Source organism: Triturus cristatus, chromosome 4_2, assembly GCF_964204655.1.
Source record: "Triturus cristatus chromosome 4_2, aTriCri1.1, whole genome shotgun sequence".
In the NCBI taxonomy this organism is placed as follows: domain Eukaryota; kingdom Metazoa; phylum Chordata; class Amphibia; order Caudata; family Salamandridae; genus Triturus; species Triturus cristatus.
The window spans coordinates 370,874,652-372,028,084 of NC_140586.1; the positions used below are offsets into that span (position 1 = coordinate 370,874,652).

The following is a 1,153,433-nucleotide window of genomic DNA, read 5'->3' on the forward strand; positions in this document are numbered from 1 at the left end:
GGCAGCGCTGAACTCTTCGAGCCCCGCCAAGACCTGGTTCACAAGACGTTGAAATGTAGCGGGGGCGTTCTTCATGCCAAAGGGCATGACCTTGAAGTGGTAGTGGCCATCGGGGGTAGAGAATGCGGATCGTTCTTGAGCTCGGGGTGTGAGGCCGATCTGCCAGTAGCCCGCTGTTAGGTCGAAGATACTGAGGTAGCGGGCGGCCCCCAGCCGGTCGATCAATTCATCCGCTCTGGGGATAGGATGAGCGTCGGTTCGGGTGACAGCGTTCAAGCCCCGGTAGTCGACGCAGAATCTTAGTTCAGGTGTGGTGCCGGGGGCAGCGGCTTTGGGGACCAATACAACTGGACTGGCCCAGGGACTGTCCGAGGGCTCGATGACCCCGATCGTGAGCATTTTGGCCACTTCCTCTTGTATGCAGGCCCGTACCCGATCTGGTACGCGGTAGGCCCGGTGCCGGACAGGGGGACTGTCCCCGGTGTCCACGTCGTGCAAGCACCAAGGGGTGACCCCGGGAGTGAGGGAGAACAGTGAAGCGAACCGCCGCAGGAGGTCCCGGCCGCCCTGGCGTTGCTCTGGGGTGAGGGCATCGGAGAGCCGGACCCCGTCCACGGAACCGTCTTTCTCCTGAGTCTTCAGGAGATCAGGGAGAGGCTCGGAGTCTTCTTCCGCCCCACTGTCTGTAGCCATCAGGAGGCTGAGTTCTGAGCGCACAAAGTGTGGTTTGAGTCTGTTGGTGTGGAGGACCCGAAGGGGGTTCCGGGTGGTCCCCATGTCGATGAGGTAAGTGACGGGGCTTTTGCGCTCGACCACCTTGAAGGGCCCCGTCCACTTATCTTGCAAGGCACATGGTTCGGTGGGGGACATCACCCACACTTGTTGTCCAGGTTCGAACTCGACGGAGGAGGCATTGCGATCATACCATCTCTTCATGTCTTCCTGGCTGGCCTCGAGGTTCGCCTTGGCCATCTCCCTGAAGCGCCGGGTCTGATTACGTAGGGCCAGGAGGTACTTGAAGACGTCTGGAGGGGTCTTTAGGGGGGCCATCTCCCAACCTTCTTTGACTAGGCTGAGGGGCCCTCGCACAGGGTGCCCGTACAGGAGTTCGAAAGGGCTAAAACCGAGGGACTTCTGAGGAACTTCTCGGTAGGCGAAGAGGAGGCACGGGAGTAGTACATCCCACTGGCGACGGAGGGGCTCTTCCAATCCCCCAATCATCCCCTTGAGAGTGCGGTTGAATCGCTCCACTAGTCCGTTCCCTTGGGGGTGATAGGGGGTCGTGAATCGGTAGGTGACCCCGCACTGTTGCCAGAGGGACTTCATGTATTTGGAGATGAAGTTCGTGCCTCGGTCGCTGACGACTTCTCGGGGGAAGCCCACCCGGGAGAAGATCCCCATTAGGGCCCGGCCAACCACCGGAGCTGTTACCGTTCGCAGAGGCACCGCCTCGGGGTAGCGGGTGGCGTGATCCACCAGTACTAGGATGAACCTATGTCCTTGTGCCGTGCGGGGGTCCAGGGGCCCCACAATGTCTATTCCTACCCTCTCGAACGGGGTGGTGACCACCGGGAAGGGTTGTAGAGGGGCCTTCAGCTTACGGTCACTCTTCCCGCTGGCCTGGCACGTGGGGCAGGACCGGCAGTGGTTCAGGACGTCGTTCCGCATCTTCGGCCAGAAAAAGTGGGTCACTAGGCGACTGTAAGTTTTGTCTTGGCCCAGGTGTCCAGCCAGGGGGACATCGTGGGCCAGATTGAGCAGGAAGTCTCTGAAGCGGAGAGGTACCACCAGTACTCGACCGGCCCCTAGCTCTGCGATCCTCTGTTCGCTGTATAGCAGGTCGTTCTCCCAGTAGACCCAGTGAGTTCCGGTGGAGTCCCCTGCGCTCTGGGCGCTGGCTTGTTGGCGGAGTCCCTCGAGGGAGGGGCAGGTCTTTTGCTCCTGGCGGAACTGTTCTTGGGTGGGCCCCCCTTCTTGACGCCACTGAGCCAGGCCGGGGACGTCCTGGAGGTGCGCGTCCCCTTCGGTCGTTGGCTCCGGGGGGTTGGCCTCATCGTTGTCTTCTACTGGGGCGACTGGGGGCGGAGGTGCTGGCCATTCCGGTTCTTCTGGTCGGGGAACGGCACGGGCTGCCCTGGACCGGGTGGTTACGCAGGCCCAGTCCGGGAGGCCCAGCATCCCCAGGTGCTCTCTTCTCTCGACGGTGGCCCATTGGGAACTCTCAAGGTCATTCCCCAGGAGGCAGTCCACGGGGGCATCATCCCGGACCGTCACTTTCAACAGGCCGGAGACCCCTCCCCATTCGAAGGGGACGCAGGCCATTTGGCACAGACTTTCGGAATTGTCAGCTGAGCGGACGGGGCAGAGAATGTTAGGCAGGATCTGCTCGGGTTTCACCAGGTGACAGCGGACGGCCGTCACACTGGCGCCTGTGTCACGTAAGGCCTCGGCCCGATGCCCATTAATGGTCACCCACTGACCGTATTTCCTGGTGTTGGCGGGTAGGGGAGCCCGCGGGACTATGTCTTTTCCCCCTAGGCACGCTAGAACCATGGCGGCCGGTTCCCACTCTTGCTGTGCCGGCTCATACTCTTCCTGTTCCTCTGACAGTCGTTCTTCCCCCAGGGCGGCGGCAGCTACCTGGCGGGGCTTGGGTGTTTGGTTCTGCGGGCAGCTCGGGTCATTGGCGTAATGGCCGACTCGCTGGCATCGGTGGCACGTGACATTGGCTCGGAACCCTGGACGCATCGGGGGGTTTCCCCGGCCGGCCGGGGGCGGGGTGCTGGCCACGGGTGTTGCCGGGAGGGTGTCTCTCCCTCGCCCCTGGCCTCCTCCTCCTCCCCGAGGACGGTGCTGGCCTTGGTTGCTTCGGTTCTGCTCGTGCGGTCCTCTCCGGCTCACTCGGGTGCTCTCCCATCGGTCAGCTTCAGCGGCGAGCTGCCGGGGGTCGGTCAATTTACTGTCGAGGAGGTGCTGCCTGAGCTCGACGAAGCAGTTGTTCGACAGGTGTTCCCATACCATGAGGTTAAAGAGTTGTTCGTAGGTCGTTACATGGCTCCCCTTGATCCACCCCTCGAAGGCTCGGCTGAAATAGTTTACGTACTCCACCCAAGTTGTACCCGGGATCCGGGTGCAATCTCTGAACCTCTGGCGGTACATCTCGGGTGTGAGGCCGTAGCGGGTGAGGAGGGCAGCCTTCATGTGGTCGTAGGATGACATTTGGTGATCTGGGAGCTGCAACAGGGCATCGCGACCTTCGTTGACGAACCTCCCCCATAGTCCAGCTCTCCAATCACTCCGGTCGATCCGGTGGGAGGTCATGGCGATCTCGTAGGCTTTGAACCACTGCTGTATGTCGTCTTCTCGGACATACTCTCGGACAACATCCTTGGGGATGTGGACTTTTTTCTCGGTTGCCCCTGGGGTGTGCGGTCGCTCAGGCACCCCCGTCTCTTTATTCTGTTTCCGAAGTTCTATTTCCGCCAGTTTGCGTTCGTGTTCGAGTGTTATTCTTTTTTCCTCAAGCTCTCTCTGTCTCTGTTTTTCTTCTCGCTCCTCTCGGAGCCGCAGATGCTCTAGATTTAGTTTCTGCTCGGCTAACTTTAGTTCACCGTCCATCTTGAGTCGTGCCATTTCCAACTCGTGTAATCTGGTCCTTTCTCTTTCCTGGATCTCCTCCTGCGAGAGGCCCGTTCCCCTCTCCTCGGGAGCCGTGGCGTTCCCCTCTGGTGCGACACTGTTTTGGTCGGAGGATCCGGTGATCCCAGTTTCTGCCCACGACTCAAGGGCGCGCTTCAAATCCTCTTTGGTACTCAGGCCGGTGGTAGCAATGCCTAGTTCCATGCAGAATTGTTTAAGTTCGCGGTGGTTATACTCTTCCAACTTATCCATTTGGAACTTTTCAGTGGAACCGCTATCTTTAGCTGACATCGTGGTTTTGTCGTGGGGTGAGCTACTCTCTGTACGATTACGCGTTGATTCGGATCGCGCCGCTGGCCACCAATGTTAGACGGACCGGGAGGGTCGGCCGAGGACAAGGGGAGAGGTCTCCGGGGAGAGCCGTCTCCAGCGATCGTACAGACAAATAACTTCCCCCCCACAGACAGATACCACACAAGGAGATGAGTTAGCGTTCTTTATAAGCACTTCTTAAGGTACGATGAAAAGGTACAAGGAGGTCTGGACTCAGGGGTCCCCTCGAATCAAGTCTCTCAAGATGGGAAAAGGGGGTAGCGGGACAGTCTGGTTACCAGGCTGGTAGTTGAGATGGTATGATGGGTAGCTCCCAATCCTCGAGCTTAGGTGGTCTAGCTGGTACGGGCCGCGGCAGCGCCAGCAGGTCCCAGTGAAGATGGTCGATACACGGGCCGCGGCAGCGCCAGCAGGTCCCAGTGAAGATGGTCGATGTACGGTCCGCGGCAGCGCCAGCAGGTCCCGGTGAAGATGGTCGTTACAACGGGCCGCGGCAGCGCCAGCAGGTCCCGACGAGGATGGATGTTGCAGAAGGCCGCGGCAGCGCCAGCAGGCAGGACGATAGATCACAAGATAGGGCTACGGCAGCGCCAGTAGTCCGTCAAGGCTGAGTTCTCTCGGTGTCTCTCGACTCCAGGATACAACTGCCTTCCTGCTCCGCAGCTGCTCCAGTTATAGGGCAGGTGCCCTTTGATGTCCGGACCCTCGCACTTGGAGGTCGGAGGGTCCGGGATGAAGGTGTCCAGACACCCAGCGGGGGGGTGGAGCCGTTGCCTGGGGGAGCTGGAGGCGATCGTCACCTGGCAGGGGAGAGTCCTTGGCACTTCGTCCTCCCATTGACCTGCCAAGTGATCCGCTCACCTCCTGGGTGGATGGTGGTGCCGGGATGTCGGGGCCGGCCAGGCCCAGGGTTAGGGTCGGGGGGAGGCCACGCGGCCTCGTGGCGCAGGGCCCAAGATGGCGGCTTGACCCGGCCGAGGGAGCCGGTGGTGGCTTGGGCCCATGCTACAGGGAGGTCCGAGGGCAGGAGTTCCGTTGGGAGACAGGGTGCGGGTGATTCTCGTGGGTTGCGCCTGGGGGGCCGGGGTTTGGGCCCTGTCATGCGGGGGGGGCGCAAGCCCTTCGTGTGGCCTGTCCAACACCCGGGTTCCCCCACATACAGATACACCATCCCCAAAATGCTAAGGCCACCCCCCCTAGCACTTGCTCCTCCACACCTGGTCAGACAGTTGGTGCCACTGATGTGGGGACCGTGTCCCCCCCTGCCCTGCCGACCTCACCTGCCCCCATTCCGCTCCCATGGATGTAGTCACTACTTTGGAGTCCACGGCCACCCCATCTGACTTGGGCACTGCAGTGGTGAGCCAATCCACTCCATCTGACCTGCACACTGGAGTTGTGCCGGCACCCACCCCATCTGACTTGTGCCCCATAGTTGTGACAGCACCCACCACTTCAGTCAGCTCCACTGCAGTTGCAAGTGTCTCGCCTGCATCCACCACCTCTTCACTTCCTCCTTTTGATGCACCCTGATCCTGTCCCTGTGGTGCCTGGCATGCCCCCATGTATGCCCCTCCGAGGGGATGACCCCGGTCCTTAGCAGTGCAGGCAAGCAAGGTGTGACAGTTGTCACTCTACTTCACTCCTTGGCATTTGGACATGGACTGGCCATTGGCCTTTTGTTTGCACAGACGTTTAGATTTTCATATACTGAATTTGTCACTCTAGTTCACTCCTTGGCATTTGGACATGGACTGGCCATTGGCCTTTTGTTAGAACAGACGTTTCACTTTTAATATGCTGAATAAAGCTTTTTTCTTTATCCCTGTGAACTTGATTTACCTGTACATTATGTTGATGCTGTTTTACATGCCCTTGCACCTGTAATGCTTGGTTTACAATGTTGAATACTGATGTGTTGATGTGAGTTACTCCCTGTGGTCCATGAGATATGTATCCTATTCTGGTGGGTATCCATGTCATCTTTTGCAGCTACATGGGTGTGTCAGGATCACCTATTTGTGTACATCTCTCTGTGAGCATTTCATTTGCATGGTCACATCTGTGGCTTGCACCCCTGCACATATGATGTGCTTCCCATTGTCCAATTTGTCACTTCCACATACTTTGTGCTCATCAACACTGGACCTACAGGGGACTTAGGGGAGACTCACGTACCCAGGCTGTTGTGACCAGAGCCTTCATTGTGTGGTAACTGATGGCTGGCTGACCAAGTGTTCTGCAGACATGAGTGGGACTTGCAGTGAATATGTTTGGCACAGCTGGGCTCCCACAGGAGTTGGGTCCCCTCAAGTAAGTGTGTTGTCCAGTGACATGGCCTGGGCCCATGGTGTGTGTTGTATGAGTATGTGTGTGTGTCCACATCCCTGTTCATACACAGACAGTGTTCCCTTGATATGTTCCTGTTGTTGATGCTTGCTGAGTGGTACTGGGTTCATCCCACTACTTTTCCAATGGGCTACCAGATGTGTGGGTGCATGACACACTACTGTTAATTGGTGTATCATCATTGGGATTTGTCAGTTCTGAGTGGTGATGATGTTGTCAGACACAGATGGGACACAGTCAGGGTTCCTCAAGGCACCTGTTTATTTGCTAAATCATGTAGTTGTCCATAGGTGGTAGCTTTCAGTGATTGAGACATTTGTATGTGTGTGTGACTGCTCCCACTTGTCGGGTTCATGGCTGCAATGCTGGCAGGTGTCAGCATGTGTGCCTTGTGTTTCTCCTTGGCATCTGCATTGTCCTGGGACACTGGCAGGGGTTCTCAAGGTTACATGAGCTTTGAGTTCATGGCCATGTACCGCATACTGTGCAGTATGTCTGTCATTCTCCAGGGGTGTGAACTGTCCTTTTGTGATGTGTGTGTGCACCGTAGTTCCTCCCAACATTCCTGTGTTTGTAATGGGTGCATGTGCAATGTCACCTGTCCATGTGGGCTTCACAGATACACATTGTTGCACTTCAGAGTGTGTGGTGTTGAGGGTGGACTGATGTGAATGTTTGCATAGGTGGTCCCCTAGCTCCCGTTTGTCCATAGATGAGGGGCCATGCTGAGTGATTTGTGTTTGTTTATGTGTTATGTACGTTTGTGGCACTGGTCACATGTCTGGGTTTCCCAGTTTGTACGACATCTGCCTTTAGCATCACAGTGGAGGTGTTTGGCATGCTTGTGTCACCCCAATGTCTGTTCCCTGGGGGTAGTGGTGTTGTGTGTCAGTCTCTTGCTGTGTTAGTTGGTGTTCATTCCAGCTTGTGTCACATGTGTCTGTTGTGCTCCCTCTCATCTCCCAACGCTTGATTGCCCACAGAGGGTGTCCCAATGATGGTTTACTTTTGTATGGCACTGTGTCCACATCTGTGTCACTGTGGTTCAGCCCCCCTCATGTGTTGTGTAGTTGCATGGGGATACTGTGACACACACACACACATGTTGTGTGCGATGTGGAGTGTGAGTTTGCCTGTTTGTGTTTGTGCATCTGCACCAGTGCATTGGTATTGCTGTTGTGGGCCTTTGTCTGGATGCTGTTTCTGTGATTTTGCATGCTGTCCCTGTGAGTCATTTCACACCATTGTGCACATTCATCCTGGTTGTTGGGTGCCATTGCTGGCATGGAATGTGAGTTTGGGATCTGACACCTACAGTCTACACATGTTGCTTTGATTGGTGTTTCTATTTTCGAGATGTGTGCATGCTTGGTGATGGTCACTTCTGCTGTTGTGTCATTGTACGCTGTATGCATTGTCAGCCCCTATGTGTGGTGCTTGTCTGCACCACATGGCCGAGAGTGTGTTATGTTTTCACAGCACTGTTAGCCTCACCACATCTCTGTGTGTATGGGACACAACCACTAGTTTGCCCCAGAAGTGTTTGATGTGTTGGGAGCAGGGATCATGCATGTTGTTTGTTATTTGCAGCTTTGACCATGATGACACTTACCTTTTGGTCAATGTGATGAGGGGGTTTAGACCCCATCACCACAATGCTCGACATCTGCTGCATTTTGGGAGCCCCCACTTAACTTCTATTCTACACAGTGAGGGGGTGTTCTTTTTACAATGCCACAGTGCTATGGTGATGCTTGCCTTGTGTATGTCACACTTATGTGTTGGTCACACATGTGCTGTTACTTACATTGTATGCTCGTAGCCATAATCACTGTTGTGGGAATTTGTCACAGACTACACACTGTTGTCATGATGTTAGGGGGGATGTATATTGCGGACATACCTGATGTTGGAGTAAGCTGGATGTGTTGCGCATCACCCATCCTATGGCTGGGGGTGGCTGTAGTGATAGGCTACATAAGCCCTATGGCCGGGGGTGGCAGGGGTAATGGGCAACATCAGCCATATGGGTGTGGGTGGCAGTAGTGATGGGCAACAGGTCCACTATGGGTGGGGGTGGCTGTAGTGATGGGCAACAGGTCCCCTATGGGTGGGGGTGGCTGTAGTGATGGGCAACATAAGCCCTATGGCTGGGGTTGGCAGTAGTGATGGGCAACATAAGCCCTATGGCTGGGGGTGGCAGGGGTGATGGGCAACAGCAGCCATATGGGTGTGGGTGGCAGTAGTGATGGGCAACAGGTCCCCTATGGGTGGGGGTGGCTGTAGTGATGGGCAACATAAGCCCTATGGCTGGGGGTGGCAGGGGTGATGGGCAACATCAGCCATATGGGTGTGGGTGGCAGTAGTGATGGGCAACAGGCCCACTATGTGTGGGGGTGGCTGTAGTGATGGGCAACTTATGCCCTATGGGTGTGGGTGTCAGTAGTGATGGGCAACAGGTCCCCTATGGGTGGGGGTGGCTGTAGTGATGGGCAACATAAGCCCTATGGCTGGGGGTGGCAGGGGTGATGGGCAACATCAGCCATGTGGGTGTGGGTGGCAGTGGTGATGGGCAACAGGTCCCCTATGGGTGGGGGTGGCTGTAGTGATGGACAACATAAGCCCTATGGCTGGGGGTGGAAGGGGTGATGGACAACATCAGCCATATGTGTGTGGGTTGCAGTAGTGATGGGCAACAGGTCCCCTATGGGTGGTGGTGGCTGTAGTGATGGGCAACATAAGCCCTATGGCTAGGGGTGGCAGGGGTGATGGGCAACATCAGCCATAGGGGTGTGGGTGGCAGTGGCGATGGGCAACAGGTCCCCTATGGGTGGGGGTGGCTGTAGTGATGGGCAACATAAGCCCTATGGCTGGGGGTGGCAGGGGTGATGGGCAACATCAGCCATATGGATGTGGGTGGCAGTAGTGATAGGCAACAGGTCCACTATGGGTGGGGTGGCTGTAGTGATGGGCAACATAAGCCCTATGAGTGGGGGTGGCAGGGGTGATGGGCAACAGGTCCCCTATGAGTGGGGGTGCCAGGGGTGATGTGCAACATAAGCCCTATGAGTGGGAGTGGCAGGGGTGATGGGCAACAGGTTCCCTATGAGTGGGGGCGCCAGGGGTGATGTGCAACATAAGCCCTATGAGTGGGGGTGGCAGGGGTGATGGGCAACGTAAGCCCTATGATTGGGGGTGGCAGGGGTGATGGGCAACATGAGCCCTATGAGTGGGGTTGGTATTAGTGATGGTCAACATGACCCCTATGGGTAGAGGTGGTAGTGGTGCTGGCCATACAACCCCTATGGTGGCCTGTTGTTAGTGGGCAGGATGTGGATCCCCTGTGTGTGTGTGCCATTTTGCGGGTCCGTGTTGTTTGTTTGTGTTGTAGGTGTCTGACTTACCGCCTTTGCCATCGGCGTCGGTCCCTGAGCCGGTCATAGATGTAGAGTACTGGTATGACCTGCGCGATGGGATTCATGATGTGTTAATGTCGTACACTCTGCTTGTTGCTCCGTCTCGTACCCGCTGCAAGCTGGTCCGTCTCGTAGCCGTGGATTGATTTGTGGCGCGAATCGTAGTTGATATGCTTGTTTTCCGGATGCTGTGATGTGCCGTACGTGACGACCCGACCGGCGCGTAGGAAGTACGCATCATACTTGTCATGCCGGAAACTGCTATGGACACTGCTTCCGGGCGACTCGGTTCATCTTTAGGAGTTACGGCTCGGACGGAGAATGGAGCTTTATTCACAGCCTACGTGTCGGTCGTGTTTTTGGCAGTTATGCGCATCGTACTTACTCTACAGGACGGACCGGCTCCGGGTACATGTCGGTCGCACGGTAAGGCTACGGACAGCTGTCCGACCGGCTATCGGAATCGGACCCTATATTTTTGCAAACGATATTAATGACTTCAATATTTTTAAAAACAATATTTCTTACCTTAAACTCGATATTCTTGACCACGATGTTCTTGCTGTCGATATTTCTGTATCTCAATATTTCAAACTCGATATTACTGCAAGTCGACATTTCCTACTCAATATTCTAACTGTAATCCAATCCCAATCTGTGATCAGTGTGTGGTGTTACTCTATCCCCCAATCCTGGAATTTGAGCATATGGAATGTTTTGTGCATCTAACTTGTAGGAGTACTTGAGTGGAAAACCTTTCGGCAGGGCTGAGCTGTTGCGAGTGGCATTGACAGCTATTATGGTTGCTCCCTCTATCCTTGTACTTGAGCAAGTGATTGCAGCAATGACAGCAGTGCGTACTGTTGTGGTTGTGGCCTCATCCGCCATTCAATTCCCTTCAACATGAACTCCAACACCTTGATGACTCAATGTATGAATAACATGAGCCCATGGCAGGCTTTCTTTCAGCTTTGCCACTTGCCCCCAAAGCAGCTTGTGCTGCACTGTGCAATCTTTGGAATCCCTAAATACATTCTGGCCCCAATAATGTAAATATTCATTGTAGAACTTGACACAATAGACTAAATCACACACTATGGGCCCAATTCCGATTTCGGACGGAAGGGCTCCGAACGATGGTCGCAGCCCTTCCGCCCGCATCGGAACCTGCCGGCCAGAATCTTTTCCGACCAAGCCATTCCGATGGGCTAGGTCGGAAAGGAATTCGACTCAGATTTCTGGATGGCTTGTCCGAGCCCGTCCACCATCCGAAATCCTTCAGCACTCCCCCGGCCGCCTCTTTACGACCGAGGGAGTACGATGGCAGTTTTCCACTGCCTTTTTGTGCCGGTGCTTCCAGCATGAAAAGGCAGTCAGTAACTGTCTTTAGAGGCCCCCAGTAGGGCCCTCAAGGGTGCGAGGCCACCAATTGGCGGCCAGGGGGCACCTTTAGTGCCCCTCTGTTGATCCCTGCTTCTGGTGGCAAGCACCTTGTGGTGTCAGCCACAGGGTGCAGGGATGAACTGCACCCCTCCATTTCACAATGCGGGCATGCATTCCACTCGGAATGCATGCTACCATTGTGACACATACGAGTGCGGCCGAACAGGGTTCGGTCGCCTAGTACTTGCAGGGCCGTAACCGACGACAGTAGGTCGGTCGGTCACGGTCCCTGACCAATGTCGGACGGAATCAGGTCCGTCCGACATCGGAATCGGCCCCTATAAGTGTGGGGAATTCAAGATCTGAATTCTGTAGTGCCAATATCAGGGCTTTTAGCTCTGCCAGCTGTGCTGTATAGTCTCCTAGAGACTGAGTCTGTGTTTTATCGGGAAGTAACTTTCCATCCGCATGCACCCTTTCACAATTGCACATGCCGCAGAATATTGCTGTTTCATTGCTACAGCCGGTGGGGCAGATCCATAGGTATACATGGTACATTCATATTGATCTAGCACCAATATTTAATTCGGTAGAGGATATTCTTGTTCGTACTGCAAAAATGGTTGTGTTTGTAGTATCGGATCAAATCTGTAATCTACATCTGATGCAGTGAGAGAGGTAGCCCATTGAATCCATTGTGGGTGTAATGCTTTGGCATTTGGGATGCTTGTTTTTGTAACAGCCTCTAGGGTCGGTACCAGGGTCAGGACAATTATGCATTTTTCTTGAACCAGTGCTCTCTCCCTTACTACAGCTGTTTGTACTGCCGTGAGTATTTTCTCTCTTGGTACACAACGCATTTTAGCGTTTGTGTACAAATGTGATTTGTAAGAAATATTTACTGTATCGCCTTCATTGAAAGGGATGTAAGTGTACCCGGTTGGTCCAGCGACAATGCGTATTACCTGGATAGTTGTGTTGACGCATGTGTGAAAATGTTTGGAAGCTATCAGGTTCTTCAACTTGTAATGAACATAGGATATCAGGATGTTCCTGTGTCCAATGATGTACTGAAAAATCAGGTCTGATTAAATCATAGAAAGGTTTTACCATTTCAGAGTAATCCAAAATGAATGTTCTGACAAAATGTAAAAATCCTAAAATGGATGGTTGTCTTTTTAGAGTTGTTGGAGGTTGAAGCAGTGCACATGTTTCAAAAAGTGTGTTGCCAGGCTCTTGCCTTCACTTGACAACTCATATCCTAAAAATAGGACACTGAGGTGGGCGATTTTGATTTTCTAAAATTAAAATTGTATCCCAACTGGACGAAACTAAAAATTATGTTGTTAACCCCTGGCAAGTGTTCCATTAATTAATCATCCATAAGATAGATGTCATCTACATAGGACAATGCCTCTTCATCAAGATTTGGAAGTAACTCTGTTACTCTGGCTGAAAACAACCCCAGGCTATTCGTATACCCCTGGGGTAATGAACAAAATTAGCGTTGAGAGCCTAGCACCGAGAATGCTGTCAAATATCTGCTCCCAGGCACTGTATATAGGCAGAAAAAACCATTTGAGATATCTAGGGTTGTTTTGTATTTTTTCGGCATGATGTTATTCATTAGTGCAGCACTGTGTGCATTCTATACTGAAAATGTGCATGTGGATGCATTTAAAATGTCTAGAATCTCATACTAGACAATATGAATTATTAGTTTCATTACAGGAAACAAGGGATTGCTCATAGGAGAGGAGAGGTGTAATTTTATATTACACCTTGGTATTCAAGTTGATCTAAGATCTGACTTACTTGTTTCTTTGCCTCATGTGTAAACGGGTATTGTCTCTGCGGTTGAGGAATTGATTTTAATAGGATTTCAAGATGAGGTGACTCATCCTCCTACCCAACATAATTGCGGTAGAGTGCAGGAGCAAGTGCCAATGCCCACTCCTGCACGTATTAATTTTTAATTGATTCTGGTACGAGGTCAGAGAAATCAGGTAAAATAACTTCTTCTTCCATTGGGCAATCCATCGCAAATTCAGGTGGCCAATTCTTTTTGGCAAAAAAAAGGTCATAACCATAGGTCAGATTCTCCCAAAAGAGACCCTTTACCTTCCTGGGTAGGTCCCCCTCCATCCGGAGCAATATTTTGTCTAAATGATGTGGAACACTTACCCTTGTATCCGGTGTTTCCACCGTGATATGCGCTACTACCCCCAGAAAGTCCATCAGGTTCTCGTGAGCTATGATGACTTCTGCCGTGCTGTCCTGTATCTTCACTGCCCATTCCCCATTCAGAAGCAGAGTCCTCAGTTGTCTGGGCATGTCTAATTTTAATCCTGGCTACTTTCTTTTTAAATTGAGGCTTTGAAGTCTTTTGTTTGTCTTCTTGTATAATGATGTAGTCTGAAGTGTGATGTGTCTCCCTTTTTGGCTTGACTTGCTCGTTGACTGATCTGTATTCTGACCGTCCATCTCTCTCTAAATGCTTTTTGGATGTTTCCTTAAAGGAACAAAATGAACGTGTATCAGTATCCTGATACCTGTCAGGTTTTCTAATATTGTCACGGTTTCGCGGATTATATTTTCGTTCAGTGTGTTCTTGTTCAGGAGACCCACCCCTTGTGTTTTGTTTTTTTGTTTATTATACCATTTCTCCTTTGAAGAATTGGATGCTTGCTTAGAGTTATCCTTTTTAGAATTACTCATAACTATTGGTTTCCCAGGTTTGGCTCCCAGATTATCCCTGCCTAAAGAGGCATATGTTTCTTCAATGACCTTAGGTAATTCGTTCTCCTGCTGTGCGGGAGTGAATTCCCTCAGGCATTGGAGTATAGCCATTGCTGCTGCCTCCCCATTTATGTAGATCAACATAATTATCAATACTTGAGCAAAGTTGCCCACCAGTTTCATTCCTAAGGCAGGCTTTGCCCCTTACTCATTCTGAATTTGTTTCAGTACTTCTGGTATGACTGTTATCGAAGCGGTATCATGTGTTCTAGTATATAAGGCAGCAAAGACTGTGCCCCAAGTGGCTCAATCTTCTATCGGGAGAGCCATCCTCATTGGCAAACAAATTATCAATATTCTGCGTTTTTCATGCCGGCCCGTATGGGGAAAAACTGCTTCAAGCTGTGCTGTTTTTTGTGCTATCCGAAACAGCATTTGCTCTCTAGGTAGGAACCTTTTCCATAATTGTATTCAGTGTTTGTGGGCTAATACCTATGGTAGCCACTTGTGGTTGTGTAGCCTGAACATCCACAGCATGTTGTACTGTCAATGTTCTCATTACATACTGTGTTAGATTTATTTACTAAATCTCTGTAAAGTATGTGCATTCCTGCTGGTGTTAAGGCAGAAATGTCTGGATGCAGTGTGTGTGATGCTAAGACCAGCCAGGTCGCTCCATCTTTGCTGAGCAGACCGAGTCTCATGTGTTCTGTGGTGTGTGGTAGGGCACCTTTAAACCAATTAATGTGTTCTTGGTAATTTAATGGAACTTCTAAGTCCATGTATGGAAAATATTCATCAGGTAGTTCATCTTCAATATATTCATGCAATTTCCATGTGTGTGTGGATCTGCATGTGGAAATTTAACCCATGAATAGAATACCTCTGTTCTGAATGCTTCGTGTGCCTCGACCATGAGGTAACGTCTCCTCTCATCGCCGGGAGGCCATTTTGTTATAATTTCATGGCAACTGCTTGTCTGCAATTTTCAGTTAATCTACCTGTTCTCCAAAGTTTTCGTCTTGTTTGATCATTGTAGAGGAGTAGAATTTCATCACATTTTATAGAGATATGGTTTGCAAAATGTTGGAACTGCTAATCCTTCAAGTTTGATTTAACCTGCAGCCATCACATAAGTGCCTAACCAACGTTGGCAGCACCATGTTGTGTAGTTCTTACCAGTCCTTAGGACCTGAACATTGTTTGAACAACCTAAACCAATGGCTTGGTTTCAATAATGATTCCAGACACCCCACAGGATGTGTTGGCCTATAGACCAGCTAGCTCACAGTGCCACCGTGAGCCCCCCTAACCTTACCAGGGAGTGAATGGTTTCTGGCAACCACTGAACATGACAACCCTGATCCCTCAGGGATCGTAGAACCAGTACATAACCTTCTGCTCAGCCATTCATGCTCACTTATTCTCAGAGAAATATATGGAGAATACGCAATGGGACGTTTTCAATCAAATTTATTGAAACAACGTTATTCTTGCATAAAATATGTGTGCTGCCAGTGGCGGCTCCTTGAGGGAGTGCTTCAGGGCGGCAAGGCGGGACGGGGGAGGGCGGGTGAGGGGCAGGGTGGGGGGTAGTAAACAACGGCATACAGCCAAACAGAGTTTAGTAACTAAATAAATAAAATTACACTGCGCGTGCTGCATCGCCATTTGGCGTCGCAGTGCACGCAATGTAATTCGTTTTATTTAGTTACTTAACTCTATTTGGCTGCACCCCATAGTTTACTACCCCCCCACCCTGGTCCTCCCCCACCCCCTCACCGCCTCGCAGCACTCCCTCGAGGAGCCGCCACTGTGTGCTGCAATGATTAGGAGACAGAAGCAGATAAACGTGTTTACAAGCACCAAAAGTGTAAATAGTAGGTAGAGTTCTTCCATGGTGCTAAAACAATGTATAGATGCAGGCATATAAACAAGGCAGTAATCTGGGGAACACCTACAATGCAAACTCTACTCTAAGTGTACCTAGAGTGTATTTAGCTGTGAAGCCAAGAATCCCCCCAAGGGACGATCCAACCCCATTACCTGATGGAAAAGAGTGAAGGCCCCTGTCTTGGTCACAAGCTGGACACCCCTCACGAGATGTCAGGCCACTTTGTGGTGATCTCTTAGCATCCACGGACCCTCGGTGTCAGCAGAAGCACCCCCTCTACTAATCTATCGGGATGCTCATCTTTTATAATAGAAAGCAGCCTTGTGATGTGTGTATAGATTAGGGAGGTTGTGGATATATAGATAGTCCTGTCGTCCCATGATGAAGATAGCGCTGGCATTTGTACACAGTACAAAATGAGCCATTGTACATGATGTTCAGGGTGCTGTGATGATGTTGCACAAAGCTAGATGTAAAACAAAAATAGTTTTAGAGAAACTAATCCAACATTGTCATGCATGTAAATGTATGCCAAAGGTCACAGCTTGGAGAATGTTATTCGTGAGGACAATGTAAGAAATAAGCATCTTCGCTACATGTGCCTAACCCGGAAATATTACAGTACCTTACTAATTCTAGGAATAGTGGTGTGTTCTAAGGTGATTTAACATTTTGAAAAAGCCTTCTGCTGGGATTTCATTGATTGTGTTTGAGAGAAAACTGTTTTCTCACAATTTTTTCATAGAGGTTATAGAAGCAGCTCCAGAAGCTAAAATCCAGAGTATATTTTCTGTAAATTCACACTATCTTTCTCAGCAAATATGAAAATGAGGTCTGACATTCTCAGTAAATCATGTACTTCCAAAAGGAGCAGTCTGTCAGTTGATTCCCTTGTGTTCTACTGCAGCCTCCCATAGTGTTCTAAAGAACAACTAGAGTGCTACAGTGTTACTTATGACAAAATTATGGTACACTTGAAGCCATGTTGATTAACCCTGGGCGTAGTTTGCGTAGTAGCACTACGCGTGACTACGCGAAGTGCACTTCGCACTACGCAAGCCACGCGAACTTCGTAGTGCAATGTGCAAAATGCTGTTCGCACTGATTGCACAGTGCCGAATGCACGTCCGTACTGTTCAATCATTGCAAATCGCATCTTGCACAGTGCAAGCGGTCGTTTTCTGCCGCTCGAGTAGATTTGTACTCAAGCGGCAGCTTTCTCAACGGGGACTGGTAGTTTCTCATCGTGAGCGGTTGCGAGCATACGCGACCACTCGCAATGAGAAACCTGACCTCCCCGCATCGAGAATTTCACCGGGAGGTTTATTTTCCACGCTCGCGATCGGCAACTTGATGTTGCTGATCGCGAATGAGGAAAAAGTCTCACCGGGATGTTATTTTGCTTGCTCGCGGTCGCCAATTCACGTAGCGCGTAGTTGCACAAACTATGCGAGCGTAGCAGAGTCCTACGCCCAGGGTTAATGTTGATTGATTCTAACTGGTAGAATGTAAAAAATGTAATTTAGTAATGAACAAAGTGAGGGGGCTCGATTTGTCATAGAAAATATGGGGGTCTATTACGATGGCGCGCGGACACTGTAACGGTACACGGGACCAACCGCCAGGGTTGCGGCGGTCCTGCTGTGACAATTAGGATGCGACCGCCACCCTGGCGGTCGCATCCGCATACATTACATTGTCGTGGGCGGTGCTGTAAGCAGCACCCGCCGCAATGCAATATATGCATGTTGTGCTTTGGCATGCCCAACGTGACAGGCACCGCGCGGTGCCTGCCACCGTGTGTATGCCAAAGAAGGGGGGTGCAATAGATATCCCCCAGCGCAACCACCCGCCCCCCCACCCCCTCTCAGGGGCCCGCAACGGGCCCCAAATGCCCATCTCTGCGTGCCTTTCCATGGTGGAGTCTCCGCCATGGAAAGGCACGCATAATAATATGGATGGCGCTGCCTGCAAGGCACCGCCACCATATTGTGTCCCTTTTCCGCCAGGTCGGCAATCTGACCGGCGGAAAAGCTGCGGACGGTCTTTCCGTCCGCCGCGGTGCCCCTCGACATACTAATATGGCGGGGGTGATCTGGGGACAATTGGTGGGCGGATCGCCACTGCCGGCCCGGCATTGGCGATCCGCCCGTGATAGTAATAGGCCTTTTGGTTAGTGCTGTGTGAAGAAAATTAGGACACATTTTAAGTGAGTTCGCAAATATCTTCCTCTCCTATTTCATTAAAATTTTCTGACATGCAGACTGAAACATGCACTTTCAGCACCAGCAGCAGATTGCCAGTTAATCCCCTGGTGATCAGCAGATTTACTTTAGTGTTCTAATGAGCAACTAGAGTGCTAACATTCTGAGTTTATGCCGAAAGTGTGAAACAACTGATCGCCATCTTGATAGAATGGAAGTAGAGAACTGAATGCATTTTCAACTGAGGATACTGAGGTAAATTTGTAAGTTAGGGAGCTACATAACAGATAAGTCTCCCAAGATGCCAACTAGAGAAAAAAGAGCTAAAATATAGCACAAATATCACCCAAATGTAGCCCAAGTATAGCCCAATGTCAGAAATGTGTAGAACGCTTTTTTATTATTTTTTGCAGTATTATATAGTGCAGACTTGACCCAGAAGTATTGGAATGCATTACATGAGCATCAGTACTCAAGGACACATTAATTTAGTTTTTAGGTATGGGGAGATTGAGTGATTTGTCCAGAACCACAGGATGTTGAAATGACGCCAAAACTCAAATCTGGTTCCCTAGTTTCAAAGTCTGAAGCTCTGGCTGTAATGCCACATCCTCTCCCTTAAGTGTAACAAATATTCAGGTCATCAACTATAAAAAAATAAAGATAGAAAATTATTTAAAAGTGCTTTGTCGCTATTTGAGAACTCAGAAAAATATGACCTCATTTTAGTTGTTTAGAACACTAACTATAATTTCTCTAAGAATAAGACCCTCTCATGGAGGAGGGTGCAGAGGCACTTAGCTGACCACACTGGGCAGGCGTGAGCGGCAATTGTAGCACAACGGACCATGGAGGGCAGAGGAAAGGGAAAGTAGACTAGCCATGCAGTACAGATAAAAGAGGCTGTGGCAACATGAAAGACCATTGAGGCAGCAGGAAGAGGCAGTTGCAGTACAACCATACATGCCAACAGACCTGATTGAGGAAGGAGACTCCCAATGTTTTTAAGCCTTAAAGGGCTTTATTTTATCTCTCTCCTGTCAGCGGCGTAGCAAGAGCTTGTGGCTATCCCTCAGATTGCCGCCCCTGGGGGGAGGGGTGCTGGGGAAAAAGGACGGCAAGCACTTGAAAGAGGTCCGAGAGAAGCGTAGTAATCGCTGCTAATAGTTACCTCGATCATGCAAGTTACATGCACATACATGACACGGTCCAAAGCTACACAGTTGAATACACCAGTGACCGGCAGTACAAAGGAGAACACACACACTGCTTGATTTATCTGGGGACTCAGAAAAACTACATGCGACATCCATCAGAGAGCTGCGTGAACAATTACAACACGAAAGGACTGCATACCCCATATCACCTCTACATGAAGTTAGAATTTTTGAAATCCTGTTTTATGCTGCTAAAGTTTTGAGAAATTTCAATTTTATGCTGTCTGAAAAATTTTCCAAGGTAAGTTTGTCTTTACCTTCCTTACGAGTTTTCATTAAATTCTGTGCGGCAACTCCTGGAACCACACTTATTGGACTTATGAGTTTTGGAATGAGAATCATGTTCCCTTGATTAATGCTTTCAGGCCAAATCTACTGATATCTATCAGGAGAAAAGCAGAAGATGGCATTTAGGTGCAGTAAGCAGCAAGATCTGAATGTTAGTCCTTATTACTGGGGGAATAACCACTCGTAATGAAGGGTATAGCAACAACAAAACAACAAAAAATTCAAAATCCTTCCCTTCTATCCCTCCACTACACTTTTTCAATCCAAATAACAGACTAACATGTCCACTACTCAAATAAATGTCCTATTTCACTATACTAATTCGCCACTAATCCTTTATGGGTTTCGGAGTAGCGTGCTACTCGCCGAAAAAGCACATTAACACCTCAACAGGGGTAGCAAGCGCTATATAAATGCAAACCTTTTTACCTCTTCTATACCTTCGGTATCCTTCTTAATCCAAATAATTGACTAACATACCTACCACTCAAATTATTAAAAATGACTTGCATATTTCACTATGCTACTTCACCACTAACACTGTACGGGTTCCAGAGTAGTGTGCTACTCGCCGAAAAACGCTTCAACCCCCCCCATCAGAGGTAGCAAGTTCTAGATAAATCCAAACCTTTTTTCCCTTCTCCATATCTCCACTATCCTTCTCAATCCACATAATCTGACTAACATATCCACCACTCAAATTACTTTCAAATTTTCACTATACTAATTCACCACTAATCATTTATGGGTTCCGGAGTAGCGTGCCACTCGCTGAAAAAGCGCTTCGATGCCTCCTTATGGGTAGTGAGTTCTATATAAATGCAATTACAATACAATACAAAAAATAATTGCAAAAGTGCCATCAACACCTTCAAGCAACCAGGCAAAGGGAAACTATGCAACCAAATTTAAACCCATTCTTCCAAACTCCCGACCTCCACAAAGAACGTTGGTCCATATCAGTGTGTCAAAGGCAATATTGAAGCTACATGAAATCAACCACATCTGGCCCAAATTCTGGGTTAAGCTAGACTTTAGGTTAAAGTTGTTAGATATATGAGGTGCTGCACCTCGGCCTCCTCTTAGATATGTTGCATCTTTGTTCTAAACCACAGAGAGCAAAATGCTGATTATGCCAGAAAACAGAAGCCAAGGGGTTCACAGGAGGAGCCCGAAAAAATTGAAGGGATACTAGCAAATAAAAGCAAAAATCCTCATGTGTGCATGGGAAGCAGTTAGAAACACACGGGAAAATGACTTAAACCCCATTATTATTCACAGAACAATATGGACCTCACAGACCTCCCCAGTGCCCAGTTGGCAATGTCCTTCTGTGTTGTAGTGTGACGTATCTCAGGCTGAGGCGGGCTAGACTAAGGTAAGAAGCCATGGCAGGAGTAGAGTTTTGGCTTCTCGTGGGGGCTGGGCTTCTCAGTAAGACTGGGCGGGGGCCCAATTCGGTTAAAACTGAGTAGAGACCAATGCCCCTATGCCCAGACCTCGGCTAAACCTTTTTTTCCTTGAATTGTTCTTGAAATCACTGCAGAGATGCAGGCTTCAAAACCGGTCACGGATCATACTACTTACTAGTGGTAGAGTTTAAGAGCAACAAAGCATTATGGGGAAGGAGGGACGCAGTACTTCACATCTTCAAGTGACCCTTTGACATCAGTGACACCTTCATCAAGTCCTGCTTTTGTGACAAACAGAACTTTGCTTTCTGCTGTTCTAGGATCCACAGAAGCAAAATGGTCTTGGCTAAAAAGCCAAGAATGGATGAAGGTGTCACTTATGACAATGGGCGGTTAACACGCTTACTACTTTCATAGGATTAGCAAGATAGGGTACCATCTTACAGATTCTTCCACTGATAGCAGGCACCTGATCACATAAAAAGATCCCGAGACGGAAGCACCGTTTCTGCTCCATTGCACCACTTCCCACAGACTTAATTAAGATCATTGCGAATTCATGATGTGATTGTGAACCCAGACCAAAGGGTACCCCCCCCCCCCCCCACCCAAGCTCTCTTCAAACGGAATACAACTGCATGGGCAAGTTCTCTGGCTGGGATTTGTAACTTTTTTTAATCTTGAAATACGCCATTGGCTTTTCTAACTGGGATTTTTTTTAGCCTGAAATGCAATGTCATTCTTGCACAGCTTTTTAAATTTTGTAAATATGTTAGATGCGCGCTTTTTACATGTTTATGCTTTTAATTAACTAATAAACTATTACTAGTCACTTGAACTGTTCATAGATATGACTGGATAACATGGATGCGCTGTCCTTGGGCTCTGGAAAAAAACACACATATACACACACGCACACCACACATACACACAGAGACACACACACACCACACAGACAGCACACACACACCACACACACATAGACACACACCACACACAGACACGCACAAAACAGACACACACACACATACACACAAACACACACCGAGGTTAGTAGCCCTATTGTGCAGGGTTTCTAATAACATTGCACTGAACTAATGTTATACATGAGTAAGACATCTTAGAATGATGATTTCGCGTTTCCTGCTGCAATCATTTGAAGGGAGGAGACAGCACAATGCTACACCATCCAGAACGACAGTAGACATCACCCCCGAAGCAAAATGTCACACAACAAACATGCACAGAAATATTCTTGCCACACATTAACACCTTCAGAATCATGCTTTAGTGATACAGTGGAAAAAGTCTTTGCATCAAGAATTGCTTTAAGTTCCCCCAAGGACATACGGCCAGTCAAAAATGTTCTGTGATGCAACCCCTGGTGCCTCGTCACTTGAAGGGAGCTCTAGGGCTGGATTAGTAAACATTATTATCTGGCATTATTCGTGTGCCCGGTGGTAAGTTAATGCAGTGCTTAATATGAGCAACTGTTTTCATCGTAATATCTATGAAAGTGGATTTGTGGCGGAGCCTAGGTGATGATTCCACCCCTCTGAAAACGTTCAGCTAGCTCCTGCTGCTCTCCTCTTTCTTACCTCACTCACTTCAGGGTCTCACACTATGGCAGGCAGGGATTGGTTCGAACTTCTTTCACTTCTGCTGCACTGCAGCAGCCAGCAAAGCAAAATCGCCCAGCAGCAGCATTGCCACTGCCCCAGGCCAGAATTGACTCCTCACGAGAGCGCATAGTGGTGAAGCGTGTGACGTGTCACTGCTACGTTCTCATCGCAAGAGCTGGCCAAAATGTAGCCCAGGGCCCTCATTGGTAGCGCTCGCGCGCTACCAATGACGGCCCTGGGACGGACCAACAGTCAAGCAAGTTTTCGCACAAACAACGCGGGACGTCGCGGCGGCAATTTTGGCAACACTGCAGGCGCACTGACTGACTGGCGCAGCAGTTACAACAAAAGCAAGCAGGTCAGGACAGGTGCGCGCTGCTTGCACTTTCAAACTTTAACAGCCTGGGCCGTGCGCGCGGCACTGGTGGTCCGTTGCGGCTGCCTTTAAAATTTATTTGGGGACACTGACGCTACAATGACTGATAGTAGTGTCAGTGAGTAGTGTCAGTGAGTGTCCCCAAATAAAGTATAAAGGCCGCCGCAACAGGCCACCTATGCCGCGCGTCTGCCCCCAAAATAGTGCCACCTGGGGCGGACCGCCCCCCCCCCTAGCTACACCACTGACAATATACCCAACATCTCCCATGGAGGCCGAACGGCAACCTACACCATTCAACCATGCTGTCTGAAAGGGCCCCAGGAAGTCGATGTGAACTAAAGATCTTCACAGCCTCATCGGCGATATAAAGCGCTATATTCATTCATCAATGCAGTACAATACAGTACCTACATACCCTTCCTAAAACTATCCCCTGAAATGTGCTCGCATTCCCTGCTCTAAGGTGCTGAATCACTAAGAATCTTGCCAAAAAAAGCATCTCTGTGCCCTCTTTCCTCTCCCCCCACCCTCTGACGGTTTATTATATTCAATATTTCGATTTTTATATCCTTCAATATGTGAAGGGTACTGCACTGCCTCAGCAACGGGCATGAAGTGTAAAATGAACTATATATTCAAGCACCAGGGATAGAGAGAACCTGTTGTTTTTTTTCAAATAAACATTCCACTCGCAAGTTAGAAAGTTCTAGAGGAATCAATAGTAGATAATGTTATGAGCTATTTCTCATTATGCTTTGTCTGGGAATGGAAAGTTCCATGCCAGCTTAGTGTGAAAACGCCCACCAAAAACGCTGTCCGCGATTAGCTGCGGTCTGTGATACATTGAGGGATGTCAGAGCCCTCTTTTTCAGACCCCACCTGCTCTAGGTCCACATACAATAGTCATATTTAAACATACAGAGAATCTCAAAGAATTAATATAGTCGGACACACGCAAGCACCTGATTCTTCATATAACATAGCACACGCTGACTGGAAATGTTTGTAGGGCAATACAAAACAGAAACTACGTTTGATTTACTAAAAATACAGATTGGTAGCGAAAAGGCCACCTATGACACTTCTCTGTCCGGAAGTACCCCTCGTTGCACCAATTAATGGGTACGTACATCTTGTAATGACTATGCTTAAGTGACAAACGTGCATTCAGTTTCCGGTATAGTCACGACCAGGCGCGCAACACCCATTGGACTCACAGGGCTTCAGCCCCCCCCCCAAACCCCCCCCCCGTCGTGTGTGGCAGCCCGGGATGAGACACCTTCCCGGGCAAAAAAGCAGCCGCACCCGAGCACTTTACAGGTCTTTAAAAGACCATTTGAATGTTAATGAGGCCTTGCTGTTGTGTCACCCCTTCTAAGAGCCCCTGCAGCTCCACTCTGCCTATTGCTTAAAGTTCAGCCCCCCCCGAAATTTTTGCTCAGCCCCCCCCGAAATTTGGCTCTAGTTGCGCCTCTGGTCACGACTCACCTGAAGTATTCTGAATCAAAAATCATCCTGATGGCTACACCAATATCCCTGTGCTGCCTGTGCCGGAAAAGAGGCGAGCGCGTGGTGGTGGAGCGTGTGACGTCACTGCCGCGCTACTTTTTTTTACCGCAACGCAAGGGTTGACTAAACATTATGCCCAGGGCCGTCATTGGTAGCGCTTTCGCGCGCTACCAGATTGACGGCCCTGGGATGGGACCCACCACATACAAGGTACGTCACGCACGCATGCTGCACTGCAGGCAGCACAATTTACAATCAGGTGTGCTTGCTCTTCCGCGCGAGGGCCCCAGTGGCGGCGACCTTTATAATTTATTTGGGGACACTGACACTACTGTGAGTGTCCCCAAATAAATTATAAAGGCCGCCGCCCCCAAAATAGTGTCGCCTGGGGCGGACCGCCCCCACCGCCCCCCCCCCCTAGCTACGCCAGTGTCTCCTGTCTAAAAGCTCTTCTTTTTCAATGTGAGTTAATAGGGAAAATCAATTCCCCAGGTTCTCTTTTTCAAAATCTCCCTCTTACCAAGTTAAAAAGTTTGGCAAATTGGGTACATTGAATCACAGAGGGCAGGAGGAATGGGGTAGGGACTTGGACTCGGATAAGAGAGGACAGGAGGAAGATGGGCATGGACTCCAAACTGACCTTACAGAGCAATCATCAGGGATTGTAGCAGCACAATACACCACACAGGGCAAGTGGGATGGTACTGCAGCACAACAGACCATGAAAAGGAATAGGGGTAACAGGGCCATGCACATTGACAACAGAGAGCAGAGGGGAAAGAGGCATGGGCAGCAAGCTAACAATAGCGGACAGACAGAAGGACAGTTGCAGCATATCGGACCATGAAGGGTAGGAGGTAGGGAGCAGGGGCATGACAAAGAACCAGATAAGGCATGATGGAGAGGATAGGGGTCTGTACATGAAAAACCAAAACCAGGGGCTAGAGGGCAGGGCAGGAGCAGCAAGCTGACCATGGAGGGCAAGAGGGATGGGCACTGGAAGCACAGTACATCATGGAGAGCAACAGTGAGATTATAATGGCAGACACACAGACATTGGAAGAAACTTGGGAGGGGGTTCAGGGGCAGTAAACTGACTACACAGGGCAGGTGGGACGGGATGTGGCAGCACAGAAGACCATGCATGTCAAGCAGGAGGGTTAGTGGCAAAACAACGGTCATGCTGGGCAAGAGGGAGGGGACAGGGGCAATCACATAAGACCGTGGAGGACAGAAGGGAGGGGTAGGTGCTGGACACACACAAAAGAGAGCAGGGGAGGGGGCTTCACAACAGACCACACAGGGCAGGCAAGAGGATCAGTGGCTGCAAAACAAGGCATGGAGGTCAGAAGGAAGTAGAAGCAAAATGGACCATGGAGAACAGGAGTAAGGGCATCTGCAAAGAACTTGGACATGCAGGGTGGACATGGCAGGGGCAGGCGGCAGCCATCTGATCATGCTAGGCAGGTGGAAGTGGCAGTGGAGGATCAACAGAACACTCAGAGTAGATAGGATTATGGCAGGCCCATGGAATATGGTGTGCAGAAAGGAGGGAGCAGGAGGATGCGCACAGATATTGGAGGGCAAGCGGAAGGAGAGTAGGGGCAGCAAGCTACGCACAGAGGCTAAGCATGAGGGCAAGATGAGGCACAGAATACGGCAATGGAGGGCAGGAAAAGTGGGCATGGATATCAAGCTTAATGGAGGGCAGTGGCAGCACCTCAGACCATGCAGGGCAGGAGGGAGGGGCCTCGTGCAGTGATATGGACAACAGAGGAGAGGGAGGAGGTGGATGTTGCAGCAAGCTAACTGTTTAGGGAGGCAGGAAGGGCAGTGGCAGAACAACAGCCACAAATGGCTGTAATGAGGGAGCAGGGTCATGTACTTGGACAATGGATGGCAAGGAGAATGGGGGTCAGGACAGCAAGCTTGGATGGGGCAGACCAATGCCAGGCTTGGTGTTTAGCCCCTCACTGTGCATTGATGGGCATCTTACTTAACAATGAAAAACCTTAGAAATACACAGAAAAAAATAAAGGTTACAGGGTCGTTATACTTAGAAAATAGAAGTTAAAAAACTTTATAAATTCACTAAACAAAAAGAAAGGTTACAGGAACGTTATAGTTAGGCTCAGACTTCACTTGAAGAAAACCAGTTCAATTCAGCAGTTATAGTTACCTAAGCTAGCTATGATTTATACCCCCACAATGCACTGCTTATCACCTCAAAAATTAGTTCACTATTGACATCGTTAGTGACAGTACTCATGACAACAGTGATGACATCTCAAATGACATCATCCAGTGATTGTTAGTGTTTTCCAAAAGTTTATGAATTTTAAACATAGATACTAAGGTACTACAAAAGTATCACAAATTCCCAGCTATACAAATTTGGTTTCCTATAATATCTCGAAAAATACTGAATGCATTTACATCAAATAAGAGAAAGCATGATCTCCGAAACATAATCTATGTTTCGCCCCAATTTTGTGTAATTCTTTCCAGATGTTCAGGCAGCAGGAGTGGAGTGTCTAAAGTCTCTAGGTAATTAACTTGGGAAACACACTTTTTTTTACCTCCAACTTTTTCTATGCCTCCGAAACTTTCCATGCACCGAGTGGAACGGGTATGCTCAGACGTGAGTCCCGTGCTCTCCATGCCACTGGAATCAAGCTATCCTGGCTGAAGAGGGGTGAAACCCCAAAACCGTTCCTAGGATGCTTGGTTCCAGTCCAGGGAGGACCTCGCTTGGCAGTTCGGGCTGGACTGTTCCCATGAGGCACAGGGTCAAGACTGATTTGCATATGGCTGGGTTCAAACTGGAATGGCATGGTGAGCAAAAAAATGATGAATTTAGGCCCAGATCTCTGTACTGGGGTGAATGTATGACATTGTTCTGCATTCTGTCCATCACCTGTTGTTTTTGCATTTGTCACCCCGAGTGGGACGGGTATGCTCAGACGTGAGTCCCATGCTCTCCATGCCACTGGAATCAAGCTATCCTGGCTGAAGAGGAGTGAAACCCCGAAACCGGTCCTAGGATGCTTGGTTCCTGTCCATGGAGGACCTGGCTTGGCAGTTCGGGCTGGACTGTTCCCATGAGGCACAGGGTCAAGACTGATTTGCATATGGCTGGGTTCAAACTGGAATGGCATGGTGAGCAAAAAAACGATGGATTTAGGCCCAGATCTCTGTACTGGGGTGAATGTATGACATTGTTCTGCATTCTGTCCATCACCTGTTGTTTTTGCCTCTAAAATCAACGGCATACTTTTCGGGGAAACGTTTTTGAAGATTTGTCAACCGGCGCAAAAGATATAGGCAAGGCAAAAACCACTAACAATTCCCTTGCCATCCAATAACCCATACCTACTCTAACCTCTAAAAATTCCCTTCCCACCCCAAAACACATACCCACCCTAAACCCTAAAACGTCCCTTCTCACCTAAAACCCATACCCACTTGAAACCATACAATTTCCTTTGCTCCCCAAAATTCCACACCCACCCTAAACCTAAAAAATTCCCTGGCCACCCAAAAACCCACAACCACCCTAATCCCTAACAAAACCCTTCCCACCCACAAACACATACCCAACCTAAACCCTAAAAAATCCCTTAACACCCAAAAACTTACACCTGGGGAAGTGGTAGATGGTGAGGTACGATAGCTTCCATGTGATCATACTTGATTGGCACTCCTCTGGATCTGGCTTCCTCTCGGCTGGCTGCCCCATACCTGATACGGAGCCAGAGCATGCCAGGAGGCTGGCTGTTGTGCTCTCTGCCGTTGCTTTCCCATGGGTTGCAAGTTGGTAAACACCAATCGGTGAGGTGCACTACGTCACTTGAAAACGCTGCCTGGCTGCTTGTTCTCGTAGCAGTGCGCTGGGCTTCTTTGAAAGCGGGACATCCCCCTTTGAGACACAGGACATCAGAGATGCCGTCAAAATCTGAACAATCCTTGGGGGGCTGAGATACCAGACGAGTACCCAGGTGGATGCAGGATTACAGAGTCATAGTGCTGTGAGAAAATTAGGTCATGATGGGGCAGAGGCACCTGGAAACTCGGGCGCTGGAAAAAAACTGCAACCTCAAACCCAACAGGAGCAATAACGAAGTGTTTAAGAAATCATTATCAAGCATCGAAGGTGCAGTTAACCCCCATCCCAGGACCTCTGAAGAACTCTCTGCGAACTACGTACAAGATGTGAGTACTAAGTCTATGATAGTGACTGAGGGGGCTGCCACAGGTTGTGCAGAGTATGTTTCTGATAGAATGGTAGCCATGGATACTGATATATCTATTGCAATTCAGACTCCACTCATTGTCAAGATTGAAGAGGGACATGAAGAGAACACAACTGGCCAAAAACAGGGATCCACAAGGCCTAGTGCTTGGAGGAGATTTTGGCGACAGATTGTTTTCACTGTCTGATCATTCAAGTCTCTCTGGGAAGAAGAATCATACTCAACCGGGCACTGCATGAGGGATAAATCGCTGGATAGCATATTAAGTGGTGAAAGCAGCTTATACAAGAATCAAACACCTCAACCAGATGGAACAGGCATGGGAATAGAGGGCACGGTCAAGAAAATAAAAAATACCAGAGCACACCAAGATGAAGTTAAATCAAAGGAACTCCTTGGGGACTATCTGGCACATCTAGTTTTGATGAGTCTATTCTAGAAGGAAGGGCTATCATGAATCAGCCCTCTGAAACAGTATCATTGGACCTAATTTATCAGAATATCATACTACATCAGGATGAGACACGGGCAGAGAGCTGGAAAACACAATCTGCATGCTGGAAAATGCAGAATGCTATTTGCAGATTTGCTAAGTCATGTACAGAAATCGTGGAGAGAGTTGTGGACACTGACATCAGAATTGGAACAATGGAAAGCAACCTGCAGGTTCAGAAGGAAACAACCACAATGTTGGAATCTCAATCTGCTGACATGCAATGGAAACTTGAGGACTTTGAAAATAGACTTTCCATCAATAACTTAAGAGTCTTGGGTATCCCGGAGGGAGTGGAAGGGGGAGATGTCCGTAAATTTATCACTGAACTTATGAAGAAAACCTTTCCTGAACTCTCCAGTTGGGACTCGGAATTTGAGAGGGCACATCGACTCCCATTCAAACAACCTCGGAGGGAGCAAGGAGCCTCAAAGCCAAGAGCAATATTGATCTACTTGGGGAACTTCTTGCTTGGTCAAGCCCTTTATGACTTGGCTTGCCGGGATAGGAAACAGGGTGCTAAGGGACATGCGTTCTTCGTCAGACCAGATTTTTGCCATGTCACGGAGGAGCTGACGGATACTTCAGATGATTCCACTATTTCAATCTAAAGGTGTACAGGTTTAATTACTAAACACGGATAAAATTGAAGGTGATTGTTAAGGATAAGGTTAATTTTTTTCGTGTCAGAAACCAAGACAATGGAATTTATTGAAAAACTGAGTACTGTATAAAGACATTTTATCTCTTTTTATAGGAAATGAGAGGGGGAGAAAATAAGGAGGGGCAATATATATAGATATCCTCACCGAAGTTGCTCCTTCTGGAGATTATGGCCCTTTGAGGGTGAAAATAGGTGAGGACCCAGCCAGGGAGGAGTGCACACCATCAGTAATGGACCCCAATGGTCCAGCAACCTCTGGGAGTAGGAGGGGTGGGGAGCGGGTATGTACAGGAGGGAGGGGAAAGGGGCATTGGGTGGAGGTAGGGATAGGGGTAAGATAAAGGGGGCACAGGAAGTGGGTGGTGGTTCACAACAGAGATACAGGGGAGTCTGTAAGCAGGACAGCAGAAATGTGTATAATAATCTATATATGAAGCATTTAGGGAAGAAAAGTGTGCATGTATTATATAATACCTACGGATTGACTAATAAGACCATACAGGGAGATAAAATAAATAAATAAAGTTGGCATGATGTGTCTAGCTAGGAAATACCGAAATGTACATATAAATGGAGCATAAAGTGTGAATTTGTACAATTAATATCTGTGGCCTAATGACAGGGGGAAAAGAAAGAGAATGGCCCTAAGTTCCGAAGCAATGCGGACAGACGGTCCGTGTGCAGAAAACCCATATCCTAAGTAACCCTGGACGTAGTTCGCGAAGCTGCACTACGCGAAGCTACGCAAAGTGCACTTCGCACTACGCGAGCTACGCGTAGCACTTCGCGAACTACGTAGTACCCTGTTCGCACTGTGCAAGATGTCGTTTTCAATGATTGCACAGTGCGGACAAGCATCCGGCACTGTGCAATCATTGAAAACGGCATCTTGCACAGTGCAAGCTGTAGTTTTCTGCTGCTCGAGTAGATTTTTACTCGAGCGGCAGATTTCTCAACGCGGACTGGTAGTTTCTCATCGCGAGCGGTCGCGAGCATACGTGACCACTCGCAATGAGAAACCTGACCTCCTCGCGTTGAGAATCTCGCCGGGATGTTCATTTTCCATGCTCGCGATCGGCAACTTGATGTTGCTGATCGCGAACAAGGAAAAAGTCTCGCCGGGATGTCATTTTGCTTGCTCGCGGTCGCCAACTTGATGTTGAGGACAGCGAGCAAGCAAAAAATGACCGCTGCACTACGCAATGCTACGCTACGCATGTTTGCACTGTGCTACGCGCAATTCGCGTAGTGCGAAGTAGCGCAAACTTCGCAAACTACGCGAGCGTAGCGTAGTGCTTTGCCCAGGCTTAATCCTAAGGGGGAAACGCAAGATGTTAAATGACCTAGGCCTAAATCTTTTGGCCTGTACACAACAAGGGATTACGTCACGGGGGTTGCGGTTTTAGCCAAAAGCCACTGCTCTGTTGAGCGCAGATTACCTGATAAGCTAGGACAATGGATAGTTGTTGAATGTAAGGTAGGATCAGTTCCATTTACTCTATGCACAATCTATGGATCTAATATTGATTAAGCTGACAGTCTTGATTTACTAAATACGGAATTAGCCCTATAGCCCTCTCCCTGACTTTTATGTGGTGACTTAAATATCCACCTGGGGAGAGACAGTCAAATTTAGGAACAGGAGTATGGGGGTAGGAAACCAAAGGTTTTTAAAGGTCTTCAGCAGCTGGTGCTGGATCATGGATTAATAGATATCTGGAATTAAAAAGAGGGCCCCCGATCCTGGCTTCACGTATTACTCTATCCCGCACAATAAATTAGTACATTTGGATTGCTTTTTTATTTAAAAAAACATCGCCTCAGGGGCTAAGATATAGAAACTCCCCAAGGTATTATCAGATTGAAACCCACTGATTGTCAAGATCCCTGTAGCAGGCCTAGTTAAGCTTAGGGTGGTGTTTACTTATGATAGGAAACTATTACTGGATACACTATATCTGGAGCATATGAAGGTATGGATAAATCAATTTATGGAAACTAATCGGGTCCACAGAGACATTTAGTTTTGGATTACATTTGCAGAAAGTTAAACAGGGGGGAGATTTAGGAGCTGCTCAAGCAAATCTCACTGGCTGAAAAAAATTTGACTAAAGGTTTGATTAAAGGCCAGGGTGTGGAAAAAGAGAAATTGGAAATAACTATGAGGAAAACCAAAATCAATCAGTAATTTAGTAATGAAATTGGAGCTGAATATACCACTCATCGGTTGGAATGTTATGAAAATAAGGAAACCACTGGTAGATTGCTAGCTAAAAAGTAGGCCTGGGTGGAGTTCGTGGAGTTCCGCTAAAAGTGCGGTGCAAGTTGCCATTCGCGCTGATCTTCCTGCAGGTCCTGCTAGGCAACTTACCATTGGCGAGTGGGGAAAATACTACTTTGCGTGTAGGGGGGAGAACAGAAAACACTGCAAAATCTGCAAATCGAGTGGAGTTCACTGCCCAGGCCTACTAAAAAGATCAAACAGAAAGAAATGGGGAGAAGAATAACTGCCATAAAGAATTCAGGGGGGGGATTGTGGAAAACCCAATGGAAATACTTGAAGTTTTTAGCCAATTTTATGAATCCATGAATTAAGATGATCCAGATGATCTGGAAGATGGATATTGCACTTTTTTGAAGAGTTGGGAAAGGGTAGTCTTAAGTAAAGAGAATCAAGAGGCTTTGGACTCGCCGATTCTCCCGAGGAGATCTCTCAAGCTATAAAGTCTTTATCTACAGAGAAGGCTGTGGGTCCAGATGCTCTCCCATTGGAAGTTTTTAAAATGTTTTTCAAGTACTGCAACAGGATATGTTGATAACTTTTTTTAGAAGCATAATCAGGGTGGGCTTTCCCCTCATGGGTGGTGACAAACATAATTCAAACCACCTCTACTTCCTGGGTCATTCAGGCCAATCTCATTGCTGAATTGTGACAGAAAGATCTATGCTAAGGTGTTGGCATATGGATTAAGTAGAGTTATTACGCCATTAGTTTCTATCAGATAGCATGGTTTTATTCTAGGGAGGGGCACAGAAGATCATATTAGGAGATTTATCAGCCTATTTGATTTGCCTGAAGCCCATAAAACACCCCTGGGATTGATTTTATCAGATGCCGAAAAGGCATTTGATTGAGTGGCCTGAGTGGGTTTGTGGGCAGTTCTGAAATGGAAAGGGTTTGGTAATGGATTCATAGGGGCAGTTAAAACTTTACATAAATCCCCTAAAGCTAGAGTCTGTGCAATTGGTCTGGAATCTGAGACCATACATATTTCAAGGGAAACTAGAGAGGGTTGTCTGGCTCCCCTTTATTATTTGCACTATATATTAACGCTTTCTTAATAAAATTGGAGGAAAGCACACGCATAATATCTGTATTTCAGAATCAGGTAGAATATAGAGTATTCACATATGCAGATGATGTGGCTATATTAACCTTAGACCCAGCAACTGCATTGGTCATGATCAAAAAACTTGCAGGACAGTTTGGAAGCTTCTTGGGATATAAGATGAATGAGGCTAAATCACAGATAGTCTGTGTGGACGTATCAGATTTTAGAGATAGACGGAGGATCTCAGAGGCAACTTGTTTAGGGCCTGGATCTGTTAGTTGAGAGCAATATGGCCCCAGCACTAGAGATGAGCAAAAGAGATTTGGGAGAATGGACCATTTGCATCTTTCGTTAGTTGGGAGATGTAATGCAATAAAAAGGACTTTCCTAAGTACAGTTTTTTTTAGGACAATACCAGTGGATATTAGTAAACTCTAGCTGTAGAAATTAGAATCAATCTGTGTCAGCTTCATGTGGGGGTATAAAAAGCCTAGAAGGCCAATTAAATGTATGAACCTGCCAAGATTACGTAGTGGGTGGTCATTTCCCAGTTTTATCTCCTAATACTGGACATGTGCTGTTCAACATATGGGTATCAGATTTGACTGGTGAAACAGATGAGAGTGGTGCCACAGACTAGCCAACTATATATGAAATGGGGGTTGAAATTGAAGCAAAAGGATGTTTTTTGAGAACACTGGAGCCAAGCTACTACAAGAAAACTAGATTTAATAAGTACTAAAAGCAACCTATAAAATATGGTCTCAGCTTAAATGACGGTTGTTGATTTCTAAAATAATTTTTTATACATCGGTTTCCGCCACCTCCTCTGTATTGTGTCACTCAGCTTTGCTCATTTGCTGAACTGAAGGAGATGTTTGAACAACCAAAGAGGTCCTTTTTCTTACAGATTAGGGATTTGCTTTTTAAAAAGACAAATTAATTAAAAGCAATAGAGAAGATCCATATTATTGAGGCAGCTAGACAAAGGTATGAGATAGGGGCCATATATGAATTATTGATTCGGGCACACAGAGATGATCTAGATGTTCAGGATTTTAAGTGGAGCATAAGGCTAGACAGATCAACATAATGCATTCAGGAGTCTCTAGAAATTTGCAATAAGGTTTTCTTATCAGCCTCGGATTGGCTGAAGCCTGAAACTCTAACATTTGTAAAATGGAGGATCAGGTTTTTGTCTATCTATAATATGGAGGTGAGTTTATATAAATGTAAAAGCCACAAAAAGAAAAGATGGGGTGAGAAGATGTGGTCCCCAGTTACAAACTAGGTCTTAGGGCTTAGAGCTGATCTAGAACCATCTTTATTAGCTGAGGTTGGATTAAGGTAAGATGGAGACATGATTAATAGGCATATGCAATAAGTATGAAGTTTAGTTTTTTATAAGTATACCTAGATGAAATTCATTGGTTTAACTTACTATAAAATATTATGTGTCTACCTATTGGTTCAACTTGCTATAGGATATTAACTGTGTATTTATGGTCACATAGTACTTTATCTTACTATGTTTGAAATTCAGTTCTTTTACTTAATGAATTTATAAGTATACTCAGATGAAATTCACTGGCCTAATCTTTTATAAGATCTTATGTGTCTATCTATTGTCACGTAGTATTTTATTTACTATGTATAAGTCTGTTGCTCTTGCTTACTTAATATTGTTGTATTTAAGTTTAGGCGTCGGTGTAAAAATAAAAATAAAAATAATAAAAAACCATATACCCACCCTAAACCCTAAAAATTCCCTTGCCACCTAACAAAATGATATCCACCCTAAACCCTAAAAAATCCATTGCCACCTAAAAACCCATACCCACCCTCAACCCTAAAAGTCCATTACCACCCAAAAACCCATACAAATGCCAAACCCTAAAAAATCCATTACCACAGAAATACCCACACTAAACTCTAAAAGTTCCCTTGCCACCCAAAACCCATACCCACCTTAAATCCTAATAAATCGTTAACCACGCAAAAATTCATACCCACTCTAAACCCAAGAAATTCCCTTGCCACCCAAAAACGCAAACCTACCTACACCCCAAAAACATCCCTTACCATCTAAAAACCCATACCCAGCCTAAACCCTAAAACATTCCTTACAACCTACAAGTCCATACCCACCCTAAACCCTAAAAAATCCTTTGCCACCCAAAAACCCATACCGATGCTAAGCCCTAAAAAAATGATTACTACGCTAAAACTCATACCCATCCTAAACCCTAAAGGTTACTTTGCCACCCAAAACCCATACCCACTCTAAAACCTAAAAAATCACTTACCACCCAAAAACCCACACCCGCCCCAAACCCCACAAATTCCATTGCCACTCAAAAACTGATACCCACCCTAAACCCTAAAAATTCCCTTGCCACTCACAAACCCACCCCCACCCTAAACCCTAAAAAATCCCTTGCCCCTCAAAAACCCACACCCACCCTAAACGGTTAAAAATCCCTTACCGGCCAAAAACTCATACCAACCCTAAACCCCCAAAAATACCTTAACATCCCTTACCATCCAAAAACCCATACCCACCCTAAACCCTAAACCCTAAAAAATCCCTTACCATCCAAATCCCCGTATCTACCGTAAACCCTAAAAAAACCCTTACCTCCCAAAAACCCCTACCCACACTAAAAACTAAAAAATCCCTTGCCACCCGAAAAACCTTACAAAAACTAAACCCTAAAAAATTTACTACCACCAAAAACACCACACCCATCCTAAACCCTAAAATTTACCTTGCCACCCAAAAACCCAAATCCACCCTCAACCCGGGGCTTCTTTAAAAAAAAAAATGAAAGCCGTACTGGCCTCCTCTCCTGTTCCGGGGACTACCATATCCCAGGGGCTTATAGTTTTATAAATGGGGACTCTTAGACCCCCCCCTAAGCCCAGGGAACTGCAACATCCCTGGAGCTTCATCTAGAAACTGTGCATGCCCTGACTGGCTATCGGCCGTCATATCACGTTAATATAGCGGAGCTCGCGCCAATTATCCTAACCACAGGACCCGGCTCAACATTCTGCTTGTACACGTCTTGCAAGTAAGTGACGAGAAATGTAGCTCTTCTCGTTTTTAGAGTTACGGAATTGATCCTTCCGATGTCCCTACCCCTTGTGTTTCCCAGCTCATGACGGCCGTATCGCAAGTAATTAAGTTACTTGTACCACAACCCGATTCAGGTAAGTTCCTGCCTGAATTGTCAATTTCCCCATCCCCTTCATTATGGGACGTTGTCACTGATCCTTACCTTTACCCTATAGGTTGCCCTGTACAAGGGAATATAGTCAGGTGATTTATTAAATTACTAACGGACCAGCTTTATTATCCGCTTACACCTGATTGAAGCTATTGGATTTACCCTGCCATCTGGCCAAGACGTGGCACCGTGCGCACATGCCATAGATTATTCTAACCCAGTAAGCCGTATTTATGCTTACCACACTTCCAAATCCACAGTCACCATATCAGAACATGGCTGTCCTCACCATCTTTCCATTAAATAGGTAACCATATCCGATGGACTACAACTGAATTGATATCTGCTTTGAATACCTGCATCCGTGTGCACTCTGGTGCTAATATGGTAAGCCCCGGCTCACTATGCCCACAAGATCATGGTTAAATCTACCCTTATACCACTCTATTCTTATCATACCCCCTTTTTTAACAGTCACCAGCACTCATGTCCAGAAGAAACCCCGTATCCTGAGAGGGTCGAAACGTCGTCGACTGCATAAAGAGAGAACCTATAAAAAATACCTATACTATAGGATGTATCATAAACTCCAAAGGCTCCTCTTTCCCTATCCTTCCAATAACCTCTGCCTCCGCTTATGTTGTCTTACAAATTGTCTTGCACCGCTGTTAGGTTAAGGTCACTCCACTGGGGTTCGCAAAATCACTTTCAAATCGTACATATTGTATATACTGGTAATATATTTTCTTACTTTATGTGGAATGTATTACTGCCTTGATTGCTAAATAAAATCACACTTACTTCGGCTGAAGTGAGCACAATTAAGATCCATTGTCTTATGGGCTTCCATACCTATTTAACAGTGTCTAATTGATCCATCCTAAGATCTTTCCATTTATCCCTTATGTTTTTTTCTTTTGTTCTTTTTGATTAAATCCAGCAAGTTATATCGTCTTGCAGAGTGTATACTGTTCTTGTTAAATGAGTTCATTGTGAACATTGGTTTTTTACTTAATCATCTAGAAACAAAGCAGAGGGCTGCACAGAGCCCCCAGCAGCCCTGGGGGCCACCACTTCCCCAGGGCTTTCAACTTACATAATGCAAGGGGGCCACATGGACCCCCCAAAATCCTTGGGACCACCACCTCCGTGGGGCTTCATCTATAAACAAAACGTGCGGCTGTGCAGAACCCCCGCAGCCCCGGGGTTTTCAATTTTCATAATGCAAGGGGGCAGCGAGGATTCCCCCACAGCCCCAGGGATTGTGCCTCCCTGGGGCTTTAACCAAAAACAATGCTGGGGGCCATACGGCACCCTCGCAGATCTGGGGACAACCACTCTCTGGGACTAAATCACACAATGGAGAAGGCCTCTAAGCAATCTCGCTGTCTGGGACTTACTGGAGGTAACATGAGGAGTTGTTGCCACTTAGGATGTCCTAGTGGGTCAACTATTCCACCTGTTACCTTCAGTAAGTCCCACACTGCTGAATTGCTGAGAGGTCTTCATGGCCCATCTCCTTTCTCTACCACTCCGCAAACATGCTTCCAGGTGCTCTACTAGCTGGGTCATGACGTTCACTTGGCTGCTGAGGGTCCTTCGGGGCAAATAACCCCTCCAGTTACCTCCAGTAAGTCCCACACAGAAGGATTGCTAAGAGGTCTTCAGAGGCGATGCCCCCTTTCTCCACCACACTGCAAATGGGTCCCCTGGCACACTACTGGTTGGGTAAAATGAAGTCCTCTTGTATAATATTGTACCTTGGCGGCAAAGAAACCCTCCTAGGACTGTCTGTAAGTCCAACACAGTAGGATTCCTGAGAGCTGGTTAGTGGTCCGCTTCCTTTCTCCACCACTCTTCAAACACCATTACTACTTAAAAAACCATAGAAATTCACTTGAAAAACCAAAGCTTAGAGGGACATTATAGATAGGAATGAGCATTTAAAAAAACTTAGAAAGTCACTGAAAAAACTGAAGGTTATAGGGACAGTATAGTTACAAAATGGAATTAAAAAAAGTGATAATTCACTGAAAAAAACAAAGGTTACAGGGACATTATAGTTTGGCTCAGATTGTACACAAACAAAACCATAGAAATTCAGCAGTTTTAGTTATCTGAGCTTGCCTTAACGTACACACCTGCAATGCACTGCTTATGATCTCACATATTACATCACTTGTGACATGGTCAGTGATATTACTGATGACATCTCAAATGACTGCACTGATGACATCACTGTAAGCATCACCCAGTGTTTGTAGGTAGGCTCAGTTTCATTCATGCAAAACCAGTGAAATTCAGCAGTAAGGAAATAATTGTTTTTTTAAAAACCTTGGAAATTCATTGAAAAATCCCACTCCCTCGTCCATAGAGCCACTCACATACCCACTCACCCATACACCTATGCACACAGGCACTCACTCACTCACACACCCAGTTATTTACCCATACAGCCACTTGACAATCACTCACTCACCCATATAGACTCTCAACAGAGCCACTCACTCACCCATACAACCACTCATGCATCCATACAAGTACGAACATGTCCACTCACTCACCCATATGGCCACTCGAACAAACACTCACTCTCTAATACAGCCACTCACATACCCACTCAGTTAACCAAACAGCCACTCACTCACCCCTACAGCTACTTACACACCCAATCACTCATCCATACAGCCACTCACACAGCCACTCAATTACCCATACAGTGACTCACACACCAACTCACCCATCCATGTACCCATTCACATAGCCACTCGCTCACACATACAACCACTTACACACTCACTCACTCACCAATACAGCCACTCAGTCACACATATAGCTACTCACACACCAACGTATTCACCCATACAGCCACTCACACACTCATACAGTTACTCAGACCTCCACACACACACGATACACAGTCACACAGCCACCCACATAATATATGTTAGAAATGGTATCACTCATTAATAATACACAAATAATTCTAAATGTCTTTTGTAGCACCTTAGTATATATGTTTAACACTCAATCTTTTAGAAAACACTCACAAACACTGGGTGATGTTTACAGTTATGTCATCAGTGCAGTCATTTGAGATGCCATCAGTGATATCACTAACCATGTCATAAGTGATGTAATATGTGAGATCATAAGCAGTGTGTTCCGGGTGCTTAACTTATGGTTAGCTCAGGTAACTAAAACTGCTGAATTTCTATGGTTTTGTTTGTGTACAATCTGGGATAAACTATGATGTCCCTGTAACCTTTGGTTTTTCAGTGAATTGCAAGGTGTTTTAAATTCTATTTCCTAACTAAAACATTCTGGTAAACATTGATTTTTTTCAGTGAATTTCAAAGATTTTTCAAATCCTATTTTTTAAGTATTATGTCCATGTATTAATTTAGTATTTTTTAGCTGTATACATTTTTTTTAATATATATACTCTACATACGTTTTAAAAGGTAAAGATCAAATATGTACTTAATGTAAAATATATAATATTTTTGTAAATGTAATTAAACAAGCTTATTTATTGTTTAATTATTTTCTGGTTCTGCGGAACCTATGCCGGTCTGAAAACATAGACAGACTACAAGTACTCTATTTTCATTAATTCTGATCACGTGATTGCAATGGCAGTGAATTGTGATCTCAGATTCGACAAAATGTTTTAAATTATTTTCAAATATATACATCCCTCTACTCTCATTAAGGACATCATTGTGAACATATTTATAAGTATATATATGTCCCCCTATATTAGTTTTTCAAGAAAGTTAGTCATTAGGAGTTTTGCAAATCTACAGACTGGAATTTGCTTGATGACACACCCAAACATTGCCTGTCGATAGGGTACATTAGGACCCTACCCGTATACATGTAAAACCACATCCCAAAACAGTTATTTTTCCAGTGAACTCTGTAGAAAGAGGATTCTGAACCAGTGGTGCTCTGTTTTTTGTTCACTTTCATGGTGTGTGAGTACCTACATGGATCTATCAGTGGGTCTTTGAGTGGGTCTGCAAGTTCCTGTGTAGGTCTGTGAATAGGTGTCTGAGTGCCTGCATGAGTCTCTGAGTGGGTGTGTGACTGCCTATGTGGGACTCTGAGTGGTGTGAAAGAGCCAGCATGGAGCTGTGAGTGGGTGTGTAAGCACCTGTGTGTGTTTGTGAGTGGGTGTGAGAGTACCTCTGTGGGTCTATAAGTTGATGCATGGGTCTGTGAGTGGGTGTGTGAGTACATGCATAGGTTGTGAATGGATCTTTGAGTACCTGTGTGTATGGGTGAGTAAGTCTGTCAATGTCAGCATGGATTGGTGAATGAGTGCCTGAGTGTTTCTGTCAGTGGGTCTGTGAGTGCCTGTGTGGTTCTGTTGCTGGGTACGAGAGCGCATATGTGGGTCTGTGAGCGAGTGTGTGTATGTTTGTGTGGGTCTGTAAGTGGGTATGTGAGTAGGTACTGAGTATCTGGATGGGTCTTTATATGGGTGTGAGACTGGGTCTGTGAGTACCTGTGTTGGTCTGTGAATGGGTCTATCAGTGCTTGCATGGATCTGTGAGTGGGTGTGAGACTGCCTGTACAGGTTTGTGAGTGGTGTGTGAGTGGGTAGGTGTAGGAGTGCCTGTGTGGGTCTGTGATTGGGTGTGCGAGTGGCTGTGTGGGTCTGTCAGTAGGTGGGAGTACTTGAGTAGATCTGTGAATAGGTGTTTGAGTGCATTCATGTGTCTTAGAGTGGGTCTATGAGTGGCTGCATAGGTCTGTGAGTGTTTGTGTGAGTGCCTGTGTGGTTCTGTGAGTAGATATGTAACTACCCACATGGGTATGTGAGGGGGTCTCCAAGTCCCTTCATGGGTCTGTGAGTGGGTGAGTTAGTTTCTATTTGGGTCTGTAAATAGGTCTGAGAGTGTCTGCATGGCTCTGAGTGGGTGTGTGAATGCCTGCATAGGTCTGTGAGTGGGTGCATGACTGTCTGTGCAGGTCTGTAAATAGGTCTGAGAGTACCTGTGTGGGTATCTGAGTGGGTCTGAAAGTGTTTTATTTCATTCAAAGTGCATCAAGGTTTGTGGATCCATTGCATATTTACATGAAGGGCTTTGCTGACCCTTGAAAATAAATCACAAATTTCCAAAGCGAGAAAAAACAGATGTAACTCAATTTCTCACCCAACATAGGCCCCTCTGACACTCATCTAATACACCCATGGGGTCAGGGTACCTCTACTCTGACTCTTTTAATCATTTGAAGATACATTTTAAGGTCCCACGAACATTCCCTGATAATTAAAATGACAGTTGCAACCTTCCAGTCAGGTTGTGGTCAGCCATACACGGTGTTGCTAGTGGCGCATGTCTTTTCGCATCCTCAAAGTGGGGTCCGCAGAGGGTCCGTGGCCCTAGACATACAATAATGTTTTTGATTTAGTAATTTAGTAATTCCGCAACCACTAAATGGATTTACACCAAATCACAGAGGGGGCTTTTTCTGACAACTTTGGTGTAATTTTGTCCAGCAGTCCAGGCTGTAGTTGTGTTTAAAATCCCTATGGCAAATTGCATGGTGAACACTCATTTTTTTACCCCCACATTTTCTCGGCCTCAGCTTGATGGATCACTCCGAAACTCCCCATGCAGAGCTACATGGTGGGTCACTTTTTTACAAAAATACTGTGAAGAGTCGTCAAATTGCGCCACAATTATAAACAAACTAAAAAGCACTTTTCCTATGGAAACTAGGTCCTAACTGTAATTATCTACTAGTGGCCACCAGTAGGATTTAACAATCAAGATAATACCTACCCAGTTGCATGTCATTTTAGAAGCAAACAGGAATCCAAAAGTCTAGACCTAAGGTATTATGTGATAGACTCAGTCCCACCCAGTAGAGCAGGAGGCAATAGGGAACAAAGATTGCGGCAACTGGAAACCAGGTATATTTTAGAGCTAAATACCAAACAACCAGCGGGGCTAAACATAACGGAGGACCTTTTTACATGTCTTTAAACCATAGAGCAATTCACATATATTGTTATTTCCGTGTCAAGTGATCAGTTTTAAGGTTTTTTTTAGTAATGTTTTATCCAATAATTATTGACATTTTATCGTTATACAAATATGTTTTAAATCTAGTATTTTACTATGATTTTAGATATTTATATCATGAATATTTAACATATGTATGCATTGATATTTGTCAGATATTTATTGAAGACATTCAAGCAATCCAACATAGATCACAGGCAGCAGGTTTGCACATATAGTTTGCATATTTTGCACATTGGACAACATGGTGGGGTACATAACTTTGTATTCAAATACCCGCCTTGAGATCAAGGAAATCAACTTAGATATTGGTATTGAAACTGGTAGAAACCTCTAGATGGATTGTAAACTATGGTAACTCAGCCCGGATACAAATAGAACAATGAGTCAACAAATGACAACGAAATAAACAAAGAGGTAACTGATATCTGCGTAGGTCACTGGGGCTCCAGTACCAGGGAAACGCAGGGGGACTGTACGTATTCACAATTTAATAGAGAGTAATTATATGAATATATGATAAAGATATCTGTGTCAAATACCAGGATACTTTAGCACTTAGGGCGACAGGTGATATTCACTCATGCACTTTTATACTGTAGCACTTTTTGCACATTATTCTAATTCAAATATACACAAAGGAACAAAATATGAGAAAGGAGAATGGTAATGTTGACATTCACTGACGACAACAGATAGTCTCGAAATGGGAGAAATTTTGCAATTACGTTTATTAATGGTATTTTAAACAATCATTTTAATTAATTTTTATCACAAATCTGTATTACAAATGGTATTGATACCAATAATGTATTGCAAGGCTACTTTATCTAAGAATGTATGCCAAAACGAACTACAACTGTAATAATTTTTTCCATCTCTATTGCTTTTTTTGTACACGTGGTGTTAACCACGCCCGCACTAGTCACTTTAAATTGCCAATGGTAACACAGAAGAAATGTCATGTGATCAAGGTCCCTGTGAGGACTGAAAGGCGTTATGCAGATTTGCACCAAATAAAGATATAATTGCACCTATCATCGTGGTCCGAATCCGTTTGTTGGAGGCATCCAGAGCAGGAACGGTTTTGCGAGGATATATTTTATATATATATATATTCTGCTCCAAGGTTGTCCACCTGTAAGTAGCACTCGACCAGCAGCTTGATTTATGTGTAGGTAGGGACGGGGATCCGCCTGTAGGAGCCGCTCCGTAGTGGATTTGCCTGACGCGTTTCGAAGCTCCAAATGCTTCTCTTCAGAGGCTTTAACGGAAACGGTGTGCCCAACCGCTAACCCACTTCGCCATTTAACATATGACACACCCACCAATGGGAGGCTCAAATGAGACTGTGCATTATGGGAAGTGTGGTGCGGAAAGCACATAATCAAGTCCTGTATGGACCCTTCAAGTGGGCCCGTCCTCAATCCTATATACGGCTGCTGTTCCACTTTCGTGGCCCCCAAGGTTTCCAGGGTGGTGCATACTCCGCGGCTGGACGGCCGCGTGTTATATTCTGCTCCAAGGTTGTCCACCTGTAAGTAGCACTCGACCAGCATCTTGATTTATGTGTAGGTAGGGACGGGGATCCGCTTGTAGGAGCCGCTCCGTAGTGGATTTGCCTGACACGTTTCGAAGCTCCAAATGCTTCTCTTCAGAGGCTTTAACGGAAACGGTGTGCCCAACTGCTAACCCACTTCGCCATTTAACATATGACACACCCACCAATGGGAGGCTCAAATGAGACTGTGCATTACGGGAAGTGTGGTGCAGAAAGCACATAATCAAGTCCTGTATGGACCCTTCAAGTGGGCCCGTCCTCGATCCTATATACGGCTGCTGTTCCACTTTCGTGGCCCCCAAAGTTTCCGGGGTGGTGCATACTCCGCGGCTGGACGGCCGCGTGTTATATTCTGCTCCAAGGTTGTCCACCTGTAAGTAGCACTCGACCAGCAGCTTGATTTATGTGTAGGTAGGGACGGGGATCCGCTTGTAGGAGCCGCTCCGTAGTGGATTTGCCTGACGCGTTTCGAAGCTCCAAATGCTTCTCTTCAGAGGCTTTAACGGAAACGGTGTGCCCAACCGCTAACCCACTTCGCCATTTAACATATGACACACCCACCAATGGGAGGCTCAAATGAGACTGTGCATTATGGGAAGTGTGGTGCGGAAAGCACATAATCAAGTCCTGTATGGACCCTTCAAGTGGGCCCGTCCTCGATCCTATGTACGGCTGCTGTTCCACTTTCGTGGCCCCCAAGGTTTCCGGGGTGGTGCATACTCCGCGGCTGGACGGCTGCATGTTATATTCTGCTCCAAGGTTGTCCACCTGTAAGTAGCACTCGACCAGCAGCTTGATTTATGTGTAGGTAGGGACGGGGATCCGCTTGTAGGAGCCGCTCCGTAGTGGATTTGCCTGACGCGTTTCGAAGCTCCAAATGCTTCTCTTCAGAGGCTTTAACGGAAACGGTGTGCCCAACCGCTAACCCACTTCGCCATTTAACATATGACACACCCACCAATGGGAGGCTCAAATGAGACTGTGCATTATGGGAAGTGTGGTGCGGAAAGCACATAATCAAGTCCTGTATGGACCCTTCAAGTGGGCCCGTCCTCGATCCTATATACGGCTGCTGTTCCACTTTCGTGGCCCTCAAGGTTTCCGGGGTGGTGCATACTCCGCGGCTGGACGGCCGCGTGTTATATTCTGCTCCAAGGTTGTCCACCTGTAAGTAGCACTCGACCAGCAGCTTGATTTATGTGTAGGTAGGGACGGGGATCCGCTTGTAGGAGCCGCTCCGTAGTGGATTTGCCTGACGCGTACTTACAGGTGGCCTCCCATTGGTGGGTGTGTCATATGTTAAATGGCGAAGTGGGTTAGCGGTTGGGCACACCGTTTCCGTTAAAGCCTCTGAAGAGAAGCATTTGGAGCTTCGAAACGCGTCAGGCAAATCCACTACGGAGCGGCTCCTACAAGCGGATCCCCGTCCCTACCTACACATAAATCAAGCTGCTGGTCGAGTGCTACTTACAGGTGGACAACCTTGGAGCAGAATAAAACACGCGGCCGTCCAGCCGCGGAGTATGCACCACCCCGGAAACTTTGGGGGCCACGAAAGTGGAACAGCAGCCGTATATAGGATCGAGGACGGGCCCACTTGAAGGGTCCATACAGGACTTGATTATGTGCTTTCCGCACCACACTTCCCATAATGCACAGTCTTATTTGAGCCTCCCATTGGTGGGTGTGTCATATGTTAAATGGCGAAGTGGGTTAGCGGTTGGGCACACCGTTTCCATTAAAGCCTCTGAAGAGAAGCATTTGGAGCTTCGAAACGCGTCAGGCAAATCCACTACGGAGCGGCTCCTACAAGCGGATCCCCGTCCCTACCTACACATAAATCAAGCTGCTGGTCGAGTGCTACTTACAGGTGGACAACCTTGGAGCAGAATATAACACGCGGCCGTCCAGCCGCGGAGTATGCACCACCCCGGAAACCTTGGGGGCCACGAAAGTGGAACAGCAGCCGTATATAGGATCGAGGACGGGCCCACTTGAAGGGTCCATACAGGACTTGATTATGTGCTTTCCGCACCACACTTCCCATAATGCACAGTCTCATTTGAGCCTCCCATTGGTGGGTGTGTCATATGTTAAATGGCGAAGTGGGTTAGCGGTTGGGCACACCGTTTCCGTTAAAGCCTCTGAAGAGAAGCATTTGGAGCTTCGAAACGCGTCAGGCAAATCCACTACGGAGCGGCTCCTACAAGCGGATCCCCGTCCCTACCTACACATAAATCAAGCTGCTGGTCGAGTGCTACTTACAGGTGGACAACCTTGGAGCAGAATATAACACGCGGCCGTCCAGCCGCGGAGTATGCACCACCCCGGAAACCTTGGGGGCCACGAAAGTGGAACAGCAGCCGTATATAGGATCGAGGACGGGCCCACTTGAAGGGTCCATACAGGACTTGATTATGTGCTTTCCGCACCACACTTCCCATAATGCACAGTCTCATTTGAGCCTCCCATTGGTGGGTGTGTCATATGTTAAATGGCGAAGTGGGTTAGCGGTTGGGCACACCGTTTCCGTTAAAGCCTCTGAAGAGAAGCATTTGGAGCTTCGAAACGCGTCAGGCAAATCCACTACGGAGCGGCTCCTACAAGCGGATCCCCGTCCCTACCTACACATAAATCAAGCTGCTGGTCGAGTGCTACTTACAGGTGGACAACCTTGGAGCAGAATATATATATATATATATATATATATATATATATATATATATATATATATATTCACTGAAAAAACCATAGGTTTTTGGGAAAGTTATAGTTAGTTGGACATTTCACTCGTACAACACCAGAGAAATTCCCCCGTTATAGTTAGTTCAGCTAACTATAACTCGCACCGCCCGCAATGTACTGCTGATGATGTCACATATTACATCTCTCATCACATGGTCAGTGACATCACTGATGACATCACTGATGACATCTCAAATGACATCACTGATGACATCATCCATGTGATAATTTGATGCATCGTCTCACACCCTAATATAACCATTGATACACCCACTCTAAATTACAAGCTGCCATTCTCAAAACCATAGATACTCCAACACCAATAACTACATACCCACTCACTGATTCTTAGGTTTACTCATACATCCACTCACTCACCCATACAGTTACTCATACTTATGGTCACTCAGTACAGGACTATCATATGCACTCATACACCTATATAGACACTCACACACCGCCACTCATCCATAGAGGTACTCACACACCTAGTCAGTCATGCAAATATTTAATCACTCTGCCATTTACTCACCTATACAGTTAAACCCACCAGCTCACTTACTCATACAAATACTAGCACATTCTTACGCTCTTATACAATCACTGATACAAGTACACAGTCATCCATACAGCCACTCTCACAATCACACACTCTCACTTATAGCCATTTATATACTCCAACACACATATATACTGCCTTTCACATATGTAGTTACTCACACATGTACCACTGAGATATACAATCACTCACTAACACACCCATACACACAGTCATCCACCCATACAGTCCATCACAGATGCACTCTTGAAACCATACACCCAGTGAGTCACCCACTCACACATCTATGCACAGAGTCACACACACCCCACCCACACAACCACTCAGGAACCCATACAGATACTCGGGCAGACGGATACAGACATTCACACAGTTTAGTCACTAACCCATGCATTCAGTAAGATACGTTTAATCACTCACTTATAGAGTCAGTCACGCACCTACTAAATCATCCATTCAGACACTTATACAGCCACTCATTCTTCAATACGCCTTTCCCTATATATATTAAACAATTTTGAACTTTACAGAAACACACCGTCACTGGATGATGTCATCAGTGATGTAATTTGAGATGTCATCCGTGATGTCATCAGTGATGTCACTGACCATGTCATGAGTGATGTAATATGTGACGTCATCAGCAGTGCATTGCAGGGGCGTAAGTTATAGTTAGCTGAACTAACTATAATGGGGGAATTTCTCTGGTTTTGTACGAGTGAAATGTCCAACTAACTATAACTTTCCCTAAAACCTATAGTTTTTTCAGTGAATTTCTAAGGTTTTTTAAATGCTAATTTCTAACTATAACATGCCTGAAACCTATGTTTTTTTCAGTGAATTTCAAAGGTTTTTTACATGCTAATTTCTAACTAAAACATGCCTGAAACCTATGGTTTTTTAAGTGAATTTCAAAGGATTTTTAAATGCTAGTTTCTAACTATGCCTACAGAGGTAGGACATGTGAAGAAAGAAGAAAAAATGCACAGAAAGAAGCAAAAGAAATGCAGAAAGAAGCAACAGAAGTCCACAAAGACGAAAGAAAGAGCAGGAAGAAGCAAGACATGGGCAGAAAGAGCCAACAGAGGAGCAGAAAGAGGCCTTGTTGCAAAATCATCCTGTGCCCACAACTTTTTCAGACTGGAACTGTTGGTAACTGACTCTAACTAGCCAGGACCGGAGCCAGTGCTATGCTAAAAGATACTTAGAATACAGTGAAAGCACCTACATACACTAGGCAACACTATACGTCGGGGTACCCCTGTGATTAGCATGACCTCCTTTGTAAGGCCCTAGTACATAATAGGGTAGGGGTATTAAAACTACCTCTAAGTCAGAGGTGCAGAAATATGCTACTTTAACTAGTAGTTGCGTTTGCAGAGTGGTGGAGAAAGGGTGCTGGGCGTCCAACCAACGCTCAGGAATTCCGCCACGTAGGACTTACAGGAGGTACCAGGAGGGATTCTAGGCCCCCAAACTCCCTCAGGACTAAATTGGACTTCATCCCCCATCCCGTAGTCTGCCACGAGGCGCGTTTGCAGAGTGGTAGAGAAAGGGGACCATGGCCTCCGAAGACGTCTTAGCAATCCCACTGTGTGGGACTTACTGGAGGTAACAAGAGGGGTAGTTGGCTCCCGCTAGACATCCTTGGGGGCCAACTTCCCAAACTATTACCTCCAGCCAGTCCCACACAGCAGCATTGGTAAGTACTCGTACCAGGCCACGCCCACTTTGCCCCCCACTCTACAAATGCGCTCCCTGGCACGCTCTTGGATGGAGATTGAAGTTCCCCACCTTAAAACACGCCACAGGGCGTGTTTGCACACATGTCACCTCAGGCCCCGCCTCCTCCCTTCACCACTGTGCAAACACGCCCCATGGCACATTTTAAGTTGGGGGATTAAGTCCCCTTGAATCCTGAGGGTCCCTGGGATCCAACTAGCCCACCAGGTACTTCCATTAAGCGCCACAGATCTGCGTTGCAGAGAGGTTTAAAAAGGGGCATGGCCTGTACCACCTCTCTGCAACGCAGGTCTGTGGCGCTTGCTGGAGGTATCTGGTGGGCTAGTTGGCCCCCAGTGGCCCTCAGGATTGAAGGGGAATTAATTCCCCAACTTAAAATGCATCACAGGGCGCAGCCCCCAGGGTCCACCAGTATTGAAGGGGAATTAATCCCCAACTTAAAACGCGCCACAGGGTGCATTTGCAGAGTGTTGCTGGGAGGGGGCGGCATGATGTCGGTCTTTTTTTTATTTCTTTTTTTTAGAAGGGGGATCAGTGGCCCCCCTTCTTTTTGCTTTTTTTGGGCCCTGAGGACCTCATTCCGCAGGGCCTGACCCCTTTAAAAAAAAAAAATCAGGAAGGGAAGGGGGCCGTGTGAGCCCCTCCCACGTAGCCAATCCGACCCCGGGGACCCCATCCTCCGGGGAATGGCCACTTTTTTTATGGAGGGGAGCTGCATGGCCCCCCTCCTGAGGTCTCTATTGGCCCCGGGGACCCCATCCCGCAGGGCCTACCTTTTTTATTTTTTATTTATTTCTTTTTTGGGAGGGGGGCTGCATGGCCCCCCTCCTGGGCCACTTCTGGCCCCGGGGACCCCATCCCCCGGGGTCTGGCCATTGCTTTTTACTTAATTTTTCGGAGGGGGGCCACTTGGCCCCCCTCCTCAGGCCAATTATGGCCCCGGGGACCCCATCCCCCGGGGCCTGCCTGCCTTTTTAACAAAAAATTTGTAGGGGAGGAGGGCTGTGTGGCCCCCCTCCCAGGCCACTTTTGGCCCCCGGGGATCCCATCTCCCGGGGCCGGCCCTATCCGTTGGGGACTGTGGGGGGACCCCAATTAATTCCCCCACGGTCCCGCCGGCTCCCCGTCTCCTGCGGGAGCCGGCATTGCTTTTCCATAAGGAGAGTTGCTGACATGCAGCTCCCCTTAAGGAAAAGCAATTCTGCTTTGCTTAATTGAAGCGAGAGCAGGTTTTCCTGCTCTCGCTTCAATGAAGCAAAGCAGTTTGCAATGACAGGGGGGGAGCCGCGCAGCTCCCGCCCTGTCATTGCAAAAAGCAATGGGGGTCGGCACGCTGGGACACTGCAGGAGCCGGCCCTGGGGGATGGAGGTCCCCAGGGCTATCACAGGCTCCAGGAGGGGTGCCGCACAGCCCCCTCCCATCACATGCACAGCCCAGGGGAGGTGGTGGTCCCCGGGGCTCGGGGGTCCGTTACAGACCCCCACATTTGAATACTTAGCGGCATATTTACAAGCTGGCGATAAAAAATGATCGCTGCTTTTGCGGCCGTTTTCGGCCCGAAAAGCGGCGATAATTTTATCGCCTAATTAGCAAGGCCACGCTAACGCGTGAAACCTTGCTTTAGCGTCGGGATTCCTAACGCCCAGCTTTGCATCTCTAATGAGATGCAAAGTGGGCGTTCCTGAGCTGACATGACAGGAGAAATGTCGCTAAGCAACAGTTCTCCTATCATCAAGCCCCACGCTATGAAGCATAGCGTCAGGAAAAGGAGCGATAACCCCTGTTATCGCTACTTTCCTTACGCCTGCTTCAGGACTGACTTAGCCATGATATCCTATGGAAGGTGAATATCATGGCTAAGTTTGTGAGTCCCTATCAGCAAGCTAACGCCACACTGCATGAGATTATCGCTGGGTTTCCAGCTAAAATCTCACGTTAGGCAGTTAGCATGAGGATTTTTATCGCTGAGGAGATAAGCGTTGCTAATAGCATGCTATCTCAGCGGTAAAAATCCACGTTACCCAGCGAAAATTATCCTCACGCTAAGAGCGCTGAGCGATAATTATCGCCAGTTGTTACTGATATGCCCCCTAGTGCCCCGGGGAGGTGACAGTCCCTGGGGTGTGTGGGGGGGCTCGAGCCCCCCACACAGGTTCTTTAAAAACAAAACAAGCTCCGGGGAGTGGGGGGCCCTAGGGCTTTGGGGGCCATATGCCCCACGCACATATTTAAAAAAAGCCCCGGGGGTGGCGGTCCCTGGGGCTTAGGGGGGCTGTGTGCCCCCAACCCACATTAAAAAAAACAAGCCCTGGGTGTGGCGGTCCCAGGGCTGCGGGGGGCCATGAGCCCTCTGCAATTATTTAAGGAAAGCCCCGGGGGTTGGCGGTCCATGGGGTTGCAGGGGTCTCCCTGGGGCCCCACAATTACAATTTTGCATGCCCCCGGGACTTGGCCCACCCGGGGGCGAAATAATAACAAAGCGCGGAAGCCCGCGCTTCGTTTTTTTTTGCGAGGGGACGAAATTCGTGCTGGGTGCGCGAATCTCGCCAATTTAAGAAATAAAAAATGCTTTTTTTGGCCCTGGGGGTCACAAGATGGCTGCCAACACTTCCTGGTTTGGAGTGTTAACAGCCAATTAGAATAAAGCTCATGGTCGGGAGGGTGCTCGGAACCACCGCGCCTCAATATTTCGAAACTTTTATTTTTTGATTTTCTCAGCAACTACTGAACAGATTTACACCATTTAGAAAAAAGGTCTCTTTCTGAACCAAGGGCTATCTTTTTGCCAAATTTGGTGTAATTCCGTTCAGTAGTTCGAGCTGTAGTCATGTCTAAAGTTTCCTATGGAAAATAACATGGAGAAAACATGTTTTAGGAGCCCCCTTTTTTCTCGGCAACCAGTTGCGGAAACACCCCGAAACTTTCAAGACAGGAGCTGACCGGAGTGCCCTACGGGTTTTGAACATTTCGAGAAGATTCGTCATCCGGCACCAAAGTTATTGGGAAAATAAAAAACCCTTTTCCTATGGAAACTAGGGGGCATATTATCAAGACAGGTGATAAAATTCACGCCGCTTTAGCGGCAGAAACTGCCGCTAAAATGGCGACAATGGGCTTGATAATATGCTCTATGGAATTCCAATTGAAGCCCATGCTCGCAACAATTTTTTTTTTTTTTCGTTACTTACCTGAAATCGGCCGTATGCTGCATTTTACAACCCCCCACCCTGCCCCTCCCCCGCCCTACATCACCGCCCCGGTAGCACGCCCTATACGGGCGTGGCTGCACACACGCACATGTACACATGCCGTACTCCTGTCAGGATGGCGCATGCGCATGCTTTAATATCCAAAAGGTAATGTGGAGAAACATTGTGAGCAGAGTGTCCCACGAGGCGCACGCATTTTCTTCAGTGTACACAAAGGCGTACACATCTCTGCAGTGTGTTTGTGTACTAGTTTACGATCCTCAGCTTCTGCCTGCTGCGATTTACTCTTGGAAATGTCTAGTTTCGTTTAAGCATGCTCCTGCTGTCTCTCGTTGCTGCCTCTCACCACAAACACCGTCCCCTGGTTTCCTGCTCGGAAAGACAGAAGCAGCAGCTGGGGGAAGCGAGCCCTTGAATTTGACCACTAAAGGGAAATCCATAAAAGCTGGAAAACTATCTGCAGAGCCCATTCCTTCTGGCTGGATAGAAGGGAATAAAGAGGCGAGCCAGATAATCCCGATAGAACACAATAACAGTCTCATGCAGCCAAATCACACCAAAAAAGTGTTTTCAGCAAACAAAACCAGACATATTGGCAAGTTGTATTGTGGGTTAGATGCTATTTGGGGCAAAGGGCCCTGGGGAGAGAGAAACAAAAACAAGTGCCTTTATCACAACAGGAAAGTTCTCAGAAAGTGCGATTTAAGGGCCACCTGGATGCTTGGAAGCAACAAACAGCTGAGAGTAGTGAACACATGAGCAGTCTCTCTGGACAGAGGGGCATGTGAGGGGGGTGCCCTTGCCTCATTAGCGTGCAGGTTAATAAGGCTTCCAAGCTCCCCCTGAGATGGTTAATATGCGGAGTTCTCCAAAAGGCCGGCTGCTGGCTAGTGAATAATTCACCAGGTGCTACAGTACATGATAATGGCACGTGGGCAACTGTGTGAAAGGCAAAGTGAGCACGATGAGAAACCAGAGTTCAAAATGCCCCTTGCCAGGAATTAATAGTTTGTGCGATTATTTGAAAGTGAAGTTGTTCCCTATCTAAGCGCGCACGCGCACACACTCTGCATTCATGTGTAAGCACGGGCATGTTGCACATACGCGAAGGCGCCCACACACCACAAAGAAATACATACAGGAGCAAATAAGATCAGATGTAATTGTAAAGGTGGAATATTGCCCATTTGTCAGAGCGCCCGCATTAAATATGGCCATGAAGATGACAGTTTTTGTGTATCGTGGAAATTCTATTATTTGAGTGGTTGATTCAAATGATAACTTATACACACCACACACAAAACACACACACACATTCAATGATATAAATATATATACAGGAATATACTGTAGCAACTGTGTATATCTGTGAATATAATAACCTGATGAGCGCACATACATGTAATATTTGACGAGTGTGCCCTCTTCCTCAGATGCGCCAGTAAGGAGTCTCGGTCAATCGCAAACTAACATAGAATCCTACGAATATTCTATGAGTTACTTAAATACCTGAAACAACTAAACATGGATGTTGGTCTTATAAGTGAGAAATATTACGCATTCCACAGTATTATGTCTGAGGTATATTTGCCACAAAACAGCCTGCATGGAGGTTGTCTCAAAGTGGTGTGCCTTCGGTATACGGACAGACTGCCTAGAAATAGATACTCTCAAAGCGCTATCTGTGCACGCATACATGCTCATATTATCTAACACACGTGAAAGTACACGTTCGCACACACGTGTGCACTCTCGAATGCAGTCAGACACACACACCATCTCTCGCATGAAATCACACTTGGCTGTCGTTGTCATTGCAGACGCATATAACACATGCACACTCTCACACCTCTCTTACACACATTCACCTTATTTTATGCTAACTCTTTCCCTACAGACACTGTGATACACACAAAGTCTCTGTCACACACAAACATACATTCTCACACACACATTCTCTCTCACCACCCCTGGCACTTGAGCATGCACATACGCCAGCGCGTACACTCACGAGTATGTAAACTCATGCCTTCATGCACCGGGCACTATCTCACCCTCATGCATTCACAAACACGCTTTATGTCCCATATTACCTCTCACAACCTACGCACACTCTTGCTCACACACATGGATCCGCACACATACGCTCTCGTCCACACACATGCGCTCTCGTTCACACACATGTATAAACAGACAGACGCTCTCGTTCACACACATGCATACACACATACGCTCTCGTTCACACACTGTATACACATGCATACGCTATCTTTCACACAGATACATACACACATACTCTCTCTTCACACACATACTCTCTCTTCACACACATACATACACACACATACGCTCTCGTTCACACACATGTATACACACACTTATGCACACGCTCTTGTTCACACACATGTATACGCATACATACGCTCTCATTCACACACAGGTATAGACACACATACGCTCTCGTTCACACACAGGTATACACACACATACGCTCTCGTTCACACACATGTATACGCATACATACGCCGTCTCTCCTGTACACTCTCACATGCACACTCACACCTCCACCCTCTCACACAAGAACAGGGCTCACTGGAATGACACGGGCAGGGAGGGATCGGATTATGCAGAAGGGTGTACATTACATGTAAGAAAAGCCAAATTATCAGGCACAAACCTGCGCATTTTGTGATTGTGCTTACTTCATTGTTTTTTAATTTTTACGCCCGTTAACGATATCTGGGAAAAAGTTTTACCCCATTAGAACCAGCCTGATGCCCAAACTTGGCAATGAACAACAGAGCGTAGGCCAGCCCACCTTGTGAAGGGCCTCCCAGTGAAATGTCAGCCTAACCCTAATGTCCCTGAAACCTGTGCTTTTTTGGTATATTGAGCAATGGTACAAGGGATAAGTAGATTCAGTGGCGTCATTAGGGTTGGTGTCACCCAGTGCGGGTAATTCATGGTGTCACCCCCTCACGACTTATCCCATGAATCCATGATGGACCTCCTCGAGGAGATGTATTCATCTGTGCGACACCCACGGAGGGGGTCCTTCTTCTTCTGGGGCCTTTCCAAGCCCACTCCTCTACACCGGAGTCTAAAGCACTGAAGAGGTGTTACCCATCCTTTCATAACTCCTCCCCCTGCTCCTGGCCAACATAGAAAATCTTAACCACGTGCGGGAAAATGTGGAGTGTGGCTTTGACGCATTCCTTTGAGGCGGAGACGCCTGCCCCATTCCAATGTGTGGTGCTTCGCACAGAAGACGAGAGGGCAAAAATGATGCCAAATAAATAATACAGGGCACAAGTAAATTGTTTGAGAGCCTGTAACTCTATTTACCAATTGGTTTCCATCGCCAAAGAAAGTTACATGATAAAAACTAATGCTACTTTTTTATTTATATTCAGAAGTGCAGAGCCAGTGTTCACCTTTCCGACTCTTCCTTTTCAGTGCATTATTTCTCACGTACTGAGCAGCAGTGCCACTCGTCTTGACACAGGGGTGCAGGTGTATGTGAGGCCACTGCAAATGGCTACTTTTGTTGACTACGCACCTATTAGGCTTTTATATGCTGCACCTGAGTCACTTCACTCCATGAGGCGCGCAGGAAGAAAATAGGAAGAAAATATTAAACCAGCTGGTGCCTAATGAGTCCTATTGACAACCGCCTTGATACTGTTCCAAAAAGCACTAGGGACATCAAGAAGGACCCCGGATGGTGACCGTCAGCAAGTTAAAGCAACAAGTTTGCCTCAGGCTGGAAAGTAGCTCATAGAGTCTTCTTGCAGAGAAGAGCAGCAGCCATGGTAAAAGGGGGAAGTAGAAAGCAGCAGATCAGAGCTTGTGCAAAGAGGAGCACAAAGAAGGGTGCAAAGGGGCCAAAACCCCTGGACGATAATTATAGGAGAGTTCCAGCTGGAATCTCAGGGGGCTCAACATTTGACTCCAGTGCTATTATGATAGCGGATAATGACAGTGACATGACGTCAAAGAGAGGTGGTCGAGAGCCCTCCCCGATAAAGAGGGGCTTAGCATCAGTAATGAAATGGACTTGGATGCCCCCAAAGTAATGAAAAGGCTCCAACGTATCAAACAGTCACCAAGAATAGCGTCAGAAGTTGTGATACCTACGCCACTCACATACAGGCGTGATATAACTTTCCTCAGTTTCATTAGTAGTGCCCTCTCAAGGGGGCGACAAACCCATTTAGTCGTCTACAAGGATGTCAGGCTCCAGGTCCCCACAACAGGCTCGACACGGTGAAATCACTGTAGAAATACACACCAAGGATGAAGTGAGTGTTCTAATGGACCCAATTGAAACTATCCCAACCAACCAGCACCTTGACATCAAGAGACAGTTGTATTGAGCTGAGTGGAAACAGACCTATGCCGTGGTTGGAGGTGCAATAGCAAGGGGCTAGTCTGCTCAGTATAACACACACACATCTGACGTCCCATGACAATTTACAGGACACCAGGCATGAAAAAAGCCAAGACTTGCACAAAAACCAAGATATCCTGCTGTCATCAATTAATGCCACACTTTTAGAAACCACTAATGCCCTCACTTGGCAGTCACCTAGCTGGTGGTCCAAATGGACATTATGCAAACTATAGCACTGACCATCGCTAGAACACTTGAAAAAAAGAGCTACTCCAAAAGACTGCCACTGCAGAATCATAGTGGAGAAACTAGCAATGTTGCCTGAAGTTTTTACATCTATGATTAAGGACCTGAAAAATCTCCTTTAACCAGCTGTGCCAAAACAAGCATAGAAACAAGTATAGAAACAGAGGCAATATTGCAAATGATAAGGAGCTCCAAATCCAAATAAGGCCAGGGAGCCAGAGAGAGGAGGGGTCCCTGACGGAAGCCCAAACATCAGATACCCATCACCTAAATGACTCAAAGGTGCAGACATCCTTGCCAAACAGAGCCAGCAGCAGTAACAACAATTTAATGTTGGCTGGCCTGAATTCAGAAGGCAATATTATTAGCATTACAAATATATAATTAGCATTAAAAATAGCACAAGCAACATATGCAAAAAAAAAGCAAAGATAGAAGAATCATCCAGCATAAATCTCTTTCCGATATTTGACACAAGAAAGGCACCCCGAGGGTCACAAGAGATCCTGAATCCACGGCCATAGAGGGGGAGTGTCCAGCCCCAAGCCAAATGTCAGCACAAAAGGATTCTATGCCATCTCAAGAAGCAGATGGGCCCAGGGCAACTAAGAGGAGGGGGGAATAAATTTAGCCTGCCAGGCTATGCAGGAAGATCTAAACGATTCAAAAAGAAAGACCTCTGGGCTAGTAGTAATACATGGTGAGTTGCCACACAGTGGACAGGAAAGTGTCAGATTGATTGATACCCAGACGGAAAGCACGGCCCAAGAACTTCCAATAAACAAAGGGCATACTTTCAAACACAGCGAAGGGAAGAATGGGGGTGCCACCAGAGGCGTAGCTAGAGCTTGTGGCGCCCGGGGCTATCCCTCAGATTGCCGTCCCTGGGGAGGGGAGGTTGCTGGGGAAAAAGGACGGCGAGCACTTGAAAGAGGTCCGAGAGACACGTAGTATCGCTGCTAATAGTTACCTCGATCATGCAAGTTACATGCACATACATGACACGGTCCAAGGCTACACAGTTGAATACACCGGTGACTGGCAGTGACTGGCAGTACAAAAGAGAACACACAGACTGCATGATCTATCTGGGGACTCAGAAAAACCGCATGTGACATCCATCAGAGAGCTGCGTGAATAGTTACCTGGTAATCCTCTCAGCACAATGCAAACATGCACATACATGACACTGTTCATGGATCCATCATCTACAGCTGACATTAAATTACCATTCATCATGGTCCCCCCATTAAAGCAGTGTACTTTGTGATCTGCATGGTACATGTTCTTTGCAGCAGGCACATTAACCCTCTGTGCTACCTTTCCAGGAGTCAACCCTTCCACTAGACCAAACTCCGATTTCTCTCTAGGAAGAACATTAATCACCAAAGTTATCATGACATTTTTATTGTTTCTGGAAATTGATGGAGGCCAGGAAGGAAGCAACAAGTTTTTTTTAAACCATAATATACTTGCAAACACTACGCTCCCACCCGAAATAGGTACCCAGTGCAGTCACACCGTCCGCATCGCCCTAACCTGCTCAAGGTTCATGTGACCTCAGTGACAGAGTCACAGCGACTGGATCACTGTTGCTCTAGGGTGTGCTGCTTCGTAGGCCTGCCCGCAAGACTGGAGATGAACTTCAGTATGGATTGTGGTGGACAGGCCTTCAAGGTTAACCCACAATTGACACCACTAGGGTACACCTGCTTGTGCTAAGACATCAAGCCTTCTAAGGTCTAGTGGGGCATCCTAAGGTCTAGCATGGGAATGTGCTCCCTCAGTAGAGTGGTCTGGTGGACTGGTCATGAAGGCTGAACCCGGTTCCCCAGTTCCAAATTCGAAAGCTCTCGCCATAGTGCCACATTCTCTTCCCCACTGAACACCATACTTCCCCACTGAGAGAAACTCGCGCTGCCTTCAGCTATAACCTAATTGTGCCCGCTATAAACACTTGGATGTGGCTCAATTCAAATTATGCACTTGATAAGAGTAATATCCTGCCTAAAAAAAAAAGTAAAAGCAACCACTCATAGGGAATGCAAGATTAAGTAAAGCATGTGAAATGTAAGCAGAAACACCATGGTTACCTTAACGATCTCTCACGCACTATTCAGAAATCAGCAAGTGGTTTTACCTGAAAAGTTAAGGACATGACTAGAGTGCCCTGAAGGGAACCGTTTCAATGTCCATTGCTTATATCCTTACAAAACGTAAGCAGTATGGTTTAAAAAGACCACATCCATAAACACAGAGCCATGGTACACATTTTGTTTTCCAATCCACCCATCAACCAGGTATTGCAGTACCTCCAGGAATGGTACACTTTCCCACCTGGGAACAACAATGCTGTTCAAAGAAAGACGAGAAAACAAAAGTAGCGCTTCACTGGTAAACTCTGTAAAGTAATGCTGATGTATTTGGATGTAAATAAAACCAATCTGGCCACTTTGCAACCACTCTGTCTTGCTTTATTTAGTTATGTATTTATTTTTCATATTGAAAACCTTCTACTTCTCTCCATCCCGCTTCACTTTGGAATAGAAAAATGTCAGAAAAAGGGCATTCGCTGCATATGTTTTTTTCATGTCCTGCCCTTCAGCCACTCCTGCGGGATATTGAATGTTTTTTGTTACAATCTTTGGGAATACCTATATCTGTTACAGTTTCTTTGGTTTTGTTTGGAATTGAATTTAGCACAGATGTGGGTAGGCAAGCGGCATCTTATAGAGGTTTCAAGTTTATTTGTATGTCAGTTTTAAGGTCATGTATAACGTCTCAGTGGCTGGATCCTGACCCCCCGTCTTTCATTAGCTGGAGGGCTAAGCTTATTTCAATATACAATACGGAATTTGCAATATATAAATTGAAAGGTATTGCAAAAAAAAAATTGGGGGCCTCAATATGGGAGCCGATCAGAACCTGGGTACAGCAATGATATCTAGTAATGTATCACTGTCATTATTGTTGTTGAGAAGCTATAGATGTGTATATTCTGACTCTATTTTTCCTTCTATTCCTTGTTATATATAGTGTTTTGTCAATAATTTAGTGTGTCCTTGCTGAATCGATAAAAAACTTAATAAAAAATTGAAAGTAAAAAAAAAAAAAAGAAAAAGGGCATTTCTCGCAAGAGCGTTTTGCTTTTTTGGATCCATTTCACAGGGAAGCAACTAAATGAAAGAAGGAAAGATAGGTTGTGAACTGTTTCTTCAAGTCACGGTTTTCAGTAAGTGAGGAGCAAGACAGAAAGAGAGGGAATAATAGGAAGAGAGGTGGGGACAGCTGCCAGCACAAAAAAGAAGAGGACATTGCCCGAGTCCTATTCCTTCTCTGCCCGTCCCCGAACGTCCACGAAAGCAAGCCGAGTCTTATCTAAATGCCTTTATCCTCCCCCACAATAGTGCCGCCTGGGGTGGGCGGACCGCCCCCACCCTAGCTACGCCACTGGGTGCCACTTACCAGTTGCAGGCTGCAGAGGAAGACACTGCAAAACCCCATGGGCAGTGATGAAAATGGCGGGGTCGGGAGCCACGTCACGTGAGTGACGTTTCGAACGTCGTCTGGACGCCCACGTCGTAGCCTAATTAGACAATAATCTTGGCCAGCGGCCGGGTAAGATTCGACAGACAGTAATATTATTTGGCATTTTGGTGTCACGGACTCCGTTGCACCAAAATGCAAAATAATATTACTGTCTGTCGAACCTTACCCGGCCGCCGGCCAAGATTATTGTCGACACAGACCACGGTGTCACCCCATGCGATGGTGTCACCCGGTGCGGTCCGCACCCCCCGCACCCCCCTAGAGATGCCATTGAGTAGATTGGAGTAATTGCTAGGAATTAAGGGGCATATTAACAAGCCAGGCGATAAAATTATCACTGCTTTAGCGGCAGAAAACTGCCGCTAAAACGGAGATAATGGTCTTGATAATATGCTCTATGGAATTCCAATTGAAACCCATGTTAGATGTGAAGGGCATCTAACATGGGCTTCAATTGGAACTCACCTTGGATGCTGCAATTCTTGGCGATTTAATGGAACTGTGTAATGAAAATGACTGTCCTTCCATAGACTCTTCGCAGACAGAAACTTTGAATGAAGGAGACACATTCGGATTATTGAGTAGTGACCACACACCGTTTCGACCACGATCTAAATTCTTGCCACAAACAACGCGAGATAATTTGGACATTTTCTCTGAAAACGTGACGAGGGATCTGAAATTACTGTATGGTAACTTAGCGGATCAAAAAAAGAAAAGAGACCCTCAAAAAGAAATCATACAGCAAACGGTGGAGAAATTGATTAAAGATGATGGTGTGTTGGTGAAACCCTCCGATAAAGGAGGAAATGTTGTATTATGGGGACGAGAATTATATAAGAAAGAAGCCCTTACTCAATTAAATAATACTGAATGTTATAAAAGGATTGACATGCGAGAGTTTACTTTGGTGAAAGAAAAATACCATGCTAGATTAGATGTTTGGAAGGCAGAGGATTTATTGAACTGGGATGAGTACAAATTTATAAGACAAAATAATCCAATTCTCCCAGTTTTTTATATGCTCCCCAAAGTCCACAAGAATGTGGCTTCACCACCAGGAAGACCCATCATTTCCTCTTGTGGAAGCCTCTTTGAAAATACCTCAAAATATATAGATTACTTTTTAAACCCTATAGTTAAGACCTTGACCTCTTATATTAAGGATTCGACTGATTTTTTAAAATGTTTTTACGATATAAGATGGGATGAGAACAGTATGGTGTTATTAACGCTTGACATTGCTACTCTGTATACGAGTATACGGCATACTGAGGGTTTGAAAGCAACTGAATTTTATCTAAATAGGAGGCCTCTGAGGTTTTTTAAACAAAATGAAATGATTTTGGAAATGATGCAATGGTGTTTAACCAAAAATATGTTCTTATTCGGGGAAGAAATGTTCCAACAGGAACAAGGAACGGCGATGGGCACCTGCTTTGCCCCCAGCTATGCCAGTCTACATCTGGGCTGGTGGGAGGAGCAGGTGCTCAGAGGCCCACACTTAGAACATTGGAGTAACAACATACTTTTGTGGGTGCGATTTATCGATGATGTTTTTGTGCTGTGGGAGGGCACGGAAGCATCAATTGAGGTATTTATTAATGAGATAAATTGTAACACCCTCAACTTGAAATTCACTGGACAACACAGTAAATCCTGTATAGATTTTTTGGACATAAGAGTAAAGGCTGCTGAGGGAAAACTAGAAACTACTGTTTTTAGGAAGCCCACCTCAGGGAATACAATTTTACATGCGGAGAGCGCTCATCCAGCCCCGTTAATTAGAAGTATTCCCTTTGGTGAGTTTTATAGAGCCAGGAGAACATGTAGCAGCCTTGAAGAATACATAAGAATTGAAGAGGAAATGAGCGAAAGATTCCTACAGAGAGGCTACCCACAGGATATAATAGAAGGGGCAGCCTCAAAAGCAAGAAAACTAGATAGGAAGAAGGTTTTATTTGAACCCTCAAAAACTGAACAGAAAAAGAAAAAGAGGAATCTGGGACAAGGACAAAGTGATTGTAGATTTATTACTACATTCAATAGGAATCACAAAGAAGTCAGAATGATTTTAAACAAACACTGGCATCTTGTGAAGAATGATCCAATACTAGGTCCTAATATGAAAAAGCATCCTGAGATTACCTTTCGCAAATCTAAATCATTGAAGGATCGAATTGTAAACAGTGAATACATTGAAAGTAAGAAATTGGGACCGCCTACTTGGTTGACACGGAAAATGGGTTTTAGGAAATGTTTTAAATGTAAGGCGTGCCAGCATGGAGTGAATCGGACGCATTTTAAAACATCTTTTAATAAAACTATTAAAATCAGAGGCTTTTTAACGTGTAGATCCAGTTTTGTGGTTTATGCCTTACAGTGCCCCTGCCAAAAGATGTATATAGGGAGTACCACCTTACCAGTGTTCCAACGAGTACTGCAACACAGAAGAGCGATTGTAAATAAGGATAGAACGTATCCAATCGCAAGACATTTTGAAAGGTGCCATCAGAGTGATCCAATAGGCCTACAATACAGTTGTATTGCAGAAATCCCAAAGAAAAAACGAGGAGGGGATCGAGAGAAGGAACTCCGCAAATTAGAAACTTATTATATTTTGGAGTTCGATTGCAGGGAACCACAGGGTTTGAATGTGGATGAAGATCTACACACGTGTCTGTATTAAGAAATGAAATAGTTGCTAATAAAAATGTATAGTCAAAGTAACTGAAAAAGTTCAATGAAACTCCCACTTGAATTAATATCAAAATAAGAGATGCCGTTTATTCAATGAATTATTCGTTTTTTAGAGGATGCTATACAAATTTTATGGTAGTCGGGTAGGAGATTGTATATACATCAAAAACCTTTTTTTAACCTTTTAAAAGTTTACACTGATTTACTTGAAGCACTAGCACTTTATTAAAATAGATTAATAAAGATAATTTGTTTACATGGAAAGCATTAGCACTTTGTAAACAGAGAATGTATATGCACTGGCACTTTATTTGAAATCAAGTGTAAATGTTTACATCAACAAGCACTAGCACTTTATAGACAAATCAAGATAATCGTCAGTACTTGCGATTAGTCTTTTAAAAAAGGTTGAGAAATTGGAACATTTCAAGGTTTTGACTTTTGTATATAGACATCCATAGAGGATTAAGAAATTGCATGTAGAAATAATTGCAAGTAATTTACGCCAATGAACAAGGTGGCGAGAGGCCATCGAAACGCGTTGATGTGAACTCATCAATAAAGAGCCGAATGAAACAATCCCCCTGGGAGTGCAGTGTGGTTTTTGCTGAAAACAACTTGAACCGTATGCTGAATATATATATATATATTCACTGAAAAAAACATAGGTTTCAGGCCCGTTATAGTTAGAAATTAGCATTTAAAAAACTAGAGTTTTATTTACTAAGTTTGCAACATTTCTTCTATACATTTTGTTTGTAAAAATTAGTAAATGTCTACCCTGCCTATTCCAGATTCAACAAGGTGGGCTGGCCTTCGATCTGTTGTTGATTGCTGAGTTTGGGTGTCAGGCTGGTTCTAATGGGGTAAGACCTTTGCCCAGATATCGTTAACGGGCATAAAAATTAAAAAACAATGAAGTAAGCACAATCACAAAATGTGCAGGTTTGTGCTCAAAAATGTTGCTTTTCTTACAGGTAATGTACATACTGCTGCATAATCTGGTCCCTCCCTGCCTGTGTCATTCCAGTGAGCCCTGTTCTTGTGTTAGAGGGTGGAGGTGTGAGTGTGCATGTGAGAGTGTACACGAGAGGCGGTGTATGTATGTCTATACATGTGTGTGAACGAGAGTGTATGTGTGTGTATACCTGTGTGTGAATGAGAACGTATGTGTGTCTATACCTGTGTGTGAACGAGAGTGTATGTATGTGTATACATGTGTGAACGAGAGCATGTGCATATGTGTGTGAACGAGAGCCTATGTGTGTATGTATGTTTGTGAAGAGAGAGTGTGTGTGTGTGAAGAGAGAGTATGTGTGTATGTATCTGTGTGAAAGAGAGCGTATGTATGTGTATGCATGTGTGTGAACGAGAGCGTATGTGTGTATGCATGTGTGTGAACGAGAGCGTCTGTCTGTGTATAAATGTGTGTGAACGAGAGCGTATGTATATGTGTATGTTTGTGAACGAGGACGTATGTGTGTGCATTCATGTGTGTGAGCGAGAGTGTGTGTAGCATGTGAGAGGTAATATGGGACATAAAGCATGTTTGTGTATGCATGAGGGTGAGATAGTGCCTGGTGCATGAAGGCATGAGTTTACATACCCATGAGTGTGCACGCTGGAGTATGTGCATGCACAAGTGCCAGGGGTGAGAGAGAATGTGTGTGTGAGAATGTGTGTTTGTGTGTGACAGAGACTTTGTGTGTATCACAGCGTCTGTAGGGAAATAGTTAGCATAAAATAAGATGAATGTGTGTAAGAAAGGTGTGAGAGTGTGCATGTGTTATATGCGTCTGCATAACAATGACAGCCAAGTGTGATTTCATGCCAGAGATGGTGTGTGTGTCTGACTGCATTCGAGAGTGCACACAGGTGTGCGAACGTGTACTTTCACGTGTGTTAGATAATATGAGCATGTATGCGTGCACAGATAGCGCTTTGAGAGTATCTATTTCTAGGCAGTCTGTCCGTATACCGAAGGCACACCACTTTGAGACAACCTCCATGCAGACTGTTTTGTGGCAAATATACCTCAGGCGTAATACTGTGGAATGCGAAATATTTCTCACTTATAAGACCAACATCCATGTTTAGTTGTTTCAGTGGCAGTCCCTTGGGCTGCGGGGGCCCCCCTGGGTCCACGCAATCACAACATACCATGCCCCCAGGACTTGGCCCTCCTCGGGGCTAAATAATAGCCCACACTTTTGTTTTGGCAGCAGGATCCGTGGATCCTCCGACTTTTGCAGATTTTTCTTTGAATGCTTTTTTTGACCCTGGGGGTCCTTGTGGGACCCCCTAAGCAGGCCTAGGGGGTTAGGGTGTGTCTACCCTGCCACTTTTCTTGTTTTACGTGTTTGCTCTTCTGTTTTCTTGGGACTCGGTTCTACCGAGTCACAAGATGGCTGCCAACACTTCCTGGTTTGGAGTGTTGACAGCCAATTAGCATGAAGCTCGTGGTCAGGAGGGTCCGCGGATCTTCTGTCTCTATATATCGAAACTTTTATTTTTGGATTTTCTCAGCAACAACTGAACGGATTTACACCATTAAAAAAAAGGGCGCTTTCTGAACCGAGCACTACCTTTTTGCCAAATTTGGTGTCATTCCATTCAGCAGTTCAAGCTGTAGCCGTGTCTGAAGTTTCCTATGGGAAATGCATTTCTTGACCTATATTTTTTGATTTTCTCAGTAACTACTGAAAGGATTTACACCATTTAAAAAAAAAGGCCGCTTTCTGAACCAAGCACTACCTTTTTGCCAAATTTGGTGTAATTCCGTTCAGCAGTTTGGGCTGTAGTCGTGTCTAAAGTTTCCTATGGGAAATAACATTGAGAACACATTTTGGGACCCCCATTTTTTCTTGGCCCCCGCTTGGTGAATCACCTAGAAACTTTCAGGATAGGAGCTGACTGGAGTGGGCCATACGTTTTGAAAATTTCGCTAAGATTCGTCAACCGGCGTCAAAGTTATTGGGAAAAGAAAAAACGCTTTTCCTATGGAAACTAGGTCCTAACTATAACTATCTTCTGGCGACCGTCAGTAGATAATATATATATTCAAGTACGCTGCTTCATGATGTTCACCGTTCTGGATACAATAAGCAGGCACGGACCACGGTTCAGTGCTTAATGTTAGTTTATTTTCAGTCGGCCATGACGCGTTTCGGTCCTCCCGGACCTTGATCACATGACAACGCTTACAGGCATTTTATCCTTTTTAAAGTGACAGTGCATAATAGTGTAAATTCCGGTTCCTGGCTTATAGACACTGAAAACATACTTTTGATGGCAAACATATAAAACGATGTTGTTCAACATTTGTCAAATTTTCTTGCATATCATTTTGAGCGCTGAATTGTAATTTCAGTATCAACTTAAATTTTGACAATTTGGCATTTTGTCCAATTGCATTTAACAATCCAAAATACAAATAAATATATATTATAATAAATATTAAATGGTAAATACCATAGCAGCGAAAAAAGTATACAATTGGAAATATGAATCAATGATTAACATTTAAAACCAAAGTTCATAAAATTGTTTTTAAAATGCTAAAACAAAGTTTTTTTGTTATTCTTTTTATTAACAATGCAGGTGGAGCGGTCAGTGCATACAATCAATAGGTCATGAAGTACAGGTGCAATACACTTACGCAAAATAGGAGGTTGCTTCGATCATCAGTACAGTGAGAGAGAATAGTTAGGATAACAGACATATACATCAAGGAGTCAGTGGTTCGTCAAGGGAAGGCACATATGGGGGTTCTCATATATTGCCACGATATTTGTTCCATTTTGTCCAGAGTGCTACCACTTTCGGGGACAGCCACGTGACACATACACAGTATTTTCCCGTATCATACGCCAGTCCTTATCGGTTTTCCATGTAGCAAGTTTCGGTGGTGTTGTTGCTCTCCATAGGTGAGCAATATTCTGCTTAGCCACCATCTAGTCGAGCGTTGACCAGAGTTTGCCTTTGGTGCTGAGGTCTGTGGGCTCCCATACGTTTAGAAGACACCTTTAGGCTTCGAGCCGCATTTCAACCCCCCATACATCACTCATACATTTATGTATCTCCTTCCAGTAGTCGTGGATCAAAGGACACTCCCAGATAATATGGAGGAAGGACCCCTCTAGGCCACAGTTTCTTCTACACATCCCCTCTTCACTTCTGCCTATAAGAATCAGTCTGGGGCCAGTGAGATGCACACAATGTAAAATGTTCAATTGAACCAACCTCAGTTTCGCTGAGATGGCTACCTCCTTCGGCAAGGAGAGAGCTTCCTGCCATTCCTCATCATCCAATTCCAGGCAGTCTCGCTCCCACTTCTCCCTTAATGCTGTGAGGATCTGGGGTATTGCTTACTAACTTCTTGTATGTGAGTGAGATAGCTTTCTCGAATAGGTGTCCATCTAGCAGTCTGCCCTCGAGCGGGGAGGAATCTGGTAGGTCGGAACCAACCGGGATGTTAGCCTGAAGGGAGTGCCTAACCTGCACGTATCTGAAATACTCTGATGTAGCTAACTCGTGTGGTTGTTGTAGTGAAGCGAAGGTGATCATTCCGTTGCGTCCCCAAAGGTCCACAATTCAGAAGACTCCGATTAGGTCCCATTTGTCAAACCCTTTAGTGCGACTCAGTGTGCCCAATAGTGGAGCGGCAAGTGTAAAGCATTTCCCCCACCCTAGAGTACGATTTACTGTGTGCCAGATTTGCAATGATCGCTGTGTGGGGCCTCTAAGGGGAAAATTGTTAGGTCTGGAGTATAGTGCCCTTGTGTAGCTACCGTCCAGGAGTATAACCTGTCCATCTTGTATCTGGGGTCGTCGTCCCCACGGTAAATACACTGGTTTATGGCTGAGAGGCGTGCTGCCCGATAGTACTTTCTGATATCAGGGAGTGCTATACCTCCGTCGTACCTGCCAAGTGTCAATTTTTGAAGCGATATACGCGGTTTACCATCCCAGAGTAGGGCTCTCGGGGTGGATTCGACTTCCTTGAAATACTTTTGCGGAACTGGATCCGGGAAGTTCGGGAGGGCATAGAGGAAACGTGGAAGTGCCATCATTTTAAAGAGGGCTGCACGACCCAACAACGATATTGGAAGCGTTTTCCAGGCATCGGTGTCCCACTTAAACCTATGTAAAGGTGGAAGGAGGTTTCATTCATAACGGATCTTGGTATCTGTGGAGATGAAAATACCTAAGTATTTGAATCCGTCCGTTACTGTTTGAATTGGGCAGTCGCTCGGGACTGCGGGAGGGTTACCATGTAGGACATAGAGCAGTGATTTGCTCCAGTTGATTCTATAGCCGGAGTTTCTTCCGAAACTTGTAAAGATATTGAGGGCCACTCTCAGTGACTTCCGAGGGGAGGCCAGATACAAGAGGATGTCATCTGCGTATAGTGAGATTCGATCTTCCCAATCTGCAGCCCACCTAAGTCCTCTAATGGAAGCGTCTCTCCGTATCCAAGCCGCTAGTGGCTCCAGGGAAAGGGCAAAAAGTAGCGACGAGAGGGGACACCCCTGTCGTGTCCCTCTTTCAAGGGTAAAGACGGTCAAAATTTTGTTATTAACTACGACTTGCGCCAGCGGTTCACTATAGAGGAGCCGTGCCCATCCTATAAAGTTGGGTCCGAATCCCAGCTTTCGCAAAACTGCCATCAGATATGGCCATTCGAGGGTGTCGAAAGCCATTGTTGCATCCAGTGAGACCACAATGGTGTCCTCTTGAATAGAGGCGTGGCGCCCCAGCACCCCGTGAAGCCTTCTGAGATTAAGTGTGGTGTTTCTGTGTGCATGAAGCCCGATTGGTCGGGGTGAACTAGTTTAGTTTCAGATTCAGATTTTAATGTCTTTATTTCGATAATAAAATCATAAAAGACAGCAGAATTTACACAAACAGTTTGGGCCATGCTTTACAAACGCCATATACTGTCAAGATTACAAATATTTATACACACGATAAAAGCTTATACATTAAAAATAATCCTTGTTAAACATCCCATTTATATTTAGACGATCCGTTTATGTATACTTTTTTTAAAAACATAAAATCAATAAATAAAACCATCTTAAAATACTATGCAATATCCATCTTTGGATGGGATGTTTTAAGTATGAATCATATAAGCGATCATTTCTAACTATTTATGGGCTCTAATGATCCAAACCCAGCCAAGGAATTTCGCTGTGCTCACCACAAACAACTCTGAGGTATTGGTCTTCAATGCCCGAATGGCCTCCGCGGACCTACTACAAGTAAGGCGTTGAAACAGAGGTTTTATCCATTTTTTACGAGGGTCGTGGTACATGGGGCAGGCAAATAAGAGGTGACCCTCTGTCTCCTTATAACCAGGACACCATTGACAAGATTCAGTTGCTCCAGTACCCCAATTTTTAGTGAATGTATTCAAGGGCAAAGTACCCACCCGAAACTGATGGTAGAGTTTCTTATCTAGCGGCCTGGTAATGATATCCCAGTAGTTCTCACGGGAAGGATCCAGCTTGTTAGCCAGGAACCTACCTGTTAGACTTGTGGAACTAGAAGCAGACACTAAGGTTTGTCGAACTGAGGCCCAGTACAATGCTTTAAATTCTTGTTTGGAGGGAAACACATTAGTTCCAGGAGACAACCACAGCTGTTCCAAACCCATTTCTACCAAAATGGTTCTAACCATGCGTAGCCATGGAATTCTCCCAGATCCCTCAATGGACCTAACTTCGACAAGTTCATTAGCAAATAAGGCAAGGTCAGGAGAAGACCAAATCCGTCTCCAAAAGGCAACCAATCTGAACCTCGCCATCTCATTAATTGGATTACAACCTAAGTCCAAACAAAGGGGTATAGATGGGGTTGATTGCGGAAGCCCCACTAGATTCCGCAAGAACTTACACTGTGCTTTAAACAGACTAGAAAGATCCATATACGCCCAAAGATCCGCTCCATATAAAATGGCAGCGTTAATCTTTGCGTCATAAATTTTTAGCGCTGGGTGCACACGTTTAGTGATGGATCTCTTTTGTTCCCTAAGGAGACAGCCAGTTAAGCGGGCCAGTTTAAGCTGCTGTTCGACTACCTGCTCCTTCCATCGCAGGCGAAAGTCTAGTGTAACCCCTAGGTAGGACATATGATCTACTTGTTCCAAATTAGCCCCACCCATCCTTACTGAGCTCCGAACCGAAGTGTTCTTAGTAAAAACCATAAACTTAGTTTTGCCCACGTTTACCTTTAAATCATTGATGACACAAAACTCCTCAAAGCGGTTCAGGGCCCGCTGTAAACCGCTTCTGGTCTTAGAGAGGAGCAGAGTGTCGTCAGCAAAGATAAGCATGGGGAACTTCTTCCCAGCCAGGGAGGGAGCATCAGTTGGGAAGGTCTTAAAAAAGTTTACTACCTGGTCGATAAATAACAGGAAGAGTGTTGGTGCCAGGACACAACCCTGACGAACCCCGCGTGTTACTGGGAAGCTGTTCGTCACTTGTCCTTGACCGCCCCACCGAACCCTAGCAAAATTGTCTTCATGCAGTTTAACAATTAAATCCAGAAGTTCCAAGGGTAAACCCAAGTCTCTCAAGACACACCACAGTTTAGCCCTCGGGACCATGTCAAAAGCCGCCTTTAGATCAATAAAAGCGGCGAAAATTTTCCCCCCGCCTAACAGCACCACCTTCCAGTAAATCAGACAAAATCTAAATACCTGGTCGATGGTGCTGATACCGGTTCTAAAGCCTGCTTGCATGGGAGACAAAATGCACTCGGAGACCATCCAACCCTGAACTCTACCTAAGATCATTCGTGCAATGACCTTTTGGAGGGAGTCAATAAGGCTGATCGGGCGATAATTGCCCGGGTTGGACCGATCCCCTTTTTTGTGGATTGGAAGGATCTCAGCCCCCTTCCAGCTCTTTGGGATTCTGGCTCCTTGGGCAATTGCATTAGCTAACCTGGTAATATACGGTACCCAAAGATCTTGGTTGGATTTAAACAAATCGACAGGGATTAGGTCCATCCCTGGAGCCTTCCCCCGCTCAGTCAAACCCAGAGCTAATTCGGTTTCTTGTTCTGTAAAGAACAGGACCCCGCCGTAATCCAACAGTGTGTGCTCATAACTTAGCATAGTGGAGGATACCGAGATCTCAGACCTAAATTGGGCAGCATAAAAATCCACCCAAGTTCCGGGGGAGACGTGATTTGTAGGCATTTGCGAATCTGGGTCCCTGCCCCACTTTACCAGTTCCCAGAATTTAGTCTGGTTATTGGATGTCGATGCATCCAGAAGATCGGACCAATGCCTATCTTCCCACTCTGTTTTAGCATCCCACTGGGTTTTTTTATACTGTACCCTAGCTAACTTGACATCACTCATATCCCGAGACTTGACCGCCTTGACTAATTGGCTATAGGCCTCCCTACATTTCCCGTTATACCATTTCTGACGGGAGCCAAGTTTTTTTGACGGGCCTGCCAAGTATGGACTGGATAAAAGAAATTTAAGCTGTTCAAAACAACATTCGTGGGTCTCGGTTACATGATCGAGGCCAACCCCCTCTGACACAGTGGGCATGAGTTCGTTCACCGTGTAGGTGACCAATATTTTAATACTTTCAAGGAGGGTGGCATCACCCACTAACCTAGACCATTTCAGCCTTCTTCTGTCATTGGTCAAGGTGAGATCTCCTATCCTAAGAGTGTCTGGATTCCTCAATCTATCAGAGCCCAGAAACCTTAAACTAAGCGACAGGGGGTTGTGGTCGCTTTCTGGGCGGGATACCACTTCCATGTCGATCATATATTGCCAGAGTTCCAACTTTAGCAAAATATAATCTATACGGCTTTTCCTTAAACCATTATCATAGGTGTTGGAGGCACATTGATCTGATAAGGAGCGGCCATTAACTGCCCTTAAGCCCCTGTTCAAACATAGGGCCATCCAATTCAAAGCTGCCTCAGTCCCTTTGGCGATTTTATCAATTGGTAGGTCCGGAATGTTCCAGACTGCATCCTCTGAGGACCCCCAGCTGTCCCCAACTGCCTGGAGCGGCTCAAAGGTGCAGTTCAAGTCGCCCGCTAGGACAAAGAGATTATCACTTCCTAAACTATCAAGATACCTATCCACTACATCGACAATACCAGGGCAGCGGCCTCCAGGTAGGCCTCGTGCATAGATGTTAATAATAATCAGATCCCGATGGGCAGCTTTGCTCAACTTGATACCCAGGAGGTCTTGATGTTCCAGAGAAATTTCAGATAGATGGACTCCCAAGGATTGCTTCACCCAGATCAATAAGCCCCCTGATGCGCGCCCTTTGCTACCACTGATTGCAGGTTTGGAAAAATTAATGAACCCAACCCTATGGATTGGGACCGTAGCCCAAGTTTCCTGAAGTAATATAATATCAAAGGTATCTATAAATTCCAACCACTCCTCTGAGTGTAGCCGGCCCTTGATCCCAGCCACGTTCCAGGAAGCTACCTTTAAAATATCGTAAGGAGTTGTTAAATTACTTTTATATGATTGAATCATTGGCGCGGTGGGGGCTGGGATCTCCACTACCTTCACTGGTTCGGCCCGTGACTCGAGTCTAGGAGTCATACAAGCACCATCCACCCCCACGATTTCCTCTAAAATATCCTCAGTAGTTGCTTCAACCGACCCCCCCATAAGTTTTAACAATGGGCCCCCCTCTACAACATGCCCCATAGAAGATTCCACCCTTCCGGGCCCAGATATTACATTCCTATGACTCTCCGCAGTGCAGTACTCCTTACTTGGTAAATGTAGTCAATCGACAGCCTCAAGGTCAGAAAGAGGGCCGTAACGATTGAAAAGTTGAAGATGTTGGGAGTGATAAGGTGTTCTCACAATCGGACGCCTCCTGTCTAATAATCTCTTGGGATGGGGGCCTGGTGTAAGTTTAGAATGTCTATCGGGATAAAAATAAGCAAGATCCAGTGTTTGTACATCCCCCATTCTTGCAAACCTTGCTTCCCTTCGAATGGACTCTACCACCCAGGGATCCTTAAACGATACCAAAATGCAGTCACCCTCTAAATCTTTAGTCCCGAAACCCACCCAATCAACTCTCCTCACTAAAAGGATTTCGGTTGAAGTAGATGGCGGGAGAGGGCGGTTTTTATTCAGCCAGAATACTACTTTATTACGTAGGTCCCTGTCTGTCTCTTTAACACCCTCCTTGACGGGTGCTGCCCCAGTTAACACAATGGAACTAGTTTAGTTATTACTTGTCGTAGTCGAAGTGCCAACAGCTTCGCAAGGATTTTTGGCTCAGAGTTTAGTAAGGAGATGGGCCTATATGAGGTACAGTTCTGTTTCGGTTTACCTGCTTTGGGTATAGCCACCAGTGCGGCGATACGCTGGTCTCGTGGGAGTTTGCCCATTTTCCTGCTGTCTTCAAACATGTTTTTTGAAAAGGGGGCCAGTTTGTCAGGTCTGAGTTTATATAGTTCAATGGGCAGACCGTTAGGGCCCAGAGCTTTGCCTGGTTTTAATACTCTGATCGCCGTGGCTATCTCATTGGTCGTTAACGGACTCTCCAACACCTCCGTTTCAGAGCCAGAAAGTGTAGGTAATTGGATGTCTGCCAGCAGGGCTATGGAGTTTTCTTCCGGGAGGGCCGAGCTGCTTCGGTACACTTGTGCAAAGTGGGTAGCGAACTTGTGTACTATGTCATGGGGTTCCGTTAATATAGTACCTGTATTGCTCTTAAGCTCTGGGACCAACCTATTCGCCCTTTCCTTTTTATCCAACCAGGCAATCAATTTGCCTGCTTTATCTCCTTGGTTGTACAGGCGACCGTGCTTGTCTCTCGCTAAGGTTTTGGCAGCCTCTGTTGCCAGCGCTCTGTATTCGGCTTCTTTGAGCTGCAGTCTATGGAGTGCGGCTTGGTCATTGCCTTCTTTTGCTTCCTCCTTGAGTCGAAGCAGGTCGCGCTCACATGCGTCCATCTGCTTAGTGTTTTCTTTATGCAGTCCAGCTATGGCTGAGAGGGCGTGGCCCCTGATCACAGTTTTGAACGCTTCCCACAGGGTAGAGGGGGAGTGTACTGTGCCTTCCTTTTCCTGGAAGTAGTGGTCGATGTCTTGGATGAGTGTAGCTTAAATCTCCGGATTGCGGAGATACCACGGGTTGATGGGTGCCACGCATCCCACCCTTTTTTCACCAACAGTGAGGTGTGCCCACAGGGGAGAGTGGTCAGAGATACCCTTCGCCAAGTGTCTGATTTCTTGTGTAATAGTATTGTGTTGCACGGGCATAAGAATATAATCTATTCTAGAGAATGTGTGATGGGACCCTGAGAAGAAAGTGTACTGTTGGAGGTCCGGATGGCGCATTCTGTGAGGCCAAAGGCCTCAGTGAAAGTGGGAAGCCAGTTGTGTCCAGAAGTGATGTCTCGGGCGGGTTGCAATCTAGAACCCCGATACAACCGCATTGAAGTCCGCACCCAGTATGAGTTGTCCTTCAGGGAGGGAGAGGAAGATCGTCCCTAGGTCTCTATATGATTGAGTTTTAAAACCTGGTGGGATATATATCGCTAGGAGTGTGAGGCTTTTTCTTTGTAGAGTTTTATATAGCGCGAACTTGACCCAAATCCAATCGAGTATCAGAGCGCTTTACATAGCACCAGTTACGTTACTTGAGGACACACATTCATTTTTTTTTTTTTGTTAGGGACAGGGAGATTAAGTGATTTACCCAGAATCACAGGATGTTCAGCGTCATTACTGAGACTCGAACCCAGTTCTCCAGGTCCGAGGTCGAGCGCCCTAGCCGTTAGGCCAACTCCTCCCCCCTGGGTTTGCCCTTCCCATTGCCCTGAGACCCCAACGAATCGCCCGAGTGGATATGCCCATGTGCATTTGATGTTGAACGGGAATGTGCGTCTAAATAGGATGCCTACCCCACGTGAACCAGAGGTGAAGCCAGCATGTGCCACCATTGTGTAGCCCCACCTGTTTAATGCCTTACAGGTGTTGCCAATTAGATGAGTCTCTAGAGCAATGCAACGTCTGGGGAATGACGCTTTATGTCCTGAAGCACTATGTTTCTTTTGACCTTATCACCAAGTCCATTGACGTTGCAACTGATAAGTTTTAAACTTCTATCCCACTGCATAATCACTGCAAAATTTCAGGGCGTTATCACACCCGCGTAAAATGTGGTACAACCAAAGCATGCAACGACAGTTCCTGCATGACCAGAATTCCACCATCAGAACCTCTCCCCTCCCACTTTGACAGTAGGAATGCTTAAATCGACTGACAACAAGAACATTCGTAACCTGAAACCGTCCCCCCTCCCTGCTACCCTGCCACGTAGGTTTGAAACTACCCACATCCCCAACTAGCAGAGTGCCTATCACCCAAGAACAAATCAACAATTGACGGGGGAGAAAAGGTGCTAGCACCGACCCCGGTCGCCTAGGGAGAGCCCTCACCCCTAGACCAGCTCTTTGAGGGAAACAGAGTAATTTTCAAGGCTGTCAACCCCACATCTTACAAGACATCCCCCACCTGCCCTGCCTCCAGGGAGAGTATACATTACAGTTCGTTGAGGCGGTTCCGCTGGATAAGGAGTGCAGAGTTCAGAACGTTCAGTCTCTTTGAACCATCAGCTTCCCCGGACTGCTGGACCTTGATTTCCAGGAGTGCTGGCTCTGCTTGTCGACGTCTGATCTGCCGTTTGCCGATCCCGGCGATCGTATACGGGTATCTCTCCAGTCACCACGCGCAGCCACCGGTGATTTTCGAGTGGCCACCCTATCCAACCATTCCTGCACTTCCGACGGGCCGTGAAGAAAAGGGATTTGCCGTCTGCTATGACTTTGAGCTTCGCCGGGAAGAACATCATGTAATTAATTCCTCGTTCTCGGAGCTCTCTGTTGACTCCGTCGAAGGAGTGCCGTTCCTGCTGGACCCTAACCATGAAGTCAGAGAAGAATTTTCATTTTTGTATTGTAGATCTCCTTGCACTCGGGCTGCCTGCAGGCGATACGCTTCGGCTTGAGGTGGTTTAGGATTAGGTCCTCCAGGAAGAGGTTCACACTTAGTCCTTCCGAGCCCTCCGGGACCACGACTACCCTGATATTGTTACGTCGGGCTCTCCCCTCCTGATCCTTGAGCTTTAGTGCCATCTGAAGGTGTTGGTAGATCAACAGTTGTACCCGCTTCTCAAGCTTTTTCGTGGAGACCTGGAGTTCCTGGACATTCGTTTCGGTTGCTGTGACTCTATCCGTGGTTTTATTCATGTCCGCTCTTAGTAGGTTCATCTCAAAGGAGACTTTATCAATTTTAGTCTCGAGTGTGGAACCCAGCACCTGGATGGCTGCCATGATGGAAGTGAGGGACGGTTTGTTCTCTTCATTGTTCCCACCTTGGTCTCCCTCGTCTGTGGTGTTATGTTTTGGGACCGCATATTTATCGAGTTTGTTCGTCTGCACTACTGCGCTGCCCTTGGGCTTCATTGTGAGGGTGATCGTGCCCAGTGGACTCAGTGGGCGTGTTACGTCTTTGCCCCCACAGAGCCAGTATTTTAACGACATTGCGAGCTCGTGCCACAAATGTCACAATACGCACTTTGGGACTGAAAAAGTGCGGAATACACAATCACCAGAGGGGCCCAATGATAGGAATATAGTATGTCCTGTCCGTCTTCTGTGTGGGTGGCATAGCCAAATTATGGGATGGCTTGAGGTAGACCGGTATATGGCCGATCATGGCCTATTTGCCCCTGGTCACGGAAAGGAGTGACTCTTCGCTGCAGGCGCCACTGGGCCTGCACTCGTGTATGGCAGCGTTGTCAATGCACAGGGACCGGACCTGTGTTGCATCTTCCCCTTCGGTTCCGGGGAGACACCGGTGGGGCCCCCTTTCCATAGAGCTCGGGGCCAGGTACGCACTAAGCGCACCACAGTGGGCTCCTTGCGTCATTTCAACTGAGCTGGGTGGGCTGTGGAGGGGCTATCAGATTGCAACCCCCTCAATGTGCAACAGTTAAGGCCAGCCACAACAGTCTTTGCCCCCGGGCCCCACCAGGTGCCTGCACTGGAGAGATGGCAAAGTGAGAGTCCAGCCCGCGGAGGCAGCCCCTGCATGGCAGTCGGTCACTGGTTTGGCGGCCCCTCACCTCCAAGGCACCACAGGTGTTGCATGCATCAAAGGGATCCCTCTCGCCCCAACATTAGCGTCAACGCTACTTAAATCATACAGTCCACATCAGTTTTCACACCTTGCACACCAGCGCATCACCGTTCGCTGATCTACGGACCGAGTTTGCCACGCCAGGCCTCTTCACGCCAGGTCCCATACACTCAGCTTCTTACCAGGCTCTCGCGGGTGCACGGCAGGCCATATCCGCCATGATCACAGCAGTACTTTTAGATTGCCTCTTCAGGTCATTACGCTCCACCTCCGCACCAGTGGGCGCAAGCACCATCCGTAGAGCCACCCAATGAGCCCACGGCTTTCGTTCTGAGGGTCGCCGGCTGCTGTGAGGCAGTGGGGCACTCCGGTTTTCCGGACCAGCACCGCACAGTGACACAGACGGTCCCCAGGGACCCCAGCAGCGCTCGTTCCCGCTCTCCCGCCTGGCCACCGAGACTTACACAGGCCACCGGCGTGGGGGATGGAGGTCGCCGGGCAGTATCCAACACACTTGGCACAGAGGTAGGTGGATTCAGTGCCAATAGGCCGACCCCCGCAGGCTCCCATCAGGAAATGGATCCGGAGGCGGCTTCGCGCTACCACTAGTCCGCGTGCGGCCTTTGCTGGCAGTTGCGGCTATTCTTGCAAGTGCGATTCAGCCCCCCGGGAGTCTCTCCGCAGCCTGATTTTTCAGCAGACTACCCCGGAGTGGTTATGGGTGCGGTGGGGGTTGAGGAGAGTCCCCTCAGCCGGATTCAGGATGGATTTTGGGTGTTTAGGGCTTTTCCCCAAGCGGAGCTCTGCATTCAGGTGGCCATCTTCGCCGGCGCCAGGCCACGCCCCCCAATAGTTTGCTAAAACATACTTTTATCAATGTAAAATTGATTATAAAATCCTTGCATAATGCGGTTTTAAATTTAATTTCATGTGGTTGATTTTGTTTGTCACCAAAGATTGCATCCTGTCCAAGGCTGTCTCCTGATAAAATAAAGTGCTAGTGCAAATATGATCCTCAAACTTGAAATTAGGGGTTTGGACCATTCGGTGACCTTAAATTATTGTGAACAACACATCTTAAATGTGCTAAGAATGTAATTTAAATTTGAAGTTTTAAGTTTAAAAAAACATTATGTTTATGGGTAAGGTTAGGTGGCAGCCTTTCAGTATTTCATTGTATGATGTTTTTATATATATTACCTACTGGCAGTCGCCAGTAGGTAGTTATTGTTAGGACCTATTTTCCATAGGAAATCCGCAACATTCTATTTGGAATAACGCTGGCGCCGATTGACGAATCTTCACGAAATTTTCCAAACTTTTGGCCAGGTCCGGTCTGCTCCTATCCAGAAAATTTCACGGTGATTTGTCAAGCGGGGGCCGAGAAAAAAGGGGGGTCCCAAAACATGTTTTCCCCATGCATTTTCCCAACGGAATTACACCAAATTTGGCAAAGAGGTAGTCCTCAGTTCAGACTCGTGCCTTTTGCTTAAATGGTGTAAATCCGTTCAGTAGTTCCTGAGAAAATCAAAAGTAAAATCACATATATAAAGCTGGGCGGAGCCTAACCACACATTTCATCGTGAGATCTGATTGGCTGGCAGTACTTCATCCAAGAAGTGTTGGCCGCCATCTCGGGACCAAAATACATGATAGCACCTCATTAAAAAGCAATGCAGTTAAAAGAAGGTTTTAAGACTTTAGTTACATTATAAATCATTTGTTGATAGTACCATAATCATTTTAGGAATTGTGGTGTGTTCTAAGGTGATTTTACCATGTGAAAAAATGAAAAATAATAATAAAAAAAGCATTCTGCTGTGATATCATGAATCATGTTTGAGAGAACTATTTTCTCATGCTTTTCCCACAGAGGTTTGGAAGGTGATCTACAAGCTAAACTGAGAGCATATTTTCTGTAAATTCACATTATCTTTCTCAGTCATGTGAGAATAAAGTCTGACATTCTCAGTAAAACATGTACATCCAACAAGGGCAGAGACTGTCAGTTGATTCCTTTGTGTTCTACTGCAGCTTCCCAGAGTGTTCTAAAGAACAACTAGAGTGCTAACAGTTCTACTTATGACAGACGTATGGCACACCTGAAGCCATCTTGGTTGGAATAAAGTGGTAATTCTTAAAACATTTAATTTAAAAATGAACAAAATGAGGGGGTTCATTTTGCCATAGAAAGTATGATTAGTGCTGCAGAAAGAAAAATTAGGGCACATTTTGAGTGACTTCTCAAATCCTCTTCTCTTTCATTAAAAAATTCTGACATGCAGACTGAAACATGCACTTTCAATACCAGCAGCAGACTTCCCTGGTGAGCAGTAGCTTTACTACAGTGATCTAATAAGCGACTAGAGTGCTAACATTCTGAATTCATGGCAAATTTGTGACACATCTGAATGCCTTCTTGATGGAATCAAGGTAAAAAACTGAAAGTATTTCCTACTGAGGAGACTGTAGTAAATAAGGAAATTAGGAAACATCATAATAAATAAGTCTCCCAAAATGGCCACCAGAGACAAAAGAGCACAAATGTAGCTCAAATATCACCCAGATGTAGCCCAAGTATAGCCCAATGACAGAATGTCCCAGAGTGTTCTAACGAACAACTAGAGCGCTAACAGTCTTACTTATGACAGACATATGGCACACCTGAAGCCATCTTGGTTGGAATAAAGTGGTAATTCTTAAAACATTTAATTTACAAAGGAACACAATGAGGGGATTCATTTTGCCATAGAAATTATGATTAGTGCTGCAGAAAGAAAAATTAGAGCACATTTTGACTTCTCGAATCCTCTTCTATGTCATAAAAGAATTCTGACATGCAGACTGAAACATGCACTTTGAATACCAGCAGCAGACTTCCTTGGTGAGCAGTAGCTTTACTACACTGATCTAATGAGCAACTAGAGGGCTAACATTCAGAATTTATGGCAAATGTGTGACACATCTGAAAGCCTTCTTGATGGAACCAAAGTAAAAAACTGAAAGTATTTCCTACTGAGGAGAATGCAGTAAATGAGGAAATTAGGAAACTTCATAACAAATAAATCTCCCAAGATGGCCACCAGAGACAAAAGAGCCCAAATGTAGCCCAAATATCACCCAGATGTAGCCCACATGTAGCCCAATGACAGAAGTGTGCTAAACACGTATTTTTTGTGTATTTGCAGTGTTATATAGTGCAGACTTGTCAGGTATTGGAGTGCTTTACATGAGCATTGGTTACATCACACAAGATCAAATTCATTTTGGTTGTAAACATGGGGAGATTGTGATTTGACCAGAATCACAGAATGTGAAGCAGAAACTCCAACCTGGTTCCCCAGTTGCAAAGTCTGCAGCTCTGGAAGTAACACCACATCCTCTCCCCTAGGTGCAACATTTAATCAAGTGGTCAACTGGATAAAAAAACATAAAGATTACAAATAATTTAATAGTTCTTTGTCGCTATTTGAAAACTCAGAAAATATGTCCTCATTTTAGTGTTTTAGAGCACTAGCCATAATTTTGATGCAAATAAGACCCTCTCATATATGTAATTTCTAAAGAAAATGCTCTAGGTATTACAGTTTTGATTACATCAAGATGACGTCAGGCGTTCCACACTTTTGTAATAAATATAGAATGTTAGCAATCTAGTTGTTCATTGGGATACTGTTGAGAGGCAGAGGCCAGGGGCACGGACTCTGAAAATTGAAGGTAGGTAGGAGAGTGCAGAGGCAACAATTTGACCACACTGGACAGGCAGGAAGGGCAGTGGCAGCACAACAGACTATGGAGGGCAGTGTAAAAGGGGGGCAGGGGCAACAAACCAACAATACAGGACTGGCAAGAGAGGCTGTGGCAATATAATAAACCATTGTGGGCAGAAGGAAGAGGCAGTGGTAGTACAACCATACATGCCAACAAACCCGTTTCAGCCAGGAAACGTCCAATGTTTTTAAGCTCAAATGGGCTTTATTTGATCTGTCTCCTGTCTACAATCTCCTCTTTTTCAATGTAACTCAAAGGGGAAAATCAATGCCCCAGTTTTTTTCAGAATCTCCCTCTTATCAAGTTCAAAATGTTCGCAAGTATGGTACATTGGATCATGGTAGGCAGGAGGAATTGGGGTAGGGACTTGGACTGGGATAACAGAGGACAGGAGGGACATGAAGAGGTGCACCAAACTGACCCTACAGGGCAGGCATCAGGGTTTGCAGCAGCACAATACACCACACAGGGCATATGGGACGGGAGTGCAGCACAGCACAACAATCCATAGATATCAAAAGGGAGGGGACAGGACCATGCACATGGACAACAGAGAACAGAGGGGAAAGAGGCATTGGTAGCTAGCTGACCATTATGGACAGACAGGAGAGAAAGCTGCAGCATAACAGACCATAAAGGGCAGGAGGGACTGATCAGGGGCATTACAATCGAACAGACAAGCCAGGAGGGAGGGGTATAGGGGTGTGCACATGGAAACAGAGGGCTGGGGGCAAGGGAGCAGGGCAAGAGCAGCAAGATGACCATGGAGGTCAGGCAGGATGGGCACTAGAAACAAGACACACCATGGAGAGCAACAGTGAGACTATGATGTCATACACACAGACCATGGAGGGAAGGTGGGAGGAGGTCAGGGGCAGCTAGCTGACCACACAGGGAAGGTGGGAGGGGCCATGGCAGCACAGAAGACCATGCATGGCAAGCAGGAGGGTTAGTGGCAGCACAATGGCTGTGATGGGCAAGAAGGAGGGTGCAGGGGCATGCACAAAGGACCATGGAAGATAGAGGGGAGGGTCAGGACCTGGGAACAGACAAGAGAGTTCAGGGGAAGGGGCCTCACAACAGAACGCGCGGGGCAGTCAGGAGGAGCAGTTGCAGCACAACAGACCAGGGAGAACAGAAGGGTGTGGCAGTAAAATGGACCATGGAGGACACGGGGAAGAGGATAGGGGCATGGCATGTGGACAGGCAGGGTGGAGGTGGCAGGGACAGGTTACAGTCATCTGACAATGCTAGGCAGGTGGGAGGGGAGTTGAACCTCAACAGAGTACTAAGAGTAGTTAGGAGTGGCAGGTCCATGGAACATGGTGGGCAAAAAGGATGGAGCAGGGGCATGCACAAAGACATCGGAGGGCAGGGGGGAAGGAGAATAGGGGCAGCAAGCTAAGCACAGAGGCTAAGCATGAGGTCAATGATTGGCCATAGAATTGTGCAATGGAGGGCAGGAGGAGTGGACTGGTACATCATGCTAAATGGAGGGCAGTGGCAGCACATCAGACCATGCATGGCAGGAGGGAGGAGGCTAGTCCATGGATTCAGACAATAGAGGATATGGAGGCGGTGGATGGGGCAGCAAGCTAACTGTTCAGAGAAGGTGGGTATTAGCAACTTTATTGTTTTTAAAATGTGTGTTTGTGCGAACTAATTAAAATATGAACAAGTATGCAGCATAATCTCACTTTTATTCAGGAAGAAGAGGATGTTTGTGACTGTGACTCCGGGCTCACTTGGCAGAAACACCCCCTGACCCTCCACCCCCCATCGCAAAATGTAATGCTCGTGAAAAGGGTAGGTGAACGCAGTGTTATATAGAACATAGTCCTGAGAGCACGATTGAAAATGAAAACTAGATATAGTATATGGTATAAACTATGCACCCAAAAGTGTGATATAAGAGGAACAGGGGCGTGAAATATAATATGCAACACATTGTGCGCAATGACAGATTCATTGGAGAGCGCGAGATAGCACAGGCACTAGTGCGCGCTATGCGATATGCGCCTTTGAGTGTAATATGCACAGGGCAGTGTTGTGTAACCTAACTAGTATCTAAAGTTGTAATATAAAATATGTGCTGGGGAGTGTAACGTTGCATATGCACTGTGACAAAGATATGGATCCCAGATTGTAATTTGAATGGCATAGCGCTGTGCGTTATAACATAGGCATCGAGGAAGGCACGTTATATGGGGCAATATAAATTGTGCAAAGGCAAGTGTGGCATGACATATTCACGAGGTGGTGTTACAGTGCACATGGGCTAGAGAGTGTCAACGCATACGCACTAGCTGGTGGAATACAACACAGAGGTGTGTGGCACTCTGCGGGCACTGGTGGGTGTAACACAGCATTGGGCTCAGCCAGGAGCATGCTGTGACTCTCAAGTGAGGTTCGTCTCCTTTCCAGAGAGTAAAATAAAAAGTATTACACATCCGGCGGTGGATGTGGGTTTTATTAACTGTGAGGGGGGGGTTTGCTCACATTTTTGTCGAATCCCCTTTGAATGGCTTGGTGTGCGTGTGTATTAAATGTGCCCGTCAATAGCTACCCATGTTTGTATAAATAAATGACAAGGGTGTCTACTTGGAGAGTACCCACCGGCGGGGGCGCCGGGATTAGGCATGGTAGGGCGTCAGACACGTCAGAGCTTCACTAGCAGTGTAAATACATTCCACGTGGATTCATTGTATGCATAGTCGCCTTTTAATGAATATCACGCAAATTGTCATGGTGATAGGTACATACGGTTTGTCCAGCATGTCCTAGGTGTTTCTATAAATATATAATTTTTTAAATAATAAAAAACAAAGGCCGGGCCCGGGGAATGGCAAAACAGCCCCCCTCCTAAAGAATAAAAAAAAAAAAAAGGCCATGACACGGGGGTTGGGGTCCCCGGGGCCGATTAAGGCCTTGGGAGGGCCAAATTAATTTTTTTCAACAAAAAAAATTAGGGTGCAGGCCCTGGGGGATGGGGTCCCCAGGGCCAATAAATTAGAAAAAGAAGGGGGTGCCAAACAGCCCTCCTTCCTAATAAAATAAATAAAAGACCGCCATCGCGCCAGAGGCCACGCCCCCTCCTTGAAGCACTCTGCAAATGCGCCCCCTGGCCAGTTGTAAGTTGGGGAATTAATTCCCCTTCAATACTGAGGGTCACTGAGGGTCCCTGAGGGCCAACTAGCCCAACAGGTATCTCCAGTATGCGCCATGGAGCTGCGTTTCAGACAGGTGTTCTGAGGCTACGCCCCTTTTTACACCTCTATGCAACGCAGCTCTGTGGCGCTTACTGGAGGTACCTAGTGGGCTAGTTTGACCCTAGGGACCCTTAGGATTCAAGGGGACTTAATCCCTCAACTTAGAACGGCCAGAGGGCGCGTTTACATAGTGGTGAAGGGAGGGGACGGGCCTGAGGTGACGTGTGCAAACACGCCCTGTGGCGCTTTTTAAGTTGGGAAAATAATTCCCTTTCAATCCTGAGGTACCCTGGGGGCCAACTAGCCCACCAGGTGCTTCCAGTAAGTGCCACTGCTCTGCGTTGCAGAGAGGTGGTGCAGGCCGTGCCCCTTTTTACACCTCTCTGCAATAGCGCTTACTGGACGTACCTAGTGGGCTATTTTGCCCCTAGGGACCCTCAGGATTCAAGGGGACTTAATCTCCCAACTTAAAAAACTGCCACAGGGCGTGTTTACACAGTGGGGAAGGGAGGGGACGGGGCCTGAGGTGACATGTGCAAACACGCCCTATGGTGCGTTTTAAGTTGGGAAAATAATTCCCCTTCAATCCTGAGGGACCCTGGGGGCCAACTAGCCCACCAGGTGCTTCCAGTAAGCGCCACTGAGCTGCGTTGCAGAGAGGTGGTCCAGGCCGTGACACTTTTTACACCTCTCTGCAACGCAGCTCTGTGGCGCTTACTGGAGGTACCTAGTGGGCTAGTTGGACCCTAGGGACCCTCGGGTTTCAAATGAACTTAATCTCCCAACTAAAACCGGCCACAGGGCGTGTTTACACAGTGGGGAAGGGAGGGGACGGGGCCTGAGGTGACGTGTGCAAACACGCCCTGTGGCGCGTTTTAAGAGGTAGTTTTAATCTCCTGCCCTATTATATACTAGGGGTTTACAGAGGAGGTCATGCTAATCACAGGGGGACTCCAACGCATAGTGTTCCCTAGTGTATGTAGGGGTTTTCACTGTATTCTGAGTGTCTTTTAACATAGCACTGGCTCTAGGACTGGTTAGTCAGACTCAGTTACCACCAGTATCCATCTGAAAAAGTTGAGGGTACAGGATGATTTTGCAACAAGGCTTCTTTCTGCTCTTCTGTTTGTTCTTTCTTCACGTTATCCTTCTTCCTGCACTTTTCTTCGTCTTTGAGGACTTCTGTTGCTTCATTCTGAATTTCTTTTTTTTCTGTCTGTGTGTTTTTTCTTCTTTCTTCACATGTCCTATCTCTGTAGGCATAGTTAGAAATTAGCATTTAAAAACCCTTTGAAATTCACTGAAAAAACCATAGGTTTCAGGGGCGTTATAGTTAGCTGGACTTTTCACTCGTACAAAACCATTGAAATTCCCCCGTTATAGTTAGTTCAGCTAACTATAACTCGCGCGCCCGCAATGCACTGCTGATGACGTCACATATTACATCACTCATGATATGGTCAGTGACATCACTCATGGCTTCACTGATGACATCTCAAATGACATCACTGATGACATCACTGATGACATCATCCTTGTAATACAGTAGCAGACCTCCTCTCCCCCTAATATAACCTTTGATACACACATTCAAAAATAGAAACTAATATTTTCAAAACAATGGACATACCAATACCAGTTACAACAACCTATTCAGTAATTCTAAGATCCACATACACATCCACTCATTCACCAACAGTCCTATACAGTTACTCATACTTGTACTCACTCATCATATGTACTCCCACACCTATACATCCTGTTACACAATGTCACTCATCCATAGAGTTACTCACACACATAGTCACTCATGCTAATAAAGAATCAAACATCCATTTACTTGCATATACAGTTATACACACACCACCACACTTACTTCTACAGAAACTTACACATACTTAGTCTTTTAAACAATCACTTATAGAAACACATACTTATTCATACAGGAAATCTTTCAATCTCTCACTCTCACATATACTCACTTATATACACCAATAGTCACATATACTAGTTTAAAACATATGTAGTTACTCATAAAGACACTATTGAGACAGTCTATCACTCACTAACACACCATGCACACACTCATCCACCCATACAGTCCTGCACACATGCTGTCTTCAACACATACAAACAGTGAGTCACTCATTCATGCACCTATGCACTACGTAATACCCCCCACCGAACCATACAGACACTCAGACACTCATACTGATACTCAAAAAACAACTAATAACCTATATAGACACTCATGTAGCTACTAACCAACCCATGCAGCCACTTATACACAAAGTGAGAGACTGATAGAGATATTTACATATTTAAACATTACTCACTAAGCCATGTATTCACTAAGATACACTTAATCAGTCAGTTATACAATCAATTTTTCAAAAACAAAGCATCCATTTAGACACTTTTATACCCATTTATTCTTCCATCGACCTTGAGTTATACATATATAAAACATATGTAATTTTCAGAAAAACACACATTCACTAGATGAAGTCATCAGTGATGTCATCAGTGATGTCATTTGAGATGTCATCAGTGATGTCATGAGTGATGTCACTGACCATGTCATGAGTGATGTAATATGTGACGTCATCAGCAGTGCATTGCGGGCGCGCGAGTTATAGTTAGCTGAACTAACTATAACGGGGGAATTTCAATGGTTTTGTACGAGTGAAAAGTCCAGCTAACTATAACGCCCCTGAAACCTATGGTTTTTTCAGTGAATTTTAATATATTTGAATCCCTCCATTTTTCTTTTCTCATAGGTTATTGTGGTAGTCACTAAATTAATGTTTGAATTGCATCCCATATTGAAACTGAAATTAGAAACAATTTCGTAGATGTTTTGAGAAAAAACAGTATTACAATCAAGATTATAAAAGATCAATTATATGCATGTGTATAAATTTTCTGTGGTGTTCAATCCACCCGGGGTCTTGCGATCGAGATTTAGACTGTACTTAGTTTCTAACCTCCATAATACACCCTCTCTATCACCCCCCCTTCTGTTTTTTGGAATTGAATCTATGAGGTAGTATGTGAGGTGTTGGAGGTCACTATTGTGGACTTATTGAAAATGTCTGGCCACAGGATAGGTTGGGTCATGATTTATAATGGCCCGATGTGTTGTAGGATTCTCTTGTTAGCAGGGAGTTTAGTGTTCCCTACATAGCTAAGATTGCAGGAGCTTTCTAAAATGTAAATGACGTAGTCAGTTGTGCAGTGTAGAGAACGTGAAATTTCTATTTTTCTATCACTGAACGGTGTTTTGAACATTTTGTTATTTATACCGTGCTGCCAGGCCTTGCATTTTTTACATTTCACGAAGCCCTTCCTTTGAGTTAGCCAATTCTGTCGTTCTACAACCTCCGGACTGCTTTTGACCAAACTCTCACTCATAGATGGAGCTCTCCTGTATGTTATCTCCAGGGTCGTGGTTAAGTTGCCACCTATAACTGGGTCACTGAACACTATCGGACAGTTTCGCTGTACAGTGCTTTTGATGGATTTGTTTTGCAAATTGTACGCTAAGATTAACCTTAATTGTACTGTTTCTTTTTATTTCTCAATATCTATTTGTTTTGGTTTTAGAAGTACATTTCTGTCAGGATTATTAGTTTTACTGATAGGTGCATTTATGGTCGTACTTTTTTACCCCCTGGCTAAGAATCTATTTTTGCTCTCCAATTGTACCCTATGCAGATCAATGGGGTTGCTGCATATTCGTTTGATTCTCAGCATTTCCCCATAGGGGATACTGTTAACAAGATGTCGTGGGTGGAAACTTGCTGAGTGTAAAAATGAGTAACCTGCGGTTTCTTTTCTAAATAATCTGGGGGCATATTATCAAGACAGGCGATAAAATTATCGCTGCTTTAGTGGCAGAAGACTGCAGCTAAAATGGCGATAATGGGCTTGATAATATGCTCTATGGAATTCCAATTGAAGCCCATGGTAGATGTGAAGGACATCTAACATGGGCTTCAATTGGAATTCCATAGAGCATATTATCAAGCCCATTATCGCCGCTTTAGCGGTAGATTTCTGCCGCTAATACGGCGATAATTTTATCGCCTGTCTTGCTAATATGCCCCCTAGTTTCCAATTTGTTTTCATCTACAAAGACTTATACATCAAGAAAATTGATTATTTTACTGCTAATGGTTGACGTGAAGCTAAGGTTGATATCGTTGTTGTTGATTATCACTTACAAAGTTATTTGCTTCCGTTGTTGATCCATCCCACACAATAACTACATCATCAAAAAATCTCAGGAACAGTTTGACATTTTTGTCCATATATTGCTTGTGTGTTACACTGAGGACCAGCTCCTCCCACCACCCCATATGCAAACAATCCTAACTGGGGGAGAAGCTGGCCCCCATTGCAACACCATGCATTTGTTGGTATAAAGTTTTATCAAATAAAAACACATTGTTGTTCAGACAAAAATTGGTCATATTGCTTAACATTGTGCATTGTGTGGTCAATCTGCCCAAATAGTGTTCTAATGCCCTTATAGCATCTCTATGATTGATACTGGTGTAAAGGGATACTACATCCAAAGACATAGTAGGTAGTTTTCCTTCCATTCAAAATTTTGAAGTTTTGCTAGGAAGTCACTTGTATCTTTGATATATGTGGGCAGTGATTGAACCAGTTCCTGAAAAAATAGTCAATGTATTGACTTGCGTTCTCAAGTAGACTGTTCTGTGCCGAGATGATTGGATGGCCTGGTGGTTTTCTTGGATCTGTATGAATTTTTGGGATGAAGTATATATATTGGGAATTACAGGGTTTTCCTTCCATATAAATTTATATTCCTCCATTGTCAGGATTCCAGCACTCTTCCATGTTAAAAGCTTTCTGTAAAACTCATCCTATATTGATTTTAGTGCCCAAATGTTGCTGATCTAATAGCATGATCTATCGTTTAACTGAAGCAAAGCCTCCTCCATATAATTATTTCTGTTCCACAAAACAATATTGCCCCCTTTGTCAACATTTCTCACAATAATGTTATTGTTTTTTTGAAATTTAGTGATCAGCTGTTTGTATTGCCAATCTTTTTGATTTAGTTTGCGTTTAGAATGTTGTGTCTTGTAATTCAGTTTCGTGATTTCATTGGTTACTTGTTCATTGAAGATGTCTATACTGTCTCTTGGCAATATTGGATTAAATGTAGATTTCCTTTTGAAAGGTGTTGTTTTTCGTGTGGAATCTAGGTCTTGTATAGGCACATTTGCTGCTTGTGTTGCCATAACATTGTTTGTGGAACAAGAAGCAATACTGTCTGAGTCTTCTACAGTATGTACATTGGTTGCTTCCATCTGGAGTTCCATTAGCATTTTTAGCAGAGTTGTGTCCCCACTTCTTGTTATCTCTTGTGAGTTTTTCCTTGGACTCTTATCTTCCTCCATTTCTTTTTCTTTATCTGTTTGTTTATCTTTCACTGGAGCATGGTGTTTTGCTAACTTCAATTTTCTTATGAATAGTTAAATGTCCATCCAAGTGTTCGCATAATTAACATTTGATTCTGGACAATATGAAAGGCCTAATGCTAAAATGTGTTCCTCTGCTTTGCTGAGATTTATGCTGGTGAGGTTGATTACTGTTTTGGCTGCCGTATTGCTGTTGTTTATTTGCGATTCCACCAGCCTCTCCCTCTCATCATTTTGTTGGTTGGATTTTCTGCTCTCCCTCCGCCTGTGGTTGCGCCTCTTCCTCTGGCGTTCTGTTGTGTCCTCGGGCGGAGGGTCGCTCGTCGTTCCTCGACTAAAAAATTAATTTCCTCTGCCGGGGTTAGTTTTGGCAACACTCTCATTGGGGCTGTTTTTTGTCCCTCTGATTCTACTTCGCTTTCCACATTGGAACTTAAATCCGACTTTGAAGTGTATGCATGTCTGACTTTGCTAGTTGAGGCACTGGTTCTGGCTCATTGTGTGTTTTGGCTTTGTTTGATTCCATAACAATAAATGTTTTTTGAGAACATAAAGATGCGTCCCGTCTCGTAATCTGTCCTGTCTCGGTGGAACTTGAAAGCCTTGCGTTCTTTGATCTTATCTTCTTCTTTTTTTAACCATATTACCATTTCTTCCCTTAGTTTCTTTTCTTCTTCCCCCTTGTTTACTTGAGTAATCTCCTCATTGAGTTTTTCAATTTTCTTCTTGGAGCGCCACCTGGTCTGTTTCTGCATATGTGACAAAAATTTCCACCGACCTCCTGGATGACTCGAGAATACATTGCGCCTAATCACGCATCATATTGGGGTTTAGTTGGTCATAACTGGGGGTTATTAGGATCCTCAAGCCCCTCGGGGTTCTCCCTACGTCGAGGTAGTGCTGCAGGGATTTATGCTCCCACCATCTGCCCTAGTTCCGTGCGCATCAACTTTTCTAGCGCTCGCATTTTATCCTTGATGCTGCTATTAGTTGGAATTGTCATAGTGCCCCTTTCGTGTGCATTAATGTTACTTGGAAGTGTATTACACTGTAGCACTTTTTTGCATGTTATTCTAATTCAAATATACACAAAGGAAGAAAAAATGAGAAAGGAGAATGGTAATGTTGACATTCACTAACGACAACAGATAGTCTCGAAATGGGAGAAATTTTGCAATTACATTTATTAATGGTACTTTAAACAATTATTTTAATGAATTTTTATCACAAATCTGTCTTACAAATGGTATTGATACCAATAATGTATTGCAAGGCTACTTTATGTAAGAATGTATGCCAAAACGAACTACAACTGTAATAAATGTTCCATGTCTAGTGCTTTTTTTGTACATGGGGTGTTAACCACACCCGCACTAGTCACTTTAAATTGCCAATTATAATGCAGAACAAATGTGATCAAGGTCCCTGTGAGGACTGAAACGCGTTATGCCGATTTGCACCAAATAAAGATATGATTGCACCTATCATCGTGGTCCGGATCCGTTTGTTGGAGGCATCCAGAGCAGGAACGGTTTTGCGAGGGGATATATATATATATTATCTACTGGCGGTCGCCAGTAGATAGTTATAGTTAGGACCGAGTTCCCATAGGAAATCTGAAAATTCTATTTTGAATAACTTTGGTGCCGGTTGACTTATCTTCGTGAAATTTTCAAAACTAATGGGGCGCCACGCTCAGCTCCTACCCTGAAAGTCTCGGGGTGATTCGTCAAGCGAAGGTACAACCCGAACGGCTGAACAGAATTACTTGAAATTTGGCAAAGAGGTAGTCCTCAGTTCAGACTCGTGCCTTTTGCTTAAATGGTGTAAATCCGTTCAGTAGTTCCTGAGAAAATCAAAAGTAAAATCACATATATAAAGCTGGGCGGAGCCTAACCACACATCTCATCGTGAGATCTGATTGGCTGTCAGTACTTCATCCAAGAAGTGTTGGCAGCCATCTCGGGACCAAAATACATGATAGCACGTCATTAAAAAGCAATGCAGTTAAAAGAAGGTTTTAAGACTTTAGTTACATTATAAATCATTTGTTGATAGTACCATACTCATTTTAGGAATTGTGGTGTGTTCTAAGGTGAAAAAATGAAAAATAATAATAAAGCCTTCTGCTGTGATATCATGAATCATGTTTGAGAGAACTATTTTCTCATGCTTTTCCCACAGAGGTTTGGAAGGTGATCTATAAGCTAAACTGAGAGCATATTTTCTGTAAATTCACATTATCTTTCTCAGTCATGTGAGAATAAAGTCTGACATTCTCAGTAAAACATGTACATCCAACAAGGGCAGAGACTGTCAGTTGATTCCTTTGTGTTCTACTGCAGCTTCCCAGAGTGTTCTAAAGAACAACTAGAGTGCTAACAGTCCTACTTATGACAGACGTATGGCACACCTGAAGCCATCTTGGTTGGAATAAAGTGGTCATTCTTAAAACATTTAATTTAAAAAGGAACAAAATGAGGGGGTTCATTTTGCCATAGAAAGTATGATTAGTGCTGCAGAAAGAAAAATTAGGGCACATTTTGAGTGACTTCTCAAATCCTCTTCTATTTCATTAAAAACATTCTGACATGCAGACTGAAACATGCACTTTCAATACCAGCAGCAGACTTCCCTGGTGAGCAGTAGCTTTACTACAGTGATCTAATAAGCGACTAGAGTGCTAACATTCTGAATTTATGGCAAATTTGTGACACATCTGAATGCCTTCTTGATGGAATCAAAGTAAAAAACTGAAAGTATTTCCTACTGAGGAGACTGTAGTAAATGAGGAAATTAGGAAACATCATAACAAATAAGTCACCCAAAATGGCCACCAGAGACAAAAGAGCACAAATGTAGCTCAAATATCACCCAGATGTAGCCCAAGTATAGCCCAATGACAGAATGTCCCAGAGTGTTCTAACGAACAACTAGAGCGCTAACAGTCTTACTTATGACAGACGTATGGCACACCTGAAGCCATCTTGATTAGAATAAAGTGGTAATTCTTAAAACATTTAATTTACAAAGGAACACAATGAGGGGATACATTTTGCCATAGAAATTATGATTAGTGCTGCAGAAAGAAAAATTAGGGCACATTTTGACATCTCAAATCCTCTTCTATGTCATAAAAGAATTCTGACATGCAGACTGAAACATGCACTTTGAATACCAGCAGCAGACTTCCCTGGTGAGCAGTATCTTTACTACAGTGATCTAATGAGCAACTAGAGTGCTAACATTCAGAATTTATGGCAAATGTGTGACATATCTGAATACCTTCTTGATGGAATCAAAGTAAAAAACTGAAAGCATTTCCTACTGAGGAGACTGCAGTAAATGAGGAAATTAGGAAACTTCATAACAAATAAATCTCCCAAGATGGCCACCAGACACAAAAGAGCCTAAATGCAGCACAAATATCACCCAGATGTAGACCACATGTAGCCCAATGACAGAAGTGTGCAAAACACTTATTTTTTGTGTATTTGCAGTTTTATATAGTGCAGACTTGTCAGGTATTGGAATGCTTTACATGAGCATTGGTTACATCACACAAGATCAAATTCATTTTGGTTGTAGACATGGGGAGATTAAGTGATTTGACCACAATCACAGAATGTTGAGCTGAAGCAGAAACTCCAACCTGGTTCCCAGAAGCGGCTCCTGGAGGGAGTGCTGCGGGGCGGTGCTGCGGGTGGAGGAGGGTCAGGGTGGGGGGTAGTAAACTCCGGCATGCGGCCGATCGGAGTTAGGTAAAGAATTAAATAAATAAAACAAATTAAATTGCGCGCGCTGCAATGCATTTGGCGTTGCAGCGCGCACAATTAAATTTGTTTTATTTATTTATTGCTTTACCTAACTCCGATCGGCCATATGCTGGAGTTTACTACCCTCCCCTGCCTCACCGCCCTGCGGCACTCCCTCCAGAAGCCGCTACTGCTGGTTCCCCAGTTGCAAAGTCTGCAGCTCTGGAAGTAACAACACATCCTCTCGCCAAGGTGCAAAATTTAATCAACTGGATAAAAAAACATAAAGATTACAAATAATTTAAAAGTTCTTTGTCGCTATTTGAAAACTCAGAAAATATGTCCTCATTTTAATATTTAGAGCACTAACCATAATTTTGATGCAAATAAGACCCTCTCATATATGTAATTTCTAAAGGAAATACTCTAGGTATTACAGTTTTGATTACATCAAGATGACGTCAGGCGTTCCACACTTTTGTAATAAATATAGAATGTTAGCAATCTAGTTGTTCATTGGGATACTGTTGAGAGGCAGAGGCCAGGGGCACGGACTCAGAAAATTGAAGGCAGGTAGGAGAGTGCAGAGGCAACAATTTGACCACACTGGGCAGGCAGGAAGGGCAGTGGCAGCACAACAGACTATGGAGGGCAGTGGAAAGGGGAGCAAGGGCAACAAACCAACAATACAGGACTGGCAAGAGAGGCTGTGGCAATTTAATAGACCACTGTGGGCAGAAGGAAGAGGCAGTGGTAGTACAACCATACATGCCAACAGACCCGTTTCAGCCAGGAAACGTCCAATGTTTTTAAGCTCAAATGGGCTTTATTTGATCTGTCTCCTGTCTACAATCTCCTCTTTTTCAATGTAACTCAAAGGGGAAAATCAATACCCCAGTTTTTTTTCAAAATCTCCCTCTTACCAAGTTCAAAATGTTCGCAAGTATGGTACATTGAATCATGGTAGGCAGGAGGAATTGGGGTAGGGACATGGACTCGGATAACAGAGGACAGGAGGGACATAGAGAGGTGCACCAAACTGACCCTACATGGCAGGCATCAAGGTTTGCAGCAGCACAATACACCACACAGAGCATGCGGACGGGAGTGCAGCACAACAATCCATAGAAATCAATAGGGAGGGGACAGGACCATGCACATGGACAACAGAGAACAGATGGGAAAGAGGCAATGGTAGCTAGCTGACCATAATGGACAGACAGGAGAGAAAGCTGCAGCATAACAGACCATAAAGGGCAGGAGGGACGGATCAGGGGCATTACAATGGAACAGACAAGCCAGGAGGGAGGGAATAGGGGGTCTGCACATGGAAACAGAAGGCTGGGGGCAAGGTGGCAGGGCGGGAGCAGCAAGATGACCATGGAGGTCAGGCAGGATGGGCACTAGAAACAAGACACACCATGGAGAGCAACAATGAGACTATGGTGGCATACACACAGACCATGGAGGGAAGGTGGGAGGGGGTCAGGGGCAGCTAGCTAACCACACAGGGAAGGTGGGAGGGGCCATGGCAGCACAGAAGACCATGCATGGCAAGAGGGAGGGTTAGTGGCAGCACAATGGCTATGATGGGCAAGAAGGAGGGTGCAGGGGCATGCACAAAGGACCATGGAGGATAGAAGGGAGGGTCAGGACCTGGGCACAGACAAGAGAGTTCAGGGGAAAGGGCCTTACAACAGACCACGCGGGGCAGGCAGGAGGAGCAGTTGCAGCACAACAGATCAGGGAGGGCAGAAGGGTGTGGCAGTAAAATGGACCATGGAGGACAGGAGGAAGGGGGTAGGGGCATGGCATGTGGACAGGCAGGGTGGAGGTGGCAGGGACAGGTTACAGTCATCTGACAATGCTAGGCAGGTGGGAGGGGAGTGGTAGCTCAACAGAACACTTAGAGTAGATAGGAGTGGCAGGTCCATGGAACATAGTGGGCAAAAAGGATGGAGCAGGGGCATGCACAAAGACATCGGTGGGCAGGGGGAAGGAGAATAGGGGCAGCAAGCTAAGCACAGAGGCTAAGCAGGAGGTCAATGATGGGCCATAGAATTGGGCAATGGAGGGCAGGAGGAGTGGACTGGTACATCATGCTAAATGGAGGGCAGTGGCAGCACATCAGACCATGCATGGCAGGAGGGAGGAGGCTAGTCCATGGATTCAGACCACAGAGGATAGGGAGGAGGTGGATGGGGCAGCAAGCTAACTGTTCAGAGAAGGTGGGTATTAGGAAGTTTATTGTTTTTAAAATGTGTGTCTGTGCGAACTACTTAAAATATGAACAAGTATGCAGCATAATCTCACTTTTATTCAGGAAGAAGAGGACGTTTGTGACTGTGACTCCGGGCTCACTTGGCAGAAACACCCCCTGACCCTCCACCCCCATCGCAAAATGTAATGCCCGTGAAAAGGGTAGGTGGACGCAGTGTTATATAGAACATAGTCCTGAGAGCACGATTGAAAATGAAAACTAGATGTAGTATATGGTATAAACTATGCACCAAAAAGTGTGATATAAGATGAACCGGGCGTGAAATATAATATGCAATAGAGGGGGTGGAGCTTGCCGGCAACAATGGCGGACGCGTGAGCACAGCACTCTCCTCCGTAGCCCTCTACAAATCCTGTTACGGATCCTGCACTGCGGAGCTACACGGAGTATCAGACGGGGGGTGCTCCCTGTGACGGACGGAGCAGTGTGCGGACCCCGGGGGCTGGCGATTCAACTGTGTGGCGTGAGGAAGGCGCGGGGCGGAGCTCCGGGCGGACCGGGCCGTCATCCCCAGACTGCCCTGTGAAGATACCTGCATTGCGTGGTGCGACGTGCGGCCTGGCTGTTGACCGTTGGCCCGCCCTGCCGCGACCGTACGAGGCCTTGGTGTGGTCTGGAGCGGCCCCCCCCTGGAGAGCAGTGCGGTCCCGGATGCCCCTACGGAGCAAGGTGGGGGCTCCAACGAGAAGAACTGGGCGATCGGTGGATTTGGCCCACGCGCCGCTGTGGGCGGCGATCTGAGCCCGTGACGCTCCGTGGTCCCTGGTCCCTGGTCGGTGGTGGTGTACTCCGGCGGGGGGTTCACCAGAGGTGGGTGTTCCCGCTCTGGGCCTTTCCTGGGGTGCCTGAACAGGAGAAGCGGCCCCTTACAGCCTCGATCCCACAGCGGAACAGTGTCTGCCGTGCCCCTCTCCCTACTGCGACCTGCGGTGTGATCCGTGGCGACTGGCGGAGACGGCGTGGTGTCTGGGCCGGTGGTGCCTTTTGGTGTGGTGGCCCTGGCCCAGCGCGGAGGCGCGGCCTGCCGGCATCCCCTGGTGGTGGAGCCCTCCTCCCTGCCACTCGGGGCGGTCCGTTGGTTGTGCGGAGCCCGCGGTTGGGCCCTTGGGACTGGCGAATGCTGAGGCTGAGGCGGGGGTTGGTCCTGGCATGCCGCGGGTTGGTGCTGCTCTCGCTCCTCGGAGCCGCGCAACATATTCCACAATCTCCTATTAAGTCGGGGCCGGGGGACGCGGTGGACGCGCAGAGACCTTGGGTCAGTGGAGGTGTAGACCAGCCGCGTCGCCATGGGCAAAGGCGACAAAACCCAGCCTAAGTTATCCTTCGACCCACGGAAGCCGAAGGGGTCTACGGTTGCGGGGCTGGAGGCGCCCGCCGGCGGAGCGGCCGCTGAGAACTCAATGTGAGCGGACATTAAAGAAATGCTGGCGGCGATGGAGAAGGGCCTGCAGGGCAGTTTGACTGCCATTGACGCCAAGCTGGATGCCCTCACATACCGCATGGACCGCATGTCGGAGCGGGTGGACAAGAACTCGGAGCGCCTGGACATGGCGGAGAGGCGGGTCACGCATGTGGAGGAGGCGCAGACGCAGTGGGATGCAGACCGTAAACACCTCAGCAGACTGCTTCAGGTCATCCAGGACGAGTCAGAGGATTTGGAGGCCCGCTCGAGGAGATCCAACATTCGTATAACTGGGGTGGCGGAGTCGACTCACACTGGTCGGATGGAACCCTTTGTGGAAAAGCTCTTGCATTCCCTGCTTGGGGCGGAAGTGTTCTCTCCCATGTTCGTTGTAGAGCGTGCCCACCGAACGCTGGGGCCCAGACCACGGCCAGGAGCGCCACCGAGGCCGATAATAGCTAAGCTACTCAATTACAGAGACAGGGATGCAGCCCTGCGGGTGGCTAGAGAAAAAGGGAAGCTGCAATTCGAGGGAATGGACATCTCCCTCTACCCTGACTTCACGGCGAAAGTACAGGAGGAACGGAAGCACTTTGCCCCGTACAAACAACAGCTTTGTGACCTCGGGCTGGACTATGCAATGTTGTACCCGGCGAGGCTTCGGATCAACAGACAGGGCCGCTCGCATTTCTTTACGGACCCGAAGGAGTTGCAGAAATCCTTGAAGGAGTGGTCTAGGGAACAGCGGAAAAGTCCTCGGGGACAAAACGGCACTTTGGCTGAATCCTCAAGTATGGAGGGGCAGGATTAGTTCGCTGCCGGTGGGCCGGCTTGGCGTGTGGCCCGGCAGTCTGGGTCTGTGGTCCGGGTGGGGGGTGTCTGCGGCTCTGGCAGGTGGCTGGAATGCCTAGTATTGTACGGACGACTGCGGCTGGTGGTGCTGCACACGAGGACTTCGCCACTGGACTTTGGTGAGATCTTTCTGATTCTTTGAGCATGAACAGTCTTGTTGGGCTTCCTGGTATGGCACTCCTGGGGGCGGATCTGTAGTCTTCCACTTGCAGATAACTTGCTTGCTTCTAATTCACGGGGCCTGAGGACCCTACATGGGTCTGCTATTGACATTTGTATTGCAGGCTTCTGCCTGGGTCTAGGAGAAGTGGGGGGGGTTGGAAGCTCGGGCCCCTCGGGGTCGCTGGGAGGGTTCCCCCGGGAGCAGGACTCGGCCCCGTAGGGGGATACTGGGGGATGTCCCAGGCCCTAATGGGGGTGTCAAGTGAGCAGCTCCTGCAGTATGACTATCTGGGGGCGAGGAAGCGGGGGCGCTGCGTAACCAAAGGTTGTGAACAGGTAGTGTTTGTACCCAGCCAGGTGACCTCTGCCCCAGCGCTGTTTGCTCATATGGTCACTATGGGGACCGGTTTGGGGAAAGTTTCAGATGTTTGGTGTTGGGCGGGGCCGGGGGAAGGGTCGGGATTCTGTCTGGCCAGGTTGGGGGTGGTCGGCTGTGGGTGGGGGGTAGCGAACATTGGGGGATGTTTTGAGTGGGGGGTTGGGGGTACGCATCGTACGCTGAATGGTATGTCTTCTATTTCGTCTCTGCAAGGCTTGACTATGTTGCCAGGTGTCTTCTATGGGGGGGCACCACGCGGAATGTTAGAGGGCTGAATGATTTTCGCAAGCTGAGGAAGGTGCTAAATTACCTCCGCAGGCACCACATAGATCTGGCGCTTCTGCAAGAAACGCATCTCCCTCTTCTGAGTAAAATGCTTACGGCGAGGGGATTGGCAGGCACTAGCGCTGCGGCGGGCTTCACTATGCATTCCAGAGGGGTGGTCACAAGGGTAATTCCGAGAGCGCGTCTGACTCTGACGGTACTGGAAGTGGACCCCGAGGGGCGCTATTTAATTGTCCGATGCGTCGGGAATGGTTATGACTTTGTGGTCGTTAACGTGTATGGACCCAATTATGATAACCCAGAGTTCTACGTCACTCTGGCCGCGCATTGCAGGCGATACCCCCACGCCAGTATGGTGTGGGGGGGCGATTTCAATTTCACATTTGACCCGACCATGGATCGCTCCTCGGGGCCGCGGCGGGGTCCGGCGGCTGCCGCATTGCGCATGCAAGCGGAACTGACCAGGCTTAATATGGTGGATGTCTGGCGGCATAGACACCCCGGGACAGGGGGATTTACACACTACTCTGCGCTTCATGATGTGCATACTAGAATTGACTACTGGCTGGCGTCGCAGTCGCTGCTAGCGGCGATCAAGGGGTGCGTGGTTTTACTGCGTACGCTGTCTGACCACTCCCCGCTTCTCTTGATACTCGACACGCCGGCTAAACGCATCCCGCTGTTCACGTGGCGGTTCCCGCCCTACTCCCTGTTGGACGAGGTATTTCGGTGCGAATTGGCGGAGGACATTGACACCTTCTTTGAAAAAAACTTGGGCACTGTGCAGAGCTTTCAGACGCTGTGGGATTCGTTCAAAGCGTACGTTCGAGGCATGGCTATGGCCAAGCACTCAGGCGTTCTCAAGTCCATACGGCAGAGACTGAAGACTTTGGAGACGCAACTAGCGCAGTTGGAGGGGCAACATCAGGTGGCTGCGGACTCCGACACCGCAGCTCGGATTCAAGCGTTGGTCTCAGAATACAATGTGGAGGCGGATAGGGAAGTGCAGCACATGGGCAAGTATGCTATGGCCCGTACGTATGGGGAGAGTGACCGTCCAGGTTCCTTGCTGGCGAGGGTACTTCGGAATACTAGGAGGCCCCTGGTCGTGGGCGAGCTTGTCACCTCTACAGGCACAGTGGTTACTGGTGAGGAAGAGGTACTAGCAGAATTCAGGGAGTACTATGCTGGCCTTTACACATCTAAGTCCTCTCAAATGGAAGAGGAAATTGAGGACTACCTCAGCTATATCAAGATGCCCTTTTTGTCCGACTCGCAGAGGGAATTCCTGATGTTGCCTGTGCAGGGGGACGAGATACTTGAGGCCTTGGAGGGCATGAGGTCTGGTAGTGCCCCAGGGGCTGATGGACTGACAGTGGCCTTTTATAAGGCGTTTAAAGACAAGCTTCTCCCGCATCTTATTGCGCTCTTTGACGACATTTGCCAGGAGGGGAGCATGCCTGCTTCTGTGAGAGGGGCCCTGCTTGTCACTATATTGAAACCTGGGAAACCTCCTAATCTGTGTGCCTCCTATAGACCACTCTCCCTGATCAACGTTGACGCCAAGCTGTACGCCAAGGTTTTGGCTACGCGACTTGCGCTGCTGGCCCCGGAGCTCGTAGCTCCGGAACAGGCAGGATTCATACCGGCAAGAAACCTAACCTACAATATCCGTACAGTCTTGGGCACCATGCAGCATGTGTGCCCGGAGTGCAAGGCCTTGGCCCTTTTTCTAGACATGGAAAAGGCATTCGACTCTGTGGAGTGGCCCTTTATGGTGCAGGTACTTAGGAAGTTGGGTCTGGGTGAACCCTTCCTACAGATGCTTGGGGCACTGTATTACCGACCTACTGCCAGACTGAGGATAGGAGACCGGGTTACATAGGCCTTCGAAGTTAGCAGGGGTACCAGACAGGGCTGTCCCCTTTCACCCCTCCTATATGCGTTGGTGGCGGAGCCCCTGGCATGCGCGATACGGGAATACCACAGTCACGAAGGCGTTAACTTCCCCACCTATAAGATCGGTATATCAACATATGCGGATGACACCCTCCTGTACGTCCGGGACCCGGAGGCGAACCTTTCGTCGGTGCTGCGGGAGGTGGTCAGGTACGGTGCCCTGTCTGGCCTTAAGGTGAACTGGAGTAAGTCGTTGGCGTTCCCGCTGACCCCGGTTACGCTACCATTCCCGATGGAATATCCCCTACAATGGATGACGGATTTGGTTCGGTACTTGGGGATACGGATTCACAAGGATCCGGAGATCCTCCTTAGGGAAAACTACGGAGTAGCATACGCCAACCTGGTAGAGGACGTGGAGGTGTGGAATAGGCTTCCCCTGTCACTGATGGGCAGGATAGCCATCATGAAAATGGTGGTCTTGCCGAGATTTCTATTCCTCTTCAGTAACCTCCCTATAGTGCTGTCCAAGGTCTTTTTCAAGCAGCTGACCCAGACCCTAATCAGGCTGGCTTGGGGTGGTAAGCAGCCTAGAATTCGGTGGGAGGTGTTGACGCTGCCATACGACATGGGGGGGTTGGGGGCTCCGGATTTGGAACGATATTACAGGGTAGCACAGGCGGCTCACCTGCACTCGTGGATTCACGCGGACCCTACAGTTCCCCACGTACTGCTGGAGCGACTGTTTGCAGACCCGCTTCCCTTGCCGGCGACGGTCTTCCAGCCGGTTGACCGTCGAGTGGGCAGTTTGAACTCGCTCAAAGCCACGAATCATGCCTGGCAGGCGTTAATGAAAGCCCAAGACTGTGCATTACTGTACTCCCCGCTGATGCTGGTGGAGTGGGCGGTTTGGCTCCCCCCTCTGCGAGAGAAGGGGGTGCTGCAGGCGTTAGGTCATTTAGGCATCGTCAGGATGGCAGATCTGTTTCAGGATGGGGTGGTAAAAACATGGGAACAGACCGGCAGGGCGCAGTCTACTCCCATGCTCCTACAGCATTTTCAATTCCATAGGGTCCGCAGCGCTCTGTCGGGTCTGTTGGGACCGGGCATGGTGGAACCCCCGGAAGTCCCGGAGCTCACCTATGTTATTAAAACGGTGACGCCGTCCAAACTGGTTTTGGCCCTTACCAAGATGGGGGATCAGCGCACGGAGCGCCAGTGCTCCAAGGCGAGGCAAGACTGGCAGACTGATCTACATACGGACATCTCTGATGAGATGTGGAAATACTGCTGCGCCAGCACCGGAAAGGTGTCGCTGAACGGTCGGCATAAGCTAGTGCACTTCAAGTACTTGCAAAGGGTCTATTACACCCCGGAAAGATTGCATAGGTACGGGCTCTGCCAAACTGCGGAGTGTGAGCGTTGCCATTTCCTAGTGGCGGACTTCATACATATGGCCTGGTACTGTCCGGGAACCGCTAAGTTCTGGGCGGAGGTATTCCAGGGAATTGAGCCGGAGTTTGGGAACAGAGATACTACCGGACCCAGCGTTGGCGTTGCTGGGGTACTCCAGGCCGCTCCCACCTGCATTGCGGCGCCTGACGGATATAGCGCTTTTCCTGGCTAGGAGAGTTGTGGCGACATGCTGGATGAGGGGGCCACTCCCCACCAGGAAGCGTTGGGCCAGCGAAATGCTGTACTGCAGCACACAGGCGGAGACGTACAGCGAATTGCTACCGCCGAAAAGTCGCCCAAGAATTTCTGGGGGCTGTACAGTACGTATTTGACTTCCAGGGCTACTGAGACGGCCGGCCAGGGGGAGACACAAAGCAAGGGTCCCACTGAGCATGATTTGGATGAGAGTGGCACGGGACATGGTCAGGACTCTGGGGGCGTGTGATTGTGAAGGACTCTGGAGTGAACGTTGGGATGGCTACTTAAACGAAGTGAGTGTGGATGGGTATGTGGCAGACTGGTTCAGGACACTAAAGCGGGGGGACTCGGGGGGTGAAAGTCTACTGTTGGGTCAGAGGTGGACTGCTTGCGGGAGGGTGCTGCGAATGGTTGTGCGTGGATTATCGGGCAGCGGCTCAATGTGCATAGGGATGGGAGACATGGGGAGATTGCCAGCGTACGGTGGGTGGGGTGGGTGGTTGGGGTTAGGGTTCAGTTTTGAATTGCTTGGGTTCGGCCTGGAGTGCAGGCATCGGAGGCTGTTTTTTTTAAGCCGCGAATACATAACTGTAGTCGGAGTTAGAGACTGGGGGCTGGTGCTATTTTTATTGATGTTTTGTGCTAGATTGGGTCTTTAAATATGCTGTATTATTGAAACGACGCCGGTCTTTTGGGTTGTCGGCTAAATGGCTGTGTGTGAGTTCACTTGACTGCCCAGCCTTCGGGCGGAGCCCTTTCACGGCTAGGTTGATTGTAGATGATTGGTCCTGTACTGTCTTTTACAAAGCAATAAAGGTTTTTGAAAATTTAAAAAAAAAAAATATATATATACAATATGCAATACATTGTGCGCAATGACCGAATCATTGGAGAGCGCGAGATAGCACAGGCACTAGCGCGTGCTTTGCGATATGCGCCTTGGAGTGTAATATGCACAGGGCAGTGTTGTGTAACATAACTAGTCTCTAAAGTTGTAATATAAAATATGTGCTGGGGAGTGTAACGTTGCATATGCACTGTGACAAAGATATGGATCCCAGATTGTAATATGTATGGCATTGCGCTGTGCGTTATAACATACACATCGAGGAAGGCACGTTAGATGGGGCAATATGACCCGTGCGAAGGCAAGTGTGGCATGACATATTCACGGGGTGGTGTTACAGTGCACATGGGCTAGAGAGTGTCATAGCATACGCACTAGCTGGTGGAATACATCACAGAGGTGTGAGGCAATCGGCAGGCACTGGTGGGTGTAACACAGCATTGGGCTCAGCCAGGAGCACGCTGTGACTCTCAAGTGAGGTTCGTCTCCTTTCCAGAGAGTAAAATAAAAAGTAATACGCATCCGGCGGTGGATGTGTTTTTTATTAACCGTGAGGGGGGTTTCTTGCATAGTTTGGTCGAATTTTTGTCGAATCCCCTTTGAATGGCTTGGTGTGCGTGTATATTAAATGTGTCCGTCAATAGCTACCCATGTTTGTATAAATAAACGACAAGGGTGTCTACTTGGAGAGTACCCACCGACGGGGGTGCAGGGATTAGGCACGGTAGGGCGTCAGACACGTCAGAGCTTTACTAGCGGTGTAAATACATTCCATGTGGATTCATTCTATGCATAGTCGCATTTTAATGAATATCACGCAAATCGTCATGGTGATAGGTGCATACGGTTTGTCCAGCATGTCCTAGGTGTTTCTATAAATATATATATTTTTAAAATAATAAAAAACAAAGGCCGGCCTCGGGGGACGGGGTCCCCGGAGCCATAAGTGGACTGAGGAGGGGGGCAACGCAGCTCCCTCCTAAAGAATTTAAATTAAAAAAAAGGCCATGACCCGGGGGTTGGGGTCCCCGGGGCCAGTAAATTAGAAAAAGAAGGGGGGCCACACAGCCCTCCTTCTTAAAAAAATAAAATAAATAAAAGACCGGCATCGCGCTGGAGGCCACGCCCCCTCCTTGCAGCACTCTGCAAACGCGCCCCCTGGCCAGTTGTAAGTTGGGGAATTAATTCCCATTCAATACTGAGGGTCCCTGAGGGCCAACTAGCCCAACAGGTATCTCCAGTGTGCGCCAGGGAGCTGCGTTGCCGACAGGTGTTCTGAGGCCACGCCCCTTTTTACACCTCTATGCAACGCAGCTCTGTGGTGCTTACTGGAGGTACCTAGTGGGCTAGTTTGACCCTAGGGACCCTTAGGATTCAAGGGGACTTAATCTCTCAACTTAGAACGGCCACAGGGCGCGTTTACACAGTGGTGAAGGGAGGGGACGGGGCCTGGGGTGACGTGTGCAACACGCCCTGTGGCGCGTTTTAAGTTGGGGAAATAATTCCCTTTCAATCCTGAGGGACCCTGGGGGCCAACTAGCCCACCAGGTGCTTCCAGTAAGTGCCACTGCTCTGCGTTGCAGAGAGGTGGTGCAGGCTGTGCCCCTTTTTACACCTCTCTGCAATGGCGCTTACTGGACGTACCTAGTGGGCTATTTTGCCCCTAGGGACTCTCAGGATTCAAGGGGACTTAATCTCCCAACTTAAAAAACTGCCACAGGGCGTGTTTACACAGTGGGGAAGGGAGGGGACGGGGCCTGAGGTGACATGTGCAAACACGCCCTATGGTGCGTTTTAAGTTGGGAAAATAATTCCCCTTCAATCCTGAGGGACCCTGGGGGCCAACTAGCCCACCAGGTGCTTCCAGTAAGCGCCACTGCGCTGCGTTACAGAGAGGTGGTCTAGGTCGTGCCCCTTTTTACATCTCTCGGCAACGCAGCTCTGTGGCGCTTACTGGAGGTACCTAGTGGTCTAGTTGGACCCTAGGGACACTCAGGATTCAAATGAACTTAATGTCCCAACTAAAAACGGCCACAGGGCGTGTTTACACAGTGGGGAAGGGACGGGACGGGGCCTGAGTTAACGTGTGCAAACAAGCCCTGTGGCACGTTTTAAGTTGGGGAAATAATTCCCCTTCAATCCTGAGCTGCGTTGCAGAGAGGTGGTCCAGGCCGTGCCTCTTTTTACACCTCTCTGCAATGCAGCTCTGTGGCGCTTACTGGAGGTACCTAGTGGTCTAGTTGGACCCTAGGGACCCTCAGGATTCAAGGGGACTTAATCTCCCAACTTAAAACGGCCACAGGACGTGTTTACACAGTGGGGAAGTGAGGGGACGGGGCCTGAGGTGACTTGTGCAAACACGCCCTGTGGCGCGTTTTAAGAGGTAGTTTTAATCACCTGCCCTATTATATACTAGGGGCTTACAGAGGAGGTCATGCTGATCACAGGGGGACCCCAACGCATAGTGTTCCCTAGTGTATGTAGGTGTTTTCACTGTATTCTGAGTGTCTTTTAACATAGCACTGGCTCTAGGACTGGTTAGTCAGACTCAGTTACCACCAGTATCCGTCTGAAAAAGTTGAGGGTACAGGATGATTTAGCAACAAGGCTTCTTTCTGCTCTTCTGTTTGTTCTTTCTGCACGTTATCCTTCTTCCTGCACTTTTCTTCGTCTTTGAGGACTTCTGTTGCTTATTTCTGCATTTCTTTTTTTTCTTTCTGTGCGTTTTTTCTTCTTTCTTCACATGTCCTATCTCTGTAGGCTTAGTTAGTACATAGCATTTAAAAAACCTGTAAAATTCACTGAAAAAACCATAGGTTTCAGGCACGTTATAGTTAGGAATTAGCATTTAAAAAACCTTAGAAATTCACTGAAAAAACCATAGGTTTCAGGGGCGTTATAGTTAGCTGGACTTTTCACTCGTACAAAACCATTGAAATTCCTCCGTTATAGTTAGTTCAGCTAACTATAACTCGCGCGCCCGCAATGCACTGCTGATGACGTCACATATTACATCACTCATGACATGGTCAGTGACATCACTCATGACATCACTGATGACATCTCAAATGACATCACTAATGACATCACTGATGACATCATCCTTGTGATAGAGTGGCAGACCTCCTCTTCCCCTAATATAACCTTTGATACACACATTCAAAATAGAAACTACAATGTTCAAAACAATGGACATACCAATACCAGTTACAACAACCTATTCAGTAATTCTAAGATCCACATACACATCCACTCATTCACCAACAGTCCTATACAGTTACTCATACATGTACTCACTCATCATATGTACTCACACACCTATACATCCTGTTATACAATGCCACTCATCCATAGAGTTACTCACACACATAGTCACTCATGCTAATAAAGAATCAAACATCCATTTACTTGCATATACAGTTATACACACACCACCACACTTACTTCTACAGAAACTTACACATACTTAGTCTTTTAAACAATCCCTTATAGAAACACATACTTATTCATACAGGAACTCTTTCAATCTCTCACTCTCACATATACTCACTTATATACACCAATAGTCACATATACTAGTTTAAAACATATGTAGTTACTCATAAAGACACTATTGAGACAGTCTATCACTCACTAACACACCCATGCACACACTCATCCACCCATACAGTCCTGCACACATGCTGTCTTCAACTCATACAAACAGTGAGTCACTCATTCATGCACCACGTAATACCCCCACCAAACCATACAGACACTCAGACGCTCATACTGATACTCAAAAAACCAACTAATAACCTATATAGACACTCATGTAGCTACTCACCATTCCATGCAGCCACTTATACACAAAGTGAGAGACTGATACAGATATTTACACATTTAAACATTACTCACTAAGCCATGTATTCACTAAGATACACTTAATCAGTCAGTTATACAATCAATTTTTCAAAAACAAATCATCCATTTAGACACTTATATACCCATTTATTCTTCCATCGACCTTGAGATATACATATATAAAACATATGTAATTTTCAGAAAAACACACATCCACTGGGTGATGTCATCAGTGATGTCATTTGAGATGTCATGAGTGATGTCATGAGTGATGTCACTGACTATGTCATGAGTGATGTAATATGTGACGTCATCAGCGGTGCATTGCGGGCGCGCGAGTTATAGTAAGCTGAACTAACTATAACGGGGGAATTTCAATCGTTTTGTACGAGTGAAAGTCCAGCTAACTATAACGCCCCTGAAACCTATGGTTTTTTCAGTGAATATATATATATATATATATATATATATATATATATATATACTGAAAAAAACCATAGATTTCAGGAACGTTATAGTTAGTTGGACATTTTACTCGTACAAAACCATACATTTTCCTGCGTTATAGTTAGTTCAGCTAACTATAACTCGCGCCCCCGCAATGCACTGCTGATGACGTCACATATTACATTATTCATGACATGGTCCGTGACATCACTGATGACTTCATCCACGTGAAAATCTGATGCACCTCCTCACACCTGAATATAACCTTTGATACACCCACTCTAAAATACAGACTACCATTTTCGAAAAAATAGACACATCAATACCAGTTACTAAATACGCACTCACTGATTCCTAGGTCTACACACACATCCACTCATTCACCCATACAATCACTCTTACATGCAGTCACTCATCAATACAACACTATCCTATGCACTCATACACCTATACAGACACTCTCACACTGCCACATATCCAGAGTTACTCACACACTTAGTCAGTCATGCAAAGAATCAATCATACCCATTTACTCACCTATACAGTCATATAGACACAACCTCACTTATTCATACAGATACTAACACATAATTACTCTCTTATAGAATCACTGAAATCTATGTTTTTTTCAGTGAATTTCTATGGTTTTTTAAATGCTAGTGCAGTGGCGTTTGGGTAGTGTAGGGGGTCGTGCTGGGGGTAGTGTTTTAGGGTTTAGGGTAGTGCAGTGGTGTTTGAGTAGTGTAGGGGGTCGTGCTGGGGTAGTGTTTTAGGGTTTAGGGTAGTGCAGTGGTGTTTGGGTAGTGTAGGGGGTCATGCAGGGGTAGTGTTTTAGGGTTTAGGGTAGTGCAGTGGTGTTTGGGTAGTGTAGGGGTTGTGCTGGGGGTGGTGTTTTTGGGTTTAGGGCAGCGCAGTGGTGTTTGGGTAGTGTAGGGAGTCGTGCTGGGGGTGGTGTTTCAGGGTTTAGGGCTGTGCAGTGGTGTACGGGCAGTGTAGAGGGTCATGCTGGGGGTGGTGTTTCAGGGTTTAGGGCAGTCCAGTGGTGTTCGGGCAGTGTAGGGGGTTGTACTGGGGAGTGGTGTTTCAGGGTTTAGGGCAGTGCAGTGGTGTTTGGAATATGCATGGTTGTTCTTGGTCTCATGTGGAGAAGTGTGGCTCAATGATTAGAGCTGCAGACCCTGATGCAGAGGTCTAGCCCGGGACCAGGGTTCAATTCCCCGCCTCGGCGGGTCTTGGGCTCAAAAATTCCACGGACCTGATAATTCTCGCCTCGGTGCCATTCCAATCATGGAGTCCCACTCTGCAACTCTGGGCAATAGCTTGCTTAATCTCCACAACGGCCCCCACAACGCTAAGGATGCCTGGCCTCCACCTTGGGGGTGCCCAGGAGTGGACGCCTCACAGGGAAAGCCAGGATGGGTTCCACAGCGGTATTCGTACAAGCGCCTTGAGACCCTTGCGGGTGAGTAGTGCGCTATACAAGTATCAATTTACATTACATTACATTACATCTCTTGCTCCTGGGGGACATTGTTTTAATAGATTGTTTGCTGCACATTTCTGCCTTAGCCTTGCTCTGTACTCTAACATGGCAATATGTTTCTTTACTTTATTAGGGTGCACTTAACGTGCCTCCCTTATTTACCATTTACACCTTTTGAATCTGTCGAGTCACCCCACCCTTCCTTCTCATCCCTCCCTTGAGCACAAGAATAAGCGTGAGCCATCTCTTATGTGAGGAGCCATCCTTTATTTTTGTTTAGCTGAAATGCCTGCTGTTGTTGTAACTTACATATAACAGTTGCTCTACAATTCTGTGTTACCCTAAGTCTCCCGATACAAATGGTACCTCACGTGTGTGGGTAGGCCTTATGCGCACAACAGGAAACAGCTCAAAACGCAACGTGGACACACCACATTTTCACAATGAAAAATGACCCTTTTTTTGCAAAGTGCCTAGCTGTAGTTTTGAACCCAAGCTCTGCTTGCACCTAGGGAAACCTAGCAAACCTATACATTTTTTAAAACTAGACAACCGGGGGATGCCAGGGAGGTATGGCTTGCATGGATTCCCCAAAATTTTCTTACCCAGAATCCCATGGAAACCTCAAATTTAGCTGAAAAAAATCACTTTTTCCACACATTTTTGCGTGGGAAAGTTGTGGCATCACCGGGCTGACACAAATTTCCTATCACCCAGCTTTCCCCCAGGTCTCCCGATAAAAATGGTGCCTTACTTATGTGGGAGGCCCAAGTAATCGCGGCAGGCAAGGGCCCAAAACGTATTGAGGCGACATCAAAATTGCCCATCACAAAACGACCTGGTTTTGCAAGGGGGGGGGGGGGGTCACCTGGGTTTTTGGCCCTGTGCTTGGTGGCCAGCTAGGGAAACCTACCAAACCCACACATTTCTGAAAACTAGACACCTGGGGGATTCCAGTCATGGGGAGAAGCCAGTATGATTATCTTTTTAAAGTAAGTCAAACCCCCTAACGAACTCGGATCTTATAGGCCGATGAATAGTGATTCAAAGATCTATTCAAAAATGTTAGCGAATCGTCTTAGCACTATTATAGGGAAGGTGATTTCGCCTTGTCAGCACGGGTTCATCCCAGGAAGGGGCACGGCGGAGCATATCAGGAGAGTTTGCACCCTGTTTGATGGCACCTCAGTCACATGAGTCCCTATGGCACTTATGCTGCTGAACGCGGAGAAGGCGTTTGATAGGGTCTCGTGGGGCTTTCTCTGGTCTGTTCTTGAGAATATAAATGTTGGTAAGGGGTGCATAAAAGCTATACAGGCACTGTACAGGGATCCGAAAATTCGACTCTGGGTGATGGGGGGGACAGAGTAATCCAATAGACATTACGCGAGGAACGAGGCAGGGGTGTCCCTGCTCTCCCCTCCTATTCGCCTTTTATGTCGACCCCTTTATTAGGAGAATTGAGGCGAATAGGGATATCCTCCCAATACAGCTCAATGGCTTTGAAACAAAGATCTTGGGTTATGCAGACAACCTGGCAATTACGGCCACAAATCCGTCTGCAGCTTTAGACGAAATAGAACACGAGGCATAATGTTTTGGAACAGTTTCCGGTTACAGACTAAGTCATGGGAAGACAAAAATTATAGTCAATGATAAGACCAATCTGGTAGATCCAAGAGTGACTGATTCAGCTATTTATTTAGGGGTTAAATATAACCTCAGATTTAACTACGGTTGTTGAGAAGAATCTCGCTCCAGTGATTCAGAAATCAAAGAAAGACCTTGACAGGATGAATAATCTGCACCTTTCGATTGTGGGAAGATGAAACATCATTAAATTGATATTCCTTCCAAAAGTTTTATATTTATTCAGGACGATACCCCTGAAGTTTGACAACATTTGGTTTAAAGACATGGAGAGAATGATAAACCGGTTTATCTGGGCTCAAGGGAAGACAAGAAGGGCACTCAGTTTTATGTCCCTCCCTAGGGAGAGAGGGGGTTGGGTGATACCCGACTTAAGAGTATATTATTGGGCCGTGGTGATACAATACATTCGTGGGCTACTGGGCGGTAAGATTACCGACCGGTGGAGGAATGATGATGCTATTCCGGATGTATATGGGCTACTTTTAGAAGGTTAAGCCCGTAACTGGCTTCTGAGGTTTAGTGAAGCCAGCTACTATAAAAAAGTTACATTTAAGACCCTGGGAGCAGCAATATCGGTTTGGACGGCTATTAGGAAAAAGTTGGGATTGGGTAGAATGAATTATTATACTCCTCTATTTAGGAATCCATCTTTTCCTGATGTCTTTCATGATGGTGTCATGAGGCGGTGGGATGCTTTGGGTGTTAAAACATTTGGTGATCTTACTGATCTCGATGGCATAATCACATTTGAAAGAGCCCAACCCCTGTTCAATCAGGAGCGCAGGGAATTTTTTTAATTTTTACAGATCCGGTCCCCCCTTGCAAGGAAAAGGGGGGATCAAGAGCATTTTGCAGAGTCACATTCATGGAAAGGGTGCAAGATCCTGATGGGTGTACCATTACCCAGATTTATGGTGAGCTGAGCAAATAACAAAATGATGATCTTGAAAAATACTCTGAGAAGTGGCAGCGGAAGCTAAGCATTGAAGAGGGTGAGTTCAGGGCCTCACTTAAGTTAGGTTGTACGGTTTTAAAGGTGGCCAGCCTTCAAACTCAACATTTGAAAGCTATTTTCGAAGTTTATTACACCCCTACCAGAATAGCTCAATGGCGTGGGACTATGGGTATCTGTTGTCCCCGGTGTCACAGCGACAAGGCAGATATAGTTCACATGTTCACCTCCTGCCCTATTTTGGATCCCCTGAAAAGGGCGATAGAGTACTTTATGGGACAAACTCTGAGGATCCAAATAAGATTAACCAACAAGCTGGTGGTTTTAGGCGTGGTTAGAGATGATGTTCTGGTAGCTCACCGTGAATTTATATTTCTTGGCATGGCGGTAGTTAGAATCTGTGTGGCATCGGCATGGAAGGACTCTACCCCTCCCACTTTTCAACAATAGGTGTCACGGCTTTTAGCCATGTATAATTTGGAAAAGGGTTTATACGAGAAGAAAGGGTGGAAAGCTAGGAAACTAGGGAAATGTATATGGGCCCCGATAATGGATTCGAAGACTAGATTGGAGAGACCTAAGCTATAACTCTTGCTTCTGAATATAGCAAAGCAGTATTTGTCTCTGCTCTGATTGTTCTATTACCTTTTAGGTATAGGATGTGATTTAGATTTAATGATTATTGCTTGTTTATCTTTGCTTTGATTATTTAGCTTCCGGAAGGCGTGGTTAATCCTTTTTTCATTTTTTTACAATGTAAAATTTGTCCCTGTCTTCTCTGATTTATCTTTTTCAAGAAAACCTGTATAATGCTGGATTGTTATTTGTAATGATGAACTTAAAAAATGATGGTGAATAAAAAAAAAAGAGAGAGAAAAAAAAAGAAGAAAAGCCAGCATTATCGCTGGTGCCTAGTGGACTTTCTGCCCCCCCACCCCCAGGGGGCAGATCAGGGGCTACTGCCCCATCTGCCTCCTGGGTGGGGCAGAAAGTCTGTGGCATCTTTTTGGGGGAGATGGTGGCATTGGCATGCCCATTCTGGGCAACCCCCACTCCGAACTCTGGATAAAAAAAATCCATGGTGGCTAGTGGGCTTTCTGTCCCACCCCGGGGGGGGGCAGATAAGGGGTTATTGCCCCATCTGCCTCCCGGGGGGGGCAGAAAGACTGTATAATTTTGGGGGGGAGTGTGGGCCTTGACATGCCCATTGTAGGCAACCCCCACCCCTACCTATATAAAAAAAAACTGGCTCTTAGTGGGCTTTCTGCCCCCCCCTGGCAGATCAAGGGCTATTGCCCCCATCTTGCTCCTTGAGGGGCAGCAAGTCTTTAGTTTTCTTTGGGGGTAGGGTTGAGGCATTTGCATGACCATTCTGGGCAGCCCCCTCCCCGGGCCTATAAAAAAAATTATCCCTGGTGTCTATGATGCTTTCTGCCCCCACGGGGGGCAGATTGGGGACTACTGCCTCCATGGGGGACGAAAGACTGGAATTGTGTTGGGGGTGGGTGAGGGCATTGGCATGCCCATCTTTGGCAGCCCCCACCCATAAATTAATAGTTAAAAAAAACAACTGGGGTCCAGTGGGATTTGGGCAGATTGGGGGCTAATACTCCATCTGCACCCGGGGGGGGGGGGGGGCAGATAGACTGTTATTGTGTAGGGGGTGTTGGGAGCTTTGGCGTGCCCATAATGAGCAGCCCCCACTCCTAATTTACATAATAAAATAAATCCCTGGTATCTAGTGGGCTTTCTGCCCCCCTGGGGTGTCAGATTGGGGCTACTGCCCCATCTGCCCCCCAGGGGGGGCAGAAGGACTGTGATTTTATGGCCGGGGCTGGGGGCATTGGCATGCCCATATTGGGCAGCCCCCACTCCTTAATAAAATGTAAACAAAAATCCCTGGTATCTAGTGGGCTTTCTGACCCCCCCGGGGGGGTAAGATTGGGGGCTACTGCCCCATCTGCCCCCGGGGGGGGGGCAGAAAGACTAAATTTGCCCAAAATATTATGGGGGGAGCAAAGACCCTTGCCCAAGCGGGGATCCACTAGGGAGGGGTACCATTGGAAAGGGGAGATTCTCCCCCTTTCCATCGATACCTCTCCTGACTTTCTACGTGCTCAGGGGGCTGAGATAGCCCCCTGAGCACATAGAAAGTGAAATTGAAATGAGCCTCTTGGCTCATTTCAGTTTAATTTTCATTGCAATGCGCCATCCCTCTGTCTGCAACCGAGGGATTTAGTGCCCCGGTTCTCATGACGGAATGTTTCCGTTATGAGCACAGGAGCACCGGTGCTCATGATGGAACCATTCCGTCATGAGCACCTAAGGGGTTAAAGGCACTACTCACTGATCTCTTATTTAAATTGAAGTATTGGGCTATGGCCTCTCTGATCGTAGTGGTGTATAAAGGGTTAAGCAGCGCCTCTGATCTGAAACGCCAAGTAAACTGGTGGGAGACGCACAACAGGATATGTAAAGAAAGCCTGACAGGGTTGTGGTCAGATAGCATTCTGGGTAACGCATCGATCGTAGAAACCCATGCATTCGCTTTGTCACTCAACAAACAATAATCCAGTGTCAACCAGCTGCTTCCATCAAAATACGTCACATCCTTTTGCGGTGTTTTGTGATTTTTTTTTTTAAGGGATGTGCATGACGCACATGCTTTTTACGCTGTGACGCAAGACTATTTTTGCGCATGCGCTAGTTTGCGACATCTCGCATTGTAAATATGACGCAGCGCAGTGCTAAGGTTTTCTGGTGCAGCGCAAATTCTACAGAACTTTTGAAAATCTGGCCCTAAGTTCATCTAGATCCTTCCTTACTCCCAGGATCCTACACAGCGGCAACAGCCATCTTCTTCTCTGTGGGTCATATCATGGACAAAAAAATTATATCTGGTGGTCCACTGCACACCAGACAGCCATCACTGTTGTTTTTCACATTGGCCCATTTAGCACAATGTGTTCTAATATGGAGACTCTGGTACCTGAATTGGAGGAACAATCTGGAGAAGTGGTAATCTCATCAATTGTCTTCTCGTATATTGGTAAGATTTTAAAATTAATAAATTCCAAGGTAAGGTAGCCCCACACCACAGATTCCACAGATACCTGCTGCCAATAGGCAAGCTTGATAGCCATTTTAGAGACGGCACCAGACTCCTCGGGTGTCACCCAGAACCTCTCCATCCCCACCTTCCTTAGCATAGACCTTGCATGCATAAACTATATGTTGTATTATGTTATAAAGGATTTTATAGCGCGCTCAATTACTCGACTGTACTGGCGCGAGTAGTTATCGGAGAACCTGAGAGAATGGGAAGTTTGAATCAGCTAATTAAAAAGAAAGGTTTTAAGTTGTTTCTTGAAGGGTCCGAGCTCCTGAATGCTCCGAATTTCTAAAGGGAGAGAGTTCCAGGCCAGCGCAGTTTTGACGGAAATAGACTGACCTCCCAGCCGAGACCTACAAAAACGGGGGAGGGTCATCAAGTATTGGGTGGCTGATCGTAAGGCTTTACTGGGGACATAAAAGCTAAACCGCTTCCTTATGTAGACAGGACCCAAACCATGCAGCGCTCTGTGAGCCATCGTAAGAGCTTTAAATTGCACTCTTTGGGCCACTGGAAGCCAGTGCAGGTCACGCAAATGCTTTCTCATGTTAGATCTTCTAGAGATGTTAAATAGAAGTCTAACAGTGGCGTTTTGAATCGTTTGCAATTTTCTCAGCAAATAGCCGGGAATGCCACAATACAGGGCATTAGCGTAGTCCAACCGGGAGAGAATAAGTGCCTAAGCGACCGTTTCCTTTGCTTGGCTAGGAAGAAGAGGAAAAAATCTTCTAAGAGATTTGAGTATGCCATAGCAGGCACCAGTGAGTTTCTTAACTTGCACTGCAAAGCGGAGATCGTCGCCGAACCATATTCCTAGGTTCTTAGCGGGCGCACCCACTGACTTCGGACAAGGAAAGTCATTCGGCCACATATTTTCATGGAAGGCAGGTGGAAAAGAGCCATATAGCAGCACCTCTGACTTATCCTCATTGCACTTCAGTTGGGCACGTGCCAGCCACTTAAACACAGAGGAAAGGCAATTCTGTGCTCGAAGTTGACAGGTCACCATCGTTCCACGTAAATAGGAGCTGGGTGTCATCGGCATAGGCAATTATTTTTGCCCCCAGCTCCTCTGCCAAGTAAATAAGAGGTGTCAAATAGATGTTAAAGAGTAATGGGCTCAAGGTGGAACCTTGAGGGACTCCCGTGGCCACTTTCCTAGCAGTTGAGGAGAAAGGTGGTGACCAGACCTGCTGGGAGCGATCTTCCAAAAAAGATTTCAGCCAGTCCAAGGCAGAGCCTGCGATGCCAATGTTAGCCAGGTGAGTGAGTAGAAGATGGTGGGGTACCGTATCGAAGGCAGCAGAGAGATCCAGTAAAACCAAAGCTGCCCTGCCGCCTGCGTCCTGGCACTCCCTGATTGATTCAGCCATTTCCACTAAAGCCGTATCAGTGCTGTAATATTTCCTAATTCCGGATTGAGCCGGATGGAGGGCACCGGAGTTTTCAACAAAAGTATCCAGCTGTCGGAAGACGACTTTTCGCAGACCTTGGATAGGGCTGGAAGAAGAGAGATGGGACGATAGCTAGCCCCTAGTAGCAGATCCAGTGAGGGCTTCTTTAGGAGTGGCAATAGTTTGGCCTGCTTCCAATGCAGAGAGACCCGTGCCATGCACAGAGACAGATTAATGATTGATGTAACTTCCAGATAAATAACCTCAGCTACACCCGCCAGTACTCTGGCAGGACATGGGTCAGAAGGGGAGCCTGACTTAAGAGTATTAAGAATGGCCAGTATATCTGAGCCAGTAGCAGGAGAAAAGCCAGAACATATAGGTGACCCTAACAGCGGGGGGAATGATGCAGATGGTGAGAAGTCTCAAATCCCTGAAGGCTCTTCAACACGCTATCTTGTGTGGCTTGTACTTTCCCAATGAAAAAAGGGGAGAGCTCCTCACACCATTGAAATGAGGTGGGGGAGGCCGATTGTTCGGCGCAAGGTGTCAGAAAGCTTCTTACAATGGAGAAGATCTCTCTACCATTGTTTTTTGCTTTGGCGATGCGTTCAGCATAAAAGCTACTCTTAGCCAGTTTAATGGCTGAGTAATAGATGTTTTGAGCTTTCCGCAGAACAGATTTCGCTGATGGAGAGTACTCCAACCGCCAGAGGCGTTCCAGTTTCTTGCAACCTAGTTTGAACTCTCTTAATGCACCAGAATACTAAGGGCAAGAGGGAGAAAGGCGTGACTGCTTTTTACAATTAGGGTGGGAGACAGAGCTGACCCCCTGCTTGATACAGGTGGCAAAGACGTCGACCGCCAAATCCAAGTCACTAGAAAGCACCGGGCGAGAAAGTGAGAGGGCCATGTAGAGGGCGGGAATTTCAATTTTCGGGGGAGGTTTACAAAGGGTAGAGGCACTGGGGGGCATTAATGATTCCAGTGGCCAGGAAAAAGAGACCAAGCAATGGTCGGACCAAGAAACCTGGATGGGATTCTCTATAGATAGTCCAAAGTTGGAACACACCAGGTCAATCGTATGGCCGCCAGAGTGAGAAGGCATTTTTCAACCACTGGGTTAAATGCGCCAGGTCGAGTGAATCATTCAGTTCGTTAGAGCCCTGAGACCCGGGATAGTCCAAATGAATGTTGAAATCGCCCAGCAAGAGAAAGTGTTTGAAGTGAAGAGCACGAGGCACAATGATGTCATCCAAACTCTTCAAAAAGGTGCTCGAGGGGCCAGGGGGACGATACACCAATGTGCCGCCTAGAGTAAAGTGTGGATACCAGACAGCGGAGAAATCAAGAGCATCCCTGTCGACCAGCCCAACTGTCACCTCACTGGTGAAAACCCAGGTGTCTCTTAGCACTACGGCAACCCCACCCCCTCTGCCGGTCAAACGATCGGCCCTAGCAATTTTATATCCCATAGGAATTGCTTCCTCAATGACTGGTGCACAAGAGTCATTGAGCCAGGATTCGGTGACAAACAGCAAATCCAGGGTGTGATCGGTAAGGAGTTCATATATGTCTGGGGCATGCTTGACTAAGGAGCGGTCATTCTTAAGTGCAGCCCGCAGCTGGGGGGATCTCCTAGATAAGGCTAGGACATCATTTTGGATTTCTCTGTGTGCTCCTAAAGCCAGTGAGGCACATATCCTATACCAATAAAGCAGGGGACTTATCTCACTCTTCCAGGAAATGTCCCTAAAAGCAGATCAAGATATAATGGGATCAGTGGCATGCTCTTGGGTAGCACAAATATTACAGTTGGCATGGCCCCAGATCTCAGCACTGTGCAAGACAGCTTCCAGTGCTTTTACATTATAAATCTCAATCACTGGGGCAGCTTTCTTGAAACTATTCTATTAAAACCCCTGGTCACTCTTGCTGAATCGTGAGTCAGTGAGCAAAAAAGATTTTTGACCTGCATGAACCAATCCAAATTTGATGTCAATATAATTCCTAAGTAATCAAAGTTAGAGACTTGTTCTATTGGGTCTGAGTCAGCATATAACCTAATTTTGTACTTTTTGCTCCTTGTACGACTGAATAACATACATTTTGTTTTGGAACTATTAAGTTATCCAGGGGTTGTTGCAGTCCTTTAAGTGATTTGGGGATCAGGAAAGTGTCATCCGCAAACAGAAAAAGCGGGCACTCTCCTGACTCCCACCTTGGGTGCATAACAACCATCCTTATTCAACTGAATGACTACATCGTTTATATACAATGAGAATAGAGTGGGGGCCAAGACACAATCCTGCCTGAACCAATGCTGAATGCTTATAGAAGAGGTGATCTGCCCCTGAGCTCCCTACCTAACATTTGCATAGTTATCTTTGTGCAACCATACCAAAATTGCAAGTTGATTAGGGGGTGCCCATCCTATCTAACGTGGACCACAGTATAGAGATAGGGACTAAATTTAAGGTTGCTAGTAGGTCAACGAAGGCGACATAAAAAAGGCAGCCGAAGTTAACCACTACAATCTTCCGAAAAAGGCAATTAAAGTGAAAAATCTGCTCAACTGTACTGGTCCAGCTCCTAAATTCCCGCCCTGAAATAAGATAGTATATTTTTTTCCTGGATCCAATCCAGGAGATGTACCAGAATCTGTAAACAGAAGATCTTCTGTGAAGTTTGTATCAAGCTAATTGGTTGATAATTGCTTGGGACTCTTTACTGGTCCTTCTTATCAATTGGGACAATCACAGCAGTAAGCCAAGATTTAGGGATCAGCATGCCCTTCAAAATGGCGTTCGAATGGAGAAAGATGGCAGCCAACTGACTGCAGTGAGAGGTGCCCCTGCACCAGCCCCCAAGGCAAAAGGAAGATGGCGAAGGCAATACGTTAAAGAATTCCTACCTTCCGAGTTTTTTGACCCATCATGGCAGAGAGACTCACGGTGGCAAGGATTGCCGTTTTATGTTGTGGCTGCTTTTTGGGAGGTCAGAGCAGTGGTCAGCATTCTGAGGGGAAGACTGGTGCGGTCCATGACAATGGCCCACCGAATGAACAAGACACCGAGGGAGGCATCAATGGAGACCGCCACAACAAGAGCAGTGGCAGGGCGAGGGAGGAGCAATCCTCGGTGTGGTACCTTGGCCAAGAAGATGGAGGAGCCTTACGCTCGAGCAGCCAACGTGGGTGAGTCAGAAGCTTGAGTCAGGCAGTGCGGGACGATTGCTGACCTGTGCGGCTCACAGCAGCTGTCAATTGCTGAGGCTTTCTCATCAGCTGCTGCTACGGGGCCGCGTCTGAGAGTGCCTCCCCTGCTTCCAATCTGTTGTAAGAGATGGGCAGAGACCAATCGAGTGCTCCACCCGCAGATACAATGCTGCAGCAGCAGCATGGAGCTGGGTTGCAAAGAATGGATTCCTCGCAGCCAGCGCAACACCCGCAAGCGGCTTAACTAACAAAGGAGAGAATTGGAACCCTGGGCCCTCAGGCTCCCTGACAGGACTGGAACCCCATGTGGAGGCACTAGTAAAACACAATAATTCCTCTCTATCTGCACTTTCAAAGAGCATGCAATGTGGGACTGAAATGCAGGAAATTCTGTCAGGACCATGGTTGAAAAACCCACTGGGATCTCCAGATCTGGGGGGAAATTATTTTCCCTCACGGATGACTCTGAACTTTTGGTTTCTAGGTTTGGGTTCACGGAAGAGGAGTCTGGGTTAGAGGAATTATTTATCAATCGAAGGGGGAACCATAATAAAATAACTACCCAAAAACGTAGGACCAGACCTAAAACAAGCCGGTCAGGTCAAGATACCGATAGTAATATGGACTGCAGACTGAGATGGGATTACTCTGCCACCAGTCAGGTTTACAATGAGGAGGCGGGTTTTCAAAGTGTACTACAGGAGGATTCCATTGATTCCAAAGTCTCCCCTTCAATAGACCTTGTTTATGCCACTCTAAAACAAATGCAAGGGGAAGACCAGCAGGAAAATCGCAGGGCACACCAAGCCACCAAAAAGCTCCAAGGGTCAATCAGGAAAGTAAGCAAAATCTGCTCTGAAATGAAAGAAAGGATGACTCATGTGGAAGAAAGGACAGCAACATTAGAGAAAGGAGTTGAGAAACTACAGACACACAAAGACTCAAAGGACAAGCAGGTGACAGACGTAATGTGGAAGCTCAAAGAATTTGAGAATCTGCAGCGTCGAAACTACCTCAGATTCCTGGCACTAGCCGAGAATATTGAGGGCAGTAACATGAAAGCATTTATGGTGGGCCTCTTAAAGGTTGCTTTCCCTGATCTACCACATTGGAACTGAAATGCTGAGATACAACGAGTGCACCACTTGCCGCTGATGCAAAAGAAAAGCAACAAAGCAGGACAAACTGAACGGTCCAGGGCAGTTTTAGTCTTCTGTAACTTTCTCCTTCGGCAGGCTATAGCAGATAAAGCAAGACCAGACACTAATTGTACCTTTCATGGCCACACATTCTTTACACACCCAGACTTCTACCACACCACTGTAGAAAGGAGGTGGAGATCATGTCATTTGATCTCGCCTTTCCAGGCAACAGGTTGTGAGGCATGTCTCCTGAACCCAGCCCGAAGTAAGGTGATTTCTAATGGAAGGGTGTGGATATTCTTGTCAGAAGTCAAGGCCCAAGACTATCTGAAGGAGATTAAGGAGATGAAAGGAGTTGCTGGACTACCATAACAGGAGCGGAGAGGCTCTTAATAAGCTAATCCTGCAGGGCATCGGTTTTAGTGAGGTGTGGTGGGGCTACAAGAATGAGGCTTGCTTTACCTTTGGCGGCCTTTTTTACAGGCCCGAATTATTGAATCGTTCTTAAAAAGTTCCTTTTCCATTTTTCTATCCTTCCTAATTTAAAAAAAAAAATTGGGATTGGGGCTGGAGCACTGGGGCACCTTGAGGCGGGTGGAGTAGGCTGCATCACAAGGGTCAGTGCTAACCTATTTGCTCGTGTGTGGGGACGGCAGAGGCTGGATGAGGGGGGGATGGGTTTTAGAGGGGGAAGGGGTGAAGAGGGGGTTAAGGAGTGGGGGTAGGGACAGGTAGGGGGCTCTGAGTACAGGAAGGGGAGAGGGGGAAAAACAAGGTACACGAGGAATACCACAAAATTGGGAAGAGGAGAAGGGATATGGCTGATGTTTTCTGAAACTGGGATAATGTACAAACCTATATGATTCATATTATCCTTAAAAACCTATCAATCGAGCAGTAGTAAATATATGTGGCTTGAATGATCAAGCTAAGAGACAGAAAACTCCATGCTGATATTTTATGTTTACAAGAAACCCATATTGAGGGCACAAAGGGGAAGCTAATGGAACAGCTCTGGTATAATCTTATCATTAATACTACACATGGAGCTAGAACGAGAGGGGTTGCCATTTTATCCCGGAGGAGAGATGTAATATTCAAGAGGTGGCAGTCATTTAAAATTGGGCGCTGGTTGCTAGCTGAATGTTGCTATCACAAACATTTATTTACTATATGCTCAGTATACGGGTCTACTGGGGATGACGGGTCTACTGGGGATGACCCTGAAGTCCTAGAATTTCCTAACACCGAGCTCGTGCTGTGGGCATCTCCTCTCATACTTTGGGGGGACCTAAATATCAACGTTATGGGCAGGATCTGGGGGAAAGCATTGGCAAGTATGCAGGCTGAAAGAACAAGGTTTACAGAGCCCTCATATTTTTAACACAAGACAATGGGCTAATAGATATATGTCCATATTTAAAGCCCTCCGACCCCAGAAGCACCTATTTTACCACCCCTCATAAATCAGTTGCGGGGGTAGATTACTTTGTTGTTTTTCACCAGCTGGTCCCGAGGTACAGTATAGAAAACCACCCCAGTAGAAATAGTGCAAGTAGTGAAGCGCTTTGGTATGTGTTGAAGCCAGGGGTAAGGAGGGGGCACTTAGCTATAGCCTGCGTCACCAAAAAAATGAAATCCAGCATTTAAAATATTATACAGGGCATTGGCAGATACAGAAGAGGAGTTTGTTTGTGCTCTAGCTCTAGGGATACCCCTAGAGAACATACTGTTTAAACTTGCCCTTGCAAAAGCTGAAATAGGAGAAATTTCAGTGATGAAGACAGCTGAGATATATCTTGCATGGCGACAGGACTGTCATGAGTTTAATGAACACGTAGGACATATGTTGGCAGTTCATTCAAGACAGAAAAGCATGAAGGGAGAGATACTCGAGATTCAAAACCAAGCGAGAATTTAGCAACAGGCTCCACGGGTATACAGAGGGACTTGTGGGACACCCCGGCACCGCACGGCCACCAGCTGCTGCGTGTGCCCCCACTGCCCTGCCCTCTGCCTCACTGCCTGCCTCGCTGCCGGCTGCCGGCTGACTCCGCTGCTGTTGTTCTTGCTTTGTTTTTGCCGTCATTTGTGCTTGTGATTATTTTCTTTTACCCGTGTTAACGTACTGATCTCCTTCTGTGCCTGCTGTATTTTATTGTTTTGTGCCAGTGCCAGCGTTTCTCCTTCCTGGTTGCCCGCCTACCTCGCCGCCCTCCGTCCTCCCTCCCCGCTCCCCGCTTCCCGCCACCACCGCTGACCCCGCCCCTTTTTTCCTTCTGTTCCCTCCCCGCTCCCGCCTCCCAGCTGCTCCGCCCACCCGCGCACTTGGCCTTATATGGCGACCGTGCGACGCAGGTGAGTGTGACCCACTTGTGGGACACCCCCGCGCCGCACGGCCACCAGCTGCTGCGTGTGCCCCCACTGCCCTGCCCTCTGCCTCGCTGCCTGCCTCGCTGCCGGCTGCCGGCTGACTCCGCTGCTGTTGTTCTTGCTTTGTTTTTGCCGTCATTTGTGCTTGTGATTATTTTCTTTTACCCGTGTTAACGTACTGATCTCCTTCTGTGCCTGCTGTATTTTATTGTTTTGTGCCAGTGCCAGCGTTTCTCCTTCCTGGTTGCCCGCCTACCTCGCCGCCCTCCGTCCTCCCTCCCCGCTCCCCGCTTCCCGCCACCACCGCTGACCCCGCCCCTTTTTTCCTTCTGTTCCCTCCCCGCTCCCGCCTCCCAGCTGCTCCGCCCACCCGCGCACTTCGCCTTATATGGCGACCGTGCGAACGCGCAGCGGTCACGCGCAGCGGGCGCGCCGATTGTGCGCCGAAGGCGCGCCAAAGGCAAGCCCGTCTACGCCCGTCCGCGCCTGGACCGCGCCCAGTGCCAGGACCCCTGGCCCTCGAAGACCCCGACCTACCCGCCTGACGTACTCCGCCGCCACCCTCATCGCACTCAACACCGGCCGACTTCCAGACTGCCACCAAGCCACACCACGACGCACCCACGGACCTTTCAGCTGCCACGCCTACAAATTCACCTGCATCCAGACCTGCCTCGCACCAGCAGCCGACAAGTCGAACACCAGCAGCACCCACCTCAAGTGCATCCTGCTCAACACCCGCTCCGTCCACAGACACGCCGTCGAACTCTGGAACCTCCTAGACGCCACAGCCCCTGACGTTGCCTTCCTCACAGAGACCTGGATGAACGCCTCTTCAGCTCCCGACATCGCCATCGCTATCCCGGAGGGCTACAAGATCATCCGGAGGGACCGCAACGCCAACCAGATAGGAGGAGGCATCGCCATCATCCACAGGAACACCATCCGCATCACGACCAGCACCGACGACACCCTGACCACCGCCGAACACCTGCATTTCCAGATCCACACCGACCCGAACACCACCCTCAGAGGCACCCTGATCTACCGACCCCCGGGACCACGCACACAATTCAGCGAGGACATCGCCGACTTCGTCAGCCCGCATGCCCTCCCCTCCGCCGACTACATCCTCCTGGGGGACCTCAACTTCCACCTGGAGAACAACAACGACCGCAACACCAGCACCCTGCTCGACAACCTCACCAATCTCGGACTCAAGCAGCTGGTGTCCACCCCCACCCACCTCGCCGGACACACACTCGACGCAGTCTTCTCGTCCTGCACAGACATCGACTTCAGCCACGCCACAGAGCTACAATGGACGGACCACAGTTGCGTCCACTTCACCTTCAAGAGAAAGACGTCCCACCACCACCAGCAACAGGCCGCCCGCAGAAGCTGGAACAAGATCACAGCAGACCAGCTCGCCACCTCCCTGAACCAGCACCCACCTGCCAGCTCAGCGAACCCCAGCCAGGCCGCCGACAACCTCACGAAGTGGATCAGCAACTGCGCGGACGAACTCGCCCCGATGAGGACCCCGCCCAGCAGACCCGGCAGCAAGAAAGCCCCGTGGTTCACCGACGAACTCAAGAGCTCCAAGAAGAACTGCCGAGCCCTCGAGAAAGTCTGGAGAAGGGATCCCACACCGGACAACAGGACCACCTTCAAGCTGGCCACCCGGAAGCACCACCAGCTGATCCGCGCCGCCAAGAAAACTGCTTTCAAGGACCGGCTGGACTACAACGCACACAACTACAAGGAACTCTTCAACATCGTGAAAGAGCTATCCAACCCCAGCGCAGGAAACAACGACATCACCCCATCGCAAGACCTCTGCAACTCCCTCGCTTCACACTTCCACAACAAGATCGCGGACATACACAACAGCTTCAACAACCAACCAACGCACACCAAGACCGAACAACCACCCCTCACCACCACCCTCCACGCCTGGACCCCGATCAGCACCGAAGATACCATCCGCACGATGAACTCCATCCACTCCGGATCACCGACCGACCCCTGTCCTCATCACGTCTTCAACAAGGCTGACGCTGTCATCGCACCCCACCTGCGAGACATCGTCAACACATCCTTCGACACCGCCACCTTCCCTGAGAGCTGGAAGCACGCCGAACTCAGCGCTCTACTCAAGAAACCCACAGCGGACCCCACCGAACTCAAGAACTACCGCCCCATCTCGCTCCTCCCGTTTCCAGCCAAAGTCATCGAGAAGACCGTCAACAAGCAGATGGCCGCCTTCCTCGAGACGAATGGATCCCTCGACCCCTCACAGTCCGGCTTCCGAGCCAATCACAGCACCGAGACCGCCCTCATCGCCGCCACCGATGACATTCGAGCCCTGATGGACAACGGAGAAACAGCGGCCCTCATCCTCCTAGACCTCTCCGCAGCATTCGACACTGTCTGCCACCGCACCCTAGTACAGCGCCTCAGCAATGTCGGAATCCAGGACAAGGCGCTGGAATGGATCATCTCCTTCCTCGACGGAAGAACACAGAGAGTCCGTCTACCACCGTACAAATCAGAGGCGACCGAAATCATCTGCGGCGTCCCTCAAGGATCCTCACTGAGCCCCACCCTCTTCAACGTCTACATGAGCCCCCTCGCGGCCATCGCACGCCAACACAACCTCAACATAATCTCCTACGCCGACGACACCCAGCTGATCCTCTCCCTGACCAACGACCCCGCCGCCGCCAGAGCCAACCTGCACGAAGGGATGAAAGAGGTAGCCGAGTGGATGTCGACCAGCCGCCTGAAACTGAACTCGGACAAGACGGAGGTCCTCATCCTGGGATCCTCACCCTCCGCCTGGGACGACTCCTGGTGGCCTCCCGCCCTGGGCACCGCACCCAAACCGACAGACCATGCACGCAACCTGGGCTTCATCTTGGACTCCTCCCTCTCCATGACTAGGCAAGTCAACAACGTCTCCTCGGCGTGCTTCAACATCCTTCGCATGCTACGGAAGATCTTCTGGTGGATCCCCACCGAGACCAGGAAGACCGTCACCCAGGCCCTCGTCACCAGCCGACTGGACTACGGCAACGCCCTCTACGCCGGCACCACCGCCAAGCTCCAGAAGAGACTCCAGCGGATCCAGAACGCCTCAGCCAGACTCATCCTCGACATCCCACGAACCAGCCACATCTCCGGACATCTGAGAAACCTGCACTGGCTCCCCGTCAACAAAAGAATCACCTTCCGCCTCCTCACCCACGCACACAAAGCCCTACACGACCAAGGCCCGAGCTACCTCAACAGCCGAATCAACTTCTACGCTCCCAAACGCCACCTCCGATCAGCCAACCATGCCCTCGCCGCCGTCCCCCGCATCCGAAGAGCGACTACAGGAGGAAGGTCCTTCTCCTACCTGGCCGCCAAGACCTGGAACTCCCTCCCGACCGACCTGCGCCTGACCCAAGACCACCTCTCCTTCAGGAAGAAGCTGAAGACCTGGCTGTTCGAGCAGTAGCGGCACCCCCCCACCCCCAGCGCCTTGAGACCCTACGGGTATGTAGTGCGCTCTATAAATGTCACTGATTGATTGATTGATTGATTGATTCCGCAAATATTATTTAAAAAATGGTATCATGAGGAAGTGTAGAAGAGAACCTAATTAGAAAGTATGTAAAGAGCACCCAATTAGAACAGCTTACCTCTGAAGATGCAGAATTTTTTGAAGCCCGACTTCCAGAGGAAGAAATATACAGAGCACTTAGTGATCTTCCCTCTGGTAAGGCAGTGGGACTCTATCAGGTTCCCCTTGGATTTTATAAAACTTTATCACCACTCTACGGACAGACCTGGTAAAGACACTCTGCCAGGCACTGATAGGGATCTCCGTCCGAGAGTCAAAGGCTTGGCCCTCTATTATTATTATTGTTTTAATGGGGGAAACCTCTAGGGAAGCTGATTCCTATAGACCCATTACCCTTCTGAATAGTGATGCGAAAATATTCTCGAAGGCACTAGCGTCAGGACTAAGCCTCATCATTGGCAAAGTGATCTAACCCAAACAGCACAGGTTAATACCTGGTAGAGGCACCACAGATCATATCCGAAAGGTGGTAACTCTGTTCGATGTGGCGTCAATCTCAGGAAACCCTATGGCTCTCATCTTACTTGATGCTGAGAAGGCTTTTGATCGGGTCTCGTGGGATTTTCTGTGGGCTGACCTCGAGTGGTTTGGTATTGGGAAGGGCTTTATCAAAGCAATACGGGGGTTATATTGAACCCCAACTGTCTGATTTAAGATTGAATGGGTTTCACAGAGATCCATTGCTGATCACATGGGGGACCAGGCAGGTATGTTCCTGTTCCCCCTTCTTTTTGCATTATATATAGATCTTCTGATTCGGAAGATTGATTATAACAGAAGCATCAGAAGAATGAGGTTCCAAGGGCGGGAAACCAAAATCCTGGCCTATGCAGATAAACTGGTGGTAGTAACATCCGATCCCCAATCAGCACTAGCAGTAATAGAGCAGGAATCCCTGGCATTTGGAAGGATCTCAGAGTATTCACTTAGCCAGCAGAAAACACGGATAGTCACAGAGTAGTTGACCTGGAGGATCCTCGGGTGACGCAGGTAGCCACCTATTTAGGGATACAAATTACCTCAGAGCTGGGGCAAAAAGAAGTATTTTGATAGGATGCATAATCTCCATCTATATATTGTTGGCCGGTGCAATATAATCAATATGATTTTCCTACCCAAAGTTCTTCATTTTTTCAAAGCTATACCCCTGGAATTTGAACAACGATGGTTTAAGGGAATAGAAAATAGGTTTAATATGCTCATTTGGGCCCATGTGAAGACTAGGAGAGCACTGAGATTTGTGACACTTAGAAGGAATATGCCTCCTTAATACGCATGCTTTTTCTCCCCATGCAATTACAACGCGGTCGTTACAAGGACCGCGTTGTAAAAACGCATACCATTACTCCGCAAGTCGTAACAATGACTTGCTCTAAAGGGGGGGCTGGATGTTGGAATCGTATGATTTACTATTCCAACTCCAGTATTTGCAACAGTTGGGAAAGTGTTGAATTTAAATCCAACACCTTCTGACCCCTCCACAAGTGGTTGTTCTGACTTGCGGAGTGATGATATGCGTTGTTACAACATGGTTGTTGTAATTGCCTGCAGGGAACGATGTTTACCCTTACAAGAGATAGAGGAGGAGGATGGGCAGTGCCAGACCTCAGACTGTACCATTGGGCTGCAGCTCTACAATTCATGTGGGCTTAGTGGGAGGAAATGCAGAAGACCAGTGGAGTAGAGTAGGGTCCTCAGATGTTTACAAATTATTACTGGAGGTGAGGCTCAGAACTGCTTCCTGAAATACAGCTAACCCAGTTATTATAAAAAAAAAGTCAGATTCAAAACCTTATCAGCTGCATTTCAGATTTGGTAAGCCTTCAAAAGGAAAATGGGGCTTGGAAGAACACATTTTTATACTCCGCTTTTTGGGAATCCGATGTTCCCAGACACTTTTCAAGATATCACTATGGCAAGGTGGGAGGGTTTGGGAATCTGTATGACTGGGGATCGTGTGGATTGAGATGGAATCCAGTCACTCAATCAATCAACAAATCTTTTTTCAGCTTTTGTAAAGAAAAAACATAAAAGTCGAAATCAAACCACAAAGACACATAGTAAAAATACAATAAGATGAATTATAAAAGGGTGGGAGATGGCTTTATTTTCGGTCTTCTCCCAACAGCAATGATTAGTCACAGGTCGATCTAAGCTTTACTGTGGCCTTTAAAAAACTAAGGACATGCCATACTGTGCTCCCTGATAGCATTAAGAAAAAGGTAAAAGCAGGACACACTTGTTTAAAATTAGCTTCTTGTAAAATTGGGATTAAAAAGGTCTTCCTTGGTACATCATAATTGCTACAGAACAGTAAAAAATAAAGCATGTCCTGTAAAAACATGCCGTTGCAGCCACAGGGTAGCAAGGTCCCGCCTTTCTGGCTCCCTTGTGGTTGAGCAATGAGAAGCTGGAATAGATCAAGGCAAGTCTAGTCAATAAAATATGGTCATTTGAGCTAGGAAGCCCTAAAACGTTTGGGGGCATATCAGCAAGGCGAGGCGATAGAATTATCACCTAATTAGCAAGCTCACGCTAACGCGTGAAAACTTGCGTTAGCGTAGGAATTCCTAACGCCCAGCTTTGCATCTCTAATGAGATGCAAAGTGGGCGTTCCTGACCTGACATGACAGGAGAAATGTCGCTAAGCGCCATTTCTCCGATCATCAAACCCCGCGCTATGAAGCATAGCGGCAAGAAAAGTAGCGATAAACCCTGTTATCGCTACTTTCCTTACGCCTGCTTCAGGACTGACTTAGCCATGATATCCTATGGAAGGTGGATATCATGGCTAAGTTTGTGAGTCCCTATATTCAAGCTAACGCCACATTGCGTGAGATTATCGCTGGGTTTCCAGCGATAATCTTACGTTAGGCATTTAGCGTGAGGATTTTTATCGCTTTTGAGATAAGCGTTGCTAATAGCACGCTATCTCAGCGATAAAAATCCACACTAGCCGGCGATAATTATCCTAGCGCTAAATGCGCTTAGCGATTATTATTGCCGGTTGTTGCTGATATGCCCCTTGGTTCCTTAGATAATGTAGTTTTCAAGGAGATAAATCTACGTACACTAGGCTTCTTTAACTCACATTCTTCCCTATCCGTCACCCGTTGTCTAAAAAAGGACTCCTTTGCCCAGGGCAGGTCTTTCCTTCTAATTGTGTCCGGGTTGCAAAAGAGACCTGGTCTTACTAAATCCTTCCCATATATATTTAAACCAGGGTATATGATGAGCACAGTCTAAGGCAAGACAATCCCTTAGGATCTCTTTATTTAGGGCAGTCCCATTACTTAACCATATTTGAAGCCAATGAAATAAGGGGCAAAAAGACAAGAGGTCTGACAAATAGGGCACACCCAATTCTTCATGAACAATGAAAGTAGCAGTACCCTGTGATACACATACCAACCATCTCAAGAATGTATTTTCAGCCATTTGATGCTCATCATGAGAGGCATATCCCAAGATCCCACTTCCAAACACTACCTGAGATAAACACCAAGAGGCATATTATCAAGGTCCGGCGTTAAAATTATCGCCGCTTTATCAACAGAAAACTGCCGACAAAGCGGCGATAATGGGCTTGATAATATGCCCTTGAGAATTCCAATAGAAGCCCATGTTCACACCAGAACATGGGCTTCTATAGAAATGATCTACGGCATATCATCAAGCCCATTATCGCCGCCTTAGCAGCAGTTTTCTGCCGATATAGCGGCGATAATTTTAACGCCGGACCTTGATAATATGCCCCAATGGGGCATATTAACAAGGGCTTTATCTCCCATTTTTGGGCTTTAAAAGCCAAAGAAGCGGAGATAAAAATATCGCCCTATCAACAACAGGGTGCTAACATGCAAAATCGCATGTTAGCACCCTTTTTCACTACGCTTCCCTTTGCATCTCTAATGAGATGCAAAGTGGGCGTTCCAGAGCAAAATAATAGGAGAAATGTCGCTAAGCGACATTTCTCCTATTATCAAGCTTCACGCTAACACTGTTGGAGACAAATAAAGCTGCGCTAACCACGGTTAACGCTGCTTTTTTACGTCTGCTAATTTTCAGATTCAGCCATGTAATCCAATGGGAGGTGGATTACATGGCTAAGTCCACCATGGGCTATCAACAAGGATATCCCTATCCTTGTAGTTTTATCGCTGCAGGGATAATCTCTCAAAATGCCGCTATCGCTGGATTTTTTTATCGTCTAGGCGGTTAGCGTTGTTAATAACGTGATAACCAGGCGATATTATCCAGGGATTGCTGGCGTTAAAAAAATTAACGCTAAGCGCCCTTAGCGTTAATTATCCCTGTTCCTTGTTAATATGCCTCCAAGATCTATATATCTGCAGGAGAGCATCTATTGTTTTTTTTACCTGAAAGAGAAGCAAAGATAAAGATGGCTGCATTAGCGTGTAGTAAACCCCAATGTTTGCTTTTTTTAAAGGGCCCCAATATAAGTTGGCATCCAGCATGACCCATAAATAAGAAAAAACACTGGTTTTAGGGACAGTCATGGACCTGACCTTAAAATTAAAAGATTTTTATGGGGAGGGATCTCTTCCCCAGGACGAAAGATTGGCTAACCTGGAGGTGATACATGAGGAGGGGAGACCAAGAGACAGCTGCACGTTGTATCGACCCATATCGCTGTTAAATGCCGAGGCCAAACTTCCGGCCAAATTACTTGCCACCCGCCTGATTTGCATTCTTCCCGAATTGGTCCATCCGGAACAATCCCGCTTTATGCCATCCCCTAACACATCCCTGAATTTATGGAGGGTGCAGGGTGTTCTGGGAAGGGCACCCACCATCGTGGAAGATGCAGTAGTGGTGTCTTTGTTCACCGCTATGGCACTTGACATCATAGAATGGCCATACCTGTCCGCTATCTTCCGGCTTCACAGGGGAGCTAGACAGGGGTGCCCCCTGTACCCCCTGCTGTTTGCTCTAACACTGGAACTCTTGGCCACCTGGAGCTGATGCGACCCTTTCATAAGAGGACTGCACTGGGCTAATGACTGGGAGGACCGGATATCGCTATCTGCAAACGGTATCTTGCTATACTTGGCTACCCCCAACAGATCCCTCCATAGAGTCCTTAACATCTTCACCAATTTCTGCACATACTCCAGATACACCATTAATTGGTCAAAGTCATTAATTTATGTGCTTCAGGGTAAGCCTCCAGTCCTACCGAGCGAATATCAACTCAAAATAGTGACAGACGGGTTTAAGTATTTGGGGATTTTTGTTACCAAGGATCCCAAATTATTTTAAAGTACTAACCTCTTAACGACGTTGCAGCGACTGAAATCTGACGTAGCACAATGGCAGTCTCTTCCCTTATCCCTATTGGGGAGAGCCGCATAGTTTAAAATGATGTCTCTACCCTGGTTTTTGTATGTCCTGCAGAACTCACCTAATCCGGTCCCCGCATCGTACTTCAAACAGGTGGAGAGCACGCAGCGGTCGCTGCTTTGGGGGAGTGGTAGGACACGTTTCGCATTCTCGTGGTTAGTGCCAAGTTGGTATGATGGGGGAATTGGTTTTCCTATTATTAAAAAATACTACTGGGCAGCACACCCAGCTGCTATTAACCATTGCATATACCGGCCTCCTGTGGATCCTGGCTATGTCACGGATAGGTGGCTCCTTCCCGGGGGGAATTACACAAGAGCATTGTATTCTAAACTGGCCAAATTTCCCCTTACGGGCCCCACAAAGCACTTGGTACAGATTTGGCACCAGCCCCAGAAGGAAATCGTAGGGCACACCAGGCCACCAAAAAGCTCCAAGGGTGAATCCAGAAAGTAAGCAAAATCTGCTCTGAAGTGAAAGAAAGGATGACTCATGTGGAAGAAAGCAAAAGACACACAACTGATGGACGGAAAGCAGAACAAATCAAAACATTCACCCCCAGTCAAGAGATCTGGGTTAAATCCATCATTCTTTTGCTCACCATACCACCCCAGTTTAGACATGGCCATATGTAAATCAGTCTTGACCCTGTGCCTCATGGGAACAGTCCTGTTCGAACTGCCAAGTCAGGTCCTCCCCGGACCGGAAACAAGCATCCTAGGACCGGTTTCGGGGTTTCACCCCTCTTCAGCCAGGATAGCTTGATTCCAGTGGCACAGTGAACCCAGGACCCACGTCTGGACATACCTGGCGCACTTAGGGCGAGAAAGCAAAAGACACACTATTGATTGGCGGAATGCAGAAAAAATCAAATTATTCACCTCCAGTCAAGATATTTGGGTTAAATCCATCATCCTTTTGCTCACCATGCCACCCCAGTTTAGACCTGGCCATTTGCAAATCAGTCTTGACCGTGTGCCTCATGGGAACAGTCCAACCTGAACTGCCAAGCCAGGTCCTCCCCTGACCGGTTTCTGGGTTTCACCCCTCTTCAGCTAGTATAGCTTGATTCCAGTGGCACAGTGAGCCCAGGACCCACGTTTGGGCATACCTGGCGAACTAGGACAGAAAGCAAAAGTCACACAATTAATTGATGGAATGCAGAACAAATCAAAACATTCACCCCCAATCAAGAGATCTGGGTTAAATCCATCATTCTTTTGCTCACCATGCCACAACCAGTTTAGACCTGGCCATATCCAAATCAGTCTTGACCCTGTGCCTCATGGGAGCAGTCCAGCCCAAACTGCCAAGTCAGGTCCTCCCGAACCGAAATCAAGAATACTAGAACCAGTTTCGGGGTTTCACCCCTCTTCAGCCAGGATAGCTTGATTCCATTGGCACAGTGAGCCCAGGACCCACGTCTCTGCATACCTGGTGCACTTAGCGCGAGAAAGCAAAATACACACAATTGATGGACGGAATGCAGAACAAATCAAAACATTCACCCCCAGTCAAGAGATCTGGGTTAAATCCATAATTCCTTTGCTCACCATGCCACCCCAGTTTAGACCTGGCTATATCCAAATCAGTCTTGACCCTGTGCCTCATGGGAACATTCCAGCCCAAACTGCCAAGGCAGGTCCTCCCCGGTCTGAAAACAAGCATCCCAGGACCGGTTTCAGAGTTTCCCCCTTCTGCAGCCATGATAGCTTGATTCACGTGGCACAGTGAGCCCAGGACCCACGTCTGGGCATACCTGGCGCACTTAGGACAGAAAGCAAAAGACACACAATTGATGGGCGGAATGCAGAACAAATCAAAACATTCACCCCCAGTCAAGAGATCTGGTTTAAATCCATCATTCTTTTGCTCACCATGCCACCCTAGTTTAGACCTGGCCATATGCAAAACAGTCTTGACCCTGTGCCTCATGGGAACAGTTCAGCCCGAACTGCCAAGCCAGGTCCTCCCCAGACCGGAAACAAGCATCCTAGGACTGGTTTCGGGGTTTCACCACTTTTCAGCCACGATAGCTTGATTCCAGTGGCACAGTGAGCCCAGGACCCATGTCTGCGCATACCTGGCGCACTTAGGGTGAGAAAGCAAAAGAAACACTATTGATTGGCAGAATGCAGAACAAATCAAAACATTCAACCCCAGTCAAGAGATCTGGGTTAAATCCATCATTCTTTTGCTCACCATGCCACCCCAGTTTAGACCTGGCCATATGTAAATCAGTCTAGACCATGTGCCTCCTGGGAACAGTTAAGCCCGAACTGCCAAGACAGGTCCTCCCCAGACCGGAAACAAGCATCCTAGGACCGGTTTCAAGGTTTCGCCCCTCTTCAGCCAGGATAGCTTGATTCCAGTGGCACAGTGAGCAAAGAACCCACATCTGGGCATACCTGGCACACTTAGGGCGAGAAAGCAAAAGACACACTATTGATTGGCGGCATGCAGAACACATCAAAACGTTCATCCCCAGTCAAGAGATCTGGGTTAAATCCATCATTTTTTTGCTCAACATGCCACCCCAGTTTAGACCTGGCCATATGCAAATCAGACTTGACCCTGTGCCTCATGGGAACAGTCCAGCCCGAACTGCTAAGTCAGGTTCTCCCTGGACCGAAAACAAGCATCCTAGGACCGGTTTCGAGGTTTCGCCCCTATTCAGCCAGGATAGCTTGATTCCAGTGGCACGGTGAGCCCAGGACCCACGTCTGGGCATACCTGGGGCACTTAGGGCAAGAAAGCAAAAGACACACAATTGATGGACGGAATGCAGAACAAATCAAAACATTCACCCCCAGTCAAGAGATCTGGGTTAAATCCATCATTCTTTTGCTCACCATGCCACCCTAGTTTAGACCTGGCCATATGCAAAACAGTCTTGACCCTGTGCCTCATGGGAACAGTCCAGCCCAAACTGCCAAGCCAAGTCTTTCCAAACCGAAAACAAGCATCCTCGGACCAGTTTCGGGGTTTCACCCCTCTTCAGCCAGGATAGCTTGATTCCAGTGGCACAGTGAGCCAAGGACCCACGTCTGGGCATACCTGGCGCACTTAGGGCAAGAAAGCAAAAGACACACAATTGATGAACGGAATGCAGAACAAATCAAAACATTGACCCACAGTCAAGAGATCTGGGTTAAATCCATCATTCTTTTGCTCACCATGCCACCCCAGTTTAGACCTGGCCATATTCAAATCAGCCTTGACCCTGTGCCTCATGGGAACAGTCCAGCCCAAACTGCCAAGCCAGGTCCTCCCAGGACCCGAAACAAGCATCCTAAGACCAGTTTCGGGGATCCACCCCTCTTCAGCCAGGATAGCTTGATTCCAGTGGCACAGTGAGCCCAGGGCCCACGTCTGGGCATACCTGGCCCACTTAGGGAGAGAAAGGAAAAGACACACAATTGATGGACGGAATGCAGAACAAGTCAAATCATTTACCCACAGTCAAGAGATTTGGGTTAAATCCATCATTCTTTTGCTCACCATGCCACCCCAGTTTAGACCTGGCCATATTCAAATCAGCCTTGACCCTGTGCCTCATGGGAACAGTCCAGCCCAAACTGCCAAGCCAGGTCCTCCCCGGACTGGAAACATGCATCCAAGGACCGGTTTCGGGGTTTCACCACTTTTCAGCCACGATAGCTTGATTCCAGTGGCACAGTGAGCCCAGGACCCTTACTGGGCATACCTGGCGCACTTAGGGTGAGAAAGCAAAAGAAACACTATTGATTGGCAGAATGCAGAACAAATCAAAACATTCAACCCCAGTCAAGAGATCTGGGTTAAATCCATCATTCTTTTGCTCACCATGCCACCCCAGTTTAGACCTGGCCATATGTAAATCAGTCTAGACCATGTGCCTCCTGGGAACAGTTAAACCCGAACTGCCAAGACAGGTCCTCCCCAGACCGGAAACAAGCATCCTAGGACCGGTTTCAAGGTTTCGCCCCTCTTCAGCCAGGATAGCTTGATTCCAGTGGCACAGTGAGCAAAGAACCCACGTCTGGGCATACCTGCCACACTTAGGGTGAGAAAGCAAAAGACACACTATTGATTGGCGGCATGCAGAACAAATCAAAACATTCACCCCCAGTCAAGAGATCTGGGTTAAATCCATCATTCTTTTGCTCAACATGCCACCCCAGTTTAGGCCTGGCCATATGCAAATCAGACTTGACCCTGTGCCTCATGGGAACAGTCCAGCCCGAACTGCTAAGTCAGGTTCTCCCTGGACCGAAAACAAGCATCCTAGGACTGTTTTCGGGGTTTTACCCCTCTTCAGCCAGGATAGCTTGATTCCAGTGGCACGGTGAGCCCAGGACCCACGTCTGGGCATACCTGGGGCACTTAGGGCAAGAAAGCAAAAGACACACAATTTATGGACGGAATGCAGAACAAATCAAAACATTCATCCCCAGTCAAGAGAGCTGGGTTAAATCCATCATTCTTTTGCTCACCATGCCACCTCAGTTTATACCTGGTCATATGCAAAATAGTCTTGACCCTGTGCCTTATGGGAACAGTCCAGCCTGAACTGCCAAGCCAGGTCCTCCCCGGACCGGTTTCGGGGTTTCACCCCTCTTCAGCCAGGATAGCTTGATTCCAGTGGCACAGTGAGCCCAGGACCCACGTCTGGGCATTCCTGGCGCACTTAGGGCAAGAAAGCAAAAGACACACAATTGATGAACGGAATGCAGAACAAATCAAAGCATTCACCCACAGTCAAGAGATCTTGGTTAAATCCATCATTTTTTTGCTCACCATGCCACCCCAGTTTAGACCTGGCCACATTCAAATCAGCCTTGACCCTGTGCCTCATGGGAACAGTCCAGCCCAAACTGCCAAGCCAGGTCCTCCCAGGACCCGAAACAAGCATCCTAAGACCAGTTTCGGGGATCCACCCCTCTTCAGCCAGGATAGCTTGATTCCAGTGGCACAGTGAGCCCAGGACCCACGTCTGGGCATACCTGGCCCACTTAGGGCAAGAAAGGCAAAGACACACAATTGATGGACGGAATGCAGAACAAAGCAAATCATTTACCCACAGTCAAGAGATCTGGGTTAAATCCATCATTCTTTTGCTCACCATGCCACCCCAGTTTAGACCTGGCCATATTCAAATCAGCCTTGACACTGTGCCTCATGGGAACAGTCCAGCCCAAACTGCCAAGCCAGGTCCTCCCCGGACTGGAAACTAGCATCCAAGGACCGGTTTCGGGGTTTCACACCTCTTCAAACACTATAGCTTGATTCCAGAGGCACAGTGATCCCAGGACCAACGTCTCGGCATGCCTGGTGCACTTATGGCAAGAAAGCAGAAGACTCACAATTGATGGACGGAATGCAGAACAAATCAAAACACCCCCAGTCAAGAGATCTGGGTTAAATCCATCATTCTTTTGCTCACCATGCCACCCCAGTTTAGACATGGCCATATGCGAATCAGTCTTGACCCTGTGCCTCGTGAGAACATTCCAGCCCAAACTGCCAAGCCAGGTACTCCCCGGGCCTGAAACAAGCATCCTAGGACCGGTTTCAGGGTTTCACCCCTCTTCAGCCACAATAGCTTGATTCCAGTGGCAGAGTGAGCCCAGGACCCACATCTGGGCATACATGGCGCACTTAGGGCGAGAAAGCAAAAGACACGCTATTGATTGGCGGAATGCAGAACAAATCAAAACATTCACCCCAGTCAAGAGATCTGGGTTAAATCCATCAGTCTTTTGCTCACCATGCCACCCCACTTTAGACCTGGCCATATGTAAATCAGACTTGACCCTGTGCCTCATGGGAACAGTCCAGCCCGAACTGCCAAGCCAGGTCCTCCTTGGACCGAAAACAATCATCCTAGGACCGGTTTCGGGGTTTTACCCCTCTTCAGCCAGGATAGCTTGATTCCAGTGGCACAGTGAGCCCAGGACCCACGTCTGGGCATACCTAGCGCACTTAGGGCGAGAAAGCAAAAGACACACAATTGATGGACAGAATGCAGAACAAATCAAAACATTCACCCCCAGTTAAGAGATCTGGGTTAAATCCATCATTCTTTTGCTCAACAAGCCACCCCAGTTTAGACCTGGCCATATGCAAATCAGTATTGACTCTGTGCCTCATGGGAACAGTCCAGCCCGAACTGCCAAGCCAGGTCCTCCCCGGACCGGTTTCGGGGTTTCACCCCTCTTCAGCCAGGATAGCTTGATTCCAGTGGCACAGTGAGCCCAAGACCCGCGTCTGGGCATACCTAGCGCACTTAGGGCAAGAAAGCAAAAGACACATGATTGATGGACGGAATGCAGAACAAATTAAAACATTCACCCCCAGTCAAGAGACCCATATTAAATCCATCATTCTTTTGCTCAACATGCCACCCCAGTTTAGACCTGGCCATATGCAAATCAGTCTTGACCCTGTGCCTCATGGGGACAGTCCAGCCTGAACTGCCAAGCCAGGTCCTCCCCAAACCGGAAACAAGCATCCTAGGACCGGTTTGGAGGTTTCGCCCCTCTTAGCCAGGATAGCTTGATTCCAGTGGCACAGTGAGCAAAGGACCCACGTCTGGGCATACCTGGCGCACTTACGGTGAGAAAGCAAAAGACGCACAATTGATAGACGGAATGCAGAACAAATCAAAACATTCACCCCCAGTCAAGAGATGTGGCTTAAATCAATCATTCTTTTGCTCACCATGCCACCCCAGTTTAGACATGGCCGTATGCAAATCAGTCTTGCCCCTGTGCCTCATGGGAACATTTCAGCCCAAACTGCCAAGCCAGGTACTCCCCAGACCGGAAACAAGCATCCTAGGACCGGTTTCAGGGTTTTACCGCTCTTGAGCCAGGATAGCTTGATTCCAGTGGCAGAGTGAGCCCAGGACCCACGTCTGGGCATACCTGGCGCACTTACGGCGAGAAAGCAAAAGACACACAATTGATAGACGGAATGCAGAACAAATCAAAACATTCACCCCCAGTCAAGAGATCTGGCTTAAATCAATCATTCTTTTGCTCACCATGCCACCCCAGTTTAGACATGGCCATCTGCAAATCAGTCTTGACCCTGTGCCTCATGGGAACAGTCCATCCTGAACTGCCAAGCCAGGTCCTCCCCGGACCGGAAACAATCATCCTAGGACCGGTTTCGGGGGTTCACCCCTCATCAGCCAGGATAGCTTGATTCCAGTGGCACAGTGAGCCCAGGACTGACGTCTGAGCAAACCTGGCGCACTTAGGGCGAGAAAGCAAAAGACACGCAATTGATGGACGGAATGCAGAACAAATCAAAATATTCAACCCCAGTAAAGAGATCTGGGTTAAATCCATCATTCTTTTGCTCACCATGCCACCCCAGTTTAGACCTGGCCATATCCAAATCAGTCTTGACCCTGTGCCTCATGGGAACAGTCCAGCCCAAACTGCCAAGCCAAGTCTTTCCAAACCGAAAACAAGCATCCTCGGACCAGTTTCGGGGTTTCACCCCTCTTCAGCCAGGATAGCTTGATTCCAGTGGCACAGTGAGCCCAGGACCCACGTCTGGGCATACCTGGCGCACTTAGGGCGAGAAAGCAAAAGACACACAATTGATGGACGGAATGCAGAACAAATCTAAACATTCACCCCCTGTGAAGAGATCTGGGTTAAATCCATCATTCTTTTGCTCACCATGCCACCCCAGTTTAGACCGGGCGATGTGCAAATCAGCCTTGACCCTGTACCCCATGGGAACAGTCCAGCACAAACTGCCAAGCCAGGTCCTCTACGGACCAGAAACAAGCATCCTAGGAGCGATTTCTGGGTTTCAACCCTCTTCAGCCAGGATAGCTTGATTCCAGTGGCACAGTGAACCCATGACCCACGTCTGGGCATACCTGGCCCACTTATGGCGAGAAAGGAAAAGACACACAATTGAGGGTCGGAATGCAGACAAATCAAATCATTTACCCCCAGTCAAGAGATTTGGGTTAAATCCATCATTCTTTTGCTCACCATGCCACCCCAGTTTAGACCTGGCCATATTCAAATCAGTCTTGCCCCTGTGCCTCATGGGAACATTCCAGCCCAAACTGCTAAGCCAGGTACTCCCCAGACCAGAAACAAGCATCCTAGGACCGGTTTTAGGGTTTCACCCCTCTTCAGCCAGGATAGCTTGATTCCAGTGGCAGAGTGAGCCCAGGACCCACGTCTGGGCATACCTGGCGCACTTAGGGCGAGAAAGCAAAAGACACACAATTGTTAGACGGAATTCAGAACAAATCAAAACATTCACCCCCAGTCAAGAGATCTGGCTTAAATCAATCATTCTTTTGCTCACCATGCCACCCCAGTTTAGACCTGGCCATATTCAAATCAGTCCTGACCCTGTGACTCATGGGAACAGTCCAGCCCGAACTGCCAAGCCAGGTCCTCCCTGGACCGAGAACAAGCATCCTAGGACTGTTTTCGGGGTTGTACCCCTCTTCAGCCAGGATAGCTTGATTCCAGTGGCACAGTGAGCCCAGGACCCACGTCTGGGCATTCCTGGCGCACTTAGGGCAAGAAAGCAAAAGACACACAATTGATGGACGGAATGCAGAACAAATCAATACATTCACCCCCAGTCAAGAGATCTTGGTTAAATCCATCATTCTTTTGCTCACCATGCCACCCCAGTTTAGACATGGCCATATGTGAATGAGTCTTGCCCCTGTGCCTCATGGGAACATTCCAGCCCAAACTGCCAAGTCAGGTTCTCCCCAGACCAGAAACAAGCATCCTAGGACCGGTTTCAGGGTTTCACCCCTCTTCAGCCAGGATAGCTTGATTCCAGTGGCAGAGTGAGCCCAGGACCCACGTCTGGGCATACCTGGCGCACTTAGGGCGAGAAAGCAAAAGACACACAATTGATGGACGGAATGCAGAACAAATCAAAACATTCACCCCCAGTTAAGAGATCTGGGTTAAATCCATCATTCTTTTGCTCTCCATGCCTCCCCAGTTTAGACCTGGCCATATGCAAATCAGTCTTGACCCTGTGCCTCATGGGAACAGTCCAGCCTGAACTGCCAAGCCAGGTCCTCCCCCGGACAGGTTTCGGGGTTTCACCCCTCTTCCGTCAGGATAGCTTGATTCCAGTGGCACAGTGAGCCCAGGACCCACGTCTGGGCATATCTGGCGCACTTAGGGCGAGAATGCAAAAGACACACAATTGATGGACGGAATGCAGAACAAATCAGAACATTCAACTTCAGTCAAGCGATTTGGGTTAAATCCATCATTCTTTTGCTCACCATGCCACCCCAGTTTAGACCTGGCCATATGCAAATCAGTATTGACCCTGTGCCTCATGGGAACGAAACTGGGGTGGCATGGTGAGCAAAAGAATGATGGATTTAACCCAGATTTCTTATTTTGATTTGTTCTGCATTCCGTCCATCAATTGTGTGTCTTTTGCTGGTGGTAGTAACATCTGATCCCCAATCAGCACTTGTAGCAATAGAGGAGGAAGCCCTGGCATTTGGAAGGATCTCAGAGTATTCACTTAGCCAGCAGAAAACACAAATAGTCACAGAGTAGTTGACCTGGAGGAGCCTCGGGTGACGCAGGTAGCCACCTTTTTAGGGATACAAATTACCTCAGAGCTGGGGCAAAAAGAAGTATTTTGATAGGATGCATAATCTCCATCTATATATTGTTGGCTGGTGCAATATAATCAATATGATTTTCCTACCCAAAGTTCTTTATCTTTTCAAAGCTATACCCATGGAATTTGAACAACAATGGTTTAAGGGGATAGAAAATATGTTTAATATGCTTATGTGGGCCCATGTGAAGACTAGGAGAGCACTGAGATTTGTCACACTTAGTAGGAATATGCCTCCTTAATATGCATGCCTTTTCTCCCCATGTAATTACAACGCAGTCGTTACAAGGACTGCGTTGTAATAACGCATACTATTACTCTGTAAGTCGTAACAATGACTTTCTCTAAAGGGGGGCCTGGATGTTGGAATCGTATGATTTACTATTCCAACTCCAGTATTTGCAATGGTAGGGAAAGTGTTGGATTTTAAATCCAACACCTTCTGACCCCTCCACAAGTGGTTGTTCTGACTTGCGGAGTGATGATTTGTGTTGTTACAAAGCGGATGTTGTAATTGCCTGCAGGGATCGATGTTTACCCTTACAAGAGAGAGAGGAGGATGGGCAGTGCCAGACCTCAGACTGTACCATTGGGCTGCAGCTCTACAATTCATGCGGGGCTCAGTGGGAGGAAATGCAGAAGACCCGTGGAGTAGAGTAGGGTCCTCAGATGTTTACAAATTATTACTGGGAGGTGGGGCTCAAAACTGCTTCCTGAAATACAGCGAACCCAGTTATTATGAAAAAAGTCAGATTCAAAACCTGATCAGCTGCATTTCAGATTTGGTAATCCTTCAAAAGAAAAATGGGGCTTGGTAGAACACATTTTTATACTCAGCTTTTTGGAAATCCGATGTTCCCAGACACTTCAAGATATCACTATGGCAAGGTGGGAAGGTTTGGGAATCTGTATCACGGGGGATCGTATGGATTCAGATGGAATCCAGTCAATCAATAAATCAACAAATCTTTCTTCAGCTTTTGTAAAGAAAAAACATAAAAGTCGAAATCACATCACAAAGACTAGGCCTGGGCAAAAATTTCGTTCCGTTCGCGGAAATTGCGATAATTTGACATTTTTGCGTTCCGCGGAGAGCGCGAAAATGTCAAAAATTCCGGTTTCCGCAGCTTGGCGATAATTTGTTTCTTGCTCGCGCTGTAAAATGATACATTCTCGCGCGCGCGCGATCGCCTTACCTGAATCCCTGCGTTCGCCGACAAGTTTTCTTGATCCGGTCGCGTTCTCCATGAGATGTTGTATTGTTTTTAGCCATTTGCGCTGTCTCGCGACAGTTCGCGCCCGCAGTGACGTCATGCGTCGCGCGATCACGTCTTTCTTCTCGCGATCATGCACCGCGAGAACAACTCAAAACAAGATGGCCGCGCCCGCAAGCAGCCACATGGGTAAGTTGGCGACCCGCAACCATGCAGAAAATCGCGCGAACATGCCGGAAAAAAACTTCCGCATCTTCGCGATATTTCTGCTTGTTTGCGATAATTTTAAACATTCTCGCGATAATTTGCGAAGGTTAATTCCGCAAATTCCGCCCACCCCTAACAAAGACACACAGTAAAATTACAATAGGATGAATTATAAAAGGGTAGGGGACTGCTTTATTTCCGTTCTTCTCCCATCCACAATGATTAGTCACAGGTATTTCTAAGCTTTACTGCGGCCTTTAAAAAACGAAGGACATGCCATTCTGTGCTCCCTGATAGCATTAAGAAAAAGGTAAAATCAGGACACACTTGTTTAAAATTAGCTTCTTGTAAAATTGAGATGAAAATGGTCTTCCCTGGCACCTCCTAATTGCTACACAACAGTAAAAACATAAAGCATGTCCTGTGGAGACTTCCCGTTGCAGCCACAGGATAGCAAGGTCTTGCCTTTTTTGCTCCATCGTGGGTGAGCAAGGAGAAGATGGAATAAATCAAGGCAAATCTAGTCAATAAAATATGGTCATATGAGCTAGGAAGCCCTAAAAAGTGTGGTTCCTTAGATAATGTCGTTTTCAAGGAGATAAATAGACGTACACTGGCCTTTTGTAACTGACATTCTTCCCTATCCGTCACCCGTTGTCTGAAAAAGGACTCCTTTGCCTAGGGCAGGTCTTTCCTTCTAATTGTGTCCGGGTTGCAAAAGAGATCCGGTCTTAATAAATCCTTCCGGTATATATTTATGCTATGCCACGGATAGGTGGCTCCTCCCCGGGGATAATTACACAAGAGCATTGTATTCTAAACCGGACAAATTTCCCCATACGGGGCTCACACAGCACTTGGTACAGATTTGGTACCAGCCCCAGAAGGAGATGGGATGGGTGACAACTATAACACGACTCACTCCACTAAGGGACTCTGAACAATTGGCGGATCTCTGGAAAACAAAGGGGTTTGATAAATGAGATATGATAGGGATCTCCCGAGTGGGCGATCTCTGGGAGGAAAAAGAGATAATGCCATTTGCAGCCCTCCAACAAAAGTTTGAACTCACGGACACTGAGAGATTCTGATACATGCAGGTGTGGCACACGCTCTACACTGTTATTCCGAAGGGGGAGACCCCTCCTGAGGCTTCTCCTCTCAAGGATCGGCTCCTGGATGGCTATATGCCCAAGAAGGCAAGCTCCCTGGCCTACCTAAAACTTATAAATCACTCACCTGACCCTCTCCTTCGGCTCCGTGCAACGTGGGAAAGTGACTTTACAGAACTTGATGAGGAAGAGTGGGTGGAAGCGCTGGCATCCCCGTGGGAGGGGGCAATATCCTCAAAGCTCAAACTGGTGCAACTGAAAATATTGCACAGGATATATGTTACCAGCATGGCTCTGGTTAGAATGGGATATGGCACTGACCCTAATTGCAGGAGGCAGTGTGGTTGGGAAGGCTCCTTTTTTCATGTTCTGTGGGAATGCCCTAGCATAGCGAGATATTGGAGGGCGGTCACCTCATGTATGGGGGAAGTTCTGGGGCAGATAATAACAACGGAGGCCAAATGGTGTCTCCTCAATATATGGGAACCGACCGATTTAAACAGTAAAGAACGAACTTGGGTAAAGTTAGGCTTAAAAGTCGCTAAAAGGAACATTGCTAGGAAGTGGGGAGTACACATGGCCTGACACTGTGGGAATAGAAAAGGGACATGGACTGGTCCATGTTTAAAGAAAAAACGGTGTTTGTCGCAAGAGGATGTCCCAAATGGAACGAATACAGAGGTACCATTTGTGAGCCACCTGCGTTACTGACACAGTCACCCCTGGACGACTTAGTACCCTAATAGCTGATTATAAATTAGATTGTCTACTTCGCAGGATAGTATGAACTGTGTGTTATGTATCACAAACTGCCATGCCTTGAGTATTTTCTTTAAATATATATACTGTGACAATGTTTCTTCTGACTGACAATAAAAAGAACATTAAAAAAAATATATATATTTAAAGGATTTTTTGAGCTACATTCTAGCTGCATCATGTATGACTTAAAGTTTTTAACTAAAGGTTCCGGTCTTCCATAAATGTCACAAAGGAGTTAAGTAGTGTTTTCAACCCCCTCGCAGTCCGGGCCATGAGGACTGTGTTGTCCGCATACATGCCACGCCGTCCCACCTGGAGAAAATCCACCTGTGTGGCTGTCAGCTCCTCCCCTCCCCTGGGCTCCAACACGGTGTGCGGCCCAGGTGGTGCTGGAGGGCTTCCAATACTTGGGGATACATATCACGAGGGATCAGAACGAGGGATCAGAAGGAGTTCCTGGAAAAGAATCTAGGACCCCAGATGCAATGCCTGGTGGCAGACGTGAGTCATTGGTGCACACTTCCACTCTCTCTCATGAGACGAGCGGCCCTTTTTCAAATGACGACGCTACCATGGTTACTATTTGTCATGCAAAACCCTCCCTTTCCGGTCCCCCCCAACTATATTCAAGCGGATTTCACAAGAAGTTCGGATGCGGCTGTGGGAGGGAGGGGCGCTGACAATCTGCACTGCATTAGTTGCAGAAGGGAGTCTATGATGGTGGTATTGCAGTCCCAGTCATCAGGTTATATTACTGGGCCTCCCAGTTGCAGGTTATTATTGACTGGGTCTATGTGGGCAGGGAGGAGCCTGCATACAGGGTGGATAGAGCAGTAATGCCTGGAGGGAGTTGTGAACCTCTCCTGATCTCACGACGATCCTGCCCGGATTGGTCTGAACACACCAAAGTGGTCATCCAGTGTTGGAGGGAGGCTAATAAATTCCTGGGTTGGGAGGGTAAATTGACAGGAAAAACCCAGCTCTGGGTGGGTAACCCTTTAAGCGAGGTAGCGGCGCTGACGGGCTTTAAAGGGTGGAAATTGATCGGTATAGAATACTTGGGGGATGTGTGGAAACGAGATTCACCCCTTGCATTTGTGGAACTCCAGAAAGTGAATAACCTACACCACTCACAGAGCTACTCGTACCTATGATTTGCATGCTCTACGCACACACATACGCAGTGGGGATTCTATCCCAGAGTACTCCCAGCTAGAGGATAGGCTACTGCCGGACCACATCGCGGAGAAACCAACTTCCACGATATATCGTTAACTGGTAAACAATATGCCTGATCCGCTGATTACTCTTAGGGCAGCCTGGGTTATGGATCTGGGGACCATAGACTACGAGGAGTGGCAGGAAGCAATCCAGAGTCCTAGAGAAATTGCAATGTGCTCTAGATCCCGCCTAGTGCAGGTCAAGATTCTTCACCGCACCTACTATCCTCGCACTCATCTGTACTCTTAGAGTCGGGCACTATCAGCGTGGTGTGTACGGGACTGCGGGGAGGACGGTAACTTCATGCACATTTTGTTAGGTTGCCCGAGATATCCGGGTTCTGGAGGGCAGTCACGGACACCATAACTGGAGTTGTGGTAGAAACGGTCCCATTGGACCCAAAATGGCGTCTATTAATGATACGGGGTGAGGTGGATTGGTCCAGATACGTGGAAATATGGCTGGCTCTATCTGCGGGGGTGGCAAAAGGTAACATAGCCAGATGCTGGGGGGCACCTACACCCCTGCAGGTGGATGATTGGAAACGAGACCTTGACTGGTGTCAGAGAGCAGAAGAGATGGTGTATAAAAGTAGGGGTTGTGCCAAGAAGTGGGAAAAGGTATGGGCACTGTGGCGAAAATACAGGGGGCTGGGGGAGGGGGATTAATGGGGTTTCAGAGGGTGACGGTGTTGTTCTCTTTCAATTACAACTATACAGTTGTTACCTTTTTGTGTCTGATACCTGATTTACCCATGATAATGCTTCTGTATGGTATGGTCTTTCGAGCTTTGTTAATAAAAAAAGATTTACGGAAAAAAAAAAAGAATGGTCCCAGGATCTTCCTGCCCTTTTGCGCAGATATCTAGTTCTGCTTTGCACCTAGCTATGAGGGACTCATGGAGGGAGTCCGGTGTGATCTGAACCCACCTTAACCTTCTACCCTGATCTGTTGCCATAAGTGTACCCTTTGCTTCTTTCATCCTAGATTTCCATAACTGAAGCCAACTTATTGTAGCACATAGAGGATTGTGGCCACTATAGATGCTATCCTCGATTGAGGATAGCATCTATAAAGAAATGAAAAAAGGATTTAACACATTAATAAAATCGATAAAGGAAGCACACCCTCTCCTTGAAAAGGTGGGAACAATAACTCTCCCACTTCAGCCCAACTGGCACATTACCATGGTCAGATCGAACTCCTCAGCTAAGATGTTGAGAATATCTCCCTGCTTGTTATGCTCTACATGCATGCCCATCAAGCGTGGTCATCCAGTATCAATGGGGTTTGACAAAATAGGGTCCCCACATAAGTGAAGATTAAAGTCTCCTAGCTTGGAAATATTACAAACATCTGGAGCAGCGGCAATGGCATTATAAACGTTCAATAACAACAAATTAACAAACCCCTGGGTAAATAACAAAGACTTCAAACAAGGTGTTTCGGTTGGCAGTACCTTCAGACAACAATACACTGCTAGGGAGACAAAAATTATTAGCCTGCCCTTGGGTCTTCCCGCCCTTGATGGAATGGTGGGCACAAAAAAAGCCTTGATACCCTCCAGAAAGAAGCTGTTTGTGTTGGACCATGTTTCCTGGAGGCATATTACATCAAAGCCTTTTATGAATGCCATCTACATAGTGAAACTGAACTTGCTTGCTAACCCAGCAATATTCCACAACACAAGTTTACAGGCCTTGCCTTCTCCAGGGCTGATTGAGCGGGGCAATATCATCTTTTGGTGAGGGGATGATGGCTCTTTGGATTCCCTCTCAATGAGTCAGTCATAAGAGTCCAGTGTTTTCAGGAGAGCAAATCTGTTAAAAAGGGGGGTATCATGAATCATTAGCTCCCTGAATGTCTGGGGGCGCAGCAGAAGAACTGGGAATCTGCTATTCACCTCCCCTGGTGACCTCACAATACTTGAAAGACTGTAGAAATGCCCCAGAGGGAGGGCTTCTATGGCCAAAATGGGGCCACAAGGCTTATTCTGCGCAACTGCGTGCAGGACCCTATCTGCCAGGTGACGTCTGTTGAAATTAATTACAACACAGTCTCCTTCCATATATTTTCTGGACCTTCCAATCCAGGAGACTCTACGTACCATGTTGAAAAATCTCGGATCACTGATCATAACATCGAAGTACATAAAGATCGAGTCAACAATACTTAAACATAAATATCGGCACACAATACACAAAATAGAAATAACACAAATATCGAAAAAAAAAATCGTTTACATAACTCTCGATTACATAAATATCAACAACAAAAATATAGAACACAAAAATAGCGAGAAAATTAAAATAAAATGAAACACATCAAAAATATTGATACAAACAATATCAACAACTCAAACATCGAAAAAATACATATGAACTATTTGGAAAATCAAATTTAAACGTACAGCAATACTATTTGCAATAATACAATAAAATTACTTATACCAAATATTTTAAATAACAATACAATTAATTACAAATTAACAACATTAATTTAAACAAATACATTAAATATACAAAAAGAAATCGATAAACACACAACATACCATAAAAAATACATCAAAATAAACAAACAAATATATAAATGTATATATATATAATACATAAAAAAATACAAAACATTTATCTACAAATAAAATTAAATACCACCAATTAACAAAATAATGGCAAACAATAAATAAACAAAATAAATATTTAATAATTCTCAAGGTAACAGCTCAAAAATTCAAAAAAGCCATCTCAACCAATACATTTCAAACACACAAACACAGACAAATAGCAAACTGAAACTAATTAAACAAACACTATAAAAACAATGAGTCAATTAACAAATTTACTGTATAACAGATGACCACGGAGGAAGATCGAAACTTCCAGAGAGAGAAGACAAAAGGAAAAACAACTACACCAAAAACTATTCCAAACTTCCCACAATAAAGGGAAGCACAAAACATTGGGGCTGATTACGATGGCGGTCGTAGGCACCTCCGTGGTGCTGGTGCTGGCAGAAAACGGCCATTTAGTTACCCCTGTGGCGGTTCTCGCGACCGCCATATTACATTGGGAAAAGATAGCCCTTTTTCCCTCAGTCACGGTGTGTCCAGATCCACCAGAAATGTCTTGGGCAACGGTGCTGGAGGGGGCCAATAGAGAAAGCCCACTGTGCAGAATGACGTCCCGACTGCTGATCAGACCACAATGTAAATGTATGTGTCTTGTAAAGCGCACTGCTGCCCTGAGGCGTCCTGGCGCTGTAGACCGCTGGGGAACCCGTCCTGGTTATCCCTGTGAGATGGTCCCTCCAGGGTATCTCCAAGGTGAAACCAGGCATCCCCAGCGAATGTGGGGGGCCGTTGTGGAGATGAGGCAAGCTAATGCCCAGAGTTGCCGAGTGTGATCCCTGGTTAGAGTAGGCACCGAAGCGAGAATTATCGATTCCGCTGGCCCTGGTCCACGACCCTGCCACGCCGGGAATTGAACCCTGGTCCAGGGCCGTCCTCTGCTTCCGGGTCTGCTGCCTCTAACCAGTGAGCCACACCACTCCACTAATGCATGAAACCGCCCATCAGAAGCGCGGCAGAAAAAACAGCTCATCGGAGATGGCGGAAGCACAGCTGCAGAGAAAGAAACTCTGTCTGTCTGAGACACCTCTCCAAGTTCTTGGCCATCATGGATCCTGCTCTACAACCTCTGCCGCTGCTGTACCTGATCCACTACCATCAGAAAAGATGCTGTCACGGTCAAAGCTACAGGTAAGTTCACAACATATCCCTTCATACAACAACAACACACAACTGTTGCTCTAAAATACGTTTGGTGTCTACATCATGGTGGAGACAGGAACATATACCACAGTTAAAGTACCCATGTCTTGCACGTAGGTAAATTGTCACCTCTGCATCGGGGGTACCCATCTCCATAGAAATTATGGAATCTAGTCCGGTCGTGGCACTCATGTCACCGCAGGGGTGAAGAGGTTGTAACACTTGTCCACAATGTTGTAGGAGTTCAGCACATTGTCCTAGGCAAGCAAGATCCTCATTACAACTCCCACCCCACAAATCTTCAAAAAGAGGCACCACTCAGCACAACATATTTGCAGCATGACGTTATGTGCAGGAACACTGTCTATAGTGACATCTCATTAGGATCATCAGCAATTGTATAGGAATAGGAGTGAGGGATGAGGCAAGAGTCCCTTCAAAAAGACAATAGTCATCATTGCAGCCAAATAAGGCTCAGTCCACCTACAATGTGGAACAGAGGAAGGCAGATTAACCATGTTGTGCATGTGTATATCACAGTAGTCCAACAGGGTGTTGGATGTGTCAGAGAGCCAAGGTAGATAACTTATGATTTGATACACCACTGCCACATAATCACAGTTAAGTACACACCCCAAGCAGACATTGATAGGCTCATCAAATACAATGGCAGACCATACCACATGATGACAGCCCATACCATGCAACTCAGTACAAATATACTGACTCAAACAGCAAACTCAAAGTAAGCACCACTGTGCAGTGCATTTGACTGAATTGTATACTGCTGAACTAAATGACACCATGTGAGTATGTCCAGTACATCAACAACACTGACTACACTGCCACTTCACAGAACACCTCCACACCATGACTCCACCTCAACAAAGGTAGCACCAGCTATAAAGTATTGAATGAATGCCAAAGTGTCAGGAAGAGCCCATCTTGACAGCAGTAAACTCTGATCTGAGACTCATGACAACCCTCCTATTCCTCAAAGCTGCCTTCCACTCATGTGAATAAAAGTGAGTAATTGAAGAAATGAAGAATCACTGTGCAGATTACCAACCTTGGAACTGGTCATTCTGCATGTTAAGTCCTTGATACAGCTCACCCACTCTACTTCATACACAAACCATAAGTCAGCTGTATTGTATGATAACATGTAAACTATTCTAAAGTGGAGGACACAGTGCAGGAAAAGCGCGGAGAATTGACTGGTACCATATGTACATGGAATTCAAGAGGTGCAACCTATGACACTACACTTAGGACATCAAATAATACATGGGTGGCACAGAGATTACAACTGTATGAAAGTAACATCTGTGCAGCATCCCTGTGACAGAGCAATGCAAGTAATGCATTGGACCAGAATGAGATAAACTGTCATAAGCCATACAGTGGCCAGTCCCTCATCTGTATCAACTAATATGACATGTGAATGCCACCAGCACAACACTCATGGCTCACATTGACATTCCCTGATTGTCAAACTCATCTATGATCTTCACACATACCACTCATCTACCCATCTTCCATTCTCACTGCTCTACATCTTGGACAAGCTCTGAAAAAGGTGAAAAATAGGTCCTATGAGTTCCCTGCTACCCAATGCTACACCCTAGTGTGTATCTAAAAATGGCTGAGGTCCACTGAGGGATGTCTGATCCATTGCTGACCTCAAAACAATTGCCAAATGCATGTATAAGAAACCACACCAAAAGAAGTCCAACAAGCATGACCATGTGCAGCAAAAGAGTGGATAGCCAATGTGATCCCAGACCACCGTGGAACAGGTACAATTTCTCCTCTGGCCAACTCCACAGACAGCATAATACCAACTAATCAAAAAATACATAAACAAATTACAAATATAACCACTAACTGTGTGCATTCAGACAAACCTGCCAAGACAGCCATAGACACTCAAGGTGAGCATGGTGTCAGTGTGTTGCACAAGCATTCATATGCACCATCCTGACAAATGAATGTTCAAATATAGGAGGCCATACCACAATTGTATACACAAAACAAGCTAATAAACAAGACTTCACATTGCTGCATATGACATGTACACAAGAAATGCACAGTACAAATTCAACACACATCTGAATGCATTCAAATACACAAACTCCTCACACACAATGTCATGCTAAAAAAACATTACACACACATGAACCTGTCAGTAGAAAGATCCAACACAGGCCAAAGACTGCATCCCTCAACAACACATTCATAACATATGCACATCCAAAAATATTACAGAGCAATCTCAGCTGGACATCAGGGGGACTCACACCTAGCAAGCATAATGCAACATCCACTGACAGCAGTGCATGCACAGTAAGCAGTGTGTGAACACCACCAAAACCAGTATCACACATATCTGATTTCACCACCATGAACTTTAACATCACAGATCATCACAGCACACAGATCACATCACACTCAGGGTAGGTAGCGGTACCTCAGGAAATACCTACACACTTTAGCTATCACCTACTGCTGCACAACTCAGGCAAACACATATGCATATAACCTAAATAGAGGACTGTGCTAGAAACTCATCTGTACTGTACATGAGCAACCATGCCTGCAATCAAGAAGAATAAAATAGCACATAACAAATTGTGAAACAGTGCTGAGGGGCACAATGGTTCTGGACACAGATCATCCCCCACAGTATAGTGTCACACTATGGAGTGGTGGGGAGGGTCAAACACTGGCAAGGCATGGGGTGGAACATATCGGACAGAAGTGTTTTGTTTACAGTAGTATTGTACAGGTGAGGAGTGTACAGAGAAAAAACACATAGAGGAATAACTTACAATGTGTAGGCATCAAATAGTCTTCTTGGGGCTAGTATAAGTCTGAATACCACATAGTGGAGTAAATGAAGTGTAAAGTGACATCAATGTGTGTGAAAAGTAAGATATAATGTTTGTTTGCCAGAGTCAGTCAGCACAGTGAGAACAAAGGTAAGCAAGAGCCATGGTTGATCACAAAACTCACAACACATGCATTGCAGTGATGCACTCTGCATACTCACAAATTATGTGGACAACAAGTAGGTGTACCCTAGGAGCTCACACTGGCACACTATACATTTCTCTGTAAACAACTCGTACATGTACCTAAAAAGTCCAGCAGGTGACTGATCATTTAAATAAACAGGCACTCATCAACTGGATCATACATGTGTGAAAGGGTCATACTCAATTGTACATACACATCAATACTTCAGCTAACAGGAAAATCACACTGTATGAGTGCACACATTCTAATGTGCCCATGTGACTATGAAGCCATACCTACTCAAGATGATTACAAATCCACACTGGTGTGTACACATTAACATAGAACCCATAGATATGATAGACCCTGTACTCCCCTGAAGTCATCATGTAAATAAAAATCGCTGCTGTTGATGTAGAGCATCCAAATATGACATGTGTACAAAAGTAGATCCCCAACAGAACAAAGAAGAGGACAAGAGCTGACCATCACAGACAAGCACCATGGACCCATAAAGCCTTCGAGTCAATAAGCACATTCATTTCTGCAACCTCTGCAAAAGCAAAGAATGTACATGCCACTGTGAATGTGGCATTCAGAGCATGGAACAGATGAACGTGTAACATACATTGTACTACATCATTAGCAAGTCCAGCGACAACGATCACAACATAATTTTTATTACATAAACTCCATATCTGAATCAAAAGTGCAAAACATCAAGGGCAACGGCTAGTCCAAATTGTGAGTACATACATGTGTGCATTGAAGATTGCACAACAAACTTGCAACAAAGTCCATTGCCATGGGAATCTCACAAGGGTAGGGGCATCAAATGGGCAGTCCAGGCACTGCTCAGGTACGAATGGGGTGGGAAGGGGGACTTGGCTTCAACATTGTGAAGAAGTGGAACTGGGAGGAGGATGACTGTCTGGCCCAGTCAGAGGACTGGATCTGGGAGGGTGAGAACTGGCTGAGGTAGAGTGATCTGTGGATGTGCTAGTCTGAGGGCTGGCTGGACCTGGTGGAGTAGTTGCATGGGGAGGCGGGGAAATGCTGGTGGCAGGCTCAGTGGCTGATGGTGCATGTGGACGGCTGGGTCTCAATAGTTTGGGGATCCGATATCCACCAAGTGTCACAGGTGGTGGTGTTGGATCTTCATCGGGAAATTTGCTGGACCTGGTGGTACCCTGGGATGTTGATGCCCTTTTCCCCTGCCTAAACATGTTATGGAGGTGCTTTCCCCTCTTTGCTACCTTCTGAATGCTTCACAGGGGAGGTGGTGGTAGAAGTCTTTGCCAAACCTACCCTCTGAAGGGGGGTGGAGCCAGTTGTGGTAGACACCAGGTCCATGGCAGCCAGGGCAAGTGTTTGGGTAGGTTTTGTATCATGTGTGGGGATGGAATGGAGATTGGAGGGTGAGGAATGTGAGGTTCGCAATGTGGATGCATGTTATTATCCTTATGTTTCTGAGTGTCCTGTGATGTGCTAGTTGTGGGGCGGTCGTGTGTGCTTTTAGTGTGCTGTGGAGATGGTGTATGGTGTCTGGTTCGCTTGGAGTGCTGTTGTTGTGTGCTGCCTGTGGATGACTGAGTCCCTGAGTGCTCTGGGGTGGGTGTGCTCTGGTCAGGGGGGAACTGGGAGTGTGGTAGCGGAAGGGACAGGAGCAGGACTGGGAGATTGGGACTCCAGAATGGCTGCCTTTACTGTGAAGGACAAAGACTGGACAGTTCTGTGCAGGCCACCCATGTCCGAATGAATGCCCTCCATGAATGCAACTACCTGTAACAACTTGTTGCCATGATCCTGGAGGGCATTCAGGAGCGCAGTCTGTCTCACACACAGCTGATGCAAGATGTCTATGGCCTCCACACTGAGGGCAGCAGGGGAGACAGGGGCAGCGGTGCCTGGCGGGAAGGAGATTCTACCCTTCTTAGAGCTTCTGGCCCGTGTACCACTTGGGGGAGCATCAGGGAGGTGGACACAGGATGTGGTGTTGAGGGCGAAGAAGCAGATGTTGAACTTCCTGTGCCCGCCAACACCCAGGAGTCACTGTTGGAGTCTGAAGATGTGGATGTAGGTGTTTCAGGACACAACTCCTCCATGGCACTCCTGTCACCCTACGAGGCTCTGGTCCCCTCAGTGTCACTGTACTCCTGGGGATAAGAAATGCCAGTAGCTTCCCCTACGGTGTCAGGCCCCTCTCCTTCCCTGCCCTCGGCAGATGCTGCAAGACACAGAGACATAGGTTGAGTAAAGTGGCCTGCTCACAAACATGATTTGTTATACAGACAGAAACACTTGCACTGAAAGTCCCACATGCAAATTATCCATGTACTGTATGCATAATCCCAATTCCTGTTATGATCAGCTGATGCGAGTAAACATGCGTAGTGGATAGTCATGCTCCATGTTGCGTTGACACTGCCAAAGTTCTGTGCATGTGTCTACATCACAACATCACATCCAATCATCTGTAGGCACACCTACATGCCTGCAGGTATGAGAGCTAAACATCCTAATATGTTGTGTTCCTCACACTTGAAGTATGCATTCACTGAACCCCACAACTACAAACAGAAACCAAGACATTGTTAAGTGGCATTGCTGCCTTACATCTACTATGTTTGCCAGTGATGCACAACTACTGTTTAACAATGCTAACCACTTTGTAGATGTATAAATTAGAGGAAGTCCACACACCAAGTCTCGCAAGGCACCCTAACATGATGCTCACTGCTAGTTGATATCTCTGAGACTCACAATGCTGCATATGGCACACATATTTTGCAGGGACATATTGCTACTAAGCCCCATGTACTAATGTTGCCACAAAGACAATTCACTATAGCACGATTAGGGCAATGTGATGCAAGGCCTTTGCGTGTTGTGACATGTCACATACCAACACCATTCCAATTGCCTGCCAAGCCATCAATGATCCAAGGCATGAGGGTGCCTTCTGTAGATGGAGCTATGAGTGGCCTCCATAAGGACAGCTAATGTGTGCCAATACCTAGGATCTGGCATCTGACATCCCTACGTTGTGTTGACTGATGACATCCATTACACACCAATGCCCCAAGAAATCACTCACTGATTGAAAGCAGTAGCCACAACTTCACCATGCACTGAAGCATATGAACTCCCCTCCACAATGCACCCATACCGAGAACTGACACTGAGTAAAATTTGTTTTTTCCATCAAAAGTTACAATCCAGCACCTCACTCACATCACAATTTGCCATACCCACTGATCACATCCAACTATGTTAAACCCTAGTGCCAAAACAATCTCACAACAGCCACATTTAGCTACATTGCATCAAACGTCCACTGTCTAATCATCCCAGACATGTTGCCATGTGCACAATTAGCAAATGCAGATTAGCCAATGCATCACTGCAATCATCACCATGTACACCATCAGAGCCTGTGGGCACTTGCTGTCACTGTTGCAGGGAATTACTTCATGTGCTGCCATGCTGCAGATATTTGGCTAAATGCTTCATAGTGATGCTATCATCTATATCATTTAGAAAAACACAACCCATGAGACAGGTGTAACCTCTGCTAAATCACTGCACCCTGAGTCCACATTTGTGCATGTCTCTTGCCACGTACACATCATCACATGAGCACACTCTTGTGGGAGCCCCACAGCGCACACAAGGCTGACAAGTGTGCTGGGCTACACACTTCACACAATGTCTTCTCTTGTGGAGGAATATCTCAATTCAGACAACATCCACCAGATGGTAGATGAAAACATGTCAAGAAAAATTGCTATGACACCATTCATGTATTTCCCTCATGAGAATCAAAACATTGTTCACATGCAGAACCTTTACACTCGCCACTGAGGCTACTTAGAAGCCATTGCATCCCACTAGAGACATCACAGAGGTCCTGCCTTGCCCTGGGCTGGGAATAATGCAGTCAGTCATGCGCAAAGTCAGACTTAGCACAATACTCACCCCTAACTTGCTGCTGTTGGGCCCTCAAGCGTCCATCCAGCTCTGGCTGTGTGACTGCCGGGATGCGGGCCATCAGTGGGGTCATGGTCCTGCGCACCAACCTGCCACTTCGAGGGAACAGCCCCAGCATAATTTCTGCGACGTTCTTTCTTAGACGGCAGATGTCATCCCAACTCTTGTGTCAGAGTGAATGGCATCGGTTTGAGACCCCTAGGGAACTCACCTTACTGGCAATGGCCCTCCATATGGCCTTACGCTGATAGACCTTGAGCTGTAGGCATGGGAGACAAGAAGAGGAATGTTTTTAACACTGTGTTGTGTAACACTGTGTGCAAGCCCAGGAGAATGTAAACACATAGCACACAGAAACATCAATGGACAGCAGAGGCCATAGGCCATGTCACATAGTACACTTGGAGAAAGCCATCTTATTACAATGTTGACATCTTTGATGATGGACTGACTACCTGCCCATCTCATACACATGCAGAGTGTTAGTACAGAAATCAAGGTGAAACTGGGCCTCATCTGTGATGCACTATGTGAGTGAGCATGGCATACAATACACTGTAAATGATGTGTAGTGGTCAGACTCACTGTGTTTTACACTACACACCCCTTAATGCCCTTGACCATTGCATAGCTACACATGTCATGGAGGTCACAAGTAGGTACCTGATCTTACATTCTACCACTCTTGTCACACGGTGTAGGTCTGTCCTGTGTACTCCTCAGGTGTCTAATTGCTGCTTCATAAATAGGAGGGTGGACAACACCTATGTCTTTCTAAGTCATTTTAGTGATGGGGCCTTTATACATTGTGCATTTACTTGACTGTCCTGAGGGCTTTTCACTCACAAAAATATTGCTGCATCACAAGAATCACATGCATGTACAATGAGAATGATGACACAGTGCATGCACATGTGAGACTCTACACATAATGGAGCTAACAGAAGGATGACATGTCCACTGTACATGTAGCAGATGTGTGAGAGGTGAGTTGCCACCAATATAGACAAATACAGGCCTAGTACTCCTGTGCAGACTGGCCACATCTCCATTGGGTCACTATCAAAGCAGTACACACATAAATCAGTGCCCTCTGGCCATTGTACATTTTGCATCTCAGAAAGGATCATATGCATACGTAATGAACTATCACATGACATGACACAGGGAATGTGTGTTCAGAGTTCGAGTTCCTCAAATTAGCAGGGTAACCGTACAACTGCTAAACCATGTTGTGTCCATTTCATCATTGCATGCAGTCATGAATCTGGGGGAATAAGGCTATATACCACATTGAGGTGAAGTAATTATGCTAGGCAGTGTATCACACATTTACATGACTCATTCTCAGAACAACATGTGTGACATTTAGGTTTATTAGAGCTGCAACAGTGTCTATGGTGCAATCATCCCCACATCCTCAAGTTTAATTTTAAAAACATTTACTTCATGTATGGCCCATGCTGATGGCAAAATCACAATGGATTAACATTGGCTTGCACTCACAGGCACATCCTACTGTACAGTAACATAATGTGAGCATTCAGAGCACTCTAAAACCTTTACTTATATACTTACCAGTACCTCTGGAGCACCATATAGCCACCTGTACTGGCCAAGGACCTCGTCCAACAGGATCTCCAATTCCTCTGTAGTGAAGGGACGGGCCCTGAGGTTCTCAGTTCGAGCCATGACTGGGTCCAGAGATGAGGTGCAGCAGCAGTTAGTGGTGATGAATGGCAGGCAACAGTGTCTGTATGCAAGTGACTGGTGAGGCTATCTCACAGAAATGTATAGGCCCCTAGGGTTGTTCCTGTGGTACTCTGCTGACACAATTGGTCTGTATGGTTTGCATCTTTCAATTGTGCCAATGCCTGTCACTGCAGTTGCGGAGCACGCCTACCGCGATGTGTAAACTGAAAGGCACTACCGCATTGGTGGTTCCCATTGGCTTCAATGACATTCTCGTAGGCGGTTTCCCACCACAGAGGTCAGGATGTCTCTACCACAATCTGGCATCTTTCAATTGTGGACAATGCCTCTCAGCACAGTGGCGGAGCAGGCCTACCGTGCTTGTGAACACATTGTGCATTTACATACTTGTTTTACGAACTGCATCACTGATCACAACACATTTACCAAAAGAAATCACAGCTCGTTATAAAGTGAATTGAGAGTGTGACATTTAACTTATGCATGCCCATACATGTCATGGCATTACACATGATTAAATGCATTGGTATGTCCGTATTCACATGTCAAATTTCATCCATGTGGGCATGTATACACATTTTATGTTGAATTGGCTATCTGTGTTATGTTATGTTAAAAAATGTTGGAAAGCGCACGTACACCGGCTGGTTTCATAGCGCTACTCTGAGAGGTACCTGACCCCAGGGAGTTACTCGTAAGCTTGTCTGAATACCCAGGTCTTGAGAAGCCTCCTGAAGCTTACGAGGCTGTTGCATGATCGGATTTCGGAGGGGAGAGAGTTCCAGAGTCTGGGAGCTAGAACGGCAAACCTAGCACCGCCCAGGCACTTACGTTTGAAGGCGGGGGTTGACAGAAGGTGCTTGTGGGTCAAGTGTAAGTTGTGCGTGGGTATATGCCATTTTTATGAACATGCCAATGTGTGTAATGCAAACTCCTCCTACAGTCATGATGGACTGACCACATAATTTGCATGTACGTCTGTACACAGTGCTGTATTTATATTGATAGGTGTCCAGCTTACACTCAGTGGGATTATTTTGTAATAATGTTGTGCTTAATGATTGAAGATGTGCAGTAACAGCAGCTATATACAACTGACACAAGGGCATAGATTGTGTGAAATTGAAAGTGAATGAAAAGTTAGTTGTGCATACTGAGTGTTTGAGTTGTCAGTGATGGTAACAGAGACAAATAGAGCAGTCACCACAATAATGGAATTACAAAGTCAAATTTCAGTGCAACACTGGTGACGTCATGGCTGGATTAGCGACTTGGCTTTGGTTGGTGCTTTGCATATGATCCTCCTGTGGTGTTTCTTGGAACGTCCCCTCTTGTGTTTGGCAGGGTCGGCCTCTGCTGCAGGCTCAGAGGTATCTGAGGAGTCATTGTATTGCAGCTCACCCCTCTCTGTTGATGGAGCAAGGTTTCACATCTATAGAAACTTGCTTGTATGCAATCCTCTCGAATGATATGTAATACTGTAACCAAAATGTCCGTGTGTACTAAAATTGCACAACATTTTATATAATCCTATCTAGGGGAAGCTTGTCTATGTGCCGTCTTAATAAGTAACCTGAGAGTCCTAAGAAAAATGGCCGCTAAAACGTGGGAACTCATCTGCGCATGCGTCTACCACATCACGTGGTGTGACATTCTTCTGTCGCTTGGGGGAAATCTTTGCAGCTGCGCAGTATCTTAGAGTAGAAGTAAGTGGTATACAGTGAATTTATTTATTTTTGTATTCTAATATGTTCTTTTCTGACTTTATTATTAGTATGTATTTGGGCCTTGGAGGGTGACCGCATCTCTGTTCCTTTGTGATTTCTACACACGCGCAAAACGACTGCTTGCCCTGGAACAAGTGATGCAAATTGACTGACTGCCAAACCCTAAGCCGACAAGGACATGAGAACCCAAACTTCTGACCCTCCTAGAGGAAGAAGGGGCAACAATGTGTAAAGACTTTCCGTTCCACATATGAAATGCTTGTGGGAATAAAGCTTGTGGGTATTAAAATTAAGGGGAGGAGAATTAGACAATAGCCTAAAGAAAAATATTGCACTTGGTATGGTGTGATGTCCTCACCCCACTACTTGGCGTAATCAAATTGCGGGTGAACATGGAATTGAAACATTTGGGGGTGGATCATGCCCTTGAATTTGGTATACCAGAGGTAAGTTATAGATAGTTAGAGACACTTGACACTTGATGCTGAGATGCTGATGCTATGCTGAGATGCTGCCCGATTTTTCAGCAATCTGACTGAAGAATCCTACACTAGGGAAAATTTGTGGAACAATCGAGGAGGCACATCTAGGAAGAGGTTCGGACGTGCCCGAGCCGGAGAGAGTAGCACCAGAGAGGGGTGTAACGCTGGCGTTGCACTAGAAGAGGTCACCTTTCCCTGTCCCGAACCTGTCCTGAATCCTTGACTCTCTGATTCTAGGTAAATATATCTGTAGGGTAAATGCTCCGTACTTGTTCTCTGTCCAGTCTCTCCTCAGGTGCTGTCATTGCAAGAACTTATTAAGGCAAACTGATTATAAGCTAACTGTACTATTTTCCTGATGGAGATTTCTGGTCTATTCATGTGTATTTGATTTGACTCACAAAAATTATTAATTCAGATAAACTTTTAAAACTCCTTCTAAGTCTGTGGTCCTTTACAGTGAAAGTTAAATGTATTGTTGTATTTTCCTCCCTATTCTAATCTACTACTAGATTCTTCGATAGAGCATTTACTCAGGAGATAGGATTGGTAAGAATACTGATATATGGTTTCCTAGGGTAAACAAATTGATGTCCAGTGGATATTTGCCAGTTCATTTGCGTGTATGAATGTATATGGGCCCAAATGAGTGTTGTGTGTATGAATGTGTTAAGCTGGTAAACTCTGCCGCATCAGTTTTACTTGGCAGCAGAGGCATTGTTAGTATAGTTAGTTAGGTGAGGAGTATATTTGAAATTGTGAATTATTGATTTATGTATTAACCAAAACCATTATGTATTGTTTCTTGTTGTCTGGAAATTCCCGGGATTATTGAATAGCAGGTGGTAAATGGAAGCCCCACTGCAGGGAGGTTATTGGTCTGGATCGAGAAAGTGCTGAAAGTTACGCAGGACTAGAAGCACAAAGTTATGGAAAATTTCTTGTATGTTAGTGGGAATAATTGATAGCGAGGAGTTTCGCTGGTGAAAGTTTGGTATTATATCACCTAGAAAGGGTAATACTGAAGGAGTAGCAGGTTCTCTGATGCTTGTGTGAGGAGTAAGCGGAAAGGTTTTACTCGTAGAGTGTGAAGAGTAAGCGGAAGGTTTTTACTCGCAGTGAAAGAAATCTTACTATTCTTTGAATTATTGGGTCAGACACAATAGCGAATGTTTATACGTTGTTAATTAATGAAATTTGTGTGAAGAAATTGTGAGAAAATAAGTTTTCGCATTACCTTGTAAAGGAGGGGTCAGTTGCGGGTGCTGCACTGACGTCACAAAGAGCCGCGCTGGGATTGGCTGAAACAGCGGGTGTGTAGTTGATGCGAAATTGTAAAGGAGGGGTCATTAGTTAGGAGTGAAACTGACATCACAGAAAAGCCACGCAAGCATTGGCTGAGCGAGCGAGCGAGCAGAGTAAAAGTCGATTGGTCCTCAGAATAGAAAACGCGCTGGTATTGGAGAACTATTAGAATTAAAGCAAGCATTTGATTGGTCATCAAAATAGAGATCCCGATAATAATAATCGATAGGGGAGATTGCATGTACGATCCAACTTTAACAGGGACTCGACCAGATGGAAGATTTGTAGGATTTGCTTACCAGCAGTACCTTAATCAGCACAAGCATGCAATGTACGGAGAAAAGAGAAAAATTACTTTCATGCAAAAGGTTAAGAATGATTTCAAAAAGGACAAACCCCCTTAGTAGTAGAGAGGGGATTCTCATTCCTCCTCCAAATACGCCTGCATCATACATGATGGTGGAGAGAGGCTATCATACTTGTGTGTGGTTGGAAAATTGGATAGAATACACAAAGGATGATGGTAGATTAGCATTTCCTGAGTACGGAAGTTTTAATGGAAGAATACTGTACAATTTAAGAAAATGAATGAGTTAGAACCCAGACCTAGATTGACTCAATATGAGGCTTTAGAAGAATGGGAAATGGAAGCTTTCGAATGTGACAGGCCCCGAGGTAACAGACATTTAAGCAAATATTACCCAAAATTTCCCCGAGAAACTAGAGATAGACAAATGAAAAAATGGAGACAGGCCATGGTGGCAGAAGGGTTATATCCTGTGTTAACACCAGAAGAGCAGATAGGAGGAAAATGTACAGAGAAGACCAAGTACTTAACCATGATACATATAGATGAAAAGTCCTCCACCTTACAATGAAGGATTTCATAGAATGACCCCTAGTGCCCCGATATTAGGAACACCTTTGGTTCGACGGATAGTACATGACACCGCAGACAGGGTGCTTTAAGACAAGGAAAGGGAAGCAATAAATAAGAATAAAGATGAACGGATACAGAAAATATACATCCTGATGCCTTGACTATGCCCGTAACTATAGGTCCGGTAGTTCCATTATATGGAGAAAAATCAAATTGTCCTAAAGTTCCTGTAATGCCTACACCAACGATAGAACCTAGAAAAGAAAAGGTAATAATAGATGATCAAGCCAGTGAATGTGAATCAGTAATATCATTGATGGATTTGCCTATAAGAGAGCCAATAATGGAAACCCTGAAAAGAAATTTGCCCAGTTGTTCACAGGAAGTTAGACTAGAAACTTCATCAGGAAGCAGAAGCGCCACAATAGTAACCCCAGAAGATATAGAGCGATGGTCTCAAGAAATAGAGAAGCCAAAATCACAGCCTAAAGTATTAGACATTTTCAAATAAAGAATATAATTGAAAGAAATGGTTGCTGGAAATGTGGGTGTAGACAGGCTAAACACATATAGTGAAGATGAATTACTGTTTATCTGTAGAAGTATTACACGAAATACCAAGGTATTCCATGAAAAGTTGACTTATTTGGCATCGGAAATGGGAATTAACATAGGGAAATAAAAGGTGTTGCAGAAACCATATAGAACAGAATTCTCTGATAAGGATTTGGAAAACATGAATGTGTCTGGAATAAAGTTGCAGATTAGAGAGTTGTTATTTCTGTTACAAAAATGGGGAGATCTTGAAAGATGGAGAGTTAGATGGGTAAAGAAAAAGGAGGAAGCACAGGTAAATCGAACAACATCTAAATATGTCAAGAGAGAAACTGAAAAAGCTGAAAGATTGTATCCGATGAGAGAAGTACCCGGAGGGGGGGGTACATACATGTGCCATGGACTAGACAAGATATTTTATTTTTTACGAATGATTTTCCAAAATTTACAGAAAAACCAGTAGAGTGGTACAGACAAGTTGAGAGGTTTGTGAAAGTTTCAAAAGTTTTATTGAAGGATCTGGATGGTTTGTTTGACATAGTAGTACCTGCAGATTTGTCGACAGAATGTAAAATTGCTATGGATTGGCCAAGTGAGGAATATCCAAGAGATGCTAAAACAGGTGTCCCGTCAGAGGATGTAATGAAAAAATATCATCAGGTAATCACTTTTCTGAAGAGTAAAATTCCCCCGAAAGAAACTGATTGGGTAAAGATAGACAGAACAACTCAAGAAAAGGATGAGTCTGTACATGCCTAATATGGATGTCTTTTACAGGTGTTCTAACAGTATAGTGGGTTTGAAAGTTTAGAAAATAAAGACATGACTCATTTTTTGTACCGATTTGTGTTTGGGCTGAGGTTGGATATATCTCAAATGATTAAGCAGCACATGCTGTGCTGGCAGTCAAATCCCATCTACGAGATTTTAAAATATGCTAAATATTGTGGGGACGAAATTGATAGCAAACGTAAGGCTTTAGAACAAAAAGTAATGTGGGCTCAAGTAAAATTAGCTGAACAGCAAGAACTCCAATTAAATAAGCAATCAGAAAATCAGGGAAGAGCACGAGGTCAGAGTGATAATAATGGGGGAAAGCCACGGGGAAGATTAAATCGGGAAGAGGCAAAGAAAAAATTCCCTTGTTATGGGTGCGGGCAGTTGGGACATTGGAAGAACGAGTGTAAAGCCATACAAGTTAATAATGCCCCGAATCAAAATTTGAATCCACAGACGCAGAATGAGGTGTTAATGAGTCATCAGCAACAGGGTATAGATCTTCAGAGTCAATTGCCACCTGCCCCTAAATCAAATTTTGTGAGTCAAGCCAAGTAAAGCGTGGACGCCGGATTTCCAGAAGGGAGTGGTAAGAAATTTTTTGTAACATCTCAGTTTCTTTTGCCCAACTCACTGATTGATTATGATCAAGAATGAAGGTTCCCGAGGGGGGAGGAAGGGGAGTGGGTACTTGGCGCATCCCTACCGGTAGATCAGTCAGGGCCTTACATAGAGGGTAAAGTAAAAGGAAATGATATTACCTTCTTGTTAGATACTGGCGCTACAAGGTCTACTGTGAGAACAGCAGACATTCCTAACCTGCCCCTCTTGGGAGAAGAAGTTCAAGTAGTAGGTGTTTTAAATAAACGGATTAGCACTCCAATCACAGAACCCATGGAGGTGCGAATCGGAAAATTTAAAGAAATGCATAAGTTTGTGGTCTGCGATTCAAGCCCTGTAAATTTGCTTGGAAGAAACCTGTTGTGCAAAATGAACTGCACTATATTTTGCACCCCGGATGATGTTGCAATACAAACCCCAGATGAAGATGGAGTTTACAAGTTCATGTTAACTAAACAGGGAACAGATGTAAATGAATTATACTCAACGATGACACAAAATTAATTACCTGCAGAAGTCAAACTGACTGTAAATGCAGAAATATGGGATTTTACTGGAAAATATATAGGATTAATGGCAAATGTAGATCCCGTAAAAGTGACTGTGAAAGAAGGTGCTGTTTACCCGAACACCCGACAATACAAAATGAGTCCAGAAGTAAAGGGAGGTGTGACGGCAGAAATAGAGCGATTGGTCCAAAAAGGCATTCTGAAAGAAATAATGAGTAGCCCGTGTAATTCACCTATAATTGGTATTAAGAAATCTAACGGAAAATACAGGGTGGTTCAAGACCTCGGGAAAATTAACAAGATTGTTGTACCATGCTACCCAGTAGTGCCTAATCCAGCTGTGATTCTTTATCAGATACCATGGAAAGTAGGATGGTTCACAGTGATTGATTTATGTCATGCATTCTTTTCCATTCCACTTCATCCAGATAGCAAGTTCTTATTTTTGTTCAAATTTGAAGAGCATGTTTATGTTTGAAATCGTGTGCCTCAAGGGTACACAGAAAGCCCTTCAATTTTTAATCAGATTCTCAAAAGAAGCCTTGAATCTCTTGTATTGCCCAGAGAGTCAGTCCTGGTGCAGTATATTAACGACCTATTAGTGGAGTCAAACACGCAAGAGGACTGTGTTACTTATTCAATTGCATTGTTAAATCATTTGGCAAAGGGTGGACATAAAGTGTTCCCTGAAAAACTCCAGTTTTGTAAAGATTCAGTAAAGAACCTTGGACATCAAATAGAAAGAGGAGTTAGAAGGGTGACCTCCAAAAGAATCAAAATAATAAGACAAATGCAATTGCAACGAACCCAAAAAGAAATAAGAATGTTCCTCGGAGTTGTAGGATATTGTAGACAATGGATTGTAGGGTTCACGTTACTAGCTAAGCATTTGATACAGCTGACCAGAAGAAGAATGAAAGATCCCATAGAGTGGGATAATGACAGTATGGGAGCTTTTAGAAAATTGTGGGAATGTTTGCATGAAGCTCCTGCTTTAGGAATGCCCGACTCTTCAAAAGAATTTGCATTATTCTGCTATGAGCGGGGTAATTGTGCACTTTCAGTCCTAACACAGAGACAAGGATTAATGAGAAGGCCCTTGGCCTATTTTTCTGCCACCTTGGATCCTGTGGCTTGTGCATTACCAGGTTGCCTGAAAGCTGTAGCTGCCACTTGCGTAAGCATAGAACAGAGTGAGTTAATTGTAATGGGACACCCTGTCAAGGTGTATGTTCCTCATGCAGTGGTAATTTTACTGACCAGGACCCGAACACAGTACCTAACTCCCAGTAGGCGGACAAAATGTGAATGAATAATACTTGGAGCTGAAAATGTGACAATGGTGAGGTGTACAATTCTAAATCCAGCAACCTTACTTCCTGATCCTTACCATGAAGAAGTGAGGGATGTGGTTGAACATGAATGTCTCGATGTGACTGAACTTAGTACCAAACCACGTCCTGACATACAAGAAGAACCTTTGAAAAATGCAGAACATGAGCTGTTTGTAGACGCCTGCTGCGTGAGACACGAGGAGGGAGGATTGAGTGCTGCTTACGCTGTATGTACATTAACTGGAGTAGTCAAAGCATCCTATTTACCAGAAGTCAAATCAGCACAAGTTGCTGAATTGATCGCCTTAATTAAGACATGCAAAATTTGAAAAAATAGGAGAATAACCATATTTACCGACAGTCAATATGGTCATGGGGTTGTGCATGATTTTGGCCAGCTGTGGATGCATAGTGATTACCTGACTTCTTCAGGGACCAATATTAAAAATTGGATTTTTGTGAAAGAATTACTAGAAGCAATTTAATTACCAAAAGAGGTAGCCGTGGTTAAGTGTGCTGCTCACCAATCATGAAATGCCTATGTGACAGCCGGTAACAGATATGCTGACCAGGTTGCCCAACACTGTGCAAGGCACAAAATTGCCTTAAACAAAGAAATAGAAACTTGTGGAATCAGCTGCCAACTTATGCCACTTGCAGAGGTGGGAACTTGGGAGGAGGTGAAAGATCTACAGAATGCAGTAGACATGGGAGAAAAGGAAGAGTGGGTGAAGATAGGATGTCAAAGAAGGGCAAAAGATGGTGTGTGGATTTGTTATGATGGCAGACCAGTCATGCCAGACAGTATGCTTGCACCAATGGCTAGAATGTACCATGGAGACACACATGTGGGCAGGGATGCAATGATTCGACTCTTTAGACAAGATTGGTTTAACGCAAAGTTCAGAAATGTAGTAGAGAGCCTTTGCCAGAGATGTTTAATATGTCAACAAATGAACCCTAGTAGGAAAACTGTGGTCTGCATGGGAAAGATTGGAAAGGCAGAGGGTCCTTTTGTGAGACTCCAATTAGATTTTATTCAACTACCTGCTTGTCGAGGGCTGAAATATGTGCTTGTCATAATTTGTTTATTTTCAAAGTGGGTGGAAGCATACCCGACCCGAAGAAATGACAGCTTGACAGTGGCCAAACTTTTATAAAGAGAACTCATTCCTAGATTTGGTTTTCCAGTAACGATTGAATCAGATAGAGGGTCTCATTTTAATAATGAAATAATTCGAATAATCTGTGAAGCATTCAAAGTCGATCAGACATTGCACTTCGCTTACCGTCCAGAGGCTTTTGGAGTGGTAGAACAACTGAATGGCACAATCAAGTCACGACTCGGAAAGGTGTGTGCATCCACTCCACTGGAATGGCCAGATGCTTTTTCCCTTGTTTGGATGGGTTGAGTCCTCATGAAATACTCATGGGTAAAGCAATGAGACAAGTATGCATACCAGGACACAAGCTGTTGAATATAACTGATGACTTGGTTTTGGAATATTGCAAAGAGGTGGCTGACAGAGAGAGTTCTATCTCTCATCAGGTTGGGGAAGACACTTTCAACAGACAGCTGAGCCACTCACATGATTTGAATCCCGGTGATTGGGTAGTTGTGAAGAATCACACTCGAGAATTGTGCCTAGCACCAAGGTGGGATAAACCTCATCAAGGTATTCTGACTACCTCAACAGCTGTAAAGTGTGCAGGGGTGCCTAATTGGTTTCATGGAAGCCATACCAAAAGGGTACCAGCTCCTGAAGAAGAAAAGTTACAATTGAAACCAGAAATTGATGATGCTGAAAGTTATGCAGCTGAAGAACTTCCTATAGAAGATCCTGAAGTAGCTGCCCAAGATCAACCGAGCACTTGTCAGGACGACTGGATCCCAGTGGTGGACATACCTGAAGTACTTATAAGAACTAGAAGTCAAACACAGTTAGATAGACAGGAGAAGTGTGAGGACCAGACAGGTATAGAAGAAGTCGCTCAGGAAATTAGGGAAACGACTGTTAGGGAGCCTGAGCAGGAACAGATAAGGAGAGAACAATATACTCAGACAGAAGAGACTCAAAGCACTGTTCCGGAGTCTGAGGAGGGACAGTCAGGAATTAGAGAAACCGTTCAGGCAGAAGAAGGTAAAGAGGTAAAAAGACCTGAACAGGATCAGATAGGCATATTAACGCAAGTTCAGGATACAGAAGAAAAATCAGACATCATTAATCCTGAACAGGGTCAGATTGAGGTAGATGAACCCATCCAGGCAGAACAGGCCGAAATAAGCCCTGGACAAGGTCAGATAGTGAGGAAATCTGAAGACGAAGCTGATCAAGTTGTACAAATACCTAAAGAAAATAAAAGGAGTTTTGAAGAACCTGGCAGTGCAGTAAAGTTTAAGAAAAGTCGAAAAGGTGATAATTGGCCAAGAATCATTAAAAGACTGAGATATCGACTTAAAACAATCAATGAAGAACCTGATCAAGTAAATGAAGTAACTAGTCAATCTGGACCTTCCAAGGTAATACCAAAGAGAGAGTAGGAGTCAACGATTAAAGACATTAAATAACAAGTTCAAGGGTCCTGAATGGACATATGTCATTCTTGAAGACTTTGATAATCTCGATTTAAATGCAGAAAGTGATGAAGTGTGAATGTTGAGCAAATTGAGGAAGAAGTGAGACCGACTTGAAAGGGAGAAGACGCTCAAGATGTTATCTCTTACCAGTTTCAAAATTAAAGAAGATATAATCTTCTTGCTCAAGATGTCTGATAATAATGTTGCCGGAAAACCAAAACAAAGCTGTATAAAGAAGTGTTGTAGGATCTGTATATGTAGTTTATTAATAGTCCTCGTAATATGGGTGACATTAGCAATAGCTATTCCCTACCTGATCTGATGGTTACTGACAAACAAAATAGTACTAACACACATACAGAAGTTACAAACATTAAAGGAGATAGAGTAGACTTAGAAACACCAGATGAGCTAGATTTACATCACACTGTAGAAAAGAATGAAACTGTCAGTCAGTCAACAATAGCTTTATTCGGTTAATAATTAAAACCATCAAAGCATACACAAAATTTCATTTGCAAATAGTTACAATTGGAAATAATTAACAAAGGAGTTTCAAACAATACGCAGTACACAAATATACATAAAAACATAGTTGAACAAATAATTGGCGAATGTTAAGATTAAAAAGTAAGACAGGCCAAAATTTATAAAACTATTTCATAATTTCAAGAGAAAAAGGTAAAAAGACCCGGTCTCGGACTGTCAAACATGCTAAAAAATAGAGCTAAAATATGTTAAACTACATTCGATTTCTACTTCTAATAGCCCCCGAAAGATAGCTGGCAACTCCGAAACAGACAAAAGGAGAACCCAGCATTTGCAGAAATACCAAGGCGGGCCTTACTTGGTCAAAGTGACAGTTTTTAAAAATAGGGCAAATAAATTTCTTACGTAACAGAGTGTAAAATTTACAGTAAAAAATCATATGCAACGTATTTTGTTCGGAGGCGTTATCACAGGGACAGGGGCCCAAAGTGCCCTCTTTAAAAAAGCCCTTCGGGTGTGCTAGGAGCCAAGGTAACATGCCATGTTTAAACCTAATCAATAAGAACAAATGGAAAGGGTTATTTATATAGGTCAAGTATGGCTGAATCTCGTTGCCCATACTTAACATGACAAATCTCCTAACAGACGGTTTACACACTTCCTCGCCTTCTCTCAGCAACTTTGCCCTACACATGAACTGAGACTTTAAGTCTTTTATTTCCATTTTAGTCAGCTCACATGGTCTCTCAAATAATTCTAAGCAGCCGAGAATCTCCATCTTAGATTTAATATATCGTAGCCAAGGAATACACATTGCTTTGTCAAGGGCCAGACAATCTTGTATAATGAGCTGGTTTAGGGTTGGTGGGTGCTGCACCCAAACCCTTAACCAACCCATTAGTGGAGCAACGGAAATCTGATCCACTAGGTACTCAGCCCCCAAATCTTCATGGATATTAAAAATTGAAGTAGAAACAGGCAATGACAAAAGTTTCCGAAAAAAGGCATTCTCAGTTAATTGAATCTCCACTGCCGACGTATAGCCCCAGACCTCACTGCCATACAGGGCCATAGGCACACACTTAGCGTTATATATCTTCAAGATCGCGGGCAAGGGCTTGCATCCCAGCCGTTTTGCAAAACCCAACAATGCTCCTGTTGCCCTAGCGAGAATGTTCTGTTTCTGTGCGCGTTGCGCGACCCATGATCCTCGGTCATCAAAGGTGACCCCCAAATATGGAAAGGTCTGGACTTTTGTAAGCTCCTGCTTATTGCAGAAGAATTTAACCTTTTTCGCAGCTCCATCTCCTATTGTCATTGAATGTGATTTTTTAAAATTTATTACTAAGTCCAAAGAGACCATAAAATCGTTAAAACCATTTAAAAGGGCTTGAAGGCCTCTTGCAGTTCTTGCCAATAAGACCGTGTCATCCGCATACAACAAAGCGGGAATCAACTTAGTACCTGCTCTTGGTATGTCTTTACAAGATAAGGACAAAACTTCCCCCAGGTTATTAATATAAAGTGAGAAAAGCAGGGGGGCAAGAATGCACCCCTGTCTTACCCCACGCTTCACCTGCCAGGCATCAGTTAGATTCCCGTCCTTATTATAACGGACCGCCGCAGTAGTGTCTTCATGTATAAGTGCTAAAAAGGAAATCAGCACAGGGTCGAGACCCATAGCTGCCAGGGAAGCCCATAATTTTTGACGATTAACCAAATCAAAAGCAGTAGATAGGTCCATGAATGCTAAGTGTAAGACCCCCTGCTTCGCAATCGTATACTTCCCAATAATGAGATGCAGATTAAGGCATTGTCCTACCGTGCTCCTTCCCTTTCTGAAACCATACTGAAGGTCCGAAATAATGGAGTTGTCCTCCAGCCATGATGTTAACCTTGCTAGGACAACTTTACCCATTATTTTCATCGCAGAATCCAGAAGAGAAATAGGCCGATAACATGCCGGATCCTCTCTAGCACCTTTTTTAAATATTGGTACTATCACGGCCTTACCCCAAGAACGGGGAACACCCTCCTTTGCTGCCGCGTTAAAAACTAAGGTTAGAAGTTTCGCCCAGTAATCTGAATCTGCCTTGTACAGATCCGCGGGGACGCCATCGGGGCCGGGTGCTTTGCCCTTTGCCATCGATTCAATGGCGTCCCGAACTTCAGCCTCGGTAAAATTAATTTTCGATGACAGATTAATATCCCCAAAATTTACTGGATTCTGGTCAGGAATCTCAGAGTAGAGCCCACTAAAATGAGACACCCATTTGTCTGGGGTAATAAGACAATCATTAATAGTATTTTCCATTTCATTAAAAAGTGGGCTGTTAATTACTTTCCAAAATTGGGAGCTACTTTTTAAAACACTAGCGTCTGACAATTCTTCCCACGCCAAATTTTTCAGACAAGTTTTCCTTGCCTTTAGTGTTTTTTTGAAGGATCTTCTTGCCTCCACAATCCTGCTAGTATCTTTAGCACCATCTTTTAGGGCCAGTAAGAGAGTAGAATGCGCGCTACTACATGCCTGATCAAACCAGTTTTTATGCTTCTTAGGTCTTGGTTTCCCAACGAGGGTTAGATTATCCATAATCTGGCTGGTTATTTGCTCAAAGGCACCAAGAATATCCCCTGGTTTGGATTCTCTCGCTACGCAAATATTAAAATCCTCCAAATTGCTGTGATACAGTTTCTCAAGAAAATCACTAGGAGTAATAACCTCCCATCTCAAACGTGTTCCCTGTTTAATAGGGACTATGTTTGAATTAGAGATTGTAGACATATGGTTAGGCCTAAAGACATCATTAATATTTAATTCCAAAGATAGTGGATTGTGGTCACTAAGGACATTTGCAGTGACACAAAATGGTCCTATCAATCCCTTCAGAGTACAGGAAATTAGTATATGGTCGATAATACTGTTGTGACCCTGACCAGTGAATGTGGGAACAGGAGATACTAAATTCTGCATTGGCACAAATAAATTAAAAGCAGATACAATACTGTCTAGAAACATCCCACCTTTTGAAAGTTCAAAGTGGGCTTCCTCCTGCGGGCAATAAGCCTGCTTAAAATTTCCAAAACAATTGGATTGTCTTAAATGAATGTTAAAATCGCCAAACAATAACAAATAATAAGGGGTAACATTATTTGCATCAAAATCCTCTAAAAAGGTGAATAATGCTTTTAAATGCTCCAATTCGTCCATCCTCGTAAATGAATTATAAAAGTTCACAACTAACATTGATGGAAGGTTGACACCTACAACTTTAACCGCCAATATATTGGGTGAACTAGTCTTAACAAGTTCTGTGCTATACAATAGTTTAAGACTAAATAATAACAAGAGACCACCACTGGATCTCCCTGAGGATGAAGACACAGCATATTTAATGAAAGACTGGAACCCATCCAAGTAAAAGGAATCTCTGGCCTCCCACGTCTCTTGTAAAGCAATTATGTGAAAGGCAGAGAGAAATGACTTCCAACATGTATCCTCTCTTTTTGCTCTCAACCCAGCTATATTCCATGACAAGGCTGTAACCCTATTTGCTGATAAGTTTGCCACACTATTTCCCATAAACGATGGTTGGGAGGAGGAGTCCACTACCTCCTCACTAAGAAAAGCCCTTACCGGCACATGGTTAAGCGTGCCAACGGGAGCATTAACCTGGTCATCTTGAGTGAACTTAATTTTTGGCCGAGTGATACCATTATCCCGATAAATCATTCGGGTAGCGGGACTAACACCTGAACCATAAGAAACGGTATTTTCATTGACAGGCATCACACTTCCCTCTTCTTCCATACACACCCCCCTCGCTTCAATATCCAAAGGCTGGCTGTGCGCTACATGAAGTCAGTCATTTGTGTCCAGAGAACTAAGGACCTCATATCTGTTACTCAGGGCCAGTGTTCTAATCGCAGGGACAGGTTGAGCATTGAAACCACTATTCCCACCCCGTCTCTGTAAGTGAGGTGGATAGAAAAACCCCAATGGGAGGATATTCACATATTCCTCATGTAATCTAGACGTCCCTGCCTGTCTAAAAATGTTAGCTACCAAGTCCGGGGAGCTAAAACTCACGACTACACAGTCGCCCTTAAGTGTCTTATTTAACTTCCCCACCCAGGGGACCCTTCTTACCATTTTAAAACACTCAAAAAGGTGGTTTCCCAGAACTGTCTTTCCAGCTAAAAAATGTAAGGCTTTATTCCTCAAAGAGGACCAATTCTCTTCCTTTCCATCAGTAGATGGAGGTACATTTGCCAGAATGACAGTATAAGGACAAGCCTCCGGTGGCAAATGCAAAGGGTATTCTTTCATTACCTGTGTGGGGGGCAAGCTTACTCTCCTAGGCACATCCCGAGAACTCAAGGTAACACCCCCAGATGGTTCAACGGCCACTGCGGATTGGTTAGTAGCACCTACAGTAGTAAGTATCATGGAATCAGCTAGGTCGGATACTCTGGAAATAGCTCCAGCTAAGGTGGGTCTCTCAAGTAGATTACGATTTGCTAAAATTGTTTCCTGACCAGCTATGTGGCGCTCAATCGAAGTAAGTCTGTTCTCAATTTTATCGAGTCTATTCAAAACCGGGGACAGAGAAACCTTCAATTGCTCATCCATAAGCTTTAAAATTTCAATCAAGTTAAAACCAGCAGAAACAACGGAAACCTGACCAGCATTCACACCTGACCCAAGCGTCTTATTCCCCTGAGCCAGAGGGGCCAATGTAGAATCCTGTGAAGCTAACTCAGTAACAGACTTAACAGTCCTAGATTGTTTTACTTTTTGACGCGATCCATTTGGACCCTTGGTCGCTTTTCTTTTACCATTAATTAAATTAGTAGTGGCGGACGTTGATACTCGAGATTGTCCAGAGCGAGTAGTTCGGGGTGAGAGAGGAGGACCATCAGTACAATCTAGTACAACAGGAACAACAACATCTCTCACTTCTGGTGCAGGCTCTACAAGAGATGGACAACTAGGCAAGCTCACATCAATGTCAGCAGTAAGTGCAGTAAGTGCATTCAGTTGCGATCCAGGGTTAGACAATAGTACTGGTTCCAGGGAAAGTCTCCTCTCTACACTTGCAATTTCTCTGGCAACAACAGTTTCAGCTTTCTTCAGAAAGGCATCCAGGGTCCCCACGCCCCCTTTGGCCACAACTTTGATATTATTTTTAGCCATAGAGGCAAGCGTGCCGGACCGAGGAACAAAATAACTAGTTTAAGCAGTAGTGCACACAGATACTGCAGCAGTTATCATCACAATCCTTAGCAGCAGTACGAGCGTGGCAGTGCTCCCTTTTACCTTCAGAGTAGAAGAAAAGTTGGTCAATAACTCCACGAAAGGTCCGAACAGTGGTAATATCAGACCCAGAGTTAGGGGGGTGGCCCAGCCCGGCCTCTTCCGACCCCTGACGGCCACAGATGGCCCGCCCTCTGCCCGGGCTCAGCCCGGCGACGCCCGCGCGCGTCCCGCGACGCGGAGGGAGTTCCTTGCGTTTAAGCGCCTCCGGGCGCGAACTGGTGGCAAGTGGGCGTGCCAAACCCCTGGAGCACGCTGGGAGCTGTAGTCTCCCCTGCGGCGGCCGTGCGAAGCTGGAAGCTACGGCGGCGGGGGAGGACTGACAGCGTCCGGGACCCAGCTCCAACAGTGACCGTGGCAGAGATTGCAGCAGATGAGAAGAGATGATTTAAATGTTTTTGCAAATCTCTTAGTACATTATGTAGAAACTATGGAAGTTAGTGATTGCTATGTTTGCATGAAATTGCCAAGTTCAGTAGCTGAAGGGGTGACCTAGCATCATTTACCCTTGACATATGGAATTTCATGTAGTGTACTGGCTAGTTTATTTTATAGAACTGGAAAGCTGCAGTATTACTATTCAAATGTAGATGTAATATTTTCAGAAGTTCCTATGCAAAAGAGCATGAACCCTGTCCTTAGTACTAGAGACTCACAATTCATGGGTTATTATTTCCTAACAATGAAGACAATAGATATAGCCTATGCACATAATCGCAACTTAACCTGTAAATTGCACGAAGAAGAAAATATATTTTTGAATCTAGTAGAAAATAGATGAAAGGATTTCCAAAGAAGAGCCTCTGAACCGAAACCTCAGATACCTAAATGGGCTGAAAGGGAAAACCTTTTAGCAACTGGCAGGACTCATGCTGCTATGTCTCTGTATTTTGAAAAGAAAGGGGATATCTGTCTCCACAGACTTAAAACAGAGTATAATCATGTATTTATTGGTTCCAGTGAATGTGAACACAACTTCTTAGTAACTGGGGGTTGGGGACTAAGTGATCCAGTCTTTCCTGGAATTTATTATATTTGTGGAAACAAATCCTATTTTAGATTGCCTGATCGCTGGTATGGGAGTTGCTATTTCGGAATAGTATTCCCTAAAGTCTATCATGTCAAAAGAATCACTGGAAGCAATAAAGACAGTAATGGACTAACAAGAGAGCTAGTTTTTCAGAAATAGTAGGTGATATATTTGGTGCATTGATACCTTCAGTGGGGGTTCTGTTGAATTCTCGGACAATTTGTCAATTGTCAACTGTAGTTGATCGGTTATCTACTGACACTGCTGGAGGATTTCTACTGATCAATACAGAATTAGTTGCTGTCAGATCTATGGTTTTGCAAAATCGGCTTGCCCTTGATATCTTATTAGCAAAAGAGGGTGGAGTCTGTAAAATGCTGAAAGCGCAACATTGTTGCACGTATATACCTGATAAGAGTGTAGAAATTGGAAGATATATTAAAAATATTACACATTTGGAAGAAGAACTGAAACCACTGGAGGTTGACAGTGTATGGAAGAAATTAACAAATAGTTTTTCCACCATTAGTAGTTGGCTTTCTAATATAGGTAAAGGTATCCTAGGTCAAATATTGCTACCAATAATGGGCATAACTTGCTAGTTCTAATGATAGTGTGTTGTCGCAAATGCAGTGGGAAAAGAAGAAAGTACGAAGGGAATGAAAAAGGTAGGAAAAGAAAGTTAGAAGAAATACGACTTGAAGAAGTTAAGGGAAATATCTACAAAAGAATGAAAGGTTCACAATTTAAGAAAGATAAGGGAAAGAATAAGAGATTTGAAGACATCAAAATGGTAGAATGCTAACGTTGGCATCTGATATAAATAGAATTTAGTGATGGCATAAAATGCCATCAGAGAGGGGATTGATGGAGCAAGGTTTCACATCTAAAGAAACTTGCTCGTACGCCATCCTCACGAATAAGGTAATACTGTAACCAACATGTCCGTGTGTACTAAAATGGCACCACATTTTATATAATCCTATCTAGGGGAAGCTTTTCTATGTGCCGTCTTAATAAGTAACCCAAGTGTCTTAAAAAAATGGCCGCTAAAACGCGGGAACTCTTCTGCGCATGCGTCTACCACATCTTGTGGTGTGACGTTCTACTGTCGCTTGGGGGAAATCTTTGCAGCTGCGCAGAAGCTTCTAATATGGCCGCTTTAAAATAACATACTAATGCACATGCCGAGCTGAAACTAACCTATGCACATACTACTAAGCTATTAATGGGAAAGATTTATTAAGTCAATGGGGTTAGAGTAGAAGTAAGTGGTATACAGTAAATTCATTTATTTTTGTATTCTAGCATGTTCTTTTCTGAGTTTATTACTAGTTCGTATTTGGGCCTTGGAGGGTGACCGCGTCTCTGTTCCCTTGTGATTTCTACACACGCACAAAACGACTGCTTGCCCTGGAACAAGTGATGCAAATTGACTGACTGCCAAACCCTAAGCCGACAAGGACATGAGAACCCAATCTTCTGACCCTACTAGAGGAAGAAGGGGCAACAATATATACAGACTTTCCGTTCCACATATGAAATGCTTGTGGGAATAAAGCTTGTGGGTATTAAAATGAAGGGGAGGAGAATTAGAGAATAGCCTAAAGAAAAATATTGCACTTGGTATGGGGTGATGTCCTCACCCCACTACTTGGCCCAATCAAATTGCCGGTGAACATGGAATTGAAACATTTGGGGGTGGATCATGCAAGTGAATTTGGTATAACAGAGGTATGTTATAGATAGTTAGAGACACTTGAAGCTTGATACTGATGCTATGCTGAGATGCTGCCCGATTTTGCTGCAATCTGACTGAAGAATCCTACACTAGGGAGCATTTGCAGAACAACCGAGGAGGCACATCTAGGAAGGGGTCCGGACGTGCCTGAGCCGGAGAGAGTAGCACCAGAGAGGGGTGTATCGCTGGTGTTGCACTAGAAGAGGTCACTTTTCCCTGTCCCAAACCTGTCCTGAATCCTTGACTCTCTGATGTCGGGGTCCTCACACCATTCTAAGTAAAAATATATCTGTAGGGTAAATGCTCCGTACTTGTTCTCTGTCCATTCTCTCCTCAGGTGCTGTCATTGCATGAACTTATTAATGCAAACTGATTATAAGCTAACTGTACTATTTTCCTGATGGTGATTTCAGGTCTATTTATGTGCATTTGATTTGACTCACAAAAATTATTAATTCAGATATACTTTTAAAACTCCTTCTGAGTCTGTTCTTCTTTAGAATAAAAAGTTAAATGTATTGTTCTATTTTCCTCCCTATTCTAATCTACTACTAGATTCTTTGACAGTGTATTTACTCAGGAGACAGGATTGGTAAGAATACTGGTATGAGGTTTCCTAGGGTAGACAAATTGATGTCCAGTGGATATTTGCCAGTTCATTTGCATGTATGAATGTATATGGGCCCAAATGAGTGTTGTGTGTATGAATGTGTTGAGCTGGTAAACTCCGCTGCATCACTGTGGCTGCAGCTGAGGTGGTGGGAGTATCAGCAGGCTGGCACTGGAGAATGGGTGAGCCGTCATTTGAGCAGCATGTATGTCCCTCAGAACAGTCACAAGCTGGCCCATGAGATCTACAAGTTGTCCCTATTGGGTGTCCATGGACCTGTGCACCAGACGGGGCTTACGCAGTTCCTCTTCAACCTGGCCCATCTGTCCCTGGTTCTGTTGGTACGCACCAAGGAGTCTTGCAACTGTGACCAAGGCTTCTGTCTTAGTGTCCTCATGTGATTGTCCCCCAGTTGCCCTCCCACCTGCCATGTTGACACGGACCTGTTATGTTGGCTGTACATGCACCCGCACACTGTCCCCGGCATCCTGTGCTTGGCTGGTGGTGTTGGCAACCACTGAGCCAGGGACAGTGTTGCAGGCAGTGGTGGTGATGGTGGAAGTGGCTGCAGCACAGGTCGCTGTAGCAGGGGTCAACCTAGTTGTTGTTGCAGCTTTGTTGATAGTTGTGGTGGCGGTGGTGGGGACAATGAGGCCCTGTGATGGAGTGCACCCTGGCTGTCCTGAGGGCGCAGGTTGTTGCTCCTCATCTGAGAAACGTAGAGAATCTGCATCTGGAAGTTCAAGTTACGGGGGGGACTGGCTCTGCTGGTTGCTGTTGTTCTCGCCAGTTGTTGATTGTGAATCTCCTGTTGAACAGAGGTTAGATTGTCAGTTAAGTACACTCCACAATCTTGGTAACCCAGTTTTGGATGTTTTAGTTTGTAGTGAAGATCGTTATCTACCTATGTACAACGCTAAGTTAGCATAACCGCGTTAAATGTTAGATAGCCATCTTGCCGCTTTTGCTGCTTTTGCACACGACACTGTAGTCACATGTTATTACAATTGAGAAATGCTTACTCGACTTTGCTTCACATCAGAACTGTCTGTTGTTAACATCTTAAACAGTGAATAGCGACCTTGGTCTGTACACAATGTAACAGAAACAGTCTGGGTCGCTAGACGGTGCATGTTGTTGAGTTCAGGTTGATCGGCCCACTAGTTTAGCCATAACACGCACACAGCTGCAAATACCTGAAAGTCGAATGCTTTTAATATTGCAGTGTTACATGTTTTCATTACATTCGGAAGAAGAGCGTTCCTAGGAGCAGAGCATAGCTGATCCTGTGATGTGAACTCTCTGAGCTGATCTATACGGTATGGGGTTCCCCATTCAAGCCTAGAGACCTTTTATTAGTCTAATAATACTATTAGTGTGTTAGAGAAAGGAAGGTGGCCTAGAGCCACTGTCATTTTAGTATGATTGCTCCTTTCATTTTCTATGGTATTGTAACTATGCTGATGGTTTTGATTTTAATCGTTTGTCTGCTAATGTTAGCCAAACTGCTGCATATTAGGACACGAGGTTTATAAAATAAACTCTTTAAACTTTTCCCGTGTCTCTGTTTATTCTGTTGTGGACTGGTACGAGAATAATTATGAAAAGGTGTTTCTGATTCCCACCATTCCTGAGAAATATACTAAGTCACTTGTTCTGGGTTGTCTATACATTGGGACCGCTGAGCTAAACCTCGGATAACGAATGGGACACTGATGCTGGCCGGATAGGGGGTTCTGGGTTCTGAGGTGAGTTTTTGGTACACCACAATTCACTGAGGGCCTGAGTTCCTGCGCATAGTTCTGCGCATAAGCAGAATCCCTGCAACATGGCGCACCTAACGTTTGGTCTATTGATTTGAGACACCTTAGTAGTGCTTGTATTAGTCCACAACACCCTCACTCTGGTTTGCGGATAACGGGAGTGACGGTTTAACCTACCTGTGTTCCGACTAAATAGGTTCATTTAAGCTTGATCATTAAAAAGGTAGTGCTACTGTTATATTGTAGATTTACTGTTAGTGTCCTGATGGCGGTCGATATTCCGGCTCATAGCCGGGCGCCTCTGAAACGTCATCTGGCGCAGTATGGGGTGTCGGACGATGGTATGGCTGTGATTTTTGTAGTAAGTGCCGATGCGTTGTTCCCGTTTGAGTTGTTCTACTCTTGGGTTACTTTGCCGGCAGTGAGTGAGGACGATGATACCTACCACTCTTATACTGCCACGGTGCTACCAGCCAACTATACGCCATATAGGAATCAAGAAATTCCTATTTCTGCCTGGCAGCATAACATTTGGTTTAATGGCGCCCTTCCCCATGCGGTTACACCGGCGAGAATGGGCCCTTTGTCAATCGCAGGGGCCACATGGCCAGTGTTAGCCGGATATACGCCTCATCCCCGCTACCTGCAGGTAACGGTGGATCAGTTGCGCGTACTGCACACTGCCCTTATTACAGTGCATAGGGCTCTGGTGCAGTACGTGTCGCGCAACGTGCAGGTGGTCGCTACTGCTGTTGCGGGGCAACCTACGGACTACCATGCGGTGGTTATTAGTCCTGTTATGGTCAATTCGGTAGTGGGCAAGCGACCCCAAAATAGGGATGATTTCCCTTATTGGCTTGCTGAGAAATTTGATCAAATAGAAGCGGTTTATCCACGTACATCTCCTGTGGAGAAGCACAGGATCCTTACCATTGCTTTGCCTAAAGACTTAGTCCCAGATATGGCAGATTGCGAAAACTGGAGTAAGGTCTTTGCAGCGACATACTCGAAGTGCTTTGGCACTCCGTCTCTGTCGGTACTGCCCTCCGTGATTAAACGTGTTCAAGAGAATCATGGTGCGGAGGCTGCTATTGAATTAGGAATGCGGCTTGTTGGTGTGTTCGATGTGGTTGCTACCATGATCATGGGCAACCTCAAAGGAGATGCTATGCAATTCCAGGTGCTTAATAAATTAGAGACAGTGAACGAAGACGACAAGCCGAGGGAATTCGCAAAAATTATCGCGAACGCCTATAGACAAGTTGGTCGTAGCGCCTTAGGTGTTAAACCAACTGTGAAGAATACTGATTTGATTCAGCAGAAGAAGGCAAACTCGTCTGGTAAGGACGATCGCCCTTATTTTCCAAAACAAAGTTGGAGGGCGAAAAAGCAGGAGAAGCAGCAACAGAAACAGGGGTCACGTCCTCCCTCTCCAGTTCAGTCGAGTAGTGAGCGCACTTATGATCTGCGTGATCGTGCTACTATTAAGTCACCTGATCGATTTCAGGTTTCTGACCAACGTTCTCCTCGTTCTTCACAGGAAACATCGGCTTCACAGTCCGGTGGCTGAGGCGGTGGCAAAAGTCGGGGTGCACCACAACCACATGAGCAGTTCTGACAGACTGACGGCAAAGGCAAGCAAGAAGACTCTGCACGTCAATGACCCCCGTTTCAGAAGAAAAAAGTTGCTGCAAGGTATGCCTCAGATGGTACGGACGCAGCTTCAGAACCTGACATGGGCACTAACGCTGCTAGACAGCGCGGCGGAAGTTACAGTAGTGCGGCAAGCACTGCGTCCATATCTGGAGGCGACAGCAACTGATATATTTGTGAATATTGAAACTGCTGACACTCGAGTGTCTCCCCCTGATAGACTGTATAATATAGTCATTCACATTGAAGGTGACATCCAACGTACAATTCAAGGGGTGTTTTGGGATAATCTGACCACTACCTATGATATTCTGTTGGCGGAGGCAGATTGGCCCCTGGCTTTCATTTTAGCTGCTCCTAGAGGGGAGGAAGTAATCCTCCCGTCCTTTGCGCACACAGTGTCTAAGGTCCTAGCTGATAAGTATGCCGGGGAATGGGCTCAGGTGCAAGCGCCTGCGTTATATCGAACTCAAGTTGGCTGGGATAAATTGTCCCCCGGCCATGAGATTCCATTGCGGACTGCGCCCCAACCACAACCCCAATACCCCATGCGTCGTGAAGCTAGATCTCACGTAGCATCGATCCTTGAACAATTGGAATATCAGGGAGTAATCGAATTATGTGTGTCACCTATGAATAATCCCTTATTTACTGTGACGAAGCCTGATGGGTCGTACCGCCTAGTTTTGGATTACCGGCACCTTAACTCACACTGCCGGAGCTGTGCAGTACAGAACACCAACAGTTCGGCTGTCGTCGATAGTCTCTTGAGAAAAAGGTTTAAAACCACACTTGACATTTCCAATGGCTTTTACAGCCATAACCTGTCCTCTCTTAGTAGTGCGTGGACGGCGTTCACCTCTGGTGGCAAATAAAAACAATTCAAAAGATTACGAATGGGCTATAAGAACAGCCCGGGAGTCTTTGCCGCTCGCGTGGTCTCCCTCTTAGAGGGTATAGACCCAGATGCGTACCCGTACGTGGATGACATTTATCTCACGGATGATGAGTTAGACCCGCATCTTCGGCGCATTGATCGCATTATTGTTTTGCTTGCAGACTTCGGTTACAAATTTAATTTTGCGAAGTCGCACATAGCAGAATATACAGTGTTGTTCTTGGGGTACGAACTCAACAATGAAGGTCGAGGATTGGCTCCGCACTTTCTAGAAAAGAGCGCATGCCTCTGTGCTCCTACTTCACTGAAGAAATTACAATCCCTGCTGGGTTTCCTGAACTTCGGTCGAACTTACATCCCGGATTATGCCCAGCGTATCAAGCCGCTTTACGCCTTGGTACAACCTACTTTTTCCAAATCCTGTTGGCTGCCTGAGCATTCAGCTATATTGCAGTTATTGCAAGCTGATCTTCTTGCATCTAAGTACTTACTTACACGTGATAACCAAACTAACCTGGTCATAAGAATAGTGCCCGGCGCAGTTGGTTTCACATACTTAACATTCAATGAGGGCGACACTGTCCCCATTGCTTACAAATCTCACTTGTACACTTCAGCTGAACTGCGTTTTTCCGCTGTCGAGAAGGTTCTGACAGCAGTGCAGATGGCGATTCTGAAAGAACGAGCGCTGTCGCAAGGGAAACGCATGTTGGTGGTAACACCCTATCCTGCCCTAGAGGCAGTGACAAAAGCGAATGTACCGAATTCTAAAGCTTTGCATCCAAGGTGGATACAATGGGCCACTTCCTTGACATCGCCGGACGTCACCTTTATCTTTGACGCGGCACTTCAGACTGAGGAGTTTTTGCAGTATGAATTCGTTCATCCGGCTCCTCTGTCCCTGCGCCCGCTCGAGGATTACCATTGTGTCATATACACTAATGGGTCTGCGCAACCCGCAACTGGATCTAAGCACGCCCATTCAGCGGCTTGCACAATTGTAGTCGGTACTTTCGTAAATGGTGAATTCCAGTCCGATGTTGTGCATACGCAGTCATTGGGTGATTGTACCGCTCAGTTGGCGGAGCTACGTGCTCTGGTGCTTGCACTGGAGTTTGCTGATCCCCGAGTCACAACACTTATAGTGAGTGACTCCTTTTATTGTGTTCAATCTTACAACGACAATCTACATTTTTGGTCTCAGAATGACTACCATGATTCCAAAGGTAGCACTATTAAGCGTAAACTGCTTTGGGTTCGAGTGGCAGATCTTAAAGACCGTCTGCCTCTCGTGAATGTAATTCACACGCTTGGTCACCAACGCGTTGGTGTCCATGCTGTCAGCAACAGCTTAGCTGACGAGGCAGCGAAGACAGCAGTGGCAACATACTTAGTAGCAGCAGTTACAAGATCCAAAAGTAAGATCGATGATGACATCTTGGCAGCTATTGCTGCTACACAGCAGGACACGAAGCCACCGAAAGGTTTCCCTGCTCGTTACCATTATCGCTTAAGTCATTATAAAGTCCCATTAGTGAGGATTAATGACGTTGGTGACAGATTGATTCCCAACGCGGACTGCAGACCTTCTTTGATACTAGCAGCCCACGAGGGCATGGCGTCCGCGCATGTCAGCGTTGCGGCTACTGTATCTTTGCTACAACAACGTTACTGGTGGTGCGGTTTGTACAAACAGGCCAGAGCTTATGTTCTTAATTGTGACATTTGCCAGCAGATTAAACCTTCTTCTGCGGGGCGCCCACCACAAACTCAGTTGTACATATCTAGTAAACCATTGGGTCGTGTTTATCTAGATCACTGCGGTCCTTTTACCACTGATACTGCATTCAAATACATCTTGGTTGTAGTGGATTCGTGCACACGTTTTCTGTGGGTATGGCCACAAAGGAGTGCTGATTCTCGCACTGTCATAAAGGATTTGCGTGTCTTTGTTGGGAGTTTTGCATGTGGTACCTTTCATTCTGATCAGGGCCCGGCGTTCGCCTCTAAGGCGTACAAAGAGGCCATGAGAAATTTGGGGGTCCAAGTCAAATTTTCGTCTCCATACCGGCCTGAGGGCAATAGTGTAGTGGAGCGAATGAACCGTGACTTAAAGCAATCTTTGCAGCCCGAGTTTTGGGTACTGGCAGGAACTGGCTGGCCCACTTATATAACGTACAACGTGCACTTAATAATCTCCCTAGAAGGTCTCTTGGTGGGCGGACCCCATACATGATGCTCTTTGGTGTTCGAATGTTTGTTCCAGACCTTGATGGTCTAGACATATCGGCGGCGGCCGCACCCTTTGACATAGATGAACACTGTGCTGTATTGCAGAGTCTTCAAGAAGCCAGAAACAGTCTAGCGAAGGAACACGTGCCCTCCTCATCTGAAGCTGAAGTTCAGATTCCGGTAGTCGGCTGGCTACCCCGAGTTGGTGATCTGGTCCGTGAGAAGGTGGAGAACAAGAAGGAGTTCGGCACCTCTTATCGTGCACCGGTTCCAGTGCTTGGAGTGCAGGGTACAAGAACTGTCATTTTACCTCCTCTTCCTGGTCGAAAGGATGACAGGTACATTTCGATTGACAATGTCAAGCTACAACGAGTGGCCGATTCTTCTTAGTATGGCTCCGGCGGTTTCCTGCCCTTCGATGCTGAGAAATTCTGTTGTGGCCCGAGCTTCGGACACGGTGCCTGATGTTGCCATCGAGATGCATGCCGTTACTGGTCCCTTGTTGCCACAAACTCCTAGTGGTGTGCTTGAAGAAGTTGAATATGCTTATCCAGCGGATGTTACCTTGCCTGTTTTACAATCCACCACAGTTGCCCTCTCCCAAGACTCTTTTGATTCTCTTTCAATGACTTCCATTGCCCCGTCCAAGGTTTCGATTTTTGTGGCTTGGTTCAAGAGACATTTTTTGATTCCACCTTGGACTTATATTTGGCTGGTGCTTATTTGTATTTTTGTGTTTATGTCCATTGGCTTTGTGGTAGTGTTTTTTAAACTTATCAATGGACACTACCTGAATGAACGTTCAACGATTCGACTAATTAATGGAACTTTGGCCCCCCCACTCCTTATCACACGTTATGAAGAGGGACCAGACTTTTGTGAACATTACTGCCTGGCCTGTACGTGATGGGATTGCTTGGGATGCCGTTAAATTTCAAATTCATGGCCCCACTGAAGTGATTAATGTGCCAAATGTATTTCGTGTTTCTATGGGTGATGTCGTTAGACAGAACATTCACTCAGATGATTGGGATGTTCAAGATTTAGAAGCACTGTTTTCTGATTTGAAATATTATGCTGCATTTGATGCTGAGGATTTGTATTTAGATACTGCTAATTATGGTGAACAATTTTGTTATCAACATTATGGCACGCATTTCCTACACAAAGCAAATACGTTTAGAAATTTTGTACATTTTACACAATGGGAACACTGCCCCACCCCTAGGATGGGCAGCTCTGCCAAGGTGGTGGAAAAATTCACTTATTTTTCTGACTTTAATGTAGCACATCCGGCCTCCTTTTATTTTAGGGTTGCGCCTGAGGCTGCTTCTAAAGTTAGACTGACACACACCAAATTATTGTATTCCAAATCCTTTATGGACGAGTTGGCAATTGGCGGGTATGATCTGTGGAAAGCTACAGTCGATCTTAAATCGGTTTGGGGCTCCAAACGATGGCAAGTACAGGGAACAGAGGCATTGCATCGTGCCTGTCTCATCCCGAATCATATGTTATTTTTAAATTCCTCGATTTTTCAGACAACCTGTTTTGGATTGGCTACGTCTAAAAAATTAAATTCTCCCTCCATGCCGCATCTGGGTGCTTATCCCACTTGGGATAATCATACGGATCTATCCCTTGATATGTTGCAGACAAGGGTTTCCAACACGTCCTTCAATATTTCTAAATTGAATCCGGAGGGGTGGTTAGTGTGGCAAACGAGTTCGGACTCCTGTCAATTTAGGTTAACAAATAACTGAAAGTATAACCTTCTATTTTATATTTCACAGATTACACTGGAATAAAAGTCCACCTTAACCGCTTCAGTGCCCATGACGAGATGGTCTCGTCATGGAGCGCGGTTGCGCTGTGCCCATGACGAGACTATCTCGTCATGAACCCCGCCCGCTAATGCAACCCCCGGCACAGGGCGGGGAAAGGGCGTGGCACTGAAGGGGTTAAAACAACAAAGCAAGAATTAACTTCGAAAACAGACACAAAAGCAACATTATAGAAAAGGATAAAACAAATTAAGTATATAAATTAACCACTAAATCCAAGAAGCTTATTAAATAAATTATAGTTAAAAAGCAAATATAACTAACAAATATTTTTCTCTTGCCAGGTTATACAAATTACAGCCTACAACAAAATAATCAAAATAAATCATCAACGAAAATACTACGTTTTTTTCTCTCTCAATTAAATAACAATTGAAGCTAAATAAATAAAATAACACAATAAAATGTAACACTTTAATAATAACATTCTGCTTATTAACCAACAGAAACAAAACAAGTGGATTAACATCAACAATCGAAAGAAAAGAAATCAAAATACATGTAAGTTTTTTTCAAAAATATTAATTATACAAAATGTTTATTGTTTAAAATGTTATAATTAATAAATATATATACATATGTTCACAGATTAACCAAAATATGGCAGAGGGAGCAAAATGAATGACCTCACAAAAGGGGAAGCTACTTCTCTGCTACTTGGGATACACTTATACCCAAGAGAAAACGAGTGGAAACAAAATACACTGAAAATGAGATAAATATTACTCTATCTCTTGTTATGGGAGAGCTATTACAATTGAAACTAATGTCGTAAATGTCAAAGAACATAACCATTCTCCCAATGTAACTGAAATTGAGGTTACAGATGCTCTTGAGACAATAAGAGAAGAAAGTACCAGCTCACAACAAACAAGTAACCAAATACTTAAAAATTTGTTAAATAGGGTACCTGAGCATGTTACAGGACACTACTATCTATCCCCACTCTAAAAAGTTTAATTTAAATAGTCTAATTTAACTAAAAGAGCTATAGCTCAAACTCACTTACCCCTCAAACGTTTGCTGAAATACAAATATTACCTGAATATACCATCACTCACAAAGATAAAAATTCCTTCTCCATGATAACAAAAGTCATGAAAAACGAAATTCTTATCTTTGTAACAAATAACAAATTACAAAAACTTCAAAACTGCGAAACGTCGATGATGGATGGCACATTCAAAGTTTGCACCAAACCTTTTTATCAATTATACACAATCCACGGTGAATATGAAGATACTAATATACCCTTCAAATATGCACTACTCCCTAATTAACAGAACACCACATACAAAGAGCTCCTAACAGTATTAAAACAATACACCAACAACTACTTTCCAAAAATAATCATCATTAATTTTGAACTATTAATGATAAAAGCCATTTTGAAACTATACCCACACAATGCAATACAAGGTTGCTACTACTACTTCAATCGAAGTATCTGAAGGCACCTACAAAAATCTTCTTTAAGTATAGATTATGCCACTAATAGCAACTTCGTCTACCAAATTATTAGCCGTGGCCTGTGTACCAATAACTGAAGTAGCAAACCATTACAATCTACTTCTTGAAAGCCCCTTCTATCAGGCAAATTAAACTAAACGAACTCCTTTCTTAGACTGCTTCGAAAATACTTGGGCGGGAAGGTTACATAGGCCAGGGCACCGTAGACATCCAAAATTCCAAATACCTTGGTGGAACGTATATGACAGCACTGTAGCTCAACAAGCAAATCAAACAATGTAGTGGAAGGATGGCACAATGCCTTCCACGCCACAATTGGAAAAGGACAACCAACCCTATATAAACTTATAGAAGCTATTAAAAAAGAACGAAGCTATCAAGAGCTCAGACAAGAGCAATCCCTAACAAAAATTAGCCCTACACTAAGTAAACAAATCAAAACGATGTATGAATATCTACAACAGAAAACTAGGCTATTTGCAAACGCCAAAGCTCTAAAATATTTAGACACGATAGCTAAATCTATACTGTAAAATACCAACGATGCTAAACACCATATACATTTAAAAATTCAAAACATTTAAACAACATAATTCTGCTCCTTTTTAATGTAATAAGTATAGCCATGTCATGTAAAATTCCAAAAATAACATAAATATATATGGCATGTTGTAATTATTAACCCCTTCGCCGCGGCACGAATTCCGCCGTGCCGCTGGGGGGGTTGGGGTCAGCGCGGCGCCGCCTTGCTCATGACGGAACCACTCCGTCATGAGTCACGGGCGAGCTGTGCTCATGACGGAGTGGTTCCGTCACGACTCCGCCCACTTGCATTGTTCGCCCGAACAGGCGGGGAATCAGTGCCGCATGGGCGGAGCGGCCGCCAACGGCCGCAGCATGACGGAACCACTCCGTCATGAGCACACGGCACCCGTGGCTCATGACGGAGTGGTTCCGTCATAAGCAGGGAAGGGGTTAAATTAAAACAATTACAAATAAATCAATGCACCAAATACATTTCCCACGCAATAGACTAGGGCTGGGCGGTAAATTCTGTTCCACTCACATAATTTGCGGAATTTGGGCAATTTCGAGTTCCGCGGAGAATGCGGAATTGACAAAGATTCCGCAATCCGCGGCTTTGCGGAATTTTTTGCTTGTTCGCGCTTTGAAAATGCGTGTTTACGAGATATTTCCCCCCGGGCCATTATCCCCTTAGATGCAACAAAAGCATTTGATAGGGTCAACTGGCCCTATTTACAACAAATACTGAGACTGTGTAATTTGGGGGGAAACGTCTGTTGGAGGGTGAGTTTGATATATCAAACCCCACAGCCAAGGTCTTAGTAAATAGGAATATGTCTGCCCCTTTAACATTCAGAGAGGAACTAGGCAGGGGTGCCCGTTATCACCCTTATTGTTTAACAAATGAATGCTCTCCATGAACGCAACAACCTGTGACAACTTGTTGCCATGACCCTGGAGGGCAATCAGGAGAGCAGTCTGGCCCACACACAGCTGCCACAAAATGTCTACAGCCTCCACACTGAGGGCAGCAGGGGAGACAGGGGCAAGGGCAGCGGTGCCTGGGGGAAGGAGACTCTACCCTTCTTAGGGCTGCAGACATGGACAGCACTTGGGGGAGCATCGGGAGGGTTGGCACTGGACGAGGTGTGGCGGAAGAAGATGCAGATCTGGAACATCCAGTGCCCGCCAACATTGAGGAGTCACCACTGGACTGGGAAGATGTAGAGGTTGGTGTGTCCGGCCGGGAATCCTCCAGGGCACTCCTGTCCCCCTCCGAGGTGCTGGTCCCCTCAGCGTCACTGATCTCCTGTGTCCCAGGCATTCCAGTAGCTTCCCCAACACTGTCGGGCCCCTGTCCTTCCCTGCCCTCGGTAGATGCTGCAAGAGACAGAGACATTGGTTCAGTATAGTGCCATACTCACAAAAATCATACACAATACAAACTCCAATCCTGCAAATGAAACTCCCATGTTCAACTACTCCATGTACTTTCAGCATATGCCACATTTATGCAATCATCAGCTGATGCATGGAAACATGCTTAGTTGATAGTCATGCTCCATGTTGCATTGACATAACCAAGTAGCTGGGCCTGTGCCTATCTGTAACCACACATACAATTGTCTGTAGGCACACCTACATGCCTGTAGTAAGATAGCTATACATCCAAACATGTTGTCTCAGTCACATATGAAGTTGTGCGTGCATTGATGTTAGCCGTGTAGATGTTACAATTTATTTGATGTGCACAGTAAACATCTCTTAATGCACAGTAACATGATGCTCACTGCTGTTCACTGCCAGTTGATGTATTTGACACTCACACTGCAGCATGTGTCACACAAGGCCACATCTTATTTGTTAATGAAGTGCAAAAAAGCCCCATGTAACAATGTAGTCATATACACAATAGAATGAGAATGGGAAATTAATGCAAGGCCTTCATAGGTTGTGACATGTCACATACCAACACCTCCACAAGCGCCTGACAGGCCCCCATTGATCCAAGGCAGGATAGTTTCTTCTGTTTTAATGAGTGATACGGTGGACTCCATTAGGTCAGCTAGTGTGTGCGAATACCTAGGGTCTGGCATATGACATCACTACATTGTGCTGACTGATGACATTGAGGACACATCAATGTGCCAAAAATTCACTCACTGATTAAAAGCATTAGCCACAACTTCACCATGCACTGATGCATATGGACACCCCTCCACAATGCACAAATACTGAGGACTGACACTTTGTTGACCTTTGTTCCTTATCATCTTTCAAATTACTGTACAACACCTTAGTCACATCACAATTTGCCATACCCATTGATCACATACAACCATGTTAAGCCAGAGTGCCAAAACAATTTCACAATATCCAGGTTCAGCTACATTGCATTTAAATCACAGAGTTTAACAATCCCTGTCATGTTGAAATGTGCACAAATTGCAAACGCAAATCAGCCAATGCATCACTGCAATCATCACCATCTACCCCATCAGCACCTGTGTGCACTTGCTGTCACTGTGGCAGGAAATTACATCATGTTATGCCATGCTGCTGATATTAGGCTAATATGTTTTGCAATGGTGCTGTCATCTCTATCATTGTGAAAAAAGGACTCATGGGGCAGGTGTGACCTCTACCAACTCACTGCTTCCTGAGTCCACATCTGTGCATGTCTCTAGCCACTTACACATCATCACATGAGCACACTATTGTGGTAGCCACACAGCATACACAAGACTGATAATTGTACTGGGCTACACACTTCACACAATGATTTTCCCTGTGTAGGAAGGTCTCAGTTCAGACAACATTCACAAAACGTGAGATGAAAACATGGGAAGATGATTTGTTATGACAACGTTCATGGGTTTTAACACATGAGAAACAAAATGTTGTACGAATGCAGAACTACTGCACTCAACACTGAGGCCACTTAGAAGCCATTGCATCACACTAGAGATATCACAGAGGTCTGCACTTGCTCAGGGCTGATATTCATGCAGTCACTCATACGCAAAGTCACACTTTGCACAATACTCACCCGCAGCTTGCTGCTGACAGATTAGTTTGGCTTAAAATGAGCTGCACAAGTGTTTATGTTGCCATCCTCCCCACATACTCAAGTGCAATAAGTACTAGTTAATGTATGGACCATGATGTTGGCAAAATATTGATGCATGAACATTGGCTTGTACTCACAGGCACATACCACTGTACAGTAAAATCATGTGAGCATTCTGAGCACTCTTAAACTTTTACTCAGACACTTACTAGTACCCCTGGAGCACCATATAGCCTCCCATACTGGGCAAGGACCCTCCAGAAGGACCTCCAGCTCCTCTGTGGTAAAGGGACAGGCCCTGATGTTCTCTGTTCCAGCCATGACTGGGTCCAGGGTAGAGGTACAGCAGCAGTAGGTGGTGATGAATGGCAGGCAGCAGTGTCTGATTGCAAGTGACATGTGTGGCTCTCCCACAGACATTTATAGGCCCCTAGGCTTGTGTCAGTGGTACTCTGCTGATGCAATAGGTCTGCCTGGTTTGCATCTTTCAATTGTATCAAATGACCATGACATCAGTAGTCGTGCACGCCTACTGAAAGTTTCAAAACTGTATTGCACTCCGCGATGGCAGTTCCCATTGGCTGCAATGGCATTGGCATAGGCGGTGTCACACCGCAGGGGCCAGGTGGTGTCTTCCACAATCCGGCATCTTTCAATTGTATCCAAAGACTGTGACTGCAGTGGCAGTGTACACCTACCGCAATGGTGTGTGCAGATTTATGGTGACTGGTGAAGAAATGGCACTTTTAGAAGTTGGCATTTCTGTGTGCTATGTGTCTGCCTGCCTGATGTGAATTGCATGTCTGGCTTGTGAGTGATAGGGGCTGAGAGGTGTGTGTGGCTTCAGGAGGGGCAGGGTGAGTCAGTGCTGGGCTGAATAGGACATCTGGGCTGGGAGTAGTGGGAGGGATTATCCCCTGACTCTGAATAAGATGGTGCCTGCTGTGTACAATGCTGGCTCCGCACCCTGTGGTGTGGCTGATCACATGGCCCCGTCTGACAAAGGTGGGAACTTGCAAAACAAAGTGCTCCAATTCCCCCCTCAACCAGTTGCATCTGGTTCCCCCATGCCCTGCACTCTACACAAAGGAAATATTGGTATAAATATAGGGGCTGTGACCCCATGTCTGTTGTTGTGTGGGTCTTTTGACTTGGGGTGGGGCCTGCTGCTGCTGGGCTCCAGGAGGAACCGCCACTAGGGACTGCCTCCCTGCTGGAGGGCCCTGTGAGCCGGCCTGCCTGGGCTCAGCCTTTGCCCCCCCTTCATCCTAAAGGACTCCCCCTGGACTTTTGCCTCTAGCGCCCTGTTAGCGCTGTATTTTTATTCCTTAAGAGTGCTTTGCTTTGGGCAGCAGAGAAGGAGCATGTGGGCATTGCAGCGCCGCTGAAGCTGTGGCTGATTCTGAGGGAATCCCAACGTGGGGATTTCCCCTCATTGCGTGAAAAGCGGGTGCCCACCCCGCTTGATACTTTGAAATTAGGCGGGACCCTACCCCGCATATCTGAATCTTGAGGCAGGTGCCCATCCCGCTTGATACTTTGAAATTAGGCGGTAGTCTACCCCACATTTCTGCATCTTGAGGCAGGAGCCTACCCCACCTTGCCGCCAAGAAGGAAATCACCGCCACGGCCCAAGGAAAAGAAGCGCCGTGGCCCGACCAGGCAGCCAGGCAGAGCCAGCCTGACCGGGGGCCGTGCCGCAAGACGGAAGCCACGCCTAATCCTGAAGCGAGGCGCATGGTGAAGAGGGGCTCCCGTGAGTAAGGGAGACCCACCCGTGTCGGGCCATCGGTCAGGAATCCCTGAGGCCCACGGGAGGAGGCAGCGTGGCGCACGCAGGGATCCGTGTGGTGAGAGAGCAACGCATGTTGGGAAGACCAGGCAAAGAGCAAAGTTGCCATCTGAGACCTGAGGAGAGGATCCGAGGTGCCCCGTGGGCATGGTGAGTGGGGCTCCTCTTCCAGTGGTTGGGGGGGTGTCGGGGCACATTGCTGGTGCCCGCCCCCGGTGCCTGTGCTTATTTAGTTTTTTTCCATCTGCCCCACCTGATAGCGGGCAGCTGCACCTCTTGGACCATTGTTTAAATCCAGTGTCCCCGAGCTGGACTCCAACGTGCACCTTGTTGGTGCTTGCTTCTTTCACAGCTGCCCTGCGAGAGCGCAGGTAGCTGCAATGTTTGGGAGCATTTGGTTTTAATAAGGAGAGCAAGGAGTAAGGTACACTCCTGCCCTGCCCCGTATATCGATTCTTTAACAGTACCACAGGTACGTAACGTATTTAGTAAGTACACACATCAATAATAGGCAAGAAATGTTTCTTCTTTCTTCTTTGTCGTGCAATTTAATATGTGCAAATCTTCACAAATTGTTCTCTTACAGCCAACGCGTGTTTCGTCGCAACCGGTAGGTCGTCCCACGACTTTCTCAAGGCTGTGTGATTATACATACACAAAAAGACCAATATATATATTGGGAAAACAATCCCATTGTTATCAGCAGTCCAATGTCCATTTGTGTCAGGACCAAACACGATCAAAGTGTACCTCATGCACTTGGTGGAAAAGATGTAAACATCTTCCAAATAGAAAAAGAAAATAACACAGAATGTATCACTGTGTGAAAATAGTAGGTCTATGACCCAAACATAGATGGAGAGACCAAGTCAGAGTGCGAAATGATATTAGTGCCTGCTAAATTTCCCGGGGTGGATACCCTAAGATCATACCGTTATGGGCGTGATTGTGAAACGGACGAATATCAACCCTAAAGGTCAGACTAATATAGTGTTGAACGTGCACTGAAAAAGATATGTGATAATAGTGATTTGAGGGTGTATAGAGTCAAACTCTAAGAGCAAGTCTAAGTCAGACTTCATAAATACCTATTTCTTGTGTAAATGCTGTTCTGTAAAGCAAGCGGAAAATTTTGTATAAGTTTCTCAGTGAGTTTAGACACCAGTATAACACATATGCACCAATACCGTGTCATATGGAAGTAACTACTTTCTATGTGGTGAAATTTCCAACCCACATAGGGTTTCCCCTGTGGTGGCGTCAGTGTTCAATATATTAAGCTGGTATCTAATCCTTCGAATCAAAACTCTTCTCAGAGCTGTAAAAGTAAAATAATCACTAAATAGCGCTTGTCAGCAACCATCTTAATAGCCTAGCTCACATATATCTAATTAGACTCCTAACCATTACTCACTCAATGTGCCTAATGTGTATTGCTATTTAGTATATCCTACATAATGTAGGTGTCCTAACCGCTTGATGGCTTCTTATTTTTACTTGCACCCAGCTAAATCAAATTCAAACTATGCGTTATGTCCCAAACTTAGCGAAGCCGGTCTTTTAACAAAATTTCAAGAGCTGTATTCATTACTGGGAACAAAGCATATAGCAAAATTCAATGCCTCATATTTTACAGACAGCGAATACTTAAGGTATGCTGAAGAGACCAAACAAAACGCCTGTTTGCGCCAGAGCCAAACCAAAGTCTCGGAATTGCAGATAAGTTAAGACTTGCTATTTCTACATAAAAAATAGAAACTCCTGAAAATTCAGATTCTCCTAAATCTCCCCATGTTAAAAGGATTCCCGTAATTCCCCTTGCCTCGAACCAATGTAGATAATCTCCTCCGTGACGCCACTGCGTTAATAAGATGCCGAGTATGCTCCCACGAACCCGCTGCCCGTGCAGGTATAAATACCGTAAGTTAGAGACCTGCTCTCATGTGATCGGGATCGTCAAGTTCTTTTCTCCAGGTGTAAACAGTGAGAAAGCACTTATCGTTCTCCCCTGTTGTGGCAGCCATCTTTAAATATATATCGCAATCTCACTGTTTGCGTGTATTATAGAAGCTAAATCTATGAACAATGAAGCAAAATCTAAACGTCATTCCCCGATTATTTACTTATTACGAATTTCACTTCTATTAGGAAATTCATAGTAGAGAAAACCAATCTTTTTCAATACTAAAGGCAAAACTATATTACTCTATTTAGCTCTAACTAAAATTCAAAAACTTAGAGCCGTCATTTTATATTTCGAATAGTTCATAATTTATTTAACACGATTGTCTTCTTTTTTAAATGAGTCATAGTTGTGTCTTAATGATTATTGGTACATTTATCGTGACTTAATTAGCTAATACTTTTTCTCTCCATCCATTTAAGTCAGTACAGCAGAAATATTAATTTATTTGACGTTAAACAGCATAAATCATCTTACTTTTGTAACCATTTTGTTTGAAAACCATGTGAAAGAGAAAACGATAGGAAGGTTGAAAAATGCTCATTGTGTTATAATTTTACTCTTTTTAGGAAACAAAACAATTCGAGATGTTAGTGTCAATTACTTTTGTATAATGTACATGTAATCAGTATGCAGCCTCATCAATCCTCATTATGTCAGAGATATCGCTACTCTGACGAGGGTGTGTTAGCTGGTCATTTCTGTCGCACACATATTCAATACGTCCCCTGTGGGTGCGCAAGTTATCTGCACAGGAAATAATGCAGTTCCTGGTCAATGTTCAAACCCCGTTCCACACTGTACAATTTCAGAATCCACTGTGCTTCTCTCCTCCGTAGCGTGAGTTCCCTATTCCAACCCCTCGGGTGTCTAGGCACATGCTCAATTCCATAGAACTCAAAACGTCGGTTTATTGTCTGGGCAGAGCAAATTGACATATGAGCAGCCAAAGGGTATCTCATGTCTCACTGTTTGACTGATCTTATGTGCTCGCTGATCCTTTCTCGTAGTGTTCTAATCGTACTTCCAATGTATCTTTTCTTACATTTACATTCAATTGTATAAACAACAAATTTTGTGAGGCAGTTTATGTTGGTGCAGATTTTGTAGTTCCTTCCTGTTGGTCCCTCAAAATTAGTCTTCCTCCCACATGCCCATTTGCATGTGCTGCAGTGTCCACAACTGTAAAAACCTAATGTGTGTTTACTCACGCAATTGTCTGTATTCTCTGTTTTTTGGTAACTGGGACTCAAGATGTTCCTGAGGGAAACCCCTCTTCTGTATGTGATGTTTGGTTTTTCAGTGATAAATTCTTTTAAAGAATTGTCAGTTTTGAGTAGGTGCCAGTGCTTGTTTAGACTCTGTCTTAACACTCCCGACCAGTTGTTGTACCCAGTGATTATTCTAATCTTTTGGTCTGTTCTACAGGAAGGAACTACAAAATCTGAACCAACATAAACTGCCTCACAAAATTTGTTGTTTACACAATTGAATGTAAATGTAAGAAAAGATACATTGGAAGTTCGATTAGAACACTACGAGAAAGGATCAGCGAGCACATAAGAGCAGTCAAACAGTGAGACATGAGATACCCTTTGGCTGCTCATATGTCAATTTGCTCTGCCCAGACAATAAACCGACGTTTTGAGTTCTATGGAATTGAACATGTGCCTAGACACCCGAGGGATGGGAATAGGGAACTCATGCTACGGAGGAGAGAAGCACAGTGGATTCTGAAATTGCACAGTATGGAACAGGGTCTGAACATTGACCAGGAACTGCACTATTTCCTGGGCAGATAACTTGCGCACCCACAGGGGACGTATTGAATATGTGTGCAACAGAAATTACCAGCTTACACACCCTCGTCAGAGTAGCGGTATCTCTGACATAATGAGGATTGATGAGGCTGCATACTAATTACATGTACATTATACAAGAGTAATTAACACTAACATCTCCATTTGTTTTGTTTCCTTAAAAGAGTAAAATTATAACACAATGAGCATTTTTCAACCTTCCTATTGTTTTCTCTTTCACATGGTTTTCAAACAAAATGGTTAAAGAAGTAAGATGATTTGTGCTGTTTAACGTCAAACAAATAAATATTTCTGCTGTACTGACTTAAATGGATGGAGAGAAAAAGTATTAGCTAATTAAGTCACGATAAATGTACCAATAATCATTAAGACACAACTATGACTCATTTCAGCAAGAACACAATCGTGTTAAATAAATTATGAACTATTCGAAATATAAAATTAGGGCTATAAGTTCTTGTCTTTCAGTTAGAGCTAAATAGAGTAATCTAGTTTTGCCTTTAGTATTGAAAAAGATTGGTTTTCTCTACTATGAATTTCCTAATAGAAGTGAAATTTGCAATAAGTAATTAATAGGGGAATGACGTTTAGATTTTGCTTCATTGTTCATAGATTTAGCTTCTATAATACACGCAAACAGTGAGCTTGCGATATATTTAAAGATGGCCGCCACAACAGGGGAAAACGATAAGTCCTTTCTCACTGTTTACACCTGGAGAAAAGAACTTGACGATCCCGATCACGTGAGAGCAGGTCTCTAACTTCCGGTATTTATACCTGCATGGGCAGCAGGTTTGTGGGAGCGAACTCAGCATCTTATTAACGCGGTGGCGTCACAGGGAAGATTTTCTACATTGGTGCGAGGCAAGGGGAATTACGAGAATCCTTTTAACATGGGGAGATTTAGGAGAATCTGAATTTTCAGGAGTTTCTATTTTTTATGTAGAAATAGCAAGTCTTAACTTATGTGCAATTCCAGAGACTTTGGTTTGGCTCTGGCGCAAACAGGCATTTTGTTTGTCTCTTCAGCATACCTTAAGTATTCGCTGTCTGTAAAATATGAGGCATTGAATTTTGCTATATGCTTTGTTCCCAGTGATGAATACAGCTCTTGAAATTTTATTAAAGAACTGGCTTCGCTAAGTTTGGGACATAACGCATAGTTTGAATTTGATTTAGCTAGGTGCAAGTAAAAATAAGAAGCCATCAAGCGGTTAGGACGCCTACATTATGTAGGATATACTAAATAGTAATACACATTAGGCACATTGAGTGAGTAATGGTTAGGAGTCTAATTAGATATATGTGAGCAAGGCTACTAAGATGGTTGCTGACAAGCGTTATTTAGTGATTATTTTACTTTTACAACTCTGAGAAGATGCCACCACACCGGACACCCTATGTGGGTTGGAAATATCACCACATAGAAAGTAGGTAGTTCAATATGGCACGGAATTGGTGCATATATGTTATACTGGTTTTTAAACTCACCGAGAAACTTATACAAAATTCTCCGCTTGCTTTACAGACCAGCATTTACACAAGAAATAGGTATTTATTAAGTCTGACTTAGACTTGCTCTTTGAGTTTGACTCTATACACCCTCAAATCACGATTATCACATATCTTTTTCCGTGCACGTTCAACAGTATATTAGTCTGACCCTTAGGGTTGATATTCGTCCGTTTCACAATCACGCCCATAACGGTATGATCTTAGACTATCCACCATGGGAAATTTAGCAGGAACTAATATCATTTCGCACTCTGACTTGGTCTCTCCATCTATGTTTGGGTCATAGACCTACTGTTTTCACGCAGTGGTACATTCTGTGTTATTTTCTTTTTATATTTGGAAGATTTTTACACCTTTCCCACCAAGTGCATGAGGTACACTTTGATCGTGTTTGGTCCTGACACAAATGGGCATTGAACTGCTGATAACAATGGGATTGTTTTCCCAATATATATATTGGTCTTTTTGTGTTTTTATAATCACACAGCCCAGAGAAAGTTGCGGGATGACCTCCCGGTTGTGACAAAACACGTGTTGGTTGTAAGAGAACAATTTGTGAAGATTTGCACATATTAAACTGAACGACAGAGAAAGAAGAAACATTTCTTGCCTATTATTTATGTGTGTACTTACTAAATACGTTACGTACCTGTGGTACTCCTAAAAAATTGATATACGTGTGCTAAGGAGTGTTTTTTGTTCTTGAGGGCTATGGCTTATCCTGGGGAGTTTTGTGGTTCTCCTCACCTTTTAGCACCATTTAGTAATTGGTTCTTTCACGATATTGTGTGCGATAATTCTAAGTGGCTCTGTTATACCTAAACTCAATACCACTGTCCAGATTTATCTGACTCTGTGGGACATAGGACAGTTGAGCCCCTGTGAGAGGCCAGTTGGCCTGGGGCCAGTTTCAGTGTGTTGCGCCAACGATTGGGGCACACTGTGGGTATGCTTAGTATGGCCCTAATGTGATTCATATGGTGCACAGGAACCCTGAATCATGCCTCTACTGTGGTTTATGAGTATGAGGCCTATGCTAATGTGATTCATGCCTGATATGATTTAGGTGTCCTATGTTTTATGTTACAGGATAATGCTGAGTACAGTATTTTGCCAATAGTTACTGGTTGTGCATTATGTATGATTTACTTGTGCATTTCTGAAGGTTCTGACCGTGGACCGATTGGCCTGGCCAGGTGTAAATAATCCCCTGTAAATATTGCCCAGTGCCAGTTGGCACAGTGTATATTGTGTGATTACTATTCTAATGTGTTTTATGATAATTCAAAGGCTATTTTTGATATAATCTTGTGTGGAGTTTCTTTTGTGGTGGGCCTAGTATGTTGTTGCTGTTTGTGTGTTGCACAAACGCTTTGCACATTGCTTCCGGGATAAGCCTGGCTGCTCGTGTCAAGCTACCAAGGGGGTGAGCCGGGGTTATCTTTAGCATGTAACTCCCTTGCCCTGACTAGAGTGGTGGTCTCTGCCTGGCTTTGGCGCAAGCCTTAGCCAACCAGAGATCCCATTTCTGACAGGCTGTGTCACACCGCCGGGGCCAGGTGGTGTCTTCCGCAATCCGGCTTCTTTCAATTGTATCCAATGACCGTGAGTGCAGTGGCGGTGCACGCCTACTGCGAGTTTCAAAAGTGTATTACACTACAGCGATGGTGGTTCCCATTGGGTGCAATGGCATTGGCATAGGTGGTGTCACACAGCGGGGGCAGGTGGCGTTTACCGCAATCCGGCATCTTTCAATTATACCCAATGACTGTGACTGCTGTGGCGGAGCACGCCTACCGCATCAATGAAAACATTGTGCTATTGCATTGCCACTTGCCAATTTTCATCCCTGATCACTATACATTTACACTATATTGTTGCACCTGGTTGTAAAGTGAAATGAGAGTGTGCCATTTAACTCAATTATGCCCACACATGTCATGTCAGTACACTTGAGTACATGAATTGGTATGTACTTCCTCACATATCAAATATGATATTTGTGTGCATGTATACAGATTTGATGTGTAATGGAGTCTCATATTTGTGAACATGTCAATGTGTAAATTGGCAACTCAACCCACAGTTATGATGGACTGACCACATAATGTGCCTTTATTACTGTGTACAGTGCTGTATTTATCTTGATAGTTGACCAGCTTACACACACTGTGCTCATTGTGTAAAAATGTTGTGCTTAGTGAGACTAAAGCAGGAAGGTGGTGCAGGAACAATAGCAATGTACAAGTCAGCAGTGTTGCTGTTTGCATCATGTGCTGTGTCAGCTATGCCCAGGGGTGGTGACACAAGATGTAGGAGTGTATCATTTACCATTCACATAGAGTGAATCTGATTTGGAAGTAGTTAGTATGTACATACGGACCACATGTATGACTACATGAGATCAAGGTGTCTGTGCATGTGGCCTGTGCATTAAGCTGTTGTCACAGTCCTGTGAATGTTGGTGCTGTATTAGTCATTATGTAAGATGTTTGCCACATGTCATCTGTGAATTGAATTTACATATGTCCTCTTTCATAATACGTAGGAGATGACCAAATGTGCATTGGCAGTTCCCAGTGCTGGGGAACATGGAGGATTAGGACATCATAAAGAAATTCCGTCTGAATCGCCTTACCCTTCAAGAGCTATGTGCTCAGTTGAAGCCCCATTTGAGGCCTCACAGAACCTATCCGACAGCTTTGACCCCAACAGTTAAGGTGATGGCCGCCCTGCATTTCTTTGCCACTGGTTCGTTTCAGTACACGGTGGCCATCGCCAGTGGGATGTCTCAAGCTATATTCAGCGTGGTTCTGCATGATGTCCTGTCCGCATTGTTGACCTGCAAGGCCCGCTATATCTACTTCCCAAGAAGACATGAATTGGCAGATGTGCAGGATGATTTTTATGACCTTGGACACATACCTAATGTTGTTGGAGCCATTGACTGCACACACGTTGGCCTAGTTCCACCACAGGCACATGACCACATATACCGTAACAGGAAGCATTACCATTCCATTAATGTGCAAGTGGTATGCCAAGCGGATGTGATTATCTCCCAAGTATGTGCCAAATTTCCGAGTTCTGCACATGACTCCTACATACTGGGTAACAGCATCATCCCACAATTGATAGAAAATCTACATCTGGAGCTTGCATGGCTTGTCGGTGAGTACGCTGAATCAAGTAGTGTGCTGTATGTGTGACATGCTGTTCTCGTCAACTGTATTACAACATTGGTCTGTGTATCTCACACCTAGGTGACTCTGCGCATCCCAACTGGCCTTGGATGCTGAGCCCACTGAGGATTCCAAGGACCTCGGGGGAAGTCCGCTACAATGATGGTCATGGGAGGACACGTCCTGTAGTGGAGCATGCTTTTGGGCTTCTGAAGTCTAGATTTCAGTGTCTGGACAAGAGCTGTGGCGCATCACTCTACTGTCCCCAAAAGGTGTGTCAGATCATAGTTGCATGTTGCATGCTCCACAACCTGGCCTTGCACAAAGAGATCCCCCTGATCCTGGACGGTAATGAGCAGCAAATGCCCCCCACTGAAAATCCACACATGCCCAGTGACGATGACAGTGGAGAAGAGGAAGATGTTGACCTGCATCAACAGCTCATCAACAACTACTTCACTTGAGTGTAAGTAACATTGTACAACAGTGACATTGTCTGTTGCATTTGCTGTTAGTGGTAAACATAGATGAGGTGTTTGGCTGCTGGCTGTTGGCTCACTGCTAATGGCTGATGTGTGTGGCACAGTGCATTGTTTTCCACTTACCTCATGTCTATGTTGATGGTGTTGGTCATTGTTATGTGTGATGGGTCTTGATTGGTGTTGACTAGTGGTGTGTTTTTGCTGTAATGGCATCACCTGACAACTAAGGGGCCCATTAGGATGGCGGGCAGAATTCAGTCAGCCCGCCATCCTCGCGGTGCTGGGACCAGCCGCCAGACGTGCGGTGGTCCCGCACCACTGATTAGGATGCGACCGCCACCCTGGTGGTGGCATTCCTCATATTTGACATTGCGGCGGGTGCTGCTTACAACAGCACCCACCACAATGCCAAATTGACATGTTGTGCATCCCCATGCACAATGTAGCAGGCACCGCACAGTGCCTGCCACCTTGTGCATGGGGATGCAGGGGGGTACCATGGGTTCCCCCCAAGTGCACCCTCAACCCCCCTGGGGGCCTGTAACGGGCCCCCACAGCACATCCCTGGCGGCCTTTCACGGCAAAATGAAATCAATGTATTATGATACTGTGTACTCAAAAAACTGATATAAACAGTAGATGTGCAAAAGAGTGCTTATATAGACCTTGCACATTTGAGTAAAATATCGCCGAATCATCTACAAATGCATTGTAAGGTGTGACAGATCAGTATTTGTATCCATTACAAAATGGCGCTGATCTTAGAGTGATTACGCTAGTCCTTTCTTCATGTTGTTGATGAGTATAATGTTGAAAAACATGGCGTTTCCGATGTGCTAGTGACATCGAGAAAGGCATCTCGCCGAAACGCGTCTGTTGCTGGTCATTTGGTTATTTGATTAAATTGTGTTGAAAACGCTCCGCGAGTGCGACATTTTCCTTTGGACGAAAAGGAATATGATAAATTGATTAGCAAATGGTATAAGAGACAGATGTTGGGAACCAGAGGAACATTTGTTCTTACGAAGTTCTAATCCGGTGATCCCTACTTTTTACCACATTCCGAAGTTACATAAGGACAGTCGACATCCGCCCGGTAGGCCAATTGTATCATCTCTTAAAGGATTGACAGAAAATTTATCAACTTTCATTGATCATTTCTTATTTCCCTTTGTTGCCCAATTAGACTCTTATGTGAAGGACACTAAAGACTTTTTGAACAAGATCATATTTGTGAAATGGGATCCCACTTATCAATTAATGGTATTAGACATCACTAGTCTATATACTTGCATATGTCATGAAGATGGGGTGAGAGCTGTCAGGTTTTACTTGGAAAAACGTCAATTGAGATACTCTGAACACAACCAAATGTTAATAGAATTCATGGAGTTCTGTTTGAGGAACAACATTTTTCTATTTGAAGATCAACATTATAAACAGCTGTCTGGTACGGCGATGTGCACCTGCTTTGCCCCCAGCTATGCAAACTTGTTCGTTGGCTGGTGGGAGGAGCGGGTACCCAGAACCTACCATAGCGATAGCGAGCATGGTAAGGTTATTGAGTGGTATCGATATATCGACGATCTCTTTATCGTGTGGCATGGTACGACGGAGTCGGCTCGAAGATATATTGACCTTCTCAGTCAGAATGACATAAACTTACACTTTACAGGTATGGTTAGTCCGGTGGCAGTGGACTATCTAGACCTTAAAGTGTTTGTTGAGGAAGGTAAAATCCAGACAGCTCTGTATCGAAAATCCAATGCTGGAAATTCAGTATTATTTGCCACCAGTAGTCATCCCCCCAAGCTCGTTAACAGTATACCGTATGGCGAGCTACTCAGGATAAAAAGGAATAGCACTTAAGAAGTAGATTTCGAGAGAGCTGCTTCAGAAAGCATAGCTAGGTTTAGTGCAAGGGGATACAACCCCATGGCACTAAATAATAGGCCTGGGCTAAATTTCCATTCTGCTCGCGGAAATTGCGATAATTTGACATTTACGCGTTCTGCGGAGAGCGCGAAAATGTCAAAATTTCCGCATTCCGCAGCTTAGCGATAATTTGTTTCTTGCTCGCGCTGTAAAATAATACATTCTCGCGCGCGCGCGATCGCCTTACCTGAATCTCCGCGTTCGCCGACAAGTTTTCCCGATCCGGTCGCGTTCACCACGAGATGTTGGATTGTTGGTAGTAATTTGCGCTGTCTCGCGACAGTTCGCGCCCGCAGTAACGTCATGCGTCGCGCGATCACGTCTTTCTTCTCGCGATCATGCACCGCGAGAAGAGTGAAAACAAGATGGCCGCGCCCGCGAGCAACCGCATGGGTAAGTTGGCGATCCGCGACCACACAGAAAATACCGTGAACGGGCGGGAAAAAAACTTCTGCATCTTCGCGATATTTCTGGGTGTTTGCGGAGATTTTTAACATTTTCGCGATAATTTGCGTAGGTCGCTTCCGCAAATCCCGCACTGCAAAAGGTGAGAGGGATTCCAAGGGAGAATTTGTTAAAAGAGAAAGATAAAGCTGTGACAGATAAGGGTAAATTTCGGATGATTACCCCTTATTCGGCAGAAGCTAATCATCTAAAAAATATGCTTAAAAAGAACTGGCATATATTAAAAACTGACAGCATTATATGTGAAGACATTCCTCCATTTACACTAGTGACGTTTAGAAAAGCAAGGTCACTTCGTGATATGTTGGTAAGAAGCCATTTAGATAAACTACCACAGAAAGGGGGCACCTTGAGAGAAATGATGGGCTTTTATCCATGCAGCAGATGCAAAGCCTGCGCCAATAGTAAAAGAGTCTTAACATACACTATCCCTGACATAGGACTGACAAAGAGGATCACCAAATTCATAACATGCAGCACTCCATATGCTGTTTACTGTCTGGTATGCCCATGTGGGCTACGATATATAGGTAGCACCATTCATCAACTGAAGATTAGAATTCTAGAACACCTGAGGGCCATTGATAAGAATGACCAGATGTATCCTGTGGCACGTCATTTTGCAGAAAAACATCAAAGTAATCGCAACTTGCTGCAGTTTTATGGATTGGATTGTGTTCCTCTTAACGTCCGTGGGGGGGACAGAGTAAGGAAATTACGTAGACTCGAGTCACGCTTCATCATAGATTTACTCACAAAGTCTGCCCGTGGTCTAAATAGTGGACAGGAATTATCTGTACACATAGGCCCATGATCAGGATGTCTTGGTGGCACATCAAAGGAGTATTTATTTGGTATTTAATGGGTATTCACTTAAATTTGGTATCGAAGCCCAGCCCAATCAGTTCCGAAAATTGTGTAAATAGTATCGTAGTGAAGACTGTAGGTGACTACGTTATTGGATGAGAAGAAATAATGTTGCAATGTTGAAATATGTCTGAGATATGAACTGTAATAATGCGACAAGTGATAATAATGTAAGAAATTTGAAAAGTTGAACGTAAAATGACAATTTGCAAGAAACACATGTATAGAAAGGATGTGGGCCGATCCACGGCAAAATGAAATCAATGTATTATGATACTGTGTACTCAAAAAACTGATATAAACAGTAGATGTGCAAAAGAGTGCTTATATAGACCTTGCACATTTGAGTAAAATATCGCCGAATCATCTACAAATGCATTGTAAAGTGTGACAGATAAGTATTTGTATCCATTACAAAATGGCGCTGATCTTAGAGTGGTTACGCTAGTCCTTTCTTCATGTTGTTGATGAGGATAATGTTGAAAAACATGGCGTTTCCGATGTGCTAGTGACATCGAGAAAGGCATCTCGCCGAAACGCGTCTGTTTCTGGTCATTTGGTTATTTGATTAAATTGTGTTGAAAACGCTCCGCGAGTGCGACATTTTCCTTTGGACAAAAAGAAGGAGTGGAGCGATATATATATATATATATATATATATATATATAACCTACTGTCGGTCGCCAGTAGGTAGTTATAGTTAGGACCAAGTTTCCATAGGAACAGCATTTTTTGTTTTGCTTATAACTTTGGCGTCGTTTGATGAATCGTCATGAATTTTTCCAAACTAATTCTTTGTTCATATCAGCTCCTATGTTGAAAGTGTGGGGGTGATCCATCAAGGGGGGGACGAGAAAAAGGGGGGGTCCCAAAACATGTTTCCTCCATGCAATTTCCATAGGAAACTTTAGACAAGGCTACAGGTCGAACAGGTGAACTGAATTACCCCAAATTTGGCAGGGAGAAGGGTCTTGGTCTAGTAAGCACGCTTTTGTTTATTTGGTGTAAATCCGTTCAGAAGTTTTGGAGAAATATCAAAATTTACAGCTATCGATATTTGGGAATTCTGCCATCTGATTGGCTGAGGTGTTACGAGCATGAGCTTGCTGCTTATTGGCAGGCGAGCTGTTGCAACTAGGAAGTGTTGGCAGCCATTTTGTGATTCCGTTGAAATGAGTAAGGGGAAAAAAGGGCGAAAAGAATAGGAAACAGGAGGATAGGAGCACTGTAACCTCTATGGGGGAGTGCAAAGCGAAGTACTCACTCCTACTGGTCAGAAAGTGCGGTGTTGCTCAGAGTGACATGGTGCTGAGATGAGATGCTGCTACACTCGTGAATGAAACCGAGAGCCTAAACCGTGAGCTCATTGCAGTAAAGTGATGTGCTCTGGTCTTTGTAGCATACCTGTGCAAGTAGTGTTAGTAGGCGTTTATGCCATACAGGGAGTGGGAGGCGAACTACTGACCCCTACTGCGCGTTTATACTATACCAGAAGTGGGGAGCGAAGTACTCACCCCTGCCGGTGTGAAGACTCGGGGATCAAACCGAGCTGATTGCTGTAAAGTGATGGACTCTGAGCGCTGTATCATACTGGCCGCTGTAGTATAACTGTGTAAGTAGTGTTAGTATGCGTTTATACTATACAGGGAGTGGGAAGCAAACTGCTCACCCCTACTGGTCTCAAGATTCGGGGATTTAACAATGAGCCTAAACCGTGAGCTCATTGCTGTAAAGTGATTTGCTCTGGGCGCTATAGCATACCTGTGGAAGTAGTGTTAGTTTGCGTTTATACAATACAGGGAGTGGGAAGCGAACTACTCACCCCTACCGGTCTCAAAACTCGTGGATGAAACCATGAGCTCATTGCTGTAAAGTCATGTGCTCTGTGTAGTATTCCAATGTAAGTCATAGTAGAATGTTAGTATGTAATGCTACTAGAATGTAAGCAAGTAATGTTAGAATGTAGGGCTGTCATGAGGGAAATCTGTACACTGTGCTGGAGAAGACGGTTGCCTTGCTATCTGTTCCTGTTGGTGGCTGTTTAAGCTGTCTTCTTTTCCTGTAATAAATCTACTTATCGGATCCACTGCTGTCTTCACTACATAAATGTCGCGAGGAGCGGGAAAAGGTAAAAAGAAGGCAGCACTCACCAATATTTCATGCTTCCTTGCGTTCTGCTGAAGACCAGCTTTCTTCGTGAAGCTGTTTCTACTCATCCCAGGGTCATTGGCTCATCGAATTATGTGATCCGACCTCTGGTAGGATTTATATTTTTTTATTTTGGGCTTCCTCTGCCTCTTCACTACACTCTGGTCGCTGTACTACACATGTGCAAGTAGTGTTAGTATGCGTTTACACTAATTCTGTAGTTATGCAGTAACCAATGCATCATGGCTCTATGGAGCGCCACCTCCCAGCTCATACAATGTCCCAGGGTGTGCATCCGCAGGACATTTATGTTTGCTATTACAGGGTGGGCGCATGGCTTCCACCCTGTGATAGCAAATCCTTGTTTGCCTCGTTGAAGCGAGAGGAGGAAAACCTCGTATCCCTTCAATAAAGCAGAGTCGGATGGTAAAAATGGAGAAAAAAAATGAAGCGGGGTCTCACCTGTTCATTTAAATGAGCCCCCTGGTGGGTAATGTTCCGGGCCAATCCTATTATTATATTGCGGGGTCTCTGCAGCACTGGGGACCTTAATCTCACATGTAAATTAGGCGCGGGAGGGCACAGAGACGTTTCTCAGCCTAGGGGATCGCCACCTCCCCGGGTATTGTTTCCTAATTGTTCGGGGGGCTTCGAGGCCAACTCAAGTCTGGGGATCGGCAACCTCCGGGGCCTTACTTAAATATGCAGGGTGGGCCTCGCCAGTCCCTGAAGCCTCGGTGGCTCTAGGCAGTGTCCTATTGTTTCTATAATCACACGGGCAGTACTCATGGTGTTATAAATTGATACACTCATAGAACCCTTGCAATGTGGAATTACCCCGGCTTCATTTATGTAATAGTCTGTTGGTTTATATTTGGTAGGTGCACCGCAAAATTACAAATGTTTTCCCTCATAACCTCCTATCAACCACCGATTTTACAATAAACTACAGACAAGTGTTGTCAGAAAAAGAAGACCCATACACTCACTTATGTATTGGTAAAAAAAATTACCTTTATTAAAACCACACAAATAAATGGAAATGCAACTTTATTCGAAGAAACAACAGTATAACATGAAATAAGTGGGTGGGACTCCACCGGAAGCAGCGTACAAAACCTGCAAAACAAAAAAGAAACATAAGTATATGTGCCATGTCCAAGAGAAAAAGAAAGGTAGTCAGAATGAAAGGAAGAAAGTGAGAATGGGACAGAGAGTGAGTGGGTGGAAGTGAGAAGGAGAGGGAGAGTCAAAAGAACAGAGGGAGGAGGAGACAGAGCATTGGCCTACTGCACCCAGTCCTCACTGTTCACCTCCTGTCACCCGTGTGTCTGGGACGCTGGGGTCCGCGAGAAAGAGTGCGGTCCAGCAAGTCCTTAAAATGAAACAGAGATATGAATGAGGCCAGAGATTATATTATTATCTACAGCAACATCGCTTGCCTGCACCTGTGCACTCAGGCTGCTGCACCCCAGCCCCTTCCCCCGCACTGTGCTCAATTGCAGCTCCTGCGCACCGAGGCTTCACTGCTCACCTGCCACCACCGGTGTGTCCAACGACGTGCCAGTGCGAGCATCGACTCCGGGGTGCCTCTCTCAGGGTGACACAGCAGGTCTCTGGTCTGGGACGGTGTCTTGATACCATGATGGAAGGCATCAGAATGCCCAGGGCATCATCACGGGCTGAGAACCTGCTGCACGCATTTTGGTGCAACTAACTCAGTGTCTGAAAATGGAGAAATACTATAATGCTGGAAACGTCTTGAGGTAAATGAAGGTTTATTTCAAGCTTAATAGAGAACACCAGTTGAGTGCATCCTTCCTTCTTGAAGTACGATCTACCAACTGTTAGTGGTTATCGTGGTTCAAAGAGGAGTTGGAGTGCACGACAATACACAAGGTTAAATAATAATATGTTATGCCAACGTTCACATAAAAAGGAACAGAGCGCATGCTAGAAGCATAATGTGCGCGTGTAATGCAGTGGCACAGGCCTGTGTGCATGTACACTTAAAAATCAGCTCACTACAGTGCCCCAAAAGCCAACGCCACGTGTCTGTAGGGCAGCGTTGCCCGCTGGCTCAGGCCTACAGTACGGTCCAGCAGGTCCTTAAAATGAGACAGAGATGTGACTGAATGAGGTCAGAGATCACATCATTACGCACGGCAACATTGCTTGTTCGCACCTGCGCACCCAAGGTGATGCACCCCACCCCTCCCACAGCACGGCGCTCAATTGCAGCCCCTGTGCACCCAGGCCCCACTGCTCACCTGCTGTCATTGTTGAGTGTCCAAAAACGACGGCCAGCAGGGTTCACAATTCAAATGGAGTTTTGATTGCGAGGATGGTGTACACCTCATGGATCCCTTTTTTTTATTGCGCATTGTGATATGCGAGGTGGATGCGGCCATATCACCTGAGGCAATGTGGAAGAACTGGGACATGTGGCATCGTCGTTATCCTATTTATACGTACGCAAAGTGGGCTGGGCTTACATACGCCAGGCCAGTGTAGGGGTGTGAATAATTATTCTGGGGACTTGGGCGTTGTTCAGTTACTGCCTGGCCAGCAAGTGTACTTATGTGTGTGTCCCTGTTGCAGTTTTGACATTGTACAATCCGCAATTTACATTAATGTAGCATGTATCGGGAGAGCGGCAACTATCGGCAATGAGATGCTGTCCGAAAACATTGAATGGCCAACATCATATGTCGTAGTCAAGCTTGTGGCTATGCGCAGACACCCATGTCAATGGGTGTGCGTTATTATTGAAAATGTTGCTATCGCGAAGCGCACACATGTGAATGTGCTAGGATGGAGGGAGGATCAGCAGTGAGGCTACGTCATCCACAGTGATAACGCGCATTACAGCCAAGCAATGCATGTCAAACGTGAATCTGAAAGTCTCACATATGACACACTACTATGCCGGTAAAGCCTGACAACAGAGCATACTGCAACACAAATATACACATTACTCTTTACTGTTTGTCACATGTGATCTAAGATGTGCACTCTGCCCGTGGCTGATGATACCCCTTTGAGCCACCAATACCCAGACCGAAAGGATAATGCGCACACACACACACCAGGGGCATCGTGTAACACACATTTGTTTTTTGATGTAACGTTTCTGATGCATGGCCATCACACGTGGAAGGCTACTGTACAGACCATGAATATTTATCAAGATGATCGTTGCATGTTGTGTGTAGTATAAGATATGTACACACAGCAAAAAACTTTTCAAAAAAGCTCTCTAAGCAGAAGAGGTGTCTCTCATCAAACGCTGAAGAGAGAATGACTAAAATGGGTGGGGTCCGCCAACTGTTACAATGGGAAATGTTATGAACCAATCAAATGCTTTTTTTTAAGGTCACATGGCATTCGCGCACCGAGCGCGCAAGAAGGCCGCACCCGATGCATTTTTGAGAAAATATATTTACCATAATATACGTTTATTACAGTTAGAAATATATATATAGATTATCGCTTGCTCTCATATATATTTTAAACTTATTTAGATATAGTTTTCAGACATAAAAAAATGAGGGAATGGCGTACCCGGCGTGACACCATACGTCTATGATGTAACACAGGGCCTGGCAGCGTGCACTCATTGCATACGCAACGTGCAGCGGGCGTGACCCCATATGTACATGATGTAATGCGCATCTTGGTACTGAGTACCCTTCGCATACCAAAGTAGCAGCTGGCGAGACCTCATACGTATATGATGTTATGCAGGATGCAATGCCACGAACACGTCGGATACGAAATGCAAATCATTTATGAGTTTAGCAATATGGCGGATACGATTCGCGTGCTGATGGAGCTTGGTACACTACCAGTATGGGACTCCAGTTTTCTCAACAAAAAAAATATATATAGGTTTTATAAATATTAAAATATGAAATTAACATTTAAAAAACATTTGAAATTCACTGAAAAAACCATTGGTTTTACAGATGTTATAGTTAGGAATTAGCATTTAAAATACCTTTGAAATTCACTAAAAAACCATAGGTTTCAGGGACGTTATAGTTAGCAATTAGCATTTAAGAAAGCCTTAGAAATTCACTGAAAAAACCATAGGTTTCAGGGACGTTCTAGTTAGAAATTAGCATTTAAAAAACATTAGAAATTCACTGAAAAAAACATAGGTTTCAGGGACATTATAGTTAGAAATTAGCATTTAAAAAGCTTTAGAAATTCACTTAAAAACCCAAAGGTTTCAGAGACGTTATAGTTACTTGGACATTTCACTCATATAAAACCAGAGAAATTCGCCCATTTTAGTTAGTTGAGCTACCTATAACTTGCGCGCCCGCAATGCCCTGCTGATGACGTCATATATTACATCACTCAGGACATGGTCAGTGACATCACTGATCAATCAATCAATCAATCAATCAATCAATCAGTGCATTTGTAAAGTGCGCTACTCACCCGGGAGGGTCTCAAGGCGCTGGGGGAGAGGGTTACGTCACTGCTCGAACAGCCAGGTCTTGAGTTGCTTCCTGAAGGATAGGTGGTCCTGGGTCAGCCGAAGGTGGATGGGGAGGGAGTTCCAAGTTTTGGCTGCAAGGTAGGAGAAGGATCTTCCTCCAGCGGTGGCTCGGTGGATGCGTGGTACGGAGGCGAGGGAGTGGCTGGTTGATCGTAGCTGGCGGGTGGGCGTGTAGAAGGTCAGGCGGTCGTTGAGGTACTTTGGGCCCAGGTCGTGGAGAGCCTTGTGCGCGTGGTCGAGGAGCCTGAACGTGATTCTCTTGCTGATGGGGAGCCAGTGCAGTTCTCTCAGGTGGCCGGAGTTGTGGCTGTGTCGTGGGATGTCCAGGATGAGTCGTGCGGAGGCGTTCTGGATGCGTTGGAGTCTTTTTTGAAGTTTGGCTGTGGTTCCGGCGTAGACGGTGTTCCCGTAGTCCAGTCGGCTGGTGACGAGTGCCTGGGTGACGGTGTTCCTGGTTTCGGTGGGGATCCATCGGAAGATCTTGCAGAGCATGCGCAGGGTGTTGAAGCATGATGAGGAGACGGCGTTGACTTGTCTGGTCATCGAGAGGGAGGAGTCCAGGATGAAGCCGAGGTTGCGTGCATGGTCCGTAGGTATGGGGGTGGTGCCCAGGGCAGGGGGCCACCAGGAGTTGTCCCAGGTGGAGGGCGATGATCCCAGGATGAGGACTTCCGTCTTGTCTGAGTTCAGTTTCAGGCGGCTGTTCTTCATCCACTCGGCGACGTCTTTCATCCCCTCGTGTAGGCTAGCTCTGGCGGTGGCGGGGTCGTTGGTGAGGGATAGGATCAGCTGGGTATCGTTGGCGTAGGAGATGATGTTGAGGTTGTGTTGGCGTTGAAGAGGGTTGGGCTGAGTGATGATCCTTGTGGTACGCCGCAGATTACTTCGGTGGCTTCGGATCTGAACGGGGGGAGGCGGACTCTCTCTCGGTTCTTCCGGCGAGGAATGAGATGGTCCACTCTAGTGCCTTCTCTTGGATTCCGATGTTGCTGAGGCGTTGCACTAGGGTGCGGTGGCAGACAGTGTCGAACGCTGCGGAGAGGTCCAGGAGGATGAGGGCCGCTGTTTCCCCATTGTCGAGCAGGGATCTGATGTCATCGGTGGCTGCGATCAGGGCGGTCTCGGTGCTGTGGTTAGCTCGGAAACCGGACTGTGAGGGGTCGAGGGATCCGTTCGTCTCGAGGAAGGCGGCGAGCTGTCTGTTGACGGTCTTCTCGATGACTTTGGCCGGAAAGGGGAGGAGCGAGATGGGGCGGAAGTTCTTCAGGTCGGTGGGGTCTGCTGTGGGTTTCTTCAAGAGGGCGCTGAGCTCGGCGTGCTTCCAGCTCTCCGGGAAGGTGGCGGTGAGGAAGGAGGCGTTGATGATGTCCCGGAGATGGGGTGCGATGATGGCGTCGGCCTTGTTGAAGACGTGATGGGGGCAGGGGTCGGTGGGGGATCCGGAGTGGATGGAGTTCATCGTGCGGGTGGTGTCGTCGGTGCTGACCGGGGTCCAGTTGCAGAGGGTGGTGGTGGCGGACATCACTGATGACATCTCAAATGACATCACTGATGACATCACTGATTACATCATCCATTTGATAATCTGATGCACATACTGATGCCCTAATATAAACTTGGATACACCCACTCTAAAATACAGAGTACTATTTTTGAAACCATACACACAACAATGCCAGATACTACATACCACCGACTATTTCTTAGGTCTACACACACACACCCAGTCACTTATACATGGAATTACTCATCAATACAGTACTATAATATGCACTCATACATCTATACATACAGTCACACTCCGCCACTCATCCATAGAGTTACTCACACACCTATCAGTCATGCAAAGAATCAATCACATACCCATTTACTCATGTATACAGTTATACACACCAACTCCGTTATTTATACACACACCACATCACTTATTTTTGGAGATACTAACACAAAATTACTGTCTTATACAATCACTGATACAAGCAGACACTCATTTAAACATCCACTCTTCAAATAACTTACTCTCACGTATAGTCATTTATATACTGCAACACTCACATATACTGCCTTAAAACATATGTTGTTAGTCACACATATACCACTGAGACATTAATTCACTCACCAACACACCCATACACACACTAACTCACCCATGCAGCCCTTTCCAGATGCACTTTTGAATCCATACAACCAGTGAATCACCAACTCAGACATCTATACACAGAGTCACACCCCCACCCACTCACACAGACAACACTATTTTGTTGAGTGTTCTCATTCTCTTCAGTATCAAAATAAATAGTTTCTGCTTAATCAACAGCACTTTTAATATGTTTTTTTGCTTCAGTGTTTTCCTTCCCCTCGTATACTGCTTGATGTTTCATATCAAATTCTGCATTACCCTACTGTGAATCATTTTCATGCTTATTTGTTTAAATTGTTTCTGTCTTCTTGTTTAACTAGTTGTTTTCTTCTAAGATTTCTGACTTTGAATTTCATTTACTCCTTCTCAGTTCTGAGTTTATTTTAAATATCGCATTTTATTAGCATGTTTTTGTACATTTTCCATTTTTCCACATACTTTTTTAGAAACTTCTTTGTTTTCTGACCAGCAGCTCTTTTCTCTTCAACTGCATTCTCCGTATTATGTCGCTGTTCACTTTCAGTTGTAATCAAATAGTACTGTTTCCTCTGTTTTTGTCTTGTTTCCGTCTTTTTTGGCATTGTTCATGTTCCTTTGTAAATACAAGAAGATGTCTGGAAAGCAAATAAACAATACATTTACTTTTACATTACATATGACTAAATTACATATTATAAGCAATTCACTAGCTACATAAGTAGTTATATCAGTGTGTAACAAACAGGCAGTGTAAATCTACCACTTTGGCTGTATATGTGCATTTAGGAGTTAGTCTACCAATAAGTGACTTGCTGGTTGTGTTAGTAGATGATGGAGTATGTAACAGTAGGTGCAACACGATCAGTTACTGCTGGATACATATGTGCTATGTGGGTGTGTAAGGGAATGTGTAAGTGTCTGTGTCGATCAATCAAACAATCAATCAATTAATCTTTCTATTTTTATAAGTTAATACAGACATCACAATAAAATTACATATGGTTATTTCGTGAAACATATAGAGCGATGAATAAAATTGACAGTATATGTACTATTTAAAATTTATTGTGAAATGCAGAGTGTTCTAAAATCAATCGTAGAATAAATAAAGTGCCATTGTGCATGTTGTTTATATCTTGCATTGTTTCTGCCGCTAGGGCAGCCTAGGTGCCCTGCTGTCTCTAAAAATATTTGCTGTCCTTGTTTTCATAGTAGTATCATTATTCTCAGGCTGCCTGATGTTTGGGTTAAAAGATGATCCTTTGGCTGCCAAGTGAGTGATGGCATGCATACATGATTGTAAGTGGACACATTATACCTGATAAGTTGTTGCTTAATTTCAAGTGGTGAATCTTTGATTAAAGTAACCTAGTCGTACCACTGTTGATATTTCAGGAAATAGTATTTCTGCAACGGAATAGCCTGGGTGATTCAGAGGTTTTATTAGGTTCTGAGAAGTCTAGCAGGGTTGATTTGTTTCACGTGCAGTGTCAGAAAGTTTAAAAATGTGTAATTGTTCATGGGATATGTGGGAGCAAGGTTATTAATTATTGCCATCCAGCATGTTCAAATCCCCCGTTCGTTCGCTTGAGCCTTTGTTTCTCCATGCAGGTTGCTCAGCCAAGGATGGCAGATCTCCAAATCTAAGAGACAGCAGCCTTCCTTATAGATATGCTGGATATGTCGTGCTGAGGTATTCTGCTGGTTTTAAACTAATGTAGGATTAGACTACCATCCAGGCATGTGACCGTGAGGTTAGTTTGTGCTTCTCCTTAATGAGGGAATGCAATTGATCAACTTTGTTGATGGCACGGCAGAATGTGGAATATGGTCAATTTAGGTCCCATAGGTTGATAGTATTTGTTTCTAGAAGTGAGGACTTCAGATATTTACTATATATTGAGTCATTGTCATTATCCAATATCTGCCATAATGTACTAGCTAATGGGCTATTATGATTACTCCGTATTTCATGCCATGTTTTGATGGTAGTGTATCTTCTTGCAGTGCGTTGTTTCATTAGACTGAATTCCAGTTGAACGTGGGTGGGAAATGCTCTGGGGGAGCACAAAAACTCGCTTATAAGTATTTGTCTGTGTTTTCTACAGAGTGGAAGAATCTTTCCCATGCATGTCAGCAATTGCAAAAGACAGTGATGGATGTAATTTTGCGGTGATAATGGCTAATAGTGGTTTAAAAGAAGGGCCGTCCAACTTTTTGGCAAGTGTACAAAGGCTTGCATCAGTGCCTTACTTCTTTTCAACAAATATGCCTATGCATCATTAAATTTAGCTTTTTAATCTATAATGAAGCTCAGATATTTGTAGCTACTGACTTTCTCTAGGGTTACGTCGTTTGACTTGATCCTTAGTGTGGTGCCAGTGCCTTTTCCCATAGTTGTTGTTTTTATATTAGATGTGTTAATTTCTAGTTTGTTTGTCATGGGCAAATGCCGAGACTTCATCCATTGACCTTTGAAGTTCTACTCTTGTATGGCTAAGCAGCACGATGTCATTTGCAAATGCCAAGTGTGACAGAGACAATGTGTTCCTAACTTGGGTGGGTAAAAATTTCCTTGATCTAGACCAAATGATAGGTCAGCTATAAATAAATTGAAAAGGTGGGGTGACGATGCATCCTTGCTTTAGGCCGATGGTTATGTATATATGCCTGGACAGCAGCGTCTCATCTGCCAACTTGATTGGATCCAGGAGTCGGTGTACGGTTGTTCTATTACTCATAGAGTTCTTTCATGAAGGCCCCACCGACCTAATTTTGCCCACGGTGGTGTTCTATCAACTCAATCAAAGGTGGCTTTCAGGTCTAAAGAACATAAATACAGATTTTTCATTAGTCACTATAACTTTTCGGCAATAAAAGCTGCTACTAGAGTGTTAATGGTGGTTCTGTAACCTTTTCAAAATCGATTCTGATTGAGAGGAATCTTGTTGTTGGAGTCAGACCACTTCACCAGGTCTTCCAGGATTAATAAGGCATAGTATTTGGCCTCTGAATCTGTAGCGGCGATTAATCTATAATTTGATAGATTGGATCAATTCTCCCCCTTGAATATTGGATTTATTATTTAACCTCGCCAATTGCTGGGGCTTAGTCCTGTTGATCTCACCTCGTTGTACAAAGCCGACAGTATGCTGTCCCAGTACTCTGGATCGAGCTTGTAAATTGCTTGTGGGAGGCCATTTGGACTTGGATGTGTAAATTCCTCTGTCTCTCTCTATCTCATCGGATGTTTGAGTGGTTCTATGGTTTTGTACATAGGTATGCAAGTCTCAGTATGGGTGGGAGATTGGGTGTATAACTGGCAGTATGGGTCTGTAAGGTTGTTTGTAACTCACTGAAACTTCAAAGTACATGCCTTACCTTTCAAACACACAGCACCCTGCCCCATGGGCTACCTAAGACCTACCTTAGCGGTGACATATGTAGAAAAAGGGAAGTTAAAGGCTTGGCAAGGGGTTTCAAATGCCAAGTCAGCCTGGCAGGCCCGAGACATGTTTAAAGGGCTACTTGTGTGGATGGGTGTCTAGGAGTGCCAGTACTAGAATACATATCTGAGTAAGTCTATCACTACCTCTGTGGATGTGTCACTGAATGTGTAAGTGACTATGTTACTATATGACTGGCTCTCTTTGTAACTCTATAGGTCTGTAAATGTGTATATAAGATGCTTTATAGCCTGCTTACTGGCACTGTTAGTGAGTGTTGGGTAAAGTAACTGTGTGTGCAACTGGCTCTATCACTGCTGAATACATAATGGCAGTGACAATGTGTGACTAAATGTATAAGTGCCTCTGTCGCCTTGTCACTGGATGTCACTGTATTTGTGAGTGGTTCCATGGTTTTGTAAAAAGGTATGTCAGGGCCTGTATGGGTGGGTGACTGGCTTTATACATCTGTCTGTAATGGAGTTGGATACATGAATGGCTGTATATGTGTCTGAGTGAATCTGACACTGCCTGCAAGGGGGTGTGATGACTATGTAAGTGCATATATAGGTGAGTAAATAGGTTTGTGAATGGTTGTATTAGTGTGTTTCTCTGTGCATTAGTTAATGTCTAGCAATATCACTTTTGGGTTAATAAGCACTTTTCTAAGACTGTAACTGGGTGTATAACTGCAGTGCTATGCTGTGTTTGTAACACACAGTGTAAGTCACTTTGGATGTATAAATGTGTTCATGACTTAGTGCATGGATGATGGACATGGTTGTGTCAGTACTTGAGCACATATCTAAGTGAGTGTATCAGTGCCTCTCTGGGTGTGTCACTGGATATATAAGTAATTATTTAGTAGTGTGACTATCTGTCTAAATGTCTTATTGGGTCTCTAAATGGGTTGGTAAAGTACCTGCATGAATTACTTACTGGCAGTGTTAGTGAGTCTTGGGGTAAGTAACTATGTGTGCAAGTGGTTCTGTTTGTGCTGGATACATAAGTGCTGTGCAGATGTGTGACTAAATTTGCAAGTGCCTCTGTTGCCCTCTGACGTGAATGTATTATTGATACTATGATTTTGTAAATAGGTATATCAGTGCCTGTATGGGTCTATAACTCACTATATGACTGTGTACATCTGTCTGTAACAGAGTAATTACTGGATACATGAATGTCTGTTTGTGTCTCAAAAATCGGACTGTGCCTGCATGGGAGTGAGCTTGACTATGAAAGTACATCTATAGATGAGTAAATGTGTGTGTGAGAATTATTTTATTAGTATCTTTCTCAGTGTGTCAATTACTGTCTGGCTACATCTGTTTTGGATTCATAAGTGTTTTTTAAGACTGTAACTGAGTATATTAGTGCTAGTCTGTCTAAGTGAGTGGGACACATTCTATTCTATTCAATTATCTGCTAAAATCAATCATTCACGTCTTCTTTCAAACACAGCCTTTAACATTGCCTTCCTTTGCTACTCATTATGCTTTTCCTTATCATCATCATATACCCTCCCTTTTATTTTATCTTTTATTGTTGTATACAACCTACTCATTTTCATTAATATTCACTCATAACTTACTATATATATTTACTTTTTTAAATGAACACCCTTACTGGCATACCTGTGAAATTTCTTTGCTGCTCTCCAAAGTTTTAATCAGTGTCCCTTAGAATCACTTCTGAGTGAAAATCCCACGCCAGCTGAACAAGAATAGCATAGAACTCTCAGTACAGAAGAACCAATAGTGACAACCCTTCCCACTCTCCTCTTAGTGATACTGATGTAGTTAGCAAACTGTAACCTTTCTTTCTTATTTTGTTTTTGTTATAGCACTTCTAAATGGTCAGTCTTTATTAACCCTTTATTAGATTTCTGTCAAGAATCCTAATTTGGTTGTGGTTTTGGTCAGATTCGCGGATCTGCTGTGGCACTCAGCGTGTCCCCCGTAACAATTGGCAGCAGATCTACGATTCCACAAGGAAGTCCGATATTTGTGGTTATCATTCTACTCTTTATGGTTTGCATGTATAGTTCACTTTGTAAGAAACTAGAGATTATGAAGGCAGTGTTCACAATAAGCAGTACGTCTACACATCTCTCCTTTTAAGTGTTACGGTACAGCATTTTTATTTCCCAACCCCCACGCTCCATTTACATAGTAACCCTGTTTAGAATACTTGTTGCTAGCAGAGGGTAAAGAGTTCACAACCCTTTCTGTGAGCATCAAACTACCTTCAAATTTAACTATAGCAGGTGTGATTGACTATTTGGAATATTAAGCATATCCCAAACTGCATATATTTATTTTATTTTTCCGAAGCCAATCACAGAAGTAATAACTGTTTTCTCAAAATCACTACCTACTTGTAGCACATCCAATCAAATGTGTTCTTTTTATAACTCAGCTGCTGTCCTCCATTTAACTGCCTTACATTTTGAAACCTTTCTCATTCAGCTAAAGTCTTCTCCTGTGTGCTACTCCTGATTGCGTCAAAAACGGTCAAAAGGGTGGATTGTGGGCCATAATTTACTGTTTTGTGCCAGAGAGAGTGCTAGAAAGAGTGGCATTGACAGGGACTTGGGCTTACCTAATGCAGTTTCTCCAAAAGAGAAACTGGGAGTGTTAGACCTGGCAACTTGGCGTGAGTCTCCCTTCCACTTTTTTGTTGCTGTGCCTCATGTGTTTTGCTGGCGTTAGCTGCTCAGAGCACTGTGCCACTGCCAACTAGTGCCACAGTGCAAGTGCTCCCTGTATAAAATGTATATGTTGGTTGGATTCCATGATTGGCTATTTGGTTTACTGTCAGACCCCAGTAAAGTGCACCTGGAGTGCCCAGGGCTTGTAAATCCAAATGCTACTAGTGGGCTTGCAGCACTGGTTGTGCCACCCACAGAAGCAGCCTTGTAAAATGTGTCTAAGGTCTGCCATTGCAGAACCTGCGTGCAGTCTGGGACTGTCATGCTGACTGGGCAAGTGCACCCACTTGCCAGTCCCTAAACCTTCCCTTTACTTCATATGAGTCACCCCTATGGTAGGCCCAAGGGCAGAGTGCATTGTAAGCATAAGGTAGGACAAGCCCTGATGTGCGTGGCATGTCCTAATAGTGAATTACAGCCATTTTCGTTTTTCACTATTGCAAGGCTACCTGTTCTCATAGGCCAGAATGGGCTGTTAGAATTGTTACATTCTATGATCCTAACAGACCCAGGGAACATGGTAGAAATTCAAGTTTAGTATGCCTGAACTCAGAATAATAAAATACATCTTTTAGTAAAGTTTATTTTAATAGTCTGTGTTTGCAAATACCACTTTTAGAAAGCTGGTGTTTGCTTGCCTAACCATTTCAGCCCGCCTCTGTTATGATGTGTATCTGCTGTCTGGTTTCTGTGAGTGACAGGGCTGGGGAATTCCAGGAGACAGGTTGGGGCAGCCCGGTGGTGAATAGAGAGATTTACATCCAGATGGGTGGGAGGAGTACACCTGGCCTCTGAATAAGGTTGTGCTCTGCCACAACAATGCTGGCTCCAACTCCTGTGGAACGGCTGATGTCTCTGCCCTGCACCCTGAATGGAAAGTCAGAGTCATGTCAACAAAGTGCTCAGGAACTGGTTCTGGCTGGGCAAAGGCCCCTCTAACCCAGAGGAACAAAGGAATTAGGGGTATAAGTATTGGGACCCTGCTCCCAAGAAATTAGATCCTGCTTGACAAGAAGAACCTCTGCCTGAGGAGAAGGAACTGGGAAAGCTGTAAGGAGGAGTACTGTCCCTGACCTGGGGGATTGGCCTGCAGTGGTTGCCTTGCTGCTGAAGGAGAGGAGAAAGACTACAAAATACTTTATTTCAACTTGTGCTTAAAAGATCTCCAAGGGCCTGAGTAGAGCTGGCCTCCTGTTAAGATGTCCCAGGAACAAAAGGACTTCACCCCCAGCTTCCCCCTGAACTCTGCTGTGTGAGTTCTGCCCCTCCTAGAGTGCTGGAACCAGTTGTGGGGCCTCTGTGAGCTGTGCCTGCTGTTGGGAAGCTGGCCAAGAAGAAAGAAACCAAAGATCTCCACTTTTTCACGCACAGCCGGCTTAGCGAGAAAATTTCAGTTGCACCGCTCGTTAGCGTGCAGTATTTTATCGCTGAGGAAATCGTCGCAGAGCCTGCTGCCGCTGAGCCCGATCAGCGCTGGGAAAATCGCCGCCCCCGCTCGTTAGCAGGCTGAAATTGATCGCTACCAGCCCAGATCCCCGCTCCGCCTGTTAGCGGGCAGAATTTGATCGCTGTGAACATCGTCGCAGAGCCTGCTGCCGCTGAGCCAGATCAGCGCTGGAAAAATCATCGCCCTGCTCGCTAGCGGGCCGAATTTGATCGCTGCGGACATCGCCGCACATCCACCCAAGATCCCCGCTTCGCCTGTTAGCGGGAAGAATTCTATTGCTGCGAACTTCGTCGCAGAGCCTGCCGCTGCTGTGTGAAATTGTCGCGGACCAAGCCAAGATCATCGCAACGCTCGTTAGTGTGAGTAATTTTATCGCTGCGAAAATCGTCGCAGACCCAACCAAGATAATCGCTGGTGAAATTGTCGCCCCGCTCGTTAGCGTGCTGAATTGTGTCGCATCATGCCTTAGCGAGTAAATTTCTACCGGATAAGCTACGCCTTGATTTTCAACGCTGGAGCGCCGCTAAGACCTTTTATCGCATCACCAGGTACTGTGGGTTAAAACTGACGCTAAGGTGAATGATTTTGTCGCTAACCTAAGAACTCTTTCTGAAATCATATTCTTGAACTGTGTATGTCCTTTTTGTCGTTATTTGGTCTTGTGCTAAGTCCTTATATAAAAGTTCACTATTTTTGATATAAATCTGGTGTGGTGTCCATTTGTGGTGTTGTCACTGAGTTACTGTATATGTTCACAAATGCTTAACCCATAACGCTCTGAGATAAGCCTTGTCTGCTCGTGCCAAGCTACCTAAAGGGTGAGCAGGGGTTACCCCCTAACCCTGACTAGAGGAGAGGGTCCCTGCTTGTCACAAGTACCTACCTGTGCCAACCAGAGATCCCCAATTCTAACACTGGTGGTCAGCGGTCAGGATCCTGAATATGCATTTGTGGTTCATGTACAGTGATTGGTGAACACCACTTAGTGAGTTCAGACCATAACACAGCTACATACTTTTTGATTTTTGGTTGCCAAGAAATCTCCATTTTTTTAAAGTCATGCCTGGTTCAGTCAATGGGGAAAGGGCAGCATCTGTAGTCTCTGACATTGAAGGAGCAGAATGGGAAGAGGAAAATTAGAGGACTACTCATTAGCCCAGCTGAAGGACTTCTGCAAAAAGTTTGGAGTTTCCCAACCTGGGTGCAGAAACAAGGCCCAATTTCACAAGGTGCTGAGGGCCTGGATTGAGTCAAGGTGTGGTGGTAATTGAACAAGCAGAAAGCGTCCATAGCTTTGGCAGAGGCATGTCACCAGAAGAGTTGGCAGACAGGAAAGAAACCAGGATGCATGAAATGGAGATGGCAAAGCTCAAATTGAATGGGCAACTGGAGCTGGAAAGCAAAAAGCTGGCTCTGGAAGAGAGAAAAATCCAAATGGAGCATGAAATGAAGTTGAGGGAATTGGATCTAAAGGCTAAGAGTTTAGAGCTTACTCCCTCTGGTGGCAGCACACCGCCAGTGAAGGTAGAATCAAGGGTGTACATACCAAAAGATGTGGTGAAAGAATTTTTTAAGAATGATGACATAGGGCAGTGGTTCAAGGCCTATGAGGTAGCCATGTCTTCCCACCGGGTCCCTGAGAAAGATTGGGGAGCGGGGTTGTGGGGACGGTTCATTAGTGAGGGGTGGGACACACTGCTAGACTTGCCTTCAGATGTTTATAATTCTTATCCCCATATGAAGGAGGCTTTGATGTCTAGGTATGGGTTGACCCCTGAGTTGTAGAGGCAAAGGTTCAGTGGTTGCACAAAGATTCCAAACAGTACGTATGTTGAATATGTAACTTTTTTCTGCAGAGCACTGGATGGTTGGGTGAAGGGTAGCAAGGTTGATGATTTTCAAAGGCTTCTTGATTTAATGGCATGGGAGCACTTGTCCAGTAACAGTTTTTCTGAGCTACGCCAGCACCTGATTGATAGTAGGCTGACTAACCCTAGGAAGCTTGCTGAGGAGGCGGACCGCTGGGTCAGTACCAGGGTCCACAAGGGTCCAGTGGGAGACTCCGCCAAAGGGGGGCAGGGTCCCCAGCAGAAGAGTGGGGGGGACAAGGGTACACAGAGGGAGTTCCCAAGGAGGCCCCAAAGTAATCCCCAAGGGAACCAAGGGAAAGGTTCTCAGCCTCCTCCACCCCAGAAGCCGACCGGGGCCCCGACAGGTCCACCTGTTCAAAAGGGGCCCCCAAAATGTTACAAGTGTGGTAACCTGGGTCATTTTGCCTCGGATCCCAAGTGTCCCCTAGTTGGTAAACCAGCACCCCCTTGTGCTCCGCCCCGGAAGATGGCTAGTGTAGCCTTGGGGGAGGAGAGGGCGGTCCAAGGTGGGTGGGGTCCTGCAGAGATGTCCCTTGTCTCATTAGGAGACTGTGAGGTGGTCCCCCAGACCCAGCTGCCTGATAACACTAAAAAATACAGGCAGTGGGTGACCATCAATGGCCGTAGGGTTGAAGCTCTGAGAGATACAGGAGCCAGTGTGACAGCTGTCAAGTGTCACCTGGTGTCTCAAGAGCATGTGGTGCCAGGAGCATTCTATCCAGTTGTTGCCGCTGACAACACAGAGAGTCACTGCAAGATGGCTCAGGTTCCCTTTGAGTGGGGGGGTCTCTGGTACTCTTCAGGTAGCTGTGAGGCCCGCCATGCCTGTAGACTGTGTGTTAGGGAACGATTTGGAGAGCTCACCTTGGGCTAAGGTGGAGTGGAGTGCTCACCTGGAGATGTTGGGTATGCCTGATTGGACGTGTGTCACCACACGGTCCATGGCAGCAAGTAGAGGTGCTCAAGAGGTCCTGGAGCCTGAGAGGGAGGCCCAGGGACCGGCCTTAGAGAGAAGAGGCAGGGGGCGCGGGAAACCGGCCCCTGAAGTTCCCACGGTCCAGGAGGAGGCAGACCTTGAGGGGGATGCCCTGGAGCCTACAGGAGAACAGATAGCTGAACTGGGGGACCTGCCTGAGCTGACCCATTGGCAGCAAGAAGGAGGCCCCTCCAGGGAGGACTTTTGTAAGGTGCAGAAAGAATGCCCTTTTCTCGTGGGTATGCGGCAGCAGGCTGCAGACCAGGCCGCAGGTGATCAGTCTGGGTCACATTTCATTTACCTTGAGAACGACCTCCTGTATACAGAGCCTAAGGTTGCTGAGCCTGGGTCAGCCCGTGTGCTGGTGGTACCCCAGAGCTTCAGAGCCTTCCTACTGGGGCTGGCTCACGATGTGCCATTGGCAGGACATTTGGGCCGGGACACTCTGCTTGAGTAGCTGAGCGCTTAACAAAACCCCGTTTAACATAACATAACAACAAGACCTTTGAAAGGCTTGCACCCACTTTTATTGGCCTCAAATGCGCAGGAGTTCAGACACTCACTGCAGGACCTGTCAGACTTGCCAGGCAAGTGGAAAGAGTGCGAGGAAGCAGAAGGCTCCTCTCCACCCATTCCCTGTGGTCAGTACCCCCTTTGAGCGAGTGGGGATTGACAGTGTGGGGCCACTGGACCCCAGGACAGCCATGGGCAACAGGTTTATCCTGGTCCTGGTGGACCATGCCACCCGGTACCCGGAAGCCATCCCTCTGAGGACAGTGACCGCCCCGTGGTGGGACGTGCACTGATGGGAATTTTCTCCCGAGTGGGATTCCCTCTAGAGGTGGTGTCTGACCGGGGTACCAATTTCATATCCAAGTATATGAAATCCCTTTGGTAAGAGTGTAGTGTAACCTACAAGTTTACCACACCTTACCACTCCCAAGGAAATGGGTTGGTTGAGAGATTCAACCGTACCCTCAAAGGCATGATAATGGGTCTGGAAGAACCCATGAGGCGTAAGTGGGACGTCCTCTTACCATGCCTTCTCTTTGCTTACCGCAAGGTGCCACAGAAGTCTCTAGGGTTCAGCCCCTTTGAGCTCCTGTATGGCCACCCAGTGAGAGGACCTCTAAGTCTGGTCAAAGAAGGCTGGGAGCAATCTCCCAGGAAACCTCCCCAGAATGTATATAGCTACATGCTGGCCTTCAGGAACCAGACTAGGCGTTTCAGGCAGCTTGCTGAGGCAAATCTGGAAGCCAGCCAGGAGGAGATGACGCGGTGGTATGAACAGAATGCCACTCTGGTAGAGCTTCAGCCTGGACAAAAGGTGTGGGTCTTGGCCCCCGTGGAGCCTTGTGCGCTCCAGGGTAAGTGGACCGGTCCCTTTGAGGTTGTAGAGCACAAGAGTCCAGTTACCTATTTGGTGGACTTGCGGTCTCCCAGGAACCCCTTGAGGGTCCTACATGTCAACCGCCTGAAGCCCCACTTCGAGAGGTCCCAAGTGAGCATGCTCTTGGCAACAGATGCTGGGATGGAAGAGGAGACCAAGCCTCTTCCTGACCTCCTATCAGCCCAGGAGCAAGATGGGTCAGTGGATGGTGTCATCCTCTCTTCCACCCTGACCCCTGAGCAACAGAATGATTGTCGCCAGTTGCTGGGACAATATTCTGATCTGTTTTCCCTGATTCCCGGTGTCACTGATTGGTGCATCCATGATGTAGACACTGGGGATAGTACACCTGTAAGGCACAAGGCCTACAGGGTGACTGACAGGGTGAGAGCGTGCATCAAGGACGAGGTCTCCCAGATGTTTGCACTAAGGGTAATTGAGTCCTCCAGCAGTCCTTGGGCCAGCCCAGTGGTCTTGGTCCCAAAGGCTGCTGCGCCGGGAGCCACACCCGAACTCCGGGTCTGTGTGGACTACAGAGGACTCAATGCAGTCACCAGGACTGACGCACACCCCATCCCCAGAGCTGATGAGCTCATAGATCGGCTAGGGGCTGCCAACTACCTCAGCACGTTTGATTTAACGTCTGGGTACTGGCAGATCGCCTTGACCGATGGGGCCAAAGAGAGGTCAGCATTTTCCACCCCAGATGGGCACTACCAGTTCCGAGTTATGCCCTTTGGGATGAAGAATGCCCCTGCCACCTTCCAGAGGTTGGTCAACCAGGTGTTGGCTGGACTGGATTCGTTCAATGCTGCCTACCTGGATGACATTGCAGTGTTTAGCTCCACTTGGGAAGAACACCTGCACCACCTCTGGGAAGTGTGGATGGCGCTGCGGAGGGCAGGCCTCACGATCAAGGCAAGTAAGTGCCAGATCGGGCAGGGTTCCGTGGTGTACTTGGGGTACCAGGTTGGGAGCGGCCAGGTGGAACCCCTTCAACCCAAGATAGACACGATCCTGAATTGGGAGTCGCCCAAAACCCAGACAGAGGTGAGAGCCTTCCTAGGTCTCACTGGGTACTACAGGAGGTTTGTCAAGGGGTATGGCAACATTGTTGCCCCCTTGACAGCGCTGACTTCCAGGAAGCAGCCCAGGAAAGTGATTTTGACTGACACCTGTCAGAAAGCTTTTGAGGCCCTGAAAGCTGCTATGTGCACGGCACCCGTGCTCTTGGCTCCCATCTTCTCCAAAGAGTATATCGTTCAGACAGACGCTTCAGAGCATGATGTGCGGGCTGTTCTTTCACAGATTAATGAGGAGGGCCTAGATCAACCTGTAGCCTTCCTTAGCAGGAGGTTACTTCCACAGGAACAGAGATGGAGTGCTATTGAGCGTGAGGCATTTGCTGTGGTCTGGGCACTGAAGAAGCTAAGACCATACCTGTTTGGGTCTCACTTCCGGGTTCAGACAGACCACAGGCCCCTCAGATGGTTGATGCATATGAGGGGTGAGAATCCTAAGCTGTTGAGGTGGTCCATTTCCCTACAGGGGATGGATTTCACGGTGGAACATCGCCCTGGTACAGATCACGCCAATGCGGACGGTCGTCCAGATTTTTCCGCCTTAGTGATGAGGAACTCCCTGGGGTAGGGTAGTTCTCCCCACATTTCAACTGGAGGGGACACGTGTTAGACCTGGCACCTTGGTGTGAATCTCCCTTCCACTTTTTTGTTGCTGTGCCTCATGTGTTTTGCTGGTGTTGGCTGCTCAGAGCACTGTGCCACTGCCAACCAGTGCCACAGTGCAAGTACTCCCTGTATAAAATGTATATGTTGATTGGATTCCATGATTGACAGAGCGAGCAGGAAAGGATGTAGCATCGCTACATTTGGAAAATCTCCGCTCAGAAAAATCACAAAAATAAAAAGACGGAAGAAGGAAACTCGAGTTTTGCAAATGTTACTTTCGCGCACACATTTCCTCGGAACCACCACTGTAATCACAAAGTTCATTGTGGCTCTCTTGTCCTCCAAGGTTATTTGGACGCTTGCCTGGAGTCACTGTCATCACGGAAACTTTCAAAACTCCAGCAGAAGCCATGGTCAGGTGACTTCAACCATGTTCAGCAAGGCCCTCTCATCAGAATCCGATCACTCGAGCACAGGCTGTAAACGGCAGCCATTTTATCATAGGCCAAAACGGACCATCTTAATTAAAAGAGACAAAAACAACGTTACCACAGCATAGTGATTAAACAGTGTTAACCCCACTAATACCCTTATGTGTATGTAATTATCTAGCCTTTTGCAACACAGTAAAGCATTAGTACACGTTATTTCAAAAGCGTTTTGTGCTTTAAACAAACAGCACTTAGCAACATTCATTTAGTTAAACCCGCACATTTTTATTAAGCAACATATATGCATTCCCGCGTGTAGTTTCTCTAGTTAACCATGTTAGTTAGTAAATGTTTTCACACAGAAACAAATAATTAGTGATTACAAATTAGTATTTTAAGTTTCAACATATAGACAAAACTGGAGCTTAAAAACCCAATAGATTTTCAACAGAAAACTCTGCTCCAGCACACCCACTTGCCAGTCCCTAAACCTTCCCTTTACTTCATATGAGTCACCCCTATGGTAGGCCCAAGGGCAGGGTGCATTGTAAGCATAAGTAGGACAAGCCCTGATGTGAGTGGCATGTCCTAATAGTGAATTACAGCCATTTTCGTTTTTCACTATTGCAAGGCTACCTGTTCTCATAGGCCAGAATGGGCTGTTAGAATTGTTACATTCTATGATCCTAACAGACCCAGGGAACATGGTAGAAATTCGAGTTTAGTATGCCTGAACTAAGAATAATAAAATACATCTTTTAGTAAAGTTTGTTTTAATATTCTGTGTTTGCAAATACCACTTTTAGAAAGCTGGTGTTTGCTTGCCTAACCATTTCAGCCAGCCTCTGCTATTATGTGTATCTGCTGTCTGGTTTCTGTGAGTGACAGGGCTTGGGAATTCCAGGAGACAGGCTGGGGCAGCCCGGTGGTGAATAGAGAGATTTACATCCAGATGGGTGGGAGGAGTACACCTGGCCTCTGAATAAGGCTGTGCTCTGCCACCACAATGCTGGTTCCACCTCCTGTGGAGCGGCCGATGTCTCTGCCCTGCACCCTGAATGGAAAGTCAGAGTCATGTCAACAAAGTGCTCAGGAACTGGTTCTGGCTGGGCAAAGGCCCCTCTAACCCAGAGGAACAAAGGAATTAGGGGTATAAGTATTGGGACCCTGCTCCCAAGAAATTAGATCCTGCTTGACAAGAAGAACCTCTGCCTGAGGAGAAGGAACTGGGAAAGCTGTAAGAAGGAGTACTGTCCCTGACCTGGGGGATTGGCCTGCAGTGGTTTCCATGCTGCTGAAGGAGAGGAGAAAGACTACAAAAGACTTTTTTTCAACTTGTGCTGAAAAGATCTCCAAGGCCCTGAGTAGAGCTGTCCTCCTGTTAAGAAGTCCCAGGAACAAAAGGACTTCACCCCCAGCTTCCCCCTGAACTCTGCTGTGTGAGTTCTGCCCCTCCTAGAGTGCTGGAACCAGTTGTGGGGCCTCTGGGAGCTGTGCCTGCTGTTGGGAAGCTGGCCAAGAAGAAAGAAACCAAAAATCTCCACTTTTTCACGCACAGCCGGCTTAGCGAGAAAATTTCAGTCGCACCGCTCGTTAGCGTGCAGAATATAATCCTGAGGAGATCGTCGCAGAGCCTGCTGCCGCTGAGCCCGATCAGCGCTGGGAAAATCGTCGCCCCCGCTCGTTAGCGGGACGAAATTGATCGCTACCAGCCCAGGTCCCCGCTCGCCTGTTAGCGGGAAGAATTCTATCGCTGCGAACTTCGTCGCAGAGCCTGACGCTGCTGTGTGAAATCATCGCGGACCAAGCCAGGATCATCGCACCGTTCGTTAGCGTGAGTAATTTTATCGCTGCGAAAATCGTCGCAGACCCAACCAAGATAATCGCTGGTGAAATTGTCTCCCCGCTCGTTAGCGGGCCGAATTGTGTTGCATCGTGCCTTAGCGAGTAAATTTCTACCGGATAAGCTACGCCTTGATTTTCACCGCTGGAGCGCCGCTAAGAACTTTTATCGCATCACCAGGTACTGTGGGTTAAAACTGACGCTAAGGTGAACGATTTGTCTGCTCGCGCCAAGCTACCTAGAGGGTGAGCAGGGGTTATTTTAGGAGTGTACCCCCTTACCCTGACTGGAGGAGAGGGTCCATGCTTGTAACAAGTACCTACCTGTGCCAACCAGAGATCCCCAATTCTAACAAGGAGCTTTTTACCCAGGTCATGCCAAAGTGCTCCCAACTAGGATATGCAATAAATGAAGGAAAGAGCAGTTTGTAAAGTGGAGGTGAATCAAGGAGTGATCAGGTGATTTGTGGATTGCCCTCACATACCCCGAAGGATGTCATGCTTCTTCATAGGGCGTTTTCTCCTCGTCCGGCCGGTGCTGCAATGCCCGACAGGCACCTGCGAAGGGGATCTTTGCCAGAGATCGTTTTATGAAGCCATTAGGTGTGTGGGGGTATGTGGACAAGGTAGTGAGTGAGTCGTGCAGAATAAAATAGGTCTGGTACTGTCCTAAGTAATGAATTTTATTCTGAGGGTGTACTAGCCTAATTAAAATTGAGTGTGCCACGACAACCACTCACCTGGACTCCTGATTCTTCTCTTGAGAGATGAACGAACCCTAGTCCCCTCAGAAACCGTTCCAACAACAGAACACAACAAACGCTGTTGTTTCAAAAGGCTCCCAAAGGGAAAGGGGGAATGGGAAAACAAAGAAACAAGAGAAAATCTTGATTGAATGTTGTTGCCTGACACTCTTGTTTCTTTTGTTGCTTATACAGCACCTTCTACCTGGCAACATTCATGAATGTCTAAGAAAGTAATCAGAAAACATTAATTAGACACACATAACAAAACAATCATCCGATTTATCATACAACAACTCTAACAGTCGTTTTACCTAAGAAACAATTACCATTCCGCAACCAAAGCAAGTATTCTCTATTTCCTGTGTAAGCTCTTCTTGTCCTGCGAGAAATATACGAAAGGCAGAAAACTTATAACTAAATACTTCTTTGCAAAAGAAGACGTCATCAGCATCCACAATGTCCCAGCTGTTACCTTTGTTTAGTGGTAATTCTTCTTACCACTAGTCTTTAAAAAAAAAATGTAAGGTCCTGCAGTCTTTGATCGTTGCCAATATCTTTTTCTATGAAGCAATGTTAATAGTTCTATAACTTTTTCCAAGTCTATAAACCAGGATTCCAAAAGCTTTTAAGCAGTTTTAACCAATCTGTTTTCGTAAGCCCCAAAAGATATGACTCGCAGATGTATCGTGAAATAGGATAGCGCTCTTTTTTGGTAGCGCGTCACTTATCTGTGTCTTTATTCCTATTTTCCGCTTTTCTGTATTTCAGGGTCAACGATGTGGAGCGCGTCCCTCCGGAAGCCTGGGAGCGTCATGACAAGGGGCCGGAGTTCAGGAAGTGACGAGGGGCCAAGATACGATGTGAAGAAGTCCAGGAAGTCGGCGGGAACAAGACGCGATAAGCAGGAGTGCAGGTAAGGAGTTTCTCAGACGAGACTAAGCATCCGAGTGCTTGTGCGAGCGATTTAAATAGGATTTTATCGCTCGCGTGAGCCACGTGAGGAAGATTCCAGCTTGGGCACGTATACTGTTCAGGATGCCGTTTTCGCCTCCTCGCGCACGAGAAAAGCCTTGTGTATTCTAATGGCTAATATTCAGCATGTGCCACTAACATTTTTTTGGGCAAATATACAGTTCCATTAAACGCAAAACATATGTGAATGTTTACAGTGTTCATAAAAATAAATACTGTGATGAAAATTAAAATGCACGATCACAATTAAACATATTTACTTCAGACTTAGGAACATTTGGCATAGGTGTAATTAAATGGAACCGTGACAGTTCTCCCCCGCAAAGGCTGTCCTATGGGCCTTGGTTTGCTTGGATAGCGGGCATGAAAAAGCCTAACCAGCCTTGGGGCATTAACATTAGATGCCGGTTCCCAAGATCTTTCAGCTGCATCGTATCCCTTCCAATCAATCAAGTAATATAATTTCTTATGCATTCTTTTAGTATCTAGAATTTGCTTTACTTCATATTCCAGGTGATCATCTACTATGATGGGAGGAGGGGGATTATCTTTCCGGGTTCCAGGTTGATGGGGTTTCAATAAGGAGACATGGAAAACGGTGCATAGAATACTCTGTTGGTAGTGAGAGCCGCATTGAGACTGGATTTAGGATTTCTTGAATGGGAAAGGGTCCTATAAAACGGGGTTGTAATTTCGGATATTCCGAGTAGATAACCAAACCAAATCACCAATTTTATAAGGGGGTTCTGGGTTTCTATGTCTGTCGGCTTTTATCTTTTGAAGAACCTTATTTTTAGCTAAGAAATTTCTAGTTTTTTCTTGAAATAGCTGCAACTGTTTTATCCTTTCGGATACTGCTGGCAACTCCTCTTGATCAGATGTTAATTGTACTGGGATATTACGAGGATGATAGCCTGTCATAAAATAGAAAGGTGAACAGCCCAAGGTAGCGTGTTCATTGTTGTTATGTTGAAAATTAAAACAGCGATATGATTAAGCATTCACTAAAGACATGAATTCTCCTTCCTTAGAACATGTTTCTTGTCTTATGTTGACTAATGTCTGGACTCCATCTTGTATTGTCATGTCTCCACGTGCTTTGCACGAGAAGAGTCCTTCCTTTTCGTTAGTTGCTCTTGTAATCTGCCTAGTAACAGTCTATAAATAGCCCCTTTGTCCGTCTGGCGCATGCCCAGACTTGACCACATCTGTTGTCAGTTAGTCCTTGTTTGACCATGTTTTCGCGGGCTCAGGAAATTGTTAACTCCGCCCATATATTGATCCTGTATCGAAAATGCCCATAAATGGTAATTAATCTTGCTCTATGTTGTATCCACCCACTTATGAGCCCCTCTGTTGTGTATAAAAGGGGACCGTGTACGCAAGTTCTTTGTGCTACTCTATGCAATACTGAAGAGTGTTGTGTAGGTTGTAGGACCACCCTTAAGGGTTAATAAACTCTCTTTGTATTTGCAGTTTCCGTGCCAACTTCCTTCTAGCTTTTGTTACACGAGAGCGAACCCTTTTATTCTGCGGGCCTAGCTGGGGCCTGTATTCTTCAATTGGCGCCCGTCACGTGGGGCTCATCGGCGACTCGGATGCTCGAAGGATTGGTCGTGACGAAGGTGAGGAATTTGACCGGAGATGTGATCACTGCCAGCGGCGTTTTTAGTCCTGGCATCCCGAGGTTTCTTCCTTCCCTTCCGAACTGACCTTCTGGGTGGCGCCGGTCCTCGACTGAGACCTCTTCTGTCGGTTTGCCGCGACAGCCGTTTGGGCGAATTATGGAACTTGGCAGTTGGAATCTGGACACTCTCGATTGGTAAGAACCGTTGTACGGTACTGGGTTGGCTATTTGAGTTTGATTTGTGATGACCGGTCATATTTTGTATTGATTACTGTGAGAATATATGCGTTGCAACACATATAGGCAGGTAATGTGGAGATATTTCTCCGGAGTTGTGTAAATCTGAACGGCGCAATGTTTAAGTGCCATTTTTGATAATACTGCATATTTTGCATTATTTTTGAGCATGCCTGCTTTTAGCGCACTCCGTAAGTGGTGCTGCTGCTTTGGAAACCGGTTAGATCTTGAGGAAGCTGCTCCAGCCCCCCCAGAGGGGACTCCTAATAGGGATATGTATGTGAAGCATGGTCTTTCCTCTAAAATGTACAGCACAGTGTGGAGGAAATACACCAAAAAGGATCCTGAGTTACGATGGCCTTTGTATGGATCGTTTGATATGCGTAAGATTGAGTATGTGGAACAGTGTATGTGTAAACGGCGTGCTCGGCAAGATATGTTTGAATGTGTACGGTTATGGGTGAAGGAAGTGTGTGAGCGAGAGAAACGTGAGAAAGCGCTGTTTGATAAAGAGCAACGGAAAAATGATCATGTGAGAGCACAGGAAGCGAAGCATCGGGAGGAAAGAGAACTGGCGGAGAGACAAGAGAAAGAGCGTAGGTTGCAAGTCTCGGGTCAATATGCTGTCCGCCAGCCACTTTATCCTGTCCTTACTAATCTTGAAGATGATTTTTATTTATTAGATCGTTCTCCGCCCCCTTATGTTGGCGCGTCTGCCCCGAGGTCACAGGATTCTGGATCGGTTTCGGATAAGGTAGACATGCGGTCCATGTTATCAATTGAGCGTATGGGTGAGCTTCGGAAAATTTCTCTGCGTGTACTTAAAGGCAAGCTATCTCTTGCTGAATTGTTGGAATCTTTGGAAAGTTGGCAGGATAGAGAGAAGCTGTATTTTGCTGCAACTTTTTCTGATGAAGTGATTACTGCCTTTCGGAAATATTCTGATGTTTTCGAGCCTGATGCTGTAGTATCAGATGCTAAAGCATTACGTAACGGTGTTTTTTCTCCCTCTAAGGTACCCGATGCGGTCCGACGGCTGTTTGCATTGCGGGACGCGACGGTTGAACTTAAAGAGAGAGCGCGCCTGCAGGCAGGGGAGAAGAAGCAATCGGATTCACATATCGGCGGCGACCAATCATCTACCTCCCATTCAGATAAGAGTGAACTAGTGCATGCTAAACCGATGCGAGAGGCGGCACCTTTGTATGTACCTCCTAAAGGAGCAGGAAATAGTTCAGATATATCTTCCCCCGATGCTAGGGGATATTTTGTGTATAATTGGGTTTATACTCCCTGGCATAGGGCTGATGTTATGGCATTAAAGAATGCATTGCCTGACCCCCGCAAGAATCCAGCGGCCTTTTACGAAGAGGTCGAAGGGGCCTTGAATTCTTGTACTATGACTTTAGCAGATATAGATTTGTTCTTTGGGCTTATTTTACCACCGGATATGTGGCGATCTGTGCGGAAGGTGGATGATCAAGCCGCTTTTAAGGCCAAATGGTCTGAGATTGAGGATGTGGATAAGGAGAGAAAACCCGCGCAAAAACCACCCCAGCTTATTTTAGATCTTCCTGCTGCTATCTTGACTAAATTGAAAACAATTATCCCCCCTAAAAAGATTGACTGGAACATGTTAGCCTCATGTAAACAGAAGGTTGATGAATCAGTTTCAGACTTCTTTACGCGCTTTGAGGAGACATTTTATGATTTCAGTGGTCAGTCACTTACGGATGATACGAGTCGACATCTTTTTGTTGATAAATATGTGGCGAATTTATTACCGGGAATAGCAGCTCGATTGAAAGCGAGTGAAAGTTCTTGGTCCACCTCGTCTCCGGCATCCCTCCTGACTATGGCTCAGGATTATGAGCGTCAGGAACAAGAAGCGAAGGGGCATGAGGAGAAGAAATCGAAAGATTTGAAAACTAAGGTGATGTTAGCACAAGTGTATGGTCCGCCTCGTCGGGGTGTCGAAAGAGGTAGAGGAGGATTCTATGGTCCCCCTTCAGGTCGGTCAGATGTTAATAGAAATCAATGTGCGTATTGTAAACAGTCGGGTCATTGGGCTAGAGATTGTCCGGTATTATATGCATCTCGTCAGGGACGTGGTCAGGGACCACCGAGAGGTAGAGGGGGTTTTTCGAATTTCAGAGGGAATTCCAATGATCGTGTTCGCTTTGAGCCTAACGTGCAGCAACGAGATAGACCTAATGTGTTTGATCGGCAACATCAGTATCAACTGTCTGGGAACGACCGTTCTGGGTACCATGATTCACAGCATGCGTAGGATTGCGTTGGATGGGGGTTGGAATCAGTTGAAGTACCGGTTGATCAGAAGGGTCCTTATGTTTCAGCAAATGTTTTGGGTTCTACTGATCGGTTCCTAGTTAATACTGGAGCTACTCGCAGTGCGCTGTCCAAACAATTGGTTCCGAGGGCTCCCCCATCTGGCTTAATGGTTACAACGGTAGGGTTTGATGGTACACTCTCTCGAAGCCCTCTATCCCGACCCCTTGCATTTCATGTTGACCACTTTTCTGCACCCTGTCCGTTTTTGCTTGCTCCGAACACGCCCGACAACATTATGGGTCATGATATGCTTAAGCACTTCAGGGCTACGATCCGCTGCTCCCCTACTGGAGTACGTGTGATATTAAACGATAATCACCCAATGACAGAACGGATGTGTGTGGTTGCGGAGGATATTGCATTAGCTTCCCTCCCTCATTCTTTGTGGGCCACTTCGGATACTGATGTGGGACAGATGGTGATTCCGCCTGTCCACATTAGTGTCCAGGAGGGTGCGGTGTTACCACGCCTCCCTCAGTATCGTATTTCCCAGGAGGGGGAGGAGGCACTCATACAGATTGTGCAGGATTTGATTAAGGTGGGAGTAGTGGAGGAAGTTCCCTATAATATCTGCAACAGTCCTATTTTACCCATTTGGAAGAAAGATACCGATACCAGGGTTTATCGTTTTATCATTGACTTAAGGGAAGTGAATAAGATAGTGATACCTCAGTATCCAGTGGTTTCTGATATCACGACGTTACTCACTTTGGTCCCGCCAACGGCGACCACGTTTTCGGTTATCGATTCCTATTCACCCTGATAGCCGATACCTTTTCGGCTTTACTTTGAATAATAGGTCTTATAGATTTTGTAGAGTCCCTCAGGGTTATACAGAGAGCCCTAGTATTTACAGTCAAGCATTGAAACGACAATTGGATTCCTTTGCTCTGTCTGATCGTGTCGCCCTTATACAATATGTCGATGACATCTTGTTGGCGGCCGACACTCCTGAGCTGTGTGAGAAGTGTACGTTATCCTTGCTTTCCTTTTTGGCATCGCACAATCATAAAGTGTCGAGGAAGAAATTGCAATTTTGTAGACCAAATTTGACTTATTTGGGTCACCTTTTGTCTAAGGAGGGGCGTGCACTTACACCAGATCGTATTCAAGCAATTTTGGACACGCCAGTACCTTCTACACAGAAGGATGTGCGTGCATTTTTGGGTCTTGCTTCTTTCTGTAGGCAATGGATATTGGGGTTTTCACACATAGCTAAGCCATTGTTAGCACTCTTGACAAAAGACACTCCGATTCCTCTTCCCTGGTCAAATGAGTGTGAAATTGCTTTCCAGCAATTACGGCAAGCCCTTTGTTCAACACCAGTGTTAGGTACCCCTGATTATACGAAGCCCTTTTCACTGTATGTGCATGAGAAAGATGGATGTGCATTATCAGTTTTAGTGCAGATGCACGGCGACAAGCAGCGCCCTTGTGCATATTTTTCGGCTGTACTTGATCCTGTTGCCCGAGCATTGCCTGGTTGTTTTCGCTCGGTTGCGGTGACAGCTGTGTCAATACGCCAAAGCGAGGGAATTGTGTTATCTCACAAACTGTTGGTATTAGTTCCCCATGCTGTGGATGCCCTGCTTAATCAGACAAAGACGCAGCATTTGACCAGTGCTCATTTAACGGGATACGAGTTGACGCTTTTGGCTCCTCATATTACGTTAAAGAGGTGTGCAACGTTAAATCCAGCCACATTGTTGCCGTTTCCAGAAACTCAGTCTGAGGCACGGAAAGCACATGATTGTATTCTTGTGACTGAGGAACAGACAAAGGGTCATATTGATTAGGCCTGGGCGGTAAAATCCGTCCCGCTCGCGGAATTTGCGGAATTTGGGTAATTTCGCGTTCCGCGGAGAACGCGGAATTGACCAAAAATCTGCGTTCCGCGACTTCGCGAAATTTTTGGCTTGTTCGCGTTCTCAATATGCGTGTTCGCGAGATATTTCACCCCGAGCACGCAAACAGCGATCGCGAACAGGAAAAAGGATCGCGAACAAGTAATTCCGCGTGTTCGCGGAATTTCTGCGTGTTCGCGGAGATTTTTTACCGTTTCGCGGAGATTTGCGTACCGCGATTCCGCAAATTCCGCCCACCCCTAGTATTGATCTCCAGGATACGCCCTTTACAGATGTAGATGGAGAACTATGGGTGGACGGATCATGCCTGAAGCTACCAGATGGTACGACTTCAGCAGCGTATGCAATTACCACATTACAAACAATCGTGAAGACAGCACGCATACCGCAGAAATCAGCTCAAGCAGCGGAACTGATAGCATTAACACGAGCATGTGAGCTCAGTACAGGATTGTGTGTGAATGTTTATACAGATAGCCGCTATGCCTTCGGAGTAGCGCACGATTTCGGCCTACTCTGGAAGGAGAGAGGGTTTCTAACGTCACATGGAGCACAGATAATGTATGGAGAGTTAGTTCACAACCTTTTGACTGCATTAACATATCCAAAGAAGATTGCTATAGTTAAATGTAGTGCCCATAAAAAGGTGGTTGATAAAGTTGGAGAAGGGAATGCTTTAGCAGACCGGGTGGCACGAGAGACTGCGATGCAGCCTGGCTCTACTGCAATGTATGTTGTGAAGTCACAGGCAGAAAGATGGCACGATGCTAGGAGAGAAGTGCTGGAGATACAGAGAACCGCTTCCGATAAGGAACGGGAACAATGGTCTAATGATGGAGAATTAGATGACGAAGGGTGTTGGAGAAGTAAGCAGATGGATAAATGGAAGTTACTCACAGCTTTCGTACAACCTATGGTTCAGATGGCACATGGACTAGCGCATGTCGGAGCTTCCGCAATTGTTAAATTACTCACACGAGTTTGGGAGCATCCGGAGATCGCTAGTACGGCAAAGAGGGTAGTACAGACCTGCATGATTTGCCTGAGGTATAACCCGGGAAAGGGTACACGAACTCCAGCAGGAGGATTTGCGACACCCACTGCACCCTTTGAGGTTTTGCAGATGGATTACATTCAGCTTGAGCGCTGTAACAATCTGAAGTATGTTCTAGTAGTGGTTTGTGCCTTCAGTAAATGGGTTGAGGCATACCCTACGAAAGACAATACTGCAATGACTACAGCCAAGTTGCTATTAAAGGAGTTCTTCCCTCGATATGGTGTTTGTAGATTGTTGTGGAGTGATAACGGACCTCATTTTATAGCAGACGTTATCAAGTATGTCCTGAAAGGGCTAGGCATTACCCAGAAATTTCATGCAGTGTTTCACCCTCAGTCTGCGGGATTGGTTGAGAAATATAACGGTACTTTGAAGCTTAAGATCGCTAAGATCCAAGCTTCGACTTCTTTGACTTGGCCAGATGCTTTACCACTGGCATTATTGTCAATTAGATCGATACCGCATTCTCGGACCGGTCTCACACCCTACGAGATCGTGTTCGGACGCCCAATGAATATTTGGGGTCCACCAAAACCGAAGTCAGTGTATGATGTACCTTGTGTAATGATGAATGATTATCTGGCAAAGTTAATGGATAATTTGGTTTCTATTCATGAACAGGTTCGAGAAGCGCTCCCTGATCGGTCCACAGGTGAAGGTCATAATCTCCGACCTGGAGATCATGTCATGATCAAGGTGTTCGAAAGGACGAACAGTCTGGAGCCGAGATGGGTTGGTCCTGAGCAAGTCTTGCTCGCAACGAGGACAGCTGTGCGAGTTTCCACTCGAAAGAACTGGATCCACTCCTTGCACTGTCGTAAAGTGCCGCCTGGATTAGTGGAGCCTGCTGTGTTGACCGACCATCGAGAGGTCCTGACCGCAGAGAAAGGCCGTGCTGTGGAACCGAACGACACTGAGGAGCTCTTCCCGGACCAAGCGATTCCTGGAGGAGGAAGATATCATCTTAGACCGAGGAAGTGATTTTTTCTGTACCCAGATGCGTTGTCAGAACGGCCCTTAGGTTAGTGAAACGGAGAGCCAATGAGGCAAGGGGGGGGGATCAGCCCTGCATTAGTATAGTGACACCCGTCTTGGCCCGCTGGTGAAGAAATCAACGGCTGCCTAAGGGGAAGAGTTCTGACAACCTTTTTTTTTTTAGTTTCAGGAAGATATTGACTTTTTATTACAAGATGGAAAAGAAGAAGATTCTTTGTGCGACAAGCTTTATTATCATTGTAGCTATTGTTGGTATAACCACATGGTTTGTTGAGGATGTAACTCCTGCCTGTGAGTTGCTTGTTTTGACCACTCCAGTGCCTGAGGAGCACTACTTTTATACCCTTCCGTATCAAGAATTGAAACATCGTCAGTCCTATTTGAATAACACTTTCATCCAGATGTTGCATCATACCCATGTTGCTACAAATGCTACGAACTGTTGGATATGTGGTATGATGCCAGCTCATCAGAAGAAAGGAGGAACGCCGTTCATACCTCTTCCTTTCTCTCATAATGGCTCTTGTAGAGCATGGTACACTTTGCTTTTCGCCACACGGAAACCCACAGTGGGACGATTACTTTTCAGACTTAATATGGAATGTCATCAAGATAAAGATGGCTATCCACAAGCGAATGGGACAATATGGGAATGGGAAGAATATCGACCAGACAATGAATTGATCCCCTACATCTTCACGAACACCAGAGACACTGCTGGGAATGAACAATTCGTGATTCAAGTGGCACAAGCTCAAGCGGACCTGTGTGTCCAGAGTGTGGGTTATATTCCTGTTGGTGTTAGCGATTGTATTATTGTTCTGAACATAGATGGATTAGATAATAGTACTTTCTTAGCCTCCCATAACACATACTTCGTATGTGGGAATAAGGGCTATTATCGCTTACCAGCCGGCTGGTCCGGAGTATGTTATGTAGCGTTTTTATTACCCCCTGTATTCTTAGCACCTGCATCCTATCATAAAGATTTGAAGTTGTTGAACAATGTAACTGTAAATAGGTATAAATGTACTCTATCTATTGATGATGTTGATCAAACTGATACTAGCTTACAGCAGTATGTTGATTTTAACTTAGGATTGTTTTTCTTTGTTGGAGCTGCCCTAAATTGTAGGAAGGTTCGAAGGTTAACAAGAGTTGTAGAGGCCGTGACGAATCAGACCGCTGCTGCTTTTGGGAATCTTACGGAAGAATTACAAATTACCAGAATTGTTGCATTGCAGAATCGTATGGTATTAGATGTTATGTTAGCTGACCGAGGTGGAGCATGTAAAATTATCGGAAGTAGTTGTTGTGTGTTCATTCCTGACCATACGCCATCAGTTTATAATGCTATTAATAAATTGCATAAAATCGCAGCTGAGATTCATACAGAAAATGGCACTTGGACTTTTTCTGGATGGTTCTGGGCATTGATCACTACAAGGGGATGGAAGGTTTTAACTGGTCTCTGTATTATTGTAGCAGTTCTGTTTTCCTGTTGCATCTGTGTTCAGTGTGGTCCTTTACTCTGTTCTCTATGTGTGTCATTCTGTATTCCTGATAAGAAAGCTATTGCCAATGTCACCTATCAGAAACATTTAAGCAAAGAGGTGGAAGAGATGATGAAAATTGACATATATGATGATTATCCTAATAAGCCGAATGTCTTCAGTAAATGCTGAAAGGGTCGTCTGTTGAAAATTAAAACAGCGATATGATTAAGCATTCACTAAAGACATGAATTCTCCTTCCTTAGAACATGTTTCTTGTCTTATGTTGACTAATGTCTGGACTCCATCTTGTATTGTCATGTCTCCACGTGCTTTGCACGAGAAGAGTCCTTCCTTTTTGTTAGTTGCTCTTGTAATCTGCCTAGTAACAGTCTATAAATAGCCCCTTTGTCCGTCTGGCGCATGCCCAGACTTGACCACATCTGTTATCAGTTAGTCCTTGTTTGACCATGTTTTCGCGGGCTCAGGAAATTGTTAACTCCGCCCATATATTGATCCTGTATCGAAAATGCCCATAAATGGTAATGAATCTTGCTCTATGTTGTATCCACCCACTTATGAGCCCCTCTGTTGTGTATAAAAGGGGACCGTGTACGCAAGTTCTTTGTGCTACTCTATGGAATACTGAAGAGTGTTGTTTAGGTTGTAGGACCACCCTTAAGGGTTAATAAACTCTGTGTTTGTATTTGCAGTTTCCGTGCCAACTTCCTTCTAGCTTTTGTTACAGGAGAGCGAACCCTTGTATTCTGCGGGCCTAGCTGGGGTCTGTATTCTTCAGTTATAAGCAAACTCTGCCAATGGTAATGTCTTGTCCCATTGAGAACTGAACGTGGCTAGAAAGCATCATAATGATTGTTCTTACAACTGATTAACCCTTTCTGTTTGGCCATCGGTTTGTGGGTGAAAGGCCGATGATAAGGCTATTTCAATTTCTAATTTAGTACACAAATGTTTCCAGAATTTTGACATGAATTGCGGGCCCCTATCAGAAATAATTTTACTTGGCAAAAAATTTAGTTTAACAATATTCTGGATGAAAATATCACAAAAGTCTGCAGCAGAAGGTAATTTAGATAAGGGAATAAAATGACCCATTTTGGATAATAAATCTACCACCACAAGTATAGTTGTGAAACCATTTGGCAAAGGTAAATCGGTGATGAAATCGACACTAATAGTGTGCCAAGGGACAGGTGGAATTGGTAATGGTTGCAATAACAGGAGCTGTGTGTTGAGATTTATTACAAATACAAATGGGACATTTCTTGACATAATTTTGGACGTCTTTTCTCAGGGTATCCCACCAAAAGGTCCTAGAACACAGTGCTACAGTCTTATGAATACCAGGGTGACCTGTAAGAGTGGAATCATGATGCCAAATCATGATTTTCTGTCTTAATTCTTCTGTAGGAACATATAGCCTTTTTTTTATAAAAATACAACCCAGCAGAAGACGAACAGTGTTTTTTAAGTAATCAGGATTCTGGATCAATCCCTTTTGACTCATCCTTAACTTTTTGCAAAAAGGAATCAGATTGAGTAACAGCTACAATTCTATTACTGGGAATTATATTTTGAGCCTTTTTCTTTTGATCTTGTGGCTCTTTCTCATGCAAACGAGAGAGGGTGTCAGATAACAATTGTTTTTGTCCTGGTCGATAAGTTATCAAGAAATCAAATTCGCTCAAAAAAAGCAATCATCTCATTTGCCTGGGTGTTAGTGCTTTGATAGAAGTAAGAAACTGTAGATTCTTATGATCGGTGTAAATTGTAATAGTATGTTTTGCTCCTAAAAGGTGATGTCTCCACTCAGCAAAAACATCTTTTATGGCTAACAACTCATGCTCAGCTATAGTGTAGTTCTGTTCTGCTGGTAATAGTTTTCGTGAAAAGTATGCCAAGGGATGGAGATGTCCTGTACTAGGGTCTTTTTGCATCAATACTCCTCCTACTGCAGTTTGAGAAGCATCTGCTTCGACTATAAAAGGTTGATCAGGGTCAGGATGACTTAATACAGGAGCCGAGGTAAAGGCCCTTTTTAATTCAAGAAATGCTTCATTAGCTTCATGAGTCCAACGAAAGGTTTGTCCTTTCTTTAATAATTGTGTGATAGAGGGGAGGAGCCTAGCGCTTGACCAAGATGGCCGCGTGAGCTTTGAGCTCCCGAGACCCTCGTGCCCTCCGTCGACTATCCTGTCTCTAATCCTGTTTGTATGCATGGCATCGTGTAGATGACTTGTCAGGGAGGCGATTGATGCTACCCGAGGTCGGATCGCCCACCGGGAACCGGAGTTACGCGTGGCGGAAGATTGAGGCCTATCTCCGAGGGATGCCAGGGGCTAGAGTTGGCAGGATGCCCGACCTCTAATTGAACAACAGCGGCCAGGCGAGGTGTGAACTGCCGGATGGAGGTCCCCATCCTTTCACTTTCATTTTCTCGCCCTTTGTTTGCCCAGCCCAGGGAGTGCTCTCGGCTGCTTTATTATCATTTGGATGCTCTGCACGCTACTCTGGCGGCCCATCGCAGGACTGAGCACTCCTGATTCCTCTCGCTGAGAGAGGGCCGTCCTGTTTGAACCTACTTGCTTGAGCCAACCATGTCGGGCAAAGCAGAGGTGGATCGGCTGAAGCCTAAGGCCACCTGGCGGGGAGCCTATACTCAAGCTAATAATATGGACCGCTATGCCCAGCAGAAGGGGTCACCGGGTGGACCGAGCCAGTCGCCGGATACACAGAAGACTGCCTCACCCTTGGCCCCGGAGCTCTCGCTGCAGGATGTCATGGGCGCGCTTGAAGGGCTGCAGACTTCGATTGGGAGACAGTTTGATGCCCTGGCGCACAAAGTGGACACCATCTTGGTGGACGTTAATCTGATCCGCGCGGATTTGGGCAAAACAAATGAACGGGTCAAAACCCTGGACCTCAGGACCACGGGCCTCGCTGATGATGTCTCGGAACTACAGACCGAGGTCCGTAAGTTGAGGACCGAGAGTGACCTCGCTGCCCGTCGGCTGGAGGACTTTGAGAGCCGGGCCAGGCGCAACAACGTGCGCGTTATCGGGGTCCCGGAGTCCTCGGACGAGACTTCTGTGGACCTGCTCGTGGAGGACTTGGTGCTCAACCATCTGCAGCCTAAGGGTCTTGGGAAGTTTTTCGCAGTCGAGAGGGCCCATAGAGTGCCGGGTGGGAGGCCCAAGGTGGGAGCCCCGCCGAGGCCGATTGTCGCCCGGCTCTTTCATTTTCGAGATCGCGACGCTATCCTGCAAGCCTCGAGGGTGACGGGCCCGGTCCCCTTCCAGAACGCGTCGGTGAATTTCTATCCTGACTTCACCCAGCAGGTGCAGAGGCAGAGGCAGGGCTTCCTGGGGGTGAAGAGGCGGCTTCGGGAGAGGGAACTGAAATACGCCATGCTCTTCCCTGCCAGACTACGTGTGGTGTATGAAGACCGAACATTCTTCTTTGAGTCGCCTGCCATGGCCGATGAATGGCTGGACGCTCTGCCCCGACGGCGGACGGAGGATGACACTGCCGCAGACGGGGACAGTGGCCGGGATGAACAAGGTTGATGTCTTCGGAACCGGACTGACTCGATTTGACTCTAGCTAATGACTTGCACTGAATGCAGTAAATACGGAGGTTGTGGGAGGACGAGGGGAGCTCTTTCCTCCCTTAGGGTACTTTTTGTAGACTTTGGGTTTGGTAGGGCGACAGGCACACTGCAAGTTGGGGGGGCTTTGTAAGCTGCAGCAGGGGTGCAGGGTGGGGGGGATAGTTGGGATTTTGGGTTTGTTGTTGGGGGGTTCGTTTCTGCAAGGCATAGTGATTATTTCCAGGACTGTTCCATGGTGGCTCTTCGGGTGTGGGGCGGGCCTCTCTATGTTTGGGGATGGGGGGTAGGGGTTTAAGTGTTATTAGCTGGAATGTTAATGTTTGGGGGATCGCATTAAGCGCGGGATTGTTTTGCAATTCTTGAAACGGTCATTGCCGGATGTCGCCCTACTGCAGGAGATGCACCTTATAGGTAACACGTGCTATGCTCTTAATAGGAAGGGTTATAAATTCATAGCTCATTCGGGATTCTCCTCTGGGTCCAGGGGTGTGGGCATCCTAGTCAGAGCCTCGCTACCATTTGAGGTGGACTCCACCATTGTTGACGATAGGGGGAGGTTCGTGGTGGTGGCGGGGCGGTGGGAAGGAAGAACTTTGGTTTTAGTTTCGGTTTATGTCCCGCCGGCCCTGCAGGCCTCCACGTTTACAGATCTGGGTAGGGCCTTGCTGGATCTCCCGGGGGGTATGCTTGTGGTGGGAGGTGATTTCAATGCTGTCGGCTCCGGGCTGCTGGATAGATACCCGCCCAGAGACACAGGGGGGGCTCAGAAGTGGCTCCCAGACTTTCTAGACACACTTGGCCTGATAGACTGCTGGAGGCTCCGGCACCCCACACAGAGCCAATACACCTTCCACTCCGGGGCGCATGGTAGCCTCTCTAGGATTGATTACCTGCTCACTCTGGCTGCGCATGCCTCATTGGTGTCCGAGGCCAAGCACATGGCGCGTGGTATATCGGACCATTCGCCAGTGTGGGTCAGGCTGGATGTCGGCCGGGAGGGAGGGGGAAGGGTGGCCCCTATTAACCCTTGGTACTTTCGAGACCCCAAGATGCGCAGCGCACTGGTGAAGACAGTGGATAATTATTTCAAGGACAATCAGGGATCCGTGGACTCGGCAGTGTCGCTGTGGGAAGCATTTAAGACCGTGCTGCGAGGGGAAGCCCTCTCCCTTGTAGTGGCGGCCAAGCGGCGGAGAGATGGCGAGGTTTTGCAGGTTGAGGAGGAGATCGTGGCTTTGGAGGGAGCGCTAGAGGAGGAGGTTACAGAGGCCTCACTGCATGAGCTGAGCTTGAAGCAAGCTGAGTATAAGGACCTAGTGACGAATGCCGCTAAGACCCTCAGTAGGGAACAGCAGGGCCGCCTGTATGATGTTGGTGACAAGGCCGGGAAACTCCTAGCTTGGCTGGACAAAAAAGAACGGGTTAATAGAGTAGTGCCGGAGTTGACGGGAGAGGGGGGAGAGGTGATTGTGGAACCTGAGAGGATTGTACAGTGTTTCTCGGACTATTTCCGTAAGGTTTATGCCTCAGTGTCGGATAGGCCGCCCGAGGACTCGCGTGACCTCTTGCGTGATATCGATTTGCCCCGTTTCTCTGACGTAGATAGGGATGATCTTGATGGTGACATAACGGTCGATGAAGTGGCGGGAGCTATCCGCGCGTTGAACCCGGGCAAGGCCTCGGGCCCGAACGGCTTGCCGGTTGACCTGTATAAGCTGTTTCCGGATAGGGTCGCCCCTCACCTGCGCGCCATGTTCGTGGAGGCGCGGGGGAGTGGGACCCTCCCGTTGGATCAGCGACTGGCGACAATTGTTGTTATACACAAAGAGGGTAAACCCCGAGATAAGTGTGCCTCATATAGGCCTATCTCACTCCTTAACGCAGAGCCGAAGATTCTGGCTAAAATCCTGGCGGCCCGATTGATCAGGTTGCCCCCTGTCGCCATTGTTGTTCGCCCTCGCCCTTGAGCCGCTGGCAGCGTGGATACGCTGGCACCCGGATATACGGGGACTTAGATGGTCGCCCGAACACGAGGACCGTATTTCGCTCTATGCTGATGACATCCTGTTGTATCTTGCCTCACCCAAGAAATCACTTATAGTGGTCTGTGACGTACTCACATCTTTCGGTAGGAACTCGGGTCTCGTTATCAACTGGAGTAAATCGTATTTATATGTTCTGAGTGGCGAGGTTCCACCGATCCCGCGAACTTGTTCGATCCAGATCGCTCAGCAGGGCTTCGTGTATCTGGGGATCTTTATCTCCATGGACTCCGCTTTGCGGTATGAGAGGAACCTGCTCCCCCCCTAGCGCGCCTGAGGCGGGATGTAGAGGGCTGGCGGAGGCTGCCGCTCTCCCTCATTGGGCACGCGGCCTTGTTCAAAATGATGTCTCTTCCCCGGTTCCTCTACGCATTGCAGAATACTCTCGATTGGGTACCGGCCACCTACTTTCGGGAGGTCGAAAGCCTCCAACGAACGTTGTTGTGGGATGGGCAGCCGCGAATAGCAATTGCTAAGTTGACGCTTCCATGGTATGACGGGGGTATTGCGCTTCCAGACATCCGACGTTACTATTGGGCCACCCAGCTGAGTGCGATTAATCATGGGTTTTATGGCCCTGCACTCAGCCCCGGTTATGCCATGGACAGGTGGTTGCTGCGTGGTGGTAACTATCACAGGGCGTTGTACTCGCGGTCCCTGGACTCGTCCCTCACGGGGCCCACTGGGGTGGCGGTGCGTGTGTAGAAGATGGTAACTGACTCGCTGGGCTGGAAGGATAGGCTCACCCTCGCTACCCCGCTGTTTGAATCTGAAAGACTGGGTAAGCTTTGGCACACAAAAGGGTTTGATAAATGGGACTTGATCGGCATCTCCAGGGTCGGAGATGTGCTGATTAAGGGGAGGGTGAAGTCCTTTGAAGAGTTGCAGAAGGAGTATGAGCTGGGGACATCTGAGTTTTTCCGCTATGTTCAGGTGCGTCACGCCCTCCGGTCAGTTCTCGTAGAGGGTGAGAAGGTGCCTGAGTCCTCTCCTTTGGAGGACCGGATTCTTGATGGCCATATGCCTGAGAGCACGATCTCGCTCATCTACAAGAAATTGATCAATGTCCGGGCGGATATGCTTCTGGGGCTGCGGGACCAGTGGACTAGGGATGGACTCGAGTTGGACGACGAGGATTGGCAATCTGCTGTTTCCTCTCCCAAGGAGGTTGCGATCCCGTCGCGTCTGAGGCTGGTGCAGCTCAAAATACTGCATCGAGTGTATGTGACGGGGCCAAGGCTGGTTCATATGGGATTCTCTGAGGAAGGCCTTTGTAGGAGGGGATGTGGTATGGTGGGTACTTTTCTGCATATCATTTGGGAATGTGGTGTCATTACGGAATTCTGGAGGAGAGTCCATGCAGTGATGGGGGAGGTGACGGGCATTGCTATGCAGCCGGAAGCGCGGTGTTGTCTCCTGAATGTCTGGGGACCCACTGATCACGATGAGGCACAGACTCAATTGATGAATACAGGCCCCAGCTAGGCCCGCAGGACACAAGGGTTCGCTCTCCTGCAATGGAATCAATAAGGAAGTTGGCACGGAAACTGCAAAGTACAAAGACAAGGTTTATTAACCCTTAAGGGTGGTCCTACAATCCATACGACACTCTTCAGTATTGCATAGAGTAGCACAAAGAACTTGCATACATGGTCCCCTTTTATACACAATAGAGGGGCTCATAAGTGGGTGGATACAACATGAGGCTGAGAATATTACCTTTTATGGTCATTTTCGATACTGAATCAATATATGGGCGGAGCTGACACACTCCTTGAGCCCGCGAAAACATGGTCAAGCAAGGCTAACTGATAACAGATGTGGTCAAGTCTGGGCATGCGCCAGATGGACAAAGGAGCTATTTATAGACTGTTACTAGGCAGATTACAAGAGCAACTAACACAGAGGTTGGACTCTTCTCGTGTTGAGCACGTGGAGACATGACAATACAAAATGGAGTCCGAACTTCAGTCAACATAACAGAAGAGACATGCTCTAAAGGAAGGGAATTCATGTCTTTAGTAAATGCTTAATCACATCGTTGTTTCAATTTACAACAGACGACCCTTTCAGCATTTACTGAAGACATCCGGTTTGTTAGGATAATCATCATATATGTCAATTGTCATCATTTCTTCGACTTCTTTAGCTAAACGTTTCTGATGAGCGACATCGGCAATAGCTTTCTTATCGGGAATACAGAATGATACACATAAGGAACAGAGCAAGGGACCACATTGAACACAGATACAACAAGAAAACAGAACTGCTACAATGATACAGAGACCAGTCAAGACCTTCCACCCCCAGGCAGTAATCAATGCCCAAAACCATCCAGAAAAGGACCAAGTGCCGTTTTCTGTATGGATTTCAGCCGCAATTTTATGCAATTTATTAATGGCATTATAAACTGATGGCGTATGATCAGGAATGAACACACAGCAACTACTTCCAATAATTTTACATGCTCCACCTCTGTCAGCTAGCATAACATCTAATACCATATGATTCTGTAATGCAACGATTCTAGTAATTTGTAATTCTTCCGTAAGATTCCCAAGAGCAGCAGCGGTTTGATTCGTTACAGCCTCTACGACTCTTGTTAATCTTCGAACCTTCCTACTATTTAGGGCAGCTCCAACAAAGAAAAACAATCCCAAATTAAAATCAATATACTGTTGCAGACTGGTATCAGTCTGATCTACATCATCAATTGATAGAGTACGTTTATACCTATTTACAGTCACATTATTCAATAATTTCAAATCCTTATGATAAGATGCTGGTGCTAGGAATACAGGAGGTAATAGGAATGCCACATAGCATACCCCAGACCAACCAGCCGGCAAGCGGTAATAACCTTTATTTCCACACACAAAGTATGTATTATGGGAGGCTAAAAAGGTGCTATTGTTCAACCCATCTATGTTCAAAACAGTAATACAATCACTAACGCCAACAGGAATAAAACCCACACTCTGGACACACAGGTCCGCTTGAGCTTGTGCCACTTGAATCACAAATTTGTCCTTTCCCACAGTGTCTCTAGTGTTCGTGAAGATATAGGGAATCGATTCATTGTCTGGTCGGTACTCTTCCCATTCCCAAATTGTCCCATTCGCTTGCGGATACCCATTTTTATCCTGGTGACATTCTTTGTTGAGTCTGAAGAGTAATCGTCCCACTGTCGGTTTCCGAGTGGCAAAAAGCAAAGTGTACCATGCTCTACAAGAGCCATTATGAGAGAAAGGAAGTGGTATGAATGGCGTTCCTCCTTTCTTCTGATGGGCTGGCATCATCCCACATATCCAACAGTTCGTAGCGTTCGTAGCAACATGGGTATGATGCAGCATCTGGATGAAAGTGTTATTCAAATAAGACTGTCGATGCTTCAACTCTTGATACGGTAATGTATAAAAGTAGTGCTCCTCAGGCACCGGAGTTGTCAACACAAGTAGTTTTCGAGCGGGAGTTACGTCCTCCACAAACCATGTGGTTATCCCAATAATAGCTACTGTCAACATGAACCCTGATGCACAAAGGATTTTCTTTTTCTCCATGTCAAAATAAAGAACCAATATCTTCCTGAAACTAAAAGTTTGTCAGAACTCTTCCCCTTGGGCAGCGGTCGATTTCTTCACCAGCGGGCCAAGACGGGTGTCGCTACACTAATGCAGGGCTGATCCCCCCCCTTGCCTCATTGGCTCTCCGTTTCACTAACCCAAGGGCCGTTCTGACAATATGTCCCGGTACTGAAGAACTCACTTCCTTGGTCTAAGATGATATCGCCTTCCTCCAGGAGTCGCGTGGTCCGGAAAGAGCTCCTCAGTGGCGTTTGGCTCCGCAGCACGGCCTGTCTCTGCAGCCAGGATTTCTCGTTGATCGGTCAGTACAGCAGGTTCCACCAATCCAGGCGGCACCTTCCGACAGTGCAGGGAATGGATCCAATTCTTTCTGTTGGAAACTCGCACAGCCGTCCTCGTTGCAAGGAGGACCTGCTCAGGACCCACCCATCTCGGTTCCAAGCTGTTCGTCCTGTCGAAGATTTTTACCATCACATGGTCGCCAGGTCGGAGACCATGTCCTTCACCGGTAGACCGATCAGGGAGCGCCTCTCGGACCTGTTGATGAATAGAAACCAAGTTATCCGTTAACTGCGCCAGATAGTCATTCATCATTACACAAGGTACATCGTACACGGTCTTAGGTTTTGGTGGACCCCAAATATTCATTGGGCGTCCAAAGACAATCTCGTACGGTGTAAGGCCGGTTCGAGAGTGTGGTACCGACCTAATTGACAATAACGCCAGCGGCAAAGCATCTGGCCAAGTCAAAGACGTCGAAGCTTGAATTTTAGCGATCTTGAGCTTCAGTGTACCATTATACTTCTCAACTAGTCCTGCAGACTGAGGGTGAAATACTGCGTGGAACTTCTGGGTGATGCCCAGGCCCCTCAGGACATACTTTATAACATCCGCTACAAAGTGGGGTCCATTATCACTCCACACAAGTCTACAAACGCCATATCGAGGGAAGAACTCCTTCAACAGCAGCTTCGCAGTTGTCATGGCAGTATTGTCTTTCGTAGGGTACGCTTCAACCCATTTACTGAAGGCGCAAACCACTACTAGAACATACTTCAAATTGTTACAGCGCTCAAGCTGGATGTAATCCATCTGCAAAACCTCGAAGGGTGCAGTAGGTGTCACAAATCCTCCTGCCGGAGTTCGGGTACCTTTCCCTGGGTTATACCTCAGGCAGATCATACAGGTCTGCACCACCCTCTTTGCCGTGCTAGCAATCTCTGGATGCTCCCAAACTTGAGTAAGCAATTTCACAATTGCGGAAGCCCCAACATGTGCTAGCCCATGTGCCATCTGAACCATAGGTTGTACAAAAGCCGTGGGTAATTTCCATCTATCCATCTGCTTATTTCTCCAGCAGCCTTCATCATCCAATTCTCCCTCGCTAGCCCATTGCTCCCGCTCTTTATCAGAAGCGGTCCTTTGCATTTCTCGCACTTCCTCCTTCGCATCATGCCATCTTTCCACCTGTGACTTCACCACATACATGGCAGTAGCACCGGGCTGCATCGCAGTCTCCCGTGCCACTCGGTCCGCTAACGCATTCCCTTCTCCAACTTTATCAACTACTTTCCTATGGGCGCTACATTTAACGATGGCAATTTTCTTCGGATATGTCAATGCAGTTAAAAGGTTGTGAACTAACTCTCCATGCATTATCTGTACTCCATGTGACGTTAAAAACCCTCTCTCCTTCCAGAGCAGGCCAAAGTCATGCGCTACTCCGAAGGCATAGCGGCTATCTGTATAAACATTCACACATAATCCCGTACTGAGCTCACATGCTCGTGTTAATGCTATCAGCTCTGCTGCTTGAGTTGATTTCTGTGGTATGCGTGCTGTCTCCACTATCGTTTGTAACGTGGTAATTGCATACGCTGCTGAAGTCGTACCATCTGGTAACTTCAGGCATGATCCGTCCACCCACAGTTCTCCATCTACATCTGGAAAGGGCGTATCCTGGAGATCAATACGACCCTTTGTTTGTTCCTCAGTCACAAGAATACAATCATGTGCTTTCCGTGCTTCAGACTGAGTCTCGGGGTATGGCAACAATGTGGCCGGGTTTAACGTTACGCACCTCTTTAACGTAATATGAGGAGCCAAAAGCGTCAGCTCATATCCCGTTAAACGGGCACTGGTCAAATGCTGCGTCTTTGTCTGATTAAGCAGGGCATCAACAGCGTGGGCGACTAATACCAACAACTTATGAGATAACACAATTCCCTCGCTTTGGCGTATTGACACAGCTGTCGCCGCATCCGAGCGAAAACACCCTGGTAATGCTCGGGCGACAGGATCAAGTACAGCCGAAAAATATGCACAAGGGCGCTGCTTATCGCCGTGCATCTGCACTAAAACTGATAACGCACATCCATCTTTCTCATGCACATACAACGAAAAGGGTTTTGCATAATCAGGGGTCCCTAACACTGGTGCTGAACAAAGGGCCTGTCGTAATTGCTGAAAAGCAGCGTCACACTCATTGGACCAAGGGATTGGGGTAGGCGTGTCTTTTGTCAAAAGGGCTAATAATGGCTTAGCTATATGTGAAAACCCCAATATCCACTGCCTACAAAAAGAAACAAGACCCAAAAATGCACGCACATCCTTCTGCGTGGACGGTGTCGGCGTGTCCAGAATTACTTGGATACGATCTGATGTGAGTGCACGCCCCTCCTTAGACAAAAGGTGACCCAGATAAGTCACCTTTGGTCTACAGAACTGCAATTTCTTCCGAGATACTTTATGATTGTGAGATGCCAAAAAGGAAAGTAAGGATAACGTACTTTTTTCACACGACTCCAGGGTGTCAGCCGCCAGCAAGATGTCATCGACATATTGAATGAGGGCGACCCCCTCGAGCAGAACAAAGGAGTCCAATTGTCTTTTCAGAGCTTGACTGTAAATGCTAGGGCTTTCTGTGTAGCCCTGAGGGATCCTACAAAAACGGTAAGATCTATTATTTAAAGTGAACCCAAAAAGGTATCGACTATCGGGGTGAATGGGAATGGAAAAGAAGGCATTTTTCAAATCAATAACTGAGAACATGGTCGCCGTAGGCGGGACCAAAGTAAGCAACGTCGTGATATCAGAAACCACTGGGTACTGAGGTATCACGATCTTGTTTACTTCTCTCAAATCAATGATAAACCGATAAACTTTGGCATCCGTATCCTTTTTCAAAATGGGGAGAATTGGGCTATTACAGATGTTGTAGGGAACTTCCTCCACTACCCCCACTTTAATCAAATCCTGCACTATCTGTATGAGAGCCTCCTCGCCCTCCTGGGAAATACGATACTGTGGGAGGCGCGGTAACACCGCCCCCTCCTGGACACTAATGTGGACCGGCGGGATCACCATTTGTCCCACATCAGTATCCGAAGTGGCCCACAAAGCACGAGGGAGGGTAGCTAACAGAGCATCCTCTGAGACCACACACATCCGTTCAGGCCGGGGGTAATTGTCATTCAATATCACCCGCACACCAGCAGGGGAGCAGCGGATCGTAGCCCTGAAATGGTTTAACATATCAAGGCCCATAATGTTATCCGGCGTGTGCGGGGCAAGCAGAAACGGGCAGGGTGCAGAAAAAGAATCAACCTGAAATGCGAGGGGCCGCGAAAGAGGGCTTCGGGAGAGTGTACCGTCAAACCCTACCGATGTAACCATTAAGCCAGATGGGGGAGCCCTCGGAACCAATTGTTTAGACAGCGCACTACGTGTCGCTCCTGTATCCACTAGGAACTGATCAGTAGAGCCCAAAACTTCAGCTGATACATAAGGACCCTTCTGATCAACCGGCACCTCAACTGATTCTAACCCCCATCCAACGCATTCCTATGCATGCTGGGAATCATGGTACCCAGAACGATCAATCCCCGACACTTGATACTGGTTCTGGCGATCGAAAACATTTGGTCTATCTCGTTGTTGCCCGGCAGGGTCAAAACGAGCGTGATCGTTAGAATTCCCTCTAAAGTTCGAGAAACCCCCTCTACCTCTCGGGCCACCCTGACTATGCCCCTGACGCGAAGCATGCAACGCCGGGCAATCTCTGGCCCAATGTCCCGATTGCTTACAATACGCACATTGATTCCTATTCAAATCAGATCGGCCCGAGGGAGGACCATAAAATCCTCCCCTACCTCTATTAACACCCCGTCGGGGCGGGCCATATACTTGTGCCAACATCACCTTTGTTTTTAGATCTTTCGATTTCTTTTCCTCCTGGCCCTTCGCTTCTTGCTCCTGACGCTCATAATACTGAGCTATAGTCAGGAGGGCCGTCGGGGTCGCGGAGGACCAAGAACTCTCACTCGCTTTTAGACGGGCCGCAACTGCCGGCAGCAAATTAGCCACATATTTATCAGCAAAAAGGTGTCGACCCGTATCATCCGTAAGCGACTGGCCACTAAAGTCATGAAACGTCTCCTCGAATCGCGTAAAGAAGTCTGCAACTGACTCGTCAACTTTCTGCTTACATGAAGCTAACATATTCCAGTCAATCTTTTTAGGGGGGATGATCGTCTTCAGCTTAGTCAGAATAGCAGAGGGGAGATCTAAGATAATCTGTGGTGGTTTCTGCGCAGGCTTCCGGTCCCTATCCTCATCTTCAAGCTCAGACCACCGAGCCTTAAAAGCAGCTGTATCATCCACCTTTCGGACAGATCGCCACATATCCGGTGGTAGAATAAGACCAAAGAACAGGTCTATATCCGCTAAGGTCATAACGCAAGAATTCAAGGCCCCCTCGACTTCTTCGTAAAAGGCCGCTGGATTCTTGCGGGGGTCAGGTAGTGCATTCTTCAATGCCATAACATCAGCTCTATGCCAAGGAGTATAAACCCAGTTATACACAAAATATCCCTTAGCATCAGCGGAGGTGATGTCCGGGCTAGTCCCTGCTCCTTTAGGAGGAACATACAAAGGCGCCGCCTCTCGCATTGGTTTAGCATGCACTATGTCATTCTTATCTGACTGGGAGGTGGATGAATGGCCCTCTGCTGTACACGAATCCGACTGCTTCTCCTCCCCCGCTTGTTGGCGCGCTTTTTCTTTAAGGATCAGCACCGCGTCCCGCAATGCGAACAGCCGCCGAGCCGTATCAGGCGCCTTAGAGGAAGAGAAAACACCGTTACGCAATGCTTTAGCATCCAATACCACATCGTCAGGCTCAAAGACACTGGAATATTTCCGGAAAGCAGCAATCACTTCATCAGCAAAGTGGCCCAAAAAATACAATTTTTCTCTATCCTGCCACGGCTCCCAAGAATGTAACAATTCATCCAGGGACACCTTGCCCTTGAGTGCACGGAAAGAAATTTGCCGAAGCTCACCCATTCGGTCAGTCGGTAGCATGGACCGCGTATCTACCTTACCCGGAACCGGGTCAGAATCTTGTGGCCTCGGGGCAGATGCGCCAACATAAGGGGGCGGAGAGCGATCTAGTAAATAAAAATCATCATCAAGATTATTAAGGACAGGATAAAGTGGCTGCCGAACAGCATATTGACCCGAGACTTGCAGCCTACGCTCTTTCTCTTGTCTCTCCGTCTGTTCCCTGTCCTCCCGACGCCTCGCTTCCTGTGCTCGCACATGATCATTCTTCCGTTGTTCTTTATCAAACAGCGCTTTCTCACGCTTCTCTCGCTCACGCACTTCCTTCACCCACAACCGCACACACTCAAACATATCCTGACGAGCACGCCGTTTACACATACACTGTTCCACATACTCAATCTTACGCATATCAAACGATCCATACAAAGGCCAGCGTAACTCAGGATCCTTCTTAGTGTATTTCCTCCATACTGTGCTGTACATTATGGAAGAAAGACCATGCTTCACATACATGTCCCTATTAGGAGTCCCCTCTGGGGGAGCCGGAGCAGATTCCTCGAGGTTCAACCGGTTTCCAAAGCAGCAGCACCACTTACGGAGTGCGCTAAAAGCAGGCATGCTCAGAAATAATGCAAAATATGCAATATTATAAAGAAAATGGCACTTAATCGTTGCGCCGTTCAAAGTTACACCGCTCCGGAGAAATCTCTCCACATTACCTGCCTATATGTGTTGCAACGCATATATTTTCACAATAACCAATACAAAATATGACCAGTCATCACAAATCAAAACTCAAATAGCCAAACCAGGCTTCAAAAACTCGGAGCAAGTACCGTACAACGGTTCTTACCAATCAAGAGTCCAGATTCCAACTGCCAAGCTCCAAAATTCGCCCAAACGGCTTTCACGGCAGGACCGACAGAAGAGGTCTCAGTCGAGGACCGGCGCCACCCAGACGGTCAGCTCGGAAGGGAAGGAAGAAAAACCTCGGGATGCCAGGGCTAAACCGCCGCTGGCAGTGATCACATCCCCGGCCAAATTCCTCACCTTCGTCGCGACCAGTCCTTTGAGCATCCGAGTCGCCGTTGAGCCCCACGTGACAGGCGCCAATTGATGAATACAGGCCCCAGCTAGGCCCGCAGGACACAAGGGTTCGCTCTCCTGCAATGGAATCAATAAGGAAGTTGGCACGGAAACTGCAAAGTACAAAGACAAGGTTTATTAACCCTTAAGGGTGGTCCTACAATCCATACAACACTCTTCAGTATTGCATAGAGTAGCACAAAGAACTTGCATACATGGTCCCCTTTTATACACAATAGAGGGGCTCATAAGTGGGTGGATACAACATGAGGCTGAGAATATTACCTTTTATGGTCATTTTCGATACTGAATCAATATATGGGCGGAGCTGACACACTCCTTGAGCCCGCGAAAACATGGTCAAGCAAGGCTAACTGATAACAGATGTGGTCAAGTCTGGGCATGCGCCAGATGGACAAAGGAGCTATTTATAGACTGTTACTAGGCAGATTACAAGAGCAACTAACACAGAGGTTGGACTCTTCTCGTGTTGAGCACGTGGAGACATGACAATACAAAATGGAGTCCGAACTTCAGTCAACATAACAGAAGAGACATGCTCTAAAGGAAGGGAATTCATGTATTTAGTAAATGCTTAATCACATCGTTGTTTCAATTTACAACACAATGGGTGACTCTGGGCAACATGGTCGCTAAGAGAGATATCGCACGATTGTGGGGCTCCGCGGGACCCCCACACTGACCGCGTGGAAAGACAATATGGACTGGAGTATGCTCAGGGAAAAGACAGTATATTGCGCTAGAGGCCGCCCTCGGAAGTGGCACGCCATCTGGGGGCGGTGGAATCAATACAGGGGGGGAATATGTCTTGCCCCTGATTTGGATCCCCCAGAGGAACAGCTTTCTTCTTGACATTCTTTCCAGCTCAGTATATCAGATGTGATGGTTATTTGACTTCTTGGGCCTCTACTGCCCCCCTCCTTCCCCTTATCACAGTACTGTGACTGTTAGATGATTGGGGCCCGGCCTCCCCTGGGGGGCTATCACCGTGGGCATTCAGTGTTCTTGCCTTGCTGGGGTTTGTTGTGTGTTGGTGTTTATTTAAAAATGGAATCTTTTCACTGCTCCTTTAATGCAATGCGGACGCTTATCTGTTCTTCTCTACCGAAGCTGCCGAACCTCCGGGTTGTCGGCTGAATAGCTGTGTCCAGACTCTTGAAGAAATAAAGGTTTTTAAAAAAAAAATAATAATAATTGTGTGATAGGAGACACAATTCTTGAGAAATGAGCTACGAATCTTCGATAAAAGTTAGCAACCCGGCGGCGCCGTCCCCGGGCCCGCCCTGCACGTGGGTCGGACACTCCTGCGGTGGCCCTGTGCCTGCATCGGCCAGGAGTGGTCGCGGAGACGGCTTGGCACCATGGGAGGGAAGGGCCACCGCAGTGGGGCACAGGCGAAGCTTGAAAAGTACGCGTTCTGTCAGGATCAGAAACAGTCCCCCCCGGACAGGCCTGCGGAGTACACACTGGCGGACGTCATGGCCACGCTGACACAGATGCAGGCCTCGATCGGCACTATCTCCACAGATGTCGCGCTCCTCCAGGCGGATGTCGCCAAAATTAACTCCAGACTGACTGAGGTCGAGGCCACCACGGAGACCCTCACGCGGGGCACGGCAGACCACCACAAACGCATACAAGCTCTTGAACTGGTGCAAAAGCAGCTGCTGGCCAAGTTGGATGACCAGGAAGGCCGGTCCAGACGCAACAACGTGCGGGTCGTGGGTGTGCCTGAGAGTGAACGCGGCCCGGCCTTAGACCTTTTTGTTGAAAAACTGATCACTGAACAGCTGAAGCCCCGCGGGCTCTCCAAGTTCTTCTCGGTTGAGAGGGCACACCGGGTGCCGGGTGGGAGGCCTAGGCCTGGGGCCCCCCCGCGCCCGATCCTGGCCCGCATTTTCAACTTCCGCGACCGAGATGCGATCCTCCAGGCGGTGCGTGCCGCGCCCCCGCTGCGGGTAGACAACGCTAAGGTCACCCTCTATCCGGACTACACTGCTACAGTAGTGCGGCAACGTAAGGACTTCATGGCAGTTAAGGCAGACCTCCGCTCTCGAGAGCTAAAGTATTCAATGTTGTATCCAGCAAAGCTGCGAGTGGAGGCGGAGGGGCGCACATGGTTCTTCACATCGCCTGCGGAGGCCTCGGAATGGCTCGAGGGGTGGCGTCCGGCAAGATTGAGGGGCAGGGGAGAGCGCGCCCCGGGCGGCCTTCCCGCCTCTCACGAGACCCTGGACGTTGAGGAGTCAGGCGCAGGTGACGAAGTGCCTTGAGGCATGGTGCTGTGATGCGACCGGACTATTGGACGCTTGGCGACCTGGGGCCTTGCTGCGGCTGTCGGCCCTTGGGGGCCTTGAACCTACATGGGGCTGAAGACCCCGGGCCCTTTTTCTATCATCTGACAGTCTGCTGCTTGAGGGGACAAGCTCACGGTGTGGGGATTGGCGGCTGTGTGCTGAGCGGCTTCCCCCCATACGCACGTACCAAGTTTATGGGAACTAAGCACTCTGCTGAGTTGGGGTGTCGGGTAGTTGTGAATCCGCAGGGCAGGGAGGCAGGGAGGGGGGTGGGGGGATGGGGATTTCGTTTAAATGTTGGTTTGTGTTTTGTTTTAGGTTCACCAACCACTCAAGGGTGCATTCGGCCGATTGGGCAGGTACAGGTACACAGGGGTGGCACACGGCAGGGCGCGTTTCACACACCCTCCCTTGGAGATGGCGTCACATAGCCTGACCCGGGCGACCACTGACTCACTGCCGGGTGCCCCTGCTCAGCAGCGTTCTCCTTCTTTTGCGGTCCTCTCCTGGAACGTTAATGGATTGGGAGACAAGATTAAGAGGGGGCTAGTGCTGCAATATCTCAAGCGCAAGGGGCCCGCGGTGGCGCTCTTGCAAGAAACACACCTAGTGGGTACGTCCACCAAAGCCCTGGATAGGTGGGGGTTTAAGATGGCGACACATTCAGAGTTTACGACAGGGTCCCAAGGGGTGGGCATACTGGTTAACAAGCGTTTTCCCCTGATTCTTCTTGACTCTCGTAGAGACGACTATGGCCGCTTCGCGGAACTCACCTGTCAATGGGAGGGGAGGGTTTATAATCTGGTTACTGTCTACATCCCCCCGACACTACACCAAGCCTCCTTCAAGGCACTGGGTGAATTCCTTTTGGCGCTCCCGCCGGGGGAGCTCATCATGGGCGGGGACTTCAATGCAGCCATGGACCCTGCACTGGACAGGTCTTCACACAGGGCGCTCGGGGCCGACGCCTCCACGCTCGCAGACTTTGCTACCGCGCTTGGCTTAGTGGACGCGTGGAGGGCATACTGGCCTGATGAGAGACAATACACCTTCCTTTCCGGGGTACACCATACCCTCTCACGTATCGACTACATCTTCACCTCACCGGCCGGGTACAAAGGGGTGACTGAGGTGTCGCACCTCCCTAGGGGCATCTCGGACCACTCGCCGGTGGTCATCACGTTTGCGTCTGGTGACCCATGTAGGCGCACGTTGTTCCCGATCCGCCCCGGATATCTTAAAATCCCTAAAATCGCTAAGACCCTCAAGACGGCGACCAAGAACTATTTCGCCGAGAATGCTGAGTCCGTCGGGAGCGCAGCAACCCTCTGGGAGGCCTTTAAAACCGTCCTCCGTGGCCAGGCCATCTCCATCATTACGGACCACACGAAAACCCAGCGGCTCGCTGTACTGGAGCTGGAGCGGGCGATAGTTGAGGCGGAAGCATCCCATACACTGCACGGGGATGGAGATTCGGCACATACCCTCCATATGGCGCAGCAAGAGTATAGGTCCCATCTTTGGGAGGGGGCCCGTGCTAGACAAGTAGCGACCCAACACACCATCTACGAACTCGGTGACAAGGCTGGCAAACTCCTGGCGTGGTTGGAGAAGGGGGACCGAGCGTCGCGGTGGGTGGCGCGGATTCGCCTGGGCGAAGGGGACTTTACCTCGGAGCCCCAGCGCATAGCCGGGGCCTTCGCGGCCCATTATCAATGCGTCTATACCCCTGAGGCCTCCGCTACCGTTGTGGACAATGAGCTCTTCCTGAGGGACATCGCAATGCCTAGGCTGACCGCTTCGGGGGCTGAGGCCCTGGAGGCGGATCTGACGGCTGAGGAGATCACGCTGGCGATTTTGGCCCTTCGCAGTGGTAAGGCGATGGGGCCCAACGGAATCTCAATCGAATACTACAAGCAAAATTCCGCTCTAGTGGTCCCTCACCTATTGGCCATGTATAGGGACGGTCTATCGACGGGGATTCTCCCCCGTGATCAGAGGATGGCTACAATAGTGGTGATCCCGAAACCCAACAAGCCGTCGCACGAGTGCTCCTCTTATCGCCCGATTTCGCTGCTTAACGCCGAGGCGAAGATTCTGGCCAAGGTACTGGCAACACGGCTGCAGCCTTACCTCTCGACCCTAATACACCCTGACCAGTCGAGATTTATGCCCCACCGGAACACCGCTTTGAACCTGCGGCGTCTCCATGGCATCATTGCTTGCCGCTCCTCGATCGAGGAAGATGCGGCCATACTGTCGTTAGATGCGCGGATGGCGTTTGATAGAGTGGAGTGGCCTTTCCTCTTCGCCGTCCTCCGCCACATGGGGCTTGGCCCCAGGATTTGCGCGTGGATCCAGCTGCTGTACACTCAGCCGCTTGCACAGGTGGTGGTAAATGGCCGCGTCTCTGACGCCTTTCCGCTGGGTCGAGGGACTAGGCAGGGTTGCCCCCTCTCCCCGCTCCTCTTTGCTATGGCTCTCGAGCCATTGGCGGCGTGGGTGTGACAGGATCCGATGATCCGTGGCCTTAGGTGGACGTTGGACTGGGAGGATCGCATATCCCTTTATGCGGATGATGTGCTCCTCTATCTTGCCTCGCCGGCGCGCTCTATCGCCTGTCTCCTCAACATATGTGAATCGTACGGCAGTAGATCCGGATACGAAATAAACTGGGAGAAATCCATTTTATATATGCTCCGAGGCTCCCCACCGCGGCTTCCGCGAGGCTGTAACATTCTAGTAGCTCACGACGGGTTCAAATATCTTGGCGTGTACGTCACGGCCGATCGAGACAAATTTGTCGTGGAAAATCTAATGAAGCCCCTCCAACGGCTCCGCACCGACGTCAAACACTGGCGCGCCTTGCCACTGACATTGCTTGGAAGGGCTTCGCTCTTTAAGATGCTCGCCCTCCCGAGATTCCTCTATGCGCTGCAAAATACCCCCTTCCCGATTGCACCCTCTTACTTCACGGCAGTCAACGCTGAGATCACTCGTCTTCTTTGGGAGGACAAGTCGCCTCGTATTGCCCTCCACAAGCTTACCAGTGGCTGGTATGATGGAGGTATAGCCCTCCCAGACATTAAGACCTATTACTGGGCGTCACACCTCATGATTATTAACCAGTGGCTCCATGTGCCGGGGGATGACCCTGCATACCGCATGGATCGACAACTACTCGGCCCCGGAGGGGTGATGGGAGCCCTTTACAACCCAAAAAGAGGTCGCGTTCCGGCGGGGCCCGCAGCCCATACCCTCCGGATATGGCACGCGGCGCAGCGGGCGATGGGCTGGGCTGGAAAGATTACCCAGGCAACACCGCTTTGGGACACTGGACAGCTCGGGGTACTTCGCACTACCAAGGGGTTCCACCAGTGGGATCTTATTGGTATCTCCAGGGTTGGAGACCTCTGGCGTAAGGGAGAGGTGATCGCTTTTGCCCAATTGCAGGCGGAGTATGACTTGGCGGACACCGAACACTTCCGATATTTACAAGTCCATCACGCTCTTCGGACGGCGATTCCATGTGGGACTCGGCTCCCTGAGTCATCGCCCTTGGAAGACCGGCTCCTCATGGAGCATCTGCTCCAGAGAGCGACGTCCCTAACGTACCGGAAGATAATAAATAACCGCCCGACCCTTTTTCCGCCCTTAAGGGGAAGTGGGAGGCAGAACTTGGAGAATTTGATGAGACGGACTGGAATTCCGCGCTCTCGTCCCCCAGGGAGGTGGGCATATCTTCCAAGCTAAGACTGGTCCAACTTAAAATTTTGCACCGCACATACTACACCCGTACCCTCCTATTCAGACTCCACCGGGTGGAGTCCCCGCTGTGTCTCAGGAACTGTTGCCTCGAGGGGACCTTCTTGCATACCCTCTGGGAGTGCCCTGTCGTAGCGACTTATTGGAAAGGGGTGTTGCGTATTCTCTCCCAGGTAACCAAAATTCCCACGCTGCCGGAACCTCGGCTATGTCTCCTTAATGTCTGGGAACAGACGGACCACAAGAGAGTGACCCAGCTTTGGGCGACATTGGGGCTCATGCTTGCGAAACGTAATATAGCCCAGAAGTGGGGATCGGGGCAGGTGCCTACCCTGACGCATTGGATCCGAGATATGGACCTTGTAATGGTGACTGAAAAAACTGTGTATGTTCATAGAGGGTGCCCCAAGAAATGGTCCCAGGTCTGGGGTGGATGGAATGTTTACAGGGGGAATATCTGTGAGCCCCCACCGGATGCAGCAGACTCGGATCTCAGTGACCATGACTAGTGGCTCCACCGCTGGAGATGGGCGGGGAAGGAAACGATGGTATGATATCATTGGGCTGTTTATTCCTCTCTGTGACACCTGTACTGCCATTGCTGCGATACCTCGTAACCTTTGTATGCCATGCCTTGCACTAAACGAGTGGTGTTTATTTTCTGTGTTGTTGATAAACTCAATAAAAATATTTCGAAAAAAAAAAGTTAGCAAACCCTAACACCTTTTGGATTTCTTTTACAGAAGTTGGAATTGGCCAATTAGTGATGGCGTCTACCTTTTTTAGGTCCATTTCTATGCCCTTGGGTGAAAGTACATAACCTAAGGAATCTACCGAATGAGCATGAAACACACATTTCTCTAGTTTGGCAAACAAAGAGTGTTCTCTCAACCTTTGTAGAACTGTCCTGACATGCACTATATGTTCTTCTTCATTCTTTGAAAAGACCAAAATATCGTCAATATAGACGATAACAAAACGTCCAAAAGGTCGTGGAAAACTTCATTAATAAAATACTGGAATGCCGCTGGGGCATTACACAGCCCAAACGGCATGACAGTATATTCATACAAGCCAAATTTGGTACGAAATGCAGTTTTCCATTCATCACCTTCGCGCATTCGTATCAGGTGATAAGCACCGCGAAGGTCAAGCATGGTGTAAATAGAGGAACCTTTAACCTGGTCCAATAAGACAGGAATCAATGGCAAGGTGTATCGATTTTTAATGGTGGCTTTATTGATGGTACGATAATCAATACAAGCCCTCAAATCTCCAGATTTTTTGGCCACGAAGAAGAGAGGAGAAGAGACCGGGGAGGTTGAATGACGAATAATACCTTTTTCTAATAGGTCATCAAGATACTATTTTAAATATTGATTTTCTGGTTCAGTGAGAGCATAGATACGACTGCAAAGTAGAGGCATTCCATGAATAAAATCTATTTTGCAGTCGTATACCCTGTGAGGGGGAAGCTGAGTAGCTTGGACTGGATCGAAAACATCAGCGTAATCCCTATATATATTTGGTAACTTACTCTCTGATATGTGTGTTGAAGCACAATGTAAAGGAAATATTGGGTCTTTAGCTTCCAGATAGCAATGAGTTCTACAGAACATGGAATCAAGACTCACTGTTCTCTGTACCCAGTCAATTTTGGGATTGTGTTTCTCAAGCCAAGGGATGCCAAGGATAATTCCAAAAGCTGGAGTGTCAATAAGATCAACATTAGATGTTCAGTGTGTCCGTTTTCACTAACTAGAGTTAGAGGTACTGTATGTGACCGAATTAGACCTGATGATAAAGCTGAGCCATCAACAGCTCTTACAGATTTGGGTACTTCCTTGATAATGTGTGAAATGTTTAGTCTTTTTGCCAAGTTTAAATCCAAAAAAAATTCCTGTAACTCCAGAATCCACTAGAACTGGTAAGACATGTTTTTGTTGTATTGTTATGACGACTGTCATAAGAATTATCATGTGTCTAGCTATACTAGCTTTAGTATTTGGGATAGTTCTTGAGACCTCTGGTTTCACTTCTCTCAAAGAAACGATCTCTTCTTTCTTTGAGGAATTTAGTTTTCCGATTCGGTTTGTTCAGCCAGAGCAATCTCTTTCTTTCTCTTATGTTTAATTGTACACTCTCTGGCAAAATGCCCACCTTTACCACAATAGAACCATAATTTTTCTTTTCTACGTCTAACTTTTTCTTCAGAAGAAAGTGGCCCCCTGATTCCCCCTATTTGCATAAAACCTGGTTTTGTTTTAGATAAATCTTCTCTAGGAGCATAATTTTCTTGTTTCAAGTGTTGCATTTCTATCTGTAGATTCCTAACCAATTCTGATAAATCCGAGGAAGTATCTGGCAGATCAATTTTCGTTGATCTCTCAGAGAAGAGGTGGGCTTAGTCTTCTGTCACGACAACCACTCACCTGGACTCCTGATTCTTCTCTTGAGAGATGAACGAACCCTAGTCCCCTCAGAAACCGGTCCAACAACAGAACACAACAAACTCTGTTGTTTCAAAAGGCTCCCAAAGGGAAAGGGGGAATGGGAAAACAAAGAGACAAGAGAAAATCTTGATTGAATGTTGTTGCCTGACACTCTTGTTTCTTTTGTTGCTTATACGGCACATTCTACCTGGCAACATTCATGAATGTCTAAGAAAGTAATCAGAAAACATTAATTAGACACACATAACAATACAATCATCCGATTTATCATACAACAACTCTAACAGTCGTTTTACCTAAGAAATAATTACGATTCCGCAACCAAAGCAAGTTTTCTCTATTTCCTGTGTAAGCTCTTCTTGTCCTGCGAGAAATATACGAAAGGCAGAAAACTTATAACTAAATACTTCTTTGCAAAAGAAGACGTCATCAGCATCCACAATGTCCCAGCTGTTACCTTTGTTTAGTGGTAATTCTTCTTACCACTAGTCTTTAAAAAAAAAATGTAAGGTCTGGCAGTCTTTGATCGTTATTAGAAACAACAAGAGAGAGAGGGTCGAGTTACACTCTTATTCCCCCGAAATCAAATGCAAAAAACAACGTAAGAGTGTATATAGAAAGAGGTACAACCAGCTGGTTGGACTCTTAAAAAATGCACTGAGTGTTAGTGAGACAAAATCAATCTGATATTAAAATAAAACCCTCACTCACCAACATAGTTGGTGACATGCTTCATCATGGGGTTTTGCCAGTGGTGCCTTGTGCGCCTCTGGTGTGCTTCGACGCTTTTAGTATAGCGGAGCAGCTGTATTCAGATTAGAAAGTGTAGTGTGCAGTAAATCAAAAGTGAGTTAAAAGTCATATGGCGTCTGCCAGAAAATTTTTAATGATGGCGTCATATGAACAAATTTAAAAAGGTGGTGGATATCAATTCCTGACTTTAAATTGGTCAGGCCAATCCTGCTTATGATCAAGTGGTCAACATGTTTCAGCTTATTTTTGTGTTTCACCAAGCTTGCATCAGGACCTAATCATGAGAACAAACACCTTGGCGGTATAAGCACGCTAAGGCTTATCCAAACCTCAGGTGTAAATGAACCGATACACTCACGGTTACATCAGGGGTCTTCCACTGATTCAAGGGAAACCTCGTCTATGTAAATGAAGACGAGGAAGTGCTCCTTGGGCAAACAAGCCGAGCCCGGACTCCGGGCTCGGCGGTCATTTGTAGGTGAAATTGCCTGGCTGAGGACTTGGACGATTTGTTCTGTAGTCCCGCCACCCGTTTGTTTGCCCAAGGAGCACTTCCTCGTCTTCATTTACATAGACGAGGTTTCCCTTGAATCAGTGGAAGACCCCTGATGTAACCGTGAGTGTATCGGTTCATTTACACCTGAGGTTTGGATAAGCCTTAGCGTGCTTATACCGCCAAGGTGTTTGTTCTCATGATTAGGTCCTGGTGAAAGCTTGGTGAAACACAAAAATAAGCTGAAACATGTTGACCACTTGATCATAAGCAGGATTGGCCTGACCAATTTAAAGTCAGGAATTGATATCCACCACCTTTTTAAATTTGTTCATATGACGCCATCATTAAAAATTTTCTGGCAGACGCCATATGACTTTTAACTCACTTTTGATTTACTGCACACTACACTTTCTAATCTGAATACAGCTGCTCCGCTATACTAAAAGCGTCGAAGCACACCAGAGGCGCACAAGGCACCACTGGCAAAACCCCATGATGAAGCATGTCACCAACTATGTTGGTGAGTGAGGGTTTTATTTTAATATCAGATTGATTTTGTCTCACTAACACTCAGTGCATTTTTTAAGAGTCCAACCAGCTGGTTGTACCTCTTTCTATATACACTCTCACGTTGTTTTTTAGTCTTTGATCGTTGCCAATATCTTTTTCTATGAAGCAATGTTAATAGTTCTATAACTTTTTCCAAGTCTATAAACCAGGATTCCAAAAGCTTTTAAGCAGTTTAAACCAATCTGTTTTCGTAAGCCCCAAAAGATATGACTCACTGATGCATCGTGAAATAGGATAGCGCTCTTTTTGCTAGCGCGTCACTTATCTGTGTCTTTATTCCTATTTTCCTCTTTTCTGTATTTCAGGGTCAACGATGTGGAGCGTTTCCCTCCGGAAGCCTGGGAGCGTCATGACAAGGGGCCGAAGTTCAGGAAATGACGAGGGGCCGAGATCCGACATGAAGAAATCCAGGAAGTCGTCGGGAACAAGACGCGATCAGCAGGAGTGCAGATAAGGAGTTTCTCAGACGAGACTAAGCATCCGAGTGCTTGCACGAGCGATTTAAATAGGATTTCATCGCTCGCTTGAGCCGTGTGAGGAAGATTCCATCTTGGGCATGTGTACTGTTCAGGATGTCGTTTTCTCCTGCTCGCGCACGAGAAAACCCTCGTGTATGCTAATGGCTAATATTCAGCGTGTGCCACTAACGTTTTTTTAGGCAAATATACAGTTCCATTAAACGCAAAACATATGTGAATGTTTACAGTGTTCATAAAAATAAATACTGTGATGAAAATTAAAATACACGATCACAATTAAACATATTTACTTCAGACTTAGGAACATTTGTCATAAGTGTAATTAAATGCAACCGTGACAGAGTGGGCCCTGTCTGGGAGTTATGATCCTACAGGGTCTGTCTAGTGAGGGTGACCTGACTAACGCAGCGCTGGTGCAGTGCATCATTGTATAATTAGCGGTGCCGTCTGGAGTCATGGTTTATAGCCTGGACTTTTGAGACCCAGATATCAAAGGAATAGTGCCAACGGGGTCAAAATGACAGAGCACTTCGTTGGTCGATCATGCGGGTGGCGTAGCAACTGCTTGGAGCCCTATGCGGTAGTGTAAGAGTCAAGAGTACCCTCTCTCTCACTTTGCAATACACCACTCCTGACGAATTGCGTTTGACCCGCTAGTGGCTGTAAGGCAAGAAACATGTTCACCACGCTCACTAGACAGACCCTGTAGGATTATTGCAGCGCCAGCCCGACGAAGAGCATACGCCCTATGATGAAGCATGACATCCTTCGGGGTGTGTGACGGCAATCCATAAAAGCCCTGATCACTCCTTGACTCGGGGTGTGAGACGGCAATCCATAAAAGCCCTGATCACTCCTTGACTTACCTCTTCTTTAGGAACTGCACATTCTTTCATTTTTTGCTTACCTAATGTAGACATTACTTGGATTGGCCAGAGACAATTAAAGAGGCATCAATTGCTACCTTTGGTTTGAAGCATTTTGGATTTTCAACATCCAGATCGCATGACTGTGCAGTGAGGTGGCAATAACCAAGGCACAATTACTGGGGTTGTACTGGAAATCCAATTGAAGGAAACCTTTGGTAAATTAATGGCACTTTTTTCCCACACACTGCCTTGGTGTTCTCCAACATTTGCTAAAGACAGAAATGGAAGTGGTCAAATGAATTCTGTCCACAGATAGACAAATCCAAGAAACATGTTAATAAAACATTTTGCATTCCTCAGAGACCACAACATGGGCTCTATATACAACAACAATTTTTGTTTTGAGATGGATTGTATCTATAGAAATTCTGGAGTTTATTCACAGTGAAAGGCATCAGATTGTTCCTCAGCAACCTGACAGAATGCATCCTCCTCTATGTGTAGACATTCTCTTTGCTTTGTTCACCATAAGTTGGCAGGGTATGCTCAGACGTGAGTCCCTTGCTCACTTTGCCACTGGATTCAAGCAAGCCTGGCTGAAGACGGCTGAAATGCCAGAAACCGGTCCTAGGAAGCTTGTTTCCGGTCCAGGGAAGACATGGCTTGGCAGTTCGGGCTGGACTGTTCCCATGAGGCACAGGGTCAGACTGATTTGCATATGGCCATGTCTGAACTGGGTGGCAGAGTGGGCTAAAGAACGGTGATGGATTAAACCCAGGTCAGTTGACTGGGGGTGAGTGCTTGCAATGTTCAACACTCCGTCCATCATTTCCTTTGGTTTTTGCGACATTCTCTGCACACCATATACACAAAGGCTCTTTTTAGAACCACCCGTTTTCCCAAACACTGATTCATCTTCTTTTTAAATCCTTTTATTGAAATTGGTTCTCGACTCAGTGGATCCAACAAGGATACACAAAATAAAAGCTCTGTGTTGGTCTGTAAGTGGGTGTGTGGCTGCGTATGTGGGTCTGTGAGTGTGTATGTGAGTGCCTGCATAGGGGTGTGCGTGGGTGTGCAAGTGCCTGTGAAAGTCTGTAAGTGGTTGTGTAAGTGGATGCATGGGTGTAGGAAGCAGGCTCTCTATATAGTGTACTAAAATAAGGTACACTGTGCAGAGAGTCCAGTGAATCCCCAAAATGTATACAGAGGTAAAAGCAGATGATTCTAATGCTCTTTTTGTGTAGTGTGGGTGAGCAGTTGGGCTTATCAGAGGGTAGTGCTAAACATTCGTTGTACTCACAGAGGCAATAACTACTGGTGGGGGTGATTCTACATGAGGTTTCAGTCTCGAGATTAGCGCCGGGACACTCCTTGTGAGTATCCACGCGCTTTATAAATATTTCATTTCATTTCATTTCAATACATGAGACACACTCACAAGAATAAATCTGAATTTATAACAATACTGTTAACTTTTATGTAAGTTTTAAGACCAAGAATACAGTTCAAAGGTAAGTACTTTCAGAGTTATGATTTTTCATCAAAAATATATCACTTTTGTGCACATTTATGCACCTTTAGAAACAATGGGGGAAAATGCTGAAAAATGCATATACAGTCAGGCAATGCTTTCACGAAGTTCACCTTCCCATTTAAGGTCATATCCGGACCAGGTCCAAAGTTCTATCAGGAGAAGTGTGCGAGCATCTCAGTTCGGCCAGGAGCAGAGTGCAGAGGATATTGGAAGCTTGAAAGACAAAGGGGGCCATCAAGTTTGGGGTCACCAGGACCTACTGGAGCTGCAGTGCACCAATACCCAGGGTATCGGACCCCCAAGAGCAAACATCAAGAAGAGGAGTCCACAATGGACTCCCAAAGCAGCTGAGGCAAGCACCTGTCATGGACATTGAGATACCCGAAATCCACTTCCTGAGTTGCCCAGCTGTCCCGAGATTGCCTCTCAAATCTGCCTGCTACTGACCGCAAAGACCTCAAGGTGCGCAATACTCGGCTGATCTGTTTGCACTGCACCTGGCCCCACCCACCCCTGCACCAACTAACCAGCTGTCTTCCCCACCAGTCCGCAATCCTTTGTGGCATCCTCTCTCGAAGGAGCCCCATAGGACTTACATTTAAGTCCTCCTGTGCAGTGTACGTTTAAGCTGAGTGATGGAGGGATAGTTTATGCACAAGTGACTTTCGCAACCCAAACAGGCGGGGCCATGGATAGGCTCACCAACTGTGCCCAGCTGGCTAAAATAACATTCACAGGACCTCATGATCGTACGACCTGAGCCAGGGCCACATCCAAGTCAGGGAGACCATAGCCCAGCCATGCCCAAAACAGCCGCTGTATCCCATCGGGCAAGTCCATCAATGTCAATAGGACCACCTCCATCAGGCCAAACACATAAAAATCCTGACTCTTACCGAGATAACACCGCAAACCAAACTAGTGCCAGCTGTTTTTTCCTGTAGGTTCCAACGGGGATCCACACACAACCTTCAATATCCCTTGTTCAAGTTAACAACACCCCAAACCACAGGGAAACACCCCCTGGGACCCACACAAAACACCTTGACAACAACCCAAACATTCTTGACCCTTTCAGAAGAATGGATTTACCCAGTAACTCAGCCTGATTAGAAAAAAAACCTTGTTCCATGCCACATGCAGAGACCCAAGGGAGACACAAATGTCAACACAAACATTGATTAAAATCAAAGCAGCACGCAGGGAGGAGTACTGTCCCTGCGATAGCAAGTCGAGGGGGAAGGACCCATAATGCAAATAACCTTAAAAAAGTTTAAAGTCACCATTTTCCCCACATTTTTTGCATCTACTAAAATTAGGTTAAAACCCCAACATTCCACTAAAAAGTTTGAGAAAATTCACCCCCAGAAAAACAAGAGACTGTACTATGTGAAAACAATCGAAGAAATGTTCCAAAACTGCCTAATAACATACAACCTGCAGCTCTTATCCTATAGGTCTGCAAACGAAACTGCAAGTGCACTAACACAGCCGCAGTCTGCCCTTTCTACAATCAAAGCTTTCAAAGAGTGCTTTAAAAGGCTTATCACTACAGTAAAGCAAATTCCTAACTGAATTTTGTAGCCTCATCTTAAAAAACATTTTTCTGCACCGCACCACGACAAGATACCTCTGGGCGCCCAGACACCGGCCAGCAAACAACAGATGACAGGCCCAGGCTACAGAAATCTCCCTTAAAGACAACACTACAGCCTACAAAATGCTTCCTAAGTTATGTGCTTTTGTATTTTTGTACACGCTCTCTCTAGTCAGGGTGCTCTCCAGCCCCTCCGAATGCCAAACGTATGTCAATCTCATGAGCTCTAATTCTACATTCTTGCAACGCATGCACAGAGACCTTACTCACCTCATATATACCTACACTGAAACAAACACTTGTATTCCTCACATACTACACAGCACACTCCTACACAACACCTGGTATCAGCACATAACTGATGTAGGCACACAAACTACGAATAGGTCATGTTACATCTGTTCGCTGATACTTCACACTGTCGATGCAGACAGGCTTTACTTATCACAGGAAATAACCCCATAAAAAGGAAAGTGCCTAGTTCATCTGTACCTATGGAGAATCAGGCAAAAATCCAACCAAATAGAGTAGAACCCCAAAGGACACTAATAGACATCACTTGGTATGAAACCAACCTCACTGCACCAAGGCAAGTGACATCCAAACCAAGGTAGACAGGATGCACAGAAAGGGCACCATTGAGAAGAACACTGTTTGGCCCGAGACTGCAGAAATGAGGTTCCTGTAGGTAGTAAGACCACCACACCAATGCACAAACAGGTCCACTCCCACCTGCATCTGTGGTCGCAGAGAGACCCTTAACATCTTTGTGGCCACCTTCTATAACCGCAAATGGAGCCCAGACATGGAATTCCAGTGCAGGGCCGCTCATCACAATTGCATGGGGGGAAATAAGTTCCACGGGAAGGAGTCAAATGCCACCATAGATAACCTGTGTCAGGAAATCCGGGATAGCGAGATCATTAGGTACACAGGGTTGGAGGGGAAGGGGCAACCCCTAATTTTACAGAAAATTATGTTGTACTCTTTATGGTTCAGACGCAAAGGAATCATATGGTTGGGCAACAATGAAAATTGCGGCATGGTAATGCATATTCCGGACCTGCAATGGGGCACCTTTATGTAGATGGATTACTGCTGACAGTGTGAGGTCCTTGTCTACATCCAGCTCATCCCCAGATGGCATGGCCTCTGCACCCTCATGACCATAAACACCCCCACCCTGGTTATCCCTGGAGAAGATCTGTCTCAGTTGTCTCAACATCCGTAATAAAAGAAAACAACTCGGGGTGGTCTTGCCGCGAATGGCGTGAGATGTGCACTGAGTGAACTCCCACAAGCCGCCACCTTCAGCTGCTTACAAAGTGGAGATGGGACACCATCAGTGCCGCAAATCGGAGCGCAGGGGCGGCAGAACGGTTGGGGCACCCTAAGGAGAGCAGACGCCAGCCTGGGCTGACCCGCCGCAGGGGTGCGGATCTCCTGCCCTTAACGCCTGCGCTCGGCGGCAGCCGCCGCCATTCTGTCTCCTGCGGCCCAGGACCTCTTACAGCTCTGCACGCTGCCATTTACCCTCCCTGGCCCCGCTGAAGATACCGCTGTCCTGCGGTGAGCGCAAGACCCCGTGTGGGGCTTCCTCAAACCAGGGACACAGCTACACCGGGGGACACTCCGGGGCCCTCGCCTGTGAGTGCCACCATCTTGGGCCTACTCCTATCCCCGGAGCGGACATGGCATGCTGAACAGCTGCCATGACCTCTCATCACCGTGGCCTTCCTTGCACCAGCTGGTGGGACCGGAGGTGCTCTCAAGGGGTACCTGGCGACTACTGGCCCTTGGAGGGGCTGAAAGCGACCCCGTGGGGGCCCCACCTGTGAACGGCGACCCCCGGGCCACTCCTGTTTGCACTGTGGCCCAACTGGACTGACTCACTTGGACTGGGCCCTGCATACCTCTCCCTGGACCTTGCTACTCGCTAGCTGCACGTGTCGCCGACACGTTGGTACTGCCTGAGGTCTGCCCCAGTGGCATCCTAGGCCCCACTGTGGAACGCTGTCTGTGCGTCTGAGTGCTCAGTGGACTCCAAGGGTGAGGTACCTACAGTGACTGTGCCTTCTGTTGTTGGTGGGCCCTTCTTGTGTCCCAACTCCCCTGGCAGACTTTCCTGGGCTGGCACACAGCCACCCTGTTGCTGGGTCGCTCATTCGTTGGATCCTCGGCTCAGGTGGGGGAGGCCTGGACTGAGGGGTCTTCCGGTTAGTGCCCATCACACAGGAGACAATACTCTGTGCAACTTCTCTTCTCCTAGAGGCCAGTGCTGACTGACTGTGGGTAATTCTTTCGCCTCTCAATGTCTAGTGGCCCCAACACTGCTGCCTGGTCGCAACCTTGCAAACTGTGGCGCGACATTGGTTCTTAACTCCCGAACGCTTTCTCTACGGCCTGCTTGCGGCGTGGCTCACGGCGGCTCCGGCCTCTGCGCTCTGCTTGTATAGCGTTTGGCTCACATTGTGGCAAGGCCTCTGTGGTATTATCGACTTCTGCAACATTGACCGAACACCCTCCTCCCCCATAGCCTGCGATCACTGCCTGCAGGGCCCTCTGTGACGGATTGCACCTTACCACCTGGGGGCTTCAGAAATCCTTAGTTGAACCCCAACGCCCCCCCCCGCCCGCTTCTGCCACCGTGTCGTGGAGCGGAAAGTACTCGGCCTTGAGAGGAGATGACGCACACTTAAATGGCGAAGGAGTCTGCGGCGCCCCAGAAGGACAACCCGGTTGCCTTGCTCTGGAAGAAGCCGGGCCCTGCTGCTCCTGGTGCAATGGCGTCATCGGCCGGAGAAGATTCTGCGCCAGTCAAGCTGTCTTTCATGGCTAACTTCATGACGGAGCTCAAGTCCAAAATAGGCTCCTTGCGCTCAGAGGTCCATTCCTGTGTCCGGGAACTCAGAGAGGAGGTCACTGACCTTGAGAGAAAGTGGATGACCTCGAAAAGACCGTGGACGCCCGAAAGGAGGACCAAGAACATTTCTGGCCGCGACTGGTCACACTAGAAGAGCAGCATATCGATTTGAAATTGAAACAGGAAGATTTGGAAAACCGGTGCTGCCACAACAATGTCCATATTAGGGGGATTCCGGTTGGAGCGGAGGGGTCAGACATCATAACATTTTTGGCGAAGCTACTACATGAAATCTGGGCCGATGACGATGCCTCCCCACCGGCCCTAGACTGGGCACACCGAGTCTCGGGCCCTTCCAACCGAGCGGGCCTCATTCTCGACATCCTGACCCGGGTCCACTTTTTTACTGAGAAGGAGGCAATTCTCAAGGCGGCGCGTTCCAAACCGGAGCTCACTTATAAAGGTGCCATCATACAGATTTTCCAAGACCTTGGTCCCACACGTTGTGCAGACCCCAAGACTTCAAACCAGTAACAGACACGCAGCGGAGCCTGAACATCCAATATCAATGGGGCCACCCCTTCGTGCTCTTTTTTTTGGTGGGAGTTTAAACGTCGGATGGTGAGATCCTTCCAAGAAGCGCAACTTCTGCACCTCTCCCTCACGCCACCATCAAGCCCAACACGCCTGCCCTCCCATGCCAGGGAGCATGCTAAGCTGTCTTGGTCCAAGGTACGGCGCCCTAGGAGAATCTCACACCCAGGGTTGCAGTCGGCCTTCCAAGCTAAGCAGGAAACCATCCAACACATCTGCTGCATGGAGGAAAGACGTTCTCCAGCTAGCTCTTGTCCTTCCACGCCATGAAAGAACGGATGTGCCATCTCTACCGTTTCGCTCTGACACATCGTCCACACCCTGGAAATGATGAGTCGGTGCTCCGCTCCAAGACTGGTGATCTCCCGGCTCCACACTTTAAGGGCTGGTGGCGAGGGGTCACCTTCCTCGCTCTCATGCTCTGAGCTTGGAGAATACACCCCCCTCCTGCTCCTGGGAGACTGACTTCTCTGGGATGAACTGTGCCCTTGGGCCGCGATTCTCCCTGGACTGGAACAGGACACTGTTGCCCTGTTGGCCAATGTTGTATTTTTTATATTTTGATCTCTTACTCTTTTATTTCTTCCCTTCCCCCTCTTTCTTCTCTACCTCTCTCTATGGCGGGTGGGGGTACCCCCCACGATGGTTCCCCCTTTTCAATGGAAGCATCATCCCTCTGCATCCCCCTCCTATTGCAACTCTCTGCTCCCTACAATGGAGTAACAGACTGCCTCAGGCCCTGACACACCCATGGCTACTGTTCCTTACCTGAAGATCCTGTCCCTCATTGTTAATAGACTTAACTCCCCTAACAAACGATACCAGATATGGCGCTACCCCTAGCAGCAAAATCTGGACATCCTCCTCCTACAGAAGACTCACCTACTGAAGGTTGACACCCCTCGAATGGCCCACCCTCGCTACCCTCTACCATTCTGAGCTACAGCCCCCTCTAAAACGGCTGCAGTGGCAATACTCTGCAGACCTGGTATCAGGCAGGGGGAATCCAAAGTAACTCGTAGTCAAGACGGTCGCTTTCTCAGGGTGGGGGTCAAGATCGGACACCGCTCCTTTACATTGTGCAATGTTTATGCACTTAATCAAGTGCAAGACTCATACCTCCTGGTGCTCCTGCGGGAACATATACCACAGGCGGATCCTTCACTAATCCTGGGGGGAAACTTTAACATGGTATGGGATGCCGCAAATGATCGCAGTGACGCCTCATTTCATGGGACAGGGACTATGTCCTCTGCCTTCAAGATCGGCTGTCGGATCTTGGCCTGCTAGATTCCTGGCGCTATCACTCTCCTGATGTATGCGACTACTCTTATTACTCACATGTACACCGCTCATATTCACGTATCAACCACATTTTTATCTCTCATGCCCTAATCAGCGAGTACCCCTCCGCCTCCATGTCTGACATTTCTCAGATCATGCCCATCTCAAACTCCTCCTGAGGGATCCGGCTGCTTGTGCCCCTCGGGCCTCTCGTTGGTGCCTAACTCCGCATATCCTCTGGGATCCGGTGGATGTTTCGAGCTTGCGAACTGCCATTGAGACTTATTTTGAAACTAACGGTATCCCTGAAACTCCCTTCCCGATAGTGTGGGACGCATTCAAGTCCACGATCCGCGGCCAAATCATAATCTCTTGCAATTGCACGGGCACGTGAAGCGTGCCTCCTGGAAAACAACCTCTCTAAGGACATCAAGGCCCTGGAGAGACAGGATCAGGAGCGCCCCTCACATGCACATGAAAGATGCCTGGCGAATCTCCGCGGCCAACTGCACTCCCTTCGAACTAATAAAGCTGAACGGGCTCTTCTAGCGCTGAAGCAAGGTTATTTTGAGTGGGGAGACAAATTGGGTACGATCCTGGCTAGGCGCCTGCGGGCACGCACTGCCAAAGCACACATTGCCAACGTCCTGACTGGCGATGGCACGCGGGCTACTACTGAGGCAGCTAAACAAGACGCCTTCCATACATATTATTCGGCACTATATGCCAAGGACACACCGCCTCCAGGTAGGGTGCAAGCCATTCGATACAACTGCACCTGGACGCCGATCAGTCAATATCGCGGTCAGCAGCTGGAGGAACCCCTTACCGAAGAGGAGCTTGCGAGCGCTCTAAAGGATTTACCCCTTAAAAAATCACCGGGCCCGGATTGTCTCCCCATGTCCTTCTATCGATTCTTCTTACCACAGCTCCAGCCCCACCTATTGCGTCTTTATAACTCACTTACCGACACTGCTGGACCGTCCCCCTCTATGGGGCTCGCGGAGATTGCCCTCATTCCCAAACCGGGCAAAGACCCTACTCTCTGCTCTTCATTTCGTCCCATAGCTCTCTTGAACATGGACCCTAAAATATACACTAAACTATTGGCTAAGTGACTTGACCCTCTTCTATCCGGCCTTATAGAACCTGATCAGGTTGGTTTCATCTGGCATCGCCAAGGAGCGGAAAATGTGTGTCGTATTGCACATCTTGTAGGGAAGGCCCACCATTGGAACATGACTGCATGTTTACTATCGCTCAACGCGGAGAAAGCGTTCGACCGAGTGGACTGGATCTTCCTTCGCGCTGTACTACACAACATCGGGCTGGGCCCGTCCATGATAGACCGGATCATGGCCCCCAACCTCGCCCCGCAGGCTCGAGTGCGAGTTAATGGTCAACTCACAAATCCCATCTCCATACGCAGAGGCACACGGCAGGGGTGCCCCCTTTCTCCCCTGTTGTTTGCCCTTGTGGTGGAACCTTTAGCTGTGATGATCTGACAGGCTCCTGATGTTCACGGCATCCTCCTCAGCAGCCAACAACACAAAGTGGCTCTCTTTGCAGACGACTTGATTATCACGCTCTCCCGCCCGCACACCTCTCTCCCTGCACTTCTCTCTTTGTTGCAGTCCTTTGAACTGGCATCTGGTCTCAAAATCAACCACGAGAAGTCTTGGGCCCTGAATCTCATGATCCCAAAGGGAGGAGATTCCCACACTTCAATCCCTCATCCCTTACCAGTGGTCTACTAGCTCCATTCACTACCTGGGACTTCAACTGACTCCCTCACTAGCCACATGGCCCCAAGTCAACTGGCGGGACTGCAGGAGGGCGGTTTTGAAGGACCTCCGAGCTTGGAAACCTCTTACCCTCTCCTGGCTTGGCTGCCTGAATGCCATTAAAATGTCAGTGCTTCCAAACGTTTTATATCTATTCCAATGTCTCCCCACCCCCATCCCGCAGCACGAGATCCAAAGTCTTCAGCACGACAACGCAACGCTAATCTGGGGTGGACGTTGGCCGCGATTCTCCAACAAAATCCTTATGCTCCCATGGGACAGGGGTGAGCTTGCATGTCCCAACCTACTAGAGTACTATTGGGCCTCCCAACTACGCGTCATTTACGTGTGGATGGCGTGGGAGAGTGAAAAGGTCTGGTTCCATATGGACAGGGCGGTAACTGGATGAGCCATTTGGGACCTTCCCATGCTCTCCCGGAACTCACGCTCCTGTAGTGCCTACATTGCACTCCCTACCAGGACGGTGCTGGACGACTAGGACAAAGTTGCCGTCTCTAGGGGGCTCACTACCTTTCCATCCCCCCACACCCCTATTGCTGGAAATTCGTTTTTCCCATTCGGTTGTTAACCCGCAGGTATTCGCTGACTGGTTGCAGAACGATCCCGGATCTGTTCCTAGGCGACACACTCAAAACCTTTGCTCACTGCAGGAAAGAGTTCAGACTCTCGGAAGGAGCCAGGCTCCAATATACACAGCTCCGCCATTGGGTATCCACGTCTTCCTTAACACAGGCCGCCAACCGAGCGTTCACCCCTTTTGAACGCTTAGTGCGCTCATTTGACAACTCTAAGGGACTTATCTCTAGGACATACCAGGTATTACAACATCCCGCGCTTGTGACTCTCCATCCATATCAACGTCAATGGCAATTGACAGCATCCTCTGACATCGCTCCCGCCCAATGCAACCGCCTCTGGCGGGATATCCCGATGGTATATTGCAGCATCTCTCAACGGGAAACTGCATACAAGATTATGATGCACTGGTACTACACCCCCCTTCGACTGCACAGGATGTTCCCTACTTCCTCTCCTCTGTGCTGGAGATGTTTGAGCTCGCCGGGCGATTTTATTCATATGTGTGGGCCTGTCCGCTCTTGACTCTATTTTGGAGAGAGGTTCTTAGCCATATCAAAATGGTGCTTGGCTTTCCCCTACCTGAAACACTAGTTACAATTCTCCTAGGCCTTAAACCTGACAATCTGCGCATACTTACCCATAGCGATTGGCATATCACCCTCCATATGCTCGGCGCCGCTAAACACTCATTGCCTTGTACTGGAAAAAAGCAGAGACCCCTCCCCTTAACATCTGGTTCACACGTTTGTGGCACACATTGACCATGGAATTACTCACCGCGCGCTTGCAGTCTCACAACACCCACTTAAATATGGCAGAGACTGGTCACCTACCTTTGTAAAATGGAACATGTGCGTCTTCTGCCCCCGAAGCTCCGGGCTCTACGCCTCTTCAAAGAAGCTGTGTATCCACCCGACCCTGACAGATTATCTACATATTCAGACTGGCCCTATCCCTCGGTAACCACGATGTGCCTCGAAAGGTGATCTGACCATTCTATGACCTAGCTCACCCCTCCACCAACCCGCCACACTGCTCCTCTTCGATATTGCCTTCGATCGCTACTATGGGACGTCACAAGTTTTAATGGCTCCTTCCCCCTGTCTCTTTCCTTTTGCCTTTAACCCCCCCTGTACTAGCCTTCTTTCTTTTTCTACTTTTTTCGTCCCCTTCATCCTTCCTGTCAGCTCGCCCACCTCTATATCTCTCTCCAGGTTTCTCTCTTGTTTTTTACTGTCCATGTTGAATTTGGGTCTTCTTGTTCCTCTTGCCTTGAGGCTCCTTCACATTGCACTCCTACACAGTGCCTCTTGTACTACGCGGCCGGCCCGCCATGGGTTGTAGGCAACTTGCTGTGTCATATATGCATCGATAACCATTACCTGCGCTTTCCATGCCTGTACTAAATTATCGGTCGGCCCTACAAAGGGTTGTAGGCGATACGCTGTGTACCTGTAGACCCTCCCCTTGGTTCCCATTTTGAAAATAAAACAGACTTAACACAAAAGAAAACAACTCTGTTGCATCATGCTAGAAGGAGAGTAACTGCTGAGTATTTGGCTGGGCTCAGTACAAAGACATTCCAGAAGAATTCAGACTGTTCACCGAGGCTCAAGTGAACGCCAGAGAGTCAATACCCTTTTTCACCATTCAAACAAAATTGAAGGCCAGCTGGTTACTGAAAATTAGATGGGAAATGATGAAGATGATCAACAGATCTGAGCTTGGTCTAGGCGCTATCATGGAGGAACAGAAAGCCATCAGCCTCATGCTGATGCAACATCAGAACACATTGGACTTGATGAATGCTATGGAGGGTGGGGTGTGTTCCAAGATTGGTGCTTCATGTTGTACTTTTATTCCTGGAAATGACCTGGACGATGGAACATTAGCCCATGCTATCAAAGAACTGCATCATTTGCAAGCCGACATGAAGAAGGAGGGGGGTGCCCGGGACAGGAGTGGTTGCATAGTATCTTTTTGTGGAACCCCTCTAGGGAGGCAAACTATTCACATCATTGATGCCGATTCTCATTGCTGTACTTCTGTTATGTGGTTTCCTAGAAGTGGGTATTCCTGCTGTTAAAAACTGTCCTCAAATTAAATAGTATACACATAGCTACACGCACTTTCCAATAATATAACGGTCATGGCATATAAGGAGGATAGAGTAGTTGAAGAATAAACTAGAGGGGAATGTTGAAATGTGTGAATACGATGCCAATGAATGTCATGATATGTGCAGGCCCGACAACGTCAAAACCAATCGATCCAATATCACAATATGCCATAACCTGTGTCAACACAACCATGCTAGTACCAGTCAATGCAATATTAATGTATGTAAAAATCTGTGCCCGCACAGTAGTGCCGACACTGGCAAGAATGATATCAATGTATATCATAACCCATGCTCAAATGATGGTTGGTTGACTCATGGGTGAAGTTGCAAGGACACATATAACAATCATGAATGAGTGGAAATTATGGAGTATTGGCAAGCGAATATCAGTTATTTGTGAGGGTAGGAGAAGTTGGATTTTGTAAAGAAGGGTGAACTGCACCTGTTGGCAGCTCCTAGAATTACCTTAGTGATATTGGTAACTCATGCATGTGAGAAGTTGGCCTGATATATGCTGTCTACTACTTATAGTGGGCACCTTGTATCAGTCTAAACAACCCCTTATGGTGATTGGTTAAGGACAACCTTTATTGAAAGCTATCCTAGTGGTAGCTATGGAGAGCAGCCTTCAGGCTAAGTCTTGAAGGAATGTAAAGCAGCTTGTTTTATCAGTCTATAATCTCTTGAATGATCAAATGAAAGGACAACCACACCAGGTATATATATAAAATATATGTATTTAAGATAAAACACACCCCTCTAGTCTATTTATGAGGCTGGAGTTCGAAGTACTTAAGTTACAAGTCAGTAATCAACAATATTAGCACAAACACACGTTTGGGCCCTAGGGGCGTACCAAACCATGTACCAATAAAGTGGTATAAGAACAACGACTGAACTGGACACAAGGCCTAGAGCCTGTAGAATCGCTGGGACCACAAGGAACCACCCAAGGTAGTGGCACAGGGGACCCACGGGGGCCATGTGCAGTGTGTGAACACAGCCGCGAGTTCCCATTAGCTTCTATGGGCAATGTCGTGGTTGGAATTTTAAAGATTAGGGACACTTAGAAATGAGTCAGGACCAAACCCTTTTGGACTTAGGAAGTTCTAGGGCTAGCACCCACGTGAGCACCAGAGTACTCGTTTTACCTCACCCAGGGAAGCCGGGTGCATAGGTGTCTTTTGGTGTCGGGTCACGTCGTCGATTTCAATGGGAGCTGGCGAGGAAGTGCTGCTGCCGTGAAGAGGAGACGTGTCCGAAGCGATCCAAGCCTGGATCTAGGATGAAAGGAACCTAAAAGCAGAGGGGACAGAGTATGGGTCACTTACCAAGGACCAAGGGCACGAAAGACCAATGCCCACATATGTTGGGTGCTTCAGGTGAGTTGATGGGGGTTTTGACTCTTCAGCCACGAGGTCCAGGAGGCGCTGATGACAACCAGGAGCTGGATTCGAGCTGTCCGCTGTCGTATGTTGCGGAGTCGACGACCAGATTGGACCCAACAAGCCTTGGCAACGGCAAGTCACTTGGAATCAGAGAAAGGACGTCGGTTCCGACCAGCAAGTTCTGGGGAACTCACCCAGTGAGGGTAAGTCGGGGCATGTCTGGAGCAACCCGGAAAGCCCAATCAGAAGAGAAGTTGCATTTGTGGGGACCCACAAGCCAACGGGCTAGCGATTGCAAAGGAGCCTCGAGCGGTCGCACTGGAAACTGGCCCACGGCTCACTCGTGAAGTGGAGGCCAGAAATATTTGGTGCAGGAGGTGCTCAAGGCTGGAGCTACTCGGAGCCCAAAGCACAACTTCAAGGAAGACCAGGAAGATGATGGAACTGCAAAAGATCACAGTGTCCAGGGTCACAGTTCCACATCACCCACGATAGCCATGGGCCTCAGCTTTGCTGTGGACTCAGGGTAGCCTCGGGAAGTCTGGAAATCCACCTCTGGGCATGCAGAGACTTTGGCATTCGGCGGGAGCAACAGAATTGCAGACCGGACAGTTGCTTCTTTGGTGCCTGCCAAGCAGGGGAGTAACTCTTTGACCCCAAGGGAGATTTCTTCAGTCTTCTAGTTGAAGTAGAACGTCTAAGGTCCAGGATATATATTGCAGAGTCTCGTCCAGGGTAATCTAAAGTTGCAAGGACTGGGTTCCCATACTAAGTTTGGGGGTTGGACATACTCTAGGGACCCACCTATGGGAGGGTTTGGAAAGAGGGTTGGTTACACCCATTTCCTTTGTCCAGTTTCGCGCCAGAGCAGGGGCAGGTAGCCCCTGCAACCGGTTTGAACTGGACTATGCACAGGGACACCAAGTGTGCCCCAGTGCAGGACTTCAAAGCACCAGAGAGTGCTCCCGCCCAGCCCCAATACACAGCTGCCTGTCTGGGGAGGTGGTTACACCTCCCTGGGACAGGAAACCTATTGTCCAGGCCTCCCCTGCAAGAGTTTCGGTCAGCAGCAGGAGACCAGACCCGTGTCTGTGGCATCCATTTTGTGATGCCAGGGCTGTAGAAAGTCCTACCGGGTTAGACCAGTGTGAACATGTCTCTCCCGCTAGAAGGGTGGAATGCTACCCCCGCTGCCAGAACCTGCGGGGGGTAGTATTCTGAAGCGTTTGACACCAAACACAACATGTTTCCGTGCAGCCATCCCAAAGTTAGCATTTTCCGCAAGGTTATAATGCGCTTAAGAGTATATGGTCAGGCTGCACCACAAACAGCATCAGAGGAGGTACTCTGAACGCAGCAGAGGGGCTCTGCTCATGCAGGGGCACCCTCTCACATAAAAACCAAGCACTCTGCCTTCAGGATTGTTAAGGCCTGCCATAGGAGTGACTTATAGGTTTTACATGTGTGTGCAATGGTAGTGATATAGGTAGCCTATACCACTGTAAGGGGTGCAAGCACCACCTTACCTAGGCTGCAGTAGCAGACCTAAGGTGTCATTTTGGAGTGGTTCCCAGGGGTGGCTTAATACATGCTTCAGCCCCTGGTAGGCCTCTGAGGTACCTATGCCCTAGGTACATAGTATACCATATACTAGGTGCTTATAAGGCACTCCAGAAACCAATTATAAATGTACCTAATGTACATGGAAACCATTTAGAGAGGAAGCAGCTAGGCGTGGGTCCTAATTGGCAGGGCCACAGCCAGACTAAAGTCGAAAAACAGTGAAACACCAGCAAAAAGTGGGGGCACCCATGTGAAGCAGATCCTACTCTCCTACACCCCCCCAAACGCAGGAACATTAAACTAACCTTGACCAGTTGAGTCTTCATCTTCTAAGAGGAAATACCTAGAGTGTCCATTTGCATTGGCATGGTTACTGTAGGGAAATGGACCACCTAAGCAGTTTGGGGTTTTCACCCTTCATTTGTTTTAGCCAGAAGAGGGGTTATGGTCTGTCTGAACTATGAAGTGAGTACCAAACAAGTATGGCCTCAACTTCTTCAGAGCCCAACCCACAGCAAAGGCCTCCCTCTCTATGGCTGACCAATGTTTCTCTCTAGGGGTCAGCCTTCTGCTTATGAAAGCTACTGGCTGATCCTGACCTTCATCATTCAATTGTGACAGTACAGCCCCTACCCCCAATGCGGATGCATCTGTTTGGACAATGAACTTCTTGGAGTAGTCAGGACTCTGTAGAATGGGAGCAGTGCACATGGCCTGTTTCAAGTCATCAAATGCCTTTTGACAGCTAGCTGTCCACTGAACCTTTTTGGGCATTTTCTTAGAAGTTAAGTCATTCAGGGGTGTCACTCTTGATCCATACCCCTTGACAAATCTCCTATAGTACCCAGTCAGGCCGAAGAAGGCTCTCACCTGAGTCTGGGTAGTTGGAGCAACCCAGTCCACGATGGTCTGGATTTTGCTCTGCAATGGTTGAACCTGGCCTCCACCTACAAGGTGGCCCAGGTACACAACCTGACTCTGCCCTATCTGGCACTTAGTGGCCTTGATAGTGAATCCTACCTTTTGCAGGGCCTCCAAAACATTCCTCAGGTGGACCAAGTGATCCTCCCAGGTGGAGCTAAAGACAGCAATATCATCTAGATATGCTGCAATATAGTCTTCCAGGCCTTTTAGGACTTGATTCACCAACCTTTGGAAAGTGGCAGGTGCATTCTTCAAACCAAAGGGCATTGTCACAAACTGATAGTGCCCACTAGGGGTAGAAAATGCTGTCTTTAGCTTTGCATCATCAGCTATTCTGATCTGCCAGTAGCCAGCTGCCAGGTCAAATGTGCTTAGAAACTTGGCTGAGGCCAAAGTATCTATTAGCTCATCTGCCCTGCGGATGGGATGGGCATCAGTCCTAGTGACTGCATTGAGACCCCTGCAGTCTACACAAAACCTCATTTCTCTCTTGCCATCTGTGGTGTGAGGTTTAGGTACCAGGACTACTGGACTAGCCCAAGGGCTAACTGAGGGTTCAATCACTCCCAAATCCAACATCTTTTGGACTTCTGTCCTTATACAGTCCCTGACATGGTGAGGTTGCCTACAAATCCTATTTTTAATAGGCAGACTGTTCCCAGTGCCCACTTCATGAGTGCACCAGGTGGTCTGACTTGGAGTCAGAGAAAACATATGTCTGAACTGGCTGAGAAGGTTTCTGCAGTCAGTTTGCTGCTGGGCAGTGAGGCTGCCTGCCAAGGCTACACCATGTCACGCCTGCCGATTCCAGCCCCCGGATGACTCCGTTCCCTGTCCAAGATGGCCGCTCTTGAGTGCGCAGGCGCAACATGGTCAGGCGAGTTGAAAAGCCTGACTTCCGGTTTACTCGGAGCTTCGCGTTCCAGTGGGGCTCCTCAGGCTGTTGCGATACTTGTTCTCCAGCGTTCTGAGTTTCCTGGACTACCTCGGTAGTCGTTCTGTTCCCGTGTCCATCGCCCATCCTCTTCTGAGGATCCCACAGTTGCTCTATTTTTCAGCAACCCTCTTTGTCAGAGCTCTGACACCCGAGCCTGGTTCCTCCAGCTCGGGGGCTCATTTTTGTCTCGCGCCGTTTGGCGCCTTGTGCCTTTGCTCTGTCGAGCATACCTCAGCAGGCAGTAGTGTACTCCGCCCACCTTACCGGATCTTGTCCCGTGGGCCGGCCGGGTTTAACTGCTCCTGCACCCCTGTCCTTCCACGCTTCCTCTCCCGTTTCGCTCATTATCTGCCCCATCCTCCAGAGACCCACTTTCCTGTGTTTCCCTACTTGGAGAGCTGGCCATATTCACTACAGTTGGCAGTTGGGACTACCTACAAGGCTCCTTTCGTCACAAACTCAAGGTACTGTGCTGGGGGAGCATTGAGGGTGGGGGTGTTAGTTCCCATATTACGAGCCTTTCATCCTTATCCTGTTCCTTTTATGATTTCATAGATCCTAAGATGTGTCTCCCAGGGGCAGTTCCAGTAAACTTCTTAGGATTCCCTTCACAATCAGTCCACTAGGTAGGCGAGCCTCCTATTGGTAGTCAGGACAGGGGGAGGGGGTTGTAGGGACATTCACCTCACTTCTCATTAACATATGTTCTTTGTGCCTTTTTCAGACGTCCGCTCTCTCAAAACCACAGTGACAACCAAGAAGGCAGTTCTCTGGATGCTACCCTCCTTTCCTTGTTTTGTCTCCCCTCTTTCCCTCCTTACCCGTGTGTTCTAGTGTTTGATAGCCACACGGTGTGAGAAGGGACGGTTGGGAATTAGCTTCTACTCCTCGCAACAGCAGCGTGGGGACTCGGTGGCGCTCCTGCAGAATCCTATCCGGTAAGAACCTGACACACCATCCACTGACCCATCATCAGGGTTCTGAGAAAGCAGGTCAGGGAGTGGGTCACTCTCTTCCCCCTATCCTTCATCAGTAGCCATGAGCAAGCCCATGTCTGCCCTGTCAACATATGGTTTGTCTGTTGACATGAAGTACCCTGTGGGGACTCCTAGGGGTTCCAAGGTCTACCAAGTAGGTAACCTCCCCTTTCTGCTCAACAATTGTATGGGGGCCACTCCATTTGTCCTGGAGGGCTGCTGGGGCCACAGGTTCCAACACCCACACTTTCTGTCCTGGCTGGTAGGCAGTCAGTACAGCCTTTTGGTCATGCCAGGCTTTTTGTAATTCCTGGCTAGCCTCAAGGTTTTTGGTTGCCTTTTTCATACACTCAGCCATCCTGGAGCGGAGACCAAGTACATAGTCCACTATGTCCTGTTTGGGGGGCTTGAGAGGTAACTCCCATCCTTTCTTAACCAGACACAATGGACCCCTGACAGGGTGACCAAACAAAGGTTCAAAAGGGCTGTAACCAAACCCCTTTTGAGGCACCTCCCTGTATGCAAATAAAAGGCAGGGCAAGAGTATGTCCCATCTTCGCCTAAGCTTTTCTGGGAGTCCTTTAATCATGCCCTTTAAGGTTTTGTTGAACCTTTCAACTAAACCATTGTAATGTGGGTGATAGGGTGTGGTGAACTTGTAGTTCACTCCACACTCCTTCCACATAGCAGTCAAGTAACTAGACATGAAGTTTGCATCCCTGTCAGATACTACCTCCTTAGAAAAGCCTACTCTTGAGAATACACCCAAGAGAGCTCTTGCCACCACAGGGGAATTGTCTCTGTGTACCTGGTGGCATGATCCACCACCACCAGTATAAATCTGTGCCCAGATGCTGTTTGAAGATCCATGGGACCAACAATGTCAATCCCCACCCTCTCAAAGGGAACCCCAATCACAGGTAGTGGTATCGGGGGGGGGGGCATTTGTGGTTCCACCTGCCTTGCCACTGGCTTGGCAGGTCACACAGGAGCGACAAAACTCCTTAGTGTCTTCAGACATGTGGGGCCAGTGAAAGTGAGGGACAATTCTGTACCAAGTCTTGTTCTGGCCCAGGTGTCCTGCTAGGGAAATATATTGGCCTAGTGTCAATAGGAAGCCCCTAAACTTCAGAGGTATAACCAACCTCCTGGCTACACTGGGCTTGAGGTCTCTACTCTCTGAGTAAAGGAGTCCATCATCCCAATAAACTTTATGGGTGCCACTAGCATTCCCAGCAGCCTCATCAGCAGCTTGCTTTCTGAGGGGTTCAAGAGAGGGGCAGGTTTTCTGCTCCTGGCTCAGATCAGGCCTGGAAGGGCCCCCTGTCCCCAAGAACTCAACCTGGTCAGGTTCAAGCTCCTCTGGGACAGTTCCTTCTTCAGGCTCAAGATCATCTCCCTGAGGAGACTGATCAGCATTCTGAGTCAGGTGGGAAGGCTCTGCCTTAACCCTACTGCCCCTCCTCTTGTGAGGCACCTGGTCCATTTTTCCAGAATCCAGGGCCTGTCCAGCTTTAGACATTTTGGCCTGTGACCTAGTCACAGCAAAGACATGAGCAGGGATCCCTAACATTTCTGCATGTGTCCAGAGCTCCAATTCACCCAAGCTGAAGTCTCTAGATCATTGCCAAGCAAGCACTGTACTGGTAGGTCTGCACTTACCACAACCTTCTTAAGGCCAGTTACCCCTCCCCAGGAGAAGTTAACAACTGCCAGAGAATGGTCTGTTCTGACATTGCTAGCATTGGTCACTTGGTACATTTCACCAAGTATAATCTGCCCAGGCTCCACAAGATCTTTTGTCACCATTGTGACACTTGCCCCTGTGTCCCTGAATGCCCAAGCCTCTACTCCATTTATTAAAGGCTGTTGTCTGTATATGCCCAGATTACTGGGACTCACAAAGCGGGACATATCCATGCCCCCATCACAGACAAGCACAGCCTGAGTTGGAACTCTGACTAGGCCAGAGTCCATCTCAGAACCCAGGGTCAACCCCACTACACCCTTATTCTGGACATTGCCACCACCTATTGTAGCTTTACTAGGGGGAACAGTTGCCTTAGGGGCAATGGTGGCTGGAGTAGATTCTTTGAACTTGGTGCTGTCACTGGTCCAGTGAGTGTTCTGTTTACAGATTTTGCACCAAGGTTTCTTTTGCCCTTTCCCCTTGTTAGACTGTGACTCCCCATTTGAAGAAGATTTTTGGGGCCCTTGAAAAGACTTCTGGTCTTTACCCTTGTCCCCACCCTTGTCAGAGTTCTTACAATCCTGCTTCTTTGGGTCACCCCTTTGGTTCTGTACCTTCTGCCTCACCCTGGTTCTGACTCATTTGTCTGCCTTCTTTCCAAATTCTTGGGGAGAGGTCAGATCAGAGTCTACCAGGTACTGGTGCAACAGCTGATTTTGACAGTTATTAAGAATCTGCTCCCTCCTTATCAGATTGTACAATCCTATGAAGTCACACACTTTACTGCCCAATAACCAACCTTCCAGAGCCTTAGCAGCACAGTCAACAAAGTCCACCCAGTCTTGATGTTGTGCTTTTTGGGTATCCCTGAACTTTAACCTATTTTGTTCAGTGGTTAGGCAAAACCCATCTATCAGTGCACTTTTCAAGACCTGGTAATCATCAGCATACTCTTCTCCTACAGTGAGGAGCTTATCTCTACCTTTGTCTACAAAGGAGAGCCATAAGATTGCTGCCCACTGACCTTGAGGGCCCTTCTGTACTTTACAGGCCCTCTCCAAGGAAGTTATCCATTTGTGGATGTCATCCCCACTCTGGTAGTGAGGGACAATCTTTTTTTTTTTTTGAAACCGTTTATTACAAATCTCAAGAATATACAAGTATGGGCCTACAACCTTCCGGCCGGCCGCTAGGAATGACAGGAGCATATGACATACGTTCATAAACACTTGGCGTTGCAGAGGAGCATAATCAGGAGGTATCAACGTCGTGGGCCACATCAGTCAGACCCCACAATACGGTTTCATTTTATACAAACAACAAGAAAAACCACACCCACAAGGCAACCCGCAATCGAAAGTAGCAGCACGTGCTCCCCGAATGGGGGACCCCAACTATCCACAGGAGTCTAAAGAGGGGAAGGGGAACAGAGCGAGGACTGGGGGAACCCTGTGCCCGGGGCTGGGGGAAGGAGTCAGCTAAGGGGACGGGGCTGGTGAGGCAGCAGGCAGCAATGGTGGCGCGCAGATACCCCCGCGGTAGGCGTTCCAGGGGCCCCATACTTTCACCCATGTCCCAGGCTTACCCCTCGCCACATACACCACCTTTTCTCGAAACATGCACCAGTCCATGTGTTCTTTCCAGTCCGACACCGCCGGGGGCCTCTGGGATCCCCACAGTTGAGCAATATCACGCTTAGCTATCATATATCCCAGAGTCACCCACCACGTCTGCGGAGCCGAGTAGTCAGTTGGTTCCCACACATTCAACAGGCATCTCCTCGCTTCAGGCAGCAGCACGACACGCGTAACCACTCGCAGGACCTCGTGCACACCACGCCAGAATCGCTCCACCTTCGGGCATTCCCACAAAATATGCAGAAAGGTCGCCAAAGCACCACACCCACGCTTACACAACCCATCCTCAGCATAGCCCATACGCAGAAGCCTTGGCCCCGTCATGTAGACCCGGTGGAGTATCTTAAGCTGGGCGAAGCGAAGGCGAGCCGGTATGGCCACCTCCTTCGGAGAGGCCACCGCGGAGATCCAGTCCTCGTCATCCAACTCCAGCCCATCGGCAACCCAAGCCTCTCGGAGGCCAGTCAGCAAGCCCGAGCGGTCATTGATCAGTTTTTTGTAAATAAGTGAGATCGTGCTGTCTGGGACGTGGCCATCTAGCACTCTATCCTCCAGGGGGGAAGACTCCGGGATGGAGGCAACGTCTGGGAAGACGGAGCCCAGTGCATGACGGACCTGCAAGTACCGAAAGTATTCACTGCCCTGCAGCTGAAACTCCGTCTGCAGCGTCTCAAATGTTTTAAATCCCCCCCTCGTCCAGAGATCCCCCACTTTACTGATGCCTATCGTGTCCCACTTCTCGAAGCCCTTCGAGGTCCACAGGGAGCCCAACCTCTCAGACGCTGAGGAAATATGAATTTTATGATCAGTTATGTCCCCTATCTTAGACCCCAACGGCTCCATGTACATGCTACAAGTACATGTATGTTCCCTCCAGTTCCAGTTATGAAGACGCAAATACATGTGCGTCCACCGTCAACATGTCCTCTTTCAGATCCGCCATGAATGGGTCGGATATTCCGTTCCTAAGTATGAAAGGCCACCGACTTTATGTGGTTCACTTTCCACGTTTTACAGTTCAGGCGAGTAGGCCCTGAATTCTGCCATCAAGCCTTTTCCTGCCTTCTGCCTCCGAAAGCTCCAGTCTGAGCTCGCATCTGTATCCATGAACTTTGTCCTACTCCCTGCGCGGCTAACGGTGCCTGATCCGGCCTGTTGCCTGCCAAAAACTGTATTTCACCTTCAAGATTATCTGCTCCGCTCCTCATCCAATGCATTCCTGTCTAGTAGTTTAGGTAAACATTCTTCCAGCTACCGAGCAAAGGGCCCGGCCTCACTGTCCTCATGCAAGTAATTCATAGCCCCTGTTACCATGGAAGATTCCTGCCCCCTCGCATCTCATGTAGACACTTAGACGCTTGTACACGCACTAACAGTCAGTATAGAATAGATTCCGTCCGAGAGACCTTTCCTTGCGGATAATACAGTTCTTTAAACATAAGATATTAGATATGATTTGGGATTAGGTTGACCTGACCCCCCAGACTTCTGTCTCCACATGTAGAGCTAAATGTCAAGTCCCCTTCACCCTCTAGTTGTACGTCAATCACACGTCATGCGGCTGCGCGCGCATCTCTGCCAAGTATTTCTGCTGACATTGCAGGATTCTCTTATGGATCCACCCACTTGTGACATCATGTTTAATGACGTTTCTAGTCTACGCCTATATTTACGCCTCTTTTCATTACGTATGTGTATTCTTATCTGTATTATCAGCTGTTACGCCTCCTGCATCTGTCTTAATGTAATGCTTTTCATATAAATATCTTTACTTGTCAATAATGTATTGCCTTCCCTTCCTGAACCTTCGTGGTGATGGAATTTGATGCCATGGTTCGAACCATAATTCCTTTGTAGAGGAATAAAGCCTTTCAGAACCTCTAATACCACGGATTCTGCCTCTTATTTTTACTGAGTTATTCTTACTAGACTTTACCGCATAAAAAATAGTACAGGTAATTAAAATATTTACCACATAAATTGGCGCCCGAATAGGGACACTTTCTCATCTCACGCGCCGGAGGTGCGTTGCAGGCCCGGTCTCCTGCCACAGCTGGACGGACAACAACGCGTACCCGCAGGATTTCCTGTATCTCCCTCCGGCCAAGCGGGGGTGACTGAGGCTGCGATCAACACCCAGACGAGGCGGTGAGAAGTGCGAAGTATCCCGACCAGAGCCTAGCTGAGAGAGCAAGATCCGAGGTATACAGAGGCCCACCAGGTTCCGAAGTTCCGCGTCGAGTCGAGTCCAGTCCGGTCCAGTCCAGTTCAGTTCCGAGGCCTTCCGTTCCGTGCTACCCGGTGAGTACCGTTGCCGGGGAGGCATTTAGACGTGCACATAGTTTGTGCCTGTCAAGACGGGTTTGGGTACACAAATCCGGTCTGCACTGTTTTAGCAGTGTATCTGTATTGTTTAGCAGTATATCTAGTATGTCTTGTATATAATCCAGTATCATCTAGTGTTAGTATTATGTCAGTAACTAGTTTTCTTCTAATTATCATTGTTCGTTAAATGTTAAATGTTAAATGTTAAATGTTTTAATACGTTTAAAAAATTGTGGTGTGAATGAGTGTTCATTATTGTGTTTATTGTATTAACTGTGTTCAAAATTAAGTAGCAAGTTTAAAGATGCCGCTCTTTTCAAAATTAAGACAGATCAAGACTAGAAAAGGGGTACTCGAAGAAGCTGTTCTCATTCCACCTAGGGACACTCCAGGGTACTTTATGTACCATAAACATGGCCTAGATGCCGTATTATTTCTTGATTTATGGGTGGACTATGCTTACTAAAACATGTCCAGAAAACTTGTTAGGCATAAAAACACTGAAAGCTCTAGGAGCCATTATATGTTGTTCTCCGGAAGGAGTACGATTATTTTTACGTGACTTCAAAGGTCACTATGTGTCCAGAGACATGGATCACCGGTTACAGAATTTACCTACACATTTATGGGCACAAGGCCCTACTGACGTTGGTTGCATGCACATTACACCATATCGAGTCACACTCTAAACAGGAGTGGTACTACCACGAATGCGACAATACAAGTTACCCCCAGATGCTGTAGTGGCTTTGCTGCAAATCATTGACGAGCTTATTGCCCAAGGAGTGGTCGTGGAAACCGACTCCAATATATGTAATTCCCCGATAATTCCGATTCTTAAAAGAACGGATCCACAAGCACCGCCAGTATATCGATTAGTTATTGATCTGCGCGAATTGAATAAATGCATTGTGCCACAATACCCTGTGGTCCCAGATATCTCTTCATTATTAACAGCTATTGATTCAGAAGCAACGTTCTTTACTGTAATTGATCTCAAGAACGCCTTTTTTAGCGTCCCAATCGATCCGGAAAGTCAATACTTGTTCGGATTCAGTTTAAATGGACGAAGTTTTAAATTCACACGCGCACCTCAAGGATTCACAGAAAGCCCCAGCATCTATAGCCAAGCACTGAAACGAGAACTTGACAGTATCCACATGCCAGCTAACACTGCCCTGCTTCAATATGTCGATGATCTGCTGATCACCGCTCGAAGCGAACCTGAATGTGAAAAAGCATCACTGACGGTTTTACAATTTCTAGCCGACAAGGGGCACAAGGTGTCCCCTTCTAAGCTGCAATTCTGTGTCCAGCAAGTTGTTTACCTTGGGCACTTGCTGTCCAAGGAGGGAAGACAGCTTACACCCGACCGCATCCAGTTAATTGCTAACATGCCACCACCCAAGACACAAAAGGAGGTGCGGGCTTTTATAGGCCTCACTTCGTACTGTAGGCAGTGGATCCCTCAATATGCATTTCTAGCAAAACCACTCATTCAGTTGACAACACAGGAGGCAGCCACATCGACTGTCCTCCCTTGGACTCAAGAACATACACATGCTTTTGAAAGCTTAAAGAAAGCTTTATGTCAAGCACCTGTTTTAGCAACACCATGTTACAGTAAACATTTTACACTTTTTGTTACAGAACGCGAAGGTACTGCCTTGTCAGTACTCACTCAGGAACAAGCAGGATCACACAAACCATGTGCTTATTTTTCTAGTACATTAGATCCCGTAGCTCAGGCTCTCCCTGCGTGCCTGAAATCAGTGGCAGCAACAGCTTTAGCAATCAGACAAAGCGATGCCATAGTGTTAGGACATCAATTGACAGTACAAGTACCACACGCAGTAGAGGTTCTCTTGAACCGAACGCAAACACAACACTTGACTATAGCAAGACTTACCGGTTATGAATTGACATTGTTCCAGCCACACATAGAAATCAGACGTTGTAGTACATTAAATCCTGCCACACTTTTGCCAGTAAATGGAACAGACCCATTAGCACATGATTGTATTGAAGTCATTACTATCACGACGAAACCCAGACAAGACTTGACAGATATTCCACTACCAGATCCAGACCTGACATTGTATGTAGATGGTTCATGCATGAGAACAAGTACAGGAGAGTTAGTGGCCGCTTATGCAGTCACAACAGACACTGAAGTCGTTGAAACAAATTGTATTAACACTTTGTCAGCTCAAGCAGCAGAGCTCATCGCTCTGACACAAGCCTGTATTCAAGCCACAAATAAGAAAGTCAATATATACACAGATTCACGTTATGCATTCGGAGTCGTCCATGACTTCGGCGTGCTGTGGCGAGAGAGAGGTTATTTAACTTCTCACGGTACCCACATCCAACACGGACCCCTTATTCAAGCTTTATTAGACGCAATTCATCTACCTACTGCAATATCGATTATGAAATGCAAAGCCCATACAAAAGTTACCGATATCATTTCTCAGGGTAACGACCTAGCTGACAGAACAGCTAAACAGACTGCTCAGAACCAGACTCATACAACTGACACGACAAAGACAATAGTTCCAACACCGACACACTGCATGACAGTTAAGGATCCCGCCCTTGATGTAATTGACATACAGACACATGCTACACCAGAAGAAATAAAGAAATGGACTGAATTAGGAGGGATCCAAACGGATCAAGGATGGATGACAAAGGGAAAATCTATATGGTTTCTTCCCGACTCCATGGTTCAAGTGATTATTAACACAATACATAGTCCAGCGCACCTAGGAGAAAAAGCTATGCTAGACAGCATTCAACACATCTGGTTCAACAAACATTTGCGAGCAGCAGCTAAACAAAAAGTACGTACCTGTATGATATGTTGTCAGTTCAACCCAGGTAAAAGCATCCCTGTAGAGCAAGGTGGATTTCAACCTCCCGATCACCCTTTTGAAGTCCTCCAGATGGATTATATCCAGATGGAACGATGTCGAGGATTCAAATATGTTCTCGTAGTTGTCTGTGCTCTTTCCCGTTGGACAGAAGCCTACCCGGTTTCAGATTACACTGCCCCGACTACTGCCAAACAGTTAGTTCGAGAATTCTTCCCACGGTACGGTTTACCACGTGTTGTATACTCAGATAACGGCCAGCCATTCTCATCCGAGCTAATGAAACACGTTTCACTTCTGTTAGGTTACCAATGGAAATTCCACTGTGTCCGACATCCCGAGGCAGCAGGTCTCGTGGAACGCCATAATCAAACTCTGAAAATTAGATTGTCCAAAGTATGTAGAGAAAAAGGTGTTGATTGGATAGTAGCCTTACCAGTTGCACTCTTTTACATGAGAATGGTAGCACATTCTCGAACAGGGCTATCCCCGTATGAGGTGATCTTTGGTAGACCACCAAATATGTGGGGGACGCCTATACCTCGTAAAATCACTGATGTTGACTGTAATATGCTGACAGATTACCTGGCTTCCTTGATGTCTGCACTACAATCTTGTCGTTCACAGGTAGCTGCAGCTTTTCCCGATAACACTGAGGTGAAGCCCCATGACGTGGTTCCAGGGGATCTTGTGCTAGTGAGGAACTTTGACAGAAGGAGCCAGCTGGAGCCTCGGTGGCAGTCGCCGAAACTCGTCTTATTGACCACAAGGACAGCCGTGAAGGTTGAGGGACGTAAAGGGTGGTTGCACTCGAGCCATATAAAGAAATTTTATGGACTACTGTCAGACGTGAATACTCAGCCCTGCATTCCCTCACAGACTGATTCAAAACTTCCTTTGGTTGAAAGGACCGAGAGTGACATTTATAAACTGAAACTAAGGTCTAGCAAGTCAGACAATTTGATTGTTTAAGTCCTCTCCAAGGTGAATCGGTTGAATTTGTCTCTGACATGTATCCTCTAGACCGAAATAGAGAGAGAAAAAGACAGAAAAAGCTTAAGAAACATGCGTACTGTAAATCACTTCGTAGTCACTGCATAGTGACATTATTAATTATGTTTTTCCTAAGTCTTCTGATAATTGCTGTTAGTATATTGCTACATATGTATTACCCTATTTCTAAACGTGTTTACAATGCTACTGCTGAACATTCTTTTAGCGAATTACCTCCGCATGAGTTGTCCTATAGATTTGCGCTGCGCAACAACACTTTCATTAGTATGTTACATCATTCCCATCAGACCAGCAATGCTACAAATTGTTGGATATGTGGCCGACTCCCTCCCTATCAGAACTATAAGGGAGTTCTGCCTCTCTTTCCGTATCCGTTCACACACAATGGCTCCTGTGGAGCATGGTTTAGTTTGATTAATTCCCTAGATTCAAATTCAGTAGTTTATCAAGACAACTGGGTATGGGGAAACCTGAACCTAGTTTTGCTTAAAGTCTGCTACCCTAACAAGGAGGGACTTCCCAAAAGAACAGGAACTGATCTAGAAAATGAAGTATATGGATTAGGTAACTTTACACTTAACCTCATGATTCTGAATGTTGAATCCGAAGCTACACCAATTTTGCCCGCTATGTCAGTATTTCCAGTTAAAGGTGAATTATGTGTAAGTAAAAATGGTTCAATACACATGGGCCATAGTAAATGTACCACTGTAATAGAATTCAGTGATCAAGGCAAGTCTACATTCAGAGCTTCTCGTCATTCCTACTTCATATGTGGCCAGACCGCATATATACGTTTACCTCTAGATTGGGATGGTACCTGTTACATTGCATTCCTTCTGCCACCTGTTTTCCTAGCCCCTCCTGATTGTCACAGAAATACCCATTTAGTACACAATAGACAACAGAGAGATCTCCCGATTGTCGATTACACTGAAACGGCATGGGAGCAATACACAGATTTCAATAAAGGTTTCTTTCCCTATATAGGTACAGTCACTAATAGTAAGCTGATACGTAGATTAACTAGAACCCTTGAAGCAGTAGTGAATGAAACTACTTCCGCCTTAGGCAACTTAACAGAGGAGCAGTCTGCGATGCGGATTGTTGTTCTTCAAAATCGTCTTGTCCTTGACGTCATCCTGGCCGATAGGGGCGGAGCTTGTAGGGTCATCGGATCAAGTTGCTGTGTTTTCATACCAGAAAACTCGCCGTCAGTATATAAAGCCATAACTCGCCTTCACAAGATTATAAGCCAGATACACCAGAATCCAGGCACCTGGACTTGGTCCGGTTGGTTCTGGAGCGTGTTGTCAGCCTGGGGATGGAGGATCCTATCCTTCCTAGGTATTGGCTTTCTCATACTATTCAGTTGCTGCTTATGTCTACAATGTGGGCCAGCGATTTGTGGTCTGTGTGCCACATCGTGTATCCCGCCTTCAAGTTTTCGCTCAAGATCCCGGAAGAAGAAAGAAGAACAAATGATGCTATATGAACAGATTGATGGATTGATGAAGATCGATATCTCATGAAGGGTCCGTAGGGGACAAGGAGGGAATGAGGAAATATGAATTTTATGATCAGTTATGTCCCCTATCTTAGACCCCAACGGCTCCATGTACATGCTACAAGTACATGTATGTTCCCTCCAGTTCCAGTTATGAAGACGCAAATACATGTGCGTCCACCGTCAACATGTCCTCTTTCAGATCCGCCATGAATGGGTCGGATATTCCGTTCCTAAGTATGAAAGGCCACCGACTTTATGTGGTTCACTTTCCACGTTTTACAGTTCAGGCGAGTAGGCCCTGAATTCTGCCATCAAGCCTTTTCCTGCCTTCTGCCTCCGAAAGCTCCAGTCTGAGCTCGCATCTGTATCCATGAACTTTGTCCTACTCCCTGCGCGGCTAACGGTGCCTGATCCGGCCTGTTGCCTGCCAAAAACTGTATTTCACCTTCAAGATTATCTGCTCCGCTCCTCATCCAATGCATTCCTGTCTAGTAGTTTAGGTAAACATTCTTCCAGCTACCGAGCAAAGGGCCCGGCCTCACTGTCTTCATGCAAGTAATTCATAGCCCCTGTTACCATGGAAGATTCCTGCCCCCTCGCATCTCATGTAGACACTTAGACGCTTGTACACGCACTAACAGTCAGTATAGAATAGATTCCGTCTGAGAGACCTTTCCTTGCGGATAATACAGTTCTTTAAACATAAGATATTAGATATGATTTGGGATTAGGTTGACCTGACCCCCCAGACTTCTGTCTCCACATGTAGAGCTAAATGTCAAGTCCCCTTCACCCTCTAGTTGTACGTCAATCACACGTCATGCGGCTGCGCGCGCATCTCTGCCAAGTATTTCTGCTGACATTGCTGGATTCTCTTATGGATCCACCCACTTGTGACATCATGTTTAATGACGTTTCTAGTCTACGCCTATATTTACGCCTCTTTTCATTACGTATGTGTATTTTTATCTGTATTATCAGCTGTTACGCCTCCTGCATCTGTCTTAATGTAATGCTTTTCATATAAATATCTTTACTTGTCAATAATGTATTGCCTTCCCTTCCTGAACCTTCGTGGTGATGGAATTTGATGCCATGGTTCGAACCATAATTCCTTTGTAGAGGAATAAAGCCTTTCAGAACCTCTAATACCACGGATTCTGCCTCTTATTTTTACTGAGTTATTCTTACTAGACTTTACCGCATAAAAAATAGTACAGGTAATTAAAATATTTACCACAACGCGTACAGCGGTGACGCCCGGGTCAAACGGTCCTTCCACCCCATAGCTGCATTAGCCGCGTGCCATACTCGCACCATGACACGCGTAGGTCCCGTCAGGCGAGCGTCGGGCGCGCCAGAGTAAAGCGCTCGATTGTAGTCGCCACCGGGCAGTAGCATCTTGTCCATTTCAAATGCCGGGTTTAAGGCAGGCCCGTAGAGGCCATGGTTAATTGCAGCTAGCTGGGAGGCCCAGTAATACCGTTTAATATCCGGGAGGGCAATCTCCCCGTCGTACCATGGGAGCGTCAACTTCGCCAGGGCAATACGCAGCCTCCCGTCCCAGAACAGGCGGCGCTGTAGACTCTCCACCTCACGGAAGTAGCGCGCCGGGACTAAGTCCATAGTGTTCTGGAGAGCGTACAGGAAGCGTAGCAACGACATCATCTTAAACAACGCCGCCGCCAGCGCGCGACGTCCTCCTTCAAGCGCTGGAGGGGGGGAAGCAAGTTCCGCTCGTAGCGGGCCTCCGGGTCCAGAGTAATGTAGACACCCAGGTACCTAAACCCCTGAGAGGCAATCTGGATCGGACAGCCCCGCGGGAGGACGGGAGCCTCCCCGGAGAGCACATACACACATGATTTAGCCCAGTTGATGACAAGGCCTGAGTTGCGGCCGAATGAACGTAAAACATCAACCAGGACTATTAGTGATTTACGTGGGGAGGCTAGGTACAAAAGGATGTCGTCAGCGTATAGGGACACGCGGTCCTCGTACTCGGGGGTCCAACGGAGACCACGGATGGAAGGATGCCACCGCAGCCACTCCGCCAGGGGCTCCAAGGCCAGCGCAAACAGGAGCGGCGACAAGGGGCAGCCCTGTCGCGTGCCCCGGCCCAGCTCGAATGGGGCCGATACTCTTCCATTCACCACCACCTGCGCCAATGGGCCCGAATACAACAATTTGACCCAACTGATGAACCCCGGGCCAAATCCAAACTTCGCCAGCATCGCCCAAATGTATGGCCACTCAAGCGTGTCAAACGCCATGGTGGCGTCTAAGGACGCCAATATGGCCGGCTCCCGCACGAATGGGACACGTGCGAGCACCCCGTGCAAGCGCCGCAGATTAAGGGCCGTGTTGCGATGGGGAATAAAGCCGGACTGGTCTTGGTGGACCAGATCGCCCACCACGCCGACCAGCCGATTGGCCAGCACCTTGGCGAGAATTTTGGGCTCCGCATTCAAGAGCGAGATAGGCCGATAGGATGTAACCCGGTCCCGAGGTCTCCCTTCCTTGTGGATCACCACGATTGTAGCTAGACGCTGGTCCAGCAGGAGGGAGCCCAGCGAGTGGGCCACCAGGAACATCGCGCGGAGGTGGGGTGCCAGTACATCCGGTCGCAACTTATACAACTCGATAGGGATGCCGTTCGGGCCCATGGCCTTGCCGGAGGCGACCGAGCGTATGGCGAGGGCAATTTCGTCGGAGGTGGGAGCGGCATCCAACGACACCCTGTCCTCCTCCGAGAGGGAAGGCAGCGCGATATCCCTAAGCAGGGCATGGGAATCCTCCTCCGAGCAGGGAGAAACCGGGGAATACACCTCGCGGAAATAATCCGCGAAACAGGAGACAATTTCTTCTGGCTCGGTTACACTCACACCATCCATCCTCTCAATCAGCGGGACCACACGATTCGCTCTCTCCTTTTTATCCAACCACGCAAGCAGTTTACCAGCCTTATCACCCACATCATACAGTCGCCCCTGTTGCTCCCTACTGAGGCCCCTGGCCGCCTCCGTAACGAGGGCCCTGTAGGCCGCCTGCTTAAGTTGTAGGACATGTAGTGCAGCATCCGTCACCCCACCCTCTAGATCACCCTCCAATTCGGCAATTTCGGCCTCCACCCGGGTCCCCTCCTCCTGCTCGCGCCTCCGGGAATGGGAAATAAGGGATAGGGCCTCCCCTCTGAGAACTGTCTTGAAGGCTTCCCACAGGGAGATAGCCGAAGGGACGGACCCCACATTCTCATCAAAGTATCGCTGCAAGGATTTAATCAAGTCAGCGCGAATGGTGGGGTCGCGCAGGTACCAGGCATTGATTGGAACTACCCTGCCCTCACCCCTCGGGAAGACATCAAAGTGTAACAGGAGCGGGGAGTGATCTGAGATACCCCGCGCCAAATGGCGCACCTCTCCTTCCCTCCCAACATAGGCCGCCGGGACAAGGACATAATCAAGCCGTGAGAGGCTACCATGGGCCCCCGAGTGGAAGGTGTACTGCAGCTGCGTGGGATGTTTTAAGCGCCAGCAGTCCACCAATCCCAGTGTATCCAAGAGGCCGGATAGCCACGCCTGTGCCCGGGGGAGGTCCCTAGGGGGGTGACGATCCACAGTCCCAGAAACCACCGCATTGAAGTCCCCCCCAACCACCAGAAGCCCCCCCCGGAATGCCAAGGAGGAGGCGCCCCAGGTCTGCAAAAGTGGTCGACTGTAGCCCCGGTGGGACGTATACTGATACAAAGACAACTACTTTGCCCTCCATTCTCCCCACCAAGACAGTGTAGCGTCCCCTATCATCATGGAGCACCTCATCAATTTCCAACGGGAGCGAGTTCTTCACCATGATGCCCACACCCCGTGAGCCCGACGTGAAGCCCGAGTGGGCCACCAAACGGTAGCCACGCCGATTGATGGCACAAAAAAGAATTACCAATAAGGTGTGTCTCCTGCAGAAAGACTACATCGGGTGAGATTCGTTTCAAATACTGCAGGACCACACCTCGTTTGATCCTATCCCCCAGTCCATTAACGTTCCAAGACAACAAAGTCAAGTCCCTACCCCCCATCACACACAGAAGCCATCATTCGTCCCCCCGAGAGCACCTTAGAACCAATACAAAAAGGGGTTTGCCTTGTGGTAAAAACGAACAACACCCCACCCCAACCCACCCACCCCAACAGAACTCCCCCCTCCCTGCACCCCTGCATGAGCCCGAACAGCCCCCCCAAAGTGCAGTGTGCGCATAGATGGTTAAACTAACTAGGCCCCCAGAGGAGGAGGGAGAACCCCCAAGAGACCCCACACGACCTCCACAGGAGGGGAACTTACTCGAACAGACGAACAGTCAAAAGTGACATCAATTTTGTCCAGAGCGAGGCCTAATATTAGTCCCTCAGTCCTGATCCGGCGAGCCCTCTCCCCCAACCGCTCCCCCCCCCCACCCCCCCGATCCCGATCCCCAGACAAAGTATCCAGCCAGTCCCCGGCCGCTTCGGGACGATCAAAAAAGTGCGTGCGGCCATCCACCTCCACCCGCAACTTAGCTGGGAAAAGCATCGCATACTTGAGGTTTAGGTCCCGTAGACGACGTTTGACTCCGAGAAAGCTCAGTCTCTGCTTTTGGACCGCTGGGGTGAAATCAGGATAAAAATTTATGTCCATATTGTCGAGTCTGACCGGTCCCTGTAGTCTGGAGGATTGCAGGATAGCAGGATAGCGTCTCTGTCCCGAAAGTTGAAAATCCGGGCAATGAGAGGCCTCGGAGGGGCTCCGGCCTTAGGCCTTCCCCCGGGAACCCTGTGGGCCCGTTCCACCACGAAGAATTTACTCAGCCCCCGGGGCTGGAGATGGGTGAGAATCAAGTTCTCCACAAATAGGTCCGCCTCCTCACGTCCCTCAGGCACCCCGATAATGCGGACATTGTTCCTCCGGGCCCGACCCTCGGAATCCTCCAGGCGGCGATCCATCAGCGCACTCGCCTGGCCAAGCCGGCGCACCTCCTTTTGGAGGGCCGCCACATCCGTCGTGAGGCCCGATGTGGTGTGGGCCAAAGAATCGACCCGGTCATTGGTCTTGGATAGATCGGCCCTCACCAGGCCAACATCCACGAGGACGGAGTCAATCTTCTGCGCCAGTGTATCAAAACGCTGGCCCACCGAGGCCTTCATCTCGGCGATAGCGCCCATGACATCCCGCAGGGTCAGATCCGCGGGCAGAGCAGGAGCATCAGTCGGGCCCTCAGGGGACCTACGCGGCACCTCGGGAGATCCCTTCTGGAGGGTGTAGCGGTCCATGCTGTTAGACTGATGGACTGCGCCACGTCGGGTCGATTTCACCTTTGCCCGGTCACCATCTTGCTTTGTGGACATGGTTCCAGTCCCCCGATCGTGCCAATCACGTCGTAAAGGGCAGGCAAGCCGGTTCACGGGCTCCGGGGGGGGGGCCACCACAGGTCCGCGGGGTGGATCACAGCCGGCGGGCCGGCAGGGTACCCCAACGAGGCCACACCACCTCACAGTGCCCCGCGACCCAACCTCGCCGAGGCAGCAAGGAGGGTGCAAAAGCGAAAGTGAAAGTGCGGGGTACGCGAGTCGCCGAGCCCTGCCCGCCGCTGTTGTTCACTTTGTCTCCGGATCGCCCCACAGCTCCAATCCGGGGTTCGGCGTGGAGAAGGCCGCCAACCTCGATCGGTGCTCCCGCCGGGGTCCGAGGTCCAATTTGGAAGCGGAAAACGGGTGCCACCTCAGCTCGGGCTCACCAACACAGTCCCCTCATCTAGGACAGGATATTTTCAGGATATGTGTAGGAGGTCACGGAGGTCCTCGGGAGCCTCGCACCTACGCGGCCATCTTGGTTGCGCGCTAGGCTCCTCCCCTCTGTGAGGGACAATCTTACTTAGGTTTTTATGGTCATAAGTCCTCTCCCTATCTCTAGGGAAATTGCTGCCACCAAGGGACTCTAGTCCTTCCTTTTTACTAGCTCTGTAGAGCTCTAGGACTTCCCTATCTAGGGCCATCTGCTGCTTTCTGAGGTTGAATTTATCTTGCTCATACTTCAACAGTCTCTCTCTCCTCTCCTGGGAGGTTTCCCTCCCTCTGTGAGAAGAGACAGAGGTCCCTATAGATGAGGTAGACTGAACAGACTCCCTTGAGAGAGATCTATTCCTTCTAACCCTACTTTCAACTTTTCCTGGAGGAACAAAGAGGGGAGCATTGTTGTCATCCTCCTCATCCTCACCCAGGGGAGCTGGGTTCACCAGATCCTGATCATTGTCATCAGTCTGGTCAGCAGTAGAGGTGGGGTCAGGGGAGTTTCCACCCCTAGGTCCACCCTCACCTGCTGTCCCACCCACTCGGCCTACCCCAACAGGCGCACTAGGCCCTGTGAGATCATCCAGCCTGAGTATCTTTAAGAGATGCTGGGTGGTTGGGCTTTTGCCTGTCTTCAGCTTCCTAATGTAACATAAGGCCCTAAGCTGTGCAAAGGAGAGATCCTCATATTTATAGGGGAGAAGCTCACTGGCTTCTGGCAGGGACCCACTGGTTCCTGGCTGATTAGACATTTCTAGTGTGGTGTGGTGTATTGCACTACCTACCCTAGTGTGGCCTACAGTGGCGGTTCCTCTGTATGGGCGTAGGGGCGTCACCCCCCTGGTTATTTTGCCCCCGGGGTCCACAGTCCACCAGCCGCAGCACATAATAAAAAAATTAATTTCAGCCCGCGGCATGGCAGCAGTCACCTGTCTGGCTCAGCTGCGGGCATGCCATGTGACGTCACGGGGTGGGGGGGAGGTGTTAGGTAGTTGCGTTGCGGCATTCCCCTGGGGCCAGTGCGGCAAAATGCGCATGTCGGGTTGGCCGGGTGCCTTTCCCTGGCCAGTCCAACATGCGCAGTATTGAGGGTCTTGCCACTGTCGCCTGTGTAAATTGAGGAGGGGGCATGGGGAGAAGCCGCAGCCCCACGGCCTCCTAAGGAGCGGCAAGGTCTCCTGCTCCTGGCCAATCCAAGTGCTGCTTTTGGATAGCTGGCAGCGTCTGGATTGGCTGTTTTAGTCTCTCGGAGTCAGCAGTCAGAGGGGGCATGTCCAGGAGCATGGGGCATTGTGACCAATCACTGCATGGCTTTATTGTAAAGCCATGCAGTGATTGGTTATGGTGATCATTTGCTGCCCTGCCCTCAAGCTCAGCCCCGCGCTCTCTCTGCTCCGAGGTGCTCCCCCTCCCCTCCGTGCGTGCTGCCACAGAAGAATGGAGTCGCCAGGTAGGAGCAGTGCTAGGACTTGAGCTCCGCCTGACCTCATTGCCCTGGGACTCGGTCCTCGGAGGCCTCGCTCTGTCGTAGTACTTTCAACAGAGCAGCCCAGGTCAGAGCAAACCCTGCTGCATCTGCATGTGAGCTGAGCTGCCAGACTAACTCCGTAACTCATGGAAAAAGGATCGACACGCAGTGAGTATTACTACTACTAACTGAGTGACTTATAGCTGCGCCGAGCCTGCGCACGTGCGCAGCGCGCATATTTATAATATTGCATTGCAGTGGCTGGCTGCTGACTTTAGTTTAGTTGGGACTGGGGAGACGCGAGTCGCGAGTCTGAAAAAGGGAGGTACACTCTTCTACCCGGCCACACCTATTGTAGGGTGGTAGTGACGTAATGAGGATCTACTCTTAGTATGAAATTATTGCACAAGTAAAACATTTTTCTAGAAGTTGTGAAAACGCACGCCGCGGTACTAAAATGTCTACAGCTGTGTTTTATAAAGTGAACTTTCTCTTTGTTAGTCTTACAATTACTTTCATTATTTGGTTAGCATTTATTTAGTTTTTATAGTCAGTGATGCTGGCCTCACACACATTCCATTTAGGAGCTACCATTCTTACTGGAAAGCTGTGTTTGCTGAGGCAATACGCGATACAATATTTAACTGTGGCTTCCTGACTTCGAGAAAGGCACAGTACTCCGTTTCAGCGCCATTATTTCACAAGCATGTTTTTCTTGCTACTCGGCTGCTTTTCCCGCTCTTTGCTGTGCATTGCCATTTGGTTGCACGTTTGGATTAATCTACCGACTACCTTGCTGAGCAGGCGGCTGTCTGTTTGCCTACTACTTAGGTAACTTTGTTAAAATATCCTATTCCAACTGTAACACTCGTTTTACAAGAGCCTTGGTTTTGTCTGACACAATATGGAACAACATTTGTCATTCGTTATCAGGGGTGATATATTTGTTAGCCTTCAGAGAAACATCTGCTGTTCTTTAATCTCCAGCGTGCAGGCCAATATTCATAGGGTACCGCTGCATAGAACAGCGGTATTAGATGGGGCTGTCCGGTCTGAGATGAAAGCTGCCTGGCAGGCCGAAAGAAATGCATTTTTGTTATCTGCCATTCACATATTTATTTATATCGCTCAAAGTCTCTTTCCCAGGAGGCATTCTGCTCATATTTGTAAAACTACTATTAAAGTCTAAACTTTAAACACTATTTTCTCCCACCACCCCCCATTCTGCAAACTTTAAAAAAAAGCTAAGCTTCTAATGTTAACCTTTTTTTTAGAATGAATAAATTGAATGTAGCACCAGTGGTTTCAGAACTCGCTGTTGTAAAACATTATTAGAGACTCCACGTGACAGGTTCAACGTGACATTAATTATTTTCGGTGAACAGTGCCGAAGCATTTCCGTTTGTTGTCAAGAGTGGCGTGTTATTCCTGGTGTTTTACACAAAGATTAACAGGTGACTATCTCTTGCGGAGAAGGGCAGGTTATTAGGCTGTGTCCTGTGCTCACTGAGGTAGATCACTTCACTTCACTTCTTTGTGGTGAGCACCCTGTCAGTGTGTGGGTCACAGAACCCCCCTGCGACCCTCCACGGTGCACTCAAACAGAAAGTTTACGCCTCACCACTTGCAAATGTCACCAGCCACCACTGGTGGCCTACTAAACTCTCTTGAGTTGTAGAAAGGGGGTGCTATCCCTTAACACACAACTCTAGGTTCAGTAGAACTTACTGAATACTAAGCTTGATATTATATATACCTAAGGTACCTTTAGTGGTTTTCAGTTGATCAATTCAATTGAGATTATCTGGTAATAATAGCAAGCTGGAATCCCACACGCTGCACACCAATGTGAGAAGTTGGCCTGATATAAGCTGTCCACTACTTATAGTGGGTACCTTGTATCAGTCCAAACAACCCCTTATGGTGATTGCTTAAAGACAACCGTTATTCAAAGTAGGCCTGGGCGGCAAATTCCGTTCCGTTCGCGGAATTTGCGGAATTTGGGTAATTTCGCGTTCCGCGGAGAACGCGAAATTGCCCAAAAATCTGCGTTCCGCGACTTCGCAAAATTTTATGTTCGCGTTCTCAATATGCGTGTTCGCGAGATATTTCACCCCGAGCACGCAAACAGCGATCGCGAACAGGAAAAAAGTATCGCGAACAAGCAATTCCGCGTGTTCGCGGAATTTCTGCGTGTTCGCGGAGATTTTTTACCGTTTCGCAGAGATTTGCGTAACGCGATTACGCAAATTCCGCCCACCCCTAATTCAAAGCTATCCTAGTGGTAGCTATGGAAAGCAGCCTTCAGGCTAAGTCTTGAAGGAATGTAAAGCAGCTTGTTTTAGAAGTCTATAATCTCTTGAATGATCAAATGAAAGGCCAACCACACCAGGTATATATTTAAAATATATGTATTTAAGATATAACACACCCCTCTAGTTTCTTTATGAGGCTGCAGTTCGCTGTACTTAAGTTACAAGTCAGTAATCAACAATATTAGCACAAACACACGTTTGGGCCCTAGTGGCGTACCAAACCATATACCAATAAAGTGGTATAAGAAGCACGACTGAACTAGACAAGGCCTAGAGCATCTGCTGGGACCCCAAGGAACCACCCAAGGTAGTGACACAGGGAACCCACGGGGGCAGTGTGCAAAGTGTGAACACAGCCACGGGTTCCCGTTAACTTCTATGGGCAATGTCGCGGTTGGAAATTTAAAGATTAGAGACACTTAGAAATGAGTCAGGACCAAACCCTTTTGGACTTAGGAAGTTCTAGAGCTAGCACCCACGGGAGCACCGGAGTACTCGTGTTACCTCACCCAGGGACGCCGGGTGCATAGGTGTCTATTGGTATCGGGTCGCGTTGTCGATTTCAATGGGAGCTGGCGAGGAAGTGCTGCTGCCGTGAAGAGGAGAAGTGTCCGAAGCAATCCAAGCCTGGATCTAGGATGGAAGGAACCTGAAAGCAGAGGGGACAGAATCTGGGTCACTTACCAGTGTCCAAGGGCACGATAGACCAATGTCCACAGATGTCGAGTGCTTCAGGTGAGTTGACAGGGGTCTTGACTCTTCAGCCACGAGGTCCAGGAGGTGCCGATGACAACCAGGAGCTGGATTTGAGCTGTACCACAAAGTCTGTCGAGTGCTGCGGTGTCGGCAACCAGATTGGACCCAACAAGTCTTGGCAACGGCAAGTCACTTGGAATCAGAGAAAGGACGTTGGTTCAGACCAGCTAGGTCTGGGGGACTCACCCAGCAAGGGTAAGTTGGGGCACATCTGGAGCAACCAGAAAAGCCCAATCAAAAGAGGAGTTGCCTTCGTGGGGACCCACTAGCCAACAGTCTAGCGATTGCAAAGGAGCCTCAAGCGGTCGCACTGGAAACTGGCCCACGGGTCACTCGTGGAGTGGAGGCCAGAAATCTTCAGTGCAGGAGGTGCTCAAGGCTAGGGCTACTTGGAGTCTAAAGCACAACTTCAAGGAAGACCAGGAAGATGATGGAGCTTCAAAAGATCACGGTGTCCAGGGGTCACAGTTCCACATCACCCACGATAGCCATGGGCCTCAGCTTTGCTGTGGACTCAGGGTAGCCTTGGTGAAGTCTGGAAATCCACCTCTGGGGATGCAGATACTTCGGCGTCCGGCGGGAGCTTCAGAATTGCAGACCAGACAGTTGCTTCTTGACCCCAAGGGAGATTTCTTCAGTCTTCTAGTTGAAGTAGAACGTCGAAGGTCCAGGATATATATTGCAGAGTTTTGTCCAGGGTAATCTAAAGTCGCAAGGACTGGGTTCCCATACTTATACTAAGTTTGGGGGTTGGACATACGCTAGGGACCCACCTATTGAAGGGTTTGGAAAGAGGGGTGGATACACCCATTTCCTTTGTCCAGTTTCGCGCCAGAGCAGGGGCAGGTAGCCCCTGCAACCAGTTTGAACTGGACTATGCACAGGGACACCAAGTGTGCCCCCAGTGCAGGACTTCAAAGCACCAGAGAGTGCTCCCGCCCAGCCCCAATACATATCTGCCTGTCTGGGGAGGTGGTTACACCTCCCTGGGACAGGAAACCTATTTTCCAGGCCTCCCCTGCTGGAGTTTCGGTCAGCAGCAGGAGGCCATACCCGTGTCTGTGGCAGTGGCATCCATTTTGTGATGCCAGGGCTGTAGAAAGTCCTATCGGGTTAGACCAGTGTGAACATGTCTCTCCCTCTAGAAGGGTGGAATGCTACCCCCGCCGCCAGAACTGGCAGGGGGGTAATATTCCAAAGCGTTTGACACCAAACACAACAGGTTTCCGTGCAGCCATCCCAAAGTTAGCATTTACCGCAAGGTTATAATGCACTTAAGAGTATATGGTCAGGCTGCACCACAAACAGCATCAGAGGAGGTACTCAGAACGCTGCAGAGGGGCTCTGCTCATGCAGGGGCACCCTCTCACATAAAAACCAAGCACTCTGCCTTCAGGATTGTTAAGGCCTGCCATAGGAGTGACTTATAGGTTTTACATGTGTGTGCAATGGTAGTGATATAGGTAGCCTATACCACTGTGAGGGGTGCAAGCACCACCTTACCCAGGCTGCAGTAGCAGACCTGAGGTGTCATTTTGGAGTGCTTCCCAGGGGTGGTAAAATACATGCTTCAGCCTCTGAGGTACCTCTGCACTAGGTACATAGTATACCATATACTAGGGGCTTATAAGGCACTCCGGAATCCAATTAGAAATGTACCTAATGCACATGGAAACGATTTTAGAGAGGAAGCAGCTTGGCTGGGGTCCTGATTAGCAGGGCCACAGCCAGACCAAGGTCGAAAAACAGTGCAACACCAGCAAAAAGTGGGGGTATCCATGTGAAACAGATCCTACTCTCCTACAATGCATTTTCCCTATCACAGTAGAAGGAATAGTAAGTGGTGTAACCTGTATGTAAACAGGAAAGGCTCAAAGGTACCTCTGGTGTGGAGATATCACTGTGCTGTTTTACATAGTGTGCTAATGTCTCACTTGCACAGTCTCACGTACATAGTATGCTATGTCTCACTTGCCAGGAAGAAACGTGGAGAATATAAACTACTGCCACTTTGTTTGAGGATTTAAACAACTTCAATTCTCTCAAAATGTAGAGAATTACATTGTATAAATACCACATCTACTTATCACACTGTTTCTTCTGTAATGCACAGGACTGGCATCCATTAAACACAAAAACGAAACCGGAACCCTTTTCACAAAGTTACATCTCATGCAGATCATTTCACTCATCATGAATCATCCAACAAAGACATTTACAGAAAGGATCACACTTGCTTCACACTCACCTAAACACTTTTGTGATCTCATGCAGGAGAATGAGGAAAAAAACAGATCCCAGGGGAGTTTCCCCTAATTAGAGTGCCTGGCCATTAGTGAGCCACTCTACGGTCCCCTACACGCTGGATCAAAGACTTGCCATCCAAGGTTTTAGCAAGTAGGTCAACCATAATATAGGAGTAAAACTTTACAAAGAATAGTGATCTGCGGAATAATGTGGGAAGCTTCCTAGCCTCATTCTTTGCTGTCATGGTGTAAAATCCATTCTACTGCTAAGACGCAAGAGAATTTTGGAGATTGGAAAACAAATCCAACGTTAGGAAAATTCAACAAGCAACGTCAAACATATCTGAAGAAGCTTGGGAAAAGCACCTGGGTACTATGTCAAGGGTCACAGACACAGCAATTGGCTTAGAAGGAGAAGAAATGTGTAATTATACAAGGGAAAACGTGCCAATAGAGATCCATCTTAAAACTGTGGAGAAAACTATTAGGATTAGCCACCAGGATGGTGCCCCGGGGCCAAGTGGTCTTCCCCAAGCACTTTAAAAGGAAAACCCTCATGATTGGGCAAAAATACTGACAATATTATTTAAATATATCCTGCTGAGCAAAGAAATTCCAGATAATTGGAGGGGCTCAATTCTGGCCCCGATTAATAAAGCTGGACATACCACGGACCCCGCCAATTATCGACTAATAGAGTTAATAGACTGTGAGGAAAGTTGTTTTCCAAATGTCTGTTGGCAGACCTAACGTCCTGGGTGGTCTCCAAAAATCTGCTACCAAGAAATCAGACTGGGTTCATTAAACGCATGGGTACTATTTTTAATATTCAAATGCTAGCACTTACAACTGAATTGGCGAGGCGTCGATCTCTGAATTTACACTTGTGTTTTATTGATTTTCGATCTGCCTTTGGCACGGTGCAGAGGAACATTCCCTGGATAAGCTATTGAAATTGGGAATTTCACCTAAACTCCTTAGAGTGATTCAATTGCTGTACATGAACACTTGGACAAGAGTAAGGTTGGGCCAAAGCACAACCATTTAAAAAATTTTTTAACAATGAATGGTTTAAAACAAGGTTGTGACTTGACCTCAATCTTGTTCAATCTGTTTCTTGCTGACATTTCTTCAGTTTTGAATAGGATTAACTCACACTTTCCGTTGGTGGCTGGCTTCAAGGTCTCCCACCTTTTGTATGCCGACGACATTGTTCTGCTGAGCTACACAAAGGTGGGGCTGCAGCGGTTAATTAGTGAAACTGCTTTGTATGCCTCATCCCATGGGTTAAATTTCAACTTCTTAAATAAGACAAAAACCATGCTAGTGCCAAGAGGTATAGCAGCTCACGCAATACTCAGCATAGCAGGGTCTGTGCTGGAATTGGTTTTAGAGTATAAATACTTGGGTGTCATATTAGACGTGAGGTGGTCATTTAAAAACCAATGTGCTGCACTACAGAGAAGGAATAATTCTTTAATTGCAGCGTTTGCTGCCCTCCGGAATAGCTTAAAAGGGCTGCCCCTCATGCCACTGTTACAAGTTATGTCGGCTAAACATGTTCCATATCTGACACACGGTGTGGAGATTCTAAGAGGGAAGAATGATAACATCATAGATAAGCTTGTGACAAGAACCTAGGGTCGCCTGTTCAATCTTCCTCAGCAGGCATCGCCATCCCAAATTCGATTTGCGTTTGAGCTTAAAAGACAGAATTTAAACAGCCTATGGGCATATTTGAAATTCTGCCACAAACTTAGAAATGATAATAATGCTACACTTATGACAGTGGTTTGGGAGGCTAAAAGGGATAAAAGAAACAAGCAGGCCCATGGATATTTCAATCTGGCTTTAGCTATGTTTAAGGTAGAACAACTGTGGGCCTTACCCCTCTCTCATGCGGCATTTAACAGAGTCATCAATGGGTGTAGTAAAAAAAAATCTTCACTATTGGACAGAGAGGCGTTGTCGAAAAGATCCCATGCGTGGATAGTAACTGCATCATATGGCAAGCTATCCCCACAGAATTATCTAGGGGACCTGAATGGTCTAAATGCTAAGTTGAGGCTCTTGAGACTCCGGCTTGGCAGTTTTCAATTTTGCAGTGACGCACCATCTTGGAAAAAGCTAAGTAGTGAAAGGTCATGCCGCCTATGCAATTACAAGAGAGAAGACATTTGCCATATAGTTTGTAGTTGCCCAGCGTTAATAGTTGAATGCAGGAGTCTGTTAAGGTAGGATTTTAATCGACAAACTATACAAACATGCCGTCAAGCAGTTATAGCCCGCTTGCAGGGAGACGTTTTACAATTTACTGGCAGATTCATAAAGTTCGTAGATACAGCTTTGGATGAAACTGCTTAATAGTGTCCAGTAAAGAGCTTTCATCGTTTTATTCTATTAATTCACAAAAGACAAAAAAACATCCTGCAGGTTAGAGAAATCAGTAATTTAGAAGGGCAAGTGTCCCTTAGACAAGTGGCGTGATGTTCCCAACATATGAGTAATTGTAATATCGTGAAATAATTAGGGTTTAGCACTGGCAACCCTTGTGAGGATAATAATGGGCAGGTTGAAAAACTAAATTTAGCATGTGGTAGGTACATTCAGAAATTCTAGGTGTCAAAAATAATACATCTAGGACCCTCTGTACGACACACATCAGGACTGGTTAGATTTACAATGTACAGCAAGTGAGTAATGAATAGATCATATGGGGTATTTTAGACAAGAGGAATCAGTAGGTAGACCAAGTTACCAGCAATGTACGTTTGGGTTTTAATGTTTTTATTTGATCAATTGAGTATTCTCATTGCGGGACTAATCCTAATTTTTATCATGCTTGTTTTAAAAGAATGGTTCAATAATGGTAATCCGTGTGAAATGTGTATAAATGTGTTTCACTGTAAGTTTTTATTCACTGAACAATACATTTTTGCTGTAAATGAACTTAGGTATGCTTATGATGAACCCTACTCGATGTTTCTCACGATGCTTGTAATCCATTAACGTACTGGAGGAAGTTCCGCGAGGAGGCCACAGGAGGGTACTAGACTACAACTAATGTGAATGCTGCAAGGGGAGAGGGAGCGTCCAAATAACAAACTTTCATTTTGGCGAAGACTCTTAAACGTCTTGCAATAGAACTGTGTTGCTAGTTGGCCGAACATATTGGCAGCTCAATGATCCTCTTCCCAGATCTGTTGGTCTGTGCCACTCGCCACAATATGCACTCATCTGGGGTGGGAGGAGGCAGGGAATCCCACTGGCTCAGAGAAATGAGTACTCTTCTTTCCAACTATGACGTCATGGAGCCTGTGCTTCCCCCAGAAGGACCCCGCTTTGCAGGACTCTGTAGTGCGCCACTGTTTTGAGAGACAGTACTATAGCACTAGAGCTCCTCAGCTGGAACCTTCCACATATTGACACAAACACTGAGAAGCACTGGGGCTTATTTACAAGTCCCTTTCGCGGCTGGTGCGTCACTTTTACACGGTAAAAAGGGGCATATCAGCAACACCCGGCGATAATTATCGCTCAGCGCTCTTAGCGTGCGGATAATTATCGCCGGGTAACGTGGATTTTTATCGCTGAGTTAGCGTGCTATTAGCAACGCTCATCTCCTCAGCGATAAAAATCCTCACGCTAACTGCCTAACGTGAGATTAGCGATAATCTCACGCAATGTGGCGTTAGCTTGCTGATAGAGACTCACAAACTTAGCCATGATATCCACCCTCCATAGGATATCATGGCTAAGTCAGTCCTGAAGCAGGCGTAAGGAAGGTAGCGATAACAGGGGTTATCGCTACTTTTCCTGACGCTATGCTTCATAGCGTGGGGCTTGATGATAGGAGAAATGTCGCTTAGCGACATTTCTCCTGTCATGTTAGGTCAGGAACGCCCACTTTGCATCTCATTAGGGCGTAAAGCATCCCCATGCTAAAGCAAGGTTTCACGTGTTAGCGTGGCCTTGCTAATTAGGCGATAAAATTATCGCCGCTTTTCTGCCGAAAACAGCCGCAAAAGTGGCGATAATTTTTTGACGCCTGCTTGTAAATATGCCCCAAAGTGAGGTGCAGATGGTGCAGCACGTCACTTGTTAATTAGCCCTTTTGTCCCGAGGCACACCTTGGAACTTCCTCCTAGACGTTCCTACTCACATATAGTGTAAGTTGGCTGTAACACTTTCCCAGTCTTTCCTGTGTCCTGCTGCTGCTCTTAGAAGCCTACGGCTAGCCCACACCCTCCAGTCTCTGTGCAGAGCACTTTCACCATCCTAGTACAGACTCTCACCTCTGACCTGACTCAGTGTGTACTCTTTCACTCACCTGGGAGAGGGACCCTTACAGTTATATTTAGTATATTTCCGTGCGCACCTCATTTTAAAGAAGTATGTCATTTGGTGACAAAGACAAATGAAACATGCAAATAAGACAGATAATTAAAGAGACAATGTCCACTTGTACCTATCAACTCCTTTACAAGATCATAGTTTAAATGCTCTCTTCATATAAAAACACTTGACCGTGGTTTAACCCCTTCCCCGCTCATGACGGAACCGCTCCGTCATGAGCCACGGTTGCCGTGTGCTCATGACAGAGCGGTTCCGTCATGCCACGACCGTTGGCGGCCGCTCCGCCCACGCGGCGCTGTTTCCCCGCCTGTGCGGGGGGACAACGCAACTGGGCGGAGTCATGATGGAACCGCTCCGTCATGAGCACAGCTCAACCGTGGCTCATGACGGAGTGGCTCCGTCATGAGCACAGCGCCACCGCGCTGCCCCCCCGCACCCCCCAGCACTGCGGCGGAATTCCCGCCGCAGCGAAGGGGTTAAACAGCAACTTAGTAGTTGAGTCGCCCTTGCGCCTCACACTGTTCGAGTCATCCCTGCATCCTACTGCTGCTCTTGGAAACCTACAGCTAGCCCACACCATTATACTTCCATTTGTGGGGCCAGTATGCATCAGGGGCAGGGAGCACTTTCACCCCCCTAACACAGACTCTCACCTCTGACCTGGCGCAGTATGTTGTCTTTCTCTCGCCTGGGAGAGGGACCCTCACAATTATATTTAGGATATTTCAGTGCACACCTCATTTCAGAAAAAGAAACACTTCTTACGGTATAAATGTTTATTTGGAGACACAGAAAGAGGAGCCATACCAGTAATAGTTTAACAGATAAATGAAGAGGAAATGTCCATGTATCAACGCCTTTACAAGTTCATAGCTTAAAATCTCTCTTCATACAAAAACACTTGAATGTGGTTTAAACAACAACACGTGAGTATTTTGAAGAGTCACTAGAGACAATTAAACCCTGCGCAGATGAACATGGCTTCAGGTCACAGGATGTGGGCATATATGATGGTCGTAAGATGAAATAATACTTTTTTTTCTTCAGAATCGTACAGGTCAGGAAATCAGGATTCTCTTCTTCAATAGGCTATGCCGGAGTGTTGCGCTAAAGACACAAGCATCAATTAGTGAAGAGCTAGTTATAATGACAAGCGAACACCATCACAGCTTTATCATAACATATTTTTCTAACAAGAACATACAGCACATTAGTAAGCACAATAGTGTCACTTGAAAACAGAACCATTTAAAAGTGTTAGAAAAGGGACATGGCAATAAGTCAAAGATGGCGGATGCCTAAATCCGTGTCTACATATTTGAGTCCTAGCTCCCCCTTGCAGAGGGACTGACTGTGAGGCATTGGCAAGATGGAAACCCACAGTACAGAGGACTGGAGCTGAGGCGGGTTGTGGCATGGGGGAAAAAGTGATCAAGACTGCCTTGGGATGGCACTGGGAGGTACCTACCTTTCTGCCACCCTCTGCCAGAAGACCTGGAGAGTGGAGCTAAACTGAAGTAAGGCAGTGGACCAAGGATCTAGGCACCCCACTTCACTCTAATTGGAAATTTGGAGGGAGAGAGCCTTTATTAGCTGGAATCAAATACACTATGCATTCTGCCATAACCAGCTATCAGAATTTTGGGAGTTAATGCCCGCACAGGCGTGTCGTAAGAATATATGGGAACCGTTACAGATCTACCTCGGAGACCATCCGCTCGACCGAGTGGAGGCCCCCGCCATTAACGGTTAGGTGATACGTGGAGCTTGTTGGAATTATTTGTGATGGCATTGTTTGTGCAGTTGAGATACTTCATGAGCAGCGGCCAGAGAGATCCCTTCTCCCCCTCCCCCTCCTCCCCTTCCTTATTTACCTTCTATATTTTCTTTATATGTGCAGTTGGTTGGTCTCACACAGGAAATTTAAGCATGTTAAGTTTGCTATATGGATAACGGGACATTGCATTTCTTTCTGGACTTTCAAAATCAAAAGATTAACAAATACATCCGGTGAATACAAATGTGTACGAAGGACACTATCATGTCTCATCAATCTTTCCCTGCTTGCAATGGGTCATCGCTGTCGTGTGTATTCGATGAAAATGTATAAATAAAGGATTATACATTCTTTTTATGGTTTAAATGTTTTTATTTATTGCAATTCAGAAACAGCATACAATGTACTTGTCTTTTTAGAAACTTATGAGTTCCCTAAGGAAAGACATCCTCTACCACTGAATCTACTGAAAGACATTAACCAAATGATCCCATTCATCACTGTTGGGCCTGGGCCTCTCTGCAGGGTTGCTCCAATTATTTTTGCCTTCACCCCCTCCTTTTTCTAAATCCGTTTTTGTTTACTTTAGGACTCTGTGCACTTTACCACTGCTAACCAGTGCTAAAGTGCTTGTGATCTTCCCTTCAAACATGGCAATATTGGCCTACATTTAATTGGCACATTTAATTGAATTGTAAGCCCCTAGTAAATCATACTACATATACACAGGGTCTGTAAATGAAATGCTCCTAGTGTAGTGGGCCTGCAGCACACATTGTGCCACTCACTAAAGTAGCTTTTTAAAATACGTCTCTGGTCTGCCTCTGCTGCCTAAAGCACAGTTTTAAACTGCCATTTTAACCTGGCAAAATAAACCTTTTGTCAGGCCTACACCTTCCTTTTTAATACTTATAAGTCACCCCCAAGGAAGGGCCCTAAACACTCATCAGGGCAAGGCTTATTGCAGTTAAGAAGTAGGAAAAGGGTATTTAGGTTTTCCAAGATTTCTGAAGTTGATTTTCACTGTTGTAAGGCCTACCTCACCCAATGACTAATACTGGGTTAGTCATTACATTTAATAGTGCAAACTTAATATTGAGAGCTGATAGAGATATGTAGTTTGCACTCAAACAAATTGTAATTTAGAATTCTCTGAAAATGCCACTTTAAGTTACAACACAGAGTTTGATCCAGTGCAGGAGGATGGGTCCGGAATCCTATGAATAATAAGAACATTGTTATTATTAATATTATTAAATTTGTAAGGCGCGACAGCTACTCAAAAAGGGTTTCCCGGCATAGGAGCAGATCAGAAGAGTGTATAGCAGCTTGTAAGGTTACTGGTTGAAAAGTCAAGTCTTAAGGGATTTGCGAAAAAGTGTGTAGACCGTTTTGTTCCGGATGGCTGTGGGAAGTGCATTCCATAGTAGGGTATCGAGATGTGCAGACGATCTGCCTCTCATCTGAGATAATTTAATTCTTGGCACAGAAAATTTCTCTTGTCCGGAAGAGCGGAGGCACCGGGATGGTATATAAGAGCTGACCAGAGACTGCAGATATTGAGGGGCAGTTGTATTCTTGATTTTGAACATATAGCTTAGGGCTTTGAACTTGATTCTGTACTCCACCCTGAGCCAATGTAGGCCCCGCAGATGACTAGAAACAGAGGTAGTGCTAGGGACCCTGCAGAGTAGTTTTGCCGCAGAGTTCTGCACCATCTGCAGTCTGCGAGTCACTTCCTTGTTAGATCCAAGGTAGAGAATGTTTCTGTAGTCCAGTCTTGAGGTGATAAGAGCCTGGACTACAGTTTCTTTGAGTAGACTCGGGCAACATCCAGATGATCTTTTTCAGCCACTTCAGGATGGTAAAACAGGTGGAGGTTACCTTGACTGCCTGATGGTGCATAGTAAGCGAGTCTTCAATGATGACACCTAGGTTGTGGACTTGACTGGAGGCTCGAGGAAGTGTTCCCATTTCGCTGGGCCAGTGTTGTGGACCCCAGAGATCTTTATTTTTGCCAAGGATCAGGACCTCCGTCTTCTTTCCGTTGAGCTTAAGGTAGTTTGCCTGCATCTATGATGCAATTTAACCCAGGCCAAGCTGAAGGAGGGATAACCCGGCCATACTCTCCATGGAGAGAGAGAAGATGATTTGAGAATCGTCCGCGTAGGAGAACAGAGACAACCCAACCTCTTCCGCGACATCGGCTAAGGGTCTCACATACAACACCCAACCACCATAGATTTACTGAATTCTTTCATATTATATATATATTCACTTAAAAAACCATAGGTTTCACACACGTTATAGTTAGGAATTAGCATTTAAAAAACCTTGCAAATTCACTGAAAAAACCATAGGTTTCACACATGTTATAAATAGCTGGACATTTCACTCGTAAAAAACCATTGAAATTTGCCCGTTATAGTTAGTTCAGCTAACTATAACTCGCGCGACCGCAATCCACTGCTGATGACGTCATATATTACATCACTGTATTCCCTAAGATACTGTTAATAAGTCAGTTATACAATTAATTTTACAAAAAAAAACATCCATTTAGACACTTATTTACCCATTTATTCTTCCATTAACCTTTAGATATACATATATAAAAAATATTTAGTTTTCAGACAGACACATATTCACTGGATGATGTCATGAAATGTCATCAGTGATGTCATGAGTGATGTCACTGACCATGTCATGAGTGATGTAATCAGTGAATTTGCAAGGGTTTTTAAATGCTAATTCCTAACTATAACGTGTGTGAAACCTATGGTTTTCTAAGTGAATTTGCAAGGTATTTTAAATGCTAATTCCTAACTATAACGTGTGTGAAACCTATGTTTTTTGAGTGAATTTGTAAGGTTCTTTAAATGCTAATTTATGTATGTATTATTATATTTTTTATATATTTATTTTACAATAAACTACCTATGTATACAGTTATAGATTGACTGTATCCTGTAATATGGAATGGCTCAGCTCTTTTTTTTTAATGTGGATAAAGTTGAACAGCATAGTTAATATCTTCTATAAACTTATAAACAGTTTAAAATGGTTTTTTTTTTTAAGGGTTTTTCACGGTGCGCACACGGTGCGCGCACCCCGCGATTTTTTGAAAAAAAATAAAATGTTTTTTTTACCCTTTGGGGTCCTTCAGGGACCCCCTGACAAAGGCTAAGGGGTCAGGAACTCTCTACCCTGCCCCCTTTTCACGTTCTCGACCTTTCTTTTTCACTGTCACACACAAAATGGCGTCCGACACTTCCTGATTTCGACCGATTGGAATGTTGACTGACATCTAACCACCAATCAGAATTAAGCTTGCGGACATCTGGTGCGCGGCCGTGCGCGCACGGTGCGTGCATATAGATATTTATGTACTTTTAACTGCAATTTTCTCAGGAACTACTGAACAGATTGACACCATATATGCAAAAGGCACATGCCTGACCTCAGGACTACCTCTTTGCCAAATTTCAAGTAATTCTGTTCAGCCGTTCGGGCTGTACCTTCGACTAAAGGTCTTATGGGAAAATGCATGGGGAAAACGCGTTTTGGGACCCCCCTTTTTTCTCAGCCCCCGCTTAACGAATCACCCCGAGACTTTCAGGGTAGGAGCTGAGCGGAGCGCCCCATTAGTTTTGAGAATTTCACGAAGATAAGTCAACCGGCTCCAAAGTTATTCAAAATAGAATTTTCAGATTTCCTATGGGAACTCGGTCCTGACTATAACTATCTACTGGCGACCGCCAGTAGATAATATATATATATATCTATATAGTACCTATTGGCGGTCACCAGTAGGTAGTTATAGTTAGAACCTAGTTTCCATAGGAAAAGCATTTTTTGATTTGCTAATAACTTTGGCGTCGTTTGATGAATCGTTGTGAAATTATCCCCCCAAAAATTCTATCCAGGGCAGCTCCTATACTGAAAGTTTAGGGGTGATTCGTCAAGTGGGGCCTGAGATAAAATGAGGTCCCAAAACGCGTTTTCCCCATGTTAATTTCCATTGGAAATTTTGCGACAAGCTACAGCCCGAACTACTGAACGCAATTACCCCAAATTTGGCAAAAAGGTAGTGCGTGAGTCAGAAAGCAACCTTTTTTTAAATGGTGTAAATCCGTTCAGTAGTTGCAGAGAAATTAGAAAAATAAAACCTTCGATATCTGGGCAGAACCTAAGTGCCGTGCACGAGCTTCACTGTGATTGGCTGCCAACACTCCAAACAGGAAGTGTTGGCAGCCATCTTGTGACTCGGTAGAAGCGAGTCTCCAGAAAACAGAGAAACAAAGATATAAAACAAGAGAAGGGGGCAGTGTAGAATCACCCTGACCCCCTAGGCATGCTGGTGGGGTCCCAAAAGGACTCCAGGGCCCAAAAAAGCATTTTTAATAAAAAAAAATATTCGGCGCAATTAGCGCTGGGATCGCGGGTTCCCGCATTTTATTTTAATGAGGTCCCTAGGTGGGTAGGTCCTGGGGGCATATGTTAAAAAATAATAGCGGGGTTTGCTGGGGCTGCGGGGGCCCACTGTGGTCCCCGCAGCTCCGGGGCTTCAGTCATGTTGGGAGGGGTGTTGCGCGACCCCCCTCTTGGAGCCCTGCATGTGCTTATAACTTTGGCATCGTTTGACGAAGGTTTACGAAATTATCCAAAAAGTTTCTCTTTTTTGATCAGCTCCTATATTGAAAGTTTGGGGGTTATTGGTCTGGAGGGGGTTGAGAAAAAAGGGGGTCACAAAACATGTTTTCTCCATGCAATTTCCATAAAAATTTTAGAGAACACTACAGGTGAAACTGCTGAACGGAATTACGCCAAATTTACCAGGGAGAAAGGTGATGGTTCAGAAAGCACGCTTTTGTTTAAATGGTGTATATCCATTCAGTAGTTTTTGGGAAATATCACATTTTACAGATATTGACATTTGAGAATTCTGACATCTGATTGGCTGAGGAGTTACGAGCACGAGCTTGCGGCTGATTGGCTGTGAACTGTAGAAACTAGGACGCTTTGGCAGCCATTTTGTGATTCAGTCCGTCAGCTCACATCTGTCTGTGTAGAAGCCATCGGTTTCGTAGTTTTACCTCTGTGAGGCAACACTGGTATCTCTGTGTGTGTGAGATACCCTTTTCACGCTGCCTCTCCCTACATCAGCAGGTAGTGGCTATGCCTTTACAAGCCAGTGCGTCGGCTCGGAGCTCTGTGAGTCAGTCTGTCGGCACAATCCGCTACACTACCGAAACACCACTGCACTACCCTAAATCCTAAAACACTATTTCCAGCACGAACCTTGAAACACTACACAAAGACACTGCACTACTCTAAATCCTAAAACACTACCAGCAGCACAATCCACTACAGTACACAAACACCACTGTAGTACCCTAAACCATAAAACAGTGCCAGTCCGTCGGCTCGCAGCTGTGCGTCTGCCGGGTCCGCAGCTGTACATGCGCGAGTCAGTCCGTTAGGTCATAGGTGTGTGTCTGCTAGCAGGACAGTTGGCCCGTTGCTGTCCCTTTGCAAGTTAGACCCGAGCTCTCCCTCTGCGAGCCAGCACGCTGCTGTGGGTTTGGAAGCGGACGGCCCGTAGCTCTCCTTGTGCGAGGAGAACCCACGGGCCACCGCTCTACCTCTGTGAGCCTGCCCGACGGCCCGCAGGTCTCCCTGTTGTAGCCGGATCGCTGTCAGTCTGCGAACCGATTTTGGGATTATAAGGCGGCTCTAAAATGAGCCCTTGTGTTTATTAGTTGGAGCTACATAGAGTGCAGATGCACAGCTTCAGGTTATGCAGAAAAACTCGATTTCCCTGATCTGTGAAGTTTACTCCATCACTTCTGTAGATATGAGCCATATCAAAACATATGTTGTTGTTGTAGATGGACCCCATTCTATGGTCTCTGAGGTATGCAGACACAGCTTTGTTAACATTCTTCCTTGATTTTTCAATCTGAAGACAAAATTGGTTTCACCATTTCCACTTCTTTCTTTGGCATATATTGGAATATACAAAGACAGTTTGAGGGAAAAGCAACATCAGTTGTCTAAAGGTGTCCTTCATAAGCATTTCCAAACCTATGCAAGTCAATGTGCCTAGGTCGTTTCCACCACAGTGCAAAATCATGAGGTCAGGGTGTTGGAGAAGCAAACAGGATTTAACCAAAGGCAACAATTGGTGCCACTTCAATCCTCTCTGTGCAAACCATTTAATGTCCACATTTTGTAAACCTAGGTCTAAGTCAATATGTCTCTGTTCTGCATACCTCTTGCACCAGAAAACATAGCTATGTCCTACGATCCACACTAGCATTTTGAAGGTATGTCTGTAGCTTATGCAATCCTTTCATAGAATAAGAGATATGTTTAAAGATGGGGAACTACTTTGTTTCCTATACAAAACGATAACTGATTGGGAGATGAAAAGCATTGTTTTTTAAAAGTAGGGTGCACATTCGTTTTGTGGAAAAAGCATCTTTGTGATTGGTTAAGAAAAAGCATTTTAAACGTGGAAGACATATCATAGGATAAAATTTGCTCAACTCAACCACACCTGCTACTTGTATTTGGAAGGCACTGTTCGAACTTAAAACAATTGTGAACCTTTAACCTGCACGTGCCGTTAAATGTTGGAGAAAATGGTGCAAAAAAATATTGTTAGGTTAAAAAAAATTGATGAACTTTTAACCTGCATGTGTTGTAGAATGTTCTAGAAAGTGTGTTGACAGAATAGTTGCACTTCTGACTTCTATGTGACCTTCAATATTAAAAAAACTGTTTATATGGAACATTAAAAAATAACCAATAGAGAGAAGTTTTGCAATCTAAAAGAATCAAGGAACTATTCTAATTTGTTCTTTACATGTATTTATGTGTGGAGCAACAAAATTACAGACACAACAGCACCAGGAACAAGCAGGGAGTGGAGGGACGGTGGAGATGGGCACAATGACACACATGCACAATTAAGTAAAGCACAACTACAGACAAACCATGGCCAAAATGAAACACACCAACAAGGAGCACAAGTCACACAACCCGCCAACATCACACCAATGAACAAGCACAGAAGTGAAAACCACAGTGCCTGAAAGAGAGAAGGGTGAACAAAACCTCGTATGAAGGGACATCTCACACACAATGCAGCACACACACATAGGAAGCAAAGCACACCAACATCCAACACAATGTTGTCCAAACACAAACATTCGCACAATCGAACACAGGACACAAATGCACTCGCCTGTGGTGGATAAACGTCCAAAAGTGCCAGTACAAAACAGGCACATGAGAACGCATAATTACAAACCCACAGTCCGGATGGGGTAGCAATTCACGTATGGCAGGCAGCCGAGAGTCTGTGACACACACATTGGCATACAAATGAAGACACAACACATTTGGAGACAAGTGAAAATGTGGAAACTTTATTAAAAAAAGTGTGTGTCAGTACGGCCAAGATTAGTGCCACAATGTGCAGACAAATGCAGCAGCATGCCTGAATGAGGAACATAGGAAAACGTCCATGTTCACCTCGGGGTAGTCCATCACCAACACACATCAGTGTCAAGCAGCGTTGGTTGTCTGCGCCTCGGACATGAGTCGACGCCAATGCAGCCATGTCCACTGTCGTCTTGGGACATGTGACCAGATGCACAACGTGCAATGATGCGGCGGGACACGTGCAATGTGGCACATCGAGTCGTATTTGTAGGTACCTTGTCACTCGTCCATGAACGCAAGTGCAGCTGCGTAAGCCACTATCTCTAATGAGTGATGGTTGGCCACAATATTTGACATGTCGTCGACGTAATCCATCAGCTGACCGGGACAGATGTGCTGACTCCAACCACTGTACCCAATATGCAGCAAAGCAGAATCGGGGAGTGTGTCAATTTGCTCACTGCATACTACGACACGTGCAATCTCCCAGGCCCAGTTCCCAACATGCCAAACATCCATGCATGCCATAAACGGGCATCAGCAGGACACTCATGGTCGTGGGCCAACAGGGGTCGCACACATCCATCGTAATCTATGTCAGCTACCCACACGTTGGAGAGGCACACGTCCATGCATCACTCGGATAGGCTTGTGCGACATTGCAACACAGGTTGAACGCAGGTGACGTCCGCAATGCGGAAGCTCAGCCGGAAAGTGATCCGCAGCACTGCCAAAGGCAGTGCACCCAGGACATGCAGCAGACGTGTACGGTATAGGTGGATGTGAATAGAGTCGACCATGTGTTCGGGATGCCCCGCCATTGCGTCAGTGGCTCTCCTTGTAGCTGCACTGGCTTTCCGTTTGTCAGTCTTGTGGATGAAATGGCACCGCTTGGTGCAATGAGCCGGGTCTGTGTGCAATGAGTGCAGGGCAGGGTTGTGGTGGGAGTACGTGTGAAGGCCCTTTCACGCACGCTAACTACGATGAAGGACTTTTGAGTGTGGGATGTGTACTCGTTGTTCTCAAATCGGGCAGTGCGTAGTGTGGGAGACGGATGCAAATATTATCGTATGTGTCAGGGGGGCTGGCCACTTGCAAGTTCCTTCTCAGCGCAAGATAGCTCAGCCAAAGAACCTTTCATCCCTACAGTAACTCCTCCAGCTGCATTTATACAAGATGTGTACAGAGGCCGGTCGTGGATGTTGTGGGATGTCTGCGACCCTGGTCATCAAGGATGAGGATGAAATGCCCAGCACGTGGCACATGGGCGGGTTCACTGTGTGTTACGTTGCCAAACAGTGGCTCCTCCCTCTCACGAGCCCCCTCACTTTTGTGAGCTGCGCTGTTGTATCCCGTGCACTCCTACGTCACACCATTGTAAAGCCTATTCGCTTATGTACTGCGGCATTCCTACCACACCGTGTCACTGCCCTTTTGAGGTGGTGCATGCTACTTTACAAAATCAACTGCTGCAGCCCCTGTGGCGGCCACACCAGAAGACCGAGACACACTTACCGCACTTCCTGCACACAGACATGTCCGAGACACCCCGTTCCCCTTGCCGGATAAGCACACCCCTGTGCTGACCCGTGTATGCTGGACCAGCACACGCCGCTTGTGCATGCAGGAGGATGCATGCGTAGCTACATGTCTAGGCTTACTGCCAATGCTGAGGTGACATGGTACCGTCCGCTGAAGATAGCACACTGTGATGTTGCAGGGCCCGTGCCTATTATGCTAACACAATGACCACATGGACACACTTGCTCAGATGGGGGTTCGGGGCCGTTGGCGGTCCTGGGGTTGTTGAGATGAGTGTTGTGGCCCTCATGGGTATCCGTTTATCATGCTCATTGACTGTATGGCACCTGTGGGTGTTCCGGTGTGGCTCTTGGCTGTGTTTCCTTTCATGCTGCAGGTAGTCGTCCTGCTTAACACCAGCAGCAAGCAGGTGTAAAATCCCTGGTGCTAACGTGGCTTATCGCCGGAATTTGTTTTGCATCGCAGTTTTGCCTTTCGTTGTGAAAGTTGTGATGTGGTTTTTTCCAGTACAAAAAAATAAACAAACTGGGCAGTGTATCCCGTCAAGATCCAGCACCTGACCCACTATTCCCAATCAATATAAATACAATGAGATACCTTCATTGATTTTGTGTGTACACTGTAAATGCACCCACTACCACAGTGCAATTCAATACAGGATTTTAGTATTTAGAATAAATCGCAAAGGTGCACCTCGTGTGTTTTTGCACAGGAACGCCTACTCTGCATCTCATTATCAGCACTTTAATGCAACTAAAGTTGAGATAAATCTAACACACTATTCAGAAGCTGGTGCAAACTATAGACATCACCAGTATTCCCCTGATAACTGCCCCAAAATTTAACACCATTGTGGACACCACCAAATAACAGTAATAAGAACGAGAAAGAGTCATACAGCACTTAAGTAACAACCAAAAACGTTATTGAAATGTAACAAACTCAACACAAAACAACAAGGCGGAAGACTCCTGTCGGGTCCATCAATGTCGACGACACAGCCTGGAAAACAAAGCACAAAATAAGGACGTCTGTAATGCGCATATCAAAGGAGACACAGAGAAAGAGAGAAGGAAAAAAAGCCAGAGAGCAAAAGAGAGGGAAGGAAAGGAAGGGAGTGAGAAAGGGAGAGAGAGTGAGAGAGATAGATGGAAAGGAAGGGAGTGAAAGAGAGTGAAGAGAGGGAAGTGTGAGAGAGAGACACACACACCTGTACATCCATGACCAAATAGTTACCTGCTGCCACCGGAGTGTCTACCAGTGGGCACTCCCCGTGCCCGTGAAAGCTCCAGGGCCCGGTCCCGCCACTATGGCTTGGTGCACATTATGTGGATTCGCTCCACGGCCCAGCAGATCCCACACATGTCACTGAGTCCTGAGTCATCAATGGCGGAGACCACATCAGCTTCTGGTGCCGCTAACCCTGTGCAACGCAAGTCATCGCAACATGGTGGTAGGCCTCTGACGGCCATACAACTTAGGGTGCGACTAACCCTGTGCAACTCAATTCCGCACCACGTTGTAGCAGGCCCCTGACGGCCACATCATCTTTGGGTGGTACTAACCCTGTACAACTCAAGTCCGCACCATGTGGTGGTAGGCCCGTGACAGCCATACAGCTCAGGGTGCGACTGACCTTCTGCGCAACTTTTCATGGACTCTTCATGATTCAGACCCGTGGAGCGTCCACCATCCAGTCACCACCGGCAATAAAGGACGTGACGTTGTCGATATATTATATTTGCGTGGTCACATGGCATGTGACACATGTGCTGGATGGGTGAGGTGTGTGTGCAAACCTGCCGTCAGGGAGTGGCCATGACATGTTGACAACTAGACCACTGACCTGCACACCAACAGCGAGTACGCCTGCTACAGGTAGCTATGTGGGGCCAACGTTGGAACATAATCAGAGTGGCGTGGAGTGGCGTACGACGGAACAGGGCAGGGATAGCCACAATGACTCTGGGCGTGGTTCAGTACATGTCCGGGCAAGGAAGTGACTAATGCGTCTGTCCCCATTGTAGTGTTTACGGCACCAGAAACACAGTAGGCTATGTAGCATACTGTGACTGGCATCCCATTAGATGAGCATCACTGATGTAAGGTGAATAAATGTCTCTACATTCTTCCACATATTCACACATAAATTAGGTAAGACATAACACAGCAGTGCGTCACTGGATGTTTTTTGCACATCCAGTGGAGTTTAGCAGCTGGAGCAGTAGAGGGACAAGACAAGCACACTTCACAATATGGGCTTGTGGAGGGTGAACCAGAGTCCATCCGGGGATGACAGGTACAGCGGAACTGGAAGGGTACAGTCCCCAGTGAGGTCGCCGTGTCATTGGTCATAGAAGAGGATATGGCAGGCCATGTCGCGGCCCAGGGTGAGTGCATCAGAGTGTAACGTGGGACAATGGAAGGTCGTGGGGCCATGTGTGGCAGCAAGGATTAACAGGCCAGGTAGCAGAAATGAATGGTTGTGCCTTCTTCTGATCTCAAACCCATCCACGTCCTCGTCCTCGTATGTGTGCACTGCCCCACCTGTGGGTTTTTCTGTATCAGCTGTGGGACTGTGTGCCTCTGACACATGAGTGGACAAAGGTGGATTGTTTTCCACACTGTGTGCCACTGACACATCGGTGGATGGTTATGGACTGTCTTCCACACTGTGTGCCACTGATACTTCAGGGAGTGCAGTGAATATGCCTGCCGCACTGTGAGGCACTAACACACCAGGGGGCAGAGATGTGAAAGGTGTGGGGGCAGCAGCATTCATCTGCGCCATGCCTTGTGGCAGAAATGCCATGATGAGGATCTGAAGGGCATGGTAGATCCCAGCTACATTTCACGTTCAGCGGTGGGTGCCATCCTTTACGCCTCCATCCACAGCATGTCCTCCATGAGCCTCTGCATGTGTGGCTGGTCACAGCATTTTAAAAACCTTAGAAATTCACTGAAAAAACCATAGGTTTCAGACATGTTATAGTTAGAAATTAGCATTTAAAAAACCTTAGAAATTCACTGAAAAAACCATAGGTTTCAGACATGTTATTGTTGGTTGGACATTTCACTCGTACAAAACCATAGAATTTCCCCTGTTATAGTTAATTCAGCTAGCTATAACTCCTGCACCGTCACATATTACATCATTCATGACATGGTCAGTGACATCACTGATGACATCACTGATGACCTCTCAAATGACATCACTGATGACATCACTGATGATATCATCCACGTGAAAATCTGATGCACCTCCTCACACTCTAATATAACCTTTGATGCATCCACTCTAAAATATAGAGTATCATTTTCAAAACCATTGACACACCAATACCAGTTACTAAATACACACTCACTGATTCCAAGGTCTAGACACACATCCACTCATTCACCCATACAGCTCTCATACATTCAGTCACTCTTGAATACAACACTATTATATGCCCTCATACATCTATACAGAGACTCACACACTGCCACTCACACATTAAGTTATTCACACACCTAGTCAGTCATGCAAACAATCAATCACACTCCAATTTACTCACCTATAGTTATACACACACCACCTTACATATTTATACAGATACTAACGCATACTTAGTCTCTTATGTAATCACTGATACAAGTCCACACTCATCCATGCAGCCACTCTCACAATCACTGACTCTCATGTATAGTTATTTATATACTTCAACTCTCACATACACTGGATTTTACATATGTAGTTACTTGCTCATGTACCACTGAGACATCCATTCAGTTACCAACAGACTCATACACACACTTACCCACCCATACAGCTGTTTCCACATGTACCTTTGAACCCATACACCCAGTGAATCAACCACTCACACATCTATGCACAGAATCAGACACCTCTCACCCACCCACACACTCACTCACTCTCCCATACAAATACTCAGACAACCAATCAATAACCCACAGAGACACATATGTGGCTACTGAGCAACCCATGCAGCAGGTTACACAATAACAGACAGACTGATACAGACATTCACACAGTTCAGTCACTAACCCATGCATTCAGTAAGACACATGTAATCACTCATTTATACAATCAGTCACGTACCTTATAAATCCTTTATACAGACACGTATACACCCACTCATTTATCAATACAGCTTGGCATATATCTAAAACAAATTTAAACTTTACAGAAACACACAGGCACTGGATGATGTCATCAGTGATGACATCAGTGATGTCATTTGAGATGTCATCAGTGATGTCATCAGTGATGCCACTGACCATGTCATGAATGATGTAATATGTGACGTCATCAGCAGTGCATTGCGTGTGCGCGAGGTATAGTTAGCTGAACTAACTATAAAAGGGGAATATCTATGGTTTTGTACGAGTGAAATGTCCAACCAACTATAACATGTCTGAAATCTATGGTGTTTCAGTTTATTTCTAAGGTTTTTAAATGCTAATTTCTAACTATAACGTGTCTGAAACCTATGTTTTTTCAGTGAATATATATATTATATATATATATATATATATATATATATATATATATATATATATATATAGAAGAAAAGGTTGCCCCCCTGAGAAGCGCACTATCACATGTTCTCGAAAAATGTGAAAGCGGACTCTGTTGTCAATGGCATTGAAAGTGAGTTAATTTTGAAAAAGACTTGTGTTTAACAGCGACCCACATGGGGAATACGGAGACTCCCATTCCCATAATGCTTTGCAATTGTACGCCTCACATGAGATTCTTACTTAATATGAATACGGCATTGTTGGAGGGGAAAAATTGGGAGCAATGCTGCTGTTTGTCACATGATGCCTTTGATAAAGAACTTTTCAGTTCGAAACACGTCAGGGAATACTTTACCGGTGATGCTCTTGGTACCGAATCTGCTTTCTTTTGGAGAATCGAGAACCTGTGATAGTGCGCTTCGCAGGGGCGCAACCTTTTCTTCTAATATATATATATATATATATATATATATATATATATATATATATATATATATATATATATATATATATATATATATATATATATATATATATATATATATAAATAGTACAGTCTCCACACTCTCACGAAGTTTCTGCTTCCACTCGTGAAAAAAGGAGAAACGGACCCTCACGGCTCAGGCAGGAAGATTTTATTTCATTTAACTCCCTCTGCGACGCGTTTCGAGCACTGAGTGCCCTTGATCACACACAGGGTATTACATCCGCCATTGTTTTTAACCAGTTGCATCATACATCACGTGACCATCACCCAATAAACATAGTAGAGATACTTCGCTTCTCACATCAAGTATTATTACGAGGTAGGTGTTTGTAACATTCATGAGCTAAAACAAACTTAAATGCATTTATGACCTGTTATTTTAGACTGCGTAAAATGCAGTGTTGTAAAATTCATTTTTACAGTGGATAATATAAATATAATAAATACATAGAAATATCGCTAAGAACATTTTCCGTATAAAAATATATATATATATTTTTTTATATAAAAAAAAAATATAAAACCACTTAAAACTACAATGTAGGGCATAGTCACTTGTAAACATTCTTATTATATATGTAAACAAATCAATTGTGCAAAATAGTTCAAATGTACAAACTTTCGCAAATTATGTGACTGCCCCTTTCATATTTTTCATGCATGAGTTTGTTTCCTTTTCCACATTGGATTTTATATCAACATTAATGCTTGACACCTTTAACCTCATAAATCTATCTGTTGTAGCGAGATCAACTTTCTAGTTTTATATTTGTGTTGCTTTTCCTGACTAATCTCAAAAAATTGTGGGGTATTTACTGTGTAATCAAAAAAAGAAAAAAAACCTTATTGATACACATCCCTCACCATTTGATACCAACTACCATCTCTCTGCAGAAAAAAGCAAAAAATTAAAAAAAGAAGTGTATGTGAATTGTGACTGTTTGCAATATAACTAAACATATAAGGTGAAAAAAGATTATTTTTATGAACGGGAAGTACTAATCTGATATCAGGAATTCCAAAGCTTCCAAAGAAAAAACTTAGAAGAAGAAGTGAAGGTAGTGAGATAAAAAGCACTTATTCCTTAAACTTACAGAATCCAATCATCTGAATATTCATCCATTTGTCTTAGGTAGCTACACCAATCTTCATGTTATGTATAGTTTATAAAAAATTGTACATATCTTCAGTAGTGTTTAACCCATTTGGATTTTTGCTGTCCAGTTCTAATATCATGCGTGTTTCCAACTTCCTTAGAAGTTTTTCTCTGTTGCCTCCCCTTCGTAAGGGACCTACTGCCTTGATGACATAGTATGATAGACAGTTCAAATCATTGTTATGAACTGATCTGAAATGTCTAGCGACCGGGTATGCACCATCATTATTTACAATGGCTCTGAGATGCTGCAAGATTCTGACGTGCACCTGCAGCTTGGTGCTACCCACATAGCGTAAGCCGCAAGTGCACGTCAGAACATACACAGCATACTCCGTCTTGCAACTATAACTACCCTCAATTGCAACTGGAGCATCAGAGAAGGGAGTTGTATAGTGTGTAGTATTCGTGCCAAATTTACAGGCGCGGCATGATGGACATTTAAAAAAACCTGTTTTGGGTTTCAGCCATGTAGTTACCACACTGAGTTCAGGACTTGTTTTTACTAACTCAGTTCTCATAGATCGGGATTTTCTATATGTAATGGTAGGTAATTCAGGTAATCTACTGCCCAGAACACCATCTGTCAAAATAATGGGCCAGTTCTTTTTGATAATTGCTTTTACTCTTCTTTCTTGTTTGCTAAATGTGGTGATGAAGCGTGGACATTCATCATCATTGTTAGCAATAGGTTCTTTGGGGGCTAGTAGCGATTCTCTAGATCTTTCATCTGTCTTCTTGAGTGCTCTATTGAGGGTGGAATCACTATATCCTCTTTCTCTCAATCGCCCTATCATGTCTTCTGAGCATTTTGTATATTCCTGTTGGGAACTACAAATACGTTTAAGTCTTAGTAGTTCACCAAACGGGATGCTTTCAATAAGGTGTTTGGGATGTTTACTGCTCGCATGAAGTATACTATTGCCAGCAGTCGGTTTTCTAAATAGTGTGGTTTCCAATGTACAGTTACTAATTGATACTTGTACATCTAAGAAATCTACTTTATTTCTGCTGATGTTAGAAGTAAAATTAAGATTGCTGGAGTTGTTGTTGATTGTCCTAACAAATTCCTGTGCGCTTACTTCATCTCCATCCCATACACAAAAAACGTCATCAATAAATCTAAGCCAATGGTGGACTTTGTCTATATTGGGTAATTTCCTTAGGACCTGTTCCTCCCACCAGCCAACATGCAAGCATGCATAGCTGGGGGAGAAACAGGACCCCATAGCCACGCCCCTTTCTTGCTTCCAAATGGTTTTATCAAACATAAAGAAATTATTGCTAAGACACCAGGCAATCAATTTGCATATCATTTCATTATGACTGAGATATTCAACTGGTCTTGTGTTGAGAAAATGACTAATGGCTTTGAGACCCGCTGGATGGTTAATGCTGGTGTACAATGATTCAATGTCTAATGTTAATAGACACCAGCCTTCTTGCCAACAAATTGAATGTATTTTGCTTAAAAAGTCACCGGTGTCTCTCACATAGCTTGGCAAGCTTTTTACTAGGTCCTGTAAGTAAAAGTCGATGTATTGTGAAATATGTTCACTCATACTGTTGATTGCAGATATTATCGGTCTGCCTGGTGTCGGGGTGACCATTTTGTGGATCTTTGGTATGAGATACAAGATGGGAATTACTGGATGTTCAATATGCAGATAATCAAATTCAGCTGATGAAATTAGACCTTGTCTTTTGTATTGAAACAGTAATTTTTTGATTTCTTCCTTTGCCTTCTTGTATTCACTTCCACTGGATTTGTGGTAACATTGTTCGTCATTTAGTTGTATCATTGCCTCTATAATATATTCTTTTTTGGGCCAAAGTACAATGTTACCTCCCTTGTCGGACTTATTTATGATCACCTCTTGGTTGTTACTTAATTTCTTCATTAACCTGATATATTGCGTAAGGTTGTAGTTTTTCTTGCATTGACGTTGCTTGGTGATTGTTCGATTCAGTTTTTTTAGATCTTCAATTACACATTTGTGGAAAATGTCAATTGCATCTTTGGGCATGATAGGAATAAATGTACTTTTGGATTTAAAAGGACTCTCGGCCGCTCCTTTTTGGGATATGTTGATTTTTTGCAATCGATTTTGTATGCTGTTTTCCTCCCCATCATTGGATTGTGACAAGTTGGAGCATGGAGTCCCTAAAGCATGAAGTGTAAGAAACAGTTCAGCATCAGATGCTGAGACGGCTGGGCATGAGGTGGTATCTTTTTGTTTCTCTTTTTCTGCGTCCGTGTCTGCATTTCCTGTTTTGATGGTAAAGAACTTTTTAAGTTTCAATTTTCGAATAAAGCAAAAGATGTCGATTCTGGTACTTGCATAATTAAATGAACTTTCAGGACAAAAATTGAGTCCGAGCGCAAGAAGTTGATTTTCAGCTGCTGTTAATGTGATATCAGATAAATTAGTGATTGTTAAATCCATTACCGCTTCTTTCTGTACCACTGCTGTTTTTTCTTTTGTTGTGGTTTTATGCTTCTTTCTTCTTGCTCTCCGTCGTATGTTACGTTTTTGCCTGTTTGATTGGGACGATTCCTCGGGCGGAGCGTTTGTCTCCGATCTCCCACTAAAAAATCGATCTCTTCCCCCAAGTTTAACACCAACTTTGAGTTTGCATCTCCATGGCTGCTGAGATCAGAACTGACCATGCTCGAAGTTGATGCCGTGTCACCTTCACTCTCCGGTACGGTTTCACTTTGATCTTGATGTTGCTCCAATGGGTTCACTGAATTCGTGATGTTAAATTTCAATCTCTTAGCATTGTCGAATTTACGAGAAAACGTATATATTCGTCCTTGTTCATAATCTGCCTGATCTCGAGCGAACTTGTGTGCTTTACGAATTTTAATGCGATCTTCGTGCTTGCGCAGCCGCTCACTGATTTCTTTACGCGTTTTACTTATAAGTTCCTTTTGGTCTAAATTTTTGTCAAGTTCTTCATTAATTTTTGCGATATTTTCTAGCAGCTTTTCACGGTCTATCACTGCATACTTTATTAGAATTTTGACCAAGTTCATGGATGCCATCAAATTACTTTCCCCCCACTCTAACAGCATAGCAGGGTTGGGTTCCTCGAAACTTGGCGCCAAAAGGATCCTTAATCCCCTAGGGACTCGTCCCACCTCCTCATACTTGGTGAGGGATTTGTGTTCCCACCATTTTGTTATTTCACCTTTCATCTTCTTTTCCAAATCTTTTAAAAGCTGTTTGGCATTTTGGTCGCTGATATTTTCACCGCCCTCCATGTTCCTTATGTTGGTATTAGTTTTAGGCAGATTGCCAAACAATTCATCGGCTGCTGCTTCCCGTTCATTCACTAGGCTGGCTGACATTTTTTTATGTAAATATGGCGGGGAGAGTCTGTTTAGGTATATTAGGGTAGGCGTCCGCCGTATCCCTCCACTTGCTGCTGATGAGCCGTACCTCCTCACCTACGCGCAGACATTCATATCACTCACCGCTGGACTGCGTTGTTACCGGGTCCTCCGACCTAGGCAGCTTCGTAATCCTTCTCGGCTTCCGTGATGTATCGCGCTGCTGTAGGGGGCCACCGCTTGTTACTCCTCTCCGGAATCCTCTTGGTTTGTCGATTGTATGTGGCGGCCAAACTTGCGAGGAAGGGGTACCGTTGTCGGAGACAATCTGCTTCCGTGATAACTATAAATAGTACAGTCTCCACACTCTCACGAAGTTTCTGCTTCCACTCGTGAAAAAAGGAGAAACGGACCCTCACGGCTCAGGCAGGAAGATTTTATTTCATTTAACTCCCTCTGCGACGCGTTTCGAGCACTGAGTGCCCTTGATCACACACAGGGTATTACATCCGCCATTGTTTTTAACCAGTTGCATCATACATCACGTGACCATCACCCAATAAACATAGTAGAGATACTTCGCTTCTCACATCATGTATTATTACGAGGTAGGTGTTTGTAACATTCATGAGCTAAAACAAACTTAAATGCATTTATGACCTGTTATTTTAGACTGCGTAAAATGCAGTGTTGTAAAATTCATTTTTACAGTGGATAATATAAATATAATAAATACATAGAAATATCGCTAAGAACATTTTCCGTATAAAAATATATATATATATTTTTTTATATAAAAAAAATATATAAAACCACTTAAAACTACAATGTAGGGCATAGTCACTTGTAAACATTCTTATTATATATGTAAACAAATCAATTGTGCAAAATAGTTCAAATGTACAAACTTTCGCAAATTATGTGACTGCCCCTTTCATATTTTTCATGCATGAGTTTGTTTCCTTTTCCACATGGGATTTTATATCAACATTAATGCTTGACACCTTTAACCTCATAAATCTATCTGTTGTAGCGAGATCAACTTTCTAGTTTTATATTTGTGTTGCTTTTCCTGACTAATCTCAAAAAATTGTGGGGTATTTACTGTGTAATCAAAAAAAAAAAAAAGAAAAAAAACCTTATTGATACACATCCCTCACCATTTGATACCAACTACCATCTCTCTGCAGAAAAAAGCAAAAAATTTAAAAAAGAAGTGTATGTGAATTGTGACTGTTTGCAATATAACTAAACATATAAGGTGAAAAAAGATTATTTTTATGAACGGGAAGTACTAATCTGATATCAGGAATTCCAAAGCTTCCAAAGAAAAAACTTAGAAGAAGAAGTGAAGGTAGTGAGATAAAAAGCACTTATTCCTTAAACTTACAGAATCCAATCATCTGAATATTCATCCATTTGTCTTAGGTAGCTACACCAATCTTCATGTTATGTATAGTTTATAAAAAATTGTACATATCTTCAGTAGTGTTTAACCCATTTGGATTTTTGCTGTCCAGTTCTAATATCATGCGTGTTTCCAACTTCCTTAGAAGTTTTTCTCTGTTGCCTCCCCTTCGTAAGGGACCTACTGCCTTGATGACATAGTATGATAGACAGTTCAAATCATTGTTATGAACTGATCTGAAATGTCTAGCGACCGGGTATGCACCATCATTATTTACAATGGCTCTGAGATGCTGCAAGATTCTGACGTGCACCTGCAGCTTGGTGCTACCCACATAGCGTAAGCCGCAAGTGCACGTCAGACCATACACAGCATACTCCGTCTTGCAACTATAACTACCCTCAATTGCAACTGGAGCATCAGAGAAGGGAGTTGTATAGTGTGTAGTATTCGTGCCAAATTTACAGGCGCGGCATGATGGACATTTAAAAAAACCTGGTTTGGGTTTCAGCCATGTAGTTACCACACTGAGTTCAGGACTTGTTTTTACTAACTCAGTTCTCATAGATCGGGATTTTCTATATGTAATGGTAGGTAATTCAGGTAATCTACTGCCCAGAACACCATCTGTCAAAATAATGGGCCAGTTCTTTTTGATAATTGCTTTTACTCTTCTTTCTTGTTTGCTAAATGTGGTGATGAAGCGTGGACATTCATCATCATTGTTAGCAATAGGTTCTTTGGGGGCTAGTAGCGATTCTCTAGATCTTTCATCTGTCTTCTTGAGTGCTCTATTGAGGGTGGAATCACTATATCCTCTTTCTCTCAATCGCCCTATCATGTCTTCTGAGCATTTTGTATATTCCTGTTGGGAACTACAAATACGTTTAAGTCTTAGTAGTTCACCAAACGGGATGCTTTCAATAAGGTGTTTGGGATGTTTACTGCTCGCATGAAGTATACTATTGCCAGCAGTCGGTTTTCTAAATAGTGTGGTTTCCAATGTACAGTTACTAATTGATACTTGTACATCTAAGAAATCTACTTTATTTCTGCTGATGTTAGAAGTAAAATTAAGATTGCTGGAGTTGTTGTTGATTGTCCTAACAAATTCCTGTGCGCTTACTTCATCTCCATCCCATACACAAAAAACGTCATCAATAAATCTAAGCCAATGGTGGACTTTGTCTATGTTGGGTAATTTCCTTAGGACCTGTTCCTCCCACCAGCCAACATGCAAGCATGCATAGCTGGGGGAGAAACAGGACCCCATAGCCACGCCCCTTTCTTGCTTCCAAATGGTTTTATCAAACATAAAGAAATTATTGCTAAGACACCAGGCAATCAATTTGCATATCATTTCATTATGACTGAGATATTCAACTGGTCTTGTGTTGAGAAAATGACTAATGGCTTTGAGACCCGCTGGATGGTTAATGCTGGTGTACAATGATTCAATGTCTAATGTTAATAGACACCAGCCTTCTTGCCAACAAATTGAATGTATTTTGCTTAAAAAGTCACCGGTGTCTCTCACATAGCTTGGCAAGCTTTTTACTAGGTCCTGTAAGTAAAAGTCGATGTATTGTGAAATATGTTCACTCATACTGTTGATTGCAGATATTATCGGTCTGCCTGGTGTCGGGGTGACCATTTTGTGGATCTTTGGTATGAGATACAAAATGGGAATTACTGGATGTTCAATATGCAGATAATCAAATTCAGCTGATGAAATTAGACCTTGTCTTTTGTATTGAAACAGTAATTTTTTGATTTCTTCCTTTGCCTTCTTGTATTCACTTCCACTGGATTTGTGGTAACATTGTTCGTCATTTAGTTGTCTCATTGCCTCTATAATATATTCTTTTTTGGGCCAAAGTACAATGTTACCTCCCTTGTCGGACTTATTTATGATCACCTCTTGGTTGTTACTTAATTTCTTCATTAACCTGATATATTGCGTAAGGTTGTAGTTTTTCTTGCATTGACGTTGCTTGGTGATTGTTCGATTCAGTTTTTTTAGATCTTCAATTACACATTCGTGGAAAATGTCAATTGCATCTTTGGGCATGATAGGAATAAATGTACTTTTGGATTTAAAAGGACTCTCGCCCGCTCCTTTTTGGGATATGTTGATTTTTTGCAATCGATTTTGTATGCTGTTTTCCTCCCCATCATTGGATTGTGACAAGTTGGAGCATGGAGTCCCTAAAGCATGAAGTGTAAGAAACAGTTCAGCATCAGATGCTGAGACGGCTGGGCATGAGGTGGTATCTTTTTGTTTCTCTTTTTCTGCGTCCGTGTCTGCATTTCCTGTTTTGATGGTAAAGAACTTTTTAAGTTTCAATTTTCGAATAAAGCAAAAGATGTCGATTCTGGTACTTGCATAATTAAATGAACTTTCAGGACAAAAATTGAGTCCGAGCGCAAGAAGTTGATTTTCAGCTGCTGTTAATGTGATATCAGATAAATTAGTGATTGTTAAATCCATTACCGCTTCTTTCTGTACCACTGCTGTTTTTTCTTTTGTTGTGGTTTTATGCTTCTTTCTTCTTGCTCTCCGTCGTATGTTACGTTTTTGCCTGTTTGATTGGGACGATTCCTCGGGCGGAGCGTTTGTCTCCGATCTCCCACTAAAAAATCGATCTCTTCCCCGAAGTTTAACAACAACTTTGAGTTTGCATCTCCATGGCTGCTGAGATCAGAACTGACCATGCTCGAAGTTGATGCCGTGTCACCTTCACTCTCCGGTACGGTTTCACTTTGATCTTGATGTTGCTCCAATGGGTTCACTGAATTCGTGATGTTAAATTTCAATCTCTTAGCATTGTCGAATTTACGAGAAAACGTATATATTCGTCCTTGTTCATAATCTGCCTGATCTCGAGCGAACTTGTGTGCTTTACGAATTTTAATGCGATCTTCGTGCTTGCGCAGCCGCTCACTGATTTCTTTACGCGTTTTACTTATAAGTTCCTTTTGGTCTAAATTTTTGTCAAGTTCTTCATTAATTTTTGCGATATTTTCTAGCAGCTTTTCACGGTCTATCACTGCATACTTTATTAGAATTTTGACCAAGTTCATGGATGCCATCAAATTACTTTCCCCCCACTCTAACAGCATAGCAGGGTTGGGTTCCTCGAAACTTGGCGCCAAAAGGATCCTTAATCCCCTAGGGACTCGTCCCACCTCCTCATACTTGGTGAGGGATTTGTGTTCCCACCATTTTGTTATTTCACCTTTCATCTTCTTTTCCAAATCTTTTAAAAGCTGTTTGGCATTTTGGTCGCTGATATTTTCACCGCCCTCCATGTTCCTTATGTTGGTATTAGTTTTAGGCAGATTGCCAAACAATTCATCGGCTGCTGCTTCCCGTTCATTCACTAGGCTGGCTGACATTTTTTTATGTAAATATGGCGGGGAGAGTCTGTTTAGGTATATTAGGGTAGGCGTCCGCCGTATCCCTCCACTTGCTGCTGATGAGCCGTACCTCCTCACCTACGCGCAGACATTCATATCACTCACCGCTGGACTGCGTTGTTACCGGGTCCTCCGACCTAGGCAGCTTCGTAATCCTTCTCGGCTTCCGTGATGTATCGCGCTGCTGTAGGGGGCCACCGCTTGTTACTCCTCTCCGGAATCCTCTTGGTTTGTCGATTGTATGTGGCGGCCAAACTTGCGAGGAAGGGGTACCGTTGTCGGAGACAATCTGCTTCCGTGATAACTATAAATAGTACAGTCTCCACACTCTCACGAAGTTTCTGCTTCCACTCGTGAAAAAAGGAGAAACGGACCCTCACGGCTCAGGCAGGAAGATTTTATTTCATTTAACTCCCTCTGCGACGCGTTTCGAGCACTGAGTGCCCTTGATCACACACAGGGTATTACATCCGCCATTGTTTTTAACCAGTTGCATCATACATCACGTGACCATCACCCAATAAACATAGTAGAGATACTTCGCTTCTCACATCATGTATTATTACGAGGTAGGTGTTTGTAACATTCATGAGCTAAAACAAACTTAAATGCATTTATGACCTGTTATTTTAGACTGCGTAAAATGCAGTGTTGTAAAATTCATTTTTACAGTGGATAATATAAATATAATAAATACATAGAAATATCGCTAAGAACATTTTCCGTATAAAAATATATATATATATTTTTTTATATAAAAAAAATATATAAAACCACTTAAAACTACAATGTAGGGCATAGTCACTTGTAAACATTCTTATTATATATGTAAACAAATCAATTGTGCAAAATAGTTCAAATGTACAAACTTTCGCAAATTATGTGACTGCCCCTTTCATATTTTTCATGCATGAGTTTGTTTCCTTTTCCACATGGGATTTTATATCAACATTAATGCTTGACACCTTTAACCTCATAAATCTATCTGTTGTAGCGAGATCAACTTTCTAGTTTTATATTTGTGTTGCTTTTCCTGACTAATCTCAAAAAATTGTGGGGTATTTACTGTGTAATCAAAAAAAAAAAAAAAAAAAAACCTTATTGATACACATCCCTCACCATTTGATACCAACTACCATCTCTCTGCAGAAAAAAGCAAAAAATTAAAAAAAGAAGTGTATGTGAATTGTGACTGTTTGCAATATAACTAAACATATAAGGTGAAAAAAGATTATTTTTATGAACGGGAAGTACTAATCTGATATCAGGAATTCCAAAGCTTCCAAAGAAAAAACTTAGAAGAAGAAGTGAAGGTAGTGAGATAAAAAGCACTTATTCCTTAAACTTACAGAATCCAATCATCTGAATATTCATCCATTTGTCTTAGGTAGCTACACCAATCTTCATGTTATGTATAGTTTATAAAAAATTGTACATATCTTCAGTAGTGTTTAACCCATTTGGATTTTTGCTGTCCAGTTCTAATATCATGCGTGTTTCCAACTTCCTTAGAAGTTTTTCTCTGTTGCCTCCCCTTCGTAAGGGACCTACTGCCTTGATGACATAGTATGATAGACAGTTCAAATCATTGTTATGAACTGATCTGAAATGTCTAGCGACCGGGTATGCACCATCATTATTTACAATGGCTCTGAGATGCTGCAAGATTCTGACGTGCACCTGCAGCTTGGTGCTACCCACATAGCGTAAGCCGCAAGTGCACGTCAGACCATACACAGCATACTCCGTCTTGCAACTATAACTACCCTCAATTGCAACTGGAGCATCAGAGAAGGGAGTTGTATAGTGTGTAGTATTCGTGCCAAATTTACAGGCGCGGCATGATGGACATTTAAAAAAACCTGTTTTGGGTTTCAGCCATGTAGTTACCACACTGAGTTCAGGACTTGTTTTTACTAACTCAGTTCTCATAGATCGGGATTTTCTATATGTAATGGTAGGTAATTCAGGTAATCTACTGCCCAGAACACCATCTGTCAAAATATTGGGCCAGTTCTTTTTGATAATTGCTTTTACTCTTCTTTCTTGTTTGCTAAATGTGGTGATGAAGCGTGGACATTCATCATCATTGTTAGCAATAGGTTCTTTGGGGGCTAGTAGCGATTCTCTAGATCTTTCATCTGTCTTCTTGAGTGCTCTATTGAGGGTGGAATCACTATATCCTCTTTCTCTCAATCGCCCTATCATGTCTTCTGAGCATTTTGTATATTCCTGTTGGGAACTACAAATACGTTTAAGTCTTAGTAGTTCACCAAACGGGATGCTTTCAATAAGGTGTTTGGGATGTTTACTGCTCGCATGAAGTATACTATTGCCAGCAGTCGGTTTTCTAAATAGTGTGGTTTCCAATGTACAGTTACTAATTGATACTTGTACATCTAAGAAATCTACTTTATTTCTGCTGATGTTAGAAGTAAAATTAAGATTGCTGGAGTTGTTGTTGATTGTCCTAACAAATTCCTGTGCGCTTACTTCATCTCCATCCCATACACAAAAAACGTCATCAATAAATCTAAGCCAATGGTGGACTTTGTCTATGTTGGGTAATTTCCTTAGGACCTGTTCCTCCCACCAGCCAACATGCAAGCATGCATAGCTGGGGGAGAAACAGGACCCCATAGCCACGCCCCTTTCTTGCTTCCAAATGGTTTTATCAAACATAAAGAAATTATTGCTAAGACACCAGGCAATCAATTTGCATATCATTTCATTATGACTGAGATATTCAACTGGTCTTGTGTTGAGAAAATGACTAATGGCTTTGAGACCCGCTGGATGGTTAATGCTGGTGTACAATGATTCAATGTCTAATGTTAATAGACACCAGCCTTCTTGCCAACAAATTGAATGTATTTTGCTTAAAAAGTCACCGGTGTCTCTCACATAGCTTGGCAAGCTTTTTACTAGGTCCTGTAAGTAAAAGTCGATGTATTGTGAAATATGTTCACTCATACTGTTGATTGCAGATATTATCGGTCTGCCTGGTGTCGGGGTGACCATTTTGTGGATCTTTGGTATGAGATACAAGATGGGAATTACTGGATGTTCAATATGCAGATAATCAAATTCAGCTGATGAAATTAGACCTTGTCTTTTGTATTGAAACAGTAATTTTTTGATTTCTTCCTTTGCCTTCTTGTATTCACTTCCACTGGATTTGTGGTAACATTGTTCGTCATTTAGTTGTCTCATTGCCTCTATAATATATTCTTTTTTGGGCCAAAGTACAATGTTACCTCCCTTGTCGGACTTATTTATGATCACCTCTTGGTTGTTACTTAATTTCTTCATTAACCTGATATATTGCGTAAGGTTGTAGTTTTTCTTGCATTGACGTTGCTTGGTGATTGTTCGATTCAGTTTTTTTAGATCTTCAATTACACATTCGTGGAAAATGTCAATTGCATCTTTGGGCATGATAGGAATAAATGTACTTTTGGATTTAAAAGGACTCTCGCCCGCTCCTTTTTGGGATATGTTGATTTTTTGCAATCGATTTTGTATGCTGTTTTCCTCCCCATCATTGGATTGTGACAAGTTGGAGCATGGAGTCCCTAAAGCATGAAGTGTAAGAAACAGTTCAGCATCAGATGCTGAGACGGCTGGGCATGAGGTGGTATCTTTTTGTTTCTCTTTTTCTGCGTCCGTGTCTGCATTTCCTGTTTTGATGGTAAAGAACTTTTTAAGTTTCAATTTTCGAATAAAGCAAAAGATGTCGCTTCTGGTACTTGCATAATTAAATGAACTTTCAGGACAAAAATTGAGTCCGAGCCCAAGAAGTTGATTTTCAGCTGCTGTTAATGTGATATCAGATAAATATATATATATCCAAACCACACTATTTTGCTTTGAGCAAAAAACTCGAGCACACACGGGTTCTCAGGGAAGCGGCGCTTTATTTCAATCACTCGACATGACGCGTTTCGTTCCTTAGAACTTCCTCAGATGCCGCAATTTCGTGAGTTACTCCTGCCCACACTTTAAAAATATAATGTCCATCTGCAATTGGCTGGAGACATTGCGAGCACTGCTGTAGGGAAAACCTGTCTCGAACTTCACCATGTAAGTCCGTGCAGAGCTGACACCAACACGTAAGTACTTGCCCCAGTGGGTGGTGTCTGCTCCATTCCCCTAGCTTGCCTTTGATCTTCCTGCGGGCGTGATCTTCTACTGGCAGCAGCTCACCCGATCTCTCACCTCACCGCTACCATCCTGGAGCAGGACTAGCAAGCACCGCCCAAGTGAGCAGCCGCCTCCCACGAAGTCGTAGTCCATCTTTATTGGCGAGGTACACTGTTCCAGGTAAGCAGGATTTCGGCGTTTTTGAAAAGTTTTCAAAACATCACCATGTTGCCACCAATTCCACTGAACCACTTTGGAGGTGGGTGTCATCAGTGATGTCATTTGAGATGTCATGAGTGATGTCATCAGTATTGTCACTGACCATGTCATGAGTGATGTAATATGTGACGTGATCAGCAGCGCATTGCGGGGGCGCGAGTTATAGTTAGCTCTACTAACTATAATGTTGAAATATCTCTGGTTTTGTATGAGTGAAATGTCAAACTAACTCTAACGTCCCTGAAACCTATGGTTTTTTCAGTGAATTTCAAAGGGTTTTGAAATGCTAATTTCTAAGTATAACGTCCCTGAAACCTATGATTTTTTCAGTGAATTTCAAAGGTTTTTTAAATGCTAATTCCTAATTATAATGTTCATTAAACCTATAGTTTTTTCAGTGATTTTAAATTATCATTCCATTCTCAACCAGGTGAAAACAGCCGATATCGCCAGTTTTCCAGCAATAGCTTCTGCAAGAAAAAATCGCCACAAATGAGAGCAACAACTAACGCTAATAATATGCAGAGTAGGTGTTCCTATGCAAATATAACACAAAAACACCACTTTCCGATATTTTCAATGAGCAGCCAAATCTGCGGTGTGATCCAAAAACAGGCGATAAGTTGCGTTGGCAGTAGGAATGTAACATCTGCCTTTTACTGGTGTAAAGTAGGACGACTACCTACAGTGTGAAAGGGAGTCCAGCCCAAAATCACCTTTGAAGACCAGCACATGTCATAGAGCTACTGATCATGCACCTCCCACACCCAAGAAGGCCACAAAACCCACTGCCACCATCCTCAGGACCTCCCCCCGGACCACCCCTACTACCACCGAGGCAGCGCACAACAGGACAGCGAACCTTCCAAAAACAGCATGGCCCCTCAGCCACACAATAGCTGAATGTTGCGAGATGTGGGAAACCAAACATGTGTGAAGGACGCAAGTCATCCACCAATAATAATGCACACAATACCAAGTGTAGCGGTGATGTGCTGGACAGACCTCACTATGCAGAGCACAAACCTCTCATTGTGTAAATATACTGCTGGTGCATGTAGTGTTGTGGACAGTGGACGCAACCATGTTACCTCAGGCAGTGGGAAAGATCTCGGTCATGTACCTGTGTCGTCATCCTCTGTAAGCGGAAGCGCAGTGGGCTAGTCCAACATATGCCACTCCAGCGTAGAAGTGTGAATAAATAGTCCGGGGCTCTGGACGTGGTTCACTTGTGTGAAGACCAACGCATCTGCCAGAGCGGTGGCCCCCACCCTGCCACGTGGCTGCCAACAGACCATGGGCCTCCTCGACACAGGCCCCCTGCGAACACAGCGGCACAGCACCACAGAGTTATGTCTGTACACACTACTGCCTTAGATCTACACTGCGGACAGCAGGGCTCACAATTCAGATGGAGGCGCGATTGCAGATGACGCAGTGCAGTAGGCAAGACACATTGCTCCTAGTGCGGCCCGCCCGGACCACGCATCATCTCAGGCTGCGTACAGGCTGAGCACCAGAGGTACCACTAACTCACTGCACCACAAGTCAATGCCACGTGGTTATTAAGGCAGAATTTATTAGACAAAAGACATTGCTTCCAGTGTAGCCAGCCCGGACCACGCATCATCGCAGGGTGCGCACACGCTGAGTGCTTCAGGTGCCACTAACTCAGTGCACCACAAGTCACTGCCACGTGGCCTTACTGAGGCAGAATTCATTAGACAAAAGACATTGCTACCAGTGTGGCCCGCCCAGACCACGCATCATCGCAGGGTGCGCACACGCTGGTTGCTTCAGGTGCCACTAGCTCACTGCACCACAAGTCATTGCCACGTAGCCTTATTAAGGCAGAATTATTTAGACAAAAGACATTGCTACCAGTGCGGCCCACCTGGACCACGCATCATTGCAGGCTCTGCACGCGCTGAATACCTCTGATGCCACTAACTGTGCAGCTAAACTCAATGCCACGTGGCTGTGGGCCCTTGCTGACCGCTGCCTCTGGCCTACACTGCGGTCAGCAAGGCTCACAATTAAAATTGAGTCTTAATTCATGAATTACAGAGTCCAGTAGGCAACTAACGACAACGTCCCTGAAACCTACACAATATCCTTTTACTATCCTTGCTTCAAGAACTTTTTTCATATCAATTACAGCTTTAGTACAATGACCAAATTCATCTTGCAACTCCAACGGAACACTGAATGGCAGTCTACACTGCGGCCAGCAGAGCTCACAGTTCAAATTCAGTCTTGATCATTAATTTCAGAGTCCAGTACACAACTAACTATAACGTCCCCGAAACCTACACATTCGACAATGTATTCCATACATATTTCATCTTTTGTTACCTACACTGCGGTCAGCAGAGCTCACAATTTACATTGAGACATAATTTATTAATTGCAGACAGAATTGTACTCTATGTCCCCGGATTTTGTCAAGAGGAAGTGACAAAAAGCATTCCTCCATATCTGTGTGGACTACTGCCTTCCATCTACATTGCGGACTGCAGAACTCACAATTCAGATCGTGTTGCGATTGCAGATGACTCAGTCCAGTAGGCAACAGACATTGCTACCAGTGCGGCCCTCCTGGATCACGCATCATCGCTAGCTGTGCACACGCGGAATTCTTCTGATGCCCCTACCTCAGTGCACCACAACTCATGGACCCTTTATGAAAGAATCTTTTGTGTATGATTTCAGATCTGCTGCCCCTACCTCAATGTACCACAAGTCATGAACCCTTTACGATAGAATCTTATGTTTATTATTTCACATCTGGTGCCCCTAACTTAGTGCAGCACAAGTCATGGACCCTTTATGATTGAATCTCTGTGTGTGATCCGATGATTACTGTTGTACTTGTTGCCAGCACCAACCATTCCCAGAGGGCTGGCTTACACTCACCCCACACGCATCCAGCACGGACGTCACTGGACATGTGACCCTGGTAATAAAAAGGGGCCGAGCTCACGTGCCCGTACCCAGTTCCACTATCTATCTAACTGTGTCCGTGTGTTCATTATGTATGCATGATGCTGCCCCTGGGCCCTACCACATTACATTGTGCTGTGGACAGCATATGCAACCATGTTACCTCTAGCAATGGGGAAAACTTTAGTTATGTAACTTTGTCTCAGTCATTGTATAAGTACATAGGTAGAGACTGAATCATTAGAGTGCTGCAAGGAGAGTGTATAGTATATTTATAAGTGCTTCGGAGTTGGATAAGTACATATGTTAACAGAGCCTAACCCCCGAGCATGGGTGTGGCTCTAATTGGCTGCCCTCCATGTGCCAAAAACGGACATTTGTGCTTTGCATGGCCCTGTATTGCTACAGCTGCAACACTCCACTGAATGTGCAATAAACATTCATATCCACACAGATATGTCATGTGCATGATCTTTCATGTGTTGAAATATGGATGAATGTAGGGTCAGTGATTCCCCCTACCTTCCATGTTGGCCATGTTTTAGGACTTGGGTCACCGGGTGACACATTGCGCTTGCGACCCGGGTGGCGGCAGCACTACCACAGGGACACCCGCATCAGTTGATTCGTCATACAGCCCAGGACGGAACCACGCCCAGAGCTCTGGAGCCATTGTTCATAGCCTCACGCAGGACTGGCATATGCCAGGCCAGCCCAATCGCTTACTCGTACCGGGAGGGACAAAAACACTACAAGGCCCAGATTTTCATTGTAGTGATCTGCTGCTCTCAGGTCTAGTTGTCAGTACACCACAGCCACTCCCTGATGGCTGGTTTACACCCACACCACGTCCATCAAGCACAGGCATCACAGGACACGTGACCCTGCCAATAAAATGAACCGGGCGCACGTGCTCCACGTCATTTCCATTTCAGACTTGGTGCACCGGATGCACTGCGGCCAGCACAGGCACACAGCCACAGGACAGTGACTTTCGGTGCACTGAGGTAGGGGTACTGTAAGTGCCGAGTGGGTGTGCAGCCTGCGATGATGTCCCGTCCCAGTGGCCAGGACAGGTCAGGTTTTGTGTGCCCTGTTGGACCGCAGTGTAGGCCTGATCCATCCAGCAGTGGGGGCCTACCGCCACATGGTGTGGCCTCACTGGTCACAGAGTTAGTGGCACCGTAAGGGCTGAGCGGGTGTGCAACCTGCGATGATGGCGGGTGCACTGGTATGTCCTCTGCCATGGTAAAATCAAGATGCAGCACCAAATGTGAGACCCGGTGGTCTGCGGGGCTGCATGATTTGGAGGCTGCCCTGTCCGTGGAAAGGTGAACAGTGAAGCCTGGGTGCGCATGGGCGGGCACACACCTCTGGGCGGAGGGAGTGGATAGGGTGCAGCAGCTTGGGTGCGCAGCGGCCGGCAGACACCTCTGGGCAGTTTAAGTGGATGGGGTGCAGCAGCCTGGATGCACAAAGGCGGGACAGCCATTTAGGCATGCACAGTTGTATGTACTCTGCCATTACTGATTCTGTACTATGTTTCAGATGAGTGAGCTTGAGGGCTCCACTATGTCCCGGCACATGGTTGGAGACACACCAGTGGCGGAAAGGTGAGCTGTGAGGGTTTTGTCCACAGTGTGGGCATTCACTGTCCCTCTCTATCTCTTCCTTTCTTTTCCTGACACTCTTTCTCTCTCTTCCTCTCTCTCACACTGTTTTTCTCTTTCTCGCTCTCTTCCTCTCTCACTCTTTCTCTCTCTCACTCTTCCTCTGTTTCTCTCTTCCTCTTTCTCACACTGTTTCTCTCTTTATATCTTCCTCTCTCTCACTGTTTCTCTTTCTCTTCCTTTCTCTCTCAATCTTTATCTCTTTCTCTCTGCCTTCCTCTCACTCTTTCTTTCTTTCTCTCTCTCTGTTCCTCTCTCTCAATCTCTCTCCTTTGATGGACGCAAGACGCACAATCTTATCTTGCTTTTTGTCTAGCAGGCGTGCAATGATGCGTGGCCATCCTGTAATCAACACTCACCCTGAATTGTGAGATCGGCTTGACCATGTGTACGCAACGGCTGAGGAGGTTGCCGTGGTGGACCCTCTTACACAAATGCCGGTGGCGAAAGGTGAGCAGAGAGGCTTGTTTCTGCAGCTGGTCACTGGGAGTGGATGGGGTGCAGCAGCCTGGGTGTACAGTAGCGGGCAGACACCACTGGGCAGTGGGAGTGGATGGGGTACAGCAGCCTGGGTGCGCAGAGGCGGGCAGACACCTCTGGGCGGCAAGAGTCGATGGAGTGCAGCAGCCTGAGTGAGCAGGACGGACAGACACCTCTGGGCGGCGAGAGTCAATTTGGTGCAGCAGCCTGGGTGCGCAGGGGCGAAACAGAGAATTAGGCGTGTGCAGTTGTATGTACTCTGCCATTACTGATTCTATACTATGTTTCAGATGACTAAACTTGAGGGCTGAACTATGTCCCGGCATGGGGTTGGAGACACATCGGTGCCAGAAAGGTGAGCTGTGAGGATTTTCTCCACAGTGTCAACACTCACTCTCCCTCTCCATATCTTCCTTTCTGTCACTCACATTATTTCTCTCTCTCACTCTCTATCTCTTCCTTTCTCTCTCTCACACTCTTTCTCTATTTCTCTGTCTCTTCCTCTCTCTCTCATTCTTTCTTTCTCTCTCTCTTCCTCTCTGTCTCACTCTTTCTCTCTCTCTTCCTTTCTCTCACCCTGTTTCTCTCTTTCTCTCTCTCATCCTTGTATCTCACTCTTTCTCTCTTTCTTCTTCTCTCTCTCACTCTTTCTCTATATTCCCCTCTCTATCTTTCTTTCTCTCTCTCTTCCTCTCTCTCACTCTTTCTTTCTTTCTCTCTCTCTACTGTGATGGACGCATGATGCACAATCTTATCTTTCTTTTTTTCTTGCAGGCTGTGATTCACAAATTGTCGAGAGATGACACGCCATGCCTATACCTACTTTTATTTTGTTGTTTTGTTTAAATAAAATGTTTTATATGTAAATACATAGATGACTGAGAGTCGTATTTGTCCAACCTCACATGCATGTTCTTAATTCTAATCACCCAATTTGTTACGTTCCAGATTTCCTGAGGTTGCTCTCACATTTGTTTGTGGGGGGTGGCGGTGAGGGGAGATGGCGGACAAGGGGATGGTGGCGGGGGGTGCCGTAGCAGTGTTGGGTGTTCGAGCTGCATGATTGTTGGCTCCATTGCATCTGTTGTCATTTAGGTGTGGCTCTGGGCTGGGCTCCCTTTCATGTTGCAGGTTGTAGTCTGACTTTACACCAGCTCAGAGCAGTAATTAAAACAGCGTCTTGTTCTTGACATCTTTTTTTGCCACCTTGGGGCCTTCCTAGAACCTTTAATTTAGAGTCAATGGAACAAGCATATGTAGCAGTCATTGTTTTTCCACTTAAGTAAGGCCTTAGGAGTGGTTGTAAATGCAGTTCTTGCGTTCTTGTTTAAGTCAGCTGTCGGTCCTTCTTCCCACAGTACTTTTCACCCACAGCATGAGCAATTATTTGCACGCTGTTTGTGGAGGGATTCAATCCTCCTGTCATTACAGAGACTTACTCCACATCCTCACTAGTTTACCTGGATCACCATGCTGCTGGCTAGACTCGTCTTTACTGCGTTTCTGAATTCATGTTTGCTGTAAATCATGTGACTCTGTGGATCATGGAGATTGTAGTTGCTCAATTCAGTGTGTGTCTTCTATAAGAATTTTCACCTGAAACACTTTTTTACATGATTCGCCGGGTTGCTTGAAAATAATTACTTGCCTAAATTATTGGGTTGTGCATTTCTCTAAGTTATGTGTTCTCCAGGGGAATTGATGTCCTTGACCCTCACAGTGTTATTTCTTGTTCTCTGATCATGGGAGTTTTAGTTGATCCACTCTTTGATACTAATTTTTGTCCAAATGACTGAGCTGCACCATTTCACTGGGTTACTGAAGTGTAACTTCACACCTCAATTGCTTTGCTGCACCATTCCCAGGGTTGCAAGCATTCTTGAGGGTCTGAAACCCCTGTTTTACTCAGCATTTTTTCTCCTTGAATATAATTGTGGAAGATGTTTACTCGTGCCATTACATTCTTAATGGGAATTTTTCCACCAAAAAAAAGGCATATATCCTCCTGCTTTTAACAAATATGTTACAAATTTCTGACATTACGTTTAAATTGTTTGCTATAGTGCAGAAACAAAGTATCAAATGAGCCTCTAATCTTAATCCAGTGGCATTTTTTTTAGGACAGTCCATTTTATATCAGATGCTGTATGATTCATTTGTACAAAGTTGTACAATGGGTCCAAGTAGTATTTTACATTTGATTCTATATTTATGTTGTGCAATCCTTTTTGTTAGATTTCCTGATTGTTTTTTCATATGTACACTTTGCCACAGGGGCAGGTGACACAGCAAACAACATTCTTTGCATTGCAATTTGTGAATTCCATACATTTAATTATTTTGTTGCTGTATCTACTATTTGTCTCCTTCAATGGTACTGTTATACACAAAGCAGTTTCTACATGTGTGGTGTCCTCTCACCGGGAGGAGGTTCAGCAACTGTATGTCTCTAGTGTGTGCCGTCCTTGTTGTATTATCTTAAACGAGGTTATCTTGGATTTTTTTTCTTTTAATGGCAAAAAGTGGTAGTACATGGAACTGTGCTCATCATTAAATGTTCCCGTTTTTGTAATCATCTTTTTGATTGAATTTGTACATCCACTGAAGGATACAGACTAGGTATTTCATTTCCTACTTGGCTTTAGGTTCCAGCAGATGTTCCCTCGTTGTGTACTACGCATATTTCCAAGCTCTTTTAAGGAGTTTCCTTGGATGCTGTTTTTTTGCACTTCCTCAATAAGGATATTAGAGTTCCTTAAGTAATCTTTTCAATACCATTTCCTTCTAATGCACAGGAAATGGCTGTAGGGTACATTATATTTAAAGTCTCTGATGGAAGGTAGAACTTTGTAGGGAGGTGTTGCAATCAGTTTCCTTTGTGTACAAGAGAGTATATATCCTTCCTGTTTTATTGTAAAGTCCAAGGCACTTATTTTTTTGTTTTGCTATGTGTCATGGAAAATTGGATTTCTGTATTCTAGACTTTAACCGTTTTAGGAAGTTTGTTCGTTTTTCTTCAGGACCTTTCCATATCATCAAAACATAGTCAATGTATCATTTCCGTAGAACAATTTGATGTTTGAAAGGTTTTCTCTAGAAATCCATTTCATCTCATGCATAGCCATGAACACAATTGCCATGTCCGGTGCAAAAGGACATCCCGTTGCTGTTCCCTTTGTTTGTAGGTTGAATTGGTAATTGATGTCAGAAAACGTATTCTTTAAACAAGTTTCAACTCCTTTCAGAATAAATTCTGTGGGGACTTTGTGTAGTTTCTCTCTTGTTTCCAAGATATATTCCATGGATCCAATCTCTTCAATCACATATTTTTGTGATATGTTGGTGTACAAGTTCACAATACCTAATGTGACTAATACATCTTCAGCTTCATTACATTCAGTGTGCTCCAGTTAATTAATTATATCCATTGTATCTTTCAAGGATCTGGAAATGTAGTTAATCAAAGGCTTTAAAAAGACATCAATATACTTAAACACTGCATAAAGTATGTAATTCACACCTGATATTATTATTGGGTGGCCAGGCAGATTCAGTCATCTTGAGTAGGATGTATATTACTGGTGTTCTAAATCACCCTTCACTTTTGCCACTTTTGATTAATTCAGAGATTTTACTCCTCCCCAATTAATAGCGATGCCCAAGGATTTCTCTGTATTGTTCTTCAATGTGGAGGTGTTGCAGAATCTTTTCTATTTAGACATACCCATAAAAGCAATTGCTCCTTTTTAGCTGTTTTTTTGTAATCTCTTCAGATTATTTTAGTCTAAGAAATCCTTGGTATTCTTATTAATCCTTTGGGAGATTGTTCCTAACACATTCATTTTTCTGTTCGATCATGTCCACTTATATTAATAAGGTCTTTTCAAAAGACTATAATTCAATGGGCATGCTCTGAGTAGATGGTCTTTCAAATCCGGAGATAGTATGTGTTTGTGGAATTCTTTGATATTAAAAAAAATATCTTTAATCTCCTCTTCGAGAAGAATTGGAACCTGTTTATTCTGGCTTTTACACAATCTGGGCATTATGTTGTTACAAATAACATACCAATTCTTAAAAGGTTCAGAAAAGGTTCAGCTCATATATATCCAGTACCCTATCCAGTACCCTATTGAACATATTGTAAATTGGTTACTTTTAGAAAGTTGGCATTTTCTTGTTATCGCCATTTGAGCCTTCTGCCAGTTTCCTGGGTCACAAGACTGTGAATGGCTCTGGTGTTGGGGTTTGTGTTTTGCTTCTAGACAGTAACACATAGGGGGCTTAGGTGTGGATCCTGGCAGGATGACTGGGGAGGGGTTGTACCCAGCCCCATTTACGCTTAAAGGGCTTTACCTATTGGACACTCAAAGGATCCTGACACTAGACCTCCCTTTTGTCACCTCCACGAAGTTTGGAACCTTGACAGGGGAAAAACTTTCCAGAACCATAAGTGCGGGTAGGACAGAGAGTTCATATTAGACCTCCAGATCCACTTATCAGAATACTCCTGGACCTGTGGAAGCTACGGAAGAAGAACTGCTTTGCTGCCAGAAGACTATATTGATTCTTGAAGGACTGCCTTGCTATCTAAAAAGAAAGATTGGACCTGCTTGCCTTCATCCCAATCTACCCAGAGTGACTCCAAGAGTCATAGGGCTAACCTCCTGTGTGAGCAACAGGGACACAACATGCTTCAGAGGCCTCCCTGTATCTGCCCACCTGACCTGCCACAACTGGACCTGCCTGAGCCCTGCTGCTGGCCTCTACTAGAGTGAGTCCTTATTAGAGGTGGGAGGTAAACCCCGCTCTGCTGGTGAAGTTTGTGGAGTTTTGCCACTCCGTGCTCCAACATAATCATTTTTGCCTGTCATTGGGCACTGTCAATGCAGTACTTCCACGTCCATGGTTGGGGGCAAAATTTAGACCAACATCTATATCTGCTCCTGAATAGGTTTATGTGTGTTAAAATCCCTCTACTTTACAAAAGTCCAACATTTCCTGCTACTGCTCACTACTCGCGTTATTCCTCTGAAAAAACATCTACCTCCTATCGTTGGCCATATTCACAGTCATTCAGGACTTCAATCATGATGGTAGTTGGAGGAGAGGTAATGTTGCAGTGGTTGGTATCTCTCGTCATGTGATAGCTTGGGAGGATCTTATCATCTGCTCATTGGCTATGAGGCCTGGGAACCTTAAGAGTGGTTTGGAATTGGGTTGAGTGGAGAGCTTGCAAGTAGTTCCTTGGCCACAGAGACGTGAATTCTGTAAGAGAGGCACATCACCCACCCTGCTCGCAGTGGGCGGGCTCTAGTAACATCAGTAGAAAGATGCTAACTGTAGTGGGTTACAGACAGTGCAATAATGTTAAATGTATATATATATAGCGGGTCTTGAGGCTGTCGCAAAATACATAGACTCTTGGTAAGGCATGGCCCATTGCCTCTGTAGACCATCAGCCATGAAGAGCCATTCAGCCTGTACTTCTGTCATGAAACGTCACGTCCTGTTGTACTGCCTACATGGGCCTAGGTCCCCTCTGTGCCGCCGCTGCACAGTGATCCCTTATCTGCATGGCTGAGGCCAGCCTCCTGGCGGGGAGCTCCTCATCTACTCCTCCAACCCTGGGATCCATGAGCGGGGTGAGTGTGAGTCCGACTGCTGCTGAGTACAGCTGTACAAGACCAGCTCTCACCAGGGAGGGCAGCTCTCCAGGACCTTAGCTGCATCTGGTAACATGCTGGAGGCACCCGTGCTGCCCCATTGGGATGGATCCGATCACTTGCTGCCCCCATGGGCTTGAGTTGAGCTGGATGTGGGTGCCTGTTGCTACCATGGCACTTGGCTGAAGCTGCTGGATCTAGGTCCTGTATCCCCACGGGGATGGGTGTGGATATCTGCTGCACTACTCTGCCTGATCGCAGAACTCAACAGAATTCCACTGAGTTTTTCTGTAACCTTGCTGAATTCCGCTGAGCAAAACTCTGCGAGCTCCACCCAGGCCTAGTCCTAATCTCCAAAAGGAGTCCTCAGGTCCTGGGCACTTGGCTGGAGCCAGAGTGTATTCCTCCTCGCATAACTGAAGGTTTAATTGGAACTAATGCAGGGTGACAGAACCCAATGCAGGACCACGCATATCAGCACCTCACAGCTCATGATTGCCAGCTTCATCAGAACCGGACGCAGCTCAATGCAGCCAGCCACTCACCCTAGGATTGCAGTGTTTGCATCTCCTGATTAGCAGCTTCATCTGAACCGATGCAGCGCGTTGCAGACTGATGCAGCATCTCATTATTCAAACTCAGGGACATTAAGTTACAACTCCCAGGGGGCCGAACTCGGTCATGTACCTGGCCCGCATTCCATCCTGGTTTAAATGAACGTGTAACTTTGTACTGGTCCAGGGCGACCAGATAACCGCAGTTGGTGTTGTCCGCCTCTTAGTGCTATTTCCACTGAAAACTTTAAAAGTTAATAGCTCCGGTTCTAATGATTGGTTTTTTGTTGCTCTGGTATCATTGTATTTATTAAATTGATTTGGAATTGTTTTGTGTTTTGACTTTATTACTGTTTGTGTGCTGCATGAATACTTTACACATTGCCTCTAAGATAAGAAGGCCTGGTCCAAAATTCCGTTCCGTTCGCGGAAATTGCGATAATTTGGCATTTTCGTGTTCCGCGGAAAGCGCGAAAATGTCAAAATTTCCACATTCCGCAGCTTAGCGATAATTTGTTTCTTGCTCGCGCTGTAAAATAATACATTCTCGTGTGCGCGCGATCGCCTTACCTGAATCCCCGCGTTTGCCAACAAGTTTTCCCGATCCGGTCGCGTTCTCAACGAGATGTTGGATTGTTGGTAGCCATTTGCGCTGTCTCGCGACAGTTCGCGCCCGCAGTAACGGCATGCGTCGCGCGATTACGTCTTTCTTCTCGCAATCATGCACCGCGAGACAAGTGAAAAAAAGATGGCCGCGCCCGCGAGCAACCGCATGGGTAAGTTGGCGAGCCGCGACCACGCAGAAAATACCGCGAACGGGCGGGAAAAAAACTTCCGCATCTTCGCGATATTTCCACGTGTTTGCGGAGATTTTTAACATTTTTGCGATAATTTGCAAAAGTGAATTACGCAAATTCCGCCCACCCCTAAAGATAAGCCAGACTTATCTGTGCCAAGCTAACTGAGGGTTAAGCACAGGTTAATTTAGTGACTTTTGTGGTTCATCCTGGCAAGCATTGTAGATGTTGCCTGAGTGGGACTTCCACCCTGCTCAACCCATCACCCAGTTTATTACACTCACTAACCTGCATATCTTTAAATTATGAGATCATCTACATAAGAAACCAGCAGCATTAAATCCAGTTACTGTAGATGGACTATACTTTTCAAATAAGACTTCCCGCATGCGACATTGGACAAACAATAGTTAATGAGATAAAATTGACTATTTTAAGTCTATGCTTGCTGAAGTCACACTGCAGGAGCCTGCCAGAATGAAAATAACCTGTATGGGCCACACAGTATTTCTTTACAGAGAAGTCAGCCAATGCTGAATTGCTTTAAATGAAGATAGGAAATATGCTGAGGAGGACAAAATCGATGTGGAGTGCGATGAAAAAATATCTTTTCTTTAATTAGTGAGGTAGCTAAATCGAATGACTAATCATTAGAGATTACAAAGCCACCCCTTTCGCTGGTACCAAGATATTGAGCTAAAATGAAACACACCTGTGGGGAAAGTGTTAAAATGCTCTCAATGGGGGTGGGGTTGGGGGGAGATAGCGCAGACTCAGGTAAAGGAAATACAGCTGGAAGAATCTTACATACTGTTTGTTGCTTATATGGTCTTAATACATATGCTTTAAGGATTTTTTTATTCCAGAGTTAAACCAGCTAATGAAAATCTTTCTGCACCTGCGTAGTGAAGGTAGTGTTAACCAATAAATACAACAGACCTCCAGATGGTCTTTCTTGCTTAGATGTTGATGAGAAAAGTATAATATAATAACACAGTGAAAGAATTCAAAATAATAAACAAAGGCTCAGCATCTTATGCAATAAAATCGGTGAAGTTCAAAGCATGCATTATGGGCTTGGAAGAGGCTTCTCATGTGTGCTTAGCAGGGAAAGACCGAAAAATGTAATAATTTTACATCTATCATAAGTGAATTTCTTTCAACAACATACCAGATGATTAGTAAAGAATCAGGGAAACACTAATTTACTTTACTAACAGATGTACTTGATAAGGGACCAAGTTAACAAAAAAGAGATAGAGGGATTGCTTCAATTAATCTTAGCCAGTAGTAATTACTCTGAGACACATTTTAGGCCATCATTTATTTGCCCACTATGTCACCTCATATTAGACACAACTATTTGCAAATCAGACTTGGTCCTGCCTCAACAGGAACAGCCCAGCCTCAACAGCCAAGCTAAGTCCTCTTTGAACCAAAACACAAGCCACCCAAGACTGGTTTTGGTCCATGTCAGACTATCATTCGTGTGCAGCTTGGTTCCAGTTGCACAATGAGCATGGAACGGGTATGCCCAGATGTGGGTCCCGGGCTCACTGTGCCATAGGACTCGAGCTATACCTCACTGATGAGATTTAGGTTGGTTGTAACCAATCTCGGTTTGCTTGTGTTCACAACTGGAGGGGATCTGGCTGGGCTGGACTGATTCTATTTGGGCAGGACGAAGACTAATTTGCATTTGCTGGGTCTTTGCCTAGAATGGCACTGTGTGCAAAAAATGGCAGTCTAGAAATAGACAGCCATAGTGTGAAATTAATTTATGCATACCATCCATTACTTTATTATTTTTGTGGTAGCGGCCAAGTTAAAGCATTGTATTTGGCTTCTATACCACAGAAATAAAAGGGATGGCGAAAGATCAGGGAGTAAACTACCTGCATAAAGAACAAGATAGTCAGTGAAATATTGGAGCCAATAGAAATGTCAAATGTCAAAAGATAGCCTCAGGCACAGGAGATTAATGAGGATGTGTACTGGTTCTTCTCCCAAATATATAATGAAACATCAGAGGTCTCAGAAAAATATGTTAAGAGCTGTTGGGACAGACAAGTATGCATGGTAATAGGCATGCACCCTTGTCCAGAGTGCTGAACTGTACTGATGCCTGGGTCCCTAATACTGATTTTTGTTGTCATTGGCAAACATGGATCATGTGTGTGCCGGATCGTCTGTCACATGGATTGCGGGCTTGTTGGACCCAAAGCGCTACACTCAGAGGTGGAAGGCTACTGCCTTTACCAGAAGTTAAACGGCATGAGCGTGGTAGTAGGAGCACACTGTGTAGTGATCGGTAGGATTGAACAGGTCCTTTTTAACCTTTGTCACTGGAGTGAGGCCTACAGGCTCACAAACTTTTTAAAGTTCCGCTGCTGTGTGCTTAACTCACCCTTTGCTACATCAGGATGGTGTGAAGTGCTACACAGTGCAGAAGTGGTGTATCTGCGATGGGGGTGTGTGTTCCTGGAGAGGGTGCCATATAGGGACAATGCCAAACTGACTAGGGCATGCATAAAGTATGCATGAGCTGGACGTGCATGAGCCTAAGAGTGGTATGGTACCTGAAGGATGTAGTGTTGTGAAATGCATACAGGATAAGTATATGACTGAGAGTATGTGTACCTGTGAGTGATACACATGAAGATACATGAGGATTAGAGTGTATGCAGGACAAATGCATTGCTAGCTGTCTGTGTACCTGTGAGTGGCAAAATACATGCGGGATGCAGTGTGTGCATGATAGGTGCATATGCTGGGTATTTGTGTGCCTATGAGTGGTACAATACATAAAGTATACAGTGCTGGGCAGTGTGCACATGTCAAATACAAGTGCTGGATGCATGTGGCACTCTGAATGGTATAGTACATGGAGAATACAGTGCTGTGCACTGCGTGCATGCTGTATACATTCCCTGCGTGTATGTGCACCTGTTTGTCATACTATACATGGAGGGCCCTGGATTCTATTTTAGGAGACCCAGGCCTGCTTGGTGAAACATGGAGTGAAGGTAGAGAGCTCCTATTGACATATTTGTGGTTCGCTGCATTCCTGTAAATGGGTGGTACACATACTGGGAGGACCATGCCTCCCCTATACACTTGAAACAGTGCTCTTTGATTCAGTGATAGGTTACAAGGAAGGGGTCGGGCACATCTCAGGATGGAGATGAGGCTGATCATGAAGAGTAGATCTAGGAGCCCTGGGCTTTGCTTTTGATGTATATATCACGGTGGCTGACATCCAAATGTGAATTTTAGTCACTCCCATGCCCTGTGTTGTGGGACTTTCAGCTACAGATGTATTTCTGCTGCTTTTCAAGAGGAAGAGGATGCAGAAGAGTATGCATTTCAAAAGAAGCAGAACCCCAACTTAAAACTTCAAAGACTCCAACCCTAAATCATATTTGGTGCCTGGAAATGGACTGTAAGAAGGGGAGTTTGAGACCTCATAAATTGTCATCTGCCAAGCACCGAGATGGGCTGTGGGGGAGGGAAGGATCTGCAGGACCTCTGTCCTTGGCTAGAACTGAGGGACAAGTCCTGCTAGTCTCCCTACTGGGTGAGGAGATATCACCCAGGGAATCCAAGGCTACCTGACCTAGAGCCCGGAGCACCAGCACCTGCATGTTTGCCAAGACCAGATTGCCCTGTGAGGAAGAGTAGAGCATTGGAGGGAGCAAGGTCCAGTGAAAAGCCCAGTTCAGTGCACTCTCTGTGTGAGATGTTAAGAAAGGTCTGCTGCATGTTTGCGTTGCTGCCCTTGTACAGGACTGCCTCAGCGACACCAGTTTGCCAGGAAAGGGCCACTGCGAAGATGGCCATGGTAAAGACTGTCATGCGGTAAGGGCTAAAGCCATGTGCAGTAGCAGTGCAACAACCTCGTAGGCCAGGAGAGGCTGCCATTAGTAACTGTGCCGTGTTGACTGGGCCAGACCAGTGGTGACCCGTGGGTCATTGGAAGCAACAAAAACTGTGACTGATTCGCACCAGTTTTATGAGTGAGGTCGCCGTGGGTGCATCATCACACACATGTGGGGCCAGGAACAGGATTGTCGTAACCAATCCCCCATCTGGAGCATATGAACACTTACCCTGCAATAGAAGCTGCAGGAAAACTCAAATTGCTGCAGAAGCTCATCTCACTGGAGAGAGCCTGCACTTGCAGAGTGCAGCCACTGAGTCAGCGTGCGGCTGACTCATCTGACTTGGACTGGAGATGCTTTTGAGCGCCTTTAGATGGGGCGCACTCCAGGACCTGATGGCCCTGGGGAAACTTGTTGCTTCATTGAGCTTGTATGCTGGACTACTATTGACTTTAAATCAGAGTCATAGTGGACTCTTGATACACATGCTACTGTTATGTTTCATATCGGTACTCTTATATAGGTCCAGGGAACATCGTACCCTTTTCCTACATCATCTCCCCTACATTTCACATGAACAAGCCTTTTTCTTGTTGCACAGGTGTTGAATTTTACAGAGTACAAAAATACAAAAAGCAACCTGCCTAGCTCCCATTGTGCATATACAATATTCATAGTGCATGATCCAATTTTAAGAACGAGCCTTATAAGAACATAACTCCTAATAAGGACAGAACGCCTTATATGGACAGAACACTTTATAAGGATTGACGTCTTTTATGGACTAAACCTTTCACCTAGTTCCATGCAGAAGGAGGGTTTTTCTCAATCAATACTGCTAAGACTTCATCCTCAGCACATATGAATAATTTATGAGAACACTACCCAGGGGGTATACTTAACCTCTCCTATCTACGCACAAGGTTTGATCCCGACGTCATCCTCATACTAAACAATGGCTAACACATGCACAAGGACTGTATAATTACAGCCCCTCCTGCTATCAGTAGTTGGAGGGAACTGAGACTTCAAGGCCGACAAACTGACCAGAGACGCTGAGGCTCTGACATGCAGTCGCTCCAGCTGACAGTGGTCTAACCAACCCTTGTGGGATGTCCAATACGAGACCAGGACGAAGTCCCACACTCTCATTAGTCAGGTAATGGGGTACGACTAAATCCTAGCGGGATTCTTGGCTCTTAGGCTTAGGCTCTTTTACACCTACACACATGCTAGGTAAACTTAGGAACATTTAGACAGGCATCTTAGGAGTATGTGCTTTATTTTATAAATGCATTTTATATTCATGTATATGTTCATGACTATTGCAAAATGGTAGAACTGTACTATTCCTTTTTATTCAGTGTACTGCTGATCCTATAGCTCTGCCACTGTGCAACAGTTGTAGCAGCGCATATATTTTACACTAGATGAACAACAGTACAATAAATTCTTATTGTCTTGTAAACACGCTCGACTGTTTCTTCTGTGTATCTCTCTGAGACAAAATGAGCAAGCACGAGTGACTGGGTGAAAAGTAGTATATTGTTTCTCTGAGTCTGAGGAATCAGGGTTTGTTGTGTTCTGAGGTTGCCAAAAACTAATCTCTCTGATAGAAGGAGATTCTAGTGGCACTGTGAGCTAGCTAATGCAAACAAGGCTAACATACACGGTGGGGTTGCTCAGAGTCAGTCTACCACCCGACTCACAGTGTATGTTATCCAAAAGCGCAGGTCCTGCAGGGGTACTATAGGAACTACACTACATGGCGCCACCAACATTTGGTTTGGTACTTATTTAACAGTAGAATCTGAGTAGCTCAGTCACGCTTATTCTCAGAGACCCCTACTCACAAAAAACAGAGACGTCTGGAGTGAGTGGGCACAAAAACTCAGCCACAGCTGAGTAGGCGAGATATCCTATTTATTGGCTGTTGGTTAATCAAGCTTGAAGGACATTTTTCCCAAAATTGTGCATAAACACCTTATCTTAATTTCCTTGGACAGTTATTCAGTGTTTTAAACACAATGACTACCGTAAACGGAGATTCAAACCCAATAGACCAGGCACTTAATCACTCAGAAGGTGAGGAAGATGCCAATGCAATACATATTGCACCCAATGTAAGACACACTCTGACAGTTAAACTACTCAAAAATGGGTTAATACCCAGAGGAGGTGTAGTAATATTTGTGATAGAGGCACATAAAGATTTCTAAACAGAGGTATTCTACTTGTGGGTTACATTCCCAGCAGCAAATGCTATAACAAAAACTTTTCATTATTACACACATGAAGAAGTCCCAGTGGTCTACACTCCATTTGAGGAGATTGAAATTCTGCTTACCTACCAGGATCATATTTTCTGGTTTAATGGCGCCCTACTCCACTCAAGAACAAGAACAAGACTTGGTCCTTTAGGAAGACGAGGAGCAACATAGCTGATATTAGCGACCAATGCACCACATCCTGACATTGACACAATGCCACGTGATGAACTGCTTGTTCAACACAAAGAGTTGATTAAACTTTACAGAAACAGACACAATTCCTCATGAGGACACTAGCGGTCCAACCAACAGTAATTATACCAAATGCAGCTCCCACACAGAGCACATCTACTAAAATTACTCCACAAACATTACACGCGGTAATGGGTAAATTGCCCACAAAACATGAACAAATTCCTTTCTGGGTAGCTCAGAAAATAACCCAGTTAGAAACAGTATTCCTGAATACAACACAATTTGAAAAACACAGAATGTTAACAATGTGCTTGCCCATGGAGATTACACAACAGTTAACCCGTTGCGTGCGCGCATCGGCCAACGGCCGTAGCAAGCACTACCTCGGTAGTGCTGCGCATGTCCGTTTGCCGACGCGGCCCCGGCCACTCAATGAAACTCCCGCACCGAGGTGGAATTTGCGCCGCGGTTAATGAGTTAGAGGATTGTATCTCTTATGGTACAGTCTTTGCTGCCATATATACCAGGACTCATGGTATTCCTTCATTAGCAGTAATACCAGATGTATTAAGACAAATACAAAATGAGTACAGAGCAGAGCCTGCCCTAAACTTAGGGATGAAGTTTTTAAATAACTACGACCAGGTATCAGCCATAATACTAGCTAACATTAAAGGGGAAGCAGCATCAGTGGCAATCCGCCAACGCCTACGGGAGTTATCTCCATTAGAACAGGAGAATGAACTGCCCAAAATAATTGAAACTGCATATGCAGAATTAGGCAGGGATAGTTTGGGGGGAAAAGCTTTAAAACCTCAACTAATGGGGAGTCCCGAAACGACACTTCTAAGCAGAGACCTACTTCTTCTAAAAAGAAGTGGGATAATAAAAAACAAAACTATAAAAACAAAGAGATCTCAATCCTGAGGAAGGTTTCCTCCACAGGAGTCCTCTGAAAAGAGGTACAACCTTAGGAATAGGGATAATATTAGGAAAACTGAAGGGCGGTCAGAACACAGAGAGGAGAGCACACAGTTCAGAGACAAGCAGCGCTCAAGACTTTACTTCTAAAAAAGAAGATAAGCAAAACTCAAAACCTCAATTTAAGAAAAAGAAAGTTGCTGGTCTGAAGATCAGACATGCCCAGAATTCTGAGGACACAACTTCAGAATAGGGAATGGGCTCTGACGATGCTAGACAGTGCGGTAGAAGTAACAATAGCTCGCCAGAACCTGAAGAAATTTCTGGTGACAGCGGACTTGAATGATTACATCACGGTGGAAACACCAGACACCAGTGTGAGCATCTCACATAAGTTATATGAAATAACACTCCGGATAGAGGGGGACAAGCCCAGGAAAGTAAAATGTCTTTTTTGGAACAACATATCATCTGGTTATGACATCCTGTTAGCAGAACAAGATTGGCCGCCAGCATTCGTAATTGAGTGCCTCATGGGAGAAAGTATGCATTTTCGAACCACGTTCCCGTTCATCTTAAACATACATATCCACAAGAGTGGGCAGTAGCCCAAGCTCCAGCATTGTACAAAAATCACGTTGGGTGGGATGAGAACTCAACCTACCACGTGATCCCATTAAACATTTCACCTATTGCTCAGAGGCAATATCCAATAAAGCAAGAACCTAAAAAACAGGTCAGGGAGATCTTAGATCAACTTGAATACCAGGGGATCATTGAAAAATGTACCTCTTCAATGAACAATTCTATGTTTGCCGTCTCTAAACCTGACGATACATATCGTCTAGTTTTAGATTACAGACATTTAAACTCATGCACAAAGACATTTGCTGTCCAAAATGCACATAGTGCTTCATTAATGAATAACATTGTGCGCAAAAAATAGAAAAGAACACTTGATATCTCAAATGGATTGTTCTGCCAAAATATAGCGCCTGAAAGCAGGTATCTGACCGCATTCAGTGCATTAGGGTCCCAGCGACAAGTTTGTCGACTCGCCCAAGGGTATAAAAGAATATCCCCGGGGTATTTTCAGCAAGAGTAAGAGAGTTACTTCAAAATTTTGATGAAGAAGCGTTGTCCTATGTGGATGATATTTATCTAATGGACGATGACTTAGAGAGGCACTTGACCAGGGTAAGCATTATTATGGGATTTGCCACTGAGGGCTACAAATTTAACTTTAAAAAATAAAAATAGCCTACCTCAATGTCCTATTTTTGGGATATGAACTGTCAAGTGAAGGGAAAAGTCTGGCAGCTAACTTTTTAGAAAAGTGTGGCTGCTCCAGCCTCCAAAATCATTAAAAAATTTACAATTAATACTAGGATTCCTAAATTTTGGCAGAACATACATTTTAGATTATGCACAAAGGGTAAAATCTTTCTACGACTTAATAAAACCTGAATTTTCAGCCAGAAATTGGACACAAGAACATACTAATATTGTTTGTTCACTCCAGGAAGACATGATTGATTCCAAACACTCGTAAACGTATGCCACTTGGTGATCCGTATAATTGCGGGTCAATGCGGGTACACTTATTTGGCCTACAATGAAGGAGAAACCGTACCAATCGCATAAAAAAGACACCTGTACACAAATGCAGAAATGCGTTTCACTTCAACAGAAAAAATCCTGTTCAGACTGCGGTAGCAAGAGAAAGAGCACTGGCTGAGGGGAAACGCATTATTGTCGTAACCCCGGTACCGGCTTTAGAAGCAGTTACAAAGGCCAACATTCCAAATGCGAAAGCATTACATCCAAGATGGATACAATGGGCTAAATTCTCTTACTGCAACAGACGTTGAATACAGATTTGATCCAAGTTTAAAAACACAAGCATTCCAGCAATACGAACAAGAATATCCTCTACCTAATGTACTCTTGCCCCTCGATCAGTATGAATATATTATTCATACTGACAGATCTGTGCAACCGGCCGTAGGAAGTAAGCAGCAATACAGTTTGGAATGTGCTATCATTAAAGGTCGCATGCATGATGGCAAGTTCCATCCTAGTTGCACAAAAACACAATCTCTAGGAGACTGCACAACACAGTTGGCAGACTTAAAAGCACTGATACTGGCACTTGCAAATACAGATCACAAATTCCCAACACTAATCATGTGTGATTCCTTTTACTGTGTACAGTCGTACAATGAGTACTTACATCTTTGGGAACAAAACGGGTTAAAAGATGCAAAAGGTGGCACAACTAAGCATAAAATGCTCTGGGAACAGGTAGCAGAGTTGAAAGCCGAGCTACCGAGGACTCACGTGATTCATACAGTGAGTCATCAACGTGATGGCGTTCACGTTGCAGGGAATTCATTGGCTGATGAAGCCGCAAAGGGGGCTATTCGCACTGCTTCCATAGCTGCACTCACTCGTTCGAAAACAAAAATAGACGAAGATATCATGGTAGCTGTCATCGCTTCACGCAAAGGCAGCACAGCAGTACCTAAAACATTTCCACTCAAATACTCCTGCAAGTTGGATGCACAAAACATTCCATATGCTCGAATTCCTGGAGTGGGGGATAGAGTAATCCCAAATATGGATCGTAGGCAAGGTTTAAGACTAGCTGCACATGAGGGTTTGGGCTTTGCGCACACAGGCGTTACAGCGACTTTTTCTTTACTGAAACAGCGCTATTGGTGGCCAGGGTTACCTAAGCAAACTAAAGACTATGTCTTGAATTGCGACATCTGTCAGCAGATGAAAGGCTCCACGGTAGCAAAACCTGCGCAGACGCCATTATTAAAATCAGACAAACCTCTCACATGTGTGTACTTGGACCACTGCGGCCCCTTGCAAACGGAGGTGGCTTACAAATATATGGTTGCAGTGGACTCATGCTCAAGAATCCTATGGGTATGGCCTCAGCGGTCGGCTGACACTTGAACTGTTATAAAAGATTTGCGAGTCTTTATCTGCACATACGCAGTTAGCACATTACATTCTGACCGCGGCCCTGCGTTTAGCTCTCGGGCTTCTAGAGAGACCATGGAAGGAATGGGCGTAGCATTGTAGTACTCCTCTCTGTACCATCCTGAGGGAAATTTGGTGGTGGAGATGAAAAACCGGGACTTAAAGCAATCTTTAACAGCTAGGGTATTAGGCAAGGGCGGTAGTTGCATCACACACCTTTATGGGGTGCAGCCGGCGTTAAACAACCAGCCAAGAAACTCTCTAGGGGGAATCACTACATATGAAGTGCTCTTTGGGACACACATGTGGGTACCTGATCTTGATTGTGAAGGCACAGTGGCGGATGAAAAACCATTTGATATCCATGATCGTTTGGCTGTTTTACAGGATCTAAATGAATCCAGGACAAAACAAAGCAATGCAGTGGCCATCTAAAGCAGACATCCACTGAGGAAGTCAAGGTAGTCACGGCAAGACCTGTCTTGATCCCAAAAGTCGGGGATCTGGTCAGAGAGAAAATTGCGGACAAAAGGGAATTTGGACCTTTATACAGAAAACCTGTACCAGTCCTTGCAGTACACGGAACAAGAACAGTGCTGCTCCCGCCTCTTGCCGGAAAAAAGGAGAAAAGATTTGTCTCAATCGACTTAATCAAACCACACTATGTGGCCGATACCAAACAGAAAGACTCATCACGTTTGAAGAGCCACCTGTAAGAAATGAAGGACTAAGAAACAATGCTATGGAACTTGTTTCACTTGAACCAGACATTCAAATTCAAAATGAGCAGTCAACATCAACATGCCCCATCGAGAGGAAAATAACATTTCAACTAATCCCGATGCAATTCCTAAAATTGATCGAACTGCCTCTGGCTATTCCATTAACTTTGATACGTTTTCTATGGATCTAAGCGAGCCGGAAACGACACCAGCCAAAATACCACTCAAGCAACAAATCAAGAACTTTTTTCTCTTTCTTCAAAAGAAATACCTGGTATCACCTTGGATTGAACTCTGGGTAATTCCTGGGATATTGTTTTTCTTTTCTGGCTAGGCTTAGTACTGACTTTTAGTATGCTTATTAATGGACACTATCTTCAACAAGGTTCCACAGCCCAAAAGGTCAACCTCCTACTGAAGCCACATCCATCATCACATCGTAAACAAAGAGACTTGTCATCAGTGAACATTACAGCATTTCCTATACCGGATGGTATAGTATGGGACAAGGTTGATTTTAACATAGTCAGCCCAACCGAACTTTTAAAAATTAATCATGTATTGAACATTTCATTAAGTGATATCATTACCTCAAGTACATTTTCTGATGATTGGGACACTGAAACAATCAATAACATGTTGCCTGATTTAGAGAAAACTGCTGCGTTTTCTAATAATGAAATGTTGGAGGGTTCTTCAGATTGTGACACATTGCACTGTTACCAACATTATGGTCATCATTTCCTGCACAAATCCATTTCAGCTAGGAATGGTTTTGAGTACCATCAGTGGGAACATTGCCAAACACCACCAAAAGGTAGTTCACAAGCATTTGCACAGAAATGTTCATACTTTTCAGGGTTTAATACCACAGATCCAGCCTCATATTACTATAAAGTTGCACCAACATCAGCACTGAAAATTATGTTGACAAACACTAAACAGATTTACTTTGTTTCCTTTTTGGCCCGATTGTCTAAACAGGGTTTCGACCTATGGAGAGACGAAATTGACTCGAAATCAATTTGGGGTTCGAGGGACTGGCAAGTCCTGGGTACATAGGCACTATTTAGAGCATGCCTCATTCCACAGCAGATGATCTTTTTAAATTATACTGTGCAACAGACATCCTGTCTTGGACTAGGCAAGAACAAGGACCTGAACACTCCTAGGTTTCCAACACCAACACAGGGGTGGCAGAATTCAGCTACAAAAGAAGGGGCAACATTGGATTACATACTAAAGTACAATAGAACAGACTCAAATTGGAAAGAGTGGGTGGTCTGGCCCTTAGACACGAACACATGTCAGAAGCGATTCCTGAAGATCACTGAGGGACTCAGTATCCATAGGCCAGAACCACGTTATGTACAGAGAGAACATCCAGGGGTAGTGACATCCTATAGTGTTGGAAAGTTGTGCCTCGATTGGCTAGAAACCTCTACACTTGCAGAAGTGAAACAACACTTATCTTTACTCACACATGACTTGGATCTTACGGACTTTTTACAAGAACCCAGGAAACAACGTCAAAAACGTTTCATATATGCAGCCATTTATGCTACCTATAATGAAAACTGGAAGATTTCCCAACAAGAAGCCACAGAGAGAATACGGGAAATAGACCGTATAAACTTAGAAAAAGCTTTAGCTGTGGTAGATAATGGGTTAACAACTTAAACCTCCAGGATATATTCATTGGGCAACATTGTATCTTTTGCTATTGACATACTGGAACAGTATTTAGCCATATTACAACACGGCCAATCTCAGTTACGTTCTATTATGCTATTGAGCTGGACGCTGCAATTTTTGCGTGCAGGCTTTGTGCCCTGGCGTTTTATAAACAGTACGTCTCTGTTTTCAGAATACAATCTAACACAGATAAAAATGGCACAAAGGGGAGCTAAATATACAATGCTGCAAATTGAAAAACTGGATAGGCTACCATTCACAGTGGCGGAATCACCATCAACAGAATGGCTACTTCACAGCCATATCACTCTCCTGGTTACGACCTTTCAGTTTCACTATTGCCTTGAGCAAAAGCAGGCAGGCAGATATGAAAAATTGGGTAAAGAATACATTAAGGAATCCTGGGAATTACCATATAGATTTCGATGCCGAAGTGGGGATCGAGAAGTGTTTCTTAATGGTACAAACTGCAAGAACGCTTTAAGCGGTTCTCTCATGTGCCAAGATATTGTTTTGCACGGAGCATGTAATCGTTCAATAGCGAATCTGTCTTGCCACATGAAAAGAACTCCAGCTGTAGTGATCATGCCAGTGTTCAAGTTACTTTTGAATTGGAGTTACTTGACGCTGAATGATCAAGGTTGCTGTGGCATGCTTCCGGGCATCGCCTATCTGGTCACCGTGAACACCAGGGTTACTTGCTGTATGCAAGTACTGTTTCCTCCGACAAATACAGTCAGGGAGGCGCCTCTATGGACTTCACTGAATGTTTCTTTTATACAGTTTGATGCTTTGAGCAGAATGAAAGCCATGCTTGTACAGCAGACTGTACCCTTAATCTCTGCTTGAGAAACCTTTTAACTTCAAATCGCAAGGACCTCAACAGAGATACAGGCGCTTATACGTACAAACTGCTCCCTACATTTCATAGAAATGGGGAGTCGTATCTTTAATATGTCAGATACGAGTGGTATTGTACACCTATTTAAGACCATAGGGTCAGGATTCCTTACCACCTTTCAAACAATCCTCTGAGTTATTCCTAACGTTATACACTCCATATATAGAAGCATTTTCCGGGGTCTACCTCTGATCCAGCTCGCAATAGCTGGAATCCTGATTGTCGTTTACCTGCTACGCAATGGACGGACCAACCACCAGCGAAATAGCAAAGGCTCTCCTGGAGAGATATTACCGTGAGCGCATGGTACAACATCTGGGTGCACCTCGCCTTCGAGAACTAAGTGCTTCTTGGTTCCTATCGTTCAGATCAGTCTTTGAAGACTGCATCATACCTGTTTTCCGATGCCTGTTTTGCGGAGGAGAATGCGAGTTGGGCATCTGGCTGACACTTCTAATGGAGACGCCAGCGGACTTAGACTCCAGGATGGAACCACTGCGGTCCCATGCTCGACTCTGTCCTCAGTGTATTCCCATCTTGACACATGCATTCCTCGAGGATCCGCAGGTGCCCTTCACAACTGAGTTGAATTTCAGCTCCACCATTGGCACTGAGGTATCGACTACAGCAGCGGCTGCCTCTCCACCTGCTGTTGGCAGCATTTAATCTAAATCTGGCTCATCGTGTGCTGGAAACGAGTTCTGATTTTTTTCCCCCTTTCATTTCAACAAAATTCCTCAAATTGACACTTTCTATAACAAAGCATGGCCTTCTAAGTACGCTTTCACTAGTTCAACATGTATGATCAAACTCATTTAGGACTTTAAAACAAAAGTCATATTTCAAGAGAACATTTTTTCTCTCCTTGTTTTTCAAACTGTTTTGTAAATGATTTTTAACGTTTTTAAAAACATTTTGAATGACTTATTGATAGTTTTATGCACGGACACCTCGTAAAATGTGTATCTCAATTGTGTAATAATATTGTTGAGTATTAGGAGGAGTGGGTGTTATGTTTCATATCGGTACTCTAATATAGGTCCAGGGAACATTGTACCCTTTTCCTACATCATCTCCCCTACATTTCACATGAATGAGTTTTATAAAGATATAACTCCTAATAAGGACAGAACGCCTTATAGGGACAGAACGCCTTATAAGGATTGACGCCTTTTATGGACTAAACCTTTCACCTAGTTCCTTGCAGAGGGAGGGTTTTTCCCAATCAATACTGCTAAGACGTCATCCTTAGCACATATGAATAATTTATGAGAACACTACCCAGGGGGTATACTTCAACTCTCCTATCTACGCACAAGGTTGAATCCCCGACGTCATCCTCATACTAAACAATGGCTAACACACGCACAAGGACTGTATAAATACAGCACCTCTTGCTATCAGTAGTTGGAGGGAACCGAGACTTCAAGGCCGACACACTGACCAGAGATGCTGAAACTCCAACATGCAGTCGCTCCCGCTGACAGTGGTCTAACCATCCCTTGCGGGGTGTCCAAATCGAGACCAGGACGAAGTCCCTCACTTTCATTATTAAGGTAATGGGGTTCGACTAAATCCTAGTGGGATTCTTGGCTCTTAGGCTAAGTCTCTTTTAGACCTACACACATGCTAAGTACACTTAGGTACATCTAGACAGGCATCTTAGGAGTATGTGCTTTATTTTATAAATGCATTTTATATTCATGTATATGTTCATGACTTTTGCAAAATGATAGAACTGTACTATTCCTTTTTATTCGCTGTACTGCTGATCCTATATCTCTGCCACTGTGCAGCAGCTGTAGCAGCGCATATATTTCACACTAGAAGAACAATAGTACAATAAATTCTTATTGTAAACACGCTCAACTGTTTCTTCTGTGTATCTCTCTGAGACAAAATGAGCAAGCACGAGTGACTGGGTGAAAAGTAGTATATTGTTTCCACGAGTCTGAGGAATCAAGTTTTGTTGAATCTCTCTGATAGAAGGAGATTCTAGTGGCACTGTGAGCTAGCTAATGCAAACAAGGCTAACATACGCGGTGGGGGTGCACAGAGTGAGTCTACCACCTGACCCACAGTGTATGATATCCAAAAGCTCTGGTCCTGCAGGGGTACTATAGGAACTACAATACACTACTAGTGGGGAATACCATTGATTGTACCAATAGTAAATGGGGAATAACCATGCTCACTAACACGAGGAGTGTATGGGACAGGGAACCACCAGAGAGACACTGGAGCCCCGACCTCAGGGGAGGACTGTGTAATTGTGTATGTTGTTTCCTTCATTTGTGTGGTAGGCAATAGAAATAAAATACTTATCTTTGATATAAAAGTGAGTATTTTGCTGGTAAATGATTTAGTGCTGCTGCTGTACGAATTTTGAGTTGTGAGCCAGTGTCCACTAATCTTTATTCACAACCTCCCCCTCACACAACCCCTAGAACCCTTGGACTGCTGGACTACGTTTACTACTGAGAGTCAAGTGCAGAAGGGGCACATGGCCCAGTTGCTTTGACCCCCTTAGCAGGTTGGGCCCTGGGACATCAGTAGTAAAAAGCCTCCACCCTCACAGTTGGGCCCAGTAGCCCATGCATGCCCCGTGGCCCTGTACAGGTGTTCTGACAAGAGATGGCTAGCTGCATGCTGTATAGGATAATTAACTGCAGCACAGTCTAAATTGGATGTTAGATAGAGGGGCAATATATTCAGTGGGACCTCAGGCATTCACTGGATCCTATCTGAACTGTACACAATTCTTGTACAAGAAATACATCTATTTTTTTTTATTAAAACAAATTAGAACTTGTATGAAATTCACATATATTTCCTTTGCCGAAATTACGATTAATGCTCCAAAAAGAACGTATTAATACGTAAAATTGCAATCTGGCACTTTTGCGTTGTTTTTTAGCATGAAATATATCATCTTGTCCATTTTGTGGCATGGGGAGGTACCACAAAAATTGTGGCTAAGTCACGCATGACATGCACAGCAGCCACATGCATTCAGCTTGTTCAGATTTTTCCCATGATCTTATTATGGGTTGGGGTGTAATTGCGTAATCTCGGGTATTTCATGTAACAATCATAATATAAAATGCTGGAAATTCTGCAACATTACTACAGTTAGTACAAAATTACACAAGGACCCAAAAACAAGACAAAAATGTTTGAATAAAGGACAGGCGTAAAAAATATGGAATGAATCCACAATCTCTAACTTCCTTAAATTTATATTCTAAAATGTAATCACAAACTCTAAATAAGAGACTAGAAGTCTGGCTAAAGGAAGTGTCTTCTTCGTATCAACATGGATTTGTAGTAGGGCAAGACAACGCCTCCCAAGCTACAAGTCTGATTGAATGAGTGCAAAATCCAATTGCGATTTGATTATTAGATGCAAAAAAAGTACTCCATTGAGTTTCATGTTGGTTTCAGTGGGAGGAGATTTACAGGATGAATATTCAACCAGTCTTTATAATCTGGGTTGAAACGAAATACTCAGATTAAAAGATTAAAATTCTGATCAATGGGTAATTGACATTGAATATATAAATCTAGTGACCTACATATCAGGGATGCCCGTTGTCTCCTACATTACAGGTTATCTGTATGAATCCATTACTGAGGAAAGTGGCTCAGGTGATTATACCTTGTAGATGCATAGGTTGTTAAGTCAACAGTACCGCTTATACACATGATGTTGCAATTTATACTTCCAACTTCGAAGAAGCCCTTCAGAGAATGGAAGAATTCTGTTGATATGACGTTAGCATTGTATAAACGCCACTCAATAAATGATCTCCTACTAATAAAATCAGTAGCGGCTGCTAGTGAACGCGGGTGGTGGGGTGGGGCAGACATAGGGGGAGGAATGAAAAAAAATATACAGCGCTACCTGGGTACTCCCGCCACTGCCTCTCTCCGTTCTTTTCTGACTGCCAGCAGCACAGAAGCACATAGACTCCTGACTCACCAAGCCAATCATGACGCTGCTGTCACCAGCAGGACAGCAGCGTCGTGATTGGTCTGAGTGGCCTTGTTAGGCACTCAGACAGGAGGTGGGAGCTTTTGTATGTTATCCACCCGGCTAAGCAATACAGCTAGGTAAGTGTGCATGACTGTTTGGCTGGCACAAGACGACCGGCCAAACCGTCATGCACACTTAGAGAGTGCCCACCACTCCTCCCCCTGCTCTGGTCAGCCCAGCCCCGCACCACATCTAAGCCAGTACGGAAAAATGAAATTAAAATAACACTGCCTTATTATAATTTTATTTTTCCTTTTTGAACTGCTCAGAGAGCAGTGGGGAGACGCTTCTCCGCCTTAGCGAAGGAGCTGCCGCTGAATAAGTCATTACTTTGTTTTCAGTCGCACCACATTGAGGTTAACAGATTTTAGAACAGCAATCATATATTTTTTTTAAGTCTGTACTTACTTTGACACAGGTGGGGTATGCAATGATCCCGGCATCACATACTTGAGAGAAGTCACTTGAGCGTGTGTGTTTCTCGTATCCTTCTTCACAAGTAAATGCAATAAGTTGATTGTCAGTTGCATACACTGTTTTTGCAAACGCTGGACTTAGCTTTATGTTATTCTTGATAAGTTCTTTCTCTTCCAATATGCATGAACCTGAAAATGTGATAAACCATAGCTTAAATCTATGAAAAGACATCACATAGTAAACATATACAAAGTCATAATACAGATACCATGCCCCAAATTACGTTTGCACATTTCAGGTCTTTCATTTTTTAGGGTTGCTTGCTTCCCATTAAAATTGTTCCACAAGGAGTAGTAGTTGAATATATGGACTTTGATTAAAAAAAAAATCACATTTGAGTCCAAAGTTCATCCGTGACTTATTCTAACAAACTTCTGCAAAGCCTACTGATCCCTCCAGTGAAACCTATTATCTGTGCCAATGCATGTTTTTTACCCACAGATGGACCAGAACAAATACATGCACCCGTGGCAGCCATCTTTCAGTGAATTTTTTATGCTTTATAATAATCCATTTAAGGATGGCTGATATGAACACAAACGCATTAGTGGCTGCAATCATTGGATTACTAGGGTATCCTTTCAAAGGTTTCTTAAGCAGGAGCCATGTCTGAATGGACCTTTCAAAAGCATACGAAAATACCTTCAGCAGTGCATGCCTTTCATGTGCGACAAATCTTGGGCTGGCAAATACCATATTAATTCAGGATTTGCCTCCAATTATTTGATCCAGTTGATATTTTTTTGGGGAAATAAAAGCTTGGTAGTATTCAGTAAATGGTTCACTGTATAATGTCTTCTATTTTACTTAACTGTTAGTGGGCAATTAAAGACATGCACGTGAGGTATCCCTTCTCTCAGTGACTTTTTGTTTAGAGTATTGAAGTCAGTGGGCAGTGGCAAGAATGACAGCTGCAGGTTAATCAGGACTCGATGAGAACATCTGGAGTTCCTCTAATGAGGGCCAACTGACAGGTACCAACCCGTGGTTCGATGTTTTGACATTTTTGGGTCTGGAGAATGAGATGCTGGATGGGAACCTGTGGAATTTGATATCAGTTTCTTGTCGGGTACACAGTGATCATGAGGATGAAAAAATCGTGCTGGGGTACCAGAATTGTGCACGCCTGGTTGAAATGCTGCGTTAACTGCTCTGCAAGAAATGGGTATCAGTGCTACATAGGGGCATATCTACAAGGCGGCGATAGAAAATTATCGCCACTTTTGCGTCTGGTTTCGGCCGAAAAGCTGCGATAATTTTATCGCCTAATTAGCAAGGTCACTCTAATGCGTGAAACCTTGCATTAGCGCACAAATTCTTAACGCCCAGCTTTGCATCTATAATGAGATGCAAAGTGGGCGTTCCTGACCCGACATGACAGGAGAAATGTGGCTAAGCGATATTTCTCCTATCATCAAGCGCCACGTTATGAAGCATAGCGGCAGCAAAAGTAGCGATAACCCCTGTTATCGCTACTTTCCTTACGCTTGCTTCAGGACTGACTTAGCCATGATATCCTATGGAAGGTGGATATCATGGCTATGTTTGTGGGGCCATATCAACAAGCTAAAGCCACATTTTGTGTGATTATCGCTGGGTTTCCAGCGATAATCTCACGTTTGGCAGTTAGCGCTAGGATTTTTATCACTTTTGAGATAAGCGTTGCTAACAGCACGCTATCTCAGCGATAAAAATCCACGTTAGCTGGCGATAATTATCCTAGCGCTAAGTGCGCTTAGCGATAATTATCGCCGGTTGTTGCTGATATGCCCCATAGTAGGCAGCAAGGACACCGCCTTCATTACATTATAATTGCATCATATGGAAGAGAGGATGTTTTTTTAATTTAGATATGTTAATTGGACTGTCGGTCTGAAGGTTTGTGGACAGATTAGTGGTTCAACTAAAACTTAATCTGATTAAATGGTTTAGCTTTTTTTTGAAGGAGGGATGGAGCTTGACGACTTGAAATCTGAAGTGGTTAGTAGCTAAAGGAACAAGCATTTGCAGTGCAATAGGTCTCGCATTTACGCGCGTTTAAGCTATTGGCATTATAAATGACAAGGACTTTTATTTATGTTTAAAAAAAAAAAATGCTTGTTTTCAAATGTTGGCAACTATGAATTTAATACACTGTCATGGACCATTGCACTCTTTCAGTGTCAGCCATTATGTCAGTTGCGATTAACCGGTGCTAAAATGTGCATGCTGTTGCTGGCTTGATTAGGAAACTGACTTTGCGATTACAAATTTGGGATTTTACGGTTGTAGACTGCTGGTGTAAGTTTCTCACATTGTGACGAAGAAACTGAAGGCGGATTCGGCTCCACTACACTGTCCGAAAAAGGTGCGGAAGTTTAGAATCACCACGGTTAAAAAATGTTCTCCTGGTAGGTAGACTATCAAACAAGACTCGTGTATTAGATGGAGTTTCTAAGGTTTGCTTTAAAGCTGACACGCAGCGCTGGCTTGATCAGGAAATTGACTTTTCGATTACAAATTTGGTTGGTATTTTTCGGTTGTGGGTAAGTGAGGTACTTTAAGCACGTGGCGACTGAGAACGGATTCGGCTCCACTGCCTGAGAGTGGGCAAGTTAGATGTAATACGCACCTAGTCCCGCTCAGAAAGTTTTGGAAAGAAGCACATAGTACCGAAAACAGAAAGAGACAGGTAGTATAAACGAGGAAAGAAAAAGCTTGACAGGGTATGAAAGGATAGAGTATGCGAGACAGACAATGCAAGAGTGAAGAGAAAGTTAAAGTACAAGAGAAATGGGAGAACGAGCAAGAACCAGAAGAGGGATGAGGTTGGTCTTGTTCACCCATCTAAACCTTACATCAGTGTGTGCCTGTGGTATTTCTAGAGACCCCTCTAACTTAGTCTTGCCCACCCTGCTTAATTTGAGCCGGTGGTTTCCGGTGCTCCACACAGCACTTAATTATCAGCACTGGTGCTTGTGACAGTCTGCCACATGGTGGCGCTGTCTGGCCAATTTAGAGATGACCACAACAACAGTTAGTTATTAATTCAATATATGTCAAAAATGACTATTACCGGCTGCCCAAGCCATTCTTATAGCTTTGGGGGCCTGAAATTGTCTCACTCTTGTAAGGAGTTTGATGGTTAGTAGTTGTGATGTTAACGTCACTGGCAGTGCTGGCAGGGGCAATCTGTAGTGCAAGCTGCAGTAACCTCCTGACGAGAGCCCTTTCACTTAATTTTTTACAAATGAAAGCACTGGCACTTATATTTGTTACAAATTAAGCACTGGCCCATAAACCCCACCCCCTTTCCCCACCCTCTTTGCTCGTGCTCCAGTTTGTGTTTGCTCGCCCTCTAGTCGATAAAGAAATAAACACCATAAGTGACTTGGCTGAACAATCTATTCAGTCCATACGTCCTACATCTTGTTTTTATATATGTCTGTTTGGCTTCCATTAAAGTTTATTTTGTTGACACAAATAAGACATTTTTAACTATCACCATACACCATTCACATCACCAGCTCCGCAGTAATTCTGGCGTCGAAGCACACCGGGGTGGCATTCGGCCTCTCCCGGTGGGGCCCGATGATGAAGCATGTGACCAACCAGGTTGGCGAGTGAGGGTTTTCTAACGAAACCAACTTGAATTCTACAATAGTGCTCTATTGATAGATTCAAGACACACTCTTTCGTTGATTTGATTGCATTTACCTGGGGTATTGAGAGTGGCCAGCGATCCTTTTCCTCCCTCACTCTTTTGTTGTTCTTAACAACATTTGATTTCCTTACATTTTAAAATATGGTGGCCCTTACTTTTCTGGGGAAAGTACATGCGTCTCATTTTGCGCGTAAATTTGTCATATCATTTTGACAAACGTACAAAATATGTCATATCCACTCGAAAGTGAGATAAAAAGGATGCTAAATCTGCTAATAGTAATGTCCTATCCTCCCAGTAGTGACACAAATAAACATTCCTTGTGCGACAGCAGTCTGAGACAGCTGCCTTTTCCAAGGTCAAATAACAGTTATAACTAAAACAGTGTAGTTTGTATTGACATACTGTGTACCTTATTGGTACAAACATCTAATGTATATGATTATGTCAATACATTCCTTAGAAAAGGTAAGAGGGGTCAATTTAATGTAGAAACCCTCTGAAATCAACATCAAATTGAAGAGGTCTTCACCCCAGATAACTACACCAGATGCAGTGCGAAATTCTCCTGGTAGACTCTGCCCATGCTGAATGCTGATAAGGTGTTGGAAGGAGAAAAGCTGAGCCAGCTGTTGTGGGTTTTCTTTCAGAACACTACTTCCAGCCCTCCTGATAACCACAGCACTTGGCTTTATACTGGTATGTAGTACATTGTTATCTCAAGAAACTCTAGATGCAAGTTAATCTACTCCATGCTCTCATAGTGTAGCACATAGATGTAGATGTTAGGCGGTAACTGCAATAAGTGAATTTCTAGTATGTTCGATATGTTAATTTTATTCTCATTGTTAGTTATGTGTCTCAGTGCTGTATTAAATGCAAAAACAACAAGATAATGGATGGAATGATTGAATTAATCCCAGCCTCTGGCAATCACTCGGGCTGCATCCCAACCCGTTTTATTTTACCTGCTATGCCACTTCAGTTTTGACCCAGGTATGTGCAAATCAGTCTTGACCCTGCTCCTCATGGGAACAGTCCAGCCCAACTGCCAAACCAGGTCATCCCTGAAACGGAAGACAAGCAACCGAAGGCCAGTTTTTCCCTAGTTAGGGCTCCTCAACCAGGGATAGCTTGGTTTCAGTTGCACATTGAGCCAGGGACCCACTTTTGAGCATAACTGGCTTACTTAGGCCGTCAAATGCAAAAACAACAAGGTGATGGATGGAGTGCTTGAATTAACCTCATCCACTGGCAATTGCTCTGGGCCCCATCCCAATCCATTCTTTTTTGCCCACCATGCTACCTCAGTTTGGATCCAGCTATATGCAAATCAGTCTTGACCCTTTTCCAGTCAGAACAGGCTTGCCCAAACTGCCCAGCCAGGCCCTCCCAGAACCAGAACACAAGCAACCCAGGACCAGATTTGTCTTGTAATGTGAAATGCCCAGATATTCCCTCGTCCAGCGGCAGCAGACATGGGTACGTGCGATAGCTACACACCATCGAGGATCCCTGTAACCCTCAGGTATGCCTGCTCTCCCCCGTAAAGGCCTCCACTCCATCTACTGGGGTTGGATATTTTCTTTGAGGTGTTTGCGAAATACTGTTCAATGATAACACCACCACAAGCCTGACTAAGGTTTGTCTAACAGAGCATACATCTGTCGGTGAACCCTGTTTCTTTATGTACACCCAACTTTTCTCTTTATGGTCCTGAAGAAATGCCAAGGAACTGGTTTGGACCAAAAGGGTGTAAAACATGTCGACCCTATGACCTTTATCACTATTCACTTCCTGAGAACCAAGCTTAAACTCCTCATTAGTGGAAGGTCTAAAGTTCCTTGCTTCAACAAAGAATAAATTACCTTTTTGGGTACCATCGCAACATTTTTACCTCACCCTTGCGCTTACCCCACACACCCGCACTCACCACTATGGCTTTTTCCTTTTAAAAGACCTCCACTGCAGAGCCCTCTCGCGAGGCCAGTGGGGGACTGCAGCGCCAACCCCACAAGGAGCAAAAACACCCTATGATGAAGCATGACAGCTTAATGGGCAATGTGAGGGCAACTCTTCAAATTTGAGGAATTTCCCCACTATCTATTATATCCAACCTAAGACTTATCTATCATAGATAAGTTAATTTTCTTCTCTTCTGTACACACTACCTGTAGTCTAGTATGCTGGTGTACCTCCATAGGAAGTGTGTTTGATCCCCCCTGGTAGAAGGCCTGACAGTTCTGCTGGCTGTCGTCTAAGACAAGGTTAACCAACTGGATAAAAGGACGAAGGATTCAGAAGGCTGAAATAAGTGCAACAACATCAGAGAGAGTGGTGGGCCTTCCTGAAGGAGAAGACAATGATATGGTGTCACTCTTGGAAAAGTGATTTCTTGAAAGAGTGGCTCCTAAGGACCCCTCACTTCTTAGCCCTGGAAAGAGTTAAGGTGAGGCTTCAGCTGGTAGCATTGCCGAGGCCTGTGGTGGCTCATTCAATAAACTACAGAGACAAATATGCCCTCGTGAGTAGGGCATGCTCCCTTAGCCAACTACAAGTGGAGAACAGCTCAGTAGCTCTCTTTCCTGACTATACATTTTCAGAACAGCACAAGAAAGCCTCACTCTTGGGAGTCACAAGATCGCATAAGGAACAGGGCATATAGCACATGTTCTTTTTCTAGCACACCTAAAAAATCATAGTGAATGACTGATCGTTCTTCTTCGACGACCCTGCAAATGTATGGGACTGGCTGGAGAGGTATAGGAATGCCACAGAGAGAACCATCCAGCTCTGCTTGCCCCATCTGAGAAAATGCAACAGTGCAGAAGAGACTGATCTGAGGGAAATAAACCATCCAAGTATCAGGAAGACCAGGCAGGGTGGCGGTCATAGAGGTGACGAACCAGTTCAGAATGGGAACGGTTTGAGCAACAAAGTGCAAAAGAGACTTACTGAATGAGAGAAAGCCAGGATCTTTATTTGGCCTCATTAGGATCCAGCCATGGCCCGAGCTTGACCCAGTTTACAGTCAATGATCTCTGATAGCATCACACTTGTGATAATTCTGATTGTTACCTGGGCCTCTGCTGGGGCTTGGGTGCTCTAAGGCCCCACCATGGGGTCTCCTCGCTGCATGTAAGGGATCGGATTAAACTGAGAGAACATGAGGGCTTAAGAGTAACCCTGGGCGTAGTTCGCGAAGTAGCACTTCGCGAAGCTACGCAAAGTGCAGTTCGCACTACGCGAGCTACGCGTAGCACTTCGCAACCTGCATAGTACCTTGTTCGCACTGTGCCAGATGTCGTTTTCAATGATTGCACAGTGCGGACAAGCAACCGGCACTGTGCAATCATTGAAAATGGCATCTTGCACAGTGCGAGCTGTAGTTTTCTGCTGCTCGAGTAGATTTTTACTCGAGCGGCAGCTTTCTCAACGCGAACTGGTAGTTTCTCATCGCGAGCGGTCGCGAGCATACGCGACCACTCGCAATGAGAAACCTGACCTCCTCGCGTTGGGAATCTCGCCGGGAGGTTTATTTTCCATGCTCGCGATCGCCAACTTGATGTTGCTGATCGCGAACAATGAAAAAGTCTCGCCAGGATGTCATTTTGCTTGCTTGCGGTCGCCAATTTGACGTTGAGGACCGCGAGCAAGCAAAAAATGTCCTCAGCACTACGCAATACTACGCTACGCGTGTTCGCACTGTGCTACGTGCAGTTCGCGTAGTGCGAAGTAGCGCGAACTTCGCAAACTACGCGAGCGTAGCGTATTGCTTTGCCCAGGCTTACTTAAGGGGTGGCATATGTACAGGTGATAGCTTCACTGTAAGCTGGTGATAAGTCCACTACTCCATTATTGAGCTCCACCACTCCTATGAGGTGGTCGAGCACATTCAACACTTCAGTTACTGCTTTTCAAGTTGTGGGTGTCTGACTATTGCCAGGACACCCCGGAAAAGAGGAGTTGGGAACTTTTAGTATGCAAGTGGTGACTTATAGTGGTTATCAGCTTTTAGAAGCACAGATGTATGATTGGCGAAGGCAGGCAGAAGGAAGTGTTGCATTTTCCACCACATGTGCTCACTTGGGAGCAGCAGGTTGAGAATTTCCGTATTGAAGCATGGCTTCCCCAGTTCCTAATTATAATGTTCTTAAGTGGAATGTGAGAGGCATGAACTTGGCTGTTAGGTGACTCCGGATATAAATGCATGTAATATGCAGAGGAATGGATTTTGCACTCCTTCAGGACAAAGACCTGGTTGGGAGAGAGGTCAACAGATTGCAGAGGAGAAGCAGGGAAAGGTATATGCTACAAATTACCCTTCATATACTAGAGGAATGTTGATTTCGATCCAAGTAGTAGTTCCATTTGTAGGCTCCTCGCAGACAGTCGGCAGCGGAGGGAGATTTACTATAGTGACAGGGAGATTTGATGGGTGCTCCTACTAAGAGGCAGCATACATGTCCCTAGTGTTGGCCACACAGAAGTAACCGGCAATTCCCCATCCGGAAACATCCTGACATAATTTTAAAATTAGAGGATCCCTAAACATGCCTGAGACCCTCACGAGACCCTGCTGCACACCACAACTTGTATTGGATGGCCTTCAGAACTAAAACTGCCCGATCTGTCGCGGATTCTCAGGGGTGGTGCTGACAAAATGGCAGCAGCAAATCGCAGAACATCATGCTGAGGCCCGCACTGATGCAAAGCCCTCATGGAGCTTTAGAGGGGTGAGCCCTGTGGAGATGTCATGAGTTGCGGGGGCTCTCCCACCTTTCCTGCCAGGGCTACAGGAGGACCAGCAGGAACTGCAGAGTCCCTCGTCTGTCCGGGAGTCTGCCGGCACTGCATATAGGTGAGTGAGTGCAGGAAAAGGTGTGGCTGCTGCTGTGGTGGCAAGGCCTGGGCGGGCACAGGGAGCTAAGGACTGTGGGCTCCACTGCCGGGTGGTGGAGCCTACTGGGACACTGGCCGGAAGATCGAGCTGCTGCCACTCTACTCATCAGGTGCTGTAATTGAGGTAGGAAGGAGGCACTGTGCACACAGCCTGCCATAGGGTGCCTGTGTCCAGTCAAGCTTGATGGCCACTGACTCCCTAAGGAGAGGTGAGGAATGGCAGCCTTAGATAGGCAGTGGAGGTGATGTCCCCCCAGGCATTGAGAGCTTCAGCTACACAAGCACATACTCTCATCCAGCACAGAGTTGGGGGCTCTACGGCGCTGAGACTCCTGCCCCTGGAAATTGCCTCACAAAGTGGGTGTTAACGTGTCATATCATTAGGCGGTCAAGAAGGATTTCTGGTGTAACTGTGCGGGCTTCTGGTGGCCCCTGGGGGAGCGCTGACAACCCACTGACCCTGATGCCTTGCATGCGTCCCTCTGGAGCTGAGCTGACTGATACCCCAGACCCTGCATGCTTCACAGCTCGAGGTTTGAACCTGACTTGGTATCTGTGGAATGGGGGAGAGATTAGATGGGTGCCCTGCATCGGTGGGGCCCTGCAGCAACAGTTTCAAGAGTGAGGCATTGCATGATGCCCACTGGGGACCCTAACTATGAATCCTTAAGTGACTGTATCGCAGACTTCCTGGCATGTCCTGGGGAAGAGAACCTGCACGCTGTCATCCGCAGGACAGGCCCTGCTGATTGCCCTGAACTGATTGGAGGGTGCAATTTGGTGAGTCACTGTCATTGCCAAGAAGTGCACTCTGTCCCCAAACCTGGCTTTTCAACCTACGCATCCTGGTAATTGAACGCACAGAAACACTGGTGATGTCAGGGGTTAGATCTGGATGCGATTACACTGCCATACGATCAGGCGGTGGATGAGTGAACTACAAACCCCAGGAGGCCCCCTATGGAAGAGGAAGTGCCTGGACGTATTTTGGTGGATGACACATGCCGAGTGGCATGCGTAATTCTGGTTTCACGAAGATGGATGTTAGGAAGTTCGGCTGCACGAGTCTCGTCTTTACGGATACTCTGTTTCTTCGGTTTTCTTGCTGGCTTGGGTCTGCGTTGCCTGCAGGGATTCTCTGGGCTGTATTGGCTATCAGACCCCTCGAGATCCTGTCAAGCGGCAGGCGGCCGTCTGTGCGCTTATGGTTTGTAGATTCAAGCCTTGGAGGGTCGTGGATTGTTCGGCACAGAGAGAGGAATTCAGCCTCTCCGTCTATCGCACATTCGGGACCAAGTGGCGTGTGCAGGCTTCTCAGGTTGGGAAACTATTTATTAGGAGTGAGGAAGGGAGTCATTCCAGCTCCAGTACTTTATTTTCTTACTTGCTAAATCTATACTAAAGAAGTATTTAGTATCTTTGTTTGTTCTTCAATAACCAAGAAGGTTATATGACTTTATCTTTGTCAAGACATATTTTTGTTTCGGATTTGCAACTTCTGTGCACAATATTGTTGTTCTCATGTTCGTTGCTATAATGGAACTATCCTTTTGACTTTGTGGATCACCTATTGTTTGGGTAGTCAGAGCGGAGTAGCCTGGATTTATGCAGTACTTTAAAGATTGATCCCAGTATCCCTTTGGATTCTTTTGTTTTGTTCTTTCTGGCCTCTACATCTTTTGTCCTTTTTGAATGATAGACGATGGTATGTGGAATCAATGTTGGGGTTATGCAGTAGTATGCTTTGAGATGAATGGTGATATAACATGGTTGTGCTTTGTTGTTGTAGGAGTTGTCATTTCCAGTGAGAGAGAAGTATCTCTTTTGGCTGGAAAAGGAACTTCGAGATTGGGTTAACCTGGCTCAAGGTACAAAAACATTTAGTGAGATTCTTTGAGAATAATCTTGTTTTTGGAACTCTATTAAGTGTGTGTTCTCTCTCTACAGGTATCTCGGTGCCCGCTGTTCCTGCCCTAATTCCCTTTCCCTCACTTGATCGCCTCAATACTCTGTGTTTGTTCTTCAGAGTTGAGGATCTCAAGAGGTGTACATCTTTGTCCATCGTCTGGATTCTGAGGAGCTTCTGTGACCATTACAGGTGAGCCTGCGCTGCAACACTAAGAAGGCCCATAAGGAGCCTGAGCTGCTAGTCACTCCTTTGTGGTCATGGGCAAAGTCCCCAGGAAAAATGATCTGAACTCGGGGTATACAGACACAGCAGTGGACTGTATACCATGGGTCACAATGCCAGTGTGCCAGTTGGGACCCCTGTAGTGGCCCACTCTTCAAGATATATTGCAGGCCATTACTGCTTCCAGGGAAGCATTGGAAACAAAGATTGATGCCCTGGGGACTGATCTGAGCATTGTGGAAGACGACCATTGACACCTCAAGGTGCGAGTCATGACCACGGAGAAAGTGGTCATGGATATCTCCTTGTATATGGCAATGATACACAAGCAGCTCACAGTGTTGGAGGGCAAGTTAGCAAAAAGTAGAAGGTAGCAAAAATAGATCACGATGGAATAAGCGCACAGAGTGAGGAACATGCTGGCTCACCTAGAGAGATCGCTACTCGAGGAGGTGGCACTGTAGGGCCTCTCTTTATTCTACACCCTAGAGATGGTGCGCAGGGTGCCATTTTGCCCGTCCCTGTCGGACGTGCTGCTGCGACCAATAGTTGCCAGATGTCTCTATTATGTGGAAGGGGATCACATATGTGCCCAGGCTATGGCTTTAGGAGATATCAAAGTTTACAATAATGAAGTCCTGATCTTCCCAGACTCTACAGAGGATGCCCAGAAGCATCGGTCTACATTCCTGGATACCAAGAGACAGCTTTGCCAAATGGCCCTGCACTAAGCCATGTTATTCCCAGCCCGACTGTGGGTGGTAGTGTCGTACTTTAATATTCGGGACCGCGTAGGGGACAGGGTCCTACCCCCATCTATCTTGGTATCAGCAAACCGCAAATGGTTAATGCGGCATGTACGAGTGCTTTATATATCGTTCTAGCTATGAATGCACTATGTACACGTTGTTTCACGTTACTACGCGGGTTCCATTTTGGAAGCGGTGGCCATCTTGTCATTGCCCTCACATAGGCTATAATGGAGAAAATACGGGCCTCACAGTACATGTGCTTTCCTTTGACTTCTCTGTGACCTGGGCAGCTGGCTCTGCTGCCCCAGGTCAAACTGGTCTCACGAGCTCCCCTTCCTCCGTCCACCTGTGATTAGCATCAGGGCTTGACCCATCATAAAACCCTTTCATTCTACACGAACCTCCGGCTAATCTCTTTCACACCTGACTGTTCCTGCTTTATGACTTGTTTCCCAAAACAGGAGATGCTCATGTTTATGGGGGGCCTATTGATATCAAATGTGGGATCTGAACCTTACTGTGTAAATCATTGTGGGCTGGCCGAACTGGAATGTGGGATGGTCATCATGACCCTGCCTTTTTCTTTGTAATGTACACTTGTTTATTACCGTATCATAAAACCGAGGAATGTATGCTTGAGGCAGGGAAAAGCGTATTTAAGATGAAGTCCGTTTCTATGATTTTCAGCAGTCTCCTGAGAACATACACGCTGTTGTACTTCTAGGATACCTGTAATTGGTCTGCAGCCAATAAACGATCTTTGACTTCACCCAGAAGACTCTGTGTTTCTGTAGGTCTGGAACAGGGTGAACCCAGAAGTCATAGGGTGTGTGCCCCTGCACCGCTGGGACTAAAATACCCAGTACTTCAGTTTGGCGCCCAACGTGGGGCGATTTCAGCGGTACCAGTCCAAGCCAGAGGTTTGTGAGGAGCTTCGTGTGGAAATTCCGGAGGAAGGCCGCCACTTCATCGACCCCTGCATGTCGACGTGGTCCGAAAGTCTTTTCTGCGAGGTTCTCCGCGTCCCGACGGCTACGAAGGACTGCTGCCCTGATTAATCGACCTGTTTTGGACCCTTGACGAGTTTTGAGAGAGCGAAACAATCGAGAGAGTCTTCTGGTGACGCCATCGATCAGCAATATTCAGTTAAGTATAAGTGGAGCGTCTCCTATTTGTTTTGGTATCCCTCGGGATCGTTTGATTTGGGAATTTTGGAGTTTGCAAACGCCAAAGCCAGAGGACTCGTGTATTCACGAGACTATCGTAATCGATAATCCTTTGAGGTTTGGATCTAGACTAGTGAGCGAAGATGCCTGGTTCTAGAATATTTGGTAGATTGTTTTGTTTGGGTTGTGGAAAAGATTTCCAGCTAGAGGAATCATGTCCGGTTCCTCCGGTTGGAACTCCAACTTATGAGCTCTATGTAAAACATGGCGTAGGCCCCATTGCATATAACGAAGTATGGATCCACTACACCAGAAAAGACGGTGTTTTAAAATGGCCCCAAAATGGTAGTTTCGATACCGATATTTTAGATAATTTGGAGATTAAATTGTTCAAAAAGAAAGCCCGGCCGGCGATGTTTGATTCTTTCCGCTTATGGCGAAAGGAAGCCAAACAGAAGGAAATTAAGCTAGCAAAAAAGAATAAAAGAGAGAGAGGTATGACAGTAATGCAAGCAGCTGTACAATTCAAAGACAATGAGGAGGAGCAGATGAATGAGCAATTGCATAGGCAGCGTAAGTTAGGGATCGACAAATGTTACCCAGCTTTACCACACTCTAAGCAGAATGAGTCCAAAGAAAAGGAGAAAGATCCCCTGATGTCGCATTTGTTGAGTTCGCCACCCCCGTATGCTCAGAATGCCACGGCACCTCCCCAGCTTGTGAATATGCCACCTCCAGTTAATATACTGCAAGCCTTGCCGCTACCGCCTGCTGCTGCGCAGCCGGCTCTTATCCACATAGCGCAGCCCTCTCAAGGGCCGCCAGTTGTGTTTCCAACTGCCCCCGCACTTCCTGCGACTTTGTCTAATTCAGCAGCTGCCTCCCTTGACACTCTTCCTTGCACCACTCCAGTACCTGTCTCTGCATCCTCTTTTCTCCCCTCTGTTTTTCCCCCTGTTTTCGCTTCAGCTTCTCCTTCAGCGCGACAGCGCTTAGCTAATGTGGTTACTGCGTTAATGTCGCCTCTCTTTGAGTCATCCAGTGCGACTCCTGGTTTACAGCGTAAGCAATTACGTAGTCAGTTGCCTAACCCCGATGAGAAGAAGGTAATAGATCGCATGGCGCGTAGGTGGATTGTTTTCCCTTCACTGTATGATGTGGAATCAGTTGTTAACGTTTTCCATCAGTGGGATGCCCCAAAACAGAGATATGTCTTTGAGAAAATGTGCGAAATTCTCTGTGAAGAATTGGAGGATAGTGGTAAAGACCCGAGCCCGCAGGAGTTGTGTAGAGTGAGGTTTGATTTTGGAACTGGTATAATCGTGGATCGTGAGGTGGATAAAGCAGTTGCGGTTGTATTGTCCTTCAGAAATGACGATTGTCAACAGTCATTGTTTGAACCTGATGTCTCTGTGGGAAAGAGGGTAAAAGCACGCCAATATCCGATGCGTGAGGTTCCCCCAGTTTGGAGACCCGCTGATGCAAATGCTAATCCACCTGTCGTAGCACATTTCCAGCGTATTTGGGTACATGTTCCGTGGAAAAGATCTGAGGTGTTAGCACTCAAGCAGTCATTGCCTGATCCCCGTAAAAATCCTACTGGTTATTATAAGGAGTTGTCACAAACTGCAGAATCTTGTGTAATGAATCTGGCCGATGTAGATATGCTGTTTGGGAATGTGGTTCCACAGCCTTTGTGGGGATCCATACGTAATACGGATCATGCTGCAGAACTAGGGGACACATGGGCTAACATCATCGCTGCTGATGCTAGACAAACTGGTGGTGCGAAACCTGAGCCTTTGATAGCAGAACTGCCTGGTAGAATCATCACGTATATGAAGGCAATAATGCCCGCGATGCGCGTAAATTGGGACAAGCTATCTGCATGCAAGCAGAAGAAAGATGAGACAGTGTCAGACTTCTTCACCAGGTTTGAAGAAACGTTTGTTGACCACAGTGGGCAAGATATGAGTACTGAGGGTGGCCAACGGTTATTTGTGGATAAGTTTGTGCAGAATTTACTTCCTGACCTGTGTAAAAAGTTAAAAGATTCAGAAAGTTCTTGGGCTGTTTCTTCTTCAGCGCAAATACTGGCTACTGCACAGTATTATGAAAACAGAGATAAAGACGAGAAAGATAGAACAGAAAAGAAAACGAAGGAATTAAAGACAAAGGTCCTTTTACAGCAGGCCTATCCGCCACGTGGAGGTCAGAATAATTATAGGCAACCCCAAGGTGTCTATCATCAACCCCAACAATTTCAGAACAATCAGCAAATGAATGGGTATTATCAACCACGTGTCCCTGTAGGTCCCAACCAATGTTCATACTGCAAAGAGGAAGGTCATTTTAAATATAGTTGCCCTAAACTAATGCAGCGGAACGGTAATGCGTGTGGCGCAAGAGGTAGGGGTGGTCAGCAAGCTCCTAGAGGCAGAGGGCGTGGAAATGCTCCCCAGAGCGCGCGTCCTCTGCCGCCTCAAAATACCATCAATAGCTTTGACCAGCAAGCTAACACAACTAGTAATACAGCTCAGTACTACACTAATGATTATTATGCAGAGGACGGCGATGCAGGAAATAATGATTACTAGGACAGCCGTAGACAGAGAGAGGGAGTTGTTTCAGTGCCAGTGGATCAGAGTGGACCGTATGTTGAGGTGACTACAGCAAATGTAACGGAGCCCTTTCTGCTAGACACTGGTGCTGCAAAGAGTTCAATCATGCATTCAAAACTCCCTGGCGCACCTTTGTCTGGCGATATAAATGTTTCAGTAGGTTTTTCTGGCGCCCCAGTTAGGAATCCGATTTCTAGTCCCATGTCACTTTCTATTGGGCCTTGCGAGCTGAAAGCACCCCTGATTCTGACAACAGGTTGTGGTGAGAATTTGCTAGGATTGGATTTGTTGAAAAGGTTGCATGCTACACTGTATTGTTCACCGTCAGGAGTACAACTTACATTAGGCAGGAAAGTGATTTCCCCGATGTACTTGTCTAAAAATACAATGCCGCCAGAATTGTCATCCCTTCCGGATGCCCTTTGGGCTACAGGTCCCAATGATGTGGGCCTCTTGGAGATACCGCCATACGTGGTAACTTTAAAGGCTAATGTCAGACTGCCACGTGTTCCCCAGAACAAGATCTCTAATGAAGGCCAGAAAGCACTGTTAGACATTGTCGGCGACCTGATTAAGAAGGGTGTGATTGAAGAGACAAGAGGCAACGTTTGCAATAGTCCGATTTTACCTGTCTTAAAACGAACGGACCCCTCACAGCCACCTGTTTACAGATTTGTGATTGATCTTAGAGAGGTTAATAAGATTGTTGTGCCACAGTTTCCAGTTGTCCCTGATATAACTGCCTTGTTAACGATGATTCCAGCCTCTGCTGCATGGTTTTCAGTGATCGATTTAAAGAATGCTTTCTTTAGCATCCCAATTGCAGAAGAGAGCAGAGACATTTTTGGCTTTAGTCTGGGAGGCCGAAGCTTCCGCTTCAAACGCGCTCCCCAGGGCTACTGTGAGAGTCCATCCATATACAGTCAAGCTTTGAAAGCGCAGCTTGATGCACTTGTTTTACCTAGTGGCGCTATTATGATTCAATACGTGGACAATTTACTAATTGCCGCGGATACTGAACAGATCTGTAAAGAAGCTACATTGTCATTGTTGCGCCATTTGTCTGTTTTCCATCATAAAGTGTCTCTCTCAAAGCTGCAATATTGTCGACAAGAAGTGACCTACTTAGGTCATCTCTTATCGAAGGAGGGAAGGAAACTGACCCCAGAAAGAATTCAAGCCATTGCACAGTTGAGTGTGCCAAGAACACAGAGAGAAGTGCGTGCTTTCTTGGGCATCACTTCATACTGTAGGCATTGGATCCCTAATTTTTCCTTGTTGGCAAAACCTTTGTTAGCCTTAACATGCAAAGACACACCGAATCCTATCCCATGGTCTGAAGAGTGCCAGAAAAGTTTTGTGGAATTACGTAATGCATTGTGTTCAGCACCTGTGTTGGGTACCCCTGACTACAGTAAGCCTTTTACACTGTATGTTCACGAGAAAGATGGATGTGCATTATCAGTGTTAACACAGCCTTTTGGCGACAGACCGCGCCCGTGCGCATATTTTTCATCAACCTTAGACCCTGTAGCGAGGGCATTGCCAAGCTGTCTGAGAGCGACAGCTGCTGCAGCTATGTCTATCCGACAATCTGCTGGTTTGGTAATGGACAACACATTGATCGTTATGGTTCCACATGCTGTAGACACATTATTAAACAGAACCAAGACACAACACTTGACTAGTGCGCGATTATCAGGCTATGAGCTCACACTGTTAGCAAATCACATACACATAAAGAGATGCAATACGCTGAATCCAGCTACGTTATTGCCACATCCAGCAGACCTAGATGAGAGTGAGCAACATGACTGTCTGTTCAGAACGGAAGAAGAGACGAAAGGGAGAGTGGATCTAAAAGATACTCCCCTGACTGAGTGTGATGGTACTCTATGGGTGGATGGTTCGTGTTTCAAGCTCCCTAATGGTGACACGACTGCTGCATATGCTATCACGACTTTACACACAGTTGTGGAAACTGCACGAGTGCCACATAATTTGGCCCAAGCAGCAGAATTAATCGCCCTCACGAGAGCATGCGTGTTGTCTGAAGGAATGAGAGTGAATATTTACACAGATAGCCAGTACGCCTTTGCCGTGGCTCATAATTTTGGGCGTTTGTGGAAAGAGCGTGGGTTCCTGACGTCACATGGAGCTAAAATTCAGAATGGCAAGTTGGTGAATGATCTCCTTGAGTCACTGACCCTACCGTTGCAAGTTGCGATCATGAAATGCAGTGCGCACAGGAAAATCACAGATGATGTGGGACGAGGGAATGCGTTTGCTGATGAGACCGCAAAGGAAACAGCACAGAATGTGAAGACTAGAATGTATGTTGCAGGCCCCGCAAGATGGGTTGACGATGTTGGGATGTGTGAAAACACAATAGAGAGTGTGAAGTCGCTTCAAGCTGAAGCCACAGAGAAAGAGTTAAGCAAGTGGAGAGAAAGTATGGGTAAGTTGGATGAGAATGGTTGTTGGATTGATCTGACAGAACATAGGCGATGGTTGTTACCTGACGCATATGTGCTCCCAGTGGTTACAATGGCACATGGAATGGCACATATCAGTACGAAAGGTATTTGCAAGTTGTTGGCTCCAGTATGGCAAAATGCTGGAATTCCCAAGTGTGCAGAGAATGTGGTCAAGAATTGCATGGTATGCTTGAAGTACAACCCTGGTAGGGGAACCCCAACTCCAGCTGGTCACTTTGCACCCCCATCATGTCCATTCGAAGTTTTGCAGCTGGACTTTATTCACATGGAAAGATGCAACAACCTGAAATATGTACTGGTGGTTGTTTGTGCTTTCTCGAAATGGATAGAGGCTTATCCTCTGAAAGATAACACTGCCTTGTCCACAGCCAAAGCCCTCGTGAAAGAGTTCTTCCCTAGGTTTGGAATGCCAAGAATGGTGTGGTGTGATAATGGAAGTGAGTTTGTGGGTAAAGTGATGAAGAATGTATGTGAAGGTTTAGGCATCCAGCAAAAGTTCCACGCCGCCAATCACCCCCAATCAGCTGGATTAGTAGAACGCTACAATGGAGCCCTAAAGCTCAAGCTGGCCAAAATCCAGGCGAGCACCGGTCTTAAATGGCCTGACGCTCTGCCTTTAGCACTCCTGTCCACCAGAATGACCGTACACTCACGAGTGGGACTTAGTCCTTATGAAGTCATTTTTGGCCGCCCGGCCAATGTATGGGGTGTACCGAGGCCTACAAAATTTAGTGAGATTGAGCATCCAGTACTACTCGATTACCTGTATGATTTGACTGTTAAACTGCGTGTTTTGCACCAACAGGTACATGATACTCTTCCTCAAGCTTCTGAAACTCCTGGACACCCTATCAACCCTGGTACGTGGGTGCTGATCCGAAACTTCCAGCGCAAGAGCAACGACGAGCCTCGCTGGATCGGCCCTCACCTTGTGCTTTTATCAACAAGATCAGCGGTGCGAGTAAAGGGGAAGAAACACTGGATCCATGGCACCCACTGCAAAGTAGTCCCCTTGCCTCTGCCATACGACCAGTGGGTCCAGGAGGGTATCGTCGACTCTGAGACAGACACTGTACCCCGTTTTGTACCATTCAGTGACGCACGCATAAGAGACACAGCTTCAGACCAAGAGAGTGACAATATTCTGCAAGAAGCTGTGCCACCATCAAATCGACTGAACACCACAGAGCCTGAACTTTTGTTCCAAGACCAAACAGCACCTGGCCGTCTCCGCTATAATTTGAGACCAAGGCCCATGGACAAATAAAGATTTCCTTACTATTTCCTCTTTTGACATTTTTTAACTCTCCCATCTGAAAGACTTTCTTGATTTTTGTTTTTCGAACCACCATCCGGGTTCAGCCGCAGGGTCGCGGTGCCAAGACTTTGGGGTACAGGCCGAAGACGTTAGGTCAACGGTTCTGGTTGGTCTAGGGCGTTTTCCCTGGACTGACAGGCGTACTCCTTAGCAGAAGAATCTCATCCGCCGCGAGCGGCCCGTTTAGAGGATGGAGTTTTTTAAGATGGAGAGACCCGTTGAGGAAATTAACTCTAAAGCAAAGATGTGTAAAATTATGAGAAGTAAATGTTTTGTATTTTTGTGCCTTTTTACACTGTGTAGTACAATAATGTTCATCATAGGATTTGTGTTTTTCTCCTCCCAAAAGACCATTGCGCCCACTGTACAGCCTATACCTCTTTCTACTGCCTCCTCTCACTCTTTTCACCCTTTGCTTGAGCACGAACAGACCAGACGATCCGAGTTCGTAAATAACTCGTTTATCCAGCTTTTGCACCAGCACCAACTAGTAATGAATACGACCAATTGCTGGGTGTGTGGGTTAATGCCACATACCATTAACAAGGGTATTCCCTATTTGGTGCTGCCATTTAGTTACAATGGATCGTCATGGGCATTCCAGACCATGTTTCTCTATGCTCTAGATACGTACTCCCCTCGACAACCGCGTTCCATCAGACCTATCTTTTTTTTTTTTTTTTTATTTATTTATTAGATTTTCACAACAGCAAGAAATAATTGATCGAGCTTTACAAATCATACATACAAAAGACAGAAAAAAAATTAACATAATTAATTAAGATCAGACCAGATTTCATTTCAAAAAGCATTGAAATACGAAGGGAATAATAATAAAAAAAAAAAAAAAAGGAAACGCAAAAAAGGAAAATTAACCTTCTAAGACTGAATCCAGTTACTGATAGGGGCCCAAATATTTAAACCTAAGGCTTTCTTCTTCCTCCCTTTTAGCCTGTACACAGCTTGCTCTAACTGATAAATGTTCAACAATTTCGATTGCCATTGAATAAATGAAGGAGGATCAGAATCTAGCCAATGGGAAGTAATACAGTATCTAAAAATAGACATTGATATAAATAAAAAGCCTTCTTCAGCAATTGTCCACAATTTAACAGGATTTGATTGGACACCACAAATAACAAATTCAGCAGAAAGAGTAACAGATAAATTCATAATATTGTTAAGAAACATTTGAATTTCGGAAATAAATTGAGTTAAATTTGGACAGAAAAAAAACATATGAGCAGCATTTGCACCAAGAAGACCTATCACCAATAATAAGGCTTTGATGAAAGGAGTTGCCGATATGAGCAGAGATATCGATGCATACTCATCCATACCCAAGGAAGAATTGAGACCTTATGTAGGATGGAACGCGACGGGGTATAGTATTAGTCTGGGTGAAAGACAGCGAAAAATCTCATCCCCAATCTGGGTCGTACCCCACATGGGTCGGTTCTGCTTACAGGGTAATGGTCAGAATCCTAGAGCTCAACTGGGAAGAAGTGACTGTACTGAAACGTACACTTTCCCGTCACAGTTTTCCCCTGCGTTTTTGGCTGCCAAGGGCACATATTTCATCTGTAATGACCAAGCATATACATGGTTGCCCCCTGATTTCTCGGGCACATGTTATATTGCGAACTTGCTACCGCCAACATTTACTGCCGCCTCTGATTATCATAAGACTAGAGTTGTGAGAGGTGTGATTAGTAAGGAGAATACTGCCGGTCAGGAAGCGGGAGACTTCTTCTTGGGTTTCCTGCCGTTTTGGGGACCTATGGTGAATAGTAGGAACCTGAGACAACTGACACGTGTGGTTGAATCCACTGTTAATGTAACGGCTGGTGCCCTTGGTAATCTGACAGCTGAGCTCCAAGCGGATCGCCTTATGACTTTGCAGAACCGCATGGTTCTAGACGTTATTCTTGCAGACCGTGGTGGGGTATGTAAGGTTATCCAATCCAGTTGTTGCATTTTCATACCAGATAACGCTCCAACAGTCTATCAAGCCATCTCCAAACTCCATAAAATATCTGAATCCATACACGTGGATAAGGGAGATTGGTCACTGGTGGGGTGGTTCTGGGAACTGATATCTGCCTGGGGTTGGAAAGTTCTGATGGTCATTGGAATGATCTTAGCCATTCTTTTCCTGTTCTGTCTGTGCATACAGTGTGCTCCTGCGATATGTGGCCTCTGTGCTACCTTATGTGTAAGGAAACCTGTATCGAGGGACGAGCTAAGTAATAGGATGATGCTACAGCAACATCTCCATGACTTCGTGAACATTGACCTAGACTCGGATTAGGATGAGTATAGTGATTGCCTATGTAAGGGCAAAAGGAGGGTCTGTCGTACTTTAATATGCGGGACCGCGTAGGGGACAGGGTCCTAACCCCGTCTATCTTGGTATCAGCAAACCGCAAATGGTTAATGCGGCATGTACGAGTGCTTTATATATCGTTCTAGCTATGAATGCACTATGTACACGTTGTTTCACGTTACTACGCAGGTTCCATTTTGGAAGCGGTGGCCATCTTGTCATTGCCCTCACATAGGCTATAATGGAGCAAATACGGGCCTCACAGTACATGTGCTTTCCTTTGACTTCTCTGTGACCTGGGCAGCTGGCTCTGCTGCCCCAGGTCAAACTGGTCTCACGAGCTCCCCTTCCTCCGTCCACCTGTGATTAGCATCAGGGCTTGACCCATCATAAAACCCTTTCATTCTACACGAACCTCCGGCTAATCTCTTTCACACCTGACTGTTCCTGCTTTATGACTTGTTTCCCAAAACAGGAAATGCTCATGTTTATGGGGGGCCTATTGATATCAAATGTGGGATCTGAACCTTACTGTGTAAATCATTGTGGGCTGGCCGAACTGGAATGTGGGATGGTCATCATGACCCTGCCTTTTTCTTTGTAATGTACACTTGTTTATTACCGTATCATAAAACCGAGGAATGTATGCTTGAGGCAGGGAAAAGCGTATTTAAGATGAAGTCCGTTTCTATGATTTTCAGCAGTCTCCTGAGAACATACACGCTGTTGTACTTCTAGGATACCTGTAATTGGTCTGCAGCCAATAAACGATCTTTGACTTCACCCAGAAGACTCTGTGTTTCTGTAGGTCTGGAACAGGGTGAACCCAGAAGTCATAGGGTGTGTGCCCCTGCACCGCTGGGACTAAAATACCCAGTACTTCAGTAGCCCCAGAAGCAGTACAGTTCTTTCGGATTCTGTGGGAGGTAAGGGAATGGATCGAGATGCACCTGCAAGATGGCACCAATGGGGCGTCCCCAAGATGCACACCTAAGTGGAAAAAACCAAGGCGATGAGGTGGAGAGGTCTGCTGAGTGGAGGCCCAGGGAGAACAACAGAGAGTGGTAAAGTTGGTGGCAACAATGAGCAAAGGCGGAACAAGTTCAGCCTCAACACTGTGTGAGGGACTTAGACTTAACCCATTATGCCGGCTCTACTGAGAACTCGGACAATGAACTATCTAAACTTACGCCTGGCACAGCACACAAGCTCATTTAAATGAGATGGAGAGTTGTAAGGTCTATGTTTATTGTTGGGGGAGTCCACAGTTGTGTATGTTTTAATGAGTGGATGTGATATTAGGGATCCTGAAGGGAAACTTTAGTTTCTCTAACCAGGTGGGGAGAAGCCTGTGCGGGTTCTCTAGGTGGCCACTACCTTAGTTTCTTTGAGTTTACTGTTGATGCACCCTCAATTGCAATTGCATGTGAGTCGGCAACTGTTTGGATGGGGGGTGTTGACCTGCTTGTCCTGGGGTGCGGGAGTTGGGGAGTTTGTAGTCTGCAAGCTGATGTGAGTTGCTTGAGGCGTGCCCTGCATAGATACACCTTACTATGCTGGGATGTAGTGGTATCTTATGTTTGGGATATCGGAGTCTAGTGGTGCCATCCAATTTGTCTTTACCGCACGCAATGGTGACCGTGTCTTGGAATATTGGGGGATGAATACAATGATCAACAGGGAAAAATTCTTCTCAGATCTTAAACGATAAGGGGTTCAGGTAACGCTCCTTCAGGAAACACACCTCATTGCCAAAGAGGGAGGTGCACTGCAATGTAGATGGAGAGGGCAGGTCTACTATACTACATATTCAACTTATGTAAGAGGAGTCTTGATATGGATTTGACCTGGGTTACCGATCCAACATACTGGGCACCTGATGGTTGATGTAGCTGGGAGATTCTCAGAAAACATATAAAGAATTGTTGGCTGTCCATGTGTTAAAGATACACCCCTTAAGCCATTCCTCAGCAGAAGTGTCTACGGCAGGTAATTTGGTCTCATAAAGTTTCTGTGGCTTTGTAGCCCTAATGGTGTTGAAAGGTTCAGTCAGCTCAAAGCTAGTTGTGATAAGAAGAAAGGACTGATGGAAAGTTTGTAAGAAATGTAGGCAGAGCCTAAAATCTTTAGGAACAACTTTGGCTGGGCACCATCTTTCCAGCCCTTCAGCAGGCCATGACTTACTCTCTTATAAGCCGGACATGTGGGCTGTTAAGTTGTGGTCACTGGACGGCTCAATGGCTGGGACATTACCAAAAAGCAGCATATATGGGGCGAATGTGGAATGGACAACATTTTCTTACTGAGCTTTCGAGGGTGTAAGCCCCCACTTAGTGGGCTCAATTATCCTTGGTGGAGATTATAACTGCATAGCAAATCCTATATTAGATCGTTCCTACCCCACACTGCGGGATACCACAATATGAATGAGGCCTAATTGACTCATGATACTCGCACCACCCGGGACACAGTATCAATTCTTTCTTCTTCAATATGCATGACTTCCATGTGTGCCTCAATTTGCTCTTATATACCCCTGACGTGCACAGCTTGGTTCAGACCACTGAGTAACTCTCCAGAAGAATTTCTAATCACAATCCCCTGTTGATGGGGCTAGGTTAGGAGAAATCTCGCCCCTGCATCCCATTGTTGAGGTTAAGGCCGGAGGCAGTAGAGGAGCTGGCCTTTCATGACATGGTTGATACTGTCATTAAACATTACTTTGCTGAAAACACATGCCCCACTTTGTCTCTCCAAAGGGATTAGGACGTATTTAAGACTGTGATCAGGGGTAGGTGTATTTTTGCGTCAGTAAGAGTCTGCAGGACTTTGCTGATGGAAACCTTATAATTTGAGGCGCCTTTGCAGACTCTTGAGCAGCAAAGACCGAGACACCCAGAAGTACAGACCAACCTCTTGGATGACAAAGAGAAAGTGGCAAAGTATGTTGAGTGCTTGAGATGTATTGATTATAAGAACTATATGGTCCAAGTGCATGCAGAGGAGAACTTTGCTGGCTCGCTACTAGCGTGTTTTATGAACCCAGCCAAATGGGACTCAGTTATTGTGGTGCTGAACACTAACCAGGGCTCCAAACTCTAACGGCAGGAGGACATCAATTGTGGATGTTATACATATTACTCTACCCTTTATTGCAGTGCCACAAATTGTTTGACTGATGTCACTGAGCCCTTTTTGACACCCATAACTTTCCTTAACATTACTCTTGAGAAAGCTGAAGTATTGGGGGTGGGGGGATGACATCATGCTGCTGGATATCCGAGCAGCCATAAAATCCATGGCCCGAAACAAAACACTGGCACAGATGGGCTACGGGTTGAATTCTATTCCACGTATCTGAAAGACTTGGCCCCTACATAAATGGACCTCTTTAAGGCCACTAGAGACACAGGAGTACTACCATCCTCCATGTGGGAGGCCCTGATCATGCTCTGCTGAAACCTGGGAAGCCAGCCCAAGGTAAAAAAGCCTACTGACCATTATTGATGTTGAACATCAGTTACAAATCCTCCACCATATGCCCACCCTTTAACACCAGGATCAGGCGAGATTCTTTCCGGGTTGCAATAAAGCTCTTAACATCTGCAGTCTACTCACGTTGTTAGAGGCCGACACATATGACAGAGCCAAGACAGTGATCTTTGCAGTGGACATCGAGAAGGCTTTAGATAGCCTGGAATGGGCCTTTCTCTGTAGCATGATGACGCATTTTGGCCTAGGGCAGGGGTCTGGGACTTGGACCAGATTATTGTATGCTGCCCCTTTGGCCAGAGCTTGGGCAGAGTGCATCATCTCAGCAGGCTAAGGGGCGGAGCAAGGTACCATACAGGGTTGACCATTGTGGCCTCTGCTCTTTGCCATGGCGATGGAGCCATTGGCTTCTTACGCCAGGGCAGGGAATGATTATCAGGGGATTTCATTGGGAGCCCAGACCCACCATATTGCGTTATATACAAATGACCTCCTGATTTTCTTGCATGACACGGAGGAGGCCCTGACAGGAGCTCGAGATTTCCTGGGACAATGGCTCCATCTCAGGCCTGCGAGTTAGCTGGCAGAAATCTTGTTTATTGCCCTTTTATGGCATCCAGAGCCCCACTGGATGGTCTAAGGGAGCTGTAATGAGAGCCTTCATGCCTGTCCTACCTTGGAGTGCAGGTCTATCATGATCCTGAGGATCTATTAGAGGGGAATGTGGGGAACGCATTTGAGCTCTCCAGTCTAGCTTAGGGTTTTAGAAAACACTTCCCTTGTCGGTAGCGGGCTGATGGGCTTTACTAAAAATGATAGCTCTCCCCCTCTGTAGTATTTCTTTGTAGTATTGCCGGTTTGGATCTCTCAGGCGTTCTTCCGAGATATAGACACACTGATTACGGGCTTCTTTTTTTTTTTTTTTTTTTTTTTTTTTATATCTGTTTTTTATTGATTTTACACAACCAATCAAATAAACAACGAAACATGATACAATATCATAAGCATACGTGGCATAATGTCATACAGTCTCAGACAGCATAGTAGAATACACAGTTACGGTGTCGAAGCATCATGTGAGCAATTTTAACCTTAGTAAGTAAATCTCCTGTTGCTAACCAATGCGAGTGCTGCCAGCTTTCGGTCCCTCATCCCGTGCCCAACTACAGCCTACCCTGAGTACTCGAAGCTATCAACGCACATTACAATGCCGATAACCCAAACAAAATATAAAGAAAAAACTGTAACCCCCCCGCCCTCCCCTCCCCGCATGTCCGGCACCAGTAGCACTAGTAGCCTGTACACACTCCCGCTATTGGACACATGCGCAGTCCAGTCCCACGGCTGACTTAGTCACATTGCGCCGTCTTGTGAATCATACAGGGTGACTACCCATGGATAATGTGAGGAGCCCCCGTGGCATACAATCGTGGTCCAGTCCCTCAAACCAACCACCCCAATACACTCTAACAGGAGAATATATCTATAGCAACAAAGTCCTCCAGCATTGCATTCCAGCTCAACGAGATAGGTGTTTTCCTGAGTCCCCTAAACTCCTCTCTATGCAGTTCAGCCCCCTCAGCCCTTCCCCACTTCACCATTTCTGCATGCCAGTCCTGTAGGGACGGGGCCCTAGTAGCCTTCCACCGCGCGGTTATGGCTCTTTTAGCCAGCAGTAGCGCAAGGTTAGCAAAACGGGAGGCAGGGTTACCCTTCTTACCCCGCGGCCCTAATCCCAGTATGCAATATTCCAAGGTGCCTGTATGGCCCACCGAAGTTACACCCGCTATTAGTCTGCATACTGTCACCCAGTAGTACCGTAGTCGGGGGCAATCCCACACCATGTGTATCAATCCCGCATTGGGTGCAGAACAGCGCGGGCAGGTATCACTCGCTCCTGGATACATAGTGTGCAATCTGCGCGGCGTTAAATAGGCTCTGTGTAGCAACATCAACTGGATAAATTTAAATCTAGGATTGCGAGACACTTTCCTGGGGTGCCCCGCTATCGTCTCCCATTCCCCATCCGTAAACTCCCGGCCTACATCTGCTTCCCACTTGTCGCGCACCAGTCGCAAGGAGATCGCCGTGTCAGTGCGAATGCCGTGGGCGAGCCATTTAGTTAGTCGCGCTCCATGGCCCATTAGGTATTGCATGGTAAGTAAGGCACTCGTGGTTTGTTCAGTATCACCCGGCGGCCATGTGATGCGTATATATCTGGATATGTGGGCATGTAAGAGGAACATTGTGTCAGGGACACCGTGTAAGCGTACGAACGTCTCATGTGGCATCAGGACACCCTCCGAGTAGAACTCTCCGATCGTAGTGACTCCTGCATCCTCCCACACCCTCAGAGCACGGCTAGTAGTCAATCCCGATCGTGTAGGAATACCCAGCAACGGGATAGTGGGGGCATATGGAACCGCCCGCCCCGTGTATCTCACCGCACTTCTCCAGTAAGTAATAGCTAATTTCAATAAGTGGGGCGTCGACGCCGGCAGGGGGGCCTGCGGTAGTAAGAGCCTGTGAATAATCCCCTTGTCCCTGTCGTGCGGTGACATATCCAGTTCATTCAAATTACGTCCTGCAAGCCAGTAAGCTAGCCACTGCAACTGGCTAGCATAACAATAAGCACGGAGATCTGGTACCCCCATCCCTCCTTGTTTCGTCGGCAATTGCAATTTCGCTAGGCTAATACGCCTTCTCCCAGTGCCCCACACCAAATCTATCACCAGGGAGTTCAACACTTTAAAGGTCTTCACAGGGATAAGGATAGGTAGATTTGTGAAATAATAAAGGAGCCGCGGCAAGAGCACCATTTTTGTGATGGCCACTCTGCCCGCCACCGAAAGGGGCAGTGAAACCCAGAATTGGATTTGGGATTTGAGCGCAGCAATCGCGCGCATCAAATTGCCATCCAAGAGGTCTGTGGTATCTCGATAAATCTGTATTCCAAGGTATTTGAAAGTGACAGGTGCTATTTGAAACGTCCAGGGGCCGAATTTAAAGGGACCACTCCGCACCGGTGCATCAAAAAAATACGCATATGACTTATCGGCATTAATAGCCAGCCCAGAAAGGTCCTGAAACATCTTAAATATGGAAGGCATTGGGTGTTGGTCAACCTCCATATCTTGGAGATAAAGGATAATATCATCTGCATATGCTGAGACAGTGTGGGATGTGTGACCCCGCATTATGCCCCTACAGGCTGTGAAAACCCGGAGTCGGTGCAGAAGTGGCTCGAGAGCCAGAATAAACAACAACGGCGACAAGGGGCAACCCTGCCTGGTTCCCCGAGCCACTGCGTATTGTCGTGAGATATGCTGACCGGTACGCGCCCGTGCAGTGGGTTTAGTATATAATAGGCGAACCCACGCTATATATTCATCTGGGACACCAAACCGAGCAAGGGCATAGAACATAAAGTCCCAACGCAGGGTATCGAATGCTTGACGCAGATCAAGTGATATGCATCCCTCGTTGGTACCCGTGCCAAGTGTGCCCAACATGACCCGATGGAGTCGTCTAAGATTAAGTGCCGTATTTCTACCAGGGACAAACCCACACTGATCAATATGTATCAATGTAGAAATATACTGCCCGAGACGGGTAGCCAATATTTTGCTCAGGATCTTGTAGTCCGTATTCAGAAGCGAAAGTGGCCTGTAATTCAAGAGATGTAAACCGTCCCTCCCCGGCTTTAATAAGGAGACCACTAACGCCTGCAGGGCGGAAGCAGGGAGCTCACCCAGTTCCAACGCCTCCTGATAGATACGTTGCAAGCGGGGAATCAACATGTCGGCATACACCGCATAAAATTCGGCCGGCAAGCCATCGCTCCCTGGAGCTTTATTGCGCGGTAGAGCTTTAATCGCTTGCCGAATTTCTGCCCCTGTTATCGGCCTCCGTAACTCGTCTTGCTGTTGCCGTGTAAGGTGCGGTAGGTGCAGGCCGCTGAAAAAAGGCTCAAAATCAGTGGTGGTAAGTCCAGGAGGTGGCTCATAGAGTCGTTCGTAATAGTCCCTGAACGCATTATTAATATCTAATTGCGTGTCTACTACAGTACCCTCTCTGTTCCGGATCTCCAAAATGGGAGTCGGAGGGGGGGTATTACGAACCAACCGTGCCAGCAGCGGCCCCGACCGGTCAGCTTGTGTGTGTTGTTTCTGTACATATAGCCGGTGATCAACAACGCGCAGTTCCTCAAGCAGTGCAGCATATTGTATGTGGGCCTCTCCCAACTGTGTCGCTTGTTCACCAGTCCCCGGAGCCCTCCCCTCTAGTGCCGCCAATGTACCCTCTAGCTTCGTGAGCCGTTCTATTAAATCAATTCTAACTCCTATCTGAGTGCTGATTGCTACTCCCCTGATGACCGTTTTAAAGGCATCCCATTCCGTCCGGCGATTACTAGCAGAGCCTGCATTTTCCAAAAAATAATGATCGATCGCTTCCGACAGGGCGCGGCGGAAGACCGGGTCCTCCAGCATATTGGGCTGCAGTTTCCAAGTCGGGACAGGAGTGGGAATCTTACCCCACCGCATAGTGACTTCCACCGGGTTATGGTCCGAGAGGGTTTTACCCATATGGAGTACAGAAGTAATGGATCCCAACAAGGCGTTGGAGCAGAGGAACCGGTCAATCCGTGTGTGTAGTCTGTGTGGTGGTGAGTAAAAGGAGTACTCCCTGTGTTCCGGATGTTTAGCCCGCCATGCATCACGAAGATCCCAGCCCTCCGCCCATCTCCCAAGAGCCTCTGCTTGTTTTTTGCTTTCCGTAGCGTGCAAGGGGGGGTGGGACCTGTCCAGCTCGACGTTCAACACGGCATTAAAGTCGCCTCCTAACACCCAAGGATACTCGGCCCAATCCGCCAACACAGCGCCCAGTGTAGTTAGGTACTTATCTTGTTCCGTATTTGGCGCGTATATACTACCCAAGACCACATGAGTCCCATCTAACAGCCCATGAAGCAACACATACCTGCCGTTAGCGTCTACCTTCTGCTCTAGGAGTCTGAAAGGGACACTGCTACGCAGCCATACCGCCGCCCCCCTTGAGAAAGCCGAATACTTAGTAGCAAACAGTTGTCCCCTCCACTTCTTCTGCAGCTTGGCTACCTCGTCAACATTAAGGTGGGTTTCCTGTAAGTATGCTATTGCGACCTTTCTTCTATTGAGTTGTGCCAAAATACGGTGCCTTTTATGGACAGAGCCCATGCCCCTCACATTCCAGGTGCAGGAAGTGTATGTGTTATGTGACGCCATCCCGGGTCAGAAATTGTCGTGTCCATGCAGCCTGTGGGACCCGAATCACTAAAGAAATCAACTGTCTATGCACCGAACATGCTTGAACATTCACATACCCCAATACCAGGTTCCCCCGAGTAACAACAGAGGACCAAACCTGAAACCAAAATCCAACATGGATTCCAAACAATAAATGCCGAATCGCATTTGCCTGGGGAGTAATGGCCCAAGCTGCGTCGGTTCCTAGAGGCAACGTAGCACCCATTTGAAACTGTCCTGGATACAGTATTGTATTGCCCTATACAGCTTAATCATACTAGACCCAACACAGCAGCCACCCTCAATAGCGCCCATCTTACACTACTCCTTATACGTTACCACTCCTGGACCGCTGGATCATAACCTCAGAAGTCCTTGGCAACTTGTGCCGTAATCGAAGGGAACAATGTTAAACTAGTGTCAGAGTCGGAGCGCACCGTGCTCCCATCTGAAGAGTGCTCCGAGATCTCCGCAGTCTGAGCATCGTGAGCAGCCAGCGCTGCCGCCGTCAGGAGTGCATCCTGCTGACTGTTCGTGATCTGTTCCGGTGTTGGGCCAGCGTCCGTCGTGAGTATAGAGTTGCCAGATCCCAGTCTGGGCATACCGGTAGAGTGACCCGGGGAGGCCCTCCGCAGCTGTCCCGACGGAAGAGATGTCTGTGAAGACCCCGGTGTAAAGGTTATTTCAAGCCAGTCCGCCACCTCCGCTGGGTCATCAAAAAAATATGATTTTTGTCCATGCATCACTTTCAGCCTGGCAGGGAAAAGCAGCGCATATTTCAAGTTACGTGCGCGTAGGGTCTTCTTGACTCCCAAGAAAGTAGCCCTAGCTTTCTGTACCGTAGGTGTAAAATCCGGATACAGGGAGATAGTCTTGTTCTCGAAGCATATGGGAGCATTTTCTCTGGCAGCTCGTAGGATCGTGTCACGGTCCTTGTAATGTAGAATGCGCGCTATCATTGGGCGAGGCGGCGCCCCCGGCTGAGGAGGCCTGGGAGGCACCCGGTGCGCCCTCTCCACACTGTACAAGGATGTGAGGCCTGTCGTCGCCACCGCGTCCCTCAGCCAGTCTTCAACAAATTGCGTAGGATTGGGTCCCTCGCTGCGCTCCGGCAAACCTAGAATGCGGACATTATTGCGGCGGGACCTCCCTTCCGCATCGTCCACTCTGTCCTGCAGGCCTTTCAGTTGGCGTTGAAATTGGTCGAGCTGTGTGCAGTGCAGGGCCTGCTGAGGTATAAGATCATCCAACGCTAATTTATTGGTCTTGACCTTATCAACCAGTTTCTTGTGGTCGGCTTGGAGTAATCCAAGACTGGCGGACATCGTTCCCATACGCGCCTCCAATGCCACCCGCGAGTCCCGTATTTCTTTCAGGATCAAGTCCAGCTTCGCATCATGCGAATCAGTTCCAGTGGGAGGTATCACGGAACCGCCCGAGGCACTGAAGGGATCACTGCTGAATTGGTGCTGCGTCGCGCCGCCAGCGGCCGCAGCCGTTTGTTTGCTCTTGGTAGTGCGTCCCATCATGCCTCGCCCTCCGCCCCTCCGCATCCGTTCCAGTGTGGTCCCGGTGCCAACTATCAAGGTCCGGTCGTCGCTGCTCAGCTGGCCAGCCGCAGCCGCAGGTTCCACGCCGTTGATAAGGTGCCGAGCGGCTCCAGCAGGGACAGTATCCACCCTGTCACCGCGTGACCCCCACACCACTCCTCGACACTATGCACGGGGGCAGAAGCACGAGCCGGCACATGGGGGCCCAGCAACAGCGCACCGCCCCGTGTCGCGAAGGCTAGTAGTCACCCCAGATGGAGACGGCACCGTAGTATGTCCCAACGCATAGCTCCCTTCTGCCTCGGGGGGGGCCGGACGTCCGATGCTTCGCCAGGGGGGGGGGGGGCAGCTCCGTCCTTCAGTCACTACGCACCGATGTCCTGCAGGGGGGAGGAGGGGTTTCACCGTCGTCGGTTGCACACAGCTCCCGCTCCCCTCTCACCCGGTCCTGTGCTATCATGAGCGCATCTGTACCAGATCAGATCCGTCCGCCGATGGCCGCCATGTTTTCCGCCGCGATCGTCGCTGCGATGTCGTGGGCCGAACGTGAGGACATTCACCGCAGGCAGTCACCACTCCACCTCCGATTGAGTATTACGTCAGCCAGCACCCCCCGCCGCCGCCACACATGCCACTGCGGTCGCCGAAGAACAGCGGGACGGTCTCTCTCGTGGGACGCGGCTCCTCCCCTCCAATGCCGGTCAGGATCGACGAGCTTTGTTTACCGGGACGCCGCCGTCGTAGAGCGATCTGAACGCAGCTACTGGGTCCCGGAGTGTTCCGCCACGTCAGGGTAGGCGGCTCAGCCGCGTAGGTCCAGTGCAAATCAGGATAAGTTGCGTAGTGTCAGGGTAATGGACGGAGCTCCTTCAGCTCACGTCCTCCATGCTCGGCAGTTGGCCACGCCCCCTGATTACGGGCTTCTTATGGGGCCGGGGCCACAGGAGAGTGACCCTGACCACACTTCAGAGACCATCGATGGAGGGTGGGTTGGCCATCCCTGACTTTGAGAACTATTATCTGGTAGCACTGCTCCAGTGGCTAATGTAGTGGCAAGCGGGCAGACTCACCCCAGGATGGAAATAGGTCCCTCTGTCCCTGACCTTCACAGACTGACCAGGGTGCTTCTTAGGCTTCACAGCCCAGCACAGGAGACACTCTGAAATTTCATTAGGTGGGCTTGAAGCCTGCAGAAACACGGGTGAGGCTGCTGTATTCCCCCAACATCCCGATGGGATTCCTGGTGGAGCTCCACCATTAGGGGAGACTGGCGGGGACTGACGGAATGGGTGACGGCAGGGGCGATGAAGCTTGGGCCCTATATAAGGCTGGAATGCTCCTCTTGTTTGAGGAGTTCCTCCTGAGACATGACCTACCTCATGTCCATTTCCTCCTCCATGGTGCGGGTACGGCAATCGTTCATGGACACTGGAGTACAGACTTGACAGGCCCATATCATGCTAGGGGCTGCAAATACTAGGTTATGTCACCGGGGACGTTTTAAGCTGTTACCTGTTTGTATAAAAGCACACAGGGAGATCTGATGTTACCCTTAGAGACCAATGGGAGAATGACTTGGGGATTCTCATCTTGAAAGGGACTGGGAGATCGTACTAGAGTGAAAACCCAGGTGTCTGGGAATGCCCCCTTTAAACTTATCAACCTTTACGTACTGCACAGAGCATACCTCACCCCTAGAAGAATAAACAGCCACTTTGTGGAGGTGGGAGCCGAGTTTCTTCACATGTACTGGGAGTGCCCGAGGTTAGCAGATTATTGGGAGAACATTACTGGATTGCTGGCAGAGATCATCGAGAGGGAGATCCCCTGCACCCCTGCATAGTCTTTTGAGCTGGTTCCCGCACCCTGCCAAAACTAAAGCTGCAAGTGGGTTTCAATATCTGGCTTTCATCATTGAAAAGCGCAAAATCCCCCAAAACTGCAAGGCACCGAGGGTGCCCCGGGTGATGGTCTGGAAAAGAGAATTGATAAGGTTGGTGGGCTATGAGAGTGTATTGAGGCTCCGGGAGGCCAAACAAGGTCATGGTTCACTAGACGTGGTCAGGGCTTGGGAGATGTCCTGCAGAACCCTAACCCCTCTTCATCTGAGGAGATACCACATAACCCATAGAAATAGTAGCAGCATTGAGAGATAGATTTCCATAAGGAGATCACACTCAAGGAGAATGGAGATGGGATGTCATAGGAGTATGAGATGGCGCACAGAACTACATGGAACCACTTCAACAAGAATCCTAACATATATGCTACCTACAGAAATTGGAGCAAACTTGGGCATGACTGAGGGATGGGGAGAGGACTTTGGGGGGAGGATGGTTACTGGGCTGATATAGAATGGGGATGTGAGAGAAATAAGCTGGAAAGCGCTAAGTGTTTGTGAGGAGAAAGACTGTAATCAGAACATCAAGTGTCTTATTTGCATAATTTTGTACGTTATCGTTACAATCAAATGAGAACCAAGTCACTGTACATTAGATATGTGAGCTGGTACAGGTCCATTTCCAGTTTAATGTTGTCTGAATTCTTTGAAACTACAATAAATTTTGTTTAAAAAAACTGTTTTATTGGATGTGATAACAATTGTCTGAAATGGAATAAACTTTTATTTGTTGAACATTACGGACCGTCTTGAAAATGCGTTTTTTATCCTCTTATTGCAAGGATTTATTTTCATATGGACATATATCTAGCACTGATTAGGTCACTTGTGAGCTGAGAATAAAGTTCTGGGCTCATTTTCCTGTTACCCAAATTGAGCACTAAAGGCTTGTATAATTGCCTGTGGGGCTAGTACGCCTGTTAATGGACTTATTTAGACTGATCAATTGAGTTACTTTGCACCTCTCAGATTTTCAGCAGCTGAAATCACCTGAGAAAATATTGGAGAAACTGAAGAATTACAGAGGAATCAGATCCAGAATTACCAATTCCCATAGTAAGTCCTCATTCCTAAGGGGATTCTCATAGTTAAACCCAGAATCTCCATTAATTCCGCACCCCTGGAGGTAAAGGGACCTCCACTATTGTTAACTCCATGGACGCAGAACTAATACTCTCCACAAGGGGGCACTTGCGACGAGGACCTTAGTGTGGTAAATAGAGTGCCATCAAATTGAGTAGAAATGCCTGGTGTTTACAGAGCTTAGAAACAAGAAAAAAATGATGTTAAGCATTCTACAAGAATAAATATTATTAATATTATTATTGCTAAAAGTGAAATGGTGTGTTTTGTGTAGTATACCGATCTCCTAAGTATTATAGGCGAAAACACCTTGCACTGTCCATTTAAGACCTTTTCCCTTTCTCTCAGGACTATTACTTCTACAAATGAGTATACAGCAGAACACCGAATACTTTGCACTCCTGTTCCAGAAGCAGAAAGATTGTCACTTGTAAAATTAAAAACAAAGATGTGTTCTATAAATTCACTTTATATCCCTTCAGTTTTTAACTTTTCTTATCTGAGAGATATTTAAACTAACATGTGGGGAATCATCTCAACAAGAGGTGGGGTTGATAATATATGTATGCAATTCATAAAAATGCCATATGTAGCAGAATTGGCATGGTAGCCTTTGGAGAAAATTCAAAGAAAAACACACAATTGAAGAAAACATGAGTAAGTATTCAGAAATCTATGCATGCGTGATTCCAAGACCAGATGGATGCACTTACGTTTCGGCATGCAGGTGGGATATACTATGTTGTTGTTCTTGCAGGTTCCATTTAGAGAAGCCACTGCAGAATATTCAGGTTTGCATTTAAATTGAATGATGGCTCCATGATGGAATGTCAATTCGTCTCCCACCAGTTCTAAATTATGCAAATCTGTACCCTCTTGTGATACACGACAAGGAGCTGCAGAAAATGAAACAAATATCTGTATGTACTGAGGAAAAAATACCATATTGTCCGAATTTACAATTGAAGGCCCCTTTCCAAATTATGGAAGGCACTAGAATTTGTGAAAAATGGACATATAAGTAAAATGCAATTTCTGATGTTCTGAAAAATACCAACATAGTGCATCTCCACAGTGAACATTGATATATTTAGACTCTGACAACCAGAGATGAACATAATATTGCTGAGAGAGATCTGTGGCTTTGATGACCCATCATAGTGAAGAGGTAGCCCAACAGCCCCTCTACCATGGGCTCTGGAATGCACTCAGTGATACACTCCATTAACGATTCTCCTTTCATGCCATCCCCACCATTTAAACAATACATTTCACATCCCTTCCCTGTGCTGTAATGCAGTACTGATTCTTTGTCCCTACATTATAAAGAGCAGCTAATGTTGACTACTTTCACATAAGTGAGGATGAGATGTGTGTTAGCATAAAGCTGGAAGTGATACTGGGGCTCTACTGAAAACCTATCCAGGCATCATAGAGTGAACTAGATGGATAAATGTAACCTTATGCTAAAGGGCGTTGTATCATTTAGTCTGCATCATGGAAATTAATAATGTTTATGCCTTCCGGTCTAGACAAAACAAAAGCTTCTAGTGTACACAGTTATGGCTGCAAATGCATAACAGGGAGCAAGACATTTAACAGCATCATCCATATCATAGTGTGTAACGTTGCTTATTTTGAGTAATATTTTTTTTATTATTTTCCAATGCCAGTTGAAAAACGACACTTATGTAATAAGTAAACGTGAGGTCTGGCACTGTTGTATAGTTGGTGTTGCTGGGGGATTCTGAGAAAACATATAAAGAATTGTTGGCTGGCCATGTGTTATAGATTCACCCCTTAAGACATTCCTCAGCAGAAGTGTCTACGGCAGAGCCCCCTTTCAGCAGGTACTTTGGTCTCATAAAGTATCTGTGGCTTTGTAGCCCTAATGGTGTTGAAAGGTTCACAGTCAGCTCACAGCTAATTGTGGTAAGTAGAAAGGACTGTTGAACGTGTGTAAGAAATGTAGGCAGAGCCTGTAATCTTTAGTAATAACTTTGGCAGGGCACCATCTTTCCAGCCCCTCAGCAGGCCATGACTTACCCTCTTATATGCCTGAGATTATTCTTGACTCCACATAAACTTAATTGGAAGGTATATATTATTAGAATTAAGGATAGTAATTAAATATCTTTCCATGTAGTGGCAATCTCCATGAAAAGCGTGCCAGACTATGGTTGCTACCTGATGAACAGCTACATGTCTTCCGCACAAAGGGCATTATGATCTCCTCAGCCCGTAAAACAATATGAGAGGAATGCCTGTTATGGGATAAAGCAGAACATATTGAGTATGTTCTGTTGGTTGCACTGCCTGGCCAGTACACTGCTGGGTGCTTTTGATCTGGAGCAGATTTGCTAGTGCTCTTTTCTAAGCCTGGGCAAAGCACTACGCTACGCTCGCGTAGTTTGCGAAGTTTGCACTACTTCGCACTACGCGAATTGCACGTAGCACAGTGCAAACCCGCGAAGCGTAGTGCAGCGGTCAGTTTTTGCTTGCTCGCGGTCGTCAACGTCAAGTTGGCGACCGCGAGCAAGCAAAATGACATCCCAGCGAGACCTTTTCCTCGTTCGCGATCCGCAACATCAATTTGCCGATTGCGAGCGTGGAAAAATAAACCACCCGGCGAGATTCTCAATGCGGGGAGGTCAGGTTTCTCATTGCGAGTGGTCGCATATGCACGCGACTGCTCGCAATGAGAAACTACAAGTCCGCGTTGAGAAAGGTGCCGCTCGAGTAAAAATCTACTCGAGCGGCAGAAAACTACAGCTCGCACTGTGCAAGATGCCGTTTTCAATGATTGCACAGAGCCGGATGCTTGTCTGCACCTTGCAATCATTGCAAACGGCATCTTGCACAGTGCGAACAGGGTACTACACAGTTTGTGAAGTGCTGCGCGTAGCTCGCGTAATGTGAAGTGCACTTTGCGTAGCTACGCGTAGCGCTATTTCACGAACTACGCCCAGGGTTACTCTTTTCTTAATACGCCACATTACCTATGAGAGTTCTGGGGCACTGCACCATCAATGTACTGCCATTTTTACAAACCAGGACTAGCACTAGACCAGAGAATCTGGAAGGCAGGTGGGTCACTTTCCTGACACAAGACATCACTTATTTGCCCCACCATTTCCAATTGACCGGCAAATCGTAGGTCATCAACTGAAAATGCTTCTCTAGTACCCACTACAGATGGTCATGCATTAACAAGGTATTTACTTTAGATGGAGATGAACACATGTGCTAACTTTCATGTTCATTAATTGGTATTTGATGGTGAGGGATGGAGGTGGAATAATTACATATGTGTGACAAACTGAAGTGTATTCTCATATTCTGTCAGAGGAGATTTCATATGAGGGAAACGACCTTTACAACGCGGGCCGAGCCATGCATGCCATTTCTCCGCAAGCTGAATCACGCTTGCCTTAACCACACATATGTGTGGTTAAGGCAGTGCGCGGTCTAGATGCGCGAATAAGTGGGCACCAGAAGAGGAAGGATCCAATCGGAAGTGGACTGGTAAGTGGGGCTGGGGCAGGGTTTTGGGGGGCTGGGTGGTTTGTTTTTAAGGGTGTAGGGGTCATTCTGACGGCTCCGGGAGGGTCTGGGTTATTTTTAGGGCTCAGAGAGGGTCGAGGTTGTTTTTAGGGCTATGGGGGAGGTCAGGGTTGTTTTTAGGGCTCAGGGTGTCAGGCATGTTTTTAGGGCTCAGGGGGTTAGGCTTGCTTTAGGGCTCTGGGGGGAAAAAGATTGTTTTTAGGGTTCAGGGGGGCTGGGATGTGATCTTTACCACACATATACCGTTACCAGTCATGCTTTTATCACGAAGGTGCATGGTAAAGGCATGCACGGTAAAGGAATGCATTGTTAAGATGCATTCTTTGTGTGGTCAGCGTTGTAGAGGCACACATGGTTTAGCTATGCGTGCCTCGTCATTCAACCATCATATGAAGATGCAGATGCCTTGTCTTCTGTTTTGGTGTTCCTTTTGTTCCAATTCAGATGGAATATAGGAGCTGGAAATTCATCTAGGCTGTTTCTACTGCAACTTGATCCAAGCTGCTTTGTGTGAGGTTGGGTCTCTTTCTAGATTGACCACATGACTAAATGCTAAAAGGACTGAATTGTGGCATAGAGTAATTACCATGGATGAAATTAAATCAAGCATTCTATCTGTCATTTCAAATATATCTCATCTGATACACAGCACCGTTAATAACAATCAAGAGGGTGCAAGCGTTTGGAGTGTGAGTGATTCCTCATAAAGGTGTCAACAGGGGTGTACATTCAGGGGATGTTTGGGGTGTTACACCCCACACATAAATGCATTCTTTACTTATTAGTTGGGTCCTGAGTCGGGTCTGTTTTGTCTGTTTCAGTTTTTCTCATTCCTCTCAATTCACTACGTTGTGTTAACTTGTTTGTGTGTTTTTGGATGGGAAACGTATAGTGACTGGTTCACCAACAAAGCAGTAAATGCACACCTAGAGAAGTAATTCTTAAACGGCTGACAATGTACTACTTTTTAGAATTCACAAACTTTGGCAGAAACAGGCTTGGAAAGCAGTGCTAGCCCAAGGTTTCCTGGAAAATGGGATGGGAAGAACGCTTGCAAATAGTCTAACCATTAGCAATCACTTAGGGAATAATTCCAATCTATTGTTTTTGCCCTCTTTGCCATTCTAGGCAAAGGCCAAACTAATGTAAATCAGTACTGATTCTATTTCTTATAAGAACAGTTCATCCTGAACCTTGGTGATCTCACCGTTCCACCCTGAAGCCCATCACTATTTAGTTGGAAAATTTGAGATTCACACCCCCGAATCTCACTTCCTAAACTATGCTCTAGACAACAAATCATCATGTAATGGAATACTTGATAATAAGGCATTTGTTTACATTCAGGAAATGAAGGTACAAAGAGAGGGCTTCCATTGCTAGACTGAGATTAAAGAAGTTGCCCCTGCCTCTCGTTACATATGGGGGCATATTTATCATACTTTCGCGCAGCGCAGCAAGCCACGTTGCTGTGATTTGCTGCGTAAAAGGGAAAGGGCAGGAATGCGCCCTATCTAACATCATACGGCGCATTCCTGTCCTTTCCTTGTGCTGGCGTACTTTTGGCTGAACATCGCCAATACAGGCACCCTTGTACCATGGTACAAGGATGCCTGTGTTGCAGGCAGGATTGTTTTTGTGCAGTAAGGGAGACCTTCCTGCAGAAAATAATCCTAAGAGGCATTTTCCTCTTTCTACGTGTGCTGCAGAAGCAGCATAAACAGAAAGATGGAAAAACGAGGAGAAATAAAGATATTTCCCCTCATTACCACTAATGGTTAATCTGGGAATGCGCCGAAATCCAAGAGTGGATGCGGGGGAACACCCACGCTGCACCCATGGAAGGCCTCTGTGGGGTAGAGTAACGCAAGGGAACGGTTTGCGCTTGATTGCGTTACTCCATATTTATCAAGCCACGTAGGGCCACGCATGGAGGCCTTGTGTGGCTTGGTAAATCTAGCTTTAGGGTTGTGTCCCCCTTACGCCCCCCCTGTATGGTGCAAGGGCGACACAACACTATGATACATATGTGCCTTCGTTTTCTGTGCCAAGGAGCATGAGAAACGCTTCGTTGCAATAAATTACAGACAGAAAAAAAAAAAAAAAGATTTCATTTTGAAACTCCACTGACCATAATCAATTTAGCAAAAGTTTTACACAAGTACATTACACTTACTTGGATTGATGCACGTGGGGTAGGTAAATCCATCCTTAGTACACTTTACAACTAGACTCCCTGGCGGTGTGGGTGCTCGAAATCCGTATTTACATGTAAAAGTGATGGTGTCGCCCTCCTTGAAAGCCGTTTTACCCCGCTGCGTCAAGCTTAATTCTACAGAGTGTTCTTCCATTTTGTCTTTGGTTACCTGACACGGACCTGTGAAGTATTAGTGAATTGATTGGTTGAAATTAAAACAGAAATTCAAATATTGCATACCTCACTGATAACTAAAAACAATCAAAAGAACAGTAAAATAAGCAACAATAAGATCAGATATATTTTTACACAGCTTACAACGTACATTGATATTCTAAAAACAAGTGAGTTCCTTCATATCTTTTTTAAGAATAGATTTTACTCTTCATTTCTCATGTTCTGTATAGAATAATGTGTGTATTTTGAGGTTAGCAGAGAAACTCTGAATTTAACTTGCTCTAGCGACAACACCAATCAGTCAGACAGCGTTATGTGGCATGCACAGACAGACTCCACTATGTTATGCTATCGTATGATAAGTGCACTTGCATAGCAGATTCTCACAAACGTGTATGACCCTGAACAGGCTCCTGGGGAGATATACAAATATGCACGCATGCCATCTTCAAAGGCGCCAACTGTCAACATGCAGACTGGCATATACATGTGGGTTGTCTCAGACAACTTTACTTATGCATGCAAACAGGGGTCGCCGCACAAAAACAGATTTTATTGTTGTGTGCTGTATAAATACATGGAAAGAACGAATAACGTAAGACAAAATGCACATGAACGTGCATCCCTCGGATATATGCTTAAAGAACGGCCACCAAAATAAAGGCATACTACATAGTTTACTCTCTAGAAATTGGGAATTGGTAAACAGGTGCAAATGACAAACGTTGGCAAAGCCAATAGGTTTGGCTTTGCAGCACAGCCTCACTCATTATGTGCATGTCTCACAACCTGCAGCATATTGTTATTCATTGTGTATGTCTCTCTCACCCTTTAAGCATAGCCTCCCTCATACAGTGCGCAACGTATATTTTGGATAACCACTTGCCCATATTGGATTTTTCTGTCAAGGTAAATAACAGGTGGAAACCTACAAAGGGAACTCGCTCTATTTACTTCAGAATGAGGAACGGTGCCCAGTCATACCAGGACCTGTGGCTATCAGACACACACACCAGTGTGTGTAGTCGACATCGTAACCCCTTGAGCTATTTAGAAGGAAGCAATTTGCTTTTTAATAACAATTTTAATGTCACATGGGAGATATTTCTTGCTTCATGCATAGATACCTTGGAAGGGAACCTGTAGTAAAGCACTGGATGTCCAACAGAGACAGATCTTGTTCTGGGGTCACAGAGAAATGTGCATGTAAAACAATAGACACTTTTCCTCTGAGTTGTTGTGAGGTTTGAGTCTCCCACAGTGACGTTCATCTTCCCTCCGCCTTCATCATGTACCCTTTATATAAACCTGCACCCAGTGCCTAATTTGAGCTTGTGGTTTCCAGTGCTTGGCACCAGCCCTTAAATGTCAGCACCGGCGCTTGTGAAAGCCTGCCAGAAGGTGGTGCTGTCTCGCTATTTTAGATATGACCACAACAACAGTTAATTATGAATGCACTATACATTAAATATGACTATTACCTGCGGCCTAAGCCATTTTTCTAGCTTTGGGGGCCTGAAATTGTCTGATCTGTCACACTTTCAGTAGTGTGATGGCTAGAAGTTGTGTTGTTACTATAATTGACCGCATAGCATCGGTAATGTGTGGTGCAACCTGCCTCCTGACAAGAGCCCTGGAACTTATGGGGCAGATTTATGTTAGACTTGCGCCACTTTTACGCCGCCGTTGCGTCACTTTTGTGACGCAGCGGCGGCGTAAACCATGCGCCATGTTGCGCCTTATTTACAACGTGACGCATCTAGGGAGATGCGTCACGTTGTAAAGCCCTGCGCTACATTAAACCTGCGTCAGGTTTAATGTATGCAGGGTGGGCGTTCCATCTGAAAAAGCCTCGGAAAAGTGACGCAGTGAAATCTACAGGATTTCACTCAGTCACTTTTCCGACGCTGCTGCGTCAAAACCTTGCGCCTGCTTGAAGCAGGCGTAAGGCATGACGCAGCATGTTAGGCATGGGCAGCCCCTAAAGATTGCTGGATTTGCGCCGTGCTTGCGACGCGACTGCAGCAATGCGCCGCCCTTACGCCATCAGATGCGTCACGCATCTGTTTATCCTTGCGCCACGATGCGCTGCATTGTAAATGCGGCGCATCTGTGATGGCGCAAGGGTAAACTTGCGTGACGCATCTTTCCTGGCGCATCCCTGCTGATTTGCAGGGATGCGCCAGGGAACATAAATCTGCCCCTATGTTTTTAAAAATTAAGCACTGCCTGCACCCTACCATTTACCCTTGATCTGTGAGAGGAAGGACACTCTTAGAAACACCTCACTAGAGGCTAGGCCTGTGCATCAACAGAGTATTCGGCAAGCAGTGCACCGCACACTCGGGCCCCTGCACAGTACTTCACACATCACAATGAATGAATCACCACATGTCATGTTGCCTTTGCAGCAGCCAGCAGGAAGCAAGACTTTCGTCAGTCTTCGACATTCGATCTTGTGGATTGGCAGGCCCTTCTTTTATTCTAAGGAAGTTCGGTTTTCCACCCGCTTGATCGACATGTTACACAGTATCTATAGTCGCAAAGATAATTATAAACGCGGAGCAGGCGGGTGTGGTGGTGATCAGGTGTGGTACCAGGCAGGGCTACGGCCGGTCTCGCCTTTTATTCGCTCTTTTTATTGAGCCGCTGGCAGTAAAGATCCGTTCTAATTCAGCAATCTTGGCCACACGAACAGGGATGGCAAAAATTAAGCTGTTTGCAGACGATATGATTATATATCTGAATACAGATAAGTCAAACATTCAGGCCTTGCAGGGGGAAATCCAGGCATTTACAGGGTTGGGGGGTATAAAGTCAATCGGGCCAAAACAGAACTCCTTTTGTTCTACTCGGCAGAGTCTCAGCTACCGGAAGGACTAACATTCTTGCCATCAAGACCTATAAGATACTTAGGCTTATATGTTACAGCTGATTTTTCCCAACTGTTCCAAATAAACAATGGGACTACACTCTCTAAAATAAAAAAACCTTTTAGATAGATGGTCGTTACTACCTCTGACTATAATAGGCCTAGTTTCACTTATAAAAATGTCTATATTTCCCCTGCTGATGTTCCTGTTCCTAATCTTCCACTAGAAATACCAATTTCATATTTTAATGACTTGGATAAAGTAATTTGTGAGTTTATATGGGCAAAAAAAAAACACGTGTTAAACTATCTATTTTACAACTAGACATAGAGCAGTGGGGACAAGCATTACCCCAACTTTTCGACCTATTATCAAGCCGCATTAGCTAGTTTACTAACTCATCTAGAAACCCCCTCCTCAAAATTTGATAATTTTATATTAAATCTTATGTTAACAGAAAGCGCAATTAAGCTACCAGGATTTCTGCGAACTACGAAATTGCCTAAGAAAACTTGATATAAGGTTGTTAATTTAATTGCAACACGTATTCAGCGGTTCTATAAAACCTATAATATTCCAGCATGCCACGCATACACCTCACTTCAAGACTGTGAGCTATGGGGTCTACAATTTTCTCAAAGGGGACTGCAGTTCTATAACAATCTAGGGTTTTGGAAGCTAGGCGATTTTTACAACGGTACCTATTTGATAAGATGGGAATCATTTGTATTGCAATCTGAACCCCAAAGTCAAGATCTATGGTTAAGTGTTTCACAAATAATATGCTTTCTTAAAATCAACTACACAATGATTAGTGAGAGGGAGAGAACAATTCTATTAGCATCCTATGAGAAGAATCTAAGTGGTGTTGGAAACTGGTATTGGTTACTGCTCCAGGGTAAGAACAAGAGGCTCATTAAGGAAATGCTCCCTAAAATTGCTCAGGAAACTAATTGTCCATTTAACATCCAGGAATGGCAGCTGGTGTGCGTGTTTGGGAATAAAGCATTGAGGGCGGCCAACTTGCCAGAATATCCTTTCTGTCCAGATGGTTGGTCTATTACACTCCCCTCAGATTGCACAGATGGTTCCATTAATTTCTAACCAGTGCTTTAGATGCAGTGTGGCTGGGGCCGGGGACTGGATTCATATATTTTTTACATGTCATAAATTGCAACACTTTTGGGAGTAGGTGTTTAGTCGTTGCATCACTTTGATTATCCTACCCTGAATGCCTATGGTTTATTTGGGGTTTTCTCACACAGGTAGGCAGCTGCAAAATATTGGCAATATTTTGTTTTTCTAGCAATAGCAATAGCAGTAGTCAGAACCTAGGTGCTGCAAAATTGGAGATCACCGACGGTACCTACAATGGGTCAGTGGCTCACTAAGCTGAATCGAACCTATCAATTTGAAGAGGTCTACGGAAAAAGGGTAGGGAACACTTTGTAGATTCAGGGCTACTTAGTAGGGCTATATTTTGGTTACCCATGCAAATTAAAATATGCAATATAGGCTATTTCTATGGAATGATATATGAGTTTATAAAAAAAACTTTTAACCAGAAGATTGCTGCTAGTTTTTAGTAATATTTATGCCCCTATTTATCTTTATTGTAGGTAATTCATGTTTGGATATAGGTATTGCCGGTTATATACAAAGTGAAAGGTAAGATGTATTTATGCTATTTATTGTCTAATGACTTATGAGATTAGTTATTATGAAATGTTTATAGTTTCTCTTGTACCATGTGTCTGATTTCTGTCCAATAATATATATATATATATATATATATATATATATATATATATATATATATATATATATATATATATTATCTACTGGCGGTCGCCAGTAGATAGTTATAGTTAGGACCTATTTTCCATAGGAAATCTGCAACATTCTATTGGGAATGTCTTTGGCGCCGGTTGACAAATCCTCGCGAAATTCTCCAAACTTTTGGCCAGCTCCGCTCCGCTCCTACCCTGAAAGTTGCGTGGTGATTCGTCAAGCGGGGGCCGAGAAAAAAGGGGGGTCCCAAAATGCATTTCCCCCATGCAATTTCCCATAGGATCTGTTGTCGCAGCTACAGCCCGAACCGCTGAACGGAATGACACCAAATTTGGCAAAGAGGTAGTCCTCAGTTTGGACTCATGCCTTTTGCATATTTGGTGTGAATCTATTCAGTAGTTCCTGAGAAAATTAGGGTAAAAAAGTTAGTGATATCTATGGCCGCGGAGGATCCGCGGACCCTACCCGCACCGTACGCGAACCCTCCCCGAACCGAGCGCGCACCCTCCCGATCGCATGCTGAATGCTAATTGGCTGTCGAGCGTCTCTCTACATTCGAAACCAGGAACTGTTGGCGGCCATTTTCTGCATCGGTAGAAGCGAGGCTGAAGAAGCATGGGGAATAAGTGCGTAAAACATATAAAGGGGGCAGAGTGGAAATACTCTGACCCTCTAGAGGTGCTTAGGGGGTCCCAGAAGGAACCCCAGGGGCCCCCCTTTTTAAAAAAAAAAAGCGGTGAAATGCGCGCATGGTGCGCGCATCCTATCGCGTTGGATGCACGGATCCTCTCGCGGTGGGTGCGCGAATCCAAAAACATGGAAAAAATATATAAAATAAAGTTTTGCACATATAGTTAAAAAAATATTTTGAAAAATATAAAAAAAAAATTGAAAAACCCATGAAGTTCAAATAATATTTTTTAATTTTTAAAAGTCTTAATTGAAAAAATAAGTTTAAAAAATGGTGCTAAAAAAGTATTTAAAAAAAAATGTAACTAACCCCTTCCCCGCTCATGACGGAACCGCTCCGTCATGAGCCACGGTTGCCGTGTGCTCATGACGGAGCGGTTCCGTCATGTCACGACCGTTGGCGGCCGATCCGCCTACGCGGCGCTGTTTCCCCGCATGTGCGGGGGGACAACGCAACTGGGCGGAGTCATGACGGAACCGCTCCGTCATGAGCACAGCTCAACCGTGGCTCATGACGGAGTGGCTCCGTCATGAGCACAGCGCCACCGCGCTGCCCCCCGCACCCCCCAGTGCTGCGGCGGAATTCCCGCCGCAGCGAAGGGGTTAATGAAATGACACACTGAATTTGAAAAATATAGAAATCCAATCAAAATCATTAAACATTATATCTTCAGAGATAAGTTATAGATAGGAATTAGCATTTAAAAAACCTTTGAAATTCACTGAAAAAAACATAGGTTTCAGGCCTGATATAGTTAGGAATTAGCATTTAAAAAACCTTTGAAATTCACTGAAAAAACCATAGTTTTCATGCACGTTATAGTTAGGAATTGGCATTTGAAAAACCTTTGAAATTCACTGAAAAAACCAAAGGTTTCAGGGGCGTTATAGTTAGGAATTAGCATTTAAAAAACCTTAGAAATTCACTAAAAACCATAGGTCTCAGGGGCGTTATAGTTAGCTGGACATTTCCTTCGTACAAAACCCTAGAAATTCCCCTGTTATAGTTAGTTCATCTAACTATAACTCGCTCCCCCGCAATGCACTGCTGATGACGTCACATATTACATCACTCATGACATGGTCAGTGACATCACTGATGACATCACTGATGGCATCTCAAATGGCAGGCAGACCTATCATTTCGGCAAGGGATGGTCTATTAGAACACACCACCAGATATATTGACTTTTTTCTTCAAGACTTTGTCAAAGATCTACCTAGCTATGTTCGTGACACAAGTGACTTTTTAAGACAGATTTCTGAATTTGAATGGCAAGATAACTATTTGTTGAGAGCATTGGATGTAACCTCGTTATACATGAGAATTGAACATACAGATGGTATTGAAGCAAAAAGACATTATTTATCTAGGAGATCTATATCACTGAAATGTCACAGCAACATGTTAATTGACATGATACAATTCTGTTTACACAACAACATATTTATGTTCAATAGCCAGCTATACCAACAGGTTAGAGGAGTTGCCATGGGAGCCAGTTTCTCTCCAAGTTATGCCTGCCTGCATATGGGCAAATGGGAGGAACTGGTTCTCATGGATATACAGAAACAGAATATGGTAAATAATGTAAAAATGTGGCGATCTATTTGTAATATGGCAGGGAACAGAAAGGGAAGCCCATGAGTTTGTGCATAAACTTAACATCAATGTTATCAATCTCAAATTTACTGCCACTATAAGTTCCAGCTCTGTAGAATTTCTAGACACCCAGGTATATGTTGAAAATCACAAAATCCAAACCAGACTGTTTAGGAAGAAAACTGCAGGCAATTCAACGTTACACGCAAGCAGTATGCATCCTAAATATTTAGTCAACAGTATACCGTATGGTGAGATGTTACAACTGCGTAGAATATGCAGTAATAACGGAGACTTATTGGCAGCTCAGGGATAAAGTAAAGCTAGATTCTTACAGAGAGGGTACCAGGAAAAACAATAGATAGAGCCATTCAAAGGTCATGTGAGCAAAGCAGAAGTGACGTGTTAAAAGAAAAAGGAAAGGATGACAACATAAAGAAACAAGGGGCAGAAGAATATTGAATGATTTTAAAATACAATAATCAGCATAAAGAGATTAAGAAAATGATTCATAAAAATTGGGCGATGGTACTGTGTGACCCTGTAATTGGCCCTCTTGTCCCTCGAAAAGTTTCCATCACTTATAGTAGAGCATCATCAACGAGAGACAAAGTTGTTAAGACAAATCCTGAAATTATTGACAAAAGCAGTTGGCTACAAATGAGAAGGGGATTCATCAGATGCAAAATATGCAAGGCGTGCACACATGGTATAAATAAAAATACCTACAGCACTCCATTTAGTGATAGAGAATACAAAATTGATAAATTACTTACATGTAAAACGGAGTTTGCTGTATATGTACTGCAGTGCACCTGTGGCCTGCAATACGTAGGCAGCACTGTGTTGCAGGTGCACAAACGCATTCTTCAGCACTTACGGGCCATAACAAATCATGATAATACATATCCTGTGGCACGCCATTTTAAAGAGAAACACAACTCCGATAACACAGCCCTCAAATACTTTGTCATTCACTCAGTACCGCCCAGTAGACGTGGAGGAGACAGGGTCACACAACTGAGAAAACTTGAAACAAGATATATTATACAGTTGGATTCAAAGGTACCATCAGGGTTGAATGTTACAGAAGACTTACATACATGTCTGAGTTGAATATCGTCATTGATTAACAGATAACAGGCAGGTGAAGAACACAAGGGTAAAAATTAGGAACTATGTTTTAGTTCAAATCAGCGCTCTCAAAAAGATTCTTTTTAGGATTGTGTATAAATGTGTGTATTTTAAATATTTATGTATTTATATATTTTTTATTGATATTGTATTTATATGCTATACATGTTGGAATCTGCATATTGCATTTTGAAGCGGCTGAATTGGACAACAATTAAGAGATGTTCACTGACCTATAGATACTCCCCTTGATTACACAATTAACTTTTAAATATAAGGTCATCGAATAGGTATAATAAGCATTAGAGTATTTAGTTGTTGGTTTTAGAAGATTTTAGTGTCACATATATGCCCAACTCTCAATGCACTTAGCACATTGCACTTTTTTGTAAAGCACATTTTGCACAGCACACTGTTGCACAACATTTTGTGGTAACACATAGTGGTCAAGATTGTTGATTATATACTGTACTAATATAGGGATTTAACCCCATAATATGCGACGATCTAATCAGGATGATGTACGCACATCATCCACTATCTGTAAAGGCGAGAAAAGTACTTGTATTTTTTTGAATGCTAATTAGGCATCTACAGTTTGCACAATTTCAAGCAGAATTTTAAACATTCTGTTTTAAAATACGCCGTTTACAAATGTACAATGATGTCTTTCTTCTACATCTATGACCATGTGACGTCCCGGAAATGATGTGCATGACTTTAAATTAGACACGTAATGAGGTTATCATGTCATGTGATGAAGGCTCTACGGAGCTGAAACGCGTTATGGCGACGTTGGAATAAGCACCTTTAGCACCAGTTCGGGTCTGTGTCCGTTACTTTGGGAAAAAGAAAACCTACAGCGGAATTCACGTTATATATATATATATATTCCAAAAGACTCCGGACGTCGAGGAGTGCCTCAGCCTCTCGGGTCGGGGCCATCACTGATGCGTCAGTCATCAGTCCATATTCCAAACGCCTACAATAGGACACGTGCGACAGGCCACACCAACGTTGCTTAGTAAATTCTTTTATTGCAGGCAGGAAACAGGCATAGCGCGTTTCGAATCTTGACAATTCTTTGTCAAATGCAAAGTTTCTAGGCGGAGTCATTGGCTCTTTTAAACAGACACGATATGAACACTGAAAAAGGACTCATTGTCCATATTCATTTACGGAGGCAGTGAATTACGTTATTTTGGTGTTCAAAAACAGGTTTTTAAATGCTGGTGAATGTTTGTCATTCTTATAAGTGTAAATCCTTCGGAAATAAAGTATTTCCCACTGTTTTTCTTTCACCTTCGCACTTTGTAATACAAATACATTTGTGTAGTCACCCGGACCACAATATCCATAATGCCTCACTGTTGCTCTTTCAATACCCATTAGTAATTCAGTGTTCTAAGCTTGTTATCGCTGTGTACCCAGTGCCTCAATTCAGCCTTCAAAAGGAAAGTTCCACGTATTGGCAGAGTCATAAGGCCACGGCAGATCGCAAGCATTCCGCTTTTCAACCTCAAATGATTTGGTACTTGCCTTGCATTTCAGTCTTTAACACAAGCAAACAAAGTGCTTAGGAACTTCCATCAGCAAACCCTGGCTGTGCAAAATGTATATGTATATATATATAGATAGGGTAAAACATTTCTAATAAGTATTTTCATATAGTTCAGTATGTAACACAATCAAATGTTATGAAGTTCGGTATCCTGTAGTTTTATTTTACACTCTACCTTAGCATGTGTGTCAATGGACTCAAGATAGAGAATGCTATAACGTGACTATCAGACAAAGGAATATATAAACAAAAATCTACATGTTATGAGAAAAAGCAGCATTTTGATAAATAGACATATGACATAGTTTTTGACTGTGCAGTAAATGTACCAAATAAGCAAAATAAAGGCCTACAAGCAGTTCCTCCGGTTCTGGACTCCATATATGGGAGTGCTGAGACACCTCCCACACCCCTATCTCAAGCACCCATGATAATACAGTCTCTGAATAAAGTGTTTGTCAAAATTGTTTCTTAGAGCCTTGTGTAGAATTTGGCAGATCACTAGTGGGAACGGAATATTGGCAGTGCACCGGCCCAACCAAACCCGCTGTCCCCCTGCTCTAGTTAGAGAACAGGGAATCTTTTTGATTAAGCCAGTGGCTCCTTTGCTGGCTATGCAACCAGTTTACTGAGGGCTATCAGAACATGAGAGTGATGCCGCCCTATTGAATGCGGGGCAAAGGTCACTCATTTTCCCTGTCCTTGTCCCTCTTGGCAAAACTTGAGTTCTTTGACTGGAACTCCAATGACTCCCTTCCTCGCACAAAAATCCCCCTCAGATAGACGGGGATTTGAAAATGGGGTAGATGCTGCTTTGTCAAGGTGGTGGACGCCAGGGTCTCTGCCTTCCTGGAGAACCTGCAGACCATCCACCTGAAGGGGTCTACCTGAGCATCTTAATCACCCCTTTTTAAATATATTCATCAAGCACAAATGGTCTATTAAGAGTTACCAATTATTTACATATTCACTGTGGGCCCCATTTACAAATGTCCTGCGTACTCGTGGCGGGGACTCCACAGTTGTAGGCAGTGGCGGCCCCTCCGTTATAGCAGAGGAGTGTCGCCTCCCCTGCTGAAAGTTAGCAGAAGGAAAGACATACATAAACTGATAATAAAACGTTTTTATTATCATTTTATTTTGCGTCCTGCAGGCTGCCTGTCAGCTGCTCCGAGGGAGGGGTGGGGACAGCAACAGTGATGCTGCAGCACCAGGGAGGAGGGGAGAGTGGTAGGCACTACTAAATGGGCATGATGGTATTGCCGGCCAAACTATCATGCGCACTTAGCCTTTCACCACCTAGCTGTGTTACACAGCTGGGTGGAGAAACCAACACAGGCTTCAGACTATGTCTGAGCACCGAACGGAGACCCTCAGACCAATCCCAGCACTATTCACATGCTGGGAATATCATTCCCAGCATGTAAGCAGCTCTGGGGTTGGTAGCCTGCGCAGTGAGCACCAGGCTCCTGACAAGGACGCGAGGATCGGGTGCAAGGCGGCAGCCGTTGGAGCAGGTAAGTGAAATGTTATTAACATTTTTTTATTGTCTTTTTTTGTGTGCCGCCACCTCTTCATAGTATGAGCGGCCGCTCCTGGTTGTGGGACCTCTGAACTGCATTTTCCCATTGTGGAGATGTTGCCACCAGTGCCGAGGCCTTTTGTGAATCAGCTCCTAACTTATCTAAATTTCATTTTGTTTAAAATATGTGGCATGTTCGCGAACATAACACTGATGTTTGCAAAAAGTTCAGTTACAAAATTGTTCATTTTCAAAAACCAAATCTCATCTACTTTTTAATGATTTGGCAGCCCAGTGGACAACATTAGAATGGAAACAAAGAAGAGTTCACAGAGTTTAACAAACATATATAATATTGAAGAGAATTCAACTTTATTCATGTTTATGGACAATCAGTTTGATGTTCACAAAGGAGAAAAAGCCATTTCTCACTGTGTTGTTCATCACAGTATGTGTCCCTGCGCAATTAGTATGGTTTCAACATCAGTTAATTTAAGAAGCCGTCCCTTATGATTGTTTTTTTTTTTGCATGAGTGTCTGCTTTGGTTCTGGTTGTATTTTTACTGTTGAGAACTTTGGGGACACACAGGGGAGCCATCAAAGCCGAATTCAGAGGTTCTGTACCACTTGGTAGGTCCAGTGACTGCTTGTTATGGGTCAAGACACGTTATAATAAGTTGGAGGAGCTAATTCCGCCTCAGGTAAGTGTGCCCAGCACCTTATAGTTAGATACATTAGCATTTGTTTGCATCTAAGTAATATCAATCATATTATTTTAACATCATGTTGAGCGAAAAAAAAACTTTTTGTAGGAGTTCATGTTGCAAAGTAAAAAAAGTACGGAAAACACTTATAAAGGTGTCTTTTTACAAAGTCCCGTAGAATTATTAAATGTGACATTATGCAGAAAATTACGCTTCAAGTGGTCAAAAGACTTTGTTGCAGTATTCTAATTTAATACATTTTATTTACATGCATTCTCAGTGTATTGTGCAATGTTGTGTGCTGTTGAGGATGAAAGATGGCCTAAGAATGTAGCTTTGTACAACGGCAGTATGCACATGAATGCATTCAGATATCTCAGTAAGAAGCTGATGGAGCTTAGATTTCACCTATAAAATGTATGCATTATTATATGACAAAAAGCTGCAGACAGAGTTCTAAAATGGCACGCAGATTGTGGCGCAAGCAAGATGAAAACATAGGCCTGGTCAGAATGCTTCAGTTTGGAGGTGCTTTCATGTGAAAACATGCTCAATTAGTTGAACAGCCATGTTTATATGTGATTAATCAATATGTAATCTCACTGCAGAATACACATTAATTTAGAAATTGTATTTGTACTTTCAAAATGGCATATAATTGCACTGAATTAACATGTATTTTTGCAAGAGTAGAAATGTGCTGAATTGCGTTTCACAGTGTAGAAAAACACGTGATTTCAGTTTGCTTTAGTGGACTCAGCTAACTGCAGTTTTTGCCCTTGAACATTGGAATGGAATGTGCTCCTCTACCCTACCAACTTTCAATGAAAGGGCTTTGTTAATAAATCACGCCCTCCGGTTTCCGTTCGACCTTCACTATGTTGCATATTTTTGTAGCCTGTTTAAACGTGGAGAGAAGAGCACACTTTTTTTTCATAAATCACCCGACTGAAATTTGAACAAGATCACGCCTGATTAATGACGTATCCAGTCAGCCCATGGGGAGATGATGTGTCTTGAAGTTCTGATTGGATCAGCTATGAGGACCGAGCACGTGAACTTTTGCTTGAAATATGGCTTACAAGTGGGAGGAGTGCCTCTTTTTTCATTTTTCCTGAGTGCCAGGTCCAGTTTCTGTGCTGGACACAGAGACGGGGAGGAGAGAGGAGGGGCTGCATTCTGATTGATATTTGACGAATGATTAAAAAGTCAGAGAACCTTAACTTTTGACTTAAAAATAAAACCCTTTAAGATAACTCACCACTCTCAATATTGCCTCTAATATTGTTTGCATTTAATTTTCATATTTATGTAAATTCTCCTGTTTGGTGAAACACGGTCATCAAAAGGTCCATCCTTTCGCCCTTTACAGCAGTAAACAATAGGTAAGGAGGTTTTGAATAGGGAAATTACCAGGTAATTACCGCTGGATCAGTTTTTGGTAGCAGAATTAAGGTTAGTGCCATCACCAAAAGGAGCATAGTTAGTTTAATGCCTAGCACTAGAAAATAATTGCCCAAGTTAGATAAAGTCCTGATTCCTGATTCCTGTGCTCAGAACCTTAAGACTGGCAAAGCAGTACTAGAAAGATGATACAAGAAGGAGATTGCTGGAGTGGTGTGAGTATTAATAGGGTTGTGAAATGCTGTTAATGTGCTTGCAGGTAGGCCTGGGCCAAAATTCCGCTCCGTTTGCGGAAATTGCGATAATTTGGCATTTTCGCATTCTGCGGAAAGCGCGAAAATGTCAAAATTTCCGCATTCCGCAGCTTCGCGAATATTTGTTTCTTGCTCGCACTGTAAAAAAATACACCTTACCTGAATCCCCGCGTTCGCTGACAAGTTTTCCCGACCCGGTCGCGTTCTCCACGAGATATTGGATTGTTGTTAGCCATCTTGCGCTGTCTCGCAACAGTTTGCGCTCGCATTGTCGCGCGATGACGTCATTTGTTGCGTGAACACGTCATTCTTCTCGCGATCATGCACCGCGCGAGTATGAGAAGATTGTGATATCGAACACGTCATTCTACATCGCGAGCGAGAGGGTGAGGACGCAGGCACGTCTAATCGAACGCGAACAGGAGAAAGAGACCCCGAACACGTCATATCCAACGCGACAGGGACGAAGAGAACGCGATCATGTCATTTTCGACACGCCGGCGGAAGTAATGTGAAGCTCGAGAACTCGAACATGTAAAATTTTCAATTTGGAGAGGGATATCAGATCTAGCAGCATGAAACCTTCTGCAAATGCTGATTTTGGATGAAAACAACTCCTCACATTGACATTTGGCTGTCCTTTTTTGTGCAAGGAGTCCTTTTTTAAAAAGGTGGGGAGAGGGAGGAAGTGACACAGAATCTCCAACTTCCTGTTCCTGTCCAGCAGGCTCCTCCCAGTGCTTTGTCCATCTCCTGCTCATTCTGCCTTTGGATTTGGAGCTGGAAAGATCACTCTTTTTGTCTGCTGCATCATTGCAATTGGATTTGAGGATTTTTGGAAAAGGATATTTTACAAGTAAGTGGTTGTTGTGTCTGTTTGATTGTGGGCATTGCAGTTGTTGTAACTCCAATTTATTTTTGATAACTATCATCATTCCTTTTTGTTTTTTAAATGTTGTGGGTAGTAGTAGTAGGCCCGAGCTAGCCATGGCCTCATGGGTGTGTGCATGATGAAGCAACTGTTCCTTTTGGTGTTTTTAGAATGTATTTCATTTTCAAGCATCATTTATGGCATGGATGGCATTGGATTGAGTTGGGGAAGTGTGTTTTTTTTGGGGTGGCCTTTCTGATGTTGGTGGGCCTGGCCACGTGGCTGGTGGCCATTTTGAAGCCTAGGCCTGCAAGCTTGCCTGGCCTTGTCTGCCAACAGGCCTGCTTTCATCCACTAGGATCAGAGCAGGTAGCCACAGCTTTATTAATCAAGTGTTTTCTGTGTGGTCTGTTGAATTTAGACTTCATTTAGGGCATGGATGGCATTGGATTGAATTGGGGAAGTGTGCTTTTTGGGGGTGGCCTTTCTGATGTTGTTGGGCCTGGCCATGTGGCTGGTGGCCATTTTGAAGCCTAGGCCTGCAAGCTTGCCTGGCCTTGTCTGCCAACAGGCCTGCTTTCATCCACTAGGATCAGAGCAGGTAGCCACAGCTTTATTAATCAAGTGTTTTCTGTGTGGTCTGTTGAATTTAGACTTCATTTAGGGCATGGATGGCATTGGATTGAGTTGGGGAAGTGTGTTTTTTTGGGGTGGCCTTTCTGATGTTGTTGGGTCTGGCCATGTGGCTGGTGGCCATTTTGAAGTCTAGGCCTGCAAGCGTGCCTAGCCTTGTCTGCCAACAGGCCTGCTTTCATCCACTAGGATCAGAGCAGGTAGCCACAGCTTTATTAATCAAGAGTTTTCTGTGTGGTCTGTTGAATTTAGACTTCATTTAGGGCATGGATGGCATTGGATTGAGTTGGGGAAGTGTGCTGTTTGGGTGTGGCCTTTCTGATGTTGTTGGGCCTGGCCATGTGGCTGGTGGCCATTTTGAAGCCTAGGCCTGCAAGCTTGCCTGGCCTTGTCTGCCAACAGGCCTGCTTTCATCCAGTAGGATCAGAGCAGGTAGCCACAGCTTTATTAATCAAGTGTTTTCTGTGTGGTCTGTTGAATTTAGACTTCATTTAGGGCATGGATGGCATTGGATTGAATTGGGGAAGTGTGTTTTTTTGGGGTGGCCTTTCTGATGTTGTTGGGCCTGGCCATGTGGCTGGTGGCCATTTTGAAGCCTAGGCCTGCAAGCTTGCCTGGCCTTGTCTGCCAACAGGCCTGCTTTCATCCACTAGGATCAGAGCAGGTAGCCACAGCTTTATTAATCAAGTGTTTTCTGTGTGGTCTGTTTAATTTAGACTTCATTTAGGGCATGGATGGCATTGGATTGAGTTGGGGAAGTGTGTTTTTTTGGGGTGGCCTTTCTGATGTTGTTGGGTCTGGCCATGTGGCTGGTGGCCATTTTGAAGTCTAGGCCTGCAAGCGTGCCTAGCCTTGTCTGCCAACAGGCCTGCTTTCATCCACTAGGATCAGAGCAGGTAGCCACAGCTTTATTAATCAAGAGTTTTCTGTGTGGTCTGTTGAATTTAGACTTCATTTAGGGCATGGATGGCATTGGATTGAGTTGGGGAAGTGTGCTGTTTGGGTGTGGCCTTTCTGATGTTGTTGGGCCTGGCCATGTGGCTGGTGGCCATTTTGAAGCCTAGGCCTGCAAGCTTGCCTGGCCTTGTCTGCCAACAGGCCTGCTTTCATCCAGTAGGATCAGAGCAGGTAGCCACAGCTTTATTAATCAAGTGTTTTCTGTGTGGTCTGTTGAATTTAGACTTCATTTAGGGCATGGATGGCATTGGATTGAGTTGGGGAAGTGTGTTTTTTTGGGGTGGCCTTTCTGATGTTGTTGGGCCTGGCCATGTGGCTGGTGGCCATTTTGAAGTCTAGGCCTGCAAGCTTGCCTAGCCGTGTCTGCCAACAGGCCTGCTTTCATCCACTAGGATCAGAGCAGGTAGCCACAGCTTTATTAATCAAGTGTTTTCTGTGTGGTCTGTTGAATTTAGACTTCATTTAGGGCATGGATGGCATTGGATTGAGTTGGGGGAAGTGTGCTGTTTGGGGGTGGCCTTTCTGATGTTGTTGGGCCTGGCCATGTGGCTGGTGGCCATTTTGAAGCCTAGGCCTGCAAGCTTGCCTGGCCTTGTCTGCCAACAGGCCTGCTTTCATCCACTAGGATCAGAGCAGGTAGCCACAGCTTTATTAATCAAGGGTTTTCTGTGTGGTCTGTAGAATTTAGACTTCATTTAGGGCATGGATGGCATTGGTTTGAGTTGGGGAAGTGTGCTTTTTGGGGGTGGCCTTTCTGATGTTGTTGGGCCTGGCCATGTGGCTGGTGGCCATTTTGAAGCCTAGGCCTTCAAGCTTGCCTGGCCTTGTCTGCCAGCAGGCCTGCTTTCATCCACTAGGATCAGAGCAGGTAGCCACAGCTTTATTAATCAAGAGTTTTCTGTGTGGTCTGTTGAATTTAGACTCCATTTAGGGCATGGATGGCATTGGATTGAGTTGGGGAAGTGTGCTTTTTGGGGGTGGCCTTTCTGATGTTGTTGGGCCTGGCCATGCGGCCATTTTGAAGCCTAGGCCTGCAAGCTTGCCTGGCCTTGTCTGCCAACAGGCCTGCTTTTATCCACTAGGATCAGAGCAGGTAGCCACAGCTTTATTAATCAAGTATTTTCTGTGTGGTCTGTTGAATTTAGACTTCATTTAGGGCATGGATGGCATTGGATTGAGTTGGGGAAGTGTGCTTTTTGGGGGTGGCCTTTCTGATGTTGTTGGGCCTGGCCATGTGGCTGGTGGCCATTTTGAAGCCTAGGCCTGCAAGCTTGCCTGGCCTTGTCTGCCAACAAGCCTGCTTTCATCCACTAGGATCAGAGCAGGTAGCCACAGCTTTATTAATCAAGTGTTTTCTGTGTGGTCTGTTGAATTTAGACTTCATTTAGGGCATGGATGGCATTGGATTGAGTTGGGGAAGTGCACTTTGTGGGGGTGGCCTTTCTGATGTTGTTGGGCCTGGCAATGTGGCTGGTGGCCATTTTGAAGCCTAGGCCAGCAAGCTTGCCTGGCCTTGTCTGCCAACAGGCCTGCTTTCATCCACTAGGATCAGAGCAGGTATCCACAGCTTTATTAATCAAGGTTTTTCTGTGTGGTCTGTTGAATTTAGACTTCATTTAGGGCATGGATGGCATTAGATTGAGTTGGGGAAGTGTGCTTTTTGGGGGTGGCCTTTCTGATGTTGTTGGGCCTGGCCATGTGGATGGTGGCCATTTTGAAGCCTAGGCCTGCAAGCTTGCCTGGCCTTGTCTGCCAACCGGCCTGCTTTCATCCACTAGGATCAGAGCAGGTAGCCACAGCTTTATTAATCAAGTGTTTTCTGTGTGTTCTGTTGAATTTAGACTTCATTTAGGGCATGGATGGCATTGGATGGAATTGGGGAAGTGTGCTTTTTTGGGGTGGCCTTTCTGATGTTGTTGGGCCTGGCCATGTGGCTGGTGGCCATTTTGAAGCCTAGGTCTGCAAGCTTGCCTGGCCTTGTCTGCCAACAGGCCTGCTTTCATCCACTAGGACCAGAGCAGGTAGCCACAGCTTTATTAATCAAGTGTTTTCTGTGTGGTCTGTTGAATTTAGACTTCATTTAGGGCATGGATGGCATAGGATTGAGTTGGGGAAGTGTGCTTTTTGGTGGTGGCCTTTCTGATGTTGGTTGTCTTAAAGACATGCTTTGTTGTATGTGTCTGGTCACTGGTGTGTTGGTGTGCAATGCATGCACCCTGCAGACCTTTTTGGGGCCTGTGAATGTTCGTATTTACATTTTGTTGCATTAAAAAGGCAGAGCAGTGTGCTTTAGCATGCATCCTTTACCTGGCTTTTATAGGCCTTTTGTCAGCTCAGGATGTTTCTCAGGCACCCGGCTTGTTTGTGATTTGTGAGTGTCCATGTGGGTGGTGGCCTTTTTTTGTGTTTGGACTGGGAGTTATTAGTGACCTGCTTTTTCTATAGGCCTGCATGGTTTTCCTATTGGCTATTTGGCTTACTGCTTCCATCCATCCACCCTCTTTGCCAGCAGCGGCTCCATAGATGCTGAGATGCTCAAATAATTTATTGGCAAATAGGGTCCACCCCACTTCCATTACATTTTTATTTTGGTGGTTATTATTAACTTTCCTATCCTTCCTGAGAGTGTAGTGTGTGGCTGTACACAGTAGTATAACATAGCCCTAGTTAAAAAAAAAAGTCATAAATGGCTAGACTATCTTTTGTTTGCACTAGTACAGTACTAAGTAGCTGAACCACAACAACAAATGCAACATTTCACTGATGTTCTTCTCCTGGCTTATTTGCTTTTAGGTGCACAAAAGACAGAGTAGGAGGTGTCATCGGCATCACCCGGCTACCCGTTGTACTGCCAGCCAGACAGAAGTCCTGCTGCGCATCACGTGCACGTGTGACCAGAACTTGTTGTGCATCTGCATCCTGCCTGACATCTGAAGAAGATGGCCCCAAAGAATGGTACCAGATCCAGTACCAAGAAAGTTGCCGGTGAGAAGAAGGAACAGAAAAAGGAAGTGCCATTAACCACGACTGGTGGTGTGCCGGCCAATGTTTTATTTGCCACCAACAAAGTTACGCCTGCAGCAGCGTTGTCCCGGAACCAAGCTGGGAGCAGCACAGCGGTCCAACCCCACCAGCCTAGTGTCGCAGAGGTAGCCAGTCTACTAACGAGCAGCGATGTTGAAGAAATGTCATTACCGCAAAGTAGTACACAACAATCAAGTTCAACGCAGGCGCAAACTCAGCAGATCAGTGTGCAGCCGCAACAAGAACAGCAGCAGCCGCCGCAACAAGAACAGCCGCAGCCGCCGCAACAAGAACAGCAGCAGCAGCCGCCGCAACAAGAACAGCAGCAGCAGCCGCCGCAACAAGAACAGCAGCCACCGCAACAAGAACAGCAGCAGCATCCGCCACAACAAGAACAGCAGCAGCCGCCGCAACAAGAACAGCAGCAGCCGCCTTAACAGCCAACCATAGTAGTTGTTGCTCCTGACGTAGGGGCATTTCAGGAAATCGAGCTTCCTGCAGACAAAGTGGAGCAAAGTGAAACCACTGTTTCAGAAGATCTATTGTCTTCCAGACCACCAGCAAGGAAAAGGAGGCTTAGGCCATCATCTTCTTCTTCAAGCCCCGCTTCTGATGATCGTGATGCCACTTGGCTACCACCAGCTCAGTCTGAGAGTGATATACGCCACAAGACAATGCTTCTGAAAAGGAAGGTCCCAGAAAAACTTAGAGTTATGGAGGTAGATGTAGAAGAGGGGGGTGATGATGTTGATGAAGATGAGCCAGTCATCTCGCACATTACTCCCGCCCCAAAGGGATTGGAGACCAACATTCTCACCCTATCCAGAAAGGCTGCTACTGAGCGGGATGTAGCACCGATATCCGGCAGGGACCTACATCCAGCTCAACCATCTAAGTAGGTAGTGGTAGTAAAAGTCACAGTCTAGGTGCACAGGGTCACATTTCAAGCACCCCCTCCAGTTCATCTGGTGTTGAAAGTGGAACATCCAGCAGTGCCAGAAAGTTCTCCTCCCCAGTTTGGGACTTCTTTGCTGTTAGCACCAAGGAGGAGAACGTTGCTATCTGCTCAATTTGTCGTCAAGGTGTCCGGCGTGGTAAGCTTGGTACAAACTATGGTACCGGAGGACAAGCAAGTCATCTCAGAATACACCACACTATCGTCTGGGAGAATCACCTACTTAAGTTAAAAGAAAGTAGAAAAACTCAACCCATTGAAGTTGGTCAGGATGAATCAGAGAGCGATATTATTGCGGTGGCAGGTGAAGAAGAGGGAGGCATTTCTAGCCCTGTCCCCAGTAGTGCCGTGGTAATGCCCACATCCTCCTCAGTAACATCAGAGTGGCACCGCAGTAAGAGCCATACTCAGAGTCAGGGTGAGACACCAAGGCGACCGAGTACCTCAATGAGACAATCTGTGTCGTTGAGCCTTAGTGGGTTAATGAAAACAGCACCACAAAGGAAAGTAATCCAGCCTAGCATTGAGAGCATGTTTAGGTTGGAGGGGCAGTTCCAACGCAACCACCCAACGCCACGATTGTACAATGCGAAGCTGGCTAAAATGTTAGCGCTGGACCTTCTTCCTTTTCCATTTGTGGAAGGGGTGGGTTTCCTTGAATTTGTGTCTGCCATCTGCCCTAAATGGAAGGTTCCCAGCCGGTCCTATTTCGCAAGAATTGCTGTTCCGGTACTACATCATGATGTGCTGGAATTGGTTGGACAAGCTTTGCAGCAGAGTGCTGTGCACAATATCCACCTGACAACAGACATGTGGACCAGTTGCCAAGCCACAGATTACATGTGCATCACTGCACACTGGATCTCTTTTGTGGGGGTTAGAGATAAGCTATCTGCACGAGGTGTTGTTGACACAGCTGCGAATTTTGAAGGTACTCGGAAACATGCAACTGTAGCCATGTTCGCCATGGAGAAATCTCATATGGCTGAAAACATTTTACACGAGTTTCGCAGCAAGGTTTTGGAATGGCTGCGGCTCAGAGGGCTTGGTATTGGTTTTGTTGCCACAGACAATGGCAGTAATGTACTTAAGGCCATGGAACTTGGTTCCTATTTCAGGGTTCCGTGTTTGGCGCACTGCATAAACATTATAGTTCAAGACTTTCTGAAAAAAGAACCCATAGTCAGCAATTTACTGGCCATCTGCCGAAGAATATGCACTTATTTCAGCCATTCTTTTAAAGCTCGGAAGCAGCTGAGGATCATCCAACGTGAACGAAGGATGCCAGTCAAGGCACTCATCCAGGAGGTGGCAACACGTTGGAACTCAACGTATTACATGCTTGATCGTCTGTACGAACAGTACAGGTCACTCCATGAATATGTCTGTAACAGAAGCGGGGATGCTAGTGTTAAAGGCATGAACCTTGAGAGGGATCAATGGACCCTAATTAAATGCCTGACTGAGATGCTGTGTCCTTTTGAGGTCTTCACACATGAAGTCAGCAAGGAGGACTGTACAATGGGCCAAGCTATCCCATTATTGCAAATGCTAGAGCATGAGCTGAATAATGTGTCTGAATCATACAAAGGTGTAGAGGAAAGAAGGCAAGCCCATGACTTAGTGGAGAGCTTATCCCGGCGCTTAGCTGAAAACGTAAGGATACAAAATAAAATTTTGTCACAAGAACATTACATTTGTGCCACAATTCTGGATCCATGTGCAAAATTAGGACTACTGAAGACATTCTTTGCTTTTTCCGACATTGATGTTTCCTGCTACAAAAGTTGTATAGCTGAAGCAGCCAGTAAGTTGGAAAAAGAACGGCTGCTAATTAAAAGCCTGCAAGATCAACCCAGAAGAAGTACTGAAGCAGGCCATGCAGGATCAAGTGCAACTTCGTCGGCTGAGGGCAGTGCATTTGGATCACAACACTTACCATCACTATCGACTACAGAAACAATGACTGGATCATTAGGCCGAGTACAATCATTATCATTACAGGATTGGTATGTAAAGGTAGGCCTTAATAAGCACAGTGCTGATGCACAGAAAAAACAACAAGAAAGCTTACCAGCAGCAACCCTGAACATTGAGCGGATGGTCCAGGCCTATCTGGACGACCCAACAGAGGTGTACGTTGATCAAAACCCATTGCAGTATTGGTATAGGAAAAGGTCTGAATGGCCACAGCTCAGCAGGCTGGCGATAAGCTATCTGGCTTGCCCTGTCGCAAGTGTCTCTTCCGAACGTGTTTTCAGTGCTGCTGGTTCCATTGTAACATTGAGAAGGACCAGTCAATCGCCAAAAAACGTGGAGAGGTTAACAATGATCAAAATGAATCAGCACTTCATACCACCGAATTACACAATCTATGAAGCAATGGAGGAAGATGAGGACAGCGGCTCAGGTGACGGAAGTATTGTGTCAGATGATTACCTACTACTGGCTGAACCCCCAGAGTTTGAGGACGAGCTATACTTCCCTGACAATTAGGCTCGCACTTACTGTCTTCCTCCCTTTTTCCCCCTTTGTTTGTGTGTCTGTCATTCCGGTTACAAACTTGTGAATTACAACAAATCCATTACCACCGTCTTCTACTCTTCTAATTTAATATACAAGTTTCAGTTGTCTGCAATTTGACAGTACAGTCCTCCGAATCCAGCTCCTCCGCTCCATCATACTGAATCTCCCGCCCAAATCCATTGCCCTCATGAATGATGATTGGATGAAATAGAAGAACAAATTCAAACTTTCCTAGTCTCGCCAAAAGAAGTGGAGCATGAATCAGATGACTACTATAGCTATCCTCCTTTCAGAGCTGAGAGAGACTGCCATTAACTGAAAATAATGGAACAGGTAATGATTGATGCCATGCATTGGACGCAGAGTCGCAGACTGAATGATTTAGATTTTGTTGTGTTTGTTGTGCATGAATTTATCTAATTGTGCACTGCCACTAATCAACTTTCTACAGAACACACTAAACTTAACTCAAGGTAAATTCAATGTTCCCCTTATTGCAAATATTAAATGTGTACTTCTCCTACAGCTAGGTGATACATTGCTTTTAATTCAATACAGGAAGGGGACTCACTCAATCCGCGCAATGAGTATGATTGACACAACAGCACCGTCCATCATGATGATGGCGAAATAGACGGCCCGTTAACTTAAGATGAGAAGGAACAGGTAATGACAATTAATGGCATGCATTGGACACCTGACTCTGAGCGATTGGTCTTTGTGTTTTCGTTGTTTGTTTGTTGTGCACAAAGTGAAGTCAAAGTGTATTAGTAATCTATCTTTCTGTACACACTAAAGAATGACTCAAGTCAGTAATATTTATATTTCTACTCTTGTTGTGTCATAAAAATGTTACTTATACTGCAGGCCGATCTTCACAGTCAGTCAGTAAGAGTATCGGAGATGATGATGAAGTCAGGAGGACGTTTCATGAGTGGCATAAAACGGAAAAGCCTAAAGGTAAACACGTCAACAACAACCACAGCAGACCCAAATGTCTGTGTAGAAGTTGAATAGAGTGTAGCGGTGGGATGACTGCAGTGCATTGATTTTACTAACTTAAACTGTAAAATGCTATGTTTGGAATGGATAATGTGCTTTGCGTTTGTCCAACTCTTTGAGAGAAAAAAAAGGACTCTAAAGTGTTAACGTAGGATGTGGTACTGCTAAGCACTGTGGGCCTGCTCTCTCCTGTTACTGTTGAAGGTCAATGCTGGAAACAGACTAGAGTAGAGATGATGCATACATGCCACCTGGGAAAGTGTTCTTGTTGCACTACACCATAACTTGTGCATTTGTTTCAACTTTGTTTCTCAATATCCCCTTTGGTTTTCCCATCTACAATTACAGGCCGGGCCTTGCCCTATACTTTGGAAAACATTACAATGCATACTTACCTTACCAATAAAGCAACATTTTTTTTCCAGCCGGGCAGTGGCAAGTGGCGAGGCGACACACCCAAGAATGATGGACGCGAGGAGCAAGAGGAATGCTGAGATGCAAATCCAGTCCACATTTTTTACCAGGATAACACAGTACAGTATCCACTTTCATCTTCTTTTAAATAATTTGATTAATATTTTGTATACAATCTTTACAACAGTGTGTTCTTGGAGTTGTTATTATCATCATTAGGTTTGCTCTGTGTTTACGATTCTTCCCTACCAATATTTAAAATTTCTATTTGCTATCTGTAAAAGTATTAAGGCCGGAACAACAGAACAAGAACTAGAAGTGTATGTAATCCGGGACTCTCATCATCATGCATGCATTGCCTTTTTCTCCCTTAACACATGGATGTGGTAGTCTTCAATGATTGTCGTTTGTTTGTCTATGTATGCATACTGTTTTTCTATGTCAAACCTTTCACAAAAACCCCCTTCCAATCCATTCAACAAACCCTAACCCTCTTCCCCCGGGCTGTGTGACTTATTGTCGAGGTGTAACTAAATTAAATGTACACCAATACTTAATCACACACTTGCTGGGGCGGATGTGGTGAAAGCAACACTACTTCAATTTCAAGGCAGAGCGATGATCTTCTTCTGCTTGGCCACCCATGAGTAGGATATTTCAGAGGTTTTTTTATTTAACAAAGGAACATATACCTCAGCATGAATTGCCGGCATTAATTGGATTTGTTTGTTGTCATTCCTCATATACAGCACTAACTGTTATGCTGTAGGCCTAGTCAAGTGACTCGACACAACTATAGTTTGTAACTCTGTCTAGTAGGCTATCCGAACCACCATTATGTTTTTTGACAAATATTTGAGCATAATATTGTTGCTCGGTAAGTTCTGTACTGTACTTCATTCTACTACTCCTCTAACAGTCTCTCAAAGGCGATTGACTGTCTCCTTTTCTTTTTTTGCAAATGCTGTCGCCCTGCCAGTGTCTACTACTACTACTATGCTACCACCACCACCACCACCCCAATCATGGCAGGTATGAAAAAGGAAACCATCTTCACCATGCAGCCAGTGCTGTGCCACAGTTGGACATAAACATCAAGCACCGGTAAGAGAGAAGTTTGGGGGTGGCAGAATTAATAATGGACATGTTGTCAATGATTTCATTTTCACACACCAGTCCAAAGAATGCATAGACTAGAGGACAGACTGAAAGTACTAGAAGGACAAGTCAATGAGTGAGGTGTGTCGCATCTATCTGTTTGTGTCTTATACAGTCAGCCAATTATTTAAATCAAACACAGGCTATGGGCGGCCATGCACCAGCAAGGAAACAGAGTGATGTAAAACAGTTACCCCACCTACAAAACATTAACAACATTGCATGTAACATAGAAAAATATATTTAATTTACCCTAACAAAAATATACTAAACCCACAAAAGCTGACCCATCCCCCTCCCTAACCCCAACCAATGTCCATAGGAGAAAAAAGTCTGTAACGCCCAAACAAGTTCCCACCCACCCACCCAAACAAGAATTAAAAAAGGGGCAGAACAGGATGACAGGGACTAAGCGGTGGGGCGAGACTCAAGGAGGACACGCATCTGGCCCTCTAAACGGGCGACGCGACGTCTAAGGGCGCGGCAGTTGCAGCCACAGTGGGGGGGCACCGGAGATGGCACTACGGTGGCAGCGGGCAGCTGCCAGATGTTGGCGCCGTACTGCTGGAGGGCGGTGGCTGGGGCCCGGGGCACTGGAGGAGGCTTGAACAATTGCTGCCTCAGTCTCCTCCTCCTCCTCGGCTAGGACCACCAGCCGCCGGTATTCCCGCTGGATTGCCTCCAGCTTCCGGCGCCGTGCCTTGGCGGGCAACTCCTTTCGATTTTGTTTCGGAGTAGCTGTGTATCAAAAAGAAAAAAACAAGACAATTGTAAAATATACTCTTAGAAAAACAGTAAGACAAGTTAATTATTTATACACATAGTGGCATGGTAGAGTAGCACTATAAAGCACAGTAGTACATAACATTTTAAATCTCGCCCGTCCTTCTTCCTTCCACCCGTCTTTCACTTTTTAGTTGAACATTGCACCAGGTGCTCTTCTCCATAAAACGTTCAAAGCGGAGTTGAAATCAGATAGATGAGGCCATTGGTTACTCAATACTCCCGCTCATATGCCAATTAAAGGGAATTCTAGTCTTCTAGTTTACTCTTCAAACGTCCCCAACAACTCATACTTACTTACGACATCGGATAGCGGGCGGACTTTGTCCGCCCGCCATCCTCACGCTAAAAAGGGTGGGGGTCCCGTGGGGACAATTAATTAGGATGATGCGCCCGGCACAGTGGCGGGCGCATCCTGTTTTTTTTACATTCTGGTTGGCGTTGCCGAAAGCAATGCTAAAAATATATGTTGTGCTGCTTTTCCAAGCACAACATGACGGGCCCCGCACGGAGCCTGTCACGTTTTGCTTTGAAAGGCGGGGGGGTACCATAGCATAGGTAGGTACCCTCCATGGGGGCCCCCAAGCATAGTCTGCAATGTCTGCATGCCTTTCCGTGGCAGACGGCAATGCCGCCACGCAGAGGCATTCCAAAATGCAGATTATATGGCTGGCGGTGTGTTCAGAGAGACACCACTGCCATATTGAACCCTTTTCCGCCTGGTCGACATGTGGGGGGTCTGAATATTTTCTACAGGGATGGCGGGAGGTTTGCCCCTGCGGTGTCGGCAGTGAATTTCAGCCGGCCCGGCGGGGGCAATACACCCACCATCCTAATGGGGCCCTATGTCACAACTGTACAGTATACATATACATACAGTACACCCTTGCAGTGAGTGTACTGTCAAGTTCAACAATAGTTAAGGATTATGAATCTAACTTACCACCGCCTGCCACTGGTGCTGCCACTCCCCCTACCGCTCCGTTGCTATCTGCAGCAACTGCCGCATCCTCGCCCTCCGCGTCGTCTTCGCTGGCCCCGGCATTGGTGGTCGGTAGTGCGCCTAGAAAACATTACACATTTATTAGGCGTCATATACACTTCCCCCCTATTGATCAGTAGCAAGGTTGAAAAATGAGTTAATACTAACATATATCACTAGTACAAATCAGGTAGTAGTAGAGTAGACACTAATAGTTATATATGATCATTGTAGCCTTTGCTTAATTAGCCCTAGCCATGCTACCATTTTACCTTTGTGTCTTTTATTTTTGCACATGTGACGTTACCTTGCAGCTTCTTGTATAAGACCCCTTTGAGCCCACATGACTGCCTCACAATGCCACTGTCTAGTCTACGCGCTGCGTACAAGCGGTCAACAAAAACATTAACAAGCCACTTTTTTAGGAAGTACTGGTGTACTACTGTTACTGTTAGTCCATATTGCTTATCCATAAATGCTACACTTTTTGGCACAGCTGAGAAATGCTTGCAAGTTGCAATATACTAACGCACACCATTTCATTTTTCGCATTACAGACGGAAGATTCCCTTCTACGAACCAGAGCTTCTGAATGATGCAACAACTACCAGTACTAGGTTCTTCTAAGGTGAGGGGTCCCTTCACTCACATCTTCATTTATAAATTTATATAAACTAAATTCCATGGGGCTGGTGGTGCTGCCTTCCACCACTGTTCAGTTATCATGACAATGTATATTGTTTTAATGTTATTGATTTTCCGGTTGGTGCTGCATTTTATAATAAAACAGTGTACAGAGCTTCTCAAATTGAAATAAACATTTTGAACTTACATAGACTTGGTGGTATTTGGTGTGGACTAACTTACACGAGTGAGCAAATTAAAGTAAGGGTGTGCATATGCATTGCTTCCACGACTGAGAGGTTGGGTGTGTTATGTTCTGGGTTGTCTACTTGTTGGGTATCTTGGGGGGAGGGTTCCGAGACCTAATAGTTATGACAAGACAGTACTATAGTAAAGCAGTGGAATTGTGGTGGGTGCGGAATTTCTGATTAAGGTGTGCGAGGAAGGTCCAACCTACCATCACCACCATCCTATTTTCTGGTGCAAATGTCTATGTATGTGCAAGATCCCTACAACAGTAGTAGTATGTCCTATAGGCTATCATATCAAAATAGTAATAAATCTGGTAGGGCTGTTGTTGCTGTGAATTTTCAAAGCCTCAAGATTAACAAAGACTCAAGATCAATAAGAGTAAAAGTAGTACAAGACGACGACCCAAAGGATTGGACTCAATCGCTCGAGCTACTGGTGAATATGAGTTTTATATTACAACCTTTCACATAAAGAGTGGCACTGGCCAACTGGGCAAGACTAGCTACTACAGTACAGACAGACTGATAGTATGTAGTAGTAGTAGTACTGAGAGTCATCATAGCGGAGGCAGGGATAAGATTTTTGAAACCGTACAGATCGAAGGATAATTGGTGGTAAAAAAATTGTATTTGGAAACAAACAATAGTTCGTGAAAAATATGGGGCAGTAAAAGTTATGGAATAAGAAATATTATTAAAAACAAGAAGACTTACTGGGGCCAGCAGAGAAGCCCTCAGCGGTGTCCTCCTGGTGGTGCTCTGACTGTCCCGCCGACTGCCCACTCCCTGTCTGTCAGCCCCTGAGTGCTGATGAACAGGAAAGATATAAGAAAGAGACAAACATTGATGGATGGTGTCAAACAAATAAAATATTTTCAACAACGGTCAAAAAACACTTAAACAACAATTGCAATAACTAAATTGACCGATCTCATCTGGTCAACAAGTAATATCGGGGGATTCGCAGTTCGACTACTTAAGTTACTATTTATCAACAGTAATCCAGTCTTCCATTCTGATTCCAGAATACTAAGTTACAACTAAGCCTAAGTACAACGTACCACCCAACCTAGCCCACCTATTCCAGGAATGCCAATTGTACATTAAGTATGCATTTCTACTGTATTCCTCAACAATGCATATGGTCAAATCATGGAGGACACATGACTACATTTTTTGTATACCCCAAATTTTTGGTTTGATTGATTGATGCTGATCTGCTAGTGCTAACTGCTAAGCCTACCACCACTCATTGAACAAACTAGAAAAGGTTCTAATAAAGACTGCCGTACTAGCAGCACGTGACGTCACGTAACTGAGTGAGGGGTCATCACGCATACCACTAACAAATTAGAAGCTCATACAAAGTACCTATCCTCCCCTATCTATTAGTGACAGGACAAAGTAAGGAGTGGACTAGAGTCACTGTAGCATTACGTAACTTAAATTCTCTAAAATAAACTCGTAAAGAATCACGCTAAGCAAGCGCAAACACAAAGCTGCAAACAAGTAAGATTAGTAGTAGCGCAGAAGAGCACCTGTGTCATAATCACAGAAGACTTTTAAACGTTATTAGCCTGGAATGTATTGTAAGCAGCAACATTCTAGCTGGTTGGAAGGAAACAAAGATATTTGCAATATATAACACAGAGCAGAAGAACAGCCACAAAGTTGTAATAATTAAATAGGTACTCACCAAGTCCCGGGACCTCCACTCCTAGGAGGTCCAGCAGGTCCTGCTCACGGTCCAGGATGTCGGACCACCGGTGCGTGAGCTGCGCCTGGGTGCGCCGGACCCCAGAGAAGCACGACACTGCCCGGCGCACCTTCCCCCACCGCTGCCGACGCTCCCGGAGGCCGTACCCGGACCCAGGCTTGCCACCTGCTGCCAGTGTTGAGGGGAGGTGGCGCTGCACAAAGAAAATTAGTGCAGCCAACTCCACCTCCCCAAATAAGGCCTGTGCCTGCACTCCTTGTGGGCGCCGCCTTCCGCAAGGAAGGCGGTCGCGGCTCTGGCTGCGACGGCGAACAGCCCTACCCTTAGACATGGTTCTGGGGACGGGGCAGGAAAGAAAAGGTAAAAAAAATAAAGGAGTAAAGGAAATAAATAGCAGGCAATAGAAAGAGAGAAAAAGTAGCTCAAAAACAAAAAAAAAGTAGACAAAAACCAAAAATATAGAAGCAGGAAAATAGTTAGAGAAATAATCAGTAAGAAAGATCCAAAAAAAGTGGCTATAAACAACGGATTGAACAGATTTTGGGAGGATTCAAAATCAGGCCCCAGAACCATGCAATAGAGTGAAAAACAAGATGGCCGCGCCCATTGCGACCACGTGCGCAAGTTCGCGCGATATTTTCTCCCCGAGCAAGCAAAAAGCAACGCGATCAAGTAAAAGTGGTCGCGAACAGGAAATAACTACCGCAAGTAAGCATCGCGAGAGGGCGGGACAAGTGAAAACAAGATGGCCGCGCCCGTTAGCAACCGCATGGGTAAGTTGGCGACCCGCGATCACGCAAAAAATACCCCGAACTGGCGGGGAAAAAACTTGCGCATCTTCGTGATATTTCCGGCGTGTTTGCAGAGATTTTTTACCATTTTCTCGATAAATTGCGATAGTTAATACCGCATATTCCGCCCACCCCTACTTGCAGGTATGTTTTTGTGGTGTTGGAAAATAGTAAGGGTTTTGACTGAGGATGACATTTTGCTCATTTTGACTTGATGTTTTTTATTTTGTTTTATTGATTGAATTGGTAATTTCAGAGGACAGATTTATTGATTTATGTACTAACATTCTATGTTGAGTTGTCTTGCGCTCTATGTTGTTTTTGAAGACTTCTGGGATGTAGGAAGTCGGATGGCCTGTGGCAAGTGAAGTTACATGGTGAATTGTTTGTTGCCCTGTGGGTACACGGGGAAAACGTGTGACGATTGGAGTTGCACGACCCATTGTCTGGGTTTGATTTGGTGACATCGCCGTGTGTTACTGTTAGGGACATTTCTGTATGAAAGCGGTGTATTTGTAGCGGAAGCCACCTATGAAATTTTGGTCTTAAGTAACAGGAGTCCACGTGAACTCTGATTACGCTTATCACTGAAAAGGTAATAGGTGTTCCGTAAGCTTGTAAGAATGGTAAAGTAGATGCTACTTTATTAATGAGTGTAATAATTCTGTAGTAGGGCAGAGGTAAGCGCTGTTCTCGGGAAAGACAGGATTCTGTGTGAATGAATTACATTTTCCGTATGAATGTGTGTAAATGAAATAGCATTCGACTTAATTGTGAAACTCTGGTCTTATTTCTCAGGAGCAGTGCGTCTCCAACAGGTGTCTTATTTCCAGAGAAACGGTTAGTTAATGCTTGCTAGAAGGGTAAGGTAGAGGGAAGTGCTACTTTATCGGCGAATGTAATGATTCCATAGTAGGGCAGAGGTAAGCGCTGCTCTCTGCAAAGACGGAATTCTTGTGAGAAAGGTCAAGACTATCTCTTTGTTAGCGAAGCAGACAATGGTGGCATTTTTATGTCGTTACTAACAGATTTTGAGTAAAAGAGAACGTAAGAAAAAGATTGCCGTAAGATTTTGTAAAGGGAGGGCTAGTAGCAGGAGGAAAACTGACGTCCCAAAGGGCCGCGCTGGACTGGACGAGACAGTGGGTATGTAGTGAGCCCGGTTTGTAAAGAAGGGGTCATTAGCAGGAGTTAAAGGGACTGAAACTGTCAATTGTGGCAGGACTGGAGAAAATAAATTGCATTAAGATATTGCAGAAATGGAATTGTTTAAAGGTTTAAAGAAGCTGTTTAGAGGGAAAGTGATGCTCCTGAAGGAACACCTGTGCATTTTATGTCTACCAATTTGGGACAAAATTCATGTATGTGGGTTCACCTATGGTGCAAGATTACTGAAAAAGAGGGTCCTTTGAGGTTTCCAAAAGATGGTACTTTTGAATTGCAAGTTATTGACAAATTAAGGGAAGTGTTATGTGAAAGAAAGACACCATCTAGAGCTGCACAATTTGAGGCCTTAAGCATGTGGGAAAAAGCAGCAAGAGACAAAGCAAGTGAGGATAAAAAGGTAAAGCACCAGATGCAGGAGAAGGGAATTAAAGATGATAAAAAGCTTCAAATGAATAATGATTCAGGGGATGAAATAATGGATGCATTGTTAACTGAGTGTCCGCCACTTTATGTTGTTCCCATTAAAAATACGGAAAATAGTGTACCAGTAAGTACTACAGTGGCTACTGCTTCTGTTGAACAGAGAGAAATGCAGAATGAGAGAAATGTGCAGACATTTCAGATTGACCCACTACCTGTTGATTCAGCACTGAAAGTGATACCTCCAGGTGTTACTGCTTAAATGTGACTGATTCAGTGCAAAAACTACAAGCTGCAGATGCACAGACAGTGCCTAGACAAATTGTGACTGTCCATATTAATATGGGCCCTACACAAAAGGTTCAAAGAGTTGTAGAAGGAGTAAATATGTCAGGGTTTACTTCAGAAAATCAGAATTCACAGATTATTGAACAGAAACTACCCCAGACCGTCCAAGCATTGAAAGATGGGGGAAAAATTGTGTTTACAGCACCCACAGCCCAGGATAAAATAAATATATTTGGAGATGGGATTTTTCAAACCTACTTTGAGGAAGCAGCAGTAATTAAAAAGATAGAAAGCATGGGGGAACAAATTAACCCAGACCCCGAAAAAGAGAAACAGCTTAGTGTTTTAAATTCAACATTTGAGCATGAAGAAATTAACAGTCCTTGCTATTTAAATTATGAAAATGTGAACCAGTGTCAAGAAAAATATTTAATTTCCCTGAGTAAGGAAACAAATACATGTGCAGAAACTACACATGGTAGACTGACCAATTTGGCTCAAAAATATGAAGTTAATGTGAAAGGAAGTTTTCCATTTCAGAAAAGCTTCAGGGTACACATGAATGAAGAGGCAAATGAGACAATGTGTTCTTCAGGAATGCAATTGCACATTGCAGAAATGAAATGAAATATATTTTTAAATGCAATGGGTTTGAGAAATTAGGAGACAAGAAAACATGAGAAGAAAAAGAAACCACCAGACCTAGCAAGGAAACTGGAAAAGAAAAAGAAACCACCAGACCTAGCACGGAAACTGGATAAGAAAAAGAAACCACCAGATTTAGTTGAGGAAAATAATAAGCAGAATGAGGGAGAAGCTTTTGCTTGCTCATTGAGAGAAATGGTGGGAGAAGTGCATGTTCATGTGCCACGGAAAAAAAGTGAACTTGCAGAATTTCTGAACACATTCCCGAAATTGAGAGACAAACTTATGCTGTGGTACCCACAAGTTGATGGATTTATCAAAATTTGAAAGGAGTTTTGTATTAATTTGGAAATGATTTTTGACACTGCCATGCAAACTGAATTATGGTTTAAATCTAAAGTTGCGGTGTAACGGCCAAGTGAGGAGACAGTGAAAAATGTTTGCATGAATGCACCATCATTTTCTGTTATGGAGAAAAATGTAGCAGTGATTACTTTCCTGAAGGGCAGAGTGCCAGCAAACTATGTCAATTGGGTACAGATTAAAATAACAAAACAGGAGCAAAAATTGGTTCATGAGTTTTGTGAAAATGTGTGTTTAATGTTTCAGCAAAACAGTAGTAGAGTATATCCTGATGCCACTAGCATAAGATTTGTTGTGACTCAGTTGGTTATTGGTTTAATATTTTCTAATCAGATCAGTGTGCACATACAGCAAAAGCTGATAGAATGGCATCTGAAGGATGAAGGTTACTATTGTGCTGGACAGGGAATGAAGCCAAAAGAGTTTGAAGAAAAACGTTTTTGCACAGAAACGTTTTCAGAATAAGCAGTTTGCAGAGAATAAAATTGTGGTACAGGGTGATGTTCCACAAGCAGAGGTAAAAAGTGCTCAAGGAAGATTTGGTGTTCCACAGGATGGAAATAAAGGTGCTTTGATTTGTGCAAATTCAGGTATGGATGTTGCACTGCTGGAAAAAGTATCCTTTTGCCATCTTTGTGACAGATTTGAGCACTGGAAGAAGAAATGTAAATTTAAACATGATGCAGCAGTAGGAAATGTGCAAAAACAGAAACAAATGCAGGTGCAAGAGGTGCCAGCTAAGCAAATGTCAGTTCAGAAACCGGTACCAATGGCAGGAATTTTTCAAGCCCAAATGGTCCCACAAAATATGGAAAAAATGCTAAAATGAATTTAAATAAGTTGTCCAGAGCAAATGTGAATTATTTCCAGAAACAAAATCAGAACCCAGTTCAACAGGTTACTGTACATGAAAATGAGAGTTTTAACCCTAACAATTCTGAATTTACCAAGTCCATTGTGAAAGCAGTGGAAGGTCGAGATTTAGTTGGAGTTTTAAACAAAGAAATTACAAACCCAATTTTAGAAGAATTTGCACCACAAACAGGCCCATTTGAGGAAAGTTACCAATTTATTGTTTGTGACTCAGGTGTGACAGGAAAACAATTGTTTTGCAAATTAAACAGCACAGATTACTGTACACCAGATAATGTTAATTTTCAGATTCCTGATGAGGATGTACATTTTGAAATGGCCCAACAAGAGACAGCTGTAGCATTGTTTTCAGAAAAGACAGTTGGAAAATTACCTTCGGATTTGACAGCAATAATAAAAACAGAAATAAGAGAGTTCACAGAGAAGGATGTAAGGTTAATAAAATGTGCAGAGCATGTCTTATTCAAATTAGAATTAGATGACATGCATTCAAGAACAGCATCAGTTGCAGGAATTTTACCAATAAAAGGATTTTTGATGGAATTGATTGTAAGTTTATGTAACTTTCTGATCACAAGTTCGCAGAAACTAAATGTAAAGAAAAGATTAGAGCAGGAGATTAATAGCATAATTTTTCCATGTTGTCCTGTGGTACCGAATCCAGCCATTATATTTTTTCACATTCCATGTGCTGAAGAATGGATCACTGTTATTGATTTTTGCCACGTTCATGTCACAGTGCCATTGCATGAAGCTAGTGAGGGGTACTGTCAGAAAGACAATTAATGTCTGGGACACATAATTGGAAAGGGAGGTAGAAAGGTGTCACCAGAGAGAGTGGAAATAATTTACCAGATGAATCAACCTCAAATTCAGAAAGAAGTCAGGAAGTTTTTGGGAATGGTTAGCTGCTATAGAGAGTGGTTGCTAAACCTTTCCCTAGTGGCTAAGCATTTACTGAGGCTGACACACAAGGATGTGTCTGATCCTCTTCCATTGGACAACAATTGTACAAAAACATTCCTAGAGTTGAAAGAGAAAAGGTGGCGTTCCCCGGCACTAGGAATGCAAGATTATTTAAAAGAAAATACACCGATGTGCAGTGAGAGGGAGGGCTTCACTCTCTCAGTGCCTGTTCAAAAACATGAATGCTTTCAAAGGTCTGTAACGTATTTTCCAATGACCCTTGACCCCACCGTCACAGAAATGCCCAGCTGCCTTAATTTAGTAGCTGTGGTAGATGTCAGTCATAAAGAGAGTGAGTTTATAATAATTGAATTTCCAATTATTGTAATGGTTGCTTTCTTTGTGGAGTTGTTTTTGGAAAATACTGTGACCAAGAAATGTCTAAATTCAAATGTATTTAGCTTACTGCCAGCAAATGAAATTGTTTGGAATCAAACTGAACCTAAATGTTTAAATGTCATGAATTTCTGCCTGAAACCAAAGTTAGACTTTAATGATGAACGTCTGATTCAGCCCAACCATTTTGTAGATGGCCCATATTTGAAATGTAACAATGACACATTAAGAGCAGCACATGCTGTGCTTCCTATACATTATGTTGTCAAAACTGAATGGCTGTCAGCAGTTACCTCAGCCCAAAATTCGAGATTGATTGCCCTTACCATAATATGCAATATCATTTCTCAATTGGGAATCACTGTTGTCCTGGGAAAGAGAAATCCTAATTTAGTTACACAATATTGTATCCTGTTAGTCTCAAATGTGTTATTGCAAAAGCTGATGCCCAGGTATAGATTGCCAGTTTCTCTGAAATCAGATCATAATGAGGTCTCAAAGATGATGGGTTCAAAACCACAGACTGGACAAGGAGTGGATTGTAGCTATCTGCCTGAAGTTTCAAGCATAATAAAGCAACACAAAGACAGCACAGAGTTACACTTTGCAAAAGACAGTTTCAGCATCACCAAAGTTGCTTGAGTATTTACATGCAAATGCACTTGTGAAAAACTCAGATGAAAAGACTAGCTATTGCTGTGAAGGTCTGACTGATGTGGAGCGCGCAGTTTCTCACCAGATTGCAACTGCTACACAAGATCGACAAAACTTTGATCTGAGAGATGCTGTGAGATGGAAAGGCCTGTTCCAAATGATCCTGGCAAAGACTGTTGTGAAATGTGGTGGCCTTCCAAATTGGGTGCATGCCTCTCACACACATATGGTCCTGTGTCCCCCTGATAAAACAGCTCCTCTTCAAGAAAAAATGCCAGCAGTGGTCAAAAGTCCACAGAAGAGGGTCAGTCAAGCTGTAAGGGAACACACAGAGTTTAAAGCAGCACTAGAGAATACTGAGGTGGCACTGGAAAAGCAAAAAGTGGAAACTGACTCAGATGAAAGCGGTGTCCAAAGGGTGAAAAAGTCAGATGCAGCCTCTGAAGAAGAAATTAGTGCTGTGGGCTTACGAGTGGAGGTAGAAAAAAGCTGGCTGAAAGGGAATCCAAAAAGTTTGCAGTGGTCCCTTGAAAAATCATTTGCACACATAGCTGAAACATCTGAATCTGATCAAAGTGAAAATAAAAGTGAAAGGCTTGGATTGGAAAAGTGCAAGGAATTGATGGTGCTCTGTCAGAGTTTTTCAGCACCTGAGTGGTCAAAATGCATGGAAAAAGTACAGGATACCACACTGTTTGAGCCACCCTGAAGGCAAGCAGGTGACAAGGAGCCAACATTTGCTGAAACAATAAATGAGAACTGTCAAACTGTTCCAAGAAGCTACTTACAGAAAACTGCACTACAACTTTTGAGCTTGGCTATATATGATCTGCTTACAGACCAAATTTGTGAGGCCTTAGAAATAGAGGTAACATTGTTATATGCTCAGCTTTTGTAATAACCAGTGCTAAAGAACATACTAATTTAGTAGGGTTTTCTTTTAGACACCTGTGTGAATTAAATGTGCTAATGAACACTAAAAGATGAGTAGTAATATTTTAGGTAGAGAAAAACATATATTTGACTCGACTAATGATGTGTTTTATTTAAACAAATGTAACATGTGAAAATCAATAAGTTATGTTATGTTATGTTAAAATTTTATTTCTATAGCGCACGGCTACTCCAGAGGAGTGTCCCGGCGCTTTATAAGTGTGATGAATTTAGAAATCATTTGAGGTACAATGATTTGATATTTATCAAAAGGGTGAATTGATGGAGCTTAGATTTCACCTATAAAATGTATGCATTATTATATGACAAAAAGCTGCAGACATGAGTTCTAAAATGGCACGCAGATTGTGGCGCAAGCAAGATGAAAACATAGGCCTGATCAGAATGCTTCAGTTTGGAGATGCTTTCATGTGAAAACATGCTCAATTAGTTGAACAGCCATGTTTATATGTGATTAATCAATATGTAATCTCACTGCAGAATGAACATTAATTTAGAAATTATATTTGTACTTTCAAAATGGCATATAATTGCACTGAATTAACATGTATTTTTGCAAGAGTAGAAATGTGCTGAATTGTGTTTCACAGTGTAGAAAACCACGTGATTTCAGTTTGCTTTAGTGGACTCAGCTAACTGCAGTTTTTGCCCTTGAACCTTGGAATGGAATGTGCTCCTCTTCCCTACCAACTTTCAATGAAAGGACTTTGTTAATAAATCACGCCCTCCGGTTTCCGTTCCACCTTCACTATGTTGCATATTTTTGTAGCCTGTTTAAATGTGGAGCGAAGAGCACACTTTTTTTTCATATATCACAAGACTGAAATTTAAACAAGAACACGCCTGATTAATGACGTATCCAGTCAGCCCATGGGGAGATGATGTGTCTTGAAGTTCTAATTGGATCAGCTATGAGGACCGAGCACGTGAAGTTTTGCTTGAAATATGGCTTACAAGTGGGAGGAGTGCCTCTTTTTTCATTTTTTCTGAGGGCCAGGCCCAGTTTCTATGCTGGACACAAAGAAGGGGAGGAGAGAGGAGGGGCTGCATTCTGTGGGGGGGCTATTGTGCAGCTTGAGACAGAGACACAGACTAGCACAGCGAAGCAGAGGCAGAGAGAAAGAGTTGAAAGGATCAGAACAGATTTAGATTTTAGGTGCTAAACTGCACTTATTTCTCTTTATGGGGGATTTTTAATTATTGATTAACCTTGTAAGACTTACTCCTTTTCTTAGACACTCTTTAAGAGTTTTGACTGACAATTTGCGCTACATTTCCCTTCCTATATGTGATGCTTATATGCAGACTATAATGTGTTATGTATTAATGCTATTTTTCCTATTTTTCAATTCTGTAACCTGATTGATATTTGACTAATGAATAAAAAGTCAGAGAACCTTAACTTTTGACTTAAAAATAAAACCCTTTAAAATAACTCACCACTCTCATTATTGCTTCTAATATTGTTTGCATTTAATTTTCATATTTATGTAAATTCTCCTGTTTGGTGAAACACGGTCATCAAAAGGTCCATCCTTTCGCCCTTTACAGCGGTAAACAATAGGTAATGAGGTTTTGAATAGGGAAACTACCAGGGAATTACCGCTGTATCAAAGCATACCAGCCTGTGATAAATAAATGCTACATTTAGATCATTACAGCAGGTATATTGACCTATTAAGGTACCTTACCAGCTTAAAGCGTCACTCTCCTTGCATTAAGTGCTAATTAGCATAGGTGTTTGCTACACATGCAATCCCAGCTTTGGGAGGGTTCTGCACAGTGTATGCCGGCATGAGCACTCTGGTGGGAGAAGTGTCAAGTGTTGCGGAGGTGGTCAGGTTGGTTTCGACTAGTTATCCCAAACTGTGAAGGAAGAGAATGGCATTGAACCTTCTGCTGCAGCTACAAAGGATACAAGTTCACAGATGGTGGACCAGAGTGGAGAATCTAATTCGGTGCTGAATAAATGACTTAAAATCACTGTGTCTGTGGTCTGCAGCATTTTAAGATATAGTCTGCTCAGATGCTGTCGATGAATGCAAGAATATCATTTTCAGCCATTGACTCATGTTCCACGAGTACTGACATCAAGTAAGGAAGATATTTTTAAGTCTTCACTTTGACATAACCTCCTACCAACCCAATATTAACCCTGGGCGTAGTTCGCGAAGTAGCACTGCGCGAAGCTACGCAAAGTGCACTTCGCACTACGCGAGCTACGCGTAGCACTTCGCGAACTGCGTAGTACCTTGTTCGCACTGTGCCAGATGTCGTTTTCAATGATTGCACAGTGCGGACAAGCAACCGGCACTGTGCAATCATTGAAAATGGCATCTTGCACAGTGCAAGCTGTAGTTTTCTGCTGCTCGAGTAGATTTTTACTCGAGCGGCAGCTTTCTCAACGCGAACTGGTGGTTTCTCATCGCGAGCGATCGCGAGCTTACGCGACCACTCGCAATGAGAAACCTGACCTCCTCGTGTTGGGAATCTCGCCGGGAGGTTTATTTTCCATGCTCGCGATCGCCAACTTGATGTTGCTGATCGCGAACAAGGAAAAAGTCTCGCCGAGATGTCATTTTGCTTGCTCGCGGTCGCCAACTTGACGTTGAGGACCGCGAGCAAGCAAAAAATGACCGCAGCACTATGCAACACTACGCTACGCGTGTTCGCACTGTGCTACGTTCAATTCGCGTAGTGTGAAGTAGCGCGAACTTTGCAAAATACGTGAGCGTAGCGTGGTGCTTTGCCCAGGCTTACCCAATATCTTATAGGTCTAAATATATTGTCAAAAAATGAATGAATATATTTTACTATTATTTATGCATGTTCAGTGTTCGAGAATATCACTTTCTTTCGGAGCATTGTTTGTGAACAAGAAAATATGTGCGGTGTGGTTTAGAACAAAAATATCATTCGGCCATGACAAATCTAGGCTGTGTACTGTGCATCACTTGTGTGTCCCTTATTGATCTCTTGTGCATGTCTTAATCCATTGTTCGTGAATATGATAAACAATACAAAATGCTGTGGCACACAGTGAAAGACCATGGGGTATATTCACTAATCCCGGGCGTAGTACTCCGCTCCGCCCACGGCGTGTACGTAGCGCTGCCTGCTTCGCGGTTTACGAAGTAGGCGTAGCAGGCAGCGCTACGCACATACCGTGGCGAAGCAGAGCTGCCCGCCACCTGCCGCCCGCCCGCCCTAATTTTAAAATAAATTAAAGAATTTAAAAGTAAATAAAATACCTTACCTGCAGTGCGGCGTCCCGGGGCTCCCTCTTCCTGCTTGACCGGCAACTTCTACTCACAAATGCGCATGGCCGGACGCCCGCGCATGCGCATCTCTCGCGAGAAATGCGCATGTGCGGGCGTCCACGCATGCGCATTTGTGAGAAGAAGTTGCCGGTCAAGCAGTAAGAGGGGGCCTCAGGACGCCGCACCACAGGTACGGTATTTTATTTACTTTTAAATTCATTAATTTATTTTAAAATGAGGGCGGGCGGGAGGTGGGCGGCGCGTAGTTGGGCTACGCGGAGCGCGCGAGTGTGTGTAGATTTGGGCACACTACGCAATGCTCCACGTAGCCCCACTACGCCCACTAAGCCCAGGGTTAATATTCACAAGAACTTGTGATAATTACCGCAAGAGTATCCTAGCGCCACTCTCAACATCGCAGCCCAATGCGGGAAAATTACGGCGTACCAACCAAGTATTCACAACGCGGTTGAGCCTGCGATAGTCACCAGAAAATGCGTCAAATGGCCGCGCATAATCCAACGCCACGACACAAAAATGTGAAACGCGAATGCAAAAAATCATGCGATGAGGCTAATCGTGGTAAAAAATGTAGCAAAAACCAGCCACAGGTCTGCAGATCCCATGCGACTGGCGGGAAAATGCACCATAAAAGAAACAAAAAAGAAACACCAAAACCAATTCAAACTGCTTAGCACCATGGATGCACGCGGAATGAGTGCAGAGGACATGCCAAACTCAACAGGCCCCATGGAGGACCAGCATGGAACCACGGGGTCGGGAAAGGGCAAGGAGAAGAGGAAGACGGGGTTCAGTCCGCAGGAAGACCGGCTCATCGTCACGGAGGTGATAGAAAACTATCAGCAACTGTTCGGCACCACCCCTGCGGCACTGGCAACACAAACGGAAATATGGCAGTTCATAGTCACAAAAGTCAATGCAATTGGAGTGTTAAGGAGGTCAATGGAGGAGGTCAGGAGGCACTGGCATAAAGTGCACAGCCAAACGAAGGAGAAACTCGCTTCCAACAGGAATGCAGCAACGGCGACTGGAGGAAATGGTGGCCACAGTCAGCAGTGTGGAGACGGTGGCAGGAATTGGAGGCACTGACACAGCTCGATACAACCTGACCCAACAGCAACAGGGACTGGGGGGACTGGGGCAGATGGTCACAATGGCACACATGCACAAATATGTTGCGCACACTGCACTACCACAATGATCATGGAACATGACAGCCTTGGCACACTGCAGAACACATAGAAACACCAAGTAGGCACCCGAAAGGGGCCCCCCTCCCCAACGCCAATATCACAACCTACCAATGCACATGTGCTGAATCCAGGAAAGCAAAACAACAGTTGATGGACAGAATACAGAACAATATCATACATTCACCCCAGTACAGAGATCTAGGCCTAAATCCATCATTTTTTTGCTCACCATGCCGTTCCAGTTTGAACCCAGCCATATGCAAATCAGTCTTGACCCTGTGCCTCATGGGAACAGTCCAGCCCGAACTGCCAATCAAGGTCCTCCCTGGACTGGAAACAAGAATTCTAGGACCGGTTTCGGGGTTTCACCCCTCTTCAGTCAGTTAGTCCAGCCCAAACATGCCAACTGGCATGGTGAGCAAAAGAATGGTGGATTTAACCCAGATCTGTTGACTGGGGGAGAATGTTTAGATTTGTTCTACATTCCGTCCATCAATTGTGCGTCTTTTGCTTTTTCGCCCTAAGTGCACCAGGTATGCCTAGACGTAGGTCCCGGGCTCACTGTGCCACTGGATTCAAGCTATCCTCGCTGAAGAGGGGTGAAACCCCGAAATCGGTCCTAGGATGCTTGTTTCCGGTCCAGGGAGGACCTGGTTTGGCAGTTCGGGCTGGACTGTTCCCATGAGGCACAGGGTCAAGACTGATTTGCATATGGCCAGGTCTAAACTTGGGTGGCATGGTGAGCAAAAGAATGATGGATTTAACCCAGATCTGTTGACTGGGGGAGAATGTTTTGATTTGTTCTGCATTCCATCCATCAATTGTGTGTCTTTTGCTTTCATGCCCTAAATGCACCAGGTATGCCTAGACGTAGGTCCCGGGCTCACTGTGCCACTGGATTCAAGCTATCCTGGCTGAAGAGGGGTGAAACCCCGAAACCGGTCCTAGGATGCTTGTTTCCAGTCCAGGGAGGACCTGGCTTGGCAGTTTGGGCTGGACTGTTCCCAAGCATCTTTTTTTACGATTAGCTTATCACAGATTAATACGTTTTCCGGCATTTTAGTCTACCGCCCCCCCGGCCCGGCAGGCAATTTTTGTAAACATCTTTTTGACAATGTTGCTAGCCTGGCCAGTTCGCTTCCTAATTTCACGCTTCTTGGAGATTTTAATCTCTATTTTGATGAAGTTTTTCTCCCATTAGTAGTAGAGATTACTGAAGGTCTTGGAATATTTGATCTAAAACAACTGAGTAATAATCCTACTCATATTAAAGGACATACTCTTGACTCCATCTTTTCTAAAGTTTCTAACCTAACCGTGGCCGACCCGATTCCCCTCCCTTGGTCGGACCACTTTCTGATCCCCTTCTCATGGACTATTCAAGAGTCTGTTCCATGGGTAAAAGAAAGTACTAGGTCAGTACGACCTTGGGCAAAATTGTCATACGACTCTTGGATGAAGCATCTAGAAGAATCAGTCCCCACAGTAGATTCTAATCCAGCAACTGCTAACGATCAGCTCAATAAATGGTTAAAATCTTCATTGGATATGGTTCTACCCAAAAAACTTATCCATAAAAAAAGAGGGGGTCACCAGAATTTCTGGTATCCACCCAAGTTACTCACTCTTAGACAAACCTCCAAGCAGGTAGATCGCCGCTGGAGGAAAGTTCCGACAGCTGACAGGAAAGCGGACTACAGAACCGCAATCAGAAACTATAAGGATGAAATAAAATTAGCTATATCTGCTTTCTACGAAAATCGCCCCGGTGAAATTTTTTAAATTGTCAAATCTCTTTTTATCCCCCCCCCTAGAATTGATTAGGACATTCTCCATCGCTGTAATCTAATTGCTAAATTCTTCAACGAAAAAATCCAATCTATTTATCAAGCGTTTCCTGTGGTCTCAGAATCACAGGTAAAGCCCCCCGTACGCTCTGCTACTAATCAACTAGAGACTGTTCCCCCTATAAATTTGACTATTCTTCAGAATATTTTTAACCAAGTTAAATCTGGGGCTCCTTCAGATGTTGCCCCCCCTACTATCCTAAACCGAGTTTTTGAAATCATTGCCCTGGCTGTTCATAAAGTAATTAATACCTCTTTAGAATCAGGCTCTGTTCCCCTTTTGTGGAAACAAGCTATGGTCAGAGCCTTATTAAAGAAACCCAACCAGGATCCTGAGATATTGTCGAATTATCATCCTATCTCACTATTGCCGGGCATTGGCAAACTGGCAGAGAAATAAGTCAATACTACGATTTCATCCTTCTTGGAAATTAACAACTGCTTCCATCAGACTCAGACGGACTTTAGAGCTCAACAAAGTACGGAAACAGCTTTGTTAGTTGTGACGGAAAGATTAAGAAGGCTCACGGATAATGGAGGCTGTGCTGCATTGATTTTGCGCGATCTCCGCGCAGCCTTCGATACCGTGATCCATCAGCTTCTAATTGAAAGACTCAAGGGCCTTGGAATTACTGGTATGGCACTAAAGTGGCTACAGTCCTATCTTGAGGACCGCTCATTTGTGGTCTTTGACGGAAATGTTGCTTCGGAACCACTACCTCTTGGTTGTGGGGTCCCTCAGGGTTCGTCCCTGAGCCCCACTCTTTTTAAAGTGTACATGAGTCCCCTAGCTGAACGGGTAATCCCTCATGGAATTTAGATCATCACTTACGCAGACGATACTCAGCTAGTGGTATCACTTAGCCAAGAAAATAAGTCTGCTCCTAGTCTTGCGCTGTGTCTGCAAGAAGTGTCAAGATGGATGGATGCTTTTTACTTAAAACTTAATTGGGACAAGACGGAGCTCTTGTTTCTTGGAAATTGTTCTCCATCCACCATAGCTCCCTTTTGGCCTAACTGTCTTGGCCCCCCTCCGATTCCAAAAACAGAAATTAAGAGTTTGGGAGTTTGGATAGACCATGATTTAAACTTCAAGAAGCATGCGAGTAAGGTGGCCGCTGGCTGCTTTGGATAGCTCAGAAGGTTAAGGAAGATTCTTCATCTACTCCCACTTACTGCCAGAAGAACAGTAGTCCAGGCGCTTATTCTGTCGCGCCTGGACTATGCAAACGTTCTGTACCTGGGAGCCCCTCTGGCGGCCATTAATAGACTTAAGGTCATTCAGAACTGTGCAGCACGACTTCTCACCAATTCTGCTAGGTGGATGTCTGCCAAACCCTCTCTTGCATTACTTCACTGGCTGCTGGTCCCCCAAAGGATTCATTTTAAAGCCTTGTGCATTGCTCACAAGGCTCTTTCTAACAAGGGCCCCCCAGTTGTCAGATCTCTTATTCAGTCTTATCGTCCGGCTAGATCCTTGAGATCTGAAAATAAACACCTAGCCCTAGTCCCCGCTATAAAACGAATGCGTAGTGGAGGACAATGCTTTGGCTACAATGCTGCAAAGCTTTGGAATAGCCTACCATTGACCATTCGATCTGAATCCAACTATATTCTGTTTCGTAAATGCTTAAAGACTTTTTTGTTTTCGTAATTCTTGTACTTTCTCTGGGAGTTGCTATAGCGCTGGGATGCTCTATTGTAGCCATGCGCTCTATAAATGTCCCTTCAATTCAATTCAATTCAATGAGGCACAGGGTCAAGACTGATTTGCATATGGCCAGGTCTAAACTGGGGTGGCATGGTGAGCAAAAGAATGATGGATTTAACCCAGATCTGTTGACTGGGGGAGAATGTTTTGATTTGTTCTGCATTCCGTCCATCAATTGTGTGTCTTTTGCTTTCTCGCCCTAAGTGCGCCGGGTATGCTTAGACGTAGGTCCTGGGCTCACTGTGCCACTGGATTCAAGCTATCCTGGCTGAAGAGGGGTGAAACCCGGAAACTGGTCCTAGGATGCTTGTTTCCGGTCCAGGGAGGACCTGGCTTGGCAGTTTGGGCTAGACTGTTCTCATGAGGCACAGGGTCAAGACTGATTTGCATATGGCCAGGTCTAAACTGGGGTGGGATGGTGAGCAAAAGAATGATGGATTTATCCCAGATCTGTTGACTGGGGGAGAATGTTTTGATTTGTTCTGCATTCCGTCCATCAATTGTGTGTCTTTTGCTTTCTCGCCCTAAGTGCGCCGGGTATGCCCAGACGTAGGTCCTGGGCTCACTGTGCCACTGGATTCAAGCTATCCTGGCTGAAGAGAGGTGCAACCCTGAAACTGGTCCTATGATGCTTGTTTCCGGTCCAGGGAGAACCTGGCTTGGCAGTTCAGGCTGGACTGTTCCCATGAGGCACAGGGTCAAGACTGATTTGCATATGGCCAGGTCTAACTTGGGTGGCATGGTGAGCAAAAGAATGATGGATTTAACCCAGATCTGTTGACTTGGGGAGAATGTTTTGATTTGTTCTGCATTCCGTCCATCAATTGTGTGTCTTTTGAATCCAGGAAAGCAGCGGTTCTGTGAGCCACACTGACTATGCAAGTGACACTGCATGACAGATAGCATGGCTGCAGTCACAATACATGCCATGGCCCACAAATCGACATGGAGGTGTCCCAGTGCGGATCACATCTGTAAAGGAGCTGGTCACACCCTGGCATATCCACGTGCACCCACAACCCATGTCACACAACGCATGCAGCAGACGAACAATGCACCAGACCACAAAATCTGTCTGGGAGCACATATGACCTAAGTCAAAAAGAATACAGTCCAATTCAAAGGCACCCCGCCTAAAAGGGAGAAGGGTACACAAAATCAGAGCTGTAGGGGTAACTCCCCCCACAATGCAGCACAAACACACAGCAATCACAATACATCAGCAATGTCGGCAATGTGGTACAATGCGCAACACCAGAGGACAGAGCTTTCAACATGTTCCGCTTGTGCGTATCAACTGTCCACTCACATCAGCCATTGCCTGACACTGTGTGATGACAATGTACGGGTACTACCACACATCCCTCATGTAGTCGGTAAATACACTGTCTCCCATCAAATATCCAGCTCCACCAAAACAGTCACAATGTACATTGGCATGCAGTCTGAATGTAAATATCTGCAATCCTTCAACATACATGTGCAACACTGTTAACCTGCATCACCTCTTTACATTTCAGAGGGACAGAAAACACCTCAGGCAGAGCACACCAGGACAACCTGCACATGGGGAACAACCTTTACAACGCAACTTTTACAACGCACTACACTTACAACGCATTTTTTACAACGCACAATCCATTACAACGCATGACATTACAACGCAGGACACTACAACGCATTTTTAAAAACTACCTTTACAACGCATTCCATTACAACGCATACTACCATTACAACGCATACCATTACAACGCATAATATTACACTACACTATCCAACACTTACCCTACTGTTGCACCCCCTGGAGTTAGAATAGTAATTTTTACCCCTATACTATCTAACACTTACCCTACTGTTGCACCCCCTGGAGTTAGATTAGTAATTTTTACCCCTATACTATCCAACACTTTCCCTACTGTTGCACCCCCTGGAGTTAGAATAGTATTTTTTACCCCTATACTATCCAACACTTACCCTACTGTTGCACCCCCTGGAGTTAGAATAGTAATTTTTACCCCTATACTATCCAACACTTACCCTACTGTTGCACCCCCTGGAGTTAGAATAGCAATTTTTACCCCTATACTATCCAACACTTACCCTACTGTTGCACCCCCTGGAGTTAGAATAGTAATTTTTACCCCTATACTATCCAACACTTACCCTACTGTTGCACCCCCTGGAGTTAGAATAGTAATTTTTACCCCTATACTATCCAACACTTACCCTACTGTTGCACCCCCTGGAGTTAGAATAGTAATTTTTACCCCTATACTATCCAACACTTACCCTACTGTTGCACCCCCTGGAGTTAGAATAGTAATTTTTACCCCTATACTATCCAACACTTACCCTACTGTTGCACCCCCTGGAGTTAGAATAGTAATTTTTACCCCTATACTATCCAACACTTACCCTACTGTTGCACCCCCTGGAGTTAGAATAGTAATTTTTACCCCTATACTATCCAACACTTACCCTACTGTTGCACCCCCTGGAGTTAGAATAGTAATTTTTACCCCTATACTATCCAACACTTACCCTACTGTTGCACCCCCTGGAGTTAGAATAGTAATTTTAACCCCTATACTATCCAACACTTTCCCTACTGTTGCACCCCCTGGAGTTAGAATAGTAATTTTTACCCCTATACTATCCAACACTTACCCTACTGTTGTACCCCCTGGAGTTAGAAAAGTAATTTTTACCCCTATACTATCTAATACTTACCTTAAATGCAATTTAATATTATGTGTTGTAATGGTATGCGTTGTAATGGTAGTATGCGTTGTAATGGAATGCGTTGTAAAGGTAGTTTTTAAAAATGCGTTGTAGTGTCATGCGTTGTAAGGTCATGCGTTGTAATGGATTGTGCGTTGTAAAAAATGCGTTGTAAGTGCATGCGTTGTAAAAGTGTGCGTTGTAACGACATACATTCCCTGCACATATGTCAGGACACCCTTCAACGGATCATGGACAGCCTCTGCACCCAATCCCCGGAGCAGGGCAGGCCAGCTGCCTCGAGGTGACCCCACCATCTGCACAGACCACTCAGCAGGATACACACACCACTATGGCTGTCGCCCAGGACCCCCCCACCTGACCAAGACACAGAATTACAGCAGCATGTGTGGGCATGCCAGATGGAGTTGGCTGATCAGCTGCGGGTGGGATTCGAGCTCGTGGTAGCCAAACTCGATGCCGGACCATGTACAGTCCCTATTGGACACCCCCTGTATGCACCATGAACCACCACACACCTATACAAGAACTGTCTGGTTAGACAGGCACCAGTGATGACAGCACAGAGTTGGCACAGATGCGGAGGGCAATGGAGACCATGGAGCAGATGCAGGCTGGATGTCTGACTGCCAAGTCTGGACACCAGCGAGTAGTAGCTAGAAACGTCAACACCCTGCAGTACTTCATCTTGCCATTGATGCCACTGAGCCTGTCACAGATGGCTGCAGCGAGGACATCGACACACACAGCTCCGACCCCTGATGTGTCAGTGGCACACGGTGATGCAGCCCCATCACCTTCACAGTCTAATGTGTCAGTGGCACACAGTGATGCAGCTATTACCCCGCCACACACACCGGAAACAGAACCTGTATCAGTGGAGTGAGATGGGGATGGAAATGAGTGTGTGAGGAAGGAGGCAGTAGCATCCATCACGCCATATGGCCTGTCCCTGCCTGGTTCTGACCTATGCATCATGCCCTGGGACAACACCTCCCACTGACCCTGCAACACTCTGCGACATTCACCCGGACCCCAACACAGACTGCCATATCCTCACTGCTGGACTATCACACAGCAAGCCTGCTGTGGACTGCACTCCCCCTCGTCCAAATCACTTTTCATTCCCCAAAGGACTCTGTTTGGCCCACCGCTGGGCCTCCATGTAATGTGGGCTTGGATGGCCATGTACAGCTCCAGCTCCGTCAATCACCTGAATGTGAATAAAACAATCTAAATCACACATATGTGTCATGACTATGTTCACTTACGTATAGAGGTATGGTGGGACGTAGGGACAATGATGCATATATGTAGGCACACACTGGTAACGGACATTATACGTATGTGTATCCCTGAGACACATGGCCAATTGGATGACTGTGGAGGTGAGTACTAGCTGTGTCCCCATTGCACATTAACTACAGTCTCACAACACCCCAACGTAGGCACACGTACATGTATTGAATAGGGCTGTGTGTAGGAATGCCCAATCGGTAGCAGGCCAGAGGCAGTGTCCTACAACACATGTGACAAGCGGACCTCATGTCGCATACCTACATGCACACATCTGTGTGGCCACATCCTGTTACAAATCATGACATAGCTACACATGGTCTGAGTTTGGACCCCATACTCACATTGCAGAATTCACGTAAGTGCACAGGTCGGCCAGCAAATATCCCATAACTATTTCGGGCCCAAAGAGGTGGAGATCGCAAAAGGGAGCCACCCCCATTGTACATGCGTCAGTCAGTTCCTCCCTGTGTAGGGACGATGCACATTGTGGCACCAGAGTGGACATTCAATTCAACACGCATCACAATTAGACACCACTGGATTAGCATAGAATTTATTGGCATGTGCGTGTCAGTACGGACGAGGCAATGGTCACAAAAGGCAGAGACAGGCTTAAGAAGCTTACACGCAGCATGGAACATGTAGAGGTTAAAGAAATGGTGAGGCAAAAATGGACAACAGTCTCAGCAAACCTTGCCATTCTGGATGAGTCATGTACTGTCTGGCGTCTGCCCATTGCCCCGTGTGAGGGGGCTCGACTCACTGCCCATGTGATCAGCATAGTGCTCTGCCACTGGAGTGCGCAGATTGTCTGCTCTGCAGACAGTTATCAGGTGGAAGGGTCTGACCGGTTCACATGTCGTCACATTGCCATGTGTGTTCACTCACCCCAGCAGTGTGTCCGAATTGGTAACATTGCAAAACAATGCTGTGTTGCTCCGAGCATGGACCGGCATTACCTTGCACAGGTGTGTGTCCACACGCGTAGTTCCACGCACATGCATTCAGAGTCCTGACGATGGCAGACATGTCCTCTGTTGTGGTGGGATATGTGAGCATTCCTCACGATGCAACAAGTTGTTGGGACCTGTGCTGTGGGTGACAATCCGATGTGGCTGCAGGGACGTAGTTACTCGTCCATGAATGCCAGCTAGCTTCATATGCAATGTTTTCCAATAGTACGCTGTTGTCATGTTCGAGGAACACGAGGTCGAGCCAATCCATTAACTGGTCCAGGCAGGTGTGCTCAGCCCACGCTGTTTCCCCAATCCGCAACACAGCGCAATAGGGGAGCGCCTCGATGTGGTCACTGCACACTACATATGCAGTATGTCAAGGCATCCCATGCACGGCTGTCTCGGTTACACTCCTGTTCGTGATCCACACACAAAAGTCATAGTCGATTTCATCTACGGTTGTGTTGGATAGGCAGCCATCCATGGGACACTCGAATGTGCATGTTTGGCAGTGGAACCAGGGCTGAACACAGGTGACATAGGCCAGGAGGAAGTGCGCCCAGTGAATGCAGTATACGTGCATGGTACTGTTCCACGTGACGGGGGTTGTGCATGTGCCCGGGATGGCCTGACATTGCGTTGGTGCCTCTCCTGGAACCAGCACTCTTCTGGACTGCGGCAGTTGTGTGGAGGATATGCCACAGCTCTGGGCTATGATTAGATTGTGTGTGCCATGTTGGGTAGAATGGGTTGCTGTTTCCGTGAGTGTCAAGGGCATCCCATGCGGGGGTACCTCAGGCAGGGCCTTCTGTGTGTGGGCTGTGGATGAGTTGGATTGTTCGTTTGCGCAATGCGTGGTGTGGGAGTAGTCCATGTCTGCCATGGCATCTCTCTCAGGGTGTTCCAGCCACGTTCAGGACCAAGGTCAGAGGTGAAGGTGTCCTCCCACCTTCTGCATTGGTACAAAGAAGCTTTCATCCCTAATGTGTGTCTGACTACTACTTGCGTTTTCGGAAGGTGATGTGGCTTTGGAGCTGAGATTGAGGCAAAGCCTTGGGCTCACTGTGTCCTGATAGTGATACACACACACACACACATGTTAGCATGTAAGGTCAGGTGCCCGGGAGGCCTTGCGCTGCTTGTGCAGTCTCACTCTGTCTCTCCTCGTCGCTCTCTCCCTCCCTCTCTCCCTCTCTTTCCTTTGTTGTGCGCATGGCACTCCTTCTTCTCTTGGGTTATGTCTTCCAGGCTGTGTCCTACAGATTGTCCAGTGTGGACCCACTAGGACTCATCCAAATGCTTTTTGGGTTTTGTTTTAATGGTGTTTTGTGTTGGTGATTGCATTGCTGTATGACTGATTCTCCATTTCCTGGGCACGCGTGTGTGTTGGTATTCCTGCTTGTGCGACATCAGCCAAAAGTTTTTTGGGGGGGATTCGTAGTGTTGGTGTGCAGTCTATTTGTCCGGGGGGCCCGGGCGGGGGCCCGGGAGTGGTGGGGGTTGCGGGCCTGGGTGTAGGTGGGTGTTGTGGCCCTCTTGGGTGTCCGTGCTGCATGGGCAGTTGCTCGGGGGCATCTGTTGTTCTTCATGTGTGGCTCTGGCCTGGGCTCCCTTTTGTGGTGCAGGCTGTGGTCCGACTTAGCACCAGGTCAGAGCAGGTGTTATTTTCCTGCTGCTAACGTGCCTTATCGCCTGTTTTGTGTTCTTATCGCAGTTCTGTCTGGTCGTTGTTGAGTGGTGTTGTTGTGGCTTTGGGCATGGGAACGCCTACTCTGCATCTCATTAGCGATAGTTGCGGGAGCCTGCTGTGGAGATGTTTTTTGCGGCTGCTACCACGGCAAACTGGTGCTGTGGGCTGTTAACACCAGCTAGTGAATGGGGCAATAAATTTATCGCAACTTTGGCTGCGATAAAATTGCCGTTAACTCGGCGGTAGTTCCTTGTGAATATGCCCCCATATGTGCAATTGTGGTGTTGTGTGTATCACGGGATTTGTGATCATGTTCTTTCAAGTTGTATGCTTCAATCATGCCAAACCTGGAAGTGGTGTTGTGTGTCACGTGCACGTTTTATTTTTTTGTTTTAGTGATCACGAACATGAAAAAGGGTAGGCGGATATTAGAAACAACTACTTTCTTCAGGTTTACAGAACATCCATCTGGGGAGACCGAAATGATTAAAATTACAGGTTCACTTTTATTGTCAAGGCTCAAATCATTTAATTTAGTCATCAAGAGCGCTCTAAAGATTGGAATTCAGATAATTCAACAAATATAGGAGCAAGTCGAGAGACTGTGTAATTCTAAGAAAATACAACCACATTATCTCTCATGTGAAAAAATTAAGGGGCATATCTACAAGGCGGCAAAAAAAAATTATCGCCACTTTTGCGGCCGTTTTTCGGCCGAAAAGCGGCGAAAATTTTATCGCTATATCAGCAAGGTCACGCTATCGCGTGAAACCTTGCCTTAGCGCCTGAATTCCTAACGCCCATCTTTGCATCTCTAATGAGATGCAAAGTGGGCATTCCTCCCCAGGATAACGGGAGAAATGTCGCTAAGTGACATTTCTCCTATTATCAAGCCTCACGCAAAGCAGAATAGCGACAAGAAAAGTAGCGATAACCTCTGTTATCGCTACTTTCCTTACGCCTGTTTTGAAACTTACTTAGCCATGATATCCTATGGAAGGTGGATATCATGGCTAAGTATGTGAGGCCCAATCAGCAAGCTATCGCCAAACTTCGTGGTATTATCGCTGGGTTTCCAGCGATAATCTCACGTTTGGCAGTTAGCGCTAGGATTTTTATCGCTTTTGAGATAAGCGTTGCTAATAGCACGCTTATCTCAGCGATAAAAATCCACGCTAGCCGGCGATAATTATCCTAGCGCTAAGTGCGCTTAGCGATAATGATCGCCGGTTGTTGCTGATATGCCCCTAAATTAGCTCCCACTTGAACAGAGTTACATTCAAATGTACTGTGTACCATATTTATTTCCTTGCTGTCTCTGAAGATTAACTTTACCCTACAGGAAACAACCTTTGATCTTGCATCACCAGTCAGATGAACATTTCCTAATTCATAAGAAAAAAGAACGGGATGAACAAGGGGAGCCCATGAAAATGATCTTTGGTACTCTGGAACGAATACTGCACACCTTTCCAGCAGTCTAAAACAAACGCACTGAAGTCTTGATAGACACCAACCACCCATAACCTGTCTCCAAATTGTCCACTTTGGTACCTTACCTGCTATTGGCTCATCATCAGCTACAAAAATGGCCATATGAAAGGCGAACGCCCTCACCTTCATACCTGTGTTGCACATTTGCCTTGGCCACATGGGTGTGTGTTACCAATCAAATAAATGAAACAATATCGAGTGTGAATACATATACATCCCATAAAATGCTAATAATCAAACTCACTTACTATCTTTAACACACGAAGGATATGTTAGTGTCCCATTTGTACACTGTCCAAAGAGTTCTGAATGTGCTTCCTTGCTGTAGCCCTCTTTACACGTAAAGGGTATGGATGCTTTGTGCTTAACCGCTTGGTTGATCTCTTCAGGCTGATACAATTCTAAGAAGTTTTTATCAATTTCACCTTTAGTGAGATGACACGGTTCTGAAAAGGGACCAAAAATAGTATCATATATTTACAAAATATTACCTTTTCATACAAAGATAAATATGAAAAAACATAATGTTGATTATCAGTAGTTGGAAAAAGGCACTGCATTGTAACTGTAATAAAATGTATATAGGTTGTTTCAGATAAAAAGCACAATTTGAAAGTTCTTAAAATGAATTTAAGGGGGCATATTAACAAGGAACAGGGAAAATTAACGCAAAGGGCGCTTAGCGTTAATTTTTTTAACGCCCGCTATCGCTGGATAATATCGCCTGGTTATCGCCTTATTAACAACGCTAACCGCCTAGGCGATAAAAAAATCCAGCGATAGCAGCATTTTGGGAGGTTATCGTTGTTAATGCAGCAATAAAACTTCAAGGATAGGGATATCCTTGTTGATAGCCCATGGTGGATTTAGCCATGTAATCCACCTCCCATAGGATTACATGGCTAAATCTGAAAATTAGCAGACGTAAAAAAGCAGCGTTAACCGTGGTTAAAACGTTGATAATGGGCTTGATAATATGCTCTATGGAATTCCAATTGAAGCCCATGTTAGATGTGAAGGACATCTAACATGGGCTTTAATTGGAATTCCATAGAGCATATTATCAAGCCCATTATCGCCGTTTTAGCTGCAGTTTTCTGCCGCTAAAGCAGCGATAATGCTATCGCCTGTCTTGATAATATGCCCCTTAATTTGTTGTGTCGGAGTGGTTGAGTACTTGTTTCTTTAGAATAGGTTAAATATATGTTTTCAGGTAACGTTGATAGGGAGGAATTCATGATCCCTTTTGTTGGTGTTTTTGCAGAATCAAATCAAATCAAGCTTTATTCGATTACTTTAAAATAATCATAAAAGCACATAAAAAGAGATCAGTGTATACATTACATTTCATCCCAGAATATTTGTAGCTCACAGAGGAGGAAATTATACAATCATAAGTATCATTGTAATCACATAAAAACAAATAATTACTTGTTCGCCCATAAAATGATTTCATAACAATATGGATTTCCTACATTTAAAAACATTTTTTAAGAACTATAAAATAGAAATAGTAACAAACGTGTTCTATAGCAATTTTAGGTTAACAAATGCTGGCCTACATTGTCTAAGCCCAAGGGACCTTAGAATTGGGAGAATCCATCTCTTTCGCTGTCCACTATAAAACTTACAAAAAAGAATATGTGCAATGTTGACTGTAGGTATATATCATCACATGGGCAGTTACTCTTAGATCTGGACCAATCATTTAACTCAGGGAAACTGATTAATCTATGAATTATATTTAATCTAAAGCGCACTAGCAAGAACCTGTCGTAGTCTCCTGTAACAATCCTCAAATAAGGCTGAGTACTGGTTGACGTCAAGGTGGAATAATGCGCCTGGACAGTAGGTTTATTCAGACTAGAACTGTTTCTGCTTGCTTCAAGCAGACGGAAACAGTTAGTTTTAAGATCTTTTTTAGCAACAGTGCACAAGGAATTTGGGTCAGAGTAGTATTCAGGGTGGCCAAGACTGTGTTTGAAATGTTTTATATAATTTAGCCACTTAATGTGCATGGCACCGTCTAACCCAAAGCTATCTGTCATAATTTGCCGATTAAGCAATATTTCCTCCATGGTCCTTACCTAGTGCCAAAGTAGTACCGGCTGGATTTACATAATGTCCTCCAGATAAGGCAAACCTAATTTAGTGTGGCAAATATGTGTGGAAATACTTGAAGGGACGGTCAACAAAAACCTAAGAAAGAAATCTCGGTGACCTATAAGGATTTAATGTCGGCAGGCCCCAAAACGCCGGCGCCATACGTGGCGATTGAAACACATTTTCCCGTACATATTTTTAGCAGTTCAACTGGTGATCGTCTTCCTAGTTTTCTGCTAAAATATGAAAGGGCTGCAAGTGCCTTACTAAATAACAGTCTCCTCGTTTTAATGGCCTGTGTCCAAGTCCCCCCTTGATACACTAAAATCCCTAAATATGAAAAAGTTTTTATACATTCAATCTTTTTTGAATCAATATAAAAATCTCTACACTTACTACTTCCTGCCCCACATTTCATAATAAAACTTTTAGTAGTGTTAACAGAAAGGCCCAGTTTTGTCATAAATTCAACAAAGCAGGAGACTACCTGTTGGAGACCCAATGGAGTGCAGTACATAAGGACCGCATTGTCCGCGTACATTAATGCGGGTATAGGACGTTGGTCCACCAGTGGTAGGTCCTGGCACCCGTCCTGTAATACCTGCACTAAATTATTTATGTACAAAGTAAAAAGGAAGGGTGCCAGTACACATCCTTGCCTCACACCTCTCTTGATATCAAATAGCATTGTGCACTCCCCCCCCACCCCATAGCGGACTCTTGCCTTGCCCGTGCCTCTGAATAGAGCTGCTTTAAAAATGATAAAAGTGGTTTTATCCATCACCAATCCCTATAAAATATTCCAGAGCATTTTGTGTATGATGCAATCAAAAGCTGCTGTTAAAGCAACAAATGCTAAAAATAACTTCCCCTTTTGGCCTTTGTGTAGTTGCCTAACAGGATTGAAAGGTTAAGTCCCTGTTCCACCGTACCCATTCCTTTAAGAAAGCCGTATTGTAGGTCACTTACAAAAGATTTTTCGTTGGCCCAATCTCGTGATCTATTTAGGATAATTTGGCCCACAATTTTGACAGTGGAGTCCAGTAAGGAAATTGGCCTGTAGCACGTCGAGTTTTCTCTATCACTTTTTTGAATATCGGTACCAATGTCGACTCTGCCTAGGTTAATGGGAAATAGGTCGAGCAACTTGCATTAATGACTTGAGTTAAAAACGGTCCCCATAATGGAATATTAGATTTAAAAAGATCCACAGGAATGCCGTCGGGACCGGGGGCTTTCCCTCCTGTACTTAACTCAATTGCTTGATTGATTTCTAACAGGTCAAAATGCAAGTCAGGCCTGGTTAGCACTTGCACTAGTTCATCTGTTACTTCAGGATTTTTGGCTATATCACCAACTGGGTCACTCTACAGCTTAACAAAATGGTCTACCCTTTCTGTCTCGGTACTGGCTATCTCCTGCTTGGCTAAATCTTTATTGGCCAAGAAGGGTGCGTTAACCGCTTTCCAGAAAGCAGAAGAATCTCTGGTTTCTGAAGCTAAATGTGGGGCTTGCCAGGCCTCCTCATTTAATGCATCTTTTGGTTCCTTCAGTGCAGACCGATATTACTTTCTGGCCTTTCACATTTCATCTCGATTTTTCTTTGTATTATGTAAGACAAATTTTAATTTTGAGTAGGACTTAGAGCACTTACAGTCAAACTATCCTTTTTTCTGTATAATTTTTTTATTGACCTTTACAAAGAGAGCTTTTTGAATGTACTCTGAGATTATACTAAAACTTTTTATAACCTCACTATGGGGAGTAGACTCTGCAAGACACGCCTGCATAGCGTCCATACAGTGTACCACAACCTTTTTGGTAAAATCAACGGGATCCACTTTTTCCCATCTGAGTGCATACCCATTTAACCTGCTCAGAGTTATGTTATCCACAATATGAGTTTGGCTATCTCTAATATTTATCGTATTACTAGAAACTGTTAAACTTATACTCAGAGGGAAATGGTCATGAGTACATAAATCATGAATTCTAGTACAATGTCTATTTGAGATGAAAATAAAATCAATAGTTGAGAATGTGCCTCGACCATTAAAAGTAGGGAAAAAACAAATAGAAGGTGGACATAGCTTGTTTGCAAATTTCAGATCCACAGTGAAAATGAGTTCATTTAAAAGATACCCGAAGGGCGTATGAGGGAAATGTGATAAACCTGAACCTTCCTCTAAAAGAATCCCACAAACATTATTTACCACATGTGGACATAAAGTTGAGTTAAAATCTCCACCCCAGATGGTAACTACCTCTTTTGCCGGGGTGGTCTGAGCGTTTTGTAAGCAATTACATAATTTCTTGAGTACCCCCTCCTTCTTATCATGGGGAATGTAATTATAGAAGTTTATCAGGGCGATACTGAGTGATTTATCAACCTCTATCATAAGCGACTGGAAGTACCTATTTACAACATTGGAAACAATCCTCCTTAAATTTATATGGTTTGAAACGTATGTTTTTGCAGAAGATTCAAGTAAATTTGATTTAAAATGTTTGATGAGCATGGGTCTGCTAGGGAGCCGGCTATTGTAAAGTGGCTTTAAACATATCAGTGGCTTTATTTTTTTGTTAGTATATTTAATGACACAGTGTTGGTTTAGGCATAAAAGTAGCCTGGTTTGGAGGTGGAGGGTTTGATAAAGAATGTGCTGTATTTTGAAAGAAAGTAAGGTTTGTGGCTTTTTTTCGTGATGCGGTTTGCTCTGTTCTCACCTACAGATATTAAAGTGCTAGTTGGATATCAGAAGTTATTGATGGTTCCGAAAATGCACTTTAGTTAGTCATGCAGCCTCCAAGATGAATTGTGCATAGTGGGACCTTTCGTCCTTTTTTATGTAGATTCTGTATTTCTGTGGTGCCATTTTTAAAATCCTAATTGAGTGCTTTCATCTATAGTCTTTTGAGGACGTGCCTTCTGTTTTTCATTGTTTTACGTCCAAGTTTAATCAACCTGCTATCCTTCTTATGAGATGCAGATATGTACATTTCTGAGGGACAACAATGTTGAAGGACCCTCTTAAGTACTGGTAGAACTACTTTTCAGATGTTTTTGGGCCAAGCAGTGGAGAGGTGGAAAGGGATTCCAGGAATGAGATTACATCAAATTTCTTCTAAGATTTGATATCTATGGTTGTATCAGAGTATGTAGTTGATTTGGTTGCCATCAGAATGCGCATGAGAACTGTATATTGTAATGATTATTTCATGTATGAGGCAGTTTCCTTTTTCTGAGTTTAAACTTTGTTGAGGCAGATATGGTGACAAGGGCATGGTCAGCTGAATCAGTGATACTAGTGACTAATTGGTGGAAGCCAATCACTTAAACGCTGTGGAATAGGCAGGAGGTCTGATATAGTGCTGGTTTGCCAAAGCAAATGCTGAGATCCTGTATGATACACAAGTTTTTTCGATCAATACTAGTGTTAGTAGTTGAATCCCAAAAACCATCTGTGGAAGTAGTATTGCAAAGTAGTGGTAAATAAATGAGGAGGAATGAGGTTGAGAACTTCGCAGGAGGACAGCAGCAGCCTAGCAATGATTTCCTATGTGAAAAGGGGAAATCCTTCATAACAAATTAAGGCAGGCTCACTGTGTGAAGTGCAAGTCCTTCATCGTCTATATAATAGGTTACTTTCCAAAGGGGATTCATATTCGTTGGGTTTCACTTTGCAAAGTATGGGACCTGTATCTTTGCTAAGCTAGATTTAAGTTATGGCACAGAGATCAGGTTTGAAGTCTGCTAGTAGTCCATATGTACAATTCTGTTTTTTCTTGTGGATCTCACATTGAATGGTATGCATAACTGGTGGTTGATATCAAGTTGGGGCAAGTTTGGCGTTCATTAGTGATCAAATCAGATTGAGCATTGAAATTTTGCAATAAGCAGGTGCTGGCCTCTCAATGGTATTTAATCTATGGTACACTGTGGTCCCGACTGTAGCTCGACTTCTTGAAGTGTCCTCTAGTGGGTGGTGATACAGTCCAGAAGTGGGAGCTTGGGCACAGTTAGATGGTAAAGTAGCAGAGTTATAAGATTTTGACACCTTGTGTTGCTCATGATATAGTGAAATCTTTATGGAGTTCATGTTGTAGCTCACATTGCGGCTGTTGCCAGTGAAGCAGCAAAGGTTGTGAGCAATATCTATCACATCAGTCATTGAGTTAGTCTAGGATTATACTTGAGACCTTATAGGTTTTGATGGGATGAGTACATGCACTGGTAGCACCATGAGTGGAATGGGTATACGGAGGTTGGGAGAGAAGATAGGTGAAGAAGAAATGAATGAAGAGGGAAGATTGTCAATGTAATAAGTAACTGAATAAGTATTTTTGAGAATTATTATGTTATGTTAAACACATTTATATAGCGCATGGCTACCGCAGCAATGGGGTTTCCCAGCGCTGACAGACCAAGTGACCAGATAGTGGAAGCTAGATGGTAGAAAGAGCCAGGGTTTGGTCAATTTCCTGAAGGCCCAATGGTCCTGTATGCTCCGGGCCATAAGTGGGATGGAATTCCAAAGGGCAGGAGCCCTCGCCTTGAAAGAGCGCCCCCCTGCTCTATGTCTGCGCGTAGCAGGAGTGCAGACCAGATGCTGGTTGGCAGAGCGCAGTGCGCGGGATGGAACATATGGTGTGCAGAGCCCCTCCAGGATTTGGGGACCCTGCCCATATAGGAACTTATGGGTGGTGCAGAGGGTCCTAAACTGGACTCTCTGTTCAATAGGCAGCCAGTGGAGACGATGGAGAAGATTGGAAGTGCGGCACTGTTTTGGCAGGGCAAAGAGGATGCGTGCCGCCGCATTCTGTGCCCGTTGGAGTCTTTTAGTGACAGTTTTATTTACGCCCAGAAAAAGTCCATTACAATAGTCTAGGCGAGAATGCACCACTTATTGCAAAATTAATTGGCGTGTTGATGCATTGAAGAACCCCAAGATGGGTTTTAAACCACGTAAGAGGCCAAAACAGGTTCCTGCCACTTTTTTTGCATGAAACTCAAAGGAGAGGGTGTTGTCCATAAGGACCCCTAAGTTCTTAACTGCATCTTTCGGTTGGGGGGGAGATCCAAGAGCCATGGGCCAACAGTGGTAGTCCCACTTGTGGGTGTCACGGCCCACTAGCAGCAGCTCGGTATTAGAAGAATTGAGTTGTAGGTAATTATCTGCCATCCAGGCAGAAATGGCCAGGATGTCTTCACAGAATTTCAGTTGATCCTGATCCGGGTTGTTCGAAAAGGTAAATAACTACTGAGTATCATCAGCATAGGATATGATACTGATGTTCCGAGCTTTCGCTAAAAGGGCCAGTGGGCGGATATACACATTAAATAACGTGGGGCTCAGAGCTGAACCTTGGAGAACCCCACAGCTGAGAGGGTATGTGCTAGACTAATGGGGGGGCGTAGACCTGAAAAGAGCGATTAAATAGAAACAAAGTAAAACAGGCCAAGGCCTTGCCTCCGACTCCAATCTCTCCTAGCCGTTGAAGCAAGATCTTATGAGGGACCGTGTCGAAGGCCGCACTGAGGTCAAGTAAAATCAGTGCTGATGTGTTGCCCTTGTCTAGCGTGGCCCACAACTGCTCTGTGACTGCCAGTAGAGCAGATTCTGTGCTATGTCTCGACCGAAAGCTGTTTTGAAAACTATCCAAAATCTCATTTACTTGAAGGTAGTTGGTCAGGGTGGCGTTGACGTGAGACTCCATAATCTTGGCCAGAAGAGAAATAGGCCAAAAATTCTCTGGTAGAGATGCATCTAATGTGGGCTTTTTTAACAATGGAACGACTTTGGCGTGCTTCCACGAATTAGGGATCTCTGCCGAGAGCAGTGATCTGTTGATCAATTCCCTACTTGCTGTCATATGACATTCATGGAATTTCCTGAAAATATCAGCTTTTACATGGTCGTCAGTGGATCCTGATTTGACCTTGGATGTCAAAGCTTCTATGTCTTTAGGCAACATGGGTGGCAGGTCATACAAACAGTGGGCGAGACCTGTTGCCATGGAGGTCACTAAAAGTTCAGGGACACCCCGTCCCCTGTCAAGTGCACTATAAATGCAATCAACCTTGCTAATGAAGTGTTTCGCCAGTGATTCACATTGCGAATTAGTGCCAATCATAGTGTTAGTTCCCATCGGGAGTTTTGTCATCTCATTTACCAGGGAAAAAATGGTTTTGGAGGGATTAGGACTCGACGAGATCAAATTTGCATAGTATGAGGCCTTGATCTTTTGAACTAATTTATAATAGGATTTAGTGCCGTAGCAATAAGTGATTTTTGCCTTGCCGTCATATGTACGCATCCAAGCTCGTTCCCAAATTTTACATTTTTTCTTTTCCAAGATCAAGGTCTCATTGTACCAGGCGTGGGGTTGTTTGCGTTTGGCACCCATCAGTTTCTTTGGAATGCAATGGTCGATTGTGATATTAATCCAATCCCTGAAGGCTTTATCAGCTGCCTCCAAGTTGGTGGGCCAGTCAGGGCGTGATCGGTTTAAAGTAGATACAAAGGTGGATGCATCCAATTCATGCCATGGGCGTTTCAAGGAGGGCTGGCAAGGGGGCTGTGTGGGGAGACCCGCAATACCCAGGCGCATAGAGATGAGAAAATGGTCCGTCCAAGTCAGGGGAAGAGGTGCAATTACTTCCAGAGACTGGAGGTTCGAAAATATCGGGTCAAGTAAGTGATCTGCAACATGTGATGAACCCTCCACTAGCTGAGTTAATTGGCATGCATTCATATCTCCCAAAAAATTGGAAATCTCCCGAGAGTTAAGGTGCTCCAAGTGGAGATTGAGGTCACCTATGATGTTCAAGTTAGCTGTTTCAAGGACAAGGGTGGATGCGATTTGAATCATGGCTTCTTGAAAGGCTTTGGCTGGGCCAGGTGGACGATAAATAAGAAGCCCCATTAACGTAAAGTTATGTGACAACACAATTTTGAACAGAACACTTTCACAGTCAGGGATAGCTTGAGGGGAGAGAGTACAAGATAGCTAAGATTTAAGTATAACCACTAAGACTCACTCCCTCCCTGAAGTCCTAGTCTGTGTATACATTACATACCCTACTGGGAGGGCCAACGCAGCAACGGCCACAGAGTCACTGGTTAGCCAGGATTCCGTCAAGGTCAAATATTTCAGCATGATGCTTTACCAGTGACCTGCAGTTCAATCTATAGATATTAATATAGGATAAGCCAGAGGCCAGATGAACTGAACTAGCACAACATTGCTTATGAGGGGAATCAAATTGCCAATTGTAGAGCGCACATGGTGATTGCGGATGGAGGGCAAGCAGGCGGCCCAGCGTGTATATTAGCCTATGGGGAGTCTCAGAGCCAGGAGTCCTTGCGTATGGCGATGGCCCCGCGCGGACGCGCACAGACGGGCTTGCATTAGGCACACCTTCGGCGCGCCAACGGCGCGCCTGCTGCGCGTCTCCGATGGCATTCGAATTAAATGGTGAGAGCCGCAAAGAGAGCCCGCCTCCCCCACCTCACCGGAAATGATCCACTCGCAAGAAGACAGGCGAGTAGACAGGTAAACGCCCTCCACTCAAGCGGCCACAGCCGTGGTGGACCGAGGCAATACCAGAAAGTGCAAGTGCAGAGGTAGGAACATTTTTAAAATTAGAATGGAGCAGATTACAATAGGGAAAGTCCTAAAATGCATAATAGATCCACGCAATCAAATACTTTTAACACATTAAAAACAGATCATTTAAAAAGGCAGCCTCTCGTAGTCACTGAGTACAGAGAGATACAGAATACAAGTGAGATTGGAGATATCTGTAGGAGGAGGGTGGGACCTATGGAGGAGTGTGGGTCTTTGAAAGGGTTATAGAAGCAGGGTCAACATGTTAGGCTCAGTGTTTAAATTGTGTTAAGTTGCTGAGATTGTGTATGATCAACAGTGAGATAACTTAGTGCCACAGTCAGCGTGTTTAGATGGAGACAGCATTGGTGTTATCAGATTAGGATTGGATTTGAGGGTAAGTGGCATGGGGTAGAGAGGCTGTGGTATTAATGTTACATTCTGGTAAAATAGAGTGTAACCTGTAGTATACTCATTTGCAAAATTGATTTGTACTAGTTCTTCTTAGCAAGTGAGGGTTTTCCCATTGTGTTTTAAAACAGGGTATGTTTTGGCTACTGAGGATGCTTGGTGATTTGTTCTGGAGGAATAAACGTAACGTTTGGAGGAATATGTAAATGGCAACCATACAGTATACCCAATAACCCAAGACTTTCCCAGTGTTAGAGAGGGAGACCTACTGAGGTACATGAAACTTCAGTAGTATATCTGAATAAAGGTGATCTAGAAGGAGGCCTAGACACTAGTCTAGTGGTTCTGGAAGGCCTACGAAGTGTGCAGTTAGTGGAACATAGCAAAAAAACCTTGACCTACCACAGTCCTTCTCTCAAGTCAACCCAGAATTAGAGTTATGATGACCCTGTATATGGTCTCATCAATAACAATTGTTAGGTTCATAAGGCCTACTCAGACAATTATCAGGGCAAGGGATCTACATTAGCCATCCAGTCAGAGGAAAATGTGAATTTTTCCTAATCAGGGCAGTAATTGCTGACTTTTCCTTGTTGACTCAGTTGGTCTGATTTCAGCTAAGCTGGCTAAAATGCATAGCATCATATTTCAAAGACTTTTCCAAGCCCTAAAAGGCTAAAAATGAAGATATCAAAGGAAGATGCCCTTAACATCTTAACCGTTTACCTATATTCGTGTGCTATATGGGAGTGAGAGCGATACTACGTAATGGTGACTAATCATCTTGTCTGAGAGCCAAACCAGTCAACTCCCTAATCACCAATTTGCTTCTTAAGCCTAAACAAACTTTGTAGGTTACCAGGTCACAAGCAAAGAAACCACATGGCACAACAGTGCTATGGAAAACCAAAACTTAGTTATGATGTTTCTGAGGAACAAACAGTCCTCTCCATATTGTGCATACTAAACACAGTCGACCAAAATACCCTAGGGGCATATTATCAAGAAACAGAGGGGCATATTATCAAGGACGGCGTTAAAATTATCGCCGGTTTAGCGGCAGAAAACTGCTGCTAAAGCGGCGATAATGGGCTTGATAATATGCCCTGGAGAATTCCAATAGAAGTCCATGTTCACACCAGAACATGGACTTCTATTGGAATTCTCAAGGGCATATTATCAAGCCCATTATCGCCGCTTTAGCTGCAGTTTTCTGCCGCTAAAACGGCAATAATGTTTAACGCCGTCCTTGATAATATGCCCCAGAGTTAAAATTATCGCCGCTTTAGCGGCAGAAAACTGCCGCTAAAGCGGCGATAATGGGCTTGATAATATGCCCTTGAGAGTTCCAATAGAAGCCAAAAAAACAACACAGTTCAAAGCAAGGGGGTCTTAGGGAATTTTTAAAGACCACAACAAGATTTATTCCCCATACAATATGTCAAAAAACAGTACGAAATCTTGGGGTCTATGTACAAAACATTACGAAGGTGTGCTAAAGCACTACTAAGACTTGATAAGCCTCCCAGCACAAAACCAATGACTATGCCTCACAGCAAGAAATTGTGGGCATATCCCTTTAAAAGACGAAATCCCTCACTCACTAGAGGTGACATGCTTCATCATTTGGGATTCTCCTTCCAAAGGAAACACCTAGTTCCTTTGGGGGCTACAACTGTTCCAATAGAAGCCCATGTTTTGGTGACAATATGGGCTTCTATTGGAATTCTCAAGGGCATTTTTAACTCCATGCTTGATAATATGCCCCCTAGTTGGTACAAACTAGAGTAACTGGTCTTTGCCTCAGTTAACTCACTATTGCTTTATATTGGCAGAGACACGATGTTTGGCTCCAGGCACTCAAAACATATAATTCAGTCTGGAGGTGAGGTATGGGAAGGGAGCCTCCAGGCCTCATCAGAGGGCCTTCAAGACAAACCAAGCTACTCCCTGACCATAAACTTCGGAAGCTTAAATAAAATGTCACCTGTTTTCTGGAACCCTGAAAAAACTGCAGGGAAAATAAAGGGCAGTGCAGTGCAAGGGGGCACCAAAACAAATGTTATTGGGACTGATGGGGCAGAACTACCATTCCCTGTATCAGCGTCACTAAATACAGTTCATTACATTACTTAATTTGGCAAAAAACAATTAGAGACAATGTTTGCCCCAGTTTGCTCCGTGGTGCTTTATTTGTAGAGGAGGCAAGCCTTTTCAGCTCCAGACTGTCATGGATGGAAAATATTACTTACCTGAACAAACTGGGGGGCATATCATCAAGGCTAGGCTCTAAAATTATCGCCGCTTTAGCGTCCGTTTTCGGACGGAAAGCGGGGATAATTTTATCACCTTATCAGCAAGGTCACGCTATCGCGTGAATCCTTGCCTTATCGCCCTTTCCCCCAACGCCCATCTTCGCATCTCTAATGAGATGCAAAGTGGGCGTTCCACCCCAAGAGAACAGGAGAAATGTTGCGAAGTGACATTTCTCCTATTATCTAGCCACACGCTAACCAGCAGAGCGACAAGAAAAGTAACCTCGGTTATCGCTACTTTCCTCACGCTTGCTTTTCAACTGACTTAGCCATGATATCCTATGGAAGGTGGATATCATGGCTAAGTCTGCCTTGCCCTATCAGCAAGCTTTCGCCAAACGTTGTGCAATTATCGCCGGATTTCCAGCGATAATCGCACAGTTGGCAGCTTGCGTGTTGAATCTTATTGCTTTGGAGATAAGCGTTGCTCATAGCACACTATCTTCACGATAAAATTCAGCGTTGGCCGGCGATAATTATCCTCGCGCTAAGAGCGCTGAGCGATAATTATCGCCTGGCCTTGATGATATGCCCCCAAGTGAGCTAGGTGTGTTGTAGATTCTTGCTGTGCACTATCCTGCCTTTTAGAATGTTATACGTTATTACCATCATAAGTTTAAGCTTCAATTTCGAGATTGACTCATGATCACTTAACCAAAATCCATGATGTATCAGCATGCAGACATCACCTTTTTTCCACATCATAATAGGAATGCTTGCACGTACATGAGTAGGAAAAAAATGCTCAATAAAGCAAACTAGCAACCACCTATGTTTGCTCTATATGGGAAACAGGTGGCACATGGGTATCTACAAAGCAACAAGCACACATTGTTTGTTACAGATAAGTCATATTTTCCATTTACAACATGTATATTAGAAGATCACATTCTCTGCAAACTTAAAAGAAGTGCCGACTCCATGTAAGGCTGAGGCAGACAGGGGCGTAACAAAGGCCCCCGCAGCTCCCGCGGTGCGGGGGGGCCCCGGGCTCCAGGGGGCCCCCTCAACACTTTACCCTGACCTGACAGCTCCTGAGGAAGCCACTTCCAACTGAAATGCATTTTCATTTGCGCCTGCCCCCGGAAAGTCAGGCCATAGCATTGATAATTGTGCTACAATGTAATAATTTGCGCCCAGTGTCAGCAACCGACTTTTGATAGTCGTGGTACGTCACGTCCTGCTGGCGCCTGTGGCGCAGGAGGGCAGGGGTCAGGCAGCAAAGTTTCTGTGCGGCAAATGGTAGTTATGCTCTCACCTCCGCGGTCAAATTTATAATGAATCTACGTTGATACCCGATGACTGGGTTCTTGACCGGAGGCGGGTGTGACAGAGGCGTGAGGAGTCTGAGGCTTTCACCAGGGCGGAGCACTGCTCTAGCGCCATGTGGCAGAATTCATCCGAAAGCTTCGGCGCTGTACAAACCAAATATTTTGCGAGGCACAAAGGCGAGGTGAGTTTGGTCCGCAAACCTTTATGTAATGTAAGGTGTATTTGTATGTAGAGCACTGCACAGAGTGGCGAAAACCCCACAATGACTTACTTTTTTATTGCTGTGTTATTTTCATCTAACGCAAACCCTAACATTGAATAAAAGAGAACAGCACAACAGACCAATAAATCGGTACAAGTGTAATGACTTCAGTACAGATATTAATCAACATGCAGACAGTTCTGTTCATTAGTGATTCGCGCATGTACATCCAATCCCACCGAAAATGGTGATGAAAGAGCGATTTGGAAACCTTCGAACAATGCCCCACACCAGACTAAAAAGTAGGAAGCAATGAGTGTGGGTTCACGAGGGGTACTCCGAGGGTGGGGCGGTATCGCATCGGTGGAGGGGGCAGAGTAGGGAGCACAGCATTCTGAAAAGCACACTACATCTCTGGCGCTCCGTCACAAGGACTTCTACCCCACATGCATGCCAAGCAGATAGAATGGCGGGTTGATGCACCCATGATCCATGGAAAGAGTGACGCCCTTCTTGACTCACGGGACCGAGGCAGCCGCGATGTAGCCCAGAGCAGGAGAGCACACACCATTCACAGACTGTGCAGCTGGTGAGTACCCTTAAAATCATTGCCCGGGTGGCGCCACAGTAATTGATTACTTATTCAATCTGGGGACGGGTGGGGTTCACACTGCCATGCTGTGGTACGGAAAAGAAAGGTTTTTTTGAAGTTTACAATGTGAACCCCAGCAAAACTTCATTAAAAATTACCCTCCACATCCCCTTAACGTAACAATCATTGCGGAGTTTAATTATTATCAGCATCTCTACTGCTGCCGTTGCAGGTCCGGACAGGCGGGAATTTCAAAGTTATCAGATGGGTGCCAGAAGGAGCTTGTTTCGTGAGAGCCCCTCTCTGCAGTCTTTTTTCTATCTTTGCCCTGTGTCTGATCGTTCTACACTCACTCAGGGTCACTTAGTTGATCGCCCATCTTTGGCTAGACTGTCCCACTGAGCGCCCCCACAAGCACCAAGAAGTTGCAGCACAAGCACTTAAAGTTACTTGATTTTTACCGCTGCACGCCTTTACATTTATTTCAGCACGGCCAGGTATGTAATTGCGCTTGGTTGCTATAAAATTGTATTCATTCTGGGCTGCCTACGATCTCATTTACTCTAGGAATTGTTGTGCAGCAAGCAGCCTCTCTCATCTTCAGCAGTGACACGTTAGTGCACAATACTGTAGTGTAACAGCTTCGGTCGGGAGGGGGTCCCGTACTAATCGACTAGCGCTGCACGCATTTTGCCTCATTATTGCACCATGGTCGGCGCCCTGCGCCAAATAAAACAAGATCTCTCCAGCAGGGGGGCCATCCTGCCCAGCTTTACAGTACGATCAGATTACAAGGGCACTAGTGCCCTCTAATTTCTAGTGATGCTTTGCAGTAGTTTTTAAATCTTTTTCTTGTTGTTCATATGGCTGTAAATTCTGATATTTATATATTTCCCTCTTATTCATTGCTGTATTTTGCTCTCGAGCTAGTGTCACTCATGGTCATTGAAATGTCTCTCCTAATCACACTGAAATTATGAAAATGTCACACATAGCAATCTGAAACCTTGGCAGCTATGAGAGGGGGGGGCTCTCCATGACACAGCTCTACACATTCTACATATAAATATATCCATTACCTTTCTTCTACTCGAAGTTTCATTTGGTCTATCAATTAAAGAAACAATGTTGTTTGTGATAAACGTCATAGAATGTAGTCAGGAAATCGAACGGGCAACCAATGCTCACGCCAGTCAGGCCTAAGGTCACCCACGGAACGCTGGAACTTGTGCCCAGTCCTTGGGGATTGGGAAACAATGGGACTATTCCCTCAGGACACATCATTGGAAAGTTAAACATGGAACTTGGAGGGAGTAAACGGAAAATAACTTTTGAATGATCTCATGGAAGGTAGGTAGACGAATCCACGACTTAGAGGTGAGCGATCCAACATATTAACAGTGCGAGCCAAGACAGAGCCGAGCCAAGGGTCTGGGTGGTTCTCGAAGCCCGTGCACGAGCCGAGCCGCGAACACTTTTGCGATGTAAATCATACTTCTTGAACAAGTGGAAGCTGTGACATTATAAATCACATGGAAACACTGTCTGAGACGTACTTATCAAAAGTTATAGTTTTTAACTTGAATTTATAACCATTTCTGCCCCCACCCTGGCAGTAGTGCTATTAATGAACTAAGAGGCAAGGCAGTTTTCACGTTTTTGAAGGTGCTTTTATATGCAATAGTGAAGAAAAAGCAGGTAAAAAGAAATATCTGCCTAAGATCACACAATTGAGTTACGGGGGATGCCACATTGAATCCAAGTGTTCTGGTTCCACTTTGTACAGATCATTCACTGAATGGGTATCTGTTTGTCTCTCCTTTTTAACTCAAATTTTAAGGTTTTCTGTTTTCACCTCTTTGTCCATAAAGGTAGAGCGAGGGTGGCAGGCAGAAGGCACATGAAGGCTCGGCTCATTATGGGCTCAAGGTTCCAATGGGACCTCGAGTTGAGCCAGATCCAGGCTTCAACTTTCAATGGCTCGCCCAACTCTATCTCAACTCAGCTCACAACATAACTCTGCACCACTTTAGTACTCCTTTTGAAGTAACATGCAGTTTCACACTGCATCAGGTATTACTGTTTCAGTTGTGAAATGTACATTGCATATATTTCACCAACATAAATGATTTGATTTAAACACCATCACTTCGTTGTAGGAATAGTATATGTCGACAGAACCCTTGAAGGATGACGAACAGACAAAATCACTTTCCATAATTCATAATCATGATAATGAAAACACATTGGAAAGAGAACAATGAAAGGGTACATTCCATTTTAAAGCATTCATTTACCAAGCCTAACACAGCGCAGGCAGAGTAACGGGCAACAGTAATGTACGGATGGCTGCCAATTAGAAATAGAGACAAGAAAAGCGGTCAAGGTGATGTGTAAATGTTTTCATTTCTATGTTTTTAAGATTTAACTGTGTGCCTGAGCTTAGATGATTAAGAAATAAAGCAAAATACATACATCCCACCCTCTATCTCTCTCCCAAGCTATCAATACCTGGGATACCAGTAACTCAGGGTGCAGAGGTGTTAGGGGGTTACGAGTGACAGTTAAATGGTCCCTTAGAAACTTGCACTGGTAGAATCAGACCACTCAAGCCCAGGCTTGAGCTGAATGCTTATGGCAGTGAGTAAAGATCTCAGTTCTCTGAAAAGCGTGCATTCATCCAATATTTCTCAGCAAAGCTGCAAAACTGATCATGCGCAAGCTTTCTAAGTGATGATTTAAATCCATGCGTAAAATAGAATTCGAGTGATGCTACAAATGTGGCCATTCAGTCGACATTTCTAAATGACTGTGAAAACATCAGCATGTACTGATTACTACTGGGCGATGGTGCAAATCTGGGTATGCAGTTAGGATTACCAAGTGATGATGCAACTCTGAGCTCGCATTTAGGATTATTGAGGGATGTGCATATTCAAACATATACTAATAATGAATGATGGGGAAAATCTAATTATGCATAATGATGATAATTCTGAACATTATGTGGGAATACTTGGCCCAATGGTGTCCTCCGTAATGCTTTCTGTGGCATAATGGAAGCAAATCTTAACATACTGTAAGCACTCTTGGCGCAATGGTGCCCACTGGGGCAATGGACCTGCCACCTACAGTCATTGGTTAGCTGGAAATGTCATTCACAGTTTTGAATAGCCCAAAGTGCAGTCAATTGGTGGCTTGATTATCTGTCACCATGATTGATGGCATGTCATCAGGGATGGGCAAGCTCCAGGAGGCGTAGTACCTCTCCATCTGTACCACCACTGCCCAAACACACCAGAGGGGGTCCTTCCAACAGTGCTGGGGCTCCGTTGCCACCTTACATGGAGATGGCATGGCTCACATTTTCACACTACTCCGGTAGCTACTCTTTGAGGTGTGCTGGAGCCAAACAGTGCACACTCCTTGCAGTATCTGGGATGTTCTTTCCAGGCTGTGCTTCTCCAGACTGCTGAGCAGGGTATGCAGGGCATTTCACTGACACGGAAACTGCAAACAAATGTCAGATTCTGAGTTTTGACAGTCTTTGGCCAGACGCACTTGGACCAGTACCTGTTCCCTAGCCAAAAGTGAAGAACCTAGGAATATGGTTTGACAAAATCTATAATTTGACAGCGAGACAGCCAGCCTCGCGGTGAAATGTGTTGGTATCCTAAAAACATTGAACAAGATCAGGGGCCTTCTCTGTGTGAAGCCGCCAGGTAAACAGTAGTCCAGGCCCTGGCCATGTCCAGACTGGACTAATGTAATGTGTTATAAATCGGAGCCACACAACGGAGGTTGAGAAAGCTCTAGAGGGTGCAGAATTCGGCAGCAAGTTTGCTGCTTAACATCACGAGACGCTCCTCCATGGGACCAGCCCTTGCTAAACTACACTAGATCCTGCTAAGCAAGAGAGTGTCCTTTAAAGCCACGTGCTTCTGCCATAAAATCTTGAATTATAAAGTACCTTATTACCAATATTCTCTGGTGAAGCCTTATCGAGCCAGAAGAAGTCTTAAGTCTGTAGGAGCTGCGTTCACCACAATCCCCATCATGAAAAAAGCACCCATGGAAGGATGTTCCTTTAGTTTTCTGGCTTTCAAAATGTGGAACACCATGCCTCTGGATCTGAGACAGGAATGCTCAGGATTAGTCTTTCGTAAGAAACGTAAGCTTTTAAAAAAATTTAGGGTGGGTAGACTGTGCATTTTGGCTCTATACTGGAGAATTATTTATAGCGCAGGAACACTCTGTATGGAGTAACCAGGCGCTTTATACATTTTGTATTATTATTATTTATTTATTTTGCAAAAGAAGGTTCGTGCTTGTCATCCCAGGAAAAAGATAAACCTTTGAAAGGTACAGTGGCTTATTTTAAATATAAATGAAACACGTGGAATATGTTACAATGTAAGGAAAAGTCAGCCTAATTATTGATAATCGCATTTAAAGATTGCAGCAATAGAAGAAAGGATTGTGGGACTGTAGATGTGACATAAAGGTTTGTGGGTATTTAAATATCCTGCTCAGCTACCTTCCCTTCAGAGAAAGACTGGATCTTCATCCACTCTGGATCAGATGCTTCTGAGCAGGTTTGAAGGGACTCAGCTCAATACTTTTATTAGTAACACAGATCAATGTTGACTGTGTGTGGAGTTGGAGTCCTTTAGAGCAGTCTCATGGGTTATTGCTCAGCTCAGAGAGGAAACTAAGGCTGCAAGGGCTGAGCACACAGCATTGTCTGGCGAATAATGTGTGAAGGCTGCAGCTCCAGTGGCAGCCGCTGGCGGTACCTTTGGTGATGGCATGTCTAATAACATGCACAATTGTGGTTAAGTGTTGTTTGCTTTGTTTAAGATGTGAATATTTTTGGGAGGTGCTTTACTTGATAATACCAGTTTGGTTACTGTGAACAATCGGATAGGCCCTCTCAAGCTGCCTACTTATGATGATCTTGTTTTCGTTTAACAATAAAGTACTGAAATAAGCCCAACCCCAGCAATGTAATGGCCCCAGGGCTATATTAATACATTCTGAAAGTAACAACTCAACTAACTTGGCAGGATCTTTAAGGTCAAGTGATGGAGTTTCAATGCACTGCTGACAAACATTAACCGGGTTGTAAGTGTCTGACTGCTAAGGCAGCCAAGAACAAGAAAGAATCAAGGAGAGTCAGGTTGGATGTAACCGGTAGGAGTGCTTTCAGCTCATGGGCACTTTCCTTCGCGAGTACTTGGAACGAAGCAGAAAATACACAAAGGTTTGGGATCCGAAATTGTAAAAGGGTAAACAATACTCAAGTTAAGAAGGCACCTCTCAAGCAAACGTTTCTCAGATTTGTACTTGTAAACCTGCAAAAGCAACCCTCTACATTCCCAGATTTATAAAATATGCCACATCACTTTAGTCATCTAAAATAGGGGACATAGCTATCATTAGTGCAGCAGGAACAGTGGCACCAGGACCCAGGGACATAAGGGTTACTGCACTCCGATTTGGGCTCTCTTTTACTATACAAATGAGCATTTTCTAGATAACTCTAGAACACGGAGTTCGGTTTTCTAGAAACCTAGGCAATAAGCAGTGGGGTAACAATAGCCCCTGCAACCTCCACGGTGTGGGGGGCGACCTCCAGGGAGCCCTTCCGGAACTGTGCACAGGCGGTGGACACGTGGCCTGCAAGCTCCTTACTTGGTTCGGAGAGTGGGGGGCCCCACTCCATGTACTTTGCAGGGGGGCCCCCTCACATTTCGTTACGCCACTGGAGGCAGACAGGAAGTATTAGAACTTATCTTAAATACTATTTTTTTTAATTATTTGGCCCACTTCTGCAGTTTTATTTGCTTGAAAATTGACACCGTAATGTTTGGTGAAAGTATGAAAAGATTACCATATTGCTGTCTTGCAAATATCGGCAAATGGCATGTTGCCAAGGAATGTCACGGGAACAGCTTTGTTGTGCATTGAATCTGTCTGCAGAATGGTTGTGACTCATCTGTTTGCACATTCATAACAAATTTGAATGCACAGCACATACCTCTTTAGAAATTGGTAGACCAAGCTGACTAAGGGCAAAAGGGACAAATAACTTTTTTGTTTTGTGTAAAGACCTAGTTCTACGTTGTATGTAAAGTCAATTCACATGCTTAAAGCATTTTGGGAAAAAGATCAATGGATTGATTTCATTGAAAAGGCGATGCTACCTTTGGAAGGATTGTTGATATGTGCATAAGAGCACTTATCTATATGGACATGAAGGAAAGGTTCTTCCATTGATAGTGCTTAGAGTTCTTTAACAATCCACAAGGAAGCAATTCAAATCAAAACCACCACTTTTCAACTTAGTACATGTAGTAAACTAGAATATAGTAACTCAAAGAGTGTGCCCATAAGTCTGGATAGGACAATGTTGAAATTTCATATGGACGCATGGGGAAATGTAGGTGAGATATCTTTTCTTTTCAAGCGGAAATACGGTGCCTGTTTCGCAAGTCAGCCGCTACAGATGACAATTGTACCTGGAAACAAGTGTAGCCTTGGCTTACCTGCTATAGAGAATGACAATATTGCATTGTTTGAAATGGAGATGTGAATCTACAAAAAAAGTCTGACAGTTATAAACTAAGGGGCATATCAGCAAGGCGGCGATAGAAAATGATTGCCGCTTTTGCAGCCGTTTTAGACCCAAAAGCAGCGATAATTTTATCGCCTAATAAGCAATGTCACGCTAACACGTGAAACCTTGCATTAGCGCACGAAATCTTAACGCCCAGCTTTGCATCTCTAATGAGATGCAAAGTGGGCATTCCTGACCTAACATGACAGGAGAAATGTCGCTAAGCGACATTTCTCCTATCATCAAGCCCCACGCTATGTTATCGCTACTTTCCTTACGCCTGCTTCAGACTGACTTAGCCATGATATCCTATGGAAGGTGGATATCATGGCTAAGTTTGTGAGGTCCTATAAACAAGCTAACACCACATTTCGTGAGATTATCGCTGGGTTTCCAGAGATAATCTCACGTTAGGCAGTTAGCGCTAGGATTTTTATCGCTTTTGAGATAAGCATTTCTAATAGCGCGCTATCTCAGCGATAAAAATACAGGTTAGCCGGCGATAATTATCCTAGCGCTAAGAGCGCTTAGCGATAGTTATCGCCGGTTGTTGCTGATATGCACCAAAGTGTTCCCACTTTGCCGCATAAAATGCCATGTTGTGCTAAGACATGCCTCTTTAAGAGTACACATGCATGCTCAAGTTAAATTAAGGGATCTGAAATCTAAGACTTTGGAATCCAAACTGATAGATTCAGTGTCTCTGGACTGGTATCATATATTTGCCCATTAGCACAAGGTTGGGCAAACCCTGCATTTTCAGTTAGTGGGTATGAACTTGTATAATAATTGAGAGTAACTTATGTGTCTGACATATATTAGTGTGACTAGAATCATGGCAATGAGTGCTTGTCACATTTTTCATACAACTGGCAGGATCAGTGGAAGAGGCAAAACACTGTATAAATGAGTGCATTGGGTATTAACCGTATGCAAAACAGCATCATGCCCAATAATTTCATTACCAACCCCACAGATTGTGCATTCTGAAAAAATGTCATCTGTTTCTAAATTTCTCTGAAATATCTGTACTCCCTTCACTGCTAAGAAGACCCAACTTCGGGTAATGACTTTTTGTAGGAAACAGGTTTTCTATATACTAGATCAAAAAGAGGAAAAGTGCAGACTATCCAGTGTATCCCCAGAGGCTTTACAGAAGCTAAAGTAGATAATACTAATGCTCTCTTTTGCGGTAGGGTGGGCAAGCAGTTGGGCTCAACAGAGGGCAGTGTTACGCATTTGTTGTACACACAGAGGCAATAAATGAGACAAACATCAATGAATAAATCCAAGACCAATTTATAAAAATAATATTGGTCCTATTTATTTTGGAGAACCACAGAATTTCGTCTTAGGTAACTACATTTTGCAATAGAAATACTTTTTAATTTAAAAAGTGGACACTTCGTACAATTTCAGTCTTTGCAATGTTAACCTATGGAGGAAGAAAACATTCAGCATACAGATAGGTAACACTGATTTACAAGACCAGTCGGAGAGGCGGTGGGGTGGGGCGGGGCAGGGCGGGGTGGGTGCGGGAAAGTCGACAGATAACGGGATAAGTAAAATTAAATAAAAAATAAATAAAACCACTTACCTTGCGCTCGCCTGAGGTCATTTTAAAAGCAGCCCTGTGTTGCAAGATTGCTTTTAAATTCAAATTATGCCCAAACTCAACTTTGGTGTTGGTGCACTTAAAATTGTTACAATACAATACTTTGGCATTTTAGGTACCCCAGGGTCTCCTCTAGGTGTGCCATGGGGTGGGAGGTCAGGTACTTATAAGGAAGGCCCTTATTAAAGAAGTTGTATATGCCTTGGGATAGATACATTGCACATTTCACTTCCTCCATTGTAGTAAAGTGCTTCCCAAAATTGACCTTTATGCTAGGAGCACTGTGGAGTAAGGATGTACATTATTTTATTATATTTAGGACCCTTAAAGGCTCCCCTATATGTCCAGGGGATGGGGGTCCTGTAGTTATAAGCAGGGTCCTTAAAAATATGTTTTATCAGCCCCTGTGTTGGTGAAATTGCACGTTTATGTTCCCATTGTACATATCAAGCCACTTATGTTAACACTGTGATAGTTTATGAATTTAGAACCAAGGCAAGGGACTACTAAAACATAGAATTCAAGGACTTAGGAGAATGATATTGATAAATCCATCAATATGCTGTTGGTGAATCTATCTTAAAATGTACAGAAAAAAAGTCATAAGCCTTTTTTGTCTGTAAGCCAAATTCCTACCTTCCAGTGGTCTTTCCTGATTGGTCAGAGTTCAGTAGATTAGCCAGGCTGCTTTGTTGAAGTGATAAGTGGCACCCAGGCAGAAAGGCTATCTCTTGTAAGAGGACCATGTTCCACAGGAATGATAGAGCAGGGTGGAGGAGTCGTACGGCATCAGCTTCAAAGGTAGAAGGGGACAGCCAGGTCCATACACCCCTTAATCTCTGAACACAGCCACATGGTAGGCTTAAGGAAGGAATTTACAGATGTAGGAGGGAGGGGGGGCTATTGAAATGAGCCGTCCTGGAGGTTGGTTTAGCTAGCTCTTGCTTCTCTGCTGAGACTTCAGCCATATTGAATTTTGGAAGAAGAGTGCTTTCTGGGAGACTATTGTGCCACACTTTGGAGGAAATGGTCATGATCTGGGGTGTTGCCCTGCACCTTCTTGGACAGGAGAGCCCTGGTGCTTGACCCCAGAGAACACTGAATAGGTATCTGAGATTGGCAGAACCTCTCAGATCTTCTGCTTGCAACTAAAGGAAGAAGATGGCTCCATGCTGAAAGTTTGATTTGCACCAACCAGGCACTGCAATCTGACTGACAGCACCTGCTGCACAATCTGGAACTACAGCCCTGTGCACTTAACTTGCTTCAAAAGGAATAAAGAGTGGACTCCCTGCAAGCTACAGGTTAATAGAGCTCACCTGGACCATCACCACCAAGATTACCTAGCCTGGAGTGCATCCAGTGGATTTGTAATGGTTTTATCCAAGTTGATTGTGGAAACTGAAGTCCCATTCTTTCAAGGACCATCTTGGAGCTTCCAGACCCTTGGAGTAAGTGTTGGACACTTTGGGAACCTCATAAAAACTTCAGGAAGAAGTTCCAGAAGTTTAGAGAAGTTTGGAGCAACTTTGGAATAAAGATCCATAAGTGGACTGAATCAACCTAGCAAGCCAAGCCAGTTACCCTCAACAGCGAGCTGGTCTAACCTGCTGGATCATCCCGTTGAAAAGCTTCAGAAGTCTGACTTTCAGAGTTTGACCAGAAGCTCCCTAAAAAGCAAGCCTGTGAACCCTCACTGAACTCAGCCTGGTGAGGAGCATTGGGGGAACCCAGTGGAAAGAGCTTGGTAAATGTTTCTTCGTCTGAAGGTAAAAGACTTGACCAGCACCAACCAAGAGTGTCAAGCCGCTTACCTTCAACCGTGAGCTGTTCTGGGTCCCTGGTTCATCCCGCTGGAAAGCTCTGGAGGTCTGGCTTCCATAGTTTGACCACGGACTGGTAGAGAGCATCAAGGTACCCCGACAAAAAAAGATAGTGGAAGGTTTCTAAGTCAGAAGGTAAAAACTTAGACCTTGGCCTATTGCGAGGGGTAGCTGTTCAGGGATCCATCGTGGTCAGCCATAAACTTTGACTTTATCCTGGTCTACCACAACCAGATGTCCCAATAGGCACTATTGGTTTTTATGTGCTATATAGTGCTAAATCTTTGAAAATTCATATTTCCGGTTCTCTATATTGGATTTTTGTCATTTTAAAGATAAAAATATTTCCTATTTTTATAAACTGGTGTTAGCTTCTTATTGTGTGTTGTGTCTTAATTACTTACTGCATTGGTGTGTTTTAATGCTCTACATACTTGTCTTTAAAGTTAAGCCTGCCTGCTCGCAGCCAAGCTACCAAAGATTGAGCATGGGAATAATTTTCTGAGACGTATTCTGAGACCTAGACTGTTAGTGGTCTTATTAACAGTGGTAAATATATATTTACTACTACTAATAGTCCACTTTCCAATAGTCATTTCGAAATGGATTGCTTTACATGAATTAGGTTCAGATCAAATCTGGACGCAGATTGCCATCCTGTTCATGTTGTACTTTCTGTGAGGGGTATTTGAGCGTAGATGCATGAACTCAATGGGGTACCACTGCTGTTCTATGGACAATATCCACGTGTCTGTCGTCACCCTCATCCATCCTTGAGGAAAATTCCTCCAACAGGTGTTGTGTGATCTGGGGCAATACTTGCTGAACTTACTAAACAAAAGCAAAGGGTTACAACCCCGCTCATAAGAAGGGAGGAGAAAGCTTGAAACTGGTCCAAGGGATACCATCTCCCTAATATATAAATAGTGACAACAAACAGGTATTTCTGCCTCTACAGAATGTTTTCCATTCCTAACTAAATACCATGTCTCATATTTCCAAAGAGAAAGATGTATTTTTCTTTATATTGGATCCTCACCCAATCTAGTTGTGGCATACTTTATCTTTGGGTGTCATCCTAATCCCTAAAGGCCAGGATGGGCTCAACCGTTTCCAGGGAGCACTTTAAAATTCTCCATGACCGAGGACCTAGAGTAGATAAAAATACCTCAAACCAACCTTGGTTTCCCTTTATTCTATGAGCCAAAATTATCTTAATCAAGCATAAGTACATTATGGTCCTTTGACCCATATTCCCCGTTGACATGTTTCAGCCCCTATGCTCAGGTTTCTTGGGTCCAGGGTAAAAAAATCCAGGATGTCAATTATTCTCTGCCCTGGCAACACAATTATTCAATAAGAGAAAAGCATGGAATGCAAACTCACATGCAGGGTGAGTGAATTAGTTCCCCATTTGTGGGATCTTGGTTCCTAAGACAGAGAAAATATTTAATTATTAGATCTTTGGGTAGCCGTCAGGAAAGTAAACCAACTATTGTTACTCACTTGACAGAACAATGGTGATGGTACATGTGGTCATCATCTAAAATGAATCATATTGTGCAAAAAATATTGTGCTGACATCAAAAACCATGAGATAAATCAAACTGTGCTGAAGAGTCATGCAGGTCACTCATTGTTGGTCTTTGTGGTGTTAAAAAATAGTTTGTGTTCGTAATCTCTTGCCTCAAAACAACCTACAAAAAGATACATTGCTTGTAAAAATAGTACGCTCTCATAGACGAGGTCTAAACACACCCGATTCATACAGCAAACTAGACTTACCCTAATTGGGAATATGGCCCTACCACACGGGGAGATTGGGAGGCATGTGCCTGTAGTCCTGCAGTATTGACCTGTTGCCATCAGCAAAGATAAAGTCATAATGAGGAGGGAGGCAGTTGAGGGGGGTACATAAAGGTTAAAGTAGTAAGTAGCACTCAATATCTATCAAAACACAGCCAAATAATGCAGCAGATTCCTGTAAGACCAGGCACCAAACTCACGTCATCAAGAGTAGCATGCCGATTTGTTACCTATTTGTTATGCCCATGCTCTCACAGCTCGCCATATCCGAGTTACAAAGGGCTGTGTTTAAAAGCCCTCTTATCATCCAGTGGACACTGTCACGTTGGCCGCATAATAACGTGAAGACGTCATACACATGTGAAGGTTTCCATGGGAAGGGAAGTCCTTTCCGTGTGCTGAGAAAAAAGAATGGCATGTGGACCCAACTGCTGGGAATTTTATAAGGAAAGGCCAATCTAGGTAAAGAAATTAGGACTCTACCTGAGTAATCCCAATGGTATAAGGTGTTATTGAAACCAAAATTATGATTGTTTGTGTTCCTCGATGTGCATTGTATTGGAAATGATTTGTGTGAAATGCTGTCCCATACTCATATCAGGTTTTCAAAATTCACTGTTTGGCCCATTTTCTAATCACAACAAAAAGGGTGTTTTGATAACATGATGTCCCTGCATCTGCTAAGTGCCTCAAGGCCTTGTGAGTTTCATATTCCTGTGCCTAAAAGGAATTTGGTGCCTGAGTGTACTTTAAACTTTGGCCCATTTTCTAATCACAACAAAAAGGGTGTTTTGATAACATGATGTCCCTGCATCTGCTAAGTGCCTCAAGGCCTTGTGAGTTTCATATTCCTGTGCCTAAAAGGAATTTGGTGCCTGAGTGTACTTTAAACTTTGACCCTGAGGATAAGTCTGACTTCTCCATGCCAAGCTCTCCCAAGGGTGAGCACAAGTTATCAGACAAGTGCATCATACTCACCTTATCTAGGATGGTGGATTCTGCCTTGCTTTGACGTGTTCCAGTCAGCCAGAAACCTCTGGGTCTAACACTAGGTTTAATTCAAATGAGAAAGTCGGCCTCTTTTTGGGTTATCCACACATTGTTATTGGCCTCTTCAATCAGTGTCCTTATATTCTCCTGTAATACTTTCGTAGGATCCAACTTGAGGATCTTCAAGTTTCTTTTGTCTCTGAGAAGGATCAGGCAGGCGTTCTGGTAGTCTTCTTTGGTTTGAATTACTATTGCTTTTGCCATTATCAGCTGGTTTAATAGCGAGGTGGGTTTTGTATTGTAAGGATACAAGAGTATTTCTTTGTCTTGTGGACAGGCTCTGGTATCGTCTCTTGTTGGTGCTCAAAGTTTCCACATCTTTAATGACAGCTTCCTCAGAGTAAGGGTTCTAATGGTACAGAAGAAGGAGGGGGACTAAAAAAGGGTTTCCTATGTAATCCTGTTGAACCATTGTCTGTGTAGGACTTTGCCTTTTTGGCTAAAGTTCCCTAAACATTTTGCTTTCTCCCTAGACCGTTTTCCTGACCTAGAGTAAACAATTTAGATGCTTTGGGTACTTGGCCACTGCTGATCAGTGTCAAAGTACCAGGGTTCCCTATGTAAAGTACAATGGTAATTGGTTGGCCATGATTGGTATGTTTGCCTTACTAGTAAAAGTCCCTAGTGATGTGCACTGTGTGTGCAAGGGCTAGTAATGCAAAGGTGCGCAGAGAAGGGAACTCAGGCCTTCAGTGAAGGGCCTGCATGCAGGGTGTTAAGTTAGCATGTTGTCCTGACAAGTGTAACCACTTGTCGGGCCTTACTTTCCCTTTTGCATACACAGGGGGCACCCCTGAGGTAGGTCCCAGGTAACCCCTGGGCAGGGTGAAGTGTAAGTAAAAGCCAGGACATATACTGAAGGTGTGTTATGCCCTGACAGTGAAAAACACTCCATTTCGTTTTTCACTGCCAATAGGAAAGAATGGGGGAGGATGGGTAATGTGTTTGTTAGCCTAGTTTCCTATCAGTTTAAAAGGGAAAGGTGACTTTTAGTATGTATGCACTCACAGTGTCATAACACATCTTTCTATGAAGGTGGTTTTGTCACTGTGTGTTCAGAAGCCACTCTTTTAGAAAGTGGCTGAGTTTGTGCTTTAAGCATTTCTGTGTGTCTCTGCTGAATGTGGATTGACTGTCTGGATCTGTGAGGTGAGAGGAGCTGGGAGGGGTTGAGATGGCACCAGGCTGCCCCGCATCTGGAGAGTAGGGGGAGAAGAAGCCCGGGAGGTGAAAAGGCCTGGGCTGGTGCTATAAACCAATTGACCCATCTCCAGCTGGGTGATTAAGGATGCAGACCCCCAGTATCAAAGGAAAAAAGGTGACACTGGGAGGGAGACACCCATAACTGATTTAGGCATGGGTCAGGGATCCCTGAGCACAACGAACTTCAAAGACATGAAGGGGTATAACTAAGAGAACTGAAACCCCTAGAATTTGGTGTAGTTTTGAATGGTGAAATGGACAGGTTGAGTCTGCAAAGGCTTTGGCCTCTTTCATGATCAAAAAGAACCTCTGCCAAGGAAGAAGTTGCTGAAGAGACTGCTGGATAGGACTGACCCTTGCTTCGTGATCTGGGGCTTGCCTGCAGTTTGTAGCTTTTTACTAAGGAAGAGACTGGAGGGACATTGCAGTGGGTGGTGGTCCCACCTTCTTGAACAGGACTGTGCTTTGTGCTGTGTACTGAACCCCAAGGGCCCGAGGTGAGGTGACTCCCTGTTTGGAAACACAGGAACATAAATGTTTCTGGAGAAGTCCCAAACAACACGGTGTGTGTGTGCTTTTGCAGATTGAGACCCTCGGAAGTTGTGCCTTGTGATCATGGGCACACAGGAGTAAACTGAGTCTCGGACGCCCAGGGTGCGTGTCATGATGCAAGCCGAGGCGTTTGTGAAGAGTGCGTTGCGTGCACCGGGAGAAAAAGTGTGTCTATTACATGCAGGTTGAGTGTCGTGGTGCAAGCCAAGGCATTGGTGAAGAGTGCCTGGTTGTTGTGTGCACCGGGAGAAGAAGTGAGACTTGGATGCGCAGGGTGCGTGTCGTGGTGCAAGCTGAGGCATTGGTGAAGAGTGCCTGGTCGTTGTGTGCACCGGGAGAAAAAGTGAGTCTCTTACATGCATGGTGCGTGTCGTGGTGCAAGCCGAGGCGTTGGTGAAGAGTGCCTGGTCATTGTGTGCACTGGGAGAAGAGGTGAGACTCGGATGCGCAGGGTGCGTGTCGTGATGCAAGCCAAGCCATCTGCCACCACACCCTAAGCTCACGCCTCCACGACACAGAGATCCGCAACAAAGCCCTAGACTGGATTACCTCCTTCCTCACCGACAGAACCCAGAGGGTCCACCTCCCCCCATTCCAATCTGAAGCCATCAAGATCTCCTGCATTGTGCTCCAAGGATCATCCCTCAGCCCAATCCTTTTCAACGTCTACATGGCACCGCTCGCCAACATCGTCCGCACATACAACCTCAACATCATCTCCTACGCCGACGACACACAGCTGATCCTCTCACTCACCAAGGACCCCGCCACCACCAAAACCAACTTCCACAAAGGAATGAAGGCCGTCGCCGACTGGATGAAGAACAGTCACTTGAAACTTAACTCAGACAAGACAGAGGTTCTCATCCTTGGCTCCACCCCTTCCGCCTGGGATGACTCTTGGTGGCCGGCTGCTCTGGGAATCGCACCGCAGCCCACCCACCACGCACGCAACCTGGGGTTCATCCTGGAATTAGCACTCTCAATGACCCAGCAAGTCAACGCCGTCTCCTTCTCCTGCTTCAACACCCTCCAAATGCTTTGCAAGATCTACAGATGGATCCCCATCGGAACCAGAAGGACGGTCACCCAGGCCCTCATCAGCAGCAGACTGGACTACGGCAACGCCCTCTATGCAGGAACCACGGCCAAACTCCAGAAAAGACTACAATGTATACAGAATCCCTCCGCATACCTCATCCTCGACATCCCCTGCCACACTCACATCACAGCCCACATGAGAAACCTGCACTGGCTCCCAGTCAACAAGAGGATCACCTTTATGCTCCTCACCCACGCTCACAAAGCACTCCACAACGCCGGCGGCAGATCTTTTTCCTACCTCACCGCCAAGACATGGAACACCCTCCCCACCCATCTGCAACAGACCCAGGACCTGCTGACCTTCAGGAGACCTGGCTGTTCGAGGAGTAGCTGCACCCCTCCCCCCTCAGTGCCTTGAGACCCTCACGGGTGATTAGTGCACTCTATAAATGATTGATTGATTGATTGAGGCGCTGGTGAAGAGCGCCTGGTCATCGTTTGCACCGGGAAAAGAGGTGAGACTCGGAAGCGCAGGGTGCGTATCGAGGTGCAAGCCGAGGCGATGGTGAAGAGCGCTTGGTCATCGTGTGCACCAGAGAAGAGGCTAGTCTCAGACGTGCAGAGTGCGTGTCGCGGTGTAACCAGAGGCACTGGTGGGGAGTGCCTGGGCATTGTGTGGACTGAAATTGAAGTAAGTCACCACAGTGCTGAGTGCGGGTCTCGGTGTCCACTGAGACCGCCGGTAGGATGGCCAGGTCTTTGGGCCATTGGAGTGAAACAGGAGCAGCCCGGACCGGCAGCCCGTAGGAGCGGAACCGGCGGCCTGAACTCGCCATTCCCTGTGACGGAGTTCTGGATCAAGACTAGGGGTGGGCGGAATTTGCGGAAGCGACTTCCGAAAATTATCGCGAAAATGTTAAAAATCTCCGCAAACAAGCGGAAATATCGCGAAGATGCGGAAGTTTTTTTCCGGCATGTTCGCGAGATTTTCTGCATGGTTGCGGGTCGCCAACTTACCCATGTGGTTGCTTGCGGGCGCGGCCATCTTGTTTTCAGTTGTCTCGCGGTGCATGATCGCGAGAAAAAAGACGTGATCGCGCGACGCATGACGTCACTGCGGACGCGAACTGTCGCGAGACAGCGCAAATGGCTAAAACAATACAACATCTCATGGAGAACGCGACCGGATCGGGAAAACTTGTCAGCGAACGCGGGGATTCAGGTAAGGCGATCGCGCGCGCGCGAGAATGTATTATTTTACAGCGCGAGCAAGAACCAAATTATCGCAAAGCTGCGGAATGCGGAAATTTTGACATTTCCGCGCTCTCCGCGGAACGCGGAAATGCCAAATTATCGCAAATTCCGCGAACGGAACGAAAATTTTGCCCAGGCCTAATCAAGACCCAAATCGTTGAAGAAGGAGAGGAGAGTGGGGTTGCACCCCCCCCCAGGTAACATGGATCACCACCTGGGGTGGGGTGCAGGCTCAGAGAGACACTCTCTCGGCCTCTCACTTCTATCAGTTGCGCGAGCCTGTTGCTTTGGCTCAGATCGAGGCCCGTGCTAGCCCAAGGAGGGGCAGTACTGGGGCCGGAGTGAGAAGCGGTACTTTTGTGTCATCATTGATCCAGGTTGGGGGCAACTGTGAACGGAGCACCTAGACTGTCGTATTACAATTTGTATTATTGCTGCTAATGTACTATCGAACTGTTGTATGACGCCTGATCTTATTTGTGCCTGATGAACTACATGCTGGGTGCGCTACGTACTGCGTTATCTTTCCCTTGCAGAGTACATGATTATAATGTGGAGCATTGCATTATTTCTTCATAGCACAGTACATGACTGCAACAAGGCGCATTGCATTATTTCTTCATTGCACAGTACATGATTGTAGCGTGACGCATTGCTTTGTTTCTTCCTTGCACAGGGTATGCTAGTAGTGATACGCAATGCATTATTCCTTCTATTGCAAAGTACATGTCTGTGGCACTACGCATGTCATTGTTTCTCTATATCGTTACGCATTGCAGTAGTTTCTTTTGCAATGTGTGTGATTCAAGCAATATGACCTGCCTAACCTTTTTGAGATGGTTAGAAGTTAGCTTAACTGTTGAAGCGGTGGTTGGGATTTGAACCTACCAATCCACCAGAAGGAATACTACCCATTATTATATGTTGGTTATGTATCGTGTGGTCATATCTTATATCTTCTTATATAAAGATTATACTCATTTTATAAAAACTCACGTGGAGTCTATTTATGGTGACATCATTGGGTTGCTGTGAGTGTGGTAGCACATACCGTACATTCGTGCCTTGGAGATAAGCCTGGATGCTCGTGCCAAGCTATTAAGGGGGTGAGCAGGGCTATCTCAGATGGTGTCCTTACTTAGCCTAACGTTGAAACGAGGGATCCCGATCTCACACCTGGCAACAGCGGTGTGGGACAGGGACTCCCACCTCCAGCATTTGGTGGCGGTGGTGAAGGATAAGGACCCCCACTTCCAACATTTGGCAGCAGAGCAGTGGGATTAGATCTTTTTATTTATTTATTTATTTATTTTTAAACCGTTTATTACAGAATCCAAGAGATATACAAAGATGGGCCTACAACCTTCAGGCCGGCCGCTAGCAAACAGGAAGAGCATATAATACAAACAGTAGAACACACGCTGCGGCAGAAGAGAGATCACAGGAGTTGAAAGAAGCGTTGGCAGCCACACCATCCGGACCCCACACAACGGTTTCATTTTTATATAAATAACGAAAAAACAAGTCCACAAGGCAACCCACAATCGGAAACAGCAGCATGTGCTCCCCCGGGGGGACCCTACCGATCCAAAGGAATATCGAGGGGGGGGATAGGTCGGGACGGAGACAAAGTGGACTCAATGCCCAGAACCAGGAAGACAAGCAGGCTAAGGAGACGGGGCCGGTGACGGGTCAGGCGCCAGCGGCGGGGTACAGATTCCCCCACGGTAGGCGTTCCAGGGGCCCCACACTTTCACCCATTTCCCAGGCTTACCTCTCGCAACATACACCACCTTTTCCCGAAACATACACCAATCCAGGGATTAGATCTTAATGTAAATTAAACGCTAATGTGCAAAATCACTCACAGTAATTGGTGTACATTATAAATTGATTGCAGACCACGAAGCAACCACATATTGTGTTTTTGGAATAGTTGGTTCTATTGTTGAGTAACCTTTAATCCACACATCATGTCTCAGGAGGAGTGCCAGATAGCCGGTGAGGATGAGGCTGCAGAATTAGAGTTTAACATTGAGACACTGTTTACCTACAAGTTTGATCAGTTGAGGAAATTCTGCAGAGCTTTGGGATGTCCCATGAAGGGTATCGCCAAGAAGGAGGAGCTGCAAGGGGCCTTGAGGGCCTGGTGGGAAGCCAAAGAGGCTCAGGAGACGGGTGATGTTGAGGTGGATGAGGATGACCCAGGGAATGGTATTGGTCCACAGGATTTGCCAGTGGAGGGACCAGCCGCAGGGGTTGGTAGTAGCCATTCAGGGAGGAGTTTTTCACCAGAGGAGTTGGAGGAAAACCAAAGAGTCAGGCTGCATGTTAGAAGTGTTAAAACTTAAAACTCAAGCAGAGGAGAGCAGGAACGTTCTCGTGTTGGAGGAGAAGAGGATGTTTCTTCGCTCATGAGTTAAGCATGAGGGAACTGTACATTAAGGGTAAACAAGCAGAGTCTAGTTCAAATGGTGGCATCGCGCAACCACGGCCAAGTGTGGAGGAGTACAATTGTGCACTGGAAGATTGGGTAGTGGTCAGCATGGTAAATGATTTGGAGGGGTTATCCAATTTAGCCCCAAGGGAGCCTAGGCTCAGAAATTATTTTCCAGGATTGCACCACCCCGGGTTGAGGTGTGGGCTTCTTGATTCCTGGGAGCCTGCATGAGAACTGGACCCCTGGTCATAAGTCCAGGGGCCTGAAAACGCCCCTCAGAGGGAAGAAGGGCCAAGTGGCTCAAAGAGATCCCAGAGTATTGAGGAGGTGTTGTTGGCTAATGGCTTGCCTCAAGAGAGGGGGAGGAAGAGTAAGCAGCCCCCCAGGGATCATCAGCACCATCCAGGAAACTCAGAGGGCCATGGAAGAGCCCCCGGATGGAGGCCTAGTGCCTACTTACCAGAGGTATGAGGAAAGACATCTAGTGTCAGGAGCATGTGGGGAGTCTGTAGTCAGAGCTCCTGCAGTCCTGAAGTTTGTGGGTGCCACTCCTAAGTGGCAGGCCTAGAAGGCTAAATGGAAGATTAAGAGAGGGTTGTGTTCCACGGCGGGGACACCAATGGGACATGGTCCAGCCAGTAGGACTGGGTCCCCTAGGAATGACTAAGGTAGGCTCACTCTTCACCTAGAGGGCAGGATGACTGGAGGTAGTATCCTGACCAATGGGCCTTCCTAGAGTACCACTCTAGGGTGGGGTTGGCAAGGAGCCAGCGCCCCTGGAGGGGTCCCCCCCCGGCCGGAAGGGATCCATGGAACAGCATTGTTGGCTCAGGGATTGTGATCAAGAAGACCCCCTGGGGACAGGAAGGCGAGGAACAGGAAGGTGTCCCTGTGGTAGAGGGCCAGCATCCTGGTTCTATCACCCGAAGCCGGGAAGTCCATAAAAGTAATGATTGGTCTACCCTGGCTTGTGGCTGGGAGGGGGTTGTGTAGGACTTAGCCTTTTTGGCTAAAGTTCCCTACACTTTTTGCTTTCCCCCTTGAACATTTTCCTGACCTAGAGTAGCCAATTTAGATGCTTTGGGTACTTGGCCACTGCTGATCAGTGTCAAAGTAACAGGGTTCCCTATGTAAAGTACACTGGTAATTGGTTGGCAATGATTGGTATGTTTGCCTTACTAGTAAAAGTCCCTAGTGATGTGCACTGTGTGGGCAAGGGCTAGTAATGCAAAGGCGCGCAGAGAAGGGAACTCAGGCCTTCAGTGAAGGGCCTGCGTGCAGGGTGCTAAGATGTTATGTTGTCCTGACAAGTGTAACCACTTGTCAGGCCTTACTTTCCCTTTTGCGTACACAGGTGGCACCCCTGAGGTAGGTCCCATGTAACCCCTGGGCAGTGTGTAGTGTGAAAGCCAGGACATATACTGAAGGTGTGTTATGCCCTGACAGTGAAAAACACTTCATTTCGTTTTTCACTGGTGAAAGGCCATTCTGCCCATAGGACAGAATGGGGCAGGTGGGGTATTGTGTTTGTTAGCCTAGTTTCCTGTCAGTTTAAAATGCAGAGGTGAAGTTTATCATGTATGAACTCACAGTGTCATAACACATCTTTCTATGAAGGTGGTTTTGTCACTGTGTGTTCAGAAGCCACTCTTTTAGAAAGTGGCTGAGTTTGTGCTTTAAGCAGTTCTGTGTGTCTCTGCTAAATGTGGATTGACTGTCTGGATCTGTGAGGTGAGAGGAGCTGGGAGAGGTCTTGACTCAGGGAGGGGTTGAGATGGCACCAGGCTGCCCGGCATCTTGAGAGTAGGGGGAGGAGAAGCCCGGGAGGTGAAAAGGCCTGGGCTGGTGCTATAAACCAATTGACCCATCTCCAGCTGAGTGATTAAGGATCCAGACCCCCAGTATCAAAGGAAAAAAGGTGACACTGGGAGAGAGACACCCAGAACTGATTAAGGAAGGGGTCAGGGAACCCTGAGCACAACAAACTTCAAAGACATGAAGCGGTATAACTAAGAGAACTGAAACCCCTAGGATTTGGTGTAGTTTTGAATGGTGAAATGGACAGGTCAAGTCTGCAAAGGCTTTCGCCTCTTTCTTGATCAAGAAGAACCTCTGCCAAGGAAGAAGTTGCTGAAGAGACTGCTGGATAGGACTGACCCTTGGTTCGTGATCTGGGGCTGGCCTGCAGTTTGTAGCTTTTACTAAGGAAGAGACTGAAGGGGCATTGCAGTGGGTGGTGTGTCCCCCTTCTTGTACAGAACTGTGCTTTGTGCTATGTCCTGAACCCCAAGGGCCCGAGGTCAGCTGGCTCACTATTTGGAAACACAGGAACATAAACGTTTCTGGAGAAGTCCCAAGCAACGTGGTGTGCATGAGCTTGAGACCCTCGGAAGTTGTGCCTTGTGATCGTGGGCACACAGGAGTAAACTGAGTCTCGGATGCGCAGGGTGCGTGTCGTGGTGCAAGTCGAGGCGTTGGTGAAGAACGCCTGGTCGTTGTGTGCACCGGGAGAAGAAGTGAGACTCGGACGCACAGGGTGCATGTCGTGGTGCAAGCCGAGGCGCGGAGCTGCTGGCCCGAGCTCGCCATGCCCAGTGACGGAGTTCTGGATCAAGGCCCAAGTCGTTGAAGGAGGAGAAGAGAGTGGGGTCGCGCCCCCCCAGGTAAGTTGGATCACCACCTGGGGTGGGGTGTGGGCTCGGAGGGACACTCTCTCGGCCTCTCGCTTCTGTCAGCTGCCCAAGCCTGTTGCTTCGGCTCAGATCAAGGCCCGTGCTGGCCAAGGAGAGACAGTACTGGGACTGGAGTGAGAAGAGGTACTTTTGTGTCATCAGGAGCGCATAGACTGTTGTATTACACTTTGCATTATTGCAACTAACAAACTACCGAACTGTCGTATGACGCCACACCTTTTTTGTGCCTGACGAACTACATGCTGGGTGCGCTACGCACTGCGTTTTCTTTCCCTTGCAGAGTACATGATTGTAACGTGGCGCATTGCATTATTTCTTCATCACACAGTACATGATTGTAGCGTGACACATTGATTTGTTTCTTCCTTGCACAGGGCATGCGGATAGTGATATGCATTGCATTATTCCTTCTATTGCAAAGTACATGACTGTGGCGCTACGTATGTCATTGTTTCTCTATTGACAGTACAGGAGTATATTGTTACGCATTGCAGTATTTTGTTTCTTTTGCAACGTGTGTGATTCTAGCAATACAACCTGCCTAACCTTTTGGATACGGTTAGAAGTAAGCTTAACTGTTGAAGCGGTGGTTGGGATTAGAACCTACCAATCCACCGGAAGGAATACTACCTATTACTGTATGTTGGTTATGTATTGTGTGGTCATATCGTATATCTTCTTATATAAAGATTATACTTGTTTTATAAAAACTTGTGTAGAGTCTATTTGTGGTGACATCATAGGGTTGCTGTGAGTGTGGTTGTACACACCATACACTCATACCTTGAAGATAAGCCTGGCTGCTCGTGCCAAGCTTCTAAGGGGGTGAGCAGGGCTATCTCAGACGGTGTCCTTACTTAGCCTAACGTTGAAACAAGGGGTCCGGATCTCGCACCTGGCAATAGCAGTGTGGGACAGGGTCTCCTGCCTCCAGCATTTGGTGGCGGCGCTGAGGGATAAGGACCCCAACTTACAACAGTCTGCATTGGAAATAGGTGTGCTCTGGAAGAAAGACTTAACTCTGATCTTCCTGAAGAATTCAGCCAGTTCACACCTTAAATTTGCCCATATGTGCGGTGGACGCTAGTCCCGGCTGTGGTTCTCTTCTCTTGATCTCGGTCTGTACTCCTTATCCTGGGGTTTCCCACTGGACCAGTTTTTCTCCTCTCGTCCCATGTTTTCCTCTCCATCCTCTTCTCCCTAAAAATGGTCGGTTAGTTTGGAAAAAAGCCATTGATGGTGGTGGGCCTAGAGGAGGATTGGGATCCTAAGAACATTGCCAGTAGTATAGTTGGCGCTGGGGTGGGGGCTGGAAAAACTGGTGCTGGAAGCACCTCCCTCTAAGGTTCCTTTGTCTGCCTCTAAATCTGTTGTTAGAGCTATCACTAGGTCAATCCTCAGAGTCTGAAATTGAAGACAACTGGCTGTCTTTTTTGTATTCTGGGATTCTGTATTCTGCTACATGTAGTCCTGCTTGATGTATGGATAGACTTTCTCATGTGAGAATTTTTTCATATCTTTTTGAAGTCTGCTGATTTTGCTCTGCATAAGAGAGTCTTTACATTCAGTAATCTCCTTGTTTACCGCGTCTAGTTTCTTCTTAAAGACAGTGATCTCAACTTGTGTGTTTAGGAAAATTTCACTGGCTATTGTTTTGACCAACATGGTGTCAGAGAGGTGTTATGCTGTGTTTGTAATCAAGATCAACCAGTCACAGGAGCACCATCACATGATGAATGACCACTTTTTTCCTAAATGTGCTAGTTGTTCTGTCACGGTTTGTAGCTCATAAGAAGGTAGGAGAGACCTTGACATCGGTCCAAAGAATACACTCTTCCATATATCTACCACACTGACAACAAAAGGGTATCCCCTGCCTCTACAGAATGTTTTCCTTTCCAAACTAAATACCCTGTCTCATATTTCCAAAGAAAAACTCTAGTAGTGGAATGCTGTATCATGGAGTCAAATTCTGGTCCATAAATACCAGGATGGGCTCAACCGTATTCCAGAAGCTCTTTGAATATCACCATGACCGGGGAACCTAGAGTAGATAAAAATACCTCAAACCAACATTGCTTTCTCTTAATTAGCAGTTGTTTGGGTATGAGTTAAAACTATCTTAATTGGGGGTAAAGATATTATGGTCCTATGATCCTAATTCACCATCTACAGGTTTGCTCATGCAACTTGGATCTAGGGCTTTCATCAGGACGTCAATAATTCTTAATTTTCCTAGAGTTTGATTTGTATCTATACTGAACATAAGTTCACCTTTTAAGGTATACCTAGGAGTTAATGTTGCAACTAGCCTGTCTTTATTGATCAACATAAAACTATTTGGTGGCACTCCATTTTGGATATTTTTCCAGAACATGCTGGAACCATTTGATTATATCATAATTGATAATCGATTTAATCATAAGCTGATCAGAAAGGCTGATGAGTGCCAGGGAATTTCCAATGGCCACTACGATCAGACTGCCAATTATGACTCTTTTTGAAGCTGCATCACTGTACTTGCTTTCTTCATCTAGAGTTTGGCCTTTAGTGGCACTTTGATTATCTGCCCTTTTATGTGTTCTGTTACCCACCATTGAAGGTGAAGGAATATGATCTCAGATGCAAATGAGTTCTAGTGGCACATCTTATATTCACATTTAAATCTGGGTGTTATACAGTGTGTACATTTTTCACCTATTATTTTGAAACTGGTTTGACATGGACAAATATTGTACTCCACCTACAATTCTGGAAAATAGTTCAAGAAAGAAACCATCCTTCTCTTGCTATGCGATTTTGGGAAGAGGGCTGATTGATCACAGCATAGAAGGATGTTTTTTCATCTAGACAAGATAGTTTAAGAGAGCATTCCTCAAGCAGTTTTGTCATTATCAGACTCCATTATGTATTCCATGCAGCTTCAGAACTTGTGCTCCTTCTATAGTTGCCCAGGGTCTTCATCTGTGTGTGTATGTTGGTGTGGTGGATGTGCTGTGTCTTGCAATGCAGTTACCTCTGGGGGTAGGTGCTACCGGTCTGGTTCGGGGACCATTGATTTCTCAGAAGTATGATAATGACACAGCTAGTGTGAAACAACCCCATTAAAGGAGATGTTTTGCTTAGCATCAGTCTTGCCAATGGATGGTAGACTCTGTGTTGAAGGAGTGGCTTATTTGGCCATGCCTATTGGTTTAAAAATAATCTTCTGAGGGTCTGTTAACAATATGGCCTGTTTTGAAGCCGTCAATGCATTTTCTTGCAGTGCCATTAAGTGATGATGTTGATTAATCCCTTCTTTTGTCCTTCGATTCGTTTTGATTTCCAGGTTCTGTTCAGAGCCAAAACTCACTTGGGGCCTGTGAGGAATCTGGGTGAGAGGGTCCCATGCCAGCTAGAAGGTAATGGACCCCAGTTGTAACAACTGGAGTCTTTTACCACATGTGCCTCGTTGTTCCGTCCCAAGGCTGTGAACAAAATAACCCGTTGTAACACATGACTCTCGGGGTTAAAGAGGCAGACCAGAAAAAGACTTACTCATGGGAGGTGCCATAGACTAGAAACTCAGAACCCAGCAATGCAACAAACACTTATTAAATCAGTGTGTTTAATTGGTGCTTTGCTTTTTCTTTTAAAAAGTAAAAGTTCTTTGTATTTTATACAACAGTAAATCCTATGAAAATTTAAAAATATACACAGACTGTCTTCTTCCAGCTGGTCTCTAGGGATCCAACACTCCTTAAGAGCTCAACTAATAAACTACCAAATGTAGAAAGGATTTTCTTTGGCTGAGCAGCTGTAGGTGCCCTTTGGCCCAGCAGCATCTAGTGACAAAGACAGAGAGAAATGTATCTGGCCCCGTTGTGCTTGGTGAAATGAGGTTTTCTTTGTGGAGCTCCTGCTGCAGCACCAAGAGTTCCAGCTCAGGGCTCTTTGACTCCACGGGGCATATCATCAAGGGCTGGTGACATAATTATCGCCGCTTTTGCGTCCGTTTTCGGCCTAAAAGCGGCGTTAATTAAATCGCATTATTTGCAAGGACACGCTAGCGCGTTTCCTTGTTTCAGCTCCCGTTTTGTTCACGCCTCGCTTTGCATCTCTAATGAGATGCAACGGAGGCGTGCCTGACAAAACACCATGGGAAAATATCTCTACCCCAGCTTCGTGATATCATCAACGATGGGTAGCGATATTTTAAATCCCGTTAACTATGCCTTAACACAGGAAATTAATTGGATTATGGTGATACGACCACAGGGTTGTATCACCAAGGCTATCTCCGTTTTGGGTGCAACATCGCTGGTTTTCCAGCGATGTTGGCCCATTTCCCTGGAATATTATCGCCCTGGAGTAATGCGTTGTTAATAAACGCATTACCAGGGCGTTAAATTCCTGCGATAGATGGTGATAAATAAACAAGCGTTAACCGCGCTTTGCGTTTATTTATCGCCATCCTAGCAAATATTCCCCTAAATGACTCTAAATGATTGTTGTTTTTGATGAGGTTCATTTTAAATTGCTCTCCTCCATTGAACAAGAGCTTCAAGGAACTGCTGCCAGTCTCTAGTGTTCCACTTCCCTGGGGTTTCTCAGCAGTAGCCCCCCTTGGCCCACAAGGCAGGTTACACTTCCTCAGGCACTCCCCGAGTCCAACAGCCCCTTGCCTCTTGCATGTGTGTCCATTACACATCGGGGTAGATTTTCACAGAATGAGCCACTGGAAACCTTCTCCTTTGGAGTTCCCAATAAGTTCTCCTTCTGCTGCCTCCCAGAGGGAGTTGTGAGGGCAGTGGCACTAGCCATGGAAACAGAGTCTGTCCATTAGAGTCCAAGGAGCCAAGTCCAGGGTGTACTTCTACTCCAGACTATTGTTGCCTTTCCTTTCCCATGTTCTGTTTTACTTGTGCAGGGGTTTAAAAGAGGAGGTGAAGAGTTTTAGAGGGTTGGTTCCCTTGTCCATTCCACAGATGCAACATCAGACCTTCACCCCTAGCTGACACATCCTGTGAACAGCTCACAGGTTGGTCCAAACCCATGCACAGCATTCTGGGTAATTTCTAGATGACAGAGTTAAATGAATGAATGAAGGATATAACTTTTAAAGTGCAAAAATGCGTGGAGGCGTCTTTGCGCTATGTGGAGCAAAGAAGAGCTGGCAGTGTCCTAAGTAGGGAAATTATAGGATCACTGAATGAAAAGCCGGATTTTAAGTTGTTTCCTAAAGACAGGGAGTGAGGAAGCTGTTTTCAGTTCAGGTGGCAAACGGTTCAATGGTAGAACCATAGCTCTGAAAAAATTTCTTCCCCCCCAAGTGGCACGTTTGAAAGTAGCAACCTAGCTGCACTGGGTTTTTCTTAAAGTACGCTGGGGCTTTCCTGTAAAGTGTCTCGTAGGCTAGGCAGAGTACCTTAAAGGTGATACGATGGCTAACAGGGAGCTAATGCAGTTGTTTAATGACTAAACTAGCCAATTGAAATTTTGAGATTTTTTTAAGGAATCGTGCGGCCAAATTTTAAAGGGTCTGTAGTTTCTGGAGAGTACCTTTTGGAAGGTCTACATAAAGACCATTATGGTAATCCAGCCGTGATAAAACTAAAGCAATAACTACAGATTTAAAAAATGTCTGCAGAAATAACTTTTTAATTTTTTTACATTCTAAGCAGGTAGAAAGAAGAAGAAGTGACCTTGTTTACTTGGTCTTTGTATTGTAGCTCGGTATCCATCAGAATCCCTAAATTCTTTACTTTTGAAAGTTGGGTATTGGTGGGGTGCCCAGATCCGATGGCCACCAGTTCAAAGACCAGATGGATGAATCATTGCCGAACAGAATGACCTCTGTTTTTGGGAAGTTATGCTTCAAGCAGTTACTATCCATCCACCCGTTGACTACCCTCATGCAGTTATTGACAGTGATACCACAAAACATTTCCCTCTTTGCAAGTAAGACTATTATTTGTGTGTCATCTGCGTATGATGCCAGTGACAAGCCAAAGGATTTTATCAGGGAGGCAAGAGGTGTAACACAAAGATTAAATAGGGTAGGGGATAGGTAAGGTATGGATCTGAATTAAATTCACCCAGCAACACCATTTGTCGGCGTCCAGAGAGAAAAGATTTTAGTAAGGTCAGGGCAGTTTCTCCAAACCCAATAGCCTGCACACAGTCAACCAATATTGTGTGATTAACCGTGTCGAAAGCCACTGAAAGATCCAGCAGGATAAGGATAACATTGCCCGTTCTGTCACAGGACGCTCTCATTTCCTCCGTGGCTGTAATCAATGCAGTTTAGGTACTATCATTTTCTCTAAAACCAAACTGCGTATCAACCAAATGATGATTATCCTCAATAAAGGAGGAAAGTTGGAGTTTAAGGATTTTTTCCGCTAGTTTGGCCGGGTATGGAAGCCGAGCTATAGGTCGATAGCTTTTTGGATTCAGACTATGAAGATTAGGCTTCTTTGTGAGAGGAAGCACTGAGGCTGATTTCCAGGTATTAGGGAAAATCCCTGTGTTAAACATGGTAGAGAAGATAACAGATAGATGACGTGCTATAACTTCTGGAACCAGGTGGACAGTCTTCGGGGAGCATTGGTTGTGGAGGGATCCTGCTTTGATCTTTGGAATAAGTTCTGCAATCTGCACAGCTGAAAGGCTGTAAAATGTCAAAAAATGATTGACTTAGTTCTGAGTTTGGTAGACTTATTATCAGCACAGCTGCTGATGAAATTTTTAAAGATGTTCAGAAGTTTTTCCAGGAGAAGAATACATGCTAAGGAATCACAAACATCTTGATTATTGACTGCTATATTATTTACCATGGGGTGGTTAATCTTTTTTATAGTTGGTTGTTTCTATTTCTTCTGTGTAGTATTTAAATTTGGCTGCAAGGATTGATTTTTTATAACTTCCTAGGTAGATTTTATATGTTTCCTCGCCTCTACCTTATATTCCGTGCGCCATTTGCACTCTTGTCTGTGGCAATCCTGTTTGATGGTTCTAAGAGATTCATCGAATCTGGGTTGAGAAATCTTTGTTTTGTTTTTGGCTGGACCCCTAAGTGGAACAATAGCATTAAGGGCCGAGCTGATCCTGTTAAAATAGTCCTCTGCCATCTGATCTAGATTAGTGTCATTTATAGAAAATGATTGTGATAAACAATAATCCAAGTCGGTAGCTTGAACCTTATGCCACGCACTGTTAGCCAAGCTCAGTTTACGTGCTATTGGAAGAGAGCTACCTTGTAATTTTAGGTTCCACATTACTTCATAGTGATCCGTCCAGGTTAATGGCAAATAATGGATAAACTTAATGTTGGGGTTAGTGGTGAAAATCCCATCTAGTAACTGACCCGCATGATGTGTGTGCCCCTCCAATATTTGAGCAAAGCGGATACCTGACAGTTAATCTAAAAGGTGTTCTGTTTCTGTATCCAAACGATTTTCCAAATGAAAATGAAAATCCCCAATAAACATAAAGTCAGATTTCAGTAAAAGGACTTCCAGTAACTGGCTGAGTTTTCCTACAAATGTTATTTTTTGTCCATATGGATGATAGATGAGCATCCCATTAAATGATTGGGTCTTTGTGACTTCAATATTTAATATCACAGCTCCCATTCCCTCAACAGTAACTGGATTAAAAGCCACTAACGAGTACTCTCAGTAAATTATTGCTGGTCCCCACCCCTTTAATTAGGTCTGTCGAGACGGAACATGGTATAACCATCAAGTGTCAGCGCTGTGATCTCAGGGCCAAGTTTCTGTCACAAACACCAAATCTATGCAGTGGTTAGAAATGAAATTGGCTACTTCCATATTGTGTTTTACCATCAATCTGGTATTCATAAGGGCACAGATGATGGCTGTCTGGTCAACAAGGAGCTTAGGTCTGTTGGAAAAGCTTTCAAAAATAGAGACCGCCAGGGTGGGTGCACGGTCAGAAAACTACTGTTGCAGTTTGAGCAGGAGATCGGTAGAGGTTCAGTTATAGCTGCTATACTTAATGGTGGAAAATTGTCTGACTTACTCTTTACCTTTAAGTCAAGAAGTGCTTCTCGTGAGTAACTGAGTCCCTGATGTGAATCTATGTGAGGATGGCCAGGGGGACAGGCATTGGGCACAGTCCAGGCGCGGACGGGTACAGACGGGCATGACTTGGGTGCGACTTGGGTGCGACTTGGGTGCGCCTTGGTTGCCCCTGCAGCACGTCGCTGTCACAAGTCTGATGCACATCGGCGCCATACTCAAATTTTAGAGTGAGGAAAGAAGGTCAGGCAAACAGCTTGACCATTGGCCACCCAAAATGGTGGCTATAGTCAGGAAGAAAGCGTGAATAATGCCCCTCCCTCCACTCAATCAGAATGGGAGTGCTGTAGTGGACTGGGGAGGAATGGGATCACCAGATGGGGGCTAAAAAACTAACTACCCAGGAACAACAGATACAAATTAAGCAAGTAAGTTTGTCTGCAGAAAAGATCATCCAGTACCAATCGAAAGAAATTAACAAAGGTACTGTGAGCAGGGTAAAAATAAATGCTTGTAACGTTTTTTCTACTGCATCTGCAAGCTCTGTCTGCTGCGCGTCGGACCATCCTCCAATTTTATAGTGAGAAAAGTCGGTCAGGGGAACAGCTAGACTGTCACCCACTCAAAATGGCAGCTATAGTCAGGAAGAGAGCGCAAATAATGCCCCTCCCTCCAACTCAATCAGCACAGGAGTGCTACGGTGGACCAGGGAGGAACGGGATCACCAACTGGGGGTTAGCAAACTAACTACCCGGGAACACCAGACAAAAATTAAACAGGTAAGTTTGCTTGCAGAAGAGATCACCCAGCAGTGGTCTGAAAGATCCCTCTCAGCTACATAGATCCACCCCTAGCTAACACTGCCCTCCAAGACATTAAATGGAGCCCATAGCGTGACTTGTAGCAAAGTTCTGTCTACTGCCCTATTGTCCCTCTAAGAAGGTCGTACTGAAGTTTGTCAATGAATGTTAGCTGACCCACCCACGCAGATTTCTTCTCCACCCTCATTCTCGACCAGGCCATTCCTGCTCAGAAGGGCGTATTTTCCAAGGGAGGTGTCTTTACTGTCAGATGGCTAGAAGAGTAATTAACGTGGCCAGCAGTGTAGTGCAAATCCTGAATCTTGTTAGGGCTGGACCAGTGAAATATTGCAAAAACTAAATAGCACGAAAGAGCAAAATTATGGAGACATTAATATTACCTTTGCACTTGGGACCCTTTTAAACATGGGAAAAGTCAGGTTAATAATTTTATTATGTTGAGTCTATCCAAAATTATATTTTGTGCAGTATTCAACCAAAGAGTAGATTCAGTGAAGAACTAGACTTACTGTGAGAAGCTGGCTTGGTATATGGTGCTCACTTATGTAAGTGTGGTAAAAAAACAATGGTTCGGGTGTGGCCAAAAGGTCTAATAATAAAGTGATCCTAAGGAGAGCACTTATGGTTAGAGAGTTGAAGATTAATTATTTTAAAGGAGCAAAAAAATTAATAATGTACATAGGGACATAAGTCAGTTCATGTGAAACATTTATTTCCACAACAATAGAATTCAGGTGCTCACACAATAAGTGAAAGAGGCGTGACGTTCAGAGTGATGGGGAAGTTTAAAATAACGGCATCGCATTGACAACAATAGTGTAAAACTCCTCATGCAACTTTATAGAATAGGAAGAGTTTTGTTGTAAAGGGTCAACGGTGTTTTGATCTCAACTGTTCGAGGTCATCATCAGGACATATAATGGGTGAGCAAGCTGAATTGATGCAATTATTCGTAGTGCAAGGAAGAGCAATTGAGGGCTTCAGAAAACAGCTGAGGGTAGACGAGTTCACCCAGATTAATTCGCTGAAGGTACGAGCGTGAGAATATCACGTGTGTGTAAACTTGAAAGGCAGGGTCAGCTGTGTAAATTGTGCTTAAATAAATGTTTCACATGAACTGACTTATGTCCCTATGTACATTATTAATTTTTTTGCTCCTTTAAAATAATTAATCTTCAAGTCTCTAACCATAAGTGCTCTCCTTAGGATCACTTTAAAATTATTATTGGACCTTTTGGCCACACCCGAACCATTGTTTTTTTACTGCATATTTCACCCCAGGTTCACGTATTGGGGTACCCTTGTTTTTCTTAAAACCACTTATGTAAGTGTAGAAGCTTGCACCAATCCAGACAATCCTTATGGTGATTTTAGTGGTCTTAGACAACCTTAGAAAGCTCTCTAAGTGGTAGCTGAGGAAAGTGGCCTTCAGGCTTAGTCCAGAAGGAGTGTAAAGCAGCTAGTTTTACCAGTTTGTGATCTCATGGTATGCATTAAGTGAAAAAGAATCACACAGTGTAGTTATGAAAATAGGTATTTTATTACAGACACGAACACAATGTATTATCTCCCACCAGGAGATACCAATACAATACACACAATATTCAGGAAATAGAGCACGTAAGTAGAACAAATACGAAGTGGTCTCTGGGGGGAGACAAAACCATATACTAAAATAGTGGAATGCGAACTACAACTGAAGTCAAGAAGGGACCAAGAAGATGTAGAAGAGCCGGGAACCCATGAACCACCCAAGGTGAGTATCTAGGAACCCCATCGATTTCGTGTGCAGTGTGGAAACACAACCGCGTGCTCAATGTTAGTCAATAAGTAAGTCGCAGTTACAGTTATTAAGAAAAATTACCCTTCCCAATGGAGCCTGAAGACACCCCATGGAAAATGGAAGGTTGGAGAGTCACCCCACCAGTTGATAGTCCAGAAACCAGGATACCTACACCAGGGATGCTGGGTGCATAGGTGTCAAGTGAAGTGGTAGACCACAATGTAGGACTTCAAGAAAAATGCCACTGGAGAAAAAGACGAAAGAGTCCGGTAGAACCCAAAAGGTGGATTCAAGTTGAGAGGTACCTGCAAGTGGAGGGGACAAAGTCTATGACACTCAGGAGTGAGCAGGAGGCAAGGAAGGCTAATGCCCACCGATGTCGGGAATGAAGGAGAGGTTCACGGTGCCTTTTATGTTGTAGCTGTGCAGACCAGGCAATGCTGTGGATGACCAGGAGCCAGATACGAGCTGTCCCATGTCGGATGTCGATTGCCAGGGGGTCAGCGTCCGGCAGGGGCACCAACAAACCTTGGCAGCGGCAAGCAATGAAGTAAATGAAAAAGATGCAGTGTCGGGACCAGCAAGGTCCTAGGGACTCACCAAGTGAAGGGGAGTCGGAGCAGGCCCCAAGCAAAGAGGGGAGCCCACTGGTGCCAAAGAAGACTTTCGAGAGGACCCCCGGGCCAAAGGCACAGGAGTCGCAAGAGGACCTCGAGCAGCTCACCAAGAGTTGCAGGCCCACAGTGCAGAGGATGCGCTGCAGGTGAGGTTTTTGGCTGGAGAGGATGCTTGAGGTAGGAGCCTGTTTGGTCCTGAAGGTCTCTAGAGGAAACAGCCAACAAGCCTTGGCAACGGCAAGTCAACACAGTGCACAGGGGTTCTGTTCCAGCGGTTCCAATGAGGGATACTGGCCTCAAACTTGGTGAGAGGACAGCGCAGACCTCGAGGGAGTTGTAGAACCACCACCTGGGTTGCTGAGCCTTTCAAAGGACGTGGGAGCCCAGGATCAGCAGACCGTCAGCTGTGTTGTAGTGCCTGCAGATGCAGGGGAGGGATTCCTTCACTCCAAGGGAGATTTCTTTGGGTTTCTTGGAGTTCCACAGGCCTGGCGAAGTACCTGTATGGAGCACGGATGCAGCAGGAATTTTCTCCGTGTGGTCTTGGTTCCTTAAGTGAAGTAAAGCAAAGTCCAGAGTGTCCAGACGGTCAAAGTTGAAGTGGTAAGTGATCTGAATCTTATCCCACAACTAATCAAGGGACCCACCCACAGTTCAGCTCTTAAGTACCCTTGGGAAAGCGTTGAGAGGATTCAGGGGTCTCTCCCAAGAAGGAGCTGGACAGTGGGGAGGATACTCCCATGTCCTTTATCAAGTTTTGCGCAAGAGCAGAAGCCAATGGCTTCATGAAGTGGTTTGAACAGGAGTATGCAAGGAAAGCACCAAGTGTACCCTTCAAGCAGTCTCAGTGGTGCTGGAAAGTGTACCCACCCTGCCCCAACACACTAAACCCTGTCTTGGAGGTGGTCACACCTCCCTGTGACAGAATATCTTTTGTTCTTCCTTCCCCTGCTCGAGCTTGACTCGGAAGTAGGAGGGCAGAAACTTGACTCTGGTCGGCAGCAGCCCTAGATTACAGTCCTGTTCTGGAAGACTGGTACCTGGAGCACTGAGGGAGTTTTACAGTGCATGGAAGAATACCTCCTGAACCGTATGATTCCACCATGTTTGATACCAAACATGACAGGATTCGTTACAGCCAGTTTAGAGATGGTCATCGCGTAATAACGCATGGCCACTCTATATGTCGTAATGGCTGATGTAATTACAACCCGGGAGAATGGACTCTGTAGGTTGTAGGGATGCCTGCTCATGCTGGAGCACCCTCATACTTAGGACCCAGCACCCTGCCTTCAAGATTGAAAGGCCTGCCTTAGGGGTGACGTATAGGTTTTAAGGGTAGTGACCTCAGATACAGGAAAACCTATATCTGTTGTAAGTGGTGCTAGCACCAGCTTACGCAGGCAGCAATGGCAGGCCTGTAGTCACAATCTGAGCGGTCTCTTATGGGTGGCATAATACATGCTGCAGCCCATCGGAGACCCCTGGTGTACCCTTGCCCTGTGTACCTTGGTACCATATAATAAGGACTTACAAGGGTAACCCAGTAGCCAATCTGGTGTGTACCAAAGTAACCACCAAGTCCAATTAAGGGAGGAAGCACAGAGACGCAGCCTGTCTAGTCAGACACCATAACAACACCAGGCAAAGTTGGAGGTAACCATGCAGAAGGATCCGACCTTCCTACACTTACATTTTATTATTCTCTTTTTGCCTAACTAGAGGCCTAATTATGAAGTTGGCGGTCCCTGGACCGCCAAACTCATGTTGGGGCACTGGTAGCGGCAGTCCAACCGCTGTATTACGATTTGGATAGTCAGACTGCCATAAGACTGCTGCTACTGCCAGGGAACAACTATCCCCAGTGGTCTTGCAGTGGTCAGAAGCTCTAACATGTTGGTGGTGCCGCTTCGGCACCTCCACGCATATTTGGAGTTTCCTCACTGCCACCGTTTTTATGGCCGTGAGCCCTCTATGAAACGTGTGGTGGTGAAAAACTAAGAGGGCCCTACAGGGCCCCCAGTTGCCTTAGGGCCATGGGGTGCATGCATGGGGGCACATGGACCCCCAGTTCCATCACGGTATGGACTTCACAGTCCATACCCTGCTGGAACGAGTTGTGGCGGTCCCAGAGCACTGCCTTTCTAAGGCTCTCCTATTAGCCTTTGAAAGGCACCGCCGTGTGACCTCCGCTGCAGGAACACCTGCCAGGATTACAACTTGTAATCTGGCGGGCGGCAGTCAGATTGGTGCTGTGGGAGAAGGGCATGGGCTCCCAAGCTGATGAAGTCGTAATTAGGGCCTAAATAACAAGACCTGTAGATGCCCTTGTCCGATAAATGACAATTGTAGGTTATTCCAAAATCCACACGTAGATGGTATATTCGAGAAAGCCATTAGCATCTATTTCCTCTACTCTGAGAAAGTCTCAGAGGCTTCTAAGCCTGTAGGTCACTTTCATTATATGGCATTGGTCACATGTAATTCCTGAATTGCCTGTTACCTATGTGCTTATGTCTGTTTGATTTTTATGTGTGCGGGAGGCTAATTTGAGCAGAACTACTTCTATAGAGAGACATTTTCTGCTCAAATCTGTCTCCTCCTGGTATTTTGATTAACTTCTGTGTGCGATGTATGCTTTTACCTAAAAAGATTATGATACCAGACCAAAACATTAGACACATCAATAATTTCATCAAATGTTTACCAAACGTTTGGTGGGAGAAGCAGGATACAAAGATGACACACTTCCTTACTAGTTACCTGTGTCCACCACTGACACATGTAAGGACTTATGCATTCTCCATAAATGCATTCCCATTATATCTGCAAAGCACAATTCCATGTGTCAGCTAAAATGGATATAAATGCGCTTTAGAATTCCAGAGCGTTTTCATAGATGCTGTTGCAGTGCAATTGCAGCTGCAATCAAATCATTTCTCCATCATGAAAAAGCTAAAGGCCTTCAAGGTGCCCAATCAATGGAACTGAATGATTCAAAATGTTTGGCCCATTTCACAAAGATTTTGCAGTTAGTAAGTGCAGGAGGCTGGCTTCGTATATGGTGCACAGTTATTTAAGTCACTCATCTTGACCTAATCCAGACAACCCTTATGGTGATTTTAGTGGTCTTTGAAAACCTTTGAATGCTCTCAAAGTGGTAGCTGTGGAGAGCAACCTTTAGGCGTATCTTGAAGAAGTGTAAAGCAGCTTGTTTTACCAACTTTAATGAGTAGTGTAGGTTAGATGAAAATGAAAACACGCAGTGGTCATTAAAATTGGTCTTACCTAATTAGACACACTATCACTAACACATTGGAACATCTCCTAACCAGAGATATTGACAAAATACACAAGAATACTTTTGAATAATCAGCAAAGCAGCACAATATACACTGGTCTTCAGGGGGAGGCCAAACCATATACTAATAAAGTGAAATGCAAACTGCAAAGGAGAACAGGACTTTGACCAGACGACCCAGAGGAGCCAGAGGCACAAGGAACCACCTAATGTAAATACCCAGGAATCCCACAGAGGCTGTGTGCAGAGTGGAAAAACAGCTGCATGCCCAATGGAAGTCAATGGAGAAGTCGCAGTTGCAGTTTTAAGGAAGAAGGACCCTTCTCAGAGGACCCTGAAGAATTCCTCTGGAGGACAGCAGGTTGAAGTGCCACTCCAAACGTGGATACCCCAGGAACCAGGTTACCTGCACCAGGGAAGACTGGTGTATAGGGGTGAAGAGACCTTGAACGGCTGTTACCAGGTGCACAGGGGGTCTCTCTAAGGGCCCCCCAGTACATGGGATTATACCTCGAACACCAGAATCAGTGTTGGGGAATAATTCCAACATATTTGATATCGGTTCAGTGCAGCCACTATATAGTTAGACATCTTGTAATGACTGATGTCCACTATGTGTCTCAAATTGGCTGACTGCACTTGCCAAGCCTGGAGAATCAACTCTGGGTTTGTAGGGGTGTCCTGCTCATGCAGGGGTACCCTCACACTTGTAACCAAGCCCCCTGCTGTCAGGACTGACGAGCCTGCAATAGGGGTGACTTATAGGCTTTAAGTGCATTGACCTTAGATATAAGGAAACCCATATCTGTTGTGAGAGGTGCAAGCACCATCTTACACAGGCTGCAATGGAAGGCCTAATAGTCACAGTTTTGAGTGGAATACTATGGGTGGCACAATACATGCTGCAGCCCATGGGAGACCCCTGTTGTACCTATGCCCTGGGTACCTCAGTACAATATGCTGGGACTTATAAGGGTATAAGGGTACACCAGTAGCCAGTTGTGGAGGTACCAAAGTACTTAGCATGTCAATTTAGGGGAGAAAGCACAGTTGCTGGGGTCCTGATTAGCAGGATCCCAGTGGACTAGGTCAAAAACACACTGACATGAGGCAAAAAGTGGGGGTAACCATGCTAGAAGATCCTACCTTCCTACACTAAGTGGAACAAAATTGTGTTGGATTGATTCTAACAGTTAATCAGGAATCCTACTGGCTTAAACCTGACTCACTTCTTGAATTTAGAGTAAGACAAGAGTATTCCAAGCACAAGTCACTGTAAAATATGTGTGAATTCTACTCACTATGTTTAGTATCCTGAGTTAATTCTGTACTTACGTATGCATTGTGGCACATCCCCTGACCATTTCCCATCAATGCAAGTCAGTATTCTTGTCCTTTCCAAAGCATAATCCTTGTCGCATACGTATTCAACAGATGAATCCTGATTATATTGATTTTTCACATCTCCAACAATTTTTCCATGGGGAACCAATGGTGGTCTAGAGCAAGCTGGGGGAGCTGAATGAAAACAAAGAAGAGTGTAATGTATTAGCATGCACTCAGATTTGTAAAAGTAGATTTGAGGCAAAAACTGTAACTGCATTATATTTTCTGCAATGCCAAATCCATCTTTTTGAAAGTTATAAAAACCTAAATAGTAGCAAGCAAACTGAACTGATATGTAATGTATTGAATTTCACCATGTCCCTGAGAATCTCCTGTAGTAATACGAAACTTTGGGCTATTAGTGGGTCTTTCTGATTCTATACAGTAGCTCCGGGCAAACAGCAACCCTGGAAATTTTTCACAGCATTGATAGTCATTTGTGTTAATTTATGGTTAAATGTTTAAAGGGCGTACTGCAAGTATTTAGAAGGTATAAGTCAAGTGCGACAATTACGCAATGTTGAATGCTGCGGTCGACATATATAGAGGAAGTAGGCCAACAGTTCTGCTCAGTGGAAATGCCCTGCTTACCTGTGCCCTACTGAAGAAAACAAAAAAGTGATGTGTGGATTGCGTAACCCCTTGACTGCTTGAATGCTTGGGGTCCAGGCCCCTATCGTTCTAATCCCTTTTTGATGTGTGGGCCCTTCATAAAAACCTTCCTCAAAAGGTACCCACGCCATGGTTTCCCAGATTTTGTAATTCTAAAGGTATCCACGGGTTGTTGATTCTTCTTAAGGGAACTCTATCAGTCATCTTAAATAGGAGACTAATGACGTTTTGCCAGCCAGAGAAGTGCACACTTAGCTAGTGCTGCACCTGATACACTAGTGGGAGTCAGAGCAGGTGAAGAGGATGGATGGAGGAGGGCTCCAGTGAGGAGCACATTTCAGTTAAGCAGTGTTTTCCTTAGCCCTTCAGCTTCTGACAATGCAGCATACCAACTTCTACAGGGTGCTGGAATACAAACATAGCCAATGAAGAACAAAATGCCAATACTGATTAACTCTTTTTCTTTTATACATACCACATTGAAGTCAAACAATGTGACCACAAGACCTTTTGTCTCTGTTTGAATCAATCAAAATATATTTATCCACATAGTCATTTATGGATTCATGAAAATCATTAAAATTCATCAACATACCAAAATTGTTCAGAACACCACATATCAACATATCTCTCACACCACCAACCATAACTTTTTTTAACTCACTGCTTCAATTTTTCCCAGTTCTACAATCTCACCACACTCATTCCAGCAGCCTCACAACCACACTTACACACAGAGGGGCAGATTTACACTAACTGGCGCATCCCTGCATATCAGCAGGGATGCGCCAGTTATTTTGCGTCACGGCTCCACCACCGTGGATGCGCCACATTTACAATGCGGCGCACCTTGGGCAAAAATGGACAGATGCGTGACACATCTGCTGCCGTAAAGGCGGCGCATTGCTGGAGTTGCGTCGCAAGCGTGACGGAGCTCCAGCAAGGCTCGGGGGTGCCCTATCTTTAAAATGCTGCGTCAATCCATATGCCTGCTTCAAGCAGGCGCAGGGTTTTGACGCAGCATGGCCTTAAATGTGGCTGAGTGAAATCTTGTAGATTTCACTCAGCCACTTTTAGGAGGCGTTCACACATTGAAGTCAAACAATGTGACAAAGTGACCAGAAGACCTTTTGTCTCTGTTTGAATCAATCAAAATGTATTTATCCACATAGTCATTTCTATGGATTATTAAAAATCATTAAAATTCATCAACATACCAACATTTTTCAGAACACCACATATCAACAGATCTCTCACACCACCAATTGCTTCAAATTTTCCCAGTTCTACAATCTTACCACACTCATTCCAGCAGCCTCACAACCATACTTTCTAAAACACACAAACTCTCTTCAAATAACACAAATAGTTTTAAGCACAAGACCAAAAGTGAATTAGTTTCAAAAACACAATACAAAATTGAAAACAATTTGCACAGATGTAAACACTCGATTGGTCATAAACAGGTTGAGGCGTTTCGAACACCCAAAAGTAATTAGCGGGGTCCTTCTTAGGACCGACAAGCTCAATTTCATAACTAGATCAGCCGATCTATGTTTCTGCTGGCAACATCATTCTTTCTCTGTAACAATTTTCAGGCAGTCGTGGACCGCTTTCAAGTATATCCTGCTCAGGTTGTATCAGACTGGAGCGTCCTTCTTTTGAATTGCATTCCAGGCTGTCTACGCCTAGGGTGGTGGTGGAACATCACTTATGGTCTTCGTTTTATCCTTTCTAAAACGGAAAGACGAAAGGGTATGTTTTGAGGATTGACAGAGAAGCGGCAAATAAACTGCCGACTAAGCATGCTGAGAAGTAAGCAAAGCTATATTATCATTATATAAGATATAAGGCATAATTAACTGCCCTTTTGTCTTTCCGTTTTGCTAATTGTTTTCAATTTTGTATTGTGTTTTCGAAACTATTTCACCTTTGGTCTTGTGCTTAAAACTATTTGTGTTATTTGTAAAGAGTCTGGGGCAGATTTACAAGCCCCTTGCGCCTCTTTTACGCCGCTGTTGCGTCACTTTTGTGACGCAGCGGCGGCGCAAAGCCATCGCCATGGTGCGGGGTAATTACAACGTGACACATCTGGGAGATGCGCCACGTTGTAAAGCCCTGCGCCACATGTAGGCGTTCCAGCGCAGGGGGGGCGTTCCGGCGCAGGAACGCCTCCTAAAAGTGGCTGAGTGAAATCTACAAGATTTCACTCAGCCACTTTTAAGGCAATGCTGCGTCAAAACCCTGCACCTGCTTGAAGCAGGCGTAAGGTTTGACGCAGCATTTTAAAGATGGGGCACCCCTGAGCCTTGCTGGAGCTGCGACGTGCTTGCGACGCAACTCCAGCAATGCGCCGCCTTTACAGATAGCAGATGTGTCACTCATCTGTCCATTTTTGCTCCATGCGGCGCATCCATGGTGGCAGAACCGTGATGCACAATAACTGGCGCATCCCAGCTGATATGCAGGGATGCGCCAGTTATTGTAAATCTGCCCCTCTGTGTGTAAGTATGGTTGTGAGGCTGCTGGAATGAGTGTGGTGAGATTGTAGAACTGAGAAAAATTGAAGCAGTGAGTTAAAAAAAAGTTGTGGTTGGTGGTGTGAGAGATATGTTGACATGTGGTGTTCTGAAAAATTGCGGTATGTTGATAAATTTTAATGATTTTCAATAATCCATAGAAATGACTATGTGGATAAATACATTTTGATTGATTCAAACAGAGACAAAAGGTCTTGTGGTTGCATTGTTTGACTTCAATGTGGTACATATAAAAGAAAAAGTGTTCATCAGTATTGGCATTTTGTTGTTTATTGGTGAGTTGGGGCTCAGCCTTACTGATTTTGAGTCCAAACCCTCGTTGTTATTCGGAATACAAACATAGTCCCACAATCGCTACTGCAAACCTTGAAACCTGAGAAATACCCTAGTGATCAAATTCTGTGACAGCTACATGGAAGAAGCAATGGATGAGAGGGGCTGAACCAAAGTGACCAATGTTTACGGGGTACTGACCCAAAGACCGTTTATGTATATATTTATTTGGCGTTGCTGACATGAGCTCTGGCAGAAGGCTGGAGCTATCAGTAGTCAGACCTTAAAACCGCTCTATCTGGCTTCCTGACCGTTTAGGCTCATGGGTGAAACAAAATGTAAAAACAACAGTTGATAGACAGAATGCAGAACAATGTCATACATTCACCCCAGTACACTGGCGTAACTCCCTACAAGGCTCCTGGGGGTGCCCCCTTTAGGCTCAATAAGGAGCCCTGCAGCCAGAGTGTTGTGCTGAGGGGGCCCCCTGGAGCTTGCCCCCCTCCCACAACACAGGGGCTGTGGGGGTCTGTGTTACGCCCCTGGATCTGGGCCTAAATCCATCGTTTTTTTACTCACCATGCCATTCCAGTTTAAACCCAGCCATATGCATATCAGTCTTGACCCTGTGCCTCATGGGAACAGTCCAGCCTGAACTGCCAAGCCAGGTCCTCCCTGAACTGAAACCAAGCATCCTATGACCGGTTTTGGGGTTTCACCCCTCTTCAGCCAGGATAGCTAGATTCCAGTGGCATGGAGAGCACGGGACTCACGTCTGAGCATACACGTCCCACTCGGGGTGACAAATGCAAAAACAATAATTGATGGACAGAATGCAGAACAGTGTCATACATTCACCCCAGTACAGAGGTCTGAGCCTAAATCCATCATTTCTTTGCTCACCATGCCATTCCAGTTTGAACCCAGCCATATGCAAATCAGTCTTGACCCTGTGCCTCATGGGAACAGTCCAGCCTGAACTGCCAAGCCAGGTCCTCCCTGGACTGAAACCAAGCATCCTATGACCGGTTTTGGGGTTTCACCCCTCTTCAGCCAGGATTGCTTGATTCCAGTGGCATGGAGAGCACGGGACTCATGTCTGAGCATACCCGTCCCACTCGGGGTGACAAATGCAAATGTAACACAATGATTAATTAGATCTCCTGGAAGTATGGCCAATGATTATATGTGCCAAAATGACATTAACATAGGACTTTGCATTTTTTAACAACCTCAAAAGTTACAATTAAATGTTAGCTTGTATTTACACAGGCAGAATTATAATTGAGAAGCCTTATGAATTCTTAAATAAATGATAAGTGGCATCCTTCAAATTCAGTTAGGTTATCAGAATAGAAGGACAGGAACACTCATTTAAAAACAAAAGTAAAAAACACAAACAGGCAAATTGAGGCACTAGTAGAGTTTTGAACGTTTTATAAAATCAGCCCAGGAAACTGCTTACAGAGTTAAGCATATCACTAAGTAGCAAATGTGAAAACAACCAATAGTGGATTTGTTTCAGTTTTAGCAATATAATCACATTTTAAGAAGCAATACTCACTATTGTCACACTCTGGATAGTCCAGGTTCCCCCGGGTGCACTCGACTATCATTTTTTGATTTGGTTTCTTGTAGAAACCTGGTTTACATGCAAACTCCGCCATGGTTCCATCTTTAATTTCTGTATTTTCATTCATAAGTATAATATTCCTTGGATCCATTTCTTTGGATGATGGTGTGCACGATCCTGTGAACCAAAGCATTATTATTTTCATTTTGTAATACATTTTCATACGTCGTCCTCTCATAATGTCAGCTCTTTGGAATAGCTAAGAATCGAGATTCAAATCTGAATCTTAATTCTTGCTAAGAGAAGTCACTTTTTAGATATTGGCTATAAGCAGCTTTAGTTCTCTGTCGGCAGAACTATTGTTTCCAACCCATAACATATACTTATATGGGGCTTTGTGTCAGCGCCTTCATTATGATTGGTTAGCTTTGTTATCTATCTCTGTTGGCTGTATATACCTTATCTCGCCATTCCTATGTTTTTGCCACCCAGCATCATTTTAGTCTCACAGAGTTCTGACTTCATGAGTGGCACCCTTTGACTGCACTTCTGAGGTGAACCTTATTTTCTATGGCGCATTCCACAGAGGTGCATGTGTTTCCTTTCTCTCTCTCCATTTAGTCTTCCTCTCCTCTTCTCCCCATCCCGCGCCATATAGTATTCATTTATTTACCTATACAAATATTATTACAAAGGCCCCACAGCTACAAAATGCTGCTGGGCTGCTTGAATCATTTTGGTGGGTTTCACGCACACTTTCTACTTACTTTTAATATATTGTAATTTGCCCCTCTGACATGACATAACGTGTATTTGTAAAGTGCATGTGCACCCAGAGGCATCTTTGTGCTGAAGAACAGATGTTTATTGTTAACCAAGTCAATGGTACTCATTTTATTGACCTCAGATGGATGAAAGGCTGAGCTGACCCGCCAAGACTTGAATCTGTGACCATGAGGTCGAAAACAGGCGTCTGCAGTGGACCCATTAGTCCACTGAGAAACCAGACCCGGCTGCTGCTTCACTGCGCTCAAACAGTATATTGAAAGTGGCTGCCATGATGCTCATGTGCCCATGCTTCTTGATGCACGGCAGCCATCCTGGAATATGCTGTCTTAGTGAACTCCTACTCTATTACCCTCCATGAACCTGCATGCTCCTTGATGCATATTCACATGTTGCTTGGCTCAAAGCATTGGCAGATCTAACAGCTCAGCATTTTATAGCCTGGGCGCATTGCCACATGCTTATTAATATTTTTTTCCCCCATTTAACCCCAGAATTTTTGTCTATTCTGTCCAACTACATTACCTTAGAGCACAGCTAATGACTAAGTGTGGGCAAAATTTTAACTATACCGAAAAAATACATGAAATTTTCAAACTTCACGTTATGGAAAAGTATTCAAAATCTCATATTTTGTAATTTTGTGTTCATTATTATAGGAAAGCTCGGACTTTCCCTTAAACAAATAACACAAGTTTCCAGTAAGACTTGGCAAGAGACATTTTCTGTTCGAATTAGGGTCATAATTGTATCTAACAAGACTTTTAACACACAAAAACAGGTGGTACCTGAAGACTCTGGGGAATGTGGGTTGGGTGGAATTCTGCAGATCAACACTGATTCCAGAAATTCCCATCAGAGAAATGTGAGGAAAATGTTTTTTTATACACAGTCTGAGGTTTGCAAGGGATTCTAGGTAACAGAACCTGGTGATAGCCACACAAGTCACCCTATCCTGGATTCCTCTTGGTGTCTGGTTTTCAGAAATGTAAGGGTTTTCTAGGTTTTCCTAGGTGCCGGCAGAGCTAGGATTCAAAGTCTACAGCTAGGCACTTTCCATAAAAGGGTTAGTTTACACTGTAGGAATGTGGTGTATCCACGTTGCATTTTGGCCCGTTTCCTGTCGCAGACACTAGGCGACCCCACACAAGTGAGATACCAGTGTTATCAGAAGACTTTGAGGAATGCGGGTGGGTGGAATTCTGTGGATCCACACATATTCCAGAAGTTTCCATTAAAGAAATGTGAGGAAAATGTGTTTTCTTTTACTCAGTTTGAGATTTGCAAGGGATTCTGGGTAACAGAACCTGGCGAGAGCCACACAAGTGACCTCATCCTGGATTACCCTCGGTGTCTACTTTTGACAAATGTATAGGTTTGCTAGGTTTCCCTAGGTGCCGGCAGAGCTAAGGTTTAAAATCCAGAGCTAGGCACTTTCCAAAAAAAAGGTTAGTTTTCACTGTAAAAATGTGGTGTATCCATGTTGCAATTTGGCCTGCTTCCTGTCGCAGACACTAGGCCTACCCACACAACTGAGGTACCATTTTCATCTGAAGACTTTGGTGAATGCATGGTGGGTGGAATTCTGTGGATACACACAGATTCCAGAAGTTTCAATTACAGAAATATGTGGAAAATGTGTTTTATTTTACATAGTTTGAGATTTGCAAGGGATTCTGGGTAACAGAACCTGGTGAGAGCCACACAAGTGACCCCATCCTGGATTCCCCACGGTGCCTACTTTTCACAAATGTATAGGTGTGCTAGGCTTCCCTAGGTACCAGTAGAGTTAAGTTTCAAAATCCAGAGCTAGGCACTTTGCAAAAAAGAAGCAGTTTTCAATGTAAAAGTGTGGTTTATCCTTGTTGCATTTTGGCCCGTTTCCTATCCCGGGCACTAGGCTTACCCACACAAGTGAGGTACCATTTTTATCTGAAGACTCTGGGGAATGTGGCTTGGGTGGAATTCTGTGGATTCATGTAGATTTCTAAACTTTCCATCACAGAAATTTGAGGAAAATGTTTTTTTTGTTTTACAAAGTTTGAGGTTTGCAAGGGATTCTAGGTAACGGAACCTGGTGAGAGCCACACAAGTGACCCCATCCTGGATTCTTCTTTGTGTCTGGTATTCAAAAATGTATTGGTTTTCTAGGTTTCCCTAGGTGCTGGCAGAGCTAAGTTTTAAAATCGAGAGCTAGGCACTTTGCAAAAAAGGGTCAGTTTTCATGGTAAAAATGTGGTGTATCCATGTTGCGTTTTGGTCCGTTTCCTGTCCCAGGCACTAGGCCTACCCACCCAAGTGAGGTACCATTTTTATCTGAATACTTTTGGGAATGTGTGTTGTGTGGAATTCTGCGTATTCACGCAAATTCCAGAACTTGCCATCACAGAAATGTGAGGAAAATGTTTTTTTTTTTACACAGTTTGAGGTTTGCAAGGGATTCTAGGCAACAGAACCTGGTGAGAGTCACACAAGTCACCACATCCTGGATTTCTCTTTGTGTCTGTTTTTCAGAAATGTATACGTTTTCTAGGTTTCCGTAGGTGCCGGCAGAACTAGTGTTTAAAATCCTCAGCTCGGCACTTTCCAAAAAAAGGGTTGGGTTTCACTGTAAAAATGTGGTGTATCCACGTTGCATTTTGGCCCGTTTCCTGTTGCAGGAACTAGGCCTACCCACAAAAGTAAGGTACCATTTTTATCTGAAGACTTTGGGGAATGTGGGGTGGGTGGAATTCTGTGGATCCACGCAGAGTTCAGAACTTCCCATCAGGAAAATGTGAGGAAAATGTGTTTTTTAAACAGTTTGAGGTTTGTAAGGGATTCTTGGTAACATAACCTGGTGAGATCCACACAAGTCACTGCATCCAGGATTCCTTTGGGTGTCTTGTTTTAAAAAATGTACAGGTTTTATAGGTGTTTCTAGGTGTTGGCAGAGCTAGGGTTCAAAATCCACAGCTAGGCACTTTGCAAAAAAAAGGGTTGCTTTTCACTGTAAAAATGTGGTGTATCCAAGTTGTATTTTGACCCATTTTCTGTCTTGGACACTGGGCTACCCACACACAAGTGAGGTGCAAATATTATTGAGGGACTTTGGAGAATGTGGGGTGGGTGGAATTTTGTGGATCCAGGCAGATTCCAGAGCTTGCCATCACAGAAATGTGAGGAAAATGTGTTTTTTTGACAAAGTTTGAGTTTTGCAAGGGATTCTGGGTAACATGACCTAGTGAGATCTACACAAGTCACCCCATCCTGTATTTTCCATGGTGTATAGTTTTCAAAAATTTACAGGTTTGCTTGGTTTTCCCAGGTACCGGCTGAGCAAGGGTCCAAACTCCACAGCTAGGCACATTGTGAAAAAGGGTAAGTTTTCACTAGAAAAATGTGTTATGTCCATATTGTGTTTCAGACCTTTTGCTGTCACAGGCACTAGGCCTAACCACACATGTGAGGTACCATTTTTATTAGGAGACTAGTGCAACGTTTATTAACTATTGACTTTCTATGCATTTCTGCCTTCAAAATGCAAGACAATGTGTAAAAAAGAAGTCACTTTGAAAAGTGTCCTATAATTCACATGCTAGTATGGGTACCCACGATTTCGGAGATATGCAAAGAGCTACTGCTTATAAACTCTATATTTTGATCCCAATTCGGAAATAAATATGTGTCCTTGTTACCTATTTTCCGCTCTTTATATTTTACCAAAGGATTTGCTATATACCCGGTACACAATGAAAAAACAATTCAAGACGCAGCACAGTTATTGGCTCTTGGTTCCTCGTTTTTTAGGTGAACTTAATAGTCCTATATATTCCCACAACCAGAAGGGGCCAGCGGATGTAACGGTATACTGCTTTAAAAAAATCTGTCCTACTTAGAAGAAGGATCTACAGGTGAAAACGTTGGCACAAATGGCTGTTTTTTTCTACTCATTTTCAACTTTTCTAATTTTCAATTGTTAGTTTCTATAAAAAAAACGTTGAAGGATCTACAGAAATGACCCCTTGCTGAAATCAGAATTTTGTCTAATTTTCAGAAATGTATAGCTTTCTGGGATCCATTATTGCTTTTGCACCCATTTCTACCACTAACTGGAAGGAGGTTGAAAGCACAACAAGTAGCAAAAATAGGCTACATCCCAGTAAAATGCCAAAACTGCGAAACCAATTTTGGTTTCCTGACAAAAGTGTGCCGTCCCTGAAAGCTGGGAAGATGGTGATTTCGGCACCACAAACCCTTTGTTGATACCATTTGCAGAGAAAAAAACCAAATGCTTTCTTTTGCAGCACTTTATCGCCATGTTTCAAAAAAATAAAAACCTGGGTACCCTAAAAATCCCATGATGTCGGAAGAAAAGGAGGCAAATTTGGCATGGATACCTTATGTGGACAAAAAGTTACAGGGGCCTAATCGCAAACTACCCCAAATAGCCCAATAAAGGCTTAGCACAGCGGGGGAAAAGGCCTAGCAGCGAAAGGGTAAAGAGTTTTTGAAAAAGTTGACAAAATACGTAAAAATTCTATAAGATTTGTACAACCGAAATTAAATAATAATGTTTAAGTAAAAAAATTGTATGATAAAAAAACAAATATATTGAGTACTATTTAAATATACTCTAAAAAGTATATTGAACCTGTTATAAAAAAAAGTATGTATATCAAATATATATTGGTAGGAAAAATATTGAAAAATACCAGTACGTGAAATAATGCAAAATAATATATACCATGTTTTGTGTTGCAAAAAAATATGAGAAATGCTGTTAAAAATTTACAATAAATACTTTTTAAGTTTAAAAAATGTGTTTGATAAAATGTAAACATATACATGATATCAAATATAAATAACTAACCAAATATAGAAATATATAAAAGTCAAAAATGGTGTAGTTTACTATCTTTCACAAAAGTAAATACTAATGATGTATGTGAAAAATGCAATACTTAGGTGCCGATTACGATCCAGTAAAAACCGTGTACGAACCGTCAGTCGGAGCGAATTCCCCGTCCGACTCGTACCCGGTCGTAAAACTTTACAAACATGGAATTACGATTCGCACGGAAACACCATTTCCGTACGAATCGTAAAAAACACCGACCGACGAAAATATACATACGAATGTGATCCGGGAATGCTGCGACGTGACGTCGGGACGCTTTCAGGCAGCGTTTCACGACCCAGGAATTACGATTCGAACCGACAGCAGTCCGGACGGCAATATTTTCACGGCACCCAAAAAGTGCCGCAAAAGCGAAGTACGGCGCGAAATGACCAGTCCCCGTAGGTACGCGCCGAACCCCCCTGTATGTACACCCGTGTACGTGTCGTACCCCCCGTGTACGTTCGAGTCGTACCCCCCGTGTACGTTCGAGTCGTACCCCCCCGTGTACGTTCGAGTCGTACCCCCCCGTGTACGTTCGAGTCGTACCCCCCCCGTGTACGTTCGAGTCGTACCCCCCGTGTACGTTAGAGTCGTACCCCCCCGTGTACGTTCGAGTCGTACCCCCCCGTGTACGTTCGAGTCATACCCCCCCGTGTACGTTCGAGTCATACCCCCCCGTGTACGTTCGAGTCGAACACCCCCGTGTACGTTCGAGTTGAACCCCCACCCGTGTATGTGTGATGCGTACCCCCAGTGCTACGCGCTGGGGGTACGCACCGTACATACACGGGTGGGGGTTCGACTCGAACGTACACGGGGGGGTTCGACTCGAACGTACACGGGGGGGTACGACTCGAACGTACACGGGGGTACGCACCGTACATACACGGGTGGGGGTACGACTCGAACGTACACGGGGGGGTTCGACACGTACACGGGTGTACATACAGGGGGGTTCGGCGCGTACCTACGGGGGCTGGGGGGGTGTTCGGCGCGTACCTACAGGGGATGGGGGGGTCGGTGCGTACCTACGGGGGCTGGGGGGGGGCGGCGCGTACCTACGGGGGCTGGGGGGGGGTCGGCGCGTACCTACGGGGGCTGGGGGGGTCGGCGCGTACCTACGGGGGCCGGGGGGGGGTCGGCGCGTACCTACGGGGGCTGGGGGGGGGTACGGCGCGTACATGCGGGGGCTGGGGGGGTACGGCACATACATGCGGGGGCTGGGGGGGGGTACGGCACGTACCGGGCACCTGTTTGGACGTCTCCATGGTTGTTATGGGAGTTCGGTGCGGACGGTCTTTTAACCATACGGTTGTACATTCGGACGCCCGGGATGGATCATGATTCCTCGGTCGGACTTCACCTTTCACGTTTGTACGGTGAATCGTACGAGGACGTGTCGGACACATTTTCCGACCCGAGGACGTGTGGGGAATGATTCCCAATGCGGTTCGTATGGACTTTTTACCATGCGAATCGTGATTGCCAGTTCGTACGGCACTTGTACGATTCGTACGGTAAAAAGACCGGATACGAGTCGCACGGGGATATTTTTTACCGGATCGTGATCGGCACCTTAAAGTTTTACATGTAGTAATAACACTGTAATACAGCACAATAGATTAACCATGTTATACACCAAAATTATATACTACAATTCACTATTTACTCCAAACTAAGCCACTTTAGGGAAGGTGTTGGACACTTAGGGGTCGATTCTAAGCACTTCAAAATGTCCCGTTCGTATTCTTTTCCGTCTGACCAATTATGATGTGGTCAGTCGGAAAGGAATCTGAATGGGCTTTCCGAATGTCCTCCGCCATTTGGAAAGGGGCCTGAATCCTAAAGGCGGCTCTTTCCTGCTCGAGGTATTACGATGACAGATTCCCACAGCCTTTCTGTACCAGCCTTTCCGACACAGGAAGGTTGTGGGAATCCGACTTTGGAGACCCTCATGGGTGCAAGGCCTCTGGATGGCGGCTTAGGGGCCACCTATGGTGCCCCCTGTTGATCCCTGCACCCGGTGACATGCACTTTGAGGTGTCTGGCCTCAGGTGCAGGGATGTACTGCACCTCTGCTCTTGACAATGAGGGCATGCATTCCATCCAGAATGCATGCTCCCATCGTAAAGAATAGGATTGAAACCGAACAGTGTTCTGTCACATCCTACTTGCTGGTTTGGGACCGCCGATAGGAGGTGAGTCGGTCCCACTTCCAGATCAATGTCAGATGGACTCAGGTCCATCCGACATCGAAATCGGTCCCTAGTTGGGTCACATTTACTATTCCAACCCCATTTCAAATAATTTAGGAAATGTTGGACACTAAGATGGTCATATTTACTTTTAACACTCCAATCTAATCCATTTGGCAGAAGGTTTTGGAGACGTTATACACTAAAATAGTTATATATACTACTCCCATTACTATTAAAACCATTTTAGGGGTTATGTTGTACACTATTCCCACTCTAAACTAATTCCTGATTATGACTTTGGCTGTGTGAGAGCGTGCTGCCATGCCAGAGCCCGGCTCCCACATCGCCAAAGTAGACCGCTACCCGCCTGCCAGATTATGAGTTACTGCATGGTCTGGCAGGTGGTCTTTTGGCATTCCCGTGGTGGTGCCTATTAATAAGGCACCACAATTGGAACGCTAAAGCCCATTCAGGAAAGAGAGTGAATGCACCCAATCGCCCGGTGGTAACAAGGTAGCCCTGTTGTGCCCACTTTCTTTCCTCACACAACTGCTTTCATGTTGGCCTTACTGCCATGAAAACTGTCACGTGAGGAAACCCCACATTTTCTTGGTGGCGCCTCATCAGCACCACCATGGATATCAGAGCCTCAGACTGCTGTGCCACAACCAGGGATCGCATATCCCTTGAGGTAGCGTCGGTCCTATTGCGGTACAACTGCTGTACTCATTTTATGACGGTCCAACCACAACCGCCACCACACCTCCAAAGGAAGTTTGGTGGTCCCATGGACCGCCAAACTTATAATCGGGCCCTAAGCTATGTAGAGGAAGATGTTGCACACTAAAGTGGTTACATTTACTATTCCCACTCCAACCTACGTCATTTAATGGAAGTTTGTATACACTAAAGTAATGACATTTACTATTTCCATTCCATTCTGATCGATATAGGTGAAACAGTTGCATACTAAAGTAGTCACATTTACTATTTCTCACCAATCTAAGCCATTTAGAGAAAGGTTTTGGACACTAAAACGGTGACATTTACTAATCCCACTTCAACCTAAGCCATTTAGGGGAGGGTGGAGGACACTAAATGGGTCAGATTTAGTATTCCAGCTTGAATCTAAACAATTTAGAGAAACGTTTTAGACACAGAAATGGTCACATTTCCTAATCCAACTACAATCTAAGCCATTTAGGAGAAAGTTTTGGACAGTACAATATTACATTATCAAAATTAAATATTCATATAATATCTAAAGTCTATAATTTACTTTTTCTGCAACACAAAATATAATTGATACATAATTTATTTTTAATAAAGAAATGCATTCAAACCGTTTTTAAATATAAAAAGACAGTGCATTCTTAACATAAAATAAAAATATTATATATTATATTATATTATATAATGCATAGTCTAAACCAAAAATACATAATTGTAAATAATATGCTTTAATGATTAAAATGTTTACAAAATTCAAAATAAGTATACAAATCGAAAACATATCAAATGTTATAAATTACTACATAATAAAATAAATATGATTTACCATTAAACCGTAAATATAACATTTATTTTTAAAATATATTTCACATTTCACAACAAAATAATTTTAAACAATATTAATTAAAATAAAAAATGTTTGGTTTTGTAAACGTAATTGATTTTTTTTTTCACATTTTAACTAAGTTATATGTATGTTATGTATGTTATAAAAACACTAAATTAAAAAAATATAAATATAACAATATTTTTTATTAAAACAATTTTCAAACTATTTTTGAAATATTTTGTCCTAACATAGAAAATACAAAAATGAAATAGCAAATTACATTTCAAAATTCATAATAAAATTGATAACTGAAATTAATGCAAACATATTTTATACATTTCTGCACCCTTTTCCCCAATAAACCCAACATCCTGCTCCTATAACATTATAAAACTTCCTGTAGTACATCTAACTATCTTGTCAGAGGTGTAGTGAAGATGTCACTAGCTCTAATGTGTGCAACATAAACCACACCACTATTCATATAAAAAAAAACAGCTGGACTTGGGGTGCGCTGAGGGCTCTACACAACCATGGACCCTGGTGACACCGCACTTGCGGAATGATTGATAGCTTCGCCCCTGTAGCTTGCTATGAAAAAACGGGTTTCATTTTCAAAAAAACAAAAAAGGACCCTGACGTGCAGGTTGTAGACACAACTTCATCAAAAATGGTTTTAAGATTGCTTTAATTTTACATGCAGTTTATGATTTGCTTTTCTATTCTTCTATGAAAAATAACTAAACTATTAGAACACAAACTCCTAACTACTGAAATATTGCAAATCAAGCATTAATGTTCAGTATGTTTCATTGATAATGTATGCAAATTTTACAAACTGTAATTTTAATTGTCACAGACTATACTCACCTTGCTTGAAACATTTGGGATACACCAGTGTTCCTTTGCTGCATTGTAATCTGAATGGTGGTGATTCTCCATGTTTAATGTAGTTCTTCGAAGGGCAGATAAATTCAACCCATTGTTCGTGCTCAATATATAATTTTTTGTCGTCCACCCATCGAAGTATTATGTTGTTTTTGGCCATTTCCTCAGGACTTGCCGTGCATGGTTCTGTCAAACCAATGAGACACAATGTACATTGTTATTCATCGTTCAAATCAAATGGATATTCACTTGTTTCCTGGGACAGTGACAATATGAAGTGAAATCAAAGCTTCAGTGTGTGCTCCTTAATGGTATGTGGGGATCACTGACATAATATCGACGACCAAAATATAGACTAGACATAATATCGACGCCAAAGTATCGAAGTACAAAATATCGTCTCCCTATCTACAAACAGGTAAGTACAAAAATATCGAAGACAAAATATCGTTGGTTAAAATATGGTTTGTGAAAATATCGAATTTGTAAAATATGTTAACAGTAACATTAACTTAATTAAATAATCAATATAATTAAGTAAAACATAATTAAAATTATTGAATTTTTAAAAAATGATTACTGTTTGATAGCGGGAGGGTAAAATGTACTATTCCCACTCCAGCTGGTGGAAAAGTAGGGAAAGCGTTTGTTAGCGGGAGGATAAAATTTACTATTTCCACTCCAGCAAGTGGAACAGTAGGGAAAACGTTGGATAGCGGGAGGGTAAAATTTACTATTCCCACTCCAGCGATTGGAACAGTAGGGAAAGCATTGGATAGCAGGAGGGTAACATTTACTATTCCCACTCCAGCAAGTGGAACAGTAGGGAAAGCGTTGGATAGCAGGTGGGTAAAATGTACTATTCTCACTCCAGCCAGTGCAACAGTAGGGAAAGCGTTGGATAGAGGGAGGGTAAAATGTACTATTCCCACTCCAGCGAGTGGAACAGTAGGTAAAGCGTTGGATAGCGGGAGAGTAAAATTTACTATTCCCACTCCAGCGAGTGGAACAGTAGGGAAAACGTTGGATAGCGGGAGGGTAAAATTTACTATTCCCACAATTAACATATTTAGAACATTAATTTTAATAATTACTACCTTTTTAATTGATATTTAATTCTTTTTAACACAATTAACATAGTTACCAATTAATTATGTATTGTTATTAATCAAATTATAATTAATTAATAATACATTAATTAACTTAATTAACAGTATACATTATTAAATATTAATTAATAAAATATTTAATTACTTAATTGAAATTAAATTACTTCCCACCCTATTCCCCTATAAACCCACAACCCGCTACAAATGTAAATTACATAAAAATGTATTAACATATTTTTAATTAATTGAAATATATATATTATAATGAAAATTACTTAAGTTTCCACCCTATTCTCCTATGAACCCACAACCCGCTACAGAATTAAACTACGCAAAAATTATTTTACATATATGTCTTAACTTTAAAAAAATGTAAACATACATTACAAAAATAATATACACTTTTAACATATATACTAACATACAAAACACTTAAAAAATTAGATATTATTAAAAATGCAATATATTTTAATGCCTATATTATGTAGTTCGATATTTTCAATATTACTTACCTGCATGTCGATATTATTAACCACTATATTATGTCCATTCGGTATTATGTCCATTCTATATTTTGAATTCGATATTCTGTCCATTCTATATTTTTTTTCAATATAATGTCCAGTTACCGTTATGTGGTATTCCCTTTTTTTTTCCATATGGCATGGAAATCATTAACCCTTGTCAGAGATAGCAGCACCTATCCCTAGCTTGCTGATTGTTGATCATGATAGGTCCCTTGCTACTCCTGGTCACAGGGTTAAGACAATGTCATGTACAAACAATAAAACAGGGCTCCACCAGCTCATTTACCATTTGTAGTTTTAACACACAGTCTTTCTACTGGCATCAAATGTCAGATTATGAGGAGGCTAATGGCAGGGCAGGGGATGAAATTTGGGATGAAATGGGGATTAAAGGAATGTATAGATATTAACGAATCTGTAAATGACAGATCTGAGAACCTATCCAAAGGGAAGGGCTTCCGCTAAATATGCAAAACAACGCCCCAAATCTAAGAAGAGAAAATTCTCTTCTTGAGTCCCCTCACTCACCAAGGGTTGCCGCTAGGCGACATGCTTCATCAATGAGGCCATCCCAGACAGCTACTGTCTGGGGCGTGCTGCAATTTGCGGAACTACGTAGGAACACTTTTGTGAAAAAATGTGTAGTGCAGTGTTGGGGGGAGTGGTGATGGTGATGATAAAAATACCTAGCTAGTGAGCGATTAATTTATTCCTGCTTCTAGTTGGTATGGATAAAAAGGGGGTTAATAGTAGGGAGGAAGTGTAACTGTTATGTGTATACTATCCCTAGTGTTTGGTCGACATGTTTCGAGGTGTCCCCTAAACCTCTTCTTCAGGACCACATGGCGACCAGCCCCATGCATACCAGTCCGTGAGAAAAACAATCCTATAGTAAAGAAATAATATGATAAAGAAGAACAGATGCACACCTAATGTGTGAGGACCAAAATTAAATGCATACAGTGAAATCAGACTTGTAGTATCTGTTCAAGGATATAAAGTGATAAAGATATTAGTACATATTGCCTGCCCACCTCTCAAGTGGGCAGGTCCAAACCATATGCAGTGCTTAAATCAATGCGTTCTTCTATAGTTTGTGTCGGTGCCCTTAGTAGTAAAAATATTTAATTACTGCTTGTATCCAATGTGACACCTTGGAACACATCGGACTACTCTATTGTGAGATAGCATGGTTAATCGTTAAAAGCATTGAAAAAGAGAAAGAAACACTTGTGAGCAAACATTACAAGAGAAAACAAACATATGAACATACTGTTCACAATTTTAGGAACATACTTCTCTTTTGGCAACGCTGTGCCTCATTGACTGCCAGGGTGGAGGGGCTTGTAGCTTTCAGCTATACCCGCCGCAATGCCAAAAATGCATGCGCACCCCCACCCCCAAGAATTTCCTGGGGGCCCGCTACGGGTCCCCAATGGAAAGGCCCGCATGCCTTTCTGCTGCCAAGGAAAGGCAATTCCCCGCATGTATTGTAATATGGATGGCGGTGTCTAACAGACACCGCCACCATATTAAAACCTTTACCGCCCGGTCGACTCATCGACCAGGCGGAAAACCGGCAGACGGTCTTTCCGTCTGACATAGTAATATGGTGGGGGGGAAATGGCATGCGGGCAGGAGAGAATGTCGGGTGGATCACCACCGCCCGCATGGCGGTGGCGATCCACCCGACATTCTAATTAACCCCTAGGTATTTAGGAATGTGGACTAAACCTCTGCTTGCGGTACCGACTTTTAAATGTACCATTAAATACTCACAAGTTGTTAGAAGTGAATTCTTCACTGTCCATGCATCTGCCTGACAATGTTCACGCTTTCAGGCACACAATTATCAAGATGGATTCTGCTTCCCTTGTCTATATTACTCCTTTTTCCCATCCAGTCGTCTCTAGTCGCCCTTATCCTTTTCCCTGTTCTTGAATGTTCCTCCTATCCCTTTCTTCTTCTCTGTCTCAAACTCCTCTGATGTTATTCCTCCTCTTTACCCTTAAACACTCGTTCTCAATTGTACTATTGAGGCTTGTACTGTTTTTCCCATTTTAATGTCCTATTGTTTCTGTACTAACCACACTCCTGTTTTTAGCTCAACCAATTCACTTGCTTCTGGGCTCCCTTTTTTCAGTGGATGCCTCTCATGAACCTGCACTGGATAAGCCCTAATTCCCTGAGTGTCTGACACGTTACACTTTACCCCTGTATTCCACTCCTTCTAGTACATCAGAATTAGAACCTATCTGAACTTCATCTTTATTCTGGGGATGCCCGTCTCTCCAAAGATAATGACAAAGGGCCTAATTACAATGTGGGTCGGAAAGCTTCTGACCGCTGGTCAGCGGCTTTCTGATCGCCATTAAAGGTTTAAAGTCCGACCCTCGTTTATGATAATGACAGCTTGACTTTAAACCGGCTGGGAAATCTGACGCAGTTCCAACAGAGAAAGCCCCATCTCTCATGGAAGTGGTTACTGTGGTTTAGGACTCACGAAATATAGTGCAGGAAGATATAGGGTTGAATTTTATTTTTAATTGTGTCTTCTGTCCCAGACGTACGAGTTACTTAGCCTCGGTAATGATGTATCTGGTAGAGACGTTGTCTAGCCGCAGGTTCCTTAACTTAGAATATCCTCAGGCGTCAGACTGGATCCGGAAAAAACTTTGCAGCAGCATCTCTGCACACCGGGGGATGGCGCCACACAACCCCGCCCTGACGTCGTCCACGTACATGACGTCAGCGAGGTCATATAAGTCCCTCCCAGCACGCTGAAATCAGTTTTCTTCGGAGAAACTTTTCCGCGACACAACGCGGAGCCACCAATAAAAAATCTGTGAAAATATGGGAACAGTGTGCAATGGATTAAAATTTGTAAATGAACAAAGAGGATGGAGCAAGGCACCACCGTCAATGATAGAATTAGACACTTCCTACATATAGGTGAATAAACTGTGAGAAAGAACCTCGCAGGCCAAGCGAAGACTCTTCCCAAGAGCAAAAAGTGAAGAATATCTCAACAGACAGAAACGGACTGTTATTATCATACAGATGAACAGACAAAAAGAGACTGTGAGTACCACCGTAGAACTATGCCGTCCGGCAAGAACGGAGGCCTGAAACAGAGGTGAACAGAGCCTCCAAGAAGACTACCGTAGAGGAGTCCAGAATCCTGAGCCTACAGAGAAGGTGGAAAGACAGCAGGAGAAGAAGAAAATGAAGAGGAATCTCCTGGTGAAGGACAATGAAGATGGCCTCCTTTTACAGATAAGAAAACCTTCGAGAGGGAACCAATGGTATTATTGCTACAGAAACCCCTGTGAGGGAGTCAGTGGTATTATGGCAAGCCTCAAAGGGACGCAACAATGTGAGCGCCCATGAGAGAAAAGGCCAATGCCAACTGTAACCAGGGGGCCAGCGGAGAACCCCACTTGGCAAGGTCCTCGGAGAACGGGGAGGCTGGGTGGGCGTTAAGGAATCTGCGACTAGACAACGTCTCTACCAGATACATCGTTACCAAAGGTAAGTAACTCGTACATCTGATAGAGACATCTAGTCGCAGATTCCTTAACTTAGAATAGATACCACAGCCATACCCCAAAGGGGGAGGTGGGTCTGCGACAGAACAATAGAAAATGCCAAGCATCCGATCCGGCAAAAGAGCGACGGATAATGGGGGGAAGGTGTGGCGGAACAGCCATACCGCAACCCAAGCAGCTTGGCAGAGCAGAAATAACGGGATGGCAGATATCCTAAAAATGCCACAATGGCGCTACACCATGCCGGTATAAAGGAATGACAGGTAGAACGGCATGAGCCATATATCAGAGTAAAGAAGAGAGAGGGAGAGAAAGTAGGACTACTCTCTTCTTAATGGCGCATGATGAGGACACCGACCCAAGCTCAAAAAGAACCAGCCTAACAGACTTGCCTATAGAAGGAAGGCTGAAGGAGCCTGTGCTAAGAGCCCAAAAGCAAGACCTAGAACCTGAGCAATGCGTTTGGAACAGCTGGCGGGACAAAAAACACGCCAAGTGCACACCCAATCTCAAAAAGGGGAAATAGGGGCGAATAGCATCAATTCTAAACCCGCTGAAACAGATAGAAACAGGCAGCAGGCAAAACAGCCACAGAGACCTTAAAGTGGCCTACACAAGAAGCATAAGAGTGACCGACCGGGCAGTATGAAGCCAAAGTGAAAAACAACCCACAATATAGACTTGCAGACAGTAGCATATCCAAAGGATGTGGCCAAAAACACGAAGGTAACGAATCGTGGAAAGAGCCTCAGAATCCGTGACCAAACATTCCTGAAAAGACACGTACAGTGTCGAACACAGGAGCATTTGTCAAATTGGGAAATCTCCCCAGGAAGCGCAAGCAAGGAGGACCCCATGAGCAGCTTGCAACAACTCAGAAAAGCCCCCACAACATGGAGATATCTGCTTTACCTCGCAGCCTCGAAAAGAGGTGGCAACGTAGGAAAAGGAATACCAAGGCAAGCAGCACACATACATAAATGTATAAACATATAAATATGTCGAGACAGAACAAGCCAGGAGCATGAACATGTCCATACCGAAGCACACCTAGTACAGTAAGGGAAGGTAGGAGTCGCTTCTGAAGAGGAGATCAGGCAATCCCCCAAGGAGGTGGAACAGGCAACAGGCAGAATGACCATGGTGTAAGAAGATGGCACCAGGGAAAAACATAGAGCACTGTACAACGGACCACCAAGCGACGCATGGAGCCCACAGGATCTCCATGCCCAGGTGAGATAAGCAAAGCTATATAATAGCATACAAGTACCCCACATGGAGTATGCATACCCCGAACAACGGGGAACACCTCTTAGGGCAATAAGCCAAGCTAAAAGAGCGCAGTAACAAACTGAACCCGTGAACATAAGTTCTGAGCCATATGACATTACTGAGCTGAGCCACTGGCTCAATACCACAGTCAGAGGACCACACACAGCAATCTGTAGTACACGGCCGTAGCAGGCCAACAGGATTTCAAAGCAAAACGCATCCAAGGGATGCCAATGAAAGGGCAATCACCCTTGACCACAGAAAAAGAAGACGCAAGGCTCACCGCCCATGTTAAACACAGAGCGCATCTAAAGGATGCGAAATGAAAAAGTACCACCACGGAAGATAGGCCTAAGAAGACCTAAATGGGAGGATGAAAACCCGCAAGCCAGTGAACCGCCGACTCGGCTTGAGAATCAAACAGCAAAACCCCATCAAAGGGTAAGTCAACCAGTCGCTCCCAGATATTTTCAGGGAAGACACAATGCACAACCAAGCGTGATGCCTTAAGGCAACAGAGCTCGCCATAGCACGTCCCAAAGAATCCGCAGTATCTAAGGCTGAGCGGATTGTGAATTCGGCAAGGTTGCAGCCATCACGGAGGAGGCGAAGGAGATCAACCTGAGCACCTTCAGAGGTGGCTGAAAGCAAAGACTCTGCAAAGTCCCACAGGGCAGAGGTAGCCCGCGCCAAAACACACATTGTATTTAAGGATCGTAGGGCCGCACTAGTGGAGGCAAAGACGTTCCTGCCCCATGACTCTAGCCATCTGGACTCCCGAAAGGGAGGAGGCATTAGAGGGGGCAGGGAGGGGAAAGCAGTCTGCAACACAAACCCTTGAACATCAGAGTGTACAAAAAGACAAACAGGATCATGCGGAGCTGGATGGTGGCGGTGTAAAACGGAACGAGACACCGGGTCACCTGAAGCAGGCCGGACCCAGGTACCTAAAAAGGTATCATAAAGGAAAGCCTAAAAGGGTAGAAGCGGCTCCACATTCCCGGACCTCAAGCAAGGGGTCATCAGACAAGTGGGCAGAAGGGGGTTGCATGCTTAAAATGCGGATGGCCAATGAAACAACCCTCAAAAAAGCCGCACCGACCTCGGTAGCCCTCATGGAGGAGACAACTCATCATTGGGGGAGGGTTGTAAACTGACCCTCCCCAGACAGTGAGGGTGCGACCAATGTTCCACAGAAGGGAGTCCCATGGAAGAATGAGGATCCTGACATTGCTCCTGGAAAGGCGAAGAGCCTGCCGGATCTGGGAGCTCCCGAGGAAGCTCAACAAATTCCAAGGGGGGCACAGGCAACAGTACATCCGGTGACGGAGGGCGAGAAGACAGCGCCAAACTCCCTCCCGAGGCCTCTGGAGAAGAGTCCATAATTCGGCGCCGAAGCGAAGCGCGTCGGTGCCAGCCCCGTGTAATTATATGCCATCTCAGCTGCGTTCGGCGTTGACTCAGGACTATGATAAGCTCTCCTTTCGGGGAAGGAGCAGACGCCAGTGAGGCAAGCTTTCGGTGGCGGCCTGGCACCGACTCCACCTTATCCATGCTAGGCTCCGAATCCGGGGAAAGGAGCGGGACGGAGCCAAGGAGGTGAGCTTCTGGTGCCAGTACAGCGCCGACCCCGGCTCCAGACAGGCGACCGCCTGACCGGGAGCCTGAGGTGTGCTCAGAGCAGGGCTATCAGCACTGGCAATCACCTGCGGCGCTGCAGGGAGCCCAGCGGGGCTATGCGGCGTTGGAGAGGCACCGTGGGTCATAGAGTGGAACCCCGGCAGGCCGCGCCCTAACGACTCCATGTGGACCAAAGCGGGGGACCCAACTGGGCCGCGCCCTAATGGTATCACATCTCCGACGTCCCCGAGAGGTAGAGGCTCAATTGGTGCCGGGCGAACCCACCGGTGAATCTGTCGTAGAGCCCACAAGAAGCAGAGGCCCCGAGGACGCCCCAGGGATGGGAGAGGGTCCAAGGGAGGCCTGCAAAGCTGCAGTATATGCCTCCATTTGGGCCCAGGTTGCCCCACACCTGGAAAGGGCGGGTAGGGTAACTGCTGGGAGCGCACGTCCGAAATGTTCCGGAAACTAGAGCTCCTGACAACAGAAGAAGGGGAGGTCGAAGACCTTGCCGACAAGCGCCCCGACTTACCAAGGTGCGAACAGCGGCCCCGGACCCCGGAGGCCGAACGACGGTGGCACCGGACAGTAGAGGGACCAGCCATTGAAGAAGCCGGGGGCGAGATGACTCCGACCTGGACAGCCACGCCGAGAGAAGCTTCATATGGCGCTCGCGCCAAGACTTGGGCTTCAGGTGTTGGCACGCCTAGCAGTCTGTGGAGTCATGGTGCTCGCCCAGACACCACATACAAATAAGATGCGGGTCCGTCGCGGACATCTGTCGTGAACAGCAATTACAAGTTTTGAAGCCCGAAGGCATCGCACACTGTTCCCCGACGTGAATCGTTGACAAGGCCTGAAACAGGCGAGAGGAACCGCTCACTCCGGATCCGCGTTGCACGCGGAAAAGCAGGAAACTGATGTCAACACGCCGGGAGGGACTTACATGACCTCGCTGATGTCACGTACGTGGACACGTCAGGGTGGGGTCGTGTGGCGCCGTCCCCCGGTGCGCAGAGGTGCTGCTGCAAAGTTTTTTCCAGATCCAGTCTGACGCCTGGGGATATTCTAAGTTAAGGAATATGATGATATCTCTATCAGATACTTGCAGAGTTCACTTTACGTTTTCAGGATTCAGGGTGGGTAACTTTTTATAGCGATTTTCAAATTATAGTACCCCAAGAAACCTGGACTAATGTACTGCTACACCTACGTGGGCTCCAGACTTAATTCATCTGAAGGCCTTGTTATATAGATGTCTGTAGTTTTTTTTCCTACGATTATGTCTTCCTAATGATTCCTTCATTTTTGTGGCTTTGCTGTTGTCTTTTATTTTTTAAATAGATTTCAGTTTCTTCTAATTAAATAGTATAGTCACCATTTAAGTAGGGACCCTTCGTTTGTATTTAGTAGTGTTTTCTGACGTAAATGTAGCTCCGCAAGAAAAAAATCTTTTTCCATAGTCATTATGGGGGACTTCAATGCAAAGAATGGAAATGGATTGGATCCATTGTTGGACCTGTGTGTGCCAGGGATTTTCAAAAGGAGGACAATGGCAGGATTGATAGTCAAAGGATTTTTTTGATAGGTTTTATATGATTCCACACTTGAAATGTTTCTATGGGATCTCTACCACTAGCTACAAAAGTATTTCCATAATCTCTTAAAACGTTTACATGAATGCTGATGGGTTGTGGCTGCTTAAAAATGTGGTCAAATAGCATCAAAAATTCATACAGCTGTAATTCTGAACCCAGATTGAATTCACATTCCTTACCAACATGCACTTTGCAACGTTTGAGATTTATCTGGCACACAAATATATTCATAAAGAAGAATCTCCGTTCGTTTGAATGATTGTCGTACAACGGCTGAATGCACAATAACGTACTTATTGCAAGATACATTTTATAAACAGGTATTTTGGGTATTTTGGCATAAAATAAGTTAAAACACATAATTTCAAGCACTCCATTCATTGTTGCATTTACTCAAAATACGGTTTCAACATGGATGTAACCCAATTTAAACATGACTTGTTTCCATTTCTTATGTGCATAAAAAGAATTCTTGCAAATACCTAGACATTCTGGTAGCGCAGACCAATCTCCATTCAAGCAGGTGACTTTGTTGTTTCCAAGTATCTTATAGTAACTTTGACACTTATATTCCACTGTGGATCCTGAAGGATAGGAAGGCTGTGGGACGCCCACAATATCTCCATTGGCAAGGAACGGTACAGGACGACACTTACTGCCTTTCTCTGAAATTAAACAAATAACTTACGATCCTTTTGAGAAAGCACGGTATTTAGTTGTGCTACACAAACTGATTCACTTGAACTGAACTAAGACCACATTTCCCAAAATGTACCAACATGATAAGCAAAGCCAGCAAGGAAATATAGTCTCCTGTGGGCAGGCAGTGCTCAGTTAATGCTGCATTGTTTCAAGACAGAGACAAAAATATCCTCAGCATGGATATTTAATTTCTCTCCATACCTGGGACACTGCTTAAAGCAGAGTTCACATTTGTAATACACGGACTCGCAGCATATGGGCTTTGCAACATATCTAGCAGTGTACATTTAATATATAAAACATATCAACATACTCATGCATACAGGTGGTTCCGTCCATTGACCCTCTTCACATGTTACATAGGATAGCTTTTGGAAAACAAATCCTGGTTTGCATCTGTATGTGACTCTTTCACCAGACTGATAGATTTGCTTTGGTCTGTCTACAAATTCTCCATCTCTAATAGGTGGTGCAGCACCGCATGACGTAGCTGGAAAATAAAATGTACAGGTGTTTGACACATTAGGTTAACAATCAACAGTCAGTCTCCAGATATACGAACATACTTGAATCACATGTAGGGGTGTTATGCATTTAACAACAAAATCTAGAAGAGCCATGTGTACACTTATATGGATACAAGTCACAGTGAGATGAAATACACTGAAAAACTGCCATGCACTGCAGCACATATGATGGTCCAAAACGGAAAAAAAGGAAAACGCGCAACCAACTCAGACAGAGTTGTCAAGTGCATTCAGTCATGATTGATCTTTAGCTTGGCTGGTCTTTGCCCCTTCATCAATGATTTGGAATCTGCTGTGAAGAAAGGTCCTTAATCAATTTTGGCTTGAGGGATGGTTGTAACCGAACAGAATAGGACAATCAACGTGATGACAAGAGTTGGCATTTTCAGGTCAGGACTTTTGCAGGAGTGTGGGCCATCAGCACCAGCCTGTGGAGTGCTACCTATCTTGCGTGTGAGCATTGTGTTCAGTGACCCCCATGTGGTTGGTGGGGTCCACCATGAAGAACAGGATGTCACCCATGTCAGCCTACCCCTGTGTGCGACCCCCCATATGCCAGGAGGGGACCATCATGAGGAGCAGGCCGTCACTGGGGTACCCCATAGGAGGGCCATGCTGGTTCCTTTGGGATTAATGTGATACTTATAGTTTAATGCTTGGCAAGTGCTCGTGTAGGCAACTGGGTCTCCACATGAAGTATTTTGAGATTTTTGTCTGGTGCCTCTGTTGTCTCAAACCTGGTTACAGACAGGCTGCAAAGCTGCATCCTTCTCAGAAATGGCAATATTTCAGAGATCCGTTATGTGATTCACATGAAGGGGACAAGGCAAAGGTTACTGGCTCAACTGACAAATAATTTTTGATGTTATTGCCTAGAGGAGTATTTCAACCGAAGTGGAATAAATTATACTAGTCCCAAATATATTTGCAGATTGATAATCTTGTTTCACCTAAATTACTTAGAATTTTGGTTGGAAACCAAATCTAAAAGCCACATCTTTTTGGTACAGCATTCAGTTCAGAGATCAAATTATATTTTCTCTCTAATTTACATTACATTATTCCATGTATTCTGATGTACAGAGATTGAAATTGATTTTGGTCATGGCTCTATGGAGCAATGAAGCGAGTTTACAATTTCCACTACAATTTCCTTTAAATTCTCTATTGACATTTTCCCATTAATTAACATGATCTGTTTTAGCATTTGGAGAGTCCTTTGCATCCTTTAAATTACATTATGATCTCCTGCAAGATGTCAGGTCTCAATGGGGAGTCCGTGGCTTGTCATATAAAAAAACCTGTGGGCGAGACGTGTAAAAATGAGTTATCACCAACTTGAGACTTTGGTCTTATTGATGTGTGCATCCTGCTTTGGAGCCTATTATGGAGGTTTATAGAGTTGATATTTATGTTTAAATGCAGCAAAGACCTATAACTAAATCAGAATCTTTGGAAGGTGCTGACCGGTCTTGGAAATTCGATATTTAAGGGACTCTCTTCAATCAATCAGGTGACTTGATAGTTGATGGCGAACTTCAAACACACATAATGCTCGCTGATGTGTCTTGAGAAAGAATGAGGAATTTCTTTCCCATCACTGTCGGAGAGAAATTGCATTAAAGACATAGGGCAAGTAATGTGCCACCTTTATGCTATTGGGGAAAAAAAATCAGTTTTCATAAATTTCAGTAGTTAAAGCAATGAATTTTCTGTTTTCCCTCCATTTGGAAATAAAGACATAGTGAGCATCTTGCAAAACATGGTGTCCTTGATGAGAGCTGTTAAGATACGTTGAAGAAGCCTGCCGATGTATGACAGCTGCTTTTGTCCGAAATTTCAGTTAAAGTGTTGCGAAAGATTTAGAGGCAAGGAGGAATTGATAAGATGTAAGAGATGCACGTAAGAATGTTTTTGCTTCATGGACAATCATTTTTCCCTGGGTGTTTGGGAAAAGGAGCTTCTATAAGCTCCTATCATCCAAATTTGCTGTTGTTAAAAAAAAAAAATTCAAAAAGATAGTCACAATACTCATAATTGTTTGTAGTATTTGGACACAACCATAATATGAAAAATCTCCATATTGCCTTCATTATTTGTCACAAAACTACAATTGTTGGGGGTTTCGCAGTCAGAATAATGTTTAATGAGCAATGAAATAACCTCACACAATAAGTGTGTGAATACTCTTTAAAATGTCAATATTTATCAAACCATCTCCATATCAGAACAAATACTTACAAACGCACTTTGGAAGAAAACTCCACTTTCCCTTTATACACTGTGTTTGCTTTTCTGAAATCAGTTTATATCCAGAGTCACATATAAAATTGACTGTGGCTCCTGAGACATATTGTGCCCTCGATTCTACTAATGAGCCATAGTCGATGGATGGTCCGTCGCATGGCCTTTCTACAAAAAAAGGAAATATTGTTAATTTAAAAAAACGCTATTGACGAGTTCAGCTTCTCAATTTATTATGTATTAACTGTAATTATGTAAAAATGATAAGCCGATTTGGTACAATAATTTATTCATACGCACATAATATATCACAAGCAATCCTAAAGAGCCACATCTCCTGCTATTAAGGCAATATTGATATTTGAGTTAAAGGACAGTCCGTAGTATATTTGAGTGGTTTAGTGCGATAGAATAAATTAAAATAGTAAATGCACAAAAACTAATTTCATTTGCTCCATGTGGTTTACAACTTCACTTATGCTAGATGTGCAACTCTCAGATTAAAAACAGCTTTTTCTTCATTTTTATATTTTCTCTCCAGTTCTCTTGATTACTCAAATTTGAAATGAAGCAAAGGAAAAATCCAGCTCTTTGGACTAAGATGCATCTGTGGTTTCCATGCCACAATAAGATATGAACTAGCCCCTACCCCAATGCAGCCTACATTGATCTGAATTTCATGAAAACTATGGGCTTCATTACCAGAAGCCCAGTGATTATGGCGGGAGAGGGGTACTGGTGGCTTAGTTAATGATTCCATTAGTTTTAATATTTCCCCTGCCCCAGCCCAGGTAAAAAGTATCACAAGTTTGCAGGCCTGCAATTGGGATATATATGGGTCTTGGAATTACCAGATCCACTTGAGCTTGTGGTTCCCTGATTCTGGCTCCTTGACATGCATATCTCCCACCTGTTTCCAACAAATGAAAAATATTAACAGTAATGCAATGGATTTTACAGAGGCTCTTCCTATTGAATACTGGACTCCGGTGGAATGGTATTTCCTACAAAGATAATGAGTGCCTATCAGTTTCAATAAAGTGTAGTTTCTCATTGAACTGGCCCAATTTCTTTCCAGTTTTTCATGCCTTGAAATTTTTGATAATGCACTCTCCTACACATTTTTATAACATAACATATGTAAGCATATAGTTATCATTTTACTAGTCAAAATAATGAAACATTTGTAGTCTATCCACTTCCAATTTTTGACATTGTTTTATGGTGTCAGAATGTGTCAGAAGAGTGGTCAGGAACATGTTAGGCAAATGTGGTGATCACCCTCTGTGATGGCCCACAAACCTTTGTAAATGCATTTTAGGTATTATTCGGAAGATTAATGCAACGCCATAAGGATTCAATAAAGAATGGTGTTGAAGAGTTTTGAGGATCCATCAATAAATCAAGATTTTACATGGGGTGTAGAGTAAGGCGAGATGTATTAGGGAGAATTAATTACACCTGAGAGAATAGAATAAAAGACAATGGAATTTCTCTAATTTCCCATCCATGTGCCCTTGTCCTTGTTAGACCTGGTACCATTGGTGTGAGTCTCCCTTCCATTTTTCACTAATTGCCTCCTCTGTTTTTGATATGTTTTGCTGGTTTAGAAGCTTTGGGCACTGTGCCACTGCAATTCAGTGCCACAGTGCAAGTGCACCCTATGTTAAATTGATATATTGATTAGTGACTCCATGATTGGCTTATTTGATTTATTTGTCAGACCTTAGTATAGTGCACCATGTGTGCCCAGGGCCTGTAAATCAAATGCTGCTGGTGGGCTTGCAGCACCGATTGTGCCACCCACAGAAGCAGCTTGTAAAGTGTGTCTCAGGACTGCCATTGCAGAACCTGTGTGCAGTCTAGTACTGCCATGTTGACTTGGTAAGTGCACCCACTTACCAGCCCCTAAACCTTCCCTTTTCTACATATCAGACACCCCTAAGGTAGGCCCAAGAGCAAGGTGCATTGCAGGTAAAAGGTAGGACATGCCCTGATGTGTGTGGCATGTCCTGGTAGTGAATTACAGCCATTTTAGTTTTTCACTATTGCAAGGCTACCTGTCTCCATAGGCCAGAATGGGCAGTTTGATTATAACATCTTATAATCCTAACTGACCCAGGGAACATGGTAGAAATTCGAGTTTAGTATGCCTGAACTCAGAATGATAAATGCATCTTTTAGTGAAGTTGGTTTTAACATTCTGTGTTTGAAAATACCACTTTTAGAAAGTAGGTCTTTTCTTGCCTAACCATCCAGCCTGCCTCTGGAAGCTTGTGCATTGTATGTCTGGTTTTTTGAGAGACAGGGGCTGGGGGGCTACAGGAGACAGGGTGAGTCAGCAGAAGGCTGAATAGACCTATCTGCATTGGTAGTGGTGGGAGGAGTAGCACCTGGGCCTGAATAGGGCTGTGCCTGCCTTCCACCATGCTGGCTCCACCTCCTGTGGTGCGTCTGATGTCCCTGGCCCACACTGACAAAGGAAGAAGGTGTGCACTGGCAGATAAGCCTGTCTGCTCGTGCCAAGCTAACAAGGGGGTGAGCAGGGGTTATCCAGGAGTGTAATCCCCTTTCCCTGACTAGAAGCAAGGGTCCCTATTTGGTCAAAGGTGCAAGCCATTGCCAACTAGAGTCCCCCAGTTCTAACAGTCCCCTTTCTAGTCCTCTTTCTAGGAAATAAAAATGGAAAACAAGAACAAGTGAATATTTTGATTAATTCCTATTCTCTCCACTTGGTATCTTTTACAGGATTAAGTTATGCACGCTGAATTGGTCATGTTTTGCAAATCAGATATAATTTATGACAATGTTTAGGGGAAATAATTAGAAACTGAGGGGTCAATAACAACAGCATTGATGAGTTAATGAAGTAGCATTATATTAAGTAATCTGTAGAATAACCTTCAATATTTTTCCCAAATTTGCTCAAAGCATCAAAACAGAATAAAACGAGATTATTCAGGTAACATTCACACACAATTAGTACAAAGGGAAAGGACTGTGCCCTCATTGCACTTTTGCTAAAACAGCTATGATTACTAAAAAAGAAGATGGGCCAATTCCAAACTCAGTTCTGAATATGTGCAGCAGTACTCCTCTAGATTTACTTCCCCCTACTCATAAATACCTGTGTGAATCATCCCCTCCCTGGAGTGCTATGTCATGTGCTCACAAATGGATTCATGAATCAGTGCCTGGCTGTTACCAGAAGATGTTTTTGCTCAGAAGCTCCGAATAGTCAGTAGTTACAGACACAATGGGGCCGATTACATTGTCGGGCGGAAAGCCTCCTCCCGACAGTTGGAATCTACTCGATCGTGTCAGAGCCCTTTCAACCAACTCGGTCGCTTTACAATCCGCCTGACCGATTACGATGTTCACGGTCAGAAGGTAAAGCTCTCAGTCACTCGGAAGTGGTTCAGACCAGCTCTTGGAGTATTCGTTTCAGTCGGAACCGCATCGTAAACTCCTATGGACATCGTTTTCGACCTTGGGCTTATGATGTTGATTTCCAACAGCCTTTCTGCGTCGGCCTTTCCGACACGAAAACGCTGTTAGAAAGTGACTTTAGGGGATTCTGGCAGAGACCCTTCATCCTGCGGCCTCCTGATGGGGGCAGATGGTGTACCTAAGGGACCCCTAGTCAAACCCTGAATGTGCGGCAGGCACATTGGGGTACCCGCGACAAGGTGCAGGGTTTTACACACACTCACCATTTCCCCATAGGAGCCTGTCTTCCTGCCGGTTGTCGGGCAAAAAACAAGCTCCCATAGGAAGCAATGGGAATCAGTGTTCGGTTGCATCATAATTGGGTGGGCGGAACTGCCGAACGTGAGTTGGTCAGTCCCCATTCAGAGTCGTTGTTGGGCAAAATGTTTCCACCCGACATCGTAATGAGCCCCAAAGTATTTTGTATAAAAGCTTGTCCAAAAGATTTGCATTTAAATGCACGCTTCACTTTTCTTGAGAGGGTACAAACAGTCTAAGGTAAAAATGATAAATACGCACCACTACACGTGGGAGCAGCTGTCCACCTCCCAACAATGCAAGTAGTTTCATTTGATCCAGTTATATAATAGCCAGGATTACACTGGTAGGTCACTGTATCATCACTGTAGAAATTGTTCTTGTTGGTAGTCATCTCACTTTTCCCATTGGCTATTGTAGGTGGCTTTGAACAGCTACTTCTTTCTGTGTAAAAAAAAATCACAGTTCTTTGTCAACATAAAAAATAATAGGTGTTTCTTGAGAGTGGAAACTTGAATATGCCAAAGCTTTCATGAACAATTTAAAGAGCAACATCAATGGTGTACTGTCTTTGGCTGCCCAATTCATAGGTGAGTGGACCTTAAGTCAACAGGAGAGCCGACTTCAGCACCGCTGCCTACATCTTCCAATGATGGCCTAATGCAACAGGAAACAACAAAGGGTTTGCCTTCCCATTGTGGCCAGACAGAGTCGGAGATTGGATAGGTTTTTCTTTGCTGGCGATGGGGCACAGTTAAAAAAGTTACACATTTTCCCACACCATGGAGGAAACTCCTATGGTGTGTGGGTTACTAGTTTCTCCTTTTTCAAAAACATACACCCACTTTGGAGGTTTGTTTTTTGAAAAATGAAAAACTATGTAACAGTTTGAGCAGCAGCCATCTTGCTTGATGGAGCCTTCCATCAAACTTCCACAACATTGACAGAAACCGCCATGGCTGCGGTTCCTGACAATGTTAAGAGATGGAAAAGGGACCAACAGAAATCTATATTTTCCTCCAAACTTAAAAAGAGATCCTAACTCTTTTGGTTGAGGCATTTTTACCTTGGAACATACTCAAGTGGGCAATACATTCTACACATATAAAGCAGTCCGTAATGGATCAAACTGGAATTGCCTATGAGGGTTACATGACTTCAAATTAATGTTATCAGGATAATGCTGGCAAGATAGATCAGCTTAATATTCACTTTGATCTGCAGTGACAAATTAGAATACTGCACAAAACATCTCAGCCACTCATCTTTCCAAGGTCTGTAAAATGAATATATTTCACTAGTAACACAAACGTCACAAATCTTCCTGTGCTCACAAAAGGAAAAAACCCGAGTATAAAGAGTTATGTGAAAAATTATGTCAATATTTATTGCACATTCCATGAACAGACGTGCCGGTCAGAAGGCTACCTTAATTCATAAGGTTATAGAGCTTTGAGTTGTAATATCATTTTTAAGTACAGCATAGCTTATTTATTCCTTAGAATACATGAATAAAGGGGTATAGCTTGGTGCTGCTACTATATGGCCACAGTCTGAGAAGCTCTGCAGCAGTTACGGGACTGAATTGGCCCAAATTTGCCCCACGCGCAACCTCCTGGCAGGATATCGAATCGGAGCCTCTTCTGCCCAAGCAGGTTAGTTTTTTCACCTACAAACGTATCTTTTCCTGCTCAAATGAAGTGCTGCGCCTGACATTTTGTAAAACGCTCATTCACATTACCTCAGCAATGCCTGCTTTTCTATTCCGCACTGTGAATTCCTCCAATGTCTTCTTCATTTTTGCAAATGGATATCGTGGAGTCCACAATATGGTCCCAAAATAAAGTAAGAATTGTCCTGTCTGTTTTTTTTAAATTGTTTTTATTGGCATTTGCAATATAAAAACATTAACAATTACATTCAGCAAGACAATCAGTACCTCGTCTGTGGTCTGTAAGCCATATGTATCAAGGCCAGTCAAGTCGTATGCTGCTAATAGCAGAGAAGGGCCACACCTATATAGTACAATAACATAGCAGTGAACAAAACACATTGCCCCATATCCAAACTGTAGTGCTATAACATTCTATAAGGTCTAACATATCCTTGTCCGGGAGAAAGCATGAATAGCCAGCAAACACATTAAAAGTCACCATCCGTCATAGTATTGAGCCAATGTACAAATGGTTCCCAGAAATCCCTGGGAGCTGCTCCCAATATGTCTCTAATTGCATTTTATATTGTGTAACACTAGTAAATCACGCCTTCAAGGTCGCGGGTGAGTCGCTCTCCAGTGCATGGCAACTTGGCGCATTGCCAGTATTAACAGCATCGCAGTTAACCTTCTCCGCTTAGATGGGATTCCAGTATTATCCCCCAGCAGCACCGCCAGCGGTGTGCAGGGTAGTGCATGCCCTGTAATAGTCCTTACGTGTTGAATCACACCAATCCAGTAATTAGCCACCAGCCTACACTTCCACGCTACGTGGAGGAAGCCGGCCTGTATTTCCCCACATCGCCAGCGTCGATCATCAGGCCGCAGGCCCATTCGCTGCAATTGTATCGGGGTGCGATATAGGCGGTGTATACATTTAAAATGTATCAATCGTAATCGGTAATTGGAGGACAGCAGTTTCAGCTGTCTGCATGCTAATAGCCATTGATCGTCTGAGATGGTTTTCCCTAGCTCCGTTTCCCACCCCGCTTTAGCCTCTGGAATAACTATTGGGAAGTCACGTTGCGTAGTGTCATAGATACGAGTGATAAACTTACGGCCATGTTTAATCGCAAGTACATTTTCTAGGGCAGTTAGTGTAGGAGGAGGGCTCGTAAACGTACTATACCCACTTCTGCTGGACGATCGCAACTGGTAATATAAGAGTATATCCGCTGCTGTGGGGGTGTCTCTCCACACATCTGTTGTATAGTTAAGAAAGTACCCTCAGGAAAGAGGTCTGTGCCTTTGCAAATTTTACTTGTGTCGCTCTTTCGTGTGCCCTGCGGTCCACCAGTGGGGCTATATGTGGGTGGTTCGCTAATTGCATCGAGGGAGCGTATAGTGTATCTAGGTTTGCTCTTTGACGAAGCCCTGCCCAGGCCCAACGTAACGACTGTACGGAATTGACCTCCCACTGGGGTCACTTAAAGCGTTGGAAGACGGTGGTAGCCAGTGGCAAGGGTGCCACTCTATCCATTTCAATAGCTACATGTGGTTAGAAGGGTATAGGGTGTCCCCAGTAGTATAGGAACTGCGCCTGCGCACAATGAGCATATAGTGTAAAATCCGGTGCCGCCAGTCCTCCCTGGGATTGGGGTAGGGTGAGTGTCTCCCATGCAACCCAACACTGCTTCCCTGCCCACACTAATTCAATTACGAGGGAGCGGAGTGTCTTGAAGAAATGCATCGTTAGGGGGATAGGGATGTTTACAAACAGGTATAGTAATTTGGGTAAGATAATGATTTTAATCAGTGCGATGCATCCCATCATAGAGAGGGGTAGTGACACCTTATCTCTAATCCAGTCCACCGTCCAGCCATAATTCTCTGACCATAGTTCATTAAGATCCCCGCTCAGCCAGATCCCTAGATAGCGTGTTGATCCTGTTGCCCATGCGATCGGGTACTCTGTGTCAAAGGGGCGGATGCCAGTAGTCAGGGGAAAGATGACTGATTTGTTCTAGTTAATTCGTACCCCGGAAAGTTCTCCGTATCAAATCAATTCTCTCATCATAGGTGCTAGGTTTTTGTTAGGGTCAATCATATATAGTGTGATATCGTCTGCATATTAAGGAAATGGATAACCCCTGCGACGTGAACTCAATGCTGTGTTGTGCATGGTGCTGCCTAATGCACGCTGTCAGTGGCTCTGTTGCAATCGCAAAAAGAAGGGGCGAGAGGGGGCATCCCTGCCTCGACCCCCTGGTTATGTTGAAGGGAACAGAGACCAGCCCGTTTACTCGCACGCGTGCTGTGGGCATCATATATAACAGTTAGATCTGTTGAATAAATATGGGACTGAGACCTATGCAACGTAACAGTGGGAAGAGGAAGCTCCACTCCAGGGAGTCGAACGCCTTAGTAGCATCAAGCAAAGCTGCTATGGCTTGGACGTTTGGGTCCAGGTAATCCATTAATGCAAAAATCGTTCTGAGATTATGGGACGTAGACCATCCCGGTATAAAATCGGACTGGTCTGGCAAAACTATTTGAGTGAGCAAAGGATGCATTCTGGTAGCCAAAAGCTTTGCATAGATTTTTGCATCTATATTTATTAATGAGATTGGGCGATATGAATCGCATTGAGTCGGGTCCTTGATCGGCATAAAGATTTTTTTTATAATGGCCTCTCTCATGGAGGGGGTAGATAACCCACTTTCATTGCTTTGTGATATACCTCTAAGAGGCGAGGAGATAAGATGTCAGCATATTCTTTATAAAATTTAGCCGTCAGGCCGTCAGAGCCAGGGGACTTGTCTGCCGGGAGACTGCCAATGATTTGTTTGATGTCTTCCACCGTAAAAGGCAGTTCAATGCACTTTCTGTTGGCTCACTCGAACCATACCAATGCTATTGAATCAAAATAGTCAGTCAAGTGGTCCTCTGTCAGGCCTATATCAGATTTATAGAGGTGTACAAAAAAATCACGCATCGTGGACAAGACATCTGGTGGCGAGCGAACTAGCTCCCCCTCCTCAGTAGCCAATTCCATAATAAGGGGAGAGCCTCTAGGCCCACGCAGGAGAACGGCCAGTGTTTTGCTAGGTCTGTCCCTCTCTCCATACCTCCGCGCTGTAACCTATTTATGTAGAAATGTAACTTCTCGCTCAGCCTCTTCCTGAAAAGTAGTGAGAGTGTTGCGTATCTCTGCCAGTAGGGAGGGTGTTGGTTTCGCACAATATTGTGATTCTAATGTATGTAGCTTTTTTTCAATTTGATTCAGAGTGTTCCTTATATTTCGGAGAACCCCAGCTTGCTCCGCAATACAGTATCAGCAGATAACTACTTTAAATGCTTCCCACAGACTGCCTACGGTCTCCACCGACCCCGATATTATTCTCAAAGTAATCTTGTATATGTACTCTAATGCTTTCGCAAAATGCTGAGTCCAGGAGCGCATTGAATGGGAGGCGCCAGGCAAACGGCTGTCTATAAGGCTGCGGAATCAGTAGCTCTATAGCCACTGGGGCATGATCTGATAATTTTCTAGCGTGGTGGCTGGCAGCTTGTATTCTGGTCTGCAAATCTTTAGTTAAGAGCCAAAAGTCTATTTGTGACCAGGCTTGACGATGGTGCGTGATGCATGTACCCTCTCGCACCTCCGGGTGGAGGATTCGCCAAGGGTCTGATAAGTCATAGTCCTGTATAATACCCTGTAAAACTGTTGATGCTTGCGGGTGATGTGCACGCGTCGCTCTCTCCATGTCCAGGTATGGAGAAATCGTAATATTAAAATCCCCACCCCAGAGAATCGCTGCGTCTCCCATGGATTGAATTTTATGCCAGAGTTGCTGGAAGAAATCAGGATCATCCAAGTTAGGCCCATATATATTAGCTATGATCAGTGGACGATGATGTAGCGTTCCCTTCAGGAGAAAAAGAGCTCCTCTGGGTCTATGATCGACTGATGCGTGTGCCATTGGACTCCTTTCTGTATAAAAGTTGCTACCCCCCTGAAATAACTGGAATAGCCTGCACTAAGAACCTCGCTCCAGCGAGCGGTGGACAATCTTGTGTGTGTCATTCCTAATGGGTGAGTTTCTTGTAGGAGACAGATATCAATTTGGTGTCTGGACAAGTATGGATGCACCAGTCTGGATTTGTGGTGGTCATTCAGACCCCGCACATTCCAAGTGAGGCAGTCGATATTAGACATACTGTCGCCTCTGCCATGCGAAAGTCAAGCTAAGTATGTCCATGTGTGCGTGGTCTTCTGCTGCATTCCTAACCGCCTCTGGCTTCTGCAGTATATGTTATGTTTAATCCTAAACAATAGTCTGGTTAGAGCTGACTGTCTATATAGGTAATCATATGGCACTGTGGCTGTAACAACAACAAAAAACAATTCCCCCCACCACCCTCCACCCACCCCAACCCACCAAACAGGTTGTGTAGCCCTTGCCAAACATCTTCCTGGACTAGGGAGCCCTTGTAACTGAATACAACCGGGAATCATCCCACATGGGGGGCGTAGGGTTGCCTGCTAACTACCCTGTCACTCTTGGACAGGGTGGCAGAGCAGGAATAGTCTGATCTGGGGTGTGCAATTATTTAACCCTAATTTACGCAATCATATGTGGTGCCAACCCTCAAGTACAACATGGTTTCAATCATTGTCACTCATCTGATTTTCGGGGTCACGCAAAGCGCCGGCTTCCTGTTGTCGATTCCGTCTGGCCTTCTGCTTCGCGAATTTTAGGGCTGCGCTAGCGCCGGTGAAGAATAAGGGTTTTCCTCCGGTGTGGACCCGCAGTTTAGCCGGGTACAACATTGCATACGTCGTGCCGGATTGTTGGAGTAGTTTCTTGGCCGGTATGAACTCCTGTCTTGCTGATTGGACCGCCTGGGTGAAATCCGGGAACATCGCAACTTTATTACCTTGAAATTGAATGTCTCCTTTTTCTCTGGCTGCTTTCAGGGTGGTGTCTCTGTCCCTGTAGTTAAGTAGTTGAGCTATAATTGGTCTTGAAGGGGCTCTTGGGCCAGGCCTAGGGCCCAGGGTACGGGGCGCTCGTTCCACCAGGAACATCGGGGTGAGAGCTTCTGCACAGAGATCCCTAAGTAGGTCTTCCACATATCGTTCCATATTCAGAATATTTGTGGATTCTGGTATTCCCGTAATGCAAATGGTATTTCTTCTAGATCTCGCCTCCAAATCTTCATTGTATGCTGTAATGACTTCTAGAACTTTCTCCATTCGGAGCATGGCTCTCCCTGACGTCTCCTGATGGTCATCGGCATCTGAGACACACTGCTCTAGTGTATCCAGGCGGCCCTCATGTTTGTCTATTTTTTGTGATATATGGTCCATTCTTTCCTCCATATTGTCCAGTTTAGCATCAATGGCCTTCAGGCTACCTCTCACATCATCGCCCGGATATCGTCGTCCTGGTTTGAGTCCATTTGTGTTTCAGGGACCACTGTTAAGGATGGTGTAAGAGATTCCAGGAGGCACGACGAGCGCTTCTCGAATTTGAGATTAGGTTGCTTATTGTCGGTCTTCGCCATTTAAGTTTTGGATATTGCTCTTTATGCAGTACAGAACCCCGTTGAGACCCACTCTGCGCTACACTATCGCGTCTCGCCGCCTTGTGTAGGTGTCACGGTCCCGGTCGAAGGCAGCATAGATGAGCCAACGCAGCTGAGAGCCAGCGCAGCCCAAAACGCGTATATTGTCTCTGTGCGAGGACCTCGGCCCGTGGTCGGGGTCTCAGTGGCCTTCAGCGCCTAGTGGGGAAAGGAGAGCCCCTATTTCCTCCTAATTCCCGGTGTGTCCCCAGTTGGTATGCCACAGACCACGGCGTCCTGGGCGCCACTCAGTTGGGGAAGGTTTTGCGCGCTCACAATCATAGGGCATAGGGCTCTGCTCTTTGACAGGGCCACAAGACGTCTAAATTCGCCAAATTAACACGATGCCAGAATCCGGGCCAACTCAGAGTTTCTCAGTGTGTGCCTGGAAATGCTCATTGCACGCGCTGTTCTGGCGTATGCAGGCCGCACCCAGTCTGGGTTCCGTGGCGAAGGTTACGCTGTGCCGCCTTCACCCGACCTCCCTTCAAGGCTCCTGTTGTGTGCGGCCGCCACCACCCGCAGGCACTCGCACCCAGGGCAGCGCGAGCGCCACTCTTCAGCAGGATGGGGGAGGGGGGAGTGGCACTCCAATCCTCGGGGGGCTCACCTTCTCTGCTGTGGGAAAGTGGCTCTGCTGCTCTCAGATGGAACTAGGCGGGTCTCCGATCTCAAGCGTCCACCATTTTGACAGCCAGTGCTGTCCCCGTCAGTTGCGCTGGATCTTACATCTCCCCCGCCGCACACGCAAACCTTGTCCGGCCACCAGAGTCCGCAGCATCCACAGGTAAAGGGCCAGCGCAAGCTTGCCGCCCGATCTTGTTACTCGTCTGCTTGGTCACAGCTCGGATCTCTTCCGCCCGGAGTGGGCCACGCCGTCTCCACACCGAAGTTGCAGCTCTCACCTTCTCCTACCGCCGTTCATGGGTCTGGACGCCGCAAATCGATGCTGGAGGGTAAGTTTGTTATTTCTGCCCCTTTTGATGTGGCAATCAAGTGCCAGGTCACGGATACTTAACGGATTTTGTGCTCTGCTGGCAGAGCCGCCTCACTGTGTGGCCATCTTGCTGCTCGGGTTTGCCATGCCCCGTCCTGTCTGTTGTCTCCGTACTGCTTTGGGTGCATGTATTAAAGACACTGCCTACATTTTCTCCTTCAGTACTGCTTGAGACATTTTCCTTACTTATCTTATGGGACAAACCAAAGGATTGAGGCCTCTCATGTCCAGTAAAGCAACACCTCATATAACGACTGAGTTCGCATTGCCAATTAATTCCGTGTACTGGCGGAAAATATGGAGGGCAGAAGTCAAGTGTCGACATCGACACCCAACGCGTCTTCTAATAGAAACAGCACAACTTGCCTTATAATGGGTTCTAAATACAGCTTAAGTGCCCCTCAAGCTACTAAAAGAGTTAGAAAAACCCTCCATCTCCCACAAAAACATCCAAATGTATCTCAATGGAACTACTGCTTTAAGAGATCTGAGCTCTTAAGCCCTATATGGAAGAAAATAAGCTGCAGATTTTAAATGATAATTGGTCCCACATGTGGAGCAAATATTTAGTGACATTGAAGATACTATACAGACTCTTACAAATGTACAATCTGAGGTATTTCATTCAAAAAGGCATCCTGAGGACTTAGAAAATCGGAGCAGACAAAACAATCTTTACATTTATGGTTTGGCGGAGAGGGTGGAAGGTAATGATCCTGTATCATTTTTTCAAACATTTCTCTCTAAGATTCTAGAAATTCCCACATCTCCATTATTAAATATACAGCGAGCGTATCGACTGGATCATTCTACCAATCACTCGTCATCATCAGAAAAAGCTAGAGGAGTCATCATCTACTTCCTGGAATATGCTGAATTTTTTCAAATTATTAAAGCAGCTAGGGCCAAAGGGAGAATTTCTTGGTCTGGTTTGCAGTATTCTTTGCACAGGATTTTGCAAAAGCCAAGGCAGGCAGGAGGAAAGTAATCCTGGATATGAGTCCAGCTCTTCTTGTTTGAACTCAAGATTTTGACTTTTTCATCCCAGTTTGTTTAAAGTAACATATAAAAACAAAACTATGACTTATGAGGATCCTGTGTTACTGCAATGTTTTATTGATCAATGCACAGTAGAAGAGAAGGATACCTCAAAGATTTCTTTAACCTGAGTCCAGTAATGCATTGAGACTGCTTTGAGATAACTCTAATGATACTCAAGTTAAATGTTATCATTCATCTAATCTATTTGTGTGCATCTTTCCTAATGTAACCTGTTTTCTAGTTAGCCTTTTATTTTTATTACTTCATTCAAGGTATTGTTTGACGTGCATCCCCAGGACTGCGTCATTATTGTTTTTTTTTGTTGTGGTCTGTATTGCCTCTTGTCAGCTGCGTCGAGGTTCCTGTCGTGACATCGCCCTTATGTGCTGTCACAACCCTCAACTCTTTATGTACTTCATAGGTATGTTCACTTTGTTCTTCTGTCTTTTATGTTTTCTGTCCCTATCCTTTTCCTACCTTTTCTCTTCTTTCATTTCTTTCTCCTTCCCTACATATTTTGCATATCTCCTATTTCATCCTACTATACTCATTTACTTTCTCATTTTAATACTTCTACCTTCCTTTTTTATCATCCATTACCAGTTAATATGGAGAGTTAATATATGCTTTTTTATTTAATCATTACTTCTCAATGGTTATTTTCCGTTTATTTCTGTATATATTTTCATTTCTTTTCTTCTAATTTTTTCTACTTTGCTTACATATATAATACTATATATATATATATATATATATATATATATATATATATATATATATATATATATATACATATACAAAACACTTTTCCGTTTCTGGAGCCCAAGACTCTTCAGGGCGACCTCATCATGGGCACGGAACATCCCAAAGAAAGCACTCGCCATGCAAAACAAGGATATGAGGCCCAATACTGCAGCTCAAGCTTCCGCACAGTCCAGCAGCGCCTACTTCCCTTTTCCTAACGTTTCGGCTGTGTAGCCTTGATCACAGGAGGAAGGAGACACCAACGTGCGCTTGGGCGTGCTTTTTAAAATATTTTTAATCACGTGACAACTTGAGAACATCAACTCCCATAGTGCAGTGCAATATATGCAACACCAACCACTTCCAAATACGAAATCAAGCACGGACACCGAGGAGATATGCAGTACGATTTGGTTTATTCGCTGCTGTTTTGGTTGCAGCGAATAAACCAAATCGTACTGCATATCTCCTCGGTGTCCGTGCTTGATTTCGTATTTGGAATTGGTTGGTGTTGCATATTAAAATTGGAAGTCCTTATATTTGAGCCTTGTTGGACATAATGCTCCATACCTGCACTGATGTTCAAGTGGTTTAGGTGAAAAAGGAGTCAGGTGAAATGCCGCAGTGTTTCCATTCTGCGTGCGACCAGCAGAAACCATCCGTTGCAGCACGATCGTAGCAGGAATCATCCTGCTCGAATCCCTTCCACACGCGTCCCATTCTTTTGCTAAATAGCATGTCCTTGGTAGGTTGGGGGCGTGAGTGAGTCAGGCTCCTCACTTAACATACAAAACACTTTTCCATTTCTGGAGCCCAAGACTCTTCAGGGCGACCTCATCATGGGCACGGAACATCCCAAAGAAAGCACTCGCCATGCAAAACAAGGATATGAGGCCCAATACTGCAGCTCAAGCTTCCGCACAGTCCAGCAGTGCCTACTTCCCTTTTCCTAACGTTTCGGCTGTGTAGCCTTAATCACAGGAGGAAGGAGACACCAACGTGCGCTTGGGCGTGCTTTTTAAAATATTTTTAATCACGTGACAACTTGAGAACATCAACTCCCATAGTGCAGTGCAATATATGCAACACCAACCAATTCCAAATACGAAATCAAGCACGGACACCGAGGAGATATGCAGTACGATTTGGTTTATTCGCTGCTGTTTTGGTTGCAGCGAATAAACCAAATCGTACTGCATATCTCCTCGGTGTCCGTGCTTGATTTCGTATTTGGAATTGGTTGGTGTTGCATATTTGGGGCTGCCGATTGCCCCTGCACGGACCGCCCTGCCAGACAGCCTTCTGATATATCGGGATTGTTCTACAATATATATATATACAAGAAAAGGCAGGGTAGAAATACCCTGACCCCAAGGCCTGCTTAGGAGGTCCCACAGGGACCCCCAGGGCCCAAAAAAAGCATTTTAAAAAATAATTTCAGCCAAATTTGAGTGGGGTCCGCGAATCCAGCCGTAATTATAAAAAAAAAAAAGCGTGGTCCGTTTCTTAAAAATCCCCCGGGTGGGCCAGGTCCCAGGGGCATGCCAAATTATGGTGTGGTGGCCTGTGGGGGGCCCCCAAATCCCGGGACCCACCACCTCCCTGGGCTGAAATAAATAATGTGTGTGGGGGGCTCAAGCCCCCCCACACTGCCCCGGGGACCACCACCTCCTTGGGGCACTGTTTATTTAAATTAGGGGGTCCGTTATGGACCCCCAGCCCGAGGACCACCACCTACCCGTGGCTTTAAACACATTGGAAGGGGGCTGCGTGGACCCGTCCTGAAGCCCTTGACGGCCCTAGGGACCGCAAACCCCCAGGGTTGGCTCCTGCAATGTCCCGGAGTGCCCACCCCGGGACATTGCTGTTTGCTTTGACAGGGCAGGATGGCTCCCGCCCTGTCATAGCAAGCACTGCTTTGCTTCATTGAAGCAAGAGCAGGAAAATATGCTCTTGTTTCAATGAAGCACAGCAGGATTGCTTTTGCACATGGGAGATGCATGTCAGCTGCTCCCCCACACTACTCTGGGGACCACCACCTCCTTGGGGCACTGTTTATTCAAATTAGGGGGTCTGTTATGGACCCCTGGCCCCAGGGACCACCACCTACCCAGGGCTTTAAACACATGAGAAGGGGGCTGCGTGGCCCGCCTCCTGAAGCCCTTGATGGCCCTGGGGACCGCAAACCCCCAGGGTTGGCTCCTGCAATGTCCCGGAGTGCCCACCCCGGGACATTGCTGTTTGCTATGACAGGACAGGATGGCTCCCGCCCTGTCATAGCAAACACTGCTTTGCTTCATTGAAGCAAGAGCAGGAAAATATGCTCTTGTTTCAATGAAGCACAGCAGGATTGCTTTTGGACATGGGGGTGTCAGCAGCTCCCCTTGTGCAAAAGCAATACCAGCTGCCACAGGAGGCAGGGAGCCGGTGCAACCATGGGGGCATTGGGGCTCTCCCCACAGTCCCCAATGGAGAGGCCAGACCCCGGGGATGGGATCCCCGGGGTAAAACGTGGCCTAGGAGGGGGGCCACAAAGCCCCCCTGCCCCCCTGCCCTGTGAAGATAATTTTAAAAAAACGGACAGGCCAGCCTTGGGGGATGGGGTCCCCAGGGCCATGATTGGCCTGTGGCCCCCCTCCAGAAGAAAAAAATAAAAATATAAAAAGGCTGACCACGCCCTGGGGGATGGGGTCCCTGGTGCCAGAAGTGGACTGGGAGGGGGGCCACTCGGCCCCCTCCCAATTAAGAAAAAAAAAGGCAGGCCGCCCCGGGGCGAATAGTGGCTTAGGGAAGGGGTGCCCCTTCCCAAGAAATAAATATAAAAAAGGGATGGAGTCTCCAGGGCCACAAAAATGCTAAAAAAACAGGGGGGCCACACATCATCCCTTCTAAAAATACAATAGAAAAAAAAAGCCGACATCTCTCCGGGGGCCCCGCCACCTCCCTGCACAACTGTGCAAAGGCGCCCCCAGCGCGTTGTAAGTTGGGGAATTCATTCCTGTTGTGTCCTGAGGACCTCAGGACACAAGTGGACTTCATCCCCCGCGCAGCAGTGCGCCAAGGGCTGCATTTGCAGAGTGGTGTAAAAAGGGGGCGTGGCATCTAACCACTCTCAGCAATCCAGGTATGGAGCGCTTACTGGAGGTACCTGGTGGGCTAGTTGGCCCCCAGGAACCCTCAGGAATGAAGGGGACTTAATACCCCAACTTTGAATGCCCCAGGAGGGACGTTTCAGAGTGGTAGGGAAAGGTGGCATGGCCTCTGACCACCTCTCAGCAATCTCACTGTGTGGGGATTACTGAAGGTAAGAGGTAGGCTAGTTGGCCCCTAAAGGACCACTAGCAGCAAAGGGGACTTCCAACCCCATCCAAGAGCGCGCCAGGGAGTGCATTTGCAGAGTGGTGGGCAAAGGGGCATGGCCTGCTATGAGAACTTAGCAATCCTGCTGTGTGGGGCTTACTGTAGGTAATAGGAGGGGTAGTTGGCCCCAAGGTTGTCCTTGGGGGCCGAATACCCCTCTTGTTACCTTCAATAAGTCCCACAGAGTTGAATTGCTAAGACGTTTTCGGAGGACATGCCCCCCTTTCTCCACCACTCTGAAGTCCAATTTACTCCTGAGGGACTGTGGGGGCCAAGAAGAACTCCTGGTACCTATTTTAAGTCCTATGCAGAGGAATTCCTGAGCGCTGGTCGGAGGTCCAGCGCCCTTTCTCCACCACTCTGCAAAAGTCACTACTACTTAAAGAAGCATCTTTCTGCACCTCTGTCTTAGAGATAGTTTTAATCCCCCTGCCCTAATATGTACTAGGGCCTTACAGAAGAGGTCATGCCAATCACAGGGGTACCCAATGCATAGTGTTCCCTAGTGTATGTAGGTGTTTTCACTGTATTCTAAGTGTCTTTTAGCATAGCACTGGCTCTAGGCCTGCTTAGACAGAGTCAGTTACCATCAGTACCCATCAGCAAAAAGTTGGGTGCACAGTATGACTTTGCAACAGGGTCTCTTTCTGCTCCACTGTTGGTTCTTTGTGCACATCTCTTGCTTTTTTCGGCACCTTTATTCGTCTCTCTGGACTTCTGTTGCCTCTTTCTGCATTTATCTTGCTTCTTTCTGTGCCTTTTTCCCTCTTTCTGCACATGTCCTACCTCTGTAGGCATAGTTAGAAATTAGCATTTAAAAAACATTAGAAATTCACTGAAAAAAACACAGGTTTCAGGGACGTTATAGATAGTTGGACATTTCACGTACAAAGCCAGAGAAAATTAGCCGTTATAGTTAGTTCAGCTAACTGTAACTCGCGCTCCCGCAATGCACTGCTGATGACATCACATATTACATCATTCATGACATGGTCAGTGACATCACTGATGACATCTCAAATATGGGTCTTACTGGAGGTAATAGGAGGGGTTGTTGGCCCCCAAGGACGTCCTTGGGGCCCAACTACCCCTCCTGTTACCTCTAGTGGGATTGCAAAGAGGTCTTCTGAGGCCACGCCCCCCTTTCTCAACCACTCTGCAAACGCGCCTCCTGACGCACTACTGGTTGGGGGATGAAGTCCATTTTACTCCTGAGGGCCCTTGGGGACCAAGAAGCCCTCCTGATACCTCCCGTAAGTCCTACGCAGCAGAATTCCTGTGCTCTGGTTGGAGACCCAGCCCCTTTTCTCCACCACTCTGCAAACGTGACTGCTAGTTAAAAAAACATCGAAATTCACTGAAAAAAACACAGGTTTCAGGGACATTATAGTTAGAAATTAGCCAAACTGGCAGTCATTTATAATTCCTTGGCAGAAAAGGCCATCACTGTGTCACAGTTCCTGTCAATGCATTTTTATATTTTTCTTTTCTAAATTTAAAAAGACCCGCCTCTGGGGTCCTCTACCACTGAGAGGGGAGAATTTAGCAGTTTTGACTGCCCCTTACCACTGCGGGTTTCCTGGTGGTGACTGCCTGTGAAAACTGATCTGTAATTCCGTCATCTCCGTCAAGTCGGTGGGGGCGTGGCCTTGATTATTAGGTCCGTTTTCCAGTTTCAGCCACTGTCCTTTCCCCCCATACCCAAAATCGATTTTGTTGTGGCTCGCTCAGTCAATCTGATATTTCCTCTTACCTTAGTTCTTGTATATCGTCCGCCTCATACTACGCCCAATTTTGTACCTGACCTACAGGAACTTCTTGCCACTCTTGTGGTCAATAATTTGTCCGTTCTTCTGTTGGGCGACTTCAATTATTGGCCCAGTGACCCTAGGGAGGACCCTGCTTCCAAGGACTTCTCTGACACTCTTCGTTGCCTTAACTTCACTTCCCATATCAACGCCCCCACCCACGTCCATGGCTATATTCTCGACCAGATCTGGTCAGCCAATCGGGCTATTTCTTCAACCACCATCCTCCCCTGCACCTGGTCTGATCATTCGCTTATTTCTTTTGCTATCGATTTAACAGCCACTCATAAGCCCCCCTGCCTAAGAATGTTCTTGCTCGCAATTGGAATCGGCTGGATTTCAGTTCCCTTCTCTCTTCTTTGACCACATCTGTCCCGGATTTGTCAGCCCTCTCCCTTGACCTCCAAGTGGACGTCATTAACACCTGGCTTTCCACTTTATGTGATCGGATCGCCCTGCTCAGGACAGTTAAAGTCTGCCGCCCCCACGATGCCAACAAATGGTTCACTAGCGACCTTAAAGCTCTTAAATTAGCACTTCGCCAGTCAGAGCGCCTGTGGAGGCGTTATTACAGTCCTGCCCTGAAGGACCAATATCGATCCCGTCTGGCCAACTATAAGAGAGCGATTTTATCAGCTAAAACTGACTATTTCTCCGGTAAAATTTTACTAGCAGCCAATAAACCTAAGGAGATTTTTTCCATTGTCCACAATCTGGCCGCATCAGACCGAGTCAATTCCAACCCTATTCCTTCACACACCCTCTGTCTATCTCTTAATGATTATTTCTTTGATAAGATCACCACTATCAAATCTAACATTCTACCACCCTCTTCCCAACTCCACTACTTTTCCCCTCCTCCTCTGACCTCTTCTCTTACTCATTTCCCCCCCATTCCCAAAGAAACCTACTTGACTTTGCTTTCAAAGATCAAATCAGGTTCCCCAGCTGACTGCGGACCAGCACGCATTCTTAGAGAACTGCTTGCTGGCTGCCCTGATCCCCCTCTGGCCCTTTTAAATTCTTCTATCTCTCAGGGAATTGTACCATCTCAATTCAAATCTGCCACGGTCATCCCCATCCTAAAAAAACCTGGCTCTGACCCTACCCTTCCCTCTCATTTTAGGCCAATCTCATTGCTTCCCTATTTAGGCAAGGTCCTGGAGAGCTATATTACCTCTTGTCTGTCCACGTACATCGAGAACAATCATCTTCTGGCTTCCTACCAAGCTGGTTTTCGCCCGGTCCATTCCACCGAGACTGTGGTCCTTTCTGTCTTGGACGAGCTCAAGAACAATGCGGATTCTAACATCCCTCAGGCCCTGGTACTTCTCGACCTCTCCTCTGCCTTTGACACGGTCGACCATACCATCCTTCTCGATCGTGTCAGGGCGGCAGGCATCCAGGGCACCGCCCTCTTGTGGCTCGCCTCATTTCTCCAGGGCCGGTCACAAGCTGTCCAGCTTTCTGGCTTCTCTGCCCCACCACGTACGGTGTCTTGTGGGGTTCCCCAGGGTTCCTCTCTTTCCCCCCTTCTCTTTAACCTTTACATTTATCCTCTCATTGCATCTCTGCTTAACCAGGAGGTCACCGTGTACAACTACGCGGATGACCTCCAGTTAATATTTGATCTTTCCCCCTTGTCCAACCCCCTTCCTAAATTCCAAAGTACACTTATCTTTATCTCTGACTGGATGAGTTCAAATCACCTCAAACTTAACCCGGATAAAACGGAGCTAATCCTTACTGGTGGAACCTCCAACCCTTGGTCCTCAGCTTTTTGGCCTCCCAGCCTTGGTACCCCCCCCCCCCGCCCCCTCTGCCTTTGTACGAACCCTTGGTATCAGAATCAGTAAGGATCTTTCCATGCATCCACAGATCAGCTCCGTTGTCTCTTCATGTTTTCTTGCTTTACGTATTATCCGTAAGATTTCTCGCTTCTTTTCCTCGGATGCTCTTCGTCCTGGCCATGGTCCTCTCCCGTTTACACTACGGCAATTGCCTTTATGCGGGAGTCCCTGCCTATGAGCTGCGACGTCTCCAAACCATCCAGAATCAGGCGGCTCGTCTCATCCACCAACTTCCTAAATATCATCATGTCTCTCCCCTTCTCAAATCCCTTCACTGGCTCCCCATTATGTACCGCACCCTTTTTAAAATGGGATGCATTGTTTTCATGGCCCTAGCTCACACTGCCCCTCTCTTCATCAACTCACTGATCACACCTTACATCCCCAGCCGTACTCTTCGTTCTTCCAACCAGGTCCGCCTCATCATCCCCCGTTTCCGCAAGTTGAGAGCAGGCGGCACCAGGTTCTCTGTTCTTGCTCCTCGTTTTTGGAACGACCTTCCTTTTTCTATGAGGTCCATAACCTCTTACCCACACTTCAGGAAGGCACTCAAGACTCACCTGTTCACCCTAGCGTTCCTCTCTCATTAACCCTCCCTGTCACTTCATCCCATGCATGCAATCTACCAGCGCCAGGAAACCGCTTGGTCACAGTGCGCTTTATAAGCTTTTTCAACTTCAACTTCAACTTCATCTACATTATGTGGGCAGAATGACAGGTCAGCCTCTGGCAGCCATTACTTCTCAGGGCAGTCGGAGGGGATTAGTCATAGTGGAGATGGAGTAGTCTCCTCTGTGATTAACCCTAATGTCTACCTGCAGTTAAATTTGGGGGACCAACCGCATTCTTGATGGTATAAATAACCTATCACCGTTGAATCAGGAGGATCCATTTCGATCAATCCCGCTCCGTCAGTACTTGTGGATGGCTCACATGAATATAAGTTTGAGGCAATTTTATATTCCTGAGTACAAATCTTGGCTGTACAGTACATTGTAGCCTAGAAATGATATGGCACTTCACAGTTTTCATAAGCATCTTCCACTTTTGTATACGTCTCTAGGTTAGTGAAATCCATTCACTTTGCCTTCTCATGCAAACCTTCAGGTGGTTTTGGAAGGTGGTCTATCTTGGGGGTAGAGGGAGTGCACTATCATGGTTAAATTCAGAAGAGCCTAGGAAAAGAGGAATTGACTCAGCAGAGTAAGGCAGAGGAACAGGGTTTATAGAGCTCCCCAGAAAGGTTGGAGCATATCGAAGTTCAACTCTTTCTAGCCGAGGTCCACATACAAAGAACAAAATAGACTTTCCCTTCTGGGTCAGGGCAAGCAAAGGAATGATAGCACTCACACTGGTTAGAGGGAGAACCAGAGAGATGGAACTTGGCATCTTTTCATGTGTTATTTGTCTCTTGCTCCCTCATTGTTGGTCACCGTATTGGAGTCCCTCACATTCACTGCTTTGGCTTTTCCTTCCTCAGTTTCAAATACTACTTAGACTGTGCGTCTTCCGTGATTGCAAAGAGAGAATTACCGGTTTCTTAAATTTCTGTGCTTCTAATAGCTTGTCCAACATGGTGGTGCTGTGGCAGTGTCCACAGAGGTTCAGAGACATATTGAGATGCCCATAGGGGCTTATCATTGTCACAATGTCTGAACAAAGTGCGAAGTTGAATTTATAATTTTACATAACATTGTAACTGCCTCCATGGTTATTGCCGTGCAAGGATAATGATTGAATAGAAGTTATTTGAAGGAACAAACATGACCTAGACATACACCAGACTCTATCACTGTAGTTAGTAAGCTCAGCTAGAACACTACTTTCTCATTGGTATTCTACTTGGATATTTCACCTGCTTTATACAGCCAAACTCTTTGGGTAGAATACTGAGGAAAAATGTAACAATCTGCACCATAAATCAGATTTCAGTGTTATTCCTGAATAACTCATATCCACTGTTATTTTTCCACTATGAAATGAACAGAAATTTTCAGTAGCGATTAATATGGTTGCAAGGAAAATAAGAGTAATTTTACAAGCCACTCGTAATGAGAGCCCATGTTTGTATTGAATAGAATTGGTCAGTTGCCAATATCCAAAGAAAGCTGTCTCTAGGCCAGACCTAAATTCATATAAAACAAAATGCAGCATGATTCTACCTTTGCCTTTATCTGGTCCAAAACTTGACTGTCTTTTGCACAACAAATAGAACAAGATATTAAATTCCAAGTGCATATATAACTGTACTGTCGCTGTTTTTCCAGTTCTATTGCCAGGTACTGTATATTTTCAAATGGAAATGTAGTTTCCATAGTATTATGGTCAGGAAATGGGTTCCTTGCTAAAGAGTACATACCACTGTGGTAAATTAAGAGTCCTTGGTATATACTCAGATCTTGGATCACCTTTTAACCAAATGCCATTGATGATTGAAAAAAACAATTTTATGCAGAAATGATTCGGCAGGATAATATTATAGGTCTTACTTTAACGATGCAAACCCAGTGTAAAGTTTAGCAATGAGATTTACTATTCAATGAAGATCAAGATTTGCATTGGACTGTATTTTATTTGCCCTACTTTGCTTCAAGGGTGTGTTCCATGGATAGTACATGGGAATTTCCGTGCCTTCGCCCATGGGTTTGAGGGACATCCCTCTCTACTAACATTGATAGACGGGCCTTGTGGCAAAACCTTATGCCTCATTGAGGCAAGCATATCAAGGAGAAATGTTTTCATTTATCATTGTTTTTCCAGCTTTGAATGTATGGTGTGTTATACAGCACATGTGCAATGGAGGAAACCCTTAAGGCACACATTTTGTACTGGAAGGTTCTCCTTCCAGAACAAAAGCCACGCTTTACAAAATGCACACACTCTTGCACTAAGGTGTAAGTGTGTGTGCACTGGTGCATGGTAACAAAAAGTGCACAAGAGCTGGTGGAGAACCAGGCATCGTTATCAATTTTATTCGTAATCTTTATTCTGGCGCAAAAGCTAATATTATTATTAATTCACATTTGGTTGGATCTGTTGCAGTTAACCGTGGAACTCGTCAGGGGTGCCCCTTATCACCGATTCTGTTCGCCTTTTTTATCGAACCCCTCGCAATAGCTATTCGTAAGTCCGCAGAGATTGCACCTCCAATCCCATTTATGTCTAAAATAAAACTTTATGCTGACGACATCATGTTGCTCATTAAATCCGATTTGCAGTCTCAAGCTCAGACATTTCGGATTTTTGAGCAATATGAATCTTTCGGGGGCTATAGGATTAATAAAAAAAAGACCGAAATATTGATTTGTGGCAATCACATTCCAGAATTACATCCGGATCTACGAGGTTGCATAAATAATAAACCTAAAAGATATCTGGGGGTGTTTTTTTCTTCTTCAGTTACAGATCTTTTCGGTTTGAATTTTGTTCCCCTCCTCCAAAGGGTTCGTTCGATGTTAATTCGCTGGAATAAATTACCTATATCATTACTAGGCAGAGTTGCCCTGATTAAAATGTCCATTTTACCACTATTTAACTTTCTGTTTTCAACAATCCCGTGTTTTCTCCCTGGGTCTTTCTTTTCTAAAATAGAATCCTTATTCTCAAGTTTTTTGTGGTCATATAAAAAGCCCCGGATTGCGTTGACTACCCTTTACGAGGGTTTAGATAATGGCGGTCTGGCACTTCCAAACATTAGAGAGTATTACTACGCATATTTTGCTCAGTACTTAACTCGTCTCAAGGTTCCTTCCCCGATTCCAAATTATTATATTAGTTTTTTTTTCGATTTAATTTTTTCAGAGAGTCAAATATCTTCCCCTCTTCAAATACCTAAATCTCCAAAATTGGTTAGGTATAAAATAATTGCTTGGTTCTTTATGAAGCGTAAGGCTTTGATTAGTCGATACTCTATCTCTCTCTTCAATACCTCCTCTTTACTGATTAATTTACTTTCCTCAAGAGGACAGGTGGTAAGCCCGCATTTAATGGGCTATTGGTCTAAAGCCGGCTTTAGTACAGTAGGCGATTTTTTACATCACTCTAGGTGGTTAACTCCGCCCGAGATGCGCCTACTACTTTCAGGCAACTTTTTGTTAGCCGGGTCTTATGATTTAATTTATAAACTTTTAATGTCGTTTGCCCCCACCTCCTTTACTCAGATTTCCCCTTTTAACAACGATCTCCTGTTTAATACTACTTTAATTAGGAAACCTGGTGAGTGGAAACGTCATCTTGCTCAGACCAAACAAGACGATTTAGAATCGAAAGCAGTCCAAAAATGGTGGGAACACGAAAAGCAGGTTTTATCCTTAACGACGTGGCGGACTATTAATAAATATAATTTCTCCATTTTACGGGGAGCCAATTGGCGCAGAATGATATTTTTTGGGAAATGGCTCCTCTATTATACCCCGGCAGTAATTGCCAAAATGTTTAGTAATTATGCACCGATCTGTTTTCGTTGTCAAAATTTTGCCCCCGCTAACTGGACACACGTCACAGTTGAATGTTGCATGATCAAAGAGTTCTGGAGAGATATTTTTGCTTTTTTATCTTCTATTTTGCATATCCAGATATCTTTTAATTCCAATTTGATGCTGCACGGTTTGGACCAGAATTTAAATATCTCTGTTTCACATACTAAACTCCTGTTTATCTGCATGGCAGTGGCAAGATCATTGCTTCTTCAGAATTGGCGATCAACTCAGACTCCATCTTTCTATGAATGGTTGCGTAAAATGCAAAGAGTTAAGATTAGCGAGCGTAACTATGCAGCGAGGATTGGAGGGGGGAGAAAATTCGAAAAAATTTGGGAAAACTTTTTTTGACTCTCTTTTCATTCAGGTCATCTTCTAATTGTTTTTGTTATTGTACAAAGATCTTGAGTCATTGTATCTGAGATGTTTTTGGTTTTTTGTAATGCGATACTTTCTGTCTTAACTTGAATGTTGCTTGACACCTTCAGTTTCAACAATAAAAAAAAAAAAAAAAAAAAAAAAAAAAAAAAAGAGCTGGTGGAGAGAAAATCTAGATATGAAAATAGTAGATATGACACATGTTTTCTTTCTCCTTTTAGCAAGGTAGCACAGCAAACTTTGGTGCTGCACTACCTCGCACCAAATAATAGTAAATCTGGAAGAATGTCTTTTAATTTTGAAAGTACTAAATAAAAGGCTTTTGATAATAAGCTGTTAATAATGTGTAATTATCATAGATGTGGCTTAAGTCTCCTTAAATCGGTAATAGTTTCAATTTGTCTCATCACATTTGTCTTTTGAAGAATTACAAGAAAAGATCCATGGGTGGCACATCCTTCTCTATTCAAGCAGCCAAGCTATTGAACTCTTTTCCCCCCACATAAGATCCACAGGTGCAACCTTATCTTCAGAAAATTAATCAAGAATTGGCTCTTCCTCACATAAACTCCATACGCAAACCGAAATATACAGCATATCCCTCTGTATATAAGCATAATTTGGACTAAAGATATGTACCTATGTATGTGTATTGCTCTATATAAACGTGCAGAAGAATCATGTTTTTCAAAAATATAGGTATTAATTAGCTCTGCTTAACAAATGAACATATTACTTATAGTTACATTATTCTATGTTTTTAACATGTATATAAGTGACTGCATAAATAAGTATACCTTTTAACCTTATCTACAATAGCTTCCCTATTGAATTACAAATATATGTATCTATATATATATATATATATATATATATATATATTTTTTTTTTTTTAAGGGCAGCCCCTTCAGGGTGGAATTATGAGGAGGACTGAAATTATTATGGCCATCCTTGAACGAGACACTCAGTACTATTGTATTTTCTCAGGAATTCTGAGGAATATAAAAAAAACAAAGTACAGCTGTTTGGATTATATGAATGCAACAACATTCCAGTATGGCCGCCACAATAACAGTATGTGAACTGTAATGGCAGTAGTCCTTCTTTGTTTGTCATGATGATATCGTCCAAAAGGATCAGTAGAAATGATTTTGAAATTTATTTAATTAACTTTGCAGTGTCGAATTTTTGAGCATTGAGGAAGGCAAATCAACGAAACGCATCTGCTCATTGAAATAAATCTCTAATAAGACCCTGTGAGTGCTCCGAGTTTGTTTTGGAGATATATATCATAAGGTAACCGTGATCAAAACCGTGAAGGTCGAAACGCGTTGGCGATGGTGGAAATGAAATAAAATTTAAATTGCTGGAACAGAATCCCTGGAGTGTAACGTAATCTTCTGTTGGTGGTATATATATATATATTCACTTAAAAAACCATAGGTTTCACACATGTTATAGTTAGGTGGATATTTCACTCGTAAAAAACCAATGAAATTCCCCCGTTATAGTTAGTTCAGATAACTATATCTCGCGCGCCCGCAATGAACTGCTGATGACGTCACATATTACATCACTCATGACATGGTCAGTGACATCACTCATGACATCACTGATGACATCATCCTTGTGATAGAGTGGCGGTCGCGCGAGTTATAGTTATCTGAACTAACTATAACGGGGAATTTCATTGGTTTTTTACGAGTGAAATATCCACCTAACTATAACGTGTGAAACCTATGGTTTTTTAAGTGAATTTGCAAGGTTTTCTAAATGCTAATTCCTAACTATAACGTGTATGAAACCTATGGTTTTTTCAGTGAATTTGTACGTTTTTTTAAATGCTAAGTTAAGTATGTATTATTATTTTTTTAATATATTTATTTTACAATAAACTACGTATTAAATTTATACATTTTTTTGGGGGGGGAGTTTTTCACCGTGCGCGCACGGTGCGCGCACCCCCACGATTTAAAAATAAATAAAATAAATCTGCCTTCGGGGTCCTTCAGGGACCCCCTGACAAAGACTAGGGGGTCAGGAACTCTCTACCCTGCCCCCTTTTCACGTTCGCCACCTTCCTTTTTCACTCTCCCACTGAAAACAAACAAAATGGCGGCCGACACTTCCTGATTTCGACCGATTCGAACGTTGACTAACATGTAACCACCAATCAGAATTACGCTCGCGCACGTTAAGGTGCTCGCACGGTGCGCGCACGGTATGCGCTTATAGATATTTATATGCTTTTAAATGCTATTTTCTCAGGAACTACTGAACAGATAGACACCAGACCTGCAAAAGGCACTTCCCTGACTTGAGGACTACCTCTCTGCCAAATTTCAAGTAATTCTGTTCAGCCGTTCGGGCTGTAACTTCGACTAAAGTTCCTATGGGAAAATGCATGGGGAAAACGCGTTTTGGGACCCCCCTTTTTTCCCGGCCCCCACTTGACGAATCGCCCCGAGACTTTCAGGGTAGGAGCTGAGCGGAGCGCCCCATTAGTTTTGAAAATTTCGCAAGGATTCGTCAACCGGCGCCAAAGTTATTCAAAATAGAATTTTCAGATTTCCTATGGAAACACGGTCCTAACTATAACTATCTACTGGCGACCGCCAGTAGATAATATATATATATGAATATATATGTATTTAAAATTAATATAAAATACAACAACACTTGAAAGCCGGAGTTTACTTAATGAATCTTTAATCCACATCTACTTCCCCCCTGATGCATCTATATACCTTCCATGTACTTATGGATCTATATATTTATTTATTTTCTTCTAATTCAGCATATCCAATGCACTACCCTATTTCTCACCCTATACCGCTTTCAATATATCCTCTACCTCAACTCTCATTCATCCCAAATCCCATACCACTACTATGATCCCCCAAATAACCCTTTCTACACTCTTCCCTACTCTATGCCTCCTTGCATCATCTCATACCTCTTCTATTATTCTGATCTCCCAAAACAGGCCTTTCTAAATCCTTCCCTCTGACTCTTCCCCTTCCACTTCCCTTTTACTCATCCCAAGCCTCCTTCTACTGCAATGAGCTCCAAAACAAACAAAAAAAAGATTTCTAGATTCTTCCCTCTTCTATCCCTCCACTATCATTTTCAATCCAAATAACAGACTAAAACTTCCACTTCTCAAATTACTTTCATATTTCACTATACTAACACCACTAATCCTTTATGAGTTCCAGAGTCGCTTGCTACAACCCGGAAAAAGCACTTCAACACCTTATCAGGGGTAGCAAGCGCTATATAAATGCTAAATGCAAACCTTTTTCCCTCTTCTATCCCTCCACTATCCTTCTCAATCTAAATAACTGACTAACATATCCACTACTCAAATTACTTTCATATTTCACTATACAAATTCATAACAAATCTTTTATGGGTCCCGAACTAGCATTCTACTCACTGAAGAAGTGTTTTGATGCCTTTTCAGGGGTAATAAGTGCTATATAAATGCAATTACAATGCAATACAATATGCTTGATTGTCTTAGAAAAAATACATTTAAAAACCTTTAAGTTACCTTTTACATAATTGTATACTGACCAATACATTGAGGAGGGGATGTCCAGCTTCCATTCTCACATGTTATGGTTTCTGAGCCATAAAGTTTGTAGTTTCTTGGGCAACTGTACGCAACAGTTTTACCATGTTCATATGCCGATTCCATATTTTGTTCATTTTTGTTTTGCGAATTAGGTGGTTCTAGACAGTTCATTCCTGGACCTTTGAAAGAGAATGTATATTCAGAAAAATTTGAAATGTGTTTGTTAGCATATTACAATCCACATCATAATTATTTTTGCCAGTTGTCTTACGCCAAGAGCATCATCAGTATCTCACCAATGTTTCCTAAGTCTGACTCAGTAGCGTAGCTAAGTTGTCCTGGGCTTTGGTGCAAGCAAGGAAAATGACCCTTTGACTGCAGCTGGGACAGTAAAATACAGCAGTTTACAGGTTTTAAGAAGCCCTTAAGGGCTCTGGGCCCTTTTGCCACTGCACCAGTTGCGCCAATTGCAGCTACGCCCCAGTTCCGACCACTAAAAATCTACTCTCCAAGCCCTCAATCCACTGCAACAATCCTTACAGAAAACCATGAAAATTACCTGATGTGATTCTCAGTACGGTTATTATTCTCAAATTGTAACGACAATTAATCACTGATCATTACAAAGCTGTGCATTATATTATTTCAGTAAGTCACTTTTTTAAAAATAATGGAGATCATACACATGATTACAACACTTGTTTGAGAATTACAAAAAATTTCACAAATAAAAAGATAAATAGCATAGAGCTTTTGGGCCATCACAAGTCGGTGATAGGAACAAAACATGATGAAAAAGAGAGATACAGGAGATCTTCGAAGTGTTAGGGGTCAAAACTTTCCAATACCTTTCATAAGGGGCTACAAGGACTTTCATGGAAGCCAATCAAGAGGACTGATATGGTGGTGTGTGGCTCCCTAAAAAAAATGCCACCACCATCTGTACATATTCTTTTCAAAGCGCAGGACATAATAACTACTTAAGAACACTTAACGCACTTTCATTTTCCTAGTCTAGGAACTGGAATAATACCCTGTAATTCTCCAGTTTTTAATTCTGTTGTGTTGATGTCAGGGATTGGTGATGATAAAAAACAATAGTTGATATAAGCTGAACAGTATCTTAATCGTGGATACTGTTCCACCCTGCTTGTATTCAAGGTCTAAATGATAACAATAAAATCTGTAAAATGCTTGAACCAAAAGCAGGTTGCCAATTGGTGGCACACATTCACTTTAACAAATGTTTTAAATTTAGCAATACTCTCTTGTGACCTAGAGCCTCAAAAATGGCTAGAGAATTATTGAGAATTTTTATTTGAGTTTCGGATACCGACATTTTAGTTCTCCAAAGCAGATGATACTATAAAACAACAGAAGCACATCTACTAGGCAGTTTTTTTTTTTAGACTCGAACCCAGTTGCCCAGATATGAGGTTAACCACCCTGGTCATTAGGCAGTTTGAACACATTTCTGAAATAATTAATAAAACAATAAAACAGAGAAGAATAATTTGAAATATAATTTTAGCACATGGTTGACATCTAAAGGTGCATATGTTTGTCCTGTATTAAAATCTTTAACAAAAGGGTGTTGTCATGGCTAGGACCATGAAGAGCCTCTGGCATCAGGTGTCTTCCCTAGAGCAAAAGTGTAGCCTGAAGTGATGATTCTGCTCAGCTGGTTGGTCACTACACAGAAACGGCAGTGCACCATCTTTTGGTGTTGAGATGTCGGTGACTCTGATGCTGGGGGTAAGGCAGTGGACTTTGATCTGAGTGCCTCCTTCCACTGCGTTGGAAAAAACAAGACCGCTGCCGCCATGACTCAGAGGGAGAGAAGGCCTCCACATCTGTCAATGGAATTATGTGTTATGCTAAAAGAACTTATAGAGCACTCGGATACCATTGGTGTGTTATGTGTCTTGGCAATAAAATAAGCATTAGAACATTTATTGAAGGATATCTGCAATGGATGGCACCCTGATGGATAGTAGAGGTGGTGTTATGAGCCCCAATGTACCCCAATCTACGCCTAGGTAGCCACACAACCTTTTTACCTATATTTTTTTTCCTTGCTCTGCATAACGGTTCTAGCATTGCCCTTTTACCCAGTTATGTGCTGAGTAAATGTTGATCAGTTTCTTGGAAACTACCCTCATTTACCATGCATGAGAATTCCCAGTATCATATCTTAATCCCCTGCCCTGTATGTACACAGCAGGGTTCATATATTCTGTATAATAACTCTGTACAAAAGTCACCCCTATTGTCATCCTTGGAGGACAGGCCCACTGTACATAACAGTAAACCATTACATATCTAGGTAGAACTCCAGAGGGTATCTTTTGGGTATAAAAGAACTACATATTCACTGGTCAACCAGAGGAGAAGCTTCCATGATGACACAAGACGCTGAGATTCCTCCATGCAGAAACTCCAGCATGCTGTGGGCTGACATCCCTTGCGGGGTGTCCAACTCAAGACCAGAAAGGGGTCCTTCATTCTCTCCCATCAGGTAATGGGGTTGGCTCTTTCCTAGGGGGATTCTTGGCTTTATACCCACATACATGATAGGTATACTTAGGTACACATAGGTAGGGATTTCATCTTCTGAGTACACATGACTACTGCCATGTATCTCTATGCCTGCATATATTTACTGCTTTAGCACCATGGTAGGATTCTACCTTTTATTTACTCTGTCGGTGCTTGTAATCTTATACATCTATTTCTGTCTAATGATTTTCGCAGCAAACATGTTTTATACTAGAATGACACTGGTTCAATAAATGATTATACGTCCCCATTATTTCTTCTGTGTATCTCTCTGCGATAAGTGAGCACAAGTGACTGAGCGAAAAGTACTGTACTGTTTCCACGATCCCTGAAGGATCAAGGATTGTCATATTCAATAGTTGCCAGAAACTATTTGCTCCTTGGTAAGGTTAGGGGGGCTTATGGTGGCACTGTGAGCTAGCCAGTCTAAAGGCTAACATATCCTTCGGGGGTGTTTGGAATCAGTCTGGACACCAATCCCTAAGTTTATATTGTCTAAACGCTCAGATCCTATATAGATTTGTAGGAACAACACAACATGGCACTTACAATGTTGGTTTGGTTCCTATTTAATGGTCAAATTTGAATAGTTCAGTTGTGCTTTCTCTGAGAACCCTCCTTACATTTACTCAGAGATTTCTGGAGTGGGAAGGGAAACAATCCACCACAGCGGAGTAGGCATATCCAATGTATTAGCTGTAGGTTTGTTCAAGCTTGAAGGATTATAGTTACCCGCTGTTATGTTTCATAGAGGTACCCCAATATAGGCTCAGGTAGTCACTTAACCTTTCACCTATATTCTCCCCTACCATTACACTACATAATGGTTCTTGGCACTGACCTGTTGCCTAGTTACGATACTGCTTACAGTATGTAGGGTTTTCTCTGAAAACTAGCCTCATCCATTATGCATGAGGATTCTTGGAAACTCAGCAGGACTACCATCGCCTGCATAATAACTATGTATACGGATCATTCCTTCCGTCATCCTAAGTCTGACTTAACACAGCAAGGTAGAACCCCTGAGAATACCACTTTGGGTACATAAACACCATATATTGCTGAGGTAGTCAGAGGAGAAAAGGACTTCCATGCCAACACACTGACGTGAGACGCTAAGGTTCCTGCATGCAGACACTCCAGCTCGCTGTGGTCTGAGATCCCTTGCGGGGTGTCCATCTCGAGACCAAGATGGGGTCCTACAGTCTCTCACTTCAGGTAATGGGACTGACTTTATCTTAGAGGGATTCTCGGCTCTACACCTACGTACATGCTAGGTACACTCAGGTACATCTAGTTACGGTCGCATCGTTGGAGTACGCATTTATAACTGCCATGTATTTTATATACTTGCCTGTATTCATTGTTTTAACAGAATGGTAGAAATCTGCCATCCTTTTACTCTGTTAGTGGTTCTAATCATTTATATCTGTTTCTGTCTAATGGTTGTTTCAGCACACCTATTTTACACTAGAATGAACCTTGTTCAATAAATGCTTTTTGAAAATTGTCCCCACTGTTTATTATGTGTATCTCTCTGAGACAAAGTGAGCACGAGTGACTGAGCGAAAAGTATCGCAACGATTCCACGATCCTGAGGGATCAGGATTGTCATCTTCGATAGATGTCAAGAAAAATGTTCTTCTTGGTAAGAGGGGTTTCTAGTGGCACAGGCTAACATACCCGGTGGGGGTGTCTAGAATCAGTCCGGACACCAATCCTACAGTTTATGTTGTCTAAACGCACAGATCCTATATAGGTTTGTAGGAACTACACAACATGGCACTACCAAAGTTGGTTTGGCACTAATTTAATGATTAAATCTGAGTAGTTCAGTTGTGATATTCTCAGAAACCCCTACTCACGTTTCCCCAGAGATGTCTGGAGTGGGAAGGGAACTATCTGCCACAGCTGAGTAGGCATATCCTACGTATTGGCTGTAGGTTTATCAAGCTTGAAGGTCAAACAGTTCCTATTGTGCATAAAACCTTCATCTCAGTTCCCTTGGAACATTTTCAACAATTTTTTTAGAAAATGTTAGAACTGCCCTTACTTTAAATCTAGCAGACTATGGCATCTCAGCTAGGGGTGGGATAGTCAAATTTGTGATTGTGGCTCATGAATCATATAGAACAGAGGTATTCTATTAATGGGTTAAATTCCCACCAGCAGATGCACAATCAAAGACATTTCATTTTTACACTGAAGATGAAACACCAGATAAATACTGTCCATATGAGGACATTGAAGTTCCACTCACCTAACAGAAGCACATAAACTGGTTTAAAGGTGCCCTCCCCCACACAAAAGACAAAGTAAGACTTGGTCCGCTCAGAAGAGATGGAGCCCCTTGGCCAGTCCTAACAGCTTACACACAACATCCAGATAGTGACTCAATGCCAGTGGCAGACTTTTTTCCACTTCATAAAGAAATAATAACACTTTACAGAAACCTGACACAGTTTGCTATGAGAACACTCACAGTTCAGCCAACAAAGGCTAAACAAACAGGACAAATTAAGGGATCTACAACTAAAATAACACCACAAACGCTACACGCAATTATGAGTAAAATGCCCACTAAACGTGAGCAAATGCTATTCTGAATAGCTAAAAAGATAACACAGCTAGAGGCAGTATTTAAACACACAAGCCCTCAAGAAAAACGTAGAATGTTAACGATCTGCTTGCCAATGGGAATAGCTCTCCAAATGGAGTATTGTACCACTTGGGGTACAGTTTTCGCTACCATATAAACCAGAACTCATGGTATCCCATCATTAGCAGTAATACCAGATGAATTAAGACAAATACAAAATGAGTATGGAGCAGAACCTGCTGTGAACTTAGGGAGTTAACGTTAAAGGGGATGCAGCAGCAGTGGCAATACGCCAACGTTTGAGGGATTTTGTTCCTTTACAACAGGAATGTGAATTACCTAAAATTATTGAAGACGCCTACGCTGAATTAGGTAGAGATAATTTGGGAGCTCAGGCAACAAAATCTCAACTCATGGGTGGTCCTGAAAAGGATAACACAAAGCAAGCACCTGATTCTTCCAAAAAGAAATGGTATAATAACAATAAAAAACAAAAGAATAGATCTCAATCTGGGGGGTGGTCTCCTCAACAGGAGTCCTCAGACTGGATCTTAGAGATAACATTAAAAAACCTGACAGGTATCAGGATACTGATACAAGTTCTTCTCGTTCCTTTCAGGGTTCACCAAGAAACTCCGAGAGAGAAGGCTGGCCAGAACACAGAGAAGAAGAGCGTACAAAGTCCAGAGACATGCCCCACACTTCAGATTGTACTTCCAAAGAAGAAGAGAAGCCATATCAAAACCTCAATTTGAAAAGAAAAATGTAGCAGGTCTCAAAGTCAGACATGCCCAGAATACTGAGGACTCAACTTCTGAATGGGGAATGGGCTCTGACAATGCTACACACTGCAGCAGAAGTAACAATAGCTCACCAGAACCTGATGGAATTTCTGGTGACAGCGAACTTGAATGAGCATGTCACAGTGGAAACACCTGCTGCTACAGGGGTATGTGTCCCACATCGGTTATATGAGATTAAACTCCAAATGAAGGGGGAAAAACCCTGAAAAATTAAATGTCTCTTTTGGGAGAACCTGACTTTTGGCTATGACATCATCCTTTTAGCTGAAAGAGATTGGCCGCCTGAAATTGTTATGGATTGCCCAAAGGGGGAAATGGTAATTTTACCAGCTTTTTCCGACCTTGTTCCAATATGCTTAAAACACACATACCCGCGGGAGTGGGCAGTAGCCCTTGCTCAAGCATTATATTGCAACCATGTTGGGTGGAATGCTGAGTCACCTCACCATACAATCCTAGTAAAAACTACTCCAACTCCACAGAGACAGTACCCAATAAAACAAGAAGTGAAAACAGGTCAGGGAGATCCTAGATCAACTTCAATACCGAGGTGTAATTGAAAGTTGCACCTCTCCAATGAATAGTCTTTTGTTTCCCGTAAGGAAACCAGATAATTTATACCGTCTAGTTTTAGACAACAGACATTGGAAAACATGCACAAAAACATTTGCAATACAGAATGCACACAGTGCCGCATTAATGAATAACATTGTGCTGAAAAAAATACAAAACAACACTAGATATCTCAAATGGATTTTTCTGTCAAAATATAGCTCCTGAAAGCATGTATTTGATAGCTTTCTCAGTGCTAGGTTCCCAGGGTAAATTTTTTCGAATTCTCCAAGAGTATAAGATTAGCCCTGAGTTGATCTTTGCTCGGGTAACAGAGTTACTTCAGAATTTGGATGAAGAGGCATTGTCCTATGTGGATGATATTTATCTGACCGATGATGATTTAAAGGATCACTTGGCCAGGGTGAGCAACATAATTTTGGGGTCTGCCTCTAAGGGTTACAAATGTAATTTAAAAAAAAATGTAAATAGCCCACGTCAAAGTCCTATTTCTAGGATATGAGTTATCAAGTGAAGGAAATAGCCTGGCAACTGACTTTTTAGAAAAGTGTGCGCTGCTCCAACCTCCTAATTTGCAAAATACATACAATCCAAATTGGGATTTTTAAATTTTGGCAGAACATACATTTTAGATTACGCAGAGAAAGTGAAACCTTGCTATGATTTAATAAGACCTTATTTTTCAGTTAGGCATTGGACACAGGATCACACAGATATGCTTTGTTGCCTACATGCTGACATGATAGCTTCAAAACACTTGCAGACACGCGTAAATGTCCTCAACCTGGTGATTCGTGTTATAGCGAGTCAATCTGCGCACACTTATGTAACCTTCAATGAAGGAGAAATGGTACCCATAGCATACACATCACACTTGTACAGAAACGCTGAAATGCATTTTGCTTCTACAGAAAAAATCCTGACAGCAGTACAGACCTCTGTAGTAAGAGAAAGAGCACTGGCTCAGTGGAAATGAATAATTGTCGTAATTCTGGTACCAGACTAAGATGCTGCTACAAAGGCAAGCATTCCTAATGCTAAAGCCTTGCATCCAAGATAGATACAATGGGTTAATTCTCTAACTGCAACGGATGTAGAATACAGATATGACCCTAGTTTAAAAACACAAGCATTCCTTTAATAAGAACAAGAATATCCTCTACCAAATGAAATAACGCCTCTAGATCAGTATGAATATATCATTTACACGGACAGATCTGCTCAGCCAGCCGTAGGAAGTAAACAGTAATACAGCGCCGCGTGTGCGATTGTGAAGGGATGTATGCAGGATGGCAAGTTCCATCCCAGCGATACGAAGACACAGTCTCTAGGAGACTGCACAGCACAGCTAGCAGAATTAAAAGCCCTGTTACTGGCACTAACAAATACGGATGCGAATTCCTCACACTGATTGTGTGCAATTCGTTTTATTGTGTTTCCATATAAATGATAAACAGCACTGAGTACCCAACAGAGATGAGTAAGTCAAATTGATGAATCTTAAACATGTTTCAAAGAGGAAAGAGGATTCACTGGATGGCCATTAATAAGAATGGCAATCAGGAAAGTACAAAAAAGCAAGCCACAGGGAGAACAAAAATGACAGCTGGAGGACAGAGCAGAATCTAAGATGCTCTAAAAGATCCCCTGATTACTGAGTGGATCATTGCTGGTTCTCAGAACTCTTCCTGATATATTTCTTAACGTCACTTGTGGAGTCAGTGACCCGATCTACTACATGTCTAGTACATGATGATACTTTGGCCTTCCATAACTTTGTCTTACCTTTACTTGACTGAACTCATTTCTAATGCTTTTACATATGTTGTATTTCATTTTCCTGGTGCCCTAGGGCTTTTATGTTCCAGTTTTACCATGTGACTCTAGAATTCATACTGTGATAGCTTTATCATTAAAGATGATGATTTAAAGCACAGAGAATCTCTGCACCATTCACTTACTGCATTGTGGTGTTGCTGGGAGAACCCTGAGATTCCAGCCTGCCTACAGAGAATGCTCCAAATATGATTGGGGGATTGGTTTTACTACCCTTACAGATAACACAATATTGTTTATGCCTTTTTACGCAGAGAGTGCTAGTAGCATGCTCATGTTGATTTAGGTTGAGTCTGTGTTTAGACCGTGATCACTACAGAATATGTTCCATAAGGATACTCCATGTGTCTTGCTTTTGTCTTGGGATAAACTGTGGGAGAAAATGTTGAAGACTAATGGAAAAGGATTGACGACCATATTTCTAAGCCTAGATACAGGAACATCATATGTGCCCTGATATGAGCAGAAGGGATTGGCCGGGATAGTGCCACAACTTGGAAAATGAATACTGCTCCTGTAGTTGTGTTTCTAACAGTTAAAAGGCCAGGGCCTAAATTTCTCTAAAAGGAGGTAGAAGTGTTTCTATTAAAAAATACTTACCTATTTGCTCTGTACACTTAAAGATTGAGATCTAGGCCCTATCAATGTGCCAATCCAAGCTTTGATGGCTAGCATTTCTGTTCAAAACCTGGGTCACTTACAGGCTAGAATCATCTTATAGATATAAAAGGGGAAAAGAAATCGGCCTGAGGAGCCACCTTCTCAATAGGGTTTATACAATATTTTTCATCTTCTTCCCAAAGTAGTTCATGGAATTGTTGTACTCAGCCTTTTTCCATTAAGGCTTTGTTTTCAGGACAAAATTTAGTGATTGATGGGAACTGATTGCTGCCCTGATTTTCCAGTGCCGGATATACACTCTTCCTCCACATGGCTTTAGACAGGAGCTCCACCTTAACTGACAGCAGGTATAACAGATTCACGTCTCACTGATATATGATGAGCTACAGGTCTCATTCACTTATGGACTAATTCCTAATTTCCTTGAATATAACAAATGTGGGTATGGCAACGGATACTGGTTCCCAAAATCATTTAGACCACACACCTTTAATCCTAGGATAAACCAATGCTAGAGAGTGGATGTTATCTCATTATGCAATCCTGTTCTGAAGGCTAATACTCATGAAGCCTTAACAAATTATAAGGCTGCGAGTAAAACTGAAGGGAAGCCCTGGGTTACAATATGGGATGTGGCAAAGGGGGCAATTAGAGGATAAAGTTTTGCTCACACAACTGCCTTTGTGAGATTGCCAAAGAGCAAATGTATAAACATTGAGGCTCAGATAGCAAGCCTAGAGCCCAAGCATAAGATTAATTGCTGTAGATACTGATACCGAGAATTATATATAGAGCAAGGGGTGAACTGGGAGATGCAAAGAGGAAACCCACAAAGTCTTGAATGCAAAACAAGCTTACCATGAGAAAGAGGATACATCTGACAGACTGTAGGCATACAAACTAAGAAAGACTAAATAGCGGAACAATATACATTCTGTTACAGATAATATAGGGACTACCCAAACTCAGATGTAGGTATCGTGGAAGTCTCCATATAATTATACTACTGTCCTTAACAGGCAGAACAATGTGACCCTTCACTGTAACAGAATGATCAAGATTGAATTTGCTTTCCAGGCATGGATGTTTAAGGACACACTAGAAGATCTCAATTATTACATTTCAGAAGACTAGTGTAAACAAAACACTACATAACAATAAGGATTTGATTTATGAAACCTAAAAAAGACCTTAAGTCTTGAGGCTCTTATTGGCTGACTGGTGTCTTAAATAGTTAAACTTTTTACCAAAATCCTTACTAATATCTGGCGGATCCTGGTCACTCGGCTTCCTGGTGAGATTTTTTACAATAAGCCACCCTTAGTTGCTAATATATACAGAATTTTCCCAAGAGTTGAATGGAAGCCTCTGAATGATAAACCTGTGGAACATCTGATGCTGGGCCCTCACATCGTTTTCTTTACCAGAAATAAACCCTAGTGTACGTTACAGAGGGAGAAATGCAAGGTACCCTTGTTAAACCTATTGTGGATGCTCCCAGAACTAACTAATTCTTGGAACCCCTTCAGATGTAATCTAAAACATTTTGACTCACTGGAACAGGGCAGTAAGAAAACATCAGGTTACAAGCTATCCAATACTCTTTACTTTGGTATTGAGTAATCCATTTTTTATGCCATGCTTTCATAAAACGGAGCCTTAAACAATGCCCCTGCACTAGGCTCTTTGTTTGATGATTGTATCTTGAAAAATAGAGAAAAATGTTTAATTGATTTTCTGTTCAGAGGATGTCTACCAGTTGACTCAACATCTTCAATGGGCAAGCCAAGACAAAGTGAAGCAAGGAGGAAGTAGAGACCAACAAGACTGGGGAATAGGTTTTCTGTGGGAGGTATAATGCAAGCTATACCTTACCTATAGATCTCTTAATGCTAGTCAGCCATCTGACATATACCCATATATCAGCAAATGGTCTCAGGACTCCAGGAGGATATTTGTAAACGTTCAAGAGTCTTTATTTGGCAGTGGGGAAACTAAGTCTGATACAGTAATGTTGCAAAGGTATTTGACTCTAATGGTAATTGACTAGTGAGATTGAAGCTTATGTTTGAGGCTTAATAAGCCTGCTGAAGAGGGTTAGATTAGATGGAATAGGATCTTACCACCATTTGTGGTTGACAAGCAAGCATATCAGAGCCTTTTGAAAAGAGGTCCTCTCTCACATTAAACTGCTACTGTTGTTTTAAAACATTATTTAGGGCTGGGTTGGTGTTGGTTGAAATTAAAAATGTTTTTTGTATTTCATGTCTTCTTTGAGTACACAAAGTATATATGTGGGGTAATTTTTGATGCCTTTGGAGGATGTGTGTGTTTATAGCTGAGTTAATTGAGGTTTTTGGCATTGCTGAATTAATGGTAGTGTTTTCTTCAGTGTTACCATGCCTCTTATGTCAGTCCGATGTGTGTGTGTGTCTGCCGTAGGCCACCTTTGACTTGTCTTTGTTCTCCATGCCATGTGGCCAAGGGCCATTTTGCGGAGTCTATGTCCATAGGCCTCAATGTGTTCTCTCTCCGTTCTCCATGCCTCCTTGCTGTTGTTGTTTATCCATGTGGCTGGCAGCCCTTTTATGTATTCTGACATGTGCTTTTGCCATAGGCTTGCATGTGTTCATTGTTCCCCATGCCTCCTTGCTCAGTGTTCTTGTATGACCATGTGGCACTGGCTGGCAGCCATTGTGTGCATCCAGCCAGTGTGATTTTGCCATAGGCTTGCTTGTGTTCTTTGTTCCCCTGCCACCTTACTCAGTATTGCTGTTTACCATGTGGCATTTACTGGCAGTCATATTGTGCATTCAGCCTGTGTGCCTTTGCCATAGGCTTGCATGTATTCTTTGTTCCCCATGCCTCACTGCTTACTGTTGTTGTTTGACCATGTGGCACTGGCTGACAGCCATTTTGTGCAGCCAGCCATGGGCTTGCATGGATGGATGTGAGATATCAGTTTAATAATATGCTTGAGGATCATAGTAGTATGTATGTTAAGAATATGATTTTGATGAACAGTGCTTATATATCACATACATTGTTTGCATTTTTTTATTTTGCATCTCCTTGCTTCACAATATGTTTCCTCACATCCTCCCATACAAACATCATAAATTATAGTTTTTTTATTTTAATGATATCTTTTTAATTTTTATAATTGTAATTTTAAAAATGTTAATTTCACTTTTATTTATTTTTTTAAATCTTTTTTTAATTATTTTTATTTTTATCTTTTTTCATTTTGTGTCGGTCAGTCCATCCATCCATAGCATGCCATTTTTTTAGGTATAATTTTGTTTCCTCCTGGACACCCTGGCTGCAGTGCAATGCAGACACATCAGCATCATTCATTTGTGTAGTGATTATTCCATTTCCCTTTGGACCACATTGCCTGCCATGGGCACCCACTAACCTGCATTTTTAAAAAGATTATAATTCTTGTTACCCATGCAGTGTTTTCTTTAGAATATAGGACATAAAGAAAAAAGCTCTATCTGTATATTGTGTGTTATCCTGATGGGGGATTACATGTTATTCTATGGTCTTGTGGTTTGACTTTAAAGTGGTTATTACTAAGGGTGGGCGGAATTTGTGAAATTGCCTGTCGCAAAATTACGCGAAACGGCAAAAAATCTCCACGAACACGCAAAATGTTGCGTGCTCGCGGAGATTTTGTGCTGATTAATGCGTTACTGAATTTGACCTTCAACTCGGGCACCTCCTTTATTTATATCTGTAAGTGCTTCCTGTTGAGATTTAATTTTTGTGACAGGAGCATCGTGCCAGAAGGAATCCTGCCCTGCATATTTATCTAAGAAGATGCCACCGTTTTGTGCAAAACCTCTACTCAACTGTACTTTCTACTGGCTAATCAGTAAGTGCTACCTCGGTGGGTAAATGTATAGTGCTTTGTTTTCCTACACTACAGCTGCGTAAAGGGCCAGAAGAGTTGTCTCCAGTGACCATGTGTGTGTGTAACTTTTGCCATCGCGCCAATGGGCGCCGGGGTCCCTCGAGTGAGCTGTCTATAATAGTGAGGAAAGAGCGGGAAGACGTTGCACACTGCTGGTGTGTGGGCTGGGGCCAAACGGCGGGGCTTCTATGCAGTTCACATGCCCCTTGCTTATAAAGGGTCAGAGACCGACCAGCGCAGCAGATAAGGAGACCGAATCTCCTGGTGTCAGGAACTACACAGGGATCACACTCAAGAAACTCATGGATGCCCAGACCTCCATCAAGGATTACAGCAAATTGTTGATGGTAGATATGGGGAGAAAGCACACCTGCCTAGCCTCCACCTTGCTCATGAATCTTTTGTGCTGATTAATGCGTTACTGAATTTGACCTTCAACTCGGGCACCTGCTTTATTAGGTCTCGGCTGCGAAGGCTGCGCTTGCGCAGTCTCGCTCCGAGATTTAATGTTTTTCAGAAGAGGGGCTTGAACCCGCCCCTCTTCTCCCCTCTTCTCCATTGGCCGGCCTCTTCAATGCTGGTCAGCCATTGGAGAAGAGCTTTGTCTCTCCAAACAAGCCCCGTCTTTTTCGGATTCGGGGGCGTGCTTTTTCGCTTCTTTCTCGTTTTTTATTTCCTGCCCCTTTTACACGTGGTGGGCGTGTTTGTTTTTTGTTTTTTACCGTCGGAAGGTTCTTCCATTTTGTACGCGGTCGGAAAGGAGCGGGACGTGGGGTCGCCTCTTCCTTGCTGCAAGGCTGATCTCGGCGTTTCCTGGATCGGCGTTTCCTGGATCGGCGTTTCAAGTCCGGCGTTTCCTGGCTCGGCGTTTCAAGGCCCCTTTCAGGTAAAAGCACTCACTGATTTCTGAATAGTGAGTAAAAGCGTTAAGGTAACAATGTTGTTCCTGCTTGCATTTCACATGGTTCACGGGCGGTAGAGAAGTAACAGGACTCTGTCTCTTCCTTCTTACTGCCCAAGTGCAGTGTATTGGCTGCCGTAGTGATGTTTTATTCTCAAGGTCTCTCTGCCGCATGAACCGCTTCACTATTAAGGTCTCACGCTCCAGTGAGGCAGAAACTTGCGAGTGAAGTATCGCCCCGTACAGCATGGCAGCCTATGCAATATCCTGGTATCGCGCAGTTAGGCGCCAGCTGGGTCACGCATAATTGCATTCATTACGATCCTGCAGGCATAATATCTTGCATCTTCCGCTCGACTACGCGGTTGCACATTTAGCACCAATGACTTCATGGCGACTCCTATGCCATACTGATCACTTTGCGGGTTTATGAAGGTCCTTCCAGTGATAAAAGTCACTCCATAAAATGGAGACCTTCAGACTGCTGATGTCTGCCTTCTCCTTCACATACATCTACTCTGTTCAACAGCCAGCTATAGAGTCTGGCATGAGGGTTGCTATTTACGCAGAAGCGGCCGGGACATGAAATCATTACGTCCCTTCTCCGAGTCCGATTATCCGTTAGCATCACTGCATTGTGCAGACTTCGCATACCGAGATACAACATGGCCTGCAGTATTTTCATCATTTTTTAAACATCCTGCTTTTAAAAAATCCTAATTTGCAGATTTCTTTGTAAGAAAAGCGTTTTATTTTGTGACCTCTCCTTCTTGATCTGGCACATAAGAAAAAAATACTGATAACGCGATCTACATTCATATCCCTTTGATACTATCAGGTAGTAAGTTCTTGGAAAGTTGACCGACATGAAAAACTAAACCATGAAGACCTACTTCCTTGAGTTGAACCCATGATTGTCTAAGCAACATAATAACCTGTTGTGCCTCTGGTCTCTCCGTCCTGGTCATCAAACCCTGTGTCCCTAGAGGTCTCTGCGATTCCAGTGGTGGACGTGCCAGAGCAGATCAAGGACCCTGCCCTCAGAACATGGTCTGTGCAGATACCTGCAAGAGGCAAGCCACCAAGTCTTCAGAAGGGAACTCGGCTCCACCTCTGTGCTAATCTGTGATCACTGGCCCTTCAGCCCTTCACGAGTTCATTCATGTCTTCTGTGATCCAGCATTTGAAATGGAAATACAGATGTGCAGGTACTCCTTGCCCTAGAGTACCTGCGTGCTGCTGAGAAGTGCCGGCATTAAAAGCATTGCAGAAGTGCTGAGAAGTGGCGATACTATCCTAAATTAAAAAAGTGCCTGATAATACCTGCTCACTTAAAATACTGCCCTCATTCCTCAATGACTCAACTCAACAAATGTACCTCAATATTGGGCTTCAATATTACCTGAGGGGGGTATTGTTTGAATGTGCATCAGTAGAGGAACGCCATTAAAAATGTTTTTGAATTGAGCTGCTGGTCTTACCTCCTTCCATCTTTTTATGACCCGACAACACACACACAGTCTCAATTCAGTTGGGAAGTTGAATTCCTTGTTTGAGGCCCAGTGGGGCGGAAGCGCACTTATTCCCATAAAGCAGTGGTTACGTCCAAAGGCGCAATAGTGTTCATGGTGACAGGAGAAGGGACTCTCTGTACCACTGCTGCGTTTCTGTATCCTCCCTCTCTTTCTGTCTAGCAGTTTTTCTCTTACTGAAAACCTTGACTTCAAGATGGGGTTCTCACTCTCTTTCCTCTACTTTCTTTTATTTGCTCCCCTGTGAAATGGATCCAAAAAAGAAAATCATTTTTGCTGGAAATGTCGTATTTTAATTCTAAGGTGCAGCATCTGGAATAAAAGGTTAAAAATATGAAAAATAACTGAATAAAGTAAGACAGTGGTAGCAAACTGGCCAGATTGATTTTATTCACACCCAAACACATCAGCGCCACTTTTACAGAGTTTGCCAGTGAAGCGCTATTTTTTTTTTCTGGTCTTTGTTTTCCCGGGGCTTGCAACTAGTGCACCAATCCTGGAGGTACTGCAAGGTGTGGATTGGAAAACAAAATGTGTACTGCGGCTCTGCGTCCAACTGCTAACGTTTTGTAAGGATATCAGCAATGGACATTGAAATGGGACCATTCAAGGTCCCTTTCAGGCAAAAGCACTCACTGATTTCTGAATAGTGAGTGTAAAAGCGTTAAGGTAACAATGTTGTTCCTGCTTGCATTTCACATGGTTTGCTAAATTTTGCATTCCCCTATGAGTGTTTGCTTTTTCCAGGATGGTGTTACTTTTTTTTGTAGGCCGCATATTGCTCTTGTCTATTGCGTCATTTAAATTGAGCCTCATCCAGGTGTTTATAGTCGGCAGCAATTGGGTTGTAGTTGAAGGCAGTGTGAGTTTTTCTCAGTTGGACAGTATGGTGTTCAGTGGGGGACACGATGTGGCACTATGGCCAGAGCTGCTGAATTTGGAACTGGGGAACCAGGTTCAGCCTTAATAACCAGTCCACCAGACGACTCTGCTGAGAGAGCACAATCCCATGCTAGACCTTAGAAGGCTTCACAAGACCTTAGAAGCGCTGGTGTCTTAGCACCAGCAGGTGGACCCTAGCACTGGCAAGTCTGGGTCTGGGTCAGACCATTTTCTGGTTTCGGCAACGTGGCAAATAGATCCATCGCCTACATCTGGCCATCAGGCCTATTTGGTGGATAGAGCATGGTCCAGGTTATCGATTAATGACTGGATTTCCAAACTGGATGGCACGTGCCCTCCCCCTGATTCTGACCCGGTAAAGGGGGACGCAAATTTCGATCAGTGGTTGACCACTTCCCTTGACGCCATAATTCCGAAAAAGAGAGTGCCAAAGAGGGAGAAAAGAATCGGCTCTGCCCCGTGGTATACTCCCGAGCTACGTACCCTCAGGAAGGGATGTAAGAAGCTGGAGAGGATGTGGAGAAAGGAATGGGAGGTAGCCAGGCGAGAGGAATACTGCTCTGCAATGAGGGGTTATAAATCCGCTCTTCGCCATGCTAAAGCCCAATTCTTTGAGGAGCGCATAAGATCTGCCTCCAACTCCTCCAGGGAGACTTTTAAAGTGGTTAAGGAACTTCTTAAAGTTCCTGAGCCCGCGGTAACACAGGACAACCAGAAGTGTAAGGAGCTGGCAGACTACTTCCACATGAAAATTGAGAAGATTTTAAGCACCTTACCTCAGTCTCCGTCGCCTCAGCCTGGTCATAAAATGGACACAGCTAAACAGCCAAGAGGAGCATCTACCCATTTAGATACTTTTGGCCCAGTATCAGTGGCTGAAGTCCTTAAGGCTTTGGGTTCTATGAAAAGTGGCTCCCCTAGGGTCCGGTCCCTATGAAGTTCCTGAAACAGGTAGCAACTTCTATTGCGGATCCTGTTACCGGCTTAATGAACGCATCATTTGCCCATGGATTGGTGCCTCCGAGCTGGAAAACAGCAGTGGTAAAGACGCTTTTAAAGAAGCCAAGTCTGGATCCTTCGGACCTGGCAAACTTTAGGCCCATCTCCCTGCTGCCGGGACTCGGTAAAATTGCGGAAAGGTTAGTGAATCAACAACTGTCAGGTTTTCTCGAGACTAATGGCCTGCTCCGAGATTCACAAACCGGATTCCGGCCAGGCCAGGGCACCGACACCGCCCTCCTGGCAGTCGTGGATGAAGCCAGAAGCATTTTGGATTCAGGAGGGTCAGTGGCAGTGATCCTCCTGGACCTCAGTGCGGCTTTCGACACTGTGAACCATCTGGTGTTGATTCAGCGACTGTCCGAGGTTGGTGTGTCAGGGGTCGCTCTGAAATGGCTTAGGTCATTTCTCAGCGGCCGGACATACCAGGTCTGGGAAGGGAGTGATCGGTCGACATCTATTCCCCTCCAGTGTGGGGTGCCACAGGGCTCCTCCCTCAGCCCTACATTGTTCAATATATATATGGCCCCCCTGGAGGATGTTGTGGCCCCATTTGACATTAAAATCGTCAGTTATGCTGATGACACGCAGTTGGTGGTCGCCCTATCCCAACTGGTGGAGAACCCCGATCTACTGCACTCCTGCCTGTCGGAAGTCTACTCCTGGATGTGTGAGTCATCTCTTAAGCCGAATGGCTCCAAGACAGAGATAATGCTGTTAGGGAGTAAGACCCCTTCACTCCCTGTGACCAGCTGGCCCAGCTGTATGGGAGAGCTCCCCAGTTCGAAAGAGGAGATCAAGAGTTTGGGGGTCTGGCTAGAGCAAGACCTGTTGTTTAGGACCCAGGCGAAAAAAACGGCAGGAGTCTGTTTTGCCCTCCTCCGGTCAGCTCACAAAATTCTCGCTCTCCTTCCTCTAACATCAAGGAAGTTGCTTATTCAGGGGCTGATTACATCGAGACTAGATTATAGTAATGCTATTTTTCTGGGCGCCCCTGAAGTAACATTTAATAAACTCCAGCAGGTTCAAAATGCGGCTGCAAGGCTGCTCATGGGAGTCCCTAGGATGCAGTCAGCTAAACCGGCCCTAAAGGCCCTGCATTGGCTTCCGGAGCGAGAAAGGGTCAAATTTAAGGCTCTCTGCACTGCGCACAAAATCCTTCAGGGTAAGGGCCCTCCCATTCTTAGGAATTTAGCGGTGCCTTATAAAGCCAATAGAACGTTGCGCTCCGATCAGAAATTTCTTCTCCAAATCCCTAGAGTAAAAAGGGCCCGTACTGGTGGGAGAAGATTCTCGGTCAACACAGCTATGCTGTGGAACGCGCTCCCTTTTAAGCTGCGCTCCGAGACCTGCACTTTGCGGTTTCGGAAATGCCTCAAAACTTATCTGTTTCCTGCTTGATTGCACTGAACTGGCCTTTGGTTAACTATTGGCGTCTGGACAAGCGCTGGGATGCCCGAGGGTAACTGTGCGCTATATAAAATTTTAAGTAAATACATTTTAAATAAATAAGGTTTGTACACCACAATCCATACTGAAGTTCACCTCCAGTCTTGCTAGCAGTCCTATGAAGCAGCACAGCCAAGAACAACAGTGACTCTGTCACTTAGGTCACAGGACCCTTGAGAAGGGCCAGCTCTAGGGCAGTGCAACCGGTGAGACCGGGCGCTGACTTTGGGTGGAGACATTATGTTTGCAAGTAAATTAAGGTTTTAAAAGCTCTTGCTGCCTCCTTCCGGGCCTCCAGCAATTTTCGGCAACAATAAAAATGTCATGATGACTCTGGTGTTTAATGTTCTTCCTAGAGAGAGATCAGAGTTTTGTCTAGTGGAAGTTTTGACTCCTGGAAAGGTAGCACATAGGGTTAATGTGCCTGCAGCAAAGAACATGTACCATGCAGATCACAAAGTGCACATAATGGAAATAGGTCAGTGGGCTACTGCGTGTGTGTGTGTAGGTGGCTCTATTTGTGTGTGGGTTGCTCTATGTGAGTGGCTCTGTGGGTGGCTCTGTGTGTGTGGGTGGCTTTGTGTGTGTGGGTGCAAATGCAATAGGTCTCGCATTTGAGAGTGATTAAGCTATTGACATTGTAAATAACAATGCAGTTTCTTTAAATGTTTTAAAAACAAAAACATAAACAAAAATAATGTCATGAACAATGCTAATAGCTCTAACTTTAACAATGCCGAGACCATTGGATTGTAAATGCTTGTTTAAATCTGTAAGTGCTTCCTGTTGAGGTTTAAAATGACAGGAGCATCGTGCCGGAATGAATCTTGCCCTGCATATTTCTGTTCCGCCGCAGATCGCAGAAGTTTTGACATTTTCGCGTTCCGCGTGGAACGTGAAAATGTCAAAATTTCGCAATTTCCGCGAGCGGAACGGAAGTTGTCGCCCACCCTTAGTTATTACCTAACTAACCAACTACACCAATATTGCCTTTATCTGTATTAATTCCAACTGCAACAATGCCATGTTTCACTGAAGGTTTTTCTTGCTTGTTTGCTTTTAGGTGTACAAGAGAAGAGACATCACCCACAGTACTGCCAGAAGGCCTGTGCAGTGACGTCACACATCAGTCCTCCAATCTCTTCCATGTCTGCAGCTTAGTGTAACTGCAAATGAAGAGCTTTATGCACTCTAGCCAAGCAGAAACCACCAGTCTAGTCAGGGTAGACCAAATATACACTAAAAGATAGCCCATAGTCACCCTCTGGGAGCTTGGCACAGAACAGTCAGGCTTATCTAAAGAGGCAATGTGTAAGGTATTTGTGCAACACACACACACAGTAACACAATGCAAACACCACAAAAAGATTCCACACAGGTTTTGAAAAATATATTATTATATTCTGAACAAAACAAGACCAAACAATAAAAATCCAGTAAGCACAAGTCGCAATATAAATTTTAAAATAATAAGTGTAAAAATAGCGATTAGAAGCATATATCACTTGAGGGGTTACTTGAGGTCGCACTAGACTGGGATAAAGTCAAAAGTTCAAACCGTTTGCTAAGGAGGGTAGGCCAGGTACAGTAGCAATGCAGACCCAGGGAACAGAGTACCTAGATCCTGATCGCAAACACGAGATGCAGGGTCGATGTGTCGATGTCAGTCCCACAGTCGGGGGGATCCATTGATTTCACACGCATTGATGGAGATGCTTTGGTTTCCGAAGGTGAGTGTCTAAGCTGCGATGTTTTCTCCACGCTTGCCGAAGGGATGCGTTGCTCGTCCTTCAGTGATCTGTCAGTTGATGAAGCGGTTCCAGTGAAGTTGCTCAGGTCCTCAGTGTGATGTGCCGATTCTGCTCCTGCAACAGGGCCAAAGTGCTGAGTTTCAGTTGTAGGTCCAGTAGTGTCTGATTTTAGGGGGTCAGAGACCCAGTTCTTATGCTCATCTGTGCCTTTGCAGGGATGTGGAATTCCAATAGTCCGAGGCCCGGGGCATATTGTTTGGCTTCAAGGCCAACAAGTTTTCCTGTGTATTTTGTCCTTGGGACCAGTAGGTCTAACCCTCTACAGCACAAACCCTTTGGTTGCCAGATTACAGGACAACATTATGGATCAGAGAAAGACATTGCCTGCACTTAAAGTAATGTTTGTGTCCAAATGTTAACGCTGTTCAAACTTGTATTTATAGTTCAATAATGCAAAGCCTTTATTATTGGGGTGAGCACTCTTAAGTAAATGTTGTAAGCTCAGACTGTACTACTGCCAGTGGTTCCAGTATAAAAATGTGTACACACGTTTTCAATGTTTAGCAATATGAGGCTATGCATAATGCTCCCAGAATGCTCTGATCAGATGCAAATATTTGCAGAAGCTTGAAAGCATAAAATTATGATTGTTTGCTTTAAAAATAAAATGTTTAAAAAAAGTGAAAACATTTCACTAAACTGCTGTAAACATTTAGGTACCATTTCTTCACAGCATCATTTAGTAAAATGTGTTGATTTATGCTAGTATTTCCCAAAAACATTCATAATTGAAAAATCAGTGTAACCAGTTTAAATAAGTTGATGGGAAAAATAAAAATAAACAAGGATAGGTAAAGCCAGGAGGTTTGAAATTGTTGGTTAGCCTTTTGGTTTTGTCAATGTGTGACTTGTTTTGACATAGTTTTTGTAAAACCTAATTGGCGAGGGAGCTGCTGGGCTTCACAATTATAACAAACATTAGCAAAAGCAAAAAACTAATTTTGGGTCTCAAAAAGCACCCATTACCACAGTATTACCTAGCAGTGAACAAAATGATTTGAGAGAGAATTTTAATAAACACAAAAGGTCATGGTTAACACTGGACCTAACTGCAGATATACAGATTCACAGAAGTAGGCTAAGAAATAGCTATCTTAGAAAATATTTGCGAACAGCATTTTAGCATGAGCAAATGTGCAGGTCTAGATTTGCTCATCGGAAAATCTGAGTGCTTGCAAGTTAACTTTCCCTCCAACCACTTTTTTCCCAACGCTGGAAGAAGTTGTATATCTGCCATTGTCAGGAGTACATTTCCAATGTTTACCAGTATGGGAAAAGATTAGAGAAGAGTTGGTGAAAACCCTTAAATCATGCAAGTTAGTAGGTTTCCACAGTCTCAAAAGGGCATTCCAACCCTGGAACTACTGCTTAATATTACCTTCAGCCCCAGTGTGTAGATCTGCGGAAATGTGGCAACATGAGGGAATTCCTAGTATTCAAACTCTAGTACGGAAGAAGCCCTGGCATAATCAGAGAGGCTATTTCAGAGCTCTTATATGATGAGATTGCCGCCATAATTTGTCGCTACATTACATAGCACAAAAGGGACAAGTGGATTTTGCTACAGGACAAGTAGGTTGATGAAGCAACTTGCCCCATGGACAAGTAGATATTTTATTAAATTCCACACGAATGCTTTGAAGTGGGGGTGACTTCAAAGATGAGTCTTCGAAGTGCACAAGTATCCTTTCAACACAGTCTTGGCCCCAGACTTTCAGTGGGAGGTAATCAGCCATTCATGTTGTGTCAGGCCACTACCTATTGAAGTGTGTTAGCCCTCACCTCCCTTCATGCCCAGGAAGAGCTATACAAATACGGATATATGTACATAGTTACTCAGATGGGTACTCAGACACACCTAGCCATCCTGTGATTGTGGCTGTCTAGAAGGAATGCACAAAGTGTAGCTGTTCTCCAACCCAGAAGTGTATTGGAGACAGGCTGCAAGGCACACAGAGCTATAAGTGCAGAGAAATGTCCACTTTCAAAAAGTGGCATTTCTAAAACAGTATTTTTAAATCCAACTTCACCATTAAGGAGCATTTATCACGACCATTCCAGAGACATAAAACATGACACAGCCACTCCTTTCTAATCAGGAATTATAACTCAAAAGCGTATTAAGGAATTCCGAATGTTAACCTATTACAAGAGTAGGCCTCACAATAGTGAAAAATGAATTTAGCTGTTTGCCACTACCAGGACATGCAGAACATTAAGGTACATGTCCTACCTTTTACTTACACGGCACCCTGCCCTTAGGGTTGTCTAGGACCTACCCAAGCGGTGTCTTATGTGTAATAAGGGGAGTTTAAGGCTTGGCAAGTAGTTTTAAATGCCAAGTCGGAGAGGCATTTAGCTGCACACACAGGCCCTTCAGTCGTAGGCCTGAGAGAGGTTTGAAAGTCTACTTAAGTGGGTGGCTAAATCAATGTTGGAGTCCCGCTCGTAGCATTTAGTGGGTAGGCACTGGGTATGGTATACCACTTTACAAGGGACCTGCAGAAAAACTAAATATGCCAATTTTGTATACACCAATGTTACCATTTTTAGGGGAGAAGAACAGGCACTTTAGCTCAGGTTAGCAGTGGCAAAGTCCTCAGAGTCCTAAGACCAACAAAAAGAATCAGCAAAAAGAGGAAGTAATTAGGTAAAACATTTGAGGAAAGACCACCCTAAGGCTGACAGATCTAGCATGTGTCTCCCCCAGCTGAAATTGGGGAAAGCTACTCAACCTCTATGGAGTTCTCATCACTAAGGTGGAAAAACCTAGATAAACCATCAGCTTTGGTGTGGTCTACCCCAAGTCTGTGTTCCACACAGAAGTCCAAACTCTGTAGTGAAATAGATCACCTCAACAGTTTTGGATTCTAGCGTCTCATTTGCATGAGCCACCCGAGGGGCCTGTGTTTGGACAATCAGGAAGTGCGTGCCAGACAGGTATGGGCTCCACTTCTTCAGTGCCCAGATCATAGCAAAAGCTTCTATTTCTGTAGCATTCCACCTTTGTTCCCTGGGGAGTAACCTCTTGGAGATGAATGCTACTGGTTGGTCTAGGCCCTCCTCATTAAGGTGAGGTAGAACTGCCTCTATGCCATGTTCTGAGGCATTGAATGATAAACTCCTGGGAGAAGTCAGGGGGCTTGAGCACAGAAGCTGTTCACATCGCCTGATTAAGGGAGCCAAAAGTAGCTTTGCATGCCTCTCTGCAACCCACATTTCTGGGCTGATTCTTAGAAGTCAGCTTTGTCAAAGGGGGCAACAATGGTGCCATATCCCTTGACAAACCCAGTGAGTCTCAAAAATGTTTTCACCTCAGTCTAGATTTTGGGGGGCTCCCAGGCCATAATAGTTTCCTTCTTGTCCTGGAGGGCCTGCAACTTAGCTCTGCCCACCAGGTGTCCCAAGTACACCACGATCCCTGCCTAATCTGGTACTTACTTGGCTTGATAGTTAGGCATGCATGTTACAGAGCCTGAAGCACTTCCTGGAGGTGAAATAGGGGTCCTTCCAGCTGCAACTGTAGCCTGCTATGTCATCCCGATCGGCAGCTTAGAAGGCCTCCATACCAGCAAAGACCAGGTTCACCAACCTCTGGAAGGTGGCAAAGGTATTCTTGAGTCAAAAGGGCATCAAATGAAATTGGTAGCGGCCATCTGGAGTGGAGAAGGCTGACCTATCCTTTGCATCTTCTGTTAGAGTGATCTGCCAGTGCCCTGATGTAAGATCAAAGGTGCTTAAGTACTGTGCAGCCCCTAACCGGCCAATCAGCTCATCAGTCTGGGGAATGGGATAGACATAGTTAGAGGGCTACTTAAATGGGTGGCACAAGCAGTGTTGCAGGCCCATTGCTTAATTTATAGGCCCTGGGCACATTTAGTGCACTTTACTAGGGACCTAGAAATAAACTAAGCATGCCAATTAGGTATGAGCCAGTATTACCTTGTTTAGAGGAGATGGCACTTTCACGTTAGCACTGGTTAGCAGTGGTAAAATGCTCAGAGTCCTTAAGCCAACAAAAATGAGGTCAGATAAGTGGAGCGGGAAAGCAAAATGTTTTGGATGACTCTGCAGAGAGGGTCAATGTCCAAAACTTTCAAGAGTACATAAAAATAAAGACCTCTGTGATGCGCTTGCATTTCTCATCACAACTAGTTCTTTCAGCAGGTCTGGCTTCACCTCCTTAGGAAACCTTGTTTTAGATTGTATACACTGAACACTGTGAAGAGTCAGTAAACAATATATGAGCACAATCCATCCCACTATCATTGTATGCTTCCCGGTAAAACTGAAACTAGGAAAAGATATTCCACAACACATTTTTTAAGGCCAGTGTCATTAATTTGGAATATCTGGCTACCGTATATTATAATTCTGAAGTTGCATCAGTCTAAATGAAAAGCGATATTCTTCTATCATACTAAAGTATTTGTCTTAAACCTGTGTGTGATTTAATCTTGTTTTTTATTATGTATTCTTGAAAGTCACTAAATGAGTTGCTCTGCATTAGTGTCACCAGGCATCTTATGCACTTATATATATCGCATTACAGCAATAATTATTTGAAACATGATTGATCTATAGAAGGATTATCCGTAATTGTTGTGAGCCAGATCACAGTTTGCAGCCTTGGAAATACATGTACTAAATCAAGAGGAGGGATGTGAATTAACATTTGCTCCATCTTTCTCTCACTTCCTCTCACACGCATACCAGAAGGAATGAAAAAAATATGTTCTAACCTATTTCATTACCATTCTCAGCATTGTGGCTATATAGACTAGATGCATCTACAGTCCTTTGGAATAGTATGCTTGAAATCCACATCATATGTTAACATAAGTATAAAAAAAACAAATAAACAAAAAAAATATCTTGGTTTCAGTTCATCCAATAATGTAGGTGTTGAGTGTGTTTTAGCTGGTGTTCGTACACATGGGGAATACAGCCCCAGCAGTCACCCAAACTGAGAGATTTTCTGTCTGTGAAATGAGTGGGATGAATAATGTACAATTTTGCTACACTTAAGCCTACACAGTCCAGTGAGGTATCAAACTGGGGTAAAACATGCACACCAAGTTTGAATAAGCGCCTAAGAACCCATGTGTACGCCTTATGGGTCATCCAGAATTGTCATATTTCTCTGGCTCAGCTCAGAAGCAGATTACAGACTTTCTGTCTACCTGCTGGGCCAAGTTAAATACTCTGCTGTACAGCAAAGGGAACAATGGCCTTGCCACAAGAAAAATCTGTATCTGGTAATTAGTTGTAACACTCCACCTGGATCGCAAAAACCCAGGCCCAATGAACAAAGGAGGAAGCCAAAATATTTGGAGGCAACACAGGAGGGGCTTTTGGTGGCAAAGTCCCTGGCAATGATGTCAGGTAGGGGAGAAAATGAGACCCTCAGAGGAGCTCTGCATATTGGCAACTTAAATACTAGATATTGGATTGTTCCAAAATACTGTTTAGGAGGGTTTGGACAGGGGTAGATTGAGGACGTGGCATTTTGGGATTGGCCAAGGGGGGCCTGGCATTTAGAACTTTCCACTGCTTCTAAATTTCAATGCAACCAGTGCAAGATGCATATTTTCTGCCCACTGTTGGAATTCAGCAGAATCTTGTGGAGTTTTTATGTAACTCTGTGGAATTTCATGTATCCCTAATAATGATATTTACTCTTGACCCCTTTTTCACAAATAGACGGTGTCGGACTCTAACGCAGGTTCTCAAGATGTCCTCGGCATAGGCAAGAGCCCAGGGGTCGGCTAAAGGTTTTTAGATTTTTCTTTAATTTTTCAAAAACCTTTATTAAAGGCAATAGGCATTGAAACAGAGCTTGGTGCCTACACCCCTGGCGGGCCGGCATCACAGAGAAATGAACCGCAAAGCATTTTAATCGGGGAAGGGATACACAGCAAGCCGCCTACAACCACTTTGGGACGGCCGCATCAAGTGGGACGAGGTGAGTCAGTGTCTGCATTAAATCATAAGCATTTTGCCTTAACAACAAACAAACCAAAAAAAGAACAGTACCACTTGTACCCATTTGTAGGTGGAAGATGCCCGTATGTGTTACACATATTCAGAGCAGCGAGTTATGGATTGAAGTCGCCTGGTATCCCGCCTCTTTTCCGAGCTATGTTCCCTGGCCTGGGTGGGTCTTCAAAGCATCAGTTTACCTCCTTTAGAGATGGGCTATCCTCAGGGCCGCAGGGGGCAGCAGCTGGGTCTGCGGCGGCAGTATGTACCAGTAAGTACATTTGGAGGGGGCCCATATGTCTCATGGGCGGGAGGCAGAAGTTCTGCGTAGATGTGTGATTGTTCTTGACAATATATAAGATCGTGTAGCCACTCTTTGAATTTGGGTGCCCTCCCTCTTCCCCATCTGCAAGCTATCCGTTTTTTGGCAAGGAGGAGTGCAAGGGAGGCATACCTCCGTGCCTTGACGGCTAGTGTCTCAGTCTATCCGAACAGCGTGGTCAAGGGGTCATCAGGAATATGTAATCATGTCATGTGGTCCAGTGCTGCCAACACCTCTGTCCAGAAACCACGAATGGGTGGGCAGTCCCATGCAACGTGTCTAAAGTCTGCTCCCTCGTTCCCGCAGCGATCACATCAGTCACTATCACGGAGGCGCAGGCGGTGTAAGTACGCAGGTGTGTAGTAAAGACGATGAATGTATTTTTAGTGGATGATACGTAATCTGCTACTAGCAGAAATGCTTCCAGTTTGCTTGCAGCGGAAGGACCATTGGTCATCGGTGAGGGTAGAGACCAGCTCTCCCTCCCATCTGCTCCTGGCTAAGGGGGGACCGTACGTCGTATCCCTCTGCACGGTCCGCGGGAGTGGTTTGCTGTAGGAGGACGTACAGAGGAGACAGAACGGGGGCTCCTGTGGAAAGCAGGGAGTGAGGCCCTTCATGTCTTGACGCAGCCTTATATAGTAAAATCGCTCCAATGGGGTAGGGCAGAGGTCTTCAATCTGTGGGGCACGACCCCCAGGAGGGCCACGGAGTCATGGGAAGGGGCTCCCGCTCTTCTTTTGTTAAAAGAAAATGTTCCAGACAGGGTAGTTAAAATTTCTTCCCTGGAGCATTATTCAGGGACTCTCCTGTGCTGGGAAATGGAAGCCTGGCTGACAGTTAAACACACATTCCTACCAGTGTGTTGCTGGCCTGAAAGAAATGCAAATGTGCACAATGAGGTAATCTGCAAATGTTAAGGATTTGTAGATTAACTTGTTGTGCACATTTGCATTTCAGGCCAGCGGCACACTGGCAGAAAGGTGTGTTTAACTGTCTGCCTGGCTTTGATTTCTGAGGAAAGAGTGCTGTTGCACTTAATTTATTGAATCACTTGAACCTTTTTGAGTGGTAGTGCACAGGGTTAACTGAGCTGTGAAGTGCTTGCTCTTAATTGTCATTGTATTTACATAGCTTTTACTATCCCTGAGAATGTGTTGAAGGGACAGTTATGTAAAAAAAAATGCATTACATAGGGTCTCGATATGACTAAAGTCTATGGGACTCATTTACTATGAAATGATGTAGGGCAGCTCCGCAAGTATTGTATACCAATACACAAAGGAAGGATTGGACTGTATTTATAAGATACAGTGCATTCCTGTCCTTTCTGCCAGCACACAATTTGGAGCCTGGGGCCAACGCAGGCACCCTTGCACCATGGTGCAAGGGTGTCTGAATTGTATGCAGGATCGTTTTTGTGCAAGAAGGCATGCATTTCTGTGCAAAAACAACCCATGAGAGCTCTTTCCTCTATGTGTGCCACACATAGAAAGAGTAAACAATTGAGGAGAAATAAAGATATTTCTCCTTGTTACACATCCCCTGCGGCAGAGTACAGATTTGATGCATCCTCGGGTTTACAGATGCTTGTAAATCTGGGAATGTGTCAAAACCCATTGGAAAACCCACCGCAACACCCATTGAACGCCCCCCCAACCCTCTGATGCAGTGTACAGCAACTCATTAACTTGGCAGCAGCGTTGCCTTACACCATATCTAGGAGGCCATGAAATGCCACCCAAAGAGCCTTTGCGTGGCCTCTTAGATATGGGTCTGCACAACCACAACATTATTGAAAGTGATGCAGTGCAAGGGGCTTATAAATAAGCCCCTATATTGTTAAAGCCGCCCATATTTTTTGGAAGCACCATTTTATCGTAAAACATTTTTCGAATTTTGTGGCGGTCTATCTTATACTGTATGTAATGCAGTATAAAATAAAGACTTAGATAATCGCAGTGCTTTTAGTCACAGGCTGTGAACTCATAGCACTAAAAATACACAAGTCACTATTTTCCACTGCACCAACCACAATTTAATTATGTGGCTCTCTGGTTTCATACTGACCCTTGCAGTGCATTAACTAATAGAGTTTTCATAATGTATTATAGTGCATTTCCCACTGAGTAACAACTTTTTTAAATGTATGTATTATTCATTGAAGTTGCCCGTTATTTTATATGTAGCTACCGGATGGTAAAAGACCTCAAAAATGTATGTATGTTTTAATTATGATGAATAATGTTCAGCTACCTCCAGTTACATGCAGCTGTAAATGCCAAGCAGTCAGCATCCCATGAAATATAATATAGTATTCCTCTAATGCCTGCAATAAAGTTGCAGCACATGCATTACATCTATTATACCAAGGGCCACTGGAATTATATGATTATGCAGCTGCAGTGATTTTAGCATAATTATAGATTTGCCGCATTTTCCACATAATCCATCATCTGCAGCATAATCTGCTGATTTTAACCAAAAAAAATTATTTATTCAAAAGGTTCAAAAATTACTAAAAAGCAGCAACAGGAGTCGATACTAAGTAGAAGGCCATGTGTAAAGCTGTGCTGGTCACCTTTTTGTTGCTAATTGCTATATTTGGGTGTTAAACTGGTACTAACGAGGTGCAACCACAGATTGACCGTTTCTCCAGAGAACATTTATGATTGTCAATGATAAGGAGTACCAGGTTCTATAAATTGTTGTCGGGAGGGGGTTATTATGCCTAAAAAATGTTGATGGGGGGTCTCGGCATCAAAAAGTTTGAAGACCACTGGGGTAAGGGGTGTGGAGCCAAAGAATTTGTTGCTGGTGCAGAACTTTCTCCCAATGTAAAGTTGTCCCCAGGTCTGGACCGACAGTCTCCGAAGTAGCCGATGACAACCTCCCTCTTGCGAGACCGGGAGATCCTGTCTACCGAGGATAGGAAGGAGAGGGGAATAAAGTAGGATGCATTGCAGCAGTTTAGCTAGATCGTGCCAGGCACTGGTAGTGCATTGTACAGTGGTGGAGGCAGAATGCTGCGAGACCGCAGGAGTGCTCAGATAAGCATGCACGGGGTCGGAGTCATGTATCCGTCCTCTATTGCAAGATGTGGCATGTAGGGGGAAGGGTTTACCCAATATGATGCAAAGTGAGCTTGAGCGCACATAAAGTATAACTGCAGATCCGGTATTTCAAAGGGCCATGTAAGAGTGTCCCAGCATAGTCCTGCTTGCTTCCTGCCCCAAATGAGACGTATGAGTTGAGTTGTGACAGATTTGAAAAAGTGTCGGCTGGGTGCATAGGGGATATTAATGAATAGGTAGAACAGCTTGGGAAGGACTACCATTTTTATAAGCGCGGCTCTCCCAGCCAGGGAGAGGGGCAGTGCTATCCATCTGGTGATTTTCTCCATGAGTAGATCTAGTGCCCGGCCATAATTAGCTCTCATCAGTTCCACCCGGTCACGAGACACAAAAATACCAAGGTAAGTGAGCATATAGTCACACCATGCAAGGGGATAGTCAGGCGTAAACCGCGCAGCTGCGCAGGTAAGGGGAAATATCTGGGATTTCCCCCACTTAATGTTGACCCCCAGAGGGATTACCAAATAGAATAAGTAGTCTGAGAATGGGGTTGAGACTTTCTTCTGGGTTCCGTAAATAGAGAGTAAGGTCATCCGCATATAGGGAGATTAGTATTCGTCTCTCTGGGTATATGAGGGCGTGGTCACGAAAGTGTTGTCAGATCTTTGCGGCTAGGGGTTCAATAGCCAGGGCAAATAGTAGGGGCGAGAGGGGGCAACCCTGACGGGTTCCTTTGGCTATCGTGAAGGGGGGGACCTAGCTCCATTGACCATCACAGTGGTTCGCAGGTCAGTATATAACCGGTTTATCCAGGCCAAAAAAGGAATGGAGAATCCCATGTGGTGTAGGACAGAGGCAAGGTAGTCCCATTCCAGTGAATCGAACGCCTTAGTGGCATCCAGGAAAATGGCTGCTGCATTTGTGTCAGGGTCAATATCATGAAGGACCGCAAAGAGGGTATGCAAATTGTGAGACGTGCCATGATTCGGTACAAATCCCGACTGGTCGGGGAAGACCAATACGGGCATAAGGGGGCTGATACGATTCGCGATCAGTTTGGCCAGGATCTTGGTGTCGACATTGATAAGGGATAGTGGCCTGTACTGGTCGCACTGTGATGGTGGTTTACCTGGCTTTGGTAGGGAGACAATGAGCAATTCACGCATGGTTTGGGGCAGTATGCCTGTCTCGTGGGCTTCTTCGAAGACATGCCGCAGCACGGGGATAAGAAGCTGACAATATGTTTTACAAAATTTTCCCGGAAGGCCATCAGGCCCTGGGGCCTTGCTAGATTATTATTATAGCCAGGGGCGGATGGTGCATAGGGGCGAATGGGGCGTTGCCCCACCAGCCTCCGGACGACGAGGATCGGGGTCGGAGCGGAGGAAGACAAGACACTAAGACAGTCAGACACCTTGAAACAGTGTACTTAGCACTGCAGTGCAGCCCAGCCTTGTTGTACAAACACACACACACCCTGCGCATGACGTGTGGTGGACGTTCGTTCGATTTCAATATCGCCCAAGTCACGCATGTGCAGAGTGTGTCTGTGAGGCAGTGGTGAGGGCAAGCAGGCGCTACCTGAAGTAGCTGGTTTTCCAGGACTTCGGTCGGATTTTCGGCTCGCTCTGATCTGACGTAGTCACGTAGCTCAGCTCAGAGAACATTCTTCTAGTTCTAAGATCCCGCCTCCTCCCCTGACTGGATGACGCGAAGGCGCCAAAGCGGCGGCGGACCCCGGCACAGGAACACATAGCAGATGCGGCGCAGACCCGGCGGTCAGGTAAGTGTCCCCGTTTTTTTTATTAACTGTATTTTTAACCCCACCCTCCCCCCGCGACCCCCCCCCTGCCTCACGCGACCCCCCCCTGCACATATTGCGAGCCTCGAGATCTGGCAGTAATGAAAAAGGGAACACGCCATGTTGGTGGCTTGGCTGCCCCTCCCACTGCGAGGGAGAAAATGCCGCTGGCACCGACGGGCCTTAGACAGCACGGTCCGATTGCTGCTTGGCCTAGACAATGTGCCATCAGGCAGACGTCCCACGAGCTATTTATAGAGGCCAAGATACGCAAGTTGTTTCTATCAACCCTCATGCTAATTAGCCCGGAGGCGCGCGGTGGCTGCACGCGGATGCCATGTAAGAGATTACCTGCCAGGTCATGTGGGGATGCTGTTGCTGGGAGAACGGGGTCACCGTAGTGATGCACTTGTGGAAACTGCACATCACTCGGTGTCGTCAGCCGGGCCTCGGAGTAACAGGGCGCACAGGCAAGAGAGGGAGAGGTTCTCCGCTACAAATGGCCTCTGTAATAACCCCTGGTGCCCTGGGGATGTCACACGAGATCTGGATCAGCCGGGACACCCACAGTCGGGATTAAACGGGGGCCTTGTTTATCCAATTTTACAATAAGGCACTAAGAATTCTGAGCGCGCGCACTGATGATACAGTGCATGAAGGATGCTCCCTTAAGGGTATATGATTAACTCAGAAGACGCTTGTCACTACGCCGCATCGTGGCTGTATAATTTTCGATTTCTCTTTTAACTCGATTTGAGTCACTTCTAAAGCTGAAAGTATTTACACAGAGCACTTCAGAGATCGGCAGAATTCAGCAAAGTCCCAGCCCCTGCCTCAGGGGTCTCACACACCTACATCCCATCCCATTTGTGATGCTCTGACTCCAGCATCCCCCTTGTAGGTAGCCCGAGGCGCTTCAGGGAGAAGCCCTGCGGTGCCCAGTCTTACCTGTCAATCAGGCTTCACCTGACCCGCTTCCAGCTCGTCTCAGGGTGGTGTGGGGCCAGGAACCTTACGGACCCCACCTCACTCTGACGAGACGGGAGGGATGAGGTGAAGAAGACTCAGGCTTAAAGCTGAAGCCTGCACAGTGCACAGTAATGTGCATTGCAGGCTTCACCTAGGATTCCTGCTCCAGTGCCTGAGGCAGGCTCAGCGGTGTGCCTGTTCTGAGGGCCCATGGACCAGTAGCCGAGGAGTTAAAATGCAGAGGCGCAGCCAGTTGAAAGTAAGTAAAAAAATGCATGTGTGTGTGAGTGGCTGTGAGTGTGTGAGTGCGTGCATGTGCACGTGTATGTGTGTGTACTTGCGAGCCTGATGCTTGCCAAGGCATACTAAAGATAATAATTGCCATGTGGGTTATACATGGCAAAATGCTGGCGTTGGTATGGTATGTTAAGGTAATTCTTGACGTGTGGGACACTTATGGCAAAATGCTGGCATACTGGAGGAATTTCTTGCATATGAGGCATCCATAGGAAAATTCTGTCTCTGGCTTACTACAAGTAATTCTGGGCATGTGGGAAACTCGTGGCAAAACACTGGAGTGGGCACACTGGACATTATTCTTGGCATAAGAGCAACCCATGGCAAAATGCTGGAACTGGCCTATTGGTGGTAACTCTTAGCATGGGTACTACTCATGGCAAAATGCTAGAGCTAGTATATTAGAGGTCATTTATGACATAAGGGGCCCCACTGGCATAAGGCTGGCACACTAAAGGTAATTTTACACGACTAGCAACATGCTGGTGCTAGCATGCCGGACATCATTCTTGGCATGATTAATGTGGAGCGGGGCAGGGGCAGACAGCCATGGTAAAATGCTGGCACCGACATATTGCAGGTACATTTTGGACACAGGTCATCCATGGTATATGGATGGCGAGAATGGCAAAATTCTGGCACAGGCAGTAATCATTGCCATAAAGAGGCACCCATTTAATATGGGGTGGGGGCACCTAAGACAAAATGCTGTCCTTGGCACAATATGGGGAATTATGGGCTTTCAGGTGTGGGGAGAACCCACTGCACATTTGGGAAAAACTTAAGTTAATTTAGGAAGGCTCAGGCTTCCTTGGCTTGACACACTATAAAAGTACTTAAATATTTAATGAGTGGCCTTTTACAGCCTATGGCTTCTGAGCAAATTCGGGTGAAAAATGTTTGTAAAATAAATGCACTATCTGACAGTTTTTCCCAAAATTTGACAGGGAAAACAACCTCACCAATCCCCTACCTTATCTCTCTTTAACCACTCCCAGCCCTCCTAGTAGTCCAGCTGGCTGGCTTAATTCACTTGCTAGAGTTCAAGGAAAAAATTACGCCCTACCACTTCCACAGATCACCAGCTGCCACTGATTATAGCAGATATGATCTCCTCATCCTCATGGTGTGCAAGAAGATATTCTCTTTGCTTGTCTCCCAGCCACGCAATGGCAGTGTCCTTGAAGAATGGGGTGAAGTCTACTGACTGCGTTCTGTGCTTCTTATATAGGGTTGTATAAAAACGTTTGAAAATATTAACTATGTCTGGGGTATTTCTATGGATCTGGCCATCATCATCCTCAATTTCCAGAACTGTATTAGAAAAGTGAGGGGGGTGAATCACGGAGGCCAGTGCTTTGCCTGGTCTCTCTCCCTCACCATAACAGCGTGCTTAGTGGCATTTTCCCCTAAATTTACATTCCTGCTCAGCCGTCTCCTGGTAATCCGTAAGGAAGTCCCGCAAGCGTGCCTTTAGTTCAGAGGTGGGCGCAGCCTGCACAAGGGATTTCATCTGTTTAAGCTCAAGCTCTAATTTCCGAAGTGTGGCGCGGATATCTTTTTGGACTCCACCACTTTCGGTGATGCAGATTCCGCGTATGGTGACCTCAAAGGCATCCCACACCGTGGAGTATTGTGGGACAGAGTTATCGTTCCGGAAAAAAAAATGAAATTTCTTGTTCTAGTTCTTCTTTAAAAATGGGGTCTAAGAGGGCCTGTGGGTTAAGGCGCCAGGAGATATAGGGGGATTCTTCATGAGGCAGGGTGAGGAGGACAGGCGAGTGATCGAAATATATGCGCGAGAGGTGAGAGGCGCGTGACAGCCAGGGTGCTAGCCCTTTAGTAAGTATCCACCCATCTATTCGTGACCAGGAGGAGTGAGCTGTGGAGAAGCAGGAGCCCTCCCACGTTTGTGGGTGAAGGGTACGCCAGGCGTCTATCAGATCATGGTCTCCCATGATGCTGTTCGGGTGTAGTGAGCATTAGAAAAATAGTGGGGTTGTGGGTGCGATCTGTCTATTGTTGGGTCCAAGCTGACGTTAAAAACTCTCCACCAAACCAGGTGTGTGGACCAGGTGTGTGGTCAAGGATTTTGCCCCAGAGGACCCGGAAGATTCCGGGTCATCAGTGTTAGGCCCATAGCAAGAGACAAGGGTTATCGATTGGGCGGATAATCTTCCCCACAGGATGCTGTATCGACCTTGTGGGTCTCCGTAAGAGCCTATGGGGGTGTATGTAAGCGTGTGCCTCACCAGGATAGCCGTGCCTCGGGCACAGGAGGAGTAGGATGAGAAGCATCTGCAGATCACCCAGCGGGAAGCGAATGTGGTGGGTGAGGTGGAGGCGAGATGCGTTTCCTGGAGCATAGCACAATGAATGTTGTGGCGATCTAGGTGCACCAGGATATGCCTACGCTTGCGGGGGTCGCCCAGCTCGCGCACATTCCAGGTCAAGAAACTATACCTAGGGGGGCTAGGTCGGGTCTCCACAGTAGGTGTATGTATTGATAATGGCGGATAGAGCGTGTAGTCTAACCTGGATAATCAGTAGGGGCATAAATGGACAAAGTAGTGTGACTGCAAGTGGTATAAAACATTCTCAGAAACCTCCCCCTCCCACATCAGCAGCCCAAACCTGCTGTGGTGTGTCCCTCCTCCCTCCCCAAAATCTCCGTGAGCTTCGCTCCCAACAGGGGAGATTGAGACCAACAGATTAACCATGTCAAACCAAGTCAATTTAGGGTTCACCTGAGTGGGTCTTAGAGAGAGTGCGGCCATTAACCCATTGCATCAGCAAGGGTGCTTGGGGGGGTAGTAGTAGTGATCACCTCCAGTCCATAGTGAGTGTTCCCGCCAGTAGCGGAGATTGTGCCGCAGTACTACTTTGGGTGTGCAGGTCCTCCGATAGTGTGGAGTATAACAAGGGGAGAGATTCGCCGTCTAAGATTGTGCCACATTGAAATAGTTACATGTGCCACGTGATTCGGGCTAAGTTGTCATTCCACATCTGATGTGTTACCTTCTTCTCAAGCTCATCTGGCTGGGGAGGATTGGTCTTTTGACAGCCCTGGCTGAGTTCTTAAAAAGTCATAGACATGCTGCAGGTTTGTGAAAAAATCCCTGATGATTAATCTTAAGGCACGCAGAGAAGAGCATGGCGTACTCAATATTCATTTGTTGGAGTTTTTTCTCTATTGGGAGGAATTTTCTGCGACTTTCTTGAACAGCCAGCGTGAAGTCTGGGTGGATTGAAACTTCTGTGCTGTCAAATAGTACTTTTTTGTGTTCCCTGGTGAGTCGAAGAGCGGCGTCCCGTTATCGGTAGTTGAGAATCCTTGCAATAATGGGACGAGGAGGGGCCCCAGGCACCGTGCAGGGGGCCAGTGATCGGTGACCCCTCTCCATGATAAACACCAAGGAGAACGCCTCCTTACCAAAAGCGGCCAAGAGCATACGTTCCACATAGTCATCCATTTTGCCAGTTGCGGTAGATTCTGGTATGCTTAAAATGCGTAAGTTATTTTGCTGAGAGCGCGATTCCAAGTCCTCATTTTTTGCGGCAATGATCTTCAACACTTTCTCCAGGTCCAGTGTTTTAGTGATGGTGGTAGTGATGGTGGTAGCAGAGGCATCATCTAAGTCAGAAATGCTCTATTTGGCTTCTTTGAGTCTCTCTTCATGCTGGTCACTTTTATGTGCCAAGGTGTCGATGCGTGCATTCATAGCGTCCATTTTCGTATCTATGGAGGTGAGGCTAGATTGTATAACGAGAAGGAGGGCTTTCAGATCGTCTGTAGAGGTGGGTTGATCAGGGGCTGTGGATTGCTCGCCCTCCATTTCCACCTCAGATCACAAAGACTTCCGGGCGTCGAAGTTCAATTTGGGTTGTCTGTGCGACCCATGTTGGGGTACATGCTCTGCAGGGGGCCAGAAATTCCAAGCTGTACTGGAGAGGCGGTCGCGGGTTGTCCTTGGAGGTAGGGCGCTGATTTCTCGTGATCAGTGCTCTCCTCTGTCCCAGCGTGGCCCAGTTGCGCAGCTCTATGTGTTCCAGGGGGGCCTATAATCTCCGATAGTTGCCGGGCAGTTCTCCTGTCTTCTAGCTTTTAGATCCTGGCAGGCACGGTGAATCAGGTGGGTAGGGCGCGCACTGGTGGCGGCAGAGCTGCGGGCAGACAGGGGAGCAATACAGCAATGTGGGCGCTATGCACGTAATGGATAGCGGTGTGGGCAAGTATACTCTCTAGCCCCTCGTGGGATCCCGATGTACCCACAAGCAGTGTCTAGGAATTTCCTTGTCCAGCAATCAGTGTGATCAGCGATATGTGTACTAGGGATCTAGTAAAATGGCGAGGGGCCGCTCGTGGCAGTGTTATCAGTCAACAGTTAAGCAGCGCTAACATCGAAGCCGAGAGCAGCCCATTGTTCACTGTCCGCCTCAGGCAAGTTTTATCAGGAATCCCCTCTCCCGCAGAAAATGGCAGAGGAACACTGGCGGCAAGCATGGACTGCAAAGTAGTGTGGCAGACTCACCCGGGCTCCAGAGGCAGGGCTTCTCCACTCCGGTGGGTAGCACTGTGGGCCCACGGGCGCTCGGCCATGTGGCGTGGCCTCGCAAGGCCCCAGGCAGAGCCACGCCGGATCCGTCAGCAAGCGCTCTCCCTCAGGTCAGGGAGAAGCCCTGGTGCCCGCCGCGCCTCCACCGCCAACCGGTCCATTGTCCGGGACCTCCGTGGCGAGAAGGCGGCACAGCGGCGATTTTGGGTGCTGGTGTCCCTCTAGCCACAACAGTTCCGGTCCTCTCGGTCACGTCGGGAGATGAGCAGAGCACCGGCAGCAGGGGGGACCTCCACTCGCTTCAATGGGTCATGCGGTTACCTCTCTCCAGCTGTCGGGTGAGATATGAGGCTTGAAGCCTCCAGCTTGATGGATTGCAGGAGCAGGGAGATTACAGCACACTGAAAGTTTTCTAAGCGGCCGCGGCCATCGCGGCCGCCATTTTGGTGAAACCCGGTGCGGTCAGATCAGATGCTGTTTCCGGCATCTCAAGGCGATTTTTCAGTGAAATGGGGTGTAGCAGAGGGTATTAACTAGCACATCAGTGCGTTTCTAGGTTCGTAGGGCTGGATCGGATGAGGATTATTAACGGATCTGGTCCCGAGCAGCAGGAGCCTCACAGAGGTGCGGCCATCTTGCTTGGCGCCCTCTAGAGACCCCCGGCTCAAAGGTTTTAGTTGTTAAATTTCCCAGGAAGGGGATTCAAACCTGGGGCTCCCATTGTGGACCATAGGGTCCGATTTCCAGGGTGTAGGCAACATTAAAGGGTGCCTGGGACCTTATCACCAGAATAATGATGAAACAGTTAGTGAGGGTGAGTCCTGCTGTGCTCCTCGCTATGTCCAAGGGATGCTCTGCTACTGCATTGGGGGGAGTGGGGCACTCACACCAATGTCCCGATCCTGCTCGCTTGGACATGGCAGAGAGAATGTAGATGCTGGCCTCTGCAATGGCAACCAGCAGTGCTGGCCAGACGAGAGGTCTGCTGTGGCAGCTGGGAGAGGGTTGCTGTGTAGCTGACAACACAGTGGCACTGACATCCAGGATCTTAAGAAAAGAAACAAAAAAGACCACATTGCACAAACCCGCCTTACCTGATCCACGAAGCCGCTCATGAAGTATTTGCACCACGGTGAGAAGCACCACTTAATGCCCTGCAAATGCTCCCAATGGCAAATTTATTTTCCCTCGTGGTTCAACAGGAAGGGGCAGATGCTATTACACAAAATAATTGTGTAAGAGCATATTAGCCCCCCTTGGTTAGCTTTAGGTAATTACCAGTGCATCTCCCGGGTCCTGAAATGCAAGACCTGCAGAGAACTTCCTCATTAATTTAAGAACTCTGGGTTGGAGCTTTTGCTCTACAGCTTGTAATTGCAGGGACCTTTAGTGGTTGGTACTATGGCTGCATTTTATGGCGCATAAATGTGTAAAAGATAGACTCAGAAACTGTATATTGCTTTTTCATGCTTCATTGAAAATATATTCCTGACAGTAATTTTTGATACACAATACAATCCTTTTATTGACAATAATGATTACCTTTAAACATGATTTCACATATAAGATGGTGATTTTTACATGTGGCTATTGGACTTAAAAAGGTAAAATGTGGTGACCCCTTGACAAGACCAATATGCTTGCCCTTTATATGTGTGGTGACCCTCGCAAAGTTAATCGGTCTGTGTTATTGAAGAACACGCACCCTTCTATTGTAATGTTCTATTTGGTAAATAGGTCTGTGTCATTGAAGAACACACACCCTTATATTGTAATGTTCTATCTGGTATGGGGTATTGTGATTTTAGGTGCCATGACCCATTGGGGGTCAAATATGATATCAGAATGTCACCAAAGGGATTTTCCCCCAGCTCATGGATATATTTGCAAATTACTGTGTAATACGCAGTGGTGTGTGTAATAAATGTACTTTTCCTTTTTTTTTTTAAAACACAGGCTGCACAATCATTTATTGAGTGATATTGCATGTCAGCCAGTGGCAGCTCCCCCATTGGGGCGTTGCTCAACTTCTTTCTCACAGTGCGAGAAGGCAGAAACATAAATGGTAATAACTACCATTTTATGTTTCTGCTTCTCGCACTGCGAGAAAGCAGAAGTGCCTGGTTGGGGGTGGGCGGTCCTGCTTGAGGGCGGGGGGGAGTGGCTTGCCCACTGTTGTGCGTACTGACTGTTTGGAGAGGCAAGAGCCCTGGCCTGGCTAGGTTACCGCCTGCTACTCTGCAGCAGAACACAGCAATTACAATACACAGGGTCACACTTGTTTATTAGACACGGTGAGATTGTAGTTTGGCCAGAATCACAGGATGGTTTGTTAGCCCTTTCCAAGACTCAAACCCAGTTTCCCAGTTGCAAAGTCAGCAACTCTGCCCTTAACACCACAGACATCAGAGCGTGTTTGTGTCTGTGGCATTAGATGGAACACTGCACTGGACAGACACCTCAAAATGTGTGCTCATAGCCGGGACCCTGTGTGTGGGATGGGTGGTGCTGTGCATGTTTCAGAAGGTGTACATCTCCTGGAAGGCAGCGTCTCCTCGAACCAGCTACCCAAGTGATGGAGAGGATCTCCCTGATACCTCCCCTGACAGAACAGGGGAAGATAAGCTGGATGACTCAGTGCGCTTGCAAACAATGGGAACCAGCGACCACTGGGGCACAACCAACTCTAAACATCTCTTTGGTCTGAAGCCGGAATGGGCAGTGGGCACCCTACTGTAGCCGGAGGCGTCTTGAAATGCAATGAGATTTCATTATTATGAATGAGTGTGAAGGTGCACAGCACTGGCATTAGTCTGAACCCCATCTGCTTTGTCACAACTGAAAACCCTGTAAATTACTTGTTTTATTGTTGTGAAGACATACATTACATACATCATCGTCTTATCAAAGTCTATCTAAAAATATGGTTTTATTACATGAAATACTTTGATATGATGTTTTATAGTTACAATGGTTTGAAGTAATCACACAATAAAGAGATACAAAAGACATAACATTTTTAATTATTCTAAGGGTGTTAAACGTGGATGAAGTAAGTTTATTTACATGATCTGTAAAATTTAATTTATTGTCAATGATCACTCCGAAGCTGCTAGCCTCTTCCACTGGAAGGGGGGGATAGGGCCCATGGTAGCTGGCTAAGCTGATGGACCACAAAAGGACGATTGTGGTCCAAAGTGTAGAACTTCTGTTTTTTTGTGTTTAATTTAAGGCAGTTGCTGTCCATCCAATCGTGGACAGCCAGCATGCAATTATGAAATCTAATTCCTGTGCCAGCATAATTTTTTCCTATGGAGACAACAATTTAGGTGTCGTCAGCTTAGGATATAAGAGAATCCAAAGCTTCTTATCAAATCTGCTAATGGGGAGACATAAATGTTAAAAAGAATAGGGCTTATCGACGATCCTTGCACGGCGCCACATTGAAGGGAAAAAGGATGGGAAGCAAAATTCTCCAACTTTACTACTTGCTCCTGATCCATTAAATAGGATTTTAACAGGTTCCGGGCCCAGCCTGAGAACCCACAGGTTGCTAACCGGCTTAGTAATAATTCATGATTAACAGTGTCAAAAGTTGCCGACAGGTCAAGCAGAATAAGGGCTGCCCCTTTTTCTTGATCTAAAACCTGCCTGATCACTTTGGTTGCCTTGAGCAAGGCTGTCTCCAAACTGTGGCCCTTCCGGAAACCAAATTAGCTAGTGTCTAAGAGTTTGTTTGAGTCAATAAAGGTTACCAGCTGGTCATTCAAACATTTTTCAGCTATTTTGGCTGGTAGTGGGAGACGGGAAATTGGACGATAATTGCTTGGGTCATTCTGGTCAAGTGAAGCTTTTATTAAGAGAGGAATCAAGGTTGCTTTTTTCCAACTATTTGGGAAGATGCCTGTTTCACACATGGCTTGGTAGGTAGGCGTTAATTTAGACGCAATGACTTCTGCTTCCAGTTTACTTATATTAGGCTGGCAGGGGTGCTATGGCAAGCCCAAGGTAGTGGTTACCAATAGGTTTCTAGTGTCTTTGATTGATGGAGCAATACATTCTGTCATAATTTTGGTTGCATCGAAGGGCTGATTGCTCATATTGGCAGATAATATAGTAAGCAATGGTTTAGAATTTGAGAATTTTTTTAAAGATTGTTTCTAATTTTTCTAAGAAGAAACCTGCCAGTGAATCACAAAAAGATTAACAGCCAAAGATGTTTTGTTGCAATTGCTTGTTAGCTCTGTGATTATTCGAACAATTTCTTTAGTTGATACTTTGGCTTCCTCAATGTTCTTTGTGAAATATACTGCCTTGCTTTTCAGGATAAGATCTTTATATATGGCTTTATGTTGTTTGTATTTTTCACTCTCTTCCTCTTTGAAGGTCTTCTCCACCTTCTTTCCTGTTTTCTGCAATTTTGTTTACATTTCCTAAGTTCCAATGAAAACCAAGGGTAGGAAGAACTTTGTCGTTTTATTTTAACCATTTTGACGGGGGCTACTTGACTTGATTGCGTTTCCAGCCATTTGTTGAATTGTTTGGCTGCTGCCTCAACATCATTTGAAAAAACTAAAGGTGTATTCTCCAGTATTTCATTGAGATGATCTAACTGCACATTTCGCCAATTTCGTGAAAGGAGAGTAGATGGTGATTTCTTTATATTAGAGTTAGATTCCAGAAGAGACATGTGAGAAGTTGGCCTGGTATATGCTGTCCACTAGTTATGGTGGGCACCCTGCACCAGTCCAAACAACCCCTTATTGGTTCAAGACAACCTTAATTGAAAGCTATCCTAGTGGTAGCTATGGAGAGCAGCCTTCAGGCTAAGTCTTGAAGGAATGTAAAGCAGCTTGTTTTACCAGTCTATAATCTCCTGAGTGCCTAAATGAAAGACAATCACACCAGGTATTTATATAAAATATATGTATTTATTTCTAAACACATCCTCCTAGACTCTTTATGAGACTAGAGGTCAAACAAAACACATAAGCAACACTTCAAATATGACAGTAATAAGCACAAATACAGGTCAGGCCCTCGGGGCGAGCCAAACCATATACTAAAATAGTGGTATAAGAACCACAACTTAACTAGACTCAAGGCCTAGAGCCTGTAGAATTGCTGGGACCCCAAGGAACCACCCAAGGTAGTGACACAGGGGACCCACGGGGGCCGTGTGCAGTGTGTGAACACTGCCGCAAGCTTCCATTAGCTTCTTTCGGGAAAGTCGCGCTTAGATTTTTAAAGATTAGCGACACTTAGAAATGAGTCAGGACCAAACCCTTTGGGACTTAGGAAGTTCTAGGGTCAACACCCATGGGAACACCGAAGTACTCATGTTACCTCGTCCATGGAAGCCGGATGCATAGGTATCAAATTGTGTCGGGTCGCGTCGTCGATTTCAATGAGAGCTGGCGAAGAAGTGCTGCTGCCGGGAAGATGCGAAGTGTCCAAAGAGATCCAAGCCTGGATCGAAGTCGAGAAGAACCTGAAAGCAGAGGGGGCAGAGTCTGGGTCACTAGCCAGTGACCAGGAAGACGATAGGCGGATGCCCACCGATGTCGGGTGATTTCAGGTGAAGAAGGTGAAGCTTGACTCTTCTGCCACGAGGGCAAGGAGGTGTCGAGGACAACCAGGAGCTGGATTCGAGCTGTACCATGAAGGATGTCGAGTGCTGCAGCATTGGTGCCCGGATTGGACGCAACAAGCCTTGGCAACAGCAACCCACGCAGAAAGGAGAAAGATGCTTCAGTGCAGACCATCAAGGTCTGAGGGATTCACAACTTGGTTGGGAGTCAGGGCACTTCTGGAGCAACCAGGGAAGTCCAAGGAAATTCAAAGTTACCCCCTCAGGGACCCACCAGTCGACGTACCAGGGATCGTGAAGGGACCTCGGTAGGAAACACAAAATGGCGGCCCACCGGTCACTCGGGGTGACTAGGCTGACATTCTTCAGGGGATTTTCTGCTCGAGGTGGAGGCTACAAGTATCTCCAAGCACGACTTCAAGAAACTTCGAGAAGTCAATGCACTTCTAAAAGTGCATGGTGACCAGGAGTTCCAGTTCCACACTACTCACGAGGGCTGCGGGTCTCAGCTTTGCTTGGGACTCGGGTCGGCCTCTGAGATGTCTGGAAATCCTCTTCCTGGGCTGCAAATACTTCAGAGTCCGGAGGGAACTTTGGAAATGCAGATGGCAAAATGCTTCGTTGGTGCCTGCCAAGCAGGGGAGTCACTCCTTAACATCTATTGAGATTTCTTCAGTCCTCTAGTCTTTAGTAGAGCGCCGAAGTTCCAGGATTCAGCTTCAGAGTTTCATCCAGGAATATCTAAAGTTCTGGTTACAGAGGTTCCATACTTATACATAAGGAAGGGTTGGACTAGCTCTGGGGACCCACCTATGGGAGGGTTTGGAAAGAGGGGTGGCTAAACCAATTTCCTTTGTCCAGTTTCGTGCCAGAGCAGGGGCTGGAAGCCCCTGAACCGGTTTGAGCAGGACTATGCACAGGAACACCAAATGTGCCCCCCGTGCAGGACTTCAAAGCACTCTGAGAGTGCTCCCACCCAGCCCCAATACACATCATCCTGTCTGGGAGGTGGTTACTCCTCCCTGTGACAGGAAACCTACTGTCCAGGCCTCTCCTGCTGAAGTTTCAGTCAGCAGCAGGAGGCCAGACCCGTGTCTGTGGCTGCAGCATCCATTTTGTGATGCCAGGGCTCTATTAGATTTCTACCGGGTATACCAGTACTGCCATGTCTCTCCCTCTATAAGGGTGGGATGATATCCTCACATCAAGAACTGATGTGGGGGTATGATTCCAAGGTGTTTGACACGAAACACAACATGTTTCCACGCAGCCAGTCCAAAGTTAGCATCAACCGTTTTAGATATAATGCACTTAAGAGTATATGGTCAGGCTGCACTACTGACAACCCCGGAGAAGAGATTCCGAAGGCGGCAGAGGGGCTCAGCTCATGCCTGGGCACCCTCTCACATATAACCAAACACCCTGCCTTCAGGATTGCTAAGGCCTGCCATAGGGGTGACTGATAGGTTACTATGTGCAGTGATAGTCGAGGTATATTGAACCTATACCTCAGTAAGGGGTGCATGCACCACCTTACCCAGGCTGCAGTAGCAGAGCTGTGGTGTTATTTTGGAGGGCTTTCCAGGGGTGGCACAATACACGCTCCAGCCCATGGTAGACCTCTGGGGTACCTATGCCCTGGATACATAGTATACCATATACTAAGGACTCACAAGGGTACCCCAGAATCCAATCTGGAGTGTACCTAAAGTACATGCAATCAATTTAGAGAGGAAGCAGCTAGGCTGTGCCCCTGAATAGCAGGGCTCCAGCCAGATTAAAGTCAAAAAACAGTGAAACACTAGCAAAAAGTAGGGGTAAACATGTGAAGCAGATCCTACTCTCCTACACAACCACCCCCCCCCCCAAAACGCAGGGACATTAAACTAAGCTTGACCAGTTGAGACTTCATGTTCTAAGTGGAAATATCTGGAGAGTCCATCTGCATTGGCATGGTTACTTCCAGGTCTATGTTCCACTGAATAGTCCATCCCCTGTAGGGAAATGGACCACCTGAGAAGTTTGCGGTTTTCACCCTTCATCTTTTTTAGCCATAAGAGGGGCTTATGGTCTGTCTTAAAAATGAAGTGAGTACCAAACAAGTATGGCCTCAACTTCTTCAGAGCCCAAACCACAGCAAAGGCCTCCCTCTCAATGGCTGACCAACGTTTCTTTCTGGGGGTCAACCTTCTGCTTCTGAAAGCTACTGGTTGATCCTGACCTTCATCATTCATCTTTGACAGTACAGCCCCTACCCCCAACTCAGATGCATCTGTTTGGACAATGAACTTTTTGGAGTAGTCAGGACTTTGCAGAATGGGAGCAGTGCACATGGCCTGCTTCAGGCCGTCAAATGCCTTTTGACAGCTAACTGTCCACTGAACCTTTTTAGGCATTTTCTTAGAGGTTAAGTCATTCAGGGGTGTCACTATTGATCCATACTCCTTGACAAATCTTCTGTAGTACTAAGTCAGGCCTAAGAAGGCTCTCACCTGAGTCTGGATAGTTGGAGAAAACCAGTCCATTATGGTCTGGATTTTGCTCTGCAATGGTTGAACCTGGCCTCCACCTACAAGGTGGCCCAGGTACACAACCTGACTCTGCACTTAATAGTCTTGAATGTTAGGCCTGCTTTTTGCAGGGCCTCCAAAACATTCCCCAGGTGAACCACGTAATCCTTCCAGGTGGAGCTAAAGACGGCAATATCATCTAGATATGGTGCACTATAGTCTTCCAGTCCTGTAAGGACTTTATTCAACAACCTTTGGAAAGTGGCAGGTGCATTCTTCAAACCAAAGAGCATTACCACAAATTGATAGTGTCCACTAGGGGTAGAAAATGCTGTCTTTGGCTTTGCGTCATCAGCTAGTCTGATCTGCCAGTAGCCAGCTGTCAGGTCAAATGTGCTAAGAAACTTGGCTGAGGCCAAATTATCTATCGGCTCATCTGCCCTGGGGATGGGATGGGCATCAGTCCTAGTGACTGCATTGAGACCCCTGTAATCCACACAAAACCTTATCTCTCTCTTGCCATCTTTGGTGTGAGGTTTAGGTACCAGGACTACTGGACTAGCCCAAAGGCTGTCTGAGAGTTCAATGACTCCCAAATCCAACATCTTTTGGACTTCTGTCCTTATGCAGTCCGTGACATGGTCAGGTTGCCTGTAGATCTTATTCTTCACAGGCAGACTGTCCCCAGTGTCCACTTCATGTGTGCACCAGGTAGTCTGACTTGGAGACAGAGAAAACATATGTCTGTACTGAATGAGAAGCTTTCTGTGGTCAATTTGCTGCTGGACAGTGAGGCTGCCTGCCAATGCTACACCATCAACTGACCCATCATCAGGGGTCTTAGAAAGCAGGTCAGGGAATGGGTCACTCTCTTCCTCCTGTCTTTCATCAGTAGCCATGAGCAAGCCCATGTTTGCCCTGTAAACATATGGTTTAAGTCTGTTGACATGAAGTACCCCGTGGGGACTCCTAGGGGTTCCAAGGTCTACCAAGTAGGTGACCACCCCTTTCTGTTCAACAATTGTATGGGGGCCACTCCATTGATCCTGGAGGGCTGTTGGGGCCACAGGCTCCAACACCCACACTTTCTGTCCTGGCTGGTAAACAGTCAGTACAGTATTTTGGTCCTGCCAGGCCTTTTGTAATTCCTGGCTAGCCTCAAGTTTTTTAGTTGCCTTTTTCATGTATTCAGCCATCCTGGAGCGGAGACCAAGTACATAGTCCACTATGTCCTGTTTAGGGGGTTTGAGTGGTAACTCCCATCCCTCCTTCACCAGACACAAAGGACCCCTAACAGGATGGCCAAACAAAAGTTCAAAAAGGCTGTAACCAACGCCCTTTTGTGGTACCTCGCTGTAGGCAAACACAAGGCAGGGCAAAAGGATGTCCCATCTGCACCCAAGCTTTTCTGGGAGACCTATGATCATGCCCTTTAAGGTTTTGTTGAATCTTGCAACTAAACCATTGCATTGTGGGTGATGGGGTGTGGTGAATTTGTAATCCACTCCACACTCCTTCCACATAGCAGTTAAGTAACTTGACATAATGTTTGTATCTCTGTCAGATACTACCTCCTTAGGAAAGACTACTCTTGAGAATACACCCAAGAGAGCTCTTCCCACCACAGGTGCTGTAGTGGTCCTAAGTGGGATTGCCTCTGGGTACCTAGTGGCATGGTCCACCATCACCAGGATAAAGCTGTGCCCAGATGCAGTTTGAGGATCCATGGGACCAACAATGCCAATCCCAACCCTCTCAAAGGGAACCCCCACCACAGGTAATGGTATCAGGGGGGGCCTTTGTGGTTCCACCTGCCTTGCCACTGGCTTGGCAGGTCACACAGGATTGACAAAACTCCTTAGTGTCTTCTGACACGTGGGGCCAGTGAAAGTGAGGGACAATTCTTTCCCAAGTCTTGTTCTAGCCCAGGTGTCCTGTTAGGGGAATATCATGGGCTAGTGTCAGTAGGAAGCCCCTAAACTACAGAGGTATAACCAACCTCCTAGATGCACCAGGCTAGGGGTCTCTACTCTCTGAGTAAAGGAGTCCATCATCTCAATAAATGTTATGGGTGCCACTAGCATTCCCAGCAGCCTCATCAGCAGCTTTATTTCTGAGGGGTTCAAGAGAACGGCAGGTTTTCTGCTCCTGGCTCAGATCTGACATGGAAGGGCCCCCTGTCCCCAAGAACTCAACCTGGTCAGGTTCAAGCTCCTCTGGGACAGTTCCTTCTTCAGGCTCAAGATCATCTCCCTCGGGAGGCTGATCTGTATTCTGAGTCAGGTGGGAAGGCATTGCCTTAATCCTACTGCGCCTCCTCTTGGGAGGCACCTGGTCCACAATTCCAGCATCCAGGGCCTGTCCAGTGTTAGACATTTTGGCCTGTGACCTAGTCATAGCAAAGACATGAGCAGGGATACCTAACATTTCTGCATGTGTCCTGAGCTCCACTTCAGCCCAAGCTGAAGTTTCTAGATCATTGCGAAGCAAGCATTCAACTGGTATCTCTGCACTTACCACAACCTTCATAAGGCCCATTACCCATCACCAGGAGAAGGTAACAACTGCCAGAGAATGGTCTGTTCTGAAATTGCTAGCATTGGTCACCTGGTGCATTTCACCAAGTATAATCTGCCCAGGGTCCACAAGATCTTTTATCACCATTGTGACACTTGCTCATGTGTCCCTGAATGCCAAAGCCTCTTTTCCATTTATCAAAGGCTGCTGTCTGTGTTTGCCCAAATTACTGGGACTCACAACACAGACTAGGACAGTCTGAGTTGGAACTCTGACTAGGCCAGAGTCCATCTCAGAACTCAGGGTCAACCCAGGTTCAACCCTACTACACCCTTATTCTGAACATTACCACAACCAATTCTTGCTGTACTAGGGGGAACAGTTGCCTTAGGGGCAATGGTGGCTGGAGTTGATTCTTTGGACTTGGTGCAGTTACTTGTCCAGTGAGTTTTCTCTTTATAGATTTTGCACCATGGTTTCCTTTGGCCTTTTTCCTTGTTAAGACTGTGAATCCCCACCTGAAGAAGATTTTTGGGGACCTTGTGAAGACTTCTTGGGTTCACCACCTTGGTTCCGTACCTTCTGCCTCACCCTGGTTCTGACCCACTTGTCTGCCTTATTTCCCAATTCTTGGGGAGAGGTCAAATCTGAGCCCACCAGGTACTGGTACAACAGTTGATTTTGATAGTTATTAAGGATCTGCTCCCTCATAATCAAATTGTACAATCCTTGGAAGTCATGCACTTTGCTGTCAAGTAACCAACCCTCCAGAGCCTTAGTAGCACAATCTACAAAGTCTTCCCAGTCTTGATTCTGTGCTTTTTGGGTATCCCTGAACTTTACCCTGTATTGTTCAGTGGTTAGGCCAAATCCTTCAATTAATTCACTTTTCAGACTGCTATAATCATCTGCCTCCTCCTCTCTAACAGTGAGGAGATTATCTCTACCTTTGTCTGCAAAGGAGAGCCATAAGATTGCTGCCCACTGCTCCTCTGGGACCCTTTGAACTTTCCAGCCCCTTTCCAGTGCAGTTATCCATTTGTGGATGTCATCCCCACTCTGGAAGGGAGGGACAATCTTATTCAGGTTTCTATAGTCATGAGACCTCTCCCTATCTCTAGGGATGTTGCTGCCACCATGGGACTCTAGTCACAACTTTTTTCTAGCTCTGTAGAGCTCTAGGGCCTCCTTATCTAGGGCTACCTGCTTCTTTCTGATTTCAATCTGAGCTTCCTCATACTTAAGCAGTCTCTCCCTCCTCTCCTGAGAGGTTTCCCTCCTATGAGAAGAGATAGAGATCCCTATAGATGAACCGGAATGGTTAGACTCCACTGATGGAGATCTAGACCTTCTAGGCCCACCACCAACTCTTCCTGGAGGGACAAAGAGGGGGCCAGTGTGGCCCTCCCTCTCATCTTCCAGGGGAGCTGGATTTCCCAGGTCAAGATCATTGTCATCTTCCTGGTCAGCATTAGAGGTCAGGTCATGGGGAAATTCACCCCTGGGCCCTTCCTCATGTGCTGTCCCACCCTCTCTGCCTGCCCCTTCAGACCCTATAGATCTTCTGAGATCATCCAGCCTGAGTACCTCTATGAGATGCTGGGTGGTTGGACTTTTGCCTGTCCCAAGTTTCCTAGCTGTGCACAATGCTTTCAGTTCAGTGAATGGGAGGTTATAATACTTGGAAACAAAAAGCTCATTGGCTTCTGGCAGGGACCCACTGGTTCCTGGCCTTGAAGACATTACTAGTGATGTGTGGTTTATTGCACTACCTACTCTAGTGAGGCCTACTAAACTCTCTTGAGATGTAGAAATGGTGTGCTAAGCCCTTAACACACAACTCTAAGTTCAGTGGAACTCACTGTATTCTAAAGCTTGTATTATATGTACCTAGGGTACCTTTGGTTTTCAGTTAGTCACTCAATTGAGATTATCTGGTAAAACAATAGCAAGCTGGAATCCCACCACTGCCACCAGTGTGAGAAGTTGGCCTGGTGTATGCTGTCCACTACTTATAGTGGGCACCCTGTACCAGTCCAAACAACCCCTTATTGGTTATAGGTTAAAGACAACCTTTGTTGAAAGCTATCCTAGTGGTAGCTATGGAGAGTAGCCTTCAGGCTAAGTCTTGAAGGAATGTAAAGCAGCTTGTTTTACCAGTCTATAAACTCTTGAGTGCCTAAATGAAAGACAACCACACCAGGTATTTATATAAAATATATGTATTTATTTCTAAACACATCCTCCTAGACTCTTTATGAGACTAGAGGTCAAACAAAACACATAAGCAACACTTCAAATATGACAGTAATAAGCACAAATACAGGTCAGGCCCTCGGGGCGAGCCAAACCATATACTAAAATAGTGGTATAAGAACCACAACTTAACTAGACTAAAGGCCTAGAGCCTGTAGAACTGCTGGGACCCCAAGGAACCACCCAAGGTAGTGACACAGGGGACCCACGGGGGCCGTGTGCAGTGTGTGAACACAGCCGCGAGCTTCCATTAGCTTCTTTCGGGAAAGTCGCGCTTAGATTTTTAAAGATTAGCGACACTTAGAAATGAGTCAGGACCAAACCCTTTGGGACTTAGGAAGTTCTAGGGTCAACACCCATGGGAACACCGAAGTACTCATGTTACCTCGTCCATGGAAGCCGGATGCATAGGTATCAAATGGTGTCGGGTCGCGTCGTCGATTTTAATGGGAGCTGGCGAAGAAGTGTTGCTGCCGGGAAGATGCTAAGTGTCCGAAGAGATCCAAGCCTGGATCGAAGTCGAGAAGAACCTGAAAGCAGAGGGGGCAGAGTCTGGGTCACTAGCCAGTGACCAGGAAGACGATAGGCGGATGCCCACCGATGTCGGGTGATTTCAGGTGAAGAAGGTGAAGCTTGACTCTTCTGCCACGAAGGCAAGGAGGTGTCGAGGACAACCAGGAGCTGGATTTGAGCTGTACCATGAAGGATGTCGAGTGCTGCAGCATTGGTGCCCGGATTGGATGCAACAAGCCTTGGCAACAGCAACCCACGCAGAAAGGAGAAAGATGCTTCGGTGCAGACCATCAAGGTCTGAGGGACTCACAACTTGGTTGGGAGTCAGGGCACTTCTGGAGCAACCAGGGAAGTCCAAGGAAATTCAAAGTTACCCCCTCAGGGACCCACCAGTCGACGTACCAGGGATCGTGAAGGGACCTCGGTAGGAAACACAAAATGGTGTCCCACCGGTCACTCGGGGTGACTAGGCTGACAATCTTCAGGGGATTTTCTGCTCGAGGTGGAGGCTACAAGTATCCCCAAGCACGACTTCAAGAAACGTCGAGAAGTCAATGCACTTCTAAAAGTGCATGGTGACCAGGAGTTCCGGTTCCACGCTACTCACGAGGGCTGCGGGTCTCAGCTTTTCTTGGGACTCGGGTCGGCCTCTGAGATGTCTGGAAATACTCTTCCTGGGCTGCAAATACTTCAGAGTCCGGCGGGAACTTCGGAAATGCAGACGGCAAAATGCTTCGTTGGTGCCTGCCAAGCAGGGGAGTCACTCCTTAACCTCTATTGAGATTTCTTCAGTCCTCTAGTCTTTAGTAGAGCGTTGAAGTTCCAGGATTCAGCTTCAGAGTTTCATCCAGGGATATCTAAAGTTCTGGTTACAGAGGTTCCATACTTATACATAAGGAAGGGTTGGACTAGCTCTGGGGACCCACCTATGGGAGGGTTTGGAAAGAGGGGTGGCTAAACCCATTTCCTTTGTCCAGTTTCGTGCAAGAGCAGGGGCTGGAAGCCCCTGAACCGGTTTGAGCAGGACTATGCACAGGGACACCAAATGTGCCCCCCCGTGCAGGACTTCAAAGCACTCTGAGAGTGCTCCCACCCAGCCCCAATAAACATCATCCTGTCTGGGAGGTGGTTACACCTCCCTGTGACAGGAAACCTACTGTCCAGGCCTCCCCTGCTGGAGTTTCAGTCAGCAGCAGGATGCCAGACCCGTGTCTGTGGCTGCAGCATCCATTTTGTGATGCCAGGGCTCTATTAGATTTCTACCGGGTATACCAGTACTGCCATGTATCTCCCTCTGTAAGGGTGGGATGATATCCTCACATCAAGAAATGATGTGGGGTAAGATTCCAAGGTGTTTGACACCAAACACGACATGTTTCCACGCAGCCAGTCCAAAGTTAGCATCAACCGTTTTAGATATAATGCACTTAAGAGTATATGGTCAGGCTGCACTACTGACAACCCCGGAGAAGAGATTCTGAAGGCGGCCGAGGGGCTCAGCTCATGCCTTGGCACCCTCTCACATATAACCAAACACCCTGCCTTCAGGATTGCTAAGGCCTGCCATAGGGGTGACCGATAGGTTACTATGTGCAGTGATAGTCGAGGTATAGTGAACCTATACCTCAGTAAGGGGTGCATGCACCACCTTACCCAGGCTGCAGTAGCAGAGCTGTGGTGTTATTTTGGAGGGCTTTCCAGGGGTGGCACAATACATGCTTCAGCCCCTGGTAGGCATGTGGGGGTACCTATGCCCTGGGTACATAGTATACCATATACTAGGGACTCACAAGGGTGCCCTGGAATCCAATCTGGAGTGTACCTAAAGTACATGCAATCAATTTAGAGAGGAAGCAGCTAGGCTGGGGCCCTGAATAGCAGGGCTCCAGCCAGACAAAAGTCGAAAAACAGTGAAACACCAGCAAAATGTGCGGGTAAACATGTGAAGCAGATCCTACTCTCCTACAAGACAGATAAAAAAAGAGTGTTCTATGGTCAGACCATGCTACCTGAGAAGTCTTTACACTGATTAGGATGGGATTATTAGTGAAAATCCCATCCAAGGTGTAACCTGCCTGATGTGTTGGTTCTCATACGATTTGGTCTAAGCCTAACGCCAAAAATGTTTGCAGAAGTGCTGCAGTATCGGGGTCAGAGTTTGCGTCTAGATGAAGTCTTAGTTAAAATCTCCCAAGACCGTGTATTTTGTTTCTGGGAATAAATTCTCCAAAAGACAAGCTATTTCCTGAGCAAATGTTTTTGGGGGCTATGTGTTCAATATAGGACCATACCTGTAAATGATTGTTGCTTGTTGATCTCTATATAAAACGAGATCATTTCTTCAAAAGCAGATAGTGAGGGTTGACAGCTAGATACTTCTCTAGCAATAACTGCTACCCCTCCTCCATGTTTAAGTTCTCTACCACATCTATAGATGTTAAAACCCGGTGGCAACTCTGCCTATATATCTATGTGCCAGGTAGAGTCAGCACAGTTTTCGGTAAGAAAAGCAAGCGCGGGTCTGTGTGTTTCCATGAATAGATGGAACTCACATCTGTGTTTTATTAAGGATCTGGTGTTTAATAATACACAAGATAACTTGTTCAGTTTTTTGGCATCTTTACTAAGTCCCTTTAATGTTTTACTTTTCAGATTTTTATTCCTTATCTTTTTAATTGTAGCGGTAGGAGCTCTCTTGTGTAAATGAGGATTGATCTCAGAGGAGAGCTTACTGGGTTCAGTCATTATCCTTCAGTCACATGTAGAGCAATGCATCAGTGAGTTAAACATTAGAAGGGAACGGTTGATGTTGATACACCTTTCCCTCTAATCTTTATTAAGCGCTATGAGGGCTTCTCGAGTGAGGTGCAAAGATCCAAAAAGACCAGGGTCTCGGGCCCTGGGCCTGGTCAAGGCACTGACGGGCGCAGACAAGCTTCCGATAGGCACGCCTTCGGCGCCCCCGGAAGAAAGACAGAACTGGACCACCAACGACTAAAAATGGGAGCCAACCAGAGGCACAAGGGAGGCAACACTCTCTCCGCTCAATCGGGAGGCACCAGCTGCGGACTCGAGATTCAAGAGACCCACAAGTAAGATCCAATTAAAATTAAAACAATGGGCATACGAACAGCAGTTAAAAGATTGAAGTTTAAAAAGGAGCAATGGTTAGAAGTGAGCGATCTCGGTCGTCAACTGCCAATCGTTGACCCGAGATTATGAAACATCTAATATTTAAAAAAGGAATCAAGCAGCGCCTTACTTACACAAGCGTCCACTGCGCGAATAATAAATTCATTCGTGTTGTAACCATGAAATACCAAATATGTTATATGGCTGATAACTAAAACAAATTCCCTTTTTTGTTATTGCATTGCCTTGCCTTTTTATTTTTGGATTGAGGTCTAAAGACACACAACAACATTTCATTTAATATCAAGGTGGGTTAAACATCATGCTGCGTAACCTCCCGTACCATCATAAAAGAGCAAATGAAAGGTCCATGATTTCACTTCTTCTATGTCTGACATTTCCCTAAACAGGTCATAAAATGCATGAAACAATTTCCTCTATTTACTTGAGTCTCACTACTTGCCACATTTTGAAAAACTCTCTACAGTGTGCATTCAGAATAACAAAACTTTGTGCAGCATTACTCTACCATTATTGAAGTGAAGTATCATCTCTATTAAAAACAAGCATTGGCAATGAAAACTAGTCTCGCATTTGTTAGAGTTCGAGGTATTGGCGTTGTAAATGATAATGTCTTTTATCCATGTGTTTTGGATAGGAGTGGAATTGATGTGTTTGGAGTGGAATGATGTAGGTTGGTTTGAAATTGTTAGCTGTGGAATTGTGAGTTGTGGAATTGTGTGGGGTGGGGTGGATTTGTGAAGTGGAATTATGTGGTGTGATGTGTAGTGGAAATATGTGGATAGTAATTTTGTGGTATTGAGTTTATTGGAATTGTATGGAGTGTAAAAAGTAAGCTAACAGAATTGCACTAAAGATATGGATTCAATATGTAAATTAGGCCATAACAAATTCCTACCATTGTCTACCTGGCATTGACTTTCCAAATGTGACATGTGCACCCATACAATAATTCACTATAACTGAACCAGCATGTTACACCCATAGGCACTGATACATTCCTTGTAACTATGTAGTCTTGTATAATATGCGGAGGATAGTAAGCAGTGTGTAAGTGTCCCAGCTGAGCTACCAGCAATAGAAAAAAAAAGCATAGACAAAGCGTTGGCATACTCATTTTAATAAACCGTAAAACGAGCTAACTTGCTCCGTTGCATGGCTTAGTGAACAAGTGCCTTATTCTGGAGCCAGGCGCTTTCAGTTGTGCTTCCCTGGTAAAATGCTACTGCAGAACTTGTTTAAACTTACTTTTGGTTGCAGAGATCAGGTTATTGCCATCTTTCAGCAGTTTCAGATTGCTATATGTGACATTTTCATATTTCCATGTTATGAGTGATATTTTAATGACTAGCAGTGACACTTTCTAGTGAGCAAAATCTACCAATGAAGACTAGGGAAACATACATTTCTGCCATTACACCAATTTGAGCAACAAAAAAACTCTAAGAAAGTCTTTAAAGTGCTGCAAACAAGCAAAAATGAAGTGTGTTAACTTAGTGTAGCCGCCATTTCAAGCAGGACTTTAGCTTCGCTCCCAAAAGTCAGCATATTATGCGGTAAAAGTAATCAGTATTCCATATTTTGAGATATGAGGTTTTCTTAGTAAAGAAAGCATGATTTTATTTATGTGTTAGAAAACATTTGGGATTGTGTGGCTTTCTCCTTTGACATGTGCCCGAGCCAAAACTTCATGAGTTAAAAAGATATATTTTTAACCTGCACTCAGTGAAAGGAATAGTACTTCATGTGAACAGAATTATCAGAATTTTGTAACTTAAAGATTTATGGGGGTACTGCCGTACTACCCTCCCCCTACTGTCAGCGCCAATACTGGGGCTGTGTAGATTGTCCCCTGCGTTCGGGTGTGTGAGATCTCAACATCTAATGAGTGTTCAGGGGATTGGGGCAGGCAATGCTTCACACCCAAATACCTTCCTTCCTTGGGCGGAGAGTTCTTGTCGAAGGGTTGCTGCGGTAGAGAGATGTCAGAGCGGATCTCAGCTGCTATTGAATAAATCAATTATATAGAGTCACTGTAGCTGAGCTCCGCTGCCGAGGCACCATTCCAGTGCAGCTCGAGGAGACAAGCAGTTAACTATAGGCTAAGAATGACGCATGTTTCACTTTAAATTAAATATATTGAGAATGAGACCTGAGTGAATGTGAGCCACGGCCACAACGAGTCTCAGGCTGCTGGTCTCAGTGGCAGCTGAGCGGAGCGCTGCACAGAGGACATCAGTGATAAGTCTTCTTAGTTAGAGTTACAACCGGACTTTTACTTAGTGACCACACCGTCATCCGCTTCCTTCAACACGCATGCACAGACGTCACCCAAGAATTACACTGACAATTTCATTGTGGGTGAAGAACTGCTGCAGGTTTATTTCATACAACATAAGTATGACGATAAATGGGTTATCTTACGGGCGATCCAGGGCAAGCAGCCCCTCGCTGCTCCGCCCGCCTGGTGAGCCGGCACGCACGGTGGGTCGATGCCCGGCAGTGCAGCACATATTTATTTTCAGATCATCCACTGGGTCACGTGATCTGTTTCCTACTCCCGCCCCTTCTGACAGGGGCGGAGCGTGTTGTGGCACACCTCCGTTTTCATCTTTGTTGGGGCGATTAACATCTACCGTCCCCATGGTTATTTTGCCTCTATTCCGATACCTTTCCAATTTGGATAGCCTCGTGGTGCTTTTTGCACCACTTTGGACGATGTTTTCAATATTTCGGTTATCAGGATAGAATATGGATATCTATCCCTGTATTTTCACTTTTATCTGCGCTGCACTTTTTATTATTGTGTGGCCTCCACGGGTACACCTTCAGACCTTCATGGCTTAGCACTGTCTATCCCGTACGAATGACTCAAAGATGGCGCCATAATCCCTAACTATGTTCTGATCTTTACTCCTCGAAATCTTTTCTCTATGTTTAGTCTGCTCCCTCCCACCCTTGATCTCATTGGCTGGTGGATCATTGATGATAGGTATTTGACGAGAGCGGGCTTTTCTCCAAACCCACTGGGAAGGAGACAGAGACGCCGTTCCTTCCCCGTACCTTTGACATCGACTTGTGTGGGATTTGAACCGCTTTGAGCCAGTAAGTGTCTAATGTGAGTGTCTTTGTCAGCCGATATGCGATCGTCTTTTGAGCTCGTATCCTCGGGGATTGTCCTCGTTCACTTATCCAGCTACCTGTGGTTGTACGGCAGCGGTCAACATGTCTACGCTCACTTACTTAAGCCTACTAGTGCTACCATAACCCCTGTTGCTCCCGTTTATGTATTATTTGTGTGGGGGACAGTTTGATCACGGTGCCCCACACGTTTAAGCCCTGATAGGATTTTGTAATTATTGTATCCGTGTCATTTCCATACCGGTACCTAACTGTTTGCTAGGGATATTGATTGTATGAGACTGCTCTTAGTTAGCCTCAGAAACCGCACTCATTTATTGCGTTTTTTTCCCCCTTTTTTTGCTTTATAGAAACTTTATCGATGCCTGCCAGCAATTTTCCGGATACGGGCTATTGGTTATTTATTTACCATTACTAAACCCTGCAGTCCGATGCGCTCAATTTTATAAGATCTCTATCGAAGCATTCCTGGCTCGCACCTATCAAGGATCCATTTTGAACTCAAGTAGGTTGTTTATTAAACATACACTGATTTGTTTCCTTTTCCCCAGCTAGTATCCTGTTTGAACAGTCTGTCTAAAGAGACATTGGCAAATTGTTAATTACTCTTTACATATTGCACACTTATTGCCTTTTTTAGATTTCGGGCGCACATGACTTAAGCGCCTACTTCAGGTCGGCTTCCCATTATTGGAAAGAAAACTCTTGTTAATAGTGAGCCTCACCCGACGCTCCTACGGGACACTGAACCGTGTTGTCATATTGTGTCTGGAGGTTAAACATCTACGGCCCTCCAAAGACGTTTGTTTTAGTATGTATTATTTTTGTTATTTCTTGTTTTCATCTTATAGGTTCTACATTCTTTCCAGGTTTCCATCAACTCACTGGATTGGTGTCTCCTTTTCTTAACTATCTTTTTTTCTACTTGAATTTTGACAACTCTTCAGTTGCCTTATTCTCCCTTCTGTGCAGATTTAGTTTGATTTTTATTCTTTCTATTCGGGTGGTTTGATTCACTGTTTCCTTCCTATGTCACACTCATGTATTAGTGGTGATCTGTTCTTTTTACGCTACTGTTGGACCCGTAAGGGCCATATATATTAAGCTGTTTATTTGCAAGCTATCTGTGATATAACTGGAAACGTTTTGGACTTAAAAGACACCAAATTTGTTGCTTTATTTGTAACTTTGTTAACATATTATTGTGTTTGTTTAAGTCACCTTTTTATATGGTCTGATATTTGTTTGAATTTTTAGATCGTGTGTTTGCCCCCCATTATCCCTGGTCTACGCCCTGATGAAGGTGGGGCCCCCTTGTGGGTCCTATACCGAAACGCGCGTTGGCGCTTGATTCGATTACCTTCCCTTTTTCTGAGTACCATCTGGCTTCCTCTGGATGACATACAATCAACTCATCCATTCGAACACCCAAGGATAATTTGATTTCACCCACAATGCGATTTGATGTTATGAATGTGGTTATGATTGAATGTATGTATGGTTGAGTTGTAGTTATGAGTGGGGCATTCACAATGCGTTTGATTAATGTATATTTATTGGTGGAATGTGATTGTTTGTATTAAATTCATATATGTTTTTTCTAGATGAGAAATATTTGTATAAATTGAAAATGAATTTTTCTACAAAAAAAGTAAAATAAACATTAAAGGTCTATCTTTATACCTATAATCTCCTATGACTTGATCTTTATTTGTCTATTTCTGTTCCAGTTTAGTCGTGTTTTCTATCAAGTACCTATTTATAAGGCCCTATTACATACCTATTGAACCGGTTTTGTTCACTTTTTGAAGTATTTTGCCTCTCTCCCCGCATTTACCGGTTCTTTATCTCGCTATTGGGGTCCCCCTTTCTTATTGGCACACCCCCGGTTGGTCAGGCCCCCCAACCGCCCGAAGGACTAACGGGGCGCCGTCGCGGTCTTCCCAGAACCCCCTTCGGCTCGTGGACCTTGGCTCGGGCACCCTTACTGTGCCGGACAGGGGTACCCTTACTGTACCGCCTGTCGCAGAGGTACCCTTACTGTACCCGTCTGCCTCCAGATCGCCCTGTAACTCCGCCTGCAACGCAAAAGAAAAACATTAAAACATTCCAATAACGCGCTGTCTCTGCCACGCAGGGTAAGCGGAAAGGGTGGGAATACGCGTGTCCGGGCAGGAGCGGCGCGCAGGAAGCAGAGGAGGAACTGGGCGAGAGGGACGCCAATGTAGGGGGGCTAGCCTCGCCCCCCTAACAGCCCACCTCCACCTGCACACTCATTGGGAGATATCCTCCCTGGGCGCGGCCTCGCGCGCGAGGCAGAAGAAGGGGGAGGGGGAAGGCTGCGACGGGCGGCCACTAGAGAGCTGCCCTGCTGATGTCCCACTGCGTGGGACGCGGGCAGCGGCATAGTGACCACACCGTCATCCGCTCATTCAACACGCATGCACAGACGTCACCCAAGAATTACACTGACAATTTCATTGTGGGTGAAGAACTGCTGCAGGTTTATTTCATACAACATAAGTATGACGATAAATGGGTTATCTTACGGGCGATCCAGGGCAAGCAGCCCCTCGCTGCTCCGCCCGCCTGGTGAGCCGGCACGCACGGTGGGTCGATGCCCGGCAGTGCGGCACATATTTATTTTCAGATCATCCACTGGGTCACGTGATCTGTTTCCTACTCCCGCCCCTTCGGACAGGGGCGGAGCGTGTTGTGGCACACCCCCGGTTGGTCAGGCCCCCCAACCGCCCGAAGGACTAACGGGGCGCCGTCGCGGTCTTCCCAGAACCCCCTTCGGCTCGTGGACCTTGGCTCGGGCACCCTTACTGTGCCGGACAGGGGTACCCTTACTGTACCGCCTGTCGCAGAGGTACCCTTACTGTACCCGTCTGCCTCCAGATCGCCCTGTAAACTCCGCCACAGCTCTGGGGAGGCTACCGTCGCTGCCAGAGCCCCCCCTTCCTCCCTTTGCTGTTATATGTGCCCTGCCCCTGCGAGCCAGCTTATAATGGGCTAAATTAGGGGTCCTGTTCTGTAACCCGTAAAAGACGGCATTAATTTGCAACATTACTCAGAAGCCCAGGGCAGACGAACAAAGGATGTCTGTTGGCCCCACTGCCGTAAGCTTAGACGTGACTGGTGTTCCTAACCTTCTAAGCGATGCCACAGCAGATCATCCTAACGTAATTATGGGAAGATCTAGCACCTGCATATGGAGCCAGAAATGAACCATAGCTGAATTCTTCAATCCATCCATTCCCTTCATATCCTAGCACGAAGGTTTTAATTTCCACTCTATCTACAAATGTGATGTATAGATAGCGTCATGGTTCCTGAGTTGCTGCGGCTACTGCGAGGATTGCATGATTTCTCGGCTGGGCAAAACCTTTTTAACGCAACTGCTAATCGAACGCCTTTATCATGACTCCCAATATGACTGACTGAGCTGCCGAAGAATACATCTCTCAGCTCGGGGACCCAAATTTGTGAATGTTTCCCAACTCCCTGGCTCCAAGAAAGGCTGAGCGAGAAGAGCAACACCTAAATCTGTTTCTCACGCTGGGAAATATGGCATTGGTAACAAGGCATCGGTGAATTAGGCACTTATGGACCTGCAATCTTATTAAGATTTTTCAATTGGCAAAATTAAGTGCCTTCCTGGCTTGTAATTGTGTTCCCAACAGCTACAGCACAACAAGCAGGGTGAAGGTAGCGTGTGAGTCAGCCACTTTACCTACGTATATAAACACAAGCTGACATCACGGGTATATAAATTTGCTTCCTGTCACAGTGTATTATCCTATTGTTTACTGCAAACTGACCCATATCTTAGCAACATCTCCTCGTTTTTGCCTTTCTACTTGCAAATTAAGCTACATTAAATTGGACGACAGAGTCTTATACTAGTCCCGCTGTCCATCCCAATCTTTTCCTGCTCTCCACTGGGACAGCGTATCCAATTGCCTCGCTTGTTGAATAGAAGCTAGCTTTCGGACTTTATTGCTGCTGGAAAGGTCAATAGGTTTGCCTACAGTCCTTGTTATACCGGTGTTGCTGTGCTATAGGTAATTCGTTGCACCGCCATAGTGGCTTGAAAATGAAACGTCTTATTTTATCAAATGATTTGTTGTGAGCCCCAGTTATGATTTCGTTCATATCTTCATAGTTGACAGTGTCTCTATCTTGCCAATACCTGGGTCACGTCTGCCTTAAATGACGACATTACATCTGGCTTTACGCTAGCCTTGCCCATTAACCTGTCAAATGTCTGTGGAGAGCAGCACATCTCTGGTCATGCTCATTTCAGAAGGTGTTAAGCCCTTTCCCTTACTAGAAAGTTTAAGTGCAAAATTCAAGAGGTATGGTCGCTCTCTGATCTCTCAATTATTACCATGTAGATGAGGGCATGCCATACACGGGTGTCTGATTGAAGTATGCACAGGTAATTGACACTCATTCTGGGGTGTCTGGTTGAAGTAGGCACAGGTCATTGACACTCTCCCACGTGCAGTGCTGTGAACCGTTTGAAGTAGTTCATCAGATTCAGCCCGCCACCCCCTAGGTGGAGGCTTGCACTCCCAAACTTCTGCTAGTGTAAAACCGGGCCACACCTCCAGTTCAGTGAAATTTAGTAATTCACGACACTGACAACCCCAGGGGCCAAATACTGGGCTGTGTAAATGCGGCCCAATACTACCATGAACAATTAGCTTGGAGTGGATGGGCGTTAACCTAGGCTGGCTGAAGGCAAAACCTTTGACAATCACTCCTGGCAAGATGTGCCAACGCAGGTAGAATAAAGAGTTATCCAGCCCGCCTTACTTCCTTTCCCAGTTCGACACAGGTCGAAGAAGAATGCCCCTTCCAGAAAGGTCCTGGCCTTATCCCTGAAGCCTATCCATACAGCATTCTACCGGAAATCTACAGCATTGCTTTGTAAAGCTTTTTCTGGTTCCACATTTGTTTGTGGTCGATATGCTCTCCCTCAGTTTGAACAAAATCTTAGCTAAACGTATGCCTGCCTAATTCCCAGGGCTGTCTGGCTTAATGCTTTACGCCTGGAATTGCCCCACCAAACGTAGCCTTGCACAGGAACTTAACTTGGTTGTCTCAACTTTCCTTTTAGAGATAGGAACGCCCCCCGTGCTCCTTGTGCTTACTAAATGGACCCGCTCCTTAGTTTCCAGCACACAATGCACTCAAATGTAATCTGGCCCTGGTGCCTATCAAACAACAGTGACAGCCTCTGTCACCTTCATACAATACATAAACAAACCTCACAGGTCGCAGAAGCGGCAAGCCAGGCCAAGTCTCCGTAAACCATGTCACTCTGTGCTGTCCCTGGCCTCCCTGTGGGACAGGGAGAATAACCGCAAAGATGTTAAGTATGATAGACAAACCCAGGCCTTCCGCCCGTCTCAAAACAGCTCATGCTGCTGCCTTTCCTGTATAGACTAAGCTGCCACTATGACTGAGTTGCAGAAATATCACACCAGCTGTTTCCGAATAGCAAGGCTAAAGATGAAAGGCAGCCGCATCTCTTGACTTAACCGTGGAACTCACATAATACCTCCAAGATGTTATGTATGACACACAAACCCAGGCCTACAACTTGCCTCAACACAGCACAGGCTGCTGACTTTTCTATATACACTAAGCTGCCACTATGACTAGTTTGAGAGAAACCTTACCCCAGCTGTTTTCTAATAGCAAGGCAAAGATGAGAGACAGCAGCATCTCTTGACTCAAGCGTTGAACTTACAATAATAACATTGGTCGCTCAATTTCTGTGTTACACCTTTCCACAAGCTGACCATTGCATCATGGTTGAGACTGGGTTTAGGCTGAACCTTGACATATTTGTACATCTGCTGCCAGGGAACATATATCTACATATATACCTTCCCTTATCCTGTTGCACCACTTGGGACACAACTTCGTCCCTTCGTACCCACCGGCATGGAACTAATGCCAACGAGATTCCCCCCCTAGTACCGGATAATCCTAATAAATGCTGCATTTTGGGACAAAGATACCAGGGAATAAATGCAAAGGGGGGCTCTCGAGTGCGTGTGAACCCATGTCATTGCGATTAGTAACAGTAGCTCTGTTCGAGCTAGAACATGCGACTTTATTCATTTAATCAATTACTCGGCAAAGCATGCCATTCCCCAACTTGGACATACACACAACCGCCTCTAGTGTCCTGCAATACCAGCTATTCCGAATCTGGCTGACGAAAACTACCATTGGCCAAAAGCTAAACTAAACTATACCATATGTTTCTCAAAACGCATACCATAAACCGTAATGAGTACAGACTCGTCATAGATCACCCTGCCCCCCAAACCTTTCCCAGGGAACTGGAGAGAAATGAACTCAATTGCGCAGGGCAAGAAATACCAGAAGTTACTGCTGACCACGTTTCCAAGACCACACTCTCAGATGCATTGAATTAGTTATATAGCGCCACTCCTACCAGTGTAGGGTGTCCCCGAACTTTGCATCTCACACAGAATCCGCCGAGCCAATCAATCATATGCATGTGAATCAGTGTATAGGAAATGTAACCTGAGCCAAAGGACGCAAAGTGTAGGAGACTCATGTCATCCCTACTGGCAGGCAGTTTAGTTCAGGGCTGCTTGGTGTGGTGAAGCAAAAGCTCAGTCAGTTTCTTAGCCAAATTAACCCTCTTGCAACATTAATCAATGTTCTAATACTGTATGCTTAGCGGTGTGTATGCAGCTCTAGGATGAGCGTTTGTGGCTCGCTGTTGACTATCAGGGCTTTAAGATATACATTGCAAGTAACCAAAGGATGCCTCTTTCGAACACAGTAACCCGCTGACCTATTCACATCATACGCACTCTGAAATGTACCTGGCACATGTTTTATGCAGCGGGCAATTAACCCTCTGCACTAACTACACCGAAGTCAAATCCGCCACGATAACGAATTACCCGAGTTATCTTGACATGTAAGTGAGGCCTGGAATTGCCGCGGAAAGAAACGCAGCATCCGGTGCTTCAAAGCATAATAAACTTCCAAACCGGCAGGAGGAGACGGCGGGGAACCGCGACAGGGGACAAGATAGCGGAACATGGTGGCATGTCAAGAAAAAACAGGGATCGGTGGTGAGCCCTGAAAGGAATAACTGTCTTCTGAGAGCAGCACCTGCTAGGTGTGAAGGGAAGTGTACAGCCTACTCTCGAATGGATCCTGGCTGAACAGTGTAGGGGGGTTAGAAGTCACATTATGGAAAGGTGGACCCATACAACGAAGTACACTCAGCGGCACCGGGGAAGTGACGTATGCGGGGTTTGGTTCTACTCACAGGCCCTCTGATACGCCAAAACGCACCTAATATATCTTTCATGATTTAGTCATATCTAATTAAATTGTCTCTATAAAACATGTCATGACAAAAGAAAACAGTCCTTATCGTTATGTAAAGTCCTCAATGGGTGCCTTCCAGACAACACGTGGTTGTGTAGTGGTGATGGGTACTGTATATGTATGTACCACTATCATCAAGGAAGGGGGTGGGGGACCAACCCTGAGCCATGACTGAAACATGACTGAACCCCTAGTGACTCCACCCTCTTTCCTCTGCCACACATTGAGCCCATTTTATGAATTCCCCGAGTAAATGCTTTCTAATTCCAAGACTGCCAGTGGCCCTGCTCGTAGTTTTCTTTTAGGAGAAATGAATCATATTTAACGTTGGAGCATTCATCTGCACAATACCTTCATTGTATCTTTAAAAGGCCCTGGTTGTGCGCACGGCTTTACTTTCTAAGCCTAAAAGAGTAGTAACCCCAACATGTTAAGACAAAAGCAAAGTAAAATAAATACATGCGCTGGGTGATGAATACCCAGCGCTGTGTCTCTATGTGTGTCTAAAGCATACAAACAGCACGCACTTCCTGGCCCTAATTGTGGTCCGATTCCTCCCACTCTTGGTTAATTAAAGAGATGCCACTGGTGCTCTGATATTTACCCGCTCAGAGGTGCGGGAGAGCAGTGGAAAGAATAAATACATGCGCTGGGTGATGAAAGCCTAGCGCGGTGTCTCTATGTGTGTCTAAAGCATACAAAACAGCACGCACTTCCTGGCACTAGTTGTGGTCCGATTCCTCCCACTCTTGGTTAATTAAAGAGGTGCCACGGATGCTCTGATCTTTACCCGCTCAGAGGTGCGAGAGAGCAGTAGAAAGGGAAGCAAACGGGATGTCTGCTTCACTGCGGAGCTACTCAGACTTAAGCTAGGAGCCCAGCACCACGAGAGAGGGAGGAGCAAACTCCGCCCCTAAATCCCAAAGACCATACAATATACTACCCAGACCGGACCAGAGGAGCTTCGAACCTCTTCAAGGCGCTATACAGAATAATAAGACCGTCTCGGAGAATGTGATTGGACAGCTTCAAATACCAAAAGAACGTGCAGGCTCGGTGTTTCCTTTCTGGCATTGATGGCCCGTGTAGATGTAACAGAAGAAAGGCGCCTTCTTATTATTGTTGCGTGTTATATAACGCGTGAAACCAACCCACCGGTCTTGGCGCGCTTTACACGATCACCGTATTTACATTACACGTTCAGGAAAAAATAACAGGATGTAAGCCGATACCAAGATTCGAACCTGCTTCCTCAGCTCTTAAGTCGACAGCTCTGGTCATTACGCCACAAGAGGATACACCGGAACTCCGAGGGACCACGTAATGTCCCGCAACACAGGGTGTGGACGCGCCGTAAAACCAACTCACAACCCCCGAGGTCTATTTAAACGCGCCACATAGTTGATATATCACGCGGCCCACTCGCCGGCATTGGCGCGCTGCTAACGATCACCGCACCCCCTCAACACATTCCGTTACCGGAAGGGGTGACGCACCGTCCCGCGATACAGGGTGTGGACACAACGTGGAACCCACACACCACCCCCCGAGGTCTATCAAGACGCGCCATAACGTTGCTGGGCCGTGCCGCTTAAACGTGAAACCGGAGCACTCCCATTGCCGTTGTATAGCAACAACACGCGTGAGGCTTGAATACATGTTAGGATTGAATACATGACCTGCCGTCCGGGCAGGGATCGTTGCAGCAGGCACACGACCCACATCGCTAACTTGCACTCAATTATTTGCATAACAGAAACTGCGCATAGACAGGGATCTATACAGCCAATGCTCGTAAAGCCACAGTTCTAAATTGTCTTCGATTTTTTGGACTTCCCTGTCAAAATCGAAAGCCTGACATGGTGACGGTACTGACTGTTCACCCATAAATGCTATAGTCACAATAAAGGTTGCTTTATGTTTAGGCGGACAGAGTAGCAATAGTACAGCAGGAATACACAAACTGCGTCAAGACGTAAGAAACCGTGAGTACATGTTATTGTCATGACCTATGATTGAGTTGATGGCCTTCAACATGCTGTGCCAAGGACGTTTCTAACTGTCGATATACGTTGACAAATAACTGCAGATGTTTACAAAGCCAATTAGGCTTAGTCACGGGTCATGGGTCAGATTCAGCTCTGTGTAACGAATCTGGATGGTACAGCGGTATGTGCCCGGCTCAGTAGGCAGCCCCACCGTGCACGAGGACAATATTTACCTTCGCCGCGCCCGGGAGCATGCATCACCAATGGACGGCGTTTCGCCATCTAGCGCGACTTAACCTGGGATATTGGAGCGGCCACACAATCCCCTTAATTATATTATGAATTCAATTCAAACCCCCGTATTGGATCGATTGCACTACTGCGCCTTCGCGTACATACTGCCATACTGTGAAAAGCATGCTGATGCAATGCGAACATCGGCTTTCGATGCGCCAAATCAATCAGTGGACCGACGCCCACACCGATACCCGACACCCCCGAGGCCAGCTATGTTGCGGAGATGCCCGCACACTCTACCCTCGATGCTACCTGTTGCCCGTAATCAGCCCGGCTTGGGCCCTGACCCGCATACCCTCCAGGGCCTCCAACGAACGCGATGGACCCCGGGAAAGATGGCCGCGCCTCGTGTGGGGGGGGGGGAGGGGGGGCGGTGCCTGCAAACACGCGTACAATTGAACGCGCCTGCGACTCGCAACCATCCACCCAGTCCAATACCGGACCTCCCGTTACCCTGCCCCCCGCAAACGCGCCACGACAATGCCCCCCCAGCAACACCCGTACTGCCCCGGAGGGACACAGGCCCATGCTTGCGCCCCCCACCCCCATGGCCATCCGGGCCACAGGGCCCTGTCCACCTGGTCATGCCCAGGGACAGGGCCGGGGTGGGAGAGGTTAGCAAGACTCACAGAAAGTTGATGATAACCCGAACAGCACGACAACGCTGAAAGGGGGGGGCCGATCGTAGTACCGTGGAGCCGACGGCAGGCAATACGCGTGTCCGGGCAGGAGCGGCGCGCAGGAAGCAGAGGAGGAACTGGGCGAGAGGGACGCCAATGTAGGGGGGGGGCTAGCCTCGCCCCCCTAACAGCCCACCTCCACCTGCACACTCATTGGGAGATCTCCTCCCTGGGCGCGGCCTCGCGCGCGAGGCAGAAGAAGGGGGAGGGGGAAGGCTGCGACGGGCGGCCACTAGAGAGCTGCCCTGCTGATGTCCCACTGCGTGGGACGCGGGCAGCGGCAATCTTTTTGTTGTCACTTACGTTCCTGACAAGTAAACTGGCTGCAGTCTCATATCTTGTGCTGCGTGAGCAATGCCCTCAGTTCTGAGCACCCAATGCTGCCCCCACCACTGCAAACTTCAAGAACTCCAATGCCACCGAGCCTCAGCGGCCCTTGGTGAGATTAACAAACAGATGAAGGCTCTAAATTCTCAGCCTGATGCTCATGGTCGATGCTCACCGCCAGCCCGTAGTAAATGGTTACCATTGCATCCTGTGTCAGCTCTGCTCAGAGCAGTGAGCTAAACTCAGGCAGACGCTCTACATTAGTTATGCTTAAAAAAGTGGGTTAGTACAGACCTGAGTGTCAGTGATTGTAACCTAAGCAACGACAAGTTTCCATCAGCCATCCGCTCACGGGGCACCATCTGCATGATGAAAGGCACAGGCAGCGCTGCGAGGAAGGGGAGGCTGCTTGTGCCAAACGAAACTTATTAGGATAACTACCGCTCGAGATCGCGTCGTGGGAACCCGACCACTAGTGCTAGTGACTTCAGTCCTCCTGCCTTTCCGTAATTAATGACACAATGTTGCAGTCACATGACACCAGGTCACTGGGACAGCAGCAGCCTTGACACCGAAACAGTCCCATCGCCCGGCCTCCACCACGTCCCCAATATAACATCGGCCTTGCAGATTCCTGGGCGTCCCGTGAGCTGTGTGCAGCGCTAAAGATAAATTTAAACAAGCGCTGCGAGCGGTAAATATCAGCAAGGGGAGACGCAGGTACACCGGTCTCTGCCATCAGCTTTTCAGCGTTATGGCGAGGGCATGGGAGACTACCTGCACAGCCCTCCGTTCCTCTCCATGTGGCTCCGCTGCACTGCGATGCAAGTACAAGCTGGAGCCCGTGATTGATTGAACTGGAGGGGGGGAGGGAGAACAGGGGGGTGGAGGAGCAGGGTAAATAAAACAAGAATGCAAGCAGAACCAGCGCGATGCTCATGAGAGGGCGCCGCGCTGATAAAACAAGAAACCATTAGGTTTGGTAGATTTGGTGAGAGGATGTTTTTTAATGGAGGAAGGCAGAAAGTGGGACGCTCTGGAGAAAAGAATACAGGGAATTACAGAAAACACAGCTAGCGATGTAGTGGGACACCCTGCTAGAATCCTTTAAGACCCTAGATCTACCAAACACCTAAGCACTAATCCTAATGCACTTGAATCAGTTATATATTAGGGGACAACTAGAAAGGCTTGGATAGCTGGCGTCATACCCGGATACTATGCAACTGTTAATGAATGTATATAAATATATTTTCTCCCCTTCCTTGTACACAAGGGGTGCAGCCCGGATACATCTATAGGCCATATTGTGTTAAGATAACTGTTCCTGTTTGACTCCATCAGGAGGGTATTGATAGTGTAACTGAGCTCAGCATGTCACGATGCTAAAAATAGGCAATTGCCAGTGGGGAGGAGGTGGAGGCAGGTTGTAGTTTCTTACATTTATGGTTAACAAAGTTGTGCATATAAGCACTCTACGGAACAAATAATGTATCCTGTACCAACTATAAGCCCGCTATTACTTTGCATTCAAAGATATCCAAAATATATGTGGCGAATTTTGTGGTCTGATTAGATGTGCAGAACTGCACTAATGACACATAGTGTATGTGCTGTAGAAACCTAATTTAGTTTGTACAAAAAGAAATACTCTGGTATGGCAACCCCTGTGAACTAGGTCAAGTGAAGTTGCTGGAATCCAGTATCCTGTGTTTCCTTCCCTACCATTTAACATGTCTTTTGTTAATACAGATTTTGAGGACTGGGACCCGCACCTGTCTTTCCCCTGCATGTGTGCACGCAGAATCGACATTTTAAGTCCACATTAAAAACTGTGCAGGTACTCTCCAATTAAAAGTATTACCGCTGTCTTGCTGTCTTGAGAAGTGCCAGTACTCTCCAATTAAAAGTATTGCGGCTGTCTTGAGAAGTCCCGGTACTCTCCAATTTAAAGTATTACGGCTGTCTTCAGAAGTGCAGCTACTCTCCCTCGCAAAATAAGAAAGGTGCCGGTACTCAGTACCATACAGTACTGGCGGCATCGGCCCATTTAAAGCACTGCCCCTCGTCAGAATCCTATGTTCTGGTGAGCGTCAAGAAGTGGCAACTACAGAACGCAATGATGTGTCTGAGTGGCGTTTAATTCCTCACCCGGCCACTGCCGCCTTGGTCACTGCCCGAGTCAGACCAGCCCGCGGCCCGTGGACCAGCATTGTACCTCAGAGGGTGACTCTGAGCGCCATCAATCAAGCCTCAGCTGTTGAACCACCTCAGCAGCCACGCGCTCAACTCCACGCACTGCAGACAAGTCTAGAGCGCTCACCTCTAGCTGTTCGTTCGATTCTCGACACCGGCCGACGATGCTACAATGCCCTGGAAGTCACAGAAGTGCTGCCCGATGCCTCTCTCCCACACCGCCCGTGGCTGTTGGCGGGGGTGGCTCAGAGGGCCGCGGTTTGTTGCTCAAAGTTCAGCGTGCAAAGCAAAATTAAACCAGGAAGAGAGCACCTCATCGCGTGCACGATGTCGCGATAAAGCTGCACGCCAGAACAAAGTGCGCCAGTAAAGGGGCCAGTAGCCTTGGAAGGGTACCAATGATGACATGATCGTCATGAGGCGGGACTAACTTGCCATAAACCAATTGGAAGGCTGCATTTACGGACCTAAACCAATAAAAATGATGGGTGGAGAGTGGGCGGAGCTTAAACAAAGCTTCCCCACTAAAGTGTATACTGCATGACTCTGAGAGACAGCGCAAGCGATGCCTAGGCGAGACCTAAAAACAAGGAAGTGGGCATGACTAGGCATGCAGTGAAGATGTTGGCTTGGCTTTCAGCTCCCCAGAGCCTCTTGTGTGCACGCCGGCCTGGATGACTCTAAAAAAGAAATAAAACCACCAGCATGCGGCAGAATTCACGCTAATCACAAGGGTTTGAGTGCTGGCCCTTAATCCCCACCAGATCTTGATTTTTGGATGACTCTCTCTGTAACAAGCTATCCAAGATGGTGGCTGCCCATTTCCTCACGGCTGTGAATACTGTGCTTGTCAACTGAGCCATGTGAGGAAGACCACTTGGTACCCAGTGGTCCCTTATTCTTCAACGAATTTGGAGGCGGTAAGAGTGCTCATTACATTTTGCTCTGCTTTTCCGATGCAACTTATATTCACCATGCCCGGGCACCCATATCTGTGCTGTTGCAGGCCCAGCCCAAGTGCAATGTCAGAGGTTTTCAGTTGAAATGCATTAACATCACAATGTTAAGACAGCACTACGAGGCATGTTAAGGGGACTTACCCTGTTGGGCCTTCATTACCTGGGGATCATGTGCAGATCCAACCTCAGCCTGCACCAGTCTTTTCTTCTATCTCTCCAAGATGCTCCATTCACATCCTAAAATGGTGGTGCATTCCTGGGCCGAGATCTGGTCTTCCAAAGTACTGCATCCCTTAACCCACAAGGCTCTGTGTCCCTTAAACTTTGATGATTTTTTATGGCAAACTACATAAGTCACTACTACTAATTCCACAAAATGATGCTGGTTATATGGGCCCAGTCCACTTAATTCTCAGCGCTGCCTGCTTACAGCTAGAGCATGTCATATGAGGAATGAAATACAAGGAACTATACTTACATATGAGGTTCTGTGGTCCAATTGTGTACACCAGACAGTATGCCCCAGTTCCACCGACCACATGAAGACATTGCAATTGTACCATATCCCCTACATCACTTGGATTCTGATGTGGTGACCCTATGCCTACTATTATTCTGATCCAACACTGCACTCCAGCACCGCCTCTCTAATCTATACAAGGTGCTGGGTATTTCATTTGTGCACAAATTGGGTTAGATGTTTGAGACTGTGTCTAGACTTTTATAAGCTGAACCAGGTAGCCAATCTCCAGTGTGAGCCTAGGGGGTGGCCCTCCTTTCACTGTATCTGGTCCTGCAGACCTCAGCCTCCAGAGTTCTTCTCGATCTTCTGAAACATCAGTCTGTATCCCTTGCCATGAAAGAACTACACTGGCTTACTGTCAGTAACTGTATCAAATTCAAAACCCTGTGTCTCACTTTTAAGTCTCTACATGACATGGGTCCAGAATTTCTAAGAAATGCCATCTCTTGGTATATTCCCATTGGGAATCTCAGATCTCTGGGCCAAATGGGATGGTAGCAGCTTCCTGGCAGGAGCCACTAGATGTTGGAATACCCTGCCCCTCCATATCAGAGCCTCAACATCTCTGTTAGCCTTTAGAAAACTTGTTTTTTCAACTTGTAAACTGTTCTTCCCACCACGTTCCCTCAATCTGCTTAGCTATCAGCGCCAAGACATCCTCGGGTATTCGTTGCGCAAGATAAATTCATGTAACATAACATCTCAGATTTTACTTGCAACTAACTCCATCACGCCACTGTACGACCCCTCATCAGGAACAAGGCACAGTACAGTTTATCAAGTGGGTGTAAGCCCATTTTACCCATGTTACCACCCCCGTTGAACTGAAGCTCCGGTATTTAGTGTCTATAATCCCCACAGGGAGCACGATTGCTAGTGATTTGTCAGATCCGTGCATGGGACGACCGCAACATCTCCAAAATCACTGAGTCCTCACTCACGACAGGATAACCCAAATATGGATCAAAGCTATTATCCTGCTGTGGGTCAATGACACCCTCCAAGGTCTGCTACAATATATGTTCTAGTTCACAGGACCACAGCGCCACACATGGCCAAGCAGAATACTGCCACAATATGTTTGACACCAAAGACGGAAACACGAAACACAAAGATGCCAAGGCAAGCCTAAAATGCTCTAAACAATCATCGCTATTTGAGAATCTCTGGTGAAAAGCAGTCCTGAATCCTCCTCTACCATAGAGGACATACTACCCAAACTCATGCCTGTACATGATATAGCACAGAGAACCAAAACAAATATTGACCTGCTCCAAGTTGACATCGCTGGGATCCCCAAAGACCTTACTATTCAAATTTCTAATGCTGAGACAAGAATAAGTGTGATGCAGGGCTATACTGATGGGCAAGCCAAAAACTGCAAATCCTTGAGCGCTCCAGTTACTCACTAAAAAGGGAGTTTACACAGCAGGAGGACTAGAACCGAAGGGCCAACCTCCATATTTTTGGATTACCTGAAGGGATAGAAAACTCTGCCAACTCAGCAGCTGACTTTCTAATCTCCTGGAGCCCAGAAATCCTCCAAATCTCCTTCAACGAAGACTTTGAGATCAAAATAGCCCACAGGTTCTCTATTTTTAAGCCAAAAACTATGGCCACTGCAAGACCTCTGATCTTTAATCCTTTGTGCCACCAACACACAGAACTAATTCTGGCACATATACAGAAGGCACACATAATTATTTAGCAAGAACACAAGATGTCCATCTCGCAGGACTATGCTAGAGATACTGTTATTCATCACAAAGGCTTCCTGAACCTGAGGAAACGTCTTATGGACATGGAGATTCCATTCTCATTCTCCGGTTCCTCAAAATTATATGTTATTTGGGGAAAAAACTTTTGCTGACCTGCCCAGTGTGCTGCCGCCATTGCCGTCTCCCCTCCCGCTGCCGCAACCGGACACACAGCGGCCGCCGAGTGTAGGGAGACTACATCCCCCAGCCTGCCCTGCTTCCCGTGACGCTGTTCCCGCGCCCAGAGGCGATATAAAAGCCCGTAAAGCCCGGTGGAGCGGGTGCTCTGTTATTTGGGGAAAAAACTTTTGCTGACCTGCCCAGTGTGCTGCCGCAATTGCCGTCTCCCCTCCCGCTGCCGCAACCGGACACACAGCGGCCGCTGAGTGGAGGGAGACTACATCCCCCAGCCTGCCCTGCTTCCCGTGACGCTGTTCCCACACCCGGAGGCGATATAAAAGCCCGTAAAGCCCGGTGGAGCGGGTGCTCTGTTATTTGGGGAAAAAACTTTTGCTGACCTGCCCAGTGTGCTGCCGCCATTGCCGTCTCCCCTCCCGCTGCCGCAACCGGACACACAGCGGCCGCCGAGTGGAGGGAGACTACATCCCCCAGCCTGCCCTGCTTCCCGTGACGCTGTTCCCACGCCCGGAGGCGATAAAAAAGCCCGTAAAGCCCGGTGGAGCGGGTGTTCTGTTATTTGGGGAAAAAACTTTTGCTGACCTGCCCAGTGTGCTGCCGCCATTTCCGTCTCTCCTCCCGCTGCCGCAACCGGACACACAGCGGCCGCCGAGTGGAGGGAGACTACATCCCCCAGCCTGCCCTGCTTCCCGTGACGCTGTTCCCGCGCCCGGAGGTGATATAAAAGCCCGTAAAGCCCGGTGGAGCGGGTGCTCTGTTATTTGGGGAAAAAACTTTTGCTGACCTGCCCAGTGTGCTGCCGCCATTGCCGTCTCTCCTCCCGCTGCCGCAACCGGACACACAGCGGCCGCCGAGTGGAGGGAGACTACATCCCCCAGCCTGCCCTGCTTCCCGTGACGCTGTTCCCACGCCCGGAGGCGATATAAAAGCCCGTAAAGCCCGGTGGAGCGGGTGCTCTGTTATTTGGGGAAAAAACTTTTGCTGACCTGCCCAGTGTGCTGCCGCCATTGCCGTCTCCCCTCCTGCTGCCGCAACCGGACACACAGCGGCCGCCGAGTGGAGGGAGACTACATCCCCCAGCCTGCCCTGCTTCCCGTGACGCTGTTCCCGCGCCCGGAGGCGATATAAAAGCCCGTAAAGCCCCGCGTCGCGGGAAGCCCGGGCTAAGGGTGGGCCGTCTGAGGCCGTCGGAGGTCAAAGGAGTCGGGTCGGGCCACCCCCCTTGGCTTGGTTAGATGTGGGACATATGAGAAGTAAACTACTGTGTTTATCTTGTTGACTGTATATATGATCTTACAGTGATATTTGTAATATTTAAGGTAAAGGAGGAACTCTCATATTTTTTCAGGACATGGCAAGGCGCAGAGCCAAAGTACTAGCTGACTCAGCATGTAATACTATCGATACTTACTTGGTAAAAGCAGTTAGCGCCCTTACCCAAGAAATAGATCGCACAGAAAGAAGAATATCTATGGGTTCAAGCGCACTACAACCATTAAACCAAGGTAACCTTAGTAATACTTCTACACATAATAGCGAAGCGCCCTTAGCCGTGATTACCTCAGATGGAGTTGAGGCTAATGATAGCATCCAGTCCAAAATATCTAATACTCCTAGGTTGTTTGTTACAGATGATAGCCTTGCTTCCTCATTATCCCCCTTGGTAAATCCAAAAGGTGCACGGAAAAAACCCACAGGGCAGGGTAATACATCAAAGAAAAGGGGAAAAAAACAACAGAGAACAAGGTCATCACATGTACAAGGGCTAAAAGTTACCTGCGGAAGGGAACCTACCAGCAAGTTTAAATCAGGGAGGACAACTTAAAGCAAAAACCATACCTATAGAACAACTATGCAGGGATAAGGAAGTCTATACGACAACAATAAATACTAGACAGCCTCCACCTTGTATCAATCTGCCCCCGGAATGCAGTGCATACGTAGCAGTGCTTGCGAACATACCCAAGTTAAGAAACGGGCAAGCAGAGAATCATGATACATTAAAGAACAAAATCCTTTACTGGTTGGCCAATAATTGTAACTTCCCTATGGAGGGGGCCAGCCAGATTATACTAGTGCAGAGAGTGGGATGGGTAGGCCCCCTTAGGAAAAACTTTGAGGGGGACTGCATCTTAATAAATTTCAAATCCTGTTCATGGGCCAAAAATACCCTTGAAAATGCACCATTACCATCAGCCTGGGAATTTAACACTAGGCTATTTTTACAGGCATTTATTGGAACCCAGCTACCCAACTAACAATAATTTTGTAAACATTTCGAGATCCCGCTCTAATTTTTCTATCCCAACATATAATAGATTTAAGGTTTTTGAATCCCTGGAGGATATTGATTGACATATTCTGTCAAAAGGTAAAAGTCAAGTCAGTTACCCTTTAAGTCCTACACAAAATGCAGTTCCCAATGAACGGAAGGGAGAAAAGAGTTGTGGCAGTCAGGATACCTGTCATGTATTCAATGCAGTGGAAGTTGTAGACTCATCCACTGCATTTGAACTTAATACAGTAGAAGTTGGTAGTATTACAGAGGGATTCGAACCCACTTGCACACCAGCCAAGCTATATATGAAAGATACCCTTTCACTCATAGAAACTTCTGTAGCTGCGTTAAATGGCTGTGCAGTTGCTAACCTTGACCTGGATCCGGGCTATAGTGTTGTTAATTGGAATATAGCAGGTATAAACAGAAAATTGGACTCCCCCTTTTGGAGGGACTTTATTAATACAGGCTATGATATAATATGCCTCCAAGAAACTTGGGGTGAGGAGTCTATTTTTATTGAGGGTTATACCTCATACTGTTTGAACGCGGTTAGTTCAGCCGCCGGCAGGGCTAAGGGAGGTTTACTACTTCTGATATCAACTAAACTCCACACCTGTAAAATTAGAAGTTGCATCTCAGTGGATGTTTACTCTCAGGTGTTACGACTCGAGTTTGATAAAGGCAAAGATTTAGTATTGAATAATTTTTATAACAATGTTTTTAGTGCCGATAGAGGCAAAATCCTAACCCCGTTGGAAAAGGAAATTGAGAGGGCTCAGGCGCTATCATGTAATCAGTCCATCATTTTATGGGCGGAAGATTTTAACATCAGCCCATGCCATTTTGCAATGAGTGATTTGTGCGGGATAAGAAGGGGGAGCGGAAACACGGAAGAAAGTGATTACTTTCATTTCCCATATTGTGCCTATGGCACAGCACTAAATAACATGATAGCAAAGTTTGATTTGGATATGTTAAGTTGCACGAAAAATAGAGAACATTTTAACTGTCCAACCTTTACAGGAAGAAATGCTAATACTTACATCGATCACATTTTGCTCTCTAATAACACTGCTTACTCTAACTTATGGGTCAATGAGCAAGCATTAAGTGATCATAATAGTATTTCTATATCGTTACAATGTTGGGGTAATAAACAAAAAAACGGCAATAACTGTATTAATTATGTTGAAGCCGTAAGACCAAACGGAATGAGGATTAGATGGTCGAGGATTGTCCCACATCAAATACATGAGGAGGTGTTAAGAAAATGTAGCAAGGAGATAGAATTAACTTCCTCACCAAGACAGTAGTCTAACAGCATACTCAATAACCTTCTTAGGATTAACGAAAAAATAGAAAGCCTGCTCACCAAGAAATTTAAGGGGAACAAATAAATTAATACAGGATGGTTTGATAAAAGTTGTACTCGCGCCCTGCACGATTTAAAACAAGCTCTGAGTACTAAAGCACGAAATTCTACTAGTATTAAAAACTGCTGTGTTAATTATAAAGTATCCCTTGCCAAGAGGAAAAGAGACCTTCAAGAAGAGGCATGTAACAACCTTAATTTAGCGGCAGATACAAATAATAGCAAACTTTATTGGGAGACCATAAATAGCCCCTTTCTGAAGAATGACAGAGTGCCCGAATTAACCTCACATGTAGATTGCAACTCATGGACGGAACATTTTTTAAATATTTTTAACCCTGGTAGGATAGTTTTAGATTCTTCAATGGATAACGATTGCACATGGCCAAGGTTACCCATAGAAATAAGTCTAGATGAGGTATATGAGGGATTAAGTAATAGCAAAGGAGGTAAAGCCCCTGGACCGGATGGGGTCCCGTTGGATTTATACAAATCCGAATTACATCTGTGGGCCCCCATTTTGACTAGATTTTTCAATGCAGCCGCGGAGGGACAGTTACCTATCTCCTGGGGCCAGTCTTTAATTACTCCCCTCTTTTAAAAAGGTTCCAAATCTGAGGCAAGTAATTACCGCCCTATCTCTCTATTGGATTCCTCAATAAAAATTATGAGTAGAATAATGTTAAAAAGACTTGAAAACTGGGCCATGGACAATTCAATTCTATCAAAGGCACAATACGGTTTTAGAAAAGGTCTGGGGACATTGGAACAGTGTGTAAATCTTGACCTGCTTATCAATAAACACACTGTTGCTAAGGAGGGCAACCTGTTCCTCTGTTTCGCAGACCTGAGCAGCGCTTTTGATCTTGTTGATATCTTGTTAGAACTTGGTGCCCCAAAGGAATGTGTATATTTTTTGGCACTGCTCTACTCAGGATTATCATGCAAAGTTTGTTATGGACCATTGAGGGAATGCACACCGTTCTTTAAAGTTGCCAGTGGAATCCGACAGGGTTGCGTTTTAGCGCCGTTTTTATTTTCATTATTTATTAATCAAATTGATCTGATTTTAAGTCAGCTACCCTCGGATGCCCCTACTATAGACGGGAGTGCTACCCCAATTTTATTATATGCAGATGACGCGGTTCTTTTATCGTGAACACAGGTTGGATTACAACACCTTATAGATAGATTTGTGTTATTCATTGAAGATAGAAAATTGCTAGTTAACAAAACCAAGACTTTTGCTATGACCTGTGGTAAAAAAGTAAAATCGGCTTCTACATTCTATATTGATAAAGCCAAGATGCAAACGGTCAATAGGTTTTGCTACCTAGGAATAACATTCTCTGGAGATGGGAAATGGAAAAACGAGGACGAGAATGTGAGAACGAAGATGAGTAGAAATACCAATAGTATATTCAGATTCGCCGCCAAACTAGGGCAAAGGAGGATAAAAGAAATGATGGCCATTTACAACGCCAGGTGTGTCTCATCGGCACTGTATGGGGCGGGAGTGTGGGCCCACCATTGTGTGAATTCACTACAGAACGATGAAAATAGGTTTTTTTAAAAATTATTATGTGGCCCCCCTCAGCATCAGCTATGTTAATCCATGAGGAAGTCGGAATAGACTTCGTTATGGATTTAGCTGCATTGCGCCCATTATTACTCTGGCGGTCTATCTGGTCTAAACCTGAAACAATATTTACACAATGAATCATTAAAGATTGTTTGAGGCTTGACCATTTATCACGTACACCTTGGTTGAGCTATATTTATTATTGGTATAATCTTTTATATGATTGTAATATCCGCTTGAATCCAGAAGCTGCAGCGTTGATATCAAAGAAAGACCTAAAATGGAGGTTTCTTTCATACAAGAAAGCGGCTAGAGAGAGGCAGTCTAGAAATCTAATAACCACAGTATTCTATTATGATTTAAACCTGATGAAAGGCTTTCAGACTTATCTTACCATCGTAACACGTAATTCCCATTGATTTGTTTTAACTCGCTTAAGGCTGGGGATTGTTCACCATTTGGTATCATTCCCGCATATGAGTGTTAGATCTAATGCAATGTGCCCATGCGATAATATTTCAAAGCAAAGCTGTTGTCACTTTTTATTGTTCTGTAAATTTTATTGTCATTTTAGGAAGTTTTATCTTAAACCTATCTTTTTAAAATATAATGTTCGGTCCACTAAACTAGCAATGAAGTTAATAATATCCTTAGAAAGCCCAGATATCTGTTTTTCTACTGCATCTATGTGTTAAAGTGTGTAACTATAAGGAAGTTGATAATTTGCTCTGTGTAGCCTCTATTGTTCTGCGTATTTTGCACATTCATCATGCACTGACAGTAATCCTTTTATGTACTCTTAACCATGAGCAGTCTCTGGATGCATATTGCACTTTAATAATGCCTTTTTGCACTTTGCACTCTTTGCACAGCCACTATACATTTGTCACTTTACGCGGAAATCGCACTTTGCCAAAGAACTCTAATGGAATATTTGTCTGGTATGGAAAATGGCTGAATTGTACATAATAATGTATTTTTACACATTGTATAAGGCACCTTTTCTGCTATGTAATTTAACTTTGTTTTTATTGTCTGTCTTGCTTATATGGTTGGATTCTTACAAACCGAATAAAGCTTTTTGACTTGATAATATTTTCAGACCCGCCAAACTTAGCAGCCTTCCTAGGCAACAAACCTGAATCCCAAATGGACTCTGACTCTCTTCCTGGTACATCAACAACTCTCTACTGGACCTCTCCTCCTGATTGTGATCCTGTGCCAACGTCAACAGTTTAGATATATCCTTTTGCTGAGAGTCATCTCCTTCTTGTGTGAGAATTTTCCGTTCCTATTTCCAGATCATGGCATCTGGTCTTCATTGACGTATTTTCGATTTGTTTGTATATTGTTTCCCAAACATTGCTTCACTGTGCTTGGTTAACCTCAGATGTACTATCCATACAATGTTTTTGTGAACTGATGACTGTCAGATATTTATTCTCAAATGCAAAATAACAAGTTCTGTAAGGGCACATTTTTCATCATCATCCCTCTGAATATATATCCCAGATCACACATGTAGTCCTCCCAGCCAACGGTGACCAGTCCACATTAGCTTACTGATGCACCGTGGTTTGTACTATCAGCTTTAGCTCTGCTAATAGCATACCTCTTTATACATGTGTCCATATTAGACACGCAACACTGAGGAGAGGTTACTGGCTTTGTCTCACCACTACTCATACTTATTGCCTCAACTAACAATAAACTATCGGACATTATGTCCTAGAGCACCTTGGTGCTTTTCCCTGATATGAATTTATGGATACCTAGGTTGAGGAATCCGACTATCCTTTCAGAGGATTCTAGACCACACGCCCAAATGGGTCCTACTAAGTAGACCATATGACCTCGTAGGTCTCCTCACAGTTAGTCCTACCAAAGTTGATCCATCAATAACACCAACCCAATCCTTCATTCCAGGAACAACAAGTTTTATCCCGTCATGGAATGTAGTTCATCACGCTCAACTCTGATTCATACCATATTTTTGTTCTACCTAAGGGATGTATAGATAGTCACTTGATTACAGCCAAGAATATTTGGTCCTTGTTTGTATCAGATGTTTATGCATTTCATTTCCTGGTACTACTCTCTATATAAGACTACTAAGTTGAACTTGGACATCCAATGTGCTGATTTTGTATCTATGTCTAGATCTCTTATTCCAGAGCTTAGACAGTACAGGGCTAATTTATCAGGGTCTCTTTATTTCGCAACATACGTTTTTATGTTTATACAAGTATATGTTTCAATTGTTCTTGTTATACTTGCCATTTAACATGCTTGTCATAACATTCATGTTAAGCATACCATGCAACATACCATACTATATGTTCATGCCAAACATACATGTTTAATGACATACTATTCCATGTAATATGTTGCTGCATCCTGCATCACTCTCACCGTTGTGGTTTCCTGCGTTTTCCCTCTATCCGGCCAGCTTTACAAGCCGGCTTAGCCACTTCATCCACTACCACTCTCCCCACGTACCATGTCTACACCAGGTAGGAAGGGGCCCTAACCTGAACCTGGGCTCACCCGGACTCTATGTGGGCCCCCTAAGTTACTGGACCTTTAACCCTACAACCCCCCTAGCACCTCCTCCGAGTGAGTTATCTGGTCCCATGATGGGCTACCTAACATCTTCCAAGGCCCTTCTAGGCAACCTATACAAGGATGTCCATCAGCACTAAAGGAAATGGTTCAGTGTCTTCACTAAACGTTGTCGCCTTGAACACCAAGAGGTTTAACCACCCTCTTAGAAGAACCAAAGTCCTATATTACTGTAAGGATTTAGCTGGGGATATAGTACTACTCCAAGAGACTGGGGGGCAGATTTACAAGCCCCGTACGCCACATTTGCGCCGGCGTTGCGTCACTTTTGTGATGCAACGGCGGCGCAAAGCCAGCGCCATGCTGCGGGGAATTTACATCTAGGGAGATGCGTCACGCTGTAAAGCCCTGCGCCACATGTGGGTGTTCCGGCACGGGGGGGGGGCGTTCCGGCGCAGGAACGCCTCCGAAAAGTGGCTGAGTGAAATCTTCAAGATTTCACTCAGTCACTTTTACAGCCATGCTGCATCAAAACCCTGCACCTGCTTGAAGCAGACCTAAGGATTGACGCAGCATGTTAGGAACAGGGGCACCCCGAGCCTTGCTGGAGCTGCGTCGCGCTTGCGAGCGACTCCAGCAATGCGCCGCCTTTCCACCGGGGGATGCGACACACATCTGCCCATCCATGTGCCACGGTGCGCCGCATAGTAAATGCGGCGCATCAGTGATGGCGCACGGGTGGGCAGATGCATCGCAACTCTTCTGGCGCATCCCTGCTGATTAGCAGAGATGCGCCAGAAGTTGTAAATCTGCCCCTAAGATTGGTTTCAAAGAAGTCCTTTTAATGAGGAAAGGCTGGGTTTCTGATGTAACTTGTTCTAAAGCTTGTAGGAAGAAAAACGGTTTACTTACTAACCCTACTCATCAAAAAATCGAATCTAACTGTAATCGCTTCAGAACATGATACCAATGACAGATGGTTATTTACTAGACTAAACAACGGGTTCATGATCTTTATTAACTCTGGGCAGGTAACTCCGCTCCGCCAGTGGAATTTGCTGAGATTTGCCTACTCCGCTTTCCGTGGTGAATGCATAGGTAGGCAAAACTCTGCCTCCGTGGCGGAGCGGAGTTAGCTGCTCCCTCTCCCCTCCCAAATGCTTTAAAATGATAAAAAGAAGGTACTTACCAGTGTTTCTGCCACCTCCCCTGCCTGGCTGCTCTCCTTCCTGCTCCTATTGAGTCCTTCTTCATTAAAAAAACACTAGGTTGTACATTTAGAAAGTGCGCATGCGCACGCGCTAAACGTACAATGTAGTGATTTTTAATGAAGAAGGACGTGAGGCGGACCGAGCAGGAAGGAGAGCGGTCAGGCAGGGGAGGCAGCAGAAACACAGGTAAGTGCCTTCTTTTTATCATTTAAAAGGATTTGGGAGGAGGGAGGGAGCGGGGAGGTAGCAGAACGGAACGATGCGTAGCTCCATGGAGTTTTTTTCCAACTCCTATGGCAACTCCCCCACCCTTAATCTTTATATCATGAACATTTATGCCTCCAATGTAGATGACCCAATATTCTGGAATACCCTCATTAGAAAATTAGCAGACATTCCACGAGACTCTAAAACGATAGTGGCTGGGGATTTCAATCTCCCTGTGGGCCCCATCTTAGACCGCTACTCTGCTTTCAAATTTGTCACCCCCAAGGCACATAAAAAATTGCTCAATCTTTGCTCCTCACACTGCCTCCTAGATGTTTGGAGATTACATCACCCTAAAGATAACTATTTTACTTTTTTCTCCCCTCCTCATTCTAGTTATTCATACATCGACTATGTACTTGTAGATGCCTCACTCCTTAAGGCAACTACTGATGCTAAGATACACCCAATTCTTGTATCAGATCATGCTGTGGTTTCAATGTCCATCACGATCCTTCCTGATAAAAGCAGAAATAAAATTTGGTGTTTAAACACAGAAATACTAGAAAATGAATACTTTGAACTGCCTATGCCTATCCATATCAGATGGGCGTCACTATGGCATAACCCTAAAACAGAAGTTGATGCTCAGGTTGCAAACGCGCAGGCCTTGAAAGGCAGTCAGCTAATCAAGGATCTATATGACAAAATCAATGATCCTCTCCCTTTTTAGGCTTTAGCCGGAATATATGCCCTCTCTAACCTAGATTGCTACAGTTACTTAAAGAGTAAAGCAAATCTGTCAGAGCTTATATTTACCAAACACTCATCCTTACCGTCCCAACTAGCGATATGGCAACAATCAGGGCATATTGCCTCCAAGATTTACAAATTTTCATCTGACCCATACTCAACATAATCATTGATACCGCATACAAAATGGGCTAAACATTTTCAATGCTGACATATTTAACCACATCACTGAAGATCAATGGCAAAAAATTGTAAAACTCGCGTTATGTAACAAAATTGCCTCCTCTCTCATACAATCCAAATTCTTTACATTGAACCTGGTATTCTGAACCCTTTCTAGGCTACGAAAGCTGAACCTGAGAGAGACCGATAAATGTTAGAACTGCAACCAAGACACTGGTTCACACCAACACATTTTCCTTGAGTGCCGACACCTGGAACCATATTAGCTTCAGATACAGAACAAGCTATCAAATATAGTTGATATACCCATAACTCTACGCTTTCCTATGATAGCTCTTGGTCCCTGTGCTTCAGTAACGCCAATGATATGGCTCTGTTAGACCTTCTTTTAACCATTGCAGTGAAAGTTATACTCTCTAAATTGAAATCATTTAACCTTCTCTATTATCGCACCTGGCACGCATGGGTCTCATACCTCAGAGGGGTACACACCCTACAGTCTAAAATGCAATCTATCCCCAATTACCAGTGCAGTATGGCTCTCCCGAGACAAATACGTAGAAAAGAATACAATCAAGGGGATAGCTCATTCTCTGCCAAACTCCTGAGCCTGAACAAAACCACTTCCGGTCTCCAGGTTTCTCAGTCAACCCTCTCCCCACACTTCCCCTCCCCACCTCACAACCTGGTTCTCTTTTGCCTGTTCTCATTGGCATCAAGACAATACATCATTATGATATTCATAACCCACACTATACACTCCACAGCTACGAAATGTACCAGCCTTACCACATCTGTACCCACTCCTCTATGCGTGTTCCTAGATACCCTGTATGGGCTGATCTTACAAGTGGGTCCGGATTCACAGTGGTTTCATAGCTATCCTTTATATATATCATTGTTCCTCCTTACATGTGCAGAATACACTTTTTCTCAAGAGCACTACAGTCTTGAGTGTATGATGTCCCACAATATTCGCCATGAAACTTGTATATCATTTGTTTGACATTATTGTATCGAATGACCACCTCCTACTTGTATAGCAATGATATCTGATTTTATATCTTTTTTTAATTAAATAAAATAAAATACTTTGAACAAAAAAAAAAAAAGGAAAAGGGCCTTATTATGCCTAGCTGGACAGACAGCTGCCCCTACCAGGGGAGTGTAGAGGTCATGAACTCCACCACGCTGATGAAGAACTGTCTGCCATATTTAGAGATTGGCAGGTGGAGATATATATACTGTGAGAGGAGCAGCTGTTCCCTTCACAGCAGTGAACGTTACCGGCAAGCGCCATGTTTAAAGTGCCAGCTCAGCAAACCTTTTTTGTTTTGATTAAAAAACTACCAAAGCAGAAATGTGTCATCTTTCTTTTGTTTATGGAAAAAAAATCCCAAAGCAGAAATGTGCCATCTATGAACAAAAGGTTAATGGACCAACGCACAGGGAACAGGTGCCTTGGATGACAGAAATGGGCAGGAGAAATGAGTGACAGTTGTCCCTTCCTCAATAAGGTGGCACACCAATCACTGCGCCTGTAAATCGCTGGTTTACCGTCCTCCTCCCACTCTGCCAAACTCTACATAAGGGCGTGACTTCTGTGACTGAAAGTAGCGGTGGCTCCATCTTACAGAAATACAAATATTACCCTTGTTGTAACTTACCAACGGCTGGCTCTGAATCATCGACTACAAGATACTCAGGATAACCATCCTCATATGTATCTGAAAAATTAAACATTTCAGAGATTAGAAAAACAGCCGCCCATATGCCAACAACAAGTCATTCTATAGTACATGTAATCTCACTATGACAAAAGTAATGCAATTTAAGGGCGGATTCCATCCCTCACTTCACATCAACCTCGGCTGTACTTGGCAGCACTCCATATGCATAGTCTTAGTCTCATCGGTGTGTTCTCTCTCTTGCTCCTGAGGGACATTGTTTTAATAGATTGTTTGCTGCACATTTCTGCTTTAACCTTGCACTGTACTCAAACTTTAACATGGCAATATGTTTCTGTACTTATTAGGGTGCACTTAACGTGTTTCCCTTATATATCATTTACAAGCTTAGGCTCTGTATAGTCACTCCAACCTTCCTCCTCATCCCTCCCTTGAGCACAAGAATAAGCGTGAGTCATCTCTCATTTGAGCAGCCACCCTCATTTTTATTTTACTGAAATGCCTGCTGTTGCTGTAACTTGCATCTTTTAGTTACTAAGATCTCAAATCCTAACGAGAAAGTTTACCAATGCCTCATGATTGATCACGTGAATGGTAATGCAAAATCATAAACATAGTCAACATAATATTTGTGGATGTGTACTCTATAGTAAGTAATTCCAGATGTGTAAAAAGTGACTTGTCACCCCTAAGGGTATCCAGGCGCTGGGGGCCGTCGGGGAGATCAGGTGAGCTATTGCCTATCGTCACATGATGCTGAGCTGAGCTGCCACCGGCGATTGAACCATGATGAGCCCTGCGCTCCTGGTCCGGCACTCCGGCCACTGCGCCACACCTCACCCAACTCTATCACGTTAGAGGTAGCTCAAAATGCATAACATGAGATACGGATCTCAGAAGGGTCTGTGCCTCACATGAATGCCATGGAGCATTTGTGAATGTCATCCTTGGGCTGCCTTCAGAGACAACCAAAAGTGATGAGCTGAGGAAGAATGAGGTAGTTGGAGGGGGAAATAAATGGCTAATGGGGAACTTTAGCGTGGGTGAAGCCAGACTATCAGAAGAGAGCCAAGTCCTCGTGGGTAGGGGAATTGATTAAAAAACATGATTTTGAGAAAAATAGGTCCTTAATCTCTGCAAATCCTGAAACTGTGCTGCTATCCATTCATTGTACAATGAAGCTATCAGATTTAAAGAAGGACGATGTATTCAGAATAAAATGATACACAGTAATTGTACATGTATACTTCTTTGTCTGATGACATGTAAAAAGTTAAATGAAGAAAGTAAAACAATAACAACCATCTTCTATGCCTAGTGGTAGTTGCTCACCATCAGGCTCTGTGGGAACAAATGCAGGCATGTGCACTAAGACATAAAGTGGCATTTATAATGTTAAGGTTTATTTTAATTGCTGAAAGACTCAACAAAAAACAGTATCAACATCTGGTCCTTAAGAGCACCCAAAATCACGTGTCCATAATAAAGAAGTGTTTAAGACCCTCCAACAAATGTAGCAAATGAGGTACAACATGGCAAAGTGTGAACGTGAGCACAGATCACTAGGCTCACAGTTCCACTCGGGTACTTGTTCCCTCTGTCTAAGTCTTGGAAGGTGCTTCTCATCATAGATTTTGCTACAGATAGTCTTGTATATAGTAGAGTTTCTACTACGTTATCAAAGATAATGGTAGTGCAGCTTATTCTTCTGAAAAGGCCAAACACAAGAGTAATTGGCAGACCTGCTGCTTCTCTGCATGCGCTGCATGTCTCTCAACTTTTTTGCTTACTTATTCATACTGCCTTTATTTAATTGTTTTCACTCAAAAGCTACTCAATAATAGATTCACAGCTGGTTAAATTGATTCAGTAAGCTTAGCATTCACTTAAGAGAAAGTTAATTTTTAGATATTTAATTAGCTGTCACCAGGTATAGCATTGGTCTGAACATTGCATCTCTCAAAGATTTGCTGCAGACAGAGTCAAGTAAAGTCTTGCTAATGATCTGGCATTCCTTTAATCTACAAGGTTAGTCTGAACTTTCACTTTCCCGAGCCATGCCAGGAATTATGGGTACTTTGGATGCCATCTTGGGAGATGTTCAGACCACATCCTTTGCATCCATCTCCGTCACGGGTCTAGTAAGAGACATAAGCACGGATGCACGCAGTGGGTGCACTGATGGCACGCAAAAGGCAAGCCACTTTGCTCCTGTCCATGCCTAGACCAGGCCCAGGGCCAGAGACTGTTGGGGTTAAGGCCCAGACCACCTATGCTCTTTACAATTTGCTCTCTCGTGCTGCTTCCTGATCCGCACCTTGAAAACATTTGGCATACATATCTCTTTTTAATGTGCAACCAAGCTCCCAAATGCATTTCTGTCAAAGCTGTGCTCAGTGGGAGTATCTTTAAAATGACAAATGGGTGAACTGATTAGGTGCTTCATCCTTATTGTGCGCTTTTACACGCCCGGCGACATATTATACATTGTGCCCTTGAAGTGCAATGGGTGTGTGTGCGTCCCCTGGCACAAAAGTATTACAGAAGTGTCTGCAGAGGCTTAATAAATATTGGGGGTCCTAATATATATTTTACTGATTACCAATTTTCTTCCGCATTACATTCTAACTTTTGGTCCCTTGCCCACTCTATTCTCTCTTTCCGTCCCCCCTTTCCCCCTCATTTGCCACAACTATCCCTCACTTTCTTGTCTGTCCCCTTCTCACTCACTCTACATTCTCTGCTGTCCTCCATTTCTTCCTGCCTCAATCAGTTTCTTTCTTAACGCTTCCTAGCGCACTTACTCTTCCCCATATCTATCAAAGTGCCCTGCCTCTTTACCTCAATGTACCAAATTCTACTGTAACTCTGTTATTTCCAAATGTTGTAAAGCGCTCTGCTACTCTTGGGTCCAGCCAGCGCTATATAAAACCTTTACATAAATAAATAAATAAATAAAATAAATAAATTGTGCTTCCACTGCTGTAATACTGATAGCACTGATGCACATGTAGCGACAGCGCTATCATGAGACGGGGTTCTGGTACAAATGTAGCGACAGTGCTATCATAAGACGGGGTTCTGGTACAAATGTAGCGACAGTGCTATCATGAGACGGGGTTCCCTTATTTGCACGAGCATGGCCCCAAGCACATAACGGAATCACTTTGCATCTGCGCCTGCCTTGCATTAACGACATGGGTGCCGAGCCAAACATGCCTTATGTCTTTAACAGGCACACTTAAAGTGTGCCACAAAAGGCAACCCTAAATTTCTCTCCAGGTATGGTTAGCAGAGCAGTAGATCTAAATTCCAGGCAGCAGTGACACATTTTAATTTACAATTTTCAATAATTTATTGATGTGTTGAAATATTTACCTCTGCAAGAAGGAAGCTTTGGATACCATCCAAAGTAATAGCACTGGACTTTCTCAGCTCCATCCAATTTTAATCCATCTTGACATTTAAGTTTGGCAACATCGCCATTTTTAAAGCTCCTTGTGCGTCCGCTGGAATCAACATTTAGTGAACATGTAATTTCTGAAAAGCAACAAAGAAAGATTTTCATTGTAGGTTCGACACTAGGTTCAGATATAGAAAGGGCAGTACAACAACATGGTAGCTTAATGTATTGGAAGGGAATTACTGTTAAGGGTACAGTTGGCAAAATAAATCTGAAGAACAGTGCTTTTCCCACAAAGCAAACATGAAAGTTCATTACAGGGTTAACACCACTGGCCCTCGCTGAGATATGTTGAACTGATGATACTGCTGTTTATGGCTGGGTAAACACCTCTGATGCTAATCAATGATGAGGTTGGTCCTACGGGGTCCTAAATAACCGCCCTTCCCTGAGTGGATGACGGAGAATGCAGTCCTCAATTTTCTCTTTATTCAAATCTCCTGGAATAAAACTGGGTTTTTAAGGTTCACTGCTAATCTGAGTGTCATACAGTTGTTCTTGGACACACACCATATAGTGTTTCTTCAAGAGACTTCACATCAAGAAGTTTTTTCAAGGAATGAGAATGTGAGTTTCGAAATTCAAAAGGTTTCATATTCATATGCCCACAGAATTGGTGTCTTGATAACTTTGACTACTGGTGAACTGGTAAAGAGAGATCCATTTGCTCTTGCTGTAAAGACTGAGATGATACAGAATGGGCACACGCATTTAATAGTTTGCAATGTTTATCAACATTTATTAAAAGTGAAAGCAAAAGATCGGCTGAACGCCTCTATTGAATATGTGTCTGCCCTCTTGGATCATTACTCACGTAAATTATTTATTTATATATTCACTTTTAACTCATTGTGAGAAACAACATTCAATCAATGAGATAGCGCGGCCCCGCACCTGTGCGGGGTAGGGGGGGCGGAAACCAACTTAAGCCTTTGGAAGATTGTTCAGAACATACTGCAAGAGGCTGTAACTAGAATGGGTCCATGAGGCATGGCTGAGATGTGGCAGATCTTTCTGCCTGAAAGAAGCCCCTCTAACCTCCATCCTATCGAGAAAATACCAGAGTGGCGGAATGGCACTCTTGTCGCCCAGAGGCCCATCTCTGCCTGGCACAGCAGGCAGCCAAAATAACCCTGCAAGGAGAAGGCCCAAATCTTCCAGGGCAAACCCTCCTGATGCATTGTATAGATCAGAACCAATTCAATAATATACCTGACTCTGGCTGAAATGCCACATGAATTAATTTGATTACCAGTGATTTCAATTGGTGCATGCTCACTAATGATATGGGTGGTTGCGGTTTCCACACTGCAGGGACTTTTAAAATGTTCTGCAGCACTAATCATTAATAAAAACTAATAATTGGCACAAGAGGGATAATCAGTAGAGATTTTTTCAATGCACTTTTGCCAGTTGGATAAATATCTCAGCAGTGATAAAAGGGTAAACCACAACCTCTCTCTAAAGTAGGTGCAAACAATCTGCTTGAGTACACTTTTGCAGTTAAATTATTTAAATAATAGTCATATAGATAGTGATCTTCCTCTCTAGAAATGTATAATCCGCTCTAACATAGTGCTTTATGCAATAAATTCATACGCTGTAATAAATGACCAAAGACCATATGTTGGCGTTATGAAATTAGATAATCTTCCATCATTCAGAAAAACTATGTGTATAGTAAAATCGTCTTGGCCCTTGATTTAAGAAACTCTACATTTGGTGTGTGAGATTCTAGCTGATGGGATAAAGAAATCTGATCTTATGTCTCTGTCTACACTTACAAGCAGGATAAACAGGATTAAATAACAAAGTATTATGCAGCTTGTTCTAATATTTATGATGATTCATGGAATAATCAGCAGTGCAAAAATAAAAACACTCTACTGTATTCAAAGAATTAAAAGACCTGGTTTGGCAGTTGGGCTGGACTGTTCCCATGAGGAACAGGGTCAAGACTGATTTGCATTTTGCTGGGTCTGAAGTGGGGTGGCAAAGTGAGCGTAAGAACGATGATGAATTCAACCAAGATCTGTGACTGGGGGTGAGTGTCTGAAAAGTTTCAGCATTCTGTCCATTCTCACCTTGTGTTTGCTTTGTTTGTCCTAAGTTGGCAGGGTATGCCCAGATGTGGTTCCCTTGCTCACTTTGCCACTGGACTCAAGCTAACCTGGCTGATAAGGAGTATTATCCCGAAACCGGTCCTAGGATGCTTGATTCTGATCCATGGAAGACCTGGCTTGGCAGTTCGGGCTGTACTGTTCCCATGAGATGAGCAACAGGGTCAAGAGTGATTTACATATGGCTGGGTCTATCCAGGGGAGATGGAGTGAGCATAAGAACGACGATAGATTTAACCCAAATCTGTGAGTGGGGATGAGTGTCTAAAACCTTTCAGCACTCTGACCATCATCACCTTATGTTTGCAAAGAATCAGAACAGCATAAAAGTTCTTGTTTGCCTGTAAAATTCAGACAAGGTTCCATAGTCGTAGAATGCTGTATAAACTGATGGTATGGTAAGCAAAGAATGTGTTGTTTATAAGCAAAAATAAGCAATTATGTGGGAGACTTAGTAGGAGTGGCAGTAGGAATTGGCCCCATACACACATGCCATGATTGCTTTAAAAGAGTAGGATCTAACCTTCTTGAATCCTTCTAGCATTTATTTTTTGGACTGCCCAGTTTTTGGATCTCTGCTGCAAGCGAATCTCACCAATTGAGTCTAACCCACTGTAAGCTTCTGTGAAATGGCTTTGAGTGCTAACTACCAGTGCCCACCTTTAAGAATAATGTCAGCTGCTGTACAGCTGAGGTGAACCTGTGTGGGGCATGTGAATGGGACTACTGCTTAACCCAACACGTTATCCACACACATGTAGAATTTCACAGGTGTCACTTTAATAAATTGTTTATCACCTGTGCCGTCATAATAACCGAATTGGGCATCCAAAAAGATATATGACCATATAGTGCAAGTCTGTAGTGCTTCGCTATTCGGCTGTAGATTTTTACTGTATTCACACTGTAGGTGACAACTTGACAAAAGTTTTAACTTGTCATTTGGTTTAACATACAGAAAAAAATCAAAATGCTTAAAACGTTTCAGAGTGCAAATATAATTAATTTTGTCACATCTGCACTCCTTTATGTACTTTGGGTTTTGCATGCCGTTTTTCACAGAAATAAAGGCAGACAACCATATTTCTGCCACCACTCAATGGAGAAGCTCCCTTTGTTATCTTCCATATAGGTACCCCAATATCAGCTTGGGTACTACATGCACCTTTAACCTACATTGCCCTCATACTGCACTACATAACGGTTCTTAGGACTGATCTTTTACCTAGTTGAGGTAATGACTAGAGGACCTGGGGTTTTCTCCGAAAGGCCTAAGCCCCATTCATTATGCATGAGGATTCTTGGAATCACAGCTGGACAGCAGGCCAAACTATGTACAAAGGTCATTCCTTCCGCCATCCTAGTTCGACATGACACGTCGAGGTATAACACCAGGGGGTATCACTTTTGGGTATATATACACCAACTCTTGCTAAGGTAGAGAGAGAAGAAAAGAACTTCCATGCCGACACACTGACGCAAGACGCTAAGGCTTCTGCATGCAGACACTCTAGCTCGCAGTGGTCTGACATCCCTTGCGGGGTGTCCGCCTCGAGACCAGAATGGGGTCCCACAGTCTCTCACTTCAGGTAATGAGGTTGGCTTTATCCTCGAGGGATACTTGGCTTTACACCCACATACATGCTAGGTACATTTAGGTACATTTAGTTAGGGTCGCATCGTAGGAGTACGCTTTGATTACTGTCATGTATTTTTATACTTGCCTGTATTTATCGTTTTAGCGCTATGGTAGAAATGGACCATCCTTTTACTCTGTTGGTGCTTAACATTATTTATATCTATTACTTTCTATTGGTTGTTTTAGCACACTTATTTTACACTAGAAAGACGCTGGTTCAATAAATGCTTATTGAAAAACATCCCCACCGTTTATTCTGTGTATCTCTCCAAAACGAAGTGAGCACAATTAGGAGGGATCAGGGTTGTCATGTTCGATGGTTGCCAAGAACTATTCTCTCCTTGGTAAGAGGAGTTTCTAGTGGCACTGTGAGCTAGCTGTTATACAGGCTGACATACTTGGTGGGGGTGTCCAGAATCAGTTTGGACACCAAGCTCGCAGGGTATGTTGTCTAAACGGTCAGATTCTATATAGGTCTATAGGAGCTACATGACATGGCGCCACCAACGTTGGTTTGGTACTTATTTAACAGTCAAATCTGAGTAGTTCAGTCGTACTTTTCTCTGAGAGCCCGACTCACATTACCTCAAAGACATCTCAAATTAGAAGGGAACTATCCTGCCACTGCTGAGTATGCACAAAATCTTATTTATTGGCTGTAGGTTTATCAAGCTTGAAGGACAAACAGTTGCTATTGTGCATAAAACCCTATCTCAGTTTCCTTGTAACTCTTCCTTGAGAAACTATATCAACAATGACCGAAGATGACACCACAGTGTCAGCACAATGTGCGTTAATTAATTAACATTTTGGAAAATGTTTTAACCGCCCTTACGTTAAAACTAGCTGAATATAATTTCCCAGCTATGGGTGGGAGAGTAACTTTCGTGATTGAGGCACACCAATCATATAGAACAGAGGTATTCTATTCATGGGTTACATTCCCACAAGCAGATGCACAAACACATACATTTCATTCTTACACTGAAGAAGAACCTTCACATGAATACAGTCCGTATGTGGACATTGAAATTCCACTCACCTACCAGGTGCACATAAACTGGTTTAAAGGTGCCCTTTCCCATACTAAAGACAAAGTAAGACGAGGTCCGCTCGAAGAGACTGAGCCACTTGGCTAGTCCTTGAGGCTTACACACTGTATCCAGACATTGACACAATGCCAGTAGCAGACTTATATCCACTTCTCAAAGAAATAATAAAACTTTACAGAAACTTAACACAATTAGTGATGAGAACACTCACACTTCAGCCAACAAAAGCTACACAAGCAGGACCGTCATCAAATGCCATTCTGGATAGCTCAGAAAATTACACAGCTAGAGGCAGTATATCCACACACAAGCCCTCAAGAAAAACACAGAATGCTTACAATCTGATTGCCAATGGGGATAGCTCCCCAGTTAGAGGATTGTACCACTTAGGGTACAGTTTTCGGTGCAATATATACCAGACCTCCTGGTATCCCTTCCCTAGCAGTAATACCAGACATGTTAAGACAAATACAAACTGATTATGGAGCAGAACCTGCTCTGAACTTAGGGATGAAATTGCTAGGCAATTTTGCCCAGATATCATCTATAATATTAGCAAATATAAAAGGTGAGGCAGCAGAAGTGGCAATACGCCAACACCTGAGGGAGTTCACTCCTTTACAACAGGAACTCGTATTATCTAACATTATTGCAGACACCTATGCTGAATTGGGTAGAGATGGTTTGGGAGCTAGAGCATTAAAACCTCAACTCATGGGTGGTCCTGAAAACGATAATACCAAGCAAGCACCTGATTCTTCCAAGAAGAAATGGGATAATAACAATAAAAAATAAAAGAATAGATCTCAGTCCAGGAGTGGGTCTCCTCAACAGGAGCCCTCCGAAAGGAATTACAACCTTAGGAATAGGGATAACATTAAAAAACCAGACAGGTATCAGGATACTGATACACGTTCTTCTCGTTCCTTTCAGGGTTCACCAAGAAACTCCAAGAGAGAAGGACAGTCGGAACACAGACAAGAAGCGCATATGAAGTCCAGAGACATGGAACGCCATTCAAGCTACACTTCTAAAAAAGAAGACAAGCCAAAATCAAAACCTCAAATTAAAAAGAAGTAAGTAGCAGTTTTCAAAGTTAGATATGCCCAGAATTCTGAAGACACAATTTCTGAACGGGGAATGGGCTCTGACGATGCTAGACAGCACAGCAGAAGTAACAATAGCTCACATGAACCTGATGGGAATTTCTGGTGACAGCGAACTTAAATGAGCATATCAAGGTGGAAACACCTGATACGAGGGTAAGTGTCCAACATAGGTTATATGAGATAACACTCCAAAGGGAGGGGGACATACCTAGAAAAGTTAAAGGTCTCTTTTGGGACAACATGACTTATGGATACGACATCCTATTAGCAGAAAAGGTTTGGCTGCCTGCAATTGTTATGGATTGCCCAAAGGGAGAAACGGTAATTTTACCATCTTTTTCCGACCACGTTCCAATGTATTTAAAACATACATACGTGTGGGAGTGGGGGGTAGCCCTTGCTCCAGCACTTTATTGCAACCATGTTGGTGGGCTACTGAGTCACCTCATCATATAATCCCAGTAAAAACTACTCCAGTTCCACAAAGACAATACCCAGTAAAATGGGAAGCAAAAAAACAGGTCAGGGAGGTCTTAGATCAACTTGAATACCAGGGTGTGGTAGAAATTTGCACCTCCTCAATGAATAATTCTTTATTTCCCGTAATGAAACCAAATAACTCATATCGTCAAGTTTTAGATTACAAACAACTGAACACATTCACTTAAATATTTGCAGTACAGAATGCACACAGTGCCACATTAATGAATAACATTGCGCGTAAGAAATATAAAACAACACTAGACATCTTAAATGGATTTTTCTGCCTAAACATAGCTGCTAAAAGCAGGTATTTGACCGCATTTTCCGCGTTAGGCTACCAGCGTCAATTTTGTTGACCCCCACTAGGATATAAGAATAGCCCCATGTTGTTCAGCGCTAGGGTAACAGAATTACTTTAGAATTTGGATGAAGAGGCATTGTCCTATGTGGATGATATTTATCTGACGGACGATGATTTAAAGGAACACAGGACCAGGGTGAGCAACATAATTTTGGGGTACGCTTCTGAGGGCTAAAAATTTAACTTAAAAAAATAAAAGAGAGCCCACCTCAATGTCCTATTTTTGGGACATTGAACTTTCAAGTGAAGGTAAAAGCCTGGCAGCTAACTTTTTAGAAAAGTGTGCGCTTCTCCAACCTCCTACATCTTTAAAAAACATACAATCCATATTGGGATTTTAAAACTTTGGCAGAACATACATTTTGGATTACACAGAAAGAGTAAAACCTTTCTACGACTTAATCAGACCTGCTTTCTCAGTTAGGCAATGGACGCAGGAACACACAGATATCCTACGTTCCCTACAAGCTGACATGATAGCTTCTAAACACTTGCAGACATGCGTAAATGTATGCAATCTTGTGATCGGTGTTAAAGGGGGTCAATCCAGGTACACTTACCTAACCTTCAATGAAGTCAAAATGGTACCCATATCATACAAATCACATTTATACACAAACGCTGAAATGCGTTTTACATCTCCAGAAAAAGTCGAGAGAAAGAGCACTGGCTCATGGGAAACGCATGTTTGTCTCAACTCCGGTACCAGCGTTAGAGGCTGTTACAAAGGCTAGCATTCCTAATGCTAAAGCTTTACATCCAAGATGGATACAATGGGCTAATTCTCTCACTGCAATGGATGTAGAATACAGATATGATCCCAAGCTGAAAACACAAGCATTTCTGCAATATGAACAAGAATATCCTCTACTGAATGAAATCATGCCTCTAGATCAGTATGAATTTATTATTTACACTGACGGATCTGCTCAGCTGGCCACAGGAAGTAAACAGCAATACAGCGCCGCATGCTCGATTGTAAAGGATCAGATGCAAGAAGGCAAGTTCCATCCTAGCAGTACGAAGACACAGTCTCTAGGAGACTGCATGGCTCAGCTAGCAGAACTAAAAGCACTGGCACTAATAAATATGGATCGGGAATTCCCAACACTCATTGTGTGAAATTCATTTTACTGTTTTCAGTCACACAACAAATATTTTCACTACTGGGGTTAGAATGGGTGTAAGGACACAAAAGGTGGTACAATAAAGCATTAAATTCTATGGGAACAGGTAGCTGAGTTTAAAAACGAACTACCAAGAACTTACGAGATACACACGCTGAGTCATCAACATGATGGCGTTCATGTTGCAGGGAATTCATTGGCTGATGAAGCTGCGAAGGAGGCTATACGCATGGCTGTCGTAGCTGCAATCACTCGTTCAAAAACGAGAATAGGAGACATTATGGTTGCTGTCATTGCTACACACAATAACTTGGCTGTACCGAAAATATTTCCACTCAAGTACTCCTGCAAGTTAGATGCAAACAACATTCTGTATGCTCAAATTCCAGGAGTGGGGGATAGAGCAATACCAAATATGAATCGCAGATTAGGTTATTCTAGCTGGACACGAGGGTCTTGGTTCTGCATACGCAGGAATTACTGCAACAATTTCATTATTGAAACAACGCTATTGGTGGCCTGGTTTAAATAAACAGACAAAGAACTTTATCTTAAAATGTGACATCTGCCAGCAGATGAAGGGTTCCACTGTAGCACGTCCAGCGCAGACACCTTTACTAATATCAGACAGTCCACTAGCTTGTGTCTATCAGGACCACTGCGGCCCCCTACATTGGGATGGGGCTTACAGATATATCATGGTAGCAGTGGATTCATGCTTGAGATTCCTATGGATATGGCCTCAGCGCTCGGCTGACAAACTGTTATAAAAGACTTGCGTGTCTTTATAGGGACATACGCAGTTGGCACATTACATTCCGACCGCGGCCCCACGTTTAGCTCTAGGGCTTACAAGGAAGCCATGGAAAGTTTGGCTGTAGCACTGCGGTACTCCTCTCCGTACCATCTGAGGGAAATTCGGTTGTGGAGAGGAAAAAACGTGACTTAAAGCAGTCTTTAACAGCTATGGTATTCGGTTAAGGTGGTAGTTGGGTCAATCACCTATATGGGGTACAGCGTGCCCTCAAAAATATGCCAAAGTTCTCTAGGGGGTGTCACTCCTTATGACGTCCTATTTGGGATGAGAATGTGGGTACCTGATCTCGAATGTGAAGGCACAGTGGCGGATGAAAACCAATTTGACATCAATAAACGTTTGGCTGTTTTACAAGATCTAAATGAATCCAGAGCACTACTTAGCAATGTGAAAGTGAAATGAACTGCCACTGGGGAAGTCAAATCAGTCACGGCAAGACCTGTCTGGGTCCCAAAAGTCGAGGATCTGGTCAGAGAAAAGATCAAGGACAAAAAAATAAACTTGGGCCATCCTACAGAAAGCCTGTACCTGTCCTGGCTGTTAAAGGAACAAGAACAGTACTTCTTCCACCTCTTGCTGGTAAAAAAGAAAAGAGATTCGTTTCCATTGATCTGATCAAACCACACTATGAGGCCGATACTGAATAGTAGGCCTTATGAGCTCCTGGGTAGCTAATGCTCTCCTCTTGCTACCATACAAGTAGTTCAGACTGAAAAACTCATAACCTTGGAAGAGTCTCCAACAATGAAATGGAACTCCATCCACAGAATGGGTAATTCATGTCCATATAACATTACCGGTCACAAGTTTCCAATTTCAGTATGGCCTTGAACAACGCCAGGCAGACAGATATGAAGCGATGAGTAGGGAATTCATCAATGAATCTTGGTAATTGCCGTACAGATTTCGAGTAATTTTTAATTACAAAAGCAAATGGAGTTCTCAGAAAGGCCTAAGCCTCATTGCAGGCCGAACATCTCCTGCAAAGAAACTATGTACACGGGTCACTCTTTCCGTCATCCTAGTTTGACATGACACAGTGAGGTATTTAGTCGTTTTTCTTTATTTGTTCAGGCTCATTGCTATTAATTGCCTTTTAAGTAACGGTCTGTATTTAAAGCATCTTCCTTATTGACAGATAGCGAAGGCATCTCCGTACGGGTCCTATGCAAGGCTTTCGAATTATCCGCTGACCATGATCCAATTTCTATGTTCTACTGTCGTTAGCAAAATAAAAAACAAATCAATAATGGCATTGATTATGGTTCTCGCAATAGCTGCAAGATCTTGATTAGAAAAGGAATGCTGGTCCTTTCTCTGGAGCGCTAGAGGGTTGTTGGCAATCACTGAGATAATGTGATGGTTTTAATCTTTTACTTTGTGCAGTTTTTAGCGCGTTTAGCGCGTTTTCGCACGTTTGGCACTTGTTTTTGTTTTATTTGCTGTGCACTGGCTGGGCTTTCCCCCCCCCTCACACCTGCATTTAATTTGAGGAATACTCACCACCGTTTTGGTGGGCCCGGGTTCTGTGGGTGGTCCGGGGATCGTCTTGTCATCGGCAACCAGCGCCATCTTGGATTGGGTCCAGGCTTTTTTTTGGCGGGCGCCATCTTGGAGCGTCCATGCGCTCCTCCCTCCACTTCGGCGCCTATTTAAAGTCGCTCTTACCCGCGCAGCGGGAACGCGCAGCTAGGACGCCGTCGCTTGCCGGAGTCTTGCCAGAGTCCTGCCCGTCAGCGTCCCGGAGGCGTCTTGGCGGCGGGCGGGGCTCTGTTCACCGAGAATGAGTAATCTGGGCCCTCATTTGGTGCGGTACTCTTCTAGGGAGCTGTGCTCCTTGAATCATAGGGAGAGCTGCTGTTGTACTGTCTTTCCGGGCCGCTATAGGGGTAAGTCGCGATGTCCGGGTTGTGGCTGGCATCCGACACGGGTTCTGTCATCAGCCCCGCCTATTGACATAGCTGGTGCAGAGTATGCCTGCATGCTGTTAAACACCAGATCAGCTCGCAGCCATGCGCAACACATCTTTGAGCTCCTCGAGACAGAGAAGCCACTCTGCCTAATGCTGACGGAGACTTGGTGGGGTGAAGCTTCTAATCCTGATGAGGCTATGGCCATCCCGCCGGATTTTGACATCTTCAGGAAGGACAGAGCAAAGGGCAGGGGTGGCGGGGTCGCATTGGTGGTAAAGAAGGGCACGCCCTGCACTATCCTGCCCACTGAGGACATCCGCGGCTCGGAATCGTTGGCTTTTTCAATTGTGCTAGCGCCGCATCAATCAGTAAAGGGACTGTTAGTCTACCGCCCCCCTGGTCCGCTTGGGACGTTTTTTGCTGACCTTGATTCGGTGCTGGTGGGTCTAGCACTGAGAGCAGAACACTGCTTAGTGGCGGGGGACTTTAACATCCGGATGGATGATCCGTCGGACCCCGCCGCTATTAAGCTTTTGGAGGCTATGACTCCGCTGGGTCTCACCCCGCATTTGCAGGGCCCGACCCATGACAAGGGGCACACTCTAGACCAGGTCTTCTCGACCTCTCCTTTAGTGGTGAAAGAGATTCTCCCGGTCTTGTGGTCGGATCACTGGCTGGCCAAATTTGTAATCAGCGGCAACGTCAGGGCGCCTAACCCTGTCTCACAGCAGCGGGGACGAGCCTCTAGAGCATTTAGCAGGGTGACCCCTGAGATGCTGGCTCAGGCTGCTGCGACGCACCCTTGCCCTCTGTCTGGCGAGCTAGAGAGAGACCTGGAGTCCCTGCAAGAATGGCTGACGGAGAGGCTGAATGACCTGGCCCCAGTCCCGCCCCCCCGCCCGACATCTAAGCGGGTCTCGGCCCCTTGGTTTACCCCTGCTCTGTGGGCTACGCGGCAGCAGTGCAAGGTAGCCGAAAGGGCCTGGCGGGCACATTATGACAGCAAGGACAGGTCTGCCTACAAGGCTGTGGTTAAAGCTTACCACCGAGACATCCGCCTCGAAAAGAAAGCCTATCTTGCGGGGAGAATCGAAGCAGCTTCGAACTCCAGTAAGGAGATCTTTACCATCGTTCGAGAATTCATCTCCCCTCGGACTACTGCTTCGGAAGAGGGGCCCGCAGAATCTTGGGCGGCGGATCTTGCGTGTTTTTTTACAGGCAAGATCAAACTCATCCAGGACTCCTTTCTATCGAGTGAACCGGTTACATTGCCGATGCCCGAGGCGGGCTCGCCTCCCCCAGTTGCGCAGGGCGCCTTATTGGCTGAGTTTCCATCTCTGCCAGCCTCAGCTTCTCTAGCGCTTATGGGCAATTTAAAATCTGGGTCTCCGCTTGACCCCTGCCCTGCTAAGCTCCTGGGTAAACTGGCGGAGGTGGTTAATCCGCTGGCGCACCCTCTTCTCAACCTCTCGTTGAGTCTGGGAGAGGTGCCGCCAGTATGGAAGCAGGCAATGGTCATCCCGTTGCTTAAAAAGCCGGGACTTGACCCGAAAGCCCCAGCCAATTACAGGCCAATTTCGTTGCTGCCGGCTCTTGTAAAAATTCTGGAGAAGCACGTTCAGTCGGTGCTCTCCAATTTTCTGGAGTCCCATGAGATCTTACATGACTCCCAGTCGGGCTTCCGTTCACATCGCAGCACCGAGACCGCGCTCCTTGAGGTTTCTGAAACCATTAAAGGGGTGTTGGATACCGGGGGCAAAGTCATGCTGGTGTTGTTGGACTTGTCGGCGGCTTTCGACACCGTCCCCCATGAGGGCCTGCTCGCAAGACTCTTTGAGATTGGTCTGCGGGGGACGGTGCTCAAATGGTTTTCTTTTTTTTTGGCCGGCCGCCGGCAAACGATCTGGACATCATCTGACACCGCCGTAATGCCGCCTCTGGGAGTCGGGGTCCCTCAGGGCTCTATATTGAGCCCGACCCTTTTTAACATCTTTATGACCCCTTTGGCGGCGGTGGCGGAGTCATTTGGTGCCCGGATCGTGTCGTATGCCGACGACACCCAGCTCCTCTTCTCTTGCGAGAGAGGGGCTGACTTTGACGGGGAGAGTATCCAGAATTGCCTTGGGGCTGTGTTCGCATGGTTCCAACTGAACAGCCTCAAGTGCAATTCCGACAAATCGGAGGTACTCTTCTTCGGGTGCGATACGGAGCCTAGCTGGCAGGCCTGGTGGCCCATCGACATGTTCCCTCCGTCCGGCTCTTCTCCCATGGCTAAAAACTAGGGGGTTAAGATGGACAAGGGGCTGACGATGAAAGCCCAGATCTTGGGGGTAACCGGCACTTGCTTCGGCCTGTTAAAAATGCTGCGGAGGTTCTTGCCTCTCTTGTCCGAGGAGCACAGGAGGCTGACGGTGCAGGCTCTGATAGGCTCCAGGTTGGATTATGCCAACATTCTTTACCTGGGCCTGCCAGAGTATCTGCTACAAAGGCTTCAAGTTGCACAGAACGCGGCGGCCAGGGCCATCTTTGGCCTAAGTAGACGGGCCAGCGCCTCTGGGTTGTTGGTGACGTTACACTGGCTACCCATCCGCAAACGGATTGCCTTTAAGGCTCTGACCTTGGCCTACAAAGCGCTCCATGCTGTGGGAGCTAAACATCTCCAAAAGAGACTGACCTTTTACCATCCGACTCGCTCGTTGAGGTCAGAATCTCTACTCTTGGCGGCTGTTCCGCGTGTGAAGAGGGCTCGCCTTGGGGGCCGCTCTTTCAGTCTGTTGGCCCCACAGATGTGGAATGCACTACCGCTCCCTTTTCGGGGGGCGTCTACTCTTCTTGATTTTAGAAGAGGTCTCAAAACCTGGCTGTTTTCCCAATAGGTCTGCCAGTAGTTTTGCTTTCTTTTTGTTTATCTTTTAACCTCTTTTAGCTGTGTTGTGTTATTCTGAAATCTGTTCCCCTTACCTAAAAGCGCCGGGACACTCTTTTTGAGTAACCGTTGCGCTATACAAAAGAATAAATAACATAACATAACATAACAGGTATATCCCCAGTGGGTATCACTTTTGGATATATATACACCATGTCTTTCTAAGGTAGAGAGAGGAGAAAAGGACTTCCATGCCGACACACTGACACGAGACGCTGAGGCTCCTGCACGCAGACACTCCATGTTCGATGGTTGCCAAGAAGCATTCTCTCCTTGGTAAACGGAGTGTCTAGTGGCACTGTGAGCTAGCTCGTATACCGACTGACATACTCAGTGGGGGTGTCTGGTATCCGTTTGGACACCAAGCCCGCAGTGTATGTTTTCTAAACACGCAGATTCTATATAGGTTTATAGGAACTACATGATACCTTTTGATGATTTGAAGGGAAGGAACCAAGTTACTTCGTTGGTTAAGAGTTAGGTTACAGGCTGTGAGAGAGTAGAGCTTGATTTAAGCGTTTTGAAAACTCCTATAATGCTGTCCAGGAGGATTGGTCGAGGTGAAGTGGCAACTTTGGTATGCAGAGGTGACAACATTCTAGAAGTCTTCACCGCCATTGATAAACCTTTGGATAAGGGAAAAACTGTGAGAAGAACAGGGAACTAAAGAGGCAGAAGATCACAGCAACTTGCTGATGTACCCCATCATTGAGAGGACTGCAGGCTCGTACTTCTAAGGACTTTGTTGGCCTATTTTCTGTCCCCTTCACTCTTAGGGAGAGTAGAGTAGAGTGTGGACTTGCTGGGGACATTGAATTAGAGGGTTTTCTTGGACCTCTAGGGATTACTTCTATGGGTGTTAACTCTGGAGAGGGACCTCCAGACTTCTGGACACACAGATAACCTGCAGGTGGACAGTCCTGGAGAGTGCTGGAAGGCAGTGTAAGCTGCCCCAAAGACTCGAGGGTGCTGCTGAAGGAAGGCCCCTGACCAAAGAGATCATCAGAAGCACAGAGAGAAGAGAAGTGCCTCATCTCTGCACAACTTCCCACTCATGTAAGGAGGTAGTTGGGTATCAGAGCTGCCAAAGAACCTTGGCCATTGAGCTGAGGAGCTAAAAGAAAGGAGAGAAGGCCGTGAGCTCTCTCTCTCATTGGTGAGAGACCTATTAAAAAGTTCTAAGATATTCTGCCAAACATTTAGAGGTGAACTGGCCCTAAAATTCCACTCCTAATGACACCACAGGTCTGCTACTGCAGCCTGGGTAAGGTGGTGCTTCCACCCCTTACTGTGGTATAGGCTACCTAAATCACTACCATTGCACACACATATAAAACCTATAAGTCACTCCTATGGCAGGCCTTAACAATCCTGAAGGCAGAGTGCTTGGTTTTTATATGAGAGGGTGCCCCTGCATGAGCAGAGCCCCTCTGCAGCGTTCGGAGTACCTCCTCTGATGCTGTTTGTGGTGCAGTCTGACCATATACTCTTAAGTGCATTATAACCTCGCGGTAAATGCTAACTTTGGGATGGCTGCACGGAAACATGTCGTGTTTGGTGTCAAACGCTTTGGAATACTACCCCCCCCCCCCGCCAGTTCTGGCAGCGGGGGTAGCATTCCAACCTTCTAGAGGGAGAGACATGTTCACACTGGTCTAACCCGGTAGGACTTTCTTGAGCCCTGGCATCACAAAATGGATGCCTCTGCCACAGACACGGGTCTGGCCTCCTGCTGCTGACCGAAACGCCAGCAGGGGAGGCCTGGACAATAGGTTTCCTCTCCCAGGGAGGTGTAACCACCTCCCCAGACAGGCAGATGTGTATTGGGGCTGGGCGGGTGCACTCTCTGGTGCTTTGAAGTCTTGCATTGGGGGCACACTTGGTGTCCCTGTGCATAGTCCAGTTCAAACGGCTACCTGCCACTGCTCTGGTGCAAAACTGCACAAAGGACATGGGTGTAACCACTCCTCTTTCCAAACCCTCCCATAGGTGGGTCCCTAGAGTATGTCCAACCCCCAAACTTAGTATAAGTATGGGAACCCAGTCCTTGCGACTTTAGATTACCCTGGACGAAACTCTGCAACATATATCCTGGACCTTCGACTTTCTATTTCGACTAGAAGAAAGAAGAAATCTCCCTTGGGGTCAAGGAGTGACTCCCCTGCTTGGCAGGCACCAATGAAGCAACTGACCAGTCTGCATCTCTAAAGCTCCCGCCGGACGCCGAAGACTTTGCATCACCAGAGGAGGATTTCCAGACTTTCCTGAGGATACCCTGAGTCCACAACAAAGCTGAGGCCCGTGGCTATCGTGGGTGATGTGGAACCGTGACCCCTGGACACCGTGAACTGTTGAAGTAACACTATCTTCTGGGACTTCCTCAAAGTTGTGCTTTGGGCGCCAAGTAACCCAAGCCTTGTGCACCTCCTGCCCCGAAGATTGCTGGCCTCCACTCCACGAGTGACCCGTGGGCCAGTTTCAAGTGCAACCGCTTGAGGCTCCTTCGTGATCGCTAGCCTGTTGGCTAGTAGGCTCCCACGAAGGCAACTCCTCTTCTTATTGGGATTTCCTGGTTGCTCCAGACATGCCCCAACTTACCTTCGCAGGGTGAGTTCCTCAGTCCTTGCTGGTCTGCACCGCAGTCCTTTCTCTGATTTCCAGTGACTTGCTGTTGCCAAGGCTTGTTGGGTCCAATCTGGTTGCCGACAACGCAGCACTTGACAGACTTTGGGGGACAGCTCGAGTCCAGCTCCTGGTTGTCATCGGCACCTCCTGGACCTCGTGGCTGAAGAGTCAAGACACCAATCAACTCACCTGAAGCACCCGACATCTGTGGGCACTGGTCCATCCTGCCCTCGGTCACTGGCAAGTGACCCAGACTCTGTCCCCTCTGCTTCCAGGTTCCTTCCATCCTAGATCCAGGCTTGGATCTCTTTTGACACTTCTCCTCTTCATGACAGAAGCAGTTCTTCGACAGCTTCCATTGTAATCGACGACGCGACCCAACACCAAAAGACACCTATACACCCGGCTTCCCTGGGTGAGGTAACTTGAGTGCTCTGGTGCTCCCGTGGGTGCGAGCCCTAGAACTTCTTAAGTCCAAAAGGGTTTGGTCCTGACTCAAGTCTAAGTGTCTCTAATCTTTAAATTTCCAACCACGACATTGCCCATAGAAGCTAACGGGAACCAGCGGTTGTGTTTACAGACTCCACACAGTCCCAGTGGGTCCCCTGTGTCACTACCTTGGGTGGTTCCTTGGGGTCCCTGCAGTTCTACAGGCTCTAGGCCTTGTGTCTAGTTCAGTCGTGGTTCTTATACCACTTTATTGGTATATGGTTTGGAACGCCCCTAGGGCCCAAACGTGTATTTGTGCTATTACTGATGATTGCTAACTTGAAAATTAAGTACTTCGAACCCCAGTCTCATAAATAGACTAGAGGGGTGTGTTTTATCCTAAATACATATATTTTAAATATATACCTGGTTTGGTTGTCCTTTCATTTGATCATTCAAGAGGTTATAGGCTGGTAAAACAAGCTGCTTTACATTCCTTCAAGACTTAGCCTGAAGGCTGCTCTCCATAGCTACCACTAGGATAGATTTCAATAAAGGTTGTCTTTAACCAATTCACCATATGGGTTGATTGGACTGATACAAGGTGCCCACTAGAACTTGTGGACAGCATATATCAGGCCACCTTCTCACACTGGTGTGCAGCGTGTGGGATTCCAGCTTGCTATTGTTTTACCAGATAATCTCAATTGAATTGATCAACTGAAAACCACTAAAGGTACCTCAGGTACATAGAATATCAAGTTTAGCTACAGTAAGTTACACTGAACTTAGAGTTGTGTGTTAAGGGCTTAGCACACCCTTTCTACAACTTAAGAGAGTTTAGTAGGCCACACTAGTGTAGGTAGTGCAATACACCACACCACATTTGTAATGTCTAGTCAGCCAGGAACCAGAGGGTCCCTGCCAGGAGCCAATGAGCTCCTCCCCTATAAATATGAGGATCTCTCCTTTGCTCAGCTTAGGGCCTTATGTTCCATTAGGAAGCCGAAGACAGGCAAAAGCCCAACCACCCAGCATCTCATAAAGATACTTAAGCTGGATGATCTCCCAGGACCTAGTGGTTCTGATGGGGTAGGCAGTGTGGGTGGGGCAGCAGGTGAGGGTGGGCCTAGGGGTGGAAACTTCCCAGACCCTACCTCTAATGCTGACCAGACTGATGACAATGATCAGAATCTGGTGAACCCAGCTCTCCTGGATGAGGATGAGGAGGATGACAACAATGCTCCCTCCTTTATTCCTCCAGGCAGAGTTGAAAGTAGGGCTAGAAGGGATAGATCTCTGTCAAGGGGATCTGTCCAGTCTAACTCTTCTATAAGGACCTCTGTCTCTTCTCACAGAGGGAAGGAAACCTCCCAGGAGAGGAGAGAGAGACTGCTGAAGTATGAGCAAGACAAGTTCAACATCAGAAAGCATCAGATGGCCTTAGATAGGGAAGCCCTAGAGCTCTACAGAGCTAGTAAAAAGGAGGGACTAGAGTCCCTTGGTGGCAGCAATTTCCCTAGAGATAGGGAGAGGTCTTATGACCATAGAAACCTAAGTAAGATTGTCCCTCCCTACCAGAGGTGGGATAACATCCACAAATGGATAACTGCCTTGGAGAGGGCCTGTAAAGTACAGAAGGTCCCTCAAGGTCAGTGGGCATCAATCTTTTGGCTCTCCTTTGCAGACAAAGGTAGAGACAAGCTCCTCACTGTAAGAGAAGAGGATGCCGATAATTACCAGGTCTTGAAAAGTGCACTAATAGATGTGTTTGGTCTAACCACTGACCAATACAGGTTAAAGTTCAGAGACACCCAAAAAGCACAAAATCAAGACTGGGTTGACTTTACTGACCGTGCTGCTAAGGCTCTGGAAGGTTGGTTATTGGGCAGTAAAGTGTGTGACTTCATAGGTTTGTACAATCTGATAATGAGGGGGCAGATTCTTAATAACTGTCAAAATCAGCTGTTGCACCAGTACCTGGTAGAATCTGATCTGACCTCTCCCCAAGAATTGGGAAAGAAGGCAGACAAATGGGTCAGAACCAGGGTGAGGCAGAAGGTACATAACCAAGGTGGTGACCCAAAGAAGCAGGATTCTAAAAACTCTGACAAGGGTGGGGACAAGGGTAAAGACCAGAAGTCTTCACAAGGGCCCAAACAATCTTCTTCTAATGGGGAGTCACAGTCAATTAAGGGAAAAGGCCAAAAGAAACCTTGGTGCAAAATCTGTAAACAGAAAACTCACTGGACCAGTGACTGCACCAAGTCCAAAGAATCTACTCCAGTCACGATTGCCCCTAAGGCAACTTTTCCCCCTAGTACAGCTACAATAGGTGGTGGCAATGCTCAGAATAAGGGTGTGATAGGGTTGACCCTGGGCTCTGAGATGGACTCTGGCCTAGTCAGAGTTCCAACTCAGGCTCTGCTTGTCTGTGATGAGGGTATGGACATGTCCCCCTGTGTGAGTCCCAGTAATCTGGGCAAATACAGACAACAGCCTTTGATAAACGGAGTAGAAGCTTGGGCATTCAGGGACACAGAAGCAAGTGTCACAATGATGACAAAAGATCTTGTGGATCCTGGGCAGATTATACTTGGAGAAATGCACCAAGTGACCAATGCTAGCAATGTCAGAACAGACCATTCTCAGGCAGTTGTTAACTTCTCCTGGGGAGGGGTAACTGGCCTTAAGAAGGTTGTGGTAAGTGCAGACCTACCAGTACAGTACTTGCTTGGCAATGATCTAGAGAATTCAGCTTGGGCTGAAGTGGAGCTCAGGACACATGCAGAAATGTTAGGGATCCCTGCTCATGCCTTTGCTGTGACTAGGTCACAGGCCAAAATGTCTAAAGCTGGAAAGGCCCTGGATTCTGGAATAATGGACCAGCTGCCTCACAGGAGGAGGAGCAGTAGGGTTAATTCAGAACCTTCCCACCTGACTCAGAATTCTGATCAGTCTCCTCAGGGAGATGATCTTGAGCCTGAAGAAGGAACTTTCCCAGAGGAGCTTGACCAGGTTGAGTTCTTGGGGACAGGGGGCCCTTCCAGGTCTGATCTGAGCCAGGAGCAGAAAACCTGCCCCTCTCTTGAACCACTCAGAGAGCAAGCTTCTGATGAGGCTGCTGGGAATGCTAGTGGCACCCATAACGTTTATTGGGATGATGGACTCCTTTACTCAGAGAGTAGAGACCCCAAGCCTGGTGCATCCAGGAGGTTGGTTATACCTCTGAAGTTTAGGGGTTTGCTATTGACACTAGCCCATGATATTCCCCTAGCAGGACACCTAGGCCAGAACAAGACTTGGGACAGAATTGTCCCTCACTTTCATTGGCATCACAAGTCTGAGTACACAAAGGAGTTTTGTGGCTCCTGTGTAACCTGCCAAGCCAGTGGCAAATCAGGTGGCACTACAAAGGCCCCCCTGATACCACTACCTGTGGTGGGGGCGCTCTTTGAAAGGGTAGGGATTGACATTGTTGGTCCCATGGATCCCCAAAAGAATCTGGGCACAGATTTATACTTGTGGTGGTGGATCATGCCACCAGGTACCCAGAGGCAATTCCCCTAAGGGCCACTACAACACCTGTAGTGGCAAGAGCTCTCTTGAGTGTGTTCTCAAGAGTAGGCTTTCCTAAGGAGGTAGTATCTGACAGGATTGCAAACTTCATGTCTAGTTACTTGACTGCTATGTGGAAGGAGTGTGAAGTGAACTACAAGTTCACCACACCCTATCACCCACAATCGAATGGTTTAGTTGTGACATTCAACAAAACCTTAAAGGGCATGATTAAAGGACTCTCAGAGAAGCTTAGGCGAAAATGGGACCTACTCTTGCCCTGCCTTTTATTTGCATACAGGGAGGTGCCTCAAAAGGGGGTTGGTTACAGCCCATTTGAACTTTTGTTTGGTCACCCTGTCAGGGGTCCATTGTGTTTGGTGAAGAAAGGATGGGAGTTACCTCTCAAGCCCCCAAAGCAAGACACAGTGGACTATGTGCTTAGTGTCCGCTCCAGGATGGCTGAGTACATGAAAAAGGCAAACAAAAACTTTGAGGCTAGCCAGGAACTGCAAAAAAGCCTGGCATGATCAAAAGACTGTACTGACCAGCCAGGACAGAACGTGTGGGTGTTGGAGCCTGTGGCCCCAGCAGCCCTCCAAATGGAGTGGCCCCCAAACAATTGTTGAACAGAAAGGGGAGGTTACCTACCTGGTAGACCGTGGAACCCCTAGGTGTCCCCATGGGTTACTTCATGTCAACAGACCTAAACCATATGTTGACAGGGCAGACATGGGCTTGCTTATGGCTACTGATGAAGGACAGGAGGAAGAGAGTGACCCATTCCCTGACCTGCTTTCTCAGAACCCTGATGATGGGTCAGTTGATGGTGAAGCCTTGGCAAGCAGCCTCACTGCCCAGCAGCAAACTGACTGCAGAAACCTTCTCAGCCAGTTTAGACATATGTTTTCTCTGACTCCAAGTCAGACCACCTGGTGCACTCATGAAGTGGACACTGGGGACAGTCTATGTGTGAAGAATATGATCTACAGGCAACCTGACCCTGTCAGGGACTGTATACGGACAGAAGTCCAAAAGATGTTGGATCTGGGTATGATTTAACCCTCTGTTAGCCCTTGGGCTAGTCCAGTAGTCCTGGTACCTAAACCTCACACCGGTGGTGGGAGTAGAGAGATGAGGTTTTGTGTAGACTACAGGGGTCTCAATGCAGTCACTAGGACTGATGCCCATCCTATCCCCAGGGCAGATGAGCTAATAGATACTTTGGCCTTAGCCAAGTTTCTAAGCACATTTGACCTGACGGCTGGCTACTGGCAGATCAGACTAGCTGATGATGCAAAGCCAAAGACAGCATTTTCTACCCCTAGTGGGCACTATTAATTTGTGGTAATGCCCTTTGGTTTGAAGAATGCACCTGCCACTTTCCAAAGGCTGGTGAATCAAGTCCTTACAGGCCTAGAAGACTCTAGTGCAGCATATCTAGATGATATTGCTGTCTTTAGCTCCACCTGGAAGGATCACCTGGTCCACCTAAGGAATGTTTTGGAGGCCCTGCAAAAAGCAGGCCTAACTATCAAGGCTACTAAGTGCCAGATAGGGCAGAGTCAGGTTGTGTACCTGGGCCACCTTGTAGGTGGAGGCCAGGTTCAACCATTGCAGAGCAAAATCCAGACCATACATTAATGGATTGCTCCAACTACCCAGACTCAGGTGAGAGCCTTCCTAGGCCTGGCTGGGTACTATAGGAGATTTGTCAAGGGGTATGGATCAATAGTGACACCCCTGAATGACTTAACTTCTAAAAAGATGCCCAAAAAGGTTCAGTGGACAACTAGCTGTCAAAAGGCATTTGATGACCTGAAGCAGGCCATGTGCACTGCTCCAATTCTGCAGAGTCCTGACTACTCCAAGAAGTTCATTGTCCAAACAGATGCATCTGAGTTGGGGGTAGGGGCTGTACTGTCACAGTTGAATGATGAAGGTCAGGATCAGCCAGTAGCTTTCATAAGCAGAAGGCTGACCCCTAGAGAGAAACGTTGGTCAGCCATTGAGAGGGAGGCCTTTGCTGTGGTTTGGTCTCTGAAGAAGTTGAGGCCATACTTGTTTGGTACTCACTTCCTTGTTCAGACAGACCATAAACCCCTCTTATGGCTAAAACAAATGAAGGGTGAAAACCCCAAACTGCTTAGGGGGTCCATTTCCCTACAGGGGATGGACTTTACAGTGGAACATAGACCTGGGAGTAACCATGCCAATGCAGATGGACTCTCTAGGTATTTCCACTTAGTACATGAAGACTCAACTGGTCAAGGTTAGTTTAATGTCCCTGCGTTTGGGGGGTTGTGTAGGAGAGTAGGATCTGCTTCACATGGGTACCCCCACTTTTTGCTGGTGTTTCACAGTTTTTCAACCTTAGTCTGGCTGTGGCCCTGCTAATCAGGACCCCAGCCTAGCTGCTTCCTCTCTAAAATGGTTTCCATATACATTAGGTACATATCTAATTGGATTTTTTGAGTGCCTTATAAGGCCCTAGTATATGGTATACTATGTACCTAGGGCTTAGGTACCTCAGAGGCCAACCAGGGGCTGAAGCATGTTTTATGCCACCCCTAGAAGGCACTCCAAAATGGCACCACAGGTCTGCTACTGCAGCCTGGGTAAGGGTGTACTTGCACCCCTTACAGTGGTATAGGCTACCTATATCACTATCATTGCACACACATATAAAACCTATAAGTCACTCCTATGGCAGGCCTTAGCAATCCTGAAGGCAGAGTGCTTGGTTTTTATGTGAGAGGGTGCCACTGCATGAGCAGAGCCCCTCTGCAGCGTTCGGAGTACCTCCTCTGATGCTGTTTGTGGTGCAGTCTGACCCTATACTCTTAAGTGCATTATAACCTCGCGGTAAATGCTAACTTTGGGATGGCTACACGGAAACATGTCATGTTTGGTGTCAAACGCTTTGGAATACTACCCCCCCCCCGCCAGTTCTGGCAGCGGGGGTAGCATTCCAACCTTCTAGAGGGAGAGACATGTTCACACTGGTCTAACCCGGTAGGACTTTCTTGAGCCCTGGCATCACAAAATGGATGCCTCTGCCACAGACACGGGTCTGGCCTCCTGCTGCTGACCGAATGTCACAGTTGAGGTTAAACACTAACCTTAAGCCGGCTGCAGCAGGAGCGATGATGGACGAGAGGAACCTTTTCCCCTATCTGTGTGTTCCCCCCAGAGAGAAACGTTATTCACCTCGTCTGGGGAAACCACAAGGAAGGGGGAAAGGGAAAAAAGGGGCAAATGAAGCAAGAACATAGGGGTCTCAGGACTCTCGGGAAGACTTCAGAGAGTTGCAACAGTCACTCTCTATCGTCTGTTCTCCCTGCAGAAAAGACATATAACAACACCATGAGTGTGACTCAATCCCTCCCCCTTGGTTTCACACAGGTCTTTAAGTAATGTACGTACCTTGCAGATTCTACCCCAATTGTACAGGAATGAAAGAAAATAGAACACTACCGAAGAAGATGGCCAGTGTTCCTGAAAGGTAGCCTTCTACTAGCGAGGAGCGTTCTCCCACTGTGTCTGTGTCAAGGATGGAAATCCGAGCCTGGCAGTGGCTCTCTGCTGCTTATTGGTGTAGCGCTCCGAGGCGCACGTGTGTTTCCAACCGCCTCGTAACGGTATTTGATGAGGAGTCAAAGTTGTATCACTAAAGCAATTACAAAGCGCTCCTGCGCGTATGCATGTGAGCTCTCCCTAGCTCAACCTGGAAATGTCATCAACCTAGAGAATAAAGCGCGTCCTGCGCGTAGAACTGTGAGCCTTCAGCAGCTCACTCTGGCAATGATTATGAACTGAAATATAAAGCGCTCCTGCGCGGGTTTGTATGAGCCTTCAACAGCTCTCTACTGTTTCATGCTAAACGTTTAGTAAGTGCTACGGCGCTTTGAAGTCTCGCTCAGCGTTGCTCACTAATGGAGGCCACTTGGAAAGTGCCCCAGGGGTACTGGCACTGGAGTACTGGGCGTGCTCCTCCAGCGATGCCGGAAATGAAGTTTGCAGTAATGGGACTCTATCCCCTTGAGCCGCGCCGATGGTCCGCAAGACGGAAGAAAGCCAGCGGGAAGGTTTTGCGGCTGAAACCAAGGAGACGCATATGCACAACGTAACGCTGTCCTGGACTCTTGCCGGGATCACGGGAACCTCCGGGTTTCAGAGGCACGGACTCTCAGGAAGTACACGTACCGTACAGGAATGGAGGTCGCGTTGTTTCAAGCAGGAGACGATGCACACATCACGGGCTTGTCGGGACTTCACGGAGGTCATCAGGTGACGAGCCCCGTGTTCAGGGACGAAGGAGGTTACATAGGGAGGATAAGGGAAAGAGAGGTAGAACACCCGTTTAGACAGTGGCAGGCATTCTGGGAGTCGTAGTGCATTCATAGTGCATTCATTCCTCCTTACTGCTAACGTTACCTACGCGCCTTACTGCTAACGCTACCTACGCGCTGTGACACCGAAACGCCGGCAGGGGAGGCCTGGACAATAGGTTTCCTCTCCCAGGGAGGTGTAACCACCTCCCCAGACAGGCAGATGTGTATTGGGGCTGGGCGGGTGCACTCTCTGGTGCTTTGAAGTCTTGCATTGGGGGCACACTTGGTGTCCCTGTGCATAGTCCAGTTCAAACCGGCTACCTGCCACTGCTCTGGTGCAAAACTGGACAAAGAACATGGGTGTAACCACTCCTCTTTCCAAACCCTCCCATAGGTGGGTCCCTAGAGTATGTCCAACCCCCAAACTTAGTATAAGTATGGGAACCCAGTCCTTGCGACTTTAGATTACCCTGGACGAAACTCTGCAACATATATCCTGGACCTTCGACTTTCTATTTCGACTAGAAGAAAGAAGAAATCTCCCTTGGGGTCAAGGAGTGACTCCCCTGCTTGGCAGGCACCAATGAAGCAACTGACCAGTCTGCATCTCTAAAGCTCCCGCCGGACGCCGAAGACTTTGCATCACCAGAGGAGGATTTCCAGACTTTCCTGAGGATACCCTGAGTCCACAGCAAAGCTGAGGCCCGTGGCTATCGTGGGTGATGTGGAACCGTGACCCCTGGACACCGTGAACTGTTGAAGCAACACTATCTTCTGGGACTTCCTCAAAGTTGTGCTTTGGGTGCCAAGTAACCCCAGCCTTGTGCACCTCCTGCCCCGAAGATTGCTGGCCTCCACTCCACGAGTGACCCGTGGGCCAGTTTCAAGTGCAACCGCTTGAGGCTCCTTCGCGATCGCTAGCCTGTTGGCTAGTAGGTCCCCACGAAGGCAACTCCTCTTCTTATTGGGATTTCCTGGTTGCTCCAGACATGCCCCAACTTACCTTCGCAGGGTGAGTTCCTCAGTCCTTGCTGGTCTGCACCACAGTCCTTTCTCTGATTTCCAGTGACTTGCTGTTGCCAAGGCTTTTTGGGTCCAATCTGGTTGCCGACAACGCAGCACTTGACAGACTTTGGGGGACAGCTCGAGTCCATCTCCTGGTTGTCATCGGCACCTCCTGGACCTCGTGGCTGAAGAGTCAAGTCACCCATCAACTCACCTGAAGCACCCGACATCTGTGGGCACTGGTCCATCCTGCCCTCGGGCACTGGCAAGTGACCCAGACTATGTCCCCTCTGCTTCCAGGTTCCTTCCATCCTAGATCCAGGCTTGGATCTCTTTTGACACTTCTCCTCTTCATGACAGCAGCAGTTCTTCGACAGCTTCCATTGTAATCGACGACGCGACCCAACACCAAAAGACACCTATGCACCCGGCTTCCCTGGGTGAGGTAAATTGAGTGCTCTGGTGCTCCCGTGGGTGCGAGCCCTAGAACTTCTTAAGTCCAAAAGGGGTTTGGTACTGACTCAAGTCTAAGTGTCCCTAATCTTTAAATTTCCAACCGCGACATTGCCCATAGAAGCTAACGGGAACCAGCGGTTGTGTTTACACACTCCACACAGTCCCCGTGGGTCCCCTGTATCACTACCTTGGGTGGTTCCTTGGGGTCCCAGCAGTTCTACAGGCTCTAGGCCTTGTGTCTAGTTCAGTCGTGGTTCTTATACCACTTTATTGGTATATGGTTTGGAACGCCCCTAGGGCCCAAACGTGTATTTGTGCTATTACTGATGATTGCTAACTTGAAAATTAAGTACTTCGAACCCCAGTCTCATAAATAGACTAGAGGGGTGTGTTTTATCCTAAATACATATATTTTAAATATATACCTGGTTTGGTTGTCCTTTCATTTGATCATTCAAGAGGTTATAGGCTGGTAAAACAAGCTGCTTTACATTCCTTCAAGACTTAGCCTGAAGGCTGCTCTCCATAGCTACCACTAGGATATATTTCAATAAAGGTTGTCTTTAACCAATTCACCATAAGGGGTTGTTTGGACTGATACAAGGTGCCCACTAGAACTTGTGGACAGCTTATATCAGGCCACCTTCTCACACTGGTGTGCAGCGTGTGGGATTCCAGCTTGCTATTGTTTTACCAGATAATCTCAATTGAATTGATAAACTGAAAACCACTAAAGGTACCTCAGGTACATAGAATATCAAGTTTAGCTACAGTAAGTTACACTGAACTTAGAGTTGTGTGTTAAGGGCTTAGCACACCCTTTCTACAACTCAAGAGAGTTTAGTAGGGCACACTAGTGTAGGTAGTGCAATACACCACACCACATTTGTAATGTCTAGTCAGCCAGGAACCAGAGGGTCCCTGCCAGGAGCCAATGAGTTCCTCCCCTATAAATATGAGGATCTCTCCTTTGCTCAGCTTCGGGCCTTATGTTCCATTAGGAAGCCGAAGACAGGCAAAAGCCCAACCACCCAGCATCTCATAAAGATACTTAAGCTGGATGATCTCCCAGGACCTAGTGGTTCTGATGGGGTAGGCAGTGTGGGTGGGGCAGCAGGTGAGGGTGGGCCTAGGGGTGGAAACTTCCCTGACCCTACCTCTAATGCTGACCAGACTGATGACAATGATCAGAATCTGGTGAAGCCAGCTCTCCTGGATGAGGATGAGGAGGATGACAACAATGCTCCCTCCTTTATTCCTCCAGGCAGAGTTGAAAGTAGGGCTAGAAGGGATAGATCTCTGTCAAGGGGATCTGTCCAGTCTAACTCTTCTATAGGGACCTCTGTCTCTTCTCACAGAGGGAGGGAAACCTCCCAGGAGAGGAGAGAGAGACTGCTGAAGTATGAGCAAGACAAGTTCAACCTCAGAAAGCATCAGATGGCCTTAGATAGGGAAGCCCTAGAGCTCTACAGAGCTAGTAAAAAGGAGGGACTAGAGTCCCTTGGTGGCAGCAATTTCCCTAGAGATAGGGAGAGGTCTTATGACCATAGAAACCTAAGTAAGATTGTCCCTCCCTACCAGAGGTGGGATAACATCCACAAATGGATAACTGCCTTGGAGAGGGCCTGTAAAGTACAGAAGGTCCCTCAAGATCAGTGGGCATCAATCTTTTGGCTCTCCTTTGCAGACAAAGGTAGAGACAAGCTCCTCACTGTAAGAGAAGAGGATGCTGAGGATTACCAGGTCTTGAAAAGTGCACTAATAGATGTGTTTGGTCTAACCACTGACCAATACAGGTTAAAGTTCAGAGACACCCAAAAAGCACAAAATCAAGACTGGGTTGACTTTACTGACTGTGCTGCTAAGGCTCTGGAAGGTTGGTTATTGGGCAGTAAAGTGTGTGACTTCATAGGATTGTACAATCTGATAATGAGGGAGAAGATTCTTAATAACTGTCAAAATCAGCCGTTGCACCAGTACCTGGTAGAATCTGATCTGACCTTCCCCCAAGAATTGGGAACGAAGGCAGACAAATGGGTCAGAACCAGGGTGAGGCAGAAGGTACAGAACCAAGGTGGTGACCCAAAGAAGCAGGATTCTAAGAACTCTGACAAGGGTGGGGACAAGGGTAAAGACCAGAAGTCTTCACAAGGGCCCAAACAATCTTCTTCTAATGGGGAGTCACAGTGAAGTAAGGGAAAAGGCCAAAAGAAACCTTGGTGCAAAATCTGTAAACAGAAAACTCACTGGACCAGTGACTGCACCAAGTCCAAAGAATCTACTCCAGCCACGATTGCCCCTAAGGCAACTTTTCCCCCTAGTACAGCTACAATAGGTGGTGGCAATGTTCAGAATAAGGGTGTGATAGGGTTGACCCTGGGCTCTGAGATGGACTCTGGCCTAGTCAGAGTTCCAATTCAGGTTCTGCTCGTCTGTGATGGGGGCATGGACATGTCCCCCTGTGTGAGTCCCAGTAATCTGGGCAAATACAGACAACAGCATTTGATAAACGGAGTAGAAGCTTGGGCATTCAGGGACACAGAAGCAAGTGTCACAATGATGACAAAAGATTTTGTGGATCCTGGGCAGATTATACTTGGAGAAATGTACCAAGTGACCAATGCTAGCAATGTCAGAACGGACCATTCTCAGACAGTTGTTAACTTCTCCTGGGGAGGGGTAACTGGCCTTAAGAAGGTTGTGGTAAGTGCAGACCTACCAGTACAGTGCTTGCTTGGCAATGATCTAGAGAATTCAGCTTGGGCTGAAGTGGAGCTCAGGACACATGCAGAAATGTTAGGGATCCCTGCTCATGCCTTTGCTGTGACTAGGTCACAGGCCAAAATGTCTAAAGCTGGAAAGGCCCTGGATTCTGGAATAATGGACCAGCTGCCTCACAGGAGGAGGAGCAGTAGGGTGAAGGCAAAACCTTCCCACCTGACTCAGAATGCTGATCAGTCTCCTCAGGGATATGATCTTGAGCCTAAAGAAGGAACTTTCCCAGAGGAGCTTGACCAGGTTGAGTTCTTGGGGACAGGGGGCCCTTCCAGGTCTGATCTGAGCCAGGAGCAGAAAACCTGCCCCTCTCTTGAGCCACTCAGAGAGCAAGCTTCTGATGAGGCTGCTGGGAATGCTAGTGTCACCCATAACGTTTATTGGGATGATGGACTCCTTTACTCAGAGAGTAGAGACCCCAAGCCTGGTGCATCCAGGAGGTTGGTTATACCTCTGAAGTTTAGGGGTTTGCTATTGACACTAGCCCATGATATTCCCCAAGCAGGACACCTAGGCCAGAACAAGACTTGGGACAGAATTGTCCCTCACTTTCATTGGCATCACATGTCTGAGGACACAAAGGAGTTTTGTGGCTCCTGTGTAACCTGCCAAGCCAGTGGCAAATCAGGTGGCACTACAAAGGCCCCCCTGATACCACTACCTGTGGTGGAGGTGCCCTTTGAAAGGGTAGGGATTGACTTTGTTGGTCCCATGGATCCCAAAACAGCATCTGGGCACAGATTTATACTTGTGGTGGTGGATCATGCCACCAGGTACCCAGAGGCAATTCTCCTAAGGGCCACTACAACACCTGTAGTGGCAAGAGCTCTCTTGAGTGTGTTCTCAAGAGTAGGCTTTCCTAAGGAGGTAGTATCTGACAGGGTTGCAAACTTCATGTCTAGTTACTTGACTGCTATGTGGAAGGAGTGTGAAGTGAACTACAAGTTCACCACACTCTATCACCCACAATGCAATGGTTTAGTTGAGACATTCAACAAAACCTTAAAGGGCATGATTAAAGGACTCTCAGAGAAGCTTAGGCGAAAATGGGACCTACTCTTGCCCTGCCTTTTATTTGCATACAGGGAGGTGCCTCAAAAGGGGGTTGGTTACAGCCCATTTAAACTTTTGTTTGGTCACCCTGTCAGGGGTCCATTGTGTTTGGTGAAGGAAGGATGGGAGTTACCTCTCAAGCCCCCAAAGCAAGACACAGTGGACTTTGTACTTGGTGTCCGTTCCAGGATGGCTGAGTACATGAAAAAGGCAAACAAAAACCTTGAGGCTAGCCAGGAACTGCAAAAAAGCCTGGCATGATCAAAAGACTGTACTGACTGTTTACCAGCCAGGACAGAACGTGTGGGTGTTGGAGCCTGTGGCCCCAGCAGCCCTCCAGGACAAATGGAGTGGCCCCCAAACAATTGTTGAACAGAAAGGGGAGGTTACCTACCTGGTAGACGTGGAACCCCTAGGAGTCCCCATGGGGTACTTCATGTCAACAGACTTAAACCATATGTTGACAGGGCAGACATGGGCTTGCTTATGGCTACTGATGAAGGACAGGAGGAAGCGAGTGACCCACTCCCTGACCTGCTTTCTCAGAACCCTGATGATGGGTCAGTTGATGGTGTAGCCTTGGCAGGCAGCCTCACTGCCCAGCAGCAAACTGACTGCAGAAACCTTCTCAGCCAGTTTAGACATATGTTTTCTCTGACTCCAAGTCAGACCACCTGGTGCACTCATGAAGGGGACACTGGGGACAGTCTATGTGTGAAGAATACGATCTACAGGCAACCTGACCCTGTCAGGGACTGTATACGGACAGAAGTCCAAAAGATGTTGGATCTGGGTATGATTTAACCCTCTGTTAGCCCTTGGGCTAGTCCAGTAGTCCTGGTACCTAAACCTCACACCGGTGGTGGGAGTAGAGAGATGAGGTTTTGTGTAGACTACAGGGGTCTCAATGCAGTCACTAGGACTGATGCCCATCCTATCCCCAGGGCAGATGAGCTAATAGATACTTTGGCCTTAGCCAAGTTTCTAAGCACATTTGACCTGACGGCTGGCTACTGGCAGATCAGACTAGCTGATGATGCAAAGCCAAAGACAGCATTTTCTACCCCTAGTGGGCACTATTAATTTGTGGTAATGCCCTTTGGTTTGAAGAATGCACCTGCCACTTTCCAAAGGCTGGTGAATCAAGTCCTTACAGGCCTAGAAGACTCTAGTGCAGCATATCTAGATGATATTGCTGTCTTTAGCTCCACCTGGAAGGATCACCTGGTCCACCTAAGGAATGTTTTGGAGGCCCTGCAAACAGCAGGCCTAACTATCAAGGCTACTAAGTGCCAGATAGGGCAGAGTCAGGTTGTGTACCTGGGCCACCTTGTAGGTGGAGGCCAGGTTCAACCATTGCAGAGCAAAATCCAGACCATAAATTAATGGATTGCTCCAACTACCCAGACTCAGGTGAGAGCCTTCCTAGGCCTGGCTGGGTACTATAGGAGATTTGTCAAGGGGTATGGATCAATAGTGACACCCCTGAATGACTTAACTTCTAAAAAGATGCCCAAAAAGGTTCAGTGGACAACTAGCTGTCAAAAGGCATTTGATGACCTGAAGCAGGCCATGTGCACTGCTCCAATTCTGCAGAGTCCTGACTACTCCAAGAAGTTCATTGTCCAAACAGATGCATCTGAGTTGGGGGTAGGGGCTGTACTGTCACAGTTGAATGATGAAGGTCAGGATCAGCCAGTAGCTTTCATAAGCAGAAGGCTGACCCCTAGAGAGAAACGTTGGTCAGCCATTGAGAGGGAGGCCTTTGCTGTGGTTTGGTCTCTGAAGAAGTTGAGGCCATACTTGTTTGGTACTCACTTCCTTGTTCAGACAGACCATAAACCCCTCTTATGGCTAAAACAAATGAAGGGTGAAAACCCCAAACTGCTTAGGGGGTCCATTTCCCTACAGGGGATGGACTTTACAGTGGAACATAGACCTGGGAGTAACCATGCCAATGCAGATGGACTCTCTAGGTATTTCCACTTAGTACATGAAGACTCAACTGGTCAAGGTTAGTTTAATGTCCCTGCGTTTGGGGGGGTTGTGTAGGAGAGTAGGATCTGCTTCACATGGGTACCCCCACTTTTTGCTGGTGTTTCACAGTTTTTCAACCTTAGTCTGGCTGTGGCCCTGCTAATCAGGACCCCAGCCTAGCTGCTTCCTCTCTAAAATGGTTTCCATATACATTAGGTACATATCTAATTGGATTTTTTGAGTGCCTTATAAGGCCCTAGTATATGGTATACTATGTACCTAGGGCTTAGGTACCTCAGAGGCCAACCAGGGGCTGAAGCATGTTTTATGCCACCCCCTAGAAGGCACTCCAAAATGGCACCACAGGTCTGCTACTGCAGCCTGGGTAAGGGTGTACTTGCACCCCTTACAGTGGTATAGGCTACCTATATCACTATCATTGCACACACATATAAAACCTATAAGTCACTCCTATGGCAGGCCTTAGCAATCCTGAAGGCAGAGTGCTTGGTTTTTATGTGAGAGGGTGCCACTGCATGAGCAGAGCCCCTCTGCAGCGTTCGGAGTACCTCCTCTGATGCTGTTTGTGGTGCAGTCTGACCCTATACTCTTAAGTGCATTATAACCTCGCGGTAAATGCTAACTTTGGGATGGCTACACGGAAACATGTCGTGTTTGGTGTCAAACGCTTTGGAATACTACCCCCCCCCGCCAGTTCTGGCAGCGGGGGTAGCATTCCAACCTTCTAGAGGGAGAGACATGTTCACACTGGTCTAACCCGGTAGGACTTTCTTGAGCCCTGGCATCACAAAATGGATGCCTCTGCCACAGACACGGGTCTGGCCTCCTGCTGCTGACCGAATGTCACAGTTGAGGTTAAACACTAACCTTAAGCCGGCTGCAGCAGGAGCGATGATGGACGAGAGGAACCTTTTCCCCTATCTGTGTGTTCCCCCCAGAGAGAAACGTTATTCACCTCGTCTGGGGAAACCACAAGGAAGGGGGAAAGGGAAAAAAGGGGCAAATGAAGCAAGAACATAGGGGTCTCAGGACTCTCGGGAAGACTTCAGAGAGTTGCAACAGTCACTCTCTATCGTCTGTTCTCCCTGCAGAAAAGACATATAACAACACCATGAGTGTGACTCAATCCCTCCCCCTTGGTTTCACACAGGTCTTTAAGTAATGTACGTACCTTGCAGATTCTACCCCAATTGTACAGGAATGAAAGAAAATAGAACACTACCGAAGAAGATGGCCAGTGTTCCTGAAAGGTAGCCTTCTACTAGCGAGGAGCGTTCTCCCACTGTGTCTGTGTCAAGGATGGAAATCCGAGCCTGGCAGTGGCTCTCTGCTGCTTATTGGTGTAGCGCTCCGAGGCGCACGTGTGTTTCCAACCGCCTCGTAACGGTATTTGATGAGGAGTCAAAGTTGTATCACTAAAGCAATTACAAAGCGCTCCTGCGCGTATGCATGTGAGCTCTCCCTAGCTCAACCTGGAAATGTCATCAACCTAGAGAATAAAGCGCGTCCTGCGCGTAGAACTGTGAGCCTTCAGCAGCTCACTCTGGCAATGATTATGAACTGAAATATAAAGCGCTCCTGCGCGGGTTTGTATGAGCCTTCAACAGCTCTCTACTGTTTCATGCTAAACGTTTAGTAAGTGCTACGGCGCTTTGAAGTCTCGCTCAGCGTTGCTCACTAATGGAGGCCACTTGGAAAGTGCCCCAGGGGTACTGGCACTGGAGTACTGGGCGTGCTCCTCCAGCGATGCCGGAAATGAAGTTTGCAGTAATGGGACTCTATCCCCTTGAGCCGCGCCGATGGTCCGCAAGACGGAAGAAAGCCAGCGGGAAGGTTTTGCGGCTGAAACCAAGGAGACGCATATGCACAACGTAACGCTGTCCTGGACTCTTGCCGGGATAACGGGAACCTCCGGGTTTCAGAGGCACGGACTCTCAGGAAGTACACGTACCGTACAGGAATGGAGGTCGCGTTGTTTCAAGCAGGAGACGATGCACACATCACGGGCTTGTCGGGACTTCACGGAGGTCATCAGGTGACGAGCCCCGTGTTCAGGGACGAAGGAGGTTACATAGGGAGGATAAGGGAAAGAGAGGTAGAACACCCGTTTAGACAGTGGCAGGCATTCTGGGAGTCGTAGTGCATTCATAGTGCATTCATTCCTCCTTACTGCTAACGTTACCTACGCGCCTTACTGCTAACGCTACCTACGCGCTGTGACACCGAAACGCCGGCAGGGGAGGCCTGGACAATAGGTTTCCTCTCCCAGGGAGGTGTAACCACCTCCCCAGACAGGCAGATGTGTATTGGGGCTGGGCGGGTGCACTCTCTGGTGCTTTGAAGTCTTGCATTGGGGGCACACTTGGTGTCCCTGTGCATAGTCCAGTTCAAACCGGCTACCTGCCACTGCTCTGGTGCAAAACTGGACAAAGAACATGGGTGTAACCACTCCTCTTTCCAAACCCTCCCATAGGTGGGTCCCTAGAGTATGTCCAACCCCCAAACTTAGTATAAGTATGGGAACCCAGTCCTTGCGACTTTAGATTACCCTGGACGAAACTCTGCAACATATATCCTGGACCTTCGACTTTCTATTTCGACTAGAAGAAAGAAGAAATCTCCCTTGGGGTCAAGGAGTGACTCCCCTGCTTGGCAGGCACCAATGAAGCAACTGACCAGTCTGCATCTCTAAAGCTCCCGCCGGACGCCGAAGACTTTGCATCACCAGAGGAGGATTTCCAGACTTTCCTGAGGATACCCTGAGTCCACAGCAAAGCTGAGGCCCGTGGCTATCGTGGGTGATGTGGAACCGTGACCCCTGGACACCGTGAACTGTTGAAGCAACACTATCTTCTGGGACTTCCTCAAAGTTGTGCTTTGGGTGCCAAGTAACCCCAGCCTTGTGCACCTCCTGCCCCGAAGATTGCTGGCCTCCACTCCACGAGTGACCCGTGGGCCAGTTTCAAGTGCAACCGCTTGAGGCTCCTTCGCGATCGCTAGCCTGTTGGCTAGTAGGTCCCCACGAAGGCAACTCCTCTTCTTATTGGGATTTCCTGGTTGCTCCAGACATGCCCCAACTTACCTTCGCAGGGTGAGTTCCTCAGTCCTTGCTGGTCTGCACCACAGTCCTTTCTCTGATTTCCAGTGACTTGCTGTTGCCAAGGCTTTTTGGGTCCAATCTGGTTGCCGACAACGCAGCACTTGACAGACTTTGGGGGACAGCTCGAGTCCATCTCCTGGTTGTCATCGGCACCTCCTGGACCTCGTGGCTGAAGAGTCAAGTCACCCATCAACTCACCTGAAGCACCCGACATCTGTGGGCACTGGTCCATCCTGCCCTCGGGCACTGGCAAGTGACCCAGACTATGTCCCCTCTGCTTCCAGGTTCCTTCCATCCTAGATCCAGGCTTGGATCTCTTTTGACACTTCTCCTCTTCATGACAGCAGCAGTTCTTCGACAGCTTCCATTGTAATCGACGACGCGACCCAACACCAAAAGACACCTATGCACCCGGCTTCCCTGGGTGAGGTAAATTGAGTGCTCTGGTGCTCCCGTGGGTGCGAGCCCTAGAACTTCTTAAGTCCAAAAGGGGTTTGGTACTGACTCAAGTCTAAGTGTCCCTAATCTTTAAATTTCCAACCGCGACATTGCCCATAGAAGCTAACGGGAACCAGCGGTTGTGTTTACACACTCCACACAGTCCCCGTGGGTCCCCTGTATCACTACCTTGGGTGGTTCCTTGGGGTCCCAGCAGTTCTACAGGCTCTAGGCCTTGTGTCTAGTTCAGTCGTGGTTCTTATACCACTTTATTGGTATATGGTTTGGAACGCCCCTAGGGCCCAAACGTGTATTTGTGCTATTACTGATGATTGCTAACTTGAAAATTAAGTACTTCGAACCCCAGTCTCATAAATAGACTAGAGGGGTGTGTTTTATCCTAAATACATATATTTTAAATATATACCTGGTTTGGTTGTCCTTTCATTTGATCATTCAAGAGGTTATAGGCTGGTAAAACAAGCTGCTTTACATTCCTTCAAGACTTAGCCTGAAGGCTGCTCTCCATAGCTACCACTAGGATATATTTCAATAAAGGTTGTCTTTAACCAATTCACCATAAGGGGTTGTTTGGACTGATACAAGGTGCCCACTAGAACTTGTGGACAGCTTATATCAGGCCACCTTCTCACACTGGTGTGCAGCGTGTGGGATTCCAGCTTGCTATTGTTTTACCAGATAATCTCAATTGAATTGATAAACTGAAAACCACTAAAGGTACCTCAGGTACATAGAATATCAAGTTTAGCTACAGTAAGTTACACTGAACTTAGAGTTGTGTGTTAAGGGCTTAGCACACCCTTTCTACAACTCAAGAGAGTTTAGTAGGCCACACTAGTGTAGGTAGTGCAATACACCACACCACATTTGTAATGTCTAGTCAGCCAGGAACCAGAGGGTCCCTGCCAGGAGCCAATGAGTTCCTCCCCTATAAATATGAGGATCTCTCCTTTGCTCAGCTTCGGGCCTTATGTTCCATTAGGAAGCCGAAGACAGGCAAAAGCCCAACCACCCAGCATCTCATAAAGATACTTAAGCTGGATGATCTCCCAGGACCTAGTGGTTCTGATGGGGTAGGCAGTGTGGGTGGGGCAGCAGGTGAGGGTGGGCCTAGGGGTGGAAACTTCCCTGACCCTACCTCTAATGCTGACCAGACTGATGACAATGATCAGAATCTGGTGAAGCCAGCTCTCCTGGATGAGGATGAGGAGGATGACAACAATGCTCCCTCCTTTATTCCTCCAGGCAGAGTTGAAAGTAGGGCTAGAAGGGATAGATCTCTGTCAAGGGGATCTGTCCAGTCTAACTCTTCTATAGGGACCTCTGTCTCTTCTCACAGAGGGAGGGAAACCTCCCAGGAGAGGAGAGAGAGACTGCTGAAGTATGAGCAAGACAAGTTCAACCTCAGAAAGCATCAGATGGCCTTAGATAGGGAAGCCCTAGAGCTCTACAGAGCTAGTAAAAAGGAGGGACTAGAGTCCCTTGGTGGCAGCAATTTCCCTAGAGATAGGGAGAGGTCTTATGACCATAGAAACCTAAGTAAGATTGTCCCTCCCTACCAGAGGTGGGATAACATCCACAAATGGATAACTGCCTTGGAGAGGGCCTGTAAAGTACAGAAGGTCCCTCAAGATCAGTGGGCATCAATCTTTTGGCTCTCCTTTGCAGACAAAGGTAGAGACAAGCTCCTCACTGTAAGAGAAGAGGATGCTGAGGATTACCAGGTCTTGAAAAGTGCACTAATAGATGTGTTTGGTCTAACCACTGACCAATACAGGTTAAAGTTCAGAGACACCCAAAAAGCACAAAATCAAGACTGGGTTGACTTTACTGACTGTGCTGCTAAGGCTCTGGAAGGTTGGTTATTGGGCAGTAAAGTGTGTGACTTCATAGGATTGTACAATCTGATAATGAGGGAGAAGATTCTTAATAACTGTCAAAATCAGCCGTTGCACCAGTACCTGGTAGAATCTGATCTGACCTTCCCCCAAGAATTGGGAACGAAGGCAGACAAATGGGTCAGAACCAGGGTGAGGCAGAAGGTACAGAACCAAGGTGGTGACCCAAAGAAGCAGGATTCTAAGAACTCTGACAAGGGTGGGGACAAGGGTAAAGACCAGAAGTCTTCACAAGGGCCCAAACAATCTTCTTCTAATGGGGAGTCACAGTGAAGTAAGGGAAAAGGCCAAAAGAAACCTTGGTGCAAAATCTGTAAACAGAAAACTCACTGGACCAGTGACTGCACCAAGTCCAAAGAATCTACTCCAGCCACGATTGCCCCTAAGGCAACTTTTCCCCCTAGTACAGCTACAATAGGTGGTGGCAATGTTCAGAATAAGGGTGTGATAGGGTTGACCCTGGGCTCTGAGATGGACTCTGGCCTAGTCAGAGTTCCAATTCAGGTTCTGCTCGTCTGTGATGGGGGCATGGACATGTCCCCCTGTGTGAGTCCCAGTAATCTGGGCAAATACAGACAACAGCATTTGATAAACGGAGTAGAAGCTTGGGCATTCAGGGACACAGAAGCAAGTGTCACAATGATGACAAAAGATTTTGTGGATCCTGGGCAGATTATACTTGGAGAAATGTACCAAGTGACCAATGCTAGCAATGTCAGAACGGACCATTCTCAGACAGTTGTTAACTTCTCCTGGGGAGGGGTAACTGGCCTTAAGAAGGTTGTGGTAAGTGCAGACCTACCAGTACAGTGCTTGCTTGGCAATGATCTAGAGAATTCAGCTTGGGCTGAAGTGGAGCTCAGGACACATGCAGAAATGTTAGGGATCCCTGCTCATGCCTTTGCTGTGACTAGGTCACAGGCCAAAATGTCTAAAGCTGGAAAGGCCCTGGATTCTGGAATAATGGACCAGCTGCCTCACAGGAGGAGGAGCAGTAGGGTGAAGGCAAAACCTTCCCACCTGACTCAGAATGCTGATCAGTCTCCTCAGGGAGATGATCTTGAGCCTAAAGAAGGAACTTTCCCAGAGGAGCTTGACCAGGTTGAGTTCTTGGGGACAGGGGGCCCTTCCAGGTCTGATCTGAGCCAGGAGCAGAAAACCTGCCCCTCTCTTGAGCCACTCAGAGAGCAAGCTTCTGATGAGGCTGCTGGGAATGCTAGTGTCACCCATAACGTTTATTGGGATGATGGACTCCTTTACTCAGAGAGTAGAGACCCCAAGCCTGGTGCATCCAGGAGGTTGGTTATACCTCTGAAGTTTAGGGGTTTGCTATTGACACTAGCCCATGATATTCCCCAAGCAGGACACCTAGGCCAGAACAAGACTTGGGACAGAATTGTCCCTCACTTTCATTGGCATCACATGTCTGAGGACACAAAGGAGTTTTGTGGCTCCTGTGTAACCTGCCAAGCCAGTGGCAAATCAGGTGGCACTACAAAGGCCCCCCTGATACCACTACCTGTGGTGGAGGTGCCCTTTGAAAGGGTAGGGATTGACTTTGTTGGTCCCATGGATCCCAAAACAGCATCTGGGCACAGATTTATACTTGTGGTGGTGGATCATGCCACCAGGTACCCAGAGGCAATTCCCCTAAGGGCCACTACAACACCTGTAGTGGCAAGAGCTCTCTTGAGTGTGTTCTCAAGAGTAGGCTTTCCTAAGGAGGTAGTATCTGACAGGGTTGCAAACTTCATGTCTAGTTACTTGACTGCTATGTGGAAGGAGTGTGAAGTGAACTACAAGTTCACCACACTCTATCACCCACAATGCAATGGTTTAGTTGAGACATTCAACAAAACCTTAAAGGGCATGATTAAAGGACTCTCAGAGAAGCTTAGGCGAAAATGGGACCTACTCTTGCCCTGCCTTTTATTTGCATACAGGGAGGTGCCTCAAAAGGGGGTTGGTTACAGCCCATTTAAACTTTTGTTTGGTCACCCTGTCAGGGGTCCATTGTGTTTGGTGAAGGAAGGATGGGAGTTACCTCTCAAGCCCCCAAAGCAAGACACAGTGGACTTTGTACTTGGTGTCCGTTCCAGGATGGCTGAGTACATGAAAAAGGCAAACAAAAACCTTGAGGCTAGCCAGGAACTGCAAAAAAGCCTGGCATGATCAAAAGACTGTACTGACTGTTTACCAGCCAGGACAGAACGTGTGGGTGTTGGAGCCTGTGGCCCCAGCAGCCCTCCAGGACAAATGGAGTGGCCCCCAAACAATTGTTGAACAGAAAGGGGAGGTTACCTACCTGGTAGACGTGGAACCCCTAGGAGTCCCCATGGGGTACTTCATGTCAACAGACTTAAACCATATGTTGACAGGGCAGACATGGGCTTGCTTATGGCTACTGATGAAGGACAGGAGGAAGCGAGTGACCCACTCCCTGACCTGCTTTCTCAGAACCCTGATGATGGGTCAGTTGATGGTGTAGCCTTGGCAGGCAGCCTCACTGCCCAGCAGCAAACTGACTGCAGAAACCTTCTCAGCCAGTTTAGACATATGTTTTCTCTGACTCCAAGTCAGACCACCTGGTGCACTCATGAAGGGGACACTGGGGACAGTCTATGTGTGAAGAATACGATCTACAGGCAACCTGACCCTGTCAGGGACTGTATACGGACAGAAGTCCAAAAGATGTTGGATCTGGGTATGATTTAACCCTCTGTTAGCCCTTGGGCTAGTCCAGTAGTCCTGGTACCTAAACCTCACACCGGTGGTGGGAGTAGAGAGATGAGGTTTTGTGTAGACTACAGGGGTCTCAATGCAGTCACTAGGACTGATGCCCATCCTATCCCCAGGGCAGATGAGCTAATAGATACTTTGGCCTTAGCCAAGTTTCTAAGCACATTTGACCTGACGGCTGGCTACTGGCAGATCAGACTAGCTGATGATGCAAAGCCAAAGACAGCATTTTCTACCCCTAGTGGGCACTATTAATTTGTGGTAATGCCCTTTGGTTTGAAGAATGCACCTGCCACTTTCCAAAGGCTGGTGAATCAAGTCCTTACAGGCCTAGAAGACTCTAGTGCAGCATATCTAGATGATATTGCTGTCTTTAGCTCCACCTGGAAGGATCACCTGGTCCACCTAAGGAATGTTTTGGAGGCCCTGCAAAAAGCAGGCCTAACTATCAAGGCTACTAAGTGCCAGATAGGGCAGAGTCAGGTTGTGTACCTGGGCCACCTTGTAGGTGGAGGCCAGGTTCAACCATTGCAGAGCAAAATCCAGACCATAAATTAATGGATTGCTCCAACTACCCAGACTCAGGTGAGAGCCTTCCTAGGCCTGGCTGGGTACTATAGGAGATTTGTCAAGGGGTATGGATCAATAGTGACACCCCTGAATGACTTAACTTCTAAAAAGATGCCCAAAAAGGTTCAGTGGACAACTAGCTGTCAAAAGGCATTTGATGACCTGAAGCAGGCCATGTGCACTGCTCCAATTCTGCAGAGTCCTGACTACTCCAAGAAGTTCATTGTCCAAACAGATGCATCTGAGTTGGGGGTAGGGGCTGTACTGTCACAGTTGAATGATGAAGGTCAGGATCAGCCAGTAGCTTTCATAAGCAGAAGGCTGACCCCTAGAGAGAAACGTTGGTCAGCCATTGAGAGGGAGGCCTTTGCTGTGGTTTGGTCTCTGAAGAAGTTGAGGCCATACTTGTTTGGTACTCACTTCCTTGTTCAGACAGACCATAAACCCCTCTTATGGCTAAAACAAATGAAGGGTGAAAACCCCAAACTGCTTAGGGGGTCCATTTCCCTACAGGGGATGGACTTTACAGTGGAACATAGACCTGGGAGTAACCATGCCAATGCAGATGGACTCTCTAGGTATTTCCACTTAGTACATGAAGACTCAACTGGTCAAGGTTAGTTTAATGTCCCTGCGTTTGGGGGGGTTGTGTAGGAGAGTAGGATCTGCTTCACATGGGTACCCCCACTTTTTGCTGGTGTTTCACAGTTTTTCAACCTTAGTCTGGCTGTGGCCCTGCTAATCAGGACCCCAGCCTAGCTGCTTCCTCTCTAAAATGGTTTCCATATACATTAGGTACATATCTAATTGGATTTTTTGAGTGCCTTATAAGGCCCTAGTATATGGTATACTATGTACCTAGGGCTTAGGTACCTCAGAGGCCAACCAGGGGCTGAAGCATGTTTTATGCCACCCCTAGAAGGCACTCCAAAATGGCACCACAGGTCTGCTACTGCAGCCTGGGTAAGGGTGTACTTGCACCCCTTACAGTGGTATAGGCTACCTATATCACTATCATTGCACACACATATAAAACCTATAAGTCACTCCTATGGCAGGCCTTAGCAATCCTGAAGGCAGAGTGCTTGGTTTTTATGTGAGAGGGTGCCACTGCATGAGCAGAGCCCCTCTGCAGCGTTCGGAGTACCTCCTCTGATGCTGTTTGTGGTGCAGTCTGACCCTATACTCTTAAGTGCATTATAACCTCGCGGTAAATGCTAACTTTGGGATGGCTACACGGAAACATGTCGTGTTTGGTGTCAAACGCTTTGGAATACTACCCCCCCCCCGCCAGTTCTGGCAGCGGGGGTAGCATTCCAACCTTCTAGAGGGAGAGACATGTTCACACTGGTCTAACCCGGTAGGACTTTCTTGAGCCCTGGCATCACAAAATGGATGCCTCTGCCACAGACACGGGTCTGGCCTCCTGCTGCTGACCGAATGTCACAGTTGAGGTTAAACACTAACCTTAAGCCGGCTGCAGCAGGAGCGATGATGGACGAGAGGAACCTTTTCCCCTATCTGTGTGTTCCCCCCAGAGAGAAACGTTATTCACCTCGTCTGGGGAAACCACAAGGAAGGGGGAAAGGGAAAAAAGGGGCAAATGAAGCAAGAACATAGGGGTCTCAGGACTCTCGGGAAGACTTCAGAGAGTTGCAACAGTCACTCTCTATCGTCTGTTCTCCCTGCAGAAAAGACATATAACAACACCATGAGTGTGACTCAATCCCTCCCCCTTGGTTTCACACAGGTCTTTAAGTAATGTACGTACCTTGCAGATTCTACCCCAATTGTACAGGAATGAAAGAAAATAGAACACTACCGAAGAAGATGGCCAGTGTTCCTGAAAGGTAGCCTTCTACTAGCGAGGAGCGTTCTCCCACTGTGTCTGTGTCAAGGATGGAAATCCGAGCCTGGCAGTGGCTCTCTGCTGCTTATTGGTGTAGCGCTCCGAGGCGCACGTGTGTTTCCAACCGCCTCGTAACGGTATTTGATGAGGAGTCAAAGTTGTATCACTAAAGCAATTACAAAGCGCTCCTGCGCGTATGCATGTGAGCTCTCCCTAGCTCAACCTGGAAATGTCATCAACCTAGAGAATAAAGCGCGTCCTGCGCGTAGAACTGTGAGCCTTCAGCAGCTCACTCTGGCAATGATTATGAACTGAAATATAAAGCGCTCCTGCGCGGGTTTGTATGAGCCTTCAACAGCTCTCTACTGTTTCATGCTAAACGTTTAGTAAGTGCTACGGCGCTTTGAAGTCTCGCTCAGCGTTGCTCACTAATGGAGGCCACTTGGAAAGTGCCCCAGGGGTACTGGCACTGGAGTACTGGGCGTGCTCCTCCAGCGATGCCGGAAATGAAGTTTGCAGTAATGGGACTCTATCCCCTTGAGCCGCGCCGATGGTCCGCAAGACGGAAGAAAGCCAGCGGGAAGGTTTTGCGGCTGAAACCAAGGAGACGCATATGCACAACGTAACGCTGTCCTGGACTCTTGCCGGGATCACGGGAACCTCCGGGTTTCAGAGGCACGGACTCTCAGGAAGTACACGTACCGTACAGGAATGGAGGTCGCGTTGTTTCAAGCAGGAGACGATGCACACATCACGGGCTTGTCGGGACTTCACGGAGGTCATCAGGTGACGAGCCCCGTGTTCAGGGACGAAGGAGGTTACATAGGGAGGATAAGGGAAAGAGAGGTAGAACACCCGTTTAGACAGTGGCAGGCATTCTGGGAGTCGTAGTGCATTCATAGTGCATTCATTCCTCCTTACTGCTAACGTTACCTACGCGCCTTACTGCTAACGCTACCTACGCGCTGTGACACCGAAACGCCGGCAGGGGAGGCCTGGACAATAGGTTTCCTCTCCCAGGGAGGTGTAACCACCTCCCCAGACAGGCAGATGTGTATTGGGGCTGGGCGGGTGCACTCTCTGGTGCTTTGAAGTCTTGCATTGGGGGCACACTTGGTGTCCCTGTGCATAGTCCAGTTCAAACCGGCTACCTGCCACTGCTCTGGTGCAAAACTGGACAAAGAACATGGGTGTAACCACTCCTCTTTCCAAACCCTCCCATAGGTGGGTCCCTAGAGTATGTCCAACCCCCAAACTTAGTATAAGTATGGGAACCCAGTCCTTGCGACTTTAGATTACCCTGGACGAAACTCTGCAACATATATCCTGGACCTTCGACTTTCTATTTCGACTAGAAGAAAGAAGAAATCTCCCTTGGGGTCAAGGAGTGACTCCCCTGCTTGGCAGGCACCAATGAAGCAACTGACCAGTCTGCATCTCTAAAGCTCCCGCCGGACGCCGAAGACTTTGCATCACCAGAGGAGGATTTCCAGACTTTCCTGAGGATACCCTGAGTCCACAGCAAAGCTGAGGCCCGTGGCTATCGTGGGTGATGTGGAACCGTGACCCCTGGACACCGTGAACTGTTGAAGCAACACTATCTTCTGGGACTTCCTCAAAGTTGTGCTTTGGGTGCCAAGTAACCCCAGCCTTGTGCACCTCCTGCCCCGAAGATTGCTGGCCTCCACTCCACGAGTGACCCGTGGGCCAGTTTCAAGTGCAACCGCTTGAGGCTCCTTCGCGATCGCTAGCCTGTTGGCTAGTAGGTCCCCACGAAGGCAACTCCTCTTCTTATTGGGATTTCCTGGTTGCTCCAGACATGCCCCAACTTACCTTCGCAGGGTGAGTTCCTCAGTCCTTGCTGGTCTGCACCACAGTCCTTTCTCTGATTTCCAGTGACTTGCTGTTGCCAAGGCTTTTTGGGTCCAATCTGGTTGCCGACAACGCAGCACTTGACAGACTTTGGGGGACAGCTCGAGTCCATCTCCTGGTTGTCATCGGCACCTCCTGGACCTCGTGGCTGAAGAGTCAAGTCACCCATCAACTCACCTGAAGCACCCGACATCTGTGGGCACTGGTCCATCCTGCCCTCGGGCACTGGCAAGTGACCCAGACTATGTCCCCTCTGCTTCCAGGTTCCTTCCATCCTAGATCCAGGCTTGGATCTCTTTTGACACTTCTCCTCTTCATGACAGCAGCAGTTCTTCGACAGCTTCCATTGTAATCGACGACGCGACCCAACACCAAAAGACACCTATGCACCCGGCTTCCCTGGGTGAGGTAAATTGAGTGCTCTGGTGCTCCCGTGGGTGCGAGCCCTAGAACTTCTTAAGTCCAAAAGGGGTTTGGTACTGACTCAAGTCTAAGTGTCCCTAATCTTTAAATTTCCAACCGCGACATTGCCCATAGAAGCTAACGGGAACCAGCGGTTGTGTTTACACACTCCACACAGTCCCCGTGGGTCCCCTGTATCACTACCTTGGGTGGTTCCTTGGGGTCCCAGCAGTTCTACAGGCTCTAGGCCTTGTGTCTAGTTCAGTCGTGGTTCTTATACCACTTTATTGGTATATGGTTTGGAACGCCCCTAGGGCCCAAACGTGTATTTGTGCTATTACTGATGATTGCTAACTTGAAAATTAAGTACTTCGAACCCCAGTCTCATAAATAGACTAGAGGGGTGTGTTTTATCCTAAATACATATATTTTAAATATATACCTGGTTTGGTTGTCCTTTCATTTGATCATTCAAGAGGTTATAGGCTGGTAAAACAAGCTGCTTTACATTCCTTCAAGACTTAGCCTGAAGGCTGCTCTCCATAGCTACCACTAGGATATATTTCAATAAAGGTTGTCTTTAACCAATTCACCATAAGGGGTTGTTTGGACTGATACAAGGTGCCCACTAGAACTTGTGGACAGCTTATATCAGGCCACCTTCTCACACTGGTGTGCAGCGTGTGGGATTCCAGCTTGCTATTGTTTTACCAGATAATCTCAATTGAATTGATAAACTGAAAACCACTAAAGGTACCTCAGGTACATAGAATATCAAGTTTAGCTACAGTAAGTTACACTGAACTTAGAGTTGTGTGTTAAGGGCTTAGCACACCCTTTCTACAACTCAAGAGAGTTTAGTAGGCCACACTAGTGTAGGTAGTGCAATACACCACACCACATTTGTAATGTCTAGTCAGCCAGGAACCAGAGGGTCCCTGCCAGGAGCCAATGAGTTCCTCCCCTATAAATATGAGGATCTCTCCTTTGCTCAGCTTCGGGCCTTATGTTCCATTAGGAAGCCGAAGACAGGCAAAAGCCCAACCACCCAGCATCTCATAAAGATACTTAAGCTGGATGATCTCCCAGGACCTAGTGGTTCTGATGGGGTAGGCAGTGTGGGTGGGGCAGCAGGTGAGGGTGGGCCTAGGGGTGGAAACTTCCCTGACCCTACCTCTAATGCTGACCAGACTGATGACAATGATCAGAATCTGGTGAAGCCAGCTCTCCTGGATGAGGATGAGGAGGATGACAACAATGCTCCCTCCTTTATTCCTCCAGGCAGAGTTGAAAGTAGGGCTAGAAGGGATAGATCTCTGTCAAGGGGATCTGTCCAGTCTAACTCTTCTATAGGGACCTCTGTCTCTTCTCACAGAGGGAGGGAAACCTCCCAGGAGAGGAGAGAGAGACTGCTGAAGTATGAGCAAGACAAGTTCAACCTCAGAAAGCATCAGATGGCCTTAGATAGGGAAGCCCTAGAGCTCTACAGAGCTAGTAAAAAGGAGGGACTAGAGTCCCTTGGTGGCAGCAATTTCCCTAGAGATAGGGAGAGGTCTTATGACCATAGAAACCTAAGTAAGATTGTCCCTCCCTACCAGAGGTGGGATAACATCCACAAATGGATAACTGCCTTGGAGAGGGCCTGTAAAGTACAGAAGGTCCCTCAAGATCAGTGGGCATCAATCTTTTGGCTCTCCTTTGCAGACAAAGGTAGAGACAAGCTCCTCACTGTAAGAGAAGAGGATGCTGAGGATTACCAGGTCTTGAAAAGTGCACTAATAGATGTGTTTGGTCTAACCACTGACCAATACAGGTTAAAGTTCAGAGACACCCAAAAAGCACAAAATCAAGACTGGGTTGACTTTACTGACTGTGCTGCTAAGGCTCTGGAAGGTTGGTTATTGGGCAGTAAAGTGTGTGACTTCATAGGATTGTACAATCTGATAATGAGGGAGAAGATTCTTAATAACTGTCAAAATCAGCCGTTGCACCAGTACCTGGTAGAATCTGATCTGACCTTCCCCCAAGAATTGGGAACGAAGGCAGACAAATGGGTCAGAACCAGGGTGAGGCAGAAGGTACAGAACCAAGGTGGTGACCCAAAGAAGCAGGATTCTAAGAACTCTGACAAGGGTGGGGACAAGGGTAAAGACCAGAAGTCTTCACAAGGGCCCAAACAATCTTCTTCTAATGGGGAGTCACAGTGAAGTAAGGGAAAAGGCCAAAAGAAACCTTGGTGCAAAATCTGTAAACAGAAAACTCACTGGACCAGTGACTGCACCAAGTCCAAAGAATCTACTCCAGCCACGATTGCCCCTAAGGCAACTTTTCCCCCTAGTACAGCTACAATAGGTGGTGGCAATGTTCAGAATAAGGGTGTGATAGGGTTGACCCTGGGCTCTGAGATGGACTCTGGCCTAGTCAGAGTTCCAATTCAGGTTCTGCTCGTCTGTGATGGGGGCATGGACATGTCCCCCTGTGTGAGTCCCAGTAATCTGGGCAAATACAGACAACAGCATTTGATAAACGGAGTAGAAGCTTGGGCATTCAGGGACACAGAAGCAAGTGTCACAATGATGACAAAAGATTTTGTGGATCCTGGGCAGATTATACTTGGAGAAATGTACCAAGTGACCAATGCTAGCAATGTCAGAACGGACCATTCTCAGACAGTTGTTAACTTCTCCTGGGGAGGGGTAACTGGCCTTAAGAAGGTTGTGGTAAGTGCAGACCTACCAGTACAGTGCTTGCTTGGCAATGATCTAGAGAATTCAGCTTGGGCTGAAGTGGAGCTCAGGACACATGCAGAAATGTTAGGGATCCCTGCTCATGCCTTTGCTGTGACTAGGTCACAGGCCAAAATGTCTAAAGCTGGAAAGGCCCTGGATTCTGGAATAATGGACCAGCTGCCTCACAGGAGGAGGAGCAGTAGGGTGAAGGCAAAACCTTCCCACCTGACTCAGAATGCTGATCAGTCTCCTCAGGGAGATGATCTTGAGCCTAAAGAAGGAACTTTCCCAGAGGAGCTTGACCAGGTTGAGTTCTTGGGGACAGGGGGCCCTTCCAGGTCTGATCTGAGCCAGGAGCAGAAAACCTGCCCCTCTCTTGAGCCACTCAGAGAGCAAGCTTCTGATGAGGCTGCTGGGAATGCTAGTGTCACCCATAACGTTTATTGGGATGATGGACTCCTTTACTCAGAGAGTAGAGACCCCAAGCCTGGTGCATCCAGGAGGTTGGTTATACCTCTGAAGTTTAGGGGTTTGCTATTGACACTAGCCCATGATATTCCCCAAGCAGGACACCTAGGCCAGAACAAGACTTGGGACAGAATTGTCCCTCACTTTCATTGGCATCACATGTCTGAGGACACAAAGGAGTTTTGTGGCTCCTGTGTAACCTGCCAAGCCAGTGGCAAATCAGGTGGCACTACAAAGGCCCCCCTGATACCACTACCTGTGGTGGAGGTGCCCTTTGAAAGGGTAGGGATTGACTTTGTTGGTCCCATGGATCCCAAAACAGCATCTGGGCACAGATTTATACTTGTGGTGGTGGATCATGCCACCAGGTACCCAGAGGCAATTCCCCTAAGGGCCACTACAACACCTGTAGTGGCAAGAGCTCTCTTGAGTGTGTTCTCAAGAGTAGGCTTTCCTAAGGAGGTAGTATCTGACAGGGTTGCAAACTTCATGTCTAGTTACTTGACTGCTATGTGGAAGGAGTGTGAAGTGAACTACAAGTTCACCACACTCTATCACCCACAATGCAATGGTTTAGTTGAGACATTCAACAAAACCTTAAAGGGCATGATTAAAGGACTCTCAGAGAAGCTTAGGCGAAAATGGGACCTACTCTTGCCCTGCCTTTTATTTGCATACAGGGAGGTGCCTCAAAAGGGGGTTGGTTACAGCCCATTTAAACTTTTGTTTGGTCACCCTGTCAGGGGTCCATTGTGTTTGGTGAAGGAAGGATGGGAGTTACCTCTCAAGCCCCCAAAGCAAGACACAGTGGACTTTGTACTTGGTGTCCGTTCCAGGATGGCTGAGTACATGAAAAAGGCAAACAAAAACCTTGAGGCTAGCCAGGAACTGCAAAAAAGCCTGGCATGATCAAAAGACTGTACTGACTGTTTACCAGCCAGGACAGAACGTGTGGGTGTTGGAGCCTGTGGCCCCAGCAGCCCTCCAGGACAAATGGAGTGGCCCCCAAACAATTGTTGAACAGAAAGGGGAGGTTACCTACCTGGTAGACGTGGAACCCCTAGGAGTCCCCATGGGGTACTTCATGTCAACAGACTTAAACCATATGTTGACAGGGCAGACATGGGCTTGCTTATGGCTACTGATGAAGGACAGGAGGAAGCGAGTGACCCACTCCCTGACCTGCTTTCTCAGAACCCTGATGATGGGTCAGTTGATGGTGTAGCCTTGGCAGGCAGCCTCACTGCCCAGCAGCAAACTGACTGCAGAAACCTTCTCAGCCAGTTTAGACATATGTTTTCTCTGACTCCAAGTCAGACCACCTGGTGCACTCATGAAGGGGACACTGGGGACAGTCTATGTGTGAAGAATACGATCTACAGGCAACCTGACCCTGTCAGGGACTGTATACGGACAGAAGTCCAAAAGATGTTGGATCTGGGTATGATTGAACCCTCAGTTAGCCCTTTGGACTAGTCCAGTAGTCCTGGTACCTAAACCTCACACCGGTGGTGGGAGTAGAGAGATGAGGTTTTGTGTAGACTACAGGGGTCTCAATGCAGTCACTAGGACTGATGCCCATCCCATCCCCAGGGCAGATGAGCTAATAGATACTTTGGCCTTAGCCAAGTTTCTAAGCACATTTGACCTGACAGCTGGCTACTGGCAGATCAGACTAGCTGATGATGCAAAGCCAAAGACAGCATTTTCTACCCCTAGTGGGCACTATTAATTTGTGGTAATGCCCTTTGGTTTGAAGAATGCACCTGCCACTTTCCAAAGGCTGGTGAATCAAGTCCTTACAGGCCTAGAAGACTTTAGTGCAGCATATCTAGATGATATTGCTGTCTTTAGCTCCACCTGGAAGGATCACCTGGTCCACCTGAGGAATGTTTTGGAGGCCCTGCAAAAAGTAGGCCTAACTATCAAGGCTACTAAGTGCCAGATAGGGCAGAGTCAGGTTGTGTACCTGGGCCACCTTGTAGGTGGAGGCCAGGTTCAACCATTGCAGAGCAAAATCCAGACCATAAATGAATGGATTGCTCCAACTACCCAGACTCAGGTGAGAGCCTTCCTAGGCCTGACTGGGTACTATAGGAGATTTGTCAAGGGGTATGGATCAATAGTGACACCCCTGAATGACTTAACTTCTAAAAAGATGCCCAAAAAGGTTCAGTGGACAACTAGCTGTCAAAAGGCATTTGATGACCTGAAGCAGGCCATGTGCACTGCTCCAATTCTGCAGAGTCCTGACTACTCCAAGAAGTTCATTGTCCAAACAGATGCATCTGAATTGGGGGTAGGGGCTGTACTGTCATAATTGAATGATGGAGGTCAGGATCAGCCAGTAGCTTTCATAAGCAGAAGGCTGACCCCTAGAGAGAAACGTTGGTCAGCCATTGAGAGGGAGGCCTTTGCTGTGGTTTGGTCTCTGAAGAAGTTGAGGCCATACTTGTTTGGTACTCACTTCCTTGTTCAGACAGACCATAAACCCCTCTTATGGCTAAAACAAATGAAGGGTGAAAACCCCAAACTGCTTAGGGGGTCCATTTCCCTACAGAGGATGGACTTTACAGTGGAACATAGACCTGGGAGTAACCATGCCAATGCAGATGGACTCTCTAGGTATTTCCACTTAGTACATGAAGACTCAACTGGTCAAGGTTAGTTTAATGTCCCTGCGTTTGGGGGGGTTGTGTAGGAGAGTAGGATCTGCTTCACATGGGTACCCCCACTTTTTGCTGGTGTTTCCCAGTTTTTCGACCCTAGTCTGGCTGTGGCCCTGCTAATCAGGACCCCAGCCTAGCTGCTTCCTCTCTAAAATGGTTTCCATATACATTAGGTACATATCTAATTGGATTTTTGAGTGCCTTATAGGGCCCTAGTATATGGTATACTATGTACCTAGGGCTTAGGTACCTCAGAGGCCAACCAGGGGCTGAAGCATGTTTTATGCCACCCCTAGGAGGCACTCCAAAATGGCACCACAGGTCTGCTACTGCAGCCTCGGTAAGGGTGTAATTGCACCCCTTACAGTGGTATAGGCTACCTATATCACTATCATTGCACACACATATAAAACCTATAAGTCACTCCTATGGCAGGCCTTAGCAATCCTGAAGGCAGAGTACTTGGTTTTTATGTGAGAGGCTGCCCCTGCATGAGCAGAGCTCATCTGCAGTGTTTAGAGTACCTCCTCTGATGCTGTTTGTGGTGCAGCCTGACCATATACTCTAAAGTGCATTATAACCTCGCTGTAAATGCTATCTTTGGATGGCTGCACAGAAATATGTCGTGTTTGGTGTCAACCGCTTTGGAATACTACCCACCGCAAGTTCTGGCGGCGGGGGTAGCATTCCACCCTTCTAGAGGGAGAGACATGTTCACACTGGTCTAACCCGGTAGGACTTTCATGAGCCCTGGCTTCACAAAATGGATGCCTCTGCCACAGACATGGGTGTGGCCTCCTGCTGCTGAGCGAAACTCCGGCAGGGGAGGCCTGGACAATAGGTTTCCTGTCCCAGGAAGGTGTAACCACCTCCCCAGAGAGGCAGATGTGTATTGGGGATGGGTGGGAGCACTCTCTGGTGCTTTGAAGTCCTGCACTGGGGGCACACTTGGTGTCCCTGTGCATAGTCCAGTTCAAACCGGTTGCAGGGGCTACCTGCCCCTGCTCTGGTGCGAAACTGGAAAAAGGAAATGGTTGTAACCACCCCTCTTTCCAAACCCTCCCCTAGGTGGGTCCCTAGAGTATGTCCAACTCCCAAACTTAGTATAAGTATGGGAACCCAGTTCTTGTGACTTTAGATTACCCTGGACGAAACTCTGCAACCTTTATCCTGGACCTTCGACTTTCTATTTCGACTAGAAGACGGAAGAAATCTCCCTTGGGGTCAAGGAGTGACTCCCCTGTTTGGCAGGCACCAAAGAAGCAACTGACTGGTCTGCATCGCTGAATCTCCCGCCGGACGCCAAAGACTTTGCATTACCAGATGTGGATTTCCAGACTTCCCCAGGCTACCCTGAGTCCACAGCAAAGCTGAGGCACGTGGCTTTCATGGGTGACGTGGAACTGTGACCCGTGGACACCCTGAACTTTTGCAGAAAAACTATCTTCTGGGACTTCCTCGAAGTTGTGCTGTGGGCTGCAGGTAGCCCCAGCCTTGAGCACCTCTTGCACCGAAGATTGCTGGCCTCCACTCCATGAGTGACCCGTGGGCCAGTTTCAAGTGCGACCGCTTGAGGCTCCTTCGCAATTGCTAGCCCGTGGGCTAGTAGGTCCTCACGAAGGCAACTCCTCTTCTGATTGGGCTTTCCTGGTTGCTCCAGATGTGCCCCGACTTACCCTCACTAGGTGAGTCCCTTAGGCCTTGCTGGTCCGCACCGCAGTCGTTTCTCTGATTTCCAGTGACTTGCCATTGCCAAGGCTTGTTGGGTCCAATCTGGTCGCTGATACCGCAGCACTCGACAGACTTTGTGGGGCAGCTCGAATCCAGCTCCTGGTTGTCATCGGTGCCTCCTGGACCTCATGGCTGAAGAGTCAAGACACCCATCAACTCACCTGAAGCACCCGACATCTGTGGGCACTGGTCCATCCTGCCCTCGGTTACTAGTAAGTGACCCAGACTCTGTCCCCTCTGCTTTCAGGCTCCTTCCATCCTAGATCCAGGCTTGGATCTCTTCGGACACTTCTCCTCTTCACGGCAGCAGCAGTTCTTCACCAGCTTCCATTGTAATTAACGACGCGACCCGACACCAAAAGACACCTATGCACCCGGCTTCAGTGGGTGAGGTAACTCGAGTAGTCTTGTGCTCCTGTGGGTGCTAGCCCTAGAACTTCTTAAGTCCGAAAGGGATTGGTCCTGACTCGAGTCTAAGTGTCCCTCATCTTTAAATTTCCAACCGTGACATTGCCCATAGAAGCTAACGGGAACCCGCGGTTGTGTTTACACACTGCACACAGTCCCCGTGGGTCCCCTGTGTCACTGCCTTGGGTGGTTCCTTGGGGTCCCAGCAATTCTACAGGCTCTTGGACTTGTGTCTAGTTCAGTTGTGGTTCTTATACCACTTTATTTGTATATGGTTTGGAACAACCCTAGGGCCCAAACGTGTATTTGTGCTATTACTGATGATTGCTAACTTGTAAATTAAGTACTTCAAACTCCAGTCTCATAAAGAGACTAGAGGGGTGTGTTTTATCCTAAATACATATATTTTAAATATATACCTGGTGTAGTTGTCCTTTCATTTGACCATTCAAGAGATTATAGACTGGTAAAACAAGCTGCTTTACATTCCTTCAAGACTTAGCCTGAAGGCTTCTCTCCATAGCTACCACTAGGATAGATTTCAATAAAGGTTGTCTTTAACCAATTCACTATAAGGGGTTGTTTGGACTGATACAAGGTGCCCACTAGAACTAGTGGACAGCATATATCAGGCCACCTTCTGACAAAGAAGACCTGAGTTGTGATCAACACCTGACTCCTGTTAGGTTATGCTCATAGAAGGTACAGTGTGCAAACTGTTAAAGGTACCTTCAGCGCACGGGTCTTCAGTACACTTAGGGATTACCCGACTTGTGAGAACTTTATTAAGTGTGTGTCCTTGATTGGTTGAGGCACTTTCAATGGTGTCTCTATAGGCATTGCGACCTGGTAAAGGGTAAAATATTTTTTAAAGATTGTGTAGCCTTTAGGAGTGCATGTAATACAGCATTTTAATTTTTACAAGAAGAAGTAATGGCTAGAAAGCTGGGTAAGCCTTGGACTGCTTTGCTTCACTACCTTCAGAGTCAAGTGCCAAAAAGGGCATATGGTTCCCAGTTTAGATGCCTGCATCACTGGGCTCAAGAACACTAGCAGTGAAAGATCCCAGTTGTACCAACTGGGACAAAGTACCACCTCTCAGACCTAGGACCATCAAACACAGATTTCTTACAGTTGCCAATTAAGTACATTACAATTATTGGCAAAAATAGTTGATTTATACAACTCTGGTAGACAATTATTAACAAGCAGATACCAAGCAGCAAACCATGACACCTAATAAAATAGTTTAATTGCTCACACTAAATTTTACCAGGCTGTGGGACCAGATAGGTCAGCTATTGAGATTCTTGAGGTAGACCTTAAACTTAGGAAATTCCCATTGTTACCAGTTTTCCAATCAGTTAAAGTGCTAGACTCCTTTTCCTGGAGTCATAAAAGGGCAACATTTTAACCCCTTCGCCGCGGCAGAAATTCCGCCGCGGCGCTGGGGGGGTTTGGGGGCAGGTGCGGTGGCGCTGTGCTCGTGACGGAACCACTCCGTCACGAGCCACGGTTGAGCTGTTCTCATGACGGAGTGGTTCCGTCACGTCTCCGCCCACTGCGCTAATCGCCCGCACAGGCGGGGAATTAGCGCCGCGTGGGCGGAGCGGCTGCCAACGGCCGCAGCATGACGGAACCACTCCGTCATGAGCACAGCGCAACCGTGGCTCATGACGGAGTGGTTCCGTCATGAGCGGGGAAGGGGTTAAACAATATACATAATAAAAGGGTGACTATGATAACCCTCCAAAATAATCAGCTAATTATCTTGCTGGACAGCAAGGGTTAATTATTTGCATAAATGTTATTAAACGATCTAGAAAACTGGACAGCAGGAATTGACATTTCTTCTGGCCCTAATGGGCTTAATAGCATGGGAGTGCTCTAAGAACAATGTAATATTATCAAGTATGAGGGCATGGGCACCTCTCTAGAAAAAGGTCCATACTTGCACTGTTGTTTTTGGATGATAGAGTAGCTTTTGGCATGGTGGACATATCCGTGCTAGGGCAGAAGCTGGTTCGGATGGCAAATAATTAATATTTGTGGTTTCAGATCAGGACCCTCGCCAAAGATGCCTGGTTAAAGGTTCAGACGAACCTTAGTGGGCAACTGAAATCTCACCTCTGTGAGCTTGGGCTGTTTCCCTACTTTCTTATGCAGGCAGCTTGTCTTTCAATCACAGACTCCTCTAAGCTTACACAGGCTGCTTTATTGACTAGTATAATATAACAAACATAAGCATTAGGTAGCCAATAGAGAAGATTAGAATGTTGACCCTCAATGGTTACAGTAAGATTAATCTCAAAAAATCATTGCCAGGAGTATGGGAAGTAGCACTGTCGAGGTACATTTATGTACACTTACATCTCTTAGTGTGTCATCCCCAAAACGTCCAACTCCTGTTAGGTAAAAGTGCAAAGGTGGAACAGTCCTCTCTATTTGTACTAAATTGTATGGATAGTTAATAATTATTCACATTTTATTCCCATTTCAGATATTTTGAGGACAATTCACAAAGGCATGTAAGAGTATGTAAAAGAACACTACATAGAACCGCCTTTGTGAATAGGCGGCATAGATTCTACATGTATGCCACATGGATTAACAAAAACTTTGGCAGGGCTCCAAACTTAATGGACCAGAGGTGGACTCCTCTGGCCTATGGAAATGAAATGTTCAAAATGCATCCCATTACCTATTTCTGAAGTTCAGTGGTGTAAGGCAAAGCAACATACCTTGGCACTGTGGTTTATATCGCCATCCTTCTGTTGTACATTCCGATGTCTCCACAATGTGCCTTTGGTAGCTGTGATATCCATCATTACATTCATATTGAACTGCATCTTCTACATTGAAAAATTGCTTTTTGGGCCTGTAGCTCTTAATCGTGCCAGTCAACGTTAATTGGCACATTCCTGTAGTAGTAAGCATAGTAAAATGATTATAATTTAATCATGAGAATTATAAAAACATGCTGCTATCTATACACTGTCATTCATGTACAGACATTTATAAAACAACTCAAATCTTATCTTTATCAAATCTATCACTTAATGACTAAATAACCATTGTAAATCAAAACATTTTCAAATTTTCTCACCCCTTTCACCACAAGGGTAAAATAATTACTCTACGTATAGAGGTGCTGTGAAAATATTATTGGTATTTAGGTAAATGGAAGTATAGCATTCCATATGATGATAAAAAACAATATAGCATGTGGAATGGTGAATTGCATAGTACTGCTCTCTGATGAGGCACCTAATGGATAATATATCTGCAGAGGTTTTAGTAACAGTTGATTTCCGAACCCACAAATATATGCAAGATCATGAGGGGAAGGGATATTTATGTTTGTTAATGCCCAACAGAAGGTTATTAACAGCTATCTACTAATTTCACATAATACAGGGAAATAAACACTCCAATTGACTCTGTTTCATTCATGCCACTCTCTTTGAACCTAAGAAAGTGCATGGTGCTAATTGTACAATATGGCTGAGAGTAATAATTGAAAAATACCCCAAATCACACCTCAACATCACCCTAAAATTTCCTTCTTTCAGATGTTAAAATATGTTTTTCAGTTTGGTTGGCGAATATTTGCCATTTTCCCTTCAATGGAGGCACCCTTGCATCATGGTGCAAGGGTGCCTGCGTTGCCCTGCTGACTGATTTTGTGCAGGAAGGGACACCTTCCTGTACAAACCCAAAAATTCACGCGATTTCCATTTTCTATATGTGCTGCAGAATGCAGCACACATAGAAAAAGGAAAAAAAACTAAATATTTTTCCTTGTTGCTCCTCTCCTAACTCCATCCCTGGGAACGAGTTAGATTCTGATGCATTCCCAGGTTTAGGAATTCTCGTAATTCTGGGAAGGCTTCAAATATCCATGGTTGTTGTGTGGGAATACCCACAGCAACACCCATGGAACGCCCTTTTCACACAGTCTTATGCATGAAAGGGGCACATATTCACAAGGCCATGAAAAGCCATGTGAAGTGGCTTTACGTGGCTTTGTAAATAGGCCGCAGCACATTGCGCCTCCAGAACGTCAACAAAGTGACATTCCAGCAGCGCAAAAGTGCTGCAAGTGGTCTCATAAATGAGGCCCCTAGAACACATCACAACACCATATATCTGTCAGCACAAAGCAATCATTGTGTAAAAAGTATATAATTGGAAAGGATAATTTGTACCATTTCTATAAGTACTATATAAGTATATGTCTATGTTCACAATAAACAATTTGTCTATTGTTCAAGTACTGAGATAAGTTAGAACTGATGGTATTGGTGAACAGCCAATGAGGCACGCAGCATGCCCACTTGACGTTACTTAATTTGTTGAGTATGTCTTTGGTGTCCTGAATGGAAAGGATGGAGAGCAAGATATACGTCTACATACTGATAACGTTTCATCGGGAAACAGCCTTAACAAAGAATCCATAACAACGAGTGTACTAAACAACGAATCCTCAACAACGACCTTTACCTGAACCACGACCTCTTTAACCACTACTGTACACGAAGAACGACCACCTTAAGCACTACTGTACATGAACCATGACTTAATAAACAAGAGGTAAGTGTCAATAATTAAATAATTAATCAATGCTAGTGTAATATATTAAAATAATTGCAATTAGGAACGGGATGTAAGGTATTTAATTTTAATCACGCTGTCGATATAATAGTCATAATAAACCAGAGGTAAGTGTCAATAATGAAATAATTTATCTTAAATGCAAGTGTAATTATAATAAAAACACTGCAATTAGGAACTTAGGTATTTAATTTTAATCACGCTGACGATATATTAGTCTTTCTTTTAATTTACTGTGATAGGCCAGTAGACGGCACTGTTTGTTTGTTTTTCAAAGATGCAAACTTGATCTGTGCTCGATGCAACTGGTTGTCACATTTAAAATGGTTAAAAAATGGAGAATGGACTTTTTAATATGTTTAAAATAGGTCAAATCTTTTAACAAATGAAAAAATGTAATGAAATACGTTTAAAAAAAAAAGAATTCTGTAAGAACTTGCTTATTTTAGCATAGTTTTAATTAGTGCATTTTGTAAAGTAAAACATTTATTTAGTAAGCCTTCTAGTCAAAATTGAAAAAACAGATAATGGATTAGTATTTTATTGTCCCTCCCCCTACAGCCCGGGGCCCGCCACCTCCCCTGGGCTTTAATAATTGCACGTGGGGGGTACGTGGCCACCCCGCAGCCCCGGGGACTGCCACTTACCCGGGGCAATTTTAGTTAAGGGCAGGGCTCCTTTGCGGACCCCTGGCCCTGGAGACCACCACTTCGCTGGGGCTGTGTTCACGTTGGGAGGGGGGCAACGTGGCCCCCCTCCTAGAGCCCTCTATGGCCCTGGGGACCACCACCCCCCCAGGGCTGGCTCCGGCAATGTCCTGGGGTGCCCGCCTCCGGGAAATTGGAGTTTGCAATGACAGGAGGGGAGCCCGGCTCCCGCCCTGCCATTGCGAACTCTCCTTTGCTTCGTGGAAGCGAGAGCAGGAAACCTGCTCTTGCTTCCACAAAGCAAAGCAGATTGCTTTTGGACAAGGGAAGCTGCATGTCAGCAGCTCCCCTTCTCCAAAAGCAATGCCGGCTCCTGCCTTGTGGACACTGGACAGATCATCCTGAGCGAAATGTACCAGGTGACCAATGCAAACAAAATCAGGACCAACCACAGTCTGGCAGTTGTGAATTTCTCCTGGGGAGGGGTAACTGGCCTCAAGAAGGTTGTATTCAGTGCAGATCTCCCTGTAGAATGTCTAATTGGGTAATGATCTAGAGACTTCAGCCTGGTCTGAAGTATAGTTATGGACTATGCATAACACTGAACCATCTCTGGATCCTGGAACCATGGACCAGATGCTTCCCAAGAAGAGGAGCAGTAGGGTTAAGGCAGTGCCTTCCCCTCTGTCTCAGATCACAGATTCACCTCTTGGGGGAAGAGAAGCAGATCCTGAAGAAGCAACTGCCCCAGAGGGACTTGGACCTGATCAGGTTGAGTTGTTGGGGGCAGGGGGCCCTTCTAGGGAAGATCTGAGTAAGGAGCAACAGTGCTGCCCCTCTCTTGAACCCCTCAGACAGCAGGCTGCTGAACCCCTCAGACAGCAGGCTGCTGCTGAGGCTGCTGGGAATGCTAGTGTATCCCATAAAGATTATTGGGATGAGGGACTCCTATATTCTGAGGGTAGAGATCCAGTCCCTCGAGTCACCAGGAGGTTGGTAATACCTCAGAAGTTTAGGGGGTTCCTCTTGACCCTAGCACATGATATCCCTTTGTCAGGTCACTTGGACCAAAACAAGACCTGGGACAAGCTTGTTCCACATTTTCATTGGCCACATATGTCAGAAGACACAAAGGAGTTTTGTCGCTCCTGTGTCACCTGTCAAGCCAGTGGCAAGGGAGGTGGCACAACAAAGGCCCCCCTGATACCACTACCTGTGGTGGGGGTACCCTTTGAAAGGGTAGGGACTGACATTGTTGGTCCCCTTGACCCTCAAACTGCATCTGGGCACAGATTTATCCTGGTGGTAGTGGATCAAGCCACCAGGTACCCAGAAGCAATTCCCCTGAAGACCACCAAAGCCCCTGTGGTGGCAAGAGCCCTCATTGGAGTTTTCTCCAGAGTGGGTTTCCGAAAGGAGGTCATCTATGACAGAGGTACCAACTTCATGTCAGGATATTTGAAAGCAATGTGGAAGGAGTGTGGTGTAACTTATAAGTTCACCACCCCCTATCACCCACAATGCAATGGGTTAGTTGAACGTTTCAACAAAACCCTTTAAGGGAATGATTAAAGGACTCCCAGAGAAGCTTAGGCGAAAATGAGACCTTCTTCTTTCCTGCCTTTTGTTTGCATACAGAGAGGTTCCACAGAAGGAGGTCGGCTACAGCCCATTTAAACTTCTGTTTGAGCATCCTGTATGAAGTCCATTATGTTTGGTGAAGGAGAGCTGGGAGTTACCTCTCAAACCCCCCAAACAGGATGTGATGAACTATGTACTTGGTCTCTGCTCCAGGATGGCCGAATACATGAAGAAGGCAACCAAAAACCTGGAGGCCAGCCAAGAATTACAAAAAGCTTGGCATGACCAAAAGGCTGTGCTGACTGTGTACCAGCCAGGACAGAAAGTGTGGGTGTTAGAGCCTGTGGCCCCAGCAGCCCTCCAAGACAAATGGAGTGGCCCCCATACAATAGTTGAGCAAATGGGAGAAGTCACCTATCTGGTGAATCTTGAAACTCCCAGGAGCCCCCTAAGGGTGCTCCATGTCAACAGATTAAAACCATATGTTGACAGGGCTGGCATGGGCTTGCTCATGGCAACTGATGAGGAACAGGAGGAGGAGAGTGACCCTCCTCCTTACCTGCTCTCACAGAACCCTGATGATGGGTCAGTAGATGGTGTTGCTTTGGCAAGCAGCCTCATTGACCATCAACCAACTGAGTGCATACAAGTTCTGCAACAGTACAGACATATGTTTAGCCTGACCCCTAGTCAGACTACCTGGTGCACCCATGAGGTGGACACTGGGGACAGTATGCCTGTCAAGAGTAAAATCTACAGGCAACCTGACCATGTCAGGGACTGTATGAGGACTGAAGTCCAGAAAATGTTGGAATTAGGTGTGATTGAGCCTTCAGATAGCCCATGGGCTATCCCAGTAGCCCTCGTACCCAAACCTCATACCCAGGGTGGTAAGAAAGAAATTAGGTTTTGTGTAGACTAAAGAGGCCTCAATGCAGTCACCAGGACTGATGCCTATCCCATACCAAGGGCAGATGAGCTGATTGATACTTTGGCCTCAGCCAAGTATCTGAGTACATTTGACCTAACAGCTGGCTACTGGCAGATCAGGTTAGCTGATGATGCAAAAGCCAAAACAGCATTTTCGACCCCTAGTGGGCTCTACCACTTTGTGGTGATGCCCTTTGGATTGAAAAATGCACCTGCCACTTTCCAGAGGTTGGTGAACAAAGTTCTGACAGGGATGGAAACTTATTGCTCAGCTTACCTAGATGATATTGCTGTCTTTAGTTCCTCCTGGCAGGATCACCTGGTCCACCTCAGAAATGTTTTGTAGGCTCTGCAGAAAGCAGGCCTCACTATCAAGGTCACTAAGTGCCAGATAGGGCAGAGTCAGGTTGTGTACCTGGGCCACCTTGTAGGTGGGGGCCAGGTTCAGCCTTTACAGAGACAAATCCAAACCATAATGGAATGGGTTGCTCCAACCACCTAGACACAGGTGATAGCCTTCTTAGGCCTGACTGGGTACTATAGGACATTTGTGAAGGGATATGGATCTATAGTGACCCCCTTGAATGATCTTACCTCAAAGAAAATGCCAAAAAAGGTTCAGTGGACAGTTAGCTGTCAGAAAGCATTTGAAGACTTAAAGCAGGCCATGTGCACTGCCCCCATCTTACAGAGTCCAGACTACACCAAAAAGTTAATTGTCCAAACATATGCTTCTGAGCTGGGTGTGAGAGCTGTACTGTCTCAACTGAATGATGAAGGTCAAGACCAGCCAGTAGCTTTTATTAGCAGAAGGCTGACCCCTAGAGAGAAACGTTGGGCAGCTATAGAGAGGGATGCCTTTGCTGTGGTGTGGGCCCTGAAGAAGCTGAGGCCATACTTGTTTGGCACTCACTTCATAGTTCAGACTGACCACAAGCCCCTCCTATGGCTTAAACAGATGAAAGGTGAAAACCCAAAACTTTTAAGGTGGTCCATTTCCCTACAGGGGATGGACTATACAGTGGAACATAGACCTGGGACCCAACATGCCAATGCAGAAGGACACTCCTCAAGGTATTTCCACTTAGAACACGAAGACTCAACTGGTCAAGGTTAGTTTAGTGTCCCTGCATTTGGGGAGGGGGGTTGTGTAGGAGAGTAGAATCTGCCTCTTATGTTGCCCCCACTTTTGTTCTGATGTTTACACTGGTTTCTGGCTATAGTCTGACTGGGACCCTGCTATTCAGGGCCCCAGCCTCTCTGTTCTCTCTAAATAACATGGAGTGCCTATTAGGTGCACTAGTGATTGGATACTGTGGTGCCTTATGAGTCCCTAGTATATGGTACCTTAGGTACCAAGGGCATAGGTACTTCACAGGCCTACCAGGGGTGAAGCATGTATTATGCCACCCCTGGGAAGCACTCTAAATCTGACACCACAGGCCTGCTACTGAAGCCTGGGTGAGGTAGTGCTAGCACTCCTCACTGAGATATAGGTTACCTATATCTCTCCTGAACACACATTTAAACCTATCAGTCACCCCTAAGGCAGGCCCTATCAATCCTGAGGGCAGGGTGCTTGGTTTCTATGTGAGGGGGTGCCTCTGCCTGAGCAGGGCCCCTCTGCAGCTCTCAGAGTCCATTCTCTGGGGCTGTTTATGAATGCGTCAAACCATATACTCTTAAGTGCATTCTAACCTCGCAGCTAATGCTAACTTTGGAATGGCTGCATCAAAACATGTCATGTTTGGTGTCAAATGCTTCGGAATCATACCCCCACACCAGTAACTGGTGTGGGAGTATGATTCCACCCTTCTAGAGGGATAGACATGTACCTACTGTGGAAACGCGGTAGAATCCTGAAGAGCCCTGGCATCACAAAATGGATGCCACCAGTCACAGACACTGGGCTGCCCTCCTGCTGATGACCAAAATTCACAGTGGAGGAGGCCCGACAATAGGTATCCTCTCACAGGGAGGTGTGACCAGACAGGGTTTAGTGTATTGGGGCTGGGTGGGTGCACTCCTAGAGTGATTTGAAGTCCTGCACTGGGGGAGCAGTAGGCTCCTCTGTGCATACACCAGTTCAAACCGACTCAGGGGCTACCTGCCCCTGCTCTGACGTGAAACTGGAGAAAGGGAAGTGGGTGTAGCCACCCACTCCCCTGACCCTCCCATAGGTGTGGTCATAGAGCTAGTCCCTCCCTTCCTTCCAGTATAAGTTAGGGAACCCTTGCCATTGCAAACTAGATACCGCTGGACGACGCTCTGAAGACGGATCCCAGTCCTTTGACGTTCCACTACCTCTGGAAGACTGAAGAATCTCCCTTGGAGTCAAGGAGTGACTCCCCTGCTTGGCAGGCACCAAAAACTGCAATCAACGGTCGCAAACTCTACTGCTGCCGCCGGAGCCCGAAGTCCCTGCAGCCCAGGAAGAGGATTTCCTGACTTCTCCAAGGCCCTCGTGAGTCCCCAGCGACGCTGAGGCAAGTGGACCCCACGAGTGACGAGGAACTGCAATCCCTGGGTACCGTGCACTTTTTTCAAGTGCAACCCCTTCATTACGTTCTACAAACCTGTGCTGCATGTATGAGTGACTGTATGGATGAATGAGTGGATGTGTGTGTAGGCCTAGGAATCAGTCAGTGCGTATTTAGTAAGTGGTATTGATGTGTCTATTTTTTCAAAAATGGTAGTTTGTATTTTAGAGTGGGTGTATCAAAGGTTATATTCAGGTGTGAGGAGGTGCATCAGATTTTCACATGGATGATGTCATCAGTGATGTCATCAGTGATGTCATTTGAGATGTCATCAGTGATGTCATCAGTGATGTCATTGACCATGTCATGAATGATGTAATATGTGACGTCATCAGCAGTGCATTGCGGGGGCGCGAGTTATAGTTAGCTGAACTAACTATAATGCCTGAATTTCTATGGTTTTGTATGAGTGAAATGTCCAACTAACTATAACATTCCTGAAACCTATGTTTTTTTCCGATAAGATATATTCAAAACATGAAAAAAGATGTTAGGTCTGGTGCTATTGTAATAAAATATAATATGCTGGAACCTTTTTCTTACATGATCACTATTGTGGGTAAGGAATTGTAATGCTTCTACTTCAATTTTAAAATGGCTTGAGCTAGATGATGATCGAGTTCATTCATTAGGTATAACTCATCTCTTCAATATGTAAATTATTTCTACTTGTATATTGTAGATTGAAATTTAAAATATCTGTGGCTTTTTGTCCCTTTTTTTTAAAACAGAGGATTTGTAATGGAAAGGTTGGGTATTTCCTTTTATTCGCCAGGTTTGTTCCATTTAGTCACCATGTATTGCCATAACACATTTTAACAAGTGTATACACTGTTAATGAAATTGCAGGTTATTGTAAACTCATTTTTATATGTAAGTGCATTGACGTGCCATTAACGAATAAGAAATAAAACAATGTAAAACTAAACATCTAGGACTTTAGTCCATAATCAAATGCGCAGGCCATTGTGATGAAGAACTGCAATGGAAACAAATTATTATACAAAACAAAAGTAAACATCCAGGTGCGTTCCCTCTCTATCGCACACACACAAACAAAAACTCCTCAGTCCCATACGAAGCACCAATTCCCAATGTTTTATTTCCTTTTACCTTGCTCTGACACTTGTCTCACCATTCCACCTGCTAAGTGGGATCTGGTGAAGCCCACCAAACACTGCAGTCACTTGGTCTTCCTGGTGGCTTAGGAAACAGGAAATGGAACTGTGCCTGTGTTTCCTGATCCTCTTGCAGGCCCATCATTGACCTGGCTGCAATTCATACAACCAAAAGCTCTTGCCTAAAGAACAAGCACTGTGGCTAAGAGGAAATAAAAACCTGCCAAGGTAAGACAGCAGCAGTCTACAGGGGAGAATGTAGGGAATGGTAAGAGTAAGGGATTAGTGGCCCGGCTCTTCTTCTCTGTTGTCATTCGCGCTAGCTCCGGAACACCTCGTTGAGGTAGCAGAGCGCTTTAACAAATGCCCTTTATTATTATTATTATTACAAGAAGCAAAGTATAGATACCTTTTACTCTGCTAAACCCAGATCCATATCTAATACCCACATTCAGTGAGTGACCATGCCAAGCTGTCTTTTACGTACATACACATCAAAGGAGTGCAAGAGACAAAGGTCATCTAATGTATTTTCCCATATCAAGAGCACAAGCATTCCACATTACGCTGAGGTTTAAAATTCCATGCCTTACTATTGTGCACACTGTAATGAACAATAGCTTAAAATGCCTTCCACCCACTCATCCACAGTGTGCATTTAGGTACATTGTGTGAGTGAGTATGCCAGGCTGTCTTTCAGGCTCATACATCAAAAGTGTGCAAGAGACAAAGCCCAGCAAATGTGTTTTCCCATAGTGAGAGCACAGATATTCAGCATCACATTGATGTTAAACATTCCATGCCTTCTTATAGTGCGCACTACAGTAAACAATGGCTCAAACCACTTTCCATCCATTCATGCATAGTATGCCTGTAGGTACTAGTAACCACACTGATGGTCTGAAATTAGTTCAGGTTGTCAGCTTCCTTCATGTGACAATTATGGGCCAGATTGGATTTTGATGCATATGGACACCCTCTGCCAGTGATCAGTATGCTAATAGTTGAAGAATGCACTTAAGGGCCTTATTAAAATCTTAACCATGTTAGAAGCATGCATAGAGGGAGTGTGTGCTGTTTTCTAGGCTTACCAGTTCCACCACCCAAAAGAGATGAATGAAATATTAAATTACTCACGAATGCACGTCGCTTGAGAAAATTTCCCATTTGAAAGGCACTCTACTGTTCCAGCCTCTTGTCCTTCATGAGTGAAAAATTCAGGGTGGCAGCGGAAAGATACAGTTTGTCCTTCTGTATAAAGCGTTTTTTTAAAAAACATATCCATATTGTTAAAGTAGGACCGCGCACACGCACCTAAAAGAAAGAGGTTATGGTAAGCCATGTCTATATAAGGTTGAATAAACATACATTTTCAATACAAATCATGTTTCACTACATGGACTTCAACACATCTAACATCAATGGGCTGGGCCATGCCTTCTTGCTGGAGAATATTGGTTCAGCCAGAAACAGATCATTATTAGCAATACCAAAATTAATATTGAAATAATCTGCAGAGACAGGTTCTCTTACCTGCCCTCCTCACAATGGCCACACCAATAGGAAAACAACTTTACCTACAAGGAATATGGGAAATGTTGCAGGTAATTTAGACATCTCCTTCCCACCATTGACTGACTAAGTAGTCAAATCCTCTGACGCTCTTTAGAAATATCTTCCTTTGCACTGTATTCTCTTACTTGCAACCTTTGTGCTGGTGTTATCTAGACATTGAAAACACCAAACAGGTAGTCAGGGCCACATGACTGCATCTTGTGCTGCCTTCAGGAGCAGCAGGACTCTTTAAAGGTTAACATTCATCCAAGTTTCTCTGCAAAATGCACTACGCAATAAAGGTATGACCCATGCCCTTTAGCAGAAAAATGTAAAGTATTTCTACTGAAATGTTGTGATTTCCTCCACTAAGGGGGGCACACATTGTTTATTCTCCTAAGTTGGGAGAGGAAATATACCTAACATACCTCCCTCTTTGAAAGGAATAATGGCAGGTGCCTCTCATATCTTCCAAGCGAGTTGGGTTTCAGACACCCCTGTCATAGAACTTCTAATCTTCAGGGAATACTTGTAAAAGAGAGCCACACAGAGGTCCTTAGGCTCACAGATAGCAGAGTACAGGTGGAGGAGCAATATGATGGACGCCTGTTGTGGCAGTGAGGCTTTAGGTCAGGAGGCCAGCCTACGAGCACTTGGGGGTCACTCTGGGGTTCTGGGTTAAAGAGATGCAGGTCCAGTCCATCTCACCCAGGCAAGAGGGTAGAAGGCAGCAGGTTAGCAAAGCAGGGTTGCAGTTCCTTCAGAGTAGCAGCCCATCGGAGTGGTAGTTCTTTCAGCAGCACAGCAGTCCTTCCTGGCAGAGCATCCACAGTTCTAGAAAGATACTGAAGAGGTGGTGTCTGAGGTCCAAGATTTATACCAAGTTCTTCTTTTGAAGTGGGGTAAATGCTTCTAGAGGCTTCCATTTGAAGTGCACAGTTGGCCTGCCTCTCCTACCCTGGGGGTATGCAGCCCTTTGTTTGGAGCTTTGCCCAGCTCCTTCCTCCCATCCTCCTAGGGATGGTCCATCCAGGCACACATAAGCTTTCTATTGTGTCAGGTTGTCTAGAAGGAATGCATAATGCCCAACAGTCAACTATCCCAGTAATGTGTCCCAGTGACAGGCTGCAGGCATTAAATTGCTAAGGCAGGAAAATGTCAGCTTCTTGAAAGTGGCATTTTCAAAATTGTAATTTAAATCGGACTTCACCATAAGTTCGAATTTTTCATTATAATTCTGAAGACACTAAACATGAACTGATTACCTGATCCCATTTGGAAATTACAGCTTATTACATGTAATACGGTAATTCCTATGTTATCCTTTGGGATATGTAGGCCTTATAGCAGTGAAAAACAAATGTAGGAGTTTTTCAATACCAGCATGTGTAAAACTTAAAAGCACAAGTCCTACGATTTAAATACATTGCACCCTGCCCTCTAGGCTGTCCAGGGCATACCCGAGGGGTGACTTACATATGTTAAAAAGGAGGGTTTGTGCCTGGCAAATGACTTATTTTGGCAGGTCGAAATGTCAGTTTTAAACTGCACCCACAGGCTGAAATGGCAGGCCTGAAACAGGTTTAATGTGCTACTTAAGTGGGTGGCTAGTCAGTGCTGCAGGTCCATTAATAGCATTTTATTCACAGGCCCCACGCACAGATAGTGCCACTTTATTAGGGACTTACAAGCATATTAATAATGGCAGTTGTGTATAAATTAATGTTACCATGTTTTAAGGAGTGAGGGGAAGGGGAGGGTTAGGCAAACAGTTTGGGGAACACCACCTTAAGGCTGACAGGTCTAACAACTACTTATTACAGTGATCTTTAACTGGACCACACACTACCAAATCAACCTATAGGCCGTCAGTTTACCTTCCTTTTTGACATTTAGGCATAAATCTAGGGTATGGATACTTAACACATCAAAAGCAAATGCTTCTTTAGAGATTGTGAATTATACTTCAAATACTCTTATACACAAGGAAAAATGAGGTTTCAATCTTCACAGAGGTACGAAATTTTATCTGTCATTAAGTGCTAGCCTCACACACACTAAAGATGACCCCCCCTAAACACTGTAGTCATCCGAGAAACAGCCAAGCACCCACTACTGAACAACACAGAGGATCAAGAGCATATTCCTCCTATCTTTCCAACTAACACCAGTTTGTTCACATGGGCACCTCATAGGTAGTCATTGGAGTCTTACTTCTCCATCCTAGATCATTTTTCAAGTTACAACCTATAAGGTAAAAGGATGAATATCACCTTCAAAAGGGTAAAAATCCTTCAAGATTTGACAGCTGCGTAAACTATGGTGTCTGTTTCCTCCAAAAGACCAATGACATATGTGCTCCAGGCACTTCCTGAGGGGGTATATCTAGCATTGTGCACAGTCATAGAGTGTGCATCAAATGGCAAAATAATTCCACTACGTAGTGCAGAGTCGTTTCTAGACAAAGTCGGAAAGAGGGTGGTGCTAAATGTGTTTTTAGCAGAAGATTTCAATAACATATATACATATATGTAGGTCACAAATAATGCCAACAGTAATATATATGCACTACAATGCAGAGCCTCACTTCCTTATCAATCGGCTCTCTGAGTGTGGAAGGAGACCTAAACATGTTCACATGAATACAGCTTGATAAGACAGGGACATTCTATGGGGCAACAGTGGTCTTGTCCAGTGAAGGGCATGGCTGAGGGATATGTGCTTGGTAGATGCATGGTAACCCAGAGACAATGTGGTGCATAAGTCATAGTGTGCATAGAATACGTACTAGTAGAAAAGGAGTTTCAAGTGTACTTGGAGGAGACAGACAAGGACCCATTGACTGTCATACCCTTGCTATCTGGTGTGCACATTAAAAGGTTTAGACAGTTATATAGATAAACCAGTGGCTAATTACAGATTCTTGGGCCCCTCCTGGATGGCATAGAGGTGATTAAAAACATACAAGATGGTGTACAGGAATAATTTGATTTTAATTTCAACCACGGGATAAATTCAGTCATGACATGGCTCACTCTTAAAATGATCATCAGAGGCCACTCAAAAGCGCAATCTAGGCAAATGCTTTTGATTCCATTTGCCCTTGTTTCGGGTATAGTGTGTAACTGTTTCTAATTCTCCAGTGGGAGGGATGATTACTCACTATGATTTTCCTGGATGACAGGATACTGTAGGACTTTGAATTTACTGGTAGTCATAAAAGATTTTCTGATACAAATTCTCTGGGGCACAAAACATTTGGTAATCTAAATTATTCTCATGAATGGAGCAATGAGCACTGCAGCGGACTTGAAGAAGCCACCTTATACTCACATCAGGCTGAACATAAACATTTTGTTTTGTAAATGTTTCTTGTTTAACACAAATCAAGGGTATTTCAGGTTTTGTTTGCAATAGATAGTTGAAAAAAGCGTGGTGGTTTCAGGAGCAGATCCAGTCCTCTTTCTTTAGACAAAGATCTATCTGATGAGGAGTTAAGAATTTGAATGTTTCCATTTTTTTACACTTGTTTTCAGTTTTTTAATCATCTGGGGCCGTGTTCTACTTTTGGCCCCTTTTTTACCACTAGAAAGTCACAGGATTATATTCCTTTGTCTTTTTGTGACTTTGGTAATACAGAACTGCACCTTTTGACCAAATTAGTTTTATCTTTTGAATTAGAGGATTCAGATGGAGAGGTGTTTACAATCTCTAAGGGGGAATATTTGGAAGGACACTTTTGAATCTGTGTGCCTTTCATACTATTGTCATCATTGTCATCATCAATGACACTTAACACAGATAAAAGCAGCCCATTAAGCCACATTTATACATTTATAAATACATTATGTATCGGTTATTTCAATTTGTCATCAACAAAATTCGTGTGTCTTTATATTTACAAATTATCACAGGGAAACATTTACTTGTGTACATCCTAAGAGCCTCTTGCAGTTGCTTTGCATCATTTTGGGTCCAGGGAAAAACAAGGTTTTGGGTAAATAACTTCATCTAGCCTTGCCATTGAAAACCTTTGATTGGTGATCCAGCCATCACAGGATTACCAGAGAATGAACATTGGATGTCCTGTTCTAATTAAGGTGGGACTTTCGACAAACATGTTTCCTTAATAGGACCAGCAGAGAATGTGTGGTGGCCCGAAAAGAAGAAAAGACAGAAACAACCCCGGCATACTCTGGGAAACTCAACGTGTCTAATGGCCATTTTTTGTTTTTCTGTAAAAAAAAACTGCCCCCAAGACCCTTGAGAATTTTCACAAGCGTTCTTGGCTACTATAGTGCAAGGTGCAAAGGCAAGTTAGAATATTCTATGAATGTGGCTGCCTTCAAGAAGTTTAGTCCTGGAGTCTGAGCTTGATCACATCAAAAAAACATTACCACTTTATCCCTACTGGGGCTCAGGAATAGGACTCCTCAGTTTTGCAAAATGGTCAAGATGAATCTGATGCCTCAGATGATTCACATTAGTAGTGCTCATAGTGGTTCAATTTTATGGTTACAGGAGGAACAGAAAATCTGAGCAGGACAGCAAGAAGTATCCCTCAGGAAGCCAGAATCTTCTCACAAGATTGCATTTAAAGAGATGTTTGATTCTAAGAGTATTATCCATCACATATAGTCTGAATGGATAATGACAGTGACCTATATGCAAGCATGTTGGAGTAAAATCCATAACAGCCTTTTAGGGAGATGCTCTGGGCCTTCCGTTGAAGGAAAAGTGGCCACTGTCAAACATTGACACCTAACCTACTGAAGGCATTGACATTCATGGCTAGTCTGTCAAGACGCAATTTTTGATTTGGCAGGTCCTACATCAAAGATTCTGTTTTGAACAAGAATGAAGCATTGATTATCACCCCAGTCATCTAAGAAAGATGGTTTCAGAGAGCAATTTGCATTTTAGGCAACACAAACTGTTCCATCTATATTAAAAGACGCTGATACATTCCACTTTGGAGTAAATTGGGGTAATGAGCTTCCTCGAAGGGCTGGTCCAATTGTAGATGGTTTACTTTTTAAACATTCATTAATCAAGGAACTGAGCTGTATAATGAACATTTTACACCACTTAATAAGGCATATTACCCAATAAAAAAAGTGTTTAATCTGAATGATTGTAGAGTTCCTTTTTGTGGTGAAGGGTGCCCTGTCAGCCATTTTATATAGCAAAGCTCTAAAGAATGCACGGGCTCCGTCAGGAAAGGAGATTAAAGAGGCCAGAAGTCATTTGTATGTAGCCTTTTGTCAGTATTGTGACAGAACAGGCCATGAAGGGGTTAACAGAACAAAAGTTAATATTAATATGGTTTCTTCCAATGCCTTTCTTATGAAATACTCAGGTCAACCACATACATTCTTCCTGAGAAGGTTTAGGAGGGTGCGATGGTGGAGGTTCAAATAATCCCTCCACAACCACCGTCTCTTGTCACAGGATGCGTGAGTGTTGCAGACAGTCCAGGGTGTTCAATAAGAAGTCTCTAGAGTCTCAATAAAAACGTTTCCTAACAGATCACTCAATAATGGATCAGATCAATTTTTTTCAGAAAAGAGTGATCCACCCTTCTTCCAGGTATGTCAATAACCTTAACTACAATATCTTTCTTGTAAACAAAGAAGACAAAGAGTTTCATTTAGTTGGAGTTTAACCAATCAAAAAAGTGTAGACACTCCACAATGGAGAGAATCCACCAACTGAGGAGACTGGATGGTCAGTCTGTACCATAATGATACGTATCTCCCAATGCCAATATTTGTCCTATCCTACCAATTATTCTAATTCAAGTGGCAGGACAAGATATTTTCCATTCACCACCCTAACAGCCAGGGTTGTGTGAGCTCTCAGATGTTTCACCAAGCAGATGATACCTGTAGTTAAATTCATTTGGGCAAAGGAAACATGGTAATTTCTTTATTTAGATGACATGATCTTTATGACTCAGGAAACAACTTTGTTATTAGATCAGTTAAGGATGATCATTTCCTTCCTCCAATATTTAGGGGCCTATTTACCAATATTTCTTGCAATGCAGGGCAGCAAGCAAAGTTACTGTGCTGCATTGAGTGAAAGGGAGAAAGTAGAAATACTTGATAATTGAAAAGATATGGAGCATTTCAACTCTCTCCTTGCATGAGTGGTGCACTGTGTGCAGCTTAGAACAAACACAGACACCTTTGTACCATAGTTCAAGGGTGCCTGAGTTACTACCAGAATTGTTTTTGCGCAGGAAGGTGCTACTTCCTACACAAAAAAAAAAAAACATCCTTAGAGGCAATTTTTGCTTTCAGTTCATACTGCAGAACGTAGCACACATGAAAAGAGGAAATAAAGACGAACAATAAAGATATTTCTCTTGTTATGCCTCTCTTGAGAAGGTCTAGCATTTTGACACATTCCCAGGCTTGCCAGCTTTAGTAACTCTGAGAATGCGGCAAAATATATGGATTTATGCATGAAACCACGTTTGCTCCCAATGTAGCATAACTCAGTGCAAGTAGCACTGACTGCAGACCTTTCTTACTGTGAGCCTTATTTTTTGTGTATTTCCTTCCTTTTGGGGACCATCATGAAAAATATGGCATCTGGAGGAGTATTACACCACTCCAGAGCTCTCAGGATGCTGCAGATGAGGAAGACATTAGAACGACTCTTGAATCCGTAGATTGGGTGTTCCTTCAGATACCTGTGATGGAGTGGAAATAATATTTTATTTGTAGGGGTGCATCATAATCACGTGTAGACCACACCCCCATATAATCATTTGCTGTATTAATGCAAAGTGTTAAAATTGTGAACTGTAATAACATGTAAATGTGATGTGTTTTGGGCCCTTAAAAGTGAGATGTCAAATCATCGTAGAAAGTGAATGTAACTAGCTGAAACCTTAACGTGATAACTTGGGTTGTGCAGTTGGCACCTGATCATGAATTAAATGTGTTTATTAGTAGTATAGTTTTACATGTGGGTTAATTGAAAGTGCCTTACTGTTATGCAAATTTGTAAAGCTCACACAATGCTTTTCTTACATTAGCTGAATATTGTAGGCCTGAAATGCAGTTCCCTGGAAAACTCTTGCTTTAGAATTGATAGTTGAATTTCATGTGTGCTGTGGAATTAATTCTTTCTCACATTTTGTGTTGCAGATGAAAGAAGCATCCTTGTTAGCAAGAATAATGTCTTTGGTTTACTAGCGATAAGAGAAGAAGCTTGAGTCGATAAAGGTAGGTTGCTGTGTTTCACACAGGGGAAGGCCTGGGAACCAAGGACAAAGAGTATTCAAACAAGAACCCTGATGTCTCGTGGAAATTTACCTTCAGGACCGTACCCAGACCAAATGGCGTGTCCTGCAAGGGATCTTGGGAAAGTTATTTTTGAATAATGTGATGGTTACCAAGGTTAACGAGTATTGAAACAAGAACCCTGTTGTCCTGTGGAAATTTACCTTCAGGACCGTACCCAGAGCAGATGGCGTGACCCACAAGGGATCTTGGGAAAGTTATTTTTGAATATTGTGATGTGAAAGTAGGGAATGTCGCCACTTCTTCTCCTTTGCCTCCAGAGAGAGAGCATCTAAGACTGAGATCTAGTTTGGTAGCTTTATGTTACATTCACCCATATTGTGGAGAGTATTCTGAGGAAGACTTCACATGGTGACACCTCCTACCCTCCACCTGGGAAATGCTAAGTAGGGATGTCACAATAGCGTTAGAGTAGGGATAGATTTATGCTTTTTGTTCATCAACCCTCGATGCAGGGAAATTTGGTCTCATGCTTTTTGATCTTCTGCATTCTGCTTCTTAAACTAATTGTTTTACTTATGCTACATCGTCTAAATTGGATGCGCAGATTTGGCTTTATGTTAATTCTGATGTACTTTTACGCTCTGGTATTGAGGTGTCTTTATGTTCAGTTCTTCTCGGCTTTGTATTAAATGAACTAACCATAAGTAAGTTGTCTGTGGTTACTCTGTGTCACTGAGAATTATTTAGAAATTGATTGGCATTTTGTCCCCTTTACACTTTCATGCTGCGAAAAAGAACCATTGGATTGTGAATCAAGAACAGTTCTAGAACTTATGGGCCCGGGCCTTTCACCTGCAGGAAGAAGGTCAGTACCAAGATCATCACTTATAAAAAATGCAATAGGGACGTAGTAGTGGGGGTGCAAAAAATAAAATATAGCTTCAGGGATAACGGCATGCACAAACTCTGAAATGTATGGCTCAAAAAATAGTCCATTGCAGCCAAGCATCAGCGACAGGAAAATGTAGGTGCATCAATGTTTGCTCTGCTGGTGTACGTGAAGAACTTTTAACACCAGGGCCCCTTATAGACGAGGTACAATGTCCCTGATTCTGCCATGGTGCATCCGTGAAATATGAAGCAGCTGTTTTAATTATCCGCACCTTCTTTCCCTGTGCAGGCGGGCGTAGTGAGTGGCCACCCACCTGAAAGGGAATGTCTAAGGTGGTTTGTAAATGGGACTCCTTTTGCCCCTCCAGAGGTCTGCCCACAGAAATATTAGAGGCCCAATTAAGTGACACCTGTCCCATATTTGCCACCATAGGCACTGTGCAGTGTGTAGAAAAAGTATTTGTGTAGGTGAACAGTGTCACCAAGATGAAACTTGGTGCTCACCCATCAGGTTACATGTCAAAAGTGGTTTATTTTTTTCATCCAAGTTTGGAATTCATGTTTTTCCTCTGTCTTTGTTCTTTCCCCAGAAAAGAAAAATATATACAAATTTGTTTTTTTAAAAACACAAAAGGCCAAGGTTCTGTTTAGGAATTACCTTTACTAGTTAAAAAATATAAACTAATATTTATGTATTTGTTCATGTATGTCGCTAAGTTTTTGACAACCTAATGATAAGAGCAATGCAGCACAGCAATCATATTTGTTGTGATCTATTGGTTCTAAAGCAGAGTGGAAAACTGTGCCTTATCTAGTAAGAAATTGCATATTTTCACCCAAAAACTGATTAACATTTATTTTCCTTGCATCAATGAAGATATTTTCATACTATAATGTAAGGGTGTAGGTGTTTTCTGTTGCATATATTTTGTATTGGGAGTAGACCCTTCAAATACGAACTGTACATGCCTACTTTGCATGTGTGCTGCAGAATGAAGCACGTAGTCAGACAAAAGTGGAGAAATTTCAGTTTGAGGAAGCAGAAGTCCAGGCCCTGCAGCCAACCCTCATATGCAGACAATCCCTACTGCACATGGCCTTTAGCCATGTGTTTTTGTATTGGATACTGGTTTTGACTCCAGGCCCTACACCCAACCCCACTACAGGGGGACAATGTCCACTGCACACACCCAACCAGGTCCTGTGGCAAAGGCCCTTCTGCAGCCATCTAAACTCAGATTGTGCAGGGAGTTGTCCTCAGGGTCTTGCCTTTGGCCAGGCCATGAACCCAAACCCAGCGCAGGCAGCAAACCCTCCCAAAAGCTCCTAACCAGCATCTACTTCCTCTTATCTTTTTGTACTTGTGGGATATCAGATACCTCGTTGATGTTTTGGTTTTAGTCTGTCAATGTGCAGCACTAGTGCAGTGCCAGTTGCTGCTGCTGTGTAATACTCTAGTGTATCATCTTCTACAATTAGCAAAGACTAAACATTCTATTCGATCATCAGTAGAAAGTGCGGAACCTGTGCAGTGCCCTTATCCAGCCAATGGTTAACTTGTGAGCCATGCCAATGCTGCCATATAATTGAGGGACGGCTAGACTGTCAACTGTCTCCCTACATTGACAAAACATTAAAAATAGCCTGATATTGGGTCTGTCTTTGAATTTGTATCCTAAGAAAACTGTGAACAACAACAACAAGTATATTAATAACAATAATAATAATAATAATAATAATAATTATTATTATTATTATTATTATACTACTACTACTACTAATACAAATAGTAATAATATTCATTAGCCATGAGCTGTCCCTTTAGGGTTTCTAAAGTACTCACGGCGGCATCTTGGCGCAGGGGTCCATCCTTCGTCAGTACATGTGATTCTGCCAGATCCATATCCTGATTCAGTTGCATAGCCTCCATCGCACTCATAATCTATTTCTCTTCCTTTTGTCATTGGAAAATAGTGACCTCGATAGTACCTATAATTCCAGGAGCTTAGTCTTCCGTTTTCTATATCTGGATAATCACAAGCTTTACCTGGGAAAAAACGCAAATCATTTAAGCCTGGCTCCTGATATTAAAATATAACTTCATCATTAATGCTTCCACCTTGGGATGTGTACAAGCAGTGTGAAAGAGGTCATTACCATATTACTCGTTTCTTCAGGTTTAACCATTTTACTGACGATGTATTTTAACCAAAACTCTATGTTCTGATTGAGTCACTGGCAGCATTTCGCCAAATTGTACTCTCAGTTGAGTTGATATCATGCATTGTTTGACTACTGCCTGCATCAAAGGAACTCACAAATTACATTTGACCCATTGAAGTCAATCCGGAAGTGAATGAGGAATCCTACATCAAGCATGAAGTTAATGGCAATTCCTTCAAAATCTCACTAAAGAAGACAACATCTCTAACAGATATATGTAACTGTTGCCTCGTTATTTTCAGGATCAGTGTCCCAACCTACAAGGCAAATAGGAATATGCATCTCAAATGGATGGGTAAGATGGCAAAAAATGATCACTACTGTAAAGGTACCAAGGATCAACTTGACAGCACTCAGTCATGCCAAATTCAAAATTCCAATGATAATGAGAAGTTCAGTTAGACTTTATATCCAGGTTGTGTGTGCCATATGATGTAGAAATTCCAGAGGGTACCATATCAAAAGTTCATACTTCCATGCAATGTAGAGCACAGTACAGTTTAATCATTGTTGTCACCTTTGTCTAGGAGTTCCATAGTTCCTTTGAAGACATCACCCATCTTCACCAGCTTCTAGAAAAGCCATGACTTACCTCTCTTGTGATGTATTCATTTTCTTTTTCCATTGAGTTGTTTGCGTATAATCAGAAGGGGTAAACTATTGCATTAGTACTGTCATGTATTCTTAATAATTCTGGAACCATGGCTGTTCTTCCATTTAAAAACATTTCAGGAATCAAAAGTGTGAGCCTGCAGTGGCGCGTGCTAATTTCATAGTGCATTGAAATCACTTTTTTAATTAGCCCTGCACCCTCCCTTAGGCTTCTCATATGATCTGCTTCCTACCAGCACAGCCCCTTCAAGCTGTACTCCTGCACTGCACTGTTCTGCATTATATAGTTCAGGTTTGCTTGCACAAAACTATCCTTCGTTTCTCCTAACATGTAAATATATATATCCCCCCTTAGAGTAGAGATGTTTCCCTGCTCATTGCTGACAGAAATATACAATCCCACAGAACATTGCTGCATCACATAAACATTAAGGGAATAGACAATGATTTAGGACAGTAACAGGACAGGCAAATGCATAAAATACTAAATATTCCTTCAATCCTCATGTCTCCCTACAGTGCATCTTCAGTCCTGATAACTTTGTTCTTTTTTTCTGGTACCTCATTCAATTTTTCTGTTGTCATTTCTGCATGGTTCACTTTCTGAAGTGATTCATCAGCCCTACTTCTTCCACAGCTTCTTCAATCCTACTACTTTCATACTCTGCCCCTGGACTGCTACTCCCTCCAACAGCATCCCTTTACACCCACCACTTCTATAGCATCAATTCCAAGGTGCATCTATTAATCCTAACAAGTGTCATTCGCTTCCTTGAGTTTTCGTATAGGATTGTCCTCACACAGCAATGTTCAATTACAACTGCTATTTCCCTACGGTGTTGTGGTAGGCCTGCTTATTTTCTTCTTTCTTTGTTACAGTGGGAATCAATCTATCCACCTACCTCCATCATGTTGCTGTCCATTCACACCAACTGATTTTGGATAGTGGCACTACATTGGGATTCCCTCTCTTCCCTACTCCACGCTTATGCCTAATTGCAACACCCAACGAGCCAGATCAGAAAATATTTTGACTGGAGAGTAGGAAAGTGGCCCTTTGTGACATGGTCACCCCCACTTTTTGTCTGGCATTCAATGCACTTTTGACAGAAAATGCACTGCTTTTTAGGTCTCCAGTGCCAGGTCTCTTTCCCTAAACTGTACAATTGTTCACCCGATTAGCAATACCTTTAGCACCCCCCTAAAAGTTCCTAGGAAATTATACCACTGATACCTATGGCATGGGGCACTAAAGAGGGTCTCTAAGGTCTGCAGCATGTATTGTGCTACCCTAATGGACCCCTCACGGAACACCAGTAGACTGCCATTGCAAGCTGCGTGTCTTGGTGCAGACAAAAGAGAAAACACAACATGCCACACTTGTGCATGCAATGTCTGCACTCACTGCATTCAGTATAGGTAAGTCACCCATACAGCAGGCCTTACAAACCGAAGGCAGGGTGCACTATACTATAAGTTTGAACATGAGCAGATATGCCACTGTGATGTCTAATCTGATTCTTAGATATTACAAGTGAACAGGGAGGCCATTTTATATACATGTGCAGGACACTGGTGAAAACGAGTTCCCCTGCTACATGATGGCTTCACTGAAACTAGAGGTGCTTGGTATCAGACCGTGTATTAATAAACCCACACTGATTCCAGGGATGGATTTAATTCATGCACCCACAGGGCACCTTAGAGGTTCCCCCTAAAAACCTTCCGACTACTAGTGTTCTGGCTGACTGGTGTGGACCAGCCTATCACCATAGAAATGTTTCTGACCCACTGCAGGTGAGAGCCCCCGCTCTGTGAGGGCAGAAACAATGCCTGCTCTGGGCGGAGGTGTTGCTACTCTCCTCCCAAACTACACTTCCCTAGCGCAAATAAGGCTGTAGTTTGGCCTATTGAAACAATCTTTGGCCAGGCATGGCGCCCACATCATCTGCTGGAATAAGATCAGATCATCGGCCCCAAACACTCTAAACCGGCTCCTATGGCGAGACCTCCATTAGAGGGACACATCCCCTGCAAGAACCGATCTACAGGAATCTCTGTTAACCACTGGGTTCTCTGACCACTGGGACACACAGATCTATCATTTAGCCTTTAAGAATCTGGTCTGGAAATCTTTAAAACAACTCTATTTGTTGAAGGACAAAGCCGCCTTCTCTGCCAGATCTCACACCTGGATGGCTTTGAATACCTATAAAAATGACACTCCTTAAAAATACTTTAACCTGGTATTCCCGAAATCACGAAAAATTAAATTCTTAAGGCACCGCCTTGGGCTGCTCCCGTGCACTCAGAACCTCCCACCATGGCTGCGGGCCAACCATAACTTTTTGCAGCTTGTGCAATAACGGCCAGGGAGATATTGTGCACCTACTCTGTACCTGCAAGGAGATGCTGTAGGAACGTAGACAGCTGCTAAAGACCCCTTCAATCAGAGGGGAATTCACTCAAGGAAGCAAGCAGTCCTGGCTGCATACTAGTAAGCTTTATTTCGCTAGCCGAACAAAAAAATACCATCAGCCTCCACTCACAGACATAGAAAGACCACCAGATGAAGCCCTACCAGGAATTCACAGCTGGTCTACCAGAAATTGCTTTATGCAGGCTCAGACTCTGAGAAGCATCAGCAGCCTCACACACTGGTTAACCAAGCATATCCCATTTAATCAAGGAAGGGAGGTTGCTCCCACTAAGGCTGAGCTGGGAAGGACTCATTGAATCCAGCACCTTAGAACGTCTGTGGAGCACCCTCCTGAACTGATCACATTGTTTGCACCGGCAACAAACTCTGCAATAGCACACACGCAGAGTTCCCCATTTTTTTAAAAATCAAACTGTTTTTTAACTGTCACCAATCCAACTCATCTAAAGCTTTTACAGTTTTCTTTGTAAAATATAAGTGTGCATCTCCACATTTTATCAAGTTCTTAAGGTTTTTATCAAAGTATTTGTACTGCAATGGTTTTTAGTAACTGTGCACGTGAAATAAATTTGACATTTCCCTCCAGAACAGGATTGCTAAGTAATGATCATATCAAGGCAGGAGGCTTCAAAGGCCTCTGCCACCTTTGATATCTGATCCCAGCATCCCAAGACAGGGGAAATGCCAACCTCATGCCCTAGGCCCATTTGGCACCACGGCAGGTAAAGAAGTTAGCTAGTCAAGAGGACTGTTCACTACCAGGTCTGATACCTCCTTAGGTGTGCTGCCTGGTGTGAACACCAACCTTAGAATTCTATTATCTTGATTTTTGGTGGAAATTTGCTCTCTGTTTCAGGGTTATGCCCACCTCCCACAGGAAGTGGTCATAGAGAGGATGTAGTCACTCTAAAGGTGAGTAGCCCATTGGCTACTACATGTCACTCCCCTTAATGCACCTAAATGGAGTATTCAGGGGTACCCCTGATACCAGGAATTAAAGTTTTGCTGGATTAAGAAGAAGAGAACACAGAGAGCTGCAAGTAAAAGTAAGAACTGAAGACTGCTGTGGACTGTTGGCTCCAAACCCTGCCTGCTGCACGAAGGGCCTGATTTAGATTCTGGCACACTGGTTACTCCATCGCAACGGTGATGGATATCCTGCCACTGAAATTATAATAGATTTATATTTCAGTGGACGGGCTATCTGTCACCGTTGTGATGGAGTTATCCATTTGCAGAAATCCAAATCAGGCCCTAAGTCTTGACAATCGCGACCCAGTAACTCATCCTGCAGCTGAAAGCCTGCCAAGAACCCCGATGGGCTGCCAGCACTTCGGAAATTGCCAGCAAACTCCCTTATAGTTGAGTAGCTACTCCCCCGCAGTCCAAAGGCATGGAAATATAAAGTCCGGTCTACTGAGTTGCTGCTGTCTGGCCGGCCTGAGCAGCAGCCTCTCCTGAGGAGTATCCTGTGCTCCTGAAGGTCAGCCCTGTCCCCCCACCAAGTAAGAGGACACCAGGATCAATCGGAGCTGCATGGACCAATACCGGGGGTACCGCACCTCTTGCAAAAAGCCAAGATTGAATGAGTTCAGTTGGGACTCTAATGACTCCGAGACAAAGCAGCCATTGAGTATCATCAGCACAGCAGAGCCATACTTCCACAGTGGCCTACCTGTCCTGATGTTTCCCCCCTCAACTGGCAACACACATGACCGCAAGGCTCTAGGATGAACAGAGCCAAAAGCCCAGCCCGGGTACTGACAAATAGGCTGTGCCGCCGTATCTCCAAGGCCCTTGTGACCAGAGCCCCTCATTGGGAGCCCTCGAACTTGTCCCCAAGTCCCCCATTGCAGCCTGTGTCCAGATGCTCCCCTTCTTTCTACTGAAGTAGCGCACACAGCTACCAACCCGACCAGCACTTCTGCACCCGGATGCCCCAGGACAGGTAACGAGTAACTACTGGTGGTACTTTGGACTTTGGCCCCCACGGCCCTAAGTCCCAAAGGAGAGTGCCAGAAAACAAACATGGATAATTATATGCAATATATGCCTTTTCTCCCTTAGGAAAGCATTGCTGAATAAAGACACACTTAAGTGAATATTTTAGTTACCTGCCAAGATCGATATTTTAAAAGTACCTACTTGAAAACGAAGTTCCTGGTATTAAAATAAATATAAAAATATGACCTATTTTTCTAAATTGTTCTCAGATTTATTCTTGGGTGTGTCTCTCATTGATAGCCTCTGTATGTGCTAACAAATGCTTAGCACTTCCCTCTGATATGCCTAAAAGCTCTACCACACTACCAAAAATAGAGAGCATTTGGGATATAGTTTATGCCCCTGTAACCACGTGGGGTTTGCCTGGCTATGTGCACAGTGTACCTCGTTTTGGTCCACTATATAAAGATTGCAAACACAAGGAGAGGGGCTCGATAGAGTCCAAAGGAACAGAGCACCAAAATATACTGTGAAGTTCAAAAGATTCCCTTTGTACTAGCTAACAACAATAATAAAGGCACTCCTGAGGTGTCCTTTCCAGGAGAATTATCACCTATGGGAATGACTACCAAGACCAGATAAGTTGACTAATGGGGTTATAAACACCCAAAAAATAAACCAAGAGGTTAAAAAAAAAGATTTTCTCAAATTGTCACACAGATGATCCAATACACAGCAATAAAAATAACATACGTAAAATAAATTCAATAGATCAATACAGATATTATTAAAACAGTTATTTCTTTAAAAGAAAGGCGCATCACAAATATACACAATAAAAATAATTACATAGACCCATAAAAAAGTTGTTATTACACATAGAGAAAGCAATCTATCTAACAAATCAAATAGAAGGAAAAAATTATACACAAAAGCACCACAATCGTGCTTTGACAGTGTTGGTTTGTGTACCCTATGGACCAGTTACCACCAGGCTCACTGTACCCAAGTATTTAGCAAACTTGATCCCAGGACAAATACAACTCAAATTCTGAGCGTCGACGTGTTTCGGTGGAGAAATTTATAGAACCACCTTCTTCAGGACGAGTAATAGTAATCCTTCCTTCTGTCAAATGTACATATATCGATTCCTAACAATAAAATATGTATATAACATACAGTCAGATCTTATGAATGATGAAACATAAAAACACATACATCACAAAATTATATAAAACATCCTCTAAACATCATTACTCAAAATCCTGAGAGAACTGGTCTCACAATTAATATTTAAACATCCCATTTATCCACTATCTTTATTAATTGCTGTGGCAGGATCAGAGTGAAGAAACTTGATTTACTTATTAAAAAAGGCAGACCAAGAAATACTGAATACACCCGGGCTTTAAAGGTCATGATAGTTCATTTCCATAGAGGAGACAATCAGCGAACTAGTCACTGAATACATGTTGCGTATATGGTATATTCTTCCGACCAACCGGCCATCATCATATGGTGTAAAAAACAATCAACCAGACATATCTATTTTATCAACGACAAGGGAGCAGTCAGCCAACATAATTATTGTATTCAGAATTATGTATATTGATTAATACAATTTCTAGGAAGGCCCATAGTAAAGGAAGTCAACCTTATTACTATTTATTCTATCCATCTTGGGTGTTTATATTCCCTAGTGTATTGGTAAAGCACATTGAGACTGATCCCAAGTCGAATCTCTAACTCACAGGGTTAGTAATGATAAAATCTCGACTCGGATATTTGTTCTTATATCTACTATACCAGTAGTATTTAAGGTCCCTAAATTCGTGGGCAACAGAAAGAATTTTTTGTAGATTCTCTGTTGTAAAAATATTCAGAACATTGAATATAAACACATTTTTTTTTTTAATATATAAAGAAATACCTTAAAATGTACGATAGGTAAATTGCTCGTAGTTTGTAACTGTTAGTTGAGAGCTTGCTGTCTAAACATGATGGTTCAGCTGATCAATAAATGTTTAAAAAAGTTGATGTGGGTATATCTGTCAGAGGACAAAGCACAAACAAACAGACTACATTGGTTACCAATACACTGACATAATAAGACTGGGATGCTTAGTAATACTAAAGAGTCAATACTCACTTTAATAGACTTCCCCACACATCGCTTTCCTTTGGTTTAATTAACCGGTTTATTAATTGGCTGAGGTCAAAGTGCTGTAGGCTTATAATCTACAAATGAAGATATATCTATGATTATTCTAATCCTAGACAAATACTAGCTGAGTTAATCTTACTCCATTAGGAAAATAACTGACACTTACCTATCAACAACAGTTATGTTTCTAAACGGTAGTTACTCGGCGATATCCCCGGGGACGAATCTCTTCTGTTTAAAAACTGGTAGGCTATAAAGGGAAACAATGCCCCCAATTTATTTAAACCCAAACCAGTATTTGCCTCATGATAATACATGATCTTTGAGTGACAATATGGACCCATTTAGAACATTTGGGTTCTCGGAGGACCAATACAATAAAATAATTGGCACTGCACCTAAAACTGGTAATAAATTTATGGTGGTAACAGGTAACAATGATAAATGGAGCAAGGCATTCAACCTTAAAAAGAAACTAATACGCACTGAACTACACGCCGAGTTCCTTATTGAATATCTCAAAGCCGGGGTAATCCCAATAGGATTACAAATTAGAAATGAACCGGGTCTCTTTATAGAGAATAAAAAATTTCTAGATATTTGGACACAAATTGCAAACAGATGTAGTCGAGACTGGATCATCCTGATCATTGAGACAGCGCAGGAAATGATCATCATAGAGAAGAAAGAAATTGATGAATTAGAGAAAATCCTTTTTGATAACACAGCATTGGAAGATGCCAAAAAGAGACTAGACGATATGAACCAAGAGGTTAACGGATATAGGGAATATCTCATAAACAAAAAAACCATCAAGTTAAAGAAAGATGTCAATAAATTCAGTTTAGAGTTAGTGTATCCGTATACGACAAAGGATTATTTTTCACAACCTAGGGAACTAAGAGGACCTAGACCATTTGAACCTAGACCTATTTACTCCAGAGGAGGCAGAAAGGGGGTTACCTTCTCAGAAACATCAGGGTCAAGCAGTGAGGAAGAAGGACCCTCAAACTCAGATGAGGGTGGTCAAGTCACATATAACAACCATGGGGATTTTTTAGAACGTCGCCCACGGAGAGGCACCAGAGGGAATACGGGCCAGGGAAGGAACCAGTATCAACGAAATCCCCCCCAGGAGTATCTCAAAACACGCAACCAAAGATATTGGCAGTAGACCAGGTACATAGGAACAAAATTCCCATCATTAATCTATCAAATAGGGTTCTTACGAATGAGGAAATGGAGGTCCTAGGCAGAGGGTTCACTTTTGCCCCTACATCCAATGTCAAAAAATTTACTTTAGAAAAGGATTTAAGAGCTTTCTTTAGGAAGATCAGATTAACAAGATTCTTTGAAAACAGGGACTTTGTGGCTCCAGAGAATATTTCCGGTTACAAGGGGAAATCCACATTTATACCGCCGGTGAGTTCCATCAGTAAAAATGTGGAAATCTTTGAACATGTGGTAGATGTAAAAATCAAAGATATTATTCACAATGCTTTCCCGGACAATAACAACATGTCTAAAGGCCTAAGGCTGGCTCTTAAAAACCTAAAAGAAGATCCCAATCTCACGATTAAACCAGCAGATAAGGGTGGAGGAGTAGTTGTTTTCAATACTGATGATTATGATCGAAGAATGCAGTCCCTGTTAGAAGTTGAGGACCATTATCACAAAGTCCCCCATTCCAGATTGATAGCCCTAACTAAACATGTAAATGATTCACTTCTAGAGGCAGACCAAAATAACTGGATATGCGAAGCGGAATTAAAATTCCTTAGAAATGACAATGCGCTCACACCGGCAATCTATGGATTACCCAAGATTCATAAGAATGAACAGGATCCACCTATGCGACCAATAGTTAGTGACATTGGCTCTCTTCTAGAGCCCTTTAGCCAATATGCAGACTCTTTTTTGAAACCTCTTGTTATCCAACAGAAATCATATGTGAGAGATACTACCCATATTATCTCTATGATCGAGGGTGCCAGTTACAATGAGAACACACAATGGCTGGTCACTCTCGACATAGAAGCTTTATACACAAATATTCCGCAGGATGACACTATCAGAGTTATTAATCAATACCTTACCCCTGAGGCCGTCAGAGGTGCAAATAAGGAATTCATTCTAAAATGCATCACTCTAGTTCTTAAGAACAATATGTTCTTATTCAAGGACGACCTTTTCCTCCAACGCAAGCGCACGAGCATGGGTGCTACCTCTGCGCCGAGCCTGGCCTGCCTCTATGTAGGTAATTTTGAGAATATACATATCTACAATGAGGCGGCGCCCTTTTATGAAAACATTACTTTGTGGCGCCGCTGCATTGATGATATTTTTTTCATATGGGAGGGAGAAGAGGCATTACTTTTGGAGTTCTTGGATTGGCTCAATCTGGGCGACTCCAACCTCAAATTCACAGCCCAATATGATAATGTTTCAGTTAATTTCTTAGACATCACCATCAAAAATATAGAGGGCACGCTCATGGTTGAATTGTTCTCAAAACCTACGGATAAGAACACACTATTACATTACAAAAGCTATCATCCCCGCGCCCAGAGGGATAACATACCCTTTGGCCAATTCCTTCGTTTACGAAAAAACTGTACGACTTTGGTAGATTTTTACAAACATTCTGAGGTACTAAAGAGCAAACTACTAGAACGCGGTTATCCAAAGAAACTCATTAAACAAGCTCTAAAACGTGCGAGGTTCTATAACCGTGAGAGCATGTTCGAACAAAACCAAGATGATAGAAAGAAAAAACATGAGACATCAGAAAAACGCCTCGTATGCGTAACACAATTTTCAAACATTAGCAACAAACTGAAAAATGTAATTAATTCTAATTGGAACATTCTGAATGAAGGGATGGGAATCAAACTTCAAAAACCACTTTTTGCATTCAAGCGGAATGATAATATTCGGAAGAATCTAGTTACAACATATAGAGCTAACAAACCCCAAGTTCAGGCTTCAGTTCATATGCAGAAAGTTGTAGGTAACTTCCCATGTGGATCATGCAGTATCTGTGAGCACTGCTTAAATACCAAATCAGTGTCACACAATGGCTCTACACTCGTTTCTAAAAGTCTGAACAACTGTAGGAGTAGTAATGTGGTGTACCTCCTACTTTGCCCATGTGAACTAGTCTACGTTGGCGAGACGGGGAGAGAACTTAGACTACGATTACTAGAGCATAGATCAGCATTAAAAACTAAGAAACACAATGCCCCACTAGTAGAACATTATGAAATGTTGCAACACAAATATACAGATTTCAAATGGTTTGTGATTGAGAAAATCACTGGTAACATTAGAGGGGGTGACATGGAAAAGAAACGGAAAAATAGAGAACAATGGTATATATCCATCCTTGATAGTGTGAATAGGGGCCTTAACACTAAGGAAGATTGGATGAGACTGGTAATATAGACACCGAACTTCTGATCTTTATGATTTTTTCCATTATAGATTCAATCCTCTTGTGTAGTGGAACAAAATTCTGGACAGTACCCCCTTACTGACAGTAACCAAAATAGTGTTCATTTAGTAATAGTGATTGAGATTGGTAATATAGATACTGAACTTTTGGCCCTTATGACTTGATCAATCAGAGGCATAGTTCTTCATCAATGTAATCTGACACACTGGATATCGTTTTGGTCATTCCTAATAGCAACTACAATGTAGTATGTAGGCAAATAGAAGCCGTCTGTATCGTGGTGGTATATTGATAGTGGTATTTTTGATGTAATTAGATCGCATGTAACTACCGAACAATCCCAAGTATGGGTAAGTTACATTATGATCCTCAATACATCTTGTTTAACATCGTGTCACTCAATAATACTATGGACATGGGTATGCTCAGACGTGAGTCCCTTGCTCACTTTGCCACTGGATTCAAGCAAGCCTGGCTGAAGACGGCTGAAATGCCAGAAACCGGTCCTAGGAAGCTTGTTTCCGGTCCAAGAAAGACATGGCTTGGCAGTTCAGGCTGGACTGTTCCCACGAGGCACAGGGTCAGACTGATTTGCATATGGCCATGTCTGAACTGGGGTGGCAGAGTGGGCTAAAGAACGGTGATGGATTAAACCCAGATCAGTTGACTGGGGGTGAGTGCTTGCAATGTTCAACACTCCGTCCATCATTTCCTTTGGTTTTAACTCTGAACATGTCAAGTAGTGGCAATGACCTTTTCTCTATGTCTGGTGCCTGTTCCAAAATGGCGCCATTATAAGACGTGCCATAAGTACGTCTCTTCGATATCCATTGAGATATGGGAATTTCGCTGGTTGCAGGGTGTCTTGAAAAATACAATACTAAGCAGATACTCCAGTACACACATATAGATAAATATTTTTAAGTTTAGTTATACAGTGTATTTCTATACTTTGAGTACCTTTGTGTAACGTTAGGGATTAAAATCGCATTGCACAACACTCATGGAGGAAGTTTTCCTGAATCGCGCTAGTTAGCCAGGACAACACTACAATTGATGTGAACGCTAATGTGTGCACTCATTCAGTCCTACGTCTAGACATGTTGGACATTGTTGATAACATGTTGGACTATATACAATAAATTATTGCATATGACGGTCTAATGTCTGTATTATTGACATTGACACTCTAAGATGGCGCCCAGTAATACCTTGTTGAGTTGCACCATTGAGGAATGGGCAGTCTCACGTACATGACGCAGATAGGGCTCGCACTACGTATTTAAGGAACTTAAGTTATGGTGGACTCGTTTGGCTGCGATGAGCTAATTGGTGTATTGGAACCCAGGACACGTAGAGCTATACAGGCAAGTGAGAGAGAATACGGGCGGTAACCTCTTTTGTATTTAAGGTTCGGCACTTAGAGGTTTGTCAAGACCTCATAGCGCTAATAATGTGAAGAAATATCTAAATGCTTTAGGGTTTGTTCGGAAGCGTGATTGTTATCTCTTTCAATATCTCAGCGTTAAGCATTGCGGACGTGTTGATTTTTTCACTTATACAATGTGTTGGTGTCGCGCTTAATTAGTATATATAAAGAATCTGTCGACATATGGGTACCTCACCGGTATAAATGGGGTGCCTGAATGCTTTTAGGAGTATCTCGATGTGTGGTTATTCACCATAAAATGATATAATAGATATATTGGTGTGATAACATGTATTATCATGAGGCAAATACTGGTTTGGGTTTAAATAAATTGGGGGCATTGTTTCCCTTTATAGCCTACCAGTTTTTAAACAGAAGAGATTCGTCCCCGGGGATATCGCCGAGTAACTACCGTTTAGAAACATAACTGTTGTTGATAGGTAAGTGTAATTTATTTTCCTAATGGAGTAAGATTAACTCAGCTAGTATTTGTCTAGGATTAGAATAATCATCGATATATCTTCATTTGTAGATTATAAGCCTACAGCACTTTGACCTCAGCCAATTAATAAACCGGTTAATTAAACCAAAGGAGAGTGATGTGTGGGGAAGTCTATTAAAGTGAGTATTGACTCTTTAGTATTACTAAGCATCCCAGTCCTCTTATGTCAGTGTATTGGTAACCAATGTAGTCTGTTTGTTTGTGCTTTGTCCTCTGACAGATATACCCACATCGACTTTTTTAAACATTTATTTATGGGCTGAACCATCATGTTTAGACAGCAAGCTCTCAACTAACAGTTACAAACTACGAGCAATTTACCTATCGTACATTTTAATGTATTTCTTTATATATTAAAAAAAAAATGTTGTTTATATTCAATGTTCTGAATATTTTTACAACAGAGAAACTACAAACAATTCTTTCTGTTGCCCACGAATTTAGGGACCTTAAATACTACTGGTATAGTAGATATAAGAACAAATATCCGAGTCGAGATTTTATCATTACTAACCCTGTGAGTTAGAGATTCGACTTGGGATCAGTCTCAATGTGCTTTACCAATACACTAGGGAATATAAACACCCAAGATGGATAGAATAAATAGTAATAAGGTTGACTTCCTTTACTATGGGCCTTCCTATGAATTGTATTAATCAATATACATAATTCTGAATACAATAATTATGTTGGCTGACTGCTCCCTTGTCGTTGATAAAATAGATATGTCTGGTTGATTGTTTTTTACACCACATGATGATGGCCGGTTGGTCGGAAGAATATACCATATACGCAACATGTATTCAGTGACTAGTTCGCTGATTGTCTCCTCTATGGAAATGAACTATCATGACCTTTAAAGCCCGGGTGTATTCAGTATTTCTTGGTCTGCCTTTTTTAATAAGTAAATCAAGTTTCTTCACTCTGATCCTGCCACAGCAATTAATAAAGATAGTGGATAAATGGGATGTTTAAATATTAATTGTGAGACCAGTTCTCTCAGGATTTTGAGTAATGATGTTTAGAGGATGTTTTATATAATTTTGTGATGTATGTGTTTTTATGTTTCATCATTCATAAGATCTGACTGTATGTTATATACATATTTTATTGTTAGGAATCGATATATGTACATTTGACAGAAGGAAGGATTACTATTACTCGTCCTGAAGAAGGTGGTTCTTTAAATTTCTCCACCGAAACGCGTCGACGCTCCGAATTTGAGTTGTATTTGTCCTGGGATCAAGTTTGCTAAGTACTTGGGTACAGTGAGCCTGGTGGTAACTGGTCCATAGGGTACACAAACCAACACTGTCAAAGCACGATTGTGGTGCTTTTGTGTATAATTTTTTCCTTCCATTTGATTTGTTAGATAGATTGCTTTCTCTATGTGTAATAACAACTTTTTTATGGGTCTATGTAATTATTTTCATTGTGTATATTTGTGATGCGCCTTTCTTTTAAAGAAATAACTGTTTTAATAAAATCTGTATTGATCTATTGAATTTATTTTACGTATGTTATTTTTATTGCTGTGTATTGGATCATCTGTGTGACAATTTGAGAAAATCTTTTTTTTTAACCTCTTGATTTATTTTTTGGGTGTTTATAACCCCATTAGTCAACTTATCTGGTCTTGGTAGTCATTCCCATAGGTGATAATTCCCCTGGAAAGGACACCTCAGGAGTGCCTTTATTATTGTTGTTAGCTAGTACAAAGGGAATCTTTTGAACTTCCCACTATATAAAGAGCCAGCTTCCTACATGGTGTTAGTTCATGCTCACGTTGGTATGTTGAAGCAGTGATTGATGCAAACACCTCTTCACGCTGTATTATGAAAGCAAGTGTCTGGAGATGGTAATCTATGATCAAAATGTTTGAGAACATTTGTTCTTTTGCATTTTGTTGGGGTGGTGATGTGTTCTGCTCTATGGCTTCTCAAGCTGCACAATGGAACCTCTTAAGGGCATCCTACATTTAGCGGAGCCTCTCATCCAGGGCCTGCTGAAATATAATCACAGTACCACATCCTGATGGAACTCTTTAATCTCCCATTGCTGCCTGCATCACCCTCAAAGCCCCCCTGAATCATTTACAAAGCCATCACAACCAGTGAGCCTGCTTATTTGGCACTAAGAAATCAAGGCAGCAGGCTTTTTTCCAACTATGCACCCAGGATCTAGAACAACATCCCTGTATCCTACAGGACTGCCCGAAAGCGGTTTCAATTTAGGAAAGAGTTGAAAACTGACCTCTTCAAAGAACTCTACCTCATAATTCATTAATCATCCACAACCCATCTATCTTGCCCATCAGTTGTTTTGGTGTTTTGTGCTCTGTTGTGTTTTAATTATGTTACTTCCTTGCTTTCTATATTTTATTATGTTACACTTTCTTGTTTACTTTAGATTGGCCAACAAATGCTGCTACATTTCCAACTAAAAGCAGCACATGCTTATAAAGTTGCTGTGATGAGCAACCATCTACAGGTGGTAAGATAGAAATGCTCAGGTCCTTCAGCTTTTTGAGACACCGCTCAGCCCAAAACAGTGGCAGAGACAGTTGGTCAGATTTACCAATCCTTTCTGACAGTGCAGTGTTTCACAAAAAGTGATGCAAACAGGAACAACATCCTGAATTGGGATTTATATTTCAGTGCACATCCTGATTTGTGGTGGAAAGTTGCCCTAAAAATACGTAAAAAGTGGTCCGCACTACTTTGTGTCAAAGGGCATCCCATGAGTGGAACACGGTGTTCACATGCACCACACATGGGTTTTGCTACAAAGCCCTATGCACTAAACAAGCATTTGCAATACAATCGGTCTCGCCTTCGGGACCTTATAAGTCTTTATCCATGCAGCACATTTGCCCGGGTGCTGCAACATCTACTGTTCTTCTATTAAAATGTATCCCAAAAAGCATCTAACCTTTCAGTGAAATAAGTTTTAGTTCTTAGTGTGGGAGGGAAGGGTGTTCATCGCAACACATCTTGTAAGATGCCTCCTCGGTGGCCAATTCACTAATTAGCAATTGCTCATGCACGAGGGAGGCTAATTAATAGAATTGTTTCTCATGGATATTGTGAGGGTGCAGCTTTTTGATTAGCTGCATATCGGGGCCGTTGATCGCCGATTTCCAGTGCTAACTTTTTAGCAAACATTTGGAATTCTGGGATTTGTAGTCTTGCCAACTATAGGCCTACAAATGACTGTGGGATAAAAAGCCAGGGCTGGATACTGGTGTCGCTGAAGACATGGGACCAGCTTACAACTATTCATTTATTGAGGGCTTCGTAAGCTTTATAAAGGTAGTTGAAGGTAAACATTGCAGAACTGGGGGGCAATGGATGGCACTTATGGAGAGGGCGTGGTGGGTGATGATTGAGACTGACATCTTGGTTTGACATTCATTTTTCACATTTCCCGAGCCCAACATCACAATTTTAAGAGGGGTATTATTTTATTGGTTTTTTGATCTTTATCAATCCTTTTTTCCTCATCTTATTAAAATGTATCTATATCTTTTTTTCACTGGTGAAAATTGTAAACTATCAAGTATATTCCCATTCGTTTAGCAAGTAAACGCACACTCCGGTTTCTGCAGTTTTAGTGCGTTAAGTAGTCATTATCTATAAAAACAACGCATCCGCCTAGAAACAACAGCATTGAGCACTGACATGTGACGACTGTGCTGTTATTAATGTCCATTGAGAAACTGTACCTCTTTTTTCAACCCCCATGCACTGTCAAGGCAGTCATCAATTTTCCTGGCGGTCATGACTGATAGCAGCAATAGTCACCCAACAAAAGACCTGGTTTCTGTATTCGTCTGGTTCTGTACCGGCGGAACTGTGCGCTTTATCGACCGCTTTGGTCTTCAGTCACTAGGAGTGAGGGTCCTGAAAGCAGGGGGTTTAAATGAGGCCTCCGTTTAGGTGGAATGAAGTTTCTGCAGAGGGGTTTAAGGGCTCGAGCAGCTAGTGGAACCCAGACCAGCATGGTGTTGGGTGGGGTGGGGTGAGGTGGGATGTATGGATGATGGTGAAGGACTTTTGAGAGAGACTCGGGGAGCACAGAGGCTGTATTTTGTCGCACTGCCTGGGAAGAATGAAAAGTGGAGCGGAGCCACCCGAGAACCGAACACTTGCACACACATCTCAGCAGAACAGCAGGCTCTCAACCCACAGGCCTATATAACCAGCTTGTGAAGAGACTGCAGTGTTTCTTGAACAATCTGTCCTATTTTCCAAACGAGGCATTTTTGTTTGTAAGAAAGGGGTCATTGTCTGCCTCCTGGACTTTGTGATTGTCAACAGAAACATCATCTTTGCTACATCTGGAGCAGGAGGGCGACTGGACATCCACTCACCGGCATCAACAAGTGCAGTGGGGGTCATAGCTGACCACTGTAAGAGGGGCTCAGAGGGAGGCAGACAGGGATGGGGTCTCTGAGAGCACATGTCAGAGTCCAGAGGGCTGGCGTTTCTTAGAAAGGGGAGGCACATATGTGTGGCAGCAGTGGGAGTACACAACGTAATTTATGTGCGAGCGTTACGGGCTGAGAATTAACGTGTGAACAGCACGAAGGTGCGTGTGCCCGCACAAATAATCGCATGGATAAGTCTATCTAACCAGCTTATGAAGAGACTGCAGTTTCTTTAACAGTTTGTCCTATTTTGCAAACAAGGCATTTTTTCGTGTACAAATGGGGTCAGTGTCTGCCTCCTGGACTTTGCGATTGTCATCAGAAACATCAACTGTGATGGAGCGGGTGGGCGGCTGGACATCCACTCACAGGCGTCATGGCTGACCACTGGTGGAGGGGCTTAGAGGGGGGCAGGTGAGGAGGGGGTCTCTGGGGAGGGGGTCTCTGACTGCACATTTGGGAGTCCAGAGGCCTGGCGATTTATAGAAAGGGGCGGCATGTGTGTGCGGCAGCAGTGGGAGTACACAATGTAATTTAGGTGCAAGCGTTACAGGATGAACTTGTGAGCAGCATGAAGATGCGTGTGCCTGCACAAGTAACCGCATGGATAAAGAGCCACTACCAAATGAAACTAGCAGAGGAATGAAAACAAGGAGGAGGGGCCATCACACACTGTACAGTGATGGCCAAACAAAACGTTCCATAAGTGAAATTGCCAGGGACAGAACTAAGCAGGCAAAGGAGGGGAATTTACACAAATGCACGAATAACAAGGCAGCATTTCTGAACACCACAGATAGGAACCAATGGCAATCAGTGGGTTTGCTGAACCCCACAAATCAGATATAACAGGTCGATCGAAGCTCGAACTAAAAAAGGTGGATTGGGCTTTACACAAAAATGCATGCCTCCTCAAGGCAGGTGTACTCTCAAGATATTGTTATGTTACATTCCACTTATCGATCACACTGCTACCACAAAGGTTCCTTTCACTGACAAATGTTAATGCACAAAAATAAACTGAAGTTGCTTTGAAAGCAGCACAGGGCTTTCCTAAACAAACAAGGTCCACAATATGGAACTCGCCAGAGAGCACATCCTAACCCCCACACCACTCGCTATCCATTTTTTTTTAAACAGACTTTTATTGATTTTCATGAAACTATACATTCAATTCAGCCGCCCACTGAATGGTCAACAGAGGAAACCAGCATGAAATACAAAGGACATCACACCAATCTGATTACAGAGTCACACCCATCTTCCCATAAGGTGTCCGTGATACAGCGCAGTCCGTCTGCAACCACTCGCTATCCATAAATCTCTTTTTATTAACACATATCTGGGTGAACTGGTATGTACTGCTTTTTCGAGAGACAGGGACCACAATAATATATTGGTGCTGGGTTTGCTTTAATTCATTTTCTAAAATGATAAATTGGCTGCAACCATGTGAGTTTCTTCTTTAAAGCTGAGCAACAACAATGTGGCATTCCTGAAGTACATATCTCGCGTTCTTTGTAATAGAATGAATTGAAATATTGCACAAGCATGCTATCACTTTGCTAAGATAGACGTTGTCTTTGTTTAGTAGACTTATGCATGTCCGTACAATTGAGGCTTTTAACAAAGGCAAACTCAAAAATGAGTAATCCTACACATGTATGTTTACTTTTATAATTAGCAGTAAATATATTACTTTTGTTTACTCATCATTTACAAGTGTAACTTTACTATAACTTGTAGACTTCAATCTATCCACCACCTGAATTTAGGGTATGTAGCCTAATCTACGAGTGTAAAGTTACTACTGAGAACTTTTTCACAAACAAGTGAAGGTCTTCGCCATGAGGAACCAATCTCCCTATGGTGAAGTATAGAGAAATCTTGGTTTATTAAACGAATTTATGAAAATGTGAAAAGAAAATATTTGTATATGTTAACTTTCACTAGTAGGAAGAATTATACTATAAATAAAATGTTACAGCATTAATAACTTAATTTTAAGTTACAAATATTATTTAGATTAAATCAAAATAAAATTATTTTGCTCATGTGTAAATGAAATAAAATTCCACTTAAAGTATGCCCCAGGCACAACAGTGTGGCTGCTGGGGCCGAGAGCAGAGTCCCTGACCAGGAGGTCAGAGGTCTTGCTCACATGCCCGAGCAGCAGCCGCTATTAACAAGGGAAGGGGGGGGGAAGCACAGCTGGGAGGCGGGAGCGGGAACCAGCAGGGGGGAGAGGCCACAGGGGCAGCAGCAACAGGAAAGGAAACGGGCACAGAGGACACAAAGAGGAAAAAATAAACAGAAAGACAGAAAATAACAAATACAAAGGCACAGTTACAAAAGACAGATGAAGACAGAAAATGGGCACAAACACAAAGACAGACAACAGCGGAAGAGCAGAAGAGCTATGCTCTCCCTCTAAACGACCAGGGATAAGACGTAGGCGGGAGCCTGAGGATGGAGGAAGGCCTCGAACACTTACCTTCTCAGAGAGGTGCAGGCGGCAGCGGCACAACAGCGGAGCTGCTGGGGCAGAGAGCAAAGTCCCTGAGGTCAGAGGTCTTGCAACATCTGTTGGCAGCCATGCCAGACCTTTTAATGTTTTTCTTATTGTTTCGTTTTTGTTATCTAAGTACTGTATTGTTGACTACTAGTACAGCTCTTTGGATATGAAGGCTGTAAAAAATCTGATAAATACATAATATATCACATTGCTTGACATAAAACAGGCTAAATATTAGTATTGGCCAATATGAGAAGCACCCGTATGCAATCTTACTGCTTCTTCACAGTTTTAAGTTCATTAGTTAATGTGTAATTGTTGGGGTCCAGGCCTGAACCAGAGCTTATGTGGCAATGTTATGCTTGTGTTGTTTCTGAATTATGGCAAATAAGTCCTTTATATAGTATTTTTACACATCCTTATTCAAGATAGGGAGCTGGACAAGGCTCCAGGAGTTGTGAGACAGGGATCCTATACTCCTGTTACTATGTATTAATTATATCTACAGATTCCTCTGGTATTTCTGGATACTGCATTTCAGATGGTAGTAGAGTGGTGCGCCAGCTGCTGAAGGTAGTTGGGCTGATATGGAGAGAAAATCTAGAAGTGCTGTTGTATTTGGTGCATTTGGTATTTGGATAACTTACAAGTAGTGAATTGCTGCTCCCTTTAAAATGTATTTTCTTCACTACGAAGTTGGAACTAATGGTGGACCTATGAAAAATGTATGTTTTCAAAGGAATCGATACATGGCTAAACAGGTTTACATTTGGCAACACCAACAGCATCTGCCTTTATGTATGTAACACATAAATATATAGATAAGAAAGAAGCATTTATGAAATAAGAATTACACTACTTACTTTCACATTTTAACGGGGGCACCCAGCCATCTATCGTGCATGTTGGTTTTCTGTCTCTGCTGTACAGAGCCACAAATCCAGGATGACAGTTCAAGTCGACTGTGTCATCCTGTTTGTATTTGTCCCGTCTTGGCAGCATTTCACCGTTGACCACACTTTGATAATAGCACTCGATTTCTAAGAAAAAGTATATGTGATTTTACTAAAGAGAAAAATAGACTAATCTCACTATAAATGCATTTTACAAATTCCAAATAGGCAGATAGAGGTTGAGAACTGACCCGGAGACATCAGACTACATCAGAGATTCACACAGAGGAAAGATAAAGTAAGGAGGAAAGTTCTCACATTTCTCTTAAATCAATCTAACTGCAATAGGAATGCTGAACAATTAAATCTGTGCCAAACAGGCTCATATGAAACTAAGAGCGCACCGATGTTTCATTGACAAGAGAGCTCAAGAAGCACTTGTTACTGCAACATAGTTATGCCACATAGCTCTACTTCCCAATTCAGTAGTGCTCATTTCAACATGTGCTCTATCAGAATCTAGACTTATTACCGTCAAAAAGACATGCTTTAAGGAAGCATTACATTAATAATTCTCAACTGATTTTAAGATTTTGACCTTGGCTTTAAGTGTTTCTAGGTGTAGATTCTACTGATATGTGTGTTTGATAAATTACAAAAATGTAGAACGTCAATGTGTTAAAACCAGTCTGACAAAACTCCTTTTTTGGTGAATTGTCAAAGTAGGGAATTCCCATTTCCAAGGAAAACTGAAGCTGAAAACTGAAAGCTATCGATAGAAAAAAACAAAGTCTTAACTTTCCTAAAATGAAAGGACATATTTGAAGAAAGCATTTTCAAATTTGAAAAAAAGTGAAGAGTGGTGGAAGCAAAACAAGGACTGCGCAGTCCCTTTTCTAGATCTATTATGACCCAATTTAAAAGAGAAAAGGGGAAGGAGAGCCAAAGAAGACAGTCCAAAAGAACAAAAAAACGAAAAAGGTAAGTAAACAAAAGAGGGCAATGGAAAATGAGGTAAGTACACATGAGTTTGAAAAATAAGCAGTGTGTGAGGAGCATCAGCACCCCATAGACACGGGGGAGGGACAAGGGGAAAGGAGTGGTAAAAACAAATTAGCCTAAAGAAGGAAGAAATAGGAAGTCCAAGGGTGAACTTTCCATGATGAATGAAAGAAGGGAGAAGGTTGGGGTAGATTAAAATCATGAGGAAGCAGAAAGCGAGGAATTAAATGTAGGGGGTACAGGGAGAACTCCCCAATTGGAAAATGTTTATTTTTTTTATTAGGATCAAAAGTACAATTTGTGACACGAGTAGATTCATACTATAATAACAACATAATGCAGTCACCAGTTATATACCAGCTTCTGTTTGTTACCTTTTGTTTTTGTTATAATAACTCCACTCCTCTGCCCCCCCCAGCCCATGCCCACATAGCTGACCCATAAGGGAAAAGCAGTACACAACATCAGTGGTGTCCTACAGTGCATCATCTGTTAACATCACCTCATTGAGATTGATTGACCTGTATTACGTACGCACATTTACATCATATCTGGGTGGTTAAGCAGGTACATTGTGAACGGTGAGGCTTCCGGTAGTTCCTCTGCATAAACATTCAGTTGTTCTTTACAGAAAGCAAGATCTCTGACCCATTTAACCAGTGTTGGAGTAGCTCTAGCATTCCAGCGCATGGCCACAACACGCTTGGCAAATATAGTGCCAATGGCAAATATATGCCGGTTGTACGACTTAAGTCCCTTTAGAAATCCCAGTAAGCAGATCTCCGGTGTGCAATTAACCATTCCTGATGTCATTTCAGTTAGTACCTGTGCCACTCTCCTCCAGAACTGCACTATTGCTGCACATTCCCACGCTAGATGAATACAATCCGCCCCATCCTGCCCACAGCGCGAACATCTGGCATCCGCTCGTAGCCCAAACTTCCTCAATTGTGTTAGTGTATAGTAGACTTGGTGCAAATATTTAAAATGAATAATAGGTAGATTACAGTTAGCAGTCATATTTCCAGACAACTTACAGCAGACTTCCCAACTCTGCCAGGGCACGGGCGACGCAAGCACCGAGTTCCATTTTTCTAATGCCGAAGAATCTAGGCAGTCATTTTCATGTTGAGATCCATTGTACATTCTAGTGATTAGTCTCTCACTTTTGCTGCCACTCATTAAAACCTGTAGTGCCTTTAACCCAATTGGTTTCCGCATGAAACTCGGAGTTAATGAGTGCACCGCCGCATGCAGGTTGGCATATTTAAACCCATGCATTGCTTTGTATGACCGGACCTCTTGGAAATCATTCAGCATTTTAAACGTGTCGTTTCTGTACATATCCTCTAGCTTGATAATCCCCACTGACTGTAGTATCTCCTGTGCCCCGCGCTCTTGTGCCACCGAGATTCCCGGGGTGGCCCTGAATGGGCATATCTGAAGCGTATATGAGGTCCCTTCTAGATCACACTACAAGTGCTTTCCACGCCCATACAGTACAAGCAACTGAATTGATTTCCTTCCTATGGCTTCCCTTGCAGGGATAGAATATTCTAGCAACCAATGGTGCGGGATGTACCGTGTCAGCTTCTACCGCCAAATGTCAACCCCCCCATTTGAACGGTAGGGTCAGCGTGCTCCAGCTGCATCTCGGTTCCTTACCAGACCACACTAATGACAGGAGACAGGACTGCAGCGTTTTAAAAAATGCTAAGTTAAGTTTTATTGGGACAGTAACAAATAAGTAGAGTAACTTAAGCAGAATCGTCATTTTTACCACGGCTATTCTGTTCGCCAGTGACAGCGACAAGTGTGTCCAATGTGATATTTTCTCCGTAATGTCTGTCACTGCCTTCCCATAATCCATTTCAAGTACCGTTTCAGGGTCCCTGGGCACCCACACACCCAACTACTTCACTGGGTCCACAGCCCAAAATAATGGATAATCCATCTGGAATTGTAGCATACTGTCAGTTAATAGTAGATTTTGCCCAGTTTATTCCCAACCCGATTGCCGTTCGAACAGGACATACTCCCGCACCAAGGTCGCTAAATGAGTAGCCGGGTCTTGCACATACAGTAGCATGTCGTCCGCATAGAGTGAAATGACTAGCGGGCGTTGTCTGAACCCTAATGTGGCAACTGCATGCTTCTGTTGGAATTTACAGGCCAGAGGTTCTAATATCAGGGCAAATAACATCGGTGACATTGGGCATCACTGCTGCGTGCCCCTACAGACTGGGATTGCCTCAGTTACCCAGCCATTAACTCGCAGCCTGGCACGTATGGCCACGTATGGCCATGTAAGGCTTCTAATGTCTCCTCCTGTGGAATACAGTGGAATCAGTTGTCTTAAGCATTCTGTACGATATACATCTATATCCAGAATGACAATCGCTCCGGGCTGGATAACATCACAAGAGGCTGATTTTCTAGTAACCAAACATCCAATCGTGCCGTACTTTTACGTGCTTCCCAAAATACATAAGCCTATCAGGCCACCTCCTGGACGACCAATTATTTTGACGTTGAATCTCTCTACACCTGTATTCCACAGGAGGAGACATTAGAAGCCATACGTGGCCTTCTAGATACCAGAGGCTTGGATACCATAACGCCAGTACACTTCATAATGAAGTGCGCCAGATTGGCCATGATGGAAAACTTTTTTAAATTTGAGGAAACTCTATATCTCCAAACCTCAGGTACATCAATGGGCAGTATTTTTGCGCCCAGTCTGGCCAATCTTTATGTCCATCTTGTTGAACAAAACAGTGTACTCACCCATGATAACCCCTTCCGCGACAGGATATTGTTGTGGAAGAGATATATAGACAAAATTTTTGTCGTCTGGCACACAACCACTGCCACACTCTTGGAGTTCCATACCTGGTTGAACACTAAAAACTATTTTTGGAGATTTACTGTCGAATATGACAAAAGATGATTGCCCTTTCTGTACATTGTGATTTGTCCTATGCAGGGTAAACTTGGAAGCGAGCTGTACAAAAAACTATGCCAAAAAACTCGCTACTAAATTTCGACAGTCATCATCCAAAGTCTCTTCGTGATAATTTGCTAGTTGGACAGTTCCTACGTATATGGAGAAACTATTCGGACAGAGACACTTTTGAGCATCATGCCAAAATACTATCGAAACAACTACACGATAGAAGATATCCCAAACATCTGGTGAGAGGGGCTTGGAAGAGAGCCTCTAATAACAATCAAGAGGCTCTCTTGGAACCCCTGTACCGAAACCTCCGCTCTCAAGGATAACCTTTGTCAATACTTTTAGCACTTTATCCAACAAAGTAAAAAAAATGTGCACACACACTGGCGTATCCTGAACGTAGGCAATTCAAATATTCAAACTCCCCTCTTTTCATTTAAAAGAGGAACCAGTTTCCGGGACAGTTTAGTACACACTAAACCGAAGATTCGCACAGGGACTGCAATGAGTACACTATGGGATCTCCCCCCAGTACAGGGACATTTCCCATGCGGTTCCTGTACAGCATGTCCTCAAACACAACATACTAAAACAGTGGATGTTGGGACAGGTACGCCATGGATCCTTAAGAAACACACGAGCTGCACGGAAAGAGTCATCTACCTCATTACGTGCCCCTGTTCCCTGCGTTATGTGGGCATGACGACACGTAAAGTTAAAGTTCGTATCAACGAACATAAAAGTACCATCAGACGGAACAAACAGGCAACCAGACTTACAAATCTTTTTTTGACATCCAAACATAAACCGGAGGATTTACGGTGGATAGTATTAGAACACCCGTTTATTCCACCACACATTGTAGATATAAAAAAAATCTTGTTCTTTAAAGAGCAGAAATGGGTTTATAAACTTCAAAGTGACCGGTTTGGACTTAATGATGAAATACCTTGGGTGTCATTATAACAAATCTTATATATGTATGATTTAGTCATCAAATACAAGGTTGTCTTAAAAATCAATTTTTCTGATGGCCCTTGGAATATCTAGATAATATGCCTAATATTACGAGATAATCTTTTTACACCTAGTCTCTTTCCAGGGCAGTAGTGGCGTAATAATGTAGCTTACGCTTTCATACTCAATCAATACACTGTATGATGTATATGCCCTCCTTTTTCAAATTGATTTTGCAAGACGATATGATTTTCATGCCCTTTACCTGTACAAGGCTTTTTTTTGCGTTACTGCATATAAAATTAATTTTACAACATTTTAAGAGCCATTGCAAATTACACGCTAGATATCCATTGCGTGAAAACTACAACTCCCATGACGTAACGGATTACATGTCCATGCGACATGACGTGATGACGTCATCACACAGAGCCGCAAGTGTCAGCCAGAGCATTTTCCTAATACAAGGCGGACATTACGTCCGAAGGAGCAAACAGGGCAAAGAGTATTTAAGTTTGGCTCCCTCCCCACCAGGCACCTCCCCTTCCAGCTTAGATCCAGAGAGGGGTACCGACGGAGAGGTAAGCCATGGACTTCTCGGGGCCTTTTTTGCATTTGTCGAGTTAAGGGGCCCATCTATTATTTTTCAATTGTGATAATCGCAATGCTGTGGGTTGCTCTTGCACTTGGCTTTGTATAGAGGGACGTCTTGAAAAGTCTGACTATTATGAGAACATGCTCCTTTAAGTACAACCGGCTAAAGACGCTAGCACGCTTTAAAGAGTCTAGCCTACCTTTTCACTTTACCGACGACCATTGCTTGATTGCGTGCATTTTTCATTAACCTTTTCTAACATAGTTAGATATATTTTCCGTCTCCTAATTTAATAGTATCCTAAATATATCTACTTCTGTTTAGTAGACATCGATTCAGATCGTTGTCTATTCTGATCTGATTTCAAGTCTTGATCAAGACATTAGAGAGTCTTTTTAGAGCCATCCTCAGATAGATACAGGCACTCCTGTGTTTCTTTCCTTTTTTCGCCATTGGTTGTTAACAATGTGACTTAGAGATTAAAAAATATATATAGTGGACAGTTACCATGATTAGACAATGTTCACTGTGATCTTGGTTATTTGTTACTCTTTTTTATATATATAGAGCGGTGTCTCACGTCCTGAGCAGATGCCAGGTGAGGTGAGGTGCGCACCCGCACAAAGCCGGGTAAGTGCAATAATTGATTTTAATTTGTGTTTTGCAGCACACTTAATGGTGCTCTGATTCAGTTTGAGTATCATATTTTGAATTATTCAACCCAATGCTATAATGACTATAAGTGAATGTGTCTAGAAATACATACTAGGTTTCACGCAAGTCTTTTCATTTTTTCCATTAGGTAGTTTTCCAGTTCTACTGTCTGTACTGTTCCATTTTGGATTTACAGAAGTGATCAGGTTGTATTAATACCAACTGTATTTTGTTTTGTTTTATTATCTCGCACTTAAGCACTAAACTCTTTGCAGTGGCTAAAAACTCAGAGGTCCTGACGAAAGCTGGATTCTAATATCCAAGGGCTGAAACATGTAGACCTGTCCATCCTGCAGTTATTTGTTCAAACTGTAGATGCACTGTTTTTATTTTTGACACCAAGACAGCACTGAATAAAATTGTTTTGGGCCTTGATAGCCAATTTTAAATCACCTTTTCACACACTTTCACTAGCACTGCAACCATCACCCTATAAACAGTTATTTTGCTCTATCATAGGTGAGAAGCATTTTCACCAGTCTCTGTTGAACCAGAACTCTCAATTTCTATATGAGAGTTAGGTTCACTAAGAGTTCCCAGATGATGAAGCAAGCCACCTTTGGTGGGTGTTGGGATCTCATCCTTTTCTTAAAGACTCCACATCCTGTTTAGTCTTTGTTTATTTGGGTTGTATATAATTCTAGACCTGCAGATTTTCTGTCCCACTCTTCTGCCATTTTTAAATGTTATGCCATGTTAAAGGATGGGAGCTAGTGGTGTTCAAGTTGGCAGAGCCAACGCCGGCTCTAGCTGGAAAACTCATTTTACAGTTCTGCCAACACTGATCTTTCAGTCCAGGAAACACAACAGAAATCGTGACAGCCTCCCAGGTGCAAGCATAACACTTCAAGGCCTTGGTGGTTATATGCTTATGTACTTCCAGAGATTGGACCCCCAGTTTGGAGCTCTATCTCCAGGAAACAAATAATTGATGACTATTTCATCATTAAGGCTTGGCATAATGTATTTGCTGCCACTGTGCTAATCTCCCCCTTCCCTAAAGTGTATCCCGTAAGGTAAGTGGGAGATGCTTCATGGAAGAATGTGTGAAATAAAACAGAAAATCTTTGTATGTGGCTGCTGTTGGTGATGCCCAAAAATGTGTAACATTTGTCAAAAACTGTTACACTGATTTTCACCACAAAGCAGACACATCCAGGTAAATTCTGATCTGTCTCTGCAATATCTGGTCCCTACAGTGATGTGTAATACTGTGGGAATGGATGGATGGGTGTGTTTGTGTGTCTGTGGGTGTACGTTACCAGTTCCCAAAAATGCATAATATAGTCAGGCTCAGTTGGAGGTCAATGCTTTTGAATGCACTGCAGCCATGGATGTTCTGTTCGGTCATATTGGTCTGCAGGATTTATTGTTGACCTCTTCAGACAAACATTATACAAGATGAGACATAATACTGAGGGCATGAAGAGCTCTGCTGAAAGATGAGAGCAAGTAATATTTTAATTCAATTCCCTTTGCCTTTTCTTATCGTTTTATTGTTAGCGGCAATATTGTAGAAGTTCTTCTAATGTCATTAATATGGGGCTTATTTACAAGCCCCTTGCGCCACCGGTGAGCCACTTCTTCCCATTTTAAAAGTGGCGCACTGGCGGTGCAAGGGGCTTGTGAATATGCCCTTATGTGTCTAAAAAAAAGTGCAATTAACCGATAAAACCAGTGGAGACTTACCTTTACAAAAAGGCTTTGGATTCCAACCTTCCTCCGTGCATTCTGGAGTTCTGCCCTCATATTTATATCCTGTCTCGCAGTAAAATTCCAATCTCTCATCCTTCCTAAAAACTGGCTTGCCGTTTGTAATTGTCCCATGTGGAATTGTAGGCTTTGGGCAAGCTATTTCTGAAAACAATGGAAAACAATGACAGTGAATACGTGCAATGGTCGTCATTTATTTTAAAGACTTATTTTCAGCTCAGAATGGCATAAAGCTAGTGAGTAACTTATCCCACCACTGTCTGGAGCCTTGATCGGTATCGGTTGAAGCTGTGGAATCCACAGGGAAAGAAAGCTATCGACACTTAGTTCTATTCTCAAACGTTGCCACATGTGAGCCTGTATCCTGTGCTGGAAACAGTGGAACTCTACGCCGTTAACATAAAATCTTAAGCCACATTTGCGGGACTAGTGGGTTTTTAGACGAGACACCATTACACATGAGTTTGGGTGTTTTACTAAGTATTAAGATGGCTTGCTGGTGCAAATGAGACCCAGGGCTAATGTGAATAGAGTCCATGCACAAACAGAGAACTCTCCCAAAGTAGTACCTTTATAGGTATCCACAAACATTTTGAGTATTTTCCAGTGCATTATTTGAAAGCTTCCTTGATTATCCCAAGTACTCTTTAATTCAGGTAATAGCTGGCCCTGGAATATTTTTGCAGATGGTAAGAAAAGTCCAAAAATATGAGTGAATGAATGCATGAAAGATTGCACTGGATATCTATGTGAACTAAATCATGAACATGTGTTCCTAACGTGAAATAGACCAAGTACAAAGATTTTAAAAAATGCGAATTTTTAAAGGAACAGTAAGTACCCCAATCAAATGATGAGTAGCCGTCCTGACTGAAAACAAACAGAAGGATTGGGGCTGGAGGGACATCACAGTTGGGGGAGCCCTTAAATCAATCTCTATAAGTAATGACAAGAATAGAGCAGAACTTCACTTCAGTAACATCTTAATAAACAGATTTGCAGAGACAATTTTTCTTGTATTGAACCTCAATATACCTTGTCTACAAATAGACCCTGATGAAAAGCAGTCATGACTCAAATTGCCAACCACGCTATTTGTTTGTGCCCAAAGATGGACTGTCGACAGGAGAAGCTAGAGGATTAGCGGTATCAAGGATTGTTTGCATTGAGGTTTCTTCTTCGACACTCCCAAACGTTTGCATGACTGTGAGAGAACCTGTGCTCATTTTTGTGGCATAGTGAAAGAGTTTCAGAGGGTGGTCAAAAAGGTGACCTTAACATGATTCCAGGAAAGTACCTTATCAGTTGATCTTATAAAAATAAATGTTGTATTGAGGGTTAGAAACATGCACAGCTCTAAATGTAATGCAAAGAGCATTGCCAAACTGTTATAGTTTGACAAGATTGACAGACTAACTAGAGTACATCAAGTGAAAAGACAGGGCCCCAACAAGCATACATGAAAAATAAAAACCTCTGCTCAAGCAGCCGCCTTTTTCTTACTTTTAAGCAATGTGTTGAATGGAAGATTCGAATTTGAAATGGGCGAGAATAACCATGCAGGGCAACAACTAAAAATACATGTAAAAAAAAAATCCTTCTCCAGGAGGGGCTCCTCCTCAAATTAATATTCTTAGAGAAGAAAATGAAACAGGGCAGGGTCATCAGAAAAAGGTGTTCAGCAATCTTAACATGTAAGCAAGACTTACTAGTCCAGGCCTGCACAATAATGATTGCCTAAAGTATGACAAGATTACTAAAGAGCAGCACTGAAAATTTGTGGCAGGGGAAAGTTCTCCAGCGGGGGTACAGGGTGCTTTTCTTTTTGTTTAACAAGTTCAGTGGAAGCCAGCCAAACTGAAATTTACTGTTAGCTTTAGTAAATTAACCAACTTGTTTATAGGGTGACCAACCATCTGTAAATTTCATGGACCATCCGTAATTTGGACCTCACGTCCGTTGTCCACGAGGATCCCTTTTACGGACACCTTTTGACCGTAATTTTTGGCCTCACAGAGAGCAGGGCTGTTCCCCTGTGAGAGGCCTGATCTCCCTGATAGGGCCACCTCGCCCTCCTTTGAACACATGAGTAGCCCATCCCTGCCCATTGTCATTCTGTATGTGGCTGATTGCCACATCCAGAATGACAATGAGACAGTGTGTGAATTGGTGAGGAGAAGGGGTTGGGTGACACAAACAGATCGGTTGTAATACTTGGGAGGTAGAGCGCCTGCAGCATGTTTTTTTTACCATAGTCCTGAAATAAGGGACCAGGGTACATCACGGAAGCAGGAATCAGAGGGCTGGGATAAAAGCAGAGTTTTTTTTACATACATACAGGTTGCTCTCTTTCTAATAATGGTATTCTCTTCTGTGACGTCATCACAGCACTCACAAGAGCACTTACTCATTATAGGGGATCCCCTACGTCATAAAGACTCAAGAAATATACTTTTATATACTCGATCGATGCCTGTCCGGCTCCATGTCTATGTCAAGGGGGAGGCCGGGTTCGACGCCAGCCGGGGACATGACCGGCGTCGGAAGCGGCGGAGATGTCATCAGTGAATTCGGTGCTGGGGGAGGTGTTGTAAAGTCGACCGGCGCCGATCTGGTTCCAGGCCTGGATCCCTGGGAGCCCTGCGGTGCTGGAGCCAGAGCCGCTGGCATTGAAGGCCTAGAGCTCACAGCCAAGTCTGTGGGGCCTGAAGATGCACTGGTGGATTTGGGCTGCCCAAAAATGGAGTGGAGAGCTTCGTAAAATGCACAAAGCTGGGCAGGGGACGCTCCAGCTCCCAGGAAGGGAGGGAAGCTCGGAGCCATCCCAGCTGGCTCCACGGGCAGAGACGAGGGACGATGGCCTTCCACATCCCACGTCACGAGAACCGACGGACGGGGAGAAGGCAAAGAGCAACGGTGCTTCTTCGCCTTCTTCTTGTGCTTCCACTTACACAAAGACTTTGACAACAAATGGTGGTGGTGACTCCGTGACTAGTCCCGCGACCTCTCTCTCGACGGGGACCTCGAGCAGCGCGGAGCTGACTGTCGGGCCTCCAGAAGCTTTTGGGACAACTCCCGCAAAGCCTTCGGGTTCAAGGCCCGATAGTCGGAGCACGACCTCGGGTCATGGTCACGCTCCAGGCACCAAAGGCACACAAGGTGCGGGTCCGTAACCGACATCCGTTTGTGACAGGAGTCACAAGGCTTGAAGCCAGGTCAAGGACGGGACATCCCTGCATGCACCAGGAGTAGGTAAGACTCAGAAAAAAGATGTCGACAAAAGTTGCTGGCATCGAAAAAGAAAGAACTGATGTCAGCGTGCAGGGGTGACGTCTAAGTAGATACCGCAAAGTCATGATGGCGACCACGACGCCGAACGCAGAGTCGATGGATGCTATCTACCAACGGGCAGGAAAAAATTCTCCCGATCCAGTCTGATGCCTGGGGATAATTCAAAGGTAAGGAATCTATAACTAATAGTCTATTTCAGATATTGAGACACAGGGAGGCCATGTGGATATTACGTCTGAAAGCTGTAGAGCTGGGTTTAAACTCAGACAATGAATTGCAATATTTTCTAAGAGACCAGTGAAGCTATTGTTAGAATTCTGTGAAAATAAGCCAGGACAGTACTGTTATACTCACAGAATCAAACGGTTTACCCTAAAAGTACCCATTCTCGTCTGAACTTAGATAGTTAGGCAGGGTCTAAATTGAAGTTAACTTAAATATTTCAAGTCCCCAACCACGCACAATGTGTAGAGAATTGAATTCATGTTGTTTTAATGGTTATATAAGAACGTAATCTATTCAAGATATTTACACAGTATCAAACGTATTACCCTTAAGCACCTGATCTCGTTTGATCTTAGAAGTTACAAAATATACAGAGGGCAAACAGTATGTATTGGAGATTTTCCGTCACAAAGTATGCACAACTAACATCATGGCTAGCATGTAAAATTGAGAGGTGAATTTTATCATAGATTATATATAGAGCAAATGACTGAATTAATGATATTGACTATGTGTTCACCCAAATGATCATGTATATATATTCAATGTTGATAATATCACAGGAATTGCTTGCAAGGAGAAACATTATTGGGAATTTAACTATAACGATGGTTATAAGAAATTATAACATAAGTGTATATTTATGAGAATACAAACCAATTCCTTTAATGAGAAAAGAGGAATAGAATTTTTGAATATAGGTTCAATGCACAGCACTTTACATGAAAATATTGGGAATTATATTTGAAAGGGGACGTGATGCAAGGAAACTGTCACTGTAATAATATCATAGGAGTCCATCATATATGTACACTCTACACAGCGACATGTACTATTTTATATTAGAGTTGGGACATGAGGATATAGGATTAACTCGGTTTGCAGCGTTGGAATGGTCAAACATACATCAACAAACGTCTAAGATGGCGCCGATGTAAACCCACACAATAAGCGCACAAAGACGGTTGGAAGTATTTCACTTCCTTTATGATAACTTCCGGTGCACCGTTGCGGGTGCTCAGACGCCATGCCCGGCAGGAGACCAGAACATATAGGATGATTGTTGCCGCCCTTCCTAGGTGAGTAATACAATGATAGTTGAAATAGTTTTATATAAGATAAGTAGGGCATTAGAGATTCAGATACAAACTGCATTTTTACAATGAGATACTTATGCCGTATATGTGTTAATGTTGTAGATTGGAACATATATGTTTATTAAGAACAAGAGATGCATCAAATAAGGTGCTGCACTTTTGGTACCACAATAGTTAACAGGTTAGATTGGAAGTCTTCACTGGGACAGAATTAGAAACAGCACAGGGGTAGGATAATAATTTTGAGAATACTGTTGGTACAAGATGTGGTTGTGATCTGATGGTAGTATATGTAGAGAGGTATTCATTTATAGTTGGTTATTTCACCATTTAGATATTGCCAAACGATTTGCCAGAATACAGGAATGCTTTTAGGGATACGATTTTATGGAAATTGATACACTAATCACGGGTCCTTGGTGTTAGTATGGTCGATTTATCTTTTTGGAGATGAGTTCTTCACCAATTACTAATATATGATTATAGTGATTTCACTGCACCACGTCCCCTCACATGTCTGGGGACACACTGGATCATGTGTGGAATATAAATCACTACTGTGAATATGAATGGGGTTATTGAAGCGAGTCACAATGCACTGTATATTTTAGACTTTAAGGAAGATTTGGGTTTCCACCAATTGTAACACATAGTGCAAACGTGTAGGCTAATACACTACACCTCAACTATATGTATGTTATTTTCCAGCCCTGATGAAGTCGAGGGGAACAGCCAAATTGATGAAACACATGTTGGCTATAGGCTGAATGAAGATTGAAAATAAAGAAAGCAACAAATATTGATTGTCTTTGTATTGAAATAACCCAGTTATTGGTGTTTCATGCAGAAAGTGTGTGCTCAGGGATAATGGTGAACATCCCACAATACCCCTATGGCAGCTACAGACAGACTTTTTCTGCCCCCCCCTTTCCAGGAGGACCTTGCACAGTGTATCACACACTACTTTGACAAAAACTAGGGGCTCCACTATCTCCTGGACCCTGGACTAGGACGCACACAAAGTTGTCTCATGGGGCACTGCCTGGCACCCACATGGGGGTAGGATGACAGCTGCAGGAGGACTAAATGGCTCTTGAGCGAGAACTCCAGCCATTAGAGGTAAAGGTGGATAATCACACCATAATGATCGAGCAACTCCAACAGGTCGGCAAGCAGCGGACCGACGCAGAAATGTGCCTGGGGAAACATGATTATAAGCGGCATATAGCTATGCTGCATGCCAAAGGGGATCATTCGAGCAGACTGATGGCGTGGCTAGTGCAGAAAAACCAGCAACAATCCCGGGTTGGGGCGATCAGATGGTAGGAAGGTGCAGTAGTTACCTCACAGGCGACAATTAATGCTGCATTCCGTGAGTATTACCGGGGACGTTACCCAGCGACAGACCCCCTGCCACCGGGTCACATGCAGAGGTTTCTATGCAACCTGCCGCTGGTCAAGCTGAGCCATCTGCAGCGAACTGGATGAATCTCTGTAGTTGGAGGCATTATGAACAGCTATTTTCCCAAATTGCTCAGAATAAGATGTCGGGCATGGATGGACTGCCGATTGAGAGTAATGCTACTTTTTCCGCTTCAACTACTCAACACCTGATGGAAATGTTCATTGAAGCCAAGACAACAGGGCACCTCCCGGACTAGCTCTGAGAGGCCCTCATGGCAGTCCTGCCTAAACCTGGCAAAGACCTGCTAGACATTTGCTCCTATCACCCTTTCTCACTACTGAATCTCAGTTTTAAGATACTATGTAGAGTACTGGTCAACCGGCTGCTCCCTATCATTAGTACTATTGTACATGTCAACCAGGCTGTACTGATACAGGGATGCAGTATTTTCAAGAACATTCGCCGCCTATTGCACCTTCTACACGGCACTCCCATTGAGGCCTTTGGTCAGGTGGCTGTGTCGTTAGACATCAAGAAGGTGTCGGACACCCTAAGCTGGGACTTTCTCCTCCTGACCCTAGAAAATATGGTGTTCAGTCCTGGCTATCTGGGATAGATCCGTATTCAGTACAATGGCCCAACAGTGAAGGTGAGGACAAGTCAACTGATCTCAGACAGCCTTGTGGTTCAGAGAGGCATTATATAGGGGTTCCCACTCTCCCCACAAATCTTTGCCTTTGTAATGGAGCAGTTGGCCTGCCAACTTTGACAACAGTCTTCTCAATAGGGGATTCGGGAGCTAGGCGTAAACAGTGTCATCTTGCTGTATGTGGAGGATGCCCTGGTGTACCTTTGTGATATAGGGACCACCCTGCCGGGCCTAATTCTCCCGTTGGATAACTTTGGGGATGTCTTGGTGCTCAGGAATCCCAGTTACAGTGGTGCTATGATACATTAAAATATATGGGCGACCAGATATACCACTTGCAAAAGAACATAAAGGAAGGAAATTTAGATAAGGCAGTGGGTTCTATTCGTCGGTCTCTGCCCTTCTGGTGGTCATTACCCTTGTCTCCTACGGGAAAGGTGGTGATCTCCAAGATGCTGATGCTACCCCAATTTCTTAATTGTTTTGCAGCACTCCCAAAAAGGCTACACAGAAGATTTTTTCTTGAGCTGCATGGCCTCAAACTGACATGGAGTGGGCCGCCGACGGGTTGCAATGCCACCATCCAATGACCTCTAACTGAAAGCGGACTACTAGGGTTGCCTAATTTTGAGCGGTATTTTGCAGCTGCAATGGCCAATATCCTGGTTGCCTTCAGCTGCTGGCTCCCGAACTTCACCTCCCATGCTCCCACCTCCCTTACTCCTTGTCCATTGGGATATGTGACCTGTTGTTACTCAGTGGCACAGCGACATGATGAGAGACCTTGGCTGGAGGTGGGAGTTCACCAACTGGGGAAGTTCTATCAAGAGGGTGCCTTCATGACTTTTCAGGACATTATGGACAATTATGCTATGGGAGCTGGTCACTTCCTGATATTCTACACAATGCAACATGCTTTGAGTGCCACATGGAATGCAGGGGAAATGGAACCTCTCATATCCCCCATTTTGCATGTTCTCCTGACTTAGGACAGTACACATGCCATTATTACAGCACTTTATGCTTCTCTTACCGCCAAATTATGCAGTGGGGTGTGTGCTAATTGGGGCAAAGTGTTGCCACTAGGGGTGGGCGGAATTTGCGGAAGCGACTTCCGAAAATTATCGCGAAAATGTTAAAAATCTCCGCAAACAAGCAGAAATATCGCGAAGATGCGGAAGTTTTTTTCCGGCATGTTCGCGAGATTTTCTGCATGGTTGCGGGTTGCCAACTTACCCATGTGTTTGCTTGCGGGCGCGGCCATCTTGTTTTCAGTTGTCTCGCGGTGCATGATCGCGAGAAAAAAGACGTGATCGCGCGACGCATGACGTCACTGCGGACGCGAACTGTCGCGAGACAGTGCAAATGGCTAAAACAATACAACATCTCATTGAGAACGCGACCGGATCGGGAAAACTTGTCGGCGAACGCGGGGATTCAGGTAAGGCGATCGCGCGCGCGCGAGAATGTATTATTTTACAGCGCGAGCAAGAACCAAATTATCGCAAAGCTGCGGAATGCGGAAATTTTGACATTTCCGCGCTCTCCGCGGAACGCGGAAATGCCAAATTATCGCAAATTCCGCGAACGGAACGGAAATTTTGCCCAGGCCTAGTTGCCACAACTGTTATCATCTAAGGCTTGGTCCCAGGCGCTCCAACAGTTAAAGGATGTATCTTGTAATACAAGATTCTAATTTACACAGTTTACTCACAAACATCAGGCTTACCTCTCCCCCCATTCGCATTAAGAGCATTTTTCCGACCCTGGCCCCTGAGTGCCCCCGCTGTCACCTGGTAGGTGCAGGGTGTATCATATGGTTTGTGATTGCCCGGTGCTGCACCCGATCTGGGAGGAGGTCATTACCACAGATGCTGAGCTTGCGGAGCATACCCTCAAGCCCACACCCAAATCCTGCCTGTTGGAATTCCACCCCAGAGTGAAGGGCAACAAACCCCTTCATAGGTTTGTCAGCCTTGCTTTTGTTTTGTTTAAAAGGCAGGTAGCGATGGCGTGGAAAGTGCCTGCCCCCTCCACTCCGGATCTCCAGCACTGGATGACCACAATGATGACATACGTTACAACAAACAAATGATGGACGGAATGCTGACAATGCAGACATTCTCCCCCAGTCAAGAGATCTGGGTTAAATCCATTGTTCTTTTGCCCACTACGCCACCCCAGTTTAGACATGGCCATATGCAAATCAGTCTTGACCCTGTGCCTCATGGGAACAGTCCAGCCCGAACTGCCAAGCCATGTCTTCCCTGGACTGGAATCAAGCATCCTAGGACCGGTTTCTGGCTATCAGCCGTCATCAGCCAGGATAGCTTAACTCCAGTGGCGTAGTGAGCACGGGTCCCACGTCTGGGAATACCCATCCCACTTAGGGCGAAAAGCGTTACAACAAACAAATGATCCTGGCTGATGACGGCTGATAGCCAGAAACCGGTCCTAGGATGCTTGATTCCGGTCCAGGGAAGACATGGCTTGGCAGTTCGGGCTGGACTGTTCCCATGAGGCACAGGGTCAAGACTGATTTGCATATGGCCATGTCTAAACTGGGGTGGCGTAGTGGGCAAAAGAACGATGGATTTAACCCAGATCCTTGACTGGGGGAGAATGTCTGCATTGTCAGCATTCCGTCCATCATTTGTTTGTTGTAACGCTTTTCGCCCTAAGTGGGATGGGTATTCCCAGACGTGGGACCCGTGCTCACTACGCCACTGGAGTCAAGCTATCCTGGCTGATGACGGCTGATAGCCAGAAACCGGTCCTAGGACCTAGGATGCTTGATTCCGGTCCAGGGAAGACATGGCTTGGCAGTTCGGGCTGGACTGTTCCCATGAGGCACAGGGTCAAGACTGATTTGCATATGGCCATGTCTAAACTGGGGTGGCGTAGTGGGCAAAAGAACGATGGATTTAACCCAGATCTCTTGACTGGGGGAGAATGTCTGCATTGTCAGCATTCCGTCCATCAGTTGTTTGTTGTAACACAATGATGACATAGACATGTGTGGAAGCAAGCATCTTTGAGTCGCTCTGTATAAAAAGGGACTCGCAAACTGGAGGTGAATGTTGGGACACATATTTAACAAATGCTGAAGCTCAAAACGACACACAACTCCCTGAGTCACCTCATGACACTGTGGATGTGTGTCCATAATCACAAGATTGAAGATCATCCCGCTGCTCCTGTGGGTGGAGGATGTGACAGAGGAGCCCGGGTGCACCTCACGGAAGGCTCCGCATGCTGACATGGCCTCTTATGGACCAGTGGCCTGCCACCTGCGGGACTGCCACTGATTCACCCAAATGGGTTTCCTTTCCTTCCCCATGTGGTTACCTACTAAACCCAAGAGATGTCCTTGTCAAATAGTTCAAGTTATGGACTGTCTGCTCCCAGCCAGCCTAATTGCAAGACACGCCCCACTCTCATACTAAGTAGGCTTCCTGGTTATAACTGTTATTGTTAATTGCACATGTGTGTAAACATACTGCTCTATGTTGCCAAACAGGACAGCAACTATCTATCAAATCCAGCTGTCATCCTGCTTATGACATGACAGAGTATATTTTACTGCTTGGATTTGCACAAAGCATTATTGCTGTTTAATGAATGGAAAATCAATAAAAGACATTTAAAGAAGAAAGTTGAATGTCTGCATGCGCTCAATGTGGCCATCACCTTGATGAGAACCACATTTGTCACCACAGCAGGAATCTCTCTCACTAACCCTTCAAAACATTTTTGATTAACTGGTACAAATCGATGGTAAATGTTCTTTTTTTATTTTCTAATTGTATAGATGGGTCCCTCCATCTTTCTGAAGGATTGATTTGGAGAGTTGTAAAAAATGAGATACTGTTATCACAAGTTATGGATTAGGTTTATCACACATTCTTAATTGTTTATCAATGTGCCATTTAAGACCATAATGAATTCCAGAGAAAGCTTACCTGCCAATTGTAAGATTTTCCTTCCCTTCTGGTGTGTGTTCAAATGCCCATATTAAAACAATTCAAGACTGAAGTGTTGAGATTTTGGAAAGCACATTTGATGAGAGTAGGATATGAGAGGATACAGATGGATGAAGGAGACAGCAACAGTATGTTCACCTATCTACCATGAGCCATCAGGTTCATGATGACAACCTTATACCTTCCGTTTGTCCTATTGATCAGTGGCATCATAAGAAAAGCATAAAGACAATTATTCAGCCAGCTTATCAAAGTAGCTTTGGTAGCAGAGCCTATCTCCGGGAGCTAGAATGAAAAGTAAACAGCATATTTCTCAAAGCACATTTTGACAATGTTTGAGTGCATATTGTGTTTGTGAATTTGTGTGTTTTGTCACAGAAACTATTGGTTGGTTGAATCTCTGCTCTCGGGGGGAGATTGCTCACCAAGATGCAGGCACTTGATTGAAGCAGTTCCAGAAAGGTTGATATTTCTGGGACAACATATTTCAATCTTACTCCCATCTGTTTTCTCATATGAAAAATGTTCACAATATTATATACACTAAGATTGATATGTCTGAGAAACTACAAGATATACTTAAGTGGTGGTCCAGCAGGGGTTGATATTTCTGAGACTAAGTTTGTCACATTACTATCCTGTGTTAGGCCAGATGAAAAATGGTCAACATTCTTTCTGCACTGACTGTTTGAGAAATTTTAAGTGACACATGAGTTCTAATTTAACCGTTTTTATTTCAACAATGTTGAAGATTGCTGTTACTTCCTTTTTTAGTTGTTGACCCTGCACCCACATGTTTCGCGTGGTAGCTTCAAACTTGTAAGTGACTTCATCGAAGATGAATATCCTTCAACTAAGAATGTACTGGAATAGAAGCCCTCAAAGAAGTTAATATCACTCATCCATCACCTACAGGGTGGTAGAAGATCAGCCCCAGACAGCTCCAGCTTCCCAATATCTTCCACCACAAACAGAAGGATCACAAATGCAGGTAAGGCCCCTGATGCCAGAAGGACTAGATTTCCCTTTCCAACTTTAACCATGTGCTCTATTGGATAAACATGGATGCTTGCAGAATTTTAAAACCAATACAGAAAAGTTGGGCATGGTGACAGGGATGGGGCATGTTTTTTTCACAGATGGGTAGATCAGAATTCATTATCACCAAATTAATGCAAAATGATGTTATAGCTTTGGTCCTGGTTTCAGACAGATAAGATCGTACACTATTAGTGGTACTGGTCTCCAACTGCAAATCATTCCCCTATCTGTTTACTTTACAGAATAAAATATATTGGGTGACCCAGGAGGTTCATGCCCATGTATAAGTGCTCAGGACCTGAAACATACATACAGGTCCTACAAGCTGTCTAATCTTGCAGCTTTCAATGTACATAACACGTTATCCTGCTTTTTTTAGAGCACGAAGATCATTATTTAATAGAACCATTCTTGGGTATTGGTGAACCTAGGATGGCTATAAAACTGTATGTACAATTTAGGTTTGGAACATTGCCTCTTCATGCATTCATACCGTGCTGGTCAGGAGCAGATAAACCAAAGCACAAGAGCTGCCCTAGCTGTGGGCATGAAAATGAATCAGTGCCCCGGTTGTGTTTTTTCTTGCTCTAGTTATAGCATACCTAGGTCGAAATGTTTAGTTCCCATTTGTAGGAACCTGGGCACTAGAAACCAAGAGAGGATCCTTAGGATTTTGCAAACGAACCCAGCCCCCCACATTTTTTGGCAGTTTCAAGATTTTTTATTGAGTTTCTGTTTTTTAATAATGCGTAATATTCCTATATAATTGGGGCTACTTTTTTAATTGGTGCTAGGGAGTATAAACGTATGATCAATTGTATTATGTTCTTTAACTAGACTTTGCTTGTTTTTAGCTAATGAATGTCTTAATCTTTGACAGTTTATATGTTAAGTTATTTATATATTTATTTTATTTATAAAGGAGTTTTGTATAGCGCTAGCCTGACCCGAGGGTATTGGAGCACTTATGTGTATCTTTTAATATGATGACAGTAAAATATAAGATAATTCCTCATCCATGTTCTAGGAGTCAAACTATTCCCTTCAGAATTGCTCCCTCATTTGAAAAGTAAAAATGTTGACCATCTCACTATAAAAGACTTTTGTTTGATGCCGAGATGGAAAGAGGGTCACATACTTTTCCCTGTCTTCCTTACTACTCTTTCTGCTGAAGAAAGTATACCTTTTGTAACAGACGCAGTGGGCCATTCATTTCTAGAAGGTTGACCATGTGGCTTAGTGACCACTGTCACCATGTTTTGGAGGAGCCTATGAGGGTATTGCTTTCTCAAAGTACAACCACGGCGATAAGCATCAGTTTGTTATACTCCTGGAGAAGTGCTAGATGTACCCTGCCACACAATTATTTCTGCTGCAGAGAGGTGAATTCCTGAGGGATTAACAGGTGTCGCTACTCATTCAGGGGTAATGTAAGCTATTTCACAATTGGTATGGGTAAGGTTTCTGTAGAAGATCGTAAGGACCTTTACTCTTTTATGTCTCAGAACCTAAGCATTTATTTATTTTTCATACCTGCACTGATCTCTTGCGTAAAGTGACAGAAGTTAGAACACACAAAAAATTGTCATGTTTAATTGCCATTGTACCTACTAGGTATGATAATTTTCTGAAATGCATGCTAATTTACTTAGGGCTACAGACAATGCACACACAAATATCAGAGAAAATGGTGCACGACTGAGAAAACTCGAAGTATATAAAATACCTCTTAAGTAGAAAAGGAGAACAATTGGGAGGACACATCAAGCTAACACAAAAGGTATGGAAAAATGCAGGCAACATGTACTGAACTTAATGTTATGAAAATTGATGAGGAGTAAGATGAAGTCCAGCATGGTTAAAATCCCTTTTCATAAAGGAATAAGGCCTAGGATTAATCTCGGTTCACCCAAAATACCTTACATTTGATGATTTTGTGAATAAGCTGAAAGCATTTTGGAATCCACCAATATTGCACTCAGATGTCTAAGTAAATGGGTGTAGAGGGGGTTTAATTTGTTTTAAAAACACAATCAGGATAATACCACTCGGCTCAAATACACTTTGATGGTGAAAGAAAATAATTTTTCACCTTTTAGATTTAGTAAGCCAGTATACTTGAATTATCTTGCCCAAAGTGATAAATACATTTTACAGATTTTTGTTAAAATGTGCAAAACTACTACAGCTGTAAGAGTAAGAGAACAGAGAAAACTGAAATTGAAAGATGATATTGTATCGTCCAGACTCAATATGGGGTGATATAATACAACATTCCTAGTTTTTCTCTCAAAGGACCTGGTAAAACTGGGATGCTAACCAATCCAGACCAGGAAAAATCAGGCATAACATTGAACTGTCCCTGTGAAGATTCACATGCAGAACTGAAAAAGTGCCTTTTCAACATCACTTACTCTCTGATATATTAGGAATGTGTTACTAGGGATGCCACAAAAGTACAATACCCCATAGTTTATAATAACTGTCTATGAGATGTTTTAGCTCATAGCATTTATATCAAGGGTGGGGGGAGGTAGTAGGAGCTATGATCCATTCAGCTTCCTTGTAATTAGTCAAAATGAATGGGGAGTGAATCACTTGTACCTGCAACCAGGGTCCGTGAGTTCTAGCCGTCAATATTTAAAAACCCCTCATTCACGTAGACAGGTCGTAGGGCGGTTTATCTTGATTCTCTGCCTTTATCAGATACGTGACATCATCATCATTGGGTTTCTTTTTTCATGTTTCCTCCACCTGGAGGAAACCACTGGTTATTTCAGTAGTAATCAGTGATAAGGGAAAAGTGAAAGGGCTCAAGTGAAGTGGGTTTGTTAAAAAATGATCCTCATACTACCTAAACTGCAACTTTATTCAGTTTGAAGCATGGGGAAGGTTAAAAAACAGTGTTGTGCATAAAGGACCTTTTATGAGTCCACTGCACTCATTAGTCCAGATAGGTGGTTGACCTGTTGACCTGTTTCTGCCTATCAGGGGGCTTTCTTCAGGACCTAGAGATCGATGTAGGAAATGGGTAATGTCCAATTCCTTTGTGAATAATCAGAGAATTGTGTATCTGAATATAAGGTCAGTAGTACCTAAAGTGTGAATAGAAGAAACACATGGAGACAAAAACAGGGAGTGATTCTAGATACTGGTTAAAACAGTTTAAAAACAGTCTCATGATGATGGTTATGTTGTTCAACTTGAACATGTCATTGGGAATATAAGCAAATAAGAAAAATGGCAATTCTTTATAAACTACAGATACCACAGTAGGAAAACCACAATAGAAAAACGATGTTCGTGTCTTTACTTGGTATGAACCTGAGAGCACTATGTAACCATTAATCAAATTGGTTCAAGAGGTGGCGCGTAGTGTCCCTCATTAATAGAAGTGGAACATGTATAAGTGTGATATTTTGTTTGGTGCGCTTCTGTTTGAGCAAAGTCATTTAGTAAAAATTTGGTGAAATTGTGAAATGGTTAGTATCATAACCTAGTGTGTTATGTGTTAGGCGTTGGGCTCAAAATGGTAAAGATATGTTTAAACTCAGGTGTTCAAGTGCCGATTCACGGGGGAATGTGGGTATCACGTCGGCTATCAGTATGACATTACAGTGCTCGGTTGTGGCAATACGATGTTAGACAGTGTTGCGTTCCACGTTAGCCGTCAGTGATTACCACGCTTGGTTGATCAATCTTAGCGATGCTCTGGAACCAGTTCATGCAACCAAAAACATTCACAAACATTCACCAGTGCATGAGTTGTTAACGTGCAACTATTGCGTGAGACACATAATTTAAAAGCCGAAACAGAGTGCATATATTTAGAACATTTAACATTGCGCAAGTAATCAAAACGCAAGTTAAATATGAGGCGCATACCTTGAAAGTCCTAATTAGGGCTTCATCGGGAAACTGGCGGCGCAGAGCACTGCTGAAAGGTTTAAAAGGGGTACAAGTTAAATGTTATAAGGGGGTGATACGATACATGTACTCCGGCAGTAGTGGAGTCGTCCGGCTCTTCATACCGAGTTTGGCAGGCTTGCACGACTTGTGCTGACGCTTCTTTCCAGGATCCCGGGTGGCTCGAGAGTTGTAGTGAACAGCCATTAAGTGTCAGAGAATCAGTTACTAGTGGATATAGACTACAGAAAAATGACTACTGATTAAATTGAAAAGTCATAATATTAGTTCTAAATTAGTGGGCAAGAACAGTTATTTGTTTGTAATAATTACGGAGTGGGTCATAATCAGATTGTATGTTTTTTATTATTTGGCGATCATTGGTTTCTTAACTTTTTTAGGATTTATTTAATGCTGAGCCAGGGAATATTATCATTTAGGAATCTGTCTTCAAGTGGTGTACCCATCTTTGCTCTTTCTCAAAAAGTATTTTTTCTGCATAATGGGTAGTTTTGGTTAGTGTTTCAATGACAACCCAACGTAGGTCATCAATGGTGTGTTGTTGCTCAATATAGTGGTTACTCATTTGGTCGTTCCTCTTTTACACTTTATATTACTCCTGTGTTTACAAATCCTTTGTTTTATTTTGCGACAAGTCATTCCAATGTACCCGAGTTTGCAGGGACATGTAATCATGTAGACAACATGTGTCGAATTACAGTTAGTGTGTTGCCTAATTGTCCACTTTAGCTAAGGTGTTAGTTGGATGGATTTCGTGGTGTTGGTCAGTTTGCATACCGAGCAGTGTCCATAAGGGTAGGGGCCAGTGACTGGTTGCATAGTCCATATTGTGCTGGTGGTTTCACTCACTTTTGGCTTTTGGGGTCGTGTGTGCACCAGAATATCTTTGAAATTCCTAGTTCTTCTAAAGGCGAATCTTGGTTCTAATGAGCCTGATGTTAGTATTCCCCAGTTTTTGTTTATCGTCTTCTTTACTGCGTTGCTCGCTATACTATATGTAGTGACGCAGGTCAATGTGTTCTGTGCAGGGGTTTTAGATGTTGTTTCGAGGAGACTCTCTCTTGGTTGGTTTTTTGCCCTCTTTTGGTATTTCACCACTGTTTTAGCTGGGTAATCTCATCTGGATAGTTTTGAGCAGAGATCTTTTGCTTGCGTCTTGTAATCTGTCAGTTCACTACAGTTTCTTTTGAGGCAAAGAAACTGGCTGCAAGGTAGATTGTCTCGGAGTGGGTGAGGATGGAAGCTATTGTAGGAGAGTAAGCTGTTCTTGGGCGCAGGTTTAAAGAAGGTCTTGGTTTTGATAATGTTATCCTCCACGTAGATGGTTAGGTCTAGAAAATCCAATTGTTTCTTGTCAGCGATGTAGGTGAATTTCAGGCATTGGTCCTGTGTATTGATCCAGTAATGAAAACTGTGTAAACTTTCTTCAGTGCCTTCCCAAATCACAATGACATCTTCGATATACCGCTTCCAGAATCGTATTTTAGTCAGGTAGAGGTTGTTTTCGTTCTGTATGAATGTTTTCTCGAAACTACTCACATAAAGCCCGCCACACTAGTGGCAAATGTTCTTCCCATGGATGTTCCGTGGCATTGTTGGTACATTGTCCCGTTGTACTCAAAGTAATTTTCTGTAAGAGCGAGTTAGCAACATTCCAGGACAAAGTGTTTGGGTGTCTGATGATCCCAGTTTTGGTCAAAAAGTTGTTCCTCCAGTGTCTCCATTGTTTTCTGTTGGGGTAAACTTGTATATAGGTTCTCCACGTCTAATTTGATCAGGAGCATGGTGTCGTTTGAGAAATTTTCTTCCTTCAGGAGATTAAGACGATCACGAGTATCCTTAAGGTAGGTTGGTGTCTTTTGTACCATGGGTCTCAGGTATTGATCAGCAAATTGGAAAAGTGGTTCAAGGACCGACCCTATATCTAGCCTGACACAGAAGGGCGGCCCGGTGGTGGTCTCCTTGTCTTGTGTAGTTTTGGGAGTGAGTAGAAGTACGGTACTTATAGTGGCCTCTGGGTACACAATGCTCCATGCATCTTCCTTCAAGACTTAGCATTCCGAAAAGACTGGTCGGCCATTTCCTGGAAATGCACCAGAGACTATCTAGTTCTGATTATTAAAACCGCAACAAGACTAACAGAAGCCCTGACAATCAAAATACAACTTAGTGACGCAAATCTGAAAAATATGGTACACATCACTGTCCATACAAAAATATTAGAGGAAATCAATTGCGAAATTAATGTGTCTCACGAAATACTTGCACGTTAACAACTCCCGCACTGTTGAATGTTTGTGAATGTTTTTGGGTGCATGAACTGGTTCCAGAGCATCGCTAAGATTGAACAACCAAGCGCGGTAATCACTGACTGTCTAACATCGTATTGCCACAACTGAGCACTGTAATACCATACTGATAGCTGACGCGATACCCACATTCCCCCGTGAATCGGCACCTGAATGCCAGAGTTTAAACATATCTGTACCATTTTAAGCCCAACGCCTAACACATAACACACTAGGTCATGATACTTACCATTTCACCAAATTTTTACTAAATGACTTTGCTTAAACAGAAGCGCACCAAACAAAATATCACTGTTATACATGTTCCACTTCTACTAATGAGGGACACTACGCACCACCTCTTGAACCAATTTGATAAACGGTTACACAGTGCTCTCAGGATCATATCAAGTAAAGACACGATCATTGTTTTTCTATTGTGGTTTTCCTACTGTGGTATCTGTAGTTTATAAAGAATTGCCATTTTTCTTATTTGCTTATATTCCCAATGACATGTTCAAGTTGAACAACATACCCATCATCATGAGAGTGTTGTAAACTGTTTTTAACCAGTATCTAGAATCACCCCCTGTTTTTGTCTCCATCTGTTTCTTCTATTCACACTTTTGGTACTACTGACCTTATATACAGATACATAATTCTCTGATTATTCACAAAGGAATTGTACATTACCCATTTCCTACATTGATCTCTAGGTCCTGAAGAAAGCCCCCTGACCCTTTCAAGGCGCCCAAAGGGGCTGAAACATGTCGACCACCTATCTGGACTAATGAGTGCAGTGGACTCATAAAAGGTCCTTTATGCACAACACTGTTTTTTAACCTTCCCTATGCTCCGAACTGAATAAAGTTTAAGTAGTATGAGGATAATTTTTTTAACCAACCCACTCCACTCGAGCCCGTTCACTTTTCCCTCATCACTGATCACTACTAAAAATAACCAGTGATTCCCTCCAGGTGGAAGAAGCATGAAAAAAAGAAACCCAATGATGATGCTGTATCTGATAAAGGCGGAGAATCAAGATAAACCGCCCTACGACCTGTCTACGTGAATGAGGGTTTTTTAAGTATTGACGGCTAGAACTCCCGGACCCTGGTTGCTGATACAAGTGATCCATTCCCCATTGAACGATCGCCACCGCCCGGCCGGCGGTGGCGATCGTTCCACCATGGCAATGAGATTTCCCCATCGCCATATTAGGATGGCGGTGGGTATCGCGGCAGATGCAAAGTCTGTCCACGGCTTTTCCGCTGGTGGCAATCTTGACAACTGCCTGGCGGGCAGAGCAGGGCCACTAATATGGTGGATGTGCCTGGCAGGTACCGTCCACCATATTAGGATGTGGGACAAGAAAGGCCTTTCCATGGCAGCGACGCTGCCATAGAAAGGCTGGCTGGGATTGGTTTTGCAGGCCTTTGAGGGCCCCCTGTGTCTGGGGGAGGTGGGGTGCACTTGGGGGGTACCTATGGTACCCCCCCACATTTCACTGCATCAAGTGGCAGGCACCATGTGGTGCCTGCTATGTGGTGCAGTGAAATGCCAGACGTGCGATTTTAACATTGCAGCGGGTGCTGCTTTCAGCAGCACCCGCCGCAATGTTAAAATGCAGAATGCGACCGCCATGGTGGCAGTCGCATCCTAATTTACAGTGCGGGAACGCCACATGTCTGGCCACCGGTCCCAAAACCGCGGGGATGGCGGGTTGACTCAGTTCCGCCTGCCATCCTAATGAGCCCCTAAATTACGCAAATCAGATTATTTACCAAACAATTTTCCTGAGAAAAATTTCAGCATGTTTAACCTACTGAAATTTACCAAGCGAAAAAGCAGGAGTACGTTGCTTATCGCTAGTGGTTAATTTGTAAAACAGTAAGTGCCAGGGTTCTTGTCAGGAGGACAGGGCAGCTTGCACCATCCATTGCTTCTGCCAGCGCTGCCAATTACAGTAGCAACACAACTGCTCCAAGTGTGACAATTTATGCTAATCAAGGCCCCCAAATCTATAAGAATGGCTTGGATGGCACGTATTAGTGATTGTTAATGTATATTAAATGAACAAACAGCGGTTGTACTCATAGCCAAATTTGGCAGACAATCCCACCGTCTGTCAGACTGTCTCAAGCACCGGTGCTAAGAATTGAGGACCTCATTTATGAGGCCCTAGCAGCACATTTGTGCTGCCGGAGTATCACTTTTTTTACCTTCTGGTAGTGCAATGTGCCGCAGCATATTTACAAGTTCATGCAAAGCCACTTTGCGTGGCTTTTCGTGGCCTTGTAAATATGTGTCCCTTTCATGCAGAACACTGCATGAAAGGCAGGGCCATACTGATTGTAGCGGGCACTGGGCGTTTTTCCGGTAGGCCGGAGGGGTGGGGGACAGTTTTGTACCTGTGGGGGCCAGCTTTGCCACAGGGCTGAAATATCAACCCCCTACACAAAAGCGGGAGCGGTGCTTCTCACTAGCACACCCTATATGCTTCCTCAGCTCCTGGGCCTGGCTGAGCAGCAATCTGCCAGGGCTGGTTGCTGTTTTCAGGCGGCCATAGTGAAAAGGGTGTTGCTGTGGAAAGTGAAGCATTCCCAGATTTACGAGGAATCGCAAACCTAGGAATGCAACAGATTCTAATGCAACACCAGGGGTGGTGTCAGGGAGGCACAGTAAGGAGAAATATCCTCATTTCGCCTTAATTTTTTCTTCTTTATATATGTGCTGCATTCTGACTTCTTGTGATTGTTTTTGTACAGGAAGGTGTCCGTTCCTGCACTAAAACAATCACCCTTGCAATGCAGACACCCTTGCACCATGGCGCAAGGGTGCCTGCATTGGCATATGGCAGCCCATCGTATGCCAGCGCATGGGAAAAGGACGTGAATGCGCCGTAACTCATCGATACGACACATTCCTTTTCTTATGAGGCAGGGCAGCCCGCAAGATTCCTTGCAGCACTGCTCTGCACCAAAACCTCGGAAAGCGCTCAGCGCCCGTTACTCTGTCCATTTCAAGCAGGACAATGGACCAAACATAAGGTATTCAAGAGCTCAATTGCTGGATCTGAATCCGGCAGAGGGGGAACAAAATGTAAGGACAACTCTGTGTTTTCTAAACCGGCCACAACACTACACATTTGTTCCAACTGCCATAGCACTCTTCCCCGGGTTCTCTACCAGGGAGTTAGATCCAGTGGACCTTTTGAGGTATCCACAGGGACTGATAAAACAAAACTCAAGGAATATGTGCTAAAGTGTCTACTGGTAAACACCAGATCCTTAGTAAAGCATAGTTTTGAGAGTCGCAGGTTCCTAGTGGAGCAAGACATTAAGGCCCACATGCATCAAAGAAAAAAACGGTCGCAAACGGGCAGATTCTCAGAATCTGCCCCTTTGCGACCGGTATTTTTGCATTTGGGATGCATCATCCCAAATGCAAAAATCGCAATTTAAGTAATCTCTACATTGCGATTACTTAAATTGCGATTGCATTTAAGGAATCTCAAATTGAGATTCCTTAAATGCAATGCATTAAAGTAAAAATAATAGCGATTTTGCTAATAGGGGGAGCAAATTACCATGAAGTTGAACTTCATGGTAATTTGCAAAAACTTTGAAAAATGCACTAAAGTACATTTTTCAAAGTTCCACTTTACACACACACATGCCTTTGGGGCATGTGTGTGTGTGCAAGATGTACTCATATGCAGATTTCAGGGGTGCAACAGGGTGTCCTTTTGACACCCTGGCACCCTTGATATTGCATGAGCAATTTGCGAATCTCTAATTGAGAATCGCAAATTGAGAATGTCTTCCCATTCATTCCTATGGGCCTCTAGGCCCATAGGAATGAATGGGGAGGTATTCCTTAATTGCGACTCGCAATTTGCGAGTCGCAATTAAGGAATGTTTAGAAATCGCTTTTTTGTAAGCGATTTCTACATGCATAGCCTTTTTCTTATTAGCGAATCCTTATTTTTAGCTAATAAGGAATCGCTAATGGCATTGTTGATGCATGTGCCAGAAAATTGGCATTCATCACATAAACATGGATGGATGAGGCCTCAGGGCCAGACCAAGTTAAGGCCACTCCGCCTGGTTTTCTGTGTTATACCCTAAACATGCCAACCGGGAGAGGAGGGGGCAAGCAATAATATATCACAATACTATTAAGATCGCATTTCAGAGAGTCAATAATACGGCCTGTGAAATGCTTTCATTCAATGTTGGCCTATCGCCCCATCATTCCTTGAAGGGTATTCTAATATACTGACTACCGGGGTCTAGAACCTCATTTTTAACCTCGCTTGGGATTTTACTAGAAGAAGGGCTCTGTTCCGATTAATTTACCATTCTGGGGGACTTTAATTTCTATCTGGAATCCCCCATGGATCCTGATACCAGAGCCCTGCTAGATATGATGGGCAGCGCTGATCTGGTTCAACTTGTGAATGATCCCACTCATAAGGCAGGGCACACTTTGGATGGGGTTTTCTCTAACCATCCACATCTAACTTGCACGGGAACGATGCCTTTGGTCTGGACTGACCATGCAGGAATTTTATTTGAAGTAACCATCCCAGTCGACCACCATAAATCCCGTTTTGTTTTTAAATCAGATAAAGAATAGGGCCTGTAACAGAGTGGTGGGGACCGAACTGCAAGAACTGCTTAGTACCACCTTACATCCACTGCCCACAAGGGTGGAGGATGCCACCAGATGTTATACTCAATGGGTCGAGACAGCCTGCAAAACGTTAGCCCCGGCAAAACACGTGCATCCCAAACGACATATACCAACTGAAATCTGGTACTCAGAGGATCTCAAAAACTAATAAGTAAGTGATTAGAACTCAACTGGTGGAAAAAATACACTGAAGTTGAGAAAGAAGTCTATAAACAAAGTCTTGTCGTCTACAAACATTCCTTATTTAACACAAAAAAAATTTTCTTCATAAATCAAATCAACTTAGCAAAAAAAATCCTCTAAAGACCTGTTTAAAACAGTATCTAAGCTGACCACCCCAAGCCTACTCAAGATCGAATCAAGTCAAGAATTGAGTGCAGAAATTGCTAGGTTCTTCCAGAACAAGGTGGAAGTCATTTTTTCAGCCTTCAACCAACTCCCTTAAGGAGGTATAGGAAACCCAATAACGGAAGCTAAGCCAGCAATAGGTGCCTGCCCCATACTTGAGAAATTTGTCCCACTTTGCATGAATGATACAAAAATTCTTCTGGGCTCAATTAAGTCAGGATCTCCTTATGACCCCTGTCCAGTGCCAGTGGCCAACCTAGCCCTGGAACCTATTGCTACCGCACTGACATCAGTATTCAATGCCATGTTCGAATCCAGAGATTTCCCTAGTATTTGGAAGATGGCCTCAATAATCCATTTACAAAAAAAACACAGCCTAGATCCGATGCATCCAAATAACCTTAGGCCGATCTCTCGCCTCCCACTGCCAGCGAAGGGGGTTGAGAAAGAAATGAACTCCCAGCTGAGTGCCTTTTGTTACGAGAATAAGCTATTGGATCCCACTCAGTACGGTTTTAGGGCAGGGCACAGTACTGAGTCTGCCTTGACAAAATCAACGGAAGAAATTAGGAAAGCCCTGGACCAAGGAGGTGAGGCTGCCCTCATTATGCTGGACTTATCTGCGGCCTTCGACACGGTCCATCATGATCTCCTGATGGACCGTTTGTCGGAGTGTGGAGTCGAGGGCAAGGCATGGATGCTGTTAAAAGCTTTTTTTAACTGACAGAACACAAATGGTATCCCTAGGGAAATTCTACTCTAAACCTTTTTCTTTGCCATGTGGAGTGCCGCAGGGGTCGTCCCTTAGCCCTGCCCTCTTTAATGTTTATGTGGCGCCTTTGGCCCCCTTGATCATATCCCATGGTTTTGGTCTTACTTCATATGCAGATGACACAAATTGTAGTGTGACTGCTACCAGGACAAGGAGTAGGGATGAGCAAGAAGTTTCACGACTGCATGGAAGCAGTCAAAGCTTGGATGCACAGAACTGCCTAAAATTAAACTCAGGCAAAACTGAGATCCTCATGTTTGGAAAAAAGGCCACCTTCTGGACCCCGGACTAGTGGGCATCAGATCTGGGCACCCTCCCTTCTATAACCTACGAGGAAGGCAAAAAATCTGGGTTGATAGACTGAGATTTGAGGACCAGATAAACGCCACAACATCGGCCACCTTTCACTCCCTTAAACTAGTTAAAAAGGTCAAACCTTTTCTGCCAGAAGACAGTCTATGAACGTTCGTCACACCCCTTATTTTATCATGGCTGGATTACTGCAATGGGCTCTACCTGAATATCCAAGAGCAGCACCTAAATAAACTGCAGATCCTGCAAAATGCGGCAGCAAGGCTTGTGACTGGTACCCCAAAATCTGTATCTCTCACCAAGAAAATTAAAAGACTTCACTGGCTGCCCATCAGGAAACGGGTGCACTTTAAGTCTCTATGTAGTGTCTTCAAGGCGCTACAGGGCCAGGGTCCTCAATTCTTGATTCACCAGTTTCAATGGTACACTCCTAAAAGAACTTTACGCTCACTAGGAACCAAACAATTGAGCGTACCACCCATGAAGAAAGCTATGTCGGGGGGAGAAGTTTTATTACAGGCGCAGCCAAAGCCTGGAATGCCCTCCCTTGGAATCTGAGGAATTTCACTGACATCCTAGCATTCAGAAAAGAACTTAAGACCTGGATATTTAACTTACAGAATCTACCAGTTACATTTTCCTCACAGCCTTGATCTTAGCAGAGTGAGCTACCAGCGCCAGGACACCCTCTGGTAACCGTTGAGCTCTATAAATATAATTAACATAACATAATAAATGAGGCCCTAAGTCTTGAGCACTGGAAACCATCAGTTCATATTAAGCACTGCTTATAGCACAAATCATAATTGTGATATGGGAGGAAAATGTATTTAACATATATATCACAATTAACTGGGCTAGCTCTAATCAGAGCAAAAGAAATCAAATATCTTGACAGTAAAATAGGATAACTGAATTACTTTGCTATCAATTAAGTTCATCTATAATCTTAACTGTTCACTTTACTGCAGAACCCGGTGCAGCTGGAAGGTTTGTTGATAATTCTGGTTTAGAGTATCCTCCTGAACTAAAATTGATCAACAATATTTGACGTGTTCCCAAATGTCTCTTTTATACTACAATACATAAATGTGCTCTTACCTCTACATTCTACAAAATCACTGCTCCACTGTCCACTTGATGTACAGTAGACTTCATTCGGTACAGGTCTTGCTAGCGGGGAATCACACTCAAATCTTAAGACGTGGCCAGCAGACATTTCATCATCAATATTATGTGTTCCGGTTGCAATAATTTTGCCATTTTCAGGTGCTGGGAATTGTACACATTTTCTAGCTGCAAAATAATGAACATTTTGTTTTAGATTTATACATTTTGCTAAATACCAGAATTCTTTTTTTAAAGAATACACTGCATTATATTTAAAAGGCTCGTTATTGCCAAACTTTGCATTACTCAGTTTCTGTGTACTATCTGGACTTGATCAGTCCTTAATGCTGTGATGTATTTTAGAGCTGTACTATCTAAACTCATGTTCTAATTAGCATAAAGGGCCCGATATACTAATTACTTTTGCATTCTCAAAACCCTGTGATCCTCAAAATCACTGTATTGTCGAATGCAAAGGTTAAATAGGTAAAGGTCTCAACCATGTTTGAGTTCCAATTCTAATAAGAAGGGGCATGAAGGTGGCGTCGCCTCCGAATTGTGAGTTATAATGCGATGCAGTAATAGCTAGCGAATGCATTTGTGGTCTCAACCCTGGGGTGTGTGTGTGTATATATATATATATATATATATATATTTATATATATATATATATCCACAATTGCAGGTTAGCCCCAAGGAGTGAACCACCAGAAGATCATAATTCACAGCATTTATTGAAAACTTGCAAGTAGGCAGTCAACAGCACTCTGGCATCGATAAAATCAAAGCGCCAAACGCGTTTCAGGAGTTCCATTCTTCCCTTCATCAGTGGCAAATTATGACGGAAAAGGGCAGTCTATTCTCGCGCACTTTATATTCCAGATTACCTGCCCCAGTGGGCGTGGCTTTCCTCTAAGCCTTCTGGTAGCTGTAGTGCGCTGAGGTAATCCCAAGTGGGTGCGCTCTTCTCCCTCATAAATAAAACACAAAGTTATTACCCAAGTGGGTTCGTGCACTGGTCAGTCGACATGTCTGCCCCGCTTTGCAGAGATCAATGTGAACATCAGCTGACTCCTGTCCTGCACAGGCGCCAACTCCTTCGTCCCGTAGATTGTAGCACCGATATGGCGCCGACACGGACCTGCTCTTCAAGCAGTGGGTTCAACTCCACGGCTGGGCAACAGCCGTAATACATCCACAATTGCAGGTTAGCCCCAAGGAGTGAACCACCACAAGATCATAATTCAGGGCATTTATTGAAAACTTGCAAGTAGGCAGTCAACAGCACTCAGGCATCGATAAAATCAAAGCGCCAAACGCGTTTCAGGAGTTCCATTCTTCCCTTCATCAGAGTCGGTACTGGGAGGCAGGATGACGACGCCTGGCTAGTGCTGTCATGATGTTCGTATTTTGGCAGCTGAAAAGCGGGGCAGACTTTGCAGCTAATACTGTCACCAACCCACCAGGGTATGAATTTTGCCGATTTTAGTGTGCACAGAGCAGACCCACATGGGGAAAATCTTGACGGACTACGGGGACCAGAAGGCCATGAGGATCACCACGCCCACTGTGGCAGGTACTTTGAATAAAACGTGCGCAAGATATGCTGCTCTGTTGTTTTCACTGCATAGCGCCACTGAAGAAAGGAAGTGTTGTTCCTGAAACGCGTTTGGCCATTTAAGAAGTGTTGCCAGTTTTTCTGAAAGCCTGTTTGCAAGCTGCCAAAGGGAAATAAAACGAACTTGATTATCTGCCTGTGGCTTCTCTCCTTGGGGCTAACCTGTGTTGTGGATATTGAGCGGCCTTGCCCGCCGCGGAGAGAAGCCCACTGCCGGTTTGTGGGCCCATGCTGAAGCCTACCAGGAGTCGGTACTGGGAGGCAGGATGACGACGCCTGGCCGGGGCTGTCATGATGTTCGTATTTTGGCAGCTGAAAAGCGGGGCAGACTTTGCAGCTAATACTGTCACCAACCCACCAGGGTATGAATTTTGCCGATTTTAGTGTGCACAGAGCAGACCCACATGGGGAAAATCTTGACGGACTACGGGGACCAGAAGGCCATGAGGATGGCCACGCCCACTCTGGCAGGTACTTTGAATAAAACTTGCGCAAGATATGCTGCTCTGTTGTTTTCACTGCATAGCGCCACTGAAGAAAGGAAGTGTTGTTCCTGAAACGCGTTTGGCCATTTAAGAAGTGTTGCTAGTTTTTCTGAAAGCTTGTTTGCAAGCTGCCAAAGGGAAATAAAACGAACTTGATTATCTGCCGGTGGCTTCTCTCCTTGGGGCTAACCTGTGTTGTGGATATATATATATATATATATATATATATATATATATACATATATATATATATATATATATATATGGGAGTGCGTCTTCAAACTTGTGGACAAACTTGGGGATATATATATATATATATATATATATATATATATATATATATATATATATATATATATATATATATATATATATATATATATATATATATATATATATTCACTGAAAAAACCATAGGTTTCACACATGTTATAGTTAGCTGGACATTTCACTCGTAAAAAACCATTGAAATTTCCCCGTTATAGTTAGTTCAGGTAACTATAACTCGCGCGACCGCAATCCACTGCTGATGACGTCACATATTACATCACTGTATTCACTAAGAAACTGTTAATAAGTCAGTTATACAATTAATTTTACAAATAAAAACATCCATTTAGACCAGGGGTCCTCATGGTATGGCCCGCGGGCCGCCAGCGGCCCGGCAAGCCTTCCTTGGCGGCCCGCGGACCTTGCAGACATCGTACCTGTGCAAGCACCGCCGGTTGCAGCAGCATGGAGCTATGGGGGCCGGGTGATTCTTTTAAAAGCCATTCACTTGTTAATAAGGCTTTGTTGTATTTCACCTCTTCTTAGCGCCCCTGCATCTCCCCTCTGAATGAGTGGAGATGCAGGGGCGCTAAGAAGAGATGAAATACAACAAAGCCTCATTAACAAGTGAATGGTCTTTAAAAGACCTGTGAAGTACTTGGGTGCGGCGGCTGTGTGCGTTCCAGGGAAGCTGACTCCGCGCGGGGTGAGGTGCGTCTCCTATCTCTGTTTCAAGGCACGTGTTTGACATTGAATATTGCAAACTTCCATCGTCACCAGGAAGTAGCCGTGCATTATAATCAGTGCACATATTCCGTAGTGACAAACCACCGCTTTCCGAGCCATTGCAGAGGTTGTAAAGTTTCCTCAAGCAAAATCTATCTTTGTTAATAAATTGTACAATGTTTCTAGGCCTCCTTTATGGATAAATTCATTGAATAATATCAGTAACAGAATTATTGTCATAATAAATTAAATCTTCCGAATACTGTTCATAGACAAATCTTAACGTAACCCAAACATATATATTTCATTCCTTTTAACGACTTGCTGGCATCCACGTTCATCTTCAAATGTTCATGAATGTATGTTATTTAATCCACCCTAAGGACAGCTGCTTCACGTTTCATTCGCAGTGTAAAGGAAGATATTGTAAGTGATCAGACTCCAGAATGGTTTGGTTGTTTTATTCTGCACATAATGGTTTCCTTTTTTGTATGTCAGAAAATTGTGCCAACATGTTTTTGCCTCTCGACATGCAGCTCTGCGAGAAAACTTTTGCTTCCATTGGATTAGGGCAGTTGTGGTGTTCCCAGGATTCCCTGAGCACAAGAAAAACAAAAATATCAAAAGACCATAAGTCTGCTAACTTTAAGCGGGAAATAGGGATAGTCAAGAGCGCCTCTGGGAGCAGGTGTGCCTCAGCAGTAAAGTATCCGGGATTGACATCAGGAGTTTTGGGGTGAATTTGTTTCTACGAAAACATTGTGTGCCTTGATAGTAGGCAATTCCATGAGCAAAAATTTCTCCGAATATTGTTAACCAATATTCTTCATCTTAAATATACACAAAAGAGGTAAGGTAGGGGTACAGTACAGCTTGAGCAGAATGAGTGAGCTGCAGAGCACAGGGGAGAGCCACAGATAGGAATGAGGAACTGATTGAGAGAGAGGGAGAGAGATAGAGAGAGGGAGGGAGACAGAGAGAGAGAGAGGGAAGGAGAGAGAGGGAGGGAGACAGGGAGAGAGAGGGAAGGAGAGAGAGGGAGGGGGGGAGAGGGAGGGAGAGAGAGGGAGGGAGAGAGAGAGAGGGAAGGAGGGAGACAGGGGGAGGGAGGGAGACAGGGAGGGAGACAGAGAGGGAGGTAGACAAACGCAGTGAGTGAGGCAGAGGGAGAAAGAGAGAGATAGAGGAAGAGAGAGAGATAGAGGAAGAGAGAGAGATAGAGGAAGAGATAGAGGAAGAGAGAGAGATAGAGGAAGAGAGAGAGATAGAGGAAGAGATAGAGGAAGAGAGAGAGATAGAGGAAGAGAGAGAGGGAGAGGGAGAGTGATAGAGGGAGAGTGATAGAGGGAGAGTGATAGAGGGAGAGTGATAGAGGGAGGGAGACAGAGATAGATAGATAGATAGATAGATAGATAGATAGATAGATAGATAGATAGATAGATAGATAGATAGATAGATAGATAGATAGATAGATAGATAGATAGATAGATAGATAGATAGATAGATAGATAGATAGATAGATAGATAGATAGATAGATAGATAGATAGATAGATTACCTACTGGCGGTCGCCAGTAGGTAGTTATAGTTAGGACCCCTTTTCCATAGGAAATCCGCAACATTCTATTTTGAATAACTTTGGCGCCGGTCGACGAATCCTCGCAAATTTCTCAAAATAGGTGGGGCGGTACGCTCCGCTCCTACCCTGAAAGTCTCGGGGGGATTCGTCAAGCGGGGGCTGAGATAAAAGGGGGGTCCCAAATCACGTTTTTCCCATGCATTTTTCCATAGGACCTTTAGACAGGGCTACAGCCCGAACGGCTGAACAGACATACTAGAAATTTGGCAGAGAGGTAGTCCCTAGGTGAAGGAAGTGCCTTTTGTAGGTTTGGTGTAAATCTGTTCAGTAGATTCTGAGAAAATAGCCTTTAAATCAATATATATATCTGAGCCAGCTTACGGTACGCTTACCGTGCGCTTACCGTACGCGTACGGTGGCGTGCGCGAGCGCGATTCTGATTGGCTCTTAGATCTTAGTAAACATTCGAATCGGCCGAAACCAGGAAGCGGCGGTCGCCATTTTGTGTGTTTCACTCTGAAAAAAAAGAGTGAAAACAAGAAAAGGGGGCAAGGAGGAGAGTTACAGACCCCCTTACATTTGTGAGGGGGTCAAAGAAGGACAGAAAAGTACAAAGAAAACATTTATTGATTTTTAAAAAAATCACGGGGTACGCGTACGGTAAGCGTACGGTAACAAAAAAATAAAATAAAAGAAATGTAATTCAGATTTAAGTGTTTAGATATTAGGGGGCTCTAAAAAGAGCCGTTGTGTTTATGAAGTGATTTTTTATTGGTACCTACAAGTAAGTACCGATGCAGAGTCTAAGGTTTAAGAGGAAGACTCTGTTCCCTTCATCATTGAAGTGCACACCATCTCCTCTATAAATGTCTTGCATGTCATAACGCAAGTTGTTGTGGTAAATGGCACCCATACCATAGTCACGGAGGAAAGCAGAAACAGATTTGTTGACGTGCTTTCTTGCATTGTCAATTTGCGGACAGAAATGATTGGACCAGTTCCATTTTTGCCTTTGGCATATGTTGGAAAACACAAAGGCAGTTTTAGGGAAAAGAGAAAACAGTTGTGCAAAGGTGTCCTTCATAAGCATTTCCAGACCTACCCCAGTCAAAGTGCCTAGGTCATTGCCACCACAGTGCACTATTATGAGGTCAGGGTGTTGGTTTTGCATGAAGGATTTCACCAATGGCATCAATTGGTGCCACTTTAACCCTCTCTGACCAATCCATTTAATGTCTACATTTGGCAAAGCAAGGTCTCTCACCATATCTGTTTTCTCTGCAAACTTTTCACTCCAGAAGACATAGCTGTGCCCTACAATCCACACTGTGAACATCTTCAAAGGAGATCTGGATGCACTCAGGAGGTGTAATTCAGTAGAATGGGAAAAAGAAATGAAAGACAGTTTGGAAATGGAGGCATACATATTTTTTTATAAAAAAAAAGAACTGATTGGCTGTTTCATACCATTCTACACTAAAAACTAGGCTGTATGTGTAAATTTATAGAAGCATGTTTTGTATTGGTACAGAAAAATGTGTTACCAAAGAACAGTACTATGGATTTGCTGTAAGGTTTGAAAAGTCAAGCACTCTTGCTCTGTGGAATTGAAACATTGTTTGGCGAACTTCTGACCTAACTCCACACAGCAGTGTTCCATGAGCTGTTGCTATGGTAGCAGGCAGAAGTCAAGTTGGGGGAAGGGTACTTTAAGAAAAGGGTTGGTTTTCAACCAATAGAAATGTGTGATTACATTTGAAAAAAAGGGGGAAGCACTGAGATTTGAAACTTACATGTATATGTGTGGAAAAATAGAGGGAAACTTTGCCATTTTCTGGTTCTGCTGAGAGGAGAGAGGTGTAGAGAACAGAGATCCTGGCTCTGATAATCTGCTGCTTGAGTGCCACATTTCTTTCACAGCTAACTAATTTTAAAGGTGAGTTATGAGTTTGAGAGGGGATGTATATGGTAAATTAAGAAATGAATAATAGAATTGGAATTCCTTTTGGAGAAGTTGTGTTTATTATTTTGTGTTTTGTGAGAAATTTAAATGTGAGGAACATGTAAAATAATATGGACTATTTTTTCATGATAAATTAAGGTGTACTGGTAAAAATAAGGAATACTTTAAGGGTTTGAGGTTGCAGTCAATAATGCAAATACATTCAGCATCACTAAGGCTGGTTGCCCTTGCTGGAGTGTAGGCAATCACCGAGGATACACATGGTGGTGGTCTGAAAAAGCAGTCTGGACATGTGCATTTTAAAAAATCTAAAAAGTGGATTCATAATGTGTCAGTCTGTAAAAGTGATTTTCACTTGCCAAAAAAAAAGATCAGTAAGTGTGCATTCAAATTGGCAAAGAAATTTCGTTTTGGGACTAATGTGAAAACATGACTCTGTGTGCAAATAGGAATTACAGGCAGAGATTTATTGCGTTTTGCTCTGGTGATTTCACAGTTGCATTAGTAGGAAAAAGAGGGAGCGATTTTTTTGGTGCAGAAGCAGACTCTTAGCACACACCCAGCTCCTTTCAATGTATAATCATGCACAGTATTTAGAAGCGAGTGGGGTTTTGAGGTTTCAGTCTGTAATGCAAATACATTCAGCATCACTAAGGCTGGTTGCCCTTGCTGGAGTGTAGGCAGTCACTGAGGATACACATGGTGGTGGTCTGAAAAAGCAGTCTGGACATGGGCTTTTTAAAAAAACTGAAAAGTGGTTTCATAATGTGTTAGTCTGTAAAAGTGATTATTACTTGCCAAAAAAAAAGAGCAGTAAGTGTGCATTCAAATTGGCAAAGAAATTTCGTTTAGGGACTAATGTGAAAACATGACTCTGTGGGCAAATAGGAATTACAGGCAGAGATTTATTGCGTTTTGCTCTGGTGATTTCACAGTTGCATTAGTAGGAAAAAGGGGGAGCGATTGTTTTTGGTGCAGAAGTAGACTCTTAGCACACACCCAGCTCCTTTCTATGTATAATCATGCACAGTATTTACAAGCGAGTGGGGTTTTGAGGTTTCAGTCTGTAATGCAAATACATTCAGCATCACTAAGGCTGGTTGCCCTTGCTGGAGTGTAGGCAGTCACTGAGGATACACATGGTGGTGGTCTGAAAAAGCAGTCTGGACATGGGCTTTTTAAAAAAACTGAAAAGTGGTTTCATAATGTGTTAGTCTGTAAAAGTGATTATTACTTGCCAAAAAAAAAGAGCAGTAAGTGTGCATTCAAATTGGCAAAGAAATTTCGTTTTGGGACTAATGTGAAAACATGACTCTGTGTGCAAATAGGAATTACAGGCAGAGATTTATTGCGTTTTGCTCTGGTGATTTCACAGTTGCATTAGTAGGAAAAAGGGGGAGCGATTTTTTTGGTGCAGAAGCAGACTCTTAGCACATACCCAGCTCCTTTCAATGTATAATCATGCACAGTATTTAGAAGCGAGTGGGGTTTTGAGGTTTCAGTCTGTAATGCAAAAACATTCAGCATCACTAAGGCTGGTTGCCCTTGCTGGAGTGTAGGCAGTCACCGAGGATACACATGGTGGTGGTCTGAAAAAGCAGTCTGCACATGGGCTTTTTAAAAAAAATCTGAAAAGTGGTTTCATAATGTGTCAGTCTGTAAAAGTGATTTTCACTTGCCAAAAAAAAAGAGCAGTAAGTGTGCATTCAAATTGGCAAAGAAATTTCGTTTTGGGACTAATGTGAAAACATGACTCTGTGTGCAAATAGGAATTACAGGCAGAGATTTATTGCGTTTTGCTCTGGTGATTTCACAGTTGCATTAGTAGGAAAAAGGGGGAGCGATTTTTTTGGTGCAGAAGCAGACTCTTAGCACACACCCAGCTCCTTTCAATGTATAATCATGCACAGTATTTAGAAGCGAGTGGGGTTTTGAGGTTTCAGTCTGTAATGCAAATACATTCAGCATCACTAAGGCTGGTTGCCCTTGCTGGAGTGTAGGCAGTCACCGAGGATACACATGGTGGTGGTCTGAAAAAGCAGTCTGCACATGGGCTTTTTAAAAAAAAACTGAAAAGTGGTTTCATAATGTGTCAGTCTGTAAAAGTGGTTTTCACTTGCCAAAAAAAAAGAGCAGTAAGTGTGCATTCAAATTGGCAAAGAAATTTCGTTTTGGGACTAATGTGAAAACATGACTCTGTGTGCAAATAGGAATTACAGGCAGAGATTTATTGCGTTTTGCTCTGGTGATTTCACAGTTGCATTAGTAGGAAAAAGGGGGAGCGACTTTTTTGGTGCAGAAGCAGACTCTTAGCACACACCCAGCTCCTTTCAATGTATAATCATGCACAGTATTTAGAAGCGAGTGGGGTTTTGAGGTTTCAGTCTGTAATGCAAAAACATTCAGCATCACTAAGGCTGGTTGCCCTTGCTGGAGTGTAGGCAGTCACCGAGGATACACATGGTGGTGGTCTGAAAAAGCAGTCTGCACATGGGCTTTTTAAAAAAAATCTGAAAAGTGGTTTCATAATGTGTCAGTCTGTAAAAGTGATTTTCACTTGCCAAAAGAAAAGAGCAGTAAGTGTGCATTCAAATTGGCAAAGAAATTTCGTTTTGGGACTAATGTGAAAACATGACTCTGTGTGCAAATAGGAATTACAGGCAGAGATTTATTGCGTTTTGCTCTGGTGATTTCACAGTTGCATTAGTAGGAAAAAGGGGGAGCGATTTTTTTGGTGCAGAAGCAGACTCTTAGCACACACCCAGCTCCTTTCAATGTATAATCATGCACAGTATTTAGAAGCGAGTGGGGTTTTGAGGTTTCAGTCTGTAATGCAAATACATTCAGCATCACTAAGGCTGGTTGCCCTTGCTGGAGTGTAGCAGTCTGGACATGGGCTTTTTAAAAAATCTGAAAAGTGGTTTCATAATGTGTCAGTCTGTAAAAGTGATTTTCACTTGCCAAAAAAAAAGAGCAGTAAGTGTGCATTCAAATTGGCAAAGAAATTTCGTTTTGTGACTATTGTGAAAAGAAATGTAGTAATATATTTAAATAAAATAAAGGAATTTTTTTTTTAGTTTTTTTCAGGTATTGCTGAAGAGCAGTGAACAAAATTTAAGATGCCTACAAAATCCAGAGTTCAAAAAACGCACAAAAAAAACCTATATTTGAAGACAACTAGAGGACCAAAGTTAGTAGAAGATGCTGATGTTGGGAAAAACAAAAAATCTTCTGGTAAGCAGAAAAAACAATTTTTAAAAAATATATTCAAAAGAATGAAAAATGTACAAAATGTCTGTACTCGAAAGGATGTTTTTAAAAAAAAAGGAGAGGAAAAAATTGACAATTTAGTTAATGCGAATATACCTTCAGCAACTGAAAAGATTAATATAAATAGAAAAACAGCGTTTAAAGAGATACGTAGAAAAATGTTTCAGAGAAGAGTTATGTCTAATTTGATGAAGGATGTGAAGAAATATAAGAAAAAGACAAAGTTTTATAAAAGAAAAAAAGAAATAGAAGCCATTGCAGCAAAGGCATTAGAATTAAAAAGGAAACTATTCATATTAATTTTGAATAGGATGCGTACATTAGACAAAATGGTTAATGTACTGAAATCACATAGCAAAAGGAAAAGAGTAGTGAACAGAACAAACTTTTGTAAAGTGTTTTTAGGAAAGTGGATGCATAGTTCAAGTAGTGAACCTTTTTTTAATGAAGAGAGCTATTTTCAAAGTAATAGTTTGCTGCATGCAGTTGACACCAGAGGTCGTTCATACGAAGTAAAAAATGGTTGCATAATGGAGAAGGAGATAATGGTTCCAAGAGATGAGGTACAAGTGATGGCAGATGAGGCAATGGGGAGACGTCCTAAAGCCCCAGTGTACACTTGGAATTGTAGTAGTATTTGCACTGTGCGTCAGGAATCTATTGACAAATTTCGAGAGTTTCTAAGAGAATATAGTAAAAAAAGTATAAAACAGAAGATTAAGGTGCTTCAAAATCTGGATCCATGCAGAGTGAGAGAGAATACTGGTTTGCAGGGTCATTCTCTGGCTTGTCTATCTAGAAAAGTGTGCAATAGTGTTTTCCATCATTTTAGGATGCTGGCTGTTCATCATACTGAAATGAGAAAGTTTGTGAGACGGTTGTATTTTGTCAAAAGTCCAGCAATAAAGTTAAATGAATTGAATAGGGCTCTGTTCCGAGGAACGGTATCAGATGTAGAGAAGGTTGTTGATGAAATTCAGTTTTGTTACTTTGGTCCTGAACAAAACAGTGCAGAGAAGGACACAGTAAATGAGGAAGAAGTGGAAGAGAATGTAGAACCCTCTGTAAGTTACACATTTAATGATCACATAACAAAATTTGCAATTGTCTCTAATGAAAGACCAAATTTTACTTGTATTTGTTGCCGCAGAACTCATTATAGAAAACAAACTAGGAATGTTGATCTCTACAGAAAGAGTGAAAATGAAGATAATTATAAGTGGAAGGATTTTGCCACATATATATTTCTAGAAAATTGTTTTGATTTGGGTGAAGATCAGCGTATTTGTAAATACTGTTACAACAAGTTAGAGGAAAATAGAATGCCGACCAGAGCTGTACATAATAATTTAGAATTGGATGCTATTCCTGCTGAACTTTCTGAATTAAATACATATGAGTCTATACTCATTCAATGTGTTCATCCGTTCCAGACCATAGTACGTATGGAGCCCAAAACTGGTAAATTACCTCCTTCAGATTTACTGAGAGGTTTAAAAGGTAGAGTGGTGTATTTGCCCTTGGATTTGAAAAAAAATATGGAAACTATTGATGCGGATACTTTGGAAACTGAACCATTAGTTATTCTGGTTAATGGTGTACCTACAAAGAATAAGAAGATTTGGCAGGAGCTGGTAGATGTGCGGAAAGTACAAAGAGCAAATTTGTATTTGAAAAGGAATAACAAATGGTATGAATCAATTTATATAGAAGAAGAAGAAGAAGAAGATTTACAAGAAGACACAGAAACACCAACTGGACAAATTGAAAAAGTGGACAAGTCAAAGGAAGAAGAAATTTATGAACATTTTAGCATACATCCTCTTCATTCAAAAGAAGTTATGGGAGACAATATTGATCTCTTTCAGATGAAGAAAGCAAAAGGAACTCCCGTGAGTGTATGGGAGGAGAGCTTGGAAGCTCGATGTTTTCCCCAGCTGTTTCCTAAAGGAAAAGGAGGACGATACGATGAACGTCCAGAACAGATTCCAGCTTCTGAGTATCGGACTACAAGACTATATGCTGAAGATCCCAGATTTCGACAAAGTATTCCTTATTTGTTCCATCTTTTATTTGAAAGCGACTTGTCTGCACTGTCTTATGCAGTAAATCACATTTTAAAAAGTGGAGTACATTTACAAAATGTGTCTGATAAGGATTTTATGGAGAAAGTGCAGCACCGAGATGATCATTTGGAAACACAACTTATCAATCTGATGGCTTGTCAGCGTGGGACAAATGAATATTGGTACCGACGCCATGGTGAATTAAAATGCATGTTACGGAATTTAGGAACACCAACATGGTTCGTTACCCTAAGCTGTGCGGAGTACGCTTGGGATGATTTACTGGATTTTCTACGAGAGGCAAATTCAAACATTAAAAACATCGAATACAAAACAGCAGGAGAACTGTGCTCATTGGATCCGGTTAATGTTTGCAGATATTTCAATCATAGATTTGAGGCTATGATGTCCTTCATCTGCAATAAAAAAAATCCACCTCTTGGAGAAGTAGTGGATTTCTTTTGGAGAAAAGAGTACCAGGCAAGAGGTGCTCCTCATATTCATATGCTGTTGTGGATCAAGGATGCCCCAAAGTTTGGAACAGATACTGATGAAGCAGTGTTATCTTACATTGAAGAATATGCAACATGTGCTATACCAAAAAGCACAGAAGAGAAAAAGTTAAAGGAGCAAGTTTTACGTTTCCAAAGTCATCGGTGTGGAAAATACTGTCGACGGAAATACAAGAGCAAAGATAAATACTACACTAAATGTCGATTTGGATTTCCAAGACCTGTTCTTTCAAATGGAAGAGTCAACAGTTTTATGTCAGCTGTGAGACATACTATCACAAGAAAATCACCTAAGAATACCTACAACCTTAAAAGAAAAGAAGAATCAAAAAATATAAATGACTACAACCCAGTGATTTTATCCATGTGGAATGCTAACATGGATATACAGTATGTAGCTGACAATTCCATTGCTGTTGCTCGATATGTAACGTCTTACATTACGAAATCAGAAAAAACAGAATTGAAGGAAATGTGGGAAGAGATTTCTCACGAGAAGACTGTCAGTAAGAAGCTGTACAGTTTCAGTTTGAAGATGTTATCGCATCGAGAAATTGGATCCTACGAATGTTCAGATAGGTTATCTTCTGCAAGTCTCTACTCGAAGTCAAGAAGAATAATTTGGGCAAGTTTAGGCCTTGCAGCAATGAGAAATCGGGTACTGAAATCTGTTGGAGAAATTGAATATTTGGCCGAGAATGACCCAGAAAGTACAGATATTTTGAAATCAAATATGTTGGACACATATTATCCCAAGAGAAGTCATCATCTGGAGAACATGTGTCTCTATGAAGTGCTGCAGAACTACATTTATTCACGGAAAGCCGCAGAAGACATCAACAATGGAAAATATAAAGTCGTTGGTGAGGAAGGATGTTTGGTGAAGCAAACAAAAGGAAGTTTGATAAATCACAGGAAGCTGAGTTGCGACACTACTGACAAGAAGGAATTTTACTACTTGGCTCTTTTACAGTTGTTTAAACCATGGCGTACAGAGGATGAACTACTGGGAGAATTTCAATGCTATGAAGATTCTTTTAATGCTTGCAAAGACAGCATACAATGCAGTACATTCTCAAGTTATCTGCAAATGTTAAATGAAGAAATTGAACAGGAAACTACAATTGCAGCAGAAATAGCTAGAGACAGTTCTCAGGACAGCCAAAGTTCAGGAACACTCAGTCAAGATCCCCTAGGACAACCAATCGTTGAAAATGAAGCATCAATAGCCATGAATGAAGTGGAAACGGCTATGAATCAAGCTCAAGAAGAATTTATTAACTTAGAAAATTTGGAAAGACAACTGAATCAAGAGCAGCAACAAATTTATGAAGAGATCAGAAACAAAATTGATCACGGATTTCTACATGAAAAAAAAGAGTGCTCATGCACATCATTTCATCCAATCAGGATGTATGTAAGCGGACAAGCTGGAACTGGAAAAAGTTTCCTTATAAAAGTCATCAGAAGCTACCTACAGCAAAAAACAGATTCTACTTTGTCTTGTGTGGTTACTGCTCCAACTGGGTTAGCAGCATATAACATAAAAGGAATCACTTTACATCGTTTGCTAATGTTACCAGTGGAGCATGAGAACAAAATACAATACAACAAGCTAACTGGAGAAGCATCCTTGGAAGTTTCAAGAGTATTGAAGAAGATGCAAGTTCTCATTATTGATGAGGTGAGCATGGTATCAAACTTAATGCTTGCCTTTGTGCATTTAAGAATGCAGCAAATTTTGAAGACAGACTATGACATGTTATTTGGTGGAAAACACGTCATAGTTTTTGGAGATCTTTTGCAACTTACTCCAGTTAAAGGACAACCAGTGTTTAATACTGTCACACATGAAGACACGAAGAAGTCATTGGGAAGCATCGGAAATACAAATATTTGGTCCTTCTTTGAGTACAAGGAACTTACTACTAATATGAGGCAAGCAAACGATGAAGAATATGGAAGTATTCTGAAAGATATCAGAATTGGACTACTCACAGAAGTTGGCAAAAAAGCATTACAGAGTCGGCTGCTACATAATTTATTTCCAAAGGAAGAAATAGTTGCAGAGAAAATATACAAGAACATTGCAGAAAACAAAAGTGTCATCTGCTTAATGCCAACTCTACGTGAATGCTCAATATTTAATGAGGAGCTTTTGAAATTGGAAAAGGAAGAGATCAGGAAATTGGAAGCAGTGGACAAAATTGAGGATGGAAGAATTACTGTCACAGTAACAGGCAGAATAAAAAATAAATTGGATTCACTAGAGAAGAACATCTCCAAAACAGCTGGATTAGAAAAAAATCTATATGTTTGCATGAACTGTAGAGTATTTTTAAGGAGAAATTTGGATGTTGAAAAAGGTTTAGTTAATGGAGCTATGGGAAGAGTTGTGGGTTTTATTAATTATCAGAAAAAAGATGGAATTGAATGTTTAAAAATAAAATTTGATCAGATAGAAGAAGTTAAAGACATTTGTCGTTGTACAGTTCGTTTCATGCTTGTGAAAGACTTATATGTGCGTAGGAAGCAGTTTCCGTTTTCTCTAGCATATGCTGTAACTATTCACAAGTCTCAAGGATTGACTGTAGATTGTGCATTTGTGAACATTGGTTCTACTGTGTTCAAAGAAGGTATGGCATATGTTGCTTTGTCACGAGTGAAAACATTATCAGGTTTATTCATGATAGACTTTGATGACTCAAAAGTTAGTGCTGATACAAATTGTGTAAAGGAGTATAATAGATTAAGAAGAAGCTATGCTCCTCATTTAGGTCAGTATCCTGTGTTGGAGAAACGTGTAGTTTCTCGTAAAAGGAGAAATGAGAATATCTGTGATGACGATGTAGAGAGGAGGAAAAAAAAGAGGAGTGATGTAATTGCAAGCAAAAACAAAAAGGAAAATGAAGAACAGGTTGTAGGATGTCATTTTGAAAATAGCTCTGGTGTCAACTGCTACGCAAATGTAGTGCTGAATGTTGCATTTTATCTGGAAAGTTTGCAAGAGCAGATAATAGTAAATCATGGAAAAAGTTTCTGTTCTGTGCTGAGTCTCCTTTTTGAAAAGCTGAGTATTGATAAAACTGAAATAGAAAGTGCAACTGAAATTAGAAAACTTTTAGATGTATGTTCAGGACGAACACAGTTTTCTCAAAATGTACAGCAAGACGCACAGGAATTTTTGATGTATTTTCTTCAGGTACTGGAAGAAGAAGGGGTTCCCATTGATATTTTATTTGGTCTCTCTTATAAATGGGAACATAGTTGTGAAAACTGTTATAATATATGTGGCTCTAATGTTGATAATGAAAGGTTTATTTATTTGACATTGCCAGAGAGTAAAACAGTCACTTTTGCAAAATTAGTTAAAGATGCTAATCATAGCATGAAATGCGGTGAGTGTCAATCTGACATGTTTTCAACATTAATTTTAAAGGAATACGGACAGTATGTAATTTTAATGATGCAACGATGTAGAGCTGATGGTTCAAAATTGGATACTTTAATAAAGAAGTTTACAGGACAGCAATTATCAATTTCAGGAAAAACTTTTGTAACTGTTGCAATTATTTTCCATGATGGACCTACTGTTACTTCTGGACATTACACAGTTTATCTTAAATGTGAAAAAGGCTGGACACTGTGTAATGATTCCCATTTGATTTTCAAACAACGTTTGCCGTTTGATTTAGCAAATTCCTATCTAATCTTCCTGAAACCTAAATTTTAGAGAGACTTGGCAAGATCTGGACACAATAATTTTACCATTTTACTGGATTACCATTGGAATTTTCAAAAAAAAAGATTTTTTAAATTATCATTTGGCCTAATGGAAAGATAACCAATTGTAATGTGGACTTTTTTAATTTTTAAAGAAACATTCAAAAACCAATAATTAAGAGAAAATCGGTAACATCTGCACAATTTAAATTTTGGAATGTTATTGGAGTGCCATGGGAAATTTTTTCAAAAAAGATTTTTAAAATTACTATTTGGCCATGCGGAAAAGTAACCAATTCTATTGTGGACTTAATAAATTATTAAAAAAAATTTCGGGAACCAAAATGTTACAGAGAATCGGTGAGATCTGGACAAATTAAACTTTAGAATTTTATTGGATTACCATTGGAAATTTAATCAAAAAAGAATTTTAAAATTACTATTTGGCCTAAAGGAAATGGAACCAGATGTATTGTGGAGTTATTTGAGATATAATATTGTGATTATACTTCTGAAACAAAAATATCAGACGGTATTTTAAAGAAATAAGTATTGATATTAGATGATATTTTTTAAGAATATTATGCATTTCTATAAAGCTAAGTTTAAGTAAAAAGAAATTCTGGGCTTTTTTAATACAATCTTTGAGATTGTTATGTTTTTTTTTGCCCGCTGTTAAATGATGAATGCAATTGCTTTCACAATTTATAGTGAAATGCAATATATTCTGAAAACAGCAAAAATAAGGCAAAAATATTTTTGGGTAAATATGTAAATATGTGTACTGTATTTTAAAATGTTTAAAAAATATTAATACTTTTTTCCTTTTTTTTCAGATTGATTTAGAAAATTTGCGAAAACTAGAACCATTTTTAAAGCAATTTTTTAAAAAAAAAACAAATGAATAAATATGTTTTTTGAGTGGGTATGGTAAGTCAATAATAATAATTGTAGTGTCTGAAAGACCTTGTAATGTGATAATTGATTTTTAGTGTTTTTTTTAAAAAAAAAAAAAAAAATTACGCGCACCGTACGCGTACGGTAAAAAAAAAACAAAAAAAAGTTTTTAAAAACATATGTAAAAAAAAGATGAAAGATAAGGTTGGCTCTTAAAAGAGCCGTTGTGTTCATGCAGGGACAGAGGAAAGAAAGATTGGGAATATTAGATGGTACGACAAGTGTGCTGATCTATTTTATTGTTCACTAGGGAAATACTGGTCTCCCTATAAGTAATTAGATCATGACAATTGGCGCACCGTACTTCAACCCTCGCAAACCGAGGGTTAATTTCCAGAGGGCCAGCAAAAGGAGATGCTCCCCCCACAGATGAAGGGCTCACCTGACTTGCAGAAGCAGGACTCGGCCATGCAGATGATGGTCCAGGCTGAGCTGCTGTGGATGTACTTGGATGACTTACTGAAGGGTTACCTCCTGTAATTAGAGCATGTGTCCTTTTGTGTACATCCTTGAGGTGTCTCATCATGGTATGATTCCCAAAGGAATACTTCCTGTCAGGATTTCCTCTTGAAAGTACACGCTGACACAGCTTACAAGTAACTAAGGGTGCATTTACCTTTTGCTGGCCTTCAGGAAAAGTAAAATAATCCCATACATAAGAGGTCTTTTGTTTCCTCGCTCTCTGCCTCAAGGTAGTGCTGCTAGTGCTAGCCTGACTCTCAGAAGGGCTCTGCTGTTCTGCCATCGTATCACAAAGACAACCCAGCTCCTTCTCCTAAGGGATCACAAGCAGAAATGAGGGGAATGGGTGTGGTGTAGGAGAGTTCTAGAACTGAAAGTAGTTTCAACCAATCAAAAGTTGTGTTTCATGAACACATGACCTACCGTACGCTTACGGTACGCTTACGGTACGCTTACGGCAAAAGTACGCGTGCGCGTAAAAAAGACACGCGCTTGCGCGCATGCGCTTAACAGTCACTCCCCGATACTTCCGCGTAACGTGCGCGTGTAGCGTACACGTTTACGCGTCCCACGCGGAGTACGCGCGGCTACGCAAATTGCGCAAAAATACGCAAGCAGCGTAGATAAATTACGGGCGTTGCGTAAACCGTACGCTTACCGTAAGCTTACGGTACGCGTACTAAAAAATAATAAAAAAAAATAGAAAAAAATGTACTGCAAATAAATTTTACATGTTTATTTTATAAAATATATTAAAAAAACATATTAAAGAATTTTAAAAATTTAATCATAGTCTTTATAAAAGGTAAGAAAATAAAAATAAAAATATGTTTAAAAAAATAGAAGAAAAAAAAAAAAATTAGCATTTAAAAAACCTTGCAAATTCACTGAAAAAACCATGGGTTTCACACACGTTATAGTTAGGAATTAGCATTTAAAAAACCTTAGAAATTCACTGAAAAAACCATAGGTTTCACACACGTTATAGTTAGGAATTAGCATTTAAAAAACCTTAGAAATTCAGTGAAAAAAACATAGGTTTCACACATGTTATAGTTAGCTGGACATTTTACTCGTAAAAAACCAATGAAATTCCCCCGTTATAGTTAGTTCAGCTAACTATAACTCGCGCGCCCGCAATGCACTGCTGATGACGTCACATATTACATCACTCATGACATGGTCAGTGACATCACTCATGACATCACTGATGACATCTCAAATGACATCACTGATGACATCACTGATGACCTCATCCATGTGATAGAGTGGCAGACCTCCTCTCACCCTAATATAACCTTTGATACACACATTCAAAAATAGAGACTAAACTTTTCAAAACAATGGACATACCAATACCAGTTACAACAACCTCTTCAGTAATTCTAAGATCCACATACACATCCACTCATTCACCAACAGTCCTATACAGTCACTCATACATGTACTCACTCATCATATGTACTCATACACCTAAACATCCTGTAACACAATGCCACTCATCCATAGAGCTACTCACACACATAGTCACTCATGCTAATAAAGGATCAAACATACATTTACTTGCATATACAGTAATACACACACCACCACACTTACTTCTACGGAAACTTAAACATACTTAGTTTTTTAATCAATCACTTATAGAAGCACATACTTATTCATTCAGGAACTCTTTCAATCTCTCACTCTCACATATACTCACATATATACACCAATAGTCACATATACTAGTTTAAAACATATGTAGTTACTCGTAAAGACACTATTGAGACAGTCATTCACTCACTAACACACCCATACACACACTCATCCACCCATGCAGTCCTGCACACATGCTGTGTTCAACACATACAAACAGTGAGTCACTCATTCATGCACCTATGCACTACGTCATACCCCCCACCAAACCATGCAGACACTCATACTGATACTCAAAAAACCAACTAATAACCTATATAGACACCCATGTAGCTACTCACCAACCCATGCAGCCACTTATACACAAAGTGAGAGACTGATACAGATATTTACATATTTAAACTTTACTCACTAAGCCATGTATTCACTATGATACACTTAATCAGTCAGTTACACAATCAATTTTTCAAAAACAAATCATCCATTTAGACACTTATATACCCATTTATTCTTCCATCGACCTTGAGATATACATATATAAAACATATTTAATTTTCAGAAAAAAACACATTCACTGGATGATGTCATCAGTGATGTCATTTGAGATGTCATCAGTGATGTCATGAGTGATGTCACTGACCATGTCATGAGTGATGTAATATGTGACGTCATCAGCAGTGCATTGCGGGCGCGCGAGTTATAGTTAGCTGAACTAACTATAACGGGGGAATTTCATTGGTTTTTTACGAGTAAAATGTCCAGCTAACTATAACATGTGTGAAACCTATGTTTTTTTCACTGAATAGATAGATAGATAGATAGAGATGTGTGAATGCCGGGTCTGGTGGCTCAGTGGACGAAGGCGTCTGCTGCAGGGGCCTGTGTTCAACCTCATGGTCACCGTTTTTTTTTTTTGCTCTAGCCCCGCCCCCTCTCCCACTGACCCCGCCCCCACCGGTGCGGCCCTCGGCCACAAACCACCCTGTAAATTTGGCCCCCGAGAGAAAGTTTGTGAGTACCCCTGATTTAGACACTTATTTACCCGTTTATTCTTCCATTAACCTTTAGATATACATATATAAAAAATATTTATTTTACAGAAAGACACATATTCACTGGATGATGTCATCAGTGATGTAATATGTGACATCATCAGCAGTGGTTTGCGGTCGCGCGAGTTATAGTTACCTGAACTAACTATAACGGGGGAATTTCAATGGTTTTTTACGAGTGAAATGTCCAGCTAACTATAACATGTGTGAAACCTAGGGTTTTTTCAGTGAATTTGCAAGGTTTTTTAAATGCTAATTTCTAACTATAAAGTGTGTGAAACCTATGGTTTTTTTAGTGAATTTGTAAGGTTTTTTAAATGCTAATTTATGTATGTATTATTATACTTTTTATATATTTATTTTACAATAAACTACCTATGTATATAGTTATAGATTGACTGTATCCTGTAATAAAACAGTTTAAAATGTTTGTTGTTTTTTTTTAAGGGTTTTTCACCGTGCGCGCACCCCGCGATTTAAAAAAAATAAAAAATGTTTTTTTCACCCTTCGGGGTCCTTCAGGGACCCCCTGACAAAGGCTAGAGGGTCAGGAACTCTCTACCCTGCCCCCTTTTCACGCTCTCCACCTTCCTTTTTCACTGTCACACACAAAATGGCGTCCGACACTTCCTGATTTCGACCGATTCGAATGTTGACTGACATCTAACCACCAATCAGAATTACGCTCGCTCACGGCACTGTGCACGCACGGTGCGCGCATATAGATATTTATGTACTTTTAACTGCAATTTTCTCAGGAACTACTGAACAGATTGACACCATATATGCAAAAGGCACATGCCTGACCTGAGGACTACCTCTTTGCCAAATTTCAAGTAATTCTGTTCAGCCGTTCGGGCTGTACCTTCGACTAAAGGTCCTATGGGAAAATGCATGGGGAAAACGCGTTTTGGGACCCCCCTTTTTTCTCAGTCCCTGCTTGACGAATCACCCGGAGACTCTCAGGGTAGGAGCTGAGCGGAGCGCCCCATTAGTTTTGAAAATTTCGCGAGGATTCGTCAACCGGTGCCAAAGTTATTCAAAATAGAATTTTCAGATTTCCTATGGGAACTCGGTCCTAACTATAACTATCTACTGGCGACCGCCAGTAGATAATATATATATATACCCATATATATATATATTCACTGAAAAAACCATAGGTTTCACACATGTTATAGTTATCTGGACATTTTACTGATAAAAAACCAATGAAATTCCCCCGTTATAGTTACTGTAGGCAACTATAACTCACGCGACCGCAATCCTCTGCTGATGCTAATACTGTATTTAGACACTTATTTGCCCATATCTTCTTCCATTAAATTTTAGCTATACATATATTACAAATATTTTTTTTTCATAAAGACACATATGTCATCAGCAGAGGATTACGGTCGCGTGAGTTATAGTTGCCTACAGTAACTATAACGGGGGAATTTCATTGGTTTTTTATCAGTAAAATGTCCAGATAACTATAACATGTGTGAAACCTATGGTTTTTTCAGTGAATTAGCAAGGTTTTTTAAATGCTATTTCCTAACTATAACGTGTGTGAAACCTATGGTTTTTTCAGTGAATTTGTACGGTTTTTTAAATGCTAAGTTACTTTACGCCATTTGTGGCGTGCGCGCCCACTTAACGCAGTTCGTTCCGTGCACGGTTTTTATCAACTTTAATAAGCCCTGTACATTTGGTGGCCTTCGGCCACCAAAAGCACAGGGGGTGAGGTCAATGTGGATAGTGTTTTTTTTATTTCGATTTTATAATTTCATGTTGCCAAAATTACGTTTTTTTTCTCTATTAATAAGCCCTGCACATTTGGTGGCCTGCGGCCACCAAAAGCACAGGGGGTGGGGTAAGTGTGGATAGTGTTTTTTTTATTTTTATTTTTTTACCGTAAGCGTACGGTAAGCTTACGGTAAGCGTACGGTAAGCGTACGGTAAGCGTACCCCGTGAAATTGCCGAAAAAAAAATAAAACCGTTTTTGCTCTTGGGGGATGTTTGGGGACTCCCTCAACATGACTATGTGGGAGGGAGTTGTCAAAACAGCCCCGTAACATGTTTTTGGCCATCATGTTTGATAAACAACACTCAGTGCGAGAGACAAAATGGCGGACGCCGCTTCCTGGTTTCGGCCGATTCGAATGTTTACTAAGATCTAAGAGCCAATCAGAATCGCGCTCGCGCACGCCACCGTAAGCTTACGGTAAGCGTACGGTAAGCGTACGGTAAGCGTACCGTAAGCGGGCTCAGATATATATATTGATTTAAAGGCTATTTTCTCAGAATCTACTGAACAGATTTACACCAAACATACAAAAGGCACTTCCTTGACCTAGGGACTACCTCTCTGCCAAATTTCTAGTAATTCTGTTCAGCCGTTCGGGCTGTAGCTCGTTCTAAAGGTCCTATGGAAAAATGCATGGGAAAAACGCGTTTTGGGACCCCCCTTTTATCTCAGCCCCCGCTTGACGAATCCCCCCGAGACTTTCAGGGTAGGAGCGGAGCGTAGCGCCCCACCTATTTTGAGAAATTCGCGAGGATTCGTCGACCGGCGCCAAAGTTATTCAAAATAGAATGTTGAGGTTTTCCTATGGAAACGTGGTCCTAACTATAACTACCTACTGGCGACCGCCAGTAGGTAATATAGATATATATATATATATATATCACCTACTGGCGGTCGCCAGTAGGTAGTTATAGTTAGGACCTATTATCCATAGGAATTCCGCAACATTCTATTTGGAATAACTTTGGCGCCGGTTGACGAATCTTCGCGAAATCTTCAAAACTGGTGGGGCGCTCCAGTCCGCTCCTATCCTGAAAGTCTCGGGGTGATTCGTCAAGCGGGGGCCGAGAAATGAGGGGGGTCCCAAAACATGTTTTCCCCATGCAATTTTCCATCTGAACCGTTAATCGCAGCTGCAGCCCGCACTGCTGAAAGGAATTACACCACATTTGGCAGAAAGGTAGACCTTGGTTCAGAGTCGTGGCTTTTGCTTAAATGGTGTAAATCCATTCAGTAGTTCCTGAGAAAATCATAGATATATCTATATGGCCTCGGAGGATCCGCGCACCCTATGCGCACCCAGCGCGCACCCTCCCGATCACGAGCTGCATGCTAATTGGCTGTCAACACTCCAAATCAGGAAATGTTGGCAGCCATCTTGTGCCACGGTAGAACTGAGGCACAAGAAACCTAATAAAAAAACACGCAAAACGCGAAAAGAGGGCAGGGTAGAAACACCCTGACCCCCTAGGCCTACTCAGGGTGTTTTTAAAAAAAATTAAAATCGGCAAAATCCGCGCTGGGAGCGCAGATCCTGCCGATCCCCCCAAAAAACCGAAGCGTGGGCTCCCGCGCTTCAATGCTAATTAGCCCCCGGGGGCCAAATCTCGGGGGCATGTTAATAATAAAGTGTGGGGGGCCCAATCCCCCCCCCACACTGCCCCAGGGACCGCCACCCCCTTGGCAAAGTATGAATAATTGCGGGGGGCACACAACTCCCCCACAGCCCGGGGGACCGCCACCCCCGGGGCTTAATAGTTTAATGTGGGGGGGCCTCTAAGGCCCCCCGGGTCCCAGGGCTCGACTTTATTAACATTGCGGGGGCAGCACACAGCCCCCCGCAGCCCCGGGGACTGCCATACCCCGGGGCTTTTTAAAAATAAATAAATACCCTGTGTGGGGGGCTCAAGCCCCTCCACATGTCCCGGGGACCGTCACCTCCCCGGGGCACTAAAGATTCAAATTGGGGGGGTCCGTGACGAACACCCCAGCCCCGGGGACCACCACTCCCTGGGGTTTTGTAAAATATGGGAGGGGGCCACACGGCCCCCCTCCTGGAGCCTTGTTGTGCCCCTGGGAATGCCACCCCCCAGGGCCGGCTCCTGCAGTGTCCCGGGGTACCCACCACCGGGACACTGTAGTTTGCTATGGCAGGGCGGGAGCCTCATGGCTCCGGCCCTGTCATAGCAAACTGCCTTGCTATTTGGAAGAGAGAGCAGGAAACCTGCTCTCTCTTCCAAATAGCAAAGCAAATTGCTTTTCCACAGGGGGAGCTGCATCTTAGCAGCTCTCCGTGTGGAAAAGCAATGCCGGCTCCCACAAGAGGCGGGGAGCCGGCGGGACTGCGGGGGATTGGAGACCCCCCCACGGTCCCCAATGGAGAGGGCCAGCCCCGGGGGATGGGGCCCGGGGCTAGAAGAGGCCTGGGAGGGGGGCCACGTGCCCCCCCTACCCAAAATGTAATTAAAAAAAAAAAAAGGCTGGTCCCGGGGGAGGGGGTCCCCGGGCCATAAATGGCCTAAGGAGGGGGACAAGCCAGCCCCCTTCCAATATAAAAAATAATTTTTATAAAAGGGCCATGCCCGGGGGGATGGGGTCCCCGGGGCCAATTATGGCCTCGGGAGGGGGGCCATGCGAGCCCTTTCCAGAATTTTTAATTTAAAAAAATGTATTAGGGGGCAGGCCCTGGGGGATGGGGTCCCCAGGGCCAAAATATTAGGAAAAGAATAACAAAAAAAAAAGAAAAAGACCAGCTTCGCGCCGGAGGACACGCCCCATTCATGTAGCACTCTGCAAATGTGCCCCCTGGTGCGTTTGCAGAGGGGGAACGAATTCCCTTTGAATACTGGGGGTCCCTGGGGGCCAATCAGTCCACCAGAAACATCCAGTATGCGCCAGGGGGCTGCGTTGCAGAGAGGTGGTCTAAGGCTACGCCCCTTTTTACACCACTCTGCAACGCAGCTCTGTGGCACTTACTGGAGGTAGCTGGTGGGCTAGTTGCACCCCAGGGACCCTCAATTCAAGGGGAGTTAATCCCCCAACTTAAAACGCACCACGGGCGCGTTTGCACAGTGGTGAAGGGAGGGGGGTGTCTGAGTTCACATGTGTGCAAACACATCCTGTGGCGCGGTTTAACTTGGGGAATTAATTCCTTGTCAATCCTGAGGGTCCCTGGGGGCCAACTAGCCCCCAGGGACCCTCCAGTAAGCGCCACAGAGCTGCGTTGCAGAGTGTTGTAAAAAGGGGCGTGGCCTCTGAACACCTCTCTGCAGCGCAGCCCCCTGGCGCATACTGGAGGTACCTGGTGGGCTAGTTGGCCCCCAGGGACCCTCAGGATTGACAAGGAATTAATTCCCCAACTTAAACCACGCCACAGGATGTGTTTGCAGACATGTCACCTCAGACCACGCCCCCTTCCTTCAACACTGTGCAAACACACCCTGTGGCGCGTTTTAAGTTGGTGAATTAATTCTCTTTCAATACTGAGGGTCCCTAAGGGCCAAATAGCCCAACAGGTATCTCCAGTGTGCGCCAGGGAGCTGCGTTGCAGACAGGTGTTCAGAGGCCATGCCCCCTTTTACACCTCTCTGCAACACAGCTCTGTGGTGCTTATTGGAGGTACCTAGTGGGCTAGTTTGACCCTAGGGACCCTTATGATTCAAGGGTACTTAATCTCTCAACTTAGAATGGCCAGAGGGCGGGTTTACACTGTGGTGAAGAGAGGGGATGGGGCCTGAGGTAATGTGTGCAAACACGCCCTGTGGCGCGTTTTAAGTTGGGGAAAAAATTCCCCTTCAATCCTGAGGGACCATGGGGGCCAAGTAGTCCACTAGGTGCTTCCAGGAAGCGCCACTGCGCTGCGTTGCAGAGAGGTGGTGCACGCTGTGCCCCTTTTTACATCTCTCTGCTACGCAGCTCTGTGGCACTTAGTGGATGTACCTACTGGGCTAGTTGGACTCTAGGGAGCCTCAGGATTGAAGGGGAATAATTTCCCCAACTTAAAACGTGCCACAGGGCGTGTTTGCACAGTGGTGAAGGGAGGGGATGGTGTAGGAAAGTGTCTCTATATATACTGGACCGAAGTAAACTCAGCCGAACTACAAATTCCGATTTACTCACCTGTTATCAGGAGAGACCTCAGTGTTGCATTTTTGAGCCCAGTACTGATCCTGAAAAGTAATTCTAACTGTACTTACCAGTAACTTGAATTTCCTTCCGTAGGCTAACATTGATTTGTTTCACTTGGAAATTCTTTTAAGTGTTGAGTTTTGGAACTTTAAAATATTCCTCTAAAATCAGCCGAACTACGAATTCCGATTTACTCACCTGTTATCAGGAGAGACATCAGTGCTGCATCTTTGAGCCCAGTACTGATCCTGAAAATGAATTTGAACCGTACTTACCAGTAACTTGAATTTCCTTCCATGGGATATCATTGCCTGCTTTTTGCTGAAAAAGTTTCTAAGTGTTGATTTTTGAAACTTATAAATATTCCTCTAAAATCAGTCGAACTATGAATTACGATTTACTCACCTGTTATCAGGAGAGACCTCAGTGCTGCATCTTTGAGCCCAGTACTGATCCTGAAAAGTAATTCTAACCGTACTTACCAGTAACTTGTATTTCCTTCCATAGGAATCCATTGTCTGATTTTCACCAGAAAAGTTTCTGTCAATTTTCAAAACTACAAATATTCCTTAAAAATCACCTGTATGACTTAAACGCATTCTTTCAACTGTTTACAGGAGATGCACCAGTGCTGGATCCAGGATCCACAACTGAGTAAGAAAAAGTAACGATAACACTACTTACCTGCTAAGTGAATTTCCTCCCATAGGATAACATTGGTGATTCTATGTGAAAAGGTTTTGAAGTGTCAACTTTTAAAATACAATAATATTCCTTAAAAATCACTACTGTAACCAAAACGCTTTTACTCAACTGTTTACAAGAGATGTCCCAGGACTGAATCTAGGATCCAGTCCTGTGGTTAGAAAAGTAATCCATAAAGTAACTAATTGCATTTAACTAGAAATTCCCATTGAGCTCAATGTTGCATTGTGTTTGAAATTGTGTTGCCTATTGCAACAAACTGTAACTATTGCATTCAAAAAGTCTATTGCCTATTTGAAAAGTATTTAACTAAAGTAATTCATTCTGAGAAAGTATATTTTGTAATGTAATGTATAATGTAAATATGTCATTTAAAAAATAAAATATCTAAAAATAAATAGTTTCAAAAAATGGAGTTAATCAGTATCAAAAAAATAAATAAATATAACAATTAATACATTTAAAAATTGTTCTTTACAAAACCTTTAAAATTCACTGAAAAAACCATAGGTTTCAGGGGCGTTATAGTTAGGAATTAGCATTTAAAAAACTTTAGAAATTCACTGAAAAAATCATAGGTTTCAGGGGTGTTATAGTTAGCTGGACATTTCACTCGTACAAAACCATAGAAATTCCTCCATTATAGTTAGTTCTACTAACTATAACTCGCGCGCCCACAGTCCACTGCTGAAGATGTCACATATTACATCATTCATGACATGGTCAGTGACATCACTGATGACATCTCAAATGACATCACTGATGACATCACTGATGACATCATCCACGTGACAATCAGATACACCTCATCATACACTAGTATAACCTTTCATCACTCACTGTAAAATACAGAGTACCTTATTTGAATCCTTTGACACACCAATATAAGTTTAAAAAAACCCACTCAGTGATTGTTAGATCTACACACACATCTAAACACTTACATATAAATTCATTCATACATGCTGACAAAGATTAATAGAACAATATCAAATATACTTAAACACCTATATCGACATTACACACCAGCACACATCCTATTCACTTATGGAGTTATCCAACTCACTTATGCAAACAATGGAACATACTTACATTAAGTCAGCTACAGACTTATACAAACGCAACCTTTACTTATTCATGTAGATAGTAACTCATACTTAGTGTGTTATAAAATCACTAGTACAAGTATACCGTTATCCATACAGTCACTCATATAATATCTAAGTGTAATGTATACTTATTTATATACAAAAAATGTCACATACACTGCCTTTTATTTTTCTAGTTTGTTGGACATGTTCCATTCAGAGATATATTTGCACAACACCACACCCATAAAGATATTCTCTCATGCAAACAACAGTTATAACATGCAGTCTTATCCTCACATACCGACTGAATCAACTTTTCACACATCTTTGGCCAGTCACACACCCTACCACCAAACCACAGACACATTCACTGTCCCATGCAAATACTCAGTTAACTAATCAATAACTAATATACACTTTCACGTAGCTAGTAACCAACTGGTGCAGCAGTTTACACAACAACTGACAAAGTGATACAGATATTTACACAGTTTAGTCACTATCCAAAATATTTAGTGAGGCACTATAAAATACTCAAGTAAACAGCCAATCACACTGCTACTAAATCCACCATCAAGTTATTTATATATCCACTCATTCATCAATGCAGATTGCTATCTATATATAATACATATTTAAATAACAAACCAAATCACATTTACTGGATGATGTCATCAGTGATGTCATCAGGGAGGTAATTTGAGAAGTCATCAGTGATTCAGTGATGTCACTGACCATGTCATGAATGATGTAATATGTGACATCATCAGCAATGGATTGGGGCACGCGAGTTATAGTTAGTAGAACTAACTATAACGGAGGAATTTGTATGGTGTTGTACGAGTGAAATGTCCAGCTAACTAGAACACCCCTGAAACATATGGTTTTTTCTGTGAATTTATATATATATATATATATATATATTACCTACTGGCGGTCGCCAGTAGGTAGTTATAGTTAGGACCACGTTTCCATAGGAAATCCGCAACATTCTATTTTGAATAACTTTGGCGCCGGTCGACGAATCCTCGTGAATTTTTCAAAATAGGTGGGGCGCTACGCTCCGCTCCTACCCTGAAAGTCTCGGGGGGATTCATCAAGCGGGGGCTGAGATAAAAGGGGGGTCCCAAAACGCGTTTTTCCCATGCATTTTTCCATAGGACCTTTAGACAGGGCTACAGCCCGAACGGCTGAACAGAATTACTAGAAATTTGGCAGAGAGGTAGTCCTCAGGTCAAGGAAGTGCCTTCTGTAGGTTTGGTGTAAATCTGTTCAGTAGATTCTGAGAAAATAGCCTTTAAATCAATATATATATCTGAGCCAGCTTACAGTGCGCTTACGGTACACTTACCGTACGCGTACGGTGGCGTGCGCGAGCGCGATTCTGATTGGCTCTTAGATCTTAGTAAACATTCGAATCGGCCGAAACCAGGAAGCGGCGGCCGCCATTTTCTCTCTCGCACTGAGAGTTAGGTTTTAAAATAAAGCCCAAAAACATGTAAAGGGGCTGTTTAGACAGCTCCCACACACATAGCCATGTTGAGGGAGTCCCCAAAGATCCCCCAAGGCCAAAAATGGCATTTTTATTTTTTCGCTAATTTCACCGATAAAAAATTATCCAAAATAAAAAACTATCCACACTCTCCCTACCCCGTGTGCATTCGGTAGCCGAAGGCCACCAATTGTGCATGGCTTAATAGAGCATTGTGATAAACTACAATATTTTAAAAATAAAAAAATAAAAGAAAAAATTATCCACATTCTCTCCACCCCGTGTGCAAATGGTGCCCGAAGGGCACCATTTGTGCATGGCTTATAAAAATTACGAAAAATTAAAATATTACCTTTCAAAACGAAGTGCATCATATGTCCTCCATGTGCGCACGGTGCGCGAAGCGCATCGTGCGTACATGGCCCATCTAGCGTAACGTGGGCACGCGGTGCGCGTAGCGCACCGTGTGCCCACCGTGCGTGCACGGCACTAACTGCGTAAAGTGGGCGCGCGGTGCGCGAAGCGCACCGCGTGCTCACCGTGCGCGCACGGACGAACTGCGTTAAGTGGGCGCGCACGCCACGAATGGCGTAAAGTAACTTAGCATTTAAAAAACCGTACAAATTCACTGAAAAAACCATAGGTTTCACACACGTTATAGTTAGGAATTAGCATTTAAAAAACCTTGCAAATTCACTGAAAAAACCATAGGTTTCACACATGTTATAGTTAGCGGAAATTTTACTGATAAAAAACCAGTGAAATTCTCCCGTTATAGTTAGTGCAGGCAACTATAACTCACGCGACCGCAATCTTCTGCTGATGACATATGTGTCTTTATGAAAAAAAAATATTTGTAATATATGTATAGCTAAAAATGTATGGAAGAAGACATGGGCAAATAAGTGTCTAAATACAGTATTAGCATCAGCAGAGGATTGCAGTCGCGTGAGTTATAGTTGCCTGCACTAACTATAACGGGTGAATTTCACTGGTTTTTTATCAGTAAAATTTCCGCTAACTATAACATGTGTGAAACCTATGGTTTTTTCAGTGAATATATATATATATATATAGAGAGAGAGAGAGAGAGAGAGAGAGAGAGAGAGAGAGAGAGAGAGCGATAGCGAGAGGTGTAAAAGTGTACATGTTTTGGAATGATTTTGACTGATTCATGACACCACAAGTTTACGAAGTGATATCTTTTTCAATGGCCGCCCGCAGTACCAATATTTTATCACCCACAGTTGGCAGCAGGCGAAAGTATTATGGGCCATAATCTACAATAGGTACTTACTAGATCTTGTACACACTTCAGTGTATGTAAAGGTAAAATATATTTGATGCAGACCTGAAATATTCTGAACCTTGTAGCCACATGAATCATTATTCCTGGGGAATAAAAGCCCTTTCCATCCATCTAGACAGCACCTATGGCCTGCCTGCTGGTTGGGTTGCTACCTTTAGTTTTGTGGTACTACTAATGGCTGCATGGTGTGAGCAACAGCTTTGACTGGTGTTCAATGGCTCTTTTGCATTCTAGGTCAAATGGAATGACAGAGTGCAGCGTGCGGGCTCAGGCAATACTCTATGCCGAATGACCGTTGCTTGTGAATAGTGAGTTTGGAGCAACAAGGTCTGGGTACAAGGTGTGGCTGTAGGCCATGCCCGGTGCATATTAACGGCACAGCATGGCCTAAAAGATCTGAACATAGGGCAAGTAATAGGGCAAGGTATAGGCCAAGTACTTGCACCTAGTGCCTACTGTGCACAGTTGAAAAATATGCAAAGTTGACTTGGAGCACAAGGACTGGTCGGGGCCATGAACTTAGGCCATGTCCAGCACGCAGTCACTGCTTAGCCTGATTGAGGCTTTATACAGTAGATTCCTTGACAGGAAAGGGATGGGTGCAGGGCATGGTTAGAAGTCTTGCCCTGCACATAAGAGCAGGGTCATTACACAGGGCAATTTTCCAAGAAAAAGACTTGTTCAACAGAGGATTTTGTACTTTCTATACAAATTGAAATATTTCACATTACCATCTAACTCCACATTAAGATCCAAAAGTTAAAACTTTTGCTTCTATTCCATGCCACCTTTTCTGAGTATCACAATATTCATTCTCTATAATGGGAGGAGATGTCTTACGTTCACAGAATGGGACCGAGTTGCTCCATCCAGTTGCTGTACAGTCTCGATAGGTCACTCTGCTGATCATTTGGTACCTGGAAACAAATACTGCTCTTTAGAACTCAATGCAACATGACTATGTTGACATTCTTGACTGAAATGATGATGCTCTGAGGACAGTTATACATCCATTAGAGGACAATAACATACATTATGCATACATTTTCCAATAATTGACAGAAACGTATAGCTTGCTACAATTCTACATAACAGTAATAATGAATAGTGGGCAAAAATTAAACATTATTTGAAATTAATAGTATGTCTTAAATCTGATATTCAGACCTGCCTGACTTTTACCACTGACAAGTATGTGTTTAGTTATAGTTATTACATATTTGCATTTGTTTCTTATTTATTCAATGGAAATGTAAGATAGAAAACAAAACATATAAATCAAAAGGTTATGAAGTTCCTAACAGGAGAAGAAGAGGATGGAAGAAGCCTGAAGCTTCTGATCAGAGGATTTGATTCCTTTGGAGCAAGAGTACTCACACACCCAAATGGGTGTCATATTTCATCATCGGGCCGCTTCTCGCTGGGCCAGTGCTGCAATGCCCAATGGGCCCTGCGGGGGGAATGGAGGGGCTCTTTGATGGAATATTTTAGTATTTTTTCCTGATGTGAAGAGTGAGGTGCAGTGATGGGTGTGATAAAGTGAGTGCGCTGGTTTAGTGCGGGATTAAAAATAATTAAGGGATACCCAAAATTAGTTTAGTATGTGAGTCCCCCTGTTACCTTTAAAAACAATGAATGGCTAGAAATGGATACAATAGTCCAAACTAGCGCTGTAAGTAATAATTAACCCTTTCACTGTTAAACCTTATCCCCCCTGTGCTAAGCCTTTTTTTGGCTATTTAGGGTACTTCGCGCTTAGGCCTCTGTAACTTTATGTCCACATAAGGTACCCACACCAAATTTTCGTCCTTTTCTTCCAACCGCATGAAGATTTTAAAGGTACTCAGAGTTTTAAATCCCAAAACTGACATGCTGATCGAACGGGAAATGGGTGTCAACAAGGCGTGGTGATATCTACTGAGCCAGTGACTTTATTGACATTAAAACTAAAACTGGACCACCTTATTAGCTTGATTGTCTTCTTAGTGGATCAAGTCTCCTCGCTACAGCAAAGATGTTTGCTGTGCTGCTGCAATAAAGAACAAAGGACACACAACTGATGGACGGAGTGCAGAACAAATCAAAACATTCACCCCCTGTGAGAAGTTGGCCTGGCACATGCTGGTCACTAGTTATAGTGGCCACCTTGCACCAGTCCAATTCGACTCTTATGGTAGATAGGTTTAAGACAATCTTTTAAAGAAAGCTATCCTAGTGGTAGCTGTGGAGAGGAGCCTTCAGGCTAAGTCTCAGAGGAATGTAAAGCAGATTGTTTTACCTTATAATCTCTTGAATTACCAAATGAAAGGACACCACACAGGTATATATATCAAATATATATGAATTTATTACTAGACACACTCTACTAATCTCATTATGAGATTAGAAGTCAGGAACATATGCAAATATCAACGTTTCACAATAAGTTAAGCACAAATATGGCTGGGGCCCTAGGGGCGTACCAGACCATATACTAAAAAAGAGGTTTAGGAAAGCCGACTTGCAAGGGGACAAGGCCTAGGGCCTGTAGAATCGCTGGGGCTTCACTAATCCACCCAAGGCAGGTAAGTAAAAGACCCACGGGAGACGCGTGCAGTGTGAGAACACAGCCGCGGGTTCCCTATTGATTTCAATGGAGCAAGTCGCGGTTGTATTTTAAAGTTTAAGGGTACTTCTAGGAAGTCTACAAGCAAGTCACTTACAGGGTAAGTAGTTTGAGGGCCAACACCCACTGGAGCACTGGAGTGCACGAGTTACCTCACCCAGGTAAGCCGGGTGCATAGGTGTCTTTTGGTGTCGGGTCGCGTCGTCATTTTCAATGGAAGCCGAAGAAGTTTTGCTGCTTGTGAAGACTGAAGAAGTGTCCGGTGGAATCCAAGGCTGGATTCAAGATGAAGAAGACCTGAAAGCAGAAGGGACAGTGTTCACAGTCACTTGCCAGTGACCCGGGTCCAGGAAGATGGATGCCCACGGAAGTCGGTGATTTCAGGTGATCAAGGGTGTTTTGACTCTTCAGCCACTAGGTCCAGGAGGTGTCGAAGACAACCAGGAGCTGGGTTTGGAGTGTACCACAAAGTCTGCAGCTTACTGAGGTGTCGGCAACCGAATTGGAGCCAACAAGCCTTGGCAACAGCAAGTCTCAGGGAAAATGAAGAAAATCAGCGGTGCAGACCAGCAAGGTCTGAGGGACTCACCCAGCGACGGTAAGTCAGGGCAGGTCTGGAGCAACCAGGGGAGCCCTTTGGTTTGATGAGAAAGTCTTCAGGGGACCCACAAGCCAACAGGCAAGGGATCGCAGAAGACGCCTCGTGAGGATTCACTTCACAGGAGCCCACGGTCACTTGGGACAAGGTAGGCCTCTGATTTTCAAGGGAAATTCTGCTGGAGGCTTGGACCACACGTGGTCCAATGCTCAAGTTCATAGAACGTCGTGAAGGGGTTGCACTTGACAATAGTGCACGGTACCCGGGTATTGCTGTTCCTCGTCACTCGTGGGGTCCACTCGCCTCAGCTTTGCTGGGGACTCACAATGGGCGTCATGAAGTCAGGAAATCCACTTCTGGTGAATTGGCAGGGTGACTGAGCGTGACCAGGATTTCACCTATAAATAGAGTCATTGTGTTCTCCGCTAGGGAGGGGAATGACATGAATGTTGGGGGTGGCGCAGATGGTGGTAGCCAAAGATTCCAGTGCCAGGATAAAGAGAAGTGGGAACCAGAATTGAGCTAGAGACACCACCCCACAATGCTGCACTACCGAAAAGAGGTAATCTCACTCAACTCTGACAAAAGCCTTCTTAGCATCAATGGACACCGCCAGCTTCTTCTACTCATCCAGTCTAACGCTCCAGAGGATATGTGACAGAAGCTGAGCTGACAAGGTGCAGTGAGAGATAAACCCAACCTAGTCCCTATGGACCAAAGAGTGTCTCACCCTCTTGAGTCTATTGGCCAACACCTTGGTGTCCACATTCAACAGGGATATTGGGTGGTAGATGGAACAGGCCAGTAGGTCCTTATCTGGTTTGGGGATGAGAGTCATAGATGCTCTATTAGCCTCTGAGAGAATAGAGTGAGGCAGGGTCTCCTCTGAGTACACTTTGCAGAGGAGGGGAGCCAGCACTTCTTTGTTGATCTTATAATATTCAGATGGATGGCCATCAAGCCCCAGGGCCATGCCATAGGGCAAGTCATCAATGGCCTCCAGTAGTTCTTCTGGGGTGATGTCTGCTTCTAAGGCCTGACTCTGGTTGGTCATAAGACAAGCCAATATGGTGCAGGACAGAAAGTCTTCAACTACATCTGTGGAGCAAATTGTGTCAGAGGAGTAGAAAGTTGCATAATAGGACTCCAAAACATCCAGTGGGTGAGCACAGAGTTGGCCATATGCCTGTCAGATGGCTGGTATGGTGCGTGAAGTGTTCTAGGAATGACCTCCCCCTCCACCTGTGCACATCTACCTCTCTGAGTGTATTGAGGAAGCAGCTGTGGACCTGGATTTTCGACCGTCACATCTCTCTGACTGAGGATCACTCAAACCACACAGCGCCTGGAGACCCCACGGGTGACAAGTCGTGCTTTATAAGCCCTGACAATTGAGTGATTGTTGCCGCAACTGCAGCACCAGGAGGAGGCTTCCTTCTCCCCACGCTTGTAATAGCGTTGCTCAAGGTGGAACAGTGCCATTTCAGCACAAGAGGTGTAAAGGGCGCTATGGTCATATTTGGCCTGCAACCATGCCCTTAGCATACCTGGCAAAGTGAACTGGGAGAATGGGGCCATAAGAGAGGCAAGGGTGGATCTCAAATGTAGTTATTTGCACGAGGCCTCTCACTTCCGCTGAGAAGTGTTATGCATCAGGTCACCTCTTACCATTGCCTTTCCTGCAGCCCACCGGATACCTGGTGAATCTTTGGACCCAATTGTTCACATGATGCGCAGACAGAATATCGATTTTTAAATCTCAAGTTGCACAAATATCATTTGGGGAATCCAGGGAAACCCTTATTGCCATCAAATATTTCGAAAACCGGGACACCAGCTGCGCTAATTCACCTTTCAAGCATTCAACTAAGGCGGCTTGACAAGTTCGTATGTTTAAAATGCGTCAAATTGGGCGGAGCCAGTATATTCTTAGTGGACGCAGTTTCATACAAATGCACAGTATGTAAATTAATGATTTCTCTGCTGCTCCGCAGGCTCGGCACTTGGTAGCTACCGCCTCTTTGTACCCTTGCCCATATTTGTATGCCGACAATAGAATCAGACCAAACCGCAACCTCATTAGTTGTCACTTCATTACTGGTTTCAGAGGGGAGGACAGATAATATGGCAAGGTCAAACTAGTGTAGAGGGTCGAGGCTCAACTTCCATGACTTACGTTTTTTAACGTTTGGATATCACTTTCAGCAGAGAGTTGCTTTGCCTGTTTTGTTAAGAGTCTTGAGGCTGATGATGTAGGTAAACAGGCTGACCAGATTTCCTTTGCTTCCAATGCCTCCACGCACTGGGCTAGATAATCACACCATGTGGACCCCTGTTTATTTATCATTGTCTAAATATATTGTCTCAAGGTGTTTTCCCGAGTTTGCTTAGCCTTTAAACAGTATGCAATTAATTTCGCCTTCAGTATCCATTTTTGGGAAGAAAGATTGAATTCTCTTCGAATCTGCGCATGAGCGGTGGCAGTCGGCAGGAAAAACACTTTACGAAAGCAGGCTGACTGTGCTCTATCCAGCCATGTTAACAACTTATCTTTTATGGCTAATGCACCATGGGCTAGAGATGGTAGGAATGTTGCCCCTATTAATCAAATTAGGGGAATAAGATCAGGGGAGCTCATGGCTTTCCTTGCTCTACAAAAAATGCCTTCCAAAGAGTGAGCAGTGCCTTGAATTGCAGTAATATGGGCAGAAGGCCGGCCTTTATGGTCAATCAGACTCCTAAGTACTTATAGGTGGTCAAAATCTCAATGGGTTTTCCTTCGATGTTCCATGTGCCCTTCCTTTTCAATTGACGGGATATTATCATCGCCTTCGTTTTTGCGGTGTTCAATTTTAAATTGTTCTTCCTACAAGGGGGCCGATTCCGATCCGTGTCGGAAAGCACTCCGACCGAGTCGGATCCGGAGTGTTTTCTGACCGAGCCAGACCCCTACAGTCCGACCGAGCAAGTACGATGCGGCCATATGCTGTCGGACTCGGTTCGGTCGGACTCCCATAGAAGTCAATGGGAGCCGGTCGTACGACACGTACATGGGCTCCCATTGACTGAATGGGTACGTCTCGAACAAGTGTGCCCCCTACAGTGGGTACACGTCAGTGCCACCCGCACCATACATGCCTGTGTTGGGGAAACCCATAGGTCTCCCCCTGTGTCCGAGTCGTAGGGCTGAAGGTGTCAGGGGGTCCGACGCGGACCCCCAAAGTCTGACTCTGGGAGCTTTTGCGAGCCGGACACTCCGGCTCGCACAGGCTGTCCGAAGCGTGCATCGTACTGGCTCGGTTGTAAATCGCATCCATTGCATGCCACGGTTAGCTTCCGACTGGGACGTACGAAGCGGTTCGGACCCGGAAACGACTCGGTTGGTGAATTTCATGTAGCTCGCATTGTACTTGCTCCCTCGTACAGCTGTACGAGTCGGCCGGAAAACACGCATACGGCCTCGTAGTTTTTCCGGCCGAACACGATTCGGTGCCCTTCTGACCGAGATCGGAATCGGCCCCAATATAGAGATAATACTGTTAGTAGCTGCTGTAGACCGATCTGGGTTTGGTCGAGCAGTATCATGTCGTCCGCATATTGGAGTGATTGCGACCAATTTTTCAGGCAGATCTGCCAGGTATAGATTAAAAAGCATTGGGGTCAGTAGACAGCCTTGCTTTAGGCTCTTATTAGTGAGAATTATTTTGGTGGTGGAACAAGCAGTTCTATCTCTGATCTTAACCCAAGTGTCCGAATATAGGGCAATCAGTGCTGTTAGGAGCGTTTTGTCAATGCCCCAATTTGTTTTCTAAGTTCGTCCATAGCCGCTGACGGGAAACACTGTCAAAGGCAGTTTCAAAGTCAATAAATGCAAGGTACAAAGCCCTGCCTTTTCTTGCCAGCGTTGTTTCTATCAGGTTGGAAATGCAAATCAGGTTGTCTTCAATATGTGCCCCCTTTTGGAAACCAGTCTGCGTATAGGAGATCAATTTATTCTTTTCAACCCAAGCCGTCAGTTCTTGCAGCAGAATGCTAGCATAGCATTTCCCATCCACATCAAGAAGCACAAACATTCTAAAATTTTCGTGGCTGGATCTTGAGCCTTTTTTATGCATTGGGATAAGAAAAGATCCCCTCCACGACACCTGGATACTTCTTCCCCACCTAAACACATAGAAAAGGGGTGCCATTATTTTTGTCCACCTATCTTCCATCCCCGTGAAGACCATGGGAGGGATTCCATTGGGACCTGGTACCCCTCCAGAGTGCATTTTTTTGATGAGATGTAAAACTTCCCCTGATGAAATCTCTTTTTGGCCAGCATGATTAGCCAGCGACTCCGAACTCCAATGCTCATTGCTAATACTCCTCATGAAGGGAGTTGCACCATTATAACTGGGTGGCTCCACATAAAGTGCTTCAATGTAGTTTTCCCAGGTGGTAGGGGAAATATTTGTGGTTGTAGAGCAAGAAGTGTACCTGCAGCACTTATTCATCCAGTTCCAAAAACGCCTCTGGTCTCGCGATTTTATGATCTCATGAGCTTTACTCCAATGGTTTTCTTTCATCATTCTTGTGTAAAAAAATCTCACTTTTCTATATTCATGGCGGATATCATTACACTTGGCCTTAAGGGATTTATATCCCAACGCGTCCTTTGTGGTTTTATGCACAAGATTATTTAATTTACGTTTTATCGATTGTATTAGCAGTTTTGTTTCACTAGACAATTGTTTGTTAGCAAGAGCATGGTGGACCTTAGTTGTGGCAGTGTTGTTAATCTATCCCTTGTATCCTCCAAGAGGAGTTCACATGAGTTGTTTGAGGATGATACACTATTATCCTGGGCTGCTTTATTTAGCAAAGATTCCACTTCTGAGTTGATTATTTCTTGGTGCTCTGTTGTCCACTTAATTTTATTTATTGATTGCAGTTTTTCTTCATCGCCAATCATTGATTCTAGGTCGACGGCATTGTGGGGCTAATATACCACAAGAGATTATCGCATGGTCACTTGCCGCAGTAGGTGTTACCAACAAATCCTGTATTGAATGGAAATGGGTGATTGAGAACCAAATATAATCCAGTGTAGCTAATCTATAATTTGAGAGGTGGGTGTAAGCTGCGGGGGAGTCAGTGGCATCTCTGCCATTTAGGATACGGATACCCAAATGATTGAGAAAGGCAGAGAGTTTGAGGCCATGATTGTCTTTCCGTTGATACTGGCCAATTAAATCTGGGATACCCCAAGCAGAATCATCCAGGGCTACTAGAGGGGAATTTAGGCAAGTAATTTTGATTTAAAGAATATTGAAGTGTTTTATATCGTTTGCAAAAATATAGGGCCCCATTAGGATGGTGGGCGCATCGCCCCCGCCGGCCTGGCGGTGGTCACCGCCGGCCCGGCGAGGGCGATCCGCCCGCCATCCTTGTAACAAAGACCCCTCGCCATATTACAATGGCTTGGGGGTCCATCCGCCGCTTTTCAAAGGGTTCAATTTGGTGGTGGTGTCTGAAAGACACCGCCAGTCATATTACAATGTGGCCGAGAACATGCCTTTCCATGGCGGCATTGCCACCACGGAAAGGCATGCGGAGACTGCTTGCGGGGCCCCGTGGCAGGCCCCCTGGGACTCCGGGAGGGTGGGGGGTGCACCTTTCAATGAACAACATGGCAGGCACCGCGCGCATTGAAACGCACAACCTGCCTTTGTGGCATTGCGGCGGGCGGTGCCCTCTGCACCGCCCGCCGCAATGTTACAGATGCGCCATGCGCCCGCCAGTGTGGCGGGCGCATCCAAATCGGGAGTGCGGGAGTACCGCACCCTCAGCGAGTGGTCCAGTTTCCCAAGGGTATGGCGGGCGGACATACTAATGGGGCCCATAGTTATTAAAAATATCCATATTTTAATTAATTTTAGTATATATTTAAAATTTATGTGATGTATTATTTTGTTATAAGAATTGTTTATATGTTTAATATATTTGTTATATTTTTAGTGGTTATTAATTTTTTTGAATTTGTATTTTGTGTTTCTTAGTTCCGTAGCGGGTTGTGGGTTTATAGGGGAATAGGGTGGAACATAATTTAATTATATTCAATTCATTATTATTTTGTATTTATTAATATTTATTTAATTGAGATGTTATAGGGTTAAATATGTAAAGTGATTTATTATTAACTAGTTAATAATTGTTTGTTATTTAACATGAATTAATTAATTGGTGATTAATGAAGGTAATTGTGTAGTTAATTTTGGGTGTGCGTTATGGTGTTTATAGGTGTAAAGGATGGGAAGTAATTTTTTTTATTGATGAATTAATAATTGGTTGTTCATTAATATTAAATATGAATTGTTAATTAATTATGGCAATTGTATATTTAATTTTACGTGTGTGTTTTGAGGTTCTTAGGGCTAAGGGGTGGCAAATATTTATTTTGGGTAATTGTTTATTTTTTGTGTGTTGATTTTATTTTTAAAGGGGCAAAGGTTGGGTATTAAATACATTTTACTTACTTCATAATTAGCTGTTTATTAGTAATAGTTTTTAATTTTAAAATACATTTTTAATTGTGTAGTGTTACAGTTTAATTTCGGTGTATGTTATGGGGTTTATAGGGTTAAAGTGCGGATAGTTAACTTATTGTTATTACTTTTATTTTTTATTACTAATACTTTTTTAATTGATAATTTATTATGTTAATTATGGAAGTAGATATATATATATTTTTAAGTGTTTTATTTGTGTGGTGCTAAAGGGTAGGAAATAACATAAATATATTTATGTAATAAATAATGTTTTTGTTAGTAAACATTTTCTAGTTTAAAATATTTATTGTTTGGAAATGTATTTATTATTTTAGTTCATATAATATTTGTAGGCATGTTATATGTAATTAATATTATAATACGTTTCTTTTTATATATGAAACATACTGTTTTTTATTTTTAACATATTCATTAATATATTAAATTGTTTATTTTTATAATATTATATTTGATTTTTGAATATTCATGTATTTTTTATTTTTGAACTGCTTGGAGTGTGAATATTACATGTATTCCTGTGCTATCCAATACTTTCCCTACTGTTGCACTCACTGGAGTTGGAATAGTAATTTTTACCCCTCCGCTATAAAACACTTTCCCTACTGTTGCACTCACTGCAGTTGGAATAGTAAATGTAATTCCTGCACTATTCAACACTAACCCTACTTTTGCACTCACTGGAGTGGGAATAGTTATTTTTACCCCTTTGCTATCCAACACTTTCCCTACTGTTGTACTCATTCGAGTGGGAATAGTGATTTTTACCCCTCCTCTATCCAACACTTTCCCTACTGTTGCACTCACTGGAGTGGGAATAGTAATTTTTACCCCTCCGCTATCCAACACTTTCCCTATTGTTGCATTCATTGGAGTGTGAATAGTAATTTGTACGCCTCTGCTATCCAACCCTTTCCTTACTGTTGTACTCACTGGAGTTGGAATAGTAAATTTAATCCCTCAACTATCCAACACTTACCCGACTGTTGCACTCACTGGAGTGGGAATATTAATGCCGGGTCTGGCGGCTCAGTGGACTAATGCGTCTGCTGCAGGGGCCTGTGTTCGACCTCATGGTCACAGGTTCAAATCCCGGCGGGTCCACTCAGCCTTTCATCCATCTGAGGTCGATAAAATAAGTACCATTGAGTTGGGTAACAATAAACATCTGTTATTCAGCGCCAAGATACCCGTAGTGGTGAACGTGCGCTTTACAAATACACGTGTTATGTTGTTATGTTATGTTTACCCCTTCGCAATCCAACATTTTTCCTACTGTTGTATTTGTTGGAGTGGAAATAGTAATTTTGACCTCTTCACAAGCCAACAATTTCCCTACTGTTGTACTCGTTGGAGTAGTAATAGTAATGTTTAACCCTCCACTTTCCAAAACTTTCCCTACTTTTGCACTGAATGTATTGGGAAATTTAAGTTAACATATTTTTTAATAGTTTCATAATTTAATTTATAATAGAATGTTTATATTTTATATTTTAAATGATTGATATATATATATATATATATTTAAATATGATTTTAAACTTTTAAAATAAATGAAAATTAATAGTTTATTGTTTTAAAGTAAACATATATATATGTGTGTAAATATATATTCACTGAAAAACCATGGGTTTCAGATACATTATAGTTAGAAATTAGCATTTAAAAAACCTTAGAAATTCACAGAAAAAACCATAGGTTTCAGGGGTGTTATAGTTAGCTGGCCATTTCACTCGTACAAAACCATAGAAATTCCTCCGTTATAGTTAGTTCTGCTAACTATAACTCGCACGCCCGTAATGCACTGCTGATGATGTCACAAATTGCATCATTCATGACATGGTCAGTGACATCACTGATGACATCTCAAATGACATCACTGATGACATCATCCAGTGAATGTGGTTTAGTTTGAAATTTAAATATGTATTATATATATACCAATCTGTATTGCAGATTGAGTGGATATGTAACTGTCTGGATGGAGGATTTAGTAGCTGTCTGACTGTCTGTTTAAGTGAGTAATTAAAAGTGTATCCCATAATACATGGATTAGTAACTAAACGATGTGAATGTGTGCATCACTGTCTCTGTTGTTGTATACCATGCTGCATCAGTTGGTCACTAACTACATGAGTGTGTATATTAGTTATTGATTAGTTGGGTGAGTATTTGTATGGGACACTGAGTTTGTGTGTGGTTGGATGGGGTGTGTGTAACTATGCATAGATGTGTGAATGGTTGATTGACTAGGTGTATAGGTTTAAGAGTGCATGTGGAAACAGTTATTTGGGTGACTGAGTGTATTTATTTGTGTGTTGGTGAGCGAATATATGTTTTAGTTGTACATCTTCAACAAAGTAAACAAATAAAAGGCATTGTATGTGAGAGTTGGTGTATATAAATAAGTATGTGTAAGGTCAGTGATTGCGAGAGTAACTATATAAATGAGTTTATCATTGTAATGGTGGTTTTTTAACATATTAACTATGAGTTACTATGTTTTTGAATAAATGAGGTGTTGGATAATTGTGTAAGTGAGTAAATGTAAGTGTGATTAAGTTTTTTTTCACAAGTGAGTAGGATGACTGCATAACCGACTAAGATGACTGCTGATGTGTCAATGTCTATATATGTGTATACATGCATTTGATAGTGTTCTATTAATTAGTGACTGCATGTATAAATGATTCTGTTGTTGAATGGGGAGCTGTGTGTGTAGATTTAGGAATCAGTGAGTGGGTATGTAGTAACTGGTATTGGTGTGTCAATGGTTTCAAATATGGTACTCTGTATTTTACAGTGAGTGATGAAAGGTTATACTAGTGTATGATGAGGTGTATCAGATTTTCAAGTGGATGATGTCATCAGTGATTTCATTTGAGATGTCATCAGTAATGTCATCAGTGATGTCACTGACCATGTCATGAATGATGCAATATGTGACATCATCAGCAGTGCATTGCGGGCGCCCAAGTTATAGTTAGCAGAACTAACTATAACGGAGGAATTTCTATGCTTTTGCACGAGTGAAGTGGCCAGCTAACTATAACACCCCTGAAACCTATGTTTTTTTTCGGTGAATTTCTAAGGTTTTTTAAATGCTAATTTCTAACTATAACGTCTCTGAAACCTATGGTTTTTTCAGTGAATTTCAAAGCTTTTTTAAATGCTAATTTCTAACTATAACGTCTCTGAAACCTATGGTTTTTTTCAGTGAATTTCAAAGGTTTTTTTAAATGCTAATTTTTAAGTGTGATAGCAGTTATACCTATTTTTTTGTACTGATTTTCTACAGCTTTGTAACTGTTTATTTACAAATATTTTATTCATTAAATAACATTATATATTTTTCTGAAAATTGCAACAAAAAAATGTAAAAAAAAATTCCAACTGAAATATTGATTAATGTTTTTGTTTTCATTTTTTATTTTAATATATTTATATTATTTTCTTGAAAAAAAAAATCCAATTTTTTTTTCGGAGTCGCACTCTCAAAGCTTACACATCACGATGGGTGCGCAGATTCTAGCCACCATTTTAGAAAAGTCGTGAAGGATCCGCGTACGGTGTGCGACGGCTGCATGTTTTTCAGTTACATCATATACATTTAATATTACGTGATGTGCGCGATTGGTATGCGACCAGTCCGCAACTCCTGCTCCTGCGCATTAACGACACATTCGCATTATGGTTCGAGATGCTTGTGCGATGGCGGGTTCCGCGTGACGTCATATACGTGCTGGGGCGCGCTGGGTGCGCGTCTCCCGCTAAAAAACTTGTATGTTCCAAAATTATATGTATGTGTCTTTAATATACATATTAGGGCAAGAGATTATCTAAGATATTCATAAAAATAATATATTTGTACTTATAATAAACCTATATTATTTTTAAATATATTTTTGCTCAGTCGGGTGCGTGCATCGTGTGCGCAGAGAATCAGGTCAGCAGAGCTGCTGTAGAGCCAGAGAAACCAGGTCAGCAGAGCCGTTGTAGATCCAGAGAACCAGGTCAGCAGAGCTGCTCTAGAGCCTAAGAAGCAGGTCAGCAGAGCTGCTCTAGAACCAGAGACCCAGGTCAGCAGGACTGCTCTAGAGCCAGAGACCCAGGTCGGCAGAGCTGCTCTAGAGGCTGAGAACCAGGTCAGCAGAGCTGCTGTAGAGCCAGAGAAACCAGGTCAGCAGAGCTGCTTTAGAGGGAGAGAACCAGGACAGCAGAACTGCTTTAGCGCCAGAGAACCAGGTCAGCAGAGCTGCTCTAGAGCCAGAGAACCAGATCAGCGGAGCTGCTTTAGAGCCATAGAACCAAGTCAGCAGAGCTGCTCTAGAGGCAGAGAACCAGGTCAGCAGAACTGCTTTAGAGCCAGAGAACCAGGTCAGCAGAGCTCTTTAGAGGGAGAGAAACAGGTCAGCAGAGCTGCTTTAGAGCCAGAGAACCAGGTCAGTAGAGCAGCTCTAGAGCCAGAGAACCAGGTCAGCAGAGCTGCTTTAGAGCCATAGAACCAGGTCAGCAGAGCTGCTTTAGAGCCAGAGAACCAGGTCAGCAGAGCTGCTCTAGAGGCAGAGAACCAGGTCAGCAGAGCTGCTTTAGAGGGAGAGAACCAGGTCAGCAGAGCTGCTTTAGAGCCAGAGAATCAGGTCAGCAGAGCTGCTCTAGAGCCAGAGAAACCAGGTCAGCAGAGTTGCTTTAGAGGGAGAGAACAAGGTCAGCAGAGCTGCTTTAGAGCCAGAGAACCAGGTCAGTAGAGCTGCTTTAGAGCCAGAGAACCAGGTCAGAAGAGCTGCTCTAGAGCCAGAGAACCAGGTCAGCAGAGCTGCTCTAGAGCCATAGAACCAGGTCAGCAGGGCTGCTTTAGAGCCAGAGATCCAGGTCAGCAGAGCTGCTCTAGAGCCTAAGAACTAGGTCAGCAGAGCTGCTCTAGAGCCAGAGAACCAGGTCAGCAGAGCTGCTGTAGAGCCAGAGAAACCAGGTCAGCTGAGCTGCTTTAGAGGGCGAGAACCAGGTCAGCAGAGCTGCTTTAGAGCCAGAGAACCAGGCCAGCAGAGCTGTTTAGAGCCAGAGAACCAGGTCAGCAGAGTGGCTCTAGAGCCAGAGAACCAAGTCAGCAGAGCTGCTTTAGAGCCAGAGAACCAGGTCAGCAGAGCTGCTTTAGAGCCATAGAACCAGGCCAGTAGAGCTGCTTTAGAGGGAGAGAACCAGGTCGTCAGCAGAGCTACTTTAGAGCCAGAGAACCAGGCCAGCAGAGCTGCTCTAGCTGACACTGACTGACTGACACTGACTGACAGACACTGACTGATTGACACTGACTGACACTGATAGACTGACACTGACACTGACTGACACTGATTGACTGACACTGACTGACACTAATTGACTGACACTGACTGACACTAATTGACTGACGCTGACTGACTCTGACTGACACTGACTGACTGACACTGACTGACACTGATTGACACTGATTAACACCGACTGACTAATCTCTACTACTCTACTACTCACTCTCTACTATTCTCTACTACTCTCTCTCTACTACTCACTCTCTACTACTCTACTACTTTTTACTATTCACTCTCTACTACTCACTCTCTACTATTCTCTACTACTCTCTCTTTACTACTCACTCTCTAATACTCTACTACTCACTCTCTACTACTCTCTACTATTCACTCTCTACTACTCACTCTCTACTACTCTCTACTACTCTCTCTCTACTACTCACCCTCTACTACTCTCTACTATTCACTCTCTACTACTCTCTACTACTCATTCTCTACTACTCACTCTCTACTACTACTCTCTGCTACTCACTCTCTACTACTCACTCTCTACTACTCTCTACTACTCACTCTACTACTGTCTACTACTCTCTACCACTCACTCTCTACTACTCTACTACTTACTCTCTACTACTCTCTACTACTTTCTCTCTACTACTCACTCTCTACTACTCACTCTACTACTCTCTATACTCACTCTATACTACTCACTCTCTACTACTCGCTCCAACTCACTCTCCACTACTCACTCTCTACTACTTGCTCTCTACTATTCTCTATTACTCACTCCGTACTACTCACTCTCTACTACTCTACTACTCTCTACTACTAACTCTCTACTACTCACTCTACTACTCTACCATTCTCTACTACTCTCTCTACTTCTCACTCTCACTACTCTCTCTACTACTCACTCTCTACTACTCTCTACTACGCACTCTCTACTACTCTCTACTACACACTCACTACTACACACTCTCTGCTACACACTCTCTACTACTCTCTACTACTCACTCTACTACTCATCTACTACTCTCTACTACTCACTCTACTACTCACTCTCTACTATTCTCTACTACTCACTCTCTAGTACTCCACTACTCTTTACTACTCACTCTCTACTACTCATTCTCTACTACTCTCTCTCTACTACTCTCTCTCTACTACTCTCTACTACTTCTCTCTACTACTACTACTCTCTCTCTACTACTCTCTACTACTCTACTACTCACTCTCTACTACTCTCTCTCTACTACTCACTCTCTACTTCTCTACTACTCACTCTCTACTACTCACTCTCTACTACTCTCTACTGCTCACTCTCTACTACTCTCTACTACTCACTCTACCACTCTCTACTACTCTCTACCACTCACTCTCTACTTCTCTCTCTCTCTACTACTCTCTCTACAACTCTCTACTGCTCACTCTCTACTACTCACTCTCTACTACTCACTGTATACTACTCTCTCTACTACTCACTCTCTATTACTCACTCTACTACTCTCTACTACTTACTCTCTACTACTCTCTCTACTACTCGCTCTCTACTACTCGCTCTCTGCTACTCACTCTCTACTACTCACTCTCTACTACTCTACTAATCACTCTGTACTACTCTCTATTACTCTCTACTACTCTCTACTACTCCCCCTCTACTACTCTCTACTACTCAATTTATACTCACTCTCTACTACTCACTCTTTACTACTCACGCTCTACTACTCTCTACTACTCACTCTCTACTACACTCTACGACTCACTCGCTACTACTCTTTACTACTCACTCTCTACTACTCACTCTCTACTACTACTCACTCTCTACTACTCACTCTCTACTACTCTCTACTACTCACTCTACTACTTTCTACTACTCTCTACCACTCACTCTCTACTACTCACTCTCTACTACTCACTGTACTCTCTCTCTACTACTCACTCTCTACTACTCACTCTCTATTACACACTCTCTACTACACACTCTCTACTACTCTCTACTACTCACTCTCTACTACTCCACTATTCTCTACTACTTACTCTCTCCTACTCTACAACTCTCTACTACTCTCTCTCTACTATTCACTCGCCACTACTCACTCTCTACTACTCGCTCTCAACTACTCTCTACTACTCACTCTACTACTCACTCTCTGCTACTCTACTACTCTTTACTACTCTCTATACTTCTCACTCTCTACTACTCTCTCTACTACTCACTCTCTACTACACACTCTCTACTACTTGCTCTCTACTACTCTCTACTACTTACTCTCAACTACTCTACTACTCACTCTCTACTACTCTCTACTACTCACTCTCTACTACTCTACTAATCGCTACTACTCTCCGTCTACTACTCACTTTCTATTACTCACTCTCTACTATTCTCTACTACTCACTCTCTACTACTCACTCTCTACTAATCTCTACTACTCTCTAATACTTACTCTCTACTACTCTCTCTCTACTACTCACTCGCTACTACTCTCTACTACTCACTCTCTACTACTACTCTCTACTACTCTCTACTACTCACTCTACTACTTTCTACTACTCCCTACCACTCACTCTCTACTCTACTACTCACTCTCTACTACTCTCTGTACTCTCTCTCTACTACTCATTCTCTACTACTCACTCTACTACTCACTCTCTACTACTCACTCTCTACTACTCACTCTCTACTACACCACTACTCTCTACTACTCACTCTCTCCTACTCTACTACTCTCTACTATTCTCTCTCTACTACTCACTTTCTCTACTATTCTCCACTACTCACTCTCCACTACTCACTCTCTACTACTTGCTCTCTACTACTCACTCTACTACTCACTCTCTACTACTCTCTGCCACTCACTCTCTGCTACTCACTCTCTACTACTCTCTACTACTCACTCTACTACTCACTCTCTACTAACTCTACTACTGTCTACTACTCACTCTCTGCTACTCTCTCTACAACTCACTCTCTACTACTCACTCTCTACTACTCTCTACTACTTACTCTCTACTACTCACTCTACTACTCACTCTACTACTCACTCTCTACTCACTATTACTCTCTACCTCTCTACCTCTACCTCTCTACCCCTCTACCTCTCTACCTCTCTCTACACACACACATATAAACATATATATAATATGCATATCTATATAAATACAAATATAAATGCATGCATACATATACATATATGCATACATATGCATGTTATGCACATGAAAGTTTGAAAAACACTAATACAAGCAAAGCTAAAAAGCCTACTACTCACTCTCTACTACTTTCTACTACTCTATCTCTACTACTCTCTACTACTCACTCTCCACTACTCACTCTCTAATACTCTCTACTACTCACTCTCTACTACTCACCTACTCTCTACTACTCTCTCTACTACTCACTCTCTACTACTCTCTACTACTCACTCTACTACTCTCTACTACTCTCTATCACTCACTCTACTACTCTACAACTCACTCTCTTCTTTCTACTACTCTCTCTCTACTACCCTCTCTCTACTACTCACTCTACTACTACTCAATATCTACTACTCACTCTCTACTACCCACTCTCCACTACTCACTCTACTACTCGCTCTCTACTACTTGCTCTCTACTACTCACTCTACTACTCACTCTCTACTACTCTCTACTACTCACTCTCTACTACTCTACTACTCTCTACTACTCACTCTACTACTCGCTCTCTACTACTCTCTTACTCTCTCTACTACTCTCTCTACTACTCTCTCTACTACTCTTTACTACTCACTCTCTACTACACACTCTACTTGCTCTCTATTACTCACTCTCTACTACTCTCTACAACTCCCTACTACTCCCTCTACTACTCTACTACTTGCTCTCTACTACTCCACTACTCACTCTCTACCTCTCTACTTCTCCCTACTACTCTCTCTCTACTACTCACTCTCTACTACTCACTCTCTCCTACTCTCTCTCTACTACTCCACTACTCTCTACTACTCACTCTCTACCTCTCTACTACTCCCTCTCTACTACTCCACTACTCTCTACTACTCACTCTCTACCTCTCTACTACTCCCTACTACTCGCTCTACTACTCACTCTCTACTACTCTCTATTACTCACTCTCTACTACTCTACTACTCACTCTACTACTCACTCTCTACTACTCTCACCCACTCTACTACTCCACTACTCACTCTCTACTACTCACTCTCTACTTTTCTCTACTACTCACTCTCTACTACACTCTAATGCTCACTCTTACTCTCTCTCTACTACCCACTCTCTACTACTCTCTACTACTCACTCTCTACTACTCACTCTCTGCTACTCTCTCTACTACCCTCTACTACTCTCTACTACTCACTCTCTACTCTCTATTACTCATCTTCTACTCTCTACCTGTCTCTACCTCTCTTTCTACTACTCTCTACCTCTCTACCTCTCTACCTCTACCTCTCTCTACACGCACACATATGCCCATATATATATGCATATATATACATATGCATTTATATATATGTATGTGTATAGATATATATATACATACATAAACATATGTAATATGCATATCTATATAAATACAAATATAAATGCATGCATACATATATATATAGGCATACATATGCATGTTATGTACATGAAAGTTTGAAAAACGCTAATTAAAGCAAAGCTAAAAAGCCACCTAATTACAAACAGAATTGCTTTAACTTAAACGAGGGCGAGAACTACTGCATTTGTAATGCTTGTTTACTTTGGTTCCATCAAGAAGGCATTCAAATGTGTCACACATTTGCCATGAATTCTGAATGTTATCACTCTAGTTGCTCATTAGATCACTGTAGTAAAGCTACTGCTCACCAGGGAAGTCTGCTACTGGTATTCAAAGTGCATGTTTCAGTCTGCATGTCAGGATTTTTTAATGAAATAGAAGAGGATTTGAGAAGTCAAAATGTGCCCTAATTTTTCTTTCTGCAGCACTAATCATATTTCTATGGCAAAATGAACCCCTTCATTTTGTCCCTTTGCAAATTAAATGTTTTAAGTGTTACCAATTTATTCCAATCAAGATGGCTCAGGTGTGCCATACTTTTGTCATAAGTAAGACTGTTAGCGCTCTAGTTGTTCTTTAGAACACTCTGGGACATTCTGTCATTGGGCTATACTTGGGCTACATCTGGGTGATATTTGTGCTACATTTGGGCTCTTTTGTCTCTAGTGGCCATCTTGGGAGACTTATTTGTTATGAATGTTCCTAATTTCCTCATTTACTACAGTCTCCTCAGTAGGAAATACTTTCAGTTTTTTACTTTGATTCCATCAAGAAGGCATTCAGATGTGTCACACATTTGCCATGAATTCAGAATGTTAGCACTCTAGTTGCTCATTAGATCACTGTAGTAAAGCTACTGCTCACCAGGGAAGTCTGCTGTTGGTATTGAAAGTGCATGTTTCAGTCTGCATGTCAGAATTTTTCAATTATATAGAAGATGATTTGAGAAGTCACTCAAAATGTGCCCTCATTTTTCTTTCTGCAGCACTAATCATACTTTCTATGGCAAAATGAAACCCCTAATTTAGTTCCTTTTTAAATTAAATGTTTTAAGAGTTACCACTTTATTCCAATCAAGATGGCTTCAGGTGTGCCATATGTTTGTCATAAGTAGGACTGTTAGCGCTCTAGTTGTTCTTTAGAACACTCTGGGAAGCTGCAGTAGAACACAAAGGAATCAACTGACAGTCTCTGCCCTTGTTGGATGTACATGTTTTACTGAGAATGTCAGACTTCATTCTCACATGACTGAGAAAGACAATGTGAATTTACAGAAAATATGCTCTCAGTTTAGCTTATAGATCACCTTCCAAACCTCTGTGGGAAAAGCATGAGAAAATAGTTTTCTCTCAAACATGATTCATGATATCCCAGCAGAAGGCTTTTTCACATGGTAAAATCACCTTAGAACACACCACAATTCCTAAACAGAGTATGGTACCATCAACAAATGATTTATAATGTAACTAAAGTCTTTTATAACTTCTATTAACTGCAATGCTTTTTAATGAGGTGCTATCATGTATATCGGTCCCAAGATGGCTGCCAACACTTCTTGGATGAAGTGCTGACAGCCAAACAGATCTCACGATGAGATGTGTGGTTAGGCTCTGCCCAGATATATCTATGATTTTACTTTTGATTTTCTCAGCAACTACTGAACGGATTTACACCATTTAACCAAAAGGCACGAGTGTGAACCAAGGGCTACCTCTTTGCCAAATTTCGTGTAATTCTGTTTAGCATTTCGGGCTGCAGCTGCAATTAACGTTTCCTATTGAAAATTGCATGGGGAAAACATGTTTTGGGACCCCCCTTTTTTCTCGGCCCCCGCTTGATAAATCAACCCGAGGTTTTCAGGATAGGAGCGGACCAGAGCGCCCCACCAGTTTAGAAAATTTCACTAAGATTCGTCAACCGGCGCCAAAGTTATTTCAAATAAATGTTGCGGATTTCCTATGGATAATAGGTCCTAACTATAACTACCTACTGCGACCGCCAGTAGGTAATATATATACACATTATGTTTGTGTGTTTATCTTTTTTCTAATTAAGTTTATTTGTTATATTTTGTTAAAAAGTTTATTACATTTATTTTGTTAAAATTATAATTAATATATTTAATATTTAATATTTTATATATATATATTTTAATCTACATTTTTTACATATATATTTTTTATCAATATTATTTACATTGATATTTGTGACATCAGTGAATGGTTCACATCAGGGAAAGAACGTAAAAAAAAAGCAATCTCTCTTGTCTACGGAGGATATGTAATATGAGAGGTTGAAACGTCAATTCTGGTGTAGGGGGTGCGTGTGAAAGCCATCTGAGTCAAGACGGATTCAGATGACATTGTAGTCTGAAACCCTGGCGGAGATTATTGCCACATCTTCCAAGTAGCCAACCAGAGCCACACTGAGGAGAAAGAAATCTACCATGGACCAGGTGCCATGTACCTTGAAGGTGTAGGTGTAGTCCCTCTTAACAGGGTGGATCAGTCTCCACAGGTCAGTCAAGAAAATGTCCAACACCAGGTCGCACAGGAGGCCTCTCTTGGTGGTGTTTTGGTGTAAGAATTGATCAGATTTTTCTAGAAAGAAGTCTTGGACCATATTCCAGCTCCCCCCCCCCCCCCATAAGTCGCTTGGCCTTGAGAATGTGCCGGAGATTCTTAGATAAGGCAGCATATGTAGATTTCTTGGAATGGCCTTTAGAAAGGACCTGATCATAGAGGGAGACATTGACAAAGTAGCTGTGTGGGTTACGCCAAGTCCTGAGGGTCTTGGCCGGCAGGTTTTTAGCCAACAATATAACCCCTCCGGCCTTGCAGTTGAGCTTGGCAAAAGGGGCCTCATCTACTCCTATATGCATAATACTTCCATCTCACCCAGTCCCGGCCAAGTTTCTGACTCTCATCATCTGAAATGTGAGTCTGCTGGAAAAGAGCAATGTTGGGCTAAAGGGAGCAGGTGTATTTAAAGATAATCTTGAGTTTTGTATAATGGGTGAGACCATTCACGATCAGGAAGCACACCATTAGGTGATGAGGCGAGGACATACACTCCAAGAGAATGCCATATAGGAGGGCTGGAAGGGAGGTGCCAGAGGTCCAAGGGGAATGGGAGGGAAAGTGGGAAAGAGTAGGAAATGTAAGAGGGCACTACAGGTGGGCACTGAGTGACCCGCCTTTGAGAATTAGTAAACCTACCTTGAATGGGCCGGAGGGAATGTCTGAGATGCCAGAGCACAAAGGTCGGGTCCTCCCTAAAGTGTGGTTTATAGTGCAAGAGAGCGGAAAAGAGGGGGACCACTGTCTAGCAAAGTATAAGTTAGGGGGATCCAAAAAGACAGGAGGTAATAATTGGCAGATGACTGGCAGGCTACCACAGGGCACCACAGCTAACTGAGGATACGTGGTGGAGATGTGTTCTGGTGCAAGGCTAACTGACCTGACCCATGGGGACTCAGGAGCATGAATTCTCATCAGCAGGGATTGTAGGCTTCAAGGGGGACTAGGATTTGTCCCTGAGATGTGTGGCCTTGTAGGGGTAGAGTTGCTTTGGGCCACCAGACCACTGACTTGTGACGTCCGCCAAGGGTTGGCGTTCCGCAAAGAGGGATCTCGTGGGGCCTCCATGTTGAAGGCGGGGGGCATGTGAGGAGTCCATGGGAGGACCCTGATCCATGTCACTTGGTACAACTGCCTTCAGATACCCCTCCAATTGACCAGGATTGAGGAATTCTGCTGTCTTGTTTCTATGGGTGATCAACATGATTGAGGCATCCAGGAGGCCATAGCGGATGCCAAGTTGCTGTAGATGAGATCATAGATGGAGGAAGCATCTGCGGAGGGCCTGAGTCTCTGGGGAAAAGTACTGAGATAGGAAGATCTTGTGCACCTCATTTTGAAAAGAGCCATGCTTTTTAGCAGCTTGGATCACTTGGGGGGGTGGGGGGGTTCTGCTGGTGTCACAAGAAGCAGGGGATGATCTTCCTAAGCCTGGGCAGAGTTCTGCTGAGCTCTGCAAGTGGCGGAGTGTGTTAGATAAATGTCGTTCACAGTGATGTTCTGTGCTAGGTGTTTCTCCGCACTGTGTAACTATAGCGAATGACACATGAACAGTGCAGCGGGCGCAAGCGGGCATTGCTTCCTTTCTGCAGCTCGACAAGATTTTTTACTTGAGCTGCAGCTTTGTTAACGTGAACGTTCACTAGCATAAGTGACCACTTGCAATGGAAAATCCGACTGCCTGCATTGAGAAATCCCGCCCGGAGGTTGATTTTCCATGTTCGCGCTCACCAACTTGATATTGACGATTGTGAATGAGGAAAAATTTCACAGAGGGGAGGATTTTCCTATCTTGTGCTCACCAACTTTATGTTGATGAGCGCGAGCGTGGAAACAAACAGAAACTCTGCGAGCTCTGCATAACGTGCAGTACGGAAAACTCCGCAAACTCCGCGAGCGGAGCGGATTTCACCGCCCAGACTTAAATCTTCCTCAGACCTTCCTTGAGTGGTAGGCGATGTTGACGGATCCATCCTGTAGGCCTCTGGAACTCCAAGGGGTGGTTAAAGGACAAGTCCATCACCGCAGGGAAGAAGCAAGCCATGAAGCCCATGAAGTCCTTGCCTTCCAGCTGTTCTGGTACCCTGAAAATCCAAACATTGTCCCTGCAACAGCGGTCCGCCACCTCCACAATTTTCCACTGGAGGTGACAGTGATCATGCTTCCAGTTGATGAAGGCTACGATTTTGTCATCAATCTGGTCTCAGTGGGATTCAGCCAGCCTGGCGTTGAAAGAGGCAATGTCCTGATGTATGCTCTGCGTGTCTGCCAAGGTCTTGGAGTTATTGTACACCACTTAGGACAGTGTAGTTTTAAGCATTCCGAGCTCCCTTAGTATGGGATCTAGGATGGACTTGGAGGAGGGGTCCTCATCTTTCCCTGTCTTTGACTGCTTTCCTGTCACCACCTCTGCAAAGAGGAGCTTTTTAGTAGATTACAACATGATGAAAGGGCGGCTGGGGTGAACCAATATAGATTAGTAGTAGCCCCACTCTAGTGGGTGAGACTTGGGATGGGTCACAGGAAGTGAGCAGAGCTGTGGCCAGAGAAAACGTGGCAGAGCAATGCGTTCAAAGTTAGCCCGCCAGGCGGAGTCCCCTTGAAGAGCCGTAGATGAAGTGCTTGCAGGCACACCGCCAGTCCAGAAGCAGCATTGTCGACCCCCACTGCTCAAAGCACAGGCTGACAGGCTGGCGACACTCACCCCTGTGCGCAGGGACAACTAGCGTGTCTCTGGGACAGGTATGGTCAATGAGTCTCCTTGGGGTGAGTGACCCAGCCATTGCGATGTAAACAGGAGACAGTCCATATCACCCATTAATCCACGAGCCAGAAAAGGGGGTGGAATTGGGGGCGTGGGGGCACAGCAGACCTAGTAGGCCTGGGCAGCTGGGTGTGGAATTTGGAATGAAGAGTAGGGATATCCTGGGTCCCAGAATCACAGACTGTGCCCTCGCTCTGCTGGGAGAAGACTTTCTAATTGAGGGCGGCCCCAGCGCCGATCTTTCATCTCCCTGTGAAGCTGGAGAGTAGCTGAAGGCCCCTCTCCCCCCTGAGGCCAGCTGGTTGGTATAGGGTGGCTGCTGATGGTGCTGCGGTCTGCATGTGTGGCACATGAGGAAAGATGTTGCCCTTTATGGAATAGATGATATCTCCTTCTGTTCTTCTGTTCTGGGCCTTCGGCCATGTGTCGAGAAAGAAGTGAGTTAGGACCAATGTAATGATGACTCCATGGTGACCCTGGCGGATGATGTCTGGCCACCTGGCCCAGGCTGCGGCAGTCTCTGGTGTGGAGATGCAGTGGCATCAGAGGCCCGAGTCATCAGAGGTCATGGTGATACACCGATTGGCTCCGGACAAGGTCTCACAGGCCTCTGGATGGCCGCACAGGCCCCATCGGCCTATGGTGCGAGCCCTGGAATGCAGAAGCAATCTCCTGGGGGCAAGACATACTTCTTGTGGTGGTGGCCCCCTCAATGGTGTCCGGCGGAGGCACGCAAGCCACATAGGTTCGCTCAGACTGCAACCATCTTGCCGAGTGCTTGGTTCTACCCCCCCCCCCCTCAGTTTTCCCTCAACCACTTATTTCATCTGTTTAGGTTAGATGACCCTTAGGAATTTTCTGAAAACCACAGAGAGTCACTCTGTCTTTTTTTATACAAAATAATGTTATACCTTACAGATGTTCTGGGAGGCAGAAGAATTTCGTTAGATAGCCCTCAGCCACCAAGGTTTCCTCTTTGTGACATGCTTCATCATTGGGTTCTTCCATTTCCGCTTGCAGAATGGGGCTTGATGCGACCTACGAGTACGTGGGAGCACTGATAGTATTAAGACTAATCCAGATGAAAGAATAGGAGTGGGGGGGCTGTATATAGGGAATTAAAAATACCTGGTTAGTAGGTAAATTGCTATTTATTCACACCTATAGCCGGTATGATCACAAAAATTGGAAAAGAGGAAACCCAGATGTCCCAAGGCTTCACTGGTCAACAAGTTTCAAGCCCTGCCACAAGGCTTTTTTTCAGGACGAAGGATATCTACTCCCTGATACCACTCCTGATATTTTGAAGTTCACTGCATGCTGATGAAAAAATATAAAGTAACAATCAAAACATACAGCACCTAATTGGTGTTATTTCTTGACGATCTGCTAGGTTACATGAAAGGAAAGAGTTAATAAATAATGAAGCCGTGGCCAAATTGCACTTGTTGTGCTACAACAAGGTGGACAATCGTGATATATGTTTCTGCTGAATAAGTGAGCACTTTTAGCTAAACCATTTTCGTGAGGTACATTTATATTCCCAGACACATACATATATCTCTATTTCTCATGATTGACAAAACCAACATGCAACATACACTTTCTCATGCGTCATAAGTCCTAAACAAGGGGAGAGGGATGCCTGTAGTCACACTCTGTATGAGGAAAATGAAAGATATAGCGAGTATTATTAAGTTCAGCGTGTTCATGGAGGAACAAGGGAAAGAAAATATAGCCGTAGTACTTACCCCCTCAAGCCTGCTCCCTCGCTCAGGGAACACACCTGTCCATGGGTCCGAAGATGCCAGAGTGTTGCACAGCACAGATGATATCTGTGGAAGGCGGGTTGACGTTGGCGTCCTCGTGCCTCCAAAAGACTAGGACGCCGACCGTCAGAAAAAAGCCACCCGGAGTGGAATAACTTCCTGGCGCTTCTAACCAACATTGTGGGTTTGCGTACTGTATATTAATCCCAGTTGAGAGATTGTGCCCATTCTATGTCACTGCAATTGGTGTAAAACTGGTGAGGATGGTTGTAAAAGCTGGTATTTTTTTAAAAAGGAAACTGGCGTTTAATAAGGGGGGTGGCATTCTTTAGCAATATATACATACATCAACCAATGTTCTTTCTAAAAAGGGTACAGTAGCAGGAACGGATATGTTTTTATCAATCTACATAAAGCTATGAAAATGTTTTTTTGAAAATCATTTTTGATAGAAGAATATGAAACAGGTTCAATTTCAAAAGCAGGAGAGTAACGGTTATGTCTTGGATTAGATTCATGACATAATGTCATGTATTCGAGGGTAGTTCTTAAGTAAGGAAACATATTTGCAGGGTATCTCGTGAATTTGCCCCAGGGAATATTCTCGTTCGGACCCCATTATGTGTGTCTTGAGCCTGAAAACCCAACGTTACTCTTTTTCAAACTAAAATTTTATTGCCTTCCTTGTTCAAGGATTACCCATTTTAAATCCCTTACAGTATGCTCGTGTTTCAAGTTGTGTGCTGATTTCGTTGTTGTAATGCGACCACATCTCAGATTGCTGCGGTGATCGCATATTCTGGTCAAGACTTTACATGGCGTCATCCCTATGTAATGTAAATTACAAGGGCACGTGATCATGTACACTACTAGTTGGGAGTTGCAGTTGGTGAAATGCTGTAGTTCCCAGGTGGTGGAGTTGTTAAATGTCACCACCTTGGTTGTCTTGGTGAGGTGGCAGACACTGCAAATATCACAGGGGTGATGTTCTAAAAAAGGTGTAATGAAACCTTGATTAGCTCTTATTTCATTGGTTATATGTGGTTGTGTATGTACAAGCATGTCACGGAAGTTGCATTCATCCTTGTGCGAGAACATGGGTTTAGCAAATTTTAGGGTTCCCCCATTCAGTGTGAGCCAGTGCTTGTTTATAATCTTACTCACTTGATTGGATGCTCTACTTGGAATTTACTTCAGCTCGGGGAAGCAATAAATTACTCTATTTGGTTGACTCCCACTTTGTCTACTTTAGGTCCAGTAAATCAAGTCTCTGGGAAATGCACATTCCCCACGAAACCAGCATGTCAATCATGGATTCCATTTGATTCCATCATAAACTTATACCAACAAATAAACCCATTGGTGGAGAACTCACATTAGCACCTCAGTCAGAGTAAAGCACGAGCTTTCCAGGGATGAGCTGCCCTTGAAAGTTTGGGAACAGCCACTAAAGCTCACATTTGTGGGTATCCACAGCATTTTTGATCCCTTTTCAACCTGGAAATGGTCAAAGATTTCCTCGTACTTAGGGGCCTATTATGATGGCGGGTGGATCGCCACTGCCCAGCCGGTGGTGACGATCCACCCGCCATCACAACTACATTTACCCCCTGCCATATTACCATGGTGGGGGGTACCGCAGCGGACAGAAAATCCGTCCGCCGCTTTTCCGCCGGACGGCAATCGTCACGATTGCCAGGCGGTTGGAAAAAGCCCACAATATTGTGGCGGTGCCTGCAAGGCAATGCAATCCATATTATGATGGCTGCGGTGGGTATGCCTTTCCTTGGCGGAGACTCTGCCATGGAAAGGCATGCAAGAAATGACTATGGGGGTCCGTTGCAGGCCCCCGGGGGTGTGGTGGTGGGGGGCTGCACTTAGGGGGTACCTATGGTACCCCCCTTCATGCCATGCACAAGCTGGCAGGCACCACGCGGTGCCTGTCACGTTGTGCATGGCAATGCACAACATGCCTCTTTGGCATTACGGCGGCTACTGCTTACAGCACTGCCCGCCGCAAAGTCAAAGATGTGGGATGCGACCGTCAGGATGGCGGTCGCATCCTAATCAGTGGTGCGGGACTGCCGCATCCCTGGTGGCTGGTCCCAGCACCGTTATGGTGCCATTATAATGGGGCCCTTAATGCGGGAGTACATCTTTTTCCAGGGTAAAACTGGAAATGAAACTTTCTGACTCCCAAACACGGTGGGATTGTAAGGGAAGGGGATTGTCGGAGGTGAAAACAGTTTACAAATGGAGAAAGAAAAAGGAAAAAAATAAAAAGGGCACTGCACACATTTGATGGTATTTGCCCATAAGCAATGGTCTCCTGCAGTACGTACTATCACACATTTGGAGAGCCCTTTCCAGTAACATGTGCGAATTCACAAACGTTTTCCAGTCAGGACACTCTTAGAAGCAGCGTATATTCCTTAAATTCAGAAATCTATACCCATACGAGATTGCAAACCTCCTGATGCACCTTCCTGATTCATTCTGATTTAGGCCCAGAGTGTTGTTCCCCAACTTTGTTTAATATCATTTTCAAATGTGGGATACCATGACTGGCATATTTTTTTTTTGTTTCTCAATATATCAACCCCGAGTATATTAAAGGAGCAGTTTCGTCTTCCAGGTGCATTAGTTTGCATGTGGACAGAGTCATTTGACACGAGACAGCTATGAACAGGTCTGCTGAACAAAAACATTTGAAGCGGCTCCTACATTTGCTAGTCCCCATGTTCAAGAGAACTGCAGGAGAACTACATGTGCCCAAAGCCACCACTACACACGTCACCTTGCTACTTTAGGAGTATTTGCAGTAGGAACGAGAATTTGCCAGACGTTATTAAAATGGCAAAACAGCTCTTCAAGGTGGTGTTGAACTGGCCAACTAAGCTGAAGAAAGCTAAAAAGAATAATACCACTGTATATTTGTCTCAACAGAATATTCTGACACAGTAAAGTAGACGCAGACATAGACCGAATGTCCTCAGAGTACCAGGGCAGCTTATAATACACAAACAGAGACTGTTGCTTACTTGAATACATTTTAAATAACATACCCTTCATCGCACTTGTATTCTACTCGGGCCCCAAAAACAAATTCCTCTGCTTTTGTTAATTCAAAAGTGCCAAATTCGAGGTCTCCTGGATGTCCACAGGATTTTTCTGAAAAAGGCCGAAATCAACATTTGAGAAATTAATCAAAAAAAGTCTCTAGATTAAGGTAGCAGTACAATTTAACTAAAGACATTCCCCATACAGGATAAAATGCAGGTTGGGTTTTTCATTGTAGTCCAGAACATTCCACATGTAATTGATGCTGTACCATCTTTGTTATTTGTGAATGACTGTAATCATTTTTCATTTTTTTGTGCACGTTACCGGTCACAGGATCAGCGCATAATAAAACCCCATATTATTAGTGTCTTGAAATCTAGCTGTCTATCTTTGCATATCAATTTATGTACTTGTAAGGTACAAACAATCACTTAGGTGAGGTGACTTTCTTAACGACTCGCAACAAATAGTGACTACTGAACATATGTGATAGCAGAGAATCATTCAGTTTCCATGGCAGGGATTTCCTCAGTGATTGGGTCAATAATGAATATATCAGCATCACCCCTCCAGGTGTATCCGTAGCTTGCGGGGAGTGGGGGCAGTACCATAGGTTGGTCTTCAGACCCTAATGAAATCTTTGGAACATGTTGAATAATCTTATATATTTAGAATAATTTTCCGTAGCGCCAGCTCATCAATTGGCATTATTGCGCTTTGCGCATAACCAGAACAACATATGCAGGGTGTGCGTACAAAATAACATCAATGTCACACTATGCGAACCGGTACATTTTCTCGAAGGAGGTTGGGGGGTGTTAAAGATGGGAGAGGCTAGGATTTACAAGTGGATAGATACGTCAGTATGATCGTCGTGGACGCCATTTAGGGGTCGTCACGATGGCATGCCCTTTGCTAACTGTAGCACTGCCTTTGTGGCCACTGACCTCAGAGGTGGCAAATTCAGTGCCAGGAGTACATTTTTTATTACACTAATAGTGAATAAATAACATATATTATTCACTAATTGTGTAATAAAAATGGAGTACAGTAAGCTGGAATATGCCCTTACATGGCAGCTAAGGTAAGTGTGTTTATGTGTGAGAGAGTATCTATGTGTGAAAATGTGTATGTGTAAGTATGTGTGTGTGAGTGAAAGTGGAGGTCAAAGGGCATGTGATGTCACTTCCACTGCCCCCAGCATTTCGGTGAATCGACGTCCATGATAGTTTTTAAGTATGGGGGTAATATTATCAAGAACGGCGTTAAAATTATCAGCGCTTTAGCGGCAGGAAACTGCCGCTAAAGCGGCAATAATGGGCTTGATAATATGCCCTGGAGAATTCCAATAGAAGCCCATGTTCACACCTGAACATGGGCTTCCATTGGAATTCTCAAGGGCATATTATTAACCCCATTATCGCTGCTTTAGCGGCAGTTTCCTGCCGCTAAAGCGGCGATAATTTTAATGCCGGCCTTGATAATATGCCCCTTACTTGTGAAAGCACAGGAGGGATTTTCTATTCAAATAAATATTATTAGGACAGGAGGTTAAAGCTTTCCAAGTGTTTTTCTCAATCACAGGGGATGAAAGTAAAACTATCAGTACCGTTTGGTGCCAACTTGTTTCACTTTGATGTGTGCTTGGGAGCATAACTATCTCCTGAGCACCGATCTAAACTGGACAGCTACTGCTGGAGAGGAAGCAATGTCCCCTTTCCAGCGATTCCTCAGTGGATTCCTGCTTGGTATTCACCCAGGAGCGAGCTTTCCAGCAGGTTTTCACCCAGTAGACACACAGAAATAAAAAAAAACTAAAAAATAAGGGTTATTTGAGAGTATACCTCCACCCACAATCTGCACCCCAAAGGAGCAGGAAGCTCACTAGGTGGCAAGCATTGTGTTTGGAACAGTCCTCCTGGCAAGAGCTACAACCCACTCGAAAATAACCTTTATGTTCCACGTAGGGGAGAGACATTGGGTGTTTAGCCTCAATTTGTCCCCAAGGGGGGCAGAAAGTCCACCAAATGCCTCGGAAAAACCTAAATAAAAAGGAAGTGGTGGGGGCAGCCTATCCTGGCAGTAGTCCATGTTCTCATCCAAAAATGGACCCAAAAGTCTTTCTGCCACCTGAAGGGCTACTAGGGGCTTTATACCTAATTTGCACCCCTCTGTGGGGCAAAGAGCTCACTAGATGCCAGGGGAATATAAATATTAACAAGCATTGGAAATGCAATAGGTCTCGAATTTGCATAATTAAGAGCTATTGTCGTTGTAAATGACTATGGGCCATATGTACGAAAGTGTCACTTTGCGATTCTCAAATGGCGATTTTTTGCAAATCACTATTTGAGAATTGCAAAACACTATGTATGTAGGATTTGCAATAAATTTTGCGAATCCTACATATTCCTTAATTGCGAATTGCAAATTGCGATTCGCAATTAAGGAATACCTCACCATTCATTCCTATGGGCCTAGAGGCCCAAAGGAATGAATGGGAAGACATTCTCAATTTGGGATTCTCAATTAGAGAATCGCAAATTGAGAATGCTATTTCAAGGGTGCCAGGGTGTCAAAAGGACACCCTGTTGCACGCCTGAAATGAGTTGGTGGTAATTTGCGATTCCTTAAGTCCAAATTGCACTTTTTCTGTGCTTCTTACATTGCATTTAAGGAATCACAATTTGCGATTCCTTAAATGTAATCGCAAAATAGGGAATCGCAAAATTTGCGAATCCTTATTTTGCGAGGGGTGTTTTGTGTCATACATTGGACACTGCTGATTTGCGATTGCAAACGCTGAAATTCGGCGAATTTCGGCGTTTGTGATCGCAAAATTGCCTTCATACATATGGCCCTAAGTCTTTTATCCATGTGTTATGGAGTGTATGTGGTGTGTAGTGTTAGTGTAGATAATACAAAATATAAATGTAGACAAGGTGCTTAGACTCAATTGAGCATACAGTGAAGAAGTGACAGAACCAATGGTGCTAATCTGTTGTGCAGCATGTACTGGGCAGAAGGTGATAATTTTGCATAATTGTGTAATTTCTATGTCTCTAAGATGTTTCGACAAATGGGAGAACAAAGCGGGATAGGCTTTTTTTTAAGAAAGCACATTAAAAAATTGCGCTTCAACTGCTGTATTTTAGCAGGGGACGCTGTTCGCCTGTCGACTTTCCATACCCACCAACCTTCCAAATTAAGCCTCTCCTCCTCACAACGACAGACTTCTGTGAGAATTGATGGACATGTTATTCATTGTATCCAAATACTAATGGGTCTTCCTGCTTATGTTGTCAACAATGTTGTGTATCTTAAAAACTGTCTTCACAATACGATAAAAAAGAAAGAAGACATTCCAGTTTGTCGCCTGAGCTGTAAGGGCATTGGAATACAGGAAACTGAAGAGTCGAGCTGGTGCACCTGAGCCCCTCAACAGCCAACCAGAGCAGTGGTATTCAGGGGACCAGATGAAGACATGGCCAGATGAACATTAAACCCCCAAATTAACTGAGCAGAGAATACAAAGACTCTGAAATCACACAGACAGCTCCCGGAACACGAGGCTCCAAGCTGCCGTGTATCTAGCTTCTGTTGGAGCCGATCTCATGGGACTGGTGGCGGAGGCAGCAGAACGAAGTGCCCACATTGCGGATGAGACGCTTTCTTTTTTTGCATCTTTTATATAGTGCGAACTCGACCCAAGGTTTGGAGCGCTGTACATGAGCACCGTATTTACATTACATATTCAGGCACGGGGAGATGAAGTGATTTGCCCAGAATCACAGGATGTGGACGCGACTCCGAGGCTCGAACCCTGGTTTCCAGCACTAAAGTCGGCAGTCTAGCAGACGGACCACACCAGGGGAAATACAGTTTAAATAGAGTACAAAAACAAAACAAAAAAATGAAACAATGGCAACAATAGCGAGAGCGTGTCCTGCAAACAGGATGAAAAGTATAATACAGAAGTGGGGATAAAGCTCTCCCGTCATAAAGGAGAGCAGTCTGATCAGTATGGAGAGTGAATATGTCACAGATTTCAGTGTTTTGCAGTTATGAGAAAGAATTCTTCACTATAGCTCGTGTGGGTCTCTGTCTGGACTACGGCGCATGATGTGGGTTTTTGGATGGATGCAGTTTCACTGAAACTGATCTCCGCTTAGATTAGCCTTTATTTCTTGAGATATGCCCGGCCACCAGCCACGCCTCTCAGCAGCAGAAAGTTAACATGAAAAGCCCAGGGCTGCCTGATCGTGACTCATGGCCGGTCACGGAGAGAGCTGACAGGCGCCCTGCTGGCCTTCTGTGGGGCACAGTAACCCATTCGCCCTCCGGCTATGTAACCTGAGCTCCACAGCTTTTCTGCTGAATCGAGGAATGCAAGAGACCGTCACCAGGAGCGAGGCGCTGGCTGCAGCTCCATTCATGCGAGGCGACAGAATCCAGTAACGCGTTTACTATTACGTTAAACGTGGCTGCCATAGTGTGTGATGTATTATGTTAAACGTGGCAGCCACAGTGTGTGATGTAGCACACGACGCGACCTGAAGCATTAAGCATGACTACAAACGTCCTTGTGCCTGAAGGGGGAGAAACTCAATCCCGAAAATAGTGCTTACAAGAGTCGATAACAGCCAGCAGCGGAATTACACTGTAGTTGGTCGGTGCTGCTTCCTGCTAAATGGAAGGAAAACGGAAGTGAGGTATGGGACCACCAACCAACAGAAAGCAAGAGAACAACAACCATGCCATGGTTAAACCAATCACAAGCAGAATGACACATCACACAGAGTTTCACACACAATACACATTACATTAAGTCTCGCTGAGACAGCGCATGCAGCGCATGCGCTGCCAATCCGAGACCTAAAAAGGAGCAGTGTGGGGAGGCTATACTACCAGACAAAGGTGTGACATCCTGTCAGTTTCAGCTGCAGTTCGCTGCTAAGATCAGTAAATGCAACAGAGGATAATCCCCCATGACCACCCTTTGAAGTATCTGTATTAAGTGGTCCTGAAGAAGGTGGTAGGACACAACCAATGTCCACACTGAAACGTGCGTTGACCGTTTTCGGAAAAGTGGTCCCAGCCCATAACGCCGCAACTGATAAAATTCAAAATTGTTTTTTGTTGTTGAAATTAAATTTTAATTTATAATGCACACTACTACCCGAAGGTGTCTAGGCGCTAGTGCTCTGACTTAGGAGGAAGAAAAGAGAAGAAACTTAGTAGGGGGAAAGAGCATTGGTCAAGGATTCTTACTTACAGCCAAGTTTCTCGGGATTTACGTAAAGATTTGACTCTTTCTTAAGAGCAAGTGGCAAGGAAATCCAAAGCCTGACAGTGCCAGCTACCAAACTCCCCCCCACCCCAAGAGGCTGTTTTGGCTTTGGGAATCACCAGATTAAATGTTGATGAGGATCGCAGATGTCTGTTGGGAACATCTCAAAGAAATCCATGTTTAAAATATTCAGGTCCAAAACCATGTAATGCCTTGAAGGCAATGCATAGGGACTTGAATTCAATTGTCTTTTTACTGGAAGCCAGTGCACCAATGGCAAGGCATGAGATACAGGCTGATATCTGTATCTCAGCCTGTATCTCATGCAGCTGCATTTTGGAGAACCTATAATTTATTGAAAAATCTTATCTGAATAGCAAAAAAGAGCGCAATGCAATAGTCAATTTTTGACAAAATAAGTGCGGAAATTACTGCTCTCCACAGGTCAAAAGGAATGAAAGACAGTACTTTTTGTAAAAGTTTTTAACATGAAAAAAACAGGACGCAGTTGTGGAGTTTACTAGACCTTCGAAAGAAAGCTTGTCATCGAAATAAACTCCTAGATTGTTTACCTTGGTAACTGGGGAGGGGAGCTGTCCCATTTCATTAGCCACCAATTCTGCAACTAGAAATATGTGTTCCTCACAAACAATAGGAACTCTGTCTTTTCTTTCCAGAGTTCATCTTGAGACAGTTGTTAGTCATCCAGTTTCCAATTTCATGCATACAGTCATGGAATCTGGAGACAGCGCCTTAGTGTCCTGCTCTGAGAAGATCCCTGTGGAACCCCACAGGAAGAGAAAAGGAAACAGACCTGAAGCCATTTAGATCCACAAACTGCTCTCTATCTGAGAGAAAAGATTTAAGAAGTTTAATCGCCTTGCCCCTAATACCAGGGGCAAAGAGACAGTCAATAAGAAGACTGATTGACCATGTCAAATACTGTGGAGAGGTCTAGCAAGATCAGAGCAGCCTTGCTGCTCTTATCCAGAGTTTGTCTGATTTCCTCAGAAACTGTACTCAGAGTTAACTCAGTGCTGTGATCACTTCTGAAACCATACAGCATAGCATCTAGGAGATCGTTGTTCTTCATGAACAAAGAGAGTATTAATAGCTTTCTCTACATTTTTGTGGGAAGAGGGAGTTGTGAAATTGGCCTATAATTATTGGGGTTCTTGCAGTCCAAATTGGTTTTCTTAAGCAACGGAAAAATGGAAGCCCTCTTCCATTGTTTGGTGAAATATCCTTCCAAAAACATATTGTTAAAGATGTCCCTCAAATAATTACCCGTGATGTCGTGCACTAGGTGAAGAAACTTTGGGGGACAGGGATCCAAAGGAGACCCTGACCTTGTTTGACAGAGAATGGTGTGGATTATAGATTCTAAAAGGGGGTTAAAAACTTCAAAAATTGTGTTATTGTCCAATGGGGAGTCTGTGGAGGTAGTCCCCACCAAAATGGGAGAACTTGTCTCCTCCTTAGGCATCCCATCAGCAGGATGGTTGGAAGCAAATGTATTTTAAACTGCTTTGACTTTATTCTGAAAAATTCCGCTAATGAGTTGCAGAATTCTTGATTGACTGCAGTGTTTTTAGGTTCCAGTAACTTACTCAACTTGCTCACTGGAGCAAAGAGTTATTTTGGGACGTTAAGAGAGGGTGTTTATCTAGTGTATGTGTGAAATGCTAGATCAAAGTGAGAATGTAGTGTATGACAGGGAGCGATCTTGGATGAGTATATGAGTGAGTTGAGTGATATGTGGGGGCCATTTCCATTCAATGTAAAATATAACCGTTTTTTCTTTATTGTGAAAAATAAGTGTTTGACGCAGTACATGGAAGGGAATGTTGAAATTTACATGTAGACTTTTTTATGAGATGTGCTTACAAGACCAATAAATATGACAAAAAATGAGAGAAATTAATAAACATGGTCTGTAAAAAGATACTGCATATGAAGCACACATTCATTTGGGGATGAGAACCAGCATAATTTGTAAGATACACGAGAAGAAATCCAGGTAAAGTGGGAATTTTCCCTAATTTAGTGGTTAAAAAGCGGTAGAGACAGTCTACTCAGTCATAGGGCCAACCCATCACCAAACAGGCCAAGGAGCATTTCTGCACTCCCTAGGGGAAAACTGGGGGTATCATTAATGTGCCCCCACTCCAGGATAAAGAAAAGCCTATTAGACACAGGAATAATGTCCCAAAATAGCGGGTGTAGGTGGCTAGCCCAGGCCTCAAGTCATGCCCCTACACCAGTTGTCTTTCTGCAAGGCTGTTGGGGGGGGTAACCTTATTCTGTCCAAGAAGGGACAGATAGTCAATTGGATTCGAGGTATTTACAAAATAAATAGAGGGTGGGAGGTGGTGGATGGCCCTTCAGTTATCAGATGGCACCACTACCCCTAAAACCCCAACAATGTTTCTGAACTCCTTGAGCCTACGGCATTCCCATCTCCATGGCATGCAAGAGGAAACTTGAAGCCCTTTGTGCGCAGATTTGACATATGGGCCAGTGGGGGTTTCTTATTTGCTAGAGTGAATGGCCTTGCTATTCATGCTCAGAGTCAGCCAGCCACAAGGGAATCTATGGGCATATCTGCTACCCGGAGACCCAGGCAAATCCAGGTTGGTGTGGCTTCCCTGGTGCTAACTACACTTGCGTACTCAGTATACACTGCAAATATTAATCTTTGGATAAAATCATACATTTTCCTCACATTTCTGTGAGGGAATGTTCCAGAATCTGCAGAGATCCACACAATTCCAACTTCCAAAGTTTGAAAACCTCTGCTGCCCATATTGTCAAAACTGGCCAAATTACAAGTTGAAAATGTGATGTCTCCATGTAGTGTCCTGGTGCATTTCATTTTGTGACCAATAGCCATACCACAAAAAGGGTACGAGTTTTTTTTTCTTTGGAGGAGAGATGTGAAAACAGGGAACAGTAGAACTTTGGAGTGATACATTGAATTTCCCTCCATTGTTGGCTTTTAAATGTAAACCAGTGTGCAAGAATGAAAGCACAGTGAAAAATGCCACATGGTAGTATGGGGAAACCCAAATTCAGAGTTGTACACATAACCATTAACCCTAAACTCAGAATCTTGGTTTCATTTAATAAATACATATGTTTCCTTCATAAACATTTTTTAATCACTAGAATTACACCATTTGAACTGAAACATAGTCAGCAAAGAATGAAAAATTGCCATAAGCAGCACTTCTGTTCTTAGCTTTGGGCATCATGTGTGTTTGCACAGCTAATAAACACCATATATCCCTGCAACCAGAATGGCCTCATGGACGTAACAGTATATTAGGTTTTGTAAATCAGCCACTGGGGCAAAACTACAAATGTAAATGTCAGCATTTCCTCTTTGTTTCTATTGTTTTTTAAACAATATTTCTGATTAGAATAATACTTTTTGTGGGAAAAGCATGAGCAAGCTATGCAAATGACCTGAATTCAGAATTTTGTGTACGTTTCAGATATGTATAGTAGGGAGAGAGCTACTTCAAAGCCAAGATGGCCACTAACTGAAGGAGAAGCACAGATTTGGCCTTGAAGCAGGTGAAATTCAGGCAGAAATAAGTTATCGTCTAGAGCAATGACTGGGCTCCAACTTTACTGAACTAGCAATTCTGAAAAATGGCAACAAACATCTCTGGAAATGCCGGCATTGGCCAGAAGCAATCGCATGACTGGGCGGACTGGGAGAAACAAGCACATTTGAGTCTAAAGAGTGCAAAGGTGTTCTGAGGACACAGGAGATGGTGCAGAGATGTTGCTGACTCATGCTTACCTTCTACCACAGCAATATATTGGAACATCGTCACACCGCATTGTTCCAATGAAATCCTGCTAACTGTACTAACTGCTTGAGATGGGAGTGGACAATGCAATGCCGTGTGGCAGCAGACAACTCCACACCAGCTTATATATGGTCAAAAGCAAAAGAGATGAGCAAAGACATCAACATAAACTATGCTACTTACTCTGTAGGACAGCTATGATCACTGGGGAACAACCTTTACAACGCAACTGTTACAACGCACTACACTTACAACGCATTTTTTACAACGCATAAGCCATTACAACGCACTACACTTACAACGCATGACACTACAACGCATTTTTAAAAAATACCTTTACAACGCATACCATTACAACGCCTACCATTACAACGCATAATATTACACTACCCTATCCAACACTTACCCTACTGTTGCACCCCCTGGAGTTAGAATAGTAATTTTTACCCCTATACTATCCAACACTTACCCTACTGTTGCACCCCCTGGAGTTAGAATAGTAATTTTTACCCCTATACTATCCAACACTTACCCTACTGTTGCACCCCCTGGAGTTAGAATAGCAATTTTTACCCCTATACTATCCAACACTTACCCTACTGTTGCACCCCCTGGAGTTAGAATAGTAATTTTTACCCCTATACTATCCAACACTTACCCTACTGTTGCACCCCCTGGAGTTAGAATAGTAATTTTTACCCCTATACTATCCAACACTTACCCTACTGTTGCACCCCCTGGAGTTAGAATAGTAATTTTTACCCCTATAGTATCCAACACTTACCCTACTGTTGCACCCCCTGGAGTTAGAATAGCAATTTTTACCCCTATACTATCCAACACTTACCCTACTGTTGCACCCCCTGGAGTTAGAATAGTAATTTTTACCCCTATACTATCCAACACTTACCCTACTGTTGCACCCCCTGGAGTTAGAATAGTAATTTTTACCCCTATACTATCCAACACTTACCCTACTGTTGCACCCCCTGGAGTTAGAATAGTAATTTTTACCCCTATACTATCCAACACTTACCCTACTGTTGCACCCCCTGGAGTTAGAATAGTAATTTTTACCCCTATACTATCCAACACTTACCCTACTGTTGCACCCCCTGGAGTTAGAAAAGTAATTTTTACCCCTATACTATCTAATACTTACCTTAAATGCAATTAAATATTATGCGTTGTAATGGTATGCGTTGTAATGGTAGTTTTTAAAAATGCGTTGTAGTGTCATGCGTTGTAAGTGTAGTGCGTTGTAATGGATTATGCGTTGTAAAAAATGCGTTGTAAGTGCATGCGTTGTAAAAGTGTGCGTTGTAACGTCATACATCCATGATCACTACCAGTGACATAAATACAAACAATAAAGAACAAACATCAGCATAGGGGCATGATTTCTGTTGTATGTTACTCACTCCCAAAAGCTAATATGCGGACCAAACTAAATTAAAGACGCCGAACAGGCCTCTAAGTATCCATGAACTGCTGTACAAGTACCAAAATTAGTTGTGATGATCTTTACCACAATCCACACACAACTGAGGTGTATATACCAAGGAATGCACTAATTACTGCAATTTTACTGTGCGTGTCCAAATATGCACAACGATCCTGCAAGGAATCCAAACTGAATTTTATGTGAAAAATCCCACCCACTGTGCTTTTCACTGTCTATGACGCTTAATACACTCCCCACTACTGCAGAGCACTGCTACCAGTCAATAGACAGAACACTGCCCAGATATGTTTTTTTATCTATCTGAGGCAACACACAAACTTCCGCTAGACTGACCCAGCAGCTATTAATTTTCGTAGCATTGTGTAGTGCCAAACAAAGCATCATAAAAAGATGACTTCAAAATGACAGACATAAAATTATTGAGCAGACATTTCAGGGGTCAACACCTACCTGGACTCCATTAAGAAACTAATAAAGGCAATAGAGACTAGAAACTGAGGAGGAATCAGAATTTATAAACTCACAAATTTGGAAGACTGGAACCGTCAGAAAAATATTAGATTCAATGGAGTAGTTGAAAAATCTGAAAGTAAGAATATGATAGAATTCCAGAAAATGTTCCTTCCGGCACTCATGAACATATGATTTGAACAGTCACTGGAGTTTCAAAGAGTGCATAGGGTGAGTTCTCGTGCCTCATCAACAAAGATAGCATACTCTATAACCGAGTACCTTCTGAGCCATCCAAATGCAAGAAAAGAAGATCCTTCCACTACAATGGGCAACTGACATCTATCTCAGTTGACTACCCTGTGGACACCAATTATGTTTGAAAGAAATTCCTGGCACTAAGGTGACTGGTGGTGGAAGAACAGAAATTGGAATTCAAGCCCTCAGAATACCTGGAAATCTTTTTGGACCATCTGTATACTGACTTGATGTGTGTATTCTCCCCATATAGAACAGGTTCATTAGATGCTGTGGACAGAACTCAAGACAAATGTAATACTGAACATGGACCTGATGAGGATCGTAATAGGTCAGGCAGGAGAAAATCCAGCAGAGAAGATGTCGGTAAAACTTTGACATGCTGCACAAAGATTGCAATAAATCCAGATCACCGTTGAAGAGTGCTCAGCAACTACTTAATCAAGATTGTTGACCAATCCCCCGGAAATGGCACACCGTATGGGGGCGATGGAACCAGTACAGAGGGGGCATATGCCTGCCCCCAGACCCAGACCCGCCTGAGGAGCAGCTCTCCCCTTAGCATTCTTTCCGGCTTTGTATTCTTTGCTGGTATATGTTTGTGTTCTTGAGTCTCTGCCTTCCCCTCCTTTCCCTTACTATAGACCTGTGTCTGATGGACGAAATGGGGCTCGCTCCCCCTGCTGGGAACCCTTTTTGTGCTTTAAGTACTTATCGCCTTGCTTGTGTTTGGGTTTGGGTTTGTGTTTATTTAAAACAGAACCTTTTGATTCTCCTATCAGTGAAATGTGGACGCTCGCTTGTGTTGTGTTTCTAAAGCTGCCGTACCTCCGGGTTGTCGGCTGAATAGCTGTGTCCCTGACTTAAAAGAATAAAGGTTTTTAAAAAAAAAAAAAAAGATTGTTGACCAATGACTAAGTTGAGTGGTTTTTAGTGACCATTTTGTTGATATTGACACAGCCATTGCATTAGTTATTTGCCCTAAAGCTTGAAATAAGTATTTGGTTTTACTGATAAATTCTTTGCTTAATCTGGTTAACTGTTACAAATAAAACTAGTTCATAAATTGATGCATCTTGCAAATCAATACATACAACACATATAAAAGGTATGCCCTAACAAAGGTGAGGATCTGGACAGTCTAGAGCCACTAGAGGGCATAGTTAAAAGGTAACCTTGAATTAAAAAATGTTGACTTAGAGCTTGATTGAGATCACAAATTTCCATATACAATACTCCTTTTATGCAGCTTACATGTGCTCACCAATCGATTTATGATCAGATCGTACTTCCCCCTTTGCTCCCACTTGTCCTCCCTCAATTCAACAGCATACATTATAATAGCATTAGCCCGGAGAATGCCAAGCACAAATGCAAAACCATTCACTATTTTATCACATAATGTCAAGGGCGCAGGCAAACAAGTTAAGAAGGAAAGACCCCGAAATTACCCATGGACCAAAAATACAGACATTGCTCGTCTTCATGAAACTCATATATAGGATGCGCAATCATCCTACATAAAGTGTGACTGGGTGGGCATTGTAATAAGCAGTTGATGCACCAAATCAGAGATAGGGCATGCAGGTAAAAAATACCAGATCACCCAAAAAAATGTGGGGTACCTCTGCCACATAAGGTGGTGGGAACGTGGACAGAGCCTCAATTTCACCATGTCTTGCCAAAGCTTAAGACTATGAATAAGATCCTATATGTAGGTGTCATCTATGCTCTTAAACACACTAAATGAGGTTTCCTCACCAAACTCCCTTGAGTTCTGAGTGTTGTTGATTCCAATAGTGTAGTTGTAAATCGAGCCCAATAGACAGATAAAACATCAATGTCAGTGCTCTTCTTGCTAGTGTTTGTACAGACTATGGTCTTATAGAGGTGTGACGATTACTGCACCCATGTGATAAGGAATAAACTGCACTCTCACACTGACATGACACTGATTCTCAAATTGACCTTTTTGGCACACAATTCATTAATCCCTATGATCATCAGCTGTAAAACAAAGCCAGGAGGAGTAGCAGATCATGCTCTTATTCAATTCGAGTTAGATTTGAATTATGCTCTGCACCAACCTCATTGCACTCTGGTGCATACAAACCTCTAAATATAAATACCCCGCCCCTCATCCCCTTGGAAAAGGACACGCTCTGTTCCAATCTTACCACATACAAGTTAGAAAATGAATCCCCAGATATTGGCTCAGACCCTTCAAGCAGCAGCTAAGGCCTCGGGGAGGGATGTGCTGACAAGTGACTCTGCCATAAGACATAAGAAAGCCATTGCATAACAGTATTGTCTAGAAAAAGCAGTACAATCCCTCACAAAGCAGTAGCACTCTCTACCATCCCAAGTCTTGAGGAAGAGGATAAAAGTGGAGAAAATGGCATTGAATATTTCTTTCGCATTGAAAGCTTAGGCACCTTGGTTAAATTAAAACAGCACCACTATGTAAGAGGGAGAAAAGCAGGAAGGTTATTGGCTTATCAACTGCAACAGAACATCCCATCTGTCCATCCCAAAAGCCCGGGTCACATGTCTGCTCACCCACTTGAGATTGCAGACCCATTTGTCTAATTTTATGAAAAACTATGCAGCCCAAAAACTGAGTTGAAGGAGGAATTTTTAAGAACCCTTTCGAATCTCCTGATGCAAGTAAGGCTTTCATGCAATAACCACGCAACGCTGTTGTTAAGCGTAAAAGGCCATTTATTAGAACCAGGCTGCATAACACAAATACATAACCAATGAACATCAATTAACCAATAACAATTGCCAACATCAAACTTTCATCCACTCACTCCCTTCACGTAGCTCCCAACTCGCCTCTCATTCCACTCCATGGCCCCTTTCAGTTCTTCATCCACTTCTTCACTTCTCTTCGAGCATCCACCACTGTATCACCTGCCATTGCACTCATGCATCCAGCCCCCCATCATTAACTCCCCCCCTGAGGAATGGGTGCGCCTGTCAGGGTCTCCCCCACCCCTCCAAAGTACTGCCAACCAGGGAACCCCCTTTAGGGCGGTTAACTGCCTCCCTCACCGCCTCCGCGGACACCACAGTCATCGTGACCATGGCCCGCCTCCTCAGAACAGCAACACGCCCCCACACTCAAGTGCAGCAGAACCACAGGCCTGTAGTTCTGCCGCTACACCAAGCCTAAATAATCCTACCCAACCCTCCTACACAACCCAATGATCCTCCTTTACAAAACTCCTAAACCCTCCTGATGGTGCCAGAATATCGGAAGAGGAAGTTGCCATCCTCCCCTGTATTCTAATACCCCCTTTAACACCACCCCCTAACCCCAGCCTAGTCCTTCCTGTGCGAACGACCCCGGGGAAAGACTAGTCTGCGACTTTGCTTCCCCCGGGGCCCACCATTGTGAAAGGATTGTGTAGTTTTCACAGGAACGGTATAACAGTGATGATGCATAGTTCAGAAATGTGTGGTTCTAGTTGTTTATTCTGTAACTAGACTTCCCCTAGAGTACCAGGGTTGTTCATGCTTTAGTCATTTGAGGTCCACCCCCTTCACTCGGTGGCTTATCCGGTTTAGCGCTTCGATGCCTATTGGTTCAATGCACTCTTTCAAATCCTAATCCAAGAAATTTCTGAATGGGAGATTTAAACAGTTCTGGTTTGTAATGTCTCTGCCACAGCATGGAAGAGCAAAAATGCCTCTTTTCTTACGAAAAAAACATTATGATGGTGTGTTTCACGTATCTACTATCGATTTTGCAGTAATGTTTATTGTAAAGCAAATTGTGAAAATAGTGCTCACATATGTGATGAAAAATAACAAACACCTACATTCTGTTTAATTTTTGGGTAAATACATACCTGTACACCGAGCACGGCCCGTTTTTGTCCAGACTCCATTATTACACGTGTACACGATGCGTCCCATTTTTATGTATCCAGGGCGGCAGGAATATTGTACGGTGTCTAAGTGTTGGTACTCATTTTTCAAGGGGCCTATAGCTTCTTCCTTGTCTTTATTTTCAGGTTTTCCACAAGGAGCTGTAAAAAAAAAAAAAAGCACTCACCTTAGAGAAAGGGCACAAAACAACTTGAATTGTATGTCCTGTCAAACACATATTACATTGTATTACATGTTTTCATTTAACGTAAGAATCGCTTCCGTGACTAAATATAAACATAGGGTCCTATTTACTAGAAAAGTGGCGAAGCATGTCATTAAGCCAAGAAGACTAGCAACATGCTCCATCGCTTTAATAAAGCAGGGCTGTATCATATTTACAAGACTATGGTGCGGCCCTACATTTCCCCCTGAGCTGGCACTTAATTTAGCTGCCTAGCGCCAACGCAGGCACCCTTGCACCATAGTAAAAGGGTGTCTGTGTTGCAGGGAAAGATTGTTTATGTGCAGGAAGGTGTCCCTTCCTACACATAAACAATCTTTAAATGGAGTTTTGTAACTTTTAAGTGTACTGCTCAATGTAGCGCACATAGAAGTTGCAAAACATCTTTTTACCTTCCTGCACATAAACAATCATTGGTGTTTTGCTGTTTTCATGTGAGCTGTACAACGCAGCACACGTGGAAACAACAAAAAAATGTAACATTTCTCCTCATTTTGCCAGGTTAAGACCAAGTTTTCCCTGGTCCTAATTTTGGCGCTGCCCCATATTAACACCACCTTTGTGAATATGGGGCAGCGTCAAAATCAATGGGTGTTGCGGTGGAACGCCCACAGCAACACTCATTGCCCTCCCCTTTCAGGCTAAGTATAGCGTGAAAGGGGGCCTTATTTACAAGGCAGCGTGAGGCGTGAAGCCACATTAAGTGACCTAACAAAGCGTTGTAAATAAGGCAAAGCCTCTATTGCCGTCACAATGTCCTGAAAAGTGATGTTGTGGTGGCGACAGGGGCTTGTAAATATGCCCCATTGTGCTCAGAGTGAGGAAGTCACCTCAGGCCACGCAGGCCTACAATGGAGGCACAGCTAACAAGATGCTCCTGCTAACTAAGTATGCCAGCCCCTTCCTCGTCTCACAGGTGCATGGCATAGGCAGTGCTGTTGCCAGTACTATGCCATTCGCCTCGCCTTGCACCTTTACCTCATGCAACCCAAATCTGAAATGTTTACTCTTAAATGTGTCGCACTGCAAAAACATAGGGAAGAAACACAGTCGCTCATTAATTCACTTAATGTAATTAGTTTGTTTCATCACTGTAACTTGGTTAAGAGACACATCAAGGTCTGACCCAGTAGTGACACTAATTCCTGCCAACTATAAAATAGTCCATGCAGATAGCCTCAATAACAAGGGCGGAGGGATAGCAATTGTAGTTGGCTCTTCCCAAATCATTGCTTACACTCATGCTTTGAAAGGTACTTCCCCTCAACTACTATTCTTTTAGTTGATACTCGCCTCTAAATATTCAATTCACACAAGAAGGTCCCCCTTCTCACCACCGGCCATTCCTCTCACCTTTCGTTCACCATTTTATGTGATTTGAACAAAAGGAGTAGAATTCATTGATTCGCTTACGTATGTGGCTTCAATCCTTACAGTTCAAGGCCTATTGCACAGAACCTAGCATCTTTTGGATCCGGTGTTAACTAAAGATTGATATTTAATTAATATAAACACTTGACTTATATCTTAGTCTGGTCGATATGAGGATACCTTTAATCTGAATTGGAAAGCCTTCTCTTTTTCTTCTCAGTGGTCATATCAAAACATAAGGCCAAAAGCAATGTTGCATTACCTTCCCTGGCCCTGCTACATCATCTCTCCAGCCCTCTTATGGCAGATAAACTAGAAACAAATTCTCTCGTTGAACAATTTAAGACATCAGTGACAGGTCGATCCCCTTGACACAGGTGCATCCTTAACACAATGCCATATCCACAGACACATCCCCTCAGCAGCCTGGTTTACAGACAACCAAGCACAAATAAAAAGATAACGTAAAAAACCTAAGTACAGCTGGAGGAAAGAGTATCTTGATGAGGGCAAACTGAAATACATCACAGTTATCAAATATTAGCGATCCGCTCTTAAAAAGGCCTGTGCCAACTATATTTCTTAAGCTACACACTCGTCAAAGGAATTGTTTCGATTAGTTAAGAGTTTTGCAACACCTCAAAGTTGCATTGGCCATGCCACGTTCTTCGCTTATATAGCTAAACAGTTCTCATATCACTACCTAGTTTATGCTTTGTGATCAGGTGTCTCTTTCGAACAGCCACCACTCATCTCTCTTCCTTCTGTCCTGTAGCTATGTCTTTTCTCACAAACTTGGACAACACCATTAAACCTAAATATTCTTAGGATCCCTACTGCTCTTATGTCTTCAATAAAATATCAGACACCGCTGGACCACAATTTTCTCAAATCATTTTAAAATGAATCCTTCTGTTCTTCTGAGTTTTTGACCCATTTCATTGCTTCATTTTCCTGATAAAGTGCATGCATCTGAAGATAACAACAAACTGTCACAATTCATCAAAAACAATAATCTTTTTATTCCGGCCTAATCAGGTTTTCATCCACTACATGGTTCTGAAGCTGCTCTTCTAGCCATCACAGACCATCTAGGTCCATCTTTGGATAGCAATGGGAAAGTGCTACTGATCCTCCTTAATGTTAGAACCACTTTTGATACAGTTTCAGATCAAATCTTTGTTGAAGGCCTCTTCCAGTTGGCTCTCAGTAGTACTACCTTAGCATGGTTCACTTTGTTTGTAGCTAATCAGTTTCAAGCTGTCCAACTGCCGCTCTTCCGCTTTTCTTCTGTGGAGTTCCACTGGGCCTTTAGTCTTATTAATACACTCATTAGGGTTCTCTGTCAGGGAAAATGCAGATGGCACCCAAATAGCGGGCACCTTCAAAGAAAACATAGATGAGATTCAAAGCAATTTTCGAGACTGCAAGATCAGTATCTAGCTAGATGAGAACTAACGTCCTAAGAATGAAAGGAGGCAAGGTGAAAATACTAGCCCTTAATAGTGGTGCAAATATCTGGAGTTCATTATGTGGTACCCCAGAGCTTGACCTTACACCTCTTTCCACTACCTCAGGTCAACATTTAGGAGTCATGTTCGATTCTTCCCTCTCATTTAGGAATCAGAAGGCTAAAGAAACAGAAACATGGGACCATGTGTACGAATCATTTTTGCTGTCGGGAACGGCCAATCTAGCCGTTTCTGACTGCCAAAATGCTTTTTTAAATGTACAAAATACAAATTGCGATTCGGTAATATGTTACAGAACCGCAATTTGTGTTTGCGATTCAGTATTTGAAAGGGGCATGTTTAGGGCATCACTTCCTCATACCGAATCACAGTGGTAAGTGTGAATGTTTCGCAATTGAAATGCAGACGCAAAACATTTGCATTTTACCGCCTACTTCAAGTAGGTGGTAATCCATTCGCAAATGGAACGGGGTCCACAAGGGACCCCTGCCCCTTTGTGAATGTTTATAAAAAAAAAATTAAGACCAGGCAGTGTTCCCAGGGACCACTGCCTACTCTGAAAAAATGAAAAGAAAACTTTTCATTTTTTTCTCAATGCATCATGTTTTGCTTTATGGAAAGCAGGCTGAATTTAAAAAAAAATTGCTTTATTTAAAAGCAATCACAGACAACAATCCCTCTGATTTTAGAGATTCCCAATGGGTCACAAACTGAAAACTAAATCATTAATATTAATGAGTTACATCTATTTGCGACCCTCTGTGAATTGCAAAATGTGATAAAGACAAAGTGGTACATTTGTGTTTGCGATTACCATATAGCAAATCACAAAAAATTGCTATCTAGAAATCGCATACGATTACCTTTGTACATGTGGCCAATGGTTCTTTATTTTCAGAACTCCTAGTAAAGTCCTGTCCGTCCATCTGACTGTTTTTCACCAGTAAGTTGTTCAATCCCTTGTTCTCACATCAACTGACTACTGCAACACCCTTCTCCTTAGCACCCCCAGCTATATTCTGCAGCTCCGCCAATTTGTTAAAACTTCAATGCACATCCCATCTTCAACCTTCCGGCTAGAAAAGGCAAATTATGCAGGGTAATTTGTGTTCTACTTCACTATTTTGTAATTTTTTATGTCGAGCCTACAGGGTGTATGCACTGTCTGCAAGACATGTTGTAATCCATAAAACTATGTTTTCCCGCCTGCTACTTAGCATAAGTTCACTCCACTGTCGCTCTTCTTTGCTGCCACCTAACTCATTTGCTTTGCGGATATGTCACTTCTGTTCAAGGCTGATGAGCACTAGTAAAGTACAGCTTTCTTACGCTTTCCTTCTTCAGCTGTTGTGTGGAAGAACTCTTTTTCATTTGTTTGTTTTCGCTGCACTCGTTGCTGCCTGTGTTCACGGTCCTTGTATCTGTGAATTCCTTTTTAGGTCTCGCCTGAGATAGCGCTTTAGCGCTGCTCTGGCGAGACTTATAGTAAGCGAGTTTTGGAAGTGCAAACGAATGCTTTCAGGCCTCCAAATACAGTGCATGTGTTCCGGGCGCGCGCACCATTTGGCAGCCTGAAAGCACTCGTTTTCTTTCACTTTCGCGCCCGCACGGCCGCTTTGATGTTTGATCGCGATCGCGATCATTTTCACATTCGCGGCCGCACGGCCGCCTCCCTTCCTCCCTCCATGAATGCCTCTCCTTTACTCATTGAGTCTTAATATTCAGTTGTAGTCTTGTTGCAGAGTGAATTTTATATACGTTTTTCCTTCCAGCAAGGAACCAATTTCGACAACGCCCGTAGATTTCTACACAAATAGTTTAGCTGCTTCTAGACTTGCTGTGCTCATACACGTTTTAAAGTAACTCGAAAATGTACATGCTGCTGAGTAAATCGCATTTATATCTGTCTGCAAAGCAAGGCGGCGGGTGTTTTTGAGACATTATTTGAGGCTATATTGAAAAGAAGCTCCCAACCCCCCTCCCCCAAACGTATTGACCAAGCTACGCGCCAGACATTACGCACACTGTTTTCATCACTTAGGGTGCTGCTCGAGTTACCGAGTTCAGATCCGTGCTTGGTGAACGCATAACCGTTCACAAGGTGCCTTTTGTTTGCAGGATTTATAATCCACCACAGTGTGTTCGTGTTTATGCAGTTTTCTTTCAATCATTGTCGTTTTCTTCTTTTATCTCCTCTATTTTCGTATTAATGTCTCGTGTTCACCCCTTTCCTCTTGCGGTATAATTGTCTGTTCTTATCCAGCTCTCTTCCATCTTTAGTTCTACGTTCTATTTCTTTTCATTTCCCATTGTTTGTGCGCTTTGTACGTTTTTTTGCTTCATATTTTGTGTGTTCTGTTTCTCTTTTTTTGTTCCCCCTTTCTAACTTAGACTGTTTCAGCCATGCGAACCAGAACTCGATGGAAACCATCTGTGTCATCCTGGAATGCGCTCCCCCGCCCCCAAGCGCGCGCGCCACGCTCCGCCGGGCTTGTCTTTTTTTGTCGTTTTTAAAAAAAACTTTAAGCGCGAGGCGCGCATGCGGCTAATGCTTGTTTTCCTGTGTATCAACGCCCAACTACTTGCAATCCCCTTTCTCATGCATTACCTACAGCGACATCATAGCCTTGCCTCCCTGGCACATTTTCTGTTGTCTACCCAGCTATCTGATTTAAATTCAAGATGCTGTAGTTGTTTTTGAGAGACTCGTGCAACCTCCAGACCCTCTCGTAGAGGACAAACACCCTTATCTTTGCCTAATGCTGAGCTGACAAGATGACAGAACAATCACTTCTGACGCCATTCCCCTTTGGGTGGGTTTAGTCATACAATGAGTCAGACAGATAAAATCTTATTTTCCCGATTAAACAGTTTTTTCAAGCAGCACACACCAAATTGCATGAAATGTTCTACCTCTCTGTCTTTCTGAGTCTCTCACTTTCACTTTCTCTATGTCCATCTCTCTATCTGACTCTCTTTCTCTTTCGGTTTCTCCCCTTTCCCTCTGTGTCTCCCTCTTTCTCCCTCCCTGTCTCTTTCATCTATTTCTCTCTTTGCTCTACTCTATTTCTGTCTTTCTCTTCCTATTCCCTTGAGCCTCGCTCTCTCTCCTGCACTCTCCCTGTTCCCATCTCTTTATCTCTCTTTCTACTACTCTGCCTTCCTCTCTGTCTCTTTCTTATTTCTCCCTCTGTTTCTTTTCACCTCTCTATATATATATCTAGTTCTCTCGATATGTATAATATCTATCTCAGTCTTTCTCTGTCTCTATATCGCTGAACCTATTTCTCTATCGCTCCCTCTGTCTGTCTCTGTCTGCCTCTTACTCTGTGTCTCTGAGTTTCCCTGTGCCCCTCCTTCCTTTCTCTTAATATATTTTCTCTCTCTCTCTCTATGTCATTCTCTCTGTTTGTTTTCCTCTCCTCCTCTCCCCTTTTCTCTGACAATTTCTTAGTTTCTCTTTCTCACTGAGTCTCTCTGGGTCTCCTTTTGTCGCTGTGTTTTTCTCACACTCTCTCTTTCTCCCTGTCTTCATTTCTGGCATTCTGCTACTTAAGCCGACTCCTGCCTGCATCTCTCACACCAAACAGGGTATCTCTCTTGTGGGCATTTGCCAGTGGGACTGAACAGAGTTTTTAAGTGATCTCTGGTCCGCCAGCCATTCAGACGATACCGCGGTATTGTCAGAGAGGTGAGAATTGGGCCTCTGGCTGAGTTCAACGTTCCGCGCTAATCTGAGCTGTGCGTTTTATCTAATTAGACCAGGCATTCTTCTCTGCCTGGGGCTGCAGGGTTCCCATTTCATGGAGCAAACTGAATCTTGCATGTACTTTTAGCATGGTTGTTTCAGATAAATTGTTGCGAACCGCACCGAAGATCTGTATGTGGGGGACAGAAAACATGGTCAACTTTCAATGATGTAAAGAGGGGCAGCGGCCCCACTACGTTTACATATACACCAGAAGATGAGTCTGCAGCCTGCACCTTCGAGGTGGCTGCTCACAGTGACTTCAAACATGCGCACCACAGCCTAAGACTCCCCCTCTAACAAGCATTTGCAATGCAATAGGTCTCGCAGTTATACGAGTTTGAGCTATTGGCATTATAAATGACAGTGCCTTTTATTTATGTTTTATAAAAAAAAAAAACTTCAATAAAAAGCATTGTCATTTACAATGCCAATAGCTCAAACTCCTATAAATGCGAGACCTATTGCATTTGCAATGCAATAGGTCTCGCATTTGCAAAAGTGTAAGCTATTGGCATTGTTCATGACAATGCCTTTATCTATTTTATTAAAAAAACACATAAATAAATGCCATTATCATTTACAATGCCAATAGCTAGTGTTGCATTATTATTAGCAATACCAACTGCTCACACTTTTATAATGCGAGACCTATTGCATTGCAAATGCTTGTTATTGACAGAGTTTGCTAGTGAAGTACTCTTGCTCTGCCGCTGGCAGCTGTTGCCCCCCTCTCTTTCTTCCTCTTCTTCCCTCTCTTTCTGACTTTGTCTCACTCCTACACACTTGCTGAAAACCATGACTTCAAGAAACGGTTCCCCGCCCCGTTCTTTCAAACGTTCACCTGTGAAAATGACCCGTGTATTTTGCTTGTCTTAATAATAAAGTGAGATTCTACCTTTATGTTGGAACACCGATCACACCATTTGGCTACTCTCCTGATGAGGATCAATGAATTAAAAAAATAAATTGACACAATTGAAATAATAATGGCTCATTGTTGCTCTGAATCGTTTTTTGCACAAAGTAACTTATGAACGGGGTGAGGAAGAGCAATGGAAACTAGAACTGAAGTAATCAACGAAAGGTCACAGCCACAAAAAAAACTTCAGAATCAAAGCATTTTTAAAAGCTGGGCTTTTAAAAACATTTACACTGCCATTTCACCACCTTGGTGACTTTATTAGCAAGGTACATTTTCAAGATCAACTGATCACCCTTGTCCTCCGCAATATAGCTGGTAATGTACATACGTCTATTGCTACTCCAAATGTAATTGTTTTTGTCGTTCCCACTTCCCTCATCTCTAACTGCCTTTTCTTACTGGCATTAAATGAATAGCGTCATCCTTTTCCTTCAGGATTGTTGTGATCCATTCACAAACATTTTAATAATCAACCAAGAAGACAAATCCACTCCACACTACACAATTATACCCAGCACAATTTCAAAACAAACAATTCCAATCCAACCCACATAATTCCACTCCACACCACAGACATCCACTTGAATCCAAACCAAAACACATGGGTACAAGACATTTTAATTTGTACTGCCAATAGCTCTAACTCTCGCAAATGCGAGACCTATTGCAATTTTAATGTTTGTTGCACTTGTTAACACTATCTGGGTATTAGTTGCACGTCATTATTTTACAACACAAATATAGTAATAAGCAACAGAAAGAAGAAAGGTGAACCTGTGCAAAGGGCCTTCCACTGCTCAACAACACGTGTTGCTGCGTTTTTAGTAACTTTTGAACCATTTGAGCTATAAACTCTTTATGTGAAAATCTGCAGATTATGCAGTAGATGATGGATGATGTGGCAAATGCATCAAATCTATAATTATTCGAAAAATGATGTGGCCGCACAATTGCGTAATTACAGTGGCCCTGTCCATTTCCAATGATTCTATGTTTTGCGGCCCACTTAAAGCCTATCCGTTGCCAACACATTCATCCAGGTAATTATTATCAGTCTTTTTTACAACAATGATGCTCGTAATTCCTCCATGATGAGGTAACAGTGTGCTTAAAATATATAAACAAATAAATACATTTAAAAAACAAATTATGATTGTTGAGCAGTGTACAAACCTGTGTGATGAAGATAATGGTGGTATATGTGAAACCAAAGTACGATTAACTTGTTTTGGTCCAATCCTAAAATTTGAATACCTGAAAAGCAGCCCCTGAAAACAGCAAAGGGAAGGAAATCTCAAGTGACTTTCACTGAGCAGCTGTTGGTCTCACGGGGTATTTAGTTGCTTCAACTAGCTGCTTCAATACACCTGATTGAACACAAGCATTAGCAACAAATCACATCTCAGACTTTGCACGATTGATATACTTAGCTTAATCCTTAATAGACCTAAAGGTGACATCAATACCTGTGTTCTACAACACTGCATAGTGTAGTATTACCAAACTCTCTAATACATTTTACAAGGATTTGATTCATAAATCTATTCATGGCAGCTGCTCTGTATGGGTTATCAAATCCCTGATTACAAGTTCCATCTCAGAGCACACACCTGTGCAGATAATCATCCAACGTTTCTAAAAGGGGCCACTGGAGGAATGATGCCACAAATTTTAACCCTGGGCGTAGTTTGCGTAGTAGCGCTACGTGTAACTACGCAAAGTGCACTTCGCACTACGCGAGCTACGCGTAGCTATGCGAACTGCGTAGCGCACTGTACAAAATGCTGTTCGCACTGATTGCACAGTGCCGGATGCATGTCTGCACTGTGCAGTCATTGTAAACTGCATCTTGCACAGTGCAAGCGGTTGTTTTCTGCCACTCGAGTAGATTTGTGCTCGAGCAGCAGCTTCCTCAATGCTGACTGGTAGTTTCTCATCGCGAGCGGTCACGAGCATACGCGACCACTCGCAATGAGATACCTGACCTTCCCACGTTGAGAATCTTGCCGGGAGGTTTATTTTCTACACTCGCGATCGGCAACTTGATATTGCTGATCGCGAACGAGGAAAAAGTCTCGCCGGGATGTTATTTTGCTCGCTCGCGGTCGCCAACTTGATGTTGAGGACCACGAGCAAGCAAAAAATGCTTGCTACGCGTTTTTGCACTGTGCTACGTGCAATTTGCATAGCGCGTAGTTGCGCAAACTACGTGAGCATAGCGTAGTCCTACACCCAGCGTTAGTCACAATAGGTCTAAAAATCCAAGCAGGCATGATCAAACAAAGGATAAGTCTGGATTGTTGTTGATTGTTAGTGTTACAGGACTGGCTAATGACAACTGTTTTTATTTATCTCTACCTGGATTGGTCCTTTGATACTTAAAAAACCCAGACAATGCAAACGTCAAATTCTCACTCAAGCTTACCATGGGAAGGCATTAAGTTGTTTCTTGATATGTGTGGAAATGAATAGCTCTGTTGATATTATTTTTTGAAACATTAAATTAAGAAATGTAAAAAAGAAAGCTAATTGGGAGGCGCTCAATTAAGCGAATGAGATATACAATTATCACTAAGATATACATAAAGAGTGGGGTTGCAGAGTACTATTTCACTCAAAACGCTACTTTTCTTGAAGTTATCTGTAGAGAAACGCAAACACTCTACGTGCTGATGCAAAGCCAGCATGGGGACAAAGCATAACTGCATGTGGTGTGAAGGCTAATCAAAACCTTCAGTAAAAAGATGGCAATTAAAAGTAATTCTAGGATGGTTAACTGTATTTATAATTGAGAGTATTTAAGCCTCCTTAAGTTGTATCCTTCCCAGTGCTTAATTTGTAACAAAATAGGTGCAGGGCCCTCACCAGGAGGCCACTGCAGCTTGCACCACCCACTGTCCCCGCCAATGCATGTAACAACACAACTATTAACCGTGATGCTCCTACAGGTCTGCCAATTCAGACTATTCCAGGCCTCCAAAGCTAAAAGAAGGGCTTGGGCGGCATGTATTAGTCGTTTTTCGTGTATATTGAAATCATAAACTATTGGTGTTGTTCTCATCTCCAAATTACACAAACAGCATCATAATGTGGCAGGGTGTCATAAGTGCCGGTGTTGACAATTAAGTGCCAGTGCTGAGCACCAGAAACCACCGGCTAAAATTAAGCACTTATCATTCCATAACTTCAAGGTATACTATGTTTGTGACATAGAGAAACACATTGGATCCCATACAGGAGATCAGGTATTATGACATACTGGTTTTGGAATACTGACATTTTTGCGTACATTGAATCCCGGAGACCTAGTAACCAGGTGAATGACAACTAGAGGCTCTGTGGCACAGCAAATGAATATTTGAACCACCTAATTTGTAGGCACCCGTGCTTCATAATTTTGAGAAAGCGATTTTGAAAGAGGGACTTGCTAGCCAATCATCTTAGGGTGCATTTTATGACCAAAAGGGTTACCAGTATTGTGCAACAGAGAATTGTTCAAATGTACTCTATGTAACATTGATTTAAGTTTTGTTGAAATTTGGATTTTCTTTTTGTGAATCATGTTTGCACAGCACATGTGGACTACCTGTTTTTCTTTTAGTTTGGCAGGCCTGTATGCAGCATATTCCTATTTCTTCACAGGTAACATGTTCTAAGCCTTTTACTGGAAGATGTGGCTTTCTTGAATACATTAAATTGATCTTTAGGACTATCAACTTGTGATATTGCTATATTAGAGTATACTTACATTTAAAGCTAGTTCAAAGAGAATTCACTACTCAATAACTATGAGAACCCATCAACGAGTAGAGTACAGATCAATGTGACTCTATTCTTATGTCTTTGGCTGTATGCAAGCTGAAATAGAACCGTGGCTTTCCTGTCTAACTCCTCGTTGGCATTTATTCTGAACTCCGTCGATTTATTTTTCACCGAACTATGCTTGTCTTCCACACGTCCTGTTTATTGATCACTGATCACCTGTTTGTATGTTTGGTATTAACACGCACCATTTGGAACGTTTGCAACAATCCATTTTTGTTTTTAGTTTAATCATGTGTGGATAGTTGAGTTGAGTCTACTTTATCATTCATTGTGTAGATCTACAAGAATAATCCCTGATGAAGGGTCAGTCACGACCTGAAATGCATTGGGTTGTAAACAGATTGGATGCTAACCAGCAATGAACATATGTTACTCCATATGAATTATGAATATGAACAGTGATACATATGTTACTGGAATGAATACATTTCCAAATTCGGAGTTAACCATAGTATGAAGTATTATTTTCATGTGAATTGTTGAACTTTTGTTGAGAAACCTTGGAGTTTCTGATTAAGTGCGCCAGTCAGCTTGGAGGGATCCTCCATCCAGTACTCTTGGATCATTTACAAACACGCCAATGGACATGGGGTATTGACAAGGATGCACAAGTTTATATTTTCTAAGAGAGGAGAACTCGAGAAGAAGTGAGTGCACAGTGGCATCATTGCTTTCCTATACCACTTTGAGTTACTTTCTCATCAGTCCATGATGCAAGCAGTGTTAGCTTATGTTCTGGTTGGTCAGATCATGCCCAAAACCCCCAAATCCTAAAGCCCAAAAGCAAACAGAAATTCCTGGGTCTCAAATGGGACGCTTCTATTTAGCTATGGTAAACGGGATCTTTGTCAAACATACCAGTGTCCAGTTAACACAGTCACAGGAGAGGAGACCAGGGGGTAGGTGACAGGGAAGCATCAGACTTACTTCAGAAAAGACCAGTTAAAATTCATTACTGGTCTTTGCAAGTTCAAAACTGCCCCAATTTGCAGAATGTGTACCACATTTTAGCTATCTGGTTCGCTTATGGGACCACTTTTATTTTAGTGCCAGGCATATTTTCTGTCTCAGTCCGTGGTGGGCAATTACACTGGTAAGGCAGACTAGTAGAAAGCTAACTAGCTTCCTTAAACCCTCTCAGAACAAGTCAAACAAGCATTGGCATAGCCAATAGGTCTCGCTTTTGGACCTTATAAGTATTTAGTTATGCAACTGTTGCATGGCTAAACACGTATAAGGTCCCAAAAGCGAGACCTATTGGCTATGCCAATGCTTGTTATGTCTTTGTTTTACGCCCTTTACTGTACTAATCTGTAGGAGAGGGAAAGCAACAAGGGTTGAATGCTGGCAGCCAGAACAAGGAGCATACCGAAGAATTATTTGGCATGAACTGCAGTTGTAAGCACTGGTTTGAAGCTATGGGTGTGTTGGGAGGTGTAGCGGGGGCAGGTGTAGTGATTGGTCTCGTGTAGCTACGAGACCTACAGGTCGGTGGTGTGATCTCTCCAGGCTGGCGCATGCCAGTCGTACACATACTTGCCATTTGAGTGGTGTATTGTTTTCGTGGAGTGAGTGGACGCCGTCTGCAAGGCTGTTGGCAGCGTTATTCAGTTCAAAGCAGGGGCGGCTCGCAGGTGGCGTGCGCTCCCGGCCCTCGGTTCATATGTGATGGAATATACATCAACCTTGTATCTACTCCAAGCTGCGCCCTGCCTCCTCATTACAGAAGGGAGGGCACACACTGCACCTGCCTCTTACCGCTCGCATTTGGTGAAGGGGAGAACATGTAAACAAAACCACCCTCTCAGCGCCCTCCCACGCCCCTTGAATTTCAGTTTTAGGTAAAGATGGCCGAGGCAGCACTGTACATTTCCTTACTGTTACAAAAGTCTGCACCACAAATGTTATAAGCAAACATGCCATTTGTCAAATTACCAGAGATGTGCATTGCTTAATGTTTTTAGTAAATATCATCCGCAGCCGGTGGACCAGGAATAACTACAAAAATGACGTGGCACAGCCTCTGGTACCCCTTTTAACCCCAACTAGCCATCGGCGTCCAAAGTCCTTTTAACTAATGAATATGATATGTTGGCAATAATTACTTGTTGATAGGGCTGTACTGAACAAGTCTGCATGTGCTATAAAGTCTACAGTTTGAGAGCAGGTTTGTTTCCCCATGCATTCCCTTGTAAGCCATAGTCTCTGTCCGGCCATCAAATGGTTTTTGCTGAGGTACTGGTCAAGCTCTCGGGACGGGGGGGGGGGGTATTGGTGGTTGGTTGTGTCTGGTTAACAAGACACATGTGGCCCACAGTATTTAGAGATCAGCGCTGGGGGTGGGGGGTGGAGTTAGTGAAAAGAAACCCTGAGTTTACCACCTGTAATTACGTCATCCAGCTTTCCATTGAAAGGGGAGGTGGAGGGGCGTTATTTGTTGACAATGGGCGCTTGACACAGTCTGTTATCAACTTGATTTATGGTCAGTTTGAGGCTGTGACTGAAGGGTTGTCTCCTCGGGAGTTATCTCGGATACCCTTAGGACCAAGGAAGTATTGCTCTTCTGGGGTGTGAAGTGCCAACCCCACTTCAACCGGAGCAGCACCCATCGTGCCCAGCTTGCCACCAGCTGGCGAAGTGACATATAACATACGCGGAGCCAGAATAAAGATTATTTCTCCAGCACGCACAATCCTGCGTACTTTAACAGCGCGTGTTTAAGAGTCTATTTAAAGACCCATTCACTCGGAGATCTTGTTTGTGAAAATGATCCCCCTGCCTGTGAGTGAAACCGTGCGAGCAATGCTGCCTGCCGGGGGCTTTATTTTCAGATACATCTGCGCTCCTGTGTGCACAACAATTTGTATCATGAGACGCCGACAACCATGGTATGGACACCCGTGTCCTACACATTGCCTCAAGCGACGTAGCTGTTTGGCTCTTAAGAAATCCTGTGCTTTATGAAAGGACTCATATGGCGCGCATCCGCAAAGGAAACTAGACTTGTATTGTATCCTACCGCAGGTGAAGACTTAAAGAACTTTTATTGTTAATCATTTAACTGCAAATAACGCAATTTCCCTGGTGATGCACCTACACTACCGACTCTGATATATGTGCGGTTATGAATTTAACAAAAATTATTAATTACCAGCCAAAAGAGAAACACAAAATATAGAAGCATAAGTGTATAGGTAATGTATATAATGTGCGTGGGTTTTCAAATTGATAATGATATTGGTTTGTGCTAAATTCTGTTCTCAGATTGTCTGCCCACATTGCATACTTAAAGTGCCGATGTGAGGAGAAGCCATAGCAAGGAGGGGAAGTACTTGTGCGAGGGTCCTATAGAAGTGAGAGTATTGCTTTTACATCTGCGCCCCTTTTGCCATCAGGCTGTGGCTTTGTTTCTGCCAATTCAATGGAGACATGACCATACCTAAATCAATGCCAAGCAAAGACAAGCGCTTCGAACGGCTGCAGTATTTGTTTCGTTGCAGTGAGGGCAGCTGAATGTTTGTGTGCCTCGCGACATCATTAAAACAGGAAGGGAAGCAAAGACAGCCATTAAGTCACTTGAGCCGGTCCGAAGCAGAAACTAAACACGTGTTTGGCTTCCTTCAGGGTTGGGCAGGAATTTACGGGCTTCTGTGAAAATTTGACACATAACAACAGCAATGTGCTTTCTGTTTTTCTTTTCTCTAAAGTGTCATCCAGGCACAACTGCTCTGCAGTGCTTAAAACACAGTGATCCACACGAAAAAATATAGCAGCAGGATACAGTCCATGATCCTGCTTCAATATTTAAACGATAAAAGGCGCAGAACAGCTGACAAAACAAGCTTTGGAAACGCGGCCGCGAAAGTGAAAGTGATCGTGATTACGATCGCTACGGAGGAAAGACACATGGCGCTGCGCGCGTGCACGTTCACGTGCACTGTAGCTTTAGGCCACGGCAGCACTTTGAAAAGCCCAGATATAAAATGTCTCTTCGAGCCTTTGGCTCGCGAGACCTAAAAAACATTAGCTAATTCGCAATCTGTTGTTTCTCTTTGGATGGGTTAGGTTTCACATTCCTCCCGGGCCTTTTCCTGCAGGCCTACTAGCCCTAGCATCACCTTTGCAAGTAGGCCCCACTTTACTGTTGGTTTATTTCCCCGGAACATTTTGGATCAAAGCAACATTTTCTAAACTATCATTTGAGCTTCACTTAAAGTGTTATTTACTTTGCATCTTTAGTGTATCTATGTGTTTCTCAAATTAAATATTAATAAGTACTAGCATGTATGCTTTTGTTGTTGTTCCTATGCTGGCAAAGCCCAGTATGACAGTAAAACCGAAGCACACACAGAAAAACCTTTACAGATCACTTCCATATTAGCACAAAGCTCAACGTGGGCCTTGCCCACATTCACCATGTAAATATTTAGTGTATGCCTAATTTCGGGGGCGGAACACAGGCACCTCCAGGGGCCCCCTCCGCACAGTGCACTGACCCGGGTTCCTGACTGAGCCAGGAGGTGGCCCCTCCATGTACCTTCAGGGGGGGGGGCTCAAGTTTCGTTACGCCACTGCCTAATTTTGCCTGAATGTTTGTATGCAAGTGAAGAGTTCATCCATTTAACAGAAGCAGATGAAAATTAAAGCAAGGTATACAGGACTAAGGGGCATATCAACAACAACCGGCGATAATTATCGCTAAGCGCTAGGATAATTATCGCCGGCTAGCGTTGATTTTTATCGCTGAGATAGCGTGCTATCAGCAACGCTTATCTCAATAGCGATAAAAATCCTCACGTTAAGTGGCTAACGTGAGATAATCGCTGGAAACCCAGCGATAATCTCACGTTAGCTTGTTGATAGGGACAGACAAACTTAGCCATGATATCCTCCTTCCATAGGATATCATGGCTAAGTCAGAAAAATACCAGACGTAAAAAAGCAGCGTTAACCGCGGTTAGCGCTGCTTTTTTTTTCTCTAACAGGGTTAGCGATATTCTTGATAATAGGAGAAATGTCGCTTAGCGACATTTCTCCTATTATTTTACTCTGGAACGCCCCCTTTGCATCTCATTAGAGATGCAAGGGGAAGCGAAGAGTAAAAGGGTGCTAACATGCAAATTTGCATGTTAGCACCCTGTTGTTGATAGGGTGCTAGTTTTATCTCTGCTTTTTTGGCTTTTAAAGCCAAAAAAGCAGAGATAAAGCCCTTGTTGATATGCCCCTTAGTCACCAGAAAAAGGCAGTGGCAAGGTGAAGAAAAAACCTTGAATATTTTGAAAGAATGACAAGAATATGGGATCCTTATAATGACAACCCTGTCAAGTACCACTCACCAGGTTTTAGACTAAAGCATTGCTAGTGTCCGCATCATCACTCTAAAATGCATTAGTCATGCATACAGAGCTCCCTGATGCATAATGGTGAGGATGAGGCGCTTTAGGAAAAGAGCCTCGCATGCGGTGCTTAATCTGTGCACTGTGTGCCTGACAACTAATTTAGACTGCCAGTGGGCCTGGGAGACGTTACTGTGGATACATTGTTTGCCTGAATAGTTTTTCGTCCGACTTTTCTCCCTCTGGTATGTAGATAACAAGCATGCTCTCTGGGCAGGCTTTTCTTTAAATGCCACATGCCCAAACCAGATTAATTTAAATAAATAATTATTTCACTCAGGATATCTCTTCTGTGGGTCGGCGAGAGAGACCTCATAGCCTCATTGTTCATGGGATGTAGGAGCAGACAGGTAATGGGCACAGCCTCACCTCCCTCCCACTGGAAAGTAGTTAGCAAACGCGCTCACCAAGTAGGCTCTGCCTTAAAAGCCATGCATCTGAAAGGGGGCCCTGCTTATCTGATTGCTTTAATAAAAAAATGATTCCTTTTCGTTTTTTGTAGTTAGCACTTCTCAATCTTTAGCAGGCAGTTCATTACTACGCAGTATTGCCTTGGCTGTGCATGCTAATTACTATAGGGACATGCGCTGTCTAATGTGTTTTTTTGCAGACGTTCTTGTTCAATAATTTTCACAGATGTCCTTCGTTAAAAACCCTTCGATGTTTAATCAACCTGCATGCAATGCTGTAATATCTGCCTTGGAAACACACTGTATGCGATCTTGAGCCAATTTGGAATCACTATCATCCCAGGCAAGTACCACGCATCAGGGGTTAGACCAACGCAATTTAATGTGGTTTCGGCATCTTCACTAAAATGCATTGGTTATGCACCCTGTGCGAGGCATGCCCAAAAATCCTAGAGCTGTATTTAAGCAGCATGTACTGTCAGTGAATGCATTCTGTGGTGCCTCAAAACCAGGAGTAAAGTTAGGACTCCTAACTTTAGGACTCTTAAACTGAGAAAAATCCTAACTTTAAGGCTTTCAGTATTCACAGAATGCATTTAGGAGTCCTAAAGTTAGGAGTCCTAACTTTACTACTCCTAAACTGAGAAAAATCCTAACTTTAACTTTTGGTATTCACAGAAGGCATTTAGGAGTCCTAATGTTAGGAGTTTCATCAGATGCTGATTGAAATGTTTGTTTTTGGGAACAGCCAGATCTTTATTTTATTTGTTTGAAATTTTCGATGATTGCTTATTATCTTTTTTTCCATAGATTGATCCAGAGCTTCCAATTCTGTGTTGCATACCTGGATATTTAGTGTGACACGAAACACTATTCCACCCACACAATTCACCACCACATAATTCACCACCACACAACATAATCACACTCCACATAATACCATTCAATGCAACATGATTCCATTCCACAAAATTCCACTCTACTCAATACCACATAAATAAACCCCACATAAACCCCTCTGTGTCATATAGCAACAGTCCACATAAACACACTCCAAACAATGTGACATAATTCCAATCAGCATAATTTCACTCAAAGCCACAGTTCCATGCCACACAATTCAACTCCACACATTTCCATTCTACACTACATAATTCAACACAAAACCACATAACTCAATTCAGAACACAATTACACAACACGCCACATACACCAAATCCACACCACAGAATTCCACATCCTGAAGCAAAATTCGTTAGCACACCACATAATTAAACTCTACTAGATAGCACTCCACAGCACAAAATGCCACTCCACATAATTGCACTCCATGACACGATTCCACAGCACATAATTCAAGTACAGTAGATACCACATATTTACTATCCATTTAATTCCATAGCACACCATGCCACATAATTCCACTACTCAAATCCACTCTACACCACACAATTCCCCACAACACAGTTCCACAACTAACAAATCCAACACAGAAAGAAATATTTTTATTTGATTTGTTAAAATCGTAAAAGGGTGGAACATACCACCATGTGGTAAACAACAACATATAAAATAAAACATGCCCCCGTGTGCTGGGCAGCATTGCACAAATATACATAATAAGTAAAAACAGGGAGAGCGCTTTTAAATATACAAGAACAATAAAAACAGGAGTCGCACTTTATAAGGCAATGGCCCTCTCATTAGAAGATTGGGCCAGCAAATGACTGTTATAACAAGGGATGCAGCACACTTTCTGGCTTATATTTGATTAAATGTGTATGTCCCCACCGTGAGAAAATAAAGATTATGACAAGGCCTATGTGTCCCCTATGTGTTCCCCAACGTTTCGTGTACATGCATGTACGCCATGCATTTTCCCTCCATGGCCTGTCAACCATGATGCCTATGCTATAACGTGGCCTGCCATCAAGTCTCCCATGAGAGAAACGACAAATCTGCACTGAGGCCTACACGTTTTGCATCATGTTTTCCTGCACTCATGCCATTTTCATGAAAGCCCATTTTGTGGCTCAGCCGGAGCCCGAAAAGAGGTTTCAGGCCTCAGACGCTCTGAGAGCTGCAGCTGCGTATCCTTGGCCTCGCACACTTGGGCCTCAGCCAAAGGAGCCCAGTCCGGAGTGCCGAGATAGTATTAAGCACGGTTATCTGCTTACTCCTACTGAATCACATTCCTGCCTGGAAAAGGAGGAATAAACAAAACCCGCCTGCAAAGGATAGAGCCTAGCCTTTCTGTCTCCCTTTCAGTGATTGCAAAGCTCACGTCAGTGAAAAACCCATAGCCCCCATGTAAGGCCCACGCAGTGAATAAAGAAATAGAAGTCACATCGGCTCTTGGTGATGGGCAACCTATGTCACAGATCAGTTCCTGCTCCGGACTTTAGATATCAGATAATACAAGATGTGCTGGTCGTCCTGACACTGAAGGCCTCTCTTCCAGACTCCCCGACTGCACAGCAACCTTCCCCCAGTTACACGTCAGTTACACATCATGCTCGAGTTGAGCACAAGTAAGGCAAAGTTCCAGTAAAGTTCCAGCTGATCACGCAACCCCCTCCAGGTACCCACCCACCTATGACACTCACCTATGACTCATCAAGTGGACGCCCACATGGACACCCACCTTCACGCCTACTTACACGCCCACATGCTCTTATCTCATTTTCTCTTGCTCTGCCTGAAGCGCTCCTGCTTACGTATAATATTGAATGTATATATACTGTACTCTGTGAATAAAGTTTCAGAAGACCCTTCCTGATCCCTTGTGGTGATGGAACCATTCTCCCTATAACTCGAGTTATTGGAATAAAGCCCTTTTGAACCTGATACCACGGACTCAGCCTCTTGCTTTATGCTTGATCCTATTGATACCTATAGAAATTATGAGTGCGTAATACTTTATTTACGACAACTGTCTCAAGTAAAGTGCTTGCAGTGTCTTGGAATAAAAGAGAAGAGGGAGGAGAGTAGGCTGTGAAGTGCATCGAGGAGGATCAGGGTCCGAATGCAAAGTGTCCACATGTCCCAGTTCCTGTTTTGCTGCTGCTGCCTTTTTTTCAAGCTCTTGAGCCACAAATGTCAGGAACTTTATCGGTTTGCAGGAGAGTTGTATCGAAGACCCACTGAGGCATTTTACCACAGCCGCCCTGCAGGTCCTGACTTGTGTTTCTCTTAGGGTTGGCCTCAGGAGGATCTTCCTTAGATTGTGAAAGGCCGGGCAAATACATAATAGTGACTCTTCTCCCTTGTCACAGAGGCGACAATCCAAAGATGGCCATGTCCGTAACCATTTTGGGGTAAGGTCTTTGATCAGAAACCACCCCAATCTCAGTAAGCTTAGTTTCCTCTTATAGTGATCCCTGAAGCATTCTTGTAAATAGGATTGTTGTTTCAGTTGTTTATACGTTGGCATCACAATCCAGGCATGACTTATGCCAGCCACTAATGCTGTGTCTATTTGCAAAGATGCTTGTTTAATGGCTTTGTTAGTGATTTGTTTAAAAGCAAGATATGACATTGGTAAATGCCAAGCTTTTTCCAAGTTTAGTGATAGAAGCGTTTGCCTAAGAGTCTTCCATGTGGAATTGGTCTGCCTAGCCTGTTTTTCGACCTCTTCCCAACAGTGATGGGCTAGCGTGTTGTCTTCAGCGGCCCTCATTCACCGGTAATATTTGCCAGGACCCCTTGTCTGGCCGGTATCTGGTTTGTTAAACCATATTCCAGGCATATTTACGCTTGGGAAATATGGCACGGAATTAAGAACAGTTTTTTTAACAATCTTGAATGGGCAAGATTTAGCGTTTTAGAGTCCTTGGTGTCCATCATTTCCGAGCCATATGTGATTGAGGGCAGACATTTTGCTGCTACAACCTTTAGGAAGTGACTGGTTGAGCTTCCACTTAGTTTTTTTTGTAACGTTTTGAAAGCAAATTGTAGTGGTTTCGATTTTGTTTTCCCAAGGTCCAAATGATGTTTATAGTTTAATTGGCGATCAAGTAGGATGCCCAAATATTTGTATTCATCCACTTCATTCAGAGTACAAGAATTTATCCTCCAAACAAATTTTGATCGTTTTTTGCGAGTCCTAGAGAAGCATAGGACGTTAGATTTTTTTAGGTTTATTGTTAAATGTGCGTTTGAGATGTACAGCGCGAGTTGTGAAATCAGCCGTTATAAGCCAAGTGGAGTTTGGGAGAGAAGCACGATATCGTCTGCATATTGCAGGCTCGCTATGGTGGTTTGTCCCAATTTTGGTGGGTCACCATAGATTGTGCGTAGGTTGCTCTCTAGGTCGGCAGTATAGATGTTGAATAGGCTAGGGGCCAGCACGCATCCTTGCTTTAGCCCATTTATTGTTGGAAATTTCTTTGTTAGGCGCCGACCGTCCCCCTTTTTTATTTGGACCCAGGAATGCAAATATAAGTTGATGATTGCTCCCAATAGGTTAGGAGGGGCGCCCCAAGCTTTAATTTTAGCCCATAGTTTGGCTCTTGGCTCTTTATCAAAAGCTGCTTTGAGGTGTAGAAAGCATGTATATAGGATGTTAGCGTTGTCAGTTGCTTTCTTAGCTAGAAGAGTTAGTGCTGATAAGTTTGTTAGGGTGCCCATGCCGGCCCAGAATCCTGTTTGTGTCTTTGGGATCAGGTTTTTGCTTCTGAACCAAGTCTCCAGGTCTGCCAGTAGGTTGGATGCATAGATCTTGGCCTCAACGTCTATTAGGGCTATTAACCAATAGTGGTTTGGGTCTGTGCGAGTCCCTGATTTGTGAATCGGTTGAAGGATGCTGCCCCTACAGGAGTCAGGAATATTCCCGGTTCTTAAGCTGTTGCAAAACAAGGGGGATAAGAAGCTGGACCAAAACGTAGGATCTTGCCTAAATAGAGCGTTAGGTAGGCCATTTGGTCCGGGAGCCCCGTCCGTTCTCAAGTGGTTTATTGTCCTCAGAATCTGCTTTGGAGTTATCTGGTCTGTTTCATTCCTGTCCTCAAGAATGGCTAGCTTACAGCTTTCTTTATAGGTTTCTCTATTTGTCATTTGTGAATTGATTCTGAATGGCTTTTTTGGGTCCACGTCTGTGGCTTCCACTGATACCAGACTGAGGGTGTGAGGTGAACCTTTTGCTTGCTGGGATTCCCGGCTTCTGGTGTTGCTCTCGAACTGAGAGTCTGTTTGAGCTCTGTTGAAATGGCAGTTATGCTGTCCATGCGCATGTCCAGTGTGGTATTGTATGTTGCGTCGATGTGAGCGCTCCAATTTTGATCTGTCATGTCCGAGTTGAACTGCCGATGTTTACCGTTAAGCATGAGATTTATTTTTGCCCAAAACTGTTTAGAATTTCGCAAGCTTACTGGCATGGAGTATGATGGTCTCGAGGTTTTCCTTATATTTTTGCTTGGCCGCCTTGGTTTCATGTTTTAGCTCGTTTTTAAATGTTTCTATTGTTATGAGAGTTTGCTGTGATAGTTGGGGGTCCACTGTTCGAAATGACCTTAGGTGTGTCTTCAGCCGCGTTTTTATTGAACGCATTTTTGGCGTATACCACTTCCCTCCTCCGTTTCTTGTTGTTTTGGGTCCTCTGTACTTGTTTTGGTATCTTTTGTTGATGTGGACTACGAAGGACTCCCAAGCCTTTACTGTATCTTGAGCTTCTAATGGCAGTGATAGCAATGAGCGGAATGTCTCCATTAGATTGGCGAGGTTATTTTCATTCCAGTTTAATTGTTGTAAGTTAAAGAGTTGCGTGTTCAATGTTAGAGGATTTGCCTGCTCCGACCCTTTTGGGGTAATAGATAATGTGAAGATCTGGGGGTAGCGGTCGCTTCCAACCTGTTCCAGGATATGGAAATCTTTTACATGAGGATATAGATCAGGGTCTGCTAACGTAAAGTCTATGGTTGAGCCTGTATACCTGGTGACCCTCGTTAAGGCTGTTGGTCTGTCGAAGGGGCCCCTGTCATTTAGCGTGTGCAGAAAGAGGTCTTCCAATTTTGCTGCGCATTTCTTCCCCATGGCATCTTGTCTCCTTCGATTGCCATGGCTTGGCTGTATAAAACTCGCTAAATTTCCCTCCTGTCCTTGGATTAGGTTCATATTGAAGTCGCCTGCTATTATCATGTTGTCACTTCGGTAGGTGCCTTTCAGCATTGTAATTGCTGCTATTAGTTGCTTAATTATTTGCCCTTTATGTTTTTACGCTGGTTGCATATATTGATTCAGAATTAATAGGCCCATGGAAGGTGAGATATCGACTTTAATGCATTGCATCCATGTTGAGTCTAAGTCAATGCAAACATCTCTCAAGAGGACGTCAGTGGATATAAATGTCGATAGCCCTCCTTTTGCCCTACCGTGCTGTGTCTCCTTTTGTGCTGGGATAAAATGTTCTTTGTAGCCCACGAGTGGCGAGTTTTTTGTCTGCCAGGTCTCCTGAAAGAGAAGTATGTTGTGTTGTGTAATGAACTAACAATTCCAATCCAACCCACATAATTCCACTCTACACTACATACCTCGACTCCACTCCATAACATATGGGTAAAGATATTGTCATTTACAATGCAATAGCTCCAAGTCTTGCAAAAGCAAAACCTATTGGCGTTCCTAATGATTGTTGTGTTACTTATATTGTACTGATACCCTGAGGAATGCTTTTCTTAATCTCTGTATATTTTCAGACACTCAAGCCTCTAAAACATACTTGGTGCCCTGTTACATAGAATTGACCCACTTTTGATGACTTGCCAGGCTAAGCAGGTGGCTCTCAGACCCTTTGCAAACTTCCTATTATGTGTCTTCATTGCCATGAAATGCTTTACCACAATTGTTTTACCGTATGATCATCTTAGAAAGAGGTTATTGGTTAGTTTGCATTCATTTCAAGATATCATTAGAGTTTCTCATTGTTCAAAATGTTGTAATTTCTGATATTTAGCTCCTTCAATGCACTTCATTGCATGGCTTTAATGGCGAGAAAGTGTCACTCTAAGAATCACACCTTTGGTAGCTGAATGTCACTCATAAGTACATTGAAACCCTTGAAATGTCAAACATAGGCAATCTGAAAACTTGGTAGCTATATAATAATAGCTTTGAAAGCCCTGTTATGAGAACAAAAAAAGTCAGTATTCACCTTTCCAGTATTCTTTTCATAGTCTAAATATGTAGGGACAGATTTACAAGACCCTTGCAACACTTTTGCACCGCTGTTGCTTCATTTTTTGTGATGCAGCGGCGGCATAAACAATGCGCCACGTTGCGGCCAATTTAAACGTGACGCATCTAGGGAGATACGTCACCTTGTAAAGCACTGCGCCACATTATCCTGCGTCCAGTATAATGTATGTAGGATGGGTGTTCCCACGCAAAAAGCCATGTAGATCTGACGTAGTGAAATTTACAACATTTCACTGCGTCACTCTACGCCTTCATGGCGTCAAAATCCGTACGCCTGCTCAGACCAGGCGTAAGGAATGAAGCAGGGCTTTTTGAATGGGACTCACCTATCTGTTGTGGCGCTTTGCTGGAGTTGCGTCACTTTCATGAGCAACTCCAGCAATGCGTCACTTCTGCGCCAACAGATGCATCAGAATTTCTGATGCATCTGTCAATCCTTGCGCCATGGTGCACCGTATTGTAAATATGGCACATCCATGGTGGCGCAAGAGTTTCATATGGAGGCGCAGGGAAACCGACCCATCTGTACAGATGCGTCAGTTTCTTCTAAATCTGCCACGTAGAGTATTGTAGTCGCTGAGTCAACTACCGCTGCTCCCCACTGGAATCATTCTTCTCTATTTGTTCTTTACAAGTTTGATTGGCTTTGTGTTGGTCTGTTTCTTTGTGCAATAAACGTTCTGTTCCTATCACGCCAGTCAAGCCATAACTTCATGACATATCAAAAAATCAAACAGAACATTTCTGGCTGTTTAGAAAATAATGTCAAAGAAAGAGTAACATTCTTGCTAGGGAAAACATTACGGTGAAAAACAAAGAAATTAAGAAAAAAATCCAAGCTTTCCAAGGACACCACAAAACCAGTAGAGGGAGCTCCTATTGCATTTTTATTAAGATGTGTGACTAAAACATCTAACATAAGATTCCAACATGTTTCTTTTACCGTATGATTTATTGTAAGGAAAGTAGAACTGGTTTACTAAAAGAAAGCGTGATCTATGACTCTTGTAATTGGTACCTCTGTTTTTTCTCAAGTTACGACGTTTGAGAGTATTTTCCATCCTTCCCTTCCTAATGAAGCTTAACTCAAAACTTCCATAATAGATAGATTTTAGTGTATGGGAATCACTTATTTTAAGTTTGTATAATGTATGCACTCATGTTCGCTCATCAAATATATTTTCCCTAACATTTATCTTCCTACAAATTGTGAAAACTGGGATGGCTTCCACAATTTCTGCAGCAGATACACCTCAACCATCAAGGTGCAAATTGGGTGTGAATATACGTTTGGGAAATGCACTTACACATGCTTTTAAAAACCCGAAAAGTTACACCTGAGGGAGTGTGCAATGATTTGCATAGTATTTCCCAAATAACATCACCCGAAAAGCCTATAACAGATACTTAAGCACAACCTTGAGGGCCTCTTTTATGAAAAGTGACACATCGCTGCGTGAAAACAGCAATGTGTCAATTCTCATTGCGCCCTCCTTGCGACATGCTGGATGCGTCATATTTACAGTATGATGCATCATGTCGCAAGGAGTTACAGATATGTCAGTATTTGTGACGTACGTATCTGTAGGCGCAAAAATGACGCATTGCTGGAGGGTGTCACAAAAGTGATGCAACTCCAGCAAAGTCCCATTTCAAATTTGCCTGCGTCAGTCTTACTCCTGCTGTGAGGTAGGCATAAGATACTGACGCATTTGCATCCTAGAAGTGGCGCAGTGAAATATCATAGATTTCACTGCGTCACTTCTACCAGGCTTATCTGCGTCAGAACGTACACCCTGCATACATTATACCTGGTGCAGGTATAATTTGGCACAGGGGTTTACAAAGTGACACATCTACCTAGATGCGTCACTTTGTAAATATGACGCAACATGGCGCATTTTTTACTCCGCTGGTGCATCACAAAAAGAGACGCACCACAGTGCAAAAGTGATGCAATGGCTCATAAATAAGCCCCTAAGAGTGTACATGTTAGACACACATACGTAGGTTACACACTCTGTGCCTCATTTATGAGGTTTTGCCATAGGGTAGCGCTGCAGGCCTTCCTGCTGCGCTTCTCTACGGCAAAAGAAAAGGGCAGGAATGCGCTATATCTATCAGATGCAACGCATTCCTGTCCTTTTCCCCTGCGCCAGCGCACAACGGGCTGCCGTGTGCCAACGGAGGCACCTTTGCACCATGGTGCAAGGGTGCCTCCGTTGCGGGGATGATTATTTTTGTCCAGGAAGGGAAAACTTTCTGTACAAAAATAATCATAAGAGGTTTTTCCTCTTTCTATGTAAAGGAGAAATAAAGAGATTTCTCCTCGTTGTGCCTCCTTACGCCACCTGGGGAAGCATGAGCTTTTGGCGCTGCCTCAGATTTACGATTTCTCATAAAACTGGGGCAATGTCAAAAGGCCATGGATGTTGCTGGGTTCACCATCAGCAACACCATTTGCACACCCCTTTAAAGCAGAACACTGCGTTAAAGTGACTGATATTTATCAGGCAGAGTTAAGCCCAAAAACGTGGCTTAGTGCAGCCTGATGTATATCATGCAGGCTTCTGCGCCACGGAATGTCACAAAAAGTGACGTTCCAGAGGCGCAAGGAGTCTCATAAATGAGGACCTCTAAGCTCACTGACTTACTTCGCCATTTAAACTTTGATACATACTTTATAACTTATGCAAGAGAAATTGAGACTGATTTACAGTCATATTTCACTCATAAGTTAGAATATTTTGTTACACAGTATATTTTATAAATAATTGACAAATATAACCCAAGGTTTAGCAAATACACCTTCAGCCGTTATTTACCTAAATCATGCAATGGACAATGTTCAAATGTTTCCTGTTCCCTGCCTAAACCAACAGTCTACACTGAGAAATCACCGCTCTGAACCCTGTCACCTTAAGCACAATGCACCACTGTTGTAATGTAATTCTCATTTCTTTGTTTCATGAGTATACTTTATGCTCTGCATAAGTATTTTCTTACTCATGCATCTACATTTATTTCTTTAAGGATTTTTTTTATAGCGCTATGACATGTCTGTTTGCTGCCTCTTCAGAGAGAATTTAAGACTCAGTGGAGGGGTGGGGGAGCAAGTCGTGCCGGTAGACTACCTACATCCCCCACCACCGAGAACAAGTCATCCCTCGGTCTACCCTATCCCGCCCCCTCTGAACAAGTTGTCTGTCGGCCGCCACCACGTAATCTCCCCCCTTACCTGAAAACTTAGGGGCCGGGTCGGGTGGCAATAGGTCTAGCTACAGTAGATCATTCCAAAAGTGGGGGCCTTGGTAACTGAAGAATCTTCCTACTATGACAGAGATAGGCAGCTTTCTTTGACTTCAAATTCCTCATAGGTTGGTGGTGTGCAACCAGAGGTTTGCAGGTAGAAAGGTACTTTTTCCACAGACAGTTTGTGCGTGATGCATGGTTTCCAAACAGGATTCTCCGTTATACTGGAAGCCAATGGAGGGAGATCAAAGCAGGGGTGACCTGCTCATTTTGTTCAGATCTACATAAATCTAGATGCCTCGTCTGGATTATTTGCCATTTCTATATTTGTGTTTTTTTTATATAGGGCCACGTAGATCATGTTGCAGTACTCCAGCAGTACTCCAGCCTTGATGAGACTAAGGCTCTTATAAATTCATAGATGTGGTTGCACTGGCAGAGTGGATGGACAAGTTTCTGGTTTTTGTTTGTGGTTTGTTTTTGTTAACCACACAGTTTGTCAGAGGAAGAAAGGACGTCAGTATCAACAAAACACATTTGCATTTTTTGCTTCTGAATTAATGATGAAGCCTTGATTCCACGTAGATGGCCAGGTTTAGAATAGAAAGGAGATTGTGTTAAGATCGCGTACAATGATAAGAATCTCTGTTTTGCCTATTCAGGCAGAAGAAGTCTTACTTCATCCACGGAAATATGTGTTCCAGGCATTTACTCACCTTACATTCGTCACCCAAGTAGCTCACCAGCTCCAGGTATTATCAACATATATTTGGAAATGTAGGTGGTAGAGATCGATGATCTGAGTTGCATGTCAGAATATCATGGACAGAAATGTCACCTGACAGAAACATTGTGCCCTTAATATTGTTATTTTCCAATTGGGTATAGATGTTCTATCACTAACTCCAAGGAGGCAATATTTTGTGAGCATTATTTGCCACTCAATATTGATTTCAGATGATATTCTGACCACAATATTTCAGTACCATACCGCGACCTGGTTGAGAAGTCTAATGAACACATAGAATTGAGATGGGATACAGATGAAACCCGGCTTACCAACATAAGACTTGTTCCAGTTGTATTGGAAAGTACCAACCTGATAATCTGATCTCTTTTCAACAGGAAAGAGTCAATCCACTCCAAAGCTGCTTATGGCATGCAGGTCTACTCCTTTAACTGGTTTAGTAGAACGTGGTGCTCAGTGTCAAAAAGGTTATGGATGTATAACTCCTTTAAATGTGTTTCACCCTGTTTATATGGATTATAAATACTGTTGGAAGGTGGTTTTTTGGTAGTGGTTGGTAGGCACCTAACACCAGAAACAAGGCCACCAACTCGGTACTGGGTCCTAAATAGGATCTCTATAAATGAGGCCCTTGCTAAACCCTTGGTAGCTGTAAATCATGTAAAGCATTTAAAAACACCAATACAGTAAATAAGTAAGACGCAGCACATAATTAAAATCCCAAATCAATTAATAAAAGTAGGAAATATTTGTATCTATAAAATGGCACCAAAACGATCAAAATCCAATGTAAGGAACCGGAGATATGAATTCTTGAAGAATAAACATATTCTAGTGCTTAGTGTAGCTAGACCTATTGCCACCAGGCTTAGAAGCGAATAGGGCTTCTTCTGGACATCTGGTCATGCTTGACTGGGACAAAGTCAAAGTTTGAGGCCAACCCCAATGGAGCCCAGCTCCGATACTCCACATGGAAGGCGTACGTAAAAATTTTACCGTCACACTTTTCTGGAGCTTTCTCTGCCCAGGACCCTCGCTGTAATCCACCAGTCCGGATTCGGTGAGGGTTTGCCAGCTTGAGTTTCAGGGAGCTCATGATCAAATTCTGGAAGTCAAACCTCCAGAGATCTTCAGCGGGATGAACCTAGAATCCAGGCCATGTAATGTTTGAAAGTGGCCAGCTTGGCTCTCACGTTTGGGTCAGTCACTTTGTTGAGCTTTTTCCAAAAAGTTTCCCAAATGTCTGGAGGTCCTGCCAAAAGGTCTCCTGGTGGGTTCCAAGAGTCCAAAACACATATTCAAGGGTCTAGAATCTCCTAGGTGGTCCTTGGCAGGCCTGGACTTTGCTTATCACAATGCACTTGGTCAACCCCTTAAAACTCCACCGGACACACTCCAGTAGGGGGACTCTGGCTGGACAAGGGTGAGTTAAACTCTGTTGACCTGGAGCTGCAGGGAGTCCACTCCTTACTCCTTCTCGAAGCAAGGCAAAGTCCTCAGAGCTGTAGTCCCAGATAGTGCAGCAGGCACAGTCTTCACCAGGCAGGCCCTTGGGTGCAGATCAGGATTCCAGCAGGACAATGCTCCTTCTTGTAGTGTCAGGCAGCAGGACTGAGAGGCTATGCACCTCCCAAATATGTAATCTCAGCTTCTAGGTATCAAGAGGGGAGGCACGTCTGACCAATGGGATACAGGGTGCCACCCAGGCACATGACCACTTCCTCCAAAGTGTGGCATCTTCTTGTCCCAGACAGCACTATTCCTCCAATCCATCATGGATGAAATTTCAGCAGAGCAGCAAGAGCTACCTAACTCAACTCTCAGTGTGGCTCATTTCCATAGCTCTCCTCCCCACTAACATCTGCAAATGCCTTACTTAAGCCTGCTAGCTGGATTGGGCACAGGGGACTGGAGGTATGTAGGCCTGGCATTCCCTGCCTGTCCTATCCTCCTTTGAGCCTCATGCTTTATGACCCCCTCCCCTGCCGTTCCTTTGTAGCTACAGAGCTCTCTCTAAAATATAGCCTCTCCCCTGAGTAGCCAATTACCACCTAATCAAGGCAGCCTTGCCAAGCCTGTTAGCCCTGCCCAATCAGAAGAAGATAGCAGGAAGGCTGGATTTCGGCTTTCAGACAAGAAAGTGTTAGAACTTCTTTTCTGTATAGGTTAGGATAAACTTAACAATGGCAAATTGCTGGAATTACCAATGCCATTCTATTTAGTCCTTGAATCGTATTTTCCTAAATTCCTAGCAATAGTTAAGCGTCCGTAAAATATTGTCATGTCAGCCTATGATGCCAACTATCGACAATGAGGAAAATGAAATGTGAAATTTCTCCATCACCAGGGTTTATAAAACATCTTTTATAAAGACCCTGCTTATAATTACGGGACCCCCACCATGGGACACCTAGACGAGCCCTGGGCTGCCTAATATGTAAAAATGATGTAGATTAATATTTCACAGTGCCTACTGCACCAAAGTCGACTTTGCAGGGACTTTTCTACAGTGTGGAACAACATAATTGGCAGCTTTCACTCACCAGGGTTTATAAAAACATTTTTTATAGGGACCCTGCATATAGTTAAATGCCCCTACCCCTGGAAAATCTAGGGGAGATCTTGGGGGTACCCACAGTGTAAAAATAATGTAGATGATTACTTTTAAAGTGCCCATGCCACCAAAGTCAAGTTTGCAGTGAATTTACTTTTAAAAGCAGTGCTGCAACACAGTGCTCCTTTTAAAATGACCTCAGGCTCTGAGCAATGCACACATGCAAGTCCAAAAAGGCTTCTGGCCTCTAAACTGTCAGGCCCTATTATATACTAAGGACTTATAGGTAGTTTTCATTCCCTTGCCCTATTATCTACTAGGGACTCATAGGGTAGGTCAGACCAATTATAAGTGTACCCTAATACATAGTGTACCCTAGAACGTGTGTGTTTAAACATAACACTTGCCCTGTGTCTGCCTAGCAGAGCCCAGGCCACTCTCAGAGTCAGAAAACCAGCAAGCAGGGTTCTGAAATGGGGCAAACAGTGGAGGTAAACTACAAGCAGGTCCTAATTCCTCACAAACACCTGCTGTAAGTTGACAATTACATAGACCTGGGCGGTACATTCCGTTCCGCTCGCGTAATTTGCAGTATTTGGGTAATTTTGCGTTGCGCGGAATTGTGCAAAATTCCACGATCCGCGGCTTCACCGAATTTTTTATGCTTGTTCGCACTTTCAAAATGCGTGTCAGCGAGATATTTCCCCTCGAGCACGCAAACAGTGTTCTCAAACGGGAAAAAAGCATTGCGAACGGGCGGAACAAGCAAATCCGCGTGTTTGCGGAACTTTTGCATGCTCGCGGAGATATTTTACTGACTTGCGGAGCTTTGCGTAGCGCGACTACGCAAATTCCGCCCACCCCTACAATTATATTGTAAATCACGGAAGAGCTTTGTACTAACAAAGGGCGACAGCAAGGAAAGTAACAGGAGGAAAACCAAATTCATTTCAAGTTCACTCAAATATGGGATGACTTGCAGTACCCAATTTAGAACAGCAGAGGATACTGTATCATTTATATTTATGATGTATAATTGCCCTCTCAAACACCTCTCCATAGGAATCCTGTCCAATCTAAATGCCAATGCAATAGACATTCAAGGCCCAAAGCTTGAGTGCAGAATTGTGCTGTGAAAAAACCCAGTATCTACCTGGGAAAGCGTGCATAGAAATGCTGCAGGCTGATGTTAAAACAGTTGAGGGTAGTCATTCCATAGACAAACAAAGAGCATTAAAGGAAATAACAAATACATAGTTATTATTCACATATAGATTTGACTGCCCAATGCAGAGGCAGTAATAAGTAAAGCTCAGTGAGGTGTAAAATTGGAGAAAAAAATAATTAAAAAATGTAACCATAAAAAAACAGGGGCAGTGATTGCAAGGTTCACCTATGGTGCCAGTTACTTGCTGCCAGTCGGAGGCCTCTCAGGGGTCTTTTTGTTCTCAGATCATGTGAACTGGCTCAGAGTAAAATGGATTATTTAGAATTTCCTCCTCAGCTCAATTAAGTGAACTCCCCCCCAAAACTACCTCAATTCATTAGTGGCGATTGTTTTTGTTCTCAAAGGATTATCTTTGATGATATGGGGTAACTTTTTGGTTACAGCAGAGGTAATGAATTCTAACAATTATCCCAGTACTTTAGGTGCATGAAAAACTTGAGAGCCACTAAAAAATGTGTATAATAATAGCAATGGTTCAAGCAAAAAATGACACACAAAAAAACATTTAAGTAACAAGCATTTGCAATGCAATAGGTCTCGCATTTGCGAGATTTTGAGCTATTGGCATTGTAAATGACAATGCCTTTTATTTATGTGTTTAAAAACCTGCAATAATAAAAGGCATTGTCATTTACAATATCCATAGGTTAAAGTTTCAAAAATGTGAGACCTATTGCAGTGCAAATTCTTTTTTCTTTTGTAACTGACACCTTTTGTTTTTATCATGGCAGAGACTGTTGAATGAAACTAATGCAACTACTTCCATCTTAAATGAGAGTTGTTGCTCAGTCAACTTTTTCAAGTCAAGGGCATGTGTTTAAGGACTTGTGTCCCCAAACTTAAGCAAAGTGACACCCACCGGTATTTGTCTTCTGAAATCTAGGTGTGGCATGTCATTGTGCAAATGTAAGTACTGTCCTGTTAGCCACCTGAGCCAATCCCGAAAATGCTGCAAAGAGGTATTCGTCCAGTTGGCGGCAGATTGCCCTGCGCAACGTAGTAAACATCGCCAAAATCAAAAAAAGTGGACACCATCTACACTGTATCTTTATCGTGCGCTAAAATGAAACGTAAAAATCAGTGTGCAGTTGTAGATGTATTTTGCATAACTATAACCAACAGCCTTTATTAAATGGCTTCCTGACAGATGACTCCCCTGCAAAAGTACCTATTGCAGTTTACGGATCATCGCTTTCATGCCAGTCCCTTATGCATGTACACCGACCCTTGTGCATGCACTCAAGTACGGAGTTAGCTGTGCAGCTGAAACAATGGCAAGACAACTAACCAGATGGAACTGTTTCGAAATGACTTATGTCATATGTTGCAGAAAGGAAGCTTTCTTTGACTCGTGTTGCACATTTAAAGAGTGTTCATGAAAAATGTGCTTTTTAAGTATGGTGAAAGTGTAATGCGCCTTTGTCTATGGCCGAGCTACACCTAGCAGTGCTGAAGGGTTGTTTGTTAAACTAATATACAATTTCCTAAAAAGCAACTGGCTTGAGAGAAGAAACAGCGAGAAACTTAAAAAACATACCCTTGCTGTTCTTCAAGTTGCAAACAGGAAACTGCTGGAGATTTTTGTCTCAGGCGGTGGAGCAGATGCTGTGCGGGGCAATAAACCAGTTCGGACCAGCCTCCAGTAACAGTTCACCTGCAGAACCGCCCGTGCGCCATGGAGAAGGAAACAAATGCGGCGGCGGCCATAGTAAAGTCAAAGTGTGCTGTGTTTAAATAAACATGCATCATGCATGCATGGAAAGATGAATCACTGCAATCGCCTGCAAACGCAGGCGCCATGGTGAAACAAAGCATGGTGCCCATCTTCATAAAACATATGCATGGCTGTATGGTAATAAAAAAGAAAAGAAAGGCGCACTGCCATTGTAATCGTATAAGCGGGCGCTATGCTGACACATTAAGCACGGTGACCGGGGGCGGGATGGGGGTGACGGGCTGCGAGCCATGGGTGCATTGTTAGAAGAGTGCACCTGTGTTATTGATTAAGCGTGGTATGCGTTGTGGGTAAAAAAATTAAAGTAAAACATAAGGCGTGCCCGCTGGTATAATAAACAAGGAGCGAGGGGCGCGAACCAGGCGCCAATGCAAAAGAACAACGAAGTAGTCCCTACATTAACAGATACCGCCCTGCAGCGTCAGTTAACTGTAGTTGGTCGATGCTGCTTCCTCCAGAAATGGAAGAAAACGGAAGTGACGTATCGGACCTCTAGCCAACAATGAGCGAGATAAGAACAACAATGCTAGATTTCACCAATGGCAAGCGACAAAACAAAGAGAAACACAATGGGTGGAGTTTCACTAGTAATACTGATTACTTGATGCCTCGGAGAGGCAGCGCATGCGCTGCCTATGCCAGACCTAAAAACTAAGTACATGAAAAATGATACCCATGAACCAACAAACACTATAAATTTCAAAAAAACGTATTTCCTAAAGCAGTAGAGCAAAGTTACAATAAAGCAATAATACAATAGACTAACAGGTGCTCATACAGTTACACAACGAACGATGCAAAAAGAAAAATTGACAGTATAAACAATAAAACAATGGGGAGGTGACGGTCCCAGGGGCTGCGGGGGGCCCCGTGCCTCCGCGCATTATCAGCAAAACCCCGGGTGGTGGCAGTGCTCGGTGCTGCGGAAGCCCCCACTGCCCCCGCACCATAATAAAACATTGCCTATGGGACCTGGCCCTCCCAAGGGCTTAAAGAAACGAAGCGCGAATCCCGCTGAAAATATTCTCAGAAAAAGCTTTTTTTGGCCCTGGGGGTCCCTGTTGGACCCTCTGACCAGGCCTAGGGGTCAGGGTGTTTCAAACCTGCCCACTTTCCTTTATTTTAATTGTTTTCTCACCTTTTATCTTCTGACTCGGTACAGAGTCACAAGATGGCTGCCAACACTTCCTGGTTTGAAGTGTTGGCAACGAATCCGAAAAAAGCTCATGATCTGGAGGGTTCAGCCAATCCGATCTCAAAATTGTCAAATAATGATATCTGTAAATCTTTAAATATCTCAAAAACTACTGAACAGTTTTACACCGTTTAAAGAAAAGCATGCTTTGTAGACTAAAAGCTACCATTTTGCCAAATTTGGTGTAATTCCGTTCAGCAGTTTGGGCTGTAGCTGTGTCTAAAGTTTCCTATGGAAATTAACATGGAGAAAACACGTTTTGGGACCTCCCCTTTATTTTCGGCCCCCGCTTGATGAATCACCCCTAAACTCTCAAGACAGCAGCTGACCTGAGAGGCCATTAGTTTTGAAAACTTTGTGAAGATTCGTCAAACAGCGCCAAAGATATTGGCAAAAGAAAGAACGCTTTGTGAATAGAAACAAGGTTCTACCACCTAGGTACCAGTAGGTAATCTATATATATATATATATATATATATATATATATATATACATGCTCGCAGATTTGGACTGCTAAACATACATTTTGTGGCTTAATATAAGGCGCATTCAAGCTTTTTCATATGGAACAAGTGACTGTTATGGATTGAGAGGACTATATTTAAGATGCCGATTGATTCAGTATTTTACTTGGCATCGCAGTCCTCTCTCTATGACGTTTAACATCCTCCAATGGGAGTCACCAGTGAGACTTTCAAATTCCCACAGCTGTCAACTTCCCACAGGAAACCGGCATTGAAAAAGGCATCCGCCGAAACGCATCTGCCAGCTGGTTTTATGAACAGTGCACTGAGAAGAATGTATTCGATGTCATGGTAGTTTAGTAAACTCACTGTCTGTGCACCCAAGCATGTGTCAGAGACCGTTCATTATTCGGAGCGGGTTTTGGAAGATATATATATATATATAGAGAGAGCAGCTATTCTGAGTTTTTGGTGAATAACATGCAGATTTTGGTACCCAACACACCATTATGGTAAATAAAATGTTTCCCTGTTAAGTTGATGTAGCTTTGATTTGCTGAAACTTAAGGTAGGGTGAAGGGTTTAAAGCACCTCGTAATTACAGGGTGTAAATGCCTCCCAACTCATAATTTGTGACCCTTGCGCAAACAGCAGTCTGTTTAAAACACTGCCCCACTCATAATCAGGACACTTCTCTCAAGAAATTGCTAATTGTTTTCCCCTCTAAAACCAAAAGACGAGAACATAGCACCTGGTAGGGAACCATTTAAAGTAAATTTTTAAATAGTGCTGGTGCTGAGCACTGGGAGGACCAACCCCAGTTAAAGGACAATCCCACTTAAAGGCTCACATGAACCAGTGGCGTAACGACAATGGAGTGGGTCCCCCTGCAAGGTACGTGGAGAGGCCCCCTCCGGACTCTATCAGGAGCTCCCCGGCCAAAGTGCAGTGCTGAGGGGGCCCCCTGGAGCTTGGGGCCCCCTGCCCTGCAGGGGATACGGGGGCCTGTGTTACGCCTCTGACATGAACCCCTGTGTCCTTAACCATACCTACATGATATATCCCTCTCTCTCTCTATCTCTATCTCTCACATCTCTCTCTCTCTCGCTCTGTCTCTGTCTCTCTCCTTCAAAAACACTGCCTGGATTTCACTTTCATCAACAGAACAAGTATTGTATTGACACGATTTCTCAACACTAAAGCAAAGCTCAAAGAACGCTCGGGATTACAGCTATGGCTCAATAACGCAAACAGGGGTTCAGCGGGTGAGTGCTCAAAACAATCCTATTTTGCAATATCCATGTTTACAAAGTGATACAGAATGTCTGCCTGTCTTTCCAGCTAACCCGATGGTTTACGGTTACTGAACAATTCTTGCCATCAAGGATGTTGGATAAGGCTTCCCATCTTCCACTCTAGCCACGTAGGCTTTGGGTGAGACCTGTACTGCAGCTGTCACTGCGCTAATTCGTTGTGCCAGGCAGTGTCCGGGTGCTGATGTGAACTTGCGAAGAAAAAATGAAGGTGTGGTTCAGCAGGACCTGTGCCCTAATGAAACTATGCATTCTCATTGTGTCCTTGGCATAGCAACATAGTCAATCCCTACATCGCGTGCCTTTACATTGTCACATTAACTTCAACTACCATTTTAGTCTAATCTTAATATGTATATTACAACCATCTTGGCACCACAAAATTGTTACAGCCTTTATCTAGTCAAACGTATTGCCAATGTCTATAAACACATATTATTATTCTCTATACATACCCAGGGGCATAATTACAAGCCCCTTGGGCCGCTGATGCATCACTTTTTTTGACATCCTGGGAGCGCCACCCTGCGTGGCTTTTCGTGGCCTTGTAAATAAATCCATTTCACATGCAGCACTTTGCGTGAAAGGGGCATGCCATGTGTGTTGCTCTGGGTGTTTCCACGCAACACCCTTTGATTCTACCGCATTCCAAGATTTACAATGTTTCATAAACCTGGGATTTGTGTCAGAATCCTATGCCATCCCTCTTTTTTCCTGTTTCTATGTCTGCTGCATTCTGCAGGACACGTAGAGGAAAACACCTCTTATTATTGTTTTTGTGCAGGAAAGTGTCCCTCCTTCACAAAAACAATCTTCCGTAAAATGGTTTCCGCGCTGGCGCATGACAGTCGATTGTGCGCCAGCGCAGGGGTGAGCTCAGGGACACGTCATATTGTTGTAAATATAAAGCATCCCTGTGCTTTGAAAGTGACGCAGCATGGTGCAGCTAAATGGCTTTTGGTGCCAATTCATTACTTTCTTGTAAATAAGGCCCCCAGTATCTATTTTGCAAGTACAGGAGTCTAGTTGCTGAGTTGCCTAATACCAAGGCCTCCTGGTCTTCCTTCCACCTCATGTCTCTTTCTTCCACCACCATACCCTTCCTGCCCTTTATCTCACTCTTGCATGTTTTTCTTGAACCTCACTTTCTCACTCTGTCATTGTTTTACTCTCCTGTTTGTCCTCCTTTCCTTTTCTGTCTTTTCTCTCTTACTCTGGGCCAAAGTGATGAAAAATAAGTCCCTGTCTACAACAAATGAGTGCCCGTGCTCACCACCTGCAATCACAGCCATAAATTAAGCACGGCACATACCCGTGCCCTTGTCCTACTACTGTCCCAATGCCTCATAATAACCTTACCATTACTCTAAACCTTACCCTTTAACCATACTTAAGCCTTACCGTAATTTGGCCCTCACCCTATCCTTGACTCTTACTCTTACCATAGCCCTTAGCCTCACTAACCATTACTGTAACACTTATCCTAACCCATACCTTTATTGTGAACTATCATCTGCAATACGGACCTAATTCCAATGTGGTCGGAAATGGCTCCGACCGTCGGTCAGAGCCGTTCCGACCGCATCGTTATATGCTGGTCTGATTCGTTTCGGAGCGACCCATTCCAATGGAATCGGTCAGAAAGGAATGCGAACAGTCAGTCTGACTGGCTTCTGGTGGGCTCGGAGAGTCCATCCGCCAGTCGGAATGCAGCCAGTAATCCCAAGGGTGGCTCTTTCCGCCCGAGGGATCATGATTTCGGGTTTACACAGCCTTTCTGTGCCAGTCTTTCCAACACAGAAAGGCTGTTGGAATTCGACATTGGTGGCCCCCAGCAGGGTCCCCTTTGCCCGCAGCTTCCGGTTGGAGGCCGAGGGGTGCCCCCTGTTGATCCCTGCAGTTGTGCAGGCACCTTGAGGTGCCTGCCATGGTGTGCGGGGCTGAACTGCACCTCGCATTTTACAATGGGAGCATGCACTCCAGACGGAATGCATACTCCGATTGTAAAGTAAAGGAGTGCAACCAAACACTGTTCGGTCGCATCCTAATTAGTCGGTCGGGACTGCCGACCGGGTGTCGGTATGTCCCTTGACTGAGACGATGTCGGGCGGATTTCGTAATGAGGCCCTAAATGTTACCATGACACCTACCCAAAGTCTTACATTATTATCGTGTGAGAATGTAATATTTTATTATGTAAAGACTGGCGAGGCTCATTGAACATGACAATGTTCTGGCAGGTGAATGGAGGCAATTTTATGATGTTGTTGGTCACTTCTGTGTAACATTATACAATGCAGCGACACCACCAATACAAACACTGTACCTTACAATTAAATACATAAATGTCGCTCTTAGAACCAGACAGGAGGAGTGAGTGGTTTACAAGGGTCAATATTTATGCTTTTCATGGGAGTTTCTGGTTTCCCAGTTCATGGTAACTCAGCAGTGTCCACAAAATCTCCGCCCACATTTCAGGAAATAGTCCTCCAGCTGTGATCCTCCCGGAGGTGAAGGCTGTGAGGATGAGATCGACCCTCAGTGAGATTAAAAAGATGTGCATGGGACAGCCTAAGTTCTATACAGCAACATCTTTGGTTTGAGAGCTCTTCTTAGGATGGGAATTAATTCCCATTCCTGTGGAGAGACCCAGATGCATAGACTGAAGTGAACTGCTCTGAGTTGGCATCAGATGGAAGGAGTCTCTTTGCATGCATATTTCCGCGTCACAAGCAACGGGATGGCTCAAAGGTGTTCAATGGCTCAGTTTGGAGAATAACTATGAAGAATCTGAAATCCTCTCCCCCATTAAAACTTTTGAGTCTGGGTACTTGGGTTTCTCTTCAAGCCTAATAAATGATAGTACATAAACACAAGTCACTACTTATACAGCTTTATCAGAAATCTCTGGGGCAGATTTATGTTCGACTTGCGCCACTTTTACGCCGCCGTTGCGTCACTTTTGTGAGGCAGCGGCGGCGTAAACCCTGCGCCATGTTGCGCCCTATTTACATCGTTACGCATCTATGGAGATGCGTCACGGTGTAAAGCCCTGCGCCATATGAAACCTGCGTTAGGTTTCATGTGGGCGTTTCTATGCAGGGGGGCGTTCCGTCGCAGGAACGCCCCTGAAAAGTGACTCAGTGAAATCTACAAGATTTCACTGAGTCACTTTTCCAACGCTGATGCGTCAAAACCCTGCGCCTGCTTGAAGCAGGCGTAAGGCTTGACGCACCACGTTATAGATAGAGCAAGTTGGAAGAGTGCTGGAGTTGTGTCGCGTCCGCGACACAACTTCAGCACAGCGCCAACTTTACGTCCCAGATGCGACACGCATCTGTTTATTCCTGCGCCATGATGCGTCGCATTGTAAATGCGGCGCATCATGGGTGGCGCAAGGGTAAACTTGCGTGCCGCATCTTTCCTGGCGCATCTCTGCTGATTTGCAGAGATGTGCCAGGCATCATAAATCTGCCCCATAGTGTTTATTTTCCCCATGAAGTAGCTAGCTCCTTCAGCAAAAAATGCATTCAAATAATAATGCCTGATATTTTATAAGTGCTGTGCACCCTGCAAAGTGTGTGGAATAGGCACAACTTGGCCACTGAATGAAATTTTCCACAAAGGTTTGTGCCATTTGTCTCTCAAAAATCTACTTTTTTGTAATATTATTTTTGCCCACATTTTTATTAGGAGACTTCGGCTTCCCCATGAAAGTCACGAAATAAGGCACTTATCTGCAAACCTACAGGAAGTGGGAGTGGGCAGTAGTGAAATTGCCAAACCCCTCACACCTCAAGTCTGAATAAATGCATTTGAATTAAAATACAGAACAGGAAAAATTGTCTCAAATATGATTGACTGTTTGCTGTGTTATTCTGATTGCTCTCTTGATAGGCAAAGTGTATTTCAGAAGAAAGTACAGGGAACATGAACTTGAGCACTGTCTCCCACAGAAGAGGACCTCAAATCAAGATGTTAACTCTTCCAAAATTTCGCAAGTTGCTTCAGTGTGAAATCAGAAGAACAAAGAACTGCGTAAGCCTATGCGCTGCCTGTCATGTTTTTAAAATGTATTTTCATTTTAATGTGAGAAAACCGATGTGACCAGGAAACAGAGTACCTTTTCTACCCATAACTTGTGGACTTTCAAGGGCTTTGAGTGATAGTCAGGGCACTGCTTCAATTCTACTTCACATTAGCGTGGATAACGTTCTCCAATGTAATATATGTCACTGTATGATTTAATTGCATGGCAGTGCTTCCCCAGAATCGCATTACTTACAAAGCAAGCCCACTAAAGCTACCAGATCTGTTTCACCTCGGACTAAAGGCATCTGTGATTGTTCAATGTGACTAGCAGAAAAAGAGAGATGCTTTTCATGCCGTCTCTCCCTGTAGATAAAGATATTGCTTTGGTGCTTAGACTATCCAGAACATGAATGTGGGAGTTCATTAGGGAAAATCCCAGGCCCATGATTATTCCGCTCTAATTCCCTAAGAAACAGATCCCATATAATAATCCCTCGTCCCATTTTGTTTACTGCTGCACGCCCTGTAATGTCTACCTTCTGAATGGATGGTCCAATAGGATTCCTGATTTAGAACCCAATACTTCCCAATGAGATATTCCTACCTATCAGACCAACGTTGTGTAGCATGCTGTGTTTGCTCATGTGCACTTCTATAATGGGCTGTCTGTCTAGCTCTTGGCATCCCTCTGGCTTTCGTGAACCAGTGTACTATGCACTGCTGAATCCTAGATTAACTTGAATTTACAGGCAGTGATGGAGCTGAGGGGTGAAGAGTCACTTTTTAAGCACTGTGTATTTTTTTAAGATTTCCCTGAATATGACCTTCTCTGCAGAATTTGAAACAAAGGAACGAGCTAGATCACACAGGGCAGGCTTGGCGTGAGCAGGCGCTGACTCATTGCTGTCACTGTTGTTTTTGTTTATCTTTAAGTTATCTCGCCAGTTGTCGAAGAGAGACTTCAAAGGAAGCTGTTGCATAACCACCCAGAGGTGGTTTGGGTATGTGTGCCTTTCAAGGTACCTAGGTTTTTGGAAATCTTGAGCACTGTCTCTTCCACCTTTAGATTAGATGTTCACCTACACCTAGGATAAATTCACCTAGGGGTCAAAGAAATGTATTTCCAATCTTCATTTCAACCTCCACCATGTCATGGGACAGTTACATCTGCAGGCAGAGCTCATCAAAGAGAGACCTTGGCTATGCAGAAGAAGCATACTCAGAGTACAGGAAGGACTCTCCAGTCTGCTTTTCCCAGGTCCTTGGCCAGGTAAGGACATGCTCACAGGACAATATCCCTGAAGGGCTCTCGCTGGCAGTGAGCTGCTCTGCGCCTGGGCCATGATGTTAGGCAAAAGATGGAAAAGGCCCAAAGCCTTCTTTTTGTCAAAGATGTTTTTCAGATTCATACTATTGTGCAGACACAATAATAATTCTGCAAACCCCAGCCCACAGAGCTTTGTAATTCCCAATAGGAAACTTAAAAAAACAATTATGTTTATCAAACGTTTATGGTACTAAACCACTTGTGATAACCTCAGAAAGGCCAAAGAATTGATTGGCCTACACCATTTAAACAACGAAAACGTTGCAAAGGCTAAGACAATGCAATGATTGCCTATTACAATGCTCTTTTCATCGACCCGTCTGAGAAATATCTAGGTAAAAATCAGTGCTTTGCTTTGTGTGCCACCCACCTGGTAATGTGCTGCTTCTTCCATTGCACCCAGATATATAATACGAGTAAAATGACACCTACAACAAGCCAGGACTACTGGCTTTGCCAATGGTTGTTAGTTGCATAAGATAAATAGGCAACACCTATGGCTTCGTTGTATAGAATATTGAAAATGCTGCAGTTCTAAAATAATAAGGTGTGAAAGAAGAATAACCAGTCTCTTTGAAGTTACGTCAAAGGCAGTGAAGGGGGTACTGCTGCAGAGGTAAGATTTATTTGGTCATCCTGAGGATGAGGACAAAAATTGAGAGCCCAATGGGGACCCGTCTCAGCACCTTCTTTGTAGAACTGCCGGTGCCGAGTACCGGCAGGACCTGGACCCCTTAAAGCCCTGTTTAAGACCACACCACCTGGATTTAGAACTTGTATTAAATTTTGCCTAAACGGAATATCCAGTACTAAAGTTCCGTACAGCCCCTCCAGACATTTTTGAAACTTGGCTTTGAGTTTTGGAGGACTAACCAACAGTAGCATTGTTTCCGTTAGTCATTACCGCAAAACTCCCCCAGCAGCAGAGGGGGTGCCCGTGTTGTGTAGTATTTGGTACGTCCTGTTACTTTCATAGTTCACGCTGATTTCCAGAAACGTTTTGATAAGGTGGGAGTGAAAACATGTCAGGCATACTTTCTCTGGACGTTTTTTTTTTCTCTTCCCAGCCGTTCCTGGTACTTAAACATGGGAGGCTAAGCCGTTTAATTGTTTATTATTACAGTGTACGAATGGTATAGTTAAGCCATGCAAACAGTACAATTATGAAAACACGTATCCCAGCAGTTTAAACGATGAGGTACATCACATCAACTATAGGATCGGCTAATACTAATTTCTGAAATTAGTCACACAGTTGAAGCCTCAGTCCTCAGCATAAACAAGGCAACATTCTGAATTCAGTAATACCGCGGAAGCCTCATCCCTAACATAAAGAGTGCGTCATCTGGAGATAGCGCATGCAGCTAAATTGGAGCACAGATGTGCAACACCCTGCCAAGGGAAACACAGTGAGGTATTTTTCAGCATTGTAGCGCACCAATGCCCCAAATTTGGCCGTCAGCCTCTCTCTTCGTCGGCAGAGACCCACTGAAGGCGGATGAAGGCATAGGAGGGGCCATTTTGTTGGTTTCTAGCAGCATGACGCCACGAAAGTGAACAGCATGTGGTCCTTCATCGCTGTGACGTCACAGCTGCGATTCAGCAGAAACCGATTCTGCTTTTTTCCCTTTAACCCTTGCTGACAATTTTTACCTGAAATCTTATTAGTACGAACGAGTTGTCCCCATAATCATTTCTAAAATGCCAATGACGGACACCGATAAGATTAAAAAAAAAAAAAAAAAGAGATACAACATGAGTGCAACTAAGGGCACTCGAACACAATTGTAGAATACCAATGCCTGTTCTTTGTTCATAGACAGCGTGAGCCTCGTCTCTTGGGGGCATATTATCAAGCCAGGCGATAAAATTATCGCCGCTTTAGCGGCAGAAAACTGCCGCTAAAACGGCGATAATGGGCTTGATAATATGCTCTATGGAATTCCAATTGAAGCCCATGTTAGATGCGAAGGACATCTAAGCTGACCTTCAATTGGAATTCCGTAGAGCATATTATCAAGCTCATTATCGCCGTTTTAGCGGCAGTTTTCTGCCGCTAAAGCGGCGATAATTGTATCGCCTGGTTTGATAATATGCCCCTAAATTTGTCCCGGTGGTGGTCACCAACGCTTATTTTTGGGGACAGACAGATGCTTATTTGTAGCACTCCCCCTCCCGTCCGTCCGCTATACTCGGTGCAGTAGTCTAGTCCTGCAGTTATTTTTTGGCCCCTCCATCTTACCTTCAGCACCGCAGCAGGCCCACAGTATCAGCAGGACGGAGCACCCCAGCACCTTCATGCTGCAGCCGAACAGACTCGCTCAGTCGCACCGGCTTCCCCGGCGCTTTATCCAAAGTGGTTTTAAAATACCGCCTGGCCTTGAGTTTTAATCCGCGGTGCAAGGTGCTGCAGTTCCGCGGAATTCAGTTGCAACATACAACTGGGAGAGGTTATGCAAACTTTCTAAGTAGGCGGCTCGAGCAGCTGGACCCCGCATTCCTGATTGTGTGCCGCCCCTCCGTCTATTCAAGGCCACTTGATTTGTCAATCATTAAAGACCCCAGTTCCATTAAATCTAGTTAGCCTTGTCTGTGTTTGTATGACCAGACAAACGCTCATTTTCTAAAATAAACTTTGGATTTGCGGTAAATCTTTTTTCCTTGTTTGCTTCGTTACGTCAGACCCCTTCACCCTTTCTTCCATTCAAAACACACACCCATCGCAGTAAGAAACAGCTTGCTTTCCAAGGCGTAGAAACGTAGATGTACAGTTATAGCAAAAAGGCGGGGAGGGAGACAGAGAAGGAAAGGGAGAGCTATAGCACAGAAAGCAAGAAAAAACAAGCATTTGCAATGCAATAGGTCTCGCATTTGCGAGAGTTTAGGCTATTGGCATTGCAAATGATAATGCCTTTTATTTATCCGTTTTGATAATTAACACATGAATAAAAGGCATTGTCATTTACAATGCCAATAGCTTAAAACTCTTGTAAATGCAAGACCTATTTTATGTGAAAGAAGCGGCCGCCATTGTCCCCGGCTGCTTATAAAGTAAAGGCGCACATGGCACTGAATGTTGCAGGAAAGTATGTTGTGCATGCAGTAGGAGCAACTCCTTAAAAAAAATAGTGCTTACAGACTAAATAAGACATACTGTGTAACAACGGAAATAAAAGGGCAGTAATCATGGGGGGTTATAAATGAAGACAAGGAGGTACTAAAGCCGGACTTACAAGCTTATTAACGAATCAGAAGCCAGCATTTACAAAAGACAATGATAAAATATAGGTGGAGAGTGGGCGGAGCTTCAAGTCCATACTGGAATGCAGCATGCCTCGCCCAGGCTCGACCTAAAAAAGCGGTAAAGAACAGTTACTCATTTGACAACTGACAAATGCTGTGTGCCTCGAAACATAAAGAAAAAGCACAATACCTCAAAGTGGTAATGACTGGAATATACAAAGAAGCACCCACCACTCTATCATAAATAATTATGGATAGGGGATCACTGGGCCTTAAATAATCATGTATCTTGCTGGTCCCTAAGTTGTCCCAAGGTCCCTGGAGAATGGCTGCTTTTCCTCCTCCTTGAGTCCTGGCTGTTAATCATTTTCCATGACCAGTCCTAGTAACCTTCTCTGTGGGGCATTTCGAACTATACAATGCCTTGTTACCACTTCTAGGAATGTCCCGCAGCCTGTCGTAATTTGCCTTCCACCAGAAGAAACACTGTGGTGCACAATTCATAGCATTGATAGGGAGCCCTTGAAATTAAAATTTGTAAGGACGCATGGCAGGGCCCTGGAAAACTTTATAACTACTCTTCCTGTTTCACTGATCTACATGAGTACATGGCATCTTTCTCCCGATATCTGTTCCGCTCCGGACAGATCTGATGTGGAGCCTTGAATAAAGTGTCCTTCGCATGTCTTCTGCATCTGCGGACAAATACCTGAATTTAAGTAGGACGTCTATTAAGAATGTATGTCACAATGATACTAGAGTGCACCCGTGTCAGTTGGAACGTATAATCTTTGGCCTTGGAAGCGATTAACTTATTTTTTATTTTTACCTTCCCTACATGAGGTTGCCTTGCTGTACCCAGGCCCTCTGTGCAGCGTACCGTGGCATTGCTCCTCTTCGTAAAAAGGGAAAAGCATGACATCCAGGGATCTAAAACCCCTCTCCTTTCTGAGACAAAGCTATGCATGATTACAGAAGCAAATGTTACCCGGTTGTGAATGGGCATCTACAAGAGAGGCAGGGAACATGAACCAGTTGTTTCGGGTTGGTGGCATATCGGGAAAGCCACTGGTGAACCACATGCGGTCTGTAAGAACTAGTCCGTGAACGCTGCTTCACCACTGACGTTCTTATTGAAAATTAGGCGCTTGTAAACCCCAAGGTATTGGAGCGTGGTACATGAGCGGCAGTTACATTACACAAGGACGCATTCATTTGTTACGGCATTTGCCCAGAATCACAGGGTGTTGAGCTGACGCCGAGACTCGTACCTGGTTCCCGAGCTCGCAAATTGGCAGCTCTTGGCGGAACCCACATCCTCTACCCGTTTGGCGTGTATATGAAATAATTTGTGCCCTACACAGAGGGAAATTTCGAATTCTGCCACAGGTGTGCAGCAAGCAGACAGCCTGACTTTCTTTCCATGTTTTCAGCCTTTTCTCCTGAGATTTGCCAGTAGGTGGTGCTGTTACTGAACGTTTTTGATAGGAGATTACAAAGCAATTGAACACAAGCCTAACCTGCAACAAGCGCGGCCGCGGAAGTTAAAGCGACCGCGCTAATTAGACAAGGAATGTCAGGAAGGTAGCTGGCATCCGGCTGCGCTGCTGCTCGCTCCTTAGGCCAGGGGAGTTAAGGTTTTTTGAGAGAAGGCGGGACATGCACCCACCTTTGGCCAATTGCGGGCTTTCAATTTTTGAAAGCCACAAGAAATAGCCAATCACTTCAGCTTTTCAGCAAACTCATGCGTGTGGTCATTTTCTAGGGCAGGGCATGCGCGCTGCACTAGGCTCGACCTGAAAAGGACATATCCCCCACTAACAACATTTCTGGTCTCAATAACAACGACAGCAAGTAAATAAGAAGATTTTGGTCCCAATTACGATAGCGGTCAGACCACAACCGACAGCTCGTCGGTTGCGGTCCAACCGCCATCTCCTGCTGTGGGTTAACCAACGCATTACGATGCGTGCAGTTGGAGTCAGCAGTGGGAGGAATCGACCTATGCTTTTTGATGGGCTCAGGGAGCCCATCAGAAACTCACAATACTCCCTTAAGGACAGCGTTTCCTCCGTCTGGATTATGATGTTGGTTTCTGGCAGCCATTCCATGTCGGCCTTTCCGACATGGAAAGGCTGTCGGAAAACGACATTGGGGGTCACTAGAGGGCCACCGTCTCTGCACGACCTTGGCATTTGGGCATGAGAGGCACCGTGAGGTGCCTGCCACATGGTGCCGGGATGTTTGGAAACATCCATTTTTCTATGCGAGTTTATGCTGCAGGCATACCTGTAAGTAGCTCTCCTGTATGCAACACGTCCTACTAAATTAGAACTTCAGCTTGGTTGAATTAATATACCTATACCAAAATTGAGAGTTTATATTTAAGATGAAAATGTGTTCATTTTCAGAACTTATAAGCTGATTTTTGGAGAAAATGGCTGACTTTCAAAATATATTTAAAACTGAAATTTGAGTGATAAATCATTTAGCATTTGGGACACTTTTTAGAAATGGCATTCAAAAATTGGCAAAGCATTTTTTACATTACTACAGATAACCATGATTGATGCACTAAGGTGATCACTGGTAGGACTCTTGCATATGGTGGCCACTAATGTAATCTTGTCTGATGTGGTCACTATTACAACACTAATAATATCTGGTCTTGAGAGATCTTCAATTTGACAATTACAACCTTGTTTTCTCTTAAAGAGGTTCATGAAAATTCTATCTGATCATTTTTAGAGCTCATCATGAATGTCAGCTTGAGACAGACGATATGGTTGCAATGATGGTGATTGATGTCCAATATTGCGATAGACAACTACTGGTTAACCACAATATTTGCGATCTCACCACCATGGCGCAACTACTGGTGGAACAAGTGAAGTAGCAGGGGCAAAAGTCTACAAGTGGCAGTGAAAAGAAAAAGGAAATGCTGCCTGATCCCAGTAAACAACACTGATGATGGTGATGGAGCTTAGATTTCACCTATAAAATGTATGCATTATTATATGACAAAAAGCTGCAGACATGAGTTTTATAATGGCACGCAGATTGTGGAAAAGCAATATCAAAACATAATGCTGCAGTTTGGAGGTGCTTACATGTGAAAATATGCTTAATTAGTTGAACAGCCATGCTTATATGTGATTAATCCATATGTAATCTCACTATAGAATGCACATTAATTTAGAAAATGTATTTGTACTTTTAAAATGGCATCATGTATTTTTGCAAGAGTAGAAATGTGCTGAATTGTGTTTCACAGTGTAGAAAACCACGTGATTTTAGTTTGCTTTAGTGGACTAAACTGAAACAGTTTGGAATGTGCTACTTTTTCCCTAGCAACTTTCAATGAACGGGTTCTGATAAAAAAAAAAAAAACCTGCCTACCGCTTCCTCCGACCTTCAAAATGTTGCATATTTTTGTAGCCTGTTTAAACGTGGAGAGAAGAACACACTTTATTTTCAGAAATCACAAGACTGAAATTTGAACAGGAACAAGCCTGATTAATGACGTATCTAGTCAGCCCATGGGGAGATGATATGTCTTGAAGTGCTGATTGGACCAGCTATGAGGACTGAGCACGTGAACTTTTCCTTGGAATATGGCTTACAATTGGGAGTAGTGCCTCCTTTTTTTCTTGCTTTTTGCCTCTCTCCAGGCCCAGTTTCTGTGCAGGACACAGAGACAGGGAGGGGCTGCATTCTGTGGCGGCTATGGTGCAGCTTGAGACAGAGACACAGACTAGCACAGCGAAGCAGAGGCAGAGGGAAAGAGCTGAAAGGATCAGAACAGATTTAGATTTTAGGTGCTAAACTGCATTTATTTCTCTTTATGGGATATTTTTGCCATTATTAATTATTGATTAACCTTGTAAGACTTACTCTTTTACTTAGAAACTCTTTAAGAGTTTTGACTGACAATTTGCGCCACATTTCCCTTCCTAAATGTGATGCTTATATGTAGACTGTAATATGTTCTGTATTAATGCTATTTTTCCTATTTTTCAATTCTGTAACCTGATTGATATTTGACTAATGAATAAAGAGTCAGAGAACCTTAACTTTTGACTTAAATAAAACCCTTTAAAATAACTCACCACTCTCATTATTGCCTCTAATATTGTTTGCATTTAATTTTTATATATATGTAAAGTCTCCTGTTTGGTGAAACATGGTCATCAAAAGATCCATCATTTTTCACCCTTTACAGCGGTAAACCATAGGTGATGTGGTTTTGAATAGGGAAATTACCAGGTAATTACCGCTGGATCAATGGCAGATAGCTTTGAGTGGAGAATGCTAGGGTGCAAATCAGGGATGCAAGGAAGGAGATTGCACCTTGTTAATGGCAACTGCAGAAGTCTCAAGCACACTGATTTTTCTGAGACACAGCACCAAATGGCGGGTAAGCAACATGCCTGTGGTCTACACTGTTATGAGTTTAAGGCGTGAACAAATCAAGGCTTCAATTTGGATTGTCTGCTGGGTGTCCTCACAACAGAGAAAACATCTGATGGCACCTGATTGACACTTCTCTCCATTAGGTGAGGGAAACGTAGGACAATGTTTCAAAGACTTCCTACCTCCTTCCACTAGAATCAGTTCCCTGCATAGCTATAGATTGCTCTATAGAAGTACCACCAATATGATTTGACTGAAATTGATGCCTTTTCACCAGCCTCATATACCATCACATTTCCCCTAATCTCCAAAAGGCATTGGGCCCAGGGACTCTTTGGTACTTTCTTGATTTCTCCTAACACCCCCAAAACTTTGTTGATCCCCCACCTGTTGAGATTCCTTTTATTTCATCCTTTCTCAAAATTTTTTTTTTTTGCTTAATACCCATCAAAGTATGTGGTCCGCTGTAATCATAGCACCGTGCTGTGTACATATGCACCCTCCTTACCGAATCATTACTGTGAACACGGCTTTGGAGGACCAGAAACTGGATATGGATGCATATAGAAATGTTAACTGAGTTGTGTTGCACTCAAGTTTGTGCACCGGAAGTCTATGTTCTGCCTTCCGATTGGGCAAATGTTAACCTGATAGTATGCTAATAAAGTTTTTTTAAATCTACGTTCTGTGTCCTATGTTCGATCCTGATGTTGTCTTCAAAATGTTCAGTAGAGTACTGAAGCAAAACAAATAAACTGCCCATGCTGGGCCCTCGGGCTACTGCTTATTGTTTTCGGCAAACTAAGCAAGGCCTATTTCTTATTGTTGGTTGTCTTAGCAAGTGGCATCCTTCATTCTTAATTGTTGATGAATTTTTAAAATTATTTATGCTAATTAAGGTGTTGGTCTGTGTGATTAGATTTCTCAATTCATATTTCAGTCAAGAATTAAGTCGACCTCTTCATTGGGGTTAGAAGTGAACTATAAAAAAATAAATTTAAGATGATGGATGATTGCAGGGCTTAGCTTAACTAGCATCACTTGGGCTCAATTTAGAACTCGAGAAGCTTGTGAGAAATCTCGGTAGCAGATTTATTCAGAGTGTCAAAGCTTGTCATGTTGTCGCTATTCTACAGCATACTTGCTCCTCTGCATTTAAAGCTAGTATTTGTTTACTTGGGTTTAGCTAATTACCCAGTTGCTTTGCCACATATTCTGTACATCGAGTGTTGGATTCTTGGCCTTCCATATCACTCTTGTTTACCATTAAGAGAGTTGTAGCCTAAGAGTGAAGGAGTGTGTTCTGGTGTAACCTATCCAACGCGCTGATTTGCCTTTTGTTGATGCTATTGATATCCGCCCCAGGGACTTGTGCTCTGGGGAGTAATTTCCGTCTGACCCGGCCAGGCTAGGCAGAAAGGTGGCCCATGGGTAGGGAGGTGGTTATTGGAGGGAGCGTGAGCCGGGCTGGCGCGACCGCCTTCTTGTGGCATTCAGGACGAGCGATTGTTTACGTACCAATATTAACATTTGCTGAGTTTTCCAGCGTTGTGGTGAAAGTGATGCAATCATTGAAAGTGTACGTAAGGAAAAGTCACTGTAATGGTGACTGTGATGCTCCAAGTATGGCAGGATTGCACCTCCTGGGGTTACGTCGTGGAGGGACTGAAAACTGTTCCTCACGCTGCTGAAATGCACTAATCAGTGCCCAGCCGAGATTGTACACACACACACTCTCAAACAGAGACCGCCATACTTCCTCTCTCACACAAGACGCAAACCTACCTCAGTTCCTGTCACAAACCGGGCTGTGAACAGATCTGGCCAGGATAAGGAGGGCGTGGAGCGAGGTGGGCTCTAGGGTAAAAGAATCTAAAACAAGCACAAGCGCGCGCACCTCGCGCTCTAGGAGGGGAGAAAGGAGGGGGCCTGCACGATTCCCTTGCGAGAGCGAGCGGCAAGGCGCGATAATTGCTACCATATGGCGCTGCTGCTCGCTCCTGCAAGGGAATCACCACACGTGCACGCGTTGCCATTGAAGGCAATGGAAAGCGTGCACGTTTTTGCCTCAAAAAGGGAATCGACGGCTAAAGGTCTCTTTCCTATGTAGGGCATGCGCGCTGCGTAGGCGAGACCTGATGAGCCAGAGAGCAAGAAGATTTATGCAAACAATGAGTTGTGCGAATAGATGGAAGGAGGGTATAACAGAGTGAAAAAAGAGGCTGGAGATGTGACCAGGGACATAGGGGCTCATTATGATGGCGGAAGGACCGCCACCGCCAGCCCGGCGGTGGCGGTCCTTCCGCCATCACATGGTGATTTACCCATGGCCAAATTAGGATGGTGGTGGGTACTGCGGCAGACGGAAAATCCATCCGCCGCTATTCCGCTGGAGGCAATTACACCGATTGCCTGGCAGATGGAGCAGGGCCACTAATATGGTGGTGGTGCCTAGCAGGCACCATCCGCCATATTAGGATGTAGGTTTTAGGAGGCCTTTCCATGATGGCGATGCCACCATGGAAAGGGTGGTGGGGATTGGGTTTGGGGGCCCGTTGCGGGCCCTTCGTGTGCGGGGGTGTTGCTGCACTGGTACCCCTGCATTTCCATGCACCAAGTGGCAGGCACCGATAAAGGCTCAGTATGCGCCCACCAGTATGGAGGACGCATACTAATAGCAGTGGTGGGACCACCGCATGTCTGGCGGGCGGCCCCAAACACCGCTAGGGTAACCAAGTCTGCCCGCCATCATAATGAGTACCATAGTAACCATTGAAATATTCAAAATGGGCTGCCTTTTTTTACCTGTGAAATATCCCCCCCCCCCCAAATGGCGAATGTGTGTGGCTGGGTATGTGTATGTAGGGTAGATGAATGCAAAAATGAGGTAAGAAGCACCTGAGGGGTCATACTTAACCTGTGTTTGTTTTCAGAGTACTTATGGGTACACAAGTCTCTCAAAGCACACCATTGTCTTTGTAGTGGGTAAGAGAAGGGCCATGGAACTATGCGGCAGGGGAGCACTACATTATGCAGCAGGGTTGACTAAATTATGCTGCAAGAAAAAACAAATTATGTGGCATAATGCTGCACATTTTCTGATACTATTTGTTCAATATTTTGACATTTTTATAATACTGCTTGGGCAAAGATTTCACCTCATTACTAACAAAAGATGACCAGATAACTTTTGCAAAGGGCCTTCCCCTGCGTGTGAACCCATCTTGCCACAGTTTTAGAATGTTTGATCTGTTTTAGCTATAAACAAATATCTTTTTGTTAAAATCTGCAGATTATACTGCAGATGGTGGATTATATGGAAAAATGTGGCAAATCCATAGCTATGAGAAAAAGCCATAGAAGGGAAATCACATAATTCATGTGGCCCTGCTTAGACTGAGAGGTGTGATGTTACATGAACCCATGACACTCACTTCTCCAACACATACACATACGGTACCAAACAAAAATGAAAGGCCTCACCATAGGCATATCAGTAGCTCGAGACCCACACAAGCCTTGCTATCCTAGACACAGGGAGTGCGGTAACAGTTCAGGTGGCGGGATTGGGACCACCGTTGATGTTCTCCCCCATCCAGGGAATAAGCAATGTTTCCAGGCGTGTTTCTGCACTGGAGGAGGGGGAGGGGGGCACACCTAGTAGCTCAGGATGGAGAAATCCAACTGAGTTCCCAGCGTGCAGGGAGACTCAAGGCGACTGCATGCGGAAGAGAACTTCCGCCCTTCCGGCTGCAGGGAGCCTGAAATCCCCCGCAACAGGTAGGGGAGGGGCTATGTCTCTCTGAGGCAGGCTGCAGGCATGGTGTCTTCTTCAGTGCCTGGGATCCGACATCACCGGGTAACAGGAAGGTCACCACGGCAGCACAGGGAGGGGGCTCAGAACGAAGCCTTGCTTTCAGTCCCTCATTCGTAGTAGGGATTAACACCTGCTCGCTCTGCTACCTGTGACGCGCCCAACAGGTGCCGGGCACCAGGATATTTCCCTTGGCAAGAGAGCGCGTTCACCATGCTCTCAACTTCAGGGAAAGACAAAATAAACAAAGCACTCACCAGCGCTACGTTTTACCAGCACAGGGCAAACAACCAGGAGCAGTACACAGAACTCACGCTGAGATCCTTTGAGAGCACTGGGGGGGCATGCAGGTTAATGAAAGCTGGCAGCAGCCCAGCACACATGGCTCTTGGGGCAACGATTCAGTCCTTCCAGCAAGTCAGCACAACAAGGTAAAATCAAAGTGGCAGTTCCCTGGCAGCACAGCAATCCTCTGGTGCATCATGTAGAGCCAGCAGCGTCTGGTTACAAGTCCCATGCAGTGTCTAAAATTACGGGGTCACCGCTCCTGTACTTATACCTCTAAAGTCTTTGTTCTGGGGGCACTTCAAACAACCTTTAGAAGTTTACAACACCCCCATTCAATCCCCAGCCTTGGCTCTAGATGCACTTCAGGGGGAAGGACACAGCATTGTGAAAGGAAGGCACAGCCCCATTCAGGTGACAACTCCTCACATCACTCTTAATGCAGACCAAGCCTATTCAGCCCAGTATGAGCCACCCAGGAAAGGCAGTACACACCGTAACCTCCACCTTGTGACTGTCTACATTGAATGCGCATCCCCAGCCCCTGTCATTCCAAAACCAGACAGTGAATACACAAGCAGGCAGGGCACAAAGAGTCATAAGCACACAGAAATGCCCACTTCTAAAAGTGGTATTTCAAAAATAGTAATAACAAATCCGCTTTCACCAATAAGCAGGATTTATCTCTACTATTCCAAACATACCAAACATAGCCACACTACCCCTTTCATATGAGAAATTACCACTGAAACACATATCAGGGAATTCCCAATGCAAACCTATGAGAGGAGCAGCCTTGAAGCAGTGAGAAACCTAATTGGATGTTGGTCACTACCAGGGCATGCCACACAGCAACAGCACATGTTCTACCTTTTACCTACACTGCTTCCCACCCATAGGGCTACCATGGGCCTACCTTAGGGGTATCCTATATGGAGAAAAATGGAGTCTCAGATGTCGCAAACATTTTAAATGCCATGTCACTGTGGCAGAAACTTTGCACGCAGGACCTGCAGTGGCAGAGGCCAGAAACAGGTTTGAAAGGCTACTTCAGTCGGTGGTGCAAGCAGCACTGCAGGCCAACCAGTAGCACTTAATTTACAGGCCCTGGGTATATGGGATTCCCTTAGGGGTGGGCGGAATTTGCGTAGTCGCGTACGCAAAGCTCCGAAAAACGGTAAAAAATCTCCGCGAGCACGCAAAAGTTCCGCAAACACGCAGAATTGCTCGTTCCGCCCGTTCGCGATGCTTTTTTCCTGTTCGCGAATGCTGTTTGCGTGCTCGGGGAGAAATATCTCGCAAACACGCATTTTGAAAGTGCGAACAAGCAATAAATTCCGCGAAGACGCAGATCGCGTAATTTTTGGCAATTCCGCATTCTCCGCGGAACGCAAAATTACCCAAATTCCGCAAATTCCACGAGCGGAACAGAATTTACCGCCGAGGCCTAGATACCACTGTCGATGGGACATACAGGTAAATTAAATATGCCAAGCAGGTGTAGACCAATCTTCATCATCTGGGATTCTCCTCTTGGTGGGAAGGCCTAGTCACACCAATGGCTACAACCCCCTCTCTGAGAGGGATGAGCTCAGGGATGTTTTTGTTCTACTCTATAAAGGCTATTCTAAATCCACCAGATGAGAGCGATATGAACTGGGGGAGGGCACTGCATAACAATGAAGAGACTTAAATATGTTCCAGTCTCCTGTTTCCCAAAACAGTTTACAAAGTAACAGTGATGCTTGACAATACAGAGGTTTAATATCCGCAGGGAGCATTTAAAAGGGATCGATGTCACCTCATGGGTAGTATTCGCATATTTACCCAGGCAAGACAATTTCCATTCAGGGTACGTACAAAATCAGAGCCCTTATCTGTGTCTTGCTATTTATGTAACTCAGTCAATATATCACATAACTCTGTATGTTACTAGTTACACTAGACATTTGCGGTACGCCACTGGCTTCTATTTCCATTCACTTTCAGATATCACACTTTTCTTTTCATGTGATAGACAATGGGAGACACTTTACAACATCAGTGCCTCTCTAAGTGAGCTATGAATAACGCGGAAATGGTATTAGCACCTATTCCAGTTTCTATGTAGATAGGGTTTCTGTCTTGAGCATTTCTTCTTTTAATAGTTAATGTCCCAGTCTGGTTACTACACTATAGATACTGGGCTAGATGTGATCATAATATCTGTGTATCCACATTTTTTTAGAGCGGTGCACCCTTCCGTAAGCCATTGCCAAGTAGAGGTGAGGTATCTTATCCGCACAAAACGGGTAAGCAAATTATATTTCTTCAATCACACATGCAAAATGCATTTGAATTGTGGTGAGACTGAGGTTAACATAGGTGTATTAATCCTTGCTAATACTTGTTCAGAGTTACTGATGTCTTCTTTCTATTGGTTCCGATCAAGTACGTTCTGTGAGAAGTTGGTCTGATATATGCTGTCCACTAGTTATAGTGGGCACCCTGAATCAGTCCAAACAACCCCTTATGGTGATAGGTTAAAGACAACCTTTATTGAAATCTATCCTAGTGGTAGCTATGGAGAGCAGCCTTCAGGCTAAGTCTTGAAGGAATGTAAAGCAGCTTGTTTTACCAGTCTATGATCTCTTAAATGACCAAATGAAAGGACAACCACACCAGGTATATATTTAAAATATATGTATTTAAGATAAAACACACCCCTTTAGTCTCTTTATGAGACTGGAGTTCGAAGTACTTATGTTACAAGTTAGCAATCAACAGTAATAGCACAAATACACGTTTGGGCCCTAGGGGTGTACCAAAGCATATACTAATAAAGTGGTACAAGAACCACGACTGAACTAGACACAAGGCCTAGAGCCTGTAGAATTGCTGGGACCCCAAGGAACCACCCAAGGTAGTGACACGGGGACCCACGGGGGCCATGTGCAGTGTGTGAACACAGCTGCGGGTTCCCGTTAGCTTCTATGGGCAATGTCGCGGTTGGAAATTTAAAGATCAGGGACACTTAGAAATGAGTCAGGACCAAACCCTTTTGGACTTAGGAAGTTCTAGGGCTAGCACCCACTGGAGCACCGGAGTACTCGTGTTACCTCACCCAGGGAAGCCGGGTGCATAGGTGTCTTTTGGTGTCAGGTCGCGTCATCGATTTCAATGGAAGCTGGCGAAGAAGTGCTGCTGCCGTGAAGAGGAGAAGTGTCCGAAGTGATCCAAGCCTGGATCTAGGATGGAAGGAACCTGAAAGCAGAGGGGACAGAGTCTGGGTCACTTACCAGTGACCAAGGGCACGATAGACCAATGCCCATAGATGTCGGGTGCTTCAGGTGAGTTGACGGGTGTCTTGACTCTTCAGCCACGAGGTCCAGGAGGTGCGGATGACAACCAGGAGCTGGATTCAAGCTGTTCCACAGTGTCTGTCGAGTGCTGCGGTGTCGGTGACCAGATTGGACCCAACAAGCCTTGGCAAAAGCAAGTCACTTGGAATCAGAGAAAGGACTGCGGTGCAGACCAGCAAGGTCTGAGGGACTCACCCAGCAAGGGAAAGTCAGGGCACGTCTGGAGCAACCAGAAAAAGCCCAATCAGAAGAGGAGTTGCCTTCTTGGGGACCTACTAGCCAACGGACTAGCAATCACAGAGGAGCCTCAAGCGGTCGCACTGGAAACTGGCCCAAGGGTCACTCGTGGAGTGGAGGCCAGAAATCATTGGTGCAGGAAATGCTCAAGGCTGGGGCTACTTGGAGCCCGGAGCACAACTTTGAGGAAGACCAGGAAGATGATGGATCAGCAAAAGATCACAGTGTCCAGGGGTCACAGTTCCACATCACCCACGATAGCCTCGGGGAAGTCTGGAAATCCACCTCTGGTGATGCAAAGACTTCAGCGTCCGGCGGGAGCTTCAGTGATGCAGACTAGTCAGTTGCTTCTTTGGTGCCTGCCAAGCAGCGGAGTCAGTCCTTGACCCCAAGGGAGATTTTTTCAGTCTTCTAAGCAAAGTAGAACATCGAAGGTCGACGATATATATTGCAGAATTTCGTCCAGGGTAATCTAAAGTCGCAAGGATTGGGTTCCCATACTTATACAAAGTTTTGTGGTTGGACATACTCCAGGGACCCACCTATGGGAGGGTTTGGAAAGAGGGGTGGTTACACCCATTTCCTTTGTCCAGTTTCGCACCAGAGCAGGGGCAGGAAGCCCCTGCAACCGGTTTGAACTGGACTATGCACAGGGACACCAAGTGTGCCCCCAGTGCAGGACTTCAAAGCACCAGCGAGTGCTCCCGCCCAGCCCAATACTCATCTGCCTGTCTGGGGAGGTGGTTACACCTCCCTGGGAAAGGAAACCTATTGTCCAGGCCTCCCCTGCTGGAGTTTCGGTCAGCAGCAGGAGGCCAGACCCGTGACTGTGGCATCCATTTTGTGATGCCAGGGCTGTAGAAAGTCCTACTGGTTTAGACCAGTGTGAACTTGTCTCTCTATCTGGCGGGGGGGGGGGGTAGTATTCCAAAGCGTTTGACACCAAACACGACATGTTTCCGTGCAGCCAGTCCAATGTTAGCAATTACCGCGAGGTTATAATGCACTTGGGTATATGGTTAGGCTGCACCACAAACAGCATCAGAGGAGGTACTCTGAACACTGCAGAGGGGCTCTGCTCATGCAGGGGTACCCTCTCACATAAAAAACAAGCACTCTGCCTTCAGGATTGTTAAGGTCTGCCATAGGAGTGACTTATAGGTTTTATATGTGTGTGCAATGGTAGCCTATACCACTGTAAGGGGTGCAAGCACCACCTTACCCAGGATGCAGTAGCAGACCTGTGGTGTCATTTTGTAGTGCTTCCCAGGGGTGGCATAATACATGCTTCAGCCCCTGGTAGGCCTCTGAGGTACCTATGCCGTAGGTACATAGTATACCATATACTAGGGGCTTATAAGGCACTCCAGAATCCAATTAAAATGTACCTAATGTACATGGAAACCATTTTAGAGAGGAAGTAGCTAGGCTGGGGTCCTGATTAGCAGGGCCACAGCCAGACTAAGGTAAAAAAACAGTGAAACACCAGCAAAAAGTGAGGGTACCCAAGTGAAGCAGATCCTACTCTCCTACACTACCCCCCCCCCCCCAAACGCAGGGACATTAAACTAACCTTGACCAGTTGAGTCTTCATGTTCTAAGTGGAAATACCTAGAGAGTCCATCTGCACTGGCAGGGTTACTCCCAGGTCTATGTTCCACTGTAAAGTCCATTCCCTGTAGGGAAATGGACCACCTAAGCAGTTTGGGGTTTTCACCCTTTATTTGTTTTAGCCATAAGAGGGGCTTATGGTCTGTCTGAACAAGGAAGTGAGTACCAAACAAGTATGGCCTCAACTTCTTCAGAGTCCAAACCACAGCAGAGGCCTCCCTCTCAATGGCTGACCAACGTTTCTCTCTAGGGGTCAGCCTTCTGCTTATGAAAGCTACTGCTGATCCTGACCTTTATCATTCAATTGTGACAGTACAGCCCCTACCCCCAATTCAGATGCATCTGTTTGGACAATGAACTTCTTGGAGTAATCAGGACTCTGTAGAATGGGAGCAGTGCACATGGCCTGCTTCAGGTCATCAATTCCTTTTGACAGCTAGCTGTCCACTGAACCTTTTTGGGCATTTTCTTAGACGTTAAGTCATTCAGGGGTGTCACTATTGATCCATACCCCTTGACAAATATCCTATAGTACCCAGTCAGGCCTAAGAAGGCTCTCACATGAGTCTGGGTAGTTGGAGCAACCCAGTCCATGATGGTCTGGATTTTGCTCTGTAGTGGTTGAACCTGGCCTCCACGTACAAGGTGGCCCAGGTACACAACCCGACTCTGCCCCATCTGGCACTTGGTGGCCTAGACAGTGAGGCCTGCCCTTTGCAGGACCTCCAAAACATTCCTCAGGTGGACCAGGTGATCCTCCCAGGTGGAGCTAAAGACAGCAATATCATCTAGGTATGCTGCACTATAGTCTTCCAGGCCTGTAAGGACTTGATTCGCCAACCTTTGGAAAGTGGCAGGTGCATTCTTCAAACCAAAGGGCATTACCACAAACTGATAGTGCCCACTAGGGGTAGAAAATGCTGTCTTTGGCTTTGCATCATCAGCTAGTCTGATCTGCCAGTAGCCAGCTGTCAGGTCAAATGTGCTTAGAATCTTGGCTGAGGCCAAAGTATCTATTAGCTCATCTGCCCTGGGGATGGGATGGGCATCAGTCCTAGTGACTGCATTTAGACCCCTGTACTCTACACAAAACCTAATTTCTCTCTTGCCATCTGTGTTGTGAGGTTTAGGTATCAGGACTACTTGACTAGCCCAAGGGCTAACAGGGGGTTCAATCACTCCCAAATCCAACATCTTTTGGATTTCTGTCCTTATACAGTCCCTGACATGGTCAGGTTGCCTGTAGATCTTATTCTTCACAGGCAGACTGTCCCCAGTGTCCACTTCATGACTGCACCAGGTGGTCTGACTTGGAGTCAGAGAAAACATATGTCTGAACTGGCTGAGAAGGTTTCTGCAGTCAGTTTGCTGCTGGTTAGTGAGGCTGCCTGCCAAGGCTACACCATCAACTAACCCATCATCAGAGTTCTGAGAAAGCAGGTCAGGGAGTAGGTCTCTCTCTTCCTCCTGTCCTTCATCAGTAGCCATGAGCAAGCCTATGTCTGCCCTGTCAACATATGATTTTAGTTTGTTGGCATGAAGTACACTGTGGGGACTCCTAGGTGTTCCAAGGTCTACCAAGTAGGTGACCTCCCCTTTCTGTTCAACAATTGTATGGGGGCCACTCCATTTGTCCTGGAAGACTGCTGGGGCCACAGGCTCCAACACCCACACTTTCTGTCCTGGCAGGTAGACAGTCAGTACAGCCTTTTGCTCATGCCAGGCTTTTTGTAATTCCTGGCTAGCCTCAAGGTTTTTGGTTGCCTTTTTCATGTACTCAGCCATCCTGGAGCGGAGACCAAGTACATAGTCCACTATGTCCTGTTTGGGGGGCTTGAGAGGTAACTCCCATCCTTCCTTAACCAGACACAATGAACCCCTGACAGGGTGACCTGGCAAAAGTTCAAAAGGGCTGTAGCCAACCCCCTTTTGAGGCACCTCCCTGTATGCAAATAAAAGGCAGGGCAAGAGCATGTCCCATCTTCGCCTAAGCTTTTCTGGGAGTCCTTTAATCATGCCCTTTAAGGTTTTGTTGAACCTTTCAACTAAACCATTGCATTGTCGGTGATAGGGTGTGGTGAACTTGTAGTTCACTCCACACTCCTTCCACATAGCAGTCAAGTAACTAGACATTAAGTTTGAACCCCTGTTAGATACTACCTCCTTAGGAAAGCCTACTCTTGAGAATACACCCAAGAGAGCTCTTGCCACCACAGGTGCTGTAGTGGTCCCTAGGGGAATTGCTTCTGGTTACCTGGTGGCATGGTCCACCACCACCAGTATAAACCTGTGCCCAGAGGCTGTCTGAGGACCCATGGGACCAACAATGTCAATCCCAACCCTCTCAAAGGGAACCCCCACCATAGGTAGTGGTATCAGGAGGGCCTTTGTGCTTCTACCTGCCTTGCCACTGGCTTGGCAGGTCACACAGGAGCGACAAAACTCCTTAGTGTCTTCAGGCAGTGAAAGTGAGGGACAATTCTGTCCCAAGTCTTGTTCTGGCCCAGGTGTCCTGCTAGGGGACTATAATGGGCTAGTGTTAATAGGAACCCCCTAAACTTCAGAGGTATAACCAACCTCCTGGATGCTTGGGGTCCCTACTCTCTGAGTAAAGGAGTCCATCCTCCCAATAAACTTTATGGGCCCTTTTAGCTTTCCCAGCAGCCTCATCAGCAGCTTGCTTTCTGAGGGATTCAAGAGAGGGGCAGGTTCTCTGCTCCTGGCTCAGATCAGACCTGGAAGGGCCCCCTGTCCCCAAGAACTCAACCTGGTCAAGTTCAAGCTCCTCTGGGACAGTTCCTCCTTCAGGCTCAAGATCATCTCCCAGAGGAGACTGATCTGCATTCTGAGTCAGGTGGGAAGGCACTGCCTTAACCCTAATGCTCCTCCTCTTGGGAGGCACCTGGCCCATTATTCCAGAATCCAGGGCCTGTTCAGTTTTAGAAATGTTGGCCTGTGACCTAGTCACAGCAAAGACATGAGCAGGGATCCCTAACATTTCTGCATGTGTCCTGAGCTCCACTTCAGCCCAAGCTGAAGTCTCTAGATCATTGCCAAGCAAGCACTGTACTGGTAGGTCTGCACTTATCACAACCTTCTTAAGGCCAGTTACCCCTCCCCAGGAGAAGTTAACAACTGCCATAAAATGGTCTGTTCTGATATTGCTAGCATTGGTCACTTGGTACATTTCACTAAGTATAATCTGCCCAGGATCCACAAGATCTTTTGTCACCACTGTGACACTTGCTCCTGTGTCCCTGAATGCCAAAGCCTCTATTCCATTTATTAAAGGCTGTTGTCTATATTTGCCCAGATTACTGAGACTCACAAAGGGGGACATATCCATGCCCCCATCACAGACTAGAACAGCCTTTGTTTGAACTCTGACTAGGCCAGAGTCCATCTCAGAACCCAGGGTTAATCCTACTACACCCTTATTCTGAACATTACCACCACCAATTATAACGGTGCTAGGGGAAACAGTTGCCTTAGGGGCAATGGTGGCTGGAGTAGATTCTTTGGACTTGGTGCAATCACTGGTCCAGTGAGTTTTCTGTTTACAAATTTTGCACCATGGTTTCTTTTGGCCTTTTCCCTTAGTAGACCGCGAATCCCCACCTGCAGAAGATTTTTGGGGCCCTTGTGAAGACTTCTGGTCTTTACCTTTCTCCCCACCCTTGTCAGAGTTTTTTTTAGGATCTTGCTTCTTGGGTTCACCACCTTGGTTCTGTACCTTCTGCCTCACCCTGGTTCTGACCCACTTGTCTACCTTCTTTCCCAATTCTTGGGGAGAGGTCAGATCTGAGTCTACCAGGTACTGGTACAACAGCTGATTCTGTCAATTATTTAGGATCTGCTCCCTCATAATCAAAATGTACAATCCTTGATAATCATGCACTTTGCTGCCAAGTAACCAACCTTCCAGAGCCTTAGTAGCACAGTCTACTAAGTCTACCCAGTCCTGAGTCTGTGCCTTTAGGGTATCCCTGAACTTTAACCTGTATTGCTCAGTGGTTAGGCAAACCCATCAATTAAGGCACTCTTCAGACTGTTGTAATCATCTGCCTCCGCCTCTCTAACAGTGAGGAGCTTATCTTTACCTTTGTCTGCAAAGGAGAGCCATAAGATTGCTGCCACTGCTCCAGGGGGACCCTTTGTACTTTACAGGCCCTTTCCAGTGCAGTTATCCATTTGTGGATGTCATCCCCACTCTGGTAGGGAGGGACAATCTTATTCAGGTTTCTATGGTCATAAGACCTCTCCCCATCTCTAGGGATGTTGCTGCCACCATGGGACTCTAGTCCCACCTTTTTTCTAGCTCTGTAGAGCTCTAGGGCCTCCCTATCTGGGCTACCTTGTTTCTTCTGATTTCAAGCTGAGCTTCCTCATACTTAAGCAGTCTCTCCCTTCTCTCCTGAGAGGTTTCCCTCCTATGAGAGGAAATTGAGGTCCATACAGATGAGTTAGAATGGTTAGACTCCCTGGAGGAAGATCTTGACCTTCTAGGCGCACCACCAACTCTCCCAGGAGGGACAAAGAGGGGTCCATGTTGCTCCTCTCCATCAATGTCTAGGGGAATTGGATTTTCCATGTCCAGATCATTGTTATCTGCCTGGTCAGCCTCAGAGGTCCGGTCATGGGGAGTTACACTCCTAGGCCTTTCCTCAGGTGCTGTCCCACCCACTCTGCCTAACCCTTCAGATCCTAAAGATCTGCTAAGGTCATCCAGCCTGAGTACCTCTATGACATGCTGGGTGGCTGGACTTTTGCCTGTCTTCAGTTTCATAGCTATACATAATGCTTCCCCTTCCATGAATGGGAGGCTATCATACTGGGAATCTTGAAGCCCATTGGCTTCTGGGAAGGACCTACTGGTTCCTGGCCCTGAAGACATTACTAGTGCGGTGTGGTGTATTGCACTACCTACACTAGTGTGGCCTACTAAACTCTCTTGTGTTGTAGAAAGGGTGTGCTAGCCCTTAACACACAACTCTAAGTTCAGTAGAACTTACTGTATTCTAAAGCTTGTATTATATGTACCTAGGGTACCTTTAGTGGTTTTCAGTTAGTCACTCAATTGAGATTATCTGGTAAAACAATAGCAAACTGGAATCCCACACGCTGCACACCAATGTGAGAAGTTGGCCTGATATATGCTGTCCACTAGTTATAGTGGGCACCTTGTATCAGTCCAAACAACCCCTTATTGGTTATAGGTTAAAGACAACCTTTTTTGAAAGCTATCCTAGTGGTAGCTATGGAGAGCAGCCTGCAGGCTAAGTCTTCAAGGAATGTAAAGCAGCTTGTTTTACCAGTCTATAATCTCTTGAGTCACTAAATGAACGGTTTCCACACCAGGTATATATATAAAATATATGTATTTATTACTAAACACACCCTCCTAGTCTCTTTATGAGGCTAGAGGTCAAAACATATAAGTTACACTTCAATAATCACAGTAAAATAGCACAAATACACGTCAGGCCCTAGGAGCGAGCCAAACCATACACTAAAATAGTGGTATAAGAACCATGACTTAACTAGACACAAGGCCTAGAGCCTGTAGAATTGCTGGGACCGCAAGGAATCACCCGAGGTAGTGACACAGGGGACCCACAGGGGGTCGTGTGCAGCCGCGAGCTCCCGTTAGCTTCTACGGGGAAAGTCGCAGTTAGATTTTTAAAGATTTGCGACACTTAGAAATGAGTTTTGGACTTAGGAAGTTCTAGGGATAACACCCACGGGAGCACCGGAATACTCGTGTTATCTCACCCAGGGAAGCCGGGTGCATAGGTGTTGTTAGACCTGGCACCATTGGCGTAGGTCTCCCTTCCATTTTTGTTGTTTATATCACCTTCATGGTTGCTGATGTTAGATGTTCTGGGCGCTGTGCCACTGCCATTCAGTGACACATGCTCCTTATTATAAAATAACTGATGAACCGGTGTAGTCCTAGTAGTCCCAAGAAACATGCTAGGGAGGTCGAATTTGGTATGCTTCCGCTCCAAATATTAACGTGCATCTGGTAGTAGTGATTGTCTTTATGTTCTGCATGTGCAACTGCCGCTTTTGGAAAGTAGGTGTCTTTTTGTCTAAGTCTTTCTGTGTGTTTCAATGGTATGTGTATTGGTTGTCTGGTTTAGAGGGCCAGGGCAGGCCGGGGCTGACCTGGGTTGAATGGAGCAATCTGCCATTGAAGTATGGGAAGGGGTGACCCCTTTGATCTGAGCAGGGCTGTGCCTGGCAAGGTGACTGATGGCTCCACCTCCCGCTGGGTGTCTGATGGTGGGCCCCTCTCCCTGAAAGGGAGGATCCAGCCTCGTAAATAAAGTGACCCAAGTCGACACCAAACTGGTTCTGGCCGGGTTGAGTGATTTGTGACTTTCTCAAGAACAAAGACTTTTGGGGTGTAAAGATCTGAGCTGAAACACCTTCGTGGTGAGTAACTTCGGGATGCTAAGACGAACCTCTGGCCGTGTAAATGAGAGGTAGAGGACTTTGAAACTTTCATCCATCCACTGAAGCAACTACCCAAGGGCCTGAATTGAGCTTGCCCCCTCCCGAAGTCTCAGGGACATAAGACTTCATTCCTCAGCAGCCCGGATTCCTATTGAGAGAAATCCTACTCACAGGTGAGGCCTCTGTCGAGAAATCCAAGGCCTCTGGATCTACTGTGGGGAACGCCGCTTTTGCTTGCCTATGGAAACTACTGCTATCGCCATTGTGGGCCGCTGCAGCTGAGAAGCTGTGGCGCTGAGTGCCCGCATTTGCCTTGCCTACGGAAACTATTGTTATCGCCATTGTGGGCTGCCGCAGTTGAGAAGCTGTGCCGCTGAGTGCCCGCATTTGCCTTGTCTATGGAAGCTATTGCTATCGCCATTGTGGGCCGCTGCAGCTGAGAAGCTGTGCTGCTGAGTGCCCGCATTTGCCTTGTCTATGGAAGCTATTGCTATCGCCATTGTGGGCCGCTGCAGCTGAGAAGCTGTGCCGCTGAGTGCCCGCATAGGCCTTGCTACGAGATCCATTGTTGACGCCATTGGGGGCCGCTGCAGCCGAGGGGCTGTGCCGGTGAGTGCCTATCTTGGCCTTGCTACGAGAAACCTTACTATCACTGTTTTGGGCCACCGCCATCGAGAAGCTGTGCCGCTGAGTGCCCATCCATACTTTGCCTCAAGAAACATTGCTATCGATATCGTGAGCCGCTGCAGCTGAAGAGCTGCGCCGCTGAGTGTCCACGCTAGTCCCACATCGGGAGCCTTGTCAACTTCCGCGTGCGCCACTGGGTGCCGCTTCCACGCCTGTCCCAGGATTATCGTGAGTGCACGCTGCGGATGGCCACCGCCCAAGAACTGCGGCCGCTGTGGGTCCGCCTGCCATCCCGCACCTTCCCTGAGGAGCTGTGCACCGTGCCCCTTTCTATCCTAAGTACCTTGTACATTGTGCATCACCAGGTCGCATAGACTCTGACCCCGAATGAAGTTCGTTCCACCCGCACCCACAAGTGCTTTCATCGCTCTTGAGACGAATCTGTAATTACGTGCATTGTGTTTCTTCGAGCATTCCTCAGTTTCTTGTTTAATCTATATAAAGATAACTATTTTTTATACTTGCTTGTGGTGTCTATTTTGTAGCGTCTTTCCTGCGTTATTGTGTATGGTCCTAAATGCTTCACACACTGCCTCTGGGATAGCCCTGACTGCTCGTGCTACATTACCACAGGATTGAGCAGGGGTTATCAAAGGGTGTAGCCCCCTTACTCTGGCTTAGGAAGAAGGGTCACTATTTGACATCGGTGCCAGCCACTGTCGACTAGAGACCCCCATTTCTAACAGGTGTCTTTTGGTGTTGTGTTGCGTCGTCGATTTCAATGGGAGCTGGCTAAGAAGTGCTGCTGCCGTGAACATGTGAAGTGTCCGAAGAGATCCAAGCCTGGATCGAAGATGAGAACAACCTGAAAGCAGAGGGGACAGAGTCTGGGTCACTAGCCAGTGACCAGGAAGGCGATGGACAGATGCCCACCGATGTCGGGTGATTTCAGAAGCTTGACTCTTCAGCCAGGAGGACCAGGAGGCGTCGAGGACAACCAGGAGCTGGATTCGAGCTGTCCCATGAAGGATGTCGAGTGCTGCAGTGTCGATGCCCGCATTGGACCCAACAAGCCTTGGCAACAGCAACCCACGCAGAAACAAGAAAGATGCTTCGGTGCAGACCAGCAAGGTCTGTGGGACCCCCCACTTGGTAGGGAGTCGGGGCACATCTGGAGCAACCGGGGAAGCCCAAGGAAATTCAAAGTTACCCCCTCAGGGACCCTCCAGTCAACGGACCAGGAATTGCAAAGGGACCTCAAGACAAAATACAAAATGGCGGCCCACGGGTCAATCGGAATGACCAGGCCAACAATCTTCGGTGGATCCAGTGTCGAGGTAGGGGCTACAAGTCAGCCCAAGCATGACTTCAAGAGGCGTCGAGAAGTCAATGTACTTGCAGAAATGCATGGTGACCAGGAGTTTCGGTTCCACGCTACTCACGATGGCTGCGGGTCTCAGCTTTGCTGGGGACTCGGGTCGTCCTCTGAGATGTCTGGAAATCCTCTTCCTGGGCTGCAAATACATTGGAGTCTGCCGGGAGCTTCAGAAATGCAGTCTGGCAAATTGCTTCATTGGTGCCTGCCAAGCATGGGAGTCACTCCTTGACCTCAAGGGAGATTTCTTCAGTCCTCTGGTCTTGAGCAGAGCATTGAAGGTCCAGGATTCAGCTTCAGAGTTTTGTCCAGGGTAATCTAAAGTTCAGGTTACAGAGGTTCCTTACTTGTACCTATGGAAGGGGTTGGACTAGCTCTGGGGACCCACCTATGGGAGGGTTTGGAAAGAGGGGTGGCTCCACCCATTTCCTTTGTCCAGTTTCACGCCAGAGCAGGGGCTGGAAGCCCCTGAACCGGTCTGAGCTGGACTATGCACAAGGACACCAAATGTGCCCCTAGTGCAGGACATCAAAGCGCTCAGAGAGTGCTCCTACCCAGCCCCAATACACATAATCCTGTCTGGGAGGTGGCTACACCTCCCTGTGACAGGAAACCTATTGTACTGTTCTCCCCTGCCAGAGTTTTGGTCAGCAGTAGGAGGCTGCTGCATCCATTTTATTAAGTTTCTACCGGGTATTCCAGTGCTGTCATGTCTCTCCCTCTAGAAGGGTGAGCTCATACTCCCACACCAGTTGCTGGTGTGGGGGTATGATTCCAAGGTGTTTGACACCAAACACAACATTTTTCCGTGCAGCAAGTCCAAAGTTAGCATTTACCGTTTGGTTATAATGCACTTAAGAGTATATGGTCAGGCTGCACTACTGACAACCCCGGAGAAGAGATTCCAATGGCTGCAGAGGGGCTCAGCTCATGCCTGGGCACCCCCTCACATATAATCAAGCACCCTGCCTTCAGGATTGATAAGGCCTGCCATGGGGGTGACTGATAGGTTTGTATGTGCAGTATAGGGTGCGATATAGTTAACGTATATCTCAGTAAGGAGTGCATGCACCACCTTACTCAGCCTGCAGTAGCAGACCTGTGGAGTCATTTTGGGTGGCTTTCCAGGGGTGGCATCATACATGCTTCAGCCCCTGGTATGCCTCTGTTGTACCTATGCCATATATAGTTTACCATATACTAGGGACTTATAAGGGCACCTCAGATCCAATCTGAACTGTACCTAAAGTACATGAAATCATTTTAGAGAGGAAGCAGCTAGGCTGGGGCCCTGAATAGCAGGGTCCCAGCCAGACTAATGTCGAAAAACAGTGAAACACCAGCAAAAAGTGGGGGGTAAACATGTGAAGCCGATCCTACTCTCCTACAGTAGGAAGCTTTGTTCAAGTAGGGGCCCTTGCTTCTAGTTAGGGTAAGGGGGATACACACTAAGATAACCCCTGTTCACCCCCTGAGTAGCTCAGCACGAGCAGACAGGCTTATCCCAAAGGCAAGTGTGTAAAGTATGTGGACTCAAAACACACAGTAACATAGTGATAACACCACAAATGGACACCACACCAGTCTAGAAAAATAAAGTATTTTTATCTAAACTCAACAAGACCAAAATGACAAAAATCCAATATACAGGTAATAAAATATGACTTTAGAACAGTTGTTGCAAAAATAAAGCTTGTAAAAAACAAATAGCTCCACTGTGATCTATTGCGACTTTGTGCCAGCAATAAATACAAAGTATGGCGCTGACCACGAGGAGCGTGGCATCGGGCACGGAATCACTCAGACCCCCAAACAAACAGTACAATGGAAACTAAGTCTATGATGATGCACGGTATCGAGGAGATAAGGCATTGGTGCCGAAGTCAAGGCCTGCTCCCTGGCTGCAACGGGTGAGGCGAGGCATCGTGTCCCAGAGGAGGCACTGTGTCAAGTCCAGGATAGGGGAAGTCGGTTGCATCGACAATGAGGTGATGGTTGCAGTGACAGTGCGAAGTTGGCGAGTTCGTGGGGTCACCATCTGCATTTATCGGCTCTGTGATAACTGGATGCAGGCGCTGGTGTTGACTGAGTCAGTGTGAGTGCTGGTGTCGGTCACAGCTGATAAGTGCAGGCATAGATAGGCATCAGAACAGTGGTGCAGGCCAGGTGGTGCGTCCTGCACTTCACAAGAGGTGCCCCTGGCCTCTGTGCAGGCCGCGGCGTCATGGCAGTGTTGCTGACGGCGTCGGGGAAAGCTTTTCTTGCTTCTCTTAGGATTCTTCCAGCTCCCAACAGCAGGAACAAGCTCCAGTGGCCCAAAACTGGAACAGGCACCTCATGGCAGGTCTGAACTCTCAGCAATAGATTTCAGGTGAGCTGGGGTGAAATCTTTGTGTCCCTGAGACTTCAGAACAGGAGGCCAGCACACACAGGCCCTTGGAGATTCTTCAAGCAGGTTTCTCAGCAATGTTCCAGTCTTTGTCCTTTCCTTGGCAGAAGCAGCAACTGCAGGCCAACCTCACAACAAAGGGGCAGTACTCCTCCTCACAGATCTCCAGCTCTTCTCATTGACAAAGGTTCCTCTTGAGTCCAGAAGTGATTTAAAGTTCTGGGGTTTAAGGCCCACTACTTATACCTCATGTTGTCTTTGTTCTCTTTGTGCAAGGGTGTCTGAGCCCAGTCCAAACCATTACTGTACTTAGTGATACACTATCACCACAGGGGGTAGAGACAGAATTGTGCAAGGGAGACATTCCCTATTCAGGTGCAAAGAAAACTCCTACTACTCTAAATGCAGCCAAGCCCCATTCAGCCCATCTCTGAGTCACCCAGGAAGGGCCAGGGACACCTCAACCTCCCTCAGTGGCTGTCTACAGTGAATGCATATCCCAAGCCCCCGTCACTCCTAAACCAGACAGTCACTCCACAAATAGGCCGAGGCACACAGAATAGTTAAAAAGGAAAATGCCTTCTTTCTAACAGTGGCATTTTCAAAAACACAATTTAAAAACCATCTTTACTACAAGATGTGTTATCAATTTCTGAGTTCAGAGAGCCTAAACATTATATCTCAATCTTGTCCCACTGAGAATGTATACTTGTAAGATGTTACAAAGTATCCCCCATGCTATCCCATGGGTCAGATAGCTTTTCAATAATACAGCATTAAATTGGCAGTATTTCATTAACGAGACATGTCACACCCACCAGTACATGTCTCACCTTTCACATACCCTGCATCCTGCCCATTTGTGTACCATGGGCCTACCATAGGGGTGCCTTAAATGTAATAAAAGGTAAGGTTAGGGCCTGGCAAGTGCATGCAGTTGCCAGGTCGACATGGCACTATAAAACTGCGTGCAAACACTGCAGTGGCAGGTCTGAGATACCTTTTCCGGGCTACGCATGTGGGTGGCACCATCCATGCTGCAGGCCCACTAGTAGCATTTGATTTACAGGTCCTGGAACACTCAGTGCACCTTCCTAGGGACTTATCAGCAAATCAAATATTCCAATCAGGGAGAACCAATTGTAATAACAATTTACACAAGGAGCACTTGCACTTTGACACTGAACAGCAGTGGCAAAGTGCTCAAAGCATCTAAACCAGCAAAAGCGAAATCCAGCACAGCATCAAAAATACTAGAGGTAGAGGAAAAAAGTCAGGGGAAACCACGCCAAAAGTGCCAAGTCTAGCACATGTAAAATCCATGTGGATGATGGTTCAGTATCACAAGTATGCAGTGGGTTAGTGGCTTTGAGAAGTGCTGATTGGGGCTTAGTGATGGTAGGATATAATGTGTTGCATAGTCTAGTATCAAGAATGTATGGCAATGTTGTTTATTAGTGTTTGTGGAATGCAACGGAATCTTGTAGGTTGGTGTTCCAAAGATGTGGTGCAATTTGTTAATGTTGCTGCCCTTCTCTTCAGAATGGTTGGTGGGCACACTGGTACCCACAGAGCAGATTTACAAATACACACTTAAGTACATCCTGCATCACTAGTGTTGGAAATTTGTGTGTGTTGACGGGAACTGGGATAGAAAAGGAGAATAAATAAAACAGTCATATGTATCTCTCACCTAGTGCCAGAAATTATATTTTAAAGGAGAAGGAAAACCATTTGCAAACACCCTGCAGGGAAGTGTGGAGGGGGATAAATGGAGCACAGAGAAGATCTATTCACCCAATTCAATTTAATTTAATTTATCAATCTCAGTGTTAGAAATGGGTGTCTCTAGTTGGCAAGGGTTTGCACCTTTGTCCAAGTAGGGACCCTTCCATCTAGTCTGGATAAGGGAGTCACACTCCTAAAATAACCGCGGCTCAAACCTGTGGTAGCTTTGCACGAGCAGTGTGTAAAGCATTTGCACATAACCCACAGCTATACAGTGAAAGCACTACAAAAGGACACCCTACCAGTTTAGAAAATATCCAATATTTTTACATATCCAAAACAAGACAAAAAACAATAAAAATCCACTATACAGTTCTCAGAAGTCTTCAGTAATCAAAATAGACTTGAAAAACAGTTCCTTGAAGTCAATAGCACCGTCTGGGGCTATCACGGCATCGTGAACAACAAATCCAAACAGTTCTGGTTGACCACGGCATCGTGGGCCAGCTATGGTGTCGTGAAGACCCCCCAAAACAGTACCTTTAGAAATGCAGGGGGTTGGCGAGCTCTCGATGAGCTCAGAAGAGCTGGGATCTGCAGGCGTCAGTTCCGGAGGTCAGAGCAGGAATCATTGGGCCCTTGAAGTCACAGTTGTTGCAGATCAAACTCCTCGCGGCTGAAAACGGGAGCGCTGGTGTCGGCGAGTGCCGTGGCTGCAGTGCGAAGTGCAGCGGTGCGGCCTGCAGTGCCCTGAGGTCGTGGTGCAGGCATTGGCTCGTGAGGATCATCCAGTGGCATCGGTGAGAACAGGGCAGCAGTGCAAAGTGATGTGGTGCTTGTTGCAGTGCTGGCAGGTCACGGTGCAAGCAGCGGCGTCATCGTTGCTGAAGCGCTGTCTTCGGCTGATGAACTGGAGTCGATGGTGCCAGAATCAGTAGGCCGAGGCTGCGGTGCGGGATGAGGAAGGTGTGTCACGTAACTTCCGAGCGGTGCCTTCGAACCATGGTGCAAGCAGGTGTATCGATGATGGTGTGGACGGGCATCGTCGGGCATACCAAGGTGGTGTAGTGAAACGAGGTAGTGCGAAGTGAGATGCCCACAGGTCGCGGTGCAAGCAGCGGCTTGGTGGCGGCGTCAGGTTAAGTCATCAGTGAGGCCAGGGTTGCGGTGCGGTGGTGCCCTCTGCAGTCAGCAGCAGCATCGTAGACGGCGTTGGGTTGCTTTTTCTTCTGTTGCAGCACAAAACACACAGTCCCCAGTGCTGATGGAAGAAGAGCTTGACGTCTTTTCTGTTCCTAAGAATTTTTGAACAGGGGGCAAGATCAGCATAAAGCCCTTAGAGAAGCTTACAAAAAGAAATTGCAGAAAGTTCAGTCCAGTCCTTTCACTGCCTAAGACAGAAGCAGCCACAGCAGGCCAACACAGCAAAGCACACAGCAAAGTGGTAGTCCCTCCTCACAGCTTCTCCAGCTCTTCTTCTTGGCAGTCTTCTTGGTTCCAAAAGAGTTCCCTGAAGTATTTTATAACCCTGAGCCTTCCAACAGGAGGCAAGCTCTACTTCAAGCCCTTGGAGAAAACTCAAACAGCAGGATGATGAAATTACAATCCAGTCCTTTCCCTGCCCAAGACAAAAGCTGCAAGCAGCAGGCCAACACATCAGAGCACACAGAAAAGTGGCAGTTCCTTCGGGCAGCTTTTCCAGCCCTTCTTTCTGGCATGTTCCTTAGTTCAGCAGTAATCTAAAATACCGGGATCTAGGCCCCAATATATATTCACCAAAATACTTTGTTCTCTGGAGGCAGAGAGTGTATGTGCTCAGCCAAAACCAGTTCTGTCCTCTCTGGCCCAGCTTCCTGGCAGGAGGTGGAGACAGCATTGCCCAAGGCAGACAATGCCTATTAAGGTGCAAGGGAAATCTCCTCCCACCACTCAAAATGCAGACCGTGCCTATTCAGGTGCTAGTGAAAACTCCTTCCACTACTCTGAATGCAGCCCAGGTCTATTAAGACCAGCCCTGCCTCATCCAGACTCTCTGGAGCAACACAACATCCCTAGACCTGTCACTGTAAAGCCAGACAGTCAATGCACATTCTAGCAGAGGCAACCAGGATGACTAAGCAAGAAAATACCAACTTTCTAAAAGTGGTATTTTCAAACACAACGGGCCTCATGTAGGAAGCCAAATACCGGTCGGTAACGGCCGATTTTCGGTAATTATACCGTTACCGACCGGTATTTTGGCTTTTGATATGTAGGGGGATCATTTTTGTATTCGGTAATTTACCGAATCGGTAAAATTACCGAATCAGTAATTTTACCGATTCGGTAAATTCCGAATAAAAAAATGAGATGTAGGGGGAGTGTGTGGGTGTTTTTAGGAGTCGGTATTTACCTCCAACTAATAGTTGGTGGTAAATAATGAATGTATGTGTTTACGCATTTTAAAGCGCTTAGACGTGTGCAATGTGGCAGACATACATGCCCTTAGGGCATGTATGTGTGCCACATGTGCACACATGGCCGAATCAGGGGTGCAACAGGGTGTCAATGTGACACCCTGCCACCCTTGCATGTGTTCCCCCCATTACCGAATCGGTATTTACCGATTCGGTAATGAGGCATACCTTCCCATCAATGGGAAGGTATGCCTCATTACCGAATCGGTAAATACCGATTCGGTAATTACCGAATATTACCGATTCGGTAATATTTACCGAAGGATTACCTACATACAAGTTACCACTTCTTAAATACCGATTCGGTAACGTTCGGTATTTAAGAAGTGGTAACTTGTATGCTACCTACATGAGGCCCAAAATGTAAAAATCACCTTTACTAAAAGGTGCATCTTTATATTCTGAGTTCAGGTATATTAAACTTTATTTTACCATCTGGTCCAAATTGGAAGTTATATTTATAAGATGTTATAAATGAACTCCCATAGTTTCCTAAGGGCCAGATAGCCCTTCAATAGTGAACAACTAAATTGGCAGTATTTCAATATCAGGACAGGCCACACACATCAGGGCATGTCCTACCTTTCACATATACTGTACCCTTCCCACAGGGGTGCCTCGGGGATACCTTAGGGGTGACTCACATGTAATAAAAGGGAAGGTTAGGGCCAGGCAAGTGGGTGTACTTTCCAAGTCGACATGGCAGTACTAGATTGCACACAGACACTGCAGTGGCAGGTCTGAGTTACCTTTTTTGTTGGTGTCACAACCAGTGCTGCAAGCCCACTAGGAGCATATGGTTTACAGGCTCTAGGCACACACAGTGCACTGTTCTAGGGACTGAGTAGTAAATCAAATAACCAATCATGGAATCACCAATCCCTTACAACAATTTACAGACAGCATATGCACTTTAGCACTAAATAGCTGTGGTAAAGTGCCCAGAGTCCTAAAACCAACAACAACAGGTCCGTAAAAAATAGGAGGAAGAAGCAAAAGGTTTGGGGATAACCGTGCAAAAAGGGCCCTTTCCAATACTCAGAATGACAGAAAGTTAAATCAGTCTGGTCAGGATTTCATCCCATTAACTTCAGATCAGTAAAGAGGTTGTAGCATGGAATATTAAGTAAGGAAGATTGAATTACAAGAAAATCAGAGCCAGAATATCGAGGAGGTAAGTGCATAAAATATGCTGTGGTCTAATATTCTTAACTACACAACTGTGTACCTTAAAGATATGTACATCACATTACCAGAACATCATAGCCAAAATATCGAGGACCAAAATATCGAGGAGTACATTTAAGTAAATATTGATTTGCTATTTTTAACTCCACAATTATGTATCTTGAAGATAAATATTCATTCAGTGAAAAAAAATCAAAGGATAAAATGAAGCTTTGATATTTTAGATAGGTGTTTACAATAAAGAAAAGCTAATGTTTTAAAATGAAAAATTCTTTGAAATTCACCTACTATAGTTTACTGCGCTAACTATAACCCACGTCTCCACCATGCACTGCTTATGACCTGACACATTACATCACTCACTGCATGTTAACTGACATAACTGATGACGTCCCGAATGACATCTTTGTTGACATTACTGATGATATCATACAATCATTGTGACACTGTCCTACAGCCTTATCAAACTTTAAGTATTTCAACATACCACACCTATGTTCAACACACCACACCTATGGAACATTTTCTAATCATCTAAATGGGATCACCCTCTTAAAGCCTTCACATGAACCACAATTTAAAAGCAATAGGTTGAAAGGTATACATGTCACACCTTCTGTCAGGCCCTTTGGCCATATCTCCATAGTTTAGTAAAATACACTGGACACATTCCTGAGATGGGCATAATGCTATACAAATTTAGAGCCATGCTACCAACCCCAGTATGAGATAAACCATCTCTAAAGGGGACACTCCAACCTTCTACATTATTCAGTAATCTGCAATGTCTAAAAATCTTTGGTGTAAAATACTTGCTCTTCTCTTGGACCAGAAAGGACTCGCTTCCAGCTCCATTACATTTAGAAAATGTATCCACTACTCGGGCCACTCAATAAGGAAGGAGCTTGACTTATATTGGGCAATGCACCCTTTCCAGCTTTTATACTTTTGCTGAATTATTCTGCTCCCCTGCGTGGGATGATGTACTGGTACTATCTCAGAGTGTATGTTGTAAAAACTTTAATAAAAATATATTTGAAAATAAAAATCTTTGGTGCAGTTCTTGAAATAAACATGCACAGCTTATACAATTTGTCTACACTACATTATTACAACTATTTAACATGGGCATGTGACAAGATATTCACTGGTGGTTAATGCATTGTGAACAGCAGCTTTGGATTTTCTCGCTGATTTTTTAAACAGGCTCTGGCTTTATGCCACATCCTACTTTCAAACATACCTCTGCAACCCAGATCAGGTGCACTCAATGTTTACCTTGTTTGAAATGGAGTATTTGTTTATACCCCTGCTGAGCCTTTTCACCTCTAGTGCTGAGCCCTTTTTTGGCTATTTGGAGAAAGTGCATGCTTAGGGCTCCATAACTTTTTTTCACATAAACTATACATGCCAAATTTGAATCCTTTTTTCCAACATGCTGGTAATTCTAAAGGTATCCAAGGCTTGTAGATACTTCTAGAGGGGACTGAGAAAATAGCCAAAATATGTCTACATGGTGAGTTTTTGGGCAAAAACAAGAAAAAAGGGCTCTGGAAAAAAATCTCTGGTTTGTTTTCTAAAAAGGGCATGAACAAAAAGTTTGTTGTGCTAAAGTCAGCATCTCTCCAACTTTCAGGAACATGCAGAGCTGAATGAAAAAAGCAATATTTTTATCACAGTTTTAGCATTTTTCAAAGAGGTAGCCAATGTTTCCTATTTTCTGTGTTGGTAGTTTTTTTTTCTTCGAATTTTATATAGCATAAACTAGACTAGAAGGTATCAGAGTGCTTTACATGTGCACCAGTTGTGTTAGAGACGGGCACATTCATTATTTTGTTAGGTTACAGGGAAAATAAGTGATTTGACCAGAATCACAGTATGTTGAGGGTCCCTGCCGAGACACAAACCCGCCCTCTGAACATGTCTGATGTACACGACCTGAAGGCCCACTATAACCACGCAATGCTTAATGATCTGGACTCAGTGGCACCACTTCAGCTCAAAAGAGGGTCTGCTAAATTATCCAAACCATGGTTCACTGTTAGTCTTAATGCTGAAAAAAGAAGCCTAAGACTTGCAGAAAGGAAGTGGCGATCTTATCCCTCCTTGGAACATATCTGTCATCTGATGTCCGTGCGATGCTTATACAATGAACGCATCAGATGCTCAAAGGCTACCTTCTTTAGAGCGCAACTTGATCAAGCAAAAGAAGTCTGAAAAACTGTTCGAACTCATCCAGTCCCAATCAAATAATCATCCTAACCTCTCGACGCGGGGTCAAAGGACTCTGCCGAACTGTGAAGAATTTGCTGTTTCTTCAGGGATAAGACTACCAAGATCGAGTCTGAACTACACGTGGCCCTTGATCACCTTCCAAGTGGTCCGATGAACACGCTTTGCCCCTCTGAGTCGAATATCTCTGATCATATACAGCCCCTCCACCCTAAAAACAATGCATCATGGAGCTCTTTCTAAACCGTGAATAAACCCAATATTCGCAAGATGCTGAATACCTTGAAACCTTCCAATCACCACAATGACCCTCTGCCCTCGAACCTGTTCCCGGAAGTGAGATCCGCCTTACTTTCCCTCAGGACGATGATCGTCAATGCATCTCTTATGCAAGGTGCTATTCCGGATTGCCTTAAGTCAGGTCAAGTCACCCGGATCCTAAAGAAACCAAATGCGGATACCACAGACCTTCTTAACTTTTGCCCAATCACTAACATTCCCACCTTGGCAAAGCTTTTGGAGAAATGATTGCTCCCCCAACTTAATCATCACATTTTTCATTTCCAACTCCTGGACCAATACCAATCCGGCTTCCGTCCAGGTCATAGCACAGAGTCAGCGCTAACGCACATTGTAGATGATGAACTCAGAATGCTGGATCACAATGAGTCGTGCATACTGATCCTCCTCGACCTTTCGTCAGCTTTTGACACTGTCAAACATGATCCCCTAATCGACCTCCTAGAACACAGGATGGGGCTGTCCGGGCCAGTTTTAAGCTGGTTCTCTTCCTTCCTTCAGAATAGATCCCAATGTTTCAAGGTGGACCAATCCCTGACCCTCCCTTCACCAGTCACCTTGGGTGTTCCTCAAGGTTCAGCATTGTCCCCCACGCTCTTTAACCTGTTCATGGAGCATCTAACAGAAGTTTTAAAATCTTCCAGCATTCGCTATCATATGTATGTGGATGATACCCAACTATACCTGAAGATCACCTTCCCTGAAGATATCCAGTCCCTCAACTCAGTCCTGCTAGAAACACAAATTGGCTGACACGCAATCACCTGAAACTTAATGGTCTTAAAACTGAATTCCTGTTGATCTCACCCCACAACCAATCCCCCGTCATGGAACAATGGCTGAATCAGTTGACAGCTCTTAACTGCAGGCCGCACTTCATGGACTCGGCATCATCTCTGGGTATCATTCTAGACAAAAGCCTGAACATGCAGAAGCACATCAGCTCCCTCACTAAAGGAGCGAACTTCCAACTCACCTTACTCAGGAAACTCAAACCCTTCCTCCCTGCTCAAGACCCGAAGGTTGCAGTGCAAGCATTAGTGATTGCAAAGCTGGACCATGGTAGTGCAACACTTTGTGGTCTGCCTAGAGTGAGGACGGCTCCTCTTAGGGCTACCCTGAATTCCGCTGCTAGGCTTTTAACTGGTACAAAAAGATTCCACACATCTCCCCGAACTTGCGGGAACTGAACTGGCTTCCATATGAAGCTCAGATTCAGTTAAAAATTGCATGCATGGCTCACAAAGCCATCCACTTCAAGACCCCGTTGTATCTAGCACAGAAACTGGAACTCTCTTGTGGTTCTAGAGCTTCCAGAAGTGCCAGTACCCTTTTGCTTAAACCTCAGAAATTCAAAAAAAAGAAGACCTATAACCGAGCCTCCTCAGGGATGGCTCCGAGGATCCAGAACTCCCATCCCCCCAAAGTCAGGGCGAATCCTTCTACTGTCTTCTTCAAGAAAGAGGTCAAAAGGCTCCTGATGAAGACATTTCTGCCTTAGCCTGGCACCTGCATCATTTTCTAGGCCCATACCCGTTGACTCTAGCTCTTACACCTGGTTCACGATTAGGTCGGACAATTCTAGTCTGTGATTTGCCTTATGATGTGCTCTCGCACTCATGACAGTGTTGTATAATCTTAGACTGCTATTTTGTCACTTTGGTTATTGTGCTTTGTTTGTTCATACACTATGATATATAATCTGTTATTTACCAGTTTGATGCATAATCTGTAAAGCGCTTTGATACCCTCGATGGTCATGTTCATACACTACGATGCATATTCTGTTAGTTTTTTTATCTTTACCCGTTTGTTGCATAATCTTTAAAGCGCTCTGATACCCTCGGTGGTCATGTTCGCGCTATATAAAACTTTCAAAATAAAATAAATAAATAAATTCTATTAATTAGGACCAACCGCCCCACAATGAAGAAGTACAATACACTATCATTAAAGCTAAGGGGACTTAAAATCATCTTACCTCCTGAAGGGTACTGGCAACGTTTCGTTTTTGGTAGCTGTAAGTCTAGGTGACCCAAACTGCATCCTTTGTGATCTTGGTATCAGCTCAGAATGTTCCTTGATACAATACCTCAGGGTTGAGTGCTCTGTGAATGTGACAAAATAAAAAATAAGGGGCAGCAAAGGCAGTGCTCACACTCTGCGATATCCCTTTCCGAGAGTCCTTCATTATATGTCAAGGTAATGGGGACTAATTTTGATCAGGAACTTCTGATGAGTGTTCACTTCGCCATCACTGCTGTTTCTGTGACTAGGAGAAGGCATGCACCACTACCACTAATCCCGTATTCCACAAGTGACTTCCAACAGATCAACTGTCACAAGAGGGAAAGAAGTCCTTGCCTCATTCATATATGGCAGTACTTGAGACCTTACAGTCAGAGAACACCAGGGGTCCAGTTTCTACTGAACAGGGAATTCCCCACAGGGAGCAAAGGCAGACGCATTGAAGTGTACCAAAATGGCGACAGACTCTCTCACTTTTGCCAGACCGTGAAGCTGTATAGAGGAGGGAATAAAAGTTCTCCTTTTATAAAATCCAAACTGTTCTCCCAAGCAAATCAATGAAAGCATGTGAGAAGACGTCATGACATAAATGTGAGTCTAATCTGCATATATTGCAAAATATCAACATTTTAAATGTACTTGCAATAGCAGCATGTTGGCAAAGAAAATTGCCGAGAAGCAGGGCTGGCAATCAAGCTAGCCAAGCATCACCTGGAGTTGAATATGCAAAATCCATGACAAAAGAAGTTCAGGGTCGGACATTTGTAATGGGTTCTAAAACTCTTAGGGGCTTATTTACAATACCTTGCACCACCGGTGCGTCACTTTTAATATGGGAAATTTAATATGGGGAAATGTGACCTACCAGCGGGGCAAGGAGCTTGTAAATTAAGCGTCTGGTTTGCAGCTACTGGAGATAAAACAAAAAAAATGGAGATAAATCAAAACAACAAACATTAACTAATCAATAAGCAAGCTTTTTGTTCAGGACAGGTCCAGCATGAAAAGGCTGATGGAAATGATTTTGTTTGGTTTGTTTTGTCTGTGAATCGCCATATTCTGTGCATACAAAAGTAAAAATGTGAAAAGAAAAGTTCGATGCCCTCCTGTGTTGATTCATTTTGTGAACACCCGGAGCCTTGAGAAAGGGAGTGTTGTGCGATGTATAAAATGTAATGGGATGTGTTTTCTTCAATTTATGATTCATGCACATTCCATAAAAAGCAACACCCGCACAGTGATGATACATTATACATTTTTCTGTATACAATGTGGCAGTGGTGAGACAAGAAACCCTTCACCAACTAGCACCAGCCTCTGGATAAGCGTGGGTTGTTTGATCATGTTTTTGCTGGCCGCAGGGTGCAGGCAGCAGAGCTGAGCCAATGCAGAACAAATCACTGCACACGATTGCGCAAATCAGGCAGAAAAAAAGCTGACCCCGTGGAAACATGTTTTATTGCTCAACATGGCAGGTTAGATACAGCACCACCAAAATATAGTTTGGATCTGGGAAGCAGTGTTGGGCCGTGGGTTAGCTCCTCCAGGATACAGTGTAATGAGAAGGGTTTTTTAGATCGGTGCGGGTGATAAATCTGTCAGTAGAATAAAGTGCATTGTGGTTAGTTTTTATTTCCCGGGTGCGGTGAGAAGGGTTATTTTCTTTAGAAGGCAGCACATTCCTGTTAAGGGGCAGTGCAGTGCACAAAGCTAGCATTCCTAGATTATGGTAGTTTTGTAGGTTAGTATCTGTGGGATGCAGTTGGGGAAACGGAATCCCTAAGATGCAGCACAGTGTGCACGTTACCATCTCAAGTGTGCTGATGGAAGGGTCAGCATTCGTAAGATTTCGTCTTATGCAGTTATATCCTGCAATCCAATGCACCTGGTATGCATAGCAGTGCATGGGTTCATGCCCCTTGGGTGACATAGTGTGGGATGGAGCATCTAGGAACAAGGGAATAGGTAGGGTCCTTAGGGGCAGTGTGCTGGGTTAATTTCATAGGCCACAGCTCAGTGGGGTGGATTTGTTTCCCTATGATGCAGTACTGTGGGTTTGATGGACCTGTTAAGGCATAGAGCAGTGTGATGAGTAGTGTGTCCGGGAACCAGTGTGATGGCTGTGTGTCAATAGGATGCAGTTCGCTGTGGTGCGGTTGAAGTTTACTGTTGCAAGAACACATTGGAATGTGGGAAATATCGTAGTGTGGTACTGTGTCTCCTCGGTGTTGTGTGATGGTTTTGTCAATAGGTGACTGAAGTGTATGATTTCGCTAAATCCCCTAGACTCTTGTGCGGTGAAGTGAGTTACTTTCCTAAGAATACAATGCAATGTGATAGGTATGTGCCTATAGTATGAGGTGCAGTGCTTTGGGTTAATATTTTGTGGATGTAATGCAGTGTTGCTGAATATCAGTTCGTAGGGTGCAGTCTACTGCTCTACGATGCATGCAGTCTGTTGTTTATTAGTCCAATGAGAGGTCATAGAATGTAGTGTATATTTGTGTTCCTAAGAAGTTGTGCAAAGTAGTGGTGCATTGTGGTTGGACAATATTTCTAGTATGTGGCAGGTTAAGGCTCCTAACAGACAATTCAGTGCTATGATATGCGGTCTAAGACTGTCGTGAGGTGTGATGGTTTTGTGTTCCAGTTATACTGTGCAGTGTAATGGGCTGGTGTCCCCAGGATGCAGCATGCCCTCTTGCATTAGCTGCAAAGTGTGCTCCACCGTTTGCTGCTTTTATTGATTTACTCATCAGCATTGGCTGTCATTCTCAAGACTCTGTGGCGACATCAACATTGCCTATCCCAAATGTCGCCTCACTACGTTTTGGGCCATTGCCTGCCGCGGGTACTTGGGCCTCCCACACAAGTGAGGCACCATTTTTACCGGGAGACCTGGGGGAACGCTGGGTGGTGGTAAATGTGTGTGAGCCCGGGGATGCCCCAACTTTCCCACCCCAAAATGTGTGAAAAAATTAATTTTTCAGCTAAAATTGAGGTTTGCAGGGGATTCTGGGTAAGGAAACGTTGGGGGATCCACGCAAGCCATACCTCCCTGGAAGCCGCCGGGTGTCTAGTTTTCAGAAATGCGTGGGTTTGGTAGGTTTCCCTAGATGGCCGCCGAGCACCGGGTCAAAACCCAAAGTGACCCCCCTTACAAAACCAGGTGGTTTTGCGATAGGCCATTTTGATGTCACCTCACTACGTTTTGGGCCCTTGCCTGCCGCGGGTACTTGGGCCTCCCACACAAGTGAGGTACCATTTTTACCAGGAGACCTGGGGGAACGCTGGGTGGTGGTAAATTTGTGTGAGCCCGGGGATGCCACAACTTTCCCACCCCAAAATGTGTGAAAAAAGTGTTTTTTTCAGCTGAAATTGAGGTTTGAAGGGGATTCTGGGTAAGGAAACGTTGGGGGATCCACGCAAGCCATACCTCCCTGGAAACCGCCGGGTGTCTAGTTTTCAGAAATGTTTGGGTTTGGTAGGTTTCCCTAGATGGCCGCCGAGCACCGGGTCAAAAACCAAAGTGACCCCCCTTGCAAAACCAGGTGGTTTTGCGATAGGCCATTTTGATGTCACCTCACTACGTTTTGGGCCCTTGCCTGCCGCGGGTACTTGGGCCTCCCACACAAGTGAGGCACCATTTTTACCGGGAGACCTGGGGGAACGCTGGGTGGTGGTAAATTTGTGTGAGCCCGGGGATGCCACAACTTTCCCACCCCGAAATGTGTGAAAAAAGTGATGTATTCAGCTAAAATTGAGGTTTGCTGGGGATTCTGAGTAAGGAAACGTTGGGGGATCCACGCAAGCCATACCTCCCTGTAAGCCGCCGTGTGTCCAGTTTTCAGAAATGTGTGGGTTTGATAGGTTTCCCTAGATGGCCGCCGAGCACCGGGTCAAAAACCAAAGTGACCCCCCTTGCAAAACCAGAATAACTATTGTTCCTACAGCGTGAGAATTTTGGAGTAAAATTGCAAAGAAAATGTGGCAGACATTTTGAGGTTTGCAGGACCGTGGGGCTAAAAAAATTTTTTTGAATTCACAAGAGAGACATCACCATGAACTCCCATGCGTTTTCAACAATATCTACAGTTAGTGGGTTATTCTTACATGGAAAGTGTACCTTGTCAGAGAAACTAAAGACAAACATTGCTGCACAACCATCTATTCCTCAAACACACACACATACTGGTTGGATTTGGCACGAGGGCGAGTCATGGTTCAGTGTATTAAATTTTATTAACTAGAGATTTCACAAAAATGAAATGCACTGTCAATAATTAAATTCACAAAAAACCAAAACCAATGACTTGCAGCTCGTGAGCTGTAAAGCCACGTCAAGGCACCAACCACTTTACAGGCTATTCACACACCTTTCATACGTGATACAAACAAGACCATTCGCACCACCAGGTACAAAAGCAACACAGTACAAAATTCACCAAAAAGGGACAAGGTACACCCTGCTTCAGAAAGACAAATATTACTGCACAGCCATCTAATCCGCAAGCGCACACACATACTGGTTGGATTTGGCACGAGGGTGAGTGATGGTTCAGTAGATACAATTGTATTAGCAAGTGATTTCACAAAACATGAAATGCACTGGTAATAATTGAAAGGGCGAGAAACTGAACCATTGACTCACAGCTCGTGAGCTGTAAAGCCACGACAAGGCACCAACCTCTTTACAGGCCATTCATACACCTTTCATACGTGTGAGACATACAAAACCATTCACACCGCCAGCCGCAGGCCCATCACATAACAATACTCACACCAGCACACAGCGCCTTTCACACGCCCACAATCCAGACACAGCAACTACACATGCTGATGGATTGCGTGGAGTGGCACTCAGCTAGCAGTGTGTGTAGTGACCAGCAGAAAGTCACTACTCACACACAGCCAGCCAAGCTCCAGTCCACACACACCGCTAGCAGAGCGCCAGTCCACACACACCGCTAGCAGAGCGCCAGTCCACGCACACCGCTAGCCAAGCGCCAGTCCAGGCACACCGCCAGCCAAGCGCCAGTCCAGGCACACCGCCAGCCAATCGCCAGTCCAGGCACACCGGCAGCCAATCGCCAATCCACGCACACCGCCAGCCAAGCTCCAGTCCACTGACACCTCCAGCCAAGCAGCAGTCCGCACAAACCACCAGTCCACGCACACCGCCAGCCAAGTACCAGTCCACGCACACCGCCAGCCAAGCACCATTCCACGCACACCACCTGCCAAGCTCCAGTCCACGCACACCACCAGCCAAGCTCCAGTCCACGGACACCACCAGCCAAGCACCAGTCCGCACACACCACCAGTCCACGCACACCACCAGCCAAGTACCAGTCCACGCACACAGCCAGCCAAGCTCCAGGCCACGCACACCACCAGCCACGCACCAGTCCACGCACACCAGTCCATGCACACCGCCAGTCCACGCTCACCGCCAGCCAAGCACCATTCCATGCACACCACCAACCAAGTGCCAGTCCACACACACCAACAGCCAAGCGCAAGCCTACACACACCGCCATCACATTTAGGATTTTTTTAGAAAAAAATAAAAACACAAACAAATCGCAAATAGATACAAATCTTCTAACAGAAAATCAGCAACTAAATACATTGCACTAACACCAACCTTGAAACAGAATCAAATTATCCAAAGAATACAGACCAGGCAGTTCACTTTACCACTCATGAATGCTCCCAATAATTCTTTCGCGTGTGGTACGCTCTAAAACAAGCAGGAAGACACAGTGCAGGATGAGAAGGACAGTCGGGGCAGTACATACGACTCTCCTTCCGCGTACCTCTTCGCCAACAGACTCTACACCTCCTACTGGGAAAATCTTTTGAGGGTGTGGGAGGAATGTGATCTGGAAAGTGGCGATCTTTCAATCTAGCAACATCCTCCACCACTCCAACTCTAGGAACACTTGCCTGTTCCACTACAACAAGGCTGCCTATTACAGACTCCTGAAACTTAGCAAAAGTCATCTTTGACTCAGGGCAAGAATCCTGGAACACAACAAAAGCATTAAACATTGCCAAGTGGAAAAGATGGATAGCCAACTTCTTGTACCAAATGTAAGCCTTACGAAGAGCAGTGTAAGGTTCCAACCTCTGATCTACTCTGTCAACACCACCCATGTGTCTATTATAGTCTAAAATGCACACAGGTTTGCGCGCTTCAGCGACCTGACCCCAAACAGTCACAGGTGCAGTGCTTTGATCATGGATGGTAGTCAGCATGTAGACATCTCTCCTGTCTGAAAACTTCACAGCAAGAAGCTCCTGGCAACGCAACACACAGCACTGTCTCCACACAAGCTTTTGACAAACAAGTTCTTTCGGGAAACCTTTACGGTTAGAGCGGATTGTGCCACAAGCAAAAGTGTCCACTTTGGCCAATTCCCTGAACAACCGCACACCAGTGTAGAAGTTATCTACATATAAATGGTGGCCTTTGTTGAAAAATCCTCTACCAAGTTCCCAAACAAGTTTCTCAGTCACTCCAAAAGTGGACGGACAACCAGGGAGGTTAATCCTAGATTCCTTACCGGTGTACACCCTGAAATTAGACACATATCCAGTCCTACTGTCACACAGTATATACAGCTTTATTCCATAGCGTGCTCTCTTACTAGGAATGTATTGCCTAAAAACCAAGCGGCCCTTGAACAACACCAAAGACTCATCCACTGCAATTTCTTTCCCAGGGGCATAAATCTCAGAAAATCGATCAACAAAGAAATCAAGGACAGGCCTAATCTTAAAAAGACGGTCACAATCAGGGTGATCTCGTGGCAACGCTAATCCATTATCAACAAAATGCATCATCCGAAGCAGAAGCAAATACCTGTCACGACTCATGACTGCCGGAAAAATAGACGTTGCCATCAAGGGACTGATAGACCAATATGAAGACATTGATGGCTTCCTTAGCAAGCCCATCAAAAAAGTTAAACCCAAGAACTTCTTCATCTCTTCAACATTTGTGGGAGTCCACCGGGTAGCTCTAGTGTAGGGCCTAAGTCTGGCACTGTTGTCCCTCAAAAACTGTTCGGCATACAAATTAGTCTGCTCAACAATCTCTGCCAAAAACACATAGTCCATAAACAACTGAAAAAAATTTACCGGCAAAAAGTTTTCAGTATTCACTCTAGACCCTGGAACACCAGTAAACTCTGGCAATGCCGGCTGCACCATGCCAGGGGCAACCCAGAGGTCATCACTTTCAAAGGGAAGCCTTGCAGCCCCAGCCTGCAGCCCAGATGCCTCTTGCTGCAATACACCAACGGGAAGCCTTGCAGCCACAGGCTGCAGCCCAGAAGCCTCTTGCCGCACTGCACCAACGGGAAGCCTTGCAGCCCCAAGCTGCAGCCCAGATGCCTCTTGCCGCACTATCGGCACATCAGTCTCCTCTTCTAACACAGGCACTTCATCCGCACTAAGAGTATCTTCATCATCCGATGACTCCATACGGACAGAAAACTCACTGCCAGAATCGTCCCCTGCCTCCTCTCCCTCAGATGCAGAGTCAGTCTCTGAACCAATATCAGAGGAAGACTCAAACAGCAAACCAACAACCTGCTGAGCAGTAATCCTGCGGCTAGCCATTATACTTACTAAGATTGAAGACTGCACAAACAAGTCAACAACAACCAACAATGTGCAAACCAAGTAAGTAAAGAAATGTGTACCTTTATCACAATGATCAATGTACTCAAAAACTATAGAATTCAATTACAAGAGACAGCTACACTCACCAGAACCTACTTTGCAGTGACACAGCAAAAACCAACGATATCCAACTAGAAAGAAGAAAAACAAAATTACTCACTAGACAACAAAATACACATCGAGCACAAATGCAAACAGTTTTTGCCAAGGGGTCGCTTCCTTATGCAGAAAAATACATCCCTGGTGTCTAGTGGGCTTCTCTGCCCCCCTTGGGAGCAGAAACGGACAGAAAGACGACCGATCTGCCCCCAGGGGGGGCAGAAAAGTTTTCTAAATAATTAGGCCGCCTAGGAAGCGACCCTTGCCCAAGGGGTCGCTTCCTACATAAAGAAAAAGACATCCCTGGTGTCTAGTGGGCTTTTCTGCCCCCCCCTGGGGGCAGAAACGGGCAGAAAGATGACCGATCTGCCCCCAGGGGGGGGTCTTCAAGTTATTTTGCCCGCCTAGGAAGCGACCCTTGCCCAAGGGGTCGCTTCCTACATAAAGAAAAAGACATCCCTGGTGTCTAGTGGGCTTTTCTGCCCCCCCTGGGGGCAGAAATGGGCAGAAAGATGACCGATCTGCCCCCAGGGGGGGCAGAAAAGTCTTCGAATTATTTTGCCTCCCTAGGAAGCGACCCTTGCCCAAGGGGTCGCTTCCTACATAACGAAAAAGACATCCCTGGTGTCTAGTGGGCTTCTCTGCCCCCCCTGGGGGCAGAAACGGGCAGAAAGACAACCGATCTGCCCCCGGGGGGGCAGAAAAGTCTTTGAATTATTTTGCCCCCCTAGGAAGCGGCCCTTGCCCAAGGGGTCGCTTCCTACATAACAAAAAAGACATCCCTGGTGTCTAGTGGGCTTTTCTGCCCCCCCTGGGGGCAGAAACAGGCAGAAAGACAACCGATCTGCCCCCAGGGGGGGGGGGCAGAAAAGTCTTCAAATAATTTTGCCCCCCTAGGAAGCGACCCTTGCCCAAGGGGTCGCTTCTCAAATACCAAAACACACATCCCTGGTGTCTAGTGGGGCATCCCTGCTCCACGATCGCGACGCTGTGCGCGATCGTGGAGCAGGAATGCCCTGTATTGAGACATCAGGGGAGAGGAAATACTCTTTCCTCTCCCCCGATGCCTCAATACTAAATATATCACCCCCGCGGCCCCCACCGGACAAGCAAACGTACCTCTGCTCCCTTGGACGCGCTGGAAGAAATGGATTCCAGCGCGTCCAACGCTTCCTGATGACGTCGGCGCGCGCTGTGAACGCTGACATCATGGGGAAGCGTGGGGGGGCTCGGGGGTGGCAGCGGAAACTCTTCCGCTGCCATCCCCCTCTGTGGGGGCACGATCGATGCCCCAGGGGGGGAGCGCCAGCTCTTCCCCCGGGGGCTGTGCTCATGACGGAACAGTTCCGTCATGAGCACAGCCCAACCGATGCTCATGACGGAACCGTTCCGTCATGAGCATCGAAGGGGTTAAAAGAGCAAAGTTGCCTTCCTGAAAGAAAAAATGTATTAACATGAAAGTACAGCTTTACTGTGTAGGGGCATATCATTAAAACATACAATCCGACATATACATAAAATGCATATAATGGACAATTCATTTCAATTCAAATAGCTAAATAATTAAGAACAAATCAATGCTAAAAAGAGACAAAAGAACACACACATCCATAAAAACAATGAGCTAGATATATTACAAAAAACACTTCGAGCGTCTAATCCATAGGGTCATCAGAAATTTAGGTAAGCCAAAAAACATGACTCTCCTAGTATCTGTGCTAAGTATTCTGAGCATCTCCAGATAGAGACTAGGACCAATGTACCTGCACTGGGGATAATTCACTCAGGCCTCAAATGTTTATAGTGAGGGTAAAAGAATAGTAAGTGGACCAATGATTCAAGGCCTCCTTTACATGCAGGACACAGTTAGAGGGGGCTTGTCTTCTCCATCTACTGCAGAACACCTTTTTTTTTTTTTTTATTGAGCAGAGCTTGGGAATACATAAATTCATAATTATATAAAAAAAGAGAAAGTAGAGAATCCAGTAATACAGAATCAATTTGATAGCTTGGATTTTCAGAATAAAACTTCAAGTATAAGAAAGATTAGTATTCAAAGACAACAACCAGTATCATCATCATCATCATCCAATATTGAACTGATACAAATCATTTAGTATAAAGTACAATAATCGATATGGTTACATGTGTAGATAAAAAGCCACAATATAAAGTGCAAGATATTTCAAAAATACAATACGAATCATCTAGAATATCAGTAAAAAACTGTAATTTCTCTCTAGTTTTTTCTAAAGTAAAATAAACAGTAAACTTACAAAGATTCCTAAAATACGAAAAAAGTGCAACTGTATAAAGTGCAAATACCGCTGAGGGACCATTAAAATACAAAGTAAGTACTACAGTCCCTCTACAACTTTTTCTAAAGTGCAATAACCAATAAACTTACAAATGTTCCTAAAAAATATTCATAAAGTGCAACAGTATAAAGTGTAAGTGCTCCTACAGTACAATATAATGTCACTACAGCATCAATATACAAAATGAATACTAAAATCAAGCCTTCAATTTTTCTAACTCAATAAAAAACTTCCAAGTCTTTTCAAACTTCCTGGATGCCCCAACCCGTCTGGCATAAGCTTTTTCAAATTCCCGGGTTCTTATCATTTTGTTAAACCATTTCAAGTACGAGGGGACTTCACTGCAGAACACCTTGTTGGGAAGAGTCTTATATCTACATTGGAGAAACAATTTCTGCGCCAATGGCGGGACAATCTCATCAATGGTGTCTTCAAAATAGAGGTAGACTTTAAAGTCTATAAACTGTTAAGTAATGTGTAGTTAATCCTTTACAATTAGACACATACATACTCCACCAAAGTAAATTCCCAGTAGATATCCTTGACCCTGCCTTTCGTGATCAAGGACATCTTCGCCCTGGTAAGTCCAATAAACATCCAACCCCAATTTCCTCAGAATTCCCATAAGGAAACAAAACCAAGGGACTTTATTAGCTCTTGGAGATGCCATAAGGTCTCTAAGTCCAACTCGGTGGGGGGCAATTGCTTCAGTTGTCCATAATTGGTTCCAAAACAGAGATTGCACTCCACTATGTGAGCAATCTTACTTTGGGCCACGTTGAAAAAAATTGGGGGTCAGAGGGGAACTTGCTGAGAGATTAGAAATGGATTTTACGAAACGAGGTTCAATCACAGAAAGACAGTCAGGTTTCCCACTTCCCCACAGTTTTGCTCCATAAATAGCTGAGCCTAGGGCTTTGGTGTTATAGATTTCAAATGCTGGAGCCCCTTTTCCTGACACAGTTCTTTTAGGGATTTTAATTATGTGGAAAGTTTGCTGTGTTAATGAGAGATGTGCTTTCTCTACTTGAGGGGCCCAGCACAGGATCTCCAAAAATCAAAGGTGGAAACCAATTCAATAGGGCAGTCCCCAACAGACATACATCTCTTAGGTGTCTTCAAAGAGCCACTGGAGAACACCATATATTTTGTTTTTGAGTCATTTAACTCCAAACCGAACTTGTCGCAAAAAGATTTAAAATCATTCAATGACTGATGGAGCCCTTTAGGAGATTTTAATAACAATAACGTGTCATCGGCAAAGAGAATGGCCGAGGCCCTTCTCCCTCTGACTTTTGGAGCCTCACACCCATCTCTGTCAAGATACCCTACAACCCTGTTTATAAATAGCGAAAACAGAGTGGGTGCTACGACGCCACACCTGTCTAACTCCACATCTGCTCATAAAGGATCAGTTAACTGTCCCTCTTCACCCTCCCTGGCCTGGGCCTTGTTAGATGCATGTAATCGCATCAGGATAGCCAATAGATTTAGTGGAATCCCCATCTCTGCCAGCACCTTCCAAAGTTCGACCCTTGGCACCAGATCATAGCTGTGCACAGGTCCACAAACGCTACGTTGGTTTGGATGCAGCATCCTAATGACAGAAAGGTTTGGCACTAGAAACATATTGAGGAAAGAAACACATCAAGGAACTGCAATGTGTCCTGCCAGAATCATGTCAAGATGAAGCAAAGACAAGCTAAAGGAAATGTCAGTGTTGCTTTAGGCTGACTGCCATGTATTGACTACATGGACAGTAACTCATCTGCGAAAACGGAGAACTGCTGCAAATATGGCAATTATGAAAGTACTCATTTGGAGGTCAAAAGCATTATCTGTATAGGATAATGACTGTGTGGTGGATACGCAGTTATCTATTACTTTTAGGATCTTGTGGGACTTAACCTTAGTGAAATCTTCAACCTCTTACTTCTTCCACCTATCCTTTCCCCAGTCTATACTCAATGAGGTAAGGCCATCTTCCCCTCAGTCACCACATGGCCTATCTAAAACAAAATCTTCCCTACTCTGCTCCATCTCCCATTCAGGCTCATTTGCCTGGTGTGGGAGCATAAGGGGGAGGACACTGAAAGCCAATGATGTTTTCACAAATGATGCTGAACAGGCCTAGCTAGATCTAAGCTGCTTGTCTAGTTTTTCTCTCTCATTTTACTTTACCTTTCTATTTTTGAAGCTTGAGGTGGTGAACTAGCCTCCTAGCTGGAGATACACGCCTGCCATTTCATACTTTTTTTTTTTTTAAATGTAATGTTTTATGATCAGGTCGAAAAAGCTGTTTACACATGTTCAGCAGGATGCAAGATTTAATTTATATACTAGAAGTAAAACGTTAATACAGCAGAGTTTCATAAGAGGAAGAAAAAGATATACCATCACATTAAAGGCAAACGTTACAAAATTACAAACATGGGGGCAGATTTACGAGCCCCTTGCGCCACTTTTGAGTCACTTTTCCCATGTTAAAAATGGCGCAAAAGTGGCGCAAGGGCCTTGTAAATAAGCCCCATGGTTTAAAACACTGACACAGCTAAAACGACAGGTGAAACTTGACAGCATAATATAATGACTCAGTCCAACCAGTCCTGCCATATCTGACCAAATGTTTTAATAGGACATATACGTTGTGCATAAAGCATTTGAAACGTTTCACCGACTCCATTTTACCTAACCATTGGTTGATGGTAGGTATCTCATAGAATCTCTACTTCTGCAAGATAATCGATTTGGCAATCTGCGTAGCAATAAAAAGGAATTGTTGCTGCCATAGTGTGATTTGTATACATGGAGGGCACATACTGAATGAGGTCCTGTAGCGGTCTGGACTAATACTAACCTGAAGTTTATTGCTGATAAACATATTATTATTTTTTTGCCAAAAACTGCATGTAAAACAGATATGTAACCATTTGCCCTTCACGTGACCACATCTAAAACATGCTGCAGGGTTGGTAGGAATTTTTTTTGTAGACGATGGTAAGTATAACACAGCAACCATTTGGAATAAAAAGCCAACTATTTAAAATTTGCTACACGAGTGGCTTTGTGGGCCACTTGATTTAACATTGCTGAAAAACCTGGGACCACTGTTTCCCGTAGTTTCTGATATAATAGGGTACCAATTCCCTTTTGCTATGAGAACATCACAAAATAAGCTTTGCTAATGTCCCCGGAAAGTGTATTACAAAGGGGCATATTCACAAGGAGCCATCGCTGAGTTAACGGCAATTCATCGCAGCCAAAATTGCGATAAATGTATTGCCCCATTCACAAGTTGGGGTTAACAGCCCACAGCACCAGTTTACCCGCGATAACAGCCGCAAAAAACATCGCCACAGACGACCCCCGCAATTATTGCTAATGAGATACAGAGTAGGCGTTCCCGTGCCAAAAGCCGCGACAACACCACACCTCAACATTCTCAACTGCCAGCTAGATGGGCGGTAAGAACACAAAACAGGCGATAAGGCACGTTAGCACCAGGAAAATAACAGCTGCTCTGACCTGGTGCAAAGTCGGATGGCAGCCTGCACAACAAAAGTGAGCCCAGCCCAGAGCTACATCGGAAGGGTAACAGATGACATGGAGCCACTGATCATGCGGCCTGGACACCCAAGAGGGCCACAACACCCACCGCCACCACCTCAGGTCCCCAACCCCCACCGGAACCCCCCCTGGACCACCACAGAGGCAGCGCAGACAAAGACAGTGGACCCCCAGGAAACGCACCAGCCTCACAGACCCAACACCTGACAATGTCCGTGCCCACTACAGGCTCAAAAGGACAACCCTCCTACACATCTTGACCATCATCGCCTAACAGGCCGACGGCACCAACACAGCGGACAACCAACATCCCATCCCACAACAAGCTGCTGGCTGTGCTGCACCTGTTGGCCCCTGGTACCCCCCAACCAACACCCGCCAGAGTCAGAGGAGTCTCACAGCCAGCCACATCTAAGTCCCCCACACCTGTCCTGGGCATCACCATCACCCTGGTACCCCAGTCTCTATACGTCCAACACAATGTGCAGGATCCGCTGGAGACCAAGCAAGGAACATACGCCATAGCTGGATGCACGCACATGTTGGGGGAAACCCACAGAACACATTTTCTACCTGTGCCCCCTGGTGACACAGCACACAATCACCACAATAGAAAGCACACATCAATGTGCAGGCAACATCCGAACACCGTGGAACCTCCACCAATGTCGCCTCCAAATACCAAGCCACTGTGCATGAGTCCTTCTTCCTCCAGCAGTCCATCATCATCCAACGTTCCCAGTATGGCACCAAGGAAAATGCACAGCCCCTTGGCAAGTTCCAAATGAACACCCCACTCACCTCAACTCCACAACCATGCAACTCACAACTCTGGCAATGCATACATCACAAAATCACAAACAACATGCAAAACAACATGCCCAGCTGCCAGACACGACAGAACAACTTACAATGGTAACCTGGGCAAGCCGTGAGGATAAGCCACCAACGACATGGCACCTCAGCCACACAATAGCCGAATGTGGGGAAAGGTGGCAACCAGGCATGTGGGAAGAATGCAGGAGAACCATGTTTGGGAAAGTACACAATGCCAAGAGTGGCAGAGATGTGCTGGACAGACCGCAGAGTGCAGAACACACCCATATCCATGACAACATACACCTCTGGAGTATGGAGTGTAGTGGACAGTGGACGCAACCATGTCACCCCAGCCAGTGGGGGAGTTCGCGGAAATGTTGCCTGTGACGTCCCCCCCGTAAGCGTGAGCAGAGTGGGATGGCCCAGAGTACGACAGCCCAGCATATGGGTGTGAACAAAAAGCACGTAGCCCTGGGTGTGGTCCTCTTACAGAGAGCCAAACATCCCTACCAGGGCGGCGCCTCTCACCCCTCTACGAGGCCGACGCCGTCCTCATGAGTGGAGTCACCTGCGATCCTGTGGGCCTGCCATTCCCCGGCCCGCTGGACCCCGAAACTGTCAGGCCTGCCCCTGCGCAGCCAGGCCACACTGATCACCTGCCGACACCGGCGTGTGTCAAGGAGGGCCCACCACGTGCCGGCGCAAACTCCAAGCCTGAGGACCGCTATCTTGGCACCCTTTTCAGACCATCACGGCCTCCACAACACAGACCCGCTTTAGTCCTTTCTCGTTGACGTACTCTACTGCCACCTCCGGCCTACACCTAGGTCAAGTAGGTCACACATTTGGAAGTGAGTCTTGATTACACGATGGCAGAGTACATATGCTCTTTGCAGATCATATATCAGTGTACTCCCTTTGATGTGGTGCCACCCCTTCTGTGCATGGCATTCTTACGACACATAGCAAAAACCAAAGGAAATGATGGACGGAGTGTTGAACATTGCAAGCACTCACCCCCAGTCAACTGATCTGGGTTTAATCCATCACCGTTCTTTAACCCACTCTGCCACCCCAGTTCAGACACATGTCTGTTGTCCCCTGCTGACCACTGCCTTCGGCATACACTACGGACAAGTAGAGCACACATTTGGAACTGAGTCTTGATCATACATTGTCCATGTATGTACAATAATGAAGATTCTACTTCACTGTACTCCCTTCACTCAGGTGGTAGCAACCATGTGCATAGCATCCCAATGACATGTGGCTGTGGGCACTTGCTGACCGCTGCCCCCTGCCTACACTGCGGTCGAATAGGTCACACACAATTTTGAATTCAGCCTTGATTTATTAATGGCTGACTTGATGTCATTGTACAGGCCTCAATGCAGACTGCATCCACTTTCAGCCCCGGTGCCACTAAGTCTGTTCCCTGAGACCAATGGACACTTTTTGGTTGGACTTTGGTGGCGAATGAGTCCATGGACTTGGGGTTGTCATCACCATCATGTCGGTGATACTTACTTTGTGGCAAAAAGGATGTCGTGGCATTCCTCTCCTCCATTTGCTGCTTCCGGACAGCTTCCACCCTCTGCAACATGCCCTGGAGGACACCTTCCACTGTCCCCCGGAACCCTCCGCGACATACACCTCGGACATTGATGGGGATCCGCTCAGGTCGCATGGCCCATCTGACTGCACTGCAAGTCACCATCCAGTGGCTGGGTGCATGTGCCGGCCGCAGTGCATCTGGGGCCACTACCTCTGTGCTGGTCAGGTCTGGGACCCCTTCTTCTGAGATATTGGATAGCCTATGAGGCGATGGTCTTGTGGTCATCAACGCCATGTGTCTGTGGCCCTGCGCTGTCCGCAGCCTCCAGCCTCAACTGCAGCCCACCAGGGCCCACACATAGAATCGAGTCCAGATCGGCCCGGACATCGCATCACCACAGGAGGCACACGCCACCACCGCAAGGACCACCTCTAACCGCCATCTGCCAGAATCGAAACGATGGTTCTGACAGACTTACGGAGTTGCTCACACCTGTCGTGGATGCCATAATTGGCCTGATACCCTGCTCAGCACTCCAGGTGCCTCTGACTCAGTGCCCTGCCACTCACGGACACTTCTGTTTGCTCATTGTGTGCCCTCTGGACTTGCTTAGGCTACCTCCATGATGCTCCGCAGTTGTCCCTGTAATGCTGGTGTTGCCTGTCTCCATATTCATTGTGTTCACTGTTGTGTTTGTTACCAGCACCAGCAACTCCCTGAGGGCTGGCTTGCACTCACCCCACACACATCCTGCACAGGCGTCACTGCGCATGTGGCCCTGCCAATAAATGGGCTGGGCGCACGTGCCGTAGCCAGTTCGACATAATATCTGCGTGTGTCCCTGTGGTCTTGTTGCATGCATGAGTGCCCTGGGCCCTACGACATTGCATTGTGCTGTGTACAGTGGACGCAGACATGTCACCGCAGGCAGCGGGTTAGAGCTTGGACATGTAGCTTTGTCGTCCCCCACTCAATTCGTAAGGGAAGTGGACTGTGCCATTGTACGCATAGCCAACATGGGTGTGTCACTGATATGTGGTTCTGTACTGGGAATGTTAATGTGCATGTGTCTCTATGGCAGTGTGGGTCTCCTTTGTGGGGTGTAGGTGGTCCCTGAAGGGTAATGGACATCCACGTATGTGTTCTAGTTGGCCTTCCATGGATTTGAACCACACCCGTACCTGTTGTGCCACCTCCTTTTGGCATTCTGACACCTGGCATTGGTGTGCCATGTGTAGTTCAGTGAAGTGTTGTGAGCCAGCCGTGCCTGCGGGTGCTTTATGCTGTGTGGTCTGTTGCAGGGGCTGGGTTCTCCTCTAAGTAGCTTGTCTGCCCTGGTCCTGGTGGTGGGTTGCATGGGATGTCCATGGGCTGTTGTAGGGCGTCGGTGTCGAAGGTGTGGTGGTCGTCTCCGGCATCACTGATAAGTTGTCTGATGTGACCTGCTGGAGGTGTTGTTTGTCCCTCTGCAATGTAGAGGGGAGATGAATGTTGACATTGTGTTGACATTTATGTTGGTGCACTGTTCTTGTAGACATGCAGACTGTGTGACAATGTACATCATGACTGTTCGGGCTGTGCAGGCAATTTGAGTTGGGAAAGTGGACATTTGGACTACTTGACTGATGTGAGGTTGTACCCGTACATATGCATCTCACAGTTCCCTTCTCTGTCCAATGTGATTGGCCTGTTTGAGCGCATGGGCAGACCCAGTTGTGTCCCCTGTTCTGCAGTGTCGGTGTTGCACTTTATGCCACATTGTCATGGGATGTGCTGTGATTGCTATGTGTGTGTGCTGCAGTGTGCCACGGGGATGGGGGACATGTCCCTGGGTAATTGTGGTTGTGCAGTGTGCTACACATCGTTGCGCATGTGTGCCATTGTGCCCATCTCCCCCGTCCCCCCAGTCCCTTTTAGATCCTCACCCTGTTGTTGTTGTGTCATGTCCTATCGAGCTGTGTCCGGACTCCCACCTCCTTGCAAGGACTCCACACTGATGACTGGCCTCCATTTCCTCCAGCTCCTCCTGTGGGCAGGACTCCCACCTCCTGTCGCCGTTGCTGCCTTCCTGTTGGCAGCGGCTTTGTGTCTGGTTTAGGTTTTCACGTCATGCCTCTTTGCCTCCTCCATTGGCCTCCTCGACAGTCTGGCTGCATTCAAGGTAGTCTGATTGTGGGTCAGTTGCTGGTTGTGTACTGTCACCTCCGTAACGTTGGTCTTGTTTTCCTGCGGTCTGCACTCCGTCTTCCTCTCCCTCTTCTCCTTGGCCTTCCCCAAGCCCGTTGATCCTTGCTGGTGGTCTGTGGGGCTTGTGGGGTTCGCATTGGCCTCTGCGCTGGGTCAGGGTGCATCCATGTTGCTACGCACTTTGGATTCTTTCTGGTGTGTTGTTTTTGTTGCTTTTATGGTGCATTTCCCCGCCAGACGCATGGGATTTGCTGGCCTTCCGCTGGTTTTCATAGCTTTTTGTATCACGATTGGCCTCATCGCAGCTTTTTGGCATTCGTGTTTCGCATTTTTGCGGCGTGGCATTGATTTTTGCGCGCCCATTTGACGCTTTAGCTGGTGACTATCGCATGGTACCGCCGCATTGTGAATACTTAGTTGACGCTGCGTAATTTTACCGCAATAGGCTGCGATGTTGAAAGTTGCGTTACGCTACTCTTGCAGTAGTTATCACACGTTCTTGAGAATATACCCCAAAGTTGTTTATTGCTGCCTAAAATAATGGTTGGCATGCAGATAGGAGAATACAGATTCAAGGGAGATGGGTGAATTATTAGCAGTCAGTTGTTCCCAGGACTTCACCATCCCGGTCAGCATGAAATCTCTGAAACTGTAAAATCCTGCCCTCCCCCATCCCCTTATGACTTCAGTCTCTAATTGTAATCCTAACCGAGGACATTCCCTCAGGTGAATATAGGGATGAAATTGAGGAATCTGAAATGTATCTTTTAGTTTTACGTATAAAAACCACAATGTGCGGTAGCTTGCATCTACTGCATTTGCAAAGTTTTTGGTATTTTTAAGAACACAGGAATCCGAATATTGACCTCTCGTCACATCTGCTGGAGGTAAAAACAGTCTGAACGGGTGCTCATGATTGCTGCATGAGCAAGCTAGTCAAAGAACGCCGCTTGATAGTACCCTTTAAGGTGCGAGACAGCTAACCCTCCATCTTCAACATTTTGCTGCAATGTTATCAAGCTGGTGTGGGCTTTCTTCCCCTGCCATAAAAAGTGGCGTATCATTGAGTCTATTTCATTGCAGAAGGATTAGCAAATTTTGATCATGATATTTGAAAAGCTAAACAGGAATAGTGGAAGAAAAAGCTATCCTGACTAAAGCTACACGTCCTATATTAGATGGAGCCAGGGAATGCCATTGAATTAATAAACCACGTGCCTTGTTGAAGGTGTAATTTAGTCAGAAAAGATCAGAAAAGTTTCATGAAAAGTTTCATGTACCTAGGTATCTAATGAGACAAGTGGTAGAGTAATGAGATCTAATTTTGGTGGGTCAAACCGCAGGGGTACTATTAAAGAGGAGAGTTTCAGATTAGGCGTGGTTAATTTTATAGCGCCCAATATCTGTAAAAGCCTGAATTTTGGTGAGCGCATTCAGAATATTATGCTCCTCGGCAGCCAGGTATAAGATCAGGCCATCTGCAAAAAGTTTTATCTTGGGAGCATCCTGGATGGGAGCCATAATCTGCGAATCATGCCTTCATGTGGCAGCCAACAGCTCAATGAACAGAGCGAACAGAACGGGTGAAATAGTACACCCTTGCCTTTGCCTCTTTTGATGGTGATACACCCCACCGTTTGGGAATTAATTATGATTTTAGCCTGAGCCTTCTAATATCGATTTTCTAATAAGCATACATTTTCCAGGGGAAAGCCAAAGTTCAGTAATATGGTGAAACAAACACAAACGTCTCATTGTACTAGGTCAAATGCCTTTTCGGCATCAAGCGTGATAATAGCCACTTTTGTAATTATTAAAGTAATAGTCGATGATCTGTAGCAAAAAAATAGCATTGGGTGTAATCAATCTAGCAAGCAAAAAGCATTTTGGTCTGGATGGACCAGAGTTTGTGCTCGACCAGTATTAGGGCTAAGTTGGTCGTGATGATTTTGGTGGCGATTTTGTAGAAGCTGATCATCTGGCTAATTAGGTGTTAAGAGCCTGGTTGATCAGGAGGCTTATCTTTTTTCTGGAAGGCAATAACCACTGCTTCCATGAAAAAACTGGGTAAATTACACCCTTCTAGAATTTCATTAAAGAGGATGACTGAAAGCTTTGCCACTTGGGCTTCGAATACCTTATATGTTTCGGCCGGTAGGCTATTACTCCCACAAGCTTTAGCATTGGGACATGATTTTATTGCATCTTGAACTTAAGAATGGGAGCTGTGGCAGTGACGTGTAGCAGGGACATCTTAAGGATTTTGGGGGCCCTGGGCCAAATTTATTTTGGGGGCCCCTGTCGGAACAGCTTTGAATTTATGATCCTGTTTCAGCTATTTCATGCTCTCTTCGTCTAGGTCACTGACAGTGTACAGGTGCACTAGTTCAAATTCTAAATATGTTTACATCTAATATTTAGGGATAGTGACGTGTTTTCAATATTATAAAACAGCACCAGCCACTAATGTTACTGCAAATAATCTCTGTGACATGGTCCCATTTCTCATATGTGAGATCCTATTGTCATCTAAAAGAAGCTTTTTTTAACATATGTGGAATGAAACATAAACACAACTCTCTGCAAACCTATCTGTAATAGACTCTCACAATCACCCACATTAAAATATATTAAAAGAAAACGGTATTTAAAACAATAATTATTCGAGGTCAACAGGGCAAGACTCTCAGCTGAACAGAGCTTGCTCTATCTGGGGGCTCCATCAAAGGCTGGGGCCCTGGGCCAGAGCCCACTTTGCCCAGGCCTTAAAACATCTCGCTGGATAGCGCTGGTAGCTGAATGAAATTCAAAAATTCCAGTTTTGCAGAAGTGCTACAACAACGGCCCCCAGTATCAATAGCAGCAGTGCTTCAAACTTGCATGCTCCCTGCCCCCATCCCGGGGGCTAGTCCGACAAAATTGCCAGGGCTGCTTTGGGTTCCCAGTCCGGCCCTAGTAGCATGAGATTGTGAACTTCACTAAGAGAGGAAGCATCGTCTTGGATGGGACCATAATAACTAATTAGGTGGATGAGCTGATCCATCCATCCTCAGGCTAACCAGAATCCACCTTGCCCTAGGATCTCTTTGCACTTTTTGCAACTCACAGAAAAGATCTCATGATATCAGAGCTGCCACCCCTGATAATGTGGCACGAGCGGATGCATAATAAGGGCATGATATGAATCCAGGACTGCCAATTCACCCGAGTGCATGTATAACCCAGTGTTTAATATTAAAGTTTACTGTATTTCTTTGATTTTATGCTGACTAGGCAAAACAAACATTACAATCATTACACTCTATTAAATTATTAAATGAAGAATTTAGTAATGCTATATATCTTAAAAATGATATAAAAATGCAAGTTACTAAATTATTTTGATAATGGGGCAACATATTTTAGCTAATCACCTATGAAAGATAAAAGACTAATAGACTAATATAACGAGTAAAAATAATCCAGTGTTTTCTAAGGATAATCTAAAATTCAGACTACTAAACTGTCTACTCACTCAATCAATACTTTAGTACCTGAGTGGCCTTTTACATGTTTACTGGCATCTGCTGGTGATGGGCTGTGATTTCTGGAGTCCCTGTTTTTGTGTTGAGTCATACTTCTGCTTTTTTCTGGGTATTGCTGGTCTAGCTTTCTCCATTGTGCCTGGAGGGGGGATTGGCTTCAATCTGCTGCTTAGGGAGAGCCTGACCTGTTGCTCTACTTAATGTGTCTTCGTGGAATATCTCTTTTCTCGCCAGGGATCGCACTGCCTGATGATCTTTGGGGACTTCAGTTTTTCACGAGGATTACCAGGAGGCTTTTTGGTGGCCCATGGACTGCTATTGTTAGGAAGCATCGCTTTGTCTCTAGTCATGGCTTTGGGCTTGGTTGGCCACCTGCAGCCCCTGTTGTATGATGAAGGAAGGGGCTGCAGGTGTGGGGCATTGGGGATCCCTGAGAGGCTGGTGCCCTGGTTTAGTGATTCTGAAGTAAAAAGAAAATATGGGTGGGATGCTTGGATTAATCTCAACCTCTGTTAATTCATGGGCTACATCCCAGTCCATCTTTTTAGCCCATAATACCACCTCAGATTAGACCCAGCCATATGCATATCAGCCTTGATCAGCCACCTTAGTTCCTGTGGAGTCTGGACTGGACTGTGGATTCCTCCCTGGCAGGGCTCTGAGCTGCCATATCTTCATGTCTGTGGTCTTTTTCTGTGCCTCTGTCCCTCTATTGGGATTGATGGCTTTGTAGGGATTTCCCCATTATGTTTCCCAATCCCTGTTGAGTTTGAGGATGTGGTTCAGTTTCTTTTTAGCTGTGTGCTGATATTGGACACCTGCCGCAGTGAGTCCTAGGTTTGGCCATGTCACTGTGCATTCTATCTGGAGTGTCTCAGTTTGTGTAATGTCCCTTCGCTTTTGTCCATGTTGTGGCCCATATTTGAGTTCTTCAACTGGGGCCTAGCATAGGTCTTTTCTCCGTGCTTCCTGTTGGACTTGAGGAAACTGTGTTGATACATTGCCCGTATTTCTGGTGTTTCCCTTGCCTTTTCCATCCCCGTGGAAAGAGAGATGGACTTGAGTTAGAACACCTCAGGTGTTTCTGCCATTTATTAGTCTTTGGTGGTTGACTGTTGTTGGACTTGGCCCCATTTGCAGGCTCATCCCAGAACTTTGTGCCTTCCTCCTGTTTTTTTCTGACCTGTTTTTGTTGGTTTTGTGACTCTGGGCACTTTACCACTGCTGACCAGTGCTAAAGTGTATGTGCTCTCCCTTGTAGACTTGGTAAGATTGGCTTACACCTGTTGGGCATATTTAATTTACCTGAAGGTCCCTTGTACAGTGGTATCCCATTTACCCAGGGCCTGTAAATTAAGTGCTACTAATGGGCTTGCAGCGCTGCTTGCACCACCCACCAAAGTAGCCTTTCAAACCTGTCTGAGGCTTCTGCTGCTGCAGTGCCTGCGCACGCAGTTTACTGCTGCAGTGACGTGGATTGTTAAGTGGTTCCACGTCTAAAGCTCCCCTTTTATGATATATGTCACCTCTAAGGTAGGCCCAACTAGTCCCATGGGCAGGGTGATGTGTTGGTAAAAGATTGGGCATGTGCCTTAACTGATTGGCATGTGCTGGTAGTGACAAAGAGCCTATTTGGTTTCTCACTGCTGTGAGGCTGCCCTCTCATAGGTTTGCATTGGGGATTCCCTGATATGCTCTTCAGTGGTAATTTCTGACATGAGAGGGGTAGCATGACCATGTTTGATATATTTGGGATTGTAGTGGTAAATACTACTTATTGGTGAATGTGGATTTGTTGTTACTATTTTAGAAATGCCACTTTTAGAAGTGAGCATTTGTGTGTGCTTATGAGTCTTTGTGCCTTGCCTGGATGTGTATTTACCGTCTGGTTTAGACTGACAGGAGAGAGGGGATGTGCATTCACTTTAGACAGTCAATTTGGTTTAAATGAGCACATTTGGGTTAAAGCTCTGCCTATAATCATGAATTTGTTTTCAATCCTGAGGGCAGAATTTATGTTATGTTACTCCTTAGTGCTATATGGTGATTCCAGTGCTTTCTGGAGGTAACCAAACAGGATGCCTTTTCTGTATGCCCTGCGTGGTGCTACAAGTCGGTTTACACACTGCATTGACATGCCAATGTGCCTTACTTCAGGGGGGATAGAAAATGTACAGTGATGGTGTTATGCATAATGTTGGCATGCTATTTTTATAATGTGCGCAATCTATAAGTATTTACTGGATTGCACTAACTTGTAATGTTATGACACTTGCCCGATTGTCAAAATGATTTATATGATCTATGTGACATGCCTAGTGGCACAGTGGTCTATGTGATTGTGGTCCAATGTGTTTTATGTACAATACAAAGGAAATTTTTGTACAACCCTGTGTGGAGTCTCTTTTTCAGTTCTGCCTAGTGTGACTCTGGTGAGTATGGGTGCTGCTCAAACGCTTTACGAATTTCCTCTGGGCTAAGCCTGACTGCTCTGCTAAGCTGCCAAGGGGGTGGGCAGGGGTTATCTTGAGTGTGTAATTCCATTACCCTGACTAGAGTGGTGGGTTCTGTCTGACTTAGATGCATACCCTAGACAACCAGAAACCCCATTTCTAACAACTGTCCCTTGTATTCTAAATGTTTGGGGTAAATACTGACCCTGCCATATATGACTATCTCCTGCTCTGGATGTTGGCACACGTGGTTTGCCCCTGGGCCACTTTCTGGGGAGTTTCCTCCAGGTTTGCTGGTGTCTGCACTGAATCTCCAGTGCCCTGATTCCTGTGGCCATTCCTGACTGGAGGTCATCCTTCTGTTTTGGGGGCCCTGCCTCCTCATTCTTCCCAGCCCCCAGATCCACCTCTGATTCAGTGTACTAGGTACTTGCCCTTCAGTGATCTTCTTGCACTGTGAGTGTCTTATCCAGGGTTGCTTTTTAAGGTGGCATGTCCAAGTTCTTTTTACTGATCCTGTGTCATGGTTGGTTGGTGGCTTAGTGCCTTAGATCTTGTAGTTTGTGGCTCTTGCAATCTTTTTGCCAGGTTTTACCTTTTTCTTTTCAGGGGACTTTTGGGCTCTTATCTGGGTCTGCCTCCAGGTGTGGGGGTCTGGTGTATTTCCTAGTGGGGGTCTGCTTTGTTACTATCCCTTTCTGGTTCATGGTGTGAATTTTCCTGGTGTTCCTATCAGCCCTCTGGCGTTTTGCCTTGCAATAGTGGCTGCTGATCTTTGAAAGTGCTGGGGCATAATACCTGCCAAGAGTTTACCCCATTTGTTTCAAACGTTGCCCAACTCACACTTCCTCTCACGTTTTCTTTCTTCCCCTTTGGTCACTGTAATTCACATTCTCTCACTTACTCATTCTCTCTCATACTGACTTCCACTCAGTGTTACTTGCACACAAATGCACTCATACTCACTGGTTCTCATTCTCACAAACACACTTACACACACTCACTCATTCCCACTCACTGACTTGGACCCTGGGGCAACTGCACCTGCTACATCATTGATAACTACACTCCTGGCTCACTTCCACCTCCTCTCACAATTTCCAATCACTTACTCCTCCTAACGCACTTACACTCTTTTACTCACTCCTTAGTACTCACGTTAACATATGTATATACATTCAAACTCAGATTTTCACTCATATTCACTCTCATTGACTCTTGCAAACACACTCACACACACTTTCATTCAACCCTATTCACTTTTAATCACTCACAAACATATACCTACATTAACACAGAAACAAACTTTGTTTTACTTATCTAGAATCCTTTGCAGCAGAGCAGTATTCTGGTGCAGGACACTGGAACTAGATTACCATGATCCTGAATGAGGAACTAGCCAGAGTAGCAAGGGCAGGTTTGAAAAGGGAAAGACCCAACTCAGTTCTTCTTCCAGCTTCTTGAAAGGATTGTAAGCACAGCCCTATAAAAGGCTAGTACTGAGCTGAGGGTACTCCCCCGCCTCTCTGTGTGGCTTCTCATTGGCCTCAGGGATTCACTGATGTATGCCTGAAAGCCACATTTTAGGAGTTATACTGTGCTGCCTGAGGCATATGGAGTATGTGTGCTAAGTAAAATGGATTGTGCCTGAGTGAGGGGACTCTAGTTGAACTACGCCCTTCAGGCATTTGCAGTCAAGGCATCCACCTACACAGAACTGTGTTTTAACAGCACTCTGTAGCTGGGTAATGCCTCATCCCTCTCAACTCCCTCCTCCTCCTGTCATCCGCAGCCTGAAGAGAAGGCAGAGAGGGCTGACCAATGCACTGACAGTGTTCATGAAAACACAAGAGTTATGTTTTCATGAACGCTGCTAAATTAAGTAATGCGCAGTGTCTGGATTCGGAGAGTCAAAGTGAAGGATGTGGAGCCTCACAGGAGGCAGGGGGGTGGCACCCTGAAGTCCCCGAAAAGGAGCCCACACTGTTCACTTGAGTTGCCTGCATTGGTTTCCCCTGGTCTGTCTGTTGCTCCATCTTTGTTTTATTCCTGGGTATTTGTGAAGAGTCTTTGGGTGCTGTTGTTTCCTTTCCTTCTTAGTTGAGTGTTCCCTCCTTTTGTAAGGCTAGCATGTATCTCTGGGGTGCATTCTGCTCTTTGGAAGGAACTTCTGTTGGTGTGGTCTCTTTTATCTGATGGTGAGCTAATCTCAAATGCTGTGCTTTTGGCTCTTCTCTGCTTGCCCATCTTCAGCCTGTGGCTGGGTCATGAACAGTGGCCCCTGAACCTTCCTCTTGTACTTCCTGGTACACTTGGCCCTTGAGGGTGTTGTGCCCTTTCACTTGTTTTTGCCTGTCTATCTGAGTTTCTCATGTGTCATTACTTGATGTCCTGCATCACTTGATTGTGAGTGTTTAATGAGGTTACTGGATGACCTATTTTTGGGAATGCTCTTTGACTCCCTGCTTTGCCTAGTGACCTTTGTCCTATTATTGTGACTGCAAGTTGGTTTGGGATTTTTCCCTATGCTCTCTTCTGGGCTCCGGGCATGGGGGTTATTCCACACACTCCACCACTGACTGCATGGGTTCCTAGTCTTCCATTTCCCCTTGAATTGTGATGGATTAAGGTGTTTTGTGTTCTAGGCCTTCACTCTTGTTGGGGCTTGGTGAGTGGTGCTGGGGAATCCAGTCTGAAGGACTGATTTAGATCTTGATGGACCGGTTACTTCATCACAACCGTGACACATATCCCATCCACTGAAACATAAATCCCATTGGATATAATGGAATTTATATTGCAGTGGTTTGGATATCCCTCACTGTTGTGACAGAGAAACCAGTCTGCCAAGATCTAAATCCGGCCCTTAGTGATTTGGGGTTTTGCGGTTTTGGTACCCTGATAGGAAGTTTACTCCAGCTGGGTGTCGTTCCATCTTGTTTTGTCCTGTTGTTTACTCTCCTTTGACCTATTTCATCCTCCGGGTATTACCCTGCAGTGCTCTTCTGCAGTTTTTTTCTGATGTGATAACAGGGTGGTAATTTGTAGGGGATATCTCTGTCTTTTTCTCAGTCTGCAAGTCTGCTCTTAATTTCTTGCCCTACTTTTCCTTCTGTAATATTGGTCTGGCCTTGCTGAGTATGATTGTTATTCACTCTCTTTGTTCCTTCTGGCTTCATGGGGGTTGTCTGCTGCTTTGCTGCCTTGCAGTGGCCCAGGTGAGGCCTGGTCTCTTGTCAAATGTTATCTCGGCCTGGTTGTTGTTTATCCTTCCATTTGTAATCTCACTGCATTGTCTTTCAGGGAGTTTTCTGTGTTCCACTTGGACTGTTACTTTTGCCTTACTTAGGTGCTCTTTCTTGCTGTGGTTCCAGTGGATTCTCCTGGCATTGGTCTGGTCTTGGCTAAATCTTCCTGTAGGTTTTCTTAGTTAGGCAGGCATCTCAGTGAGGTAACCTTCCACTGCAGCGTTTCATGTTTTGGTCACCTGTTTGGCTGCCGCTCATTCTGGGTTCCTGTCTCTGGTCTTTGGGTATTCCTTGTGTACCTGTGTTTTTTCTGCTAGCCTGCCCAGACTGTATGTTCAATTTTGCATCGATATTTCATGTGACTGTTCTCCTTGGCCTGGGTCTCCTATGATCTTTCTTCATTTTGCTTTGTTGGGCAGTCTGCTTTTGTTCATTCAGGCTTGTGGTCTAGGTCGGTTAGGCTTCAGCCGATGTTGGCCAGTTAACCGGTTTTTGTTTCCTCTGTTCTTCCTGATAGTGTGTTTGTCATCGATACTCAGATGTTCTTGATCTTTTCGTCTGGTTGCTTTCAGGTATTCTTATCACTACATTTTCCTAATTTTATGTCCCTAGTCTGCTGGCTTCTGGTATTACTTTGGAGTTAATTTGCCTTGGTGGGATCAGGTTATCTACTTCCTCCTCTGGTACATCCTTACTATGTAGGGACTTAGACAAAGGTAAGCTAAGGAAGAAATGTGCAGGATGCTTAATATTATTATTGCTTACTCTATCATTCCTCATCCCAGTACTTACATGCCTCTTTACAGTCCTCATAACTCAAAATGGACCCCCGGCGCTTGGGAATGGTAGAACGTCCTTCTGGTGCCGCATTATACATGCAGTGCATTTTGCTCCATTGCGCCGGGCGCACCTTTTAAATGGTGCGCCTAGCGCAATGAAGAAAAATGCACTGTATTATGATGAATGTGCTGCCCTCATGACAGTCGCGAACTCTCGCTGCCCTGAGGACAGCACATTCATGTGAAAAACCAAGCGGCTTCTTTGAAGCCCCTCCGTGTTTTCACAGTGCAGGCGGCAAACTGCCTGCACTTTTATGGGGGTTTAGAGATCCCCTTGAAGGTGGGTGCTGTGAGTGATGGCACCCACCTGTGAGGGGATGTCTGGCGGTCTATAGGACCCCCTTGCCTGTTCCAGGGGCTGTTCTCAGGGAACGCGCTGACAGTGCGCCACGTGCCTCCTGCGAGCTGCTTTGCCTCTGTGCCTCCGTCTATAATACGGCGTGGGCGCGGAGGCAAAGGAATTCACTTGTTTGCATGGGGCATGCCCCCATGCAAATGAGGAAATGCCTCCTGAAGATAGCACTGGCGCTTTATGAGTGCCAGTGCTATCAGTAGTACAGAAGGGGCATCACAAACATTTGCAGCCCCTTCTGTAATACCAATGTGCCCCGGGGCACGCAAAGCGGGCGCAAACACCCCTTGTGCCCCCGGGCACTTTTTGTAATACGGCCCCTGGTGTCCAATCTTTCTGTAGTCCCTCAGCTGCAATGGGAATCTTTAGGGAAAGACAGAAGGTAGGATGGATTCTGTTTTAGCCTAGCCAAGAGCTGCCCGTGGGGGAGGTGTTCATAGCCTATTGAGTAACCACTAGAATCGGCCAAAGCTACACCAGCAGAGACTCAAATTCCCATAATTATTGCCCAAGGAGGAGGGGCTGACAGCTCTGCCTTCTCTTCTGCTGACGGGCTCTAAAGAGCCTACTTCATTTCAATAGTGTGGGACGGGGCCAAAGCTACACCAACAGGGACCCAAAGTCCCATAATCATTTCCCAAGGAGGAGGGGCCATCAGCTCTGCCTTCTCTGCTTTTGCTGCTGAAGCACTCTAAAGCACCTACTTCATTTCCGTGGACGTGGGATGTGGTCAAATCTACACCTGCAGGGACTCATAGTCCCATAATCATTGCCCAAGGAGGAGGGTCGGCAGCTTCGCCTTCCCTGCTGCCTTCTGACAGGCTATAAAACACCTACCTCATCTCCATGGGAAGCAGTCAAAGCTACACCTACTGCTGCTGAAGTTCTATAAAGCACCCACTTCATCTTCACGGCGCGGGATGTGGCCAAAGCTATACCAGCAGTGACTCGAAGTTCCAGAATCTTTGCCCAAGAAGGAGGGGCTGACAGCTCTGCCTTCCTCACTTCTGATGAGCTATAAAGTGCCAATTTCAATTTCATGCAAAAACAACAGTTGATGGACAGAATGCAGAACAATGTCATACATTCACACCAGTACAGAGATCTGGGCCTAAATCCATATTTTTTTTGCTCACCATGCCATTCCAGTTTGAACCCAGCCATATGCAAATCAGTCTTGACCCTGTGCCTCATGGGAACAGTCCAGCCCGAACTGCCAAGCCAGGTCATCCCTGGACTAGAAACAAGCATCCCTGGACCGGTTTCGGGGTTTCACCCCTCTTCAGCCAGGATAACTTGATTCCAGTGGCATGGAGAGCACGGGACCCACGTCTGGGCATACCCGGCCCACTCGGGGTGACAAATGCAAAAACAACCGTTGATGGACAGGATGCAGAACAATGTCATACATTCACCCCAGTACAGAGATCTGGGCCTAAATCCATCGTTTTTTTGCTCACCATGCCATTCCAGTTTGAACCCAGCCATATGCAAATCAGTCTTGACCTTGTGCCTCATGTGTCTTTTGCTTTCTTGCTCTAAGTGCGCCAGGTATGCCCAGATGTGGGTCCTGGGCTCACTGTGCCACTGGAATCAAGCTATCCTGGCTGAAGAGGGCTGAAACCCTGAAACCGGTCCTAGGATGCTTGTTTCCGGTCCAGGGAGGACCTGGCTTGGCAGTTCGGGCTGGACTGTTCCCATGAGGTACCGGGTCAAGACTGATTTGCATATGGCCAGGTCTAAACTGGGGTGGCATGGTGAGCAAAAGAATGATGGATTTAACCCAGATCTCTTGACTGAGGGTGAATGTTTTAATTTGTTCTGCATTCCATTCATCAATTGTGTGTTTTCAACTTCAATTTCATGGCACAGGCCATGCATGGGTGAAGCCTGGGCCTAGGGCCGGTCGGTCCTGCACTCCTCAGCTCCAGGAGGAGATGGGCAGGGCCACTCCTTTCGGCTCCACTATTGGATATTCTTGATATGTGTGGTAAGAGCCTTTAACATATCCCTGGCACTCTCTATTTATAACATTAATCCTCTCTCTCCCTGCTAGGGGAGGTCTCTGTGACAAATAATCAAAGGAGGTACTGTATTATTGTGAAAATCTGTGCCAAGAACTTTAGCCCACAAGACTTCTTGATCCCAGCAGGAAGAAGTGTGATACGTCTGTGCCAGTTGGGCTTTCAAGCAGAAAGGAGGCGGAGAAATGATATTAAACTGCTCACTGCATGCTAGCCAGAGTCCTCTGTATTGTGTGGGCTGGCACGTGCACTGGAAGTGCTGGAAGTCAGTGCAAGGATTTAGATCTGTTGGACTTCCTGTCAATCGGAGGCATTGTTTAACTATAGTTTGCGATGTTATTCCATTTTGTGGGATCTACATTCAGCTTCTTTGTATGGTCCTTGTGTTCACTGACCCCTGAAGTACTCTAGATATTCTTATACCAAGAAGTGTTGGTTGTGTCAGTTGGAAGAGAGTGGCGAAACCCCACTACACAGTTCTCTCTTTTACTGTGGCATGGGTGAGTCTTAAGCTTGTTTGCCCATGCCACAGTTTACACTACATACAGGGGCTGGAGTAATGGGCAAACGCAAAGCAACGGAAACTCTAGTAGGAAAGAAGATCACAAATTCTAAGCTCAACTGGACTGTCTCTCAGGGCAGGGCCCAAGTCAGTACAACACTTGAGGACATTGACACCTTAATTGAAGAACTTGAATCACTTTTGGAGGGTGACAAAGCGAAAGGCATGAGTAAAGGCAAAGGGGCAGATATTTTCACAAGAAAAATGAAGATTAAATCCCCTGGATCTAATGTGAATCCGGCAGGTGCTGATGGTCTTACACTTGTTGGACTTTCTGATGCTACCTTCTATGCTATTGCTGATACTGAGTCCACCAGACAAAATCATTTGAGACATGTCCCTTCAATCCCATGCTCGAATAGATACTCTGTCCTTGTGGCCCCCAATGGTGTATTGGCCTGGGCGAGGGACGTGTGAGTGCTGAAGATGGCCTAATTTTACCAATTCAACAAATTGCAATCACAGGACTGTGGTATAATCATAACGTGGACATTGCCAGTATTGTTATGCTGGTTAGGATGCTACAAGCAGAGGTAACACATTTAATATTGCAGTTGGTAGTTTTATTTTGAGAAATCAGGGAATTAAAACCTCCCGGTAATCCATCAAGATGTAGATCTCCCATTAACACTTTCCCTTTCACATACACTAGGTTAATAGATGAGAGAAAAAGATGGAAAAACAACAGTGACAAACCCCACCATGGTCACGACCTGTATATTCCCCTACTACTGACCTACATACCACCCAGCTGCGACGGAAGACATCATCCTATGGTGACACTGACTGCAAATCAAGAATCCAAACATCATTGACATTTATTTTGGAACTTGGCAATCATAAGATCTAAGTTTGGTGACCCTGCATGAAGGGGGTTCATAGAACAATTCGGTATGGGACTACTGTAAGTAACTTGGGGGCATATTTTCAAGGGGAATGCACCATCAGAATGTCACTTTTACCGACGCTGCGGTGGCGCTATGCTCTGCACCATATTTACAAAGTGGCTTTAAGCCAAATTTTGTGGCTTAACGCCGCTTTGTAAATATGGCACTCTTTCATGCAGGTATCTGCGTGAAAGAGGAGTGCAATGTGTGTTGCTGTGGGCGTTCCACCGCAAGACCCATTGCTTTTTTATGCTGCCCTATATTTACAAGGATGTGTAAATCTGAGGCAGCACCAAAACTAATGTCATGCAATGGCAGGTGTTAGAATGGCGTAATAAGGAGAAATACTTTTATTTGTCCTCGTTTTTGTTTTTTCTATGTGTGCTGCAGCACACATAGAAAGAGCACAATGCCATTAATGATTGTATATGTGCAGGAAGGTGTCCCTTTCTACACATAAACAATTATTATATAATGGCGATCTGCTACTTCTATGTGTGCTACATTCTGCAGCACACATAGAAGTAGCAAAACACCATTATTTGATTGTTTATAAGCAGGAAAGGACACCTTCCTACACATAAACAACCATTCCCTGCAACACAGGCAACCTCGCACTATGGTGCAAGGGTGTCTATGTTGGCACTAGGCAGCTATTTTTAGCACCAGTGCTATGGAAAACACAGGGGTTTTCTGTATTGTTGTAAATATGGCAGCTCCTTGCATTTTGGAAATGACGGAACGTGGCACTGCACAATTTGCCACAGCTCCATGCTCCATATTTTCCTTGTAAATATGCCCTCTGGTGTCTTGATCCTGTTCACAGGTCTGGCTAAATACATTTTTTTGTTCCTGCTTGTCAGAATGGGAAGGGATGACCTTCTGGTGGCCTCCTAGTCTGGGTATGCACTTCAGTTAATATCATACTGTGCCCGCTTGATATTGCTTCCCATGATATTCAAGGCATACCCATTACAGGGGAGGACTTTGGTATGCTTGTATACAATGCATACAATCATTGCGTGAGAGGGGGAGGCGAAACACTTACGTTAAAACAACCTATTACACATAAGGAACAATTCGATATGCACGATTCCCAAATTTTTGTAGGTGATTAGAGGCATTAGATGAGGAATGGGGTATCCCCCCATCAGACAGTGCATTTGCGAAGCAGTTGACAGATGCAGTGCATCAGTTATTGTTATTTACTTTATCCTACGGTCTGAGAACATGTAATACCTGTATGCCATCTGACCTACAAGCATTAATCGCCCTGGTCAATCCAGTAGAATTGACTATCTATTGATTGCCTTTTCACTTTGGAAAAGTTTAATCAATATGAAGGTGGTCACCAAGAGTGACAGCGGCCACAATGCTATTCACTTTTCACCAAAAGGTTTAATTAACTACTCGGTGGACGTTCCACTTTCCCTCTCTACAAACTTAAATCCATCCAATAATAGACGTAGGATAAAATGGCCAGGACAGTGGTTCAATTAGACCCTGGGGTTAAAATGAGCAGGGCATTGCAAGATGTTGTAAAGGACCTAGACAGCTCCATGTTTCTGCAGGATAGAAATTCTGCAACAGAAGAAGTTGTTAAATATCCTAGGCGAATGTTCCATGCAGAACCATTTTGATGGCCCAATGGTAATAAAATCTGGTTATGCATGGTTTAGCAAGGATTGCAGTTGAGCTAAAAATGGGTTATGCCAAACCTTGGGGTGCAGTAGTACTAAGCTCATTAGAGTTTTAAGGAAGCAATATCAAACTAGCTCAGATAAAAGATCACAATGATTGGGACACACAGATCGGGGGAGACTTCTATGAGGCAGCAATTTCTAAGGATGCTAGGAGGTTCTGGTGGCTGGTAGCTAATGGGGAGGCAGAGGTCTCAAGTGATCTTGCAGATTCTCTCCACCCTGAGTAATGGTACAAACATTTTTCTGATCTTTATGGTCCTCCCTCTGAGATGATTGTGGATGATCGGGTTAACTCACAATTTGATACACATGCTGTTGCTCTATCCTTAACTATAAAGGAAAATGAAACCATAAGTGCACTTAAAGACATTGCAACAGGTAAGCCTGCAGGCCCGATGGTGTTCCTGGATACGTTTTCCTATTGAACATAGAGAACTAGGCCTTATACATTCACAAATTATCTAATGCTGTAGTCAGGTGGGCTAATATCCCATGTAACTGGAAAGCTTCAGAAATTGTTCCAGTTTATGAAACTGGTCCACGGGATTCTCCTCAAAACTATAGACCAATAAGTCTCATTGACATCATTCAGAAGGTCTTTTGTAGTATCTTCAACAGACTGGATCTCTGGATAGAGGAGGTCCAAGCTCTATCGCTATCTAACTAGGAACATGGTATGGTCCCCACAAGTTCAAACAAATTGCCTGAACCTAACCCATTAAGCGTTGGCAATTTTAAGGCTGAAGAAGTCCTCCAAAGTTAAGCTCATTTCTCAAGCCCTAAATGTTTACAGCACAAAGACGGAAGAGAGTTCACTCTATGGGGCTGAGATGTGAGGGTGCTTAGAGATGTGGGGGTGCTTAGGTTTGACCGAACTAGGTGTAGCATAAATCAATTTTTTAAGATCTTTGGTAAGCCTCCCAAGAAGCACACCTTTACTGCCTTTACATCGGGACATGGGCGTTAAACCAATAACCTATAAGGCCCAGCTTAGGCCACTAATATACTTGTGTAGGCTAAAATACACCTCGGCCTTAGAGGAGTACTGCAATGCCTTAAAAGAAATAGTGGTGTGGGTGAGTTATGTCATGGACACTTTGTTTCAGCTTGGTCACGGGGAATATTGGGCTGACAATTCCCATATACTACATGTATCCAGTGTACAGTCAAAGACACTTTTTGGGACCATAGACAGGGCCAAGATATGAGTAACGCCAACCATGGCACCCTAACTAAAGAATTCCTTAACATCAAACCACACACTGTGCTTGAACCCTTTCTTGATGACATAATTACTCAAGCTGCCAGGCAACTGTACCGTGAATTTTGGCATGTACCTTGCCACTTCAGTCTTTTTGTTCCAAATAGAAATCCAAAGCTGACCCGAGCATTACTTGTCCAGTATGTCTGCTTGCAGAAGAAACCCTACTACACTTTATCTTCTTCTGCCCTGAAAATGAACATCCAAGAAACAGTTGGATTCTTCAGATAAGTAGACAGCTTGGGTGTAGACACTATTTCAGAGCGCTCAGGCTATGTGCAGAGACAGCAGAAACTGTTGTCTGTGCAGTTGCCAAGTATCTTCACTAGAGCTGGTGTATCAGAGCCAAAGTGCTAGGTTAAATTCCTGGTTCACGTGGGGCTGCCTCCATGCACATTGACACTTTGTTCTGTTATCTATGATCTGATGTGTAGGTTTCAGACTGTATCTAATGTGTATGATGACTTACTACTTGATAGTAGGCTTTACAAAGTGGCACTCTATTTTGGCATCTCATTCTTGGGAAATTAATCTTTCTTTAGAACAGGAGAATCCAGATATGCCCCAGTATATGTTTCTGTAACTACAATTAATGTTTCATGGTTCTTTCCAAAAGCCTATTTTATGGGATTTTATAATTCTTTGGTCCTATCTAATTGTGACATAGAGATCCATTAACTTATTGATTGTTATTTTTCAATAACTTGACTGAATAGTTTACTTTAGTTCATCTTTGCTTGTCTGTGTCATTTTGTGTACTTATGTGGTTTTATAAACTGAATAAAGTATTTGGCTCTGAGTAAGCACTTGTGCGAGGATGGGTGATTAGAGTAATTAATATTTTCAGAGCTTAATTGGTGCATTCATAACAAAGGAAAGGGCTGAATGTATTTTTTTTTAATGTCAATTCTGTGTGAATTCTTCATACAAAGCAGAATAGATAACTTAAGCTAACCAACATCTTCATGTCTATCAGGATGATTTAGACACAGGCAGGAGGCATGTCGGCCCTCCAGCTAAGCATATACCTAGATGTAATAGTTAGGAGGGTGGAAACTCTAAACCCTTCATTGTAACCTCTGATGTGGCGGTTGCAGTGTAATTTTGCTGAGTTAGCGCCATGTGTGTAGCACTCAGGGGTGGCTCCTCTTCCAAAAATGTCCCCCAGGAAAGCCCCAGAGATAAAAAAATAAAATGGTAAAAAAACTTAATTTGTTACCATTTTATTTTTCAACCACCTGTACTGAACCGAGTGTCAGGACTGGGCGGGGCCATTGCAACACTGCTGCTGAGTGGCAGCAGTGAGCTGTGCACTTCAGTTTAAAGTGTGCATTATTTTTTGACCAGCCATCTTGTGACGGCCAGCTAGACAAGCGTATTTTAAACCTTTCTAACCTATCTGTCTTAAGACAGCTGGGTTAGAGCAAGCGCAAGCCTCCAGTTCCCTCAGGAGTGCTGAGAGAGGACGCTCCCTTCAATCCTGGCGCTGCTCTAATGTGGGTGAGAGCAGCGACAGGATTGGTTAGGGGAATTTGCAGGAGACAAAGCAGAACAAGGATGGAGTGAGGAGAATGTTGGACATCATGCAGTAAGCAAGATGTGTTTTTTCAAATTTACACTTACCACTCACCTTGCATGCATGCACACACCGATTACACATTTGCCTGCCCCCCCCTGGCTCTGACTACTTGCCAGCCGCCACTGGTAGCACCTGCTCAGCAGAATCATTTGCTTCCAGAAACAAATTCCTGAAGTGAGGAGTTGTTTCTAGAAAACACAATTTTTATGTGAAGGGAGATTCAGCAGGCTTGAAGAAACCTTTTTCCCAGATTAAAGGAAATTTTTCATTTGACAGATTAAGCTGGAATGGTCGAAAAGTAAACCTCATATACTTAACATAGCAGGTGTATTTGTGGAGCACATAATATCCCCTCAAGATTTTTTTAGGATAATTATCAGGTAACGAATTTTTATTGTTGGCACTGTGGTGGCATTCTATGGTTTTACAACTACATTGATCTGTGTACGGACTATTTCCTACTGCAACGCAGAGCACAGTTGGAGAGCCTGGGTTGCTTCTGCTTGTGCTGTACTGTGGCCTAAGCATCGCTCTTTGCATGGTTTATAATTGCATGCAATGTAGTGCAGCACAGGAAACGAAGTTGCTTCACTGCATGAGAGGGAGGAAGCAGAAAAGTGCCATATCTACTAAGAAGTGGCAGTGCCCTGCTTTCTCACAAGAGCTGGCACACAAGTAGACTGCCTGGCACCACACATACACCATTGCACCACTGTGCAAGTGTGTGTGCATGATGTCTAGCCCAGGTGTTGTACTGGAAGGGTACCATGCCATTACAAAATACTATTCCTAGGCAAACTTTAAAACTTTGCACACTTTGGATGTGTGCTGTACGGTGCAGCGCACATGCAAAGTCAGAAATGTTTGGTGAAATAAAAGCATTTATACAAGTTAACACCACTCTCAAAAAAGGAGTTATTATGTTTACAATACTTTCTCTACTATTTGTAGTAGATAGAGAGCTCACATGTACTATTCCTTGAAAAAAAACACCCAACGCAAAGTAATGCACAGGGGCGTAGCCAGGTCAGTAAGACTGGGAGAGGGTGAGCTTCAGATTTTACAACAATAACACTAACGTATCATGATAATCATTATATGAGAAGCAGCACATGAGGTATTTAAGGGCCAGTGGAAAGGGAAAGGATTGTAAATTCCGACAGAGAACTTATCATACTTGACTGAAAGCTCCTGTACCCAACTATTAATTAAATAGTACATTGTCTAGGGGGAGTGTAACACCCCAAACACCCACCCTCCCTGAAGCTACGCCCTTGGTAATGCAAAGTTTTACACTGGGAAGTAAATTCAATATACACATTTTATGCTGGTTTGTTTCACTTTTGTAAATCTACCTCTGAGTGGCCTATTTATGAGTGCTTTGCATCATGCTTGCACCACGTTACATGGTACATGTGTGATGCTAAATTCTAAGTCATATTTTTGAAGCCATGCAACAAAAATATGGAGTAATCTATGTGTTGTATTACTCTGCACAAGGGAGACGTTCAATGGGTGTTGCAGTGGGTGTTCCAAAGCAGCTCCCGTGGTTTTTGAGGTATTCCCAGGTTTACCAAACCTGGTAAACCTTGGAATGTGGCAAAAAGATATGCAAGAAATATGTTTATTTCTCCTAGTTTTTTCCTCTTTTTATGTATGATGCATTCTGCAGCACACATAGAAAGAGCAAAATGCCTCTTGTGATTGTTTTTGTGCAGGAAGGTGCCCCTTTGCCCAACTCAAAGCAGGTGCTATATCCGTGCACGAGGTGTCTGCCATATGCCAGACGCCTACGGTCATTTCGAGAAGAAACACCCAGCAGCTACGGCGAGGAGTATCTGAATTGTACCAAGAGAATTATTAACATCTGTTCAGCCTACCCATTAGCTCACCATTGGAAAATCCAGCACCGAAGAAGGCACAACGCCGAAACGCATATACAGGAGAGAGGAAAATAAATGTATTTATAATTACCCCATGAGTGCTCTGAATTTCTTTCATAGTTGTTGTGGAACATACACGAGCTTCACCCTCATGCACGGATATAGCACCCGCCCTGAAATTAGCAGCTCGGGTGAAAGTGTGGCATGGACATTTATGAACAGCCTGAACCGCCGCTGTTCAACTTTCCCAGCGGCCACCGAAGACCGTGGGTTATTCAAACCTAAGACGCCAAGCCATATGCTTGACGCCTACGGGCATTTTGAGAAGCAACACCCAGCGGCTGCAGCAAGGGGTCTGCACAGTGCATTGAAGTCTGAGGTGAGGAGTATCGGAATTGTGCCAAGGGAACTATGAACATCTGTTCAGCCTACACATTGGCTCACCAACAACCAAAGAAAATGATGGTGTCAGTATTTTAATCAATCAGGCACTGTGTAGGAATGACTCTCAAATCCAGCACGAAGAAGGCACAATGCCGAAACGTGTATACAGGAGAGAGGGAGACAGAGAAAAATAAATGTCTTTATAATTACCCAATGAGTGCTCTGAATTTCTTTCGTAGTTGTTGTGGAACATTCAAGAGCTTCACCCTTGTGCACGGAAATAGCACCCGCCTTGAGTTCGGAATGGCGTAAAGTAACTTAGCATTTAAAAAAACGTACAAATTCACTGAAAAAACCATAGGTTTCACACACGTTATAGTTAGGAATTAGCATTTAAAAAACCTTGCAAATTCACTGAAAAAACCATAGGTTTCACACATGTTATAGTTAGCGGAAATTTTACTGATAAAAAACCAATGAAATTCCCCCGTTATAGTTAGTGCAGGCAACTATAACTCACGCGACCGCAATCTTCTGCTGATGACATATGTGTCTTTATGAAAAAAAAATATTTGTAATATATGTATAGCTAAAAATGTATGGAAGAAGACATGGGCAAATAAGTGTCTAAATACGGTATTAGCATCAGCAGAGGATTGCGGTCGCGTGAGTTATAGTTGCCTGCACTAACTATAACGGGGGAATTTCATTGGTTTTTTATCAGTAAAATTTCCGCTAACTATAACATGTGTGAAACCTATGGTTTTTTCAGTGAATATATATATATATATATATATATATATATATATATATATGTAGTTCATTTAAATTAGATTACATCATAGAATCTGTATTCGGTGTGTGAAGTTCCTGATTTTCATTCTTTAAATACATTGTAAAGCTTCGGGTGCCATCCCCCTGCAAAGTTTGTCTCTGTATAGTGAGTTTATTTTCACTACAATAAAACCCATACAGAACGTAATCAAGTCAAACACAGTCCCCAGAGTGCGCTTCACTTGAATTGAATATTTCCATTTGAGTTCCATGCCTTAGAACATGTGCAGAATTTTTTGCCGCAAGAAAACGTTTTGCTGAGGTTTCTCTGCAAAATGCTATTTCCTGCGACCGAAATCTCTTCTAGCACCATTTTTTTTGTTGGGGGGGGGGGTGGGGGGGGGGGGGGGGGTGAAACAAGGATACGTGCAACATACATTTTCACAAAGGTGAAAAAGTTCACAAATTTCGCTCAGTTGTGAAGTTTTCCATAGACTTTCACTAAGGTTGCCAATCTCAAAAATATGAGTTGAATGCCACTATGTATCTGGAAGTAGGGGAGTATGAAGTTAAAAAGTTGAGTTACTCCCAACTTGCTACTGAGTTTTATAAACACCGTCAGCTGTATGAAGTACAAGGATTGCAACATTTGTATGGGCTGATTGCTATTTGCTGCCCTTGGAAACAGTTTCTGCTGCAGTGAATGGTCCTCTCTTCCACCACTGGGCAAAATGATGTTGGCACAGTTTGTGCAATTTAGGTAATTTTGTGCTCTGCCTGTTCCGCGAAATTAACAAAGTGATGGTATTACACCATGTCACATAATTAAGCACCGTTTACAGCAAAAGGTTAGTGCAAGTACACAGGAACAACACGAATGACCGGAAAGTGAGCAGCTGCTGTTTGTGGCCCATGTGTTTTTTGGGCTATTATTTAGCGCAAAATACGTCCTCCCATCCAAAATGGCACCTGGACAACCAACGACTCAACTCAAAATGGAGCCAAATGCTGGTTTTGCATTCTGCATAATTACGTATACAGACTGAACTGCCTCTTTGTTCTTCTGAATTTTGCCAAATCATAACGCAGTCTCTGTTGTAACGCACTCGTAATTGCAGAGTATAAGTGGGTGCAACTGGAGTAGTCTTCTCTGGTTTCAGCATGAAATTACTGGGAAGCTGCCATACCGAAATACTCACCTGTGGAGATCAGTAGAGCCACGCCACTGCCGCCACCGCCAAGAGTCCAGGGGGCCATTACAGCGCCAGCAAGCACCATCTTCCGCGTCGCCGCCCCGGGACTGCAACTCCCGGCAGCCTCAGCGTCGGCGCGACGAGCTGACGCAGCGCAAGCGCCACGAGGCGCATACAAATCGCTGAGAGGCCGGCGGAGCGGGGGGAAGCTGCCATACCGAAATACTCACCTGTGGAGATCAGTAGAGCCACACCACTGCCGCCACCGCCAAGAGTCCAGGGGGCCATTACAGCGCCAGCAAGCACCATCTTCCGCGTCGCCGCCCCGGGACTGCCACTCCCGGCAGCCTCAGAGGCAGCGCGACGAGCTGACGCGGCGCAAGCGCCACGAGGCGCATACAAATCGCTGAGAGGCCGGCGGAGCGGGGGGAAGCTGCCATACCGAAATACTCACCTGTGGAGATCAGTAGAGCCACGCCACTGCCGCCACCGCCAAGAGTCCAGGGGGCCATTACAGCGCCAGCAAGCACCATCTTCCGCGTCGCCGCCCCGGGACTGCAACTCCCGGCAGCCTCAGCGGCGGCGCGACGAGCTGACGCGGCGCAAGCGCCACGAGGCGCATACAAATCGCTGAGAGGCCGGCGGAGCGGGGGGAAGCTGCCATACCGAAATACTCACCTGTGGAGATCAGTAGAGCCACGCCACTGCCGCCACCGCCAAGAGTCCAGGGGGCCATTACAGCGCCAGCAAGCACCATCTTCCGCGTCGCCGCCCCGGGACTGCCACTCCCGGCAGCCTCAGAGGCGGCGCGACGAGCTGACGCGGCGCAAGCGCCACGAGGCGCATACAAATCGCTGAGAGGCCGGCGGAGCGGGGGGAAGCTGCCATACCGAAATACTCACCTGTGGAGATCAGTAGAGCCACGCCACTGCCGCCACCGCCAAGAGTCCATGGGGCCATTACAGCGCCAGCAAGCACCATCTTCCGCGTCGCCGCCCCGGGACTGCAACTCCCGGCAGCCTCAGCGGCGGCGCGACGAGCTGACGCGGCGCAAGCGCCACGAGGCGCATACAAATCGCTGAGAGGCCCGCTTCGCGGGACGCGTGCGGGACGGGCCGGGCGAAGCCCGGGCAAAGGGCGGGCCGTCTGTGGCCATCAAGGGCTGACCGTGGCTGGGCTGGGCCACCTCCCTTGATTTTCATCACAGGTATTCTGTTGCTATCCTTATATAAGGGGTTCTTTGGATACATCGAACGTACGGTGGTTGTGAAGAATGGGGAAATCCACGCGGATGGCCACTCGTTCAACTGTTAAAACTAAAGCCCCACCTAAGACCCCTCTCCCAAGTTTGACAGCAATAGACAGGATGTTGCAAAAAACAATTGGGGTAGTCGCCAATGCTATTGAGAGCACCGAGAGGCGGCTATCACTACCCCCTAGCCTATGTTTGCTAACGCAACAGCATCAGGACACAAAGGATCACTCTAACACCGTGCTGAGTATGCCATTATCGCAAGAATCTATTCTAATGGCCTCATATGCGGACTTTCCGGTCAAGGACTCGAACTGTGTTGTAATCTCGCAAACTACACCTCCTGATAATTTCATGACTCGGGAAAATAGGTTGTCTTTAACTCCTAGATTAGGATCAAGTGAGGGACAATCTAACATAAATAATGTGCCTGATCACAGGGAGGAGATAATTGTTAGTGAAAATGAAGATATAAACACTGTGGGTTTGACACATGGTGCTATCTCCTTGCAGGAGATACAAGGGAGTAGTCCAAAAGCAAAAGCTGTGCAGAATGTACGCAAGAAAGAGAAACCAAAAGGCAAAAATAAGAAAATTGTATTACCCCCCCGCCAAGAGAATGGGGACAAAAGAAAGTCATTAAATAAGTATTGAATCCCCTAACCAAGATGATAATTCCACCCTACAAGAAGGAATTACATTGAGTGATTTGGTAGACTTCATGATAAAAATTGAGCAGGTAATGAAGTCTTTGATATTGCCAGTAGTAGGAAGACTAAAGACACTTGTTGATAAAATGTAGGGCTTAGAAAAGCAAGGGGCAGGTTCTTTAGAAACATTGGAACATCTTAGTACACTAATTACACCTAAAGTTGTATTGAACACCAATAAAACAGATGATGCTGTTATTAATGTTCCGCTTTCATTAGCACCTGCAAATCTACCTGAAAGATGCGAGAAGGATGATGCACCCCCTATCCTACCTACGGGGGCAAATATGTTAAATGAAATGGATTCTGGTGGTAAAAGAATTGAAAAAGAGAAAGGTAAGGGATGTGATGAGAAGGAGGGAATGGCAGACTCAAAAGTCTATAATCGAAATGACAAGGATAAAAGAATATATATTGACCTCCCTCCACAGTCAATTCCCTATACCGTAGTGTTGACAGGGGTACCAGAGTTGAGCAACGGAAAGGCAGAAAATTATGAGGAACTCAAGAATAAGGTAATTCATTGGCTGAATTACAATAGGCCATTGCCTGGACAAACTCGTGTAGAAATTCTAAATGCTAGGAGGGTACACTGGATTGGACAGAGGCATAAAGATATTCAAGGAGATTGTATTATCGTGAACTTGAGGGACAGAAGAGCAGTGAGTTATATTTGTCATTGGGAACCTAACTATAATACTGGCAGAATTCAAACTCTAGACCTAACCTACTTTTATCCGTTAATGGATCTAAGGAGAGATAACACCTGGCATCCCGGGGAACATAGGTTCAGACATAGAGGTAATGTTAGCCCAAATTTTAAAATCCCTTTAGCAAATAGATTTCAGATCTTGCAGGGGTTAGAAGATATTGACTGACTCAGGGGAGACAATGGACCCACTGATTCGAATATTAGCGAAAGTAGCAAGTTAAAGGACCAAGGGCTTCGGAATACCATCACCGAACTAGAGACAGCTAAGGTGGTCCTTATTAGCGAGAGCCCACAAATCGAGGTACTTTATGGTGGGGAAGCATCTCTTAATAGTAACAATGATTTAGTGGATGATCAATTTAGTGGGGAGGTCTGGTCCCTCTTGAGTTGGAATATCGCAGGACTAAGATCCAAATTGGGCAATAAAAATTGGGAAAAACTGGTAGGCAATTTTGATGTTATTAGCCTCCAGGAAACATGGACAACTGAACCATACACATTAATGGATTTAAAACATATTTTTCTCCAGCAGTTAGCTCAACTCATGGTAGGGCTAAAGGAGGTTTGTGTACTTATGTTTCGAATCTGCTAGTAGGAATTACAACTGAGTTAGTTTTTAATAATGTGTATTATCATATTATAAGGATCACAGTCAATAAGGGGTTTTCCATAGTTTTGATTAATTTTTATGATAACATCCAAGGAGAAGACCCAATGGATGTTTTCAGATTATTAGGCAGTAACATCACCTCAGCAATTGGGCGGAGGACAGAGGACACCTGCATTATTTGGGTAGGAGATTTTAATTGTCAATTATGCAGGAGCGCTGAGAGTGGGTTATGTGGGATAAAATTAGATAGAGACATTGGCTTTAGTCATTTTGAACACTCTGGACAAGGGGATTATTTAAATGAATTAATATTTGAAAATGATTTGGACTTTGTAAATAGGTTGATTAGTCCAGAAATCCCCTTTTTACCAACGTTTAATGGCAGAGGGGCAAATACAACTATTGATTATGCCCTAATGACTTCTAGACACAGGGATATGATACGGAACTATAGAATTCTGGATTGCCCACTTAGTGATCATTTTCCTTTAAGTCTTAATATAACCATGAGACTTAAGAAATATCGTGGTAGGGTCAAATCTAAAGTGATAATAGATAACATTACTATGGCCCGTAAAAATGGTTATGCTCTAAAGTGGACAAAAATTTGCCCCGCAGATTTCCAGGAGAAATTAATAAAAAGCACACTGCCCCAATTTTATGTATGTACAGATGTGAATGCCAATGATTCTGATTTTATTAATAATTTTTTATTGATTATTGCCCAAATAAGGAAGTTATTGTGGGTTGGTACAAGGCAGAAGAGGTGGTTTGATTCAGAATGTACTAAGGCTTATAGAAGTCTAAAGCGTGCTATACATGCTACAGAGAAGGATACTGATTTAATCAGGAATTGTAGGAGTGTCTATAAGCAGAACCTCAAAAATAGGAAAAATGCTTTAAAGCTGGAAGCATGGGATGCTTTATGTGACGCCTCGTTAAGCAAAGACTCTGCCTCATTCTGGAAAGTTGTTAATGCCCCTTTTTTAAATTTCAGCGACACGGACCCACTAGATGTGGCAATTACTGAGAGTGAGTGGGCTGAATATTTTGCTAAGTTGTATTCCATTGTACAAGACAATATGGAAAGTACCAATGATAATATCCAATTGAGAAACTATACACAGAGTAGTAGCCAACTTGAACCTGAAATAACAATAACAGAGGTGCAGAAATGTATTGATGCAAGTTTGGCGGGAAAAGCACCTGGCCCTGATGGAGTCCCTGTTGATTTATTTAAAAACAACAGGGAACTATGGGCTCCAATCCTTACACGTTTGTTTAACGCCACTCTGAAAAAAGGCCTCCTCCCATCGTGGTGTGAATCCCTGATAGTCCCAATTTTTAAAAAGGGTGACCGTGAAAACTGCAAGTGTTACCACCCAATATCACTCCTGGATTCTACTATTAAAATTCTAGGAAGGGTAATCTTAGATAGGTTACATGTATGGGCTAATGAAGCTAATATTCTAAGTGACCTGCAGTATGGCTTTAGGAAAGGTCTTGGTACTATTGAACAGTGTTTGAATTTGCATAATTTAATTGAAAAATACACCAAAGTTAAAGAGGGACGAATGTTTTTAACTTTTGTGGATCTTACCTCAGCATTCGACTCAGTAACACATTGTAAACTTTGGGTAGTAATGGATAAACTGGGTGTGGATAAACAGATTATTAACTTCCTGAGAGATCTTTATGCAGGAGCATCGGCCAGAGTAAGATATGGAAAAAATGGCGAATGCACTAGATCCTTTGCAATCAAAAGGGGTGTACGACAGGGCTGTGTCCTGGCGCCGTTCCTTTTTACACTCTATATTAACAACGTGGAAAAGATATTGATAACTGAGTGTAAGGACGTACCAATGGTAGGAAAAAGATCAATCCCAATTTTGTTATATGCAGACGACGCGGTCCTGATGGCTAGAACACCGCAGGCCATGCAAAGAGTAGTTACATCCTTTTTTAATTTTATGAATCAGCTTGATCTAAGCATAAACTGTTCTAAGACATTCACCATGCACTGTGGGCCGGGTGCACAGAGGAAGAAAAAAGCAATTTATATTGGAACTACCCCAGTAGAGGACACCTTAACATTTCCCTACTTAGGGGTGTTAATTGATAGTTCCGGGTTATGGAACAATACAATTAAGACAAGGAAATTGTTGTACTGCAAATCTATCATGGCTTTAAAAAATTTTAGCCGAAAAATAGGGAGGAAACCAATTAAGGAAATGTTGACTGTTTGTAAAGCAACTTGTGTAGCTATTGTCACTTATGGGGCAGGCCTATGGGGATATGCAAACGCCAGTACATTACATGTGGTCGAAAACAATTTTATGAAATATCTCCTAGGTGTCCCACAGAGTGTTTCGACATATGTTTGCCACATAGAACTTGGTGAACCATATCTAGAAGATATAATAAAAACTGCACCAGTTCTAATATGGCATAGAATATGGACCGCAGATGAATCTGGTTTAAATCGAATGATCATGGAAAATGCGATGGGTCTAGAGAAATGTGGGAAAATTAGATGGCTGAATTATATTAATAATTTTCTCACGCTACTAGGGCTGGGGGACTATTATACAGACCCGCCCTCTCTTTGTAATATATCTAGGAAATGTTTAAAAGATAGATGTATGACCTATTTGCAAGAGACCAGAGTAAGAATAGAGTTCAAGAAACCTACGGTGGTAGCTCATGAGCAAATTGTAATTTGCAATAGTTTACAGCCATATTTAAAGCTACAAACGAGTGATTATGAAAGGTTTTTATTGATACGTTTTAGATTTAACTTACTATTTAGATCACTCAGCTTTCCATCTATGAATAATTGGTCAAAAATTTTGAATAAATGTCCCTGTGATGATCTATCAGTGCAATCTGATATGCATCTACTTTTCTTTTGTAAATTTTATACCAGACCTAGACAAATGTTTGTTGTTCCTTTGCTAAAAATGATGGAAATTAATCGGTGTCGCCCTGCTTTTTTAGCTGTACAGAAATTGGATAACATTTTAACAGTCGTATTTATTTCCTCATTCCTTAAAAATGTTTTTAAATTACGGAAAACAATTGAGATCTGAACTTACTCGGTTTTTCCTATGCTTGGTTCCTATAATTGTTATTTTAATATATGTGTAATTATGTCTTTGTACTTTTATGGTTATTTTGTTTTAATAACCGAATAAAGATCAACTTGACTTGACTTGACTACTGGTATGCTTCATTCTCCTGATAGACTGTGAGCCTGCTGCAGAGCTCAAGGTAAGATGGGAGCAGCAAAATGCCATTTACCCAACCATAGAACATGTTACAAAGCTGGATGTGCCAAATTAATTCATTCAAAGATTTACAAAGGATAGCAAACTTTGCAAATTCACAGTGGCAAAGTTTTTTACTGTTGCAAAACTTCACTTTCAGATCAAATAGTGGATTTGAAAGAGTTTTTTCCCCCTGCAAAACCTTTTTGCATTTTGCAAGATTTGGTTTTCCAGCTTTTGTAACTTTATGAGCTTGTACTTTTTTTTAAATGAATGCGTCACAAACATTGCTTCGAAAATCTTCAAAAACATGTACATCACTTGTTCTGACTGTGTGGCGTGAAAGGATTTTCCCTTTGCTGGCAAAGTGTGAAAACTTCACCTCAGTGTTGGTGGGCAAAAACTGCTGACTTTCTGATGGGCGTTGCAAGAGAGGCTTTTCCACTGCAGGATGCTCATGAGTGGAACATCCAGCAGTCGGAACTCCTGTGGTGTCACTGGTGCCTGAAACCCTACCCATTCAAGTCGACTGCGCAGAAGGGAGGTGGGATTGGACAGCAATGGGGGCCAGCGTGTGGGTGTAAATTGCCATGCTGGGTCAGCTCATATGATGAGAGGGTTGGAAGGGAGAGTGGGGGGCTGGTAGGACACAAAGGGGGATATGTACAAGGAAGTAAAGGACAGAGGAGGTAGCCTTCCTGGCTTAACACCTCTCTCTTCCACTTCTGAAACGCAAGGCTGCACCATATTTACAAGAATGTGGTGCAGCCTTGCATTTCCCCCTGCGGTGGCGCTACGTTTAGCAACTTCAAACCAACGCAGGCACCCTTGCACCAGAGTGCAAGGGTGTCTGTGTGCACGGGAGGATTGTTTATGTGTAGGAAGGTGTCCCTTCCTGCACGTAAACAATACTAGAAATGCCATCCTGTCAGTTTCACGCATGCTGCTTCATGCAGCATACATGCCAGTGACAACATTTCATTTAAAAAAAAAAAAGAAATTTCATGTGCAGGAAGGGACACCTTCCTACACATAAACAAACAATGGCATTTTGCTTTTTCCATGCATGTTGCACAATGCAGCAAACATGGAAAAAGCAAAAACGAGGAGAAATAATGCATTTCTACTTTTTTTGCCATCTTAAGACCAGTGTTTACATGGTCTTAATTTGGGCGCTGCCTCCTATATATGCCACCCTTGTACACAGGGGGCAAAATGAGTGGGTGTTTTGCGTGGAACACCCACTGCCCACCCCTTTCATGCTAACCATAGCGTGAAAGGGGGCCTAATGTACAAGGCAGCATTAAGCCACGTTAAATGGCTTAACGCCGACTTGTGCATAAAGTGCAGCCCCTATCGCCACCACAACCGCGGCAAAAGTGATGTTATGGTGGCGATAGGGGCTTGTACTTATGCCCCAAAGTTCCTAATTTATGGGATTTTGGCCAGCTTGCTGTTCTGCCCTACGCCAAAGTGAAAGGGCAAGGATGCACCGTATTTATGCAATACGGTGCATTCCTGTCCTTTTTCTTTGGCTAGTGCCATTTAGGCTGCTTAGCGCCAACCTAGGCACCCTGGCACCATTGTGCAAGGGTGTCTTCATTCCATGCAGGATTGTTTTGTGCAGAAAGGGGCATCTTCCTGCACATAACCAATCCTACGAGGCATTTCCGCTTTCTATGTGTGCTGCAGAATGAAGCACACATAGAAAGAGATAAAAACGAGGAGAAATAAAGATATTTCTCCTCATTACGCCTCACCTCAGGAGGAATAAGGATTTGGCACTCCCCCAAGTTTTCGTGATTTTGTAAATTTGGGGCCGCGTCAAATTCCATTGGGGGTGCGTGGAAACACCAACCACAACTCCCATGCAATGCCAACCAAGCGCAGAGTAAGGCGACGCAGCAATTTGCCTTAATCATGATTTAGGGTGGCTTTGCATGGCTTCATAAATGGAAATGAGAGCCCTGCGTCATGCATACAGCACTTTATGTGATGCAAAAGTGATGCAGGGCTCTAATAACTAAGCTTCTAGAATGTTTACTAGGGTGCAGTGTGAGAAGGCCATAGTACATTTGCAGACTCTTGTGCCCCCTCATGGAAAATTAAAAAAAAGCTGCACTTCAGCAAAAGGCTGCTATATCTGAGGATTGTTCTTTTTTAACTTTATGAAGCTATACATTTTGCAAAGCTCAAAAAGTTTTTAAACAACATACAGAGTTGCAAGTCACCAAACGTTGCAACTACGCATGCTCCTAGCTCTAGTCCTACAAAAATGTAAAGCAATAATGCTAAATGATTTAAATGACATGAGGATTCAAGAATAATGTAACAATCTAAAAGCCACATGGATTTGAAAATTAATGAACTCATTTTCTGAGGTATCTCTATAGTAGTTCTAATCTTTACTATGAAAGACATACTATACTACATGCTGCATGAAATCAGACCATGATAAACTATAAAACTTGCATAGGCTGGTGATGGACAGTGGGACGTTTTTTCCTTTCAGAGGAAGAGGAAGTTATTGAAGTATGGTGTGCTCTTTCCAACATTATGCACTCCACCAAAATGGCTTTCAATCAATCAATTCATGAATCAAAAAGCATTTAAAAGGCATATTACTTTCAACCGTAGGGGTAGTTGGGCTCTGTTTCTCAGTTGAAGAGCCAGGCCTTGAGTCTTCTCCTGAAGTCTGCCAGCTAGGAGACTGTGCAGGTATGGTCATTCTAGGTCTTGGTAGCAATGTAGGAGAAGGAGCGGCCACTGTTGCTAAGGAGCTGGGTGTGTGTCCAAAGGCGAGTGAAGAGGAGCGCAGGTGTCTGGAGGGTTTGTGGAAGAACAGTTGAAGGTTGATGTAGCCAGGTTAGAGGTCATGGAGGGCTTTGTAGGCATGCCTGAGGAACTTCAGCTGGCATCTTTTCTAGATGTCAAGCCAGTGGATGTCTCTCAGGTGGGGGGCAATGTGGGTTCGTTTGGGGAGGTCCATGATGAATCTGGCTACAGGGTTCTGTATGGTCTGGAGTCTTCTGAGGAGCTGAGTGGAGATGCTGGTGCAGAGGGCGGTGCCATAGTAGAGGCAGCTGTTAAAGTGGGACTGAGTGATGGTCTTCCTGGTGTTGGTTGGGATCCGTCTGAAGATTTTGCGGAGCAGGCGAAGTGTGTGGAAGCAGGAGGAGGCAACTGCATATACTTGTCATTTCATGATCAGGTGGCTGTTGAGGATGATGCTGAGGTTGCGTTCATGGTCGGTCAGTGAGGGTGTGGGTTCAAGTTCTGCAGGCCACCAGCTGTGGTCCCATGTGGAGGAATTTTTCCTGAAGTTCAGTACTTTCGTCTTGTCGGAGTTGAGTTGGAGGCAGTTGTCTCTCATCCATTTTGGCTACATTAGTCATGGCATTGCAGAAGTTGTTTTTGGCATTTGTAGGGGTCTTTGGTGAGCGAGAGGATCCGTTGAGTGTTGTCTGCATAGGAGATTATGTTGAGGCCGTGAGATTCTACAATGTCTGCGAGCGGGCTCATGTAGATGTTGAACAGGGTGGAGCTGAGGGATGATCCTTGTAGAATGTCACATATGATGTCTTTGGGTGTGGAGGTGAAGGTAGGCAGGTGGAGGATCTCTGTGCATCCTATAAGAAAGGAGGCGATCCACTTGAGCGGGTTTTGCTGTATGCCTATGTTGTAGAGTCTGTTGATCAAGGTGTTGTGGGAGATGGTGTCAAAAGCCACGGAGGGGTTGAGGAGGATCGTGCCACAGTTTCTCTGCAATCAAGAAGTGTTCTGATGGCGTATATGGGGCAAACAGCGAGGTCTCAGTGCTGTGGCTCGAATGAAATCCTGATTGTGAGGCGTCCAGTAGGTGGTTTTGTTCCAGGAATCCGGTGAGCTGGTGGTTGATGGCTTTCTCATGTACTTTAGCCGGGGAGCCAGGAGACCAGATGATATTTTTTGATATCGCTGGGGTCGAAGGAGGCTTTCAATAGGAGGGGTCTGACATCTGTGTGTTTTTAACTGTACTGGAAGGTTGCTATGGGGATTGGGGTGTTGAGGGTGCTGGTGAGTTGTGCGCTGATTGGGTTTGTTGCAAGTTTGTAGAGGTGGTGGCGGAAGGGGTCGGTGGGCACCCCAGAATGGATGGAAATCGTGATGGCTGAGGTGGTCCACACAGTGAGCGGAAACCAGGTGGTAATGGCTTGGCTGATGTTCGCTGGTTGGTTGAGATCACTGGGGTTGAGTGTAGCAGGTTGGAGGTTGAAATTGTTGTAGATGCTGGTGATCTTGCTGTGGAAGTAGTCTGAGAGGATGTCTCAGAGTTCTTGGGCGGCGTGGATGGTGTTCTCTGTAACTGTTGGGTTGGAGAATTCTTTGACTATTTTGAAGAGTTCTTTTGTTTGGTTGGCTGTGGAGTCGATGCAGGCGGTGATGGCTGCTTTCTTGGCTTCCTTGATGTGCTGATTATAGTTGCTGAGGGCTGTTTTGTGAGTTGCTCTGTTGGCTGGGTTCTAATTGGCATGCCATCGTCTCTCCAGTGGGGGCAGTTGTGCTTGGAGGTCCTGAGTTCTGTGACGTACTAGCTGGCATGTTTGGAGGTTTTGATGGATTTTGTCTGTTTCAGTGGGGCAAAGTTCTGGATGACCTAGTCAATGTCTGTTGAGACCTCAGGTTGAGAGGTGGTGATGGCCTGTGACCACTGAATTTCGGTGGCCTTGCTCCAGCTGCGGTGGGGTGAGGTCTGACATCTGGTGATGGTGTGCTCTAGATCCTGCACTAACTTTAGATTCATAAAAGGAAAGACCTAGATTTGGATTAGGGGGCAATAGGCTGCAAATGAGTCAGCGCTCTGGGAGAAATTCATGGTTGAAAAATAAATATTATAAGGAAGATCCATTTGTCTGATTCTTTACATTTTCATGTTTTGTAAATAAATGGGAGAGGCCCTACTATCCAAGGGACAGGGTGCGCAATATAGTAACAATAAGAAAAGTATTCCCTTGGACTAACTACCAACCTGTAAGCCACATTCCACCAAACATCATGCATAATCTTTTCATAAATGTATACTTTCGACAACCCCACGTATAATTATAAAAATACACAAATTTACATACAAATCACATTAATTTGTTTAATGTACATTAACATAGACCAATAGTACAATTTTTAAAAAACAACAGCAAAACACTGTCCACAATTCATAAAAACATTTCATATGACAACACCATCAACAAAATAAAGAAACAACGACAGGTGACATATTAAAAATCATCAGTAAACCGTTAATTCGATGGAATCTATATCGTAGTTATATCATATAAAACATTCTTTGACTCAATAGTTCCTCGAAAGTAACACCCCAGAAGCGTCAACGCATTTCGGTGTGCAAACAAATATAGCACCACCGTCATCAGGACTTTTCACGATAATCGCCTCTTTATAAGGAATAGCACATAATCATGTGTGCCTGAATTAGTGTGAATATGTATTGGCGGCCGCGTCACCTTATATGAGGGAAAAGGCCGTGCTGGACCACGTCAGGGCCTGTCATCAAATGGGTACCTTAACGTTTTTCTTGTTAAAGACATCCTCAATAAGTTGTTTATGTCCCAAGATTAAAATCCATCCATCATCCAAATTTCATTATTTTCAAGTGTTAAAAGGTTATATTCTGTGCTAAATATTAGCATTCTTTTTTTAGGGCTTTCATTGTCATTCACGTGAAAGGGTTCTTCAGAGAAAATTATTGTTTATTCAGGGGGGTTGTCAATGTCAGAATAAGTCTCTGGTGTTATTCATTGGGGATTACTTGTCTGTTTTTGTCTTTGGACCATTCTCCTTATATTGAGAATTTTGGACATACTACTGGCTATGTTCATGGGAATGGTTTCAGATACCTGTCTCAAAATTAATCCGGAGGGTTCATTGCAGGTGGATGAAAGTTCTTTTATTTTTTGTATTTTTTCACGTACTTCTATCTCCATTGCAGAGCCCCAGTTAATCTTTCTACAGTGTCTTCCGGAGTGACCGCTCTGCCCCTGCAATTGAATAAAAAGTACTCCACAAACCTCCAATGACACCTGGGATAACTTAACCTGTCCTTACAATGAAGGTAGCCAGCATACTTTAGCAGTGTGTTGCCTCTTCTGGATTTTACGTAGTTAGCTTGGTTAGCTGGGGATGCCATTGATGTTGGTTCTGTTAAAAAAGAGAAATAGAAAAAAGTGGTCATGTTTTTGCTATTTTATTATATTTTTGTTTTTGGTTGCTTGCCTGTTATAAATTGGAAAAATAAGTTTTGTTAAATTTGGGAATTTTTCCATGGAGGGAAAAAGAAACCTTATATTCTCTGTTGAAAAGAAAATATTTATTGTTAGTTACTATTTTTCACTTGTGAATCTTTTTTAGTGATATTATTGAAAAATTATGTGTTTACCTAGAAATTGGTGAGATCTTAGTTTTCGAGGGATGTTGTTGGTAGTTGCTGTAACTAAATGTTTTGCAGTATTCTGTATGGTAAGTTTTCTGTCATCAATTTTGTTGGTATCTGTTGAAAAAAGAAAAAGGCAGTTTATTTGTTTTTCATCACATTTTGAGTTTCTGGAGTTTTTCTTTGATATTTACTATACTTACATAAATATTTCTGTTTTAGTTGTTTAGGATATGTCCTGTAGTTGGGTTTAATTTTAGGTGTTTTATAGGTAGGTGTATCTATTTTAATAGGGAACAAAAGACAAGTAAAAAAAAAATTTAAATATGTATTTCGTGAATTTGAGAATTATATATAAATATTTGGTGCTTTTAATCCACTACATTTTTACTTTAGTCACTGTCCAACACCAGTCCTGAGATAAGTAAATGATGATGTTCTATTACTAATTTTGCCCTCTAGTCACTGTCCAGTAAATGCTGTGCTGTAACTACTTAGTGGAGTTAGAATAGTAAATTTGGCCCTTAGTCACTGTCCAGCACCTCTCCTGAGGTACGTAGTTGGTGAAGTTAGATTAGTAATTTTTCTCTAGTCATTGTGCAGCACTTGCTCTGAGGTAACTACTCAGTAAAGTTAGAATAGTAATTTTGGCCTTTAGCCATTGTCCAGCACCTGCCCTGAGGTAAGTCCTTTTTGGAGTTAGAATAGTAATTTTTCCCCAAGTCAGTGTCCAGCACCAGCCCAGACGTAATTACCCGATGGAGTTAGAAGATACATTTGTGTCCTTAGTCACTGTCCAGCACCTGTAAGTACTTGGTGAAGTTAAAATAGCAATTTTTTCCCCTAGTCAATCAATCAATCAATCAATCGGGGGTTAATAAAGTGCAGTACTCACCTGTGACGGTCTCAAGGCGCTGGGTGGGCAGCTCCGGATCAATCGAATAGCCAGGTCTTGATGTCCTTACTGAAGGTGTGCAGGGTTGGGGAACGTCTGATGTTCACAGGGAGCTCGTTCCAGGTCTTGGCTGCAATGTAGGAGAAGGCTTTCCCACCTGTTCTGTTTCTGCGGATGCAGCGTACCTCTGCCAGGGCGATGTCGGCAGAGCGGAGGTTCCTCTTGGGTACAAGGAAGGATACTGTCTCGTTGAGGTATTTGGGTCCGATGTTGTTGAGGGATTTGCAGGCGTGGGTGAGGAGTTTGAAGGTGACCCTTTTCTCGACCGGGAGCCAGTGGAGGTCTTGCAGGTGTTGGGTCATGTGTTTATGATGCGAAGTTCCGAGGACGAGTCTGGCAGCGGCGTTCTGGATGGTCTGGAGTCTGCGTAGTAGAGCTCTGTTGATTCCGGCATATAGGGCGTTGCCGTAGTCTAGTCTGCTGGTTATGAGCATGTGGGTGATGGTCTTTCTGCAGTCCGGGGGATCCATTTGAAGGTCTTGCGGAGGATGCGCAGACAGTTGAAGCTGGTGGAGGCGACAGCGTTGATCTGGCGGTTCATGGAGAGGGAGGAGTCGAGGATGATGCCGAGGTTTCGTGCGTGGTCTGTAGGAGTGGGTGGATTCCCAAGGGCGGAGGGCCACCAGGTGTTGTCCCAGGCGGAGGTGCAGGGTCCGAGGATGAGGACCTCGGTCTTCTCTGAGTTGAGTTGAGTCAGTGTCCAGCATCTGCCCTGAGGAAATTATCAGATGGAGATAGAATAGTAATTTTGGCTTTTAGTCACTGTCAAGCACCTGCTCTTAGTTAAGTAGATGCTGGAGTTAAAGTAGTAATTAGTCACTGTCCAGCACCTGCCCTGAGGTACGTACTTGGAGTTAAAATAGTAATTTGTACCTAGTCAGTGTCCAAACCTGCCCTTGGATAAATACCCGGTGGAATTAGAATATTAATGTTTCCCCTTAGTCACCATCCAGCACCTGCCCTGAGGTAAGTACTTGGTGGAGTTAGAATAGTTATTTTTCACATAGTCAGTGTCCAGCACCGGCACTGAGGTAATTAACTGGAGGAGTTAGAATAGCAATTCTAGCCTTTAGTCACTGTCCAGGACCTGCCCTTCGGTCAGTACTTGCTGAAGTTAGAATAGTAGGTTATTCCCTAGTTAGTGCCCAGCACCTGCCCTGGGGTAATTACCCAGGGAAGTTAGAATAGTAATTTTGCCTCTTAGTCACTGTCCAGCAGCTGCCCTGATGTAACTACATAGTGGAGTTAGAATTGTAATTTTTCCTGAGGTAATTTCCTGATGCAGTTGGAATAGTAATTTTGCCCCTTAGTTACTGTCCACCAATTGCCCTGAGTTTAGTACTTAGTGGATTTAGAAAAACACTATTTTATAAAGCTGAAATGTTGTATGTAAAATAATTTTAAATATACAAACCCAGAATGTTGTTGCCTTGCCAGGTTTTGATACATTTCTAGTTTAAAGCTGTAAATTTAAGAAAACAAATCAATAGATATGTCCTATAACTAGGCGCTGCAAATATACGTATTTTCTTGTGAAAGCTTCACTCACTGGATGGGCAGATATTTTTTTGTGGTTGCCAAGTCTCGCTTCGGTAAGAATTTCTGTTTGCTCTCCAATGCAATCACTATAGTAGTGGATGTCAAAAGGTGGGCGTCTCTATTTTATACGTTTTCTGTGTGGTAGGTGAAATTTAAACATAGATATGTTTTGGAATGCATGTTTTACAATGAGCTATATTGTGTAGTTGCAAACATTATATTTGGGAATGCATTTTTTTCAACATTAATTGTATTGTGTTATGTTTCATTTATGATATTTATTTATAGAATGTGTTTTGGAAGACATTTGTTAGTAAAAATTTTTTTTTTAGAATTTGGTTTCTTTTTTTGGGCTCGGTTATGATGTTGGTCGGAGGTGCCACTGACCGACATCATCGTGTAATCAAGACCGACTGCAGAATTATGATGGGACCGCACATGGTCCGGTTGCATACTCCCAGTTTCCTGTGGGAGTTTGTGCTGCGGCTGTAAACCAGCCGTTTGACAAGCTCCTATAGAGAAATGGGAGATTGTGTTCATCCCTGCACCGCGTTGCAGGCACACAGGGATGAACAGGGGGGCACCCTTAGCCCCCAACCGGAGGCTACAAAGAGAAGGGGGCCCGGCTAGGGCCCCCAAACACGCTTTCTGACAGTTTTTCCATGTGGGAAAGCCAGGCATGCAAACCCTGTCGAAAACCGAGCATGGTAATCCCAAAGGCGGAAACGCTGTCCATTGGGATTACGGGCAGGTCTCCGACTGGCCGAAGGGCTCCTTGAGCCGGGGAACAACCTTTACAACGCAACTTTTACAACGCACTACACTTACAACGCAATTTTTACAACGCAACATCCACTACAACGCATTCCATTACATCGCATGACACTACAACGCATTTTTAAAAACTACCTTTACAACGCATTCCATTACATCGCATACTACCTTTACAACGCATACCATTACAACGCATAATATTACACTACACTATCCAACACTTACCCTACTGTTGCACCCCCTGGAGTTAGAATAGTAATTTTTACCCCTATACTATCCAACACTTACCCTACTGTTGCACCCCCTGGAGTTAGAATAGTAATTTTTACCCCTATACTATCCAACACTTACCCTACTGTTGCACCCCCTGGAGTTAGAATAGTAATTTTTACCCCTATACTATCCAACATTTACCCTACTGTTGCACCCCCTGGAGTTAGAATAGTCATTTTTACCCCTATACTATCCAACACTTACCCTACTGTTGCACCCCCTGGAGTTAGAATTGTAATTTTTACCCCTATACTATCCAACACTTACCCTACTATTGCACCCCCTGGAGTTAGAATAGTAATTTTTACCCCTATACTATCCAACACTTACCCTACTGTTGCACCCCCTGGAGTAAGAATAGTAATTTTTACCCCTATACTATCCAACACTTACCCTACTGTTGCACCCCCTGGAGTTAGAATAGTAATTTTTACCCCTATACTATCCAATACTTACCTTAAATGCAATGTAATATTATGCGTTGTATTTGTATGCGTTGTAAAGGTGGTATGCGATGTAATGGAATGCGTTGTAAAGGTAGTTTTTAAAAATGCGTTGTAGTGTCATGCGATATAATGGAATGCGTTGTAGTGGATGTTGCGTTGTAAAAATTGCGTTGTAAGTGCATGCGTTGTAAAAGTATGCGTTGTAACGTCATACATCCCTTGAGCCAATAAATCCAGCCAGAATGACCAGCCGGTTTCAATTCTGACAGCCTATATTGAAATTAGGTGCTCGGAATTGAAACCCATGATCTCGGTCAGAAAGCCTCTGATCTAAGGTCGAACGCTTTTCGACCGAGATCGTAATAGGCCCCTTTATATTTTATGAATTAAAGTGCTTTTCTGCATTGGGTGTAATGGCATGCGTGTTGTGATAGATGGTAATGGTATGCATGGTAATGACATATTTAATGATACTCTAAGTATATATGGGTTTGTTTCTTGGTGAAAACGTGTGTTGTCGTAGTTAGTGCATTGTAAAAACTGTATTGTTCAGGAGTGCATGGTAAAAGCACTTGTTGTACCATCATACATCTGATTGGTTTAATTTTGCAAGAGTGTAAATATAGAGGCCTTAGAGGTTTTCACCATCCGTTTTGCCATTATCATAGTGCTCATTTCTCAGCTTCCCTATTATGGTCCCATTTATTTCAATTTGCATTACTTCGGGAGAAGGTAAACAGCCAATTGGGATGGTTAAAACTCCATCTGGATTATAGTGATAGTTTTAAAAATATATATATTTTCAGGTTTCATTCATTGTTCAGTGAGCCTGGGCTGATCCAGCCCAAGTGCACTGTGACAGCTGATCATCAGATGTAGATTTCCCCCACCTCTCCTTTCCACTCTCAGGATCTGGGTCAATCACTGATAATTGTCCACTTTGTGTGGGGAGGACTCAGTTCTTTCTGCTGGGAAGCAGAGTAATTAACTTGGCCCAGCAGGTGGGAGAAAGACCTGGAATCTGATTATGAGCTGAGAAATATGATGATTCTTGACTTCCCATTAGATGTACATGTATGTTATTGGAACTTGCTAAATCAAATTAAGAACACCTGTTTTAACCCAGTTGGACACGTTGGTGGTCTGTGTAGTCCTAAATAGAACAAAACCACACTTTAAGGCAGATTTCACCAAGATGTATAATACAGCGAAAGCACTACAGATTTTTCAGTAAACCCTACTTATCTATTTATGAATGCCCGCTTATACCAAAAGGCCAGGCTACCTGTGCTAAGTTACTGGGCTGTGCGTGTGTGATCGGGTATTTGAGGTCCCTTGCTCCTAACAGGAGCACTCCCCTGAACATCCTTCGATTCACCACACTGGGAGACCTTGATCCCCACACAGGAACGGCACACTCTCTCATGGTATGAAATATTGAGCAGGGAATATCAAGTTACCCGAATATTGTAGCTAAAAGTTAGAACCACACTACATGATACACTCCAAAGTGGTGGGCCTTTTCTTTGGTGCCGTTTGATCAATATTTGCTAAACGTTCCCAAAAAAACTTCATTTACCTCAGAGCTTTCCTAGAAAGATTAAAGGTGATCGGTCAAGCAGGAGATAAGAAAAGGAAGGCTCCCAAAACATTCATTTTCCAATGTCAATTCCCAAAGGTTCCACGAATCCCTGTAACAATAAATGTTTCGAATCAGGCCAAAGTCCAAAAAAGAAAAACATAATAGCACCTTTTAAATTAAAGAAATATAACATTCAATTCTTGAACATATCAATACAATACTAATTTCCTTAGTTCTTCTTTATTTTTTTGCAAGTTTGTATCTTTATGTACATAACAATACATCCAAATCTTTAAATGTCAGTGATATAGCACAGACAAACAATTTAACATTTCAATAGAGTCACTTTCCATTCTTATCAAGTTTCCAGCAATATCAAGCAATATTTAGTTTCTTTGATGTTGTACAACCAACATGTGTTTCATGGCTTAAACTGAACTGTCACTTTTACAGGGTCAAATCTCCTCATGAGCTAATGAATTGGAAACGACCTTCCAAAAACTGCAAATGTTCTATTTTAGTTCCACACATGAATCCTTCCAAAACAAGCCAATTTTAAAAAGACTCTGTATGGCACTTTTAAGAGAATCCTTTGCTTCCTAAAAGTTTTATTTACCAATTATCATAAAGATCCAAAATTAATACGTCATGATCCTGAATTTCAATATCAGATTAAATACCCTGCATCTCTTCATTAACTAATAATTTATCCATTGATCTTCCAAATCTCTACCACAAGTTTATCGTCCCACCGGCCACTCATGAGTGAGTTCATTCCTTAAGGACAAGTTTAAAGTAACTACAGAAAAAATGGATGAACATATTTACACCAGATTTGAGACAAAATTTAAACCTTACTCAGAAAGCATGCTTTGCATGTACATCTGCTCAGCCATTGTCGAGAAATTTGTGTTTAAACAGATTAAAAATGTAGGTATATCTGAATTGTTGGTGACCAAGTATGTTCAAATTGCCCTTTTTACAGGGGACTAGACAATCCTGATTGGCTGGCTGGAACCTGAGCAATATGTTGTGGTAACAATTACTGGACTCATGGACATTGTAAGGGGCAGGGTAAGCACACTTAACCTCAAGGGGCATGTTGTGCAGTTTCATATGGACCTTCCCCTGATGGGCTTGCAATAGCATGGACAACACAATTCGGAGACATGTTTCCCATTGAAATGCATGTCGTGAAAGCCTGTTTGAGAGTCTGAAAAAAGGAGCATTCAAGGGTGAAAACAGATTTTAGTCAAGATCTAAATTAGTTGTTGCTGGTACTATACTAATGTTAAGCGTTGTGATGTGCTATAAGGTGATTTTACCCTGTGAAATATGTTAATCCTTGATTTGATGAACATTGTTTGACAGAAAACTTGCTTCTCTCCTGATTTGGTCATAGCTATTATGGAAGGTACTCCAAAAGCCAAAATAAGAGCACAATTTATATAAGCTCACATTAACTTCCTCAGCCATGTGAGAATAAAGTCTGATATGCTGAATAAAATGCAATTCCAATCACAGCAGCAGTCTGTCAATTGATTCCCCAGGGTTCTACTGCAGCTGCCCCCAATGTTGATGATGAATAACTAGAACACTAATGTTCTGTATTTACGACAAAACTAAGGCACACATGCAACCATCTTGATGGTATCAAAGCTGTAAAACGCAATGTGTTCAATCAATCAATCAATCAATCAATCAAGGCATTTGTATAGCGCGCTACTCACCCGGAGGGTCTCAAGGCGCTTGGGGAGGGGGGGTCCGCTACTGCTCGAACAGCCAGGTCTTGAGTTGCTTCCTGAAGGCGAGGTGGTCTTGGGTCAGGCGGAGGTGGGTGGTGAGGGAGTTCCACATCTTGGCGGCCAGGTAGGAGAAGGATCTTCCTCCTGTTGTGGCTCTTCGGAAGCGGGGGATGGCGGCGAGGGCGTGGCTGGTCGATCGAAGCTGGCGGGTGGGAGTGTAGAAGTTCAGGCGGTCGTTGAGGTATCTTGGGCCTTGGTTGTGGAGAGCTTTGTGTGCGTGGGTGAGGAGTCGGAACGTGATTCTCTTGTTGACGGGGAGCCAGTGCAGGTTTCTCAGGTGTGCGGAGATGTGGCTGTGTCGGGGGATGTCCAGGATGAGTCGTGCTGAGGCGTTCTGAATGCGCTGGAGTCTTTTCTGGAGTTTTGCAGTGGTTCCGGCGTAGAGGGAATTGCCATAGTCCAGTCGGCTGGTGACCAGGGCCTGGGTGACCGTCTTCCTGGTTTCGGTGGGGATCCACCGGAAGATCTTGCGTAGCATGCATAGGATGTTGAAGCATGACGAGGAGACGGCGTTGACTTGTCTGGTCATAGAGAGGGAGGAGTCCAGGATGAAGCCCAGGTTGTGTGCGTGGTCTGTTGGTTTGGGTGCGCTGCCCAGTGCAGGGGGCCACCAGGAGTCGTCCCAGGCGGAGGGCGACGATCCCAGGATGAGGACTTCCGTCTTATCAGAGTTCAGTTTCAGGCGGCTGTTCATCATCCAATTGGCTACGTCTTTCATCCCTTCGTGTAGGTTGGTTCTGGCGGTGGCGGAGTCGTTGGTGAGGGAGAGGATCAGCTGGGTGTCGTTGGCGTAGGAGATGATGTTGAGGTTGTGTTGGCGTGCGATGGCCGCGAGGGGGCTCATGTAGATGTTGAACAGCGTGGGGCTGAGTGATGATCCCTGTGGTACGCCACAGATGACTTCGGTGGCTTCTGATCTGAATGGGGGGAGGCGGACTCTCTGTGTCCTGCCGGCGAGGAAGGAGATGATCCATTCCAGTGCCTTCTCCTGGATTCCGATGTTGTTGAGGCGCTGCACTAGGGTGCGGTGGCAGACCGTGTCGAATGCCGCGGAGAGGTCCAGGAGGATGAGGGCCGTTGTTTCCCCGTTGTCGAGCAGGGTGCGGATGTCGTCGGTGGCTGCGATGAGGGCGGTCTCGGTACTGTGGTTGGCCCAGAAGCCGGACTGCGAGTGGTCGAGGGATCCATTCGTCTCGAGGAAGGCGGCTAGCTGTCTGTTGACGGTCTTCTCGATGACTTTGGCAGGAAACGGGAGGAGCGAGATGGGGCGGTAGTTTTTGAGGTCGGTGGGGTCTGCTGATGGTTTATTCAGTAGGACGCTGAGTTCGGCGTGCTTCCAGCTCTCTGGGAAGGTTGCGGTGTCGAAGGAGGCGTTGATGATGTCCCGTAGATGTGGTGCGATGATGGAGTCGGCCTTGTTGAAGACGTGGTGAGGGCAGGGGTCGGTTGGTGATCCGGAGTGGATGGAGTTCATCATGCGGATGGTGTCTTCAGTGTTGATCGGGGTCCAGGCATGGAGGGTGGTGGTGGGGGGCGTTGGTGCAGTCGTAGGGTGCGTTGGCTGTGTGCTGAAGCTGTTGTGTATGTCTGCGATCTTGCTGTGGAAGTACGAGGCGAGCGAGTTGCAGAGGTCTTGCGAAGGGGTGATGTCGTTGTTTCCAGCGCTGGGGTTGGAGAGCTCTTTGACGATGTTGAAGAGTTCCTTGCTGTTGTGGGCGTTGTTGTCTAGTCGTTCCTTGAAAGCGGTCTTCTTGGTGGCGTGGATCAGTTGGTGGTGTTTTCGAGTGGCGAGCTTGAGGGTGGTCATGTTGTCTGGTGTCGGGTCTCTGCGCCAGGCCTTCTCGAGGGATCGGCAGTTCTTGGAGCTCTTGAGTTCGTCGGTGAACCAGGATGCTTTCATGCTGCCAGGTCTGCTGGGAGGGGTCCTCAATGGAGCGAGGTCGTCTGCGTACTTGCTGATCCACCTCGTGAGGTTGTTGGCGGCTTGGTTGGGGTTCGCTGAGCTGGTGGGAGGGTTCTGGCTCAGGGATGCGGCGAGCTGGTCGGCTGTGATCTTGTTCCAGCTTCTGCGGGGAACCTGTTGATGGTGGTGGTGGAGCGTGGTCTTTCTGAAGCTGAAGCTGAAGTGGACGCAGCTGTGGTCCGTCCAGTGGAGTCCAGTGGCGTGGCTGAAGGAGATGTCCTTGCTGGAGGAGAAGACGGGGTCAGGCGTGTGGCCGGCGTAGTGGGTGGGGGTGGTCATCAGTTGCTTGAGTCCGAGGTTGGCGAGGTTGTCCAGCAGGGTGGTGGTGTTGCGGACGTTGTTGTTCTCCAGGTGGAAGTTGAGGTCCCCGAGGAGGATGTAGTCAGCGGAGGGGAGGGCGTGTGGGCTGATGAAGTCGGCGATGTCTTCGCTGAATTGTGTGCGTGGTCCCGGGGGTCTGTAGATGAGGGTGCCTCTGAGGGTGGTCTTGGGGTTGATGTGGACCTGGAAGTGCAGGTGCTCGGCGGGTGCGAGGGTGTCTTCGGTGTTGGTCGTGATGCGGATGGTGTTCTTGTGGATGATGGCGATGCCTCCTCCGGTCTGGTTGATGCGGTCCCTTCGGATGATCTTGTATCCGTCCGAGATGGCGATGTCGGGCGCTGAGGAGGCATTCATCCATGTTTCCGTGAGGAAAGCGACGTCTGGAGATGTTGAGTCGAGGAGGTTCCAGAGCTCCACGGCGTGTCTGTGGACGGAGCGGGTGTTGAGCAGGATACACTTGAGGTGGTTGCTGCTGGGGGTCGGCTTGGCGGGTGTGGTGCAGGTCTGGATGCAGGAGAACTTGCAGGATTGGCAGGTGAAGGGTCCGTGGGTGCGTCCAGGGGTGGCTCGGTGGCAGCTGGGGACTCGGCCGGTGTTGAGTTCGTAGAGGGAGGCGGTGTCGTAGGTCCTGCGGGTGGGCTGGCATCTGCGGGGGCCAGGGGGTCTGGCGCTGGGCACGGTCCAGGCGCGGACGGGCGCAGACGGGCTTGCCATTGGCACGCCTTCGGCGCACAATCGGAGCGCCCGCTGCGCGAGTCCGCTGCGCGTACGCGTGGGCGTCATAAGTAGGGAGCCGGGAGGGAGGGAGGGAATGTGTTTCCTTCAGAATGGAACAAAACAGGGGGTTCTTTTTGTTCTAATAATTATGTTTAGTGCTGTAAAAAACAAAAATCATGGCACATTTTCATTTCCATTCATTTCATTTCATTTCAGTAAAACATTCTGAAAAGAAGATGAAATGAACTTTTTACACCAACATCAGTCTGTCAGTTAACTCCATAGTAATCAACTGCAGTTTCAGTGTTCTAATGAACAAGTAGAGAGCTAATATGCTGTATTTATGACAAAAGTGTTGTCCACCTGAAGCCATCTTGATGGAATCGAAGCTGTAAACAAACTCTTTTTGTCATAAAAATTATGATTAGTGCTCTAGAAAGCAAAAAGAGTGCACATTTTCTATGAGTTTACAAATATCTTCCTCATCCATTTCAGTAAAACATTCTGAATAGCAGACTGAAACTTGTACTTTCAAAACCAGCAGCCTTTCTGTTAACTGCCTAGTGATCAACTGCAGCTTCTTCTCAGTATTCTCATGAGCAACTAGAGCACTAATGTTGTTCATTCAAGACAAAAGTGAGACACCGCTGGACGTTATAATTAGGTGAATATGTCAGTGGCAAAATTAACATTTTGAACAAAAAAAAACCCACAAAATACACCAGATATAGTTTGGAGAGCTAACTACTTTCGCCCCTGCCAGGCACTGCTTAGGGCCCCACAAATTACATCTGTCATAACATGTTTTATAACATCATTGATGACAACACTGATGGGATCATCCATGTTAGTTTTTTTTATAATTTACATAGTAGCAGGTAAAGCAGGTAACCACCATGCTACTTTTCTACCATTGTACAGCCTGTGAATTTCTGTGTTGCCTTGAGTTAAAAAGTTTAAGGTTGTCACTGACATATTCCCCTTACTATGATGTTACCTTAGCCTTGGTTTTGTTTAGTTTTTTTTAAAGTAAAGTAAAATGTTATTACCATACGTAAAGCCAACCCCTTACTGTGCACGGCTGAAGGCTAGACCATGCAGCAAACACCCCCCAGGCATCCAAGCTCATGCTGTGCATGACCTTTGGCCGTGCACAACAGGAAGTTGGCAACAGGGCCTAGCCTGCCGGCAGGCCCTGTAGCTAATCCCCCTCCACAAGCAGCCAATCCCATGCTGCACATGGACTTTTGTCAAGTGCGGCACATGGTTGGCTTCTGGTAGCCACCCCAAGGCAGCCCACCCCATTCTGTGGATGGCCATCGGTCGTGCATGGCTTTGGGTTAGCAGCAGGGCCTGTCTTGCAGCCAGTTCCCCACAAGCAGCAACCCCCAAGCTGCATACAACCTTTGGTGGGGCACAGCAGAGTGTTGCCACAGGGCTTGGTCTGCTTACTGGACTTGTTGCCAACCCCCCAGCAGGCTGCCAACCGCACACCATTTACAGCCTTTAGTGCATGCAGTGTAGGATTGGTCATCAGGACCCAGAGACCAAATCCCCTGGGGCCAAAACATATATATTAAGGGGAGAGGTGTGCAGCCCACCTCACCAAGCCTTAATTGACCCCAAGGGCCACATCCCCCAGGGCTGAGTAATTAATAAAGGGAGGGGACATGCACCCCCTCTCCCTGAGCCTAATTAAGCCCTGAGACCCTATCCCCCTGGGCCCAAATCTGAATAAAAGGGGAGGGGACCCACCGACCCTCCTCTCTGAGCCTTTATAGGCTCTGATTAACCATCATCTAGGGTGGTACCTTTTTTTTAAAAAAAACAAACTGGCGGCAATCATTTTATAAATGTATCAGAGGAGGGGGCAACTGTATGACCCACCTCCTCAGCACATTTAAGGTCCTGGGGATCCCAACTCCCTGGACCTGGGTATATTTAAGGGGAGGGGTCTTGAGGCCTTGCTGCCGAACCATTACAAGCCCCACGGAGCCTATTGTTGGAATGTGCAATTAAGTGGAGGGCGGCCCCCATCCTCCTGCGTTCTCTGGCCAGGGGATCCCATCTCCCAGGGCAGTATTTGTTTTTAAAATGGTTGGGAGGCCATGTTGTCCCCCTCCATGACCCTATTTTCACCCTGGGGAACACTTCCCTGGAGCCCACATCATTTAATGGTGCCCACCCTGGGAATCCACCAAACTCACGTTGGAGGGCGAGAAGCCAGGAATCTTAGGCCCCTGCAGCCCCAGCTTGCTCCCCACATGCTGCATGAGCTGCCATTGCTTCCATCTGCAGGTAGAAGCAAATTATTCAGCTCCCTCCAGGCTGGAGCAATCTGTTGTTTTGTTTTTCTGCCTGCATCAGGGATAATTGAGCCCATATGGCCCCCAGTTGTGCAGAAACACTGTTGGCCTGCTTGTTGGGGGTGGGGACATGCCATGCACATGGTTGACAGCCCCAACCCTTATACTTATTTTTTAAAAGAGCATTCCCTGCTGTCTAGTGGGATTTATCCTCCCCCCCCCCCGAATGACAGATTGGGGCAATCACCCTCATCTGCCCTCTGGGTGGTCCAGAAATATTGTTGCCTTATTATTTTTAGGGGTGGGACATGGCCATGCCCATATTGGGCAGCCCTCACCCCAATATTATTTTTTGTTCACCCTAGTGTCCAATGGGCTTTCTGCCTCCCAGGGGGTAGATATAGGGTAATTTCCTCATCTGCCCCCCAAAGAGGAGGGGCAGAAAGTCTGTATGCCCTTTTATTGGATGTGGGGGATGTTGTGGAAAGCGACCACTCCTACATTTGTTTGTTATTAGGACATTCCCTGGTGTCTAGTGGGCTTCCAGCCTCCATATGGGGGCAGATTGGGTCAATCACCCAATTTGCCCTCTGGGGGGCAGAAAAATTGTCACTATAATTTTTAGTGGGTGGGGGCATAGCCATGCCCAGAGTGGGCAGCACCCACCCCTTTATTTATTTTTAAAGATCCTCGTGTCTTGTGGGCTTTCTGCCCCCCAATTGGGAGGATTGGGGGTAATTACCCCAATCTGCCTCCTGAGGGGGCAGAAAGACTATCTGTTCTCTTGTGAAGGGTCTCACATTGACCTTGGTTTGACACACAAATGGCACAGCAGTTTTATTGGCACAAGTGGGGAAACGCTGGGTGGTAGGAATCTTGTGTATTTTCCTGCAGATTCCAGAACTTTCCATCACAGAAATGTGTGTTTTTGCAAAGGTTTGGTGTTTGTTAGGCTTCTGGGTAAAATGACCTAGTGAGAGCCACAGAAGTCACCCCATCCTGGATTCCCCCGGCTGTTTAGTTTTAAAAAATATGCAAGTTTGCTAGGTTTCCCATGGTGCCAGCTGAACTATGGCCCAAAATCCACAGCTACTAACTTTGCAAAAAAAGGGTCAGTTGTGGGTGGAAGAATATGATACATCTATGTTGCATTTTGGGCTGTTTCCTGCCACAGGTACTCGGCCTACCCACACAAGTGAGGTGCCATTTTTATCGGGAGACTTGGGGGAATGCTGGGTGGGAGGAAGTTTGTGGCTTCCTACAGACTCCAGAACTTTCCATCACAGAAATGTGTGGAGACTTTGTTTTTTTGGTCAAAGTTCGTGGTTTGCAAGGGATTCTGGGTTAAAAAAAACAGTGAGAGCCACTCAAGTCACCCAACACTGGAGTTCCGCAGGTGTCTAATTAAAAAAACATTTCAGGTTTGCTAGGTTTTTCTAGGTGCCGGTTGAGCTAGGGCTCAATAGCGACAGCTACCCACAATGAAGAAAAGGGTCTGTTTTCAGTGGATAAATGTGCTGTACCCATGTACCGTTTTGGGCAGTTTCCTGTTGCGATCACTAAACCTACCCACACAAGTAATGTACCATTTTTTATTGGAAGACATGTGGTAGCATAGAATAGTAGAACATGTATTATTACCAATTCGATTTTGCTGCATTTGTGCCTTCCAAATTTAAGACAATGTGTAAAAAAGAGGATGTTTTGAAAAATAGCCTCTAAATCATATGCTAATATGAGTATCTACAAATTCAGAGATGCACAAATAACCACTGTTCCTTAACTCCATTTCTTGTGCCTATTCCAGAAATACATAGGTTTCCTTGATAACCATTTTTCACTGTACATAGTTCACCATATTAATTGGTCTCTACTCTGTACACAAAGAAAAAACATTGTACAGTGCATCTCAGTAGTTGGCTCTGAGTACCTTGGGTCCTCAGAGAACCTACAAACCCTATATATCCTGGCAATCAGAAGGGTCTAGCCGATGTAATAGTTTATTAGTAAATCTGCCGTCATGACAAAAAGTTACAGATGAGAACATTGTCACAAATGCCCATTTTGTCTTATTCATTCTCAATGTTTCTTTATTTTAACACTTAGGGGCATATTTACAAGAATATTGTGCCACAGGAGCATAATTTTTAAGGACATTCCAATGGCGCATTGCCTTGCTCGATATTTACAAAGCACTTTTTGTGTCTTAACGCCGCATTGTAAATATGGTACACTTTCACGCAGGTATCTGTGTGAAAGGGGCATGCAATGGGTGTTGCTGTAGATATTCCACCACAGCACAGATTGCTTTTTGATGCTGCCCAAGATTTACAAGGAGGTGGAAATCTGAGGAAGAGCCAAAAACTAACCCGATGCAAAGGCAGGCATCAGAATGGCGAAATTAGGAGAAATACAAAATCATTTCTCCTCAATATTGCTTTTTCTATGTGTGCTGCATTCTGCAGCACACATAGAAAGAGCAAAATGCCACAAATACTTGTTTATGTGCAGGAAGCGACACCTGACGATTTGCTACTTCTGTGTGTGCTGAAGAATGCACAATGTCCCTTCCTGCACATATTATAAAGAAACAATGGTCCTGGACCAATTATTCAAGGAAGAGTTAGATCAACAGAATTAACTACTTAACAATTAACAGGTTTTGGACTGTTTCTTATCAGTTTTGTACAGTCTTGTAAATATATGCCCTTTACTTTTCAACACATTTTGAGCTCTCTTGACTCCTATATATACACTTGAGCACTCCTTCTTACAAGTTCCCTGGAACATTGTCCTACCTTCTTGACCCTCTAATGATTGTTCCTTTAACCCCGTTCAGTGCCCATGACGAGCTGGACTCGTCATGGGCCGCGGTGGCGCTGTGCCCATGACGAGTCCAGCTCGTCATAGACCCCGCCCGCTAATGCAACGGCCGGCATTGGGCGGGGAAAGGGGCGGGCACTGAAGGGGTTAAATGACTAAATAAATATATTGCAATAATACTTAGTGGTTTTTTCTGCACATTTATTTTCACGATTTACAGACGTTTGGGAGCTGATTAATGTAAGCTCAAATAAGTTGTTAATTCTGTTAATCTAACTCTTCCTTGAATAATTGGTCCAGGACCATTGTTTCATTATAATAACCGATACCCAAGTCCAGGGACCTTTTGGGAATACCCCATTGTTTATAATGGCCTTCCTGCACATAAACAAGGCAGGCATCCAGGCACTATGGTGCAAGGGTGCACGCGCTGACGCTAGGCAGCTAATTGTAGCACCAGCACTAGGGAAAACACACGGGTGCTCCGTATTCTTGTAAATACGGTGCATCGCTGCATTTTGGAAATGTCGGAGTGCGGTGCTGCTAAATTTGGCGCAGCTCAATGCTCCAACATTTCATTGTTCAAATGCCCCAATGATTCTTCTGGAAAATCTTAAGTGATCTACACATATGACCCCTTTCTGAATTTAGAATTGTGTCTGCTTTTTAGAAATCTATACCTTTCCTGGACAACCCACGCGTTTCACACTGATTTTCACTACAAGGGTAGAGGATGCGGCCTAACGGCTAGAGCAGTCATCCTCGGAGCTTGGGAAATGAGTTTGTGTCTCGGCAGGGACCCTCAACATACTGTGATTCTGGTCAAATCACTTATTTTCCCTGTAACCTAACAAAATAATTAATGTGCCCGTCTCTAACACAACTGGTGCTCATGTAAAGCACTCTGATACCTTCTAGTCTAGTTTATGCTATATAAAATTCGAAGAAAAAAAACTACCAACACAGAAAATAGGAAACATTGGCTACCTCTTTGAAAAATGCTAAAACTGTGATAAAAATATTGCTTTTTTCATTCAGCTCTGCATGTTCCTGAAAGTTGGAGAGATGCTGACTTAAGCACAACAAACTTTTTGTTCATGCCCTTTTTAGAAAACAAACCAGGGATTTTTTTCCAGAGCCCTTTTTTCTTGTTTTTGCCCCAAAACTCACCATGTAGACATATTTTGGCTATTTTCTCAGTCCCCTCTAGAAGTATCTACAAGCCTTGGATACCTTTAGAATTACCAGCATGTTGGAAAAAAGGATTCAAATTTGGCATGTATAGTTTATGTGAAAAAAAGTTATGGAGCCCTAAGCATGCACTTTCTCCAAATAGCCAAAAAAGGGCTCAGCACTAGAGGTGAAAAGGCTCAGCAGGGGTATAAACAAATACTCCATTTCAAACAAGTTAAACATTGAGTGCACCTGATCTGGGTTGCAGAGGTATGTTTGAAAGTAGGATGTGGCATAAAGCCAGAGCCTGTTTAAAAAATCAGCGAGAAAATCCAAAGCTGCTGTTCACAATGCATTAACCACCAGTGAATATCTTGTCACATGCCCATGTTAAATAGTTGTAATAATGTAGTGTAGACAAATTGTATAAGCTGTGCATGTTTATTTCTAGAACTGCACCAAAGATTTTTATTTTCAAATATATTTTTATTAAAGTTTTTACAACATACACTCTGAGATAGTACCAGTACATCATCCCACGCAGGGGAGCAGAATAATTCAGCAAAAGTATAAAAGCTGGAAAGGGTGCATTGCCCAATATAAGTCAAGCTCCTTCCTTATTGAGTGGCCCGAGTAGTGGATACATTTTCTAAATGTAATGGAGCTGGAAGCGAGTCCTTTCTGGTCCAAGAGAAGGGCAAGTATTTTACACCAAAGATTTTTAGACATTGCAGATTACTGAATAATGTAGAAGGTTGGAGTGTCCCCTTTAGAGATGGTTTATCTCATACTGGGGTTGGTAGCATGGCTCTAAATTTGTATAGCATTATGCCCATCTCAGGAATGTGTCCAGTGTATTTTACTAAACTATGGAGATATGGCCAAAGGGCCTGACAGAAGGTGTGACATGTATACCTTTCAACCTATTGCTTTTAAATTGTGGTTCATGTGAAGGCTTTAAGAGGGTGATCCCATTTAGATGATTAGAAAATGTTCCATAGGTGTGGTGTGTTGAACATAGGTGTGGTGTGTTGAAATACTTAAAGTTTGATAAGGCTGTAGGACAGTGTCACAATGATTGTATGATATCATCAGTAATGTCAACAAAGATGTCATTCGGGACGTCATCAGTTATGTCAGTTAACATGCAGTGAGTGATGTAATGTGTCAGGTCATAAGCAGTGCATGGTGGAGACGTGGGTTATAGTTAGCGCAGTAAACTATAGTAGGTGAATTTCAAAGAATTGTTAATTTTTAAACATTAGCTTTTCTTTATTGTAAACACCTATCTAAAATATCAAAGCTTCATTTTATCCTTTGATTTTTTTTCACTGAATGAATATTTATCTTCAAGATGCATAATTGTGGAGTTAAAAATAGCAAATCAATATTTACTTAAATGTACTCCTCGATATTTTGGTCCTCGATATTTTGGCTATGATGTTCTGGTAATGTGATGTACATATCTTTAAGGTACACAGTTGTGTAGTTAAGAATATTAGACCACAGCATATTTTATGCACTTACCTCCTCGATATTCTGGCTCTGATTTTCTTGTAATTCAATCTTCCTTACTTAATATTCCATGCTACAACCTCTTTACTGATCTGAAGTTAATGGGATGAAATCCTGACCAGACTGATTTAACTTTCTGTCATTCTGAGTATTGGAAAGGGCCCTTTTTGCACGGTTATCCCCAAACCTTTTGCTTCTTCCTCCTATTTTTTACGGACCTGTTGTTGTTGGTTTTAGGACTCTGGGCACTTTACCACAGCTATTTAGTGCTAAAGTGCATATGCTGTCTGTAAATTGTTGTAATGGATTGGTGATTCCATGATTGGTTATTTGATTTACTAGTCAGTCCCTAGAACAGTGCACTGTGTGTGCCTAGAGCCTGTAAACCATATGCTCCTAGTGGGCTTGCAGCACTGGTTGTGACACCAACAAAAAAGGTAACTCAGACCTGCCACTGCAGTGTCTGTGTGCAGTCTAGTACTGCCATGTCGACTTGGAAAGTACACCCACTTGCCTGGCCCTAACCTTCCCTTTTATTACATGTGAGTCACCCCTAAGGTATCCCCGAGGCACCCCTGTGGGAAGGGTACAGTATATGTGAAAGGTAGGACATGCCCTGATGTGTGTGGCCTGTCCTGATATTGAAATACTGCCAATTTAGTTGTTCACTATTGAAGGGCTATCTGGCCCTTAGGAAACTATGGGAGTTAATTTATAACATCTTATAAATATAACTTCCCATTTGGACCAGATGGTAAAATAAAGTTTAATATACCTGAACTCAGAATATAAAGATGCATCTTTTAGTAAAGGTGATTTTTACATTTTGTGTTTGAAAATACCACTTTTAGAAAGTTGGTATTTTCTTGCTTAGTCATCCTGGTTGCCTCTGCTAGAATGTGCATTGACTGTCTGGCTTTACAGTGACAGGTCTAGGGATGTTGTGTAGCTCCAGAGAGTCTGGATGAGGCAGGGCTGGGCTTAATAGACCTGGGCTGCATTCAGAGTAGTGGAAGGAGTTTTCACTAGCACCTGAATAGGCACGGTCTGCATTTTGAGTGGTGGGAGGAGATTTCCCTTGCACCTTAATAGGCATTGTCTGTCTTGGGCAATGCTGTCTCCACCTCCTGCCAGGAAGCTGGGCCAGAGAGGACAGAACTGGTTTTGGCTGAGCAAATACACTCTCTGCCTCCAGAGAACAAAGTGTTTTGGTGAATATATATTGGGGCCTAGACCCCGGTATTTTAGATTACTGCTGAACTAAGGAACATGCCAGAAAGAAGGGCTGGAAAAGCTGCCCGAAGGAACTGCCACTATTCTGTGTGCTCTGATGTGTTGGCCTGCTGCTTGCAGCTTCTGTCTTGGGCAGGGAAAGGACTGGATTCCTGCTGTTTGAGTTTTCTCCAAGGGCTTGAAGTAGAGCTTGCCTCCTGTTGGAAGGCTCAGGGTTATAAAATACTTCAGGGAACTCTTTTGGAACCAAGAACACTGCCAAGAAGAAGAGCTGGAGAAGCTGTGAGGAGGGACTACCACTTTGCTGTGTGCTTTGCTGTGTTGGCCTGCTGTGGCTGCTTCTGTCTTAGGCAGTGAAAGGACTGGACTGAACTTTCTGCAATTTCTTTTTGTAAGCTTCTCTAAGGGCTTTATGCTGATCTTGCCCCCTGTTCAAAAAGTCTCAGGAACAGAAAAGACGTCAAGCTCTTCTTCCATCAGCACTGGGGACTGTGTGTTTTGTGCTGCAACAGAAGAAAAAGCAACCCAACGCCGTCTACGATGCTGCTGCTGACTGCAGAGGGCACCACCGCACCGCAACCCTGGTCTCACTGATGACTTAACCTGACGCCGCCACCAAGCCGCTGCTTGCACCGTGACCTGTGGGCATCTCACTTCACACTACCTCGTTTCACTACACCACCTTGGTATGCCCGACGATGCCCGTCCACACCATCATCGATACACCTGCTTGCACCATGGTTCGAAGGCACCGCTCGGAAGTTACGTGACACACCTTCCTCATCCCGCACCGCAGCCTCGGCCTACTAATTCTGGCACCACCGACTCCAGTTCATCAGCTGAAGACAGCGCTTCAGCAACGATGACGCCGCTGCTTGCACCGTGACCTGCCAGCACTGCAACAAGCACCACATCACTTTGCACTGCTGCCCTGTTCTCACCGATGCCACTGGATGATCCTCACGAGCCAATGCCTGCACCACGACCTCAGGGCACTGCAGGCCGCACCGCTGCACTTCGCACTGCAGCCACGGCACTCACCGACACCAGCGCTCCCGTTTTCAGCCGCGAGGAGTTTGATCTGCAACAACTGTGACTTCAAGGGCCCAATGATTCCTGCTCTGACCTCCGGAACTGACGCCTGCAGATCCCAGCTCTTCTGAGCTCATCGAGAGGTCGCCAACCCCCTGCATTTCTAAAGGTACTGTTTTGGGGGGTCTTCACGACACCATAGCTGGCCCACAATGCCGTGGTCAACCAGAACTGTTTGGATTTGTTGTTCACGATGCCGTGATAGCCCCAGACGGTGCTATTGACTTCAAGGAACTGTTTTTCAAGTCTATTTTGATTACTGAAGACTTCTGAGAACTGTATAGTGGATTTTTATTGTTTTTTGTCTTGTTTTGGATATGTAAAAATATTGGATATTTTCTAAACTGGTAGGGTGTCCTTTTGTAGTGCTTTCACTGTGTAGCTGTGGGTTATGTGCAAATGCTTTACACACTGCTCGTGCAAAGCTACCACAGGTTTGAGCCGCGGTTATTTTAGGAGTGTGACTCCCTTATCCAGACTAGATGGAAGGGTCCCTAATTGGACAAAGGTGCAAACCCTTGCCAACTAGAGACACCCATTTCTAACACTGAGATTGATAAACTAAATTAAATTGAATTGGGTGAATAGATCTTCTCTTTGCTCCATTTATCCCCCTCCACACTTCCCTGCAGGGTGTTTGCAAATGGTTTTCCTTCTCCTTTAAAATATAATTTCTGGCACTAGGTGAGAGATACATATGACTGTTTTATTTATTCTCCTTTTCTATCCCAGTTCCCGTCAACACACACAAATTTCCAACACTAGTGATGCAGGATGTACTTAAGTGTGTATTTGTAAATCTGCTCTGTGGGTACCAGTGTGCCCACCAACCATACTGAAGAGAAGGGCAGCAACATTAACAAATTGCACCACATCTTTGGAACACCAACCTACAAGATTCCGTTGCATTCCACAAACACTAATAAACAACATTGCCATACATTCTTGATACTAGACTATGCAACACATTATATCCTACCATCACTAAGCCCCAATCAGCACTTCTCAAAGCCACTAACCCACTGCATACTTGTGATACTGAACCATCATCCACATGGATATACATGTGCTAGACTTGGCATTTTTGGCGTGGTTTCCCCTGACTTTTTTCCTCTACCTCTAGTATTTTTGATGCTGTGCTGGATTTCTCTTTTGCTGGTTTAGATGCTTTGAGCACTTTGCCACTGCTGTTCAGTGTCAAAGTGCAAGTGCTCCTTGTGTAAATTGTTATTACAATTGGTTCTCCCTGATTGGAATATTTGATTTGCTGATAAGTCCCTAGGAAGGTGCACTGAGTGTTCCAGGACCTGTAAATCAAATGCTACTAGTGGGCCTGCAGCATGGATGGTGCCACCCACATGCGTAGCCCGGAAAAGGTATCTCAGACCTGCCACTGCAGTGTTTGCACGCAGTTTTATAGTGCCATGTCGACCTGGCAACTGCATGCACTTGCCAGGCCCTAACCTTACCTTTTATTACATTTAAGGCACCCCTATGGTAAGCCCATGGTACACAAATGGGCAGGATGCAGGGTATGTGAAAGGTGAGACATGTACTGGTGGGTGTGACATGTCTCGTTAATGAAATACTGCCAATTTAATGCTGTATTATTGAAAAGCTATCTGACCCATGGGATAGCATGGGGGATACTTTGTAACATCTTACAAGTATACATTCTCAGTGGGACAAGATTGAGATATAATGTTTAGGCTCTCTGAACTCAGAAATTGATAACACATCTTGTAGTAAAGATGGTTTTTAAATTGTGTTTTTGAAAATGCCACTGTTAGAAAGAAGGCATTTTCCTTTTTAACTATTCTGTGTGCCTCTGCCTATTTGTGGAGTGACTTTCTGGTTTAGGAGTGACGGGGGCTTGGGATGTGCATTCACTGTAGACAGCCACTGAGGGAGGTTGAGGTGTCCCTGGCCCTTCCTGGGTGACTCAGAGATGGGCTGTTTGGGGCTTGGCTGCATTTAGAGTAGTAGGAGTTTTCTTTGCACCTGAATAGGGAATGTCTCCCTTGCACAATTCTGTCTCTACCCCCTGTGGTGATACTGCATCACTAAGTACAGTAATGGTTTGGACTGGGCTCAGACACCCTTGCACAAAGAGAACAAAGACAACATGAGGTATAAGTAGTGGGCCTTAAACCCCAGAACTTTAAATCACTTCTGGACTCAAGAGGAACCTTTGTCAATGAGAAGAGCTGGAGATCTGTGAGGAGGAGTACTGCCCCTTTGTTGTGAGGTTGGCCTGCAGTTGCTGCTTCTGCCAAGGAAAGGACAAAGACTGGAACATTGCTGAGAAACCTGCTTGAAGAATCTCCAAGGGCCTGTGTGTGCTGGCCTCCTGTTCTGAAGTCTCAGGGACACAAAGATTTCACCCCAGCTCACCTGAAATCTATTGCTGAGAGTTCAGACCTGCCATGAGGTGCTTGTTCCAGTTTTGGGCCACTGGAGCTTGTTCCTGCTGTTGGGAGCTGGAAGAATCCTAAGAGAAGCAAGAAAAGCTTTCCCCGACGCCGTCAGCAACACTGCCATGACGCCGCTGCCTGCACAGAGGCCAGGGGCACCTCTTGTGAAGTGCAGGACCCACCACCTGGCCTGCACCACTGTTCTGATGCCTATCTATGCCTGCACTTATCAGCTGTGACCGACACCAGCACTCACACTGACTCAGTCAACACCAGCGCCTGCATCCAGTTATCACAGAGCCGATAAATGCAGATGGTGACCCCACGAACTCGCCAACTTCGCACTGTCACTGCAACCATCACCTCATTGTCGATGCAACCGACTTCCCCTGTCCTGGACTTGACACACTGCCTCCTCTGGGACACGATGCCTCGCCTCACCCGTTGCAGCCAGGGAGCAGGCCTTGACTTCGGCACCAATGCCTTATCTCCTCGATACCGTGCATCATCATAGACTTAGTTTCCATTGTACTGTTTGTTTGGGGGTCTGAGTGATTCCGTGCCCGATGCCACGCTCCTCGTGGTCGGCGCCATACTTTGTATTTATTGCTGGCACAAAGTCGCAATAGATCACAGTGGAGCTATTTGTTTTTTACAAGCTTTATTTTTGCAACAACTGTTCTAAAGTCATATTTTATTACCTGTATATTGGATTTTTGTCATTTTGGTCTTGTTGAGTTTAGATAAAAATACTTTATTTTTCTAGACTGGTGTGGTGTCCATTTGTGGTGTTATCACTATGTTACTGTGTGTTTTGAGTCCACATACTTTACACACTTGCCTTTGGGATAAGCCTGTCTGCTCGTGCTGAGCTACTCAGGGGGTGAGCAGGGGTTATCTTAGTGTGTATCCCCCTTACCCTAACTAGAAGCAAGGGCCCCTACTTGAACAAAGCTTCCTACTGTAGGAGAGTAGGATTGGCTTCACATGTTTACCCCCCACTTTTTGCTGGTGTTTCACTGTTTTTCGACATTAGTCTGGCTGGGACCCTGCTATTCAGGGCCCCAGCCTAGCTGCTTCCTCTCTAAAATGATTTCATGTACTTTAGGTACAGTTCAGATTGGTTCTGAGGTGCCCTTATAAGTCCCTAGTATATGGTAAACTATACATGGCATAGGTACAACAGAGGCATACCAGGGGCTGAAGCATGTATGATGCCACCCCTGGAAAGCCACCCAAAATGACTCCACAGGTCTGCTACTGCAGGCTGAGTAAGGTGGTGCATGCACTCCTTACTGAGATATACGTTAACTATATCGCACCCTATACTGCACATACAAACCTATCAGTCACCCTCATGGCAGGCCTTATCAATCCTGAAGGCAGGGTGCTTGATTATATGTGGGGGGGGTGCCCAGGCATGAGCTGAGCCCCTCTGCAGCCTTTGGAATCTCTTCTCCGGGGTTGTCAGTAGTGCAGCCTGACCATATACTCTTAAGTGCATTATAACCAAACGGTAAATGCTAACTTTGGACTTGCTGCACGGAAAAATGTTGTGTTTGGTGTCAAACACCTTGGAATCATACCCCCACACCAGCAACTGGCGTGGGAGTATGAGCTCACCCTTCTAGAGGGAGAGACATGACAGCACTGGAATACCCGGTAGAAACTTAATAAAATGGATGCAGCAGCCTCCTACTGCTGACCAAAACTCTGGCAGGGGAGAACAGTACAATAGGTTTCCTGTCACAGGGAGGTGTAGCCACCTCCCAGACAGGATTATGTGTATTGGGGCTGGGTAGGAGCACTCTCTGAGCGCTTTGATGTCCTGCACTAGGGGTCCTCCTGGCTGAAGAGTCAAGCTTCTGAAATCACCCGACATCGGTGGGCATCTGTCCATCGCCTTCGTGGTCACTGGCTAGTGACCCAGACTCTGTCCCCTCTGCTTTCAGGTTGTTCTCATCTTCGATCCATGCTTGGATCTCTTCGGACACTTCACATGTTCACGGCAGCAGCACTTCTTAGCCAGCTCCCATTGAAATCGACGACGCAACACAACACCAAAAGACACCTGTTAGAAATGGGGGTCTCTAGTCGACAGTGGCTGGCACCGATGTCAAATAGTGACCCTTCTTCCTAAGCCAGAGTAAGGGGGCTACACCCTTTGATAACCCCTGCTCAATCCTGTGGTAATGTAGCACGAGCAGTCAGGGCTATCCCAGAGGCAGTGTGTGAAGCATTTAGGACCATACACACTAACGCAGGAAAGACGCTACAAAATAGACACCACAAGCAAGTATAAAAAATAGTTATCTTTATATAGATTAAACAAGAAACTGAGAAATGCTCGAAGAACCACAATGCACGTAATTACAGATTCGTCTCAAGAGCGATGAAAGCACTTGTGGGTGCGGGTGGAACGAACTTCATTCGGGGTCAGAGTCTATGCGACCTGGTGATGCACAATGTACAAGGTACTTAGGATATAAAGGGGCACGGTGCACAGCTCCTCAGGGAAGGTGCGGGATGGCAGGCGGACCCACAGCGGCCGCAGTTCTGGGGCGGTGGCCATCCGCAGCGTGCACTCACGATAATCCTGGGACAGGCGTGGAAGCGGCACCCAGTGGCGCACGCGGAAGTTGACAAGGCTCCCGATGTGGGACTAGCGTGGACACTCAGCGGCGCAGCTCTTCAGCTGCAGCGGCTCACGATATCGATAGCAATGTTTCTTGAGGCAAAGTAAGGATGGGCACTCAGCGGCACAGCTTCTCGATGGCGGCGGCCCAAAACAGTGATAGTAAGGTTTCTCGTAGCAAGGCCAAGATAGGCACTCAGCGGCACAGCCCCTCGGCTGCAGCGGCCCCCAATGGCGTCAACAATGGATCTCGTAGCAAGGCCTATGCGGGCACTCAGCGGCACAGCTCCTCAGCTTCAGCGGTCCACAATGGCGATAGCAATAGTTTCCGTAGGCAAGGCAAATGCGGTCACTCAGCGGCACAGCTCCTCAGCTGCAGCAGCCCACAATGGCGATAGCAATAGTTTCCGTAGACAAGGCAAATGCGGGCACTAAGCGGCACAGCTCCTCAGCTGCAGCGGCCAACAATGGTGATTCCAATAGTTTCCGTAGACAAGGCAAATGCGGGCACTCAGCGGCACAGCTTCTCAGCTGCAGCGGCCCACAATGGCGATAGCAATAGCTTCCATAGACAAGGCAAATGCGGGCACTCAGCGGCACAGCTTCTCAGCTGCAGCGGCCCACAATGGCGATAGCAATAGCTTCCATAGACAAGGCAAATGCGGGCACTCAGCGGCACAGCTTCTCAACTGCGGCAGCCCACAATGGCGATAACAATAGTTTCCGTAGGCAAGGCAAATGCGGGCACTCAGCGCCACAGCTTCTCAGCTGCAGCGGCCCACAATGGCGATAGCAGTAGTTTCCATAGGCAAGCAAAAGCGGCGTTCCCCACAGTAGATCCAGAGGCCTTGGATTTCTCGACAGAGGCCTCACCTGTGAGTAGGATTTCTCTCAATAGGAATCCGGGCTGCTGAGGAATGAAGTCTTATGTCCCTGAGACTTCGGGAGGGGGCAAGCTCAATTCAGGCCCTTGGGTAGTTGCTTCAGTGGATGGATGAAAGTTTCAAAGTCCTCTACCTCTCATTTACACGGCCAGAGGTTCGTCTTAGCATCCCGAAGTTACACACCACGAAGGTGTTTCAGCTCAGATCTTTATACCCCAAAAGTCTTTGTTCTTGAGAAAGTCACAAATCACTCGACCCGGCCAGAACCAGTTTGGTGTCGACTTGGGTCACTTTATTTACGAGGCTGGATCCTCCCTTTCAGGGAGAGGGGCCCACCATCAGACACCCAGCGGGAGGTGGAGCCATCAGTCACCTTGCCAGGCACAGCCCTGCTCAGATCAAAGGGGTCACCCCTTCCCATACTTCAATGGCAGATTGCTCCATTCAACCCAGGTCGGCCCCGGCCTGCCCTGGCCCTCTAAACCAGACAACCAATACACATACCATTGAAACACACAGAAAGACTTAGACAAAAAGACACCTACTTTCCAAAAGCGGCAGTTGCACATGCAGAACATAAAGACAATCACTACTACCAGATGCACGTTAATATTTGGAGCGGAACCATACCAAATTCGACCTCCCTAGCATGTTTCTTGGGACTACTAGGACTACACCGGTTCATCAGTAATTTTATAATAACCCCCTGTGAGTCCCCTGTGTCACTACCTCGGGTGATTCCTTGCGGTCCCAGCAATTCTACAGGCTCTAGGCCTTGTGTCTAGTTAAGTCATGGTTCTTATACCACTATTTTAGTGTATGGTTTGGCTCGCTCCTAGGGCCTGACGTGTATTTGTGCTATTTTACTGTGATTATTGAAGTGTAACTTATATGTTTTGACCTCTAGCTTCATAAAGAGACTAGGAGGGTGTGTTTAGTAATAAATACATATATTTTATATATATACCTGGTGTGGAAACCGTTCATTTAGTGACTCAAGAGATATCACAGAGCTCCTGTAAGGTCTGGCGAATTGATGATCCGTAAACATCTTTTCAACTGTTTTGGGTTCTTGGGTTGGGATCTGCATGCTCTAACCGATTCAAGGACGAGGAAGGTGATGCAATAGTGATCTGTCCAATCACATGGGAGGATCGACTCCAGGCAGAGAGAGTTGGGCTTACCAATTACAAGATCTAACGTGGCTCCTTTGGTATGCGTAGGGCTGTCACATATTTGGATAAGGTTGGGGTCAAGTAGCAAGGATTTAAGGCTATTAACCATCACATCCTTTACATCATTCCAGTGGAGGTTGAAATCACCCAAGAAGATCTGTGTGCCTTGGAAGTCAACTTTGGCCGAAATTATGTCAATGATCTGTTCTGTGAATGGAAGGTTGTCATACGGGGGGTGGTAGAACGTGTGCAGTTTGCATGAGTGATTATTGCCCCTCGTCACATCAATGCATAAACATTAACCCTGGGCGCGACACTACGCTTCGCTCACGTAGTGTACGTAGCGCTGCCTGCTTCGCAGTTTTCGCCCACCACCCGCCTCCCGCCCGCCGTACTTTTAAAAGCTGAAATAAATTTGTAATAAAGCAAATTAGGCACTTACCTGACGCGCGGCGTCTCCCGGGGCTCCCTCTTCCTGTTTTTCAATTTTCCTGACAAATGCGCATGCGCGGACGCCCACGCATTTCTCGCAAGAAATGCGCATGCGCGGGCGTCCGCGCATGCGCATTTGTCAGGAAAATTGAAAAACAGGAAGAGGGAGCCCCGGGATACGCCGCGCGTCAGGTAAGTGCCTTTAATTTGCTTTATTACAAATTCATTTTATCTTTTAAAAGTAGGGTGGGTGGGTGGCGGGTGGCGCGTAGTGGGGCTACGCGAAGCGCGTAGTGTGCGTAGATTTGGGCACACTAGTGCTGCTTCACGTAGCCCCACTACGCCCACTACGCCCACCCTTAATAAATATTCACAAGAGGGCAGGAGGTTGACAATAAGGATGGCTGGTGACACACCGCTGGGGACAGGCAGTAGCTACCGCGATTTTGGTGCCATACATTCACATGAGGCACTGCAATTTGGGTGACAGAGCATGCCAACCACCATTGGGGCATGTCTCCAAGCCTATCACTACCGCACTTGTGTATATGGGGATTGCTGGTGACACACCGCTGGGGCCAGGCGGTAGCTGCCGCGATTAAGGGGGTGGGGCATGCCAACCGCCATTTGCGCATGTCTCCATGCCTATCACTACTGCACTTGTGTATATGGGGATTGCTGGTGACACACATCTGGGGCCTGGCAGGAGCTACCGTGATTTGGGTGGCTGGGCATGCCAACTGCCATTTTGGGCATGTTTCCATGCCTATCACTCCCGCACTTTTGTATATGGTGATTGCTGGTGACACACCTCTAGGGACAGGCAGTAGCTACTGCGATTTGGGTGCCATACATTCACATGAGGCACCGTGATTTGGGTGGCGGAGCATGCCAACCACCATTTGGACATTTCTCCATACCTATCACTACCGCACTTGTGTATATGGGGATTGCTGGTGACATACCGCTGGGGACAGGCAGTAGCTACCGTGATTTGTGTGCCATACAATGGCAATGGCCATCTGGCAAACATCAACAGTGCACAGTGGCCACATGGTAAATGCCACATCTTTGTGCACACAATGCCAATGTTCCATTTACTCCACTGGTGACTACACATGCCATGTCTGTGTATGTGATTTCGTAGATTGGCATGTACTCCCTCACATGCCACTTGTGATAGTGATGGTCCTGTACACAGGACAGTGTTGTTATGGACTCTACAATGCGTACACATGTCAACGTGTTGAGGTGCTGTGACACTCCCAACATTTTTTGTCTCAAGGAATGATGTTCTTTTTTGCATGTCCTCTCATGTCTGATCATGCACACAATCGTCATTTCCGCTCAGACTGTGGTCATTGTGTTGTTGATGTGTACCAGGTTCAAATGAGGCATAAAGGTGTGTCAGGTACAGCAGCTAGGTATGAGACAGATGATTTGTTACACATATGCTGGATGCTATCTCCCAGGCTTGCCTATGGTAATTGTGGTCATATCCCTATGTGCATTCACATTGACCGAGGTGGTGTTTTTGAGGGACTTGCTTTGTGTAAGTTTACAAGTGTGCCATTTGTGTAGCTGAAGGTGTCCCTACATGTAGGCTGGTCTGTAACTCAATTTTGATGACAGTCAGTGCTGGCGTTGTGTCATCCAGAACGTGAGATGCTGTGCCCATCTCATGATGTATTGCATTGACATGTGTCCAATTTCATCTCAACAAGGAGGAGACCAAATCTGCTTCATCACTTGACAGTGCTGGAAGACATGGAGGATGAGGCGATCATCCGGAAATGTCGTCTGGATAGAGCCACCGTAGAGACCCTTTGTGATATGTTGGAGCCCCACCTGCAGCCCCACAGAACATATCCAACAGCTTTCACACCAACGTATAAGGTGATGGTGGCCCTGCATTTTTTTGCCACTGGATCGTTCCAGGAGACAGTGGCCAGCGCTGGTGGGACGTCACAACCAATGTTCAGCATGGTGCTGCGTGATGTACTGTCCACCATGATGGTCTACAAGGACAGATATATCCATTTCAACAGGGGTTCGGAATTGGCAGCTGTGAATGGAGATTTCTATCCCCTCGGACACATCCCCCATGTTGTTGGTGCCATTGATTGCACCCATGTTGGGCTTGTGTCACCACAGACACGTGAGCACATCTACAGGAATCGTAAACATTACCACTCCATAAATGTGCAAGTGGTGTGCCTGGCAGATATGACCATCTCCCACGTATGTGCCAAATTCCCAGGCTCAGCCCATGACTCCTACATCCTGCGGAACAGCATTGTATCCCAGCTGATGGCTAATCTGCTTCCCGAGCATGCATGGATTGTGGGTGAATATGCCTAGGCATATGGCGTGCTGGGTGTGTGACCTGCTGCCCTCTGCCTCTGTAACATAGCAATGTTTATTTGTGTTTCTCACAACTAGGTGACTCTGCATATCCCAACCGTCCCTGGTTGCTGAGCCCACTCTGGAATCCCAGGACCCCGGCTGAAGCCCGCTACAATGAGACCCATGGGAGAACACGTCGTGTGGTGGAGCGCACTTTTGGTCTGTTGAAATCATGTTTCCGCTGCCTGGAAAAGACCGGAGGTGCACTAATGTACTCTCCCGGGAAAGTGTGTCAGATTGTAGTGGCATGCTGCATGCTCCACAACCTAGCCATTAGCAAGGATATTCCCCTGATTCTGGATGATGATGAGGACCCAAGGCCCCTGCCTGCAAACCAACCTGTGTCCAGTGATGAGGACAGTGGAGAGGAGGAAGGTGTTGACCTGCGTCAACAGCTCATCACCCGCTCCTTCACTTGAAGGTGAGTGACAATGTACAACATACCCATTGTCTGATGATGTTGCTGTTATTGTGAAGGTGTATGTGAGCTTTGTGACTGCAGCCTGTTGTCGGCTCAGTGCTGGCTGCCAATGCTTCTGGGACAGGGTACTTTGGCACTGATACAGGATGTTTGTCGGTACTATTGCTCAATGTAATGTGTGCAGATTGGAGTACCCTGATGACAAGTGTTGTGTGATGTCTGCGATACCACACCCGGACCAGTGAATGTTGTTCTGTTGTGTTTTCCTAGTTGCCTTCAACTTCTCCTTGCCTACATACAGTCCATACTTCTGGTGCATTGTGATCATGTTGAAGACTGTACATCATGGAATAAAGACGGAGCAGACACAACAACATGTGTGTAAAGTTTTTTTATTTGCAATGGTGACATGTGAGGGGGTGTACATTTACATTGAGGTGATTGTTGGAGCAGTGATGTGGTGACCCAGTCCAACAGACAGATGCCATTCACAAGGCAGTGTGGGCAAGGACAGTCCAAAAAGTCAATGCAGTGGTAAAGAGGGTTGCCATCATGGCTGGCTCCATGACTGGCGTTTGGCAGGTGCTTTGCCTCCAGCTACTCCCAGGGTTTTCTTAGGACGGCCCCTTCGTCGCTTGGCAGGGGGTGTCCTGCTCCAGGGCCAGTGGGGTCTGACGACTCACCCCTCTCTGTGGCTGCAGGGGAGGATGGTGAACTGTCATCCTGTGGCTCAACAGAGGGAGGTGGAGGTGTTGGTTGTGGCGCAGGCCTGTCCTTCAGTACCGCCACTTGGTGGCCCATGAGGTCAACAATTAGTCCCATGCGGGTGTCAATGGACCTCATCAGCAGGATGAGCTCGCGTAACAGTTTGTCCGACCGGCCCGTTCCTCCCTGGGCTCGTTCATATGCCCCAAGGACTCTGGTGATGTGGTCCAGGGATTGGGTCCCAGCATCTTGTTGTCTGTGGGTGACCTTGCCCCTCCCACCTTCCCTGCTGCCATGGACCTGTTACCCCACCACTTTAGGCACCCGCATCCTCTCCCTGCCCTCCTCAGTTGGTGGTGTGGGGTGGTCATCCTCTGGGACAGGGGGAGTGTTTCAGGCAGTGCTGGTGGTGATGATGTTGGTGGTGGTGATGGTGGTGGTGGAGGACACACAGGCCATGACAGCAGGGGTCTGCAGAGACGTTGTTATTGCAGCAGATGTGGTGGGGGAACAATGGGGTCCTGGGACCTGTTGCGCCCTGGCACACCAGATGGGCCGGCTTCGAGGTCATCGTCCAGAGAATCCTGGGAGTCAACATCCGAGAGTGCATGTACTGGGGGCGGGGGGGAGACTGGCTCTGCAGGTTGCTGGTGTTGTCCTCTGCAGTGAGTTCATGGTCACCTGTGGCTCAGATGGGAAATAGTCATTGTAGTTCACCCCGCAAGCTTTGTGTTAGGTGTGTGACATTCACTGTTTGTACACTACACTGATCATCACATTGTTTTCTATGTGCACCACTGTGCCTCCTGACATGATGTGATGCAGTGGTACATGCATTACTTGTCCATGGTGTGAGGTGTCAATACATACCATGTGCCACGTGCATAATTTGTGATTACAGGGAGCTGTTGACATCTAGTTACTGGCACAACATGTTATTTCATTGAGGACTCTTTGTTGATTTGTCTGACCTGGCAGACGTCACATCTGTTAACCACAATTGAATTACTCTAACTGACCATCCAGTGGTCGATGAGGGTGCACTATGATGGGAAGATGTGAAGAACTTAGTGAGGGGATATATAACTTCCCCAAAAGGTGAGCAAGGAAGCACTTCCTTTTTGTTTAGTTACCCTCACACACCCTAGTGTTGTCAAGCTTCATCATCGGGTCACCCAGACGCCTATAAGTAGGGGTGGGCTTGACCAAAGTGTTGGGAGCTCTTTGAAGAAGTAGAAGACCAGGGGGGCTGAAAGATTAAAAAACCTCAGGCAGATCCCCAGTATCCCTTTATTTTTGGGTCTGTCTGGGTTAATAAAACACTTAAAAAGTGGGTCTTAGTGGAAGTATTATGGTCCTAAGACACTGGTGCCAACATGTTTCAGTCCGTACGTGGCCGTGATGGTCCAGGACTTTCTTCAGGGCAAAGTGGGCCTCCCTAGGGGGCAAGAAAGGGAATTTCCTATCCTGTGAGGACTCTTTTTTGCTCACTCTGCCCTGTCAGACATCACATCTGGCCATGAACTGGCCATTGTCATCCCCTGCAAAACTTTGTCCTGTCATGTGCATATCTTGATTTGTAACACTAAACATGCTTTCTTAGTTTTTGAAGGGTCCTTGTTGCTCTGGCCCCATGGCATTGCACAGGTCAATAGGTGCTGTGCATGATTGTGCCCTGACTTTCTTCTACATGTGCATTGGTGTGTCACACTTTGGTAGCTGTGTCAGTTTCCTTTGCTTACCTGTGTGCACACTGTGAGTGGCAATGGGGTCGGTGTGCATATTTGTGCAATGAGAGGGCTGGTGTTGTCATATGGCACCATTTCTTTTGTGATGAATGGGTGGGTGCACGTACTGGCTACTTACCTGTTATGTGCTCACATTTGGCTTTGTTATTTGACACATCTGTGTGTGCGTGGTGGAGGCTTACATACTGCTCAGTGGTGTCACAAGACAGAATAATATGTCTACCTACCTGTTAGTTTGTCTGATGCGCTCCATTAGATGCCACATGCATCTGGGTGGTATGGGGAGCTCTATCTTGCTGTACTGGGGGACAAGGGTGCATGGTGGGAGTAGTGGTACAGGCCTCCCACCCCCAAACACCCTCTCAGGGAAGATGGCTACCTACCTGTAAGTTTGTTTGGTGTACTGCAATGATTTCCAAATGCTTCTAGGTGAGGGAGTGCTCCATCCTGCTGAGGTGTGGGACAGGGGGCAGGGTGGGAGTAGTGGTACAGGCCTCCCACCCCCAAACACCCACCCAGGCAAGATGGCTACCTACCTGTAAGTTTGTTTGGTGTACTGTAATGGCTTGCAACTGCTTCTGGGTGGGGAAGTGCTCCATCCTGCTCAGGTGTGGGACAGGGGGCATGGTGGGAAAAGTGGTACAAGCCTCCCACCCACAAACACCCACCCAGGGAAGATGGCTACCTACCTGTAAATTTGTTTGGTGTACTGCATTGGCTTACAACTGCTTCTGGGAAGGGGAGTGCTCCATCCTGCTGATGTGTGGGATAGGGTGTATGGTGGAAGTAGTGGTACAGGCCTCCCACCCACAAAAACCCTCCCAGGGAAGATGGCTACCTACCTGTAAGTTTGTTTGGAGTACTGCATTGGCTCGCAACTGCTTCTGGGTGGGGGAGTGCTCCATCCTGCTCAGGTGTGGGACTGGGTGCATGGTGGGAGTATTGGTACAGGCCTCCCACCTACTAACACTGTGAAAAGTTGGCCTGGTGTATGTGGTTCACTAATTATGGTGGGCACCTTGTACTAGTCCACACAACCCCTTATGGTGAATAGGTTAAAGATAACCTTTATTGAGAGCTATCCTAGTGGAAGCTATGGAGAGCAGCCTTCAGGCTAAGTCTTGAAGGAATGTAAAGCAGCTTGTTTTAACAGTCTATAATCTCTTGAATGACCAAATGAAAGGACAACCACACCGGGTATATATTTAAAATATATGTATTTAAGATAAAACACACCCCTCTAGTCTCTTTATGAGACTGGAGTTCGAAGTACTTAATTTACAAGTTAGCAATCAACAGTAATAGCACAAATACACATTTGGGCCCTAGGGGCGTACCAAACTATATACCAAAATAGTGGTATAAGAACCGCGACTGAACTAGACACAAGGCCTAGAGCCTGTAGATTCGCTGGGACCCCAAGGAACCACCCATGGTAGTGACACAGGGGACCCACGGAGACCGTGTGCAGTGTGTAAACACAGCTGCGAGTTCCGGTTAGCTTCTATGAGCAATGTCGCGGTTGTAAATTTAAATATTAGGGACACTTAGAATCGAGTTAGGACCAAACCCGTATGGACTTAGAAAGTTCTAGGGCTAGCACCCACGGGAGCACCGGAGTACTCGTGTTACCTCACCCTGGGAAGCCTGGTGCATAGGTGTCTTTTAGTGTCGGGTCACGCCGTCGATTTCAATAGGAGCTGGCGAAGAAGTGCTGCTGCCGTGAAGAGGAGAAGTGTCTGAAGCGATCCAATCCTGGATCTAGGATGGAAGGAGCCTGAAAGCAGAGGGGACAGAGTCTGGGCCACTTGCCAGTGACTAGGGGCACGATGGACCAATACCCACAGATGTTGGGTGCTTCAAGTGAGTTGATGGGTGTCTTGACTCTTCAACCACGAGGTCCAGGAGGTGCCGATGACAACTAGGAGCTGGATTTGAGCTGTCCCACAAAGTTTGGCAAGTGCTGCGGTGTCGGCGACCAGATTGGACCCAACAAACCTTGGCAACGGCAAGTCACTTGGAATCAGAGAAAGGACGGTGGTGCAGACCAGCAAGGTCTGGGGGACTCACTCAGCAAAGGTAAGTCGGGGCACGTCTGGAGCAACCAGGAAAGCCAAATCAGAGGAGGAGTTGCCTTCGTGGGAACCTACTAGCCAACAGGCTAGCGATCGCGAAGGAGCCTCGAGCGGTCGCACTGGAAATTGGTCCACGGGTCACTTGTGGAGGCCAGAAATCTTCGGTGCAGGAGATGCTCAAGGCTGGGGCTACTCGGAGCCCAAAGCAAAACTTCAAGGAAGACCAGGAAGATGATGGAGCTGCAAAAGTTCACGGTGTCCAGGGGTCATGGTTCCACATCACCCACGATAGCCACAGGCCTCAGCTTTGCTGTGAACTCAGGGTAGCCTCAGGGAAGTCTGGAAATTCACCTCAGGTGATACAAAGACTTCGGCATCCGGCGGGAGCTTCAGCGATGCAGACCGGTCAGTTGCTTCTTTGGTGCCTGCCAAGCAGGGGAGTCACTTCTTGACCCCAAGGGAGATTTCTTCAGTCTTCTAAGCAAAGTAGAACATCGAAGGTCCAGGATATATAATGCAGAGTTTTGTTCAGGGTAATCTAAAGTCGCAAGGACTGTGATCCCATACTTATACAAAGTTTGGGGGTCGGACATACTCTAGGGACCCACCTATGGGAGGAGTTGGAAAGAGGGGTCGTTACACCCATTTCCTTTGTCCAGTTTCATGCCAGAGCAGGGGCAGGTAGCCCCTGCAACCAGTTTGAACTGGACTATGCACAGGGACACCAAGTGTGCCCCCAGTGCAGGAATTCAAAGCACCAGAGAGTGCTCCCGCCCAGCCCCAATACACATCTGCCTGTCTAGGGAGGTGGTTATACCTCCCTGGGACAGGAACCCTATTGTCCAGGCCTCCCCTGCCGGAGTTTCGGTCAGCAGCAGGAGGCCAGACCCGTGTCTGTGGCAGAGGCATCCATTTTGTGATGCCAGGGCTGTAGAAAGTCCTACCGGATTAGACCAGTGTGAACACGTCTCTCCCTCTAGAAGGGTGGAATGCTACCCCCACCACCAGAACTGGTAGGGGGTAGTATTCCAAAGCGTTTGACACCAAACACAACATGTTTCCGTGCAGCCATCCCAAAGTTAGCATTTGCCGCGAGGTTATAATGCACTTAAGAGTATATGGTCAGGCTGCACCACAAACAGCATCAGAGGAGGTACTCTGAATGCTGCAGAGGGGCTCTGCTCATGCAATGGCACCCTCTCACATAAAAACCAAGCACTCTGCCTTCAGGATTGTTAAGGCCTGCCATAGGAGTGACTTATAGGTTTTATATGTGGGTGCAATGGTAGTGATATAAGTAGCCTATACCACTGTAAGGTGTGCAAGCACCACCTTACCCAGGCTGCACTAGCAGACCTGTGGTGTCATTTTGGAGTTCTTCCCAGGGGTGACATAATACATGCTTCAGCCCCTGGTAGGCCCCTGAGGTACCTATGCCCTAGGTACACAGTATACCATATACTAGGGGCTTATAAGGCACTTCAGAATCCAATTAGATATGTACCTAATGTACATGGAAACCATTTTAGAGAGGAAGCAGCTAGGCTGGTGTCCTGATTAGCAGGGCCACAGCCAGCCTAAGGTCGAAAAACAGTGAAACACCAGCAAAAAGTGGAGGTACCCATGTGAAGCAGATCCTACTCTCCTACACAACCCCCCCCCCCCACAAACGCAGGGACATTAAACTAACCTTTACCAGTTGACTCTTCATGTTCTAAGTAGAAATACCTAGAGAGTCCATCTGCATTGGCATGGTTACTCCCAGGTCTATGTTCCACTGTAAAGTCCATCCCCTGTAGGGAAATGCACCACCTAAGCAGTTTGGGGTTTTCACCCTCCATTTGCTTTAGCCATAAGAGTGGCTTATGGTCTGTCTGAACAAGGAAGTGAGTACCAAACAAGTATGGCCTCAACTTCTTCAGAGCCCAAACCACAGCAAAGGACTCCCTCTCAATGGCTGACCGACATTTCTCTCTAGGGGTCAGCCTTCTACTTATGAAAACTACTGGCTGATCCTGACCTTCATCATTCAATTGTGACAGTACAGCCCCTACCCCCAATTCAGATGCATCTGTTTGGACAATGAACTTCTTGGAGTAGTCAGTACTCTGCAGAATGAGAGCAGTGCATATGGCCTGCTTCAGGTCATCAAATGCCTTTTGACAGCTAGCTGTCCACTGAACCTTTTTGGGCATCTTTTTAGAAGTTAAGTCATTCAGGGGTGTCACTATTGATCGATACACCTTGACAAATCTCCTATAATACCCCGTCAGGCCTAAGAAGGCTCTCACCTGAGTCTGGGTAGTTGGAACAACCCAGTCTATGATGGTCTGGATTTTGCTCTGTAGTGGTTGAACCTGGCCTCCACCTACAAGGTGGCCCAGGTACACAACCTGACTCTGCCCTATCTGGCACTTAGTAGCCTTGATAGTTAGGGCTGCCTTTTGCAGGGCCTCCAAAATATTCCTCAGGTGGACCAGGTGATCCACCCAGGTGGAGCTAAAGACAACGATATCATCTAGATATGCTGCACTATAGTCTTCCAGGCATGTAAGGACTTGATTCACCAATCTTTGGAAAGTGGCAGGTGCATTCTTCAAACCAAAGGGCATTACCACAAACTGATAGTGCCCACTAGGGGTAGAAAATGCTGTCTTTGGCTTTGCAACATTAGCTAGTCTGATCTGCCGGTAGTCAGCTGTCCGGTCAAATGTGCTTAGAAACTTGGCTGAGGCCAAAGTATCTATTAGCTCATCTGCCCTGGGGATGGGATGGGCATCAGTCCTAGTGACTGCATTGAGACCCCTGTAGTCTACACAAAACCTAATTTCTCTCTTGCCATCTGTGGTGTGAGGTTTAGGTACCAGGACTACTGGACTAGCCCAAGGGCTAACTGAGGGTTCAATCACTCCCAAATCCAACATCCTTTTGACTTCTGTCCTTATACAGTCCCTGACATGGTCCCGTTGCCTGTAGATCTTATTCTTCACAGGTAGACTGTCCCTAGTGTCCACTTCATGAGTGAACCAGGTGGTCTGACTTGGAGTCAGAGAAAACATATGTCTGAACTGGCTGAGAAGGTTTCTGCTGTCAGTTTGCTGCTTGGCAGTGAGGCTGCCGGCCAAGGCTACACCTTCAACTGACCCATCATCAGGGTTCTGAGAAAGCAGGTCAGGGAGTGGGTCACTCTCTTCCTCCTGTCCTTCATCAGTAGCCATGAGCAAGCCCATGTCTGCCCTGTCAACATATGGTTTTAGTTTGTTGACATGAAGTACACTGTGGGGACTCCTAGGGGTTCCAAGGTCTACCAAGCAGGTAACCTCCCCTTTCTGCTCAACAATTGTATGGGGGCCACTCCAATTGTCCTGGAGCGCTGCCGGGGCCACAGGCTCCAACACCTACACTTTCTGTCCTGGCTGGTAAACAGCCAGTACAGCCTTTTGGTCATGCCAGGCTTTTTGCAGTTCCTGGCTAGCCTCAAGGTTTTTGGTTGCCTTTTTCATATACTCAGCCATCCTGGAGCGGAGACCAAGTACATAGTCCACTATGTCCTGCTTTGGGGGCTTCAGAGGTAACTCCCATCCTTCCTTCACCAAACACAATGGACCCCTGACAGGGTGACCAAACAAAAGTTCAAAAGGGCTGTAGCCAACCCCCTTTTGAGGCACCTCCCTGTATGCAAATAAAAGGCAGGGCAAGAGTATGTCCCATCTTCGCCTAAGCTGTTCTGGGAGTCCTTTAATCATGCCCTTTAAGGTTTTGTTGAACCTTTCAACTAAACCATTGCATTGTGGGTGATAGGATGTGGCGAACTTGTAGTTCACTCCACACTCCTTGCACACAGCAGTCAAGGAACTAGACATGAAGTTTGCATCCCTGTCAGATACTACCTCCTTAGGAAAGCCTACTCTTGAGATACACTCAAGAGAGCTCTTGCCACCACAGGTGCTGTAGTGATCCTTAGGGAAATTGCCTCTGGGTACCTGGTGGCATGATCCACCACCACCAGTATAAATCTGTGCCCAGATGCTGTTTGGGGATCCATGGCACCAACAATGTCAATCCCTACCCTTTCAAAGGTCACCCCCACAACAGGTAGTGGTATCAGGGGGGCCTTTTAAGTGCCACCTGCTTTGCCACTGGCTTGGCAGGTCACACAGGAGCGACAAAGCTCCTTAGTGTCTTCAGACATGTGGGGCCAGTGAAAGTGAGGGACAATTCTGGCCCAAGTCTTGTTCTAGCCCAGGTGCCCTGCTAGGGTAATATCATGGGCTAGTATCAACAGGAAGCCCCAAAACTTCAGAGGTATAACCAACCTCCTGGAGGCACCAGGCTTGGGGTCTCTACTCTCTGATTAAAGGAGTCCATCATCCCAATAAACTTTATGGGTGCCACTAGCATTCCCATCAGCCTCATCAGCAGCTTGCTTTCTGGGGGCTTCAAGAGAGGGGCAGGTTTTCTGCTCCTGGCTCAGATCAGACCTGGAAGGGCCCCCTGTCCCCAAGAACTCAACCTGGTAAGGTTCAAGCTCCTTTTGGACAGTTCCTTCTTCAGGCTCAAGGTCATCTCCCTGAGGAAACTGATCAGCATTTTGGGTCAGGTGGGAAGGCTCTGCCTTAACCCCACTGCTCCTCCTCTTGTGAGGCACCTGGCCCATTTTACCAGAATCCAGAGCCTGTCCAGCTTTAGACATTTTGGCCTGTGACCTAGTCACAGCAAAGACATGAGCAGGGATCCATAACATTTCTGCATGTGTCCTGAGCTCCACTTCAGCCCAAGCTGAAGTCTCTGGATCATTGCCAAGCAAGCACTGCACTGGTAGGTCTGCACTTACTACAACCTTCTTAAGGCCAGTTACCCCTCCCCAGGAGAAGTTAACAACTGCCACAGAATGGTCTGTTCTGACATTGCTAGCATTGGTCACTTGGTACATTTCACCAAGTATAATCTGCCCAGGATCCACAAGATATGTTCTCACCATTGTGACACTTGCTCCTGTGTCCCTGAATGTCCAAGCCTCTACTCCATTTATTAAAGGCTGTTGTCTGTATTTGCCCAGATTACTGGGGCTCACAAAGGGGGACATATCCATGCCCCCATCACAGACAAGCACAGCCTGAGTTGGAACTCTGACTAGGCCAGAGTCCATCTCAGAACCCAGGGTCAACCCTACTACACCCTTATTCTGGACATTGCCACCACCTATTGTAGCTGTACTAGAGAGAACAGTTGCCTTATGGGCAATGGTGGCTGGAGTAGATTTTTTGGACTTGGTGCAGTCACTGGTCCAGTGAGTGTTCCAAGGTTTCTTTTGGATTTTCCCTTGTTAGACTGTGACTCCCCATTAGAAGAAGATTTTTGGGGCCCTTGAGAAGACTTCTGGTCTTTACCCTTGTCTCCACCCTTGTCAGAGTTCTTAGAATCCTGTTTCTTTGGGTTACCACCTTGGTTCTGTACCTTCTGCCTCACCCTGGTTCTTCTGACCCATTTGTCTGCCTTCTTTCCCAGTTCTTGGGGAGAGGTCAGATCAGAGTCTACCAGGTACTGTTGCAACAGCTTATTTTGACAGTTATTAAGAATCTGCTCCCTCATTATCAGATTGTACAATCCTATGAAGTCACACACTTTACTGCCCAATAACCAACCTTCCAGAGCCTTAGCAGCACAGTCAACAAAGTCAACCCAGTCTTGATTTTGTGATTTTTGGGTATCTCTGAACTTTAACCTGTATTGCTCAGTGGTTAGGCCAAACACATCTATTAGTGCACGTTTCAAGACCTGGTAATCATCAGCATCCGTTTCTCTTACAGTGAGGAGCTTATCTCTACCTTTGTCTGCAAAGGAGAGCCATAAGATTGCTGCCCACTGACCTTGAGGGACCTTTTGTACTTTACAGGCCCTCTCCAAGGCAGTTATCCATTTGTGGATGTTATCCCCACTCTGGTAGGGAGGGACAATCTTACTTAGGTTTCTATGGTCATAAGGCCTCTCCCTATCTCTAGGGAAATTGCTGCCACCAAGGGACTCTAGTCCCTCCTTTTTACTAGCTCTGTAGAGCTCTAGGACTTCACTATCTAGGGCCATCTGCTGCTTTCTGAGGTTGAATGTATCTTGCTGATACTTCAGCAGTCTCTCTCTCTCCTCTCCTGGGAGGTTTCCCTCCCTCTATGAGAAGAAACAGAGGTCCCTGCAGATGAGGTAGACTGGACAGATTCCCTTGAGAGAGATATATCCCTTCTAGCCCTACTTTCAACTCTTACTGGGGGAACAAAGAGGGGAGCATTGTTGTCATCCTCATCATCCTCATCCAGGGGAGCTGGGTTCACCAGATCCTGATCATTGTCATCAGTCTGGTCAGCATTAGAGGTAGGGTCAGGGGAGTTTCCACCCCTAGGCCCACCCTCAGCTGCTGCTCCACCCACTCTGCCTACCCCACCAGACCCACTAGGTCCTGGGAGATCATCCAGCTTGAGTATCTTTATGAGATGCTGGGTGGTTGGGCTTTTGCCTGTCTTCAGCTTCCTAATGGAACATAAGGCCCTAAGCTGTGCAAAGGAAAGATCCTCATATCTATAGGGGAGAAGTTCACTGGTTTCTGGCAGGGACCCACTGGTTCCTGGCTGATTAGACATTACTAATGTGGTGTGGTGTATTGCACTACCTACACTAGTGTGGCCTCCTAAACTCTCTTGAGTTGTAGAAAGGGTGTGATATCCCTTAACACACAACTCTAAGTTCAGTAGAACTTACTGTATACTAAACTTGATATTATGTGTACCTAAGGTACCTTTTGTGGTTTTCAGTTGATCAATTCAATTGAGATGATCTGGTAAAACAATAGCAAGCTGGAATCCCACACGTTGCACACCAATGTGAGAAGGTGGCCTGGTATATGGGGTCCACTAATTATAGTGGGCACCTTGTACCAGTCCACGCAACTCCTTATGGTGAATAGGTTAAAGACAACCTTTATTGAAAGCTATCCCAGTGGTAGCTATGGAGAGCAGCCTTCAGGCTAAGTCTTGAAGGAATGTAAAGCAGCTTGTTTTACCAGTCTATAATCTCTTGAATGACTAAATGAAAGGACAAGCACACCAGGTATATATTTAAAATATATGTATTTAAGATAAAACACACCCCTCTAGTCTCTTTATGAGACTGGAGTTCAAAGTACTTAATTGGCCCACGGGTCACTCGTGGAGGCCTGAAACCTTCAGTGCAAGAGATGCTCAAGACTGGGGCTACTCAGGGCCCAAAGCACAACTTCGAGGAAGACCAGGAAAATGATGGAGCTGCAAAAGTTCACAGTGTCCAGGGGTCATGGTTTCACATCACCCACGATAGCTACGGACCTTGGCTTTGCTGTGGACTCAGGGTAGCCTCAGGGAAGTCTGCAAAACTACCTCTAGTGATGCAAAGACTTTGGTGTCCAGCGGGAGCTTCAGCGATGCAGACCGGTCAGTTGCTTCTTACCACTGTAAGGGGTGCAAGCACCACCTTACCCAGGCTGCAGTAGCAGACCTGTGGTGTCATTTTGGAGTGCTTCCCAGGGGTGGCATAATACATGCTTCAGCCCCTGGTAGGCCTCTGAGGTACCTATGCCCTAGGTACATAGTATACCATATACTAGGGCTTATAAGGCACTCCAGAGTCCAATTAGATATGTACCTAATGTACATGGAAACCATTTTAGAGAGGAACCAGCTAGGCTGGGGTCCTGATTAGCAGGGCCACAGCCAGACTAAGGTCGAAAAACAGTGAAACACCTGCATAAAGTGGAGGTACCCATGTGAAGCAGATCCTACTCTCCTACAAACACCCTCCCAGGGAAGATGGCTACCTACCTGTAAGTTTGTTTGGTGTAGTGCATTGGCTTGCAACTGCTTCTGGGTGGGGGAGTGCTCCATCCTGCTCAGGTGTGGGACAGGGGGCATGGTGGGAAAAGTGGTACAGGCCTCCCATTTAGGAGTCCTAAAGTTAGGAGTCCTAACTTTACTACTCCTAAACTGAGAAGAATCCTAACTTTAAGACTTTCTGTATTCACAGAAGGCATTTAGGAGTCCTAAAGTTAGGACTCCTAAATTCTGTGAATACCGAAATGAGTAAAAGCCTTCTGTGAATACCAAAATAAGTAAGTGCCTTCAGTGAATACCAAAATGGTAGTAAGTTTAGGATTTTGTCTTAAGTTAGTTCTGTGAATCGGGCCCTATATGTGTATCAAAATTAAAAAGTATGTATTTGAAACATCACTATATGCATTTTCAGAACTCATTAGTTGACACTGGGAGAAAAATAGATGAATATCCAAAATGTAGTTAAAGCTGATAGTGACAGATCAATCGTGGTGTTGGGGAGACTTTTCACTGATATTTTTACTTTGGTTAAAAGGTCTCTGCAAATATTTCTGTTATGCATTACCCATGTAATTGTCTAAATCTTTTTTGTGTTACTGCTGGCAAACCTGCTTGATGAACTAAGGTGATTACTACTTGTAATCTTGCATACGGTAGCCACTAATATAGGGGCTCATTACAATGGCGGACGGACTCATTGTGATGGTGAACGGGACCGTCGGCAATACAAGCGGCGGTTCCGCACACCAAATCACGATGTGACTGCCACCATGGCGGCAGTCGCATTTAACATTTTAACTTTGCCGCGGGTGCTGCTAACAGCGTTGTTAAAATAGCATGTTGTGCATTTCACTGCACTACATGGCAAGTACCACACTGTGCCTGCCACTTGGTGCAGTGAAATGTAGGGGGTACCCCCCTAGTGCACCCACACCACCCCCTAGCACAAGGGTGGCCTGCAACGGGCCCCCAAAACCAATCTCCACCAGCCTTTCAATGGCGGTTGAACAGCCACGGAAAGGCTGGCTGGAGACAGCATTGTGATTTGGCGGACGGTGCCTGCTAGGCACCGCCACCATTTCATGGATGCTTACCGCTCCGCCAGGCAATTGCAGCAATTGCCTGTGGTGTTTCGGTGGCGGACAGTCTTTGTGTCCGCCGCAGTCCAAACGTGATTCTCACCGCCTTCGTAATGTGGTGGAGGGAAAATCGCGGTCCGATTGCGGAAGGACCACCACCGCATGGCTGGCGGTGGTGGTCCTTCCGCAATCGTAATCGGCCCCATAATGTGGTCTCTATTACAAGACTTATTATATTATTAGGTCTGAATTATATTCATTGAACCTAAGTAGCTCCTATTATAGAAAAGGTTGGGGATACCAGCAGTAGACATTGTTTGAGATGACAGAGCCTCACCTCCCCAGCCAAACACCGTTTGCCAAAACTGATACCAATGCAAATAACAACTTACAGTTTGCCCATGTTAGGACATTTCATCATATGCCATTTCCTCTAGTGGCCCTTCTGTCCAAAACAGCCATTGAAACTTTGAGACTGGTAATGTCGTACTTTAATCTCTGTCACCGCGTAGGGGACCGGGCCCTACCCCTGTCTATCCTGGTATTAGCAAACCGCAATGGTTAATGCGGCATGTACGAGTGCTTTATATATCATTCTAGCTATGACTGCACTGTGTACACGTTGTTCTACATTACTTTGCGGGTTCCATTTTGGAAGCGGTGGCCATCTTGTCATTGCCCTCACATAGGCTATAATGGAACAAATACGGGCCTCACAGTACATGTGCTTTCCCGTGACTTCTCTGTGACCTGGGCAGCTGGCTCTGCTGCCCCAGGTCAAACTGGTCTCACGAGCTCCCCTTCCTCCGTCCACCTGTGATTAGCATCAGGGCTTGACCCATCATAAAACCCTTTCATTCTACACGAGCCCCCGGCTAATCTCTTTCACACCTGACTGTTCCTGCTTTATGACTTGTTTCTATCAACAGGAGCTGCCCGTGTTTTATTGGGGCCTATTGATATCGAATGTGGGATCTGAACCTTACTGTGTAAATCATTGTGGGCTGGCCGAACTGGAATGCGGGATGGTCATCATGACTCTGCCTTTTTCTTTGAAATGTACACTTGTTTATTACCGTATCATAAAACCTAGGAATGTATGCTTGAGGCAGGAAAAAGCGTATTTAAGATGAGGTCCGTTTCTATGATTTTCAGCAGTCTCCTGAGAACATACACGCTGTTGTACTTCTAGGATACCTGTAATTGGTCTGCAGCCAATAAACGATCTTTGACTTCACCCAGAAGACTCTGTGTTTCTGTAGGTCTGGAACAGGGTGAACCCAGAAGTCATAGGGTGTGTGCCCCTGCACCGCTGGGTCTAAAATACCCAGTACTTCAGTTTGGTGCCCAACTCGGGACGATTTCAGCGGTACCAGTCCAAGCCAGAAGTTCGTGAGGAGCTTCGTGTGGAAATTCCGGAGGAAGGCCGCCACTTCATCGACCCCTGCATGTCGACGTGGTCCGAAAGTCTTTTCTGCGAGGTTCTCCGCGTCCCGACGGCTACGAAGGACTGCTGCCCTGATTAATCGACCTGTTTTGGACCCTTGACGAGTTTGAGAGAGCGAAACAATCGAGAGAGTCTTCTGGTGACGCCATCGATCAGCAATATTTAGTTAAGTATAAGTGGAGCGTCTCCCATTTGTTTGGTATCCCTCGGGATCGTTTTGATTTGGGAATTTGGAGTTTGCAAACGCCAAAGCCAGAGGACTCGTGTATTCACGAGACTATCGTAATCGATAATCCTTTGACGTTTAGATCTAGACTAGTGAGCGAAGATGCCTGGTTCTAGAATATTTGGTAGATTGTTCTGTTTGGGTTGTGGAAGAGATTTCCAGCTAGAGGAATCATGTCCGGTTCCTCCGGTTGGAACTCCAACTTATGAGCTCTATGTAAAACATGGCGTAGGCCCCATTGCATATAACGAAGTATGGATCCACTACACCAGAAAAGACGGTGTTTTAAAATGGCCCCAAAATGGTAGTTTCGATACCGATATTTTAGATAATTTGGAAATTAAATTGTTTAAAAAGAAAGCCCGGCCGGCGATGTTTGATTCTTTCCGCTTATGGCGAAAGGAAGCCAAACAGAAGGAAATTAAGCTAGCGAAAAAGAATAAAAGAGAGAGAGGTATGACAGTAATGCAAGCAGCTGTACAATTCAAAGACAATGAGGAGGAGCAGATGAATGAGCAATTGCACAGGCAGCGTAAGTTAGGGATCGACAAATGTTACCCAGCTTTACCACACTCTAAGCAGAATGAGTCCAAAGAAAAGGAGAAAGATCTCCTGATGTCGCATTTGTTGAGTTCACCACCCCCGTATGCTCAAAATGCCACAGCACCTCCCCAGCTTGTGAATATGCCACCTCCAGTTAATATACTGCAAGCCTTGCCGCTACCGCCAGCTGCTGCACAGCCGGCTCTTATCCATATAGCGCAGCCCTCTCAAGGGCCGCCAGTTGAGTTTCCAACTGCCCCCGCACTTCCTGCGACTTTGTCTAGTTCAGTAGCTGCCTCCTCTGACACTCTTCCTTGTACCACTCCAGTACCTGTTTCTGCATCCTCTTTTCTCCCCTCTGTTTTTCCCCCTGTTTTCGCCTCAGCTTCTCCTTCAGCGCGACAGCGTTTAGCTAATGTGGTTACTACGTTAATGTCTCCTCTCTTTGAGTCATCTAGTGCGACTCCTGGTTTACAGCGTAAGCAATTGCGTAGTCAGTTGCCTAACCCCGATGAGAAAAAGGTAATAGATCGCATGGCGCGTAGATGGATTGTTTTCCTTTCACTGTATGATGTGGAATCAGTTGTCAACGTTTTCCATCAATGGGATGCCCCAAAACAGAGATATGTGTTTGAGAAAATGTGCGAAATTCTCTGTGAAGAATTGGAGGATAGTGGTAAAGACCCGAGCCCGCAGGAGTTATGTAGGGTGAGGTTTGATTTTGGAACTGGAATAATTGTGGATCGCGAGGTGGATAAAGCAGTTGCGGTTGTATTGTCCTTCAGGAATGATGATTGTCAACAGTCGTTGTTTGAACCTGATGTCCCTGTGGGAAAGAGGGTAAAAGCACGCCAATATCCGATGCGTGAGGTTCCCCCAGTTTGGAGACCCGCTGATCCAAATGCTAATCCACCTGTCGTAGCACATTTCCAGCGTATTTGGGTACATGTTCCATGGAAAAGATCTGAGGTGTTAGCACTCAAGCAGACATTGCCTGATCCCCGTAAAAACCCTACTGGTTATTATAAGGAGTTGTCACAAACTGCAGAATCTTGTGTAATGAATCTGGCTGACGTAGATATGCTGTTTGGGAATGTGGTTCCACAGCCTTTGTGGGGATCCATACGTAATACGGATCATGCTGCAGAACTAGGGGACACGTGGGCTAACATTATTGCCGCTGATGCTAGACAAACTGGTGGCGCGAAACCTGAGCCTTTAATAGCAGAACTGCCTGGTAGAATTATCACGTATATGAAGACAATAATGCCCGCGATGCGCGTAAATTGGGACAAGCTATCTGCATGCAAGCAGAAGAAAGATGAGACAGTGTCAGACTTCTTTACCAGGTTTGAAGAAACGTTTATTGACCACAGTGGGCAAGATATGAGTACTGAGGGTGGCCAACGGTTATTCGTGGATAAGTTTGTGCAGAATTTACTTCCTGACCTGTGTAAAAAGTTAAAAGATTCAGAAAGTTCTTGGGCTGTTTCTTCTTCAGCGCAAATACTGGCTACTGCACAGTATTATGAAAACAGAGATAAAGACGAGAAAGATAGGACAGAAAAGAAAACGAAGGAATTAAAGACAAAGGTCCTTTTACAGCAGGCCTATCCGCCACGTGGAGGTCAGAATAATTATAGGCAACCCCAAGGTGTCTATCATCAACCCCAACAATTTCAGAACAATCAGCAAATGAACGGGTATTATCAACCACGTGTCCCTGTAGGTCCCAACCAATGTTCATACTGCAAAGAGGAAGGTCATTTCAAATATAGTTGCCCTAAATTAACGCAGCGGAACGGTAATGCGTATGGCGCAAGAGGTAGGGGTGGTCAGCAAGCTCCTAGAGGCAGAGGGCGTGGAAATGCTCCCCAGAACGCACGTCATCTGCCGCCTCAAAATACCATCAATAGTTTTGACCAGCAAGCTAATGCGGCTAGTAATACAGCTCAGTATTACAATAATGATTATTATGCAGAGGACGGCGATGCAGGAAATAATGATTACTAGGACAGCCGTAGACAGAGAGAGGGAGTTGTTTCAGTGCCAGTGGATCAGAGTGGACCGTATGTTGAGGTGACTACAGCAAATGTAACGGAGCCCTTTCTGCTAGACACTGGTGCTGCAAAGAGTTCAATCATGCATTCAAAACTCCCTGGCGCACCTTTGTCTGGCGATATAAATGTTTCAGTAGGTTTTTCTGGCGCCCCGGTTAGGAACCCGATCTCTAGTCCCATGTCACTTTCTATTGGGCCTTGCGAGCTGAAAGCACCCCTGATTCTGACAACAGGTTGTGGTGAGAATTTGCTAGGGTTAGATTTGTTAAAAAGATTGCATGCTACGCTGTATTGTTCACCGTCAGGAGTACAATTTACATTAGGTAGGAAAGTGATTTCTCCGATGTACTTGTCTAAAAATACAATGCCGCCGGAATTGTCATCCCTTCCGGATGTCCTTTGGGCTACTGGTCCCAATGATGTGGGCCTCTTGGAGATACCGCCATACGTGGTATCTTTAAAGGCTAATGTCAGACTGCCACGTATTCCCCAGTATAAGATCTCTAATGAAGGCCAGAAAGCATTGTTAGACATTGTTAGCGACTTGATTAATAAGGGTGTGATTGAAGAGACAAGAGGCAACGTTTGCAATAGTCCGATTTTACCTGTCTTAAAACGAACGGACCCTTCACAGCCACCTGTTTACAGATTTGTGATTGATCTTAGAGAGGTTAATAAGATTGTTGTGCCACAGTTTCCAGTTGTCCCTGATATAACTGCCTTGTTAACGATGATTCCAGCCTCTGCTGCATGGTTTTCAGTGATCGATTTAAAGAATGCTTTCTTTAGCATCCCAATTGCAGAAGAGAGCAGAGACATTTTTGGCTTTAGTCTGGGAGGCCGAAGCTTCCGCTTCAAACGCGCTCCCCAGGGCTATTGTGAGAGTCCATCCATATACAGTCAAGCTTTGAAAGCGCAGCTTGATGCACTTGTTTTACCTAGTGGCGCTATTCTGATTCAATACGTGGACGATTTACTAATCGCCGCGGATACTGAAAAGATTTGCAAAGAAGCCACATTGTCATTGTTGCGCCATTTATCTGCTTTCCATCACAAAGTGTCTCTCTCAAAGCTGCAATATTGTCGACAAGAAGTGACCTACTTAGGTCATCTCTTATCGAAGGAGGGAAGGACACTGACCCCAGAAAGAATTCAAGCCATTGCACAGTTGAGTGTGCCAAAAACACAGAGAGAAGTGCGTGCTTTCTTGGGCATCACCTCATACTGTAGGCATTGGATTCCAAACTTTTCCTTGTTGGCAAAACCTTTGTTAGCATTAACATGCAAAGACACACCGAATCCTATCCCATGGTCTGAAGAGTGCCAGAAAAGTTTTGTGGAATTGCGCAATGCATTGTGTTCAGCTCCTGTGTTGGGTACCCCTGACTACAGTAAGCCTTTTACATTGTATGTTCACGAGAAAGATGGATGTGCGTTGTCAGTGTTAACACAGCCTTTTGGCGACAGACCGCGCCCGTGCGCATATTTTTCATCAACCTTGGACCCTGTAGCGAGGGCATTGCCAAGCTGTCTGAGAGCGACAGCTGCTGCAGCTATGTCTATCCGACAATCTGCTGGTTTGGTAATGGACAACACATTGATCGTTATGGTTCCACATGCTGTAGACACATTATTAAATAGGACCAAGACACAACACTTGACTAGTGCGCGATTATCAGGCTATGAGCTCACACTGTTAGCAAATCACATACACATAAAGAGATGCAATACGCTGAATCCAGCTACGTTATTGCCAATTCCAACAGACCTAGATGAGAGTGAGCAACATGACTGTCTGTTCAGTACGGAAGAAGAGACGAAAGGGAGAGTAGATTTAAAAGATACTCCCCTGACTGAGTGTGATGGTACTCTATGGGTGGATGGTTCGTGTTTCAAGCTCCCTAATGGTGACACGACTGCTGCATATGCTATCACGACTTTACACACAGTTGTGGAAACTGCAGGAGTGCCACATAATTCGGCCCAAGCAGCGGAATTAATCGCCCTCACGAGAGCATGCGTGTTGTCTGAATGAATGAGAGTGAATATTTACACAGATAGCCAGTACGCCTTCGGCGTGGCTCATAATTTTGGGCGTTTGTGGAAAGAGCGTGGGTTCCTGACGTCGCATGGAGCTAAAATTCAGAATGGCAAGTTGGTGAATGATCTCCTTGTGTCACTGACCCTACCGTTGCAAGTTGCGATCATGAAATGCAGTGCGCACAGGAAAATCACAGATGATGTTGGACGTGGGAATGCGTTTGCTGATGAGATCGCAAAAGAAACAGCACAGAATGTAAAGACTAGAATGTATGTTGCAGGCCCCGCAAGATGGGTCAATGATGTTGGGATGTGTGAAAACACGATAGAGAGTGTGAAGTCGCTTCAAGCTGAAGCCACAGAGAAAGAGTTAAGCAAGTGGAGAGAAAGTATGGGTAAGTTGGATGAGAATGGTTGTTGGATTGATCTGACAGAACATAGGCGATGGTTGTTACCTGACGCATATGTGCTCCCAGTGGTTACTATGGCACATGGAATGGCACACATCAGTACGAAAGGAATTTGTAAGTTATTGGCTCCAGTATGGCGGAATGCTGGAATTCCCAAGTGTGCAGAGAATGTGATCAAGAATTGCATGGTATGCTTGAAGTACAACCCTGGTAGGGGAACCCCAACTCCAGCTGGTCACTTTGCACCCCCATCATATCCATTTGAAGTTTTGCAGCTGGACTTTATTCACATGGAAAGATGCAATAACCTGAAATATGTGTTGGTGGTTGTTTGCGCTTTCTCGAAATGGATAGAGGCTTATCCTCTGAAAGATAACACTGCCCTATCCACATCCAAAGCCCTCGTGAAAGAGTTCTTCCCTAGGTTTGGAATGCCAAGAATGGTGTGGTGTGATAATGGAAGTGAGTTTGTGGGTAAAGTGATGAAGAATGTATGTGAAGGTTTAGGCATCAAGCAAAAGTTACACGCTGCAAATCACCCCCAATCAGCTGGATTAGTAGAACGCTACAATGGAGCCTTAAAGCTCAAGCTGGCCAAAATCCAGGCAAGCACCGGTCTTAAATGGCCTGACGCCCTGTCTCTAGCACTCCTGTCCACCAGAATGACCGTACACTCACGAGTAGGACTTAGTCCTTATGAAGTGGTTTTTGGCCGCCCGGCCAATGTATGGGGTGTACCGAGGCCTACGAAATTTAGTGAGATTGAGCATCCAGTACTACTCGATTACCTGTATGATTTGACTGTTAAACTGCGTGTTTTGCACCAACAGGTACATGATACTCTTCCTCAAGCTTCTGAAACTCCTGGATACCCTATCAACCCTGGTACGTGGGTGCTGGTCCGAAATTTCCAGCGCAAGAGCAACGACGAGCCTCGCTGGATCGGCCCTCACCTTGTGCTTTTATCAACAAGATCAGCGGTGCGAGTAAAAGGGAAGAAACACTGGATCCATGGCACCCACTGCAAAGTAGTCCCCTTGCCTCTGCCATGCGACCAGTGGGTCCAGGAGGGTATCGCCGACTCTGAGACAGACACTGTACCTCGTTTTGTACCATTCAGTGATGCACACATAAGAGACACAGCCTCAGACCAAGAGAACAGCGATATTCTGCAGGAAGCTGTGTCACCATCAAATCGACTGGGCACCACAGAGCCTGAACTTTTGTTCCAAGACCAAACAGCACCTGGCCGTCTCCGCTATAATTTGAGACCAAGGCCCATGGACAAATAAAGATTTCCTTACCATTTCCTTTTTGACATTTTAGCTCTCCCATCTGAAGGACTTTCTTGATTTTTGTTTTTCGAACCACCATCCGGGTTCAGCCGCAGGGTCGCGGTGCCAAGACTTTGGGGTACAGGCCGAAGACGTTAGGTCAACGGTTCTGGTTGGTCTAGGGCGTTTCCCTGGACTAACAGGCGTACTCCTTAGCAGAAGAACTCATCCGCCGCGAGCGGCCCGATTAGAGGATGGAGTTTTTTAAGATGGAGAGACCCGTTGAGGAAATGAACTTTAAAGCAAGGATGTGTAGAATTGTAAAAAGTAAATGTTTTGTATTTTTGTGCCTTTTTACACTGTGTAGTATAATAATGTTCATCATAGGATTTGTGTTTTTCTCCTCTCAAAAGACCATTGCGCCCACTGTACAGCCTATACCTCTTTCTACTGCCTCCTCTCACTCTTTTCACCCTCTACCTGAGCACGAACAGACCAGACGATCAGAGTTTGTAAATAACTCGTTTATCCAGCTTTTGCACCAGCACCAGCAAGTAATGAATACGACCAATTGCTGGGTGTGTGGGTTAATGCCACATACCATTAACAAGGGTATTCCTTATCTGGTGCTGCCATTTAGTTACAATGGATCGTCATGGGCATTCCAGACCATGTTCCTCTATGCCCTAGATGCTTACTCCCCGCGACAACCGCGTTCCATCAGACCTGGTACAAATAATAAAGCCTTAGTGAGAGGAATTGCTGATATGAGTAGGGATATTGATGCATACTCATCCATTCCCAAAGAAGAGCTGAGAGCTTATGTAGGGTGGAACGCGACGGGGTATAGTATTAGTCTGGGTGAAAGACAGCGAAAAATCTCATCCCCAATCTGGGTCGTACCCCACATGGGTCGGTTCTGCTTACAGGGTAATGGTCAGAATCCTAGAGCTCAAATGGGGAGAAGTGACTGTACTGAAACATACACTTTCCCGTCACAGTTTTCCCCTGCGTTTTTGGCTGCCAAGGGCACATATTTCATCTGCAATGACCGAGCATATACATGGTTGCCCCCTGATTTCTCGGGCACATGTTGTATTGCGGATTTGCTACCGCCAACATTTACTGCTGCCTCTGATTATCACAAGACCAGAGTTGTGAGAGGTGTGATTAGTAAGGAGGATACTGCCGGTCAGGAAGCGGGAGACTTCTTCTTGGGTTTCCTGCCGTTTTGGGGACCCATGGTGAATAGTAGGAACCTGAGACAACTGACACGCGTGGTTGAATCCACTGTTAATGTAACGGCTGGTGCCCTTGGTAATCTGACAGCTGAGCTCCAAGCGGATCGCCTTATGACTTTGCAGAACCGCATGGTTCTAGACGTTATTCTTGCAGACCGTGGTGGGGTATGTAAGGTTATCCAATCCAGTTGTTGCATTTTCATACCAGATAACGCTCCAACAGTCTATCAAGCCATCTCCAAACTCCATAAAATATCTGAATCCATACACGTGGATAAAGGAGATTGGTCACTGGTGGGGTGGTTCTGGGAACTGATATCTGCCTGGGGTTGGAAAGTTCTAATGGTCATTGGAATGATCTTAGCCATTCTTTTCCTGTTCTGTCTGTGCATACAGTGTGCTCCTGCGATATGTGGCCTCTGTGCTACCTTATGTGTAAGGAAACCTGTATCGAGGGACGAGCTAAGTAATAGGATGATGCTACAGCAACATCTCCATGACTTTGTGAACATTGACCTAGACTCGGATTGAGATGAGTATAGTGATTGCCTATGTAAGGGCAAAAGGAGGGTCTGTCTTACTTTAATCTCTGTCACCGCGTAGGGGACCGGGCCCTACCCCTGTCTATCCTGGTATTAGCAAACCGCAATGGTTAATGCGGCATGTACGAGTGCTTTATATATCATTCTAGCTATGAATGCACTGTGTACACGTTGTTTTACATTACTTCGCGGGTTCCATTTTGGAAGCGGTGGCCATCTTGTCATTGCCCTCACATAGGCTATAATGGAACAAATACGGGCCTCACAGTACATGTGCTTTCCCGTGACTTCTCTGTGACCTGGGCAGCTGGCTCTGCTGCCCCAGGTCAAACTGGTCTCACGAGCTCCCCTTCCTCCGTCCACCTGTGATTAGCATCAGGGCTTGACCCATCATAAAACCCTTTCATTCTACACGAGCCCCCGGCTAATCTCTTTCACACCTGACTGTTCCTGCTTTATGACTTGTTTCTATCAACAGGAGCTGCCCGTGTTTTATTGGGGCCTATTGATATCGAATGTGGGATCTGAACCTTACTGTGTAAATCATTGTGGGCTGGCCGAACTGGAATGCGGGATGGTCATCATGACTCTGCCTTTTTCTTTGAAATGTACACTTGTTTATTACCGTATCATAAAACCTAGGAATGTATGCTTGAGGCAGGAAAAAGCGTATTTAAGATGAGGTCCGTTTCTATGATTTTCAGCAGTCTCCTGAGAACATACACGCTGTTGTACTTCTAGGATACCTGTAATTGGTCTGCAGCCAATAAACGATCTTTGACTTCACCCAGAAGACTCTGTGTTTCTGTAGGTCTGGAACAGGGTGAACCCAGAAGTCATAGGGTGTGTGCCCCTGCACCGCTGGGTCTAAAATACCCAGTACTTCAGTAATCCCTGTCACAACTTTTTTTTAATGTCCCACGTGTGCTGGGAGAAAACTCACATTGCACCAGGGACATTTGTAATCTGGTTCCCAAAAACAGATATGCATTCTGTCTCCAATATTTATTAAGTTCATACCAGCTCTACCATACCACAAGGCCAAGACAAACCTGACACCAAGGGGCAAATTTACAAAATTTTGGTGTCAACAAAGTTTACTTAAAGGGTGAGGGAAAAATAGCGCCATATCTATTAAGATGTGGCGTTGTTTTTTATCGCACTTAGTGCTGGCACACTTGAGGCTGTCAAGCGCTTATGTGCACTCTCTTGCATCATAGTGGAAGGGTGTGTGCATTCTGTCAAGCATAGGTTTTGTAATGGAAGGGCACCCTTCCAGTACAAAAACTATGCTTTAATACTGTTTCCACTTTATATGTGTGCTGTACAGTACAGTACATATGCAAGTTGGAAAAATGAAGGGGCATATTAACAAGCCCATTATCGCCGCTTTAGCCCATTAACGATAATGGCATTGCAGTATCAGCAATGACACTCTAGCGCGTGTTTCCTTGTCGTAGCACCGGTTTTGCTTATGCCTTGCATCGCATCTCTAATGAGATGCAAAGTAGGCGTTCCCGAGCAAAACCACAGGGAATAAGTCGCTAACCGCACATCGCGCTATTTACAAGGCCTGCCCTTATACCCATAGCGATGTCAAAACCCGCACTAACTGCGGTTATCGCTGATAGCTAACGTCTGCAGAAATTCAGACTTAGCTATATGTATAATGGGGGGTGGAATCTCAGGCTACAACCACCATGGGCTATTTACAAGTAATTCCCTCTAGCTGCAGGAATATCGCTGGATTTCCAGCGATATTCCCGCATTTCGCCGGCTATCGCTTGATTTTTATCGCCTGGGTGATAAGCGTTGTTGATAACGCGCTACCCGGTCGATAAAATCCAGCGATAGCCGGCGATAAGTAAAATCGCGCTACTCACGCATAGCGATATTTAGTACCCGTTGTTGGTAATATGCCCCGTAGAGTTTTAAAACAGGCTCCACTTTTACACCGGCCTCGACGAAGCATGCTTTTATGGTGCATTCCTGTCTACAACCTCTCTACCTCAATTCTCTCTCTACCTTGTCGTACCTCATCTAAATCCCCTCCCTTCTCTCAACTTCACTTCTCTACCTCCAAGTCACCCATACCACCTTCTGCATCCTTGTTATGGCTCACAGGTCTACCTCAAACATCTCTCCCTACTACACCTCGCTTCTGCCACCTTCCCTCTTTCCCTCTCGACCTGTCTTTACTTTTCTGTGTACCTTGCCCCTTCTCTATGCTAACAGAGGGCCCCAGAAGTTGTCCTGCCTGGGGCCCAAAATCCTTAAGATGACTCTTTCTGGAGACTTGGGGGCATATTATCAAGACAGGTGATAAAATTATTGCCGCTTTAGCGGCAGAAAACTTCCGCTAAAACGGCGATAATAGGCTTGATAATATGCTCTATGGAATTCCAATTGAAGCCCATGTTAGATGTGAAGGAGTCTAACATGGGCTTCAATTGGAATTCCATAGAGCATATTATCAAGCCCATTATCGCTGCTTTAGCGGGTTTTCTGCCGCTAAAGCGGCGATAATTTTATCGCCTGTCTTGATAATGTGCCCCTTGAGCCCTTGGGTGGTGGAATGCGCCCTGGCGGATTTCTGCTGGGAGTGGTGTTCGGCCGCATGCTTGACACTTGTGTTCCACTGCTTTGTAAGGACGCGATACCATGTTTTTGTTCCTAATGTGAAACAGCCGCAAAAAAAGATAAGTGGTGGACTTAATTGGTTATTATTACAGCAAGTTAACATTTTACATTGAAGTTATTCTGCTTCATCAAGTGGAAATAAGGGCATTTAAATCCGAATGTGCAGCGGGAATTATCCTTTTATAATAGGTTATGATATGTTAATGTGCTTTTAATAAAAACTAATCGCTTCTTTTCGTATAGCCTGAGATGCTAAGCGGGGACGTTTAATGATGTCTTTAAGTGCTAACCATAAATTAAAAACGAAAATGCACTGCTGAGGCGTTTATATTGCAGAGGCACCTGATGCCCCAAGAAACTCCCCGCAAACATCAGCAGAGGGGTTAACAGCAAAAAGCAGCTTATAAACTGGTAAGATATCTCAGTGAGCTAAGCCTTTGTGCCCAGTGGTGCTAAAACGATTTTTACAGCGAGGTGACTGGCCAATAACGTTCCTCAGAACAGACAGAGAGTATATTTTGAAGTGCTGCATTGAGATCAAAAAAGTGCGACCACACGAACACAAGCATTTGACATGCAATCAGTCTCGCCTTTGGGACCTTTTATGTATTTAGCTGTGCAGCACATTGGCCTGGGTGCTGAAACATCTACTGTTCTTTAACATGGAGGGAAAGTAAGCACCAAACTGCGTGACACGCCAGGTATGGGAACACATGGAGAGAAATATTGCCTTTCAGGCAGAAATTGTATAGTCCAAAGCCCTGTTTTTGATATAAAAGCAGGGACCTCGGTGGTCATATCACTAAATATACAAGATTTGAAAAAAGAATCCTTGTCAACAGGTGCTCCTAGAAGACAATTTCTATGGATTAGAATCTAGAGAATGCTAAAGTGATTCAGGTATTTTACTGACCTCTGCTGGTTGTTTTCTAGCAAGAAAGTTAAATAGAGGCAGTTGCCAGAAAAATAAACAAGCATTTGCAATGCAATAGGTCTCGCATTTGCGAGAGTTTGAGCTATTAGCATTGTAAATGACAGTGCCTTTTATTTATGTTTTTAAAAAAACAAACTTAGATAAAAAGCATTGTCATTTACAATGCCAATAGCTCAAACTCGTATAAATGCGAGACCTATTGCATTGCAAATGCTTGTTCTATATTATGTGCCAGCCATACTTGCAGCTTAATTTTTCTTATGCAACAACCAAGTCAATAGTCGTGACTTTTGTAGGTTTGATGTTACTTGTGTCATATATCTGAATGCAATGACAGAAAAAGCAAAATACAGGTCGGGCGGCACACTATGCCAAGCACAGATTTTTGGGCGTAGGTGTTTCTGAGCCACGCCCCTTTGAGAACCGCCCCCCCAGTTTTTTCATCCCACTTAAAGCTCTGACTACAGCTCCTGAATAGTGTACTTCACCTGCATGCTCCGGGGATTGGAAGACGATATAGTATGCTCTGAGTTGTATTGTGAATAAGTTTCAAGTTGACGGTAGTTAAGGATCAATGTAATAATGGGAGATTTAGCGGCGGTGCAGTGCACCACAGCGCGGGGAGAACTGATGGTTCTCTGTGTTGGCTTGGCCATATGATTAAAAGGAGCCCGATGGTGGGAGGAGGTAGGCAGTTGCAAATCAAATTCTGGTTTGACTACAACCGCGCGCGCTGCGCTGTGACCCGGCCCCGCCTACACCACCCTTTCAACCTGCAGTACACGTTTGACCAAAACGCCAGTCCAATACTAATCAAAGGATAACATGGTATTGCCAATGAATGCGACATCAGTGAGCAGATTATCTAGTAATATATCGTTCACCCTTCGCTATTCCAAGCGCAACTAGCTAATCCTAACCAGTTTATTTTAAAAAAGAATTCGCGTACTGGTAGTCCTGGATGTAAAAACAAAGCAGAGTACGCAAAAAGATCAATGCACAAAAAAACAATTCGCCCCAGGAGCATGAACTAATCTACTATTTAACTTTATATTCTAAACAGGCTGTTTTAACGATCAACACTTTTGTAACATGCCCACATGTAATTTTCTCTTCATGTAACACTGCTGTTCATGTTGTGAAGCGCTCTGACACCTTCGGGTAAAGTCCGCGCTATACAACAAGTGATGCTCTGCAGAAAACACTTAAACGTTCTGGGTCATTATGATTTTGACCTGTGAGCAGAGTTTAACCACAGCCATCCGTAGCAAGTATTTAACCAGTTAAGCTATTTTCACAATATCATAACATGATATTAGCAGGATACAAGCAGACTTTGCAGGCTGCTACGTAAGCCCAGCTGAACTACCATTAAATAGAGATCTCGTCTGGTTTGGAACGATTACAAAGAAAACCAACACACCTTTACTATTGGCTTTCTCCTTGATCTCAAACTCTTCGGGAGCAGAGTTTTTTTTAATACTGAATATGTAACCTAAAGTTTTGTGGTAAATAAAATAAATATTACCTGACTGAATTTCGTACGGAGTCTTAAAATAAAGTAAAATAGCTCAAAATAACAAGAGGCAGAATCCGTGGTATAAGAGGTTTTCTAATGGGCTTTATTCCATTCAAAATGGCCGACTCGAGTGGCGGCCTTCAGGTTCCGTCACCACGAGGGTTCAGGAAGTGAAGTACAATAACTTATTAACAGACATACATTTTTATAATAAGTGCATTACAATGAAACGAATGTAGAAGGCGTAACATTTGATAAGAAAAATGACGTAACAGTGACATAATCGAAACTAGGCGTAATAAGGAATAAAAGAAACATAATTGGCTTGCATTATCAGACATAGGTGGATCTATAAGATAATACTTGGCATAGATGCGCGCGCAGCAGCATGACGTGTAATTGACGTGTAACTAGGGGGTGAAGGGGACTTGACATTTAGCTCTACATGTGGAGACGAGAAGTCTGGGGTCAAGTCATCCTAATCCCAAATCATATCTAACATCCTATGTTTAAAGAACTATGTTATCCACAAGGAAGAGACTCTCGGACAGAATCTATTCTATACTGACTATGTGCGTGTACAAGCGTCTAAGTGTCTATATGAGATGCGAGGGGCAGAAAACTTTCCATAGCAACAGGGCTATGAATCACTTGCATGAAGACAGAGAAGCCTGGCCTTTTGCTTGGTAACTGGAGGAATGTTTACTTAAACTACTAGGCAAGAATGCATCGGCTGAAGAGCAAAATAGATAATTCGAAGGTGAAATACAACTTCTTGGCAGACAGGCGAAAACTGGCCGAGGCAGGCACCGTTAGCTGCACAGAGAGTAGGACAAAGTTCATGGATACAGATGCGAGCTCAAGCTGAAGTTGTCAGAGACAGAGAGCAGGGAAAGGCTTTGAGGACAGAATCGGGCCTACTCGCCTGAACTGTAAAAATGGAATAACTTGGCCATATAAAGTCGGTGGCCTTTTATACTTAGGAATCGAATATCCAGCCCATTGATGGCGGATCTGACAGAGAACATGTTGACGGTAGACACACATATGTTTGCGTCTTAGAAACTGGAACTGGAGGGAACATACATGTACTTGTAACATGCATATAGAACCGTTGGGGTCCAAGATAGGGGACATAACTGACCAGGAAAATCCACATTTCCACATTCCCTCCTTGTCCCCTTCTTGCCCTTCACGAGACATCAATCTTCATCATTCCATCGATTTGCTCATGGAGCATCATTTCTTCTTCCTTCTTCTTCCGGGATCTTGAGCGAAAACCTTGATGTGGAATACACGATGTGGCACACAGACCACAAATCGCTGGTCCACATTGCAAACATATGCAACAACTGAAAAGCATAAGAAGGCCAATACCTAGGAAGGATAGAACTCTCCATCCCCAGGCTGATATCACACTCCAAAACCACCCGGACCACGTCCAAGTGCCTGGATTCTCGTGTATCTGGCTTACAATCTTATGAAGGCGTGTTATAGCTTTATATACAGATGGCGAATTTTCTGGTATGAAAATGCAGCAGCTGGATCCGATGACCCTGCAAGCTCCGCCCCTATCGGCCAGGATGACGTCAAGGACAAGACGATTCTGGAGAACAACAATTCTCATCACTGATTGTTCCTCTGTCAGATTGCCTAGGGCGGCTATAGTCTCGTTTACTACAGCTTCAAGAGTCTTGGTGAGTCTGCGTATCAGCTTACTATTTGATATTGTACCTATATAGGGAAAGATACCTTTATTGAAATCTACATACTTGTCCCATGCCGTCTCAGTATAATCGACAACTGGGAGATCTCTTCGCTCTCTATTGTGTACTAAATGAACATTTCGATAATAATCAGGAGGAGCTAGGAAAACAGGTGGCAGAAGGAATGCTATGTAACAGGTACCATCCCAATCTAGAGGCAGACGCATATATGCCGTCTGACCACATATAAAGTAAGAATGGCGAGAAGCTCTAAATGAAGATTTGCCTTGATCACTATATTCTACTGTAGTAACGCATTGGCTATGGCCCATATGTATGGAACCAACTTTTCTCACACATAATTCACCCTTTACTGGAAATACTGACATAGTGGGCAGAATTAGTTCAACTTCGGATTTGACATTCAAAATCATAAGATTAGGCGTAAAATTACCTAATTTATACACTTCATTTTCTAAATCAGTTCCTGTTCTACTGGGGTGACCCTCCTTATTAGGGTGACAGACTTTGAATAAAACTAGATTTAGATTTCCCCATATCCAATGTTGTTGATAAACTGCTGTGTCTGGGTCTATGGAATTTAATAAACTAAACCATGCTCCACAGGAGCCATTGCGTGTAAATGGATGTGGAAAGAAAGGCAGAACTCCTTTGTTATTCTGATAGGGAGGGAGTCGGCCACACACCCAACAATTGGTCGCATTACTAGTCTGATGGGAATGATGTAACATACTAATGAATGTGTTATTGCGCAGCGCAAGTCTATAGGACAACTCATGTGGCGGTAGGTCACTAAAAGAATGTTCATCAGTTATATTGAAAACACGTTTAGAAACAGGATGATATATGTGCAAAATCATACTCGTAATAATTACTAAAATACTCAATAAAAACAAAATTAATAATGTCACAATACAGTGGTTACGCAGTAATTTACAATAAGCATGTCGTTTCATTATGATTCTGGACTCTGCATCATTCAGACCTAAGGGATACATGTCGGGACAGATTCAACCGCTTCACCTTGGAGAGGACTTAAACAATCAAATCGTCCGACAGTTTAGATCTGGACCTGAGTTTCTGTTTATAGCACTGAGAGTCATTTTGTTCAACAAAAGGAAGTTTTGAATCAGTCTGTGAGGGAGTGCAGGGCACAGTGTCTATATCTGAAGGTAGTCCATGAAATTTTTTTATATGGGTGGAATGCACCCATCCTTTCCGTCCTTCGATCTTCACAGCTGTTCTGGTCGTCAGCAGGACCTGCTTAGGCAACTTCCACCTAGGATCCAATTGGCTTTTCCTATCAAAATTCCGAACCAGGACAAAGTCCCCGGGGACCACGTCATGGGGTTTCACCTCAGTGTTGTCAGGAAAAGCTGCGACCACCTGTGAACGAGAAGATTGTAGTGCAGACATCAAGGAAGCCAGGTAATCTGTCAGCATATTACAGTCAACATCAGTTATTTTACGGGGTATAGGCGTCCCCCACATATTCGGTGGTCTACCAAAGATCACCTCATACGGGGATAGCCCTGTTCGAGAGTGTGCTACCATTCTCATGTAGAATAGCGCAACTGGTAAGGCTACTATCCAGTCCACACCTTTTTCCTGACATATTTTGGACAATCTGATTTTTAAAAGTTGATTATGTCGTTCCACGAGACCTGCTGCCTCGGGGTGTCGGACACAGTGGAATTTCCACTGATATCCCAACAAAAGTGAGACATGTTTCATTAATTCGGATGAGAAAGGCTGGCCGTTATCTGAATATACAACACGTGGTAAACCGTACCGTGGGAAGAATTCTCGAACTAGCTGCTTGGCAGTAGTCGGGGCAGTGTAATCTGATACGGGATACGCCTCTGTCCAACGGGAGAGAGCGCAGACAACTACGAGGACATATTTGAATCCTCGACAACGTTCCATCTGAATATAATCCATCTGGAGGACTTCAAAAGGATGGTCAGGAGGCTGAAATCCACCCTGCTCTACGGGAACACTCTTTCCTGGATTAAACTGACAACATATCATACAGGTACGAACTTTTTGTTTAGCTGCTGCTCGTAAATGTTTGTTGAACCAAATGTGCTGAATGCTGTCTAGCATAGCCTTCTCTCCTAAATGTGCTGGACTGTGAACTGTAGCTATAATGGCTTGAACCATGGAATCAGGGAGAAACCATACAGATTTCTCTTTCGTCATCCATCCTTGATCTGTCTGGATCCCTCCTAGTTCAGTCCACTTCTTTATTTCTTCTGCTGTGGCATGTGTCTGTATGTCAATTACATCAAGTGTGGGATCCTTAATTGTCATACACTGTGTTGGTGTCTGAACTATTGGCTTTGTCATGTCGGATGTGCGATTCTGAGCAGTCTGTTTGGCTGTTCTGTCAGCTAAATCATTGCCTTGAGAAATGATATCAGTAACCTTCGTGTGTGCTTTACATTTCATAATTGATATTGCAGTCGGTAAATGAATCGCGTCTAACAGAGCATGAATGAGGGACCCGTGTGTTCCATGAGAAGTTAAATAACCCCTCTCCCGCCAAAGCACTCCGAAGTCATGTACGACTCCAAATGCATAACGTGAATCAGTATATATGTTGACTTTCTTGTCCGTGGCTTGAATACAGGCTTGTGTTAGAGCAACAAGTTCTGCTGCTTGGGCTGACAAAGTATCTATACAATTTGTCTCAATAACTTCAGTGTCTGTTGTGACTGCATATGCGGCAACTAAATTTCCTGTACTTGTCCTCATACACGAACCATCTACATATAACGTCAGGTCTGGATCTAGCAATGGAACGTCTGTCAAGTCTTGTCTAGGTTTCGTCTTTATTTCAATGATTTCAACACAATCATGAGCTAGTGGGTCTGTTCCAATTACAGGTAATAGTGTAGCAGGATTCAATGTATTACACCGTCGGATCTCTATGTGTGGTTGAAACAATGTCAGTTCATAACCAGTAAGTCTTGCTATGGTCAAGTGTTGTGTTTGTGTTCGGTTCACAAGAACCTCTACTGCATGTGGTACTTGTACTGTCAATGGGTGTCCTAATACTATGGCATCGCTTTGTCTAATTGCTAAAGCTGTCGCTGCCACTGATTTCAGGCATGCAGGCAAAGCCTGAGCTACGGGATCTAATGTACTGGAAAAATAAGCACATGGCTTGCGTGATCCTGCTTGATCCTGAGTGAGTACTGATAAGGCAGTACCTTCGCGTTCTGTAACAAAGAGTGTAAAATGTTTGCTATAACATGGTGTTGCTAAAACAGGTGCTTGACATAAAGCTTCCTTTAGGCTTTCAAAAGCTTGTGTATGTTCCTGAGTCCAAGGGAGAACAGTCGATGTGGCTGCCTCCTGTGTGGTTAACTGAATGAGTGGTTTTGCTAGAAATGCGTACTGAGGGATCCACTGTCTACAATATGAAGTGAGGCCTATAAAAGCCCGCACCTCCTTTTGTGTCTGGGGTATTGACATGTTAGCAATTAACTGGATGCGATCTGGTGTAAGCTGCCTTCCCTCCTTGGACAGCGAGTGACCAAGATAAATAACTCGCTGAACACAGAATTGCAGCTTAGAAGGGGACACCTTGTGCCCCTTGTCGGCTAGGAAATGTAAAACTGTCAGAGAAGCTTTTTCACATTCTGGCTCGCTTCTCGCGGTGATCAGCAGATCATCGACATATTGAAGCAGTGCTGTATTGACTGGCATGTGGATACTGTCAAGTTCTCGTTTCAGTGCTTGGCTGTAGATGCTGGGGCTTTCTGTAAATCCTTGGGGAGCGCGTGAGAATTTAAAGCTGCGCCCATTTAAACTGAATCCGAACAAGTATTGGCTTTCCGGATCTATTGGGACGCTGAAAAAGGCATTCTTGAGATCAATTACAGTAAAGAATGTTGCTTCGGAATCAATTGCTGTCAATAACGATGATATATCAGGGACCACAGGGAATTGTGGCACAATGCATTTGTTTAATTCACGCAAATCTATAACTAATCGATATACTGGTGGGGCCATAGGATCAGTTCGTTTAAGAATCGGAATTATCGGTGAATTACACACATTGGAGTTGGTTTCTACAACCACTCCTTGCGCAACTAGCTCGTCAATGATTTTCAGTAAAGCCACTACAGCATCGGGTGGTAACTTGTATTGTCGCATTCGTGGTAGTACCACTCCTGCCTTCAGTGTGACTCGGTATGGTGTAATGTTCATGCAGCCAACATCAGTAGGGCCTTGTGCCCATAGATGCGCTGGTAAGTTCTGTAGTCGGGAATCCATGTCTCTGGATACATAGTGACCTTTGAAATCACGTAAAAACAATCTTACTCCTTCCGGAGAACAACAAATAATAGCCCCTAGGGCTTTCAGTGTCTTTATACCTAACAAGTTTTCTGGACATGATTTGGTAAGCAATAAGTCGGTAGTTCGTGTCAAGGGACCTATCGTAAGTGGAAGTGGCTGTGTTACTTCATTAACAATAGGCTTTCCTGAAAAACCAAGGGAAACATTTTTAGAGCCTGAGAGGGGTGCCCCTGGAACTTCACTACTTTTTATGGTTGTTCGACTTGCCCCTGTATCGAGTAAAAATTTTCTGTCATGACCTAATAATTCACTATGGACATAAGGTCCTTCTTGATCTACTGGAATCTCGATAAGGGGTAAGTCAACTTCCCTCTCTAGGCTGCTTCATGCGTAACGTTGATACTCAGGGTATTCATATTGTGCAGTCTGATACAGTTGTCGTGTTGCGGTTTGTGTGGCAGTAGCAGGCAACGGTGGTGCAGCTGGCACAAACTGTATGGGTTGCTGTGAGGCTGGCATGGACTGTTGCTGAACTGGCACGGACTGTCCATGCAGCATAGCTCCTTGTTCATTCTGATCTTGTCTAACTAATCGTGGTCTCTCCTTTGTAATGCCTGTAGCTATATTACGTTTCAGGACTGGACAATCGTGTACATGATGGCCCAGTTGTTTACAGTAATTGCAGGTTCCTTTTACAGGAACTGCAGAATCACCAGAATGTGTCACACTCTTTTTGTGACCATCTGCTGGTACTGTCTGAGAAACTAGCATTTTCATTTTTGTATCCTTCATGCGTCTATGCTCGTGTTCTTGTTCATCCCTAATTCTATTGTGATGATACTGTAACATTTGTAGCATTTGCGACGGAGTGTTACTTTGCCAGGTACTCTCGAATTTCAATATTCTATTCTTTACTGGAGGTAATGCATTTTCCACTAATTTTGTCACAAATAAATGTGGATATGAGTCACTACTTGCTTTTATACCACTATTTATACCAAAACATTTTTCAAATCGAGCATAATAATCGCTTGTGTCTTCATCTTGCTTTTGTTTGCAGGCTGTGATTGCACCCCAATCTTCCTTTTTTGTAGTTAATAAACGTGGCAGTACCTGTACTAGTAAACCTGGTAATAGTTTAACTTTATCCCCGAGCCCCGAACCTGCAGTTCGGCCCCTTTCTTCCTCTGCTAATGCTGTCCAGTCTATCTTTTGGTCTCCCACTTCCCACTCTTTTTCTTTCAGTTTTTCATAAATGCCAGCAGGCAAAAGCACCTTTAATATCGTCATAATATCAGGAAAGGTGTACTCTCCCATCAGTAACATGTCTTTAATTTCTCGGTGGAAACCCGCTGGGTCTTTATCATGGCTAGGTACTACTTTCTTCATTTCTAATAATTCCATTTTTGATATGGGTGTGTAAACAAATACACGGTGAAACTCATTGCCTTCGCCTTTTATTGGGTGCACTTCTCGTAAAGGATTTTGTCTATCCATATAGTACGGCGTTCTTTCTCTATGGGGCAGCGAGAGAGAATCCGGACTTACAAAAAGGACATACTGTTTACGTGACACTAATATCTCTTTAATTAACTTGTTACTAGAACCTCTCCATCTGTTCGTGAGTAGTTCCGTTAATATATCAGGTAAAGGACCAGGATCAGCATGTTGGCTCTTATATAATATGAGGAGTTGCTGAATCATATAGATTCCAGCTAAACGTTGTTCATCTGTACTGAGATTGAGAAACGTGTGTGCTACGGTCTCATCACCATATTTTTCAGGACTAACGATCCAGTGAACGGCTGATCTGGCTAATTCTTGCTCATCCATGGAATCGAGGAGGTGGTAACCCCTTCGTTCTCGTAGTATTTTATCTGCGGCTTGAAACGAATGTTCAGGAGACTTCAGATTTATTACAGGCGTTGGATACGTTCTGCTATTATTTGGACATACAGAATGTATGGGATCAGAAAAACATCTAGTATTTTCACAGGATCTTCCTCTGCCTACATAGGCTATGGTCTCTGACTGTCTTGCAGAGTCCCCTGATTCGGACACTTCATCTTGCTCAAACTCGTCTGTTCCCAATCTTTCTGCATGAATACGTTCTATTTCTTTACGGATTTTTCGGCACATGGCTATTATACAATTTTGCTTATCGTGTCTCCCTTCTGATATATTCTGACTCCATCTTGTAAGAGTAAGCATTACGTTCATGTCTACCCCCGGACGATCTTGATTTCTGATCACACAGTTTATGAGGAAACGTAACAGTTCCCCCTGTATTTCTACTTTCTGGAATTCCATAGCTCTGTTAATACATCCTGGATCTCGTCCTGTTTGAACAAAATGATATATGTTATCCAGATGCGTAGTCATCCCTGGTAACCTTGAGGTGGTGTAAAAGTACTGCTAGCACCTCCCGTGGCCCCATCTGGGGCGTCGGGTGTGAAAGGGTTCGTTGAACGTGACACAGCAACTATGGGTGTCGATACCCCTGTAGAGTCGACTGCGGAAACAGATGCGGAAACAGATGTGCTTGCCGAAACTTGCGTCGGGACTTGCTGTTGCACGGGGACAGATACCTGATCCTGACGTTGAACCCCTCCGCCAGATGGTCTATGTGGTGTGGCGTTAGCATACTCGGGGGCTGCATCATCTAGATATGAGGAAAGGAAAACGTCTTCTGCGGTTCTGGGACGCCCTTTTGGATGTACCTTAATTGGAAATAATGGGGGTGGCAAGTCTTTTGGTATCTCTGGAGCAGCCTTAGGTAATCCTTCGGCTAGAAGGGGATACATACCATTCATAAGAGCATTACTTTGTCTATTTACTTGTTCTGATTTCACTCGGATACCTTCCTCAATTAATAGATTTTCTTGAACTTTATTTGAACTTTCTTTACTCCTCTCTTCTTGTCTACGTGCTTTTTCTGTTCGTCTATGAGATTCTTTACGCCATAACTCGATAGCGTCTTTCTGTGACTGTCTGACCTTTCTTTTCCATAACTCTTCCTCCACTTTCATGATGCACTCTGCATCCCAGGTTCCCGCTATGGGCCACCTTTGACTTTCCGGTAATCCCTTGGTATAATCTACCCATAGATCAAGAAACAATATGGCATCTATGCCATGTTTATGGTACATGAAATGTCCTGGAGTGTCTCTAGGAGGAATAGGAACTGCTTCTTCAAGCACCCCTTTTCTGGTGGTAATCTGTCTTAACTTCGAGAAGAGCGGCATATTAACAACTGATCTGATACTTACTCTTGAACTTACTTAATACGAGAAACACAATAATGAACAGTGAACAATGAACAGTCATTCATACCACAATATGCAAGACATTTTCTGAATACTTTAAACATTAAACATTAAACATTTAATAATGGTCGACAATGATGACAGTCTGCTTAACTAATCACCACGCTGAATTCTTGACAATAACTGAATACTTCGGAATACTTGATATACTGCTAAACAGTACATATACACTGCTAAACAGTGCAGACCGGATTTGTGTACCCAAATCCGTCTTGACCGGCACAACCTATGTGCACGTCAACATGCCTCCCCGGCGATGGTACTCACCGAGTAGCTCCTTGAAACGGAAGGCCTCAGAGAATGGACAGGACTCGATAACTGCGGACATCGGACCCTCTGGACGTCGGAATTTCGGAAAACCTGGTGGGCCTCTGTATACCTCGGATCTTGCTCTCTCAGCTAGGCTCTGGTCGGGATACTTCGCACTTCTCACCGCCTCGTCTGGGTTGATCGCAGCCTCAGTCGCCCCCGCTTGACCGGAGGGAGCTTACAGGAAATCCTGCTGGTACGCGTTTATGGTCCGTCCAGCTGTGGCAGGAGACCGGGCCTGCAACGCACCGCCGGCGCGTGAGATGAGAAAGTGTCCCTATTCGTGCGCCATTATGTGGTAAATAAAATAAATATTACCTGACTGAATTTCGTACGGAGTCTTAAAATAAAGTAAAATAGCTCAAAATAACAAGAGGCAGAATCCGTGGTATAAGAGGTTTTCTAATGGGCTTTATTCCATTCAAAATGGCCGACTCGAGTGGCGGCCTTCAGGTTCCGTCACCACGAGGGTTCAGGAAGTGAAGTACAATAACTTATTAACAGACATACATTTTTATAATAAGTGCATTACAATGAAACGAATGTAGAAGGCGTAACATTTGATAAGAAAAATGACGTAACAGTGACATAATCGAAACTAGGCGTAATAAGGAATAAAAGAAACATAATTGGCTTGCATTATCAGACATAGGTGGATCTATAAGATAATACTTGGCATAGATGCGCGCGCAGCAGCATGACGTGTAATTGACGTGTAACTAGGGGGTGAAGGGGACTTGACATTTAGCTCTACATGTGGAGACGAGAAGTCTGGGGTCAAGTCATCCTAATCCCAAATCATATCTAACATCCTATGTTTAAAGAACTATGTTATCCACAAGGAAGAGACTCTCGGACAGAATCTATTCTATACTGACTATGTGCGTGTACAAGCGTCTAAGTGTCTATATGAGATGCGAGGGGCAGAAAACTTTCCATAGCAACAGGGCTATGAATCACTTGCATGAAGACAGAGAAGCCTGGCCTTTTGCTTGGTAACTGGAGGAATGTTTACTTAAACTACTAGGCAAGAATGCATCGGCTGAAGAGCAAAATAGATAATTCGAAGGTGAAATACAACTTCTTGGCAGACAGGCGAAAACTGGCCGAGGCAGGCACCGTTAGCTGCACAGAGAGTAGGACAAAGTTCATGGATACAGATGCGAGCTCAAGCTGAAGTTGTCAGAGACAGAGAGCAGGGAAAGGCTTTGAGGACAGAATCGGGCCTACTCGCCTGAACTGTAAAAATGGAATAACTTGGCCATATAAAGTCGGTGGCCTTTTATACTTAGGAATCGAATATCCAGCCCATTGATGGCGGATCTGACAGAGAACATGTTGACGGTAGACACACATATGTTTGCGTCTTAGAAACTGGAACTGGAGGGAACATACATGTACTTGTAACATGCATATAGAACCGTTGGGGTCCAAGATAGGGGACATAACTGACCAGGAAAATCCACATTTCCACAGTTTGGTGCCTGGGGGCGAGAGGGGGCGGAGGCAGGCTGCGGGCGGCAGGCACCATTGTTGAGCATGCGCCGTGTTAATTTAAATAAATAAAAAGACTACTTTTAGGTGCACAACAAGAAAGGTGCGAGTGCGCAGTATTAAAGTCAAAGCAAAATACTAAAATGTTTAATTGTACTTGTAAAGCGTGGCACCCGGGGGTGGGAGGAGCTGCAGGGCCAGGCGCCATTGTCGAGTGCCCGGTGTTATTAATTTAAATAGCGTGCTGGGTTGTTAATTTACATAAAAAAACAATGTTTGGGTGCCGAGTGCACAACAGAAAGATGCAAGTGCGGCAGAATAAAGTTAAAGAACGTAGTGAAAGCAAATTAAAACAAGCACTGACGAGGGACGTCGAAAGTCAAATGAAAATGCTTTTTTCCTCACCTGTGTTGCGAGAAATGGTGGCAAAAGTAAACAAGCAGGAAGGGGGTGGCAAATGGTGTGCACTTTCGCGGCCGCTTTGATGTCCTCAGTAGCCGCGCGGCTCACTGAGGACATCAAATCAGCCGCGAAAGTGATCAGGCAGTGCTTTTCAGGCTTCCAAATGCTGCTCGCGCCCGGTGCACATGCACTGTATTTGGAGGCCTGAAAAGCACTAGTTTGCACTTCCAGATCCCCCTTTTACAAAAGCTCTCGCGAGAGCAGCGCTAAAGCGCTGGCTCAGGCGAGAACTAAAAACGGCCCGGCCCCTGCCCCAGGGGATTCCTGTGTGCCCGCTACGGCCAGTCCGGCCCTGGGGATATGAAAACAAGTTTAGCAGCAGGAACCATCTATAAAGTGATGTAGGAATTCAAAGAGAAAATGGTGGCGAAATAATAGTACTATAGAACAGAGTATTGCTGTTAGAAATACATTGTCAACTTTTAAATATTTATGTGCACTAAACTTTGTAAAAACCAGTAGTGGATATTTCTAGCATTTTTCCAAAGTGGAGTGACGTAAAAATGCTTATTTGCTTCCCTAACTTCAGACCTGCAAGCGAGATTAGCTAGCATATTATATTTTTTAATTTGGACAGGTGATTGTAATATGATGTTATTAGCAGACATCCATGGCGTGGTCTTATCCAACCTTTTAGCCTTCACCCCTCCTGTTCTGTCAATTCGTTTTTGTTGGAATTAAGACTTTGTGCACGTTACCACTGCTAACCAGTACAAAACTGTTTGTGTTCACTGAATAAAGAATGCCAAAAGTGTCCTACACCTGATTGGTGCATTTAATTTACTTGTAAGTACCTAGTACATGGTAGTATCTGAGCACAGGGTCTGTAAATTAAATGCTACCAGTGGGCCCGCTACACTCATTGTGCCACCAATTAAAGTAGCCATTTAAAACATGTCTCAGGCCTACGTTTTGTCGTGTTTTGCTATGCTATGCTATGTTTTGTTATGCTGTGCTATGTTTTGTTTTGTTATGCTATGCTATGCTTTGTTATGCTATGCTTTGCTATGTTATTTTTTGCTATGCTATGTATTGTTATGCTATGTTTTGTTGTGTTTTGTTATGCTATGTTTTGTTATGCTATGCTATGTTTTGTTGTATTGTGTTTTGATATGCTATGCTATGCTTTGTTTCGTTATGCTTTGCTATGTTTTGCTGTGTGTTGTTCTGCTATGTTATGTTTTGTTATGCTATGCTATGTTTTGTTATGCTATGCTATGTTTTGTTATGCTTTGCTATGTTTTGTTATGCTATGCTTTGTTCGGCTATGCTATGTTTTGTTATGCTATGCTATGCTGTTTTGTTTTACTATGCTATGTTTTGTTGTGTTTTGTTATGCTACGCTATACTCTGTTTTGTTGTGTTTTGTTATGCTATGCTATGTTTTGTTGGGTTTTGTTATGTTATGCTGTGTTACGCTATGTTTTCTTATGCTATGCTATGTTTTGCTATGCTATGCTATGTTTTGTTTTGCTATGCTATGTTTTGGTGTGTTTTGCTATGCTATGCTTTGTTTTGTTATACTATGCTATGTTTTGTGATGCTATGCTATGTTTTGTCATGTTTTGTTATGCTATGCTATGCTTTGTTTTGTTTTGCTATGCTATGTTTTGTTTTGCTATGCTATGCTATTTTTTGTTGTGTTTTGTTATGCTATGCTATGTTTTGTTATGCTAAGCTATGTTTTGTTTTGCTATGCTATGCTTTGTTATGCTATATGCTATGTTTAGTTATGCTATGCTAGGTTTTGTTTTGTTATGCCATGTGATTCTATGCTTTGTTTAGTTATGCTATATGTTTTGTTATGCTATGCTATGTTTTGTCGTGTTTTGCTATGTTTTGTTATGCTATGCTTTGTTATGCTATGTTTTTTTTGCTATGCTATGTTTTGTTATACTATGTTTTGTTGTGTTTTGTTATGCTACGCTATGTTTTGTTATGCTACGCTATGTTTTGTTATGCTATACTATGTTTTGTTGTGTTTTGCTATGCTTTGTGTTATGCTATGCTATATTTTGTTATGCTATGCTATGTTGTGTTGTGTTATGCTATGCTATGCTTTGTTTTGTTATGCTTTGCTATGTTTTGCTGTGTGTTGTTATGCTATGCTGTTTTGTTCGTGTTTTGTTATGCTATGATATGTTTTGTTATGCTATGCTATGTTTTGTTTTGCTATGCTATGCTTTGTTATGCTATGCTATGTTTTGTAGTGTTTTGCTATGCTATGTTTTGTTTTGTTATGCTATGTTTTTTGTTATGTTATGCTGTGTTACGCTACGTTTTGTTATGCTATGCTATATTTTGTTGTGTTTTGTTAGGCTATGCTATGTTTTGTTGTGCTTTGCTATGCTATGCTATGTTTTGTTTTGATGTGTTATGCTATGTTTTGTTATGCTATGCTATGATTTGTTATGCTTTGCTATGTTTTGTTTTGCTATGCTATGCTTTGTTCTGCTATGCTATGTTTTGTTGTGTTTTGTTATGCTATGCTATACTCTGTTTAGTTGTGTTTTGTTATGCTATTCCATGTTTTGTTGTGTTTTGCTACGCTATGTTTTGTTATGCTATGCTAAGGTTTGTTGAGTTTTGTTATGTTATGCTGTGTTACGCTATGTTTTCTTATGCTGTGCTATGTTTTGCTATGCTATGTTTGGTTTTGTTATGCTATGCTATGTTTTGGTGTGCTTTGCTATGCTTTGTTTTGTTATACTATGCTATGTTTTGTGACGCTATGCTATGTTTTGTCATGTTTTGTTATGCTATGCTATGTTTTGTTATGCTATGCTATGCTTTGTTTTGTTATGCTATGCTATTTTTGTTGTGTTTTGTTATGCTATGTTTTGTTATGCTAAGCTATGTTTTGTTTTGCTATGCTATGCTTTGTTATGCTATGCTATGTTTAGTTATGCTATGCTATGTTTTGTTTTGTTATGCTATGCTTTGTGATGCTATGCTTTGTTTTGTTATGCTATGATATGTTTTGTTATGCTATGCTATGTTTTGTCATGTTTTGTTATGCTATGCTATGTTTTGTTATGCTGTGCTATGTTTTGGTTTGTTTTGTTATGCTATGTTTTTTTTGCTATGCTATGTTTTGTTATACTATGTTTTGTTGTGTTTTGTTATGCTACGCTATGTTTTGTTATGCTATACTGTTTTGTTCGTGTTTGGTTATGCTATGATATGTTTTGTTATGCTATGCTATGTTTTGTTTTGCTATGCTATGCTATGCTATGTTTTGTTGTCTTTTGCTATGCTATGTTTTGTTTTGTTATGCTATGCTGTTTTTTGTGTTTTGTTATGTTATGCTGTGTTACGCTATGTTTTGCTATGCTATACTATGTTTTGTTGTGTTGTGTTATGCTATGCTATGCTTTGTTTTGTTATGCTTTGCTATGTTTTGCTGTGTTTTGTTATGCTATGCTGTTTTGTTTGTGTTTTGTTATGCTATATGTTTTGTTATGCTATGCTATGTTTTGTTTTGCTATGCTATGCTGTGATGCTATGCTATGTTTTGTTGTGTTTTGCTATGCTATGTTTTGTTTTGTTATGCTATGTTTTTGTGTTTTGTTATGTTATGCTGTGTTACGCTATGTTTTGTCATGCTATGCTATGTTTTGTTTTGTTATGCTATGCAATGTTCTGTTATGTTTTGTTATGCTATGCTATGTTTTGTTGTGTTTTGTTATGCTAATCTTTGTTTTGTTATGCTATGCTATGTTTTGTGATGCTATGTTGTGTTGTATTATGGTATGCTATGCTATGCTTTGTTTTGTTATGCCATGCTATGTTTTGTTTTGCTATGCTATGTTTTATTTGGTTATGCTATGCTATGTTTTGTTTTACTATGCTATGCTTTGTTATGTTATGCTATGCTTTGTTTTGTTATGCTATGCTATATTTTGTTATGCTATGCTATGTTTTGTTGTGTTTTGTTACTCTATGCCATGTTTTGTTCTGCTGTGTTATGCTATGCTTTGTTATGCAATGCTATATTTTGTTGTGTTTTGTTATGCTATGCTATGCTTTGTTGTGCTTTGCTATGCTATGTTTTGTTTTGATGTGTTATGCTATGTTTTGTTATGCTACGCTATGTTTTGTTTTGTTATGTTGTGTTAGGCTAGGCTATGTTATGTTGTGTTAGGCTAGGCTATGTTATGTTGTGTTAGGCTAGGCTACGTTATGTTGTATTAGGTTATGCTAGGCTGTGTTATGTTGTGTTAGGCTAGGCTGTGTTATGTTGTGTTGGGCTAGGTTTTGTTGTGTTGTGCTGTGCTGTGTTGTGCTGTGTTTTGTTTTGTTATGGTTTGTTATGTTTTGTTATGTTATACTATATTTTGTTATCAAGTGTTTATGCCACAGAGCAGAATGGTAAGACATGTCACATCACCACACAATGCTTGCCTGCAACCCAAGCCTATTGTCGCATTGAGCTGCACGTGCAGTCCGCATTCGGGTCAATCTAAGCCATCATTAATGCAAGGAGACATTCGATACTTTTGGAATGCACGCGCTACAACTTGAAAGTTGTGTTTTATTATGGTATGGTATGTTTTGTTATGCTATGCTATGCTTTGTTATGCTATGTTTTGTTGTTTTTTGGTATGCTATGTTTTGTCGTGTTTTGTTATGCTATGCTATGTTTTATTGTGCTTTGCTATGCTATGTTTTGTTGTGTTCTGCTATGTTTTGTTATGCTATGCTAGGTTTTGTTTTGTTATGCTATGCTATAATTTGTTATGTTATGTTGTGTTAGGCTAGGCTATGTTATGTTGTGTTAGGCTAGGCTATGTTATGTTGTGTTAGGTTAGGCTAGGCTATATTATGTTGTGTTAGGCTAGGCTGTGTTATGTTGTGTTAGGCTAGGTTGTGTTGTGTTGGCCTGTGTTGTGTTGTGTTGTTTTGTTAAGTTATGGTTTGGTATGTTTTGTTATGTTATACTATCTTTTGTTATGTTATACCATGTCATGTTATACTATGTTATGTTATCACGTGTTTATGCCACAGAGCAGAAAGGTAAGACATGTCACGTCACCAAACAATGCTTGCCTGCAACCCGAGCCTATTGTTGCGTTGAGCTGCGCGTGCAGTCCACATTCGGGTCAATCTGACCCATCATTAATGCAAGGAGACATTCTATACTTTTGGAATGCATGCACTACAACTTGAAAGGTGGTTTGCATTGATTGCAACTAATACTTGTGAGTATTTAACATGCTATGAGCACTGATTGACAAGTGACATCATCAAACACAGGTGGATGGTCTGCTAATAGCAGCACGCCTTTATACCTGATGTTTTTTAATTATGAGACAGGGATAATGGCCTTACTTAGCTGTTATACTATGATTTATTCAAAAAGACATGTAACGTCACCACTGCAGCCATGATTTGCAAGCATCAATGTGTCTTCCCACTCCACCACCCTCACCAACTGTTCCCATTTTTAACGAACGGACAATATGCTAATTTGCGAAATTCCTTTTCTGTATCTTCGGAGATGCGGGAGTGAAAGGCCCTGCAAATTTGGAGGTTTTCACTTTAATGTGAATTAACCATTGAACTGGTGTAAATTGAATATCTGCGCCGCGTCGTTTTAAAAAAAAAACGTCAATGTGACAAGCGTACATTTTGAAATCCGATCTTGCTATAAGGGCAATTTTATTATAATTAAAATGGCGTCTTTTTCACTTTCTACCATTTGCCAAATTAATTAGGAAATGCGGCTGGCAGCAATATCATTTCAGTGACCCATATAGAAACAAAATGTTCACCATCTATATTTAATGCATTCTGTGTACAGCCAGAGGCAGACTAAACAAGCTTTGGCAAGGCGGCCGCGGCCGCGAAAGTGAAAGTGATACGGAGGAAAGACACATGGCGCTGCGCGCGTGCACGTTCACGTGCACTGAAGCTTTAGGCCACGGCAGCACTTTAAAAAGCCTGTATACAAAATGTCTCGGCCAGATCAGTGCAAGCGCTGGATCAGGCGAGACCTAAAAAAGAAAGTCCCTCAGCAGAAAGCAATTCTGGTATTTTACTGACCTGTGCTGGTCGTTCTCTATCAAGACAGTTAAATAGAGGCAGTTGAACAGAAAAGAAAGTCCCTAATGGGAAGCAGACAAGTCCCAGGGCTGATCATGAGAGACCACAAAGTACATACACATATAAGTATATACTAAAGTATATATACTAAAGTATATACAAGAGGTCTCGAATGGTCGACCTAAAAATCTGTAGTGCTAATTGTGGCGTTATTTGCTGATAACAGCATGTGATCTGCACACTATCCTGCAATGCCATTTTAAACTTTCACTAAATTAGGTCTGTTAAATGGGGTTAACTGTTGACACCTGGGGTTGGATCACAAAACATCTTTACCCGATGCTATTACATAGACAGTGTGGTAAGCAGGGCAATCCCTGGATCAAGCACATTTTACGAATGTATAATGGAAGCAGATTTGTTGCAGTGGTAACGTGTAACTAATATCTGTGAGTAGTTGTGTCGATTTCGTAGTGGTGGGCATGTGCTGTTTTTATGATGCATAGTAACAATGGGTTGTTATTATTATGTTGTACTGTGGTTGATGCTATGGAATTATGTTTGATTGTTTTGTTGTTTGGTGCCCCATGTTTCGTTGCTTTACCTAGCTTTATGTTTGAGTTATGTTATTGCATTGCATTGTGTTGTATTATGCTCTTTACTTTAGAGAGGTCAGCAAATGCTGCTACAGATGAGCAAAAAGCAGCACCTTCCTTTACAATTCCATCTAGAAACAATAATTTACCACTGTCTAAGGTGGTAAAATACTGCTATTTCAGCTCTTCAACTATTTAAGATACCAGTCAGCCCAAACCTTTGTCAGAGATATCTCTTATGTTAGCACTTCCAGTGCTCACTAAGAAGGTGCCTGGTATTTATTATGATTTGAATTTTAAAGAGCAAAACTGAGGTTTCAAAGTGATTGAAATGTATATTTTATTCTCACTGGGGAACTTGAACGTATAGAATTACAGATGAATAACAGTGAATTACTGGGATGTTTCTTCATGAATTCAAAAAGACAATAACAGCAAAGCTCGGGTTGTCTGTGGTGGCAGTCTGAATTGCAAGGTGAAAAACATCTCTGTAATTCACTTTTTAATCCTTCTATAATTGTATGTTATGTATGGCCCCCAAACAACACTGCACGACAAAAATATCAAATAGCATTTTACGATGAAAATGTCAAATTTCTACATAGCCTCATACCTCCTGAGAGAACAATGTATAACTACGATGAGGCATTTTATTAGCTTTTAAAATGTTCTCACATAATTCCTTGGAGACCCTCTGGAAGCTCCCCACTCAACCCTTTGATACCCAACATAACCCACACACAGCACCAGAAATACAATATAAAAATACATTCTAAAGTTGAAGTAGAACATCAGCAAGCAAAGCTCTCACTTAGTTCTCGAGAAATAATTTCGAGGCTACTGATGGTCACATAAACCCAATACTCATTTTTTTTTTTAAAATAACTTTATTGGCATTTTCATCATAACCAAGAGACATGACTTCTTTCAGCATTGTGACAGGTTTGTACAAAAGGAACGCAAGCACATTATAGCAGTTTATCAGCAGACATATCAGCAATTCTTATACATAACACATTAACAGCACACATCCTCCGATTTAATGCCAGTTCGTGAAGTGTGATTCATAAGCAATCTATTCTCATTGCGGTACATAGCCTCCAGAAGCCTGTTTTGCCCATCAGTCAAAGAATGACTGGCTGTGCAGCAATTCCTTTCCCCTCATCTATTTAGCACCTCCCTGATTTCAGTGCTCTTCCGCCTCCACCTTCTCACGCATTGTTGCCTCGCCCTTAGTCAACAGATACGTCCTATATAACGCCTAGAAATGTTTAGGTCAACTGCGCGGGGGAAGCCGTCCGCTATAAATCTCAGTTTGCGTGCTGCATTATACCATATCCCAGCTCCAATCTGCAACCGAGGGGATCGGTCCTTTCAACCAACGTCGCGCTACATTACGTCTAGCAATTAATAGACCCATGTCCACCAGCCTGGGAGCTGCCTTTGGGAGAGGTTTAGAGTACCCCAACAAAGCCAGCATGTGGTCCGGTGCCATTTGCATTCCTGTAATATCACTTAATTCTCTAAACACCAAGACCCAAAAGTTGTTCACCCCGGGGCACAGCCAAGCTAAGTGTAGAAAATCCACTCGGGATTCCACACAACGATCACATTGAGCTGTGTCACGCAGTCCATACCGACACAGTCTCTCCGGTGTGTAATACACCCTATTTAGGAATTTTAAATGGACGAGTCTATGTCTCCCATATAGTGAGATCCGTTTCGAGCTTTCGCAGCAATACATCCAAGTAGCGTCATCTAGCTCTCTGCCTAAGTCCGTTTGCCAAGCGAGTCTTGCCTCGGTGTAGAAGTTTTTCCTGTATCCCAGTGTTAATTTGTAAATTTTTTAGACAAGTTTGTTTGGGGTAATGACCTTAATGACATATGTGAGTGGTGTAACTTTGGACGGTTCATCTAAAGCACTACCTAGTATGTCTGTCATAGCATGCCTCATTCTGTGAAATTGAAATCTATGTAGTAGTTTTGCATTATGATTGGGCCCCTGAAACTGTTCTCACATCTTAGCTTTCCCATCCAGGAACATGTCCCCAACAGTCTTCGTCCCCATAGAGCTGAGTGCTCTGATAACTCCTAAGTCTCTACACGAGGGAAGCCAATGCCAACACTCTAATGGAGCCAGCGGGGAGTACAGTATCGCTCCAGAGTGCAGCTTCAGCAGGTGAGGCTAGGCATGTCTAGTCGCGTTTATGGAATCCAGAATCCCTGTCCTGTGGTCTGGGGGAGTAAACAACATAGTGGGTAACGGAAGTGGAGAGGCCGCCACCTTTTCTATCTGTATATCTTTAGAACGTGCATTACGTTCCGCCGATTAACATCTGCTATGTGTCCCACAAATCCGCGGTTGCCGAGCTGGGGGCCGTTCCTTCAAAGCCCAGGCTCCCGCACTGTGGAACTCCATCCCACAGGCTGCACGCAGCATTCACGATCACTGGACACTCAGGAAGCTGATTAAAACCTGGCTTTTTATATCCATTTAGTTACATTTCTCTTGGTTTCCCATTCTGCAAGCACTGGGACGCCCTGTTGCTGGGGCAGCCATGCGCGGTATAAATCACCATAACATAACATAACATATGTGGGGCGTACCTGAAAAGCCATGTATCCATTGGTGAGCGTGCGCACTTTGTGCCGCTCTGTAGTATAAGTCAAGATCTGAGGCTCCCTGTCCCTCCATGCGATGAGGGAGTGTGAGTACATCCCACCGGACCCTAGCCTGCTTACCTGCCCAAGCCAGTTTAATCAGCATCGTACTGAGTGTGCGAAAAAAGGACCCCAGCAGGACCATAGGGATATTAGAGAACAGGAACAAAAAACGTGAGAGGATAACCATTTTCATGATTGAGATTAGTCTGGCTAGTGACAGCAGGAGCTCCATTTCTCTATCTCGTCTTCCAACTTACTAATAGCCACCCAATAGTTCTCACGGAACACTACTTCCGAATCAGTGTGTATCTTTATCCCTAAGGTATTGGACTGGCACCAATGTCCATTGTAGCGGGTAATCGGGCGTGAAGGGGACAGTTGCCGGGGTTAGAGGGAAGATTATTGATTGTGCCCAGTTTACTCGCAGACCCAAGAACGCGCCAAATTTTAATACCTCTCTCAGTGTAGTGGCCAGGTTATTCTAAGGGTCCCTAATGTAAAGCAACGTGTAGTCAGCGTATGTGGAAACTATTAGTGGATAGTCTGGGAAGCGATGGTATTTCCGTAAGGCGCAGGCTAGCGGTTCGGCCTCTAGTGCATATAGAATCGGGGATAAAGGACAGCCCTGTCTTGTTCCTCTGGTAATACATATCTGATCCGTAACTAAAGCGCCAATTTTTAGTCTACCAGTTGGTGAGTTATACAAGATCCCCATCATTTGAAGGAACATATTGCCTAATCCCATCCTTGTTAGTACAATCTTCATAAACTGCCAATTGACCAAATCAAAGGCCTTTTCCATATCCAAAAAGACCGCCACTGCTTGTACGTCCTGTCTGGTGTGCTGTACCGCCCCAAAGACCATTCTCAAATTACAAGCTAAGTTTTTACTGGGTATAAATCCCGCTTGTTCTGGGGCAATTAATAGCGGGACTAGCGGTGTCAGTTGGGTAGCAAGGATTTTTGAATAAAGCTTAGTGTCTATGTTTAATAATGAAAGGGGCCGATACGAAGTACAGTCAGCAGGAGGTTTGTCCAGTTTCACTATCGCTACAATGACTGCCTCTTTCATCGACGGTGGCATAATATACCGTCTACCACCATCTTCTCAAATAGGGTAGCCAAGTGTGGGACCAGCAGGTCTCTAAACTCTTTAAAAAAGAGACCGTGAGCCCATCCAACCCAGGGGCACTACCTGATTTCATCCCTGCCAGTGCAGATAGCATTTCTTTTTTCTCAAGTGGGTGCATTAAGTACTCACGGTGTTCGCTGGTTAGCCAAGGCAATTTCACATAGGTCAAATAATCTAACATTTCAGACTCCACGCAATCGTTTCAAGAGAGTTATAATGTCGAATGGTACTGTCGGAATCGCTCAACTATCTCTGTCTCCCCCGTTATGATTTTCCCCTGCTCACCCCTAATCTCAGACACCACTGTAGTTTCGCTGCGCTTTTTCAGGGGAGCGGCCAGGACCGCGCCCGGGCTCTCCCCCTCGCCATATGTGCGTGCTGACACGTATTTGCCTAAATGCTTAAGTTCCGTGTCAGCCGTTTCATGGTATTCGTCTAAGAGCTTTTTGAACGTCTCCGTGGCAGTGTCGGTCGGGCCATCCACCATTTGCCGTTCTAGTGTTTGAAGGGTGCCCTCCAGATCGGATAATTTCCTACGGAGTGTGCATAGTACCCTGGAATGTTTAGACATGGCAATACCGCGAATATAAATTTTAATCGCTTCCCAGACAGTTGCAAAGGTGTCCACCGAGCCAATATTGCAAGTGACGAAAGTGTCTATCGCCTCGGCGAGCTCAGACCTGAAAACAGTATCCAACATTGAATATGGAGAGAAACGTCAGGTGAAAGGAGGAATCCGTTTCTCCAGGATGGCCACAACTAAAAGTATAGGGGAGTGATCTGAGTAAGTGCGAGGGAGGACAGTACAGTCTCAGACCCGTGCGTATATATTCTGAGAGGCTAGCCAGTAATCTATCCTCATATGCAGATCATGGAATGCAGAGTAGTGTGTATACCCACTCCGGACCAGATTCTGCTGCCGCCAAACATCGGTTAGCTCTAATTGCGTCATCGCATCCGCGGGCCACAGCAGAGACACGTCTCTACGGACCTCCCGATCTGTCGAGAGCTGGATTCAAGATACAATTAAAATCTCCCCCCCCACCCCCCCCGAGTTGAGGCCTCCCCGCATAGGTGCGCATCAGTTCTGTAAGAGCAGTGTAAAAGCTCAGGTTGTCATAGTTTGGGCCATAGACATTAAGCAGAATCAAGTTCAATCCTTTCCCGATACATCGTGATACCACATATCTACCCTACAGATCCAAATAAAGTAAATCAAGCTTGAGATGAGATTTGGGATTTATCCAAGTAATCACCCCTTCCCATGAGTAGTAAAGTCTGCGCCATGTGCTTTCTCTTGCAAACATCTGTGGCAGAACATAGTGCTACTTAAGGGCAGATGTGACTCCTGTGGCAGGGCAATGTCTATGTTATGTCTCAGCAAGTAAGCCATGACCTTCCTTAATTTTCTATGGTCTTTGAGGCCCCTAATATTCCAGGTCAGGACCTGCAGTTCGTCATGCATATTCAAATCATGTGCACTATCAACCAACACCATCGGAGAGAAACATCAATATGTAGATTGTACTGCAATGTGTGACTGGAAGCAAAGTTAATCCCGGCTGTCCAAACCTTACATCATTAATAACTCTGCAATGTGTCTGTCTCGTTTCCCTTCCTCCCCCCACCCACGCCAAGTGTCCCCCAACTGTGCATTGGCAACATCTCCCCACAAAATCGCTTGAAATCATAACAAATTATCACAATAACTAAGATTACGCCCAAGATGTGGTGCACACTCGTGGGCGGATGTTGCCCGCCCCTTTTGCAGACAAACTTGAATAGGCCAACAGATCATTACCGTCCACCATCTTACCCATCTGTTGCATTAGGCATCGGTCAATTACCCAATCGTTCCCCCTGTCTCCTTGTGAGGTGCACCGCCCGCCCCAGTACTATTTGTATAACCAGACATCAATCATAAAAAAACATCATGAGCAATCACAACCCTCCCTTAAGCTACGTCTCAACGCCTGCCTGTAATTCCGCAACAGACTATGGCACAACATCAGCTGTATCCAGCCACCCCCCAAATGTCCCCATCTTATCTGGCAGTAAGAAGGGGCACACGCTTGTCCTGTTCATCCAGACTCCCTCCAGTCGCTCCCTCCACTGTAGGCTGTTCCCGGGCTTCTCCGCCGCTCCTTTGACCACTCTTCAGGGCTTTCTGCAACACTTTAGGGTCAGTGAAGATCCTTGATTACATTGCGTGTTCAGTCGCAGCCTCGCCGGGTATATCATGCGTAGTCAATATTTTTATCCCGCAGTTGCCTCTTGAGTGGTGCGAATTGCTTTCGGGCCTCCTGGCCCCGAACCGTAAAGTCTGGGTAAAGTGAGATCGCAGATCCCTCAAACCTGCAAGGACTGTTTTTCCAGCGCTAACCTCAGGGTTGTGTTTCTATCCCTGTAGTTTAAGAGCTTAGCGATGATGGGGCGCGGTGGGGCCCCAGAGCAGGTCGCGCACGCAGCGAGCGATGTGCTCTCTCCACCACAAACATGGAAGAAAACTTGTCAGAGCCCAGCAAAGTTTGCAGCAATTTTTCCATGAAGAGCTCCATATTCCCCACCTGCGTGGATTCTGGAAGGCCCGTGATTTGTATGTTAGATCTTCGGGAGCGGGCTTTGAGGTCCAACGCTCTGTTCATTTGCTTTTGCGTAGTTTCCATTTCTGTCTGCGCCTCTTCCACTTCAGTTACTCTGCATTCCGCCATCTCAATCCTCTCTACTTGTTTGTCCACACGCTCTGTCATTCTATCCATCGGGTAAGGTAGAGAGTCTAATTTGGAGTCTATGGCCAACAGGCTGTCCTGCAAACTTTTCTGCATGGCTGCAAGCATGACACCGATATCCCAGGGTGCTGTCTCTGGTCCTCAAATTCTGCTGGTCAAAGGTGAGCTTCGTCTGGTTTTTTATCTACTTTTCCCATGCTGAGTGTGTGAGGTCTGCTGTCCCGATACACCTCGCTACCCGACGAAAGTTGTCAGCCAAGGCACTCCTCCACCAGCCTCTGAGCAACAGTTCTGCCCAATTGGGCCCATATCTCTAGGTGCAGCCACCTTCGTGTCGCAGCACACCCTGAGCCGGGTTTTCCAGCCACTCAGACCCTGCAGCGACTCAGTGTGCGTTAAGTACTATGTACCCTTGTCCGTTGACTCACCCCAGCTACAAGTCGCCGGTTGCTTGGCTATGATAGTCGCCCGACCGCGGGCCACAATCAGGGTATGTTCACTTCTTGTGCACTCGCTCTCTTTGCGTTATTACAATCTATTTGTATACTCAAGTTGTCTCTCTCTGCACTGATGGGCTGTTGTCCAGCAGGAAGGAGGTACTGCTGATGTCTCGCTCCCCCAGTTCCACCTCCACTGCCTGCAGACTCCCAAAAGATGCGAGGATCACGTAGAACCCTCAATCAGGCTGTGGTTTGATTAGTTGTCTCTCTCTGTGGTGCAGTTCAGAACACAAAATCTCCTCCTACCTCCACGGACGGAATGATTCCGCAGTCACACACACATACACACATCACACGCTGGTGGGGCCCATAACACCAACATTCATTCACATCAAACCATCCGTGCCTTACAGAGGAGAGAGATATCCAGATCCCGAACTACAGCTATCCACTTCGGATAGAGGAAAAACATCTATTGTCTTACTCTAACAGTTCCTCCATCCGGGAGGTCGAATAGATCATTTAGTTGGTTTGGAATTTGATGGAAAACACTTTAACTCTCATATTCAATCAATAAAATATCACAAAATAATCACCCGACACAATTCTTCAAATAAAGATTTTCTTTATCTAATTAATTTTGCAAGTTAAATCCTAACAATGCCATATTATATTTTGTCATATTTACCTATTCTGGCTATTTGTTGTTTTCTAAGTCAGAACCAGTCCTCAGAATGATCATCAGTATTCTAACGTCCCGTCCTCTTCTGTCTGCATGGGGTGTCGCATAGAGTAGCATCGATCAGGGTGCGTCTCAAGCTCTAAGGGTGATGACCTCATTTCCCTCTCTAGACTACTAATATTTATACCAAAATTTACATATAATAGTATCACTTTCTTTATTTCCAGGCCGTTGATTGGCTGAATTCAGCTTCATCCAAATACATTAAGAAACATTTTCTAATTTTTTCATACGGATGATGAATAAACTAGGCGCATGGGAAAGGATGTTCCCAGGTCAGGAAAGTATCAGTCTATTGTGAATAGGTGGCTTTTGGTTCTCAAATAGCAACATTTGCTTCAAGTTCAGGGACATTGGCATCTCGCCCATAGTAGTCTTCATGGACTTGGTCTGATAGTTCAAGGTAAGGCCACAATGAAGTCGGTGCAGGCTCTTGCTCCCATTATTCATTTATAAAGTCATGTACTTTAGCTTAGGTCTCAGTCGGCAGCCATCTTTTGGTAGGCCAGAATAGTCAACTTAAGTAAAGGAAACACAAAATCGTAATTAATACATTGAAATAATTAAACAGTGTTATTCCCTTACTAATACCCTTATGTGTATGTATTTAACTAGCCATATGCAACATTCAAAGCTATTAATTCTGGTTTATTTAAGCGCAAATCACATTAACACTGCTTAAGCCAACATATAAATTTAATATGCATACAAACTTAGTTCACTTATTATTTTAGCCATGCTAATGCATTCCCACATGCATTCTCTTGGTTAATAGGGTTGATTAGTTCCATGACATCAATCAATTAATTATTAGAATTAATTATTAATCATTTTAATATAAACTTATATAAATGGATTGGGTATACTAAAAAATTTCTTTTTCCCGCTCCATCATCCGCACTGACAGACTGTTGTCCAGCAGGAGGGGGGTACTGCTGAGGTCTCGCTCCCCTAGTTCCACCTCCACTGCCTGCAGACTCCCAAAAGATGCGAGGATCACGTGGAACCCTAAATCAAGCTGTGGTTTGATTAGGGGGCAGGAGGCGTTGCGGGACCTCCCAGAGCAGGACTGCGATATTGCGAGCCGAGTACTCTCCGCCCCAGTTCCTAACTGCGTCTAGTATCCAACCCATGGATCCGTCACATCCCAAGTGCAATCCAGGCCATGGAGGGCAGTGCAGCGCTTACCGTACCGCTGGGGCGTTGAGCAGGCCTGCTTCCAGTGATTGTTGTATACTGGCCGGTTCCTCACATCCAGCCAGTCCGAGGAGCTCAAGCCACGACAGGTATCTCTCTAAAACAGCTCTGCCAGATGTCAAGCGCCAGCTAATAAGCCCTCTGTGGGTGCCGTGCAGTCCAAAGTCTTCCGCCGCCGTCTGGAGCCGCAACGTTCTCAACCTCGCGCCGCCAAACACCTGTGTTCCAGCAGCTCCCGGCCAGCGCCACCAGGCAGGGCCCCACCCCCAGCATCTCTATGGGCCTCGGTGCACAGCTCCTGAGCTGGAGCTCGCGCTGCCGAAGGACGGAGCTCAGTCGCCGCCGCAGTAGTAAACTCCACCAATGTGTGGGGCTGGGTACCAAAGTCCTGTCTAGCGCGAAGCGTCTCTGAGCCCTCAGCCGCCACAGAGGTCAGCAGCGTTCTCTGTCATGCACCTCTGGTAGCTCTAATCCCAGCAACTCCGGGTCAATGTTATCAGGCCAGGCCCCTCTTGTAATGGCTCTGCAGGCCTTGTTGCGCAGCACTCGGTCGTGGAGCTTGCTCCTCGGAGTTACAGAGCCCGGCCACCTCCGCCGTTTTAAACCCCGCTGATGCGTGGAGTATGCTTTCCGACAGACAGGGCAGTGTAGTTACAACGATCTGGGCAGCCCTAATGCAGGATTATATGACGAATAAAGAGATGGCTCAATGGAGCTCGCGACTTAAGCGGCCATCTTCGGTGCCGGCAAGCTCTGTCCCAAACCCAATACTCTTCATGTCATAATTTCCAATGTACCCTTATATGGCATCCTGTAGGACCTCAAATGAACCAAATCAAAGCCTTTCATAAAATAAAGATGTCTATTACTCCTGCCTTTACACCAAGCCATAGCTATAAACTTGATTGTGACATTGTGAGTTATAACTTGTGAACAGTTCAGTGTCATGGTTAGTCTTCTGCCTGGGGGGTCATTCATTAAAGAGTAAATGGGCAGGAAGATGCAGTTACTAGGTCAACGGTGTGAAGGTCATTAAGAGTGTGAATGTTTTTTGTGTATGAACCCATTGCTCCCCTTGAGACAATGCTAACATGGGCCAGTATGGGTGGTTTTAGACCTGATATCCTTGTTGTGGTATTCCCCCAAACATTTTGCCTCCGGTCCTCCTGTTTCGCTGAATTCCATTTTGTTGGCATTTGGACCCTGTGCACTTTACCACTGCTAAGCATTGCTAGAGTGCTTGTGCTCTCTCCTTCAAACATGGTAAAATTGACCTACTCCGGATTGACACATTTAATTCACTAGTAAGTCCCTAGTAAATAGTATTACGTGCACCCAGGGCCTGTAAATTAAATGCTACCAGTGGACGTGCCACCCATTAAAGTAGCCTTTTAAAACAAGCCTCTGGCCTGCCACTGCAACCTGTAGTGCAGGCCTGAGGCTTGTTTTAAAAGACTACTATAATGGGTGGCACATACACTAGTAGCATTTAATTTACAGGCCCTGGGTACATGTAGTACCATTAACTAGGGACTTAAAAGTGAATGAAATGTGTCAATCAGGAGTAGGTCAATTTTACCATATTTGAAGGAGAGAGCCCAAGCACTCTAGCAACCTATAGAGCAGTTTTAACCTGCCATTTCGACCTGGCAAAATATACCTTTTGTCATGGCTATATCTTCCTTTTAGTACAAATTAGGCACCCTTAAAGAAGACTGTAAAGGCTCATAGGGCAGGGTGCATTGTATTTAGAAAGTAGCATATGCGTTTTTAAGTTTTACATGCCCTGGCAGTGCAAAAACTCCTAAAGTTATTTTTCGCTACTGTAAGGCCTAGGTCTCCGATTGACTAACACTGGGCTACCTAATCACATTTACTCTTGGGTTTGGAACCAATAAAATGTATGACCTGATTAACAAAGGTAAACTTACACTGTACAAACTATGACTTAATAGTATGCTTATGACTGCGAAGACTCTGCAGTCAGGGCAGAAAACTCTGCACATAAAAAGATATCTTTTAATGTGTTGAGTTTTATGGCCTAACTGCAGAGTCTCTGTAGCAGTAAGCTTACTATTAACTTATATTTTGTGAAAAACAAAGAAAAAGTAAACTTATACAAAAGTATAACTTTTGCTTTGTCACTCAGGCCCATATTGGTTCAGTCAAATTAATAGTAATGTAAAATCCTCTTTAATGGTAAAGTCGGATATTCAGTCACAAATCTGAAAATATCCCTTTTAGAACGTTGGCATTTTCTTGTATTAACCATTTGTGCCTTTTGCCAGTGCCCTGGGTAACTTGATTGTGAATGATTGTGCTGCTAGAGTTTGTGTATTTCTCCCAGACAGTGACATAAATGGAACTGGGTGTAGGCAGGATGATAATTAGTTCACCGAGTGGGAGGTAGTAGTTTAGTTTCCATGTTGAAGTGGGGTTTGAATATGTCAGTAATACGAGGGAGTGATAAGAATGCATTTTAAGTTTCACTCGTTGAGAGAAAGAGGAGTGGGCAACTCTAAACACGAGATCTTTGGTATTTGTGCGCATATATTGGCTGATGTAATACTAAAACATGTGTAAATTGTCATTTTCAGTTTTCCCTGACGAAGGGCCCTAAAGGCCCGAAATGCATTGGATTTTAATAAATCTGCTACGGATGAATTTGGCTCTAGTCGTGTTCTTGAAAAGAGGTTCGGATGGCCCAGCAGGAGCATTAGAAATTTGGGAAATGGCTTTTTCCTTGCATGAGGACCATTATTAATTCAAGTAAAAGTGTGGATTATTAACGGAGCAAAACGATGATTGAAAAATGACTAAGAGGATTTTGCGCGAGAGAAAAAAAGAATATTGCAAATGCAACTTTGAAATTAAGCAGTGCCAATGGTTGGGGGCAGAAAGTTGTCCCTAAATATGTTGTTGTAGGCAGGATGGGCCATTCAGGCAGGGTGTCTGGGGTGGAGCTATGGCCTGTCCCACTTGCACTTCAAAGCACTTGCCTCCAGCACATAAAAAGGAATTTGACACCAGCGTTTTGTCACCACAAACATCTTGGAGTCTTGACAGGGCAAGGGAAGAACTCTCCAGAACCAGATGTGGGGCTAGGACAGGGTGTTCCCACACATGCAAAAGCTTGTACCAGGTATAAATATTGAACCCCCCAGACCAACTCATGAGAACATTCCTGAACCTATGAACATTACGGAAGGACTGCCCTGCTGCCACAGTACTGCCCTCCTATTTAAAGACTGCATTGGTGTCTGTGAAGGTAGACTAGATCTGATTACCTTCATCACAGGCTGATTTGAGTGATTCCAGGGGTCTGTAGGATGACCTCCAGTCTGAGCTACAGCGATATAGCAGGCTCCAGAGGCCTGCCTGCAAATGTCCAGCTGATCTGCTCCAAATGGACCTGCCTGAACCTGCAACTGGACGTTCCTGAACCTAATGGCCTCTACCAGAGTGAGTTCCTGATCCCCACAGGTTCTGGACCCTTAGCTGTCCTTAGTCTGAGCTCCTCCCAAGACAAAAAGAAGAAACCCAGAGGTTTGGACTGCTTGCTACTTGACATCAAGACTCTTCCGTTCACGACTACTGCCAATGTGAATATCCGGTAAAGGCCTGTTCTTCACACCACAGTGCCCACCAGCATCAACCTTCAATGCGAGATCTGCACTTCGTGCTACATCAGCAACAGTCCACCATGACTGCCAACGCGAAACTACAGCAATATTTGTTTTGCCCTAAAAGCTAATATTCTGGGCTTGATCTCACGCCCTCCATATAATTGCACAAACTGTTTTAAGGCTTTCGTGACGGTGATGACCTTTATTTTTAGAGATTAAAGGTGTTAGGCACCTTTCCAACTGAAGTCCCCGGAAGTTATATGAGTTTACTGACACCATTGTATTGTTTCCTAGCTTCCAATTAAATTTCTGCATATTCTTCTTGAAGGACACATAATGTTGGCTGTTAAATCATTTATCTGGTTATATTCGTTAAAAGATTTAAGTTGATGCTGTAACCCAGTTGGAGTTTGAGGACAACTCATGAGGATGTCTGAATATGCTAGATAACTGATAAGGGAATTTCTCAGTTTGGGTGGTAAAAATTCTGGTTTCTGGATATAATTACCTATGTCTAAGATATATAGTGAAAAAAGAGAGGAGGGTAAGAAGCATCCATGCTTAAGGCCATTCTCAATTGTGATTTTTGGATCTATCTGATAACTCAATTCATACCCACAAATTTGAATGTAATGCAATTATAAGGTGCAGCAAATTGGCACCCATTTCCAGATCTTTGGAGCTTTTACCATAAATGGTTGCGATTTACATTCTCAAATGCAGATAAATAATCCACAAAACAATCATAAAATAGTCTTCTGTAGTGTAATGCCTTATCTATTAGGAGTGATATTGCTACAATATTGTCAGCAGTGGCACAACCTTCTCTCAATCTGGGTTGGCTGGCCAGTAACAAGTCATTAAGAGTTAATCATTCTGTTAGGTGTGACGATAGATATTTTGTGAAACGTTTTCCCTCTGTGTCTAATTGTATAATAAGGAGAAAGTTAGCTGGACCCTTCCTGCATCCTTTTTTGTAAAGTGGTGGTATTATCAATCCTTGCCACGAGGCTGGTATCTCGCTGGACTACAGGGCATAATCAAACACTGGTTTTGGAGTTCTGCTCCCCGTGATGGATCTTGTTTCATTATGGCAATTGGGATCCCATTTGGAGAAGGGGCTTGAAAGTTCTTACCTTTAGTGATTATTTATGCCAATTGCTTAGCGTATATTTCTAATCCCATGTAAGCATACTGATTTAATATGCAAGATGCAGTGCCATTATTTGGATATTAAGTGTGTTGAAAGAAATCTCACAGTAATTTACTGACCTGCATAAAGATGAACTGGTCCCTACTAGAGGCCAGAAGGTTTTTGCATCTTTTGTTTCAGTTGCTTTATGCAGTGAGGCCCACTTCTTATCAGTCTTGTCCGTTTTTTCTTTTTTACGGATTTCCTGTAAGCTGCTTTCACTTGTTTGGTGACATTGGATTGTCCCAAACACTGGGGATAAAATTGATGATTCCTCATTGTATTTCTATATTTCCACTTTATAATTAATATATCCCTTGATGATTTAGAGATGTGCCTTCCTCGAGGCTATAAGGTGGTTCTAGTGTCCAGTGAGAGATGATCAATGATAATTTTTTATATGTTGTCCACCCTTTTCACTCCAAGTGCAATCCTTTTTTTCGAGTTTAGGAAATTGATTTAGAGCTTCTTCTAACAACGAGTTTGTAGATAATGATGAAATTCTGTCTGATAATTTAGAATTCAACACTAGTTTTTATTATTTATGGCCACTGCAGAAACTTGCCTAGAACTAGATTTCTGAAAATTTGAGAGTGCGTATTTTAACAAAATTACTTGTGGATTATTAGCAAATTCTTCCCTTATGGTCACTTCATAATTCTCACACAAATGGAAAAGGAATATTGAATCATGCATTGACCTATAGTAGAGCATGAATTTGTTACAGGAAAAATAATTCTTGCCTGCTGGTTGTTTGAAAATAGCCCATTGAGGCAGCAAAATCCTGATTCTATTATAAATATTTTCAAGTGCTTGAATTTCAGAGAATGGGTTTGCGTTTTTCTCTGAAACATATGTGGAGGAATTAAGAAAGCTTCATCTGGCCCTTAATGAAATGAACTCATGTCCAGAAAAACTTCAAGAAGATCTTTGTTGATGCCACCTGAAACTATGCAGGGGACATTTCTTTAAAGTTCTGTCCTAGAGAATGGAAAATAGATATTTATAATATAACAATGTTCCTTCTTGAAATTGCTTGCCTTATCAGCCAAAATTTGTTTAGAGAGAGTCACAATCTCTTCACAACTAAGTTCAAATTGGTTATTGATTAGGGTAAGCAACTCACTGGATGTACAGCCAAAGTTGTAAAGTTGGTTATCCTGAAGTTGTCAATTACCCAGGACTCTTGCAGAAATATTACATGAAACCTATTTAAAAAAGTATGAAGATCATGTTTTGAACATTTTAAGTGGCGCAAATTACCAGCAATTTTCCATGAACAGATCTGGAAACATTTCTTGTGGTCTGTTTTGTCTCCAGAACTAATGTTAGGTATGTTGTTCCCTTGTACACAATGTTTTAGAGTTAAATCTGTTCTTCTTCCAGGACAGTTCTTTTGCCAATACAAACATGGGCGGGTATTTGGCTTTATCCAATTGTGCTATTAAAATGCCCCACATGTACTACTCATTGTTTCTGGCCCAGATCTCCTATGCAATCTCCTCCATGGACCAGGATGCTGGGATGAATTCAACATCATTGTTTTATATGCAATACAACAAACTGACAAGAGATTGGCTGAGGTCACTAACCTGAGAACTGGATAAGATCCTATTATTTTCAATAGGTTCTGCCAATTTAATACATCCTGAGGCCCCCTTGACTGGCAGAGTGGCTTGAAATCCAAAACTTTATTTACCTTCACAGGATTAACTGGGCCATGTGAGTCATGCACTCAATGCTCAATGCTCAACAGAGTTTCGGGGACCAAGTCCTCATGTAAAGGCTTCATGCAAGACTGGATTATTGGACAATCTGTATTTCTTAAGTTACGCTTAGTCAATGCAGTAGACTTAATAAGTGGTCCATTTTTAATCGGACTTTGTGTGCGCATCTTGTTAACCAATGTTAAAAATCTGTCAGTCACACAATTTCATAGATTCATCACAGACAGTGAGGATTTCTGATCAATTGAGTAATTCAGTCCCTTAATTGGATTAGTGGTGGCTACATTTTGGAACCCTTGACAGTTGTTATTGTTTGTCCGTGCTGTTCTGTCAGGTTACTTAGTGCTTAATTAGTTAAATACTCTGATTCTTGTGTTGGGTTAGCATTCTTAGGGTATATTAACCTTTGATGTTGCGTGGGAGAAAATACAACTTGACTGTGTTGTGCAGTTGTGTTGCTTGTTTCCAAATTTCGATCTGAAATGGAAATCGCATTGCTGTCTAGGATTTGCTGCTCTTTCACAGTGATTAGACATCTAGCGGATGGTTCACATACTTCCTGCTTAGGTAACTGCATACGTTTCAATGATACAAGTGGCTAAGGCAGACAAATGGCAACTTTCTAATGGTACGATACAGAAAAGAGTGGTCCTAATGGATAAAATAAAGATATAGCAATTAAATTAGCTTATCCTGTCTCTATACCAGTAGTTATACAACCCTAATCAGGGGGAGAGGGGAATGTACAATTTCTAAATAAAGGGAAGAGCATACCACCATTACGACACACAAATTCAAAAATCCAATTGAGATTAATTTAAATTTTTAGAGAAACTAAACATCTGTATATATGTGTATATATATATATATATTCACTTAAAAAACCATAGGTTTCACACATGTTATAGTTAGCTGGACATTTCACTCATAAAAAACCAATGAAATTCCCCCGTTATAGTTACTGCAGGCAACTATAACTCACGCGACCGTAATCCTCTGCTGATGCTAATACTGTATTTAGACACTTATTTACCCATGTCTTCTTCCATTAATCTTTAGCTATACATATATTACAAATATTTATTTTTCAGAAAGACACATATGTCATCAGTGATGTAATATCTGACGTCATCAGCAGAGGATTGCGGTCGCGTGAGTTATAGTTGCCTGCAGTAACTATAACGGGGGAATTTCATTGGTTTTTTATGAGTGAAATGTCCAGCTAACTATAACATGTGTGAAACCTATGGTTTCTTAAGTGAATTTGCAAGGTTTTTTAAATGCTAATTCCTAACTATAACGTGTGTGAAACCTATGGTTTTTTCAGTGAATTTGTACGTTTTTTTAAATGCTAATTTATTTATGTATTATTTTTTTTATATATTTCTTTTACAATAAACTACGTATTAAAAATTATTATTATTTTTTTTTTTGGTTTTCACCCTGCGAATTATTATTTTTTTTTTGTAAAAAAAAAATTTTTTTGTGTGTTTTTCAGGGTGTGCGCACAGTGCGCGCACCCCCGCGATTTTTTTAAAAAAAAAATATTTTTTTTTTGCCTTCGGGGTCCTTCAGGGACCCCCTGACAAAGGCTAGGGGGTCAGGAACTCTCTACCCTGCCCCCTTTTCACGTTCGCCACCTTCCTTTTTCACTCTCGCACTGAAAACAAACAAAATGGCGGCCGACACTTCCTGATTTCGACCGATTCGAACGTTGACTAACATGTAACCACCAATCAGAATTACGCTCGCGCACGTTAGGGTGCTCGCACGGTGCGCGCACCCTGCACGCATATAGATATATATATGCTTTTAAATGCTATTTTCTCCGGAAATACTGAACAGATTTACACCAGACCTGCAAAAGGCACTTCCTTGACCTTATGGCTACCTCTCTGCCAAATTTCAAGTAATTCTGTTCAGCCGTTCGGGCTGTAGCTGTGTCTAAAGGTCCTATGGAAAAATGCATGGGAAAAACGCGTTTTGGGACCCCCCTTTTATCTCAGCCCCCGCTTGACGAATCCCCCCGAGACTTTCAGGGTAGGAGCGGAGCGTAGCGCCCCACCTATTTTGAAAAAATCGCGAGGATTCGTCGACCGGCGCCAAAGTTATTCAAAATAGAATGTTGCGGATTTCCTATGGAAACGTGGTCCTAACTATAACTACCTACTGGCGACCGCCAGTAGGTAATATATATATATATATATATATATATATATATATATATATATATATATATATATATATATATATATATATATATATATATTCACTTAAAAAACCATAGGTTTCACACACGTTATAGTTAGGAATTAGCATTTAAAAAACCTTGCAAATTCACTTAAAAAACCATAGGTTTCACACATGTTATAGTTAGCTGGACATTTCCCTCGTAAAAAACCAATGAAATTCCCCCGTTATAGTTAGTGCAGACAACTATAACTCACGCGACCGCAATCCTCTGCTGATGATGTCAGATATTACATCACTGTATTTAGACACCTATTTACCCATGTCTTCTTCCATTAGTCTTTAGCTATACATATATTACAAATATTTATTTTTCGGAAATACACATATGTCATCAGTGATGTAATATCTGACATCATCAGCAGAGGATTGCGGTCGCGTAAGTTATAGTTGCCTGCACTAACTATAACGGAGGAATTTCATTGTTTTTTTACGAGGGAAATGTCCAGCTAACTATAACATGTGTGAAACCTATGGTTTTTTAAGTGAATTTGCAAGGTTTTTTAAATGCTAATTCCTAACTATAACGTGTGTGAAACCTATGGTTTTTTAAGTGAATTTGTATGGTTTTTTAAATGCTAAGTTATGTATTTATTAATATTTTTTTTTTCAGGTTTTTCACCATGCGCGCACCGTGCGCGCTCTGTGGGCATTCGGTCCACTTCGCACACCGAACGTCCACGATGCACGCGTTGTGCGTGCCGTGCGCGTACGGTGCGCGCACCTCGCCCTTTTTCGAAAAAAAGTTTTTTTCACCCTGGGGGTCCTTCAGTGACCCCCTGAACAAGGCTAGGGGGTCAGGAACTGTCCACCCTGCCCCCTTTTCACGTTCTCCACCTTTGTTTTTCACTGCCTCAGACTGCGAGAGACAAAATGGCGGCTGACACTTCCTGATTTCGACCGATTCGAATGTTTACTGACATCTAACAACCAATCAGAATTGCGCTCGCGCACGGCAGCGTTCGCGTATGGTATGCTTACCGTACGCGCACGGTGCGCGCTTATAGATATATATGTACTTTTAACTGCAATTTTCTCAGGAACTACTGAACAGATTGACTCCAGATATCCAAAAGGCACATCCCTGACCTGAGGACTACCTCTATGCCAAATTTCAAGTAATTCTGTTCAGCCATTCGGGCTGTACCTTGGACTAAAGGTCCCTATGGAAAAATGCATGGGGAAAACGCGTTTTGGGCCCCCTTTTTTCTCAGCCCCCGCTTGACGAATCCCCCCGAGACTTTCAGGGTAGGAGCGGAGCGGAGCGCCCCACCTATTTTGAAAATTTCGCGAGGATTCATCAATCGGCGCCAAAGTTATTCCAAATAGAATGTTGCGGATTTCCTATGGAAACACGGTCCCAACTATAACTATCTACTGGCGACCGCCAGTAGATAATATATATATATATATGTATATATATATATGTATATATATATATGCGAAAATATGAACATGTATACACCACTAATGTTGTCTCCTGGATGCGTTTTATAGATGATCTTTTTATTGTGTGGCGAGGAGGTGAGGAAAGTGCCTTGGAGTTCATAAATGAAATCAATCAAAGTGATTTTAATCTTAAATTCACTTTTACCATAAGTAGGCGCTCAGTGACCTTTTTAGATGTCCAAATTTTAGTAGAAAATAATGTCTTAACTACTACCCTTTTTAGAAAACCGACTGCAGGTAATACACTTTTACACGCGTCTAGTGCACATCCTTCTCATCTAATTAGGAGCATCCCCTATGGGGAGATGCTCCGTATCTGTCGCATCTGTAGTAATCCAGGGGATGCGAGGATAAAGCAAATGGAAGTCGTGCCAGATTTCTAGCCAGGGGCTACACCACTGAAATAGTGGATGCCGCTATGAGAAAATCTCAAGCGAGGGCAAGGGAGGATCTTCTTGTCTATAAGTCTAAATTGTCACAGTTAGCTGTAGATCAGACTATACAACCTGTTAGGCTTTATTTTAACATACTCAAAACAGGAAAAAGAACTGATGAGCATCATCAGATGCAATTGGCACTTTATCCAGGATGAACACTGTGATAGGTGACCTTATGCCCTCTAATCCTGCAATTTCATTTAGAAAATCTATGTAAATGGGGAACATGTTGGCTAAAAATAGTCAGGAGAGCTGCCGAAAAAACATGTGGTTGACGATAAGAAAAGGTTTCTTCAAATGTCTATCATGTAAGGCCTGCCAGTTTGGGACTAATGCAAAAACAAATACAACTGCCTTTTCCAAAACTGTTAAAGAAATTAAACAACACCTAACATGCAAGACAGAATACTGTGTCTATGTTTTGGAATGTGACTGTCATTTGAAGTATATAGGCGGCACTAAACTGGCAGTCCATAAATGCATTTTGCAACACATAAGGGAAATAACCAAAATTACCCTGCTGCAAGGCATTTTCAGTTGGTACATGATAGCAACCCACAACATCTGTGTTATTTTGCTATTGAAGCTATCCCCACAACAAAAAGAGGGGGGATAGGGAAGCCAAATTGTGACGCTTGGAGACCAATTATATATTAGAATTTGATTCAAAGTCGCCGGGAGGGCTCAATATAATGGAAGATCTTCATACCTATCTATAACCAGTTAATCCAGTCTTCTCTAGCATATAACTGCAGATATGTCAACCACTAGTAGGATGAATTTAAAGAAATGAAATTGCTTTTATGTAATCTATGGAGAGAGGATGAACTATAGCCCTTTTTCAGTGTAATTTGGAACTATTCAATGAACAATATACATGGTAGTTCTTTGGGGGCGGCCTAGTTTTTAATGAATGGTCTTTTGGACATAGGGTAGTTTTTATCTTTTTGTCTTATTCCCTTCAATTTAAAGCAGGGTTACTAGATAATTGCTATCAACCTTGTCTTTCAATGTATTGTTTATAACTTCCATGAAATCAGGTCAATCTCGAGAAATAGGTCTAATGCAATGAATCTAACAATATACTGCGATCATTTGCACATTTGTGAAAATTTGAATTTCAGATCTTTGTACATTTGCACTTTAATGGCATTAGTCACTTTAATCCGAAGTACTGTTGCACAATATCACTTTAATTATTTATTGGGGGGATAAAAAATTAACTTGGAACAGTAATAAAATTTACTGAGGTGTATAAAAGGCATTAGCCATAAAAAGGAAAAATGCACTGCAGTGAATTAACCCTACTAAGTATGGGTCAAATACGACCATACGGTAAAGCCAATAGATGAATAGTAGGTGACATATAGAATGGGGTAAAACGGATTTAATATGACTATGATATAAATCTCGTTTTGTTTCATACATACAAAATGTCTTTTTATTTTGTTTTGAAGATTATAAGTTAATATATTTTCATTTCCACAGTTAGGGAGCACTTTAAATATCTTGACATATAGTTCACGTAATATATAATTTATGAACTGTACACATTGTGTCAATCTGGCATTCATGCCGCAATTTTGAGATGTCTTACAGCATTGGAATATGCGTTTCTAAAAAAATATTTATATTTCGATAAATGTGGACATATTCCATGTTATAAATGTATGAAATGCAAAGCTGTTAAATAACAATAGTTATAGGCTTTTAAGAGGATATATTTGTAATGACCCGAAGTATTTTTACTATGTTTATTGATAATATGCACTAGCACTTTAAATAGCGGGAAGTTATGCTGAGCGTCGTCATGTGATCAAGACCGCTTGAACGGCCGAAACGCGTTATAGCAGTAGACTAAGATAAATAAATATTATTTGCACCATTGGAGGTCTGCACTCGTCATTGCTGCGCAAAGCAGTACGAGGTGTCACGAGGTTAAGATATATATATATATATATACACACACACACACATTATTATTATAAAGCTCTTGCTCCTTTGTGTGAGATGGAAGTGCTTGAAAGAGGTGCTCGTGCATAAGTGAAAAGAAATCAGAAAGAATACTGTATAAATTTAACAAATTGAAACCACAAATATGTAGCGTCTTAACCTGTATGACACCCTTTCTTTTATCAGTTTTCATCCATAATGTTCAGGTACAGTGTTTGAATCAGTACTGTCCCTCAGTGCATAGTTTAGTCAGTCCCGGCTGTAGGAATGGAGTTGTCGACGTTTCAACCAAAGATAGAAAAAGGCCAATTACAACCTTAATGATGGCTCAGTTGGGAGCACCCTAAAAGAGGGGAAAACACCAGTCAAAAAATATTGAAGGTGTTAGTAACATGAAGATAAACTCTTCTCTACTGATCATGCTAACCTGAATATACAGTTATTCCCGTGAGGGGTTAAACTTGATTAAGCAACTGACTCTTCATCTGTTGAGTAATTAATATTCTCCTAAGCCAAATAGTATCAGCCATGAAAAGTTCCAATATACCTTTGCGCTGTGAAAATAGCAAAAGAGCTGAGTCAGCTGATGGTCATTATTAGTTACTAATAAGCAGTATTATAACTGCACCCATTTCCATTCACTCGCCCTGCCAATGGGGAGTCTTCTTTATGTATCCATTAATTTAACAGAAAGAGTCATCCGATTCAATCAGGCACCTCTTTCAATTACTTACATTTCACACAATGGAGCAACCGATAAATAATAATAAAGAGGATTTTAAATTGAAGTTCATTTGAGCAAAAACACCATTTCCCTATTGTCTCTCATTCTGAAGTTAGCACTTTGAAATATAATAAGGTAACCTAGTTTAAGTCTATGAGAGATAGTCTTACAAAAGTCAAAATCAACTTTAGGAGTTTTCATTGCCAGGGGATTTAAAACTTAAACCCACATGTCCAACTTTTCAAATACCATGCACCCTGCCCTATGAGCCTTAGGGCCTAACTCAGGGGTGCTTTATATGAAATGAAAAGGAAGGTTTAGGCCATACTGCAGATGGTACAGTATGCAGAGTTTTGCTGGCAGGTGTTCTTAGGAGCAGGGACCACATTACAGCAAACAGCAATGACTTACATTGGCTGCTGATTAATGAAAAGTTCATTTTACTGCTCCTTTCTTCAAATTCATCCATTTGTTTTCTTCCTACCTGACTAGTTGTATTCATGCCAATACCTCTGCTAAAGTGCACATTTACATCCAGATAATAAATCCCACTTTAACTTATCATCCAGAATATGTGCAATGTCCCATCTGCTGATCTGCTGGAAAACACTTCTCATCCACCTGCAGCAATGTGCGTCTCAAATGTCCTTAAAAGGAAAATGAGAGGTCTGCATTTTCTAAATTGCTGATTTATGCAAGACTGATGTCAAGAGACAGATAGAAAAAGCAGAGCACACAGTACAAATGTAATCAGTCAACACAAAAATTATCAACTGTTCTGCATTCAAGGCACATTTACAAAGCAGGCCAAATTTCACACAAATTGAGGGCCATTTTCTTACAAATAGAGAGAGTTTGGCATTCTTTCAGGGTGGACATGTTTGCGAACAGGCTGAATGCTCCTTTGAGATTTCCCAGTTGCCATCTGGATCCGGTGATAGGAGGGATAGATGCAATCTGTCAGGATTAAAGAGGTCTTCATTCATATTCATTTCCCCCTTCTTGATGATTGCTCGGGTGACTCTGATGGTTCGCAAATGGAAGGAGACTGTTGTGGGGATAACTCCTCTTTGGAGTTCTTAGGTTTGGTTTCTAATACTGGTGGAGTTGTTGGTAGAAATTCTGGCTGGTCCAGAAGGACTGATACATGATTTGGTGTGTACAGGTCAGTTGACCCTAGTGGCGTGGTAAATTTCAGTAGAGTTTTGGGAGGCTGGAAATTGCTATTAGGATAAAACAGCATCTCAACAGAATAGTGCTAAAGAGGGCATCCATAGGTCATCTGAGATCATCAGAGGAAGATATACCTTTGGTGCTTGACATCCTGAACAGATCTTGTTAGCTGAAGCAAGAGTAGTTCATTTGTAAACAAGATTTTTAGGCCTCCGATTGCCGTCCTTGCATTTGCTATGCATTTCTGCACCCTATAGTTGAAGTAATTCCATGCAATTTTTGATAGAGGCGGAACACATGATTCTATGCAGTCAAATGATCAACTTATAGTTCCTCCTCATGAAAGGAGGGAAATACAAATCACTTTCCAGTTGATACAAAGTTGATCATTTCACTTTAGGCATGTCAGGGAGGCATGGTCAAAACATGAGGTATTGGGTACAGTCTAATGAAGCGTATGTTTACTGATAAGGTACTATGTGCATCATGAGATTTGAGTGTTGAAGTAAAGGGAGGTGTACGATGAAGAATGACGTTGAAGCTTAGGTGCGTCATCATGTTTGTGTTTTGGATTTCTTATTCAATTGACTGGGCTGTTGTGGCCTTAGATGAACTTTAATGAACATCATTAGTCCAGGTGTTGTATCCTCAGATTGAGACTCATGCATCTTGATGAGATTTTATGATGTATCCCATGGTGCCTCATTTATTGGTTTGAAGGGTTGGAGAAGAGAAATCTCAATTGAGAAGGAAGGCTCTTGGGAGATGGGGAAGCTTATTCAGCAAACAGAGAGCAACACTAAAGGATCTGTGCAAAAGGATATGCTTTGTTTTGTCTTTGGAGAGATAGTTATGTGGTTATGGCCTTCTTTGTAGGTCGATTACTTATAAGAGAAAACAGTGTGTTAGTCCAGCAAGTGTTTCCGTGGGACTAGATGGGATCTAATTACCAGAACTGCCATCTTTGGAACTGTGGAGTCAGGTTCAATTCCCTGCCTCTGCTCAACATCCTATGATTCTGGGCAAGTCTCGTAATCTACCTGTGCCTAAAAAAAAAAGATTTTACCTTGTGTAGCATAATCTGGTACCTCTTTTATTTTGCAAAATAATTTGACCCCGGTTTACTTGGCTCAGCGACTGTAGCATGTCTTGCAAAGTGGATTCCAAAAGAGAGCAGTGCTACAATGCAGAGGCCATCAAAGGGAAGTGAATGGTTCACTAGGATAAACTGGATGTTAAACCAGAGGTTAAAAAAATGTGATGCAGTCTCAGATTGGCCTCCAAGTGAGCACTGCAGTTACAATTGTCCTTATGGCATCTCTGTAAAAAAAAAAAAATAATAATGACTGCAACGAGGGTGCACAAGGCAAACATCACAGTACATTTGTTTTCCAAGAATCTTTCCACTACAGGATGCCTACCTAAAGGCCTTTCATATTTGGATGCTTGTAGTCTGATTCCTCACCAGCAGAATCAGTTTTGCCGTTCGAGCTACTGTGCTGTGATATAACCCAGAGGTTGACCAGGAAGGCTACCCGAAAGCAACCACTAGAGGTGCGATGGTTCAATTCTGAATTTCCAAGACCCATAAGGAATTAAAAGGTGCTTTATGCTCTACCCCCATGATAGATTGCTAATTAAAATTACAAGGAACAAATATAAAAATGTGATCAAAGATAGAAGAACTGAAGAGGTGGGCGTGGGAGGACCCGGAAAAAGCAGGCTCTCTCAAAGATTCCCAAAAATTCTGGCAAATAAATAAATTACCCATTGTTTACTAAAAATATGAGGCAGCTGGACTCTTTGATCCTAGGTGAGAGATGGGAACCCCATTTTTCACGTATTTTTAATCCCTTACACAACGAGCTAGAGGAGGAAACAGCCCATTGATCTAACCTCAGCCACACAGCTTAGTTTATCAATCACAGTTGAGGAGGTGGAGGTGGCCTTATCACAGAGCATATGCCTGAAAGTCCCTGGCCCAGATGGAGTGCCCCTTGACATTTTTAAAAGTAATCTTAAGGTGTTGGCACCATTGCTAACAAATGTTTTTAAAACATCCATTGCCAGCATCATAGATGGAAGCAATTGTTGTCCCGGTCTGCAAAAAAGGCGATATAAGTGACCCAGTGTGCTATAGGCCCATTTCATTGATTGACGTCACAGTAAAAGTTTTGGGCAGGGTCCTTCTTGCAAGCCTGGAAGACTAGGCAATCACTAAGGGGATTAGGTCCAACACACAATATGGTATTAGAAGGGGCAGGGTACAACAAAACAGTGTCTTAACCTATCCTTAATCATCAATAAGCGTGTGAGGTCCATGAAGAGCTCTATTCATCTGCCCTTCATTGACTTATCTAGCACCTTCGATACTGTTAACCAAGATAAATTATGGGCCTTGATGGAAGGCATGGGTGCTGAAAAAGCCTTAGTAACACTCCTCCATAGGCTTCACTCCAGTACAACAGTCGCTATAAGATATAGTAGTAAAGGGGAGAAAACCCAACCAATCATTACAACGGAGGGAGTTAGGCAAGGATGTATTTTAGCCCCTTTTTTTACTTTTAATTGACACAAATGGGCTTGTGGCTTTCTTATTAAATAGGGAACTTGATTTCCCCAAAAGAAGCAACACACCTGTTTCTCTTTTATCTGATGAAGACAATACAGTTTTATTAGCAAAGACAGCCATGAGCTCTCAGAGATTATTGATGCTTTTACTGATTTTATTACCTCTCTTGACTGAAAAGTTAACTTTATCAAATCATACATAATGGTATGTGGTCCTAACACCACTAAATCTAAAACTTTTATTGTCCAGGGAAATTAGATAGACAAGGTTAACAATTTCTCATACCTGGGCAATCTATTTAATAATCAGTTAAAATGGGAACCACTTTTAATCACCAGAGCTCAGCAGACAAGTAGGGCTGTGGATGCATTATTTTGTTTTGCCTGCAAACCAGGGCAAAACTCTGTGAAGGAACTAATCACCCTTTACAAAGTTAAATGTCTCCCTATTGCCTTGTATGGGGCAGGGGTTTGGGGACATTATAAAAACCATCAGCTCATAATAATCAAAAATAAATTTACTAAAAGATTATTGGTGCTACCAAAAAGTGACCCTACTCTATTTTGCCATACAGAATTGGACTTGGAGTTCATTGAAGACTGTATAGGCAGTGCCCCTTTGCTTCTATGGGTTAAGATCTGGCGCTCAGATGACTTAATGTTTTCGAGAGATATCATCAAAGACTGTTTGAAATCAGACAATGTTTTAAAGATTTCCTTGTTCCATTATCTGAGGAGAAAACAACAGTAAATAGATCTTGAAAACTTTTTTGAAAACTCTGAAACTATTCTTCCAAATGCCAAGATCATTATTAAATTGGCATATCCTACTAGGGCAACATGCACAATTGTCAGCATTATGGCAATATGAGGGAGCCTCGCCTGTTACCCGCCCCTCTACAATTGTATTTAACTTTATCTATCAACTCTCCGTTCCGATTTGATTTGTTTATGCATTTCCACACCAAGGAGGATGGTCAGGCAGGCTTACGCCCTGTTGGCGCAATAATTCTTCCAGTCAAAACACTATGCACTTTGTAATATTTTGCACACTGTATAAATCAGTGAGAATTAGATTTTTATTGCCATTATTAAGGAACATTTGACCTTGTTCGTATATTCATGGTTTCAACTTATTATAGTCATTGGCAACCGCGTGAAATATGCTATGCAGTAGTTAATTATATAAGGGGTTCTATCATGTTCAGGAAGTACTATGAGTGTAGTTGCATGAAGATAATTAAGATAAAAGTTTGCTACCTAAAACAGACTTTTTAATGAAGAGAATGATATGATTTAGCTGGAATTTTAAGATTAGTTTTAGATTTTATTGTGTTTTTTAATGTATTGTACTTTGTCTTGAGATTTTGTTATTCTTGACGACTTGAGTGCAGGTTCTCAAATCCTTAAAAGGGTTAACATTCTCTTCTAGTAAAGCAATGGCTGAATAGTACCATTACTTGCTACTTTTTCTTGGAGGGAAATGTTGGTTCAGTCACGTTTAATTTATACTGTCAATTTCTAAATCATCATTGCACTGCAAGGAGTGGAGACTAACATTACTTCTTTGGCATACAATGGCAATATAGCATAGAGCTCTATGAAAATGAAGATAGGCAGGCCAGACACAGTGGCAAGAAATGATTGATCAAATTATGAAAGATGTCGCAGCAAGGTTCAACTGTTAGTTGAATTACTGAAGCACTACTTTAAAGGCACTATGTAACACTAGTCCAGCATACATAAACAATCGCATCTGCTTTGCAAACCTTCCAGACACCCCTGCTCATCCATACTTCTACTTGCACGCATCCCATGTATAAAAAAAAGCAATTCTCATGGTCGGGCTGTCTCCTACATTGCTCCTAATGTGTGGAATGACCAGCCACTACACATTAGAGCCTCATCCTCACTTTGTGATTTCTGCAAGAAGCTGAAGACCTGGCTTTTCAAGTTGCTGCACTAGGCCCTACTTTTTGGTAGACTCACACTCAAGATTACATCCCTTGTGATAGTGCACTCTGCAAATCTGCATTACATAACCAGAAAATATGAGGATGAGATTAGCTTTATTCTTTTTGGAGTCAGTTTGATTGTTGGATGAAACAAATTAGTGTTAGTAGACTATTAAAGTAGTTGAAGAGTGACTGGGGGTTTAACAACAGGTGGTAGTGACATTTCTCAGAAATATTTTCATGAGGGAAGCAGTGTCCAGACTCCTAGTTATTCAAAGGACAGTGAAAAAACTATGCAATCCAATTTGTAACTTGGCATATACACACAAGCCAATCAGTTAGAGTATATAGTCAATGGGATAGAGTTTGAAAATTTAGACCAAGCCACATTGCTGTGCTGCACTGTGTGAAAGGGAAAAGGCAGGAATGTTCTGAATGTGCTGTATTTAACATCATGTGGCATATTCCTGTCTCTTCCATGTGCTGGTACAGTCTTGGCTGCCTAGCATCAATACAGGTACCCTTGCACCATGCTGCAAGGGTGCCTGTGTTGTAAGCAGGATTGTTCTTGTGCAGGCAGGGGCACCTTTCTGCACAAAAACAATTGTTTGAGGTATTTTTCTCTTCTTAAGAAAAAAAGAGGAGAATAATGATATTACTCCATGTTACACCTAACCTGGGGAGGAGTAGCATTTTGACGCATAACCAAGCCCAGTGCTTCATTTGAGCTGGTGGTTTCAGGTGCTCGGCATTCGCACTCAATTGCCAACACCGACACTTATAACAGTCTGCCGAAAGTGGTGCTGTTTATCTAAATTAAAGATGAGCACAAAACAGTTGCTTATTAACAAAATAAACATTTAAACTGACTAATATCTGTAATCCAAGCCATTTATGGTTTTAGGGGCCTGGAATAGTCTGAATGGCACTCTTGTAGAAGTGCAATGGTTAGTAGTTGCATTGGTGTTGCCGCTGGCAAGGCTGGTTGGGGCAATGGGTGGTGCAAGCTGCAGTGGCCTCCTGAGGAGGGCCCTGGCACTTCTTTTTTGACAACCTAAGCACTGCCCAGGTCTACTAGTAATGGGAAAACTAGAGTTAGTTCTACTGAAGGCAACTGTAATTCACAGTGAGGCTTGGCTGGTGCTGATCCTCTATGGGTCGACTAAAGTGATGCTGCAAGGAGTTAAGGGAAGAAGATGTGTTTTCGATACCTTCCATGTTTAGACAATTTGGTTACTGCTAACATTTAGTTTAATAAGAAACTAATTGAGAGCGGGTGTGGCTTTCTATTAAAAGTAAATTCTAGATCTTTTGAGGTAAAGATAAACCAGGTTCTCTTTTGGATGATTATCTTAAGTTTAAAAGAGGAAAATAAATCATGTTAAATGTATTACTGTTAGAGGACATACAGACATTTCCAATTGCTTTGCTGAATATTACGAGCACCTTTACACTCTTGAAAGATACACAACTGAAAAAAATTATTATTTCACCAATGTACATAAAGTAAAGGCAAGTGTAAAAAATATGATTACTATTTGGAGTGGGTGATTACCCACCTCAAGCAATTATACCAATCCTGGTCAGGGTGAACCACCAAAGTCACTAAATTAACTGTATGTCAACCCCCTGGTAGCAATGGCATGAAGCAAAAAGTCTTAAATAAGGACAATATGTAAAGTATATATGTAGTACCAAAACAGTAACAAAGTCAAACTGCAAAACAATAAAAATCGCAAACCAAATTAAGAAAAGTTAATTTTAGGAGCCTAGCGCGCAACCAAGATGGCCGCGTAGGTGCGAAGCTCCCGAGGACCTCCGCGACCTCCTGCATTAATCCTGATTATATCCTGTCCTAGATGAGGGGACTGTGTCTGTGAACCCGAGCTGAGGCGACACCCGTTTTCCGTTTTCGAATCGGACCTCGGACACCGGCGGGACCACCGATTGGAGGTTGCGGCCTTCTCCACGCCGGCCCCCCGGATTGGAGTTGTGGAGCGATCCGGGGACAAAGTGAACAACAGCGGCGGGCAGGGCTGGGCGACTCGCGTACCCCGCGCTTTCACTTTCGCTTTTGCGCCCTCCTTGCCCTCAAGCGAGGTAGGGTTGCGGGGCGGTGTGCGGTGGTGTGGCCTTGTCCGGGTGCCCGGCCGACCCGCCGGCTGTGTGTCGTCCTGCGGTCCAGTGGTCACCCCCCCCGGAACCCGTGAATTGGTTTGTCGGCCCTTTCGAGGAGATTGGCACGACTTTGGGAGTGCAGACATGTCCACAAAGCAAGATGGCGACCGGGCGAAGGTGAAATCGACCCGCCGTGGCCCGGCCCATCAGTCCAACAGCATGGACCGCTACACCCTCCAGAAGGGATCTCCAGAGGCGCCGCGTACATCCCCAGCGGGCCCGACTGATGCATCTGCTCAGCCCGCGGATCTGACCCTCCGAGACGTCATGGGCGCCATCGCCGAGATGAAGGCCTCGGTGGACCAGCGCTTTGATACTCTGGCGCAGAAGATAGACTCGGTCCTCGTGGATGTGGGCCTGGTGAGGGCCGACTTGTCCAAAACAAATGACCGGGTCGATTCTCTGGCCCACACTACCTCGAGCCTCACAACAGACGTGGCGGCCCTCCAAAAGGAGGTGCACCGGCTTGGCCAGGCGAGCGCCCTGATGGACCGTCGACTGGAGGACTCCGAGGGTCGGGCCCGGAGGAACAACGTTCGCATTGTCGGGGTGCCGGAGGGACGAGAGGAGGAGGCGGCGGATCTGTTTGTGGAGGACCTGATTCTCACCCGTCTCCAGCCCCGGGGGCTGAGTAAACTCTTTGCGGTGGAACGCGCCCACAGGGTCCCCGGAGGAAGACCTAAGGCTGGAGCCCCGCCGCGGCCTCTCATTGCCCGGATTTTTAACTTTCGGGACAGAGACGCTATCCTGCAGATTTCTAGGCAACAGGGACCGGTCAAGCTCGATAACATGGACGTGAATTTCTACCCTGACTTTACTCCGGCGGTCCAAAAGCAGAGACTGAGTTTTCTAGGAGTTAAACGTCGCCTACGGGACCTGAACCTTAAGTACTCAATGCTTTTTCCAGCTAATCTGAGGGTGGAGGTGGATGGTCGCACGCACTTTTTTGACCGTCCCGAGGCGGCTGGGGACTGGTTGGACACTTTGCCTGGGGATCGGGGCCGGGGGGGTGGGGGGGGGTCGCGGTTGGCGGGGAGGACTCGCCGGATCAGAACTGAGGGGTGAATAGTAGGCCTTGCTCTGGACAACATTCTTGTTACCATTTACTGATCGTGTATGTTCCCCTCCTGTGGAGGTCGTACGGGGTCTATTGGGGGCTTTCCCTCCTCCTCTGGGGGACTAGTTAGTTTTTCATCTATGGGGCGACAGGCACACTGCACTTTGGGGGGGCTGTCCGGGCTCATGCAGGGGTGCAGGGAGGGGGGAGTTCTGTTGGGATGGGTGGGTGGGGGTGGAGTGTTGTTTTTTTGCACCGCAAGGCAAACCCTTTACTGTATTGTTGTTTTCGAGATGCTCTTTGGGGGACGACTGATGGCTTCTATGTATGATGGGGGTAGGGATTTGACTGTGTTGTCATGGAACGTTAACGGACTGGGGGATAGGATTAAGCGTGGTGTGGTCCTGCAGTATCCTAAACGAATTTCACCAGATGTGGTCTTCCTGCAGGAGACACACCTTATAGGTAATTCCTTTCATGCCATGAATCGGCGAGGCTATCGCTTGGTGGTCCACTCGGGCTTCACCTCGGGCTCGCGGGGGGTGGGCATCATGGTTAAGAACTCGCTCCCGTTGGAGATTGATGAGGTGCGCCATGATGAGAGGGGACGCTACACTGTCTTGGTGGGTAGAATGGAGGGCAGAGTGGTCGTTTTTGTATCAGTGTACGTTCTACCGGGGTTACAATCTACCACGTTTGCGGACCTGGGGCGCCTCCTCCTTGACCTCCCGGGTGGGCTTCTGGTAGTTGGGGGGGACTTCAATGCGGTGGCTTCTGGGTCTATGGATCGTCATCCCCCTAGGGACCTCCCCCGGGCACAGGCGTGGCTGTCCGGCCTTTTAGATACACTAGGATTGGTGGATTGCTGGCGACTAAAGCATTCCGCGCAGCTGCAATACACCTTCCATTCGGGTGCCCATGGTAGCCTCTCGCGGCTTGATTATGTCCTTGTCCCTGTGGCCTATGCTGGGAGAGTGGGAGAGGTGCGCCATCTGGCGCGGATTATTTCAGATCACTCCCCACTACTGTTGCACTTTGATGTCTTCCCGAGGGGGGAGGGCAGGGTAGCCCCAATCAATGCCTGGTACCTGCGCGACCCCACTATTCGTGCTGACTTGATTAAATCCTTGCAGCGGTACTTTGAGGAGAATGTGGGGTCTGTCCCTTCGGCTATCTCCCTGTGGGAGGCTTTTAAGGCAGTTCTCAGAGGGGAGGCCCTCTCCTTTATCCCCCATGCCCGGAGGAGCGAGCAGGAGGAGGTGACCCGGGTGGAGGCCGAAATTACTGAACTGGAGGGTGACCTGGGGAGCGGGGTGACGGATGCCGCATTGCATGTTCTACACCTTGAGCAGGCGGCCTATAGGGCCCTGGTCACGGAGGCGGCCAGGGGCCTCAGTAGAGAGCAACAGGGGCGACTGTATGATGTGGGTGATAAGGCTGGTAAGTTGATTGCGTGGTTGGACAAAAAGGAGAGAGCGAATCGTGTGGTTCCGCTGATCGAGAGAATGGATGGTGTGCGTGTCACCGAGCCGGAAGCCATTGTCTCCTGCTTCGCGGATTATTTCCGCGAGGTGTATTCCCCGGTTTCTCACTGCTCGGAGGAGGATTCCCATGCCCTGCTTCGGGACATCGCGCTGCCCTCCCTTTCGGTGGAGGACAGGGATTCGCTGGACGCTCCTCCCACCTCGGACGAAATTGCCCTTGCTATCCGCTCGGTCGCATCTGGCAAGGCCATGGGCCCCAATGGCATCCCTATCGAGCTGTATAAGCTGCGACCGGATGTACTGGCGCCCCACCTGCGCGCGATGTTCCTGGCGGCCCGCTCGCGGGGCTCCCTTCCGCCGGACCAGCGTCTGGCCACAATCGTGGTGATCCACAAGGAGGGGAGACCCCGTGAGCGGGTCACATCCTATAGGCCTATCTCGCTCTTGAACGCGGAGCCCAAAATCCTCGCCAAGGTGCTAGCCAACCGGCTGGTCGGCGTGGTGGGCGATTTGGTCCACCAAGACCAGTCCGGCTTTATACCCCACCGCAACACGGCCCTTAATTTGCGACGCTTGCACGGGGTGCTCGCGCGTGTTCCGTTTGTGCGGGAACCGGCCATCTTGGCGTCCTTGGACGCCACCATGGCGTTTGATACGCTCGAGTGGCCATACATTTGGGCGATGCTGGCGAAGTTTGGCTTCGGACCGGGATTCATCAGCTGGGTCAAGTTGTTGTACTCGGGCCCATTGGCGCAGGTGGTGGTGAATGGACGAGTCTCGGCCCCATTCGCACTGGGACGGGGCACGCGACAGGGTTGCCCCTTGTCGCCTCTCCTGTTTGCACTGGCCCTGGAACCCCTGGCGGAGTGGCTGCGGTGGCACCCTTCCATCCGTGGTCTCCGCTGGACCCCCGAGCATGAGGACCGCGTGTCCCTCTACGCTGACGATATCCTTCTGTATCTCGCCTCCCCGCGTAAATCACTGATTGTCCTGGTTGATGTTTTGCGCTCATTCGGTCACAACTCAGGCCTTGTCATCAACTGGGCCAAATCCTGTGTATATGTGCTTTCCGGGGAGGCTCCCGTCCTCCCGCGGGACTGTTCGATCCAGATTGCCTCCCAGGGGTTTCGGTACCTGGGTATATACATTACTCTGGACCCGGAGGCCCGCTACGAGCGGAATTTGCTACCCCCCCTCCAGCGCTTGAAGGAGGACGTTGTGCGTTGGCGGCGTCTGCCGCTTTCGCCGCTCTGTGGTAAATAAAATATTACGCTCTCAGAATTTTTCATAATATCAATAGGATCATGCATAAAGCAAGAGGCTGAGTCTGTGGTATCAGGTTCTAAAAGGGCTTTATTCCAATAACTCGAGTCAAAGGGAGAATATTTCCATCACCAAAAAAGGATCTGGACGGGGCTGAAAAGTATTCTCAATATTCTCAAAACATTATTCACAGAGTACAGTATATATACATTTCTCAATTGTACGTAAGCAAAAGAGCAAGAGAGAATGAGATAAGAGCATGTGGGCGTGTAAGTAGGCGTGAAGGTGGGCGTCCATGTGGGCGTCCACTTGATGATAATAGGTAATTTGTCATAGGTGGGTGGATACCTGGAGGGGGTTGCGTGATCTGCTGGAATTGTACTGGAACTTTGCCTTACTTGTGCTCAACTAGAGCATGACGTGTAACTGACGTGAGGAGGGTTGCTATGCAACCGAACAAGTCTGGAAGTGAGGCCTTCAGTGTCAGAACGACCAGCACATCTTGTATTATCTGATATCCGATGTCTGGAGCAGGGACTGATTTGTGACATAGGTTGCTCATCACCAAGAGCCGATGTGGCATCTATTTCTTCATTTACTTCATTTACTGCAGAGGCCTTACATGGGGGGCTATGGGCTTTTTACTGACGTGAGCTTTGCAATCTCACAAAGAGAGACAGTAAGGCTGGGCTCCCTCCTTGCAGATGGGTCGCGTTCATTCCTCCTTCACCAGGCAAGAATGTATTTCTCGAGGAGCGGAACAGATAACTTGAAGGCTGAATACAGTTTTTGGCAGGCAACAGACAGGCTGAGTCAGGCACCGTTAGCTGCGCAGGGAGTGGGACAAAGTTCATGGATACAGATGCGAGCTCAGACTGGAGCTGTCAGAGGTAGAAAGCAGGGAAAGGCTTGATGGCAGAATTCAGGGCCTACTCGCCTGAACTGTAAAATGGAGTAACTGAGCCATATAAAGTCGGTGGCCTTTTGTACTTAGGAATCGAATATCCGGCCCATTCATGGCGGATCTGAAAGAGGACATGTTGACGATGGACGCACATGTGCTTGCGTCTTCATAACTAGAACTGGAGGGAACATACATGTACTTGTAACATATACATGGAACCGTTGGGGTCTAAGATAGGGGACATAACTGATCAGAGAAATCCACATTTCCACATTCCCTCCTTGTCCCCTACTTGGCCCTTAGGAGATATCAATCTTCATTAATCCATTGATCTGTTCATGTAACATCATTTGCTCTTCTTTCTTCTTTCGGGATCTTGAGTGAAAACCCTGATGTGGAATACACGATGTGGCACACAGACCACAAATCGCTGGTCCACATTGTAGACACAGGCAGCAACTGAATATTATTAATAGTATCAACCCACAGACGGTCAACACTTTCCATCCCCAAGCCGATATTAATCCCCAGAGCCAACCGGACCATGTCCACGTGCCTGGGTCTTGATGTATGCTTTGGGTAATCTTGTGGAGCCTTGTTATTGCTTTGTATACAGACGGTGCGTTATTAGGAATGAAGGAAATGATATGTAGCACGTCCCACCCCAGTCTAAGGGCAGTTGCACATAGGCTGTCTGGCCACAAATAAAGTAGGTGTGTCGTGATGCTCTGAAATAGGACTTTCCTTTGTCTTTGAATACTATTATAGTATCACCCTCACTGTGCCCCAAATGTACTGAGCCTTCTTTTCTGACACACAAGTTCCCTTTTACTGGCAGGACTGTAATTGAAGGCGGACCTGACATGTGTTGGGGCTTTACGTTCAACACTATGAAATCGAGGGTCACATTTCCTTGCAGATACTCTTCATTTTCTAGATCTGTACCTTTCATTTGGTGAAGTCCCTCTTCATCTGGGAAACATGCTTTGTTCATGACTTTATTCAAGTTACCCCATACCCACTCGCCCCTACACTCCTTGTCTTGACATTCTTTGGCATCACCGTTGATGGATGTCATTAAGGCAAACCATGCTCCGCAAGAACCATTATGGGAAAAGAGGCAACACTCCCTTCATCTTTTGATACGGGGGAAGTTGGCCACAGACCCAGCAGTCTGTAGCATTGCTAGTCTGATGTGAATGGTGCAGCATCTGAATAAAGGTATTGTTGCGTAGGGCAAGTCGATATGATAACTCATGGGATGGCAGATCACTAAATGTGTGCTTTATGGTATCATTAGTGGAGGAGTATAAGAGTGAGGCAATAGAAGGAAAAATAGCATGTAGTATTAAGCTGATACATATTATCGTGATGCTCTTTTTATCAATGTTATTGTCCAAGATCTTATGCAAGCCAGAATACATGTTCAACCGCTTCACCACCTAGTGAACTTAATTGATCAAACGGGTTCTGACTTTTTAGATCAAAGTTTAGCTTTGTGGAAACTTCTGGGGAGTCTCCTCTAGAAAATGTTGTTTAGAGTCTTTCCTTTGTAAAAGAGTGGTGAAGGTGCAATCATCTTTTCCGCCCTTTGACTTTAACGGCCGTCCCCGTGGTCCAGAGCACTGACTTTGGCGCCTTCCATCCAGGAGCGATGGAGTATTCTTTGACCTGGGTGTTGTCAGGGAAGGCGGCAGCAACCTGCGAACAACAAGAGAGTAGTGCAGACATCAAGGAAGCCAGGTAATCTGTCAGCATGTTACTATTAACGTAAGTAATCTTTTAGGCATTGGAGTGCCCCACATATTTGGTGGTCTACCAAAGACCACTTCATAGGGAGATAAGCCTGTTCTAGAATGAGCTACCATTCGCATGTAAAAGAGGGCAACCGGCAGGGCTACCATCCAATCTACACCTTTGTCTGCGCAAATTTTAATGTCCAATTATGTCTTTCTACAAGGCCTGCTGCTTCAGGATGTCGCACACAATGGAATTTCCAGGTATACCCTAACAGAAGGGACACCTGCTTCATTAGTACCAGGACATATTTGTAACCTCTACATCTGTTTATTTGGATATAATCCATTTGGAGCACTTCAAAAGGGTGGTCAGGTGGATGGAATCCACCTTGTTCCATCGGAATGCCTTTACCTGCATTGAATTGGCAACAGATCATACATGTTCTGACCTTTTGTTTCGCTGCTGCACGCAGGTGCTTGTTGAACCATATATTCTGTAAGCTATCTATCATTGCTTTCTCTCCTAAGTGTGCAGGACTATGTGCGGTATTTATAATCACTTGTACCATCGAATCAGGAAGAAACTATGTGGATTTGCCCTTATTCATCCAACCCTGATCAGTCAGCACCCCTCCTTGTTCCGACCATTTCTTTAATTCGTCCATAGTAGCATGTGTCTGAATGTCTTGTACATCCCTGGAAGGATCCCTAACTGTCATGGCTTTGGACAGTGATAGTATCTGTAACTTTGTCATGTCTAGTGGGGTCTGAGCTGTCTGTTTAGCAGTTCGGTCTGCCAGATCATTGCCTTGGGAAATGGTATCTGTGGCTCTAGTATGTGCTTTACATTTTAGGATAGCTATGGCTGTTAGTAAATGTATCGCTTCCAGAAGGGCTTGAATATGGGGGCCATGCTGTATCTTGGCCCCATGAGAGGTCAAGAAACCTCTTTCTCTCCACAGAATCGGTGTAAATGTTTACTCTCAGGTGCTTAGCTCTTATGCACGCTTGTGTCAGGGCGATGAGCTCTGCTGCTTGTACTGACAATATGTCTATTCTTTTAGTCTCTATTATTACAGTATCAGTAGTCACTGCATATGCTGCCACTAATTCTCCCGCCCCTGTCCTCATGCATGAGCCGTCAACTTATAGTGTTAGGTCGGGGTCTGGGAGTGCAACGTCTGTCAAGTCTTGTCTTGGTTTAGTCACGGTATGTATTACTTCAACACAGTCGGGTGGTGAAAACGCTTTCTGTACTGGAGGGCAAAAGGGTAGCGGCATTCAGTATGTTGCATCGTCTGATCTCTATGTGTGGTTGAAATAACATCAGCTCATAGCCTGTCAGTCTAGCTACAGTCAGGTGTTGTGTTTGTGTCCGGTTCAAGAGAACCTCTACTGCGTGTGGTACTTGTACTGTCAGAGGGTGGCCCAGCACTATCGAGTCACTTTGTCTTATGGCTAAGGCCGTTGCTGCAACTGATTTTAGGCACGCAGGCAAAGCCTGTGCTACTGGGTCTAATGTACTAGAAAAATAAGCACAGGGCTCGTGTTTTCCTGCATGATCTTGTGTTAGGACAGATAGTGCTGTTCCATCCCGCTCTGTCACAAAAAGCATAAACGATTTGTTGTAATCAGGGTTTGCTAAAACTGGTGCTTGACATAAAGCTCTCTTTAATTCTTCAAATGCCACAGTGTGTTCTTGAGGACTTTAGTCTTTTTGTGTCTTGGGCTGTGAAAAACCAGAAATCAAATGAATACGTTCCGGTGCCCACAACTAATTCCCCTGAAAGATCACAATAAAACATGAGAAAAAGGGGCTTAATTTCTTAAGGGGCTAGCGGGAAGCGAACCTCCTCAGGGGCCAGCAGAAAGCCAATATTCTCCTCCTTCCCCCCCTTTTTGACAGGAGGAAATCTGAAACAGATTTCACTGCTGTCAAACACTATCAAACCCTGTGTCTTGTCAACACTATTAATCCCTGTGTGTAGCTACTGGGCGTAAGCAAAATTATAGGAGATACACAGCGTATGTGAAACGGCGAGAAATCCTTCAAATTAATGTACAAACCTCATTTTGTTAGCTCATAAGCTGGCCAAATGGCATCTCATATGCAAATGTCCCTATTACATGAACCTACAGCAACCTGAAGTCAATATTAATGCTAGGAGGCCCTAATAGGAATGCTAAATTACCTAAATATTCGGAAAACCAAGTTTAAGAACAGTTGTTAATGTTGATAATTAATAATTTATCTGCTAAAGGAATCAGTCATTTTGCAATAATTTCCACCTATACAATAAATAGCCTAATTTAAAAACAAGTCAACTTTTGGGGCCACCACTTACAAGAATGAGCTTACTAAAGCAAACTTTAAAAAGGAAATCCTGTCAGATATATTCTCATTACCCTAAATACCGAGCCTCATTTGTCACTCTGTGGTGGCAGTCCTTATTTAAAACAGGCCTTTCAAGAGTTAAGATGCGAGTGCACAGATCATAATTGTTCCTTAATGTCCAATCTGGAAACATATGACCAAGGCTGCCTGTCTATAAGAGAAAGGCAGTCATGTGAAAAATATTTTAGTCTTGCATAACCTTTTTCTTTTGTTTCATTCATCTCCAACACCAATTAGACATACATCGATAACGCGTTGTCTGCTATTTTGACAGCATGATAATGGTAATATCATGTCGGTGAAATTTAGTAATTGTGAACAAGTTCCAGCCAAGCGCTGTGCAAAGATCGCCGTCGTCACGACTATCTCTGTACTTGCACAGGAGAACTTTGTATTAAACGCTAAACAGACTGGTCAATACAACACAAAAACAAAACATATATAAAATACATATGCCAAGCCATCAGTATACCAAGCACAGAAAGCATAGACAATTACACTAACATATATAAATGAGCAGTGATGCGCAATTACAGTACCTACAGCTCAGAGGCGAACATTCTGGCCTGCTTAATTTGTCAGGCTTATAATCAATAACTGATTTACCTGCCCTATACAACTCCATCTGACAGTGGGTCATCCCAATGATGACCGTGTCAAGTCTGACAAAAAAAAACGATTATCAAACAATAATCAAAAATGAAGAACACACAAACCTGTCTTTTTTTTTTTTTTTTTTTTTTTTTTTATAAAAATGAGCTATGCATCTCTGTACACAATGTACCCTCATGTCCTAGTCGAAGATGCATCTCCCATCTTTCCTCACAGACCCGTAACCACTGGATCATTTATCCAATGCAACTGGTGGCAGCTTGTGGCCACAATTCAAAAATGTCTGAATTTGAAAATCGTTCTTATATAGGCACATAGCCCTTAAAATTCCAAGCAAGAACAACATTTTACTTTCTGGCCAGAAGCAATATAACATTTGCTAAAAAATAAAACAAATCTTCTCCATAGACATTTCTCGGGGCACTTGTTTTGCACAGAATAGAACAAGGGAATATTTCTCGACTTACATTTCTCAGCTGCCCTGTCTTATCAGAGAAGCTAAAAATAGCCCCTCAGCGCGGCCTGAGCCTGGGCTGCCAGCCATCTTTTTTTTGTTTTTCCTACTCCCCGCCTCCAAGGCTCTCCGGCTGCAGGCATTACACAGATGCGATGTCAGAGAAGCTTTCTAAGCAGTGCCTCTGTTCTGCTCCTCTCACCGGCCCCCACCTACACTTGCTACAAGGTCAGAATCTGTCTCCGATTTCTGTATCACATTCTGCTCTACACAGCCCCCACCTTCTCCTCACTCTGAAGCTGTCAAAGACAAAAAGACTACTCAATTCCATAAAAACTGCAATAATTCGCCCAATTGAAAAATTATTTTTACATACAATTTGCACTCAGGGGGTCATAATCTTACCGACTTGATCAAGCACATTGGCTCACTGGACCACCAAGAACACAAACCTGTATTCATGAACAATTTGCAAAAACGAAATACCCACAGTTCCAATACTGTTTGGGCTACTATATCATTATTATATGTATCGTGGTACTTGCGGTGGCACTCTAACTGGTCTTTCTACTGGGGCCACTCTTGCTAGGTCCTCTGAAAGGACGGGATAAATACCAGCAACGTCAGTATTTCTTTTTCTGTCAGCCTGCGCTCATTTTACCAGCTCCACTTCCTCCTGTAACATCCAGTCTACTTCTCTCTGCTTCGTGAAACACTTACCCTGTCCTCCTATGTGACTCCTTGCGCCAAGACTCAATGGCATCCTTCCAAGCTGGTCTACATATTCTCTTTCATAAGAGTGTTTCGTTGTCTATCTACTTGTTCTGCTTTTACTCGAATACCTTCCTCAACTAACACGTTTTCTCGGGCTTTGTCTGAATCCTCCCTACTTTTCTCTTCTTTTCTGAGCGCTTTCTCTGTGCGTCTATGCAATTCTTTACGCCATAATTCAATGGCATATTTCTGTGACTGTCTGGCTGTCTTTTTCCATAACTTCTTCTTCTACTCTCATGATGCAATCTGCATCCCATGTCCCAACTGCGGGCCACCTCTGACTTTCTGGTAAATCCTTGGTATAGTCCACCCATAAATCAAGAAATAATACGACATCTAGGCCATGCTTATGATACATAAAGTACCCTGGAGTGTCCCTAGGTGGAATGGGAACAGCTTCTTTGAGTACCCCTTTTCTTGTTTTGATCTGTCTTAATTTTGAAAAGAGCGGCATCTTTAAACCTTGCTACTTTATTCTTACTCTTAATACCTGGACTTGAACACAATTAAATACGATAAACATAATAATGAACACTCATTCATACCACAATTTTTAAAACATATTTAAACATTTAACATTTAACATTTAACGAACAACAATGATGGCCATTAGGGAACTAATCACTTAGCATAATACTCGGCAATAACTAGATGCTTCTGAATACTTGATATACTGCTAAACAGTACAGATACACTGCTGAAACAGTGCAGACCGGATTTGTGTACCCAAACCCGTCTTGACCGGCACAACCTATGTGCACGTCAGAACGCCTCCCCAGCAATGGTACTCACCGGGTAGCTCGGAACGGAAGGCCTCGGAACGGAACTGAACTGGACTTGACTCGACAACTTCGGAAAACTGCAGACATCGGACCCTCTGGACGTCGGGACTTCGAAAACCTGGTGGGCCTCTGTATACCTCGGACACAGCTCTCTCGCAGGTGGGCTCTGGGTAGGACAATCTGCGTTCCTCACCGCCTCGTATGGATGCCTGGTCGCAGTCTGTCCCCTTCATTGGCCTGAGGGAGTTGGCGGGAAGACCCGCGACGTGCGCGCTTGAAGTCCATCACGGCTATGGAAGGGGGCAAAACTGGACCTTCATCTCCGGCGTGTGGGGAAAGAGATTAAACTGTTCGGGCGCCATTATGTGGTAAATAAAATATTACGCTCTCAGAATTTTTCATAATATCAATAGGATCATGCATAAAGCAAGAGGCTGAGTCTGTGGTATCAGGTTCTAAAAGGGCTTTATTCCAATAACTCGAGTCAAAGGGAGAATATTTCCATCACCAAAAAAGGATCTGGACGGGGCTGAAAAGTATTCTCAATATTCTCAAAACATTATTCACAGAGTACAGTATATATACATTTCTCAATTGTACGTAAGCAAAAGAGCAAGAGAGAATGAGATAAGAGCATGTGGGCGTGTAAGTAGGCGTGAAGGTGGGCGTCCATGTGGGCGTCCACTTGATGATAATAGGTAATTTGTCATAGGTGGGTGGATACCTGGAGGGGGTTGCGTGATCTGCTGGAATTGTACTGGAACTGTGCCTTACTTGTGCTCAACTAGAGCATGACGTGTAACTGACGTGAGGAGGGTTGCTATGCAACCGAACAAGTCTGGAAGTGAGGCCTTCAGTGTCAGAACGACCAGCACATCTTGTATTATCTGATATCCGATGTCTGGAGCAGGGACTGATTTGTGACATAGGTTGCTCATCACCAAGAGCCGATGTGGCATCTATTTCTTCATTTACTTCATTTACTGCAGAGGCCTTACATGGGGGGCTATGGGCTTTTTACTGACGTGAGCTTTGCAATCTCACAAAGAGAGACAGTAAGGCTGGGCTCCCTCCTTGCAGATGGGTCGCGTTCATTCCTCCTTCACCAGGCAAGAATGTATTTCTCGAGGAGCGGAACAGATAACTTGAAGGCTGAATACAGTTTTTGGCAGGCAACAGACAGGCTGAGTCAGGCACCGTTAGCTGCGCAGGGAGTGGGACAAAGTTCATGGATACAGATGCGAGCTCAGACTGGAGCTGTCAGAGGTAGAAAGCAGGGAAAGGCTTGATGGCAGAATTCAGGGCCTACTCGCCTGAACTGTAAAATGGAGTAACTGAGCCATATAAAGTCGGTGGCCTTTTGTACTTAGGAATCGAATATCCGGCCCATTCATGGCGGATCTGAAAGAGGACATGTTGACGATGGACGCACATGTGTTTGCGTCTTCATAACTAGAACTGGAGGGAACATACATGTACTTGTAACATATACATGGAACCGTTGGGGTCTAAGATAGGGGACATAACTGATCAGAGAAATCCACATTTCCACAGCTCGGCCGAGCGGCCTTGTTTAAGATGATGTCGTTGCCGCGCTTTCTGTACGCTCTCCAGAACACTATGGACTTGGTCCCGGCGCGCTACTTCCGTGAGGTGGAGAGTCTGCAGCGTCGCCTGTTCTGGGACGGGAGGCCGCGTATCACCTTGGCTAAATTGACGCTCCCGTGGTACGATGGGGGGGTCGCCCTCCCGGATATTAAACGGTATTACTGGGCCTCCCAGCTAGCTGCAATTAATCATGGCCTCTACGGGCCCGCCCTGAACCCGGCATTTGAAATGGACAAGATGCTCCTGCCTGGTGGCGACTACAATCGAGCGCTTTACTCTGGCGCGCCCGACCCCCGCCTGACGGGACCGACGCGTGTCATGGTGCGAGTATGGCACGCGGCTAACGCAGCTATGGGGTGGAAGGACCGTTTGACCCGGGCGTCACCGCTATATGCGTCTGAGAGGTTGGGCTCCCTGTGGACCTCGAAGGGCTTCGAGAAGTGGGACACGATCGGCATCAGCACAGTGGGAGATCTCTGGACGAGGGGGGGATTTAAAACGTTCGAGACGCTGCAGATGGAGTTTCAGTTGCAAGGCAGTGAGTACTTTCGGTACTTGCAAGTCCGCCACGCACTGGGCTCCGTCTTCCCGGATGTCGCATCCATTCCGGAGTCTTCCCCCCTGGAGGATAGAGTGCTGGATGGCCATGTCCCAGACAGCACGATCTCCCTTATATATAAAAAACTGATTAACGACCGATCGGGCCTGCTGACTGGCCTCCGCGAGGCCTGGGTTGCCGATGGGCTGGAGTTGGACGACGAGGACTGGATCTCCGCGGTGGCCTCTCCGAAGGAGGTGGCCATTCCGGCTCGCCTTCGCTTCGTCCAGCTTAAGATCCTCCACCGGGTTTACGTGACGGGGCCAAGGCTTCTGCGTATGGGCTTTGCTGAGGATGGATTGTGTAAGCGTGGCTGTGGTGCTTTGGCAACTTTCTTGCATATTCTGTGGGAATGCCCAAAGGTGGAGCGATTCTGGCGTGGTGTGCATGAGGTCCTGCGAGTGGTTACGCGTGTCGCGCTGTTGCCTGAAGCGAGGAGATGCTTGCTGAATGTGTGGGAACCAACTGACTACTCGGTTCCGCAGACACGATGGGTGACTCTGGGATACATGATAGCTAAGCGTGACATTGCTCAATTGTGGGGATCCCAGAGGCCCCCGGCGGTGTCGGCCTGGAAAGAACACATGGATTGGTGTATGTTTCGTGAAAAGGTGGTGTATGTGGCGAGGGGTAAGCCTGGGGCGTGGGTGAAAATCTGGGGCCCCTGGAACGCCTACCGCGGGGGTATTTGTGAGCCACCACTGCTGCCGGCTGCCTCACCAGCTCCGTCCCCCTAGCTGACCCCCTCCCCCAGCCATGGGCACGGGGTTCCCCAGTCCCTGATCTGTTCCCATTCCCCTCTTCAGAGTTTTGCGGCTGGTTGGGGTCCCCCACTTAAGGAGCGCGTGCTGTCACTTCGGATTGTGGGTTGCCTTGCGAGTGTGGTTTTTGTGTTGTTGTGTTTTTGCAATATGAATCCGTATTGTGGGCTTGGAGTTATGTGGCCCGCGCTATTGATATCTCCTGATTTACCTTTTTGCACCGCCAAGAGCCTTTCTCTGTATGTATGTCATATGCTTCTGCCACTCTAGCGGCCGGCCGGACGGTTGTAGGCCCATACTTGTAACTATTTGAGATTGCAATAAACGGTTTCAAAAAAAAAAAAAAAAAAAAAAAAGAAAAGTTAATTTAATAAACAAAATGACACCAAAATTACAACATTTCAATAAGGGGGTCAAGATATATGACTTTTTAAAAGTTTTAAGGGAAACAAATAGCATTAAAAAGCCAATGATAGACTAGGACCTAGGCGCAATTTGCTGCTAACTGCTATGGAGCATGGATCACACCAATCAGGTTCATACTGGTCAAAGATTTTACCTCCCCATCTAGTCTTTTAAGCCCTAATACACCACAAGAGTACTTTTATAAAGCCTTCTAGACATTAGGGGAGGCTCTTAGAGGCTCACAGGGTGCCAGACAGAGGCCAACAGCATGGTCCAGTCCAGGTCCATTTGCCATTGGTCAGTTGGGTACTTACCGGAAAAAGGCCTCTTCCAGCTTGTTGTCCCTTTATACCCACACAGAAGGGTAACCGGCTGACACTGGAAGTTTAATTCTTTGTCCTGGGTACAAGATGAATCAGGTCCAGTCCGCCATGGTTCCTCTCCTGTCCAGGTCCAGTCTTCTCTTGATCTTTTGCAGGTCCAGTAAGTTATCTGCAGTGGGTGCCCGTGGCACCGCAAATAATGCCCGGCATTAGCTTGAGGGCTGGAATGACTCCTTGGTATGCCCTAAAAAATGAGGTAAACGTTGCCAGGGCCAAGCCTACCCACTTTGGAAATTTTAAAGATGGTGAAAGTGTTCAGCCACACTTAACTTGGGCTCTGAGGCTCGGGGTGTTTATGGGGTGTGCACTTTGGTAATCCTAGTGTCCTCCCACTTCTGACACAAAAATGTAATTTTGTTATTTAAAATTCAGAAAATATAATTCATTTAATTTATTTCCATTAATTATATTTTATATTCAAAATTAATTTAATAGTGCTGTAGCATTTTCTACTTTTTTTGCATGTATGGTAAATATCTAAAATTCATTTTAATTAATATTTTACAATAACATAATTTGAATATTTATTTTTGAGTTAATTATATATATTTTTTATTCTCCATATTCTCTGCCATGGTGAGAATGCGTAATCGGCCAAAGATCTCTATAGGGCCAATATCTGTTTTAGCAAGGGGGGAGTGTTCCATATTTTACAGGTGTAACTGTGATTTGGTACGTTAGGGTGCAGACCAGTTATTACATCATGTTATCCGTTTGAGCTAATGTGCACACAGTTATTTTTTTACCTGGGTGTTAGTAAGTTTTCAGATGCCTGACTGTATTTCATTAGGAGCACATTTTAGTGATATTTTCTATGTATTTTCTCTCACAGAGTATAAGTGCAGGTAGGATTATAGTGCTAGCCAGAGCAGCAGAGACTCTGTGATGTCATGATTAAATCTTTTGCTAATACTGACTGAAAGATGTGCATTAGGTAGTTGAGATTCAGTTCCACACTAAGAGGAGTGCTTAGCAATTGCATTCATATCTGTCACCCCAGAACAGATTTTGGGGCATATGTACAAGCTCCTATCGCCACACGAACGTCACTTTTTGTGATGTTCCCGTGGCGATAGGGGCATTGCCTTATGAACAAGGCAGCGTTAAGCCACTTAACGTGGCTTAACGCTGCCTTGTACATAAGGCACCCTTTCACGCTATGTTTAGCATGAAAGGGGCGTGCAGTGGGTGTTGTGGTGGGTGTTCCACTGCAACACCCATTGTATTTGACGCTGATCCCTATATACAAGGGTGGCTTACATAGGAGGCAGTTCCAAAATTAAGCCCAGGAATATCCTGGTCTTAAGTTGGCGAAACGAGGAGAAATGCATTATTTCTCCTAGTTTTTGCTTTTTCTATGTGTGCTGCCTACAACTTTTAAAAAAATGCAATTTTGTAACTTTCATGTGTGCTGCATGAAGCATGAAAGTTACAAAATGGCATTTTAGGATTATTATTGTGCAGGAAGGGACACCTTCCTACACATAACGATTCCTTCCCTTGCACACAGACACCCTTACACTCTGGTGCAAGGGTGCCTGCTTTGGCGCTAAGTGGTTAAACTTAGCGCCGCTGCAGGGGGAAATGCAAGGCTGCACCACATTCTTGTAAATATGGTGGAGCCTTGCGTTTTTTGAAGTGGCGGAGCGTGTGTTAAGCCCAGGAGGCTAACAACATGCTCCACCACGTCATTGTACATATCCCCCTTTGTTTTTTGTATTTTAAATACCACCTGTTTTTAACACATACAGGTGGAGGGGGGTAAATACATACATGTTTAAGGATGTGGATGAGAAATATGGAGCTGTGTGGGCTTTTAAAAAGTGAAATATGTATACATTTAATTTAGAAGAGGTAATGAAAACAATCTACAATTGTGAAATTCAGTGAAAGAGGCTGCAGTTATCCTTAAAAGATTTTAATTTAGTGTCTCCATGATGTTTCTGACGGACTGAATGAGTATTCACTCATAAGTAGTCAATGCTGTGTTATTAGAATACTGTAGATGATTGTGTGCTAGATTATTTGGCCTTTCTAAATGACTGAATATATATACATATATATAGATATGCTCTGCGTTAATTAAAACACCACATTTGAAAATGGGGTTCTATGTGTCTAACATGACTTGTGACTCAGCCTCAAAGAGGCACTGCTGTTCAAGGCTAATTAAATGTTCTAATTGATACACTTTATTGGAACACTGAATTGTTGGGATCTTTACGGAAGACAATGAAGTGGCTCAGGGGCAATAATTACAGGTATGGGCGATCTGCTGCAACATAATTATGTTTGTCTTTCGGGTTCTCCATTTTTATTTTTGAACACTCTATCCTAAGTGGATAGAATTTCTAACAACCTTATAATCCTTCTGGCTGGGGATATAATGGTGTTAAAGACACTTTCCTTCGATATAGGCCCTCACTTGCTATTCAAGTCTATAGCTTAGGCTCACGGCTTTTAACAACTGGTATAGCACTCGGCAGAGGGCTATAAGTCTATATTACGGCTAAAGAGGAAATGACTTGCTCATTTCTGCCGCAACCCACATAGTTATTCACTCTCCCCATATCCACTGCTGTGGTTTCATAGTAAAATAATTCAGGTCACTTTAACTTTGGCAAATTGAAGAGTGTGACCCTCTTTCCAGTTTCCTTAGTGTACTGCCTAATGATACTGAATAAAATAATTCACTTTTTGCAGAGTAACTTGTGTGATAGGAGGCCCTTTGCAAACTTACCCTAGTATTGTACAACATGTGCAAAGGATATCAATATCGTCTCCAACACCATCAACACCCAGCTGATTCTCTGCCTCACAGACAAACCCACAGCCGACAAGAGGAACTTACATGATGGGATGAAGGCAGTCGCCACCTGGATGAAGGACAGCTTTCTCAAGCTCAACTCAGACAAGGCTGAAGTCCTCATCTTGCGCTCCACCCCCTGCGTCTGGGACAACTCCTGGTGGCCCGGATAGCTCGGATACCCCCTACACCCACGGACATCGGACAAAACCTCTGCATCATCCTGGACTACTCGCTCTCATTGAATTTACCAAACCAATGCCATCTCGTCCTTCTGCTTCCACGCGCTCTACCTACTTTGTAAGATTTTCAAGTGATCTCTACTGAGTCCAGAAAAATTGTCACCCATGAGCTCGTCAGCAGCAGACTCGACTACGGCAACACACTCTATGCTGGTACAACCCAGAAACTCCTAAATAAACTACCGAACATCCAGAGAGCCTCCGCCAGACTCCTACTGAACATACTATGCCACATCCACATGACTGGCCACCTGACTGACCTTCACCGGCTACCTATCAACAAAAGAATTACGTTCAAAGTCGTCATGCACACCTACAAAGCCCTCCACAATGCCGGACCTGCATACCTCAACCACTGCCTCTCCTTCCACACTCCCACTAGACATCAATGCTCCACCCATTTTGCCCTGGACACCATCCCATGGATTCGCAAGACCACGGCCGGAGGGAGATCCTTCTCCTACCTCACTGCGAAAACCTGGAACTCCCCGCCTCTGCATCTCATGCAGTCACCATTGCTGCTGCAATTCAGGAAGGACCTCAAGACCTGGCTCTTCGACTGAACTGCAAATCCACCCAAGCAGCACCTTGAGACCCTAACAGGTGAGTAGTCACACTTTACAAGAAACTTGATTGATTGATTGAGATGTACGACTATCAGGGTTTGTGACTCGCAAATTGCGATTTTTAGTGACTCACAATTTGCGAGTTGCCGAATCCGAAGTACAACAGTGTCTGAGACACAGTTTGCAATTCCCAAATGGGTCGCAAGGGACCTGCCTCATTAATATTCATGAGGCAAGTCGCAATTTGCGAACAGTTGGGAATGGCCGGCACTCACAGGTATGGTGGTCTGCTGGGGTCAGCAGACCACCATGTCTGTGACAGCTTTTTAAATAAACTATTTTTTTTAAATGCAGCCCAAAAACGTGATGCTTTTCAAAAATAAAAATGAAAAGTTTTCTTTTCATTTTTTCAGAGGGGACATTGGTCTCTGGGACCGCTGCTTGCTCTGAAATTTTTTTGGCGGCCTCATTCTCCAATGGGAAGGGATCCCTTGGGGACCCCTTCCCGTTTGCAAATGGTTTACCACCATTTCAAAATTGGTGGTAAACTGCGAATTTTTGTGACTGCATTCACAAGTACAAAACATTCCCACATACGTGTGCGACTTGCTAATAGGAAGGGGGCCCATGGCATGCCCCTTCCAAAAAGCGACTTGCAAATAGGGTTGGTACATTTCACAAGCCATTTTAGCTGGCGCAAACTGCCTGATTCTCCATTTGCAACCGCTAAAAATGGTTGAACATGTGCCCCATTTTTGTGGGTGGTTAAGGCAATTTTCAAGTTCACGATTTGCCATTTTTTGACAAATGTAAGGTTTGAAGAACAGTGAGTTCCAATAGTTTTATGTTCAGGACATGATCAATAACAAAAGGAGCTTAGGACAGCATTCTTACTAGAGTTTTTTAAAATTAGCCTAATTAGCATTCCCTTTTTTTTTGTTGTTGCTAGAAATGCTCCCTTGTTTTCATTTTGGAGGACACATTGTGCGCTAAACATAGTGTAAAAAAACTAGCTCTACAAGCAGTAACCATACATGTACTGGTTCTTCACACTGCTCCTGAGTGGGCACATGTTTTTGCTTTGATTGGTGCGTAATTAAACAATGTGTCATAATAGCTTAATTTCAGGAATTTGAGGCAACAAGCATTGCACAGCCGACAAGAGGAACTTACATGATGGGATGAAGGCAGTCGCCACCTGGATGAAGGACAGCTTTCTCAAGCTCAACTCAGACAAGGCTGAAGTCCTCATCTTGCGCTCCACCCCCTGCGTCTGGGACAACTCCTGGTGGCCCGGATAGCTCGGATACCCCCTACACCCACGGACATCGGACAAAACCTCTGCATCATCCTGGACTACTCGCTCTCATTGAATTTACCAAACCAATGCCATCTCGTCCTTCTGCTTCCACGCGCTCTACCTACTTTGTAAGATTTTCAAGTGATCTCTACTGAGTCCAGAAAAATTGTCACCCATGAGCTCGTCAGCAGCAGACTCGACTACGGCAACACACTCTATGCTGGTACAACCCAGAAACTCCTAAATAAACTACCGAACATCCAGAGAGCCTCCGCCAGACTCCTACTGAACATACTATGCCACATCCACATGACTGGCCACCTGACTGACCTTCACCGGCTACCTATCAACAAAAGAATTACGTTCAAAGTCGTCATGCACACCTACAAAGCCCTCCACAATGCCGGACCTGCATACCTCAACCACTGCCTCTCCTTCCACACTCCCACTAGACATCAATGCTCCACCCATTTTGCCCTGGACACCATCCCATGGATTCGCAAGACCACGGCCGGAGGGAGATCCTTCTCCTACCTCACTGCGAAAACCTGGAACTCCCCGCCTCTGCATCTCATGCAGTCACCATTGCTGCTGCAATTCAGGAAGGACCTCAAGACCTGGCTCTTCGACTGAACTGCAAATCCACCCAAGCAGCACCTTGAGACCCTAACAGGTGAGTAGTCACACTTTACAAGAAACTTGATTGATTGATTGAGATGTACGACTATCAGGGTTTGTGACTCGCAAATTGCGATTTTTAGTGACTCACAATTTGCGAGTTGCCGAATCCGAAGTACAACAGTGTCTGAGACACAGTTTGCAATTCCCAAATGGGTCGCAAGGGACCTGCCTCATTAATATTCATGAGGCAAGTCGCAATTTGCGAACAGTTGGGAATGGCCGGCACTCACAGGTATGGTGGTCTGCTGGGGTCAGCAGACCACCATGTCTGTGACAGCTTTTTAAATAAACTATTTTTTTTAAATGCAGCCCAAAAACGTGATGCTTTTCAAAAATAAAAATGAAAAGTTTTCTTTTCATTTTTTCAGAGGGGACATTGGTCTCTGGGACCGCTGCTTGCTCTGAAATTTTTTTGGCGGCCTCATTCTCCAATGGGAAGGGATCCCTTGGGGACCCCTTCCCGTTTGCAAATGGTTTACCACCATTTCAAAATTGGTGGTAAACTGCGAATTTTTGTGACTGCATTCACAAGTACAAAACATTCCCACATACGTGTGCGACTTGCTAATAGGAAGGGGGCCCATGGCATGCCCCTTCCAAAAAGCGACTTGCAAATAGGGTTGGTACATTTCACAAGCCATTTTAGCTGGCGCAAACTGCCTGATTCTCCATTTGCAACCGCTAAAAATGGTTGAACATGTGCCCCATTTTTGTGGGTGGTTAAGGCAATTTTCAAGTTCACGATTTGCCATTTTTTGACAAATGTAAGGTTTGAAGAACAGTGAGTTCCAATAGTTTTATGTTCAGGACATGATCAATAACAAAAGGAGCTTAGGACAGCATTCTTACTAGAGTTTTTTAAAATTAGCCTAATTAGCATTCCCTTTTTTTTTGTTGTTGCTAGAAATGCTCCCTTGTTTTCATTTTGGAGGACACATTGTGCGCTAAACATAGTGTAAAAAAACTAGCTCTACAAGCAGTAACCATACATGTACTGGTTCTTCACACTGCTCCTGAGTGGGCACATGTTTTTGCTTTGATTGGTGCGTAATTAAACAATGTGTCATAATAGCTTAATTTCAGGAATTTGAGGCAACAAGCATTGCACAGCCGACAAGAGGAACTTACATGATGGGATGAAGGCAGTCGCCACCTGGATGAAGGACAGCTTTCTCAAGCTCAACTCAGACAAGGCTGAAGTCCTCATCTTGCGCTCCACCCCCTGCGTCTGGGACAACTCCTGGTGGCCCGGATAGCTCGGATACCCCCTACACCCACGGACATCGGACAAAACCTCTGCATCATCCTGGACTACTCGCTCTCATTGAATTTACCAAACCAATGCCATCTCGTCCTTCTGCTTCCACGCGCTCTACCTACTTTGTAAGATTTTCAAGTGATCTCTACTGAGTCCAGAAAAATTGTCACCCATGAGCTCGTCAGCAGCAGACTCGACTACGGCAACACACTCTATGCTGGTACAACCCAGAAACTCCTAAATAAACTACCGAACATCCAGAGAGCCTCCGCCAGACTCCTACTGAACATACTATGCCACATCCACATGACTGGCCACCTGACTGACCTTCACCGGCTACCTATCAACAAAAGAATTACGTTCAAAGTCGTCATGCACACCTACAAAGCCCTCCACAATGCCGGACCTGCATACCTCAACCACTGCCTCTCCTTCCACACTCCCACTAGACATCAATGCTCCACCCATTTTGCCCTGGACACCATCCCATGGATTCGCAAGACCACGGCCGGAGGGAGATCCTTCTCCTACCTCACTGCGAAAACCTGGAACTCCCCGCCTCTGCATCTCATGCAGTCACCATTGCTGCTGCAATTCAGGAAGGACCTCAAGACCTGGCTCTTCGACTGAACTGCAAATCCACCCAAGCAGCACCTTGAGACCCTAACAGGTGAGTAGTCACACTTTACAAGAAACTTGATTGATTGATTGAGATGTACGACTATCAGGGTTTGTGACTCGCAAATTGCGATTTTTAGTGACTCACAATTTGCGAGTTGCCGAATCCGAAGTACAACAGTGTCTGAGACACAGTTTGCAATTCCCAAATGGGTCGCAAGGGACCTGCCTCATTAATATTCATGAGGCAAGTCGCAATTTGCGAACAGTTGGGAATGGCCGGCACTCACAGGTATGGTGGTCTGCTGGGGTCAGCAGACCACCATGTCTGTGACAGCTTTTTAAATAAACTATTTTTTTTAAATGCAGCCCAAAAACGTGATGCTTTTCAAAAATAAAAATGAAAAGTTTTCTTTTCATTTTTTCAGAGGGGACATTGGTCTCTGGGACCGCTGCTTGCTCTGAAATTTTTTTGGCGGCCTCATTCTCCAATGGGAAGGGATCCCTTGGGGACCCCTTCCCGTTTGCAAATGGTTTACCACCATTTCAAAATTGGTGGTAAACTGCGAATTTTTGTGACTGCATTCACAAGTACAAAACATTCCCACATACGTGTGCGACTTGCTAATAGGAAGGGGGCCCATGGCATGCCCCTTCCAAAAAGCGACTTGCAAATAGGGTTGGTACATTTCACAAGCCATTTTAGCTGGCGCAAACTGCCTGATTCTCCATTTGCAACCGCTAAAAATGGTTGAACATGTGCCCCATTTTTGTGGGTGGTTAAGGCAATTTTCAAGTTCACGATTTGCCATTTTTTGACAAATGTAAGGTTTGAAGAACAGTGAGTTCCAATAGTTTTATGTTCAGGACATGATCAATAACAAAAGGAGCTTAGGACAGCATTCTTACTAGAGTTTTTTAAAATTAGCCTAATTAGCATTCCCTTTTTTTTTGTTGTTGCTAGAAATGCTCCCTTGTTTTCATTTTGGAGGACACATTGTGCGCTAAACATAGTGTAAAAAAACTAGCTCTACAAGCAGTAACCATACATGTACTGGTTCTTCACACTGCTCCTGAGTGGGCACATGTTTTTGCTTTGATTGGTGCGTAATTAAACAATGTGTCATAATAGCTTAATTTCAGGAATTTGAGGCAACAAGCATTGCACAAAAGTACTGAAATTGCACGAGATATACTGGGTTAATGGAAAGTTTGTAGTGTTGAATGTCAACACTAACTCAGCAAAGAATACATTAAAGACCATATTTATCAAGCGGTTACATTGCTTTTGCACCATGCAACATGGTGCAAAGCGATACAAACCCTAAGATGGGAATAATCAAACCACACAAGACCCCTTTGCGTAGCCCTGAGTGGCTTGATAAATCCAGAGTAACGCCGTGCAGCGCAAATCACTGGGTGGTAAGTGGGTGTTCAAATGCAGAACCCATGGATTTTAAGTTTAAGGTATTCCCAGATTTACCATTACTGGTATAACTGTGAATGAGCTAAAATGCTGTCTTCCCAGGGAAGCATAACGAGAAGAAATATCTTACCTTCTCCTTGTTGTTTCCTCTTTCTATGTATGCTTCATTCTACAGTACACACAGAAAGAGGCAAATGCCTCAGGGGATTGTCTTTCCTGCACAAAAAACAATCCTGCCAACAATGTTGGCACCCTTGCCTTGGGGTAAGGAATGCCTGTTTTAGCAGTAGGCACCAGATTGTGCGCCAGTGCTGAGAAAAGGCAGGAATGCACGTATTGTGATGATTATGTTGCATTTGTACCCTTTCCCTGTAGCACAGCACAGCAAGATGACGTGCTGCGCTGCGCTGCGCTGCTTTACAGTTTGATAAATATGGCTTGTCTTCTTGTAATTAAGACTGTAATGTACACAAGCTTACTTAACCTATGGAAGGATAAGCAAAACGGTTTTCCGACAGGGGGTTTTGATTGCATATTCCTTGAACATGCAGACTGAGGTCTCTCTCGCAACAGTCATAGATCTATTGTGCTCTTTCCAGCACTAGCATGTTTTCTGTAACTTAGCTGCACCTGGTCAGTGGGTCATTGTTTTATGTTTGAGACTCCATGATCATGGTGTCAATATAATAGAACAGGAACCTGATTATTTACTGATTGCATACCCTTAATTTGCTCGTGACTGCACACTATTTGGCACAAGTTCAGCGCGGCTTCTCCACTAAGGCAGAGGAGAGTCACCCCATTGCTTCAACTGCAAGCTGAATACAAAAAACAGAGTGATAATGATGTTCCATTATTATCATTTTGTTTTTTGCATTCAGCTTGCAGTTGAAGTGACGGGGTGGGTATGGGCTCCCCTTGCCACAGGGGGAGGAGTGGTGGCAGCACCTTATGTGTGCATGATGGTTTGGCTGGCCGTCTTGGGCTGGCCAAACCGTCATGCGCACTTTGCATGTTCTCCACCCAGGCTGACATGCACAGCCTGCCAGCCCTTGTCTGAGCACTGAACCATGGCACTCAGACCAATCACAACGCTACTGTAAGGCAGCATTGTGATTGGTCAGGGGATCCTGGGAGGCTGTGTGCTTCTCTGCCTGGTTCCTGCTGCAGTGAGGATGGAGGAAAGGCAGTGGCCATCGGTAGTAGGGTGTTTTATATTTGTACCCCCCGCGTTCATCCTCCCGCCCACCTCCCCTGATGGGTAACAGCCGCTACTGCATTAGCTGTACACACTATCAGGTCCCTTCTCAAACAAAAGTGCTCAAGGTGATTCTGCACAGATGCTGTAAGCATTGGCCAAGCTGCAATTGTCAGTGTTTGTAATAGGAACTCCATCTTTCCCTTTGGAAATGCGTAGGTGATTCTCCATTGGAGCGGAGGGCCCTGAAGGATTTAGGAGACCTTCTATGGTTCATCACGGGACGCCTCCTAGTAGGGGCAACACTAAATGTGATCACTCCTGCGTGGTGCATATTCACTATATCCCTTCATTGCCCTAATTTGGTATGTATGCTTCAGCGGGCTGTGGCATAGGAAGAGGACTCCATCATTTATGTAGGTCCATGGCCACATGACAATGAGGTAAAACTCCTTTGCCATTGAATCGATGCTAACAATGTACCCATGAAATCAGAGCTACAGAAGGGTTTATGGTAATGCTTGCAACCCCTTCTGAAATCCCAAATTGCCCTCACAGCACAGAAATGAATACAAATAGACCTGTGCAAAAGTTGTGTTATTCTCTAGTGAGTTGCATAATGTATGTAGAAAATGTCTTGCGATCAGACATGTTCTCCAAGAACCAGTCTCCTGCGTTACTTTGTGAGATGTTCAGGGAAGCAGGATTACCCTTGAGGAGAAGCTACTCAAGATAGAATAAGCTTAACTAAGCGAAAATTAAATATATTTTGCAAATATGCTGGCATAATCTTGCATAGTTTCAGGAATTTTTCATTAAGTCTGATATATGAAATTCATGTAGAATCAATACATGGCAAAGTTTTAGAGCAGGAGCTTGGAAACAACACGAATGACCAAGACGCAGGTGGCCTTTCGCAGCACTTGTGTTTTTTTAGTGTGAACTTTATCCTCGCTTCTAAAATGGTTATGACATATTGGATGCAAACAATTTGCACTAAATGCAAGTTTTGCATTTTGGGTCATAATGGGGCAGATTTACGAGGACTGGTGCAACCCTGCATATCAGCAGGAATGCGCCAGGTAAGATGCGTCACGCAAGTTTACCCTTGCGCCACCACAGATGCGCCGCATTTACAATGCTGCGCATCATGGCGCAAGGATAAACAGAGGAGTGACGCATCTGATGGTGTAAGGGCGGCGCATTGCTGGAGTCGTGTGGCAAGTGCGACGCAACTCCAGCAATGCTCAGGGGCTGCCCATACCTAACATGCTGCGCCACGCCTTACGCCTGCTTTAGCAGGCGCAGGGTTTTGACGCAGCGGCATTGGAAAAGTGACTCCGTGAAATCTTGTAGATTTCCCTGCTTCACTTTTCCGAGGCTTTTTCCGACGGAACGCCCACCCTGCATACATTAAACCTGATACAACGTGACGCATCTCCCTAGATGCGTCACATTGTAAATAACACATTATATTAAACTATCTAGAGATCCCACAGACAGAATCAGGAAGGAAATTCTTAACCTCACAAAGCAATGTCGTGATGGTCTATGGTTGAGCCAGACAGAATTCGATTAGTTAAATAAAAATGATTTTTCCATCCCAGCGTTTTATAAGCTACCGAAAATTCATAAGGATAATGCACACCCCCCGGTAGGCCTATTGTTGCCGGTTGTCAGTCTATTTTACAACCATTGGCTGAATATGTTGATTTTTTCATTAAACCTTTTGTTTTACTGACAAGATCTTATACTAGGGACAGTTCAAGCGTGATTACACAACTGGAGGGCCAACCATATGACACACATATGAATATCCTTGTAACCATGGATATAGAGAGCCTGTATACAAGCAAACCTCAAATTGAAGCCCTCAATGTCATCAGAGATGTTCTAGATTATGCTGTCCACATCAGGTTCCCACTGACTTTATTGTAAATTGTGCAAGAATTGCGTTAGAACAGAATTATTTTATGTTCAACAGAGAATTTCTTGGCCAAGTGAAAGGTGTCGCTATGGGGGCCATTTTTGCTCCGGATATAGCGAACCTGTTTGTTGCTTCCTTTGAGGAGAGAGTGATCTACAATAACAATCCTTTTTTTCCTCATATAAAGAAATATCTACGATACATAGATGATGTATGCCTAATATGGGAAGGCACTACCACTAAATTGCATGAGTTCCATTCATGGCTCAATGAACAAGACACTAACCTTCAGTTCACGATTGAATACAATAACCAATCTGTAAGCTTTTTAGATTTACTCATTTGGAATGACGAGGGTGAATTATCAGTAAGCCTTTTCAGCAAACCAACTGCGAGGAATACACTATTAAAGTATACGAGTCATCATCCGCGTAACTTACGCGATAATCTCCCTTTTGGACAATTTTTTCGGATTAAACTGAATTGTACCAGAAGGGAGGATTACTTTAAAGAGGTCAAAGTTTTACAATCCAAGCTAGTGATGAGAAACTATCCCTATAGATTGGTGAAACGCCCGTTGAAACGGGCTTGGTGCTAAGATCGACAGGCTTTGTTGCAAGCAAAAACTCATCTGGAAAATGACTATGATTCTAAAACTTGTGTAACAACTTTTGGCACTGATTCAAATACAATTAAAAAGATAGTGCTAAGGAACTGGCATCTTATACAGAAAATTGAACCTCAATTAAAACGACCTTGATTCGCTTTTAAAAGAGCAAGAAATCTCAGAGATCACTTGGTAAAAGCATATAGAGAACCAGTTCCTACAACCCTGCAAAATATATGGGGATTAACACCCATAGTAGGACACTATCCTTGTGGACAATGTGCAGCTTGTGCAACTACAACTGTGGTAAAATCATGTATTTTAAATGAAAAAGAGTGGATTCTACGTCACCACTCAAATTGTCTGACCAAGAATGTAATTTATTGTATACAATGTCCATGCTCTTTGTTTTATATAGGCAAGACAACACAGGAGGTGAAGAAACGTATCATGCAGCACCAATCTCGCATTAGATGTAAAATTACAACTGCACCTCTGTTTGAGCATTATTTGGGCAAATCACATACTCCTGCGGATATGAAATGGTTTGTATTGGAGATTGTTAAGAGTTCAAGGAGAAGGCCGAATGTCGATTGTCTGCTCACACTCAAGGAGAATAGATGGATCTGGTCAACTAGAACTGTGGACAAAGGATTAAGGGGCATATTATCAAGCCAGGCGATAAAATTATCGCCGCTTTAGCGGCAGAAAACTGCAGCTAAAACGGCGATAACGAGCTTGATAAAATGCTCTATGGAATTCCAATTGAAGCTCATGTTAATGTGAAGGACGTCTAACATGGACTTCAATTGGAATTCCATAGAGCATATTATCAAGCCCATTATCGCCGTTTTATCGTCAGCTTTCTGCCACTAAAGCGGCGATAATTTTATCGCCTGGCTTGATAATATGCCCCAAAATTCTTATGTTGAATGGCATTCACTGGCAACCTTATAATAGGTTATACTTATGTTGAAACCTGTTATGAGAAATGAGACTCTACATATTTATAGTGATACCGTGGGGCATGTAACCTGGGTTATATATATATGTGTCCTTGGCCTATGTCAATGATTAGAATTTTCGGTAAAGAGATACTCTATATTCTGAAATATTCCATCTATTATGGTAGAAGTGATGGTTTTTGATAGACAGCTGACGCTAACTAGGTATTTTACAACCGTGCTGTATTGATTCCAACATCTTGTCTTTGAACTACTAATTTGGATCCTTCTATGTTTGGGAATTACCTGTTGCGTTTTTGAACTGCCTGTCTGGTTTCATGATATTGTGTAAAGAGAGAATTAATGACACGATGCAATTTGTAGTCGTAAAATACTTTGGAAGTACACCTAAGATGGCCGACACGCTTTTGACGTTCGAGCGTGGTACGGAGGAAAGGTTATAGGTCAGGTGAGATACAGCGTCCACACTCGGTCTTTCTGTCGGGTGGTGGACAGATTGATTCAAGTCCTGGTAAAGTAAGTCAGCGTTCACTACATGCGCAGTGTTTTTGTGTGTGTTTATTTTGTTTTAAGTTCCGTGTCATTAGGGTTTGAATCATACTGTGGCACTTGCATTTCATTTCATTTTGTAGGTTAAAACCGCGGAACGACACGTAAAGGTTTTTTGTAAGTACAACGTTCGTTCTTGTAAGTACAATGGGGCATATCAACAACAACCGGCGATAATTATCGCTAAGCGCACTTAGCGCTAGGATAATTATCGCCGGCTAGCTGGATTTTTATCGCTGAGATAGCGTGCTATTAGCAACGCTTATCTCAAAAGCGATAAAAATCCTAGCGCTAACTGCCTAACATGAGATTATCGCTGGAAACCCAGCGATAATCTCACGAACTGTGGCGTTAGCTTGTTGATAGGGACTCACAAACTTAGCCATGATATCCTCCTTCCATAGGATATCATGGCTAAGTCAGTCCTGAAGCAGGCGTAAGGAAAGTAGCGATAACAGGGGTTATCGCTACTTTTCCTGTCGCTATGCTTCATAGCGTGGGGCTCGATGATAGGAGAAATGTCGCTTAGCAACATTTCTCCTGTCATGTCAGGTCAGGAACGCCCACTTTGCATCTCATTAGAGATGCAAAGCTGGGCGTTAAGATTTCGTACGCTAAATCAAGGTTTCACGCGTTAGCGTGACCTTGCTAATTAGGCGATAAAATTATCGCCGCTTTTCTGCCGAAAATGGCCGCAAAAGCGGCGATAATTTTCTACCGCCTCGTTGTTGATATGCCCCAATGTTATTTGTTGTCACTAGTGCACAGGTGTCTTTTTAACGGTTATTGAAAGTACACAAACTTACTTATGATACAATTTATTTTGGGTTATAAATTTGAGGACTACTTTAAGAGTAGGGGGTGATATTTTCACTTTTGGTGATCTGTTGTGGCGAGTCTTGGGTTCTCATGTTTTGATACTGTTTTTAGGTGGAAGTTGCCGAGAGATATCCGGTTTTGAAACAAGTAAGATTATGACCTTTGTGGTAATGTGAGTTTGTTTGCACCATTGGTGTACGGTTAAATCTGGCATGATTACGTCTTTTGGGCTTTTGCATGAGTTTATACAGTTTTGGTCTATAGATTGGGTGTTGTGGCACATGATGGTTGTGTTAGACCTGGCACCTTGGCGTGAGTTTCCCTTCCACTTTTTGCTGATGTGCCTCATGTGTTTTGTTGGTGTTGGCTGCTCAGAGCACTGTGCCACTGCCAATCAGTGCCACAGTGCAAGTGCTCCCTATGGTAAAATGTATACATTGATTGGTGTCCATGTTTGGCATATTTGGTTTACTATCAGCATCTAGTAAAGTGCACCAGGAGTGCCAGGGCTTGTAAATACAAATGCTGCTGGTGGGCTTGCAGCACTGGTTGTGCCACCCACAGAAGCGGCCTAGTAAAATGTGTCTAAGGTCTGCCACTGCACAACCTGCGTGCAGTCTGGTACTGTCGCGCTGACTGCACAAGTGCCCCCACTTGCCAGTCCCTAAACCTTCCCTTAACTACATATTAGTCACCCCTCTGGTAGGCCCAAGGGCAGGGTGCAATGTAGGCATAAGGTAGGACATGCCCTGAATTACAGCCATTTTCGTTTTTCACTATTGAAGGCTACCTGCTCTCCATAGGCCAGAATGGGCTGCTGGAATTACTACACGCTGTAATCCCAGTGGACTCATAGAGCATGGTAGAAAGTCAAGTTTAGTATGCCTGAACTCAGAATAATAAAATACTTCTTTTAGTAAAGTTTATTTTAATATCCTGTGTTTGTAAATACTACTTTTAGAAAGTTAGTATTTACTGACCTGGCCATTTCAGTCCGCCTCTGCTGTGTGTGTGTGTGTGCTGCCTAGTTTCAGTGGGTAGCAGGGCTGGGGAATTCCAGGAGACAGGCTGGCTGCCAGGTATTGGGTAGAGAGATTACACCAGGATGGGTGGGAGGAGTACACCTTGACTCTGAATAGACCTGTGCTCTACCACCACAATGCCGGCTCCGCCCCCTGTGGAGCGGCTGATGTCTCTGCCCTGCTGCTGAAAGGAAAGAGCAGAGTCACCACAACAAAGTGCTCCAAAACCGGACTGAGCCAGGCCCAGGCCCCCTGGCGACAAAGAACAAAAGAAATGCTGTATAAAAGAAGGAGCCCTGCTCCTAAGAAATCAGATCCTGTTTGCGCCAAGAAGAAACTCTGCCTGAAGAGAAGGACCTGGAAAAGCTGCATGGAGGAGTACTGTCTCTAAGCCTGAGAGACTGGCCTGTGGTGGGTGCCTTGCTGCTGGAAGGAGAGGAAAAGACTGAAGAAAATACTTTTATTCAACTTGTGCTTTACAAACAATCTCCAAGGGCTTGCTTGTGAACTTGCCCCCTGAACTGCGCCCCAGGAACAGTGGGCGCTACCTTTCCCCTGGAATAAGAGGAAGCTGCTGTGGGTGACCCTGCGTTACAAAAAACAAATGATGGACGGAATGTTGGATTCGGGTGGGAGAGCGATGCTGGTGTTGTTAGACTTGTCGGCGGCCTTTGACACCGTCCCCCACGAGGGTCTGCTTGCTAGACTCTCAGAGATTGGTCTTTGTGGGACGGTGCTCCAGTGGTTTCGATCTTTTCTGGCAGGTCGTCGACAATCGGTCTGGGCTTCTGATTGCGCCGCCGATATGTCGCCATTGGGTGTCGGAGTTCCTCAGGGCTCTGTCCTGAGCCCGACTCTTTTTAATATCTTTATGACCCCTCTGGCGGCCCTGGCGGAGTCTTTCGGGGCCCAGATCGTCTCTTATGCTGATGACACCCAGCTCCTCTTCACCTGTGAGAGGGGTGCGGACTTCGATGGAGGTAGGATCCAGGGTTGCCTTGAGGCTGTGTTTCAGTGGTTCCATCAAAACAGCCTCAAGTGCAACTCGGATAAATCTGAGGTCCTCTTCTTTGGGTGCAGCTCGGACCCGGACTGGAAAGTGTGGTGGCCTGAGAACATGTTTCCACCAGCTAGTTCCTCCCAGGTAGCAAAAAACCTTGGGATTAAGATCGACAATGGCCTCACACTACGTTCGCAGGTAATCGGCCTCACAGGGACCTGCTTTGGCGTACTCCGGATGCTTCGCAAGTTCCTCCCTTTGCTATCGGAGGAACATAGGAAGATCACGGTGCAGGCGTTGATAGGCTCGAGAATAGATTATGCCAACGTTCTCTATCTCGGCCTGCCTGAATATCTGCTTCAACGACTACAGGTCGTTCAGAATTCAGCAGCACGTGCTATTTTTGGACTACCTCGTTGTGCCAGAGCCTCGGGCCTTTTGGAATCTCTCCATTGGCTTCCTGTCCGGAAGCGGATAGTTTTTAAATCTCTCACCCTGGCACACAAAGCCTTGCACAGATCTGGAGCAAAATATCTCCAGGACAGGTTGTATTTTTACCGTCCGGCCAGATCGCTCAGGTCGGAAGCCTTGTTTTTGGCTGTAGTGCCCCGCGCGAAGAGAGCTCGCATTGGCGGCCGCTCCTTCAAATGTTTAGCGCCTCAGCTGTGGAACAAATTGCCTGTGGCCCTGCGTAGCACTCCAAACTTGTTGGCCTTCAGGAAGGGGCTTAAAACCTTGCTTTTTACTTCTTAGTTTCAGGTTCTATTAGGTTTCCTCCTCTTTATTTTTTTCTGTTTATTTCCGTTGTTGTGTTCCATGATTAGTGTGCATTCTAAAGCGTCGGGACACTCTCTGGAGTAGCTGTACGCTATACAAAAACCTGCATAACATAACATAACATAACAATGCTGACAATGCAGACATTCTCCCCCAGTCAAGAGATCTGGGTTAAATCCATCGTTCTTTTGCCCACTACGCCACCCCAGTTTAGACATGGCCATATGCAAATCAGTCTTGACCCTGTGCCTCATGGGAACAGTCCAGCCCAAACTGCCAAGCCATGTCTTCCCTGGACCGGAATCAAGCATCCTAGGACCAGTTTCTGGCTATCAGCCGTCATCAGCCAGGATAGCTTGACTCCAGTGGCGTAGTGAGCACGGGTCCCACGTCTGGGAATACCCATCCCACTTAGGGCGAAAAGCGTTACAACAAACAAATGATGGACGGAATGCTGACAATGCAGACATTCTCCCCCAGTCAAGAGATCTGGGTTAAATCCATCGTTCTTTTGCCCACTACGCCACCCCAGTTTAGACATGGCCATATGCAAATCAGTCTTGACCCTGTGCCTCATGGGAACAGTCCAGCCCGAACTGCCAAGCCATGTCTTGCCTGGACCGGAATCAAGCATCCTAGGACCAGTTTCTGGCTATCAGCCGTCATCAGCCAGGATAGCTTGACTCCAGTGGCGTAGTGAGCACGGGTCCCACGTCTGGGAATATCCATCCCACTTAGGGCAAAAAGCGTTACAACAAACAAATGATGGACGGAATGCTGACAATGCAGACATTCTCCCCCAGTCAAGAGATCTGGGTTAAATCCATCGTTCTTTTGCCCACTACACCACCCCAGTTTAGACATGGCCATATACAAATCAGTCTTGACCCTGTGCCTCATGGGAACAGTCCAGCCCGAACTGCCAAGCCATGTCTTCCCTGGACCGGAATCAAGCATCCTAGGACCAGTTTCTGGCTATCAGCCGTCATCAGCCAGGATAGCTTGACTCCAGTGGCGTAGTGAGCACGGGTCCCACGTCTGGGAATACCCATCCCACTTAGGGCGAAAAGGGTTACAACAAACAAATGATGGACGGAATGCTGACAATGCAGACATTCTCCCCCAGTCAAGAGATCTGGGTTAAATCCATCGTTCTTTTGCCCACTACGCCACCCCAGTTTGGGCATGGCCATATGCAAATCAGTCTTGACCCTGTGCCTCATGGGAACAGTCCAGCCCGAACTGCCAAGCCATGTCTTCCCTGGACCGGAATCAAGCATCCTAGGACCAGTTTCTGGCTATCAGCCGTCATCAGCCAGGATAGCTTGACTCCAGTGGCGTAGTGAGCACGGGTCCCACGTCTGGGAATACCTATCCCACTTAGGGCGAAAAGAGTTACAACAAACAAATGACCCTGCAACGCTGACCCCAGAGAACCTGTGTGCCCCCATCTCACTGAGCACCGCGACTTCTGGCTGCCCGGGCTGCTGTGAGCACCGTGAAAACCAGCCCGCCTGGTCTGACCAAAGCAAGCAACTGCCCCCTCGAGCCGTAGCTCGCAACGTGAGGAGAGACGACCGGTGTCCAAGCACCGAGCCTCTGCGACCCTGCGACGCTGAGACCCCTGTAAGGACCCAAGGCACCCTGTTCGCCGTCTGGCGGAGCCGACAGCGCTGCGCCACTGAGGATTACCCCCGAGCTGCCCCTCCTGCTTCTGACCCCTTTGTTGTGTGCTGAGACGTCCCCGAGCGCCCCACGAAGCATCGCCGTCCGCTGAAGAGCCGGGACTGCAACGCGACGTGGGACGCCCTTTACGGGACTGCTGAGGCCGCCAAGAACATTGCCCCCAAAGAACCAGGTACTGTGTGCTGAAGCGCCCCTGTACGAAGCTTCCTTCGCTTTGTACGGGCTTTGTACGGTGCCAGCGTCGTGCTACGCTACTCACGCGTGAAGCGTGAGCTTTGGTACGGTTTGTACCAGCTGTGCGAAGCGTCCCCACGAAGGTACGGTCCGTACCGGTGAAAATATATATGCGTTGCTCACGCGGGAAGCGCGAGGTTCGGCAAGAGGCGTACCGGACTTGTACGACGCGTACCTACATGGGTACGGTCCGTACGGCTTCAGTCCAGCGTACGCGTGCTCACGCGAGAAGCGTGAGAAACGGCACGACGCATCTAAAACCCCATACGAAGCGTACCGAAGGCGCTACGAAGCGCACAGACCTCAAAAGAAGCACATTGTAACCTGAAAAGTGCCTTTTAAGAACTGTGGACTCTTTGAAAAGTATTGCAAGTAACTGGAACCTCATTTGGAGTAAACAACTGTATTTTTGAAAGCCTGCTTAAAGAAACCTTTTATATAAAGAGTATATTTTTACAAAAATACAGCCTTGTGTCTCTGTGTGGTGGGTTGGTGGTTATTGTGTGGGACATCTTGAATGCTTAACCTAATGCCCTCTGGAATCTAGCCTGACTGCTCGTGCCACGTTACCTAGAGGGTGAGCAGGGGTTATTTTCTAAGAGTAATCCTTCGCCCTGACTTAGAGGAAAGGGTCCCTGCTTGTCGCAAGTGCATACCTGCGCCAACCAGAGACCCCGGATTCTAACAGGTTGTATATAGAGATGATGCACTCTATCTTCCTTTTGAGTAATGAGCAGACAATACTTTTTGAACTCATGGTTTTTCTATATGTTGATTACGATTTTTCATTATGCTTAATTCATGGTGCAACATTATCGTCCTGAGGATGGTCTTGTGGATTCGATAGACCTTATATGAGACCGAAACGTCGATGCTAGCACACCTTTTTGTTTGTATTGCTATGTGTTGATGCACAATGAAAATAATATAAACAATGATTTGATTTCAATGTATGGCTGATTCCATGTACTGTTCATACTACATAACAAAAGGTGTTTGCTACTACTGTTCATGATATACAAATTGAGTCAGTAGTTAATGTGTTGCCATACATGATATGATGAATTTATGTTTTTCTATGTTCTTTTGATAAAGTTTTTTGTGATAAAATTGATTGATTCTAATATATAAAAAACATCTATGGATGTGAAAACTTCTGAGTTCTGAATACTTTGTTCACTTTTGTGACAACTTCTAAATAATAAGTTTTAGTTGAACAATTCCTCAAGGATCACCGGTGTCCTGTTATTGATTATACCCAGTTCCTTGGGGAATAGTGGGTTGCCCAATTATGTTCTAGTACGTTGTAAATAAGGCGCAATATGGTGCATGGTTTACGCCACCGCTGCGTCACAGAAGTGACGCAATGGCGGCATAAATGTGTCGCAAGGAGCTTGTAAATCTGCCCAATGTTTGCAGGATTTTGCATACCTAAACAAAACAAAATTACCCAAATTTTGCCCATCCCTAGAAAATGGTAATGACTATTGTAATCAGGCAGCGTTTTCTATAGCCCAGGTTCTGCCAGCAGTCTCTTGAAAACTTTTTTATGTGGTTATTTTTCTATTGCATTCTCCTCGTACGCTTCAGATAGTACATTTGTTTCATGCATTTTCCAGTTCTGGTGCCTGCCCTTTGTTACTAACATGTCTATAGACTACCTCTTCCAGCAGTCAAACTTACTGCTGTCTGTGTGTCAGGGTTACTGTCCATCTTCAGCAGTTCGGAAGGCAGACTCAAACTAGTGTTGAAATTGAAATAATGGGCGTGACCCAGCTTTTGCAAAAGTGTTTTTAAACTGCTTCTATGTGCTGATTATTCTGATCTCTCTGTCTGCTGTCTCCCAATGCTGCCAGCAACTTCAGTGTCCGAGTATTCTAACTCTAAATGAGGCGGGCAGACCATTAGTTTTGTCGAAAGGGCACTTCAATGCCTTTGAGACAGAGAACCCTGTCTTGCAAACTCTAATTCTGGCACTAAATCTTGGACCACAGGCAAGGAACTAATACCTGGCAGGAAAAAAAAGTTTGTAGGTGCTCCAAGACTTCTACAAGAACCTTAAATACGTGCAATCCAACCCTTGGTGCAGGTTTTCTGAAACATAACATTACACCATACCATTGTAATATTCTCTATGAGCAAGTCTATTTTAGTTTAAATTCACATTTTGCACACTTGAAAATAGAGGCATTCACACTCCTGAATTCAACTTAGATGTACACCTGCCTTGGGAATAGGTTCCTGTCTTATTATTCCTCCCTTTTCGTGTCTTACCCCGTCCTTCTAGCTTCAGTCTCACTCTGATTCCTTTTCACTCTCCACCCCCCTTTTTCTTTCTCATTTTGCAATTACTGTGCCACTTTTCTACCTCTTCTACTAACACACTCTCTCTGTGTCAACGTGTAAATAATGACCCAGCTTCCCTTTCCTTTTAAATTGGAATTATTTCGGCAGCGCTGTGTAGGTTTTTTGCCCTATGTGTCCTCGATTCTGAATTGCTACATTTTCAAGCAGAACATCCTATTAAGGTGTAATTTGCTGGCTGGCTGGCCATGGGGGATGAGTGGAGTGGTACAAAAAACAGATGCTCCAGATGTACTGTAAACCTTCCTTTCTCTGAGGATCCATAGTAGAGTGTGTGCTGAAGCAGTCACACATGGTGGGGCACCTATTAACACCACGCCAAATGACCCTTAACCTTAAGGAAGTGTGACCCATTTTGTTTTGGATTTGCGACTGTCACTGCGTTTTTTGGCACTTTTGTTAACTTGTATAATGTGCTTTTTGTTATATACCTTCACCAAAGTTTAAAAAGCTGCACTAATATATTTACTGATTATCTATCTATCTATCTATCTATCTATCTATCTATCTATCTATCTATCTATCTATCTATCTATCTATCTATCTATCTATCTATCTATCTATCTATACATATATATATTATCTACTGGCGGTCGCCAGTAGATAGTTATAGTTAGGACCGTGTTTCCATAGGAAATCCGCAACATTCTATTTGGAATAACTTTGGCGCCGGTTGACGAATCCTCGCAAAATTTTCAAAATAGGTGGGGCGCTCCGCTCCGCTCCTACCCTGAACGTCTCGGGGTGATTCGTCAAGCGGGGGCCGAGAAAAAAGGGGGGTCCCAAAACGCGTTTTTCCCATGCAATTTTCCATAGGGACCTTTAGTCCAAGGTACAGCCCGAACGGCTGAACAGAATTACTTGAAATGTGGCAGAGAGGTAGTCCTCAGGTCAGGGATGTGCCTTTTGCAGGTCTGGTGTCAATCTGTTGAGTAGTTCCTGAGAAAATCAAAAGTAAAATCATATATATATGTGGGCGGAGCCTAACCACACATCCTGAGATCTGATTGGCTGTCAGCACTTCATCCAAGAAGTGTTGGCAGCCATCTTGGGACCAATATACATGATAACACCTCATTAAAAAGCATTGCAGTTAATAGAAGGTTTTAAGTCTTTAGTTACATTATAAATCATTTGTTGATGGTACCATACTCATTTTAGGAATTGTGGTATGTTCTAAGGTGATTTCACCATGTGAAAAAGCCTTCTGCTGGGATATCATGATTGAGAGAAAAATATTTTCTCATGCTTTTCCCACAGAGGTTTGGAAGGTGATCTATAAGCTAAACTGAGAGCTTATTTTCTGTAAATTCACATTATCTTTCTCAGTAATGTGAGAATGAAGTCTGACATTCTCAGTAAAACATGTACATCCAACAAGGGCAGAGACTGTCAGTTGATTCCTTTGTGTTCTACTGCAGCTTCCCAGAGTGTTCCAAAGAACAACTAGAGCGCTAACAGTCCTACTTATGATAAACG

The 1,153,433-nt window shown here is 45.0% G+C and overlaps 1 protein-coding gene across 2 annotated transcripts; it reads right to left on the bottom strand.

Annotated features, from left to right (window-relative positions):
* Positions 1-316,153: 316,153 nt before the first annotated feature.
* On the bottom strand, positions 316,154-917,800 carry LOC146833911 (complement factor H-like). 2 transcript variants are annotated; one of them, XM_085601820.1, is made up of 25 exons: positions 917,704-917,800; positions 873,013-873,192; positions 857,874-857,979; positions 828,961-829,037; positions 797,271-797,465; positions 772,110-772,277; positions 764,167-764,343; positions 743,435-743,638; positions 733,025-733,201; positions 723,199-723,378; positions 667,699-667,860; positions 664,300-664,359; positions 579,032-579,211; positions 553,773-553,955; positions 549,762-549,932; positions 547,307-547,483; positions 546,774-546,956; positions 536,600-536,803; positions 526,294-526,479; positions 521,254-521,436; positions 469,016-469,213; positions 415,467-415,667; positions 410,440-410,622; positions 374,991-375,187; positions 316,154-316,499 (listed from the first exon to the last, which is right to left on the bottom strand). In XM_085601820.1, exons 1-25 carry the CDS (start codon positions 917,759-917,761, stop codon positions 316,482-316,484), a joined length of 4,008 nt encoding a protein of 1,335 aa, XP_085457946.1. In that variant the 5' UTR covers positions 917,762-917,800; the 3' UTR covers positions 316,154-316,481. The 2 variants fall into 2 exon arrangements, with proteins under 2 accessions (XP_085457946.1, XP_085457947.1); XM_085601821.1 differs by lacking the exon at positions 526,294-526,479.
* Positions 917,801-1,153,433: the final 235,633 nt, after the last annotated feature.

Coding starts and splice junctions, on each gene's coding strand:
- LOC146833911 (XM_085601820.1), bottom strand. CDS start 917,761: ATGAAGGTGCTGGGGTGCTCCGTCCTGCTGATACTGTGGGCCTGCTGC. Junction 733,202..743,434: donor CCCTGCGCCAAGATGCCGCC/GTGAGTACTTTA, acceptor TCTTTCTTTTAG/GTGCGTGTGCGCGGTCCTAC. Junction 723,379..733,024: donor TTCTCAAGCGACGTGCATTC/GTGAGTAATTTA, acceptor TTACTACTACAG/GAATGTGCCAATTAACGTTG.